We start from the raw sequence: 1032733 nt of genomic DNA, 5'->3' as shown, positions 1-1032733 counted from the left end.
GTTGTTACTGTAGGGATACGTGGTAGACAGCTAGAATTTGCATGTGATAGGGTCGAAGTTGCTGCCCCATCAAAGAGCGGGCCTGGGAGGTCGCGAAGCTGGACTGGGGTTGAGAACCCCCAACCACCCAGGAGGAGGTGGTGTTTGAATCCTGTGCTGAAGGATGAGTAGGCGGAGCGGAAGCAGTAAAGAGGAGGCACGCTGGAAGAAATGAAAGAGAAGAGAATGGAGTTGTAGCAGACACGTTGCGTTTACTATATGCCAGGCACTCTTCTAGCCATTTTACGTAATTTAATCCTCAACTGTCTTGTCAGGTGGGTTACTGCTATCCCCAATTTATGGAAGAGGAAACAGGTACCAGAGTGTCGGGCTGTGTCCAGAATCTGTATTCCTAACCACAGCTGGTAAGGGAAGCACTGAAAAAGAGGGGAAGAGTGGCCCTCCTCCACTGTACTTGTAATATCATTTAATCTTAAGAATAACTCAATAAAGGAGCTTCTGTAACTATAGGTTACAGAAGGTGAGATGAGAGGATTGAGGTTTGGAGTTGTTAAAGCAGCTGGTTCAAAGTCACCTTACAGGTAGTTTCTGGAGTCGTTTTGAACTGATGTTTCTCCACTCCAGAGTGTCAATTTGTAAAAATTACCATATTATATTGCCTTGTAATTTATGGTAAGGATTTCAGACCATTTCTGGTGGGTAATGGAAAACCTTTAAGGGGTTTTAGGCAGAGGACTAGTATGATTAGAATTTTATTTTTAGAAGATCCCTCTGACTGCCATGAGGAGAATGGCTTGGAAGGAGCCAGCGTGCCTCAGGAAGGTAGAGCTTTTAGGAGTCTGTTGTAGTTGTACAGTTAAGAGATGAGAATGACTTGGATTGTATCTGGTAGTGGAATTAGAATAAATTTGAGAGATACTTAAGAAATAGCATATGTGTTTGTTGGCCTCATGTATGTCTTCTTTTGTAAAGTGTGTGTTCATATCCTTTGCCCACTTTTGAATGGGCTTGTTTTTTTCTTGTAAATCTGTTTGAGTTCTTTGTAAATTCTGGATATCAGCCCTTTGTCAGATGGGTAAACTGCAAAAAATTTTTCCCATTCTGTTGGTTACCGATTCACTCTAATGACTGTTTCTTTTGCTGTGCAGAAGCTGTGGAGTTTGATTAGGTCCCATTTGTCTATTTTGGCTTTTTTTGCCCATGCTTTTGGTGTTTTGGTCATGAAGCCCTTGCCTACACCTATGTCCTGAAAGGTTTTGCCTAGATTTTCTTCTAGGGTTTTTATGGTGTTATGTCTTATGTTATTAAGTATTTAATCCATCTGGAGTTAATTTTAGTTTAAGGTGTCAGGAAGGAGTCCAGTTTCTGCTTTCTGCACATGGCTAGCCAGTTTTCCCAACACCATTGATTAAACAGGGAATCCTTTCCCCATTGCTTGTTTTTGTTTTTTAGAGGAGGAGTGAGACTTTATTAAGATGTTTTAGAACAGAAGCAATGCTCATCATCACTGGTCATTAGAGAAATGCAAATCAAAACTACATTGAGATACCATCTCACACCAGTTAGAATGGCGATCATTAAAAAATATGGAGACAACAGATGCTGGAGAGGATGTGGAGAAACAGGAACATTTTTGCACTGTTGGTGGGAGTGTAAATTAGTTCAACCATTGTGGAAGACAGTGTGGCAATTCCCCAGGGACCTAGAAATAGAAATTCCATTTGACCCAGCAATCCCATTACTGGGTATATATCCAAAGGATTATAAATCATTCTGCTATAAGGACACATGCACACAAATGTTCATTGTAGCACTGTTTACAATAGCAAAGACCTGAAACCAACCCAAATGCCCATCGATGATAAACTGGACAGGGAAAATGTGGCACATATACACCATGGAATATTATGCAGCCATTAAAAACTATGAGTTCGTGTCCTTTATAGGGACATGGATAAATCTGGAAACCATCATTCTCAGCAAACTGACACAAGAACAGAAAATCAAACACCGCATGTTCTCACTCATAGGTAGGTGTTGAACAATGAGAACATATGGACACAGGGAGGGGAGCACCACACACTGGGGTCTGTTGGGGGGCAATAGGGGAGAGACAGCAGGGGGTGTAGAGAGTTGGGGAGAGATAGCATGGGGAGAAATGCCAGATATAGGTGAAGGGGAGGAAGGCAGCAAATTACACTGCCACACGTGTACCTATGCAACAATGTTGCATGTTCTTCACATGTACCCCAAAACCTAAAATGCAATAAAAAATAAATTAATTAAATATATAAAATAAAATTAAAAATAAATTAATTTTTATAAATTAAAAAAAAATAAAGATGCATACGGGTGAAACTCCAAAGTGGAAAAGTCTCTAAGCTGACCTAGGATTTAGTATTTTAGTTTCCAAATGGTTACTTTTGCTGCTTAACTTCTCCCTTTAATTCAATTGTGTTTTTCTAACCCTGTCCCCAGAGTTTGGGCTAAATAATAGGTCAGTGAGAAAAAAAAAAAGAAATAGCATATATAAGACTTGTAGTATTTGGACATGAGGAGTAAGGATTCAAGGACAACCCCTTGCCTTGTGTCTTGAGCAAGTTGGTGAATGGTGGGTCAGTGTCTGATACCTGCAAACTAAATATCTTTCATACCCACTGCACTGCCTTCTTTCACTGTTTGTCACAGATAGATTATCAATCTAATCTTTCCTCACAATAATATATATTCCATAAGTGCAAGAACCGTGTCCCTCTTGTTCCATGCCCAGCACAAGCACCTGGCATATAATAGGGGGAAATGACAGATAGGTGGAAACCAGATCTTGAAAGACCTTCCTTAGCATGTTAAGGAGCTTTGATTTATCACCAGCTTGTCCAGCCTGTGGCCCACAGGTCACGTGTGGCTCATAGCTCAGGATGACCTTGCATGCAGCCCAACACAAATTTGTAAACTTTATTGAAACACTGAGGTTTTTTTGTGATTTTTTTTAAGCTCATCAGCTATCATTAGTGTTAGTGTATTTTATGTGTGGCCTAAGACAATTCTTCCAGTGTGGCCCAGGGATGCTAAAAGATTGGACACCCCTGATTTAGCACATAGTCTAATGATTAAGTACTTAGCTTACCTTAAAAAAACAAACAAGCCCCCTAATCTAGCACAAAGAAAAACCAAAGATTAATGTATGGACTCTGCCAAAAGGCTGAGGAATTGGAGGTATTGTGTATTTTCATAAGTTAGGGTGAAAGGAAGATAAAATGAGAGGAACTGGTTGAAAGTCTTTAAGAAGCAGTTAGAGCTCCTCAAATCCTCTTCTGACCTAGTGCAGCCAAGTGAATGCTTTCTTACTCCAGAAAAATAATGGAGGATTCTTCTCCACAGTGATTAAAATAGTATTGTTTCCCAGGCACAGTGGCACCAGGCTATAGTCCCATCTACTTGGAAAGCTGACGTGGGAGAATTATTTGAGCCCAGGACTTCAGCCAGCCTGGGCAACACAGTAAGACCCTCACCCCAATGTCAAAAAAATAAAATAGTAGTGTCTCTGAACTTGAGGGCACCAGATATTATTGAGAGTGGGTAGTACCCTACTGAATGCTGGAAGACTGAGTGGAAATGCATGCCTATACACCTTCCCCTACTGCTCCCAGAGCATTGGCAGCCTGGCCTTTACCCTCCAGGAAGTTATAGGAGAATCTTCTATGGCTCCTATACTGAAATGACCTGTATCAGAGAAAGACAATCATCTGACATCAGAAATTCCTAAATAAATGATTCAGCCTACATCACTTTATAGCAGTGGTTCTCAACTGGAGCCAATTTTGACTTCTACTCCTCCCACCCCTGGTGCATTTGGCAGTGTCTATAGACAGTTTTGGTTGTTGCAACTGGGAAGATCCTACAGGCATCTATTGGGTAAAAGCTGAGGATGCTGCAAAATACTCTAGGACAGACTCCCTTCCTCTCCAAACAAAAAATTATCTGGCCCCAAATATCACTATTGCAGAATTTGAGAAATCCTGCTTTATAATAAAGCTCACACTTTGCAGGCCTCACTAAGGCACTTAGGATTTACATTCAGCTTTTAAGTCCCACTCTTAAATATAAATAGACCAGCAAGGATTACCAAGCTGAGGAGAGAGCCTTTAACACAAAGTATAGAGATCAAAACAAGTAGAGCAGCAAAAGCAGCTTGGAGGAAACTAACTGCAAGGAGAATAAAACTTTAAAAAAGTGAACTTATCCACAAAGAGATAGCAAGAGATATTGTAACCATGAAATAATATCAAGATATTGTTATTTTCAAAGAAAGGTGTTCTTAGCAGAACAAAAGAGAGCTATTGGAATTTTAAAGATATACCAGAAATGAAAAACCCAGTAGAATTGTTGGAAGATAAAGGTGAAGAAATCTCTCAGAAAGTAAAACAAAAAGGAAATGAAAAACCCAGTAGAATTGTTGGAAGATAAAGGTGAAGAAATCTCTCAGAAAGTAAAACAAAAAGACCAAGGATGGAAAATTTAAGAGAAAGTAAAACAAGAGGACTAGTTCAAAAAGTCCTCTATCACACAAACTGTTATATCATGCACACTGATACAATAATTCCTGAAAAAGTGTAGAGAAAAATCTGTTCTTGAAAGTCCTTCGAGATTTGCTCTCTTCCTATTTTTCATTCATTTAGGGTTTATTGAGCTCTACTATGTACTTGGCAGTATTCTCAGCGCTAAACAAGAAAGGTATGGTTTGTGCCTTTGGGAACTTAGTTGAGTGAGGGAAAACCAGATATTGATAGTACACTTGTGGACCAAGTGCAGTGACTCAACTTGTAATCCCAGCACTTTGCAGGGGGCCAAGGCAGGACGGTCACTGAGCTGGGGAGACTGAGACCAGCCTGGGTAATATAGGGAGACTCCATCTCTACAGAGAAATAGACAAAATTAGCCAGGTGTGGCAAATGCCTATAGTCCCAGAGATTGAGGCTGCAGTGATCAGAGATCACGTACTCCAGCCTGGGTGATAGAGTAAGACCTTGTCTCAAAAAGAAAAAAAAGTAGTACACTTGTGACTGTTCAAGAAGGCAGTATAGGTAAGGAAATTGTTAAATAATTCAAGAAAATTTTTCTTAGTTGAAAGACACTGCTGGGTTGAAAATGGTTCACCAAATGCTTATTACAATTAATGAAAATAGATGCACACTAAGGCACTTTCCAAAATAACAGAACCATGATAGCATAGAAGTTTCCAGAGAGTAAAAGAGGTCACACACAAAAAACCAGCATCGAAATGGCATCAGACTTCTCAGTAGCAACACTAGCTAGAAGGTAGCTGAGAAATGCCTTTCAATTTCTGAATAAAAATTATTTCCAGCTACAATTCTATTCCCAGTCAAGTTATAGATCAACTGTGAAAGGAGAATAATAGCATTTTTAGACAAAAAAAAAACTTACAAAAAACAAAACACTTCCTATTTCTCAGGCAGTTAATTACTAGTTAGTTACCAGAGGATGTTTGCCACCAAGATGCAGCCAACACTGAAAGAGGAAGACATTAGGAGCTCCAACACAGATGGTGGGAATTCCCAGGATGACTTGGAGAGCAACAAGTCAAATGTAGCAAGTCAGGTTCTGGGGAAGCCTACTTCATAAGGATGAGCAATTTTAGAGAGATTTAGACAATCAGCAACGAGGTTGTGGTTGAATTGGTGATAAACACATGAAAACTAAGCCAATGAGACAATTAAATAATATTAGATGAGAAAGGAAAAGTGTTGAAAGGTTACTACATGGCTCAATTGTGCAGTTTTCACATAATCCCAATAATGTGAATTGAATAGACAAAATTATGACGTAAGTATATTGGAAAGATGGGGGAATGAAAAGAATATGCATGTGCATAGAGTAGAGCAAACCCTCATCCTCCATGGCAGGGAGTCAGTGGGTAACGCTGAAACAAAATTCACCAAGCAGCATTTCATCTAGAGACAAGGGGGTAAATTAAGAAAAAAAAAATGGCTAAAAGAGGTGCCTGCAAGCACTCTGAGAGTAGTGTCTGCTTTTTTTTATCTTTTTAAAAAATAACAGTTGTAGAATTGTTTGTTAAATCTTTGTGCTTGCATGTATAACTTTAATAAAAATGAAAACAAACAACAATATCTAAAAAGCTTTGTACCTATCAAAATTACCAATGTTGTTTGACTCAGCAATGCTACTTCTAGGAATTTATCTTATAAATGATTTGGCAAAATAATGGAATACAAGGTAATTCATTACAGCACTGTCTATAATAATGTTTGGAAATAAATTAGGATCTGGTTAAATAAATTGTTGCCTTTATACAAAGGAATACTATTCCACTTTGAGCTGGGAACAAAGAAGTCTTTTATGTACTGAAAAGAAAGACCTCAAAGATAAATTACATGTGGAATGTTCATCCTTAGAGTTGAAAAAAAAATTACATGAAAAATGCACAATTCAAAACACTGTGTGTTTGTGCTACAATCTGAGTTTTTTGTTTTTTTTTTTTAAAAAAGGGGGGCTAGAATATATAAATACATGTGATTTGTACAAAATACTCCTGGAAAAATACATGTACAAAATCAAATAATATTGGTTGCATCTATGAAGATGTATTGGGTGGCTAAGAAATGGATGGAGGAAAACTTTTAACCTAAATCCGTTTTAAGTTTTCTGAAAATGTAAAAGGGTTACTTATTTTTAAAACTAAGTAATGCTAATAGTGATTATTGCAGGAGTCCTAGTGAGAGTGCAGATATGCAGGTGAGAACAGCGGGAATAAAGACGGATGGATGATTGCTTAATTGATTGTATGTGGAGGGGAGGGAAAGGGGCAGTCTAGCATGAGTCTCTGATTTCTGGCTATACAGTGAGATACAACTGTAATGCCATTTTCTTATAATGGGAATTTGGGAAGAAAAGAAAAATGAGTTCCTTTACTTACTGCATTTGAGGACAATCTGGCTAAGGGTATCCAGCAGGTATCCAGATCCATGAGGCTGAAGCTGAACAGAGAGGCCCGTGTTTGAGTTGTAATTGAAGTCTGGGAAGTAAATGGGATTGTCAGGGAGAGAATATCAAGTGAAAAGAGGTTGTAGCTGAGCACCCATTTTGCATGCCCATTTAGACCTAGCACAACAGCTCCTAATTTATCTCCCTGCATTCCATGTTGATTCTTTTCAAGTGTAGTCTTCATCTTGCACCTAAAATGGGCCTTTCTAAACAAACTTCTAAACAAACTTGCCCACCTTCCTCCCACAACCCAATTGAAAACACAATAGCTCCCCACTGGTCTTAAGGCATACCAAAATACCCAAATCTCTAATATGGTTTAATGAGACTCGACATGATGTGGCCTCTGCCTTTTTCTCCAACCTTATCTCCCACCATTCATCCCTCTCTGCAGCCAAACATTTTCAGTCACTTGTAGTAAACATGTTTCCTCCTGCCCTTGAGCATGTCTTGCTCCCTTTGTCTGAAATGCTTTGCTTTGCTTAATAAACTCCAGCTCCTAGTGATGGTCCCAAAACATGAAACTCAGTTGAAATTTTACATTTATCTGTATGATTATTTGGTTACTGTTTTCAACACTAGAACATAAAATCTATAGATCTCTTTTAAATCAGTAGCCTAGTTTATATTCATAGTGCCTAGCATAAAATGCGTGCTTAATGAAATTAGTTGAACACATTTTTAGGTATAATGTAGAAAGAAGCCAGAATCCAAATACCACATACTGTATGATTATATGAAATGTCTGGAGAGGGCAAATCTATAAAAGACAGATTAGTGGTTGCCAGGGGCTAGGGTTGGCAAGACTCAGTGGCTATAAACCGGCATGAGGAATTCTACTGAAGTGTAGAAATGTTCTAAAACTGCACAACTCAGTAAAGTTACTAAAAATCATTGTATTGTACTCTTAAAATGGGTGACTTTTATGGTATATAAATTATACCTCAATAAAAGTGTTTAAAAACTTGACTAAATGAAAAATAGATGTTACTGGAAATGGTATCCTTATCTTATGCTGAATAGTGTGTACATGTTTTTGTACTTTATATTCTATATTTCTCATCCAATACTGTTTTCTTATCGTTAATGAATATATGTTTTAATATACCTTATTGTTTTAATATTTTTTTTTGGATTTTTCTTACTCTCTGATTTGATATAATTAGACTTGGCATGTTACAAAGTTCCAGGTGTCTCTAACTAACTTGGGTAAGAAGAAATAGGTACAAGGAGCTTCTCTGTGACATAAACCAATTACAGAATTAGGATTCCTAGGAAGTATGTATCTTAGGGATCAAATGTCCTTAATATATGACATTTGTAACATTGAGCTGGATATTTTAAGACTGATCTAATCAGGCAAGAAAAAGAAAGTGTATTCAAATAGGAAAGGAGGAAGCCAAATTGTCTCTATTTGCAGATGACATGATTGTATATTTAGAAGACCCCATCATCTCAGCCCAAAATCTCCTGAAACTGATAAGCAACTTCAGCAAAGTCTCAGGATACAAAATCAATGTGCAAAAATCACAAGCATTCCTATACACCAATAACAGACTTAAAGAGAGTGACATCAAGAACGAACTGCCATTCACAATTCCTACAAAGAGAATAAAATACCTGGGAATACAACTAACAAAGGATGTAAAGGACCTCTTCAAGGAGAACTACAAACCACTGCTCAACGAAATAAAAGAGGACACAAACAGATGGAGAAACATTCCATGTTCATGGTTAGGAAGAATCAATATCATGAAAATGGCCATACTGCCCAAAGTAATGTACAGATTCAATGTTACCCCCATCAAGCTACCAAGGACCTTTTTCACAGAACTGGAAAAAACCACCTTAAACTTCATATGGAACCAAAAGAGAGCCTGCATAGCCAAGTCAATTCTAAGCAAAAGAAAAAAACAAAGCAGGAGGCATCACACTACCAGACTTCAAACTATACTACAAGGCTACAGTAATCAAAACAGCATGGTACTGGTACCAAAACAGAGATATAGACCAATCGAACAGAACAGAGGCCTCGAATGCAATACCACACATCTACAACCATCCAATCTTTGACAGACCTGTCAAAAACAAGCAATGGGGAAAGGAGTCCCTGTTTAATAGATGGTGTTGGGAAAATTGGTTAGCCGTGTGCAGAAAGCAGACTGGACCCCTTCCTGACACCTTACACTAAAATTAACTCCAGATGGATTAAAGACTTAAACATAAGACCTAACACCATAAAAACCCTAGAAGAAAATCTAGGCAAAACCATTCAGGACAAAGCCAGGACCAAAATATCAAAAGCATTGGCAACAAAAGCCAAAATAGACAAATGGGACCTAATCAAACTCCACAGCTTCTGCATGGCAAAAGAAACAGTCATTAGAGTGAATCAGCAACCAACAGAATGGGAAAAAAATTTTGCAATCTACCCATCTGACAAAGGGCTGATATCCAGAATTTACAAAGAACTAAAACAGATTTACAAGAAAAAAACAAGCCCATTCAAACATGTGCAAAGGACATGAACAGACACTTTACAAAAGAAGACATACATGAGGCCAACAAACATGAAAAAATGCTCATCATCACTGGTCATTACAGAAATGTAAATCAAAACTACATTGAGATACCATCTCACCCCAGTTAGAATGGCAATCATTAAAAAATATGGAGACAACAGATGCTGGAGAGAATGTGGAGAAATAGGAACACTTTTACACTGTTGGCGGGAGTGTAAATTAGTTCAACCATTGTGGAAGACTATGGCGATTCCCCAAGGAACTAGAAAGAGAAATTCCATTTGACCCAGCAATCCCATTACTGGGTATATATCCAAAGGATTATAAATCATTCTGCTATAAGGACACACGCACACAAATGTTCATTGCAGCACTGTTTACAATAGCAAAGACCTGGAACCAACCCAAATGCCCATCGATGATAGACTGGACTGGGAAAATGTGTCTCATATACACCACAGAATACTATGCAGCCATCAAAAACGATGAGTTCATGTCCTTTGTAGGGACATGGATGAATCTGGAAACCATCATTCTCAGCAAACTGACACAAGAACAGAAAATCAAACACTGCACGTTCTCACTCATAGGTGGTTGTTGAACAATGAGAACACATGGACATAGGGAGGGGAGCATCACATACTGGGGTCTGTCGGGGGGCAATGGGGAGGGACAGCGGGGGGTGAGGAGTTGGGGAGAGATAGCATGGGGAGTAATGCCAGATACAGGTGATGGGGAGGAAGGCAGCAAATCACACTGCCATGTGTGTACCTATGCAACAATCATGCATGTTCTTCACATGTACCCCAAAACCTAAAATGCAATTTAAAAAATTGAAAAGAAAAAAAAAGACTGATCTGGACTTGCTGATTTCAAAAACTAGTTGCAATATTGGGGTAGGAAAGGTTTTAAAGGTAATCTGAATTTTGGGACTAATAACTTTAGAAAAAATGTCCCAAGAAACAAAAGCCTTGGCACTTTGGAAGGCCGAGGAGGGCAGATTGATTGAGCGCAGGAGTTCAAGACCACTCTGGGCAATATGATGAAACCCTGTCTCAAGAAAATATACAAAAATTAGCCAGGTGTGGTGGCGCACACCTGTAGTCCCAGGTGTGCTGAGGTAGGACCATCACTTGAGCTCAAGAGGTCTAGGCTACAGTAAGCCATGATTGCATGACGGCACTCCAGCCTGGGCAACAGAGCAAGACTGTCTCCAAAACAAAAAGAAAGAAAAAAGGAAAAAACAAAAGCCCCAGTGCCTCTCCAATAGCTCTTGGATCCTACTGAGCCCTTCTAGGTGGACTTACTGCATTTTAGTTGGGTTTACCTGGAAGCAAACCTAAGATAAAGATGTTAAGACAGGTGGATGATTTGGGAAGCAGCACTGAGCAGGTGGGTGATTAAGACAGGGAATGCAGAAACACTAATAGTATTTACCACTGTGGCTAACTCTAACTGAGGACTCATGTGGAACAAGTCTGAGGATTGCTTCTCTGAAGATTGAAATGTCTATCAGCTGACTGACTCCTGCCCCATTTAGCTGACGGTTGCCTTGGGTTATTAACTTCCTGATACTCCTATGGTGGTTCCAGTGCTCTGGGGAAAGGCTTGAGACAGAAAAGTGGAGTGTAGGACTGCTTGGAGTGGGATTTGTCAGGCTGCTTTAACTGTCCACTACAGCAAAGCTGAAATCAGAGGTGGCCCAAGTGTGTGATTCAGGGCTGCATCTGTCAAGGAACATCTTTCCAGTGAAGCTCTGTAACAACAGGACATCCAATGACATATGACTTCTAGTGCAATTTTATATAAAGTGTTTTTTTATTAATGAAACATTTCATTGCATTAAGGGTAGAAATAAACATGTCAAGAACTGCATGAAATGAACCAACTGTATAACTACATGAAGAGCATTCTGGTCAGTATTCTTGTTAACAGGCACAAGCAATTTACTCTAGTGATAATGCCCAGAGGGCCAACGATGCAGACTACCTTTTGCAGGACTCATATCTTGAGCAATTTAAATGAAAAATTAGCCTCCCTTAAGTAAAAACCCCAATAGGGGTTACTCGTGTAGTGCTTGTTCCACTTGACCATTAGTGATCTTTCTAGAACATGAGGAAATAAAGTCTAGTTGGAAAAGCCTGGAGCTAAAAGTGGCAAAGCCCATTTCCTATCCTGTGCTCAACTCCTAATTTTCCCTGAGAGAAGTGAGTTAAGCTCTCTGTCTTGTTTTTTTCTCTCCAAGTTGAGGATCATGGTACCAGAAGCTTGCATTCTGTGATCATGACAGTGTTTACAATCCCAAAGCCTTTGGGGGTCTTTCTAGGATAACGGCCACAAGAGAATGAGCAGGAGAAATAATTTATTTTCAACTTTAAAACCAAATAGGTGCATTCATTCCTCTTAATCTGTAATTTTAACTGTAATTTGTAGGTCTGTCTCAGACTTTTCAGAAGGATAGTATCAAATGTGATTTAGACTAAGTAACTCTTAAGAATGATGACACAGGCCAAGCACGGTGGCTCCCACCTATAATCCCAGCACTTTGGGAGGCTAAGGTGGTTGGATCACGAGGTCAAGATATTGAGACAATCCTGGCCAACATGGCGAAACCCCGTCTCTACTAAAAATACAAAAATTAGCTGGGCATGGTGGCACATGCCTATTGTCCCAGCTACTTGGGAGGCTGAGGCAGGAGAATCGCTTGAACCTGGGAGTGGAGGTTTTAGTGAGCTGGGATTGTGCCACTGCACTCCAGGCTGGCGAAAGAGCGAGATTCTGTCTCAAAAAAAAAAAAGAATCATGACACAAGTATGGAGGTAATATGTTTTTGGTCTCCCTGCCAGTGTGCGACTCAGTCTAAATGTGTTTATCATTAATTGTTATCATTTACAGTATTTAAAATATCCTCCTCATAGATGATTATATCCTGATAATAGGACTGAACCAATAAGTGTGCACTAGCTTGTCAATTTTATTAGTATGGATAAGTACATGCATAAATAAGACATGCCCAATTATCTAATTAAATATTGATAAATTCTAAACATCTAGATATTTAGCATTATTGAAGACCAAATATTTTTGTTAGTTTTTTACATTTTGGTGAGTTGGTGTATCTAAAGTTTCTATCCTGATTCTTTAGAAAAGCTGAGTTTGATGAATTGCCTCTTCAAGAGGGGAAATATATCACATGTTGCTTTAGTGTAGAAAAAGGAAGCATTGTCAGTAAAGTGATTTATTACCTCAATACAGGGATTAAAAAGCTATGGAAATAAAATCTATATTTTTCATTTGCTTACATTGAAATCCACTTTTAAACAAAAAAAAATCCCTTTGAATGGTTCAGTTGTTAAGAAATTCGATAAGCACTTTGTCAGCTAAATGAAGGCTTTTCAATTGAAAATGAATGGTGAACTTAGAGAATCAGAGAAAATGCCCTTAAATATGCTTGAATTCTGAACACTGTGACATATGATGGCTGCTGATCCACGACTTAGGTTATGCTGAAACCGAGAAGTCCTTTGAAAAGTGGTAGCTCTGCTTCTGGTCCCAACAGACCTTTCTTTAAAGTACTTTGTGCAGTATTTTAAACATCTATCATTCTGTCAGCAAAATGATTGTCACAGGAAGTGTAGGGCACATGTTTCTGTATTCAGTGAGTGACAGTGAGCTACAAAACACTGGAAGGAACTGAATCTGAGGAAGTAACTTGTAAAAAGAATTTCAAAAGTACCAAGAAGAAGGCTTTTCCAGAAGAAATGTCTCTTGGGTCTAATCAGACTTTCTGAAACTTTTGTGTAACTTAGGCTGCAGATAGATGGATTTCCCATATTCATAATTTTACAAATAATCACTCAACGTAGATTAATTAATACAGTATCATATTTGGCAAGGATGACTCAGGAAGAAAAATCAGTTACTCGTTACATTCTCTCAGAAGCATCTTTTCACATCACAATCATTTTGACTAAAAAAACCCAACTATCCACAAGCATCATAACTAGCATTTAGTTTTACTATACATGAAATATCTGTACTTATCCTCACCAACATTATTTATGCATTCTCTTCATTCACAAAAGTACATGTTAAAAATCCTTAGGAGCTTATCACTATCAACTCATGGGTATCACCCCACCCAACCCCTTTCCCATTTAATTCTACCCGGTATTTTATTGTAGTTGGAAGACTGAGTTTTCCTGGAGGAATTATGAAATGAAGATTAGCATAAAATGTAATATGTAATGTTTTAGAAATCAGATGCCTTTGAATGATATATTGGCTACCATTTTACCCTGGGTCCCGAACTCTTAATTGACTTCTGTTTTGCAAGTGAAATGGAGGAATACAACATAAAATGGTATATATGCATTTTGAGCACAAAGTTTGGTGAATGAAGCACACTGAATAAAGTTAGACCAAGTAGCATTAACATGTGATGCAGAGACATTTTATCCACAACAGTGGTCACAAAATTCTGGAGCTAACAGCAACCAACAACAAAAGAATTACTATACAAGGGCTTATTAAATACTTGCTGGACACATAAAAAAACAATTTCAGAGCCCACATGATTTTATAAAGCTTAATGTCGAGCCATGTCAGCCTGCTCTTTAACCTCTGGCCAGAATGTTCCTATCACTTGCCAGCGCTATGTCTTTTCCCTCCTTTCAACAGGCAACAAGCCTGCAAGGAGGTGGAGGGTTTCCCCTTGCCGTGGTCCAGGTCAGGACAGCTCACACAGTTCCTTCACCAAGCACAGGCAATGTTTAGGTTCGAATGAGGGGTGCTCTTTCATCTGCTGTTCCCTGAGACACAGAAGAGAGAAGAAAGGAAGTTAGGTATTTCATATCAGAAACTTCTCCCCAGTGTGAGAAGTTTGGGTGGGGAGTGGGGACACGGTAGGAGAAGAGACCTATAAGAAGGTGGCTCATCCCACTCACCTCCTTTCTTGGGCTGCTTCTTGTTAAGATTCAGCCCCAACCTTTTCAGGAGGCCTTCTCTGACCACTCCCACTCTCAATACCAGAACAGTATGCTTCTCTGTGTTGATCTGGATTATAAAACTTATCAGACTCCATTGAATTTGCTTCCTTACTGATTTGAAACCTACTAGGGAATAGTGTCTCAGAGACAGTAGTGCTCAATAATTGCTTGCTTGTTGAATATATGAGGAAGGTTAATTGGAGGAGTAATTAACATTTCCATGAGGTTTCCTTTGTGCCTAAGACAATTTCAGTGACTGCACAAAGTCAGACTGGAAGATCCACATGTAGAAATGGCAAAATAGTTTGCCTCACAGCTAATTCAGGCTAAAGTGACTGGCATGGGATAAGAGAAATAATAGAAGAATATGGAAGTCAGGGAAATCCAGCTGATTTTACTCAGATGGTTTCACCTATTTATTTTCTACTTCACATTTGCGTTGGATACTTAGTTGAGGAAACTGGAGGAAAAAAAGGCTCTGTTGTAAAAAAAAAAGGAAGTTGCAGAAAATTTAAGCAGGGCTTCTACAGAAAAGGTTTATGGGAGGTTTTCAGATTCTACAGAAAAAGCTTATGGGAGGCTTTCAGATTCTACAGAAAAGGCTTATGGGAGGTTTTCAGGCTGCTGGTCACTTGGAGAGGCCAACACAACTCTTTATCGTAGCCTTCCAGGAAAGTAACTATGCCCACATTCCAATCATTTATTAATACAGTGGAACCTAAATCATAGGTATCTTCGGATACATGAGGGATTCTTTCCAAGCAGGCTCCTGGCTGCCTTGCTCTATAATCTTGGAACTGTTTTATCACATGTAATAATAATTAAACCTTTACTGAGCTCTTACTATATGCTAACACTGGGCCAAGTCCTTTATGTCTACTATATCATCTAATCCTCAGGAAAAACTCCTAAGGAAGGCTTTTATTATCCCATTTTACAGATGAAAAAAACTGAAGCACAGTTTCTAGGGTCTACAGCTGTTAAGTGGCAGAACTGGGATTTGGACTCAGGCAGTCTGACACCAAAAATCAGATTCATAACTTACATATTCTTCCTTTTCTTTCAGGTTATTGTTTTCAAAGACATAAAGTTAACTCCCAGGGTATACATACAAAAAGATTCTATTCCCCAAATACTAGATGGTATATTCTATCCCTCTACCTTCTTTGACACACTTCCTTTGCTTCCCATTTGGTCCAACAGTAAAATAACCATGAAATCACTATGCCCAGCATAAAATCCCAGAATTCATCCTAATAAGCCAGCTGACAGCCCTTCAATGAAGTACAGTTGAATTCCTTAAGTAAAATTGTCCAATAAGGAAGAAGTTCCTTCAGCCAGTTCTCACCTCATCCATGGATCCCTGTCCTTTGCACGCAAACCAGGTAAAGACCAAACCAAAGAACACACCCAGCGCCATGATGATGTAGGGTATGTTGGTGATAATCAAAGTAGTGTTGATCACAGACTTCAGTCGACTTGCAGTGTCTTTATCAATGAGAACACTCTGGAGAGGTAAGAAAATAGTATTCCCTTGATACTATTTAAACATCTGGTGTGTAACCTTTTTTGCCGTATCTTTCCTTCAAATCATTGAATACAAATTGGGAACATCCTCCTGTTAGCAAACCAAATTTACTGAAAATCCATTTATAAGTCAGATTAATCAGAAGGGGCATTTGTTCATTAATACCTTGTCTCTGAAGACATTTTGTTACTCTTAAAATAGATTGGAAAAAGGAGGTTAAAATATGTTCAGAAACATTGAGACAGTATCATCTTTTATGTCAGGTAATGCCAATTCATCCTTAAAAATCCAGCTCAGCATCACTTCCTTCCAAAAGTTTTTGCTGGCCACCTCAGACCTAGTCAAAGGCCTCTTCCCTAAGTTTCCCTCTCACTCTACCTTCATCATTGTCCTTGCTCATTGTCCTTGCACTCTGCATTGTAACTCTGTTTGTCTCACAATGACTGAGGTCCCTAAAAGCAAGACCTAACCTCAGTCACCTCCACACTGGGTACAGAACCCATCACACAGTAGGTTTTTGATTAATCCTGGCTAATTAAATGACTAAATAAATGAAACACTGCAAAAATGGTATATGGAAAGTATAATTTCTTTCTTGGTTACATATATAGTAATCAGGACCACAGCCCTCTATAGAAAGTGCTCAGTGAAGTTGTGGGCTAACCAGAAATCCAGAGACTTATCAACAGGTAAGTAGAAAATGTACTAGAATAACATTTAGTGTATGCAGAGCAGAGGAATTACCACCTAGTATAATGAGTGTGATATCTGAAGAGCTTAATTCCATAGAAATTATGAGCAACAATTCTGGCCTAGTTTAGGCTTACTTTGCATTGGAGGCCTGGCATGGTTGCACATGCCTGGAATTGCAGCACTTTGGGAGGACGAGGCAGGTGGATTTCTTGAGCTCAAGAGTTTGAGACCAACCTGAGCAATGTGGTGAAAACACCTCTCTACAAAAAATACAAAAATTAACATGCTGGACACGGTGGCTCATGCCTGTAATTCCAGTACTTTGGGAGGCCAAGGCAGGCATATCACTTGAGGTCAGGAGTTCAAGACTAGCCTGGTCAACATAGTGAAACCCCATCTCACTAAAAATACAAAAATCAGCTAGGTATGGTGGCAGGCGCCTATACTCCCAGCTACATGGGAGGCTGAGGCATGAGAATCGCTTGAACCTGGGAGGCAGATGTTGCCATGAGCTGAGATTGGGCCACTGCACTCAAGCCTGGGCAACTCCCATCTCAGAAAAAAATATTAGCCAGGCATGGTGGCACACAGCTATCATTCCAGCTACTTGGAGGCAGAGGTGGGGGACCACCTGAGCCCAGGAAGTTGAGGCTGCAGTGAGCTGAAATTGCACCACTATACAGGGTGACAGAGTGAGACCTTGTCTCAAAAAAAAAAAAAAAAAAAAGAATTTCTTTTTTCACCATACTGAGTCAATGGGCTGGGTTCTAAGACAGTTTTTCTTCAATAGAGCACCATTTCTGTGTGGGCCTGATAAACAAGGTGACCATTACCACATGTGACAAGCAGAGTAAAATCAAGTAAAAGTGATCCCCAGAACAGTATGAGAACCATTGGTTGTATTAGGTGGCTGGTAGACCAATGTGTCTCAGACATGAATATGGATGTGGGTCCTTGGGCATCCTGTTAAAACGCAGGCTCTGATTCAGTAGACTGGTTATTTCTGGTAATTGGCTAAGGCTCCCAGCGTTCCCACCTCAGTAATAAGGTGGTGCAGCAAGAGTCTCCAAGGTCACTTTCAGGTCTAATATTTTATTTTTCTAGAGAAGAGAATAATCAAGCTCTTCCTAGGAGGCAGCAAAAATACAAGGCTCCACTCCACACACCTGGACTTTTAGTCTTTCACAAAAAAGCAAGGCAAAAGTTGGGAGTGGAGGGACTTCAAATATGCCACTACTGAACAGAAGTTGGCAGGAAAGAGCCCTTCTGCATTTTCAAAAAGACCTACTTTCGTGCCCCTGCCCACACACAGGAACAGGGATGATCCAGGAGCAGTTGCAAAGAGGTCCTATAAATTGGTAAACACTGCCTGAATTTTTCCTATAAAACAATAAAAACCTTATCTTAGAACTGTAATCACGAACCTTTAAAAGTTTGTAAATGTGAATTCCAATATAATGCTAAATAAAATTGTATCTATAGTATGATTTCAACTACGTGATATCAAGAGCATAAAAATATCAAGAGTTGACATCTGCAGATCACATCTGAAGATGTCAACTGCACCTGCCTCTGAGAGAGAGGGACTCATCAATAATTTACTTTATAAATCAGTTTTTAAAAAAAATTTCTAAGAGTTCTATAAAGAGCACATGTTTTATAAAATGTAAAACATCAGATTGCCTTTTAAAGTTCTTATTGGAAAAGACTGTACAACACATTGAGTAAAATAAAATAAATTAAAAACAGTATCATCAGGCTGACACAGATTTTGTGAATAGTGATTTTAGTTTTTCTTTTTCTTGTTAATCTCTGTTATTCAGTATTCTACAAACAGCAAGTATTTTTAGGAAACAGAAACATATTAAAAATTAGAAGTTTGCCAATCAAGAATTTTTAAAACCTGCATTTTTTTTTCCTCAACTGGGTGGAAGCAGGACAAACTGAGGAGATATAACTACAGTAAACGTGGTATGTGATTCAGAAAAGAATTCATCACAGGTGTGTTAAGCCAGCATGGCTGCAAAGAAGGAGGAGACAAAGGTCTAGCTGGCATGTGAACTATTATCCTGCTTCAACAATGTCTGCCAATGGCTCATTTACCTCTGTTTTTGCTTCTTACATGAACAGCTACCCAGAAGGGAGTTTTGCCCAAATAGTGTTCTTGAGAAGGAGAATTTCATCATTTCTCCAAATCAACTCTCAGACATACGCAGATTCAGGTGAACATTTAAGTGAAATTTTCTGAAGAATAACAGGTTTTAAAAACATTTTACCCTTCTGTCATATCTTACGCATAACTACAACAGTAGACATCACAACGGATGTTTTCTGAGTCTGAAAACACCCATGGCCCCCTCCATCTCAGGACTTACCTCATTGAGGTACATCACTGGGAAAACCATGGTTCTAATGTCTCCGGTTTCACTACAAAGACAAAGGATGAGATTTCAGAGACATCCTCATCACGATGGCACACTTTCCTGGATAGATGTGTCAATATGAAGATTCCAGTATATTTATTTCTTAAATTACCCAGAATTTACTGATTTCTTATCTTTGCAAACATATACACTAAAAGTTAGATTCCAGTCTGTCTAGCAATTCCAAGTGCTGTACATTTATCAAAACACAAGATACTGAAGACAGATTCCTTAAAATGATTACCATTATCCTTAGAGTCATCCGGGAAGGCTCCACCTGGCAGAACAAAGCTGTCACTCCTCAGAGGGTTCTGTAACTAGGCCACTGAAATACTGTCTTTGCAACAAGAGCCAACTGAGCACGTACCATGTGCGAGCTCTGTGCTGGGTGTTTTCGGGATATTATCTCACTCAATTCCTACAGTAGTCAAATGCAGTAGGTATTACTGTCCCAGATTTACAGACAAGAAAATTATGACTAAGAAAGGCTACATAATTTGTCTAGGATCACCACAGGTAAGTGGTGGAGCCAGAAATGTAATTCCATTTTGATTCTAAGGTTCCAGCTCTACTAAATTATACTGCCTAAGAAATACATATACAGATGACAAAATGCATTTTGGTAAACCACATCTACTTCTTAGAAAGTGCCATGACACCTGGTATTAAATCTGGCAAATTCAATGGGGCAGAGAAGCCAAGTTTGACAGAGAAATAGATAAATATATTATGCATAGTTTTACTACTATGTTTTTTTCATTCAACATATCATAATTTTCTCATATCTAAAAAATTTCCATTGAAAAGTCTGAGCAGGAGATTATACTTTGGAATCCAAATTAAGTTGCATGGGGAGGTGAGGCTAGACTCACTTAACTACACAAATGAGAGCTATGGCTGGCCCCAAGTGGGAGCAGCGGGAATCGAGAGAGAGGAAGAGAAAGAGACTGTCTCAAGTCTCTGAGTGATATAGTTTGGATACTCGTTCCCCCAAATCTCAGGGTGAAATGTAATCCCCAGTGTGTTGGAGGTGGGGCCTGGTGGGCAGTGATTTGATCACTGGGGTCGATTTCTCATGAATGGTTTAGCACCATTCCCTTGATGCTGTCCTTATGGTAGTGTGTTCTCATGAGATCTGGTATTTAAAAGTGTGTAGAACCTCCTCTCCTCTCTCTTGCCCCTGCTCACCCCATGTGATGTGCCTGCTCCTGCTTCACCTTTTGTCAAGAGTAAGCTCCCTGAGGCATCCCCAGAAACTGAGCAGATGCCAGCACCATGCTTCCTGTACACCCTACAGAACTGTGAGACAATTAAATCTCTTTATAAATTAACCAGTCTCAGATATTTCTTTATAGCAATACAAGAACAGCCTAATACACCAAGAGAGTCAAGGTGGGTGAGGGAAAGGCTTAGTGGAGTGAATAAAAGTTGACTAGATAGTAAGGCTGTGTGGTTTCTAGCAAGTTACCTAAATGCTCTGCTTCTGTTTCCTCATCTATAAAATGGGGATGATACAAGGTTATATGTGAATCTATATAAGGTGCTGAGAACAATACCTGATCCATGGGAAGCACTCTCTAAGTGTGTGATTAAATAAAACAAGTAAATTCCAAGACCAAGGCACCCATGAAAATGCTGATCATGCCCCATCCCTGAAGGGCAGGGCGAGCAGACTCCAATGAAGTAGGCTGTACTCCTGACATCAACCCCATCAGAAAGGCAATGGAGCAAAACTGCTGCTCCTTCACAGAAAGAAGCAGAACTTACATAAAGTCATCTGATTTTTTGACATAAATGTTGATTTGGAACCTCTTGGCTGCTTTTAGGATTATTCCGGTCAACTGCAAATCAGAGAAGTGAAAAGAAAACATTAGGATTTCTTAAACTGCAAACAATTTTTTCAATAGAGCACCATTTCTGTGTAGGCCTGATAAACAAGGTGACCATTACCACATGTGACAAGCAGAGCAGAACCAAGAAAAAGTGATCCCCAGAACAGTATGAGAACCATTGGTTGTATTAGGTGGCTGGAAGACCAATGTGTCTCAGACATGAATATGGATGTGGGTCCTTGGGCATCCTGTTAAAACGCAGGCTCTGATTCAGTAGAGTGGTTATTTCTAACAAGCTCCAAGGATACTGCCCCTCTGAATAGCACAGCCCTAGAAGGACTCCAACAGGAAGGAGACCCAAAAGATAGCCTGTCGAGTTTGGATTTCCAGGCATTTGTCTAGATGAGCTAAGAAGAGGGTAGTGGTCACTGCCAGAGAGTGGCATCCAAGTATAGGGCCCACCTAGCACAGCCATGGGGCATAGCTGTAGCACTTGTCTTCCTTACAACAGTTCCATCTCTGCACTAAGGTTATAAGACTGCACTCCTCCCTTGGGCGACAAGCACCACTAACAGTTTGGCTGATCCAAGGCGACTGATCAGTTGATGGCTGAGAGAGGAAAGGGAGAAAACCACACACGATCTTACTCAGCAGAGCATAAGATCACTGGTTCCTCAGATGTAAATGCAATGTATGTAGCTAAGAGTGTGAAGTACCCATAAAATACTGTGCTAAAAGAATGTTCTTGCTTTTTCTTACTGGTCCATAATGTTCAAATTCCAAAAATGAAGATACAGTTAGCATGCTTTTTGTTTTTCTCCTTTATGAACACAGGAGAAAAATAGATATATGTATTTCTCCTTTATGTATATCTCGATACCTTTACAATTAGTAATATAATAAACCCTCAAATAACCTGTAGAAAGAAGTTTGCCAAAGTGACTGAGGTTAATATACATATTCATATTTCAACCAAAATATTCCTGGCAGTGAGGAAGCAAAGGGACATCTTTAACCTTACTGATCTGTGTCCCAGTGGGAGAAATAAATATATGTTGAGGTCCAAGGCTAGCAATGGAAGACTGACTGGATTACATGGGTCCAATCTCAGTAGTTTCCAGTAACTGAGTTTTCACTGTCGCTTTTTGTTAAAGGCAGCTTTGCTTGTATTTCTGCTATTTCATCCACAGAATTCAGCCTTCTAATTACAGGGCTATGAAAGCATATGAAAGTAAGGATGTTTGTAAAGAATGCTCAGGACTACACTGGGGAACACTGTATCGACAGAATAAAACATATGCTCTTTTTTTTTTTTTTTTTTTTTTTGAGACGGAGTTTCACTCTTGTTACCCAGGCTGGAGTGCAATGGCGCAATCTCGGCTCACAGCAACCTCCGCCTCCTGGGTTCAGGCAATTCTCCTGCCTCAGCCTCCTGAGTAGCTGTGATTACAGGCATTGCGCCACCATGCCCAGCTAATTTTTTGTATTTTTAGTAGAGACGGGGTTTCACCATGTTGACCAGGATGGTCTCAATCTCTTGACCTCGTGATCCACCCGCCTCGGCCTCCCAAAGTGCTGGGATTACAGGCTTGAGCCACCGCGCCCGGCCAACATATGCTCTTTTACGAGGAGGAAGTATGTACTCACAGGATTAATATCCACAAATGTCTCATGGTCTTCCTTATTTGGATGCATGCCTTCTATGGCAGAAACAAACCTCTCGTCTGCTTGGTAAAAGTGTGGGAAAGACATAATAATGGGTGCACCTGCATTTGAAGGAAAATAGAAATGAATGATGCTGTTCTTCAAATCTAAGATGCATATAAAAGTTCCTGGCCACAGCCTGGTTCCTAAAGAAAAACAAAAAAGCTATATATTAGTTAACTTGGGAAGGCCAGAACACCATTCTGTACCTCCTACTTCAGGATTTATACTTCATTTTCTGACATCTCATTTACCCCCATATTTTTTATTCCAAATTATGTAAAGCTAAATTATTTATTCTTCAACAAACATTTACTGAACTTAAAGAATAAATGCTCCATATACATTACTTTAATTAATGCTCCCAACAGCCCAGTGAAATTAGAACAATTAGCCTCTCTTTGCCTTTGAAGAAAATGAGGTTCACAGAAGCTACAAAATTTACCCAGGGACAGCTAGCCATCAGGTTAGGAAGGCAGAATACTAAGTGACTGAGAAGTATTGCACCTCAAAGCATTAGTTTCAACTACAATTCTCTATCAGTGAGTGGACTGTTTTTTTGTCTTTCTTTTCTTTTTAATTAAAAAACAAATTGTGGTGGTTTTGTTTTGTTTTGTTTTTACCAAAGATAGGCATGATCTTGGCTCATTGCAACCTCTGCCTCCCAGGTTCAAGCGATTCTCCTGCCTCAGCCTCCCAAGTAGCTGGAACTACTGGCATAAGCCACCATACCCGGGTAATTTTTTGTTATTTTAGTAGAGACAGGGTTTCACCATTTTGGCCAGGCTGGTCTTGAACTCCTGACCTCAAGTGATCTGCCTGGCTTCACCTCCCAAAGTGCTGAGATTACAGGCTTGAGCCACCACACCTGGTCATATATAATTTTTTTTTTGAATTTTTTTAAAAGGAAAGGGAGGCCGGCTCACTGGCCAGCCAGGTAACAGGGGCAGTCCATATATAAATTTTTTAAGAGTCAGCCTGGTTGTGCTATACACCCTGCCTCTAACCAGATCACAAAGGTTCTGGGGTTTTTTCCTTTCTTGTTCATTTTAAGAACCAAATAAGTGCTCGTGTAAATTTAATGTTTTTTTTATATATATAGAACCAAATAGGGAAACAAGGCACTAAAGGAAACCTATTCTAGATCTGCCTATTGAAAAGAAGAGAGGGACCCAATAATTGCTGCCAGATTTATATTTTTGGAGAAAGGAGCTTATTGGCAAGTTATTTGAATTTGCTTGCATATCCACCAGTCCATGGCTCAAGGAACACACCACACACCTCTCACATGCACACGCATTTTGCTGTTTACTGCTGAAGAGTTCCACAAAGCCACAACTTCCTTCTTGTGACCTATAATGACCTTGAAAATGTATTTTTTAAATCTCTTGAGGGCTTACTAAGGGATGCTGCCCTGAGTGTTTTACATACATTATTTCTAACTCTCACACAACCTCAAGAAGTTATAACCACCTCCATTTTATTAATGAGAAAACAGAAGTCTGGAATACTAAAACTTTGGCCAATTTGCCAACAAATAGAATAGGACTCAAACCCAGTCTGCCTCACTCCAGAGCACTCACTCATCCCATTATCCGAAATGTTTCGCTGGAGAATTCAAAACACTGGAGGTTAATCCTGGAGGGTTTCACTTCAGTCCAAATTTGGCAATACGTAAGAGGGAAGCAGAAAAGGATTGTAGCAAGAAGTTTAAATGTGCAAAGTAGAATATTTCTGTTGATTGTGGTATGAGCTTCTTAGGGAAACAGAATTTAATTAAAACTGCAAGAAAAAGTCAGGTGCAGTGGCTCATGTTTGTAATCCCAGCACTTTGGGAGGCCGAGGCAGGCGGATCACCTGAGGTCGGGAGTTCGAGACCAGCTTGACCAACATGGAGAAAAATACAAAAATTAGCCAGGCAGGGTGGCACATGCCTGTAATCCCAGCTACTCAGGAGGCTGAGGCAGGAGAATCGCTTGAACCCAGGAGGCAGAGGTTGCAGTGAGCCGAGATTGCACCAAGCCAAGATCATGCCATTGCACTCCAGCCTGTGCAACAAGAGTGAAACTCCGTCTCAAAAAAAAAAAGAAAACATATATCTACATTTTTGCTTTGAGCCAGATGCACATGGGATGAGGGGGCAGGAACAAATGTTTCAGGACTACTCAGTAAGGCAATGAAGGAGATCACAACCAGGAACTTGTTCCCATTCATCCTTGGTCTTTATCTCCAGGTAAAGGGTACCATGTTCCCCTGCACAGTGGTCCCCAAATACCTAGACGCCATCTTTTGGGGACATACATGCATGTGTGTGTATATCTATACCTATATATATATATACACACACACACACACATATAGTATATTAAAATACAGTAAATATTAAAATATGCAAATATATTTATATTTACATATGACCATATATCATTTATTAATATATTTATTAACAAATATATTAACATATACATATATAAAAAATATATACATGTGGCTGTCAAAACTGGTCTTCAAGATAAAGAAAATACTTTTGTCAGTTGTATATGATACACACACACACACACACACACACACGCACACACATAATTTTTTTTTTTGAGACTGAGTATCACTTTGTTGCCCAGGCTGGAGTGCAGTGTTGCAATCAGTAGCTCATTGCAGCCTTGAATTCCTGGGCTCAAGCGATCCTCCAGCCTCAGCCTTCTGAGTCTCTGGGACTATAATATATGCTACTATGTCCAGCTAAGTTTTAAATTTTTTGTTCAGATGGGGTCTCCTGGCCTCAACTGAGCCTCCTGCCTCGGCCTCCTAAAGTGTTAGGATTACAGGCATGAGCCACCATGCCTTGCCAATATATTTTTAAGAACTCTCCAGATAATTCTGATGTAAGGCCAGGTGTTGGGGGTCACTGCTCTATTAGACAAGGATCAGGAAGTATACTGCTGACCTCAGACTTATTCCAAAATGATATCTTATTCTTTTTTTCTTTTCTTTTTTAAAAGATGTAGTCTCACTATGTTGCCCAGGCTAGAATCAAACTGGGCTCCAGCAATCCTCCCACCATAGCCTCCTGAGCAGCTGGATCTACACACACACGCCACAATGCCAGGCCTGAAAGGAGATTTTAAAACAAGTTAGACAAGGGAGCAAAAGTGAGCATATTACTTTATTCAGGAGAAAGGAACTACAGGGAGAGCTCCCCAGAGAAACTTTAAAGAGGAATTATAGCTCAAGAGGGAAGCACAGGGCAAATATAAGAAGACCCTGAGTTCCAGCAGAGATCTGCTGAGAGAGAGGAGTTGCATCAAAATCATGTTCCCTCTTTGAGCCCTACTTTCCCCAACTATAAAAACAGGCTGCTGAATGTCTAGTATCTAGTAAGGTCATTGTGAATAATTCTGCAACATGTGGCTATTTAAACTACTCCTCAAGATGAAGAAAATACTTTTGTCAGTTGTGCCACTAATAATTCTGCCTCATTAATAGAAAGAAGAAGAGTAGCTCTGACATTAAGAAACACTGGGACATTTGTGTCAGGGTTTGAAACTAACTCTGCATCAAAATCACTGAGAATCTCTGCCACGATATGTATTTTCTTAAAACCCAAATTGTCCACTTTCTCTTTTAGCACTGCTTTTTTTTGGCAGGGGGTGGCGTGCAGGCTCACTCTATTGCTTAGGCTGGAGTGCAGTAGCACAATCATAGCACACGGCCACCTCGAACTCCTGGGCTCAAGCAATCTCCCTGCCTCAGCCTCCTGAGCAGCTGCTACTACAGGTATGTGCCACCACACCTAGCTAATTTTCTAATTTTTTTTTTCTTGTAGAGACAGGGTCTTGCTATGTTGCCCAGGCTGATCGTGAACCCCTGGCCTCAACTAATCTTCCCACCTCAGCCATTCAAAGTGCTAGGAATACAGGCATGAGCCACCATGCCCAGCCTTAGCATTGTTTTGAACATGAAATCAGTTAATGTTTTGCATGCATTAACTACATGTAAACATGTAACGCACTTAGGACAGCGACTCGCATACATCAGGTGCTTAGTAAACATGAGCTATGATTACTATAAAGACTTCTAAACCATTGTCCAGAAAAAACATAACATGGCATTCTAGAAATAAAAAGCATCACAGAAAAGCCAATAGTTTTTTTAAACATTCAATAGCCACATTATGAAACATCTATTGGGCTGACAACATATTCTTTTTGGTTTGTTTTGTTTTTTTAGAGACAGGTATCTCACTATGTTGCCCAGGCTGGACGTGAGAACTCCTGGGCTCAAATGATCATCCCACCTCAGTATCCTTAGTAGCTGGGACTACTAGTGTGCGCCACTGTGTCCAGCTACATATTCTTTGTTGGACTCCAATCCTTCTGCATTCTTGATACCCATATCAGTCCCCTCTGAGTTCTTACCATTCTTGCAGATGCTGACATTCAGAACTCCTGAGCCCAGGCAGTTTCCCTCAGGTATACAGAAGCCGGCATTGTCTGAGGTATTGGCTAATATTTCTGCAGGAACTTTATACCGAAAGGCAGGCACTCCCTGTACACTCTCATAGTCACTGAAAGTAATATACACTGACCTGTTCGGATGTAAGAATAAAAAGTAAATGTGGACTCCAGTCAGTGTAACTTGCAGATCTTCTGCAAGTGAGCAACAGTTCTCAGGTACAACATGGCCAGAAGCTCATACGTCAAGTAGAAAAGAATGGAAGGTACTCTGTCAACTCAACATGCAATAAAGCAGAAGATGAATTGTAGTGAAAGGTGTTTAAGAGGTAGCCATGGTGGTGATACCCAAACAAGAAAAAACAATATGTGGTAGAAAACTAAGATGATAACATTTAGAATGGAGACTCACATAAACAAGAAAGAAGAGTCCTCTAGATTGGCATGGACACATGCCAGTGCAGACAGGCCACCGGCAAAGCCAGGGAAGCCAGGGCACAGCAGGGCCAAAGCTAAGGCAGAACAGGCAGTGATGGCCGTGGCCTGGTAGGGTCTTAGGCACTTGAAAAGTGTCACATTGGACAGTTATTTTATTAGAATATATACTTTGATACTCATTTCCCACCCCCCAAAATTAGTTTCCATATTTTTCCCAATGATTTATTTCAATGGAATTCAACAGAATTCTGCCTTTCATGCTTACTGATTTCAAACATGGTCGCATGTAACATGACCACTGCTTAGCCGGCATAGTGCCTGACTAACAGACAGAGCACTTTGATGTACACAGTCAACAATGATCCTTCAGCCCTTCCTTTGAAGGCTGGCAGGAATAGTTTTTTGGGCCTCACTTTCTCATCTCTAAACTAGAGGTGTTGATACATTTCCTGCAGGCTTGTGAATAACATAGGTGGTTTCACTGCATGAACCACCCCTACAGCATTTTGTAATGAAATATTATAAGCACCAGAAAGAGAAAAAATACTATAACAAATACCTTTGTATCTGCCACTTAGACAAATAAAAAATATATTATGGATATAACTGAACCTGTCTACATAACGCTCTTGATTCCATTCCTTCTCTGCCTCCCCTGAAGAAACCAGTCTCCCGAAATATGGACAATTGTTTCTTTTATTTGGCTTCTATGTAGAGACTACCTCTTGACTGGAAGAAGCCCAGGTTAATTCATGCTTGACAGAGCATATCATAGTAACTAATACCAACACTTAATACTGGTTACTGTGTGACAGGCCCTGAGCTAAGTATTTTACTAATAGTAACTCATTTGTCCTCAAAACACCATCTAACATAGTTAACAATTTCTATCTTTGTCTTACAAGTGAGGAAAGTGAGGTAGAGAGTGGTTAAATAATTTTCCCAGGATCACACAGCTTTAAGTGGTAGAGTCAAGATTCAAACCAACAGTCAGGAGTCTGTACCGTGAACCAGTACACTATACTGTCTCGATATGCCATCAGCATTTCTCACTGATTAAGCAGAAATATCCATGCAAAATAAGTTTGTCTGCACATATTCCTCACGCTTTTGGTGGTCTTGCAGTAAAAAACCTTATTTCTTAAAAAGTACTTATCTTTAAAGCTTTTACCTGCAAAAATCAGATGGGAAGACATAAAGGACCTCATCTTTGGTTATTAGTGGGTGAAAAGAATCTCCATCTGTTCCATTAATCATATTGCACTTGTCTGTTACCCACCAGTCAAGCGACCTATAATTGATAAGCACAAGAAAGATTAAAGATGATCACATCTGAGTTTAGATTTTCTTAAATGGTCAAGACTTTGCAAGATTTAACTGGAGCTGTCTACTCACAGTATCTTATTTATACACAGCCACAACAGTGTTAATTAGATCAAGAGGAAGAGAAAGTAGGTCCCTGGCCCCAAATCCGTTTTCACAGAGGCAATATCCCAAATATCCCAAAACATGTGGTGGTTTGAAAAGTATTTGTGCTGTAGCTATTACACATCACTCAATGACTACTAACCAGGAGTAGGACTTTTCACTGGCTTGTAATTCATGCCTGGCCATGGTAAATCTACAAATCACTAAATATTTAATTTGTAAAATATTTTACCACCATCTTGATTTATAAAATAGTAATTACAAGACTATTTACATATTTTTACATTTTTCATCCAAGAAAGGCTAAACACATTTTTTAAACAATGTAGCAGTAGATATATAGTTTAAATGAAAACTGAAAAAATAATTCCACTGATAAATCATTAGACTTACGTTTTCCCATTCCATTCCACAATCTTTGTAAAGTTAAGGTAATTGTCTTCTCCAGTTAGAAAAACATAGTCTCCATCATTAGTACCATTTTTCTGAAAATAATTTAATATAATCATTTAAAGTAACTGTGATAATTTTATGACAACTTGGCTAGGCTATGGTACCCAGTTGTTTCGTGAAATACTAGCCCTGATGTTGCAGTGAAGGAGTTTTGCAGATGTGATTAATATTTAGAGTCAGTTAACTTTAAGGGAGATTACCCTCAATAATGACTGGCTGGGCCCCATCCAATCTGTTCAAAGCCTTACAAGCAGAAACAGATGTCTCCTAGAGAAGGAGTTCTCCTCAAGACCGCAACACTGAAATTCTGCCTAAATTTCCAGGTTACAGCCCGTCCTACAGATTTCAAACTCAAGACCACATCATCGACTTTTACCTGAGTTTCTCGCTGCTGGCATGCCCTACGGATTTCAGACTTACCAGCTTTCACAATCACATAAGCCAATTCCATAATATATATTTCTTTCTCTCTCTCTTTCTGATCTCTATTGATACACATCCTGTTGATTCTGTTTCTCTGGCAACCCTGATACAGTGTCTAACAAATTTAATCTTCATCAAACTGTCCTACTAGGGCTGAACTGCTACACAAGACTGAACCAGGACTAGAAAATAGTGACTATTTTACTAAATACTATATTAACTATATTATTATTTTCTGGTTTTAAATAGTAGGAGCTCAACTTTTAAATGGGCAAAGGATTTGAAGAGACATTTCCCAAAAGAAAATACACTAATGGCCAGAAATCACATAAAAACATGTTCAACATCTGTAGTTATTAGGGAAATGAAAATCAAAACCACCGCTTCATACCCACTAGCTTGGCAATTTAATAAAAAGAAAAATAGTAAGTGTTGATGAGGATGTAGAGAAATTAGAACCTTTATACATTGCCAGTAGGAATATAAAAATGTTGCAGTCACTGCGGAAAACAGTTTGTCAGTTCCTAAAAAGGTCACACAGAAGTCACAGGACTCCAAAATTTCATACCTATGTATACTCTCAAGACAATTCCACTTCAAGGCATACCCCAATGTTCATACAAAAACCTGTATGAATAAATATTCATAGCAGCACTTCTAATAATAGCCAAAAGGGAACACAACCCAAATGTCCATCAACTGATAAGCAGATAAGCAAAATGTGGTATATCTATACAATGCAATATTCCTCTGTTATAAAAAGGAATGGAACACTGATACATGCTACAACATGGATGAACCCCAACAACATTATACTAAATTTAAAAGCCAGATACAGAAGGGCACATATCATATGATTCCATATATGTGAGATGTCCAGAATATGCAAACTCACAGAGGAACCCTGACAACATTATACTAAATTTAAATGCGAGATACAGAAGGGCACATATTTTATGATTCCATTTATATGAGATGTCCAGAATATGCAAATTCACAGTGCCAGAAAGTAGATTAATGGTTCCCAGGGCCTGGGAGAGTAAGACAGGGAGAAGGACTGCTAAGAGAGTATGCGGTTTCTTTTTCGGGATAATGAAAATGTTCTGGGATTAGTAGTAATGGTTGTGCAACCTTGTGACTATACTAAAGACTACTGAATTGTACATTTTAAAATGGTAACTTTTATAGTAAGTGAATTACTTTTAAATAAATTTAAAAGCCCAATGTCCAGGACCAGGACCAATTATACCAGAATAGCTACACTGGAAGAAGGTGGTAATATAGTCCTATTTTCAATTAAGTTGTCTTTAGTTGTATATTCTCTCCAAGTTAGACTTCTTAAGGGTACACACAGACACTGTACATTCCTAAATTTCTTTATTTGGGCATGTAGCTATGATTTCTGAGAAATAGCACAGGTAGTAGTTCCTCTATAACAATAGGAGTGAACAATTGTTAAGTATAATATTCCTGGCTGCAGTCTAAAATTTTTGCATGAATCATCTCGTAAAATCCTCACAACGACATCAGATAGTGTGGCTATCAGACTAGTGAATTCGATGATGTAAAAACAACAAAGCAAGTTACATAATGTAAATTATCTGAGAAATAGTGAGATATTAGCAAAAAGATCTACTTGGCTGATGGACTGAAGCCCCTGGGACCAAAAGGGCCTCGAGGGAACCTTTGCATAATATCTCTCAGTAGGAGGCTCTCCTGAAATCATTTCTAGAGGGAAGGTTTAGTTAGGGCTTGACAGGAAATCTGTGCTTCCTCTGGTCTTGTGAAGCTGTGTTCCCCTGAGACAGGGACCCTCTATGGAACTCCTATCTGGACCACTTCTCCAGAGTGATGCATTCAGAGTTGGTGAGACCCTACTTTTAGGACTACTGTCTCTCACACAGATAATTTTTAAAAACTTGCTTACAGTTTTGTTTTGACAATTTCTAAGTTTTGTATAACCATGAAGGCCCAGGGACACAATTATTGCTGTTTGCCATAAAAAAACAGAGGGTAAGACTCTTGAACAAACAGAGCCAGAAAACAGCTACAAATGTAAAGCTGAGGAGACTCATCACAACCCCAGAGTACACCCCTAATCTAATACTCTTCCTGGGGTTATTTTGTCTTTTACCAATTTCCCAACTATTCATTGCACTCAAGGGTTTTTTGGTTTTTTTTGTTGGTGTTGTTTGTTTGTTTTTTACATGGAGTCTAGCTCTGCAGTGCAGTGGTGTGATCTCTGCAACCTCTGCCTCCCAGTTTCAAGCAACTCTTCTGCCTCAGTCTCCTGAGTAGCTGAGATTACAGGTGTGTACCACCACACCTGGCTAACTTTTGTATTTTTAGTAGAGACAAGGTTTTGCCATGTTGGCCAGGCTGTTCTCAAAGTCCTGACCTCAAGTGATCCACCCACCCCAGCCTCCCCAAGTGCTGGGATTATAGGTGTGAGCCACTGCACCCGGCCTCAAGTTTTTTTTATTTCCAAAAACACTCTTCTTTTTTTTTTTTTTTTTTTTTTAACAAACTCTACAAGATACCTTAACTCTAGGCAATTTCTTTCTTTCTTTCTTTCTATTTTTTTTTTTTTGAGACGGAGTTTCGCTCTTGTTACCCAGGCTGGAGTGCAATGGCGCGATCTCGGCTCACCGCAACCTCCGCCTCCTGGGTTCAGGCAATTCTCCTGCCCCAGCATCCAAAGTAGCTGGGATTACAGGCGTGCGCCACCATGCCCAGACAATTTTTTGTATTTTTAGTAGAGACGGGGTTTCACCGTGTTGACCAGGATGGTCTCCATCTCTTGACCTCGTGATCCACCCTCCTCAGCCTCCCAAAGTGCTGGGACTAAAGGCGTGAGCCACCGCGCCTGGCCAACTCTAGGCAATTTCTAAAAAATCTTAAAGTTAATCTGGCTTGGGGTACCCCAACCCACAGTCAGCTGAAAAAAGAGGTTCTGAAAAGAAAAATTGACTTACCTCATAGAATAGGCCAAAATAGGGAGAGATGTCAGGCCTGAAAACATGGATAAGGGACAAGATCTCATCTTTGTAGCCCCAGAGCAATTCATCAACTGTGTGAGTCACAAACAGCTTCTGCTGATAGGCTTTCAACATGGCCTCGATGATCTCCCTGAGGAAGTGGACCTGGGACCACTCTATGACGGTCTGTGGAGCAGAAATAAGACAGGAACATGCCCTCCAAAGCACCCCACCTACTCTCTCATACTACCCCTCAGCAAAGGGGGTTGGAAATGTATGTGTAAAGGTTGAGATTAAATAGCTGAAAACTCAGCCAGTGAGCTCCTTTCTGGCTGCATATCCATGACAAAGCCTTGGTACTACATTTTGTAAGTGTAGTATTTACAGAGACCGTCAGACACCACAAAAGGGGAAAAGCTCTTGTAAACATATCGGCATCTTTAGCCACAAGGTGGTGCTACCTTCCTCCTGAGCAGGGCCAGAGGCTCATTATAAACCCTACCTACACCCCTGGGACTAGGCAGCAGGGACCTAATACTCTCTAGGTCCTGGGTCCATCATCAGTGTCCAGCTACATACGGAGCGGTCACCTGGGAGTTAGGGTGGGAGAGTTGGAAGGGGTTGGTGTAGGTGAATTAGAATGTTTACTGGGCCATGCACAGTGGTTCATGCCTGGAGTGACTGGATGACACGGGAGGATCACTCGAGCCCAGGAGGTAGAAGCTGCAGTAAGCTGTGATCTAGCCACTGCACTCCAGCCTGGGCGACAGAGCAAGGCTCCGTCTCAAACTAATAATAAAAAAATTAAATTTAAAAAAAAGTCTCATAGGTATCAGTACAGAATAGATGTAGAATAGATGTATTATTATGTGGAATTACCATTATAAACAGAGCCCATTGGAATCACAGTAGGCTGTAATCAACAGCCCAGTCTATTGATTTCTGGTGTCTATTTATGTATTTTTAGAATATCAAATCCAACATAAAAATATGAAGTAAGAAATGGTATACAAGTTTCATTGCTCAAGTTTCTGAAAATATTCAAATAAATATTTTTAAAATTATTAGCTACCAAAAAATCCTAGGGGGTAGGTGAATTAGAATGTTTACTGGGCCATGCACAGTGGTCACCGTGTCACAGCTTCTGCTGACAGGCTTTCAACATGTTTATTTGCACATCTGCTAATCCTGAACACACAGGAAGAAACTGTGAAAACAAATCCTAAAATCTGAATTCTGGCATCATTTGAAAGATCTTATTTGATAGATCTTAGAATAAAGGCTAAGATTAAATAGCTGAAAACACAGCCACTGAGCTCCTTTCTGGCTGCATATCCAAGACAAAGCCTTGGTACTACATTTTGTAAGTGTAGTATTTACAGAGACCATCAGACACCACAAAAGGAGAAAAGCTCTTGTAAACATGTCGGCATCTTTAGCCACATGTTTAAAGAAGAAAAGAATTTATTTTTCTTTTTATATGTGTATATTTCAACATAACTTAAGGGCTCCTAAATGTAAAATCATAAAGAGCATTAACTTAGCTTTTTCCTTTCTTCCAAGATCCAAACTAATGATATTAAAATGCCGACTTACCAATACAGGAATATTTAACGTTCTAATTAAGTCAACTTTAGGGTCTCCAACAGATTGGTCTCGTTCAAAAACATAGGCCTTGTTGCTAACAGCAGATATTGTTGTTCCATTATCTCCAAACTGAATATTTGCTTTGTTTCTGAGTTCCCTAAAAGAAAGCAAAGGGTTTTATTTAAAAACAGGCGCCACTTTAATAAGCAAGACTTTTCCTTTTTTGCAGCATCAATGTTGTATTTTCAATGTAACATTCTCAATATAACATTATATAGAGACTGCAGCTACTGAGCCTTAAAAAGCTGGAGATTGAAGCTATAATGTGAGGAGGGATAGTCTTCTCAAAAAAACTTGGTTTTCATTCTTTTCCTCCATGATTAGGGAGGTGCAACAGTTGAGGGTCACCTTGACCAGGGAATCAAGGCCAATGAACTCTCTCCTGGGTTATGGTTTGGTCCTGAAGTATTTTCAAAATGTTCAGTTCATAGATTTGGTTTGAATTTCAATTTATTTATCAATCTTTTTGTTTCTAAATTGAATTACATTGAAATTTCATTTTCAAAAATGATGGCCAAGGCTTAGTAAATTACAGGAGTTCACTCCTGTTTCTTTTTTTGAGACAGGGTCTTGCTCTGCTGCCCAGGGTGGAGTGCAGTGGCATGATTACAGTTCACTGCAGCCTCAACCTCCTGGGCTCAAACAATCCTCCCAACTCAGCCTCCCAAGAACTACAGGAGCATGCCACCACATCCAACTAACTATTTTATTTTTTTGTGGAGATGAGGTCTCACTGCGTTGCCCAGGCTGGTCTTGAATTCCTGGACTCAAGTGATCCTCCTGCTTTGGCCTCCCCAAATGCTAGGATAACAGGCATCAGCCACCATGCCTGGTCTCTGTTTCTGATATACAGCATAGTTAGGTTCATGTTAGTGCCCCCAAATGAGGCATTAGAAAGTTCTTAGGAAGTGCCTGGTGCCAGGGCTGGGCCTAGAGTCAGTGTGAGTGATTAAGACGTGTTGAAACAAGTAGTAATCAAGATTTTTTAATGCACTGTTTCTTAAAGCCAAGATTTATGCCAAAAGTTTATGATGAACAAAATTTTAAGTAAAAACAAGATCTGATCTTTTGCTCATTAAATGCTTCACACTGGCCCTAGCCCTGCCTGGTACACAGCAGATGTTCAATAAATTCCAGTGTCTGTTTTTTCCTTCCCTTTGCTTACCTGTCCTTCTTCCTAAACCAGCTAGGGTTATTACGTCTGACATGGTAGTCACCATGTTACCATGTGACTAGTGAGCACTTGAACTGTGGCTAACTGGAATTGAGATTTGTTGTAAATGTCAAATACATATAGAATTTCAAAAACAGTGCCAAGAAAACAAAAAGAATGGCAAATATCTTTTAACCTTTTAAAATATTGATTACATATTGAAATGATGCTATTTTAGATATAATGGGCAAAATTCAAATATATTACTAACATTAATTTTTACCTGTTTCCTTCTACTTTTTAAAAAATGTGGCTACCAGAAAATCTGAAATTACATATGTGGTTCATGTAGTAGTCCTATTGGACAGAGCTAATTTAGGAGCACAGGTTAGGAAGGCACTGGCCAGCTGGGCTACCCACACCTCCTCTGAGGCCTTTTTCCCAACCGAAACAGCACAGGAGTATTTTTCTCACCCATCTGTGGATGTCTGTAGATGTCTTTTGCATTCAGTTATAAACTTCTGAGTGACATCATTTAGATTGTGAAAGAATTATTAGGTAGCCTCAGGTAGACTGTAAGCAAACTGAAGGCTGAAACTTGTACATAAAAATGCTCCTCAGTGATGATGGAGTTATGTCCCAATAAACCCATCATTAGTTGAAAAGATCGTAAGTTGAAAGTCTGTTTTTGATTCAACAGCTTAGTATCTTTCCAGTTTACAATGGGATATTATCTGGATGTAACTCTGTTGTCACTGGAGGGGCATACCAAATATGTATCATTTTCACACCATCACGAAGTCAAAAAATCATTTAAGTTGAACCATCATAAGTCAAGGACTGTCTGTATATTATATCTCTTTATACCTCTTATATCCCTTCTAGATTTTAAAATAAAAAGATGAGAAAATAAACAAATGCATTCATATAGATGCATAAAAGCAGATGAGTCTTTGTATATTTCCCAGTAGAAAAACCATTTTTTTCTCTACTCTCATACTGTAACAATTTACACAGACTCTGTGACTTCTGGTCACCAAGGAAGTGTGTGGCATTTTCTCTCCACCAATGATAATTCTGCAGTATCCTCCAACTCAATTCAATTCTGATACTTTCTACTTGGAGACAGCATCAGATTCTACAGGTTGAGACTGGCTTCCACTTCCTATGCCAATCAAAAGCCCCAGGCTGTTTAACCTGTGCTAATGGCTATACATTGGGGTTCCCACGCCCCACTCCTCCACCCCCACTCCCTGCTTGGGCTCAATTAATTTGCTAGAGCAGCTTAGAGTACTAAGGGAAACACTTACATTTTATTGCAAAGGATATTACAAAGTATACAGATGAAGAGGTACACTGGGCAAGTTATGGGGGAAGGAGCTCAGAACCTCCATGCCCTCCACAGGCTTGCTACTCTCCAGGAACCTCCCCGTGTTCAGCGCTCTGGAAACTTGCCAATTTTAGTCTTTTTTTTTTTTTTTTTTTAATGGTAGCTACATTACATAGGCATGATTGACTAACTCACTGGCCATTTGCAATCAACCCAACTTTCAGCCCTTCTCCCCTCCTGGGAGGTTGTGGGGTAGGGCTGAAAGTCCCAACCGTCTAATCCTGTCCCTGTCTTTCAGGACCAGCTCCTATGCAGAACCTGTAGAGGCTGCCAGTCATCAGTCAACTCACTAGCATACAAAAAGACACTTATCACTTAGGAGATTCCAAGCATCTTAGGAGCTGTAGGCCAGGAAATAAAGTAAGACTAAATATACATTTCATCATGTTATACTTCTATAGCACTAAGCACCAACCTATGTCCACTAATCCTATGAATACCTAACACTTGCATAGCTCTTCAAAGAATTTAACCCACATTATTTCATTTTATTTTATTTAATCCTTACAAGTCCATAGTACAGATGGAGCATGTAGTACTCTCCCACTTCACAGATGGGGACACAGAGCACAGATAGGCACAAGAGTCAGAACTTGATCCCAAGTCTTCTCATTAGCACAGGGTGCTCCTCCCTCTGTATGAGACAACTTCTCCTAACAGGTACCTGAGAAATGCCTGTAGGATGAAACCAGCTAACACCTCTAACAAATGCCTCTAACCAAAGCCAAATCTAAATGATAAATTACACACCCTTCCAGTTTACAAAGAATATACTTTAAAATCTGATAAGACACTTCAGTGTTAAAACACTTAAACAGCTTGAAGTTTGGTGTTTGCAGTGGACTCTTCAATTGCTAGACAACCGTTCCCCTTTCTTCTGGTAATAGCCCTGATTTCCTTTCCTCTCTTGTACTGTACAGCTGTGCAAGACCATCAGTAAAGGGTGCTATGGGTCTTGAGCTCAACCAGTTCCTCTCCTCTGGCTTCTGAATCCTGAACACAGTGCCTCAAGACAAAACACAGTAAAAGAGCCAGGCATGGTGATGTGCACCTGTTCTGTCAGCTACTTGGAAGGCTAAGGTGGGAGGATGGCTTGAACCCAGAAGTCTGACGTTACAGTGAGCTATGATAGTGCCACTGCACTCCAGCTTGGGAAACAGAGCAAGACCTTGTCTATACCAGAAAAAAAAAAAAAATACAAAAACAAGAAAACTCAGTAGGATTCCACCCAGTGGCAGACACATGACGTGATAGTCGATACACTCTCGTGACTTGGAGCTTTAAAGCAGCTGCCCTGCATCCTGCTTTTGTCTTCCAAGCTGCTTTCCTTGATTCTGTTAACCTACCTTATAGCCTTGAAATAGATTCCCCTTTTACTTAAATTAGCCAGCGGTAGTTTCTTTTGCTTATAACCAAAGACCCTTCACCTAGAAATCATAACTCAGTCTTTTTATAGTTAGGAATATTTAGATTCAGGACCAACTGGAAGTGTCGGGGCCAGGTTTAGAATCCTGGTGACCTCACCTCTCATCCAGGGTATTCCTTGATTTTACAAAGAGGCTAATTCACAGTAATTTATTAGAATATGGAGGAAGGGAGGAAATTTCAAAGCCAAACTTTTGTGTAAGCCAAGGCTGGTGCCTGCAGGGAGGGGCATATTGATCAGTTACTGTTCTACAAGATCAAAGAAGACCAAAGGAACTTTCAGAAATACAAACAAGAGTTTGAAAAAAACAAAACAACAATAAAAAACAAAGCAAATTTTCAGCCTAGGCAATTAATCAAGGAACCATAGTTAAAAGTGCCTGGCATGGTCCCTGGTATTTAGTAGATGCTAATGAATCTTAGACTATAGTATAACATTTGTGAATTACTATGATGGTCTTTGTCATTAAGAAAGGTTCAGTGACTCGGCATGGTGGCTCACGCCTGTAATCCCAGCACTTTGGGAGGCCGAGGTGGGTGGATCACAAGGTCAAGAGATCCAGACTATCCTGGTTAACATGGTGAAACCCTGTCTCTACTAAAATACAAAAATTAGCTGAGCATGGTGGTGTGTGCCTGTAGTCTGAGCTACTCAGGAGGCTGAGGCAGGAGAATTGCTTGAACCCAGGAGGCAGAGGTTGCAGTGAGCCAAGATCATAACACTGCACTCCAGCCTGGTGCCTGGCAATGGAAGGGAGGGGAGGGCAGGACAGGGGAGGGGAGGGGAGGGGAGGGGGGGAGGGGAGAGGAGAAGAGAGGAGAAGAAGGTTCAGTTATGCTCCATGAACCAATTAATCAGGTAGGAAAATGCATAGTTGGTTTCAGAAACAATTTTAGAAACAACAGAGTGAGATAGGGTGAGATTCAAGATGGCTGACCACTAGCAGCTCAGGCTTGTAGCTCCCAGTGAAAGCGCAGAGAACGAGAGGACGCCACACTTTCAGATGAATCTTTCTTGCCCAAGGACCAGGAGATTCCCAGCGGAGGAGCCCCACGGTCGCCAGCACGACTCTTGCAGCCGGCTCTGCAGTTTTGCTGGTTTGGTGGTTCTTGGTGCAGAGTAAACGAGACTGGTTCCCCTTTGGGCTGACGTTTGGAGCTGATTGAAGAAGGGATTCAGGAGGGAAGCCAGATGGGAGACTCCCAGACAGAAAAACACCAAGAATCTTGATGCAGCTGTTTTAGCCAGCGCAGTGGATTGCTCACATTTGGCCCTGGGAATTAACAAGTTGGACGTCCACTAAGAGACCTAATTTGAAGTTGGTAATTACAAGGATGACAGGTGGATAAATTTACAACGATGGGAAGAAACCAGCATAAAAAGGCTGAGAATACTCAAAATCAGAATGCCTCTCCCTCTACAGAGGATCACAGTTCCTCATCAACAGGGGAACAAGGCCTGATGGAAAATGAGTGCATTCCAATAACAGAATTAGGCTTCAGAAGATGGATAATAAGAAACTTCTGTGAGTTAAAGAACATGTTCTAGCCCAATGTAAAGAAACTAAGAACTTTGAAAAAAGATTTGACGAAATCCTAACGAGAGTAGACAATTTAGAGAGGAATATAAGTGAATTAATGGAACCGAAGAATACTATATGAGAACTCCGAGAAGTATGCACAGGTTTTAACACTCGAATTGATCAAGCAGAAGAAAGGATATCAGAGGTCGAAGACCAACTTAATGAAATGAAACGAGAAGACAAGATTAGAGAAGAAAAAGTAAAAAGGAATGAGCAAAGTCTCCAAGAAATATGGGACTATGCAAAAAGACCTAATTTACGTTTGATAGGTGTACCTGAATGTCATAAAGAGAATGAATCCAAGCTGGAAAGTATTCTTCAGGATATTATTCAGGAAAACTTCCCTAACCTAGTAAGGTGGGACAATACTCATCTCCAGGTAATACAGAGAACACCACAAAGATATTCCTCAAGTAGAGCAACCCCAAGACACATAATTGTTAGATTCAGCAGGGTTGAAATAAAAGAGAAAATTCTAAGGGCAGCTAGAGAGAAAGGTCAGGTTACCCATAAAGGGAAGCCTATCAGACTTACAGCAGATCTCTCAGCAGAAACCCTACAAGCTAGAAGAGAGTGGGGGTTAACATTCAATATCCTCAAAGAAAAGAATTTTCAACCCAGAATCTCATATCCAGCCAAACTAAGCTTTATAAATGAAGGAAAAATAAAATTTTTCACGAACAAGCAAGCACTCAGAGATTTCATCACCACCAGGCCTGCTTTACAAGAGCTTCTGAAAGAAGCATTACACACAGAAAGGAACAACCAGTATCAGTCATCCCAAAAACTTACCAAAAGATAAAGAGTATCTCCATAATGGAGTATTTATATCAACTAATGGGCAAAATAGCCAGCCAGCATTAAATGACAATATTAAACTCACAAATATCAATATTAATCCTGAATTTAAATGGATTAAACGCCCCAATCAAAGACACAGACACGCAAACTGAATTAAAAAGTCAAAACACATTGGCACTCTGTATCCAGATCCATCTCATAAGCAAGGACAACAAAGACTCAAAATAAAAGGTTGGAGGAAGACTCACCAATCAAATGGAGAGGAAAGAAAAACAAAACAAACAAACAAACAAAAAACAGGAGTCGTAACTTTCGTCTCTGACAAAATAGACTACAATAGTAACCAAGACTAAAAGAAACAAAGAAGGATACTACATAATGATAAAAGGATCAATGAAATAGGAGTCAATGATCATAAATATATATGTACCCAATATAGGGGCACCCAGATATATCAGACAAGTTTTCAATGACTTATAAAGAGACTTGGACTCCCACACTAATAGCAGGAGTCTTTGATACCACATTGTTAATATTTGACGGATCAATGAGATAGAAAATTAACAGAGACATTTATGATTTGAACTCAGACCTGGAACAAGTAAAGTCAGTGAATATTTATAGAATTCTACACCCCAGGTCCACAGAACATACATTTATTTTTTAGTATCACATTACACATATTTTGCAAGTGACCACATAAATGGAAGCAAATCACTCTTCAGCACTTGCACAGCATTTCACAGATTTAAACAAAATACTGGTTGGCTGTTTGTTTGTTATTTTCTTTCCTTATTCCTTCCTGTCTCCGCTGTTAAGCACAATCATCAGCATAAAAGAGGTTTTCAATACCTATTTCTAGATTGCATTCCAGCCTGGGCAATAGAGCAAGACTCCTGTTCTCTCTCCCCCTTTTCTCTTACTCTTTCTTTCTTTAAAAAATAAAATAGAGTGAGATAGGGAATGGAAATCAAAAGGAATAATTTTATTTAGGTGGAAAATTAACATCTGTACATCTAATTCCTCAGAGGTGCTTGGCAGATTGGATGCATATAATACTATCATAGAATTGTTATCTTTCAGTTATATTGGTTCCTTTATTCACCTAATCCTCTGTTGAGAATTATTATTAAGAAGGGATTGAGCACTGGATATAAATGAGATTGAGATCTGGCTGGCAGGGTTTACATTACTCACTGCTTCTGTGCCTCAGTTTCCTCATCTGTAAAATGGAAGTAATAATGTACTCACCTTGTAGGGTTGTTGTAAGAATGAAATTCACATAAATCCAGTTAAAACACTACCTGGCACACACCAGCTGCTTAGGAGGTATTAGCTACATGTGCAACGGCTTGTGCTAAGCTCCTGAGATAATGTGACATTAAGTCTTGGTTCTTGTCCTCCAAGAATCCACAGTACAGCATGGGAGACTCGGAGGCCAATAAATGTGATGTGGGCACACAGAGGAGGAAGGAATGGCAACTGGAAGGGGACTCCTGCAGGAGACGCTTTTGCTTGATTCTACAGAGAGGGGCGTTCCAACAGAGGCAGAGGGAGGGTGAGGGCGAGCAGCACAACATGAAAGCACTTCCCACGTAGGGGGTAAGAAAGCTGTGGTCCTGGAGGAGGAGGACACGCTTTAAAAGACCATCACAGATCCAGGCGAGACGGGTGATGAACACGTCAACATGGAAGGAGTACTGACGTCCCAGGGTGACCACAGAGAAGAGGGAGAGCAAGGGGAGCCAGCCAAAGGCACAGGCTGAGAACCCCCGAACCTTGACTTTGAGTACATTTCCCGCTCAGCTGACTCAAGGAGGCAATCTCTAGATACAAAGCAGGATACTGCGAAGTGGCGAGAACAGAGTTGGGAGAAGACTCACCCACTTGTTGACAGTGTGCAAGGAAGTTTCAGTTCTTAAGACGGAAACATCTCCCTGGTCTCCCTGTCCCCAGGCAGTGACACATAGGCTCAAGAAGGCAATTCACTGAATGTACCACGTGCATTTAAAACTCACACATACCTGGTCACAACCTTTTGTGCATGATAAGATGGTGTGAGAGATCTTCTCTATTTTCTTATTTCTGAGCAGTTTAAGTATTTTTTTTCAAAATCTGTTTCTATTTGACAAAACAAATACAGTTTTAGCTACCAATCTAAAAACACTATTAGAGAAAAGTAAGTCAAGTTTAGAAAAAAGGATAAAGCATTCTCCTATAATAATGGAAACAATGATCATGGTGTTCTTAAATTTTTTATTGTCTCTTTATGTTAAGAAAATATTTATACAACTTGGCTCTGAGACAGTTAAAGAACTAAAGAGTTGACAGGACAGAGTTAGACAGTTTAAACAAAATTCCTGCCTTTGCTAAATTTCCGGGAAGATACTTAGATCCTGAAGAAATTAAATGTGGAAAAATAGAACTATAAGAAAATAGACTTGAATATCAAACAATGCTTTTTTTTTTTTTTTTGAGACCGAGTCTTACTCTGTTACTCAGGCTGTAGTGCAACGGCTTGGTCTCGGCTCACTGCAACCTCTGCCTCCCGGGTTCAAGCAATTCTTCTGCCTCAGCCTCCCGAGTAGCTGGGATTACAGGTGCCGGCCACCATGCCTGGCTAATTTTTGTATTTTTAGTAGAGATGGGGTTTCACCATGTTGGCCAGGCTGGTCTCGAACTCCTAATCTTGCTATCCACCCACCTTACCTCCCAAAGTGCTGGGATTACAGGTGTGAGCCACCGTGCCCTGCCCAGGAGTAGGACTTTTAAAGCTCAGAAATGATAGACAAATTTAAAAGAGTATACTTGACTACATATACATTTTAAAAATTAACCAGGCAAACAATGGAAAAAACAGTTGCCCCAAATGAAACATAAATAGTTTACAGAGTGGCATGAACACTCCAGAACCCAGACAAGCAAACAGGCAAAGGACAAGAACTAACAAACGTGAGAACATTCAACCCATGTGGTAATCAGAGGAGAAAATGAAAACCGATCTCCATGTTCAGGAAAGGAACCGTTAAATGTAGTTATACATTCACTCTAATAAATATTCTCATCATTACAGTTCATTTGTATAAAGACCAGAATATAACATTGAAAAAGCCTATGCTATAGCAGGTGAATAAAAAGCAGTATATTTTGTTTATGTACATGCATATCATATGGACGTAGTATGATAACCATCTAAAACTCATCCACACAAGGATGCCCTCTCTCACCACTCCTATTCAATATAGTACTGGAAGTTCTAGCCAGAGCAATCAGGCAAGAAAAAGAAATAAAGGGTATTACGACATGATAGTATACCTAGAAGACCCCATTGCCTCAGCCCAAAAACTCCTGAAACTGATAAACAACTTCAGCAAAGTCTCAGGATATAAAATCAATGTGCAAAAATCACAAGCATTCGTCTACACCAATAACAGACTTAAAGAAAGCCAAATCAAGAGCGAACTGCCATTCGCAATTGCTACAAAAAGAATAAAATACCTTGGAATACAACTCACAAGGAACGTAAGGGACCTCTTCAAGGAGAACTACAAACCACTGCTCAACGAAATCAGAGAGGACACAAACAGATGGAGAAACATTCCATGTTCATGGTTAGGAAGAATTAATATCGTGAAAATGGCTATACTGCCCAAAGTAATTTACAGAATCAACGCTATCCCCATCAAGCTACCATTGACTTTCTTCACAGAACTGGAAAAAACCACCATGAACTTCATATGGAACCAAAAGAGAGCCCGCATAGCCAAGTCAATTCTAAGCAAAAAGAACACAGCGGGGGGCATCACACTACCGGATTTCAAACTATACTACAAGGCTACAGTAATCAAAACAGCATGGTACTGGTACGAAAACAGAGATATAGACCAATGGAACAAAACAGAGGCACCGGAGGCAACACAACATACATACAACTATACAATCTTTGATAAACCTGACAAAAACAAGCAATGGGGCAAGGATTCCATGTTTAACAAATGGTGTTGGGAAAACTGGCTAGCCATGTGCAGAAAGCAGAAACTGGACCCCTTCCTGACACCTTACACTAAAATTAACTCCAGATGGATTAAAGACTTAAACATAAGACCTGGCACCATAAAAACCCTAGAAGGAAATCTAGGCAAAACTATCCAGGACATAGGAGTAGGCAAGGACTTCATGAACAAAACACCAAAAGCAGTGGCAACAAAAGCCAAAATAGACAAATGGGACCTAATGAAACTCCACAGCTTCTGCACGGCAAAAGAAACAGTCACTAGAGTGGATCGGCAACCAACAGAATGGGAAAAAATTTTCGCAGTCTACCCATCTGACAAAGGGCTGATATCCAGAATTTACAAACAACTCAAGCAGATTTACAGGAAAAAAACAAACAAGCCCATTCAAAAGTGGGCAAAGGATATGAACAGATACTTTACGAAAGAAGACATATATGAGGCCAATAGTCATATGAAAAAATGCTCATCGTCACTGGTCATCAGAGAGATGCAAATCAAAACCACATTGAGATACCATCTCACGCCAGTTAGAATGGCGATCATTAAAAAATCTGGAGACAACAGATGCTGGAGAGGATGTGGAGAAAAAGGAACACTTTTACACTGTTGGTGGGAGTGTAAATTAGTTCAACCATTGTGGAAGACAGTGTGGCGATTCCTCAAGGCCTTAGAAATAGAAATTCCATTTGACCCAGCAATCCCATTACTGGGTATATATCCAAAAGACTATAAATCGTTCTACTCTAAGGACACATGTACACGAATGTTCATTGCAGCACTGTTTACAATAGCAAAGACCTGGAATCAACCCAAATGCCCATTGATAATAGACTGGATTGGAAAAATGTGGCACATATACACCATGGAATATTATGCAGCAATCAGAAATGATGAGTTCGTGTCGTTTGTAGGGACATGGATGAATCTGGAGAACATCATCCTCAGCAAACTGACACAAGAACAGAAAATGAAACACCGCATATTCTCACTCATAGGTGGGTGATGAAAAACGAGAACACATGGACACAGAAAGGGGAGTACTAAACACTGGGGTCTATTGGGGGGAAAAGGGGAGGGCCAGTGGGAGGGGGAGGCGGGGAGGGATAGCCTGGGGAGAAATGCCAAATGTGGGTGAAGGGGAGAAGAAAAGCAAAGCACACTGCCATGTGTGTACCTACGCAACTGTCTTGCATGCTCTGCTCATGTACCCCAAAACCTATAATCCAATAAAAAATTAAAATAAAATAAAATAAAATAAAACTCATCCACGGAAAAATGGCCAAGAAGAAAGCCACTAAAATGTTAGCATTGATTATTTTTGAGATAGTAAAGCTAATATGTTCAAAACTTGTAACTTTACTGCATTTTCAAGTTTATCTTTAGTCATTAATATACAAGACACATACGTATGTGTAATTTTTATATTATAAAATATAGTTTATACTTTTAAAGATAATGCTGTATATAATATTGTATATCGATTATATTTGAAAATACAGTATTACTTGATGCCAATGAATAATAAACAAACTTAAGATACAACCCCCACATCTTTTTAAATAATACAAGCCTAAAAAAAAGAAATGAATAATCCAAACAGCAAAACTAAGAAACCCAAAAATAAGATATTTCATGGGATATTGTAAATTTGGCAGATACTTCTTATAGATATGAAAATTAATTGGAAGTAACCTTAGACAAATTGTTTTCTTTTTTAATACTTGAAATGTTAAATGGTAGGCAAAGTATAAAAAGATATCTGACAAGACAAAAATAAACCTCAAAAAAGCTGCAGAAGCCATGGGATACCATGACTTTGATACAAATTTTATACAAATATGTCCCTAAGCAAAAGCATCATAAGGCCAAGGAGCCTTGAATTCACCAGCCCGTTAAGGGCTGCTCAATTCACAGCTTTACAAAAATGTAAATCATACACTCCATTCCTTCAACCAGACTGACTCGTTGTTATAAACATTTGGAATGGCCATCATCTTTCTCCAAAAACATTGCTATTCTGAACTCCCCAATATGTGAAAGGTTTGGGAAATGTGCCACTGTAAATCCTGTGTCAGATGAGTTAGGCCCTCCACAGCCTTGCTTGGACCTTCCCCATTTCAGAGATTTCCCGCCACCACATCAGTCCATACTAACTGGTGAGAGGGCTCTATGCCCTCCCCTTTCTTTGCCCCAGGCCCCCTGGCATACAACTGATAGAGTCAGTTGACTCAGTTGGGAGAAAACACTGTAGCAGGAGTTACTGGAATGTTCTGTCTTATCCAGCCTAAACAATAGCATCATAAAGCCACAGATGACAGAAATCAGACCCAGTGAATGACTGCAAAAGACAAATGTAGAGACTAGCAGATCCCATAGGGGTTTGGACAGCTCCCTAAAAAGCCATGTTTTTCTACAAATCCCAGATCTCATGACCCATTCAGCCCTGTTAGGAGCTCTTAGCAGCATGCACGGGACATGTGCATATTCCTAACAAAGCCATTCATTTTCAGGGCCTAATTCCCCTTTCTTGAACCTATACTTGGGTTTCCTGAATGAAGTCCTATCGTTCCGGCTGAGCTATTAGATGGGTGTAAAAATAACTGTGGTTTTTGTCATTACTTTTAAATACTTTTAATAATTGTGTCCTATAGTGTTAAGTAGTTTTCCACATGTGTCCTATGAATTTAAACCATGGTTGAAGATGTTTCATTCACATATTCCACAAATATTCATTAAACAGTAGACAGAGATAAAAGGACTTGGTCAATGCACCCTATAGAGCTTCCAGCACATTGGGAAGAAAGATACCTAAGCCAATTATTAAAATGCACTTAATCACTGTCATAATGGATGCACATATTTATTAGTCAGTTATGCTGCTGAGAACCGACTAATAAATATGTGCATCCATTATGAGAACCAAGGACATACTTGAGCCTGGGTCATTTATAAAGGAAAGAGGTTTAATTGATTCACAGTTCAGCATGGCTGGGGAGGCCTCAGGAACCTTACAATCATGGCAGAAGGGGACGAAAACACATCCTTTTTCACATGGCAGCAGCAAGGAGAAGTGTCCAGCAGAAGGGTTTTGTTTGGTGGTTGTTGTTGTTTTTTTTTTTTTTTAATTTTAGACGGAGTCTTGCTCTGCCTCCCAGGCTGGCATTCAGTGGTGCAATCTCGGTGCACTGCAACCTCCGCCTCCAGGGTTCAAGTGGTTCTCCTGCCTCAGCCTCCTGAGTAGCTGGCATTACAGGTGTGTGTCATCATACCCAGCTAGTTTTTTTTGTATTTTTAGTAGAGACGGGGTTTCAACATGTTGGCCAGGCTGGTCTTGAGCTCCTGACCTCAAGTGACCCACCCGCCTTGACCTCCCAAAGTGCTGGGATTATAGGCGTGAGCCACAGTGCCCAGCCATAAGGGGTTTTTTAAAAGCCCCTTATAAAACCATCAGATCTCGTGAGAATTCACTCACTATCAAGAGAACAGCATGAGGGTAATTACCCTCATGATTAAATTACCCCCACTGGGTCCTTCCCAGGACACGTGGGGATTATGGGAACTACAATTCAAGATGAGATTTGGCTGATGGGGACACAGCCAAACCATGTCAACATACCACTTTATAACTGGTATAAAGTGGTATACTTGATACTTACTTTTTTTTTTTTTTTTTTTTTTGAGATGGGGGTCTCACTCTGTCACCCAAGCTGGAGTGCAGAGGTGTAATCTTGGCTCACTGCAACCTCCTGGGCTCAAGTGATCCTCCCACCTCAGCCTCCCAAGTAGCTGGGGCAACAGGCACATGCTACCAGGTCTGGCTAATTTTTTGTATTTTTGTTAAAGACAGGGTTTTGCCATGTTGCCCAGGCTGGTCTTGAATTCCTGAGCTCAGGTGATCTGCCCACCTCAATTCCCCAAAGTGCTGGGATTACAGGCATGAGCCACTGTGACCTGTTTACTTGACATATTAAATAGGATGTAACAGGGAGAGAGTATCCCAAGTCAGGCAAGTGTCAGAAGGAGGTAGCATTTGCACTAAGTAAGATGTGAAGGTCAAGAGAGGTAGCAGTGGCAAATGCATTCTTGACTGAAGTAACAACATGAATACTGGCAAGGTAGTGTGTTTGGGGAGCTTATAAACCATGGGAGTGGCTGCGCATGGTGGCTCATGCCTGTAATCCCAGAACTCTGGGAGGCTGGGGCGGGTGGATCACTTGAGGTCAGGAGTTTGAGACCAGCCTGGTCAACATGGTGAAACCTTGTCTCTACTAAAAATTCAAAAAATTATCTGGGCATGGTGGCACACACCTGTAATCCCAGCTATTGGGTAGGCTGAGGCAGGAGAATCACTTGAACCTGGGAGGCAAAGGTTGCAGTGAGCCAAGATGGTGCCACTAAACTCTAACCTGGGAGAACGAGGCCCTGTCTCAAAAAAAAATAATAATAATTCATGGGAGTATGGTTGGAATTATGCTGTCTAATATGGTAGCCACTAGCCACATGTGCTACAAGTGTAAAATGCACACAGGATTTCAAAGACTATATAAAAAAAGATTGTAAAGTATCTCATTAATAATTCTAAATATTGGTAACATGTTGGAATGCCACTATTCTGGAAATTATTGGGCTAAATACATTACTAAAATTAATTTTGCCTGTTCCATTTTACTTTTTTAAAATGTTAGCATTAGAAAGTGTTAAATTACCTATGTGGCTCATGTTAAATTCCTACTGGAAAGTTCTGGCTAGAGTATAAAATTCTAGGTTGAAAATGCCAAAAAATAAACAGGTTAGACATACAGAAGGAGCCAGATCTCTGAGGCCCTGAGGGAGAGTCACTAGGATACTGAGCAGGAAAGAAGAAACTATCATATGTATTCTTTGAAAATAACTGGCAGTAGAGTAGAAGAGATGAGAACTGGGATTAAAACCAGAGGCAGCAAAGCTCATGGAGGTCACGAGACTGACTGACCCTCTCACCTTTCAACCTCCTGAATCCGCTCAGGGTTTCTGAACCTTCTGTGTGTCACAGGCCCCTTTGGCAGTTTTACCCCATGGCAAAACCTCTACAGTCCTTCTCAGATCAACAGAATTTTATTTTATTTTTTGAGATAGAGTCTGGTTCTGTTGCCCAGGCTAGAGTGCAGTGGTGTGAACTTGGCCTCCTGGGTTCAAGTGATTCTCCTGGCTCAGTCTCCTGCGTAGATGGGATTACAGGTGTGTACCACCACACCTAGCTAATTTTTGTATTTTTTGTAGAAATGAGGTTTCACCATATTGGTCAGGCTGGTCTTGAACTCCTGATCTCAAGTGATCAACCTGCCTTGGCCTCCCAAAATGCTGGGATTATAGGCATGATCTACTGCAATAGGCCAGATCAAGTTTTAAATATAGAAAACAAAATACCCAGGATTACAGAGAAACCAATTGTATTTAAACACTGTTATCATTTTAAAAATCTGTTGGCCGGGCGCGGTGGCTCAAGCCTGTAATCCCAGCACTTTGGGAGGCCGAGGCGGGTGGATCATGAGGTCAACAGATCGAGACCATCCTGGTCAACATGGTGAAACCCCGTCTCTACTAAAAATACAAAAAATTAGCTGGGCATGGTGGCGCGTGCCTGTAATCCCAGCTACTCAGGAGGCTGAGGCAGGAGAATTGCCTGAACCCAGGAGGCGGAGGTTGTGGTGAGCCGAGATTGCGCCATTGCACTCCAGCCTGGGTAACAAGAGCGAAACTCCGTCTCAAAAAAAAAAAAAAAAAAAAAAGAAAATCTGTTATACGGCAATATGTATGTTTTATTTTTTCCTTTTTTGAAACAGGGTGTCACTATCACCGAGGCTGGAGCGCAGTGGTGTGATCAGAGCTCATTGCAGCCTCAATCTCCCAATCTCAAGCAATCCTTCCAGCCTTCTGAATAGCTAGGACTACAAGTGTGTGCCACCATGCCTAATTTTTTGTATTTTTTTTTTTTTGAGACCAAGTCTTGCTGCCGCCAGTCTGGAGTGCAGTGGACAATCTCGGCTCACTGTCACCTCTGCGTCCCGGATTCAAGCGATTCCCTGCCTCAGCCTCCCAAGTAGCTGGGACTACAGGCACACGCCACCACACCTGGCTAATTTTTTGTATTTTAGTATAGACAGAGTTTCACTGTGTTGGCTAGGATGATCTTGATCTCCTGACCTCATGATCCACCTGCCTCTGCCTCCCAAAGTGCTGGGATTACAGGTGTGAGCCACCATGCCTGGCCATGTGTGCTTTTTTATTGATACTTTAAAACAGATATAGCAGCAGTTCTGATAATTATTGTAATAATACAGGTACTGCTAACACTACTGTAGTTTGTTGTATACATCTACTCTCGAAGGAAATGCTGAATGTCAGTGAGAGGCTAAAGAAAAGAAAATATAATTTTTTCCCACCCACATCATAGACTACCCTGAAATTTATCCAGTAACCCCCTAAGGGATCCATGGTTCCCAGGTCAGAACCCTTGTAAAATGCTCCTAGATTTTCCTCAAGAATAAGTTAGTTATGAAGGGAACATGAAGGGTAACAGTGAGATACTGTTTCACTTCTCGAATTTATTCCTATGACCATATCTAAAACAACACACCTAAAGCAACAGACACAATGACCCAACAGACATCTTGGTGGAAGAGTATCAAGTTTTCTGCAGGTTATGATTAGAATCCATGTCTTTCTCTCAGGAAACGAGGATAATGACCACAATAAGGCAGCCAAGCAACCAAGAAAGAAATTTGTTTGTTAGGGTTTTAATTCTCAGGTGAGGTTCATTCCTGCAGGAGGCAGAGTCGCCATCACATCTTAAGGAATTTCATTTAAAAACAACAGCAACAACAACAAACAATAGGACCCTTAGATCCTGATCCTGGTTGAACTTCTAATTGTCATCAGCAGGAGAGCTTGAAATACATCCTTCTACATTGTTTCCTTAGGCATAAAACACATACAAAATGGCGTTTTAAAATGAGGACAAGTATTTTCTTATATTTCTTCAGATGGCAACAGGGTTCATCTTTATAATTCTACATATTGATGTGTACAGACTAAAGCAATTAATCCACAAAGACCAATGATATAGTTTTGGTGTCCCCTCCAAATCTCATGTTGAAAAATGATTTCTAGTGTTGGAGGTGGGGCCTGCCCTGCCCTGCTCCGCCCCACCTTCCCCCACCTCCCCTCTCCTCCCTTTCTTTCTTTCTTGACAGGACCTCGCTCTGTCACCCAGGCTGGAGTACAATGGTGTGATATCAGCTCACTGCAACTTCTGCCTCATAGGTTTAAGCAATTCTCCTGTCTTTAGCCTCCTGACCAGCTGGGATTATAGGCAGGTACCACCATGCCAAGTTAATCTTAGTATTTTTAGTAGAGGTAGGGTTTTGCCATGTTAGCCAGGCTGGTCTCGAACTCAAAACCTCAAGTGTTCCAAGAGTTCCACCCCCTTCGGCCTCCCAAAATGCTGGAATTATAGGCATGAGCCACCCTGCCCAGTCAGGGATTTCTTTATAGCAATGTAAAACAGACTAATTTAGAAAATTGGTACTGAGAGGCAAGCATTGCTATAAAGATAGCTGAAAATGTGGAAGCAGCTTTGGAACTAGGTAATAGGCAGAGAACAGAAGAGTCTGGAGGGCTCAGAAGAAGACAAGAAGATGAGGGAAAGTTTGGAATGCCTTAGAGACTGATTAAATGATTGTGAACAAATTGCTGACAATGACATGGACAGTGAAGTTCAGGCTGAAAAGGTCTCAGATAGAAATGAGGAACTTATTGGGACTGGAGCAAAGCGCACATGTGTCATGCCTTAACAAAGATCTTGGCTGCATTGTGTTCACACCCCAGGCATCTGTGGAAGTTTGAACTTGAGAGTGACAATTTATGATATATCTGGCAGAAGAAATTTCTAGGCAGCAAAGCAGTTAAGAGGTAGCCTGGCTGCTTCTAACAGGCTACACTCTGATGTGGGAGTAAATAAATGACTTAAAGTTGGACCTTATATTTAAAGGGGAAGCAGAATATAAAGGTTTGGAAATTTGCAACATGACCATGTGACAGAGAAAGGAAAAGTATTTCCACAGCCTGGGCAATATAGGGAGACTCTGTCTCTACAAAAAAAAGTTAAAAATTAGCCAGGCATGGTGGCTCTTGCCTGAGTAGTCCTAGCTACTTGGGAGGCTGAGGCAGGAAAATCCCTTGAGCCCAGAAAGTCAAGGCTACAGTGAGCTGTGATCATGCCACTGCACTCTAGCCTGGCAACAGAGTGAGACCCTGTCTTAAAAACAAAACAAACAAAAGATTTTTATGGGGAGATAAATTCAAGTAGACTGTAGAGCAACCATTTCCAGAAAGAGTTACATAACTAAAAAAAAAAGCCAAGTGCTGATAGTCAAGATAATTGGGAAAAGGCCTTGAAAGCATTCCAGAGATCTCTGAGGCAGCCCCTCCCATCACAGGCCCTAAAATCTAGGAGAACTAAGTGGTTTCAGGGACCAGGCCAGGGGTACCACTGCCCTGTGCTGTTTCCCACATCCCAGCTGCTCCAGCTCCAGCTGTGGCTCAAAGGGGCTCAGGTACAGCTTGGGCAACTCCTCTGGAAGGTGCAAGCCATAAGCTTTGGCAGCTTCCATCTGGTGTTAAGCCTCCAGGAACACAGAGTGCAAGAGTGAAGGAGGCTTCGCAGCCTCTGCCTAGATTTCAGAGAATGTACGAGAAAAACCTGGGTGTCCAGGCAGAAGCCTGCTGCAAGGACAGAGCCCTCAAGAGAACCTTTACTAGGGCAGTGAGGAGGGGAAATGTGGAGCTGAAGGCTTCACACAGAGTCCCCACTGAGGCACTGCCCAGTGGAGTTGTAGGAAGAAGGCCACCATCCTCCAAACCCAAGAATGGTAGAGCAACTAACGGCTAGCAATCTCGGCATAAACAAGCTACAGGGGCGGAGCTGCCTAAGGCCTTGGGAGGCCACTTTTTGCACCAGCATGCTCTGGATGTGAGACACAGAGTGAAAGGGGATTATTTTGGAGTTTCATGATTTAATAACTGCCCTGTTGGGTTTCAGCCCCTTTCTTATGGCCAATTTCTCCCTTTTCAAATGGGAATGTTGTCCAATGCTGACACCCCCATTGTATCTTGGAAGGAAATAACTTGTTTTGATTCTACAGGCTTATAGGTGGAAGGAATTCATCTCTAGATGAGAGTTGGGACTTAGGACTTTGAGTTAATGCTGCAATGAGTCAAGACTTTGGGGGACTATTGAGAAGAGATGATTATATTTTGACATGTGAGAAGGACATGTAATTTGGAGGCCAGGGGTGGAATGATATAGTTTGGATGTCCCCTCCAAATCTCATGTTGAACTGTAATCGTCAGTGTTGGAGATGGGGCCAGGTGGGAGGTGTTTGGGTCATAGAGCAGGATCCCTCATGATTTGGTGCTGTCCTCACGATAGTGGGTGAGTTCTCACAAGATCTGGTTGTTGTAAAGTGTGGCACCTCCTCACCCCTTGCTCCTGCTCCTGCTTTCACCATGTAATGTGCCTGCTCCTGCTTTGCCTTCTGCCATGAGTAAAAGCTCCCTAGGCTTCCCCAGAAGCAGAGCAGAGCCAGTGTGCCATGTGTGTACAGCCTACAGAACTGCAAGCCAATTAAACCTCTTTTCTTTATAAATTACCCAATCTCAGGTATTTTTTCTTTCTTTTTTTTGGAGACAAGAGTCTCGCTCTGTCTCCCAGGCTGGAGTGCAGTGGTGAGATCTCAGCTCACTACAACCTCTTCCTCCCAGGTTCAAATGATTCCCCTGCCTCAGTCTCCCAAGTATCTGGGACTACAGGTGCGTGCCACCAAGCCCAACAAATTTTTTGTATTTATAGTAGAGACGGGGTTTCATCGTGTTAGCCAGGATGGTCTTGATCTCCCGACCTCGTGATCTGCCCACCTCAGCCTCCCAAAGGGCTGGGATTACAGGCGGGAGCCACTGGGCTTTAAAGCAATGCAAAAATAGCCTAATCCAACTAATAGTAAGAGCAAACACTTAATTAACAATAATTATGTGCTAGGCACTAGTCTAAGCACTTTATAAATACTGATGCATTGACTCAATCTTCATAACAACCATGTGGAGGATGTCCTATTTTTATCCCCATTTTATAGATAAGAAAATAAAAGCACAGAGAACTAGTAAATTGCAGAGTCAGGACTCAAAATGGGTCATCTGACTTCAGAGTCAGAGCATGAGCCCCCAATGCAGAACTACAATTTTTATCTCTGAATTCCCACCACTGAGAATAGTACTGATTCACAACACATGAATCAGTCAGCAATGAGTTATTGAGCAATCGATTACAGCAGAATTGCAAGGCATTTTTATCTTTCAGCAGTTCTGAAGAAGAAAGATCTTATTGTCTGCTTCCTCTATTAATTTGATTCTAGCATGGTAAGGAGAGACTTTATTGGAATGATTATTATGCGGGGGAGGGAGGAGGTATTGTAATAGGGGAAAGGGGAAGATTGTAACAGAGAAAATGCTCTGATTCAAGCATCTCCCTCAACTAATCATTTAAAAATGATTAAAGCAATTCCCCAGTGTTCGGAATTGGTGGTCACCAGCAAAGACTCTAACAGCCACGGCCACTTGCTTATTGCTTATACCTAGGATGGGTGGGAAAAAGGAGTGGGTAAGAAATAGAAAGATCTGTCCCAGACAACAGTGAATTCTGGAACTGATTTAAAACTAGTTATGTGAGGAATGGAAATGGAGGGAGGCCCTAAAAGTCACTTAAGAATATCAAGGGGTAGCCGGGTGGGGTGGTACTCATGCCTGTAATCAAAACAATTTGAGAGGCTGAGTCAGGAAAATCACTTCAGCCCAGGAGTTCGAGATGGACAACATATTAAGACCTCATCTCTACAAAAAAAAAATATCCAGGTATGGTGGTAAACACTTGTAATCCTAGCTACTAGGGAGGCTGAGGCAGGAGGATCACTTGAGCCCAGGAGTTGGAGGTGGCAGTGAGCTATGATTGCTCTACTGCACTCTAGCCTAGGCAACAAAGCCAGAACTTGTCTCTTAAAAGAAATAAAATAAAAAAGAATATCAAGGGGCAACCTTAAAAGAGTCAGGTGAGGAGTAACTCTTTATGGTTTCATAACCACAGTCTGCCAACTCAGGAAGAAGCCACTGCACTTAAAATACAACACGCTGAGACTTGGCCCAGTCCACAAAGCCGTTCTCTGCTGAGCTGTCACACACACGCGTAAAAAACATCAGCAGCATTTCAGACAATGAAACTAGAACCTGTGCTCTCCACACAGCCCTGGAGCCCTGCTCTTGGAAAGAGCCAAGGACTCAGGCCACATTGGGGTCACTCTGCATTTCTTGCATGACAGGAGGCGGTCAAGACTCACCTGTAGGTATATGGCCCCACTTCTTCCACCCGAGGGGTCTCTCCTCTGAGGATCTCCTCTGGATTGGTGACATTGAAGAAATAGAACTGAGTATACACAGGCAGAGGGGGCTTCTCCCAGGAGTCAAAGGCCTCGGTACCATTCCGTAACACAATATTCTAAGGAAGAAAAACAAAAGGAGATTTTCAAAAATGTAAGGCAGTAGTTGGCTTTGAACCCAAGAGGCAGAGGAAGGGACCTGACCTCTGAGATCATTATTTTAATCATTTCACAGGCATTCAATTGCAGACTCCTGAGAATAGGGCCATATGTTACACCAATAGAGCCCACAGTTCTAAGTCAGAGAAGGCCTTTGATAAATATTTATAAAGGGGCCAGGCCTGGTAGCTCATGCTTGTAATCCCAGCACTTTGGGAGGCAGAGGTGGGTGGATCACTTGAGGTCAGGAGTTCGAAACCAGCTTACCCAACATGGTGAAACCCTGTCTCTATTAAATCAGTCGGGTGTGGTGATCCGTGCCTGTAATCCTGGCTACTCGGGAGGTTGAGGCAGGAGACTTGCTTGAACCCAGGATGTGGAGGTTGCAGTGAACCAAGATCATGCCACTGCACTCCAGCCTGGGTGACAGAGCAAGACTCTGTCTCAAAATAAATAAATATTTGTAAAGAAAGGGTACTAAAGACAATTCATGGGCGGAAGCATGAAGCATAGTGCTACCAAAACCTAGACCACAGATTGAGTGCCTAAAGGGCCTGCTGGTTTTTGTTATTTTTGAAGCTTCCATGGATAGTAGAATGTTCAGTAGAAGTTAAGCTCTTCTGAAAAGCACCATACACTCCTGGTTTGCCCAGATGAGAGAAGAACCAGGGGAAGGGCCCAGGAAGGCCAGTTTTGGCCCTTCCCCTTCAAGTAGAACCACATCCATCCCTACTGCCTCCACCACCAGGGGCTTTAAGTGTATTTTCTTATTGGACCCCCAAAACCCCTAAAATGTAATTGCCTATCCCTGTTTCAAAAACCAGGAGGCTGAGCCTCACTGTTAGCTGCCAATGGAGACCGCAGTATGTGCATAATCCCTCCTTCACTTCCCTCCCCTGATCTGTGTTATAGGATGAATAATGTCCTCAGGCTCTAAATTCCTATGCTGAAGTCCTAACCCCCAATACCTCACAATGTGCCTGTCTTTGGAGTCAGGGTCTTTACAGAGCTGATGGAGGTTAAATGAGGTCATGATCTAACAGGACTGGTATCCTTACTGGAGGAGGAAACTGAGATACAGACAAGCACAAAAGGAAGGCCACGTGAAAACACACAGGGCAGACAGCCCTCTACAAGCCAAGGAGTCAGGCCTCAGAAAAAACCAGCTCTGCCAACACCTCGATCTCAGACTTCTGACATCCAGAACTATGAGATATATTTCTGTTGCCTAAGCCACCCAGTCTGTTGTATTTATTTGGGAAGCCCTAGCAAATTAATACACCACGGCTCCCCTAGCGGTGAAGTATTCTCCCTGTCTCACTGACTTCCGTCTAGGCCAGGTGACTAGATTTGGCCAAGAGGATGTGGGTGGAATGGCAGTGCATCAATTTGGAGAGAAGGCCTTAAGATGCATGCCAAGTTTCCATCTGCCATCTTGAAGTTGCCACCCTCGGCTAAGAGAATAGCAAGCCGCAGGTAGCTGCTGATCCTTCAGCCTAGGTTCTAAAATGGAGATGTGCAGACTAGTACTAAAGCTGACCAGAAGCCTGGAGTCTAGCCTCGTTCCACTGAGCCAGCTGAGCTCAAACTGCAGCGAGCCTGCACACCCACATATCACTGTTATAAGCAATGAGACTGGGAGTCATTTGTTACTCACCATGGCAGCAGAGGCCTGATAAATACAACGCCTGAGGTTAACAGGCAGAAACCTACCACCTGGTATTCCCAATAGTCCTCCATCTGTTAATGGAGAAAAGCCTTGTATTTTTACAGTCAAAACGACTGAAGTACAAAAATAAAATAAAAGCACAGACTGCAAATAAATTAACCAAAATGTGAGTTTTCAGTGTTGAGAATTTGTACTAGTTATAATTCAGGTCTGGATTAGGAGAAGTCTTACATTCACTGTGGCTTTTGTGTGGATTTTTACAACAGAAATAAATTACATTAAGCAGAAAAAAAATTGTTCCCTTATCATTTTTTTAAGTGAATCTAAGAAAGTCAGATTCTATAAGATGTTATGGATAGACCCTAAGGCAGGGAGAAGGAGTGGATGCAAACAGAACCCACTTCATCTTGGCTTTCCCCCGTTCTTGCAAAACAAAGGCGAGCCTGATGCTGCCTCAGCTGCGGTCAGCTCTGCGGCAGAGGCCCAGGAGCAGCAGCCCCCACTCTTGGCTCTACCACACTTCACTTCCTATTACTGTCAGGACGCTTGAGTGAGCACTCTGTATTCCTGCCTAATTTTTCCTGACAAGCATCATAGTGTGTGCAGTTTGCAGTTGAGAAAGGACTTGAGATCTCATTTATTTGTTCATATGAAGAAAATCACATTAGAATTAGGAACCCTGAAAGAATCAGCAAACTTAAATGAACAGATGGCTAAACTCCCGGGTTTATCTTGCTGGGCTTGCATCCAGCTCTTAAGCAACCGTAAATCCAACGACAAGTAGAAGAGTTTCCAGAAAGAGGCGGTTTCCAGAAGGAAGGGTAAACCTGGCTGTTCTGACATGTGTCAACAGTCTGACCTGATCTTGTTCCTCCAACTTTCAGGAGAGAAATAAACGTTTAGTACATTTGACTTCTTAATGCAACAAAGCAAATGAAAAACTAACAAGAACAATAAAAGCAGTCCCTGACAACAGCATGCCAGAGTCACAACCAATCCAACTGTGTTATAGGCGGGGCTTCTCCTCTGTCTGCCTCCATTCCCATGCCCCTTCTCTGGCCACTACTTAGCTGAGTCAACGGCACCCAGACAAATCCTCATAGCCCCTTTTACTTCACTCAAATCTTGCCCTCGAGAATGGTGGCTTTTCCTGCTCCTTTTATGTATCTCTTTTCTTCAAACTTAACAAGCTGGATGTTTGTCAAGAAACCTCTGTCAATCCCAGAGTAGATCACGTGTTGGAGAGAGAGTGTGTGTGTGTGTGTGTGTGTGTGTGTACGCACATGTGTGTGTGTGCACTCGCGTGCAAGTGCACTAAATAGGGAGAGAGGGAATGAGAGAACAGAGGGAAGTTGTAAATACAGCTGTCAACATTTCTAAAACAGTTGTGTCTTTATTTTTGTTTTCTCACTTTCAGCTCAGAGGACAGTTACCATTCAGTTACCATTACTACTACACCAGCTGCAATTTACTGTGAGTCTGCTAAAGTCAGGTGCTGTGCTAGGGGCTTTATAATGTGTATTATGTCTGAGTTTCACATTGATACTACAAAATAAAAATCCCCATTTTGCAGACAAAGAAATGGTGGCACTGGCTGTCTCAAATCACAAAACCAGTAAGTGAAATCAAATCTGACCAAGTCCAGGTCTGCAGATTTGCAAAGCCTGTGCTCCACCATCCAGCAGCTGCCACCCCATGACACCCTGAGGGTAGTTGCCAGATTTAGCAAATAAAATCTGAGATACCCACTTAAATTTGAATTTCAGATAAACAATAAATAATTTTATGATATAATTATATCCCAAATATTGAATGGGCTAAGTAAAAAATGCTTTTATTCATAGGAGATGCATGCTGCAGGATTTAGGAACAAAGTGTGTGTTATCTAAAACTTACATTCAAATAATTCAACAAAAAGTGCATCAGAGAGATAAAGTGAATATGACAGGATGTTAACAATTGATACATTGGACTGAACTGAAATATCACATGAGACAGACTTATGCTAAAATATTATTTGTTGTTTATCTGAAATTCAAATTTAATTGGGTGTCCCGTATTTTATTTGGCAACTCTAGCCCAGAGGGACAGTGAAATTATGGAGAAGCCATAACTTCGGAACTCTCTGGACTCTGAACTCTCAGGGTTTCCTGGAGTGTCACCCCTGTCAGGTGGAGGAAAGGAAACCAGGCAGCTGCGTGAGATCACAGTCAGCTCCCAGTCAGGAGCCCACCGATGAGAAACCGAGAAAGGGAAAGTTCAACTCCAGAGTTTCCAGGTGGCTGTGCAGCCCCAGTTATGCTAATGTGTCCAAAGAAAGCACCTCAACCTCCTGCCACAAGATGGTCCGGCGAGGGCTCCGTTTTGACTTAAATTTCTAATTTCTGCCCCTTCTCATTATATTCAGAGCATTGAAGTGTGTACTCCCAGGAGCTTGCTCGGCAAAGGCAGGCCTGAGAAACCAACAAATAATAACCTCAGCCTCAAGACTGCGGACTGTCTGGCACAGGAAGTCATTCATTCCATCAGATACAAGGAGCTAGTGTCTGGCTCAAAAGCGCCCTTTGCCAGTCTGAACAGAAAGCCATGGCTTGGGAACAACTGATCCTCCTCACCGAGGGTTCTGCTGTGATGGTGACAGCCACCAGACAAACCTTGTAATCAGCTGAGTCTTCTTAGTTACACTAAATGAAAAATCAGCATAAGGTCTTAAATCAGTTTTACAGTGTGACTCTGGATATTAAGATTGGCATTGTGGAGTCACAGTATAACTGTTGCTTATTGATTTTAATCAAGACAGACATGATGGGTTTTTCCATGCACAATACTGTGGCACTACCACTAAAACAAAATACTGGAACATTATCAAGTTATACAGTGAATTCACAGTGTCAACAGCTAAATTGATAATTTGGACTGAAAAACATACTTTTCAGTTAATCAGCCAATATGTGCCTATTAAGAGCTTTCTATGTGCCCGGATTATGCCCTGCAAACAGGCATAGGCCCTGTTTGTAAGAGGAAATTTAGCTAAGGACACAAAACCAACACGCATATAACAGGGAGTGAAAAATTATGTGCAAGACCCAGTAATTCAGCCTAACAAATAGCTGACGCCTGAAATTATTTGGATCCTTCCAGTGGCATAGATCCGTGCTAAAATCTCCCCATCTGAACATCTCACAGGCTGCTCCAAGACAACATGACCAAAATGGACTCATGATTTTCTCCCCTAGTTGATCACTAAGTCCTGCTGATTTCACCTCTCCTCTTCCCCATTTCTAGCCCAAGGCTCATTTGATCATGGCTTGGACTGTGACAATACGGTATGTTCGCTCCTAAATGGTCTCCCTCTCTCCAGCCTTTTTCTTTTCAATTTCTTCATCCACCTCAGCCTTCAGAGAAGCCTGTCAAAAGTGCCTAATGGAATAGACACTCTACTGCTGCTCACAGGATAAAGTCCTCAGTCCTTGACCTGTTGTGATCTGATGCAACTACATCACCTGTTACTATCTATCATTTCCTGGTAGGCATTTTATGCACCAGCAACACGCAACCATCTACTGTTTCCCAGCACCCACCACACAAGTTCTCAGGCCGTGCCTTGGCCTGAGTCACTCACTGCCCTTCACCCAGAAGTCTCTGCAAGGCCGGCATCACCTGGTTCACTTCTACTTGGGCTTCAGGGCTCAATTCAGAAGTGCCAACTCTCAGAAGGCCCCTCTGGACTGTGTGTTCTCATTACTTTCATGAAACTTCACAAGTTTTATAAAGAAAATGTGTTTATCGGTCTTTAGTATCAGATTGGGTCTGATACTAAGGACTGTATCTTTTTCATGAATCCCCAGCACACAATATGGTTTCTGGCACAGAAGGGACACAATAAACAATTAATGAAGAAACAGATGATACCGTAGCATATAACACAATGCTGTGCCAGGCATTCATCTTCTGCTGTTTACCTCGTTCTTCTTGGTAAAGTCTTCAGTGTAGCAAAATGCTACATATTCTAAACAATACATGAGAGAAAGGTGATCTGAATTTCAGTACTGCAGAATCAAGAAGAGACAGCAACTTTCTTAGGTGCAAATATTTTTTTTCAAGGAGATATTCTGGCCTCCTTTCATAAATGGTTAAGACTAGTTTGGAATTAGCAGGGTTCATTTTTATGCATAATTAATATGCCAAAGGCACATAAGCATTAGTTCTAAGTCTGTTAGATCTGTCTTTAGCAATTTTGGTTTTAATGAATTTTTTTATAACATCCTTTTTCATAGCAAGCATAGCATAGGATTTTCACAACCTTAAAATTGATGAAATTCTTTCATTCTTTCCATAAATATTAACTTAGCAATTGCTTTGTGCCAGCCATCGTTCTAGGTATTGAAGACATAACAATAGAACAAGAATTCCTACTTTCCATTTTATTGGTAAATTCCGAAAACTCCTTGAGGTAACAAGGAACAAAATAGACTTGTAGCGATAAAATATCACATTTATCTAAGGGGAAAATATCTAGAAATCATGATAAATTATCAATCTATAGAAATTTCTATATTCATATTAGAAGAGATGTTTAAAGTAGCAGATAATATTATTACAAATGTGCAGAAAAAGTCATATGTTGCCTCCAATTTCTGTTCACAAATGAGGCTATTGATTGTTGTTACTTTTTTTAAAATTAATTAATTTTTTTGAGACGGAGTCTCACTCTGTTGCCCAGGCTGAAGTGCAATAGCATGATCTGGACTCACTGCAACCTCTGCCTCCCAGGTTCAAGTGATTCTTCTGCCTTAGCCTCTCGAGTAGCTGGGATTATAGGTGCACACCATCACACTTGGCTAATTTTGTATTTTTAGTAGAGATAGGACTTCACCATGTTGGTCAGGCTGATCTCAAACTCCTGATCTCAGGTGATCTACCTGCCTCAGTCTCCCAAAGTGCTGGGATTACAGGTGTGAGCCACTGAGCCAGGTCTAATGTTAATTTAAATCAGGTAAATGTTACTTCATCCACTCCCTACCAATTCCACCGTATTTGTTACAGAAAATTTGGACAATGAAGAAAGTAAAAGGACAAAAATTTAATTCCCCTGTAATCCACATCATGTTATTAAATAGTTTTTGAAACTGTTGTTTTAATGTCTGTATACTAATCCACTGTATTAGTTTATTTTATAAAATATACCAAATCAGTTTATTTGATCATTTTTTTTTCTTTTGAGATGGAGTCTCACTCTGTTGTTCTGGCTGGAGAGCAGTGGCACAATCTCAGCTTACTGCAGCCTCTGCCTCCCAGGTTCAAGCAATTCTCCTGCTTCAGCCTCCTGAGTAGCTAGGATTACAGATGCTGGCCACCACACCTGGCTAATTTTTGTATTTTTAGTAGAGACAGGGTAGGGGGTGGGGGGCATGGGCGGTTCACCATATTGACCAGGCTGGTATCGAACTCCTGACCTCAGGTGATTCACCCACCGTGGTCTCCCAAAGTGTTGGGATTACAGGTGTGAGATACTGCACCCGGCCTAATCATTCTTTTACTATAGGACATTTGTGGTGTTTTCATGCTGAAGTAAATGTTCTTGAATATATTTGTCCAAATCAGTGAATAATACATGTTTTTTTCTTTTTTTTGAGACAGAGTCTTGCTCTTGCTGCCCAGGCTGGAGTGCAGTGATGCAATCTTGGCTCACTGCAACTTCTGCCTCCTGGGTTCAAGTGACTATCATGCCTCAGCCACTGGAGTAGTTGGGATTACAGGTGCATACCACCACACCCAGCTACCTTTTGTATTTTTAAAGAGATGGGGTTTCACCATCTTGGCCAGGCTGGTCTCTAACTCCTGGCCTTGAGTGATCCACCTACCTCCACCTCCCAAAGTGCTGGGATTATAGGCGTGAAGCACCACACACCCAGACAAAATCAGTGAATAATTTATTCAAATAGACTCCTAGAGTGGGATTATTGGGTCTAGGGACAAAAAGTTTTTATGAACTCATGAGCCTTTGAATATCAACACATTGCTCCAAAAGCAGTGTCTGAGCAACCATTTCAGCATATCCAGCCTAATATTGGTGTTCAAGGTTTTCAGACATTTTTGCTTCTTTGGTAGTGGCAAAATAGCATCTTCTTGTTTGAACTTGCATTTCTTGAATTACTGGAGAAGCATAATAGTTTTTACCATGTATGAAGGAAGACTGTTTTAAAACAAAAGTAAAAGAATTTTCAACCAGCATAAGCTTCCATTTGGGTTCACAGAAGGCTGGGCAGAGGCAGAACTGAGAACAGCCTCTCTGAGCTGTGTGTAGTGGACATAGAGTCGCTGGCCAGGCTGACACCTGACCTGTAGATGAAGGATCAGATGCAGCCTGGATTAGCTTGAAAGCTGAACACTGACATGATTTAATACAGCCACAACCCAAGTCAGCCTGACAGCAGTCTTTCAAGAAGGCAACACCATGAGAATCGTTAAACCAGCTGTCCTGATGTAAGCCACTTCCAAGTGATAAAAATAAGCACTCAGGGAATGCATTAGGCTTTCACAAGAATCCATAATACTTTTAAGGAAAGTTTCGAAACTCAAGAGCACTACTGGTTGTTCCTTAAGGTCAGTAAAGTGCTATTTAATAATTAAACACAACTTAAGCATCCATGTTACCATCTGCACAGTCTAAATTCACCCAGAGATAATGCAGACCAACTTGGAGAGCTTGGCCTAATTGTGTATGGATGGTGTATTGGCCTAATTGTGTACTGGACTCCAGATTAATAAAACTCATCAAATGGCAAAACACCAATTGATTTGCTTTGCTTTTTAAAATTGCTCCCTGAAATGAAGCAAACCCAACCCAGACTCTTGCAGTAATTTATCTCCACTGTTTATACTTATTCTCTATTGAGCTAAACAAAATAAACTGCCATTAACATTCTACTCTTATTCCCTGACCTTATTTTAACTTAGTAAAAATGTATTGGCATTCATTTATTTATGTCACTGTTGCTTAACTCATTTTGATTTAATTGTAACTGTCACAATTTTAACTAATGAGTTCTGATAGTTCAGATTCAAATGCTAGCTCATGGGTGAGCTGTTACTTTGTTAGGGCGGGGTGCGGTGGCTCACAACTATAATCCCAGCACTTTGGGAGGCCGAGGCGGGTGGATCATGAGGTCAAGAGATCGAGACCATCCTGGTCAACATGGTGAAACCCCATCTCTACTAAAAATACAAAAACTTAGCTGGGCATGGTGGCGCGTGCCTGTAGTCCCAGCTACTCAGGAGGCTGAGGCAGGAGGCGGAGGTTGCAGTGAGCCGAGATCGCGCCATTGCACTCCAGCCTGGGTAAACAAGAGTGAAACTCTGTCTCAAAAAAAACCAAAAAACAAAAAAACTTTGTTTATAAATTACATATGGTGGAATGGCAATCCCAAAAAACCTCCTGCTACAAAATACCCACTAACTTATTTTTGAAAGTTTCTAGGTGATTATAAATGTGCAGCCAAGTTTGAGAACGGATGACTTAAAGGGGAAAAAAAGCAGCTACCGGATAGAAACTTAAACATAGAACCAGGTGAAAACTGGGAGGCGGGGAAACATATATGGGGTGGTGAGAAAGAGGATTTTAAGATGTGAATAAATGAGAAATAAAGCCATGGAAACAAGGCCCACGTTCTTGTGTAACTTGTACAGCCAATCTCATTATTTTGCAACCTGTTTGGTTGTGATTATATCTCTCAACATTGAAATAAGTAATATTTTCATCACCTACCTATTTCTATGTCTCCTCTTCCATTACTGTTGATTATCAGAAGTACAGTGTTAAAAGAAAATATCCTTAAAATGGGAATTTTGGGGGCTGGGAGGACTGGTGAGATGTTAGTCAAAGGACACAAAGTTTCAGTCTGATATGAATAAATTCAAGAGATCTATGGTACATCATGTGATTACAGTGAATAATATATTGGGCCAGGCACGGTGGCTCATGCCTATAATCCCAGCACTTTAGGAGGCAAAGGTGGGAAGATTGCTTAAGTTCAGGAATTTGAGACCAGCCTGGGCAACATAACAAGACCCCACCTCTACAAAAAAATCTTTAAAAATTAGCCTGGCATGGTGGTGCACACCTGTAGTTCCAGCTACATTAGAGGTTGAAGCAGAAGGATGGCTTGAACCCAGGAGGTCAAGGCTGCAATAAGCCATGGCTGCACCACTGTTTTCCAGCCTGGGTGACAGAGAGAGGCCCTATCTCAAAAAAGTAAATAAATAAAACCGAAACGAAAAACCCCAAACACTGTATATTTGAAAAATGCTGGGATCAGATTTTAAGTGTTCAAAACAAAGATAAGCGACTGAGGTAACATGTATGTTAAATTGCTTGATTTAGCCATTTCACTATGCATATCTGTCTATATCTATCTCTCTCAAAACATCATGTTGCATACCCTAAATAGGTTCAATTCTGACTTGTCAATCAAAAAAATGAATATAAAAAAATGGGACTTGCAGTAAGTGATTACATTAGTTTAACAAAGGCATTCTGCCTCACACTCTCTCTGGAAAGGGTGTGAAATTCAGAAGCTGAAGGGGCCAGAAGGCTAGGACAAATGGTCATGGGTTGTTACATTTGTTTACATGTCAAACCCCAACACTATTCATTTCTACAAAGAAACACACCCTCTCCCATTTCTGTTAAACACATGATCCTCTCAAGCTAGCCTTCATTTTCCTTCTTTTGTTAAGGAGTGTCAGATATAGAGAGCACATGCACAGCAACAGACACCTTCACTGGGCCTTGGGAGCCAATAAGGGTGAAAAGGACAGTGGGTGCTGTGGTCTGAATGTTTATGTCCCCTCAAAACCCCTATGTTGATATCCTTACCCCCAAGGTGGTGAGATTAGGAGGTAGGGCCTTTGGAGGTGATTAGGTCATGAGTGTAGAGCCCTCTCAAATGGGATTAGTTCTCTTATAAAAGGGACCCCAAAGAGCTCATTCACCATGTGAAGTTAGAGTGAGAAGACCATAATCTATGAGGCAGTGAGCCCTCACCAGACACCAAATCTGCCGGGACCTTGATCTTGGACTTCCCAGCCTTGAGAACTGTAAGAAATACATTTCTATTGTATATAAGCCACCAAGTCTATGCTATTTTGTGACAGCAGCCTGAATGGACTAAGACAGCAGGAAACAGGGAAGGTAGGTCTCTTCTAAGGGTCAGTCTCTTTTCTGGCAGGACAGCTGTCACACAGAACTTGGTATGGCCAGCACCAAAGAACATCCACATGTTTCAAGAGAAGCTGGAAATCTGGACCAATGGGTGAAGTTTCCAGATTTTAAAGGTATACATCATTCATAAGACAAACGTGATCACTGGCCTACAGAATGCGACAAAATGTAAGACTAAACAACAAAATGCAAATAAAATCATTTCCAAAGACATAGTTTTCTCTATTCATCCAAGTAATACTTACTGACCCTCTGTTTGATAGAAGACATTGCATTTGGCAGTAAGAAAAGACACAAAACTAAGTATGACAGGACCTCTGCCTTCAAGGAGAGCTTTCATACTAGAATAAAATACCAAACTACGTCATATGGGTAGAAAATCCCTGCAGGGCTGAGGCTAGAAGGGAATTATTGAGTAATTCAATTATAGAGATACAAATGCTCTTGCCTACTATGATCAGCACTCAGGGAAAGACAGGAGATTGTGGAATCGGAATTATTGATGGCCCAAACTCCTGTTTTTAATACTGGACTCATAGGAAAGCTAAAAGGACACAGTAAATGAAAGACACACTAAGCAAAATCCTGGTTGTTTGAAAACATTAACAATACAGTTTCCAAACTGGCCTTACAGGAATATAAAACTGATATTATGTATTTTTTTAAATATTCTAAAAATCAGAATAATTAATTAAATGAAAACTAGATCAACAGTTCTCAAAGTATGATCTCAGGACCCCTCCCTCAGAGGGCCCTAAGACTTTCTCAGGAAGGCCCATAAGGTCAAAACTATTTTTATATTAATGCTAAGGTATCATTTGCCTTTTTTATTCTATTCTTTTTGAGTGTAGAGTGGAGTTTTCCAGAAGCTACATGACATGTAATGATGTCATATTGGAATATGTGCTTGTGTACTCTTCTGTTTTAAAAACTTCTCAAAAATACATATCAGTTTCAATTTCTAATATTGTAAATATCAATAGGTATAACCCACAGAAACATAAGTTATTTGGGGTCCTCAGTAATTTTTAAGAGTGTGAAGGGGCCCAGGAGTTTGAATTGGATTAGAACATCTGTAAGGGTGGAGACTGCATCTTGTTCAGTGTTATATCCATAGCTCTTAGCACACTGCCTTGCAAATGGTACACACTCAGTAAATACTTGCCAAATAAAAGAATGACTGCGAAAGCATGTACCTAAAGGTGCTTTTAGATATAGAAAGCAAACACCTAAAGTGGTCTTTAGTTTCCCTTGGTTGTTTTTTCCCATCATCAACTTTGATTAGAAATGGTCCCATCCTTAGTGTATCATGCATAGATGTACATATCTTGATGATATGGCCAGGAATGTCTAGTCACTTGGCCAACATCCTGTGTTTTCATTAATGAGCTTATAATTCCACCTCCTGATTCTTCCTGGGAAACAAGCAAACGTCTGGCAGAACAGATGGCCCATTTGCTGTGGCCTGACAGAATGAAATCTTGTATTTTATTAAACAATAAAGCAAAGAAGTTTCCACAGGCAGGAACCTTCCCCTCCTCACCAAATAATATTTCCTTTAATGTAAACTTGCAGATTAACAGCAATTATTAGTAGTAATATCCTCAGTTAGAATTATCATCTTAAGGAATGAAGACACGGGCTAAAATAATCACTATACAAATATAAACAACGTTTAAAAAATGCCTATTCCTAAAATTGCAGATTATGATCCCACAGCAACCCGCCTCCAGTAACAGGTTTTATGATAAGCACTTTAACCTGGGTTCTGTTCCTAATGAGTCTGATTCAGCAGGTCTGGGGTGGGGTCTGGTATTTTCTAAATCTTCATAAGTGATTTGGATGCATCTCCTACAGTCTAGGGATTATGCTGACAACTGGTGGTCTACTGTATTGTCTTAATCATGAATAAGGAATGCACTCAGAGTCAACATGAATTAGTAAGATACTGAAAGAAACTTAATATGATTTTGATATCACAAGATCGTGTTTCTAAAATCCAGGAAATAATTTGGATAATTTTAGGAGTTAGAGAATCTTGCAAGGAGATTAATGACACTGCCTCTGTTTATAGCGCTGTGGTTTCTTCTTGTGCTGAGCCAATCACATTGCTCCACTACAAACTTGGAAAAGAGAAACTAGGAGATGAAGCATGTCCATGAGAGATCAGCAGCTGGAAAGTCACACGGAGGCAGGGCTGAGCAAGCCCGGATGAGTACAGAGCCAGGCTGAGTAAACAGAGGAAGCCTGTTGGTGGAGAAAGCAGAGGAGAGACAGAGTGTGCCTGGTTCCTGCTGACCTTCCACTTTCAATTGTCCTCTCAGGAGGCCTAACTGTGCCGTGGTTCTTGCCCTTTGATTTCTATGAGCTTTCCAGATTTACAAAAAGAAAAAAATAAGAATCCTATCTTGCTTGAGCTAGCTTGAGTAGGCCTCAACTCCTTAGGGAGCCAAGAATCGGGATACATTGTTGTCTGTAAGAACAATGTGGCATGGGGTGGTGGGGGGTGACCATAGGATTTATTGTCCAAAGCAGAAATCTTCTGGAGGAAAGGGGATGTTCATGATTACACCAGAACAACAGGTACACAGAAACCAGGTAGGACTGTCCCAGGCAAATGGGATGTATGGTCATCCTTGAGATGGGAAAAGTGGGTTCAGGATCAGGAGACCAGCTGGCACGCCTAGCTCTACCCCTCCCTCTCCATTTGTCTTTAGATAAGTCACTTTCATTCCCTGAGCCTCAATTTCCTTGACAGTAAGATAAGAGATTTAAGATATCTTTACTGTTTTTTTTCTGATAAAGAAAAATCTTAGACTAAGGTAAGTCTTCTTTGAATAGAGGCAACTCAGGAAATTAAGTAGATATGCAAGAAGGAGCCCTTTCAAATTATATATAGCTGAATGCCTTTATGTATACATTGATAAAGATGTTTTACTGATTTGACTTTAAAAAAGAAGATCCCATAGAGTCACCAATCAAAGCAGTCTGGTTATCAGTGATTATATTTTACTTCTCGAGGCATCGGTAGAACAGCTCCAAAGTTGCTATGGCTCCCAAAAGAAACCAGCTGGTAGTGACTTGCCTAAGCCTCAGGTCTAGATGAAGGGGAAGTGTATTTGTCTTGTTCATTGCCTCTCTGAGGCCTAATGCTACAGTCCTGCCTTGACCTGTGAGGAGGAAGTACAAGGTATAAACAGTAACCAGTATCCCACTGGTTCCCTTGCCAGCCCATCCCTTGTTGGCCAGTTCTGACTGTGGCCAGTTCTGCATCCCTATTACTGGAAGATAGTCAAATTGCCGGCACATCTGCAGAAATCAGGAGTGCAAATTTAATATTCTGAACTGCACAGCTGCTCGTAAAAGTCACTGTGCCTGTGTCATAGCTACTCTTAAAGGTCATTGTGCCTGTGTCATAGCTGCTCTTAAAGGTCACTGTGCCTGGGATCTCGGAAGTTTGGAGCTAGAAGGAACCATAGCTTGTGTAAGTCCAATTCCAATTCACAGATGACAAATAATAGCTAAAGACATAACAAATGCTGGATGCGGTGGCTCATGTGTGTAATCCCAGCAGTTTGGGAGGCCGAGGTGGGTGGATCTCAAGGTCAAGAGATCAAGACCATCCTAGTCAACATGATGAAACCCTGCCTCTACTAAAAATACAAAAATTTGCTGAGCGTGGTGTCGCACGCCTGTAGTCCCAGCTACTCGGGAGGCTGAGGTAAAAGAATCACTTGAACCCAAGAGGTGGAGGTTACAGTGAGCCAAGATCACGCCACTCCACTACAGCCTAGCATCTCAAAAAAACAAACCAAAAAAAGACCTAACAAATGTTAATGTTCAGGCATTTGTGAGGCACTGTGCTGGGTGCTTTATGACAATCATATTATTTCATTCTTATGACAACTTTATGACATAGGTATTCTTATCCTTATTATTCATATTTTTCAAAATGAGGACCCTGAAGCTTTGGGGGATTAAATAACTTGCTATTCTACTTGTTCAGCTCAGCCCAAGAAATCCTTAAGGACCGAAAAAAAAAGTTTGATTCAGTTCTGCTGATTCTGAGGACACGTTTCTATTAAAATGATCACAGGTGAGTCAAGAGGCATTTAACATCTATCTCAGGCACGGCACTGGGTGTCAAGGCGGTTCACTGGGCTACCAGATGAAATGTAACATGAACTCCTGCCCTTCCAAGCCTAAGAGAGGAAAAGGAACTGTTGGGTCTCTGTGAAGCTCTCTCTTCATGAAGGCCCAAATGCCTGCAAGGAAATGCCTTATTAATGCTCATAATACCCCTAAGAAGAGGGTGTGGGAAAAACAGAAGAGAGGTACTATAATGCCTCTCTTGAAAATGAGAAAATTGAAACAATTACAGGCCTTGCCTGATATAAGGCAGTCACTGTTGAGGCCAAGAATGAAACAAAATTGTCTTGGTTCTTTCTACTATATTCACTCACTGGCCAAAATAAAAAGTCTGTCTTCAGTTACCTGTTGCCACCACAGGGTTCAAGGACAATTATCATTTGAGACAACTTTTTTGACAGGAATTATCTTACTAAGCTTCCCATACCTACTCATTTGAATTTCATCCCTTTTCCCTCTCCCCTTTTTTGATGTAGACAAGTCAGGGCAGGGACAATCTTCACATGAAAAAGCAAAGAACTAGAAATATCACAGTAAATTATATTACAACTTAGAATCAAGTTATGAATGAATTCTCCCAGAGTGGCAGTAACGATGACTGCCATATATTGATCACCTATTCAGTGCCCAATTCTCTGCTGTGTTTTATACTTAGTCCTACAATAAGACACATGCAGAGACAAATTCCGTTTTTGTGGGTCCTGAAGCTTATACAATTTGAAGGGCCCTTCTTAAGAAAAAGGAAAATTTGGGATACAGAATTAGGTACAGGGCTTTGGAAGGGCCTGTGCAAGTGAGGGACCCAAAGCTTAACTTTGTGAGTTTCACAGTAAATGCACTGCTGTGCCCAAGTTAGCTAACATCTCATATCTCCACTTTTACAAGCAATGAAATTGAGAACCAGATAAGTAACTTGAGCTAAGTCATAAAGCTTTTAATAGTAATGACAGGATTTGAACATATGGAATCTGACTCCAAATCCCATGTATTTTCTTTGTGTGGCTTCTAATAAAAATAAAATTGCTATCATTTATTAAGCACTAACTATATCCCAGAAAGATCACTCCTGAAGGGTATAAGAATTACTTGAGAAAGTAGATGTGATCATTAGTCCTTATTATCCACATTTGCAGATGGGAAAAACATGAATCAAGTAAGATTAAACAGCCCATGGTCATCCAGCTGGTACAAGGTAGAAGCTGGGCTTCAAGCCCAGGAGTGTAAGGTCCTCACTCTTTCCCACTAACCTATGCTACCTACCACCCTACACGTAATCCAGGAAAAAGCAAAATAGCAACGTGTGACTCACCTCTAATGACAACAGTACTTCCACATCTGCCCACTGAAACTAGCCCTGTCCTTTAGTTTCACACAGTACACTGTGCAGTCCTCCTTAGCTGGGATTGAGCAACTCTGAAAGTCCACTTCCCTATACTGTTATTACTTATCAAAATGAGTCCATTCCTCATGGAAAAAGCACTTGGACATATCAACACAAACTCAGGCCCCAGCCAAGATGTCTTACAGCCACCCCTTCACCCAGAGAAATGGAGACTCACAGAGAATCTAAGGGCTGGCTATACGGGAACCACTGGAAGATCACTCATCCTATAGGCCTCCCTTGAAAAAGCCTTTCAAAGCCATACAAGAAAACTCACGTATTGACTATAATTGGATTGCCAAACTCTAGTCACCCAAAGCAAGAGTTGACATTCTCAAACACATCTTACCCTGGATTTGGACATGGACAGGAGTGGAGAAAGGATGTGGTTTCTTTTTCCTTGAACAAGACTGCTCAGAGGAAACTGACCTTCAGGATGCTCAGTGAGTGGGCCCTTGGCAATGTGAACTTTAAACATTACATTATGCTTTGCCATGGTGCTTTTTGAAAAATTGCCTTTAACTGCCAGATTTCAGGTGCTCAGTTAATTACTTTTGGAAACTCAGTTAAAGGAATATATCCATTGCCACCTGGAATAAAATAACTTTACTAACTGGAGAGTGCTGTGATTCAAACTGGACTAGGCCTGGGCTTCTTTATCTGGCCACAGCAAGTGCAGACCAGCGGGAGAAATTAAGCATGCAGTTATGAATGCTAACAAGAAAGGCTGCTGCTCCAGTGATTTTTTTTTTTTTCTTTTTAAGGAAAAAATGATCCCAGGAACTCTCTCTTGTTCCTCTTTTGATACAGCTTGGTGGATGTGGGGGAAAGGGCAGATGAAATGAGCAGTGAAATCAAAAGATGGAGAAGTCTTCTTAAAGGACTGGCTCTCCAGCCCAATCATCTAGGGGAAGAGGCAAGTTCAGATTCTTGTAGGGATCTAAATGCATCTGTGCCTGAAAATGATGGCCGTTTGAGAAGAACAAGAATCCATGGTGAGACAAAGCAACACAGACTGCTGGTACAAGACACAAAGCCACTAAGTTGGCATTTAGCAGACTGATGGATGAAATGTCACTCAGTCTTAAGGACTGGCTCAGCTCCCAATTGCCCTGGCCAGCCCAGGGAGGCAAGAACACAATAGACCGCACACCCACTTCTCATCCCTGAGGCACACACCACTTCAAAGGCCACAGCAAGCAGACAGCACAACCTGCCTCTTCTGCGGTGTCTTTCATTTAGTTCTGTTTCTTCATGAAGTGGGAGGGAAACAAGTTTGGGCCCACCTGAGATTGGGGTGTAGACGGAAGGAGTGGGTGAGTTGCAAACGACAGAACACAACCGAAAGCCTTTTTTAAAAGTCAGGATCCACAGCCTTACTTATTACCGTAGAGGGAACAAAGTCGGCTCCATCCTTCCCCATCCTTCTTTAACCCTCGCCTACCAAGCCCTGGAAGACAGGGAAGCGCGAAGGGCTCTAGTGCAGAGGGTCTGCCCCGTACAAGGCGCAGCAGCAGCGGTGGGAGGGTGCGCTGGAGGACCCCACAACACACACACAGCCCGCCCCGCCTCACCTTCTCGATACTCTGGTCCACGGCCTTCTGGAAGACCCGGGCCATCAGCAGCGTGACGCCGGTCACCAGTAGGAGCAGGGACAACGTCCCCGCCGTGTAGAAGCAGCAGCGGCCCATTCTGCGCGCCGCTCACCCGCCGGGCCGAGCCGCACCCGCCGGGATCCAAACGCAAGGAGGGAGGAGCCGCCACCAAAGCCGCCGCAGAGGCGTCCGAAGACCCGGGATTCTTCGGCGCCCGCGCCCTCGCGGCGCCGGGTTCGTGCGCGCAGCTCTGGGCTCCGCGGCCCGGCGAGCGCGGCCCCCGGTGCACTGGGCGGGTGGGGCCGCGGAGGGACGGACCCGGCCTCGGTTTCGGTTTCCCCCGCCCGGGAGCCCGCGGCGCCCGCCTAGCGCAGCTCGGGAGAGTGCAGGGAGCGCGCAGGGCCGTGACGTTCGCGGGCCGGGCTCGCCGCAACACCGGGAGGCGACGACCGGCGACTGCGCGGGGAGGCGGGCGGGGGCGGAGGCCGCAGTCATGCGCCCTGCGGCGGCGGCAGCGATTCGGCCCGCGCCCTCCCGGCTGGTCCCCAGTGGCCGTGAGTGGCTGCGGCGCCTGAGCCAGGCTCGGCCTGGCCGCTCCCAGCGCTTGCACCGCAGGCCCCGCGCTCACCCCACCGAAATCACCGAACCGGTTCACACACTCATTCACTCATCCGCGGATAGGTCTGAGGGCCTGCCGGGGGCCAAGCGCTGGGGATTCAGGGTGGTTGAGCCATTCCCCTGCTCTCAAGTTAGCGGGGACACTGTTACCGCAATTATAATACAACCTAGTAAGTGCTTCTACCAGGTGCCTGCTGAGATCACGCCAGCAAGCACGTTCTGCCTGGATGACCTAGGACCCCACATTGAACTGGGGTCTGCGGCATGCATAAGAGTTTGTCACAGGTAAGGGGCGTGAGCAAGAAAGGACGATGAGCGAAAAAGGGAGGAGGCATTTCACGGAGAAGGAAGTGCTGAGCAAAATCATTGGGGGTGAAAGAGCAAAACCTGTAGGAAGCAAGAAGGAAGTTCCTTCTGACGGTAGGCTAAGGTGTTCACGGTGTGGAGTCGGAGGTGTTGAGGCCCCAAGGGGTCAGACTTTGAAGGGCTCTTGGTAGAAGCTTAAAGCAGGCGGCGCTGGTGTTCTTGTCTGCTTTGCTTGCTATCGTGTCCCAGACACCCAGGACCAAGGCCTGCACACAGCAAGGACTCAAGAAATGTTAGTTAAATGAGTGTTTCTTCTATGCCAGCTCTTAACTAGGTGTTTTGCACTGTTCTACTAATTTAATATCTTGGCAGCCCTATGAATAGGAGGTTGTGTTTGTCCTGGTCATCCAGAAACAGTGGCAGTTGGGAGTACTATGCATGAGAGTTTTGAGGGAAACAGACAAGGAGCTGGACCTGGGATTCAGGTGTGATCCTTGTGAAGGAAAGAGGCAAGCAAGGAAGGAAGGCTGGGTGGAAGGAAGTACTTGGTATTATATACAGTTCATGTTTGAAAGTTTAGCAAGACCATGGGGGTGCAGAATCCTTTAGCCAAATGGGCATGTCCCAGAGGCCTGTCATCTCCCAAAAAGAGGCCTGCCTTAGTATCCCTGCTGTCCCTGTTGTGCTCAGTCCTGGTCTGGGAGCAGCCTTAGGAAAGTGGCCTCTGCAACAACCTGGGGATAAATATCAGAGGATGGATTTCAGCAGAGCTCAGCAGTTGAGGCAGAGCCATTGGTTAGTTATGCTGTCTACACTGGAAGATCCAAGAAGTACATTTTCTTGGAAACTATATTGTATCATCCTCATTTTACACTCAGGAACACCGGGGCTCTGAGTTAAGGAACCTAACATGCTCAACCTATTGCTGAGTGATGGATCCTGCCTGAACCAGGATGCAGGGCTGGCTGCATCCAAAACCCTCACTTTTTTTACTCTGTGCATTGCTGCCTCCCAATCTGTCACTAATGAGAGTGTGGGGCCAGCAAATCAGTTAGAAGGTTTTGTTGAGGACACGGTGAGACATGTTGGGTGTGATGGTTTTAAAATGGTGGCAAATTATTTGTCACTACTTTCTCACTTTGAATTTGGGCTGGTTTTAGCAATTTGTTAAACCAATAGAATACAGTGGAAATGACCATATCCTGGAACGTCTGAAGCTGGATTATAAATGCCTTGCAACTTCTGCCTGGGCCTCTGGAAATCCTTGCTCTTGGAGCCTCAAGTCACCCCTGAATTCAGCTACCCAGAGACTGCTGCAGAGAATATGGGAAAGACCGTGGGGAGGAGCCTGAGTCTGTAGGAAGAGAAATGTCCCAGCAGTCCCCAGCTGTTCCTAGCCTTTGAGTCCCAGGCCCTAGACATTGTAGAGCAGATATGAGTGGTCCCTGCTGAACACTGCTCAAAATGCAAAATAAAGGACTGTTGTTAAGCCAGTCAGTGTTGGTGTGGTGTGTTACTCAGTAGATACCTGAAGCAGATGGTGAGGGCAGGACTGTGGCTGGGACATTTTGCAGCCACCAGAGGACCAGTCCTGTGTGGAAATAGAACCTGGTGGGGTCCTGAATGATTCAGCTGCCCCCAGCCTGGTGACTGGGTGGTCTCCAGTCCTCAGGTGTCCACAATCGACAGCCTTTCTCTACCGCTAATCCTGCCTCTTCTCTGCTGTAAGTTCCAGTTAGCTACATGAACTCTGCCCTGTGCCCCAGTTTGCTTAAGCAGCCACGCCAGCCCACTAACCCTCACATGTCCCCTACCTAGGCATCGGTTGAAGTCCCCCTGCAATCTCTATGTCTTTTCCTTCCCTAACTAGAAAAAAACTAGTTGGTAACTTGCCTGCCTGGGCACACTGGCACTCAGAAGTTCATGTTTGCCTTGAACTTCCACCCCGTACTCTCTGACTGCTAAAATCAGATTTCTGTTTGCTGGCTCCATTCTGGGAGGCAAACCCCTTCCACTCCTGGACCACCAATTCCAGGGTACTTTTCCTTCTCACTGTTCATTGAGGTCCCTTCTTGCCTCTTGTCTGGGCCACCAGGACAGTAACAGACTGTGGGGATGGAGAGATGGAGGCGATTTGATAAACATATCTCAGTGTGGGAGAGTTTCTAAACAAGGGCTTCCAGCTCAAGTTGCCCTCAGTTTACCTTCTATCTGAGGATCTCACTCTGTTGTTTCCATTATGTCAGGCAATTAGTAAGCTGCTTCCCCTTTAAAACTCTGGGCAAGCTGAACGAAAACCTTTTTCTTGGTTCCTCTTAGCATAGCTGACCAGACTGGCATTTTTTAAATGTGTTAACATAAGACAGAACCTAATTATAAAAAATATAAACAGCTTTTAAGAAAATAATGTATGTTCCCAAAATAGCAGTCTGTGATCCCACAGTAATCTCTGTCTTATCACAAAGGCTGGCACAACTTTTTAGCAGCTGGCCTGGCTGTCTTTCTGTTCAGTTCCATCTTCTCTACCCACAGCTACGTTCAGGGGCTTTTGACATGAAGCCCCAAAATCCAGATGTAAGTTTCTTAATGCCCTTTGGGGTTTCCTCCTCATTTCTGACATGTCTGCACCGCTAATTGGCATTGTTAATTTATTGACATAGTATCATCTTACCCTACAGGTGAGACTCCACCCTCTCATCCAGGGAGTAGCCCCTGCTTGCCAGGCACTAATAACCCTGAACACACTCTGGAGGGGCAGATGGCTTGGGGAGGGGTTACTGTTCCTAGTGTTTAGATGAGGAGACTGATGCCAGGGCAGGGAGACAATCAGGAATCTTCCCCGTGACTTCTCTGCTATGGTTTAGATGCCTATTCCCTCCAAATCTCATGTTGAAATTTGATCCCCAGTGTTGGAAGTGGGGCCTGATGGGAGTGTTTGGGTCCTGGGAGAGATTGTTCATGAATAGATTAATACCCTCCCTCAGGTATGAGTGAGTAGTCAGAAAGCTGGTGGTCGAAAAGAGCCGGCACTTCCTCCTCTCTCTAGCTTCCTCTCTGCCCATGTGCCTCACACTTGTGTGCTCCCTTTCTGCCTTCGCCATAAGTGGAAGTAGCCTCAGGCCCTCACCCAATGCAGATACCTGTGCCATGCTTCGTGTCCAGCCTGCAGAACCATGAGCCAAATAAATCTCTTTTCACTACCCAATCTCAGGTATTGTTACAGCAACACAAACAGACTAGGGCGGAAAATGAGGAGGCTGATGCTATGGCAAGGAGACACGGCGAGTTCTCTGTACCTAAAATCAGAAGACTTTATCTGAGAAGAGCAAGTACATTTAATGAATGATTGCTGGTGACTGTTGAAATTATGCAATCATTCGGGACTTAGAAAGAAAAAGAACTTTCTTCACGGACTCTAAGGGCTATCATGGGGAAGCAAGAGGGCTCTTTGGGCACTACCTTAAATTTAGAACGGTGCCGTTATGCTCAAATGAGTTTAATGATGTAGTCATTGTATACTTTTGTGTTAGAAGTGTGAATGTGTTCAATATAAACATTTAAAATACACCACAGGCAGGGCACGGTGGCTCCTGCCTGTAATCCCAGCATTTTGGGAAGCCAAGGCAGGAGAATTACTTGAGCCCAGTTTGAGATCAGCCTGGGCAATGTAGCAAGACTTTGTCTCTACAAAAAATAAAATAAAATAAATTAGCAGGACATGGTTGCACCTTCTTATGATCCCAGCTACTCGAGAGGCTGAGGTGGGAAGACAGTTTGAGTCCAGAAGGTCAAGGCTGCAGTGAGCAGTGATTGTGCCACTGCAATCCAACCTAGGCGACAGAGCGAGACCCTATCTCATAAATAAAATAAAATAAAATTTTATAACCCTGTGTGGTAGAATCTGCCTGTTTTTCTAGGTTCATGCTGCTCCTCATGTCAAAAGTGGAGTCTGTTTCCTCCCTTTAATCTGGGCTGGGCTTGGGACCTGCTTTGACCAGTAGAATATGGCCGAACCCATCTGTTCCAGTGCCAGGTTTAGATCTGGCAGCTTCTTCGTTTGCCTTCTTGGGACCCAACTTTCAGGTTAGAAGCTCAGATTAGACTACTGGAAGGTAAGAGACCATGTGGAGAGGGACTCTGGAGAATGAGAGGCCACATGGATGTCACAGCTCCAACCAAGTTTCCAGATGAATACAACCTATGCCCCACAGAACAGAGATAATGAGCTGTCCCTGTTGAGTCCTGTCCAAATTGCAGAACTGTGAGCAAATGAATAGCTGTATATCAAGCTACTAAGTTTTGGGGCGGTTTGTTATGCCATGATAAATAACAGAAACACTATTTTTATCATTTATTAATCATTTGAATATTCCAGGAGCCTAAATATGAATGAAAATGGCCCTCGTCCTTGCCTACTTTGGGATAGGTCAGACTCCAAGATGTTTCTAAAAGTCTTGGCTTTCTTCTTATTACTTGAAGGTGATCTATAAAATGTACAATCACACCCTACTGATTTGACGTATGTTATTCCTAAATGTTTGTGGAGCATCCTGAATCCTGAGCCATACAGGATCCATAAGAAAAAAACTACTCTCTCCTCCCTCCTCCCCTACCTGTCATTCCAAAGTTCTTACATTACAGAACTGCTTTATGCAGACAGGCTTACAGATCGCCAGAGGAAGCTCATATACCATTTGTATGATATCACAGGCACCGGTGCCAGGGCACAGGGAATCTCTGGGAAGTTATCCATGGCCCTGTCTGCTGTCTCCTCCAATCAAGAAACCCTTACAGCTTCCTCATTACCATTTTTGCACCCACAACTAGGGGAATCTTTTCTAGTTTGTTTTGGTTTGGTTTGGCTTTTATTTTGATTTGGGTTATGAGAAAATGAGAATTCCTCTCTTTAAATTCTTATTTTTCTTTCTATTCCCCTAAGAATGCAGATATTTTGAAACACAGAACTAGGGGAGACACCCTATTCGCCTTTTTTTCTTCCCTTTTCTGAAAACACAAGCGTAGTGTTGTCTAACTAATAGAATGTGTGGGTGAAGGGTGAGGAGTCAGGAGAGCAAAGAGGAGAAAAAAATAGTGAGCAAAAAGGGTGAATATGTCAGCAATATTATCTGCTACTTGTACGTGTGCCAAGCACTATGCTAGAAGTGGGTTTGCATAACTTCATTTACTCCTCACAGTGCCCTATGATGTAGACATTCTAGCTCTATTTTAAGGATAAGGAAACTGGCCAGGCGTGGTGGCTCAAGCCTGTAATCCCAGCACTTTGGGAGGCCGAGGTGGGTGGATCACGAGGTCAAGAGATCGAGACCATCCTGGTCAACATGGTGAAGCCCTGTCTCTACTAAAAATACAAAAAATTAGCTGGGCATGGTGGCGTGTGCCTGTAATCCCAGCTACTCAGGAGGCTGAGGCAGGAGAATTGCCTGAACCCAGGAGGTGGAGGTAGCGGTGAGCCGAGATCACACCATTGCACTCCAGCCTGGGTAACAAGAGCGAAACTCGGTCTCAGAAAAAAAGGATAAGGAAACTGAGGCACAGAGAGGTTGACAAAGTAGTCCAATGTTACATGGCCAGTAGGAAGCAAAGGTAATACTAAACCTAAACCCAAGTCAGTCAGATGCTTTAGTCAGGCTCTTAACCCCTTAGCCACTGCTTGGGACTTTGGGCCTCATGTTTACTGACAGTAAAAGGAAAGCAGTGAAAATGACAACAACAACAAAATGCTATGGCATTGGAGCATTCATGGTGACCTGGGCATCGAGGAGGGGTAGAGGTTGGAATAGTGGGTGTGAGAGAGAATGCCTCTGCCTGAACCTGATGTTGAACTAGAATGGAGAGCCAGGAAGGAGTTGCCAGTCCAGTGGCCAAAAATATGCTTTCCAATGTATCCAATGTATATTCCAACATGAAATGTATTCTAATCTCTTCTCACTTGAGGTACTTTGATGGTACTTTCTAGAAGCAAATGAAGCTTGGGTTGTGTTTCAACTCAGTGTGGCAAAGCCAGCATATTATGAAATATCAAGGCTGTCTGATTTCCTGCCCATTGTGAAATCAGGGCTAAATAAACAACACATGACATCACAGTTATTTTTAATGATGGGGAAAAGCCGTATAAATGAGAAAACCAGGTTTACTCAGCATCTCTTTCTGAGGGGAAGAAAGGGGGGATGGAGGGTGAAGAGGGCACTGCCTGAGGGTAGAGGCAGACCTTGTAAGCCTGCAGTGGTGGGCAGAAGATATTTGGCCAGAGATGGGGTGCGGCGGTCGATTAGGGGATGGCGGGCTTAGATATTAGACTATGAAAAGGGTAAAAATCAGCCCTGCCCCTAGCCACTAACCTGTCTCCTCATGATTCCTAACCACTGCACTCATCACATATCCTGAGCCTCTGAAATGATTACCCAGAAGCATCCTATGCTCATCTAACCTCAGAGAAGACTGCTAGTCAGTTAATTTTACATCAATTGTAAGCATTTCCAGTTCTTTCATAAACAACAAGTACTGTTTATAATTAGTGTCAATGAAAAACGTTTCAGAACATTAATGAGTAGTGATTGCCTCAGCTGAATTGTAAGCTATCTTAATCAGCACCATCTTCTCCATTTTGGATTAAACCAGAGGAGAGAGGCATGCAAATCACAGTTCTTCAAAAAGTTAAACAGAATTATCATATGAGCTAGCAACTCTCTTCCTAGGTATATAACCCCCAAAATTGAATACAGGTACTCAAACAAATACTTCTAAACCAGTGTTTATAGCCTCATTAGTCACAATAGTCAAAAGGTGGAACTGACCCAAATGCCATCAGGTAATAAGAGATATACAAAATATGTTATACACAGACAGTGAGAAATTCTATTCAGCTATAAAAAGGAAAGAAATAGGCTAGGTGTGGTGGCTCATATCTGTAATCCTAGTATTTTGGGAGGCTGAGGCAGGAGGATTGCTTGAGGCCAGGAGTTCAAGACTAGCCTGGGCATCATAGCAAGACCCTATCTCTACAAATTAAAATGAAAATTAGCTGGATATGATAGCATGCACCTATCATCCCAACTTACTTATGAGGTGAGATAGGAGGATTCCTCAAGTCCAGGAGTGCAAAGCTGCAGTGAGCTATGATTGCGACACTGTACTCTAGCCTATGACAGAGCAAGATCCTGCGTCTTAAAAAAAGAATGAAGTCCTGATACATGCTACTACCATGCAGACTTCTTTTTTTTTCTTTCTCATCTGCCATTTCTGATGTGAGTAATGGTCCCTCTTGGAAATGATATTGTTTAAAGCAAGTGATGGGAAAAGAATTCTAGAAAGCTCTGGCATTTTTTTTTTTTTTTTTGAGACATGGTTTCACTCTTGTTGCTCAGGCTGGAGTGCAATGGTGCGATCTCCGCTCACCGCAACCTCTGCCTCCTGGGTTCAAGCAATTCTCCTGCCTTAGCCTCCCGAGTAGCTTGGTACTACAGGCATGCACCACCACGCCCAGCTAATTTTTGTATTTTTAGTAGAGACAGGGTTTCACCATGTTGACCAGGATGGTATCGATCTCTTGACCTTGTGATCCTCCTGCCTCAGCCTCCCAAAGTGCTGGGATTACCGGCATGAGCCACCGTGCCCTGCCAGTTCTGGTAATTTTTTTACCCAGGGAGAAATAAAAGGGATAACCAGTCATATATGCATTTTCTGTTACATAAGAAGAAAGATTGTGCAAGAATGGCTCCAGGTGCTCACCTAGGGTCAGCTGGGACCCCAGGAGCTTCCTCATTCTCTGGGCAGAGACAGTATACACACTCAGCTTCCCCTGGGGCTGGCAGCTTCCTCCTGGTCCTCTCTATTTCCCCATTGAGGGAGAACTGTGGGGAACGCTCCTGTGTAAGGCCCCTAGGAAATGGGCCTCACCATACAGTGAGCTTGAGCCCAGACACAGATTCCGGTTGGGGGAGTCGAGCTGAGGGAAAGCAGGAACCGAGAGAGGGACTATGCTATCAAAACAATTAACAGACATTACTTTATGGATATGAGGACTTTGGAGGCATTGTGTCCATTTTCGGTTCCTTATGGTTTATTGCTTCATTGTGTTCATTTTTGGATCCTTGCTACATTAGTTGTAAAATATTCACTTCAGTATTTACAATTGTTAAGTATTTACTGGGCATAACTTACTTAGTGGGCATAACTTACTTACCTTGTGACTTAACTTAAGTATTTACAATTGTTAAGTATTTACTGGGCGTACTGATAATATTGATAATCAGCATCACCTACTTCACCCTTGACCTTTTAAATCAGTATCTGTTCCTTTTACTAGTTCCCCATAATTGTTTTCTGTTTCTTTGGTTATTTGAGAAATGCTTTGATCTGACGTAAACAACATTAAGTAGAAAAGTATATAATGGAACCTACTGCACAAATAAAATTGCTGCTTGGGCATAGCCCATCCAGTCCTCCAGACCCCGCTCTTTTCTTTCTCCTTTTTTTTCCATGCACGCTCTCTTCCAGGTTTGGGACCCTCTGGCTGGATGAGATTCCCGGGCTCGCATTCAGTTCACAAAACCCGATGGGAAACTGCACGACTCACAGGCCCCAAGGTCCCTAGTTGATTCCTAATGAACTCCTGTAAAGAGTCAGCTCCCTAAATCCAGACTCCCTGGTACCAGGCAATCTGTATATTCCCTTATGAACAAGACCATTTTCCCATACCAGCCTATGGGAAGAAAGACCCATTGTGACAGGGGAAAGGGACAGGCTTTCTCCTCTGGAACAGAACCATACAGCCCAGCAGCCCTCACCTGCCTCACTGATGGTAAGCTTGGGCAACCACTGCCTGGGGAGTTTTTCTTTTCCCCAGTAAAGCCTATTCCCCATTATTCTTTTTTCTTTTTTTGAGATGAAGTTTGCTCTTGTTGCCCAGGCTGGAGTGCCGTGGTGTGATCTTGGCTCACTGAAACCTTTGCCTCCTGGGTTCATATGGTTCTCCTACTTCAGCCTCCTGAGTAGCTGGGATTTCAGGCACCTTCCACCACGTCTGGCTAATTTTTTGTATTTTTAGTAGAGACAGGGTTTCATCATGTTGACCAGACTGGTTTTGAACTCCTGACCTCAGGTGATCCACCTGCCTCAGGCACTCAAAGTGCTGGAATTACATGCATGAACCACTGTACCTGACCTATTCCCCATTATTCTAATTGAAGTATTTCAAGAATAGAAAACCAAATACCGCGTGTTCTCACTTATTAGCTAAAGAGCTAAGTATCAAATACTCACACACAAAGATGGGAACAATTGCACTGGGGACTACTTGAAGGGGGAGGTGGGTGGGAGTGTGGGTACCTATTGGGTATTGTGCTTACTACTTGGGTGACAGAATCCTTCATACACCAAACCTCAGCGACGCGCGATTTACCCATATAGCAAACTTGCACATGTACCACCTGAACCTAAAATAAAAATCAAAGGGAAAAAAATGCCTATTCCTTAATCTATGCCACATGATGTTGTGGAATTCATCCCAAACTCTGTAACAATAGGCGACTACCATGAAGGGATCCACCTGGTACACTAATCTCTGTATGAAACAAGAAAAGGAAAGTGCGCATTTAAGAATGAGGCCTATACAGAATTTCAGGGAGCCTGGGCAGGCCCAATCCTTTATCTGAAGAAAAATCTTAATATTCAATGGTGCAAAATACTGCTTTTAAATTCAGTCTCCAGTCCTTCCAGGGTCCAATTCATGAACATCAGGGCATCATCTTTCCTATCTTTTTTTTTTTGAGAGTGAATCTCACTCTGTCGCCCAGGCTGGAGTGCAGTGGCATGATCTCAGCTCACTGCAAACTTCCCCTCCCAGGTTCAAGCAATTCTCGTACCTCAGCCTTCCAAGTATCTGGGACTAGGCATGAGCTACCACGCCTGGCTAATTTTTGTATTTTTTGGTAGAAATGGGGTTTCACCATGTTGGCCAGGCTGGTCTCAAACCTCTGACCTCAGGTGATCAGTCCACTTTGGCCTCCCAAAGTGCTGGGATTATAGGCGTGAGCCACTGTGCCTGGCCTTTTTCCTATCTTCTCTTTAGTCTTTTTCTCTCTGCTGCCTCCACCAGCCCTGTCCTAGAGAAGCCTCTCATGTTCTGGGTAATTATGAGAGGAGACTTTAGGTCCTTCCCATTGTTTCAGAGTCAACAGCAAAACCCATCCTTTTCTTGTCACTGCTGAAGTTTGCTCTGCCTTAGCAAAAGGTAAATATTACTTGCTATATGCCAAGCTCTGTTATAAGGACCATATCTACTAATTTTTCAAAGGTCTGGGTAGGGGAAGAAGACCCTGGTTGTGTATATGTCTACTATGGAGGACTTGTAAGCCCCAGCTGAGCACCTAATTTAAGTGTTGGTCAGGAAAGAGTTCTAAGCTGAAGCTCAGAAGAAAGGCATGTGGGAAGAGGCCCAGTAAAGCCTCATGCATGGGAAAGAACCATGTAGATGTAAGAATTCTCTGGTAGGATCAGATTTTGACAGGTGCATGCATCAGACTAATGATAATTTCACACCCTTTCAAGGCCATATTATTGTTAAATATCAAAGATAAGGGTTTTGGGGGCTGGTGACAGATGTCAGCCTCCTGCCAATCCAGCTCTGGGGCATGTTTGTACACCTGTTTAGTGAAACAGTCCTCCAAATGTTAATTAAAACTACACTCCTTGGAAGTACTTTATTTTAACCCCAGTTCATTTCTGCAGGTGGCTTTACCAAGCGCTCCCTCCAAACACATAAAGTGCTTGGCCTGTGAAAGGCTTTGGGAGACAGAATTGTCTCCTTCTTGGTAGATTTCCAGTGAGTTTTGGGTAATGTGCATCCTGGGGAACGGCACGGTAGTCTGCCCCTTGTTGAATCCTACTTAGCCAGAAGTCTAACTTTGAGAATTCATCAAAAATTGGCAGGATACTGTTAGGAGATAGCAGAATCCTGTACAATCCAGAATCAGAATCAGAATGTGATGTGCATCACAATATTATCACAGCTCTCTTTATTATCACCCCTCTCTTCCTCTAATCCCTTGCTACTCAAAATGTGATCCTAAGACACTGTGTTGGAACCACCTAGGAGCCTGTTAGAAATAGACTCTCAGGTCATGGTCTGGGCCAATTGAACAAAATTTGCATTTGAACAAGAACAACCTATGATCCATGAATCAAGTGTGAGATGCATAGCAGTTTAACCCACAGTCCCTCAAGGCTCAGTCATAACCGTGTTTTTCCATAGCCCTCCTTCAGGGGACCTCAGAACTCTTATTTGCATTCTCCACTCTCACCCACCCTGCCCCACTAAAAGGAGAGTATCCCTGGCCTGCTTTCCACCCTCAGGGTTTCCCTGGACTACTGATAATCAGTATGTCTTGGGACATTCAGTCTTCGTCTTCGGACTGCTGGCCCTCCCCCTGAAGGATATGTGACACAGTGATGCCCTGTCTTCCTAGGTTCTGATGTTGGGGGAATGTAATTAAAAATAAAATATCCTACCAACCCAGGAGAACTTCTCACAAACACAGAGGGGAAAGACAATTTAAATTGACGTGCATCACAGGCAATCTTCTGCAGAGACTGCAGATTGCAAAGTCAGGAAGAAATCCTACCCTTTTCTGTGCTTGCCTCGGCAGCACATATACTAAAGTTGGAACGATAAAGAAAAGATTAGCATGGCCCCTGCACAAGGATGACATGCAAATTTGTCAAGTGTTTCATGTTTTTCATTCCATGCTGATGGTTAGAAAGAATCAATATTATGAAAATGGCCATACTGCCCAAAGTAATTTATAGATTCAATGCTATCCCCATCAAACTACCACTGACCTTCTTCACAGAACGGGAAAAAACCACCTTAAACTTCATATGGAACCAAAAAAGAGCCCACATATCCAAGACAATCCTAAGCAAAAAGAACAAAGATGGAGGCATCATGCTACCTGACTTCAAACTATACTACATGGCTACAGGTAATCAAAACAGCACAGTACTGTTACCAAAACAGAGATATAGACCAATGGAACAGAACAGAGGCCTCAGAAGTAACATCCCACAGCTACAACCATCTGATAATTTGACAAACCTGACAAAAACAAGCAATGGGGAAAGGATTCCCTGTTTAATAAATGGTGTGAGGAAAACTGGCTAGCCATGTGCAGAAAGCTGAAACTGCACCCCTTCCTTACACCTTATACAAAAACTAACTCTAGATGGATTAAAGATTTAAATGTAAGACCTAACACCATAAAAACCCTATAATAAAACCTTGACAATACCTTTCAGGACATAGGAGTAGGCAAAGACTTCGTGACTAAAACACCAAAGCAATGGCGACAAAAGCCAAAATAGACAAATGGGATCTAATTAAACTTAAAAGCTTCTGCACAGCAAAAGAAACAATCATTAGAGTGAACTGGCAACCAACAGAATGGGAAAACGTTTTTGCAAGCTACCCATCTGACAAAAAGCTAATGTCCAGAATCCGTAAATAACTAAAACAAATGTACAAGAAAAAAACAACCCCATCAAAAAGTGGGTGAAAGATATGAACAGATGCTTTTCGAAAGAAGACATACATATGGCCAAAAAACATATGAAAAAATGCTCATCATCACTGCTCATTAGAGAAATGCAAATCAAAACCACACATCGAGATACCATCTCACACCAGTTAGAATGGTGATCATTAAAATATCTGGAGACAACAGTTGCTGCAGAGGATGTGGAGAAATAGGAATGCTTTTACACTGTTGGTGGGAGTGTAAATTAGTTCAATGATTTTGGAAGACAGTGTGGTGATTCCTCAAGGATATAGAAATAGAAATACCATTTGACCCAGCAATCCCATTACTGGGTATATACTCAAAGGATTATAAATCAATCTATTATAAAGACACATGTACACATATGTTCATTGCAGCACTGTTTACAATAGCAAAGACATGGAACCAACTCAAATGCCCATCAAAGATAGACTGGATAAAGAAAATGTGGCACGTATACATGATACTTTTTAAAATATTATGCAGCCATAAATAAGGATAAATTCATGTCCTTTGCAGGAACATAGATGAATCTGGAAACCATCATTCTCAGCAAACTGACACAAGAACAGAAAACCAAACACTGCATGTCCTCACTCATAAGTGGGTGTTGAACAATGAGAACACATGGACACAGGGAGGGGAACATCACACACTGGGGTCTGTTGGAGAGTGGGGGTCTAGGGGAGGGATAGCGGGAGGTGGGGAGATTGAGGAGGGATAACAATAGGAGAAATACCTAATGTGGGTGACAGGGGTATGGAGGCAGCAAACCACCATGGCATGTGTATATCTATGTAACAATCTGGCAATATCTGCACATTTACTCCAGAACTTAAAGTAAAATAAAAAAAAAGAAAAAGAAATCTTACCCTTTTCTATATCTAGGCAGATACAGTCCATTACATACATGTTTTCATGTGTGAGGACTTGAAAAGACCGTTTTCACACATAGTTCATCCTAAATTCACTGGGTTATTGGTCTGGCCATCTTGGTTAATTTCCTTTATCTAAAGGAAAAATAAAACTTCTCATATCTTTATGACAGGAGTATTTTTGCAGCTTACAGCCAGGCAGCTGCCACGTTAGGCTCCTGCTCTCCCACAGAAATGGGGAGAGGAGGGGCTCTCTTTCTTGATGATTACACTTCAAAGGGTTCATTCCCACGTCCTTAAGAAAAACATTCCTGTTTTGTAAAGGTGGTGAGAGACTTTTTAAAGCTTTTAAGAAGATTTATATGCATCTTAAAAGGGCGGAGAAAGAATTTACAATTATAACTTTTTAAAAATTCTTTTTTATTTTATTGAGTCAGGATCTCTCTCTGTCACTCAAGCAGAATATAGTGGCACGATCTCGGTTCACTGCAACCTCTGCCTCCCAGACTCAGGCAATTCTCCCAGGTCAGCCTTCTGAGTAACTGGGACTACAGATGCATACTATATGCCCAGCTAATTTTTGTATTTTATTTTATTTATTTTTTATTTCCATAGTTTTTGGGGAACAGGTGGTGTTTGGTTGCATGGAAAAGTTCTTTAGTGGAGATTTCTGAGATTTCGGTGCACACATCACCCGAGCAGTGTACACCATACCCAATGTGTAGTCTTATATTCCTCAACCACCTCCCACCCTTCCCCCCAAGTCCCCTCATATGCATCCTCATAGCCTAGCTCCCACTTGTGAGAACATACAATGTTTGATTTTTCCATTCCTGAGTTACTTCACTTAGAATTATGGTCTCCAACTCCACCCAGGTTGTTGCAAAATATTAAAATGTGCTCCGAATGAAGAGACCCCTGCAAACAGGCTTTGTGTGAGCAACATGGCTGTTTATTCACCCAGATGTGGGCAGGCTGAGTCCAAAAAGAGAGTCAGCGGAGGGCAGAGAAATAGGAGTTTGTTTTATAGGTTTGGAGTAGGCAGTGGAAAGTTACAGAGGTTACAGTTCAGGGTGGTTTTTTGCAAGCTGGGAGGGGGTCCCAGAGTCTGGAGTCACAAGGTTGACCAAGGTTGGTTACATAGTCCAGTTGCCTTGTCAGTTGAAGCAGGAATAAGGAACAATAGAAGAATGTCTCAAAGTTAATTAGGCACCAAAGGGGTTAATCATTCTTCCCCTTTCTGTGGTCTTCCAGTAACTTCAGACTTTCTAGTTCCAGGAACTCATCTGGAGTGTATGTGCAGGTCACAGAGGTTACCATGCCATCCATGGTGCAGTCAGTTGGCTTAAAAGACCATACACAAATGCTATTATTTTGTTCCTTTTTATGGTTGAGTAGTATTTCATGGTATGTATGTTTGTGTTTGTGTGTGTGTGAGTGTGTGTGTGTGTGTGTGTGTCTTACATTTTTTTTTGTCAGATGGAGTTTCACTCTTGTTGCCCAGGCTGGAGTGCCATGGTGTGATCTCGGCTCACTGCAACCTCTGCCTCCTGGGTTCAAGCAATTCTCCTGCCTCAGCCTCCGGAGTAGCTGGAATTATAGGCATGCACCACCACACCCAGCTACTTTTGTATTTTTTTTTAATTTTAGTAGAGATGGGATTTCTCCATCTTGGTCAGGCTAGTCTTGAACGCCTGACCTCAGGTGATCCACCCGCCTCAACCTCCCAAAGTACTGGGATTACAGGCCACATTTTCTTTATTCATTCATTAGTTGATAGGCATTTGAGCTAGTTCCGTATTTTTTCAATTGTGTATTGTGCTGTTATAAAGACTTGTGCAAGTGGCTTTTTCATATGACTTCTTTTCCTCTGGTAGAGAAGAATATTTAGCGTTTTCTAGGTATATGATCATATATCATCAGCAAACAGTGACAGTTTGACTTACTCTTTACCAATTTGGATGCCATTCTTCCCTTGTCTGACTGCTCTGGCTAGGACTTTTAGTACAATGTTGAATAGCAGTGATGAAAGTGGGCACCCTTGTCTTGTTTCGGTTTTGAGGAGGAATGCTTTCAACTTTTCCCCATTCAGTATAATGTTGGCTGTGGGTTTGCCATAGATTGTTTTTATTACCTTGAGGTGTGCCCCTTCTATGCCAAGTTTGCCCAGAATTTTAATCCTAAAGCGTTGCTGGATTTTCTCAGATGATTTTCCTACATCTATTGAGATAATCAAATGATTTTTGTTTTTAATTGTTTATGTGATGTATCACATTTATTGACCTGCTTAAGTTAAACCCCTATATCCCTGGTATGAAACTCACTTGATCATGGCATATTATCTTTTTGATGTGCTGTTGGATTCAGTTAGCTAGTATTTTGTTGCGGATTTTTGTATCTATGTTCACCAGGGATACGAGTCTGTAATTTTTTTTGTTGTGTTTTCCTGGTTTCGGTATTAGGATGATACTGGCTTCACGAAATGATTTAGGGAGGATTTCCTCTTTCTCTATCATTGGAATAGTTTCAATAAGATTGGTACCAATTTGCCTTTGAATGTCTGATATAATTCAGCTGTGAATCCATCTGGTCCTGGACTTCTTTATGTTGGCAATTTTAAAATTACTGTTTCAATCTTGCTACTTGTTATATTGGTCTGTTCAGAGTTTCTATTTCTTCCTGATTTAATCAGGAGAGTTGTATATTCCCAGGAATTTATTCATCTTCTCTAGATTTTCTAGTTTGTGTGAATAAAAGGTGTTCATAGTAGCCTTAAATGATCTTTTGTATTTCTGTGATATTGGTTGCAATAGCTCCCATTTCATTTCTAATTGAGCTTATTTGAATATTCTCTCTTCTCTTCTTGGTTAACCTCATTAAGGGTCAATTGATTTTCTTTACCATTTCAAATAGCCAGTTTTTTGTTTCATTTGTCTTTTGAATGTTTTTGTTTGTTTCAGTTCATTTAATTCTGCCCTGATCTTTGTTATTTCTTTTCTTCTGCTGGATTTGCATTTGGATTCTTCTTGTTTCTCTAATTTCTTGAGGTGTGGCCTTAAAGTGTTTATTTTGTGCAGTTTAAGACTGAACTTTCCGCTTAGCACTACTTTTGCTGTATTTCAGAGGGTTTGATAAGTTTTGTCTGCTGGGTGCTAGCCCCAACCCTGTAGGTGGGTGCCCTTAGTCCTGGTGGTGATGAGGGAGTGAGAAAAGAAATAACAAAGACAAGAGTAGAGTTCCACCATATGGGTCCAGGGGACCAATGCACACAAGCACAGGGACAGCATTGGCCCTGAGTTCTGGGCTCTACACACTTTTATTAGGTGCATTATCTTGTTAATCCTGTGGGCTGTGGTGAGGGGAGGTGAGAAGGGTAAACTAACGGCTATTGCGGGGTAAGCTGATGTCGGGGAGAGCATGCATCTGCAGCATTCAATAACAAATGTAGTTCTTCTAAGAAATGCTAACTTAGGACACTGAATTTTACCACCCATGATTATCAAGGTGCATGTGTACAGAGCACAGTAGGTAAGGCACCACCAAGTCTGACCACACACAATGTATCAAGGGGCTTTTACCTCCCAAGCACTGCGGACACAGAGCAATCAGAGTTACTCCATATTTTGAGAACCTAGACAGAGTCTGTGGCATTCCAGTTATCTCTGCCCTGCAAGGCTTTACTGCCTTGCAAGCTCCCATCTGCAAAGACCCTCCCGAGTCTTGTGAGCAGAGGTTGCATTCCTTCCCAGAGTTCTTGCATAAGCCCTCTTTACGAGACCCTCATGCAGACCCTATGTTGGGAACAGATCGTGGGACCAAAGCAGTCTTTCCTGTCTTGCAACCACACTGCAGCGTTCCACAGTTTTAAAGCACTTTCAGATGGTCATTACCACAGGCATCCTGTTACCACTTGATTTCTGTTTTTACAGGCCTTAAACAATTTTTATTTTACTGCACAATTGTTTGGAGTTTTTTTAATTCAATATTTGATCCATGGCATGAATCTCCGTGTATAAAAAGCAAAGCAAGCTTGTAATCATTTAACTAGAAATAAAACAGTTCTGCCCCTGGCCATCTTGGCCCACAGTGTCACTATTATCACTCAGTTCAAAGAATTTTTTAATTTTCATTTTGATTTCATTGTTGTTCCAAAGATCATTTAGGAGTAGATTAATATCCAAAAATCATTAAGGAGTAGATTATTTAATGTTTATGTGTTTGTATAGTTTTGAGAATTCCTTTTGGAGCTAATTTTCAGTTTTATTTCACTGCGGTTTGAGATGGTACTTGATATAATTTTGATTTTTTAAAATTTATTGAGACCTGTTTTTTGGCCTGTTATATGGTCTTTCTTGGAGAATGTTCCATGGACTGATGATAAGAATGTATATTCTGCAGTTGTTGGGTAGAATGTTCTGTAAATATCTGTTCTGAGGAATAGTTTCAGTCCATTGTTTCTTTGTTGACTTTCTGTCTTGATATCTGTCTAGTGCTGTCAGTGGAGTATTGAGTCCCTCACGATTATTGTGCTACCATCTACCTCATTTCTTAGATCTAGTAATTAACGCTTTATAAATTTGGAAGCTCCACTGTTAGGTGATGTATTTAGAATAGTAATATTTTCCTGTTGGACTGATCCTCTTATTAATTAATTAATTAATTAATGTGCCTCTTTGTCTTTTTCAGTTGTTGTTGCTTTAAAGTCTATTTTGTCTGATATAAGAATAGCTATTCCTGCTTTATTCTGTGTTCATTTGCCTGGAATATCTTTTTTCAGCCTGTTACATTAAGTTTATGTGAATTCTTATGCATTAGGTGAGTCTGTTGAAGACAGCCACACTTGGTTGCTTGATTTTTATCCATTCTGTCACTCTGTATATTTTAAGTGGAGCATTTAGGACATTTACATTCAACTTTGGTATTGAGATGTGAGATACTTTTTAATTCACTGTGTTATTGGTACCTGAATACCTTTTTTTTTTTTCATTGTGTTGTTGTTTTATAGGCCCTGAGACATTTATGTTTTAAGGAGGTTCTATTTTGGTCTATTTTGAGGTTTTATTTCAAGATTTAGAATTCCAGCTGGGCACCGTGGCTCATGCCTGTAATTCCAGCACTTGGGGAGGCTGAGGTGGGTGGATCACTTGAGGTCAAGAGTTTGAGACCAACCTGGCCAACATGGTGAAACCCCATCTCTACCAAAATACAAAAATTAACTGGGCGTGGTGGTACATGCCTGTAATCCCAGCTACTTGGGAGGGTGAGGCAGAAGAATTGCTTAAACCTGGAAGATGGAGTTTGCAGTGAGCTGAAATTGTGCCACTGCACTCCAGCCTGGGCAACAGAGTAAGACTCAGCTCAAAAAAAAAAAAGAAAGATTTAGAATTTCTTTTAGCATTTCTTATAGTGCTGGCTGTGGCAAATTCTCTCAACATTTGTTTGTCTGAAAAATACTTTATCTCTTATTTATTTGTGAAGCTTAGTTTTGCTAGATAAGAAATTCTTGGCTGCCAATTATTTTGTTTGAGGAGGTTAAAGATAGGTCCCCAATGCCTCTGGCTTGTAGGGTTTCTGTTGAGAAATCTGCTGTTAATCTGATAGTATATATATACATACGTGTGTGTGTGTGTGTGTGTGTGTGTGTCTGTGTGTATGTGATGCTTTTGCCTCATAGCTCTTAAGATTCTTTCCATCATTTTCATGTTAGATAACCTGATGACTATGTGGCCAGGTAATGATCTTTTTGCAATGTATTTCCTGGGTGTTCTCTGAGCTTCTTGTATTTGGATGTCTAGATCCCCAGCATGGCCAGAAAGTCCATCATATAAATTTTCCAAACTTTTAGGTTTGTCTTCTTCCACAGAAACACCAATTATTCTTAGGTTTCACTGTTTAACATAATCCCTAATTTCATGGAAGCTTTATTCATTTTTAAAATTCCTTTTTCTTTGTCTTTGTTTGATTGGGTTAATTCAAAAGCCTGTCTTTAAGCTCTGAAGTTCTTTCTTCTACTTGTTCTAATCTATTGCTGACACTTTCCAGTGCACTTTATACTTTTCTAAGTGTGTCTTTGATTTCCAGAAGTTGTGACATATTTTTTTCTCTATGATGTCTATTTCTCTGGAAAATTGTTCATCCATAACCTGCATTTTTTCTTAAATTTCTTTACGTTGGTTTTCACCTTTCTCTGGTATCTCCTTGAGTAACCTTAATAATCAACTTTCTGAATTCTTCACTTGGCAATTCAGAGGTTTTTTTCTTGGTTTGGATCCATTGCTAGGGAGCTAGTGTGGTCTTTTGTGGAGTGTTTTAGATCCATATTACCAGAATTACTTTTCTGATTCCTTCTAATTTGGGTAGACTGTTTCAGGGGAAAAAGCTGGAACTCAAGGCCTCTGCCCAGATTCTTTTGTTCTACAGGGTGATCCCTTGATGTAGTATGCTTTCCCTTCCCCTAGGAATGTGACTTTCTGGGAGCAGAACTGAATGATTATTATTACTTTTCTGCGTTCAGCCACCCAGTGGGGCTAACAGGCTCCAGGCTGGTGTTGAGAAATGCCTGATTCCAGAGATGTGATCTGTCTTTGGGTTTCCCAGCTGTGCATACCAGCACCTGCTCTGGTTGAGGTGTCAGAGGAGTGAAGTAGACTCTTTGAGGGTCCTTGGTTGTAGATACGTTTAGTGTGCTGGCTTTCTTGAATGCTGGTTATGTTAGTGGTGAAGTTTTTATGTGGACAGACCCAGGCCCTCTGGTTAGCCACGATGTTGCAGGCAGTGGAAGTAGGTGTTGTTTTCTCATTTCTTGGAGCAAGGTTATTACATGAGTTGCTATAATGTCCTGAGTTGGATGGCCTCCAGCCAGGAGGCAGCACTTTTAAGACAACACCAGCTATGATAATAAAATGGCAATATAAGCTTGCCCTAAGTTGGTCAGGACAAGTATTTGGGTTTTTCAGGTGATGGTCAGGGCCATGGAGCTCCCAAAAATTTATGTCTTTTGTGATTGGCTGTTGAAGTTGGTAGAGAAAAACCATGAAGTGGGGGCAAGTTTAGACGAATCTGAGCTCAAACTCTCCTTAGGCAGAGCTTGCCCTGTCCATAGTGGGGGATGCAGGGTAGTTCTTGGGCCAATGAGGTTATGTTCCAGAGGGGATTATGGCCACCTGTGTCACTAAGAAAGTGGGGGAAAGTCAGTAACAATAGGCCTAACCCAAGTCCTACACAATTGATGAGGCTGATCTTGCTCCCTGTATGCCCCACTAACAGTGCCAAGTTAATCTCTGGGAAGCCTGTGGGAGAACTCAGACCCTGCCCCATGCTACAAGCTTCCCTGCTGAGACAGCAAGCATGACTTTCGGGCCTCGCCTGGCCCTCCCTGTCTGCCCACACTTGGGCCTTGGCTCCTGTGCTCCTTTCTGCAGCAGTTACCATTCAACACCTGGATTCTGCGCAAAAGAGTTTGTGCCCAGTCAAAAAGTTTCAGTTGGAAACTTCCTGTCTCTTCCTAGTAGATACCTGGGGTATGTGAGGGACAGACGGAAGAACGTCCTCTTTCCCTCTTCTGTCCTTGCATCCCCAAGTCCTGGCAACCTTGGCAGTCACCACCATGGGTGTTAAAATGACTTGTTCTCATGAAGCAGGATGTGAAAATCATCCACTCTTGCCCACATATGCCCTATCTCCCTTGCTGTCAGTAGCCTTGAATTCCCTAGACCTCATTTATGCCATGGATACAATGTGGCCTTTGTCCATGAAACAGGAAGCTTGGGCTTGGCTTAATCAGTAGGAATCAGCCACACTCACCTGCTCTGTGCCTTTTAACCTCTGTTTTCATCTGCCTCTGGATCCCTTAGATCCAGTTTTCTTTCCCAGGGCTTTGGCTTAAATCTTGGAATTAAGTTTGGGACAAAAATGTGTCTCAGGGGAGTTGCATGGAGTCCTTATCATAAGCTAAATGCTAAGGTGAAACTGTGGAACTGAGTCCTCTTCCAATAGGCGAGAGGAAACGATGCCTTATGACACATACAGGTAACTAATATCTATATTTATGTTTGCTAAGATTTGGGTGCCTGGTGCTTAGCTTTTGTTGGCTCCCTTGGTCTTACTTTCCCAAAAGGAAACATCCAAGTGATGGACATCCTATTTATTCCAATCACCTGGCAGGTTTGCAGGATAATTGCTCAGAACTAGAATATTGATCCAGATTCTTATATTACCCATTCCTCTTGTTTTTCTGAGCTGCAGATGGAGATTGCTGGTTTGTTCACAGGAACAAGCAGAATTAGTCTGAAAATGTAGGTGAAAACTTAAAAACAACTAGTGAGTTTAGAATTTAATGACAAATATATGATAGGTCTTGAAACATGATTTCTCACTCACCAGTCCTCATTTTTGTTAAAACAAAAAATCATGATAGGACTGAGTTGTTTGCAAAATAGATTTTATAGTTTTTTTTTTTTTTTTTAAATTTTTTATTGGATTATAGGTTTTGGGGTACATGAGCAGAGCATGCAAGACAGTTGCGTAGGTACACACATGGCAGTGTGCTTTGCTTTTCTTCTCCCCTTCACCCACATTTGGCATTTCTCCCCAGGCTATCCCTCCCCACCTACCCCTCCCACTGGCCCTCCCCTTTTCCCCCCAATAGACCCCAGTGTTTAGTACTCCCCTTTCTGTGTCCATGTGTTCTCATTTTTCATCACCCACCTATGAGTGAGAATATGCGGTGTTTCATTTTCTGTTCTTGTGTCAGTTTGCTGAGGATGATGTTTTCCAGATTCATCCACGTCCCTACAAACGACACGAACTCATCATTTCTGATTGCTGCATAATATTCCATGGTGTATATGTGCCACATTTTTCCAATCCAGTCTATTATCAATGGGCATTTGGGTTGATTCCAGGTCTTTGCTATTGTAAACAGTGCTGCAATGAACATTCGTGTACATGTGTCCTTAGAGTAGAACGATTTATAGTCTTTTGGATATATACCCAGTAATGGGATTGCTGGGTCAAATGGAATTTCTATTTCTAAGGCCTTGAGGAATCGCCACACTGTCTTCCACAATGGTTGAACTAATTTACACTCCCACCAACAGTGTAAAAGTGTTCCTTTTTCTGCACATCCTCTCCAGCATCTGTTGTCTCCAGATTTTTTAATGATCGCCATTCTAACTGGCGTGAGATGGTATCTCAATGTGGTTTTGATTTGCATCTCTCTGATGACCAGTGACGATGAGCATTTTTTCATATGATTGTTGGCCTCATATATGTCTTCTTTCGTAAAGTATCTGTTCATATCCTTTGCCCACTTTTGAATGGGCTTGTTTGTTTTTTTCCTGTAAATCTGCTTGAGTTGTTTGTAAATTCTGGATATCAGCCCTTTGTCAGATGGGTAGACTGCGAAAATTTTTTCCCATTCTGTTGGTTGCCGATCCACTCTAGTGACTGTTTCTTTTGCCGTGCAGAAGCTGTGGAGTTTCATTAGGTCCCATTTGTCTATTTTGGCTTTTGTTGCCAATGCTCTTGGTGTTTTGTTCATGAAGTCCTTGCCTACTCCTATGTCCTGGATAGTTTTGCCTAGATTTCCTTCTAGGGTTTTTATGGTGCCAGGTCTTATGTTTAAGTCTTTAATCCATCTGGAGTTAATTTTAGTGTAAGGTGTCAGGAAGGGGTCCAGTTTCTGCTTTCTGCACATGGCTAGCCAGTTTTCCCAACACCATTTGTTAAACATGGAATCCTTGCCCCTTTGCTTGTTTTTGTCAGGTTTATCAAAGATTGTATAGTTGTATGTATATTGTGTTGCCTCCGGTGCCTCTGTTTTGTTCCACTGGTCTATATCTCTGTTTTGGTACCAGTACCATGCTGTTTTGATTACTGTAGCCTTGTAGTATAGTTTGAAATCCGGTAGTGTGATGCCCCCTGCTGTGTTCTTTTTGCTTAGAATTGACTTGGCTATGCGGGCTCTCTTTTGGTTCCATATGAAGTTCATGGTGGTTTTTTCCAGTTCTGTGAAGAAAGTCAATGGTAGCTTGATGGGGATAGCGTTGATTCTGTAAATTACTTTGGGCAGTATAGCCATTTTCACGATATTAATTCTTCCTAACCATGAACATGGAATGTTTCTCCATCTGTTTGTGTCCTCTCTGATTTCGTTGAGCAGTGGTTTGTAGTTCTCCTTGAAGAGGTCCCTTACGTTCCTTGTGAGTTGTATTCCAAGGTATTTTATTCTTTTTGTAGCAATTGCGAATGGCAGTTCGCTCTTGATTTGGCTTTCTTTAAGTCTGTTATTGGTGTAGACGAATGCTTGTGATTTTTGCACATTGATTTTATATCCTGAGACTTTGCTGAAGTTGTTTATCAGTTTCAGGAGTTTTTGGGCTGAGGCGATGGGGTCTTCTAGGTATACTATCATGTCGTCTGCAAATAGAGACAATTTGGCTTCCACATTTCCTATTTGAATACCCTTTATTTCTTTTTCTTGCCTGATTGCTCTGGCTAGAACTTCCAGTACTATGTTGAATAGGAGTGGTGAGAGAGGGCATCCTTGTCTAGTACCAGATTTCAAAGGGAATGCTTCCAGTTTTTGCCCATTCAGTATGATATTGGCTGTTGGTTTGTCATAAATAGCTTTTATTACTTTGAGATACGTTTCATCGATACCGAGTTTATTGAGGGTTTTTAGCATAAAGGGCTGTTGAATTTTGTCAAATGCCTTCTCTGCGTCAATTGAGAAAATCATGTGGTTTTTGTTTTTGGTTCTGTTTGTGTGGTGAATTACGTTGATAGACTTGCGTATGTTGAACCAGCCTTGCATCCCTGGGATGAATCCTACTTGATCATGATGAATAAGTTTTTTGATTTGCTGTTGCAATCGGCTTGCCAATATTTTATTGAAGATTTTTGCATCTATGTTCATCATGGATATTGGCCTGAAGTTTTCTCGTTGGGTCTCTGCCGGGTTTTGGTATCAGGATGATGTCGGTCTCATAAAATGATTTGGGAAGGATTCCCTCTTTTTGGATTGTTTGAAATAGTTTTAGAAGGAATGGTACCAGCTCCTCCTTGTGTGTCTGGTAGAATTCGGCTGTGAACCCATCTGGACCTGGGCTTTTTTTGTGAGGTAGGCTCTTAATTGCTGCCTGAACTTCAGACCTTGTTATTGGTCTATTCATAGTTTCAGCTTCCTCCTGGTTTAGGCTTGGGAGGACACAGGAGTCCAGGAATTTATCCATTTCTTCCAGGTTTACTAGTTTATGTGCATAGAGTTGTTTGTAATATTCTCTGATGATGGTTTGAATTTCTGTGGAATCTGTGGTGATTTCCCCTTTATCATTTTTTATTGCATCTATTTGGTTGTTCTCTCTTTTATTTTTAATCAATCTGGCTAGTGGTCTGTCTATTTTGTTGATCTTTTCAAAAAACCAGCTCTTGGATTTATTGATTTTTTGAAGGGTTTTTCGTGTCTCAATCTCCTTCAGCTCAGCTCTGATCTTAGTAATTTCTTGTCTTCTGCTGGGTTTTGAGTTTTTTTGATCTTGCTCCTCTAGCTCTTTCAATTTTGACGATAGGGTGTCAATTTTGGATCTCTCCATTCTCCTCATATGGGCACTTACTGCTATATACTTTCCTCTAGAGACTGCTTTAAATGTGTCCCAGAGGTTCTGGCACGTTGTGTCTTCGTTCTCATTGGTTTCGAAGAACTTCTTTATTTCTGCCTTCATTTCGTTGTTTACCCAGTCAACATTCAAGAGCCAGTTGTTCAGTTTCCATGAAGCTGTGCGGTTCTGGGTCGGTTTCTGAATTCTGAGTTCTAACTTGATTGCACTATGGTCTGAGAGGCTGTTTGTTATGATTTCAGTTGTTTTGCATTTGTTGAGCAGTGCTTTACTTCCAATTATGTGGTCAATTTTAGAGTAGGTGTGATGTGGTGCTGAGAAGAATGTGTATTCTGTAGATTTGGGGTGGAGAGTTCTGTAAATGTCCACCAGGTTTGCTTGCTCCAGGTCTGAGTTCAAGCCCTGGGTATCCTTGTTGATTTTCTGTCTGGTTGATCTGTCTAGTATTGACAGTGGAGTGTTAAAGTCTCCCACTATTATTGTGTGGGAGTCTAAGTCCTTCTGTAAGTCATTAAGAACTTGCCTTATGTATCTGGGTGCTCCTGTGTTGGGTCCATATATGCTTAGGATCGTTAGCTCTTCTTGTTGTATCGATCCTTTTACCATTATGTAATGGCCTTCTTTGTCTCTTTTGATCTTTGTTGCTTTAAAGTCTATTTTATCAGAGATGAGAATTGCAACTCCTGCTTATTTTGCTTTCCATTAGCTTGGTAAATCTTCCTCCATCCCTTTATTTTGAGCCTTTGTGTATCCTTGCATGTGAGATGGGTTTCCTGGATACAGCACACTGATGGGTTTTGGATTTTTATCCAATTTGCCAGTCTGTGTCTTTTGATTGGTGCATTTAGTCCATTTACATTTAGGGTTAATATTGTTATGTGTGAATTTGATACTGCCATTTTGATTCTAAGTGGCTGTTTTGCCTGTTAGTTGTTGTAGATTCTTCATTATGTTGAAGCTCTTTAGCATTCAGTGTGATTTTGGAATGGCTGGTACTGGTTGTTCCTTTCTATGTGTAGTGCCTCTTTTAGGAGCTCTTGAAAAGCAGGCCTGGTGGTGACAAAATCTCTGAGTACTTGCTTGTTCACAAAGGATTTTATTCTTCCTTCACTTCTGAAGCTCAGTTTGGCTGGATATGAAATTCTGGGTTGAAAGTTCTTTTCTTTAAGAATGTTGAATAATGGCCCCCACTCTCTTCTGGCTTGTAGTGTTTCTGCCGAGAGATCTGCTGTGAGTCTGATGGGCTTCCCTTTGTGGGTGACCCGACCTTTCTCTCTGGCTGCCCTTAGTATTCTCTCCTTTATTTCAACCCTGTTGAATCTGATGATTATGTGCCTTGGGGTTGCTCTTCTTGCTGAATATCTTTGTGGTGTTCTCTGTATTTCCTGCAATTGAGTGTTGGCTTGTCTTGCTAGGTGGGGGAAATTTTCCTGGATGATGTCCTGAAGAGTATTTTCCAGCTGGGATTCATTCTCTTCGTCCCCTTCTGGTACACCTATCAAACGTAGGTTAGGTCTTTTCACATAGTCCCACATTTCTTGGAGACTTTGTTCATTCCTTTTTGCGCTTTTTTCTCTGATCTTGGTTTCTCGTTTTATTTCATTGAGTTGGTCTTCGACTTCAGATATTCTTTCTTCTGCTTGGTCAATTCGGCTATTGAAACTTGCGTTTGCTTCGCGAAGTTCTCGTATTGTGTTTTTCAGCTCCTTTAATTCATTCATATTCCTCTCTAAGGTATCCATTCTTGTTATCATTTCCTCGAATCTTTTTTCAAATCTTTTTTCAAGGTTCTTAGTTTCTTTGCATTGATTTAATACATGATCTTTTAGCTCACAAAAGTTTCTCATTATCCATCTTCTGAAGTCTAATTCCGTCATTTCGTCACAGTCATTCTCCGTCCAGCTTTGTTCCCTTGCTGGTGAGGAGTTTTGGTCCTTTCTAGGAGGCGATGTGTTCTGGTTTCGGGTGTTTTCCTCCTTTTTGCGCTGGTTTCTTCCCATCTTTGTGGATTTGTCCGCTGGTCGTCTGCGTAGTTGCTGACTTTTCGTTTGGGTCTCTGAGTGGACACCCAGAACGTTGATGATGAAGTATTTCTGTTACTTGGTTTTCCTTCTACCAGTCTAGCCCCTTCGCTGTACGACTGTTGAGGTCCGCTCCAGACCCTGCTTGTCTGGGGTGCACCTCTAGTAGCCGTGGCACAGCGAGGGATGCTACCAGTTTCTTTTTCTGCTCTCTTTGTCCCAGGATGATGCCTGCCTAATGACAGTCTTTTGGATATAGAGGGGTCAGGGAGCTGCTTGAGGAGACAGTTTGTACTTTATAGGGGTTTAATTGCTGAGCTGTGCACTCTGTTGTTCATTCAGGGCTGTTAGGCTGCTATGTTTGATTCTGCTGCAACACAGCTCATTAAACAACCCTTTTTTTTTTCTCAAATGCTCTGTGTTGAGGGGTTTGGGCTTTATTTTTGGATGTCCGATCAGGTGTCCTGCCCAGCTCAAAGGCAGACTAGCCACTGTTTGGCTGCCGAGGCTCCGCCCTGCTGTTGTGTGATTCACGCTGTTCCTGCCGGCTCTGCTGTGGTCTCCGCCACGCCCTGCGGCGGAGTCTCTTCGTTGTAGCGTGTTGCCTCAGCAACGGCAGGCTGCGTCAGCAGTGGGCGTGTATCTCAGTAGGGACGGGTTGCCTCGGCAACGGCTGGCTGCCTCAGCATTGGGCGTGTATATCAGTTGGGGTAGGTTGCCTCCGTAGTGGTGGACGCCCCTCCCCCACAGACCGACTGCCCGGGATAGTTTGAAATCGCGGTTTTGTTCGTCCCACTGGGTATCCCAAGCGATCTGTCCCTGCAATCCCCTGGGCTGGGCTACTGTGCAAGTCTCGTTCAGTCTCAAGTCCAGCCCTCTCAAGTCTCAGGTTGCCGTTTCAACAAGGCACCCGGACAAGCGCGCCCTGTGGGGATTGCTGGGTAGGGCCGGCCGCCGCCGCCCCGGCTGCCGGCTTCGCCAGGCAGACCTACTGCCTGGCGTCCCGTGTCTTTTTATACTTGGGAGTTTCCCCGTTCTGTGGGCAACAAAGATCAGTCTGGAAATGCAGCACTGACTCACCGTTTGCGAATTCAACGCGGGCTCCAATCCTGGGTTGTTCTCACAGCGCCATCTTGAGTCCCCTCCAGATTTTATAGTTTTTATCCTTGGCCTGATTATTTGCAGAAAGTATAGCAAGAATAATTATTTCTACATAGGCCTTTTGGATTGGCGTTGATGGAAGTTTGTTCTACAACGAATCTCAGGTAAGACCTTTTAAAGCTGAGCCCAGCCATGGGTTTATCCTCAAATACCTGTGAGTTGGGTAATCCCCTCCTCTTAAGGTCCCAAAATAAACTTGGAGTTCCTGGACCTGTTAGAAAGTGGCATTCTTTACTAACCACAGGTCAGGAACTCTGTGCAGGAACTGTGTAAACAAGGGTATGAGACCAGTTTCCTCATTGGGCTTTTATCAGCTTTGCAAGTCAAGATTCACTTCTTAAAGGAAAGCATACTCATCTAGTCAAAGCCTTGGTAAAGTAACCAGTTTTTCCAATTTCATCCTGTTGCAAAAGAGAAATGGATTCTTATTGCACTGATGTAAACAACTATATGGCCATAAATTATGAATACTTACAGATAGTTTTCAAATTATAGAGGAACCAGGTAGAGAGAAACAAACATGCTCTAAAGTTTGGTTATAGGAGTATACCTTGCTTAATTATTAAAGACCATAGATAGTTAAAAATAAATTTCCTTGACTCTGAAAAACAAAACAAGAATGAGCAATATTCCAAGCAAAAGTCAAAAAGATTTGCTTCAGTCTTCTGAGTTCAGTCCCTTTAGTTAATTCTTGCTTTGCTTGATGTTTGTGAACAATTCAGCTCTTCATGAGACCTGTACATTTTCCTTTATTCCAATATCACAATCTCCAAAGTTATCAGAAGCCTGTATTTGAGAACACCTGTTAAACTTCTTTTTTTTAATTGCATTTTAGGTTTTGGGGTACATGTGCAGAACATGCAAGATAGTTGCATAGGTACACACATGGCAGTGTGTTTTGCTGCCTTTCTCCCCTTCACCCACATTTGGCATTTCTCCCCAGGCTATCCTCCCCAGCTCCCCCCGCTGCTGCCCCTCCCCTATTCCCCCTCAATAGACCCCGGTGTGTAGTACTCCCTTCCCTGTGTCCATGTGTTCTCATTTTTTATCACCCGCCTATGAGTGAGAATATGCGGTATTTCATTTTCTGTTCTTGTGTCAGTTTGCTGAGAATGATGTTCTCCAGATTCATCCATGTCCCTACAAATGACACAAACTCATCATTTTTGTTTGCTGCATAATATTCCATGGTGTACATGTACCACATTTTCCCAGTCCAGTCTATCATCGATGGACATTTGGGTTGGTTCCAGGTCTTTGCTATTGTAAACAGTGCTGCAATGAACATTCGTGTACATGTGTCCTTATGGTAGAACGATTTATAGTCCTTTGGATATATACCCAATAATGGGATTGCTGGGTCAAATGGAATTTCTATTTCTAAGGCCTTGAGGAATCGCCACACTGTCTTCCACAATAGTTGAACTAATTTACACTCCCACCAACAGTGTAAAAGTGTTCCTATTTCTGCACATCCTCTCCAGCATCTGTTGTCTCCAGATTTTTTAATGATCACCATTCTAACTGGTATGAGACGGTATCTCAATGTGGTTTTGATTTGCATCTCTTTAATGACCAGTGATGATGAGCATTTTTTCATATGTTTGTTGGCCTCATGTATGTCTTCTTTTGTAAAGTGTCTGTTCATATCCTTTGCCCATTTTTGAATGGGCTTGTTTGTTTTTTTCCTGTAAATCCGTTTGAGTTCTTTGTAAATTCTGGATATCAGCCCTTTGTCAGATGGGTAAACTGCAAACATTTTTTTCCCATTCTGTTGGTTGCCAATTCACTCTAGTGACTGTTTCTTTTGCCGTGCAGAAGCTGTGGAGTTTCATTAGGTCCCATTTGTCTATTTTGGCTTTTGTTGCCAATGCTTTTGGTGTTTTGTTCATGAAGTCCTTGCCTACTCCTATGTCCTGAATGGTTTTGCCTAGATTTTCTTCTAGGGTATTTATGGTGCCAGGTCTTATGTTTAAGTGTTTAATCCATCTGGAGTTAATTTTAGTGTAAGGTGTCAGGAAGGGGTCCAGTTTCTGCTTTCTGCACATGGCTAGCCAGTTTTCCCAACAGCATTTATTAAACAGGGAATCCTTTCCCCGTTGCTTGTTTTTGTCAGGTTTATCAAAGATTGTATGGTTGTAGATATGTTGTGTTGCCTCTGATGCCTCTGTTCTGTTCCATTGGTCTATATCTCTGTTTTGGTACCAGTACCATGCTGTTTTGATTACTGTAGCCTTGTAGTATAGTTTGAAGTCCAGTAGTGTGATGCCTCCTGCTGTGTTCTTTTTGCTTAGAATTGACTTGGCTATGCGGGCTCTCTTTTGGTTCCATATGAAGTTCAAGGTGTTTTTTTCCGGTTCTGTGAAGAAAGTCAATGGTAGCTTGATGGGGATAGCATTGATTCTGTAAATTACTTTGGGCAGTATAGCCATTTTCACGATATTAATTCTTCCTAACCATGAACATGGAATGTTTCTCCATCTGTTTGTGTCTTCTCTTATTTCATTGAGCAGTGGTTTGTAGTTTTCCTTGAAGAGGTCCCTTACATTCCTTGTGAGTTGTATTCCTAGATATTTTATTCTTTTTGTAGCAATTGTGAATGGCAGTTTGTTCTTGATTTGGCTCTCTTTAAGTCTGTTATTGGTGTATAGGAATGCTTGTGATTTTTGCACATTGATTTTATATCCTGAGACTTTGCTGAAGTTGCTTATCAGTTTCAGGAGTTTTTGGGCTGAGGCGATGGGGTCTTCTAGGTATACTATCATGTCATCTGCAAATAGAGACAATTTGACTTCCACCTTTCCTATTTGAATACCCTTTATTTCTTTTTTCTTGCCTGATTGCTCCGGCTAGAACTTCCAATACTACATTGAATAGGAGTGGTGAGAGAGGGCATCCTTGCCTAGTGCCGGATTTCAAAGGGAATGCTTCCAGTTTTAGCCCATTCAGTATGATATTGGCTGTTGGTTTGTCGTAAATAGCTTTTATTACTTTGAGATACGTTCCATCGATACCGAGTTTATTGAGGGTTTTTAGCATAAAGGGCTGTTGAATTTTGTCAAATGCCTTCTCTGCATCAATTGAGATAATCATGTGGTTTTTGTTTTTGGTTCTGTTTATGTGGTGAATTACGTTGATAGACTTGCGTATGTTGAACCAGCCTTGCATCCCCGGGATGAATCCTACTTGATCATGATGGATAAGCTTTTTGATTTGCTGTTGCAATCGGCTTGCCAATATTTTATTGAAGATTTTTGCATCTATGTTCATCATGGATATTGGCCGGAAGTTTTCTTTTCTTGTTGAGTCTCTGCTGGGTTTTAGTATCAGGATGATGTTGGTCTCATAAAATGATTTGGGAAGGATTCCCTCTTTTTGGATTATTTGGAATAGTTTCAGAAGGAATGGTACCAGCTCCTCTTTTTGTGTCTGGTTGAATTCGGCTGTGAACCCATCTGGACCTGGGCTTTTTTTGTGTGGTAGGCTCTTAATTGCTGCCTCAATTTCAGACCTTGTTATTGGTCTATTCATAGTTTCAGCTTCCTCCTGGTTTAGGCTTGGGAGGACACAGGGAGATCACCTGTTAAACTTCTACAGCTTATTATAAATTATCTCTTGAAAAGGATTAAAACAAGACAACAATTGTCTGTGAATAGCAAAATGTCCAGTATAGTTACACTTAGAAACACAATTAACAAAGAAATTTGTTTTTCTCTGTGGTTTACAGTAAGTATCTCTGTGGTTTACATAAACCTTAATTATGATTGGTAGCATAGGCTTAGACATTAGAATTTTAGAAATTCCATACACTTTTGGAACATGTATTAATATTGACAAAAATATAACATAAAGAAGACTGAACATCATTTTGGCAATTTCATGTACCTAAACATGTCAAATAATCCTATTTACCTTTCTTTTCTGGATGTCACAGGGGTTCTCCGGACTATCTGAAAAGCCAGGTGCCAGGAAAGACAATTTTGAAACTTAAGCTTGATTTTTGTAAGTCTATGAAATATGTTTAAAGCACTTGATATTATGAGAGCTTTATATTACATAAACTATTTTGCCAAAATTATGACTCAGAAATTTTAAAGAAGCAAAAACCTTTTATGACCCTTTTGTTTTATCTATTTCTTTTTGCTGGGGGGTAGGGAGTGCTGGGGTGGGGTGGTATTTTTTTTTTTTTTTGAGGGAAAAAGAGAAAAAGAAGGGGAAAAAAAGAAAAAGAGGGAAAAAGGAATATTACCTCATTCCTAAAATGGGTTTCAATAATGGCCGATCAATATTTTGAGTGTTTAAAGTGGTTAATGCATATTTTATGTGTTTAAAATGGAGACCTCTATTGTGTTTATTTGTTCTGGCTCTGAGTTCAAGTCCTGGATATCGTTATCAATTTGTTGTCTCATTGAATCTAAATCTCATTATGTGTCTTATGTATCTGGGTGTTAAGATCTCTTATTGTTGCATTAATCTTTTTACCCTTGCATCCTTGTAGCTCTGAAATCTATTTTATTAAGTGTGAGAATTGCAACTCCTGCTTTTTATTTATTTATTTTTGCTCTCCATTTAGTTGGTGAGTTTTTTTCCATCCCCTTGTTTTGAGTCTTTGTGTATTTTTAGATATATCGTTAGATTTTGTGGATAATGTATATTTTGTGTGTTTAAAATGGAGAGCTCTATTGAGTTTATTTGTTCTGGATCTTAGTTCCAGTCCCGGATATTGTTATCAATTTTCTGTCTCGTTGAATCTAAATCTCATTATGGGTCTTATGTATCTGGGTGTTAAGATCTCTTATTATTACATTAATCTTTTTACCCTTGTATCCTTGTAGCTTTGAAATCTATTTTGTCAAATGTGAAAATTGCAACTCCTGCTTTTTATTTATTTATTTTTGCTCTCCATTTGGTTGTTACATTTTTTTTTCCAACCCTTTATTTTGAGTCTATGTATATCTTCGGATATACCATTAGATTTTGTCTGTATCTTTTGATTGGGAGATTTGGTCGATTTAAATTTAGGGTTGCTGCCATTTGATATTAACTGGCTATTTTGTCCTTTCGTTGATAAAAATTCTTCTTTATGTTAATGCTCTTTACTTTTTGGTGTATTTTTAGAAAGGGTCATACTGGTTGTTCCTTTCTGTGTATAATGCTTCTTTTAGAAGTTCTTGTAAAGCAGGCCTGGTGGTAATAAAATCTCTGAGTGCTTGCTTGTTCCTAAAAGATTTTATTTTTCCTTCAAATGTAAAGCTTAAATTGGCAGGATATGAAATTCTGGGCTGAAAGTTCTGTTGATTAAGTATATTGAATATTGGCCCCCACTCTCTTCTAGCTTGTAGGGTTTCCGTTGAGAGATCTGCTGTAAGCCTAATAGGCTTACCTTTATGGGTAACTTGATCTTTCTCTCTGGCTGCCCTTAATATTTTCTCCTTCATTTCGATCTTGGTGAATCTAACGATTATGTGCCTTGGGGTTGGTCTTCTTAGGAATATCTTTGTGGTGTTCTCTGTATTGCCTGGGGTTGAATAGTGTCCTGCTTTGCTAAATTAGGAAAATTTTCCTGGATAATGTCCTGGAGAGTATTTTCCAGCTTGAATTGATTCTCTCCGTCACATTCAGGTACACCAATCAAGCGTATATTAGGTCTTTTCACATAGTCCCATATTGCTTGGAGACTTTGCTCATTCCTTTTTATCCTTTTTTCTCTATTCTTGTCTTGTTGTTTTGTTTCATTAAGTTGATCTTCGACCTCTGATACCCTTTCTTCTGCTTGATCCATTCGGCTGTTTAAGCTTGTACATATTTCACTAAGTTCTCGTGTTGTATTTTTCAACTCCATAAGTTCATTTGTATTCCTCTCTATATTGTCTATTCTTTTCAACATTTCATCTAACCTTTTTTCCAAGTTCTTAGTTTCTTTACATTGGGTTAGAACAAGTTCCTTTAACTCCCAGAAGTTTCTTATCATCCACCTTTTAAAGCCTACTTCAGCTAATGGAACACAGTCCTTTTCCATCAGGGCTTGTTCTGTTACTGATGAGTCCTTTTCCATCAGGGCTTGTTCCATTGCTGATCAGTTTTGATTTTGAGTATACTCGGCCTTCTTAGGCTGTTTTTCTCCCTTCATTGTAGATGAACCGCCTTTCTAATTAGGTTTCTGAGTTGACGTCCAACTTATTGATTCCCAGTGCTGGGATCTGAGCAACCCACTGTGGCAGCCTAAATAGCAGCGATAAGACTGATGGTGCTCTTCTGCCCAGGAATCTCTGATCTGGCTTCCCTCTTGAGTCCGCAACAAGCGGCTCTGACTTCCCGGAGCTCCAAACTCCAGTCAGTAGGGGAAGCAGTCCCGTTGGCTCTGCATGAAGAGCTGCTGCGCTGAGATGCCAGCAAAACTGCTGCGGCGGCCACAAGAGTCGCGCTGGCGACCCGTGGGGCTCCTCCACTGGGAATCGGCTGATCGGTGAGTGATGAAAATTCGTCTAAAAGTGTGGCGTCGTCTCATTCTCTGGGCTTTCACTGGGAGCTACAATCCTGAGCTGTTAGTAGTCGGCCATCTTGGATTGATCTCCCGACCCTTTTGAATTTAGTTAATATAGTCGCAGAGAGAAACTCTTCTGCAAGATTAATTTCCACAATTCTTCCACTACTTGTTTGAACCTTCAGCTTTTCCTATCTAACTCAAAACAGTCCTTTAACCCTAGGCAAAAATTTACATTTCCATGCCTCCTTATAACCTTTTACTGCAAGAACACATTTTACTGTTCTTACCTTGCATGTAAATCTATTTCCAGTAGTCTCAACTACATGTTATAATGGTAATCCCCAGAATTTTTAACACCTGGTAAGTTGCTCTAATCGTGTGCTAACTGCAGTCAAGTTTTGCCTTCTTAATTAATGGCTGGTTAGTTCCATATGTCCCCAGACCTTACAAACTGTGAAGCCCGCAAGTCAAATAGTTCCCAAAACCCACAAAGCAGTTTGTAACCTTAAAACGTTTAGCAAATCTTGCATCTGACCTGTATTATTTAGCCTGTCTATTTACATTTTAATGACATCTTCTTTTTACCAATAGTCTTTAAGGATGCTTTTATTTCTCAAAGATTAAAGTCACGTGAACTGAAAGGCACCACAGCTTTTATCTTCCCTTAAAATATATTAGATCAGAGTGCTTGTCTTTCTTTAGGCCAATTAGAGCGCTTTTTACAGACAACACACACTCATGCACACACACACCATAATTAGAGCTCTTTTTACAGACCACACACACACACACACACACACACACACCTGCACAGATAGGCTGGAGAAAACCCAGTCCCTGGGTGGGGTTCTTTAAGAGACAGGGCTAGACAAACATGCAGATATGGCACCAGAGAGAGTTCCTCCCCTAAGGCAGGATTCCTAAAGGAAGCCTTATCAAGCAGTTACAGCCAATGCCCCCAGGATGTAAAACAAGATGAAGGCTTGATTTCAGAACCAAAACTGCAGAGAATACAAACAGTGATAGTGATAGAGGGCTGATTTAGTAAAGTTTCTTCTAAAAGGGAAAAATCTTTAAAAGTTACTGCTGATGGGGTGGTGAAAAGAAAAGAAAAAAGTTTTTAAAATGCCTGGGAAAGAACCTTTTATTCTTATGCAAGTGATTCCTTCACCCTGGAAGTTTAATTGCTGTGGGTCAGAGCTGATCTTTCTGGTCCAGTGAGGAGACTCCAAGGGCATGTGGCAGAAAATGCCAACCAGCTGCCTTTGGCACCTTGGGCCATGTGTCCCAGCCTGGCACGGAGGGGAGGGTGGGGGGGAGCCGCTGCCCACTGGTCCATCTCGAAAAAGGAAAAAAAAGCCATGAAAAGGGTGGGGAGTGATGGCAGGTGGGGGCATGATTTCCCCTACTCTCAGAAGTCTGAGGATGAAAAGCTTAGGAGCCTTAGTGAGAGGTTTTGAGTCCCCATTTCACCCACCGCTTCTCGCGCCCCATGTCGGAAGCCAAAAATGTTGCAGGATGTTTCCTTAGTTAAGCTAAAGATGGCATTCTTTTTCCCACCGCCACAAAAATTCAGTCTCACAAATCATTTGAATGGTAAGTGATGGAGTTTTATTGGGTGAAAAGGAAGAAATGGAGGAAATAGGGACCCTCGCTAGGCCAGAGTTCCTGCTATAATGTTTCCCGCCTGGCCTTTAGAATCCCAGATTTTACACCGGAAGAGAAGGGGCCAGGCTCCTCCTTGCTGCATGAACTTCCTGAGGCTCCACCCCAGTGCGCAGGTTAGTTGGAGTTTTTCCAGCCCCCCCCCCCACCTGGCTGTCTCACCAGCACTTTGGGAGGCCAAGGTGAGAGGATCACTTAAAACCAGGAGTTGGAGACCTCACTGGGCAACATAGTAACACCTTTATCTCCACAGAAGGAAAAAAAAGTTAGCCAGTTATAGAAAATAAAAGCAAATAGAAGTTCCTCTTCAAAGCTTTCTTCTTCGCTTATTAAGGATGAATAAAGGCTTCTTCAAAGATTGATTGACTCTAAAGCCTTTTGTTAATAATCCTAAGTAGCTGTTAGTTATAATAAATAGATTTATTTATTTATTATACTGTAGCCTAGATATTTGCCCTGACATGTCTGGACAAGCGTAGGCAGGCCTCAGCCCATAATCAATTCCCCTTCCTTATTTGGAAATGTTATTGCTTCTTTAAGCCTTTCATACATGACTTCCTCTTTTCCTTTGTTCTCTCTTGCATTTACCCTTTTAGGAAAAGTTTCGACTTACTAGTCAGTCAGTATAGTTTAGATTGTGAGGCCCCACTCCAGCCAGTGGAGGCAGGGCACAGCAGTAGGGGCCAGTCCGTAAGGGATAAGTATGTCTGCCTTTTCCTTGTTCTTTGTACTCTTGTGGCAAACTGCTGGTTATATGTAAAAATTTACATATAACATCGGGCATGGTGTATGTGCCTGTAGTTCTAACTACTTGAGACACTGAGGTGGGAAGATAAATTGAGCCCAGGAGTTTGAAGATGCAGTGAGCTAGGATTGTGCCACTGCATTCTAGCTTGGGCAACAGAGCAAGACCCTGTCTCTTAAAAAAAAAAAAAAAAAAAGTTCTTTGCTTGATTTAAATAGTAAAATTAAATTAAGATAGGAGGGGCAGGGTGGGGACCAGCAGCTATCCTCCCTACTGAAAAATAAAAATAAATTAAGATGAATTTCATTTTAGGGAAATAAATCTAAAAATATAATTCTAAGCTATCTGTCTTTGCTAAAATTAAGGTGGGAATTAGAAGGAGTTAGGAGGAGAAGCCTCTTATGGCAGGGATAGCAGTAGGCACACTCCATATTTTACCTCTTTTAGAACTGTGGGAGGTAGGAATTATTATCCTCATTTTACATTTGAAAAAAAACTGGAAAAGTCTCAAAGAAATGAATGAACTTGTCCAAGATCATGAAGCTAGGAACTAAGCACAGATAGGTATACCCAGTTAAGGCCTCAAGAAAGATCAACCCATTAAGAGAAAAGAAAGTGATTTTCATTTTTATATGACTACGTTAAGACCATTTGCTGGTGTTTCACAAAGCAGACCCACAAATCACTGAAATTCATTGACTAGTTCTAGATCAAGTTCCCATTTCAGAAATCCTCTGCATTATAACACTAGTATTTACTGGGAGCTTAACTACATGCTAGGCACTTTATATGTGATAATCAACTTAATCCTCACATAATCTGATGAGGTAAGTGCTATTATTATCCTCATTTTAGCAGATGAGGACACCAAGGCACAGAGAAGTTAGATAACTTTCCCAAGGTTGCACAGCCAGTTAACAGTAGAGTCAAGACTCATTTTTGGCAGACTGGTGCCAATGTTATGCTCTTAGCTGTCATTTCTAACCTCTGGCACCAGAGCAATTTTTTATGAAGTGTTAAAAATTCAAACCAAAAGTGGAACAGTTGGTTTGAATATATTTTACATGTCGTAAGTGACTTGCAGTGATTAAAGAATTTTTTTTTGTTTTTTTTAGTAGTCCCGCACCCAACAGAAACCTGTCAAGCTGGTCATTCAGGTTAAGTCACTTTATAGTTCTCACAAGAATGTTAAAGGAAAATAATGGAAACAAGTAGCTGTTAAATGATTCACTCCAGTATAAGCTGAATCATCTAAGTTCCTTTGCTTTTGTAGCAATCAAGATGTCTTTGGTCTTTGACCAAGTCTGAAACTTTTTCATATTATATTTATTTCATATAATGAGATAATCAAAGGTGATCTCTGAAAAGCACAGGATAGAAACGGCAGTAGTCTGGTAGAACCCAGGTTACACATCTAGGTTATTGATGAAAAGAGTCAAACTCTGTAAAATATTTAAAGAGATTTATTCTGAGGCAAATATGAGTGACCGTGGTCTATAACCCAGTCCTCACTGAAGTGGTTGGGGTGCAGCTTAGAACATTTTAGGGAGACATTTACATTTTAGAGCATCATGAGACTTCAATCAAATACATTTAAGAAATACATTGGTTTGGTCCAGAAAGGTGAGACAACTGACAGTGGTGGGGTAGGGGGGTGAGGGGTGGGGTGGGGGTCAGGGGCTTCTAGGGTATAGATGGGTTTAAACAATTTCTGGTAGACAATTGGTTGAGTTTATCTAAAGACCTGGGATTAGTAGAAAGGAAATGTCTGGATGAAGACAAAGTATTGTGGAGACTTAAGTTCTTCTTTGCAGAAGAAGCCTTCAGGTAGTAGGCTTCAGAGAGACTAGGTTGTAAAATGTTTCTTATCAGATTGAAAGTCTGTGTTGATGTTAATGCTGGAAAGGTATAATGAAGTAAGTCCAGCCCCACTTCCCATCATGGCCTGAACCAGTCTCTCAGGTTAAATTTTTAAAATGCCCTGGCTGAGAAAGTGCATTCAGATAGTTGTCGGGGGACCTTAGAGTTTTACAAAGTTTTTGGTTGACAAGGTAAACGTTGGCTTGAGATAGTATGAAAAACAGTGAAGGTAAATATATGATTCAGGGTTAATTTTAGTCCTTTTGATGCCTGTCTGTCCCAGTCATGCTCCATGTATCATTAGTATAATAGAGAGTAAAGTACAGTTATTCTGAGGACAAACCCAGAAGTTTGGACACTGTGCTAGTCCATTCTCACATTGCTATAAAGAAATACCTGAGACTAGGTAATTTCTAAAGAAAAGAGGTTTAGCCGGGCACAGTGGCTCAAGCCTGTGATCCCAGCACTTTGGGAGGCTGAGGTGGGTGGATCATGAGGTCAAGAGATTGAGACAATCCTGGCCAACATGGTGAAACCCCATCTCTACTAAAAATACAAAAATTAGCTGGGTGTGGTGGCACACGCCTGTAGGCCTAGCTACTCAGGAGGCTGAGGCAGGAGAATCGCTCAAAACCAGGAGGCAGGGGTTGCAGTGAGCTGAGATTGTGCCACTGCACTCTGCACTTTAGCCTGGTCACAGAGCAAGACTCCATCTCAAAAAAAAAAAAAAAAAAAAAAAAGAGAAAAGAAAAGAGGTTTAATGGCTCATGATTCCACAGGCTGCACAGGAGGCATCTACTTGGCTTCTTGGGGGGGCCTCAGGAAACTCATAATCATGGCAGAAGTTGAAGGGGGAGCATGCACATCACATGGCCAGAGCAGGAGTGAGAGAGAGGAAGGAAAGAGGTGCTACACACTTTTAAACAACCAGATCTCATGAGAACTCACTCACTATCATGAGAACAGCACCAAGGGGCTAGTGCTAAACCATTCCTGAGAAACCCATCCCCATAATCCAATCACCTCCCATCAGGCCCAACCTCCAACATTGGGGATTACAATTCAACATGAGATTTGGGTGGGCACATTTATTCAAATGTAGGAAATAAGAATAAATAAAAGTTTCCTCTTCAAAGCTTTCCTCTTAGTTCATTATGAATAAATACTAGTTTCTTCAAAGGTTAATTTATTTTAAAGCTTTTGCTAATAATCTTAAAGTAGCCGTTAGTCATAATGAAGAAATAAGTGTATCCAATGTTCTTAGTTCGTCACTTTAGCCTAGATATTTGCCCTAACATGCCTGGACAAGCTCAGGCAAGTCTTAGATCATTTCCCCTTCCTTATTTGGAAATGTTATTGCTTCTTTTAGCATTCTCAAGTTACTTCTTCTTTTCCCCTGTTCTCCTCTGTCTTTACATCTTTAAGAAAGTTTTAAGTTGTTAGCCAACCAGTTGCAGCCTAGACTGTGAAATCCAGTTCCAACCAATGGAATCAGGACACAGCAGTAGGGTAGATTCGTTAGATATCAATGGCCCTGCCTCCTTTGTTCAGGGTCTTCTTGTGGCAAGATGGCTAATGGGAGCACCCTTTCTGCAGAAAGTAAAGTTGCCTTGCTGAGAAAATTGAATTTATATTTGAGTGCTACTTCTTTTGTGGTACCAAAAATTCACATATAACACCAAACTATGTCAGACTTATAATTGGAATGTAGACTTCAAACCCCACAGAAACAGAACATAAATTCAACAAACATTTGTTTAGCTCCTTACAAGTTACTATGTGTTAAGGTCTGAATGTGTACCCCATCCCCAAATTCTTAGGTTGAGATCCTAACCCCCAAGATGATGGTATTGTAAAAGAAAAATATCTTGGGGCCCTTCAAGCTGGGAACTGCTCAGGGCAAATTTGCCTCTCATTCTATTCAAAGTCATCCCTCTGCCTCACAAAGATAGGTGCATATTCTGGTTGTCTCATTTGAACAGACTAATTAGAAACCCAAAAGAATGCAGCCCTTTGTCTCTCATCTAGGTATTACCTGGAAGCCCCTATGGGGTGGTAGGTCCTTGTTTTGAGTTGTCCCAGCCTTTCTGGATGGAACTGATGTACTTCTTACATATATTGATTGATGTCTCATGTCTCCCTTAATGCATAAAACCAAGCTGTGCCCAACCACCTTGGGCACACATTGTCAGGGCTTCCTGAGGCTGTGTCATGGGCACATCCTCAACCTTGGTAAAATAAACTTTCTAAATTAACTCAGGCTTGTCTTAGATTTTCTGAGTTCACAGTATTTTCACAGTATTATGAGGTGGTGGCTTTGAGGTGATTAGATCATGGAGGTGGAGCCCTCATGAATGAGATTAGCACCCTTATAAAAGGGGCTGAGAGTAACCCCTTCCCTTTCTACCATGTGAGGACACAGCAAGAAGGCACATCTGATGAGCCAAAAACTGGGCCCTCACCAGACACCAATATACCTTGATCTTGGGCCTTTCAATCTCCAGAATAGTGAGAAACTTCTGTTGTTTATAAGACACCTAATTCATGATATTTTATTGTAGCTACCCAAATAAACTAGGCCACCCTGATAGAAGCTAGGAAAAATGGTAAATAGTTTCTTGCCTTCTAATAGCTCAAATTCAATGGTAGAGTCAACCACCTCAAATGTTTTTGGTGATTAAAAAGATTAATGATAAATCATAATGGTAAATAGCATTGAAAACATGAACAAGGTTTCCTCTTTCCCCAACCACTGAATTTGCACTTTACCCTGAGTCATTGTGCTTGCACTGAACACTGGATCAATCTGAACCAGATACCTAGGAAATGCCATGCACTGATTGACTTGAACTGTGTTACTGTCCATATCCTAACCAGTTCTTGGTGGAATGTAATGAAAGTGATTGGTTTCTACTAATCAAAGTCAATCAGAGCTATGTGTAGTCATTCTGCTAAAATCAACAACTACTAAACAAAGGGCAAAAGGCTGAATATTTACTGAAGAGGCATCTATACTGTTCACTAACAATGCTGAATGCTTGGTATTTAATTGAAAGCAGCCGATGAAGAGAGCTCTATTGTAGGTAAAAGCAGGGAGGAAAATATTCTTCTAATTAGGAGTTAGGAACTAATACCTCTGGGAAGATGTGAGATTAGAATTGGAACTGCAAAGATAGTAGTCAAGACCTGCTACTAAATAATTTTTAGGCAATATGAACAAAACGAAGATGGAAAGTATATGGAAAGGAAGAATAGAAAGTATAATAATATAATTAGAGAAAAGAAGGTTTGGAAAATAAGATAGTGAGCAGACCAAACCTGGGAGGCTTTGAATAGTCTGCTTGAAGAGTCGGAATTTATTCTGTATCTAATGGGATCCATAAGGAAGGCTATGGAATTATTAGGGCTCTTCCTGCCAAGACTCTAAATATTCCTCTGTGTCAGGGTTGACCCAGGTCAGGCAGAATATTCCCAGGTTACCTTGGGTTAGGCTGGTGTTTCCAAGTCTGGTTCAGTCTTCAGGAACTAAGAACAGGGTTTTCTCTACCTCCACTTCCCTGTTGAATTTTGATCTTGCTCAAAGAACCTGTTTGTCCCTTTCTAAAAATATGAGCGTACAGTTTCCAAGACAAATGGGCAACAACTGCTCTGTGGGCTGGCTGAGGGATCCTGCCAGTGCACTGGGGAGTTTGTTTCCTCATCCTACATTTATCTTTAGCACAGCCAGTAGCAGTAGTCAGAATTCCCAGCTCAGCCCGGTGATCACCAAGAAGTAGGCAGGTAAAGGCAACTATGAGGCCAACAAGGAGCGGATTTAAAGGGGGCAATCAAATGAATCTATTGCACCTGCTTAAGTTCAGATGCCCAAGATAATCTAGGAGAGATGGGAAAGAGATAAGGAGGGTGCTTATGTAACATGGTAATTGTCCCAGAAACTGCATACCTCGACCATACCTCAGCTTTCCGTTGAAACTCCTCTCTGTAACCCTAATGTGACAGGCAAGCAGTCCAAACCCACGCCATCTTGGCCCCTGCGACTTGTAATAAGTAACTAAGGTCTGTAATTTTCACCCTACCCAATGTGTAAACTAATGCTTATCTAGACTTCTGTAAACCACTTAAGTAACAATCAGAATGTCCAAATTCCCCTGGCCCTCAGAATGTCCAAAGCCCCTCACCCTCACCCCCATCCAGGAGGTGGTTTACGGAATGTCCAAAGTCCACTGGCCCTCGGAATGTCTGAAGCCCCTTGCCCTCACCCCCACCCAGGAGGTGGTTTATGGGCATAAAAAGTCTTAACACCCTCCTTTCGGGGCCATGGGCTTGAGAGATGCGAGTCCTCCATGGCCGCCGGCAATAAAGACCCTGTAATTTGGCCTAGTCTTTGTCTCAGTGGTGATTTCACGCTCGCTCGGTTACAACATTTAATCATGTTAGGTGGAGAGACAATATTTTTTAAAAACTTTATTGTTTATTATTTTTTCCAATTTTCAATTGTGGTAAAACATACACAACAAAATTTACTATCAATAATTTTTAAGTGCACAGTTCAGTGGCATTAAGTACATTCATATTGTTGTACTACCATCACCACTATCCATCTCCAGAAGTCTTTCCATCTTGCAAAAATGTGTTCATTAAACAATAATTCCCATTCTCCCCTCCTGAAGTCTATTTCATCTGATACTAGCATTTCCACCCTTGCTCGCCCTTTGTTATCATTTGCATGGAATATTCTTTTTCCATCCTTTCATTTTCAATTTATTTTCTAATAAATTGAATCTAAAGTGAGTCTCTTGTAGACACCATGTAGTTGAATTTGCTTTTTTATTCATTCCTCCAATTTCTGGTTTTCTGTTTCTTCTGAGATGGAGTCTCACTCTGTTGCCAGCCTTGAGTACAATGGTGTGATGTCCACCTTGCAGGTTCAAGAGATTCCCCTCCTTCAGCCTCCTGAGTAGCTGGGACTACAGTGTGCACCACACACCTGGCTAATGATTTTTTTTTTTTTATTTTAGTAGAGATGGGATTTCACCATGTTGGCCAGGCTGGTCTTGAACTCCTGACTTTGTGAGCCACCCACCTCAGTCCTCCCAAAGTGCTGGGATTACAGGCATGAGCCGCCACACCCAGTCAATCTCTGTCTTTTGATTGAAAAGTTTAATCCTTTTATATTTAAAGTAGTTACCAATAAAGAGAAAGTTACCTCTGTCATTTTGCTATGTGTTTTCTTTCTTGCTTGCTTTCTGTTTTTTTGGAGAAAAGATTTCACTCTGTTGCCCAGGGTGGAGTGTAGTGGTGTAATAACAGCTTACTACAGCATCAACCTCCCAGGCTCAAACTATCCCCACACCTCAGCCTCCTAAGTAGCTGGGACTATATGTGCTTGCCACAACACCTGACTAATGTTTTATTTTTGGTAGAGATGAAGTCTCCCTAGGTTGGCCAGGCTGAGCTCAAACTCCTGGACTCAAGCAATGCACCTGCCTCAGTCTCTCAAAGTGCTGGGATTACAAATGTGAGTCACCATACTCATCCAACTTGTTTTCTGTAAGCCTTGTACCTTTTTGTCCTTAGTTTTCTGCATCACTGTCTTCTTTTGTGCTTATTTGATTTTTTTTTTTTTTGTGGTAAAACATTTAAGTTCCTTTTTCATTTCCTGGAAATAGTATATTCTTTACCTATATTCTTTGTGGTTATTATGGAGATTACATTTAACATTCTAAAGTTATAACATTCTAATTTGAATTTATACCAGCTTGACTTTGATAACATACAAAAACTCTGCTCCTTTAACAGCTTCATTTCCATCCTTTTCAGTTGCTGATGCCACAAAATTCTGCCTTCATATACTGTGTATCCAAAAGCATGATGATTTTTAAATATACTAGTCTCTTAAGTTATGCAGAAAACAAAATGTGGAGCTATAAACCAAAGTTATAATACTAGCTTTTAGACTAGGAATTTTAAAAAAGTATTAGTTTCTTAAATAATTTGATAATGAAAGTGAGTAATATATCATTGTTATAATAATACTAGCTTATATAATTACTTATATATTTACTTTTACTGAGGTCTTTGTTTCTTTATATGGCTTCCACTTGCTGCCTAGTATCCTTTCATTTCAACCTACAGGACTTCTTTTAGCATTTCTTGCAGGGCAGCTGTTCTAGTGGTAATAAACTTCCTCAGATTTTGTGTATCTGGGAATGTCTTAATCTCCCACTTTTGAAGTGCAGATTTGCTGGATATAGGATTCTTAGTTAGCCCACTGCCTTCTGGCCTCCAAAGTTTCTGATGAGAAATCTGCAGATAATCTTACTGAGGATTCCTTATATGTGATTATCACTTCTCTCTGTGGCTTTCAAAATTTTCTGTCTTTGGGTTTTAACAGTTTTATGGGAATACTTTTGATGTGTCTTGAATTCATCCTACTTGGAGTTCACTGAGTCTCTAGGATATTTATATTCATGCCTTTCATTAAATTTGAGACATTTTTGGTCATAATTTCTTTGATAAATCTCTTTGGCCCTTTCTCTCTTTTACTTCTCCTCAAGGACTCCCCACAAAGCATGTGTGGGACTATTTGATGATGTCCTACAGGTCCTTTAGGCTCTGTTTTCTTCCATTTTTTGCTTTATGATCCTCAGATTCAACAATTTTCCTTGTTCTTTCTTCAAGTTTGTTGATTCTCCTGCTTGCTCAAATCTGCCATTGAATCTCTCTAGCATTTTTTAAAAAAAATTTCAGCTATTGTGCTTTTCAGTTCCAGAAATTTTCTGGAAACCAATTTCTTTTTGGTTTCCTTTTAGGTTTTCTGTCTGTTTGTTGATATGTCCATTTTGTTCATAGATAATTTTCTTGACATTTTCCACATCTTCCTTTAGTTCTTTGGGTAACTTTAAGACAGTTGTTTTAAAGTCTTTGTCTGATAGATTTTCCATCATGTCTTTCTCAGGGATAGTTTCTGTTGGTTTATTTTTTTCCTTTGAATGGGCCATATTTGCCTGTTTCTTTGTATCTCTTGTGGTTTTTTTGTTGTTGAAAACTAGACATTTGAATCTAATAATCTGGTAATCTTGAAAATCAGAATTTTTTCCTTCCCCAGGTTTACTGAGTTTTTATTTATTTACTTACTTTTTATTTTTTATTGTTATAGGCTGTCTCAGTGGTGAGGATTAGCCTGAAGTATAAGCTTACAGTCTCCTTGGGTCTTTTCTAAGCCTGTACCTGGCATGCACAATGACTTTCTAATATCTTCTGTATACATAGTTGTTTTTGAATGTCATAGTCTTCAATGTCTGGCTTCCAAAAATGGAGAAAAAGGAAAAAATGAAAAGCAGAAAAAGGCTCTAATTATTTAGCTCCCCTGGAAGCTGCTTCAGCCAGAGGAGGTGGGGTTTGCCACAATGGGGGAAGGTGCAACAACAATGGCCGTCATTTCTTCTTCTGCACCTTTGTAATCAGAAGCAACAATCAGCAATCAGAGTCCCCATATTTGGAGGACAGATTTTTTTTTCACTGTGGTTCCAGCAAGTTGTGTGCAAACTGTTCCAGGAACACATACACAGCTGCCTGACACAAGGCTAACCAGTAGGGTTTGGCTACCATTGGCTATTACTGTGCTAAAATTCACTGAAATTAACTGCAGCTTGTTGTCCAACTTTTCTGCTAGAATTTGCAAGCTTTCAATAGACCCCAAAGTTTTAAAACGGTTATGTCAGACAGATTCTGCTAGAACAATTATTTATGTGGGAAGTCAGATTCCTGGTGGTTTCTATTCTGCCACCTTCCCAGAATCCTCTCTCTAGTTTTAAAGACATAAGAATTTATAATATATGTTTAACTCCAGTAGTAATAAGAGCACATTAAATATCTACTTGTCCAAAAAAAAAATTTGTTCATTAGTACAAAAATTCAGTGAAATCTTTTATAGAAGCTGCACTCTTCATCTTGGTTCTCAGGGAAAGTCCCTCATCTGAGCAGCTTGAGGGCTAACAACTCTCTTCTCATATCAGAAGGAAAAACAGGGAACATCTTATTTCCTGGAGAAAATAGGACAAGAATAGCTTAAATGGAGGAAATATATGACCTATACGTGATTTCAAGCTTGTGTTGCTAACAAATCTCTTCTAGGCTTATAATAGAGTAAGAAATACAGGAAACTTATGGATAAATTTAGTGATATGGTTTGGATATTTTCCCTTCCAAATCTCTAAAATGTAATCCCCAGTGTTGGAGGTGGGGCTTTGTGGGAGGTGTTTTGTCATGGGGGTGGATCTCACATAAATAGCTTGGTGCAGTCCTTGCAATAGTGAGTGAGTTCTCGCAAGTTCTGGTTGTTTGAAAATGTGTGGCACCTCTTCCCTCTTTCTTTTGCTCCCACTCTCACCATGTGCCCCTTTTATCTTCTGTCATGCCTGTAAGCTTCCTGAGGCTCTTACCAGAAGCAGTTGCCAGCACCATGCTGCTTCTATGGTCTGCAGAACTGTGAGCTAAACAAACCGCTTTATAAATTACCCAGCCTCAGTATTTCTTTAGAGCAATGTAAAAACAGCCTAACACACTCAAGAAATGTGTTTGAGCCAACATTTGTTGAGTGCCTCTTTGTGCTAGACCCTTGGCTAAATATTTATTTATATTGTCTAATATGGTTGCTACCAGCCACGTGTGGCTTGAAATGTAGCTTGTCAAAATTAAGATGTACTGAAAAATAAAGTGCACACCTAACTCTAAAGATTTAGTATGGAAAAGAATGTAAAATATGTAATATTTTATGTTGATTACATGTTAAAATCATATTTTTGTTATGTGGGGCTAAATAAGATATATTATTATAATTAATTTTTTTTTTTTTGAGACGGAGTTTTGCTCTTGTTACCCAGGCTGGAGTGCAATGGCACGATCTCAGCTCACCACAACCTCCGCCTTCTGGGTTCAAGCAATTCTCCTGCCTCAGCCTCCCGAGTAGCTGGGACTACAGGCGCGCACCACCATGCCCAGCTAATTTTTGTATTTTTAGTGGAGACGGGGTTTCACCTTGTTGACCAGGATGATCTCAATCTCTTGACCTCGTAATCCACCCGCCTCAGCCTCCCAAAGTGCTGGGATTATGGGTGTGAGCCACCATGCCCAGCCTTATAATTAATTTTATCTGTTTCTCTTTACTTTTAAAAAATGACTACTAGAAAATGTATAGTTCGTGGCTCATACTTCTGAAATGCATTATACTTCTATTGGAGAGTGTAGCTTTACATTATTCCCATATTGCATCCCATAACGATCTTATAACATAGACTGTTATTAGGTCTATTTTACTAAAGGAGAAACAGCTGAGGTGTAGACTGTGCGAGACTTGCCCAGCATTATTAATATACCCCAGAAGGCTCTCTTGCCCTATTTTCTGCCATGTAAGAACACAGCGAATAGTCAGTCTGCATCTGGTAAGAGGGTCGTCGCCAGAACCTGACCATGCTGGCATCCTGATCGCAGACTTCCAGCCTTCAGAACTGTTTCTGTTGCTTATATACTACCTAGTCTATGGTATTTTGTTATAGTGGCCTGGACTGACTAAAACACACATTAAACTACAAGACTCCAAATCATAATCTCTGCTCATGTTGATGAAACTGGCAAGTAAATCAGCAAAATTCACATAAAATTGCCATGGAATATTGATAACACCTCCTGCTTTATCTAATATCTGATACTAGCTCTGGCTTCTTGTTTCACCATGTCCCATGATTTTGTTCCTATTACTGCCTATTACTAACTTGGATTTGGGGCAGGTATTATTTTAGTATTTCATAACCCACAAAGCATTCTTGGAATTGTAGCTCAATGCCACCAAGTTAACTATTTTTCTGGCAACATTTTTTTTTTTCTACTCCAGGTACAGAACATTGGTTAATCTTAAATTCATGGCACTCCACTATCAATTGCATGCAAGACCCTCTCTTACTCATTCATTCATTCCTTTTCATCCCTATTCTCCACTTCTGGTCCCCTGCCCCCTCCATAGGCAGTCATTCTTAAATGTTGACATATGTCTTCTATCTGTATGAGTTCTTCTAAGAGGTATATTTTTGTTTTTTATACATACATTTTAATATAAACCATGTTGTAGTAAAAATTTCATCCTGTTTTTCTTCATTCAGCAATATATTTTAAAAAGTCGGGGCCAGACACGGTGGCTCACTTCTGTAATCCCAGCACTTTGGGAGGCCAAGGCGGGTGGATCACGAGGTCAAGAGATCGAGACCATCCTGGTCAACATGGTGAAAACCCGTCTCTACTAAAAATACAAAAAATTAGCTGGGCATGGTGGTGCATGCCTGTAATCCCAGCTACTCAAGAGGCTGAGGCAGGAGAATTGACTGAACCCAGGAGGCGGAAGTTGTGGTGAGCCGAGATTGCACCATTGCACTCCAGCCTGGATACAAGAGTGAAACTCCGTCTCAAAAAAAATCGAGTACAACCAGGAAAACAGAAGTCACTCTAAGTGTGTAAAACTAAGATTTTAATGCAGGGAATAGTTACAGAGGTGATGAAAGAGCTGAGAGCCAAACAGGGGATATAAGTAACCTAGAGATTGACAATAATAGGAAGTCCCTAACACACCTAAACTGCAGGAATTGCTTGGAACCAAGAGTTTGGGTCATCTGACAAAAGCTAGAATTATGGCACCTGGTGGGAGCTAAAAGAGAAGGAAGAAATATAGATGCTTCTGTAAACAGGAGAGAGATGGAGAGAGAAAAATAGCCTGACTGTTCCCTTCCTCCATCCCCAATCTCCTATTAATGCTTTCACTAGCGGAACCCAGCCCCCGATGCAGCTTGATGATGCCGGGGCAGAGCAGAGGTGGTGAAGAACAAATCAGCTGGCAAATACCATATACTTGGTTTGACAAAGTCCTGCTGGATTGCTCTCCTAATGACTGTCCTAGCTACACTCCCACCGGCAAGGTAGCCCTACATCCCATCTACTCTTCATGGCTTGTTGTTCAACAAAGAGTAGAGGTATAAATATCCACTATTTTCATTTGAATGTGTCTAGCCTATTGCAGCCTGACTGAACTAAGGGATCCATCCATCCACTGAACCATAACCTCCTGAGGGCAGGAATCTTGTCAATTTCATTGGCAATCCCCTATCTGGCATCATGCTCAACGCTACTGACCAAGTGAGAAATGCTCTTGTTGACTAGTGGTGTCGTCCCTTTGCCCTCATTGTTATTTGGTTCACAGGTGTAGTTACACTGAGGGCAGTTTTCAAGAAGCCACTTACAGCATTGTGGAGGAAAATCTCTAGGGGGATTCTGTGGTGAGAGAGATTGATAGTAAGCTGGTAAGCAAGGTTTAAGACCATAATGGTTGTCAAAACACTGTGTTGGTTGGTAAATAGCCACTGCTCTGAGCAATTCTGAGTGACTGCTATGCTTTGACGGTTCCAGCCACTCTCTCCAAGATCAGCAACTAAAGAAAGGTATTGCCATTATGATTAGAGGGCTCTAGGACTCTGCTGTTGCAATCTGGCTGGCCGTCTTCCTGATTAGTTAGTGTTTATGCTTTACTGGTTGTTAAATATTTTAAATATCCTTCCACCGTCTGAGTATCACAAAATAAGAACTGTTAGGGGAAAGTCGCAGACTTTAGGGTACCCTAGGGCTCCCAGGATGCTTGTTTCTTTATGTACTAATGGGGACGATAATTCTCTAGGATTATTTTCCTAATGGAAAATATTCCTTTTTTTTTTCTTTTCTCTTAATTGATAACTTATATAGCAAAATGCACAGATGTGATGTGTACAGCTCATGAAAATTTTACATATGTACATACATACCCAGTAACCAGATCAAGATACAGAACATTTCCATCTTCCTGGCAGACTCCCTCATGCATTCTCTTTGTCAGTTACCCACCAAGTAGCCATAATTCTGACATTTATCATTACAAATTAATTTTGCCTATTTTAAAACTTCATATTAGTAGGAGCACGGTGTATACTCTTGATGTCTGGCTTCTTTTGCTCAACATTAAAAACATACCTCTTTTGGAATTTATTTGACTAGTTTTCCAATTTGTTAAGTTGGATTCTTAGCTCACTAATTTTCAAACTTCCTTCTTTTTTTGGGTATTTTTTACAACTTAAAAAATTGTGTTAAAATATATGTAACATGAAATTTGTAACTTTAACCATATTTTAAAGTTTATAATTTGGTGGCATTAATTGTATTTACAATATTATGCAATCATTATTACTATTTCAAAATTTTTTCATCATCTCTCCAAAAACCTCTGTATCCATTAAGCATGAACTCCTCATTTCTTCCTTCTCCCAGTCCTTAATAATCTCTACTTTACTTTCTGTTTCAATGAGTTTGCCTATTCCAGATATTTCATATAATGGAGTTATACAGTATTTGTCCTTTTGCATTTGACTTCTTTCACTTAGCATGTTTTCAGGGTTCATCCATGTTAAAATGTATCAAAATTTCATTCATTTTATGAATAATTTTCCATGTATAAACACCACATTTTGTTTATTCATTCATCTGTTGATGGACACGTAGGTTCTTTTCACTTTTTTGTTATTGTGAATAATGCTGTCATAAACATTGATGTACAAGTATCTGAGTTCCTATTGTTAAGTCTTTTAGGTATATACCTAAGAACGGAGTTGATGGGTCATATGGTAAACCTATGCGTAGCTTTTTGAAGACTGCCAAACTGTTTTCCACAGTGATTGTACCATTTTATATTCCCACCAGCAATGCGTGAGGGTTCTAATTTCTCCACATCCTCACCAACACTTGTTATTTTCTATTTGCTTTTGTTTCTTATTATTATAACCATCCTAATTGGTGTGAAGTAGTATCTCATTGTGGTTTCAATTTGTATTTCCTTAATGACTAATGATGTTGAACATCTTTTAATGTGCTTTTTGGCCATTTGCATATCTTTTTTAAATATTTTGTCTATTTTTTAACTGGGTTTCTTTTTGTCGTTGAGTGATGGGAATTTTTAAATATATTATGGATATTAAACTCTTATCAGGTATATAATGTGCAAACATTTTCTCTCCTTCTGTGGGTTATCTTTTCACTCTTTTGATCATGTTCTTTAATATACAGAAGTTTTTTACTCTAATGAAGTCCAGCTTATCTATTTTTGTTGTTGTTGCTTCAGCTTATGGTATCATTTTGAGAAACCATTGCCAATTTCAAAATTGTACAGATTTGCCCCATGTTTTCTTCTAAGAATTTTATAGTTTTAGCTCTTAAATTTATGTCTTTAATCTGTTTTGAGTTGATTTTTGTATATAGTATAAAGTAAAGGCCCAATTTCATTATTTTGTATGTAGGTAGGATTTCTCCAAGACTAAGGGTAGGGATCTTGTCCATCTTGTTCCTAGTACTGTGTCTGGCGCACATTATGTACTCCTTCAATAACTATTGATTTGTTATATACCATGCTAGGCACTGGCGATACAATGGAGAATAAAACAGACTTGATCCTCATCACCTTGGTATTAGTTTCTAGTGTTTGTTGAATAAATAAATAAGAAACCATTTATTTTCATGACATCTGCATCATCAAGAGTTGATAATTGCTTCATATGGTAATTTTGTCTCCATACATTCCATATAATAATTGTAGTCATTAGAGAATCTTACAGTCTCTCTCTCTTTCTCAACTCAAAGGTGAAATGTATCAAGTGAGTATCCAGTGAGTATACATTATTTAAGAATGAAGTTGGTGATGTTCCAGGTGTTTATTTCTAGACTTCCTGCCAGGTAAGGTGGCCATTTCATTTCCAAAAGAATTACTGCATTATATATATATATATATGTGTGTGTGTGTGTGTTTTCAAACACTATTACTGTACATTTCCCACTCAAGGACTAATTGATTACTCTCTCTGTAGCATTTTACTATATGGTCAGCAATACTTAGTTCACGGTGCTCTCCAGAAAAACACGCATTTGAATAGCAAAAACAATAGAACTTAGCTAACATGGCAAAACTGTGTCTCTACTAAAAAATACAAAAATTAGTTGGGCATGGTGGTGTGTGCCTGTGATCCTAGCAACTCAGAAGGCTGAGGCAGGAGGATTGCTTGAACCCAGGAGGCTGCAGTGAGCTGAAATTGCATCACTGCACACAGTCTTGGCAACAGAGACTCCGTCTCAAAAAACAAAACAAAACAAAAAACCAATAGAACTTTAAGCTGAGAAATTAGAAAGCAGTCCTGAATTGGTAGAAACACTAGGCATCTGGAAGAATTGTTTATTTATTTAAGAGTGATAACTTACCAACATATTATTTTGCTAAATATTTTTAAAAGAAATTATTGAAACTGTAGAAAACATATAGAAAGCCACCTTAGGAAACTCTATCTCCTGCTTGCTGATATACAAATTGTAGCCAGCTTTTTCTTCTTTTTGTCACAACCTTTGGAGATTCAGGTCAAATGCTTCCTTCAGAAGGTTTCTGGGTATCCTTTATTTGTTTATTTTTTTGGTTACATGAATAAGTTCCTCAGTGGCAATTTCTGAATTTTGGTAAAGCCGTCACCAGACCAGTGTACACTGTACCCAATGTGTAGTCTTTTATCTCTCGTCCCCTCCCATCCTTCCCCTCAAGTTCCCAAAGTATCATTCTTATGCCTTTGCATCCTCATAGCTTAGCTTCTACTTAAGAGTGAGAATGTACAACGTTTGGTTTTCCATTCCTTAGCTACTTCAATTAGAATGGTCTCCAGTTCTATCCAGGTTGCTACCAATGCCATTATTTCATTCCTTTTTATGGCTGAGTGGTATTCCATCGTGTATATACCAAAATTCTTTATCCACTCATTGATTGATGGGCATTTGGGCTGGTTCCATATTTTTACAGTTGTAAATTGTGCTGCTACAAACATGTGTGTATCTTTTTTATATAATGACTTCTCTTCCTCTAGGTAGATACCCAGTAGTGGAATTGCTAGATCAAATCTTAGATCTACTTTTAATTCTTTAAGGAATCTCCACACTGTCTTCCATAGTGGTTGTACTAGTTACATTCCCATCAGCAATGTAAAAGTCTTCTGTTTTCACCACATCCACACCGACATCTATTATTTTTTGATTTTTTTGAATACGGCCATTTTTGCTGGAGTAAGATGGTATTACACTGTGGTTTTGATTTGCATTTCCCTTATAATTAGTGATGTCTAGCCTTTTTTCATATGTTTGTTGGCCATTTTCATATCTTCTGTTGAGAATTTTCTGTTCATGTCCTTAGTCCACTTGTTGATGGGATTGCTTGTTCTTTTCTTGCTGGCTTGTTTGAGTTCCTTGAAGATTCTGGATATTAGTCCTTTGTTGGATATATAGATTGTGAAGATTTTCTCCCACTATGAGGTTGTCTGTTTACTCCGCTGATTTTTTCTTTTGCTATGCAGAAGCTTTTTAGTTTAATCAAGCATCTGGACAAATTGTTACAAATCATTCCTGCAGGACTCTATTCAGCCTAGACAACCACACCTTTGACTCAGTTCTCATAGAAGTTCTCCAGAAATCCCACCCCCTCAAAGTAATAAAAAGTTTGCATTAGCAATCAGGCAAATATCAAAGATAATAAAAATAACTAATTGGGCCACTTATAATGATTACCTACATAGCTTTCTCCATTAACTAACTCTTACAACAGCTCTGTGAAGTAGGCAGGACAAATATTACTATCCCTAGTTCACAGCTGGAATACTACTACTCTGCATAATAACAATTCTTGAGGGATTCTTAAATGCTGGCACTGTGTTAATTTCTTTATATTCATCGAATGCCCCCAATAACCTTATAGGTAGATACTATTATTTTCCCCATTTTCAGGCTAGGTAATTAATTAATGAAGCTTAAAAATGTAAGTACCCTGCCCACAGGAGTGTATAATTATTAAGTAGCAGAACCATCCTTATATTTAAATCAGAAACACTCAGAAGTAGCAAATGACTTTAGTAAAACCGAAACACACCCTCATGCAATCCATATCATGAGGTCACGTGACTACCAGGGCAGACTGGATGGTACTTGTTTGCCAGAAATTAGTCGAGGCACACAGGAGCTGGAAGGGCCTCTGGAACTCAGCTGGGGACTAGAAACAAGAGGCTGTGAGACCAAGAGAGTTCCAAGCCCTCCAGGAAAACATCTCCCTGCTAAAAGCCTTTCTCAGCCTTTAGAGATCTATTCCAAAACAACAACAACAATAACAACAACAACAAAAACTATTCCTTTTCCCTTTTTCCATATATATATATATATTTTTTTGCTATCTCTTTATCGCTCCTCCTGCCTTCTTCCTTTCTTTCCTTCAGTAAACGTTTTTTGAAACGATGCAAAAAAGACCTGATCCAGTCTATAGCGCGTTTTCATGGGAAGATGAACACGCCTTTCCAGCAGAGTAAAGCGTGATTACACCAAGGACCGGTTCCGTCACCCTTTCCCCCGCCAGGTCCAAGTCCCTAGACGTCGGAGAAGGGGTTGGGCCGCGCAGCCGGGCCTCTGAAGTTGCCGAGAGCCCCAGGCAAATGCGGGCAGCCAGTGGCTACGCAGTCTCTTAGCGACAGGGCGGCGGCAGGGCACACACACCGCCCAAGCCCGGGCGGCGGCTGCGGAGCTAGGGCCACCATGGCGGACAGCAGGCGACGGCTCGGGCCAGGGCTGTTGGCCCCGGTGCCTAAGGGCGTGAACTGCAGATCCCGGTAAGCGGGCGGCGCACGGGCCGAGCGCGTATCCCATGTGGGCCGCGCGGGGGCGCCTGGAACCCTCGCTTGCTGGGGCGGGGGCGGGGGATGGGCCCACAAACGCAGAGGGTCTGGGGTAGATCCCGCCTGTCTTTCTTCCCTCCTCAATGCCCTCGTGCGTACACCATAACACTGTAAGATAACCAGTGCTCGGCGCTGCTCTTCGCAAAGGACTTTTCCCTCTGTCCTCCTCACGACCCCCGCCACCCACGTCCCCAGGGAGGTAGACTAATAGACCCATTTCTGATGGGAAAGTGATGGTCGCGAGTCCTCTGCAGAGGCTGGTTTAGCTCAGGACTCTGAGCCTTCCTGCTAGCCACCCACCCTTCTCCGGACTAGCCAACCGACTGTTCTCCAGTGCCCCGGGGCTTCCGGAACCCTGTATCTGACGTTAGGCATCTGCTGCCCATGGAGCCTTTGACTGTCATAGCCTCAGAGCAGGAACAAGATTTTTGCCTTTGCCGACTCGTTGAGAATCCTTTGAGAATGGAATTCGTTTTTCTTGGAGACAGCACGATGTGGTGGTGAAGATTCTAAAGTCTAGAATCAGAAAGGCTTGAGTTAAAGGCTGGTTCTCCCCTTGTTTGCCTGGTGACTTTAGGCAAGTTGGTTGCTCCTTCTGGGCTCACTTTGCTAACTCTAAAATGGAAGCAATAACTTAGGAACCAGCTAAAATTGTTGTGAGGATTAATGGAGGTAACACATGTAAACTTGTCCCTGGCACATAGAATGTGTTGTGTACATGTTAGCAATTATTCATAGTTGTTTCTAGCAGTTATTCATAAGAGCTTCTTTGGGAAGCTTCTCTCCCCATTTAAAAACTTTGATTTGGCTGGGGCTGTAATCTCAGCACTTTTGGGAGCCACCGCGCCGGTAATCTCATCAGTTTGGGAGGCCGAGGCGGGTGGATCACCAGGTCAGGAGATAGAGACCATCCTGGCCAACACGGTGAAACCCCATCTCTACTAAAAATACAAAGAATTAGTCCGGCGTGGTGGCATGCGGAGCCTGTCATAGTCCCAGCTACTCGGGAGGGTGAGGCAGAACTGCCTGAACCCAGGAGGTGTAGGTTGCAGTGAGCCGAGATGGCACCACTGCACTCCAGCTTAGTGTTGAAGCGAGACTCTGTCTAAAAAAAAACACACGCAAAAAAACAAAGTACTTTGTTTTGAAATAACTGTAGACTGACAAGAAGTTGCAGAAATAGTACAGAGGTCCCATGTACCCTTCCCCTAGCTGCTTAGGGTGGTACCAGTTTACATAACGATGGTACGTTGCCAAACCAGGAAACGTCATTGGCAGAATATGCTAGTTGAGCTATAGACCTTACTTGGATTTTATCAGCTCTTCTTGCACTCTGTTATATATGTATATAGTTCTGTAACATTTGGTCATATGTACTCATCAAGACTCCAAACTGTTTCATCCCACAAAGATACCACTTAGTGCTACTCCTTTACTGTCACTTCTTTCCCACCCCAGCCCTTGGCAACCACTAAGCGGCTCTCCATTTCTCTAAGTTTGTTCTTTTGAGATTGTTAGATAACTAGAATAATGCAGTTTATAACTGTTTGAGACTGGCTCTTTTTCACTCATCATAAAACCCCTAAGATCCATCTAAGTTGTCTGTATCAATAGCTCATTTTCGTTGCTGAGTAGTGTTCCTTGCTGTGAATGTACCAGTTTATTTATCTATTCACTTGTTGAAGGACATTCATGTTGTTTTGGACGTTCTAGTTTTTGGGCTATTATGTAGAAAGTTGTTATCAACATTTATGTACAGATTTTTATAAGAACATGCTTTTTCATTTCTTTAGGATACATGTCCAATATTCTTTTGCAAATCTTTATTATTATTATTATTTTTTTTACTGCATTTTAGGTTTTGGGGTACATGTGCAGAACATGCAAGACAGTTGCATAGGTACACACATGGCAGTGTGTTTTGCTGCCTTCCTCCCCTTCACCCACATTTGGCATTTCTCCCCAGGCTATCCCTCCCCAGCTCCCCCTCCCCGCTGTCCCTCCCCTTTCCCCCAATTAGACCCCTGTGTTTAGTACTTCCTTCCCTGTGTCCATGTGTTCTCATTTTTCATCACCTGCCTATGAGTGAGAATATGCAGTATTTCATTTTCTGTTCTTGTGTCAGTTTGCTGAGAATGATGTTCTCCAGATTCATCCATGTCCCTACAAATGACACGAACTCATCATTTTGATTGCTGCATAATATTCCATGGTGTATATGTGCCACATTTTCCCAATCCAGTCTATCATCAATGGGCATTTGGGTTGGTTCCAGGTCTTTGCTATTGTAAACAGTGCTGCAATGAACATTCGTGTGCATGTGTCCCTATGGTAGAACGATCTATAGTCCTTTGGATATATACCCAGTAATGGGATTGCTGGGTCAAATGGAATTTCTATTTCTAAGGCCTTGAGGAATTGCCACACTGTCTTCCACAATGGTTGAACTAATTTACACTCCCACCAACAGTGTAAAAGTGTTCGTATTTCTCCACATCCTCTCCAGCATCTATTGCCTCCAGATTTTTTAATGATCGCCATTCTAACTGGCCTGAGATAGTATCTCAATGTGGTTTTGATTTACATCTCTCTAATGACCAGTGATGATGAGCATTTTTTCATGTTTGTTGGCCTCATGTATGTCTTCTTTTGTAAAGTGTCTGTTCATATCCTTTGCCCATTTTTGAATGGGCTTGTTTGTTTTTTTCCTGTAAATCCATTTGAGTTCTTTGTAAATTCTGGATATCAGCCCTTTGTCAGATGGGTAAACTGCAAACATTTTTTCCCATTCTGTTGGTTGCTGATTCACTCTAGTGACTATTTCTTTTGCTGTGCAGAAGCTGTGGAGTTTGATTAGGTCCCATTTGTCTATTTTGGTTTTTGTTGCCAATGCTTTTGGTGTTTTGGTCATGAAGTCCTTGCCTACTCCTATGTCCAGAATGGTTTTGCCTAGATTTTCTTCTAGGGTTTTTATGGTGCCAGGTCTTATGTTTAAGTCTTTAATCCGTCTGGAGTTAATATTAGTGTAAGGTGTCAGGAAGGGGTCCAGTTTCTGCTTTCTGCACATGGCTAGCCAGTTTTCCCAACAGCATTTATTAAACAGGGAATCCTTTCCCCGTTGCTTGTTCTTGTCAGGTTTATCAAAGATTGTATGGTTGTAGATATGTTGTGTTGCCTCCAATGCCACTGTTTTATTCCATTGGTCTATATCTCTGCTTTGGTACCAGTACCATGCTGTTTTGATTACTGTAGCCTTGTAGTATAGTTTGAAGTCCAGTAGTGTGATGCCTCCTGCTGTGTTCTTTTTGCTTAGAATTGACTTGGCTATGCGGGCTCTCTTTTGGTTCCATATGAAGTTCATGGTGGTTTTTTCCAGTTCTGTGAAGAAAGTCAATGGTAGCTTGATGGGGATAGCGTTGATTCTGTAAATTACTTTGGGCAGTATAGCCATTTTCACGATATTAATTCTTCCTAACCATGAACATGGAATGCTTCTCCATCTGTTTGTGTCTTCTCTTATTTCATTGAGCAGTGGTTTGTAGTTTTCCTTGAAGAGGTCCCTTATGTTCCTTGTGAGTTGTATTCCTAGGTATTTTACTTTTTTTGTCGCAATTGTGAATGGCAGTTCATTCTTGATTTGGCTCTCTTTAAGTATATCCTGAGACTTTGCTGAAGTTGCTTATTAGTTTCAGGAGTTTTTGGGCTGAGGCGATGGGGTCTTCTAGGTATACTATCATGTCGTCTGCAAATAGAGACAATTTGGCTTCCACCTTTCCTATTTGAATACCCTTTATTTCTTTTTCTTGCCTGACTGCTCTGGCTAGAACTTCCAGTACTATATTGAATAGTAGTGGTGAAAGAGGGCATCCTTGTCTAGTACCAGATTTCAAAGGGAGTGCTTCCAGTTTTTGCCCATTCAATATGATATTGGCTGTTGGTGTGTCATAAATAGCTTTTATTACTTTGAGATACGTTCCATCGATACCGAGTTTATTGAGGGTTTTTAGCATAAAGGGCTGTTGAATTTTGTCAAATGCCTTCTCTGCATCAATTGAGATAATCATGTGGTTTTTGTTTTTGGTTCTGTTTATGTGGTGAATTACGTTTATAAACTTGCATATGTTGAACCAGCCTTGCATCCCCGGGTTGAATCCTACTTGATCATGATGGATAAGTTTTTTGATTTGCTGTTGCAATCGGCTTGCCAGTATTTTATTGAAGATTTTTGCATCTATGTTCATCATGGATATTGGCCTGAAGTTTTGTTTTCTTGTTGAGTCTCTGCCGGGTTTTGGTAACAGGATGATGTTGGTCTCATAAAATGATTTGTGAAGGATTCCCTCTTTTTGGATTATTTGGAATAGTTTCAGAAGGGATGGTACCAGCTCCTCTTTGTGTGTCTGGTAGAATTCAGGTGTGAACCCATCTGGACCTGGGCTTTTTTTGGGTGATAGGCTCTTAATTGCTGCCTCGACTTTAGACCTTGTTATTGGTCTATTCATAGTTTCAGCTTCCTCCTGGTTTAGGCTTGGGAGGACACAGGAGTCCAGGAATTTATCCATTTCTTCCAGGTTTACTAGTTTATGTGCGTAGAGTTGTTTGTAATATTCTCTGATGATGGTTTGAATTTCTGTGGAATCTGTGGTGATTTCCCCTTTATCGCTTTTTATTGCATCTATTTGGTTGTTCTCTCTGTTCTTTTTATCAATCTGGCTAGTGGTCTGTCTATTTTGTTGATCTTTTCAAAAAACCAACTCTTGGATTTATTGATTTTTTGAAGGGTTTTTTGTGTCTCTATGTCCTTCAGTTCTCCTCTGATCTTAGTTATTTCTTGTCTTCTGCTAGGTTTTGAGTTTTTTTGATCTTGCTCCTCTAGCTCTTTCAATTTTGACGATAGGGTGTCAATTTTGGATCTCTCCACTCTTCTCATATGGGCACTTACTGCTATATGTTTTCCTCTAGAGACTGCTTAAAATGTGTCCCAGAGATTCTGGCATGTTATGTCTTCATTCTCGTTGGTTTCGAAGAACTTCTTCATTTCTGCCTTCATTTCATTGTTTATCTAGTCAACATTCAAGAGCCAGTTGTTCAGTTTCCATGAAGCTGTGCGATTCTGGGTTAGTTTCTGAATTCTGAGTTCTAACTTGATTGCACTATGCTCTGAGAGACTGTTATGATTTCAGTTGTTTTGCATTTGCTGAGCAGTGCTCTACTTCCAATTATGTGGTCAATTTTAGAGTAGGTGTGATGTGGTGCTGAGAAGAATGTATATTCTGTGGATTTGGGGTGGAGAGTTCTGTAAATGTCTATCAGGTTTGCTTGCTCCAGGTCTGAGTTCAAGCCCTGGATACCCTTGTTAATTTTCTGTCTGGTTGATCTGTCTAATATTGACAGTGGAGTGTTAAAGTCTCCCATATTATTGTGTGGGAGTCTAAGTCTCTTTGTAAGTCATTAAGGACTTACCTTATATATCTGGGTGCTCCTGTATTGGGTCCATATATATTTAGGATCATTAGCTCTTCTTGTTGTATTGATCCTTTAACCATTATGTAATGACCTTCTTTGTCTCTTTTGATCTTTGTTGCTTTAAATTCTATTTTATCAGAGATGAGAATTGCAACTCCTGCTTTTTTTTGCTCTCCATTTGCTTGGTAAATCTTCCTCCATTTCTTTATTTTGAGCCTTTGTGTATCTTTGCATGTGAGATGGGTTTCCTGGATACAGCACACCGATGGGTTTTGGCTTTTTATCCAATTTGCCAGTCTGTGTCTTTTTATTGGTGCATTTAGCCCATTTACATTTAGGGTTAATATTGTTATGTGTGAATTTGATACTGCCATTTTGATGCTAGCTGGCTTTTTGCCGGTTAGTTGATGCAGATTCTTCATTTTGTTGATGTTCTTTAGCATTTAGTGTGTCTTTGGAATGGCTGGTACTGGTTATTCCTTTCTATGTGTAGTGCCTCTTTCAGGAGCTCTTGTAAAGCAGGCCTGGTGGTGACAAAATCTCTGAGTACTTGCTTGTTCGCAAAGGATTTTATTTTTCCTTCACTTCTGAAGCTCGGTTTGGCTGCATATGAAATTCTTGGTTGAAAGTTCTTTTCTTTAAGGATGTTGAATATTGGCCCCCACTCTCTTCTGGCTTGTAGAGTTTCTGCCAAGAGATCTGCTGTGAGTCTGATGGGCTTCCCTTTGTGGGTGACCCAACCTTTCTCTCTGGCTGCCCTTAGTATTTTCTCCTTCATTTCAACCCTGTTGAATCTGACGATTATGTGACTTGGGGCTGCTCTTCTTGTGGAGTATCTTCGTGGTGTTCTCTGTATTTCCTGGATTTGAGTGTTGGCCTGCCTGGCTAGGTTGGGGAAATTTTCCTGGATAATATCCTGAAGAGTATTTTCCAGCTTCAATTCGTTCTCTTCGTCACCTTCTGGTATACCTGTCAAAAGTAGGTTCCCCTCACTGCGGAACAGTGAGGGATGCTACCAGCTTCACAGTCCCACATTTCTTGGAGACTTTGTTCATTCCTTTTTGCATTTTTTTAATCTAATCTTGGTTTCTCGTTTTATTTCATTGAGTTGATCTTCGACTTCTGATATCTTTCTTCTGCTTGGTCAGTTTGGCTGTTGAAGCTTGTGCATGCTTCGCAAAGTTCTCGTGTTGTGTTTTTCAGCTCCTTCAATTCATTCATATTTCTCTCTAAGTTATCCATTCTTGTTATCATTTCCTTGAATCTTTTTTCAAGGTTCTTAGTTTCTTTGCATTGATTTAGAACATGTTCTTTTAGCTCATAGAAGTTTCTCATTACCCACCTTCTGAAGTCTGATTCCGTCATTTCGTCACAGTCATTCTCCGTCCACCTTTGTTCCCTTGCTAGTGAGGAGTTTTGGTCCTTTGTAGGATGTGAGGTGTTCTGGTTTTGGGTGTTTTCCTCCTTTTTGCACTGGTTTCTTCCAATCTTTGTGGATTTATCCACCTGTCATCTGAGTAGTTGCTGACTTTTCGATTGGGTCTCTGAGTGGATGCCCAGATTGTTGATGATGAAGTATTTCTGTTACTTGGTTTTCCTTCTACCAGTCTAGCCCCTCCACTGTACGACTGCTGAGGTCCACTCCAGGCCCTGCTTGTTTGGGGTACACCTGTAGCAGCTGCGGAACAGTGAGGGATGCTACCAGTTTCTTCTTCTGCTATCTTTGTCCCAGAATGATGCCTGCCAAATGTCAGTCTGATCAGTCCATTTTGAGGTGACTTTTTGGCTATACAGGGGTCAGGGAGCTGCTTGAGGAGACGGTCTGTACTTTATAGGAGCTCAAGTGCTGAGCTGTGAGCTCCGTTGTTCATTCAGGGCTGTTAGGCTGCTATGTTTAAGTCTGCTCCAGCAGAACTCATAAAACCCCTTTTTTTCCTCAGATGCTCTGTCTCGGGGAGTTAGGGCTTTCTTTGTGAATGTCCGTTGCACTATCCTGCCCAGCTAGGTGGCAGTCTAGTCACTATTTGCCTGCCGAGGCCCCGCCGTGCTGGCATGGGGTCCACACTGTTGCCACAGGCTCTGCCCTGCAGCCACGGGCTCCACCTTGTGGCGGAGTCTCTCTGTTATGGTGGGTTGCCGTGGCAATGGCAGGCTGCATTAGCAATGGGAGTGTACCTCAGTAGGGGCGGATTGCCTCGGTAATGGCGGACACCCCTCCCCCACCAAGCTGCACCCTCCTGGGTTCAGCTGTGCCTGCAGTGAAACTCTCCACCTGGAGAATTTCGAATTGCCATTTTTAGTCCCTGTGGGGGTGAAATCCACCGAGCCTGCTCACCTGGCTCCCCGCCTCAGAGCGCCTTTTTTTTGTTTGTTTGTTTGTTTTTAAGTTGAACGGTTGGCTCTCTCCCAGGTGTTTCAGTCGCCTGCTGTTAGGGCACCGGGATCTGTGTGATTTCTTGTGCAGTGACCCACTGCGCTGGCTCAAACGCCACTTCCCAGGAATCTCCTGGTCTGGCTCACTGTCCAAGTCCTGTTTAATCAGATGGATATGCTAATCTGCCCATCCAAATCTCAGATTGCCAGTTTAACAGGGCACCCAGACCAGTGTGTTTTGTGCGGAGTGTTGTGGAGTGCCTCTGCTCTGCGGCGCCAGCCGAAGCGGCCGCACCAGCCAAAACAGCTGCCCTGGCATCCTGTGTCTCTTCTAGACCTGGGAATTTCCCCGTTCTGTGGGCAACGAAGATCCGTCTGGAAATGCGGCTTTGACTCACCCTCTGCGCGTTCACTGAGAGCTGCAATCCTGAGTTGTTCTTACCACGCCATCTTGAATCCCCACTCTTTTGCAAATCTTAAAGAGGGAAATATCCACATACCATGTACTAGTGTCTGTGGAAACAGTAAATATCTAGAAAAAATTGTTTTCAGTTTTATTTATGGGCCAAGCAAGATTTTTCCTGAACCTAACATAAAGCAGAGCGGTAGGCTGATTAGCTATGAGAGGCCATGTTGGGTAGAGGAGAGCCCTCCCTCTAGACTGGTTGCCTCACTCACCTCTTGGAACTTCGTTTACTCGAAAAGAGGGAAGTGGTAGCTAGGCATGGTTGCACATGCCTGTAGTCCCAGCTACTCAAGAGGCTGAGGTGGGAGGATCACTTTAGTCTGAGAGTCAGAGGTTGCAGTGAGCCAAGATCATGCCATTGAGCAAGACCCTGTCAGAAAAAAAAAAAAAAAAAGAAAGGAAAGAAAAGAGTAAAATCGCTCATGCCCAACACTTTGGGAAGCTGAGGCAGGAGGATCGATTTAGCAGAAGTTTGGACCAGCCTGGGCAACATAGCAAGATCCTGTCTCTACAAAAACAATTTTAAAAATTAGCTAGGCATGGTGGCGCACACTTGTAGTCCCAACTACTTGGGAGACTGAGGTTGGAGGTTCCCTTGAGCCCAGGAGTTCAAGGCTGTGGTAAGCTATTGAGCTATAATTGCCATTGCACACTAGCCTGAGCCACAGAACAAACAAACCAGAATGAAAAAGTGAAGACAATGGACTGGATTTCTTTCAGGATCTCTGCCGGTTCTAGCATTCTATGAAGCCTCAGCTCACTGCCACATACGTTCCCCATTTTGAGTTGTATGGCTGTGCTTAAACAAAAATATTTGTTTTCAGATTTGATTTCATGAAGTGCTTGGATGCTTGAATTAGTTGTAAATGTGCATAAAATAAACTTTGTGAGGATATTTAATAATGTGGAAAGTTACTAATAGGTCATGCTGAATGGGTCATCAATCTTATGATTAGATGTAATTTCAACATCTTTCTGCCATTTAGCTATTTAAGAATGATTTATTAAATGCAGAGAGCAACTTTTTGTAAATTCATCTTTTTGTGTCCTTTCATCTAGATTTTCACAGTAGAGTTGGGTTAAGCTCTTAAAACCACACGTACATGTCTATACAACAAGTAAGAAGTTTCTAGGACTCATTAGAAAAGAACTGGCCTTAGGCTGGAATCTCTTAAAAATACTTTGTAACAACGATTACACTTGGTGTAAAAAGACATTATAGATAAAAGGGGCTTGAAGGTGGAAGAAGCTCCAGGGAAGGACACAAAGACTCCAGAAGCATCTAAGACATTGCAGTATGTAAGGATAATGAGATGCTCAGATTCAAAGTCCTGGCTTTGGTGTTGGCTGGTTGTGTTAGGTTATTCAGGAGCTTGTTCTGTTTCCTTCCTGTTTGCCCATCTGTCTCTTCTGTCTCATCTCTATGCCCTAACTACTCAGTGCTAACAGGGAGCTGTTGGATAAGGAGGCTGAGTGAAGCAGCCGTATATACGGCAGTAGGGAGAGATGGAGTTTGTGAACGAGAGAGCACATGGTTTGTCTCAAGTGGGCAACCATTCTACCTGTCATTGGCAGAATATGCTAATTGAACTACAGACCTTACTTGAATTTTATGAGCTCTTACTTGCACTCAGGTGTGTTTGTATATAGCACACACGTTATACCAATTGTGGCTCCTTGGAAAGGTGAACCCACTGTTACAGCTCTTGAAAAATCTGTTTTTTCAAGAGGAGATGTTTTTCCTGATTATTTATGTGAACATTTTTATTTATTAGAAACTCTCGTAGAGTGATTAAGCACCTTTTCCTGGAGCCACACTACCTACTTTAAACTCCCAGCTCTACCACTTATTAGCCATGTGACCAAGTGTTTTTGTTTTTTGACGTTTTTGTGCTCAATTTTCTTAACGGTAAATGGGAATAATACTCGTGCCTAATTCATAGGGTTGTTATGAGATTTAAATATGCTGATATGTGTAAAGCACTTAGAACAGTGCCTGTTATATTGAAAATTCTCAATTTATGTTAGCTATTATGATTCTTATTAAAACACAGGAGGACCAAATGACAGGTTTGTTGGCCCGATGTAGCCCATGGACAGCCATTTTGTGACCTTTGATCTCCTGAGTTTAGGGTGAACCCACAGAGGTTATATGAAGAGCCAAGGCCATTCAGTTAGTTAGAGACTGAGTTGTCACTGGGATCCAGGCTCTTCCCACCCCACTGCACTCTGTCCCTTTTAGGGAAGAGAAAGGGTCCTTGGGAAAGGCAACAACTTGAGTGTCCTTCACAAAGTGATTGGAGAGATGAAATGTGGTGGCAGCAATTGAAATAATGAATTAGATTTATGTAGAGTGACATGGAAGGGTCTTTAAAATATAGTGCTGGATAAACAAGAAACAGGATATTACCATTTACATAAATTATGAGTGCATGCACCCAAAACGATGCTTCAGAATTTCAAAGATGTGTACAAACAAAGGATATATTCCAAATCCACGAGAGCAGTTTTACTTTTGCAAGGGAGACCAGTGAGAGTGGGATGTAGGGATAAAATAGACAAGAAAGCAGGAGAGGGGCCTTGTACAGAGCAGCGATACTGTGCTATGAACTAGGAATATGATTAACTCCTTCTTCCCCTATCCCTCACCCCAAAAGCTGGAGACCAGCCTTTGTACAACCTCCTTCTCCCACCCAAGTCCTGTGGTCAATATGAACACATTGTTGTCTTCTAGGTACAAAGAGAATCTACCTTGCAGGAGTTTCACAAAGCATAAGAATGGGCTGAAGTTCCCCACCTCCCTGAACAGCCGGCAGTGGGTATTTCTAAGAAAGGGGCTGGATGACTTCAAGAAGGGCTGTCCCCCTTGCACTGGTCTGGCCACTCAGTTCCCTGAGGAGGGCTTTCTGCCCTGGATTTACCACAGAGCTCCCCAACTGGACCCAAAGAAGAGGCAGATCAAGCTGCCCAAGGAAGCAGACCTGCTTTCCAAGCTCTTACCAGCCCAGCAGGCTCGGAAGGCATTCCTGGAGGATGTGGAGGCCCGCCTGACCCCACATCCCTTGGCGCTCCACCCAAATCTGGAAGAAGCTATGCCTGTAGAGGTGATCTGTCCTGGGGTTTGTGGGAGGGGCTTCACTGGGGCCTTGCAAATAATTCTATCTAAATGTCTAGGGAGTCCCCATGAGAGGATGACATATTTATTAAGAGGAGCAATGAAAGTCTCCCCCAGACTGTGAGTTCTTGTGGGCCTCAGAGCAGACTTCTGTCCTCTGCTCCCAGAAAACACAACCAGCAGCAACATGCACACTGCTCTCTTTGCTTCCTATGAAGCCCTTCAACTTACAAAGGTGCTGCAAACCAGAAACATGACTTCTGTTCCCCATAATTTCTACCCGTCTGCTGTACTTTGTGTTGTGACTTTTCGGGGGGAGGAAACAATGAGAGGGAATTGTCTAGTCTTATCTTTGTCCTTTAGCTTGCTGTTAGGAGGTGCCCTTAAATGCTTATTAACAGGTGGAAAGAATGAGACCAGAAAGGACATGGGGAAAATCCACCTAATGGTCCAGGCCAGGGCTGGACAGCAGCAGCTCTGTGATGTCACCAATGTCCCAGGCCTCTCCCGAGTTTTAGCTCCATATCCTTAGTATGCATCTCTTATCCTTGTATCTCAAAGTGGCTTCCATGCTTCCAGGCATTGAATCTGTATTTCAGAGAAGAAGAGGGAAGGGACAGAGGCTAAAGGGTGCAGGCCAGCTGACTGTCTTTTAATTAGGCAAATAATAGCTTTCCTCTGGTGTGTGCTGCGTCCCGAGCTGCACAAGGATTCAAATACCTAAGAGGGAATGGTGGGGGATAAGGAAAGACACAGATACAGTCAGAGAGAAAGCTGGGCCAGGTGGTCCGAGAGGTGAGGATGTTGGTCTCTTCAGCCCCGATCTGCCTCAGTGTACTTTATTTTATATGTTTACAAAGCACATAGCAGAGGGAGGGTGCAGTTACTTAGAACAGCCTGTGGATATTTTTCTCGTACTTCAGTTAACGTATTTCAACTAGAAACTATCTTACAGCAAGCTCAGAGAAAGCTGGTTATCTCTCTCTAAGCCCATTTGTTCTTCTCCGAGGCATATACATTCTCCTACTGCAGTTTCACTTCCCAGAAGTTTGACCAAAGTTCACAGCAGCCTTGCTGCTGATCCCCCCAGAGGGGCTACTCTGGCTCCCTATACTTTCCCAGTAAATGTCTCTTTCATCTGACTATTCCTAGTTGTTAGGGAGTCTAGCAAAGTGAGTTTCAGAGTTGGGCATTGAACCTGAGCAAAACCCAGGTTCTATTAGGTTTAAGGAAGAAAAGCAGAGTGGATTTTGGGCAGGGAGCTAGCAGTGACTGCAACCCTATCCCCATCCCTGCAGCCTGTGTTTACACAGAGAGAAAGACAGTGATTCAGAAAGGCAAATCTCTACTCAGAGCCCTCCAGTGCCCCTTCTCACTCAGAGAAAGCCAGAGTTGTTGCCGGGGTCCGAACGGCCCTGACGATCTGCTCTCCACGGTACCCCTGTTCTGCTCCCTCTCCAACTGCACCCCTTCTCTTCTGCCCTCACTCCTGCCATTCCAACCACTCTGGCCTCCTGGCTGCTCCATGGACATTATCAGCATGTCCAATTCAGCTCTCTGTTCTGGTGCCTGGAACACTTGCTCCAGATGGCTGCTTGGCTGACTCCTTCACTTCCTTCAGATCAATGCTCAAATGTCTTCTGATTGGAGAGGCCTGTATATAATAGCACTTCCCTTCCACCCTCACATGCCACTCCTTACTGTGCCCTATTTTGCACTTCACCACCACTGTGCTCCTCTTGCAATAAAAGCTTACAAGAGCAGGGACTTTGTGTTTTTCACTGTGTACCACCAATCCCTGTCCTATCGCAGACACGCAATAAATAATTTTGAATAAAAGAGTAAATAAATGATCAGTGGCAGAGAAGTCTACAGAAAGGACAGCTAGAATCGCTGATCAGTTAATTACTCTCTGGGTCTTTCCTTCACTGCCTCCTGCAGGCCAGAGCTTCTGAGTTCATGACAGAGAGATTGTTTTCACACACCTCAGATGGCACATGGGCATGGCTTGGGATTGTGGCACTTATTTTTATGTGTGACCTCCCCAAATAGGTGTGTTGGCTTCCTGCTGAGGCAGGTTCTCTCATGGTCTAAGGTGGCCAACAGAAGATCCAGGTTTAAGCCCTACCCACTTAGCAACCCCAGCAGAAAGAGAACACATTTTTTTTTGCGTGATCCCAGAAAAATTCCATAGCCTAATTTTCATTGGTCCAACTTTGATTATGTGCCTATTCCAAAGTCAGTCACTGTGGTTCTGATTATCTGGTCTGCCTGAGTAGTGAGAATGGGGTCAGGCTAATTTAGACCATGCATATTGAGAGTGGAGAGAAACGTGGTTCTCCAAGGAAAAATCCAGATATTAATGAGAGGGAAAATAGATAGTGGGCAGTCAAAAACCACAGAAATCCTTTAGAGGCGCTTCACTCAGGGTGGCGTCTGGGGACTAGGCCCCCTCTAGAATGGACATATTTCATTCTAGAGGAAGTAGAATTTTAATAAAAGGCTGTATACTCAGTGTCCGGGTGATGGGAGGTTTATCCAAGTGCTGCTCATTATAATCCCAAAAGACGGTCCCAAACACCATAATCGTGAATGTTGAGATCTCCAAAGTCTAAAATACCACAAGTCACAATCTTGAAAAATGAAATTCCTGAATACTGAAATCCTGAAAGCCAAATTCTGGGGAAGGGATTAGTGTGGTTTTGGTTATATGCAGGATAGTTGCATCATGGTGGTTGGATCTATTACTTTGCTATTGTCTTTATTTGGAAATTAAATACGGTTTAAGGAGATGAGTATGAGCGCCAACCTGACAAGGGGTGGACTTGTGGTCTTGATTTTAGGTGTCAGTTTGACTGCATTAAAGAATTCCTAGAAATGTGGTAAAGTGTTGTTTTGGATGTGTCTGTGAGGAGGTCTCCAGAGGAGATTAGTGTGTGAGTCTGAGTGAAGAAGGTCAGGAAGATCTGCCGTCAGTGTTTCAGTACTTCAGAGATCACAGAATAACTGAAAATGCAGATGAAAACTATGAGGTCTCCTCTGCCAAATTATTCAATTGTGTACAATTTCTGCCCCTTCACATATAACACAATGCTTGCCTTCAAGCATGTGACACCCTTTGTGAGAGAATTACAAGAATTTGACAAGCTCAGCGACCTTGTCATTTGCTGATATTGAGATTCCTCCAGTATTATAACCACATAAAATGGTGAACTATTCTTGTTTAAAGATTTGACTGTTAAGAAAGACAGACTTCTTGTATTTACCACTAAATCTAACATAGAAAAACTAGTGCATGTTTCACTTTGGCTATATTGGATGGCACTTTCAAGACTGTCCCCTCTTCTTAAAATCATTGATATACAATTCATGCCCCTGTTGGATCTGGAAATTCTAAACCTGATCTGCTTCTTTATATATTAATGACTACAAACAAGTAAGGTACTTTATAATCACGTGTTTGAGGATTTGGTGGACTGTGCAGAAGAAAAGGAATTTCTTTGAATCCCCAAACCAAAATGACAGGTTTGGAATTAAGTGTAATTAAAGCTTCTAAAAGTGAACTTGAGTTACCAATAAAGTTTTTTTTCATGTAGTCCAACACATTTGGCAGAAATTTAGATGAATGGATTGGCCATGTGATATGGCAATGAGAGAAACTTCAGTTTAAAAATGAATTATTTCATGATCTTACACCCAGAAAACTAAAGATTCATCCAAAAGACTCCTAGATGATTTCAGTAAAGATTCAGGATACAAAATTAGTGTTTAAAAATCAATTGCATCTCTATACATTATCAGTGCTGAAGCTGTTAACCAAATCAAGAACTCAATACTGTTTACAGTTGCCACAAAAAACTAAAATACCTAGGAATACATTTGACGAAGGAAGTGAAAGACCTCCACAAAGGGAACTATAAAACACTGATGAAAGAAATCATAAATGATGTTAACAAATAAAAAATATTCCTTGTTCATGTACAGGAAGAATCAATATTGTTAAAATGATCATACTATCCAAAGCAATCTACAGATTCAGTGCTATTCCTATCAAATTACCAACATCATTTTTCAAATAATTAGAAAAAACAATTCTAAAATTTATACAGAATCTAAAAAGCACCTGATTAGCCAAAGTAATCCTAAGCAAAAAGAACAAAGTTGGGGGTCATTATGTTATCCAACTTCGAACTATACTACAAGACTGCAGTAACCAAAACAGCATAGTATGGGTACAAAAATACACCCATAAATTAATTGAGCAGAATAGAGAACCCAGAAATAAAGCCACACACCGACAGCCAGCTGATCTTTGACAAAACTGACAAAAATAAACAAAGGAAAAAGGACACCCTATTCAGTAAATGGTGCTGGGAAAACTGGCTAGCCATATGCAGAAGAGTGAAACTATGTCCCAACCTCTCACCATATAAAAGAATTAACTCAAGATGGACTAAAGACTTAAATGTAAGACCTGAAACTATACACATTTTGGAAGAAAACCTACAAAAAACTTCTGGACATTGGCTGAGGCAAATAATTTATGACTAAATGTAACAAAAACAAAAACAGACAAATGAAACTTAATTAAGCTAAAGAACTCTATACTGCAAAAGAAACTGTCAACAGAGTAAACAGACAGCCTACAGAATGGGAGAAAATATTTGCAAACTATACAGGTGACAAAGGACTAATGTCCAGAATCTATAAGGATCTTAAACAATTTAACAAGAAAAAAAAAAAAACTCCATTAAAAAGTAGGCAAAGCCAGGAAGTCTCCCTGGGAGGTTGAGGCTTCAGTGAGCCGTGATTGCACCACTGCTCTTCAGCCTTCAGCCGGGGTGACAGAGTATGAGACCTTGCCTCAAAAAAAAAAAAAGAAAAGAAAAGAAAAAAGAGTGTACAAAGGACATGAACAGCCACTTCTCAAAAGAAGACACACAAGCAGCCAACAAACATATGAAAAAATGCTCAACATCACTAATCATCAGGGAAAAGCAGATTAAAACCACAATGAGATACCATCTGACATCAGTCAGAATGGCTATTATTGAAATAAAAAATAATCACAGGTATTGGCAAGGATGCAGAGAAAAGAGAATGCTTATACACTGTTGGTGGGAATGTAAGTTAGCTCAAACACTATGGAAAACAAGATGGAGACTTCTCAAAGAACTAAAACTAGAACTACCATTCAACCTAGCAGTTCCATATCTACCCAAAGGAAAATAAATTGTTTTATCAAAAAGACACCTTCACTCATGTTTATCACAATACTATCACAATCGCAAAGTCATGAAATCAACCTAAGTGTCCATCAATGATGGAATGGATACAGAAAATTTGTTACGTATATACCACAAAATACTGTGCAGCCATAAAAAGAATGAAATCATATCTATTGTAGCAAGATGGATGGATGACCATTATCCTAAGTGAAATAACTCAGAATCAGGAAATAAAATACCATGTGTTCTCACTTATAAGTGGGAACTTAACAATGGGTATACATGGTCATACAGATGGAGATAATAGACACTGGGGCTTCCAAAAGGGGGTGTTGGGAGGGTGTTGAGGATTGAAAAACTACATATAGGGTACTGTGTTCACTATTTGGGTCATGGGTTCACTAGAAATCCAAACCCCAGTATTATACAACATACCCATGTAATATACCTACACATGTACCCCCAAATATATAATAAAAATTTAAAAGATAAAAAGATATTTTTTAAAGGAAGAAAATAAACATGAAAAAGTGTCATTTGTTTGCACTGCCATTCCTTACAGCTGCTGACATTCCTGGAGCTGTTAATAAATTAAAGCTGTATTTGCCCGAGGAGATCAGTGATGTGACTAATTGGTTAAAAAATAACTGTCGGATAAGTAAGATAAGAAGACGGTGTTGCTGTTGGATCAGCAGTATTGTTTCTGCCAACTTTGGGGTTTGTATATGAGTATATATGAGTGTGTGTTGAATCACAGAAGAATTTTAAAAAGAGCAGTGCCATGTAGAAAATGAATATGAATGTATTCTCCAAGGAGAGCCCTAAAAGAAAAAAAAGGAACTATTTATTGTGTTGCAAGACTTCAAAAGATATTCAGTGATTGTAAATGCCTGCCAGTTCTTATGGACTACCTCTGTGTAATTTTCTGTAATCTATCTCTCATTCTGTCACCCAAGCTGGAGTGCAGTGGTGCAATTATAGTTCAGTTACCTCAAACTCCTGGGTTCAAGGGATCCTCTCTTCAGCCTCTCAAGTATCTAGAAGTACGGGAGTGCACCACTGTGCCCAGCTCTTTTTTTCTTTTTTAATCTTTTATAGAGATAGGAGTCTTGTTATTTTGCCCAGGCTGGTCTCAAACTCCTGGCCTCATGCCATCTCCCTGCGTCAGCTTCCCAAACCACTGAGATTACTGCACCTGGCCCCATAATGCTTTTTGATTGACTTTGTCAAAAGGCTTAGGTTGTCCATCACTGTATTTGAGATGACTAAAATTATGAAGCAGAGTGCACACAATTGCCAACCATAGTGATAGGCACTTATACATTTCACTTTCGAGCTATTTCTTGATGAATATGGTTTGCCTGCTCATATTATACCCATGTGGCTTTTGCTAGTATACCTGTGTGTTTATGCTTATAAAAATATGTATATTATTGTTGCCTAGTTCATTGTGAATAGTGGCCTATGAAGTGTTCTCTTGTTTTTATGTTTCTCAAATAAATCTCCATTTAAAAATTTAAGTGCCTTTAAAATAATTTTTCTGTACTTTTTTTTCCAGAATTATAATTTCTGGATTTTAATCTTTGGGATTGTGATTTTGAGGATTTTCGACTTTAGGGATTATAATCGTTCAGGATTTTAACATTTGGGATTTTGTCTTTTGGGACTGTGGTCCAAATCTATCCATAGCACTCAGCATGATGCTTGGCACAGAAGTTGGTGAACAGCACTGATGGATTGAAAAGGAAAATGAAGGGCAAGTTGGTCTGTTTTGTTGTAGAATGGGGACTCCCTTCTTCAGCATGTTTTTCTTTTCCTCTAAGACTATTTTCTGTTTGCAGCTCTTATTAAGCATGCTGGAAGTGCTCGATCTTGACCAGAAGCTGAAGGACACTTGGGCTTATTGTCAGGGTGCCAGGAAGGGAATGAAGGAATCCACAAAACTTTTAAAACAATGTTCTACCCAAGTCTACCTGGGACCGTGAGTATTGTTCTTAAGCCCTCGATCATTGCTGTCACCTGATGAAACATTCTAAGAATTACCTTCTTAAAGCTTCTCATCTTTAGAATAATTCTAAGGGAGCAAATGTAACTAAGTTCCCAAAGAAGAGGAAAAGGAGTCCTAGGTACTGCTCTGAATAGTGCCTATTTCTTCAATGGATGTGATTTATCCAGCAACAACACAGACACAGGTGTCTGTAAGGAAATTCCAGAGGGAGAGTCCCTCCCTATGCTCCCTATGTTATGATTTTCTAACAGTGAAGGTTAGAAAATTCTTGGTTTTGAGGCAGCTTCTAAGGCTTTCCAATTTCCTTTAATTCAAAAGTGCTTCACCTGCCAAAGCACCATACTTTTTGGGGTATCAATCCTTTGTGCCCCAAGAAATGTTAAGGCTGGAGGGCAGTGAAGAGATTACAACTCACTGCAGCCTTGAGTTCCTGGACTCAAATGATCCTTCTGCCTCAGTCTCCTGAGGAGCTGGGACTTCAGGTGTGTACCACCAAGCCTGACCTAAGCCTTTTTTCTGAGTATAGGTCCACTGCTTGGAGTTTCCACCCATCTTTTTTGCATAGCTCATACCTGTAATAATACTTTCACTGACGCTTTTCAAAGCATTGCGCTTACTGAAAGCATCTCCCTTTTAGAACACTTTTTTGATTCCCTAGTCAGTATAATATTTAGTTAAATGACATAAATGCAGTGATAAGTATTCTGGACACAAATAGATTTGGGATACATATGTTTTCTTGTTTGTTTGTTTTTGAGACAGTCTCTCTCTGTCACCCAGGCTGGAACAGCAGTGGTACAATCTTGGCTCACTGCAACCTCTGCAACCTCTGCCTCCTGGGTTCCAGTGATTCTTGTGCTTCAGCCTCCCAAGTAACTGGGACTATAGGCACCCACCACCATGCCTGGCTAATCTTTGTATTTTTGGTAGAGACAGAGTTTTGCCATGTTGGCCAGGCTAGTCTTGAATTCCTGGCCTCAAATGATCTGTCTACCTCTGCCTCCCAAAGTGTGAAGATTATAGGCATGAGCCAACATGCCCGGCCTACATTTGACTTTTAAAATTAAAGACCTCACTGATGGGTGCCGAAGAGTGTGCTGAACTAGAGAGCAGCCTGTCCACAGCACCCAGACACTTCAAGGGGTGTGGACTATGGTCAGTGTGTTTGGTGGGGGCCTTGTAGAGCTTGATTGTTCACACACATTACCTACGTGGAGGTGGATTTAGAGAGAATCCACTGCATTACATTATGTATGTTTGTTAGGGTAACACACAAGGTGAGAGGAACTCTACTCTTATGATATTTCATCCATCTCCTGGTAAATGTAGGAAGGGTAACAGCATGCTTCTCTCAGTTCTGCCTTTCTTTCATGAAGAGCAAGATGGCCCATGGGAAGCACAATTGCTTTTTGCTTCCCCCTTCTAGAGGAGAGGACTGCCCTGGTCCAGCCCTGCAGGGGACTGGGTGGAAGGGTCTGCCAATTTCTGGGTCCTCTTGGATCTAAGCCATGTTGTTTATCAGGGCTGCTGTTAGCAGAGAAGGGGATATTTTGGCTTTTGTCTTAGCTCTCTGTATTGTTTTTCAAGTTGCTTAGAACTTGGGTTGGGGAGTGAGAGGAGTGTTATTTGTAGGAATCTATGATGTAATAAATATATTTGGTCTTTGTCCCCTGTTGCTGACACAGGGCTCCTAAAAACCTTGGAATTTCCTGAGTGACAGGTATGCTTTTTGTTATTCATAACGAGCCCCTTTTAGTCACTGCAGAATTTATGCTAACGAGGTGTTCAGGTTGGAGCCCCCAGATTGTCTTAGAATGTGACTGGTTACCAGAAAGACCAAGGGATTAAAGGGTTAGAATGCTCAGTCCCACTCAGTGACTGCTCAGAGGCGACGGTGGGAGGCATGGCTGGAGATTAAAAATTCTTGAGCAGATAATTTGATGAACCTCCAGGCTAATGATCGCATCCAAGTGCTGGCAGGATGCAAGCGATACCAACTCCCCCTCACCATATAATCTCTCCTTTCCTTCAGAGCAAAATTTTTTGAAAGAGTCATTTATACTCAGTCTTCTTTTCCTCTCTGAATAGCAATCAGGACTCTTATCTCTAGCACTCCACTGAACCTGACCTTGTCAAGGTCACCGTTGACCTCTTATGTTACTAAATCAGCTGCAGGGATCACCCTACTTGATGTATACATAGTAGCAATTGACATAATTGATCATGTCCTCTTTCTCATAACGCGTTCTTTCCTTGGCTTCTGGAACGTCCTCTTTGACGGACCTCTCCGTAGTCATCTTTTACTGGTCCCTCTTTACCTTTCAGTGTTGAAGTACTTTGGTCTTGGACGTCTTTTCAGCACATTTACCCACAAGCAAGTAACCTCCTCTGGTTCATCTGTATGTGGATAATTCAATTTTTGTCCTTGGATGTTTAACTGGCATCTTGGACCACACAAACCCAAAACTGAACTCTTGGTTTCTCCCGCAAACTTATTCCTCCTTCTGTCTTCCCCAGTTCAGTAAATAGCAACCCCATCTTTCCAGGTTTTTCTGGAACAATAGTTGCAATCTGCCAGCAAACGGTAGTGGCTTTACTTCTGAAATGTATCCAGAATCTCACCTTTTCCACGCCAGTCTTTTCCAAGATTCCATCACCTCTTGCCTGGATTATTGCAATAGCTTACTAACTGGTCTCATGGCCTCCACCCAAGATCCCCTCTCTCAAGTCTGTTTGTCACACAGTAGCTGATATGATCCTTTTAAAAACTTAAGTATAATGTTATTCCTGTGCTTGAGATTCTCCAGTTGCTTATTTTTCTGAATAAAATAGTAAAATCCAAAGTCTTTCCAACTGCCTTTAAAGTACTATATGATCAGGTCCCTGTCACCGCTCAAGCCCCAGCCTCTGCTATTCTACTCTTTACTCCTCTCCGTGGGACTTCGTTGTTCTTTGAACATGCTCAGCACACTCCCAGCTCAGGGTCTTTGCACGTGCCATTCTTTTCTGTCTGTTGTCTGCATCACGTGAAATGTGCATGATTTGATTCCTTTCTTCTTTTAGGTCTTTGATAAAATATTACTTTAATGGAGACACCTTATCTGTACAAATAAAGTGCTCCCTACCATCATTCTCCATCCCTCCTGTCCTATTTTATTTTCTCTATATCACTTATAATCACCTGGCATATGTTTGTCTACTAACTCTCTCTCCTATTCAATTGTATACTCTATGAGGACAGGGGCTTAACTTTATTTACAGTTCAATTCTAGTGACTGGCACATAGTCAGTGCTTACTGAATATTTGTTGAATGAATGGATGGATAAGTTAATATATGACTGCTATGAATAAAAGGTACAGGGGCTATGAATAAAAAATAGGTCCAGGGGACAGCCAGTGGGGATGGCTCACTGAGGAAGACACATGTATGTTGAGACATAAAGGGGATGAGGAAATGGTGACAGCATTGCAGTCAGGTGGAACAGCTCAAGCAAAGGCCCAATGGCTGGGAGTAGCATGAATTCACAGAACTGAGAGAAGACCACATTGCCTGGAGCTCAGAGAGTGAGAAAGGGTGGTAAGTTCCAAAGAACCTGGAGAGCCAGGCCATGCAGAGCCTTGGAGGTTGTGTCAAGATTTAAATCTTTATTGAAGAATGAGCAAGAGGCTGTTGAACACAAAAGCTTGTGTCCATAGCAGCATTGTCCCTAACAAGCATGAAGTGGCGACAACCCAAATGTCCATCAGCTGGCTATGTTCGTGAGAATGGATAAACAAAAAACGGTCTATCTAGACAATAGAATATTGGCCATAAAAAGGAATAAATGACTAATACATGCTACAACATGGATGAGCCTTGAAAACATCATGCTAAGTGTGAAAAGCCAGACACAAAAGACTACATATTGCACGATTTCATTCAGATGAAATACCCAGAATAGACAAATCTACAGAGACAGATAAGTAAGTTAGTTGTTGCCAGGAGTGAGGGAAGTGGGGAAATGATGAGTGATTATCAATCGGGGAAATAAAAATGTTCTGGAATAAGGTAGTAGTGATGATTTCACAACTTTGTGAATAAATAAAGGGTACTCTTTCATACACTTTTGAAGTGGTAAATTTTATGAACTTCATGGTGGATGAATTATATCTCAATTTTTATAAAGAAGCTATTGATGGTGATGAAGGGTGAATGCATTTGATATGTCCAGAGCTGCATTTTGAAATGACTGCTTGGGCTGCAGTATAGGGAATGGATTGGGGGTTGGAGGTTGGGGGGCAGTATAGGGGTTGATGATGCAGAGACACTAGCAAAGAGCATTTTGAGCAGTCCAGAGAAGGAGACAGAGTTAAAAATCTGCCAGACTGTAACTGGGCTGGATTTTGGGAATAAGAGAGAGAAAGCAAGGATGACTCCTACTTGTCAAGGTTGCCTGTGGTTTTGGCAGACTTCAAGCACAGTAATTTGGACTTTTACCCAGTACATGTTTTAGAAAATGGTACTCAAAATTTTAAAAATCAATGTATAATGGTAAAATGCTATATATAAGTTTTAATTATTATAACCAATCATGATATACTAGTCATTACGATATTGGTAATGAGAATGTGATCTTTGAAAAATTAAAATATACTTTGCATGTGAGCTTGCAAGAGACTGTTAGAAACACTTGCTTTATGATCTCCTTTTGCCTCCGAAACCGTGTGAAATCCATTTGAATTCATTGTGTCTCATATTGTAATTATTTAATGATCTTGCTATCTTTAGTTCCAAGAAGACTTCTGTGTCAAATTCAGACCAATGGCTTTATGAAGAAAATCCACATAAAGTGGATTTGCCCCATGAAAATAGTCTTCGTCTTCATGAAAATGTACGCAAAGCAGTTAGTGACTTCTGCTGCTGGGTGACTACTTTTGTAAGTTAATAGTAATACTTAAACCTGCTTTTAAATTACAAGCTCAAAGTTGCTTTTATTAAAAAACAGGATTGGATAAAATCTAAATCGAATCATCAAAGTCATAAAGGAACCATTGTCTTCTATCATTTATAAATAGAAATATTTCTGGTAGATGAAATTGCTGGAAAGTTTGCAAGCTTGTGGCTAATTTGACCTTTTATGTTTACATCTCACATCATTGCAATTGTTTCATATTTTCCTTTTCCATTTTAATGTCAGGACTTTCTTTTCTCTGTCTTTTACTCCTTCAGCTCATTATTCTAGTTATATTTGTCTAGGAGTACTTGGGCAGGGATCCTTGACTATAATCTTCACACGAAAATGTTCTAACACGCCAGGTGCGGGGGCTCAAGCCTGTAATCCCAGCCCTTTGGGAGGCTGAGGCGGGTGGATCGCTTGAGTTCAGGAGTCCAAGACCAGCCTGGACAATACAGCAAAACTTTGTATTTTTGTATAAAACATAAAAATTAGCTAGGTGTGGTGGCATGCTCCTCCCACACAGGAGGCTGAGGTGAGACGATTGCTTGTACCTGGGAAATCGAGGCTGTAATGAGCTGTCATCATGCCACTGCACTCCAGCATGGGCAATAAAGCAAGACCCTGTCTCAAAAAAAAAACCTGACATGAAGAGACTTTTGACTCGCATATCAAAGTCTTCCCTTGTGGTCCATCCAAGAACCTATATAGTTCCTTATTCCTGTTCCTGAGTCTCTAAACCCGATGCTTTTCTTGGATTTAAGGTCTCTAGGATTTGCATTCCACACCCCCTCCCCATCTTTTGAGTGTTAGTTTTAGTCAGTGTATCTTTTAGTACTTTTATTTTTTTTTATTTTTGTTTTTACCCAGGCTGGAGTGCGATGGCACGATCTCGGCTCACCGCAACCTCCGCCTCCTGGGTTCAGGCAATTCTCCTGCCTCAGCCTCCTGAGTAGCTGGGATTACAGGCACGTGCCACCATGCCCAGCTAATCTTTTTTGTATTTTTAGTAGAGAGGGGGTTTCATCATGTTGACCAGGATGGTTTCGATCTCTTGACCTCGTGATCCACCTGCCTTGGCCTCCCAAAGTGCTAGGATTACAGGCGTGAGCTTTTTAGTATTCTTTTTAGTATTTTTAAACATCAAGCTACTTGCTTCATTAGCAAGTGACTGAAATATAATTCAGATTGATTTGGAAGAGAAAAGGGAAGCATCCAGATATAGTAGGAACTTCAGGCACAGCTGGATCCAGGTGCTGAAATATTTTTAGGTGTTCCTATCTCTTGGCTGTGCAACTTGGATTTCATTCTCAATCAGTATTTCCCCAAGAAATGGCAAAAGTAGCCACTAAAATTTCCAGGCTCATATCCTACTAGCAAGCAACATAATTGTGAAGACAGCAATGCTTTTCCATCCAAGGATTACTCTCACTGGACTAACTTGGGGCACACGCTTGTGCTTGAATTAACCATTATGATTAAGATGATGGAATATGCTTATTGGCTAGGCCGGAATATACACCTAACCCTGAAGCCAAGAGTGGGGGTGTCCAGCCCACTGCGACAGAGTGAGAGTGAGGAACAGAGACTCCTCAGAGGGTGATTGGAGCAGGGATGCTGGATGAGGCAGATGGCGCCCACTATGCCTGGTATCCAAACTGCTGCTTGTCCATCATCTGTTCAGATTGGATTGCCTGATTTCCACTGTCCGCTTCTCCCATTTCTGCTGCTGGAGGTGATTCTTCTTTCAAGGCAGGAAACTTAAGGGACCTTGGAGTAAGAGTGTAGCTTCTCTGGTAACTGCCTTTGATTTTAGACCCTGTGACAAAGCTCCCTGACTCTTCACTGTCATTCCACAAGCTAGGTCCCTGCCTCCTCACTCTGGTCTTTTCTTCACAGCACTAGCTTGCACTTTTCCTTCCATGCTGTTTGTTTATTTTTCACCTCATTGATTCTGCTTGCTTTATTTCTGCTCCATTATTACTTTAGCCTCACTTTGACTGTACTTGTCCCTTTATGTCTCTGACTCTGTTTCATGACTCCTCCCTAAATTTTACTCCAAACACGCCAGCTGCTGGTGATTTCACTCCTCTGTGTTTCCCAGTTACTATTTTCCAGTGTGAGATTCTACTGAGTCTAAGCTCTTTTAGCCTTGAGCCATATCACTGGTAAACGCTCAGCATACAGATGAGCTGCTCTTAATGTGACCTTCTCTACTCTCACCGGCTGTGGCTGAGAAAAGGAAATGGTGAAAGGTTTTCTGTGTACAGAGTGCGGCTGACTAAAACCACTCCTTGAGTAGGAGCTGTGAACCCGTCAGCTTCCCTTATACAGAGTTATCCACAGAGAAAACACTGCTGTATCTACACAAGTCTGGAAAATCCTTCTAGGGTTGCTACCGCTGTAAAGTGCTGGAGAAGTTTGCTGTCGACCAAACTGAATTTCCCTCAGGCTCATGATTTCCCTCACTTAGGACTCCTGCAAAGTCCTAAGCTGTCTCTTAATGACCCCTCCAGACCCCAGACACTTCTTGTCTTCAATGAATGCTGATTAAGCATTTCCCACCTCTCTCAAACTACCTCTTTCCTCAGTAATGGCCAACTACCTCCCTTAGATTAAAGAAGAAAGCAAGCAGCATTTCACCAATGGCCCCCAATTCATGCAGTGTGAAACTCTTCCAGGGAAGTTCTGCCATTGATGAAGAGTTCATCTTGAAACAGTTTGACGTTGACTATCAGACCAAACCAAGCCATGATGCGCTCCACATGGTGAGGCTAAATCAGGTTCCTGTGGAGCTAAAGCATAGTATGGGGCTCAGTAAACCACAGGAGCCAGAGTTCTTCCAGAAACCAGGGTACGAGAGGAAACTCCAGAAACCACAGGTAATTGCAGAAGGGAATCAGACTGAAAATAAAAGAAAACTGTATTAAAGTCTTAAAGTTCTTGAATTCTGTTATGTCAAGGGTACTGGCTTCGTAAAGTGTAATTCTTGATTTTTTTCATGATTAATGTTTGTTAAACAAATGCATGTTTAATATCTATAACAAAGTCAGTTATACAAACAAGGCATGCCATTTGGGATTATTCTTAATATCTGACTAGTCATTTTCAGAGATAATTTGTTAGGTGTTTTATATGTTGAAATTCTAAAGGTCAGTAGAAATATACATGAATGCAAGAGTAAAATCCTGCAATTAATTATTGTGAGCACTGTTCATATTATATCTAGAGCACACTTGAAGTTTTGCTGTAGTCTTACTGACCGCAAACCATCATTCTTGACCACATGCTTGCCTAATGATTAACAAGTCTCCTCAGCACCAAGTTGCTGTAAAGATGGAAGAACAAGGTGATAGAAAGGACAAATAACATGCCATGTTCCAAAGGGAAGGACTACAGGCCCCTAAAGTACTTTTTTAACTTTTCTACACAGCGTGTCACTGCAAACATACCCATACAAGTCAAGTTGTGTGAGTCAGCAACAGATTTAAGTGCCTAACTTGGAGGGGAGAGCTCTTCCCTGAAAGTGAAAAACAGTATTTTATTTCTAATTATCTTCTGCCTCTTACACATAATCTTTGATATTACCCTTCCAATATTTGGGACATATTAATTTTGTCCTTCATAGTTCAACACATTTGCCAACCTATTTTCACATGCATGTTTCTTTCCTTGACTCCATGGCATAAGGTTTATGAAAATTACACATTTCATCATGAATATCAGCACTTTTATTTTCCCATTTTCCTTTCATCTTTCTAAAAGATAAATTGCAAAATGATATTAGACAGGCAAATTATGTTCATCACACCCAAGGCCTGAACCACTGCTTGTCCTGAATCTGGGCTGAATCAAATTGCTCAATTCCCAGTATTTAGAAATAGTTATGTAAACACTGCTTTACAAACCATGGCAGTTATTGCCAAAATTGAGCTTTTGACTGGGAAATGGAGGGTCACTATACAAAAGTTGAAAATATATTTCCACATAGTGTCTTTTTTCTTCTGACTAGAAGACCTCTTTTAACATTTCTCCAGTGTGGATCTGCTGGTGATAGATTCTTTCAGCTTTTGTGTGTCTGAAGACACCTTGTTATGCCTCATTTAAAAAGATTCAGTAGTTGCCTGTTACCTGTTATCTGCAGCGGTTACATTCCAAGATCCTCAGTGGATGCTGAATCTTTGGATAGTACTATCTCCTATAGATGCTGTGTTTTTCCAATTGGTAACCGGCAGTTAGTGACTAAGGGCCGGTAGTGTGTACAGTGTGGATGATCTGGACAAAGAGATGATCATATCTCTGGAGGAACGGAACAAGGATGGCTTGAGATTTCATCATGCTACTTAGAATGGCACACAATTTAAAACTTATGAATTATTTCTGGAATTTTCCATTTAATACTTCAGACCATGGCTGACCACAGATAACTGAAAATGCAGAAAGCAAAAACGTGGATAAGGAGGAAGTTTGTATTTTGTGGGAAAAGAATTCTAGTTCAAAGTTAATTCACAGCTTTTAAAATTTCAGTTCTTTAAAGATATTGTGTTACTGTCTTCTTGGTTGTACTGTTTTGATGAGAAATCTTACATCATCCTCATCTTTGTTTTTCAGGATGTGCTTTTTCTTTGGATGATTTTAATATGCTCTATTCGTCACTGGTTTTGAACATTTCAATTATCATAAACCTTGGTATATCTTCATGTTTCATGTACTTGTGGTTTGTTGAGCCTCTTGGATTCGTGGGTTTATAGTTTTTATTAAATTTGGAAAATTGTTGACCATATTTCCTTAAACTTTTTTTTTTTTTGGTCCTTCAATCCCTTCCCAGAACTCTAATTACCTGTAATTAGGCTGCTTGAAGTTGTTTTCCAGCTCACTGCTTCTCTGGTCAGCTTTTGAAATTCTCTTTTCTTTTTATGCTTTTATGGCTATGTCTTTAAATTCTCTAATTTTATCCTGCAGTGTCTACTCTGTTAAATCCCATCTAGTATTTTTAAAAATCTCTTATGCTATAATTTTCATCTCTAAAAGTTTAACTTAGGTCTTTTTAATTTATATCTTCCATGTCTCAACTTCACCTTTTGCACATATGAAGCATAGTTATAACAATTGCTGTGACATCATTGTTTACTGATTCTAACATCTGCATCCATTCTTTGTCAGTTTCCATTAGGTGATTTATCTCCTGACTATGGGTCATACTTTCCTGCATCTCTGTGTGCCTGGTAATCTTTGATGGATGTTAGGCAGTGTTAATTTTATGTTACTGGGTGTTGAATATTTGTAATTTTATAAATATTCTTGAACTTTGTTCTGGGATGCAACTAAGTTACTTGGAAGTTTGATCCTTCTGAGTTTTGCTTTTAAGATTTGTTGGGGCCGGGTGTGGTGGCTCATGCCTGTAATCCCAGTATCTTGGGAGGCCAAGGCAGAAGTATCACTTGAGGCTAGGAGTTCAAGACAAGCCCAGGCAACATAGTGAGACCCCTGTCTTTACAAAAAAAAATTTAGAAAGGAAATTAGCTGGGTGTGGTGGTATGTACCTATAGTCTCAGCTACTTGGAAGGCTGAGGCAGGAAGATTGCTTAAGCCTAGGAGTTCAAGTGTATTGTGAGCTATGATTGTACTCCAGTCTGAGTAACAGAGCAAGACTGTCTCTATTAAAAATGTTGGGAAAGACCAAAGTAATGTGGGGTAATTATTCCCTACTATTGAGGCAAAACCCTTCTGTGTGTTCTACCCAGTGTCCTGCGGATCTTTAGGTTTTCCAGGAAGAAGGCACTGTTCTGGCCCTTTGTGAGTGCTGGACACTTTGCCCTCTTTTCCTTTTGGTTGATTCTTTCTCCGACCATGAGCGGTTTCCTCCCATACAGGCACAAAGGGGCACCCTCTGCAATCCCCCGGGGTTCCCTCTCCTTTCAGCTCTTTATTTTCTGATACTCTGTGCTGCAAACTTTTGCTGTCTTGATCTTTCTGGACTGTCGGTTCTGTCTTCTCAATTCAGAGTCCACTGGGCTCTTCCTGTGCTCTCTCTGAACGCAGTGAGCTAGGGCAGTCGTGGGGCTTATCTTGTTTGTCTCTCAAGGATCACTATCCTTTGTTACCTGGTGTCTTGTGTCTTGCATAGTATTAGGTCATGTATTTTTTTCTTATTTTTTGGTTGTTGCAGGTGGGAGGGTAAATCTGGTCCCTATTCTGGAAGTGGGCATCCCTGTCTTTATTTTTTGACTCCACATACCCTCAAGCCTACTAACCTGTAGTCTTTGGTGTATGAGCTTTCCTGCCACCTTAACCTTGCTCATGGTATTCTCGATGCCTGCAGTGCCCCTCCACTCCATGTCCATAGGTTCTATCTTTCTTTAGAGACAGGAAATATGCTGATTTTTCCATGGAGCTTTTCTAGGTCCCTTGGTTGACATTGATTTGTTCTTATATCTAATCTCTCACAGCATTCTGTGCCTCTATTTTATATATCTCTCTTTGCCCTCCATATTGATTCATCCATTTGTATATGCATTTATTCAAAAACAGTAGTAGGTTTCTGAGCACCTACCACTATGTGTTCAAAAGTGCTGGGAATGAATGAAGCAAAAATGGAGGACTGCTTCCTGCAGTGACGGAGACTACAGCCTAGTGGGGTCAACAGGTGAATGATTAGCTATAGCAAAATGATGTCATGGTGTGTGCAGGACATAGGGAGAAGTAATCAATTCCACCCAGCACAGGGTGAAGGCATGTTCACAAAGGTGTCACATCAGGAATTATGTTTATGTTGAGTCTGGAAAGATCACTAGTTACCCAACAACATAACATATTCCAGAACTCAACTTCTTCAGCATGGCAGTGTATAGATTCCATTCCTCTCCTTTCCCCTCTCTTCTCCAATCTCTTTCCTTCCCTCTTTCATTTCAGTGGTTCTCATCAGAGGGCAATTTGTTCTCTTTCCCCCACTTCAGGGATATTTGGAAATATTTAGAGATGACATTTTTGGTTGTCACCACTTGGAGAATGCTATTAGAATCTAGTGGGTAGATTCTAGGAATGCTGCTAAATGTCCTATGATACATGGGACAGCCACATACATCCAGGAATGCTGCTAAACATCCTATGATTCATGGGACAGCCATGCACACACAGACAAAGAGTTCCCCAGTACCAAATGTCACTAGTGTCAAAGCTAAGAAACCTGACTTTCATTCCATTGACACTTATTAAGCACTGATTATGTCCTAAGTATTATTCTATATGCCAGGGAGATGAAGCTGGGAATAATTTCTGAAGCTTATATTTTAGAGGATGAGAAGAGAGACAGACAAATGATCAGAAAATATACAGCATAGAAATGGTAATGAGGGTCATTAAGAAAAGTGAGGCAGAGAAAGAAGGCAAAGAGTATGGGAGAGGGTTGCCATTTTTTAAATTGGATGGCCAGGGAAGATGCCACTGAAAAGATGACATGAAATCAGTAAAGGAGCAAGCCACTGTTCCCACTACAGCAGACGGAATAGTGTGTGTAGAGGCACTGAGGCAGAAGTATGATGGGGTGCTCTGGAAATAGCAAGGCGGTCCGTATGCTTGGAACAGAGAGATCACAGTGCTGAATCCAGCTCTAGAAAATATTTCCCTCCTGTCTATCCTGTCCCATTCTTTCTATTTTAGACAGGCGTATTGGCTCAACTCTAGAATGCCCCACACATTCCACCATATAGTTTAAATATGCATGAGAGGAGAGAGGGACAGAATCTTTGTGGTTTCATGTTTCTAACATGCAAGAGTTAGAACCCCTTTTGTGATGAGACAGTGTGGGTATTGCACTCACAGCATCAGTCTATGAACCAACAAGAGGTTCTCCTGATGTCCTTGATGTACGACTGAGGAAGTGGGGAAAGAAGGGAATGAGATAGGTTCATCTTCCTCTTTCTCTCTTCCAATTAAGTCAAGAGCTTGGTGTTAGCAGTTTGATAAAAGCTAGTGTAGCATGTGCAAGGTTGAGCACTGTGCTGGGCTCATGGTAAGTCTAACAGCTGATTGCTTCGGTTGACTGAGTATTGTTTAAGGGCTTTACTCTAGGGGGAAGTATGTGATTTTTATGTGATTTCTAGCTGCGTTACACACATTCTCTCTAATCTTCACAGCAGCCCTGTGGGGGTATATACTGTTGTTCTCTTCATTTTACAGGTGAAGAGTTTGTCATTTGATCATGGACTCACACCTACTAATTGGGGGAAAGCTGGATGTGAACGCTGGTCTGTCAAAATGCAAAGGCCATGTTATTCACCACTGCATTATTTTTTAAATCATGAACTTTAATGTTTACTTTGTAAAATCAAAGCATGCTGAAACTTCACAAAATACTTTGGCAAGAACCAACCTAAATTCAAAGTAATAATCTTGTTTTCCTAAGTTAAGCTTTAGATGTATTGAAATGACAAACAAACAAAAAATCAATGGCATTGGGAATTATGTTACTCTCCATAGAATCTTTGTAACCCAACGTGGGTGAAGATGAGGTATAGAGCATGGTCTTTGAACCCCAAGTTGTGGAAAAAGCAAAGAGCCGACGAGCCTCTGGTTGACCCTGAGGTCCCACATAAAGCTCAAGAGGAGAATTTTAAAAAGGAGCTGGAGGAACAGGTATGTATTTACACTAAGATGTGATCATCTGAGCTTAAGATGATCACAGTGTGTCCGCCACCCTCATACTGAACCAGACTCTGTGGCATAATGCAAAGTCTCCTGAAAGCCCTACAACTCACATATTGAATTCAGCAAGAAGTAAGCCAAGTCATATTATGCGTAATGTATAATAAGCAAGACTTGGAATCTCCTGGCTTCATGGTAGACCTGACATCTTTAAAGATTGGACAGCTACTCATGGTATTCCACCATTCCTGGAACAATTTATCCCAAAGATAATTGTTCAAAGGGTGGTGTGACTTGGTAGGACCACCTCAGTGCCCAGAATAGATATGATATCATGAGTTCTCTTTGGGTAACAAAATGTGAAGCTTGTTTCCTATCAGCTGTGGGTGAATGTCAAAAAATTCAAAATTTCAACCAGGAAATTTCTTTTAGGCAATTCATCCAAATTGCAGGAGCTGTCTGAGAGGAAAGGGACAAAGGTTCAGCACTGTGTGATATTGCAAAGCAAGAAACACTCGTAACAAGGATGTGCTCTAATTTTACTACAGACAAACTCTGTGCCTGCCCGTTGCTTGTGTAAAATTATCTAATGGGAAGAAGATACTCATTAGAGCCCCGGACATTTGGAAACATTGATGCAGTACTTGCATAGTACTCTAATGAGGATATTTGCGAACCTCTTTTTCAACAGACCCCAAACTTCTCCCAGATAACATGTGAAAACACTTTGAAAAAGTCAAATACAATATGAATTACACTTACTATTCATCAGTAATCACTCCTCAATTGTCTTCTTCAGATTGGAAAGCTAAGACAGGAAGGATGGTCACTTTAATCTTTTCCAGTACTGGATATAAATTCTTACTTTCAGGTGTGAGGTATGACACAAATTTATGAGCATCACATGTTTATGTAAGTCCCAAATTTCTTAGTATGGTTTTTGGAGAGCCTAAGTTTATGCGAATTTAATATATAACATAAAGCTATTCCAGTTGCACTTTATTATAAAAAATAACGCTATTTTCTCAAATTTAATATTTAAAATGAAAAATAGCTATGAACGGTGTCTAGAGCTCTCTTTTTAAAAACATATCCTTGGCCAGGCAAGGTGGTTCACACGTGTAATTTAGCACTTTGGGAGGCCGAGGCAGGCAGATTTGCAAGATCAAGACTGTCCTGGCCAACATGGTGAAACCCCATCTCTACTAAAAATACAAAAATTAGGCATCGACCTGTAGTTCCAGCTACTCGGGAGGCTGAGTCAGGAGAATCGTTTGAACCTGGGAGGCGGAGGTTGCAGTGAGCCAAGATTGTGCCACTACATTGGTGACAGAGCAAGACTCCATCTCCAAAAGCAAAACAAAACAAAACAAAACAAAACACCATATTCTTAATGACTAATTCTTAAAGATTTAAAAAGTTTTACAAAACATATTTCATTTTGATGACAAATGCTAGTAAAGATGTTTGTCAAAATGGTTACAGTGAGCTAATAAAGTAGCATTATTTAAATTTTGGAAATATAATTGATATAACTCATAGTAAAAAATTGTTTATCAGGAAGCTTAGACACAGGAAAGATTCATAACAATGGAATTGTTCTACAATAATATTTATAAATTATACCTCTCTAATACCCGAGGAATGGTGTACCTTATCTACTATAGGTGGTACCACTAGGCTGTGGCACCCCAGTTTACAAGACACAGGGACTTTGGGGTATTGGTAAGAGACAGTAATTATGACAACATGGCTGTCTTTCTGGAAACTCATGAGTTTTGACTGTTCTTGACAGATTTTGTTCGGAAGGTAAAAATGGTCTTAAAGTACTGAATTGCAATTATGTAAACTTATGCATCCAATTTTTAATTAAAATAAATGTAAAGGAAAACTAAAAATATGCATAAATATTGCAGATGTTGCAACTGATCAAATCCTTTTTTATTGTCATGTCTTTTGGAGTTAAGATCTATGAATTGTGGACATGCTGTTAATGTTAAATAGGTTAGATTCCAAACATCATAGGTCAATAATTGTCTAATTGCTAAAATGTGCTGCCCATCCGTAATACATGGATAAGGAAAAGGGTAGGAGAAGGAGAGATGTTCTTTTAAAGGAGATGTCCTTTTAAAGTTGGACATCTTTAAAAGCCTTCCTATTCATCAACTCATGAACATTACACACATATTCAAAAACAATAAGAACATGGTTTAAAATGAGATACTTTATAAAGAGCTACATACTTTCGATGAGAACAAATATGAAATCAACTTCTAATGGCTGACCTTTCTTTAAATGTGGGTACTCTTAGGAGGAGTCACTTGCAGACCTTCATGGAACAGTTGCCTTTAAGGATTTCATTCTAAGCAGGGGCTACCAGATGCCACGTGTGAGTAAAGGGTCGTTTCAGAAGGCTGTGCTGAGGGGCTCTGTGGCTCACAGTTGTTGATGGGAAGAGGTTATGACCGTGACAAAACCCAAATACTTCTCTGATAGGCACATACCAAGACAGGCCCCTGGAAGAAAGGGCATGCTTTTCCCCAGATGGGAACTCAGAGATAGGATATGGCATTTTATCCTTATTATTCTGCTTATTTGGTTTCCGCTACTGTCAGAGATGCTATTTCCTTGCTGATCTTTGACTCATTTTTCTTGAGTTTGCCCTCAGTAGGAGGTCTATGTACAGGGCATGGGCCTTGCAAATTCCAACTGTTACTGAACACCCTGAATTCTCTAGGAAGTTTCAAGTCTCCTTTACATCCTCAACTAAGGACAAAGAGCTGTGGCTTGGGTTAGGACAAAATAGACTTGGGATTTGCAATTTTATCATTGCACTATTAGCTCTGCTTCAGGTAGAAACAGGCTAAGGCAAATGTTCACTTCCTGGGATGCCTAGCCAGTGTCTTCTGTCTTTTTTCCGTTCTTCTTTTCTGCCTCCTGGTTTCCCCTCACTAACTTGTAAAGATGGCCCCGGCACCTCCACATGATGCAGATCCCTTTGGATGGTCACTTGCAACAGGGGTGGGTTGCGAAGTTGGCAGAAGGGAACATGGAGCAGGAGGGTCTGTGGCCTGGAGCAGTGTGCGCAGATCAACCCTGTCACTGCAGCAGGAGACAAAATAGGCATCTGGGGCTGAAGTAATAACTGATAATGTCATGCATTTGTCCACTATCCTCTGTGTGCATGTACCTTGGAGTCTTCAGGGGACAGTACAACTGAGATGGTCAGGAGTTCCTGGAAATGGGAGATTTGATTTCTGTTTTTCCAAGAGTGATAGAACTAACAATAGCTAATACTTCTGGCAAATAAATGTAGGACCAAGTACAGAATCAGCTGGTTTCAGAGTTAAATCAGACAAGTCTAAACATGAAATAGAGATTTGAGATTAGGAAACTCCATTATATAACTGGTTTGGAAGAACTCCTTTAGCTTTGAATATCAATAATAGGCCTGCTAGATATATTTAATATACTTATACAAATAACGGCATAATCTGTATATCAGGTTTACATAAGTATATTTATATATATAATATAAAATATGCATATATAGCTTTAATATTACATGGTTGTATGTTTACATGTCCATATTAGATATGTGAAGATGTGTACCTCTGTGGTATATGTGTGTGTGTATATAAATCCTTATTTGCTCTTGATATTATTGTGACTCATTTTTGTATCTGAACATTTTTAGTGGCAAACACACTTTTTTTTCCATTTTGATGTGTCCCTTATTGATTTAATCCATGCTATTGATGAACATTTAGTTCAGTTTTGGGCAAAAGGAAGCATGCCTGACATGCTGGCTATCCTCTTTTCAGTCACACTGACTAGAGAGACAATGCCTCTGATCACAACAGAGTCCTCTGACAACACCTGTCACTCAAGACCCTACAATATTTTGTTCCTTTATTCTTACATCCTGCTTCTTATTTTATCAATAAGATTTCAACTGAATGAGAGAAGGAACTCTATCTCGGGGAATAAGATATATATGCATTACACACAGAGTGTATCTATATATATATTTGTGTGTGTATATACACAGTCATTACTTAAATATATATGTGAACATTCATTCTTTTCTTGACCCCCTGTGTATATATACATTCACATATATTATGTGAACATATGCACTTACCTACATTCCAGGATCTGCTGCTGGAATATCTCTATGATGCATCACCCACAACCTCTTTCCCTCTGCTGCACAGATGGTCCCCAAGCCTTAGCAGCAGGGATGGGCAGCACAAGGCTATGTTGAGCTGGACTGGGCCAGGCTTGGGCGCAGAACAAGTGTGTGTTCCATCCGAGTGTTTCTGATATTGTGTGACTACCTTCCAAAGACCAACATCTATCATGGTCAGATTATGAACATGTGATTTTGCGTGGTGAAAGCATATATATCAGAGTGTGAAATTTTGAGTTGGGTATGGTAGTGGCTATGGGGGAGGACTGTACTGTACCACTTTTGTTTGTCAATCTAATGAAGGTTCTCTCTTTTTTTTTAGTTCCTTGAGAATATGTATATCGGAAAGGAATGTAAACATGCATGTATTAAGTCTCCTATAAAGCGAACTCAAGCATAAAAGAATCATAGGAGAATGATTAAGCAGATTTTATTACTACGTACTTGGCTATTTCTCTGTCTTCTTTTAAAGATTAAACAAAATTTGTGTCCCAATATGGATGTTCAACTTTGACTTGGCAACATCTATTAATGGAATAACTGATACTTATAAACATTTCTCAATGGATTTCTGCTTCAGTTAATCAGCATTTTCTATACTTTATCATCCATGAGATCAATAGTCACGTCATCTCACATTTTTGTAGTGCTGTCAATATTATATAGTCATATCAACTATTTGTAAAAATAAATAAAACCATAAATAAAAACAGAATTACTCTGTTACCTTTTCCCTCTGGTTTTGAGTACCTCCTTTCCTCTTCCTTTACAATATGATTTTCTTTCATTTTGAATTAAACTTACTGAGATGTTTTTTCCTTTTGTTGGCATTGCCATGAGTGGATATGGTTTGTTTGACCCTAAATCTTCTGTTGCAGTTTGATCCCCAGTGTTGGAGGTGGGGAGTGGTCTGAGGTGTTTGAGTCATGCGGGTGGATCCCTCCTGAATGCCTTGGTGCCATTCTCACAGGAGTGAGTGAGTTCTCACTCCTAGTTCCAGTGAGAAAGGGTTATTGTAAAGAGCCTGGCTCCTTCTCTTTTTGCTTGTTCTCTCATCATGTGACATCTGCACATTCTAGCTCCCCTTTGACTTTTGCCACAAGTGGAAGAATCCTGAAGCCCTCACCCCTCACCAGAAGCAGATGCTGGCACCATGCTTCTTGTACATCCTGTAGAGCTGTGAGCCAAATAAATTTCTTTTCTTTACAAATTACCCAGCCTCATGTATTCCTTTGTAGCAACACAAATGGGCTAAGACAGGCATGTTAGTGTTGATAATAAATGTGTGTCTATAATATAAGGTCATAGGTCAGAAAGTTTAATGAAAACTCAAGATGACATGTGTTTTAATTACCTGTTAAAAATTATATTTTATTTAAAAATGTTAATGCTGTCTGTGTATGACCACTCACTCCTATAATCCCAGTGCTTTGGGAGGCTGAGGCAGGAGGATGGCTTGAATCCAGGAGTTCAAGACTGCAGTGAGCTAGAATCGGGCCAGTTGCCCTTCAGCCTAGGTGACAGAGTGAAATCTTGTGTCTGAAAAAAAGTTCATGCTCATATTAGAAAAATCAGAAAACATAGACTAACAAAAAGAACATAGAAAACACTAATTCTTCCTTTAGGTTCAGTAATAACTGCTCTTCACTGATTGGAATGTATCCTAGATTTTTTTCTATGAAACACACTGGGAATAATTTAATCAAAAAATGATTTATTAAAAGGAAAATTATTTTTTAAAAAGATGCTCTATTCACAGAATATCTATTTTAAAATTATTTTACTTTAAGTTCTGGGATACATGTGCAGAATGTGCAGAATTGTTACATAGGTATACATATGCCACGGTGGTTTGCTGCACCTATGAACCTGTCATCTAGGTTTTAAGCCCTGCATGCATTAGGTATTTGTCTTAATGCCCTCCCTACCCTTGTCCCCCACTCCACTGGCAGGCCCTGCATATGTTCTCATTGTTCAACTCCCACTTATGAGTGAGAATATGTGGTGTTTGTTTTCTGTTCTTGTGTTAGTTTGCTGAAGATGGTGGTTTCCAGCTTCATCCATGTCCCTGCAAAGGACATGAACTCATCCTTTTTATGGTTGCATAGTATTCCATGGTGTATATTTGCCACATTTTCTTTATCCAATCTATCATTGACGGGCATTTGGGTTGGTTCCAAATCTTTGCTATTGTGAATAGTGCTTCAGTAAACATACGTGTGCATGTGTGTTTATAGTAGAATGAGTTATAATCCTTTGGGTATATACCCAGTAATGGGATTGCTGGGTCAAATGATATTTCTGATTCTAGATCCTTAAGGAATTGCCACACTGTCTTCCACAATGGTTGAACTAATTTACACTCCCACCAAAAGTGCAAAAGTGTTCCTACTTCTCTGCATCCTCCCCAGGATCCAGTGTTTCCAGACTTTTTAATGATCGTCATTCTAACTGGTGTGAGATGGTATCTCATTGTGGTTTTGATTCACATTTCTCTAATGACCAGTGATGATGAGCTTTTTTTCATTTGTTTGTTGGCTGCATAAATGACTTATTTTGAAAAGTCTCTGTTTATATCTTTTGTCCACTTTTTGACGGAGTTGTTTGTTTGCTTATTGTTTTTGTAAATTTGTTTAAGTTCTTTGTAGATTCTTGATGTTAGCCCTTTATCAGATGGATAGATTGCAAAAATTTTCTACCATTCTGTAGGTTGCCTGTTCACTCTGATGACAGTTTCCTTTGCTGAGCAGAAGCTCTTTAGCTTAATTAGGTTCCATTTATCAATTTTGGCTTCTGTTGCCATTGATTTTGGTGTTTTAGTTATAAGGTCTTTGCCTATGCCTATGTTCTGAATGGTATTGCCTAGATTTTCTTCTAGAGTTTTTATGGTTTTAGATTTTACCTTTATTAATCCATCTTGAGTTAATTTTTATATAAGGTTTAAGGAAGAGGCCTAGTTTCTGTTTTCTGCATGTGGCTAGCCCACATCCCAGAAACATTTATTAAATAGAGAATCCTTCCCCATTGCTTGTTTTAGTCAGGTTTGTTGATCAGATGGTTGTAGATGTGTGGTGTTATTTCTGAGGTCTCTGTTCTATTCCATTGGTCTATTCCATTTGTTTTGGCACCAGTACCATGCTGTTTTGGTTACTGTAGCCTTATAGTACAGTTTGAAGTCAGGTTGCCTGATGCCTCCAGCTTTGTTCTGTTTGCTTAGGATTTTCTTGGATATGTGGGCTCTTTTTTGGTTCCATATGAAATTTAAAGGAGATGTTTCTAGTCCTGTGAAGAAAGTCAATGGTAGCTTGATGGGAATAGCACTGAATCTATAAATTACTTTGGGCAGTATGGCCATTTTCATGATATCGATTCTTCCTAACCATGAGCATAGAATGTTTTGCCATTTGTTTGTGTCCTCTCTTATTTCCTTAAGCAGTGGTTCATAGTTCTCTCTTTAAGAGTTCTCCTTCACATCCCTTGTAAGTTGTATTCCTAGGTATTTATTCTCTTTGTAGCAATTGTGAATGGGAATTAACTCATGAGTTGGCTCTCTGCTTGTCTATTATTGGTGTAGAGGAATGCTTGTAATTTTTGCACATTGATTTTGTAACCTGAGACTGCTGAAGTTGCTTATCAGCTTAAGGAGATTTTGGGCTGAGATGATGGGGTTTTCTAAATGTACAATCATGTCATCTGCAAACAGACAATTTGCCTTCCTCTCTTCCTATTTGAATACTCTTTATTTTTTTTCTCTTGCCTGATTGCCCTGGCCAGAACTTCCAATACTATGTTGAATAGGAGTGGTGAGAGAGGGCATCCTTTTCTTGTGCTGGTTTTCAATGGGAATGTTTCCAGCTTTTGCCCATTCAGTATGATATTGGCTATGGGTTTGTCATAAATAGCTTATTATTTTGAGATATGTTCCATTAGTACCTGGTTTGCTGAGAGCTTTTAGCATGAAAGAGTGTTGAATATCAAAGGCTTTTTCTACATCTATTGAGATAATCATGTGGCTTTTGTCATTGGTTCGGTTTATGTGATGGATTACGTTTATTGATTTGCATATGTTGAAACAGGCTTGCATCCCAGATTGAAGTTGACTTGATTGTGGTGGATACAATTTTTGATGTGCTGCTGGATTTGGTTTGCCAGTATTTTATTGAGGATTTTCGTATTGATGTTCATTAGAGAGATTTGCCTGAAATTTTCTTGTGTCTCTGCCAGGTTTTGGAATCAGGATGATGCTGGCCCCATAAAATGAGTTAGGGAGGAGTCTCTCTTTTTCTATTGTTTGGAATAGTTTCAGAAGGAATGGTACCAGTTTCTGGTGGAATTCAGTTGTGAATCCATCAGATCCTGGGCTTTTTGTGGTTGGTAGCTGTTAATTACTGCCTCAATTTTAGAACTTGTTATTGGTCTACTCAGGGATTTTATTTCTTTTTGGTTTAGCATTGGGAGGATGTATGTGTCCAGGAATTTATTCATTTCTTCTAGATTTTCTAGTTTATTTGTGTAGAGGCGTTTGTAGTGTTCTCTGATGGTAGATTATATTTCTGTGGAATCACTGATGATATCCCCTTTATCATTTTTTATTGTGTCTATTTGATTTTTTCTCTCTTTTCTTCTTTACTAGTCTGGCTAGTGGTCTATTTGTTAATCTTTTTTTTTCTTTTTTTTAAAAACAGCTCCTAGATTCATTGATTTTTTTTGATGGGTTTTTCGTGTCTCTATCTCTTTCAGTTCTGCTCTGATCTTAGTTATTTCTTGTCTTCTACTAGCTTTTGAATTTGTTTGCTTTTGCTTCTCTAGTTCTTTTCATTGTGATGTTAGGGTGTTAATTTTAGATCTTTTCCACTTTCTTATATAGGCATTTAGTGCTATAAGTTTCCCTCTGAACACTGCTTTAAATGTGTCCCAGAGATTCTAGTACATTGTATCTTTGTTCTCATTGTTCTCAAAGAATTTCATTGTTTCTGCCTTAATTTTATTATTTACCCAGTAGTCATTCAGGAGCAGGTTGTTCAGTTTTCATGTAGTTGTGTGGTTTTGAATGAGTTTCTTAATACTCAGTTCTAATTTGATTTCCCTGTGGTCTGAGAGGCTGTTTGTTATGATTTCTGTTCTTTTGCATTTGCTGAGAAGTGTTTTACTTCCAATTATGTGGTCAATTTTAGAATCAGTGCAATATGGTACTGAGAAGAATGTATATTCTGTTGATTTGTGGTAGAGAGTTCTGTAGATAGTTATTAGGTCTGCTTGGTTCAAAGCTGAGTTCACATCCTGAATAGCCTTGTTAATTTTCTGTCTCGTTGATCTAATATTGACAGATAATAGTCAATATTAGACTTTAACACCCTACTGTTATTGTGTGGGAGTTTAAGTCTCATTGTAGGTTTCTAAACTTGTTTTATGAATCTGGGTGCTCCTGCATCAGGTGCATATATATATTTAGAATAATTAGCTCTTCTTGTTGCATTGATCCCTTTACCAGTGTAATGCCCTTTGTTGGTTTAAAGTCTGTTTTATCAGAGATTAGGACTGCAACCCCTGCTTTTTTTTTTCTTTCCATTTGCTTGGTAAATATTCCCCCATCCCTTTGTTTTGAGCCTGTGTGTGTCTTTGCATGTGAGATGGGTCTCCTGAATACAGCACCCGGATGGGTCTTGACTCTTCATTCAACTTGCCAGTCTATGTCTTCTAATTAGATGTATTTAGCTCATTTATATTTAAGGTTAATATTGTTATGTGTGAATTTGATTCAGTCATTATGATGCTAGCTGGTTATTTTGCCCACTATGAGAGCTTTTAGCATGAAACTGCTGTGCAGTTTCTTCATAGCATCAATGGTCTTTGCAATTTGATATGTTTATGCAGTGGCTGGTACTGGTTGTTCCTTTCCATGTTTCGTGCTTCCTTCAGGAGCTCTCATAAAGCAAGCCTGGTGGTGACAAAGTTCCTCAGTGTTTGTTTGTCTTTAAAGGATTTTATTTCTCCTTCACTTATGAAACTTAGTTTGGCTAGATATGAAATTCTAGGTTGAAAATTCTTTTCTATAAGAATTTTAAATATTGGCCCCCACTCTCTTCTTGCTTGGTTGGGTTTCTGCAGAGAGAGAGTCTGCTGTTAGTCTGATGGGCTCCCGTTTGTAGGTAACCTGACCTTTCTCTCTGGCTGCCCTTAACATTTTTTCCCTTGTTTCGGCCTTGGAGAACCTGATGATTATGAGTCTTGGGGTTGCTCTTCTCACGGAGTATCTTAGTCATGTTCTCTGTATTTCCTGAATTTGAATGTTGGCCTGTCTTGCTAGGCTGGGAAGTTCTCCTGGTTAATATCCTGAAATCTGTTTTCCAACTTGGTTTTATTCTCCCTGTCACTTTCAGGGACCCCGTCAGTCGTAGGTTTGGTCTTTTTACATAGTCCCGTGTTTCTTGGAGGCTTTGTTATTTCTTTGCATTCTTTTCCCTCAAATCTCGTCTTCAGACTATTTCATTAAGTTGATCTTCAATCTCTGATATCCTTTCTTCTGCTTGATCAATTTGGCTATTGATACTTATGTATGTTTTACAAAGTTCTCATGCTATGTTTTTCAGCTCCATCAGGTCATTTATATTCTTCCCTAAACTGGTTATTCTAGTTAGCAGTTCCTGTAACCTTTTGTCAAGGTTCTTAGCTGCCTTGCATTGAGTTAGAGCATGTTCCTTTAGCTTGGAGGAGTTTGTTATTATCCACTTTCTGAAGCCTACTTCTGTCAATTCACCAACCTCATTCTCTGTCCAGTTTTGTGCCCTTGTTGGAGAGGAGTTGTGATCATTTGGAGGAGAAGAGGCATTCTGGTGTTTGGAATTTTCAGCATTTTTGTGCTGTTTTTTCCTCATCTTCATGGGTTTATCTACCTTTGATCTTTGAGGCTGATGATCTTTGGATGGGGTTTCCGTGTGTGGGGGTCCATTTTGTTGATGTAGATGTTATTGCTTTCTGTTTGTTAGTTTTTCTTCTAACAGTCAGTCCCTTCTTCTGAAGGTCTGCTGCAGTATGCTAGAAGTCCACTCCAAACCCTATTTGCCTGGGTATCACCAGCGGAGGCTGCAGAACAGCAAAGATTGCTGCCTGCTCCTTCCTCTGGAAGCTTCGTCACAGAGGGGCACTGGCCTGATGCCAGCCAGAGCTACCTTGTATGAGGTGTCTGCCAACCCCTGTTGGGAGGTTTTTCCCAGTCAGGAGGCATGGCTGGAAATTCTCACTGCAAGCACAATAGTCTGAAGTCTGAGGAGGCAGTCTGCCCCTTAGCAGAGCTCAAGTGCTGTGCTGGGAGAACCCTCCTTGTCAGGATTCACTATTCTCTTCAGAGCAGGCAGGCAGGAACATTTAAGTCCACTGAAGCTGCCCCCACAGCCGCCCCTTCTCCCAGATGCCCTATCCCAGGGAGATGGGAGTTTTATTTATAAGCCCTTGACTAGGGCTGCTGCCTTTCTTTCAGAGATGCCCTGCCCAGTGAAGAGGAATCTAGAGAGGATGTCTGGCCACAGTCACTTTGCCTCACTGTGTTTAGTTCTGCCCAGTCCTTAGCATGGTCAGGGGAAAGCCACCTACTCCAGCTTCAATAATGGTGGATGCCCCTCCCCGCACCAAATTCGAGTGTCCCAGATCGACTTCAGACTGCTGTGCTGGCAGTGAGAATTTCCAGCCAGTGGATTTTAGCTGGCTGGTCTCCGTGGGGGTGGTATCCACTGATAAGACCACTTGACTCCCTGGTTTCAGTCCCCTTTCCAGGGGAGTGAATGGTTTCTGTCTCACTGGGGTTCCAGGCACCACTGGGGTATGAAAAAAAACTGCAGCTAGCTTGATATCTGCCTGAATGTAGGGTCCAGCCCTCCAGGGTCCCATGAGTTCCTCTTTGCTGGTGTGGAGATGAGAAACTGTAGAAATAAAAGACACAAGACACCGAGAAAGAGAAAAAAGTTTGGGCCCAGGGGTCCACTGCTACCAAATCACAGAGACCAGCAGTGGCCCCAAGTTCCTGGAAACTCTGACTTTTATTGAGTACAAAGCAGGGGGAGGGCAGGTAGGACGAGATAATGGTGGTCAGTGACAGGGTCTGATAAATCACGTGTCTTGGAGATAGGGGGCCCAAGACTTTGAAGAAGCCGAGGCAAGGAGAAAACCTAAGGTGTCAGCACTTTTTTCATACTTGTCAAGAAATAACAAGGTCACTAAGATTTATGTTACTAATATTAATTCTTATCTTCTAAGGAACAGGGTGCAGAAGCAGAACTTGAAAGTAGACATGGAGCGTGACCACTGAAGCACAGCACCACATAGAGACAATTAAGCCCCTGGACGTCTGTGAGTGTCCCTGACAGCTGTCAGGCTTACCACAAGAGCTTGGGAAAGTGGAGTTTTCTCCTTACTCCCCTGAGGAAGGAGACGTCTCTGCCATCTTGAATGTGTCCTTCCCTAGCTGGCTAAACAGCAGGCGTTTTCACAGTACCTGTCATGATCTCCTCTCAGTAATCTGTATGCTGAACTGACTACTCTGTAAATTTGGTCACTGATAACACAACCTTAGTGGAGAAAGAGACAAGGGAAGAAGAAGAAACTCTTTAAAAAATGGCATATACATGACATGGCAAGAAAGAAAATGCAACAGTATTCATTTCTAAAATAGATGCAACAGTATTCATTTCTACAACCATCAAGAGGTCATAGTTGCTATATATAATTTCCCTACTTCCCATTTCACATTCTTTTCACCTTTGGCCAGTCCCTTAGCTGCTAGGAATTATTGACTCAAGAAAGTGACCTAAACCTTTATTTGTAAAGGGCCTGAGCCTTGGTGGTCCTGAGCAGCCAGGACATTTTTATTAGTAGACATGACAACACTAGGTGGAAATCCAAGGGATCCTTTGATTTCCATGACTCTACTGTAAATCAGTTTTCACTTGTTATTGATGATTCATATAGTTCTCTCTTTTTCTTGTTCCTCAGCGATTGTGAGGAGCCCATACAATGATCAGGTGGCATTCTCAGATTCTAATTCATTGAAACTATTATTTTTTTTTTCTACTGATAGACACCTTGTCTCAAGCTTTTAAATCACCAGCTAAGAAGTAACAATTTTGCAAGTGGTTCTGAAGGAAGTACTCCTCCTGATGCCCTACCCATGTATGCTGGATATGGAGAAACAGCATATGTGGTTGCTGGTGCAGAATAAATACTGCTGTTTGAAAGGTATTGTCTCCAAGTTGAAGCTGTAAATGAGTCTTTACTATACTGTCTATGAGGCCAGACACTTTCAGGTGATGGAGGACACCACAGAAGCAGTCAGCCCAATATGACAGCCCATTGTCTTGTTACTTTTGGTGTAAAATTAGTTTCTTAGTGAGAACCAATGTTGAGTGAAATACCATGGTAACTGTTCAGTAAGTCTATGAATGTTGATGTGGGCAGAAATTTGCTGGGCAGGGTCAGCAAATCCCAATCCAGAATAAGTTAGTATTCCAGTAAAGATAAATTCCTGCCCCTTTTATGATGATGAAAGAAGTCTGGAACATTCTTTGAATCCACTCACTCAGTGACCATTATGACTCCCTTTAGCTTGCCCTCTTACTGTACAGGATGGAAAATTAATGGCTGCATTTCCCATACTCCCTTAAAGTTTCAACTCATTAAAGTGCCCACATGTTTGGAAGTCCAAGGGAGCACCAGGGGGAGAGCTGATCCTCTGCAAGCCAGTCTGGCTTTCAGATGCTGAGCAACAGAGGCTATTAGTGGTGGTCTGGAGAGAAGCCACTTCTTTACCCAGGCACATTGTTTCTGGCTTTGTTCCATTCAAACCTAATTCACATCAGGGACTTAAGTTTAGTTTTATTTCTTGGACAAATAAGTATTCATCAGAAGCAGTGGCCAGATCAGGTTTGATGAGGGAAATCCAAGTTGCTGAACCCCCACATAGCCTCTGTTTCTGCCATGAGGCCTACTTTGCTCACTGGGCAGCACTGGAGTGTCTGCAGAAAGGAGAGTGTTGGCATGCAAGGGCCGGGTCAACCTCTTCTCTTGACTATTGAGCACCTACCTCCTCTCCAGTGGAGGCCTTTGGGTGGCATTCACAAAGAACCTAATATCCTCATACTCTCAATTCATTCTCAGAGATCCCGTAGATACCTCCTCCTCCAAACATCCTTGTCACCAGACTTGCAGTCTTTATCCTTTCATGTGTTGGCTGTTGAGCTAAACTGTCAGCTACTGAGCATTAATTGGTGATATTTGCACCTAACACCATTTCTCCTTTCAGACAAAGTGGTTAGCAGGATGAAATGCTTAAAATTCTGTCTCTGAAAGATTCCCCTTTGTGGATCTTCAGGGTCACCTTCAAATTGGGCTATAATGTTGCTGTCGTCCACTTGTGGCTGGTGCTGTCATTTTGTCATAGGAGTCAGAACACCATGCAATTTATTGTGTCTTCAATTTCTGCTTAAGCCCACTCTTATATAGGAAATTTCCATTTGATCATAAGAAGTGATACAATGTGGTAACTTAATATGTGTACTTTGAAGCCAAAGATCCTGGGTTCTAACCAAGTCCTGCCACTTATTAGCCAAATGGCTATGGTCAGATTGCTTTTACCCTCTCTCTGCTTTAATTTTCTCAGCCAAAATAGGGATGATTATAATAATAGTACTATTTCCCAGAAATGTGGTGAGGATTAAAGGAAATGTTATGAGTAAAGCACTTAGAGCAGAGCTTGGCACATTGTGCACACACACTAAATGTTAGCTGACTTTACAGCGTGGTGGACCAGATAGCCTCCTTATGATGGGCACTAGCCGTGGGATCACGCTGCCGTATTTACCAGTGATAAGGAACAAGCCAACATCTGTTTCTGAAAAGGAGAAACGTTGTATGCCACAGAATCCATGGCTTGGCTGCAAAACCCTGAGAACCTGTTCTTTTATTCTTCTTTCTGGATGTTCCAAAGCTCCATCAGCAGCCCTGTCTGCCACAGGTGTTTCAAGAACATTGGATCCGCTGGATTAGAAGACAGGGCTTCCTGGATCAGCGAGAAAGCCTACTCTTGCTTCAGGCTGCACTCAAAATTGGCAACCTCTCAGATTATTTTTTAAAAATGAGCTGAAATAGCATGTCTAAATCAGGTCTCCAAAATTCAAAGACGAGTGCAAGCAGCACACGATTACAGAATATTTCCAACACCCAGATATAATACATATACATAATCTGAGCAGCATAGAAAATAATGAAAAGTTATCAAGTAACTAGGAAGTGATGACTTTGTAATTATCTTTGCTTTTCACACCATTTATTTAACTGTAAGTATATATAATTTGTTTTAATAATGGTTGTGTTTAGCAGTCAGCTCACCAAAGTTTGGAAAATTTGTCAGTTGACCTTTGTGAGTTGGTACAACCTGTCTGTAGCACGTTACTGACTGTAGAATTCAAGGCAATGAGGACTGTTAGGGGCAAAGAATGAAGAGAATTGGTTTCCCCTACCACCAGTAAGGTCACTCCCACAAAGAATAACATTACAGAGTCTTCATGAAAGATGGAAAAAGATTCATCATGAAGAAGAGTAGCCATCTGATGAGGAAGGCTGCATTAATTCAGGTGTGCCAAGAAGCAGATGGCAAGATGGGAATAGATGTTCATGAGCTTTACTGAGGGAAGAAATGGGAAAAGACAGAGAGCCTTTGGACTATGATGCCTTTCTTATCTCTGTGGAAGGAAAAAGGGAAGGAAGGAGGATGGATATAAGAATAATCTTGGACTGCAGCACAATTCAAATAAAGGTTTTGCCAGCCCAGTGGAAAGTCCTAAAGTTGAAGTTACATAGAGGAGGAGTCTCACATCTTGCCGGAATGGGACTACCTTGGTGCTTCTGGCATGCTCAGTCATTGGCTAGGGATAGCCCATGAGATGGCCTCAGTGTGAGGGTGGAGGATCCAGGGAGGGAGCAGTTTGGTCCACTAGCCAATGATGCTCTCTGCAGCAGATGATCCGAGCAGCATATTTTCATAGGGTTGAGAGTTTTAGGTACTTGGAGCTGACTACATTTTCCCATATGTTCCCATTTCAGGATTCAGGGTCTCACTTTTTCCAATGTTCTGTCTTCACATAAGTTATCCTACAAAGCTGTGAATTCAAATGATATCTTAACTCGGCAAACTAAACAGTCAATTATCTCTCTCTCTCCCAGTTCAACATGATATTTGAGTTCAACATGAAACTCTCCCAGTTTCAAGACATGATATTTCTTTAGCAAATTCCAAAGAGCTTCTGATTTGGGGATTTGTTTTTGTTTTAAAATATGTCCACAAATTATTTGATACTTTTTTTTTTTTTTTTTAAGATGGGGTTTCACCATGTTGGTCAGGCTGGTCTTGAACTCCCGAACTCAGGTGATCCGCCGACCTTGGCCTCCAAAGTGCTTGGATTACAGGTGTAAGCCACTATGCCCGGCCTTATTTGATACTCTTTCAAAATGTGGTGTCTAATTCCCCTTCACTTGAGTGTGGGCTGTAGTTAGTGACTTGCTTCTAATAAAGACAATGTGGGAAAGGCAATGCTGCGTGATTTCTGAGACCCAATCATATATTATTAGGTGAAATTGTGGCTTCCTCCTTGTTCTCACTTGGATCATCTGCTCTGGGAGTGTCTAGCTGCCATGTTGTGAGGATACTAAAGTTGTCTATGGAGAGGCTTACATAGCAAGGAAGAGGCTCACTGCTGGGCACAGTGGCTCACACCTGTAACCCCAGCATTTTGGGGGGCCAAGGTAGGTGGATGACAAGGTCAAGAGATTGACACCATCCTGGCCAACATGGTGAAACCCTGTCTCTACTAAAAATACAAAAATTAGCTGGGTGTGGTGGTGCACACCTGCAGTCCCAGCTATTCAGGAGGCTGAGGCAGGAGAATTACTTGAACCTGGGAGGCGGAGGTTGCAGTGAGCCGTGATCACGCCACTTCATTTCAGCCTGGTGACAGAACAAGACTCTGTCTCAGGAAAAAAAAAAAAAACCTTAGCCACATGGAATGTAGAAAAGGCATCTGATGAGCTGGGTGATCTAACAAAGGAGATTTTCATACAGAATGTTGAAGATAACTGCCTGGTTTCCATTTGCTGCTTACAGCACAAAGCAAGAAGAAATAGATAAGCTAAAGAAGGACAGTTTAATAAAGAGGAACTAGGATTGTATGATTTTGAAAATGTCTAGCCTCTTGAATGGCAGATAATGTTTAAATTAAGGAATGGTTTGGGGCAAAGATTAAATCCTGGACACTGCCAGGAAAACATGGTCTAAAGAAGAATCCGAGGCTGTAAGGATTTAATTGTTAAATCTTTTGTTAAGACCTCAGAAAGATCAAAGGCAGTGACTCAGCATGCTATTCAACTAGACAAAGGCTCCCTAAAATTTGTTTAAGTGTGTTACAGTTTCTCTTGATCAAACAAATAAAGCTTCTAAGAAGCTGAAGATGTTCTTCAGCAGAAGCCCATAGTGGAGAAGGGCTTATCTTGAATTGATTTGTAGATTTGGCTTTTGAAAATGATGTGAACCCAATAAGATTCACAGGAAACCTGTAGAATTTTTCAAAGAATTGAATTAGCATAGAAACTACCAGCTTGGATTAAAAAGGACAAGACAGTATAAAATGAAAAGAGGTCTCTGGATCTCCATAGTTCTACTGGCAGAAAGCAGGCTGAGAGAACTCGGCTACACATATGTGTTTCCATTATAGAACGGATGACTCAGACGACAGAACCAAGAATGCAGAAACAAAGGCCATGGAGAAGAATTCCCAGTTGAACAAAGTTCTAATTGAGGAACTTCTGTAATTTCCTTGGCTGGTTTTCAGAATTGCTGTGGAGCAGTGACTCCTGTATGCATCTATTTTCTCCTATTTTTGGAACAGGATTGCAGATAGTGATTATAATGTGTGTTTTCTACCATTATATGTTGGGTGGTGTTATGGGGGGGTGGGAGGGATGGGAAGATACCTTTCTGTCTTCAGATTGAAAGGAAATGTGTTAGAATAATTGTACTTAGGAAGTACATCTAAGCAGTCTCATCTGTACATGGGCCTGATTTATAGTCTAACATTGTGGATTCCAAGCTGGTGCTGTAAAGGGGTTATAGGAGGATTTTTGTAAAGGTGGGGCTGTGGTAGCAAGTATATTTTGCATATGAAAAGAATGTAAATAATTTGTGGCTAGAGGACAGATTGTGTCTTAAAATATGTTCACAAATTCTGTGATACTCTTTCCTTCAAAAGGTGAAGCTTAATTCTGCTTTTCTTAAGTGTGGGCTGTACTTAGTGGCTTGTTTCTAATAAACAGAATGTGACAGAAGTAGCAATGCGTGATTCCAAAACTAGACCCTAAGAGGCATTGTGTTCCCACTTTGTTTTCCCTGGGATCACATGCTGTGGTACAGATTTTCTTAGCCCAGGAAATATTGACTTTTTGGATAGGATTATTCTTATTATTCTTTGTTGTAAGGGGCTGTTCTGTGCTTTCTAGAACATTTCTTATCATCTGTGGCCTCTACTCACCCAAAATTCCCAGGAGTTGAATTGCTATGTCAAAGGGTACATGTACATGCAGCTACATACATACATGCACTTACATAGTTATTTATTCTGTCTTTTAAGGTTTTGGAGATAGAGTACTAAATTGCCTCCAAAAAGGTTGAATTTTTTTCCCTATTCAAATATCTTTATATTTGAATTTCTTTTTATCATTGGTGAACATTTTTTAAAATGAACATTTAAAAATGACTTTGGTCTATAGCATTTCTTTGTGACTTAGTCCAATTTTCTCCTGGGGCACGAGCAATGGTGTGCTCACAGGACCTGCTTTCTGTGTGGGCAGAACAGTCACTATTACACATTCCGGTGTGAAGAGGTTGGGAAGCCTTGCTTTCACCATTACCCTCCAAGGTAGGTTTGCAGGGATGAAATTCTTCCATTAGAAATGCATTATTTACCCACTTTTTAATGGGATTATTAGTTCTTTTGCTGTTGAGTTGAGTTCCTTGTATATTTTGGATATTAGTCCTTTGTTGGATGAGTAGTTTGCAAATATGTAATGAAATCTTAGTTGGCCATAGAAAAGAATGAAATCCTGTCATTTGTAGCAGCATAGATGAAACTGGAAGACATTATTAAGTGAAATCAGCCAAGCACAGAGACAAATAGTGCATGTTCTCACTCATATTTGGGAGCTAAAAATGTTGACCTCGTGGAGGTGGAGAGCAAAACGATAGTTATTAGAGGCAGGGAAGGGTAGGTAGGGGGTGGGAGAGAAATAAAGAGAGGTTGGTTGGTTAAGAAATACAGTTAGATAGGAGGAATTAATTATAATGTTTGACATCAGCGTAACAAAGTATTATATATTTCAAAATACCTAGAAGAGAGGACTTGAAATGTTCCTAATATGTAGAATGATGGATACTCTAAATATCCTGACTTGATCGTTACACATTCTATGCATGTAACAAATACCACACGCACCCCACAAAGATGTACAAATATGACATATCAATAAAAATACATTCTTAGCTGGGAATGGTGGCTCATGCCTATAATCCCATCACTTTGGGAGGCTGATCAGGAGATCAAGACCATGCTGGCTAACACGGTGAAACCCCGTCTCTACTAAAAATACAAAAAATTAGCCGGGCTGGTGGCATGCATCTGTAGTCCCAGCTCAGGAGACTGAGGCAGGAGAATTGCTTGAACCCAGGAGGCAGAGGTTGCAGTGAGCTGAGATTGTGCCTCTGCACTCCAGTCTGGGCAATAGAGCAAGACTCTGTCTCAGAAAAAATATGCATTCTTTTAGTTTGTCCTCCCTCTAGACTAATTTTAAGTATCAAACAAGTTCACTGGGCTACATGTTGAGGAGTGGGATTGCACAGCGACCGGGTACATGCATACTTAGCTTCACAACATTCTTTTTTTTTTTGAGACAGAGTCTTGCTCTGTCACCAAGCTGGAGTACAGTGGCATGATCTCGGCTTACTGCAACCTCCGCTTCCTGGGTTCAAGCAATTCTCCTGCCTCAGCCTCCCAATTGCTGGGACTACAGGCACGTGCCACCACCTCCAGCTAATTTTTGTATGTTTGGTAGAGATGGGGTTTCACCATGTTGGCCAGGATGGTCTCAATCTTTTGACCTCATGATCCGCCTGCCTTGGCCTCCCAAAATGCTGGGATTACAGGTGTGAGCCATTGAGCCTGGCCCACAGCATTCTTCCAGAGTGTTTGTACCTGTTGACTCTCCCAACAACAGCAGCGCACATCTTCTTTCTAATATTTGCCTCTCTGATGGATGTAAAATGGCATATCATTGTTTTAATTTGCATTTATCTGGTTATCAATGAGTTTAAACATTTTTGTGTCTAATCTTATTCAGCCAAAAATTGCTGTGCCTATTATGTTCCAGTCATTGTTCTGGGCTCTGAGGAAAGAGCATCCCTTGTCCATTTTTACACTGGATCTCGTATCTTTTATTTTGTCAATTTGTAAGAGTTCATTGTGGAGCTAGGTATTAATCTCTTGTCAGTTTTAGACAACACAAATATCTTCCCTCGGTTTGGCTCTATCTGGTAACTGTTTGTGGCATCCTTCATTGACCAGACAGCATTATTTTAATGAAGTCAAAAAAATGTTTGTGGTCGCCTATGTTTGGCAATGTCACATTGCCAGTTTCCTGAATTTTGTTCTATTCGTAGTTTTACCATTTCCATTTAGATCTTTATTTCATCTGGAGTCCATGATTTACGTGGTATAAAGTAGTAATCCAGCCTCACTCTTCTGTAGCTAGTGAGCGAGTTGTCTAACACGGATCACCCTTTTCTAAAGCTTTTATGACTTAGCGTGACCGATGTCAGCCTTGAGTCTATTCTGGAACTAAGATGAGTCAGAGGTTTGCAAACAGTTTCAGTTAGAAAATGTCTCTGTGAAACCTGAAACTGGGCAGCTCCAGTGTGACTGCTTTGCAGAGAGGTTGTACTTGCAGTTAATGTTTTGTGGCTCCCCAGGAGCCAGAGGTCTGACAGCAATGGACAGGTGCTGAGGGTGACAAGTGCATTCCCCTAATGGAGAGAGGGCTTGCAGAGAGTTATTACAGATCAAGAACAAGTCTGAAAGTCACTACAAACATTGAAACATTCCCATAAGGGTTCTCTAGTGTCATATATCCAAATTTGCACACTTACTTCTAAAATCTATGCTTTGAAATTAGAACATAGTTTAAGAATCATCAGACTTCAGTGTAGCTAGGGTTTCAGAGCCTGGGTCCTGGGGGTCAGAAAGCCATGTTCAAATCCCAGCTCGGTCACTCATTAACTGTGTGACCTTGGACAGATTACTTCCCTCCAAGCATTGCATTTTTAGGGATGAGATAATCTTTATAAAGCACTTAGCCAAGTGCTGGCATATTTTAGTTATTCAATAAACAAAAACAAGAAAAAGAAGGCCTATTAGAGGATAGACTTAACATTCCAGGGAATACAAAGATGACCAAACTGTGACCAGCAAGGGATTTATGATCTAAAGTGGGGACAAGACAAACCTCAAAAATACTGATACCATAAGAGAAAACTTGATGTGATCGAAAGGGGCCCATTAGGAATAACAGATCCCAAGAGTTCTAGGCTCTCTGCGCCATCAACTAAAGGACAAAGAGCAAATCTCTTTCTTATTATACCCCATCGTGGAGAGGCAACTGGACTCCAGCGGGGAAGCTCTCCTGCTGGCCAGGTCTTCTTCCAGGGGTCATTGTCTACTTTCTCTGCTTTCCTTAAAACTCCAGCGGATTTCCTTTCTCCCACTCAGCTGATAACCTCACTCCCTACTTCCTTTGTACAGAATGTCTCTTATTTTCATTCTTTTCTTTTTTCATGTTCTTCTCCTCTCTTTGCTTCATCCAAGGCCAATTCTTCCACTGGTATTCCTGACCCATCTCCTTCCTGTGCCTTATGAAAGTCCCATGAAAAAATATTTCCTCTGCTTCTCATGTGTTTAAGCTCAGTCTCCACTGGCTCTTTCCTCCTTCCAGCTGTACTCAGGTTTCTCTTGGTTTACATGAACTACCCTAAGTTCTGGTCTATTCGATTTTTGTTGTTGTTGTTGTTTGTTTGTTTTTGTAGGCGGGGTGTGGGTGGTGATCTCCCACTGTAGCCCAGGTTGGTCTTGAACTCCTGGCCTCAAGAGATCCTTCCACCTCAGCCTCCCAAAGCACTGGGTATCCTGTTCTATTCTTAAGCAACCCTTCAGTTTTGCTCTAACATTTTGGCTCCACATTTCTCGAGAGAGAGAGAACTCAATGCTGAAAGACTTCTCAGGCTTTCACAACATTTATACCTTAGCATTCTGAAACCCAACTCCCACCTTCACAAACACTCCAGAGCTACTGATGACTTCTTATGTGCCAGATGCAACCATTGTCCCTTCAGCTCTCATCCACTTAAGTTCCGCTAAGCAATGCCTTCATTCCCCCTCCCTGCCACCTTCTTTTTTTTTTTCAAGATGGAGTTTTGCTCTTGTTGCCCAGGCTGGAGAGCAGGGCATGCTCTTGGCTCACTACAACCTTCGCTTACCAGGTTCAAGCGATTCTCCTGCCTCAGCCTCCCGAGTAGCTGGGATTACAGGCATGCATCACCATGCCTGGCTAATTTTGTATTTTTAGTAGAGACGGGGTTTTGCCATGTTGGACAGGCTGGTTTCGAACTCTTGACCTCAAGTGATCCACCCTCCTTGGCCTCCCAAAGTGCTGGGATTACAGGCGTGAGCTACCACGCCCAGCCCCCGCCACCTTCTTGAACTGCTTTCCTTATCTGATTTTGGTTCTCCCTCTTCTCTGGCTCTACCTTCCCAGTCTTTAGTCTGTCTGACTTTGCAAACAGAGTTGCTTTTTATTATTTTGTCCTCATCTGTCTAAGCCAGGATTGAGCAATCTTTTCTTGCATAAGTTTAAAGGAGATATATGTATATATATATTTATATATATATTAAAAGATATATATATATATACATATATCTCCTTTAATATATATACATATATAATATATATACATATATATCTCCTTTAATATATATATACATATATAATAAATATATATATACACATATATACATATAAACATACATAAAAATATATTTGAACTCCTGACCTCAATGTAAATATATACATACACATTTAATTGCCACATCTCTATGCAGAATATATAATAATATATAAATATATACATATATGTATATATATTTATATGTACATTATACATATATAAATGTTTTTGTATATATATTAAAGGATATATATGTATATATTAAAGGATATGTGTATATATATTATATGTATTATAATATATATTAAACTTTAAAAATCCATCTGTATCTATTCATACTTATTAAATAGAATAGTATCAATTAGAAAATAGGTTCTACATTACGGCCCATAAAATATTATCTCAAGATAGAATTGCAAAGTAGGTAGTAACATGGAGGCAACTTCCCAATCTTTCTTCTTGCAATTGTGCCAAGGGCTCATCCATCCTTCATTTCTCTTTATAACATTAATCTTTACCATGGATTTAATTGCCACATCTCTATGTAGAATTTCCAATATCTCTGCCTTGATCCTCTTCTTAAACTAAAGAAATCCAGTTCCAGCTTCCTGCTCATGCCTGCAATTCAACACATCCTGGCAGAACTCGTCGCCTCCCTCTTTTGCCCCACAAATGTGCTTTTGCCTTTTTTCTTCCCTGACAACGCTGTGTTCCCAGGCACTCACAGCTTTCCATATGGAGGCAAACATGGCTATTTTGCAGTTGTATGGTGATAAGCATGGGTGTCATCAGTTCGGCAAGAATTTTTTAGAATATGTGGCTATGAACCTTTAATATAAACATATGAGTGTGATTGGAATTTTGTTGTTTTTTTTAAAAAAGCAGCAACACAGAAATCAATGAGCCAACAATTAAGTTTGGAAAAGCCAAAAGGAAGGCCAAATAATGTTCTTTAAAAATGTTGCAGTAGCTTCTTGAGATTCCCAAAGGAAAAAGGAAATAAAAAATAAAAATGTTGCATGATCAATATGATATAATGTAAAAATAATCCTGATGGGTTGGGAAAATAATTTTTGGTATTATTTTAAATAAATGAATAGACATTTCTGACAACAATAAATAAATATTAAGAGCTTTTTGGTGTTGTAAGTGAATAGTGGGGCTCACATCTAAAGGATTTTACAGATTCTCTGGGATTATATCCCTTAGACAGGGGTCCCCAAACTACTCAGAGGCCTGTTAGGAACCAGGCTGCACAGCAGGAGGTGAGTGGTGGGCAAGTGAGCATCATACGGCCTGAGCTCCACCTCCAATCAGATCAGCAGCGGCACTCGATTCTCATAGGAGCACAAACCCTATGTGAACTGCATATCTGAGGGATCTTTTATTTCATTTTATTTATTTTTTATTTTTTTTGAGATGGAGTCTCTCTCTGTCACCAGGCTGAAGTGCAGTGGCACGACCTTGGCTCACTGCAACTTCCTCCTCCTGGGTTCAGGTATTCTCCTGCCTCAACCTCCTGAGCTGGGACTACAGGCTCCACCAGCTAATTTTTTGTATTTTTAGTAGAGACGGGGTTTCACTGTGTTAGCCAGGATGGTCTCTATCTCCTGACCTCGTGATCTGCCTGTCTCAGCCTCCCAAAGTGTTGGAATTACAGGTGTGAGCCACCATGCCCGGCCGGGGTCTTTTACTTTTATCATATTTTTGGAGATGGTCTCCATCTGTCACCCAGGCTGGAGTGCAGTAGCACGATAATGGCTCACTGCAGCCTCCATCTCCCAGGCTTAAGTGATTCTCAGCCTCCTGAGTAGCTGGGACTACAGGTGCAACTGCCACGTCCAGCTAATTTTTGTGTTTTTCCGTAGAGACAGGGTTTTGCTTGCTGTCCAGGCTGGAGGAATCTTATTTTATACAGTGACATTCATTCTCTTAAAAATATAGCTTTATGGTTACTTTTTACTATACATAAAATGAATTTCAAGGAAAGCCCATATCCACATGGGCTAAAAATGCATTTGGAATCTATGTAAGGAAAATGCCATTAATGCTCTAGAGGGAGATTACATGTGGCTTCATTCATTCATTCAACCTGTACTTTTCATCACTCTCTCTGGAAAGGTTACAGGCACTGGGAAGTCAGCGGAGAACAAAGGACAGTAATCCCTGCTGTCATTTACACTCTGAAGAGAGGAAAGAGAAATTAAACCACAGATACACGGATTATAGAGTGTATTAGAAACAATGTCCTAAGTGCTAATGAGAACACTGGAGCAGGGGAAGGATATAGGGAGTAGGATTATAATGAACACTGGGATTGTCAAGGAAGGTCTAGGGGGCGGTGCAGATGACACTGGTACCAAGACCTGAAGGGGATGAGAGAGAGAGGTCTGTAGGAAGGATGACTCCAGGCAAGGAAGCCAGTGTGGCTGGATGTGACAAGATGGAGGTGAGCACACAGTGGTCATGGGGAACAGACCCTGTAGGGTTTTTCCTTGTGATGGAGCAACTGGAGGGTGTTGAGCAGAGACCTGGGGTGTTTTAACAGGCTCAGGCTGACCGCTGGTTTGAAAGCAGTGGGTAGTAGTAGCTGGCTGTGTTTTGCTTTGCAGCAATGGGAAGGATGTGGTCACCACTTCTTGAGATGGGGAAGGTAGGGAGAGGAATAAGTTTAGGGAGGAAGGTGGGGAGTCCAGGTCTGTATAAGTCGGGTTTGAGATGTCTATTAGACACCCACAAGGCGATGCCTAGTTGGCAGTCTTTGCCCTCACTTCTCCTCTACCCCCTCCCTTATGATTGCCAAAGTTGTAGTTGTGACCTTCATCAAGGCAGCTTTGGCCCTCCAGTAACCTCACTGGCACAGCATTGCACCGGGTTAAGGGCTACTGTCCTTTCGGAGCAAGGGGCACATTTGATAATTTGTCCTATCAGAGACAGCAATCTAATAATTATTCCAAGGCGGGCTGGCTGTTGAATGTCGGAGTCCAAGAAAAGAGGTGTGAGCTGCAGACATAGACGTGGGGATCATCAGCTTGAAGCTGTTGTGCAAAGTCATCAGATCCGCAGAGGAACGGATTTACAAAGAAATGTATATAACAGCGCACGGGGTTGTTGTCTTGTGAGGATTAAATACATACATAAAACATATGGAATACAGACAGTGCTTAATAAAGAGCTGCTGTTTTTATTAACAAACTTATCTGTAGGCACTCGTCCATGGACAACATCCAGGTCAGACAGTCGGGCGCGCATTTCGCACCATCCATACACGCCCAAGGAGGATGAGACTGGATGTGGTTGGGCTGACTGGCATCTTTAGATAGACGGTCCTCTGTCCAGTCCTTTCATTTTGCAGGCGGGAAGGCAGAGGCTTGGGGAGGCTAAGCGCGGCGAGCTGGTGGCGGAGTGGAGCTTCCACTAGGGCTCCCAGTTTCCCCTCACCTTGCCCCGGTCCTCCCGGCCACCCACCCCATCCGAACGCGCCACCTCTTCAGCCCGCGCCCAGGCCCGCGCGTCACCGACGTCCGCGGCCTCTCCCACCTCTAAGTTCCAGGAAGCTCTCGGCCTTTAGCTGGCCGCGCTGCTGCTAAGCTTTCCTGGGGTGGAGGCGCCGAGGTGCCCGGCCCGGGGCGAGGCCTTGAGGGCAGCGGGCGGGAGAAGGAAGTGCGGTGGGGCAGGTCTTGGCTGCGCGCAGTGCGCACTTGGGTTCTTCACGCGGGACACACGTGGAACGCCGCCCCCTGCGACCCCGGCCGCTAGCAACTGGCAGGGCGGAGAACAGAAGATGGAAGAGCGTTCCAGTCTCCGCCCGGAGGGAGCCCGGGTCTGCAGCCTGGGGGCGGGGAGCGGGGCGGGGCCGGGAAAGTTGAGTACCGGTCGCGCTGGGCCGGGCTCCGCCGGAGCGCCCGCCGCAGGAACCGTAAAAGGCTGGAGCGGGCGGGGTAGGTGTGGCTCTGCTTGCGTGACCTGAGCCCCAGCCCCAGTCCTCGTCGTCTCCCGCGGCCGCGGCCTCTCAGCCATGGGCGCCGTCTGGTCCGCTCTGCTGGTCGGAGGGGGTCTGGCCGGAGCGCTTTTCGTTTGGCTGCTGCGGGGCGGCTCTGGGGACACTGGGAAGGACGGGGACGCTGAGCAGGAGAAGGACGCCCCTCTTGGGGGAGCTGCGGCTCCGGGAGGTGATCAGAGTGGCAGCAGCGGACTGAGCCCTGGACCTTCCAGGCAGGAGCTGGTCACCAAATCAGGTATTCTTCACTCCTGTGACTCCAGGGCACATCTGCCATAGCTTTGAGGTTCATCGAGGAAGGAAGGAAAGAGGCAAATCTACCTAGAGCTTTCCTAGGGGCCCATTCCTGCGGAGGGCTCCCCTAAGGGGTCTGGGCCATCCCCACGCCCCTCGGTTTCCCAGGCTAGTTGGTAGCGCAGGCAGGTTTTTTGGTTGGTCCTCCAAGGGCCGCGCCCTGCCGAGTCTCTCAGCGCCCGCGCCTGCGGACTTGGTTCTGCCCCTCCGGCGGGGATAAGCTCCGCCACTTGGCGGCGCTTGGTGCAGTGCGGGCGGCTGCCGTGGCGGCGCCCCTTCCCGGCCTTTGGAAAAGAGGGCTTAGATTTGGGGGGGATCCTACAAGCCTCTTCAAACTCTGCCCAAGCCGGGACATTTTCTCAGTCCTGATCCGGGTAGTCTCACATCCTCCCATCGCACAACCCATGGAAGAGCTGGATTTGGGAACACCCGAGCTGCGGGCGCCTCGTGCTGTCTGGACGCTTCTTCAGGAAGGCAAAGTTCAGGTTGGACTCTGGCCATGAAGGCCATGGCTGAGGCCCTGGGGCTGTGCTTGGTGACCGGTTTCAGCACTGTCGGCAGTTCCCCCCACCCCCCTCCCACTGCCCCAGAACAGGGCCAGGTGGCCATCCCTGGGAAGGGACTACTTAAATAGGAGTCCCAGCTCTGATGAGTAGAACCGGTATCTAGGTTTAAATTTCTGTATTTTAGGGACCGTTTGCTAAGCAGAGAGCGAACACTGGCAGAAAAACCTTACCTTCCAGTGCCCTCCCGTGGCAAGCGGCCCTTGCCTGGACAGAAGCTTAATGGTGAAAATGACATCTGTGAACTTTATTTTTAGCCCAGTGGTGTTCATGTGCAGCTATATGAAAATCTGCCCGTGTGCCCTTAGTATGATTGGTCGGGGATGCCTAGACAGTTCACTTATCTTTTTGTTTTTCCTGAAGGCCAATCTCATGCTTTAGGTTGAAAAGTTGGGAATCCATAGTAATATTTGTTCACTCTCACTTCCAACTCCACCATTAAAACGAGATAAACAAGACTATTGTCCCCATGCCCTCCCCCCCGCCCCACCCCATAAAACCACAGCTGTGCTAATTGTATGTACGATTTGGAGATTTCAGTCTTGTTTGGACTACCAATGGGGTGGTCAAGAAGGAAACCACATTTTTAGAGGACTTGGATTTTGTATTTTTAAGAACATTTTTTTAAAAAGTGCTTACAGTGGGAGGGGGTACAAAACACTGTTTTGCTGAGGAGGTTCCGAATGAATATGGGATTGGCAAGGAGAAACCAGCCCCTTCCCCCACTCCACTCCTGCATCCCAGGCATGCACTACTGTCCTTCGTATCTCCCCACAGTGACAGCTCCTGCTGATCTGCCCACAGATCTGTGAGAGCCAATCCCTGCCCTGCACGCCTCCCCTGAGAGTATAAGTGTACTCTTCCGGTTTGTAAGGTGGCCACGCAGCCTTTTGCCCCACAGCCTGGACATTCTTTGATGATAGGAGCCAAGCAACTTAACTTGGCTGCATGCCAGTATGGCCTGGACTGTGGACACCAGGGGCCATGACAGGGTTACACGTCTGCCTCTAGAGCTTACCATTTCATTTACACTTGTGCTGGCACACTGATTCTCCTGGATGTGCCTTTTATTGTCAGATATACATGTGTATTCTTAGAGCACAGTGTTGGTTAATGAAGCTGTACTTGATTTTAATAGAGGAGGACTTTGTGAATTGCAGATTGACTAGTAGTGAACCTTTCAGTAACCAAATTATTTTCTCAACCTAACTTTTTTCTTACACGAACTACCTGACTCTATTACATTTTTCCTTTTATTTCTTAGAGCATCTTCAAGAAAGCAATGGACATTTGATTTCTAAGACCAAAGACCTTGGTAGCTTGCAGGCAGCAGCATGCAGATTGCAGAATCCTTCCAGGGAAGTCTGTGACAATTCAAGAGAACATGTTCCTTCTGGACAGTTTCCAGACACAGATGCTCCAGCTACTTCTGAGACTGGTAACTCTAGGAGTCACTCTGAAGTTTCAAGAAATGAAAGCCTTGAATCTCCTATGAGAGAATGGGGATTCCAAAAAGGACGAGAGACATCTGCTAAAGCAGCTACATGTTTTGCAGAGAAGTTGCCTTCTAGCAACCTGCTCACGAACAGAGCTAAAGAAGAAATGAGCCTCTCTCATTTGAACAGTCAGGACCGGGTTGACCACGAGGAGTGGGAAATGGTGTCTAGGCACTCGTCTTGGGGGGATGTTGGCAGTCTTGAGGCTCCAGTGTTAAGCCCAAAACAGGGAATGGACAATGGAAGAAGCACTCTGGTGGAAGCAAGAGGTTGGCAATTGCATGGGAAAACAGAAAAGGTAGCAGTGATGCCTGCGGGGTCTCAGCAAGTTAGTGTCAGGTTCCAGGTCCATTATATCACAAGCACTGATGTGCAATTCATTGCAATAACTGGAGACCATGAGTGTCTTGGGAGATGGAACACATACATCCCACTCTCCTATAGCAAGGATGGGTTCTGGTCTCATTCCATTTTCCTGCCTGCAGATACAGTGGTGGAATGGAAGTTTGTGTTGGTAGAGAATGGGGGAGTTACTCGCTGGGAAGAATGCAGCAATAGATTCCTAGAGACTGGCCATGAGGATAAGGTGGTTCACGCATGGTGGGGGATTCACTGATTCAGTTTGCAAACTATTGGAGAAGCTGTAGAAGAATGTGGAAGAGGCTGAGGTTGCGGAGCACACTGAATAAAATGAAGACAGTGTGACTCCAAATTCAACTTGTTTCAAATTTGCTAGTGGCTTTTGTCTAATGTGCAGAAATATATGTGTGTATATATACATATATATACACAGAAAATGCTTCCAGTGGATGTGGACTTTTTTCCCCTGTGGCACTGATTGAGGACTTGTGCTGATCCATTATTACTTTAGGGTGTGAACCTCTTGGGGAGTGACTTGGCTAAGCTTCAGGTGTGAACTGTGATCATGGAGCAAAGAAATTAACCAGCTGCCCAGGGTTCAAGCTTGAGCCTTCAGGTGATCCTTAGAATATGGTAGCAAAATAAGCCTCACTTAAACATAGCTGATTTCCTATTGGTACAGCTTGAGAAACACTTTTTACTACATACAAATTTTATGCTTAAAAATAGTTAACGATACAAAACTGTGATTAGAAAATATCTGGTCTGGATGTCATTAGTAAAGATCCAAGATAATGCTCTAAAACTATCCAATGTTTTGTTTGATTTTCATCTGCCAGGTGTGGTTATGTGCTCTGAGGATAGCAAGTAAGTCTTTGTCTTAATGATCTAAGGCTGATATAGAAACAAGGGGCCTAATGAGAACCAGTCATCATGGAAGTCAGTTGCAGGAGCAGCCCATAAGGAAAGGGAACATGAGTGGGGTTGGGGGTACTGAGTGAGGTGGCTTCAATGACACCTCTTAGAGGACTGTGAGGTACAGGCACAGCCCAACTGTAGGGAGGGATGCACCCATCATTTACCCATGGGAGGACCATGTCTCTCCCACTGCTCTCCCCCTCCCCCACTGCATCTGGACAGATCTGTCCTATAGCAGTCATTTCCATCACCCTCTTCCCTCTCCTTTCATACCAGTCACTATCTTGGGTAGCAAATTTATACACAACAGTGGTACAGAAGTACATCTTTGCTCAGAGAATACAGCAAATATTTAAACTTTAAGTTATTATAACTGAACAAATAATAAAACCTGAATTTTAATATCATTCAATGTCTGATATATTTGTGTAAAGTTTAGTGTCATAATAGCATAGATGTAAAATAAAATGCAAATATTTTCCTCCACTAATAACAGACACACATACAGAAAAGCAAACATTACAATATTTATTTTAAAAGTTCCCCTTTGACTGGAGGGAAATTCAGCATGCCTGTCCTTGAAAATAAATTTTTACATGTTAGCTCTTAATAAGTATAACATCTATTGGCAAAATAATGTTTAGTCCTGTTAATCAGATGGTCTTTGTGGAAAATAATGAACCCAACCAAAAATAGCATTAGAAAATGCTTAAAAGAACTATGTGGCAGTTTTTGGCTCACAGCACTTTTATGTTAAATCCATATGTACTGGTTATAGACTTCATAATGAATTTTTTTTTTTTTTTTTTTTTTTTGAGACAGAGTTTAGCTCTTGTTTCCCAGGTTGGAGTGCAATGGCGCGATCTCGGCTCACCGCAACCTCCACCTCCTGGGCTCAGGCAATTCTCCTGCCTCAGCCTCCTGAGTAGCTGGGATTACAGGCACGCGCCACTGTGCACAGCTAATTTTTTGTATTTTTAGTAGATTTGGGGTTTCACCATGTTGACCAGGATGGTCTGATCTCTTGACCTCGTGATCCACCCGCTTGGGCCTCCCAAAGTGCTGGGATTACAGGCGTGAGCCACCGTGCCAGGCCTGAATTTTATATTATACTAATAAGCTCTGCAGAAGGCATTCACCATTACTGCACAGAATGCCCAAACATTACCATGAAAAAAAATCAAAGGTAAAACAATTGAAGCAAAAGTCTCTCTAGGGTTCTACTACTGGCGATTTTATCATTATCTGGTAAAATTAAAATTAATCTTTCAGTAAAGCCAACTGATTTAAGAGATAAATATTACACTTTATATTTTAAAAATTTACTTAAAATTGCACATGCTTACAGTGTTAACACTGTCCTTGAGAGCAGAAACGTGACGATCTTCTGGTGAGAGGATGTATGCCCTACTCCATTTATTGTCTGCATAGGTCAGGGCTTCTGCTAGCTGCTGTAACAGAGACCATCCATTTAAGAAGGCTGAAGCACCAGAGGCCAACTTCTTCCTCGTGTAACTGTGAGCAGTGAGTCTTCCTGGCAGGAAGGAGGGCAGCTCCCCTCCTTGCAGAGATTCAGTTACACAGACTCCCTTCTGCCCTGTGGCTCTATCCTTGCAGAGATTCAGTTACCCAGACTCCCTTCTGCCCTGTGGTTCTATCCTTGCAGAGATTCAGTTACCCAGACTCCCTTCTGCCCTGTGGCTCTACCATCCCCTACAACCCTGATGTCCTCTGCATCCAGCCCTGGTGGGGAAAATAAAGGAAGAACACCAATGCATGTTAAAACTTTAGCCTGAAAATGCCACATATTGCTCTGTCCATATTCTGTTAGTGAGAACCCTCAGGCCACACCCAGATACACGGGGAGGCAGGATTGGGAAACAGAGACTCTCGCTGGGCATCTGTTTCTCAGAGACAATTCCAGATTATAGAACAGGAACACAAATTTGTTTTGGACAGCTAGCTACCTGCCACATTGTCCCTGATGTTTTGACACTACTGAAACGTTTTTGTATCTGTTCTTGTCTCACTTTATTTGGTTCACATATAAAACCCCCTAATTTATTAAAATTTAACTAAAACAGACTGAATAGATGTAATCTTGAACTTGCAAAAGAATAACATCATTTTTTTTCTTTCTTTACTATTATTAATATGCAAAAAAGAGAAACTTTTTTCTAAAAGTTTTGACTGGGGGCCCTGATGTTTGGTTATCTGATTACCCAAACTGATATTGACAGAACAGTGAGTTCATAGTCACAAAATGAGTCCCTGTTAGTATGTTGAAGTTTGTCCTTCTGTCCTTGGTATTACACCACATCTTTCACTTTCATGTGAAAGTAGTTTTTCCCCTATAATTTTTTTGAAGCTAAAATTGATTGAATAAAGTATGTAAATTTAATTAAGATTTAATTAAAATTTAATTTAAGTAAAATAAAATAGATTCTATTGTCTTGGGACCAGTAACAATTAAAAACCCATAATTATTCCAATATATTAGAATAAACACAAATTATATCTTACAATTAATTACCTTATGAGGTAATTATAATACCTTATCATGTATGAATACTTTACAGGTATTAATTGTTATAACGTATGAATACTAGCTAGTAGATGTTTGAAGTTTTACTGTGAGGAATTCAAGAACAGTTTATTTCAAAATAGAGTTTACAAGACAGGGCATCTTTTATTAAATTTTCACATAAAAAGAAAAAGTACACAAAGCACTAATTACAAGTGACACCACAATTAATTGGGCCTCATTCCTCTGTAATGAACAGGCAAGCAACGAGTCATTTTAGTAACATTTTTTCCTGGTCTTTTACTTTCTGTATCCTCTTTTCTTGATTTCTGATCATTGAAGACATTGCTGAAAATGTTGATAAAACATAGTTAGACTAACAAAATCTACTCAGGCTTTAATTCTACTGTGTGCTACCTCAAAGATTAGCTTGTTAGTATAGAATAGATATGTTCTGAGCTCACGACATTCTTAAAAATTGTGATGTAGCATATTTTTGGAAAGGCTGGTGTTATGGAGGAGAGCTAAGGGTAAATCTTTAGTGCTTCAGGTGTTTTATTTTATTTACTTATTTATGTTGTAGACACAGGGTATCTCTCTATGTTGCCCAGAGTGGTCTCAGACTCTTGGTCTCAAGCAATCCTCCTGTCTCAGTTTCCCAAAGTATCAGGATTACAGGTATAAGCCACTGTGCCCAGCATCAGTTCTTTTAAATGAACATGATAATTGTAAAAGTAATACTAATTGTAAATAATTCAAACACCTCATAAGGACACAAAAAAAGATGAAGGTCAGTCTTTGTCTCTGCGCTCTCAATCTGCTGGAATCTACCTCTGCCTAAGAGGGCATTACCATAAGCAATTCGGTGAATATCTGCACATATACATGCATGTGCACATGTTTTATTCTTTACACAAATGAAAATATATGGTATAGATTGTTCTGTAGCTTCCTTTATTCATATAACAAAATGTCAATAATTTCTCAGTTCAGCTTATGTTTTAACTGCACAGTATTTACTATTTCATTACACAAACTGACTTACTAAACTGACTTACTAAACTGACTAAAAAAGGTTACATATTTTTCTTTCTAAACAATGCTATAATAAATACTTTTGTATATATACTTCTGTGCATTTATACAATCATTTCTTATAGAATAAATTGCTAGAAGTGGAATTTCTGGGTCAAAGGGTAAACGCACTTCAAGTTTTGACAATCCTCCCAAAACTCCCCCTAAAAATATTTGTTTTAGAATTTTCAAGAGGTTTCCCATCCAGACACTGCATCCAGCAAAAAGGTCTTTTTATTTTGTAAACAAATATATGTCTTCCATGTAGATTATTATTTGGTCCCATACATTAGATAAACTCAGAAATGTATGTCATGGTGAGAATAAAAATAGGATCAATAAGAATGCATCTTCCTTCAAAAAACTCACAATAGATATGGAGAGGAAGATGGCAGATAAGAAACAGGGCTAATGTGCAGCTCCAAGCTCCGACTTGGACGGACAGAGACTTACACTGTTGTGGAGACTTACACTGTTGACTGTGCTCCAAGAGCCACTGCAAGAACATACCAGAAAAACCAAAAGAATTCAGAGGTCCTTTGAAAGAAACAGCATGCCGCTGCAAATTCCACTAGATAGGTGAAAAACTGTGAGTTCCCAAAGTGTGAGAGGCGTAAATCCTGCCTCCCAACATACATCCCACTGGGGAACCTGAAAATCCAGATTATAGGAGAAGGATTTAACTTTACCTAGAGCTAAAACGAATGTAGTGTAAAACATAAAAGTAGAAGTAGCAGTGGGAACAGCCTTGGAGGCACTCCCATTCTCTAGCTCTAGCCCAGGGAAGCCATTCCTGACTATATCTCACAGGGGCCCTTGGGGAAGGCAGCTGACAGAATTTGGGAGTGGTCACAGGGTGAAAGAAGCTTCCAAGTGAACTCTGTAATAATTTCAACTGTAAACAAATTCTTTTGCGCAGAATATGGGTAGTGAATGTGAACTGCTATGGAAAGCAGCACAGAAGCCACTGCTGACACTGTGGGCAGGCAGGAAGGAGCAGGCAAGACCTGAAAGCCATACTTGCTCCCTCAGTGAGGAAGATTATAGACTGGGGCAAGGTCTGATCTGCCCCCCATACCCCAATCACTACCCCGCACTGGCTGCCTGGAGATACTGGCACTGTTAGTGGGGCATGGTGGGAGGAAGACTAGCCTTGCCAACTGTGTGGGAGCTAGATGAGGCCTATTGCTACAGGCTTTTCCCCGCTTCCCTGGCAACAGAGGCAGCCATCATCACCTCTGGAACATAACCCCACTGGCCCAAGAACCACCCCGCATCCCCCACAGTGGCCATGGCAAGCCCCATCCAAGGAGAGTCTGAGCTCAGATGCACCTAACTCTGCCCCAACCTAATGGTATTTTTTTTACCTGCCCTGGTAGCCGATCACAAAACACACAAACTTTTGAGAGCTTGATGGCCGTACAAATCACCTGAGAAACCCAAATACTTATCCTGGCCAACTTAGGGCAAGCTTATATTCCCTTGTCTTCTATCACAGCTGGTGCTCTCTTGAAAGCACCACCTCCTGACTGGAGGCCGACCACCTCAGGACATTACAGTAACTCATAACAGAATAACCCTATACCAAGGAAGGAGAAAACAGCTAATTCCATTACCTGTAACATTCTGGCTAGCCAGAGGTCCTACGTCTGTCCATGTGAAAATGTCACTGCTAGCATAACCAGTATTTGATAAAGCTAGGACACTAAACCTATTTATAACCGAGGACTCTCACAGAGTGTACTTCACTCCCCTACCTCCTCTACCAGAGGAGGTGCTGGTATCCATGGCTGGGAGACCTGAAGATGAGTCATATCACAGGTCTGTTTGCAGACATTTCCCAGCCCCAGCCCCAGCCAGGTAGCCCCACTGAGTGGCTAGACACAGAAGAAGAATAACAATCCCTGCAGTCCAGCTCTCAGGAAGCCTCATCCCTAGGGGAGGGGGAGAACACCTCATCAAGGGATCAACCTGTGGGACAAAATAATCTGAACCTTGAGATACAGATTTTTCTACTGAAACGGCCTACACAAATCAGAAGGAATCAGAAAAACAATTCTGAAAATATGACAAAACAAGGTTCTACAATATCCCCAAAAGACCACACTAGCTTCCCAGAAATGCATGCAAACCAAGAATAAATCTCTGAATTGCCAGATAAAGAATTCAGAAGGTTGATTAAGCTACTCATGTAGATATCAGAGAAAGGTGAAATCCAACTTAAAGAATTTTTTAAAAAAATAAAGAATATGGATGAAAAATTCTCCAGAGAAATAGATATAAAGAAAAAACAACCACAATTTCTGGAAATGAAAGACACACATATAGAAATACAAAATGCACTGGAAGGTGTCAACAGTAGACAGAACAAGTGGAAGAGAACAACCTTCAGAGCTTGCAGACAAGGTTTTCACATTAGCCTGATCAGACAAAAACAAAGAAAAAAGAATCTAATAAAACTGAGCAAAGCCTCCAAGAAGTCTGGGATTATGTTAAATGGCCAAACTGAAGAATAATTGGTGTTCATAAGGAAGAGAAATCTGAAAGTCTGAAAAACTTATTTGAGGGGACAATTGAGGAAAATTTCCTTGGCCTCACTAGAGATCTAGACATCCAAATACAAGAAGCTCAAAGAATACCCATGAAATTCATCACAAAAAGATCATCACCTAGGCATGTGGTCATCAGGTTATCTAATGTCAGGATGAAGGAAAGAATCTTAAGAGCTGCAAGGCAAAAGTGTCAGGTAACCTATAAAGGAAAGCCTATCAGATTAACAGCAGATTTCTCAGAAGAAACCCTACAAATCAGAAGGAATTGGGGTCCTATCTTTAGACTCCTCAAACAAAATAATTGCCAGCCAAGAATTCTGTATCCAGCAAAACTAAGCTTCATGAGTGAAGGACAGATAAACTCTTTTGTAGACAAAAAAAAAGTGCTGAGTGAATTCACTAGTACCAAGCCAGCACTAAGAAATGCTAAAAGAAATTCCAAATCTTGAAATAAAACCTCAAAACACACCAAAATAGAACCATCTTAAAGCATAAATCTCACAGGGCCTATAAAACAATATCACAATTAAAAAAAAAAACCCAAGGTATTCAGGCACCAACTAACACAATGAGTAAAACAGTACCTCACATCTCAATGCTAACACTGAATGTAAATGGCCTAATTGTGCCACTTAAAAGATACAGAATGGCAGAAAGGATAAAAATCCACCAACCAAATATCTGCTGTTTTCAACAGACTCACCTGATGCACAAGGACTCATAAAAACTTAAGGTTAAGGAACAAAAAAAGATATTTCATGGATACCACAAATGAACAGGAGTAGCTCTTCTTACATCAGACAAACAGACTTTAAAGCAACAACAGTTCAGAACAACAAAGAGGGATATTACATAATGATAAAGGATCATTATATGTGGAAAATATCGCAATCCTAAATATATATGCACTTAACACTGGAGCTCCCAAATTATAAAACAATTACTACTATACCTAAGAAATGAGACAGATGATAATACGATAATGGTAGGGGACTTCAGTACTCCACTGATATCACTAAACAGGTCATCAAGATGGTAAGTCAACAAAAAATCGTGCATTTAAGCAATGCAATGAACTTAAACTATACCCTAGGACAAACAGACTTAACAGATATTTACAGAACATTCTACCCAACAACTACAGAATATACATTCTTTTCATAAGCACATGGAACATTCTCCAAGATAGACCATATAATAGGACATAAAAGAAGTCTCAATAAATTTAAGAAAATCAAAATGATATCAAGTACTCTCTCAGACTACACTGGAATAAAACTAGAAATTAACTCCAAAAGAAACCCTCCAAACTATACAAACACATGGAAATTGAATAATCTACTCTGGAATCATCTTTGGATCAATAATGAAATCAAGATGAAAACTTAAAAATTCTTTGAACTGAACGAAACTAGTGACACAATTTATCAAAACCTCTGGGATACATCAAAAGTGGTTCTAAAAGGAAAGTTCATAGCATTAAATGCCTACATCAAAAATCCTAAAAGAGCACAAATAGACACTCTAAGGTCACACCTCGAGGAACTAGAAAAACAAGAACAAACCAAACCCAAACTCAGAGGAATAAAAAAATAACAAAGATCAGAGCAGAATTAAATGAAATTGAAACAAACGATAAAACACGATACAAAAGACAAATAATAAAAAAAAAGCTTGTTCTTTAAAAAGATAAAATTATTAGACCATTAGTGAAATTAGCCAAGGAAAGCAGATAGAATATCTAAATAAGCTCAATTAGAAATGAAATGGGAGATTTTACAACTGATACCACAGAAATACAAAAGATCATTTAGGGCCACTATGAACACCTTTATGTGCACAAACTAGAAAATTTAGAGGAGATGGATAAATTCCTGGAGATATAAAACCCACCTGATTAAGTCAGGAAAAAATAGAAACTCTGAAGAAACCAATAAGAAGTAGTGAGATTGAAACAGTAATTCAAAAAAAAAAAAAAAAAAAGCCAACAAAAAGAAGTCCAAGACCAGATGGATTCAGAGCTGAATTCAATTGGACATTCAAAGAAGAATTGGTAACAATCTTACTGAAAGTGCTTCAAACATAGAGAAATAGGGAATCCTCCCTAAATTATTCTGTGAAGTCGGAATCACCCTAATACTAAAACCAGGAAAGGATATAACAAAAAAAGAAAACTACAGACCAATATCCATGATGAATATAGATTTAAAAATACACAACAAAATAGTAGCTAACTGAATCCAACAGCATATCCAAATGATAATACACCATGATCAAGTGGGTTTCATACCAGGGATGCAGGAATGGCTTAACATACTCAAGACAATAAATGTGACATATCACACAGAATTGAAAACAATAATCATATAATCATCTCAAAAAATGCAGAAAAAGCATCTGACAAAAATCCAGCATCCCTTTATAATGAAAACCTTCGGCAAAATCAGCATAGATGGAACATACCTCAAGGTAACAAAAGCCATCTATGAGAGATTCACAGCCAACATTACACAGAAAGAGGAAAAGTTGAAAGCATTCTCCATGAAAACTTATACAAAATAAGGATGCCCACTTTCCCCACTGCTATTCAGCATTGTACTGGAAGTCCTAGCTAGAGCAGTCAGACAGGAGAAAGAAATGAAGGGCATCCAAATCAGTGAAGAGAAAGTCAAACTATTGCTGTTTGCTGATGATATGAACCTATGCCTAGAAAATGTTAAAGACTCATCCACAAAGCTCCTAGATTTGATAAATGAATTCAGTAAACTTTCAGGACACAAAATCAATGTATACAAATCAGCAGCATTGCTATATATCAACGACAAAGCTTAGAATCAAATCAAGAACCCAGCCCCTTTTACTACACCTGCAATAAAAATAAAATACTTGGCCAAGTGTGATGGCTCACGCCTGTAATCCCAGCACTTTGGGAGGCCAAGGTGGGTGGATCACGAGGTCAGGAGTTCAAGACCAGCCTGGCCAATATGGTGAAACCCCATGTCTATTAAAAATACAAAAAAATTAGCCAGACATGGTGGTGGGCCCCTGCAATCCCAGCTACTTGGGAGGCTGAGGCAGAGAATTGCTTGAACCTAGGAGAGAGAGGTCACAGTGAGCCTAGATAGTGCCATTGCACTCCAGCTTGGGTGAAAGAGTGAGACTCCATCTCAAAAAATAAAATAAAATAAAATACTTAGGAATATACTTAACTAAGGAGAGGAACAATCTCTACAGGAAAAACTACAAACACTGCTGAAGGAAATCATAGACAACACACACAAATGGAAACACATTTCATGCTCATGGATAGGTAGAATCAATATTGTGGAAATAACCATACTACCAAAAGCAATTTACAAATTCAATGTGATTCCCATCGAAATACCATCATCATTTTTCACAGAACTGGAAAAAATAATCCTAAAATTCATATGGAACCAAGAAAAGATTCCACATAGCTAAAGCAAGACAATGCAAAAAGAACAAATCTGGAGGCATCACATTACCCAACTTCAAGGCTATCATCACCAAAACAGCAAGGTACTGGTATAAAAATAGGCATATTGTAACCAGGTTTTTTCTTGGGTGCTGGTGAGGCACAGCTCCCTCGAGAGAAAGCTGTGGGTTTTTAGCCTCTAATTTTTTAAAGAATAAGTGATGGGATCACTGCAGGTGTGGTGTATGCTTGTAAAAGTAAATATTGGACCCATGAAGTGTTGCAGAAAGGTGATTTTATTTAGGTAGAGAAAACAGAAGAAAAGGAGAAGAGAGACTTCCATGAAGAGTGTGGAAGGGGATTCAAGAGGGGAAATCCAGAGGGGAAAGGGAGCTCCCACCATGTGGGAGGGGATTCCAGAGAGCTGGAAATCCAGGGTGGGTGAAGGAGCAGGGGAATTTATCCTGGGAGAAATTTCTACCTTTCAAAGTTCCTCTGGCCAATGAAAGGAGCTCCTTTAAACTTCTGCTGGGGTGACTGACTCTTAGTTTCTTCCCATGCCCGTGAAATTTAAACATAAACCGTTAAATCTCCCGGAGAGAGATGGGGGGGGCATGGTGCTGGGAAATTCATGCCCTTAAAACTACGCCCTCTCGTGGACCTGGAAAGAGAACACCTTCCCTCATTACCCCCTTCAAACGGGAAAATTTAACTTCTGTTGGAATAGGGGCGTTAATCCTCTTTAACTACTTTTTGCTTAAATGGGGCATAGAAAGGGCTCTGCAGTTGAGGTTTCCTCCAGAAGGGAGGCTTTTAGAGGTGCAGGTTGATCTAGAGGTCCATGATAGAGCTCACGAGCCAAGGATATCCGGATTCCAGTGGCAGGATTATTTTGTGAACTTCGATTTTATAAGAAATGAATATGACAAGGTGGTTAAAGATGAGAGGCCTAGAGTTATAAACGAGCCTAGGAGAGATCAGAGCCAGGTTCTTGAAGGTCTTTAGCCCTGTTTTTGATTGATTTCTGAGTTCTATGTCTAAACACTTAACTGGCTTATAAAATAGCAGCATCTTTCCTAGAAAGAAACAGGTTTCCCTCCTGTTAGCAGATTTAGGGCCCTTTTATCTTTAAATCTATGGCAGCTAAAGAGTTTAGCTGGTTTGCAGAGAGAGCTTCCTTTTACAGAGAGAATTAGTAACCTTTGTTGTTATATTTAGCATCTGAGATAGCTTATAGTAACTGCATAGAGTTAGTAACTTTCCCAATACCAGCACCAAGTTTTTATATTATTTGAGGGATAGCAACATTGAGGGTTATAGTCCTATTGATGCCAGGATAACTTGTGAGAGGTTACTCATCTGAGGATCTTGTTGGAAAAGCAGAAGTAGATCTTTTAATGGCTCACAGGTGTATGAAGTGTTATCTCCTTGAACTCCAGGCTGTGGAGTGGAGGGTTTATGACTTTCCTTAGGAGGTATTTAGGTCTTCAGCCAAGTGTGATGAATCCATGAGTTAATCCCCACCACCTTAACTGCTGTTGGGGTAGACAGAATAACCAAAAATGGTTCTTCCCAAGATGGGCATAGAGAGGGAGAGTCTGAGGTGAGAGATTTAAAAAGCACCAAGTTTCCAGGGCAGAACAGCTCTTTCCCTTTTTCTCTAGGATGTCCTTCAGGTAAACTCTTGAGAACCTTTTGGTACTTAGCCAAGAAGTTATATCTTTTATTAGATTTGCTGGGTTTTTTTGTTTAATACAAGATCATTAGTAAGAAAGGGCGGTCCATAAAGCATCTTATAAGGACTGAGTTCTATTTTGAGGAGAGTTTTGAGCTCTTAAGAGTGCTATTGGTGGGAGAACGATCCAAGATGGCTGGTCGCTAACATCTCAGGATTGCAGCTCCCAGTGAAAGTGCAGAGAATGAGAGGACGCCACACTTTCAGACAAATTTTGGTCGCTCACAGAGCAGAAGATTCCCAGCGGAGGAGCTGCACCGGTCACCAGCACAACTCTTGTGGCCGGCGCAGTGGTTTTGCCGGCACCTCAGCGCGGCAGCTCTTGGTGCAGAGTAAACGGGATCAGTTCCCCTTCTGACTGAGTTTTGGAGCTCCGGGAAGGCAGAGTCACCTATTATGGACTCAAGAAGGAAGCCAGATTGGAGATTCCCGGGCAGAAAAGCACCATCACTCTTAACGCCACTGTTTTGGCTGGCGTAGTGGGTTGCTCATATTTTGGCCCTGGGAATTAACAACTTGGGCGTCCACTGAGAGACCTAATTTGAAAATTGGTAATTACAAAGATGACAGGTGGATAAATTTACAATGATGAGAAGAAACCAGCATAAAAAAGGCTGAGAATATTCAAAATCAGAACGCCTCTCCCTCTAAAGAGGATCACAGTTCCTCATCAACAAGGGAACAAGACTTGATGGAGAACGAGTGCATCGCATTAACAGAATCAGGCTTCAGAAGATGGATAATAAGAAACTTCTGTGAGTTAAAAGAACATGTTGTAGCCCAATGTGAAGAAACTAAGAACTTTGAAAAAAGGTTTGACGAAATCCTAATGAGAATAGACAACTTAGAGAGGAATATAAGTGAATTAATGGAACTGAAGAATACAATACAGGAACTCCAAGAAGTATGCACAGGTTTAAACACTCGAATTGTTCAAGCAGAAGAAAGGATATCAGATGTGGAAGTCCAACTTAATGAAATAAAATGAGAAGACAAGATTAGAGATAAAAGGATAAAAAGGAATGAGCAAAGTCTCCAAGAAATGTGGGACTATGTGAAAAGACCAAATTTATGTTTGATAGGTGTACCTGAATGCAACAGAGAGAATGAATCCAAGCTGGAAAATATTCTTCAGGATATTATACAGGAAAATTTTCCTAAACTAGCAAAGCAGGACAATATTCAACCCCAGGTAATACAGAGAACACCACAAAGATATTCCTCAAGAAGAGCAACCCCAAGGCACATAATCGTTAGATTCACCAGGGTTGAAACGAAGGAGAAAATACTAAGGGCAGCCAGAGAGAAAGATCAGGTTAATTACAAAGGCAAGCCTATCAGACTTACAGCAGATCTCTCAGCAGAAACTCTACAAGCCAGAAGAGAGTGGGGGCCAATATTCAACATCCTTAAAGAACAGAACTTTCAGCCCAGAATTTCATATCCAACCAAACTAAGCTTCACAACTGAAGGAAAAATCAAATCTTTTATGAACAAGCAAGTACTCAGAGATTTTATTACCACCAGGCCTGCTTTACAAGAGCTTCTGAAAGAAGCATTACACATAGAAATAACCAGTATTAGCCTTTCTAAAAATATACCAAAAAGTAAAGAGCATCAACATAAAGAAGAACTTACATCAACAAATGGATAAAACAGCCAGTTAACATCAAATGGCAGTAATCCTAAATTTCAATCGACTAAATCCTCCAATCAAAAAATATAGCCAAAACCCAATGGCACGTTACATCCAGACCTGTTTCACATGCAAGGATACACAAAGACTCAAAACAAAGGAATGGAGAAAGATTTACCAACCAAATGGAGAGCAAAAATAAATAAATAAATAAATAAATAAATAAATAAAAAGCAGGAGTTGCACTTCTCGTAGTGGATAAAATAGATTTTAAAGCAACAAAGATATAGTGGTAAAAGGATCAATGCAAGAACAAGCGCTAACGATCCTAACACCCAGATACATAGAGACTTAGATTCAATGAGACAGAAAATTAATAAAGATATCAAGAATTTGAACTCAGATTCAGAACAAGTAAACAATAAATATTTATAGAGCTCTCCACTTTAAATACACAAAATATACATTCTTGTCAATACCACATCACACCTACTCATAGGTTTAAATGAAACATTGATTGGCCATTATTAATACCCATTTTTTTTAGAATAAAGCAACATTTCCATTCTCTCTCCCTCTTTTTCTTCCTCTTTCTTCCTCTCCTTCACTCCTTTTTTTTTCTTCCCTTCTCTCAAAAAAAGAAAAAAGAGAAATCAACTTGTAGACCTCTAGATCCAGGTCAGCAATGTCTCTCTCATTGCCTAATTTCCTTCCTTCCCCTCTCTCCGCTCCCTCCCTCCCTTCCTTCCCCCCTCCCTTCCTCCTTTCCTCCCTTCCTGCCTTCCTCCCTTCCTCCCCCCCAAAATAATAAATAAATAAATAAATAAAAATTTAAAAAAGAGTGCTATTGGCAATGGAGAAGGCCAAGAGAGGTAAGTTTTCTGTGCCAGTTTCTTTAGGTGTCTCTTAAGAATTTTATTCATTTTTTCTACTTTCCCTGAGGACTGAGGACTTCAGGCACAGTGGAGATGATACTGTATCCCTAGAGCCTTGGAAATTCCTTGGGTCACTGCAGCTTTGAAGGCAGGACTGTTATCACTTTGAGGACAGTGAGGGAGTCCAAATTTAGGGATTATTTCATTAATTAGGACTTTTATTACTTCTTGGGCTTTCTCTGTTCTACAGGGGAAAGCCTAAACCTAGTTTGTATAAGTATCCACATATATTAGCAGATATTGATATCCCTGAGACTTAGGCATATGTGTGAAGTCCATTTGCCAGTCCTCACCTGGGTAATGTCCAGCTTGTTGTTCCCCAGGGGGAGCTTTGTGATGTGCCAAAGGATTATTTTTTTGACATACTTTACATCCTTTGACTATTTGTTGGACAGCCTTGAAGAGACCTTTGCCTATAAATACAGATTTGGCCATCTGATATGTATTCTCTATACCCACATGGAAGGTTTGTTGTAGAGTTTTAAGTACTTTCCACTGGCTGGCAGCAGGTAGAAGCACTTTTCCTTCCTCAGTGGCTAACCATTCTGAAGGAAGAAGATTGTGTCCCTGGGAGATTGCCCACTCTACCTCTTCTGATGAGTATTGAGGTCTAGTTCCCTGGAGTGGGTTCTCCCATATTAAAGGTCCTTCCATAAATGCTTGTTTTGCTGCCTTTTTAGCTTCTAGGTTAGCATGGCGATTGCCCTTGGCTACCTTCGCATCTCCTTTTTGGTGACCCTGACAGTGTAAGACTGCTACCTCTTTTGGTTCTTGGACAGCTTGTAGTTAAGTCTTAAAATTTCCTTGTGGTATTTAATGGGAGTTCCTGCCGAGGTTAGGAACTCCCTTTTCTTCCATATAGCAGCATGAGCATGCAAAACCAGGTAAGCATATTTGGAATCTGTATATATGTTTACTTTTTTTCCTTTTTCTAATTTCAGAGTTTGGGTGAGAGCTATTAGTACTGCCAGCTGGGCACTAGTACCAGGAGGAAGGGAATTGCTTTCAAGCACTGTTTGATTACTCACTACTGCATATCCTGCTTTTTGCACTTCGTTTTCCACAAAGGAACTTCCGTTACTGTAAAGGTTAAGGTCAGGGTTGGCTAGAGGAGTATTTAAGAGGTTCTCTCGAGCGGCATAGTTCTGAGCTATAATCTGCTGACAATTATGCTTTATGTCTGCTCCTATCTCAGGGAAGAAAGTAGCTGGGTTGAGGGATGCACATGTGCACGGCTGAAGTACAGGCACTTCGAGCAATAAGGCCTGATATTTGAAGAGATGACTGTTAGCCATAAGCCTCTTTTAGAGGCCAGAATTCCAGCTACATTATGTGAAGTTCATACAGTTAGATTTTTTCCCTTGCACTATTTTAACTGCCTCTGAGACCAGTATAGCCACTGCAGCTACAACTCATAAGCAGTGTGGCCAGCCTTTCGCTACTGCATTAATTTCCTTACTTAGATATGCCACCGGTTGTGGTGTGGCTCCCTGAGTCTGGATGAGAACCCCCAGTGCCACTCCTGACTTCTCTGTAACATATCGGGAGAAGTTGTTCCCTGTAGGAAGGCTTAGAGCTGGAGCCTGCAGTAGTGCCTACTTTAGGGTTTGAAAGGCTGCCTTAGTTATTGGGTCCCAGAGTACTATATGGGTACTAGCTTTTTGGGTTTTCTCAATCAGAGTGTACAGAGGTTTTGCTATTTCACCATATGTAGGAATCCAAAATAGGCAAAAACCAGTTATTTCCAAGAATTCCCATAATTGTTTTAAGGTTTTGGGACGGGAAGCCCAGTATGGGTTGAAGAAATCCCTTATCTAGGGCCCAAGGGCCCTCAGACAAGACCAGGCTTAGGTATTTTACCTCCTGCCTACAAAGTTGGGCCTTTGGTTTGGAAACTTTATATCCACAATTGGCAAGGAGGTTTAGGAGCTCCTGAGTGGCCTGCTGACACTGGGTTTCTGAGCTTGTAGCTAAAAGTAAGTTATCCAGATATTGAAGAACCTGAGTACCTGGATGTGAGAAACTACTGAGGTCCTGAGCTAGAGCCTGGCTGAACAGGTGGGGGCTGTTTCTAAAGCCCTGAGGTAATACTGTCCCGGTGAGCTGGAAACTCTGGTCTAAAGGATCTTCAAAGGCAAACAGAAACTGAGAGTTAAGATGTAGTGGTACACAGAAAGAGTCAATTTTATGGTTTAGAACTGTAAACCATTTGCCTCTTCTGGTATTTGAGAGAGCAAGGTGTAAGGATTAGGTACAGCTGAGTATAAAGGAACTACAGCTTCATTAATAAGTCTAAGATCCTGCACCAGCCTCCATTGTCCACTAGGTTTTTGCACTCCTAAAATTGGAGTATTACAAGGGCTATTACAGGACTTCACTAGACCCTGAGCTTTTAAGTCCTTTACAATATCCTGTAGTCCCTTTTTGGCTTTTGCTCTTAGTGAGTATTGTCTCTGGTAAGAAAAAGAGGTAGAATCCTTTAGCCTTATTTGAATTGGGCATGCATTCGTTGCCCATCCAAACTGTCTGCCCTTTGCCCAGGCTTCAGGATTAATCCCTTTTTGAAATAATGGGCAGCAGAGAGGGATTTTCTCCCTAATGAGGTTCATACAGATAATGGCTCCTGCTCTGGCTAGTAGGTCCTGCCCTAGTAAGGGAGTCGGACTTTTTGGCATAATGAGGAAGGCATGGGAGAAAAGCATATCTCCCCAGTTACAGCTTAGGGGCTGGGAGAAATATTGGGAGACTGCTTGTCCTAGGACTCCTCAGACAGTTACAGACTTAGAGGACAACTGTCCAGGGAAGGAGAGCAAAACAGAGAAGGCCGTGCCAGTGTCCAGGAGGAGATTAACTTCCTGGCCCTCTATGGTCAGCGTTACCTGGGGCTCATTGAGGGTGTGATTTGAGCTGGCGCTTGCCCTGGGCACCTTTAGTCTACCATTGGGTCATCTGGTTAGACACCTCAGGCCCTGGGAACCTTTGTCCCCTGGGACAGTGTGCTTTCCAGTGATTCCCTTGGCACAGCGGGCATGGACGAGGTGGTGGTCCATTCCTCTGGGGACAGTTTCATATAACATGTCCCATCAGACCGCAATGGTAACAAGCTTTGCCAGCCTGGCAGCTAACCTGAGCCTTTCCCTCATTTGAGCCCCTGGGGTCTGCTTGCCTGAAGGCCATAACTAAGGCAGCAGCCTTTCTCTGATCTCTCCTGATCCTTTTAGCCTGTTTCTCTTGGTCTCTATTATAAAACACTGAGGTTGTCTGGTTTAGCAGTTATTTTAGACTCTGTTCTGGTCCCAAGGCCAGCTTCTGAAGCTTCCTCCTAATGTCTGCTGCTGACTAATAGACTTGTTCTTTAGTATTAACTGATTCTTAATGGAGTCTGGTGACAGGGGGGTGTACTTTCTTAAAGCCTCTTGCAATTGCTTAAGGAAAGCTGTTGGGTTTTCTTCCCTTTCTCGAGTTATGGTGGATAACACTGCCTTCTTCCTAATTCACCTTAATCCCTCAAGTATAAAAGTCAGGAAATGCTTATGGCTCCAGTCCCCCTGTTCTGAATCCAGATCCCAGCAAGGGTCCATGTCAGGGACTTTCTGTGTACCTGTGGGATATTTATCCTTTTCCTCTAGCATTATCAGGTTATGTACCTGACTAAGCTACCAAGTGTCCCCAAACTCTAGAGCCACCATTAGAGCAGTCTCTTTTTCATTGCTGGTTAGGGTTTGATTAAGCAAAAGCATCACATCCTTCCAGTCTAATTCGAAGGACTGACCCAGGCCCTGAAGTACATCTATGTACTTGTCTGGGTCATCTGAAAACTTTCCTAAGTTCACCTTAATTTGCTTTAAATTAGAAAGTGAGAAGGGGGTGTGCACCTTACTTGGGCCAAATTCTCCTCCCACTGCCTGTAGGGGGCAGAGTTTGGACAGCCAGGTAGCCTGAGATGCCCTGGCTGTCTTGGCCCTCCCTGGCTCCTGTTGGGGTACAGGAGCCGAGGAGCCCTGGTTGGCACTAGTGGAGGTAGTTGCCACAGGGAATCCCACATGTGGAGGTAGTCCTGAGGAGGGCTGAACAGGGTATGGGGCACAGGCCTGACAGAGCTGAGGCTTATTCCTTAGAAAAAAGAATAGTTGCACATGGGGGACCTTAAAGCATTTACTCTCCTTTTACAGCGCAGGTCTAATTGTAGAATAGTGTTATAATTTATACTTCCCTTTGGAGGCCAGGTTTTTCCACTCAGCAGGGGGGATTCTGGCCACTCTGTTTGGCAGAGAAAGAAGAGCTGCTTCTTTAAAAGTCATGTGTTAAATTGGTCCCAATTTTCCAGTATACATTTTAATGGGGACTTGAGTTTGGGAATAGAATAACCCATCTGAAATTGAACACAAGGGATGCCCGCATCCCCGGTTAAAAAAAATTACAGCCTCCTTGACCTGAGGCATCCCGCAGGTAAAATGGGCACTGAAATGAAACATTTTCAGTCAGTACCCTGAAATTTTGTGTGCCCAAGATGTGTGATCCTTATTAAAGGGCTTATTAAACCCCTTATTAAAGGGCTCTCCATGTACTGGATTCCAATCATGACCTACCAGCATCATGGACTCATGCCCATGGCCTTGCATGACCTCCAGTGACCACCATGGAGGCGTGGAACAAAAGGAGCTATTGGGTTGGGTGGTAATCATACCAACAAGCTCCAAAAAGGCCAGTGAGGCTCAGGAGATGGGTACCAATATTTCCAGCAAAGGTCCAATTTTTGCAGGCCAATTTATAAAACTGCTCTGGAAAGGTAAACTTCTAGGGCGGGGCCATTAGAGCACACAATTCAAAGAAGCAGGCTGGGCTGCTGCAGCCACCCTGCCCATTCCAGTGCCTTTTGTACCCTGCCTCCTGCCAGAGGAAAAAGTTTGCCATGCCCCTGCTCAGGGACCTGTGGCAACCATGTTGCTAGGACCATGTGTACACCCTAGGCCACTCCCCCATCCACTGCCCACGCAGGGACCCAGAGCCAGCAGGTGAAAGCCCCAGGGAGGGAAGTTCCCTTGTTCTGTCCCTGACTGTGGTTTTTAACAGCCGTATTCTGCGGTTTCATGCTGCCCCCAACTAGGGATCCAAACATGCTGGCCAGTGAGCAAGTAAACCCGCAAAAAGCATTTTCCCCGAGGTGATTCCTTTAGTGCTGCCACTTTGCTTAGAGACTCACCCTACACCTAAGCTCCCTCCCCCCGCCCCACTCCGCCTGGCTGTGACTGACTGCCGGGCTGGGCAGTGGGCAGATCCAGTTTCTGTTTTGGCCAGCAAGGAGCAAAAGGCCTGGGGGCGGGGGAGTGCGCCTGCTCCAGCCCACCAGTTCGCAAGCCCAACACCTGGCCGTGCCTGCGCACGCCCGGTTCTACCCCTGGTACAAACAGAGAGCATTTGCTTGTCCCACCTCCCACAGGTTTTTTGCCCAGAGAAGCAGCAGAGAGGTGGGGAGGAGGAGGAAGAGGGAGAGAAAGAAAGCTTGGAAGAAAAGGTGCACTTTTAGTTCTGGCTGGCCTGTGCTGCCATGGCTTGGCCCCGCTCCAGTTCCCCACAGCCCTGCCTGGCTGCCACTGCTTCAGGTGTTCTTAAAGAGACAGGATAGAAAGCAAGTGAGAAGGGTCCAATATTTTTCACTCACTACTCCAAAGAGTTTTCCTTATACTGCACTCTCCACGTCCCATGTTGGGCGCCAATTCTGTAACTGGGTTTTTTTGTTGGGTGCTGGTGAGGCACAGTTCCCCTGAGATAATGCTGTGGGTTCTTGGCCTCCAAACTCTTAAAGAATAAGTGATGGGTCCACTGCAGGTGCACTGTATGCTCATAAAAGTAAATACAGGACCCAAGAAGTGTTGCAGAAAGGTGACTTTATTTAGGTAGAGGAAAGAGAAGAAAAGGAGAAGAGAAAGACTTCCACGAAGAGTGTGGGAGGCGATTCCAGAGGGGAAATCCAGGAGGGAAAAGGGAGCTCCCACCATGAGGGAGGGGATTCCAGAGAGCTGGAAATCTGGTGTGGGTGAAGGAGCAGGGGAATTTATCCTGGGAGAAATTCCCACCTTTCCAAGTTCCTCTGGCCAATGAAAGGAGTTCCTTTAAACTTCTGCTGGGGTGATTGCCTCTTAGTCTCTTCCCATGCCGGTGAAATTTAAACATAAATCATTAAATCTCCCAGATGAAGAGAGATGGGAGGGGGGCATGGTGCTGGGAAATTTTTGCCCTTAAAACTACACCACCTCATGGACTCAGAAAAAGAACACCTTCCCTCAATATAGACAAATGAAACAGAATAGGGAACCCAGAAAGAAAGCCAAATATTTACAGCCAACTGCTTTTTCAACAAAGCAAACAAAAACATAACGTGGGGAAAGGACACTCTATTCAACACATAGTGCTGGAATAATTGGCAAGCCACATGTAGAAGAATGAAGCTTCAGCTTCTCTTCAACTCAAGATGGATCAAAGACTTAAATCTAAGACCTGAAACCATAAAAAGTCTAGAAAATAACATTGGTAAAACTCTTCTAGACATTGGCTTAGACAAAGCGTTCATGACCAAGAGCCCAAAAGCAAATGCAACAAACACAAGATAAATAGACGGGACCTAATTAAATTTAAAAGCTTCTGAACAACAAAAGAAATAATCAGCAGAGTAAACAGACAACCCACAGAGTGGGAGAAGAAAATATTTGCAAACTATGCATCTGACAAAGGACTAATATTTAGAATCTACAAAGAACTCAAATCAGCAAGAAAGAAACAAATAATTCCATTAAAAAGTGGGCTAAGGATATGAATAGTCAATTCTCAAAGAAGATATACAAATGGCCAACGAACATATGAAGAAATGCTCAACATCACTAATGATCAGGGAAATGCAAATCAAAACAACAATGTGATACCGCCTTACTCCCACAAAAATGGCCATAATTTAAAAATAAAAAAATAGCAGATGTTGGTGTGGATGTGGTAAAAAGGGAACACTTTTACACTGCTGGTGGGAATGTATACTAGTACAGCAACAATGAAAAGCAGTATGAAGATTTCTTAAAGAACTGAAAGTAGAACTACCATTTGATGCAGCAATCCCACTACAGGGGGAAAGGAAGTCATCACATGTAAAAGACACTTGCGCACACATGTTTATAGCAGCATAATTCACAACGACAAAAATATGGAACCAGCCTAAATGCTCATCAACCAACTAATGCATAAAGAAAATTATATATGTATATGTGTGTTTATATATATACATATATATATATACGTATATATGTGTGTATGTGTGTGTGTGTGTGTGTGTGTGTAATGTAATACTACTCCATAAAAAGGAATAAAATAATGGCGTTTGTAGCAACCTGCAAGGAGTTGGAGACCATTATTCTAAATGAAGTAACTCAGGAACAGAAAAACAAACATTGTATGTTCTCACTTACACGTGGGAGCTAAGCTATGAGGATGCAAAGGCGTAAGAATGATATTACGAACTTTGAGGACTTGTGGGGAAGCATGGGAGGCAGGTGAGGGATAAAAGACACCTTGGGTATAGTGTATACCACTCAGGTATTGGGTGCATCAAAATCTCAGAAATCACCACTAAAGAACTTTTCCCTGCAACTAAACACCACACGTTCCCCTAAAGTATTGAAATTTTTAAAAATAATGCGCAAACCCCACAAATTCACAATAAACTTAAAACCAAAGGTTTTTCCTGATGTTTATATACATAGGGGTCTTGGGTTACCACAGGGACTTGGAATTTTCTTCAACAACAATTTGCTAAAACCTTTCTATATTAAAAATATGTGGATTTTGGAGTCAGAAATTTCAGAGGCCAAGTCCCTGTTCTGCCCCTCACTGTGACTTGGAATTTATTGACTGTACTCTTATCTTCAGTTTCCTCATTTTCAAATGCTGTAATAACAGTACCCATTTCCCAATGTTGTTGTGAAGATCACATGAAGAAAACGTAAGTGAAGCTCTGAGTACAAGGCCTGGCAGACAGTTGGAAAGTGCTCAATTAAGTGTTAATAGCAACTATTACTATTAACAAGGTTAAGTTTACTTTATAAAGATTTGTTAAGTATTTTTCTTCACCCAGCAATTGATTATTTTCTAGGGATGGAATAACAAAGGTACTTCAAAATTAATTTCTTTCTGATAAAGGCTCCTGGATTTATAAAGGTGAGTTAGAAAAGCATGAAACATGAGAACTCCCCCATATCCATGGTACTTAGAACTTATGCCCAAAAAGCTGCTGGTCATCTGCAGATTATAACAGTTTCTTATTCAAATAGTTTTTGTTTTTTTTTTTTTGAGACGGAGTTTCGCTCTTGTTACCCAGGCTGGAGTGCAATGGCACGATCTCGGCTCACTGCAATCTCTGCCTCCTGGGTTCAGGCAATTCTCCTTCCTCAGCCTCCCGAGCAGCTGGGATTACAGGCACGCACCACCCTGCCCAGCTAATTTTTTGTAATTTTAGTAGAGATGGGGTTTCACCATGTTGACCAAGATGGTCTCGATCTGCTGACCTCGTGATCCACCTGCCACGGCCTCCCAAAGTGCTGGGATTACAGGCTTGAGCCACCGCGCCCGGCCTTCTTATTCAAATAGTTTTAACATTTTTATAAGTGGCTTATTTTTATTTTGTGATTCATTGAGTGGCACAGTGTCTTATAGTGCTTTGCTAATTTAAATCCTGTGTAAGGATAAATACCACTATTTTGCTTTCTGGCTATTGACTATACTTCTGTCTTGGCTATTGTCATATAAATGCTTGTCTACAGATCTCATAGGAACAAGAAAGACAGTGTGTGGGAAAATGCCAGGTGAAAAAACCACTCAGAACCTCAAAAACACTCCTGAGGGCTTGTGGATTGTCATCCCCATTAGATAAGAGAGCACAGCAGGGCTAGAGCGACCCGACCATGCTCAAACGGTTAAGACCCTTATATTTAGACTTCAGTTTACAGTTGCTAATTCAATACCCTTTCAGTGGGTCTATAGATAAAAGGCTTAATCTGAAAGGAAGGTGAACATTCTCACGAGCAAGGAAAATCTCTTCAAAAACCTACACTGTACCTTGGTTTTTCAGCTGTAAATCTTCTACCAGAGTTTGCAAGCTTTCCAGTCTGTTCTGAAGCTTCCTACATGCTTTTCCTGTTGTTTCTATTGGTGGAGACTGTAAATCTATTAGAAAACGGCTTAGATGTGATATTAAAAGTCTATTCAACATTTCCTTTTGGATATCTTTCAATTAAAGACTAAACAATTTTTCTTTAAAATAAAGGAAGCTTTTCTTCATGACAAATTCTAAAGAGTTGTAACACTTAAAGGAAACGTTAACACATGATTTTAAAACAGAGAAAAATGAGTTTTATCTGAATATTGCAATGCTAGCCTATTTGATTTTGTTCAAACCAATCTGATGTATCATTACATAACTACACAATATTAAATGGGATGGGCAGAAAGAATACTTCAAGTTTAATGATATGTTCTGCATCATATATGACAGCTTTTCGTACCAAGTCTGAGTAGTTCCATTAACTTGGGTTTGAGGGAGTATGATCTAATACAGAAACTGCACCATTTTAAATATATGTGAGGCCAGTGCCCATGTTAGTTCTGTCACCTAATGAGAATGGTATTATATGACAGCAGAGGGTGGCATGGATGTCAACATGGTCACACTGAAACTAGAACACATGTGGCAGTAGCAACTAAAGAGGGCCTAGGAGCATGTAAGTTATTCTCTAACCAGTATGCTGTTTTGTCAACCTCTAAAAGTACTTAATTGGCAATCTGAAGATTTAAATTTTCATCTTAATCCCTGCCTAGCTGTATAATTTTGAGAATATTTTTAATGGCTAATTTTCCTATCAAGAAAACTTCCTTTTCATTACAGATATTAGCATTCAAGGCAATTATCTAGGAATTACTTTAGTTTAAGAGAATGTGAAACAGTTTCTTAGATTTTAAACATAAACAATATAAAATATATGTTTTATGAGTACCTGACAAGAAGCAGGGGGTTGGGGTTGGGAAGAAAATGCCATGCCATTATGTAACAAAAATTAACAATGAGTTGTCAAGCAGCATTGTTCTATTCCTGCAATAACCACAGCTCTAAAAGGGAATGTGGAGGCCAAAGCAACTCCACCTTGGATGCTAATCTGCCAAGTTGGCTCCTGATTAATCCCAGTTCCAGGAAGGCATCCAAGATTTCCAGTTTCCTTGTATGTTAGGTAGCAACTACCTACCATAAATCTATCCTTAAGCAATTGTCTTGCACATCCTTTCTGAGGCATGTATACCCTTTACCTGTGGTATACAGGTCCTGGGTCTGAGGGGATAGTGGTACAAGGATCTACCACCTTGTTTCACTGCTGTGGAGACACAGACAAGGCTCCATTCTTAAGTCCCTATTAAATGTTTCTGAGAAACTGAATTTGTCAGTCTCTTTCTTTAGCCTCTCAGCTTCCTCAGTCTTTGTGGGTAGGTTTGCACAGACTGGCCATCACAGAACAGAAAAGTAATTTTATACTTAAAATTTAAAAATATAGTAAGTGGTTAGCTTAGAAACATAAAAGATGAAAGAGGACACAAGTACAGAAAAAAAGTTGTAAAAAATGTGTGTGATTACAAATTTCTTAGGATATAGAAATGTGTAAGGCATAGTATTTCAAAATACTAAGAAATGATTTGACAATAATACAACTTTGTCTAGTTTATCTCTTATAAAAGGGAATGATGTCATAGAACACTGGGGTCATTTGGTCACTGTCATACATGATGAGAAATATTTCAAGTTCATTCAACACATAATATTTAACTCTCACTTATTTACCAGATATTTATTCTAAATCAAACAGTTTTTTCTCATTTGTCTAATCAAATAACAAAATACCTTAAAATATTAAAAATGAGAAAATTTTGAATTTGTATGGCACACACTTATACTCACTAAGGCAGAGACTGAAGAAGAGCTATGATTTTAAAGAATGTAAATAAGAAAGAAAAGTAACTCACAGCATTTAAAAGATGACCCAAAATCTTTTAATAAAATAGAGGCAAAAATATTCATTATTCATATTAGAGAAAAAAAGAGATAATGTTTACATGTAATATCTATGTACCCTTACTAAGACTCAAATGGTACACAATAGCTATTATACTTAAATAAGACCTGTTTAAGTTACACAGAATCAGAGCTTACACATAAGAGCCTCATGCAAAATCTTAATTCTGAGTAAAAAGAACTTACAGTTCAGCATTGTAAAAAATAAATCAATCATAACAATAATATCAGATCTTTCTTACCTTTAATAGAATCAGATGAATGAATAGGTTTGGTGGATCTATATTGTGATGTGGAACCTACTGAACCTTCAACTGAACTGGTTAGGAGTGAGTGCACTGGAGACCTCTTAGGAGAAGAATTGAATAAACGAGAAGTTGAATTTTTCACAGATGGACTTGCTAAAATTTTGCAAGAATAAAAGTAAAAGGACAGAATTAATTAAAAATAGTACACTGCACCTCTCAAAAAGTCAAACTTTCATGAGAAAATGTTCCCAATGGTGGAGGGACAGGAGGAGGTTCTTCTAAATACCCAAGATTTAGGGTTTTGGAGCCGAAAAGGGCTATGTCTTAGGAATAAGGGTGAACAGGAACTAGACCTTCCCTTGGGATCCTGAGGACTAGCTTCAAATCCTCTTTCTAATGTGATTAAATTAATCTGGAAGCCTTAGTTGTCTACCAAAAGCAAGCATGAATGCTCTCTAGACAAAGGTTATCTCATTCATAGCCTCAAATCACCTGTATAACTTTTCATATACAATGTGTCATACAACAAAAATAACCAGGCATATAAGAAGATAAGATGATATGGCAGAAAACCAAGAGAAAAAAAAAACAAATAATAGACATAGAGCTATAGGGTCCAGAAAATGGGGTAATCAGGCATAGACTTCCGTAGATTCAAGCAGCATTACTTCAAACTCCAAATGAATTCTAATATGCATAAAAAATCATATCTGCACAAATGAATAAAATGTTAAGTATATAATGGTAAGTGTTATCTAAATATGTCTAAACATAGAAAAGGCAATGTACTGTGGTATGACGTTATGACAGCTACAACATCACTAGGTAATAGGAATTTTTCAGCTCCATTATAATCTTATGGGACCTCTGTTGTGTATGTCATGGTCACTGACCAAAACATTATGCAGCACATGACTGAATATTGATACTAGGAAAAAAAAGAAAACTTATCTTTCTCCCATCTCTTTTCAGCTTACCTCAATTTTTTCTATTTACAATACTGTCCAGATTTATAACTACATTTTTGTTGAATAATCGTCATCACAGATTTATTCTTATTTATTGTGTTCTCTTCCATAGAAAGACCAATTATGTGTGTGTTGGTTTGCTTTTGCCTTCCAAATCCAACATATTCTGTATAATTATTTTTGGTCCTTAATTTTTTTTTTATTGCATTTTAGGTTTTGGAATACATGTGCAGATCATGCAAGATAGTTGCATAGGTACATGGCAGTGTGTTTTGCAATTCCTCTTCCCCTTCACCCACATTTGGCATTTCTCCCCAGGCTATCCCTCCTCCCTTCCCCCCCCCCGCTGTCCCTCCCCTATTCCCGACAGTAGACCCCAGTGTGTAGTACTCCCTTCCCTGTGTCCATGTGTTCTCTTTCTTCATCACCCGCCTATGAGCGAGAATATGCGGTATTTCATTTTCTGTTCTTGTGTCAGTTTGCTGAGAATGATGTTCTCCAAATTCATCCATGTCCCTACAAAGGACACAAACTCATCCTTTTTGATTGCTGCATAATATTCCATGGTGTATATGTGCCACATTTTCCCAATCTAGTCTATCATCGATGGGCATTTGGGTTGGTTCCAGGTCTTTGCTATTGTAAACAGTGCTGCAATAAACATTCGTGTGCATGTGTCCTTATAGTAGAATGATTTATAGTTTTTTCGATATATACCCAGTAATGGGATTGCTGGGTCAAATGGAATTTCTATTTCTAAGGCCTTGAGGAATCGCCACACTGTCTTCCACAATGGTTGAACTAATTTACACTCCCACCAACAGTGTAAAAGTGTTCCTATTCCTCCACATCCTCTCCAGCATCTGTTGTCTCCAGATTTTTTAATGATCACCATTCTAACTGGCGTGAGATGGTATCTCAATGTGGTTTTGATTTGCATCTCTCTAATGACCAGTGATGATGAGCATTTTTTCATATGTTTGTTGGCCTCATGTATGTCGTCTTTTGAAAAGTATCTGTTCATATCCTTTGCCCATTTATGAATGGGCTTGTTTGTTTTTTTTCCTGTAAATTTGTTTTGAGTTCTTTGTAAATTCTAGATATCAGCCCTTTGTCAGATGGGTAAACTGCAAACATTTTTTCCCATTCTGTTGGTTGCTGATTCACTCTAGTGACTATTTCTTTTGCCGTGCAGAAGCAATAGAGTTTGATTAGGTCCCATTTGTCTATTTTGGCTTTTGTTGCCAATGCTTTTGGTGTTTTGGTCATGAAGTCCTTGCCTACTCCTATGTCCTGAATGGTTTTGCCTAGATTTTCCTCTAGGGTTTTTATGGTACCAGGTCTTATGTTTAAGTCTTTAATCCATCTGGAGTTAATTTTAGTGTAAGGTGTCAGGAAGGGGTCCAGTTTCTGCTTTCTGCACATGGATAGCCAGTTATCCCAACACAATTTATTAAACAGGGAGTCCTTTCCCCATTGCCTGTTTTTGTCAGGTTTATCAAATATTGTATGGTTGTAGATATACTGTGTTGCCTCCGATGCCTCTGTTCTGTTCCATTGGTCTATATCTCTGTTTTGGTACCAGTACCATGCTCTTTTGATTACTGTAGCCTCATAGTATAGTTTGAAGTCTGGTAGTGTGATGCCTCCTGCTGTGTTCTTTTTGCTTAGAATTGACTTGGCTATGCGGGCTCTCTTTTGCTTCCATATGAAGTTCATGGTGGTTTTTTCCAGTTCTGTGAAGAAAGTCAATGGTAGCTTGATGGGGATAGCGTTGATTCTGTAAATTACTTTGGGCACTATAGCCATTTTCATGATATTAATTCTTCCTAACCATGAACATGGAATGTTTCTCCATCTGTTTGTGTCCTCTCTTATTTCATTGAGCAGTGGTTTGTAGTTTTCCTTGAAGAGGTCCCTTACGTTCCTTGTGAGTTTTATTCCAAGGTATTTTATTCTTTTTGTAGCAATTGTGAATGGCAGTTCATTCTTGATTTGGCTCTCTTTAAGTATGTTATTGGTGTATAGGAATGCTTGTGATTTTTGCACATTGATTTTGTATCCTGAGACTTTGCTGAAGTTGCTTATCAGTTTCATGAGGTTTTGGGCTGAGGCAATGGGGTCTTCTAGGTATACTATCATGTCGTCTGCCAATAGAGACAATTTGGCTTCCTCCTTTCTTATTTGAATACCCTTTATTTCTTTTTCTTGCCTGATTGCTCTGGCTAGAACTTCCAGTACTATATTGAATAGGAGTGGTGAAAGAGGGCATCCTTTTCTAGTGCCAGATTTCAAAGGGAATGCTTCCAGTTTTTGCCCATTTAGCATGATATTGGCTATTGGTTTGTCGTAAACAGCTTTTATTACTTTGAGATATGTTCCATCAATACCGAGTTTATTGAGGGTTTTTAGCATAAAGGGCTGTTGAATTTTGTCAAATGCCTTCTCTGCATCAATTGAGATAATCATGTGGTTTTTGTTTTTGGTTCTGTTTATATGGTGAATTACATTTATAGACTTCCGTATGTTGAACCAGCCTTGCATCCCCGGGATGAATCCTACTTGATCATGATGAATAAGTTTTTTGATGTGCTGTTGCAATCGGCTTGCCAGTATTTTATTGAATATTTTTGCATCATGTTCATCATGAATATTGGCCTGAAGTTTTCTTTTCTTGTTGGGTCTCTGCCGGGTTTTGGTATCAGGATGATGTTGGTCTCATAAAATGATTTGGGAAGGATTCCCTCTTTTTGGATTATTTGGAATAGTTTCCGAAGGAATGGTTCCAGCTCCACTTTGTGTGTCTGGTAGAATTCGGCTGTGAACCCATCTGGACCTGGGCTTTTTTTGTGTGGTAGGCTCTTAATTGCTGCCTCGACTTCAGACCTTTTTATTGGTCTAGTCACAGTTTAAGCTTCCTCCTGGTTTAGGCTTAGGAGGACACAGGTGTCCAGGAATTTATCCATTTCTTCCAGGTTTACTAGTTTATGTGCGTAGAGTTGTTTGTAATATTCTCTGATGATGGTTTGAATTTCTATGGAATCTGTGGTGATTTCCCCTTTATCATTTTTTATTGCATCTATTTGGTTTTTCTCTCTTTTCTTTTTTTATCAGTCTGGCTAGTGGTCTATTTTGTTGATCTTTTCAAAAAACCAGCTCTTGGATTTATTGATTTTTTGAAGGGTTTTTCGTGTCTCTATGTCCTTCAGTTCTGCTCTGATCTTAGTTATTTCTTGTCTTCTGCTAGATTTAGAGTTTTTTTGATCTTGCTCCTCTAGCTCTGTCAATTTTGGATCTCTTCACTCTTCTCATATGGGCACTTATTGCTATATATTTTCCTCTGGAGAGTGCTTTAAACGTGTCCCAGAGATTCTGGTATGTTGTGTCTTTGTTCTTGTTGGTTTCGAAGAACTTCTTTATTTCTGCCTTCATTTCATTGTTTATCCAGTCGACATTCAAGAGCCAGTTGTTCAGTTTCCATGAAGCTGTGCGATTCTGAGTTAGTTTCTGAATTCTGAGTTCTAACTTGATTGCACTATGGTCTGAGAGACTGGTTGTTATTATGTCAGTTGTTTTGCATTTGCTGAGGAGTGCTTTACTTCCAATTATGTGGTCAATTTTAGAGTAGGTGTGATGTGGTGCTGAGAAGTATGTATATTCTGTGGATTTGGTGTGGAGAGTTCTGTAAATGTCTATCAGGTTTGCTTGTTCCAGGTCGGAGTTCAAGTCCTGGATTTCCTTGCTAATTTTCTGTCTGGTTGATCTGTCTAATATTGACAGTGGAGTGTTAAAGTCTCCCACTATTATTGTGTGGGAGTCTAAGTCTCTTTGTAGATCATTAAGAACTTGCCTTATATATCTGGATGCTCCTGTATTGGGTCCATATATATTTAGGATCGTTAGCTCTTCTTGTTGTATCGATCCTTTTATCATTATGTAATGACCTTCTTTGTCTCTTTTGATCTTTGTTGCTTTAAAGTCTATTTTATCAGAGATGAGAATTGAAACTCCTGCTTTTTTTTGCTCTCCATTTGCTTGGTAAATCTTCCTCCATCCCTTTATTTTGAGCCTTTGTGTATCCTTGTGTGTGAGATGTGTTTCCTGGATACAGCACACTGATGGGTTTTGGCTTTTTATCCAATTTGCCAGTCTGTGTCTTTTTATTGGTGCATTTAGTCCATTTACATTTAGGGTTAATATTGTTATGTGTGAATTTGATACTGCCATTTTGATGCTAGCTGGCTGTTTTGCCCGTTACTTGGTGCAGATTATTCTTTTTTTTTTTAATGCTCTTTAGCATTTGGTATGTTTTTGGAATGGCTGGTACTGGTTGTTCCTTTCTATGTATAGTGCCTCTTTCAGGAGCTCTTATTAAGCAGGCCTGGTGGTGACAAAATCTCTGAGTACTTGCTTATTCACAAAGGATTTTATTTTTCCTTCACTTCTGAAGCTCAGTTTGGCTGGATATGAAATTCTGGGTTGAAAGTTCTTTTCTTTAAGGATGTCGAATATTGGCCCCCACTCTCTCCTCGCTTGTAGAGTTTCTGCGGAGAGATCTGCTGTGAGTCTGATGGGATTCCCTTTGTGGGTGACCCGACCTTTTTCTCTGGCTGCCCTTAGTATTTTCTCCTTCATTTTAACCCTGTTGAATCTGACAATTATGTGCCTAGGGGTTGCTCTTCTTGCGGAATATCTTTGTGGTGTTCTCTGTATTTCCTGGACTTGAGTATTGGCCTGGATTGCTAGGTTGGGAAAATTTTCCTGGATAATATCCTGAAGAGTATTTTCCAGCTTGAATTCATTCTCTTCATCATATTCTGGTACACCTATCAAACATAGGTTAGGTCTCTTCACATAATCCCACATTTCTTGGAGACTTTGTTCATTCCTTTTTGTGCTTTTTTCTCTAATCTTGGTTTCTCGTTTTATTTCAGTGAGTTGATCTTCGACTTCTGATATTCTTTCTTCTGCTTGGTCAATTCAGCTGTTGAAGCTTGTGCATGCTTCGTGAAGTTCTCGTGTTGTGTTTTTCAGCTCCTTCAATTCGTTTATATTCCTAAGTTGTCCATTCTTGTTATCATTTCCTCGAATCTTTTTTCAAATCTTTTTTCAATATTCTTAGTTTCTTTGCATTGATTTAGAACATGTTCTTTTAGCTCACGGAAGTTTCTCATTATCCACCTTCTGAAGTCTGATTCCATCATTTCATCACCCTCATTCTCCATCCAGCTTTGTTCCCTTGCTGGCAAGGAGTTTTGGTCCTTTGTAGGAAGCGAGGTGTTTTGGTTTTGGGTGTTTTCCTCCTTTTTGCGCTGGTTTCTTCCCATCTTTGTGGGTTTATCCTCCTGTCGTCTGAGCAGTTGCTGACTTTTCTGTTGGTTCTCTGAGTGTACACCCAGATTGTTGATGGTGAAGTATTTCTGTTGCTTAGTTTTCCTTCTAACAGTCTAACCCCTTTGCTGTACGACTGCTGAGGTCCACTCCAGGCCCTGCTTGTCTGCAGTACAGCTGTAGCAGCTGTGGAACAGTGAGGGATGCTACCAGTTTCTTCTTCTGCTATCTTTGTCCCAGAATGATGCCCACCAAATGTCAGTCTGATCAGTCCTTTTTGAGGTGACTCTTTGGATATTCAGGGGTCAGGGAGCTGCTTTGGGAAATGGTCTGTACTTCATAGGAGTTCAAGTGCTGAGCTGTGAGCTCCGTTGTTCATTGAGGACTGTTTGGCAGATACTTTTAAGTCTGCTGCAGCAGAACTCATAAAATCCTTTTTTTTTTTTTTCCCCTCAGATGCTCTGTCTTGGGGCATTAGGGCTTTATGAGCATCCGTTGCACTTCCCTGCCCAGATAGGGGGCAGTCTAGTCACTATTTGCCTGCCGAGGCTCTGCCCTGTTGGCGTTGGATCTGCCCTACTGTGGCGGGCTCTGCTCTGTTGCCTTGGGCTTTGCCCTGTTGCTGAGGGCTCCGCCCTGCTGTCGTGTGCTCTGCTGCCTCTGTATTGGCAGAGTCTCTCTGTTATGGCGGGTTGCCTCAGCAATGGCAGGCTGCGACAGCAATGGGAGTGTACTTCCGTGGGGCAGATTGCCTCAGCAATCGGGGACGCCCCTCCCTTTCTGAGCTGTGCCATCCCGGGCTCAGTTGCATCCACAGTGAAACTCTCAACGCCGGGCATATGGAGTCGCCGCCCTGCTTGTCCCTGTGGGGATGGGACCTACCGAGCCTGGTCACCTGGCTCGCTGCCTATGAGCCCCTCTTTTCCCTTTCCTAAGTTGAAAGGTTGACTCTCTCCCAGGTATTTCAGTCACCCGCTGATTGGGGACCGGGATCCGTGTGATTTCCCGTGCAGCAACACACTGAGCCAGCTCAAATGTTGCCTCCCAGGAATCTCCTGGTCTGGGTCACTGTCCAAGTCCCATTCAATCAGATGGATATGCTAATCTGCCCTCCCAAACCTCAGATTGCCAGTTTAACAGGGCATCCAGACCAGTGCACCTTGTGCGGAGTGCCGCTGCGCTGCTGCGCCAGCCGCAATGGCAGTGCCGGCCAAAACAGCCACGGTGGCGCTCTGTATCTCTCCTCCACCTGGGAATCCCCCCGTTCTGTGGGCAAGAAAGATCCGTCTGAAAATGCGGCTTGAACTCACCCTCTGAGCCTTCACTGAGAGCTGCAACCGTGAGCTGCTGCAACCCCGAGCTACTCCTACCCCGCCATCTTGAAGAGTCCTTTGGTCCTTAATTTTAAAAATTCCTTTTGCATAATTTTCTCTATGGCTATAATTTCAGTCACATCTACTTTATTTTTCATTTTCTAAAGCTTTTCCCTGTGATGTTTTTATCTTTCTCTTCCATTTCTTGTCTGAGTTATGTCATTTTGCTTGTCAATAAATTGATTTCTTTCAATCTCTTCTTTCTGGAGCTGTTTTTTCTTTTTAATGGAGACCATCTTATCTATAATTCTTTGGAAATTTTACGGAGAACTGTCCATCTTGATTCTTCTCCTTTTCCTTTCATCTAGTCAATATGTATTCATTACCTGCTATGTGTCAGGAAGCTTCCAGGCACCTGATATATCCAGGAACCAAATGGCTAAAGACATCTGCCCTTGCACTGGTCTTGTCTCACAAGGGTGACACAGTATATGTGAGAAGATGCTAAGCATAACTGATAAAAGGAATAAGAAGCACTGGAAGTGTGGGAAAATTGTGATTTTTATTTTATTTTTAGAGACAAGGTTTCATCATGTTGCCTAGACTGGTCTCAAACTCCTAGGCTCAAGCAATCTGCTCACCTTGGCTTCCCAAAGTGATGGAATTATAGGCATGAGCCATCATGCCTGGCTGGTTGTGATTTTTAAATGAGGCAATGAGAATTAAGTCCCACTGGGAAAGTGACACCTGGCCAAAGTTTTTAAAGGAGCTGAGGGTTAGCAACATGAGGGAACAGGACATAAACACCCTAACATGGAAGCTGCCTGACATGTTCAAATAACAGTCTGAGGGTGGATAAAACAGAATGCATGAAAGGGAGTAGCAGGAAACAAGGTCAGAGAGCTAACAAGGACTTGGAAGATACCACAAGTACTTCCAAGTATATTTGCAAGTATACTGCAAATACTTTGGTTTTTGCCCTCATGGAAATAGGGAGCCATTGTAGGCTCTATTTCTGTGCTTTTGTTGGAAACGCACCTGCAGATGCAAATGTGAAGCAACCAGAGGGATCTTCCATGTCTCCTGCGTGTAATGTGACTGGCTCTCTGGAAGCATAAGAATTGTAATGCAAGCATTCCATTTCACAAACATTGCACTAAGATTCATAGACAGAATCAAGCAGACACAGGCAAAATGTGATGACTTAAAATATAACCTCAAGATGGCAATCATAACCCTAAACTGTAGAAGTCCTACTCTAAGTGGTAGATTCAAAGTTATATTATCCTTTTTGTATTCAGAATCCATGAACATTTTACAGAATGAAAATATATGATCCTCATTAGAAAATCTGTTTTTGTGTACTAATAGCTATAAAATCCAAATCACCTGTTCAAGGATTCTAAGAGATGCAATCTTAATGACTCATTTAAAAATAAAGAAACCAAAGACAATGACAATAACAACTCATAGCATTAGTAGTATCAGTGTACAAAACTATAAGACATATAAGTTGAAGTAAACTACATAGTCCTCTGTGAATTGGGTACCAATATGAGAATATTATGGCAGCAGTTCTCAGGGTGGTTCCCTTTTAGGAGATTTGTGAGGTCCAAACTGTTTTCATTATGACATCAAGTTGTTATTTGCTTTATAACTTTCAGTCTCTCACAAGTGTACAGTGGAGTTCCCCAGAAGCTCCATGATAGTTGACATAACAACAGATTAAATGATTATGCAAATATGAGAATCTAGCTGTATTTTACTAACATAAGGCATGAAATGTAAAACATGCCTTCTCAATGACTTTTTGGTACATATAGTTATTCATAATAAAGAAAAAGTTATTTTCTATAATTTCAGAATAAAGAAGTATTGCAGTACTTTCATTGCTGGTGGAAGCAGATTTTTCTAGTCATGAACAAACTCTACTGCAGAGCTTTAGTTATCTCAGGGAAGTAGCTCCTCATTGTCCCATGCCTATGACTGGGCTCCATCCCCAGTAGCTCAGTGTGGGTACCCAGAAGCAGTACACAGTGGTCATAAACAGGGCTCAGGAGCCAGCTAACCCTGAGTAAAAATCTGAGCTCTACTGTTTTCAAGCAGTATGACTTTGCTAAGTTGCTAAGCAATCTGAGTCTTCATTTCTAACCTACATATGGGAAAAGAATGCCTGCCTTATACATGAGATTAGACTAATAAGTCTAAATCAACTGGAAAATAATAAGAATAAAAATATGCAGTTGGTTGTGGTTATTAATAGGTATGATGTAGGATCATATATCCAAATGAGAAGGAAATAAAAACATCATTTCTTTTAGGCTACAAGAAAGATTTACACTTGGCCAGTCTGCATCCATGGGTTCTGCAATCACAGATTCAACCAAATGTGAACTGAAAATACCTGGGGGAAAAAGATGGCTGCATCTGTACTGAACATGTACAGGCTTTTTTTCTTGTTATTATTCCCTAAACTATACAATATAACAACTATTTACATAGCATTTACAGTGTACTAGGTATTATAAGTAATCTAGGGATGGGTTAAAGAATACAGGAAGATGTGTGTAGGTCATATGCAAATACTATGCCATTTTACATAAGGGACTCAAGCATCTGTAGATTTTGGTATCCACAGGGATCCTGGAACAAATCCCCCATGGATACCAAGGAATGACGGTGTTAAGAAAGATTCAAATTCAATGTATTTTCATCAAGTAGCAGAGACAGTAAGAAAATATTTATAATACTATATTCATTCATGAAGCAAATATTTACTGAATGGCTACTAGGTGGCAGGCATTATAATTGGTGCTGAAGATACAGCAATGAATAAGCCCCAATTCTAACTAGATCTTAATGTAGAATTCACATTCATAATTCTTAAGATATACAGAGGGCTCAGATATCTTTGTTTATTTAGGTGGTGAAAACAGAAAAGGTAAGTTTTTCCAGGCAGTCTGTCAGTAAAGAGACCTTATGATTGTAAGCACCTTGAAAACAGGGCCTATATCCGTCTTGCTCACTATATTCTAAGAGTCTACCACAGTGCATAGCACATTACAGACAGTTAAAGATCTTTTGAATTAATGAAGGCACAGTGGTAAAAAGGACATTCTGAAAATGGGGGCTGGTATTTCCTACCTACTATGAGTTTCACTTGATTTTCTGCCTTCAGTGGAGTCCCTTATAGAGTTGTTGCTTCTGTTGGTAGAGGGATGGGAGAAATCACAGTTTACACAATGTATTTTCTTACCAATATAACAAAAGTTTGTGAGAAAAATAATGTATTCTTATATAGGGTGAAATGATATCATTTGACAGCTGGATAAATAAATCATAAACATTAACTTAATGATAAAACAAAATTGCTTCTCTCAACATTACTTTTAGATAAATATGGATTCAAAAGAGTGAGACTGGGGCACTGGCTCTTCCAGGTGGAGGAAACAGAATGGAGAAAAGCTTGAAGACAAAAATAAATGAACTTTTGGGAATCAGGAGAAGTCTGGTTTGATTAGAGTATAACACAGGAGTGAAAGCAGAGTAGTCCGTCATGAGGGAGATTTGTGTGTGACCACTCTGGTTAATTCTTCAATGTCAGACTGAGGGAGATGTACTAATGCAGCAGGCATTGAGGAGCTACTGAAGATTTTCAAGCAATGGCCATAGTGTCTTACACTATTATGAATAATGAATTATCATTAACCTTTTTTCTTTTTTGGCTAAAGTCAATTTTTGAAAGCTGTCTTTGATTATGGTCATATTTAGAATTATGGATTTTATTTCTTTGTGCTTTTAAAATTTTTCATTTAAGAATACACCTATTCAATTATTGATAAAAATAGGATTGTTTTCAATAAGGTGCTTATAGTCCTAAATTGAAGTTTTTATAGTTTCCTTCTGGACCATCCTTTTCTCAAAAGTTATGTAAGCCATTGTAAATATGTGTGAATGTAGAAAAAGTCTTCTATTGTTGTTACGGCATACCATGTAAATAGCTTCATATGGATAAACATCAGCAAATTTTAAAGTAAGAAAAAATGTCTACTGAGTTGACTTCTAGAAACTAAATTACTTCAGTACATTTCATTGAAATATTTTTTAAAGTCAGTTAAACAATGAGCCCAATATTCTCATTAAGTGTTTTATAAACAGTCCAAACAGGCTTCTCAAATTATCAGGCCACATATAAAATTGCTGGACAATTAATTTGATTCAGAATCTCAGATTCTTCTTACCTATGGCACATGTCTGATCTCAGGCTGGATTCGGTAATGCAAACTCTTACCCTATCTTCTCTGTATAGAAAATATAACTCTCAGTTAATCATATAAAGCACAATTTCATCCATGTCTTTTTAGACTAATCAATTGCTTACATATATTCAATTTTTCTTTTAGCAGCAGCTGTAGATTTTAGGCCTCCAAGCAAATTTTGCAAAGGGCTCTGGAGTTCATCAACTGAGAAATGCTTTCCTCCCACAAATGCTTAAAAGCTTTAGGCTGAGTTTAGGCTTTAGTCACAAGGTCATTTATAGGATTACAGCAAAGTAACATAAACTCTCTAAAGGTAGGGACCAAATATATTCAGGTTCAATACAGTCCAAGAGCATCCAAGCCCATCATTAGTGGCTGGAGTGGTGGAAGCTGATCAGGGAAGTCCTGGTAATCCCTCAGAATGATCAGTGTTGGGGAGCAAGGGTCTCTAACTTTTATTTCTGGCTTTTCCTCTGTTTTGTAGGAGGAGGCATGTCAATCTATGCCTAAGTTTACAAATCTGTCAAATGAGTGTAATAATACTGCCCTGATTTGGAGGGCATATTATAGTCATAACAAAAATGAAAGTGCTCTGAAAATGAAAACATTCATTGGAGTGGCTAGTGGAACAGTTCTGACATTATCTGCTTCAGATAATGCAATGTTATGCTAATGTAACTGGGCTGTTACTAATGTTTTACTGTTATTACTAATAATTAACAATTCGATAAACCCAGCTAATATTTAGCTACCTCAGGTAAATATATATGAATTGGACATCATAAGAAACTGGAGATTATTTATACACAGGTGTTATTTCAGAAAGTATTACTTTTAGGTATTTGTCATATAACCAGAAAACGAATATTACAACAATGGGCCATTATAACACTAAAAATATATACATCATATTAAAATGCTTTAAGATAAGCTAATCTAAATGATAACACACAAAAGTAAGTATCACTGTCTGAGAGAATATGAGACTCACATTGATGTCTGTAGCTATGTGCAAGGAAGGGCTGGTGAACTGGCTGAATCCTTTTTGGATCTGATCTTTTATTAATATAATCAAATCAAGTCATTGGCATGAATACAGAGAAAATGAAGTCTTTTCCTATTATCTTCTACTTGGAGTGCATGTGGTTCTCAGGGTTCTAGTTTTATCTCCCTTACTGAACTGTGTGGCTGCAGACACATCAACCTTTTGAGATGTGTTTTTCTCATTTACAAAATGTAATAAATAAATCCTCTGCCTTGTCTCAATCAATAAGATTATAAATATAAAATCTTTTGAGAATTAAAATTTACAAACATAACTGTAGGTGACACCTGCACTGACTATTTTCTGAATAGAATGACTGTATTGTTTTCTCTTAATGTCAAGTTGTTTTACATTTGCTTAACTCCTCCATTTTCATATTGTTTTCTGTGGTAACTGCAGATACTTTTAAAGTTATTTAAACCTCACCCTCCCAGAGAGTAACATGTGAATAATTCAATGGCAAACCATTCATGAGATGAGCTTTCCCATTCTGTATGCACACTGCCTTACACAGCCACATACATGGCTCCTAGAGATGTCCTTCCATCCTCCTCTGTCTTGCTCCGAGACATAGCTGGCTCCTCATTGATCACGCTTCTCAACTCTTGGAGAAGCTGTTTCAGGTCCCTTGTTGGATCTTCCTTCAGTGTGTTAGCTTTCATAGAGTGCTGAGTTAAAACAATTTACAAACAAAGACACTTATTTTTTCAGATTCCTATGCTATTTCCTATCACAAAATTAATGCAACTGGTCAACAGAAATTGTGGAAAAGCAAGAAGAGGAAAACAAAAAAAATCACCCATAAGTTTATTACACAGGGATAATCAATAATAACTGGGAAATAATCAATAGAGTACTATAATTTATATGTACACGCACACATATACATATATGGGACCAAACTACAGACATTTATTTTTAAACTGCTTTTATTTTAAATTTTTAACAATGCAGTATGAACGTCCTTACTATGTCATTAAATATTTTCAAGTACACCTGGGCAAAATAATTTTCACTACTTTGTTTAAAGCTAAACTAATTTGATTAAGCATTGGAACTTGAGAAGTAAGGAGCTCTTTAGAGATGAGTTAATCTACCCCCAACATTTTACTGATGAGGAAAGAAACATTCAATGTTTTCAAACTGTGTTAGGTGCTGTTTGAAAATAATATGGGATTTTCAGATAGACAGTGTTCCCCAATAAATATTTAAGATATAATAAAGAATACAGACATTCTCAATAGGCACATCAAGAGGGGAAACCAAATGATCAGAATGCACTGCTGAGCAGGTGAACTCAGGCTATCCTTGAGCTATTCTAGCTGGAGGAGTCCATCCCACTGAAAAGCTACACCTGCCACACAGATTGGCTGCTGAGGGATGAACACTGCAGATTTTTGATTTGTTGAGCTTTAATTTTATAGGATTTATGTAAACAAAGAGCTGATGTTACTGGTATAATATAATCCTCATATCCTACTCTTCCCAACTCCACTAATAAACCAATATAATATCCAGCTGAATATATTAAGGTTTCTAACTAACTGAATGTGTGCTAAGTATGTCTTTTTTTTACTGATAGCTATCTTACCTGGAAATTGTCATGATAAGTCAGTCTAAAGTTTCACAAATTAGACTCCACACAATTACTAAATTTGACTTCATTTGCTTAATATATAAGATATGAACCACTTTCTCAATTATGAATAAAAACATTTGTCTCTAAAAAGATGATCCAATTTTACCAAATACTGGTTTTGTTCTCACCCTAATATACATAATACCCAATATGGAATAAACCCCATAAAGTTGATAAAGTAAGTTTTATCCTATGGCAATATTCACTCACCTTAGTTATAACCTGGACTTTATATCTTCCCATATCTTCTGCCCACCAGAAAGTTTATCAAATAAGCTTTGGAAATTAATGTTAAAATTTTTGAGCCATTGATATTTATTATGAATGAGCAATGTAAAACCAATAAACACATATAAATTTGTTGTTACCCCTTGTCATTGTGGCACCTAGGTTCTTTGAGAGTGACTGATGCTTTACAAAACTTTTTTTGTTTGTTTTGGACAGAGTCCCACTCTGTCACCTAGGCTGGAGTGTAGTGACAAGATCTCAGCCCACTGCAACCTCCATCTCTCAGGCTCAAGCAATCCTCCTGCCTCAGCCCCGCCCCCGACTAGCTGAGGAGTACAGGCATGCACCACCATGACCAGCTAACTTTTTTTTTTTTTTTTGTAGAAATGGCATTTCACCATATTGCCCAGGATGATCTCAAACTCCTGGACTCAGGCGATCTAGCCACCTTGGTTTCCCAAAGTGCTGGGAGCAGGAGCCACTGTGCTGGCCGATATGAGATTTTAAAAAGCATTCAATTTAGTATTCACTTAGCAATTAATTATAATCAGTCCTATGATATTATTTTATTAAATTTATCCCAATATTTACCTTTCAAACTTCTATGTGTGTTGCTCCTCCAATGAAAATGTAAGCTCCACAGAGGCAAGGACTTGATTTGATCATTATTGTCTTTATATACTCCATTACATACCCATACTTTGCTTGGGTATAAAATCACAAAAATACCAAGGCTGGAGGGGTCCTGAAAATTATCTGGTTCTAGTCCAACTCCCATATCAGAAGTGATGAAGAATTCTCTCTATGGCATTCCACTAATATGCTTATCTGGCATTTGCTTGATCACCAAAGACCAAGGAAGGCAGTTTAATTTTTGTATAGCTTCGATTCTTTGAAAGAAAAGCTTCCCTCCACACCCATACACCTTTCACCCTGGTCACAGTTCTAACATAAGAAACAAGTGGGGCCGGGTGCGGTGACTCACGCCTGTAATCCCAGCACTTTGGGAGGCCAAGGCGGGTGGATCACGAGGTCAAGAGATCGAGACCATCCTGGTCAACATGGTGAAACCCCGTCTCTACTAAAAATACAAAAAATTAGCTGGGCATGGTGGCGCGTGCCTGTAATCCCAGCTACTCAGGAGGCTGAGGCAGGAGAATTGCCTGAACCCAGGAGGCGGAGGTTGCAGTGAGCCGAGATCGCCCCATTGCACTCCAGCCTGGGGAACAAGAGTGAAACTCCGTCTCAAAAAAAAAAAAGAAAGAAAAAGAAAAAGAAACAAATGTAAGGTAAGTCTTTAAAAATGGATATTTATTTTATCATACAACCCCCCTCACTTCCCAACACATACCTCAGGCTAAATTTATTCAGGAAAACTCTGAGCAGAGCAGAGAACTGTCCCCCTTGCTTGATTTGGATGCTATCATTAAAGTCTTTTTTGGTTGCCACACAATAACGCTGACTCAGGCTGAGCGGGCAGTCAACTGAGAATCCTTATGTCTTTTCTAGGTGTTCTTAATAAGCTTCCTCTTCTGTGTCCTATACCTTGTATTTTTGGGTATTCACTGTAACAACAGAAATGCCTTTTTTTTTTTTTTTTCCCTGAGTCAGGGTCTCATTCTTTTATCCAGACTGGAGTGCGGTGATGTGATCACAGATCACTGCTGCCTCGACCTCCCACCCTCAACTGATCAGTCTCCTGAGTAGCTGGGACTATAGGTACACACCACCACACCCGGCTATTTTTTTTTTTTCTTTTTGGTAATAGAGATGGGGTTTTGCCATGTTGGCCAGGCTGGTCTCCAACTCCTGGGCTCAAGCGATCTGCCCGCCTCCGCCTCCCAAAGTGCTTCCAGGTGAATCACCATGCCTGGCCAATTTAAGTTTTATTTAGTCAAAATTATCAATCTTTCTTTTTAATGTTTGTATAACTTATAATGGTTTTATTAATTCATTTTTAATACTTCATTGGTTAATTCATGGGAAATATGTTTTGATTTATAACATGAGCAAAATATACTTTTTAAAATGAGCAAACAGCATGGCTGGGCTCACGGCTATAATCCTAGCACTCTGGGAGGCTGAGGCGGGTGGATCACCTGAGGTCAGGAGTTTGAGACCAGCCTGGCCAACATGGTGAAACTCTGTCTCTACTAAAACTACAAAAAATTAGTTGGGCGTGGTGGTGCACACCTGTAATCCCAGCTACTTGGGAGGCTGAGGCAGGAGAATGCTTGAACCTGGAAGCTCTCAGTGAGCTGAGATCGTGCCATTTGTACTCTAGCCTCGGCAATAGGAGTGAAACTCCGTCTCAAGGGGAAAAAAAGAAAATAGCTAGGAAATAGTTCTAAAATACTGTTACATATAACTTTTATCAGGCTTGTAAAGAAATACACACATGCTCTTCCTGAAGTTACCAGAGCTCAGCAAAGGAGCAAGGGATCATGCTCCCCAACATCCCAATCCTTTGACCCTTAAAACATGGGTCCCCAAACCCAGAACCAGTACTGGTCCAAGATCTGTTAGGAATGGGGCCACACAGCAGGAAGTGATGAGAGTGAATGAAGTGTCATCTGTATTTACAGCTGCTCCCCATCACTCACATTACCACCTGAGCTCCACCTCCTGTCAGATCAGCAGTGGCATTAGATTCTCATAGGAGTGTGAACCCTCCTGTGAACTGCACATGTAAGAGATGTAGGTTGCACACTCCTTATGGGAATCTAATGTCTGATGACCTGAGGTGCAGCTGAGGCGGTGATGCTAGTGCTGAGGAGTGGCTGCAAATGCAGATAAACATTAGCAGAAAGGGCTGACTGCATAAATCCATTGCTTGCAGTCTTATTAAAACCCTGTCAGTGTGTGGCAAGTGACAATTAAGCTGCATCTGGTGGCTGGCTTTACAGTAGTAAGTGAGTTGTGTACTTCAACTGTATAGCTGCATCTGATAGCAGGCTTTAAGTCAGAATCCGACACCTATTTTAGTCCATGTGTCTTGCCCATTATTTGATTTACCACTTTGCCTGTGCCTCTTTCCTGCACTGCATACTTGTCTCAGCCACAGTTTTAGTAATCCCATAAGCTAACCCTAGCCAAAATGAATAAAAACAATCATCACTGGAGAGCTTCTTGGAAAAGGGAGAAAGACCCAATGATGAGACAGCAGAAGGCTCTAAAGCTGCCAATGAAAAGAAAGCTGCATTGAAAAGAAAATATCAAGAGTCCTGCTTAAATTACTGATTCACTGCAATAGGTAATTCACATTCTCCAAGCTCTCTTTTTATAATATGCGGCAATTGGCTATCCAATGAAGCCATGAAACCTTCAAAACTGCTTTGTCACAGGGAGACCAAGCATCCTGCATTAAAAGACAAGCCTTAGGAGTTTTTCAAAAGAAAAAAAACCGTGAACATGAAAAACAGAAACAATTATTGAAGGCCACCACTTCATCAAATGTGTCTGCACTGAGAGCATCATTCTTAGTGGCTAACCCACATTGCAAAAGCTAAGGAGCCCCTTACTATTGGTGAAGAGCTGATCCTGTCTGCTGCTAAGGACATTTGTCGTGAACTTTTAGGAAAGGCTGCAGTTCAAAACATGGCATGTGCTCCTCTTTCGGCTAGCACCATAACTAGACAGATTGATGAAAGAGCAGAGGGTACTGAGGCACAACTGTTCGAGAGGGTTAATGAGTCACCATGGTATGCAATCCAGATTGACAAGTCTACTGATGTTGACAACAAGGCAACAAATGCTTGTTTTTGTGCTATATATTTTTCAGGAGGATGGGCACGAGCACATGTTATGTGTGCTTTTGCTGACAACCAACACCACAGCTGCAGAACTAGTCAAGTCTTTGAATGAGTACATATCAGGAAAACTGGTCATTTTGTGTTGGTATATGCATGCATGGAGAGAATGCCATAACTGGACAGCTTTCTGGTTTCACTACTTGGGTCAAAGAGGTCGCTTCTGAGTGTGAGTCTATGCACTGTGTCATCCATAGAGAGATGCTGGCTAGCTGAAAAATGTCATTGAACTTCACGATGTTTTGGAAAATGTGATTAAAACTATCAACCACATTAAAGTACATGCCCTTAACTCATCTGTTCACACACCTCTGCGAGGAGATGGACGCAGAGCACACACCTGTTCTCTTATACACATAAGTGAGATGGCTTTCTAAAGGTAGATCACTGATCAGAATTTTTGGGTTATGAGAGCCACTCCAGAGATTTGTTTCTGAAAAAGTCACCACTGGCAGCACATTTCGGTGACACAGAATAGGTCACAAAACTTGCTTACTTGTGTGAAATATTCAACTTGCTCAATAAACTCGATCTGTCACTTCAGGGGAGAACAACAACTGTGTTCAAGTTGGCAGATAAAGGGGCTGCATTCAAAGTCAACTGGAATTATGGAGGCAACAAGTGAACACTGGGATTTTTGACATGTGTCAAAGTTATCAGAGGTTTTGAAAGAGACTGAACCAGGGTCTCCTTTCTCCCAGCTGGTGCATAATCACCTATCTCAGCTTTCAAAAGAGTTCAAGGATTATTTCCCAACCACAAAAGACCTCTGACCTGGGAAGGAATGGATTCACCACCCATTTGTGAATAAACCAGGTGAATCGGCTTTCTCCATGCTAAAAGAGGATCAACTGCTTGAGACTGCAAATGACAGTGGCCTTAAAAGTATGTTTGAGGTGACTTCAAATCTCCCTGTGTTCTGTATTAAAGTAAAGGCAGAATATCCTGAGATTGCCACAAAAGCATGGAATAGCCTGCTTCCATTTTCAACAGCCCACCTTTGTAAAGCAGCATTTTCTGCAGTGACAGCAAACAAAAAGAGATTAGGGAGTAGACTGGACATAAGCACACCCAGGTGTCACTGTCTCTCATCACCCCCAGCTGGGACCATCCAGTTGCAGGAAAACAAGCTCAGGAACCGCACTGATTCCGCATTAGGGTGAGCTGTATAATTATTTCATTATATCTTACAATGTAATAATAATAGAAATAAAGTGCATAATAAATGTAATACACTTGAATAATCCACAAACCACCCACCACCTCAACCTGTTCTATGGGAAAACTGTCTTCCATGAAAGAGGTCCCTGGTGCCAAAAAGGTTGGGGACTGCTGCTTTAGTATACACATTAAGGCGATTTCTAGGGCACATATATTTGCAGGGCAAAACTTGTACAAGCTTTTTGTGATATGGGAAGAATATAAGCTTATACATTAAGTTGTTAAACTTAAGGTTTATTTTGTGGTTTGGTTAGTTTCCTATTACATTCTGACTCTGAAATCATTTTATGTTGGACTTGTTTCTAAAATTTTTCAAAAATTGTATCTCTAATGTACTTCCCTCTTCTCCAATACTGCTTTTTCTAATGGCCTTAAGTCTATTACAGGCAAACTTATGAGTCATGATGTAAGATAAGTAAGGCCTGGGAGAGTATACTCCTCAACCAGTTCTGTCTCCATTCTCCGAAGATAGAAGATAAATGAAAAAGCTAAAAATAATAGCTTGATCTCATTCAGTTTGAATTCAACCATTCTATTTTGAGAATATCTGCCCCAAACCCAACTCTTATATTTATATTTATATTCCTTTTAGAACATTGTAATGAAAATGGAATATAAGTATACTGTTTACATAGTATATTAGGAATAGATGGGCAGGAAACAGGAAAAAAGTTATGAAGTGTTGCTAAAAATCTTGCCTGTGTCATGTATATTTCATTTGCAAATATCGAGCACAGCAATAACAAACTATAGTGCATAGGAATGGAATCTGATACATAACCAAAATCAATTCTATTATCTTAGGTAGATTTTATGTCTTATGTTAAAATAGCCACTATTTGAAATATTAATCTAAAATGCTCCTATATTAAACTATCAATTATACCTATGTATGTATATGTGTATATGTGTACACACACAAAGATACAGTACCTGCATGTTCCAGGTGTTTGAGTTTGGACCAAATCACATAATATTACTTTTCTGGTTTTCCTATTTTCTTACTTATAACACAATAAAATCACGTGGATAATTTCAAATGTCTTTGAATATTTAAAACTGCATGATTCTCATTCACAACGACTAATGAAATACAATAGTTCTTGTAGGGTATGTACAGTATCAACTTAAAAAATTATTTTCACAAACATCAATCAGCTATGTAATGTAGAGAAACAGTACAGTATAATAAAGATATAAGTTCTGGACTAGGCTGTCTGGGTAAGTCTTGTCTCAATTGCATTTTTTTTTTTTTGAGACAGAGAGTCCTACTCTGTTGCCCAGGAACTGCAACCTTGTACTCATGGTTCTCAAGCAATCCTTCTGTTTCAGCTTCCAGACTAGAAATATAAGCCCATGGCAATATACCTGAATAATTTTTTTTTTTTTTCATAGAGATGAGGTCTCGCTACTTTGCCCAGGCTGGTCTGAAACTCCTGGTCTCAAGCAACCCTCCTGCCTCAGCCTTCTCAAAGTGTTGGAATTTCAAGCATGAACCACAGTGCCCAAGAATCAACTGTATTCTTGCTGTGTAAACCATGTGTAAGTCGCTTAGCTTCTTCAAGCCTCAGTTTCTCTGTTTGTAAAACATGTATAACGACAGCACTTACCTCATGTTGGGTAGTTGTGGGAAATGAACTGATCTACAAAAGTACTTTGCACAGTGCCTGGCAAAGAAGTTTTCAGTAAATCTAAGCTATTCTTAAAATCATAAAATAAAGAGACTAAAATAAGTAATAAATGAAGGGGCAATGTAGAACAATGCAAATAGTAATATTCTGCTTCTAAACTTGGCATTAATTTCTGTACTATGCTATGTCACATTAAAGTGACACTAAAGGAATTAAGAAGCATAAAGAGGAAAGACAGATAACACTAGATTAGTAATGCTAACAAAATTTTGGGGACAGCAGGCAAATGGATAATTCATAATTAATTTAGCAAAACAAAGTTAAAACTTAAAATACCTGCACAGAAGTTGCCAGTGTGAAGCAAACTACCCTGACTCTGAGTTTTCTTTTCTTCTTCTTTTTTTTTTAATTACACTTTAAGTTCTGGGGTACATGTGCTGATTTTGCAGGATTGTTATATAGGTATACACATGTCATGGTGGTTTGCTACCTCCATCTCCCCATCACCTACATTAGATATTTCTCCTAATGTTATCCCTCCCCAACCTACCTACCCCTTGCTGTTGCTTCCCTAGCCCCCCACCCCCAACAGACTCCAGTGTGTGATGTTCCCCTCCCTGTGTCCATGTGTTCTCATTATTCAACTTTCACTTATGAGTAAGAACATGCGGTGTTTGGTTTTCTGTTCTTGTATCAGTTGGCTGAGAATGATGGTTTCCAGTTCCATCCATGTCCCTGCAAAGGACATGAACTCATCCTTTTTTATGGCTGCATAGTATTCCATGCTGTATATGTGCCACATTTTCTTTATCCAGTCTATCCTTGATGGGCATTTGGGTTGGTTCCAAGTCTTTGCTATTGTAAACAGTGTCACAATGAACATACGTGTGCATGTGTCTTTATAACAATTTATAATCCTTTGGGTATACACCCAGTAATAGGATTGCTGGGTTAAATGGTATTTCTATTTCTAGATCCTTGAGGAATTGCCACACTGTCTTCCACAATGGTTGAACTAATGTATACTCCCACCAACAGTGTAAAAGCGTTCCTATTTCTCCACATCCTCTCCAGCATCTGTTATCTCCAGATTTTTTAATGATCACCATTCTAACTGGCGTGAGATGGTATGTCAATGCGGTTTAGATTTGCATCATGTATTTCAAAGTCCAGGGTAAGAAACAGGGCAGCAAAATTGGAGGACTGACTAGTCTACAGGAGAAGCTGATAGAATTCCAGAAGCTGTCTCTAAATACTCAGGTGATTACTCATTCTTTTCCCCTAAATGAATTTAGAGGCTTAATCTTCAAGTAAGGCTAAACCAAAGGACTTTGAACTCTATAGAGATATCTGTCTGGTATAGCAGGAGTAAGGTTGCAAATGTTAAACATGAGTATTAAGTGAGACTGCATAGATAGATATTAATAGTTACCCTAGACTTCCTATCCCACTCACTTCACAGAATTCTGACTGACGTATACCTATAAGTCAGGAATGAGAGATCCCACTTTAGGGAAACTGACCGGTTCAAGAATAAAGAACTATAGAAAATTTTGGGGTCCCTCAATAAAAAAGCAATACCTAACCATCTACCACTTGACAAACCTGAAACCTTACATAAAGCTTTGGATAGGTTTTTAGGGCCTCAATCTTAAATATGGATAGACATCTAAGGGTCACCAAGCATTAAAAGAAAGCCTCTACAAAAACAAAACAATGAATTCCAAGAAACAGTAACAATTCAGGTAACAGAAAAAAACTATTTAAAAACCAAAGTTAATATCCTTAAAGAGAAACAAGAAAGTATTGGCTGGGCATGGTGGCTCACACTTTAACCCGAATAGTTTGGGAGGCTGAGGCAGGTGGAACACTTGATGTCAGGAGTTGGAGACCAGCCTGGCCAATATGCTGAAACCCCATCTCTACCAAAAATACAAAAATTAGCTGGGCATGGTGGTGGGTGCCTATAATCCCAGCTACTGAGGAGGCTGAGGCATAAGAACTGCTTGAGGAAGGTTGCAGTGAGCTGAGATTGCACCACTGTGCTGCAGCCTGGGTGTCAGAGTGAGACTCCATCTCAAAAAACCAATCAACCAACCAACCAAACAAACAAACAAAACCAGGAAAGTGTTGCATCCATGAAAGAACAGAAAGCTACTTAAAGAGAAGACCTTTTAAAAAACATCAAAAATATGGTTCCTGGAAATTAAAAAAGTACATGATACAAAATTCAATAATTGTTTGGAAGACAGAATTGAAAAACATTTCTCAAAAGGTGGGAATAAAAGATGAGAAGATGGGGCCGGGCGTGGTGGCTCACACCTGTAATCCCAGGACTTTGGGAGGCCGAGGTGGGCAGATCACAAGGTCAGGAGTTCAAGACCAGCCTGACCAATATGGTGAAACCCCATCTTTACTAAAAATACAAAAAACTGGCCGGACATGGTGGCATGCGCCTGTAATCCCAGATACTCTGGAGGCTGAGACAATAGAATTGCTGAACCCAGAAGGTGGAGTTTGCAGTGAGCTGAGACAGCACCATTGCACTTCAGCCTAGGCCTCATAGAGCGAGGCTCCATCTCAAAAAAAAAGTCAAAATTAAAGAAAATCAGAGAATCAAATCAGAAGATCTAATAGAAAACTGGGAGTGTAAATTGGTTCAGCCACTGTAGAAAGCAGTTTGGAGATTTCTTAAAGAATTTATTTATTTATTTACTCTTTTTTTTTTTTTTTGAGAGAAAGAAAGAAAGAAAGAGAAAGAGAAAGGGGGAGAGAGAACAGGAGTCTTGCTCTATTGCCCAGGCTGGAATGCAATCCAAAAATAGGTATCAAAAACCTCCTTTATGTTGAAAATTGTGCTTTACAGTGGAGACAGGAAGGAATAAGGGAAGAAAATAACAAACAAACAGCCAACCAATATTTCATTTAAGTCTGTGAAATGCTGTGCAAATGCTGATGAATGATTTACTTCCAATTATGTGGTCACTTTCAAAATAGGTGTAATGTAATACTGAAAAAAATGTATGTTCTGTGGACCTGGGGTGAAGAATTCTATAAATATTTACTGAGTTTACTTGTTCCAGGTCTGAGTTCGAATCATAGATGTCCCTGTTTCTTAAAGAATTTAAACAGACTATCATTCAACCCAGTAGTCCCATTACTGGGTATATACCTACAAGAAAACAAATCATTTAACCAAAATGACACATGCGCATGCATTATCATTGCAGTACTATTCACAAGAGCAAAGACATGGAATAAACCTAGGTGGTCATCAAAAGCAGATTGGATAAAGAAAATATGGTACATATATATCATGGACTACCATGTAGCCATAAAAAAGAGTGAAATAATATACTTTGAAGCAACATGGCTGCACCTGGAGACTACAATCCTAAGCAAATTAACACAGGAACAGAAAACCAAATATTCTATGTTCGCACTTGCAAGTAGGAGCTGAACATTGGGTACTCATGAACATAAAGAGGGAAACAACAGACACTGGAGACTACTAAAAGGGGTAGAGAGGGAAGGGTTGAAAAACTGCTGGGTGCTATGCTCAGTACCTAGGTGATGAGATCACTTGTACCCCCAAACCTCAGCATCACACAACATACCCAGGTAACAAACCTGCACCATGTACCCATTGAATCTAAAATAAAGGCTGAAAAATAAAATAAGAAAAAAAAATGAATATCCCCAAGGGGGAATTATTCTGAAAGAATACTAAAAATAAAGGAAAGATTCCAAATGCTTTAAGAAAGAAAAAAACGGGTCATATTCAATAGCTCTGGAATCAAAATGACACAAAAGCAACAAAATTCTGAGCATCGATCAGATGTAGTTGAAGAATAAAGGCATTTTCAGACATGCAAGGTCTTAAAACACTTATAAAAATAAAATGTGCGTTTTCACAGAAAGTTGCTGCATTATGTGCTCCATCAAAAGAAAGAAACCAAGGAAGGGAGTTAAGCCTAAAAAACAGGAAAAAAAAAAAAAAAGATGAAGGGAATTCCTGAGACTTGGGTAAAAGGAAAATCCAAGAAGGCAATCCTGCAGCAAGCCTAGAGAACAACCAATCCAGACTGGAAGAGGAGTAGGGAGGGCTCTGAAATACACACATACATAATATGTGAATAAATAAGCAAATGCAAGAGCTGCTGAAATATCTGATTAGTTGACTCATACTAAAAGCAGTATTAAGAGTTTTCTTCAGAGAATTTTAAGGGATAATCAGGTCTAGGTATCTAGAAAACTAAGTAAAGAAAAAAGCAAAACAATTATTAAATCTAAGGGCAAAAAGGAAATATAATCACAGTTCACTACACAGTTCAGCTAGGAAACCATCTACACAGTCATAATAATTTGAACAGTCAATATGATTTAACTAAAATTTATGATGTAGTTACATGTGGGGACTTATTCAGGGAAAAGAAATGTGTATATGTGTAAAACATTTTTATATTTTACAGTAGAAGTTTATAGATAATATCTAAAACTGTACAAACAAGGGATAACAATAGAGGGATTCTCTTACAAGGAATGACAGATCAACCCTTCTGTTGAGAATTCACAAGAAAAGTATATAAAATATTTTTAGTATACAAACGTATACAAAATATTTTTTTAAGTCTGTCTGACAGCATTAGAGAGCTATCAAGGCAGGAAAAATTTATGGAGCCAGCATCTGGAACAAAGAAAAATCCAGAGAAGCATAGGATTTTCACTTGTCAATTGCAAAAGAGGCAGCTGAGATGGTGAGGGGGTAAGATGAGCTTTTAACATAATCAAGAAGCTAGAGGAATAAAAATGGGAACTTTACCAAAGAGGTGGAGGCTAAGCAGTAAACCTCAGGCTGTGAGGATAAGAGACTTAATTCGAATCACTTCAATCCCTGAATAAATTACGGTGATGAGGGACTGTTAGTACCCTTGGTTTAGCTACCAGCCAGGAGCAAATGTAAATCCTCCATAAACAAAGAAAACTGTCTAGAACACAAAATTATCTCTGTAATTTTTTCACATACAATGTCCAGACTCAATTATTTAAAGAAGAAGCAGAGAGACCCAACAACAACATGACTAGAAACCAAGGGGAAAAATTGTAACAGGCTCAGAGGGGATTCAAATAATAGAATTATCATAAGCTGATTTTTAAAACAGTTATTTTCTTACTCAGTTTGGGTTTCCTATTTATAGGAAAATATCTTAGACTGGGTAATTTATAAACAACAGAAATTTACTGTTTACAGTTCAGGCTGAGAAGGGCAAGATCAAGATGCCAGCAGATTCAGCATTTGGTGAGGAGCTCTTCCTCATAGATGGGACCTTCTATATGTCCTCACATGGGAGAAGGGGCAAACAAGCTCTCTCAGGCCTCTTTTTTGTGTATGTGTGTGGGAATAGAAGTTGGAATGAAATGCGTCAAGGAGAAAGAAGATGTGAGGTGAGGAAGTGGCTACTTCAGCTATAGAGAATTCCCTCAAGAAGTTTCCTGTGAAGGAGGACAAAGCAATGTGGAATGCCTAGTGGAGAATTCAGAATAAAATAAAGATATTTGGTATGTTTCCACATTAGTGGATATGATCTAATAGACATTGTCCAGATGACATTGATGATGCACAATAGGAAGATAATTGTTCTTTTTTTTTTTAAGAGAGAAAGAAGGAAAGAAAGAAAAAGGAATGAAGAAGAGGAAAAAGGAAGAGGAGGAGGGAGAGAGATCGGAAGTGTTGCTTAATTGCCCAGGCTAGAATGCAGTCTAAAAATGGGTATTGAAAACCCCCTTATACAATCAATTGTGCTTAATAATGGCCAACCAATATTTCATTTAAACCTGTGAGTAGGTGTGATGTGGTACTGATAAGAGTGCATATCTTGTGTGTTTAAAGTGGAGAGTTCTATAACTGTTTATTAAATTTACTTGTTCTGGATCTGAGTTCAAGTCCAGGATATCCTTATTAATTTTCTGTCTCATTGATCTATCTAATTTTGATGTTGAAATCTCCCATTTCTACTGTGTGGGAGTCCAAGTCTCTTTACAAGTCTTATGTATCCTGTATTGGGTGCGTACACATCCAGGATCATCAGCTCTTCTTGTTGCATTGATCCTTTTACCATTATGTCCTCTTTTGATCTTTGTTGCTTTAAAATCCATTCCATCAGAGGTGAGAATTGCAACCTCTACTTTTTATTTATTTATTTTTGCTCTCCATTTGGTTGACAAATCTTTCTCCATCCCTTTGTTTTGACTCTTTATGTATCCTTGCAAGTATACCAATGGGTTTTGGCTGTATCTTTTGATTGGAGGATTTAGTCAATTTAAATTTAAGATTATTGCCTTTTGATGTTAGCTGGCTATTTTGCCCATTAGTTGATATAAATTCTTCATTATGTTGATACTCTTTACTTTTTGGTATATTTTTAGAAAGGCTAATACTGGTTGTTCCTTTCTATGTGTAATGCTTCTTTCAGAAGCTCTTATAAAGCAGGCCTGGTGGTAATGAAATCTCTGAGTACTTGCTTATTCACAAAAGATTTAATTTTTTTCCTTCAATTGTAAAGCTTAGTTTGGCTGGATGTGAAATTCTGGGTTGAAAGTTCTTTTCTTTAAGGATGTTAAATATTGGCCCCCACTCTCTTCTGGCTTGTAGGGTTTCTGCTGAGAGATCTGCTGTGAGTCTGATGGGCTTCCCATTGTGGGTAACCTGACCTTTCTCTCTGGCTGCCCTTAGTATTTTCTCCTTCATTTCAACCCTGGTGAATCTAACGATTATGTGCCTTGGGGTTGCTCTTCTTGAGGAATATCTTTGTGGTGTTCTCTGTATTACCTGGGGTTGAATATTGTCCTGCCTTGCTAGGTTGGGAAAGTTTTCCTGAATAATATCCTGAAGAGTATTTTCCAGCTTGGATTCATTCTCTTCGTCACATTCAGGTACACCTATCAAACATAGATTAGGTCTTTTCACATAGTCCCATGTTTCTTGAAGCCTTTGCTCTTTCCTTTTTATCCTTTTTACTCTATTCTTGTCTTCTCATTTTATTTCATTAAGTTGGTCTTCAACCTCTGATATCCTTTCTTCTGCTTGATCAATTTGGCTGTTAAAACCTGTGCATACTTCACAAAGTTCTCGTGTTGTATTTTTCAACTCTGTTAATTCAGTTATATTCCTCTCTATATTATCTATTCTTGTTAGCATTTCATCAAACCTTTTTTCAAAGTTCTTAGTTTCTTTGCATTTGGTTAGGACAAGTTCTTTTAACTCCCAGAAGTTTCTTATCATCCACCCTCTGAAGCCTGCCTCTGTTAATGGAACAGTCTTTCTCCATCAGACCTTGTTCCGTTGCTGATGAGGAACTGTAATCCCCTGTAGAGCGAGAGGCGTTCTGATTTTGGGTATTCTCAGTCTTTTTAGGCTGGTTTCTTCCCTTCGTTATAAATTTATCCATATGTAGTGTTTGTAATTACCACCTTTCTAATTAGGTTTCTGAGTGGATGTCCAATTTATTGATTCACCAGCGCCGGAATCTGAGCAACCCGCTGCGCTGGCCAAAACAGCAGCGTTAAGATTGATGGTGCTTTTCTGACTGCACCAAAAACTGCCATGCCAGGGCGCTGGCAAAACCACCATGCCAGCTACAAGAGTCACGGTGGCGGCCCGTGGGGCTCCTCTGCTGGGAATCTCCTGGTCCGTGAGCAGCAAAAATTTGTCTGAAAGTGTGGTGTCCTCTCGTTTTCTGCATTTTCACTGGGAGCCACAATCCCGAGCTGCTAATGATCAGCCATCTTGGATCTGTCTAGGCCTCTTTTGTAAGGACACTAGTACCATTTGTGAGGGCAGAGCCCTTATGACCCAATCACCTCCCAGAGGTCCACCCTGGGGTTTAGGTTTCAACATATAAATCTTTGGGGTAACACAAACATTTGGCCCATACGTGTACTTAACAACACACACACACACACACACACACACACACACACACACACACGATGACATTGAGAATTTCTGTAAAGAAATGGAATAAAAGACATGAATTAAATGGAATTCTAGTACTAAACATCACAGTTTCTAAAATGGAAAACTTAATTGATGGGTTTAACAGATTGGATTCAGGTGAAGAGAGAATTAATTATCTGGAAAATAGGCCAGAAAAAAACAACTAGACCAAAGCACAGAGAGACAAAAGGATGGGCAAAAGTGAAAAGAATATAAAGATATATAAGGCATGATGAAAAAAATTAATCTGTGTTACTAGAGTCCCAGAGGGAAAAAGAAAATAGAGAAAGAAAAACTGAGTAGATAAGGAATGAAAATTTTCTCAAATTGATGAACATTTCAATCCACACATCAGGAAGACCACTACTCTAAGACAGACAGATAGAAAGATCAGCACATCTAGGCACATGATAGGCAATCTGCTACATACTAAAACAAAGAGAGAATCTTAAAAACAGTCAGAGGAAAAAACTACCTCCAAAACAGCAACAACAAGATTTACAATTGACCTATCAGTGGAAATAATGGAAACCTGAAGACAATGTTCTACAGTGAATTCCTTCATCCATGAGATAAATATTCATTGAATATATGCTAGACACTGTTCTAGGTACTTGGCAAACATCAGTGAACAAAATAAAGAATGAATGTTACTTTTATTGTGTAAAATTATATAATAAACATTTTTATGAGAAGGAATTAATTATATAAAGCATGTCTGACAGTATATTTTTTAAATGTAGTTCATTTTTTCTGTTAGAATTATTATTTAAAAACTTAAGTTGAGGCCAAGAGCAGTGGCTCACACCTGTAATCCTAGCACGTTGGGAGGCCAAGATGGGAGGATTGCTTGAGCCCAGGAGTTTGAGACCAGCAGGGGCAATGGTGAAACTCTGTCTTTATAAAAAATACAAAAATTGGCCAGGCATGGTGGCATGCACCTGTAGTCCCAGCTACTAGAAAAGATAAGATAGGAGGATTGCTTGAGCCTGGCTGGTTCAGGCTGCAGTGAGCATGATTGCACCACTGCACTCCAGCCTGGGTAACAGAGCAAGACACTGTCTCAGGAAAAAATAAATAAATAAACAAATACTTAAATTAAAATTTAAAGTTAAACAAACTAATGACTAGTACTTTTTCAGTGATGGATAAGATTCTTTATAATCAAGTACAATCTATATATTAAGCAGCTGGGCAAAATCTAATAGCTTTTGGGTAATTAAAAATCATGGAATTTCAGAGCTAATCTTTCTTGGTGACCCTAGAGGTCATCTTGTCCAGACTACTCATTACAGATGAAAAGACTACAGCACAATATATTTAACTGACTTGCCCAAGGTCACACAAAAAAGTTAAAAATATCATTCCAGTGACTCCTGGTCAAATGTTCTCTGTTGTTGTTTGATTTGCAGAATTATATTGGGAAAGGGGAGGGTAATTTAATTTTTATCAATAGAACATGTTATTTTTAAAAGTAAAATGATTTCATAACACTTAAAACCAAGAGCACCAGTCTCCTGCCCTTCCCCTGTGCATCTCTGAATTCCAGTCTCCAGAGAGAAACATGTTTACTTCTAACACTAATATTATTATTCTATTGTTGTGTGATAGCTTATTTTTCAATGCTGACATCTTAAGTATGTGAAGGACTCTATTTTAGTCATTCAAATAGTACATAATTGTCATGTAAATGTTACAGGTGAAATAGATTACTGGTGATCCTGTTGCCATATGTAAGATAGGACTTTTAACTAATTTAATTGGTTTTCATGTGTGATTTATGGAATGCCTTATTTCTTAACAGTTGAATAATGTTACAAGGGATTTGTAGTTCCAGAAATACATATCTTCAGAGAAGAGAAGGCTTGAATTTTACATTGCACATATTTTTTTTTCTAAGCATTAAAAGTTTAAAAGGTTAAACCAAAAAAATTCCAAAGTTTATAATATTTTAATTAAAGGGAATAAAAGTATCTTGCAATTAATAAAATTTTCATGTTATAAATAAGTTAACAAAAAACCACATATAGTAAATAATTTTCATTTTGGTAGAATTTTAAATATACTACCCACTTGCCTTTGGCTTTGAAGTGATGCTTATTTTAGCCATCACTATTTGCTTTGTAATCTGGAAATGCTTGTGATGGAAATAACCAAAGAATTGAAGATAAGAAAACACCAAATAGTAAAGAAAATATATTTATTCACCTGGACTCCACTGAATTTATAGGAAAATGTACAAATCTAAAATCTAGTAATTGAAAATGCTATGAATATAGAGATACTACTTTTTAGTGCAATTCTTTCCAATTTAAAATTACTTACATATATGTTATTTGCATAATGGATCATAAGATTGGTTACTTACATGAGACAGGAAGCTGGTTGTGGACTGGGAAGATGGTACATTAGAATGAGAACGAGTAACAGATGCTGGCTGGAGAAGGCGTGGTTTCATTGAAGAATTTGAGGTGTAACCAGGGCCCTGAAGTTCCTGGAAAACAATACAGAAGTGAGGAAAATAACTGCCAACCTACAACTGTAAAGAATTATGAAATCAAAATGTATTTTTTGATTTCAAAGGCAAAATCCATTACTGAGATTTTAAAATGTGTTTGTCACTTTAAAGTATACTTCTTAAAATAGACATATATTTCAGTGTAAAATGTACTATTTTTAAAAAACATGTTTTGTCATGTAGATTACATCACTTTTGCTAATCCCCAAACAAGCACTTAGGGTTTTGTACTTGCTTGACTCTGGGGCATGGAAAACTCTTGCTTTGGGTATTCCCAAGCAGGTACTAGTGAAACTTGATTATATTTCACTCACTTATTTTAAGCTAAGGATAGTGATGTTTCTATTTGTTACCATATAGGAAAAGAATAGGTATAGTATGCAACAATGTACAGATCTTATCACTGCTATTAATAGTATCAGGTTATGTTGAAATATACTTGAATGTGTATCTAAGGTACACAAAAAAATATAAAAGCATATCAAACAAAGGCATTATTTTTGCTTGAACTACTATTCATGATGACCTTACTTTTATATCCAAAGTGTGTTGAAGTTTTAAGCGGACTGATTCTTGCCCCTGACGCTGTATTATATCTTGACATTCTGCAAACTGCAAAGATGCCTACAATCAAGCAATCATAAATGGTTTATCTTCCATTCTTTATCCACTTTTATTTTATTAACCTATAAATGCAGAGCTGCCATCTCTTCAAGGAATCTTCCTGCCCTTCTACCAAACTATTACAATGATCTATTTATCTGTTTTATTCAGTGAACTGTGTGCAACTGGAGGCCACGTTTTTAATCCTCTGTGCTGCCAGCAAATACATAGCTTTCAGTATGTGAAGGGCACTGAAAACAATGAATGAACTAAGGAAAGAGTGAGGAAACAGCTTTACCAACGTATAAAAATTTATATTAAAATAACTACAACTGTCTCGGTGCAGTGTCTCATACCTGTAATCCCAACACTTTGGGAAGCCAAGGTGGGCGGCTCACGAGGTCAAAAGATCAAGACCATTTTGGCCAACATGGTGAAACCCCATCTCTACTAAAAATACAAAAATTAGCTGGCATGATGGCATGTGCCTGTAGTCCCAGCTATTTGGGAGGCTGAGGCAGAAGAATCGCTTGAACCCGGGAGGCGGAGGTTGCAGTGAGCCAAGACTGCACCACTGCACTCCAGCCTGGTGACAGAGCAAGACTCCGTCTCAAAAAAACCAAAAACAAAAACCCACAACTAAAATTCATAGAGTCAATATAGCATGTTTTAAGAAACAAAGGTAACAGAGGCGAGATTGCAAATTCTTTTATCTAACCATAGGCCCTGTTTTCTTAGCAATCAAGGATGGTTTTGGTAAAATTTTAGGTTTCCAGAGTTTCTAGGTGACAGGAGAGATATTTATTTCTCTACAATAAATGGCAGTGACAAACAGTATCACTGATCCTTCTCATTCTTTAAGCTGTGTTTCTTGTCTGCACTTTCTGGACCCTACAAAGCGCTAGTCATAACATTAATTTATCATTTTATTGACATTAGTAAGAGACTGTGTTCTATCAAACATCCAAGTCAGTTTTTGGTGGTAAGTCAGGTGTTCACGGAGGCATTTGTACTTATTCAGGCCTCTAAGGATATCAGGAACATCTTATATCTTGGATCTTACTGCTCCTCTGACTATGTTAGCCTGAAAAAGAAAACTTAGCAAAAAGTAAGCATTATGATTACATTTTAAAAGTCAGAAGAGCCTTCTCTATAGGATAGAGTTTTCCTTTGTGCTAGGTGATTGGGATACAATACAAATTGATAAACTCAGTTCCTATCTACATAGAGCTTTTGTTCAGAACAATTCTGTTTGGTTAATAACTAAATAATTATTTAGTCAATAATTACTTTATATGTTTAGTTAATAATTACCTTATCCAGAGCAACTTCCATATTAGTAACCTTTTCTTTTAAATGGCGTTCCTGAGATCTCAGAACTTCCAGCTCCCCAGCCATTTTATTTTTTTCTATGGCAACAGTATTCAATTCCTGGCTGAGTTTACTCTTCTCTTCTTTTAGAAAATGTTTCTCCTACAATTATATGGGAGAAAAATATCAGAAATAACCTGCTGATGTAGATGCTGAAAGGTGATGGAAATATAAAATTTTTATTTAAAGGACCCTGAACTAGATAAATTTAATTCATATGCCATTTAATTGTTTCTGAGTTGGGGTTGGGAGCTGCTGGGAGATTGTTACTATATACTTCCTCTTATTTTAATCACTACTGGTTTATTACCTCTTTCTAGGCTTATAAATCTTTGATAAAATCTATGAAATAGGAAATAACTATAATGTCATAAAAAGTGTTTTAGTGAATTGGCATCAAATAATCATACACCATATTTTACTAAAATTTATTTTAAACAACATAAGAGATTGTTAAAGATGCATTACTTGAAAGTTTAATGAATTTCTATTTTGTTTCAAGGTTGAATATTCATTTCACAAATTCCTTCTATAGACCCTATGACAGAAAAATGTATAAGACATATAGTTCCTGCCCTCAAGTCACTTAACAGCCCAATGATGACAGTGAGTTTACTGATACAATAGTCTCTGCTATTAAACAACATTTCAGTAAAATTAGTTCATCCCTCCATAAAAGCACTATGGAATATGTATACAAAAACAATAAATGTATAGTTGTCAATTAAAATACAGACATCAGTTTGTTGAGTCTACATTTCTTTAAATATGTCTTCATAGTGAAAAACATTTACCATAAATAAGGTAGAAGGTGTTGCTACTGTAACATGCAAATAAGTTTTCCTTTTCTGATTAGATTAGGCAGAAAAGGCTTCAGAAAGAAAGAGGGATTAATTGTATAGGTTTTCTCCTTTCTGTGTGGAGGGAATATCATAGAGCTATAATGAATATTTTCCTTTAGGCAGGTCAGGTGCCTTTGCTGAGAGCAGGCAGTAACCTTTTAAAGCCCTAAGTATCATCAGGGAGGATAAGCACTGCTTTGGGTTCCCGAAGGCAAAAAAAAAAAAAAAAAAAAGAGAAAGAGAAAAAAATGAATTCAGGGTAAGAGAAAAGGAAGAAAGAAAAAATGAGAAAGAATAAATATAAATAGAGAAAGAAGAAATAAGTCTATGTGATAAGGGGTATGCACAAATATGGGTTTGTACTTGTTAATATTTAGTTGCACTCAGAAGTATTTTGGCAGCCTACGATGGATAGTAAACTAGTAATTACTTTGGTTGCACTTATTTTCTACTTGTCATTTGCTTTTTCACCTCTGTTACAGTCAGTTCTGTTATAAATCTTCTGTTGAAATATACATTTGTTCCAAAGTGATGGATATATCAGGGAACATTTGAGCATTAGGCAAATTTCATAGTTGCTTATTCATGAATGAGTCTCATTCATGAGAAACACCAGTTCAATGCAGAAAACTCAACCTAGCTAAACACAGCTGCATAGGAATACACAAGAAGCCTATATGCACCCTCCTCAAACACTCACCTACTGGTTACCTCATCTTTACCATGTATTGTAAACCACATCCATCTACATCTGGTGTTACAGGAAACTCTCCTACCCCTCCACAATAACATACAAGCTGCACATATACTTAAGAAAACTTCATGCCATTTTCAGGACAAACAGCTATACTTATCGTTGTATTTATATATCTCTTAACAATTTAACATGTGTAAAACTGCTATTGTTTTTACTAGGTTTCTATTTTTTATGTGTCATTAATGAAATTTGTTAGTGTGGTGCTCCTAATCTCATTGTTCTCATAGGTCTTGTGGTTTTTATTACAAGATTTTGCATAGCACAGTGATTTTTAGGAACATGTATGTCACATTATAATGGAACTCTCTGTATTTTGTTTATAATCATTCCTTGCCTCTACCAGGAATGTTCTGCTTCCTATTTCCCACGTTTAAAATCGTGGCTGTTTTTCAACATCCTGCTTAAATGCTTTTCCAGGAGCTTTTCCCTTGTTCACACAGAAATAAGCTTTCCTTTTCCCCTTGCACTTTGCATCCCTGCGTCATCTTATTCTGCTTTGTGGTCTGTCCAAGGGTGAACATGTTGGTTTCCCCAATCTGAGGACAGCGACCCACCTTATTTGCATTTGTCATTGCCTCTTCCAAAAACTGTATCTTGCTCTGAAGGGCATCTATCTGACCTCTTTTGGCTGTGATTTGCTTTTGCATCCCCATTGCCACTTTCATAGCTGGAAAAAAAGAAAAAGAGGCAAACTATGCCTTAGGTTCTCAAGTTTGAGAGACTATGGTAATTTGATGGTTAAACTTTATGAGAAGGTAACAAGATCGATCCTCCAAGGTACCTGGGCAGTTTCAAGGGAAAGATCATGGACAAAGGTCTTCGGTTTTCATAATATTGGAATATAATAATGTTTAGCTACTACTAGAGATTTCTGAGCTGGAAAACATATATATAATCATGTTTTGTAGGTTTTAGCTACTGGGATTAATTTCATTGACTGTGATACATTGCCGCCTTTCCAGTAATAACAATAACACTGACTAAACTCATACTTACACATGTAGGGAAATATATAATATATATGTGTGTGTATGTGTATAGATATGAGGCTGTCACATAAAGAATAATATATATTGTATTATTACTAAAATGATTTTTCTACAAACTCATACTTAAAATACTGCACAACACATCTAGTATATCTTTTTAAAGGGTCCAGTGATATCACAGGCTCTTCCATTTTTATTCTCATAATTGTTGTCATGTGCTTGGAACTCACTACCATCTCAGTAACCAAACTGCCAGCATAAGCATGTCTGACTCCTTTTTCTTACAGTCAGCTGAGGAAAAAGGTTTGAAAATGCCACAGCTTTGAGTCTAGTCTGACTATAACTTGGAGGCTAAAAAGAAAAAAAAAATGTACCATTTATTATAAACAAGCTATCGGAATGAAAGGTGTGACTTCTCATTAACAAGATATAGTTCTATCTAAACTGTCAAAAACAGGGTTAAACAGACACTATATTGATTTTATTAAGAGATTAAAAGGCTGACATCATTTGCTCACCACTTTGAAGAATTATGGTCTTATTAAGTGGATCATGGTTGGCCTTGAAAGGTAATTTTCTCAAAAATTTTTTTTTATTTTAAGCTGACTTAATAAATAAAATCAAGAATCTGAATGAGAATACAAGGGCTCTCTAGGTAACTTAATGAATGTAATGTCCCTGGGGTGGCTGTGAAGATGCCTGACAGTGAGGCAGCATTGCTGTCTGGAGAGCAGAGGCAGCAGACCCTCAAAAGGCCTCTCAAGTGACTTCTCTAAACCCAACAAATTTCTCAGTGTTAACCAGCAAAGGGCCAAACCACACAAAATATGAAACACAACAAGAATTTGTGGTCATCCTTGCACTGAGACTATGGTGATCTTCTTTACATTGTTCTAATTTTAGTATATGTGCTGTCAAAGCAAGCACAAAAATAAATCTTCTGACGTTAAAAAATATTGAGAAATGGAAAAATGTATACTTTAATTAGATAAATATTAATTCTTATGGTCAGCTAATATGTATGGTCTTATCAACAATTATATGAATAACATGAACTGGAAGATAACCTTTTTACCTCTCTGCATTAGTATGGGCAGCAAGGTGAAAACAGAGTTAAGTCTAGGTGGTGAGAAGGGTCCCCTCATCTAACAATTCAATTTCCAGGATTCCTTCCCATTTTTATCACAGTGAAGGAATCAATTACTGCCAACTAGCCACAGACCTACAGTTTATATAATGTACATGTTGAAAAATAAGCGGTTGAATAGAAATTAGTGGTAACCTATGTTTATATACTTAAAAATAATTACTTGACATTAATAGATATTGAGATCTATTAGAAATTACTGAAATAGCCACAGGAAAGGAAAGATCCAGATAGTTTTGGGATTAAATTAAGCCCATGGCAATTTACCTAAAAACAATTAACAACTGCTACATAACATCCATCATTAATACCTACTATTATATACTTCTCACATCATCTAGCACTGTGAAAAGGTGGTAGGTAATGTACTTGGGTTTGTGTTTTAACAAATTTAGACCATTAAATTAAAAACAGAAGAAATAATTTAAAATGTAATAGCGCATACCATGACCATCAGATCCTTCCATTGACTTTAATGTATTTCTTGTTTGTTCTAGTTCAGACTGTGCAGATTTTAATTGCACTTTCAGCTTATTTGTGGTCATTTCCATTTCTTCACTTTTGTTTCGGAAATTCTTTTTTAAGACTTCATATTCCTCTATACAAATGTAATAATCAATGATAGATGATTACTTTTTTCTATCCCATTGTTATGAAGTATATTTTATTTGTAATTAATAATCACAGAATTTTAAAACTGGAAGAGAACTCATTAAATTACATCTTCATTAGTTACAGAAATGAGATGCACATACACAATTCCAGGGATGACTCTTTCTTTTTAATCTGCTTGGGTGGATCCTCTTTCTCCTTTACCTACTTATTACTCACTGCTTTCTCCCAAACACTGTAATTAGTTTGCAGTTATTTCATCTTAAACCTTCTTCTTGGATGACCATGCCCACTACCATCTGCCGGTTGATGAATCTCCACAACACTATAAGTAACCTGAGGCTGCCGTGTATCTTATCTGACTTACCTCCAGTAGATGCATGTACACCTATGCTTATTGCAGCATTGTTCACAATAGCAAAGACTTGGAATCAACCCAAATGCCCATCGAGGATAGACTGGATAAAGAAAATGTGGCACATATATACCATGGAATACTATGTAGCCATAAAAAAAGATGACTTCATGTCTTTTGCAGGGACATGGATGAAACTGGAAACCATTGTTCTCAGCAAACTGACACAAGAACAGAAAACTAAACACCTCATGTTCTCACTCATAACTGGGTGTTGAACAATGAGAACACTTGAACACAGGGAGGGGAATATCACACACTGGGGCCTGGGGGGGTGGGGGGCTACAGGAAGAATAGCAGAGGGTGGGGGATTGGGGAGAAATAACATTAGGAGAAATATCTAATGTACATGATGGGGCGATGGATGCAGCAAACCACTACCATGGCACGTGTATACCTATGTAACAAACCTGCATGATCTGCACATGTACCCCAGAACTTAAAAGTATAATAAATAAAAAAAATACCTGGCACAAACTCATCATTCCATATACTAGAATACACACACATGTGTGTGCGCACTAATTTTATGTATCTATTTATATAATTAGATTTACATATAAAAAGAGCAAAGCTCCAGCTCCATTTAGCCAGACATCTTCATGTAGATGTCCTCATGCCACCTGAAACCAACTGCCTCACAGTGACTACATCACAATTTCCAGCCCTCAAGCTGCCTTTCCTTCTGGTTCCCTCTCTAAGTTGCTGTCATTGCTTTTCCAATACCACAAACTAAAATCCTGAAACCTATATTTAATTCCTCCAATCACTAAGTCCTATCAATTTAACCACCAAAAATATTCTTAATTCTTTCCTTCCATTCTGACTGCCACTGCCTTAGTTCAAGTCCTCATTCTATTTATCTGAGACTACTGCAAAATCCTCCTTAACTGCTTGGTCTGCCTTTCTTTTCTCTAATTTACTGCTAACACAGTCCATCTAAAATCTGATGATAAAAATCTACTACTTAATATCCTTTGCAGGCTCCACATTGCCTGGCTCTACCTATCTATTCTGCCTTATTTCATAGCCCTCATTCATTTGTACTTTTGCTCCAGCTAATACATTTGAGGTCACATTTTGATATTTCATGCCTTCGTGCATTTGCCCATAATGTTCTCTCTGCCTGGCATGTCCCTTGCACCTCTTTTTCATTTGCCAAATTCCTTTCCCTCTTTCGAATGTAGTGCAGACATCACTTCCTACAGGAGGTAAATTCTCTGTCCTCTGTGCTATCTTTGTACTCAATACACTTTCACTGTGCCCCACCCATTTCCATCTAGGCTTATCTTCCCACTGACTGTGAGCTTCACTGTGGGCTTTCCAGGTTCTATCACAGTGTCTTGCATAGTAACGCTTAGTAACTTCTGGCTTTATGAAGTACATGATATTTCATACCATACTAATAAGGTTTGGCTTTGTATTCTGGCCCAAATCTCATGTCCTATTGTAATTCCCAGTGTTGGAGGAGGGGCCTCAGGGGAGGTGACTGGATCAGGAGGAAGGATTTCCCCTTTGCTGTTCTTATGATAGTGTGTGAATTCTCATGAGATTTGGTTGTTTGAAAGTGTGTGGCACCTCCCTCTTTTCTCTCTCTCTCTCTCTCTCTCTCTCTCTCTCTCTCTCTCTCTCTCTCTCCTTCCTACTACTCCATGCAAAGATGTGCTTGCTTCCCCTTCACCTTCTACCATTATTGTAAGTTTCCTGAGGCCTCCCAGCCATGCTTCCTGTATAGCCTGCAGAACTGTGAGTCAATTAAACCTTTTTTCTTCACCAATTACTCAGTCTTAGGTAGTTATTTATAGCAATGCAAAAATGAATACAGAAAATTGGTCCCAGAGAAGTAGAGTATTGCTGTACAGATAACTGAAAATGTAAAAGCAGCTTTGGAACTGGGTAACAGAGATTGCCACAGTTTGGAGGCATCAGAAGAAGACAGGAAGATGTGGGAAAGTTTGAAACATCTTAGAAACTTATTAAATTGTTATGACCAAAATGCTGACAGTGATATGAACAATGAAGTTCAGGCTGAGGAAGTCTCAGATGGAAATGAGGAACTTATTGGGAACTGAAGTAAAGATCACTTTTGCTATACTTTAGCAAAGAGACTGGTGGCATTGTGCCCCTGCTCTAAGAATCACTGGAACTTAGAACTTGAGAGAGATGATTTAAGGTATCTGGCAGAAGAAATTTCTAAGCAGTAAAGTGTTCAAGAGGTGACCTGGCTGCTCCTAAAAGCCTATGCTCATTTGCATTAAAAAAAAAAAGGACCTGAAGCTAGAACTTATATTTCAAAGTGAAGTAGAGCATAAAAGTTTGAAAATTTTGCAGTCCGACCATGCAGTTGAAAAGAAAAATCCATTTCTGGGGAGAAATTCAAGGCTGCAGAAATTTGCATAAGTAAAGAGGATCCAAATGTTCATAGCCAAGACAATGTGGTAAATGCCTGTAGGTCATTTCAGAGACCTTCTCAGAAGCTACTCCCATCACAGGCCCAGAGGTCTAGAAGGGAAAAATGGTTTTGTGGGCCAGATCCAGAGCCCTGCTGCTCTCTGCAGCTTTGAGACATAGTGCCTTGCATTCCAGCTGCTCCAGTTCCAACTGTGGCTAACAGGGGCCAAGGTATAGCTCAAGATATTGCTTCAGAGAATGTAAGTCTCAAGCTTTGGCAGTTTCCATGTGGTGTTGGGCCTACAGATGCACAAAGGGCAAGTGTTGAGGCTTGGGAGCCTCTACCTAGATTTCACAGGATATATGGAAATACCTGGATGTCCAGGCAGAAGTCTGCTGCAGGAGTGGAGCCCTCATGGAGAACCTCTACTAGGGTAGCACAGAGGGGAAATGTGGGGTTGGAGCCCCCACACAGAGTCCCCACTGGAGCACTGCCCTGTGGAGCTATGAGAAGAAGGCCTCTGTTCTCCAGACCCCAGAATGGTAGATCCACTGACAGCCTGCACTGTGTGCTTAGAAGAGTTACAGGCACTCAGTGCCAGCTGTGAAAGCAGCAGTGGGGACTGTACCCTGTAGAGTCACAGAGGCAGAGTTACCCAAGGCCTTGGAAGACCACCCCTTACATCAGCGTGCCCTGAATGTGAGACATGGAGTCAAAGGAGATTATTTCAACACTTCGAAATGTAATGACTGCCCTGCTGGGTTTTGGACTTGCATGGACCCTGTAGCCTCCTTGTTTTGGCCAATTTATCTCTTTTGGAATAGGAGCATCTGCCAGCAACTAACTTGTTTTGATATTACAGGCTCATAGGTAGAAGGGACTTGCTTTGTCTCAGATGAGACTTTGGACTTGGACTTTTGAGTTAATGCTGGAATGAGTTAAGACTTTGGGGGACTATTGGGAAGGTATGATTGTGTTTTGAAATGTAAGAAGAACATGAGATTTCAGAGGGTCAAGGGACAGAATGATATGATTTGGCTCTGTGTCCCAACCCAAATCTCATGTCCTAGTGTAATTCCCAGTGTTGGAGGAGGGGCCTTGGGGAAGGTGACTGGATCATGGGGACAGATTTCCTCCTTGCTGTTCTTGTGACAGTGAGTGAGTTCTCATGAGATCTGGTTGTTTGAAAGTATGTAGCACCTTCCCCTTTGCATGCTCTCTTTCTGGCTCTCTCTCTCCTGCTGCCATGTGAAGATGTAATTGCTTCCCCTTCACCTTCTACCATGATTGTAAGTTTCCTGAGGCCTCCCTCTGTACAGCCTGTAGAACTGTGGGTCAATTAAACCTTTTTTCTTTATAAATTACCTAGTCTCAGGTAGCTCTTTACAGTAATGCAAGAAGGGACTAATACACATAACAATCATAAACTGGAGTGTTTCACTGTTTAAGGTAAGGCTGTGGATTTTTCCTTTCAATAAATTCACATGTCTGTTTTTATGTCATGCCATTATTCAACCTCTAATCAAGCTATTTGACTCAAAAGACTCAAGGTTTCCACTTCCATAAAAACAACTGTCTGTGCAAACAATGCGATTTATGCTGAACACCTGTTTTCCTTTTGGAAGCCTGGAACCTGGATACCTCACCCTTCTCTTGAAAACTCAGTACAGATTTTCCAGTACACTGAGAGCTGACTAAAGCTCAGGTCAGTAAGTGTAAGATGTGGGAGCTCTTCATGAGAACTATGAGATTTTGTGCTATTAATAACTCCATGGGGGCAGCATAGCTATCCATGTTTGCCATGTGAGTGAAATACTCTTCTTTTGTGATTGTGCTAGGGTCTACATTGGGCTTCACTGATAAGACTCTTATTTTTTAGCAGGATTTGAGCTGAAGCAACGTACCTGAAAGACTGTTTAATTCATTCCTACTTGTTTTCACCTCATTTAATAATTGATCTCTCTCTTGTTTGATGTCCTTCACTGCACGGAGCCGCTCAGAGCCTGCATTCACCAGCTTTACCTTTTCCAGCTCCAAATCACTCACTCTGGCCTCAAGCTCCCGGATCTTTGCATCTTTTTTATCTTTTAAGATCTAAATATATGAATAAATACAAAGGATAGATACAGACATAAAAAATAGGCACATGTATAGTTACAATTGATATCTGCTAACACAGTTCTAAAATCTGACAACAGTCTCCTACTTAATATCATTTTCTGGCTCCTATCTGTGTTCCATCTATATTTATTTCCTTTTCAATGCTTCTCAGTACACTAAATTTGTATTGTATTATAAAGCATCAATAGAAAGTAGGAAAAATATTTCACTTTCTTTTAACCTTAGATGTCAATTCCTAGTGTTGCTTGCAACAACATTGCATTAGTCCTCTTCTATCTCCATTCATTCAAAAAATACATATTGAGAACCTTCTTTGTGGCAGGCACTATTTTACATGCAAGGGATATAGAAGCAGTGCTATGACTAGGGTAATGAGAGTGAGGCAGCTAGGTGAGGGCCTCCAACCTGGGCACCTCACTTACCTTACCCTAGTCCTGGCCCTGGATAGCAATAAACAAAACATGTCTTTGTCTTCATGTCCTCCTCTAGTAAGAAGAGAAGAAAACAAATATTTAATATATCAAGTAAGAGCAATGGCAATAATAATAATAAAAGCAGGTGAGGGGTACAGAATGAATGCAAGGGAGGGGTTGCTACTTCAAGTAACCTGGTATGCAGAATGAGTTCACATAGCAGGTTTGGGTGCCCTCCTTAGAAAGACCTGCTTACAAGTTTTGCCCTGGGCTGTCGTCTAGGAACTTGGATTTTGGGAGGCTTCCCACCAACCTAACTAATAAGAGCAGCTCACTGTGCCTAAACTGTGCAAACAATGTGGTTTGTGCTGAACCGCTGCTTTCCTTCTGGGGGGCCTGGAATCTGGATACTGGCCAGGCAGAGGGACCTGTGGAACCAATATCCAATATAAAACCCAGGCACTGAGCTTTAATGAGCTTCTCTAGTTGGCAACAGTTGACAGGTGTTGTCACAGTTTCTGCTGGGGGTGGGGGTGGGGTGGGAAGTAAGCATGTCCCGCATAACTCTACTAGGAGAGGGCTCTTGGAAGCTCATGCCTGGCTTTCTCTTGATTTTGCCCCACGTGTCTTTTCCTTTTGCTGATTTTGCTTTGTATCCTTCCACTGTAATAAATCCTAGCCTCGTGTATGACTGTATGCTGAGTCTGGCAAGTCCTCCTAGGGAATCATCAAGCCTGGGGTCGGTCTTGAGGACCCTGCCACAGTTGGCAAGAAAAGGCCTCTCTGATGAGGTAGCATCTGAACAGATGCTCCGTATGCTCAAGGAGCATAAGGACAAGCCACATGGACAGCCTGGGAAGAGCTCTGGGTATAGGTAACATGTCTGGGGAACAGCAGGGACATCAGTAGGGCTGGAGTGGAGTGAGCTTGGGGTAAGTAGGAGATGAAGTCAGAGAGGGGCCAGGGGAAAGATCAGGTTACTAAGAGGCAATGTAAGAACTTGAGCATTCATTCTCAGTGAGTCAAGAAGTCCTTAGACAGTTTTGAGTATGGGAGTGATGTAGTGTAATGATTTAAAAATACGACTCTAGGTCAGGCACGGTGGGTCACGCCTATAGTCCCAGCACTTTGGGAGGCCAAGGTGGGCAGATCACAAAGTCAGGAGATTTGACACCATCCTGGCCAACATGGTGAAACTCTGTCTTTACTAAAAATACAAAAATTTGTTGGGTGTGGTGGCGTGCAGCTGTAGTCCCAACTACTTGGGAGCTGAGGCAGGAGAATCGCTTGACCCTGGAGGCAAAGGTTGCAGTGAGCCAAGATCATGTCACTGCACTCCAGCCTGGTGACAGAGCGAGACTCTGTCTCAAAAAAAAAAAAAAAAAAAAAGAAAGAATGAAAAAAAAACATACAACTCTAGCTCTAGTATGAAGGAAAACAGTGGTTGGCATGGGGATAGGAGAAGCATGGATACCAGTGAGAAGGCAACTGGAAGAGCAAATGAGAGAAATGGGAGCTTAGACTGGGGTGATTTGCAGTGGTGAAAGTATCTGGTCCTTTGAATAGAGTAGGGGATGTGAATATGACAACTCTCATTTGGCATTTCCGACTAACTGTCAGAAACCTCTAGTGTGGCATGCTTCTGCAAACTCTGACCCAAACATTCATATTCCTTTTTCACAGAGGGCTTTCCTCTGCAGTCCTTTCTGACTCTTCTCTAGTAGAGGAACTACCATGTTGCCAGTCTAAGTCTGAACTCAAAAGTCACCATGTCTTTCCCTTTCCCTCACCCCTCACATCCAGCCGTTCACCAAATCCTGCCCAACCTCCAGATCTGGACTGCCATCACTTCTCATATGGATTGCCACAGTGCCTCCTAACTGGTGTCTCTCTGTGTTTGTAAGGCTTCCTACGTGGGACCCCTCTTTTCCCAGGGTGTATGTCTGTGTTGTATAACACAATACGTGCACATGACTCTGAAGCACCTGGAATGTGGCCAATCTAAGCTATGTGCTGTGAGTGTAAAGTACACACCAGACTTCAAAGATATTGTATAAAAATAAAATAGAAAATATCTTGGTGATCTAGGAGTTATATTGATTATAATACAAAAACACCATGTTTTGAATATGAGCTAAATAAAATGTTATTAAAATTAATTTCAGATTTCATGTGTCTACTAGAAAACTTAAAATTATATATGTCATTTACATTATATTTCTGGTAGACAGAACTGACCTAAATCCTTCCAAATAAGTGCCATTTGAAAAAAATATTGACTTTCTTTGGTCATCAGATTATCTCCCCAAATTATCTCCCTACTGGCCTTAGTACACTGGCTAATGCAATCTGACTGCTATAGCAGCAGTTTAATTGTGGAGACCAAGGCTACATCTGAAATATAACCACGTGACAAGCTTTTGGCTGTTCAAAAAGGATTGGTGGGGAGCTATAGGCTTGTCTCACTGCCGACCTGTGATAGGTTTGTGCAGTAAGAGCCCTAATCTGGGTTTTTTGATCCCTGCCTAGCCATTCCTGACAACTGTCACACTAAAACCAGCTGGCCTCATGCAGTAAGGGATGGGGAGGGCTTTCCCTGGGACAACCTGAGGCATCACATCATACACAGGACGAATGTTGCTCCCATTCTACCTCTTGAGGCCAGCGGATAGAATTCAGTCCTTTCTTAGTATTATTATGTATTTGTTTTTAAAAAGTTCTAGCTCTGAGGACCCATAGTGATTGAAATGAGTCACTCTACTTCTCTGCTGTCAGTACGTGCAGTATCCACTCTGAAGAGGTGACAGAAGCCAGGAGAGAAACCATACCTTCTAGGGCTACGATTCCTGCTCTGTTTTCCTTACTGGATCACAGAGGGAAGTGGATGTGGCATTAAAAGTTTTAAATTTATGTTCTTTGTATCTTTGTGAAACTCTACTTGCCTAGGAAATTATTCCCTGAAGCTGCTCCAGCTCCATATTTAGGAAGTGAAAATTAGTTTTACTCTCTCCAAGCCACTTCTGCATACTGATGCCAGATTAATCCACTTCCAACACTGCCTTTTTCATGTAACCCCCTCCTTCCTACCCTCAAACCTGTAATATCCCCCATACCATCTCCAGGCTAAACTACAGACTAGGCTTCTCCCTGGCTTGAAATGCCGTCCTTCCTCCTCTTTGCCTAGTATTTGCCTATTTCAGGTTCCCAGATCTCTTTGAAGCTTTCACTGGCCCTCTAGTCACGAGTTTCACATTCCTCTGAGGCACTAACATAGATCCTGATGGATGTTCTCAGGACCAGCAATGTCCACATCATCTGGAAACTTGTTCAGAAACGCCAAATCTCACAACTCATTCTAGACCTACTGAATCAGAAAGTCTGGGAGCAGGCCAGCAGTCTATGCTTTCAAAAGCCCTCCAAGTAATTCCAGTTCTCACTGAGAACCACTGCACAGTAGGCTGCCTAGGTTCAAATCCCAAAGTAGTGCTGCTCTCCAGCAAGTTAATCTCTCTGTGTCTCAGTTTCCTCAGCCATAAAATGGGATAATAATAGTGCCTCCCTCATAAGGTTTTGTGAGGATTAAATTGATTTAATTTTTAGAGTGTAAGAGTGGGATTCTCCTGTTTGGAGCCTTAACACACTAGCCATCCACTAGCAATCTTCCTAAGCAAGGCAGAACAAGCATCCTTTCTCCTCTGATACTCTCTGCCCTGCATCACGAACTTGTTCTAAGGGTTTCAGTGTAGGTCTGGCCATTGAGAATCCTTTCTATGTCCCTTTTCATGGTGAGTTTGGCCATTTAAAATATATATATATATATATATATATAACCAAGTAAAAACTTAAGTAATAGAAAATTCTATTTTTTAATGCAATGAACTTACTTATTTCCACAAGATGCATAATTATCTATTGCTGTCCCTATTTTTAGAAGGAGGAAAACTGGCATCTACAATACATGTGATTTGTCTCCTACTACTCACCAAGTCAGAGATAAAGGTGACATAAAGCCTATGAAATCAATTTTTTTAAACCCATTAGATCGTGTTACATTTTGATAAGTATTTACCAAGCACCTTCTGGATGTAAGGCACAAAAATATGGGGCAGGGGGTACAAAGACTAATAAGATGTGTACCTTGGTTGAAGAAGTCTACAATATTTAGTGAAAAAGAGACACTGCTATGTAAACACACACACACACACACACACACACACACACACACAGAAGGCAATATAGAATGTGATCCAGGTTTTAACAAATAAAGTATGAGAAAGTTCAGAAGAAGACCAAAGCAAGGGAAAGAAACTAATATTTACTAAATTTCTTATATAAGCCAGAAACTATTAATAGGCTCAATACTTGATTCATACTTTCTGATTTAAGCCTCATAGTATACAACTGGTTGTTGGGGTTTTTTTGGTTTGTTTACTTTTTGGTTTGGTTTTGTTTACCAGAGAAGCCAAGATTCAGCAAACAGTCCAATGTTTCACCATAACTAAGTGACGAGAGACAGGGTTCAAATTTACATCTGTCTGAAGAGGAAGAAAATACTTCAAAATGTGGGATCAGGAAAGACTTCAGAGATTTTCTGATTTTTATCTTTGGTACCCATTCCTTGAGTTTTGAGGCATTTTTGAATCACCAATTCCTTCTGTAATCTGATAAAAGTATGTAACCTTTCTCACAAAAACACACATATGCACATAAAAACAAATACTTTCAGTTTCAGAGTGTCCACAGATACCAAAAACCACTTTTCAGCATAGGTCATACCTGCTCATAAGAGAAATGATATTTCAGAAGTTAAACCACAAAAAAAAACCTCTACAGACCTTAAGTTCCTGTAGTTCCAGCCGCCTGTCATTAATTTCTTTCTCCAGCCGAGCTTTTTCTACTTGCATAGCTCCAGCAGTTCGTCCATGCTGGCCCACCAGCTGCGTCATGTTCTCAACCTGCTGTCGCAGAATCTCGATCACCTTGTCCTTCTCTGTCATCTGCAGCTTGAGGGCCTCGCATTCTGTCTGCACATTTCTGAGGTGATCCCCTTCATTTTTCAAGTGTTGCAGCTCCTGCAATTTCAAGTCCACCCGGGAGCGGAGCTTTGTGATCTCTGCATTGGTAGCCTCGATGGCTCTCTCTTTTTCCTGGAGAGAAGTTGTCAGGTCTGATATTGTCCTCTCTGAGCTCTCCAGGGTCATTTTCTTGGCTGTCAACTCTTCTACTACTTTGCGCAGCATCTCTTTGGTGGATTCAAGCTGAGCAGTCAAGGAGGATACTTTTTCTAGACTTTCATTCTTTCCTTGAATTGCTGCCATCTGATTGTGAAAGAAAAGAGAATTTCATAGATTTGGAAGGATAGGTATAGGCAACCTCAAATGATACAAGTTAACCCAGAAGCATGAAATAATGAATTAGGCAATGTTTAATAATTTTTTTTTTAGAGATGGGGGTCTCACTATGATCCCCTGGCTGGTGTTCTCAAATTCCTGGCCTCAAGTGATCTCCTGAGTTGGCCTCCCAAAGTGCTGGGATTTCACACATGAACCACTGTACTTAGCCATGTCTAGTTACATTAACTCAATCATTTTGCTGTCAGAACTCTAGCTCTTATAACATACATAAGACTGATATATGCTAGTTAGACCAAGGTGGAGAGGGCTTAATTAAATAACAATGCTCCTCCAATCTGGTGTTTTAGAGTGGGGTCTTGGGAAATTCCCTTTGTGGATGTTTTCTGTACTTATTTAAATTAAGATAACCCTGGCAATGGGGGAAAGAGTGGTAGGATTTACAATAACTCCTTACTTTTAATTTCCCTCCAATCTTACCCTTAATTCTACCTCTGAGGAAAAATAAATAAATAATGGCTTTTATCTATACACACATTCACATTTTCTGATCCTTGTTTGGAAAAGCTGAACACTCTAACTTCCAGTTGGTCCTTTCATCCTTCTTCTTGCCCAGGTTAAGCCAGAAGGTAGGTTAATGGCTTTGTCTGGGTTTAAGCCAAGACTGGTCCCTTGGTTTGCTTTCACATTCTGAGAAGCTTACACTTTGTGGGATGCTTTTTATGTCCCTGTGGCAGTAACTGGCATTAGAACCATATCTTCCCAGCACAGAAAGTACACTGCTATGAAGAAGGCAGTCCACATTTTGCTATTGGTGTGTGCACCGGAATGGGATGCATTCATCAATTTCAATCAGTCTAGGGGCTGGGGGCTAGAGAGGAAAGCCTCTTTCCGGAAAAAAAAGCAAAAAACTCAGTTAGAAAACTTCAACTCTGCTGCTCCTCAGATTGCCCAATAATTTGATGCTTCTCTGCAGCAGAAATAAGCAATTATTAAGTGACCACTTTTTAGGTAAAAATGAAAAGGCAATTGGATAAGAGTTTAGTTTTTCAACAATGTACAAGTAAGATAAAGATTAATACATTTAGTTTAATTAGTGGGAAATATGTATGTATAGAAGGCCAGGCATGGTGGCTCACGCCTGTAATCCCACACTTTGGGAGGCTGAGGCAGGTGGATCATCTGAGGTTAGGAGTTTTCAACCAGCCTGGCCAATATGGTCAAACCCCATCTCTACTAAAAATACAAAAATTAGCTGGATGTGGTGGCACATGCCTGTAATCCCAGCTACTTGGGAGGCTAAGGCAGGAGAATTGCTTGAACCTGAAAGGCACAGGTTGCAGTGAACTGAGATTGTGCTAATGCACTCCAGCCTGGGCAATAAAGTGAAACTCTGTCACAAAAAAAAGTATATATATATGCACATACACACACACACATATATATATATATAAATCAGGTTTTCATAAATTGCTTACAGAATCCATAGCTCTATTTTAGGAGCCATTTTAGGTCCATATATGTTAAAAACTAAAAGCCCTATTTAGACATAAAATACATTTTTCTCCCAGAGGAGATCGTCTGGTGATGGCACAGCCTGTGCAGGTGCTGACCTGCCGCTCCATCTGACCCTGACACTCGCTCTTCAAGGCCTTCAGCAGGGCTTCCAGGCGCTGCACCTCCATGTTCCGGTCGTCCAGTTCCCGCCGCAGGTGGTCAATGGTGATGCTGTTGCCTGTGTCTCGGTCCCACAGACGCTTATTCTGCTCCTTCTCCAGACTCAGCTCCTTCTCCCTTTTGTGTAGATCAGCCTAAAAAAAGACAGGAATGCTTTTTTCCTCCTTGCTATTAAGTAATTAATTAAGATAAAATTTATGACTGGGTGTGGTGGCTCACGCCTGTAATCCCAGCACTTTGGGAGGCCAAGGCGGGCAGATCACAAGATCAGGAGATCCCGACCATCCTGGCCAACATGGTGAAACCCTGTCTCTATTAAAAATACAAAAAATTAGCTGAGCATGGTGGTACAAGCCTGTAGTCCCAGCTACTCGGGAGGTTGAGGCAGAATTGTTTGAACCCAGTAGGCGGAGGTTGCAGTGAGCCGAGATTGCAGTGAGCCGAGATTGCACCACTTCACTACAGCCTGAACGACAGTGCAAGACTCCGCCTCAAAAAAAAAAAAAAGGTAAAACTTATTGTCTTTATATCATATTTGGAGCTTTTATGTGATTTCAGAAACCTTTGATTTTGGAATCTGATTCTTTTTTCATGGGTTTTAATGGCTTAAGAGCAATTATTTCCAAGAAAAATACGTTAACATTTTGCTTAAAATTTGTAGTATTACAAGTCTATCTCAAGGGACTAGACCTCAAATAATATATAATGAAAAGGAAAATACAGTAGATTTTAAAAGTCATCCAGTTTTTAAGTCTTGCATTTTCTAAGAAAGATATTATGCCTCACATCAAGTATGCTCCTATAATAAAGAAATGCTCAAAAGCATAAAGGAAAAATGGTAAGTAATGGAGAAATGGTAAAATAGTGGCTGGTACTGGAATTGGAGTAGCACCAGGGCTGTGAATAGAATTATCTCCCTTTTCAGTCACTTAAAAAATACATAGTGTTGAATAGGAGCAAAAACTCTATAGTCAGATTAGTAAAAACAAAGATGACTTATGATTTAAGAGAAAAGTGAAAACATAGACACAACTAACTGGATGTGGTTTTTCATTAAAGGGACAAAGATAAGGAATAGCAGAGACAATCTCACTAAAGGTATCAAAATCCTTCAGGATGGTATTTCAGTTAGACCTGAAGATGCAGAGATTAGGAAGAAGGGAGAGGAAACGGGCCTGTGTGTTTGCTTGTGGCACTGGGTCCAGGTAGAGAAAATGATTGGAAAAGTTAGTAGGCTTATGCATCTGAATAGTAATGAAAGGGAGGGTGTCTGACTCTACAGAGAAAGAAATTTTGAGTTGAAGAGTGACATCATCAGAGCTATATTTTAGATATGGCATGTGGCAGCACTCCAGTTTGTCTCAACAGACAAACTGGAGTTGGGAACACCAGTAAGGAGATTGCCATGCTCTCGGCGATGAATAATGGGGGTGAGGTGACAAGCAGTGGTGATGGTAAGAATGAAAGCGAAGGCCAGGTTTCAGGATCTTTCAGACTTTCAGTCTCCAAGATTTTCAAATTAGATAGGAGAACACTGAGAAACATGCAAATGTTAGGTAAAGAACTGAAGAATTACACCAAGGTTAAGAGCTTCGCTACATAGCCGTCAGTTCCATCCTTACCTCAGCTCATCAAACCCTGTCAGCCTGCTTTACCAGAAAAGAGCACCATTCCTTGGAATGGGGTTTGGTAAGCCAAGAAATTCATTCTACTATACCATTAGTACCACAAAAGGGGGCTCCAAACATTTCCTTTCCTAAATTTCTCATCCTATAATTCCTCTAAAAGAGAACAGAATTGCTTCATTATGATCACAATCCTGTTGTTCTTTTCTTTTAAAACAACTTCACCTATCCATCCATTCAAAATTTCTATATAAACAATGTGTATGTGTTTTGAATGTTATTTGGCCTTAAAATGAATGTGCAACACTACTTTAATTTAATGGAATATGGCATCTACTTGAAAGACTATGGATGTTTCATGATCTCCTTTACCTAATACTGTCACAGCTCTGCTTAAGAAAAAAAAATGAAGTATACAGAATATTATATTTTATATGTAAAACTTGAATTGTGCCTAAAACAATCTATTGCATATATACACAAATATTTTGTACATTTGTAACTTTATAAAGAAAACCAGTTTTGTGATATATTTTGGTGAAAAAATTTCCAGAATTAGTCTTATTCATATTTTAGAGCATTATCTTACCAACAGCTTTTGAAGCTGATCATCCAAATTTCCAGATTCCTGACTGAATTGATCACGCTCTGTCCGGGCTTCAGTTAGCTCTGAGTTGGCAAGGACTAACTGCTTTTCCAGGTCTTCTATCTGAAAGGAAAGTACAAATTGAACAGAGTCTGATTATGACAGTGGGTAATATAAAATAAATATAGACTTTGGAAAGCAAATGGCATTATTTAGAGAACAAAAAAGTGTATTGTGAGGCTGGGTGCATTTGCTCACAACTGTAATCCCAGCACTTTGGGAGGCCGAGGTGGGTGGATCACCTGAGGTCAGGAGTTTGCAATCAGCCTGGACAATATGATGAAACCCCATCTCTACTAAAAATATAAAAATTATCCAGGCATTGTGGTGGGCACCTGTAATTCCAGCTACTTGGAGGCTGGAGGTGGAGGTTGCAGTGAGCCAAGATCATGCCATTGCACTACAGCCTGGGTGATAAGAGTGAAACTCTGTCACACACACACAAAAATGTATTGTGACATGTTTTGTAAAGCTTTTTTTTTTTTTAAGAAAATCTATGTTTAATTTAGCCAGGGAAATTAGACAAAATGATATATTTAGTACTGCTGGATTTGGGCATTGCCTGTAACACATCTGTCTCCTGTTATCACACTATTCAAGATTTATATACTGTAAATATATGTTCTATAATTTGGTATTTAAAAAAACTTAAGGGCTGGGTACAGTAGTCCATGCCTATAATCCTTTGGGAGGCCGAGGCAGAAGGATCCTTTGAGTATAGGAGTTCAAGACCAGCCTCGGCAAAATAGGGAGACCCCATATCTACAAAAAAAGTTTTTTTAAAGATTAGCTGGGCATGGTGGTGCACAGCTGGGGTCCCAGCTACTCAGGAGGCTGAGGTGGGAGGATTGCTTGAGCCTGGGAGGTTAAAGCTGTAGTGTGCTGTGATTATGTCATGGCACTCCAGCCTGGTTGACAGAGCAAAACCCTGTTTCATAAAAAGGAAGCTTGATATGGCATAAATAACATGCTGCAAAGCCTGCACAAGTAAATTGTATTATACTTAGAAGAGCTATTTTGTTTCAGAATGATTATCAAAGTTTCAGTAATAAAAGGCATTGAATATAAAAGAATGAATGGTAACAAGTTATTAGCTATTGTTGTTTTATAGTCACTACATTTTTAAAGGGCAAATTTATATATATTTATAGTCAGAAAACTTATATAATCATTCTAACCCCTATTTTATTCAGCTATTAATATAAAATGGGAATAAGAGTACCAATTTTAGAGGATGTTAATGTGCATTTTTCTCTGATAAGGCAGCTGTTTGATGTGTTTGAAAATGCATTTCTATGACACATGCCATAACATACATCACTGTTAATAGCATTTCTATAGTTCTTAATGTCTAGTTCAGTGTATGCCAAGAAGCTAGGATCTCTATATGTGGAAACTAAGGGTTTCGATTTCAGCTGAACCACACAATAGCATAATAAGATATTAAAACAATGAGAACATGTTGATACTTAGTTATATGATGATACCTAATCTTTAACTATGTATCTACAATACTATTTCATTATCTACTTTCCTATCTAGTAATAGGAAATTTTTCATGTCTACATAAATGCTACACATTCCTTCTTGGCTCTAAGGTGTCTATTCAGTAGGTTTCCAATCTACTGTCAATAATAAAACCTGGTTTGGATGATGTACTATGATGAAAGTTTCCTAATGGCCAGGCTAGTTGGTTCACACCTGTAATCTCAGCACTTTGGGAGGCCGAGGCAGGCAGATCGCGAGGTCAAGAGGTCAAGACCATATGGTTAATATAGTGAAATCCTGTCTCTACTAAAAATACAAAAATTAGCTGGGCGTGGTGGCACCTGCCTGTAGTCCCAGCTACTCAGGAGGCTGAGGCAGGAGAATGGCTTGAACCCGGGAAGCGGAGGTTGCAGTGAGCCGAGATCACACCATTGCACTCCAGCCTAGTGACAGAGTGAGATTCTGTCTCAAAACAAAAAAAACAAAACAAAACAAAAAAAGCTTTCCTAACTAGAGAACATATGACTAACTTCTTCTTGACAATTTTCTAGTTTTACTATTATTTATTTTTAAAGATCTTTACTTATTAATTCAACACATATTGAATTATATTACCTATACATGCATATACACCTCTCTCTTTAATAATCATAAATAATAGATGTTTTATGTGTATATATATACTCTTGTATATATATATACATCTACATATATATACATTTATATATATGAATAGAAAAGTACTAACATAGGACTATCAGTTTCCCATTTACCTACAGAAATCAGGATATAGATTTAATATTTATATTGGCTATATTCCTAAACTGACTTGTATTTGGCTCTATGCTATGTATAAAAAGTATTTAACAAGAATTAGGTACACATAAAATATTAGGTTACTGTCTGAAATATATTCCTAGACTCTCATAATCCAATAAAGAAGCTTTACAGGAGGCTGAGGTGGGAGGGTCACTTGAGGCCAGGAGTATGAGATCAGCCTGGGCGAGACCCCATCTCTACAAAAATAAAAATAAAATTAGCTGGGTATGGTGGTGCATGCCTGTAGTAAGGAGGGTGAGGTGGGAGGATTGCTTGAGCCTGGGGGTTTGAGGCTGTAGTGAGTCATGATCATGCCACTGCATTCCAGCCTAGGCAACAGAGTGAGACACTTTCTCTTAAAAAAAAAAAAATACTTCTTGTGCTCTCCTTTTGGGGCACATAAGGAAAAGAAATTAAAAAGCCCTATAAAAATTCAACCTCTGTAACACAGGTAACTTCCTAAGAAAAATGAATGAACAATATCAATTAATAAAATCTCTTCATTTTTATTAGGAAAGACTAAATCAGTACACACTTAGTAAATACAGTAAGTAAATACCACAAACTTTAACTGTTACACATTTTACTGTTACACATTGCCTGGCAAGGAATGGGTACATGAACATGATCCAAGAGGCAATATGATCAGGCAAAGAGCCAAACACCTTAGGTTCTGGTCTAATTTCTGTCACATAACTTCTCTGTGATTTCATTTTTTTCATCTATAATTAGAAAGAGTATTCTAGCAGATCTCTCATGTTCCTCTCAATTCCAATACTATTTTTCATGAGAACAGTATTAATAAAGCTGAAATGATTTATTTTCTACCCGTCTTTTAAGCTATAAATTTAAGAAGAACATTTTCAATTTGAATTAATCATATGAATAAAACAAATGTTTTCTACTTCTAGCTTGGCATAAATCATTTCTATCCTTGAGCAAAGAAAAGAATTTGTATATGTGCTGTAAAAGCTCAAATTAAGATTTGCTCTTTTGTCTGCTTTCACTTAAAAAAAAAAAAAAAAGAAAGAAAGAAAGATAAAGAAAAGAGCCAAGTCTTACCTTTCCATCTGCTTACTTGGTATAAGAAGTTCCTCCAGCCCCCTGCAGGAGCATTTGTTTTGTAGCTGTCAGTACTGACTCAGCTGCTATAGTTCTGCTTTTACCTTTCACTTTTTAGAGTAAAAACATTTATATTAATCAATCAAAAAGATAAATGGAGAGTGAAAGGGAAAACCATTGAAGTAGCAGGTGAGCCGATATAAACAGCTGTAAAAAACACTCTAAAGAAAAGCCTTTTGAAATATCCAGAATAAATACTGACGTCTGAGAGGTGTTAAAGATTTTTTCTTTTTCTTTTCTTTTTATGTAGCAGCACTGGTTTTCCCTTTCATGATCTATGAATCCACTTTTTGGTTTAGATCACTGGACAAATGGGTGTTTGGATTTCATTCTAATCTCACACCGATTTTAGAGATATTACCAATCATATCAAATCATATGGGGTTTGGTTTGTCTGTTGATGGTGGTGATTTCTGTTGTTCTGTGCTCAAAAAGACACAGTTATGGGATAATAAGGGATGCTGCAGGCCAGCATGGCAGTGCATTGGCAGAACTATGCAAAGAGGTTTGCACAGAATCTTCCTGCACAGTATATAGCTCCAGCCAGTGTTACTAAATCATTACTTTTTTAGTACAAAGTTCAGCCCCAACCGCTTTCAAAGTAATAAAAATAAACATAGAATCAAGACCATGAGATATTTTTGTTGTCAAAAAGCGAAAGTTAAGAGTAAAACCAAATCTACAGAGCCAATAGTGACAGCTTCCATTGGTCCAAATTTGTAAGGGGGATTCTAGAGTTTCTCCTAAAATGGAAAGAGAAGAATAGAAAACAGCATTACAGTAAAACACTTTTGTAAACTACAAAAGCTACATCTCAAATTTTCTTTGAAGTACAATTTCTATGTTCACCAATATAAAATAATTGTGTTAAACTGAAGAGAAATATTAACCTCCTAAACAAGTTTTCTCTTAATTTAGCATTGTAGTTAGAAAAGTTTTGCTTAGACCTGCCATGTCAGCAATTTATTGAAATAAAAACACCTTTAAAATGAAGAAATCTGACCTCAGGAGAAAATACTAATACTGCCCCTCAAAAAACATGCTGATGTGTAATAGCAACACATTTTTATGAGTTTTCTTTCACACAAATCTCGCTTTTGTTTTTTTGAGTCAGGGTCGCACTCTGTTGCCTAGGGTAAAGCAGGTGGTGTGACCATGGCTCACTGCAGCCTCAATCTCCCAGCCTCAAGCTATCCTCCTGTCTTATCATGTTGAGTAGCTAGGACTAGAGGTGCATGCGCTTCCATGCCCAACTCATTTTTTACTTTTGTTTTTATTTTTGTAGAGACCAGAGTCCCACTATATTGCCCAGCCTTGTTTCAAACTCCTGGGCTCAAGTGATCCTCCTGTCTCAGCCTTCAAAAATGCTGAGATTACAGGTGTAAGCCACTGCCCCCGGCCATGAATCTCACTTTTAATCACAGCTTTTATGTATTATTTCCTTTGATATTTTTCCTTGTTGTTATTTGAATAGTATATACTGAAATTTGCACTGAAACAACAGAGAAAAATAGATTTTAAGGTTGTTATAGGCTTTAGCTGTATCAAGGCATATGAAAATAAAAAATTAAGAACAATTTGTGTTTTAGATTTTATATTCAATTTATTATAACGAAAACATTTTATAAAAATACAACTTTTTATAATCCCAGGTGAAATCCTTGTTGTTAGCTTGTTTGATCTTGCTCAGCTACACCATGTATTAAATGTTACCCCAGGCCAGAGTGTACTTAGCTATATTTACATGGCAGTCATCTCTCAGTACTCCCTGACCAAACCAAAGGGAGTTACTGTTGAAGACAGTCTAGTTAACCATCAACTAGGTGCCAACTCTATTGAGGGTCACTATGGTGTATTATAAATCTCAGTGATTTATTAAAACTAATGAAACTGATGTGCCCTCCTTATTTCCATTAGCTGTTTATTATTTAAGACTGTCAAAATTCTTGCTGAGCCACTATCTACATTAGCACAAAATAAGAAAATGATTCTAATATCATGTTTGTATCTATATGACCCCAAAACATCATGTAAAAAGCTTTCGGTCATTCATCTGGATCTTATGCTTCTACAATGCCTAACATTTAAATGTGTATAGAAACTTAGAAATTTTTTATATGCTTTAGATGGATATTTCAGTGTTTGTGAAAAAATTTCCCAATATGTTGAAACCAGCGTGATACTATATATTGGACCAAATGCAAATTAGCAAATAATGGGTGAGGCTTCTGAAAGGATAATTTTTCCAAACAACTGTATAATGGAAAGCTATAGTATTTACCAATTATGTAAGAAACCACAGGTGAATTGAGCTTTATTTAGTACTCTGTAGCTTTTCAAAAAGTTTGTCAATAGACAATGAGTACTTAATCTTTCCAAAATGATGTGATTATTCATGAATATGCATTATTATATTGGACTGTAACATAACAGCTCTCCTATCTCCTCTCTCACTGTCAGCTTGTCAGCTCTCACTTCTGCCGGAGTGCCTACCTCCACTAGACCCAAGTGAAAAAGCATCCTCCCACCCCCTGGTGCACTGAAATTAGCCCCTCCTGCTGTTGTCTGCAGGGTGTGGTTATGACCTTTTGTATAGGCTTCGTCTGCCCAGACTGGGGTGGACATTTCTGCTATCAATCATCAGGGGGAAAGCTTGTACTGAGAAAAGAAGCTAGAACATAAAAAGCAGGCTTCAGAAAGGCAGAGAAACGCGTATGTTCCTCTCTAACATTTTGTTTGTTGAGTGCACCCTTTAAGCAGTCTAAAGTCCCTTAAGGTTGCTCAGAGGTGGCAGTGCTTGAAATAACATTGCCACAAGGATTTAGGTTAAGGGCTGTGCAAGGAGGTTTACAAAAGGAGGCAGTGTTATTCAAACTGCAACTCACCAATGAATCATGAAATCAATTTAGTAAGCTTCAAATCAGCATCTGAAGAGAAGAGAAAACAGCCAGCATCACATGTAATAGGGGTAAATATTGTTTTCTGAATCTTGCTTCAGTTACATGTGTGTATTGGATCATAAGATGAACTATATTTCTTACTGTGAGTCATAATGGAAAATATTTGGAAGACACTGCTTTAAAGGACCCACATCTATAGCTGAGATTATACGGTTTCATGTTACTCTCTATGGCTTAGACTTTAGCCAAGTCATGTCTAAATTTCATCCTTATCTTTGCTGTGATTAAAGACTAGGGCTTATTTCCATGCTTGAACCAAGGAAAACAGCCCCCTCCTGTGGCCAGCTGGAGTGATAGATATAAATAAAATGAGGGGTTGCCCAAAGAAGGGCAAATATCTGCAAGAATTTGTGCTGCGATATGTACTTCTTCCCATTTGGAGCTTTCCCCCATGTACTGTTACCCTATAGAATTGGTTTCATTTTATAAAGGAAATCTGGCAGCTTCCTTATTTCCAACCTACTGCTCCAAATAGCTAAGGTGTGATAAACTGACTACAAGTGACAGAACTATATCTCAATTGTTTCTGCATGGCTAAGGGTCTCTTATAGGTAGGATGACTAAATGTAGACTTTATCTTCCAAATGGGACATTACAGAGATGAGTGGTAGCATTCATAAAATAGGACACTGGGCTAGTAGATGTAAACTGAGACTCTCAGGCAAGCAGCCTTGGGTGATCACCCTTCTCACAGGGAATGAAGAACACCACTCCTCTTAATGGCAGCTCCTTGTTTTTTAGGGTCTTCCTGTTTTACAAATGGTTGAAATGAACAAAAACCTAAGCTCTGGATAAACAGATGACAATGATACTGAATAGCTTCTCTTTAGCTATGAAAAGTGAAAGAAACAAAACAACAGAATATCAAATATTAATTGATTTGGTTTTAAAAGGAATTATATGATGATGAGAGATGAAGACTTATCTTCCTAATTAATTTTTATGTAATTAATTAATTTAATTAAAGTTAATTTGGTTTACTAGCTTTACAATGATTAAGAGTTAGGAGTTGAAGTAAGAGAGGAAGTAGGCCCCAAAAATATTGAGTAGTAGAGGGAAGATTGGCTGGTATGGAAGTATTTGCTAAAGGTAAGCTAAGGAAAAATAATTAAGATGGTCATATTTTTTAATTTATTTTTTAGAAACTATGCAAAAAATGTTAAGAATGAATCAGGAGTATGTAATTTAAATAAAAATTGTTTATGGTTTAAAATATAACATAGCATCCTCTGACTCCACCTTATAAACTGCTTTTAATTTGAAATTACTTTGATTCCTTATTTTCAAATAAACTATTAATAATATAATATCATCTCTGGATATTATAGTCTCTAGAAGCAGAGCAGCAAAACCTAAACTCACCTTGTCTTCGTAGGTTCTTTTGGCTTCCCTTAATTCAGAACGTAGCTGAGAAACAGTAGATTCCAGATCGCTGAGCTGACGCATATACATAGAATTTTGGTTTCTTGCTTGTTCTCTAAGAAGAGTTTAGAAGGGGAATAAATGAAAATGGAAAAGTAAAAATAAGTGTAACACCTAAGAGTATTCTAGCCTTTTGACCCTGCCACTAGTTATTTTATATGGCATTATTAAGCCAATTGTCTTTTATTTTCCAAAATTGACTCTCAAAAGCATCAGCTCAAATACATTGTTAACTACTTAAGCTGGGTGACAGCTGTATAGGAGTATACACTAGTTTCTCTCTACTTTCGTATATGATAGAAAATGTCCATATAAAAAATTTTAACATACAACTCAAAATCATTTCTATGCATGTGCATATATTTTATTTCTATAAATTTGTATATATATTATACACACACACATGCACACTGATATTGTTTGGCTCTGTATTCCCACCCACATCTCATGTCGAGTTGTAATCCCCACATGTCAGGGGTGGGAGCTGGTGGGATTGTGGGGGCAGATTTCCCCTATCATGTCTTCATGATAGTGAGTTTTCACAATATGATCGTTTAAAAGTAGAACACTTCCCCCATTCCTGCTCCACCATGGTAATATGTGTTTGCTTCCCCTTTGCCTTCTGATTGTTAGCTTCCTGAGGCCTCCTGGTCATGATCCCTGTTAAGCCTGTGGAACTATGAGTTAACTAAACTTCTTTTCTTCATAAATTACTCAGTCTCAGGTAGTTGTTATAGTAGCATAAGAACAGATTAATACAGAAAACTGGTACCAGGAGAGTGAGGGCATTGTTATAAAAATACCTGAAAATGTGAAAGTGACTTTGGAACCAGGTAACAAGCAGAGACTGGAACAGTTTGGAGGGATCAGGAGAAGACAGGAAGATAAGGGAAAGTTTGAAACTTCCTAGAGGCTTGTTGAAAGGTTGTGACCAAAATGCTGATTGTGATATGGACAATGAGTCCAGGCTGAGGTGTTCTCAGATGGAGATAAGGAACTTCTTGGGAACTGGAGTAAAGACCACTCTCACTATGCTTTAGCAAAGAAACTGGCAGATTTTGTTCCTACCCAAAAGATCTGTGGAACTTTGATCTTGAGAGAGATAATCCAGGGTATCTGGCAGAAGAAATTTCTATGCAGCATCAAGATGTCACCTGGCTGTTTCTGAAAGCATACAGTCATATGTATTCATATAGAGATGGTCTGAAATTGGAACTTATGTTTAAAAGGAAAGCACAGTGTAAAAATTTGAAAAATTTGCAGCCTGACCATCTGGTAGAAAAGAAAAACCCATTTTCTGGGGAGAAATTCAAGCTGTGGGCTGCAGAAATTTGTAGAAGTAAGGAGGGGCTAAAAGACAATGGGGAAAATGTCTCCAGGGCATGTCAGAGATCTTCAGGCAGACCCACCTATCACAGGCCCAGTGGCCTAGAAGGAAAAAATGGTTTTGTGAGCTAGGGACCTCCCAACTACTCTGTGCATCCTCGGTACATGGTGTCCTATATCCCAGCTCCTCCAGCTGCAGCTATGACTAAAAGGGGTCAAGGTACAGCTTGGGCCATTGCATCAGAGGGTGCAAGCCCCAAGGCTTGGCAGCTTTCACATGTATTGGGCCTGAAGGTGCACAGAAAGCAAGAGTTGAGGTTAGGAAACCTCTGCCTAGATTTCAGAGCATGTATGGAAATGCCTGGATGTCCAGGCAGAAGTCTGCTGCAGGGGTACAGCCCTCATGGAAAACCTCTACTAGGGTAGTGCAGAGGGAAAATATGGGGATGGAACTCCCACACAAAGTCCCCACTGGCGCATTGCTTAGTGGAGCTGTGAGAAGAGGGCCACTATCCTCTAGACCCCAGAATAGCAGATCTACAGACAGCTAGCACTATACATATAGAAAAGCTGCAGGCACTCAATGCCAGCCCGTGAAAGTCGCTACGGAGGCTGTATTGTGCAGAGCCACAGGGACAGAGCTGCCTAAGGCCTTGGGAGCCCACCCTTTGCATCAGTGTGCCCTGGAAGTGAGACATGGAGTTGAAGGAGATTATTTTAGAGCTTAATGATTTAAGGAGTGCCCCACTGGATTTTGGACCTGCATGGGGCCTATAGTCCCTCTGTTTTGGCCAATTTCTCCCATTTGTAACAGAGGCATTTACCCAATGCCTGTAACCCAATTGTATCTTGGAAGTAATGAAATTGTTTTTTAATTTACAGCTCACAGGTGGAAGGGACTTACCTTGTCTCAGATGAGACTTTGGACTGTGGACTTTTGAGTTAATGCTGAAATGAGTTAAGACTGGGGGACTGTTGAGAAGGGATAATTGTATTTTAAAATTTGAGAAGAACATGATATTTGGGAGGGGCCCATGGTGGAATGATATGGCTTGGCTCTGTGTCCCCACTGAAATCTCATGTTGAATTATAATTGCCATGTGTTAGGGGACGGCCATGGTGGGAGGTAACTGGATCATGGAGGCAGATTTCTTTCATGCTCTTCTTGTGATAGTGAGTTCTCACAAGATCTGATGGTTTAAAAGTGTGACACATCCCCACATTCTCTCTCTCTTGCTCTGCCATGATAAGATCTGCTTATTTCCCTTTTGCCTCTGTCATAATTGTAAGTTTCCTGGGGCCTCCCAGTCATGACTCCCATTAGGCTGATGGAACTGTGAGTCAATTAAACTTCTTTACTTCATAAATTACCCAGTCTCAGGTAGTTCTTTATAGCAATGTAAGAATGGACTTATACAAATACTTAAAACAGCTAATCCCAGGAGCCCCAGATACTTGCAAAAATACTTCTTATATGGTCAGATAATATTATCTATGTTAAATAATAATTCTTGTTCATTTAAATGTTAGAAAAAAGTTTTACTTTCTTATGAAATCTTACTAAACAAATTCTAAAAGATTATAGAACAGACAGTTAATGAAAATAATATCTCTAAAATGAAGATGAATAACTAGCAGTTTCAAACCACATACTGAATGATTTCCATTTGACTCTGGATACTATTGGCTTGGCTTCGAGCACTGCTGGCTTTCTCAGTAAGTCCTGTTACTTCAACTTCATGTTCACTTATTAACTGCTCAATCCTATAAAAGAATGTGGTGATTGTTATTTGATAGAGAATATTTTCCAGACTATGAATTAGTTTTAAAATTAATAATTTTCAATACTCTCAAATTTAGTATTTTGCTTTGCTTTTGTATATGCTACTCTTTTAATAACAAGTGTCTACAACAGGTCCAAAATCCTTTATCCAAACCTTTTGGGAGCCAGCCAGTTTTGGAATGCAGAATTTTTTTTATTTTACAATGGTGATAAATTGCAAGTACTATATATTATATGACACCCCCAGTGAGATCTAGGGAAGTGTCCCATTAATCAAACATATTATGAATGCAACAATTTATAAATATTCACCCTAAATCATAGACTATAAAATGGTTTACATTAGCTCTGGTGGTCAGGTTTTTCCAACAAATGAGTGACAAAAACTCTCTCCTTCACCAAACTTTAGTTCGTCTTTTGAGGCCTCTTTTCAACTAGGCCTCAACCTTTGGCCTGCCTAGCCCATACTTGGCAAGAATCTTCCCAAGTCAGTTTAGTCCTCCTACCCTCTATATCTGATCAAATTCTTCATCCTCTGCCCTTGACATCTAAGCCCTTGGCCTGCCTTTAGCAAGAATCCCCCTACTCTTAATGCCTTTTCTTAGTAATTTTCCATCCACAGATCCCCTCACCCTGCCCCTTGGCTATAAATCCCCATTTGGCCTTGTATTGGGAGCCGACCTCAATCTCTCTCTCCTATAGCAATACTCCTATTGGAATCATCTCAGATAAAGTCTTCCTTACCATTTTAACAAGGGTCAGGAAAATAAAATTTTAACATGAGTTTCCTATAAACTTATGAAAAAAAATTTATATGTTTCAGAGCTGTTTAGATTTTGGAATAGTGGCTGAAAACACTATAAAACTGCGGTTTAGTTTCACTTTGCTTTTCCACACCTCAGTCAGAAACCTACCTATCTTGATGTTGTTGTAGAAGTAGCTCTATTTTGTTCTGTGATTCAGATTTCAGTGCTTCAAGTTGATCCTCTACCTGGTTTTTAAAAAGAGACACTCATTTAATTACTGGTAAATATGTTGCTTGGAAAATCTAGAGATTTTCAACTAAAGTAATGCTTTAAATACAAATACAATTATAAAATCAGATACATTCTAGTCCTATATTTTATTAGATATTTTACTTTGTCTACACTCTCATGAAGCTATACAGGTAAATCAAGCTAGTTCCTATCATGAGAGATTACTGTGGAATTAACTTCTGTTATTTCAGAAAAATGAGAACTTGACTTACTTTTAAGATTTAAAAAAATTATACATCTAATGTTATTCTCTTAATGCATTTTAACATAAAATTAAAGTAGTGTTCTCACCACTTACTGGAAATATCCTCCCTTTAAGATAAGAAATCTCTGTGTCTAATTCTCTTAGGATTTTACTAATAGCTGAACCCAAACTGCGGAAGTGTAGAGTAGACATGCTGTCATGTTCATGTATTTTTTTGCCTGAGGCTTCTTCAAAGTCAACTAGGATTGACCGGATTTCTTGAAGCACTCCCTCATGACTAAGCATCATTTTTCGTAGTTGCTCTATCTGTGTGTTGCTATCTTTCAGCATGTCTTCCTTAAGGCATTTGGCAGCTTCAAGTTCATGAACTGTATTTTGAAGCTGATTTCTTAAATCCTCCTGGGACTGACTCTCCCTTCGTCTATTAAATAAATAAAAGAAAATAAATAATATTGATAAAACTCATATTCACACAAGTAGTTCTACTACAAAGAGTAAAACTTTAAAATAATTTCACATGACAAATCCCAACCTGATGTCAGCCATAGCGTCTCTCTCCATTTGCATCTCCTGAAGTTTTGTTTGCAAATCAATGACTGACTGCCTCAAATAAAATTTTTGTTTCTCATGCAATTCATTGCTCTGAAAAAAAAAAAGCCATCCAAATCAATCTTCATTAGAGGAAAACATTTCCTTATAGCTAGTAACTTCCAAAAATCTATATATATTTTCAGTGTATTTTTATGTCTACTTCCTTCCCTCATTGCTGTAGTTCAAAGCCTAATTAATAATTTCTCACTCAGATTGCTAGAATACCTTAACTAGTTTCCCTGTCTCAAGCTTGACCCCTTTAATCCATTCTCTACTGTACAAGCAAAACACTGATTCTAAAACAAATCTGACTTCCAGCTTAACATGGAGATAGGAATAAATTTTTTATATGAAAATATGAGAATTAGTTGACATTCTATACATAGAAAAGTCAATCCCTACCTCCTACCCACTTAAAATACCTGGCAGCAGACACCACCACCCAAAACTCCAGATGTTGGACTGTAGAGAAATACATAAATATTTCTAAGATCAGGCACTGAGGGATCTCCCAGAATAGAAGATGGTCCAATATTATAGTTGATGTCATACCTAATTCTCCCAAAGCAAAGCCATCAAGTTCTGCCCATGAATAGAAAGTTTGCCATCAGCCTGAATATGTACAGAAAACCAAAAACCACTGAACACTTGAGGAAAAATAGCAAAGCAATAAAAAAAGAACCAGAGGAAACAAAGAAAGATAATGCAAAGAATGGAAGAACACTTCAAAAACATGTATTTTCAGAGAAATTCAAGAGACATTATCAGCATAAAGCAAGAATAAAATGCTATGCCAAAGAACTGATCAGAGGAGAAGGGGTCATGGAAATTCAAAATATGGTTGTAAACAAAGAAGTTCAATTCAATAAAATGTTGCAAGTCAAGAAGTGTCCTCCAAAGGTAGAAAAAGTAGATAAATTTTTGAAAGAAAAAGTAAGAGATTTAGAGATTTAAGTGAGGTGAAAATATGTTTCTAACAGGCACTTTGAAAAGACAGAACTGAAAAAACAGAAGAAAGAAAACTGCCAAAGGAAAAAATGCAAGTGAATTTCTCCAAACTGAAAGGCACACATCTACAGATCAACAGGTCTACTGAGTCCCTAGCATGGTGAATTAAAAAGCAAAAATTCAGGAGGAGGATCAAAGATGGCCAATTAGGAGCAGTTCAGGATTGCAGCTCCCAGTGATAGCACAGAGGGTGAGTGAACGCCACATTTCCAGACGGGTTTTTATTGCCCACAGACCAAGAGATTCCCAGGTGGAGAAGCCCCATGGGTCACCAGCGCAGCTGTTTCGGCTGGCGCAGTGGGTCTCCACACAAAATACATGGGTCCAGGCACCGTTTTGGCTGGCAATTGGAGCCCTGAGAGACAGAGTCACCCATTCAACTGATAAAAAGGGGACTGAAACAGGGAGCCAGGCCAGGAGATTCCTGGGCAAAAAAGCACCAGGAATCTCTGCGCAGCTGTTTCAGCCAGTGCAGTGGGGCACCACACGGGAAATCACACAGATCCCAGTGCCTTTTCAATAAGCAACTGGAATGCCTAGGAGACAGTCGCCCATTCAACTGAAAAAAATAAAAAGGAGTCTGAGGCAGGGAGCCAGGTGATCAGGCTCAGCTGGTCCCAACCTAACAAAAAAACTGCATCAGAAATGCTCTGGATTGAGAGTTTCACAGCAAGCACAGCTGAACCTGAGACGGTCCAGCTCTGTGGGGGAGGGGCGTCCACCATTACTGAGGCAGTCCACCACTACAGAGGTAGTCTGCCATTGCTGAGGCAGCCCGCCATTGCCAAGGCAGCCCACCATTACAGAAAGAGTCCGCAAGTACAGAGGTGGGCCGCCATTGCTGAGGCAGTTCTAACTATACCTGTATAAACAGGACTGCAGGGAAGTTCACACAGCAGCTGGGCAGAGCCCACAGCAGCTCAGCAAAGCCTCTGCAGGCAGACTGTGACTAGGATGCCTCCTCACTGGGCAAGGCAGCCCTGAAAAAATGCAGCAGTGTGACAGAAACTAATAAATACAGCCCCAACTCCCCAGGACAGAGCACCTGAGAAAAAAAGCGGGGGTGTTTATGAGTTGTGCTGCAGCAGACTTAAACTGCTCAGCAGCTACCTGCCCAGCAGCTCTAAATGAACAACAGAGCTCACAGCTCAGCACTTGAGCTCCTATAAAGGACAGACTATCTCCTCAAGCAGCTCCCTGATCCCTGTGTATCCAAAGAGTCACCTCATAAAAAGGAGCTCAGACTGACATCTGGTGGGTATCCCTGTGGGACAAAAAGAGCAGAAGAAGCTGGCAGCAACCCTTACTGTTCTGCATCTGCTGCAGGTGATCCCCAGGCAAGCAGGGCCTGCAGTGGACCTCAGCAGTCCTACAGCAGAGGGGCCTGACTGTTAGAAGGAAAACTGAGAAACAGAAAGAAATAACTTCATCATCAACAACTGGATGTCAACTCAGAGACCCAATCTGAAAGTCAACAACTACAAAGATGACAGGTGGATAAATCCACAAAGATGGGAAGAAACCAGAGCAAAAAGGATGAAAACGCCCAAAACCACAGTGCCTCTCCTCCTACAAGGGATCACAATTCCTCACCAGCAAGGAAACAAGGCTGGATGGAGAATGAGTGTGACAAATTGACAGAAACAGGCTTCAGAAGGTGGGTAATAAGAAATTTCTCTGAGCTAAAAGAACGTGTTCTAACCCAATGCAAAGAAACTAAGAATTTTTTAAAAAGATTTGACAAAATGCTAATGGGAACAGCTTAGAAAGGAATATAAGTGAATTGATGGAGCTGAAAAACACAACATGAGAACTTCACGAAGCATACACAAGTTTCAACAGCCAAATTGAGCAAGCAGAAGAAACAGTATCAGAGGTTGAAGATCAACTCAATGAAATAAAATGAGAAAGCAAGATTAGAGAAAAAAGGGTAAAAAGGAATGAATAAAGTCTCCAAGAATTATGGGACTATGTGAAAAGACCTAATCTACGTTTGATAGGTGTACCTGAATGTGATGGAGAGAATTAATCCAAGCTGGAAAATACTGTCCAGGATACTATGCAGAAAAACTTCCCAAACCTAGCAAGGGAGACCAATATTCAAGCCCAGGAAATACAGAGAACACCACAAAGATATTTCTCAAGAAGTGCAACCCCAAGGCACATAATCCTTGGATTCACCAGGGTTGAAATGAAGGAGAAAATGCTAAGGGCAGCCAGAGAGAAAGGTCGGGTTATCCACAAAGGGAAGCCTATGAGACTCACCGCAGATCTCTCAGCAGAAACCCTACAAGCCAGAAGAGAGAGGGGGCCAATATTCAACATCCTTAAAGAAAAGGACTTTCAACCCAGAATTTCATATCCAGCCAAACTAAGCTTCATAAGCTAAGGAGAAATAAAATCCTTTACAAACAAGCAATTACTCAGAGATTTCATCACCACCAGGCCTGCTTTACAAGAGCCCCTGAAAGAGGCACTACACATAGAAGCAAACAACCAGTACCAGCCACTCCAAAAACATACCAAATGGTAAAGAGCATTGACACAATGAAGAAACTGCATCAACTAACAGGAAAAACAGCCAGCTAGCATCAAAATGGCAGTATCAAATTCACACATAACAATATTAACCCTAAATGTAAATGGGCTAAATGCCCCCATCAAAAGACACAGACTGGAAAATTGGATAAAAAGCCAAAACCCATCAGTGTGCTGTATCCAGAAAACCCATCTCACATGCAAGGATACACAAGGGCTCAAAATAAAGGGATGGAGGAAGATTTACCAAGCAAATAGAGAGCAAAAAAACAGCAGGAGTTGCAATTCTCATCTCTGATAAAATAGACTCTAAACCAACAAAGATCAAAAGAGACAAAGAATGACATTACATAATGGTAAAAGGATCAATGCAACAAGAAGAGCTAATGATCCTAAATATATATGCACCCAATACAGGAGCACCCAGATACATAAAGCAAGTTCTTAACGACTTACAAAGAGACTTAGACTCCCACACAATAATAATGGGAGACTTTAACACCCCATTGTCAATATTAAACAGATCAACCAAACAGAAAATTAACAAGGATATCCAGGACTTGAACTCAGACCTGGACCAAGCAAACCTAATAGACATTTACAGAACTCTCCACCCCAGATCTGTAGAACATACATTCTTCTCAGTACCACATCATACCTACTCTAAAACTGACCACATAATGGGAAGTAAATCACTCCTCAGCAAATGCAAAAGAATGGAAATCATAACAAACAGTCTTTCAGACCACAGTGCAATCAAGTTAGAACTAAGAATTCAGAAACTAACTCAGAACTGCATACCCTCATGAAAACTGAACAACTGGCTCTTGAATGTTGACTGGATAAACAATGAAATGAAGGCAGAAATAAAGCTGTTCTTCAAAACCAACAAGAACGAAGACACAACATACCAGAATCTCTGGGTCACATTTAAAGCAGTCTCTAGAGGAAAATATATAGCAATAAATGCCCACATGAGAAATAAGGAAAGATCTAAAATTGACACCCTATCATCAAAATTGAAAGAGCTAGACGAGCAAGATCAAAAAAACTCAAAACCTAGCAGAAGACAAGAAATAACTAAGATCAGAGCAGAACTGAAGGAGATAGAGACATGAAAAACCCTTCAAAAAATCAATAAATCCAGGAGCTGGTTTTCTGAAAAGGTCAACAAAATAGCCAGATTGCTAGCCAGATTAATAAAAAAGAAAAGAGAGAATAATCAAATGGATGCAATAAAAAACGATAAAGGGGATATCACCACAGATTCCACAGAAATACAAATCATCATCAGAGATTATTACAAATAACTCTATGCACATAAACCAGTAAACCTGGAAGAAATTGATAAATTCCTGGACACTTGCATCCTCCTAAGCCTAAACCAGGAAGAAGTCGAAACCCTGAATAGACCAATAACAAGGGCAGAGGTTGAGGCAGCAATTAACAGCCTACCACCCAAAAAAAGCCCAGGTCCCGATGGGTTCACAGCCGAATTCTACCAGACATACAAAGAGGAGCTGGCACCACTTCTTCTGAAAGTATTCCAAACATCCAAAAAGAGGGAATCCTCCCCAAATCATTTTATGAGACCAACATCATCCTGATACCAAAACCCGACAGAGATTCAGCAAGAAAAGAAAACTTCAGACCAATATAGATGATGAACACAGATGCAAAAATCTTCAATAAAATACTGGCAAACTGATTGCAATAGCACATCAAAAAGCTTATCCACCATGATCAAGTAGGCTTCATCCCAGGGATGCAAGGCTGGTTCAACATATGCAAGTCTATAAACATAATTCACCACATAAACAGAACCAAAGACAAAAACCACATGATTACCCTCAATAAACTAGGTATTGATGGAACATACCTCAAAATAATAAATGCTATTTGTGAAAAACCAACAGCCAATATCATACTGAATGGGCAAAAACTGGAAGCCTTCCCTTTGAAATCTGGCACTAGACAAGGATGACCTTCTCTTACCACTCCTATTCATTATAGTATTGGAAGTTCTAGCCAGAGCAATTAGGCAAGAAAAAAAAATAAAGGGTATTCAATTAGGAAAGGAGGAAGTCAAATTGTCTCTATTTGCAGACAACATGATTGTATATTTAGAAGACCCCATTGTCTCAGCCCAAAATCTCCTGAAACTAATAAGCAACTTCAGCAAAGTCTCAGGATACAAAATCAATGTGCAGAAATCACAAGCATTCCTATACACCAATAACAGACTTAAAGAGAGCCAAATCAAGAACGAACTGCCATTCACAATTGCTACAAAGAGAATAAAATACCTAGGAATACAAATAACAAAGAACGTAAAGGACCTCTTCAAGGAGAACTATAAACCACTGCTCAACAAAATAAGAGAGGACACAAATAGATGGAGAAACATTCCATGCTCATGGTTAGGAAGAATCAATATCGTGAAAATGGCCATACTGCCTAAAGTTATTTACAGATTCAATGCTATCTCCATCAAGCTACCAATGACCTTCTTCACAGAACTGGAAAAAACCACCTTAAACTTCATATGGAACCAAAAGAGAGCCCACATAGCCAAGTCAATTCTAAGCAAAAAGAACAATGTGGGAAGCATCACACTACTGGGCTTCAAACTATACTACAAGGCTACAGTAATCAAAAGAGCATGGTACTGATACCAAAACAGGGATATAGACCAATGGAACAGAACAGAGGCCTCAGAGGCAACACCATGCATCTACAACCAACTGATCTTTGACAAACCTAACAAAAACAAGCAATGGGGAAAAGATTCTCTGTTTAATAAATGGTGTTGGGAAAACTGGCTAGCCATGTGCAGAAAGCAGAAACTGGACCCCTTCCTGATAACTTACACTAAAATTAACTCCAGATGGATTAAAGACTTAAACATAAGACCTAACATGATAAAAACTCTAGAAGAAAACCTAGGCAAAACCATTCAGGACATAGGCATAGGCAAAGACTTCACGACCAAAACACCAAAAGCATTGTCAACAAAAGCCAAAATAGACAAATGGGACCTAATCAAACTCCACAGCTTCTGCACGGCAAAACAAACAGTCATTAGAGTGAACCAGCAACCAACAGAATGGGAAAAAATTTTTGCAATCTACCCATCTGTCAAAGGGCTGATATCCAGAATCTACAAAGAACTAAAACAGATTTACAAGAAAAAAAATGAAAAGGCCCATTCAAAAGTGGGTGAAGGATATGAACAGATACTTTACAAAAGAAGACGCACATGAGGCCAACAAACATATGAAAAAATGCTCATCGTCACTGGTCATTAGAGAAATGCAAAACAAAACTACATTGAGATACCATCTCATGCCAGTTAGAATGGCAGTCATGAAAAAATCTGAAGACAACAGATGCTGGAGAGGATGTGGAGAAATAGGAACATTTTTACACTGTTGGTGGGAGTGTAAATTAGTTCAACAATTGTGAAAGACAGTATGGCAATTCCTCAAGGACCTAGAAATAGAAATTCCATTTGACCCAGCAATCCCATTACTGGCTATATATCCAAAGGATTATAAATCATTCTACTGTAAGGACACAGGCACACGAATGTTCACTGCAGCACTGTTTACAATAGCAAAGACCTGGAACCAACCCAAATGCCCATCTATGATAGACTGGACAGGGAAAATGTGGTATATATACACCACGGAATACTATGCAGCCATTAAAAAAACAATGAGTTTGTGTCCTTTGTAGAAACCATGGATGAACCTGGAAACCATCATTCTCAGCAAACTGACACAAGAACAGAAAATCAAACTCTACATGTTCTCACTCATAGGTGGGTGTTGAACAATAAGAACATATGGACACAGGGAGGGGAGCATCCTACACTGGGGTCTGTCAGGGGGAAATAGGGGAGGGACAGTGGGGGGTGGGAGTTGGGGAGAGACAGCATGGGGATAAAGGCCAGATATAGGTGATGGGGAGGAAGGCAGCAAATCACACTGCCATGTATGTACCTATGCAACAATCTTGCATGTTCTTCACATGTACCCCAAAGCTAAAATGCAATAAAATAAATAAATAAAAATAAAAAATAAATTCATACCTAAGCGCACTAGAGTAGCATTTCAGACAAAGAAAAAGATGGTAAAGGAGTTATGCCCACCCTCCAGCTTTGCCATGGAAATGTGTTAGGGAAAGCTAGGTAACTAGTGGGCCGCAGCTGGGCCCCCGGGGCAGGCCGGGGATGCCGCGGTGGGCCTGCAGGTCCTTGGGGCCCATGGGCTCTCGATGCTGCCCGCCCCTTCCGGCTCCTCCCCGTAGTGCAAAGGGCGCTTGAGCGAGGTGATCGGAGCAGTCGCAGCAAGGACCATGTTGCTTCCGAACATCCTGCTCACTGGTACACCAGGGGTTGGAAAAACCACACTAGGCAAAGAACTTGCATCAAAATCAGGACTGAAATACATTAATGTGGGTGATTTAGCTCGAGAAGTCTGATCATCGGATAGCATGGGGTCTGGCAAGATGGCTTCTCCCAAGAGCATGCTGAAAGATGCACAGATGACAAATCCTGAAAGATATGGGGATTACAGAATATGAGCCAAGAGTTATAAATCAGATGTTGGAGTTTGCCTTCCGATATGTGACCACAATTCTAGATGATGCAAAAATTTATTCAAGCCATGCTAAGAAAGCTACCGTTGATGCAGATGGTGTGCGATTGGCAATCCAGTGCCGTGCTGACCAGTCTTTTACCTTTACTCCCCCAAGAGATTTTTTATTAGATATCGCAAGGCAAAGAAATCAAACGCCTTTGCCATTAATCAAGCCATATTCAGGTCCTAGGTTGCCACCTGATAGGTATTGCTTAACAGCTCCAAACTATAGGCTGAAATCTTTAGAGAAAAAGGCATCAACTTCTGCAGGAAGAATAACAGTCCTGTGGTTAAGTGTTGGTTCGGTTACTAGCAGACCAAGTACTCCCACACTAGGCACACCAACCCCACAGACCATGTCTGTTTTAACTAAAGTGGGGACTCCCATGTCCCTCACAGGACAAAGGTTTACAGTGCAGATGCCTACATTGCAGTCTCCAGCCATAAAAGCTTCAATTCCTGCAACTTCAGCAGTTCAGAATGTTCTCATTAATCCATCATTAATTGGGTCCAAAAACATTCTTATTATCACTAATATGGTGTCATCACAAAATACTGCCAATGAATCATCAAATGCATTGAAAAGAAAACATGAAGATGATGATGATGATGATGATGACGACGACTATGATAATTTGTAATCTAGTCTTGCTGCATGTAACATGTGTATTTGGTCTTGAATTTATTGTACTGATATTAAACAAGCATGCTGGATGTTTTCAAGTTGTGTTTTAGAAAACTTTAATAATATTTAATGAGTAAATACAGTTACCATACTTTTCAATTTAAATGAAGGTTCAGCCTTAAAAGTGTAAGAAAAATAAAGTTGTCATTCATCAACTTGAAAAAAAAAGGATGGTAAAAATGAAATTCAATTAATTAAAAAATAAAAAATCATCTGCAAAGGAACAAGAACCAGATAAACATATAAGTAGCAATACTGAATGCAAAAGCACAATATCTTCAAAAGATTGAGAGAAATTACTTTCAACTTTACTGAGCCAATCAAGTATGAGTATAAAATAGTCATTCTCAGACATGCAATGATATATAAAATGTATCTTTTTCTTAAGAATTTAACAAAGATATGTTTTTACTAAATGAAGAAGTATATTAAGAAGGAAAATGGGAAAGGCTGGAGGCAGAGCAAGATGGTGGAATAGAAGCCTACACCATTCATTCCCTAACCCCTCCCTCAATAGGAAGACCGAATTTTAAAAACTATCTGCACAGTGATGGTGTTCTTCTGAAGAAATCTAAAACCTGAACAAGTCCCAGTAAAGAAAAGCCCAGGACCTAATGGCTTCATTGTTGAATACCAAACATTTAAAGAAGAACTAACGCCAATTATACTCAATTCTCCAAAAATAGAGGAAGAGAAACTTCTTCCAAACTCATTCTGTGAGGGTAGTATTACCTGATACCAAAACCAGAAAAACACACATCAAAAAAGGAAAACTACAGGCCAGTATCTCTTATGAATATTGATGCAGAAATCCTGAACAAAATACTAGCAAACTGAATTCAGCAATACATGAAAAAGATCATTCATCATGACCAAGTGGGATTTATCCCCGGGATGCAGGGATGGTTTAACATATGTAAATCAATCAAGGTGATACATCATATCAACAGAATGAAAGACAAATCCATATGATTATTTGAATTGAGGTGGAAAAAGCATTTGATAAAGTTAAACTCTCAAAAAAACTGGGTATAGAATAGAAAACAATGAGCACACCTACAAGATCAACATAATAAAAGCCATATATGACAGAACTATAGCAAGCATCATACTGAATGGGGAGAAACTAAAACCCTTTCCTGTAAGATCTGGAACACAACAAGGATGCCCACTTTCACCATTGTTATTCAACATAGTACTGGAAGTCCTAGCTTGAGCAATCACACAGAGAAAGATATAAAAGACATCCAAATTGAAAAGGAAGAAGTCAAATTATCCTTGTTTGCAGATGATATAATCTTGTATTTGGAAAAACCTAAAGACACTACTTTGGGAGGCCAAGGCGGGTGGATCACAAGGTCAAGAGATCGAGACCATCCTGGTCAACATGGTGAAACCCTTCTCTACTAAAAATACAAAAAATTAGCTGGGCATGGTGGCGTGTACCTGTAATCCCAGCTACTCAGGAGGCTGAGACAGGAGAATTGCCTGAACCCAGGAGGCGGAGGTTGTGGTGGGCCGAGATCGCGCCATTGCACTCCAGCCTGGGTAACAAGAGCAAAACTCCGTCTCATTTAAAAAAAAAAAAAAAAAACTATTACAGCTAATAAGCAAATATAGTCAAGTTGCAGGATACAAAGTCAACATATAAAAATCAATAGCATTTCTATATGTCAACAGTGAACAATCTGAAAAAGAAATCAAAAAGGTAATCCCATTTACAAGTTCCACAAATAAAATTAGATAACTAGGAATTAACCAAAGAAGTGAAAGATCTCAACAATGAAAACAACAAAAGAATTTCTTTTGTTGTTTTTGAAAGAACAAAAATAATTTATCAGTGTTTTATAACACTGATGACAGAAATGGAAGAGGACACCAGAAATCGGAAAGATATTCCATGTTCATGAATTAGAAAAATCAAGTTAGAAAATATTAGAAAAATCAATACTGTTAAAATGTCCATACAATCCAAAGCAATCTACAGAGTCAATGCAATCCCTATCAAAATACTAATGACATTCTTCACAGAAACAGAAAAAACAGTCTTAAAATTCATATGGAATCACAAATGACCAGAATGGCCAAAGGTATCCTAAACAAAAAGAATAAAACTGGAGGAATCACACTTCAAATTATATGACAGAGCTACAGTAACCAGAACAGCATGTTACTGGCATAAAAACAAACACATAGCCCAATGGAATAGAATAAAGAACGTAGGGAGCTGCAGTGGCTCCAGCCAGTTGTCCTGGTGCTTGAGGAGGCAAGGCCATGAGTTCAAGACCAACCTGAGCAACATAACAAGCTCTCATTGATTAACAAAAAAACCCTAGAAATGAATCCACTAATACACAGTGAATTCACTTTCAACAAAGGTGCCAAGAACATACACTAGGGAAAAAGTCTTTTCAATAAACGGTACTGGGAAAACTAGATATCCATATGCAGAAGAATGAAATTAGATCCCTATCTCTCACCATATTTAAAAATTAAATCAAAATGGATTAAAGACTTATATCTAATACCTCAAACTATGAAACTACCATGAGAAAACACTGGGGGAACTCTCCAGGACACTGGTCTGGGCAAAAATTTCTTGAGTAATAATCCACATGCACAGGCAACCAATGCAAAAATGGGTAAATGGGATCACATCAAGTTAAAAAGCAAAGGAAACAATCAACAAAGTGAAGAGACAACCCACAGAATGGGAGGAAATGGTTTGCAAACTACTCATTTGACACGGGATTAATAACCAGAATATATAAGGAGCTCAAACAACTCTATAGGAAAAAATCTAATAAGCCGATTTAAAAATGGGTAAAAGATCTGAATAGATATTTCTCAAAAGAAGAAATGGAAAACACACATATGAGAAAGTGCTCAACATCACTGATCATTAGAGAAATGCAAATCCGAACTAAAGTGAGATATCAACTCCCATTGTTAAAATGGTTTTTATCCAAAAGTTTGGCAGTAACAAATGCTGGCAAGGATACAGAGAAAAAGAAACCCTTGTACACTGTTTGTGGGAATGTGAATTAGTACAACCACTATAAAGAACAGTTTGGAGGTCCCTCAAAAAACTAAAAACAGGGCTACCATATGATCCAGCAATCCTACTCTTAAGTATATACCCCTCAAAAAAGGAAATCAATATACCAAAGAGATATCTGCACTCCCATGGTTGTTGCAGACTGTTCACAATAGCCAAGATTTGGAAGCAACCTAGGTGTCCATCCACAGATGAATGGATATAGAAAATGTACTTATAAACAGTGGAGTACCATTCAACCATAAAAAACAATGAGATACTGTCATTTGCAACAACATGGATGGAACTGGAGGTCATTATGTAAAGTGAAATAAGCCAGGCACAGAAAGACAAACATCCCATGTTCTCGCTTATTTGTGGGATCTAAAAATCAAAACAATTTAACTCATGGAGACAGAGAGTAGAGGGATGGTTACCAGAGGGTGGGAAGGGTAGTAGGGGGATGAGGGGGAGGTAGAGATGATTAGTGGTTACAAAAAATACAATGAATAAGACCTGGTATTTGATGGTACAACAGGGTGACTATAGTCAATAATAATTAAATTTTCAAATAACTAAAAGAATATAATTGGATTGTTTGCAACACAAAGTATAAATGTTTGAGAGGATGGGTGCCCAATTTTCTATCGTGATTTTTACACATTGCATACCTATACCAAAATAGCTCATGTACTTCATAAATATATATACCTAGTACATACACACAAAATTTTTGTTTAATTTAAAAAAAAGAAAGAAAATAGAAAACAAACTGGATCCTGGAAACCATGGATCCAACTGGAAAGTAGAGGCACGAGTCTTAGGAAAAGAGTTATACAAGAGACCTATCGAGAAACTAATCTAGACTGGGTAAAATGTCAGAAGACACTTGGAGTGTCCTGCATCAAAGAAGGATATAGAAAACCTATATGACATGTTTTTTTCTAGTAAGGATATGATAAAGGCAAATAGCATAAAGAAAAAGAAAGGCAATTAGGAACCCTAGGAAAAACAAAAACCTAGGCAAGAAAGGAAATTTACTGATTTAACACATATTTATTGAAGGCCAATAAAATGTCACATACTCTTTTAAGGAATAGACATAGAAAACAAATTGAGATACTGTTTCTTCTCCTCACTGGTAACTCTGTGCTTCCTTTGTCTACATATACATCTTCATTAGTGTATTTATCATAAGGTAAAGCCACTGTTTGTATGACAAGCTCCCATTTCAGACTATGAATTCCTTGTAAGTCCTATCTGAGTCATTTTTGAATCCCTCTACATAATATACTAGGGTACATAATTTTCAGCAGTTAATAAAATTGTAGGGTTTTTTTTCCTAAAAGTGCATACACAGTCTGAAGAGTTAGAACAATGTGGTAATGAGTAAAATTAGATGTACTAAACACTACAATAAATGTGCACAGATGGCAGTAACTGTACAGAGGAGAGTATACCTAATGTCATCTAGAGGAAAGGCTTCACAGAAGAAAATGCCTGCGCTGTGTCTTAGTGCATAATAAGAGTTTGCCAGGCAGACAAAGTAGAGAAGAGGAATGGCCTGAGCAAAAGCACGCAGGTCTTGAATAACCCGGTACATCCAAGAAGAGCAAGTGGCCTGATATTGCCAGAATAGGACGGACCTATGGAGAATAGGTAGCATATGAGGCTAAAATGTACCAGGGAGAGGTTAGAGCATGTATGTGATCGTAAGGAATTTGACTTTTAGATTGTGAACTACTGAGACCCAATATGTAATTGTAAAAATGCATTGATTCTACATAATGTCCACTTGAAAATTTTGGCAAATATACTTGTAGATGCTATTTAGCCATAATGTATACACATACATCAAAAAGCCTTCCCTCCATCATTGCTTTGTAAAGAGAAATCAGGTATGATAGGATAGCAAGTCTACCTAAATTATTAATTATAACTGCAGATAAATGCTACTTACTATAATTTTGAGTTATTCAAGTTTCATTAAATTTTACATCAAGAAACCAAGGTGTTTTGAATAATCATCAACAAAAATAAATAAATATGTAGACTTTTCATTAGCCCAATTTTAATACTGAAAATAGAAGGCACAGGTCAAATTAACAAATTTAACCAATAAACCCACTGTTGTTTTTTTCTTCCAATAAGTTGTATGGCTTTAAAAGTGCATATTGGGTCTCACAGTTGTCCCCCAAATAGCATCAGGTGCTAGAAGAGAAGGCAACTCACTTCATCTAGTCTTCTCTGCAAATCTTTGACTTGATGTGAATACTCCTCCAAAACATGTTCAACGTGTTCCTTTCCAGGATATGGGATGATTTTTCTATGAGAATCAAGTTCCACTTCATATTTAGGGAAAAAAGGAATCTGTGTCAAAGTCCCAGCTGAAGATGTGTTTTCAATTATTGTACCACGAATAGATGACACAAAAAATGGACTTGAAGAACCTAAACATTAAAGAATTCATTAATTAACTTTTTAAATTTTTTTTGAGGTGAAGTTTCATTCTTGTTGCCCAAGCTAGGGTGCAATGGTGCAACCTTGGCTCGCTGTAACCTCCGCCTCCCAGATTCAAGCGATTCTCCTGCCTCAACCTCCCAAGTAGCTGGGATTACAGGTGCATGTCATTATGCCCAGCTAATTTTTTGTATTTTTAGTAGAAACAGGGTTTCACCATGTTACCCAGGCTGGTCTCGAACTCCTGACCTCAGGTGATCCTTACACCTCAACCTCTTAAAGTGTTGGGATTATGGGCGTGAGCCACTGCACCAGGCCCATTAATTAACTTTCTCATAATTTTGTGTACACTTTATGCTAACTGATTCCCTTATTAAACCCTGAAGAAGCTCAAGGCCTCATGGGGAAAACACACAAGTGAAGAGGTAAAGCAATTTTTGCCTTAAGCTGGTACTGTAGCAGGATGAGACTGTTAGGGGGCTTCTTGGGAGAGAGTGAATGTATTTTGCATGTGAGCGAAATGTATATAATTTGTGATCAGAAGGCAAGCTGGTGGGGGTGGTTTTAAAATATGTACAAAAATTTTTTGCTACTACTCCCTTGAGGAGGTAGAGGTTAATTTCCCTCCTCTTTGTAAGAAAGGGGAAGGAAGAGTGTATGTGTTTGTGTGTGTTTGTAGCATTTGCTTAATTTTACAAAAAGAAAAACTGGAAGAATAAAATAGAAACTCATAAAAGCAGTTATCTATGGGGTATAGGGATAGGTGGAAACAGAGTGGTATAGACAGGGATGGAAGCAAGACTCTAATTAGAGCATATTGTTCACAAAGTTTTTATTTCTGAGCCATGTAAGTGTTACACTATTCAAAAATAAAATTAAAAACAAAATGAAAATAAGTTAAATACTAACAGAAACAAGTAAACCTAAGTAAATAAGGAAATTGGTAACCACCTCACAGAGAAAAGAAAATTGTTCCTTCAAATGACATTAGAACACAGTGCTAATGTTAGAACACTGTACAACCAGCCTTGGCTACGTAGTAAGCTGTTAATGTTAGTGTTGTTAATGTAAGTTGTTAGTGTTGTTATAATTCAGAAACTAGTTCATGTGTATTATAGAAGAGAGAAAATGAACAAATGTACTGAAGTCTTTGGAAATTATAGTTTTCACTGTAGGAAAGACAAATATGAATGATAGGGAAGAACTCTATGGTATTGGATTTTAATTTGAGTTATCAGTGCTTATAACTTATGATTTTTAAAAATCAACTTCCAAGCTTTATTCACTGAAAGGTCCTAGACACAATAGCACCTCAGTAGCAATATGCATGCCAGATGTTGATTTCTAAATATGATTCCCTCCTAAAAGGAACAAGGACTTCCTAGCAAAATGGTTGATTCCAAGTCTGAGGGAACAGGCAAAATACAAGGTGAGCCTGAAACATTTTTATGTGCCAGAAAGCAATAAATTGAGGTCACGCCTTTAAAAAAACATAGGACTCAGCTTTAAGAGGGTGGTCAAATTTGATACAACTGAGAATCAAAAACAGTAGTGACAACAATGCATCATAGCACTTTGAATTAAAAAACAAAAGATGGTTCTATAATGATAATAGGGAAAGCTTTTTTATTCCTGAAGAATATCAGCTAATAAATAACTATGATAAAATTAGAAAATCATCAATGTAACAGTTGATTTAGGCAACGATCTTTAGTTGATGTTAATGCCATTGAATGAAGGATTATTTAGTAGCAGGATATTCACAAGGTTTCAAAAGATACAGTATAGATTACATATTAATTATAAAGGGGGAAATGTAACTTTAAATTAGTGGGATGTGGCATTATGTGTTCCCTGGTGTATGCTGTAAAAGTATACATCACTTGGCTGGGTGTGGTGCCTCATACCTGTAATCCTAGCATTTTGGGAGGCCAAGGCAGGCAGACTGCCTGAGCTCAGGAGTTCAAGATAAGCCTGGGCAAAATGGTGAAACCCATCTCTACTAAAAATACAAAAAATTAGCTGGGCATGGTGGTACATGCCTGTAATCTCAGCTACTCGGGAGGCTGAGGCATTAGAATCCCTTGAACCTGGGAGGCAGAGGCTGCAGTGAGCTGAGATCATGCCACTGCACTCCAGCCTGGGTGACACAGCAAGAGTCTGTCTCGAAAAAAAAAAAAAAAAATATATATATATATATATACACACACACATATAATTTATATATGTATATAATTTATACATATACTTTATATGTGTGTATATATATATATACACATCATTTATGTAAAACTCTTGTCAAATGAGTTTAATTTAAATCTGAACATGAAAAAAATTTTTTTTAATTCTAGAATGAGGACATTCTATGATACATACATTCTATAATAACTGGTCTGAACTCTTAAAGCCAATGCCATGAGAAACATGCACGGGTCAGGTGGGGGAGAGAGAGAGAGAGAGAGAGAGAGAGAGAGAGAGAGAGAGAGAGAGAGAATGGTTGTAAATTTAAAGACAATAAGGATATCAAACAACCAAATACAATTCATGATCTTTGATTTGCTCCTAGATTAGTAAAAATACCTAAGACTTTTTGGGAGGATAGCTGGAGAAATATAAATATGAACACATTAGGTGATACCGTATTGGCAGTATTTATCTTAGCTATAATAATGTGGTTTGTAGGAAATCATCCTTATTCTTAGGAGATCCACATTCAAGTTTTAAAGCAAGAATCATGATGCTTTCAAGTAATTTTCAGATAGTCTGGCAAGCTGAGATACATATTACGGGTATAGAGATAAAGCAAATATGACAAAATGTGGACAACTGGTGAATCCAGCTGGAGGGTATATAAGTTAGTCACCATATTGTTCTTTCCATTTTTCCTACAACGTCACAAGATTTAAAAATAAAAAACTGTTTAGGAGGGGGACAACACACACTGGGGCCTATTAGGGGTGCAGGAGGAGGGAGAGCATCAGGATACATGGCTAATGCACACAGGGCTTAAATACCGAGGTGATGGGTTGGTAGGTGCAGCAAACCACCGTGGCACACATTTACCTATATAATACACCTTCATGTCCTGCACATGTATCCTGAAACTTAAAATTAAGTTAAATTAAATTATAAATAAATAAATAAACAAAAGCTGTTCATTGGACTTAGCAAAGGGGGAATCTGGCCCTGTTGGCCGGAGTGATTTCATTGGAATACTGGGCTCAAAAGCTGTAAGGCAGTAGCTTGTAGAGTGAATGGATGTGCAGAAATGTAGCTGGGAATACAGATTTTTCTTTCAGAAGGCATGGTTATGAAGGAGAGATCAGGAAGGGACAGGTTGAAGAAAAGGGGTTCTGTTGTTTTGGTTTGTGCATTACATGTATTTGCCAGTGTTTTTAGATTGGGAGAGTCTTGGCATGTTTTTATTGATGCAAAGGTGCAAATGGAGAGAAAGAGTCTGAAGATATGAATGAGCAGGGGTAATTTCTGAGCCTGATCACTGAAGGGGCGGAGGAGGTGACAGTGGGGGATGAGAAGTAAAGCATGGGTGGTGAATTAAGAAGCTGACTCTTCCACGGAGCTATGAGAGAAAGAGGCATGGGCTAAGTAAAATAGTGGGCCTTCAGCACAGGACATGGGGAGAAAAGAGAGGACCAGCATGAGGGCTTCTACTTCCTCTAGAAATCAGGAAATAATGTTATCTGAGAGTGAGAAAGAAGAGGACAGGGGAGGGGAGTTAAGAATGATGTAATTTTGAAATAAGTGTTATGGAAAACTGGAAAGATACCTAGCTAAGGTGATGAGAAAGATTTCTTGGCAGCATCCAATTGAAATAAGAGACTGACTTTAAAGTGGAAAATCCATATTTGTGTATTTTCCCTAGCAAATACAAAATCTTGCAGCAGCTCAAAGAATAATGGAAAAGGCAGTCAGCCTGATAAGAATTTGTGTTTTACTATAGAGTGCAAGAGAATAATAAAGGGGAAAGGAAGTTGGGAACACTGGCAAGTGACTGGCTGAAACAAGGAATGATACAAAAGAAAGTGAAGATGGAAAGAGGCTGATAATTTTGGAGAAAATGGCAGAACCGAGAGTAGTTGTTCTCAACCTCTTCAACCTTTGTTGTAAATCAGAATCACCTGGGGAGCTGTAAAAATAAAAAAATAAAAAAACAGCAGTGCCTGAGTTCCACTCCAGACCTACTGAATCAGAGTCTCAAGGTGTGGATCTAAGCCACTTATTGTTTAAAGAAAAAGTGATTTGTAACATGGGGCCACTACCTTCATGAGCAGAAAATAGGTGTACTCTAGGAATACGGGAGTGAGAGAGTTGAAAGACAGGAGGTTAAAAAAAAAAAAAAAACAACTTTCTTTCTGCATGGACAACACTCCCACAAATAAGCATGGTGAATATTCCTAAAACCCACCAGACTCTCTGTAAAATGTGTGGCAACCACCCTCCACAAAGTGACACAGTACAAGAAGGGCAAGGATTCTCTGTATGCCCAGAAAAAGCAGTATGATGGCAGGAAGCAGAATGGCTATGGCGGGCAGACTAAGTTGATTTTCTGGAAAAAGACCAAAACTATCAAGATCATGCTGAGGCCTGGAGTGCACTGAGCCCAACTTCAGATCCAAGAGATGCAAGCCTTTTGAACTGAGCTGAGATAAGAAGAGAAAGGGCCAAGGGATCCAGTTCTCAGTGTCATCTTTTATTTTATTATAAAAACAATAAAATCTTGAGTTTTTGTTAAAAAAAAAAAAAGACAGGAGGTTGAATTTCAGAAGTCTATCAGTTCTTGGTAATAAGATCCAAAATAAGGGAGTGGGTAACTAGAATAAAGGTTAAAATAATAAGAATTTAAGAGGTCAAAAGCTGTAAGTCTAAGATCTTAGATGGGCCACCTAGGAGGACAGTATTACAGGATGATGATGTACCTGAGCAGGGAGGGACAACCCGTGAACTACACGCCAGTGCCAATGATGAGTATGAGGATGTGGCTATGCAGGAAGTTCGCAAGTGGAGGTGGGCAGTAGAGAGATATATGGTAGAGTGGAGATGACAATGGCATTTTAGGATGCGTATGGCATCCTAAAATTAGGAGCATATTGAAAAGTAGAAATGTTTATATGATAAGGGTGCTGAAAGAAAGGTTTTTAAGCCAACCAGTAAAACAGATCTGTAACTGAGAATAAACTCTGCATGCACGAAAAGAATGAGTCATATCTATGATTATCCTATTATGAATCTGAATTTCTCCTGGAAAAAAACGTATATGAATCTAGCTTCTGAGACAGACCGTTAAATTGAAAAGAAAGAATGAGGAGAGAGGGGCAGGAAAGGGAAAGTGCAGGTCATTTGCCTGATTGCCCTTGAATGCATTCTCTGACCTTCCCTTTCTCTGTTGAGCGCTGCAGTTTCCCTTTCTAATTCTCTTCTGGGTAGGTTTGCAATGAGAAAACTAGTGGAAGAGCTGAAGGCAGCAGAAGCGGGGAAGCCAAGGTCATGATCCTCTCACTGCTTCAGATGGGCATCTGGTAGTTAGTGGTGGCTTCAGCTCCTTGCAAGTAGCCCTCTCTGTGGTTCTACTTCTATCTTCCATGCCTTTACAACAGCTGCTTTCCTCATTGTCCTTTTAGCCAAGAGGTGGTTGGTAGCAGCTTCCTGCAGCTGGTAATCTCTGTTGTTTCATCCCTTTAGGCTTTGCAGCTCTTTCAACACCTATGTACCCATTCCCTGTATTAAATTCCAACGATTTATTACAATTGTGTCTGTTTTCTTGACATAGGAATTACCTTTTGATTGAAATAATTTGGATCAGAGGTGATGGGGGCCTGAGGCAGAACAACAATAATGGGAATGGAGAGGGGAAAATGGATTCACAAGACATTTCAAGGGTAAAATCAGTAGGGTCTCAGTACCTGACTGGATGTAGAAGCAGGTGAAAAAAAAGAAGTGAAGTGACACAAAATTCTGAGTTAGGGTAGACCAAGAAACACAGGAGGAAGACAAGGCATTAAGGAGGCATGGTGCATGTTGAGGCTAAAGTACCTCAATGCAGAAACATTTTTTAAACCAAAAAATTCCTTAAAAGACTATGAATTTCTTCCTAAAAAACAGAATTATAAACAATATAGTAGACATTCATGACCGTGGTCTATAACCCATGTGGTTAAAAACAAAATATACAAGAAATAGCAGCTTGAATGAATATCATGAAGATTGGTTAGTTCTCATTTTTTCCCATTTTATTTTATAAATGGCACATACCTCCATTAGATGTGATGCCACTGCTTGATAGAAGATCTTCATTATTTGATTCACAAGCTTTTGATTCCATATTAAATATTGCTACCTATTCTTAGAGATCTTGAAGTATGAATAGTTCCCTGTTTGGTTCTTTTGATTCCTGTCTATGGAAGACAGAGATTCAATCTTATTAATATGGTACTATGTGAAAAAAGTTCATAGAAGTACAGGAACTGACTTTGTTAACATTTGAAATTCAGTAATAATTTCCTTTCCAGAAAAATAATTATTTATACAGAAATACATAGTACATAAAATTAATAAATGAATACAATCTTATGGTGAAAATTGTTAATTTTAATGGCCAAGTGGATTGTTAAAGGCAACCAAAAATCTAAAACTAATAATTATTGTGGTAAGTAGTGCTCTGATTTGGGGTAGAGGTTTCTCATAAAGTTATACCATCAAATAATGGAAGAAAATATCTCTTTAGCAAAACCCACAAATCGTCAAAATAGAAGTCATTAATAAAAGTTGAAGAACTTCTTTGATGTCAAATAGTGCTCACATTTTTATTTAAGCTAAGAGGATAATTCTGAATGTGGAGAACAGTGATGGTGGTCTGATTTCAAATCTTCCTCTCATACTCCCAGAAAGCCATAAAATCACCCAGACACTCCACACCCCTAGCATCACTGGAAGACATAGAGTACCACAACGTGCAAATAATCTGCAAGTAAAGGGAAAAGCTTTTTCCTAAAGAATTCCCACAGCCCACCTACCACCACTACAAGCCTAGGAGTACAGAAAATGGGAGGGAAAGGGTAAGCAGAAGACAGCAAAAGTACAGATAAATTCACCCCCTGATGTAAAAAAGTAAAGGCCAAAATATCAAGCACAGGTTGGAACTTGATAGTCCATAGCCCTGACAATGGGTTAAGGGCTTGAAGAAGTAGCGGCCTCAGAGAAGCATTGTTTCTTGGGGAGAATGAGATATGGAGAGAAAAGGTGGTTTCCCCTGGGGCCATGGCAATCAAGGGAAAGAAGGAAATGAGAGGGGAACATTAAGGAACCAGCAGAAACAAAACACAAGCTTGGTATACCATCCTCCTTCCCACCCGACACCACTACCCACAAAGAAACTACATGGCAGAAGACAGTCTCAAAGTAGGAAGCTTGTCCACAAAATGAATTGGAATAGATAAAAGCAGACTATATCTACTGCAAAATGTCAGAAAACATGAATACAATCTTTTCTGCTGATGAAAAGTCTCTCCCACAAACAACAAACATGAAGCCAAAGAAAACTGTAACATTATACTCCAAACTGAACCCAGTGGTCTCAAACAAGCATTTAGGGGTATGAAAAATCACCCTGAATTAGATATGTAAAGCCAAAGAATAAAAATGGACAAGAAACAAAATAAGCCAACAGGAAGAGATGAAACAAGAGTTGATTAAAGTTAGGAAAGACAGAGAAGAAAAAGACACAATTATATCAGAAATAAAGACTGAATCACAAAGTACACAAGCAACGACAGGTTGTAATAAAAATTTAATAAAAGCACTGAAGAAAATCAAGAAAACCACCATGAGAATAAAAAATTAGATTAAAAAAAAAGTAAAAAGGGTGTGAGCCAGGTGTGGTGGCTCATACCTGTAATCCCAGCACTTAGGGAGGCAGAAGCAGGAGGATAGCTTGAGCCCAGGAGTTCATGACCTGCCTGGGCAACAGAGCAAGACTCCATTCTCCACAAAAAGAAGAAAAGAAGACCAAAAAAAAAAAAAAAAGAGTGATGTAGGAATATTGAAATGGAAGACAGGTAAAGGAGGTTGACTATAACTGGGGTTCCTAAAGGAAAAACATAGAACAATGAAACAGAACTATTATTTAAAATTATAATCCAAGAAAATTTCCTAGAAATAAAGACCTCAATCTACACATTTTCCATACCAGGGAAAATTGACCAAGAATGATCAACTCTGAGACATATTCTAGTAAAATAATATTAAGACTTTGAAGATAATGAAAAAATCCTCAGTGCCTCCAGACAAAAAAGATGAAATAATTTACAAAGGCAAGAAGATTAGACTGGCACTAGGTTATTAAAACAACGTACACAGTAAAGCTAGAGTGGAGTATTACTTTCAAGAAAGGAGAGAAAGTACAAACTAAGGTTATTACTGCCAGCCAAGATCTCCTTCAAAAGGTTTTGAAGCCATAAAAAAGCAGTTTTGTCTGAACCAGAACACTGTGCTGTGTGCCTCTGCTGAGGATTCTACTAAATGAGCTTTAGTCACCCAAAGACACCATAAAATGTGGCAGTGTCCACAACCAGGGAAGATCTTCAAGGTTTTGTGTAGGTTCTAAATTTTTTAAATTAAATTTGGGAAAAAAAGGATAAAGACAAACATTTAAAAAACAAGACTTAGACAACTGCAAAGAGACTGATAGTGAATATTTAAATATTCAATTATAGAGTTGAGAAAAACAAATATGAGGTAATGGCACTGAACAGTGATATAAATATTATGTGCAATAACAATGGAGAACAACTGTAAAAACGGGGAAGAGGGAAAAAAGCGGAAAGTTAAAGATCATAGACTGTTATAAATGGAATAGATTGTCAAAGGACACCACTTAAAACTGACAAAAACTAAAAGATCAAGTAAGAAAATGGGTGTTTAAAAGTGCACTATAAAAAGCATCAATACAAAAGTAACCACGAGAGTAAAAAACACAACCTTCTTAAATGACAAAGAATTTTATAAAGAAAACATAAAAAAGAAACACCAAATAAACTCTAACAAATATAGCACAATCAGTAATTACACAAGATAATATAATAATGTGAAAATAATACCACAGAATTTAGACCAAACAGTCATGTTGATAAATGTAAGGGGACTTCACTTGCCTATTGGAAGAAAAGGATTTTCTTTCTTTTTTTTTTTTTTTTTTTTTTTTTTTTAGGGAGAGAAGGAGGAAGGGAGGAAGGCAGGAAGGGAGGGAAGGAGGAAGGGAGGGAGGAAGGAAGGGATGAAGGAAGGAAGGGAGGAAGGGGGGAGGGAGGGAGGGAGGGAGGGAGAGAGAAAGGGAAGGGAAGGAAGGAATTCAAGCAATGAGAGAGACATTGCCGACCTGGATCTAGAGGTTTACAAGTTGATTTCTTTTTTTGAGAGAAGGAAAGAAAAAAAAAAATGAGTAAAGGAGAGAAAGAAAGAGGAAGAGAGAGAGGGAGGGTGAATGGAAATATTGCTTTATTCTGAAAAAAAATGGGTATTATTAATGGCCAATCAATGTTTCATTTAAACCTATGGGTAGGTGTGATGTGGTATTGACAAGAATGTATATTTTGTGTATGTGAAGTGGAGAGCTCTATAAATATTTATTAAGTTTACTTGTTCCGGATCTGAGTTCGAGTCCTTGATATCCTTATTAATTTTCTGTCTCATTGAATCTAAGTCTCTATGTATCTGGGTGTTAGGATCGTTAGCTCTTGTTGTTGTATTGATCCTTTTACCACTATATCTTTGTTGCTTTAAAATCTATTTTATCCGCTATGAGAATTGCAACTCCTGCTTTTTTATTTATTTATTTATTTATTTTTGCTCTCCATTTGGTTGGTAAATCTTTCTCCATTCGTTTGTTTTGAGTCTTGTGTATCCTTGCATGTGAAACAGGTCCAGGTGTAACATGCCGTTGGGTTTTGGCTGTGTCTTTTGATTGGGGGATTTAGTTGATTTAAATTTAGGGTTACTGCCATTTGATGTTAACTGGCTGTTTGATCCATTCGTTGATGTAAATTCTTCTTTATGTTGGTGCTCTTTACTTTTTGGTATATTTTTAGTAAGACTAATACTGGTTGTTTCTTTCTGTGTGTAATGCCTCTTTCAGAAGTTCTTGTAAAGCAGGCCTGGTGGTAATAAAATCTCTGAGTTCTTGCTTGTTCATAAAAGATTTGATTTTTCCTTCAGTTGTGAAGCTTAGTTTGGCTGGATATGAAACTCTGGGCTGAAGGTTCTGTTCTTTGAGGATGTTGAATATTGGCCCCCACTCTCTTCTGGCTTGTAGAGTTTCTGCTGAGAGATCTGCTCTAAGTCTGATAGGCTTGCCTTTGTGGGTAACCTGACCTTTCTCTCTGGCTGCCCTTAGTATTTTTCTCCTTCGTTTCAACCCTGGTGAATCTAACGATTATGTGCCTTGGGGTTGCTCTTCTTGAGGAATATCTTTGTGGTGTTCTCTGTATTACCTGGGTTTGAATATTGACCTGCTTTGCTAGCTCAGGAAAATTTTTCTGAATAATATCCTGAAGGGTATTTTCCAGCTTGGATTCATTCTCTCCGTCGCATTCAGGTACACCTATCAAACGTAAATTTGGTCTTTTCACATAGTCCCACATTTCTTGGAGACTTTGCTCATTCTTTTTTATCCTTTTATCTCTAATCTTGTCTTCTTGTTTTCTTTCATTAAGTTGAACTTTGACCTCTGTTATCCTTTCTTCTGCTTGAACAATTTGAGTATTTAAACCTGTGCATACTTCTCGGAATTCCTGTATTGTATTCTTCAGTTCCATTAATTCACTTATATTTCTCTCTAAGTTGTCTATTCTCAATAGGATTTCGTCAAACCTTTTTTCAAAGTTCCTAGTTTCTTTACGTTGGGCTACAACATGTTCTTTTAACTTACTGAAGTTTCTTATTAACCACTCCTTGAAGAGTGATTCCGTCATTAGGATGCGCTCGTTTTCCGTCAAGCCTTGTTCCATTGTTGATGTGGAACTGTGATCCTCTTTAGAGGGAGAGGCGTTCTGATTTTGAGTATTCTCAGCCTTTTTATGCTGGTTTCTTCCCATTATTGTAAATTTATCCTCCTGTCGTCTTTGAAATTACCAACTTTCAGATTACGTCTCTTAAGTGGACGTCCAGGTTGTTAGTTCCCAGGGCCAGAACAGCGGCGTTAAGACTGACGGTGCTTTTCTGCCCAGGATTCTCCAGTCTGGCTTCCTTCTTATGTCCGTAATGGGCGACTCTGCCTTCCCGGGGCTCCAAACCTTGGTCTTAAGGGGAACCAGTCTCGTTTACTCTGCGCCGAGAGCTGCCGCGCTGAGGTGCCATCACAGCTGCTGCGCTGGTCTCAGGAGTTGTGCTGGGGACCCGTGTGGATCCTGCAAACCTTGGTCAGAAGGGGATCCGGCCCTGTTTACTCTGCTCCAAGCGCCAAGGTGCCTGTGAAGCCGCTGAGCCGGCCACAAGAGTCGCTCTGGCGGCCCGTGTGGGTCCTCCAAGCCTCGGTCAGAAGGAGAGCCAGCCCTGTTTACACTGCTTCAAGAGCTGCCGAGCTGAGGTGCTGGCAAAACCGCTGCGCCAGCCACAAGAGTCGCACTGGCGACCCGTGTGGTTCCTCCACTGGGGATCTTCTGCTCCGTGAGCGACCAGAATTTATCTGAAAGTGTGGCGTCCTCTAGTTTTCTGTGCTTTGACTGAGAGCTACAATCTTGAGCTGTTATCGATTGGCCATCTTGGATCGTTCCCCAGAAAAGGATTTTCAAACTGGCTTAAAAAAAACTGCTATGTACAAAAAAGTATGCCTAAGAACACACAGATTCAAAAAGGCTAATAATAAAAAGATGAACAAAAATTTGCCAGGCAAATGAAAACAATAAGAAAGTACAGGTTAAAATCCTGATACCAAACTAAGTAGTCTTCAAGCCAGAGAGCATTAACTAAAACAAAGTGCAGTGTACTTAAAGTTAAAAGCCACATTCCACAATAAAGATATGTACCATATAACAGCAATCACCTGGATAAAGCGTAAATCCACAGAAGATATGGTAAGAACTGAAAACACAGTAATAACAGAAGGCTTTAACAGACAATTAGTATGAGACAGGCCAAGTGGACAAAAAATAAGTAGAGATAAATATAAAAGGTTTAGAAGAAGTAATCACTAAGGCAGATCTTTTGGCTTTATATTGAACACCATACTTTGATAAAGACTATACTTTCCTCCCAAGGGCACATGGCACATTCACAAAAATCAATCATATTCTAGGGCACAAATAAAAGGTCGGTAGTTTCCATAAAGTAGAAATTTTACAAATAACACCTCTGGTCACAGTATAATCAAGCTAGAACTTAAAATTAAAACCTCCAAATTAAAAAGGCTTTTCCTCCTGGAAATTAAAATGCCTTCTGTTAAACAACTCTTGTGTGATAAGGGAAATATAAACTGAAATTAAATAATTTCTAAGAAATAATAATGAAAAGAGTACATATCTGTGACATACATTAAAAGTAGTAAAAAGATGAAAATTCCTAGCCCTGGACACCTATATCAATAAGAATTAAATAATAAAAGTAAGTAAATTAAGTCTTTAACCCAAAAACATAGAAAAATGGGTAAATTAGGTTGAGCACAGTGCCTCACGCCCATAATCCCAGCACTTTGGGAGGCTGAGGCGGGCAGATCACCTGAGGTCAGGTGTTCGAGAGCAGTCTGGCCAACATGGTGAAACCCCATCTCTACTAAAATACAAAAATTAGCTGGGTGTGGTGATGGGTGGCTGTAATCCTAGCTACTCCGGAGGCTGAGGCTAGAGAATCGCTTGAACCCAGGAGGCGGAGGTTGCAGTGAGCGGGGATCTCACCATTGTATTCCAGCCTGGGTGACAGAGTAAGACTCTCTCAAAAATAAAAAGAAAGAAAGAAAGAAACATGAGTAAACTAAAAGAAACCCAAAAGTAGGAAATAATAAATGCAAAAGCAGAAATTAAGATAGAAAACAAAAAAAAAAACAATTGGTTAAATTAATGAATCAAAATCTTGATTCTTTAAAAAACAAAATAGATGTGGGTGAGCACCACTAAAATGATAGAGGAAGATCACATATAAAACTCACTACTTATTTTTACATTAATTCATGATTATAAGCATAAAGTGTCTAACAATTTTAAAACCATGAGCTAAACAGTTTTTATTAAATGGAATTCCTTTTTATTTTACTCACATTTTCTTCCTTTTGATTACTGAGATGCCACCTGTCAAAGCTACAGTTAAGGATAGAACATAGCTACCTTAGCATGTTTCATGCTATCCTTTTTTAGGAAGTAAGTAGTAGGTAGGGAGATATTCCATAAAGAATTAAAACAAATGGAATGTTAGTCAAAATTTCTAGGCAATTTAAATGTTCTAAACAGAAGAGGCTGCCACTCGAGAAAAAAAAGAACCTTGACTATTGAAAGAAAAGGATTTTCAAACTGGCTTATAAATAATGACTCTATGCTGTGTACAAGAAGCATGCCTTCTCATTTAAGCAAGTTTCATTGTGAATGTTTGTTGTATAATTTTTCTGATACACTAAAATGATACATTTTGGGATTCTTCAGGATAATCAATGACACTAAGAAAGTTCAAATTGGTGAGTAATGTTATTATCAATTAGAGATCTATCAGAAGCATAAAGGAACAAATAGGACAGGTATAGAACTACAACCAAATACTGGAAAATCATATAGTAATTCAACATCAAAGATTTAGTATTAAGCAGGAAACAGAATCTAAGACCAAGGTAAGCAGAACTGAAACCAGAAGTTAGAGAATAGAGAAAAGATGCAAGAGGAAGGTTTGGTTTTAGAATATTCTAATGTGGAAATCACACTTGTTTACTTTGACATAAGATGAGGAATACTTGTGTTATTCATCAGAACTCAGTACCACCGATTCATAATAGGCTGTCGGAAAGCAGCAGTCCTTCAGAGGGAAATTTTTTTCTTAGAAAATTAGTAGTGTACAGAAGACAGCACAGGTTTATTCACTTAAACAAGAGTTTTAAAACAACCATTTATTGGCTGGGCGCAGTGGCTAAAGCCTGTAATCCCAGCACTTTGGGAGGCCGAGGCGGGTGTATCACGAGGTCCAGAGATCGAGACCATCCTGGTCAACATGGTGAATCCCCGTCTCTACTAAAACATATACAAAAAATTAGCTGGGCATGGTGGTGCGTGCCTGTAATCCCAGCTACTCAGGAGGCTGAGGCAGGAGAATTGCCTGAACCCAGGAGGCGGAGGTTGCAGTGAGCCGAGATCGTGCCATTGCACTCCAGCCTGGGTAACAAGCGCGAAACTCCGTCTCAAAAAAAAAAAAACAACCATTTATTTGTAAAGAGGATGCTTAGTACCTCTATTGCCAATGCTGGTAGTTATTTTATGTGTGTATTTTAGAGTAATAAAAATCTGCACTTAAATAATATTTGTAATTCATTTTCACTATTTTAGACTAACTATATATCCTCAATTTGGTCAAGTCATCAGTGTTTCTCTACTTTTGTGACACTTTTGGAATTGAAATATTTTTCCTATTTTCAGGCATAAAGGTTATGAAATGATTGAAGATTTCTAGAAAAAGCAAGGTTTTTTGTTTCAATAAATCATAAAATTGTTAAAAAACACTCCGTACTTGGTTGATTTAGGGATCATAACATGAACTTACATGTGTTTATTTTAAATCTCTGAGTAAAATACAGAAGTGAGATTTTGGCCTCTTCTGATATGCCCAAGGTCTATTATGAACAGTTCTGCCTGATTTAAAATTATGAACAGGTTCACATTAAAAGGAACCTTACATTTCTAACAAGTAATACTCTAGTAACTATTCTACTCTAGATATTTGATTGGAATATTGCAAAAAAAAAAAAAAGGCCTAAGAAACTACAGACCACAAAGAGGGGACTTTTGAAGGAAAATCGCAAGCCTTAGGTTTTGTAACATAGTTGAGATAAAGCACTTAAAAGTTATCTCCTGGATTCTGACTCCTCTTCCTTGGATTCTAAAGGCCATGGTGGATATGAACTTTTAAACTTTTCCTAGTGTGAATAATCCTCACCTTGATTTCTTTTTGTATGGCTGCTACTTAAGGTGGACCTCTCCTGTGATTATCTAGAATGAATGACTGATTTAGGATCCAAGCTCTATGGGTATTTTATGTGCGTTTATGTGTGTTTGTTTTGAGATGGAGTCTTAATCTGTTACCCAGGCTGGAGTACAGTAGTGCGATCTTGGCTCACTACAACCTTCACCACCCAGGTTCAAGCAATTCTCCCACCCCAGCCTCCTGAGTAACTGAGATTACAAGCATGTGGCACCACTGCCTGGCTAATTTTTGTATTTTTAATAAAGACAGGGTTTCATCATGTTGGCCAGGCTGGTCTCGAACTCCTGGCCTTAAGTGATCTGCCTGCCTCAGCCTCCCAAAATGCTGGGATTACAGGCATAAGTCACCATGCCCGGCCCAAGCTCTATTTTGATTGGGTACCAATGACTTACGACGTATGTTCTATTTAGATTCCTGGATTCTTCAACGGACTCAAGCTCCTAGGATGATGAACCACCCTACCTTCCACAGAAACCAGAGACTGGGGATATTATAGAACTGATCTATATTCTTCCAGAACCAGTCTACAGGTATGTTTTCCTTGGGAAATTCTGAGGTACCTCAGGACTGATTCAAATAAACATATCTGGGCTGGTACAATCTCAGAAACACAGTAAGGAGAACCATTCATGTTGAACAGCATTGTACTGCCTGAATTGCTGTTAACTGCTTATTAACTCCACATGCTCTTAGTGCCTGTTTTCTCAATCACACTCTTTCAAATCTCTGGATGTTGTCATCCTAGCTCTATGATTACTAGCTGTGTCACTTTGAGAACAATATTTAACCTGTGTATGACTATATGATGGAGATAATGAGTATACAGTATAAAAAGTAAAGAGCATATACCTCAAAAGAAGAGGAGTTAACTGATAACTCACACGCAGGCCTTCCTAGATAGCAACTGCAGGTCTTCCTATATAGCAACGGCCTCAACACATACAAAGTACCACATAATTGGATAGCAATAATATGAAGAATAATAATACTACCTGGCAGGGTGCTGTGGTTCACACCTGTAATCCCAACACTTTGGGAAGCCAAGGCAAGTGAATCATGTTAGTCCAGGAGTTAGAGACCATCCTGGTCAACAGAGTGAGACTCTGTCTTTAACAAAAAATGAAAAAAATTAGTGGGGCATGGTGGTGCTTGCCTTTAGTCCCAGCTACATGGAAGGGTGAGGTGGGAGGATTCCTTGAGCCCAGGAGTTCAAGGCTGTAGTGAGCCATCACCAGTGCACTCCAGCTTAAGTGACAGAGCAAGACCCCATCTCAAAAAAACAAAAACTGAAAAACTCCCCAAAATCCCAAAACTATAATTTAAGCAGCATATGTATATCAATTCACTTTCCCATACTAAAGAGCTATATTAAGTTTCTTACAGGCCCACTAACAGAAAGTGAGTTTAATCTGCATTGACTAAACACAGGGACTGTTATAATGTAATATGGAATTAAGCTATTTAAGATCACATTTCACCCATACATAATATCATCTAGTAGGGAGGCAATTTGGAAGAAGCACAGAACTTAGAATCAGGAAACTTAATTCTATCATCGGTTAACTGTGAGAGCACGGGCAGACCCTTTCATATCTCTGAGTCTCAATTTCCATCCTTACTAAATGAAATTACAGTTGTGTGTGTTTTTCAAATCCTTTTTAAGCAGTGGAAATGTTTCTTTAAATCTTCTGAGCCCCAACCCCACCCTCCTCTCCACCCCAGAGACACTTCTATGGAATACAGAGGGCTCTACTGAACATAGTCTGAAAACCACCAAGATAAAGCCCTTGCAGCTTTTATATTGTAGGTTATTCTGCCCTAAGCATCCATCAGGTTCAAGGCTTCAAGTTTTCTAAAATAAATTAGATGCAGATACAGATAAAATAGTCTATCAGTTGTATATGTTCGCAATTCTTAAATATAACTAGAAGTAAAACAAAGGTTACCTTAACTTCTGGATATTCTTATTTTCACTTATTCTATTAACACCTGAAAAACAAAATATTTAAAATCTGCTCGTTTATATATATTTCATTTACTGAAATTTGTTATTTCAAAAGTTCAATTTACAAATTCATGTTTAAAATTCATCACTTAGGATCTTGACAATATCTAAAACACACACATATAACAATGACAACAAGAAATGCCAAATTATTTTTTCCTTTTATGTGAAAATACACTTTAGTAGCCTACAGCAGGCCAGGCATGGTGGCTAATACCTGTAATCCCAACACTTTGGGAGGCTGAGATAGGAAGATTGCTTGAGGCTAGAAGTTCAAGATCAGCCTAGGCAACACAGTAAGACTTTGCCCCTACAAAAAAAAATTTTTTAATAGCCTATAGCAGCTAAAGGCAGTGGCTCACGCCTGTTATCCCAGCACTCTGGGAAACTGAGATGGGCAGATCACTTGAGGTCAGGAGTTCCAGATAAACATGGGGAAACCTCATCTACTAAAAATACAAAAATTAGCTGGGCATGGTGGTGTGTGTCTGTAATCCCAGCTATGGGGAGGCCAAGGCAGGAGAATTGCTTGAACCTAGGAGGCAGAGGTTGTAGTGAGCCAAAATTGTGCCACTACACTCCAGCCTAGGTGACAGAACGACATTCTATCTCAAAGAAAAAAAAATAGCCTATAGCACTTATCTAAATCATGTTTTTACAACGAAATGTGTTTAATTATATGCTCCCTATTGGCCCAATTCTAATTTTACTGGCACAGATCTTATTGGCACTATCAAGATGATGTAGCAAGTAAACCTACAGGCACATATGACCTAATATCAATATTCTCAGACCTGATCTCTCTCCAGGTACAGTCCAAACTAACTTAAACAGACCAGCCAAATACCTTCTGACCATTTTAGCTGCTTTTCCCTGTTTGGAAATGCTTTTGACCAGGCAACATCACTTGTGCTTGGTTAGAGAAGTAACTGGGTACAGAAACTTCTATCTGGTGAGTCAAAACAGGTCTATAAACTTTAAGCAGGTATACTGAAATGATAAACAACCAAGATTTTTGGAATAGCTGAGTGGAATATAAGCAGTTTTTAAAATATTTGAAAAATTAATAAGCCTGTAATTCCAATACTTTGGGAGGCCAAGGAGCGAGGCTTGCTTGAGCTTAGGAATTTGAGACCAAACTGAGCAACATAGTGAGATCTTGTCTTTACAAAAAAAATTTTTTAATTAGCTGGGCACAGTGGTGCATGCCTGTAGTCCCAGCTCCTCCGGAGGCCATGGTGGGAGTTATCACCTGAGCCCAGGAGGTTGAGGCTGCAGTGAGCCATGATCCCACCACTGCACTCCAGCTTGGGCAACAGAGTGAGACTGCATCTAAAAAAAAAAAAAACATGAAAGAAAAACATGAATATATTCTATGTGCAGAATTCAGACCAATGAATGGGAGTAAAGAGAGGCAGAGTCTAGTTCAAGGTGGAGATAAATTGTCTAAAGATTATAACACCCTGAATATATATATACATGGAGGGCTTCCTTGAGAGGCATTGAAGATAAGGATGGGTAAGCACCTGAAATGGCAACTGCCACTGGTATTCTTTCTTGGGTAGAGTGTTGGACTAGAAAATTCATAAAATCTTTTCCAATTTAGACATTCTATGATTTCTCATGGAAAACATCCAGCAAAAAGCTGTCCCAAAATATGATGACTTCTCACAGGTGACATCAGTCAAAAGCAAAGCCAGATAGGAACAATTCTACTGCTTCTAGCAAGTTTCATCTACTTTGTTTAAAATGTTTGGTTCTAGATAAATTTTAATAAAGTTTTTACTTTTTTTTTTAAGACAGGATCTCACTTTGTCACCCAGGCTGCAGTGCAGTGGTAGCTCAATTGATCCTCCCACCTCAGCCCCCGAAGTAGCTGGGACTACAGGCGTACATCACTACGGCTGGCTAATTCTTGTATTTTTAATAGAAATGGGGTTTTGCCATGTTGCCCAGGCTGGTCTTGAAGTCTTGAACTCATGGGATCTGTCTGTTCCAGCCTCCCAAAGTGCTAGGATTACATATATGAGCCACCATTCCTGGTTAAGTTTTTTTCCTTTAACATTTCTGCATATATGTTTACAGTCATATTAAATTTATCTTATCCCAAATCTGCTCTCTTCATCTCCTCACTAAACTTACTTTCTTGGATGTTTCAGATATCTTCGTCAATGCAAATTCCATATCCAATTAATCTACATATTCTGTTAAGTTTAACTCTGTAATATCTTTAACTCAGTAAAGAATACTTAGGTGGGGGTCACAAGTCATAAGGACAGAATCCTTGAATATGCAATTTCGTTCCATTTAGTTTCTTTTACTCCCATTGTACTTTTATGCTTTTTTCAGTTCTTGCGAGGCCTACTACAAAGTATCTCAAAATGATCCTTCTAGCTTTAGTTTCTTAAAATCATTAAAAGTTTCCTATAAAACCAGAGCCATCTTGCTGTCTTGCTCAAAGACTAAGGTTTGAACTAAGACTAGCACTCTTAGGCTTGCTCTTTAGATCTGGCCTAACCCACTTCCCAGTTCATTCTCTGGCCACTCCCCTGACACATACTGTGCTCCAGGAGATGTCTTACTTGCTGTGGCCTCAGTGAGTCATGCTCTTTCAGGACTCTGCTTTTATCTGTACTATTCTTTTTATCCTTCCTTTCTCTCCTGCCAAAAACCTCTCCAAATCGGCTTTTAGGTTTATTGCGGTGGCAATGCACATTGATCCAGTTTGGAAAGTCAACATTCTAATGAGAAGAAAAAAAAAATACCCAATATCTCTGAAAAAAAAAATGTAGAGGACTATATTTGGAGGACATGCTCCCCTTACTCTTCCCATATCAAAGGTGGCAAGTTTCAACTAAAGAATTTATGCATAGAAAGGACTTAGCACAGGGCCTTGCATACATAGCAAGCCTTTGATAACTATTAATTACGGCTGCTGGCATTCTGATAGTTTACAATATGTTATTGCAATGAATATAGTGTTTCCATAACTACTAGAGATAGAGCTGTCTAAAATCAAAACCAATCAAGTTTCTACCCTCATGAATTTATATTCCAATGGGGAAAGAAAGGCACCAAGGGAAAAAATAATCACAAATATAATTCTGGAGAGTTGTTAAGTACAATAAAGAAAACAACAAAGGATAGTGGTATACAGAGAGATGGAGTTGAAGCTCCTGATATGGTTTGGCTATGTCCCCACCCAAATCTCAACTTGAACAGTATCTCCCAGAATTCCCATGTGTGTGGGACGGACCCAGGAAGAAGTAATTGAATCATGAGAGCCAGTCTTTCCTGTGCTATTCTCATGATAGTGAATAAGTTTCACAAGATCTGATGGGTTTATCAGGGGTTTCCGCTTTTGCTTCTTCCTCGTTTTCCCTTGCTGCTGTCATGTAAGAAGTGCCTTTTGCCTCCTGCCATGATTCTGAGGCCTCCCCAGCCATGTGGAATTGTAAGTCCAATTCAACCTCTTTTTCTTCCCAGTCTTGGGTATGTGTCTATCAGCAGTGTGAAAACAGACTAATACAGTAAACTGGTACCAGTAGAGTGGGGTGTTGCTGAAAAGATACCTGAAAATGTGGAAGCAACTTTGGAACTGGGTAACAGGCAGAGGTTGAAACAGTTTGGAGGGCTCAGAAAAAGACAGGAAAATGTGGGAAAGTTTGAATCTTCCTAGAGACTTGTTGAATGGCTTTGCCAAAAATGCCAATAGGGATATGGACAATAAGGTCCAGGCTGAGGTGGTCTCAGATGGAGATGAGGAACTTGTTGGGAACTGGAGCAAAGGTGACTCTTGCTATGCTTTAGCAAAGAGACTGGCAGCATTTTGCCCCTGCTCTAAAGATCTGTGGAACTTTGATCTTGAGAGAGATGACTTAGAGTATCTGGCAGAAGAAATTTCTAAGCAGCAAACTATTCAAGAGGTGACTTGGGTACTGTTAAGGCATTCACTTTTATAAGGGAAGCAGAGCATAATAGTTTGGAAAATGTGATAGAAAAGAAAAATCCATTTTCTGGGGAGAAATTCAAGCCAGCTGCAGAAATTTGCGTAAGTAGCAAGGAGCCTAGTGTTAATCCCCAAGACCATGGGAAAATGTCTCCAGGCCATGTCAGAGACCTAGACCTAGGGACTTGGTGCCCTGTGTCTCAGCTGCTCCAGACATGGCTAAAAGGGGCCAATGTACAGCTTAGGCTGTGGCTTCAGAGGATAGAAGCCCCAAGTCCTGGCAGCTTCCATGTGGGGTTGAGCCTGTGTGTGCACAGACCTCGAGAATTGAGGATTGGGAACCTCTGCCTAGATTTCAGAAGATGTGTAGAAATGTTTGGATGCCCAGGCAAAAGTTTGCTGCAGGGGTGGAGCCCTTATGGAGAATCTCTGCTAGGCCACTGCCAAAAGGAAATGTGGGGTTGGAGCCCCCACACAGAGTCCCTACTGAGGCACTGGTTAGTGGAGTTGTGAGAAGAGGGTTACCATCCTCCAGACCCCAGAATGGGAGATCTACCAACAGCCTGCACTGTGTGCCTGAAAAGCCAAACTTAATGCCACCCCATGAAAGCATCTGGGAGGAAGGCTGCACCTTGCAAAGCCACAGGGGTGGAGCTGCCCAAGACCAAAGGAACCCACCTCTTGCATCAGTGTAACTTGGATGTGAGACTTGGAGTCAAAAGAGATCATTTTGAAGCTTTAAAATTTGACTGCCCTGCTGGATTTTGGACTTGCTTGGGCCATGTAAACACTTTGTTTTGGCCAATTTCTCCCATTTGGAGCAGCTATATTTACCCAATACCTGTACCCCCATCATATTTAGGAAGTAACTAGCTTGCTTTTGCTTTCACAGGCTCATAGATCAAAGGGACTTGCCTTGCCTCAGGTGGACTTTTGGGTTAATGCTGAAATGAGTTAAGACTTTGGAGGACTGCTGGGAAGGCATGATTGATTTTGAAATGTTAGGACATGAGATTTGGAGGGCCAAGGGTGGAATAATATGATTTGCCTGTGTCCCCACCCAAATCTCAACTTGAATTGTATCTCCCAGAGTTCCCATGTGTTGTGGGAGGGACCTAGGGGGAGGAAATGGAATCATGGGGGCCAGTGTTTCCCATGCTATTTTCATGATAGTGAGTAAGTCTCACAAGATCTGATGGGTTTTCCACTTTTGCTTCTTCCTCATTTTCTCTTGCCACCACCATGTAAGAAGTGCCTTTTGCCTCCCACTACAATTCTGAGGCCTCCCCGGCCATGGGAAACTGTAAGTCCAGTTAAACCACTTTCTTTTCCCCACTATCAGGTATGTCTTAGCAGCATGAAAACAGACTAACACAGCTCTAGTTAGGGTAGATGAGGGAAGGCCTTTCTAAGGAGGTGGCATTGAACTGAATGACAAAAAGGAGTCAGCATCACAGAGGCAAGGGGTAGTTTCTTAAAAGGAAATGCCATCACAAAGGCCCAAAGATGAGGAGAGCTTAGTGTTCACTGCCTGCCAAGGAAGAAGGCTAATGAGGCTGCAGGGTAGCTAAGTGGGGGATGAGGGGACTCCAACTGAATATCATGCTCAAAGGAACACTGTGCTTATCACTTCCTTTCCTAAACTATCCTGAGAATATGTCGGTTGGAGGAGGTAGAGTTCATGGGGCCTTGAAAAGACCACATACTGAAGATTTTGGGGGCTTATATTCTAAAGGCAACACAAAGCACTGGAGGATTTTAATTAACGGCATATGATCCTCTAGTGGCTGAGTAGAGAATATACTAGGAGGAGCTTGGGCCAGTTATAAACCCATTGGAGTAGTCCAACAAAGGGACTAAAACTCAACTCTGAAGTACGGCAGTCATTAAAAGTAGATGATGCTGGGGTTGGGAATGGGGATTGACTACAGATGGTTATGAGGGATCTTATTTGGGTGATGGAAATGTTCTAAAACGGAATTGTGTGCTGATGGTATAATTCTGTAAGTTTATTAAAAATCACTGAACTGTCCACTTAAAACAGATGAATTTTATGGTATCTAAATTATACCTCACAAAGCAGTCTGAAAAGAAAGCAGATGTGGGGAGTGTATTAGTCTGTTTTCATGCTGCTGATAAAGACATACCCAAGACTGGGTACTTCATAAAGAAAAAGAGGTTTAATAAACTCACAGTTCCACATGGCTGGGTAGGCCTCACAATTATGGAGGAAGAGCACGGGAAGTCTTACATGATGGCAGGCAAGAGAGAGCTTTGCAGAGAACTCCCCTTCATGAAACCATCAGATCTTGTGAGGCTTATTCACTATAAGGAGAACAGTACAGTAAAGACCTGCCCCTGTGATTTAATTATCTTTCACTGGGTCCCTCCCACAACACATGGGAATTGTGGGAACTACAATTCAAGATGAGATTTGGGTAGGGACACAGCCAAACCATATAAAGCAAAGTGGGAAGTATAAATTAGCTGCCTGGGTCCTGGAAGTAAATCATTAAATTTAAACACTGCATTTTCCTGTACCCTGAAAACTCCAAAGTATTTTTATTCCAGATGACTAGTGGTTGCTTTTAGCCATATTTTAACACATGGAAGCACTTCTGCATTCCCTCTTTTCCCCAGGCCTGTACCTCAGTCCCCAAGCGTCTGCAACTCTTACTTGATATACACATGATGGATAATCGATTATGATTCAGCTAAAAAAAAAAGCCTTTGTCACTTTTTTTTTCTGAAACGGAGTCTCATTCTGTTGCCCAGGCTGGAGTGTAGTGGCATTATCTCAGCTCCCACCTCCCAGGTTCAAGCAATTCTCCTGTCGCAGCCTCCTGAGTAGCTGGGACTACAGGCGCGTGCCACCATGCCTGGCTAATTTTGTATTTTTTAGTAGAGATGGGGTTTCACCATCTTGGCCAGGATGGTCTTGATCTCCTGACCTCATGATCTGCCTGCCTGGACTTCCCAAAGTGCTGGGATTACATGTGTGAGCCACTGTGCCCAGCCATTACCTTTATTCTCTTTAGCCAGAACAAATAGTTACATATTAATAGGAATACTCTTTAAAAAAAAATGGCTTTAAATGCCAGACTACCTCCCCTTCCTATGTACCACTTAAATATCTTTTCTTACCAAATTCCCCCTTCAAATCCTTTCTTTAGAATTCACAGGATTCAGATAAATACACAGTGATCTCCACTACTACCGCTCCAGCTGACGACCTGTAAACTATTCATCAGTACAGCATGCTATGTGATTTATGAGCACAGTCGTATGTATTAGTTCCCTACAGTTGCCATAACAAATTATCACAAACTTAATTATCAGTAGCTTAAAACAATAGCAACTTATTTGTTCATAATTCTGGAGGCCAGAAGTCCGAAATCAGTCACATGGGGAAGAAAGCATGGTGTTGGCAGTGATCCCTTCCTCCCTCTGGAGGCTCTGTGAGGGAATCAGTTCATTGCCTCTTCTAGCTCTTTTGGAGCATTTGGTGACTTGTGGCCACATCACTCCAGTATCTGCCTTGTGGTCATACCACCTTCTCTCCAGCCTGTATCAAATCTGCTTCTCTCTCTCTTAGGACCTTTGCGTTTGCATTTAAGGCCCACCTAGATAATTAACGATAATCTCTCCATTTCAAGTTACTTAATTACATATGCAAAGGCACTTTTCCCTTATAAGGTAACATTCCCAGGTTTCAGGGATTAGATCTGATATATTTGAGTGGCCATTATTCAGCCTACCATATAATTTGGGGCCGTCTAGCTGGGGGACAGGTGGATCACAAGAGGCTCTGTTTAATAAATGATGGAGGTCTAAAGTGGCTCTGACTTTCTAGATAACACTGAGTCCTCATTGTAAATGCACAACAACAGTAAGGGCTTTGAATACATACAAATAAATTGCTGTCTTCAATTTATTTTGGAAAATATATTAACTACATGGCATGGAAACCATTTCACACATGACACAAATAAGATAACCGTATTAAGATTAAAAACAATAAGCACAGTACAGAGATAAGGAGGACCACACCTCTCTCACCACTCCTCCACACCTCTCTCACCACGCCTCCACCCCTACCCAATGACCTTCCGCACAGAGAAACAGTCCTACCTAGCATGTCTCTGGGATATGTGGAAGCCCTGGTCCTTTTGTCTCCCTTAGCCTGCTGCTGAGAGAATCAGCAAGAACTGGTCGACAGTCAAAAAATCTGAGCAACAGCCACCCTCACTTCTACTTTCCCCTGACCTTGGAGTTCAACATGAGGCACAAACAAAACCTGGAGCAGCCTGAGTGGGCCTGGGGCAGAGTGTTGTGGAAAAAGATGGAGACTTTTCAGAACTCAATTGGGCTGCTAATGGGGGAAAGCTCTGACCCCCACATGTGGTTTAAAGACAGGGCTCAAGCTCAAAGGGCCCTTGCGCCAGCGTTTAACACCATTCCGTCTTGTAGGCAAGGCTGTCTGTCCCCTTTACCACCAAGTCTTCCCCATCTCCTCCCGCTGTTTGCACTGCGCGGTACACACGGAGTCAAAAGTCACATTGGGGCCGGTTACTTGGTGATTCTCTTCCCCACAAATCAAATCACTTTGCATAGGCCTCTGTGTTCTTCGAGGTCCAGGTTCCAGCGCCACAGTCCCCAGGGGTCTGGCGATCCCGGAAAACAACAGCAGTTCATTCCAGTAAAGAAACAATTTATTGGGCATCTACCATGTGCAAAACAAACACGAAGCACTGGAAGATTCCAGAAATGAACACGAGTCCCTCCCGGTCCTCATAAGAACCCCACCCCAACCACACCATCCCGGTCTCGGGCCGCGCCCCGCTTGTACCTGCTACTAACACCTAATCCTAAGACACCCGCCGCATCTCCGCGGGGCGCCGGCCGGCACGGCGGCCCAACCTGCGTCGACCGGGCGGCGGGACGCGGCGGCTCCCCACTCTCCGCCCCTAGGCCCCGCGGCAGCGGCAGCGGCAGCGGCGGCTCCTCCTCCTCCTCCTCCTCCTCGGCGGCGGCGGCGGCGCCGGAAGCTGCCCGCGCCCCTCCCCCGCGCCCGTCGCTCCTCGCGGCGGTGGCGCTCTGGGACCGTTGGGACTCTCGGCAAGGCCTCGTGGTGGGGGGTAAGAGAGAAGGGGGTTGTGCTCGGCCGCTGCCCAGTAGGGACCACTCGCACGCGCCTGCGACTCCGCCGGGGCAACGGAGCTCCAGAGTCCCCATCACCGCCCCGGCGCCCTCTGGGAGCAGGGTGAACCCAGCCCGGGGTCAAATCCTAGAGCCCTGTCCAAGAAACTACCCTGGCTTCGGGCCTGCACTCGGCGCCCTCTGCCGCTCCTCCTGCTGCCTCCTAACTGGTCTCTAGCCCTACTCTTGCCCCCACCTGAGTGCCCTGGGCCACTCTCGCAGCTGTCCCCACCGTGGTTTCCCAGATAACCCACTGACCCGCACCAGTCCCGCACTCTTAACTAAGAGTCAAGCCCAATCTGGCGTTGCCCGTCGGGCCTCCTCCTCTGACACCCCCACCCCACCCCCATTCCCACTCCTGGCATTCCCATTTGACCATTTCAAGTTAACAGAATTCACATTTTACAGCTCTGTTTTCTCTGTCCCCGAATGTTTTTCAAGTTCATACGTGTTCTCGGCATAGCTGACACTTCTGCCTCTGGAGACTTGTTCCCGCCGCTGTGTTTCAGTTACTCTCTGTCGTTATCTCTAATAGAGAATTTATCAATTTCTGCAAGCACACCCAGCGTCTCTGTGCTGCCCAAATTATCGATCAAATGGAAGGCATCCAGAAAGGCCAGGGTCTGATAGATGCAGGCTGAGGCATTTAATTCTAGCAATCACATTGTGCACACCTATGACAAAATAACTTATACATAAATTGACTAGAAATACTAGTCCTGGGCCGGGTGTGGTGGCTCACGCCTGTAATCCCAGCACCTTGGGAGGCCGAGGCGGGTGGATCACGATGTTAAGAGATCAAGACCATCCTGGTCAACATGGTGAAACCCCGTCTCTACTAAAAAAAATACAAAAAATTAGGCCAGGCGGGGTGGCTCAAGCCTGTAATCCCAGCACTTTGGGAGGCTGAGGTGGGTGGATCACTAGGTCCAGAAATCGAGACCATCCTGGTCAACAAGGCGAAACCCCATCTCTATTAAAAATACAAAAATTAGTTGGGCATGGTGGCCGCACCTGTAGTCCCAGCTACTTGGGAGGCTGAGGCAGGAGAATTGCTTGAACCCAGGAGGCAGACGTTGCGGTGAGCCGAGATCGTGCCGTTGCACTCCAGTCTGGGTAACAACAGCAAAACTCCGTCTCAAAAAAAAAAAAAAAAAAAAAAAAACTTAGCTGGACATGGTGGCGCGTGCCTGTAGTCCCAGCTACTCAGGAGGCTGAGGGAGGAGAATTGCCAGAACCCAGGAGGCGGAGGTTGCGGTGAGCCGAGATCGTGCCGTTGCACTCCAGTCTGGGTAACAACAGCAAAACTCCGTCTCAAAAAAAAAAAAAAAAAAAAAAAAACTTAGCTGGACATGGTGGCGCGTGCCTGTAGTCCCAGCTACTCAGGAGGCTGAGGGAGGAGAATTGCCAGAACCCAGGAGGCGGAGGTTGCAGTGAGATGAGATCGCGCCATTGCACTCCAGCCTGGGTAACAAGAGCGAAACTCCGTCTCAAAGAAAAAAAAAAGAAAAGAAAAAGAAATATTAGTCCTACATTACATAATGTAATGACAAATTTTAATAAAAATAGATTAAATGCCATTAAAGATTGTTTATCATGTCTTTGTAATCCATTCATTGGCTCAGAGAGATCTAAGATTACCTATAGACTCAAACATTAAACAGGAAATGAAACCATAAGAATTACATAGAAAGGTAAATAAATTAAGTTTTGTGGTTAGAGAAAAAGCAATTTCTAATTGTGTATTTTTTTCTTTTTCTATCAAAACATGAGCGTTCCAATGACCTAAAAATATTTTCAATACCTAATATATGGTTACCATTGGTGTCTCATTTTGTGCTTGTACCCTGGACACACACAAAAAGGGTTTTGTCTTTTTAAAGTCTTTAATTAAAAGATGTGTTTGAAATTATCTGCACCCACAGATATGTACGAAAAGTTTGTGCCCCGATTTTACTATAAAGTCCATTGCATTTTGAAGTGTCCTGCAGTTTTACCTTACAACATTTTAAAAATGTTGTTTTAAAAACAACTTCTTAGCTTTTTAAATCAAGAATTAAAAGATCAAGAAAGGGATCCAAAATCCTTTTCTATTCACTAATTCCACCCATATTTACAGGGGACCTGCCACATGCTACTCGTAGGTTTTGAAAATAAATCAGGGAACAATAAGTCCCTACCCTTGTAGTGCTTACATTCTTGTAGAGGAAGATGAGCAATGCATGGATAGAGTTCAAATATGCCAGATGGGGATAAGTGTTGTGGAGACAGAGCTGGGAGGTTAGGGAGTGTGGGGTTGACGTTTCATAGTGTAGTCTTGAGAAGGCCTCATTGATAAACTGACATTCAAAGGAGACTTGTAGGGCAGGGAGGAGGGATCTGTGTGGATATTGTGAGACAGAGACTTTCAGGCATTTGCTTGGTGTGTTTGAAAATCAACCCAGAGGCCAGTGAGGACTGAGCAGAGTGGCTGAACAAGCAGAGGTTGGGTGTTGTAGTTATTTAGGGCCCAAGTCACCAAGAGCTCTTTAGTTAAGAGTCAACACCTAGGTCCAAGGTTGTTGTGTCTTCCTCAACTGGTTCCTACTCTGCACTAGACCCTGTGCTGGGCACTGAGGAGATACAAAGAAGCTCTAGTTTCTGCCCTCAAGGAACCAGTGTCCCTTCTAATGCCAATCCAAATGGTGGCTGGCCTTTGTGAGGAGGCAATTAAGACTCAGTCAATTTAAGGATGCCTCAGGAACATGGAACCCAGACCTGGTCTGAGCTTTGGCACTAGCTTGGACAAGCCATTTGAACTTTCAAAGCATTAGTATTTTCCTCTGCAAAAAATGTAGCTGTAGAAATATCAGAACAGGCTTTCCTAACTGAAAAAAAAAAAAAAATGGAAAAAACGACGATTCTATAAAATCAAAGAGTAGAACTTTATCATATACATGATGCACATATAGGGTCACTTAAAATTTAGTTCACTATTTGCTAAGTTCAAAAAAAATCGTGGTTCCCCCAATACAACCAGCTTTGTAAATGGTTGCTCCTTTGGAAAAAAAACACGTATTTTAATTTAGCAAATGGTATAGATTATATGAAATTACTTTAACTATTGTGTTTCCTTCATGACTTAGACTTTGAAACTTTTCTTTTGCCAAAGATCTTCAAAACTAAATACAGTGTTAAAGCAGAATTACAGAGCAGCCTGGATTTGGGGGATAGATATTTTCCTTTCCTAACTATGGTTTAAAACCTTCTATTGTACATTTTATTGGGCAACTACTTTTCCCCAGTGCCCAGTATAGAGCTGGACATATTGAAGTCATCAACATATATTGTGAAGGTGATACTATACATTGTGGAGGGCAAATCATCTCTAATACATTTTGCAAGTACATAGAGCATAAAATATTAAAGACCATGTAGTTATGTTCTTACATTCTTCTCCCCACCAGCCACACAAGGAGAGAAATATATTTAACTAGAAAGCTTGAGTTCAATCAACAAATATTTATTGAGCACCAGCTGTGTACCAGGAACATTGGTGAACAAAATGAACCAAAACCCTGCCCTCATGGAACTTACACTTTAGTGGTGGGGGACAGGTAGTAAATAATCACTGTGACAGAATTAATACACTAGAAGGTGGTAAATGCCATGGGGACAAAGGAAGCAGGGAAGGAGAGGAGGAAACATGGGATGGATTGTGACTGAATCCAAACTTGTTCTTCTTGCCACAGGACATCAATAAGTCAAGAGACAAGGAGATGGAGGAAGGAAAGCAACTTTACTGTGGAGAGCCAGGAAACCAAGAAGATGCAGACCAATGTTCTAAAGAACCATTTTAGGATTATGCGAGGATTTTGCCTTGTCTTTTATGTTTAGGTGACAGGGAACCACAGACATCCAGGCACCGACAAGGGTCCAGGGGAAGTCTGTGAAACTTCTTTGTCCTTGGGTAATGGTCTCTCATGTAAACATAGCCAAATCTCATTGTTTCTATAAATCTTTAACAAAACATAGTTGTTCATACACTTCTTCTTTAATCCTAGAGTTAGTTTCCAATATTACATGATTGCAGTTTTTGCATTGCATCTCAGTGCTCTAAAATATCCTCGCCCATATGCAGGAATGGGTAGAGTCCTCTTAAATAAAAACTGGAAGCTAGGTGTGGTGGCTCACACCTATAATCCCAGCACTTTGGGAGGCCGAGGCAGGTGGATCACCTGAGGTTGGGAGTTCGAGACCAGCCTGACCAACATGGAGAAACCCCGTCTCTACTAAAAATACAAAATTAGCCAGATGTGGTGGTACATGCCTGTAATCCCAGCTACTTAAGAGGCTGAGGCAGGAGAATTGCTTGAACCTGGGAGGCAGAGGTTGCAGGGAGATGGAGATTACACCATTGCACTCCAGCTTGGGCAACAAGAGCAAAACTCAGTCTCAAAAAAGAAAAAAAAAATGGAGTTAGTCATGTTAGCTCTTTTGCTGTTTCAGTGTTGCAGTTTGCAAACAAACAGCAGAGACGAGCCCCTCCAAGTGTGAGCAGAACCTTGAAGGAGACTGGGAGCAGCCAAGTGGCTCTCTGAGGAACAGCATTTCCAGGAGGAATTGTGATTCTATTTCTGGGAATGTATCTTGGCAGGGTGAGTAATTTCTAATTTGAGACTACTTTTGAATTAGTTTTAAAAGAAGACTTTTCATATGCCATCTTAAAGAGTAGAAATGTTTCTTTGGAGCTGATTGGGGTTTTAAAAATCAACTTTATTAAGTTATACTTCACTTCCAATACAATTAGTGTACTTTTCATGTGTGGAAATAATAAAAATAAAAGTTTTTTTCTTGTTAATATGATGACAAAATATTTAATAGAATGCTAAAGAACAACAATCTTAGCCAGGCCTAGTGGCTCATGCCTGTAATCCCAACACCTTGGAAAGCTGGAGGATTGCTTGAGGCCAGGAGTTTGAGACCAGCTGGGGCAACATAGAGAGACTCTGCCTCTGTTTTCTTTTAAAAATAAAAATTTCAAAGCAGAATAACAGGCTGGGTGCTGTGGCTCATGCCTGCAATCCCAGCACTTTAGGAGGCAGAGGCAGGTGGATCACTTGAGGTCAGGAGTCCGAGACCAGCCTGGTCAACATGGCAAAACCCCATCTCTACCAAAAATACAAAAAATTAGCTGGGTGTGATGGCATGTGCCTATAATCCCAGCTATTCAGAAGGTGGAGGCAGGAGAATCGCTTGAACCTAGGAGGTGGAGGTTGCAGTGAGCCAAGGTCACACCACTCTGTTCCAGCTTGGGTGATACAGTAATATTCTGTCTCAAAAAAAAAAAAAAAAAGAATAACACTCTTTAATAAAATCATTTATATTATTATCACAATGGTATAGTTTATGATTCTAGACAAAACCAACAAATGCCTTTTTAGATATGGGTTTAGAAAATGGAAGTAATATAAGATAAACCATTTATTTTCTATGAAGGAAAAATATTTAAATTGATAGCATATACATTTTGATTCACAAATTGTTTTTGGAATGCTTAAATAAAGGTAACATTAGCAGAGGTATAAACATGATTGAAACCTTCAATAGCAAACAAAATACATTTTTTTATAACAAGAAAATCAATGAGTAAGCAACCAAAACATAAACAGATGGATTAAGCAAGAAAACATGCAAGTTCTTTTCTTTGTGTTGTATTAGTGTATAATTATTTTTCTGTTCTGTCTGTAATTCATTGGGCTTTTTGAATCTGTGGGTTTGTTTCTTCTAAAGTTCTGAAAAATCCTGAATTTTATGTATATATAAATTGAGAGAGAGATAGAGACAGAGGTGGGGGTATTTATTACAGAGTGGGGAGAGAGACAGATAGACAGAGAGATGGGGGAGGGAGACTTATTATAGGAATTGGCTCACATAATTATGGAGGCTAAATTCCATGACATGCACTTTACATCCTGATAACCCAGGAAAGCTGATGTCTAAATTTAAAGGCCTAGGAGCCAGGGGAGACAATGTCCCAGGGCAGGAGAAAATGACATCCCAGCTAGAGAGAAAGTTTAAGTGTTCTTTTAAGTGATGAGTTTTGAAAAATGTGTACACTCAGTAATGAACACTCCAGTCAAGATTTCTGTCTCCCTAGGAAGTTCTTTGTGTTCCTTGGAAGTCAGTCTCTCCCCCAACACTGATATGGGTTTTTAAAAATGCAAGTCTTTTTTTTTTTAATTAACAAACTCTTTTACAGGCTGATGAAAAAAGAAATAGAAGTAGCAGATAGAAGTCAGATAGTTAATAAAGGGAGATTGCCTGTTTTCCTCTAGGCCTCATTTCTGCCATTGAGATCATTGTCATAATCATCTCTGAAGCCAACTTACGCTTTATTATAAACCATCTTTTGTTTTAGATCTCAATACCATTGCTGTTGCTGAGTTATATTCTTATTAAGATCTTTCACTTCTATTTAGGAAGTAAATGATGTAAGTTTATGAATATACTTCTACCAGTTTTTAAATAATAACCTACTACAATGACTTCTATAACAGTTATGACTTCTGTCAGGGATCTAATATCAAGTATGTGCCATCAGATATTATTATGCATCTGGCAGTTTTGTGACTTTTCACTACAACCATGCTTGCCATGATTAAGTGATGAATAATGATCTGATTAACCATAGTGTCATGTTTTACATTTTTTTTAACCTCTTACAAGCACTTTTTAAACTTATTGTGGTGAAATATACATAACATAAAATTTATAACTATTTTCATTTCGTGGCATTCACATAGGCATATTGTTATGCAACCATTACCACCACCTCCAGAATGTTTTCATTTTTCCAGACTGAAGTGCTGTACCCATTAAACACTAACTCCTTATTTCCTCATCCCTCATCCGCTGAAAAGCACCATACTACTTTCACTTTCTGTCAGTTTGACAACTGTAGGTATCTCATATAAATGGAATCATACAATATTTGTCCTTTTGTGTCTGGCTTATTTAACATAGTGTCTTCAGGGTTCATCTATGTTGTAGCATACATCAGAATTTTATTCATTTTTTTAAATAAAAAAGTATTATAAATCCTTGTGTTGGCTGACTTTCAACAGATTACAGATTTTATTCATTTTTAAGACTGGATAACATTTCATTGCATGTATATTCTACATTTGGGTTATCCGTTCATTTGTCCGTGAAGTCCTTCAGTTGTTTAAAAACTAACTTTATCGAGCTATCATTTCCATTCAATAAACTGTATATATTTAAAGTATACCATGTGATGTTTTGACATATATATATATATATATATATATGCACCTGTAAAACTACTGCTTCCTTCAAGACACAGAGCATTTAGATCATTCCCAGATAATTTGAATTCATTGTGCTTTGATAGTTTTGCAACCAACTTTTGATATTTAGTGAAGCAAATGCTGTAAATTGCATATTCAGCATCTATTCCCCCTTTCTCCTTTCTCAAGAACCCCCGTATTCAACATGACATTCTACAGAGCCCTGTGCTTCAGGAGAAGTTCTTGTGGGTAGATCTCAATTAGTTTAAATCTAATTTTTGTGCTTTCATTCCTCTTCCAAGTAACTGTTTTCAGAGGAAGCATTTAATCCACTTCCTGGCATTGAGAAGTGAGAGAAGATCAGTTGGGAAATTTTTCCTTAAGCTTTCTTTCTTTCTTTTTTTTTTTTTTGAGGCAGAGTCCTGAGATTACAGGATAGAACCACTGTGCCCAGCCATTTTCTTTTTAAATCAGTCAACATCATGCTTTGATCCTTAATCTTAAGGAGATACATGAAGACATGATTCTTTTTGCCTGTGAAAGGCTGCCTAGAGAGATTGCACAAACTTTAAAATAAGACTGATTTTTGTCTATTTGGTATTGTTCTGAGGCCTTCTCTCTAAGAAACACTAAACTTCCAAACCTATAATTTAACAATTTATTAAGCCGGGCAAGGTGGTTCACACTTGTAATCCTAGCACTTTGGGTGGCCGAGATGGGTAGATTGCCTGAGCTCAGGAGTTCGAGACAGCCTGGGCAACTCCGTTGCTCTAAAATCCAAAAAAAAAAGAAAAGAAAAGAAAAATAGCTGGGCGTGGCAGTGTGTGCCTGTAATCCCAGCTACTCAGGAGGCTGTTACAGAAGAATCACTTGATCCCAGGAGGCAGATTGCAGTGAGCCAAGATTGTGCCATTGCACTCCAGCCTGGGCAACAGAGTAAGACTCTGTCTCAAAAAAAAAGAAAGAAAGAAAGAAAGAAAAGCAATTTATTATCTACAGTTAATTTACTTTACTGATTGTTTAATGAACTAGAATAGCCACCAGATGTCGCTCTGATTCTATTTTCAGACATAAACTAGTGGCTTCAGTCTCAAATATTCAATCCAAAAGCATTTTTTAAATCCAGTAAGTTGACAATCATATTAAAAGTTTTGGCAAAATATAAAGAGAGAAACATTAGTGAATACTAAGAAAAAATCAAAAAATGAGAATTTTCAAAAGAACAAACATTTTCCTTCAGTGCTGTTAACAAATACAATGATATGTGATTGCTAAAAAGTCAAAACAGTGATTAGGAAAATTACATTTAACAGACTTTTGTATAGGGGTGCTAAACAAGTGGTAAAGTCAATATGATTGATATATTTTTTCTGTTCTGGGGCCATATTCACAGTAACAGCAATATAAGCTCAATAACTCACAGTGGGAATTTTTCATATATAGAGAGAAAATAAAGTTGTGAGCTACATTGGATCTATTTGTCATGGGAAGAATCTGATCAAGAAAGTAGGCGTAATTGTAAGAGGGAGAAGGAAGGAGAGAAATAATAGAGAGAAAACACGACGTGAAGCTTCCTTTGTGGTACTGTGCTAAGCTTCTCTAAACTTTCTCCCAAACCAGGAAAAACCAGGAGGGGGTTTCCTTGTGTATTACTTACAGCTCTTTCAGTTGCAAAAAGCAGAAACTCAACACCAGCTGGTTTAAGGAAAAAACAAACAGGTATCTATGGTGTCATAAAACTGGTAATTGTAGGAGTGGGTGGCTTTAGGCCTGGCTATGTCTACTTATGGTGGCCTAAAAGCCAGCCCACTCCTACAATTACCAGTTTTATGACCCCATGGGAACTTGGAAGGGGAAGGATCCTCAAGGTCAAAAACACTTTCATAATAATACTAAGACATTGTTTGCCTTTTCCACTTTCTGTCTCAAAAATGTATAGTGAAATTTTCCAGTGGCTATATGCCATGTGACATCGAACAAATTGAATGCAGAAGCAGATAGTAGAATCCAACCATCTTCTACTAACCCAGCCATTAAAGAGAGTTGCAAATGTGTGAAACAGTGCCACTCTTCTTGGTAATATTTTTTGTTTGAGACAATGTAATTATTTTTCATAAAAATATTAATGTCTTAGTTACTTTAATGTGTAAAGGATTTATCATTGCTTTTAATGCATATATAAGTATTTTAACAGGTTCTTTTCTATTTTCTAATATAGAAAATATTGATTGATATAAAATGAATAAAACTTCTTTGGAGTCTTCAATAATTTTTTAGATTGCAAGGGGTCCTGAAACCAAAAAGCTTGAGAATTGCCAGCTTAAGTAAGGTACAATTGGGCACAAGGCTCAATGGTATCACCAGAACTGTCTCCCTTTGCTTTTCTCAGAGCTGATTTCCTTCTCAGGCATGAGATTTCAAAGATGACTTCCAGCTGGGGCATGGCAGCCCACACCTGTAATCTCAGGACATTGGGAGGCTAAGGCGGGAGGATCACTTCAGCCCAGGAGTTTGAGACCAGCCTGGGCAACAGAGTGAGACCCTGTCTCTACAGAAAATTTTTTTTAATTAGCCCGGCATGATGGCATATACCTGTAGTCCCAGCTACTCGTGGGGCTGAGATGGGAGGACTGCTTGAGCCCAGGAAGTTGAGGCTGCAGTGGGCCATGATCACACACTGCACTCCAGCCTGGGGAAACAAAGCAAGACCCTGTCTCAAAAAGAAAAAAAGATGACTTCTGGCAACTCCAAAATTTTATCTACCAACCTGGCAGCCCATAGGAGAAAATGCCCTTTTTGTGATAGGACTAATAAAATTTCTGGTTATAACATTGGTCACACTTAAGTCACATGCCCATCCACATCCCAATTATTTGAGCCAGGGGGTGGTTAACTTCTGGGTTATTACGTCTACCCTGGAGCCAGGGATGGGGCAGCCCACCAGCACCACACAATCAAGGAAGAAGTGGTTTCCTAGAGAGATGCTGAATGGGCAAAAAAGAAGTCCTCTATCAGAAAGCCTAAATCCTATGCTGTTCTCAGCGAGAATCCTAACCTTTACACTGTCAGCATCTTGATACAATAGGGTTGCCTTTCTCTCCTTGGGGAGGAGAGGCTGACTGCATTCTGTAATTAAGAGTTTGCCCCAAATCACATATCCTAACAGAAGTTCTCTTTATGAATTAGTAATGCTATATCAAAAGAAAGTTGTCTTTTCACCATAAACTATGCAATACACCTGACTTAAGCTGAGATTCCTAAACATCTGAAGATTTGAATGTCATGCCTGCTTATGTTGCTTGCAGGATGACGCTGGTCAGATCATTTAACCTTCTGGTGACCTCTGTGTCCATACCTCTAAAATCAAGGGTGTGGGAGGATTGTCTCTTGCACCTTTAACATTCTTTGAATCGGATCAGTGGAAGATGAAGGTAAAAAGTTCTTCCAACCTTGGTCTATCAGCTGCTATACCGAATGTCCACAATATGAAGCTTTACACATTTTTCAGATTACATATCAATTTTGGTTATGTATTTGTTTCTTCAATATTTTTGGTGATAATCTAAAATAGAGGTTTCATCAGTTTACAAGCACTGGGTTCATAGTCTTCATCTCTTATCTCTTTATTTCCTTTGCCTTTTGCTTTTAGCTTCATTTACTTTTTTATTATTTTTTAAATTGATAAATAAAAATTATATATACTTATGCTGTACCACATGATGTTTTGATATAAGTATACTTTGTAAAATGGATAAATCAAGGAATTAACATATCTATTGCTTCACTACTAATTTTTTGTTTGTATGGTGAGAGCACTTAAAATCTAATCTTAGCAATTTCCAAATATAAATACATTGTTATAACTGTAGCCACCATGCTGTACAATAGATCTCTTGAACTTATGCTTCCTGTCTAAATGAAATTTTGTATAGCTTTGTTACTTTTAATAATAAATGTGGATTCTGTAAAATCCCAGTTTTTACAAAATATATTAGGAGCAACATAAGAGCCTCAAAAAATAATTTTTTGGGAAAAAGCTGTTTATTTACCTAGGAATTTTATTTAAAATACCTATTTTTTTTTTTTGAAGTGAAAGAAAAGCTAGTATTTCTCCATTTATTCTAATTTACAAATTAAGCTATAAAAGAAAACCACAGTAAAAATTGCATGAATAACCCTGAAGAGTCAGCCAACTTTTACCACATATTTTCACTTGGTATACCTTAGGTTTCCTTATGTCTCCACTCACATACTACCATTACAGGAGATTTTACTTTTTTTTGTCTTCAAGCCCTTCAGTGAAGTTACTACTGAAAATCAAACAACACCTGTCCAGTGTTGTAAATTAAATATCATCTAGTTTAATATCATATACCTGCTTTTCTGTATCAACCTTCATTAATGATAAGTACAAACACCAGAATCAAATTGTTATCAAGCCCCACAGTAGTGTTTAAATTCAGTTTCAACTTAATTCTCATTATCCCATACTTTTAAACAGAAAAATCTTTTAGTACATCTATTCCTTGGAAATCATTCTAATCTGTTCCAATAACTAAATAGCTGAGGCTTCTAGGTTAGATGTAGTTATCTTCTACTGTTCAAATTTTTAATAACAAATGTGAATGTTAAATTTTATGTAACATTATTACAAAGTTACATTGATAAACTGAAATCAGAACAACATTTCTTCCCGAGTCCCTCATACTTACCCACAAGGCATTATGGATTTCTTTTCATGTAAAGAGTAGATAACAATCTTGGACTAGATAACAATGAAAACCTGGAAAGAAGAAAGCCTGCCTCCCGTTTTTATTGAGTCAAACAAGCAGAAATTTGATTGGAAAGTCCCTTTTCATCTGTTATACTTGGTAGTATTTTCTTGTAATGAAAAAAATAAAGCCCTTGTGCCATCACCTTGACACGTACTTAAATGTTTAACCAAATCACTTAGGCATTGCTTCTCAAATTCAGCTGCACAGCAGAATTGCCTGGAGGATTTTTAAAAACACAAATGCCTGTGTCTCACTCGCTGAAATTCTCCTTTAATTGGTACGAGGCGGGGTTATTCTAGGAACTATTTTCTATCCCTTAGTAATTAGCCATCTGTATAGTATTTTTAACTTTCTACGTGTTATCAGCTGTAAGACTGTTTGGATTGTCAGGTCATTGTGGTGAACTGAATTCTGCATGGCAGTGCTTACTGTGCAGAAAGGTTGCAGTGCCTCACTTTGCCTTAATCCATGTTCCTCTAACTTCCTTACTCTTTCTCTCAGAGGAGGCAAGTGGCTGTGGCAGCAGCAACGGTGGCTGATCATCACTGAAAATACCAAAGAAAAGAACTGAGCTGCCTCCTTCATATTTTTTCCATTGAGGATTAATTTACCATGCTTTTTTCATTTTCTCTACATCCTGCAAAAACTTTCTTTCTCTCCTAAGAAAAAGAACTTTTAACTTATTGCTGGAAAAAAAGAAGTAAAAAGTTTTAGCACAGCTTCTCTGTCTCTTTGGGACAAGTTAGAAAATTCTGAAGTGAGCCGAAGCATAGTAAGTGCTTTCTTTCTTTTTAAGCTACTTCTGGGGAGGGAGGAGGCTATTATAATGGTAAATTTCACTCCGAGAGAAGAAAGGGTTGATAATCAATCAAAAATGAGGTATTCCTTTGAGTATTTGTAATTTTCTTACTGTATTGTAAGATGCTTTTAATTTTCTCCGTAAAATAGGCAGAAGTAGTTTTAGTGTGTGTATGTGTGTGTATGAAATAAAAGCTCAAAACAGCAATCTTCAGGGTGCCACTGAAGGAAGTTTTCACAAACCAAGTAGAGATGTATACCACTTGGGGGCTTCAGTGAGAACTCAGAATTCCTGGAGGAGGATTTACATTCAGAAATGTTGAAGTGAAAATTCCCTCTGGTTCAGCATCTTGGAGTTCAGCTTGGAAGAACATTTTATGTATGGAAGAATTTGCTTCTGCAAACCTCTCTTTTGGCTATTGAATATACTGAAGGATGGGACAACTTGTGCTATAGAAGCACTGCTTGCCTGAATTTGCTTCAGGCCTTTTACATTTAACTTGAGGGATCATGTGTTTGGCATGATGAGGACCACTGAAAACTTCCATAAGCCTAGCGCCACATTAAACCCTAACACGGCCCCCAAGGGAAGGTACATTTATCTGGAGGCATTCCTGGAGGGAGGAGCTCCCTGGGGTTTTACTCTGAAAGGTGGCCTGGAGCACGGAGAACCATTAATCATCTCTAAGGTATGTTATTTTTTCTAATATTGCCTTTATTCAAATTGTTTTTTTCAACTTGTCAGATTTGTCAAAAATGCAAAATATTGAGAACTGCCTTAATGTAGCTTAATTTGCTGTTCCATGCCTTTCTGATTATCTGCAAATATTTTGGATTGCCTGGTATTTGAAAGAAAAATGTGTCTAGCTCATTTATTCTGTGAAATCCCAAGAAAAATGTGCCTATTTGATGGATAATCTTCTTTTTTTGTGAATGAATCACATACAATCAGTTATCACATGAGCTTTTCAGTTATAAATCAGATTAAAGATTAATAACATGGTTAAGATGGTAGCATAGTATATATTTGTGCATAGAAAAATATCTGCTTTTTCTCTCTTTAACTGAAAATAGCATCTAAAAATATATTAAATTTGCTTATAATTCTGGATAATAGATTGCATAAATATCATGTGTTGCTTTCCCCGCCCCCATACTCAGAAAGGAAAATTAAATCAGCTTTTAGTATAACTCAAGATCAAAACATTTCTGCCTCTCCTATTTATCTGTATATTTAAATCCCTTTTAAACCTTCGTCGTCCTGCAGCATACCTCAATTCTTCATTTATCTTTTGGTGTGAGTAGTCATACCAATGAAATTTTTATGCAGTAGGGTTAATATTTCTATTTTTCTCTTAAACAATAGCTCAACATTACTTGTTATAATATTTCCTTTTAAATTTTAGAATATTTACTAGTCAGGTACAATAGATTGTAATGGCTTTCCACACATGTACATTCATCAAGAAACATTTGTAATTAAGGGAGAAAAAGTTTTTAGTTTGAGGATGGGAACAAGGTCATATGGATTGCATTTGAGCTCTGTTATCTGTTCACGTTATTTTTTCATATCCCAAGATATAACTCCAAAAGGTTATTTTTCAAATTACTAAAGTAATTTTTACTGTGGTTGAGCCAGTGAGAACTGGGTTTCATGGAGGTAAGCCACGAATGCACAGGACACCATTGTAAGTTGTATGACTTTTCCTTAACTTTCTTAAGGAAAACAAAAGGATGTGCGTATGTGTGTGTCAGTTAGGAAGTTTTCCCCCTGTAAAAAATTCAAAACCAGACTTATAAATTTTGAATTTATAAAAAATTCAAAACAAACCTCATTAAATTGGGGTTTTTCTCGTATTATAAGTAGTTTGAAGGTAGATTTTCCAGGCAAGGAGGGCGGCAGCTCAATAATGTGATCAAGGATCCCACTTATCTCTCCACTCTGCCATTCTTATATGTTGGCTTTGTCTTCATGGTTGCGTGATGGATGCCACACCTCCAGCATTGCATCTTCATTCCAGACAAGTTTTTGACTTTTTATTTCTCATTAGATATTTGCTTACATCTCATTAATCAGAACTGTACCCTCTGGCTATCTTTAGGCCAATAACTGGCAAAAAATGCCAGTGATTAATACAGATTGATTAGGATTTCTTTCATGGGTTCTGCGATAAGGACCTACTTTTCCTCAAGTCAAGGAATAGTTGCCCACTGTTTGAATCATTTGAGGTTCTTTTTGCCGGAAGAAAGAGGGCACAGTTGCTGCATAACAGCTGAGAATTCTATAATGAATATAAATATTGTCTCAGCATTATAAAGTCTAGTTGTACACAATTTACCTGGCCCTTAATGATAAAATATTCTGTATTTATAGACTACAGTATCTGACAGTTTGATGTCAGAAAGATCTCATCCTGCCACTAATGAGCCAGCTTCTCTAAGCCTCCATTTTACCTGCAGAATGGGGCTATCCTACTATCTACTTTAACAGGGTGTGTTTAAATGCAACCATGCATTTAGCCTAGTACCCAATATGTAGAAGGAATTCCAAAAAAAATCTTAGCAAAGATTATGATTATTGCTTTTCATTATTCTAGCAGACATTTGTAGTAGGAGATGGGTCTGGCTACTGTAAAAAGATCCAAAATAACAATAACTTAATATAGGAATTTATATCTTTGACATAATGATCTGAGCGTAAGCCAAACCTAAAGATGGCTCTGTGGTATCAGGGACCCAAGTTCCTTCTATTTGTTACTTCCATCCTGGAGTGATATCTCATCTGCATGGTCCAAGTGACTTGCCGCCATATCTGCTTTCTAGTCAATAAGAAGTGGGAAAGAGGGAAAAGAGAAAGCAATCTCCTTTCTTTCAAGGATCCAATCTGGTCCAATATGCTCTGTCCAATATGGTAGCCACATCATATGTGACTCTTTCTATTTCAAGGCAAGGAGAGTGGCAGGTAACTTTAATGTAAGGTAACTAAAATGAGGTAAAAAATTTAAATTGTTTCTCATTTGCACTTGCTGTGTTCCAAGAGTCACATTGTTCCAAAGCTCTTGAGCATCTTCCCCGACTTTGTCTGTCTGGCAAACTCATTTAAGCTCAATTTCTTCTTCTCTCTCAGGTTTTCCTGATGTCACCCAAGTTGAGTTCAGTGGTCTCCCTTCTATATTCTTATATTATGCACATATGACATTGAATCATAAAATTTTATTTCTGTTGATGGCCTTCTCAGAAGCCTGTGAGCCTTTTTAGGGCAGGGATTTTTTTTTTTTTCTTTCATCTCTACCACATCTAAACCAGAGCCTAGGTACACAAATATTTGTCAAGTAAATGAAAGGGCATGGCTGTGTCTTACTCATTTTGCATTTTCAGGATCTAACACAGTGCCTGGCACACAGTAGGCACTCAATAACTTTTATTGAATTAATAAGCAAAAGATAAAACAGAGCACCGATGAGGATGCTGGGCAGACCTCCACTTTGGGCAGGTATTGGTTTTCTATTGCCACTATAACAAATTACTTCAAACTTATGGTTTAAAAACAACACAACTTGCAGTTCTGTAGGTCACACATCTCACGCAGGTCTCATTGAGCTAAAGTCAGTGTGTCAGCAGGGCTGTGATCCTTTCTGGAGGCTTTAGGGGAGAATGTGTTTTCTTGCCCTGTACAGCTTCTAGAGGCTGCCCACATTCCCTGGCTCATGGTCCCCTTCTTCCATCTTCAAAATCTGCAACAACAGGTTGAGTCCTTCTAACCTTGCAGCTGGCCTCTGATTCTTCCTCCTCTTTCACTTTTAAGAATGCTTGTGAGTACCTTGGTCCTACCAGAATAATCCTGGATAATCTCCCTATTTTCAAATCAGCTGGTTAATAGCCTTAATTGTATTTGCAACCTTAATTCACCTTTGCTATATAACATAACACAGTCACAGGTTTCAGGGATTAGAATTTGGACATCTTAGAGGAGACAGGCCATTATTTTGCCTACCACCAGGCATTTGAGCATTGGTAGAAGTCCACATAATTAAGGCAGTACCAGGGATGAGACTAAAGTGAAATGTGTTGGCTGATCATGCCTATACTAGATCTTCTCTCTAAGACAATGAAAAAAAAATGCACATTAGCTCATATACTGCTAACCAGATGTCCACTATTCTCCCAAGTTAGGGCGACCTTCCATTGTAGGAGAAGGGAAGGGATAGTACACATTGAGTCACACATGTGAAAGGCACGTACACATTATACAAAGCAGCTATAAACTGCCAGGTTATGGACAACAATATAATAAATGAAGTATCATTTTTCTTTAGATATCAATGAGGCAGGAGAATGAATAGGCATAAAGGATCTACAAAGGGTAACAATAGGAGAAATCATTTTTGAATTGCTTTCTTTGGGATTTAATATCCTTGAAAAGGAAAGGTGGAGTTGTGGAAAGAGCCTCTGTAATCTGTGAACTTCAAAAAGAAAGGTAACTTTTAAAAAAATTATCATTATAACTGGATGCTCAGGTAATTCAATAGTCCAGGAAGTGGTGGCATGATTTTATTATGATTCACTTACTCTGTATTGTGGCTCAGAAAAGCAGTTCCACCTGCAGAGGGGATGCACCTGCTACCAGGGCTCATAAACTGAGTAACAACAATAAACAACAGCAGCAGAAACTGCTGGCACTTAGTGCTTATGATGTTCCAGGCTCTATTCCGTGAAAGCTACATGTGTTCACCCATTTAATTTCCACAACTTCACGGAGAGGGTAATACTCTTATCCCAATGTATTATGTGGGACATGGACCCAGAATTAATTTGAGTAACTTGCTGAAGCTCTCATAGCTACTAGGTGATGTAGTCAGGATTTGAACTCATGTATTCTGGTTCCAGAGTCCATGCCCTTCACACCCTACACTATTCAGTCTCCATTGCCTACTGAAAATTGGGCTCTGACTAGATTCTAGAGCTATTATCTGGTGAAATATGGGATTGATCCTTTGTTATATAAGTTTTTACATCTATTTGGGGAAAATTTTTTTTAATACATAGTCCAATAAGATCCCATAAAATAGGTCTGACTACTGCTCAGTCAAATCCTTTAAGTAGTCCAAGACCCTTAAAATAAGGGGTCACCTGCTGTTCTTGGCAAGTATGTTCATGGTGTCTTCACCTTAGAGGTATTTCTTTGTGCTTTTCAAAGTGGACTTCAAATTTAAAGGTAAGCCACTGCCCTGGTCTCTTCTGTCTCTTACATCATCAACACTCAGCAATGTGCTGATCAAAGTGCTCCTCCATCAGTGCTTATATTTCCGATTTCTACTCCCCTGGGAGGTATCTGTGTTCTCACTGGACTATCTCTGTGCCATCTCATTATAAATCTTGGTAGTTCCATCATCCACACTGTCACCCCTCCTTCTCCAAAACTGCTTCTTCCACCTGCGATACCACCATCCTTTTCCTATTAATCCAAATCTTAGCCTCTTTGTCCATCAAGACTTGACTCAGTAACTCTATTTCATCAACAGCTTTCTATTCTTTGTCTATGGAGGTGAGGGGGAGGGGCTTAAGGCTCATTTTACCACTTCTTCAGCCACAGTCCTGAGTTCAATTTGAAATGGATTTTTAGGCAGTTCCCCAAAACCTGGATCTGGTTATGACCCAAAGTCATCTTTTTTATCTCCTTCCAACTACCACATTAGATCAGCTTGTTATTCTGACCTTTTAAAATAGCCAATCTTTTCTGACTTTTTACCTTTCTTGCTTTTTCCTTTTAACATCCTTTGCCCTTCCTACCAGGGTAGCCTCATCTCTCTGCTGCTCTTCGACTAATTTGTTTCTTCCCTCATTGTTTAATCCATCTTTGCCCTGCATTTGCATTCATTCTTCTTGCCTCTTATCTCCCCAGTGGTTTTATTATACAGGTATATATAGGTAGTTGTTTGCATTTGGCATCCTGCTAATAAATTGTCCATGTTAAGGCCAAATGGGTTTTGCTCATGCTATATATCCTTCTTCTCTTAGCAAAATCCTTCTCATTTACACATAGCAAATGTTCAATAAACGTTAAATGACTTACAGGATTTTACAGCTATAGGAAATATTGGCAATCATGTAATAACTTTCTTTACACAGAGAGAGAAAACTAAGATACAGAAAAGTTTACTTATTTGCTGAGATGGTTTCAATCTTAGCAAATTGAGTGTATGTGTGTATCTGTGTGTGTGTAAAGCCCCAGCCAGTAAGGAAGTAATTGCTTTCTCTTATTGTGCCCTTTATACTTTTTCTTTTTCTTTCTTTCTTTCTTTTTTTTTTTTTTTTTGAGACAAGAGTCTCGCTCTGTCGCCAGGCTGGATTGCAGTGGCACGATCTTGGCTCACTGCAATCTCCGCCTCCTTGGTTCAAGTGATTCTCCTGTCTCAGCCTCCCGAGTAGCTGGGACTACAGATACTTTTCTATGAATCCTAGCTCCCCTGTTAGACTGTTACCTTCCAGACCTAAAGATCCTTCATTGATTCCTTTTCTCCTCTCCCTCCTTCCCTGTTTCCTTTACTTCTTTTCTTTTTATTATTCATAGTGCTTAAACTATGCATAACAATTATGAAAATGTAAATGTAAATGAATAAAGAGGTAGATAAATATTAGAAAGGATCTTGTTAAAAATCTTTGTTAGAAGCTATCTAGGCCAGTGTCCACACAGGTTACTATAAAAACTTGTTTAAAAACATAAGGCAAGCAGGTTAAGTTGGACCATGTCTTTCATATGCACATACATAATGTTTGGTAAATGTCTGTTGAATTTAATTGGATTGGGAAAAAAAGGAAACTCATGTTTCTCTTTAACTTTTCAGCCTTTAAAAATTAACTGAATTTTAGTTAAAGTCTTATACATTTTTAGACACAAATTAATTTTGATATTTCCTATTAAAGCTGTTGGAAATAACTTTTATTCAAGCAGCATGCTGACATGCTGTGCCAAATGGGTCTTAGCATCAGCAAGAACTCTGCTTTCTTCCACAGCTAATGGATTCCCAAGGCTTTGCCTCCTATGCAGGGGACACAGTTTAATTTAAGAAATATTCATCTCATTTTAGTGGGCCCACAGTGTGATTGGAGAGGCATAATGAGAGACTTTCTATCAATTTTTGAAAAAAGCAAAACCTCAAAGGACATGCTGGATCTTAACTAATCCATGGACAGACTCTTCTACATCTCTCCCTTTGATGTAGTTCCAAACAGTGAGCATCTTATCCAAAAGGCTGCAGTGCAGAGTCCTTGTTCTCCAACTTGGTTCATCCCAGGAGTCCATCCATCTCTTGTGCTCTGACATCCCAGGCACTTCTCAATGAAACAAAATGAGGTGAAGATTCTCTACTAAATCTAAGCACTGTTTCTCCCCCTCGTCTAATGACTTTCTCCACAAAGGCTACATTGGTACACTGTGGATCTTGCTTTGTAGAATAGAAGTGATTCTTTTCTGCCTTCAGAGGATGCTTTTCTAACTTGGCAGACCAACGTGCAGAACACTGTCCTGGGCATCTGAGCCTGAATTTGCTCTTACATTTTTTCATTCCTCATTATCTTATTTGTTTTCTTCTTCTCCATTTTGAGCTGTATTTTTTTCTTGGAGATTTATTATATTATTTAAATCTTTTTCTTTCTTTCTTTTTTTTTTTTTTTGAGATAAGGCCTCACTCTGTCACCCAGGCTGGAGTATGGTGGTGTGATCATGGCTTATTACAGCCTTGGCCTCCCTGAGCTCAGGTGATCCTCTCACCTCAGCCTCCCTAGTAGCTGGGACTGAAGGTGCACACCACCACACTCGGCAAATTTTTGCAGAGGTGGGGTTTCACTGTGTCACCCAGGCTGGTTTCAAACTCCTGAGCTCAAGTGATCTGCCCGCCTCAACCTCCCTAAGTGCTGATATAACAGGAGTGATTAGATCACCATGCCTGGTCTAAATCTTTATTTTTGAATGCTCTTTGTGTATTAATTTATATTTGTAATTTCTATGTTATGTGTGTGTTATATATATGTATGTATGAATGTATGTGTGTGTATATATATGTATGTGTGTGTGTGTGTGTATATATATATATACATTTTTAAAATTTTTAGGTGAGGTTTTCCAGCATAGAAAAAAGTGCACATCCCAGACAATATAGGGCTCAGAGTAGAAATAAACAAACTTTATTTCTACCATAGCTTTTACTGGTTATATGACCATGGCAAGTAACAGCCTTCCTGAACCTCAGTTTCCTCATCTTTCCAAGGCATCAGAAGTTGCTACCTCTCACTGAAACACTGAACAGGTCATTCTTTGCCATCATAGAGCTTATATTCCAACAGAAGGGGACTGGCAATAAATATCTTTGTATACAATAATTTCAGGGTGTGGTAATTTTTTTTTTTTTTTTTTTTTTTGAGTTGGAGTCTTGCTCTGTCACCCAGGCTAGAGTGCAGTGGCGCAATCTTAACTCACTGCAACCTCCCAACCTCTGCCTCCCAGGTTCAAGCAATTCTCTGCCTCAGCCTCCCGAATAGCTGGGATTACAGACACTCACCACCACACCCAGCTAATTTTTGTATTTTTAGTAGAGATGGGGTTTTACCATCTTGGCCAGGCTGGTCTTGAACTATCTGCCCACCTGGGCCTCCCAAAGTGCTGGGATTACAGGCGTGAGCCACAGCACCTGGCTTGTGGTAGGTACTATTAAGAAAAAAAACCCAATACAATATGTTCCAGAGTGATAATGTCTGTAAGATAGAGGTCTGGGAAGGAGGCCTTAATATTCCACATGGCAATTAGAGAAGGATTTTCTGAGGAGATGACATTTGAGCCAAGATCTGATAAAAAATAAGAAGCCAGACATGCAAAGAAGTTTGTAAGTTGGGCTGAGACAGGAGAGTCTTAGAAAGTTCTAGAAACAAAAAGAAAGTGTTATTGGAGTCCAGTAAGCAAGAGAGAGAGTGGTATGAGAAATGGAAAGGTAGACCAAGTTCAGATCACATCAGGCCCTGTAGGCTTGGACTGGATTTAAATGTAGGGTGTGAGGGTATATCACACTGAGAGGCTTTCTCTATTTGTGGTGAAATGGACAGACCCATGGCAGGTATTTACACTCTGGGAGGTTTTTAGTACTGGCTCTTAAAGCCACCTTCTTCCTCTCTCTTATGTACATTTCTAAGGCCCTTCCTGGGTCTGCAACAGGACAGGGCCTTCCAAAAGACGACTGTCAACATCATTGTAACTTATGGAACAGTACACAAAGAAACAGTAAATACTCTCTTTGCTGTTGGGAGAGTTTTTTCCCTCTACCCCATAACTGTTGATCTCTTATTTTTCACTCTAAATTGACAAGACTTGCTGGGTTGCCGTTGTCACTGTACTATGAGTAACTTGACTGAGGTCCTGCTCTGTAATAGGCATACTAGCTCATGTAAGCATTACAAAACTCTGGGAAGTCCTATTATTATTTCCATTTTATAGATGGAGAGACTGGAAGCTTGCTGAAGGTCATAAAACTAATAAGGAGCACATCTAAGACCTTTTAAACTTTCAACCTGAAAGATTTCTTTTAAAGTAAAAACTGCATTGTCATTTTGTGATGCCAAAGAACCCTTCCATTTATGTTACCCCATGTCTCGATAAACTGGTAGAAAAAGTAGAATGCAGGAACTGTGTGCAAGCGTCAAGCAACTTGGTGGCATCCGTAAGGCACCCTGCTTGGTGAAAAGGGGGCACATCTAGTTCTATCAACACTGGGAGTTCAACTTCTTCCCAGGTGCTGCTTCCTGCTGCTTTTTACTTCTGCCAGGCTCTGACCACTCTGATTGCTTAGGCAGGGTTTATCCCATCACATGGAGAGGCCATGACAAAACTTCAACCTCTCAAGGCCTGGTACCTAAGGAGAAACACTAGATGAGCATTAAACAGTTGAAAGCTAACAGGGGCTGAAACCAGCTAAAAGAGGAAATCAGACATGAGTTGCAAACCAATAGAACAATGATCCGCTGGGGCACATTATGTTCATGCCTCCCGACATGCTGATGAGACCCAGTTAATGAACTGGGCACCACAAAGGATGGTGTTTTATGAAGGAGTGCTCCTTACACCATATTTTATCTTATTTTGTTTTCCCTTTCTAGCCCTTGTTTAGTTAGCAATGCAGTGCGTCTGCTCTGCTCGTCCAGCTTCATCTACTGCTGAGTTGGCTGTGTCCATGCTCCATCTGTCTGCTCTGGTTCCATCACAGTCACTAGCATTCACTTTCCCTGCAAGGTCTACTTTCTGGCTTTCCTAATAGTACACTCTCTTGGCATGATCTTGGGAATTACACACACAGTTGTTACCCTCAAAGCCGTTGCTACCTGTTAGGGTCTTGGCTCAATTGGCCTCATCTCTCACCCATTCTTGGTTCCTGGAAACCTGGTACAGACAGATCCTAGCATTCCAAAGATCTCAAAATTTAAAAATCATTGACGTGAATTTGGAGTCAAACCCTAAGCAATTTAAGTGGAAATAAGCATTCTTTAGGTTAGTCAAAGTGCCTAGCACTTTGTATATTAAAGCATGTCCTGGGCCACACATTTGCTCAGGAAGGTAAGAAGAAAAATTAGACTCTAAAACCATTGCCTTTCCCTTTTTTTTTGAAAAGTTAAAATTTTTAAGGAAAGAAGTCATATAGGTACAATTTAAGCTTTTATCATCTTGCGTGTGTCCTCTGAGAGGTTCACATTTTTTAGGCCTTGTCTCATAGAAACTGGGAAATGAGCTGCTGGAATTCAGACCCAGGATCTGGCTGCATTCCAGAAATAAATACACATGTTGGTTGTTGAGATAGATAATTAAAGGAATAGGCGAGTGAGTAAACTTTTGAGAATGAGAAGCCAGAAAATAGCAGAGTCTTTTTTCTCATGGCTTGCTTTTGCTTTTGTTTGTTTTTTATATTTTTATTTCTGAGTATCAGCTATTGAGTAGCAGGGCAAAAACAAGGCAGCCATTGACCTAAGTGTAAGACAGCAGGAGGAAGGTTAAGAGAACGAATGTTATTCTTTAGGACTGCATTCATAGTTGCATGGTGGTGCTCTTGGCTCAAAGTCTACAATTAAATAAGTTGTTGGCACTCTCTTGAAAGCATTACTATCAAAGGTCAATAAATTTGACCTTTAAAAAGGACAGTAGATGTAGACCCCTTCCAGTGGGCCAACACCTATTGCAAATTTCTGAACTCAGGCACTGCAACATACTACTGTCACCTTGCTTCTTTAACAGAAAGGGCAAAATAAACAGGAGAACTTCGTGGTGGAAAGAAGAAAAAAAATCTTTATTTATAGATTGTACATATAATGTTATTTATAGAACATTATATGTACTCAGTCTCTGCTGTGGGTCAGGTACTATGTTAGGTTTTTTAATGTATTATTTTGTAGAATGGGATTCGTTTCTATATGTGAGGAAAGAGGTTTTTCACAAAAGATGGTGCCAAAATTCAAAGCTAACTCATTTCATTCATTAATTATCATATTTAGTCAACACATCATTTATTGAGTGCCTAAAATCTGACAGCACTCGAAAACAACAGAAGATGAGGTCCCTGTACCCCAAAGGGGCATGTTCTACTTTTTTCTTTTTGTACCACTGCAACTAACCTGTCAACATTTCCTCACCTTCACGTCTGTGCACATTGGCTGGACTTCCAGATGTTGGCTTCTGCAATTCTTTGCTTGAGGTCCTTTGCCACAGTAATGACACCAAGAGCAGCCCTTCACGACCAACTGGAGTTGGTACGTAAGCAGGCCAGTTCTTTCATCTCTTGGATGAGATGACTCTAAGGTTTATGTTTTCCAGTAGTACCTAGAGTTTCTTTAGAATTCAACTCAGATTGCCCACAGGTGTAGCTGGCTTGATCAAACATCTATGTCAGCTGCCTTCCCTTTTCAACCTCATGTTCCCACTTCCCTGTCAGCTTTCTTTACCTTCCAGGTAACTACTTGCATTTGAAGTCTTGTCTCAGGGTCTGCTTCTGAGGAGATTCAAACTAAGACAACCACCATTTAGAGAATGCTTACCAAGGGAAAGCCAGACCCTACAGCCTAATGTAGATTTATCTGTTTCCAAAGTCTGTGATCTTTGGACCATTCCACTGTACTATGGAATTCAAGCAGAAGGAATCCACAGAATCCTAGACTTAGTCTTTTCTTGGGTGCTAAGAAAGGCGGAAATCTGGCCAGGCGCGGTGGCTCACACCTATAATCCCAGCACTTTGGGAGGTCGAGGCGGGTGGATCACGAGGTCAAGAGATCGAGACCATCCTGGTCAACATGGTGAAACCCCGTCTCTACTAAAAATATGAAAAATTAGCTGGGTATGGTGGCACGTGCCTGTAATCCCAGCTACTCAGGAGGCCGAGGCAGGAGAATTGCCTGAACCCAGGAGATGGAGGTTGCGGTGAGCCGAGATCTCGCCATTGCACTCCAGCCTGGGTAACAAGAGCAAAACTCAGTCTCAAAAAAAAAAAAAGAAAGAAAGGTGGAAATCCTTCCCCAGACAGGATATTTTTCGGTTCTCTTTCGTCCTTCACGCTCTCATGGAATGGGTGTGTCTTCTTCTTCTTCCACGGAATTGACTGAAAAGTCTCATTCTGCTTTTATTATCACTTCATTTCTCTCAATGAATTAAGCATCTCTGAATAAAATCAAGATTTTCTCCCTCCCCTCTGAAAGTAGGATCCACTCTCTTGTTCTATAGGTTCTCTTTTGTTCTATAGGTTAATGGTTAATGAAAATATGACCCTCTGAACAGAATAGATAGAGAAAATTATTCATTTGGGGCTCTATGAGGAGAGAAATTCTTTTATAGACTTTTATTTATATTGCTTCTTTTCTTACTCAATTCATACTACAACATAGACTAAAAGAAAAGTGGATACATCCTGTTTTATTAAGTCCAGAATATTTGACAGTATAATGTGGTAGTGGTGTGAAGTTTTGCACCTAAGCAAATAGGTGCAAATAGAACATGACATAGTTTCCAACCCACCCCATCCATGAAATAACAGAATAACTTTTTAACACTAACATGCGTTTCCTTGAATAACTTGTACCACTGCCAAATTCCACACAAGAAGCCTCTTTTCTTCAGGAGCTGTTTCCCCACAATGTGAATATTCTTTGACTCACTATGTTGTCCATTTCCAATTTCCTTGTTTTTTGCTTGAGTTCACTGAAGACTGACAAACAGTAGCTTCATGTGACAGCCATTAGTCTGCTTTAAACCTCAATTTGATCTTGAATGGATAGAATAATGAATAGATTTTGTGTCATATAATTCATGTTGTCAGTTATATGAAACTGTTCAAGAGAAACTAAATATGCTTCCAGTCCTCTTTTTTCTAAATTCATATTTGAATATAATAATGTAGAAGGCATTGTTCCTTTTTTTAGTTAAAGCATTTTTGTAGCAGTCTGAACTGTCAATAATAGAGAAATAAATATATGCTCTATTAAAAAATAGAAGGTGAGGAAGATAAGTGTTTGACTCTTTGTATTAATGAGAATTAACCAGTGGTTTTAAAAATGGAGCTTGTATGTGTGTGTGAGCACAGGGAGGGGTATTTCATCATAATGAGGGAGGTCTTGGCAAGTTAGTGTTGGTTTTAACTCCATTGATTGCTGAACACATTCATGCCTGCTCTAGCTCCAGGGAGGCTGTGGAACAGGAAATAAGGGATTCAAAAAGCAGCAGAGAAGAAAATCATCTCCCTTTCTCTCCAGCTCTCAAACCAAGGAAAATATGCTTTCTTTTTGGTGAAAATTCCTTGTTTTGTCCTATTTATGCTGTCATTTCAGAGAGATTAAAAGTACACCTTTTCATACATTTGTAAGTGGGAATGTAAAATTGTCCAAAGTGCAGCCACTTTGGAGAAACAGATGGCAGTTTCTTAAAATGTTAAACATAGAGTTACCGTATCACCCAACAGTTCTCCTAAGTATATACCCAGGAGAAATAAAAACATATATCTGTACAAAGACTCACACTCAAATGTTCATAACCTCATTATTCACAATAGCCATAAATAGAAAAAATCAAAATGCCCATCAACTGGATAAACGAAATGTGCTGTAGCCATATAAAGGAATACTATTTAGCAATAAAAAGGATCTGAGTTACAATATGTATGAACTTCAAAAACATTATGCTCAGTGAAAGACACCAGACACAAAGGAACACATATTATATAACTCCACATATATGAGATATCCAGAAAAGACAATTCTAAAGGGACAGAAAGTAGATAAAAGATTACCTAAGGCTATGGACAGGAATAAAGAGTGACTATAAATGGGTACGAGGTTTCTTTTTGAGATAATGGAAATGTTCTGAAACTAGGTATTCTGAAAGTAGATGGTTTCCAACTCTGTAAAAACCAATGAATCATAAAGAAAAACACTACTTCTATTCTGGTAACATAAATTAGAAAGAAAAAAAAGACAATAATTACAATAAACCACAAAGTAAATTATTACTCACCATATTAATCATTCAGTATTGATTTTTTTTTTTTTTTTTTGAGAGAGAGAGAGTTTCACTCTTTCACCCAGGCTGGAGTGAAGTGACATGATCTTGGCTCACTGTAACCTCCTCCCCTGGGATTCAAGGGATTACCCTGCCTCAGCCTCCTGAGTAGCTGGGATTACAGGCACCTGTCACCACGCCCAGCTGATTTTTGTATTTTCAGTAAAGACAGGGCTTCACCATGTTGGCCAGACTGGTCTCGAACTCCTGACCTCAGGTAATCCACCTGCCTCAGCCTCCCAAAGTGCTACAACTACAGACAGGAGCCACTGCACCCAGCCAGTATTTATTTAATGAATTGAAATTTAATGTAGTAGAGGAAGTGACCAAAATGAAGCTCCAAAAAAGTCACAGTCTTAATTATTCAAAGAATTATAAAGATGTGATTTATACCATTCAGTAGATAAACTGCAAAAAAACTTGTGCAGAATCAAAGAAAGCAGGCACAACATAGTATATTCTTAATTTTTTCATTTATATGAAATTTTAAAACTAGTCATTGGTGAAAGAAATCGGAAAAATCCTTGCTTTTGTGGTTGGAGACTGACTAGGGCACAAGACATCTTTCTGGGATGATAAAAATATTCTCTATCTTAATGGTGATATGTGCTAAGTGGATATATGCATTTGTCAATAACTCATTGAACTGTTTAAGATCTGTACATTTTACTGCATATAAATTATACCTTAAATAAAATCTGATACTTTAAATAAAGTGAGAGGCAGGAAGAAATTGGCCATTGGAAACACAAAACAAAATTGAAAGTTTAGAAATGGACCTATTAGGTATATAATTTAGCATAGGACGAAAGAAGAATTTTTTAAGGTTTTTTTTTTTTTTTTTTTTTTTTTTTTTTTTAGCAACAGTATCTCCCTCTGTTGCCCAGGCTGGAGTGCAGTGGTTATTCCCAGGCACAATCACAGTGCACTGCAGGCTTGAACTCTTGGACTCAAGCCATCCTCCTGCCTCAGCCTCCAAGAAGCTGGGTCTACAGGCATGCGCTACCACACCTAGCAGAAATTTTAAATCAGTAGGGGCAAAAAGGGATTTTTAAATAATAATCTTGGGACCAGGAAAGATTAAAGCTGGAGCCACTTCATTCCTAACACCAAAATTAGACCTGATGAATAAAAGATTTAGATAGAAAAAGCGAAAGAAGTTTACTGAATATATTTTTGTATTGTTTGGATACTTTTATAGCAAATACAGTTTAAATTTTTTTGTGGTAAAATATATGTGACATAAAATTGACCATTTTAGCCATTTTTAAGTATACAGTTCAGTGGCATCAAGTACATTCACATTGTGTGCACTTATCACCGCCATCCACCTCCAGGACTTTTTCATCTTCCCAAATTGAAACTCTGTACCCATTAAAAACCAATTCTCCATTCCTTCAAGCCCCTAGCCCTTAGCCCCTGGCAACTGCCATGCTACTTTCTGTCTTCATAAATTTGATTACTCAAGGTACTTCATATGAGTAGAATCATACGACATTTGGCATTTTGAGACTGGCCTGTTTTACTTAGCATAGTGTTTTCAAAATTCATTAATATTGTAGCATGTGTCAGAATTTCATTTTTTTAAGGGTCAATAATATTCCATTGTATGTATATACTAGATATTGTTTATTCACTTATCCATTGATGGATATGTAGGTTATTTCTGCCTTTTAGCTATTGTGAATACTGAGGCTATGTACATTTGAGTTTAAGTCTTTGTAGAGATATATGTTTTTGAGTTTTGCTCTTGTCATCCAGGCTGGAGTGCAATAGAGCAATCTTGGCTGACTGCAACTTCTGCCTCCCGGATTCAAGCAATTCTCCTGCCTCACCCTCCCAAGTAGCTGAGATTACAGGCGCCCACCACCATGCCCAGTTAATTTTTGTATTTTTAGTAGAGACAGGGTTTCACCATGTTGGCCAGGCTGGTCTTGAACTCCTGACCTTAGGTAATACACCTGCCTTGTCCTCCCAAAGTGCTGGGATTACAGGTGTGAGCCACCACACCTCGCCCCCTTCTCTCAATTCTATGGGGTCTATACCTAGAAGTGATATTGTTGAATCACATGGTAATTCTAAGTTTAATTTTATAGAGACCTTCCATGCTGTTTTCCATGGTGGCTGCACCATTTTACACTCCTACCAGCAATGCATAAGGGTTCTAATTTATACACATCCTTGCAAAAACTTGACAGTTTCTATCTTAATTTTTCTCTAATTATTTTTATTATTTTTTTTAAGAGACATGGTCTTGCTCTTTTGCCCAGGCTGGAGTGGTGTCACATGGTCATGGCTCACTGTAGTCTTGACCTCCTGGGCTCAAGTGATCCTCCTGCCTCAGCCTCTAGAATAGCTAGGACTACAGATGCATGCTACAATGCTTGACTATTTTTTTATCATTTTTTATAGAAACAGGGTCTCACTATGTTGCCCAGGCTGGTTTCAAACTCCTGGCCTTAAGCAATTCTCCCAAAGTGCTGGGTTGAGAGGTATGAGTCACTGTGCCCAGCCAATAATAGCATTCTTCATAGGTATGACCTGGTATCTCATTTTGTGATTTTGATTTGCATTTCTCTAATAATTAGTGGTGCTGAGTATCTTTTCTTGTGCTTATTGGCCACCTATGGGTCTTCTTTGGTGAAATGTCTGTTCTGGCCCTTTGTTCATTTTTAAAATTGGAATATTTGTTTTTTAATGCTGAGTTGTAGGTTTTTATGTATCCTTGATATTAACCCCCATCAGATGTATGATTTGCAAATATTTTCTCCCATTCTATAGGTTGCCTTTTTACGCTATTGACAGTGTCTTTTGATGCATGGAAGTTTTAAATTTTGATAAGGCACACTATTTTTTCTTTTGTTGTCTGTGCTTTTCATGTAAGATTCAAGAAATCATTACCAAGTCCAGTGTCATGAAACTTGCCACTATTTTTTTCTAAGAGTTTTCTAGTTTTAGCTTTTACATTTAGGACTTTGGTCTAGTCTTAATTTTTATGTTTGTATATGTGTGTGTGTATGTTTTGAGATGGAGTTTTGCTCTTGTGGCTCAGGCTGGCGTGCAGTGGTGCCATCTCTACTCACTGCAACCTCCGCTTCCTGGGTTCAAGTGTTTCTCCTGCCTCAGCCTCCCAAGTAGCTGGGATTATAGGCATCACCACCACACCTGGCTAACTTTTGTATTTTTAGTAGAGACAGGGTTTCGCTATATTGGCCAGGCTGGTCTCAAACTCCTGACCTCAGATGATCCACCCACCTCAGCCTCCCAAAGTCCTAGGATTATAGGTGTGAGCCACTGCATCCAGCCTAGTTTTTGTATATGGTGTAAGGTAAGGGTCCAACTTTACTATTTGATGTATGGATATCCAGTTTATTCAGCACATGTTTCCTACTGAATGATCTTGGCACTCTTGTAGAACATTATTTGGCCATTTATAGCCAGAGTTGATTTCTGGACTCTATTCTGTTGTACTTGTCTAAATGTCTGTCTGTGTGCCATTATAACACTGTTTTGGTTACTGTAGCTTTGTAGTAAGTAACTTTTGAAACAAGAAAGTGTGAAATCTACACATTGGTCTTTTTAAAGATTTTTTTTCTTACTATTTTGGGTCCTTTGAGATTCCACATGAGTTTTAGGATGGATTTTTAATTTCTGCTAAAAATGTCATTGAGATTTTGATGGAGATTACATTGAATCTGTAGATTGCTTTGGCCACTATTGACATCTTAACAACATTATCTTCTAATCTATGAATGCAGGGTGTCTTTGAATTTGTGTCTACTTTCTTTCAGCAATATTTTACAGCTTTCATGCCTTTTATCTCCTTGGTTAAGTTTATTTCTAAGCATTTTATTCTTTTTGATGCTATTGTACATGGAATTGTTTTTTTTTTTTAATTTCTTTTTTGGATTGTTTATTGTTAGTGTATAGAATTGCTAACTTTTGTGTGTTGATTTTCCATATTGCACCATTGCTAAATTTGTTTAATAATTCTAACACCTTTTTTTTGGTGGAATCTTTGGAGGTTTCTACATATAAAATAATGTCATCTGTGAACAGCAACAATTTTACTTCTTCCTTTCCAGTTTGGATGACTTTTATTTCTTTTTCTTGTCAATTGCTCTGACTAGAACTTTCAATTCTATGTTGAATACAAGTGGTCAAAGTGGATATCCTTTTCTTATTTCTCTTTCGGAGGAAAAGCTTTTAGTCTTTAGCCACTGAGCCTGATAAAAGGTCTGAATTTTTTATATATGATCTTTATTACATCACACTTTTTAAAAAAGATATAAAGTATCAAAAGATAGATGCATATTTATATATTTATAGATAAATATAAGTAAACATTTATCTCATTTGGGAATCAAAAATTATAAGGAAAAGAAAAGGATGATAGATTTGACTCTGTACAAAATTAAAAATATCTAGATAGCAAAAGCTCCATTAACTAAAATGATATAATAAATAGGGATAAGATCCTTAATACTGTATAAAAGAACTCTTACATATACATAAATGAAAATCCACGCACGAAAGCTACATTGGCAAAGAACATGAACATGAAATTCACGAAAAATAACAGAGAGTCAAGGAATATCCAGGAAAAGAGTTTATCTTCTCTGGTAATTAAAAAAATAAAAATTGAAATTAGAATTTTTTTAACCTATAAGACTGACAAAGATGAGGAAGAGTGATAATATGTACTCAATGTAGTAATTTCATATATTTTCAGTAGGAATGAAAATTGGTTCAGTCTTTTTTGGAGGGTACCATTTTAACTCTCGAAAATGTGCAAACCCAGCAATTACAGTCGCCCCTCAGTATCAGTGAGGAATTCAGTACCCCACAGGTACCAAAACCCATGGATGCTTAAATCTCTATTTTATATAAGAGTATATAAAATAGTATAGTATTTGCATGTAATCTACACATATTCTTTTGTATACTTTAAATAATCTCTAGATTACTCATGATACTTATACAATGCACACACATCACTTCATTTGCATGGATTCAACATAGTACTTGCACACATAATACACACAGCAAATTCAAGTTTTGCTTTTTGGAGATTTGTGGAATTTTTTTCTGAATATTTTTGATTTGAGGTTGGTTGTATCCATGGATGCAGAACTGATGGATATAAAGAACATACTGTGTATATCTCTGGGTTTATTCTAAGGAAATAATTGTGCAAGAGATATGTACAAGGATGTTTAGGATACATCTAAAAGAGCAAAAAATTTGAAAAATCTATCAACTATGGGGCCACTGAAAATGATGATGCAGATGATTGATTTATATCAATTTATATATACATGTGATGTGGTTTGGATCTGTGTCCCCATCAAATTTCATGTCAAATTGTATTCTCCACTGTTGGAGGTGGAGGGAGGTGGTTGGATCACAGGAATGGATTTCTCATAAATGGTTTAGCACCATCCCCTTAGTGCAATTCTCATGGTAGTGAGTGAGCTCTCGTGAGATCTGGGTGTTTCAAAGTATGCAGCACCTCCTCCCTCACTCTCTCCTTCTCTTGCTCCTTCTATCTGAGATGCCTCTTTCCCCCTTTGCCTTCCACCATGATTAGAAGCTTGATGAGGCCTAGGGAGAAGCAGAAGCTGCTACGCTTCCTGTATACCCTGCAACAGAATCTAGAGTGAATTAAACCCCTTTTCTTTATAAGTTCTTTTTTTTTTTGAGATGGAGTCTTGCTCTGTCGCCAGGTTGGAGTGCAGTGGTGAGATCTTGGCCCACTGCAACCTCTGCCTCTTGGTTTAAAGCAATTCTCATGCCTCAGCCTCCTGAGCAGCTGGGATTACAGGCATGTGCCACCACACCCAGGTAATTTTTGTATTTTTAGTAGAGACAGAGTTTCACCATGTTGGCCAGGATGGTCTCCATCTCCTGATCTTGTGATCTACCTGCCTCAGCCTCCCAAAGTGCTGGGATTACAGATGTGAGCCCCAGCGCCGAGCTTTTCTTTATTAGCTACTCCGTCTCTGCATTTCTTTATAGCTGTGCAAGAATGGATTACTGCAACGTGAAAAGATATTATATATTCATATATTTTGAGTAAGAGAAGTAGGTTGTCAAGTAACATGCCTATACAATCCCAGTTTTATTTACTTACATGTTTAAATATTTATTTTTGACAAAATTTGGGAGAATATGTATATGAAAGTATTAAAACTGATTGTGTCCCAGTAGTGGGATTTTAAGTGATTTATATTTTCCTCTTTTGTATCTTTTTCTGGAGTCTCTACAATGAACACGTAATCTTGTTAGAGTAATATTATGGTTAATTAAACAATAATATTACTTTGTCAGCAGTGTTAAGTACATTGTTGTGCAACCATCACCACTATCCATTTCCAGAACTTTTTCGTCTTCCCATACTGAAACTCTGTGCTCATTAAACAGTAATTCTCCTTTGCCCCTTCTCTAGTGATAATTGTTTTAAATCAAGAAAATTCTACATTTAATAACTTTATCCTTTTTCCTCTTTCCAACTATACATATACTTTTAAGAAAAGAACAGTTTTATTGATACATAAATCAAATGCCATACAATTATCCCATCACACATGCAGTTTGGAAGTTCTGTGACCCTCTTTGTAGTTTGTTTGATGGAAGCATTTTTACCAGGCAGAAAGTACAATGTTGGAAGTGAATGTTATTGAATTTATTGGAGACAAATTATAGAGGAATAATGATACATGAATTTTAGCTACCATAAGCCTATATCCTGTATTTGGACAGGAGTTCTGTGTACCTTCAAAAACTGTTCAAAACTGATTTTAGGTCCAGCTCCCTGTGAAAGCTGAGTTAAGCTAAAGAGCAGGAATCTATTAATAGGTCAACAGCAGCAGGGGGCGGGGATTGGAAAGGGCTTGGAGCAGCTGCAGTTCATTTGGGAGTTTAAAATTGGCTTTTCTTTTATTCTCTTATTCCTGCTACCTCCATAGAATCCAGGAAGAATAGGGATGTTTTCTCCTACACATTTGGTTATAACAGGCCAAAATCTCTTTGAACATAACCAGTAAAGGAAAGAAGCCTCCATGGCCATCAAACTGGGCAAAACGGTAACATAATCTCTGATTTGTAGTTTGAATCCTATAAATTATAATTGTGTAGAACTGTACAGTGAGAATGCTTTGGGAGTTTTTAACACTAGGTTTTTCAAAGACTACATTCCTCATTAGACCTTCCCCATTAAGGCATGCTTGAATGATGCTACACAGCCGAATAGTTGGGATTTTTTCCCCCTCTTGTCATAGTCTGAAGACAAAGGATTCTTCCGCTTGCCAAAGTTCCAGGGAGCCTAGGTTGAGCCGCTGTGACAGCACTTCAGCAGGGAGCTTTTTATTTAGTCTTCGATTTGCCGTCAGGCCTCATTCACTAAACAGGATCAAGTTGGAGCAGTACGTGGAGGAAAAAAAAAATCAACAGAGGAAAATCTCACACAGCCAGATATGGCGCCATGGGTCACTTTTTCCTTTCACTAATGCTGAGTCATGATGCAATCTAGGCTAAGACACAGAAAACTGTAAATTTCTGGTCCTAACTGCACTGTCGTCCCTCAGGATTCTCAATGCCTTTGCTAAAAGTGATGTTACAACAGTTAGAAAAATGCTAGCATTAGTATTGCAGCCTACTTGACTTCTCTGAGAAGTGGCGAGAGTGGTGCAAAAGAGCTGGAGCCCTGAAGTTGATACCAAAATACCTCCCAATGGCCTTACGATCTTGCTACTTCTGTTTTTCCGAGCCTCAGTTTCCTTGTCTACAAAGTATGGGTAACGTGCTGCTGCTGCTGCTGCTGCTGCTGCTGCTGCTGCTGCTGCTGCTGCTGCTGCTGCTGCTGCTGCTTATTTACAAGGTTCTTGTGAGGATCAAATAGGGTTAATGCATATGAAAATGTTTGTCAGCCGGGCGCGGTGGCTCATGCCTATAATCCCAGCACTTTGGGAGGCCGAGGCGGGTGGATCACTAGGTCAAGAGATCGAGACCATCCTGGTGAACATGGTGAAACCCTGTCTCTACTAAAAATACAAAATTTAGCTGGGCATGGTGGCGGGCGCCTGTAATCCCAGCTACTCGGGAGGCTGAGGCAGGAGAATTGCTTGAACCCAGGAGGCGGAGGTTGCAGTGAGCCGAGATAGTGCCATTGCACTGCAGCATGGGTAATAAGAGCGAAACTCCGTCTCAAAAAAAAAAAGAAAGAAAAGAAAAGAAAATGTCTGTTGCATTATCCAGACCTGATTCTTATTCATTATCATCAGAATTTTTATATTTGAATTTAGAAATTGTATATATGTGATTGCTTTTGGATTATGAGTGTATGGACTTCATTACTCAAAGGGATTACTTTTTAATATTGTTTGCCCAAGGAAAAGTGTTGAGGGCGATATAAATTTAAAAGTGACTTTAACTTAGGCATTAGATATAAAATGCTCTCCTCATTTGCCTTCAATTCAGTAAAAACAACGTATTTGTGATTGGCTACATCTACAGGCATCCTTGCCTCTTATGTATAATCTGTCATAGCATAGTGATTAAGAGCACAACCTGTAGAGCCAGATGCACAAACACAACAAAATAGATGACAAAGTCACTGCCACTGTTGCAACCTTTATGTAACTTACTACCTAAGGTTTTTAAGTCCATGTTACATCTTTACACCATCGGTTATTTATTATTATTAGAGTGGCATAACAAAATGTCACTGACTGGGTAGCTTAAACAACAGAATATTTTTTTCACAGTTCTGGAGGCTGGAATTCCAAGATCAAAGTAAGGTGTAAGCAGGTTTGGTTTCTCCTGAGGACTTTGTCCTGAGTTTGCAGATGGCTACCTACTCACTGTATCCTAGCAGGTCTTTCCTCTTGGCTCACACATTTCTGGTATCTCTCTGTATATCCAAATTTCCTTTTATAAGAGGAGAAGAGGCCAGAAGTGGTAGCTCATACCTGTAATTCCAGCACTTTGGGAGGCTAAGGCTGGTGGATAATTTAAGCCCAGGAATCAAGACTGGCCTGGGTAACATACTGAAAACCCATCTCTAAAAAAAAAAAAATATATATGTATATATGTATATATATATATATATATATATATATATATATATATATATATATATATATACACATACACACACAAAAACACAAAACTTAGCTGGTCATGGTAGTATGTACCTGTAGTCCCAGCTACTTGGGAGACTGAGGCAGGAGAATCACCTGACCTTGGGAAGTCAAGGCAGCAGTAAGTCATAATTGCACCACCACTGAACTCCAGCCTGAGTGTTGGAGTGAGACCCTGTTTCAAAAAGAAAAAAAAAGAGGAGAAGAAAAAGCAATTAGATTGCATTAGGGCACATCTTAATGGCTTCATTTTAACATAGTCACCTCTTTAAAGGCCCTATCTCCAAAAAGTCACATTTGAGGTACTGGGATTTAGGGCTTCAACATATGAATTTTTGGAGAACACAATTCAACCCCTAACATAATTATCTCTACTCCACAGATAATGCAAAATTAGCCAAGGGACCAGGATTGACTCTAGTATCATACAAAAGAGTCAAAGGCAATTTTGAGTCTAGTAGTAAAATTTATTTGAATATCTCATGTGTGGTACTCACACAATTATATGAAAGACCTCTGACTCTTATGGAGAAACTCAGACTTTCATGGAAAAATCATAGACATTGGCAATAATTTTTGGCTTAGTCCATAAAGAGTTTGGAAATTAGGATTTGGGGTTGTGTTAGAAAATGAAAACAGAATTCACACTAGTTATTTCAGCAGAGGAAATTTAATACATAGAATAAGTATAAATATATTCACTACTACCTGCTTACCAAGTGCAATTTTGCATGATATTCTAAATGAAGTAGGCACATAATTGTTTGTGGCATGTCAAGATGATCAAGAATGCAACAGTGCAGGAATTGACATAGTTCTGAGACAAAAGCTTGAAGGTGTGCTTTTGTCTCTAATAGGTGAAAGCAAAAGGCTCATGGTAATTCTTGAGAATTGTCTGAAAGGGAAAAAATTTTAAGATCAATAGCTAAGTAGTACATGCCAGATACTTGTATTGATTTGCTCAAGTTATCACATCTGGAACAACAGTTGCAACTGGCATTGCTTGATTAAGTTTACAAAAATCCATACTCATTATCCAAGATGAATAAATACGCACTGGCCAAATTAAATGGGAATGTTAGGAATCATACCTGCATCTTTTAAGTCTTTGGTGGTGGCATTGATCTTGACAATTATTCCAAGGATGTTATGTTGCTTTTAGTTTACCATTAGGTTAGGACAAAAGGAGTTCCAAGGGCTTCCATTTGGCCCTCCTACAGTATTAGCTCTTTCTCTACATCCCAGTGTAGGAATTAGACCATTTTTAAAGTATGTTGGCCAGGCACAGTGGCTCACACCTGTAATCTCAGCACTTTGGGTGGCCAAGCCTGGTAGATCACTTGAGGTCAGGAGTTCAAGAACAGCTTGGCCAACATGGTGAAACCTGTCTCTACTAAAAGTACAAAAAATTAGCCAGGCATAGTGGCACACACCTGTAGTCCCAGCTACTCGAGAGCCTGAGGTAGGAGAACTGCTTGAACTTGGAAGGTGGACGTTGCAGTGAGTTGGGATCATGCCTTGTACTCCAGCCTGGGTGACAGTGAGACTCAGTCTCAAAAAAAAAAAAAACAAAAAAGCAAAGCATGTCTACATATAGGATACTTTAGAACTACAGAAATAGGCCAGGTGCAGTGATTCACATCTGTAATCCCAGTACTTTGGGAGGCCAAGGTGGGCAGATCACGAGGTCAGGAGTTCGAGACCAGCCTGGCCAATATAGTGACACCCCATCTCTACTAAACATAAAAAAATTAGCCTGGCATGGTGGCATGTGCCTGTAGTCCCAGCTACTTGGGAGACTGAGGCAGAAGAATCGCTTGAACCCAGGAGGTGGAGGTTGCAGTGAGCTGAGATTGAGACATTGCACTCCAGCCTGGCAACAGAGGGAGACTGTGTCTAGAAAAAAAAAAAAAACTACCAAAATAACTATAGGGTAGATCCATAAGATAGACTTGAGCCCAAACTTCATTTACTACCCGATATGATTTGGATTTGTGTCCCCAACCAAATCTCATGTTGAAGTGTAATGGTAATTGGATCATGGGGATGGATTTCCCCCTTGCTATTCTTTTTTTATTTTCCGAGACGGAGTTTTGCTCTTGTTACCCAGGCTGGAGTGCAATGGCGCGATCTCGGCTCACCGCAACCTCCGCCTCCTGGGTTCAGGCAATTCTCCTGCCTCAGCCTCCTGAGTAGCTGGGATTACAGGCACGCGCCACCATGCCCAGCTAATTTTTGTATTTTTAGTAGAGACAGGGTTTCACCATATTGACAAGGATGGTCTCGATCTCTTGACCTCGTGATCCACCCGCCTCGGCCTCCCAAAGTGCTGGGATTACAGGCTTGAGCCACCGTGCCCGGCCAGTCCCCCTTGCTATTCTTATGACAATGAGTGAGTTCTCATGAGACCTGGTTGTTTGAAAACGTGTAGCTCTTCCCTCTTCACTTTCTTTCTCTCCTCTGCTCCACCATGGTAAGAAGTGCTTGCTTCCCCTTTACCTTTTGCTATAATTTTAAGTTTCCTAAGGCCTCCCAGCAGTGCTTCCTGTACGGCCTGCAAGACTGTGAATCAATTAAATCTCTTTTCTTCATAAATTACCCAGTCTCAGGTCATTCTTTATAGCAATATGAAAAACGGACTAATACACCACCTGAGCACCATAAATGTTCTGTGTGACTACTGATATCCAGTGGTGTTTTGGATGCCTGAACTAGCATTCATTCAGTACCATTATCTAGAATTCTTCAAGGATCTATAGAATTTTTAATGTCTCTCAATAAAAAGGTCAAGACTTCGCTTGAATCTTATTAGCAAGTTTAATCCACATTTTTTGTTTATCTAGAGAGCTTGTGTATGTGTACATATGTATGTATGCATACCTATTTTATTCCAAAAATGATTTAAAGTGTATACTTATCTAAGAAGTTGTAGTAGCCACAGTGGTACACTACTCAGATCTTACTTCAGGAGAAACTGCTTCAAGGAACATAATTGTCAGACAGCTTCCTGCTGTTACACCTTTGGATCTGCTGCAGTGTTTATGCCAAGGCCATGCTTACCCCAGGTTGCTACTAGCCAATAGCTGAACATATTGGGGTATGAAAGCCATGCCATCCTGCCTTATCCCTCCCATAGTAGGCAATCTTTGCTCCAGGACTTCCCATCAGCCTGGCCAAGACTGCCTCAGAACAACACTGCAGGCTGAAGCTCCTTTTCCTCAGTCCTCCTGCCTTCTCTCCTGTCTTTCACTCTCCCCTTTTACAGGTTTCAGATCCACATTGTGGTCAGAGAATTCTCCTCTCCTGTTTCTGATCTCTCACTTGTTTATCCTCCATAGGTGTTTCACCTAATACATTTCTTACACATCTGGTTCCACCTTGACATCTGTATCTTTGAGGAACTGAACAGACACAGAAATCAAGTAATAATGTAAGAAAGCCTGAAACTCACTGACTATTAGATTGTTGACAAATATAATATTGCTGGGCCTTGGGAAAGCATAATTTCACTTTTTCCTAATAACTGAAAATGCTTTTTTGAGAAATTAAATATGCCATGCATAAAGGGCCTAAGATTTAGGTTTCCCCAGGAAAAATATCTGTGCTCTACGTGTGAAAGTATCACTTTTAAATATGAAATTTTAAATCGAATCCAGGGAAGACATAAAAAGCTAAAGAATCCAGAAAATAGCAGGGCCCCTGCTTCTGGAGTAGGTAAAAAGTATTACAGAGTTGGCGGTGACTTGCTACCCAAGGCTTACAGACACTGCTCTTAGTTCCTGAGGAAGACGGTCTATAAGGCACAAGACATTTGATTCATGCAACAGTTTCTTTTCTTTTCTTTTTTTTTTTCTGAGACGGAGTTTCGCTCTTGTTACCCAGGCTGGAGTGCAATGGTGCAATCTCGGCTCACTGCAACCTCCGCCTCCTGGGTTCAGGCAATTCTCCTGCCTCAGTCTCCTTAGTAGCTGGGATTACAGGCACGTGCCATCATGCCCAGCTAATTTTTTGTATTTTTAGTAGAGACGGGTTTCACCGTGTTGACCAGAATGGTCTCAATCTCTTGACCTCGTGATCCACCCGCCTCGGCCTCCCAAAGTGCTGGGATTACAGGCTTGAGCCTCCGTGCCTGGCCTCATACAACAGTTTCTGTAACCAACCTCTCTATCTCAGTAAATTCCCAGGATTGAGGGCAATAACTAAGAACCTGAACAGCGTTTACGTGTTTGTTGGTCTCTGCTTTCTTTATCTTGCCCTCTTTGCTTCTCGTTTTATGTTATAAAGTATTAATGTGTCAAAAGTGAAAAACGTGGGGTTGATATGGTGTTCTCAACAGGCTTCTTGAAAAATATTTTTTTCTTCTTTCAAGAATCAGCTAAAATTGAATTTGGCATTGTCTGCCCTTTGTTGCCTAGGCATTGGGGTCAGACTCTTGTCTGACCTAAGTGAAGCCATGATGGACAGTTCTGTAGAGGGCGTTGTCACAGCCTAATCAGATAAACTGAAAGCAAAATTGTTTTCTCTCTCCCACAGAATCTACTCATCCATTTTCTTTATCTTTTATATTTCTTTCTAACTTGCCCTGTGAATTTTCAAGACATAATAAGATCGTATTGTTATTACTGAGATAGAGAGGTTGGTTACAGAAACTGTTGTATGAATCAAATGTCTTGTGCCTTGTAGATAGACTTCCTCAGGAACTCAGAGCAGTGTCTGTGAGCCTTGGGTAACAAGTCACCGCCAATTCTGTAATACTTTTTACTAATGCAGAAATAGGGGCCCTGCTGTTTTCTGGATTCTTTAGCCTTTCATTCAGTAACAATAATGCATTTAATAATGGAAGAATTAAAAACATTTACCTTGTAATAGTAACAATAAGTCTAAGCCCCAAATCAGTAGAAACCTGGCAAAAAAATACTCAGACTAAACAAAAATACCAGGAAAAATTACAGAAACCAAATCCTAAGGACCATAAAGAAATTCCTTTTTTGTGTATGTTGAGTTTTACATATTAGCAAAAATAAACAAGGAAGGAATAAGTTTAGATTTGGGCTGAAGATGCAATGAAAATATAGGCTTATGAGAAAGTAAAATACTGATAAAATAGTATTTTGCTTCCCTGCCAGGGGAGTAAGTGAAGGAAACTAGTATTTCCTGCATTTATGCTACGTGCCAACCCTTGTGCTGGTTGCTTTTTATACATATTATCTTGGCCCTCCCAGAACCCAGAACCCAGAAAGGTATGTCATCTTTCTTTTCTTTTTTCCTTTTTTCGAGACAGAGTCTCACTCTGTCGCCCAGGCTGGAGTGTAGTGACTCAATCACGGCTCACTGCGGCCTCAACCCTCTGGGCTTAAGTGATCCTCCCACTTCAGCCTCCTAAGTAGCCTTCAGGTACATGCCATCACACCCAGATAAGTTTTTTTTTTGTATTTTTGGTAAAGACAAGGTTTTACCATGTTGCCCAGGCTAGTCTTGAACTCCTGGGCTCAAGCAATCTGCCTGACTCTGCCTTCTAAAGAGCTAAGATTATAGGCATGAGCTACCATACCCAGCTCCCATGTCCTCATTTTATCAATGAGGAAATTGAGGCTTGGATAAGTTAAATAAGCTGCCTGAAATCACATGATATGTTCCTGGTCCATCTGGAATTCAAACCCAGGCCTGTCTGACTTCAACTTGTGAATAAAGAATGATTTTGGAACTGTGAAGGATAAGTAAATACTAAGAGGGACTAACTCACACATGAGACAGCTAAATAATGAGGTGCATACAGTCTAGAGCATGCAAAGACCCAGGCTGGTGGTAATCTCTCCCTATGTACTTTGCCAATCCTAACCAGAGTCTGAGAGCCCCTTACAAATGAAGTCATTGGAACTGCAATTGATGGTCTTTCAGGAACTAAGTGAGGAGAAGGAGGAAGCATGGAAATACTCAAGATGATGATCAGTAGTCCCAGCTTTCATAAACCTGGATATAACTTAAATAATTTCTGTTGCCTTTGAGACATGCCGAGCCCTCAGTTGCCTGGGCTTCAAGAAAGTTAGTAACAAAACTTAGAGAAAGGACTTGATTATAAGGCTAATTCCAAAGAGTGCATAAAACTTTCCAATATCTGATACTGGAAATGGGAATGGAGAATTCGATCTTGATTTAAGCTGGCTCCATTATTCTAGGAGGTGGGACATAAGGAAATATTGACAGCAGATGACATTTGAATCAACATAAGGGGGCATAGAATGGCAAGCAGTCTGTTGTGAGCCAGACCAGTTAAGAGTTAAAAGATAAGATTCAGCCTGATGGGAAAGTGTGCTGTCAACTACAAGGTAGAGTCATAGGACTTCCTCAAAAGGGCTGGGACTAATTTTTGCTTATCCTCTTGGCCAAGATTTGACAAGAGTGAGGGAGAAGGAAACATTCCACATATAGGGGACATTCCTACCTATTGCTAGTGGAAATGCAAATTAATACAGTACCTACAGAGAGAGGATTTTGGTACCATCTGTTGGAATTACAAATTCACATTTTCTTTAACCCAACAAGACCATGTTTAGGTTTTGAACTTGTAGAAACATGCAACGTACACAGTCGCATATATACAAAGACATTACTGTAGCATTTTTGAAAAGGGCAAACAAATTATAGAGTTTCTTGTCTCTTGACTAGGATTTTTGTACAAGTTTTATAATCCCCTCTTAGGGCTTTCAGTAGTTACCACTTAGCTATTATTTTTATAATAAATGAGTTCATTTTAAAATTATTAGGTTAATTCATAATTATTATAATTAAAGCCAAAAATTGTATTTTATATATGTATACACATATATAAATATTTGCACATTAGTTTAAGCAAGGTTATGTTGTTAAAGCTATTTTTAATTTAACATGGTACAGTATTTTGTTTGTTGTAGTGATTCAATTAAGACATATAGCCATATCAAATGCATCTGCTGGCTGGGCACAGTAGCTCATGCCTGCAATCCCAGCACTTTGGGAGGCTGAGGCAGGTGGATCACCTGAGGTCAGAAGTTTAATACCAGCCTGGCCAACATGGCAAAACCCCGTCTCTGCTAAAAATATAAAAATTAGCTGGACATGGTGGCACACACTTGTAATCCCAGCTACTCAGGAGGCTGACTCAGGAGAATTCCTTGAACCTGGGAGGCAGAATTGCAGTAAACCAAGATGGCACCACTGCACCCCAGCCTGGGCCACAGAGGGAGACTCGATCTCGAGGGAAAAGAAAAGCATTTCATAAGCATTTCAATTTTTGAAATTAAGGAAATTTTGGTTGTGACTATAGGTCCTAGTCAACTCTTTCCAGAACCGACATGCCTGTTTCTCTTGAGTAATGTAGATGTTAGAAAACAGGGAGCCAGTGAGGGGCTGCTGGTTAAAGGGTGTGTAATAAGCTGTTAGGAGCAAGGCCACCTAAGCCCCCCATTTAAATTCCCAGTCATTTCGATCCCCCTTTTTTTTTTGTCCCCAATGTTTTTTTGTTTTGTTTTGTTTTTTGAGATGATGTCTCACTCTGTCACCCAGGCTGGAGTGGAGTGGCACAATCACAGCTTACTGCAATTCTCTGCCTCCCAGGTTCAAGCAATTCTCCTGCCTCAGCCTCCCAAGTAGTTGGGACTACAGTTGCATGTCACCATGCCCAGCCAATTTTTTGTATTTTAGTAGAGGCGGGGTTTCACCATGTTACCCAGGCTGGTCACGAACTCCTGAGCTCAGGCAATCCACCCACCTCAGCCTCCCAAAGTGCTGGGATTACAGGGATGAGCCACCATGCCCAGCCCCCAATGCCTTAATGTAGTACTCTAGATGGATGAGAGGACTGGGGTCAGGAAAAAATCTGGTAAATCAAAGAATAGAGCTGGGTTTGATTTGAAGAAACAAGATAATGGACAGTTTAAGAGATGGAACTTTATGGGAAGGAAGATTCAGATTTAAGATGAAATATGTCATGAATGGGTCAATTAAGTTCTACCTGGTAGATCAGATCTACTTCTTTAAAGCTTCACTCTTCATTGACACACACAGATGGTTTTCAAAAAATGTTAAACAAAAATTCTAGCTAACTCTTTCTTAATAAGTACTTAATATGTGCCCAAGCTTAATGCTTTATATGCATTGACTCACTTATTTCTTACACCTCTATCAAGTAGGTCCTATTATAATCCCCTTTAATATAAAGTTGAGGAAAGAGGTCTAAAGGCTGAATGATTTGACCCCAGACCCACAGCTACTCACTATACTGTGTCTCTCTGTCTACCTCATAGGGTTTCTGTGAGAATCAAGTGAGTTTTGTGTGTGAAAGTACTTTAAAAACCACAAAGCATTTGATACTTGAAAGCCAGCTCTCAAGAGATAGAAAATGTTATTCACTGTACTCTGTGGGACAATCTTTTAAAAACAGGACTTGGAAAGCAAGCTACTGTGAAAACTAAAATAAAATTAACCTCAAATTAGAGGGGCACTTTTAGATAACAAATAAGTACTAAGAAAATAAAACAATAAAAAGAAAAAATGACATACAATCAAGATACAAGACTAATTGTAATTTTTAGAATGGTCTTTTTTGACGGGGTGAGAGTTTTTCACTGGGCTGAAAGCTGTGATTGCATTGCCACATTTCATAGAACAGTCTCTTGAACAGGATTGACCTGGCTATCAAAGGATAATTACATGGTCTAATAGATTGTCCCTACCTTCAGCTGCTAATGAAGCCCTTAGAAAATGTATCCCCACTTAACGAATGAGGCTGAAAATGCCAAGAAGGCTTTTGCCAAGGATGTGTTCTCTAGGCTCAGGCTGAATTCATTATTTTGTTAGAGTATTGCCACCAAGCCAACCATGGGCAATTTAGCATGCCACATTTCAAGCAGAATTTAATTCATCTCTGTGTGCTATAAATGAGACAAATACCCTATGATCAGGTGACAGCTGTCAGTAATGCCATAAACAGATAGTATTAATGTTAGTGGTGAATTCCTCTTGATCATACTGCCATTAAAAGCTGGTCCAAAAATTAGGAGTGTGTGTGTGTGTGTGTGTGTGTGTGTGTGAGAGAGATTTTGTGAGAAGAGGTATGCACAAAATTGTCTGATTACTTTATAATACTCAACTCCACTTTTGTTATAAGACCTCACTTATTTTCATACCAAAAGAGAGTAGGTAAATTTCTTGATGAAAGAAAGTAACTCTGAGTTACCCTTAATCTCCTATGTATGTTTTTTTATGGAATTGCATAGCTCTGAAGATAGCCATTGCTTATAAGGACTAGTTTGTTCCTTCTTTAATGCCACATGCTTTCTCTGATGTAGCAAATCTAAAAGCAGGGACATTTGGAATGTCACTCAAAGTGGGAGGGAATTTAGCCCTACCACCCAGGGAGCCTGACATCCCAGTAGGAAAGTGACATATCAATGTATTAAGAATGGGCCCAACGTCTAAAAATAAGAAAAATGTGTTACCATAAACACCGTTTATTGAATACTTACTGTTCCCAGGCTCTAAATTGCTGAAGAAACATCTGAGAGACACCAAGGATGCAGCAAGAATTTTTTTTCTAATTAGATATAAGGGCAGTTCTCAGTTCTTTTGGGCATCAGAGTTAACTAGGAAGAGTTGAGGATTGTATCTTGCAGGCTCTGGGGTGAGACTGCCTGGTTTTGCATCCTGTTTCTGCTGTTTGTTAGTTGCAGGACCAAGGGTGCTACTTAGCCCAGTAAGTCTAGTGCTTCTGTTTGTGAAAATGAAAGGGGAATGGATAAAAATAAACTTATCTTATTAAGTGTGCTATAAAGAGAGACAGATATCATGCTTGCAGTTTCAGGCATTTGGTGAGCATGCAATAAATAAATATTAGCTCATTTATTATTAAAAATATTATTATGTTTCTTTTCCTACCTAGAATGAGACATTAATTGATCAAAATGTGTCATATATCTCAGGTGGAGTGGGGCAAAACAAACAAAAACCAAAACAGATTGAGAAACACAACTTTGTGCAATAATTTAAATCTCTTCAATAAAAAATATAGAGAAGTTGCTATTAGTAAAGTGTACTCACTTTTCATTCTTTATTAATTCAATGATATTTATTATCAAATATTATAATAAATGCTGTTTGAGCCCAAATATAAATCTGATTTGTGACTTGCCTTTAAGAACTACCATCTTGTCATGGAGAACAGAGGATGTTATGATTGGGAAGCAGTGGTGGAGCACTGGAAGGGGTCTTCTGGAGATCTGACAGAATTCCATTTATTGACCTGGCAGTTCTATAATAATTAAGTTATGCATCTGCATTATATGTACTTTTTGGTGTATGTGTTATATTCACAATAAAAAAAGTCTTTAATTGTGCTATGTGATTTGTATCTCAATTAAAAAAAATTACATGGGATATTCATGAATAAACCTTGGGGAATGTTTCTTAGACAATACACCAAAAGCACAAACAACCAGCACATGTTAATTAGCTTGATTTAGCCTTTCTGTGATGTATACATATTGAAAGCAATAAGTTGTACTATATATATATAATTTGATTTATCAGTAAAAAAGTACAAGCAACCAATGGAAAAAAATAGACAAATTGGACTTTATTAAAATTAAAGACTTATGCTTCAAAGGATACCATTGAGAAAGTAAAAATATAACCCACAGAATGGAAGAAAAGATTTGCAAATTATCTGTCTGATAAGAGTCTGGTATCTAGACTATATAAAGGTATTATGACTCAACAATGAAACGACAGGCTGGAGGTAGTGGCTCGTGCCTTTAATCCCAGTGCTTTAGGATGCTAAGGTGGAAGGATTGCTTGAGGCCAAGAGTTTGAGACCAGCCTGAGCAACATAGTAAGACCCCATCTCTATGAAAAATTAAAAAAATTAGCTGGACATGATGGCATGCACCTGTAGTCCTAGCTACTCTGGAAGCTGAGGTGAGAGGATTGCTTATGCCCAGCAGTTTGAGGTTGAGCTATGATTATGTCACTGCACTCCTGCCTGGGCAACATAGCAAGACCCTGCCCCCCAAAAAGAAAATAAAAAGACAACCCTATTTTATAATGGGCAAGAGGTTTGAACAGACATTTTTCCAAAAAAGATATACAAATGGTCAATAAGCACATGAAAAGATGCTCAATATCATTAATCACCAGAGAAATGCAAATCAAAAACATAATGAAGTATCACTTTATAACATCTAGGATGGCTGTACTTAAAAGGACAGACAATAAAAAGTGTTGGCCAGAATGTGAAGAAATTAGAACTCTCATACATTGCTGGTGTGAATATAAAATGGTACAGCCACTTTGGAAAAGGATTGAATATTTCCTCAAAAAGTTAAGCATAGAATTACTATATGTCCTAGTAATTCCATTTCTATTACCATATATCCTAGTAATTCTATTTCTATCCAGGAAAAATAAAAACATAAGTCCACACAAAAACTTGTAGATTAATGTTTATAGCAATAGCAAAAAAGTAGGAAAAAAAGTCATCAACTGATAGAAAAATAAAATATGGTGTACTCATATGATGAAATATTATTCAGTCATATAAAAGAATGTACTGATTCATGCTACAGCACAGATGAACATTGGAAACATTATGCTATGTGAAAGAAGCCATAAAAGGCCACACATTGTATAATTCCATTTATAAGAAATGTTCAGAATAGGCAAATCCATAAACTGAGAGAATGTGTTAGTGGTTGTCAGAGACTATGAAGGAGGAGGGACGGGAGAATGACTACTATAGGGTACAGGACTTATTTTTAGTGTAATAGAAAATGTTATGTAATTAGATAGTGGTAATTGTTGTAGGACCGAATATGTTAAAAACCACTGACCAGCCGGGCACTGTGGCTCACGCCTGTAATCCCAGCTCTTAGGGAGGCAGAGGCAGGAGGACAGCTTGAGTCCAGGAGTTCGTGACCCCTGCCTGGGCAATATAGTGAGACCCCATTCTCCACAAAAAGGAAAAAAAAAAAAAAAAAAAAAAAGACCAAAAAAAAAAAAGTGTAAAAACCACTGACCGATATACTCTAAAAAGCTGAATATTCTGGTAGGTGAATATTATCTGAATAAAATAAATAAAATACAAAGTATGGGATAGTTTCATTCTTTGTAATGATTATGTTTGACCAAATTATAGATTGTACAAAGAGAGTAATAGGAAATAAATTTGAAAATATAAATTGAAATCAAATTATAAAGGGCTTTCAGTAGAGAACCATTAGCTGTTGGTAGAGAACCATTAAAGATTTCTGAGGCCAAGCATGGTGACTCACACTTGTGATCCCAGTACTTTGGGAGGCCAAGGCGGGTGGATCAACTGAGGTTGGGAGTTCGAGACCAGCCTAGTCAACATGGGGAAAATACAAACAACAGCAACAACAAAAAAGCCAGACATGGTGGTATATGCCTATAATCCCAGCTACCAGAGAGACTGAGGCAGGAGAATCACTTGAACTCAGGAGACAGAGGTTGCAGTGAGCTGAGATCATGGCACTTTACTCCTGCCTGGGTGACAGAGTGAGACTCAGCCTCAAAAAAAAAAAAAAAAAAATTTTTTTGAGAAAGTGAGGAATGTGATTGGAGCGTGGTTCAGGAAATGTAGCCTAATTTTCATTCATCTCTGCATCTTTCCTAGCCTTTGTACTAGAGAGGACAGTGATTATGTGCTTTGAAGCTTAGTTTTCTCTTAGGGAATACATATGATTTTAGAAATTTTCCCCCAAAGAACTGGATCATATTAGACTAGTAAATTGAATTATATATACTTTTGTAATAATATAGAGCATATGGATATATACAAGCATTACCTCATTTCATAGAAAAAAGGTAATAAAACAAAAAAATGAAAGTGAGATTTTGGTTCTGTTTACTAATATACATCCCTGATTTGGAGAACTGGAAAGGGAAAACCTGACCGTATAAGTCTAAGTCTTAATGAGATGCTGTATTAGGATAATTCAGTGAGGGTTGTCAAGGACTGTAAAGGATCTGAAAATTGACCTAGCAAACTAATCTGCCATAGTTTCATGAATGCTGATAGAAGACACAAGTCTTCTGGGTCAGAGATAAAGGACTTTTGCGTTTTATCATAGTTGATTCTACTTTAGTTGATGGAAGAGTTAACTAGTTACATAATTTTTAGAAATGTAATCAAATTAATACTTGAAAGCTCCAATAAATGTATTGTAAAATAAAATATTCAATGCAGAAGTTGCACAAAATCTGTCTCACATTGCTCTTTGAATATATACTTAACGAGACATTTGAGAGCTTATAGCAAATGTTAGCTTTTTGGATTGAAAACTACAAGCTAAAATAAAATGTTAAGAAAATCCAAAGCAAATCACTTGAATTTATACCAAGCACTCGATTTTCTCAACACAGTTCTTCAGAATACCGTTTCAGTAAAAGTGTTAACCGCAGATTCATTTTTTACAATAGCTTTTGTTAATGTAACATTCCACAGCAGGGAAAAAATTTTTACAGTGAATGTTTTCTACAGTATTCCAAGAGATCTGTGCAGCTTCATCAACACAAAACAACACTGGTTTTTTTTTAATCTGTTCTAGAAATCACAAATAACAATTCTGCCTGTAACTGCAATTGTATTTTATTTTATTTAAATCTGATGAACTGCATGGGCATACAACACAATCTGAGGGCAAATGAGCCAGCAGAATATGTCTACAATCGGGCAGTATGCTGAGAACTAGGAAGTGCGGGAAAATGAGGCTTGGGGGACTACAGGGAATGAATCCGGAAGCAGCAATTTTTTAGAATAATTTGAAAACCCTTTGTTTTGAAGGATTTGGTTACCTAATTAGGTTAGAGAAGCTTGTGTGCTTTGTACACAAGGAGAGATGATCTCTACGCTTTTCCTAGGCTCTCAAAGCCATTTGCTTCAATTATATGACCTCCACTAAGCGCTCAAGGTCTGGCCTATGATATGTTTTCTGTAGTCTTCCCAATGCTGATCCATTCATTATTAAGAGACTTGGCTTCAGGGCATCAGATTGCTGCATTTCTTGTAAATCAGCTTAGTGGCAACAAAATCCAATTCATCTCTAGACATTGGGTTTTGTTAGCTGAGCTCTTCTATTTAAAGAAGAGCTACAAATAGGTCTGTGGAACTATTTGGTTATCAGTACTTATTGTCAAAAGATCTGACTGTATAACTTTTGTTCTTAGATATTTGCTATATGTAATTTTATTTTTGTCTACTAAAACATTTTCCTTTTTCTTAAGCAGAAATAACAAATGACTAAGAATTAGAACATGCAGTCTCTCCTTTCATCTCTTAATCCCTCATGTATAACCTGTTGCATTAAGATAATGCTTTGGGGAATGCGCTATGGGTTTCCACAACGTGTATGACTGCTAATAAGCTGGGATAGGCTCGGCTCTGATTTCTCTAAGTCTCGAGTTCCTATGAGTGTGGAGAAATACATATTAAAGAATTAAAGATAAGATATAAGAGAATGTTCATGAAATATACCTTAACTAGTTCTTGTGTCTGAAATAAGACAGAGAAACTAGGAACAACATTTCCTAAACTAAATAGAATTTGGTACAACTTTGTATGTGGTAAGAGGAAAGAACAGACCCCCTTAGGAAACTCAGACCATTGCCCTTTGCCTCAAGACTGTACATAACATAATCATCTGTTTTTGCCTGAATTGCCCAGATGCTCAAAGCCATTTATAATGCTCACAATGACTATATTAATTTTTTAATTTCTGAATGATTGTCAGGATTTTTATATATATAATGTTTGTATAGGTGATATATGTGTCTGCATATGTATAGAAAATATATACATTTACCTATAATTGCTTTTGGAAACAAGTGAGATATAAATAACATGATAAAGAACAGATGATGTGATTTTGTGGTTGGTAAGATGGCCGAATAGGAATAGTTCTTGTCTGCAGCTCCCAGCGAGATCGATGCAGAAGTAGGGTGATTTCTGCATTTCCAATTGAGGCTCATCTCATTAGGACTGGTTAGACAGTGGGTGCAGCCCATGGAGGGTGAGCTGAAGCAGGGTGGGGCATTGATTCACCTGGGAAGTACAAGGGGTTAGGGAACTCCCTCCCCTACCCAAGGGAAGCCATGAGGGACTACGTAGTGAGGAATAGGCCTGCCTTACAAGAGCTCCTGAAGGAAACAATGAACATGGAAAGGAAAAACCAGTACCAGCCACTGCAAATACATACCAAATTGTAAAAGCCATTGACACTGTGAAGAAACTGCATCAACTAACGGACAAAATAACCAGCTAGCATCATAATGATGGATCAAATTGACACATAACAATATTAATCCTAAATGTAAATGGGCTAAATGCCCCAATTAAAAGACACAGACTGGCAAATTGGCTAGAGTCAAGACCCATTGGTGAGCTGTATTCAGGAGAGCCATCTCATATGCAAAGACACACATAGGCTCAGAATAAAGGGATTAAGGAATATTACCAAGCAAATGGAAAGAAAAAAAAAGCAGGGGTTACAATTCTGGTCTTTGATAAAACAGACTTTAAATCAACAAAGATCAAAAAAGACAAAAAAGGGCATTACATAATGGCAAAAGAATCAATGCAATAAGAAGAGCTAATTCTCCTAAATATATATACTCCCAACAAAGGAGCACCCAGATTCATGAAGCAAGTTCTTAGAGACCTACAAAAATATTTAGACTCCCACACAATAATAGTGGGAAACTTTAAAACCCCACTGTCAATATTAGACAGATCAACAAGACAGAAAATTAACAAGGATATTCAGGACTTGAACTCAACTCTAGACCAAGTGGACCTAATAGACATCTATAGAACTCTCTATCCCAAATCAACACAATATACATTCTTCTCAGCACCACATTGCACTTGTTCTAAAATTGACCACATTTAATTGGAAGAAAACACTTCTCAGCAAATGCAAAAGAACAGAAATTATAACAAATAGTCTTTCAGACCACAATGCAATCAAATCAAAATTCAGGATTAAGAAACTCACTCAAAACCACACAACTACATGGAAACTGAACAACCTGCTCCAGAATGACTACTGGGTAAATAACGAAATTAATGCAGAAACAAATCAGTTCTTTGAAACCAATGAGAACAAAGACACAATGTACCAGAATCTCTGGGACACAGCCAAAGCAGTGTGTAGAGGGAAATTTATAGCACTAAATGCCCACAGGAGAAAGTGGGAAAGATCTAAATAGATACCCAATAGACATCACAATTAAAAGAACTAGAGAAGCAAGAGCAAACAAATTCAAAAGCTAGTGGAAGACAAGAAATAACTAAGATCAGAGCAGAACTCAAGGAGATAGAGACAGAAAAAAAACCGTTTAAAAAAATCAGTTAATCCAGGAGCTGTTTTTTTTTTTTGTGCGATTAACAAAATAGACAGACAACTAACTAGCCAGACTAATAAAGAAGAAAAGAGAGAAGACTCAAATAGACACAATAAAAAATGATAAAGGGGATATCACCAGTGATTCCACAGAAATACAAACTATCATCGGAGAAAACTATAAACACCTCTATGAAAATAAACTAGAAAATCTAGAAGATATGAATAAATTCCTGGATACATATACCCTCCCAAGACTAAACTAGGAAGAATTAGAATCCCTGAATAGACCAATAATAGGTTCTAAAATTGAGTCAGTCATTAATAGCCTACTAACCAAAAAATGGCCAGGACCAGACAGATTCACAGAATTCTACCAGAGGTACAAAGTGGAGCTGGTACCATTCCTTCTGAAACTATTCAAAACAATAGAAAAAGAGGGAATCCTCCCCAACTCATTTTATGAGGCCAGCATCATCCTAATTCCAAAACCTGGCATGGACACAACAAAAAAAGAAAATTTTAGGTCAATATTTCTGATGAACATCAATTCAAAAATCCTCATTAAAATACTGGCAAACCAAATCCAGCAGCACATCAAAAAACTTATCTACCAGGCTTCATCCCTAGGATGCGAGGCTGCTTCAACATATGCAAATCAATAAATGTAATCCATCACATAAACAGAACCAATGACAAAAGCCACATGATTATCTCAATAGATGCAGAAAAGGCCTTCGATAAAACTCAACACCCCTTCAGGCTAAAAACTCTCAATAAACTAAGTATTGATAGAATGTATCTCAAACTAATAAGAGCTATTTATGACAAACCCACAGCCATTATCATATTGAATGGGCAAAAACTGGAAGCATTCCCTTTGAAAACTGGCATAAGATAAGGATGCCCTGTCTCACCACTCCTATTCAATTTAGTGTTGGAAGTTCCAGCCAGGGAAATCAGGCAAGAGAAAGAATTATAAAGAGTATTCAGATAGAAAGAGAGGAAGTCAAATTGTCTCTGTTTGCAAATGACATGATTGTATATTTAGAAAACCTTATCATCTCAGCCCACAATCTCCTTAAGCTGATAAGCAACTTCAGCAAAGTCTTAGGATACAAAACCAATATGCAAAAATCACAAGCATTCCTATACACCAATAATATACAGAGAGCCAAATCATGAGTGAACTCCTAATTACAATTGCACAAAGAGAATAAAATACCTAGGAATACAACTTACAAGGGATGTGAAGGACCTCTTCAGGGAGAACTACAAACCAGTGCTCAAGGAAATAGGAAATAAGAGAGGACACAAACAAATAGAAAAACAGTCATGCTCATGGATAGGAAGAATCAATATTGTGAAAATGTCCATATTGCCCAAAGTAATTTATAGATTCAATGCTATTCCCATCTAACTACGATTGATTTTTTCACAGAATTGGAAAAAACTTTAAATTTCATATGGAATCAAAAAAGAGCCCATATAGCCAAGATAATTCTAAGCAAAAAGAACAAAGCTGGAGGCATCACTCTACCTGAATTCAAACTATACTGTAAGACTACAGTAACCAAAACAGCATGGTACTGGTACCAAAACAAGAGATATAGACCAGTGGAACAGAACAGAGACCTCAGAAATAATGCCAGACATCTGCAACCATCTGACCTTTGACAAACCTGACAAAAACAAGCAATGGGGAAAGGATTCCCTATTTAATAAATGGTATTAGAAAAACTGGCTAGCTATATGCAGAATGCTGAAACTGGACGCTTAATTTACACCTTATACAAAAGTTAACTCAAAATGGATGAAAGACTTAAACATAAAACCTAAAACTATAAAAACCCTAGAAGAAAACCTAGGCAATACCATTCAGGAGATAGGCATGGGCAAGAACTTCATGACCAAAACACCAAAAGCAATGGAAACAAAAGCCAAAATTGACAAATGGGATCTAAACAAAAGGGCTTCTGCACAGCATATGATATTATCATCAGAGTGAACAGGTAACCTACAGAATGGGAGAAATTTTTTGCAATCTATCCATCCAAAAAAGGGCTAATATCCAGAATCTACAAGGAACTTAAACAAATTTATAAGAAAAAAATCAAACAACCCCATCAAAAAGTGAGCAAAGGATATGAACAGACACTTCTCAAAAGAAGACATTTATGCAGCCAGCAAACATATGAAAAAAGGCTCATTATCACTGGTCATTAGAGAAATGCAAATCAAAACCATAATGAGATACCATCTCTTGCCAGTTAGAATAGTGATCATTAAAAACTAAGGAAACAACAGATACTGTAGAGGATATGGAGAAATAGGAACACTTTTACTCTGTTGGTGGGAGTGTAAATTAGTTCAACCATAGTGGAAGATAATGTGGCAATTCCTCAAGGATCTAGAACCAGAAATACCATTTGGCCCAGCAATCCCATTACTGGTTATATACCCAAAGGATTATAAATTATTCTATAAAGGCATATATATATATATGAAGTCATATTATAAAGACACATGCACATGTATATTTATTACAGCATTATTCACAATAGCAAAGACTTGGAACCAACCCAAATGCCCATCAATGGTAGACTGGATAAAGAAAATGTTGGCCTAGCGCAGTAGCTCAAGCCTGTAATCCCAGCACTTTGGAAGGTCAAGGCAGGCAGATTACGAGGTCAGGAGATTGAGACCATCTTGGCCAACATGGTGAAACTCCGTCTCTACTAAAAATACAAAAATTAGCCATGTGTGGTGGCCCATGCCTGTAGTTCCAGCTACTTGGGAGGCTGAGGCAGAAGAATTGCTTGAACCTGGGAGGCGGAGGTTGCAGTGAACTGCAATCACGCCCTTGTACTCCAGTCTGGTGATGGAGCAGGACACTGTCTAAAAAAAAAAATAAAGAAAATATGGCACATATACACCATGGAATACTATGCAGCCATAAAAAGGATGAGCTCATGTCCTTTGCAGGGACGTAGATGAAGCTGCAAACCATCATTCTCAGCAAACTAACACAAGAACAGAAAACCAAACACTGAATGTTCTCACTCATAAGTGGGAGTTGAACAATGAGAACACATGGACACAGGGAGGGGAACATCACACACTGCGCCTGTTGGCTGGTGGGGGTAGGGGAGGGATAGCATTGGGAGAAATACCTAATGTAGATGACGGGTTGATGGGTGCATCAAACCACCATGGCACATGTATACCTATGTAAGAAACCTGCACATTCTGCACATGTATCCCAGAACTTAAAGTATAATAATAATGATAGTAATAAAAGAACAGATGGTGTATGCAGAATGCTTTTTTTTCTGTCTATAACTTTAGTTAGCATTTTCTATCAAAGCAATGCTAAAGCTCATTATGAACAGGAAATATAGAAAGACACAAAACAGAAAGCAAATTAAAAAATAGGTCTTGGCCAGGTGTGGTGATTCATGCCTGTCATCCCTGCACTTTGGGAGGCTGAGGCAGGAGGATTGCTTGAGGCCAAGAGTTTGAGACCAGCCTGGGAAACATAGTGAGACCTCACCTCTACAAGAAAAAAAAAATTGCCAGGCACGGTGTCTCCTACCTGTAGTCCAGCTACTTGGGAGGCTGAGGTGGGAGGATCATTTGAGCCCAGGAGTTGGAGACTACGGTGAGCTATAGTTTCACCACTGCACTCTAGCCTGGGCAACAGCCTGAGACCCTGACTCTAAAACAAACAAACAAAAGGTCTTGTGAGAGCTGATTACAGTTTAGCAGAAGCAGCCTTTTGACTTTCCTTTCTTTCTAATACCAGGGATTTTGCAATATCAGATTGCAAAACTGGATGTGATGTGGCAACTTGGAGACTCAGTATCTGTTAGCAAAAAAGTAAGAGGATTGTAATTACAATCTAAGCTTCAGAGCTGGGTGGGCCTGACATTTGAGAAAGTGGATAGAGCTAGCCCTTTTGTCTCCCTCTGCCCCCACCTCCTTCCCTCTCTAGGACCCAAGTTCTCTTGCTGTCCAGCCAAGCCTGTCATCTCAAGAAGGCACTGAAGCTGCTGACCCTTTCTCTCTGCTCTGCCCACCTAAATATAACCACCCACAGTCTCTGTTCGGAGATGGAATCAAGTGAGATACGTATAATATATTCACAGATGTCAGATAATAGAAGAATTCGTTCTCTTCTCAGATCTAATGGGGAATACACTATTATCACCTTTCCAATCTGTTTCAACAATTCAGATTATCTCAGGATTCAGAAACTGAGATGACAAATTAGGGGTCAACTATCCCTTGCTGCCCTTCCTTTGTGTCCTCACCTTCCTGTCTCTTATCAATACTTGCTGTCTGCAAATAACCTGGACTCTGAATTTTTCCATGTGAAAGGAAGGATTTTGAGCTTGATTTTGACCTCTTTTTGGCTAAAGTTGATAATAAGGATTGGAAAGTAGCTTAGTTCCTAATTGAGGTTCTCTCCCTATCTCTAAATAGAAAAACTCATGGAACATTTATCAGAAAAGAGTTATGTGTTTAGTTGCTTAGAACATTTTGTTTTAGAAATAAATATTTAGGGATACAGCCATTCATGGTGTTTTTATGAACTTACCCCTTATGAATGAATGCATGTGATATATTCATTCACCTCTTTGTAGAGGCTTTGATCCTTTGGCATAAAACAGGAAGTAGTAATATTTGAGATATCCTGGCAGTATAGATTTGGGAGGGTGAAGTCAGCTTTGACCAGGTGATCTCTGCATATCAGACTATTAAAGGCAGTGCCTTTATAGAATGTTGGCTTGGCTGTGACTCATGCTTTTCTTTGCAGTCCCTAAAAAGGCTTTATTCATCGTCTCTTTGTCCTTTCCCAAGTCATTTGAAAACAAATAGAAGAGAGAATAATGTGATCAGGGGCTCTAATAATTTATTGCTTATGTAGCGTTGTAGTAGATACAGAAATGTTTATTTTTTATGTCTTGCACATCTGAAATGTGTCATAATAATTAAATGATATTTTTAAAAACTAAGCAGAATGGTTTTAGGGAATTAGAGTCATAGTCACATGACTCATTTGCATAGATCCTAGTATGTTCATTGGTTGGTCATTTCCATTTTTTCTGTTTTTCTACTTCTTAAACACGGTGGAATTTTATTCTTTTTGTTGTTGTTGTTGTTGCCTTTTTCAATCTTGAATAGGACTAGTTGCTTCTCACCTTCTCTGAGATACAGAAAAAAATAAGTGTGTACTGCCACTTGCTTAAAGATCAGCAGTTTCCATCTCTGCAGGTCAGCAGGGAAGTGAATACAATGTGCTTGATCAATAAGCACAGATATTTACAATGCTAAATGAATCAATTTCAAAAACACAGAAAGTTGTATGTTTAATTGAAAGTTCAGAAAGTCCAAACAGTAGATGACAGCTAATACCATTTGAAAAAAATATGTTTAAAATGTGCAGACAGGCTGGGCGAGGTGGCTCACGCCTGTAATCCTAGCACTCTGGGAGGCCGAGGCAGGTGGATCACCTGAGGTGAGGAGTTCAGGACCAGCCTGGCCAACATGGTGAAACCCCATCTCTGCTAAAAAATGCAAAAATTAGCCAGGCATGGTGGCGCATGCCTGTAATCCCAGCTACTTGGGAGGCTGAGGCCAGAGAATTGCTTAAACCTGGGAGGCGGAGCTTGCAGTGAGCTGAGATTGATCCATTGCACTCTAGTCTGGGTAACAACAGCGAAACTCTGTCTCAGAAAAAAAAAATGCATACAAAAGATTATTTGCCTATAGACAAGATTGATAATTTATAATCACATGATGGATTGAATCTCTTTCATAAATATTTGAATGAGATGGGGTCAAGGCAGTAAAGTTGATCATGGAACTTTACCTTGTCAATCCTCAGGAGTGTTGGTGATATCAGTTGGGAATAAATGCTGTAGCCTGGCTGACCGACTGCTATCTATATCCCAATCCACTGGCACATCAATAATTTTTGTAAAGTAAAAAGAAAAAGAGGGAGAGGGAACTTTTTGTTTGGCAGCTGGGGACGAAAGTGTCCCAGGAAAGAAAGCTACATGCTGGTGTCTTAGTGGCTGCCAGGACCACCCTGTGTGGACATGTAGGTTGTACTCTGCATGACTTGTTGGCATCATTTACATAGATCCCTAAAGGAATGACGCTCTCTATAGTTGTGCAATCTCACCCCTAGTGGTAATCATTTATTTGGGAACCTGGAAATGTTTCCAGAAGTATCCCTTGTGAAGGACAAAGGTCTACTGTGTGTCTTGCATATTTCATGATTAACCCTGTAACTTGTGCTTAATGACTACTTAAGTATCTATTTGGTGATAAAATGAAAGGCAACTTTTAAGAAACAGCTTTATAGAGACATAATTCACATATTATAAAATTCACCTGTTTATAGTATACTATGGTTTTTAGCATATTTATGGAGTAGTCCAACCATCACCACGATCAATTTTAAAACATGTCATCACGACCCCACCCCCAGAAAAATAAACCTCATGCCCATTAACAGTCATTCTCTATTCCCCCCTTACCCCAGCTCCCGGCAACCACTTATCTACTTTCTGTCTCTACAGATTTGCTGATTCTGGACATTTCATATAAATAGAACAATATACTGTGTGGCCTTTTGTGACCAGCTTCTTGCACTTAGCATAATGTTTGCAAGGTTTATCCATGCTGAAGTAGCATATATCAATACTTTATTTCTTTTTATGGCCAGGTTATATTCCATTGTATGGCTATACCACACTTTATTTATCCATTCGTTAGCTGATGGACATCTGAGTTGCTTCTATTTTTTTGGCTGTTACAAATAGTGCTGTTGTGAACATTCATGTACATTTTGTGTGAACATAAACTTTTAATTCTCTTTGGTATACATCTAGGAGTGAAATTGCCAGAGAGAAAGGCAACTTTTAATTTAGAAATCTCTACGTTATTAGCTTTTATATTTAAAGTCATCTTATTAATGGTATATATTTGGCTTGGCTGGTAATTCTGGGTCCTGCACCAAACCTTAACCCTGCAATCCCCATCCATGTTGTGAGCTGGTAGGTGAACCACAGAAAATTGAAATGTACTACAGGGTTAGTCTCTTTGAACAGGGTCATACGTACACTGAATTCACTCTGATTTATTATTTTGCTACTGCACTTGGAACACAGACAGTATTCATTAAGAATTGGAGCTATAGACTAGAAACAGAGGTTCCCTGTTTTCATTAGTCAACTCTCAAAGGATGGATGGAGCCAATTTCAGACTATTCCAGAGCTCTTGCTCTCTTAGTTGCTTGCCATCCTTCTTTCTTTTGGCCTTTTTGCATTTCATTAGTGTCACTTACAGAGCTAAGAGAACACAGATAATTCAACCAAAGTATTTTTATAGTCTTTAGGTGAAAAGAACTTTTAATATCTGTGTCATCTTGGTTTCTATGTCCCTTGTAAATTATGTTGTTTACCCTGAGACTATGAAGAAACTGCAGTTGGCTTCCCTCAACCTAATCTTAGCTTCTAGTATTGTGCTATTGGAGTTATTATTAAGGATGATAAAAAGAGTGTATAGTATTGGAGGTAAATTATTTAAGTGTGTAAATTGTAACTTTGCCTAAAAAAGGGGGTCATTTAATAGACTAAGTGAGAATAAGGACCATCAGAAAGATTTTTTTAAATAGATCGTATTTTTATCAACATTATACATAGTTGTTGTGGTTATGACTTTGCAAAATAAACGTTACCTTAGAATCAAGGTACTAAGATTAATGGACTTAAGTCTGATTTTTAATGAGCCAAAGCCATTTAAACTGTACATGTATTAACAATTTTCTTAGTGGCAAGTATACTTGAGGAGGAGATTATAAAGGGTAGACAATGAGAACGATGCTGTTTGACTCTTAAAGGGAACATTGTTTCATTGGAGAGGAATAAAATATGGGCTTCTCTTTAAGCAAGGCAGTTTGCATTTCTGTTGGCCAGATTTCTTAAGAATGTGATAAAGCATTAGCCCCACCATTTCCAGCATCCTCCATTTAAGTCTTCTTGGACTCTTTTCCACAGAATGAAATTGATTGATTCTCGGTTGAGGGTTTGAAAAGAGAACTTTGGGGAAAATGTTTAGGAAGTGTTCCAGGAAGCCATAAAGACTGTTGACAAGTGGCCAAGCCCAGGAAAAAAGTATTAGTAATAACAAGAGCTCACACTTACATCGCTCTTAATCATGTCAGGCATTGCACTACGCATATTACACGTACTGACTCATGTGATTCTCACAACAATCCTATGAGGTCAGCTTGTTTTTATCCCCAATTTAGACGAGAGAATTAAGGCACAAATAGGTTAAGGCAATCGCAATTACTCAAGGTCACACAGCCACAATGTGAACCCAGGTGGCCTAGTTCCAAAGTCAGAACTAACCATTAAGTGTGCAGACTACTTGAAACTTGGAGATACTTCAACTCCTATGTATGGTGCCTAGCCAGGACTCTGCAGGAAGCAGGCAGGGAAGGGCTCAGGTCCCTGCCAGCACTTTGCCAAAATGAACTGGTGAACTGAGGCACTGTCATGACCTTTGCTGTTTGAATATTTCAGAGGGCAAAAGAAGCCCGGTCATGTGAAATTCCTTTGTGGATAGAAGATATCAACAGGCACAAATCTATCTCATCTTTCAAGATATGCGATTTTTTTTTCTTGACTGAATAAATGGTCCTGTATACAATATTGCCCTTTCTGATGGCTGGTTCCTAGAAACTGACAAAGAAGTCAAATTAAGAGCAGTTAAATCTTAAAGATGAAAAAGTTAAGTCACAAGACCAAAATTGAGTGAGAAGAAGGTAATTTGTGTGTCTGTTTAATCCCTGGCGTGACCTTTAATCTCCGCTACTTAAAAATTACAGAGGCAATTTTAACTATGGCATAATGGAACAAAGAGCACCAGGTCTTCTTTCTTTCTGGTTTTTGAAGTTGCACATATATCAGATGAAGATAAATAACTACTGTTAACAGCTTCTGGAAGCATAACGTGCTTTGAAAGAGTGAGTCAAGACTTGAGCCAGGGTTTATGGGCTCAGAGCAAGTCAAAGTTTTTCTGATAACAAAATGAGGCCTTGGGATTTTGGAGAAAGCTTTCTTGAAGAATGAGCACAGCCAAAAATGGTGCTACATTGGGACTCTCTTTTGTCAAGTAGGAAAAGACCAAGGGTCCATTTATAAAATGGATATCAACTAGCAGATTAGTGGTGCATAGTTGCGTCACCAGTAGACAGTCGTGGCTGCAAGTTGTCCAGGTTCTTGGTGTTTTGAACAAAGAATTGGACAAAATGCACAGCAGAGCAAAAAAAGAATGAAGCAACAAAAGAATGAAAGCAGGAAAATGAAAATATACTCCACAGCATGGGAGCAGGCCCATGTAGCGGCTCAAGGACCCGAATACAGAATCTTCTTGGGTCTAAATACCCCCTACAAGTTTCCCATTGGCCGCTTCGTGCTCACTTCATGTAAATGAAATGGTAGCCTGCAATCAGTCTGATTGGTTGGAGAAAGCAGCCAACTAGAGGCTGAAGTGAAGTTACAGAGGTCACACTCCTGTGCAAAAAGCAACCAATCAGAGGCTAGGGTGAAGTGACAAAGTTACAAATGAAGACTGGACCGTTGGTTGATCAGTCTGATTTGTTGCTGATAGCCAGTTTCCCATCTGCCATGCAGAAAAGGTGGGGGCGGGGGGTTGCAAAGGGAGTAGCTTCTGGTCCTTTTGTTACTTAGACATGAAAACCTTGGATACTTGCTTTCCTAGACTCCCTTGCATGTGACTGAATTCTGGTCATGAGGCACAGGTGGATACTTGAAAGATTTTTCTCTCTGGTGATAAAAAGTCTAGCAAGAAAAACCTCTTCTTGCTTTGGGTATCAAATGCAAGGATACTATGATGTCATACGGGGAGCTGCTGCAGCCATTTTGCAGTCTTGAGGAACAGACCAAGAAAATGAAGGGAAGCTGACTCAGAGCCCTGACACTGGGGAGCCCCTGAAATAACACTAGGGTTGTGTGCCTCTCCCCTTATGTGAAAAAAGCACCCCCCAACCCTGTTCCAGCCATTTTTATTTGAGTATTTTGTGATTTGCAGCCAGAGCATCCACATTGATACAGACTTTGTGCAGATCACAGATTACCTTGATCTAAGCTTTGCCATGTTTTCTATTGCAGATATTAATTTGGGGGAAAACACCAAATTAATATCTGCAATAGAAATTAATCTATTAATTTCTATTAATAGATTAGAAATGATCATCACAATTGTCCACTGAAGCCTCCAAAATAGTAGGAGTTTCAGAGAGAGAGAGAGAGAGAGAGAGAGATAGAAAGAGAGAGAGAGAGGTTAGAGAGAGAGAAAATGCATTTCTAGAAAATGAGGGCTTTTTAACAAAAGTCTCTGAAGGCCAAACAGCCTGGCCCAGATCTTAGGCCAGTTTGCTGCTAGGTGAGAATCTCTGTTAGGTTTCAGTATCACAATGTGCTTCTTAAATGACAAGGGGGCCCATTAGTAAACTGAAACATTCCCATAGCCCCTAGATACAAACTGGGTGAAAGAAGTATTTTTTTCCTCTTTCAGACCTGCTGCTCTTTTCACTTGCTTCCTCCCACCTTCCTTGCATTTGTTGGTGTCTGCTGGCAGGAAGGCTTGTTTAGCTCAGTGATGGATGTGCACTAACGAGAATTAGCCTGCTTTGTGGAGCTTTTGAATTGGAGCAAGTATGCTGCTCGGAAGGTCTGAATGACTGGTCGATTGAAAAGTAATTGATTGCAGAATTTCAAAATGAAATTCACAAGGTACATTACAAACTAGATTCCACAAAAGCCAACTTTCTTTGCTCTGTTCTTCTTTTCACTCATTTTATCCTTTTTAAGTTTATAAAATAATTTTAGAATTTACTACCAACTTCACCATCTGATTCCTGAAGCTTGGTGTATTATATACATATAAAGTTTATGATAAATTCTTGTGAGACAGAAAAAAAAACCCTATCATAGATTCTAGTCCTGACTCTGCATTAATAACTGCCACTCAGGGAAAATTATTTAACTTTTCTGTGCTTCCACAGTTGTTGATTAAAATGTTTGAATAAATCATGCATGAGATCCTATACACGTGGACGTAGACTTTCTGTGGTAAGATAAGGATTCTCATATTCTACATGGTGTTGGGCTGGGGGTTCTTCCCTATGCTCCTCTCTGAGAGAATACTCCTGCAGACAGACAGCAAGCAAAGAAACCTTTTGCTAGAGGTATAATCTCAACAAAATTTGGTTTTGATCATGGGATTCTGGATGAAAACACTAGACAAAAGACAGGATGCAGCCAGGCGCAGTGGCTCACGCCTGTAATCCCAGCACTTTGGGAGGTCGAGGCGGGTGAATCGCCTGAGGTCAGGAGATCAGTTAAGACCAGCCTGATCAACATGGTGAAACCCAGTCTCTACTAAAAATACAAAAATTAGCTGGGCATGGTGGTAGGCACCTGTAATCCCAGCTACTTGGGAGGCTGAGGCAGGAGACTCACTTGAACCCGAGAGGTAGAGGTTGCCGTGAGTCAAGATTGTGCCACTGCACTCCAGTCTTTGGCAACAAGAGTGAAACTCCATCTCAAAAAAAGAAGAAGAAAAAAAGACAGGATGCCTGGTTATATTTGAATTTCAGTTAAACAAGAATTTTATTTTTAGTATAAGTATGTTCCAAATATTCCATATGGTATATTTATACTAAAACATTATTCATTGTCTAGTTGAAATTTAAATTTAGCTGGGAGTCCTGTATTTGTATTGGCTAACTCTGGCAACCCTAATTCTGGGAGGACTAATTGATGGTAATGGCTTGGGCCTAAATGGCTCAAAATAAGCAAAGGAGGAGCTGCAGAGGATTCTTAGGTCTGATAGATCTGGTGTCTCAAGAGGAGCTGAGTAGGCTCAGCTAAAGGTGAGGGGAGTGAAGGGACTAAGATACGTATTAAAGGCCTGGCTAGGAGGAGAACCCTCCCTCTTTTCTTCCTCACTCTTCTTAAGTATCTTTTCTACTCACTTTCCTTTTATAGCCCTTAATTAGCTTTAACGTAAAGTGAAAATATTAACTTTCTATGATAGGCTGTTGTTTTGGCATCCTTTTATGGTCCTTGTTCCTAATTTTGAAATAAGTGGGTGGACCTTATTTATTTTTCTCATTCTCCCTGCTCACAGCCCCCTCCCTAATTCAATTAATATCTGCTGATGTGTGCCCCAGATTGATTTTTTTTTTTTTTTGCCCTCTGTGGACTAGTTATTTCTCAACAGAAAAATGATTGCCAAATTTCTGAAATTCTTATCTAAACTTGCGGATCTTTTCAGGTTTTATTTATGCTCATCATTCAGTTGTTTGTACATTCTTTGCTCACATAGAACATCTTTAGGAAGTAAAAGAATTGCACTAGGGTCCAGGCGCAGTGACTTATGCCTGATCCCAGCACTTTGGGAGGCTGAGGAGGGTGGAGGTCAAGAGATCGAGACCATCCTTGTCAATATGGTGAAACCCTGTCTCTACTAAAAATACAAAACTTAGCTGGGCGTGGTGGCATGTGCCTGTAGTGCCAGCTACTCAGGAGGCTGAGACAGGAGAATTGCTTGAACCCAGGAGGCAGAGGTTGCAGTGAGCCGAGATTGTGCCACTGCACTTCAGCCTGAGGACAGGGCAAGAGTCTGCCTTGAAAAAAAAAATTGCACTAGGGTTTCACCTGGGTATGTAGCTGCATGGAGCACTTCAGAGGCAGAATCAACATTGTGTGTGACTAGATTTGCTTCTGTTTGTCAAACAAGATCACTTAACACCTCTGCACTGGGTAACTGTGCTTTCCCATGAAGCAAGAGGACTGCTGAGCTTGAGCAATGGAGGAGACCTCTCCCAGATGGTAAGCGTTTTAAGGCACAAGGTCATTACATTAAAAGTAGCAATAGAATGAACAGGAATCAGACAGAATATATTGATACTGACACATGCGTGGCATAAGAAATTGCTGAGGTAGGTGCCTGATTGTAAGGGGACATCCCCTCCATATATTGGCAACTTGAGAGCAGCCACAAAACCTGGCTTTGCAGTTTATCTATCCTGAGGGTGAGTAGTGGGAGAGACCTTCATGGTGCCTTCTGTGTTATGCTTGCAGTGGTCCTTGTGTTGTAGTCTTTGATGCCCAATGTGCAAGATACGGAATTTGGGAAATAGAGGTCGTTTGTCAAGGTCGGTTCTAAAGGGGCTGCCTAAGTTTGTCATCTATGCAACCTAATTCAAAGGCCTGTTCTGTTAAAAAACAAGCAACACCTTACTTACCTGACTTGAAATTCTTTCTACTTGAACCCCTAGTGAGTATAGAACATTTTTTTTTTTTTTTTTTTTTTGAGACGGAGTTTCGCTCTTGTTACCCAGGCTGGAGTGCAATGGCGCAATCTCGGCTCACCGCAACCTCCGCCCCCTGGGTTCAGGCAATTCTCCTGCCTCAGCCTCCTGAGTAGCTGGGATTACAGGCACGCGCCACCGTGCCCAGCTAACTTTTTGTAATTTTTAGTAGAGACGGTGTTTCACCATGTTGACCAGGATGGTCTCGATCTGTTGACCTCGTGATCCACCCGCCTCGGGAGTATAGAACATTTATTCAGAACAGCTTCTTTCTATTTAGGCACCAAGGCTACTAAAAAGGAAATGATGGCCCCATCATCTGGGCGCTTACACAATTAAACAGAAGGTTAAAATGCGGTGTAATGAGCGGTGCGGTGAGAGATCACACTGGGTTAGGAGACTGCCGGAGGTGTGCAGTACACTGAGGACCTCAGCAAAGAGAGAAGCCTGTAGATGCAGGTAGATGACAAGCGTGGATGCTGTAAGAGCTGCTGCTGGTGCCATGCCCAGGGCCCCTTGACTGGATTGGTGTCCTCAGCTCTAAGGTGCTGTATTGGCCACTGAGGCTCACAGCTGCACTCTTGTGGAAAACTGTGTTCTGCTGAAAGGAACAAAAAATGAGGCTTTGTACTTTCCCCTCAGGGATGGCCTAGAGCCAATAACCGATCGATAAGAAAGGACAAATATCTGGCCTTCTTGCCTCAAAGCAGGCAACTCTGTGTGCCCTTCCTGCTCCAGAGATCCGATGAGATCAGGCTGAGAGCAGACTTCAGCTGGAACCACATTCTCACTTCTGTGCCATCCTACTTCCCTCATTGCCTTATAGGATTCTCCCAAGAACACCCCTCAATACATCGCTCACATGAATCCCTGTCTCTGACTGCTCCTAGGAAACCCCTGAGAGCAGAAGAGCAGAAGTTGAGCTATTCTGGGGTGGAGGGCTCATTTTTCCTGATGTGGGGAGAGGGAGTAGATGAAGTGGTTGAGAGCACTGGTGAAGGACTGATGTGAGGCATGTGAGCAGTGTGGGGAATGGGAGCAGTGTTTGAATCAACTTACGTGAAAGACCACGATATGTGTATGGCACCAGTCTGTACTTGATATCATTTTCTTCAGCACTCAGCAGCCTTGGGTATAAAAACACAGACGTAGATGATACGAGGTTGTAGTTCTGGCAGGTGGATGCCACAGGAAGTCAAAGAACCAGGCATGTTAAGAAAGGACTTGAAGGTAGGAAGGAATGACAAGTTGGAGAGGAAATGGAGGTGTCAATGGATCAAAGCTGTCATAAGATTGAAGGATATGTGTGATGAGCACAACACAGATAACATGTGTCACGATTAGGAGGCTAGGCTAATGTGTTCAGAGTTTGGAAGAGGAAAACTTAAAAGTTTAGAGTTTGAGCATTTCTGCCTAATGACAAGTCTGGGATATGCCATAGGACGGGTGGCTGAGTGAATTGGAGGGGGTGCTTCTGGGGTGAGGAGGGAAGGGCACTGCAGTGTTAGGGAGCTGGATGGGCCATCCTCATGGTCACTGCCAGCACTGAGCTGCAGTAGTGGCCCAAGGAATTCCCACTGAACATGCCTGTTATCTGCCCCAAGTCCCAGAGATGCCATCAATTCCTATGTCGGGGCCTTTGTGGAGCAGGCGTCCCTAATGAAGTCAGCAGGCAAAGACACAATTGGAGGTATGGAATTTCCTAAGGAGACCCTTTTTTTGGTGTTATAGAAACCAAACCACTTGTTAACAGCCTAAATATTTCCCATCTTTCTGTTTTCATGCTGACATAGGTCTTGGACTCACTGGCCTTCCTGGTAAATCTCCCAGTCAGGAGAGCTTCACCCTTATTGAATCTCAATCCATTATCCTCCTATGTATTTTGACTCACTATCCTTATCCCTTGATCATCTCGGTGACCCAGGCAATGAAGAATAAGAGCACCATGATGTTGTAAGAGAAGCAGTTTGATGTAGTACACAGGGTTCATGCTTTTCCTTCTGTCTGGAATGTTCCCTATTCCCTCTTCATTCGTCAATTCTTACTTATTCTTTCCATTTGGCTTAAATGTCTCTGTCTGTTCTCCCCAGAGTGTTTCAGAGTCCACTCCTGTATTATATATTCTCAAAGCACCTCATTCCACTTCATGACTCTTATCATGATTGTAATTAAACAAATAAAAACAATTATTTCATTGCTTAAGGTCTATCTGACTTGATGGACTATAACCTCTTTAAGGATAAGGGATGTCTGTATTATCCCTAGCTGCTAGCATAATGCCTTACATAAAGAATGTGCTTAATATTTATAGAACAAATAAGAGATGTATATGGAACAGAGAGTCCTTTTCTGTCTTAGGTCTGTTCCTACTTAGCTGTGTGACCTTGGACAAGTCACTTCAGCTCTCTGAGCAAAATAACTTTTTACTCACTTTAACATTATATGATTTCTGATTTCACAGTCTGTCAGCCAAACAGCTTAACAACTCTCAACCCCAACAGTATGTCTAGGCTCACTAAATGCATTCGTCTGGAACTTCTTAAAGTAGCTCATTCCTAGAGAAACTATTTTCCTTGTGTTTCAGTAATCTCTTGCTAAGTAAAAAATAATTCCCACATTTAGTGGCTTAAAACAATAATTTGCTTTCTCAAATAAACAAGAAAAAAGTAATGATAAAGATCAGAGTAGGAATCAATAAAATAGAAAAATAAAAACAGGGAAACATGGCATAGAGACCGTGCAATATTTGGAGAAAGAATATTCAAGGCAGGGGGTCCTGCTAGTCTACAGGTTCTACAGCACAGTATGCCTGATGTGGTCTCTAAAATCAGGAAAGAGGACTGGGCATGGTGGCTCACGCCTGTAATTCCAGCACTTTGGGAGGCCAAGGTGAGCAGATCACCTGAGGTCAGGAGTTCGAGACCAGCCTGGCCAACATGGTGAAATCCTGTCTCTACTAAAAATACCAAAATTAGCCAGGCATGGTGACACACACCTGTAATCCCAGCTACTTGGGAGGCTGAGGCAAGAGAATGGCTTAAACCCGGGAGATGGATGTTGCAGTGAGTCAAGATCATGCCACTGCACTCCAGCCTGGGCGACAGAGCAAGACTCCATCTCAAAAATAAATAAAGTAAAATAATAAAATAAAAATCAGGGAAGAGGCTGTGCATGGCTGGAACAGAGCACCCAAAGTGTATTGAGCCCCTAGCCATTGTAAGGACTTCAGCTTTTCCTCTGAGTATGATGGGAAACCCCAGGATGGTTTTGAGCAGGGAAGCAATGTGATTTGAAGTCATCAGTTTTCTCCTTCTGTGTCAATTCTAGTTTGTTCTCTTGCCTCTAGTCATGGAAAGTTGTATTTCCCTGGGTTGTTAGACAGAAAAATCTAATTCTATATGACATAGGCTGTTGCTTTGGGCAGGTTTTTATTTCATGTTTTTTGGTTTTTGAGACAGACTCTCACATTGTTGCTGGGCTGGAGTGCAATGGCAGGATCTCAGCTCACTGCAACCTCTGCCTCCCAGATTCAAGCAATTCTCCTGCCTCAGCCTCCCAAGCAGCTGGGATTACAGGTGCCCACCACCACGCCTGGCTAAGTTTTTGTATTTTTAGTAGAGACGGGGTTTCACTATTTTGGCCAGGCTGGTCTCAAACTCCTGACCTCGTGATCTGCCCACCTCAGCCTCCCAAACTGCTGGGATTACAGCCGTGAGCCACCACACCTGGCTTTATTCCATGTTTATAGATTGAGAGTTTGCATTTTCAGTTCCCAGCAAGTTCACACAGATAGGGTGATTGCTTTGTCCTAACTGCAATTGTCATGCTGTATGCCTACTTTCCTAGAAGTGGACTGAGGCTCAGATGGATAGATAGCTCAAGGAAGTAGATTAACAGAGAGAGGGAGGGAGAAAGAAAGAAAAAGAGAGAGAGTGAATAGATTAAATGGATGGATAGATGGATGAATGGTTAGATTAACAGAAAGACAAATAGATGGATTATGATAGGAGGAAGAGAGAGATCGTCCTCTTTGTGGCAGTGTATAAGGACTGGTTGACTTTCTTTTTTTGTGAATCAGGGGTTAGAATTGTATGGTTTCATTAATGCTGCCTTAGTTAACACCCCCTTAATCACCAAATATATTCTAGTTTAACAAGATAAAAACTGGATTCCTGCTTATCTCCCAAAGGCAATGGGAAAGCAGAGAGAGCTGGCACTGTGCTATTACGGGCAGATGAGAGGCATATTTACTGAATAGACGAGAGTAGCTAATAGTCTGAACTTTGCCCTTTTGGTGTGGGACTCTTTCTTTCCTGAATGTTTGATAATGTTTGGCTCTTTTTCTTTGTGTTCTGGTTTTATGCAAACACAAATTACACTCTTGTTGACTTCACTGTAACCCATGAAATTGAAGAAGGGGAAATTTGAGTCCTATAGAAGGCAGTTTCACCAGTCCTGCCTCCTGGATTTGTGTGACGAAAACAGAACAGCTGTATTTTTCTAACCAATTTTATGAAAAAAAGAAATGTCACCAGCAGTAGTCATCAGAGGCACTTGATAGGGGCAGACAGAGATGCTTCTTTAAAATCATACATTCTAGAACTGAAAGCCATCTAAGAGAGCATCCAATTCTCCCTCATTGTATAAATGAAGAAAGTAAAGTTCAGAGTACCTGTTCACACCTTTTGAATATATACTGATTATGGGAAGCAACGTGGCATCACAGAAATACCACAGGCCTTGTGGAAGTCTGTATGGGAATCATAGCTCTGCCACTTCTTACCTTCTGTGGTCTTGGGCAAATTATATTCTCTCTTTGAGCCTTCTCTCCTCTGTCCCTACTTCATGGACTGGTTGTAAGAATCACATGGCATAAAATATAAAGCCCTGGCACAGAGTAGAGAGTTAATAAATAGTAGTTATGATTAGCTCACTTTGTTGCCAGTGACAATACAGAATAAAAACCATCTCAGCAAATACTTAGAATACCAATAGGATTTTAAAACTTGTTTGGAGTAGCTTTCAATATACTGAAATTCCAATATCAGGGAAACAAACATTGTTATATAAAATATTGTGCTATACACTAGAGTTAGTTCAAAAATAGCTAAGAACAAGATCTGGGCTCTGCTTTTAAGGAAATAAGAGTAGATATGCAAACTAGACTGTCTTTCAGGGAGGGCTGTGGGATGTGCCACTGGGGAGGAGGAGACATGGGTCTCTGCATGCACAGAAGAGGTTTTTCATGGACAAGGAGGTCAGGGAAGTCTTTGTGGAGAAAGAAACATTCAAAAGATTTTTAGAAGGGTCTAGAAAAATAGATTGGGAGACATTCTTGTTGAAAGGGGCCCCTTAATCACAAATACAAAATATATTTAGACTTAACTCCTCTGTTTAAATGAGCATGGAATATGTGAAAAGAAAAGCTTAAAATAAAAAGGATGGCTGCCACTTACAGAACACTTGCCTCCTGTATTCACTTGTTTGCTTGTCGTGCAACTCTATGAGGTAGATTATTATTATTGTCTCCATTTACTGAAGAGGAGACTCAGGCGTGGGCAGGTTAAATGTGTTGCCTAAAGGCCTCACAGCTGATAAGCAGTACCAAACTTGAGCTCAGGTTATCTGACTCCAGTTTGGACATTAGACAGTGAGCTTGACGTTTTCCACTAGCCCCTCCGGATCTATACCCTCCTCTTCTCCCTGCTGCTCAGGGCCACAGAGAGCTGAGCTGTGTGGGCTCTATCAGTGTGCTCCCTTGGCCCTGGTTTCCAGTCATAATAATGGAGGGAAATAGGAGACGGGACCTCAGGTTTGCCAGCGCTACATTCCACTCTTAGAGGACACAGCTGCTGCTGGCCAGCCACTTGTACAGCTACAGGTCTCCCATGTTGCAAAACTCTTCTGTCTCTTTGTCCTGGGGCAGCTAATGCTAGCCTCAGAACGCTTCATCATCTTTTGTTGGTTTCTTTAACCCTGTCCTTGTCTCAGTGAAAAGCGGAATTTGGGGGTTATAGGATGATCTTGTGTTCGGCTTTAGTAGATACTACCAAATAGTTTCCCAAAGGGGTTATACCATTTTTTTTTTCCTACTGGCAGTGTATGAGAGTTCCGGTTGCTCCACACTTTTGCCAACTTTTCATTTTAGCCATTCTACTTGGTATAAAGTCTCATCTCATTTGTGAATTCAGTTTTCATTTCTCTGAGAACCAAGGAAGTTGGACACCTTTTCATGTGTTCATTGGCCATTTGAATATCTTTGGCAAAGTAACCAAGTCTTTTGCCCGCTTTCTTTTCTTTTCTTTCTTTCTTCCTTTCATCTTCCCCCCTTCCCCTCCCCTTCCCTTCTCTTCCCTTCCCTCTACCTCTCTCTCTTTTTTTTTGTTTGTTTTTTTGAGACAGTGTCTCTCTATTGCCCAGGTTGGAGTGCAGTAGAATGATCATAGCTCACAGTAACTTCAAACTCTTTGGCTCAAGAGATCCTCCCACCTCAGCCTCCATAGCAGTTGGGACTACAGGCACACACCTTGGCTAATTTTTAAATTATTTTGTCAAGATGCGGGGTGGTGAGTCTTGCTATTTACTCAGCTAATCTTGAGCTCCTGGCCCCCAAGAAATCATCCTGCCTCAGCCTCCCAGCATATTGGGATTACAGGTGTGAGCTACTGTGCCTGGACTTTTTGCCCATTTTTAAATTAGATTGTCTTTTCTTACTGGTTTGCGAAGTTATTTATATATTATGAGTAAAGTCCTCTGCCAGAGATATGCATTACCAATATCTTCACTCTGAGGCTTTTCATTCTCTTAATCACATATCTTTTGATGAAGAGATGTTCTTAATTTTAATGAACTCTAGTTTATAAAATTTCTTTCTTTATGTTACTATTTGTAAAATAATAAGAAATACACATATTGCTCCTGGCCCACAGTCCCTGATACAGAGATCCTAAAACTCTCGTAATTTCCTAAGCAATAAGGATGCTAGGAGAACCTTTTGTTGTAACATTCAAGCTTTGACTCTGGTTCCTGACACAGAGCTTTCAAAGTCCTTAGGAATTTCCTGGACAGTAGGAGCATCTTTTAATGAGGCAGCTCTTGGTGGACTCCTGGGTGGGAGCTGGTCATCATAAAGGCTAAGCCATAATTATAAGCTGGGGTCTTTCAGCTCTAAACCCCCAACTCACTACAGTTCTCCAGCGAGGGGAAAGGGGCTAGAAGTAAAGTTAATCATTGATCATGTCTACATGATAAAGCCTCCATAAAAATTCCTAAACTATGGGATTCAGAGAGCTTCTGGGTTGGCAAACACATCTTCATGCCAGGAGGGTGGTACACCCCAACTTCCTGGGAACAGAAGCTCCTACACATGGGGCCCGTTCAGACCTCACCTTATGTATATTTTCATCTGGCTGGTCATCCGTATCCTTTATTATATCCAGTAAATGTAAGTGAAGTATCTCCCTGATGCTATGGTTTGAATGTTTGTCCCCTCCAAACCTCATGTTAAAACGTAATCCCCAATGTGGCAGTATTGAAAAGAGGGTCTTTAAGAGGTCTCGAGGGCTCTACCCTCATGAATGAATTCATCCATTGATGGAGTAATAGGTCAATGGATTAATGGGTTATTGCAGGAGTGGAACTGGTGGCTTTATAAGAAGAGGATGACTCAGCTCTCTTACCATGTAATGCCCTGTGCCATCTTGGGACTCTGCAGAGTCCCCATCAGCAAAAGAGGCCTCACCAGATGCAGCCTCTACACCTTGGGCTCCTTAGCTTCTATAACTGTAAGAAATAATTTCCTTTGCTTCATAAATTATGCAGTTTTGGATATTCTGTTATAAGCAACAGAAAAAGGACTAAGACACCTGAATTCTGTGAGACACTCTAGCAATTTAATCAAACCCAAGATAGAGATCACGGGGCTGGTCAGGCAGAAGCAGACACCACATCCTATGCTTGTGACTGGCATCTGAGGTGGGGGACAGTTTTGTGGGACTGAACCCTCAACTTGTGGGACCTGACACTATCTCCAGGTAGTGACAGAATTCAATTGAATTGGAGGACACTTAGTTCGTGTTCACTGTAGAATCTGCCAGAGAATTGCTTGGTGTGTAGGGAAAAAAACCCACACCCTGGCATCAGAAGTGTTGAACGACTGTGTGAGAAGAGAGAGTTGGAAGAACCATTGATTCTTTTCTATATCATTACATGACTTTGAATGGTTTTTTTAAAGGTATGTTTGCTACTCCAATATCACAAGAATGTTTTCCTGTGCTTTATTCTAAAAGCTTTCTGGTTTTATCTTTCATATTTGGATCTGCATTCATTTGGAATTGATTTTTTGTGTGATGTGAGATTAAGTCCTGATACATTTTTTCTCTCGTATAGCTTATCCAGTGTACCTAGAATCTTTTATTAAAAAGATTCTCTTTTCCATCTGCAGTGTCATCATTTTCATGAATCAAGTGACTGTATACATATGGTTCTTTTTTTGTATGCTATGTTCTGTCCCACCAGTCACCTTGTCTGTCCTCATGCCAGTGTTATATAATCTTGATTATTATAGCTTTTTTTTTTTTGAGATGGACTCTTGTTCTGTTGCCATACTGGAATGCAGTGACACAATCTCAGCTCACTGTAACCTCTGCCTCCCGGGTTCAAGCGATTTTCCTGCCTCAGCCTCCCAAGTAACTAGGACTACAGGCGCATACCACCACACCCAGCTAATTTTTGTATTTTTAGTAGAGATGGGGTTTCACCATGTTGGCCAGGATGGTCTCGATCTCTTAACCTAGTGATCTGCCTGCCTCGACCTCCCAAAGTGCTGGGATTACAGGCATGAGCCACCGTGCCTGGCAATTATTATGGCTTTATAATGACTCTTGGTAACTGGAAGTGGAAGTCTTCCAGCTTTGTTCTTTATGATTGCCTCAGCTATTCTTGGTCCTTTGCGTTTTCATATGTATTTTAGAAATAGTTTGTCAACTTCCACAAAAAAGAAATGCTTAGATTTTGGTGAAGATTGTGATGAATCTATAGATAAATTCATAGAAAATTAACATCTTAACATTTCAATTCATGAATATTATGTATCTCTCCCTTTGTTTGGTCTTTCTTAATTTTTCCCAGTAATATTTTGTGATTATCAGTGTAAAGGTCTTATATATATTTCATTAGATTTATTCCTATGTGTTTGATTTGCTATAGTAAATATATTCTTTTTAAATTTTTGTTTTTTGTTTGTAGCTATTATATGAATATAAATTTGATTTTTTTTTGAGACAGAGTCTCACTTTGTCACCCAGGCTGAAGTGCAGTGGTGTGATCTCGGCTCACTGCAACCTCTGCCTCTCAGGTTCAAGCGATTCTCGTGCCTTAGCCTCCCAAGTAGCTGGGATTACAGATGTGCACCACCACGCCCAGCTAATTTTTGTATTTTTAGTGGAGGCAGACTTTTGCCATGTTGGCCAGGCTGGTCTCAAACTCTGACCTCAGGTGACCCACCTGCCTCAGCCTCCCAAAGTGCTGGGATTACAGGCATGAGCCATGGCGCCTGGCTGTATAATTGATTTTTGTATATTCACCCTTTGTCTAGTGATCTTGTAAACTCAGTAAAGTATATCGGTGGAAGGCGTTTTGTAGATATCCTTTATTAGCTTAGGAAAATTCTCTTCTATTCCTATTTTCTACACTTTTGTTTAAAACCACGAATGTGTGCTGACGTTTATTAAAGGCTTTTCCATCTGTCAAGATGTCCATTCCTGTTTTGACTCAGCTCTAGGATCCAATACCACAGCCCTCTCCCTGGGCTTAGCTTTATCCCCACATTCACAAAAACTCCATGAACAAAAAGGGACAAACAAGGACCTGAATGAAAATGCCAGTAAACATGGAAAGGAAGAGACAACGGTAAGAGATTTTGATGCTCTGCAATATAAATGTTTTGTACAGATGTGTTGAGAGAGAAGCAGATTTCTCCTTTTTTTTTTTTTTTTTTTTTTTTTTTTTTGAGACAGAGTTTCACTCTTGTTGCCCAGGCTGGAGTGCTGGAGTGCAATGGCACGATCTTGGCTCACTGCAACCTCCACCTCCCAGGGACAAGCGATTCTCCTGTCTCAGCCTCCCAAGTAGTTCGGATTATAGGCATGTGCCACCATGCCCAGCTAATTTTTTGTATTTAGTAGAGACAGGGTTTTACCATGTTAGTCAGGCTGGTGGCGAACTTCTGACCTCAGGTGATCCACTAGCCTTGGCCTCCCAAAGTGCTGGAATTACATGTGTGTACCACCATGCCCTGCCAACTTCTCAGTTTTTTAAACTCCTGCCTTCTTTTGATAAACGTACAAAATCCACATCAAACTTTTGTTTAATATAATATATGTATTATGGAAGCAATAAGCTATTTTCAAACTATAAATTTTAATATTGATTAAGCTTTTTGTACTTTTAAACATAGGTTAACCTTAGTACAGATTAATAATATAGTATGTGCATAAGTAAATTCCACATACTATAATCCTCCACCCCTAAAGCCCGATATATCCTCCCTGAAAGGGTATTCTCCCTCACTTTCTCCTAATTGAAACTCATTGAAATAACATCTGCATACAACACCACTGCATGGCAGAGGGACAGGTAAGCTGGTTATGCAAAAATCTATCATTACTATCTTCTGGGTGTCCTAGGATGGTTAGGGTAGGTAGAATTGTATGAAGACTCTAACTGGCAATGGGATTTTATCATTGAAAAGTTCAGAGCTGGCCAATTCTGACCCAAGTTGCAGGTGTACCTGGGAGAATACACACTTGTGGGTTTTCAAATTTACTAATATTTAAGCCGTTTGATACTCTACAATTACTTCATCATTTGACTATTGGGTTTGAATTCAATGAGTCTTAGTGCCCTCTTGTGGACATGAGAGAATGCACAAAGAGTATAACTTCTGAGTTCTTTTCATTTTAAGGATTACTTTGTGTGCCCATGTCACATTAACCTAAGGTAACCCAGTAGGTAGAAGATCTCAAGTCACACAGCCAGGCATAATGTTGCCAATTATAAGCCCTATGAACTTAAGATTCCTTATCTGATAAATGGCAGTAACAATAGTACCCACCTTACTAAGGATCTTGAGAAGATTAAAGGTTTAAGGAAATTCCCTTCCATTCCTACTTTCCTAAGATTTTGTTTGAAACCATGAATAGGATATTGAATTTTATCATCTGTTTTTTCTGCATTTTTAAAGATATAGACTTCTGTTTTGACTCAGCTCTGGGACCCAACACTCCAACCCTTCTCCAGGCATGGATGTACCCCCACTTTATACATCCTTACATACAATTGGCCCTCTGTATCGGTGGGTTCAACCAACCACAGATTGAGAATATTTGGGAAAAAATAATAAAAAGTAACTTAAAAATAATACAGTATAACAACTATTTATAAAACATTTACCTTGTATTAGGCATTGTGATTTTTTTTTTTTTTCTTGAAATAGGGTCTAGCTCTATTGCCCAGGCTGGAGTGCAGTGCAATAATTACAGCTCACTGTAACCTTGAACTCTTGGGCTCAAACAGTCCTCCCACCTCAGCCTTCCAAGTAGCTGAGACTGTAGGCTCATGCCACCATGCCTGGCTAATTTATTATTATTATTATTATTATCATTATTATTAGTTTTTGTAGAGATAGGCTCTCATTATGTCTCCAACTCCTGGTCTCAAGTGATCCTTCTGCCTCAGCCTCCCAAAGTGCTTGGGATTACAGGTGTGAGCCACCATGCTCAGCTTAGAGATGATTTAAAGTATATGGAAGGATGTGTGTGAGTCATATGCAAACGCTACACCATTTTATCTAAGGGACTTGAGCATCCATGGATTTTGGTGTCTGTGGATGAGGGGGCCTGGAACCAATCCCTCACAGATACTACAGGATGTATCTTAGCCTGGCACATAGTGGGCTCTCAGTATATGTTATCTGTGTTTGGTATCAGTCATCTTAATGGTGAAACCAAAGGAATGGGAAGGGAAGGGAAGGGTATGAAGGATATAGTATCCCAAAACAGAGCGGCTACAGATACTAGTACCCTTCCCTCCTCAATCCCATCCTATCTGATTCTTGATTCCCTGCAGCAACCACTCAGCTCTCAACTTTTTTTTCTTTGTATTTGCCATCATATTTTTAATAACATGTCTTATGGATTTTCTTCATTTTTTTTTGTTCACATGTAGGTACTATCTACTGACTTTCTATTATGGAAGATGAATGTTTAGCTCTCTTATAGTACTCTCTCCATACTTTCTTTCCCCCATTTATGATCCCATGTATGTGAAAATAAATTTATTATATTTTACATATTTGGTCCTCTCCATAGTAACCAAAAATATAGACCAAGGCATAAAAGGTGAATACTAAAAAAAAAGGAAGCTTGTTTCACATTATTATTATTATTGTTTTTTGTTTTGTGACGGAGTTTCGCTCTTGTTACCCAGGCTGGAGAGCAATGGCGCGATCTCGGCTCACTGCACCCTCCGCCTCCTGGGTTCAGGCAATTCTCTTGCCTCAGCCTCCTGAGTAACTGGGATTACAGGCACATGCCACCGTGCCCAGCTAATTTTTTTTGTATTTTTAGTAGAGACGGAGTTTCACCATGTTGACCAGGTTGGTCTCGATCTGTTGACCTCGTGATCCACCCGCTTCAGCCTCCCAAAGTGCTGGGATTACAGGCGTGAGCCACCTCACCTGGCTGTTTCACATTATTAATGTCAAATAAGCCTGAGCTTAAGTCTTAAATGAAGCAAATAAATAAATTTATAATGGAAAAGATTAGAATTTATAGTGATAATGGAGTTTTCACATAACTTTATGCAACAAGGAAGAAGAAATAAAAGAAGGTTTTATCACCTTTGTTAGTCCATATCTGATCAAGGAGAGGAAAATTAAAAAGGACATAAAATATCTAAACAATTTTATAAATAAATCCAAATGTGTTTCCAGATAGACTCATATGACCAAATAACACATGCAAAATTGAGCTTATAACAGGTTATAAAGAAAACTGTTTTCAAAAGCAGCTGTACCATTTTACATTCTAACCAACAGGGCCAATTTCTCCACATTTTCACCAATGCTTGTTACTTTGTCTTTTTTATTATAGCTGCCTTAGTGGGTATAAAGTGGTATCTTATTGTGATTTTGACTTGCACTTACCTAACAGTTCATGATACTATCTTTTCATGCACTTTTGGTAATTTGTATATCTTCTTATCAGAAATGTCTATAGAAATCCTTTGCTCATCTTAAAAATTGGGTTGTCAAGTGAAAGCGCAGAGAACAAGAGGACGCCACACTTTCAGACAAATTTTTGTCGCTCACGGAGCAGAAGATTCCCAGTGGAGGAGCCGCACGGGTTGCCAGTGCGACTTTTGTGGCTGGCGCAGCAGTTGTGCCAGCACCTCGTCGCGGCAGTTCTTGGTGCCGAGTAAACGGGACTGTTCTCCCTTCTGACCGACATTTGGAGCTCTGGGAAGGCAGAGTCGCCTATTACGGACTCAAGAAGGAAGCCAGACTGGAGATTCCCGGGCAGAAAAGCACCATCAGTCTTAACGCCACTGTTTTGGCCGGCGCAGTGGGTTGCTCATATTTTGGCCCGGGAAATTAACAACTTGGACATCCACTCAGAGACCTAATTTGAAAGTTGGTAATTACAAAGACAACAGGTGGATACATTTACAATGATAGGAAGAAACCAGCCTTAAAAGGCTGAGAATACTCAAAATCAGAAGGCCTCTCCCTCTACAGAGGATCACAGTTCCTCATCAACAAGGAAACAAGGCTTGATGGAGAACGAGTGCATCCCATTAACAGAATCAGGCTTCAGAAGATGGATAATAAGAAACTTCTGTGAGTTAAAAGAACATGTTGTAGCCCAATGTAAAGAAACTAAGAACTTTGAAAAAAGGTTTGACGAAATCCTAATGAGAATAGGATTAGAGAGAAATATGAGTGAATTAATGGAATTGAAGAATACAATACGGGAACTCTGAGAATTATGCACAGATTTTAAACACTCGAATTGTTCAAGCAGAAGAAAAGATATCAGAGGTCGAAGTCCAACTTAATGAAATAAAACGAGAAGACAAGATTAGAGAAAAAAGGATAAAAAGGAATCAGCAAAGTCTCCAAGAAATGTGGGACTATGTGAAAAGACCAAATTTACGTTTGATAGGTGTACCTGAATGCGACAGAGAGAATGAATCCAAGCTGGAAAATATTCTTCAGGATATTATTCAGGAAAATTTTCCTAAACTAGCAAAGCAGGACAATTTTCAACCCCAGGTAATACAGAGAACACCACAAAGATATTCCTCAAGAAGAGCAACCCCAAAGCACATAATCGTTAGATTCACCAGGGTTGAAATGAAGGAGAAAATACTAAGGGCAGCCGGAGAGAAAGGTCAGGTTACTCACAAAGGCAAGCCTATCAGACTTAGAGCAGATCTCTCAGCAGAAACTCTACAAGCCAGAAGAGAGTGGGGGCCAATATTCAACATCCTCAAAGAACAGAACTTTCAGCCCAGAATTCATATCCAGCCAAACTGAGCTTCACAACTGAAGGAAAAATAAAATCTTTTATGAACAAGCAAGTACTCAGAGATTTTATTACCACCAGGCCTGCTTTACAAGAGCTTCTGAAAGAAGCATTACACATAGAAAGAAACAACCAGTATTAGCCTTTCTAAAAATATACCAAAAAGTAAAGAGCATCAACATAAAGAAGAATTTACATCAATGAATGGATAAAACAGCCAGTTAACATCAAATGGCAGTAATCCTAAATTTCAATCTACTAAATCCCCCAATCAAAAGATACAGCCAGAACCCAACAGTATGCTACATCCAGACCCATTTCACATGCAAGGATACACAAAGACTCAAAACAAAGGGATGGAGAAAGATTTACCAACCAAATGGAGAACAAAAATAAATAAATAAATAAATAGAAAGCAGGAGTTGCAATTCTCGTGTCTGATAAAATAGATTTTAAAGCAACAAAGATATAGTGGTAAAGGATCAATGCAACAATAAGAGCTAATGATCCTAACACCCAGATACATAGAGACTTAGACTCAATGAGACAGAAAATTAATAAGGATATCAAGGACTCGAACTCAGATCTGGAACAAGTAAACTTAATAAATATTTATAGAGCTCTCCACTTTAAATACACAAAATATACATTCTTGTCAATACCACATCACACCTACTCATAGGTTTAAATGAAATATTGATTGGCCATTATTAATACCCATTTTTTTTTAGAATAAAGCAATATTTCCTTTCTCTTTCCCTCTTTTTCTTCCTCTTTCTTCCTCTCCTTCACTCCTTTTTTTTCTTTCCTTCTCTCAAAAAAAAAAAAAAAAATTGGGTTGTCTTTTTGTTGTTGAATTATTATTGAATTCCAAGACCTGCAGTCTAGATGCAAGTCCCTATCAGTTTTACAACAATTTTCTCCCATTCTCAGAGTTGTATTTGTATTCTCTTGATGTTGTTATTTGAAACATAGCTTTACATTTTGATGATGTCCAACTTATTTTTTTTTTCTTTTATTACTTGTACTTTGTAATCATGTCAAAGAAACCATTGTCTAATTCCAGGTCATAAAGATTTATGCCAGTGTTTTCCTCTGTAAGTTTATAGCTGTAGCTTTTACATTCAGGTTTTTGGATATTTTAACTTTTTGTCTATGGTATGAGTTAAGGGTCCACCTTTTCTTTTGGTCTGTGGATATCCAGCTGTTCTAACATCAATTGTTGAAAAGATTATTCTTTTCCTCATTTAATTTTCTTGGTTCCCTTGTTGAAAATCAGTTGACCATAAACGTGAGGGTTTATTTCTGCACTCAAATTCTATTCTATTCTATTTATGTCTGTTCTTCTGCCAATACTATGCTGTCTTGATGGCTGTAGCTTTGTAGTAAGTTTCAAATTGGAAAGCATGTCTTCCAACTTTATTTTTTAGATATTCTGGGTTCCTTGAGTTTCCGTATGAATTTTAAAATCAGCTTGTCAGTTGCTGCAATGAAGCCAAGTGAGATTTTAATAGAGATTGTATTTAATCTGTAGATCAAATTGGGGAATATTGCCATCTTAACAATGTAAAGTCTTCTAATCCATGAACATGGAATGTCCTTCATTTATTTAGGTCCTTTAAATTGTCTTTCAACAATCAGTGTTTCATGGTTTTCAGTGTATATGTGTCATAGTACATTTTTGCTGCCATAACAATATACCTTAGACCAAGTAATTTATAAACAGCATAAATTGGTTGCTCATAGTTATCGAGTCTGGGAAGTTGAGGATCAGAGCACCAGCAGATTCAGTATCTGGTGAAGACTTGCCTTCTGCTTCCAAAATGGAACCTGGTTGCTGTGACTGTAGATGGTGGAAGGCACAAGGGCAAAGGAATAGAGCCCTTCCTTCAACTTATTTTATGAGAGCACTAATCCTATTCATGAAGTTGGAGTGTTCATGACTTAATCACTTCCCCAAAGACCCAACTTTCAATACTATCATACTGAGTATTAAGTTCTAACATGAATTTTGGAGGGACACATACATTCAAACCATAGCAATAGGTTTTGCATTTCTTTTGTTAAATTTGTTTGTAAGTATGTTCTTCTTCTTACAGCTATTGTAAATTGAATTTCTTAAAATTTCATTTTCAGATTTTTCATTGCCAGTGTATACAGATCCCTCCCCAAACCCAGCATCCAAAATCTTTTACATAATGACAGGATCTGGTTAGTTTTTGTAGTATAGATGGCCTCTTGGCTTCTGGTGCAGGGTTTGGAGTGGCTGTGCAGGCACCTGGAGCCTTACTGAAATGTTTATATATTTCTTGGTCCTTGTGAGGACTAGAGAGCAGGACAATGCATAGACCTTGGGGACATCCAGCTCAGGACCTTACCTTCCAATTATGATCCCCACAACCATAGCCATTTTGTGTTCTTGGCCAGGGCACTTCATTTTCTTGATCATCTGGCCTATTGGTGCCACTCATGAACATCCTCTACAGTGTAACTTGATTGAAGGTGGAGTTAGTTCTCTGTCCAGAAACATGTACTGCTTAACCAATAGCTTTGGATTGATTTCCTGGCTCGTGGGCTCCTTGCACTGAACATTTGGTTCTTGTGGCAAGTGGGGACTCTCATGACGGAGGCTCCTGCTCAGCCATGTCCAGAAACCGAGTACTCTCAGGCTCTTTAAATACTTTATTTGGAATTTTGGGACATTTGGCTAATTTTTTCCATATAGAATTACACATATTCAGAAGTAAGCTAGGAGTCCTTTTCTTATTGGATCATTTAGGTTAACTTAGGTCTAAAATTCTTAGATGTGTATTGCTCTCATCTCCTAGATCCTTGAAATTTGCCAAAATTTAGATTATTTTTGGCAGAATTGAGCAAATATGAACACTTCCAATGTCAGTAAGGAAGTGTTAAAATGGGTACTTCCATGAACTATTGGTGGGCCTGTGAAATGGTGCAGGCACTCTGAAAATAAATTTTCCAGTGCCAAAATCCTCAGTAAAGATCGTAATTTCAGACTCTATACTTTTCCTTCTATAAATATATCATGAAAATACTGATATCCAGACCAAGATTTGTATATAAGACCTCATCAGCATTATTTTATAGTACAAAAATGTTGAAATCAATTTAAAAATATTTATCTCTGCATTAAAAAAGGCTGAAAGGGAATATACCAAATTGTAATAATGTTATCTCTGAAGAATGGGATGAGGCAAAGTCAGTATAATGAGTAATGAAAAGGGGGCAAGAGCACAGATTGTACTAGTTACAGACTGGAGTTCTCTCTCTGCCAGATGTAGCTGAATGGCTTTTGGCAAGTTACTTAACCTTTCTAAGCCTCAATTTCCTTAAATATACGATGGCAATAGTAATAGTTGTTGCCTTACAGAGTGACTGAAAGAATTGAGTGAGATATACACAAAGTGCTTAGCACAGTAGTTGATCCACAGTGAATGCTAAGTGTTAGCTCTCATTGTCTTTGGTCATCTGGTCTTGTCATACACAACTGCACAATCCTGTGGAAATGTTTCCACTGAATGAGATGCGTATGGATTTGGACATACTGGCATTTGCTGCCATGTGCATCAGTGGGCTTAGCTGTTGAGGACTCGATGTGTGCATGTGATGTGAGTATGATTGACCAGAGAGGTAGGATGGCACAGGGGAAAGAACAAGGAGACTTCGGTCCCAATCTAGGTCTTGGTTTCCCTCATCTGTAAAGTGAAGGGAGCTGGACTGCAGAATTTCTAAGTCTCTTCTGCCTCTAAAAAGTTCATTTCTCACTGGGCACAGGGGCTTACACATATAATCCCAGCACTTTGGGAGGCCGGGGCAAGTAGATCACCTGAGGTCAGGTGTTCAAGCCCAGCCTAGCCAACATAGTGAAACCCTGTCTCTACTAAAAACACAAAAAAATTAGCCAGGCATGGTAGTGGTCGCCTGTAATCCCAGCTACTCGGGAGGCTGAGGCAGGAGAACTGCTTGAACCTGGGAGGCGGAGATTGCAGTGCGCTGAGATCACACCACTGCACTCCAGCCTGGGCAACAAGAGGGAAACTCTGTCTCAAAAAAAAAAAAAAGTTCATTTCTCAGTGCCACAGCAACTGTGAATTTAGACTTTCTTCTCCTAAACACAAGGTGGCAGCAAAAGACAAGGCTCTTGGCTGTCATTTGCTAAAACCAGTAGGATAAGATGGTATTCTCTATTTATACCATGTTATAAAGTAAAACATCTAGATGGCTTAAGATCACTACCTGCTCTTAGTGGTTTCTATGAGGCCAAAGTTTAATGTCCTTAGAATTATGCTTCTATCACTATAATCGGAATTCCCCTACTCTTTCAATATATCCACTGAAGGAATTGAGCCACCACTCAACAATACCTCTGCCTAAAATTTCTCCAAGGCTTTTTCCATCACTTCTACTGCTTCTTGGAAGAATACCCTTCAAGTTCTCACCTGTGATAAGCAGGGGACTTGCTGGCAAAATAGCAGCTATGTGCTTTATACGATTAAAAACAACCTCTGCCTTCCAGGATCAGGGAGGATTTGCAGTATGGGGGCTTGGTAGTGCTCTCCCAGGGAAATAAATTTCAAATAAAACACCCATGTGTTACCAGTCTATTCAGATATGTTCCATTTATAAACAATGGTAGGAAATCTTGATGATCTGTGTGTTGGGTCTCTGTGATCCTTGGTGGGAGCTGGTGACTCCTGGCCAGCGAGGCTGGAAAAGGGTAGTAAGAAGGTGGGAGACAGACCATGAAGTGAAATGGAAAACCCCATTGCAGAAATGGAGTGAAGGGCCTGTCCTCAGATAAAGGTAGTTCTGAAGATCCCCAGGGAAGAGGCCAGGGGCCTAGTTGAGACACAGGTGAGGTGACCCTCAGATTTTCAACCTGAGACCAGGGGGAGTGGACATGAAGCCTAAATAGAAAGATCCTCTTTCATCAGGGACTTTGGGGATTTCCAGGCAGAAGCTGACCTGAGTGAGGCAGTGGGAGTAGAATGGAAGGGCTAAAAAGACAGGGCCAAAGGTCAAGTTAAAGGATTGACATATAGAGTACAAGGAAATTGACACAAATACCAGGAAGAAGTTGTTTAATTGTTCTGACGGATTCCACGTGACTTGATCACCTGGAAACTGCTTTTGCAACCCCCAGAATGGCATTGGGCTCATATCCTAAGATTCCAAAGCAGAGGGGATCTCCAGAGGAGAGGGAGGAGGGCAGATTATGAACAGAGCCTTGTTTTTCAGAGAGGATCCTCTTCTTTCTTTTCTTCCTGCTAAGTGGTAAGAGCAGAAAATCATCAAGGAAAGCAGCAGAAGAAACTGGCAGATCTGGAATGTGGGCCATTTTCTCACCACAATGTGGGCTTCCTCACTTCCCCAGGATTCTACCTGTTTTAGGGGTCGCACCCTCTGCAGGGTGCTTGGGGATCAAGGGACAAGAAGGGAAAATAACCTTTCAACTGGTGGCCTTTTTGGTAGCTACTATCTAAACTACCTCCAAAATGATTTGGGGTGGGAAGAGGAAAGAAACCCTAACCTGGACCTAAGGGATTTGAGGTAGGGATCGGGTACTTCAGTGAGCATGGAATCACACACTTCTCTTTCAACTTGATGAGGTGCTCCCACGAAGGGAAAGTTAGCAGAAAATTTGGTAAAGGCCTTATCACAGGCCGGAGATATGACCGACTACGGTGAGCTCTCAGGAGGAGCTAGGGTAGAAAATGGTTAGTTAATGTTTTGCTGAAATACAGGAAAGAAACAAGGTGGATTGGATCATAACTAACATCCTTGACCATATCATGAAGGCACCCAAACCGTGGAGTGCACCCACATCTGCATGAACAAGTCTTGTGAAATGCTTTGTTGCTTGCGGTAGCCACCCAGCTCAGGCCTGCCATGGTGCTAAGTTACCCTCCACAGATGCAGGGCTTCCAGCTTCCATCCAGGAGTGGGAGCAACAGGTTGACTTTGTGTCAAAGATTGATCCTTCCTTTCCTTTGACTTCAAAGGTCCCTCCATGGAACTGTTCTACTGTCAGGACTTTCATGATTCCCTAACAGAGGCCTTGCATCTATGCTTTTGACTCTGAAAGTGAGACAATGCCAGCTAAACACAAGGAAAGCTGTTCAAGCTGACTGTGGGAGAAGGGGAAGCTGGTTGCTGATTCTAATTCTAATGTTTGGGGGAAAATAATACTTTTTTTTTCCTTTTCTTTTGAGACAGAGTCTTGCTTTGTCACCCAGGCTGGAGTGCAGTGTCATGATATTGCTCACTGCAACCTCCCTCTCCCAGATTCAAGTGATTCTCATGCCTCAGCCTCCTGAATAGCTGAGATTACAGGCACCTGCCACCATACCCAGCTAACTGTATTTTTAGTAGAGACAGGATTTCACCATATTGATCAGGCTGGTCTCAAACTCCTGACCTCAGGTGATCCATCTGCCTCGGCCTCCCAAAGTCCTGGGATTACAGGCATTAGCCACCATGCCTGGCAGGAAAATAATACTTTTATCTCACTGATCACATTTACTGGTAGTATGCTTTAAGCAGGAAACAAGAACTGGGTAATTGCGGTAGAAAAGCCTTTAAGAGAAAAATGACTTCATTGTCATTAGCAAACACCCACAGAAATAATAGTTCTGACCTTAGCTGGTAGGCACTGAGAAAATTCTGAGGATAAAGGAGGAGTCTGGAGGACTTGGAACTTTGATTTTTCTTATCTGGGTCAGACACTGATCTTTAAAAAATGACATACGTTATATAGTCATTAACTTATCACTGAAAGTGTTCTGCTGCTACACAGTTCCTGGGGTAGGGGTAGAACCCTTGAGTTCATTGGCCCAATGGCCTATATTAAAAATCAATCAAGACCTAAAGGGAAGCAAAAAACAACTTAATTGACTTAAAAAAAAACTTTAAGCCACTCACTGGTTTAAGTAAAAAATATAAAGCTTAGCAGCAATTTTCAGCCACTTTGGAAAACAGTTGGGAAGTTTCTCAAAAATTTAAACATGGACTTATCATATGGCCAGGAATTCCACTCCTAGTAAATACCCAAGAAAAATGAAAACATACATCCAAACAAATGTTCATAGTAGCATTATTCATGATAGTCAAAAAGTAGAGAAACCCAAACTTTTGTTAACTGTTGATGAATAAATTCAATGTGGTATATCAGTATAATGGAATATTATTTGACCATAAAAAAAGAACGATGTACGGATACATGCTGCAATGTGGAAAAACCTTGAAAAACATTATGCTCAATGCAAGAAGCCAGACACCAAAGGCCACATATTGCATGATTCCATGTATGAAATGCCCAGAATAGGCAAATCCATAGAAATATAAAGTAGATCAGTGGTTGCAGGGGCTTGCTTGGTACAGGGGAGAATGGAGTAGGACTCCTAGTGGATATGAGGTCTCTTTTGGGATGAAGAAAATATTTTGAAATTAGATAGCAGTCCTAATTGCACAACTCTGTCAATATACTACAAGCCAATGAATTGTTCAATGAAAAAGGGTGATTTTTTTATGATATATGGATATAATTTTATGATATGTGAGTTATATCACAATAATATATGAAGCATGAAACTTTATTCAATAAATATATTAAACATTTAAAATATAATTCAATTAAAATTAAAAATGATGTGTAGGAAGGGAGAAGAAGACAATGAGGAAAGATGGAAGAGAAAATACTTGGCTCAAGAAAGAAAATGAGCTGGGTGCAGTGGCTCACATCTGTAATCCCAGCACATTGAGAGGCCAAGGCAGGAGTATCACTTAAGCCCAGGAGTTCAAGACCAGCCTGGGAAACACAGTAAGATCCCATTTGTTAAAAAAGTTCAGACACAGTGGTTCACACCTGTAATTCCAACACTTTGGGAGCCTGAGGTGGGTGGATTGCTTGAGGTCAAGAGATTGAGACCAGCCAGGCCAACAAGGAGAAACCCAGTCTTTCCTACAAATTAGCCAGGCATGGTGCCGGATGCCTATGGATGCCTGTAATCCCAGCTACTCATGAGGCTGAGGTAGGAGAATCACTTGAACCCAAGAGGTAGAGGTTGCTGTGAGCCAAGACTGTGCCTCTGCACTCCAGCCTGGGTGACAAAGCAAGACTCTGTCTCACATACCCAAAAAATTCAACTGGATGTGGTGGCATGTACCTGTAGTCCTAAGGAGGCTGAGGCAGAAGGATCAGTTGAGTCCAGGAGGTTGAAGCTACAGTGAGGCAAGATGGTGCTACTACACTCCAGCCTGGATGACATAATGAGATCTTGTCTGAAAAAAAAGGAAAGAAGAAGGTAGGAAGGAAGAAAATGAAAACCAAACAAGAGAAGGGAGGATGATTCCATGATTTTCAACATAATAGAAATGTCCATTGTTCTCTGAGGTTCCCTCGGCCTCTAGCCTTCAGAATGTTATTATTATTGTTGTTGTTTGTCTTTTGAAGTGAATGAACAAATTGACTGTTGTTTCCAGGTTTTCTAATTGTCCTTTGCCCTTAAACTTCTCAGTGTCTTGGGTTTTATGCCAACAGATTAATGAGCAGAAGATATGAAATATTTCTTGGTTAATGTTTCTTGGTTTGCAGTATCAGTCAGTGACCAGAGTTGGATTTTATGTCTAAAAACCATATAAACTCAAACTGAGATTTGTCTGGGTGTAGACTTCCCATTTCCAACTTTAATTTTATTATTTAAAGTCATGTTGAGAAGCCAAGCAGGTGGTCTTTCTTCTAAGCTAGGATAGACTTATCAATCTCACTTGCCTGGTACAATTTTATAAGGTAAATAATTAATTTGAGATATTAGGCATAAGCTGGTCTTGATCTTTTCTTTAACTCCAGGTGGGTAGAAAGCTCAACTGTTGACACAGGGCCTGGCATGGAAAATTATTACATGGGAAGCCACGTCTAATAATCAGAAATAACACTTTATAATAAAACAAAGATAATGAGAGAGATTGGGAGGCAGGTTAGTGTGAAACCAGCAGTAGACTTAGAGGGAAAGGGGGTTGTGGTCCTTCTTTGAAGTCACCACGAGTCTTTCCGCTCCTTCACCATCTATGGTCAGTCAATCACCAAGGATACTGACTTTACCTCCTACTATTACTCAAACATAAATCCCTTCTCCATCATTTCTCCTATTCAGTTCCTCTTCCACTCTAGCCTCATCAATATCTTTTTAACATGTTTTCTAGACTGTAATATTGCCCCTGTTATCCATCCTTCCAAGTAGGAAGGTAATATTTCTGAAGTCCAAATCATGCCATGTCCTTACCCTATTAGTTGTCTGTGTAGAGATCAGATGAAGCTATAGGCAGAGATGCTTATGGCATGCGGGACTGGGGTTCCCAGATAAGAGGCTCAGATAAGGCCATCAGAATTTACCTTATCTGAGCCCCTACTCAGGAGCTTGGAGGAATCCCTGCACTGAGTGGTCTGAATCAGCTGATACTCTCAGGTAACAGCACTTTGCTCATAACATATGAAAACAGGAATATGATTTTTTTTAAAAAAAAAAGGGGGGAACCAAAATCACCAGCTAATAGATACTATGCAATAAGCACATTATAGAAACACAAAGTCCTGGTGTACGTTTGCCAGTGCAGTCCCTGAGAGTCCAGTCAATAACTACACTTGAGTTGGGTCTCCAGATCTGATTTTCTAAGTTTCTGACCCTGCATTATTTCATGAACTACAGCTGCTACCTCCAATCTCAGCCCAAGTCTCATGAACAGGAAATCTGTGTAAAGGTTTTACAGTGAGGTTTCAGAACTCCCTCTGAGCCAGCCAATCCAGAGTCTTGCTTTCAGCCAAGCTTCTGTCATACCCAGATTTTAATGATGAGTTATTTATATTCTCACTTAAGGAAATCCTTTCCTGCCTTTTGGAACTTCTATTTATTTTGTTATTAAAACTCTCTTCAAGTAGGTTTCCTGCTTCAATACAACACACTTGGTGACTTTCTAAGTCTTACAATGAGATTAGATATTTAGTACTGAAAGGATCAATGCAAGGATAGCAATCAAGTTTCTTCTCAGTGACAACTATTTTGTCTTCTCTGTTGTTAAAGAATTTTGCTCCGAGCTTTGATAAATGGAAAATGTCTGCCAGGGGCCCTGGTGGGAGAGTGCATGTGTCTGCCCATCCTGGATCATATCCTTGTCATCCAGGAACTAACAAGTCACCCCAGTTTATGCACTGTTGGCGTTGGATGGGTGTAGGCGAATCACCTGGACTATCAAAGACAGAGTGTCTAGAAAGGTTCACTTCCTCCCCATCCCAGGTGGTAATGCTGCATCCCAAGTACAGAACATTCCTAACCCTGCATGCCCAGGGCACTCTTCTCAGCTCTGCTGGTCTAAGCTCTGATCAGGTAGCTTCACAGAATTCTTGCTTGGCTAACTTATAATTTTTTGACATGATGTGCTAGACAGATAAGATTTAGCATTCTTATCCATGCAAATGAAACTTAAAGAATTTCTCCTGATTGCGTTGCTTAGGGTTTTTTCTGTTTGTTTGTTTGTTGTTGTTGTTGTTTTATTAAGGCTGTAGTCAGTGGCTCTTGATTTGAGAATTTCTTCAATAACATGGGGTCTCTTCTGCTGATTCTCAGACCAATGAGGGCCTGTGTATGCTGTCAGACTGAGGAAAAGACTAGGGTTTTCAGATTAGGACTCTGGGCCAGAACTTGTTACCATGTGACCTTAGAATGCTCATTTAACCAAAGCTTCCCAGCCATTCCCCATGGAAAGGGGGTGGATTGAATGACCTACCGGCAAGCTCACCGGGATATTGTGACTACAGCAGACAAGGGCTACATATAGAAATGGAACATAAAGGCGTTTTTTCTTACAAAGTAAATGATATGAATTGACAGCAGTAAAGTTTCTAATTCAGACTTTTTTTTTAGTCCAGAGGGACAGCTTTTAAAATGAGAAATTTATTTAAGTTATAAGGAAATATCTATCAACCCTCAGAAATTTTGAGATGATTATTTTAGTTTTGTGTGTGTGTGTGCGTATATTCCTAGTGAAGAGTGGGAGCTTGACTCTTAAGAATCATATAAAATATCAAATTATCTCAACTTCTGATAAATAGGGGGAAAGAGAGACGTTTTAGGGAGGTTCAAACCTCTATAATTAGGTATTTAACCCCCTGAGAGCAGGAAGTACATTTATTCATTTGTAATATCCTCCACTCCATATCAGTATCTAGCACCTAATATGCACTCCATAAATGTTTGTTGTGGTTGAATGAGAGCATTTTCCCCATGTCTTTGAAAGACAGAGGCAAAAAGCAGAAAGAGTTCTCATTAACAGACAGGGTTTTATTTCATTTTCTCTCCTCTTTCCCCTCCTTCCTTTTTGCACCTCTCTCCGTCCCTCCCTCCCTCCCTTCCTTCCTTTCTTCCTTTCTGCATTAAATAACCTTAATGATTTGAAAGAATCAAAAATGGCTCTTCACATTTGGCAGAGCTCTATGGAGCTGACCTGAAAGTGGACATATTTCTAAATGTGTGCTGTAACACATCTGGGGCCAGGCACCCAAGCCTGTTCCTATGTACTTTCTCATTTTCCTAGAAAACATAAATACTGATACAGGTCAAGGAAGCCAACTCTTGAGGCCTGTATTAACATTTTTTTTATTGCAAGCGATGTAAACTCAATGAAGCAAAAAGAAGATATTTATTGAACCAGTACAAAAAGGGCAGGGGCATAGAGATTACACATCCTAGAGGTTACTGGAAGTGGAACAAGAATAGAGCCAGGAGTTTCCTTCTCCCGACACTGCCTCTCTCTGCTTGTTTTCTTCCTTCACACTACAGTCTGGATACACAGCTGATGAAGGCTCACAGTGCAGCATAGACTTGCCCTGGGAAGAGAACTGAGAGCTACTCTCTGGTTGTAAGTGAAGAAATCTCAGGGAAGGCTTCTGGTTGACCAGGCTTAGACCACAAGCTCATCTGAGTGGCCAGTGAAACACTATGGTTGGGAACACCTTAGAATCACTGACTGTAGAGGGGAGGGCTAGTCCCCTAAAGAAGGGATGCCTTTCCCAGAAAGGGGAATGCTGGATAAACAAAGTACATCTATAGGGGCCAGGGAATAGTCATAGAAACTATGGACTGAAAGATAGCATTTGCTGACCAAGAGGCCCCAGTTTGCTCCTAAATGTTTGGAGCGTGCATTTAACTTCAGTGACTTCAATCAATTCTGTAAATTTTGTAAAAAAAGAGAAGAAATAGACAAAATAGAAAAATAGCAATATAAATGATGCGATCAATCCAGTCTGATATTCTACTCACTGAGTATATGTCCTGAAGCAAGAATCAGGGACATCATGAATTCCCCACAGAACAAACATATTTTCTTTTATCTAGCAATGAACCAGAAAAGCTGAGGGCCATTCCAATTAGTGAAACTGTGCCGGGCTTACAGAGAGGTAGGTGCCAAAACAGTGCCTTCCTAGAAGATTTTTCAGGACAGTCTTGACTACATGTAATTTTGACCATATACACTGATGAATTTTAGAATTTAAATGTCCATAAAATGAGGTACCTCTTCGACTTTCTGTATGTGCATCTGGGTATAGTATTCAGAATGAAATCTCTTTACTGAATCTTTCCTATTTCATGAGAATTGGGTGGAAATGAGCAGGACAACTTATGAGTAGACTTGTGAGGTATGGGGTGTGACCGTATTATAACAGAAGATTTTGTGTTGAGCTTCTTGTATTTTAATCATTTCTTAAAATTCTTCTTGATGCCTTAATGGATGTATTTGATTATAGACACATAAGACTAGCTTCTTTTGGGTCATCTAATTTCATTGTCCAGCTAATCCTTATATCCCAAAGAATTATCAAGAGTGGAACTGAATCTCCAGTAATCAGGGAAACCTCCCATTCAGAGCAAGCCTTTGATCTTCAGATAACTCTCACCATTAAAGTGATGCCCCCTGTACCTTGAGCCCACATTTGAATTCCTATAATTTATACTCTTTGATATTATATCTCTTTTCAGGGTCAAGCAGAAATCATCTAATCCCTCTGTCTCTTGGCAGCATTTCAAGACTTTGAAGAGACCAGTCATGTCCCAACAAGACTCCCTGTTATCTTCCCTTGCTTTATTTTCATCAACTGTTGATGATAATGATGGTGATGATAACAACACTAGTAATAACAATTAACATTAATTGGGTGCATATGATGTGTCAGGTGTTTGAGGCATTTTATACATACATACACTTATACAAATATCATAACAATCCTAAAAGGTATTATCCCCATTTTACAGATGAGGAAACTGAGGCCCAGAGAGGTTACATAATGTGGTTCAGAGAGGCCCAGAGACGTTAGATAATATGCCCAAAGTTATATAGCAAGTGAGTAACAAAGCCTAACTTTGAGCACAGGCAATTAGGCTCCTGGGCCTTGCTTCCTAACACCTTTGGTGATCCAGGTTGTCCCCATTTCTCTTAGAGTAATGTCCAGAAGTAGATACAATCCTACAGGAACTGTCTGCCATGAACTATTAATGCTACTCAAGTTTTCATTAGCCATATACTATATCTCCTTCTAAACACTGAAGCAAAGAGGAGCTCATCCACTTCTTTAACAAATGTGGTTATACCTATGCCATATTCAGTGTGTGGAGTTAACTCACATCAAGCCAGTCAGATTAATCACCACAGCTTTTTCTCCAATACTTGGGCAGCTAAAACTAGGAACCATTATCAACAGAGAATTATCATTGTGTGTGAGAATCATAGACTTCTGTTGTGATTACAAGGTGCTACAATTTTCATCTTTGGCCATGGAGTAGTTTTCTGTGGCCGCTGCTAAGCTCAGATGAGTTAACAAATCATATGCCTTCATTACTATTTGGTTCTATAATAAGAGTCTTTTTAAAAATCATTCATCATCTTATTTCTAATATTCATTCCCTTTAAGGGTTTGATTAAAGTCGAATACCTTTGAAAAAACAGTGACATGATTAAACATGTGATTAAAAATATGGACAGAAATGTATTTACAGTCAACAAGCCAATAAGGCCTGGCATTTTGTGAAGCCTGTGTGTGTGTGTGTGTGTGTGTGTGTGTGCAGGTGCATACATGTGTGTTACAAAAATTAACTCCAGATGGATTAAAGATTTAAACATAAGATCTAATACCATAAAAACCATAGAAAAAACCTAGGCAATACCATTCAGGACATAGGCATAGGCAAGGACTTCATGACTAAAACACCAAAAGTAATGGCAACAAAAGCCAAAATAGACAAATGGGATCTAATTAAACTAAAGAGCTTCTGCACAGCAAAAGCAACAATCATTAGAGTGAACTAGCAACCAACAGAGGGGAAAGAATTTTTGCAGTCTACCCATCTTACAAAGGGCTAATATCCAGAATCTACAAAGAGCTAAAACAAATATACAAGAAAAAAAAAAACAATCACATCAAAAAGTGGGTGAAGGATATGAACACTTTTCAAAAGAAGGCATTTCTGTGACCAACAAACATATGAAAAAATGCTCATCATCACTGGTCATTAGAGAAATGCAAATCAAAACCACATTGAGATACCACCTCACGACAGTTAGAATGGCGATCATTAAAAAATCTAGAGACAGCAGATGCTGGAGAGGATGTGGAGAAATAGGAATGCTTTTACACTGCTGGTGGGAGTGTAAATTAGTTGAACCATTGTGGAAGACAGTGTGGTAATTCCTCAAGGATCTAGAAATAGAGGTACCATTTGACCCAGTAATCCCATTACTGGGTAGATACCCAAAGGATTGTAAATCGTTCTATTAAAAAGACACATGCACACATATATTTATTGTGGCACTGTTTACAATAGCAAAGACCTGGAACCAACCCACATGCCCATCAATGATAGGCTGGATAAAGAAAATGTGGTACATATACACCGTGGAATACTATACAGCCATAAAAAAGGATAAGTTCATGTCCTTTGCAGGGACATGGATGAATCTGGAATCCATCATTCTCAGCAAACTGATGCAAGAACAGAAGAGCAAACACACATTTTCTCACTCATAAGTGGGTGTTGAACAATGAGAACACTTGGACACAGGGAGGGGAACATCACACAATGGGGTCTGTTGGAGAGTAGGGGGTTAGGGGAGGGATAACAGGGGATGGGGATATTCGGGAGGGACAACATCAGGAGAAATACCTTATGTAGGTTATAAGGGGATGGAGGCAGCAAACCACCATGGCATATGTATACCTATGTAACAATCCTCCAAGATCTGCACATGTACCCCAGAACTTAAAGTAAAATTTTTTTAAAAGACAATTTTCAGAATTATTTTATAATGTTGCTATTACAAACATATTAGCTAACTCTGGAAACTGGTCTAAATTGCTAAGACTTAAATAAAATTTCTTAGAAGACAATTATGGCATTCAAGTCAGTGAGATATAATTTGCTTTGTTTTTAAGTGTTCTATACAGCTATTCTGATAACCATATTCCAAAGCTGTTAAGCTCACATTGCATTCTATGCAAGCCAATACCACACTTTGCAAAATAGTTTCACATTTTCACACACAACAGTAACATTGTGGAAGTGGAGGTGGCAGGTAGATTTGCTGGCAAGATAGTCAAATAGGAAGAGCTCCAGTCTGGTCTGCAGCTCCCAGCAAGATCAATGCAGAAGGTGAATGATTTCTGCATTTCCAACTGAGCCTCTGTTGGTGATACCCAGGCAAACAAGGTCTGGAGTAGACCTCCAGCAAACTCCAGCAGACCTGCAGCAAAGGGACCTGATTGTTAGAAGGAAAACTAACAAACAGAAAGGAATAGTAACAACATCACCAACATCATGAACCAAAGGTAGACAAATCCATGAAGATGGAGAGAAACCAGCACTAAAAGGTTAAAAATTCCAAAAACCAGAACGCCTCTTCTCCTCCAAAGGATCACAACTCCTCTCCAGCAAGGGAGCAAAACTGGATGGAGAATGGGTATGATGAATTAACAAAAGCAGGCTTCAGAAGGTGGTAATAACAAACGCCTCCAAGCTAAACGAGCATATTCTAACCCAATACAAGAAAACTAAGAACCTAGAAAAAAGGTTAGATGAATTGCTAACTAGAATAACCAGCTTAGAAAGAACATAAATGACCTGATGGGGCTGAAAAACACAGCACAAGAATTGCATGAAGCATATGCAAGTATCAATAGCCAAATTGATCAAGCGGAAGAAAGGATATCAGAGATTGAAGATCAACTCAATGACGTAAAATGAGAAGACAAGATTAAAGAAAAAAGAGTGAAAAAAAACAAACAAACAAAGCCTCCAAGAAATATGGGATTATGTGAAAAGACCAAATATATGTTTGATTGGTGTATCTGAAAGTGATGGGGAGAATGGAACTAAGTTGGAAAACACTCTTCAGGAGAACTTCCCCAACCTTGCAAGGCAGGCCAACATTCAAATTCAGGAAATACAGACAACACCACAAAGATATTCCTCAAGAAGAGCAACCCAAGACACATAATCTTCAGATTCACCAAGGTTCAAATGAAGGAAAATATGTTAAGGGCGCTGAGAGAAAAGTTGAGTTACCCATAAAGGGAAGCCCATCAGACTAACAGCAGATTTCTCTGCAGAAACCCTAAAAGCCTAAAGAGAGTGATGGCCAATATTCAACATTCTTAAAGAAAAGAATTTTCAACCCAGAATTGCATATCCAGCCAAACTAAGCTTCATAAGTGAAGGAGAAATAAAATCCTTTACAGACAAGCAAATGCTGAGAGATTTTGTCATCACCAGGCCTGCCTTACAAGAGCTCCTGAAGGAAGCACTAAACATGGAAAGGAACAACTGGCACCAGCCACTGCAAAAACATACCAAATTGTAAAGACCATTGATGCTATGAAGAAACTGTATTAACTAATGGGCAAAATAACCAGCTAGCATCATACTGAAAGGATCAAATTCTTACATAACTATATTAACCTTAAATGTAAATGGGCTAACTGCCCCAGTTAAAAGACACAGACTGGCAAATGGGCTAAAGAGTCAAGACCCATTGGTTTGCTGTATTCAGGAGACCCATTTCACACGCAAAGACACACATAGGCTCAAAATAAAGGGATAGAGGAAGATGTACCAAGCAAATGGAAAGCAAAAAAAGGCAGAGACTGCAATCCTACTCTCTGATAAAACAGACTTTAAACCAATAAAGATCAAAAGAGACAAAGAAGGGCATTACAAAATGGTAAAGGGATCAGTGCAACAAGAGGAGCTAACTATCCTAAATATATAGGCAGCCAATACAGGAGCACCTAGATTCATAAAGGTAGTTCCTAAAGACTTACAGAGGACTTAGACTCCCACACAGTAATAGTGGGAGATTTTAACACCCCACTGTCAATATTAGCCAGATCAACAAGACAAAAAATTAACAAGGATATCCAGGACTTGAACTCAGACCTGGACCAAGCAAACCTAATAGACATTTACAGAACTTTTTGTGTGTGTGTGGCTGGAGAGCTTTTGGGGATCCCCAAATTCCATGAAAGGTGGTCTGGGGGTGATCTTTGAGGTGTGGCTATGTCCTGGCCTACTTTGCAGGCTGGACAGAGGGGCAGCAGCATCCAGAGAACTGGTCAACCAGATGAGTGCACAGATGGAAGTTCCAGCCAGGGCAATCAGGCAAGAGAAAGAAATAAAGGGTATTCAGACAGAAAGAGAGGAAGTCAAATTGTCTCTGTTTGCAGATGACATGATTGTATATTTTAAAAACCCCATTGTCTCAGCTCAAAATCTCCTTAAGTTGATAAGCAACTTCAGCAAAGTTTCAGGATACAAACTTAATGTGCAAAAATCACAAGCATTCCTATACACCAATAACAGACAAAACGAGCCAAATCATGAGTGAACTCCTATTCACAATTGCTGCAAAGAATACCTAGGAATGCAACTTACAAGGGATGTGAAGGACCTCTTCAGGGAGAACTACAAACCATTGCTCAAGGAAATAAGAGAGGACACAAGCAAATGGAAAAACATTATATTCATACATAGGAAGAATCAATATTGTAAAAATGTACATACTGCTCAAAGTAATTTATAGTTTCAATGTTATTCCCATCAAACTACCATTGACTTTCTTCACAGAACTAGAAAAAACTACTTTAAATTTTGTGCGGAACCAAAAAAGAGCCTGCATCGCCAGGACAATCCTAAGCCAAAAGAACAAAGCTGGAGGCATCATGCTACCTGACTTCAAACTATACTACAAGGCTACTGTAACCAAAACAGCATGATACTGGTACCAAAACAGAGATATAGACCAATAGAACAGAACAGAGGCCTCAGAAGTAGTGCCAAACATCTACAACAATCTGATCTTTGACAAACCTGACAAAAACAAGCAATGGGGAAAGGATTCCCTATTTAATAAATGGTGTTGGGAAAACTGGCTAGCCATATGCAGAAAACTGAAACTGGATCCCTTTTTTATACCTTATACAAAAACTAACTCAAGATGGATTAAAGACTTAATCTGGATTAAGATGGATTTAAGACCTAAAACCATAAAAACCCTAGAAGAAAACTTGGGTAATACCATTCAGCACACAGTCATGAGCAAGGACTTCATGACTAAAACACCAAAAGCAATGGCATTGACAAATGGGATGTAATTAAACTAAAGAGCTTCCGTACAGTGAAAGAAACTATCATCAGAGTGAACAGGCAACCTATAGAATGGGAGAAAATATTTGCAATCTATCCATCTGACAAAGAGCTAATATCCAGAATCTACAAAGAACTTTAACAAATTTACAAGAAAAAAAATCTCATCAAAAAGTGGGTGAAGGATTTGAACAGGTACTTCTCAAAAGAAGACATTTATGCAGCCAATGAACATAGGAAAAAATGCTCATCATCACTGGTCATTAGAGAAATGCAAATCAAAACCACGAGATACTATCTCATGCCAGTTAGAACAGCAATCATTAAAAGTCAGGAAACAACAGATGCTGGAGAGGATGTAGAGAAATAGGAACACTGTTGGTGGGAGTGTAAATTAGTTCAATCGTTGTGGAAGACAGTGTGGCGATTCCTCAAGGATCTAGAATGGGAAATACTATTTGACCCACCAATCCCATTACTGGGTATAAACCCAAAGGATTATAAATCATTCTACTGTAAGGGCACATGCACATGTATGCTTATTGCAGTACTGTTCACAATAGCAAAGACTTGGAACCAACTCCAGTGCCCATCAATGACAGACTGGGTAAAGAAAATATGGTATATATACCCACCATGGAATACCATGCAGCCATAAAAAAGGATGAGTTTCTGTCCTTTGCAGGGAGATGAATGAAGCTGGAAACCATCATTCTCAGCAAACTAACACAAGAACAGAAAACCAAACACCACATGTTCTCACTCATAAGTGGGAGTTAAACAATGAAAACACATGGACCCGGGGAGGGGAACATCACACACCAAGGCCTGTTGTGGGGTGGGGTACTGGGGGAGGGATAGCATTAGGAGAAGTACCTAATGCAAAAGATGGGTTGATAGGTGCAGCAAACCACCATGGTACATGTATACCTATGTAACAAACCTGCACGTTCTGCACATGTACCCCAGAACTTAAAGTATAATAAAAGAAGTGAGGGTGACAAAATCACTGTGCCCCAGTGATGCCCATGATTAATAAAAGGTGATGTAGGTGATTAACCAGAAGTTGTACATGTTGCCAAATTTACAAACTTCTGGGTTCAGTATAGGTCACTGTACTTTATAAATACCTCATTCAATAAAGTTTTAAGGGCTCACAGGCCCACTAAGTATGGAGAATACAATCAAACACAATCCTCTACTTTTGCCATGTGATCAACTTAATATTACCAATAATGGGGATTGGTAAGCAAATCTGTGTCATAATGTGCCTTCTGATGTGATGCACTAGGAAGGACACAGTATCACCCTGTGGTTCCTGCCAAACATGCTTAACTACTTTACTTTTAAATGGTTCTGTTGGCCGGAACAGTGCTCAGGGCACTGTTCTCTGTTCTGCTGGTCTAAGCTGTGACCAGTTTGCTTCTCAGAATTCTTGTTTGGGGCAGTGGCTCGCACCTGTAATCCCAGCACTTTGGGAGGCTAAGGCAGGCGAATCACCTGCAGTCAAGAGTTCAAGACTAGCATGGCCAACACGGCAGAACCCTGTCTCTACTAAAAATACAAAAAATTAGCCAGGCCTGGTGGTGGGTGCCTGTAATCCCACCTACTCAGAAGGCTGAGACAGGAGAATCGCTTTAACCTGGGAGGCAGAGGTTACCGTGAGCTAAGATTGTGCCACTGCACTCCAGCCTGGGCAGCAAAGTGAGACTCTGTCTCAAAAAAGTAAATAAACAAAAATAAAAATAAATGGTTTAGTAAAAAAGAGATTTTATATATATAGCTATGGTAATAGTTATATTAATATCTATTTTATGTTTCACATTATACATGTATTTTCTATTAACATCTATATGAACATCTGTGTTATATGTCTATTATATCTCACTATATATGGTTATTCTATTCATTTCCTAGGGCTACTGGAACACATTCTCACCAACTGGGTAGCTTAAAACAAAAGAAGTTATTCTCTTACAGCTCTGGAGGCTTGAAGTCTGAAATCAGGGTGGTAGCAGGACCATGCTCTCTGCAAAGCCTGTAGGGAAGGATCCTCCCCAGACTCCTCCAGCTTCTGGTAGTTGCCAGCATGCATTGGCGTTCCTTGACTCGTAGTTGCCTCACTCCAAGCTTTGCCTCCATCTTCACGGGCAATTCTCTCCATGTGTCTCTGTCTAAACTTCTTTCTTTTCATAAGAACATCACTTATGGATTAAGGCCCATCCTAGTTCTGTATGACCTCATCTTAACTTGATTGTATCTGCAAAGACCCTATTTCCAAATAAGGCCATATTTCCAGGTACTGAGTAGACCTGAATTTGGGGTACACAGTTCAACCCACTACAGTATATAAAGATATTATAGAAGGAGAGGGAGGAGGTATAGGATGGGAGCATGTACAATGTAGCAAAATATTAATAGATGATGGATTTTGGTGAAAGGTAGGTGAGTATTCATTTTGCCATTCTTTCAACTTTTCTAAAGTTGAAACATCCAAATAAAATTCACATTTGGCCAGGTGTCGTGGCTCATGCCTGTAATCCCAGCACTTTGGGAGGCCGAGGTGGGTGGATCACAAGGTAAGGACGTTGAGACCATCCTGGCCAACATTTTGAAACTCCGTCTCTACTAAAAATACAAAAATTAGCTGGGCTTGGCAGCCTGTGCCTGTAATCCTAGCTGCTCTGGAAGCTGAGGCAGGAGAATCACTTGAACCCGGGAGGCAGAGGTTTCAGTGAGCCAAGATCATACCACTGCACTCCAGCCTGGCAACAGAGCTAGACTCTACCTAAAAAAACATAATAAAAATAAAAATAAAATTTGGGGAAAATACACTATATCAAAGTATATAGTTCTTTGTTCTTCAGGCTATGTCGATGTTATGGAGGACACCGGTGCGGATGCCTCGTGCTGATAGCACTGCAGAGCCCTGCAGGAACAGGAAAGACAGCAGACATTGCCAGCTGTGCTTGGGAATGTTAGGAAGTGTTTCCATGAGAAGTGGCAGCCGGTTGAACAGTTTTGAAGAACGGTGTTGGAGTCAGCAGCGGGGATGAAGGTGCATCTGGGGAGCTGCTAGTTGGCCAGAATGATTGGAACAAGGGGCGTGTGTGTGAAAATGGTGCTGAGGTTGGTGAGAGGCAGGAAACCTGTCATCCAGGATTCTGCACTGTGAGGATCAGGGGAGCCGTGGCAGAACTTTAAGCAAGGTGTAACCTGAGCAAAATTTTGTTTGAGGCCTGGAGCTATGAAGAAACCTGAAGACAAACTAATTGGAAGACTGGTGGGACAAGGGGACAAGCCAGATGAGAAACAAGACTGAGAAAAGTAGAGAGAGAGTGCAATCGTTAGTAGGATGTAGAGTGTTGGGGCAAATGTTTGCTTTTATAAGGAGAGAAATGTAAGCAAGTATATATGCCAAGGAGGAAGAGCCAGCAGAACGGGGCAGGCTGCAGATCTAGGAGAGCAGAGATGATGAAGGAAGCAAGTCCTGGGACACGGGATCCAGAGCACAGGGGGAAAGAGCCCTGTTTCTACTGGCATGGTGAGGCAGGGGGCTGGGGGGAGGGGAGGCGTGGGCCTCAGGTCTTCTCAGGACCTCATGAAGAACAAGGGAGAGGGCAACAGAGACCAGGCAGAGGCAGAACCATGGAAGAATGACTGGGGTGGACAGGAGAAGGGAGGAGGGTGAGCCCAAAGGAGGCAAAAACAGGGTTAGCTGTGAGGGAATTGTGAAGCAAAATGATCAGCCTTGGTTGGAATGTTATCAGCTGGGAATCAGTATCCTGCCTTAATTAACAAAACAGGGTTTCTCCCTGTGGGATCCTCCAGGCACAACTGGATGTGGGGGTGTTAGGTTTCACTATCAACCCTTACAAGGGCTGCATCAATAGATTTGTGTCCAGGATTCCCAGAAAACAGGTTTCCATGAATGCTGCTGATACAGAGAGTTGGGTTAGTGGGTGGCCCCCTGCCCCACCCCCAAGAGCTTTGTTTGTTAGTCTGTTTATGAAAGGAAAGGGCATCCCTCGTGTTATTCCATTTAACTGTTAACTATCCAGGGGTTATGGTAACACCCAGTGCTGCCTGCTCCAGAATTGATGAGATGTGTAGGCTCAAAAACAGAGCAGGCCAAAGGTAGGCATGCCAGGACCTAGGGCTAAAATGATTTCCTCTAAAATGGATTTCTTTCTCCATTTCTCACTCTGCTTTCTTGGTAAGAGTGCCATGTGCAATCCTTCAGTAGTTTCCAGACTTCCCTCGTTCTAGAGTTGAATCCAGTACAAAAGACCAATCATCTCTGTCTCAGCATTTCTGCCAAGTCCAGCCTAGATGAGTGTAGGGGCAGGCGATGTGCTGACTGCTTGGGCCAGGTCAGGTATTTTCATTGGAATTACCTGGGCTAGGGCTGGCAAAAGGGGTGCCCACTGAAGGAAGTGCGGGCATGGTTAACAGGAAATGAGCAGAATCACAGAAGCTTGTAGCATCTGGTTTAGTTCCAGAGAGCCTCTGTAGGGCTTTTAAATGCTTTCATAAAATTAGAGATTCACAGGAAGTTGGAAAAAAAGTCCAGGGAGAGGAATTTGACATTGGTACAATGCATGTGTAGGGTTCCATGCCATTTTGTCACTTATGTAGACTCTGTAGCCAGCAGTGCAATCAACATATGGGACTATTACACCACCACAAAGACCTCCCTCATGAAACCCCTGTCTAGGCATGCTCAATTTCCTCCACCCCACCATCCCTAACCTCTGGCAACCACTATTCTGCTATCTACTTCTAATTTTGTCATTTTGAGAATGTTACATAAATAGCATTCCTTTTAATTGCAGAGTAACGTTCCATGGTATGGATAGATGTACAACAGTTTGTTTAACCTCTCACCTTTCGAGGGGCATTTTGGTTGTTTCCAGTTTTTAGCTATTACAAATAGTGCTGCTGTGAACAGTTGTGCACAGGTTATTGTGTGGACATAAGCTTTCATTTTCTGGAATAAATGCCCAGGAGAGTGCAATTCCTAGATCATATGTTTTTAAAGAAACTACCAAACTGTCTTCCAGAGTATCTATAACATTTTACATTCCAACCAGCAATGTATGAGAGATCAAGATTGTCCATATCCTGCTAGCATTTGGTATCTATACTAGTCCATTCTTACGTTGCTGTAAAGGACCGCCCAAGACTAGGTAATTTAGAAAGGAAAGAGGTTTAATTGACTCACAGTTCCACATTGCTGGGGAGGCCTCAGGAAACTTACAATCATGGTAGAAGGCAAAGGAGAAGGAGGCACCTTCTTCACAGGGTGGCAGGACAGAGTGAGTGCAAGCAGAGGAAATGCCAGACACTTATAAAAGCATCAGATCTCATGGGACTCACTATCACGGCATGGGGGAAACCACCCCCATGATCCAATCATCTCTACCTGGTCCTGCCCTTGACACATGGGGATTATAGGGATTACAATTCAAAATGAGATTTTGGGTGGGGACACAGCCAAACCATATCAGTGTTATTACTATTTTTTGATCTTAGTTATTCTAACAGATATGCAATGATATCTCAGTGTGGTGTTAGTTTGCATTTCTCTAAAGGCTAGTGATGTTGAACATCTTTTGATGTACTTATTTACCCTGATGTAACCTCTGTAGTTGGATATTGCCTCATGTCTTTTGTCCATTTTCAGATTAGATTTTTTTTTTTGAGACGGAGTCTTGCTCTCTTGCCAGGCTGGAGTGCAGTGGCACAATCTCGGCTCACTGCAACCTCTGCCCTCTGTGTTCAAGCAACTCTGGTGCCTCAGCCTCCCAAGTAGCTGGGATTACAGGCACATGCCACCACACCTAGCTAATTTTTGTATTTTTGGTAGAGACAGGGTTTCACCATATTGGCCAGCATGGTGTCTATCTCCTGACCTCGTGATCTTCCTGCCTCGCCTCCCAAAGTGCTGGGATTACAGGTGTGAGCCACCGCGCCCAGCCAATGCAGAGATTTTTAAAGTCTGTTAGTAGCATTCTTAAAGACTTTTAAAATAATTCTTCCAAGTACAGAATATATTTCAATTCAGCTCTCACCAGCAGAGTGTTAACTCTAAATCCATGATTGGCTCAGCATGGATGGAAGATTCAATCCTCTGTTATTCAATGTGGGCATTTTCCCCACATATCACACTCAAAAATACCCTGCTACATCCTCCTCTCTTCCCCAGCCATTACCTGAAGCTTACCCTGAGTTAGAACCTCCAGAGTGGCTTGAACTTTAGCCTCTAGAGTTGCTCCTGACCTCATAATTTGCTATCGCACCACCAAGCTGAAACCAAGAGCTGAAACCAAGCTTTGGAAATTACACCTCTTTTCCTGGATCCACATGCCCTGCTATATATAAAAATAAATGTCGGCCGGGCTCGGTGGCTCATGCCTGTAATCCTAGCACTTTGGGAGGCCGAAGCAGGTGGATCATGATGTCAGGAGAGCAGTCTGACCAAGATGATGAAACCCTGCCTCTATTAAAAATACAAAATAAGCAAGGCATAGTGGCAGGTACCTGTAATCCCAGCTACTGGGGAGGCTGAGGCAGGAGAATCGCTCGAACCGGGAGGCAGAGATTGCAGTGAGCTGAGATTGTGCCACTGCACTCCAGCCTGGGCAACAGAGTGAGACTATGTCTCAAGAAATACATAAATTAAAAAAAATATATATCAGTGGGTTCTTGTGCACTTGGCCCCCTGTGCACCAGCCAGTTTGTAATTTGTCTCCTACCCCAAAAGGCAAGGAGTAAATGGGAAAGAGTAGGAACTTGAAAATGTGACCCCCTAAAGACAGTGGTCCCCACTGAAGATCACTAATTTGCAGGCACAAGAAGGAAATAAAAGAATGTGGAAGAGAATGTCTACAGGAGGAAGTCTTGGGTACATTGTACACCACATGGGACAATAGCCTTCCCTAATGTACTCAGAGTCTCTGGCAGGTTATTTTTAACTGCCACATTGTCAAGTCAATGTTTGCACTCTGATAAGTGTCCTGTCTACTGGCTTGTTCTAAACTCTGGTCTGGGAGCTTACCAGAAGAGCCTAGGAGTGAAATGCAAGAGAGAGAGCTTGGGTGAGTGAAATACAATAATTGTTTAGCTGCCAGCCCTGATGTCTATGACAGATCAAACAATCCACTTGCATTGTGTTCCACTGCTTGCATCACCTGGTCATGAGTTGTCAGTGGAATTTGTGGAATGGATTATTCTCGTGGAGTCACCCAGTATCCCTAAACAATGGGACCATACATTCTTAGTTTTATGTAAGAGCTAAAAAGGAATGTTCCAGCTACCCGATTGGAGGCAGGGAGCTGTTGTTGATGTTTCCCTACTTGGCTTCCTTCTTGCTCTCTCCTTCTCCTCTCTGAAGAAAGAAAGAAAGAGACAGGGACGGAAGGAGAAGAAAGATCCATTATGTAGAGGTCACTAGAAGAGTAACACTACATGTTGGAGAGAAGATAAATATGAAATATGGAAAATAAGCGGTACTCTGGTTTTCCCTTCACAGAATTTGCTTTTATTTCTTTATTGGGTTTTTCCTCAGTAAATAACTGTCTAGAAAAAGGCATCTGGCTGGGCGTGGTGGCTCATGCCTGTAATTCCAGCACTCTGGGGGGCGGAGGCGGCCAGATCACCTGAGTTCAGGAGTTTGAGACCAGCCTGGCCAACATGGTGAAATCCCGTCTCTACTAAGAATACAAAAATTAGCTGGGCATGATGGCGCACGCCTGTCATCCCATCTTCTTGGGAGGCTGAGGCAGGAGAATCACTTGAACTTGGGAGGTGGAGGTTGCAGTGAGCCGAGATTGCGTCACTGCACTCCTCCAGTCTGTAACATTTCAGGAGTGCTTTTAGTTGCATGTAACAGAAAACTACTCCAACTGGGTAAAACAGAAAAAGAGATTGATTAACTCAGTACTGGAAAGTGTAGAAGTAGTGGTTTCAGTGTTGGTTTGATTTAGTAACTTGTCTTTTTTTTTTTACCTTTTATGGTGTTGATTTCAAACAAAGGCTGGCTCCATGCCTCTGGATTCATTTCCAAAATCTGGCAGATCCTTTTCACAACTCCTGAAGAAGAGACTTGTTCTTTTTTTTTTTTTTTTTTGAGACAGAGTTTCGCTCTTGTTACCCAGGCTGGAGTGCAATGGTACCATCTCGGCTCACCGCAACATCCACCTTCTGGGTTCAAGCAATTCTCCTGCCTCAGCCTCCTGAGTAGTTGGAACTACAGGCACACGCCACCACGCCCAGCTAATTTTTGTATCTTTAGTAGAGACGGGGTTTCACCTTGTTGACCAGGATGGTCTCGATCCTTTGACCTCATGATCCACCCGCCTCGGCCTCCCAAAGTGCTGGGATTATAGGCATGAGCCACCACGCACGGCGAAGAGACTTGTTCTTTTTCTTTTTTAACTATGATTTTTTTTTATTGCATTTTAGGTTTTGGGGTACATGTGAAGAACATGCAAGATAGTTGCATAGGTACACACGTGGCAGTGTGATTTGCTGCCTTCCTCCCCTTCACCTATATCTGGCATTTCTCCCCATGCTATCACTCCCCAACTCCCCACCGAGACTTGTTCTTAATGCTAGATGGATCACCTCTGATCAGCCCTGCTGGCCTGGGAAATGTCACGTGCAGACTGGCTGAGGCTTGGCTCTCCTGAACCAATCCCCACAGCCGGTGGTGGAATGGCCCTGTTGATTTAAATACCATAGCTCTTCACAAGGGAGGGTGAATGGATAGTGGGGCAACAACTGCAATGTTTACTACTTTAAAAAGTTATTATAATTTCTTCACTGATGATTAAAATCCTTTAAGAGAGCATCAAGCCTCTCATTCTAAAACGTGAGATAAAATAGTAACAGTGAATTAATTTACACTAAAACATGTTGCAGGAATAAATTTTTATAATCACATTTGTCAGGTGAGCCAAGAAGTAATTTTATTTCTCTATCATTAAATTAAATTAACACATAAGCCCCAATTTCTTTCTAATTCAAGATAAATAAAATTACTTGTTTAGAACTGTTTTTCTTTCCCTTTTTTTTTTTTGAGACAGGGTCTTGCGATGTTGCCCAGGCTGTACTTGAACTCCTGGGCTCAAGCAAATCATCCTGTCTCAGCTTCCTAAGTAGCTTGGGAGTATAGGCTTGCACCACCGTGCCCAGCAAAACTCAGTATTTCTTGAGTAAATTCTTAGTCAATACAAGACTTTTCTCCTCTCCCTGTTCTTTAAATCTTCTGAAGAATGATCTTGGTTCCTGTGGTTCTTACATATGATCTTGACATTAATGAGTGGGAAACTGTGATGCCTTCCTTGTGAGGAGGTCTCCTCTGGGATGGCTTTGGCTATTCTCACCACCATCCACTGCTGATGTTCATAGTCTAAAGTTGCCCTCCCTTTGACTCCCAGGTTCATGCAACCATAAGGACATTCCCAGTCCATTTGATTTCTCTCAGGCAAACTCTTGTTGGAGCTCATGGGGAAGCATGTGGGGGAAACCATGTGAAAAATTCAGATGCTCTTCTGTACTACTATGATGTTTCCAGAAACATGGAGGTACAGATAGCGGGTCCCTCTTAGATAGTTTCGCTGGCTGGATCTGCCCTGTGGCCATTGCTATTCTACTTGTAGTCGCTTATGTTGGCTTAGGGCTCTCCATGAGAATGTCTCTTTATAGGATTCCTGGTAGAAAGTGGAGGCATAGGGCCTCCTGCTCCAAGATCCCAAAACCCATCTGAGGTTTTATTACTAACCCTATCCATAGGACCAGACTTTCTAAGAGCTACTCTAACTTACTCTCTTGCTCTATTTCCCAATTCTCCTGCTTTGCTTCCAGCAAAGACTTTAAAAATCTTCTTTGTTGGCCGGTTCACGCCTGTAATCCTAGTACTTTGGGAGGCCCAGGCGGGTGAATCACGAGGTCAAGAGATCGAGACCATCCTGGTCAACATGGTGAAACCCTGTCTCTACTAAAAATACAAAAAATTGTCTGGGCACAGTGGCTCGTGCCTGTAATCCCAGCTACTCAGGAGGCTGAGGCAGGAGAATTGCCTGAACCCAGGAGGCAGAGGTTGCGGTGAGCCGAGATCGTGCCATTGCACTCCAGCCTGGGTAACAAGAGCGAAACTCTGTCTCAAAAAAAAAAAAAAAAAATCTTCTTTGTCTAGTTTGGGGAGAGGAGTTTATATAATTTGGTGTTCTTTTGAATCTCTTAGTTATGGCATAAATCCCACTATTCAGTAGTTTTGCTCTAGGGCTGGACTGCTGGACTCCAGTCATGTGATTTGGAGTGATTTTCTCAGCTTTAGCAATATAGAAATTGAATAGTATGGTACGCTAAAGCTTTGCCTCTTATTAATTTTGTTTATAGAAATACACTGGGCACAATTTGTGTTGGGGCTCCTGGTCTAGTTCTCTTGAAGTGATCAGTAATATGTGGAGATCTAATGTTCACTTTTCTTCAGAGATCCTCATTTTTAACCCTGGGGAAAAAATGGTCTTGTCTGAAACGTTTTTGCTTGCCAAGCATCTGGAAAGGCATTTAGGAGTAAATGACTACTGCTTCTGCTGTTTCGGCAATGGGTTAGTGTGATAACATGCAGATTAACAACATGTTGGATAAACATTAGTAAAGCCAAGCTGTGTACTTTTAAGGCATGGTTTTGCAACTTCACGTTCATTTTTCTTTTTCTGTGGGGCATCTGCTTCGTGAAGTGGTACCTACAAGTTCAGAGCTTGCAGAACAAGGCCTCTATCAGCAGCTGTGATGGCCAGGCCACAGCCACAGCTTGACTTTTTATCCTCTAGGGTCTTGTTAATCTCCTTCAGTGCTTAACCAAGAGTAATTCTATTAAAATGGGTGGGAGTTCCCTCAGGATTAAAACTCCTATGTGTGTCAGTCTGCTATCTTCAGTATATTTAATTACCTTTCCTCTTTTCCGAGCAGACATTGGATCTAAGGTTCTAGGTGAAGAAACAATAAACACTCATAAGATGAAAAGTATAACTTGGAGGAAGAAACCCCAGGGAAAGGTGGTTTTGTCTCCAGGTAAACACACAGATCACATGAGATCTTTAATTCCTGTGCCTATACAAGCTTCCACAAATGCAACATGGAGCAGAGAGGACCAGACCAACAAGCAGCACTCAGAAGATAATTCTGCTCCTCCATCCTGTGACTAGGGACTATCACACACGGGAGGCTGCGTGCTGAGGAGCTGATGTTGAAGGAGTATCCTCCTAACCAGCTTCTCATTGGATTCAGATGTATAAAAAGAAAGATTGCCAAGGAATGTACTTGCTTTCCCAAATTGCCGTAGGGTACATTCAATTTGCCTAAAGCAGCAACTCCCTATCCTCCTAGTGTAATAATAATAGCTGTGCTCTTTGCTTGGCTCTGTGATTTCCGCCCTTAAAACCCTCCCACTTGGTGTAAATATAGCAGAACCTCTTTACAGTATAACCAATAGGATTTCTATTAATGCATTAGTCAAATGGTGACCCTAACAGCACTGAACATTGAAAATACGATCCAATAAGATAACCCAGTAATGTGAGCATTTGTCCTCTGTCCCAACACTAGCATCACAAAGAGACTTAGCTTTAGTCGTTCCTCAAATAAAAACAAATATAATTCATTCTGTGGAGCTGTGTGTGAGAATTTTACATTACACAAACTGATGGTTCTCAGTATAAAGAGCACAGTCTTTGTAGGCATAGCCTTGGGTTTAAGCCTCACACTAGCCACTTTCCTGACCCAGGCAAGGTGATGAACCCTATCCAAACTGGAGCTTTCCATCCAGTGCATCATGAAGGGTTTACAGATGTGCTGAGAGACCAATCCTCTCAGTTCTTTTTTTTTTGAGACAGAGTTTCGCTCTTTGTTGCCCAGGCTGGAGTGCAGTGGCACAATCTTGGCTCACTGCAACCTCCGCCTCCCAGGTTCAAGCAATTCTTCTGTCTCAGCCTCCCAAGTAGCTAGGATTGCAGGTGCCTGCCACCTCGCCCAGCTAATTTTTCTATTTTTAGTAGAGACGGGTTTTCACCATGATGGCCAGACTGGTCATGAGCTCCTTAACTTAAGTGATGCTCCTGCCTCAGCCTCCCAAAGTGCTGGGATTACAGGCATGGACCACTGCGCTCAGCCCTCAGTTCTTGAGGAGGTTCTTGCTGTGATGTGAAAAAAACTAGAAACATCGTCATCCTCTCAGTTTCTTCATCTCTCAATAATAATTGTATTTTTCTCATGGAGTTGCTGTAAGGATTAAATATAGATCCCTACAAGGTGTTCAATACAGCACTTAGTAAGTGATTACCAAATGATAGCATGTCTGGTCTATACAGTCCTCGGCCAACCATTCACTTTAGCCAGCATTTGGAAAATGTCTGAAAGATAATTACTTCCAAACTATTGCACAAAGAGAATCCTGAAAGCCATGAGCAAGGCCATCAAACAAGTAATTTCTCTCCAGGAAAGTCAGGCCATCCTAGATTTAATATAATGATGGCCATTGGAACAAATTCTAGCTTTGCCTGCGAACTTGCTCTTTTAGGCATCCTTCTTTCGCAATAACTAGCTAGAAAAGTATGAATGCTTCAGTTCCTTATTCCACTGAAAATAAAATGATTTCCTCAGATTTGAGAGCTGTTACAATTTGTTTCCAATATATGATAGTACCCTTATCCACAGGGAAAACATTTCAAGACCCCTAGTGGATGCCAGAAACCGTGGACATTACTGAATCTAAATGTCATCAATTGGAACACATTTCTGTTCATGTCTTCCACCCACAAACATAATGCCTTTTCCATCTTAACTGAGCACTTATCACACCCTGTGGCCATAACTTTCGCAGTTTGAGCTATGATAGCAAACCTAGCATAAATTTGTTTTTCTTGTCTTCCCAATTTCATAGATAGATTTGTTCTTACTGTAGATTTTAGCAACCTCAACATACATTTTTTTTTTATTTTAGTCAAGAACTTCCACTTTTTCACCTAAAGGAAGCACTTTATGTGCAGCTTCTCTCTGGCGTATCTGAGAGCATCACCAGTGCTCTGGTGATTGCCAGCGTCACTCCTCCTGCACTTTAGAACCATTATTAAGTAAATGAGGGGTACCTGAACAGAAGCACTGTGATACTGCAACAGTCGATTGGAAAACTGTAGCAGCTACTGAGTAGCGGACAGGTGGCAGCTGTAGTGTGGATATGCTGGGCAAAGGGAGGATTCACTTCCCTAGGCCCAATGGAGTTGGACAGTGCCAAATTTCATAATTCTACTCAGAATAGTGCACAATTGAAAACTGATGAATTGTTTATTTCTGAAATTTTCCATTGAATATTTTTGGACCATGGCTGACGGAGATAATGAAAACTACAGATTGTGAAACCATTAATAAGGGAGAATCAGGGCCCAGATTATTATTTGTCCTCATAGCTGGGTCTTGAGGAGCTATCGTTTTATTTTGTTTTACCTCTGGGCACCCTGGGCACAGTTCCCTATTCTGTGCCTACTCTGAGGCACATGTATATTAGGGTCAGAGGTGGCAAGACCATCTGTAAAAGGCAGATGTGTAATTAAATTGAAAAGACATTTAAAAACCTAAAAGAAGATTAGTGAGTTTCCAGAGAAACTCAATGGCAGATGTCACTGGAGTCAAGAACCATTGCTCTCATGTCTAGAAAATCTGTTTCCAAAATGTTCCCTTTTGCTGCCGAGGGATCAGCTGCTCCAGTAGCTCAGTATCTTGGCAACTGTGGGAAGAGGACAGAGGTGAAGAATCTCTGGGCTCCTTAGACATCACCTTAGAGAACACTGATGTGGGAAAGCAGAGAATGAACCCGCAATGGTTGCAGGATGTTTGAAAGCAGCACACTATGAAAATGTTTCATATTTAAAAAACAAAGTAATAAGCATGTAAAACACTACCTTCTTTCCTAAACCAAATCAGCTGGTTGGATGTAAAAAATAATAACCAGGCTGGGCACAGTGGCTCATGCCTGTAATCCCAGCACTTTGGGAGGCCCAGGTGGGTGGATCACATGAGGTCAGGGGTTCAAGACCAACCTGGCCAACATGGTGGAATCCCATCTCTACTAAAAATGCAACAATTAGCCAGGAGTGGTGGAACACACCGGTAATCCCAGCTACTTGGGAGGCTGAGGCAGGAGAATTGGTCCAACCCAGAAGGCAGAGGTTGCATGCAGTGAGCCAAGATTGTGCCATTGCACTCCAGCCTGGGTGACAGAGTGAGACTCTGTCTCAATAATAATAATAATCAAATATTACATGCACTTAGGTTTTTTTTTTTTTTTTTTGAGATGGAGTCTTGTTCTGTTGCCAGGCTGGAGTGCAGTCTTCACATAGACTTACGTGAAGAAATAGTAGGTTAGCAGAAGAGTGGTGTCCTGGTTGAAATGGGACATATAAGGGCAAGCACTTGTCATTACCAACCATCCCTTCAGGGTAGTCAGCATCCTTAGTCCACAGTTTCTCATCATCATCACAAGAGAAATGCAATCTCTGATGAGTACTCTGCCCACTGTCCTGGGCCTACCTATCCATAAATCCATTCCTGTGCCTTTCTCAGAAGGCTAACCCCTGCAAGCTACACTCTCAGTCTCCCTAGTCAACTGGCTTCTAAAAGGAGAAATGGGCGCTTAACATGACACATGCTCTGCTGTCCTCATTTTGACTTCCTCCTTAAGGACCATGGAAAAGATTTATTCCCTAGATCTGTTTTTTTATGATAATTAAAGAGCCCTTGTAGCAAATGGACTAAATGCTTTCCAGGTCCAGCTCAATACCCCTTCCTTCCAAAAGACCATTCTACCCCTGCCTCAGTGGTTACTCTGGTCTGAACACACATAGCACTCAGTTTCTAAGTCACGTTTGATACTTGAGATCTACTACCTTGCATTGCTATTTACCTTTCTTGTAGGCCTTTCATTTTCAACTAGACTATAAGAGAGTAGACTCCATTAACTAGATGTTTTGTATCCTCTAGGCCTAGCACACAGTAGGTACTGAGAATACCAGTCCTTTATAATGGTACCGATGAAAAAATTATCATTCCCACTGGATGTTGTCTAGTCACTGGGAGGCATGTTGCCTAATGGACTTTGAAGTTAACTTTAGCCTGAATTCTGATTCTTCCCCCATATTTGATATTTAACTTTGGGCAAATTATTTCCATTCCTTCTTTGAAAATGGCAACAATACTCTCTTAGGATTATTTGGATAAAATATGTTAACTTTAACTGATTAGCACCTGGGAACCAATCCCAAATGGAAGTTACGGTGATCTTAATGACAATAATAATACTTAGGGGACTGCTGCATAATATCCTGGACAACATTTCATCCCAAACTTCCACTATAGGAAGTAGAAACCAGATGTGCCAAAACATTTTAAAATAGCTATTTTATTGAAGTGATTTCATGTTTGTAGAAAACCAGCCGGCAATAGAAATCAGCCCCTCACTGAAGGTTCGGAGTCATTTGAATGACCCATCGTTATAAAATAAGCAGGGAGGTTGGCCGGGAGTCCCATGCCACAGCCATTTTATTGGAATGACTTGGCTGTCACCACATCCCCACACCCATCTCTCTCCTACCGCACAGTTAGTCTGGGCAAGAATTCCAGACAGGGAAAAGCAAATAAGTGTGTCAGGAGGTCAAAGAAGAATAAACCAGGAGGGGAGGAAGAAATGTGGAACTGAGAATTGGAAGATAATGCATGTGGGGTGGGTTACAGCGACACAGTGGGAGGGGGATCCAGACACCTGAGTGAGACCCAGCGTTACAACTCATCTTATAAGGTCTATGAAGCATGGACTTCAAAATATTTGGGCCACCTAGTATGGAATCTGGGCAAATGCCACTACTGAATAAAGCCATTGACAAATGGCTTTTCTTTCACTTCCTTCATTGGCAGGACCTTGTGTTTATGCCTCCTTAGATGCAAAACTGGAAGGAGTAAATTTGCTGACAAGCGTCCATGTGCAGGGCCACTTGATGGAATTTTTATCATGCAAAAAGTGTCTTAGATGATGGGTTGAGAGATTGCCAGGAATCTCCGGAATCTAATTACCCCTCAGTTGAGCACACAGAGACTTCATTTTAAGGTGGTGTCAAGGTGAAGAACTTACAAAACTAAGCTGCATTGATTTTTTTTTTTCTTTGCAAATATTTGAATTTTGTAATAGGCATTCATTCCCAGTGTAATCTTAACTAAATAAAGGCTGGAAATCTGTGATGCAGTGGACCAAAGTTAGCTTTTAAGGGTAGGATTTTTTAATTAGAGAGTTAACACTAGAGGTTTATACAAGATCATAACTTTAATCCCTCCATGTCCCTGTTGTCTCATCTGTAAAATAAATATAATAATCATCATCCAAAAGGTTATAAGAATTAAAACAAATTATAAAGGAACTAGTCCCTGGCCTTAGGAGACCCTCAAAGTTTAAATGTCCCTTTTCTCTCTTATTTCAACCTTCCTATACAGCCCCAGCAATTTTCTCTTTCTGTGTATCTGATGGAAACGCTTTTGCTAAACTTATAAATAATGTAGGCGCCAGGCGTGGTGGCACATGCCTGCAGTCCCAGCTACTCATGAGGCTGAGGCTGGAGGATCTCTTGAGTCCAGGAATTCTGGGCTGTAGTGCACTATGCAGATCGGGTGTCCACACTAAGTTCAGCATCAATATGGTGACCGCCCGGGAGCGAGGGACCACCAGGTTGCCTAACGAGGGGTGAACCGGCCCAAGTCAAAAACGGAGCAGGTCAAAACTCCCCTGCTAATCAGTAGTGGGATCACACTTGTGAATGGTCACTGCACTCCAGCCTAGGCAACATAGCAAGACCCTGTCTCTTTAAAAGAAAATAAAATAATGTAGGCAACATGAAGGAGAAAAGGGAGTGAGCCATGTAGCTACTGAGAGGAAGATATTCCAAAGAAAGGCTCATCAAGTACAAAGACCACACAGTATATGCAGATGTGGGCATTTAGGAAAATCTCAAAGAAGCCAGGGTGGCTGAAGTAGAACAATCCCAAGGAAGTGTGGTAGGAAAAGAGGTCTAGGAGATCCAGAAGGGCAGAGCATATGATTGCCTAGGACCTTAAAGGCCAGTAAAAGGACTTGAGCTTTTACTCTAAGTGGGTTGCAGAGCTGCTAGATGGTTCTAAGCTGAGGAGTGACATGTTTTGAAAGGATTCTTCTGGCTGCTGTGTTGAGAATATGTTATAGGGCAAGGATGTGGAATGAGGAGGAGAGGGGCACACAGGCAGAAGCAGGGACACCACTTAGGATCCCACTAAATAACCCAGGCAGGAGATCAGAGCAGGTCAATAGCAGTGTAGGGCATGAGAAGTCATTAGAGAAGGTAAAGCAATTTAGGCTTTTGCTGATGGGTTCAATAAATAATGTGAGAGAGGACTCAGGGTTTTTGGTGCTCATGAAGGTGGGTTCAATGAATAATGTCATGCTGGTGAAAGGTCTGACAGCGAGCTGGGGGCAAAATCTCCACCAAGTCAGGAGTGACCTGAGGGTTTGCGGATGACTACAACCAGGACGAATGGCAGGTGGGAATCTGACAGCAGGATGTTCCAACTGGGTGTGGCTGGAAAAAATGTTCTGGAATTTGAGTATTTGTGAAGAACTTCAAAAGATCTTTTAAGTATTAAGGGCCTACTATACTTTTCCTTTATTAATTAATTCATTCATGCAACATATATTTGTTCTTTTGGGGGCACCATTATCTACTCATTTGGCCATATCTGCAGATATATCCAAACATGGTGGAGCTGGCTTCTGATGGCCAGAGTCCCAGATTCTGTTATTTTTATTTATTTATTTATTTATTTTTGAGACAGAGTCCCACTCTGTTGCCCAGGCTGGAGTGCAGTGATGCAATCTCAGCTCACTGCAATCTCTGTCACCCGGGTTCAAGCAATTATTCCTCAGCCTCCCAAGTAGCTGGAATTATAGATGCCCTCCACTACACCCGCCTAATTTTTTTATTTTTAGTAGAGACAGACTGGTCTTGAACTCCTGACCTTGTGATCCACCCCCTCAGACTCCCAAAGTGCTGGGATTGCAGGTGTGAGCCATCACGCCTGGCCCATATTCTGTTATAATAATCTCCTTTCAGTGAGTTCCCCCAGGACCTATTGTCCGCTAGTACAGTGGAGGTTTGCTCTGATGAGTTTGCGACCTTTCCTTGATCACTGTCATCATATTGGCCATTATTGTTCAGTTACACTAATATAATATATGGCTTTATGTTTTTTAAGCAGTAGGGAGCTGCCTGTTTTAGAATGAGATGGAAGCTTTGTCTTTGGACAGATCTGGGTTTAAATCTTAGCTCTGCTATTTATAACTTTATAAGTTTGGGAAACTTAATCTTGCTGAGTCTTAAGTTTCTTATCTACAAAATACCTACCTCATAAGTGTTGGTGAGAATTGAATAACCTGTGTGTCAAACTCCTAACAGAGAGTAGGCACAACCAGAGATGTTAGTTCTCTTTCCTTCCCCTTGTTTTCCTTCCTTTGCCTTTGTGTTAATGTTGCTTCTGCTATTTTATTTCAAGCTTCTGTCATGTCCAGGGCCTGGCTTCTGATCAGAAGCCTTCCTCTAGGGATGGTTGAAATTATCAAGCCAACTTCCAGACTGGCCTAGAGTCACTCTGATTGTTTACTTTAGTGTGCCATGTTACGCTTCTCAAGGTGTTTTACAGAATGTTTCTAATCTCACTCTTTAATACTGTGAGGTATTGGTATTCCTAATTCATGGAAGAGAATATAAGATACTGAAAGTAACTAACATTTATTGGGCATTATTAAGTGTTATTTTTCTAAATGTTTTACATACATTGACTAACTTAATCCTCAAAGCAATCTTATGAAACAGGTATTATTAACTTTATCTCACAGGAAGGGAAACAGGCACAGAGAGGTCAAATAATGTGTTGAAGGTCGAATAACTTCTAAGCATGGGGTCAGATCTGAACCTGAGCAGTTTCGTTACAAAACGTAACCAATATATGGTCTCTAATATAAGACAAGTAAAAAAATTGTGTGGAACTCGTGAGTGAAGAAATCTGTTTACCAGTTACTTCTCAGATATCTTTCTGGCCTCTGGAATCTTTTTTTTTTTTTTTTGAGATGGAGTTTTGCTCTTTCACCTAGCCTGTCATGCAGGGGCACGATCTTGGGTCACTACAACCTCTGTCCCCCAGGTTCAAGTGATTCTCCTGCCTCAGCTTCCTAAGTAACTGGGATTACAGTAATGCGCCACCACATCCAGCTACTTTTTGTATTTTTAGTAGAGACAGGGTTTCACCATGTTGTCCAGGCTGGTCTCAAACTCCTGACCTCAGGTGATCCACCCACCTCGGCCTCCCAAAATGCTGGGATTACAGGCATGAGCCACCACGCCCAGTCTGGCCTCTGGAATCTTATGGAGATGGAAAATGTTGATAGTCACTGTGGTAACTAAGAGAATACTATTGCTACCTTCAACACGAGGGAGGCCTTCCATTCCTCCTGCGTGAGTTTTAGTACCCTGCTTCCTTCTAGTTTAGCCACCCCTGAAAATTCTTTTGCTGAGACAAACAAGACAGTCCCTCTGCGATGGTAGCAATAATTGCCACCCTTGTCCTATTTTAGTCCTACTTGTTGCAAGCCAGCTTCTAATATTAAAAGCAGTACTACAAAATCATACTTTCTCAATATTGTAAATCTAAAAATATAGGGGAAGCTTTGGAAAACTTAAGGAAACAAATAATTCATAAGGTCAAACTCAATCTCATAATGATCAAGTAGATTTTTTTCTTTGGAAGCAGAAGAATATCTGGCCTAAGATCGAACTATTGAGGACTCATGAAACTATCTTAGAACAGTGGAACTATCTAGTCAGTCACATTGTGGATTATTTACTAAGTGTTGAAAATCTCATAGTTAAAGCATTTCATCAGAAGTAGATGATCAAATATTTAAAATATCAAGAGATTTGTTATTTTTCTCTTTGATGGCACTGATTTAATTTCTAACCACTAGAATTTCTCCCAGACCAGGAGTAAGGGAAAAAAGAGAAGATAAAATTAAAGCCTAATTATTTTAATATGTCAATAACTTTGATATGCATCTGATGAAGAAAGAGTTGGAAATTGTTAGCTAAAATGAGATAGGGCATGTGTGTGCCTATGTGTATATTTAACTATTGTTCTATGAGACCTATTCCTATTTGAATTGACAATAAAAAGTGGACTTACCTTATATACTTATAAAATCTATGAAATACCTATGCAATTTATTGATTTATTTATTTTCTAAAGACCCAAGCTCTCCACTGATGTAGTTGCCAAAAAGAAGTTCTCTCTTTTTTTTTGAGACAGAGTTTTGCTCTTGTTGCTCAGTCTGGAGTGTAATGGTGCAATCTTGGCTCACCACAACCTCCACCTCCTGGATTCAAGCAATTCTTCTGCCTCAGCCTCCCAAGTAGCTGGGATTACAGTCATGTGCCACCACGCTTGGCTAATTTTGTATTTTTAGTAGAGATGGGGTTTCTCCATGTTGGTCCGGCTGGTCTCAAACTCCCGACCTCAGGTGATCCACCCACCTCAGCCTTCCAAAGTGCTGGTATTACAGGCATGAGCCACCATGCCCATCTCAGTAGTTCTCTTTTTTTAATTCGTAAAACGTTTTACATATACATTCCCTATATGTATGTTATAATAGATGTTCGAAACATGTATGCATATTGCATGTATATATTATGTTTCCATGAATAAATACAGCAGAATTTCAGTCTAAGGACTGAAAAGGTTATGACTTAAGTGTAAACAAACTGGAGCAATACTTAAGTTCTTAAGAATTCTTAAGTTCTTTCTTAAGAACATGGAATAAACATGCTAAGATGGCTGAAATTATTTAAGAAATAAGGTAAAATATAAATAAATTCCTTTAAAGAAAAATTTTAAAAATTAAATAACATAAATGAATGCCTTAGTCTTTGACCTGAATGCAGCAGAAAAAGGAGATTGAGGCATAGCTGGGGGCTAACTAGCCTTGGCCTCTTGCTCTCTGAATAGCCCTGGCATATCCCCTCTTTGAAGCTGAGTAGAGTGCACTGGGCTGACGCACACCATAATGGCAGGGGCTTGGGGAATTTATGAGAGGGGAAAAAGTCACACTGCACTTTCTGAGAAGGCCAGGATTCACACATGTGGGCACGCGCGCACACACACACACACACACACCAGGAAATGGAGAGTTTTGCCGTTGTTACAGAATAGTCGTTCTCATGGCCCCTCCACACATTTCAAGAGACTTTGAGAAACTGGTTTGGGGCTGGAACTGTCTCAATGCGTCTTTCTTAGATCTGAGAGCCCAGTGCCCAGTTTATGAGAGTTCAAACACCAGAAACACAAAAGAATCAATCTGGAGTGCAGCGGCCTCTTGTCTGTCAATCCTGTTTGCTGAACCTGCTCCTCCTTCAGTGTCCTAAAATGAGATGGGGCAGAGGAAGGACGGGGAACAAGGGCAGGAGGCCTCTATGTTGGTGCTCATTCTCCTACCATAAGGGGTGGAGGATTGAGGATGTGTTACTTCTTTTCCTACCTCCCCCTACAAACAATCATGATGAGGAGGAGGATGAGGATGATGATAAAGGCCAGCATTTATTGATCCCTGACTCTGTTGGGTATTACACTAAGCTTTGCATTCATCACCATAATCTACTTTCATTCTCTCAATAATCCTCAGCAGTAGGTGCCATTATCCTCACCTTCCCTGTTTCTCAGGAAAATAAACTGAGGCTTAGAGGAAAGAATTAACTTGCTTAAGGTCACACAGCTAGTAAGTGGTTATGGTAGGTAGAATAATCCCCAGAGATGTCTACATCCTAGTCCCTGTGACTACATTGTGTTACATGCCATGGGAAATAAAGGTTGTAGCTGGAATTAAGGCTGTTAATCAGCTGACCTTTAGAATGGGGAGATTCTCCTGGATTATCTTATTGGGCCAAATATAATCACTAAGATCCTCGTCAATGAAAGAAGCAAGAGAGTCAGTGCCAAAATGGTGCAGCGTGAGAGAGACATGGCCATTGCTGGCTTTGAAGATGAAAGATGCCATGAGCCCGCTCTGTGGAAGGCTCTGGAGGCTGGAAAAAGAAAGGAAACCAGTTCTTCCCTAGAATCTCCAGAAAAGAACACAGCTAGCTGACACCTTGGTTTTAGCCTAGTGAGTCCCATTTTGGGCTTCTAACCTCCAGAACTATAAAATACTAAATCTGTGTTGCCTTAAGCCACTAAGTTTGCGGTGATTTGTTACAGCAACCAGAGGAAACTAATAGAGTGGTAAAGCTGAGGCCTGAAGTCTGGCCCTAGACCTTCTGGTGCAGAGCTGTGCCTTGCTCCTTACAGTACAGGCCTTGGTAGAAGGGTACAGGCCACTCTGCCAAACAGCTTCATCAGTGAGGCCCTGGGCCTAAGAGACACCAAACAGATCATGGATCCAGGAATGGCAGGCATTCTGTCCCCATCCAGCCAGGGAATGGTGGGGTAGGGTGAGCAAGTTCTCATCAAAACACTGAATCCTTGGGACCATGGCACTTTCCCACTGGCTGGTCCTTCAAGCAGGTAACAGACAAGTGGTGGGCACAGTCAAGGTAAACAGATACGTACCTTTCCATGGGATAGTGCTATGATAGAGTTTATGGAAAAGCATACAAGAGGCATGCTACCAGTCTCAGGGGCTTCAGGATGGCTCCCTAGGGAAGGTGATCACTGAACTGAGTCTTGAAAGGTGAGTTTGGGGATTGTGAGGCTGAGGGTGGTAGAGGAGGAAGCTGCACCCAGTAAGTCCTGGAGGTATAAGAGAGTGTGGCTCACCCAAAAGGTGCACATGGGTTTGACAGGACTAATTTATTTTTTATTTGTTTGTTTCATCCTATCACTCGTAAGACAAAATTTGTAGGCCACAGTAACAAGCAACCCAAATCTCAGTGGCTTAAAGCACAGGTTTATTTTCTTGCTCATTCTACATGTCCATGGTGTATCTGCAGGGCAGCAGCTCATTTTAGTTTCCCAGTGACCCTAGCTGACAGAGCAGCCATTATCTCAAACATTACCAGTCACCATACCAGAGGGAAAGGAAACTCTGAAGGGTCTCTGCCCGAAGATGGCACGTTTTTTCTGCTCAAAATATGCTGACTAGAAATTGTTTCATGGCTCTACCCAACTGCAAGGGGCCCAGCCTAGAACTCAATAAAAAAGAGCATTTCCTCCGTAGCCAAGGAGGAGAGCAGAAATACGTGTTGAACAGAATTAATGACCACCACTGTATTTGTTAGCCATTTAGCATGTGACACTGTTCAACCTAACACCAAGCAATTTAGAAAGACTGGCATCTACCTTCTTAGACTTCTTACTAGCCGCTAAGGCCCTAAGTCTTCTCTAATCGTGGATTTCAATACCATCATCCTCACTGCTCCACGGTGACTTCCTGGTTTTATATTATGCACCCATGACTTTTCTAAGAAAGCATGTTTCCAGTTTGCTTTTGCCATCAAGAAACTTAGAGCCAAATTTGCACTACAGTACATTCTGGGTAGCCCTTATTAACTGCAAACAGTTGGGGAACAGAGAAAGCCTGTCTAAAGGAATCCACTGTAAAACAGGGAGCAAAATATGATGTTAGATTATGCAGAGTTGAAAAACAAAAACAAAAATGAGTATGAAAATAAGTTTACCTAATCTTACTTTTAAAACACATCACATTGCAACCACATGCTAATTCTCAGCATGAAAAATTAACTGTGTTGACTTTTTGGGTCCTAGTTTCCTCAAAAAATTTTAAGATAGCTCAATGGCTTATACTTTTTTTTTTTTTTTTTTTTTTTTTTTGACACAGAGTCTTACTCTGTGGCCTAGGCTGGAATGCAGTGGCACAATCTCAGCTCACTGCAGCCTCTGCCTCCCAGGTTCAAGCAATCCTCCTGCCTCAGCCTCCTGAGTAGCTGGGATTACAGGCGTGCACCACCATATCTGGCTTTTTTTTTTTTTTTGGTATTTTTAGTAAAGATGGGGTTTCACCATTTTGGCCAGAGTGGTCTTGAACTTATGGCGTCAAGTTATTTGTCCACCTTGGCCTCCCAAAGTGCTGGGATTACAGACATGAGCCACCGCACCCGGCCAACTTATTCTTTCTATGTTGCCTCTTTTGAGAGATATTCTAGTTAACTATGCAATGGGTTTGCATTCTATTTGCTTGTTGTATTTGGTTGTGTGCTAGACTGCACAGACATTGATGGAACAGCAGGAGATTGGAGCTGGTGCTAAACTGCAGAAGCTGTTAGAGTGGGCCTTCTTTTGTAACTGGTCTCTTCACTAGTGAATATTTCTGAGTTAGGAAGACTTTGCCTCCCTATGAAACCCTGTGACTGTGGAGACCTGGATAATAAGTACCTAGTTAGAGAATGAGAATCCTCACGTGTAGAATGCATTTCTTGGAATTAATCTTGTCCTTGGCTTTATTTTATTACTTTTTTCCTTTTTGCTCAGATTCCCTCAACTATTTTCTTTATTCTTTTGTATTTTTAAGGATAGTTGCCTCAGATCTTTTGTAAGAGAAAACAGGGCATAGACAAACAAGGGACATAAATATTGACTACTCACCTTTTTAATTAACCCCAAACTTGTTTTTTCAGAATCAGACACGTTGGAGAAGATGGGGTCTGTGAACTTTTCCTAAGGCAGCGAGCAAAGTAGAGTGGCTGAAGATGCTTCAGTGAAGCCTGATGTTTATCCCACCTTTGTGGTCAGTTCCTTCCTCCCAGGGAGCCACAAGAACTGTGGGTGTTTCTTGGTTTTCCAGGGCTGCAGCTCATTTGTATGGTCCATAGGGTGTCACTGGGTAACTTCCTGCCCTGGGACCTCTCTCTGAAATAGAAACTTCCCTCCAAAGAGAGACTGGCTCCTATTTCATTTATAAATCAAGTTAACTCTAGTTCTTTGACTTTAAGAAATTAACCTCTCTCCTTCTCTCAGCAAATGTCTTCCTCTTGGTCTCATGGGTGCAGTTGCTAACACATGTATTCTTGTGGTGGAAACAGTAGAAACGTATTAAACCTTTAAAATAAAACCACAAAACCCTGCAATTCATAAAACACACCTCTATGGAGTCTTTGCTCTTTGTGAGGGACTTTCGGTGTGTTTGTTCATGCAATCCTTACACCAACCCTGTGTGGTTAGTCTTACTGTTCCCATATTTAGGTGAAGGAGATGGGTGCTCAAAGAAGATGCAAATTTCACCTAAAATCACCCAGTATTGGAAGTTTCTATTTCAGAGAGAGGTCCCAGGGTAGGAAGTTACACAGTGACACCCTATGGACCATGCAAATGAGCTGCAGCCCTGGAAAACTAAGAAACACCCACAGTGCTTGATTTACGGCTCCCTGGGAGGAAGGAACTGACCACAAAGGTGGGATAAACATCAGGCTTCACTGAAGCATCTTCAGCCACTTTATACCCAAGCTGGTCTGACCCCAGAGCTGCCTGTCTTTATATACCGTTCCACCGCCTCACCTCTTTCCTTATGCTTCCCAGCCAGGTTATAAAACTTGGAAAAGAATGGCATGCCTCCTATCTAAAAAACAAAAAAAGAAAGTCATTCTGTAATTTCTAAATAATACTAAGTGTTCCATCTGTATTTTAATTTAAATAAAACTATGAAATTTTCCCTGATGGTCATCTTAAGTGTGAGAAACACATATTGTCACTTGTCAGGGTCATCTTACAGTAATGCAGAGCAAACAACATTATCTGTATTTTATGGATGAGAGACCCATCTAGGGTCCTACAGATAAAAGGGCCAGAGTTCAGATTAGAGCACAGGATTCCTGACTCCTAACCCAGTTTACTTTCTTCTACTACAATATCCCCATTTCTGACCCCAAAAAGGAATGTTCAACAGTATAAATGTAATGGTTAAGGATTAGATGGGAGGTATGTAGGAAGAACAGGAGGAAACACATCTGTACCCTGTGGCATTCAGTGCAACCCATGGAAATGCTTCTCTGTTTTAAAATCCAGCATTTCATTCTAGGTTCTAAAACAATGCTGCTTAATTTCATAGAATCTGACAACCAGAGAAGGATCCTGGGAGGAACTTTTATTTATTGAACTTTATTTCATTGCCCTCACTTATGTTCTATTCAAAACCAAGAATGCCCATTGGGTTGTGAGTAATGACAATTCCCAGAGAAAAGAAACTAATGTCCAACCAGCTCTGAGAGATTCTGGATGTCCTTTGTTATCCACTTGCCTTTTTAGCTTTTTATGTTTTGCTCATTGACTCCATCAATGATCACACTTACAGAGAGCATACTTTTCCTCAAATCACCAACTTCACAAAATAGCAAATGATTTATAGTTTTTGTTGCATTAACTGTGAAAGACTGAAGTACTCCTCCCTCCCATACCCCTGCCCTTATCATCATCCAGGAATGAAAGCACCCAGGAAAGGCAAAGGCAAAGAAATCATTCAAGAATTTAAGCATAAAATGCAGGCGAAATTTAGCCGTGATAGACTTCTACTGGATGAGTTTAATTTTAATTAAAACTCCAAGTGGAAGTGCATGTAGATGAATCATTCCATGTTCAGTTTTCTGTAGCAAGGTCAGCTCCCTGCCCCACTGGCAGTGCGTGCCAGCTCTTTTTCTCATGTGTAAGCTGTGAGTGCTGTTGAGCCTGTAAGCCACTATAATAGGTTCAGAGATTTTAGGATCCCTGAAAGAGAAGGATCAGAACACTGCAGTGTCGAGTGTCAGGTTTCTCGGGCACTTGAAGGATTAGGCAGACAAGTGAAGCGTTACTTTAGGGACAAATATCTGGGAGATTCTCAGAGGCAGCAGGCTGGAGAATGTGGGCTTTGAGGTGAGAGTCTTAAATTCTAATCCCAGCTCTATTGTTTTACTGACTGCAAAACCTTAAGCAAGTCATTTTCTTCTTCTGAGCCTTAGTATTCTCATTTCTATAAAAAGACAATTATAATCACCTTATTGTGTTGTTGTGACAATTAGTTTGATGTAATAAAGTTACTGGAACACAAGAAACCCTCGACAACTGGTGGCAATTATGATGAGAATTAATTTATCCATGCAATAAATAGTGGGCACTGCTATATGCCCCATGCTGTTCTGGGCATTGGGGATACAGCAGTAAACAAGACAGACACAAATCCCTGCCCTCATGGGGCTGACATTCCAGTAGAGGACAGACAATAAACAAGATACATATGTAAAAAATAGAGGTCATGGCCATGGACGGTAGCTCACGCATGTAATCCCTGCACTTTGGGAGGCTGAGGCACGTGGATCACTTGAGATCAGGAGTTCAAGACCAGCCTGGTGAAACCCCATCTCCACTAAAAATACAAAAATTAGCTGGGTGTGGTGCTACATGCCTGTAGTCCTAGCTACTCAAGAGGCTGAGGCAGGAGAATCGCTAGAACCCAGAGGCAGAGGTCGCAGTGAGCCAAGATTGCATCACTGCACTCCAGCCCGGGTGACAGTGCGAGGCCCTGTCTCAAAAAATATATATATATTATATACAAATATTTTATATATTATATATATAAGACATATATAATATTATATATATATAAATATATATATACATAATGGGCGGAAGATAAATAGTATTACTGGAGACTGAAATTCTAAAGGGGTAGCTAGGAAAGGCCCCCTCTGGCAGCCAAATTTGTGTAAAGATCTGGAGGAGGTTAGGGAAAAAGTCAAATGGTTCCCTGGGGAAAAAGCATTCCAGGCTGAGGAAACAGCAAGTCCAAGGCCCTGAAGGAGGACAGCGACTGCTATGCTGGCTGTGCCGCTGGAAGGCCAGGGGCTGGTACTGAGGGATCCAGAGGGGAGCACTAAGAGGTGAGCAGCAGGAGGTGAAATCCAGCAGGGCTTTTGGTACAGAGGGAGGACTGTGGTTTCTCCTCTGAGTTGTGATGAGGTGGGTCACAAGGAGGGCACAAACCCTGGAGAAGCATAACACAGGACCAATCCCCAAAATGGCAGCTCCACTCTTCCTCACTTAGACTGGGCTAGAGGGGTTATGCTTGAGGGAAAGAGATGGGCCTGGCTTTCTGTGCCTCCAAGCACCCTGTCAAGCTGTGACATAGGCATCTACCACGCTTCCTTTGTGCCTACCCTGTATTTTTTAATGTACTCTCGTCACAGTGTATACAACTGTGAAGTTCTTCAAAGTCAGTTTCCCCAGTATTTGTTCAATAAATATTTACTGATCACTCATTACATGCTGGCAGTATGTTAGGTGCTAAATAGCACAGCAACATAAAAGGGTGTAAACAATTCAAAAACCAACCCCTCACATGTCAAAAAAGGAACACTGGTCATCAAAGCAAAATCAACTTCTCCTATAGGTATGGATACATTTAGAACTGGAGAAGGGAAAAAGCGTGCTTAGGTTCCGGGCTCCACTGTGTGCATACACACCCTCTCCTTAGCTTGTTAGCTTAGAGATTTCCCACCCAGTTGCACACGGTGTGTTATCTGAAGTCATTTAACCTGTTGACAGTCACATTCTTGGAATAAGTAAGTTCCATGCAGGTGACATTGGACAAACAATGCCAGTAACCTTTTTAGCTGCTGAAGTAACTGATCCAAAAGTTTAGAGTAATAAGCTTCATTTTCCACTGAATCTTGTTATGACAGGCAGTATCAGCAGGGCTTGGAGTTAGAAGAGTATAAATCTCTTTGATAGGCCGGGCACAGTGGCAGATGCTTGTAATCCCAGCACTTTGAGAGGCCAAGGCAGGTGGATCACAAGGTCAGGAGTTCTAGACCAGCCTGTCCAATATGGGGAAACCCCGTCTCTATTAAAAAAAAAAAAATTTAGATGAGCATGGTGGCGTGTGCCTGTCATCCCAGCTACTCAGGAGGCTGTGGCAGGAGAAGCGCTTGAACCCAGGAGGTGGAGGTTGCAGTGAGCCAAGATCGTGCCACTGCACTCTAGCCTGGGTGACAGAGTAATACTCCGTCTCAAAACAACAACAACAACAACAAAATCTCTTTGATGAATAGTTCTTTTTTTTGAGACAGAGTTTCATTGTTGTTACCCAGGCTGGAGTGCAATGGCACGATCTCGGCTCACCGCAACCTCCGCCTCCTGGGTTCAAGCAATTCTCCTGCCTCAGCCTCCCGAGTAGCTGGGACTACAGGCATGCACCACCATGCCCAGCTAATTTTTGTATATTTTTTAGTAGAGACGAGGTTTCACCTTGTTGACCAGGATGGTCTCGATCTCTTGACCTCGTGATCCACCTGCCTCGGCCTCCCAAAGTGCTGGGATTATAGGCGTGAGCCACTGCGCCTGGCCTGATGAATAGTTCAAAAAAATTATTGTTAAACTTTTTGTAAACAAGTTTTTTTTAAGTCATAATGATTTTAAGATAAAACGTGGATAATTGATAAACATTTAATATGTATGCCTTTAATTAGCCTCAGCATATTGAAATCAAATGTGTTGTTACCAGTGCATCAACAAATGCACCTCAATATCTTGATTTATCATTTGTGATTATAAATGGATATGACACTATAGATTAAGGTAACTCACAACCTTGTTCTGGCCAATAGCTTCAACTTTCTTGGCAACCAAATTTATTGTAGGCGTGGCCAACATAGCATAAACAGACACTGATGCTACCAAATAGAAAGGTCAGGAGAGGGTCAGCAGCAACACAGAGGAAGGAGGGGAACGTGAGGGTCCTAAAGAATCCACAGGCTGGAGTGCAGCGATTCGATCTTGGCTCAGTGCAGCATCCCTTAATCCAGTTAACTGAAATGAGTTAGACTAAGAGTCTATGCTTGGCCCCCAGCTGGCTCAATTCAAGGCCTTCCTTGGACCTACTGGGACTCCACCTTTTGGAGTGGATCCTCTGGAGGAACCCCAGCACCAAGCAAACTTCCCAAGACTCCTTCGACTTGCTGGAAATTGCCTGACCTCTGAGGGAGTGTTGTTTAAATGGATCAATTTAAGCACAGAAAGAATCCAGCCTTGTTTTTTTGTTTGTTTTTTCACCAATATAGGCTCTTTGACATGTGCCAGTGAATATGCATATTTTTAAATACAATGATATGAAATATATTAAAAATATACTAGAATGTAAACTCTAGGAAAGGAGAGAATACAGTGTTTCCTTCGCTGATATTTTCCCAGCCCTAGAACTATGCCTTCCAATGATAGATGTTTAGAAAATATTAGTAAGACGCATCAAAGAAATAATGTGTTCACCACGTTTCAGACCTCAAAGAGTTTAGGACCTAGAAGAGCAGATAGGGCATGGTCAGAAATACCTATGACAAAGGTTGTGACTGAGGCTTGTCTCAAGGCAGAAACTATTAAGAGGAGAGGATGAAATAGATTCTGTCTGGGTTGATAAGGAGACATTTTATAATGGAGGAGTATTTGGAGGAAAAGAGGAAGAAGAGGAAACAAGAAACTGGAAATATGGGCTGAGCCTTCTGCAAAAGCTCACTGCTGGAGAAAAGTTCTAAAGTCATCTTTGGTAATAATTAAAACCCCAGAACAGCATAAATCCCCGAGACACAGTAGGGAGACATGTGAGAATCAAAACATGTAGTAGAAGCTCATCAGATGTTTGACAGATAAGTGCCATTTCCAAAATAATCCTCCCATAGCCAGGAGCAGTGGTTCTCATCTGTAATCCCAGAACTTGTGGTGAGGCTGAAGCGGGAGGTTTGCTTGAGTTCAGGAGTTCAAGACCAACCCAGGCAACTTAGTGAGACCTGTCCCTACAAAAAAATTAAAAAATTTCCCTAGGTGTGGTGGCACATGCCTGTGTTCCCAGCTACTCAGGAGGGTGAGGTGGGGGGGTTGCTTGGGCCTAGGAGTTTGAGGCTGTAGTGACTTAAGATCGCACCACTGCACTCCAGCTTGGGCAGCAGAGAGAGACCCTTCACTTGGGGGCTGGGATAAATTTTTTTTCAAGACAGGGTCTCCCTCTGTTGCCCAGGCTGGAGTGCAGTGGTGCTATCTTGGCTCACTGCAACCTTAACCCCCCAGGCCCAAGCAATCCTCCCACCTCAGCCTCCTGCATAACTGAGACAACAGGGATGTGCCATGCAGCCAGCTAATTATAAAAGTTCAGTGCAAAATGAAGAGATGATTAGGAACTCTGTAAATAAAAGAGGTTATAGAAATAGTTTATAAGAACAGTGAACAACAATAAAACTCTTATGACAGTCTTCCTCATAATGTTTGCTTTCATATCAAATCAGTTATGAGGACATCATATAAACTATACAAATGAACTTTCTCGACTTCCTTTTTTAATATAAGAAATTGATTGCTTCCTAGGTCTCATTTCATTGAAATTATTGGCAAATAATACTGAGGGGATGCAACTCCACAAACTGCAACAGGAGCGAGACCGTATCTACAGTGCTCATCACTGTACTCCCAGATTTTAGCACCATATCTGAACACAGCAGAGGCTGGTCATAAATATTTATTGAATAAACAAAGCATTATTTTCTGAGTGAGTCCTGTGGCAAAGCTCTGGAGAAGCACTCTGGGGTAGGTAAAGATGGAGTCATGATTTCTGTCTTCAAAGACTTCACAGAGCAAGGTGGGGATGAGTGGGATTGTGGGTGGGGAGCAGACGTAGACATAAATAGCTTTGCTGAAAGTCAGGGTGTGTAACCACAGCAGCACGTTCAAGTAGTATAAAAATAAAAACTATTCCATGTCGCTTTACATTTATGTATTATTTTATCCATTTGATTATTGAAAATGGGGGGAAGAAGGGTTACTTCTTAAAGGACAGACTTCAGGGGTGAAGGAGACTGGTGGGTATTGATGAGGGGCCTGGAAAGAACTTGGCCTCAAAGGATGGGTAGTGATCATAGCTAACCTTTATTGAATAAGCATTATGAGCCACCACTGTTTAAGCATTTTATTTGCATGAACTCATTTAATCCTCACAATATACCACGTGATAAATACTATCATTTTACAGAAGAAGAAACTGAGGCACAGCACTTGCTCAAAGTCACACGTCTAGTGAAGGATAGAGCCCATATAATCTGGCTTCAGAGCACCCACTCTTGACGATTATAGTATTTTGTAGTTTCAGTAGGTGGTTCAAGGGTGCAGTCACGTTTCTGGGGGAGAAATCCAGGTAGAAGGAAAACCTGAGCAGCTGTTGTAAAGGCCTTGAGGTTAAGAGTGTACTCAGTGTGTATGGAAAATGATGAATTTGCAGAAGGTTGGCAGAGAAGTTTAACAGGATGAAATGGATAGAAAGGCAGGAGGAAATGACCACCAATATAAGATGGTTACATATACCATCTTACATTTAAATTGCAGAATATTATACAACAAATAACCAAGATGTGATAGTACAGTATTTTATGAATGGAAATATCATCATGATTTATAGAAATACTAGCCAGCATTTTTGAAATCTTATGAAAAGCCAGGAAATGTGTTTATCAATTTCTGTGGTTTACCTCATTAATCCTCACTGCAGTTCTATGAGATGGGTAATATTATTAATCCAGCTTTAAAGATGATGAGCCTGAAGTGTAGAGAGAAGAACTTCTTCTTATTTAGTTGACTATTTCAACCCTCCAACTTAACCACTTCACTTTTGAGTCTCTCTCTCTTAAGACATTTGAGGAGATATGTATAGTGTGATACCACTTTTACAAAAAGAAAAGAAAAAAAAATATATATATATATATATAATTTATAAACAGTAAACAGTGGTTACCTTTAGAGAGTAACATGGAGGAAGAGTGGTAAGATTTTCCTTTTCCCTTTATATACTTTCCGTATTATTTTCATCCTCTATAATGAATTAATATTGATAATTTAATTATAAATTAATAAATATTAAGAAATAATTAGTGCATATTGATTTAGTATATATTTTTAATGCTTAAATCTAGGCTTTTAAATTTTTAATTCTTTATAAAATAAAAACTATTTTACATATATTAAAATAAAATATATTGGGCAGGCATAGTGGCTCATGCCTGTAATCCCAGCACTTTGGGAGGTCGAGGTGGGAGGATCACTTGAGCCCAGGAGTTCAAGACCAGCGCAGGCAACACAGCAAAAGCCCATCTCTACAAAAAATACAAAAATTAGCCAGGCCTGTTGGCACATGCCTATAGTCCCAGCTACTCGAAAGGCTGAGATGGGAGAATTGCTTGACCAAGGAGGCTGAAGTTGCAGTGAGCCGAGATTGCGCTACTGCACTCCAGCCTGTGCGCCAGAGCAACAGTCTGTCTCCAAAAAAATATATATATGTATATAGATATATCAAGTATATAAGATATGTATATAGATATATACCAAGAATTATATATGCACATGGGTATATCTATATACATTCCTCATTATGTTTGCTATATACACATACATATACGTATATAGATATCTATACATATATATCTATATATGTTTATAGATATATCTATATATAATTTATATATATAATATATGTGTATACATATAATCGTTTGGTCTATTTTATGTATTTTGAGACCTATTGAAGGTTTTTGAACATGTGGGCAATTCTGGAGAGTAATTACTAAAAAGAAAGTATGGTTTTGTTTACTCAGTTTTGGTTTTGTTTCCCCTTTCCCTCCCTTTCTTGTTATTGACATCTGTAAGTATCCATTGGCATGTGACCCAAATCAGGCTTTATTTTCCTCTGTTTCCAAAGCACATGATGCTTTATTTACTAGCATGCTACATCATTTACTTGTTTATTATGTTTCTTGTTTGCTTCCCCTCCTCTGCCTGTTAACCTTAGAATTAGAAGAGCAAAAGGTTTTTGTCTATTTCGCCCACTTTTATAGCCCAAGCACTTGGAAAAATTTTGGTGTAAATCAAGTGTTGAATAACTTTGTTGACTGAATAATAGTGGTTTGTTTTGTTTTGTTTTGTTTTCTGAGATGGAATCTTGCTCTGTTGCCCAGGCTGGAGGGCAGTGGCATGATCTTGGCTCACTGCAACCTCTACCTCCCAGGTTCAAATGATTCTCCTGCCTCAGCCTCCCGAGTAGCTGGGATTATAGGCATGTGCCACCATGCTCAACTTATTTTTGTATTTTTAGTAGAGACGGGGTTTGACTATGTTGACCAGGCTGGTCTCGAATGCCTGACCTCAGGTGATACACCAGCCTTGGCCTCCCAAAGTGTTAGGATTACAGGCATGAGCCACTGCACCTGGCCCACCTCCCGGTTTCGAGTGATTTTCTTGCCTCAGCCTCCCAAGTAGATGGGATTACAGGTACGCACCACCATACCTGGCTAATTTTTGTATTTTTAGTAGAGACAGGGTTTTACCATGTTTCGAGGGTGGTCTTGGAATCCTGAGCTCAGGCAATCCACCTGCCTTGGCCTCCCAAAGTGCTAGGACTGCAGGTGTGAGCCACCGTGCCCGGCCAGTATACTTGTTGTTTTAGAGCAATATTAGGCTCACCAAAAAAAATGAGTGGAAGGTACAGATATTTCCCATAAATCTGCTGCCCACACATACACACAGCCTTTCCCACTATCAAAATCCTGCACCAGAGTGTTACATTTATTACAGCTGATGAACCTACATGGACATCTCATTATAGTAGGTTTACTTTTGGTGCTGTACATTCTATGGGTTTTGACAAATGTACAAGGACATGTGTCCACCATTACAATATCATATAGAATAGTTTCACTGCCCTAAAATCCTCTGAGCCACTGTATTCATCCCACCCTTCCCTCTAACCTCAGCCAGTGCTGATCGTTTTTATTTTCTCTCTAGTTTTGCCTTTCCTAGAATGTCATACCCTTGAAATCGTGCAGTATGTAGCCTTTTCAGATTGGTTTCTTTCACTTAGTAATATGCATTTCAGTTTCCTTCATATTGTTTTATGGTTTGATAGCTCATTTCTCTTCAGTGCTGAATAATATTCCATTGTCTGAATGTACTACTTTATGTATCCAATGAATTTTAATTTTAGAACAAAACGTAAGGTAGGAGGAACTCAACTTCTAATGCAGGGGTCCCCAGCCCCCAGGCCATGGACCATTACTGTGGTCTGTTAGGATCCAGGCCATACAGTAGGAAGTGAGTAGCGGGCGAGTTAGTGAAGCTTCATCTGTGTTTACAGCTGCTTCCCATCACTCACATAACCACCTGAGCTCTGCCTCCTGTAAGATCAGAGGCAGCATTAGATTCTCATGGGAGCCCAAACCCTATTGTGAACTGCACATGCAAGGGTTCTAGGTAGCACACTCCTTATGAGCATCCAATGGCTGATGATCTGTCACTGTCTCTCATCACCCCCAGTGGACCATCTAGTTACAGGAAACAAGCTCAGGGCTCCCACTGATTCTACATTTTGGTGAATTGTATAATTATTTCGTTCTATATTATAATGCAAAAATAATGGAAATAAAGTGCACAATAAATGTAATGCACTTGAACCATGCTGAAACCATCCCCCCATACCCCATCTGTGGAAAAATTATCTTCCCCAAAACTGGTCCCTGGTGCCAAAAAGTTTGGGGACCGCTATTCTAAATAAATAAAACAGTTGCCCTGAGTGGACTTTTTGAAGATGTTAGGGAGATGTCCTGAGCACCGTGGATAATGGCTTTGGATGGAAACTGAGTTCCTTCATTCATTCGGCTGATGTTTATAAGCACCCTTCCTGGGCAGGCAGGGTGTTGGTGCTTGAGGAGATGGGCACTCAGAGCTAGTCCCTGCCTTCTCACAGTTTTCCCTCTGGCTGCATGCGCTGGGTTGTGGCCCTAACCAGTCTGTTGGGCTCTGCAGGAGTCCAAGCTGGGCTCGGGGCAGCCAGCTGGACCCCAGGCCAGGGAGAAGCTCACTCGTGGCTGTTGCATCTCTCCCTCCGAGCAGGTTGAAGAAGGGGGCAAAGCAGACACCCTGAGCTCCAAACTGCAGGTTGGGGATGAGGTCGTGCACATCAATGAGGTCACTCTGAGCAGCTCCAGAAGGGAGGCCGTTTCCCTGGTGAAAGCATCCTACAAGACCCTCAGGCTGGTAGTGCGCAGGTAGGTGGCAGAACCCCTCCCTGTCCCTCCTACCACCTCACCCCACCTTTCTCCCTACCCTGCCCCATCTCTGGGAAAAGAGCTCAGGGTTGGTAGCTTGGCTTTAAACCTTCCTGTGTGTATCCTGATGCCCTTTTTTCCCCCTTTTCTATCGTGTGGGATGTGAGGAGGAAGTGGGGTGAAGGGATTTCAGATCCTGCTGTCTTTTGGAACGCTCATTTCCCAGTAGGTATTGGATTGTCAGGGATAGGCCTCACTGTACTTTCTAAATTTCTGGGCTTGATGAAAAATGACACTGATCCCAGATGTGGTCAGAGCTCTAAGAAACTTTTTGTCTGATGGGACTAGAGAAAGCAATGGGCTTGGAGTTTTCAGTGGCATTCTGGGAGCCACACCTACACCACAGGGTTCTTCAAAACAGGCAAATTCCCTCTTTTGTTGTTTTGTTTTGTTTTGTTTTCTGGTCTCAATAGTGGTGGTTCCTCTGTTGGGAAAGTGTTGGGTTATGTTTGATGTCAGAAGCTTTGTACTCCCAGGAACCAACTCTTGGTGGAGGAAATTATTTATGGAAAGGGGAAGGGAATTGAATTGTTTTTGATCTCTATTAGTAAGCACTGCTTGAGATATTTTACATATCTTAGCCTATCAATCTGCATATGAACCCAATGAGATAGGTAATCACTGTCCCCATTTTATAGGAAAAAGGTTAAACAGGTTACTGGAGGTAGCCCAGCTGATAAGTTGAAAAGCCAGAATAGAATCTAGATTGCCACTTGAGTGTTATTACCTTGACTTGCTAAGCCTTAGGGCTAAATATTTTGTGTATTTGAATATTTATTCCTTAGATTTCAGCTGCCTCACATAGCAACTGTTACAGTATTTGAGAATGTTTTGGGAGGCCAAGGCGGGTGGATCACGAGGTCAAGAGATTGAGACCATCCTGGTCAACATGGTGAAACCCTGTCTCTACCAAAAATACAAAAAATTAGCTGGGCATGGTGGTGCGTGCCTGTAATCCCAACTACTCAGGAGGCTGAGGCAGGAGAATTGCCTGAACCCAGGAGGCGGAGGCTGCGGTGAGCCGAGATTGCGCCATTGCACTCCAGCCTGGGTAACAAGAGTGAAACTTCGTCTCAAAAAAAAAAAAAAAAAAGAGAATGTTACACTTGGCTGCGACTTTAGGAGTCATCAATGAAGCCCCACCATTTTCAGGTTGTAGAAAGTAAGTGGGTCTTCCATCATGCCACAGATTAAAGACCCACATTAATTCATTTCTCAAATGTTTCCTAAGTAAGCCCAGGCTTGGGGCAACAGCAGCTCCTCCCAGCCACAAACATGCAGCCATGACTGCGGGCCCACTGTCTCCAGGCTCTAGTGCCTCTCCTCAGTGTGCTGAGCTATGTCTGATCATCTTCAGGGCTATCAACCAGCGGTTGCTTCTCTGGTGGTCAGTGATGCCGAGTGGCTCAAAGCATAGGCCCTGGGCTCAGACAGACCGGGTTCAAATTCCAGGCTATCACCTGCTAGCTGCATGAGCTTGGCCAGTTCACTTAACCTCACTGAAAATCCAATATCCTCATCTTTAAATGAGGATTTAAATATGTATTTATGCCAAAATATGGCAACAATTTAAGTATCCACGGAGGGACAGATGTATCAAGAAAATGTGGTATATATATGTATATGTTTATGTACACACACACACACACACACACACACACAACGAATATTATCCAGCCATAAAAAAAGAAGGAAATCTTGCCATTTGCCACAATATAGATGAACCTGGAGGACATTTTGTTAAGTGAAATAAGCCAGGCACAGATCCATACAAACTATATCATCTCACTTTTACATGGTGTATAAAAAAGGCAAACTCATAGAAGCAGAGAGTAGAACGTGGTTGCCAGGGACTGGGGCATAGGGGAAATGGGGAGACATTGCTCAAAGGGTATAAACTTTCAGTTATAAGATGAATAAGTTCTGGGGACCTAAGGTACAACGTGGTGAATATAGTTAATAATACTGTATTGTTTACTTAAAATTTGCTATAAGAATAGATCTGAAGTATACTCACCTCCCCACCCCACCCCCCCACATACATGGGTAACTGTGTGTTGATTAATTTGATTTTCATTGTGGTAATCATGACACAGTGTGCATATATATATGTATAAAATCATCACGTTGTACACTTTGAATATATGCAATTTTTGGCAATCTAACATACCTTATAAAGTGATTGGAAAGATTAGATGAAACACTCTGAGGCAACAAGAGATGCTGCTACTATTTTTCTATTATTATTGGCCAACTCTAGGCATCGGCTCATTCCAGATTTGAGTAAAGTAAGCCGTCATCTTAAACATGGTGCTGATGTTTCCAACAGATGGGTAGACAGGCTCAGAACCATGGGGCCACTCCTTGTGTCCAGAGAGTGCTGAAGGTTTTGAACTCACCTTGGCACTGGAACCCAGGAGCCCAATTTGGGAACACTGGCATCTGTTGGGTACTGATGGCACAATCCACACTTCTGACGTGTTTCAACATAACTGTGGTGATAGATTGGCCTGTGGAAAGGGCTGCTCTGTTTCCTCCCTGAAGAGTAGTCATGGTGACTTCTGGTAGGCCTTCTAAAAGATGGTAATGTAAGATTTGAATTACTTCTTCTAGTAGGACCTTTGGAAACACAGTCATGGGGGTTAAAATCTGGTCTGGTTATTTGCAAATTATGTGACTTTGGGCCCTCTAAGCCTCAATTTCCTCATTTGTGAAATGAAAGTAATCATTCCTGTCTTGAAAGGGCATTAGTGAAGTAAGTGTAAGTACATAGTAGATGCGCGATATTTGATTTTTATTATTATTCTGGATTAGGCTAGAGAGAGACACATGGTAATATGGAGAAGTATTGCCATATTACCATACATTCTGGCTGCCTGGTTATCTGGAAACTCCCCTTTCGTTCTCTTGGTGAGTTTATGACCATCTAAGGGCTAGTCCCCAGCCTTACAGGTCTAAAACTGGTCATGACTGTCTCAGAGCTTGTGGAATTTAGGAGTGTTAATCCAGAGTATTCAAACTCACAAGAAACTGCAGGATATAAACCAGAATGCTATTTTGAAAAAGACAACTATAAGTGGAAAAGTATGCCATATGGACCAAAAATAAGTACACAGTACTTTATCCTTACAAGAAAACTAAATGGGGAGTCTAATTACGGTCAGGAGTTTGCATGCTGATCTCCAACTCCAAGTGAAGAGAATGGTTCTATAGGCACCAGTTCGTGCTGGGATCCATTCTGATGGCCAGATGGTCCATCTTCCCATTTGGGGCTTGGCTGCCAGGAAGGGGAGATTCACATCCAGGAGCAAGGGCCCTTTTCCCTCAGGGCCCCAGGGAATCATGCTGCTAACATTCTCTCAGTTTTCATTCTCGTCAACACCAAATCCCCTTCCTGATTGACACATTCTTTCTTTAGGTATGCTAATGCAATCGATAAGGTTACTGAGCAGTTCTTGCACTTTCTGCTTCTGGTGTGGGAAATATTTTGTCCCTAAAATGCCTTTTGAATATGTCTTATCTCATCTATTATGTGTTGATTTTTATAGTTGAACTTTCAAAGGAAAAGGAGGCTGTCTTTACATCTCACACAGGCTTATAGATGGGGATTATCAATACCGCTCAGGAGATATAGATGGACATTCTCCCCTTACCTTGCAGAGATCCAGGTAGAAGGCTCTTTGCTCTGGAATAATCTGGCTTTGTATTTTGTGGCGTGTCACTTTCCTGAGAAGTCTTACCTTTATACATTGGCACACGTGAGATTCTGTTTCCTTTGATTTATTCATGACAGAGTGACTAAGGACATTTCATTTATTAGCTTTTTTTCTAGGTGATCTCTATACTTTTTAAATAGATTGGGGTGACTTCCTGGAAACAACAGGAAGGAGGGTCTGTTTCATGGATAAATCATTTGTGTAGTCAAAATGTATATTTTGGTAGCCTTGTACCTGCATCTTTTTCTCTAAAAGTTTTTTTGGGTGGGCAAGGGCAGTACCTCGTGTCAGGCTTTCACATCCATTATAAAAATGCCAGGAACGCAGAGCAGAGTAGTAGTGTTTATAGAAGTTTTGGGTTTGTCTTCCCCAGTGACCAAAAACAATCAAAAGTAGAAACACCTCCTTAAAAGGCTACAGTGACAAGAGAAATGCAAGGCCTCAAGTAAGTTGTGGGTCAAAGCCTTTCAAAGATCTGCTGACCCATAAAGAAGGCAGAGTTTAGCCCTCTCTGGGAGGAGGGCATGGAGGGGTCGGTGTGGATGCTGTAAGAACAGAGCATGTGTCTGCTGCTTGGTACACAAAGAGTGAAGGTTAACAGCTAGTAGTAGATAAATGGAGAAGAAATGATAAAATAGGAAGTGGGTCAGAGAAAAACCATTCCCAAAGGAAAAGAAACAGCTCCCATTTGCAGGAAAACCCTCATGGAATGCAAGGACAGTGCAAAGGCTGTTAATTAGGAAAGCAGACATGGGCCCAAATGACAGCTATACTCCAAATCCTCTCTGAAATCAACAGAGACTCTGTCTGGCAGATATGTGTAAAATAGTTGTCCAGGGATCGAGTAACCTTTAAAATGGAAACTGACAAAAGAAAGGGTCTTCATGTTTAACTTATCATCCCTGAGGGTAATGGAAGATGTGGTTAGTATAAGGAATGCTCACTGCTGTTTGTAGATAATATAAAACTTGAATTTAAAAAAATAGGAGACTACATTTGACCCCCAGAACAGCTTGTTGGGATTAATTGCTGTATATTCATCTAAACACATATTTTTACCCTGAGTGCAGACTCAGACTCCTATCCTGATTGGATCATCAGAATAGCAGTATAATCAATGAATCCTTAATCCCAATTCTGATCTTTTCTCCATTTTCCTTGGCAAATGTAACCTTCCAACCTTCTGCATTAAGGTGCTATTTATTCATTTATTTATCTTTCATTAATCAAAAGAAAGCTAGAAGTGCTTTTTTTTTGCCAAATACTATCTTACTCCTAAATTTGTTATGAATGATTTTTCGTGTTTTCACCGTAGTTGGCAAAGAAAAACTTGAGTATATTTCATTGTAAATATTTTGTACTTTTTAATAAGGCTATGCAAGCCAGGCAAAAGTCAGAGAGGATACAGGAGATGGCAGAGTCCAGTGCCACCAGATTTCAGACTGATTGGGTTTGAAGTCTGGTGGCGTAGGTACTGGCTTTGTGACCTTGGGCAAGTAATTTAATCTGTCTGATTTTTGTCTGAGAAAATTGTTGTGAAGATTAAATGAGAACTATGTGGGTATGGTCTTTAGCAGTTATTAAATCATGAATCTACTGAAACAAATTGCATATTTGTTAAGTCAATTATCTCTTTGAAGTTCCACCTTAATCTCTAGAACATAGCATATGAAGTGGGGCAGTCCTAGTTAATGGGAAGACTGTGGTAGGAAAATCATCTTTCTGGGCATCAGAGAGAGCAGAGGGTAGGGGAAAATTGAGTCCCTTTTCAAAGTGGATCTTATTCCCAAACCTTTCCATCATCTCTGCAAGTTTGATATAGCCTTTCCCCTTCTCATTAGTTTATTCTATGCGTTGATGTGTTGGAAGGAAACTTTTTTTTATTTGAATATATGTGTATAGTAGTAGTAGTAGTGGTAGATCACATTTTACTGGGAAAAGAGAGATTAAGGAGAAAGCAGCATTGAAAAAATAAACAACAATAAGCATCTGCCTAAAATATGTGTATGTTAGGCTATATGACTTGTCCATGTAGAGGTGCTAGAGTGAGAATCTAGGTCTTAGGACTTTCAGCCCCTGGGTCTCTCCCTGGAGGTAGAAATAAGGGGACTGCATCCAAAAATAGGTAAGGACTTGCCCAAGGCCACATGCTGGTGGTAAAAATGAGAGTCTAGGTCTTTGAGGATGTAAGTCTTGGGGACTCTTAGCCCCTCAAGCAGTGAAATCATGAACTAATGCCTTCTATTCCACTGCCTCCTCCTTTTAGAAATGCTTTTAAAAGGCCGGGTGCGGTGGCTCAAGACTGTAATCCCAGGACTTTGGGAGGCCGAGGTGGGTGGATCACGAGGTCAAGAGATCGAGACCATCCTGGTTAACATGGTGAAATCCCATCTCTACTAAAAATACAAAAATTTAGCTGGGCATGGTGGCGCGTGCCTGTAATCCCAGCTACTCAGGAGGCTGAGGCAGGAGAATTGCCTGAACCCAGGAGGCGGAGGTTGCAGTGAGCCGAGATCAGGCCATTGCACTCCAGCCTGGGTAACAATAGCGAAACTCCATCTCAAGAAAAAAAAAAAAAAGAAAGAAAGAAAGAAAGAAATTCTTTTTTAAAAAGGCTAAAAAAAGGCCGGGCGCGGTGGCTCAAGCCTGTAATCCCAGCACTTTGGGAGGCCGAGGCGGGTGGATCACGAGGTAAAGAGATCGAGACCATCCTGGTCAACATGGTGAAACCCCGTCTCTACTAAAGATACAAAAAATTAGCTGGGCATGGTGGCGCGTGCCTGTAATCCCAGCTACTCAGGAGGCTGAGGCAAGAGAATTGCCTGAACCCAGGAGGCGGAGGTTGTGGTGAGCCGAGATCGCACCATTGCACTCCAGCCTGGGTAACAAGAGCGAAACTCCATCTCAAAAAAAAAAAGGCTAAAAAAAAAAACCCTCAAAACAATAAAAACAAATAAGCTTATGTTTGATTCATCTAAGAAAACATTTTAAATGAAGAGGTGATTCCCCACTGACCTTGAACTTCCTTTGGGAGTCCAAAGGAAATGCATTCCCCTGCTTTGATACCCAGCTGACTTGAGTCTCTGCAGCAGCCTCTGGAAATAAAACTGTGTGTTGCCCCAGTGGCTGCTTCCTCCCTTCTAACAAAAATGGTGAAGAAATTAAATTCACCAATACCCTTGGGCCCACACTCCCCGAATTCACCCTCCCACATTTCTGAGGGTTAACAGAATAGTTTCTTTTTATAAACTAGTGAGATGACATTATTAGAATGGAATGGGACTGTTGGCTCACACACTTGCTACCTCTGTGTCAGATTTCGGTGACCTTATATTTCTAGATTGAATTGCAAGACTGTAACTCACCCGGGATTTAAAAGAAGTATTTTGTAATGCACTTTTTCAGGCCTTTTAAAGGATACAAAATTAGCTTTATTAGCCTTTAATAAAAAGGATTGTGAAATCAGTTCCTTTTCCAGCTCATAGTTACAGTTTATAAAAGAAAATAATTTCTTGGAATATTTTCACTTCCACCTCCTCACTTCCTTCACACTGTTTTGCCACCTCTCCACCCCCTCACCTGCCTGACTCTATTTCCTGAAAAATCATCTACATTCTTAAGGCAGTTTGAGATTAACCACCTGATACCTCTTTCTGATTGTTTTAAAGCATTTAAAGAAATAATTTATTAAAAGCTTTAAAAGCAAATTGAACAGAACTCCCTATTTTTAGAGCAATAAAGTTAAAAAAGAAGGGTTGAAACTTTTCTAGAACATAAAAAGCATATATTTTTCTTATAAAGGACACTCTGCAAGCCAGATTGTGTAGCCCAAAGGTGCCAATTCTCAGATATGAAATTGCAAACAGCATGAGGAAGGCATTATATCATCTGGATTCCAATCTCAGTTCCGCTGTGGTCCGGCCATAGTACCACGGCGCTACTCCATCTCTCTAAGACCAAATGTCTTCTTAAAATGGAGAAGAACCATTCCATACTGAGTTGCTATAAGGATGAAATAAGATAGGATATATAAAAATGTTTCATTGTACTAAAATATTAATCTTTATTCCATGAGGAATTTCTATTGTACAGTCTCATGAAAATTTACCTGACCACATTCTCCTATGATTGCTCTATTTAATGGCACTGATTTAACTCATTTTTGTAAATGAGAACATATAGGTTTTAAAACTTCTGATTATAACCTTTTTGCTAAGAGGAAATGTGACTTTAAAAGGACAGTACCAACTTGGCCCAAGTTCAGAATGGGATTTTGGAAAAAAAAGCCATATTCTCTGGGGAACTTCAGTTGAAAGAGTTTTAACTCTGAACTATGTTGAAGCCCATTGGTGAAAGGTTGAGCTCTAAGAGCAGAAGCTCAGATTGTAGGAGGGGAATCTCAAGGCAAGTGTATTTGCACCTTCTGGTGTATTTTTGTCCCAAGGACTGGTCAGGTTATATAGGCATATGTGACCCAGGCTGAGCAATTTGAAGACATAATGTTCTTTAGACAGCACAATATGCTGCCTCTGGGAACATTATGACATCTAAAGATAACTCTCAAGCAGGCAGGCAGTGGGAGGTGAGGACAAACAGAAAAGGCGCGATGACCTTTTTATAGGCAATTGCAAAACTAGTCTTGAAGCTCGAGGAGCTCACCTCTGTGCATAAAAGTGTGGCCTCCTCTACCTCTCCTGGACACAGAAAACAAATGAGAAATATTTTTGTGCCATGGTAAGTTCCAAGAACTGACTTTCAAGACATTAAAAAGAGGCCCAACGCTGTACTCTGTGGTTAAGTCCTGTATGAATGGGGCAGGAAACAGTGTGTCCATGCCACACGCCACAGGAGGAAAGCACGGGAGCTGAAGTGGCAGCCAGCGTGGGAGGCAGTAGCACTCTGTGGTTCTGTACTGGGAGCGTCTCATGTCTCAAATGACAGCTGTCACCTCCACATGTCTCCTGAAGAGCTGTGACCACCCTCCCATGCGCCGCTCTGCTCTCACATCATTACTTCACTCATCCTGCTCATCTGCTCTTTGAAATTCTTAGTCTGGGCAAAGAGCAGGCAAATACCTGGAACATGAGCACAAATCCCAAACTGCAGTACGGTTTGCACCCAGGATTAGACTTTCCTAGAGAGAAGATCGGTATAACTGAGAACTGTGGTAACTTCCCCTTCTAAACATTTTTTCCACTTGAGCAAGTGGTTGAGAGGAGAGGAAGGAGGCAGCTGCAGTGGCCTCTGACCCCCAGAACCTTTTCCAAGAGGCCTGGCATCATGGGAATTTGCTCAGTATGCTTTGAGGAGGTATTTCAATCCTGCTGGGACCATTCTCAGAACAGTTTTTGGCTTCTTTGGAGTTCTAGGCTTGAATGTCACTGTATAGAAGTACAGTATTTTATTTCCTAACCAGTTGTTCCTTCCCATGGAAAATTCATGTAACACATTATTAGGTTTCCTGAGAGGTATGCAATAAGACTCCCTTACTGTAATGAGAAAGGGGACATTTTTTTTTTCCAAGTAGCACATAATAGTAATGGCTATTTTTATTCAGTGGGTTACATATGCTCACTGGCTATGCACTAAACAATAGCTTCATACAAAGGAATGCTCTATTGTTCCCAGTGAAGAATGTTTGATGATAAAAGACCATATTTCATTCTTGGGATAACAAAGCTTTACCTTAGACAAATGTATTCCAGACAGGAGTCAACCCTCCATACCCAACATTTAAAGAATGGTACTCAAGGCCGGGCACAGTGGCTCATGCCTATAATCCCAGCACTATGGGACACCAAGGTGGGCAGATCATGGGGTCAGGAATTCGAGACCAGCCTGGCCAATGTGGTGAAACCTTGTCTCTACTAAAGATACACAAAATTAGCTGGGTGTGGTGACATGCACCTGTAATCCCAGCTACTTAGGAGGCTGAGGCAAGAGAATCACTGGAACCCAGGAGGCAGAGGTTACCGTGAGCCGAGATCACGCCTTTCCACTTCAGCCTGGGTGACAGGGCAAGACTCGATCTCAAAAAAAAAAAGAAAAGAAGAAGAAGAAGAAAAAGAAAGAATGGCACTCAAATATCTGTCTGAGCCTTTAGGATATGAGGTCTGAGTTCTGAGATCACACAAAAGTTATAGTGGAATATTTCCCCTCAATTTTAAATTTGGATGCATAAGCTAGAACTACTAAGTTTGGATGATTCCAATTTAGAAGTAATTTAGATTCCAAATATTTGGAACTCTGAATCCTTGAATCAAAATGGCTTAAAGCTACTCTTTAAATTGGGCTATACATTGGAATTACCAAGGGAGTTTTAAAACAGCAATAACAATAACAAACTAATTCCTGGCTCCTACCTCCAGAAATTCTAATTTATTTTATTTTACTTTATTTTTTGAGACAAGATCTTACACTGTTTCCCAGGCTGGAGTGCAGTGGCATAAACATGGCCTTGAACTTTTGTGATCAAGTGATCCTCCCACCTCAGCCTCCAGAATAGCTGGGACTACAGATACACACCACCATGTCCAGCTAATTTTTAAATTTTTTTGTAGACAGAGTCTTACTTTGTTGCCCAGACTGGTCTCAAGTTCTTGGGCTCAAATGATTCTCCCACCTTGGACCTCCCAAAGTGTTGGGATTACAGGCGTGAACTACCAAGCCCAGCCTCAGACTCTGATTTAATTGATGTGGGGTGTAGCCTGGTATTGGAAGCTTTAATAGCTCCTCAAGAAAATGGCTGGGTGCAATGGTTCATCCCTGTAATCTCAGCACATTGGGAAGCTGAGGCAGGAGGATCTCTTGAGCCCAGGAGTTCGAGACAAGCCTGGGCAACATGGCAAGACCCTGTCTCTACAAAAATTAGCCAGGCATGGTGGTGAGTGCCTGTGGACCCAGATACTCAAGAAGCTAAGGCAGGGGGATTGCATGAGCCCAGGGGACTGAAGCTGCAGTGAGCCATGATCGGGCTACTGCACTCCAGCCTGGGTGACAGAGCAAAACCCTGTCTCAAAAAAAAAAAAAAAAGAAAACGGATGGTTGCATCTGTACTGAAAATGTATAGACTTTTTTTCTTGTCATTATTCTCTAAACAATACAACAGTGATTTATGTAGCATTTACATTGTTTTAGGTATGATAAGTATTCCAGAGATGATTTAAAGTATACAGGAGGATGTGTATAAGCTATATGCAAATACTACATCATTTTATGCAAGGGACTTAAGCATCCATGGATTTTGATACCTATGGAGCGGGCAGTTCTGGAACCAATCCCCCATGAATACAGAGCTATAACTGTATTCATTTATTTCATCAGCCCCTTATGTTTCAAAAATCACAGTTTGTATAGCCTTAGCATAAATCCCCCATTTCTTGAGAATGAGGGGTAGAGAAATGGTTTTTCCATAAAGGAGTGTTAAATACCACCCCCTCCATATATCCTTAATGGAAAATCAGATCTTCGAAGGTCCTGACAAGCTTTGTCCTGTTCTGTTTTTGTCTTATTTAATTTAACTGCTGCAAGATCACAAATGTCCCACCTCCAGGAAGGTCTTGGAGAAGAATCTGAAAATATATGTTTGCGGGTTACTGAGAGCTGAAAGCAGGCTCTTAGCCTTCATCAGGCAAAGAGAAATCCCTGGTTCCATCTGACTTGAGATGGACTGTGGGTTCTTTTTCCTTTAATCATTGCTTATTAAGATGGCTACCTCAAATACATATTTGTTACCACCTGTCTCCCCATGGTTCTGTTGCTTCAGGTCTCTTAACATGTGGCAGCTCTGAAGAGCCTAGTTAGTCTCTAGCAAAATTAAATCCCTAAGACTAGTTCTTTGTGCCTTTGCCAGTACCTAAAATGTTTGTTTATATTACCTAGTTTAGAGGCTTGTGCCGCTGTCTGCAGACTAGCTGCCAGATTGCTTAGTACAGTTTGTCAGTGCATTTTTAAAAATGCAATTTTTCGTCCAGGTGCGGTGGCTCACGCCTGTAATCCCAGCACTTTGGGAGGCCGAGACGGGTGGATCACGAGGTCAAGAGATCGAGACCATCCTGGTCAACAAGCTGAAACCCCGTCTCTACTAAAAATACAAAAATTAGCTGGGCATGGTGGCGCGTGCCTGTAATCCCAGCTACTCGGGAGGCTGAGGCAGGAGAATTGCCTGAACCCAGGAGGCGGAGGTTGCGGTGAGCCGAGATGGCGCCATTGCACTCCAGCCTGGGTAACAAGAGCGAAACTCTGTCTCAAAAAAAAAAAAAAAAAAAAAAAAACCCTCAGCGTCCCGAGTAGCTGGGATTACAGGCACACGCCACCATGCCCAGCTAATTTTTTGTATTTTTAGTAGAGACGGGGTTTCACCATGTTGACCAGGATGGTCTCGATCTCTTGACCTGGGGATCCACCCGCCTCGGCCTCCGAAAGTGCTGGGATTACAGGCGTGAGCCACTGCGCCCGGCCGCAATTTTTATTTTCTTCTTTTTTGAGACAGAGCCCCATTCTGTCACCCCGGCTGGAGTGCAATGGCCCAATCTTGGCTGGCTGCAACCTCTGACTTCCAGGTTTAAGCAATTCTCTTGGCTCGGCCTCCTGAGTAGCTGGGATTATAGGCAACCGCCATAACACCCGGCTAATTTTTTTGTGTTTTTCATAGAGACAAGGTTTCTCCATGTTGGCCAGGCTGGTTTCAAACTCCTGACATCAGGTGATCCACCCGCCTTGGCCTCCCAAAGTGTTGGGATTACAGGAGTGAGCCACCACGCCCAGCCTGAAAAATGCAATTTTTCTATTTCCCGCTTATTCTGCTGCCAAACTCTGGTCTGATGCTGTGTTCACTTAGTGGGTGGGATGTGTAAAATTATACGTGGGGAGATGGTGGCCTGGTTAGAGTGTTTATTGTTTAGGTAGGAAGGTTTCTGTGTTGTTTTCATGAAGACTGTGATTCCAAGGAGCATTTTTAAAAGATTCTTTGGGGGCTCGGTGTGGTACCTCATGCCTGTAATTCCATCACTTTGGGAGGCCAAGGTGTGTGGATCATTTGAGGTCAGGGGTTCAAGACCAGCCTGGCCAACATGGTGAAACCCTGTCTCTACTAAAAATACAAAAATTAGCCAGGCATGATGGTAGGTACCCATAGTCTCAGCTACTTTGGAGGCTGAGGCAGAAGAATTGCTTGAACCCCAGAGGCTACAGTGAGCCAAGATGATACCATTGCACTCCAGCCTGGGCAACAGAGGGAGACACCATCTCTAAATAAACAGATAAACAAACAAATAAATAAATAAATTCTTTGGAATGTTTCTTTAAAGGTGTCTCTTAGGGATCAGCTACTGTTACTTATTGATTGTAAATAAGTAGGGGCTCACAAGCCCTGGATACCTTAAACAACCTTTCATGGAATTTTCTTAGGACACATTTTATACGTTCTTCACCCTCGTAACTTAAAGAAGCAAACAGTGAAAGAGATCCATTGTTTTTCATGTGGTTACATGGTATTGAAGGGTTTTTTTTTTTAACTACATTAAAAATTTTCTCAATTATCCCCTTTGACTTGCTCCCTCACTTCCTTCGGGTATTTGCTCAAATGTCAGCCTCCCCTGCACAGCCCATGTTCAGTCTCAGTCCCCTTTCTCCTGCATCCTCACACCCTCCTAATCTTCACTTTTCACCTTTCTCTCTTACATGCACACTAGAATAGGAGTTCTTCGATGGCAGGGATTTTGTTCAGTGTGGTATCCCCAGTGCTTGGAATGGTTCTTGGCACACAATACGTGCTCACTGAATATTTGTGAGCCAGCTCTGAACCAGGCTGCCTAACTTGGCCTCTCAGCTTTACAACATTTACTATTGAGGGCCCTTGGACAAGTTACTTGCCCTCTGCCATTGTTTCGTCACTTCTGAAGTGGGATAGTAACAGTGTCCCCTTCACAGGTGTAATAAATTGCTGTATCAATCTTGGCTGTTTTCAATTACATCATCAAACAGGGTTAGTTATTTTTCCTGCGTGAAGAGCTGCTGGACAGGCAGTCTGCACTTATCTTCACTGTCCTTCTGTTCCCTATGGAATATGGTCAGTAGTCTCATCACTCAACTGCCCATACTTTTCTCCTGTATCCCCCACCAAAGATGGATCATGTTGGAAGTTCATTTTCCCCTCTGTGAAATGAGATCCACCTAATTTCCTCCTGCCTTAATCCCCTGTGACTCTTCTTAGTAAGGTAGTCTGTCTCCAGCCCTTGTTCACGAGTGAGGTCCCCAGGAGCCTGGCTTCAGGGATGCTTCTGGTAGCAGGTCCCACCTTTCTCAGTGTCCTCAACTTCCTCAAGTCTCACTGGAATAGGTACTCTTTGCAGTCACCTTGTTATTTGGTGGTTTGGATTTATTTCCAATACTCCCACCTCTTACCCCTCAGGAGGCAGTGCTGTGTAGTAGTTAGGAGCACTGGCTTTGAATTTGACAGAATGTGGTTCACAACCCTGCTCTTTCTGTGATATCTTGGCCAATGACTTTACCTCTCCCCTGCTATTTTTTAAAAATCTGGGCAGTAAAGACAACCATGCATACTTTGTATGGAAGTTGTAGCTATGAAGACAACGTGTGTAGAAAAAAACTCAGCTCTGGGCTTGGCACACTGTTATCAGTCATTTCATCCATAGTTTCAACCTCGGTTATTGAGCAGGTGCTGGCACCAGTTCTCAGCAAATACGTGCTGAATGGAGGCATTTCTATTTTTCTACTGACTGGCTTTTCCATACTGTTAGCTGTTTTACTGCATCAGAGCCCAAAACACAAGTAAAAGAGCAGATCCAACCAAGGAGGGTTTGGGGCTTACATTTCTCATCAGTGAAAGTTAAACTAAAATTAGACTGAAATCAGATTTGTCAGGGGGAGAAAAAAAAGCAATGGGAAAAGGTGACTTGCTAATAACAATGGATATAAAAGTTTAGTATGGGGTAGGGGGGTGAGAGGTCACTGGCAAGCCTTCTTTCCTGACCTCCAGAGGAGTCATTTTGGAGAAACTGCTGCCTGCTTTATGAAGGTCGAAACACCCAGAAATGAAAGGTCACAGGCCTAGTAAACCACAGAATGAGGAAGAGAAGTCAGGTTTTCTAGCACCAGCCAAGCCTGCCCTCTCAGGGCATACATAAAGCCAGAGCTCCTTTTTTCCTTTAATCTTATGACATTTTCTTTCTTACTGATGGCAGGAAACAGGTAATTTGGGATGTTCTTGTTTTATTGGATGATTCTCCTTCTCTCGCTGATACATCTTTCCAGTTTTCCTAGCTTCTTCCTATAACAGTTTTTTTCCCCTCAAAGTGTGAACTTCAGACAACTTGCATCAAAACGGCTGTGGTGTCTATTTAATTTGAAATCCTTTGTACCTCTTCCTACATAAGACTCTCCTGGGGGAGGCTTACCTTTTAACATACATGCCAAGTGATTCTAATACCCACTGAAACTTGCAGCCTCTAGCCCTAAGGGAGTGGACAGGCTCATCTCTGACCGAATGAGGTCAACCCCATGAATCTTTCCTGTCTCATTGGCCCACGTAAGACACAAAAGGATGAGATCAGTGTTCATTTGAGCAACTCCATGGTTATGTTTGAAAGTCTCTAACATCATGCCTTTTCTTGGCCTTGATATATAGGTAAAGTTCGAAATTCAAATTTTCCATTTCATTACAGTTTGGGGATGGGTTTTGTTTTGTTTTTGACAGAGTCACTCTGTCACCGGGCTGGAAGTGCGGTGACATGATCTCAGCTCACTGCAACCTCTGCCTCCCATGTTCAAGCAATTCTTCTGCCTCAGCCTCCCGAGTAGCTGGGATTATAGGTGTGTGCCACCATGCCCAGCTAATGTTTGTATTTTTAGTAGAGACGAGTTTCATCATGTTAGCCAGGATGGTCTTGATCTCCTGACCTTGTGATCCACCTGCGCTGGCCTCCTAAAGTACTGGGATTACAGGCATGAGCCACTGCGAACAGCTGGGGATGGTTTTTATTTCTGTGAACTCCTTCAGAAACATTTAGAACACAACCCAAATGCTCGGAAATGTTTAAAAAAAAAAAAAAAAACCCACTAGTACTTTGAAGCCTGCCATCTTTCCAAGGTCAGAGCAACCTGCAGCAGTTTCTAAAAATAGACCTTTCTGCTACAGGTCACTAAGCAGGAATGGCCTCTATGTTGCTCTGTTTACCGTTTCACATCTGACACCTTCATAACAACAATGCTGACTTGATGAGGCATGAGGACCAACGTCAGTCTGTGGGAATTCCTAAGAAAATGCTAACTGGGACTGATGCTGGTGTGCATTTGGTGGCATCCCCGCCAAATCCAGCCGTGTTTGGATTCAAGGCCCTTTTAACCTTTGCTGCGCGATTCCTCGTCACCTTTCCATCATTGTCTCAAAGTCAGGGGCAGAGGTCAAAAACTCCACGTCACTCCACAAGATAGTAATGAATAGAAACATGAGCTCATGTTCAGGAATTTAAGACTCACCGTGTTTTCTTTCATTTTGTTTAATCTATCTTGCATTTCTCTTCTTTGCAAACTCGTGAGTTTACAAAACATCACCTAGCTGCAAATCTAATTTTAGGACCTTTCAAGAAAATGGTCAGAAAAGGCTAACTGATCTTTGCTATTTTCAGGACAGCCCTAACACATCTGGTCTTTTCCTTTTGTATAATAGTTTGTGCACATTCCCGTCCCAAACCCTAAATGGGCAGACTACGTGAGTGGTATTAGAATTACAATTTCTTGGGTGAACATTCTAAAATTAAGAAAATGGTGTAAAAGAAAGGGGGCACTTGACATTAAATATACATGAGGTGATTGGACTGGATCACTGGGCATTCACGCTCATAGGATTCCTAGTAAGTTCTGAAGAAGTGGACCAATTGGTATCAACTTAGGATCCTGTTTACAGGAGTCAATTTTGATTTGCAAACTTAGCCTGCTGTCTTTAAATAAATAATTCTAGTAAGCTCTCAAAATGTTAGCTTTGGGTGTTGAAGCATTTTCCTTCTTTAATTCTCACAACCCTGATAATAGGGATTATTACTACTCTATTTTACAGATGAGGAGATAGATTTGCAAGAGGGCAGTCTTATCAAAAGGATACAGGTATTCAGTGTGGATCTAAACTCCAGTCTATCTGATACAAAAGCCCAAGCTTTTACGTCAGTAAAAACCAGTTCAGATGAGCTGGTTCACAGTGATTGCCAAAATCCCTGAACCCACATGGGTTCTTCAGCCTCTTGGAGAACAGAGGTTGGGCTTGGCCAATGCTTTTATTTGTTTAGCTTTAAAGAAAGCACACACTGGGGCCTTTTGTTTCCCCAGCAGTGTTGATTCACATTCCCTAAATAAATTCACTTTCCTGTCTTGTCTCACTCATTTGACAGGAGCAAGTTTACATGCCAATAAAAATAGAAATGGGAGAAACAGTACTGCAAGAAGAGAGAAGTGACAGAGGGCTTTAGAGTGCACCAAAATATGAACACAAGCTCATCATTTTCTATACCCCTTTCACAACAAAACAAAGCAAACCCCACAGCTTGATTGTTCTGTGATTTTATAGGTGGTCGAAATGTCTGATGAATATTGAAATGTTGAAACATTTATTATTTTGTAAGAGAATACTTGAGACTTCCAGTAAGATTTGATCATTTCTCTCCCAAATAGTGGAAGCTTGATAAATGATGTTGAGTTTCTGTACTAGTCTTACTAGTACTTATTCACAGATCTAGAAGTCTCTGTGTCCATTGCGGAATGAGTTCTATGTGAGTCAAATGTAGCTTCTGGAGAAGTTGAGATTTGTCTTTGTGCTCTGTTATCAACAGCACCCTAATGAAGCACTGAAGCTACTCCCATCTTCTCTCTGCTTCCTCCATACTGCCCCCCAAGCCCAATCTCGGTAAAATCTTTCCTCCCTGGGAATTGTTCCTCCACATCTGCCTCTTTCCTGGTTCCTCATCCAAACTCGCCTTTGCATTTCTTACTCTCTCAGAGCCTTGCTAGGAGATGATTTGCTAATCTTTGATATGGCTAAGAATAGTAAATACCCTTTGAGAACAATACGATCTTACACTCACATACAATGAGAATAATAAAGCTACTATTCATGTTTTAAAAGGCAATTTTGCAGGTTATCAACATCTTACCATAAAGGAGTGAGTTCTCAGTGGTGTAATCTCAGTGACAAATTGGTTGGAGCTATGTATGTATAGACAGGTGGATCTGTATACAGTGATAGGTGACAGGATCTTCATGTCTTGGGCAGAAGGTGACTTAAAGGCTAACACACTGCAGGCTGTGTGTTCTGGGGCATCCTGAGATCTCCCTGTGTGACTGACACTTCCCCGGAGGACTCTTCCCAGTGCAGTTGGTAGGAAACCTTTGTGGCCAATGATGGTGGGCCAGGAAGGTGAGGGGCAGAGGATATGTCAGATATCCTAACAGTATATATAGTTTAAAGGCTCATTTCGTAATTCTGGACATTGTTTTCTAGGGATATGGTGATCATTCAAATATATTGGAAAAAAGTAATTGGCATGTTTTAGGGACACCTCTAGCAGTGTAACAGTATATGGGTTTGCCCCTTTGTGGATTGTGGGTAGGAAGAGTTTTATCCTGAACTAGTTTTCTCTGCTACCCAGCTGTTTATGAAATATGAATACAGGCTTGGCTCAGTAGCTCACACCTGTAATCCCAGCATTTTGGGAGGCTGAGGTGGGTAGATCATTTGAGGTCAGGAGTTCAAGACCAGCCTGGTCAACACAGTGAAACCCCGTTTCTACTAAAAATAAAAAAAATTAGCCAGGTGTGGTGGCACATGCCTGTAGTCCCAGCTACTTGGGAAGCTGAGACAGGAGAATTGCTTGAACCCAAGAGGAGAGGTTGAGTGAGTCAAGATTGCAGCACTACACGGTGACAGAGTGAGACTCTGTCTCAAAAATAAAAATTTAAAAATATATGAACCCAAGCTTGAAACCCAATAAAATGGGGATTTAGACTTGTCAATTGCCCTCAACAGGCACAACAAGTAAAGGTGGCCATATTTAACAATTAAAAATACCGATGTCTAGTTAAATTTGAATTTCTGATAATCAATGAATTTATTTTAGTCAAAGTAGGTACCCAATTTTATCTACCAAACTCAGTCACATGACAATTTAGATGTATTAAAAAAATGTAGGTTAATTATTTTGTCTTCCTTACAAACCCACTTCTGCTAGTTGGCCATCATCATCATCATCATCATCATCATCATAATTTTTATTCCTAGCCAAGTTAAAAGCTAGCCTGTTCTAATCACTTGAATAGTCCCTTAAGGGACGCAGTCTCTGAAATAAAATCCTCCCTTGCTCAGATGTCATCTTTTGTCCCCACTGCCCAGCTGTCTTGCTGAACAGTGTCTGGGGGTTTGGAGCAGTGGTGAGCGCAGGTCTTGGGCACCAACTCTCCTGGTACCTTGGCTTTGTCCACAGCCTTCCCAGTCACTGCTGGCCTCCAACATTGAATCCTGCAGCTAGTAATCCATGGTCAGCCATGGCCTGGGCAATGCCTCTGATTGCTGGCAACCCCCGACTTATAGATTCAGGCTCTGCTCAGCTCCCCTTAGCTTCAAGCAACTTAGCATCTGCCAAACTCTCATCCCAGCAACTCCTGACCCAGGGCCCATCCTAGGTCATCTCACCCCACCATAGTTGCCTCCTTGCAAGTCTGCAGGTTGCCATCTGATGTCTGAGATTTTTCCTTCTGTCTGAACCTCTAGAGACCTCAAAATTAAGCCAGGCCAGACCTGCTCCAGTGACCTTCTCCTAGGGTCTCCAGTGGTGCAGTGAAGCCAAGGTTCCCTGAGCCCTTTGGCATTCCCCTCACTTACCTTGCACACTTGTCCTCTCCTTCTTGAGTCTGGAGGAGAAATCAGAACTTGGTCCTCACAGCTTGACTCACCTCCATCTTTTCCCTCATTTCCACAAGTTGCTGGGATCTTGAGGGCCGAGCTTTCTCACTGTTTCTCATTCTTCTTGTGCTTCCCTACTTCTATAACTGCAAGCTTCCTGTCTTAGTTGGGAAGGGTATCTTCTTTGCACTATGGGGAAATTTCGGCAATTAGAATCCTCTCGGCCTAACCCTGGATAGGTTATAGTGGTTGTCCAAAGTGTGATCATGTCCAGGATCTTCTGGAAGATACAAATTCCAAACCCTACTCTAAACCTAATGAATCAGGAACTCTGGAGTTTGAGCCTCGCAACCTGATTTACCAAGTCTTCCCCATGATTCTGATGCACCCTAAAGAACCACAGCATTAAATATTTCTGCAAATTATTTCTCTCCCTCTCTACCAACTCCTCTCTTACCATTTTTCATGCCTACAGTCTTGTTAGGCAGACCAGTTACTCCCTCTTAATCTATTTGATTGATTAAAAAACTAGATAAACCCAAATCAATTTATGATTAAACAAGAAATTTGGGCTGGGCACAGTGGCTCAGGCCTGTAATCCCAGCACTTTGGGAGGCTGAAGCAGGAAGATCACGAGGTCGGAAGTTCGAGACCAGCCTGGCCAACATGGTGAAACCCCATCTCTACTAAAAATATAAAAATTAGCTGGGTGTGGTGGCAGGCACCTGTAATCCCAGCTACTTGGGAGGCTGAGACAGGAGAATTGCTTGAACCCGGGAGGTGGAGGTTGCAGTGTTTCGAGATCATGCCATTGCACTCCAATGTGGGGGACAAGAGCGAGACTTTGTCTCAAAAAGAAAAAAAGAAAGAAATTTGGCCTAGCATGGTGGCTCATGCTTGTTATCCCAGCACTTTGAGAGGCCAAGATGGGCAGATCACTGGGGATTAAGAGTTTGAGACCAGCCTGGCAACATGGCGAAACCCCATTTCTACTAAAAATACAAAAATTAGCCAGGTATGGTGGTAGGCACCTGTAGTCCCAGCTACTTGGGAGGCTGAGGCAAGAGAATCACTTGAACCTGGGAGGCAGAGGTTACAATGAGCCGAGATCATGCCAGCCTGGGCGAGAAGACCGAGAATCCGTCTCAAAAAAAAAAATATATATATATATAGCCTTAAAAGCAAAGGAAATTCTGATATATGCTGCAACACGGATGAACCCTGAGGATATTATGCTAAGCAAAATAAACCAGTCACAAAAAGACAAATACTGTATATGATTCCACTTGTCTAAGGTACCCCGAGTAGTCAAATTCATACACACAAAATGTAGAATGGCAGTTGCCACAGGTCAGGGGAGTGGGGGTTAGGGAGTTTTGTTTAGTAGGTACAGAGTTTCAGTTTTGCGAGATGAAAAGAGTTCTGGACATTAGATATACAACAGTGGGAATGTACTTAATGCCACTGAAGTGTACCCTTAAAAAACCGGTATACTAGCAAACCAAATTCAACAATACACTAACAATATCATTCATTGCAACCAAGTAAAATTTATCCCTGGGATGCAAATCAATCAATACTATGCATCATCTCGATAGAATGAAGAACAAAATCCATATGATCATTTCAGGTGAAGCTGAAAAAGCATTTGATCTCTTCATGATAAACATCCCTTAATGATAAAAGTCCTTCAAAAAACAGAGTATAGAAGGAACATATTTCAACATAACGAAAGCCATAGATGACAGATTCACACTGAAAGCCTTTCCTCTAAGATCTGGAACATAACAAGGCTACCCACTTTCACTGCTGGTATTCAACATAGCACTGGAAGTCCTAGCTAGAGCAGTCAGACAAGAAAAAGAAATAAGGGGCATCCAAATTGAAAAGGAAGACCAATTATTCTTATTTGCAGATAATATGATCTTATATTTGGAAAAACCTAAAGACTCCACTAAAAAACTATTAGAAATGAAAAACAAATTCAGTCATGTAACAGGATACAAAATCAACATGCCAAAATCAATAGCATTTCTATTAGGTTGGTGCAAAAGTGATGGCAGTGTTTGCCAATAAACGTAATGGCGAAAACCACAATTACTTTTGCACCAATCCAATATATGGCAACAGTGAACAATCCAAACAAGAAATTTAAAAAGTAATCTCATTTACAGTAGCCACAAATAATATTAAATATCCAGGAATTAACCAAGTAAGTGAAAGATCTCTATAGTAAAAACTATTAATATAATACACTGATGAAAGAAATTGAAGAAGGCACAAAAAATAGAAAGATATTCCATGTTCACAGATTGCAACAATCAATATTGTTAAACTGTCCATACTACCCAAAGCAATCTACAGATTCAAAGCAATCCCTATCAAAATACCAATGATATTCTTCACAGAAATAGAAAAAACAATCCTCAAATTCATGCATGATCACAAAAGACCCAGATTAGCAAAAGCTATCCTCAGCAAAATGAACAAAACTGGGGGAATCACATTACCTGACTTAGAATTATACTACAGAGCTATAGTTACCAAACACATAGACCAATGGAACAGAATAGAGAACCCAAAATGAATCCACATACCTGCAGTGATCGCATTTTTGACAAGGTGCCAAGAACAAACACTGGGAAAAAGATAGTCTCTCAATAAATGGTGCTGGGAAAACTAGATATCCATAGACAGAAAAGTGAAACTAGATTCCTCTCTCTTACCATGTATGAAAATCAAATCAAAGTTAAAGAGGCCAGACACAGTGGCTCAAGCCTGTAATGCCAGCACTTTGGGAGGCCAATGTACGTGGATCACTTGAGGTCAGGAGTTCAAGACCAGCCTGGCCAACATGATGAAACCCCATCTCTACTAAAAATATGAAAATTAGCCAGGTGTGATAGTAGGTGCCTGTAATCCCAGCTACTCGGGAGGCTGAGGCAAGAGAATTGATTGAACCTGCAAGGTGGAAGTTGCAGTGAGCAGAGATTGTGCCACTGCACTCCAGCCTGGGTGACAGACTGAGACTCCATTAAAAAAAAAAAAAAGTATTAAAGACTGAAATCTAAGACCTCAGACTATGAAACTACTAAAGGAAAATACTGGGGAACTCTCCAGGACACTGGAGTGGAAAAAGATTTCTTGGCCGGGCGCGGTGGCTCAAGCCTGTAATCCCAGCACTTTGGGAGGCCAAGGCGGGTGGATCACGAGGTCAAGAGATCGAGACCATCCTGGTCAACATGATGAAACCCTGTCTCTACTCAAAATACAAAAAATTAGCTGGGCATGGTGGCACGTGCCTGTAATCCCAGCTACTCGGGAGGCTGAGGCAGGAGAATTGCCTGAACCCAGGAGGCGGAGGTTGCGGTGAGCCGAGATCGCACCATTGCACTCCAGCCTGGGTAACAAGAGCAAAACTCCATCTCAAAAAGAAAAAAACAAAGAAGACCTATGTTAATAAAAGATAGTGATATATTTTCTCTCTCTCTTTTTTTTAACTGTGTTCATTAAGTTTTTTAAGTATCTAAGTAATGTCATCTTTTAATACCCCTACATCTCCACCAATCTTTATAATGTAAATCATTCACAATTTAGATTCTAAATTAAATAAGGTTTATTATGCTCCTGGTTAAGAAAAGATGTTTATCATAGTGTTCTGGAAGAGCTAAGAAAACACGCCCCTAATTTTATGGGGAGGCTATATAGCGCAATGAAAAACTACTTGAACTTTGGAATGGCCCTGCCTTTGAATCTGGACTTTTCACTTACTGGCTGTGTGAATCTAGCTGCATAACCTGTTACAGACTCAGTTTCCTTTAGCTATACACTTGGAAGAAACTATCTAAATTTGTATCTCAAAGGGTTTTCGTGATGCTTAAATGAGATCCTCTCTGCAGTGACAAACAAGTACTGGGCATATGGTAACTGCACAGGAGATGGTAGTTATCAGGAAGAACAGGTGTGTGAAAGCAGTAATCAGCAGAGCCTGAGGACTAACTTTGTGAAAAAGTCGGGTTGTGGAATTTAGTTTTACCATCACTTTTTGGTTGTACCTTGATTTATTTGAACACAGTTTTCTTTCTTTCAGACCTGATGCAATTATATCTGTTATCAGTTTCTCATGATTAAGATTTGAACAAGACAGCAACAGGCAAAGCTCATTTATAATGTAGGTCCAAGGTAGGCTGGAAAGGTCTTGATAGAACCTTTTGTGGGTGCTAGAAATGTTCTATATCATTTTTACGGTTTATATAGATTAGTATACTTTATACATTCTGTGTATCTTATACTTAATAAAAATTTGTAAATGATTAAATAAGGATCACAAGACCTACCCATACCAAATCCACTATGAAAGTAAGTTGATTTTATTTTTAGTAAGCCAACTCGGTAAATTTAGTAAAGTTTTTTGTGAGAATTAAAAAGTGACATCTGGCTGGGCATGGTGGTTCACGCCTGTAATCCCAGCAATTTGGGAGTTTGAGACCAGTCTGACAACATAATGAGACCCTGTCTCTACAAAAAATTAAAAATATATATATTAGCTGGGTGTGGTGGTGCTTGCCTGTCTTCCCAGCTACTCTGGAAGTTGAGATGGGAGGTTCGCTTGAGCCCGGAAGGTCAAGGCTGGATGAATCGTGGTCGTGCCACTGTACTCCAACCCCGGCGACAGAGGGAGACCCTGTCTCAATAAATAAACAAACTTGCACAAGTACTTGGTCTACATATGTTTGTTTAATCCACATTAAAAGTCTGGAAGTTTTGCATAATCTGGATTTCTGGCTTGCAGAGAAGTCAGACGGTCTGGCAGCAGTGGGCTGGAGCTGCACGCACCCATATTTAATGAGGCACTCCCTCTCCGGTTTGCCTTGGGGCCCCACTGATTCCTGTGATCCTACACCTGTTGCTTTGCTCATTGACTCCACCTGCCTGGTCTAGTCAGCATTTGACTTTGCCAGCATGGTAGAGCAAACACTTGTTGACCAGTTATCTTCTTCAACTCCAGCCAACTGACAAAGCTATCTTTTCCAATAGAGCACTGGTTGACGATTTTTAAGCCTAAACCGGGGAAGGGAATCATTGTGTCTTACTCTCTTTGATCTCTCCAGTCCATGGCAAGCACTCATGACATGCTTGTTGAGTGAATGAAAAACCCACATCACGTGGCGACTGCCTACTTGTTACGTATCTCCTGTCACATTTCTTTTCATGGTACATGGGTTTGTGAGCCCCACTGTAATTCAAACTGCCCTCTTCTACTATAGCATAAGATGCAGGGTTAGGAAAGCGAAAGGAAAAATGTTCTTCTCACTATCAGTTTAAATCATGATTTGAAGCAGGTTTTATTATACCAAATTATCATCAGGCTAATTGCTTGACAACCTCTCTCATTACTGCTGGCTGGCGCCATTCAACTGATCCCTTCTGCTGATATCTGACTGGGGGAGGCGTGGCATATCTTCACTAAGGAGAATTCTGCTACCCCGAAAATTACCCAGGCTGCTAAGCATCATATATGCCATTATGGCCCATTCTGAAGTTGCAGTAAATCTAATATGTGCAGTAGTGTTGAAGAGCACACTGATTAGAAATCAGGTTACCTGGCTTCAAATCCTGTTACTATTACTTGTTAGTTTTGTGACCTTGGGCAAGTATTTTTGTTTTCTTTTCTTTTTCTTTTTTTTTTTTTTTGACTCGGAGTCTCACTCTGTCGCCCAGCCTGGGGTGCAATGGCATGATCTCAGCTTATCGCCACCTCTGTCTCCTGGGTTCAAGTGACTCTCCTTCCTCAGCCTCCCGAGTACCTGGGATTACAGGCATTCGCCACCACGTCTGGCTACTTTTACATTTTTAGTAGAGACAGGGTTTCTCCATGTTGGTCAGCTGGTCTTGAACTCTCGACCTCAGGTGATCCACCTGCCTCGGCCTCCCAAAGTGCTGGGCTTACAGGCATGAGTCACCGCACCCGGCTGACCTTGAGCAAGTTTTAATCTCTCGGTGCTAGAGGTTCTTCAGCTGGGAAATGGCAGTAATAACCTCCCTAGTAGGGTGGTTGAGAGAGTTAAAACAAAATTTGTAAAGTACATATGTATTTGTAAAGTAAATATGTACCCTGCCTGATGCATAGTAAACACTCTGCTAAGTACATATGTAAGTATACAAATGTAATTGATATGTACTTCTAGCTTTCCTCTTAATTTATTCTTTGTATTAGCTATGTAATTTTCCCATGAATAATGCTATAGTTTATGCTACACAATTCTTTTTCTCCAAAGGTTTTTTTTTTTCATCACTAAGAATAAATTGTGAACCCAAATGTAACTCCTTGACCTGCTATTCTTAGCACTAAATGGTAACTCGGTTTTCCCTGTCTGGGATGGTGGGATTTTGAAGGGATGATTGAGTTCAATGCCTTTAATTGCTACCTTCTGGCCACTAACATTCTTGTGAAGAAATACCTTGGTTTCCCCCAAAGAATTAAAGAATGTGGAAAGAGAGAAAAAGAACAGGGGGATATGATTACATTAGGCCAGCAGAATAGAATCAGAAATAAATTGAAAAAATGTGTTGATTCTCATCGGTCATGCCAGCCAGTTTTCATTTGTGTGCCTTTAGATTTCTGCATCATAAGTGGTTTATGTCCTACAGTTATTATACTGGGCAAGTATTGTATAATAACACTTTGGACTTAACTGACATCTTTTATGATACTAAGAAGCCTAGAGCCATTATCTCATCAAACTTGTTAAAGTTTTGGTGTCGTCCGACTGGGATAAAAAATGATCACCTGGGTGCACAATGAGCATTGGGCTCAGCTGCTGTGCGTCTGCTTCCCTCAGAGCGTTTTCAAGGATCTGACTCTTTCAGACATACTTGGAATTCAACAAACACAATTTCCCAGGAAATTAAATGAAAATGGGCTGGAAGAGAAAAACTGAGCTTACTGAGTTTCCACCTAGGCTCACTGCCCTGTTTTCTTTTGGACTGAAACCTGTATGTGGGAATTTACAGAGTTGGGCTAGTTTAGAACCAGAACCCCATGAAATTGGTAATCCAGAATCCCATGAAAGTTTATTTGCTGTCTAACACGTCCTCATCAACTTGGACCTGGTCCCTACCCTCGCCATTGAGATCTATTCTACAATCCCTCTTCCTTCTAAAGATGCAGTGTGACTTCCAAAAGTGAGATGTACAGGCCACCTGTTCTACCTGAATCTTTTGCATATTTTGTGAAGTTAATTTATTAAGCATCTAAGAAATGCCAGCCATTGCTCTATGTGTTTGAGACAGCCATGATAAAAATCAAAGACCTCTGTCTCATGGAGCTGACATTCTTGTGAACAGAAGCAATAAATAACAAAATACATATGTAAATGAAATAGTATGTTAGAAGTTGGTGAGTGCTCTTGGAAAAGAAAACCAGACCAAGAGTTCAAGAGGCTATTTCTATCTCCTCCATTCATACAATTTCTGAGTTCCTCTTGGGAGTTTAAATTCCTATGCCCTACAGGCACTTAAACCTACCTTACACAGAAAATCAATCTACCTTACAACACCTAGAGAATAGTTTAACTGTTATGGACAGACCCAGAAATGAAAAAAAATCAAAATGAGCAAAGAAGCCACAGTCTTCATTATTTTGTGCAGCTTTCCCACCATAGAGCTTCATCTCTAACCCCAAACAAGCACCTTACAAGGACATATGTGAATCGTTAAGGAAAAATACCAGCAGAAATCTGGTGTTCTGAAATCAAGGCTATTCATCTTGGTCTACAGTTCATCAAAGACTGACATAAAACTCTCCTGCCTTGGATTTATAAAACGGCAGTTAGGAGAAAGCAGCATGTGTTTGAGTAGATGACCTGCTAGCTTTAAAAGAAAAGTAAAAATAAAAGCACTCTTCTAGCCCATATTAGAATATACTCATCTGGTATATTCCTTTTTATCCTCTCTTCACCACAAATATTAGGACTAGGAAGACACTGAGTGATGTTCTGGACCAGGGCCTCCTCCAAGGATGGGGAACAGAGCCTTAGACAATAACTAACATGCTCAAGGTCAGTGCTAATCAGTGGCAGAACCAGAAGGGAAAGCCAAGCTCCCTCCCTCTGGTCCAGTGTACAGCGGGGTCTACAGCACTACTTCCAGATTAGATCATCGTTATTTCTTCCAAGAAGGGTGGCCTAACTGATTGCCAGAGAATCTGGGCACGTAGAAAATGAGAAGTCAAGATGTTTGTGAAAGCATTCACATGAGGAACAGAAGTGTTTGTTTTTTATTACAGCTGAGTCTGAATGCTCTCTAGAACTCAGATGTAGAGAAAGAAGGAAATAGAAGCTGGGGCTGTGGGCAGGTCTTACCTGGGCTGGGAGAGCAGCATGGTGTGAATGGTCTTCCTTCTAAATGAGGGGAGCTGGTGCACATTCCAGAGTAGTTTGCACTGACTCAGGACCTCATCATCTCCAGACTTGAGGACCCTGGACCTCACCATCCTTCTGTCCGTGAGTGGCCACCCAACCACCCAAGGGTTGAAGGTCATGCTCCGTGCTCTCACCTCAGGTCATGATGAAGGTAGGAAGAGCTACCATCCAGCCCATACCATGACTGGGTAATGTTGGAGCCTTCCTGTAAACCAAGCACTATGCTAAGTGCTTTTTCATAGCATCACCTCAGTCCTCACGTTAGATAGGCACCCATTTCAGAGGAGAGAAAACTGAAGCTGGGAAAAGTTGGATAATTTGCCTGCAATCACAAAGCTAGTGGATGCAAAGCCTTTATCTCAGAGGGTGGTGGTTCAAAGCGTGGTCTCTGCAATCAGATTGCTTGGGTGTGCATTCCAGCTCTGCTGCTTGCTGCCTGTAAAACGTTCAACAAGTTACTTAACTTCTTCAAGCCTCAGTTTCCACACCTGCAAAGCTAGTAATATTATAATTATTAATTATAATAATTAATTATTATAAAATTATAAAAATTAATTGTAATAATTAATTATTATAAAATTAATTATTAGTAATTATAATATTTACCTTATAGAATTGTGGTGATGATTAGAAAATGTAACATGGTAACTACTGACACATAGTAACTACTAACTATAGGTCAACTGTAGATTGGAACCACTTACAATTTCTATTGCAGTGAACCAAAAATTATCAAATATTGGCAATTTCATATAGTTTAATCTAATACTACTAATAGAAATCCATTCTTTGTAAATATCTTAATCCTTTCCTTATTCATCTCCTAGTTTGTGGAAGGACAGGTGATTTAATTGCTCCAATATAACTTTTTTTTTTGAGACAAAGTTTGGCTCTTGTTGCCCAGGCTGGAAGTGCAGTGGTGAAATCTCAGTTCACTGCAACCTCCACTGCCCAGGTTCAAGCAATTCTCTTGCCTCAGCCTCCCTAGTAGCTGGGATTACAGGCATGTGCCACCATGCCCAGCTAATTTTTTTGTATTTTTGATGGAGATAGGGTTTCTCCATGTTGGTCAGGTTGCTCTCGAACTCCTGACCTCAGGTGATCCACCCACCTCAGCTTCCCAAAGTGCTGAGATTACAGGCGTGAGCCACTGAGCCCAGCCCCAATATAATGTTTTTTAACTTTTACTTGTTTTAGTTTTCCTAAAGAGTCACATAGATTTCTTTTACTGTTAACACAGCGTCCATGAAGACTGTGTATGCAATATACATGGTTCCCAGAGCCAACAACCTACTGAGGATGTTGTCACAGAGAATCTGGCGCAGAGTGGATGTGAAGTGAGCTTAAAATTGGACAGAGCTGGACTATCAGAAAGTGGTAAATGAAGCAGTCCACTCCTGGCTCCTTTAAACTACTGTGACTGTTCTGCTGTTTTGGGGAAGAGCGTTCCTATACTAGCCAGGTGGTTGTGACAAACAAACGTTGAACATGACCATTCATCATTCCACACAGTGGAGATGAGGTTTGGTCCGCAGCAGGAGGTAGTTAAATTTGACGTACTCAAAGTGAATTGCATGGCCTGGCTGCTATTGAGTAGCCTTGCTGGGAGTAGCCTATGATGGAAGGAAATTCTTCTCTGTTGTGGTGTTTTGGGGAAGTTGCCTGGTGGGGAGAGGAAAACATAAAGCTGGGATAAGAACTGTGCTCTCCAAAGAAAAAAGGAGGCTACTTTTGAGATGGAGTCTTGCTCTGTCACCTAGGCTGGAGTGAAATGGTGTGGTCTCGGCTCACTGCAACATGTTTCCTGGGTTCAAATGATTCTCCTGCCTCAGCCTCCCAAGAAGCTGGGACTACAGATGCATGCCACCAGGCCCAGCTAATTTTTATATTTTTAGTAGAGATGGGGGTTTCACTATGTTGGCCAGGCTGGTCTCGAACTCCTGACCTCATGATCTGCTCTCCTCGGCCTCCCAGAGTGCTGAGATTACAGACGTGAGCCACCACACCTGGCCAGGAGGCTACTTTTGAATGAATGCATCTATGATGCAAGATCTAGTGGGAGGCTTCTCTTCTTTTGAAAGACCATTCTGTGCCCCACCCTGTTCCTATCCCACATTTGCCTCAATTTCATTTTTTCCTTAGATTTCACATTATAGATACATAAATAACTCAAACTCAAGTGGAACATTCTGGAGAGACAGAGTTTCTAGTTAATACAGGAACAACCTTTCAATAAAACTAGTATCACATTTGAAATGCAATGATATCGTCCAGGATGCTTTAGACTTTCTTGGCATCTGGAGTGAATGCTACTGCTTGTAGAAAATAATCCACTGATTTCAGAATTCTGGGGGCGGTGGGGGTGCTCCCTTTCTCTCTTCTTTCTTTCTACACTTAAAAAATAACCTGCAAATCTTGTTCAAATTCTTTTGCAAGGAAATGTATAAACTATCTGTGCATCCTACAGGTTTTTCCCCATCATGATGGCTCTAAACTAAGGAAAATACATTTACATGCCCATAAACTCAGACACTCTTGGAGTCCCATTTTCTTTCTGTGTGTGCTGTTCCTTTTCTCTCTCTCTCTCTCTTTGTGTCTATGGTTACTGTTAAGCTGACCTCTACAGTCTGGGGCAAATACCAAACTTGAATCAAGCACTACTTATCCATACAGCTGTGAAGGATTGCGGTTTCAGGGGCTCAGATGATAGATTCAAGTAAAGTTTCTAACTGGAGTTTAGGAAACCTGTTATGATTTCATCTACAAAGGCAGGCTGCATCGCACCCCACTGTGCCGAATTTTAGATGCAATGTTGTGTTATTGTTGTTTTTTCTTTTTTTAATGAGAAACATCTTTATTATAAATGATCCATTTTTATGTCTGTGTTGATTTTTATAATACCGAATTTCATTGTTGAGAACAATGACTGCAGAAAGATCTTTATTGTTCCTGCCTCCTGTCTGGAAGCAACTGTTGCTTGCAAAAACCATAGCTAATTAAACATTGAACTTAATTAGCTACAAAGAAGCCAGACTGGCCAGGGCTGGGAGGAAGGGCAGATAAAGCTGCCGACTCTGTGTTCTTCTTTACCTTCGCTTTAATGGTCTTCGCAGCTGGTCGTGTTTATGAGTCAGACGACCCTAGAGCGACACTTGTTGGGGACGGGCAGGACACCACAGCCCGACCGGCAGCTCCTGCGAGTGGCGGCCAGAGCCGAGTGCCAGCGCCGTGGAAACCGGTTCTCAGGTTCTCGCCGAGTGGACTTGCCCTTACATCAGCGGGCCTGCTCCTGTCAGGCAGGCGGCCGGCGATTGGCCGGGAGGAGGCAGTCATTCAAACTGCCTTTTGTGCTTGGATAATCAGGGCAGCCCAGGTTCCCAGCGGAGGTGCGTCTGTGGTGTCAGACACCTGTGTCTCAGCTCTGCCTTCCTGGGGCTGGCTTCTGAGGATCCTTTCTGGGCCGGAACCGCCTCTCTGGGCCACCTCCCCCAAGCCCCCGCGGTGGACCAGCCTTGGCCCCGTGTCACGCAGGACAGAAATGTCCAACAGATAACTGAGGACAATGGACGTGCCTAGGCATAGACTTCCTTAAGGTAAGTCTATTTTAACCCAGTTATTTCTCGCTGACATTATTTCTCCGTTGATCTTGGCAGAAATGCCGGTATTGGGAAAGTGAACTGAAGAGAGGTAGGGAAGTTGTTCAAGTTAGTTAGGCCTTTCTGATGAAATCACCAAGGCTTTGGACTGTCAGACGCTGACAAAATAATATAAAGGAATAAATAAAGATGTGCAGTGGGAGGAGAGAGCTTGACAAATGACTGTAGTCCTCTCAGGCAACGGGCACTTTTTCCTATTTGATGAGAAGCTCAAGTGAAACAGCATAAAGTAACTTTTAACTAAGACCAACAAATATCTATGCTAACTTGTAGAATAATACCAAGTCAGTCTGAATATCTTGGCTCCCTCCAATCATGCAACCTCAGGATTTATAGTCTAATTTTAATTATAACTTATTTTTAAAGTTATATTTAACCTTCTCATTTGGAATATGAAAGCAGCATTTCCTTTTTATGTTTGTTCAACATGGGTGAATCAATGAATTTCACTTCAACAGCAAAACTGGATTATATTGATTGGTTGGCTCACTCTTCTCATCCTTATGTTTCAGAGAGAAGGTTGGATTATAAATGCAAGCACCTAGATTTAAGCAACAGTTGAGATGCTTAGGAATGTTAAGCTGTGATTCTGATTAATCTTAAACTCTGCCCTGATTTCATTTTACTTGTAAATCAATTGACACATGCTACAGAGACTATCCTGTCTTTTCTCTGGGGTTGCTGTCAGCATATTTGTTAACTTGAGGATTTTATAATTGATGATTGATTAAAAAAAGACTGGTGGTTTGGAACTAGTGTTTTCACCCTGCCTGTTTTGTTATGATAGGAAGGAAAGTAATTTCCCCTTGGATTTAAACTTTTTCCATGGAAAACATTCTGAAAATGGGTAAAGTTTCCTTTATAAATCCATAGAGGTTCTGAGACTACTTTTCCCACCTCATTAATTTCAAGGATGTAAACACTTAGATGAAAGAAGGTGTTTACCAGTTCTCAATGATTCTGTTCAATAAACAGCAATAGGGCAAACAGGTCATTCAGAATTTGTGTTAATCATCCTCAAATGTGTTTTTTTATTCCAATGATTATAGCCAGTTGGAGTTTTCCATTCTTTTCAGCTCTTAGCTAACGTGTCTTTATAAAAACATTTTCCTATAATAACACAGTAACACTTAATATCAATATTAATATTACTGCTTTCATGAATAAAAGCACCAGAAATGGCATTACCCATCAGGTGAAATATGATCAGCACACAATCTTAAAGTGTATATAGCAATCACTTAAAAATATAATGTATATGTAAATGATTTTAAAATATAGATCCATAGGTAGATAGATACTAAGTGAATTTATAAATGTTGAAGGAGCTAAAGAGAAATGAACATTGGAAAGCTAAGTAGATATTGAATATTTAGCATTGATTTACGTTTCAAAAATCTACCTTTAAGTATGAATTACAAGCTACAGAATATATAAATCAAAGATAATTTCCTGGGTTAAAGATAAGTCATTTTTTGTATGGAGAGGGATAAATACCCTAATCATACCCTAATCTTAGCCTTAATCACTGTCTTTAAACATAATTACTATTCATAAAAACCCCAGTATCCTAAAAAGTCACCAAAAGGAAGAGAGAGGTTGCTGAAAAACTTCTTAACAATACTTCAAAAGTAAATAAAGTCACAAACCCCACATGTCATATGAAGAGTGTAGAAAGCCCTAGTCTGTACTCTAAATATGTAATTTAACACAATCATTAAGATAAATATTTTATTCCAAGGACACTAGAGAGTTAGATTGGAGGGCAAGGGGATTAAGTATCTTAAGTTTATTGTTTCCTGAGTGACCATTTTTAAAAGCCTCCATCTGGGAACTGTGGAATGCCTGCCAGGCTCCCTGACTGCTGTTTGGTGAGGGTCCCTTCTGGTGCTATGGACAGCATAACACACAATGGGGCACAAGAAAGCCTCGCATCCCCCCTCCCCCGAGATACACACTGCACCCCCTTGGCTCTGTTTGGAAGGTTCAGCTCTGCAAAAGTAAGGCTGCAAACATCAGACACCTTCCTCTCTCTGTTTCTGTCTCTCTGTCCCCTTCTTCCCACAGAGTCCAGCCTTGGCCACTGACGTTTCCTGGGTCGGGGAGGCCTGTGAGTTCAGAGGCTGAACACCTTGGGAAAGAACTCCCTTAGCTCAATGTGCTCTGGCCATAGGGAGCAGACAAGCAAGCTGAGTTTGGGTAGCCCTAGACACATGGAAAAAGAAACAGCTTCCTCACCTGCACCCGTCCATAGATGACTTCATTAAAATGTCACTGGTTCATAGGGAAAAGGTAACACTTCTTGTTAGGTCAAACCCCTAAAAGGCATGTTTTTAAGAAAACAAAAAATTTAAAAATCCCCAGCAGTCTTAATGATCACATTAAGACAGGTAGGAAGGTATACCTTTCAGACAAATGGATGATTTTGGAAGGCATGAACCTAAGCCGGCTCACATCGTTTTGCTTCTTAGTTGGACTGACTGGTTTAAAAAATGAAACCCAAATGGTAGCTGCAGAGTGGTATGGGTGGCATAGCATCTGATTCCATTGAGATAAAAGCTCTCAACAAACTGTGTGAACCGACACTGATAGAATGACTGAGGTTCCACAAGTGGTCAAGAGACCCCGGCATCAGACACTTAAGGAGGACTTTGCTTCTGCCCTGGACACCTGGCTTTAAAGTGAAAACTCTGGAGATGGAATGTAAATGAGCCCCACCCTGAGAAGCTATGGCTGCTCAGAAACACTTGTTTTTTTCACATGCCAAAGCTCCCTAATAAGCAGCAACGCTACCAGTAGCCTCCACCCACTGTGGTCAGCATTGCCCATCAGCCCTCTCAGGGCGGGGGTCCCAGCAATCAGCCTCTGAAGTGAGTCTGCAGGTTCTTCCCTTATCTTCACCCTGGCAGGAGTGGAAGCCCAGTCTTAGTGATCTGATATTTATCCAGTTGTGTCTCAGTTGTTTATTAATCATGGATCACTAGTTCTTCCATTTGAGGTAGGTCATATATCATTATCCTAGTTTGGAAGAGAGAGAGAAAAAGTATTAAATGGAAGAATTTGTCCGACACTACCAGGAAGCTGGTAAGAAGTTACAACCTCAAATACCATTCAGTTCTCCTTCCCGTTTTGTCTTTCTGTCAAAAGGGAAATCAGGGATCCTTAAACCTTTCCCTGAGCAGTTCTCTTTCGGCACTAAAATGCTTCAGGCCAAAAATATGCTGATTCTCTTAACTGGATCACTCTGTGACTGGGAGAGAGAGCGTTAAAACAATGAAATTAACTGGGCATGTGCTCACCTGAACAACTCAAACCCCAGTAAGTTGTTTGTAAAGTTTTTGTGAAGCCTAAACTAAGAACAGCACCTTCTCTCCTCTGGGTTTTTCCTGGAAAGATCTCATCATTTCATTTATAACAAATTTCAACCCTGGCCCCTTGACCAGGGAGGCCAGCTGCGGGTGAGCCGTCTGAAGGTGGCTGGCCTGCACTGCCTCCGAAGGTATTTCAGGAATGTTAATGGTATGCCTGAGTGGAGGCCTCAGAGCTCCGAGCTCAGGCCTGAGAACTGTTCTTGCGGCCATCTGTTGTGGCCCAGGAAGTCTCATAGCAACAGCTTCTCAAGAATGGTGCTTTTTTTTTTTAATTAAAATTAACTCACACAAAACCAAAAAAACTGCTCCACTGCTCAAGAAGAATCAGGACAGCATTCAGATTCTTTCTACAGAGTGATGAGCTTTTAAGGAAGAAAAGCCCCCTCATCCTTCATTCCTGTTCTTTAAATGAGCAATTTGTACTTGGTGTTGAGGTCTTAATTTTTTTTTTTTCTCCCCTGGGGTAGAATTCTTTTTTTTTTTTTGGAAAAGAATGGAGGTGAAACAAGTTTCCACAGCTGTGGAGAAAATATTCGGCAAAAACATGGTTAAGAAAAAAGTGGTCAGAGTTTTGAGATTTTTCTGGTATCCCTTGCTCTTAGCGATCCTGTCAGCAGCTGCCTTTTTCCTCCTCTGTAATAATGTGAGCTTTCTATGCCTGGCTATTTGGTTAGTGAAATGAACTTCTGACAAAGAGACTAATTTTACTATGATGATGTATGCCCTCCGGTATGAATCTCTTGAATCTGTGCAACAGCAGACCTCAGAAAAAGAGGTAGGGAAAGTAATATTTGTAGTTCTATATATATTTTTTCATCGATGAGACAGTAAACTGTCATTTACAAAAACTGAGCCTTTTCCTCAGGACAGAAGACACTGTAAAATGATAGCTACATGAAGCCTGGGCAGGCGTGCCAGACAAAGACAAAAGTATTCTATTCTGCTCCGCATTGCACCCCTTACTGGGCTATTTCAGGAAGGCACACCACCTCTCAGGGCACAGTGCTTCATCTGCAAATTGGATTCTTGCATTGTTAGGGAGGTTAAATATATTCACCTAAAAGGAACCTGGGAAAAGAGCCTTGAATCTGAATGGAACCTATAAAGAAGTATTATATGCTGTCATTCTTGCTGTGGCACAACGCTGGGAGAACATTTTCATGAGAACTTTTAGATCTCCTTCATTTTTTAGTTTGGCACATTTCCCTCAAGTTTTGTGAAATAAAATTTCCCAATAGAGTTGCAAAATATTCCAAGTGATTTTTTTTTTTGAGACAGAGTTTCACTGTTGTTACCCAGACTGGAGTGCTATGGCATGATCTCGGCTCACTGCAACCTCCGCCTCCTGGGTTCAGGCAATTCTCCTGCCTCAGCCTCCCGAGTAGCTGGGACTACAGGTGCGCACCACCATGCCCAGCTAATTTTTGTATTTTTAGTAGAGACGGGGTTGCACCTTGTTGACCAGGATGGTCTCGATCTCTTGACCTCGTGATCCACCCGCCTCGGCCTCCCAAAGTGCTGGGATTATAGGCGTGAGCCACTGCACCTGGCCCATTCCAAGTGATTTTTGACTATCATTACCTAATTCCTGAATATGGAACACACTTGGAATACTTCCTTATATTCTTGATTGGTGGTATGTATTGCTACTTACACATTATTCAGATCTAATACATTGCCCCTAGTAATGGCGCCAACCTACCCAGAAAGGGATCTGTACTTCAAGACTGGTTTCTGAAACACAGGTTCCTAATGAAGTTTTTCTTTCTATAAAAGGCATGACTCTTACCCTTTTTGTGTGTATTGCCTCCCATATAAAATATAACCACCAAATATTTATGAAATGCCTACCATGTGTCAGTTGGGTTTCTAGGTACCAAGTTTGGAGCTATGAACAAAAGCAGATAAAAAATTCTGGCACACATTCTAGTCAAGTGGCACAGGTAACAAGTCAGATACCACAAAGATAAATCAATTGTATTATGGGCTAGAAAATTATAACTGCTGTGAAAAACACATAAAGCAGAGAAGTACATCATATAATGGCAGAGACGGTATTGTGGCTTTCTAGGGTGTGGTGGATGGACCTGCTAAGAAGGTGATATTTAAAAGAAAACGTGAAAGAAGGGAGAAAATGAGCCTTGAAGGTTACCTGGGGAGCACTGTAGACAGAGAGAAGAGCATGTGCAAAGGCCCTGGGGCAGACAAGTTTGGGAAAGAGCTGGGAGGCTAGTGTGGAACTTTCTTAGCTGATAGAATTGAATTAAATATTCTATCAGCTAAGAATTGAATGTGGCCGAATGTGGCAGGGGTAGAGAGTGGGTCACTGGGAGTGAAAACAGTTAGCTTTTACTCTGAATAAATCCTAAGAGAACTTGCTTCACAGAGCAGTTATGAGCATTAAATGAAATAATTTGTGTGAAGCCTTCCATAGAGTGCCTAGCATGCAGAAAATCTTCTGTGCTTGTTACCTGTCATTCATTCACTTATTTTTACCATTACCTAGGATTTTGTGAACACACAGCACAGAACTTTGTTCTGATCAAAGCTAATTGTTTCTTATGAGAATTAAACTCCCAAACTTGGCCTCTTAAATATTCAATTCTATCAGCTAAGAAAGTCCCAAGTCTATATCATCACATATACACAGAAAAAAACTTGCTTTTAAAAAACTGACTTTGATTAAGCTAAATCATTGTTTTCATTTTGAAAGTTCCAAGTCTATGCTCTTTAGGGACAGGTGTATTTTGAGACATTTGTTTCCAATTTCAGCTACAAAAGTCTTGTTGAATTCCACTGAATTCGCATGATATCACAATGTACTCATGTTTGGGTATTGATAATGATTTCCTTTGCTAGGCAGCAGAATTCCAGATGGGGAGGAGCATACTGGAGATATAATGAAAATAAGGAATCAATGTGCTTTTCTTCTCCCCAGAGTCCTGAGGCAAGATTACCTTTCAGGGCACTTCAGGGACCCTTTCTCAAAATGATCTTCCCAGACGCCTCTTTGAATGTCTAGATTCTGTTGATCTCCTCCTTTGACCTGAGGGACTTAGGTATTTACTCATGTCGAGTGATGACATGAGTCATCATGAGACATGAGACATGAGCTCAGGAAATTTGAAGAAGACAGGGAATCCTTTTCTCCAAGTATATGAAGACCATCATTAAGAGTCAGGGATATCCTTGCTCCAGAACCACAGTAAGTGAGTTGGGAGCAACAAAAGGAATTACTTGATGATAACTAGAGATGCTCAATGAATGAAAATATCTGTCTAAAAATGTGTACTTTCATTATTAGAAATGTTTCAGGAGAGGCTGATTAATCAATCAGTAGTCAGAGGGGTTTGAGTTTATCTACATGATCTCTGCTAGGATCCCAAATCCACCAGGGGTTATTTCTTAATAACAAGAATAACCCCTGGTGGATTTGGGATCCTAGCAGAGATCATGTAATTAATGACTCAGAAAGGTACCATGTTTTTACCACTTCAACCCAAACACAGTAAAGAACATGGATGATATAATTTTATTATTATACTTTAAGTTCTGGGGTACATGTGCAGAACATGCAGATTTGTTACTTAGCTATACAAGTGCCATGGTGGTTTGCTGAATCCATCACTCCATCATCTACATTAAGTATTTCTCCTAATGCTATCCCTCCCTTAGCCCCCGACCCTCTGACAGGCCCTGGTGTGTGATGTTCCCCTCCCTGTGGCCATGTGTTCTCATTGTTCAACTCCCACTTATGAGTGAGAACATGCGGTGTTTGGTTTTCTGTACTTGTGTCAGTTTGCTGAGAATGATAGTTTCCAGCTTCATCCGTGTCCCTGCAAAGGACATGAACTCATCCTTTTTTATGGCTGCATAGTATTCCATGGTGCATGTGTGCCACATTGTCTTTATCCAGTCTATCATTTGTGGACATTTGGGTTAGTTCCAAGTCTTTGCTATTGTGAACAGTGCCGCAATAAACATGGGTGTGTGTCTTTATAATAGAATGGCTTATAATTCTTTGGGTATATACCCAGTAATGGGATTGCTGGGTCAAATGGAATTTCTAGTTCTACATCCTTGAGGAAGCGCCACACTGTCTTCCACAATGTTGAACTAATTTACACTCCCACCAACAGTGTAAAAGTGTTCGTATTTCTCCACAATGAATGATATAATTTAATATAGATCTGAAGGAATGATAAAACTACCCACAATGACTGGCCCTATTATTTATTCAGTTGGTCAAGTTCTAATCTTTTGGCTTCATGACTTCTGCTATTTTTTATGACATATGTTGTGTATTTTTAGTTGTCAAATTAGTAATCTTTACAGCATTCCTCTAATTATTAAACATGTAAACTTTAAAAAAAAATTGGGGGGAGAGCTTGACTTCTAAAATCCCTTCCAAATTTGTGTTTCTGCTTCCTTCCAAGATATGCTTATTAAAAACCCAATCTTAAGGAAACATCACCTTAAGTTCTTTTTAACTGACACCTTAGTTTGGGAATTCTGAGAGCCAGAGCAACTGATTGTGGAAGCCCTGTTTCACTTGGAGGCGGTAGCTAGGGCAGTCATCTTCTTGCAGTGTCACCATGGTCCCCAGCACTGATGATGCTCTGTGCCTGTGTGCAGTTTCTGGTGCTGTCACATCACTACTGCTGGCTGCCAGGTTGCTCAGTTAAGGTCAGTGGATAGAGTGGACTGAAGCTCTTTATTCTTTGGGAAAAACATTTCTATAGTACTTATTACATTTTCAGTGATTTGCAAAAATCCTATCTCTCTTAACCCAATGACAGAGCTACAGTTTTTGTCCCCATTTAACAGGTTAAACAACTGAGATACAATCCAAAGTCACACAGTGACAGGGACTTGAACCCAGGTCATCTGTCAACAGAGTCTGTGCTCTTAGCTGCTACATTGGATTTCTCATCCACAAATATCTAATCCTACGTGCTCTTTTTATTTGTTGTAGCTCTGCTGTTGATTTAGAGGGAAAACTGATATGGCATATTATTACACTTTATTGCCCTATGTGAGGGCAGAGAACATAACCTATTGATACCAGTGCCTAGTGTAGTGCCTGGTGCATGCAGATACTCAAATATTTGTTGGCTGAATGAGGGAGTGAGGGTGTGACATGAATAAACAATAGTAAGGCCATAGAAATGCCTTCCTAGTCTCAAGAGTCACAACGATACTTGTAATCGCAGGATGCTACTTACATAAAAACTTTTACTTTGAAAAGTTAAAAAACATAAAATCAGAGGTGAGGACATCATGGGACAAGCACAGTGTTTGAATTACAATGCCAACAATTTCACCCCTTATTAGGTACTCATTCATAGTTTAATTAATAAATCACATTGTATTGGAAGTGTAGCTCCACAGGACCCTGATGTCAGACTAACACCTGCTATGTGACAATTGGGAAGGGAACAGGGAACCATTGGAATGCCATGAATTCCACTAAATTGGGGCTTTATGTTTGATTTGGATTTGTTGCATTTAACAAATAGACATTGAGATTCACAGATTTGTTACAAGCAGAGAAAGCAAGCCCAAATCTTGCCAATGCCAGTGTCTGAGAGAACATTTGGGTGCAGTGAACATAAACCCACCCAGACCAACTCAAATAAAAAGAGGCTTCTTTGAAAGATATGAAGGAAGCTTGTGAAATCCAACTATAGGAAGCCAGGAATACCTCAACGTTAACCTAGTGGTTAAAAGCTCTTGGAGGCAGAAGGCCTGTGTGGGAGTTCCAACCTTGGCACTGCTGAATTTGTGACCTTGGATAAGTTACTTAATGTTTCTGGACCTCATTTACTCATCTAAAAAGTAGGGAATAATCAGTTTCTACCTTGTTGGGTTGTTGTGTAGATTAAGTGAGATAATATATATTAAGCACTTGGAACACTGCCTGACATGTAATAGGAACTCAATAACCATTAAGTCTTATTATTATTTAGAAAGTAGGTAGCTATTCACTTTCTTTTTGGACTGTATAGTTGCTCATTTCAGCTGACTTTGAACCTCAGTTCCATTGCTCTGTCTACAGACTGGCTTCCTGAAAGACATGGTGTCAGGGTTAATTTAATGTCATAGTGATGTCATCAAAGCTCCAGGTTTGTCTGTATTTTCATTCTACCACCTTTAGCATGATGATTTTCTTCCTTAGGTTTGTTCCTCATGGTTGCAAGATGGTTGCTGCGGCTCCAGGCATCACATCCTCACAGATCTGTGTCCAAAGAAGGAAAGGAGTTCTAGTTTCGTGTATTTCATCAAGAATGATAAATACTTTTTCAAAAATCGTCCTGCAAACTCTCTTTTTTTGGGGGGTCAGATCTCATTAGCTAGGCTATGTCCTATATCCTTGCCTACACTAACTAGTAACTGGCAGGGAGTCAGATTACCATGAATGATATAGATTAGGCAGGGTTAATCCCTTAGGGTGATGAAGGAGCTGCTTTCTGAGCACATCATTATCTGATGGTGTAATAGAATCAAAATTATACTTGTGGAGTAAAACAGGGGTTGGTGACCATTGAATAAACAATTATGAGGGCCTGTCTTAGATGAGCAAGTGTCTAAGCCAGGCGAATCAGAGGATTTCTTTGGAATTTTATGTTTTCATGCACGGAGTCTAAGAGGAGGCAGCAGTCTCTTTTGCAGTTGTTCATCTGGGATAAGGTAAACCTGAAGTTCTCTGCTCTGTGGTTGTCTTCTGTGTACTTTGCCCCCACATGCACACACACTGAATCCTGTTGGTGTACATGAAAGTGAGGTCTTTTTCTCACCTTGCTCTCTATGTTTATACTGTCATGCCCCACATAATAACATTTGGGTCAACAACAGACCCCATGCGTGACAGTGGTTCCGTAAACTGATAACGGAGCATATACAGAAACGTGATACACAGCACTTGCTATTGGCCCTGCAGATCAAGTAGGGGAAATGTTTGATCTTCAGTAATGTGCTGGGACGGTTGTTTTGTCGTATAAAATATAGCCAGGTGTGGTGGCTTGTGCCTATGATCTCAGCTACTTGGGAGTTAGAGGCAAAAGGATTGCTTGAGCCTGGGAGGTAGAGGCTGCAGTGAGCTGTGATCACACCACTATATTCCAGCCTGAGCAACAGAGCAAGACCCTGTCTCTAAGAAGAAAAGCGAAAGGTGTTGTATATAACATCTAGGTTTGTGTACATACTGTCTCTGATGTTTTTGCGATGAAATTGCCTAATCCAGGCTGGGTGCGGTGGCTCAAGCCTGTAATCCCAGCACTTTGGGAGGCCGAGGCGGGTGGATCATAAGGTCAAGAGATCAAGACCATCTTGGTCAACATGGTGAAACCCCATCTCTACTAAAAATACAAAAAAAAAAAAAAATCAGCTGGGCATGGTGGCGCGTGCCTGTAATCCAGCTACTCAGGAGGCTGAGGCAGGAGAATTGCCTGAACCCAGGAGGCGGAGGTTGCAGTGAGCCAAGATTGCACCATTGCACTCCAGCCCGGGTAACAAGAGCAAAGCTCCGTCTCAAAAAAAAAGAAATTGCCTAATCTTGTCACGTATTCCCATCGTTCAGCAATGCATGACTGTGTCTAGATGTATAGGTAGGTAGATAGGCACAGACACACAGACACACACACACACACACAGACACACACTCTCCAGTGGATGCTGTCTCTCTCAAGGGATAACCTGACAATAATTTCCAGTCCCTGAGGCCATCTCCATCCCTGGCCTTCTCAAGAAATTCCCATTTTTGCTTGAATTTCTCTGTTGGTGTCACTTCATCATTTGCAACAACAGGAACACAATCCCATCAGAACCATTCTAAGCTTCTGGGATTCTGTCCCTCACATCTGCTAGTGTGTGGACCTGGCTCACCCCAGTGCCATCACTGGGCTCTACCCCAGGTGCCCCACAGCTCTAGAGCCTTACCACCTGATAAACTCAGCCTTGCCCAGCACCAGGTTGCACCAGCAGCAATGCGAACAGCTCCGCCTATAGCTGAGCAAGAGCAGGTTCAGCCTCACCACTTCAATGGGACCTTGTTGGGGATCATGTCCTCCTAGAATAGATGAGAACGGGGAGACAGTAACCTCTGTCTCTGATAAAGGTGTAATATCTGCCCAGTCTTTCCTAAAGTGACTCAACGAAAGAGACCACCCGATCGACAAGTACATTTTCATAAATAAAATGACTTGATTTCAGATATACAAGTGCCTTTGTTTGACAGGGAGTTTAAATCTGGTGGCTGTATTCCTTTTGGCCTGACTTAAATAGGCAAAGAGAGTTGTGGATTCCTATCAGTGGGGAATCAGTAAAGGATTCGAGAAGGAAGTGACTAGGAGAGCAGAGCGAAGTCATAAACAAAATCAGTGTGGCCATGAGGGGAAGGCCAACTGGATTAATGAGAAAAATCCCATGGAAGGTGGAAATATAAGACATGGAGACTCATTCAGGAAGTATAGATAGTTTTTTTCATATTTATTTTTCCTATTTTGTCATGCAAATGGTATAAACATTTGTGAAACTAGAGAGTCATACAAATTCCCATGCACGCACCATCCAGCTGAATGGCTCTTGTTAAGTAGAACAAGACAAGGAGAAGATGAAAGAAAGGAGCAGGACCCAGTGAAGGACAAAATGTTCCATGACAGATCCATGAGTGAACTTGTCAAGAAGGAACAGGAAGCTGAAATCCAAGATGTTTATTCTTCTAAATCATAGGTTAATGAAATAATTGATAAATGAGATCTGGCTTCTAGTTATTTGAGTAGGGATTATGTACTTTGAGGAAGCAGATCCCCTGTTACGTAATCTCCCAATTGCTGTTGTGGGGGGACCAAAAGGCCCCCATCTAACAAGGTGACAAGGCTCAGACAGCAAGAGGCAGCATTTGTTTGTTTGGCATTTAGCAACTTCTTATCTACAGTCTCCCAGGCACTGCTCTAGGCTTTGCGGACATGCAATTCTGAAGGACTGGGTTCTTGCTTTCTGAGAATGCAGCACCTACTGGTGAAAATAGATGAGAAAAATGTATGCTTATAGCAGGCATGCTGTAATGAAGTTTTTCTGGTAACATAGAAAAGATGAAAGCTGCTGGGCGCAGTGGCTCACGCCTATAATCCCAGCACTTTGGGAGGCCGAGGCGGGTGGATCATGAGGTCAAGAGATCGAGACTATCCTGGTCAACATGGTGAAACCCTATCTCTACTAAAAATACAAAAATTAGCTGGGCATGGTGGCGCACACCTGTAGTCCCAGCTACTCGGGAGGTTGAGGCAGGAGAATTGTTTGAACCCAGGAGGCGGAGGTTGCAGTGAGCCAAGATCGCGCCATTGCACTCCAGCCTGGGTAACAAGAGCGAAACTCCATCTCAAAAAAAAAAAAAAGAAAGAAAAGATGAAAGCTTCTTGTAGGAGGATGATTGTCTTGATCTTTGGAAGGATGAACAGGTGTTAGGTAAATGGATTTAGTGAGCAAAGGTGTTCTAGCTAGACAAAGTAAATTATGCAAAGGGAGAGAGGTACCCAAAGAGAACCTTAGCCAGGGCTGCAGGGTTGATGGCACACTTGTGACCTACTAAAAGACAAGGTGGGGATGAGGTAGGGGTGGCCAGGAAGTGGGAAGCAGGGGCTAAAATTCAGCCTGGGCTTTGCCCCCTGGTGCAGCTGTATCCACCTGGAGAAAGAGATGGCGTTTTCTGGTTTGACAAGGGGCCACATTGGGGGTAGCCCTGTCTGAGCGTATTTGGTATTCTTTGACTAAAGAGTGTGTGCGAGGATGCTCATGAGTTTGAACAGAACCCAGAAAGGTGGTGAGGCATTAATAAATAATTAAAAGGCAGAGTAGTGACAAAATCAGACCTGCGCTTGCAAAAGACCATTCTTGCTGCATTTTGGGAGCTGGTTTTAAAGATGTTAAGTCTGAAGCAAAAGAAACCAGTGAGGAAAGGCTGGTTCAGGTGAAAAATAATGGGGGCCTGAATGGCAGCTGTGGGAGGGGAAGGAAAGGAAGTGGTGCATTGAATATCCAGAAGGTACAGCAGGCAGACTTGGTGATCGGCTGGCTCCTTGGGTGCAGGGGAGCAAGGTGAGGAGGATGACTCCCAGGGTTTCAGCTTCAGCAGGCTCAGTGGAAGGTGATCACATTCCAGCAAAGATCAATAAACCCAAGAACTTTGCCGCAGTGTGTGCTGAGGTGTTACCTGTTGAATAATAACAATAAAAGAGTTCTTTATATTAGCATGGTGGTTAAAGATTAAAAGGAAGGCTTTAGTATTACCTTTTGAAACAGAGGAAAAACACCTTGATCTTGGGTTGTGTCCCTTCAGAGAATGAGCAATTGATATGAAAGAAAACTGTAGGGTCTCTTGCATTGCCATTCCATTCAAGTACAGCAAAATCCCCCTTAGTGGATAAACTGGCCATTCAAGATAGGTCAGAGAGTAATGACCAGCTGCAGAAAGTGAGTTCATCTCCTTTCTTTGTTTCAAGATGAAAATAATATAAATCTAGGATATCTCAAATCCTTTCCCATTGCTTTTGGAGAAAGCAGGTTTGGTTTTGTTTCTGGTGGTGGACATGTCAGCAGCATTCTTTCCATCTCCCTGTGGTTGTCGTGATGGTGTCCTAGCACAGGCTTTGAAGTTGAATGGTCCTGAGTTTGAATTCCTAGTTCATCACCGTCTGTCACTTTGGGCAGAATACTTATCTCTGTGAACATCATCTGTAAAATGTAGGGAAATATGGTTTCCTCATGGAGCTGTTATGTGGGTTAAGGGACAAGGAAAGGGGGTCCTTGGCACAGGACCTGTAGCACATGCTGGTCACAAGTGGTGGTGCTATTGTACTTGTTAATGCCGGTGTTCAGATATTAAGAAAGGATATAACACCTGGAATCTAGCACTTTAGGAGGCTGAGGCGGGAGGATCACTTGAGCCCAGGACAATGTAGTGGACCCTGTCTCTACAAAAAACATTGTTTTTAAAAATTAGCCAGATGTGGTGGCACATGCCTGTAGTCCCAGCTACTCAGGAGGCTGAAGCGGGAAGATGGCTTGAGCCCAGGAGGTCAAGGCTGCAGTGAGCCATGAACATGCCACTGTATTTGGTCTAAAGGAAAAAAAAGACTTGCTTTTGCAGCCTTTGATTATTTTATGGGCTTGCATCTATTAGATGCTGACCATATATTATGTTGTCTTCTTTATGGGTTAACCTGAGAACAAAGAGTTCCATGCCACGTGAGTCAAAGAGCAGGTTATATACATGACTTGCTCCTTCCGGATGTGTCTTGAGGTACTGTGCTTGTGACAGAGAAGCATACCATTAGACTATAGAAATCACTGGAAAGAAAACAGAAAACTGGTACTTTCGGCTTTCACATGATCAAGGTGTTTTCCTAGGATAGAGTAGGCCACTGAAGCTACATGATATTACATTAATAATTCAACAAAGCACATTGATTAACTACCGCCCACGACTTCAGCAGCTAATAGCACTAAAAAAAATGGACTTCAATTTTCTTATCAAGAAACGGTCTTGATAAGACACCAAGTGACTATAACTTTGGTCATCGCTCTGGAATGTCTCTGTTGGTGCTGCCAGTTTTCATTGCCCATAGGTGCAATGTGGAAATTTTTATAAATGCTCCCATTTAATGCTTTTACAAATTAACAACATTTTTATACGGTATTGTAACTGAAAACGAACAAGTATTCTTCTTATCTCACCTGTAGAAAAGGGAGTGGTGAGAATTCGGGAGTTAATATTGTAAAAACAATAAGAAATACATGTTTAAGTATTACTGGTTTTGATTGGCACTGAATCCTCATGAAGCATCCATGAGAATCAAACAGAACCAGGGACTAGGAAAAGTGGAAAGTCTGTGTTCTTGTATTACCCTAAAATCTATTAGGTTCGTGCAAAAGTAATCATGATTTTTGCAATTACTTTAATGGCAAAAACCACGATTACTTTTGCACCAACCCACGCCTTTGAGAAGGAAGAGAAGTTTTCAGCGTGTTTAAAATTAGCCATCCATAGTTTGTTGTAAAAGGGAAAGAAAATTAGGTGACAGTTAAAAATTTAAATCAGTGGTTCTCAGCTAGAGGCGATTTCCCTCCAAGGGACATTTAGCAAAACCTGGAGAGATTTGGTAGTCACAACTGTGTGTGATGTGGGAAGGGGGTTGTGCTATTGGCATCTAGTAGGTAGAGGTCAGGGATGCTGCCCACATCCTGCAATGCACAGGAAAGGCCCCCCCAATAGAGAATTACCTGATCTGGTCCCAAATGTCAGTAGTGCCAAGGCTGAGAAACACTGAGTTAAGTTAACAGCTGCTGGGAGCTTCCAGCATGGGACTGTCTCTTTCAGCAAGGAATTAGCCATCCTGTTAATTGAAATTATTTTCCTTAGGTTATGTAGGGAAAATATACTCCTCTACTTTCTTTCTTTCTATTTATTTATTTATTTTTAAGATGGAGTCTCGTGCCTCTCTACTATTTATTTATTTATTTATTTATTTATTTATTTATTTATTTATTTTTGAGACAGAGTCTTGCTCTGTCACCCAGGCTGGAGTACAATGGTGCAATCTCTGCTCACTGCAACCTCCACCTCCCAGCTTCAAGGGGTTATCCTGTCTCAGCCTCTCGAGTAGTTGGGACTACAGGTGCACTACCACGCCCAGCTAATTTTTTTGTATTTTAGTAGAGACGGGATTTCACTGTGTTGGCCATGCTGGTCTCCTCAGGTGATCCACCCACCTTGGCCTCCCAAAGTGCTGGAATTATAGGCGTGAGCCACCGTGCCTGGGCTTACCCCACTACTTCTTATAGGTTTAGTTTAGACTAGATATCTTCTTTATACAGAGCTCTCAAATTATCAGACAATTCAGTTCCCAAAGTCTTCAGGCCAGGTACTTGATAGATTGTGGGTGCAAAACAACAAGCAGGTTGGCTCAAGGGTTCACTTCTCAGCTGGTTGAGTCAGACTCTGTGGGGACACAGCTGTTTTGTAGTGATAAAGAGAGCAGAATAAAGAACTTGGTTGAGGAAATGCCTTCACATTTCAACACTCCTCTTCAAGGAAAGGGAAAGTTGGCTTTTCAAATTCTTGCTAAGTGTGAAGCCATCCAGGAGCAATTACAGAATCTGTTTTCCTTGACTTAGTTCATGAACTATTTATTGAGCACTTACCGTCCCAATCCCTGTGATAAGTACTGCTCCTGATACAAAGAAAACTCAAATGATTTTAAGACTAACTAAAAAAAAATTATAGGGCTGGGCATGGTGGCTCAGGCCTGTAATCCCAGCACTTTGGGAGGCCGAGGCAGATGGATCACAAGGTCAAGAGATCAAGACCATCCTGGTCAACATGGTGAAACCCCGTCTCTACTAAAAATACAAAATATTAGCTGGGCATGGTGGCGCGTGCCTGTAATCCCAGCTACTCAGGAGGCTGAGGCAGGAGAATTGCCTGAACCCAGGAGGCGGAGGTTGCGGTGAGCCGAGATTGCGCCATTGCACTCCAGCCTGGGTAACAAGATTGCACTCCAGCCTGGGTAACAAGAGCGAAACTCCGTCTCAAAAAAAAAAAAAAAAAAAAAAATAGCCATTTTGTGAAGAGGAAGATTGAGCAGTTGTGGCCGTGTTGCCGACCTCGAGCAGCAGGCGGCTTCTCCGTGTAGAACCCGGGAGTAGGAGACTCAGAATCGAATCTCTTCTCCCTCCTCCCTCCTGTGAGAGTATTTTGATCTTCAGCTACATTTTCGACGTTGTGATAAACCTTATCATCAAACACAATGGCCAGCAACGTTACCAACAAGACAGATCCTCGCTCCATGAACTCCTGTGTGTTCATTGGGAATCTCAACACTCTTATGGTCAAGAAATCTCAGGGGGAGGCAACCTTTTCCAAGTAAGGCAAAATGGTGGGCTGCTCTGTTCATAAGCGCTTTGCCTTTGTTCTATATATTAATGAGAGAAATGCCCAGCCTGCTGCAGCAGGAGAGGATGGCTGAATCATTGCTGGCCAGGTTTTAGATATTAACCTGGCTGCAGAGCCAGAAGTAAACCGAGGAAAAGCAGGTGTGAAACGATCTGCAGTGGAGATGTATGGCTCCTCTTTTGACTTGGACTATGACTTTCAAAGGGATTATTATGATAGGACGTACAGTTACCCAGCACGTGTACCTCCTCCTCCTATTGCTCGGGATGTAGTGCCCTCGAAATGTCAGCGTGTATCAGGAAACACCTCGCGAAGGGGCAAAAGTGGCTTTGATTCTAAGAGTGGACAGCAGGGATCTTCCAAATCTGGAAAGTTGAAAGATGACCTTCAGGCCATTAAGAAGGAGCTGTCCTAGATCAAACAAAAAGCGGATTCTCTCCTGGAAAACCTGGAAAAAACTGAAAAGGAACAGAGCAAACAAGCAGTAGAGATGAAGAATGATAAGTCAGAAGAGGAGCAGAGCAGCAGCTCCGTCAAGAAAGATGAGACTAACGTGAAGATGGAGTCTGAGGGGGGTGCAGATGACTCTGCTGGGGAGGAGACCTACTGGATGATGATGGTAGTGATGACCAGCTGGAGTTGATCAAGGATGATGAAAAGGAGGCTGAGGAAGGAGAGGATGACAGAGACAGTGCCAATGGTCAGCATGACTCTTAGGCACATAGTGGGGTTTAGAAATCTTATCTCTTTATTTCTTTACCTAGGCGCTTGTCTAAGATCAAATTTTTCACCAGATCCTCTCCCCTAGTATCTTCAGCACATGCTCACTGCCCTCCCCATCCTTGTCCTTCCCATATTCATTAATTCATATTTCCCTGTGCCTAGTCCCATTTTCACTCCCTTTGATGCTCCTAGTAGTTTTTTGTTGTCTTACCATGTAATTTTTGCTTTTAATTTTGATACCTCTTTATGACTTAACAATAAAAACGATGTATGGTTTTTATCAACTGTCTCCAAAATAGTCTCTGGTTATGAAGGGAGTACAGTTCTTTTCATTCATACATGAGTTCAGTAGTTGCTTCCCTGACTGCAAAGGCAGTTGAGTAGCTCCTGAAAGCAGCTTTGAGTTAGACGTGTGTGTGTTACACCCCACATTAGTGTGCCGTGTGGGGCAGTTCAACACAAATGTAATGACATATTTTTGTGAATGAGAGTTGGCATGTCAAATGCATCCTCTAGAAAAATGACTAGTGTTACAGTCTTAAGATTTGTTTTCTGCCGGGCGCGGTGGCTCATGCCTGTAATCCTAGCACTGGGAGGCCGAGGCGGGTGGATCACGAGGTCAAGAGATCGAGATCATCCTGGTCAACATGGTGAAACCCCATCTCTACTAAAAATACAAAAAATTAGCTGGGCATGGTGGTGCGTGTCTGTAATCCCATCTACTCAGGAGGCTGAGGCAGGAGAATTGCCTGAACCCAGGAGGTGGAAGTTGCAGTGAGTCTGGGTAACAAGAGCGAAACTCCGTCTCAAAAAAAAAAAGATTTGTTTTCTAAAGTTGATACTGTGGGTTATTTTTGAGAACAGCCTGATGTTTGTAACCTTTTTTCCTCAAAATAAACAAGTCCTTATTAAACCAGGAAAAAAAAAATGACAAAGTCCTGTAGGTCATCCCTTTATCTCAGAAAAAAAGAAATGTTGGACAAAGGATCTCTCTCCTAGATTTTATGTTAGCTGTATCTTACAATGTATAAAGTTAAATCCACATTCTATGCATGTAATTGTCTATTGAAAGCTGTAAAAATATACAAATTTCTAATACATGACTCAGTCATATGCTAATTTTCTTGATTTTTTTTCCTTTAGAATGCTTTTGCTTTATCTTTGAAAGATGACCCAGTTCTCAGGCTTACTATTGGAGATACATTGATATATAGTAGGCAAAATTAAATTTAATTACAATACATAAACTTGATCATATGAGAAAGGTTTTAAATTGGACCTCTCTTGGTCCAGCCTATAGGAAAACAAATTACTTTTCATTATGTGAATGCATCTCCAGACACTTCAGTAGAACTTACTGTACAAATACGACAGAAGAGGTAGGAAGGTGGACCCTGGAGCCAGACTACCTGGATTAAAATCCTGCCTCTGCCACTGATACTCTGTGACTGTGCAACCTTAGATCACTTCCCTCCTGGTGCCTCAGCGTCCTTTTCTTCAAATTGAGGATAACAGTCATAGTATTTTCCTTAGAAAGTGATTACAAGAACTGAATGAGCTAATGCATGTAAATAGCACATAGTAAATGCTCAGTATACATTATTTTTATTGTCATTATTGTTGTGTTTTATTTTATTTTTCTATATTTGTACTAAAGATGCATTGATGGATGGAGCCGTTGCAGCTTGCCTAAGTGCAATGTGGTATAAAGTCTCCTTATTTTGATTCCACGTGTTCCTTGAAATAGTTATCTTTTAAAAACACATATTTGGCCGGGCGCAGTGACATATACCTGTAATCCCAGAACTCTGGGAGGCTGATGCAGGCAAATCACGAGGTCAGGAGAGCAAAACCATTCTGGCTAACATGGTGAAAGCCTGTCTCTACTAAAAATACAAAAAATTAGCTGGGCATGGTGGCAGGTGCCTGTAGTCCCAGCTACTCAGGAGGGTGAGGCAGGAGAATCACTTGAACCCGGGAGGCAGAGGTTGCAGTGAGCTGAGATGTGCCACTGCACTCCAGCCTGGGTGACAGAGCAAGACACACAAAAAAACTGGACAAAACAAAACAAAAAAACCATACTTTGGAACAGGACATTTATTGACTGATTTATGAGCAAAGCCTCTGACTTTCTGTGCAGTATCACCACATGAAGTAATGGAATAACACCAACATCTTGTATTCTTAAGCCTCTAGAGCATCTCAGTCTTCAGGCAGCAGAGGAGGGCATTTGTTAGAATTGGAGCCTCTAGCTGCCTTGGAAGAGGATGCTTTCAACTCGTTTAGCCTGTTGTAATACTTGCGGGGGGTACTGGTTGATTGCGCTTTAAATCTGTTGATATCAAATATGGGCTGGCTATATTTATGCCGAGTTGTTGAGATATTATGTAATATTTATTGTTCCTAAAGCAGGATAGGATGAAAATGCTATACACAAACAGGTTTCTAGAGCATGTCTCACTTGCTCTCCTCCATACAGACACATGATTGCTTTTGAGCTTAACTACATTTCTTATGGTATCTAAGTTGCCTGTGTTATTCTGGTGAGCAAAGGTGTTTGATCAAAGTGATCTCCTGAAAGTTTGAATTTCCTCGTTAAAATGTTCAGATGGGAACTATTCACCTAAAGAATACCATAAAGATATTAGAAAACATTGCTTTTTTTTGTTGTTATTTTGTTTGTTTATTATGAGATGGAGTCTTGCTCTGTCACCCAGGCTGGAGTGCAATGGCATGATCTTGGCTCACTGCAACCTCCACCTGGGTTCAAGCAATTCTCCTGGCTCAGACTCCTGAGTAGCTGGGACTACAGGTGCATGCCACCACACACAGCTAAATTTTTTTGTATTTTTAGTAGAGACCGGGTTTCACCTGTTAGCCAGGATGGTGTCGATCTCCTGATGTCACCATCCGCCCACCTCAGCCTCCCAAAGTGCTGGGATTACAGGTGTGAGTCACTGCACCCAGCCAGAAATCATTGTTTTTTAAGCATTGATGCTGGTAATTGTTAGTGTCTGAAACTTTTGAAATCAAAAGGATGCTGAAACACTAAAACAGTAAGTTTTATAAGACAAAAGTAACCTTGCGTTCAAAATAAGAGGTCTAGGAATTATATTCTATTGATTTCAGATTGAATTTGTAGTAAATAAATAATTACCTCTATATAAGGCTAAGAATTTACTCATCTATAAAACCAAAAAGGTGAACTCGTTAATCTCTAGGGTACATTTTGTCTCTAAAATTTCAAAAATCCATCTAATATGTTTCCCTGGATTGAATTCCTCAAGGGTCAAGGTGCATGCACCTTTGACAGAGTGCTGAACGAAGCATTACTAATAACCATTAAACTGATATGGATTTAAATGCCTCTTCTACAGCTCAAATGTAGGCTTGAAAAGTAATGTCCCCATGGTGGTAAAAGCGTCAGTATGAGTGTATGTGTGGAAAGATTTGTTGTAGGAAGATCAGTCAGCCCTATTTCATGATGACTTCAATGGTGTGGGCGCAGCAGTGGAGCCACGGCCTTGATGGCATCATCAGAGTGAATTTTAATTAAAAACGAGTGGAGAAATCGACAGCCAGGATTTACCCAGGAAATAACTAAATGACATACAGCTCAGAAGAGATATTTTGAGGCACAATTTTATTGCATTCTAGTGGGAGAGAATAGTTCTCCTTATAAAAATTCTAAGAAAAGTTGGAAAAATAATGAGCACCATAAATTAGATTTGAATTTGGCATGCACTGTAGCTGCAACACATCCCATTCTGTGTCCCCTTAAACTGTTGGAGAGCAGGCAGGTATAACTCATCCCTGTAACTTGGGTAAGCAGAAATTAAAATAATTTTATTTAAGAAACAAATAGCAAAAAGAGGAAACTATAAAGAAGAACTGTGCAACTCAGCTAAGTGACAACAAAGGGAAAAAACCTAATGAAGTTGCTGAAGAGGGGGAAATACTTTTTTAGTGGCGTGAATCTCAGGACCAAACAACAACAACAAAATGACAAGATGTATGCTTTTAAATAGATGAAAAAAAATCCTTGTTTTCTAAAATGTGACTTTAAAGACACTTGGTAGAAATTCTAATAGCTACAGTTCAATTTCTTTCTATAATAACACTTTTGATACAGAATCACTATCATATCATAGTTCCAAAAATGTATTAAAGGCACAATATTACATATTTTAAACAAACAAATATTTTTAAGTATCCTACTGACTGCTGCTTACCAGTGTGATGCACATTAGCTACTATGAATGTCAGCTTTCGTGTCTGTAAAATGGGAGTAAAGGCTGGATGCGGTGGCTAACACCTGTAATCACACTTTGGGAGGGGGGCGGATCATTTGAGGTCAGGAGTTTGAGACCAGCCTGACCAACATGGTGAAACCCCCATCTCTGCCAAAATACAAAAATTAGCCAGGCCTGGTGGCAGGCGCCTGTAATCTCAGCTGCTTGGGAGGCTGAGGCAGGACAATCACTTGAACCCAGGAGACGGAGGTTGCAGTGAGCCAAGATCGTGCCACTGTACTCCAGCCTGGGCAACAGAGTGAAACTCCCTCTCAAAAATTAAATAATAAATAAAATGGGAGTAAAAACCTTTATCTCCAGAGTTCCTGGGAGTATAAATGACATGCATTTTCATTAAATTGCATACGTAGAATTTAGTGGGTAGCTGGCAGGAGTCCAAAAAATGCCGTAGCAGCTTGCATGTAGTGGTCTTGGTATGCTAAACTCTTGACTCTGACAGTTTGCCTATTTTTTACCAAATCAGCTTACTGAACCTCAATTCAAAATCTTCAAAAATGGCAGGAAAACTGTGTGTGTGTGTGTGTGTGTGTGTGTGTGTTTATATGTATGTGTGTATGAGAAACATTTGAGATTTGCAGTGTGCTCAGGAATATAAAGCATTCTGGGAAAAAGATGTCATTCAAATGCAAATGAATACTGGTCATTTCCTCCAGTTTTATTGACTAAAAGTATCAGTTGCAACATCTCAAAATCTAATCTATTTCTGTTTTATGGAATTAAAGCTTGATTTAACGCATGTCTTGTGGTCCTTCTGGGTCTAGGAGATGAACAGACCAAAGTGGAAATAAACAAAGCCGGGAATCTTAAGCTAGAGTGTTGAGACCTATTCACTCCCACACCCGGAGGAATTTATGACCAGTAAGTTGCTCTCTAATGAGCACAGAACAAGAGCATTGCATCTTCTCTTAATTAGTTTGACAGATATTCATTTAAATTTGAAAAGATTCCCAGACTTGGGATAGCAAAGGAAAGTCTTGAATTTCTTTTGCATCTTAATTCTGTTTTTGTTGTGGTGTCTCTGGGGAATGTCAATATCTGAAGACAAATAAAAACTCATGTCTTCATCCTGGGACCTCCACATTTTCTATTTATTATTGGCCACAAACCACCAGGTTTCAGTTTGCAGCTGTAAAGTCGAACACAAAAGCAACAGGTTCTGCAATAATGCTGTTGGGCCTGGTTTCTAAGAGGGGTGGATTTTTTTTTTCTCTTGGTTAATAAAGGACAGAGTTTCAAGGCAAGCTTTAAATAGCCATCTTTACATCAGAATAAGTCACTTCGTGGGCATCATGAAACTATGAATTGTTTTTACCCATAGGGCATAGTTACCACCAGCCCTTGGTAATCCATGGAAATGAGTAATTGGGAGACCTTATATACTCCCAAGCCCCACCCCCACCCCCATTCTTTTTTTTTTTTTGGAGACATAGCTTCGCTTTTGTTGCCCAGGCTGGAGTGCAATGGTGCGATGTCAGCTCACTGCAACCTCTGCCTCCCAGGTGCAAGCAATTCTCCTGCCTCAGCCTCCCAAATAGCTGGGATTACAGGCATGCACCACCACGTCGGCCTAATTTTTGTAGTTTTTTAGTAGAGACGGGGTTTCACCATGTTGGCCAGGCTGGTCTTGAACCCCTGACCTCAGGTGATCCACCTACCTCGGCCTCCCAAACAGCTGGGACTACAGGAGAGAGCCACTGCACCAGGCCCCTCTAAGTAGTTCTAAGGCTTGCTCAAATTTGAGAAATACTAATGTAGCATAAGTGTTTAATAAATGGTGGCTGATATCAGCCAGGTGTTTAATAAATGGTGGCTCACACCTGTAATCCCAACACTTTGGGAGGCCGAGATGGGCAGATCACCTGAGGTCAGGAGTTCAAGACCAGCCGGGCCAACATGGTGAAAACCTGTCTCTACTAAAAATACAAAAATTAGCTGGGTGTGGTGGCAGGCACCTGTAATCCCAGCTACTCGGGAGGCTGAGGCAGGAGAATCACTTAAACATGGGAGGCAGAGGTTGCAGTGAGTCGAGATTGCACCATTGCACACCAGCCTGGGAGACAAGAGTGAAACTCCATCTCAAAAAAAATTGAAAAAAAAAACCAAAACTATATAAATGGTGGCTGATATCATTATAATAGTAGTTATTATTATTATGTATCATCAGTAACATATAAATAGTGCTCAATATAGTTTGATTTTTAGTACATTTCTTGATATTCTAATTTTGAAAATTAGTCATATTTGGCAAATTTTACTAAGTGAATTGAGATATACAATTAACAACACTTTTCTAACCATTCAACATTTAGGAAAGCTTGTATATGTTTTTAATTTCCTGGTAACTGAATGGAGAGGGGCAGTTACTTCATTTCTGGAATATACATTGAGCCTCACAAAGTCAAATAATCCTTTGTCCAGCCTCTTAGTACATCACAGTCCATACAGACAATCTGTTTTGGCTTTTTTGTTTGTTTTTTTAGAGACAGGATCTTGCTCTGTCAGCCAGGCTGGAACACAGTGGTGTGATCACAGCTCTCTGTAACCACGAACTCCTGGGCTCAAGCAATCATCTTGCTTCAGCTTTCTGAATGGCTAAGACTATAGGTTTGTGACACCATACCCAGCTAATTTTTATTTTTATTTTGCAGAGATGGGGTCTTGCTATGTTGCCTAGGCTGTGCTCAAAAGATTCTCCTGCCTCAGCCTCCCAAACTGTTGGGTTCACAGGCGTGAGCCACTGCAACTGACCCTCAGAATCAGTATCTGACCATGTTTCTCTTCAGGATCATAAGTCTTTTTAAAGAAAAAATATGAACAACCAAATTATGTTGTAGACTCTTAGTTTGCTTTCAAATGACCCCATTCTATCAAAATAGATTAGACATTAAGAGCAGTGTTAGCATGAGGTCAGGGGTTTGAGACCAGCCTGGCCAACATGGTGAAACCCCATCTCTCCTAAAACTACAAGGAAAAAAAAAATTAGCCGGGCATGGTGGCTGGTGCCTGTAATTCTAGCTACTTGGGAGGCTGAGGTAGGAGAATTGCTTGAACCTGGGAGGCAGAGGTTGCAGTGAGCCAAGATCGCACCACTGCACACCACCTGGGTGACAGTGCATGACTCCATCTAAAATTAAAAAAAAAGGCAGCGTTAGCAGGCAATTAACTCTTTGTGCCTATCCACTGCTTCCTAACCCATTTACCTAAATAGACAGTCTAGAATATCATATGCTTACACCCTTATGTATTCTGTCTGGAAGTAATAATATAAAAGATAGCATTAATTTACTTTTTTTCAGTAGATGCTACCGAACTGTCAACATGTTATTAGCCTTGAGTTCAGATGTTCAAACTTGTCTCAGGCAGCTCTTGCTACCTGGTACCCATTTTGTTTTATTTTTATTTATCTTTTGGAGGGCAAGGAGGGAATGGCTTTGAAAAATCTCCTAGGCAAGAAAGAAGTCTTTTCTGCAAGGAAAATGGATCGTACTTTGTTTTCCTTCATAAAGGGTAATGAGGATATAATCTCAAAGCTATGCTTGACCATCATCTGTCAAACTAAAGCAAATAAGCCAAGTCCCATCTTCCCTTATTGTAAAACTAGACCAGAGGATAACCAACATTGTCTAGGCAAAGAAAACCACCCACACTTCAGAAAATGTTTACTTTTTCACTCTTGTTGAGTGATATGCCATCAAGGTATGAGTTAGACCTTGGCATTTTGTGGAAAGGTTTTCTTTGTTTAGCAAAACCACAGCTGTTCACTTCTGGTAATTTTGGATTTCCTAAAAAGTGGCCATAGCTTCTGAATTTGATTTTTAGTAATCTTTAGCAGACTGAGAATTTTTCTGATTTGAAGATTATATTGAAACACCAAAAAAAAAAAGTAGAGTGGTTTGTGTTTTACCTTCTGTATTAATGTGAAATTAGAGATGAAGCCTCTTTGTTGCTGAAATAACTGCATCCCCTTGTTTTCTGCTGTCCACTTTTATGTATTTCCTAAATATTCACAAATCTTGATACACTCCTGTAGAGATTCTTATTTTGTTTGTATGTGTGTTTTTTTTACAGTAATGTATTTTTTTGGGAATCCACCCACAGCTTTTTCATGGTTTCTTCTGTAATTTGGGTTTTATTTTAAAACACTATTGGAGTCCCTGGGGGGAATCCTGCTGTTACCCCTATCTAGATCTCAAGGTTATCTCCCTATTCCGTTGAACGAGAGAGCCGAAGTCAAAGGTGAGTCAGGGATTCCTTGGTGTGCAGGTTCTCACTGATAAACATGTTTTCTCCAGACCCAGCTGGGGGGCTAAGACTGGGGCAATTGGTGATGAGAGGGGCTGCTTCCATCAAGTTCAGTAGCCCTCTGTCACATGAGAAACTATTTCACAACAATCTCTACCCATTTGTCCTCCACTGTGGATAGGGAAGGGGGAGGGACTTGCTTAAAGAGTTCTAAGGTCATTTTTTTCTCATTAAAAAAATTGCAGTGAAGGATTCATAACATTAAAATGACCATTTTAACCATTTTTAAGTTTATAATTTGGTGGCATTAAGGGCATTCACATTTTTGTCCAACCGTCACCACTACCCATCTTTAAGTGACTTGAAGACGATTTGTTTAAAGTCACTTCTTGCCTCAGTTCCCAAATTCCAGTTGACTGTGCACTCTCTGTCTCTCTCTCTCTCTTAAAGTCTATGTTCTCATTCTGATTATTTAACTTGGAGAGTGAGAAGGATTTTTTTTTAACACCGCATGATGAATTGGTCTCAGTGGAATTCAAACGATCTCGTTGTTTTGGTTATTTCTTATCAGGAATGCTGGATTTTTTTCTAAGAGCCATGGCAGAGGTGAAGGGGCAAAACGGAGCCACCTCCTTTTGACTCAATTAAGCAGAAGTGAGGAAATGATTGGGTGATGGTAAATCATTCCTGGACATATATTCTCCATGCTAAAGGGGCATCTGACACCCTGAAGAAACTGAGACCCCAGTTTTTACCTAGTGAACCTTCTGGCTGCACTTTAGGGAAAACTCCTTATTGTTTTTATATTTGCTCTCCATTGATAAGAACTTCTTAAGGTCACAGTGTCCTTGGGTAATGAAGCCAGGCAGAGGAATGTTCTTTAATATTTACCTAGTGTGCACAGCACACCAGGAACTCTACAAAAGATACACACAGAACATGCCCAGCCTCTAGCTCAGCCTGACTTGGGGAGACTTCCCATCAGGCACACCCTGTGCTGGCTCCAGCTTCTGGAGTTTCTGGGGAATCATACATGAAGGGATTATCATCTTCACCCAGTATCCGGATCATCGGCCACAGAAGTTTGTTTGCTCAACACAGTCTGAATCAGTACCATGTTGAATAAGACACATTTTCCTTCTTGAAATATTCTTAGAACAATGTTTGCATTTTCCCCAAGGAAAAAACTTGCTCAGACACACACAGTTCTTTCTGATCCAGATACCCTGCTCTCCTCTGCCTCCTCTCATTGTTGAAAAAGTGTTTCTATTCCTGTACCCTAAACCCGCTCAAAGGGTTTCGATTTGGAGGTATTTTTCCCTTCCACATATGGATATGGCAGTATCATAAATCTGAAGGAAGGAGCAAAATTTTAATCTGGGTGCAGCTGCGTGTATACTGCTTCTCTCCTAAGGCAGGATCTTCTAGTCAAATCTCTGGCTAGTTGAAGATGATATTAGGTATAGAACTAGTTTGTTTAACCAAAACAAGATGTAAGTGGAAGCAGCACTCATGATGCAGAACTATTTAAAACTTTGTAGAGACAATCTGAAGACCTAACTGGTGTGTTAGTCAGTAAGTTTTAACACCCTTTAAATTGCTAATGAATCCCAGCGCCCAACATTATGAGCTGCTAAGTAGCTTCTAAAAGGATTACTGTCAGACTTAAAAGTGTTTTCTTTCCACCAGAGCTGTAGTGGTCTTCATATAAAATATCAGTTGCTATTATTAAACTTTTTACACTGAAAAATAATTTAGTATAATAATTATATTATTTCAGGCAAGATTTAGTTACATGTTACAAATACTTTATAAAGTAAGCTGGGTGGGGTGGCTCATGCCTGTAATCCCAGCACTTTGGAACACTGAAGTAGGAGGATCCATTTAGCCCAGGAGTTTGAGAACAGCCTGGGCAACATAGCAAGACTCCATCTCAATCAATAAGTCAATCAATAAGCCGGACGTGGTGGCATGCTCCTGTAGTTCTGCTACTTGGGAGGCAGAGGCAGAAGGATCACTTGAAGCCAGGAGTTTGAGTTTGCAGTGAGCTATATGTAGCCTAGGTGACAGAGCAAGACCCTGTCTCTTAAAAAAAAAAAAAAAAGGTAGACGCTATTGAATAGCCAACTAAGCTAGAGTCAAATCCATGTACTATCAGCCATCCTAGCATCTTGTGAGGTGGGTAGACACCAAGTCAGTCAGCTTCTATGTTACAAAAACAAAAACAAAATGGAGAAGGGAGAATTCCTAGCATATGGAGCTGGTGGGGGCATTGTAGGATAGGTAGGTAGTCCAGGGTTCTTCCTCAGATGTCCCTAACTCCCACCTCACCACTATGTCTGGTGCAGAGAACTCTTCTACAGTATTTCTGCTCACCTAGCCTCTCCTTGCCTGGTTTCCCACAACTGGACAAGTCAGCTCATTTCTTATCTACATGGCTCTAATTGTTAGAGAGTTAAAACTGTGAGTCCTCAATTCTCTGCCTTCAGTAATCACTGGCCATGCTCGCAGCCAAGACAAGCTGTTATTGTATACTGTCAAGTTTTAGAAGACATGTGCAGAGCTCACATAAAGCATTTCCCATGGATTGTTTGTATTTTAGCAGAGTTGCAAGGAGTCAAGTACCAACAGTACATGAGAAATGTCTTATCCATCGCATTAACACCTCCTTTCCTTTGATAAAAAGCCCTCAGGTGGTCTTGGGAATATAGTGCAGATGCACAGGTCAACATGGAAATTGGAAAACTCAGATAGGACTTTGATGGAAGTCAACCATTCAAACCTGAATCTTCTACTCGGCTCCTCTTGTTAAAATGTTGATAGCAAGGAAGAGAGGGCCATGCCTAGGTTCAAGTAAAGGGCATATCTGAGAAGAAGGCTGGGGGATAGCTGGTCCCTCAGCTACAGCTTTTATCGGCCGTGCTGTATCCTCAACTTCACTCCTAAGGAAATGGGATCAAGAACAACACAGTATCACTTTTGCTCAGCAAGCCACTAGAAGGCCAACCCCAGTATTTTACACATTGTAAACCATTTAATAGCCGTTGACAGAAGGTTTGTAAACCTAAATGGCTGCAGGACCAAGAAAGAAACACAAATGAATGAAATGTTCCACGTACAAAATCTAAGTGACCCTTTGTTCAAGAATGCAATGGGGAGTGGTGAGGACTGGGCAAATGGTGGTCTTGGGAACATAGTGCAGATGCACAGGTCAACACCCGTCTAAAGGAGGACGTTGCTTCTCAACTCTAATAGGTTCTTTTTGTTTTATTCCTATTTCTATGTATTTTTTTTAATTTTACTTCGAATTCTGGGATACATGTGCTGAACGTGCAGGGTTGTTACATAGGTATTCATGTACCATCATGGTTTGCTGCACCCATCAACCTGTCATCTAGGTTTTAAGTCCCGCATGCATTAGGTATTTGTCCTAATGCTCTCCCTCCCTTTGCTCCCCACTCCCTGACAGGCCCCAGTGTGTGCTGTTTCCCAATAGGTTCTTATAATGAAGGAATGCAGATCCAGTGTTGCCAGAAATCTGGATTTTTTAAGTGAACCATCCCAAATGACTCAATTTGGAATTTGAAAACATTATGTGGAATAATATGGTATAGGCCAACCAAAACAAGCCTGGGAGTCAAATGCCATTTGCAGATGCTGGCCTAGGGTCAGAGAGGATCATGGAGTTGTGTCCCAAGTAAGGGCATTTAAGATGGGACTATGAAGGAGTCCAGATGGTTTTCTGCAATGGGCCTTCGCCATTCCCTTCCCTCTTCTCCAGAAGAAAAATTGAGCTAAGCTCTGTGCCATCCCTGAAGAAATGCCTGTTGCCCTCTCAGATCAAGGAGCTTATTGGAGTGCAGAGGAGGAAGCTAGCTGAGAATGGGAATGTGGGGCATGGATACACAAGCAGCAGGGACAGAGCATGAACACAGGAGGCTACAGAGTTCTAGCACATTTGAAGACATGCCTAAACTCTTGCCATTAGAACCTTTAACATTTCCCCCCTTTCCTAAAATCGTCCCTTTGCTTACTTCGAATTATCAGTACCGCCTTCAACCAAAAGCATAGTTAATGGATTTGAAATCAATGCTCTCAAGTCTTAATACACCGTGTTACCTGCGATTTTGACTGACATATCCTCTCCAGGGGATCAGACGGGAAAGGTGCCTGACAGGAACACTGGAGAATTTCAGTCCTGATTTGAAATGAACGATTAAGCCAACTGATGCCGAAACATGGTGTGTTCAGAGTTCCTGCTGGAGGAATGCGGCGTTGTGCCTCTCCCCATTTATCATGCTGTTTACAAATCCTGTTAGAAGTTGAAAGTAAATTATCATCCTGCTGTTTAACTGCTGTTTTATAGCTAAGACTTTTAGAGGTGATTGAGCATGGACCCATCACTGCACTCGTGTGAAGGATCAGAGGGAAAGCAGTGTGGGGGAGGCGCCCAGGGCATGCAGAATACTTGATCTAGGAAAGGTGCTCATGGCCAGGTCTGGAAAGTGGGAAGCACCTCTTCTTCAGATCATTCCTGTCCCTGTTGAATGGCTTATAAAATGTGGGGTGTTTTACATTCACATTCACTGGGATTTGGAGTTTTGATCAGGAGACCAAAGGATTAAAGAATGGTCTGGTCCCTGAGTTTCAGATATGTGTACAAATGTGAGTGGTGCATCAAGTGAGGAAGACAACGCCTTTGCTTCATGGAACTCCATGCTAATCTCCCAGGCTTCTTGGTCATCACATCTGAGAATATTTATCTTAGAGGAGAGGAGACTCAGAGGAGTTTTGTCTGCCTTCTGATACTTGAAAAGACCATTATGGGAAAGCAGGATTAGACTCCAGAGGGCAGAATTAGGACCAATGGGTGAAAGCTAAAGGGAAACAGAAGTCAGTTTGATATTAGAGTCTTTGAAAATAAAAAAGGCCTGGGGTTGAATAACACCTTGGTGGTAGATGTTCTAAAAAAGAGTGTAGCATCATATGGGGGTTAGGTAGGATGAAGTTCCTGTTCTCATTTAACCTTGAGAGTCTATGATTTGAATCAGGTTTGGAATCCTAAATGGACCCACCCTCATGCATTTCTGCCTCCTGGATCATAAATAATGTTTTAAAACAATCATCTGGAAAAAAAGTACACAAATAATAGTCTGATTTGTACACACATGTTTATAGCAGCATTATTCACAATAGCCAAAAGATGGAAGAAACCAAGTATCCATTGATAGTTGAATGGATAAACAAAATATACTGGATCCATTCATATGTGTACACACACACACACACACACACACAATGGAATAACCGACTCATGCTATCCCATGGGTGAAATTTGAGGATGTTATGCTAAGTGAAATAAGCCAGTCACAAAAAGATAAATAGTGTATGATTCCAATTATATGAGGTACCTAGTGTATTCAGACTCATTGAGACAAAAAGTAGAATAGTGGCTGTCAGGGACTGGGGAATCAGAAAGAGAGAGCTGTTGCTTGATGGCGACAGTTTCAGTTTTGCAAGATGAGAAGCATGTGGATGGATAGTGGTGAGGGGGTGCAGCAATTGCTATGAACTGTACACCAAAAAATGGTTCAGATGGTACATTGTATGTATATTCTACCACAATTTAAAAATACCTAAAGAAATAAAAATAATTGGTCTATGAGCTGGGCCTCCCTCCTGCAGAAATTAACATGGAACAGATAGTGATGATAAACAGGTAATAAAAGAGATACAAAATGTGAGCAAATCTGAGAAGTCAAAATTAAATGAACGTGTATTTAAAATCAACCTACTTTGGATTTGAAAGGTAAAGTAGCACTGTATTTTAACTGAATGAGCATTACCTGCCGTGATTAAGAGCACAGGCTCCAGAGGCAGAATCCTGGGTTCAAGTCCTGGCTCTGTCTTAGACTAGATGTTGGGAAAATTACTCAATCTCTCTGTGCCTCAGTTTCATTATCTCCAAAAGTAGAGTTATTTGTGGAACAAGTAAGAGGATGTATAAAACATCTAAACCGAGCACGGCAGATCGTGGTAGATTAATAATGCTAGCTGTTGTCATAAGGCAGAATGAAAGACTATGTTTACAGAGTTGACCTGATGTACTAAATTGTACCCATTTTTCCCCTATTTTTTTTTTTTTTTGAGACGGAGTTTTGCTCTTGTTACCCACGCTGGAGTGCAATGGCGCAATCTTGGCTCACCGCAACCTCCGCCTCCTGGGTTCAGGCAATTCTCCTGCCTCAGCTTCCTGAGTAGCTGGGATTACAGGCACGCGCCACCATGCCCAGCTAATTTTTTGTATTTTTAGTAGAGACAGGGTTTCACCTTGTTGACCAGGACGGTCTCGATCTGTTGACCTCGTGATCCACCCGCCTCGGCCTCCCAAAGTGCTGGGATTACAGGCTTGAGCCACCGTGCCCAGCCCATTTTTCTTCTAAATAATATATTTAATTCAAATAATAACTATGTTGGTGTTTGAATGATATATAATACTTTAACTGAATATTTTTCTGTCCCAGTGGATGACATTATGAAAATTATAAGAATGATGATATATTAATACAAAGAAGTTTGTGTAACCTAAAGAAATTTACTTTTGACCACAGTCAGTTATTGTTCAGGCTTCAACTTTGTATACTTATGCTAAGATGTATGACTACTTCACTGCATTACAGAAATGTAATTTAATCATTTAAGGGTTTTTGGTTTGTTATTAAACTCTTCATTCTCTAAGCTATAGTGTGAGGCTAATCGTGTGTTCTGGGTTCTGGGAATTGGCCCACATTTATTGTACATTTTAACCAAGAATTAATACATAGAATATTAATTAAAATATGAAAACTAAATTTAAGGTACTTGGGTACTCCTGTAAAAACTAAAATTTTTAACACTAAAATATTAACTGTTAGAATGACAGCTTTTTTTTTTTTTTTTTTTTTTTGACACGGAGTTTCGCTCTTGTTACCCAGGCTGGAGTGCAATGGCGCGATCTCGGCTCACCGCAACTTCCGCCTCCTGGGTTCAGGCAATTCTCCTGCCTCAGCCTCCTGAGTAGTTGGGATTACAGGCACGTGCCACTATGCCCAGCTAATTTTTTGTATCTTTAGTAGAGACGGGGTTTCACCATGTTGACCAGGATGGTCTCGATCTCTTGACCTCGTGATCCACCTGCCTCGGCCTCCCAAAGTGCTGGGATTACAGGCTTGAGCCACCGCGCCCAGCCTCAGAATGACAGCTTTTAAACTCATAGGTGTTTGTTTACTGTATGTTAGGTTTGATTATGTGTACATATATCTCCACATTAGTGTAATTTGAGCTGAGATTAGAAACAAGATGCTGGAAAGCATCAAAAGTTGAACATTATAAACATAAATGTGGCTTGGTGCAGTGGCTCATGTCTGTAATCCCAGCACTTTGGGAGGCTGAGGTAGGCAGATCACCTGAGGTCAGGAGTTCGAGACCAGCCTGGCCAACATGGCGAAAATCCATCTCTACTAAAAATACAAAATTAGGGAATGGTGGCACACACCTGTAATCCCACCCACTCGGGAGGCTGAGGCAGGAGAATCACTTGAACCTGGGGATGTCGGGCGGAGTTGCAGTGAGCCAAGATCACTGCACTTCAGCCCGGGTGACAGAGTGGGACTCCATCCATCTCAGAAGAAAGAAAAGAAAAAGGAACAACAGAATTTGATCACTACTTGTTTGTGAGGGATGTTTGAAGCTCATCAACTTGTGGAATTGTGAGGTTATTAGTAGAAATGGGCAATTTGGGAAGACGATCTGGGACTTTTTTGTTTGTTCTGGAAAAAGGTGGTGCTTTTGGTCTCAAAAGGTCTTGGGCTCTGCTGATAAAGGTGTCCAACAGGCAGTTGGAAATGTAGAACAAAGCCAGGGAGAGCATCCAAAGTAATATTAGAGTTACAGGCCTTATCTACATAGAGGGTGACAAATATGAGAATGAATGGGATCCATGGGGGTGAGAATAGCAGTGCCCAGGAGAGGAGGGCTAGTACCTTGGTACTTAGAGGAAGAAGTCAACCTAGCACAGGTGATGGGTGGAGGACTAATAAGAACACACTGTTTCAGAAGCCAAGGGAAGAAAGTTTTAGAGGGAATGGTTGGCAATGCCAACAGCAAGGGAGTGTGGAGACACTGAGAAGAGGCAGGCAAATTTGGTAATTGAGGCAGAGCCATTTGGACAAACTCAAAATCCCAACTGCAGGGGATTAATAAATGTGAGTGGAGACCAGGGAGGCAGAGGCCAAAAGGACAGGGGTCTCTGTGGCGAAGTCCACCTCTAGAGGCAGTGAGATTGGGACATATGGCCACCAGGCTGAGGGACCCCATGACTGCCTTCCTGTGTACCTGTCAGTCTTTCACTGTAGTGTGGAGGCATTTCTCCACTCTTTAATGACTCTCTTAAATCATTCAACAGTCACTTCTGCCCAGAGCAGATGAAAGGGTGAAGGGCACTTTTCCCTGGGTCAGCAGGAGAACAGCACCTTATCACTACCATGATGTGTTCTGAAGGGACTAGGGTGAAAACCCTCAAGCATCCTGCCCTCCAGGGAAATCTGGAAACCTGAGGCAGCTCCTTAGAACAGAAAGAATCCAGAAAAGTGAAGCCGTTTACAGTGGGATTTTGTGGTTTTCTCCATTGATTTTTCATTTCCATCTCCAAGAGCCTTTCATTGCAGAGTATTTTTTTAAAAATCCCCTGTCAGTCAAGGGCAGATTCTCAGCACTGCTGAGAGCCTCATACTGGGCCAACACCTGTCCCAGGAAATTACTGAATGACAAGCTCAGGTGATCATCAGACTGTTCCAGAAACCCTGTTGGGAGCACAAGTCAACTGGTACGTTAGACCAGCAGGCTGAACATGTCCCTCGGAGAGGTTGGACTAACGCTGATTAAGAGAAAACACAAACAGTACAAAGAAGGACTGCAAATAGGAATTATTTTACACATTTTTCTAATTCCCAGACCACCACCTTTGCACCAAAGTGAACTTGGGCTATTGAGCCTCAGAGGTTATTTATTTATATGCGCAGTGTTTTGGGTGAAGCTTGATTTTCTCACCATCATTCTTCTTCCTTCCACCTTAGGGAACAGACAGACCCTCTGTCACATTTTTATAAAGAGTAGCTGTCCTTGTGTTTTCAAAATTGGGCTATCCCTCAGAAACAAAACAGAAATTACAAAGAAGTGTGTGAAATGAATCGGTGTGTTAGTATCTGAACTAATATGGAATGTGTATGCTGCATGTTTCAGAATTGCATATTCAGCATGTGATACCGATCCCAATTGCCTAAAGGATATAGTTCCAGTGTTTTCCTTAAGTCTGAGACAGTTTGAATGTTCTTCCATTCTTTATATCTCATTTAGTTTTGGGAAATTTGGGGACTAAACCTAGTCATCCTAGGGCCACTCCTGTGCTTGATGTCCGAATTATGCATTTTCCCCTAGGCATTTTTGTGTGTGAGTGAATTTGTCTTTAAAGGACAGCCTCATCAGAATGGACTCATCCAGTACAATACTAGTTTGCAGAATGGTAGCTCTTTTTTTTTTTTTTTTTTTTTGAGACAGAGTTTCGCTCTTGTTACCCAGGCTGGAGTGCAATGGCGCGATCGCAGCTAGCCACAACCTCCGCCTCCTGGGTTCAAACAATTCTCCTGCCTCAGCCTCCCGAGTAGCTGGGACTACAGGCGCGCACCACCATGCCCAGCTAATTTTTGTATTTTTAGCAGAGGCAGGGTTTCACCATGTTGACCAGGATGGTCTCCATCTCTTGACCTCGTGATCCACCCTCCTCAGCCTCCCAAAGTGCTGGGATTATAGGTGTGAGCCACCGTGCCGGCCGTCAGTAGCTCTTGTATTCACTCTTACCTTCTTTTCCTGGAACCAGATCTTTTACTTGAATGTCAATAAAATGGTCTCTCTCAGCAAGGGAACATTCTTGACTCCTGTGGCAGGGAAGGAAGCCAGGCACTTGTAAATCTGTTTTCAAACTAACTGGTTCTTATGTTGTAAATATTTAACCATTCACCATAGTATTCCTACCAAAGTTTCCATTTGGTTTTCAGTTAATTCCATTTCTCACAGACTGATAAAGGCTCTTTCACTTTCCAGAACACTCTAAGCAAATATAGATATTTTTGGCTCAAGAAGGAATGAAAGATGGTATTTGGGAGGTATATTTTTTCCTTGGTTGAAGAAAGGAGGCCACGGGGAACTAATTCCTCCAAGAAAGCATAATGGATGTCATGGTAAATCTTCATGATGGCCGTGAATATTTTTATCATACCCTACCCTGTCTTTGCTTAAAATACTACGGTGGTGGCTAAAGGCAAAGCTGGGTTTTTTCTTCTCAGTTTATAGTTTTGAGAGTCAGAAGGGAGGGACATTAACTGTAAAAGCTACTGAAGAGGGCCCAGGTGATCTTATCTCTTTAATGAAAATGACTGCAGACAGCTTCCTTCCAACCTCTGAGTTATCTGGGTTCCTGAGTGTCCATTTCTCACTGGTGTTTGCTCTCAGGATGAAACTCTAGGAATGCATTAGGCAAAAGATTATGGTTTACAGCTCACCGCTGTTTACTCTTTCAGTAATATGTTTATTTTAAAGAAAAGACCTCCCTTATAACACATTTTATGCTTTTGACTTAAGTTGTGACTCCTCTTTCAAGTTTGGGATATTTTGCTTCCAGGAGATATATTTTGGTCTTGTCTTTTCCTTTTCTTTCTTCTTCCTTTCTCCCCTCTTCCCTATAACAGGTATCTCCTGCTGCCCCAAGTCTGTGGACAGCAATGCAGAAAGTCAACCCAAATCCAAAAGTCTAAGCTGAGTACACCAGCTTTAAGAATGTCTGGTGTCACTTGGACTGCAAATGACTTTTAAGGTGAAAGACCGTAAGCATGAGTCAGATCAGAAACATGACCTCGTAGAGCCAGTCTGTCTACCTGGCCACTTCGCAGTTTATAAAACTTGACTTCCAACTAGAAAGTTAATTGCCCGAGGTTCCAAGGAAAGCACTGGGCTACCACTTAGAATCCTTCATTTACTACACAGCCCAAATCGTGATCTGGCTCTTTTCACGGAGTCAGCAAGAACATTCTACATTTTCCTTATCCAATATGCACAAGTATTTCTTTGAAGAAACATAACATTTTAAAGGTTCTTATTCAATTAAAGCTTCCTAAATGAAGCACTTTTTCCCCCATTAACTGACAAATATGTTACAGAACTAGTTTCTTTCAAGATTATTATGCCTCAAAATCTTTTTCTGTCTCTTCCCTATTTAGCTTTGGATTTGCACAAAACACCCAAGTATTTTTCAGCAATGTGAGCAGAGAGTGTGGAATTGAAAGAACACTCCTGGGATTTGAAAGGAGAGATCTGGGGTTGGGGGAGGAAGGGGGCAAATATATTCCTTGCATACTCAGATGTGCCATAACTGAGGATTCTACATTTTCTTTCTAAAGCATGCAGTGGAGATGGTTTATTTTGGAGAGAAATTTTTACTTATTTTTGTTTTGCTTTTAACCTAATAATTTAGGTTATCTTAGTTTTTCTAACAAATATTTTTCAAGTATCCACTTACATTGGAGAGAAAAGGGCGTTCCAAAAGAGCTACCTAGAGTATTTTTAACACATCAATAAAATGATCATAAAACCTTCACATGTGCTCTTTATTTCTCATTAAATACCATTGGGAAGGGCAATAGCAGACATGCAGTATTCCGATGTTTCAGCGTGCTGCACTCCTGTCCTTTCGTCATCTGGGGCCACCTGTCTGTGATCACTGTCTTGTGCTTGCTGATAGAGGTTTTCTTATGGATGCTTTGTCTGCTCTTGGTCTTGTGGCTTTGACACCGAAGCGCTGTTGTCCACAAAAGACAGTACATTAGAGCTCCAGAGTTCACTCAGCTCCTGTGGTGACTTCATTCTTGGGAAGTTTTTAGGTTTCCTGGGAGATGAAGCATGAGCAACATTTGCTCCAGCCTGAGTAATTTCAGAAGGTCTTGAGTCCTGTTTTGTTATTCGGGTTTCCAAGGGTGGGTGAGGGGCATGAGAATTCCCAGCAGGGGCAGTCACCACTACCGTCAAAACTGGTATCCTGCGACTCTCTCACTTTTTTATAAAGAGTGGTTATCGTGGTGTTTTTAAAGTGGGGGTTGTGCCTCAGAACCAAACAGAAATTATAAAGAGGTGTCTGAAATCAATCAATGTGTTAACATCTGAACTAATATGGAGTGTGTATGTTGCATATTCCTGAGGGGCCTCAAATTCTTGTAGGATTTAATGATATTGAACATTGGAAAGATTGAATTAAAGCCAGATAAGACTTGTCATATTTACAAAATTTTGTGATGTGGTCTACAATGGATTTTAATATTTTTCTGAGTTAAAAAGAATAATAGCATATGATTTATAATGTTTGCTTTTGTGACCTATTGTTTCTTCATTAACCTCAGTACAGTGATATATTATTTTGGAATTGAAAAGGTTCCTATGTGAGCCTTGCTTGGTAATTCAAGTACCCTTGAATTGTATAAGGAGAGCACAGATATTTTAATGCCAGACACCTAGTTTATGCAGTACTTTTGGGCTGTAGTTCCTGTATGAAATGAGATGGTCAACCAAATCTTTGCTTTGCCAGGAACCAAAATAATTTCCAAACTACAATGGCAGTATGGTTACAGTTTCAGCTTCTTCAGTCCCAAAGTAAATTCTAATAGGTGATATCAAACATAGTTTAACATTTCCTGGTGAGAAACTATAGGCTTTAAATTTTTTGTTTTCAAATTTTTTACCTAACCCCAAATAGCTTGCTACTTGGTTTTATACAGCTATGCCAAAATAAAATACAAGAGAACATTCTTCTTTTGGGCATATAAAACAAATCTTCTCATTTTCAACAATGATAACCAGTCTTTCTGTCTGCCTCCCGCTCCCTCACCCCCTCGCTTCCCTCCATCTCCTTCCCCCTCTTTAGTCCCTCCTCCTGTCCACCCTCTCCCTGTTCTTACTTACATTACCTAAAGCCCTCATTGCTCCACATCTCATCAAGATAAAGTCAAGATTTTTTTTTTTGAGATGGAGTCTGTTTTGTTGCCCAGGCTGAAGTGCAGTGGTACAATCTTGGCTCACTGCAACCTCTGCCTCCCAGGTTCAAGTGATTCTCCTGCCTCAGCCTCTTGAGTAGCTGGGATTATAGGTGTGTGCTACACGCCCATCTAATTTTTGTATTTTTAGTAGAGACGCACTTTCACCATGTTGGTCAGGATGGTCTCAAACTCCTGACTTCATGATCCACCTGCCTCAGCCTCCCAAAGTGCTGGGCTTACAGATGTGAGCCACTGTGCCTGGCCAAGTCAAGATTTACACATAATATAGGAGGCATTTCTCTCCAGCCTCATACCTGACCACAGCCTCCTTCCTTTCCTATTTCACACTCCAGTCATTCAGAACCACGTTCAGTTCCTGAGCATGCCACACTTTCTCCCTCTTCCTATGTGTTACTTCTCTAACTAGAAGGCTCATCCTCCCCTCCCTAAAGGCTGGCAAGTATTCTCATAACATCATATCTTTGTTTACCCCATAACTACCCATATTGTATTTAAGCTTCTCTCTTCCTCCTGAGACTCTAAGCAACTTGTGAGCAAGGACTGTTTCCATCTCACTCACCATTGTACTTAGAGCCTACCACAGTGCCTGGCATATAGTAACTATTTAGCACATATTTGTTGAAGACTCAATTGAGTCTGGTTGTCACTCAGTTTGCTTTATACATAGAGAAATCTTTTTACCTCTTAGTTTATTGTTGGAGGGAATAGAGCAGAGAGCAGAATGAGCCCTGTGGTGTTTTACGACTCTGCAGGAGGCAGCTCTTATAGCATTATACAGATTTCAAATGGAAGCACAAAAGAGGTGTGATGAGGAAGCACATACGTAGGGCTGAGTCATCAGGCTAACCCTAATTCATGTCAAATTCCATGCTGGGAAATCAAAAGAAAGGAAAATCACTCTCTCCAAGTGGTAGAAATGATAGTGGGATTTTTTTTTCATCTCTAGGTGAAGATTGTTTTAAAATCTGCCTCCAGTGTGCTACATTAATTCTATTTGTCTGAATAGTAATTGTATTTAAATCAGACAAACTGAGTTTCACCAATGCTGCTTGCTGCTACATTTCCACTAAAAAGGTGGCTTAAAACTGTTCTTTCTTAAACTATTCCTTCTTAAATATATATACCCATCATCTATCTCACACACTGCCTATCATTCATCCCCAAGTTGTACTAATAAGAAAAATTTCAGATTACCATGATTGCAGTTCTGAAATTGCTGGGATTATGAAATGTAATCTTAGTTTAACATGCATGGGTAGAATTACCTAAAGTAGCTGCCAGTTATTGAGTCAATGCCAGGCATTTTATTTGCATTATGACAGGTGGGTGGTATTGTCCCTCTTGACAGAGGAATGAATTGAGGCTCAGAGAGGTGAAACACCTCGGCCATGGTCACCTAGTAAGTGGTAAATCTAGGATTTGAAACTTGGTCTCTTGGTCCAGAAGCCCCTTTCTTTATAGTATATTTCTCTTCCTCAACTAAAGCACCATTGTTTTCTTGGGCATTGAATGTTTGTGCACATCATTTTAGAATACTTTTCTTTGTATATACCACAATGACATCATGGCTAATGGGCCATCAACAGCAGCATTGCCTTCTTGAATTCATGCCCTCAGACAGACTTGACAGAACTTTAGGATTTCAATCCAAGTTGTTGGGAGTCTTCCTACAAAGCCCACTTGATTAGCAATTGCCAAACAGATGAGTCTACAATTGTGTTTTCCAGATTCTACAGCCATATTACAGTATATAGATTGCATGTGGCGTCATATTATTTGCTTCTCTTGGGATCACCTCACTTTGGGGGATGCTAGTATGGGCTTTTTGCCTGAACATCATTCTCAGATTTTCTCCCAATTTCCAGACTCGGGAAGTAAACCTATGAACTTCTGGAAAGCAGCCTGCAGAGGGAGATCCTAGGCTTCATGTAAAGCTTAAAAAATACTTTAAATCTTGGGTCCCGAGTCAGAACCTTCAGAACTGTGGTTTTATTTCTAGAATAAGTTACAACCCAATAGCCATGTCTTTAGAGACTTGTGGCTGAATTAGTTCTAATGTTTTAAGAAAACTAAGTTTCAGGTCTTGTAGACATGACAGTGAGATGTCCACTGGGTGGAGATTCTACCCAATATTGTGTTCTCTATTGTTTATATTCTGTACATGATTAAGGTGACAAGGATTTAGGGAGAATGCCTATTTTAAGCTCTCTGGAAGTCAACGGCCAAGAAAGTCAGCAACTTACCTTCCCAAAATTATCCACAAAGCCTATGATTATCATAGGTTTAAAGGCATACATATTCCTCTGTTTTGCAAAAAGGTTTTTTTGAGAAATGGGGTCTTGCTATATTGCCCAGGCTGGAAGGTAGTGGCTATTCATAAGCATGATCATCATGCACTGCAGCCTTGAACTCCTGGTCTCAAATGATCCTCCTGTCTCAGCCTCCAGGTAGCTGGGACTGCACGTGTGTGCTGCCATGTCCAACACAAAAGTCTTACTATTGACTTTTTTTTTTTTTTTTTTGAGACTGAGTCTTGCTCTGTCATCAGGCTGGAGTGCAGTGGCATGACTTTGGCTCACTGCATCTTTTGCCTCCTGGGTTCAAACGATTCTCCTGCCTCAGCCTCCTGAGTAGCTGGGACTACAGGCGCCTGCCACCATGCCCGGCTAAGTTTTGTATTTTTAGTTGAGATGGGGTTTCACCATGCTGGCCAGGAAGATCTTGATCTCCTGATCTCGTGATCCACCCACCTTAGCCTCCCAAAGTGCTGGGATTATAGGCGTGAGCCATCATGCCTGGCCTTGACTTTTATTCACAAAGGTAATTGAAAAGCTGAGGCATTCACTCCAACTTATAGAAGCCATAAATATTAGCCCCAAGTGAGTTACTATAATTCAGCGCTGGCAACCTCCCCTTTGATGCGGATGTCATTTCAGATGATTCCTCTTCTTTCCTCTATCCTGGATTACCATGTAGGCTTTTTGAAAATAGAAATTCTATTTTATGACAGTTTGGGCAGACTAACAGGTCTCTATGAAAAGGCATTGAAAATATAGGCATGATTTCCCCAAAAGAAACCTAGAAATGGCTTTAAAACTTTTTAGAAAGTGAGATACAAAAAAATTACAGAGTTAACATTGATATTAGGAAAGTAACCCGGGAAGGGATCTTAGATTTTACGTTAGCACGATATTCGGCTACTTCTTTCACTATTAGCAAATTAATTTATGTAGATCACTGGGTTTTTCCCTGTTTCTGAAATCCTTGGTTCACTGGGGAAATAGCCTTAAAATCAAAGAGAGCAAGGTTCATCATTATGTGTCACTGTGGTTCAGTGAGCAGGTTGGCTCTCTCATGTGATTCTTGATATGAGGCTGGGATCAACCAAGAGGAAACGTGAACAATGCTTGGTGAACCTTAAACAAATGAATGCTTCTCCAGGAAGTGAATGCAGTAGGGCACAGACGCTGGGATTACTCCTAACCTGCGGTGATACTCATCCTCTGCTCAACAAATACTTACTGTATCTGTGCCAGGGATAAAACATGCCAAAATCTCTGCCTTTGTTGAGATTATATTCAGGGTTGGATATAGATAATAAGTGCTAAACATAACTACTTTGTAAGAAGTAATTTACAAGAATATATAACTACTTTATGAAGAATATTTGAAGGGCATTTAAAAATTATAAATATTAAAATAAAGAAAAATATTCAAAGATTAGTGAATGGGAAAAAATGGAGAAGGGGATCAGGAGTTCTAGGATAGGAAAAAGGAGGACAGATTGAATTTTTTTTTTTTGGATACAGGGTCTCGCTTTGTCACCCAGGCTGGAGTGCAGTGGTATGATTTGGCTCACTGCAGCTGGACCTCCAGCTCAAGTGAGCCAAAATCGCACCACTGTACTCCAGTGGTGAGCTCAAGTGATTCTCCCATCTCAGCCTCCCGAGTAGCTGGGACTACAGGTGTGTGCCACCATGTCTATTTTTTGTTTTGTTTTGTTTTTTTTTTGGTAAAGATGGGGTTGCCCAGGCTGGTCTCTAACTCCTGAGCTCAAGGGATCTACCCACCTTGGCCTCCCAAAGTGCTGGGATTACAGGAATGAGCCACCATGCCCGGCCAGGTTGTAATTTTAAATAAGGAGGTAAGGATAAGCCTCAATGCAAAAGCAACATTTGAAGCAGATGAGGATGGTAGCTATAGGGACACCAAATAAAGGAATTGTCTATGCAAAGGCCCTAAGGCCAGGACCCTGCCTAGTCTCTCTGAAAAAGAGGAAGAAGGCCACTGAGGCTGTGGCAGAGTGAGAGGAGGAGGATAGTACCAGATCAGGTCCAAGAGGTAATGGGTGTTGTGTGGGGAGGAGTGGGTCATATGGGGACTTGCAGCTCGTTGTAAGGACTTGCTTTTATTCTGGGTGAAGTGATAAAAGGTTGCAAGGTTTTGAGAAGACAATCAACATAATTTGGCTTATATTTTAGAATAATCACTCTGGCTCTAAAGACTGGAGGTGAGGAGGTGAGAGCAAGGCAGGGATTCCAGGGAGGAGGCTGTGGGACAGATCCAGGACAGAGATGCTGGTGACCTGGACCTGGATCATAGCAGGGGAGATGGGAGATGCTGTAAATAACAGCATCTACTGGATCAAAATAACAGTACATTAAATGTGGGATGTGAGAAAGGAGTCAAGCTTTTTAGACTTAGTACCAGTTGGATGGAAATGCCATCAACTGGGATGAAAAAGATGGCAAGTGAAACAGGTGAGAAAGGTTTTTAACATTGTAAATTGCGTATAACTACTAAAATTGGGTGAAGATGTTAATGAGGCAGGTTGGTGTATGAATCTGGTGTTTAGGAGTGGAAACTAGGCTTGATGTGTGAATTTAGGAGTCCTCAGCATATATATGAAACCATGAAATAATCCTTGGAAGTCCCATCTCTAGAAGTTGCAGCCAATGACACGGGACTTAGTCGTCCTCTGGTCAAGTTGACCGTGCCTTCTATTGTCTTTTAACTACAAAAGCACGGCGCCAATCATAACCAGCTACATTCACTAGTTTCATTGTTTTATATTTACTGGTTCACCATATTTTCACACTGTGCACAGCTAGAACTAGGGGTCATCTACTAACAGCCTCTCATTTTACAGATAAAAAAGAGTTAAATGACTTGCCCAAAATCACATGAAAAAGTTACAGCAGGCAGGAGTGCCTTCCTTCCAGCCTAGTCTTCTTCCTTACACTAGGTAGAGCACTTGAATGTTCATTAGATGGAGCAGGAAAGGTTATAACAGAGAAGTAAAATCAGACGTCATTTCTGCCACCAGTTGTTTCCTTCAAAGCAAGACTCTAGGTAATGGAGCTCTCTTAGGCATTAACTTTGGTGGCAGTTGCATCCTGCATAGTAAAAAAGCCATAGGCAAAGTTTAGCAGACCTGCTCTTGAAGGGAGAGTCGGAGAGCCTTCTGAGTTGCTCAGGCCACGCTGTGGATAAATCAGGGAGTGACCATTGGATTACAGGAAACTGGGACATGGGGAAATCATTTTTTTTCCATTCAATCAGTCACAATAAAGTGATTCTTTTTTTTTTTTCTTTTTTAAGAGAGGGGGTCTCGCTATGTTGCCCAGGCTGGAGTGCAGTGGCCATTCACAGGCGCGATCCCACTACTGATTAGCACGGGAGTTTTGCCCTGCTCCGTTTCGAACCTGGGCTGGTTCACCCCTCCTTAGGCAATCTGGTGGTACTCCGCTCCCGGGAGGTCACCATATTGATGCCAAACTTAGTGCAGACACCTGATCGGCCAGATCAGGTGCACTACAGCCCAGAACTCCTGGGCTCAAGAGATCTTCCAGCCTCAGCCTCCTGAGTAGCTGGGACTGCAGGCACGTGCCACTGTGCCCAGCAATAAAGTGATTCTTTTCTTATTAGACTAAGAAACTAAAGGAAAAGGAGAAGAAAGAGAATGTGGGTGACTCTGCCACCAACTTTTGATGATTCTTGATGATGAATTGGAGAAGCTGGAAAAAGCTAAAGGAACATAGAATTGAACATACTTTTTATTTGACTGTGATTACAGTCAGGCAAATATTCCTTGAATTTGTCTCTAATTCAGCACTTCCTTAGTTATTGTGCATTATTTGAATGGGCTGTTGAGTTCTAATGGGCCATTATGTATAATTTGTAAACGGCTATTACACATGGAGAGGACTAACTCATTCAACAGCTATTCATGGAGTGCAGGCATGGGAATTGTAGGGTAAATAAGATAGGTGAGGTATTTGTTTTCATAGAATTTACATTCTCATTGGGGCATACAGACAATAAATACATAAGCAAAGAAGTTAAGTTCTGACAGTAATAAGTGCTATGAAGAAAATGAAACAGGTCTTGGGATAGAGAGATGAGCTGCGCTAATAGGAGGCTCAGAGGAGGACAGGTAACTTTTTTTTATATGGTGGCTTTTTTTTTTTTTTATGGAGTCTTGCTCTGTTGCGCCCAGGCTGAAGTGCAGTGGTGCAATCTTGTTCACTCCGCCTCCTGGTTCAAGTGATTATCCCACCTCCGTCTCCCAAGTAGCTGGGATTACGGGTGCCCGCCCATGCCTGGCTAATTTATTTGTATTTTTTTAGTAGAGACAGAGTTTCACCATATTGGCCAGGCTGGTCTCAAACTCCTGGCATCAGGTGATCCACCCACCTCAGCCTCCCAAAGTTCTGAGATTACAGGCATGAGCCACCACACCTGGCCACAATGACTGGTGACTTTTGAACTGAAACCTAAATAGTAGGAAAGAACCAGTCACATGGAGATGTGGGCCATTACAGGCAAGGAGAAAAATCCCAAGACCAAGGGCCTTGACATGGTAACAATCTTAGCATGTTGAAGGAGATGAAAGGAAGCCAGTATGACAGAACTGCAGTGAACGGGGTTGGGGCCACATCACGTAGGGCCTCATAGGCCATAGTAAGAACTGTATTCTAAGTATAGCACGAGACTATTGGAGGATTTTAAGCAAAAGAACAACATTATCAACTTTATTTCTTGAAATCGCGCTGAGATTCCTTTTTCAAGGAATAGAGTCAGTGAGGGAAAGGGGGAAACAGAAAGACCAGTTAGGAAGTTATTACACCAATCTAGAGAGATGGTGGTAGCTTGCCTCAGGGTGGTAGCAGTGAAGCTGGCTGAAGTGATGAAATTTGGGAGGGATAGGATCAATTGAGTTGCAGATGGTTGAATAAAAGGATTAAGGGAAGAAACAGTGGAGGAGACACTGGGTTTTATCTGAATAATTGGAATGATAATGAGATCATGAGTCAAGATGGGGAAAACTGGAGAACAGCAAATTTGTAGAGTAGAGGTTGGGGGGTGGGGAACAGCAGAATTGAGGTTCTGTTTTAGATTTATTATGTTGGATAGACCAATCTGACATTTGGGCAAGTAACTGTACACAAGAGTTTGGAATCTGAGGGAAAGAGAGCTAGAGAGGTGAAGTTGAATGTTACTAATTTTATATAAATAATATTTAAGGTCATAGGACTGAAATCTCTCATCTTAGGAAACAATGTAGATAGAGATATGAAGACCAAGCTCTGGGACACATCAACCTCACAAGGAGATGGACCCAGCAAAGGCTACTTAAAAGAAACTGTGAGCTGGGGACAAAGAGAAAAACTCAGTAGGGTGTGGTGGCGTGGAAGTCAAGAAAAGGAAAGTGTTTACGGAGGCAATGGTGAGCTGCGATGAATGCTGCTGAGGGGTCCATGACAGAAACACAAATCACTGACTTGGCAAGAGGTGACTTTGATAGAGCAGTTACTGAGGATGGAGAAGGAAGAAGGCTGAACTGCAGGGGGTTGAAGGGAGAATGGGAAATGACAAAATGGAAACAGGTAGAAACAATTTATGTTTGGGGTTTCTGTCATCATTTTAGCTAGTGATATGGTAATGAGGTAGGACTATAAGCAGTATTGCTAGAAAAACTCCCAAGTCTGAGGCTTTAAAAAGGTGAATAAAAACTAATACATATTCCTAGGAAATTTGATTGGCTGTGTTTGCTTGGGGGGATGAAGTTTTCTTGGAGACACCTTGATGAGAATCCATAAGGCCCTTACAATTCTTGAATACTAATTTTTTGGATCTGTTTCCTGTAGCTCTTCCCCTCAAATTGAACAAAAAGCAATAGTAAGAAAAACCCAGCATTTATAGGGCAGATAGTATGCAGTTTAAAGGTGTTTTTGCTCATTTTATCTTCATAATTTCTCAGGAGGTAGGGGCTGTTATAATCCCTTTTTTGATAAGGTAACATGACTCTTCTAAACTCCAGGTGACCAATTGTTCATTGAAATCTTGCAGACAGGTGTGATGGCTCATGTCTGTAATCTCAGCACTTTGGGAGGCTGAGGCAGGAGGATCACTTGAGGCCAGGAGTTTGAGAGCAGCTTGGCCAACCTGGTCAAGTTGGTGATTCTCATGCCTCAGCACACAGATATGTGCTACCACATAAAGACTCACCAGGTTGAGTAGTACCAGCTACTCAGGAGGCTGAGGCATGAGAATCACTTGAACCTAAGAGGTGGAGGTTGCAGTGGAGCATCACTGCATTCCAGCCTGGGGGACAGAGTAAGACTGTCTCAAAAAAAAGAAAAAGAAATCTTGTAACACACCTGGTACTTGAGTTGGGTAGTGCCTTTGTTTTAGCAAAAATCTTCATTTTCTCTCTCTCCTTCTCACCTAAATACCGAATAGTATGTTTAAATAATAGCATTGGGATTGGAACCCAGGCAGTCTGGGAGCTCCAGGCTCCTAGTCTTAACCAATATGCTATCCTCTAATACCAGACAAATGGAAGGGAGACTGTGGAAGGGAAAAACAGAAGATATTTTATCAAATCAGTATTGGTACAGAATGGCATAGATGTTATAATGCATTGAGCTAGAATGGAAAATTTTATTCTGCAGACGCCTTCTTAATGGTGTTTTTAAATCTGCGTGCCAGTAAAGCCCACACTAATGGAATGCTAGTCCTCAATATTCTCCCCAACATCCATTCTCACTCTGCTAATAAACTGTCCCTCAAAATCAAAAGGAGAGTGTCACACATACACACTTTCCTTTTGGAAAGCATTTTGGTATTTTTCTACCTGACAGCTAGGAAAACAGATGGTTGATTGATTGGTTGCCTTTATTATTTTTAAGACTGCCTCTTATTTTGTGTGTAGAATTAGGGGCGTTTCCTGAGGAGTGATAAGTCCCCAGGAGGAGACCTTATCCTCTAAGGTATAGAAAGGCCTAGCAGACATTGATGGCCAGGAAGTGCCCTAGACTGGAATTATTTTTGTTGTTCTAATCTGAAAATGACAACATAGAACACAGCCAGCAGCATACAGCATTTTATTATGGTGATGCAGCTTTAATTGGTATGTAGAGGGCATGCCTGTGAAATTAGTCCTTAGTATATTGGCCAATCAGATCACTTTCAACATTTCTCAATGTTTAGTTTCATCTTATAATTAAATAATAATCATCACTTCCTGTCAGCTAATGACTAGCTAGAAGAGTTAGAAGCTTCATTAGGTTTGTAATTTATCAAACTGTAAGCTTTTCATCAGAAGTGTTGCAAAAAGAAAAAGCATCTTCGAATTCCAAAATTATTCAAAACAATCTCTAACCGTATTTCATATATGTATTCACTTGTTCTTTGAAGGCTGACTTTATTTTTTAAACTTTTAAAAATAACTGTGTTTCATTATATAAGCAGGAAAAAATGTGTGACTTGGAGAAGGAAACAGATATATTGAACTATGTTAGCACATACACACACACTCTAAAAGCAGAATTGACATACGGTGTTTCATATAACAATCTTTCTGTGACAATTCCACACCCTTTCCTGAGGCAGGTTTGACTATCCATTAATTCCAGCAATAGCATCATTGTATTTACTTCACAAATATTTATTGAGCACCTACTATGTGTTTAGGCATTATCCTAAATGCTGAGGATACTGCAGGGGCCAGAGGAGGGTTGCGAGGAGACAAGAACAAAAACCCCTGTCTTTATTAAGCTGATAATATCATCTTAAAGTTTCTGTCTTCAAAATTACCCTGGAAGACTGCAATTAGATGTGTTCAAAGAAGCCAAGCTAAAGGTAGAAGAGGACCCTCACTGAACCATGTGGCTACCTTGCCTCTGTCTTCTCATCCATATGGCCATTACATAGTAGCTCCAGCTTCTGCTAACTCAAGGATCACTCAGTGATCAACCATATGTGGAGGATTACAATCCTCCTTTCTGTGAGAGAAAGTGAAAGTCTCTTTGCCTAGTTTGAGATCTGCTTTCTTCTTCTTTTTGGGACCTGACATGAGCTGGTCATAAGAGAAAAACCCAGAACTAAAAAACAATGGCGTCTAATTCCAACTTGTTTCCTCTTGAGTTTCTAATGGTTGGGGTATTTATTAAATAAGTACGGCTTGATGCAGAGACATCCAGACCTACCATTCAGGTGTGGGGTTCTAGAAGTGTGGAACTCAGGGATTCTTCCAGAAGACTTCTGTCCTGCCTAAATCAGGTCTGAAAGGCCTCTGAAGAAATGGAACAACAGTCTGTGTGTACTCACCCTTGGTCTTTCATCGAAGTTGCTCCTGGGAATCCCTCGAAGATATTTTCTGACCACACACTCATGAGTTCCTTGAAGTAGAGTAATCTTAGGTGCTCAGAGAAACTCCGTGGTTCCTTCACCACAGGAGCAACTCGAGATGTGAGGTCCTCTGGATCATCAGGGTTGGCAAAAGCACGCAGCAGAACTCCAGGAAAACTGCTGGCATTTGGTTTGTGCTGTCAGATCAATCCTAGGATTTCAACAGCAAAAATACCCACCATTGTCCTGTGTGAAATCTGGGCGTTACCCTGGTGCCTCATGTAAAGTTAGCCTTCTAGTATCCAAACGAATTCTCTTCATGGTAGACTCTTCACAACCAAGAATTGAACTTCCCAGCCCTCATGCTACCAAATCCAGTTCTCCAAGACGGCTCCTGGGAATGCTTCTTCATGTCTGAGCACCTTGCCCTCAGCATGTTTCATAAATGGGTAGAATGTGTGATTGATGGCCTTTTTATTTTATTGAAAGCTTGTTTTTTTCTGTAGAAATTCTGAAATTTCAAGATGTTCTTCATTACTTTGTCATGTGACAAATATTTCAAGAAACACCCAGCTATTTAAAAATCTTTAGACAGACTTCATGAAGGAAAGACATATACACATCCTACTTGTTTAATAAATACTCCAACCATTAGGAACTCTAGGGGAGAGAAGTTGGTAATTATTTAATGAACTTTCTGTGTAGTCACTTTCATGTAAAGTATAGCTAGGGACTCAGACGGAGCCTTTCACTGCAGCCCTGAAATTACTACCATTAGTAATGTAAAATTACTTTTCCTAATGTGCCTAGCAGTCTCATTTGCCTATACCACAGGTCCTCAAACATTGTCTTGTTCAATGTTGTTTCACTATAAACTGATGAGGAAAAACTGATTTCCCGCTGGGGTCACTATCTGTGTAGGATTTACACTTTCCTCCCATGTCTGTGAGGGTTTTCCCCAGGACTTGGTTTTCCTCCCACATCCCAGGGACATGCATGATAGCTGATTGGAGTGTCTACATAGTCCCAGTCTGAGTGAGCATGGGTTTGTGTGTGAGAGCGCCCTGTGATGGGATGGCATCCTGGCTAGGGTTGGTAACCACCTTTCACCCTGAAGCTGCTGGGATAGGCTGTGGCCACCCACAGCCCTGAACTGGAAGAAATGGGTAAATAATTATCTTACTTACTTTAATTAATCTTTCTTAAATGCATACATAAATCACATTTATTTCAATGATTAATATTAGAAGTGCTTTGGTCTTTATTTAGAAGTTTGGTGATGTTTTTGTGTCCAGGAATACACCATAGAAATTTAACTCTTGTTTCTATCAATTAGCCTATGGTAGAATTGGCTTAACTAGAAATCATTTTGCTTAAAGTCATAATTTTTAAGAACCTATCAACGACATTAACTGAGGACTTACTGTAATTGCCCAAGAATTGTAGCCTTTGAATTCATTCCTGGATGAGAGAAAAGATATTTCTATAATATATACTCTTATTTAAGAAACCAGGGGTTTTCCAAAGAAAGAAAATATCACAGTGCTTCTCTGTATGATCACACTGTATCAAGAAAAGATGGATCCACAGAGGCTGAAGCAAAACTCTTGCAGATGTAATAGGTGCCACCTCACTGTTTCCTCATTGTTTTTCTAGGTCTAATGAAAACATAAAGATTGAGGGCTTGGCCTCACCCTGGTAATATGATCAAAAATAGAACTGTGGTAGTAAAAATGAGAGCATCAGAAGAATCATATTCAGGGGAAGGACAGGCCTCAAAAAGGGGAGATTACTCTGAGTAATTCATGCTCCTTTTCTCCTTTTTCCTGTGTGAAATTCAGTGTTTCCTTTATCATTTTTTTTAGAAGAAGGCTATGCTCAGGATCTTTAGAAGCTGGTGGTAACTTTACAATCACTGGCTCCACTAGGCAATGAGAGACTTGCTAAAGGAGAAACAGACTATGAAGGTAAAACATTCTACCCAGAATGGCCACTCTGCGTGCTTTATGAATGAATCCAAGTTTTGGAAGTTGTGGGAATGTGTTCAGTCGAAATTTTTCAATTGCTTGCACTGGGGAACCACCCTCATCACTAGGCCTGGGGATTATGAACCAAAACCAGGGATTCCAGCCTCTGAGTCAGGGCGAGTGCCTTGAAAGGGAGGATGCAGGGAACTGGGCTCAGTGCCGCTCCTAAAATACCGTTCCCCTCCTGGAGGTCAGGTCTGGCAGGGTTTAATGACTCAATTCATGCAGTGAGTGGCATCTTGGTAGCTCAAGGGAGGTAGGCAACACCATTCAACACAAACTGGGATTGAAGGTTGTTGGGTGGAGTGGCTATGAGCTGGACACCTAAGAGGTTGTAGTCTCTGAGAGGTCAAAGAAAGCTTTTGCCAAGCCTGTCAGATGAGTCAACAGATAGAGACTTCCATCTCTGTGTTCATCCATTCTAATTTTTTAATAGCACCAAATATATAGAAAGTCCAGAAATGAATTATCTGATGTTGGGTATTTATAACAGATGTTCGATGGTTGGTTGATTAGTGTTAGTTATTTCCAGTGCATGGGTTGCCTCTGGCATAAGTGTTGAATGAAACAAATAAAAAATATTTTTATATATACATATAATGTACCCAAGAAATTTAAAAATAAAAGTAAAAATAAAAAAAATTTTAGTAAGCAGCATAGCAAGACCCTGTTTCTACAAAAAAATAAAAAATTAGCCAGGTGTGGTGGTGCACATCTGTAGTTCTAGCTACTCAGGAGGCTGACGCAGGTGGATCGCTTAAGCCTAGAAGTTCGAGGCTGCAGTGAGCTATGATTGCACCACTGCACTACAGCCTGAGTGACAGAGTGAGACCTCATCTCTTTAAAAACAAATTTTTTTGAGTTAAAATATTATTTCAAGAGGACCTAGTTAAAGGTTAATTTTCTGGCATACAAAGTGAGCAGACCAAATGGGTTTAAAACTTTAACAGCATGATTCATCTGGCAAGACCATTCCTTTTTCTTTTTTCCTGCGCCTTTATCTGCAAAGCTCTAAAATGGCCTTAGGAATAAAGCAAGGTAGTTAACATTTTTAAAGCAAATTCAAAAGCAAGACAGAAATGAAATGATCCCTTCTTACCTGCATCTTCCCCTGATATCTCTGTAGTCTGACCCTAGGGAATGAGTGCTGTGTGGATCAGATCAAGAGAGATGATTGGTTTACTACTTCTGAAGACTCTGAAGCTTTTGCTAACCCTCAAAGTGACCTAACCTCTTGGGGACAGAGGGGCATTTAGTCTTGAATAATATAGACCAACCAAGAACTCCTATGGCCCTGTAAGTCCTTACCCATGTAGCTACTGAAGTGAGCTTTGGGGAGAGAGAACTGCCATCCCCCCAGACATTGTAAGGCAGACCCCTTGAGGCAGCCACAAGTCAACTGCTCACATTTTTGGCTGGTGCCCCTCAGCAGACTAGCTCTAGTTATAAGGGGATGTTCTAAATAACCCCAATGGAACAATCCACAGTCACTTACTAAGTACCTAATAAAACCATGTATAACTCCCTCCTACCTACTCTTGGGTAGATAGCCTCTGAAGAGCCTCTGGATTCATAAAATTCACCCTGAAATGAATATTTCTCCAAAAAGTACTTGCGGTCTCTTCCACATACCCATATCTCACTTCCCTTCCCTTTCACGCCCACAGCAAGGCCTATCACTGCAAACTGGCAATGAGGCAAGGTGGCTGGGAGGTGCGCCTACCTGGGGGAGTTCTGTTGTTTTTATAACCAGTGCCAGCTCTGAGTGTGTGGTGAGTAAGAGCCTCTTCCTCTTCCCTCTGGGCTGCCCTCCTCTCCCATGCCAATCTCATTGCTGGCCTGTTGCAGATATGGTGGTAAGCAAGGGCGGCTGCCTGGCTCTGATGCTTCCCAGACTTGGGTCTGCAAACTCAAGAAGACAACAAAATGTGTAAGTGAGGGTTTCGTGGGCCTGTGTTTCCTATTAGCTGGTATTCCTGCGTGAAGTTTTCTGCGGAGAAGGGACAAATGTGAAGACACCACTACAGCGTTATTCTTACTTCCCCCATTAAGTAAATGGGAAGTTCTCACTTGGCACACAAGAGTGAAATGGATGTTGACTGCCTCTTCCAGTCACCTCTGGGCTGATTTTAGATTAGACGACCTTTTCTCAAAGGAACCTTATTTCTGCAAACATCTCTTTTAAAACTCGAAATAATTTCTGCTTGTTTACTCTTACGTTAGAGAGTTATAATACAAGAGTAATTATGGTTACTTGTTCTTGGGTTACTGTTGTAACCATAATTTGCTTATACATTGGTTTTGCTATTTTCCTTTCTGAATGGCGTTTGTTTTAGATTGTAGCTCCTTTCTTGTGTTACGTTGCTAACATTTTTGTCAGCTGCCAGATTATTACAAGCAGATAAAGGGGGAGTTTTCTTCTAGAGAGACCTCCATGGTTCATGCTCAAAGAATTTGTTTTGTATACCCTGTGGTGGTGGGGGGGAATAATTCGTTGCTGTCTTTGTGTGTGTGTCTATGTGTGTTGTTAGCTGTGATCTGCAAAGATTTCTGCATTTTTAAGCATAAAGATCGGTTTCTCACTTTGTAACATGATTTCTTTTCAAACTTGTCATGTAATTGAATCCAGCTTTGAGTGACACTTTAAAAAATACTCTCCTGCGTCAGAAGTGCTTCTTCAAACCAGGTGCTCTTCACGCTCACCTGCTGGCATGTTTGATGAGCAGCCAGCCACAACTGGGTGCCAAATCCATTCTAAATATGGGAGTCTGTGCTTGAGAAGACTAGTCATACTAATTATTCAGACCTCCTCGTTGGAAGTAATGTGCCAAAATCACAGAAGCAGAAAAGCCAGAAACAGTATGAGGCTTGGTATTGAGGAACCATAAAAATCAGAATTTTGCCTCATAATACCGTTTTGTTCTTGGGTTACGTCCTTTCCAGCTATGAGCTCATCAGCCCTTGTTCTATCTCTGAGCTGGTTGGCATCATTGCCGTTCTACAGATGGAGAATGGGAGACACAGCTGTGTAAGCCAAAATGCCTGAAAGCCGGATGATCTTGCTGAAACTGGGAGCCAGCACCCCTGGTGTCTCTCTAGCTCCTTGCTGCCTGTGAATCTGCAGCTTAAAAGAGGAGAGCTGGAGGCTAAGTCGGAACCACCTAGAGTTGCCTGCAAGCAATCTGTATTTGAATTGCCTCTCAGAGGCCTGGTGAAACCAAGCGGTGGGTCAAACCAAAAGGGCTTCCAAAAACGGGAAGAAGGTTAAAAGTGAGGAGATGGGGATCGAAGTCCAGGAATGCAGGGAATATGCTGGAATATGCTTTTTATACAGGCCATCCCTCTTTTAACTGTGGGCTGAAATATACTGGATAGTATCTGTTACACAGAAAGTACAATGTTCCACTGATAGGAAAGATTTAAAGACCATGCATTATTTTAAATCATTATTGCAGGAAATATTCCTTGAGGCTCCCCTATGAGCCAAGTCCTATCATATTCAGCTTTGTAACCTGAGTGCCTATCATTCAGTGGATGGACAGGAAGGATGCCTTGCTGAATGGATGAACACATTGTTCATGAGATTTTAAGGACTCTCCATCTTCTCCCTGCTCTTCCTCCCTTGGAACAGCCCATTCAATCCCACAGAGACACCTGTTTCACCCCTCCCACAACCACCCACCCACAGGAAGGAGAATTTCCTTAATGAAGGCAAGTAAACACAGGCCTGTTTGCCCATAGGAAGGAAGCCTTTATGCACTTTTACCCAGATTGAGTCGGAGAAAACCATGTCAGGAAAAAGGGCACACCCTAGCCGACTCACAGAAGTAACATTTGCATGTCACAGGCTTCACCCCAGCAAGCCAACACACAGGTGCATAATCTCTGGGCCAGGCAACCAGAGCAAATTTGCCTCCATAATCTTCAGAGCTCCACCTTCCTTCCTTCATCGTCTCTTGAGCTTGCTTCCGAAGACATAAGCCTGTTAGACATAAGTGACCAGGATCTGGGAAAGGCACACCAAACACCATTATTTATTGAATGCCCTCAGTGCATTGGCCTCAAACCAAATGCAGAATTACATTACTGTTCCTGACCAGTTGGTTCACATTTTAAACAAATAAATAGGCAGGCAGAGGTGAACTAAATAGAAAGGAAGGTGGAAATATACTCCAGGGAGAGGCCGGTGCTGGGGAGGAGAAACCAGTCAGAGCCTGTCATTTTCAGAGCTTAAGTAGGACAGGATCTCAAAATATTTCATATCCAGCTCCATGTTTTTGATCAGCCAGAAGGAGGGCAAATTTGGTTGAGAGTAGGAGAAAAGATGAACCCAACACTTAAGTCCTCAATGTTGGTTCATTCTTTCCTGATTGTTTCTATCTTTGGGCCACTATTGTGTCTTACCTGTGCTTCTGAGTAGGACATGGCCAATGTACTTTGTTACAAAGTAACAAAGCAATTATTTGTCTCCTTTCTATCTCTTCTAATGGATCATGAGCTCAGTGAGGGCAAGGATTTTGTCTTCCTTATCTCTGAATGTCTAAAGCCTGATCAATCAATGCTTGTTGAATACACATATGACACCCCAACCCCTAAAGCCATGTAACAGGGTAAAGATGAGTGCAATTGGGTCTCAAATTAGAACAGGGGCCAGGATTTGAGGTGTTCAAGAAATTTAACATAGAGGTGACTCGATTTGAATGGCTGACAACTTTCTTAAATATGCGAGTTTGACGCCACTGGGATTTTGAGATGATGGGATTAAGCGGGTTGGGAGGAGGCAATGGGTCAGGATTAGGAATACGCTCATGGTTCTTGGGGAACAGTGAGTGGACCAGTGTGGCAGAATGAGGCCATTGTGTGAAAGGACAAAGCTGTTTGAAATTTAAACTTTTGGCAATGAGAAACCACTGAAGCCATTTAAGCGAAGCTATACAGAGATAAAAGGAAAACTCAAAAGAACCGAGTCCAGGTAATAGGTTAGAGCATGAGGTGCCAGGAACAAGGGCTCTATGAAGGAATGGAAGGCAATAGCCCATGAGTGTGTAATAAAATGCTATCTGGGTGGGGCAGAAGGGCTGGGGGAATACGTGTGAGGATTCTGCAGTATTTATGGGGGAGGGGAGATCTGAGATTAAGGTATCATTTGTATCCAGAGTTTTCTCTTTGAGGTTAAAAGAATGATGACTAAACTCCTTATTGGATGTTTGCTGTATGCCAGTCACTGTTCTAGGCATTTCACAAACTAGCTCAATTCATCCACAGAACACCCCTTTGTAGTATTATTATTGGCCCACTTCACAGATAAACTGAGGCACAGAGAGATTAAGGCACTTGCCCAACGTCATACAGTTATAAAACAGAGAGCCAGGATTCAGACCAGGATGTAAGGCTGCCCAGGCCCAAATCTTAACCACAAATACCTGCTTTGGCAGGTTCAAGGGAAGATTTAAAACATGATGAAAGAGGTTCTAAACAGTGATGTGTTATCATTTTGGAAAGAGACCAGAAAAGCATTTCCTGCATCCATTTTTCTATCATTATGATGAATTGCCTACTCTAGTTTAAGGTGATCAGTATACAGTAAATTTAAAAATCTGTAATAGGATAATATGTTTTTTATTTTGCCTTTTAAACATTGATTTTTCTCATTTAAAAATTAATATTTATTGTAAGAATTCAAATCTTACAGAAATAACAAATACAGAGAGTGAATATCCCATGTAATCCTAATTATCCCCTACCCCCAAATCATTATTTACTATTAGGTAGAAATTCCTCCAGCTGTTTTCTTTCTTTCTTTCTTTTTTTTTCTGAGATGGAGTTTTGCTCTTGTTGCCTAGGCTGGAGTGCAATGGCACGATCTCAGCTCAGTCCATCCTCTGCCTCCTGGGTTCAAGCTATTCTCCTGCTTTAGCCTCCGAAGTAGCTGGGATTACAAGCAAGCACTACCACACCTGGCTAATTTTGTATTTTCAGTAGAGACAAGTTTCACCATGTTGGTCAGGCTGGTCTCAAACTCATGACCTCAGGTGATCTGCCTGCCTCGGCCTCCCAAAGTGGTGGGATTACAGGCATGAGCCACTGCACCTGACTTACCTTTTTTCTTTTATATAGGCTGCTGTATTACCATCATTTATGTCAATAGTAATCCTTTTTCTCCAAAGGTGATTATACGGTTTTATAACAATGCTTTTTCATTTAATAAATAGGATACATTTCCATGTCAGGACATACAGGTTTTCTTTTTAATTGAAACATAATAATTACATATATTTAAGGTGCATAATGTGATGATTTGCTATATGTATACACTGTGTAATAAGGAAATCAGGGTAATTAGCAAGGATATACAGCTTTGTATTATTTCCTTTAAAAGTTGTATAGAACTCACTTTCACTTTCAGCATCACTCCATCTGGATTCACATTCTTTTCCGATCACCAGAGCAACAGGTTTGATGTGACCTAGATTCTTACCTCAATGCCACGTTTGTTCCTTTTGTGTCTTGGACAGGACTCAAGGAAAAGCAAATTCAAATGGTGCTCAGTTTTCTGTTTCTGTGAAAACAATAGAAGCTAACATTTATCTAGTACTTATTACGAGCCAGCAACTATTCCTAGCTCCATTGTACAGATGAGGAGACTGAGGCCTAGAGAGATTAAGTAATTTACTTGCTCAGGGTCATACAGTTAGAAAGTCAGAACCTGAACCCTGGCTGTTTGACGCCAAAGCCTGTATATTTAGCACCACACTATCTTTTTATCTCTTTTACAAGTCTTCTACCTAAATTAATTAGTATGAAGTGGCTTCCATAGCATTATGTGGTCAACCATAGTGTAAAAGTTAGTCAATAAAGATAAGCCCTACCACTTCTCTCTGTGGTGCATCTAGCAGCAGAAAGTGGGGAGTTGAGTTGTCTGAAGGAGCAGCTTCCTTTCTGCTGCCTCTCTCTCCAGCCTCTCTCCACCGGTCACTATTAGCCTCAAGTGTGACCCTCAACATCCGCAGAGGATGCCTCCTAGGACTCAAACCTCATTTAGTGTCTCTCCTGCTGATGGACGCCATGAGTGGAGTTGTTGGAGGTTCTTTGGGTGACATGGTGGTCCCCACGTCCCAGTTGGGCAACACGATGGCCACAGAAAGGCCGTGTCTATCGACCCAGCACAACAAGTGCAGAAATTTCCAAAGAGCCTGTGTAAGTAGATGAGCGTAGAAAAATAATCCTGGGGGAGCATCCTTAAAAGGAGTGTTTTGTTTGTCTGAATAAACTAGACTGCTTTAACATACTGCCTCTTTTAATGAACTAAAGTAATTATCTCCTTTGCTATGTGCTAGGAAAGCCAACACAAAGACGTAAGAAAAATCCCACAGTCCTAGATTCCTAAAACCATCCACATTTGATCCCATTCTTAAGATATCTCATTATAAATATGCCAGTATTCCAAAAGCTGGAAAAATCCCAAATTCAAAACGCTTTGCTTCCAGGCATTTCAGATAAGAGTTACTTAGCCTGCCTCACACTCCCCGGGATAGGCAGCTTCATAGAACATTGGGGTGAGAAGGGATCAAAGATTTAAGAAGCTCCATTTCTTCTCTGAACCATTTTCCAGCAGTCCCTCAAAGTGGGCAGCTAGCTTTGGTCTGAACACAGTCAAGGAAAGTGAACTCACTAAGTAGGAAAGAGACTATTTCATTTTCAGAACTTGTTAAATTGCAACAGTGTTCTTCTTTATGGTAACTCCATATCTGCTGTCCCAAAACTTCAATTCTTTCATCCTTCTGAGACCAAATGGAAAACATCAAATGGTTTTTACACTTTACCACCTTCCAATTTTTAAGAATAGTCAAAATTTCCTTGCCAAATTGTCTCTTTTCCAGGTTAAGGTCTTTGATTCAATCTTCACCTATTATTCCCATGTCATGATCTAGCATTTTGGATGGTTATGGTCCCTCTTCTTTCATATGCCCTAAATTGTCCATGTTGCTTCAGACTGTGGCATTTAACATGTAACACAGTACTTCAGGGAAGACTAGATAAAGACAACCACTTGCCTTGCTCATCATGGTCTTCTTCTATTAGGTGTGCTAAGCTTAAGATTTCATCCAATTCTTCAAAAGCAGGGGAAATTAAGGAACTTTATTCTGGAAAGTTTGTAAAGAAATCAACCCGTCATGGAATGGCTATTGTGAAAAACACACAAAAAAACACATATTGGCCAACAGGCAGAGAAAAGGCAACTCTTATATAGAAAATCGTGTGGCGATTTCTCTAAAAACTGAAAATAGAACTACCCTTGCACCTAGCCATCCTACTACTGGGTATCTATCCAAAGGAAAAGAAATAAGTATATCAAAAGGATACCTGCACTTGCATTTTGAGCACTATTCACAATAGCAAGATATGGAATCAACCTAAGTGTTCATCAGCAGACAAATGGGTAAAGAAAATGTGGTATCTATACACAGTGGAATACTATTTGGCCATAAAAAAGAATGAAATCATTTCATTTGCAGCAACATGGATGGAACTGGAGGTTTTTAATATTAAGTGAAATAAGCCAGGTACAGAAAGACAAATATCACATGTTTTCACTCATATGTGGGTGCTAAAGAAATCGATTCTGTGGAGGTAGAGAGTAGTAGAGTGTTAGATATTAAAGGCCGGGAAGGGTAACTTGGGTGGATGGTGGTGATGAAGAGAGGTTAGTTAATGGGTACAAACATACTGTTAAAGGAATAAGTTCTAACGTTTGACAGCAGAGTAGGGTGACTATGGTTCAAAACAATGTATTGTATATTTCAAAGTAGCTAGAAAAGAAGACTTGAAAAGTTTCCAGAACACATAGAAATGATGAATACTCCAGGTGATAGATACTGTAAATACTCCAACTTAATGATTACACATTCTATACATGTAACAAAATATCATGTGTACCCCATAACTATGTACAGATATTATGTATTAATAAAAATGAATAAATAGAAATCAACTTGTCAAGTTATTTTTCTTCAAATAATAATACAGGAAGCCAGGTGCAGTGGATCATACCTGTAATCCCAGCACTTCGAGAGGCCAAGGCAGGCAGATCACTTGAGTCTAGGAGTTCAAGACCAGCTTAGGCAACATGGTGAAACCCCATCTCTACAGAAAAATACAAAAATTATCTGGGTATGATGATGTATACCTACAGTCCCAGCTGCTTGGGAGGCTGAGGTGGAAGGATTGCTTGAGCCCTGGAGGTTGAGGCTGTGGTCAACCGTGATCATGCACAGCTGCACTCCAACCTGGGTGACACAGCTAGACTCTGTCTCAAATAATAATAATAATACAGAAAAAACTATGGACCTAGATATTTCATTTTGTGTACTGTAGTATCTTTCTTACATATGATTTTTTGTAATAATATTTATCCATGGTCTCATCTGTAAGATAGGAATTGTGTAAAAAATTGCAGGCCATGCACAGTGGCTCATACCTGTGGTCCCAGCACTTTGGAAGGCCGATTCAGGAGGCTCACTTGAGACCAGGAGTTCAAGACCACCCTGTGCAACATGGTGAGACCCTGTCTCTACAAAAAATTTAAAAATTAGCCAGGCATGGTAGTGTGTGCCTGTCGTCCCAGCCACTGAGGAGGCTGAGATGGGAGGATTGCTTGAGCCCAGGAAGTTGAGGCTGCAGTGAGCTATGAGCATACCACTGCACTCTAGCCTTGCTGACAGAGTGAGACCCTATCTTTAAAAAAAGAAAGAAAGAAAAACCGAATGCTTAACTTTCCATAAGTGTCTGAGTAATAATCCCTGTGGTAACAAATATTGTGGCTTCTTAAAAGTAAGAGATGAAATATTGTAGAGTATTTCTTTATGCCAGTGATTCTTTGAAATGGTTGGTTAAGCTGTTAAAGACCTGAGGTTTTTTTAGCAGCCACCTCCTCACCTCACTCTTTACTGCCACCTTGATAGTGTCATGTTTATATGAATTTGTTCAGATTGCCTTGAAAGAGCTCACTCCTTCCCTCCTCCACTGAGGATTCAGGTACCTACTCCAGATCCAAATTAGTTTTTGTATCACTAGAAAAAAAAGTAATAGAGTAGATCTATCTCAAAAGGCTTTCTTTGATTAGAAACTGTGACCATGTACATGTAAGACTTGATTATAATTTTAGACTTACATGGAGAAATTACTGCTAGAATATACAAGGCAATATGTGGATATATGAAGGTGGAAAAATACATGAGATGTCCTTACATCATTTTCTAAAAAGCATATGATTGGGAGTGCTGTATAGGAGAGTATCACAGAAAATTATCACATATAGGAAACTATTGTCAAAATTAACAGTGCCCCTCTGCCATTGACTAAATAAAAAAAGAAGGACAAAATTCTTTAAGACAAATAAACTTTAAGGCCGAGCGTGGTGGCTCATACCTGTAATCCCAGCACTTTGGGAGGACAAGATGGGAGGATCATCTGAAGTCGGGAGTTCGAGACCAGCCTGACCAACATGAAGAAACCTTGTCTCTACTAAAAATACCAAATTAGCCAGGCATGGTGGTGCGCAACTGTAGTCCAAGCTACTCGGGAGGCTGAGGCAGGAGAATCGGTTGAACCCAGGAGGCGGAGGTTGCAGTGAGCCGGGATCACGCCATTGCACTCCAGCCTGGGTGACAGAGCGAGACACCGTCTCAAATTAAAAAAAAGACAAATAAACTTTAAATAAAGTCCACTAATTATAGCAGGGAATGTGTTGGATAAGAGTAGGTATATGTAATTATATAGTAATTATGTTGAAAATGTAATCACATGCCACCAGCTAGCTAGTTAACCATTTTGCTGGGGGATGAATCTGCCCCCAGCAACCACCTCCTTCTGATCTCAGAGACCCACATTGACTTTGTTAGAATGTGTGATATGGTTTCTTCTTAGAAGGCTGACCTTTTCTTGGCCAATTAAAAGGTGCTGCTTTGAGGATACTGGAATCCACACTCAAAGGGATAAAAGGAAATTGAAACTTCTATTAAAAGGAGCTAATGATGCCTAGAGTGGTTGGGATTAAAAAAGAACAAAGTCAGCCTTAAAAAGATCCCCCAAATCAAAGAACTGCTTCTCTCATCAAATACCAGAAGACAGCAAAATAATTTTTAATGAAAAGTGGTGCAATGGACTCAGCCTTTTCCTTGGATCCTGGGGCTTCAATCAAAACCACTGAAAAGTTTTGAGCAAAATTCTTTGAACTTTTGGGAGAATTATGCTACATAAATTTGACATGGTGTTGTAAAAGGTAAACTAGCTTTCCTCCCAAATTAGATAGTCAAGAAAAGTATCAGAAGGGTAACTGAAAAATCATACATATAAGAGTGCTTTATAATTGATTCCCTGTCTGACACAAAATAATTCCTGAGTGAAAATCGAGCTTTTGATGATAGACGTGTAGGGAATCACTGTCAAAGTTGTCCTGTGGTGGACAATTATTAGGTGATTGCTGTGATTGTAATTAGCACAACCTTGGTAGGTTGTGCATTCCTTAATACACATTATTATCATAGTCTGTATTAGTCTACTCGGGCAGCCATAACAACATACCACAGACCACGTGGCTTAAAGAACAGAAATGTATTTTGGACAGTTCTGGCAGCTGTAAAGTCCAAGATCAAGGTTCTTGCATGATTCAGTTTCTGGTGAGGGCACTCTTCCTGGCTCGCAGGTGGCTTCCTTCTCATTATGTTCTCACATAGCATTTCCTAGGTGGATATGCTTGGAGAGAGTTAGAAAATGAACTCTCCAATGTCTCTACGTATGAGGATACTAATCCTGTCTGATCAGCACCCTATCTTTAAGACCTCATCTTCAATTACAGCCATAGTGAGAGTTAGGGCTTCAACATGATAATTTGGAGGGTACATAAACATTTAGTCTAGCAAATCAAAACTATAATGAGATAGCTCACCCCAGTTAAAACAGCTTATATTCAAAAGACAGGCAATGACAAATGCTGGCAAGGATGTAGAGAAAAGGGAATCCTCATACACTGTTGGTGGGAATGTAAATTAGTACAACCACTATGGAGAACAGTTTGGAGCCTTCTCAACAAAATAAAAATAGATCACGGCTGGACGCGGTGGCTCACGCCTATAATCCCAGCACTTTGGGAGGCCGAGGCGGGTGGATCACGAGGTCAAGAGATCAAGACCATCCTGGTCAACAAGGTGAAACCCCGTCTCTACTAAAAATACAAAAAATTAGCTGGGCATGATGGTGCGTGCCTGTAGTCCCAGCTACTCGGGAGGCTGAGGCAGAAGAATTGCTCGAACCCAGGAGACGGAGGTTGCGGTGAGCCGAGATGGTGCCATTGCACTCCAGTCTGGGTAACAACAGCGAAATTCCATCTCAAAAAAAAAAAAAAAAAAGAATAAAAAGAGATCTACCATATGAACCAGCAATCCCACTGCAGGGTATATACTCCAAAGAAAGGAAATCAGTACATCAAAGAGGTATCCGCACTCCTGTGTTTGTTGCAACATTCTTTACAATAGCTGAGATTCTGAAGCAACTTAATTGTCCATCAACAGATGAATGGATAAAGAAAATGTACTATTTAGCCATAAAAAGTATTAGAACCAGTCATTTGCAACATGAATGGAACTGGAGATCATTATGTTGAGTGAAATAAGCCAGGCACAGAAAGACAACATTGTATGTTCTCACTTATTTGTGGGATCTAAAAATCAAAACAACTGAGCTCATGGACATAGAGAGTAGAAGGAAGCTGCCACAGGCTGGGAAGGGTAGTGCTGGGCTGGGTGGGAAGGTGATGATAGTGGGTAAAACAAATGGTTAAAGGGTAAAAACAAAATGGAAAGAATGAATAAGACCTACTATTTGAAAGTACAACAGGGTGACTATAGTCAATAATAACTTAATTGTATATTTTAAAATAACCTAGAGTGTAATTGGATTATTTGTAACTCAAAGGAAAGATGCTTGAGAGGATGGATACCCAATTCTCCATGATGTGGTTGTTTCACATTGCATGCCTATCAACACATCTCATGTACCCCATAAATATATATACCTACTATATACTCCCAAAAAATAAAAATATATTTTAAAAAAAACCATTTAGTCCATACCAGGCTGGGCATGGTGGCTCACACCTATAATCCCAGCACTTTGGGAGTCCGAGGCAGGTGGATCACAAGGTTAGGAGATGGAGACCATACTGGCAAAGAGGGTGAAACCCGTCTCTACTAAAAATACAACAACAACAAAAAAATTGGCTGGGTGTGGTGGCACACACCTGTAGTTGCAGCTACTTGGGAGGCTGTCAGGAGAATCGCTTCAACCTGGGAGGTGGAGGTTGCAGTGGGTCAAGATCATGCCACTGCACTCCAGCCTGGGTGACAGAGCGAGACTCTGTCTCAAAACAAACAAGCAAAACAAAACCAAAAAACCAACACCATCTACTCCATACCACCATCTAACAATAAGCAAGAAAGAAGTCAGGGAATTCCTGGGCTGGTCAAGGGGCTGGGTTTCCTGCCACACTTGCATATCAATGGCTAATGTCTTTGCCACTTAGAGGATAGTTGGGAGGGTGGCTGGCAAGCACTCAGGAAACCTAAAAGCAAGCTAGTGCTGTATTTTCTATTTGTTTGAATTATAAATGAATTAATTGTCCAAACCAAAGAACACAACCAGTAGAAGCCTCCTCCTTACAAATTTGCTTGAACTCCCTCAAGATATGTTTAATGGCAATGTAACCAACGGGAAATTCTCTGTCATAAACCATCAGTTTTGAACATGAGTCATCTATCCAGCAAATCGGAGTATTGGCAAAGGAAGCATCATGGCGTCCAGCTTTATTGCCCCTGCACTTCAACCTGCTGTGGTTTTAATGGTGGCTAAAAATCATTATTTTAGGATTGAAAATCTTTTCTAGAAAGTTGGTCATTCCTATTTATACTGGGACTCAAGGCTACCTTAAGGGGCCCAGGATGCCTCGTCTCAGCTTGGAAATTCTAGAATGAGTTATGTGTTCTAGGATGATTTAAGTGTTAAATTCAATTCCAAAAAAGGACACAACCATTTCTGGGCTCATATGTATTAGGCTGAGGCAAACTCACCCAATGTTGGCAGTTGGTTTGGGGGTTTAATAATTTGAGCTAGATAAAGAAAAAGGGAGTTGTTGAGACAAGAAAATGGCTCTTCTCAAAAGTAAAAGACATCTGGACTGATAAGAGGGCAACTGAGCGAGGAGCTAAAGATAACCAAGAGAAACTGATCATAAATTTGCCTCAAGGTTCAGACAGGGGGCCATGCAGTTGAATTATAGGCAGGGGTCATGGTGGCAGCTTTAGAACTTGTGTCCTGATTCTGATGCCTCTAGGCAGCCTCCTTCATCATGCTTCCATCTCCAAACATCGGAAGGTTGAATATGCGTGTATGAAAAGAATTCCCAGTATAAACATGTATTATAGGTTACGCATAGTTGATGGGACTATGAAGTCCTTGAGAGGTAGCTCAGCCTGTGTCCCATATCACAGGCTCCTGCCTTAACTGTGCTGTGTCAACTGGCCAATAAAACTCATGCAACAGCATAAAAGTTTAATTTTTATATTTCCTTATGATCCCAGGGAGGCCAGGCCTTCCTGGAGAGGGTATTCCAGGCTATGAGTTCATGCAAGCAAGACATGTAAGAGATATACTTGAGTCTCTCTCTTTGTGTGTGTGTGTGTGTGTGTGTGTGTGTATTTGCATGGCATATATATGTGTGTGTGTATATATATATACACACACAGATATAAAACATATATATATATATATATATACTCAAAAAACACTAGCTGGTGAGCTAATATATGTTTTCCCTTATGATCTAGGCATTCTAGCTGGTTGTTGAGGGATGTTGACCTGGAGCAGAAATATCATGGTATGTTGAGAGAGGAGATGGGAGGAGAGGGTTATGCATCATATTCCATTGATTCTGAGTAGGACTTTTGCAATATTTACAGTCTGACTTCAAAGCTATAACTGCTCTCTCATGTCTGATGCTATGAAATGAGCTCATCTTATGCAGAATTGCTCAATAAACTTAAAGAAGCATGCCATACAATTATATGGTTTATATTGAGTATGATAATCATTTCTGCCACTAGTACCACTAAGCTGTCAGGGTTAGGAATCCTGTATTGAGTTCTTCCATGTGCCAGATCTCGTTCTAGATGAGGATTTTTCAGCCATGGCACTATTACTTTTCAAGGCTGGATAGTTCTTTGTTGTTGGGGGCTGTCCTGGGTATTGGAGGATGCCTAGTAGCATCTCTGGCCTTTACCTACTAAAGGTAGAAGCATAGCCCCCTCCCCCAATTGTGGCAACTCAGGTGTCTCCAGACACTGCAGGATGTCCTCTGGGAGCAAAATTCCCTCTGGTTGAGAGACAGCATTCTAGATATATGACATGTTGCATGACATGTGGCATAGGCAAAAACCATGAACTGCAATGTCACATTCTTGTCTTCACTTCTTCATTCATTTTATTTAATTACTTAGGTTTTTTTTTTTGAAACAGAGTTTCACTTTGTCAGCCAGGCTGCAGTGCAGTGGCATGATCTCGGCTTACTGCAACCTCCGCCTCCTGGGCTCACGGGGTCCTCCCACCTCAACCTCCCGATTACCTGGGACTACAGGGGCATGCTACCACACCTGGCTAATTTTCGTGTTTTCAATAAAGACAGGGTTTCTCCATGTTGCCCAGGCTGGTCTCAGACTCCCAGACTCAAGCAATCTGCCCACCTCAGCCTCCCAAAGTGCTGGGCCTACGACTCAGCTGAGTCATCATGCCCAGCTCATTCATTTGATTTATTGAGCCTTTACAACATGCCACGAACTGTGCTGAGTGATGGGAATACAAAGATGAGTAAGGCATGGTTTTTGCCTTAAGTAGAAGACTCTAGTAATGGAGAAAACTCATACATAGATAAATTACCAATCAAGTGGTAAATGTATTACAAAACAGTCATGATTACAGGCTTGAGTAGAGAGCTCCTGACCCAGTTGGGCAGTAGAAGCTGGAGGCATCAAGAGAGGCTTTTCTGAGTTGCGTGGCCTGAGTTAAGTCTTTATATGGGTGGAGGAGGTGAGGACACTGAAGCAGAGGCATAATTCAGTGTTGCAGAGTTACTGTTGAAACACAGGTGAAAAAGCCTGGTGTGTGTCGAGTGTTGGGAAGGGAACGTTAAAAGTCTGCAGAGGTAGACAGATGACTTTGTCTGGCGTTCTGAGAGTTTGTACTTTATTTTAATGGTGGGGAGCCACTGAGGGGCTTCAGGTAAAGAAGTGACATGCTTTTGTTTAAACCGGTTGTTTTGGCAGCCTCCACCTGCTGGACTCAAGGGATCCTCCCACCTCAGCCTCCCAAGTAGCTGGGACTGCAAGTGCATGCTACCACACCTGGCTAAGTTTTGTATTTTTTGTAGAGATGAGGTTTCACCATGTTGCCCAGGCTTCTATGTGGAGAATGTATTCAAGGAGCACAAGAGTGAAAGCAGGGAGACTATTTAGAAGGCCAAGAGGTAATGAGGGCTCGAACTAGGCCAATGGGAATTAGGGGAGAGGATTTGAGAAATATTTCAGAGATAAAACAGCATGATTTAGTGACTCTTTTGATATAGGAGATGAGGAACAGGCAGAAGGTTCAGGGATGATTGATTCTCACAGTTGTCACTGGGTGCCACTGTCATTGTCTATCCTATAGGAAATATAGAGTGAGGGTAATGATTGTATTATGTTATCATGTTAATTTATTATTCCTATTGTGCAAATGATAAAATTGAGGCTCAAAGGGGAAAGGGCTTAGCCCAAAGTCACACAGCTATTGAGTAGAGAAGCCAGGATTTGAGATCTGTTTGACTATCTGACTTCCAGTCCGTCAAGCCATGTGGCTTTGGGTAAGTGTGGATTAAAGTGGTGAAAATGAATCATTCAGAAAGTAGTCGACTTGCTTACTGTTGGCCTTTATGCTTGGCAGGTGCTCAGTATTTGTTGAAGAAAGGAATGATTTTAATGAAAATTATACTAATATATTTACATATCATTTTCATGTATTTCAAATTAGAATGCATGAGGGGAAAAATAAACAGCTTATCCAATATTACATGCAAATATCCCCCACCTGAGCACAGCTTTAGTCTCTTCGCAGGTTCCTGTAGCTACAGGTGAAGTCTCGAGGTCCCACAGTCCATTGTTCTGCCTCTTTGTTTAATCACTCACCATGTTCTCTTCAGACAGAGCTAAGGACACAGATAGAGCAAATACTTGTTAAATCATTCAGTCATTTATATATTTTTAGCCTCACCATTACATTCTGGGTCAATAAAAGGACCTTCAGTCCTATTGTCATTTCTATCCAGATATATCAAATGTGACCAAGACCAAGAAAGACTGTTGGGCAGGAAAAAAGGGAGAAATGTCACTGGGCTAAAGGTGGAAACTTGTGGATATTGTTAAAATAAACACAAAGAAATTCCTGTGTTACTTCTCTCTAGGGTTGCTCCCTTAACCTTTCTGTCTCCAAGTCCAGACTTCAAAGCTCCAAGAAAAAAACAAGATACAACAGTGTAGGATTAGCTGCCAATTTACTAATATTTTAAGTAAGTGTCCAAAAAGGCCAGTTAAGCCTGTCTGACAGCAGTGACAGTTCTCGTCGTCAGAAATTTCAAGAATGATTATAGCCTGTGACCTGCGACGGCTCCAAAGACTGTAGGAATTGCCAGGGAATGTCACTGATATATATCTCTCAGGATCACCTTCCTTCTCACTGCTGGGAGAGTGAGTTCTGGTCTTGGATAGAAAAGGATTCCCAGTACCCCAGTTATATAGCTGCTTACATCTGTTATCTGTGCATGTGAGGTTTTATATTAGACGAGAAAGTAGACAGTCAGTCACAATTTTGTTTTCATGAAATTTGAGACTCATATGGACCATTCTGCTATGGCCTGCTCTTACCCTGCTGTATCAGAGATTGCTTGGTCTAGAGTCAGGGACTCGGGCCTGGTGAGTGCACCAGGACAGCTGGCAAGGAGTTCCTCATTTTTTATTCCTTCTGCTCCTGCTTCAGTTCCAGCTACAAGGAAGCTCATGGAAATATTTTTAGTGCATTTGTTGTTACCAGGACCCCCTCACCATTCCCAAGACAAGGCTTGACTTTCCATCCCATAGTGTAAGCAGAATTTTGTACTGTGGTTCTTCACAGGAATTACTGCTTGGCAGAAGGTTATTAATAATAATAGTTCACACCCAGCCCAATTTAAAAAATCAGATTGCTCCTCAAAAAAAGTCTTCTCTGGGCTGGGCGCGGTGGCTCCAGCCTCTAATCCCAGCACTTTGGGAGAATGTGGCGGGTGGATCACGAGGTCAAGAGATCGAGACCATCCTGGTCAACATGGTGAAACCCTGTCTCTACTAAAAATACAAAAAATCAGCTGGGCATGGTGGCACGTGCCTGTAATCCCAGCTACTCAGGAGGCTGAGGCAGGAGAATTGCCTGAACCCAGGAGGCGGAGGTTGCGGTGAGCCGAGATCGCGCCATTGCACTCCAGCCTGGATAACAAGAGCGAAACTCCGTCTTAAAAAAAAAAAAAAAAGCCTTCTCTGAAGTTAAATTACAAGTATTTAATGTATAATGTTTCTCCACTTCTTACCTAGACACTGGATATTCCTCCATGTTAAATGCCCTTGAACTATATTTTTCTTTGCCTGCCATATTTTATTCACTCTTCGTATCTCAGTGTCAATGTTACTTGCTTTTTAGACCCTTTCTAACTCTCACTGAGTTGCACAGCACGTGGCAAAAGCTGTTCTCACTCAATTGTAATATAATTGTCTGTTAAAGACCTTAAACTTTTGAGACTGGAGATGGTTTGCATTCATTGTAGTATCTCCAGTGAGGCACATGCAGTGGGATGTCAAAGAAGGCTTGAACTGAATGGGCGCATATCCTAACAGGGTTTTGCAGGCCAGTAGACCTGGATCTGCACCAATGTTCTGTCTCTTACCATCACTTATTCTTGCTGAACCCGTATGAAAAATGGAAATAATCATCTTACCTTCAAGAGTTGTGAAAAGTCAAACCCAGTTCCTGGCACGAAGTTGGTGCTCAATACATATACATATTCATTTGATCATTATGCTAGTTTGAGCATTCAAGGTTCTTTCCAAAACAGTCATGCACGGCCATTGATAGATGATGAGAAGTCTTAATCTACGTATCAACAAATTTTCTAAAATAATTTTGAACATTGTGAGAGCCAGGGTGAAAGAAACACAGTATTTGAATTTAAAAGACCTGGTTTGATTCATTTTGTGACCTTTCCTCCTGTTAAGTGACATATACACTCATTTATAGCCATCAATGATATTCAAAGCTATTTGCCTTAATGTGTCCCTGAATATGCCTGTTCATTACTAGCTCTAAAAATTTTAAGTGGAATATCAATTACTTATTTATCATTGTTTTCTTTTGGTTCAAAGTGTGCTTTGTTCTCCTAAAGTTCCGAAATAGTGAGGGTGCTGCTGTTGGGGGGCACAGGGCTGGGGGGCAGAGGGCGGGGAGGTGGCGGTAGGAGTTGAGGTTTGGTTTCTGTGGTGCAACAGTGACATCCATTGGCCTGCCTGTTAATGCTATCTATAGAAAAAACCTGCTTCTCTGCTCTGCGACTGTTGGATTTTCTGATATAAAGATACAAAGAGAACAAACTGTCTCTGGGCCCATGTAAGACAAGCCAGTGATCAACAGCTGGTCCCCTGAAGACTGGGCTGGTTTCAGGACTCTTCCAAAGGATACATGTTCTAAGATCAGCACCAGCTGGGTGTTGCCTTCTGGTCATTTGGAGACAATCCTGGAACTGGTCCTCTCCGTGGAGTGTAGTACATTCATTAGGCTGTTGGGAAACCATTGGATTGAGCTCTAGATGTGCTATTGAATGCATAAGCCAGGGCAAATCACTTTGCCACTGGACTTTTCCAGACTGACAAAGTGAAGTTGATAGCAATACCAGCTTTGTAGTTACCAAAGGGCTTTTCCATACATTTTATAATAACTTCCCACAACAATTGTGAAAATTAGGAAAGTACAGATCAGACCTGCTCAGCATCCAACTGACTGTGAGGATGTGAAGCTGAACACCAAATCCCAGGGTTTCAAACCTCAAGCCTTGGTGACTTATATTTGCTGCTCTAGTTGGAATTAACTAAATAATTACAGAAATTCCTGCTTCCTTTCTGGAAACCCCCAGGAGAGGTTCTAAAAATGGAAAATCAAAGGAAAGTCTATGTGGCTGGATGTGAGAGATTGAGCAATGAGTCAGCATCTTTAAGTAGAAATAGATTTGCATTGCTGGCTGTCATCTCCATAAAGAACATAACAGGAAATAGCAAGACTAAAAATAATTATTTTCGCCTACTATGTGTCAGATACTCTGTTAAGCATTAAGATTGGAGGATAAAATAGACAAACTGTTTCATACCGTCCAGAGCCTCACTGTCAAGTGAGGGATACAGAGTAGGAACAGTGACTCATATGTCATAGTGTGGTAAGTGTTACATCAAGCATTCCTGCAGGATGCTACCCTTCCAAAGCCCCGTGTGTGTGTGTGTGTGTGTGTGTGTGTGTGCCCACTTGTGTGCTTGGTAGGATCCAAGTAGTGACTACCATAGGTACCTTTGGATAGATGATAAACAGGTGAATAGTGTCAGTTCAACTGGAAGCCAAAATAGCAAACTTTTTTCAATATCAAAACCAAGTAGTTTGCAAAACTGACACATCAGATACCTAACACATACAAAAAGAAAACCCAAAGATTCAATTGCACTTTGTATCATTTCATAGTAAATCTTTTTTTGGAAACAATTAGGGAATTTGTAACTAATTATTGTAAAATCCACCACTGACTCACTGGTAAAGCCTTTTCAAATCACTGTTATGATTAAACAAGCCAAAAAAAAAATGGCTAATCTAAAAATGGATCTCATTCAGATCCCATTCTTCCTTCTCGGTTGGCCCTCTAGCAGGAAAGCTTGGTTCTGGTGTCCCCTCTGATTAAATGATCTCATTGGAACCCTCATTGTGAATACTCCAGGCCCATCCTTCAGCCACCTCTCCTCTCCCTCGAAGCAGCTTCCGATGTAAACGAACTCTTCCTTGCTGCAGAGGCTCAAGAGCATCGATCACTCCCCACTTACAGGCAGAAGTCAACAGCAGACTCCAGGCACCTTGCCAAGAGGGCAGGCCCGGTGACTGAGTTCTTTACTCCCCTACTCCCCCACCACCTAGCCATTTGGATCCCTTTGGAAAAAGTGGCACCCACAGTTTAAAACATCACTTCTCATATTGGTCATTCGGGTTTAGAGCCACATGTTAGACAAACTGAGATTTTAGCCTATAATTGTTGGCTTTCCTTGAAATTCTTACATATATGTAACAACACCAAAGAATAAATCAGGACTCTAGTGATGTTGCCGTGGGCTTTGAGAAGCTTTATTTGTTTATTTATTTATTTATGAGATGGAGTCTCACTCTGTTACCCAGGCTGGAGTGCTATGGCATGATATTGGCTCACTGCAACCTCCGCCTCCCAGGTTCAAACCATTCTCCTGCTTCAGTCTCCAAAGTAGCTGGGACTACAGGTGTGTGCCACCATGCCTGGCTAATTTTTGCATTTTTAGTAGGAATGCAGTTTTGTCATGTTGGCCAGGCTGGTCTGCAACTCCTGACCTCAGGTGATCCACCCTCCCCAGTCTCCCAAAGTGCTGAGATTACAGGTATGAGCCACTGCGCCCTACCTGAGAAGCCTTTTTAACAAAATAAGAAAAAATGAGTTCATTTTGACTGAAGCAACCCATCTAAAATATGCATATGCTAAAGAAACCAAGAATGAAGTTGGGCAGGGGTACTTCAGAGACTGTGCTCAGATGCTGGGTATCACACAGAGGCCACCAGACTCAAGAGTGTGAAGCTAACTGCCCCTCCCCATTTCACACGTACCTCTCACATATGTCAGGGCACTGCCACCCGCCTCTGTGCACCCCAGTCCCCTCCAGAGCCCATCTTGCTTGCAAAGCTCCAGCACCATCAGCATCTTCACCATTCATCTTTTAGCAATTTGTACTTGGGTATAGAATAAATGCACAAGGAGCCCTTTGCAGGACTATCTGGTTAAGTGCATAGAGTGATTTGAGGTCCTCTGTAGAGGTCTCACTGCCCAAAAATCTTTCACCCAACTGCTTAAGATCCCATATCAGTCTATGAGGGGCTCATCCATTTGAGTTAATTCTTACCTTGTCTGTTTTTAAATACCCCTTGGAGAGAATCATCAACACCTCAGTGATAACTAGTCTGTCACATACTGATTGAATTATTATTTTTAAATTTATTTTAATTAATTATTTATTTGCGATGGAGTTTTGCTCTCTTGCCCAGGCTGGAGTGTAATGGCACCATCTCAACTCACTGCAACCTCCGCCTCCCAGGTTCAAGTGATTCTTCTGCCTCAGCCTCCCAAGTAGCTGGGATTACAGATGCCTGCCACCATGCCCAGCTACTTTTTCAATTTTTGGTAGAGAAAGGGTTTCACCATGTTAACCAGGCTGGTCTCAAACTCCTGACCTCAGGTGATCCACCCACCTTGGCCTCCTAAATGCTGGGATTATAGGTATGAGCCACTGCACCTGGCTTGATGAATTATTATTTTTTTATTTGTGGGTGGTTGTTTGTTTTTTTGAGACAGAGTCTCACTCTGTCACCCAGGCTGAAGTGCAGTAGCATGATCGCAGCTCACTACAGCCCTGAACTCCTGGTCTCCAGTGATCCTCCCATCTCAGCTTCTTGAGTAACTGGGACAACTGGCATGTACCACCATAGCCTGCTTACTTTTTTATTTTTTGTAAAGATAGGGTCTCACTGTTACCAAAACTGGTCTTGAACTCTTGGCCTCAAGTGATCCTCCTGCCTCAGTCTCCCAAAGTGCTGGGATTATAAATGTGAGCCACAGCAACTGGCTTAATTTGTTTTTAAAGATATTTTTCTTGAGAGATAATTTATATAAAATGTGTGACTCTTTAGTATTCCAGTTCCATGAATCCTGACAAATGTAGTCACCTGTGTAATCCACATTCTTATCAAACTATAACCCATTTTCATCACCACATAAAGTTTCTTTGTTCCCCTTTCCAGTCCACTCTGCACCCCAGGGCACCTACAGTTCTGATTTATTTCACTAACCAAAGATTAGTTTTTTTCTATCCTAGAAATTCGTTAAATAAAAAGAGTATATAACACAGTATATACTCTTTTTTGTTGGTATTTTTCACTCATTGTAAAGTTTCTGAACTTTATCTGTGTTGTTGCTTGTATTAATAGTTCATTGTTTATCCATTCTCCTACTGATGGACATTTGGACTGTGTCTGGTTTGGGGCTACTATGAATAAAGCTGCTATAGATATTAGTGTACAAGTATTTTTGTAGATGCGTTTTCATTTTTCTTTGGTAAATACCTAAGAGTAAAATGCTAGATCATAGGGTGGCTGTGTGTTTGATTTTCCATACCATTTTCCAAAGGGTGGTACCATTTTGTTCCATAATCTTCCCAACAGTTGGTGCTGGCAATTGTATTGGTTTCTATTGCTGTATAACAAATTATCACAAATGTAGTGTCTTGAAGCAGCATCAATTTATTAGCTCACAATACTCTAGGTCACAGTTGTGCATGGCACCATTGAGTTCTCTACCTAAGGCCTCACAAAGCTGAAATCAAGGTATAGACTGAGCTGGGCTCTTATCTGGAAGCTCTAGGGAAGAGTCTACTTCAAAGCTCATTCTGGTTGCTGGCTGAATTCAGTTTCTTGTGGTTGTAGGATGAATTCCCCGTTGCCTTACTGGCTCTCACCCAGAGCTGCTCTCTAGAGGCAGCCTGCATTTCTTCTCACATGGAACCCCACACACCCATCTTAAAGCCTGCGACACATTGAATCCCCTTGTGCTTTGAATCTCTTTGCCTTCTTCTTCTAGTGCCAGGCGGAGAGTTAAACCTCTGCTTTTTTTTTTTTCTTTTTTTGAGACAGAGTCTCACTCTGTTGTACAGGCTGGAGTGCAGTGGCGCAATCTCAGCTCCCTGCAACCTCCACCTCCTGTTTTCAAGCAATTCTCCTGCCTCAGCCTCCTGAGCAGCTGGGACTACAGGTGTGTGCCACCACACCTGGCTAATTTTTTGTATTTTTAGTAGAGATTGGGTTTCACCATGTTATCCAGGATTGTCTCAATCTCCTGACCTTGTGATCCACCTGCCTTGGCATCCCAAAGTGCTGGGATTACAGTCATGAGCCACTGTGCATGGCAACCTCTGGTTTTTAAAAGGCTCACCTGACTGGGCCAAACCTAATTGGATAATCTCTGTATCTTAAGATTCATTGATTTGGGACTCTAATTGCATCTGCAATTTCCCTTCACAATCAATGTTTGAATAACTAGGGGACAGGAATCTTGGCCATCTTTAGAATTCTGCCTACCATAGCAGTCCACGATGAAGCCCTAAAATCAGCATCACTTTTCATTATCCACTTGCTTAAGAATCCATGTATATTTTTCTTCTAAAGAACCATACCAACTGTAGTTTCAATAATTACACTCCTGTATTTCTAGCTACTTGAGAGGCTGAGGCAGGATGATTGCTTGAGCCTAGAAGCTGGAGACTGCAGTAAGCTGTGATTGCGACACTGTGCTCCATCCTGGGCAACAGAGCAAGACCCTATCTTAAAGAGAGAGAGAGAGAGAGAGAAAGGGAGGGAGGGAGGGACGGAGGGAGGGAAGGAAGGAAGGAAGGAAGGAAGGAAGGAAGGAAGGAAGGAAGGAAGGAAGGAAGGAAGGCAAAAGAAAGAAGTTCACAGTGTTGGTTAAAGTCAGCAATGGGCTGAGAGCCATGTCTCTAGATTCCTAGCCTAGAACTGTCTACTACACTCTAATCTGTACTTGCTTCTAGAGAGTGTCTGATCCTATAAGGGATTCTGATGTTGGTAATTTAAATCACCATATAAGTCTCTGAAAATCTAGAAATATTTATTTAAAATAATGCATAGGTATTTCCAAATTTAAATTTTTAAAATTTGGCTAAATCTTTCCACAAAAAGTGTTTTGTCAGCTTGAAACCATCTGGGTAGGGAAGGAGCCCGTGGGTCTGGCACAGGCTTAGATGCTAAGATCTTAGGAGTTCTTGGTTGTGTGCTTGAAATCTCATTCAGCCTGGGCACCCTGCATTTCTCCCTAATAGAGAATAAGTAATCATAAGCCTGACATTCAAGATACTCTCATAAGCCTCTTATTTTTCAAGATGATTCCAGAGAAGTTGGTTGTGAAGTCACACAACCTGCTAAGTAGAGACTAGAATTCAGGTCCCCTTGTTGCTGTACACCAGAGGTAATAACCAGCAGTAAAGCAGCCCAGTCTGTCCGGAAACAGTGCTTTGTTTGGCCCAAAGATTGTTGTTGCTCTTGTTGATTTAGAGATGGGGTCTCACTACGTTGCTCAGGCTGAACTCCTGGGCTAAAGTGATCCTCCTCCTCTCTCAGCCTCCCGAGTAGCTGGGATTATAAGTGTGCACTGCTGTGCAAAGCTTTGGTTTTTAATTGGATTAATTTTCAATATTTAAAAATTGGAAAACTTTACATAAACATCTAGATGTCCAGCAGTTTTCTGAAAAGTTGGGAGCTCAGGTAACAGTGGACCCAGTTTCTGCAGTGTAATAGTTGGATTAGGGTGTTCCTTTAAAGAGGACACGAGGCCTTCGGTGGCCACACTTCCAGCTGGTTCACTTTCCCCACTTACCCTCTTGGTCTCTGTAGGAACTTGAGTCATGACACATGCCTTACCCCAAGCTGTAGTTTTGAGACACCTTGTCTAACTGTTCAAACAATTTCTTATCTGGCCTATACACACAAAGTATGTTTGGCTCTCACTTCCTGGCAGTTGAAAATAATAAACTAGATTTTCAAAGTGGGTGAACTACTTGCTGGCTGTAAGTCTGGCTTCATTAAAAGAATACTTTCTCTGTGGGCCCATAGTCAGTTAGCACATGGAATCCTGGCTGTCAGCATTCATGTAATTTCAAAAAGTATCCCTCTCCTTATGTGCTAGCTTACGCCTCAGAAAGTTCCGACTTTCAGTGAATAAAACAACTAATATTGTGAAGTCAAAGAGTTGGCTTAGAAAAGCCACTTTCTCAGCTAAAGGACTTACTGAACCTGACTTCTTTGGAGACACATCTGTGTAGCCATATGAAATGAATGCAGGCAGTTGTTAATTGATGATTCTTCTTGAGCTTATGCAGCCAGAATCTTTCATTGATTAATAGTTGTGATTCTCAATCTTAGCTGCACATGACAATGGTCTTGGCAGCTTTTAAAAATTATGATGCCTGTGCTACAATTAAAATAGAAATCATGGTGATGACGATGCCTGTGATTCATCCTCAGAATTTTTGATTCAGTTGATTTGAGGTTGGTCCTGGGCCTCTGGGTCTTTTGGCTTTTGCTACTGTTGCATTGTTTTATTGTGGTAAACACACACACGCGCGCGCGCATACACTAAATTTGTCATCTTAACCAGTTTTAAGTGTATAGTTCAATAATGTTAAGTATATCAAAGTTATTGTGACATGGGCTTGACAACTTTCTTATCCTGCAAAACTGAAACTCTCTACGCACTAAAAACTCCCCATTTCCCTTTTCCATAACCTCTGGCTGGGCCTTGGTTTTAAAGGTTTCCAGGCGGCCCAGCACAGTGGCTTTTGCCTGTAATCCTAGCACTTTGGGAGGCCGAGGTGGGCGGATCGCTTGAGCCTAGGAGTTTGAAACCAGCCTGGGCAACACAGTGAGACCCCATCTAAAAATATATATATATACGTGTGTGTGTGTGTGTGTGTGTGTGTGTGTGTGTGTGTGTGTAAAATAAGGCTTCCAGGTGATTCAGATGTATCTTCAACCTTGAGAACCACTGACTTGGAGGGAAGGATTTCCACCTCAAAGGGGTTCTAAGGCTTTTACAGTTCTTACCGGGGTCTCCACAGCTGCCAATACCATCCACAAATAGGTGGGATGGGTTTTTTATGTACACAATAGTACAGGACTTCTGCCCTTGAGTAAAGTTAGCCTGTGCCTCAGGCCTCCAATTGTGGTACCACCTCAACTCACAACTTGGCTGCAGCTTTGCCTGTGAAATACTCACTCATGCCATGTGGCCTGGCTGAGATTCATGGGTTTTTGATCTCCTATCTCTCTGCCACTGATAGCTGTGTTTAATTTCTTGACGCACCCTCAATACCAGTTAAGGATGGGGAACCTGGGAAGGTGTACCAGGAAGCTGTGGCATTCCAGGAGTTCTTTGGACTTGGACTTAGACTGTCAGAAGAACCAGTCATCTGGAGGAGAGCCCAGAGCCATATGGATTTCCTGCCCCAGCAGTGGTGAAATTCAAGGCTTTGCCAGCAGTGCTGGACTGTTCTGTGGATTTGGCTGCTTTTTGCTACATCTACAACAATTAAAATGGTGTTTTGTGATGTTTGTGGCATTTAAGCTTACTGATTTTATTAACTTGATTCCTGGCACTTTCATCTGTCTCTCATGATCCTGATAGAATAGAAACATTGCTCTGTTCTGGTATTTTCCATGAGCTGCCTAGTTTGTTCATCTGTGGAAAACAGTTGTTTTGAGAAACAGATCCAAGTTGATGGAGCTAGGACCTGGCTTGCATCCTTTTTCTGTAGCATGAAATTCAAAACCTCTCTCTACTCTTGCTGGAGTGCGTCTAATCTTTCTCTCTGCCATCAGGCGTGACATCCTGACCCCATGCCATACCTTCATTCCCTGATAAGCGCTGCCCTGGTAAGTTCCACTGCATCACTACTGACCTACCTGACCTGGCATACTACAGAAATCTTTAAGTGCTAAACACTTTTATCACAAAACCAAACAAGAACAAGACTGGGTCACCTTTGGGACCCCTATGGATTACTGGGAAAAAAGAAATTTTTATGAGGAAAATTTGGGGCTGAAGTATTTGTTGACTTATGGTGGTACCTCTAAAGTCCTTTAAAAAAGTAAAAGAGTAATTTTCTGTGTTGTAGGTCTAGTGTTAAAGTCCAGTGATACCCCAGTGCCAAAGCTGCAGAAAGTTCTGGCCTCACTCATTGCAGCCGGAGCTTTGCAATTTTAATCTTGGACTGGTTCATGTGATTACCTGTTATTCAGATGCATCAATGGACTATGGCTTGCCCTGTGTAATCACAGCTCACTGCAGCCTCAACCTCCAGTGCTCAAATGGTCCTCCTACCCCAGCCCCCTGAGTAGGTGAGACTACAAGCATACACCATCATGCCCAACTAAATTTTAAATTATTTTTTATAGAAACAAGATCTCACTCTGTTGCCTCAGCTGCTCTTGAACTCGTGGGCTCAAACAATTCTCCCTCCTCAGCCTCCCGAAGTGCTGGGATTACAGGCATAAGCCATCATGCCCAGCCTGTTATGTATTCTTTACAGCATTTTTTTAAAAAGAGGAAATGCTAAGCAAACAGATGTTATTAAAATTGTCATGCAAACCAAAACGAGAATGTGAGATGATATTATATGAAGTATGAGAAAGATCTTTCAATTCTTACATCTTAATTTCTTAAAAGGAAATGCAGAGCAAGCAGGGACTCAAAGAGATATTTGCATTCCCATGCTGATAGCAGCATCAGTCACGATAGCCAAAAGGGGGAAGGAACCCAAGTGTCCCCAGAGCGATGAATAAATAAACAAACTGTGGTAAAATATTCAGTGGCCTATTATTCCGCCTTAAAAAGGAATGAAATCATGCTATAGAAGATGGCATAGATGAATTTTGGGGATATTATGCTAAGTGAAATAAGCCAGTCACAAAAGGACAATTACAGTGTAATTCTACTTATACAAGGTACCTAGAATAGTCAAATTCATAGAAACGGAAAGTAGAATGGTAATTGGCAGGGGCTGGGGAATGGGAGGATTGGACAATTACTGTTCCATGAGTTCAGAGTTTCAGTTTTACAAGAGAAAAAGAGTTCTGTGGATGAATGTTGGTGATGGTTGTACAACAACATGAATGTACTTAATACTCCCGGACTATATGCTTACATGTGATTAAGCTGGTTCATTTTATGTTATGGAGGCTGGTTTTTTTGCTTGTTTGTTTTTGAGATAGGATCTCGCTCTGTCACCCATGCTGGATGCAGTGGTATGATCACAGCTCACTGCAGCCTCAACCTCCAGGGCTCCAGCAATCCTCCCACCTCAACCCCCTGTGTAGCTGGGACTGCAGGCATGCACCATCATGCCCAGCTAATTTTTAAATTATTTTTTTTTGTGGAAACAAGGTCTCATTCTGTTGCTCATCTTCAACTCAGGGACTCAAGTGATTCTTCCTCCTCAGCCTCCGAAAGTACTAGGATTGCAGGCATGAGCCATCATGCCCAGCCTGTTATGTATTCTTTACAACAATTTTTTTTTTTTTTTGAGACGGAGTTTCGCTCTTGTTACCCAGGCTGGAGTGCAATGGCGCGATCTTGGCTCACCGCAACCTCCGCCTCCTGCGTTCAGGCAATTCTCCTGCCTCAGCCTCATGAGTAGCTGGGATTACAGGCACGCGCCACCATGCCCAGCTAATTTTTTGTATTTTTAGTAGAGACGGGGTTTCACGATGGTCTCATCTCTTGACCTCGTGATCCATCCGCCTCGGCCTTCCAAAGTGCAGGGATTACAGGCGTGAGCCACTGCGCCCGGCCCTACAACAATTTTTTTTAAAGGGGAAATGCTTAGCAAATAGAAGATGTTATTAAAGTTATTGTGCAGGTGCACATAGGGTTGGGGGAGGGAGCAAACAATCGCACTCCCTCTCCCTCGTCCACGGCTGCTGCCTCCTTCTGCAGCTCCTGGTGAAGACCTGGTACCTCTTTTGTGAAGCAGAGGCTGAGGAGACTCGGGTGCTCACCATGGCCAATCAAAAGCCCATGGAAGGAGTCAAGACAGATCAATGATCATATTAATTTGAAGGTGATGGGGCAGGATGGTTCTGTGGTGCAGTTTAACATTAAGAGGCATACATCACTTAGTCAAGGAATGAAAGCCTATTGTGAATGACAGCAATTGTCAGGGATTGTCAGTGAGGCAGATCAGATTTTGATTTGACAGGCAACCTATCAATGAAACAGACACACCTGTACAGTTGGAAATGGAGGCTGAAGATACAATTGATGTGTTCTAACAGCAGATGGGAGGTGTCTACTGAGAAGGGAACTTGCTTCATTACTCTAGAACTCTGTTCTTTTCAGACCAAGATGACATTTTCAATGAGAAAACTGAAATTTGGTTCTACTACATCCTGACTACTATAGTATAGTTTTCTCTATTATTTCATTTCCCCTTCCCCATTCCTTTACGGTACATATAGTAACTGGTATATGTGCACAAGCATATTGTATTTTTAAAAATCTAAACAGCCAATGGTATGTTTTGATTGACATCACATAGAGACGAGACAGGGAAAAATACTGATTCTGTGAAAATACCCCCTTTCTCCATTAGTGTCATGCTCATTGAGCTCTTATCTTTATATTCCAGTAAGTTATTTTGCTCTCACTGTTTAAACAAAAACAACAACATAAAACGCCTTACACACCTTGTCCAATTGGAGAATTTTAATGTTCTTCATTTATCATTGTAAAACCAAGGACAATTTTATAACTTTTTTGTATGTAGCTGTTACATATAGGGCAATCTGTGTTTAAATAGGGATAAATTACTCTAAAACAAAACAAAGCAAAAGAATTGTATGTCTGGGTTCAGTGGTTCATGCCTATAATCCTAGCACTTTGGGAGGCTGAGGCAGGCAGATCATTTGAAGCCAGGAGTTTGAGACCAGCCTGGCCGACATGGTGAAACCCTGTCTCTACTAAAAATATGAAAATTAGCTGGGCATGGTGGCACATGCCTGTAATCTTAGCTACTCAGGAGGCTGAAGCAGAAGAACTGCTTAAACCTAGGAGGTGGAGGTTGCAGTGAGCCGAGATCACGCCATTGCACTCCAGCCTGGGTGACAAAGCAAGACTCTGTCTCAAAAGGAAAGGGGTAAGGGGGAAAGGAAAGGGGAAAAGGGGGAAAAGAAAGGGAAAAGAGAAAAGAATCCTAGATACTTTTCCCTTCAAGTATCTTGTTTAAATAATTTTTTTTTTTGCTTAAAATGAAAAAAAAAAAAGATTGTTGTGCAAACCAAAACGAGTATGTGGGATATTACATGAATTTCTCTTTGGTCAGACTTATATAGAGAAGAGCCTAAGTCACAGAGAATTGCTTTTATTATGCCTGAGGAATGTATCTTAAACATGGGACATGCTGCTCAAAAATGGGCCTAACTTTGTTAGCTGTTTTAAGGAAACTAAGGTTCCACATCCATGTGCCTACCTGTCAAGTGGGCACACACACACCGTATCTCATAGGCACTTCCACCAAACTGAGGTCACCTTTCTCATCAAAGCTGCTCTCCTTCTAGTCTTCCCCATTTCTGTGAATTACGTATCATCACCCATCAGTTGCAAAGCTTGAAATCTGGGCATCTTCTTTGCCCCTTTTGTTTTTCTCACAACCTCCCACATCTAATAAAAATTAACAAGGCCTCTGTCTGTCCACTCTAAGACTTTCACACAAATGTTTAAAGCAGAATTATTCTTCATAGACCAAATGTGGGAATAATCCAAGTGTTCATCAACTTGTAAATGGATAAATGAAATGTATTTAGAATAGAATACTATTCTACAAGAAACAGGAATTAACTATTGAAACATGCTACAATATGGATGGACCTCAAAAACATTATGCTAAGTAAAGGAAGCCAGACACAAAAGATTACATATTGTGATTCAAGTTATGTGAATATCTAGAAAAGGAAAATCTATAGAGACGAAAAGGAGATCAGTGATGCTGGGTTAGGGGTGGGAGCAGGGATTGGGCCTGAGGGAATTTTGGGGGTGATGAAAATATCCTAGATTATGGTGATGGTTGCAAAATTCTATACATTTACTAAAAATTATTGAATTGTATACTTTTCTTAAAAAAGGCATTTTATTTGAAAAATAACTTAGATATTTTATATTGAGTCAAAAAGAACTTTTTCTTTTCTTTTTTTTTTTTTTTTTTGAGACAGTTTCTCTCTTTTTGCCCAGGCTAGAGTGCTATGGCACGATCTTGGCTCACTGAAACCTCTGCCTCCCGGGTTCAAGTGATTCTCCTGCCTCAGCCTCCCAAGTAGCTGGGATTACAGGTGTGCGCCACCACGCCCGGCTAATCTTGTGTTTTTCTGTAGAGATAGAATTTCTCTATGTTGATCAGGTTGGTCTCTAACTGCCGACCTCAGGTGATCTGCCTGCCTTAGCCGCCCAAAGTGCTGGGATTATAGGCATGAGCCTCCACGCCCGGCTCAAGCAGATTTATTATAGAAAGAAAAGCAAAGGGCATAACTGTATAAATCAAGAAAGAGATTTTGGCTAGGTGCAGTGGCACACACCTGTAACCTGTAATTTTGGGAGGCCGAGGTGGGTGGATCTTGATCCCAGGAGCTTGAGATTAGCCTGGGCAACATGGCAAAACCCTACCTCTACTAAAAATACAAAAATTAGCTGAGCACGGTGGTATATGCCTGTGGTCTCAGCTACTTGGGAGATTGAGAGAGGAGGATCACTTGGGCCTGGGAGGTTGCAATGAGCTGAGATCATGCCACTGCAGTCCAGGCTGGGCGACAGAGTGAGACCGTGTATCTAAATAAATAAATAAATAAATAAATAAATAAATAAATAAATAAAAGAGTTTCAAGAAAGATTAACAAGACCTATCCACTTCACTTTCTGACTTTTCTCCCTATCCTCACCTCTCCTTTAATCCCCTCTGCTATTACCCTAGTTCGGCCTATTTGTTTGTTTGTTCAACAAACATTTGACCACCTACTATGTACCAGGCATCACCTCCAGGTTGTACTCCCATGGCTGTGCCCTAACTAGTCTCCCTACCTCTGGCTTTGCCCCATTCCATCAGTAGCCATTACAACCATAATGATCTTTCAAGAAGGCAAATCTGATCCCATCCCTCTGCTTAAGAACTTCCAATGACTTCCAGTTGCCTTTTGGATAAACTTCAAACTCCTAACCAGGACCTGACTGTAGCTATGTATCTGGAGCCTGCTGGGCCTTTGTGCCCAGGCTGTGTGTGCCAACTGTAGCTGCCTTTTCTTTTGTGCTCTCCTCCCTCCATACCGGCGTCATCTTTTTCCTGGGTCTGCCAGCCTTCTTCATTCTCTTTGGTAACCTAACTCCCATTTAATCTCTATATCTCAGTTTAGAATCCTTTTGTAATCCCTTAGTTCCAGTTTAGGGGGCCTTTCTGTAGTTCCCCAGCCTGCCAGACAGATTTCATCACACAGTGCCCATGGAAAAGAGATGTACAATAAAACATATTAATAAAACATGTTAGGTGAATGAGCACTCAGAAAGAAACATCCAAAGAGGGACTGGTTGAGCCAATACAGGTTGAGTATCTCTTATCTTACATGCCAGGGACTGGAAGTGTTTTGGATTTCAGGTATTTTTTTTTTGGTGGGGGGCAGATTTTGATATGTTTGTATTATATATTTACCAGTTGAGCATCCCTAACCCAAAAATCCAAAATCCAAAGTGTTCCAGTGAAATTTCCTTTGAGCATTATATCAGTGTTCAAAGTTTCAGATTTTGGAGCAGTTTGGATTTCAGATTTTTGGATTAGGGATAAGTAACTAAAGCTCGACCTGCATTGACTTTTGTTACTTATGGCCCCCATATTTAAGGGAAAGGGTGTTTCTCAGAGTTAGGAAACAGGAGCTTTATATACAATTTCCATGAAGGACACAGTGAGAAAGAAAGTCAAGATGATTTATCACTCTAAAAAAAAATGAACATAGCAAAAAAACCATATTAAGATTTTCTGGTCTAATTCTGTAAATGAGATTATCAATGGAGTGATATACATACAAAGTGCTAAGGTCACTTGGCTAAAAGAAACTAAGGTAATATACATTTTCAGAGAAAAAAGAAAACTAGAAAATAATTCTATCCCTACTGTTGGCATTAAGTATATTGCTTCAGCAGGCATATATCTTAAATGTTTTAATTAAATTCTTTTTACTGGAAATTATTCTGTTACTTCAAATTAGGGACCAAAAAAAGAATACCCTGTTTCACTCTGCTCACCAGCTTATTTAACTGTGTGGCATGTTGACCTGAAACTTACTTACTCCCCAAAGAAAAGCTTTTATTTCACCATTTTATAAAGCATACATGCGTCTTAATTTGATTAAAAAAAATTCTTCTTGCATTAAGAAGATTCTGCCTCATTGCCCTTAAAAACGTTCTCTTCCCCCCAGATTTGCAAACTTAAGGAAGCATAAATCAAAACATTTGCTGTTTGTCAATATGATCAAGAAACACCCCATTTGAAAAACAAACTCAAAACTAGGCCAGATTTTTTTAAAGTCCCTTCCCAAATTAAATCAGTTGATTTAAACAGCTTAGACTCCCCACTAGATAAGAAAGAAAAAGTGGGATGGGGTGAGGGTGGGTATGTAGCCCAGGTAATGGGAAAAGAAATTGAGTTGGATTCCTTAAGCTTCTCATTTTGCCTGTTGCTATGACTGTCTTCAACTGTCAGCTCTGAATCTCTAGCAGACTTGAGTTGGAATCACGCAGTAGGGACTTACTATAGTCTTATTTGGGTATTCAGAATAATATTCGTCATTATATATCATACCAAGGCAATTTTTAAAGTAATCTTATTGGCCAATGGTTTAGAAAGAAAGATATTTTTTTTCTGAAGAAGATCCAAAGTTCTCCTCTCTGCTTCTGTAAAGTCTTACATTTTTCTATTTTTTGACCTTTTTGTCTACACACAGAGAAAGGATCTTTAAGGTAAACTGCTAGGCAGCTTGCTGAGAGAAAAAAGGCAGGGTGGAGGAGTGCAGTGGGGTTTAAATAGCAGCCAAGTTGAGCAATAGTGTATTTTCCTCTTCAGAATGAATTTGGCTATTTTCTTCTTTTTTATACTTGTTCTTTACTGTGTTTTTTGTTTAAAATTTTTTTAATTGTGATGAAAAATACATAAAATTTATCACCTTCATTACTTCTAAGCATGCAATTCAGTAGTGTGAAGTATATTCACATCGTGGTACAATAGCTCTTCAGAACCTTTGCTTCTTGCAAAACTGAAACTCTGTATCCATTAAACAACTCCTGTGTCCCCACTTTACTATTGTTTTTTAAAATATTTATTTATTTGTTTGCTTTGAGACAAGGTCTCACTTTTTTGCCTAAGCTAGGGTGCAGTGGCGCAATTATAGCTCAAGGTAACATTGAACTCCTGCGGTCATGTGATTCTCCTGCCTCAGACTCCCAAGTGGCTGGGTCTACAGGCATGTGCCACCACACCCAGCGATTTTTTTTTTTTCTTTTGTAGAGACAGGGGTCTTGCTTTGTTGACCAGGCTGGTCTGGAACTCCAGGCTTCAAGTGATCCACACACCTCCGCTTCCCAAAGTGCTAGGATTACAGGTGTGAGCCACCATGCCCAGTCTTACTGTTGTTTTTAAATTAGAATTAAAAAGTTGGACTCTTCTGATGCTATATAATGTTTTTATCAATTCATATGTCAAGAAGTCAAAATATTTAAGTATTTTTAATTTAAGAGATACCTGTTTCCTATGAACAGTGATATATTTCTATAGGTTATTGATTTTTTTCTTCTCTTCTACACATTTTCAGGTAGGTGGGAGAGGAAATCATTCATATCCTTAAACCTTTAGTTGCCTCTCTGATTCTCCCCATAACGTGAGGATCGAGACCGAGTTGTCTTCTAATTATAGGAAGCAGAATAATCCTCCTTTTCTAGATCACATGTCAAGTTTGTCCTACCTTCCTTCCTTCCTTCCTTCCTTCCTTCCTTCCTTTCTTCCTTCCTTCTCTCTCTCTCTCTCTCTCTCTCTCTCTCAACACAGGGTCTTGCTCTGTTGCCCAGGCTGGCACAATCTCAGCTCACTGCCGCCTCCGCCTTCTGGGCTCAAGTGATCCTCCCACCTCAGCCTCTCAAGTAGCTGGGATTACAGGCATGCACCACCATACCCAGCTACCTTTTGCATTTTTTGTAGAGACAGAGTTTCCCCCTGTTGCCCAGGCTGGTCTTGAACTTCCGGGTTCAAGTGATTCGTCCCGCCTCAGCCTCCCAAACTGCTGGGATTACAGGCATGAGCCACCGCGCCTGGCTATGTCAAGTTTCTAGAAGCCATTTCTTTCCTTCTGCCCACTCATCCTCCCCATTACCCCCACTCTTCAGCAACTGTGGATACTAGTCTCTGGTCTTAGGGTTCATACCAGCTGCCAGGGGTCCTTCTTGGGTTGGCTCCAGTTTTCTGAAGTCTGGCAGTTAGTTAATAAGGAAGCCAGGGATGTAAATCATGGGCCTAGACAGTTTCTTCTGGGTATGCTTTTAGGTTCTGTCAGGGTTTTATTCCTATACATGAGGAAGAGACCAATGTTCCCTTTAGACACAGATATGAACGCAGACCAGAGATAGACAAGGTGGGGTGTGGGTAGGGAGTGGGAGGGAAGCTCAAAGTCCAGATTGCTTATCAGCACTGGTGAAGACACATCCATTTATGAAGAGCAGGGATCTCATGCTGGGTAAGAGGACAAAAAGCAGAATTCTTAATCTGGCAGCTCCCATACCGACAGGAGCAGGGTTCTCACCTGTTAATTAGTGATATGGAAGTACCCCTGGTATTTCTAAAAACAGTTTTCGAAGGATTATTTGTTTTGTGATCTCAGTAGTTTCAAAACTCCAATGGAACATTTATTGGAGATCTGTTATCTACCATGCGTTGTACTAGATATTGTAGGTACCCAGATGAGTAAGAAAGATGTGTCCCTTCCCTCAAGAATCTTACTGTCTAGTTGTCAAAATCCTGGAGTATATTATAAGTAGAGGCTGAGTGTGATTGCTGATTCCTGTAATCCCAGCACTTTGGAAGACCAAGATGGGAGGAACACTTGAGGCCAGGAGTTCAAGACAAGCCTAGTCAACATAGAGACCCCATTTTTATTTTTTTATTTTTTTGAGACAGAGTCTTGCTCTGTTGCCAGACGCCAGGCTGGAGTGCAGTGGTGCAATCTCAGCTCACTGCAATCTCCACCTCCTGGGTTCAAGCAATTCTCCTGCCTCAGCCTCCCGAGTAGCTGGGACTACAGGCGCACGCCACCATGCCCAGCTAATTTTTGTATTTTTTAGTAGAGACAGGGTTTCACCATTTTGGCCAGATGGTCTCGATCTCTTGACCTCGTGATCCACCCACCTTGGCCTCCCAAAGTGCTGGGATTACAGGCGTGAGCCACCACGTCTGGCCGAGGCCCCATTTTTATAAAAAATTTAAAAATTAGCTTGTCATGATGGTACGTGCCTGTGTTATCACTTACTCAGGAGTCTGAGGCAGGAGAAACCCTTAAGCCCAGAGATCCCATTGAGGCTGCAATGAGCTGGATCATGCCAATGTTCTCCAGCCTGGGTGACAGAGTGAGACCCGGTAATTGATCAATCGTTAGATTGGCAGTTAGAGGATAAATGGATAGAGAGGTGAGTAAATAGATAAATAGATGATAGTAGAGAAGGCTGAGAGCTGATACAGGCTGAGTAACAAAGTCAGGGGACCCTAAAGTTATTCAAGGGATTAAACAGGAGAAGGTAAACAAAGCACTCAGCAGACTGCCTGAGACACTGGTCAGTAAATGAAAGTTGTTGTCAGTAGCAAGCATAATATTCAGATAAATTAGCCCCAGGAGTAGATCTCATTGGGAATACAGGGCAAACACATATGCTTCTCAGAAGTTTTATGGTAAGTACCAAAAATTTGGTTCATAAACAGGGAAAAAAATGGCTGGAGTAATTGAGAAAAGATCTTGGAAGAATGGGACTTACATAAACAAAGGGGGACAAGGAGGACAGCCTGGCCTCATAAAAATGAGATGGGCATGTGTCTAGTGTTCTAGGAACATTAATTCAACCATACCTGTGTGCACTATTCACCATGTGGCATCAGAGATGAATGAGGCAGAATCTCTGTTCGTAAAACACTTTTCATCTAGGAGGGAAGATTTTCATTTTAGTGATATCGATAGCTTTATTAAAGGTAAAATGTGATAAAGGCTATAGTAGATGATTGAATGATGCAGTTTGGAATACGCAGAAGAGAGAGAAATTGCTCTTGGATGAAGATCAGAGGCATTTCATTGAGAAAGGAATATATTTTGCAGGTCCTGGGAGGTTGGCTAGAATTTCCATAGCAGAGATTGGGGTTAAGGAAAAGACTGAAACCCAAACAAAAGAAAATGTGAGCCAAGCACGGAGGAGGGAAACCAGGGCATGCTTGTAAAAATGGTAATTATTCATCTCATTAAAGGTCGCTAGAAAAACTCTGACCCTGATAGCTTAGCCAATTAGGATGAAATCAGGCAAGTTATGTGAAAAGGTACAATTTTTAAAGGAAAAACTGAGTAAGTTCCTATTTACTGAGGAAAAAGGTCATTCTAGAGATATCTGGGGCTTTGTTCATCCCCCATTAGACTTATGAGATAAGAAGGGTTTATAAGTAGTTTAGTTTTTCTTAGTGTCTTGAATAGGAATAAAGTCTTTCCCTACAGAGAATGAATGTGTCCACTTTTCTTTGCCCTCTAGGAGATAGCAAACTTTGTCCTCTTATTAAAATGGTTTCACCTACAGCACATCTTGGTTGTCCAGGGCGGTGTGAGAGAAAAGTACGGGCTTTTGGGTTGGGCAGACTTCTCTGATTCTTCATTCTCTCCCTTCTTTACTATTAGACCTTGGCAAGTTACTTAAAAGCTGAGCTTCATTTTCTCTTCTATAAAACAGGACTGATAATGCTATCTGGAGGTATTACTGTAAAAATTAGAAAAAAGTGTATAAATGCCCAGGCATGGTAAATGACCAGACACAAAATACATGATGGCTGCTTCTCTTACCAATAGACTATGGCACAGCTGTTTGTGGACAAGTGTGTCTGTATTGCCATGATTTTTGGTCCACCATCAAGAAATGGCAGCCAAGAGCCTGCTAGAATCTGCTTAGGACTTTGTTATCTTCTTGCCTTTGGCCAATACAAGCACACTTTGGATACCGCCCAAATGTGCTGACTTAGAAGAACTTTAAAAATATACGTTTTCCCCCATCTTGTCTTCTGGTTTCTAGGCAAGAGTGCTAAAGTATGTGGAATAACACTCACATCTGGCTTGGAGTAGAACAGTTTCCTGAACACCTACTGCGAGAAAGTTGTGCTTAAAAGCAAATAAACTGGAAAGTCAGGAAAAGTTTTCCTCTCGCTTAAATCTGCTTGTGAAAGTCTAAAATAAAACGTGTGATTTGAGGCAAAGGAAAGAGATTCTAGACAATTAAGTACTCTGAAGAGTTATCATGGTGGTTACTGGCTAGAATCCTTTTTAGAAGCACATTGTTTGTAGGTTGTGAATTAGCTTTTTTAAGTCAATAATTAAAGTGAGACTGCCAAAAAAAGTAAACAGGAGCTACATTTAATTTCTGTTTTTCTTTTGAGAGCCAGGGAGGCTAGCACTTCAAGTCCAATGAAACTGCCAACTAGCTGATGGAAAATTTTGCTTTTCAAACATAAATATTAAGGGTTACAAGACAAGGTGTTTCTTTTTTAATTTTTAATTTAGGAAACCAAATAAGACTTGGCCCCTTGTAGAAAATTCGTAGACATTCAATATCATATTTTCTGGACCTCAGTAGGAGTAAATCATCAAAGGAAATCATTTGCATTTCAGAAACACCAATTCGTCTTACCCTAGCAACTTTTCTTGCTTTTATCTCTTGAAGTCACGTTTTCATAGCACTTTGGATTTTCTTAAAGCAGTGTATGGCAATGATGATGACATTTGAATATTTATATGTAGTCAAGACTTCATATACCAAAGTCTTAGGAAGACAACTAAGTCAGTGGGATGAGTGTTTTGATGCTATGAATAAAAGTAATCACAGGTCCTTTTCGAAAGGCCCGAAATTCTGATACAATGCAAAGACATGAAGTGCCAAATCAATGAGCAATTTTTTTTTTGAGACGGAGTTTTGCCCTGTTGCCCAGGCTGTAGTGCAACGGCGCGATATCTGCTCACTGCAGCCTCTGCCTCCTGGGTTCAAGGGATTCTCCTACCTAAGCCTCCCGAGTAACTGGGATTACCGGCATGCGCCAGTATGCCTGGCTAATTTTGTATTTTTAGTAGAGATGGGGTTTCTCCATGTTGGTCATGTTGGTCTCAAACTCCTGACCTCAGGTGAACCACCTGCCTTGGCCTCCCAATGTACTTGGATTACAGGCATGAGCCACCATGCTTGAGCTCAATTTTTTAAAAAAGTAATTTTAGGCCGGGCGCGGTGGCTCACGCCTGTAATCCCAGCACTTTGGGAGGCCGAGGCGGGTGGATCACGAGGTCAAGAGATCGAGACCATCCTGGTCAACATGGTGAAACCCTGTCTCTACTAAAAATACAAAAAAAAAAAAAAAAATTAGCTGGGCACGGTGGCACATGCCTGTAATCCCAGCTACTCAGGAGGCTGAGGCAGGAGAATTGCCTGAACCCAGGAGGCAGAGGTTGCGGTGAGCCGAGATCGCGCCATTGCACTCCAGCCTGGGTAACAAGAGCGAAACTCTGTCTCAAAAAAAAAAAAAAAAGTAATTTTAGTTTTATTGGTGGCGTTTTGTATTGTTATTAAGAAATCATTGTTGGTGTCTTAGATGATTCTCTTGGTCTTCAAAGCAGCTCTTAATAAATAAGTGGTAAATTTGTAGCAATGGAAAAACATGAGGCTATCAGTCATTAAAACACATTTCTGTAAGTCATTTGTTCAACCTGCATGACAATTTATGACAGTATCACCTTTCTGTTTCTAGTTCTGCTGCCTCCTTATCACATAAGATTAGATTCAGATACCTCAAACTAGTCTTAAAATCCCCCACTCACTGACCTCCAGGCATACTAGTGTCTTCCGTCCCAGGTCTACTCTTGGCCTAGTCCTTAATTCGTCTCTTTGTCTCCTACACTGTTTCCCTGGCTCTTTTTCCCCATCTGGTCATCAGGCAGCTTCTGAGACAGGGAAGCAGTATTTGTTCAATTACAAATTGCAAGCCAAGGATAGGAACTGCATCAAATTCTATGCCTAAATCTTCTATACTTCCCCTTCCTCATACCTAGCCCAAGCCTTTACTTACCTTCATCTGTCTTAAAAACATGAATATTTTTCTACGGAAAAAAAAAAGCTTCCATTAGAACATATGGGATTATACCCCAGAAAAGATTTCAGTCCTCAAGCCTTGGGCTTTTTGGACATCACCAATTAAAATACTCACTCGCTTCTGCTCAGGCACAGTTAGGTTCTGAATGCCGTCCAGCACAGCCTGTCCACCCTTGCACACACCACCTCTCCATGCTCCTCAGGCACATTCTCCTTGGTGACAAGGACATACCAGTATTTGAATGCACTCCAGTTGAACCCATGCTGTTAAGGACCTGTCACTCGTGGAGTTTTACCTTTCAGGATTCGGGCCATCAGTACTCATTGTCTAGATCACATGTCTTTTTCAAAGAGTCAAATGCCCTGCACATACCAAGCACACTTCACCTTCTTCCAGAAGGTTGTTGCCGCTAATAGGAGGTGGCAGCTGTTAGTAATTCACGTCAACCCTGTTGAGAGCTTCAAGGTTGAAAAGGAAAAACACTTTCTCCAGCACAAACAACCAGAATCCATTTTAAGCTGGTGAGGTTTTGTTGTTTGGATTGCAGCTTGACCTATACCTTTTACAAGTGAATTTGCAAAGTGGATTTTCTTCTCTGAAATTTTGCTTGGAGACCAAAATTTAAATAAATACCATAAGTGAAAGACATTACCCTATTTCTCCCACATAATCATTACTCACCTCCATACATGTTAAGTGCTGCCTGATTAATAAGAGCTACGATTCAGTAAGCACTTCCTTTGTGGCAGCGACTGTCCTAAGTGCTTCATATAAAGTATTACATCTAGAAGTTCAGCAATTCTATGATTCAGATTCAATGTTTAGCTCTCATTTTACAGTTGAGAAAGCTGCTTCACGGGTAGGTAAGTGGTAGCACAAGTCACGTGGTAAGTGCTGCACCCAGGACTCAATTTTACCTATTCTGCTTCAGAGACTACACACTTAACCATGATGCAAAGCTGTCCCCACTGAAATGGGATTCCACCTTGGTGACAAAGTCATTATGATCAAAATCAGTGACCCCAGCACCTCCCATTCAATATCTTCCACATGCTGTCAGCATGACTTCTTGAACAGTGCAAATCTGATCATGACACTGGTGTAAAACTTTTATTGATTTATCTTTGCCTGTAATATAAAGTCTAGATCCTGAAGATCAAATAAAGGGCCATTATCTTCCATCATCTGCCTCTCCATCTATGTCAAGTGCCACCTGCCCAGGTCCTAGTGTTGCTGTTCCACAATTGGCCTGTGCTGTTTGATGTTTTGAGATCTTCAAACTTTCTGCCTTGAACTATTCCTCCCCTCCTCTTAGTCAGCAAGTTCATGCACATCCTTCAGAACCTCTCCCAAACATGTGCTGTGCATCCTTCCCGACATAAATATCCTCTCCTCTGTTTGCTACCAGCACAAAGAACTATTTATCAAAATAATCAGAGCCACTATTTTCAGATCTCATGTGCCAGGCATGGTACTGAACACTTAGCATGTTTTCTAGGTACAAATACTGAGCTATAGACATAATTATGGGAGAAATGTAACTGTTTCTTTAAATAAAAAGGACTATAATTTCTATTTTGAGACCTCATTCAGCTGGGAGACAGAAACTTAGTATCAGCCAATCCAGGATCCCTTCTAGCTCCTGGGGTTGCACCTAAGTTGTAAGAGGCTTAGGCAGTGTGTGTGTGTGTGTGTGTGTGTGTGTGTTGGGCAGGGTGAGATCTGAGATTGAAACTTTGGTGTCCCTGTCACCATTTCCTCATGCTAATGTATGGTTGGTGTCTGGTGTCAGGGTGTTGGTATCTGCAGCCTTCTCATGTGGGTTAGGAATCTATGCCCTGTTGGCTTACCAGAAACAGTTTGCCTCTCCTGAACCACTCTAGACTGGAAAGGTTGGTGGAAGGCAAGCACACTCTCTTCAGCCCAGGTGCACCACACAGACATTTGTTTGATTCCCCCTCCGTGCTGGGCTTGCAGGGACTCTGGGACTGAGCCAGCCCTCTGTGCCTGGGACCAGGGCCCACATCCTTTGTGCTCTCAACTCTGTCTGCTTCCATTTTGCCCCACATAAGACTCCTAACTCCCCTCCACTTTCCCTCTGGCTCTCCTTGCCTTTCTTCATCAGTCCTAGAAAGCTGTAACATCTGCTGGGAAGAAACACTGGCTCTGACTAAAGAGTATTCTTCCACATCTTAAATCCGGCACCTGGATTCTTTGGTTCTCTGAGTTCTGTTGTGTTCCCCTGTTTTTCTTCGGTCAATGAAGCCTGCTGGGAAATTCGGTGTTATGAGTAAGCAGTTAATATCTCAGTTACCTTGCCCATAAACATACATACTCAATGATTATCTCATATTAATTTTTACTAAAACTTTCTGTAGAAGATGTAATTACCATTTTCACAAGAGAAAAACTGAAGCTTAATGAGATCAACTGACCTCACCCCTAGCTGGCAAGATCTTGAATTCAGTCCACATTTTTGACCACCACACTCTTCCATCCTTAGCTCATGGGTCTGAAATCATTTCTTTAGATAGCTGGAGTTTTTACTACATCCTTGAAGTTACGTTTGGACCTCATCCATCTTGATATCCCTCTCCATGGCATATAACAGGTTCTCAGTAGTTGGCAGTTGAATTGAAATAGGTCAAGGAAAGAGAAAGGAAGATAAGAAGGAAAAAAAAGGGAGAATGAAAAAATTCCCTTATCTTAAGCTGTTTTGAAACTTCCTGAATGATAGATACTCTGTCGTCTAAAATATACGTGGAATGAAAAGTTTGACGGTATTATCTAAATCATGTCTAGCACTGAGCTCTCCTTATATTATGCTGTCAAATTATTCTAGGCATAGAAATTAATTCCTTGTCTCGAGGAAAGACAAGGGTGTAATGTGGTTGGTGACATAGCAATGACAAGTGAGGAAAATGTGCATACGTGAGCAGTGACCAGTGTGGACAGTTTTTATCAGTTAATGCAGTCATAGTTAGTTTTTATTAATTTTTCTAGACAGTACCATCCAAGATGCTGGTGGCATATAAATCTGATAGCTTGTGGAACTTCATAGCTTTTAAAATTTTGTCTGAAAGCCGTTGCTTTACCTTATTACATAAAAGCTTCTGATAACAAATATATTAGCCCACGAATGTAGGTGAAGGGTAGATGTTTTAGGCTGCATGCCCAAGTTACAATCAAGGCAGTTTTGCTGAATAGTTTTTTTTTCTTAATCATAATCATCTATATGCATGTGTTTTATTTTTTTTAATTAAAAAAAATGTTTTTTTGACAAGGAGTCTTGCTCTGTCTTACCAGGCTGGAGTGGAGTGGCACAATTCCCGGGTTCAAGCGATTCTCCTGCCTCCGCCTTCTGAGTAGCTGGGATTACAGGCATGCACCACCACGCCTGGCTAATTTTTGTATTTTTAGTAGCAATGGGGTTTCACCATGTTGGTCAGACTGGTCTCGAACTCCTGACCTCATGATTCGCCAGTCTTGTCCTCCCAAAGTGCTGGGATTACAGGCATGAGCCACCACACCCGGCCTTTTTAATTTTTTTATTTGATGTTGTAACAGATAACTAGAACACAACATAAGTGAAACCATAAAGTGAATCATTTCCCTGCCCCTCCTTTCCCAGATAGCTTCTATTAACAGCCTAGTGTGTGTTCTTCCTTGGTCATGTAACATTTGTCTTCTCACACAAGTTGTCATAGAAGTTTGCTTCTTCTCCTTACAGTGTTTCCTGACCTCCCTCCCTGCTTTCACCCTCCAGTGTATTTCCCTCATTCATTCTCTCTCTCTTCCCCTTCTCCATTTTTCATTTTGGACCTTATCTTCTTACTTTCTCAGTTAGCCTTAGAGGACCCAGCCTCTTGAGAAATTGCATTTATCCTCAAGGTACGACAGTTCAGTTTGAGTTTTGACTCTCAGCTTTTTTGTTGGGTTGTCTTTTTTTTTTTTTTTGAGACGGAGTTTCACTCTTGTTACCCAGGCTGGAGTGCAATGGCGCGATCGCGGCTCACCTCAACCTCCGCCTCCTGGGTTCAGGCAATTCTCCTGCCTCAGCCTCCTGAGTAGCTGGGATTACAGGCATGCGCCACCACGCCCAGCTAATTTTTTGTATATTTTAGTAGAGACGGGGTTTCACCATGTTGACTAGGATGGTCTAGATATCTTGACCTCGTGATCCACCCTCCTCGGCCTCCCAAAGTGCTGGGATTACAGGCGTGAGCCACTGCGCCCAGCCCATGGGAAGCTTTTTCACTAGATAATGTGGACATCTCTCCATGTCAACACATATAGGACCCCCCTCTTTCACTGCTGCATAATATGCTTTGCAACTAATTTAACCATTTTCTACGTGAACATTTTGGTTGCTTCCAATTTACAGGATGCATTTCTAGTCTTTCAACCAAGACTTCCCAAAGAGAATGTTGTCAATTCTTGTCTCCTTAATGACTTGGGGCTGCTGACCTGAGTGACTGTTATTTAACCACTGACCCCCATAGCATTGACAGGGTCCTTTGTGTCCCGTATCTCCATGAGGACAAGAATTTGCTGGCTACCTTCACTTTCTGAGGCTATCCCTGCAAGTCTCATTCTGCTAGTATTGTTGCTCTGTTCTTTCCTAACCCTTCTGCCTCTGTTTAAACCTATACAGGTTTGACACAGGCTCCAGAATCTGATCTACCAAACCACATGCATTATAGCTGACTGCTGTGCTAACATACTTTGGTAGTGGCGCCGATAGTAAATGAATTCTCACCTACCTAGTCCTCCTCTCACTTTTCTTCGGGTTCTCACATGTGCACTATTCTACATAGCTTTCAGGATAATAGCCAGGATGCATTAAGGCCTTTACTTGGGCCCCTAGTCCTGCGGCTATAAAGAACAGGAAACCTGGAGGTGCTTTGGTCACTGTGAATCAGCTGCCAACAGAAGAGGCCTTAGGGTGGGACAGGTGTCAGCTCACAGGGATCTGGGGGCTCACTGGCCTATATAAAGGAAAAGACTGTGATAGAGAGGTTAAAAGGTATTTGAAAAGACAAAGTAACTCTGAGATGCTGAGAGAAATTATAGAGTTTTCCTCCTTCATGTTCACTACATGAAATAAATCATTTCTAAGGGGTTGGCGTGGTTTTGAATGCATTTCCTTAACATTTTGATTTTAGCATCTTATTTGTTCTAGGACATCTAGGATGGTTGTTCACTAGTTTTTCATTTTGTTGTGAGGGGTTCCAAAAACTCAAAATATTAAAGTGAATATTATGCTAGAAGTTATATATTGTTCACACTAAACCCCAACACCCATTTGAGAAAGTAGCACATTATTTGTTCTTCCTAATATTTTCTCTCTTAAGCAAACCACCTATATTTCAAGTGTATTCTTTCTTGGTAGTGTGTGGTTTATACTGCCACTAAACCGTTCCTAAAACTGACTTTCAACATATACATAGACATTGTTTCTCTAAGGTGTCAACATTAAAAAGAGCAGTATAGAGCAGGGGTGTCCAATCTTTTGGCTTCTCTGGGCCACACTGGAAGAAGACTTGTCTTGGGCCACACGTAAACTATACTAACACTAATGATAGGTGATGAGCTAAAAAGCAAACAAAAAAAATCACAAAAAAATCTCATAATATTTTAAGAAAGGTTTTGAATTTGTGTTGGATGACATTCAAAGCCATTCTGGGCTGCATGCAGCCTGCAAGCTGGGGGTTGGACAAGCTTAGTATAGATGAACCAAGGAATGTATTTATGACTATGGCAAGAAAGGGTTAATAGTTAGCAAAAATTCTTATGTTTCAAATAATTGTTTTTTGCATCAAAGCTTTATTTAGTTGGAATAATAGAAGGAATGACAAACTGAATTGGTAAGAAATAATGTTGGCCTATTTCTAAGTAAAATTTAGTAATATTTTAAAGTATAGGCTGGGTCCAGTGGCTCATGCTTGTAATCCCAGCACTTTGGGAGGCTGAGGCAGGCAGATCACCTGAGGTTAGGAGTTCGAGACCAGCCTGACCAACATGGAGAAACCCTGTCTCTACTAAAAATACAAAATTAGCTGGGTGTGGTGGTGCATGCCTGTAATCCTAGCTACCCAGGAGGCTAAGGCAGGAAAATCACTTGAACCAGGGAGACAGAGGTTGCAGTGAGGTAAGATTGCACCACCACACTCCAGCCTGGGAGACAGAGCGAGACTCCATCTCAAAATAAAATAAAAGTATAGAAAAAAGTAATCATAGACTTTTCTTTTTTTAGAGGCAGGGTCTTGCTCACACTGGAGTGAGTCCTAGCTCACTGTAGCTTTGAACTCCTTAGGCGCAAATGATCCTCCTGCCTCAGCTTCTTAATTATTAACAGCTAGGACCACAGATGCACGCCATCATGCCTGGCTAATTTTTTTATTTTTATTTTTTTGTAGAGATGGCGTCTCCCTATGTTGCCCAGGCTGGTCTCTAGAGATCCTTCCAACTCAGCCTCCCAAAGTGCTGGGATTATAGGCATGAGCCCAGCCTCATAAACTATTTCTAAGTGAAATTTAGTTTAATATTTTAAAGTTAAATTAAATTGTCATAATATATAAAAGCTAAACTTGTGAATAAATTTAGAACCCAAATAATGATTTCTAGATGTAGTCTTTTAAAATATACAATTAAATGTATTAGACTTAAATTGAAAATTTATTAGACTTAAGATGAAATATTCAAAGAATAAGTACTTAATCTAGAATTTAGAGCTGTATGAGAGTAATTCTAAATTTCTAGAGCTTTTTATCTGAAAAAGATACTCATTCTCACCTAACTAATCAACTTTGGTGAAAAAACAAACCTCTAAGTATCTACACGTATATAATATGAATCAGACCCTTCTGAATTATAATAGATCCTCAATTAGCATACTCTAATTTGATGTGGTTTTAAATATATTTTATAGGTTTTATATTTATCTCACACTGAAATTTGGATTTGTAGGTTGAAATGTTTAAGAGAGAAGGGAGAAAACTGACTTGGCATAAATGTACACAGTGCTGTTCTGGCTGCCAGTGTTGTGGGTTCTGTCACCAACTCTGTTTTTGACTCAGGATCACCTGGGGGAGCTCGCACGCCTCATCCTGGTGTATCTCTGTACAGGTGGGTGCTGTGCTGCTTTACCATGTTGGGGATTTATTCCAGTTTCTCTGGTCTTTCCTTCCCTCAACCCACTCCAGCACCACAGGTGGCTTTGGGGAAAGAAAGGGAGCAAAAAATGATAGCCTATTTAAACATGCCTTGTCAAAAGGGTAAATATTAATGGTTTGTGAATCATTTGTCCATTAAAATGTTTAAAATAAAATAACTTTTAAACAAAAGAAAAAAATGTACAAATTATAAGTTCCAGACTGGTCATGCACACGCTTTCTAAGACAGGCTGTGCACTTTTTTCCTATGTGTAACTTTCTCACAAAATATTTTAGCATAAAGTTTTATTTCTTCATTAATATATTCGATGTAAACAAAAGTAAAATGCTTTGGATTCTAATGTGATGCAACATTTCTGAAAGCAGTCTTAATACAGGAACTAAAAGGCAGTGTGATTTTACAGAGAACATCTTTAACAGTGGCTGGGACTTTACACACACACACACACTTGATATGTGTAACTATTTTAGGTCATTCTTTTGTCTTGTGAAGGAAGGGACAGACCACTTTGCCAAAGGAGAACTGAGGCAGCAGGTGAGGAAACGAACCCCCAGCTCACGCAGAGAGACATTAGCATAATTTTGTATTGTTGCTGAAATTTCTTCGTGTCTTACTTTTGATCCCATGAGACAAGTTGTTTGCTTACATCTAAAAATATCTGATGATGCCTTTACATTGCAGATAGAAGTTAAACGTGTATTTCCAGAATCTGTGTTACAAAGGAAGCCCAGGGACCTCTGGTCATAGTGATGAATTTCACTGGTATAACATGCATGCTATGTGGGAGGTGAGATTTGGGCCCAAAGTGTGTTTTTAATCACCAATTTAAAGTGATGTTTCACACAGAAGTAGAGGGATCTGTTCCACCCTTAAGAGATTTCACCTGACCCAGAGCACTTAGAAAACAAGATAAAGCAGCAGCAGGAGAGGAGGCCTTATCTATTTCGCCCACAGAGCTCCCGGCTGTGTTCTCCAGCTAATACTTCTTATTCCACCCCACACCAGTAGCAGAAGCAATGTGTGTTACAAACTGCAAGGGCTGACCACGTCTTCAAAGCTTAAGTTCTGAACATCACCTCCCTTTTCCCAAATAGGATTCCCACAGGACATCAGGACACAGAACAAACCGTATTAACCTCTGCTTCCAATACCTAGTAACAATGTTTGTGGTTTCCCCGTGACTGACAGGTGTGTATGTGTTGGTAACTGCTTGTGATACCATAGGTAAAACAAAATGCAATTTTAAGAAGAATAATACGTTATGGGGGGAGGAGGAGCCTGTACATGAAGATTTCAGTAAAGAGGTTTATTCAGTGGTTGCCGTGGCTGCTAATGCTCCTGCATTCTGCCAGGATATAAGAGCACAGCCAAGTAAAGGCAAATGTTGTATCAGCTGTTCGGTAAGGGAGGTTTCTACTTCCTACCTATCGAGGTCCTCTCTGTGTCTATATGCATATTTATTACTTAAATACAGAACCTGGATATTTAACAACAAGATTTCTGCTTGAATTAGAATAAAGCCAATTTCAAGCCTTACTGTTACTTTCATCTCTGGAGATGAGCCATGAGAGCAATTAAGAGATGACTGAGGGGGAAAAAAATCCTACCTCCGTTGAAAGAGGCTGGAAGAACCTTTGAAGAAACAGGAAACTTAAACTAGAACCATCCCTTCCTTTAGAATATTAAAACTGGATGCCCATATCATAAATGCAAGAGAAATGCAAATGGATATATTTTCTAAAATCCCATAGTTTGCAAAGCTGAATCAAAAATCCCCCGAAATTACAGTCATGTCGACCGAAATAATCACGTCTCTGGTCTAAACAGAGACGAAGCTCATGGAAACAAAAATAGGCCAGGAAGGGAGGCTTCAGCGTCACTCGCCACCACCTGCATCTCTGCTGTAACTTACCCTGAGAAGAGGGGAAGCTGAGAAAAAGGATGGTTATTTTCCTTGTAATGCGAGCTTTTTTTTTTTTTTTTAAAGCTGTGAACTTTTTACCTTGCTTCATTCATGCTTCATTTGATCAATTACTAACTGTATGGCCTCTGAAAAGAGAGCGCGGGCTTCTTAAAGTTGATATTTTGCTTTTGGATTCCTCTGCATTTCACAATGGGGGAGGGTAATTAAGAGGCCTTTCTGATTGAATGAGCAGAGGGACTGAGAGTGTGTGCTTCGGTCCCCTCAGTACCGCGAGGACCCGAGGACCGCGGAGGGGCGAGTGGAGCGCGACGCTTCCACCCAGAATCCGTTTTCAAACCTTAGGGAGCCTTCTTTGCCATTGAAATGCAAATCCGGTCCTGATCGCCCGGGCCAATCCGGGAGGCTTCCTGTGGGATTACCTGGTGGCGAGCGAGCGCCGAGCCAGCGCGGCCCCTCGGGTGCGGCGTGCGCTGGGTGGACTGCGCGGGCCCGGGCGGGAGGCGAGGCAGGCGAACGTCCCGCACCTTCGGCGCCCGGCGCGGGACCGGCGTCCTCCAGCCGCGCGCCCCTGGCCCGCCGTGCCGCGGTAGCAGGGGAGCGGTGGCGCGGGGCGCGGCCGAGCTGCCCATTGTTGAGCGCGTTGGGCCCCGCAGGCGATGCCCCGCGCCGCCTACTCGGAGCGGCGGCGAAGTTTGAACTTGGCGTCGGCCTGGAGCCCCGCGCAGTGCGGGGGCGGCGGCCGCAAGGCAAGCGGCGATGGTGAGTGCGGGGGGCGGTAGGGCACGGAGAGAGGGGCGGGGGGCGGCCGGCTGCTTTCTGCAGCGCGTCTATTTCGGGCTTTGCGGTGACTCTGGAAAGCCCTGTCTCGAGGGTAGCTCCCAGGGCTGGCTTTCGCGGCCGGCACCCCGGCTGATGGGGGCAGGAGGCGTGCTCCGAGGGTCTCCTGACGCTCCTAGGCCTCGGCTTTTTATTAGAGAGGAAGTAGCTGCCACTCCAAGAGGAAAAGAATTGTTGATTATTGACAGCATGAAAACTTTTCGGAAGAAATGATCTGTGAAATATTTTAATTTTGATAAATTGCTTCACACCAGGGCCCCTGCTGAGTTGAGAACGCCTTGCCTTTCTTAATTTTACTGGATTTGTTTCTGTAGGAAAGGCTCCTAGAGTGCGTTGAGGGGCACGCCTATCCCCAACCCCCACTTGGTCCAGCTCTTAAGACAGTTATTTAAATAGTGTGTTCCCTGTTCTGCAGCAAAACTTAAATCATGAAAATGAAATTTCACCGAATTGCCAGAGGGATAAAACTTTTGCTGGTGGGGCAGGGGAGTGGTTACAAAATTTCAACACCTGGAGCACGTTGTAGGGATGGGATATATTTCTTTTCCTCTCGGGTGTATTTTGACATTACCTTTCTCTCCTCTCCCTTTAAATCGTAACGTTGTTGTGGCGCAGTGTGCACGGGAGCTTCTGTACTGGGAGCAAATGGGTTGCCTGCAAGCGGATCGTCTCCATGGGGAGATTGCTGTGATATCGCGGCGGGTGGGGGGGGGGCGTGCAAGAGGGAGCCCTAGCACAGAGTCTTCTAGAGAGAGTTCTGTGCATTTTCTGTTTTTAATTAGTGGTTTTAGAGCCTAGTTAAATGTCCATTTCCAGTTAAAAGCACCTTGGTTAGTTATATGGCTAGATCTTTCCACCAGAAGTTGGTTTACATTTTAAATTTATTGTGATGGTTATCTTTTTTTTTTCTGGTTCTAAAAATATTACACAATCGTTGCAGAAAAGGTGTAATATACAGAGAAAGAAACAAACTGTTATAACAACATATACGTTTTGTTGGCTAAGACCTGGTTTTTCACAGAATCCTAGTCATTTGAAAACTTTGCAGCTATGGACTTCTTTTTTCTCCATTGCTCACAATTCTGGTTTAGTAACTAAAGCTAGGAATTGACAAGGAAATAAACTTACTTTAAAAAAATGATATAACCAACAATAACTTATTCACATTGCTCATGAGTTGGAACAGAATTCATTGTGGCAGTTTCTCTTGAATCAACTTCCCACATCTGCTCCCTGCAAATGGTTTCTGTTTGTACAACCTATTTTGTAAATACATCTCTCTGCCATTAAGACGAAGTGCCCAAACACATTCCCCATGTGAGCTTGGCTCATATAGTTAATATGTTTATTGGCTTCTACATCAGAACTTCTTCACCATACATTTGATAAAACCCTGGAGAAGGTTACCAAGGGATGTTGTAGAGAATTCACTTCCCTGGAGATTTTAAGAATAGGATAAACATCCATCTGCCTAGGATGGCTTCAGTGCAGTACTGTCTGGATAAAGGAAGATGAGGTCACCAGTCTGAACCTCAAAACTGAGGAATTCTAAAATTTGTTTAGAATTCCTCAATTTTGACCTGGGACCAAAGCAAATTAAGATTGCCACAAGTACCTGAGCCCAGTAGGAGGTGAAGCCCTGTTTTGATTTATGTGAAACAAAAGTCATCCTTTGGTAACAGATATGTTAAATTATTCTTAGGACTTACCAATTCTTTTCTATTATAGATAGAAAATCAACAATGATTTAGTTGTTTTCTAGGAAAGTATAGGTGAATCACAGTATAAATTCTATGATTTAAAAGTGAGTGAACTGATTCATGGGAATTAAAAATTTTGCCTCAAAGGTAAGCTGGGTGTGTGTGAGTGTGTCTCAGCTTTCTCCACTTGTAACCTAGTGTTATTTTTAGAATCTTGTCTTATGTGTTAAATCTGGTTACATTTTTAAAACATCAACATTCTACTATCCCTTCCATGTTTATTCTTGCTTTCTCTTTTCATGTAGAACCCATTTGGTCCTTTGGCCAAAACCAAGTATTCTTGTAAGTTCTGTTCGAGGATGTTTCTCTGGACTCCAGCAGTGCTGAGGTTTTGCTGGTGACTTCAAGAAGGTCAGGATTTCATGGGTTGCTGCTTCCTCTGCCCTCCTGTTTGACAGAAGTATCCTGTAATTCTAACCACTGTGTGACCTCAATTGCCTTGACACCTTCCTCCCCTTCCGTAGTATCACTTGAACAGGAGCTGTTTCTCCTGCAGGATCACTGAGAGGGGTTCACTTTCTAGGGAAGGTCATGTCAGAAAGAAGATTGGGAGATAGAGCCTCGTGGCCGGGCAGTCTTCACCTTTCCTGAAAGAGCAGTGCCTCCATTTCACAGCTTTCAGCTTGTGGGGATTTCTTCATGCATGTCAAAAACTAGTTTTCTTGTGTTGTTGTAACACCTAAACGAGGAATAGGGGCATGAACAATGGTCATTCATTTACTCAGCAATCATTTACTGTGTGGGAGGCATCCCAGGAACTGGTGATGAGTTACCTGCCCTTTGGGAACTCGTAAGAGGCAAAATAAAACATGTTAATAAGCTAGTGCCATTCAGAAGGTGTAGGGTGCAGGGATTAAGAAATTAAGTTTGTTGTAAAGTTAAACATACACCAACCTATGACCCAGCATTTTCATGCCTAGGTATTTACCCAAGATAGGCGAAAACAAACGTCCACAGATGACTTGTACAGAATGTTCATAGCAACCTTATTACCAATACCTGGAAACAGCCCTACATCTATCAACAGGAAAATGAGTAAAGAAACAGTGGCACATCCATACAATGGAATACCACTCAGCAATCAACGGGAATGAGCTCTTGATACAAAAGCCTGGATGAGTCTCAACAACATCAGGTTAACTGAAAGAAGCCAGACAGAAAATAGTAGTAAGCAATTTTATTCATGAAGTGCTAGAACAGGCAGAACTAATCTATGTCAGTGGTTGCCAGAGGGTAGGGATTGACTAGAAAGAGATAAGGGATTTTCTGGAATGACGGAAATGTTTTATAATTTGTTTCTCTTGGTGGTTGCATAGGTATACAAAATAATCCACCCCCATCGAACTGAACACCTAAGACCTGTGCATTTTATTCTATGCAAAGCATTCCCTGAATTAGAAGAAAAATTTAGGTTCTAGAGTTAGGCAAGAGTACACATCCCACATCTGCCTCTTCGCATATATTAACCTTGGACAAGTTATTAAATATATGCCTCTGAGCTGCAGGATGTTGGACAATAATAGAACGTCTTCATAGGGTTATTGCAAAAATTGAGTTAATGACTAAAGGTACTTAGCTTAGTAAGAACAGAGTAAATGTCAACTACTATTCCCATGCACTGTGATAAATATAATGTGTAATTTTGGAGTTGATGAAAAAGTATTTACACTTTTGTAAAAGCCATATCATTTAAGATTATCAAGGATCTTATATTAACTGGTATCCTTACCATTATTACTATGCATATCTTTCTTTTGATGAGTCCTTTTATAAGGTTGTGGGGATATTAAATGTGAAGTTATTTTTGGGGTCTTTTTTTTTGGTGGGGAGGAAGGGAGGAAGGGAGGGAGGAAGGAAGGGATGATGGAAGGGAGGAAGGCAGGAAGGTGGGAGGGAAGGGAAGGAAGGAAATCAAGCAATGAGATAGACATTGCCGACCTGGATCTAGAGGTTTACAAGTTGATTTCTTTTTTTTTTCCTTTTTTTTGAGAGAAGGGAAGAAAAAAAATGAGTAAAGGAGAGGAAGAAAGAGGAAGAGAAAGAGGGAGGGTGAACGGAAATATTGCTTTATTCTGAAAAAAAAATGGGAATTAATAATGGCCAATGTTTCATTTAAACCTCTGAGTAGGTGTGATGTGGTATTGACAAGAATGTATATTTTGTGTATTTGAAGTGGAGAGCTCTATAAATATTTATTAAGTTTACTTGTTCCAGATCTGAGTTCGAGTCCTTGATATCCTTATTAATTTTCTGTCTCATTGAATCTAAGTCTCTATGTATCTGGGTGTTAGGATCATTAGCTCTTATTGTTGCATTGATCCTTTTACCACTATATCTTTGTTGCTTTAAAATCTATTTTATCCGCTACGAGAATTGCAACTCCTGCTTTTCATTTATTTATTTATTTATTTTTGCTCTCCATTTGGTTGGTAAATCATCCCTTTGTTTTGAGTCTTTCTGTATCCTTGCATGTGAAACAGGTCTGGATGTAACATGCTGTTGGGTTTTGGCTGTGTCTTTTGATTGGGGGACTTAGTCGATTTAAATTTAGGGTTACTGCCATTTGATGTTAACTGGCTGTTTTATCCATTCGTTGATGTAAATTCTTCTTTATGTTGGTGCTCTTTACTTTTTGGTGTATTTTTAGAAAGGCTAATACTGGTTGTTTCTTTCTGTGTGTAATGCTTCTTTCAGAAGCTCTTGTAAAGCAGGCCTGGTGGTAATAAAATCTCTGAGTTCTTGCTTGTTCATAGTTCATAAAAGATTTGATTTTTCCTTCAGTTGTGAAGCTTAGTTTGGCTGGATATGAAATTCTGGGCTGAAGGTTCTGTTCTTTGAGGATGTTGAATATTGGGCCCCACTCTCTTCTGGTTTGTAGAGTTTCTGCTGAGAGATCTGCTGTAAGTCTGATAGGCTTGCCTTTGTGGGTAACCTGACCTTTCTCTCTGGCTGCCCTTAGTATTTTCTCCTTCGTTTCAACCCTGGTGAATCTAACGATTATGTGCCTTGGGGTTGCTCTTCTTGAGGAATATCTTTGTGGTGTTCTCTGTATTACCTGGGGTTGAATGTTGACCTGCTTTGCTAGTTTAGGAAAATTTTCCTGAATAATATCCTGAAGGGTATTTTCCAGCTTGGATTCATTCTCTCCGTCGCATTCAGGTACACCTATCAAACGTAAATTTGGTCTTTTCACATAGTCCCACATTTCTTGGAGACTTTGCTGATTCCTTTTTATCCTTTTTTCTCTAATCTTGTCTTCTTGTTTTATTTCATTAAGTTGGACTTTGACCTCTGATATCTTTTCTTCTGCTTGAACAATTAGAGTGTTTAAACCTGTGCATACTTCTCGGAGTTCCTGTATTGTATTCTTCAGTTCCATTAATTCACTTATATTCCTCTCTAAGTTGTCTATTCTCAATAGGATTTCATCAAACCTCTTTTCAAAGTTCTTAGTTTCTTTACGTTGGGCTACAACATGTTCTTTTAACTCACCCAAGTTTCTTATTATCCATTCCCTGAAGCGTGATTCTGTTATTGGGATGCGCTCGTTCTCCATCAAGCCTTGTTCCATTGTTGATGTGGAACTGTGATCCTCTTTAGAGGGAGAGGCGTTCTGATTTTGAGTATTTCTCAGCCTTTTTATGCTGGTTTCTTCCCATCATTGTAAATTTATCCTCCTGTCGTCTTTGAAATTACCAACTTTCAGATTAGGTCTCTTGAGTGGACGTCCAAGTTGTTAGTTCCCAGGGCCAGAACAGCGGCGTTAAGACTGATGGTGCTTTTCTGCCCAGGATTCTCCTGTCTGGCTTCCTTCTTGTGTCCGTAATAGGCGACTCTGCCTTCCCGGGGCTCCAAACCTTGGTCAGAAGGGGAACCAGTCTCGTTTACTCTGCGCTGAGAGCTGCCATGCCGAGGTGCTGTCACAGCCGCTGCAACGGCCTCCAGATGTGAAGTTCTTATGTACATGATCAGAATACTACTGGGGTTTGGTTTTGCCAGAAGAAGTAAACTTCAAAGAGAGGAAATACCCACTAGGCAAAGTTTATTTTTTTCCCCTGAGGACTGATTTAATGATAATTGCTGAAGCTGAGCTCCCAGATAAGCTCACAACGTCTTTTGGGAATCTAGGTGAAAGGTTACAATAGTATATTCTCTTCCCAAAGATGTAGTTTGAGGCCAGGTGTGGTGGCTCACCTCTGTAATCCCTGTACTTTGGGAGGCCAAGATGGGTGGATCACCTGAGGTCCGGAGTTCAAGACCAGTCTGACTAACAATGATGAAACCCCATCTCTACTAAAAGTGCAAAAAATTAGCTGGGCATGGTGGTGCATGCCTGTGATTCCAGCTACTCAGGAGGCCGAGGCTGGAGAATCACTTGAACTTGGGAGGTGGAGGTTGCAGTGAGCCAAGATCGTGCCACTGCACTTCAGCCGGGGGGACAAGAGCAGAACTCTGTCTCAAAAAAAAAAAAAGTAGGTTGAAAAGAAACTCGATCACTCTATCAAAATTAATTCATGCTTTTTTTAAAAAGGGACAAATTATATAACTTAAATTTTCAGCAAAATGCTTTGGACAGAGTGGTAAATTGATAAGTTTATTAGGATTCAGTGATTTGATTTAAGTTCAACATTTGGGAAAGATGTTATATGTATTGCCAACTCCAAGTGAGGCATTTTGTTTGTTGGGTTGCTTTAATTCATTCGGTAAACATTTGTCAAACATTTACTGAGAACGCATTAGCCTCTGGGAATTCAATGATGGATAATAAGACATTGTACACTCAAGGGTTCATAGACACTCCAGCCTCAAGTTGTGAATGTGTACACATTTCTCTTGGAATTTTTCTCAGAGCAGAGAGGTCTGTCTCAGGCTAGTCTGTTCGTTTTTGTGTGTGTGTGTGTGTGTGTGTGTGTGTGTGTGTGTGTGTTTTGTTGTTTGTTTTAAAAGCCTCCTGCTTACAATGGAGGTTTAAAATCCTGTAAATTGATGTTATTTTCTTAAATATTGGCGTTTCTTGCTAAAACTTCCCTTGTTATTCTTTACTAAAAACAGCAAAAACAAAATGGTTTATATAAAGGCAGTTGAGTACAGTGGAAAGGTCAGAGACTGCGCAAGCAGAATGACCTACATTTGAATCTGAGCTCTGCTATGCTAGTAATTTGGAAAGTCCTTTAAGCCGCTGTTTCCTCATCTGCAAAATGGTGATAATGATACCTAATAGAGTTATTAATATTTATTAGGCTAAGGCTGTCATAAGGATTAAGTGACAGAATACATGTAAATATAACTAGGTTGGCATCTGCTAGGTGTTAATTCCTAACATTTGTTGAGTACTTACTGGGAGTCGAGCACTGTCTAATACTTTTTGTGTTGGCTGATTTTGTCTTCCTCACACTCCTATGAGACAAGCACTGTTACTATCCCTTTTTAAAGGTGAGGAAACCAAAAACACAGATTAAATAACTTTTTGAGGGCATGGAGGTGCCATGGTTAGTATCCAGTACCATCCTGTCCGTTAATGGATGAGGTCCATAATAGATGTTAACTATCTTTCCCTTTTAGAGAAAATTGTTTTACACCAATAGGTGGAACTAGTGCCCCACTTATGGCTGCATGCAGATTAATATTGGTGGTGGGGGATGGTTGACTCTTTGAATACGTTCTTAAATGGTTAATGGGTCTACCACCTTTGGGGGTTTGTGGGATGCTTGTTGGAGAGGCCCTAATGAACGTGTCATTATCTTTTCCCAGCCCCTCAAAAGTCCACCTATCAGGTGGCCCACTCCTGACGTCGTCCTTCACTCCTTACCCCCAGTGACTCCAATTAGGAAGTGAACAAACATATGGAGAATCACAGCTGCCAAGTAGAATTCGACCTATGCTTTGTGCGGTCTATATAGGGATTGACATAGATGCAGTAGTTTTTTGGTCTCCAAAAAAATAGCAAAGTAAGAAATGTGCTCTCAGAGCACTGTTACAGTAGGAAGAAAAGTCTGCCATTGATCTTGAATATTTCGTGTTTCCATTGGTATTTTCTCAACTCCCAGATTCTGGAGAACCTTGAGCTAAAACTTTAAATAAAAATAAGTTCCAAGTGGCAGGTTGAAAACCCTACTGATTTAATGAAGACGAAGTCACCTTGGCCAGTTTATTAAAATAATGTGTAGACACCCAGGGGAAAATATAGTTAAATAAATACGGATCCTATGACCTATTCCTATATGAGACTTTTCGCTTAATTTCTCCCCCAAAGTCCTGAATGTTGTGCAAAATACCCTGGAATATTGGTCCTGGCATCAAAGCCTCTCCACTGCAGTGTGGGGTTAGCTAGACAGGCGGAATCTCAGGACCATTCCTCAGCCACTCAAGTGGTGCCAGGTTGGTCTATTTGCAGACCATCGAAGAAGCCACTCATCATGCAGAGACCTTTGGAGACACTGGACTGAAACTAGATAGTGCAGAAAGAAACCCCTATGCAAAGTGTTGCTTGCAGCCCTGTATATGAAGGAGTGCCACTGTGTATCAATTCCGTCCATCCAAATGAGCCATATCATCTTGGGCCAAAATGACTGGTAAATGAAATTATTAGGACTCAGCTCTCTGATGGGGAGGAAAGAAATCTAGAAGAACCTACAAGGATCTTAGCTCTCTGGTTGTCCCTGACACTCTCGAGGCCTTGTGCCAGGCTTGCTTTGCTGTGCAAAAGCTCCACTTCATTCTTTTAGTTTGACTCACAATAGATGCACATGGTTGAAGTTACGAGAATTGCAGGACTGTCACTTGAAGTCCCTCTCAGCCTCTTCACCGTCGCCTCCAGCCTCTTTCCCTCTAACATTAAGCCCTTTGTGTCGGTTCCCATGGTTACCTCCTCACTACTGGCAGCTGGAATGTGATAGTGAGAGGAGGCTGCCTCCCCTACTGAGCCAGGTCTGACCGGGGCGGAGGCCATTGATCCGCAGCTGGATTTGTGAAATGGGGTCACAGTCCAGTACCTTCTCTTTGTCATGGATTCTGTACCTTTCCCAGGCTTGACATATCAGGGTTGCAGTGGGAGGGGACATGGGAGGGGACATAAGGGGTGGTGGACAGCTCACAGGACATGTCCTGCCATAGGCTGGCCTGGCCTGGCTGTCCCTGATCTGCCAAACTCCTCCCTGAGGTCACCTTTCCATGTGTGAATTCCCAGTGAGGGGGAAGGGGCTGCTCTGCCTGGACAGTTAAAAATGGTCACTCACTTCCCTACCTGCTTCCCGCTCGGATTCTGTTCCCAGTACCATCTGTTCTTGAGTCAGTCACCATTACAAGGGCGGGCTCCAGTCTGGAAAGAATTGGCGTCAAAGGCGTGTTTTCACATTCAGCCTGGAAGACCAGGCAGGCTCTGGGAACTGGGGGGATAGCATAGGGATTTGAGGCTCAAGATGAGAACAAAACTAGCTGAGAGGTTTTCATTGTTGTTATTGTTGTTCTTATAAGAGACAGGGTCTTGTTCTGTTGCCCAAGCGGGGTGTAGTTGTGTAATCATATCTCACTGCAGCCTCAAACTGCTGGGCTCAAACTATCCTCCTACCTCAGCTTCCTGAGTAGCTAGGACTATAGGCACATGCTGCCACACCCAGCTATTTAAAAATTGTTTTTTGGGCCAGACACAGTGGCTCATGCTTGTAATCCCAGCACTTTGGGAGGCCGAGACGGGTGGATAACAAGGTCAGGAGTTTGAGACCAGCCTGGCCAACCTGGTGAAACCCCGTCTCTACCAAAAATACAAAAATTAGCCGGGCGTGGTGGTGGGTTCCTGTAATCCCAGCTACTCAGGAGGCTGAGGCAGAAGAATCACTTGACCTGGGAGATGAGGTTGCAATGAGGCGAGATCACATCACTGCACCCCAGCCTGGGCGACAGAGTCAGATTCTATCTCCAAAAAAAAAAAGATTTTTTTTTTTTAAAGAGATGAGGTCTCATTGTGCTGCCCAGGCTGGTCTCAAATTCCTGGCCTCAAGTGATCCTCCCACCTTGGCTTCCCAAACCACTGGGATTACAGGCTTCATACCCTGCCCTAACAGTTTGTCTTGAAGCTATTTCCTGATATACTATTTGGAGGCTTCTTAAATTTCTTCTCATTTAGAGTCTGGTGGGCCCCAGAGTTGAGGCATGACTTGGAATTACAGGGGGAAATTAAGCAGCCCTGGTGGTGAGGGTGAGGGAAGGTAGTTCCTAGAAGAAAGCACCAAAAATCATCACTCCTGAGGAGTTCAATACTGGAAGAATTGCTATGCTCTTCCTGGAACAAGGCACATCTGTTTTCAGAGCTCTTGCAGCCCTGTAGGTATCTAAGTAAACCCTTAAGTGATGCGATTGTGGGGGAAGGCAGTTAAGGGCACACTCTGGAGCCTTGTAATAGGTTGGGTCCAAGCTTTACCACTTCCTTTGTGATCTTTAAGTTACTTTTGCCTCAGTTTCTTTTTCTGTGAAATGAGGACAGCACTTCATAGGGTTGCTGTAAAGACTGAATTTGTTATGTAAAAATACTTTGCATGTTGTACAGCCAGCACAGGTGCCAATTGTAATGTTTTAAAATGTTTCGAGAATGTCATGCTCAACTGAGGACATAAATTTTATCCGTCCTGCTTTGCAGTATATGTCAGTGGGTCCAGAATTCACCTGGCGAGCACAGGAAAGTGCTGGGGGTGAGTAGGAACATACAGGAAGAGGAAAAAAGAATTCGAGCCTTTGTGACACTACCCTGTGGTAACGAAGAGAAAGGAAAAATGAAGGGGATATGTAGAAAATCAGCACATGGAACTATGGTCGCAAACACCTTGAAAAGGTCTACTGTAAGCTGTAAACCATTACTTTTCCACAAATGGCTATAGTTTGGTACCTTGATGTCCATATAAATTGTGCACCCAGAGAATATAAAGCAACAGCTGGGAAAAGCTTAGGCGCAGAGTCCCCCTTTGGGTGATAGCAAAGGTTGGAAACATTTAGGTTTGATATTCGGAGGCATTTAAACAGCATGGAATGTCTATTATATACCCTAAAAAGCAGAACGAATCGTGGATATTACGGACACAAATGCAGTTGGCACGAGCTTAAAAAAAGTGCATGTGCTTCTTTCTAAGACCCAATAATCCTCTTGGGCAAAGTAAGGATTAGGCCTCCCTCACAAACAAGGCGGTGAGTTCATTTTTGCTAAGATTCCTCAGCGGATGCCAAATTTAGCAAGGGACCATTTTTCCCCAATGAATGACAATCTCCATTTACATTTTTAATGTCCACTCCTTTAGGAGGTCTAGGGCTGGAGCAACTTATTTGCATATAGATGGGAAACAGGACCCTGGCTCCTACAGACTACATTGGGACCCCCAGAGACCTTCCTGAGCCAGAGTCCCTTCACCTCACCCACTTACAGAAGGGGAGGGGTCCCTTACTGCAGAGCCTGTGGTAGGAAGGACTCGGGCTGAAAAAAATTAGGCCCAAACTCATTCTGTTTTAAAAACAGCCATGAAGATGCATTTGCTGACAGCCATGCCTGCCTAGTGCGTGCGACTCCTGCTGGTGAGAGGCGTCCTCTAGACTGCTCCGCTAGGTTAATCTGTCATCCTTGACCTTAAGGAACCCTTTCTTTTATACCAATCAGTGGGTCCTCTATGCTAGTCTGTTCCCAAGGAGCTCAGATAATGTCCTATGTCTCCTGTTCTTATTTGACTCCCCCCTCCACCATGAATTTAAATATTTATATTCCTCCCCAAATGCTTTGGCCAATTTGTAGTTGCCTTTTTTAAGGAATTTAAAAACCCGTCATGATACTACCATTCTGTCACCCTCCCGATGGTGCCTCTCCACATCCATCTCCCTCATGTAGAACACTTGGACTGAACGATGATAGGATCTGCCTTGCAGTGGTTATTACACCACAAGGTAGATAATACTTTGTAGCCTTTTTACACATGAGGTCCTGAGATTCAGAAAGAATAGTGGCCAGAAACTGGCAGAGGTTAGATTAGAACCCAGGTTGATCCAGCTGTAAATCCTGTGTGTGCCTCCCCAACAAGACTAGAGGTCAGAAGCCGTCTTTTATTCTACGCAGATTCCACCTCAGAGCCTGCTGTAGCACGTCCTCATCCCTTGTTGATGTAGGTACGCAGATCATGCCTTCTCACTCAGGATTTGCTGTGTATACCCTCCTCCTGGTTTTTACCTCTGGGTCATCAACTGTTAAAGGTAAAGGGACCCTCAAGCTCATCTGTACGAACCTCCTCAATTTACATATGAGGAAACAGGAGCCCAGAACATGAAAATGACTTGCTCATAGTGATACAGAGAGGGCCTGGTGCCAGATGCCTTGGCTGCAGGTCCAGTACTGTTTCCTGCTGTAATAGCGCATGTATATATGACCTTTTAGAGTGTCCACTTGACCGTGCTCCTTTCTCTGATGTTTTGTAGGAATAGGGAAGAAGGATTACCAAATCGACTTCCTGCTTTACTTTCACCATGCTTGTTGCGTGTTCTCTTTCTTGCTCCTCTCCCCAAGTAGTTCCTTTCCAGAGTGCTTTTCTGGAGATGATTAATGGTGTTACAGCATGCATCATAGTCTAGGAGAGAGGCATGTCAGGGGAATTTGAACTGGGATGTGTTCTATACAACCCCAACTTTACCCTTTCATGAGACTCCCCGATGCAGGATGCCGCCCTTTGAGGCCTCAGCTGAGGGTCTGAGTAATGACTGAGTTATATTCTCTGCACCCGTCCCCACCTGTCCATGCAGACCATCAGCATACTGATGTGGTCCAAGCAGAATATCAGCAACAGAGCTGTACTCTGGGAGGACAGTGATGCTCATTTGAATGAGACAGGATAGACAACTGCAGGGAACCCACCAGGAAGCTGGCCTAATGTCTACTCAGCATATTTTTATTAAACAAATACTTATTGGGCATCATCCAAGGAAGGAACCATATGGGGCCAAGGAAGAAAAGAGAATCCCAAATAACATTTAGACTATTACACCGTAGTTAAGAGCATAGACTGTGTTGTCAGCCAGATCTAGATTCAAATTCTTTTTTCACCACCATTTGGACAAACTTCCTGCACTTCTTTGATTCTGTTTCCTCATGTATAAAGTAGGGATTAATAGCAGAAAGTCACCTGCCCTCAAGACTGGCTGTAAGGATTGTAAAAAGCTGTGCAGGTAACAGTTTGGCCCCCATCCTGGCTCAGAGCACTCCATAAGGTAATTGCAACTTTGAGGACTGCCGCTTGGATACCTGCCCTCCCTGGGGTGTGTGGCTGGGGAAAGCAAGAGTCTCCACAGACTGTGTAAGAGTGACTGGCAAGAAAACGGAGGCATGCTGAGTGTGGGCCCCCTCATGGTCTCTTTCCCCAGCACTTATGGTTCGTATGTATATATTTACTCAGTTCATTTTGCCTTTATTCCCATTAATTTATAATTCCACAGAGGGAGGGATTGTGTCTGTTTTGCCACAAGTCCAGTGCCTAATTCAATGTATGGCCCGTGGTTAGCCCTTAGTAATAGCTGATTGAATGAATGGAAGATTGGGCTGGGTATAGATGTGGCCAGCGTCTGGGTCTCAGCATGAAATATCTTTTTTTGGGGGGCGGAGGATGTGGAGAAAGAGTCTCACTGTCACCCGGGCTAGAGTGCAGTGGCACGATGATCTCAATTCACTGCAACCACCCTCTACCTCCTGGGTTCAAGCAATTTTCATGCCTTAGCCTCCTGAGTAGCTGGGATTACAGGTGTGAGCCACCACACCCAGCTAGTTTTTGTATTTTTTAATAGAGATGATGTTTCACCATGTTGGCCAGGCTGGTCTTGAACTCCTGATCTCAGGTGATCTGTCTGCCTTGGCCTCCCAAAGTGCTGGGATTATAGGCATGAGCCACCATGCCTGGCCTTGAAATATCTATCTTAATATGTCCTGCCTCGCTTCAGCAATGTTACCAGTGCTAGAAAGTTCTTGTAGGGGCAGGAATGCTGTCTGGGTGTCAGGGGTGGGGACTTGATCATTTCTCTAGATCTAGGGGCAGTTGGACTTCAGAGGGAGGGGGTCCCATTTGAATTTCAGTAACTCTACTTTCTTCTTCTGAAGCTTTCCTTTAAAGAAGCTTTTGATATTAAATGTTTGCTGCTGTGTCAATCAATGGACTTGCATCACAGAATCCAAAGGCAGTATGGAACAAGAGAGCATAAGAATTTAAGTATGGGGGCCGGGCATGGTGGCTCACGCCTGTAATCCCAGCACTTTGGGAGGCCAAGGTGGGCAGATCATGTCAAGAGAATCGAGACCATCCTGGCCAACATAGTGAAACCACGTCTCTACTAAAAATACAAAAATTAGCTGGATGTGGTGACATACGCCTGTAGTCCCAGCTACTCAGGAGGCTGAGGCAGGAGAATTGCTTGAACCCGGAAGGTGGAGGTTGCAGTGAACCAAGGTCGCGCCACTGCACTCCAGCCTGGCACCTGGTGACAGAGCAAGACTCTGTCTCAAAAAAAAAAAAAAAAAAGAATTAGAGTATAGGATCATCCTGTGCCAGTTGTATAACTTTTAAGTCCTGACCTTGAGCCAATAACTGCCCCTCTATGAGGCTGCCTCTGCATCTGTTAAATGGGGATAGGTGACACTTGCTCTACTTACCTTCTAGTATTATTGAGAGCCAAATGAAATAATGTTTGGGAAAGTGCTTTATAAGCTATAATCTGGTATTAAACTAAGGAATAATGGTTTGCCACAGAGATTTGCATGGTTCTCTGGGAACATTACTCTGTTACTATAGGCTGATGATAGATAGAGAAAGAAAGGCCTAGACTGAATTTTTTCAGGAGGTATTTCTCTCTCTCTACTGATACTAGTTTCACAGAAATCCTGCTTCTTTCTCCATTGAGTATTTTCAGCAGTTATTGGAGCTCACAAAGTAATCCCCTTCACCTACTCGTGTGGTCTTTCTACTGCCCAGATATGCTCTCAGGATAGACGCTTCCATTTCCTAGAGAAGATTTTCCTTTAAAAATGTAGAAAATTTAGACTCTTAGACTCATTCTATTAAAAAAGAGGCTAATTTTAGTTTTTTTTCTGATAATTAAAATAATAAACTTTAATTGTAAACAATTTGCAAGACATAGGTAAAAAGAGAAGAAAAAGTACCCATAATTCTGTCACCCAGTAACATTTTGGAGTACTTTCTGGTGTTTTGTTTTTATGCATATATTTTATCTCATATGAATAAGAAAAGAGTGATGAAAAAATGACAGGCATACAAGGTTTGCTATGTGGTTGATGCCTATCAAAGTATACAAAGCCCAGTGCTTCTAAAAGGGATCTAATGGGTAGGTAGTGGAGAGGGCAAGGCCTTTAGCCATAGCTCTTTCTACTTTTTAATTTAATTTTTCTTTTTTTCTGTAAAATAAGGATGATTATTGCCTCAACTGATAAGAAGATTAACTGAATTACTGTTTTTAAAGCACAACATCTGGTACATAGCATGTGCCCAGTAAATATAAGGTTTAGTTCTATGGGTAAAAATTTAATATTTACTGCCAGGCACTGTTCTGATTGCTTTATACATACTCATTCATTCAAGCCTCACATCTACCCTTTGATGAAGGTGCTGTTAGTATTCTTATTTTATAAAGGAGGAAACAGGCACAAGAGGTTGAGTGACCTGCTCAAAGTCAAACACCTTCCTAGGTGACAGAGCCAGAACAGAACCCCAGGCAGCTGGCTCCAGAATCCACATCGTCCATATACATATACAAGGCCTCTTGCTTGTCACAGTTGTCTTGAGATCTAGACTCTGGGTGCTTGTAGCTAGGGGCATACCAGTTCCATGAAGATATCATCTGTTCAACCCTAAAGCCCTTGTGAGAGCCCTCGGTTTTCTTATGCACTTGCCCTGGGCTACTAGCTGTGTCAGAGGGCTTAGTGGGTAGAGGGACTGATGTCAGCAGTAAACTGAAGCAGATTAATATTTATTAGGTGGGTTAAAAGATTTGGCAGGTCATTTGGCTTTTCCCCCATCACCCTCTTCCTCATCTTTCTCCAGGGTTGACATGGAGGTCATTGGCTAAGATCTAGAGATAATTAAGCTTACAGATTCACAGTCAGATATGCTGAATGTTACTGGGATATATTGTACACTTGGATTTGTTTGGAAAGTTTCAGGGGGAAATCAAGTGGAAAAAAGCAGCAGCCAGAGCAGGAGGTGCAAGTGGACAGAGATTTGAGACATACAAAGTGCATCTCTTCAGGTCTGAAGGCTTATGAATGGCCCTCCTGTAATAAACCAAGCTGCCGACCAGGGTGGGTGAGCAGAAAGACAGGAGGAGGCTTTAAGTACAAATGAGTGGCCTGAAAAAAACACTACATGGGATACAGGCCTGAGGGCATGCAGAGGGAGCTTCCTAGATGGTAAATAATAACTTAAAATAAAAAAAGGTGAGTAATGAAAGGACAGGACCCAAAAGGTTAAGACTTAAATGTGTAAGTTACAAAAGGTCAGTAACAGGAACAAGGGGACCTTTAAAAGAAAGGACAATTCATTGAGAATGTCTGTGAAACGGCTGATCAATGGTCAGTCTTCAGAAAATGAAAAGCACATCTGTTTGGCTAAGAACAGAAATTTTTACCTGACAGCATCACTTCTTAAAATCTTTAGACACTGAAAAAGCCTCTAATCTTGAGTCTAACCTCCTGAAGACTCAAGAGAAAAGGTGCTGAGAAACCTGCAAATGACATAGACACCTGAGAACCCAAGGGAAGGAGGATGACAGGATAGAGATGCTATAGTAAGGCTAACTTCATGCATGAAGGACACAGAGTAGAAGAAAAAGAAACATGAAAACCAGGAACATGGCTTTTAATAAGACAAATTACCATGCAAATGAGTGTGTACACCCAGTGTAAATCAAAAGGAATTTCTCCAAAAAATTCTGAGGACAAACTTAGCCCTGTATAAATGCATCCTGTCTTCTTAATCACAAGAAGCATTCTGATTGCCTCCAAACATAAGGCACCAAAATTGTGCAGAGCCATGCCAGCTGCTTGTCGAAGGGGCTCGGCCACAATCTCCCAATACTGGTCCTGTCCTGAGAAAGCCTGCCACTAATGAGATGGATCAAAAGTTAGGGCCAGATTATATTTTCAGGAAGAAATCAACTCAAAGCCTGAGAAAGTAAGTAGAAGAAAAGATCCCACATTTCTCAAAATGGATATTATGAACAGTTTAATATCCTTAAGGGTTTAAGGACATAGAACTTTGTTTTGGGTGCATTACAGTTATTTCCTTTATAGTTTCCTATGATTTATTCAGCAAATATGCATTATGTGCCTACCATGAGCCACTCACTGTGCTAGGCCTTGGCTGTACAGTAGTTTTAAAACACAAGGCTGAGGAAAAGCCAGATGTGGACTCTGACCTGGCTGTGCTTATGCCTTAATGATGAGGCAGACAGTGCGCAAGTGAACGATTTCATGTGGTGATAAGCGCAGTAAAGGGAAAGATCTGGTGCCAGGAAGAGTATTTGCATTAGATAAGGCGGTCACTGAGGAGATGAGGTTCCAGTTGGGAGCAGAAACTAACAAAGTAATCAATTGGGAAGAATATTCCAGGCTTAGAGGACAGCATGTGCAAAAAGCAAAGAGTTGGCAAGTTTGGGGAACCTAAGGAAGGCCAGTGAGGACAGGATGCAGTGAGGAGAAAGGTTGAAGGAGGGGCAGGAGCCACGTCACCTGAGGCCTCGCAGGCCAAGTAGGGGAACCTGGATTTTATCCAAAATGCATAGGGGAGCTACAGGATTTCACCAGGGAATGACATCCATTTGCATTTTTTGAAAGGTGGTACTGGCTGCTGGGTAGACACTAGATTAAAGGGGACAGAGTGGAAGGGAGAGGCCAGCCAGGAAGCTTTCCCTCCTGGATGAAACATAACAAAAAAGGAGGAAATGACTGATTCTAACAGACAAAACCAAGTACTTCCCTAAGGTTGTAACAGCCCATGCCATTCCTCCAACCCTCCCCTTTAAGGATAAAATAGGAAAATGCAAACTCAATAGAAACCAGGAAGCAAGGGGACCTGGAGAGACCATGCCTGCTGGCTCCTCATGTATTTTACTCCAGTTTCCCCAGCCTTTCCTAGTTTGTACATTGTTCAAGAGAACCCCAAGGAATGGAATGATCTGGAACCCTTTCTTCTTTCATTGGCTGAAACTCAGTTCAGCAAGCTGTTAATGGACACTATTAAAATACCAAAAAGAACGGGCATAGTGACTCATGCCTGTAGTCTCAACACTTTAGGAAGCCAAGGTGCGTGGATTGCTTGAACTCAGGAGTTCAAGACCAGTTCATGTCGAGAGACTCCATCTCTACAAAAAAAAAAAAAAAAAAAAAAAAAAAAAATTCACCTGACATGGTGGTGCATACCTGTGATCCCAGATACTTGGGAGGCTGAGGTGGGATGATCACTTGAGCCTGGGCCTGGGAGGTCAAGGCTGCAGTGAGCCAAGATTGTGCCACTGCACTCTAGCCTGGGTAACAGAGCAAGACCTTGTCTTAAAAACAAAAGGAAACAAACAAAAAGCAAATAATAAAGCAGTCAGTATATATTCTGGAGTTATGAATATTGGGTGGCAGACAGAGCAAATATGAATGTCCTCATCATGGGAAGTAGACATACGTGGGTGTCTGGCTGGCTTTCTTGGTTAACTGTCTGGAAGAAGAAAGTCAATATACTGCAGTATATTTTTTTTAGCCTCTGCTAAACTTTCTGAGGTCAGCTTTGATTCCTAGCTCATCACTCATGGTGGTAATAATGAGATACGAATACCGGAGAACAGCAAGAAACATAAACATAAAACAGTTCCAAGAAATGCCTTGTTAGTTTTGCCACCAAGTTGTGAGTTAAAAGGAGATAGGAGGGAAGAAAGGCTGCAGATCTGTTGAACATTTAGCAGTACAGTCCACCCTTGAACAACACAGGGGGGTTGGGGATGCTGACCCGTAGAGTCAAAAATCCATTTACAACTCTTCCCTAAAACCTATCAATAGTCTATTGTTGACTGGAAGCCTAAGAACTTAAATAATTGATTAACACATTTTGTGTGTTATATGCATTAGGTACTCTATTCTTTCAACAAAGTATGCTAAAGAAAAGAATGTTATTATGCTAAGAAAATAATAAGGAAGAGAAAATACATTTACTACTTAATCAAAAGTGAATCATCACAAAGGTCTTTATTCTTATTGTCTTCATGCTAAGTAGGCAGAGGAGGAGTAAGAGGATGGGTTGGTCTTGCTGTCTTGGTGGAAGGGAAGACAGGTGAGGTGGATACATTTGTTTGCAAAAAAAAAAATCCGCATGTAAGAGGACCCGTGTAGTTCAAACTCGTGTTGTTCAAGGGTCATCTGTACTTTATTCATTCAACAAATATTTATTGAGCGACTCTCTGTGCCAGGTACTAAGCTGAGCCGGGTTATCGTTGTTGAGCTGTGGAAGAGAGGGACCAGCAAGCAGGCAGCTGGCAGTCGGTGTGAAGTGCACTTTGACGTGCACTGTGAGCACACAAGGGGCTCCCTTACCCTGACTCCCACAGTTCCTCTGAAGAAATGTCAAAATTGAAACCTGAAGGATGAGGACAGATAAGGCAGAAGAGGATAGTACTTTTAGGGATCTGGAAGTAGCCCAGTAGGCCTGGAGAGTGTATAGTTTATCCCAGTATTTTTCACTTGAACTGGATTCATTGATTCCCAGGCTTTAATAATATATCATTGGTTATCTTTAAGTGAAACATTGTGCCTTTTAGTGTCTTTTAAGTAAAAGTGAGCTCATTTGGTAGCATGTTTAGTTAATGGCTCTACCATCACCATTCCCTACTAAATCTGGGTTAGTAATTCTAAAGCCTACAAAATCTGTGGCATAAATCAAACATTTTTGAAACCTTCTACACTGAAAGGAAGGAGAATGAGTGGTTGACAGTCCCAAGGGAATATGATTCCATATGTGGTTTGAGCAAATTTACATAACTTCTCTTTATTTCAGGTTGTCAAATCTGTAAAATGGGACTTAACCCTCATCATTTGCTCCTTAAGTTATGGGAATAATATCTGGCACATAGAAAAGCACACCTTTTTTTTGTAAGAAAGACTTGGAATAATCTACCTGAGGCATGTAGATTATTGGAGCTCCCATTGGAGCACCAGTGGGGCACCATTTCCTGATGAGGTCAAAGCACATTGCAGTCTTCGTCTACTGCAGTCTGTTTTGAGGCAGTTAATGTAGTAACCTGAGGTGGGTAAGAAAATGTGCATTCTGGAGACAGCATGAATTCAATGTATGGTGTTCCGTGTACAGGTAAGGGAGGAGGGAAGGGCAAAAAAAAAAAAACGATGCCAGGGCCCTGGCCTCTGGGATGACAGCCTTCCCAACACTCTTGCCAGGACTATTTTCCTCCAAGGTTCACTATGGGTTTTTGTTTTGAATATGTGAGTTTTTAAATTGTGTGTTTGTTGTCCAAGTTATTTCAGAAAGAGTTGAAGGGAGGAAAGGTGTGTTTGCTCTGCTGGTGATTCCAGCACTCTCTTCAGCCTGATTTCTAGTTTGTGTGGTGCATCCAGACAGCCCATTCAGGTGCCCAGACTCTTTCTGGTGTCCAGAGCTAACCAATCCAGGGCAGGAGGGCAAAGATTAGGAGGAGCTAATCTTTGCTCCTCCTAATCTTTGCTCCTTGCAATGAACAACAATCAAAATGGGTTTTAAGATTCTCACACCCAATTGCTAACTTCAGCTGGTCCTCTAGAGGGTGATAAGTAGGAGGACAGCATGGTTTTGGGGGCAGTCCTGGGGTGCTGGTCTCTTCTTTTCTAGGCTAGAAAGGAAACATGCATTGAAAATGCTTAAATCGATGGAATGATGTTCTATTCCTCATGCTTCCATCTCTTTCTGGTCTGCCTGCTCTTCCTGCCATCCCTTCACTGTGACAACCACCACTCCTATTCCTCTGTCTCTAGGGATCTCCCAGAAAGGAGAAGTGAAAAGAGAAAAGAGGTCAGTCTCTGGTGCCCAAGCCATTGTGCCAAAAAAAAAAAAAAAAAATGGAGGCAAAAATTTTGGTTTACCCAAAAAATGAGAACGTTATTAAATACTACAAAGGTTTTATGAAAGTTCAGGCCTGATCTTGATTGTTTTCCCCCAACAAACAAAGTTAGGATTTAGAGGGGACCTGGAAAGGAAAAGTCTCTCCCCAGATTGTACTAATGGCTCGTCTTGGAGTGTGCTGTTTACACTCATATAATCTTCACAGTCAGGTATTGGATGATGAGATATTTTTTATTCTACTTTCTAGTCACTGATTATTCCTATGCTCCCATTTTATAGATGACGTAACTGAGGCACAGAGAAGACAAAGTCACAGAGCTGCTCAGTGGGTAGAGCTAGGACTCAGACTCCAGAGCCATGCTGCTCCTAACCATGGTACACTGCCTCTTGGTTTCACTTTACAATGGATGAGGTGCCTGAGACTCAGAATTTACCTGCCCAGTGTATTCAATTTCCTTTTGACATAAGCTCAACCAATTTTCAAACTGCAAGTCCAGCATTGTATTAAATATATCCAAAGCCTAGAGTTCAAAATTCAGTGAGAAGAGTAATGTACAGAAGGAGGTGGTGGTGCTTAGATATAACTAAGATAAACATGAAAACTTGAGCTTAGACATAGAAACTCCCTGTTGCCCTCCTGGCCATCTCACCCATGCTGTAGAATAAAAAGAAATCCTTTCATTTGCCTTACGATTTAGGAAAGAAAGCTTTTTCACTTTCATTCTATGTTCCAGGAAATAGAAGGCCAGATGGACAGGGCTTATTCTTAACAGCTGTTCAGTAATCCCATCCCCTCTCAGCCAGGGCCTGTGCCGAGGAGTCACGGCCTTGTTTGTACCTTCTCCAGATTCCTGTTCGTGGGCCCACCAGTTGGATCTCAGAGGCTCAGAAAAATCCTTGAAGACAGAAATTGAAAATAAACCACTGGTACCCCACAAACTGAGATGATGACAGAAATTCAAAGCCTGATGCAGGGGAGAGACCAATGAGACATGGAGAGTGCTGTCAGGGTTCTTAGAAATTCATGACCTGGCACTGCCCTAAGGAGAAGAAATGTGCCTATTCCCATGCGGAACATATTGGCCATGTAGAGCTTAAAATATTTCTCTGACTCCCTGGGAGTATGGAGGAAGAGAGTTATGGGAATGGTGTTAGAGACTGGGGGTGGGAGGGTGGATTTAAATGGACACACAAAAGGCTTGCCTCCCAGTGCAGTGGAATCTAAACAATCTGAAATAGCTCAAGCTCAAGACTTGGCATGTGCTTCTGAGCTGCCACCCACTGAACAGAGCAAGGGCTGTTACACTTGGAGATCACAATCCTTAAAGTGAACTTGAGAAGCAAGGTGGCAGAGGCTTGGTTTCAAACCATCTCGTTTGACAGTTTGCATCAGTCAATCCAGTTTTTCCCTTGTTACCAAAACCAAATTATAGGGGAATTTGTCTTCATAACAGTTAATATAACTTTCTTCCTTTTTGCTTAGAAAATCTGGGTTTTCTGAGATTGGGAAATATGTTTTATAGCCTCACAGGAACATAGATAAAAAAGGAAGATGACGCTTGGTAATGGATTCGGCTTCGTAGGGCAGAGAATTTGTTAGGTGCAGGCTTAGAACTCTGCACTTAGCTGTGCTGCTTTGCTCTGGCTCCAGGGTTCATTTTCATGTGTTTTTGGTTGTTTGTTTGTTGGGATTCATTTGTGCTTCTGTCCATGAACACCATCATGCTCAGCTTCTTATTTTTCTATTTTTGACAGAGATGTGTGTGCAGACCCAGGCCATGCAGATATTGGTGACTCTAACTTCCTCAGCTCAGAACACCTCACCTCTGGCCCCCAGCACAGGAAAGCAGCGTGGTCAGGAGGGGTTAAACTTCGGCTGAAGCACAGGTAAGAGGCATGGAGGTCGGTGCTGAGCAGTTCAGGTAAAGAACTTGGTCAGAAAAGCCACTGAGCTGCTGGGAGAGGAGTTAGGGGCAAGGGTGGTCAGAATACAGGTTGTTGAGAACAAGATAAGAGACAGAACAAGGAGGCGAAATAGAAGCTCAGAGTTTAGAAGGATACTGATCTTATTAATGGCAGTTTCCACACAAGGTTCTAAAGAACTGTAAAATTCCTGGAGGTCATCCCAGGGTCCCACAAATAGTTTGATATCATTTCAAAAACACATTTATAATTATTTTTAAAAGTACAATTTGAAACATTAAAAGTCATATGCTGATGTTTTACACTTTGGAAACAATCTGTTTGCCAACTTGTACAGCAAGATGAATTTAAATGAACTGATCTGCATTTGAAACTTCTCTGAGGAATGTCCCAAGAGTACAATGTAAGCCTAACAAAGATTACCCATGTGGGTCAGATTTTGAGAGTGAATAAACCTGAGTGCTTCCCACATGCTAGGTGTCTTGGCTTTGCATGGGCTGTCTCATTAAATTCTCATACCAGCCCTGTGACGTTTGCACTTGTAGAATAGCATTGAGCTAGGAGGCAGTGGATTCAAATTCAGCCACTACACTTTATTACCTCAGCATCAGCACAACAGTGCCTACTTCATAGGACAGCTATAGGATTCAACAAGATACGGTGTTTAAAGCACTCAGCACAGAGCCCACTCTGAACAAAAAATAGATGGTGGTGGTATAATGCTGTTGTGGATATTATCTTGATCACTCTCATCATTATCACAGAAGTCTGTGTAATCTCATGAAAGACAGTACGACACCGGGAGTAAGATGGGGTTTGTGCAGTCAGACTACCTAAAACTCAAGCCTACATTCTGTCACTATACACCCTCAGGCATATTATAGAAGCTCTCTCTACTTCCAACTGTAAAATAAGTTCACTGATCTGCCTTCTAGGGATGCTGAAAAGACTGAAAGACCTGATCCTCATTAAGCAGTTAAGGCTGTGCCTACTATGTTATGAGTGCAACAAATGTTATAGTAACCAATTATTCTGATTTTAGTTTGGGAAGTTCTTTCATATAGACATGTCAACTTGCATTATAAATAAGTAGGTTGGGCTCAGTGGCTCATGCCTCTAAGCTCAGAAATTCAAGACCAGCCTGGACAATATGGCAAAATCCTGTCTCTACAAAAATAAAAATTAGCTGGGCATGGTGGCGCACAAATGTGGTCACAACTACTCTGGAGGCTGAGGTGGAAGGATCACTTGAATCCAGGAGGTCGAGGCTACAGTGAGCCATGATTGAGTCACTGCACTGTAGCCTGGGAGACAGAGCTTCAAACAAACAAACATTATCATTTGGATTTCCCCAAATCCAGATTTGCATATTTGGATGCAAAACATGATAGAACAACACTTATATTAGGGTGTTTACATTAAGGTTCTTTGTTAGATTTCATTAAAAAAAAAAAAGATTTAAAAGAAGTTTGAAATACTAAAGGTCTAGGGAGGCCAACTGGCTGGTGTCTGAGAGTCAGGCCAGGTATAGGGTGAGATTTGTCAATACCTTTGGCTCAAGAGATCCAGCCAGCAAGGTTGCTCCCAGGGACAAACCTGAAAAACAGAAGTTCCAAGGCTATCACTGTTTCCTTTAGCCTCCTAGAATCTTTAAAATGTAGAGAATCAAAATTTTCTCCTTAACAAGGAGGTGTCCACCTTGTTAGGTGGCCAGTAGGCTAATCTAATATCAATACCAAAGTCCTCAAGGCCAGAAAGTAGTAGTTAGGGAGTTTCTGCTCCAGTCTGGAGGGGAAATGAGCAAGACCAGAACTAAATCAATGGTGATGGGACAAGAGATGACAGATTTGGGATAAATTTAGGGAGGCAGAATAAATAGCAGATGAGGGTAGGATAAAGGAGAGAAAAACTGAAGAGTGACTGCTGAGTTTCTGGTACGAGGCACTCGAGGATATCTGTAGGGCCATTAGTCAGGACAGGGAAGGCAGGAATCACAGAAACTGACTGGGGGTTAAGAACATCAGCACTAGAATCACATAGACCTGGGTTTGAGCTAGAAACAAAATATTTTATAAAGCAATCCCTGAAAGTTGAATGAAACAAACAAATACACATCTACTTGGTATCCTAATCATAAAGCAATCATTCTTATAACAAGCTGGGGTTGTTCTCATACCGATGGCGCTGTGTCTGTATGGGGAACATAAGTAAGAAGCAATTTCCTTTATAAAAAGTCATGAGCTAGATGGTGCAGACATCACTCCTGCTTTTGGCTGGAATTTTTACTCTTCATACACTAAGAATTTTACATATATGTATCTCCACAAATACAGTCAGGTATTGCTAATGACAGGGATATATTCTGAGAAATGTGTCATTCGGCTTTTTATATTGCTGAACATACTAGAGAGTACCTACACAAACCTAGTTGGTGTGACCTACACACCTGGCGCATTGGGTATAGCCTAGACTATAGTGGAGCTCCTAGACTGTGAACCTGAACAGCATGTTGCTATACTGAATTCAGTAGGCAATTGTAACACATGGTAAGGATTTGCGTGTCTAAACATAGACAAAAATACCTTATAAAAGATATAATATACACCTACATAGGGTACTCACCATGAAGTGAGCCTGCAGGACTGGCAGCTTTTCTGGGCAAGTCAGCGAGTGAGTGGTGAGTGAACGTGAAGGCCGTTACTAGGGTGCTGCTTACTGTACGCTGAACACTCAATTTATTTAAAGCGTTTTTCTTCAATAATTAACATTAATACTGTCACATTTTTACTTCATAAACTTTTAAATTTTAAAAAATATTTGATCTTTCGTATTAACACTTAGCTTAAAATACAAACACGTTAAATGGCTCTACAAATTTTTTTTATATCCTTATTCTAAAAGCTTTTTTCATTGAATTTTTTTTATAACTTTTAAACATTTTTGTTAAAAACTGAGACACAAAAACATACACTAGCCTATGCCTAACAGAGCAGAATCACCAATACCACTGTCTTTTGCCTCAGGGTCTTATCCCTCTGAGAGGTCTGCAGGGCAATGCATGGAGCTGAACTCTCCTGGGATATCACTGCCTTTTTCAGGAACACTTCCTGCAGAACCTGCCTGAGGCTATTTCACAGTTAACCTTTTTTTTTTTGAGAGGGTCTTGCTCTGTCACCCAGTCTGGAGTGCAGTGGCGTGATCTCGGCTCACTGCAACCTCTGCCTCCCAGGTTCAAGGGATTCTCCTGCCCCAGCCCCCCAAGTAGCTACAGCTATAGGTGCACACCATCACACTCGGCCAATTTTTGTATTTTTAGTAGAGACGGAGTTACACCATATTGGCCTGGCTGGTCTTGAACTCCTGACCTCATGATCTGCCCGCCTCGGCCTCCCAAAGTGCTGGGGAATTATAGGCGTGAGCCACTGTGCCTGGCCTCTAACTTCCTTTTTTAATAAGTGGGAATACAGACTAAAATAATGATTAAAAGTATAATATAGTAAATATGTAAGCCAGTAACACACATTTTATGATAAAGTATTATGTACATGATTGTATGTACTGTACTTTTAGATGACTGGCAGTGCAGTAGGTTTGTTTATACCAGCATCAAAACCACTTGAGTGATGGCTATGGCTTCTGTAGGCCAGAGGAATTTTTAGCTCCATTATAATCTTATGGAACTACCTTTATAATGTGCACTCCATTGTTGGCTGAAATGTCATTATGTGGCACATGACTGTAAATTGTAAGGCCTGTGTTAGTGTACCTCCTAATTTTCCTGTTCCCCAGGAGTCTCTCTGCAGCCCAAGTGTTACTGATATGGGACTAACCTAGGAAATCAGAGTTGTTCTCATTCAGTTACACTTAGATCCTACATCCTGTTTGTTTTGCTTTTTACTTTTTGTTTTGAAATCATTGTAGACTCACAGAAAAGTTGTAAGAATAGTACAGAGATTTCCTGTACCTGTCACCCAGCGTTCTTCAATGTTAACACCCTTTATAACCACAGTACAAATAACAAAACTTAAGAAATCAGCACTAGTGTAATACTATTAGCTACAGACTTAACCTTATATAAACCTAAACTTTACTCAAATCTCACCATTTTTTCCCACTAATGTTGTGTTTCTGTTCTGGGATCCCACATTGTGTTCCCTTAGACTCCTCTGATCTATGGTAGCTCCTCAGTCTTTCCTTGTTTTCTATGACCTTGACAGTTTTTGAAGGGCACTGGCCAGTTATTTTGTAGAATGCATACTATTTGTGTGTATCTCTTGTTTTCTCACGGTTACATCGAGGTTATGACTTTTGACAGTACCACAGAAGTGACTTCTTTTCTTCTTACTGTCTCATATCAGGGTTACATGATGTCAATATGTTTCATTACTTGTGATGTTAACCTTGATTACTTGGTTATGGTGAAGTTGGCCAGGTTTTTCCACTTTAAAGTTACTATTTGTCCCTTAGTATTAATAACCTTGGAAAGATAATTTTCAGGCGATGCAAATGTCCTGTTTCTCCTAAACTTTCTTCACTGATCTCGGAATCTATCAATGTTGCCTGTGACAACTATTATTGTAATGTTCTAAATTTGATTCTATTTCTTTCATTTTTTCTACACTTATTAATTAGAATTCTTAAAAAAAATAAATGCTGTTCTTCTCCTCTACTTATTCAATTAATTCATTCATTTCAGTAAGGACTCTTTTATATTTATTTTATCCTGTGGGTTATAATTCAGTACTACTGTTACTTATTTTGTTGCTCAAATGGAGCTAGTTTTGGACATTGAGAGCTCTTTTGAGCTGGCTCTGGTCTAAGTCCTGTTTGGAAATGTGGGAAAGGATGAGGTAGTGACGTGTTGTCCTTACACTAAGACAGCAGACTTCGATGTGCTACCATCTTTTTAGGAGTCTTAGGAATGTTGAACTGGGAGGTTGGTGGTGGGCATTGAGCAGTTCTAATTTGTGACATATCACAGAGACCTATACTGATTTTGGAATTGGAAAGTGCTGGGGTCATCTCATGAGCTAGTTCCAAGTCCAGTGAGTAACACGCATATATATTAATAGTGCCTTCATTGTGGAGAAAATCGCCAGGAAGGATTTGCTCACTTACCTATAAGACGAAAGAAAGAAAAGAGAAGCTCATTTTCCCAAGGTACATACAGAAGCCAGCCAAACAACCAAGTTAAACACAGAGAGACACTTTTAGTGGCCCAGGGCTTAATATTCTCACAGATCCCATCCCACCCTTCCTTTCCTGCTTAGAGCCCTGGATTCTCTCTTACCTGTTGATAGGAATTCTTATGATCTAACTTATCTTGGCAGAAACTGCTCTCTAAAATCAATCAAGCCTTCGGCTAGGGTAGCTCAGTGAGTCGGTAAACAAGACTAAATGTTCTAGCTTGAAATTGAAGATTTTCCAGGCCAATGCTTTTCTCCATGAACTTCTCATTCCTTCCTTACCTTCTCATTATAAAAGTAGTCTGATTTAATTATTTTATTTTTATTTATTTATTTATTTTTGAGACAGTCTCACTTTGTCACCAGGCGCCAGGCTGGAGTGCAGTGGCACAATCTCGGCTCACTGCAACCTCCGCCTCCCGGGTTCAAGCAATTCTCCTGCCTCAGCCTCCTGAGTAGCTGGGACTACAGGCGCACGCCACCATGCCCAGCTAATTTTTGTATTTTTAGTAGAGACGGGGTTTCACCATGTTGGCCAGGATGGTCTCGATCTCTTGAGCTCGTGATCACCCACGTCGGCCTCCCAAAGTGCTGGGATTACAGGCTTGAGCTACCATGTCCGGCCATTCTGATCTAATTATTAAGCATTTACCCTTATATGGGGATCTCAGATCACCATACTGTGTGCTTCATAAAGTAAATCAAGATGAATGGACAATAGAAGCTCAGAATCTGACTTCTCTAATTCATTCTCAATTGAACAGCAAGGTTAGTTCTGCTGGCACTGTCCCTTGGCAGTGAGTTCTGTCCCTGTGCTGCTGACTTAGTGTTCTCAGGACAGTACACCTTAGGAAGATGCAGTAAGATGTTATAGAACCACTGCTTCGGTCGACTCCCTAACTATGGGAGGCTTAAAGCAATTAGCACTTTTTTAAGATAGTGGCATTTTTACTTGTGGAGGAGGGCATGTGTTTAGCAGAGAAGATCATTTAAGGAGACTTCCTGATTTCAGTTTGATGCATTCTATCATCAGATAATTTTCCTTGCTTCTCTCCTCCTCTTGCCCTCAAAAGGGAATTCTGGCATTTTTAAGCTATAGGCTATTGTCCAAGATGCCAGCTCTTCTCAGGGAGTCATTAAGGGTCACTTTCTCTTCTTCCCTCTTATAGAGCAGGAATTGCATTTCAATTGGCCAACTTACAGAGGGGACTGGCATGGAGAGTCCCTCCCACTTGCACCGAGCTGGGCAAGTTCAAGGCGGTACAGGCCGTCCAACTAGAGACCTATGTAGTTGTTGGGAGGCTTTTACCATGCTGGGAGGAGCAGAAAGAGCAGTAGCAGGACAGAATGGCTTTTTATTCCATGCCTGAATATGACATCCAATTGGCCAGAGGGTTGCTACCTGGGATGTTTCTGTTTGCCGCAAGGTATGTTCAGTAATATGTTAGAATGCGATTCAGAATCATTCGTTGCAGGATCCTCCACTGATGAGCCTTTATCAGTCTGTCGTCTTGATGTTGTGCTGTATCTGTTTATAAAGAAAAATAATCAACCACCTGTTAAGTTTAAGCCTGTGTCTCTAAATTGTTATGAACATTCTCATTGTTTGAGTGTCTCACATGATTTGGTGTACTATTAATATTTCTGATCGTTAAGTCTCATTCTCTCTCCTATGTATAAATACAGTCACCCTATGTTTTATGATGTGTATATCTGGACTGGCTTTTTATCCCATTCAAGTTAACAAATGCTTTGTGCTGTGTACTTCATGCCTTTGCTTCCTCATTTCCCTGGGGAATTTTGGAGTAACACTGCTGTTTCTTATGGGAGTGGTTATGTGCCTATATACTAGCAGCAAAGTTCTCTGTTCTCATTGCCAACATTTGTATAAAGAAAGGGAAGTTTTTATTTTATTTGACCTTCACTTACTCCTTCTCTGATGCTCTTCCTCTTTTTACGTAGATCTGAGTTTCTGATCTATATCATTTTCCTTTTCTCTAAAGAACTTTTAATATTTAATATTTTGTGCAAGGCAAGTCTGTTGGCAGCAAATTCCCTCAATTTTTGTTTACCTGAGAAAGTCTTTATTTCTTTAACTTTTGAAGAATAATTTCACAGGATCCAGAATCTATATTGGTGGTTTTCTTTTTTCCTTTCAACACTTTGAATCTTTACTCCACTCTCTTCTTGTATGCTTTCTGAGGAGATGTCAGATGTAATTCTCATCTTTGCTCCCTTATAGGTGAGGTGTTTTTCCCATCTGGCTTCTTTCAGGCTTTTTGGCTTTATTTTTGGTTTTCTGTAGTTTGAAACTGACATATCTAGGTGTAGTTTTTCTGTATTCATCTTGCTTGGTGTTCTTGGAGCTTCCTGGATCTGTGATTTGGTGTCTGACATTAATTTGGGGAGATTCTCAGTCATTATTGTTTCAAGAATTTCTTTTCTTCCTTTCCCTCTTTTCATTCTGGTATTCCTATTACATGTATGTTACACCTTTTATAGTTGTCTCTCAGTTCCTGGATATTCTATTCTGGAACTTTCTCAGTCTTTTTTTCTCGTTGCCTTTCAGTTTTGGAGGTTTTTATTGAGATCTCCTCAAGCACAGAGAGTCTTTCCTCGGCCGTGTCCAGCATGCACGTGTGGGCAGGTGTATGGGAAATCTCTGTACCTTCCATTTAGCTTTGATGTGAACCTAAAACTGCTCAAAAAAAAGTCTCTTTTTTGAAAAAAGACAAAAAGAACCTATGGGTATATTCTAAATTTCAAAGAAAAGGTATAGTCTTCTCTTTCAACTTTGAGATTATAGTCATATATGAAGAGTATTGATTGAGATTGTCAGTTGTACATTACTTAACTCCATCACAACTGAAGATTTAAATACTTCACTATATTTTCTCTTATAATTCAAATTCAGCTTTTATCCATATATAATCTTGATGTGAACTTTTCCTCCAGAATTATGCTAAGTGCCAGCGGCTTGCTTCTAGAGATGCCTTTACTTAAAATATGAAAATAGGACATGGAAAAAAACAGATGGATTGAACAATCATGGCAATGTTCTAGCTCCCTAGCTGACTTGAGTATTAATTTTATTATTATAGGCATTCATTTTATTATTACACCATGTAAAAGGTAAAAAAGACAATATGAGCTGCTTATATTATAAAATTTGCTCGTATATATAGGGAGAGATTACAGGGCTGGTTTTTCCAGTTTTATTTGGCATTCTTTCATCTGAAAGTGAGAGAGCATTCTTCTGACTTTTATTCTCCCCAAGTGTCCGTGTGTGAGCGGTGGTAGTTAAACTCTTCTCTGTTGTAAAATTTATTGTGGAAATACTGGTAGGTAGGAATTGAGCTGGAGCAAGTGTTAAAGCCTTTTTACATTTTCAGCTGCTCTGCCATAAAACCTTCACTGTTTGTTTTATTTAGGTTCCAGTAACATTTGGAAACTTTATTTTAATGAAGTTTCTTTTCCATTATGATTGGAAAATATAGATTCTTTTGACCATTATTTAACATTTTTAACCAAAATTTAATGCCTTCTGCCCTTTCCTTTCTCTTCTTATTGACTTTATTACTTGTTGCCTTTTCCTTTAAAGGAAGAGGAAAATAGTGAAATAGAGAGATCTAACACAAGGCACCAGACTTACTCCAAATGAGAATTCAGTTTGTTTGGTGTTAGAGGTTTGGGAGGGATTTGTTTTTGTTTGATGGAGTGCTGTTTTGAAGAAATCCCCGCCAAAAGGCAAGACTTCTTCCTCACACACAAATGCAAAAAACACAACCCGTTCTTCATTTGTTTTGACAAGTGCAATTTAATTTGTTCTTTGGCATTGTATGAAAATTAATTAGCTTAATTTTGAAATATATTGGTTGGTATCTGGACTCCTTTAAACTCTCAAAGGGCAATCTTGTTTGGGTTCTTACTGAGGAGGAAGATTTCCTGCTGTAGGGATAGCCTTCTCCCGGTGCTCAGCTTCACCATCTGCTGGATAGAGGGCAGAAGCTCTGTACCTTTTACTGCGCCCTGCTGACCTGCTCCTCATTTGTCTGCCACCAGGAGTCCTCTGGGAAAGCCCCCAGACATCTCTGTAAAAAGCAATAGTAATTTAGGGGCACACACAATATTTCTAGCACTCTGCAGCTATCTGAGCCTCTCCGAGATCCATGACAGTCTTGAGGGTGTTTGCATGTGCCCGTCTGTAGAAAATAACATACCACCATGGAAGTGATTTCTCCTAAGTTTTAGCAACATATGATATGACAAAGAGAAATAGTATGAAAGAAAATTCTAAAATCATAATGTCTGATATCTGAAGAAATTGGTAGAAACTATCCTTCCTTCCTCCAACAAATAAAATGCCTGATTCCAAATGAGACTTGAGAATCAGAAATTGTTTATGCTGTGCTATTCTTTTGTAATGTTGTAATTGAGTTTGTAAGTTAATAAATGGCAAAGACTAATGCTACTACACATCATAGATATTACAATGTTTGCATCAAATTCTGCTTGATTTTTATGCAAATGTTGACATGTAGGGGAATACTGGGGAAAAGAACATTTCAACTTATTACCCCCAGCGATTGAATGAAAAGCACCCACCTCTGTTGCTAGTCCCTCTCTTTTATAGTAGCGTTTTTATGCAGTAATCAATAAAATTTAATCTTTAAAAATTGTTTTGGAATGGAGGATGGGGAAGAGATAACCAGTAGTGAAGGAGATATTGGGACAGGCACGGTGGAATGGGGTAAAGTATGATACAAGAAAAGGGCTGTATCTTTTATGCCGGTTTTGGTGTTACAGTCTTATGTCTGCATGTCAGCAGACTTCATATTTACTTGTGATTCAGTTGTCAAAGCCAAAAGTCCCCAGGACATAAGATCAGGATGTGACATTTAAAAAGAACTTTTCTTTCCAGAAGGGACTGTATGTTGCTATGAAATGCTATTACCTAATACATAACCTTTCTAACTACTGAACCACTTTTTAAAGACACAGATATTAATGAGGCAATTATGAAAAGCCTTGGGAAAGTGTTTTTTAGGTTTTTTTTTAATCCAAAAGGGCTGAGGGATATAGCCTTGAGGAGCCAAGGGGATAGGGATGCTGTTCAGGGTTAGGGGATTTCTCAAAACTAATGTCTTTGCTAATGAAGTGTTGAAGGACATTGGCCACCTTTATTCATGTTTTGAAAAACTTTTGTTTGTTTCAACTCTTGTAAAACTTCTTGAGAGCTTTTTTGTGTCCTGTGAACCTATTATAAACATCTCAACACAATCTGGATCTATGAATGAAACAATGTTATGAGTGCAGCTCAGTGTTGTTTGACTTGGTCCCAGTTTTCCACTGCTATATGTTTTTTTGTCATTAGTATTTGGGGCCTATCATTTTTCTATAAACAGGAAATGCCTAAAAAGGCATATTTTTCAAATATGCATTATCTATTATTCTATACTAAAGAAGATATAATTTCTCCCCAAATTATTTCTACAGTGACATTTAATTGTTCATATTGAGTTTGTTTCCTCTTTAAAATGTGAAAGGGAGTAATTTAGCAGTAATAATCAAAATTGCAAGTGCATTTGCCCTTTGAGCCAGCAATTCCACTTCCAAGAATTTCTGCAGACATTTCAACATACATAGAAAACATCATATGGACATGGTTATTCATTGTAGCATTATTTGTAATAGCAAAAGACTAAACATCAAAAGTGTCTACAAAAGGGGTCTGGTTAAACAAATATGATATATGCATACAGTGGAGTACTAGATGGCTAAAAGGAAATAAAGGTATGAGGAAGCTCTGTAAATACTGATATAGAATGATCTTCAATATGTTTGGGTTTTTTTTTTTTTTTTTTGAGAAGGGGTCTCAGTTTTGCCTAGGCTGATCTCAAACTCCTGGGATTAAGCAGTCCTACCACCTCAGACATTCAAGTAGCTGGGACTACAGGCGTGAGCCACCATGCCCAGCTGAGTATGTATTGTTGAGTACAAAAAGCAAGGGATAGAACATGACATGAAGTCCCTTTGGAGCAAGGAATGAAATAAGAAAAAAAAAATAAGTTCATGTTTGCTTGTATTTGCATAACAGAACACTGGAAAGGATACTTAAAAATTAACTACAGTGGTTAGCAAGAGAAATGGGGGTAGTGCAGGAGGAATATCAGACATAAATATGGGGAAAATATGAAGACTTTATAAATTGTATACATTCTGATGATGCATATATGGTTATTTATATTAATCCAGATACATTTACGTATGTTTAAAATGTTTTATAAGCTAGGCATGGTGGTATATGCTATAGTTCTGGCTACTCAGGAGGCTGAGGTGGGAGGACTGTTTGAACCCAGGTTCAAGGCTGCAGTAAGCGATGATCATGCCACTGCACTCCAGCTTGGGTGACAGAGTAAGACCTTGTCTCAAAAAAATATTTCATAAATTTAAAAATAGATGAGGAAAAACGGGGAAAAACAGCAGTGGCGTGTAAAAAGAAGCTTTAAAAACAATACTATGCTATTCAAAATAGCAAAGACGTGGAATCATCCTAAAAACCATCAGTGACAGATTGGATAAAGGAAATGTGGCAGCTATACACCACGGAATACTATGCAGCCATGAAAAAGAATGAGATCATGTCTTTTGCGGGAACATGGATGGAGCTGGAGGACATTATTTTTTAGCAAACTAACACAGGAACAGAAAACCAAATACTGCTTGTTCTTATAAGTGGGAGCTAAATGATGAGAATACATGGACATATAGAAGGGAAGAACGCACACTGGGGCCTCCTTGAGGTGAAGGGTGGGAGGAGGGAGAGGACCAGAAAAAAAATAACTGTTGGGTACTAGGCTTAGTACGTGGGTGATGAAATAATCTATATAACACCCCCCCACCCATGTCACAAGTTTACCTTCTGACAAACCTGCATATGTACCCTCGAACCTAAAAGTTAAAAAAAGAAAATGCTTCATCCCAGCTAAGCATAGTGTTCAATATGGTAAAGAGCTACCATTCAAATCTTTGAAATGTTAATTTAATAGACCTAATTTGCAGAATATATTGGTGTATTTTGTTTCTTTTGCGGGGAGCATGGGGGTATTCAATTAAAACGTCGTTATGATGGACTTTGTCTTACAGTATTGTGCACTAAACAATAATGGGTGGACAGGTTGATGGGTTAGTAAGGGATTTAAGAAATATGGTAACTTTTATTTTGTGGTACTGGTAGTCTGAGTACATTTTGTATTCTTACACACTTGACTCATGTCCAGTTGGTAACTGGCAGAGTTTCATAACAGTGCACCCAGAAGAGCCCATGCAGTGTCTGTCATAACAGTTTGTCAGAGAACAGCATCAACAAAAAAATTAACTCTGGTTCTTAGAGTTTTTATTTTCCAATCTATAGTTGTCACTTTCTTCGTCTATCCAAAGCACACCAATCCTTCAAGGTCATCTGAAGTCCCACTGTACTGCTAAGCTTTCTGGCTGACTTCAGACCCCATTCATGTGAGCTTTCAGTGCTTGTATCCAAAATGCCTCTATAGCCTTGGTGTCCCAATATGATCTGAATTTTAAACCATCTGCTCTTCACTCACAAGGCTCTGGCTATGCTCTGTTGTATTCTTTGAAAACCCCAAACTCATTCCTCTCCTCAAGGATTTTGCATTCATTTTTCCTTTGGAGCTAAATATTCTTCCCCCAGCTCTTTCCATGGTTAACTGTTTCTTATTTAGGTCTTGGTTTGAATGCCACTTGCTCATAGAGGCTGTCTCTGACTTAAACAGGGACTTTCCATCACACTCTCACATTACCCAGTTTTATTTCCTTTCAGAACCCTTATAAGTTATATGAGAATATCTTGTTTTATTTGCTTACTTGCTTACTGCCTGTCTCCCTACTCTGCCTGTTCCACTTCATTGCATAGTGCTCGTTACTTGCAAATTAAGAGCATGGGCTCAGGAGACAGATGCCTGGGTTTGGTAGTTTAGTATCAGCTGTGCTGCTCACTATCTTTGTGATAGTAAACACATTGTTTATTCTGTATTTACAGAATAGTGAGAAAATACTTGTCAAGTGCCTAGAATGGTGGTTGGCACTCAGTAGGCACTCAGATATTTTTTGAGTGAATGAATGATGCTGTGACTTTGTTTAATAGTTTTTCTTGCATCTGAGCCTCCCCAATAAGATTATAAACTCTTCAAGGCCTCCCATGACCTTGCAGAGCTCCAACTACAATTTAGCAAGGTCAAAGGCATATAGTAGGTGATCAGTGAATACTGCTTTAAAATACTGAACTTACTGCAGATTTCTCAGAAACTTGTTTGGCATTCCGGAATCTCTCTGTGTTTAGGACAAAATCATCTAAGAAGGTCATCAAGTCACTTGCGAATTCCAGTTTCATCCGCCTACCCATTCCACGCAGTTAAACTTCCTTGTTTGGGGTTAGGAAGGCAACAAAAGGGCTTTGTTTGAATTACACCCACACACAAAACTTAGTTTGCTAAATTTTAAAATTAAACCATCTTCCTACTTACTGATATGCTCATGATATGATGTAACTTTAGGAAAATATTTATAAGCTTAAAGATCAAAATGATCCAAAATGTAAAATTAGCATGCCGTGCTCTTTAGGAATGCTTATTAAATGTTTTACATCATTGAAAAAGTCAGTAAACAGCTGTTTAACTTGTTTTAAAAAAACTTTTTTTGGTTATCTCGAGCTACGTGAATTATATTTTCAAAATGAGAGATTATTTAAAAAATACTTTGCTTATAGGTAATACATGCACATAGTATAAAATTTGAAAAGTTACAAAATGAAACACAGTGAAAATAAATTTTCCTCCCCAGAGGCAGTCATTGTGTCTGGTTTCTTAAGTGTCCTTCCAAAATACTCTTTACATTAATATACATATATGTGATTGTTTTCCCCTATATACTGTAGCAGATGGTACATTGAATTCTGCATCTTGCTAGTGTAACTTAATATATTTGGAGATATTTCCATATCAGCATGTATAGAGCTACTTCATCCTTTTTAACAGCCATTATATGGTTGTACCACACTGAGTTACCTCATCTGCTGCTAATGGGCATTTAGGTTGTCTTTCAATCTTTTGATGGATATGTTATTTTAAAAATCATGTGCTAGATGTTGCCAAACTGGCCTTCATTCAGGTTGTGCTGATACACACTGGTGGGCTATTTTTGGTCATCCTTTTCAGTTCTTCCCTTATTTCATGACTTAACTCCTATCTGCATGGTATGGAAGAACCTTACAAAGCAAAGATTTATCTCCAAAGCCCTCTCCCAACATATGTTCTGCATCTAAGAGGAAGTGTTTTTTTTGTTTCTTTGGTTCATGTTTTTGTTTCTTTCAGGGCCTTTTGATTTGCCTCCCCCCGCCCCAGGCAAAATCATCTTGTTCTTAAGCTATTAGAACTGTGATGAAACCTGATATTCTGCCCAGGGAAAATAAATAGTTACCTCTCCAACCTCCTGCAAAGAAAAAGCTCCCCAAGTTGAGTTTGCTGTCTTGGTATTGCAAGTATTGGGCCTACTTTCTATGGCACTTAATTTATCTATGCTGTAGGAATTATTTCATTTGGTCTTTTCTGCAGAATGTAAGCTCCTTAAAGTCAGAGACAGTATCTTAGTCATTATTTCTTTCAAATATCTCTTTAAAACTCATTTAATTTTTAATTATCTTAAACGGACACTTAATTGTGCGTATTTGTGGGGTACATAATGATGTTTCAATATAAATAATGTATAGTGATGAGATAAGGGTAATTAAATATTTTTAAATATGAGTTTCAACTCTTCTAGTCTTTGTGTACCATATCCTGGGAGCCCAACCCCTGTATCACCTCCCTCACTTCTCCCTCTTTCAGGTGAGGCTTCATCATGAAAACAGAGGACACTGGGGGCGAGGTCCCCTCAACTTTCATGCTACCTACTTGCTTTCACATTTGCCAGCATCCGCCTTTCTTCTATCTCAATGGCACTGGCTTTCCTCTTCCATATAAGCTCATCCCTTCACCTGAGCGCTTGAATCCCATGCCTTTCTACCTCCTCCTGAGTCTTTAAGGAGTCATCCTCCTGTGTTCTGTGTCTTCAGATGGGCATGTGCACACACTCTGCCTTATAGATACTTGCTTAAACTTCTCATTATTTAAAACAAAAACAGCAGGAACAAAACCTTTTCATTCCCTGACTCCCTCCAGTCTTCTAGCCACCACCTTCTTCTCTTCTTTAGAAACAAGTTTTTGAAGGAATCATCTGCCTGTACTGCCTCTACCTTACCCCTCGTTCACCGTTAACCCCACCCCACGTCATGCCATTGCAAGGACTTGCTGGTTGCCAAGTCCAGTGGCCATGCATCTGCCTCATCACACTAACCTGTTTATAGCATCACGGTGGTTTACAGTTTCCTCCTCCTCCTCACTCTCCCCTCTAGAAATCTGTGAGACGCTCATACTTAACTAGTTTTCCTCCTTCTCTGGAAGCTCCTCTTGGGCTTTTTACCCAGGCTCCCTCTCCCTTAAATTTTGATCGTTCTCCGAAACTCATCTTTCAATTATTTCCTTTATCTCCCTATTCATTCTCCTCAAGTAACTCAAAGGCCCTGTGTTTTGTGACTTGTAAATTTCTATATGCAGCCCAGCCCTCAGTCCTCTAGTCCCTCTCCCTGCTATACCTCTCCACAGGAAGCCCCACAGGCACTCCTGCATGCCCCAGAGTGAGCCATCAGCATCCTTCCTATTTCCTCTTCCCTCTCTCCTCTTCCATCCCCTCCATCTAAAATAATAATAACAATAATAATAAGAGACCATCTCTCTGGAGGCAGGAGTGCAGTGGTGCACAGTCATTGCTCACTACAGCCTCAAATCCCTGGGTTCAAGTGATTCTCCTGCTTCAGTCTCTGAGTAACAGGGAGTACAGGTAGATGCCACCACACCCAGCTAATAAATTAACAAAAAATTGAGCCTCCTGCCTCAGCCTCCCAAGTAGCTTGGCTTATAGGCACAAGCAAACTAGAGGGCTTCTGTGGAACCCTTGAAGTTTTCAGTGGACACTGTCTCACACCTTATCTCCTTGACAAAGGAAAAAGCGTCCTTTTTTATGTGGAGCCTGTGGAATTTATCACTTTCTATTTCTCTTAAGTGGGAAAAGCTTCTCGGCATCAACATTTTTAGCGAGGCATGGACAGATACCGTTGGGTGATGAAACCACTGAAGAACCACTCTTAGTGTCACATGGTGCTGGTCTGAGGTCACAGTTCATTGGTGTCCATTGGCTTCTCAAGGCCAACACCTAGTCCTAGGGCTAATTTCTACTACTGTGAGGGATTCTGCCAACTCCCTTCACTAGGTAGTGGGAACGAGCAGTAGGAAGATGACAGTTTGTTCTTCTCTTCTTTCTCCTAATGTATTTTGGACCCATTGGGGTCTAAAATGATACATACCTAAAATACCTCTTGGTATCTCAAGCGAAAGAGACTTTATTTTTTTATCAAGACTGGGCTTTTGCTATATGATTAAGCAGTGGCATTTGTTGAGTCCCTGAAGTCATATGTAACTGGGTTTAAACCCTTACTCCCAGACTTAGTGACTGTGTGATTTGGGCCAGCCCTGAAGGCTTTAGAGCACTAGGAAGGATTTCTAATGACTGGATGGAACAAGATGATAAATGAGGAATCCAAGTCAGTGAGGCAACCTACCTTCAAGGAACTTGTTGAAGATGCAGCAGCCTAGTTTCTGGGGACTTTGGTGTCCAAAATTAGAGAAAGACTAGCAGCAAGAATCCTGAACTACTAACATGCTGAGCCATTAACTCTCAGGATCCCTGCTTACCTGCACTGAGAAAAAGGTTGATTCAAATTTAGAAGGCCAAGGCAGGTGGATCACTTGAGGGCAGGAGTTTGAGACCAGCCTGGCTGACATGGTGAAATCCTGTCTCTACCAAAAAAATACAAAAAAAATTAGCTGGTCATGGTGGCATGTGCCTGTAGTCCCAGCCTCCTACTCGAGAGGTTGAGGTAGGAGAATCACTGGAACCTGGGAGGCAGAGGTTGCAGTGAGCCAAGATCATGCCACTGCACTTTAGCCTGGGCAACAGAGCAAGACTCCATCTCAAAATAAATAAATAAAATAAAAACACTTTAGAGCATTGCTGAACTTCAAGGTTTAGTGGTTACATGGGACCTATTAATAAGGATTAGAGAGGTATGGTGATACGGTTTGGCTGTGTCCCCACCCAGATTTCATCTTGAATTCCCACATGTTATAGGAAGGACCTGGTGGAAGGTAATTGAATCATGGGGGCAAGTCTTTCTCATGCTGTTCTCATGATAGTGAATAAGTCTCATGAAATCTAGGTGTTAAAAAGAGGAGTTCCCCTGCACAAGCTCCCTCTCTCTTTACCTGTTGCCATCCATGTAAGACATGACTTGCTGCTCCTTCTGCCATGATTGTGAGACCTCCCAGCCATGTGGAACATAAGTTCATTAAACCTTTTTCTTTTATAAATTGCCCACTCTCAGGTATATCTTTATTAGCAGTGTGAGAACAAACTAATGCATATGGGACAAGGACCCAAACAAATGGTCATATACTGGCTTCTGCTGTTGATGTCTTGATTTTGCATCTGCTTCATCTCCTTAGCCAAAGCTGTGTGACTGCTCCCTTTCGTTCCTTTATAGTTTCCAGGTGGGCAAGGTCCGTTTCTTTTTGGCCTGTATTTAATCCTGTGATTTCAGGTCACAGCCACTGCCCTGATGGCTCCCTTCCTTACTACCCTGGCCAGGGTTCAACAGGCTGTGACCATGGTAAATCTCAGGCCAGGCTCTGCCATGATTATTGACTTAGTACCTCACTGGGGAGCTCAGGGCTGGCTGTCTCATCAGCACCAGTAGTTCCTGCCCATTCCCGTCTCCGTCATCATTTACCATCCTTCCTTTTAGAGATCTCTGAAAGCTTGTCTCCCTACTCTCTCTACTCTTCATCAGTTTATTAATAATGAATGATGATAATAAGACTTAACATTTTTGAGCTCTTATTGTGGGCCAGGTGTGTTATCTCATTTTTAATCTCACAAAACCCCTGTGAATAAGTTCTATTGTAATCTGCCTGTTACAGATGAGGAAACTCAGAGTGACTTAGAAATTTACCTGCGATCTGAAAGCTAAAACCAGTGATATTTAGTTTAAAACTGGATTAGAACCCAGGCTTGTCTTATACATTCCAGCCTCTTTCCCCCTCGAGAGAGAGTTGAATTTTTCTCACCTTTCCTGGCCTATTTGGCAACTCAATCATTAGTGCACCTGACTGTAGGCTCCTTCAATTCAGTACATCTTTGACTGAATGTGGGAAAAAAAAAATTGTGTATCTGTTTCCCTTGCTTCACACAAGAACATTTTCCTATCACCCTAATCTCTCTTTAGGGAGTTAAAACGTGTGTGTGTGTGTGTGTGTGTGTGTGTGTGTGTGTGTGTTTAATCATCATCTGTTTTGGGAAGCTCTTCAGTGCCTGCTATATTTTGAAAGTTATTTTAGATTAAGATGAGGTTAATCCAGCCTCTGATTAATCTTCTCACTTTCTAGATGAGCAAAGGCTTAGGAGGGAGAAGTAACTTACATAAGGTCAGACAGCAAGTTAGTAACAAAGTCAGGGCAAGAGCCCAGGTCTCCTGACACCTGGTCTGGTATTATTCTGATGTCCTAATACATTAAATTTTATTGGTTTCAGGGGAATTATTTTTCATTTATATTACAAAAACTAATTTATTTTTTCACAGAAAAAGGATAGGTGTGTTTTTAGCTACAAGGCCAAGTACAATGAGTTGGAATAATTTACAGCTATTATGTTTACCATATCCAAATGGATTCCTGGATCCCATAAAAGTGTTTCTAAACTGCAGAAAAATCCCCCTACAGTCTTACAGTTCAAGAATTTTCTGCATGAAATGCCTGATAGAGTACCTGAATTTTTTTTGCCAAAAATAAAGCACAGCAACTCTCTCCTGACTCTGACCTTCTATAGTAGTGTAAGCCTCCTTACTAAATTCATTCCTCAGCATTGCAGTCTGAAGGACACCCACATTTTCCCTTTGTCTTTGTCCATTCTTTGTGTGGTAAGGGCAGGATGCTTGAAAGTTGAAGTCATTGACTTGCAAAATGGGAAATTCTAGAGAGCATTTTGTTCTCTAGACCATGTAGCTTAGAGCAGTGTTCACACTGAGGTTGCTGCTGATGTTTATGCAGTTCTTACCAAGAAATTAATAGTATCATTTATCAAGCAACTGGACATGACAGAGGACTTCAAAATCTCTGGAAAATGTTTTAGCATATATCCAAAGCCCCTTGGGAAATGGAAAGGAATTGAGGGCTTCCATTTTTATATACGGCTAGAGACCAAGAAAGACCAAGGTTTTACATTAATAAAGCATAAAAAGACCATATGTTTTGCATTAATAAAGTATAAAATGTTAACATGTAGGAAGTCTAGGTGAAGGTTATGTGAGAATTCTTTATACTAATTTTGCAACATTTTAATGCAAGCCTGAAATTATGTCAAAATAAGTAAAATTTAAAAAAGGTTAAGCAGAGAATAACAATGATTAGTCAGAGAAATAAGCAATAAAATCTTCTCAGTATTGACTTGGTTGCTTTTCAATCTCTGAAGATACAGCAGTCTCCGCTTGCAAATCCACAAGTCACATCGGTGAGGAGACTCAGCTGAGAATTTGGCTAACGTTGCGGGGGTCCTTCCTGTGTCTCCCCAGGCGCAGTGAGCCTGCAGGCCGACCTCACTCATGGCACACAACTAAGTTTGGGGAGAACCAACCTGATGCCAGCATGATGCAGATATCTCAGGGCATGATTGGCCCTCCTTGGCACCAAAGCTACCATTCCAGGTAAGTGGCCATAGCTGAGACTGAAGGGTTTCTTTCTTTCTAATGTCATTTTCCCAGAAAAGAACGTTTTCTTCTGTTTTGAGAACATTTTTTCATATACTCACACCAAATATTAAATCTCTGTCTACTGCTTTCCTCATCTTACAGTGCCTAACGTGTATATGGGTTATCTTCATATGCTGGGCTAGAGCAACTTGAAGACCAGAGTTATTTGAAGCACTGGATGGCCATTTGAGATATTTATGGTGTCCATCAAGCCTCAGACACTTCACCACTGATAGCACTATATTAGAAAAATGGAGATTTTTCTTCCTCAGTGCTTAAGTGTGCTTTCTGCTTTAGTCAAAACTGTATCCGTTTTTATTCATGTGTTTGAACTCCCCACTTCATTTTGCTCTTTCAATTAAGGTAATTTGTCCATCTTAGCTCCAACGACACAACTGATGTACTGAGGACTGCTCAGTGTATACATTATCTCATGTGGTGGCTCAGAGAATTCTTTAAGACAGAATGGAGTCTTAACTCCATTTTGCAGAATAGGAAATTGAAGCCTGGGGCTTGGCACAGTGGCTCATGCCTGTAACCCCAGCGGGGAGGGTGGATCACCTGAGGTCAGGAGTTCGAGGCCAACCTGGCCAACATAGTGAAACCCCATGTCTACTAAAAATATAAAAATTAGCTGGCCTAGTGGCATGCGCCTGTAATCCCAGCTACTTGGTAGACAGGCAGGAGAACTGCTTGAACCCAGGAGGCGGAGACTGCAGTGAACTCAGATCGAGCCATTGCACTTCAGCCTGTGTGACAGAGTAAGACTCCATCTCAAAAAAAAAAAAAAAGGAAATTTAAGTTTGGAAAGATTAGTTTGTCCAAGCTCAAACAACTGATTATTACCCAAGTCAAGACAAATCCAAGCCAGGTTTCATAGCTGCTGCATGTAATAAGTAGGTTATACTTCCTCTGCTTTTCTAGCCACTGTTGTATGGGTCAAGGTTTGGTCAGGAAGAAGGAGATCCCCTACAAGTGGTTTAGGAGCAAGATTAGAGAAGGAGGGGGGGGGTACAGCCTGACTATCACCACATATTAGAGAGAGAATTAAGCCAGGACTCCCCTCCACTTCAGCCCTGGAACCCATACAAACTGGAATCGATCTTCTGGTCCCAGGGAGTCAGACTCCATAGCTTATCACTTTTGGGAAATGCTTAGATAGAGCCAATAGTAGCAAGGTCAGGAAAATGAGGGTCACTTAGTCCTTACATACAAAGGAGATGCAAGTGTTGGTGTGTGTGCCATGTGCATTGGGGGGAAGAGGGGAGGCTGGAAGCTTCTGGAAGAACTTATTTAGTGAACAGATGGTGACTATGCATTTGGCAAGGCCAGAACTCAATCACAGCCCTTAATGCTCATGTCTGGTCAAGTTATGGGCCAAATCCTAGATCTCTCACTGATGAACAGTAGCTCATGGAATTGAACAGGACAAATCTCTCTCAGTATATTAGGGTAGGCTTCGGGCCACAGGAGGAGATAATGTCCTGGTTCCCTCCTGGTTGCAGATGCTCCTCTCCCTTCCCTGCGTCCCTCCCAATAATCCTGAGAGAAATTATTCTCACCATCTGGGCTATCTGTTCTCAGAGAACAGGTTTCCTAGCAGTGTCCCCTGACCCTTGACAAAGGCACACTGCTTTTGCTTTACAGATAGGGAGCTGTTCAGGGCTTTTAGAAGGTAAGGTATGCGGAGCCTAACAATGAAGGAAGAATGGCACAGTGGTAAGGGACTGGGCATTTAAGTCAGACCTAGGTTTAAATCTCCCGTTGTCCTACAGAGTAAACTTGAACAAATCATTTAACTTTTGATCTTGGCTTTCTTTTCTGTAAATAACGAAGTACCTATGTCATCGGATTGTTGTGAGGATTATGTAAAATAGCATATGTGCAATTCTTAGTACATAGTAAGCTCTCAGTGAATGATGACTGATTATAATAATTAAGCTGAAGACTTCAGAACACCATGAAACCTGGTACTGAACTGGAGGGTGAATGGCCAGCACACATTTATAAATGTAGGTGTATACGTATTAACGGAGTATCCTCAAACAGTGGGGTCCTTTGAGCGTCCTTATTCCTAATCTTACAAAGCCCTAAATCCATAACCATACTGTGACTTAAAAAATGTGCTGGCCCTTCAGCAGAAGTAAGTACTGCAATGACTGCTTACAGTAACTGTGGTGTGAGCTCCAACAGGCCTCAGGGTAATGGAACTGTCAGCACCAGAAGTACAATATTTTCAAGGCTGTGCTTCCGCACCTCCTCCTTCCTCCTCTGCATCCCAGTCTCCAGAGGGGCTTAGGCAGGTGGATCTGCCTTTGTGCTGTGTCTACCACTCTGTCTGATTCAAGCCTCAAAATAGTTCCTCCTGACACAAGTATGCACAAAAGCACTGCATGGGGACAAAAGGAGAAAGGAAAGTTCAAACAACCCAAAACGTTACAGACATGTACGTTCTCTTCTGCCGCAGCACAAACCACCCTGTGCTCTGTTCATTCCATGCCTGAGGCTGGCAGCTCTGGCAGAGGTCTTGACCCCCATGCTGAGTTCTGCCTGTGGGGTTTGATCTTGGCAGCTGCAGGTGGAGAGGCGCTCCAGGTGTGTTTCTAAGGAGCACAGTGGCATCTAGTGGTCCAGTGTGCCACATCAGTTGGCTGGTATCTCTAACAGCTTTAGTATTTAAGTTCCAGAAACCAGTCTCAGGCCTAAATTTATGGATCTATTTCTTGTTAAGAAGCAGGTGTATGACGGGATGAGAGGATGAGGGAAGGATGGGAGTGAGGTGAGACAGAGAGAGAAAGAGAAGTATGGAGAGACTGAAGATGTGTAATTTAACTGTGAGCTAGGTTGTATTTGGAATTTCGCTGAAATTGGATATCAACTGCTTTCCATCAGACCCTTGACACTCTATTTTTGCTGCCCTATGGAAATCTCACACAATGGTTCTGAAGTACTAAAGTACTTTGGAAGAGATCCTGAATAGTTATGTAGTCTACCCCCCGACAAGCGGCTGGAATAGCATTATCAAATCAGTGATTCATACATTCAACAAATCTGTATGAACACCTACTATGTCTCAGATGCTTTCTACATATTGGGAATACATGGTGAGCAAGACGTAAAAAACCCCCTACGCCACAATATTTGTTTCCCAAAGTTGTTCCGTGGAATAACAATCCACTAGATACTCCTTAGAAAAAAAGTTTCTGGGATCAAGTAAATTTAGAAAACATCTATTAGTATTATATATTTCTCTTTTCGAACAACACATGAAAAATGATTTTGGAGAACAATAGTTTTTAAAAGACTCAGAAATCTTGTAGTAAATAAAATTGTATGGCTTATTTAGCTCAATATATTCCAAACACATTTAATTGTTTAAGGAATTGGTGTTCTGTGAGCATGCTTCAGGAAATATTTTCATACACTTATTTTGTGTTCTATGTTTTAAATATTTTAAAAACACTTTTTACTTTTTTGAGAGGGGTCTCACTGTGTTGCCCAGACTGGGGTACAGTGATGGAGTCAAGGCTCACTATAGCTTTTACCTTCTGGGTTTAGGTGATTCTCCTGCCTCAGCCTCCCAAAGTGCTGGGATTACAGGTGTGAGCCACCATACCTGGTAGATACCTGTGTTTAAAATAGTTTTAAACACACAAAATAAAATGATATTATAAGAATACAAGTATCTACCACAAAATTAAAAAACATGTATGTGCATTTCAGTTCTTTAACTATTATAGATCCAGTTGAAGTCTCTTTCACATAACCAAAGGGATATGATTATCATGTCAAATAGTGGTAAGTGCTGTGAATAAAATAAAGCAGGGTAACAGGCACAAAGGAGCGAAGAGATGCTCTTTAATCTAGGAGGTCCTCTGAATGAAAGGAGGGAGTAAGCCAGGTGAAGAGCATTCTGGGTGATGGGAGCTAGCAGCAAGTAAAAGGACTCTCAGACCCTGAAATAGGAATAAATTTCCTGGTTTTGAGTTTCAGCAGGGAGACTATTATGCAGAAGTACAGGAAGCAGCAAGGAGAGCGATAGAAAATGAGGCTGAAGTAGCCAGACTATGGTAAGAACTTTGATCACTCAAGATGCACCCCTCTTGACAGTAAGGCTGTCTTTATATGAGTTGGAATTGTTGCAGGATTGAAAAACCTTCATTCCAAGTTTTCTTACCCATTGTTAAAAGTGCCATTTTAGAAGCATCAATGGCAAAGGTAATAAAAATGAATATTTCCAGAAAGCAGTGGAAGAACTTGTCCTAGAGAGTGATACCAATGCCTATATTCCCCAGGCAGCTTGGGAATGGTAATTCCGAAGGGACAGAACCCTCTCTGGGAGAGCACCTGACAGAGGCCTCCCATGATCTTTCCACCTTAGGTTTGCTACAGGAAGGAACGCACTGTACCCTTGCACTGGTCTGGTTAGAGATATGTGTGACAGAGCTTTCATATTTATAGACACCATCTATATTTTAAGATATGTTACTGATGGCATTTTTTCCACTCAATAGTGTTTGTTAACCATCAGTTTGTTTATTTTGATTTATGTGTGTGTTCCTAAGTTAGATTTGAATTATCCTTTCAATGAAAGATGGCTAAAATTCTCAGCAGTTGGAAGGAGGATTGCCTAATGTTTACTACCTTCATAGAAATTGTGAACGAAATGGCCCTTGTGGATTTCCATTTTCCCTGGAAGTATTAGCTCTAAAAAGGAAGCAGAGTGGGTCATACAGGATTATCTGCAATGAGGCTGTCTAGTGTTTTTTTTAGTATGAACTCTTTTTTTTGAGACGGAGTTTCGCTCGTTACTCAGGCTGGAGTGCAATGGCACGATCTCGGCTCACCGCAACCTCCGCCTCCTGGGTTCAGGCAATTCTCCTGCCTCAGCCTCCTGAGTAGCTGGGATTACAGGCATGTGCCACCATGCCCAGCTAATTTTTTGTATATTTTAGTAGAGACGGGGTTTCACCATGTTAACCAGGATGGTCCTGAACTCTTGACCTCGTGATCCACCCGTCTTGGCCTCCCAAAGTGCTGGGATTACAGAGAAAAATTATATTCTTGAGGAGAGTTGCAGAAGGTGTAGTCTTCTTTTCCTTAAATTCCAGCACAAGTTTTAACTCTGAATATTGTTCTTCTAGTCTCAGCATATTCTCTGGAAGCATTCCAGCCATAAAGTATTATCATATAGTTGGCCAATAAGACACTACATTTATTTACATGTGACCTAGAAATATAAGAATACATCATGAATTTTAATAGTGCTGAAATGCCTAGTCATTTAAAAATGGAAAATCTTGAGCAAGAACTACTAGTGATTTACCCTTTAGAGAACAGTGAGTCACAAACATTTGAACCACTTATGCCTTCCTGTACATCGTGTGTGTGCGTGTGTGTGTGCGTGTGTGTGCGTGCGTGTGTGCGTGCGTGCGTGTGTGTGCGTGTGTGTGTGCGTGCGTGCGTGTGTGTAGAGACTTATTTTTTAGAGCAGTTTTAGTTTCACAGTGAAATTGAACAGAAAGTCCAGAGATTTCTCATATAGTCCCCATCCCTATACATGCATAGCCTCCTCCATCATCAGCAGCCCCCCCCAGAGTAGTACATTTGTTACAACTGATAAACCTACATCTTAATCACCCAAAGTCCATAGTTTATATTAGGGTTCACTGTTGGAATCGTGCATTGTGTAGGTTTGGAAAAATGTCTAATGACAGGTATTCACCATTATAGTATTGTACGGAATAGTTTCACTGCCCTGGAAATTCTCTGTGCTCCACCTATTCCTCCTTGCATCATCCTAAGACCTAAGATCTGGCAACCCCTATCTTTTTTTTTTTTGAGATGAAGTTTCATGCTTTGTTGTCCAGGCTGGAGTGCAGTGGTGTGATCTTCACTGACTGCAACCTCCACTTACCGGGTTCAAGCAATTCTCCTATCTCAGCCTCCAGAGTAACTGGGATTACAGGCGTCCACCACCACGTCTGGCTAATTTTTGCCTTTTTAGTAGAGACAGGATTTCACCATGTTGGCCAGGCTGGTCTCAAACTCCTAACTTCATGTGATCTGCCTGTCTCGGCCTCCCAAAGTGCTGGGATTACAGGGGTGAGCCACCATGCCCAGCCACCATTGATCTTTTTATTGTCTCCATTGTTTTCCTTTTTCCAGAATGTCAGCGATGTAATTGGAATCATGTGGTTTGTAGCCTTTTCAGACTGGTTTCTTTCACCTAGTAAAATGCCTTTTAGTTTCCTTCATATTTTTACATGGCTTGACAACTTTTTTTTTTAGTAATGAATAATATTCCATTGTGTAGATACAACACAGTTCACTCACCTGCAGAACAGCCTTCTTCCTTCCATGTTATGGCAATTATGAATAAAACTGCTGTAAACATCCATGTGTGGGTTTTTATGTGGACATGAGTTTTCAGCTCCTTTGGATAAATGCCAAGGAATGTGACCACTGGTTCATATGGTAAGAGTATGTTTAATTTAGTAAGAAACTGCCAAACTGTCTTTTAAAAGTGGCTGTGCCGTTTTGCATTACCACCTGCAATGAATGAGAGTTTCTTCTGCTCCACATCCTCACCAGCATTTGGTGTTGTCAGTGTTCTGGATTTTGGCCATTCTAATAGATGTGCAGTGGTATCCTGTTTTTTGTTTGTTTGTTTTTCGTTTGTTTTTGGGTTTTGCCTATGGCACAGCCCTCAGGAGGTCCTGAGACCATGTTCCCCGGTATCTTATTGTTTTACTTTGTAATTTTCTAGTGACTTATGATGACAGACTTTTCATTTGCTTATTTGCCATCTGTATATCTTCTTAGGATGTATTTGGCCAGTTTTAAAATCAGGTTGCTTTCTTATTGTTGAGTGTTAAGTGGTTTTTAAAAATATATATATTTTGAATTTATAAGTAATTTTCTTTTGAGACAACTTTCTGGGCTGTACAATGATTGATAGTCTTTTCCCTCTTTTCTAGACAGGGTCTGAAAACCATCTTGAGGAGCTTGTAAATGAGAAGGTCTTGCCCTCCTAAATGTATGAGGAGGCTTTGCTTAGGTTTTTGGAAGTCATCCACAGGTGGTGGAATCCCAGCACCCAAGAGCCCCTGCGATTACGCCTTCTTGTAAAGCTTTTCTCTCCTTCCCTCTTTCCCTTCTCTCTGCTTCTCATGAGCTTTTTTCTGACTCTAATTTCTGTCATTTCAGCTTTGTGTTTAGCTTTCTCACCACAAACAAATTGTTTCTAGTACAGTTGAGATTCCAGGAAGACTGCCAGGGTGTATCCTTCAATTCCATAAAAAGGAAAGATATTAACTAAAAACATACACATGTGCACACAAAGTCTCCTTCACGTGCCTGTTCTCTTACTAAGCTCTTCTCATCTTTCCACAAACAACTGCAGTGGACACACAATTTCAGTCTCAATCACTCTTCCACCTCTGTCATTTCTTGGCGCATGCAAAATGTCATTTCCAGCATGCAGCAAATCACATCAAAAATACTGCCTGCGCCCAAAGGCCACGTGGCTTCCTCTGAGCTCCTTGTTCCTCTCCTTGCTAGCCTGGGTGATTAATTGGAGGCACATAGGTTAGAGTGTTGGGCAGTTACTCCTAGCGATGACACACAAGGAGGCTGAGCAAGGCCCAAATATGGCCCTCTTTCTCCTCCCTTCCAAAGACCAAGCCTCTTGCACAAGAGAACATTTATAAGCTGGGTCCTGTGCCTGTAAATCTAAATGATAACAGCTTGGAGATGCTGACTGCTTTGTCTCCCTTTCTTCCAGCTCCTCTACCAGTGATCTCTCCAACTATGACCATGCCTATCTAAGGCGGAGCCCTGACCAGTGCAGCTCCCAGGGGAGCATGGAGAGCCTGGAGCCCAGTGGGGCATACCCACCCTGCCATCTTTCCCCTGCCAAGTCCACCGGCAGCATTGACCAGCTCAGCCACTTCCATAACAAGAGAGACTCGGCTTACAGCTCTTTCTCCACCAGTTCTAGCATTCTAGAGTATCCACCCCCTGGCATCTCTGGCCGGGAGCGTTCAGGCTCCATGGACACAACTTCTGCTCGAGGTGGCCTCCTCGAAGGGATGAGGCAGGCAGATATTCGCTATGTGAAGACAGTCTATGACACCCGGAGGGGAGTCTCAGCAGAGTATGAGGTGAACTCTTCAGCCCTGCTGCTTCAAGGTAGGGAGGCCCGAGCCTCAGCAGATAGTCAGGGCTATGATAAATGGTCTAATATTCCTCGGGGTAAGGGAGTGCCACCCCCATCCTGGAGCCAGCAGTGCCCCAGTTCCTTGGAGACTGCCACTGACAACCTTCCTCCTAAAGTGGGTGCACCCCTGCCTCCAGCTCGGAGCGATAGTTATGCAGCGTTTAGGCACCGTGAGCGGCCCAGCTCCTGGTCTAGCCTTGATCAGAAACGGCTCTGTCGGCTTCAGGCAAACTCTTTAGGCTCCCTGAAGTCTCCATTCACAGAGGAGCAGCTGCACACTGTGCTGGAGAAGAGTCCAGAGAACAGCCCCCCAGTGAAGCCCAAGCATAGTTATACCCAGAAGGCCCAACCTGGCCAACCTCTGCTGCCGACCAGCATCTACCCAGTACCTTCCCTGGAGCCACACTTTGCCCAGGTGCCCCAGCCTTCTGTGAGTAGCAATGGGACTCTCTACCCTGCACTGGCCAAGGAGAGTGGATACATAGCTGCTCAGGGAGCGTGCAACAAGATGGCTACCATTGATGAGAATGGGAACCAGAATGGATCTAGCAGGCCTGCCTTTGCCTTCTGCCAGCCCTTAGAACATGACTTGTTGTCTCCGGTAGAGAAGAAACCGGAAGCTACAGCCAAGTATGTCCCCTCTAAAGTCCATTTTTCTTCAGTGCCTGAAAATGAGGAGGATGCCTCCCTGAAGAGACATTTCACACCTCCCCAAGGCAACAGCCCACATCCCAATGAGAGAAAGAGCACCCACAGCAACAAACCATCTTCTCATCCCCACAGCCTCAAATGCCCTCAGGTCCAGGCCTGGCAAGCGGGTGAAGACAAGAGACCTTCCAGGCCCTCAGAGCCCTGGGAGGGCGATTTCCAGGAAGACCACAATGCCAACCTCTGGAGGAGGCTGGAGAGAGAAGGCCTAGGTCAGAGTCTATCAGGCAACTTTGGCAAGACCAAGTCAGCCTTCTCATCTCTCCAGAACATACCTGAGAGTCTGAAAAGACACAGCAGCCTGGAGCTAGGCCGGGGAGCCCAGGAGAGTTACTCCGGGGGCAGGTCCACCTGTGCAGTCAACACCAAGGCGGAAGACCCTGGGAGGAAAGCTGCTCCTGACTCCGGGAGCCATCTGGACGGGCATGTTTCCTACCCACGGCCCGAGGGGAGAACTGGTGTCTCGGCATCTTTCCGCAGCGCAGACCCAAGGCCCGAAGAACCGCCCTCCCCCTCGCACCCGCACACATCCAGTCTTGGACGGAGGGGGCCCGGCCCAGGCAGCACCTCGGCTCTTCAAGGCTTTCAGTACCGGAAGCCCCACTGCTCGGTGCTGGAGAAGGTCTCCAAATTCGAGCAGCGAGAGCAAGGGAGCCATAGACCGAGTGTGGGCGGCCCCGGTTTTGGTCATAACTATAGGCCCCGCAGGACCGTCTCAACTTCCAGTACTTCTGGGAATGACTTTGAGGAGACAAAAACCCACATGCGTTTCTCTGAGTCAGCGGAAGCCCTAGGCAATGGGGAGCAGCACTTCAAAAACAGGGAGCCGAAGCTGGAGGAGGCCTGCCGGCAGCCCTGCGGTCAGCAGCTGAGCGGAGGAGCCGTGGACAGCGGCCGTGGCCCGCAGAGGCCGGACGCTCGTCTCCTCCGCAGCCAGAGCACCTTCCAGCTCTCCAGCGAGCCAGAGAGGGAGGCCGAGTGGCAGGACAGGCCCGGCTCGCCCGAGTCGCCCCTGTTGGATGCCCCTTTCAGCCGCGCCTACCGGAACAGCATCAAGGACGCACAGTCCCGCGTTTTGGGGGCCACGTCCTTTCGACGCCGGGACCTGGAACTAGGGGCGTCTACGGCATCGAGGCCCTGGCGGCCACGGCCCTCCTCGGCCCACGTGGGGCTGCGGAGCCCTGAGGCACCAGCCTCCGCCTCCCCGCACACGCCCCGGGAGCGGCACAGCGTGACCCCTGCAGAGGGCGACCTGGCCAGGCCGGCGCCCCCTGCCGCCCGGAGAGGGGCTCGCAGGCGCCTGACCCCCGAGCAGAAGAAGCGCTCCTACTCAGAGCCCGAGAAGATGAACGAGGTGGGGGTCGCGGAGGAGGCTGATCCGGCACCCCTGGGCCCTCAGAGGAAGGGGATGCGTTTCCCGGAGAGCAGCGTAGCAGACCGGCGCCGCCTCTTTGAGCGCGATGGCAAGGCCTGCTCCACGCTCAGCCTGTCGGGGCCCGAGCTGAAGCAGTTCCAGCAGAGCGCCCTGGCCGACTACATCCAGCGCAAGACGGGCAAGTGGCCGGGCTCCGCCGTGGGCTGTGGCCTCCTGGAGCCTGGGCCACTGCGTGAGCGCGCCCAGAGCACATACCTCCAGCCCGGCCCCGCGGCACCGGAAGGCCCTGGCCTCGCCTCGGCCTCCAGCCTGAGCTCGCTGCGGGAACCCAGCCTGCAGCCCCGCAGGGAGGCCACGCTCCTGCAGGCCACTGTTGCAGAAACCCTGCAGGCTCCTCGAGATCGCAGCAGCTCCTTCGCAGGTGGCCGCCGCCTCGGGGAACGGCGACGTGGGGACCTCCAGGTCCCAAGGGAGCTGCTCAGTGGAGCAAACGGTGGAACAAGGGACACCCAGAGGGTGGATGAGACCTCCAGGGAGCCACCCTCCTGGGGGGCCAGGGCCGGGAAGTCCATGTCGGCAGAGGACCTGCTGGAACGCTCAGATGTCCTCGCCGTCCCTGTCCACGTGAGGTCCAGGTCATCTCCCGCCACTGCAGACAAGTACCAGGTACGTGCAACCAGCAAGTCCTGGCCTCGGACTGTTCCTCCCTCCCTCCCTGGAAGCTTTAGTGGGGCTTCCAAACCCCTCACCCTCTCAGCCCCTCTCCCAGTTCAGTTTTCCTTGTAAATACAGAAAAGTAGCACTTGTTTTCATGAGTTGAGTTTTTCAGTGTCCCTACCTGGCTTCCTTACAAAGATACAGATATATAGATTATCTATATTGTTATATAGATTTATATATATCTCCATTTTAGGAAGTCACCACCTTTCAATGCAAAAATGCAAGATTAGGAAAAATTAGGATTATCTTTTTTTTTTGTTTTTTTATGGATTAGAGTCTGGGTCTAAGTATTTTAAGGGTTTTAGCTTTGTACCCTTTCTGTTTCTGTTGGACTTTGCATCTACAAAATAGCTAGAATTATTGACATTGATAATCATTGGTTATTGAATTCCTGGCCCTCAGCTAAGTGTGTGGCAGGTCCTGAGCTACGTGTAATCTACATTTATTATTTCATTTAATCCTCAAGATAATCCTGTGCAGTAGAGTATTTTATACATGTCAGACACCTGTCTCTCGGACTCCTTTCTGAGCTCTTTCTGTGCATTATCCTGGTGAGGAGGGAAAATCAGAAACTCAAAATCTCACATAAAAGGATTTTCTAGTAAAGGCACTAAACGCTGCAAGGATTATAAAATACTTTCCGCTGAAAACTTCAAGCAGTGCTAGGAATAGAAGCTGAGCATTCTGACTCCTAGGATCCTATTAATTTCCTTAATTCTTAGCCTATCCTCAGGCTTCACTTCCACTGGAGATCAGTGGCCTGCCTCATGCTTCCCTTCCCACCAAAGAAAATAATAGGAATCTCATACCTGTTAGCACAGGGGAGGAAGAACTCTGCTCTACTGCCCCTCTTAAATTCTGCTGTTTTCCCTTTCAGAGAAGTCAGCCATTCAGCAAGCATCTATAGAGCATGTGTTGTATGAAAAATGCTGTGTTATAGCAGCCGAGGATACACGAAGGAAAAAAAATAAGCCTCTTGCCTTTCTGGGGTTCACAATTAAGGAATATGACCTTATATATAAACAACTCTACTATGACTAGTGAGTGCTTTGGGAATGGTGATCAGTAATATGCTATGGAGAGGAAAGTAATTAATTCTGAGGTGATTGGAGTAGCAACTGCTTCTCCTGAAGGGAAATGGGATTTTGGGCCAGGATGTAAAAGATGGGCATGATGACAAGACATTAGGGGAGAGGGGATGCATTGATTGAAAACCAGTTCAGACAAAGAAAGATTCAGCAGTTACTGACTGAGAAGTTTGCTGCATTCTTTCTAATGCACACACACACAGACCCACATCCTTCTGAGAGAAAGTCCCCTTCCAGGTGTTTTCTGTTTAGAATTGTACAGAAATATTTTCTCCTAGTATAAACCCTCCAGAAATGTAGAGACAACTTCCCATAAGCCTTCAGTAGCCTTTTCCTGCCTTCAGAATGAACAGAGCTAATTCCCACTCCCTATCCTACCACTAACACACATTTAAAATCCATATATGTAACATTCAATTTCATCTAGCTTGATGGTTGTTAGCAACTTAACTATATAACAGTCTTCTTCACTTCTCTCCCTGTGTTTTAAGGAAAATAGAAACTCTTAGGTGAAAACCAAATCATTATTGTTTATTCCCCATTAGATATTGTTATTCTGTCTTAGAGAATTGGTTGAATGGCTATGAATGTTATTTTGTCTTTTCCCCAAAATGTTTATTAAGCCTGGTTAATAAAGAAATAAAGATAAAACATGGGTGTTGAGAGAAGTGAAGAGATTCCTCCAAATCACAATTAAATACTTTGTATTATTTGGAAAACTTTTTAGAAAGACAAGTGAATACAGAACAGTCCTTGGGGCACCCTTTTCATAAAGGGAATACCATATTTAGATATTAGTTAATTTGGGGAATATACAGGCAGAGAGGGAAATATTTCCGAATGAAATACTTCTTTCATACTGCTTTGCTTCAACAAATTCTGAAAATTCTGAACAATGCATCATCTCCTATGTTGTCACTGTGCCAGAACCCCATTCTTGAGCTTCCTCCCTCTCCCGGTCTCCTGCACAGCAGCCAGACCTTAGCTGACTGGAGAAGCATCTCATGGCAAGGCAGTCTGCTCCTTGCATCCTTCTTATCATCTGCCTTATTTGTAGTTATGATAAGTTAAAAATAAAACAAAGTTACTCTCACCACATAACTATTGTGGTTATTGTATATATTTTTTCCTATTTTAATAAATTCCAAGAACATTATCAGTAAGCTTTTGGGAAGGTTTTTTAATCAATAATTTTTCTTATCCTTGCTTTAGAGAATTCTTGTAGAGACCGTCTGCCTGAGTAAAACCCAAAATGTGGAGTGTGTTTCTGCTGCTGGCTTAGTTGATGCTATCCCCAACAAATGCTGCTTGTTCTTACCAGTCAGATGTTGACAGGGCAGGATTTTTACAAGTTTTTGACAAGGATTTAGCTTTTTTTTTTTTTTTTTTTTTTTTTTTTCAAAATTCTCATTAATGAGGCCACTTTCTGCCTCCAAAAACAGTCATCATGGAAATCAGTTCCTCTGTGTATGACAGTTGATCCATCTCTGGCCTGAGATAATGACTGCAGGAGGCTTCCATTTTGAACTACTTGTAGCCTGAGATCTTCTCATGTATTTGACAGGTCTGGCCTCTCCTCAGCCAGCTTGAGATCCTCCCTGAAACATGCAGCCTTCCATTTTGCTCTCCTTTAATTCTTCTTCATTGCAGGACAAATAGATATTAGCAATGAAGCTTAAGTGCACATCAGACTCTTGCCTGTTTCCACCTTCTTTCTGTGAGACCTTGGAAAACTCAACCTGTTAAAAGTGGGTAGAACCTGCAAAGCTCCAGAAAGATATCCAACATTTCTGCCTTAGAGACAGAAATGTGTACCTGTTCATGCATAGATATAAAATATAGTAGAGTCTATAAAGAGAAACCCTTGGAGAAATCAGATTACTGGTGGGGATTTTAAGTGAGAGATTTCTCTGGTTCTCTTAGTATTTTCAGGGATCTTCATGTGTGATGTGTAACATACACATTGTGAGATGTGTGACAGACATTACTTAATTGCCGAGGAAATTGCTCAATGCATGCAACCACAGTGTTAGATACAGGCTTGATTCTGTGGGATGCAACTTGTCTTTTTTCGCACCCTTTCACAAGCACGCATTCAAGATTATACAAAATAGAATCAACTTTCCACAAAATGTAAAGATTCAAATAGCTAACAGTAATCAAATTTTTGCTGTGTGCCAGTCATTGTACTGTGTTTTTTTAAGTATTAAATTAGTCTTGGCTGGGTGCAGTGGCTCACACCTGTAATCTCAGCACTTTGGGATGCCAAGGTGGATAGATTGCTTGAGGCCAGGAGTTCCAGACCAGCGTGGCCAATATGGCAAAACCCTGTCTCTACTAAAAACACAAAAATTAGCCAGACATAGTGGTGGGCACTGGTAGTCCCAGCTACTTGGGAGGCTGAGGTGTGAGAATTGCTTGAACTCAGGAGGTAGAGGTTGCAGTGAATTGAGATCACGCCACTGCCCTCCAGCCTGGGCAACAGAGCAAGACTCGGTCTCAAAAAATAAAATAAAATTAGTCTTCACATCTGTGCAGTGAGGTAAATACCATTATTATCTCTAAGTTACAGAAGAATGAACCAAGTCACAGAGAGGGTACAAAATTTGCCTAAGGTAGAAGGGAGTGAGGTTTTGACCCCATACTGTCTGACTGCAGAGTCTTTAAGTCTTGGCTGACTTTAAGACTATACCGTGACCTCTCCTTGAATAATAAGAGGCTGAGAAAGGGGAAAGAGAGGCAAGAATTAAAAGTCCTATATCTGAAAATATCAGCCAATGAATTTATTTCATTTTAACATTTATTGATAACTATTTCAGTCATGTGTCTTACAATGGTCAAGGATGGACCACATATATAACAGTGGTCCCATATCCTTATAATACCATACTTTTATTGTACCTTCTCCATGTTTAGATACAAAAATACATATTATTGTGTTGCAACTGTCTACAGTATTCAGTACAGTAACATGCTGTACAGGTTTAGCAATAGGCCTATACCCCATATAGCCTAGGGATGTAATAGTCTGGTCATCTGTTTCTGTAAGCACACTCTATGATGTTTGCACAGTGATGCATTTCTCAGAACATATCCCTGTTGTTAAGTGACACGTAACTGTACTTTAACATAAGATTTTTCATAAGGATTTCTAATTATTTTTAGTAGTTACTTGAAACTAATATTCTAAAGTAGGTGAATATTGTTGTCTTCATGTTTCGTCAGCAGCAAACATATTGAGATATAACTAATTTGGAACCCAAAACAAGAGAATTGAGATTCAGTAGACTTCAGATTTATATTATTAAGTATGCTAAGAACTTCTGTATTTTAAATTCAATTTTGAGATAATTAACGAAAACAAATTAGACACTTAACAAGTTGGTATAATTCTATGCCTAGTGTTTTTCCCATAGCCACTGTTTTTTCCTATAATTGCCATAATAAGTGCTTTGTACTTCCTACCAGTTTATAGTAAATAGTCTTCTTTGACAGTGAATATATGCTCAAATTAAAGCAAGAAAATGCAACAGGAATTTATCTTCCTTGGGCTTGTATGAGGTTGGGAAGATATTTTCCTTTGTCCAAGTGGTATTTTGATTGACAGCAGATTCAGAGAATTCACTCAATAGTTTATTGCTGGGTCTAATTATTTTATCCACATCCACGTAAATATCATTTTAAGCTTGATATTCTAGGGGCCAAATCATGTGAATACAGAAGTTAAATGCATTGTTAAACTGAAATGCAAAGGTTGTAATAGGATGTGAATATATATTTATACTTTACTGGGTTAGGAGCTCACATGGGATCTGGGCTTTTCCAATTAATTGTTGACAAGGTGGCACATTCATGTCAACAGAGGGAAAAGTGGTGGGAAAAGACTTTTAAAGGAACATAAAGTTTCATGGAGAACAGGAATTCTCATTCCCTACAGTGATATTTGAGTGAATCAGAACACATGGAATTCATTTTCTCAAGCTTTTTAAGTCTGATTGCATCCAGCCCAGCTGCCACTCAACTTATAAAGATTCCATGGGGAGATCTTGGGCTTTGAAGATATCATGGCTTGAATCCTAGTTTCTCCACTTATTTAACTGTGGGCATGATATGTCACCTCGATGAGCTGCAATTACAGACCCCACTTCCAATTGTTGAAAAGATTAAGTTACCAAAAAAAAAAAAAAAAAAAAAAAAAAGGTAAAGTGCCTAATATTCCAGGCATATAATTTGTTGGTGCAGAATACTTAGCAGAGTGTCTGGCATGCAGTAAATACCCAGTAGGGGTAGCTGCAATTATGAATAATGTTCAGGGGTTTGTTTCTTCTGCCTGCTACCACCTTTGACCCTTTTCATTGCTTACTAGTTTCTCAACCACTGAACAAAAACAAGGAACGGGGTGAAGAGCAGTTAACCCTTTGAGCAGGATTAAATGGCAAAATAAATTACTGAAATTAAGTTGGAGATTATATACGGATTTTCTGGTTTTTGCCTTTCTGCTGTCAGCATAAATAATTCGGAGTTGAATGTATTATCATAAATGGCAATATCGTCATCTTCATCATGGACCTGATTACAGGGACCAAATTGTATACTATCAAAAAATGACAACCTTTTCAGGACACTAGTACATACCCTCATTATAACAGAAACAAAAACTACCCCTGAAAAGTCCCCAGGGTTATTGATCTCGCATGTGAGTCAGATTTTTCCCAGAATGTATTGCAACCTGATTACAATCCAAATTCATATCTTCACTAATTATAACTAAGAATCTTTGAAATTTTTGCACAATGTAATGGCTTATTCTTTTCCTGTCATCTCTCATATTTCCCTATTGCCATTTGAAAAGTTTGGCCCGTTGAATTCATTGTCTTCCTTATATTTCAAGTTTAGCAGTTGTTTTTAACTCTGGAGATAATTGTTAGACTTTTCTTACTTAGGAAACATCCTTGCTAGAGGAGGAACCTGGTGAGACAGACTGAAGCACAAATTCTGACTCTGCCTCTGTTTTTTTTTTTAAATCCTTGGCTTATCTCCTGCATCAATGCTGTGGGCTTATGTAAGAGTACCACCATGTGGCCTGACAGTAGTAGGTTGCCAGAAAATAAGTGTTCCTTCTCCTTTTTACCTCCACCCCCTTAGTAAATTTAAACACCTGTTTATTGGTAGTAATGCTGTGCCTTTCTTGTGTTTCAAGGATGTGCTTTTGGGAGAAGAAAATGGCTTTGGTCTTGTCAAGGATCCATGTTATTTGGCTGGCCCTGGATCTAGGTATGTATGTGTACTTATGATGCCCTCTGGGTATGAATGCTGCTGGTGTAAAACTACCCTTGTTCCTTTCTACAAGAAATCAGAATGTGATGTCTTAAGTGTCACCTGCTTTTTTGATTTGTCTAGGCCATGGAGAACTTTTTACTTTCCATTTGTAAATGATTTTCTTTAAGAATGACACTTGTTCAAAATAGGTTTTGAACATGTGATGTTGAGGACAAGGTTGACTTCTAGCCAGTTTGACAACAGAATAATTAATGGAGGCACTTTTCTCAGGCATGTCCCATGGTGCTCACAAACAGGGCCTCCTGTTTGGGCTGATCTCTTCCAGCTCTGTGTGCAAAGCATCACATCTGGTGACTACAGTGCTAGGGAAGAATGGGCATTTCATGAACAGCTTCACAGAGGAAGACAAACTGGAAGCATTGGAAGTGAAAAATAAAGCTCAAAATCATAATTTTATACACATGGGGATAGAAAGCAGAGGAGAGTCTTTTTTTTTTTTAATGCCATCAAAATCATATATCCTAGATAGAAAATACAATGGAAACTTTTTTTAAAATTTAAAAATGTCGAACTATTCACATGGGACTGAATAAGTAGAAATTTCCAAAAAGGGTTTTCTCTTAACCATGTACCCTGTATGTAGTTTTAATACAGCATTACAGAGTTGTCTACTATAATCTATTATTACTAATGATAAACCTACACCCTACCTACTCCTTTCCATGTTTTTAAGCCATTTCCTTATTTTTTCTTATATTTTATTCAATTAATGTTTCTACATTCATCTTCTTACTTAACTCAACCTAATACTGTCAAGTAGAAGCAGCCAACATGTTCAGAAAGTAGGTATTAATGACCTGCTTTTCAGCCAACATCAACCTTCCTTGTTTATATGCTCTTGCTCCTGTAGCTGTGTTGACAAGGAATAAAGTATTCAAGCTGAGGCTGTTTGGGACTTCGGTTAGTTTGGGTGTATTAATTAAAAGCTAGAAAAAAGGGAAAACTGTTAATAAACTAGAGCACTGCTAAAGAAAATTGGTTTGAAATCAAAGGTGGGACTAAACAACAGAAAATAAAATAACCCTATATAAAAATGTGCAAAGGTAAAGGAGAACAAGATCTGTCTTTTGCAACAAGATGGATGGAGCTGAAGGCCAGTATCCTAAGCAAATGAACACAGGATCAAAAAGCCAAATACTGCATGCTCTCATGTACAAGTGGGAGCTAAGCACTGAGTACACATGGACACAAAGAAGGGAACAACAGACACTGGCGCCTCTTTGAGGGCAGAGGGTAGGAGGATGGTGAGGACTGAAAAACTACCTATCGGGTACTATGCCTATTTGGGTGACAAAATTATCTGTACACGAAACTCTGGCAACGTGGAATTTACTCATGTAACAAACCTGCACATGTACTCCTTGAACCTAAAATTAAAGTTGGAAAGTAAGAAAATAATTGAAGGTGACAGGTGAAGGAAGGGGGAGGAGCCTGGTTGGCTCAGTGGCAATATTGACAATCTGAGAAACACAGGTAGCAGTTTTATCGGGGAAAAAAACCTTCCTCAACAAAATTAGTTCTGTGTTAAAAGGAAAAAAAAAGCTTTATGAGCTGTAAAAATGCCAAAAGAATAAATATGACAAGCATCACATACCGCTGAATAACTGAAATGCTTGTCCTGTTCTTTGGCAGTTGACATTAGCATAGGTGCAGCTACATGCATAGTGCTTGCTAAAAAAGATATTGATAATTTCAGGACATGTAATTCTTAGCTGTCCTGGGGAAAAGCATAGGCATGGAAAGTGTCTACAGAAGCAGCCAACAGGAAAACGTGGGTGGGGCTTGATCATAGATCGTGCTATGAATTTTGAATACTAAAAATTCTGCTTGCAGTTTGTTTTTCTAACCATTACAACCAAGAAGACACAAAGTGTAACACTCTTTTTTTTTTCCTAAAGGTTTGTGTGGTCTTTTACCATAGTTACTCTGTTAATCATAGTTGGGCCGGGCACGGTGGCTCAAGCCTGTAATCCCAGCACTTTGGGAGGCCGAGGCGGGTGGATCACGCGGTCCAGAGATCAAGACCATCCTGGTCAACATGGTGAAACCCCGTCTCTACTAAAAATACAAAAAATTCACTGGGCACAGTGGCGCGTGCCTGTAATCCCAGCTACTCAGGAGGCTGAGGCAGGAGAATTGCCTGAACCCAGGAGGCGGAGGTTGCGGTGAGCCGAGATTGCACCATTGCACTCCAGCCTAGGTAACAAGAGCGAAACTCTGTCTCAAAAAAAAAAAAAAAAAAAAAAAAAAAAAAAAAATCATAGTCAGAAGATAAGAGTCACATCAATTGTGGACAATTGTGAAATATCAGAACAATTTGGAAGGTAGAATTTGGAGGAATGTGCCCTTTCTTCTCCATGGATGCTTATTAGGATCAGTCAGTTTTCCTCTACTCTGACATAATTCTCCCTAAATACGTGAAATTCAGACTTTACATTAATGCTATTTAAAAAACATTAAAAGTTCTAATTTATAGAAAAATAGAGATTTTGCACTGTTCAAGTATTATAAAAGTTTGATGCCTTCATGGGTCACAAAAAGACAATAGTTATCATTATTATATCTTTTTTTCTGTTTTCAAACTATTTTTCATTCTTTTTATCTTCAGTGTGAAAGAAACAAACACTAGAGGACACAAATCCAACTGAATTGAGACATTCACTTGTTAATTTCAAAAATAAAAATGTACTTGTCTATGTAAAAAAGGGCAAAGGACTTGAATAGACATTTCTCCAAAGATGGTAGACACATGACCAACAAGCATGTGAAAAGATGCTCAACACCAGTAATCATTAGAGAACTCAAAACCACAATGAGATGTCACCTCACACACATTAGGATGGCTACTATTAAGAAAAACAACAAATGTCAGTGAGGATATGGGGAAATTGGAAATCTTGCACACTGTTAGTGGGAATGTAAAATGGTGCAGCCATATGAAAAACAGCATGGAGGTCTTAGAACACTAAAAATAGAGCTACTATATGATCTGGCAATGCCACTTCTGAGTAGATGTCCAAAAGAATTGAAAGCAGGGTCTCCAAGAGATACATTGTACATCCATGTTCATAGCAGCAGTATTTATGTTCACAGTAGCCAAGAGGTGGAAACAACCCAAATGTCTATTAATGACAGATGAATGGATAAACAAAATGTGGTGTAGACATACAAGGGAATATTACTCAGCCTTAAAAAGGAAATTCTGCCACATGCTACCACATATTATGCGAAGTGAAATAAGCCAGTCACAAAAAGACATACTGTATAATTTCACTTGTATGAAGTACCTAAAGTAGTCAAATTCATAGAAACACAGAGTAAAACGGTGATTTCCAGGGGTTAGAAGGAGAGGAAATGGGGAGTTATTAATTAGTGGGTACATAGTTTTAGGTTTGCAACTTGTGAAAGTTCTGGAGATCTGTTTCACAACAGTGTGAACGTATTAACACTGCTGACCTTAAAAATGGTTAAGATGAAATTTTATGTTTTTTTTAACCACAATTTTTAAAAAGTGCTGTTTTTTTAAAAACAAAACAAAAAAGGGTGAGACTAATTGCTCTCAAAATCCATACTTGAATAGTAGGATTCCTGAATACATATCAGCAGACTCTGGGTGAGCCTCTCACACCCTATTATAGAAGGGACTTGAACAAAATCTTTTTTTATCCAAAACTTCATTCCTGAAAAACAGAGAATAATCACTGTGGAGAAGCATTCTCAACCAAGCTAAGTATTTACCACTGATATTATCTTCAAAAAGAAAGAGCCGGCCAGGCTTGGTGGCTCACGCCTACATCCCAGCACTTTGGGAGGCTGAGGCGGATGGATCGCAAGGTCAGGAGTTCAAGACCAGCCTGGCCAACATGGTGAAACCCCATCTCTACTAAAAATACAAAAACCAACTGGGCTTGGTAGTGGGCTCCTGTAATCTCAGCTGTACATGGGAGGCTGAGGCAGGAGAATTGCTTGAACCTGGGAGGCGGAAGTTGCAGTGAGCTGAGCCGAGACCACACCATTGCATTCTAGCCTGGGTGATAGAGTGAGACTCTGTCTTAAGAAAAAAAAAGTCACTTTAGCTTGTGTAAACTAAGGTCACACAAACTGAAAACATATAAAAGTTTATTGGGCTGGATCTTTAAAGGATAAGTGTATATTATTGTATGTTTTAGTAATGTCTCTCCCTTTAAAAAGCCTCAAGATGTAATAAAATAAAGGCATCTGAATTAGTCACTAAAACATCAGATTTCAGCAAACTCCACGTCCTCTTAGAGGATGCTGAGTTTAAAAAGTTTGTTTGCTACAATCTGGAGAGCAGTCAGGCAGAGGAGATACCACTATTCAACAGATACTTGCTGAGGGGGTGCTTGGTGCCAGGTATGGGGATGCCAGGATGGATGAGACACAAGTGAAGAGTATTCCCAGAGAGTCTCCTTCCTCAGGGTTTCTGATATGCCCACTGGGGAAGCCACTAGGAACTGCAGAGTGGCCACACTTCACTATGGAGAGGTTTCTGCTAAAGAAGCCATGTCTGAGTGAAAAGGACCGGTCACGGGAAAGGAGGGGTTGCATCTGAGAGAGAGGTGGGCCCTTTATTCTATCATCTGCATCTGTGTATAATAAAGAAAAAATAAAGGCATGAGAAGAGCTAATTTGGTACTTTGCCATCTTTTCCCCCCACATGCTACATTCTGCTTGCCTGGCACTTAGATGATCTTGTGGCAAGCCCTGTATTATTGCTCTGATGTGGGACTGAGTCACCGCTCCCTCAGAGGAGTCAGATCTGTGAGATGAAATGTGCCATCTGTGCTCCAGATTCACTCACATAGCCAGTCGGAACTGCAGACAGGGAATTTACAAATCACGGTGGGTTTGCTGCAGATCCTTTTATCCTCACATTAACTCTTGCACAGCAGGCAGTGCCACAGACTCTTTTTTGTTTTGTTTTGAGGGTTTTTCTCCCTTTGAACACAGTATAATGAAGTTTTGCGAATTGTTGGGTTTTTCCTTGGAGCCTAGAGTATAGTTGTTTAAATCAGCATGTACCATATTTTCTTATTATTGTCAGCCTCTTTCTCCAGAGGTAACTGCTTATTAGCTCCTTAGGTGAGACTGTCCCCTCCTTTTTATTTTTCATCACATGAAATGAAAACACCAGGAGAGTAAGCAAAAGTTGTAAATAAAACCTTCAAATTCAGCAGCCCATGCAAATGCTTTAAAACACACCTCCCCCATGGGGATCACACTGGGAGAGAAGAAGGCAGTGTTATTTCTCCCCAGAGCTGGGAGATATTTCCTGAAGTAGTCCTAAATGGGGCTGAAGAAATGTACCACTTGTTTGTTTTCATATCCTCAAAAGCTGCCTTACGTTGCATGGTGTGTACAGGATGTGTGGGCGGTGAGAAGGTTAATAAAAGAAAATGCCTTGTGAACCCAGGCATTCCATGTGACATTTTCCTGAAGGAATGTATGCCTGTCTAGTATTTGTTTAATTTGGGTCTTCCTATGAGCAGCCAGGGAAGACAGTGTGCAGCTTCCAGGGAGAAGGAAGGAGGTCCTCCTTCCTCTTAAATGCTTTTCTCATCTATGTAAGGTGCCTTGGGCTGCATGTTTGCCCCTTTCTTCAGAGCTGTAACCCTCTTGTCTGTGTGCCGTTCCAGGCCACTCTGTTCAGAAAGAGGCCAAGAAGAGACGCCATTGCTCTCCCACCATCCCACCCCTCGTTGGGGTGGTTCAGGCTGCAAAAACATCGGTGATTCCTCCGTTCCTAGTGAATGTCCTGGAACCCCAGACCATCAGAGGCAAGCCAGCAGGACACCCTGCCCCAGGCCACCACTGGCAGGAACGCAAGGGCAGCTCACAGACACCAGGGCTACACCCCTGACCCCACTTGGTACCCCTCTGCCTTCAGCCATTCCCTCTGGCTACTGCTCACAGGATAGTCAGACAGGGCGACAGTCTCTCCCACCCTACACCCCTGCCGTGACCCACAGAAGCAATGGTCACACCCTGACCCAGCCTCCCGGTCCAAGAGGCCGTGAGGGCGACGGCCCAGAGCATGGCGTAGAAGAGGGAATGAGGAAGAGGGTCTCGTTGCCTCAGCGGCCGACTCCGTCTCGAGGGAAGTGGGTCCACTCAGCCAGAGAGGACAGCCTTCCTGAGGAATCCTCAGCTCCTGAGTTTGCAGACCTCAAGCACTATCAAAAACAGCAGAGTCTTCCAAGTTCATGCAGCACTTCCGACCCAGACATGCCTGTTGGGGCCCCAAGCACTCCAGGGAGGATCTCCCTCCGAATATCTGAGTCCATCCTGTGGGATTCCCCATCACCTCATGAGGATTGTGACGACGAAGTGTTTATGAGGGATCTGCACCCCAAGGCCACATCCAGCCCCACATTTGAAACTCTTCCCCCACCCCCACCTCCTCCACTGAGTCAGGAAACCCCGGTATATAGCATGGATGACTTCCCTCCACCTCCTCCCCACGCTGCGTGTGAGGCGCAGCTGGACAGTGAGGACCCCGAAGGGCCACGCCCCAGGTGAGTGAGCAGTCTGGGTTGGTTTTCCTCATAGGAGAGTGTCATGCCCCAGGTGGCCCAGGTCCTGCTGGCCACAGAAGAGCCCTGGCATGGAGATGTTTCTATTCAGCTCAGCTCAGGACACTGTTCATCTCTTTGCCTCGGGAGGTAGTTTGACCAGTGTCATTGGATATGGAGGAGCCAAGGTGGCAGAAATGAAAGTTGGAACCCAAGGGGTACATTTCACTTCTGGGGACAGGATAGTCTCAAGGGGTTCAATCCCTCCTCCCTGGCTGAGTTCTGAATCAGTTAGGAAATCAGACAAAAGAGGAGGGCATATAGACGACAAAAACATCACTTTTATTAGTGACAGAGCTAGCATTAAAAAGTATGGCTTCGGATTGTAAGTAGGTCTCCTAATAATGAACCCCCACGTTAAACAGGTTTACCTGCCTCATCAAAGGTCATGCTAGACACACAAACATATATACATATTAATGGATACAGCGCTGAGGCAGCCTCACTCTCGAAAGAGACTGGGATAGGAAGGAATAAAGAGTAGGGCTCGAAGTCAGTAATGTTTGGGGAAACCTCTTCTTGGAAGCTAGGAGAATGAGAAAGAAGCATTCCCCAACACATAGTCCCTAGAACAAATGATCTCTCAAAACGCCAAAAAAACACACTGCCTGATAGCACCTTTGGAGTGGCCTTTAAACACCACAAGAGTGACTTGGTACTACCACCCCCTGTTCACCTAGAGCTTTCCGAAATCTCTGGACTCTAACAGCCACATTGACCAGAACTGAATTCCTATTGAATCCATCTTCCTCAAGAAATGACAACCTCCTGACTAGCTGCTGGGCTCAGGAAAAGGCCTTTTATTTTAGAGTGCTGTGGCTTTCCAGAGAAGGGGTTGAACTCAGAAATGCGACCATCTCATCCCACTCCTATGTATATACCTATGTGTGTTTGTGTGTCTAGCATGACCTCTGCCTAGGCAGGTAAACATTTTTAATGTGGGGGTTCAGTATCAAGAGACCCACTTACAATCAGGAGCCATATTCTTTAATATTAGCTCTGTCACTCAGATGTGGAAGATGTGGAAAACTACAGCCCTGACATAGAAAGCTTCTCCCTCAGTATTCTTCCACCCTCTTATCATCACCCTTCTCTTATCTCTTTCTCTTTTTTTTTTAATATCCCTGGCAGCTCCAACAAACTTTCTAAGGTGACAATTGCAAGGGAAAGGCATGTGCCTGGTGCAACCCATGTGGTAGGTAGTCAGACACTGGCTTCCAGACTCCAAACTTCTATCAAGGGTTCAGAGGCTGAATCCAAACCACCTTCCAGCATGAGTGTGCAGCCGCAACTTGCTGGGTCTCTTGGTGGGCAGCCAGCACCCACCCAGACTCAAAGCCTCACCCATGATCAAGTCAATGGAGCTCAGGGTTTAGAAAATAAAGTCAGTTCTGATCCTCAGAAGAGCTCAGAAGACATTAGAACAGAGGCTCTGGCCAAGGAAATTGTCCACCAAGACAAATCTCTGGCAGACATTCTGGATCCAGACTCCAGGCTGAAGACAACGATGGACCTGATGGAAGGTTTGTTTCCCCGAGATGTGAACTTGCTGAAGGAACACAGTGTAAAGAGGAAGGCCATGCAGAGAACTGTCAGCTGCTCAGGATGTGGAGGCAAAAGGTAAGTCCCCGGTGGTATCCTCAGACTTACAATGAAATTCCTTCTGTGATGATGATAAGTCTAGGCCTAGTTGCCTGATGTTTTCCTACTTCCACAGCTCCTGACCCAAGAGCGACATTGCATCTCAGTCTTGGGGAACGGTTCTGGGGAGTAAGGATGTGGGACAGATATGCAACAACAAAGTAATAGTAACAATGATAATAATGGCCGTTAATACCCATTGTGTACATTCTATGTGTCAAGCACTGTATTAAATTTTTTATATCAGTATTATCTCATTTAATTTTCACAAGAACTTTGAGGTAGCTACCAATTTTATATCCATTTACAAATGAGGAAACTGAAGTAGAGAGGAATTAAGACCAAGGTCATTGAACATATGAGTGACGGTACCTGGATTTGATCACAACCCCATGACTGCCTGTTTCCAGCAATTACACAGTGCCACCAGCACAGCAAAGATGTACTTGCCCATTCTGTATCAGAGTTGCTCTGGCAGAGAGGCCCCCAGAGCTCGGTGCTGTGAAAGGAACAAGTAGGAGTGGTGAGTGTGACCAACACCTCACCAAGACTGAGGGGCCTAGTAAGGAGGAGAGCCTAGAGAAATAGATTCATTTACTACACTGACCCTTACCTTTGAGGCATTAAGGTGGGTGTTGGTACAAATCCTGAAAATCAGGAAAGGTCTGAATAGAGGCCCACTCTGGTTTTGCCCAGTCCATGAGCCTCTGCTTCTGAAGCTCCTTGAGGCCAGGCATGTAACTCGTGTCCCAGTGAGCAGTCTGTTTTTGATGCTTTTCATTTTTCCTGGGTTACTGCAATATTTTCTTGCATGTTTTATTTCCTTAAAGGCCTATCATCATAGGCCTTTGACAGTTTGAGTGGTTTTCATTTTCTCTTTAATTTTCGATGAAATCTTTGTGGATTGACAATCTGGGACTCAGCAGTTAGTGGCCTCCAGACTAAATAAAAACAGAACATTTTATCCAAATTTGGGCTTGCATTTTAAAAATTTCCCACTGATCCTAACTAAAATACTAACGGGACCACCGCATTTCATTTTGCAGGTGGAGAGAGAAAGGAAAGAGCTATGTGATACTTACAAGGTATTTGTCTTGTTGTCAGAGGCTCTTCCGTCACCTTGTCCATCTCCCTCCACTTTTTTTCAGATTTGGGAAACAGACTAATTGAGGTCAAGTGACTTATCCAGGGTCAGGTCTTTAGCAAACACTTAATGAGCACCTGCAGCGTGCAAGACAATCCACTAGGTAGTGGGGGACCCTAAAGATGAGATTTTTGTGGGTATGCCAGTCAGTTCACCATGAGTGGTTGCAGTATGCTCATTCTGTTCTCTGACCACGGGCTGGCTGTAGAAGGACCCAAGTAAAATCCTTAGAAAAGTATTTCCTAGCATGACCACTGAAAATACCTGTTGGATCCATCAGTTTAGAAGCGGAATGGTCATGTAGTTTCTGGCAGCACTGAGACCTTCCTGGGGATTAAAAAAAAAAAAAAAAAAAAGTCACACGCCATCTCCTGGTGGAAATAAGCATTGTCCTGTTGGGCATAAGACGGCCAGTGGCCCTTGTGAGGGTTGGTCAGATGCCGGAGAAGCTCATTTGTAATGCAGCAGACATATCTGAAAACAAAAACAAAAATGTATCAGAAAATCTTTTCCCTGTCTTTCAATTAACTGGCTTAAATGTGATAATTGTTGCTTTTTGGGACAGTTATCAAGTAGGAAACTAGTAAAGATGGTTTTTGTGTGTGTGTCTGTTATTCCATAGTAAAATGATGGGCTAGATGTTAAATAATATCACAAGATTGAATAAAGTTCCGAATCTTACTTCCATAGTCATTTATTCAGTGGGTAGGATATGAACTGTCGGCTGAAAGGCAACTCAAATGTGGTAAAACAGAACAGTAGACATCAGGTTTCTCAATTCTGCGTTTTTTCTTCAGCCTTGAAACACCCCTATTATATTATCAATGAGTAGATTTTATAGCTTGTATTAGTTCACTGTGGACCAGCAAGCTGCAGATTTCCTGGCTTATGTGGGGCAGCAGGCGTACTTGAGAAGGAAAATTTTTGTGTATTCAAGCAACAGTACATAGTAGGCACCGGAAAGATTACACGTAACCAAGGGCATATAGGAAGGAATTGACCTAAAACCTGAGGTTTGTGCAGCACCTTGAAAATACTTTCACATTGACTGAGTTATGGTTCCACACTGCCTTTCTCTGAAATAAGGAGTCAGTATCATTCTTATATGAATCACAAAAGCAGAGAGGTTAAATGTCTTCTCCATAGTCAGCTGCGAGGCCACAGTCTTGGCCCCACTGTCATCCCTAATACTGCCTTTGGTGGTTTTCCATCCCAAGTTTGCCTGGCTTCAACAGCCCCGTACGTAGTAATCACTCATTAGTTAACAGTTACTAGTTCATCCTAATTTCTGGGAAAGAAATTAAATAGAATTATTAGGCATTTCTGAATGGACTGACGTCTGCAGTGAAGCGAGCCTCTGGCATGCTCCGTGTGACTGTACTTTGTGTTCTTGATGGTCCAGGAATGAAGACAAGGAAGCAGTGGGCATGCTGGTCAACTGCCCTGCCTACTACCGTGTGTCTGCTCCCAAGGCTGAGCTGCTGAACAAAATCAAAGAGATGCCATCAGAAGTGAATGAGGAAGAGGAACAGGTGGATGTCAATGAAAAGAAGGTAAAGAATGAGATGCTTTTGTTCTGATTTCCCCAGAAAAATCGACAAGGTCCATGTAATCAGCGTAGTGACTGGGCCTCTTGAGGCAGGCAGGGGAAAGACCTGTCACATGACCACACTGCACCAAAAACCATTAGACTTTGGATTTACATGGCACTTTAACCTCTCAGCTCTTCTGTGAGTAGGCAGGGCAGGTAAGCTACTGTCCTTTTCATTTTTACAAATAAAAAAGGTGAAGCTTAAGGGGATTATTTCTTAGATGTCTCATAGCCAGGACTTGAACCTAAGTCCCTAGACTCCTAATCCAGTACCAGGACCCTGACACTGTTCTCACCTGCTGGTTGGCCAGTGCCAGCAGTGTGTGTAATTTTCATGTTTCATTGTCCAAAGGGAAATTTAAAAATCTAGAAACTTTTTTTAGGAAGGAGGCCAATTGTCAAATGACACTTCTTAGAAAAGGAAATATTAACCTTTATATCTTCCCCAGCACTCTTTGCAGGACGTCGGTGAATAGTTTGAAAGTGCAGTGCGGGAATCTAGTTGTTAGCATTTGATACTCCTACAGAGATTTCAAATGTTAGCCACTTGAAAAATGACCATGATGCTGCTGCTGTCTTCCCACTTGCCATGGAGATCTAAACTGGGCTGTGTCTGCAGGGGAGAAAGTTCTCACCATTCCACTTTCTCTGTAGCACCAGCGGGGCTGCCTTCTGCTGTGCTTCCAGCTCTCTGTGCAGCTCAGGCATGTGTGCCACAGAGGAAAGCTTACTTGCTTCTTGCTGAGCCTGGAATGTAAGTGGTTTTCAGTGGTCCTGATTCCAGGGGAAACTTTCTAAGGTGATTTTATTTCATATGTTCTACAGTGTGCCCCAAGCTGTCTTGTCTGTTGGAATGAGACCACAGGATGTAGACCCTAGGAGCAGAGGGTAATAGAACAGGAGGGATCTTTGCAGCACCTCTGACTCATGGCTGACATGCTGATGCAACCATTGTAGCAAGCTCCCTGCTAGCCCAAGGTTTTCCTGTTTACATACCTGTCATTGTATACCCCGGTATATCCCTACCACAGCACTGCTGAACACTTCATTTAACGTGTCCTTTGATCACAAATAAGACCACTTTACTTTTGGTTTGCCTATATTTATTCCAAAGAGAGAGCTATATATACACCCTTACATGTACCAGGTTGCCATGGCATCTTTAACTGAACCTTTTACACAATTTTTTGTTATTTTGTTTTCTGCCTGTGGGCATACCGGCTTTACAGTTGCTGTGTGGCAAGTACTCATTGCTTTTCCTCCCTATCTTAATTTTTAAGTGTTTTTTTCCTAACTTTTATTTTAGAATCAAGAGGTACATAGGCAGATTTGTGAAAGGTATAGTGCATGATCCTCAGGCTTGGTGTCTGATTGTATGTGTCACCCAGGTAGTGAGCCTAGTACTCAATAGGTACTTTTTAACCCTTGTCCCCTTCCCTTCCTCCCTCATCTTTTATTCTGCAGTGTCTATTGTGTCCATATTTATGTCCATGTGTACCCAATTAACTGTTTTCCCATCACTTTCAATTATCACCCTCTCACGCTAAGCATTATGTGGCAAAAAGTATTTTTAGACTGAGAATATAAATAGAGAATTAATTCATCCTCATGGGAAATAACATTAGGTACCATGTATTTCATTCCAAGTTTGGGCTGTGTGTTCGGTTTTCTTTTCAATACAATGCTGTACTATCATCTTTATTTGCACAAAACTCCGCTGACACTTGTACTGCCACATTTTATGCTAAAGTAATCAGAATTAGAGAACTTAAGGGCTGGGATCACACAGTTAATAGATGCTGAAGTCAGAATTTTAACCTTATGTTTTTCTGACCCCAAAGCCTGCTAAAAATTGCTGCCAAGTCAGCTGCCTTTAAACCTTGCTGCTCTGGGAACTGAGCTAAACTGGGTATAACTAATCAGTGTTAACTAACCAGAGCTAGAGTTTGAGATTAAAGACAGTTCAAACTCATTTCATTTATTTATTTAGAGACCGAGTCTTGCTCTGTTGCCAGGCTGGAGTGCAGTGGCACGATCTCGGCTCACTGCAACCTCCAACTCCCAGTTTCAAGCGATTCTTTTGCCTTAGCCTCCCTAATAGTTGGGACTGTAAGTGCCACCATGCCCAACTAATTTTTTGTATTTTTAGTAGAGATGGGGTTGCGCAGTGTTAGCCAGGGTGGTTGCGGTCTCCTGACCTCGTGATCCACCTGCCTTAGCTTCCCAAAGTGCTAGGATTACAGGCCTGAGCCACCACACCCATTTTAAACCAAAAATATGAGAACAGCAGTGTCCATGATTTGAGGACTGAGGAGTCTCGAGTCATTTGGAGTGCCTTTTTGGGAAGTCATGGCTTCAGAAGACAAAACGCCACTCAGGGTGAAAGGAACCTAGGGAAAAGAAGTGTCACAGCCATATAACCAGGGCCTGGCACTGAGCACATGCTCAATAAACATTTGTTTCATGAAGTTATAAAGTATAAAACTCCCAAGTTGGATTTCACCATTTAACTGAAGAAAAATACCAAGAAATCCGCTGTGGGGACTAGAGTTTATGGTCTCGCTGTCCTGAACACATCTGATCTCAGAAGCTGAGCATGGTCAGGCCTGGTTAGCACTTGGTTGGGAGAACATGGGATTCAAATTCGGAATTTAAAAAATTGGGGTTTGAATGAAGTGAAGCAACTAGCTTGACCCTTCTTGATCCTTTTTTCTTTATAAAATGAAAGTGGTAATGATTTCTCACATAATAGCTGTGGGGTCAAATTAACTGATGTATATTAATGTGCTTTTTAAGCTTCAGGGTGTAAGAGCATATTATATCTTAATAGAGAAGTGTTTACGGCAATGTCATGTAAGTATGCAAACATTGGTGGCATCTGGTATCTTCCATGTTAAGATGTTCAGTGAGAAAGTGCCTTATTACCAACAATGCTAGGCAACTCTGTTTTCGTAAATCAGACTCTTAGGAGGAGAAGCAACTCACACTTGTTTTCTCTCTTCACTGTGGAAAATGTTGCCTACATCACCGGGGGATACCCATTTGCTCTGTAGGTTTATCTGGCTCTTCAGGGAGGAAAAGAGGAGAAAAGGCTATTTAGTCAATGAGGCCCTCCACGTCCAGTTAGAATTTCCTTTGGTTCCTTCTTCTTTAATTCCTTTCTTCTAGGGCTGCAAGTGGCCTGGGGGTTGCATCACTTTGTAAGTACAAGATGTTGGGCTCATAAACACTTAGTGAGAAGACGCCTTCTCTGTTTCAGACACTGTCATACAAACATGAGTATGACACTGTGTCTGCTCTCCTGGAACTTTGGACTGGCGAGGGAGGTGGATGATTTTAGTACTACATTACTGATCGTCTGACAGACACATGGACTGTGCTTAGGGAGCCCAGAGAAGCAATTTCTAACCCAAGAGGGTAGAGTCAGATTATACCTCCTCCAGGAGGTTAAAACCTGAGATGGGTATTGAAGAATGTATCGGCAGGAGTCAGGAGAAAAAGGGCATTTGAGACAAAAGGGAAAGCATAGGGAAAAACCTAGAGATACGAAAAAGCATAGAGTATGTGTGTGGTAAAGAAGGATGCTTCAAGTAGTCGGATATTTTGGAATGTAACGAAGGCTGATGATTAAATAAAAAATCACCAAACTTAGGCCAGGCACAGTGATTCACGCCTGTAATCCCAGCACTCTGGGAGGATCTCTTGAGCTTCGGAGTTCAAGACCAGCCTGAGCAACATAGTGAAACGCTGTCTCTACCAAAAACATAAAAAATTAGCCCAGTGTGGTGGCACATGCCTGTAATCCCAGCTACTTAGGAGGCTGAGGTGGGAGAATTGCTTGAACCTAAGAGGCAGAGGTTGCAGCAAGCCAAGATCTTGCCACTGCACTCTAGCCTGGGTGACAGAGTGAGACTCCATCTCAAAAAAATTTTTTTTTTTAAATTAGCTGACCATGGTGGCATACATCTGTGGTCTCAGCTACTTTGGAGGCTGAGTTGGGAGGATTGCTTGAGCCCAAGAGGCATAGGCTGCAGTGAACCAAGATCACACCACTCCAATCCAGCCTGGGTGACAGAGTGAGACCCTGTCTCAAAAGAAACAACAAAAAAATTACCAAATGTAGAAAATAACAAAGGAAAGCCACAAACGGTGGGAGATGAGGCTAGAAGGGTTCACAAGAGCCAGTAGGTCATAAGAACACATAGGGCTTTGTAATGCTGAAGTTCGGATTTTATCATATGACAGTGGAGAACTCTTTTGAGATTTTAGTTTTTTTAATGAACTACAAGTTTATAAATGTATAATAGAATTTTCATTAGTATCACATTTACATATCTGATTTGGAAACACAAAGTTTTAAGTAAATGATGTTGTTGAAAGCATCTGTTAATATATTCAGCAAAATGCAGTTTTCTTCCTGAAATACAACAGGCTTTTCTAATGATAGTTTTAAAAAAATGATACGTGCTCAATATCCATTCTCCAGTATTCTTTTGAGTTAGAATGTAGCCAGTGACCCACTTTTGCAAAGTAATAATTTGCTACTAATATTTAAAGTTACTAATAAACTAAGATATGTATCTAGGCTAGAAACTAGAGGCTTGGCTTACTAATAACGATTATAAATTAAAATAACACTTTACTTTTACTTTGACATTTCTGTTTACATATCCTAGATGATAAATAATAATATTCCAAGTAAATGTTTAAGTATCACTTAAAATATGAAACTTTCATTGTCTGAACTTCTGATATACATAAGACAAAACAGTGTAAATAATCAGAGCTGTCATTTTTTGGCTAAACCTTCATATTATTATTATTTATATATATTTTTTATTGCACTTTAGGTTCTGGAATACATGTGCATAATATGCAGGATTGTTGCATAGGTACATACGTGGCAATGTGGTTTGCTGCCTCCATCCCCCCATCATCTATATCTGGCATTTCTCCCCATGTTATCCCTCTCCAACCTCCCTGCCTCCCAGTGTCCCTCCCCTATTCCCCACCAACAGACCCCAGCGTGTGATGCTCTCCTCCCTGTGTCCATGTGTTCTCCTTGTTCAACACCTGCCTATGAGTGAGAACATGCAGGGTTTGATTTTCTGTTCTTGTGTCAGTTTGCTGAGAATGATGGTTTCCAGAATCATCCATGTCCCTACAATGGACATGAACTCATCATTTTTTATGGCTGCATAGTATTCCCTACAATGGACATGAACTCATCATTTTTTATGGCTGCATAGTATTCCATGGTATATATGTGCCACATTTTCCTCATCCAGTCTATCATCAATGTGCACTTGGGTTGGCTCAAGGTCTTTGCTACTGTAAACAGTGCCACAATGAACATACATGTGCATGTGTCTTTATAATAGAATGATTTATAATCCTTTGGGCATATACCCAGTAATGGGATTGCTGGGTCAAATGGAATTTCTATTTCTAGATCCTTAAGGAATTGCCACACTGTCTTCCACAATGGTTGAACTAATTTACGCTCCCACCAACAATGTAAAAATGTTCCTATTTCTCCACATCCTCTCCAGCATCTGTTGTCTACAGACTTTTTAATGATCGCCATTCTAACTGGTATGAGACGGTATCCCAATGTGGTTTTGATTTGCATTTCTCTAATGACCAGTGATGATGAGCATTTTTTTCATGTTTGTTGGCCTCATATATGTCTTCTTTTGAAAAGTGTCTGTTCATGTCCTTTGCCCACTTTTGAATGGGTTTGTTTGTTTTTTTCTTGTAAATCTGTTTTAGTTCTTTGTAAATTCTGGATATCAGCCCTTTGTCAGATGGGAGGATTGCAGAAATTTTTTCCCATTCTTTTGGTTGTCAATTCACTCTAATGCTTGTTTCTTTTGCTGCACAGAAGCTCTGGAGTTTAATTAGATCCCATTTGTCTGTTTGGCTTTTGTTGCCAATGCTTTTGGTGTTTTAGTCATGAAGTTCTTGCCTATGCCTATGTCCTAAATGGTTTTGCCAAGATTTTCTTCTAGGTTTTTATGGTGTTAGGTCTTATGTTTAAGTCTTTAATCCATCTGGAGTTAATTTTAGTGTAAGGTGTCAGGAAGGGGTCCAGTTTCTGCTTTCTGCACATGGCTAGCCAGTATTCCCAACACCATTCATTAAATAGGGAATCCTTTCCCCATTGCTTGTTTTTATCAGGTTTGTCAAAGATCAGATGGCTGTAGATGTATAGTATTGCCTTCCGAGACCTCTGTTCTGTTCCATTGGTCTATATCTCTGTTTTGGTACCAGTACCATGCTGTTTTGATTACTGTAGCCTTGTAGTATAGTTTGAAGTCAGGTGGCATGATGCCTCCAGCTTTGTTCTTTTTGCTTAGGATTATCTTGGCTATGCGGGCTCTCATTTGGTTCCATAGAAAGTTTAAGGTGGTTTTTTCCAGTTCTGTAAAGAGGGTCATAAGTAGCTTGATGGGGATAGGATTGAATCTATAAATTACCTTGGGCAGTATGGCCATTTTCACAATACTGATTCTTCCTAAGAGCATGGAATGTTTTTCCATCTGTTTGTGTCCTCTCTTATTTCCTTGAGCAGTAGTTCATAGTTCTCCTTGAAGAGGTCCTTTACATCCTTTGTTAGTTGTATTCCTGGGTTATTTTATTCTCTTTTTAGCAACTGTGAATGGCAGTTCGTTCTTGATTTGGCTCTGTTTTTGTCTGTTATTGGTGTATAGGAATGCTTGTGATTTCTGCACATTGATTTTGTATCCTGAGACTTTGCTGAAGTTGCTTATCAGTTTTAGGAGATTTTGGGCTGAGACAGTGGGGTCTTCTAAATATACAATCATGTCATCTGCAAATAGAGACAATTTGACTTCCTCGTTTCCTAATTGAATACCCTTTATTTTTTTTCTTGCCTGATTGCTCTGGCTAGAACTTCTAATACTATATTGAATAGGAGTGATGAGAGAGGGCATCCTTGTCTAGTGCCAGATTTCAAAGGGAATGCTTCCAGTTTTTGCCCATTTCAGTATGATATTGGCTGTGGGTTTGTCATAAATAGCTTTTATTATTTTGAGATATGTTCCATCAATACCTAGTTTATTGAGAGGTTTTTCTTTTTTTTTTTTTGAGATGGAGTTTTGCTCTTGTTACCCAGGCTGGAGTGCAATGACGCGATCTTGGCTCACCGCAACCTCCGCCTCCTGGGTTCAGGCAATTCTCCTGTCTCAGCTTCCTGAGCAGCTGGGATTACAGGCACACGCTACCATGCCCGGCTAATTTTTTGTATTTTTAGTAGAGATGGGGTTTCACCATGTTGACCAGGATGGTCTCGATCTCTTGACCTTGTGACACACCCGCCTCGGCCTCCCAAAGTGCTGGGATTACAGGCTTGAGCCACTGCATCTGGCCTGAGAGTTTTTAGCATAAAAGGCTTTTGAATTTTGTTGAAGGCCTTCTCTGCATCTGTTGAGATAATCATGTGGTTTTTGTCTTTGGTTCTGTTTATATGGTAGATTACATTTTTAGACTTGTGTATGTTGAACCAGCCTTGCATCCCTGGGATGAATCCTACTTGATCGTGATGGATAAGCTTTTTGATGTGCTGTTGCAATCGGTTTGCTGGTATTTTATTGAAGATTTTTGCCTATATGTTTATCATAGATATTGGCCTGAAGTTTTCTTTTTCTGTTGAGTCTCTGCCGGGTTTTGGTATCAGGATGATGTTGGTCTCATAAAATGATTTGGGAAGGATTCCCTCTTTTTGGATTGTTTGGAATAGTTTCAGAAGGAGTGGTACCAGCTCCTCTTTGTATGTCTGGTTGAATTCAGCTGTGAACCCATCTGGACCTGGGGTTTTTTTGGTTAGTAGGCTATTAATTGCTGCCTCAACTTCAGCCCTTGTTACTGGTCTATTCAGGGTTTCAGCTTCTTCCCAGTTTAGGCTTGGGAGGGTGCAACTGTCCAGGAATTTATCCATTTCTTCCAGGTTTACTGATGTATGTGCACATAGTTGTTTGTAGTAATCTCTGATAGTAGTTTATATTTCTGTGGAATCAGTGGTGATACCCCTTTATCATTTTTTATTGCATCTATTTGATTCTTCTCTTTTCTTTTTTATTAATCTGGTCAGAGGTCTATTTTGTTGATCTTTTCAAAAAAACCAGCTCCTGGATTTATTGATTATTTGAAGGGGTTTTTGTGTCTCATCAATTCTGCTCTGATCTTAGTTATTTCTTGTCTTCTGCAAGCTTTTGAGTTTTTTTGATCTTGCTCCTCTAGCTCTTTTAAGTTTGATGATAGGGTGTCGATTTTAGATCTTTGCTTGCTTCTCATGTGGGCATTTATTGCTATAAATTTCCCTCTAGACACTGCTTTAACTGTGTCCCAGAGATTCTGGTACGTTGTATCTTCGTTCTCATTGGTTTTGAAGAACATTTTAATTTCTGCCTTTATTTCATTGTTTATCCAGTCAACATTCAAGAGCCACTTGTTCAGTTTTCATGAAGTTGTGCGGTTCTGAGGTAGTTTCTTAATCCTGAGTTCTAATTTGATTGCACTGTGGTCTGAGAGACTGTTTGTTATGATTTCTGTTCTTTTGCATTTGCTGAGGAGTGATTTATTTCTAATTATGTGGTCAATTTAAGAGGAGGTGCGATGTGGTGCCGCAAAAAATGTATATTCTGTGGATTTGGGGTGGAGAGTTCTGTAGATGGCTATTAGGTTTGCTTGGTCCAGATCTGAGTTCAAGTCCTGGATATCTTTATTAATTTTCTGTTTCATTGATCTGTCTAATATTGACAGTGGAGTGCTAAAGTCTCCTACTATTATTGTGTGGGAGTCTAAGTCTTTTTGTAGGTCATTAAAAACTTGATTTATATATCTGGGTGCTCCTGCATTGGGTGCATATATATTTAGGATCATTAGCTTTTCTTGTTGCATTGATCCTTTTACCATTATGTAATGTCCTTCTTTGTCTCTTTTGATCTTTGTTGGTTTAAGGTCTATTTTACCAGAGATGAGAATTGTGATTCCTGCTTTTCTTTGCCCTCCATTTGATCAGTAAATCTTCCTTCATCCCTTTATTTTGAACCTATGTGTCCTTGCACGTGAGATGGGTCTCCTGGATTCAGCACACCGATGGGTTTTGACGTTTTATCTTTTGCCCCAATCAAAAGTCTGTGTCCTTTGATTGGGGCTTTAGCCCATTTACATTTAAGGTTAATATTTTTATGTGTGAATTCAATCCTGCCATTTTGATGCTAGCTGGTTGTTTTGCCCGTTAGTTGACGCAGTTTCTTTGTTGTGTCGATGCTCTTTACCATTTGGTACGTTTTTGGAATGGCTGGTACTGGTTGTTCCTTTCTATGTTTAGTGCTTCTTTCAGGAGCTCTTAAGGCAGGCCTGGTGGTAACAAAATCTCTGAGCAATTGCTTGTTTGTAAAGGATGTTATTTCTCCTTAGCTTATGAAGCTTAGTTTGGCTGGATATGAAATTCTAGGTTGAAAGTTCTTTTCTTTAAGGATGTTGAATATTGACCCTACTCTCTTCTGGCTTGTAGGATTTCTGCAGAGAGATCCACTGTGAGTCATGCACTTCCCTTTGTGGGTAACCCAACCTTTCTCTCTGGCTGCCCTTAGCATTTCTTCCTTCATTTCAACTCTGGTGAATCTGATGATTATGTGTCTTGGGGTTGCTCTTCTTGAGGAATATCTTTGTGGTGTTCTCTGTGTTTCCTGGACTTGAATGTTGGCCTGCCTTGCTAGGTTGGGGAAGTTCTCCTGGATAATATCCTGAAGAGTGTTTTCCAGCTTGGATTCATTCTGTCTGTCACATTCATGTCAAACGTAGATTAGGTCTATTCACATAATCCCCTATTTCTCAGAGGCTTTGTTCATTTCTTTTCACTCTTTTTTCTCTAATCTTGCCTTCTCTTTTTATTTCATTGAGTTGATCTTCAATCTCTGGTATTCTTTCTTCTGCTTGGTCGATTTGGCTATTGAAACTTGTGTATGCTTCTCGAAGTTCTCATGTTGTGTTTTTCAGCTCCATTAAGTAATTTATATTTTTCTCTAAGCTGTTTATTCTCGTTAGCATTTGTCAAACCTTTTTTCAAGGTTCTTAGTTTCTTTGCATTGGGTTAGAACATGTTCTTTTAGCTCAGAGAAGTTTGTTATTACCCACCTTCTGAAGTCTGTTTCTGTCAATTCATCAGACTCATTCTCCATCCAGCCTTGTTCCCTTTCTGGTAAGGAGTTGTGATCCCTTGGACGAGGAGAGGCATTCTGGTTTTGGGTGTTTTCATCCATTTTGTGCTGGTTTCTCCCCATCTTTGTGGATTTATCTACCTGTGGTCTTTGTAGTTGGTGGCTTTTGGATGGGGTCTCTGGGTGGATGACCTTTTTGTTGATGTTGAAGTTATTTCTTTCTGTTTTTTAGTTTTCCTTCTAACAGTCAGGCCCCTCTGCTATAGGACTGCTGGAGGTCCACTCCAGACCCTGCTTGCCTGGGGATCAATCACCTGTGGCGGCTGCAGAACAGTAAGGGTTGCTGCCAGTTTCTTCTTCTGTTATCTTTGTCCCAGAAGGATACCCTTCAGATGTCACCCTGAGCTCTCCTTTATGAGGTATCTCTTTGGTTATACAGGGGTCGGGGATCTGCTTGAGGAGACAGTCTGTCCCTTATAGGAGCTCCAGGGCTGAGCTGTGAGCTCCATTGTTTTGTTCAGAGCTGCTGGGCAGGTACGTTTATGTCTGCTGAAGTGGAACTCATAACTGCCTTTTCTTCCTAGGTGCTCTGTCCTGGGAAGGTGGGGTTTTATTTATAAGTTCCTGACGTGCTGCTGCCTTTTTTCAGAGATGCCCCACCCAGCAAGGAGGTAGCTAGTCACAGTGTGCCAGCAGAGGTGTTGCTGAGCTGCCGTGGGCTCCGCCCAGCTGCTGTGTGAACTTCCTTGTGGTTTTGTTTAGAGGTATAGTTAGAACTGCCTCGGTAATGGTGGACTGCCTTAATAGTGGCAGATCGCCTCGGTAGTGGTGGACTGCCTTAGTAGTGGTGGACTGCCTCAGTAATGGTGGACTGCCTCGTAATTGCGGACGCCCTTCCCCCTACAGAGCTGGACTGTCCCAGGTCCAGCTGCGCTTGTTGTGAAACTCTCAGTCCAGAGTGTTTCAGATTGCTGGTCTTTGTTGGGGTGGGACCCGCCAAGCCAGATCACCTGACTCCCTGTTTCGGCTTCCTTTTTTTCAGTTGAATGGATGGCTCTGTCTTGCAGGCATTCCAGGTTCCCGTATTTGTGTGAGTTTTTGACTGGGGACCTGCAGTGCCAGCTGATACAGCATGGTGGAAACTCGTGGCACTTTTCAGCCCAGGAATCTCCTGGTCTGTGGACAGTAATAACTCGTTTGGAAATGCGGTGATCACTCACCCTCTTCAGTGTTCTCGCTGGGAACCGCACTCCAGGGCTGTTTCTATTCGGCCATCTTGGATCACCCTGCCATATTATTAAGCAAAATTCTACTTAAACCGATCACATGATTCCCTATTCTGAAGGCCAATAGGCTTTGGCTTCAGAAACTTAGAGGAATATTTCAAAAGGCAAAAGAAATCTGTTGCTCCTCTGAGTCAGCTTTTCTCAGGAGATCACTGGTTCTCAGGTGCCCATTCCTGCTGCTCTTCCTTCATTTCTGAAGTTCCAGCTCTCCCTCTGCTCTGACTTCGTTTCAGTATTTATTTTAGTCTAGGTCTGCTGATGACACATTCTTTAAGTTTTCTTTATCCAGGAATGTCTTTATTCCACTGTCATTCTTGAAAGGCATTTTCGCTGGCTATGGAGTTCTGGGTTGACTCTTTTCTTTGATTACTTAAATGTTCACTTTCCTCTCACTTCCATGGTTTTTAATGAGAAGTACACCGTCCTTTAAAACTTGGCTCCTCCTGTATGCAGTGTGTTGTTTTTCTCTGGCTACTGTCTTTAGTCTTCAGCATTTTAATTACGATGTGGATGGATCTAGTTTTCTTTGAGTTGATCTTATTTGGGGTTTGCTCAGCCTCTTGATTCTGCAAATTTATGTCTTTTGCCAAATTCTGGAAGTTTTCGGCCATTCTGTCTTCAAATATTTTTAATGCGTTAATCTCTTTCCCTTCTCCCTTCAGTACTTTAGTGACTAGTGACACAGTATTACAATGATGGTTCGTATTGCCCAAAGGTCCCACAAGCTCCATTTTTTTTAAATGATCTGTTTTCTTTCAGTCCTTCAGATTGGATAATTTCTGTTGGTCTCTTTTTAAGTTCACTGACTTTCCTAAATCTATTCTGCCGGTGATTTCTTTTTTTACATTTTAAGTATTATAGCTTTCAGTTCTAAAATTTAAATTAAAAAAAATAGTTTCTGTTTCTTTGCTGAGAACTTCTCTCTTTTCAAAGTTGTTTTAAAGACTCTTGTAGAGGCTGGGCACATGGCTCATGCCTGTAATCCAGCACTTAGTGAGGCCAAGGCAGACAGATCTCTTGAGTCTAAGAGTTCGAGACCAGTCTGGGCAACGGTGAAACCGTCTCTCCAAAAAAAAAAAAAAAAAAAAAAAGCCAGGTGTGGGTGCCTGCAATCCCAGCTACCTGGGATGCTGAGGTGGGAGCATCACTGATCCCGAAAGGTCAAGGCTGCAGTGAGCTGTGATTGCACCACGGAGCTCCCGCCTGGGCAACATCTGGCAATCCCAAATCTGAGTTATCTCATCATTAGCATCTGTTCATTGCCTTTTCCCCTGAGAGTTGGTCACCATTTCACTGGTTCTTTGTATATTGAGTACTTTTACATTGTATTCTGAACATTTTGAATATTATGCTGTGAGGCTCTGAGTTCTGCTAGAATCTTTTAGAGAATTTCTTTTTGTTATGTTTTAGTTTTAGCAGGCAATCAACCTAGTTACGTTTAGCCCACAGGTTCTGTGTTACCCTTGGGTGGTAGTTTCCATGTCAATTTCGTTTTCAGGGCCATTGCTATATTGTATGGGTCTGTCCCATATGTGCCCCTTGCAGGGGTTAGTCTGACTCAAGTGTCATTTCTCAAAGTCTTTGCTGTGCTGCTGTGGCTCTTTACCACAAATGTGTAGACAAAAGGTGTTCCGAGGACTTGTGTCTGCTCCTGCACAGAATGAGGGCATCTTCCTTCTTAGCTCTCTCCCATCCAGTGTTACCCCACACACTGTGGCTGGAGAAAGAGGCTGTGCTAGTGTTCTGTGCTGCTGTGCAGTTCTGCGTGACCTCCCTCCCTGGAAAAGAGGGAAAGATAATGGGGATTGTCCTCACACTCTTTGGATGACAGGGTCTCATTTTCCCAGTTCCTCTGCCAGAAGGAGGAGTTTTTTCTTGGGACTTTGAATCTGTGCCTCTGCTGTACAGTGCAGCTCTGAGTGTAATCACCTTGGGGACAGAGCTGGGAGAGAAGAGAAAAAGAGAGTGGGTTGGAAAAGGAGAGGATTTCCTCCACACTGTTTAGCTCACAGAGACGCTTTCCTAGACCTCTGGCTTTAAGGGCAGGGTTTTCTCAGGGGTTTTGCTACTGTAGCCTCTGAGCAGCTCCACACTGGCCCTGTCCTTGGATCAGAGCTACAACATAAAGGAGAGAAAACAGGAAATTCACCCCCAGTTATGGTTTGCACTTCAGGCTTGACTGCTTTCCCCCATCACTGCTGTGGTGACCTTTTCAGAGTCCTTTTCAGAATCTAGAGATTGTAATTGTAATAACTAGGAGAGGCTGCAGGAGGTTGGTGCTGTCTTGGCCCCACAGCCCCAGAGTTTGTCAGTAGGCAGAGAGACATTTTAGAGAAATCACTCTGGCTGCTGAGTGTGGAGCAGGACAGGACGAGGGTGGATGTGGTTTCTCACAGCCTTCTGGGAAAGCAGTGATAAGGGTCTCAGGGCCAGTGCAGTAGGAGCAGTGAGAAACAGGGCCATTAAAAAAAAGTAGTAGTAAGATGGGCAGAGCCTAGTGACAGATTAGATTAGATGTAAGGGAGAAGAGTCAAGGATGACTCCCAAGCCCCCAGCCTTAGCTGAAGGCTTGTCAGAACTCAAACAGGGAAAAGGGGAAGGTCATTTGGGGGAGGGGAGATGATGAATTTACTTAAATTTGAAGAGATGTAATCCTTGCTAACTGCAACTGAGAGACCATACTAAGCAGAATAGGGTGACTTTCTGGCCATAAGCCTTCCAGAGAGGAAATGGTAAAGAACCATTGACAGAGAATGTTCTGGAGAACATCTGAAATGGCAGCCAGGTCCCCGTGATCCTTCTGCTTGAATGAGGTTACATAACATGAAACGGAGCTTTGATCCAGTTGCTGTCTCTAGGACAGAAAGTGCCACTGCCTCGCTGATGATGTGACATTCAGCTAAAGAAAGCAGACACAGCTGCTGCAGCCTGCATCCTCCCTTTTAAGACCAAACAAAGACACCAGGAAAGCCTATATGGTAGAAATGGCTTTATCTAGTCCTTGTTTACAAGCTAAGCTGAATTCCGCTCCATTCCTAAACCATGTTTGGCTAGTTGTCCTGAATTACTCTTGATATGGAGACACACAGAGGCCAACTGTGTGTGGAGTGATGTTACTGGCAGCATGGTCTTGTCATCAGGGGAAGGAGTTGAGTATTCCGCTTGGAGACATCTGCCTAAAATGAGTGGTGTGCCATCTTCAAATTGTTGTCTAATCTTACAACTGCACAAGAAAATAATTAGAATGTGTGTAATACTTTCATATTTTCCAGAGTACTTGCATCAACCTTCAGCTCTTCAAACTTCTGGCATCCATCTTAACATTCATGTCTCAAGAAATCAAATTTCTAGAAAAGGCTTTTGAAAAACTCAGTAGTGGAAAGAAACAAGGTTTTCCTTTTCATCCTCATGGTTTTCATTATTTCTGTTATGACTTCTTTTGAAACTAATATCGTGTGTTGTGATTTCCGCCAGCCTCGTTTGAACTTCATAGCATTCTTATGAGCTATTTTAATATAGTGATGAAAGTCTGAAGGCAGACAATCTGTGTTTAAGCCTGGCTCTGTCACCTCCCAGCTGTATGGCCTTGGGCAAGTTAAATAACCTCTATCCTCCTCACTTTACTCATCAGTAAATGGGGATAATAATACCTTTCTCATCAGATTGTTGCAAGTAATAATTCAATTGTAAAACACTAAAATGATGTCTGGTACAGAGAAAGAGCTGAATAATTAGACGTTGTTATTAGTTTTTGGCAGGCATTATTGTCTTCTTGTTGTGGATAATTGAGACACAGAAGGTCAAGTGACTTACCTGATGTCGAATTTTATGTCAGAACCTCCTGCCTCTTTGTCCAGTGTTCGTCCTGTAGCAGGCAGGAAGTGGGGAAGGGTTCAGCAGGACATTTCTGCAGAGGATGAGGTGGGAGGGAGGGTCTGCAAAGCTATGTTTGGAGGAAGAACCCTTATAAATAGTATCTCACACAGGGTGAGCCAGCAGTTTATGCCAGATGACAAGTAGATACACGATTTTACAAATTAAGTAGCTCCTGAGAGACTAACATGTGATTTAAAACAAAATACACCTCTTCTCCCTCCCCTGGTGAGTTATTCTGGTAGAAATTGGTAGGTTTTTTGGAAGAGATCTGCCTGGCAAAGAAATGGCTGTTTAGTACAGCCAGCTTTCCCTTGTTGCTGGCAGTTTCTCAAATCTCTCTTATTTGCATTTTTAAATTCAAGTTTTCAATTTGGGTAGGGTTTTCAAAAAATTCAAATGCCACCTAACTGAGGAACATTCAGCCAGGAGTGACTGATGTGACCACTCAGTAATTCTGGTGTTAGCATCTATGGCTGAGCTGTGAGATAGCACATTACAGCCCAGCAAATATCAATAGCTTTCTGAATCAGAATGCCATGAAATGTATATTCCTTCTTTTCACAAAGCCTCCCTGTATCACTCTTACACATTTTCATCTCATTTTGTTCTTTCTTATACCATGAAGCCTGGAGTACACACATGCTCCTATGACAGATTCTTTTTAAAAATTTATTTATTATACTTTAAGTTCTGGGGTACATGTGTAGGTTTGTTACATAAGTATACACGTGCCATGGTGGTGTTTGCTGTAACCATTGCCCCGCCATCTACATTAGGTATTTCTCCTAATGCTATCCCTCCCCAGTGCCCCCACTCCACAGGCCCTGGTACATGATGTTCCCCTCCCTGTGTCTGTGTGTTCTCATTGACAGCCACATATGAGTGAGAATATGTGGTGTTTGGTTTTCTGTTCTTGTATCAGTTTGCTGAGAATGATGGTTTCCAATTTCATCCATGTCCCTGCAAAGGACAATGAACTCATCCTTCTTTATGGCTGCATAATATTCCATGGTGTATATGTGCCACATTTTCTTTATCCAGTCTATCATTGATGGGCATTTGGGTTGGTTCCAAGTCTTTGCTATTGTGAACACTGCCACAATAAACATATATGTGCATGTGTCTTTATAATAGAATGATTTATAATCCTTTGGGTATATACCCAGTAATGGGATTGCTGGGTCAAATAGTATTTCTAGTTCTAGATCCTTGAGGAATAGCCACACTGCCTATGACAGATTTATTTATGGTTTTGCCCAGCACTGATGTCTCTGAAAACCAAAACAGGGAAGGAAAGATTGGGTAGATTGGATGGTTGTGTCTGAACCCTGATTGCAGTTCAGGTGGATTAAGTTCTTTTGACCCCTCCAGCCCACTGAACCTTGCTCACCTCAGGGCCACCCCTGCAGTGTTGCTGATCTGCTTAGGTGCTGGGAAGAGCTGTTGAGCTGAGTTTAGCAGAAATTTGAAAGGATGAGTTCTCTCCTCTCATACATATGTGAGAGCAAACTACTTATCCTTGGTTTCTGCTCATTTGCAAATTGATAAGCCTCATACATGTCCTTTAAAATACCAGCCTCTGGCCAGGCACGGTGGCTCACACATGTAATCCCAGCTCTTTGGGAGCCAAGGCAGGCAGATAACCTGAGGTCAGGAGTTCGAGACCAGCCTAACCAACATGGTAAGACCCTGTCTCTACTAAAAATACAGAATTAGCTGGGTGTGGTGGTGCATGCCTGTAATCCCAGCTACTTGGGAGCTGAGGCAAGAGAATCACTTGAACCCGGGAGGAAGAGGTTGCAGTGAGCTGAGATCACACCATTGCACTCCAGCCTGGGCAACAAGAGCGAAACTTCATCTCAAAATAAAATTTAAAAACCATCTGAGAGCCATAGGAGGATTTTAAAATACAATGAGGCCACATAAAATACTTAATAGTTTAATAAGTGTTTTAGTTCCTTCCAGAGGTGACAACACGCAATACTAGTTTCAAAAAAAGTCATTCATAGAAATAATGAAAAACAGGCTGAAAAAAAAAAAAAACTATCTTGTTTCTTTCCACTATTTAGTTTTTAAAAAGCATTTTCTAGGCATGCTAGAAATTCTGCTTCTTGGGACATGAGGTTGACATGGACGCCTGAAATCTGAATGAACCAAAAGATCTTTTCCTGAGGGTGGAGTGATAAGAATGTTTTGCCCTGATAACTCTCTCTTTGGATTTGGTATAACCTGGTTGTCTTTAAGTATCTTCCCATAAGATCTAGAGTGACAAGCCTAGGAAACATACCCTACAAGCTAAAAATTCCTGGGCTGACCTCACATAGATGACATTTTCTTTCATTATCTATCTGAAAAACAGGAATGATGATATTTGACGTATCTTAACCCAGTCCAGCAGGAATGTTGGGAGACACAGCAGCAGACAGTTTATTTTTCCTGCTGCTTTGCAGTCCAGTATCCTTGCTGTTTTCTCCACATGAGCTGATACCACAGTGATATCGGTTGCCAGCCATTTTGCTGGAGCTACATGACATGTTATGTATTTTGCTAGAGGTACATAACATGTTATCTTGCAGGTAAATTCCATAGCTTCCAACCAGAATTGCTTTTTTGGAAAATGGAATTTTTCCAGGAGAAGATAAGAAAACTTAATATTAAACAATTTTAACAGCTTGAGTAAAAGCAAAGATTATAACCTTTGATGAGATGGTGCAGCAGATGTGAATGTTTTAGCCACCTGCAACCTCTAGGATTAGGCATATTGAGAAAACAAGATGCCACCATTAAGCCAGAACCTAGACATTTCAAGAACATTACGAACTTCATTCACTTGTGAAGTACTTCTGATGGTCCAGCTCCAAGATAGGCAGATTGTGGAGAAGTAAATATTTCCCTAACTATTGTGATTACATTCCTAATGGACCTTCTCTAGTGCTGATGTTGAAGAAATAGTACCAAAAGTTGCCAGTACCCTTCAATTCTGTTGGTCAAAAATGTTGTTTTTCCTGGTTTTTGTTTTTCCCCTTTAAAATGGACATACACTTCCAGCATAGAAGTTGTAACCTTTATGTTTAATCACATTTCCAGTTGAATCCAGTTTGGGGTGTGCATGTCATGTGTATATTGTATATATTTGCATGTGTGTGTGTATATGTATGTAGTGTGTGTGCACGCGCACATATGCAGAATTTTTGAGCTGGGACCTTTTTAGTGGTTAAAAAAAAAAAAGAATTTTAACCGAAAAAGATTGCCTTCTTTCCATCTAGCTATTTTGGGCTAAGAGAAAAATGAAAGACTAATTACAAAAACCATGGAGCTGAATTTCCGTTGTGTAACAGCAGCAGTAGACACTTTATATAAATGGATTCAAACTAGAAGCCACTAAGATCACTAAGACATTTACTTCCTTCCTTCAGTTAAATATATTGGATATCTGCATAACTATTTTATAAGTATGGAAATTTGTCATTTAGGTGTCAAATTGCACAGCTCTGGTATCTGGACACAGGTGAGGTAGAATAACAAGGGACTGACTTTCTTATAAAAGCCTTGGTGTCACTATTTCTTTTTTTTTTTTTTTTTTTTTTTTGAGACAGAGTTTTGCTTTTGTCACCCAGGCTGGAGTACAATGGTACGATCTTGATTCACTGCAACCTCTACCTCTTGTGTTCAAGTGATTCCTCTGCTTCAACCTCCCCAGTAGCTGAGATTACCGGCACCTGCCAACACGCCTGGCTAATTTTTTGTATTTTTAGTAGAGACAGTGTTTCACCATGTTGGCCAGGCTGGTCTTGAACTCCTGACCTCAGATGATCCTCTCGCCTCGGCCTCCCAAGGTGCTGGGATTACAGGTGTGAGCCACTGCACCCAGCCTGGTGTCACTATAGCTACTGATTGTACAAGGGTGGTCCCTAAAGTGAGGGTGACTTGAGTTCACGGTTCATGTGTCTAGGCCATCAATACACCTCACAGTGTCTTCATTTCCTCCCTTATTATAGGTAGATAAAACCGCATCTACTATAAGATTGCTGGGAAGACTAAGTAACATAATCAATGTAGAGTTTCTCCATGGTGTACAGCACATATCAATTGCTCTCCAAATGGTAGCCACAATTAATATTCAACTCAGCTCTGAGCAAAATCCCTTAATTCCTCTGACTCTTGGCCTCTCTATTTGTAAAATGAGAATAGTGTTTACTTGCCTACTTACCCACGGTATTGTCACGAGGACCAAATGAGAACATATCTTAAAGGACTTTTAAAAATGAGTAGTTGGCCTGGCGCGATGGCTCACGCTGTAATCCCAGCACTTTGAGAATCCAAGGCAGGTGGATAACTTGAGGTCAGGAGTTCGAGACCAGCCTGGCTAACATGGTGAAACCCCTTCTCTACTAAAAATTCAAAAATTAGCCAGGCATGGTGGCGGCACCTGTAAGCTACTCGGGAGGCTGAAGCAGGAGAAGCACTTGAAACCAGAAGGTGGAGGTTGCAGTGAGCCTAGATCGTGCCACTGCACTCTAGCCTGGGCAACAAGAGCGAAACTCCATCTCAAGAAAAAATTAGCCAGGTGTGGTGGTGGCAGTTGCCTGTAATCCCCAGCTACTCAGGAGGCTGAGGCAGGAGAATCTCTTGGACCCAGGAGGCAGAGGTTGCAGTGAGTCAAGATTGTACCATTGCACTCCAGCCTGGGAGACAAGAGTGAAACTCCATCTCAAAAAAAAAAAAAGAATAGTTATCAAACCAGTTGGAAGGCAAAGCTGTACATAGCATGACACAATGGAAAACATTACAAGGCTGCTTGTAATTAAGTGTTGGCACATGAGGTTCAGAGAAAAGCAATGGTAAACCCTTAGGAAAAGAAGTGTATTATGGCGTAATGTTGGGGGATAGTCCCATATAGAGACAGGGAAGGGTATTCAGCTGAGCCTTGAAGATGACAGAAGGTGGCTGGGAGGAGGTGACTCCTGCTTCCACTGGCAGCTCCTGTTGGCTGATCTTTGTGGTCTCGTCTGTCATTTCAGGCTGAGCTCATTGGAAGCCTCACCCACAAGCTGGAGACCCTCCAGGAGGCGAAGGGGAGCCTGCTCATGGACATCAAACTCAACAATGCCCTGGGAGAAGAGGTGGAGGCTCTGATCAGTGAGCTCTGCAAGCCCAGTGAATTTGACAAGTACAGGATGTTCATAGGGGACTTGGACAAGGTGGTCAACCTGCTACTCTCCCTCTCGGGGCGTCTGGCCCGTGTTGAGAACGTCCTTAGTGGCCTTGGTGAAGATGCCAGTAATGAAGAAAGGGTAGGTGGCCTAGCAATACAGTTCAACAAGTTCTCCCTTAGAGCCCACATACAGAGAGGTGCCATTAGTTGCCATCCTTTCTCTCAGGAATATAAGGGGCAAATCTCTTTGGAGCAGGGAGAGAATACATGTATAGATAACCAAGAAACAGAGAAGGCACTTTCTGTGTCAAGATGTAATGCTGGCTGGGTGCAGTGGCTCACACCTGTAATTCCAGCACTTTAGGAGGCTTAGGCGGGCCTCCTGAACTCCTGAGGTCAGGAGTTCAAAACCAGCCTGGCTAACATAGTGAAACCCATCTCTACTAAAAAATGCCAAATTAGCCAGGCACCATGGTGCGTGCTTGTAATCCCAGCTACTTGGAAGGCTAAGGCAGGAGAATCACTTGAACCTAGGAGGTGGAGGTTGCAGTGAGCTAAGATCGTGTCACTGCACTCCAGCCTGGGCAACAGAGTGAGACTCCACCTCAAAAAAAAAAAAAAAAGCCAAGTGCAGTGGCTCACACCTATAATCCCAGCACTTTGGGAGGCCAAGGCGAGCAGATCACAAGGTCAGGAGTTTGAAACCAGCCTGGCCAATATGGTGAAACCCCATCTCTACTAAAAATACAAAAATTAGCCAGGTGTGGTGGCAGGCGACTGTAGTCCCAGCTACTCGGTAGGCTGAAGCAAAAGAATCGCTTGAACCCGGGAGGTGGAGGTTGCAGTGAGCGGAGACTGTGCCGCCGTACTCCACCCTGGGTGACAGAGTGAGACTCCATCTCAAAATATATATATATATATAATGCTGACACTTAAGGCTCAGGGAATGCTTGGGAAAGTAAAAAACACAAGCACCAGAGTTTCTTTCCTCCCAGCTGTGTTCCTTCCTTTCTTTCCCAAAAAGATAAAATCATGATGAGTATATTAAAACAGGGAGGGGGCAGGGGCATAGGCTCAAGGCTCTAGGGCATCTCATGTGAGGGGCCACAGGCACTTAATGAGGATGCACCTCCTCGTCGAAGGGAGGGTACAGGGGGACAGGTAACAGTGCTGACACCGCTGGAGACAGTTCACCAACAACTCCCACCTGTCAGGTACTGTGAGCTTATGCGCCATCTCATGGCATAAGCTCCTCACTGGACAACAGCCCGGTGAGGAGGCTAGGAGTCCTGCTGCACACCCCAAGTTGTATCACTACATTGAACAGAATTCCAGAGCTACAGAGCATTCTTCATCTACTTATCTGTACAGCAAATAGTTACTGGGGGTCTAGTATGTGCCACTTCGTGGTCTAGGCACATGGGATACATTTGTGAGCAAAGCAGATAGATCCTGTCCTCCTGATACGGAACAACAAATAGTAGACACAATTATTTTATATATATGTGCACACAGTATGTGTATGTATACATGCTAGAAGATGGACGGTACTTCAGCCATGAAGAGGGGCTCCTTTTCTTGTCTATGCTACCATCCTTCTTTTTCTTCCTTTTTTTTTTTTTTCTTTGGAGACAGAGTCTCTCTGTCACCCAGGCTTGAGTGCAATGGTGCAATCTAAGCTCACTGCAACCTCTGCCTCCCAGGTGCATGTGATTCTTGTGCCTCAGCCTCCTGAGTAGCTGAGATTACAGGCACATGCCACCATGCCTGGCTAATTTTTGTATTTTTAGTAGAGACAGGGTTTTGCCATGTTAACCAGGCTGGTCTCGAACTCCTGAACTCAGGTGATCCACCTGCCTCGGCCCCCACAAAGTGTCTGGGATTACAAGCGTGAGTCACCACGCGTGGCCTACCATCTTTCTTTTTCATTGCTCTCATGGACTCTCCAATAATTTCTCCTACTACATATATTGCATTAAAAGGAAAGATGTCCTTTTTCAAGTAGGTATTAAAAGGATTAGAAAAAGTCTGGATGCCAAGCATTTAGGAAAGTCACTCAGCATTTTGGAACTCTGCAGCGCCACTCTCAGCATCAACCTTGTGTCAATGTACTGAACCAGCTTCTTTATCTAGAAATCACCTGATACTGCCTAACTCAGAAGTGTGTCCTTTCCTCCTTTCTTCTACTTGACAAACAACTAACAGTAGCCTGTCAAATACTGTGTGCTAGGGAAAAATGCTGACCAGAACACAGGCCCCGCCCTCCAGGAAAACAGTAGGCAGGAGCAGTTGTTTGCTGGTGCTGCGCGTGGCAAGAAACTCAGCCTTGAAACACTTCTCAGGTCGGGGAATGTGAGGCAGGAAAGACTTCACACAGTGGCACATGAAGACAGTTTAGAAGGACCTCTTAATTATAAGAGGATTGAGAGGGGAAGGGCCTCACCATTTAGAAGAAATACCATGGACAAAGTCAAGAAAGAGACGCCATGTTTACGATTTGCATGTTTGGTATGTTTAGAACATACACTGATTGCTTGGTTGGTTTTTAAAAATAGTGAGCTATAGGAATATTAGAAATGGACAGAAAGTCCATGGCCCCATCAAAAGGAATAAAGAAGAAAGTTCAAAGAAGGTATGGGAAGGTATGGGAAACCAGGAAGGGGTAATGAGGACTCTCCCTTACCCCTCACCCAGAGCTAGCATCAGCAGGGAAGCCATTATGGGCCTCCTGAAATAGTCAAGGGGACTGGAGCCCTTATCAGAACCATAGCTGTGGCTGCCCTATAAGCACTGAGACCCTGGTAAAAGAATGCCACCACCACCAACCCAAAGCCTGGCCCAGAGGCAGCCAGGGATACATGCCACAATTTCTTTTCGCATTCTCCAGTCTCTTTCCCGTCACTACCCTTGGTCAAACACAGAGGGCAAGGAAGCCCAGTGGATGCAACCCCGAGAGTTCAGCTTTCCTCAGCACGGGCCGGAAGAGAGTGGATCCGGAGAGCCAGACACAGTATTCAGCACAGAAAATCACAAAGACCTTACCAAAGTCATATTCAAGACTTCAGACTTCAGTCTGTAGGTAGAGAAGGGCCATGAACTAACTTCATGACTTAGCCTGGGGAAGGGCAAGATTGATGTTAAAATAACAGTTGGGAGGCTCATTATAATACTCTAGACAAGGAGGGTTTACGCTGCTGATGCAGGCAGTTGTCCTGGGGATAGAGAAGAGGGAAGAAATTAGAAAATGAATTTGGATTAGCAAGGAGCACGTTAGATGAGGGGAAGAGCAGAGCAGAAAATAACTCCAGGTTTCCTGTTGGGCCACCTGGATGAATGCTCTAGATACCTAAGAAAGACTGAAGCAATTTCTAGTTAGGGCAAGATGAATTGTTCTAGAACCGAATTAAATTCCACACTTAAATGCACACCTGCACTCTTAAATATAAGTAAGTTTGCTCACCTGAAAAATATGACCGCAGTATTGGTTTTTATCCTGATTGGTAACCCCGTCTCTACTAAAAATACAAAAAAAAAAAAAAAATTAGCTCGGCATGGTGGCGCGTGCCTGTAATCCCAGCTACTCAGGAAGCTGAGGCAGGAGAATTGCCTGAACCCAGGAGGCGGAGGTTGCGGTGAGCCGAGATCGCGCCATTGCACTCCAGTCTGGGTAACGAGCGAAACTCCGTCTCAAAAAAAAAAAAAAAAGAAACAAACTAAAGTAGAAATGAAAAACAGAAGAAAAATAGTTAACCCAGTGAGGAGTAGTGAAGACCAGGATTGGGGAGGAGTATCTGTAAGGCTTCAACTGAATCTCTAAAAAAAATTTCTAATCTGAAACAAATATGAAAAAGTGTTCATATTAAGATTTGGCATCATTAATGGTAGGTACACAGAGTGATGGGCATTCTCTATACATTTCTGATGTCTAAAATATTTTATGTATTTTTTAAGGGAGGTGCTGAAAAAATTCTCAGTTTTGTAATTTATATCTCTATGGTACTTTGAAAGGCATCTTCAAATTCAGTCACTCGGGTTTGTTTTTAGGTCTGTTTCTCTGTATAGGGAAAAGAAACTTATGCCAATAAGCCTGTAACTCTTCACTTTCCCCCTAGGCATTAGTCTGTAAGATGTGACAGGCTAGTTTAGGGGAATTTAGGGCAAAGACACATGAGCCTTTGATAACCCTACATAAGCTATTTGTCTTGAGGTATATACTTAAGTGATTTTATTTATTGATTTTCATTTCAATTTTCCTGAACCACTTTGTTAAAATTTCAGTAAGTTTTTGGGGAACAGGTGGTGTTTTGTTACATGGATAAGGTCTTTAGTGTTGATTTCTGTGATTTTGGTGCACCCATCACCTGAGCAGTGCACGCTGTACCCAATGTGTAGTCCCTCAAGCACCTCCCACCCTTCCCCAAGACCCCAAAGTCCTTTGTCCTTCTTATGCCTTTGCATCCTCAATAGCTTAGCACCCACTTAAAAGTGAGAACATACAATGTTTGGTTTTCCATTTCTGAATCCCTTCACTTAGCATAATGGTCTCCACCTCCATCCAGGTTGCTGTGAATGCCATTATTTCATTCCTTTTAATGACTGAGTAGTATTCCATGGTGTGGAAAAGACCACATTTTCTTTATCCACTTGTTAATTGATGGGCATTTAGGGCTGGTTCCCTTTTTTGCAGTTGCAAATTGTGCTGCTGTAAACGTGGGTGTGCAAGTGTCTTTTCTGTATAATGACTTCTTTCCTCTGGTGAGATAACCAGTAGTGGGATTGCTGGATCAAATGGTAGATATAGTTTAGTTCTTTAAGGAATCTCCATATTGTTTTCCATAGCGGTTGTAGTCATTTACATTTCCACCAGTGGTGTAGAGTGTTCCCTTTCTATCACATCCATGCCAAATTATTTTTTGATTATGACCATTCTTGCAGGAGTAACGTGGCATTGCATTGTGGTTTTGATTTGCATTCCCCTAATAGAGATGTTAAGCAGTTTTTCCATGTTTCTTGGCCATTTGTCCATCTTATTTTGAGAATTGTCTATTCATGTCCTTTGCCCACTTTTTGATGGGATTGTTTTTTTCTTGCTGATTTATTTTTAGATTCTGGATATTAGTTCTTTGTTGGATACATAGTTTACAAAGATCTTCTCCCACTCTGTGGATTGTCTGTTTACTCCGCTGTTTTTATTTTGCTGTGCAAAAGCTCTTCAGTTTAAGTCCCATCCATTTATCTTTGGTTTTTGTCACATTCACTTTTGGATTCTTAGTTATGAACTCTTTGCCTAAGCCAATGTCTAGAAGTATTTTTCTAATGTTAATCTTCTAGAATTTTAGTTTCAGGTCTTAGATTTCAGTCCTTGATCCATCTTGAGTTGATTTTTGTATAAGGTAAGAGACAAGGATCCAGTTTCATTCTTCTACACGTGGCTTGCCAGTTATCTCAGCACCATTTGTTGAACAGAGTGCCCTTTCCCCACTTAGTTTTTGTTTGCTTTGTCGAAGACCAGTTGGCAGTAAGTCTTTGGCTTTATTTCTGGGTTCTCTGTTGTGTTCCATTGGTCTACATGCCTGTTTGTATACTAGTATCATGTTTTGGTGTGACTGTGGCTTCGTAGTATAGTTTGAAGTTTGGTAATGTGATGCCTCCAGATTTGTTCCTTTTGCTTAGTCTTGCTTTGGCTATGCAGGCCCTTTTTTGGTTCCAGATGAATTTTAGGATTGTTTTTTCTAGTTCTATGAAGAATGATGGTGGTATTTTGATGGGAATTGCATCAAATTTGTAGATTTCTTTTGGCATTGTGGTCATTTTCACAATATTGATTCTACCCATCCGTGAGCACAGTATGTTTCCTTTTGTGTGTGTCATCTGTGATTTCTTTCAGCAGTGTTTTGTAGTTTTCCTTGTGGAGGTCTTTAACCTCCTCAAGGTATATTCCTAAGTTTTGTTTTGTTTTGTCTGCAGCTATTGTAAAAGTGGTTGAGTTAATTTGATTCTCAGCTTGATCGCTGTTGTTGGTGTATAGCAGTGCTACTGATTTTTGTACATTGATTTTGTATCATGAGACTTCACTGAATTTATCAGATCTAGGAGCTTTTTGGATGAGTCTTTAGGGTTTTCTAGGTATAGGATCATATCATCAGCAAACAGCAACAGTTTGACTCCCACTTTACCGATTTGGATGCCCTTTCTCTTGTCTGATTGCTCTGGCTAGAACTTCTAATACGGTGTTAAATAGCAGTGGTGGAAGTGGGAATCCTTGTCTGTTTCAGTTCTCAGGGGGAATGCTTTCATCTTTTCCCTGTTCAATATAATGTTGTCTGTGGGTTTGTCTCCTTACTTTGCCTAAAATGTGTGAATGGTTAAGTATAATTTTTTTTTTAATTTAAAAATGTTATGTGTTACCATGTTGGATAGAAAACCACATTAAAGATAATATATGCTACAATATCATAGAAAAGTTTTAGAAACTCTTAGAACATAACATTGCCATCATTGTTGAACAGAATTTCTCTCATTTTATATTCAGAGGCCTGCAAAAGAGAACTGAAAAAGTGGAAACTGACTTCTCTGGAGATGGGAAATATGATGATCCCCTTGTTATTATGGATTAGGGAGAGGTTCTCAAACTTTAGCCACAAAAGAATCATCTGGAAGGCTTGTTAAAACAGGTTTCTGGGCCTCATCTCCAGAGTTTTTGATTCAGGAGGTGGAAGAGGGCATTTTGGGTGATGCCACTGCTGGTCCAGCAACCACACCTTGAGAACCACTGTATTAGTGTAGTCCTCAAGGTACCTTGATGATGATTTTTGAGACAGAGTCTCACTCTGTCACCCAGGCTGGAGTGCAGTGGCACAATCTCCACTCAACTGCAACCTCTGCCTCCCGGGTTCAAGTGATTTTCATGCCCCAGTCTCTTGAGGAGCTGGTATAATAGGCATGCATGACCACACTCAGCTAATTTTTGTATTTTTAGTAGAGACGGGGTTTCCTCATGTTGGTCAGGATGGTTTTGAACTCCTGTCCTCAAGTGATCCACCTGTTCTTGGCCTCCCAAAGTCACCATGCCCAGCTGATGATTGGTTTTTTAAGTCTAGAATCCAAAAGCAATTTTATTCCCAGCCAATTTAAAGTAATACTTCTCAAATTGAAGCTACCCTATGACATTACAAATTAGAGAATGCTGTAATATGCAATATAAAGATAATAAGCTGATTTTCAAACAGTTAGCCTCCTTAGAGTGACAATAGGAATCGAGCATAGATATTTCCCAGTCCTGTCAGAGGTGTCCTTGCAGGGAGTCTGGCTCTTTTCTCCTTTCCCCTGACCTTTGTTGATCTGTCCAATTTGCCCTGGCAGAGCTCTCTCTATGAGAAAAGGAAGATCCTTGCTGGGCAGCACGAGGATGCCCGGGAGCTGAAGGAGAACCTGGATCGCAGGGAGCGGGTGGTGCTGGGCATCCTGGCCAATTACCTTTCTGAGGAGCAGCTCCAGGACTACCAGCACTTCGTGAAAATGAAGTCCACACTCCTCATCGAGCAGCGGAAACTGGACGACAAGATCAAGCTGGGCCAGGAGCAGGTCAAGTGTCTGCTGGAGAGCCTGCCCTCGGATTTCATTCCCAAGGCCGGGGCCCTGGCTCTGCCCCCAGACCTCACGAGTGAGCCCACTCCTACCGGGAGCTGTACTTTCGGTGGTATTTTCCCAACATTACCCTCTCCACTTTAACCTCTTCTAAAATACCCAACCAAAAGATGACTGTTTCTATCAACACTATTTAATCTGAAAAATGTTTCAGTACAAACCACTGTTTGAACTATCTGGGTTATTGGTGTTTGTTCTGGATGAAAGGAAAAAAATTCTCTCCAGGAGGAAGCCTGTTTTTTCCTTCTTGCCCTTCCTGATTGATCTTCTGAGAGCTTGAATGCTGCTGGACACATACCCCTTTCTATTATTACTTTGTAGTAGAAAGTAAGTTAATGAAACAGAACTGATTGGAGGGTGTTTGATCATTTAGTCTTTAACAGGCTGAGGCAACATGGATCCGTGTGTGTCCCCCTCAGGAATGTATCCACAGTGGCCTTCCTTGCTGGTGGGCAGTGTATCCTGATGGCAGGGTACAAGTACCATTAATGAAGGGTCTGCAACATAAAGCCTTAAAAAGACACACACTAAGAAGAAATTGTAAAACCTTGAACATTGTTATTTATATTTTTTAAAATGGAAACGATCATTGTTTGTTGTGCTAACCACTTACTTGATTCTGTTTTGTGGTGGACGTAGATAATTACGTTTGAGCTTTGTATTTTGTGAAAACCTTAATGAAATGAATTCCAAAGATAGTCACATTGAGCGTGAAGACTTTTTTTCTTGCATTCCTGACTTGTCTTATTTTTACAAACATGAGCAGGTATTCTGCACTTCACTGGACAGTATGGGGGAGTCCTCCCCGGCTCTTCTCCTGTGTCACACCTTCCCCAGGAGGAAGGCCTTGTGTACCGTGGTTATTGCATCATTTCCTGGTGCTTCATGTCATTATCACTGGTGGGGAAACAAAGCTAAATTTTATTAACAAAGACAACTCTCAGACCTATGTAATAGGAAGAGGAAGTCCAGAATCCAAGCCAATTCAAAACAGAACCCATGCTGTTCTCCTGAACAAGATTTGGGCTAAATACAGCCTGTTTATTGAGGCTGTTGTTTAATGATGCTTTAAAAAAAAAAAAAAAGTTTTCCTACAATATCAAGCCTGTCAACCACACTTGATTAAAAACTCCCTCCTTAACCTCTGAAGACTGATTTTGCTTTATCGTGTTTCAATAATAACATCTCAGAAGTTACTTTGTAATCCCATAATAACAAACTGGAAGGATGAGGAGGTTAGGGCTGGCAGCCAGGCTATGTTTACAGCTGCTGGAGACGGCAATACCCTAATAATTTAAGCAAGTGGTACATCCCAAGCTGGGCTTTAGGTAGATTTGTTATTTCATGTTTGATCTGTGGCTGGTGGCCACCTTTGTTGTGGCTGAGGAGTTTCATAGCAGCTGGTCATAGAATATTGGGGGAGTAAAATTTTGAAGTTGAAAAAAAAAGATAAGAGAACCAAATATCCCTTCTCCCCCTTAGTACATGTTAATTACTTAATGAAGTTTTATCTCCTAGGTAAGAATATCAAAATTGTAGTTTGGGTCCCCAATAGAGATGTCTTTTGATTAACTTAGAGCCAAATGGCCATCCAGAAATTTCCTGTATACAGTCAACCAAAGCTACTGCTTTATTCTTTGGAGCTTATATGCTACATGACTCCATTGATACAAATAAGACAGGACCTTGGTGTCCAGGGTCCCATGTTTTCATTCAGAAGTCGCATCTCCCAGGGAAGCAGTAGAACCAGTGACAGCATTCATTAGCCACACTGCATGATCATCAGACTTAGGGCAACATGGGATCCCGAAATTAACTCTGTCAGTAACTACCTGTGTGTCTTGCTGATAATAAGCCCTCACAAACCAAGCTAGATGGAAGCTAGCCAGCAAACATCTACAGCTCTTCTTAGTGAAATTCCTCAGAGGAATCCAGGGGGCTCCCAGTTCCCAACACTCTTCAAGATGACCATTTTTCAGGATTTGACTGGGAAACATTTTATATATTCAGTCTTTCTTAATAACTTTTATTTATTTTCCTAAGAAAGGGTCTTACTGTGTTGCCCAGGCTGGAGCATCGCGGTTTGATCACAGCTCATTGCGGTCTCAACCTCTGAGGCTCAAGCCATCCTCCCATCTCAGCCTCCTGAGTAGCTGGGACCACAGGTGTGCACCACTATGCCTGGCCAATTTTTTGATTTTTTTTAATAGAGATATTGGTCTTGCTATGTTGCCCAGGCTGGTTTCAAACTCCTGGGCTCAAGAGATCCTCCCACTTCAGCCCCAGAAGTGCTGGGATTACAGTTATAAGCCACTGCACCCAGCCACTTTTCTAAGTAACAGACGTAAAAGTGACTACCACAGCAGAGAAACAAACTATGCTGCTTGGCATGCCACAAACATCTGAAAGCTTGAGACACTCCTAGGATTGTATCCATTCCTTTCACTATATGGAAACATTGTTCTGTTGTGTGAAATGAATAAGGTACCAAGTGAGACTCTGAAATCTGATTTTTAGGTGGATGTGATATTTACTGTAATAGGACTTGACCTCTGTGCTTTAAAGAAATCACTAACCAAATTTGCAAAGTTTCCTTTTAAATGCTTTTAACTAGAAATCTATGTATTTACCCCTTTCCCAATTTGCATTCTTCTCTATTTAAAAAAAGCTCATTTGCAGTAGTAACCACCCTTTCTCCCAATGATATCTTTTGTCAAGACCATGAATACAGTCAGGAGCATGTTGCTGGTCAGGATTTTGGGACACGTGAGGTTGCTGAGACTGTTTGCTCCCATTTAATAACTGTCTCTGTGGATGTGATCATTTTGGAGATAAACTTCCAGTCAGAAATCAGGTGAGATAATCTTGCAATACTCCAAATGCAGATACTCCAGCCACCTGCAAAATTCCAGGAAAGGACAACATCCTGCAAAAAAATCCGGAGGCCTCTGCTTCCTGGGCCATTTGAGAAGTTCCTGGGCATGGCGCTAAGTGTTGGTTGACTCAGCCATTTCTCATGCTCATGTTTTGTTTCTTGTGGTGGCCACTTAACCCCAAACAATGAAGGGAGGATCCACAGTGAAAGTGCCCGAGCTGTCGAAACCAAACATATTTTCCTTTGCTCTAGGGGAACATTTTAAGGTTTGTTTTGCACAGCTGGTTTCCAGACTAGATGATTAGCAAGTTTCGGTCCACGCCTAAGAATCAGTGCCTGTCTTTTGAGGTGAGGAGCGTGGGCTAACTGAGGTCCTTTGAGGGAGCTATAAAGGAGAAACAGCCTGGGACAACCCAGTTTTCCAATTCCTCCGTTGTTCATATCTCATCTAAAATCATGAGTTTAAATGGCAAATATATGCTTTAGGCTCTGCCTTTAAACTTGTATGTTACTCAGGCATCTCTTATTAAGATACTGGCTCTCTGGATACCTAGGGAAATGTTGGCTTTTTATTCTTAATATGGTTCCAAATTTACTTCTCTTCAGTTTAATTGTCCATGATAGTGCTGGCTTCATTGTTAGGACGGAGTTAGTTTCCTTTTAGAACAACATGAGTTTTATTCACCTTATTATTAGAAAAAGGAAGAACTACAGCCAAAAATAACTTCATTACCTAGTGTAAAGTGGTCAGGTGAACATGAAGGGGCTTTTCTACACAGGAATACATTATTGGGGACAAACTATTTCTTGCTCCCTAACTCTTTGGGATGCATAGGATAAAATGATAAAGACCATTTTAATATCAGAAATGGACATATAAACAGTTGTCTTATTTCTAAATAAAATTTCACATTTCTTAATGGGAGCTCATTCGGAAACTCATGATTTCCCAAAGTGTGGTCGAGATAACAATCTGCATCAGAATCCTTGGAATGCTTGTTAAAACCAATTGCTATGAGATAACCAAGTCTGCTGGAATCTGCATTTCCGCAGGTTTCCCGTGTTATTCTGAATATTTAAACATTTGAGAGCCACTGCCAATCATCTGTGTAGTTCCTACTGTTATGATCACAATAAGACTAGCATGAATTTAATAATTAATTTTAAAAATAGAGAAATTGAAGTTAAGTTTAAAAATAAAAATAAGCTCAGAAGTTGAAAGTCCTGTCATATTTATTCTATTAGCTATATTATTATGTTTATACTGTCTACTTTTATATAATCCCCAAGGTTGTGATACAGATGTTTTTTTCTCCTGTTCATTCTTCCTTCGATCTGTTTTAAACAAATTATGCACTTATTCAGATTTAATTGCACTAATTATTTTTCCTCAAAAGGAATCAGTTTCATCACACATTGCCAGCAATTTTAAGTTCTGCCCTGACTGAAATTAATCAACTGGCCTTTTCAGTGGGAACTCTACTGATTCAGTGAGAATCAGATTCCTGTTGCTTCAACACAAATGTTATGCTACGTGAGTTAGAACCTCTCTCCTGGCATGGATTTGACAGTCTAGCTAATGAAACAAGACTGTATTCATTTCCTTTGAGAAATGAAAGCAGCTGTCATCCAATTTCAAAACTCTAAAATCAAAATTAGGCTGGCTCATTTATTCCTACTTCATTCTATATATTCTTCTCTAAGTGGAAAGGCAGCTGTATTTCTTGCTAAAACATCAGTATTGCTATTGCTTTACAGTGGGTTGAACAGGGGAAATTTAATATATATAAAGTTATTAAATTCTAATTAATGACTATAGGACATGAGGAAATTCTCTGTGGTACCCTAGAACTAAGGAAGAGTACTCAAGGAAAGACAAACTGGGAAAGAGTCCCAAGCCTGAGGTTCAGACCTCCTTGGAGAACTGAACTCGACCCACATAGCAGAGAACTTAGCTGGTTTGCCCAGGCTGGAACTGGTTTGCAGTCCCTGAGCACATAGCAAGCAAACCTCTAGAATGCAGGCAGGGGCAGTCCACCAGCAACCAACGGCCTGGCTGTGTAGAGAGTGGGGGCCTGCAGCAGGCATGGCTGCTCAGTGGGAACCCTCCAGGTCGCAGATAATCCACACAGGATCTGTAGAGAGTGAGGAGCCGGTGTTGGCAGTAGGCCTTCCGGGCACTGATGCAGCAAGAATCTTTCAGGGCTCAAGTTTGTAATCCACAGGCCCAGAAGGTGGTTATGGCCAGAATAAGGCTGCAGGGTCCCAAGGCACCACCTTGTAGGCAGTGGTTGGAGCAGAACTCCATCAGATGTCCTCACACCCATATCACTGACCCACCAGGCAGCAGCCACAAATGGCCCCAACAGCGCCCCCTATGGAGAGAGCTTAACATCATGCTGACTGTAAAGAGGAGATGCTTAAAGGGACCCTGCCCATGACCACAGACACTTAATTGAAGGGTTAATCTGGAGCTGAGAGGCAATAAGTTGACAGCTGTCACAGATATGTTGTCCTACATATATACCCTGGCATTATCTTCTGATATATATAATTTTATAGTTGCTGATTCTGTAAGAACCATTTCTTAGATAATAAAGAAAATAGCGCCTATAAAATGAACAGCATATCTCCTGAAGGAGATGGTGTCATAAGGAAAGCAGTTTCTCATTTATGTTTTCCTCAAATGTGCTCCATGCACCTATATTACTCAAAGTATCTACATCAACAGATTTGGATTAAGGCTGATTTAAGAGCATGTGTAAGGTGTTAAGGTAGCTTTCTGTTAAGGTATCTCTCTGTATACCTCTGTATATGTCTATGTCTATCTTGGTGTGTCTCCAAATGCATTTTTGTCTGTCTCAACGTCTTCAACTGTCATACCTTCCTGTTCTCTTATTCCTAAAATAATTCATATTTATACATGAAGTGCAGTGGCACAATCATAGCTACCATAGCCTCGAACTCCCAGGCTCAGGCGATCCTCCTGCTTCAGCCTCCCAAGTAGATGGGACCACAGACATGAGCCACCACACCTGGCTAATTTATTTTTATTTTTTGTTTTGTAGAGATGGGGGTCTCCCTATGTTGCCCAGGCTGGTCTCAAACTCCTGGGCTGAAGCAATCCTCCTGTCTCTGCCTCAGCCTCCCAAAGTGCTGGGATTACAGGTGTGAGCCGCCATGCCCAGGTATTTTTCTTTTAATTTGAAAGGAAAATTAAGAATCTCACCACATTTTAAGCTAAAAAAAATCTAAAGAAGATGGTACAATGTTGTTTAAATATGTTTAACAGTGAATGAGAGCTAGTCCTCATCTCTAATAGAACAGAATATAGAAACTGGCTTTATTTTGTAGTAATGATAATTGACTTGATAAAAAGAAACAACTCAAAGACAGCTCCTGGGCACTGGAATGAGAATTTTAAAAGGCCATCTTCCCTCAAAGATTAAAGGAAAAAAAAAAAAGAAATAGAATACCTAATCTTGTATGCAATGGTTTGGAGCAGATTTATTAAAAGGCAGGAAGGTAGTCTGATGTCCCTTCCAGTGAGAGTAGATAGGCAGAAAAGGAACCTATGCGGAGGGTATGAGAAACAATCAACATTGTCCAAATTGACTCAGAAGGTCAACCTCAGTTTGATAATGTATCGCTGAATGTACTGTTTGTTCTGAAACAGACTGAGCCTGTAATCCCAGCCCTTTGGGAGACTGTGGCAGGTGGATTATTTGAGGTCAGGAGATCGAGACCAGCCTGGCAGCACAGTGAAACCCCGTCTTTACTTAAAAAAAATAATAAAACTTAGCCAGGTGTGGTGGTGCACGCCTGTGGTCCCAGCTACTCCAGAGGCTGAGGCAGGAGAATTCCTTGAACCCAGCAGGCGGAGGTTGCAGTGAGATGAGATGTGCCACTGCACTCCAGCCTGGGTGACAGAGTGAGCCTCTGTCGCAAAAAAGAAAAACAAATTGTAAGTCCTTGCAAATGTCAGTTAAAAGCTAACTAAGAAGTAATGTACTTAATGTGCTTAGGAAGAAGAAACGAAGAAAATCAGTTTACGGTGTGGTTAAGTAATGTGCCTCTACAGGTAGATGAGAGAGCCGCATGTGTAGGGAGGGAGGAAGGGCAGGAAATCTGCGTGTTCATCATTACTCTGGATGATTAAATATGTGCGTTCACATCGCTAATTGAGAAGATACATGATATGTCTGCTAACAAAAGTAGAACCACAGCTCTTCAGATCAAATTCATCAGAAATCGGTAGAAAGTACCAAATAAAGACTTCTATCTATAGGAGATTTATGGCATTCAGCAAGATGGCCAGCTGGAAGCCCCTGGTGCTCCTCCCACTCGTAATGACAACCAGAACAATGAATAAACAACTACAGTTTAATAAAAATAAGTGAGGGAGAGTGTCACAGTGCATCGAGAAGTAACAGAAACCCCAATGAGCAGAAAAACTCAGGATGACCAAATAGAGAATGGAAGAAAATCCTGGACCTTTACTGCCCTGTCGCCCAACTGGGATTAGCTGAGAACCAGGAAGAACTTCTCCCTCTGGTGAAGAGGTAAGAAGATTCCAGAAATCCCCATCAGCACCTTGGATACCTACAAATATCACTGGGGTCCCCTGCAGTCCTCACAGGCACTCAGCCCAGCTGGGAGGGCTTCCTGGAGTCCACATAGCTGTGCTTCCCCAGAGAAGGAGCCAACACCATGCTGTGCCCACAGCCCACGTGGCTACTGTCCTATACCATCTTGGAACTGAAACTACATATGGAGTGTGTCTTGCTCCAGGGGTGCATAGCCACGACTCCCTTTCATCGCTGAGGCTAAGCTGCCACTAAACCACCCCATCCCAGTGGTCTGACATCCCCAAGCTGAGCTGCAAGTAGCTGTTACAGCCTTACCATGGGGTGAAGCATAGGTGGAGTCACTCCACCTACGCTCTCAGGCCGGAGCTGAAGTAGCATCCTGCCTCCTGGCATCAGTACCTAAGCCACTCAGAGCAGTCACTCTTCTCCTATGCCTAAGTTGAAGCAGCACTCTGCATCCCAAAAAATGAAACCTTAGCTGCCACTCAGAGTGGCCATGTACCTCAGGACTTATACTGAAGCAGTGCCCTGAAGCTGAGGGAAATGGTCCCTGGGCCACCCAGAACAGTCATGCCTCCCAGTCCTGAAGCAGCACAGGCCTTGGGGAATTGGTGCCTTGGCCAAGCTGAGCAGCTGCGATCCCAGGGCTGAGCTGATGTAGTTCCCCATGTCCCAAGGAAATAGAGCAGTGGATGAGCTGAGACACCCTGCCCTACAGGCCAAACAACTCCAGTACCCTGCGCTTCCTTGGAGGTGGAATAGCTCCCTCATTTCTGAACTGCTGAGATATCCCCCTTCTTGGGAAGTGAAGCTATCCCTTGCTGTTCCCTGCTCCCCCATGGCCCAAACGACAGATGTGTTCCACCATTCTGGGACACTTGCTGCCACCACACCTGGCCTCTCTCTCTGGAGACTGCTGAGTCCCACTCCCAAGGTCTAGAGGAGGGGTGTCCAATCTTTTGGCTTCCCTGGGCCACAGTGGAAGAAGAATTATCTTGGGCCATACATAAAATACACTAACACTAATGATAGATGACAATAGCTGATAAGCTTAACAACAACAACAAAAAAAACTAAATGTTTTAAGAGAGTTTACAAATTTGTGTTGGGCCACATTCAAAGTTATCTGGACACGTGTGGCCCACACACCATAGGTTGGACAAGCTTAGTCTATAGTCACTACTACATGGTCACTTTATGGGACCCGAGTTGCCATTGAGCCCTACTGGCTCGAGTTCCCAAATTGCAGGCATCTCCTGCTCCCCAGGCCCAAATCTCCAGAGCACCCTTGTTCTTCCTGAGTCGGGCCAGTGCCATGCCCTGCACACAGTGGAAGAATCCACCACAACCCTGCCTGAGCTTCAAGGGAGTGCCTCAGAGTTACAGATTCTGGCTGTGTGGGCAACCTACATCCAACCCTGCCACAGAGAGCAAATCTACACCCGAAGACCCAAGTGCCACAATGGGTTTATGAGACTCTGAGCACCTGAACCTCAAACCCAGTGCTGATGTAGCTGCTTGTAGACCATGTCACACCTGACATTCCAAGAGGAATCCCTTTAACTAAGTCTCCCCATCGACTTGAAAACAATAATTGAAGGAGACTTCAACACCCCACTCTCAGCACTGGACAAATGATCAAGACAGAAAATTAACAAAGAAACATTGGATTTAAACTGTCCTTTAGACCAAATGAACCTAACAGACATTTAGAGAACATTTCATCCAAGAGCTGCACAATACATATTCTTTTTATCAGCACATGGGATACTCTCCAAGATAAACCCCATGTCAGGCCACAAAACAAGTCTTTAAAAATTTAAAATAATTAAAATTATGTCAACCATCTTTTCTGACTACAATGGAATACAAATAGAAATCAATGAGAAGAATTTTACAAATGTGGAAATTAAACAACATGTTCCTGAATGACCAATGGGTCAATGAAGAAGTTAAGAAGGAAATTAGCCAGGCACGGTGGCCATGTTTTCAATCCCATCCGTTTGGAAGGCTGAGGCAGGATAATTGCTTGAGCCCAGGAGTTCAAGGAAAGCCTGAACAACATAACAGGACTTCATATCTACAAAATATTTTTTAAAAATGAGCTAGGCATAGTGGCAGTCTCCTATAGTCCTTGCTACTCAGGAGGCTAAGACATGAGGATTCCTTGAGCTGAGGCGTTCAAGGCTGCAATGAGCTATGACTGCACCACTGCATTCCAGCCTGAGGAACACAGCAAGATCCTGTCTCTAAAAAAAAAAAGAAAAAAAAAGAAAAAAATTGGAAACAAATGAAAATAGAAACATCATACTGAAACCTATGGAATACAACAAAAGCTGTATAAGAAGAAGATTTATGGCAATAAACACCTACATCAAAAAAGTTTAAATGTTTCAAATAAACAATGTAACAGTGTATCTCAAGGAACTAGAAAAGCAAGAACAAACCAAACCCAAAATCAGAAGGAAAAAAATACTAAAGATCAGAGCAGAAAGAAATAAAATTGGGACTAAAAGCAAATACGATTTTAAAAATGAAATAAAAAGTTGTTTTTTTTTAAAGATAAAAAATTGACAAACTGCTAGACTAACCAAAAAGAGAACCCCCAAAAAATCAGAAACAAAAACGGAGACATTACAACTCACATCACAGAAATACAAAGGATCACTAGAAACTATTATGAACAACTATGCACCAACAAGTTAGAAAATCTGGCAAAAATGGATAAATTCCTGGAAACATATAACCTACCAAGACTGAACCAAGAAGAAATAGGAAGTCTAAACAGACCAACAAGTAACAAGATTGAATCTGTAATAAAGAAAGTCTACCATCAATGAAAAGCGCAGGAACCAATGGCTTTTTTGTGGAAGTCCACCAAACATTTAAAGAAGGACTAATGCTAATTCTTCTTAAACTCTTTCAGACAATTGGAGAGGAAGAAATTCTTCCAAACTCATTCTGTGAGGCCAGTATTCCAGTATTGATATCAAAACCAGACAAGGACAGACGGACGGACGGACGGACACACACACACACACACACACACACACCCCCATAGGCCAGTATTTCTGATGAACATAGATACAAAAATGCTCAGCAAAATAATAGCAAACTGAATCCATCAGCACATTAAAGATCATCCCCTATACATAAGCGAGATTTATCCCAGGGATGCAAGGACAGTTTAACATATGCAAATTAATAAACATGATACATTACATTAATAAAATGAAGGGCAAAAAACATGATCATCTCAACAGACATATAAAAAGCATTTGATAAAATTCAACATACCTTCACTTTCAACAAGCTAAGTATAGAAAGAATATAGCTCAATACAATAAAGGCCATATATGACAGACCCACAATTAAGATCATACTGAATGAAAAAAGCTGAAATCTTTTCCTCTAAAATCTACAATAACACAAGAGTGCCCATTTTACCCACTTTTATTCAACATAGTACAGGAATTCCTAGCCAGAACAATAAGGCAACAGAAAGAAATAAAAGGCATCCAAACTGAAAAGGAAGAAGTCAAATTTTCTGTGTTTGCTGATAACATAATATTATATATAAAAACCCTAAAAAGCTCTACCGGAAAACTCTTAGAACTGATAAAATCAGTAAAGTTGCAGTGTGTAAAATCAACATACAAAAATCAGTAACGTATCTATACACCATCAACAAAGTAGCAGAAAAAGAAGTCAAAGTCATCCCACTTACAATATCTACCAAAAAATAATAATAAAAAGTCTAGGCATAAAATGAACCAAGGAGGCAAAAGATTTCTAGAAGAAAAATGATAAAACACCAATGAAAGAAATGTAAGAGGATTTAAAAAAAAAAAAGGAAAGATATTCTGTGTTCATGGCTTGGAAGAATTAATATTGTGAAGATGACCAGACAACCAAAAGCTATCTATAGATTCAATACAATCCCTATCAAAACACCAATGATATTTTTCACAAAAATAGAAAAAAAAATTCTAAAATTCGCACGGAACCACAGAAGACTCCAAATAGCCAAAGCAATCCAGAGCAGAGCAAAACTAAACTAAACTAAAAACCAAAAACATCAAAGCTGGAGGCACTATACAACCAGGCTTCAAAATATACTACAAAGCTATAGTAAGAAAAACAGCATGATACTGGCATAAAACCAGAGCCATAGACCAATGGAACAGAACAGAGAATCCAGAAATAAATCCACATATTTATACCCAACAGATTTTCAACAAATATATCAAGAACATTCATTGAGGAAGGATCAGTCTTTTCAATAAGTGGTACTGGAAAACTGGATATCCAGTTGTATAAAAATAAAAGTAGATCCCTCTCACTCTGTTAAAAAAAATCAATTAAATATAGATTAAAGGCTTGAATATAAGACCTGAAACTATGAAATTACTGAAGAAAACAGGGGAAAACCAGGTGCAGTGGTTTGTGCCTGTAATCCCAGCACTTTGGGAGGCTGAGGTGAGAGGATCACTTGATCCCAGGAGTTTGAGACTAGACTGGGAAACATAGAGAGACCCCATCTCTACAAAAATAAACACAAAAAATTAGCCAGGTATGGCAGTACACACCTGTGGTCCCAGCTACTCAGGAGGCCGAGATGGAAGGACTGCTTGAGCCTGAAAGGTCAAGGCTGCAGTGAGTCATGGCTGCATCACAGCACTCCAGCCTGGGTAACAGAGTTGGATCCTGTCTCAAAAAAAAAAAAAAAAAAAAAAAAAATCATAGGAAAAGCACTTTAGGACAATGGTCTGGGAGAAGATTTTTATGAAGAGGACCTCAAAATTACAGTCAACAAAAGCAAAAATAGACAAAGACAAACTAAAAAGCAAAAATAGACAAATGTCAAGCTAGAAAGTTTCTGCATAGCAAAAGGCAAAAATGAACAGACTAAAAAGACAATCTGCAAAACAAGAGAAAATATTTGCCAACTATTTATCTGACACAAGACTCGTATCCAGCATAAAACCTCAAACAATTCAATGCCAAAAAAACCTAATAATCTGATTTTAAAATGGGCTAATGAGTTCAATAAACATTTCTCAAAAGAAGGATACAAATGGCCAAGAGGTATATGAAAAAATGCTCAACATCACTAAATTTTCAACATCAGAGAAATGAAAATCAAAATCACAGTGAGATATCATGTCACTCCAATTAGAACAGCTCTTATCAAAAAGACAAAAAATAAATGCTGGCAAGGATGTGAAAAAGGGGGAACTCTTATACACTCTTGGTGGGAATGTAAATTAGTACAGCCATTATGGAAAACTGAACAGAGGTTCTTCAAAAATTAAAAACAGAACTATCACATAATCCAGCAATCTCACTACTGGATATATATTGAAAAGAAAGGAAGTTACTATGTCAAAGAGGTATCTGCACCCCCATGTTTATTCCAGCACTATTCACAATAGGCCAATATGTACTCAACCTAAGTGTTAGTTAACAGATGAATGGATAAAGAAAATGTGGCATATATACCCAATGGAATACTATTTAGCCATAAAAAGAACAAATTTCTTTCATTCATGATAACTTGGAGGAGCTAGGAGGACATTATGTTAAGTGAAATAAGCCAGATACAAAGACAAATACAGTATTCTCTCACTCATAGTGGAGGCTAAAAAAGTTGATCTCATAGAAGTGGAGAGTAGAACAGTGATTAGCAGAGGTGGGGAAGGGTAGAGGGGAGAGTGGGATGGCCCAAGGTTGGTTAATGGACACAAAAGTACAGCTAGCTAGATGGGAGGAATCAATTCTACTGCTCTACACCACTCTAGGGTGAGTATAAGCAACAACAATTTATTATATATTTTCAAATAGCTAAAAGCAGATTTTGAACATTCCAAATACAAAGAAATAATATGTATTTGAGGTAGCAGATCTGCTAATTACCCTGATTTGTCATTCCACACTGTATAGGCACATATTAAAATATCACACTGTACCCCATAAATATGTACAATTATGTGTCAATTAAAAATAAGAAAAGAAACAAAAGCTACAAAAAAGGAATAATTTAGGGGGAAAAACAGCAAAAAGACAAACCACATGATGGGAAAAATCTTTTGCAAATCATATACCTAATAAGGGACTTGTATCCAGAACATGTAAAGAACTCTTACAACTCAATAATAAAAAGATAAACACTGTTTTAAAAGGGTAAAGGATCTGAATAAACATTTCTTCAATGAAAATATACAAATGGGCAAAATGCACATGAAAAGATGCTGGTCATTATCGGTCATTAGGGAAATGCAAATCAAAATCATGACATACAACTCCATACCCACTAGGATGGCTATAGTAAAAAATAATAATAAAATTTAAAAACTGAAAAATAACAAGTATTGGCAAGGATCTACAGAAATCAAAACCCTTATATATTGCTGATGGAAAATGGAAATGAGTAGAAGAATAAGTAACAAGATATCCATTCTATGGAATTTATCCAACCACCAAAATTCATGCTTATGAAGATTTTGACCCAAGAGAGGAACCTAGTGAAGTATCTCAACGGTAGGTTGCAAGGAGAGATGCCTGTGGTGGGGCTATGTGCTGTAGGTGGGGAGCTAGAAAATTTCACCCCAAAGTGCGGTGGGAGGGTGGGTAGTGTAAGGGGAGTGATGCTTGCTTTGGTGGTACTGAATCCAGAGGTGATGGAGGCATTGATTCTTGACCTCTGCTTTTCTTTACGATCTTCAGTTCTGCTCTGCCAACAGCCAGTCTCTGCACCCCATCCCCTGCTAGGCTCAAAGCACCGGGGGTAGCTTGGCTGGGGATCTAGACCCTTTCATGATCTATATCAATTCCCTCTTTAGCCATCCCAAATACACATAAAATTTAAATAAATCTTGCAAACACAGCTTTTTAAAAAGGAAATATACCTATAATGTATAAATACAAATATATTTATTTATATGTAGGGGAGCAAAAGTATTTTTTTTAACCCATCACAAGGTTCATGGCTGAGACAAAATATAGATTAACAAGAAAAAAAAATCCCACAAATTTATTTAAGTTTTATATGACATGGGAGCCTTTAAGAATGAAGGCCCAGAGAAACAGGAAAAAGTGTATCTTTTCATGCTTAGGTTTGATGGAGAGTAGATAGTCATGTAGAAGAGTGATTAGACAAAGCAATCTGATCTAATGATGATAAATGGAGTGAAACTTAGCAAGCCTGCTTGTTCAGATTCTTCTCTGTGTCTTTATTTCCTTTCTCTGGATATAGGGAGGACCCCTTTGGAATGAAGGTCTTATGACCAACTTTAGAGGAAAGTCAGAGTTATTTTAGGGCCTGCTTTAGGGGAGAATGGCAGGAGAAGATCAAGATACTTCTACTGTTCTGTTCTACTGTTTTCTCAAATGCCAAGGTGCTATATTTTGGGGTAGTGTGCTTTGAACGCTGTATTACATGCACATATAAATACAAATAAAAAAATATAAATATAAAGCCTGGAAAAATAATTAGATAGCCATTGACAGAAGAAGATGTACAAATAGCCAATGTCTTTAAATTATCAGGGAAATGGAAAGTTAAAACAGTGAGAGTCCATTACACCTTCGCTAGAATGACTGAGATCAAGTGTTGGTGAGAAATGCAGGAAACTGAGTCCTCATGCATTGCTGATGAGCATGTAAGCCACTTTAGCAAACTTTGGTAGTCACAAAATTAAACATATTTATAGTACCATCTAGCAATTTCTTTTTATTTTTTGAGACAGAGTCTTGCTCTGGTGCCAGTCTGGAGTGCAGTGGTACAATCTCGGCTCACTGCAACCTCTGCTTCCTGGGTTCAAGCGATTCTTCCGCCTCAGCCTCCCGAGTAGCTGGGACCACAGGCACCTGCCACCACGCCCAGCTAATTTTTGTATTTTTAGTGGAGATGGGGTTTCACCATGTTGGCCAGGATGGTCTTTGATCTCTTGACCTCGTGATCCGCCCACCTCAACCTCCCAAAGTGCTAGCTATTTCACTTTTAGATAATTACTACAGAGAAAAGAAAATGTATCACCATACAAACACTTGTACAAAAATGTTCACAGCAGCTTGAACCACAGTAGTCACCCAAATGTCCATCAACACGTAAACATGTAAACCAAATTGCTCTAAGTGAATGCCACAGAATACTACTAATAAAAAAGAATTCACTATTGATAATGTAACAACATGAATAAATTATAAAACCATTGTATTAAGCCAAAGAATTCACACACACAAGAATACATACTTTGTTTATATAAGGTTCTATTCTAGACAGACAAAAGTAATGACAGAAATGAGAAAGTGGTTGTGGATGGCAAAAGGGATTTTACTGGATGTTAGAAATATTCTGTGTCTTGCTCAGGGTGGTGGTTACATGTGATGGCGTTCAGAACATGCTACCTTAGAATGTGGCACCTTGGCATGTTAAATATTTTAAGCTGAAGGAATTTGAGAAACAGCATGTATAGGAAGGTCTCTCAGACCTTTCCCCACTGTACTCCACCGAAGCAAGTCATAAAACCTAGGAACGATTTCCTGATTGTCCCCTGAAGAAGGTCATAAGATCCTCAAGGAGAAGTATCATCTCAGTACCCAAAGGAAGGAAGCATCCTTATCTCGGAAGACACAAGCACACCGTCAGAATCTGAACACACAGGTCTTGCTAAGTTCTCCCCAGTTTATTTTCATTGGATCATACCCTTTTATATTTCTCTAGGACAGTCCACTCTTCTTCAAATCTATCATAAAATACTCATTGTTTATTTATTTCTTTGGGTCTTTATTCCCCTAGGAAGGCTCCATGTTACATAAAACTTATATTAAATAAATTCGTATGCTTTCCTTTTGTTAATATGTCTTTTGTTGTAGGGCCTCAGCCACCAACCTAAGATGGATAGAGGAAAAGGTGTATTTTTCTCCCTTACACATGAGTATATGCCATTGTCAACGTTAATCAAGCTGAACATTTAAGATTTGTGTATGATATTGTCAATTATACCTCAATTTAAAAAATAGTGGGAAAGGAAAGTAAGAAACTAGGGCAAACTAGTTATTTGACATTGACTAAACAACTCAGTAACTGGTTTTTATCCTGCATCCAATTATTGGGAATCCTGAAGATAAACAGAAATTTTCATCATAATTAAGATATAGCCTAAGCTGCTGGAACAAATAGATTTTAAAAAATACAGTGGCTGAAACAAGAGAGGAATTTGTCTCTCATGAAAGCCAAGAGGTAGGTGGGCATTCAGTGGCTTTGTTTCAGGAGATGGTGTGGGGTCCACCATCCCTTCTTACTACTTTGCCATCCCCTAAGGTTTTACTCTCATCTGTGTGGTCAAAGACTAAGAGAAAAAAGAAAGAAAGGAAAGGAAAGCAAATTACTCTTAAGGATACAACCGCCCACCAAATTACATAAATCTCTTCGTCTTAAATTCCATTGATAAGAATTTAGGCGTACCGTCAGACCTAGAAAGTATCAACTCTACATGGATGACATTGTGCTTAGTTAAAATTCTTGGCGGAGTTCCACTCTGAATATGGTGAAGGAACACCCTAACAGGCTGATCCTTTGCATTTATCTATCATAAAGGACAAAATACAAAACCATCTACCTGAAGGCTCTGGAGAATGAACAACAGTCTTCAAAATTCATCAAAATTTGAAAAAGGAATAGGATGTTTTCCATCTTTAGGGCTTATAACCTGAGGGCAGGCCACAGTCAGCATCTTGTGGAACAGCTAAATATCTGATAGCAAACACGCTATTTTTCTGGCTCGAAGCAGCAAAAGACAGTTCAGACAAACCACAGTTGCTAAAAAGGAATCAAGGCAACACAGAAGAAAGCCAAAGAAAGGAGGCCTGACTCTTGTTTTTAACTCTGCCCAAATCTCTGGATGAACCTTGAACTAGGCATTTTCAGGGCATACTGCAAGAAGACAATCTAAAAATTTAATAATTGTACTGAGATTTTAGCTGTTCATCAAAAGATAGAGCTTGAAATTTTATTCTAACCACATTAATTGCCTATTAAAATAAAAACTCAACAGTCTTTGAAGAAAGATAAAACAGAATAGTGTTTCCAGGATACAATAGTCACATTGTCTGGGTTATGATCCAGAATTACTTGAGGTAAGAGAAAGCAGGAATATGTGATCCAATCTCAAAAGAAATGACAATCAGCAAAGACCACCCCTGGGTTGACCCAGAGGCTGGAATTAGTGCAAAAAGATCTTAAGGCAGCGACTATAACTATGCTGAATGAGGAAAGGAAAATGTTCATAATAAAGGCTTGTAATTAAAGAGAGTAAATTTAAGAAGATAAAAATTATAAAAAGGAAATTTATAAACCTGAAGAATATAGTATCTAGAATGAAGAAGACACTGAACATACTTAAGACAAAATAGACATAACGAAAGGGTCAGTGAACTTGAAATAGATCAATAGGAATTCAGTTTGAATAACAGAAAAAATGAAGAATTTTAATAAATTACAAAGAACCAGGGGTCTGTAATTGTAATCTCTAGACTATGAACATTAAAATGTAAGAAGTTAGAACTAAAAGGCCAGTAAGTAAGTTGAAATAAAATTTTGGCTGAGTGCAGTGGCTCAAGCCTGTAATCCCAGCAATTTGGGAGGCCGAGGCAGGCACATCACTTGAGGTCAGGAGTTGGAGATCAGGCTAGCCAATGTGGCAAAACTCCAACTCTACTAAATAAAAATACAAAAATTAGCCAGGCATGGTTGCATCCCTGTAATCCCAGCTACTCTGGAGGCTGAGGCAGGAGAATCACTTGAACCCGGGAGACAGAGGTTGCAGTGAGCTAAGATTGCAGCACTGTACTCCAGCCTGGTGACAGAGTAAGACTCCATCTCAAAGAGAAAAAAAAAAAACTCACTCCAAAAGAGAGCAGGAAAGGAAGAACAGAGGACAAAGAACAAAGGAGACAAACAGAAAACATTAACACAGTAACCCTAAACTCAACATTATCAGTAACTGCACTACATATTAATGAGCTAAACATTCCAATTTAAAGATGGTAATTGTCCAAATAAATCATAAAGCCAAGACCCAACTTTGTTTTCAAGATAAACTTATTTAGAAATATATTAAAGGTAATTAGATGAAAATGATATGCAATCAGTACCATGCAATTAGTAACCATAAAACTGATGTGGCTACATTAATATCAGATAAAATAGATACGAGACTAAAAGTTTTACCACAGATAAAGAGGGCAATTTCATAGCGATAAAAGTGTCAATTCCTCAAAAAATATAATACATATCATTTTAAAAGCTTCAAAACACATAATGCAACTGACAAAATTAAAGAGAATACAAATTATGATTTTTAAAATTATTTTATATATATACACATATATTTTATTGCACTTTAGGTTCTCAGATACATGTGCAGAACATGCAAGATTGTTACATAGGTATATACATGGCAATGTGGTTTGCTGCCTCCATCCACCCTTCACCTATATCTGGCATTTCTCCCCATTTTATCCCTTCCCAACCTCCCTACCCTCAGCTGTCCCTCCCCTATACCCCCACAACAGACCCCAGTGTGTGATGCTCCCTTCCCCATGTCCATGTGTTCTCACTGTTCAACGCTCGCCTATGAGGACATACAGTGTTTGATTTTCTGTTCTTCTGTCAGTTTGCTGAGAATGATGGTTTCCAGATTCATCTATGTCCCTACAAAGGACACAAACTCATCATTTTTTATGGCTGCATAGTATTCCATGGTGTATATGTGCCATATTTTCTTTGTCCAGTCTATCATCCGTGGGCATTTGGGTTGGTTCCAGGTCTTTGCTGCTGTTAACATTGCCACAATGAACATATGTGTGCATCTTTATAATAGAACGATTTATAATCCTTTGGATATATACCCAGTAATGAGATTGCTGGGTCAAATGGAATTTCTATATCTAGATCCTTGAGGAATCACCACACTGTCTTCCACAATGGTTGAACTAATTTACACTCCCACCAGCAGTGTAAAAGTATTCCTATTTCTCCACATCCTCTCCAGCATCTGTTGTCTCCAGATTTCTTAATGATCGTCATTCTAACTGGTGTGAGATGGTATCTCAATGCAGTTTTGATTTGCCTTTCTCTAATGACCAGTGATGATGAGCATTTTTTCATGTTTCTTGGCCTCATATATGTCTTCTTTTGAAAAGTGTCTGTTCACGTCCTCTGCCCGCTTTTGAATGGGTTTGTTTTTTCTTGTAAATCTGTTTTAGTTCTTTGTGGATTCTGGATATTAGCCCTTTGTCAGATGGGTAGATTGCAAAATTTTTTTTCCATTCTGTTGGTTGCCCGTTCACTCTAATGATACTTTCTTTTGTTGTACAGAAGCTCTGGAATTTAATTAGATCCCATTTGTCTATTTTGGCTTTTGTTGCCAATGCTTTTGGTGTTTTAGTCATGAAGTCCTTGCCTATGCCTATGTCTTGAATGGTTTTGCCTAGATTTTCTTCTAGGGTTTTTATGGTGCCAGGTCTTATGTTTAAGTCTTTAATCCATCTGGAGTTAATTTTAGTGTAAGGTGTCAAAAAGGGGTCCAGTTTCTGCTTCCGGCACATGGCTAGCCAGTTTTCCCAGCACCATTTATTAAACAGGGAATCCTTTCCCCATTGTTTTTGTCAGGTTTGTCAAAGATCAGATGGTTGTAGATGTGCACCTATAGTTCTAGCTACCAGGGAGGCTAAGCAAGAGTCTGACTCACTGTTTCTTTTTTTAAAAAAATAAAGCTAGAGAGTCAGGCGCAGGGGCTCACACCTGTAATCCCAGCACTTTAGGAGGTTGAGGAGGGCGGATCACCTGAGGTCGGGAGTTTGAGACCAGCCTGACCAACACGGAGAAGTATAAAATTAGCCGGGTGTAGTGGCCTGCACCTGTAATCCCAGCTACTTGGGAAGGCTGAGGCAGGAGAATCATGTGAACTCGGGAAGCAGAGGTTGCTGTGGGCCGAGATCACGCCATTGTACTCTAGCCTGGGCAACAACAGTAAAACTCTGCCTCAAAAAAAAAAAAAAAAAAAAAGCTAGAGAAAGAGCAATGCAAAACCAAAGCTAAGGAGGAAGAAGAAAATAATCAAGTCAAGAGCAAAACTCAACAAAAGAAAAAACAACTGAGGAAATTAACAAAAACAAAAGTCAACAAAACTGATAATTTCCCAATTTAATCCAGGAAAAAAGGTGAGAATATAAATTACCTACATCAGGAAGGATCTAACAAAAGAATATTACAAGCTTTATGCAAAAAATTTCAGCAATGTAGAGGAAATGGATACTTCCTTGAAAAATATAATTTATCCCAACATCTATAGCTAATGTTATACTTAATGAAATATTGCAAGTTCCCCCTAAAATGGGGATCAAGGAACGGTATCCACTGCAACTGCCTCTATTTTATGTTGTATTGGAGGTCCCAGCCTTTGCCATAAGGCAAAAAGAATAAAAGACAAAAACTTGCAAAGGAAGAAGTAAAATTATCTCTATTTGTATATGATGGAATTGTTTACAAAAAAAAGTCTTAAGTCTATAAACAACTGTTAGAACTAATAAGTGAATTTAACAGGGTTTCAAGATATAAGGTGAATATACAAAACCAACCGTATTCCTGTATACTGGCAACAAACAACTGAAAACTAACCAGAACTTTAATTTGTAATTGTATTAAAAAAGAAAATATTCAAGGCACGGTGGCTCATGCCTATAATCCCAGCACTTTGGGAGCCTGAAGCAGACAAATCAAATGAGGTCAGGAATTAGAGACCAGCCTGGCCAACACGGCAAAACCCTATCTCTACTAAAAATACAAAAATTAGCTGGGTATGGTGACACATGCCTTTATCCCAGCTACTCAGGAAGCTGAGGCAGGAGAATCGCTTGAACCTGGGAGACGGAGGTTGCAGTGAGCCAAGATTGCACCACTGCACTCCCACCTGGGTGACAGAGCAAGACTCCATCTCAAAAATAAAATATTCAGGAACAAATTTAGTCAAAGACATGCAAGACTACTGATAACTACAAAATATTATTGAGAGAAATTAAGGCATTTTAAATAAATGGAAACATGTCAATTCTACCCAAAATTATCATAGATTCAATGTAATCCAGTGATAATAATCCCAAAGTCTTTAATTGGCAAGCTTTTTATAAAATTTATATGGAAATTCAAAGACTGTAGGATAGCTAAAGCATTCTGAAAAATAGTAACAAATTTGGAGTATGTATATTACCTGACTGCAAGACTTACCATAAAGATCAATCAAGAAAGTGTGTAACTGGCTTAAGGATCAAGATACAGAGTTATGGAGAATAGAGCCCAGAAATAGGCTGGCACTTATATGGTCATTTGATTTTTCAAAAGAGGTACCAAAACAAATAGGGAAGAAAGTCCTTTCAACAAATAAACCTGCAATAATCTGAGGATCATATTGGAAAAAAATAAACCAGGTAGCTCTTCACACCACACCACACAAAAAAGTTAATTGTAAATGAGCTGTCTCACCTATCACGAGATTCACAGCTGAGGAACCTATTACAAAACACAGACTAACAAGAGAAGAGCATACAAATGTATTTAAGTTTTATGTGACATAGGAGCCTTCAGAAATGAAGACCCAAAGAAACAGGAAAAACTCTGTTTCTATGCTAAGTTTGATGAAGTGGATAGTTGAGAAGTAAAATTGGATACAAGGGATAGGATTTAATGGTAATAAACTGGAAGGAATTTAGCAAGGCCTGTTTGTTCAGATTCTTCTGGACATAAAGATCACATAAGGGTCATATGGTCTACTTCAAGGGAAGGTCAACTCTTTTATGGCCTGGATCAGGGAAGAAGGGGAGGAGAAGTCAAAGAGTGACCTTGCTTCTGTTCTTTCCTCAAATATCAAGTTGTTAGGGTAATGTGTCTTGAACCTCATCAAATCATAGATCTAAACATAAAAGCTATAATCATAAAGCTTTTAGAGGCAAACATATAAGAATATCTCTGTGACTTAGGGCGAGGCAAAGTTTTGTGACACTGGTCACAGAATGCCGTAAACTATTAAATGTCATCAAAATTTAAGATCATTCATCGGCCGGGCACGGTGACTCACGCCTGTAATCCCAGCACTTTGGGAGGCCGAGGCGAGTGGATCACGAGATCAAGAGATCGAGACCATCTTGGCCAACATGGTGAAACCCCGTCTCTACTAAATACAAAAAAAATTAGCCAGGCATGGTGGCACATGCCTGTAATCCCAGCTACTTGGGGGGCTGAGACAGGAGACTCGTTTGAACCCAGGAGGCGGAGGTTGTGGTGAGCCAAGAATGTGCTATTGCACTCCAGCCTGGGTAACAAGAGCGAAACTCCGTCTCAAAAAAAAAAAAACAGATCATTCATCAAAAAGCTATTAAGATAATAGGTAAGTCACCACGTGAATAGGCAATTAATAGGCAAGTGCTCACCATGATTAATCATCAGAGAAATGCAAATTTAAAACATAATGCATTATGTCTGCATACCCACACCAAAATTTAAAAGATTTACAATTCTGGCTGGGTGCAGTAGCTCACACCTGTAATGGCCAGCACCTTGGAAGGCCGAGATGGGTGTATCACGAGGTCAGGAGATTGAGAACATCCTGGCCAATATGGTGAATCCCCATCTCTACTAAAAATACAAAAATTAGCTGGGCATGGTGGCACACTCCTGAAGTCCCAGGTACTCGGGAGGCTGAGGCAGGAGAATCACGTGAACCCAGGAGATAGAGGTTGCAGTGAGCTGAGATCACACCACTGCACTGCAGGCTGGTGACAAAGCAAGACTCCATCTCAAAAAAAAAAAAAAAAAAAAAAACCGAAAAGAACATAGAGCAACCAGAACTCTAACATCCTGTTGATGGGAGTGGAAGAGTTAGAAACACTTTGGGGAAACTATCTGGCAGTTCCTTATAAACCTTAACCTGTATACCTACCCTTATAACCCAGCAATCCACTTCCAGATATTTACTCATGAGAAATGAAAACATACATCCACAAAAAGACATGTATAAGAACATTCATCGTGGCTTTACTCACTATAAATTGGAAACAGCCCAAGTATATCCACCAATAAAACAGACAAGGTGGTATATTCACACAATTAACTACTACTCAGTAATAAAAAGACATGAAGTACTGATAAAAGCAACATGAATACATCTCAAAATAATTATGCTGCATGAAAAAAGCCTTTCACAAAAGAGTGTACATATACTATATGATTCCATTAGCAAATGAAGTGGTAGAAAACATTAAAACTCTGGGGCAAGTCGGGCAGGGATTGAATGAGAAGGAGCAAAGGGGAACTTTCTGGGGTGATGTTAATGTTCTAGAAATTCATAGACGCTGAAGTTACATGGGTGCATGTGTGTTAAAATTCAGTGAATGTACACTTAAAATTTGTGTATTTTCCTGCATGTAAATTTTGTATCAAATGAAAGCAAACTGTAAACACATATTTATCTCTGATTAATGATACCCATGTTGAAGCATTTGAGAGAAATAAAGTGTTTGAAATGACTCAAAAATTATGTTGATTGAGAAGGAAGCAGATGAGTGGACAGACTGATAAAGCAAGTATAATAAAATGTTAATGGTAAAATTAGGTGGTGAGTATACAAGAGCTCATTATAAAATTTTTTCAATTATGATGTGTATTTGAAAAAATTATAATAAATTATATAATAGATATATATTAATTATATGTTATAGATATATTTCATATATTATATTCCAATGTATTATAATATTTATAACAAAATGTTATATTATCATTTGGGGAAATTCAGTGTACACACTCTTAAGATTTATACATTTGATTGAATTTAAATTTTACGACAAAAGAAAAACTAAACAAATATTGAACTCTGGATAATGACAGGCACACAGAAGACTTTTAAAGTGTCTGCAATTTTTTTGAACTATGTCAACATTTAAAATGGATAGACGGATACATTAGTGCTCAAACAAGAACCACAAAATGTTAATGGTAGACTCTAGGTGGTGAGTATTTTTGTTTTTATTGTAAAATTCTTGTATTTTTGTTGAACATTTTCAAAATAAATTGTTGAGGAAAAAAAACTCAGTGAGGGTATAGGGCCTCTATTACTAAATGAAGGAAGAAAAAATAGATACTGTGACTGATTAACAGCCTGCCCCAGTGAATAATGTTTACTTACTGACTGGCCCATTCTCACCTATCCCACCTTCTCTGTGAGTTAAATTCTATCCTTAAAGAGTCATTCCTTTAATTTAAATTTTGACTCGCTGAAATTCAAATACAGTAGTTTGGTAATTTCTTATTGCCTGCCTTGGATTATTTTCCTCCAATGCCCTAGAACTTGGTCTTATTATTTTATCTCCCTAAGTGACCAGCAGTCACTATTAACATGCATGTGACTCCCAAGCACTGACTTCCCTTGCTACAGTTGCACATGCCCACATGATTCATAGATAGTTCCTCGGAACTATATCACTGCCACCTGAAAGCCAATATTCCTCTTTTTTTTCTTCCTTTTTGAGACAGGGTCTGGATCTGTTGCCCAGGCTGGAGTGCAGTGGTGCAATCGTAGCTCACTGCAGCCTCAAACCCCTGGGTTCAAGCAATCCTCCTGCTCCAGCCTCCTCAGTAGCCAGGACAACAGGTGTGTGCCACTACACCCGGCTAATTATTTTATTTTTTGTAGAGATGGGGTCTTGCTGTGATGCCCAGGCTGGTCTCCAACTCCTGACCTCAAATGATCCTCCCATCTTGGCCTCCCAAAGTGCTGGGATTACAGGTGTGATCAATGGTTTCCAGTCAAAGTCAATATTCTGAAAACCAAAACTTTCCTCCTCCCTAAACTCTGTCTGTTATTACTACCACTATTATTCCCAGGATACAGATTTACTTCATTCATTCATTCAATAGTTACTGCATTTTACTTTGAAATCTCTCTGCTAGAAGTAGATGAACAAAATGGATATAATCCTTGCTTTTTTTAGGGGCTTACAATTGATAACAATCTAGTTGCTTCTTCCCTCTTTTTTCCTTTCCATGTTTAATGAATAAATAGTAATCATGTTATTGCCTGAGAGAAAGAAGAGGGCTCCAGGGGTCATCAATTAATTATTGCCCAGGTTACACTGGGCTATCTGCCCATCACTCTTATGTGCTGGCTCTTCAGGCCCAGTGGTTTGGTACTTCTGCACCCTGCTTAGGGCATTCGAATCATTTCTGAGGCTGCCTGTGTTCCATTCTGCTATATATCTCAGTATGCCTGGGATGGTCCTGGTTTACACTTACTGTCCCAGCATAATTATTAATAGTGCTCCCTTTCACTGTCAAATACGTCCTGGTTTGGTCAATAAATTCTGTGACCACCCACTCCTACACTGCACACAAACATTTCTAATCTGAGCACTTACTACTTCTTCCTTCAAGCCAGCAGGCCAGTGGAGCCCCTCTGTTTCCAGAAACTAATTGATTCTGGGGGGTTAGGAAGCACTGCCCTTCTCTGTTCTTCTAAGAGGGATTGTTGGTCCTAGGGAACTTCCTTTGCCTTAGAGTTTGGACTTTTAAACATAAAAGCCATAAAGGGTTGCAGCCTCCTAGTTCCCTCACTCAGCCATATCCTCTGTCTTAGCCAGGGGAAGGAAAAGAACTTAAAGACCTGACTTATGATCTCAAAGTATCCAAGATTTAGAACACAGTTATTCATATATATGCTTTATCTCTTCTAATCATTAAAAGGTCTTAAAGGACAAAAATTTTTCTATTCCCTTTATAAAAATCTATACTCTTCTCTTCCCTTTCCCATTGTAAAAACCAAGCAAGAAAAAAAAATTCACAAACTGGGCAGCCCTCAGAATTACAGATTTGGAGAGATTCGAGCTATGCGACGTGGTCAGAGCAAATTTATGGACAGAAAAGGGAAAGTGACATACAGAAAACGGAAGTGAGGTACAGAAACAGCCAGATTGACTACAGCTCAGCCTTTGCCTTATTTGAACACAGTTTGAACAGCTGGCCACCTGTGAGTGGACCCTATTCTCCTGCCTCAGGATTGGCTAAGACTCAGCTCTTGTTACAGAAGCACACTCCTAAACTAGGTTCATAGTTTGTCTACCTAAGTTAGGTTATGGTTTGTCCATAAGGACTCAAGAATGTGAGTACAGAGGCTTTTTCAGGCCAGATTTTAGTTTGATTTAACAAGGGTAAGTTCATTAAATGCTTGTTGAAGTTACAAATATCAGCTATTTGCACCTCACTGTGCTTGAGTTACAGTTCCTTTTCTAAGTACTGTACAGGTCTAGACAAAAAGAAAGCAGCTAGGCATCAAAGAAATTAAAAAGACCTAGATGAGAGAATGTACAGCTCCACAGGGCAGCAAAAATAAACTTTACTTGGTTTACATTTGCCCACCTCTTTGCTTTCACACTGATTATAATTCTGTACAGGGACATTAGAACCAAGTTTTCCCCTTTTTGTTCACTCTCTGCCTCTCTGCATCATGAACAATAGTACCGGAGATACTTGCTTCTGAATTGAGACAGGCAGTTGGGCCAAAACCTGTTGAACCTCAGTGAATATAAAACATGAGTGGGAGATAAGAGAAAGAAAGAAGTCAAATTATCCTAATTTGCTGATGATATAATTTTATATTTGGAAAAAACCTAAAGACTCCACAGAAAAACTATTAGAGCTGATAAATTCAGTCAAGCTGCAGGATACAAAATCTACAAAAATCAGGAGCATTTCAATATGTCAACACTGATCAATCTGAAAAAGAGATCAAGAAAGTAATCTCACAATACGTACACCTAAAATAAAATACTTAGGTATTTCAAAAAACTGAAAGAACTCTATGACAAAAACTATAAAACATTGATGCAAGAAACTGAAGAGGACACAAAAAAATTGAAAGATATTCCATGTTCATGGACTAGATCAATATTGTTAAAATGTCCATACTACCCAAAGCACTGTACACTCACTGCAATCTCTATCAAAATACCATTCTTCATAGAAATAGAAAAAAAAATTTCTAAAATTTATGTGCAACCACAAAAGATCCAAAAGAGCCAAAGCCATCCTGAACTAAAAGAATGAAACCGGAGGAACATTACCTGACTTCAAATTATGCTACATTGCTATCGTAACCAAAACAGCATGGTACTGGCATGAAAACTGACCAATAGACCAACGGAACAGAATGGAGAACCCAGAAATAAATTCATACATCTACAGTGAACTCATTTTCAACAAAGGTGCCTAGAACATACATTGAGGAAAGGACAGTCTCTTCAGTAAATGGTGCTGGGGAAACTGAACATCCATATGCAGAAGAATGAAACTAGACCTCCATCTCACTATATACAAAAATCAAATCAAAATGGATTAATGACTTAAATCTAAGACCTCGAACTATGAAACTGCTACAAGAAAACAATGGAAAAACACTCCAGGACACTGGACCGGCAAAGACGTCTTAACACGCCTCAAGCACGGGCAACCAAAACATTGGCAGGACTTTTAGGGTGCACTACTCTCAACACCTGAGAAGCAAAACTGTGAAAATAAAAAGCAAAAATTCCCTCCTACCCAGCCCTCCTGGGGCACCTAGTCATTCGGCAACTTCTGAGGCAATTTATGCCTCATACTATGATTTTAAAACATTGGTTTTGTAGCCAGGCAGAGTACATTCAGACCCAGATTCACTATCATCCCATGCCTTAGTTGGCTAATCTGTAAAATGGGGCTAATCTCTCTCGAGGCTACGCTGAGGATCAGATGTCTGCCAAATGTTAAGTATTTACATGGTGCAAAAGTAATTGTGGTTTTTGTCCTTTTTTCATTGCAGAAACGGCAATTACTTTTGCACCAACCTTATCTATCTTAAGCACCTGGTGCTGTCATAGTTGCCAAGAGTTATCCCAGGTGGGAGTGATACAGCAGTGAACAAACAGGCACGGCTGGCCCGTGCCCTCCTCCAAGTGCACACAGCCTTCCAAAAATTACAGCAGTAACAAGCATTAGACAAAGCATTGTAATAACACTGACAAACTCCTCCGGTCGGGACCGCCCTGTGACTATGTCTGGAATATGTCTAAATTGGCGCCCACCACTGATTTATAAGTCTCTTCAAAGCCCGTCTGCTCCCAGGCCTTGAACCCCTGGGCACAGAGACCAGCCGCGGCTCCCTACCTTGAGGCGCTCGCGCCTGCACTGTGCCTGGCCCTCAGCAGGCCCTCCCGCCTGTCCTTGCTGACAACAGGGAGATGGCTGTTGGCGGCTCTGACAGATCCAGCGAGTGTCGGACCTCAGCGCCTGGAGGGAACGGTCGGTCTCGCTCCTTTCCGCCCAGCCTCAGTCTCCCCGCCTCCCCCCCGCCCCCGAACCCCTCTCTCCCTCAGTAGCCTACCGCCTGTCCCAGCCTCGACCCCATCCATTCTCTCCACTTACTCTCTGGGTCCGAAACGTGAAAAGGCCAGCAGCTCAGCACGGTCTCTGACCTCTGCCCCTCTCGACCTCACCCTCCTTGCTGGCTGCGCCCACAAGCAATCCCAGGCCCCCCGCGCCCGCCCACACTGGCTTCCCGAGACACCCCCCGCTGCGATTCCCGCGCCAGACTTGGCAGCTCCCCAGGGTGTTCGCATTGGCGCCAAGGGGAAACATTCGTTGTTAATTACGTTGCCTCCTAATGACCAGCGTCTGCCGGCCGGCTCCACTCTGAGGAGCGGGGGAAAGAGTCTGGAATCGCAGCATTTCTGACCCTGAGCGCTGGAAGGATCGAGCTCCAGTAGGAGGCCCAGGGCTGAGAAAACGCACGACCCTGGGGGTCCGCCCACCTCTACAGGGAACCCCCACATTCCACAGATCGCTGTGAAACAGAAAATAAAAAGTGTTCCTTCTGAAGTCCAAGGGCGTCCCTACAAGATATATTCCGTCCTCTTCCCTTTGGCTTCTTGGTGAGGGCGACCCTCCCTGCTGAGAACACTTCTCTCCAGCTCACCACGGAGGATGCTGTGTAAGCAAAGAAAGGTCCCTTTTCGCTTGTGTGAGTTTGCTAACAGTGCCCGCAAGTCCTCTGGTGAAAGACGCCTGGGCCACTTCCTTTTGCAGCCGTAAATGTACTAAATGAAGACATGCCAAATAGCTACAAAAAGTTGTAGTTGTGCTGTATTTTAAAGGTCTGCCTTGATTACCAGTTTCTTTACACGCATGCAACTGTAATGACCGCCTGCATGTATAAGCTCATCTGGAGATAAGGCCCAAAGGCCAAATGCGAGGCCCTTGATCCAATGGCTGTTCTGCTCCTCTCTCCCCCGGCTGAGACGAGCTCTGTGCCGGCAAATGCCCAGGGAGGGGAGGGGAGGAGAACTAAGCCTGCAGCAGAGATAGCGGGGTTTAAAAAAGTAAGTGGACTTGAGAACTGCGTTCATACTGGGTTCCGGTTAGGATACTTCACCTTCTTCTTGCCTCATTACCCATCTGTAAGCTGAGGAATGTTGAAAGAGTCTTTGTTCTCCAATAAAGATAAAAACAGTTCCAAGGACAAAGGAGGCCATGGGCCGGGAAGCGGGAATGCATTGCTTAGATCACCCTGAAGATGTTTCTTTCCTCCTTCTTGCCTCCCTCCTCTCCTCCCTGAGATGGAATCAAAATGCTTTAGCAGGCAGTTAGCAAAGAACATGAATCATCCCAACCAAGTAGAGAGTTTTTCTTGTGTTTGATATTTATTAAAATTTTGGAATTCCACACTTCACTTTCCCAATGGCTTCCTTTCATGCATAAACAGCAAAAAGGATACATAAACTTGTCAGGCTGCAAAAGCCCTCATTCTGTTTTCTCCCTAAGTGGGCTGCGGGAGGAGGCATGTGTAGATCATGCATTACAAAGAGCTTTGCACTACCTAAAACCAAAGTAATTAGGCAGTGCAAGTCACAAATAGTTTTGAAATGTTATTAATAAGATGACACTTTTTTGCAATACCACTGATTTGATAATGAAAACAAAAATAATAATAAAGTGACACTTCTTTTAGATTTCTGAGAAATGCATTCCTGCCTTAATATCATTGCTCCTGCTCTCCACACTTGCTACTAGAAAAGAAAGGCCTTCTTTCTCAGTCTGTCTTTGCACCATCACCTGGACACCCTCCGAGAAGAGTCACAGGCAGAGGAAATTATCGTGATTGCGCATTGTTTAGTCTCTCCACTTCAGCTGCGCGAACTGCTTCCTGGGCAACCCAGCTGCCTGCCATTTAACCCGCCTGGATGGATGAGCTCATTAAAGAGCCACCCCACAGGCTTTCTCCATTGGCTCTTCTCCAGATCCTAGTTCTCTTTCTTCACCCAGCGGTCATTGGTTCACCGGCCTGCCTTGTGTGGTGAAGCAAGTCCTTACCCCGCTCTCACTGTGCTCCTCCCCCCTCCTAGAGGAGACCTTAGAAAGGGTGGCAGGAGCAGTCATTCCAAGCATCCAGCAAGCCTACACTTTGACAAAGGCCACCCTTTTTCCAGGACGCCACAAACTCCTCAATGCCCTCCTCCCGGGTTCCTCAGGAGGGAGGGGAATCAAGTCAGCAATTCTTTCTTCCTCCTTTCTTCTCCAAAAGGCTGCTTCCCAGTCGTGGGTCAGTGCCAGCCTAGTAGGGAACCCATTCCTCTTATTGTTTTCCCCCTATAGAGCAGCAGAGTGGCCCCAGATGGTAGGAAACACTCCTAGGAGTCACTGAGGGCTCCCAGAGCTGCCAGTTGGGGGTTGGGGGTGAGAGATGGGAAGACTTGGGTTTTAATGTTTATGTAAGAAACAGCAATTCAGGTTCTCCCTTGCCCATGTGTCCTGTGGTGAATGTGTCTCTAGGGAAAAGCTTGGGATTTGCTTTCCAGTTAAAAAATGTATCAAGATCCTGGCTTTTTGTGCCTTGGCTTCCTGCTTTCTAAGAAGGGCAAAAGTGATAGATACTCAGGAATCACTGTGGCGGCCTCTCTACTTTCATGTATGTTATATTTCCATAATAAAAATAAAATATAAGTAAGATACTCTTGAATCTGTATTTACTCTAAATAACTAGCATTAAGAATAGAATGTTCTGGGCTGGGTGTGGTGGCTCATGCCTATAACCCCAGCACTTTGATTCAAGATGAGATTTGGGCGGGAACACAGCCAAACCATATCAGACACCATGCTAAGAAGTTGAAGCTTTACCTTTTAGGCCAGTAAGTCTGTGGTGGAGCCCAGGAATCTGCATTTGTCAAGTTCTTTGGGTGATCTTGAGGCAGGTATTCTGGAGATCTCACTGTACTGTTCAGAGGGACTCTGCGATAGGTAAATTAAATTTATAGAAAGTGATAGAAGACACATTTTTATAAAATGGTAGGCATGGTATTAAGTGTGAAACACCAAAGAAACATAAAACTTGAACCCAGTCCTCAACACATAATTAAAGTAGGCTGATAAGATTTACCGCAACCACTAGGTATGGTTGTGTAGGCTGTGCACTGCACCACAATGCCATGTCTAAGAAGGTACAGTTCACATTTTAGACACAGATTTGTGTATTTGCTACAATTTTTGGCAGATAAGTCCAATGTCTTATTCTAATAAAAAGTATACTACAGCAATTTTTCCAAGATAGAAATAAAGTGTCTTCAGGAAGGTAATGGTAGATTGTTGTATTAATGGCTCCAATGGATCACATTTCCTGGTATCCACACCCTTCTTTGGTCATCTGCCAAATTAACTCTGAGCCATGGGAAATCAGCAAATGTGACACAGGCAGACTTTGCAAAATTCCCAATGATCAAAGCCAAGTTCTCTGATTTTTATGGACTTTCCCTGGTCAAAAGATGGCTGCTTCTGATCCAAACAGCTATAGGCATCACATCTCCATTCAAAGTAGGAAGAAAAGGAGCAGGGTAGGCAATCAGAACATCTTTTTTTTTTCTTTTCTTTTTTTAGAGACAGAGTTTTACTCTGTCACCCAGGCTGAAGTGCAGCAAAGCAATCATAGCTCGCTGCAATTTCAGACTCCTGGGCTTTAGTGATCCTCCTGTCTCAGCCTCCCAAGTAGCTGAATGTATAGGTCTGTGCCACTGCACCTGGCTTTTATATATATATATATATATAAAGATGGAGATCTCACTATGTTGCCCAAGCTGGTCTCAAACTCCTGGCCTCAAGTGGTCCTCCTCCTCCTGCCTCCCAAAGCACTGGGATTACTGGTGTGAGCTACCATGCCTGGCCCCAGAGTTGCTTTTATTAGCAAAGCAAAATTTTTTCCAGCAACATTCCAGCAGACTTGCATTGATATCTCATTGATCTTTGTCATTTGGCCATAGCTAATTGCAAGGGAGTCTGAAAAATGGAATATTTACCTTTTCCAAGCCTCTGTAGTGAAACAGGACAAGGGAATAGGAGTTTAGGAAAGTATGTTGAGTTAACTAAATAGCAGTGCCTGCTGTGGAACTTTTAATCATGGGTCCCATAGCCATTCTCCTATTAATACCACTGTGAGGTTAGGCCATTCTTAAATTACTAGAAAGAAATACCTGAGGCTGGGTAAGTTATAAAGAAAGGAGGTTTAATTGGCTCAGTTTCTGTAGCTGTGCAATCTTGGTACCAGCATCTGCTCAGCTTCAGGGGAGGCCTCAGGGAGCACTTACTTATGGGAGAAGGTGAAGCAAGAGAGTGGGAGTGAGATGGGGGGAGGTGCCGCACACACATAAATAACCAGATCTCCTGAGAACTCACTCTTGCAAAGACAAGCCATGCGGCATCTACCTTCATGACCCAAACACCTCCCGTCAGGCCCCACATCTAACACTGGGGGTTGCAGTTCAACCCGAGATTTGGGGGGATAAATATCCAAACTGTATCAACCACAAATGTATACAACACGGAGACTGGAAGCAACTAGCCAATTTTCAAATCTTATAATTCAAAGGGAAGAAATTATCTCCAAGCCATTGATTTATTCAACAAATATTTACTGAGGATAATTCTACAAGTTAGGCATTCAGCTAGGTTTTGAAATACCAACCATCCTGAGACTCAGGAATGGACCTACTGTTCTGCAGGACCAAGAGTTCAGCCTCCCTATAGGCCTGGAGAAAAGGGATAAAGATTGCCAACAGCCTCTCATTTTACTGTAACTTCCATTGTCATCTTTTCTACTTTCTTTTTTTTTTTTTAAGACAGAGTCTTGCCCTGTCGCCCAGGCTGGGGTGCAGTGCAACCTCCGCCCCTGGGTTCAAGCGATTCTCATGCCTCAGCTTCCCGAGTAGCTGGGATTATAGGCATGTGGCACTGTGCCCAGCTAATTTTTGTATTTTTAGTAGAGATGGGGTTTTGCCATGTTGGCCAGGGTGGTCTTCAACTCCTGACCTCAAGTGATCCACCCACCTCCCAAAGTGCTGGGATTACAGGCGTGAGCCCCTGTGCCTGGCCTTCATTTATTTCCTCTTTTTACTTCCATTTCCATTCCCATTTTCCTTGTATCAGTTAGTTTTTGCTGCAATAATTAACCATCCTGAAACTTTGTAGCTTGAAACAACAATCATGTATTATTACTCACAAGTCTGCAGATCAAGTGGCTGATTCTTCTGATCCGGGCCAGGACTGGCTGATCCCAGCTGGGCTTGCTCATGTGTTTACAATTCACCAGCAGGTCAGCTGATGGTACTTGGCCTAGGATGGCCTCACTCACATGCCTGGTGGTTGGTGCTGGCAGTCAGCTAGGGCAGTGGAGTAACAGGGCCATGTGTCACTCATTATCAAGCAGGCTTGCTGAGGCTTATAAACAAGGTGATGGTTACAGGATTCTCAAGAGTAGGAAAAGTGGGCAAGCCCTAACGTTCTAGGACTTTTCAAGTTTCCGCTTGTGTCACATTTGCTACCTGTTCCGTTGACCAAAGTAAGTTACAAGGTTGGCCCAGATTCCAGAGATGGAGAAATAAAGTCCATTTTATGACAGGTGGAGCTGCAATCTCACTGCAAGAGCAAGAGAGCAGGGAAGGGAAGAATTTGTGCTGGTTTTGTTAACTCCCAAACTTCTTTTCTTCCGCTACATAGGACACCAAACATTTGTTAAGCTGGTTAATGATCTCTGAGGCCAGGTGCAATTCACCTATATCAAACATTGGTAATAGTGTCTCTGCACTATTAGGGAAAAAAATAATAAAAGGCCAGGTATAGTGGCTCACGCCTTTAATCCCAGCACTTTGTAAGGCTGAGGTGGACAGATTGCTTGAGCTCAGGAGTTCAAGACCAGTCTGGAAAACGGGGCAAAACCCCATCTCTCGGTTTTAGCCGGCTGTGGTGGCATGCACCTATAGTCCCAGCTACTTGGGAGGCTGAGGTGGGAGGATTGCTTGAGCCCAGGAGGTGAAGGTTACAGTGAACTGAGAGCATACTACTGAGACCTTGTCTAAAAAAAAAAAAAGCCTGAATTATCCACCACCAACTCCCAAGCCAGTGGCTGTCAAAATTTATGAACTAAAACCCATTAGCAAGAAATTTATTTTACAGCACCCAGAATATACATGTACACTTTTAAGTTATGGGCCAGGTGCAGTGGCTCACACCTGTAATCCCAGCACTTTTGGGAGGCTAAGGTGGTGGATCATTTGAGGTCAAGAGTTCGAGACCAGCCTGACATGGTGAAACCGCATCTCTAGTAAAAATACAAAAATTAGCTGGGTGTGGTGGTGCACACTTGTAATCCCAGCTATTAAGGAGGCTTAGGCAGACGAATGGCTTGAACTCAGGAGACAGAAGTTGCAGTGAGCTGAGACCATGCCACTGCACTCCAGCCTGGGTGACACAGTGGTACTCCATCTCAAAAAAGAAAAGTAAGTTAGTTATGACCCATTAAATTAATTTACCACCCACTAATGGGTTATAGTGTGTAGTTTGAAAAGCATTTTCATAAACTGAGGCCAGGAACACCACTTTTCTAGGCAAAGGAAACAGCAGGTTCCCTTTGAGGAGTTCAGTAAAGAGCCTGAGTTTGGAGCTTGCAGGACTGAAAGAAGAACGGCATGTGGGGAGCCTACTGAGTGGGAGATGAGGCAGGAAATGTAGGCAAGGGTCTGCCAGGAAGGTCTGCAGGTTGTGGCAGGGCATTCAGGACTTACTCTTTTTTTTTTTTTTTTTTTTAAGGGTCTTGCTATGTTGCCCAGGCTGGTCTTAAACTCCTAGGCTCAAGGGAGGGATTCTCCTGCTTCAGCATCCTGAGTAGCTCCAATTAGAAGCATGCTGCCATGCCTGGCTTCCATTATTCTAATGGAGCTCTCAGTGGTTTTAAACAGGGAAGTGACATGATATAATCTATTTTCCAAAATAGTTTCTCTTGACCTCATGCACAGCCCTAAAATGATTGCAGAATGACCTAATTTTCTCTAAATTTAAAACAAGCCTGGAATGACTTTTAAGACCCTCTGTAGAGAATTCTTTCACTCTCCCCCACATTCATACAATGAAACTCATTTCCTGGTTCCTTTCCCTCCGCAAGGGCTCCTACCCTCTGCTGAGCTCTCTGGAAACCAGAATCCTGCAGAAACAAGAGTACTGAAGTTTAAAAATTCCTCTTTCTATCAAGTCCAGTACTTTTATTATCCTTCTATCACCAAGAATCCACGTATCTGCTGGCCACAGTGCCCTCCTGGCTGGAGTCAGGCATACCCTTAGATTTATTGGATTTTTTTTTTTTTCCTGGTTTGCAACGTCGACACTTGGAAGGACATCTGTAAGTTTTGGCAACTGGCTGCTCACAGCTTGGAAGCAGGTCTCCTCTCCCAGTAGGGGTCTCCATCTCTACTGGGACATCTGCAGTGCCTGCTGCTGGGAGCTGCCACACATGGTCTGAGTCGGTGGTCACATAGACTGAAAAGGAAGCTGGGAGAGGGACTGCTTTGCAGGACACAAGCAGATTTCCCAGGGCCTGGGCCTCCTTGGCTGGCCCCCAGGAGATGAGTTCCAGCTGCTTTTCTTTTTAGCTGCTTCTTCCTCTCCCCACCCCCCTTTCCGGTGGGGCCCCCTTTCTCTCCCTCCTTCGGCCAACCCGCAGTCCAGACAAGATTTCGGGTGGAAAACATCACTGTCAAAAAAGAAGAATCCAGGGAACGAGAAGCTGAAAAGCTGAGTGGGGGAGCTCTCCCAGTCTGGAAGCCGGTTCCACGGATCTGTCGCCTCTCATCTGGGAAAGATGATGGGATGCGGCAAACACAGTCAAATGTGTGTTCCTGAGACCTGTTAGTTTCTCACTTCCCTCTGCCCTCTCTCTCTACTTCCCTCTTCCCACGCTAATGACTTGCCCCAAGTCTGTGGAGAGCTTCCAAACAGATTTATTTACTTTGTGGTTTCCAAAATAGGCCCTATTTAATAGAAGCTTAGGGGTAAAGATACTGGTAGGAAACGGGATATTGAGGGAGAAGAAGAAGAGGGAAAGAAAGAGGTTGTATCGAATGGTAGAGCAGGCCAGGCACAGTGGCTCACAGCTGTAATCCCTGCACGTTGGGAGGCCATGGTGGGTGGATCCCTTGAGATCAGGAGTTTGAGACCAGCCTGGCAACAAGATGAGGCCCCATCTCTACAAAAAAAATTTTTTTATTTAGCTGGACATAGAGGCGGGCCTCTAGCCCCAGCTGCTCAGGAGGCTGCCGTGGGACTTGAGCCCAGAGGTCGAGCCTGCAGTGAGCCGGGAGCTGTGATTGTGCCACTGCACTTCAGCCTAGGTGACAGATGTCTCAAAAAAAAAAAAAAAAAAAAGTGGAGAAGCTACTGAGCCAATAAATTGTAATGGTTAAGGGCAGGGACTCCAGATTCACTCAAACCTTGTTTATAATCCTATAAGTGCTGCTTATTGACCATGTGAATTAAAGTTATCTGCTTTAACCTCTCTGAGGCTCTGTTTCCTTATCTGTAAAATGGGCATATTTGTATCTGCTTGTCAAAGTTAAAAACTAAGTGAGACTCCTCTCCCTTCCCCTCCCCTCCCCTCCCCTCCCCTCCCCTCCCCTTCTCTTTCTTTTCTTTTTCGAGACAGCCTTCCTCTGTTGTCCAGGCTGGAGTGCAGTGATCTTGGCTCACTGCAACCTCTACTTCCGAGTTCAAGTGATTCTCTTGCCTCAGCCTCCTGAGTAGCTGGAACTACAAGCGTGCACCACTACACTTGGCTAATTTTTGTATTTTTAGTAGAGATGGGGTTTCACCATGTTGGCCAGGCTGGCCTCAAACTCCTGGCCTTAAGTGATCCACCCGCCTTGGCCTTCCAAAGTGTAAACAAGACTCATAATGCAATTATCTACTCGAGTAAGTGCTTGATAAATGGTAGCTCTTTATAATGAATATTATTCATGTAAAGGGACCATTGGAATAGCTGGCAGATACTTTCAAAGAAACAAAACCAGGAAACTGGCTGTGAGGCACTTCGGAAACTCAAGCTTTCAGTTGGATGCTGCATGTCTTTTTTTTTTTTTTTTACTGACTGGGTCTCACTATGTTGCCCACGCTAGTCTCAAACTCCTCGTGGCCTCAAGTAATTCTCCAAAGTGATGGGATTACAGCATGAGGCACCCTATTTATGTCTTTTAGGTATTTTTTAATGAGTACATTGGCATATATATTTATGGGATACATGAGATGTTTTGATTCAGGCATACAATGTGTAATAATCATATCAGGGTAAGTGGGGTAACCATCACTTCAAGCATATATCATTTCTTTGTGCTATAAACATTCCAATTACACTCTTATAGTTAAAAATATGCAATAAATTATTGTTGACTGTAATTACCCTATTGTGCTCTCAAATACTAGATTTGATTCATGCATTTGAACTATATTTGTGTGCCCATTAACCATCCCCTCTTTCCCTCTTTCATCTGACCACCCATCCCAGCCTCTGGTAACTATCCTTCTACTCTCTATCTCCTTGAGGTCACTTGTTTTAATTTTTTTTTTTTGAAACGGAGTTTCGCTCTTGTTACCCAGGCTGGAGTGCAATGGCGTGATCTCGGCTCACCGCAACCTCCGCCTCCCAGGTTCAAGCAATTCTCCTGCCTCAGCTTCCCGAGTAGCTGGGACTACAGGCACGCACCACCACGCCCAGCTAATTTTTGTATTTTTAGTAGAGACAGGGTTTCACCTTGTTGACCAGGATGGTCTTGATCTCTTGACCTCGTGATCCACCCGCCTCGGCCTCCCAAACAAGTAAGAACATACAAAGTTTGTCTTTCCTGTGCCTGGTTTATTTCACTTAATATAATGACCATCCATGTTGCTACAAATGAATGAATCTTGTTCTTTCAGTGGCTAAATAGTACTCTATCGTGTATATGTACCACATTTCTTTATCCATTTGCCCACTGATGGACATTTAGGTGGCTTCCACATCTTGGCCACTGTGAGTGGTGCTGGTGCTAAACATGGGAGTCCCTTTGACATCCTGATTTCCTTTATTTTGGATTTATACCTAGCAGTGGGATTGCTAGATCATAGGGTAGCTCTATTTTAGTTTTTTGAGGAACTCTTTACTTGTTCTCCACAGCACTTATACTAATTTACATTCCTACCAACAGTGTACGAGGGTTCCCTTTTCACCACATCCTCACCAGCATCTGTTATTGCTTGCCTTTTGGATATAAGCCATTCTAACTGGGGTGAGATGACATCTTATTGTACTTTCAATTTGCATTTCTCTGATGACTGATGATGTTAAGCAACTTTTTATATATCTGTTTGCCATTTGTATGTCTCTTTTGAGAAATATCTATTTATATCTTTTGTCCATTTAAAAAATCAGATTATTAGATTTTTTTCCTATACAGCTGTTTGAGCTTCTTATATAAAAGTCCTTGTCAGAGGGATAGTTTGCAAATATTTTCTCCCATTGTGTGGATTGTCGCTTCACTTTGTTTACTATTTCCTTTGCTGTGCATAAGATTTTTAACTTGATATAATCCCATTTGTTCATTTTTGCCTTGGTGGCCTTTGCTTTTTATTACTCAAGAAATCTTCGCTCAGACCAATTTCCTGCAGAGTTTTCCCAATGTTTTCTTTTAGTAGTTTTGTAGATTCAGGTAGTAGATTTAAGTCTTTATTCCATTTTGACTTGATTTTTATATATGGTGAGATATAAGGGTATAGTTTCATTCTTCTGCATATGAATATCCACTTTCCTCAGCACCATTTATTGAAGAGACTGTTTTCTTCCCAGTGTATCATTGTCAAAATTGAGTTCACTGTAGATGTATGGATTTATTTCTGAGTTCTCTGTTCTGTTCCACTGGTATATGTGTCTGTTTTTATACCAATACCATGCTGTTTTGGTTACAATAGCTCTGTAATACAACTTGAAATCAGGAAATACGATTTCTCCACTTTCATTCTTTTTGCTCAGGATGTTTTTGGCTCTTTTGGGTCTTCTGTGGTTCCATATAAAATTTAATATTATTTTTTCTATTTCTGTGAAGAATGTCATTGGTATTTTGATAAGGATTGCATTGAATCTATAGATTGCTTTGGCTGATATGAACATTTTAACAATACTGATTCTTCCAATCTATTAACATAGAATATCTTTCAATTTTTCTGTATCCTCTTCAATTTTTTTTCATTAATCTTTTGTAGTTTTCATTGTAGAGATCTTTCACTTCTTTGGTTAAGTTTATTTCTAGGTATTTGATTTGTAGCTATTATAAATGAGATAGATTACTTTCTTGATTTCTTTTTCAAATTGTTCACTATTGGCACAGAAAAATGCTACTGATTTTTGTATTTCGTATCCTGCAACTAGACTGAATTTGATGATCAGGTCTAATAGTTTTTTGGTAGAGTCTTTAGGGTTTTCCAAATACAATATCATCTTTAAACAAAGATAATTTGACTCTTCCTTTCCAATTTGGATGCTGTTTATTTCTTTCTCTTGTGCGATTGCTCTAGCTAGGACTTCCAGTACTATGTTGAATAATGCTGGTGAAAGTGGACATCTTTCCAGCAATGATAGACTAGATAAAGAAAATGTGGTATATGTACACCATGGAATACTATGCAGCCATAAAAAGGAATGAGATCATGTCCTTTGCAGACTAACACAGAAATAGAAACCCAAACACCACATATTCTCACTCACAAGTGGATGTTGAACAATGAGGACATGTGGACACAGCGAGGGGAACACCACACATTGGGGCCAGTCCAGAGAGGGGTGTAAGGAGGGAGAGCACCAGAACACATAGCTAATTCATGCAGAGCTTAAAACCTAGATAATGGGTTGATAGGTGCAGCAAACCACCATGGCACATGTATACCTATATAACCTGCACATTCTGCATGTGTATCCCAGAACTTAAAGTAAAATAGGGCCAGGTGCCGTGGCTCACGCCTATAATTCCAGCACTTTGAGACGCCGAGGTGGGTGGATCACAAGGTCAAGAGATCGAGACCATCTTGGTCAACATGGTGAAACCCTGTCTCTACTAAAAATACAAAAATTAGTTGGGCATGGTGGCGCATGCCTGTAGTCCCAGCTACTTGGGAGGCTGAGGCAGGAGAATTGCTTGAACCTGGGAGGCGGAGGTTGTGGTGAGCCGGGATCACGCCATTGCACTCCAGCCTGGGTAACAAGAGCGAAACTCTGTCTCAAAAAAAAAATAATAATAACAATAAATTTAAAAAATAAAGTAAAATAAAAATTAAAAAAAAAAAAAGAAAAAAGAAAAAAGAAAGTGGGCATCCTTGTCTTGTTCCAGATTTTAGAGGAAAGTCTTTTAGTTTTTTTCCTATTCAGTGTCATACTAGCTGTGGGTCTGTCATATATGGCTTTTATTGGATTGAGGTATGTTCCTTCTAGATCTAGTTTTTTTAGGGTTTTCTTTTTCATGGAGGGATGTTGAATTTTATTAAATGCTTTATCAGCATCAATTGAAATGATCAGATGATTTTTATTCTTCATTCTGTTGATATGATGTATCACATTGATTGATTTGCATATGTTGAACCATCCTTGCATCCCTAGGATAAATTCCCATTGATCATGGTGAAGATATTTTTAATGTGTTGTTGAATTCAGTTCGCTAGTATTTTGTTGAGGATTTTTACATCAATGTTCATCAGGGATATTGGCCTGTAGTTTTCTTTTTTTGATGCATCTTTGTCTAGTTTTGGTATCAGGATACTACTGGCCTCATAGAATGAGTTTGGAAGTACTCCTCTTATATTTTTTGGAATAGTTTCAGTAGGGTTGATATAAGTTCTTCTCTAAATGTTTGGTAAAATTCAGCAGTGAAGCCAGGGGTCCTGGTCTTTGCTAGGAGACTTTTTACTACAGCTTCAATCCTGTTATTGGTCTGTTCAGGTTTTGGGTTTCTTCATGGTTCAATCTTGGTAGGTTGTATATATCTAGGAATCTTTTCATTTCTTCTCTGTTTTTCAGTTTGTTGGTATATAGTTGCTCATAGTAGCCTCTAATGAGCTTTTGAATTTCTGCAGTACTAGTTGTCATCTCTCCTTTTAAAATCTCTGATTTCATTTATTTGGATCATCTCTCTGTTTTTTGTTTTGTTTTGAGACAGGGTCTCACTCTGTCTGCCAGGCTGTAATGCAGTGACATGATCACAGCTCACTGCAGACTCCATCTTTCAGGCTCAAGTGATCCTCACACATTGGCCTCCTGAGTAGCTAGGACTACAGACAAATGCCATCACACCCCAGCTAGTTTTTTTCTACTTTTTGTACAGATAGGGTCTCACAATGTTTCCCAGACTGTACTCTTTTTTCTTGTAGTCTGGCTAAAGGTTTGTCAATTTTGTTTATCTTTTCAAAAAAATAACTATTTGTTTTATTAATCTTTTGTATTTTTGTTTCAATTTCATTTGTTTCTGCTGTGATCTTTATTCTTTCATTTCTTCTAACTTTGGGTTTAGTTTGGTCTTGCTTTTCTAGTACATTAAAATGTATCATTATGTTATTTGAAGTTTTTCTTTTCTTAAATTTAAGCATTTATAGCTATAAACTTCTTAGTACTACTTTCCCATATCCCAAAGGTTTTGGTATGTTGTATTTCCATTGTCATTTGTTTCAAGAAATTTTCCAATTTCCTTCTTATTCTCTTCATTGACCCACTGGTCACTCAGGAGCATATTGTTTAATTTGCATGTGTTTGTACTGTTTCCAAAATTCCTCTTGTTATTAATTTTTAGTTTTATTCCATTGTGGTCAGAGAAGATGCTTAATATTATTTCAGGTTTAAAAAAATATTTTAAGAATTGTTTTGTGGCCTAACATATGGGCTATCCTTGAGAATGATCCCTGTGCTGAGGTGAAAAATGTGTATTCCATAGCTGTTGAATGAAATATTCTGTAAACACCTATTAGGTCTATTTGACCTGTAGTGCAGATTAAGTCCAATGTTTCTTTGCTCATTTTCTGTTTGGATAATCTGTCTAGTGCTGAAAGTGGGGTGGTGCAGTCTTCAGCTATAATTATATTGAGGCCTATCTTTCATTTTAGCTCCAATAATATTTGCTTTATATATCTGGATACTCCAGTGTTGGTGCATATAGATTTACAATTGTTATATCATCTTGCTGAATTGACCACTTTATCATTATATAATGACCTTCTCTCTTTTTATAGTTTTTGTCTTGAAATCTATTTTGTTTTATATGTGTATAGCTACTCTTGCTCCTTTTTAGTTTCCATTGGCATGAAGTATCTTTTTTCATCCCTTGATTTTCAGTCTACATGTGACTTTATAGGTCAAGTGTGTTTCTTATAAGCAAGAGACAACTGAGTCTTGGTTTTTTGTTTTCTTGCTTTTTGTTTTTACCAATTCAGTCACTCTGTGCCTTTTGATTGGAGAATTTAGTACATTTATATTCAATATTATTGTTGCTAAGTAAGGACCTACTGTTATTTTAAACTTTGTTTTCTGGCTGTTTTGTGATCTTCCTTCCTGCCTTCGTTTTTGTGAAGGTGATTTTCTTTGGTGGTATGTTTTAATTTTTTGTATATCTATCGTGGATTTTTTAATTCCAGGTTACCATGAGTCTTGCCAGTAACATCTTATAACCCATTATTTTAAACTGATAACTTAACACTGATTGCAAAAACTGACAAAGAGAAAACCAATAAAAGCACAACACTTTAACTTCGTCCTCCAGCTTTTAAACATTTTGTTTCTATTTATATCTTACTATACTTTGTATGTCTTGAAAAGTTGTTATAGTTATTTTTTATAGGTTCATCTTTAAGTCTTTCTATATGAGATATGAGAACTTTATATACCACAGTTATAGTGTTATAATATTCTGCTTTTCTATATTCTTACAATTACCAGTGAGTTTTGTAGCTTCAGATGATTTCATATTGCTCACTAATATCCTTTTCTTTTAGATTGAAGATCTCCATTTATCATTTCTTGTAGGACAAGTCTGATATTGATGAAATCCCTTGGCTTTTGTTTGTCTGGAAAATTCTATTTCTCCTCTACATTTGAAGGGTCTTTTCACTGGATATATTTTTCTAGGGTGAAAGTTTCTTTCCTTCAGTGTTTTAAATATGTCATGTCACTCTCTCCTAGCCTGTAAGGTTTCCAGTGAACAGTCTACTGTCAGATGTGTCAGAGCTTCTTTTATGTTGTTTGTTTCTTTTCTTTTGCTACTTTTAGGATCCTTACTTTGTCTTGACCTTTGGGAATTTGATTATTGAATGTCTGGTTGTAGTCCTATTTTGGTTAAATATGTTTGGTGTTCTATAACCGTCTTGCGTTTATTTGTATATTGGTATCTTTCTCTCCATATGAAAAGTTCTCTGTTATTACCCCTTTGAACAAATTTTCTGCTCCAATTTCTGTCTCTACCTCCTCTTTAAGGCTAATAACTCTTAGATTTGCCCTTCTGAGGCTGTTTTCTAGATATTGAAGGTATGTTTCCTTTTTTAAATTCGTTTTTGTCTTCTCTGACTATATTTTCAAATAGCCTATCTTCAAGCTAGTTTTTTCTTCTACTTGATCAATTCTACTGTTGAGAGACTGATGCATTCTTTAGTATGTCAACTGAATTTTTCAGCTCCATTGTTTCCACTTAATTTTTTAAAATGATTTCAACCTCTTTGTAAACTTATCTAATAGGATTCAGAACTCTTCTTTGTATTATCTTGAATTTCATTGAGCTTCCTCAGAACAGCTATTTTGAATTTTCTGTCTCAAAATTCACATATTTCTGCTTCTCCCAGATTGGTCACTGGTGCCTTATTTAGTTCATTTGGGGAGGTCATGTTTTCCTGGGTAACCTTGATGCTTGTGGATGTTTGTTAATGTTTGGGCATTGAAGAGTTAGGTATTTACTATAGTCTTCACAGTTTGGGCTTGTTTGTATCCATCCTTCTTGTAAAGGCTTTTCAAATATTTAAAGGGGCTAGGCATGGTAGCTCAGGCTTGTAATTCTAGCACTTTGAAGGTTGAGGAGGGAAGATTACTTGAGTTCAGGAGTTTGACACCAAACTGGGCAACATGGCAAAAGCATGTCTGTACAAAAAAAAATTTTCTTTTTAATTAGCCAGGCATGGTAGCACATGGCTGTGTTTCCAGCTACTTGGAAGGCTGAAGTGGAAGATCACTTGAGCCCAGAGTTTGAGGCTGCAGTGAGCTATGTTTGTGCCACTGCCTTCCAGCCTAGGCAACAGGGCGAGACCTTGTCTCAAAAAATAAAATAAAATCTTTAAAAAGTATTCAAAGGGAATACTTTGGTGTTGTGATCTTCTTCATCTTTGGTCACTGTAGCAGTATGGTGGACAGCCAACCTTTGGTTGAGGACAACTCAAGCCCAGTAACACTGTGACTCTTACAGACTCATAGAGGCACTGCCTTGGTAGTCTTTGGTAGGATCCAAGAGAATTCTCTGGATTACCAGACAGGGACTGTTATTCTCTTCCCTTTCCTCCAAAAGTCGTCTTTTTCTCCATGCTCAGCTGCCTGGAGCTGGAGGAGGGATGACACTAGCCACCACCCCTGGGGCTCCGCTGGGTCAGACTTGAAGCCAGCACAGCACTGGGTCTCACTCAACACCTGCAGCGACTACTTTCTGGCTACTGCCAAGGTTCACTCAAGGCCCAAGGGCTCTTCAGTCAGCAGGTGGGTCTAGAAATGCCATCTGGAAGCCAGAGCCTACAGTCAGGAACTTAAATATGTTGTTTAAAATCAGACATGATAACTTCCCAGGGGCTCTGATACTAGGTGTGACGTATAAAAGGTGAATAGATATTTATCCCCATTTTACAGATGAAGAATTTAAGGGTCATTATAATAAGAAGATGAATGTGAACGTGCATAAGAGTGTTTCTGGTTGTTTGTTGCCACACAAGCTGATAAGCAAAGGGGCAGTACCAAAAACCCAGGCATCTCAACTCTTCAGTGTTCTCCCCACTGAGGAAAGCGGAAGGAAAATTTGCCTAATCTGTAAAGAAAGACCCTCCCAAACTTTAGGCAAATAGGAGAAAGCCTTAGATTTGAGCTTGATGGTATATCTGGATGTATCCTCAAGCCTCAGAGGGCTATGAGAAGAAGTGAACAGGCTGGAAAGGTAAGGCCAATTCAGTGCCTCCAAAAGTAATATCTGAAGATTGTAGCTGTCGGGTTTAGTAGATTTCAAATATAATCTAAAAACAAAGCAAATAAAATTATGGAAATATCTCCCCAATGACAGTCCTTTTGAAGGCAAGTCAAGCTTAGAAACAGAGACCATTCCTAATAACATAAAATCAGGGGGTTGTGTTTTATAATCCCCCAAAGCTAAAGAGTTTTATTCCTTCCTTTCAAGCACAGGAAATAATGGCTTGGATTCCAACCAGGAAGACCACATAACTAGTTCTGGATCCCAATCAGTGCCTTTGCTAATAAGAACAAAAGAAGCAAACTGAGTGTGGGTTACTTGCTGAAAATAAACATAAATCAGAAATGAGACTTAGGAAGATGCCAGGATTACGCAAGCTGCACATCTGGTCCTATATTCTCTTTGGAAGGTTTCTGAGCAATACTTTTTTTTTCTTTAAATCTCAATCTGTTCTCTTAGTGGATCCTTCTGAGTCTTTTCTGATGAAAATTAAAAGTGATCTTTTCTTTAGGGTGGCTGCCTGCTTGCTTGGATATACTGCAGGCACCTTACACTCAGCATGTCCGAAAATAAAAAATGGAAGTCATCAAGTCCCCTGACAAATATGTTTATCCTCCTCTACTCCACATCTCAGAGGTAGCACTCCCTGCCAACCCATCCCCTAAACCAGAAGCCTGGGTGTCCTCCTTGGGTGCTCTTTTTCTCATGCTACTTTTCCCAGAGGTCACTAAGTTCTATCAAGTCGGCATCCAAAACCTTTTTCAAATTCCTCCACTTCTCTCCATCTCTTTCTGCTCCCATCTAGTTAAGGACTTCATCTTTGCTGATCTGAATTGCTATGTATTAGCCATAAAGGCCTCAACTCCCAGCTACTAGATTGCCTATACTTGGCCAGCCCAGGCCTCCGTAATGCTGTGAGCCCAGCCGAGGAAAAGGAGTTGAGGAGTCAAGCAAAGGTGATATCAGTGACCCAAGAGGTGAGCAGGCAGGTGGCCCTGGTTATGGGTCTTGACTCTGCAGCCTCTTAGCACCTACCTCACTGCATTGTAATTGTGTCTTTAAATTGTGATAAGATATACATAAGATTTATCATTTTAATTATTTTTAAGTGTATAGTTCAGTGGCATGAAGTTCACTCACTGTGTTGTGCCACCGTCACCACCATCCATCTCCAGAACTTTTTCATCTCCCTAAACTGCAAGTTCATACCCATTAAATAATAACTCCCCATTTTCCTCACTCCTCAGCCACTGGCTACCACCATTCTACTTTCTGTCCGTATGAACTTGACCACTCTCTAGGTACCTCACATAGGTGGAATTATAAAGTATTTGTCCTTTTGAGACTGGGTTATTTCACATAGCGTAAGTCTTCAAGGTTCATCTATGTGGTAGTATATGTCCACATGCATTTCCCCTCCTCTCCTTCCTTCTCCCCCTCCTCCCCCTTCTCCTCCTTCTCCTCCTTCCTCTTCTTTCTTCTTTTTCCTCTTCTTGAGGCAGAATCTCACTCTGTTGCCCAGGCTGGAACAATCATAGCTCCTTGCAGCCTCAAACTCCTGGGTACAAGTGATCCTCTCACCTCAACCTCCCAAGTAGCTGGGTAGCTGGGACTCTAAGTGCACGACCACCACACCAAGCTAATTTGTTGGTGGTGGTGGTGACGGTGTTAGAGACAGGGGTTTCACTATGTTGCACAAGCTGGTCTCAAACTCCTGGACTCAAGCCATCCTCTCACCTCAGCCTCCCAAAGTGCTGGGATTACAGGCATGAGCCACTGCACCTGGCCCTGTTTGTGACTATTAACCAAGCTCTCTTCATTCTCCCCTCCCACCCACAAACCTTTCCCAGTCTCTGGGAATGCTCATTCTCCTCTCTACCCCCAAAGACTGTCTTAACACAAGTACTTGTTGAATAACTTGTCATTTATCCCAGTAAAGGGAATTCTGTAAGAGAATGAAAGTTAAGAAGATAAAGGATAGGACAGATAGGAGGGACTTGGGGCCATCAAAAGGCTTAGATACTGCTAAATGTACAAAGCTCTGATGAAGATCTTAAACAGAGGAGGGCAGATACAGGGCTCCACAGGGAGGGTTTATCACTTGTGGTTAAACTCACAGGCTCTGGAGCCGGACTACAGGATTCATGACTTAGTCCTGTCTTTTCCTGGGTGTGAGACCTTCAGCATGTTACTTAACCTCTCTCTGTAAAATAGTACCTAGCTCATAGCATTTAAGTTTAAATGAGTTAACACATGCGAAACACTTAGAATAGTGCATGACACATAGTATGCACTCAGTAAATACTAACTCTATTAACAAAATCAGAATTGGAAGAAGATTAGATTTAGAGTATGAATTAATTAGAAATATCTCAAGAAAGTACTAGTGTGTTGGACACTGGGCTGTCCACATTCTCACACAGTCCTTTTAGTTGGGAAAGTAAGCTGACATTTTTTAAGCACCAACTTGGTGTCAGACTTGAGGATCATTATTACAGATGATTCACATTTCAGAGGTACAGAAAATGAGGACAGAAATGTTTAATTACTTGCCCAAGATTATACATTTACCAAGGGGTTAAGTCTAGTTTCAAATTTAGTTTCCAAGGAAAACGGGCAAAGGGTAGAGGGACATAATGTCCCAGTTGCATCCAAAGGAGACCCTAATGTGTGGGTTTGGGGACTCAAGATGAAGGGGCAAAGCCTTGTTAACCATTCCTAAGGAGGGAAAGGAGAGCTGCTTATCCTGGGACATTGTCCATGGGCCTGTTATACAAGAGAACTTTCCCGAGGACATGGATGTCCCACATCCATGTGTACTATAGCCTCAGAGGCAGGTATTGAGGCCATGCACCTTCATGGAGGGACAGACAGTTGCTATTCCTATCTTCATTCCTCCCTTTTTTCCTCAGTAATGAAACTGGTCTTTATCAGGGCATATGACTACCTTGGATAAAGACCAGCTCTCCTACATTCTCCTTTGGAGCCTGGTGTCTCCATGTTTATATTCTGGTCAATGAGGTATTAAAGTGCTGTGTGGCACCTCCTGAGAAATCTTAAAAGCAAATGATGTGAGATTTTGGCCTCCTTCTTTGCCATTTCTTTGTGCCCTCCAGATGTGTGGCTGGGGATCCAGCTGCCATCCTGGAAACTGGAGGACCACAACCTAGGGGTGTTGGAGCAGAGAGCTGAGAGGAGCTGATGCTGTGGAGCTTTTCCTGCCCTGAGCCATCTACATCTGGGGTTCTTTTTTTTTTCTTTTTTTTTTTTTGAGACGGAGTTTCACTCTTGTTACCCAGGCAGGAGTGCAATGGCGCAATCTCGGCTCACCGCAACCTCCACCTCCTGGGTTCAGGTAATTCTCCTGCCTCAGCCTCCTGAGTAGCTGGAATTACAGGCACGCGCCACCATGCCCAGCAATTTTTTTTTTTTTTATTTTTAGTAGAGATGGGGTTTCACCATGTTTCCCAGGATGGTCTCAATCTCTTGACCTCGTGATCCACCTGCCTCGGCCTCCCAAAGTGCTGGGATTACAGGTGTGAGCCACTGCGCCCGGTCTGGGGTTCTTTTATGTGGGAGAGAAATGAACTTTATCTTGCTTAAACCACTATTGATTTAGATTTAGGCCAGGCACAGTGGCTCACACCTGTAATCCCAGCACTTTGGGAGGCTGAGGCAGGTGGATCACCTGAGGTCAGGAGTTCAAGACCAGCCTGGCCAACATGGTAAAACCCTGTCTCTACTAAAAATACAAAAATTAGCTGGGCATGGTGGCAGGTGCCTGTAATCCCAGCTACTTGGGAGGCTGAGGCAGGAGAATCACTTGAACCCAGGACCAGTGATTCCTGCAACCAGGAGGCAGAGATTGCAGTGAGCCAAGATCATGCCATTGTACTCCAGCCTGGGTGACAAGAGCAAAACTTCACCTCAAAAAAAAAAAAATTATCTTGCCTTTTCTGTTAACTGGATTAACACTCATGCCCCCATTTCATACAACCCCACTTTTGATATCTGCACACTTGGGCCTGCCCATGCTGTGATCCAGGGTAGAGACCAGTGACCTGAAACAGAGCACCATCCCTTGCTCTACTACTCAGAGGGAGAGAAGAGTCCAGCCTCAGTTCTCAGTAGGGCTTCTTAGCTTTGCATATCTTTCAGCATCCTCTATTAGAAAAAGGCTGGTAGCCACGGAATGCTTCTAAGTCTGTCTACTTAGAAAGCAAACTATGTAAAACTATGTAAACCCAATCATTGTACCTCTGTTGGTTAAATGGTGACATGAATAAGATATTATTCCTAAAACTGAAAAATGAGTACAATATTTTAGCTGTAATCTATACCTGATTTTTTTCCTTGGAAAAAAAATATAATTTGTTTCAGTAGTTAATTGTTATAACCAACGCTATAACCATTTGTTTGTTCATTTATTCATTCAAAATATAGTGATTCAGGCTGGCAGCAGTGGCTCATGCCTATAATCCCAGCAGTTTGGGAGCCCAAGGCAGGAGGATTACTTGAGCCCAGGAGTTCAGGACCAGTCTTGGCAATATAGTGAGACCTCATATCTATAAAAAAAAATTTAAAAATTGGCCAAGTGTGGTGGCACATGCCTATAGTCCCAGCTTCTCAAGAAGCTGAAGTGGGAGGATCACTTGAACTGCACAGGCATGGGTTGCAGTGTGCCAGGATCACACCGCTGCACTCCAGCCTGGGCGACATAGTGAGATCCTGTCTCAAAGAAAACCAACCAACAAAACCCAAAAAGCAGTGATTTATCCCTCCATTCAACAAATAATTCATATTTTGAAGTAAAATGTTTGAAACACACACACACAGGCACGTTAAATGCTATGTAGCATGATGGGCAGAGTTCTGCTTAGCACCTCTTTTAAAAAGTTCTAGTTGTTAAGTAGAACCCTGGCCATCATGCTAGATAACCAGGAATAAAAACGCCGAAACCTCGGCCCCTGGCAGTTCAGGAAATATACAGATTTGCTGAGAACAGAAAAATAATATCCAGGAAGGAACTAGAGCTTATAATCATGTCTGGACTGGGACTTTTCTTGTTAAAGGCTGTTCAAACACTGGGCATATGATATATATAAATATGAAGGCACCGTTAAAATGAATAAAGTAGCTGCCCATGGGAAGGCAAAAAGGAGAGTCAGTGGGTTGAACTTGAGGAACACACCTCTGCAGACTCACCTCTAATGGCTCATGTCACTTACTGAACATTCTCAGCCATTTTAATGTTTTATCCCTCAAACATCTCTGCTGCAGGAATCCTGCTTTCCCCTGCCCTCGCTGAAACATAAGCCACTTAGGGCTAAGGTCTTACTGCATAAAATCAGGTGTGTGCTGGAGAGGGTTGACTAAATAACTTTTAAAATGATCTGAAATTCACAAATAACTATCATTTATTTCAGCACATACTAATATGCTGGGTAGTTGGCACTCATTGTCTCATTTAATTCTTATAACAACTGTGAGAGATACACACTCATTACTTCCATTTTACAGATCAAGAAACAAGACACAGAAGGTTTCCCAAGAATAGGCAGAATCCAGGTCTGTCAGAGTGTAAAGCTGTGTTCTTGGCACCTATGTGTTTAGTTCATGTGCTATCCTCTCAACACCTTCCACCTCTCTCTCTCACAGCATCATTAGCCCCATGCCACACTTACCCATTCTCCTTGTTCTATATTTACATAAACATCTTTCCAAAACATGAGTTCCTTGGAAGAGGAACTATATTTTGACCATCTTTATAACACTCTTTGCTTAGAACATAGGACCTGGCACACTGTAGGTGCCCAAATGTTTAAGTATTAACCATATCAGTCACCAAAAACTTCACAGTCATAAACACACTGCGCAGTAATCCAATGTGCAATGAAGCATGAAGATTTTTCATCCTTCTGCTCTGCTGTATTATTGGAGAATACATCCCCAATGTAACATTCCCCAAATGTAGCTGCTGCTTCACATTTACTGAGCATTTCAAAAGAGTAATACTGTACTAGGTTTGGTTTTGTTTGTTTGTTTTGAGATGGAGTCTTGCTCTGTTGCCTAGCCTGGAGTGCAGTGGTGTGATCTCGGCTCACTGAAACCTCTGCCTCCTGGGTTCAAGCAAATCTCCTGTCTCTGCCTCCTGAGTAGCTGGGATTACAGCCGCCAACCACCACACCCAGATAATTTCTGTATTTTTAGTAGAGACGAATTTTCACCATATTGGTCAGGCTGCTCTCGAACTTCTCACCTCAAGTGATCCATCCTCTCGGCCTCCCAAAGTGCTGGGATTACAGTTGTCAGCCACCGTGCCTGGCCTGTACTAGGTCTTTTAAAGGACACAAAGATAATTAAGACATAGCTCTGTTTATTTGGAGCCTACTGTTTAGGAGACAAGACTGACACATAAACAAATGACCACAAAAGTGACTGTGATAAGGGGTAATACCCCGGGGACATAAATGCAGCATTTCATTGAATTAGATGCCATCGACTAGAAGATACATCATTATTCTAAGCATTACTAACAAATAAAAGTTGCTGCTAATTCAACTATGCTCACTATGGACTAGAAGATGCATCTTTATTGTTGAGATGTTAAAATGTTTTAAAAATATGCTTCTTGAATGAAGTACTACTAATACATGCTACAATATGAATGAATCTTGAACACATTATGCTGAATGAAAGAAGCCAGACAAAACAGGTCACATGCAGTCTGATTCTGTTTGTATGAAGTATCCCCAATAGGCAAATCTATAGAGACAGAAAGTAGAAGAGTGGCTGGTTGTCAGGACTAGGGAAGATGGAGGAACTAGTGGGTGACACTAAAGGGTACTGGATTTCTTTTTAGGGTGATGAAAATATTCTGGAACTATTTGTGGGAATGCTTGCCCAACTCTGTGACTTCTAAAAACCAGTACATTGTGCACATTAAATAGGTGAGTTTTATGATATGTGAATAATGTCTCAGTACAATAGTCTGCCCTTATCCATGGTTCACTTTCCAAGGTTTCAGTTACCCCGTGGTCAAATGTGGTCTGAATATAGGTGAGCACAGTACAGTAACATATTTTGAGAAAGACCATATTCACATAACTATTATTATAGTACATTGTTATAATTATTCTATGCTATTAATCTCTTACTAGTTTGTAAATGAAACTTTATCATAGGTATATACATATGTATGCATAGGATAAAAATATAATGCATATGAGGTTTAGTGCCATCTGTGGTTTTAGGTATCCCCTGGGGTCTTGGAAACATATCCTTTGCAGATAAAAGGGGACTACAGTATAGCTGTAATCAATGAACTATTCCACTTAGAATCAAGAAAATATGAGAATACACCTACTAGGTACCCATAAAAATAAATCAAAATTAAAAAAATATATAAGAATAGCATCATGGGAGTGCAGGGGCTGGGAGGAGATTAAGTCAGGTAGGAAGGGATCTGGAAAGCTTTTTGGAATGGGCATGGACACAGAATATGTGCCATACAGGCACAGGAAAGCGGACAGGGAAAGGGGAACTGGCAGAGGTGTAGCAGCTTAAGCAAAGTGCTGGATGATGCCTAAGCAGAAGCTGAAGGAAAGGAGCTGCAGTGGAAGGGAAGGCTGGAGAGGCAGTCTCGCCCACACCGAGGAGCGCACAGATCCTAGGCTACAGGGCAGCTTTCAACAGGTCAAGAAACACCCTAACATTTTCCCCAAGTACCAGTCTTTAAAATTTTGGCAACTCCATACACAAAGGAAATGTACTATGAAGGCTCCTTCTAGCCACAGGGCACTGTTACTGACCCAGCAGGCAGTAAAATCCCCTTTGGAACTTGGAGCCAGATGACAAAAAGGTTAGAAAGGCAAAGGGCATTGCCACCGGAAGCAGGGTGTTTAAACAGACGCTGGGAAAAACTAGAGTTGCTGATAGTGAGCCAAGAAATTCCAAAGGTCACGTCAGCAGAGCCAGGAAGCGGAAAGAAAGAAGTCATTACCATGCTGGGAGTCAAACAGGAGGAATCGGAGTCGCACCTTCTACTCCACAGGAACTGAAAAGTGAGAGCAAAATGAAATGGGGATGGGGAGGGGGGTGCAGAGCGAGGGAAGGAAAACAACGCCACACCAGCCTGAGCAATGCTGGCCTCATTCCAGAAGGAGTTCTTGGGCTCAGAATGCTGTGGATTGGGAGCTGAAGCCTGAATTTGCCCGCCCTAAACTAAGCCTGAGGCCAAGGAGGACAGCAGGGTACAAAGGAAGTAGGGCCAGGGATTAGAAAGGCAGGCTCCCTGGACAACTCTCCTGAGTCCTTCAGGGAGGGAGTTGAGCTGGGTGCACTGGGCTTGCCTGCTGGCCATGGGGCAAGGGCAGCCCCTGTGTGCTCGTCTCCTGTTCTTAGGAAGAGGATTCCAGGCAGCCCTGCTAATTCATCTCAGCTCCAAAGTGGGCAATGGTTGTGTGGAGCAGTGGAAGGACTGCAGACTGTATGACAGCGGAGACCCCCCCATAATAAACAGAAGAAAATGGCCAGGCTCTCATCTGGGTCTGTCTGTTCTTTACTTATCTCTACAGTTTCCAGCAGAGCTTTAGATGTTTTAAGTGAGACAATCTCTCAACTTAAATGACATAAACATTGTAGTCCACTGTTACCCTTTCCAAAAATGCCGACACAGTTCCCAAGATGCAAGAGGTACAGAGTACTGTGAACTGTGAACGTTTGCTTCAGAGGACGTGTCCCTTCATTTAGAATAATACTGTGCCGGCAACTCAGTACAGAGCACAGTGGCAGGCCCCCAGATCAATAAAGAAATAAAGCGAGCTATTGACAATGTGCGCTACATGGAACGGAAGTGTTTATTTACCTGGAGTGTAAGCCCACCCACTCCCGCGAAGGGCTAGAGGCCACTGAATTGCAGTTTGTGCCTGTTAGTACTCACAGCCTTTGGAGATTAAGTACTGAGGGACGTCATACAGTCTGGCTTTTTCCACACAAAATCTGAAACCTTCTTCTCTGGGTCTACCCATAAAAAGTAGTTACAGGAAGAGCTGCTTGGCCAGTCCTGCAGATCTGATAAGACTCTTGTTTTCTTCCTTAGGGTTAAAGGAGGCCTGTAGCCTGCCTCTTTCTAGATCCATGCTCAGCTCGGCTTTTCTCAGCCCAAGGGCTGTGGTACCTGGGCACTGGGTCTAGCAGGGTATGATGGGGAAGAGGAGTCTTAGGCTGGAAGGGCTATGGGCTTTTTTTTTCTAAGTAGTATGACTGAAAATAGGCATTTCCTGTCAAAATGGAAGACAGAGCTGAATGTGGGCTTGGGGAATGTCTGGGAAATCATTTGGGCTCAGCTCTAGATGAAAAGCATAAGGACTTCCTTGCTTAGAGATGCTGATTCTGTAAGGTCTGGGATCAGTGCAGGAAACTGCATACTGAAAAGCATCCTGGATCACACTCTTAGGAAAGTTAAACAGGGCTCAGCATGGTAGCTCACTCCTGTAATCCCAGCACTTTGGGAGGCCAAGGTGGGTGGATCACCTGAAGTCAGGAGTTCGAGACCAGCCTGCCCAACATGGCAAAACTCCATCTCCAGAAAAATACAAACAACTTAGCTGGACATACTTGCATGCGCCTGTAGTCCCAACTACTCAGGAGCCTGAGGCACAAGAAGCTCTTAAATCTAGGAGGCGGAGGTTGCAGTGAGCTGAGATCATGCCACTGCACTGCCTGGGCAATAGAGTGAGACTCTGTCTCAAAAACAAATAAACAGAAATGTTGAAACAGAAGCTATGTATGAGACACCATCCCAGTGCCTGGAACTCACCTACCTTTATCATGTGCAGAAGGCCCTCCTCCTGGGTAAGCTGCCTAAACCTACCACTACCTGCTATTCAACCTGAATCCTTTATACCACCCTCCACATTGTCTGAAGCAATTCTGGGAGACACCAAAAGACTTGCCCACTATCCTCTTTCCAATTGCAGTGGGTTTGCCCATGCAGTTCCCTCCCCCTGTTGTGTCAACTCCTTTGTCTGTGCCTGTCAAAGGACCCTACCTGTCCTTTAAGCCTCAAGTGCCACCTCTTCCATGAAGTCTTCCTTTTTGAACAACATGTTCCTCTTTCCACTGAACTTAGGTAAGTCCCATTTCCCCCATTCTCTTCATATGATACTTACCTTGTTTGTTCATTTGTTGTGGTCATTTGTGTACATATTTATTCTCACAGCTAGACTGAGTTCCTGGATGGTACAGGCTATACTTTACATCGTTCATACTACCTGGTTTTGGACATACATGACACAACAGGAAAGTACTCTCCCTGCCCCAATCCCCCTACCCAGAACTTGGAGATAAGAAAAATAAGGTTGTCTCCCCAGGAGATTTGCACTGGTTTTCCCTATCTGGATTCTATCACCTTCTGGTAACGGCATCATTATTTTACACTAGCTTTCAATCCATGTACAAAACCAGATCTCAGACCTGCCCATGTAACCAAGGTCCAGACAAACCATGTATTTCAATTCCCTGGACTCCATTCTTAGCTTAGGGATCGGCATATAACCCAAGCCAGGCCAGTGAGATTTAACCTTAGACGTTTTTATTGAACTATTGAGAAAAAGAGACTTTCAACTGGTCTCGAAACTGGGAGGAGTGTGCCTGGAGTTGTAGGGGAAGAGCCACCTACCTGGCAGGAGCCAACTTGAAAATAAAGCCAATGTGGAATAGAGCAGATCACAGGATTGGGTCAATGGTATTGTTTGAACCCTTGGGTGCAGCTGTGACAGAAACTTTACAAATTCTGAGTTGGGTTTTCTCTTTCTTGTGATTAAAAGAACATTGTCTTCGAACACTAATAACCCCCTCCCAGAAATTTCAATCAGTATAATCTACATACTCAAAAGGAATGTGATAAGCCATCTTCCTATCAATGTGTAACAGAAGAATTTGACTCTCCGCCAAGCTTCAATAAAGGAAAAGTGGTATTTCTAGAGTGTTAGGACTAGAATATCATATTAATTTAATAAATAGAAATGTAATGAATTATATAGTGGCCTGAATAATGACCTTTTGTGTGAACAGCCTCCTGCAGCATGAAACTCAAAAAGTCAGAAATTGGCAATGTCTGTTTAAGCTCAGATAAGGAGAGAACGTGTCCTCGCTTATGGACTCAAATACCTCTGGCAGGTCTGTATCTGTTGCAGATCAGCCAACCACTTTTTCTTATTCATATTTCAGAGTTCAACAGGAGCTTGAAGATGATAACTTCCCCTTAAATTGGTGTCCAGGGAGAAAATAAGGTTATTCCATCAATGTCAAAGCTTCACAAAAGTTTGAGTTATCATTATAAACAAGCAACGTGACTTTCTGGATTCATACACTTTCAGACTCCATGAGCTTGGCTAATTCGAGCTTTCCCCTTGTGGTGTGAGGACAGAATCAGATGTCTGGCCCAGGAAGCTGATGGTCAGATCCCAGATGATGTTGAGTTCATGCTGTACACACAAATTATAGTATCTATAATTTGTTTTAAAGTATTTTAGCATTTGCAATGTGTTATTACCTGTGTGTTTCTTAAGTTAAGCAAAAACCCTGGAACTAATCAAGAATACCCAGTGAAAGGGCAAGCAGCTTGTGTTATATCAGAAAGTGACCTCCTCTGGAGCTGGTCTGCACATTCTCATACCTCAACAGCAATATTCAAATAAATATACTCAATGTCAGAGATGGGGTTTTATAGGCAAACTAGTTGTGTTTTAATGAGCACCACTGCTATTAGAAATGGGCTTTCGCTGGTGGTATTCAAGGTACATAGAGTGGCTAGAAAAATACCATAAAAGCATTCCTTGTCCTTACATAAACAGGGTATAAAAATCCAGTGAGGCCTTAGCCTGAATGTTTAGCTTGCTCACTAGTTAATTCCATGATAAGCCATTAATTAATGAGGATTTCTGATTGTCTAATGCCATCCTGACGTTGAAGTTGAAGGGACTACATGGAAGGGCCCTTAGCAACTATTGGTAAATAAATTAGGTTGTAACTACATAAATGTATAAATAATTTGAATGAAATTGAAAATTAGTAGAGAGATCATCATCGTGTTACTGAAGGTCTACTATTCACTTCTTTCAAAATTTTCCTTGTTCATCTCTTGCTCATCACTATGAACCAGTTAGTATTACTCTTTGGGTTAGGCCATATTAAATTTCTTAGGATATAAATTCAGCAAATGCAGAAAATACATATTTTTTTAATTTTTAATTGATTTATTTTTAGAGACAAGATCTCACTCTGTTGCTTAGGTTGGAGTGCAGTGGTACAATCATAGCAGCCTCAAACTCTCAAACCCCTGGGCTCAACAGTCCTCCTGTCTTGGCCTTCCAAAGGGTTGGGATTACAAGTGTGAGCCACCACATCTGGCCCCATCCTTCTTTTTTGGGGGGGGATGGAGTCTTGCTCTGTTGCCTGGGCTGGAGTGCAGTCTTGACTCACTGCAACCTCTGCTGCCAAGGTTCAAGTGATTCTCCTGCCTCAGCCTCCCAAGTAGGGATTACAGGTACACACCACCATGCCTGGATAATTTTTGAATTTTTAGTAGAGATGGGGTTTCACCATCTTGGCCAGGCTAGTCTCGAACCCCTGGCCTCAGGGGATCCATCCCCTTCAGCCTCCCAAAGTGCTAGGATTACAGGCATGGGTTACCACACCCGGTCTTGCCCCATATGTCTATATACTATAAAAAAAAAATCAATGTGCCAAACAGGATGTGTTTTATGAGCACGGGCTGATGAGTATATGAGCCAAATAATTATGTTAATAATAACTAGCCATGTTAGGCATCTGCTCAGTGTCACACACCACCCAGATGCTTTGCAAATAGCTTGGTCACTGAATCCACACAACGACCTATTACTATTATTTTCAAGTAATTACAAGCAATTACATTACTTGCCCAATGTCACATGGTTCATAAATTCCAGGGCAGGGATTTGATCTCAGTTCTGTGTAACCTCAAGCCCAGACTCTGGCCCATGTGGTTGTGGAATCTTTGATTCCAGAATGTTCACTAGAACAGCAGGTCTAGATTCTAAAATTAACAACTATGCTCTCTCTTAAGGAGTTACTCAAGCCTTTCCCAAATTTTCCAGGGGATTTAAAATGCATGCCTACTTCTCTTCCCTTTTCGGAGAGCTCCAGGTCTCTCATGAAAAGTGGGACTCATAGGCTCTGCCAGGACACCTGCCAGTGGGGCGTTTACATATTGACTATTTGGGGACCCCAAGGCACAGAGAAAAGGACTATTGACCCAGTCCCACCTCAGACACTGATAGCTATTTGGTTTTGAAAAATGTTTTTCCCTGGATTCCTGGGAAGTGATTTGGAAAACAATACCATGCTTTCTGAAGGGCATCCTATAGGAAACGGATGCCCAAAGTCAGCTTGGGTTCATGTTCTTTTGTGGTAGATGATTTCTTGGCTATCCTCTGCCTGAGGCATTGCCACCTGGTTGATGCTTGGTGGGGACCGAGTCCCAACGAAACAACTGAGGACAGGAGACCTTCAGAGCAGGGCACTGTGAGGAGACAATGTTGGCTTTCCAGGCAGCAGGCAGGAGCCCTCAGGAGAAGCCAGCTTTGACCAGTGGGTGGTGTCATTGGCTGCTAGTCTTGCCTGGCTGAGAGCCCAATCCTCGCACCAGGGCTTTCAGCGTGATGGATGGCAGCAGGCTGGTGGGGCCCCTGCACAGCGGTGACCGGAGAGCGGGCATGGCATGGCTCTGACTCCGGGGGCTCATGGGAGGAAGGAAACTGGATGGTCAAGAAACTTCGGGTGTTTCAGAACCTAGGATGAGAAACTTTTCCTCATCGACTGGACACCATAGAAGATAAACTGCATTTCCCTACATCTGCCAACTGACCCAGGAACCTCGTGTTTCCACCAGTCACTTTTGGCTGCCCTTTGACCACTGAACACATAAGTCTTTCAACATACCATGAGGTCAACCTTTTAACTCTCTTTCAGGATCATGTGGGGAGGTGAATAATGTCAGGGCTAGGAGGTTATGGTAAAGGAGAGTGTGTGTAATCAGGGGTTTTCTCTTTTTGAAGTTGATTGATTTTTCTCTGTTGAATTTAAACAAACCACCAATAGACTTTTGAACTGTACATATGAACTTTCTAATTATATCCACTAAAAGCCTGCCTCACTGACCAAGAAAAGCTCTAGCATTGTCCCAAAATCTTCAGCGCTCTTTCTGGTCTCACTCTATCACCCCGACTGGAGTGCAGTGGTGCAATCATAGCTCACTGCACCCTGGAACTCCTTGGGCTCAAGTGGTCCTCTGGCCTCAGCCTCCGAAGTGGCATCAACTTTCTTTCATCTGAGCCATCAGAATCCATTGCCTCAACCCAGAAACATCATATAAGATTTAAGAAATGATAAAAGCTAACTTATTTAGTGCCAGGCACAGGTCTTTACAAAATAACTAATTTAATCTTCACTAATATCCGTATATTACAGAAGAAACGGAGGCACAGAAAAGTTAAGGAATTTGCTCTATCTCACACAGCTAATGGGTGAAAGAGCACATATTCCAACCCTAGCAGCCTGACTCCGGAGCCTGGGATCTGAGACATTCTGCTCCATTTCTTGCTATATATTGATTTTATCTCTGTCTTTAAAGAAGTTCCTGATTTCATCTAAATTATGAAAAGTATTGTCATAAACATTCATAGTCTGCAGTGCTAGCACCGCTTTCATTTCCAGTGCCGGCAATGCGTGTTCTCTTTCCCCACCCCTTTCTTGTTCAGCTCAGCTAAAGATATATCAATGATATTGAACCTTCAAAAACAAAACCAACTTTTGTTTTAATTGGGTTTTCTATTTTTGCCTATTTTTATTTCATTGATTTCTGCTCTTATTTCCTAACTTCTACTTGTTTTGAGCTTCTTTTAATCTTTTCTTTTAGCTTCTTGAGGTGGAATGCTTAGATGTTGATTTTGGAACTAACTTTGTTTATATAATATAAGCATTTAAAGCTATAAATATCCCTCTAAACACTGTTTAACTGAATCCTGCAAATTCTGATATTTTGCATTTCATTATCATTCAAGTGGAATATTTTCTACCTTCTCTTCTAATTTCTATTTTTTTTTTTTTTTTTTTTTTTTTTGTGATAGAGTCCCACTCTGTTGCCCAGGCTGGAGTGCAGCTGTAGGATCTTGGCTTACTAACCTCTGCCTCCTGGGTTCAAGCGGTTCTCTTGCCTCAGTCTCCCAAGTACTGGAATTACAGGTGCACACCACCACACCTGGTTTGTTTTTTTGTTTTTGTATTTTTAGTAGAGACGGGGTTTTGCCACTTTGGTCAGGCTGGTCTCAAACTACTGACCTCAGGTGATCTGCCCACTTTGGCCTCCCAAAGTACTGGAACTACAGGCGCAAGCCACTGCGCCCGGCCTAGAAGGGCCTTGTTTAATTTCCAAATATTTCAGAGATTTTATAGATACATTTTTTCTCATTTAATTTTATTATGTTATCATCAGAAGAGATACTCCTTTTAAATTTATTTAGACTTATTTCATAACCTACCCTACGGTCTCCCTTGATGAATATTCCATGTGTACTTGGAAAGAATATGTATTCTGCCACTGTTAGTTGAAGTGCTTTATACCAACTGGGTTATGTTGGTAGATAGTGTTGTTTTTTTTTTTTTTTTTTTTTTTGACCCAGCATGACCGCTGATTTATTACAAGTCCCCAGGAGGCCTCATTTTTTCTTTTCCACGTCCTGCTCTGCAGCTTCCTTGACTCTTTTTGCCCGTATGCCGAAGAGCCCGGCATTGGCACGGGCCATGCGGAGACTAGCGAAGGCTTTGAAATTCTTCTCCTCCTCAGTGATGACTCGTGCTTTCTCCTTCTTATAGACATTCCGGATGCGCATGACCGGTCCCGTCAGCTGGGTGGCAAGCTTCAGTTCCTCAGCAGAACTGTCGCCCTTCTGCGGGGCCGAAGGCTTCCTGGGGAACAGGATGAGCTTGGAGCGGTACTCCTTCAGCCGCTGCACGTTGGCCTGCAGGGACTCGGTGGACTTATTCCGCCTCCTCGGATCCACAGAAATGCCAATGGTCCGGGCCACCTTCTTGTGAATGCCAGCCACCCTGAGCTCCTCCAGGCTGAAGCCGCGGCCGGCGCGCACCTTCGTGTGGTACTGAACCGTGGGGCAGCGCACGATGCGGATGGGCCCCGACGCGGGGCGCGGGGCGATGCGGCGCGCCTTGGCTTGCCGGGCCTTGCGTCTACGGATCTTCCGGGCCGGCTGGCTGAACCACGTGGCCACGCGCCGCTGCCAGTCCTTATGGAAGTGGGGCTTTAAGATCATGCCATTCCGGCTGGGCGCCATGGCTGACTACGGCCCTGTGGCTCCGGCGCAGGACAACAGCCGAGCCGAAAGGAAGCGACGCCGCAACGCACCCTGGGATGATAGCCGGTCCGGTAGATAGTGTTTTTTTCAAATCGATATCTCTACTGATTATCTACTTATTTTATACATTATTAAAATCTCTAACTATAATTGTAGATTTGTCTATTTCAGTTCTGTCAGTTTTTCATGTATTTTGAATATCTGTTATTAAATGCACACGTTTAGAATAGTACATATTCATTGTGTGTGTATACACCCATGTATCTTTATGAAGCGACCCTTTTCTCATTATAAAATGTCCCTCTACCTTTGATGACAGTTATGTCCTAAATTTCACTTTCATATAGCTATATAGCTTTCTTTCTTTCTTTTTTTTTTGTTTTGTTTTTGTTTTTGTTTTTTGAGATGGAGTCTCACTCTGTCACCCAGACTGGAAGTGCAGTGGCATGATCTTGGCTCACTGCAACCTTCGCCTCCCAGGTTCAAGCGATTCTCATGCCTCAGGCTCTTGAGTAGCTGGGACTAAAGGCACACGCCACCATGCCCGGCTAATTTTTTTTTTTTTTGAGACGGAGTTTCGCTCTTGTTACCCAGGCTGGAGCGCAATGGCACGATCTCCGCTCACTGCATGCAACCTCTGCCTCCTGGGTTCAGGCAATTCTCCTGCCTCAGCTTCCTGAGTAGCTGGGATTACAGGCACGCGCCACCATGCCCAGCTGATTTTTTGTATTTTTAATAGAGACAGGGTTTCACCATGTTGACCAGGATGGTCTCGATCTCTTGGCCTCATTATCCACCCGCCTCGGTCTCCCAAAGTGCTGGGATTACAGGCGTGAGCCACCGTGCCCGGCCAGCTTTCTCTTAATATTTGTGTGGTATATTTTGTTTCATTTATTTCAAAACTCTGTCTTTACATTTATTTTCTTCTTTTCTCTTTCTCTCTCTCTCTTTCTTTCTTTCTCTCTTTCCAGTGCTGCAATCACAGCTCACTTCAGCCTCAACTTCCTGGGTTCAAGTGATCTTCCCACCTCAGCCTCACAGGACTACAGGCACATGCCACCATGCCTGGCTAGTTTTTTGGTTTTTGTATTTGCAGAGACAGGGTCTCACTATGTTGCTCAGGGTGGTTCAAACTCCTGGGCTTAAGTGTTCCCTTCCTCTTCGTCTTCCCGAAGTGCTAAGATTACAGGTATGAGCCACTGCACCCAGCCTCTGATTTTGTATTTAGAGTGTGTTTCTCTTAGAAGACATGTGGGTCTTGTTTTTTTTCTTTTTTCTTTTTTTTCCATCTGACAATCTCTGCTTTTAATCGATGTGTTTAATCCATTTATATTTAATTCAATTGTTGAATCTATAGCAACCATTTTGCTTTTTGTCTCATCTCTTCTTTGTTCACTTTTTTCTGTTTTCTATTTTCTTTTGGATTTTAAAAAACAGTATTTTATTTAATCTCCCCTATTGGTTTGTACTTTTTTTTTTTTTAATCGTCTTGCTCTGTTAACCAGGCTGGGGTGCAGTGATGATCTAGGCTCACTACAACCTCCGCCTCTCAGGCTGCAGAAGCAATCCTCCCACCTCACCTTCTGAGTAGTTGGGACTACAGGCATGTACCACCATGCCTGGCTAGTTTTTGTATTTTTTCTAGAAATAAGGTTTTGCCATGTTGCCCAGACTGTTCTCAAACTCCTAGACTCAAGCAAATCTGCCCACCTCAGCCTCCAAAACTGTTGTGATTACAGGCATGAGCCACTGTGCCCGGCCAGTTTATACATCTTTATTTTATTTTTATGGTGATTGGTTTAGGGTTTACAACAGGCATCTTTATCTTATCGCAGTTTACTTTCAAATAAAATTGTACTGCTGCATTTATCATGTTAGACCTTTATAACAATCTGCATTCATTTCCCCACTCTGCCTTGTCATACCTTTTATTTATACATGTTATTGAACTCAACTCCAAATTATTTTTTAATGCTTATATGCTCACAATATGTTAATTCCTGAACATATTCACAATGTAATTCTCTTAAAGTTCTTGGCTGCTCGTTTCATGGTTTATGTCATTTCTGGGTCCGTTTCTATTGATTGGCTTTCTTCTAGTTAAGAATCACATTTCCAGGTTTTCTTTCATGCCTAGTAATGTTTTTATTGGATTTTGACATTTTGAATGTTTTTCCTTTTTTTTTTTTGAGATGTAGGAGTCTCACTGTGTTGCCTAGGCTAAAGTGTGGTGGCACGATCTTCTTGGCTCACTGCTACCTTCAGGTGATTATCCTGCCTCAGTCTCCCAAGTAGCTAAGATTATAGGCATGAACCACCACACCCAGCTAATTTTTGTATTTTTAGTAGATACAGGGTTTCACCATGTTGCCCAGGCTGGTCTTGAACTCCTGACCTTAAGTGATCCGCCCGCCTCAGCCTCCTAAAGTGCTGGGATTACAGGCATCAGCCACCATGCTTGGCCTTTTTTGTTGTTTTTCTTTAAAAATGTCTCACTTTATTTATTTATTTATTTATTTATTTTTAAACAGAGTCTCTGTCAATTAGGCTGGAGTGCAGTAGCACCATCTTTGACTTACTGCAACCTCCGCCTCCCAGGTTCAAGCAATTCCCTGCCTCAGCCTCCCAAGTAGCTGGGATTACAGGCGCCCACCACCACAGACAGCTAATTTTTATATTTTAGTAGAGACGGGGCTTCAGCATCTTGGCCAGGCTGGTCTTGAACTCCTGACCTCAAATGATCTGCCTAGCTTGGCCTCCCAAAGTGCTGACATTACAGGTGTAAGCCACTGCACCTGGCCTTGTACTTGATCTTTGATTCTTGCAGGCATCTTGCAGGCAGTTAACTTGGTTGGGAATCAGCTTGGTTTTTTTTTTTTTTTGAGATAGTGTCTAGCTCTCTCACCTAGGCCAGGGTGCAGTGTTGTGGTAATAGCTCACTCCAGCTTCAAACTCCTGGTCTCTAGCAATCTCCCAAGTAGCTAAGACCATAGGCATATGCCACCATACCTGGCTAATTTTTAAATTGTTTTATAGAGATGAGAGTCTCACCATGTTGCTCAGGCTGGTCTTGAACTTCTGGGCTCAAGGGATCATCCCGCCTCAGCCTCCCAAAGTGTTGGGATTATAGGCATGACCCACCGGGTCCAGCCTAGCTTAGTCTTTTTGAGGCTTGCTTTTACCTTTGTTTGGGAGGGCCTAAAGTACACTTTATGATCACTCTGGCCTTACTCCTGCGGGGGCCTTTTCTGGGCCTTACTGAGTGTCTCTCGACCTTCTGCAAGCTCCAGTTATTATTCAGTTTGCAGTTCCCTGGTAGTTTTTCTTTTCCTGATAATTGTTTTATGTGCCCAACCTATGGAGTCTCACTTCACACATATACGGTCAGTATTTGGCTAAAGACTCAAGAGAACTCCTATGAACACTTACACAGTCCTTTTTCTGGATACTCTTTTTTTGTGTGTGAGATGGATATTAACCTTCTGAATTTATTCATTAAATGCAAAGAAAGAATTAGGAATACGATATACACAGCCATTGTGTATTAGATACTTAATATATGTCCAGTAGTCCCCCTATCCACCAGAGATACATTCAAGACCCCCATGGATATCCAAAACCATGGATAGTACTAAACATATATATACTATTTTATTCCTATACCTACATATGTATAATAAAGTTTCAGTTATACATTAGGCATAGAAAGATTACCAACAATAATTAATAACAGAATAGAATTATAATAATATGTCAACATCACTACTCTTATGCTTTGGAACCAAGATTAAGTAAAATAATGGTAATTTGAACACAAGCGCTTTAATACATTGGCAGTCAATCTGATCACTGACATGGCTAGTGACTAACAGGTGGGTAGCATCCGCATCCTCAATACACTGGACAGAGGGCTGATGTACATCCTAGACAGGATAGAGATGGATGGCAAAGCTTTCATCACAGTGCTCAGAACAGTGAGCAATTTAAAACATAGGGATTATTTATTTCTGTTCTTTTCCATTTAATATTTCTAGACCACTGCTGACCATAGGTAACTGAAACCACAAAAAAGGAAAACCGTGGTTAAGAGGGCACTACTGTGTGTCATTGGACTAGGAGCTAAGCACAGACTCAAGGAATGACTTACAAAAACAAAAACAAAAACCTTTCCTTATGGAGAAGATGACATGTGCACAATAAAAACTTATGTAGACAGCAGGAACTCTGTCTCAGTTGATGAGGGAAAGTATTGGAAAGAAGGTGAATTTGGGTCCAGGTCTTGAATGCTGGTGCTCCCTAGTGCTGCAATAACAAATTACTACAAACTGGGTGGCTTAAAACAACAGTAGTTTGTTTCTCTCACAGTTTTGGAAGCCACAAGTATCAAACAGAGCCACACTCCCTCCGATGTCTTCAGAGGAGAATCCTTTCTTCCCTCTTCCAGATTTTGGTGGCTGCTGGCATTCCTTGGCTTGTGACAGCCTAACTCCAGTCCCTGTCTCTGTCTTCCTACCACCTTCTTCCCTGTGTCTCTCTGTGTCAGGGCACTCTTACTGGGCTCAAGGCCCACCCTAATCTGGTGTGATCCCATTTCGAGCCTTATCGTAAATTACATCTGCAAAGATCCTGTTTCCAAACAAGGTCATACTTGAGGTTCCATGAAAGGAGACTATGACACGAATTTTTGGATGACATTTTCAACCCACCACAAAAAGAACAGCAATGACAAAAACGAAAACTCAAGGGACCAGGATTCCCAAAAACCACCATGCAGCCAAAGTCTCAAAGCTTTCTGAAGTCATTCCAGAACAACACAAAAGAAAAGAGGCTGGGCATGGTGGTTCACGCCTATAATCCCAGCACTTTGGGAGGCCAAGGCAGGTGGATCACCTGAGGTCAAGAGTTCGAGACCAGCCTGACCAACATGGAGAAATCCTGTCTCTACTAAAAATACAAAATTAGCCGGGCATGGGGGCGCATGCCTGTAATCCCAGCTACTCAGGAGGCTGAGGCAGGAGAATCATTTGAACCTGGGAGGTGGAGGTCACAGTGAGCCAAGATCATGCCATTGCACTCCAGCCTGGGTAATGAGTGAAACTCCATCTCAAAAAAAAGAAGAAGAAAGAAAAAAGAAAAGAAAGGAAAAGAAAAGAGAAGACTGCAATATCCCTTCTGGACTGAATTTAATAAAACAGAACAATTTAAGACACACGGGAACGATCCAAGATGGCTGATCACTAACATCTTGGGATTGCAGCTCTCAGTGAAAGCACAGAGAACTAGAGGTTGCCACACTTTCCTGACAAATTCTGGTCGCTCACGGAGCAGAAGATCCCCAGTGGAGGACCCACACGGATCCCCAGCACAACTCCTGAGGCCGGTGCAGCAGCTGTGACGGTACCTAGGCGCGGCAGCTCTCCGCGCAGAGTAAAAGAGACTGGTTCCCCTTCTGACCAAGGTTTGGAGCCCCGGGAAGGCAGAGTCGCCTATTACGGAAACAAGAAGGAAGCCAGACAGGAGAATCCTGGGCAGAAAAGCACCATCAGTCTTAACGCTGCTGTTCTGGCCCTGGGAACTAACAACTTGGACGTCCAATCAAGAGACCTAATCTGAAAGTTGGTAATTTCAAAGACGACAGGTGGATAAATTTACAATGATGGGAAGAAACCAGCGTAAAAATGCTGAGAATACTCAAAATCAGAACGCCTCTCCCTCTAAAGATGATCACAGTTCCACATCAACAATGGAACAAGGCTTGACGAAGAATGAGCGCATCCCAATGACAGAATCACGCTTCAGGGCATGGATAATAAGAAACTGCTGTGAGTTAAAAGAACATGTTGTAGCCCAACGTAAAGAAACTAAGAACTTTGAAAAAAGGTTTGATGAAATCCTATTGAGAATAGACAACTTAGAGAGGAATATAAGTGAATTAATGGAACTGAAGAATACAATACAGGAACTCTGAGAAGTATGCACAGGTTTAAACACTCAAATTGTTCACGCAGAAGAAAGGATATCAGAGGTCAAAGTCCAACTTAATGAAAGAAAACAAGAAGACAAGATTAGAGAAGAAAGGATAAAAAGGAATGAGCAAAGTCTCCAAGAAATGTGGGACTATGTGAAAAGACCAAATTTACGTTTGATAGGTGTACCTGAATGCGACGGAGAGAATGAATCCAAGCTGGAAAATACCCTTCAGGATATTATTCAGGAAAATTTTCCTAACCTAGCAAAGCAGGTCAACATTCAACCCCAGGTAATACAGAGAACACCACAAAGATATTCCTCAAGAAGAGCAACCCCAAGGCACATAATCGTTAGATTCACCAGCGTTGAAATGAAGGAGAAAATGCTAAGGGCAGCCAGAGAGAAAGGTCAGGTTACCCACAAAGGCAAGCCTATCAGACTTACAGCAGATCTCTCAGCAGAAACTCTACAGGCCAGAAGAGAGTGGGGCCCAATATTCAACATCCTCAAAGAACAGAACCTTCATCCCAGAATTTCATATCCAGCCAAACTAAGCTTCACAATTGAAGGAAAAATAAAATCTTTTATGAACAAGCAAGAACTCAGAGATTTTATTACCACCAGGCCTGCTTTACAAGAGCTTCTGAAAGAAGCATTACACACAGAAAGAAACAACCAGTATTACCCTTTCTAAAAATATACCAAAAAGTAAGGAGCACCAGCATAAAGAAGAATTTACATCAACGAATGGATCAAACAGCCAGTTAACATCAAATGGCAGTAATCCTAAATTTAAATCGACTAAATCCCCCAATCAAAAGACACAGCCAAAACCCAACGGCTTGTTACATTCAGACCTGTTTCACATGCAAGGATACAGAAAGACTCAAAACAAAGGGATGATTTACCAACCAAATGGAGAGCAAAAATAAATAAATAAATAAATGAAAAGCAGGAGTTGCAATTCTCGTGTCTGATAAAATAGATTTTAAAGCAACAAAGATATAGTGGTAAAAGGATCAATGCAACAACAAGAGCTAACGATCCTAACACCCAGTTACATAGAGACTTAGATTCAATGAGACAGAAAATTAATAAGGATATCAAGGACTCAAACTCAGATCCGGAACAAGTAAACTTAATAAATATTTATAGAGCTCTCCACTTCAAATACACAAAATATAATTCTTGTCAATACCACATCACACCTACTCATAGGTTTAAATGAAACATTGATTGGCCATTATTAATACCCATTTTTTTCAGAATAAAGCAATATTTCCGTTCACCCTCCCTCTTTCGCTTCCTCTTTCTTCCTCTCCTTTACTCATTTTTTTTCTTTCCTTCTCTCAAAATAAAAAACCACGCAAGGAATGAATAAAAGGAGAAACTTTGTTTCAAAATTATATTGGAGTTTGAAATGGACAAATAATTACAAGCATGAAGTCTAGAGTCAGATGGTCCTAGATTTGATTCCCAGTTTCTTAAGTTACTTGCTCTATAATTTGGGCATATTACTCCTTTCTCCACATCTCATTTTCCTCATCAATAAAATAGAGATAACAATACAGCCTAGCTCCTAGAGTCAGTATAAAGACTAAAAGTGACAGTGCAATAGAATGCTTAGTCTAGAGCCTGGCATATAGAAACTGCTCAAGAAATGTTATCTCCTGACTTTCAGATGCTGATAGAAGTGGACAGTGAATTTGATGAGGGGATGGAGAAAATTAGGGGACTGGACATTAATGGGATATTGTAAGGAAACGTTTACATTCAAGAAGAAAAAATAATTTTTGTTTTCCAAGGACTGGGCTATATTCCTATTTAATTGCAATATCTAGTGTGGCAGTTCTCAAAGTATGATTTGGGGATACCAGGGAATCCCCAAAACCCTTTGAGGTAGTCAACAAGGTCTTTTCCACTCTCATTCTCTCTTGAGAGTGCTATGGAGTTTTCTAGAGGCCACATGACACGTAATGTTGCAACTGAACAAACACAGAAGCAGATATGAGAATCTAACCGTCTTTTATTAGGCCAGACATTCAAGATATTTGCAAAAATGTAAGACAATGACCCTATTACTAACTTTTAAAAAAAATATTTATATTAACATATACACTGATTGTTACTTTTGAATGAATAAAGGTGTTATCTATTTGAGTTGCCAATACAGTGAATATCAATAAATATAACTCACATAACAAAAGCACTTTGAAATTTTCAATATTTTTTAATAGGAAAAAAGGTCCTAAAACTAAAAAGCAGGAGAATCTCTGGTCTAGAGAAGCACAAGACATGCCTAGCAATACCTCTGAAACATACCAGCAATGTGAAATCAATGCTTCTATAATATATTCATTTCCTTTGTGTTATGGTTTGAATGTTTATGTTCCCTTGAAGTTTCTGTGTTGAAATCCTAAACCCCATGGTGATGGTATTAGGAGGTGGAACTTTGGAGCTATCTTTAGGTCATGAAGGCTCCACTTTCCTGAATGGGACTAACGCCCTTACTAAATAGGCCCAAGGAAGCTTGTTCACTCCTTCCATGTGAAGACAAAGCTAGAAGGCATCGTCTATGAACCAGAAAGCAGGCAGGCCCTCTGGCTCGAATCTGCTGGTGCAATGTGCCAGGCATTTTTTCTTACCTGTGGGATAAATCCATGCACTATAAAGACAAAAATTATGCTCTTGTGAAGCTGACTACCTAGTGAGTAATGTAAACTTACATATTGAAATTCAGATGCTCCCAGCTCCATGCTTTAGACAAGGTTCCTGCAGCCTTCCCTGTCCCTTTATTGTTCAGATTCCCATTTGATTGTAGACTTCCAAGCCCCCAGAGCTGCAAGACATACATTTCTGTTTATAAGCCACCTAGTTTATGGTATTTTGTTATAGCAGCTAAAACAGCCTAAGAAACTAATTCTCAGCAATTGTTTGACAGGCGGAGCTTCATGGTTTGCAAAGATCAAAGATCCACTCAAGATAGCTCAAGTAACGGTGAACACAAAGACAGCCACTAGAAACTCACAATGTAACATGTGTTTGTGCTACAAGTTTCCATCTCATACCCCCCTTCTTTCACATCCTTTCTTGTTTTATTCATATTAGAATTGCCAATTTCCCTCGTAATAAATTGAAAACCACTCAAGCCTTTTCTTAGAAATTAGGTTACATCTGTGCTTTTTGTTATAATTCCACAACTGCCTTTTTTTACCCCATCAAAAAAATGGCATACAGCCGGGTGAGGTGGCTTATGCCTGTAATCCCAGCACTTTGGGAGGCCAAGGCAGGTGGATCCCAAAATCAAGAGATGGAGACCATCCCGGCCAGCATAGCGAAACCCTATTTCTACTAAAAATACAAAAATTAGCTGGGCGTGGTGGTGTGTGCCTGTAGTCCCAGCTACTCAGGAGGCTGAGGCAGAAAAATCGCTTGAACCGGGGAGGCAGAGGTTGCAATGTGCCGAGATCGTGCCATTGCACTCCAGCCTGGCAACAGAGCAAGACTCCATCTTAAAAAAAAAAAATGGTATGAATGGTCATATTCTATACCATGTAACCCTATCCTAATTGGCTACAGCAGATTGAACTAGAACAGGATACTTAATCCAAGGGTAGACAGTCTATGTTGATCTATGGCATGTTTTCTATGAGTCTAACAGTGGTTTTCTATTGTTAAATATACCCTGATAGAGAGGGCTCCAGAGCAGCATGATCAGACTTCTCTGATTAAAAATAAAACATATAAGGGGCTAATTAAAGAACAGATACCCAGGCTTCTGTCTTAGAGACTGATTTCAGTATTTGAAAGAGCCTTTGAATCTGTTTGTTTAACAAGGCCCCAGATGCATCTTATCATCAGGGAAGTTTGGTAAACAGGTGGCTTTTCTATAAAGGCATTGGGAAATCCCAGGTACGAAAAGGAGCAGTGATTCTCGAACTTCGTGAACATACCAGTTACTTGAATCTACCACAGAGAGATTATGACTAAGTAGATCCGGCCTGAAGCCCAGGAATCACCATTTTATTCCCCCAGATAGTTAATATATACCCTCACCTTTGAGAACAGCCATGATGAGATGTTTTGTGGGTTTTTTTTTTTTTTTTTTTTGAGACAGGATCTCCCTTGTTACCCAGGCTGGAGTTCAGCGGCACCATCTTGGCTCACTGCAACCTCTGCCTCCCAAGTTCAAGCAATTACAGGCAGGTGCCATAGCGCCCAGCTAATTTTTTGTATTTTTAGTAGAGATGGGGTTTCACCATGTTGGTCAGGCTGGTCTTGAACTCCTGACCTCAGTTGATCCGCCCGCCTTGGCCTCCCAAAGTGTTGGGGTTATAAGCATAAGCCACCATGCTCAGCTGATATGGTTTTATTAGACAGTTTCTCTCTCTCTTTTTTTTTTCTATCAGAGTGTTTTGATTCTGAGATTCCCTACCATGAATATAATTTTTTTGAAGAAAGAGATGAAAGATAAGTAGTGGGCTCGGACAATTTTGAAGCAGGCTCTGCTACCTCTACTATGGAGGAAGGTAGAGCACAATGCAGGCCTTCAGGAAGCTTAAGGGCAACTCTGGGATAGTTAGGACCTGTGGCTGGGGTAAGAGTGAGACAGGAAGGGCAAAGACAAGGGGAGCTTCCCCTCAACTCCTCATGATGGCAGCTCGTCGACTTTCAGGGAGGGTCCTCATCAACTTCTCATCCTCATCAACTTTCAGGGTGGATCCAAACTCTTCCCAAGTGCTACCAGCCCAACTCTAACACTGAGTGCACACCTGAACCAGTGAAGGCCACAGCCCTCTCAACCACATGACATTATAAATGCCTTTGTAAACTGCGGCCTGGACTGAATCTTGGTGAAGACAACAAATTACACCCCGGATGTTCCAGTCTCTGAAATTTCCTCATTAGTGTCACATCAGCCTGAAATCAAGATGCTATTTCTCAGTGGGAGCTTATCTTTACTATCAGATCACACTATTTTCCAAGAAGATCCAGTTACACTTTGCTTATTCTCCTTCCTAGTAAGAACTTAATTAATTTGCACTAGCTTGATTTAGTGCCATAGGCATTTGTTTCTCCATTAAGAAAAGTGTTCTTTGATCACCTCTAGGAATTCACAGTGAACATGTACTTCTAGCTTCTTATCATCAGGGAAGTTTGGGAAACATGTGGCTTCTTTATCAAAGCCCTGGGAAATCCCAGGTATGGAAAAGAGCAGTGATTCTTGAACTTTGTGAACATACCGGTTACCTGGATCCACCACAGAGAGATTATGGCTAAGGAGGTTCTCTTATTCCCAGTCTCTGCCTTTTGGGGCTAGACCCACAAATGCCATAAGACAACAATTATTTTCCATAACAATCTATCGCCATCTTTTACATTACATATTGGCCAATTTATTTTATTTTCTATCTCCTTCTAGCAGAATGTAGGCTCCATATGAGGGTAAAGTTTTGTCTATTTTATTCCCTGGGCCTAAAAAAGGTATCTTGTACTTAGTAGACCCTTAATAAATATTTTGTCAAAGGGATGAATAAATGGGTTTTCTCTCTGTCTGGTTGAGGGAGAAGAGGGAAGTATGGTTTGTAGCTGGCTGAGTCAAGGAACAGGGGAGAGTGGTTGGTTCTAAGGTTCAGGGTTAGGAAAGGAATGTTATTTAAGGAAACGAGATACCACATCCAGAGACAACCTTAACCAAAGTTTAATGTAGAGGAGCTTCTTGGCTCTAACACAAAGCACTAAAGCAAAGTGGCCAATGGATTAAAAAGTAAGCTTGGGTACCCAGAGCCTAGAGTTCAGACACAGAGAGTCAGCAGCTCAGCAGAGAGGAAAGTGTGTGGCAGGTGAGGGCAGGAGCTCCCACTTCAGCAGAGTTACACTTCAACCACCAAATTCTTCTTCCTGCTAGTTTTCCCTGATAAAAATAGGACATTAAAAGCTGCTACTTGCTGGGCACAGTGGTTCACGCCTGTAATCCCAACACTTTGGAAGGCTGAGGCAGCTGGATCACTTGAGGCCGGGAATTCGAGATCAGTCTGGCCAACATGGCAAAGCCCCATCTCTACTAAAAATAAAAAAATCAGCCCGACATGGTGACCCACACCCATGGTCCCAGCTACTCTGGAGGTTGAAACAGGAGAATCACATGAGTCCAAAAGCAGAGGTTACAGTGAGCCGAGATGGCGCCACTGCATTCCATCCTGGGCAACAGAGTAACGCTCCATCTCAAAAAATAATAAAAAATAATAAATAAAAGCTGCTACTATTTCTAGATTTACATTGAAGAATAACAAGCTCTTGACATTAGATCACTTAGCATAAAAAATTCCAAGTGGTAAGAAAATAAAATGCAATATATAATAAGCTAGTAACAACATACCATTTTTTCTCTTTATTATGCCATGGAACTGACAAATTTATAGCCATTGTGAGGCTTCATTTGAATCTCAGAGTATTTTTTGAAAATATACACTTCATTTATTTTGAAACAACTCCAAATTTACAGAAAATGTACCAAAGAAAATTTTTGTATATCAAATTCCCCAAATGTTGACAGTTCCCATGTTTACCTTACTGTTCTCCCTCTCCTTATATACTTTTTTGTTTGTTTTTTTGAGCCAGTGTCTTGCTCTGTCACCTGGGCTGGAGCGCAGTGGTACGATCACAGCTCACTGAAGCCTCAACCTCCCAGGCTCAAGCGATCCTCCCACCCCAGCCTCCCAAGTAAGTGTGACTGTGGGCACATGCCGACACACCCAGCTAATCTCCCTTTTTTTTATTTTTTAAAATTGTTTTGGTAGAGAGGGGGTCTCACTAGTACTTTCCTATATACTTTTTTCCTGAACCATTTGAGAGTGAGTTGTAGCCATAGTATCACATTACCTGTAAACATTTCTTCTTTTGGAAGAGTCGATATCATAAAAATGTCAAAATCTCAAATTGAGAAATAAATTTCATGTAATTAAAATAAAATTCCTATTTTTCTCCAGGAACTTGGCAAGTTTTTCATAAAATGTTTTGTAGGCTTTATTAAAGAGAAATGCATTGTTGAAGAAGAAAAAGATAGGACTTGACTTGCAAAGTACCAAAAATTATCATAAACATATAGTGACCAGGACAGAGTGGTATTAACGAAGGTATAACAAACCAATCAATGGGAACCCAGAAATAGACCTAGACATATACAGACTTGATTTTATTTCAGAGAAGCCATTTTAGTTCCAGGTGAAAAGTGTGTGGTACTGCGACAATTATTAGGTTGGTGCAGTAGTAACTGTGGTTTTTGCCATTACTTTTAATTATTATTATTATTTTAACTTTTTTTTTTTTTTAAATAGAGATGGGGTTTCTCCATGTTGGCCAGGCTGGTCTCGAACTCCTGACCTCAGGTGATCCACCCACCTCGGCCTCCCAAAGTGCTGGGATTACAGGTGTGAGCCACCCACCGTGCCCAGCCACTTTTAATTATTTTTAATGGCAAAACTGCAATTACTTTTGTACCAACCTAATAGTTAACTTTGGGTAAAACATGATATTAGACTCATATCAGTCTTTAACCAGACTGTTTAAAGACCTGTATGAGAAAAGTAAAAGCATACGACTCTTAGAATTTTACATAGAAGAGTAACCTTATTAACCCCTAAACATTCCTATGTGTGTTTCCTAAACACAAGGACATTCTTTTACATAACCACAATATAATTATCAAAATCAAGAAATTAACATTGATTCACTATATCTTAATCTAAAGACCTTATTCCACGTTGCCAATAGTCCCACTAATGTCCTGAGAGAATCCTGCAAGAACAGGTCTCTATTGTAACCCCCACTGTGTTCAGTCACTGGCTGTAAGCAACCCGGAGTGAAGGCAGTGATGGATCCCAACAGCTGACACTGTCAGTCATTTCTGCTTCCCACAGCAACAGATCTGGGTGGCAAGTTTCTATAGCTGCTGATATAGTTTGGATGTTTGCTCCACCCAAATCTCATATTGAAATAATAATCCCCAACGTAGGAGGTGGGGCCTAGTGGGAGGTGACTGGATCATGGGGATGGGTTTCTCATGAATGGCTTAGCACCATTCCCTTGGTGCTGTCCTCTCGATAGTGAGTAACTTCTCATGAGATCTGGCTGTTTAAGCATGTGGCACCTCACTTGTTCTCTCTGTTGTTCCTGCCCCCATCATGTCAGACATCTGCTCTCCCTCTGACTTCTGCTGTGATTGGATGGTTCCTGTGGCCTCCGCAGAAGCAGATGCCAGCGTTATGCTTTCTGCAGAACCGTGAGCCAATTACACATCTTTTCTCTATACATTAACCAGTCTCAGGTATTTCTTTACAGCAGTGCAAGAATGGCCTAACACAGCTGCTATGGTAGGCCTTCTTGTGACCAAACAAGAAAGGCCAAGAGAATCTAGAGGTCCACCTGAGCTGAGCTGGACTGCTGCACCCTCCTTGGCAACTGCCTGCCTCTGACCTTTTGGTAGGCCAGAAATAGAAACCTCTATGTGTTTGAGCCACAGTAAGTCAGGTTTTCTGTTATTTGTGGTCAAAAGCATTTCTAACTGACATAAACCCCTAAAAATAGAAATGCCAGATTTTTATACCTACTCATGCACACACACACACACACACACACACACACACACACACTCAAACTGCTGTTAAGAAAAAAACTTAACAAATGAATTACATAATATATAAGTGCAGCTGTTTCCTCTCATGACAGCCAATACATTTTTATCACTTCCGCTGACTTTGATGATTTTAATAGGCCTAATGCCTTTTTTTAACAACTAATCTCACAGGATCACAGAACTTTAGAGTTGGGCAAAACCTGAGTCATTATCTCATTTAAACTGCCTCACAGTACATATAATGTTAAGAACTGTGTTTACAAATAAGTGAAGTGGTCATTAAAAAAGAAAATGATGTAACAGCAGGTGCAGATGCAGTTGAACCCAGGTAAGAGAATAGTCCAGATATCTCAGGCCAAATAATCAACGTGTGTATTCATGAATGTGCCCACTAAACATTTTCTACAGTATTCCTTATGGCCAGACTTGGCAAACTCTCTTTTTCACAGGCAATACAATAGCAAAATTATAAAGGGATTTACATTGATGAGGCTGACCATGTTGTCATGTAAGTAAGTGTAAGTTGGGGGGAGAAGCAAATTGTTTGATCTCAGCTTCCATCAGTTTTACTGTTGGCTCTACCACTTGCTAAGTGTGAACCCTGGGCAAACGACTTGTCCTTTCTTTGTCTTAGTTCCTTCATCTATAAAATAGGAACGATATCACAGTTACTGTCTTACATTAGCTATTATTATTATCATTACTACAGTACAGTCTACTGAGAAATATGTACTGGTTATGTCATAGAAATAGATATGGCGGGAGGGATAGCCTGGGGAGAAATGCCAAATGTGGGTGAAGGGGAGAAGAAAAACAAAGCACACTGCCATGTGTGTACCTACGCAACTGTCTTGCATGCTCTGCTCATGTACCCCAAAACCTATAATCCAATAAAAAATTAAAAAAAAAAAAAAAAAAAAGAAATAGATATGGCTTATTAAATTATTCTGGCATTTATTGGCCTTGGAGTGTCCACTGCAAGGGTTAACACACTTCGGGCTGGCATCCTTCTCTGAGTCTGACTGGGCCCCAACCTGCATGTCTTTCCATTGTTGGCAGGAGTCTAGACCTCTTTGTACTTCAGGGACCTTTGAACCTGAAATTGCAACAAAAGAAGGCAATGTATTCAAGAGGCTTTATCAAGTTGCCGTGGAAATTGATCCTTTTTCCAACTTTCTGTCCATACCCTCCAATGCAGAGTCACTCGTCAGTAGATTTTTAAAAGACATCAGTGGATGCCCTCAGAAGCAGCTAAAAGACCTAAACTGGAACCTGAGGTCCTTTTGTAATCTATACAGATTCTTTTACTGGAACCTGTAAAATGTCACAACTCTATGTTAACAAATGGAACTATGTCTGTATCTTAAACGGGGAAATGTTTGTAACCCACGTGTCTATGCCCAGCTGAATCCACTTGGTTCATGTGTGAAGGCAACAGAAACACATTCCAACTATGTAAGGGTCCAGAAAATCTACCACCTTCATTCTATCCCTGAAAAACTTACTCTAAGACATACTTGGCAAACTGAGAAATAAAATAAACAGTAAATTGAAAGGAAGCAAGTAATGTGATCCCGATCCATTTTGTAAAGGTGCATCAATCTTGTCTGTAGTCTACAATAAACTAATAGGATTTTTTCTTAAAGATAAATAAGTTCCTATCTTATTTTTACTAAGCTGAGACTAATAGTGCTTTAATTCTAAACAAAATATTATTTTTATCTTATGGCTTTGGGTCAGAGTACCCATCTTTACACACTGTCTCTAAAAATAATACAAATGACGAAGAACAAATTGTACCAAAAGCATTTTGTTATTCCCACTCTCTGGCCTTCTGGGAGACCAAATGAAATAACTGAAATAGAAAGTCAGTCTGGCTAGGGAATCAATACTGAATCTGTAAATTATCAGCTGCGCAGCCTTAGACAAATCACTTCCCTGCTCTTTGCCTCAAAGTGTTGATTTATCCTTCCTTCTACAGCAAAGGGAGACAAAGGGGCTTTTCCAATTCTCTATAGTTTGGACTCTAGGGTAAAAGAGAATTTTCAGTAATCAATACTATCTAAAGTGATAAACTGCTTGTATATTCAAAAACAATGAGATGGATTCACATACCTGGATTCACATCAGATAGAATGCAGAGGGACTTACAGCCTTTCTAACAGTGGGCATAGCAGTTGCATCCTATTTTTATTTTTCATAGTTTCTTCAGTGTAACTGTGTGTGTGTATGTGTAATCTGATCCTTACAATTCTGGGATTATTCCTGAGGAATGGATTATTATCTCCATTTTTTTCCCTAATAAAGAAACAGGGCCAGGAGCAGTGGCTGATGCCTGTAATCCCAGCACTCTGGAAGGCCAAGGCGGGCAGATAGCTTGAGGTCAGGAGTTTGAGACCAGCCTGGCCAACATGACAAAACCCCATGTTTACTAAAAATACAAAAATTAGCTGGGTGTAGTGGTACGTGCCTGCAGTCCCAGCTACTCAGGAGGCTGAGGCAGGAAAATTGCTTGAACCAGCGCGGCGGAGGTTGTAGTAAGCTAAGATCACCTACTGTACTCCAGCCTGGGTGGCAGAGCAAGACTCCATTTCAAAAAACAAAACAAACAAAAGAAAAAGAAGCTCAGAGAAACAAAGTGATTTGCTCAAAAATGAATGTTAAGACAGAGGTGGATGGAGAGGGTGACGGGTGACAATGGGAACGGTAAAGACCTCTCTTCTGAATACAACTTCTCCATAACAGTAGTGGGAACACTGGCAAAAATGGTCCAAAACAACTTTTTTAGAACTCTGTAAATTAACCAAAGAGAAATGTTTATTTACAAAAAAGAAAAAAAAAAAGCCGATCTCAGTAAGCACAGTGAATTTTGTGGCTGTTTAATTTGTTCTATTCCTACTCCTCCTCAGCTCAGCCTAGGCTGGAGGACAAACAGCCCCCAGTCATGGTGAAACCCAGCAGCCTAGCAGCCACTGGAGGGGACAGAATGGCTTGGGAACTCCCAAAAACACTCTTCTCAGAGAACTGTCATTTTTATGATGAATCTGTCAGTCTCCTGGAAAATTCTGTTCTAAAGCTTTGTCTTTATTTGACCTGACTCAGAACAGCCTTTTCTCCAGGGCCATTCGTCAAAAGCAATCAATAGCAATTGTTTAACATTACAGCTGCTTGAAGCAGCAATAACAGTTGAGACAAACAAGAAGTGGACCACAAAACACTTAAAAGGAAAAGCTTGGGAATGAAATGTTCTTAGGGGCTTTGCAAAGCTTCCATGTATTTCTAGAAATCTAGAAGGATGCAAATGATAGGGCTATGCAAGAGCCCAGGAAAGACTTAAATAAATGGAAAGACATCCTGTGTTTATGGATTGAAAGGTTTAATACGGACAAGATGGCAATACCTCCCAAAGTGATCAACTGCTTTAATGTAATCCCTATCAAAATCCCACTTGCCTTTTTGCAGAAATTTTCAAATTTACATGGAAATGCAAAGAACCCAGAATAGCCAAAGCATTCTTGAAAAAGAAGAGGAAAAGTAAATTCACATTTCTCAATTTCAAAAGTTACTACACAGTATAGTAATCGATTCAGTGTGGTTCTAGTATACAAGAGATATATAGGTTGGGTGCAGTGGCTCACGCCTGTAATCCCAGCACTTTGGGAGGCGAAGGTAGGTGGATCATTCAGATCATTTGAGGTCAGGAGTTCAAGACCAGCCTGGCCAACATGGTGAAACCCTGTATCTACTAAAAATACAAAAAATAGATGACTCTGGTGGTGCATTCCTGTAATCCTAGCTGCTTGGGGGGCTGGGACAGGAGAATCACTTGAACCTGGGAAGCAGAGATTGCAGTGAGCCGAGATCACGCCACTGCACTCCAGCCTGGGTGACAGAGTGAGACTCTGTCTCAAAAAAAAAAAAGGGAGAGATATATAGATATATATAGATCAATGGAATTGAATTGTTAGTACAGAACTAAATTGTTACACTTAATGGTCAGTTGATTTTGACGAGGATGTTGATACAATTCAGTGGGGAAAAAAATCATCTTTTCAACAAAAGGTGGTGGGACAACTGAATATCTATATGAAAAAAATGAAGTTGGAACCTGAAAGAGTGAAGAACATGCCATCTCAAAATATGCTAGGTAGGTATATTGACTATTTCAAGTTGAAAATATTGGAGAAACTGCAGTTTCAGAAAGGGCTAGCTGGACCATCTCTTCCTCCATGCAGCAACCATAGATTCCTCTGGGAGGGGTACCTTCACCTTATCAGGGTGAGAAAATAGCCCTTCTATCAGAGACTTGGAACTGGACCTGCAATGGACCTGAATAAACATATTTACTGAAGTAAGCTCTTCCACTAGTCTTATGCCCCCACCCCATATATCTCCTGGTGACTCCCCTAGAGAATTTACTGTCTTAAGCTGGATTTTATTTGTACTGTCATTTCTTCTGAAATTTAACATTTTTTGCCTAAAACGCTTAAAATCATCTTACTTTGGCCACTTCTTCAGACTTCACTCTCTTGTGAAGATCCCCATGTACATGTAAAACTAATAAAAATTTATATACTTTTCTCTTGTTAATCTCCTTGGTGTAAATTTTGTTTCTTGTCCCAGCTAAAGACCCTGCTGAGAGCTAAAAGGGGTTGGAGAAGGTCTCTGGCTCCCCTACAAACCCTACCTCACACTATATGCAAAAATTAACACGAAAACAATCCAAGATCTAAATGTGAGATCTAACACTACATAACTCTTAGAAGAAAACATAGGCGTGGCCCTTCATGAGCAGTGGTTACATAAATACATCAAAAACGTAGTGACCAAAAAAAAGAAATTCATTAAATATCAAAATTTAGAACTTTTGTGCTTCAAATGACTTTTTTTTTTTAGATGGAGTCTCACTCTTTACCCAGGACGGAGTGTACCGGAGTGATCTCGGCTCACTGCAACCTCTGCCTCCCACGTTCAAGAGATTCTCCTGCCTCAGCCTCCCAAGTAACTGGGATTACAGGTGCCTGCTACCATGCCTGGCTAGTTTTTTGTATGTTTAGTAGAGATGGGGTTTCACCATGTTGGCCAAGCTGGTCTCAAACTCCTGACCTCAGGTGATCCACCTGCCTTGGCCTCCCAAAGTACTGGGATTACAACCGTGAGCCATCACACCCGGCCTCAAATGACATTATTAAGAAAGTGGAAAGACAACTCAAGAATGAAAGAAAATATTTGCAAATAATATATCTGATAAGAAACTAATATCCAAAATACATAAAGAACTCATACAACCCAATGGTAAAAAGGCCAATAACACAATTTTAAAACAGGCAATGTATTTGAATATTTTTCAAATATATACAAATGGCCAATAAGGACATGAAAAGATGCTCAGCATTATTAATCATTAGGGAAATGCAAATTAAAACCACAATGAAATACCACTTCATACCCACTAAGATAGCCATCATCAAAAAGATGAACAATAACAAGTGTTGGTAAAGAGGATATGCAGAAACTGAAACCCCTAGGCACTGCTGATGGAAACACAGACGGTTCGGTCATTTTGGAAAACAGTTTGGAGTTCTAAAATGTTGAAAATAGAGTTACTGTGTGACTTAACAATTCTATTCCTAGGTATATACCTAAAAGGATTAAAAACATGTTCACACAAAAACTTGTACACAAATGTTCATAATAATGTTATTCATAATAGCCAAAAAAGTGGAAAAAACCTAACTGTCCACCAACTGCTGAGTAGATTAAACAATATGTGATATATCCATACAGTAGAAAATTATTCGGCCATAGAAAGAATGAAGTAGGCCAGGCAGAGTGGCTTATACCTGTAATCCCAGCACTTCGGGAGGTCAAGTAGGTAGATAGCTTGAGCTCACGAGTTTGAGAGCAGCCTGGGTAACATGGTGAAACCCATCTCTACAAAAAATACAAAAATTGTCTGGCATGATGAAACATGCTTGTAGTCCCAGCTACCTGGGAGGCTGAAGTAGGAGGATTGCTTGAGTCTGGGAGGCCAAGCCTGCAATGAGCCATGATTGTGCCACTACACTCAGCATGGGTAACAGAGTAAGACCCTGTCTCGAAGAAAAAAAAAAAAGAAAAACAAATGAAGTGCTGATACATGCTACAGAACAAATGCACCTTGAAAACATTATTCTAAGTCAAAGAAGTCAGATGCAAAAGATCAGAAGTCATGTTAATTCATTTGTATAAAATTTTTAGGACAAAGTAAATCATTATAGAGAGATTTTAAGTACATTAGTAATTGCCTAGTGTAGAGGGGGTATGGAGTGAAATGGAAGTGACTAATAAGAGATAAGGGGATTCTTTTTGGAGTGATTGAAGCGTTCTGAAATTGAGGTTGCAGCCAGGCACGATGGCTCAAGCCTGTAATCCCAGCACTTTGGGAGGCTGAGGCAGGTGGATCACGAGGTCAAGAGATCGAGACCATCCTGGTCAACATGGTGAAACCCCGTCTCTACTAAAAATACAAAAAATTAGCTGGGTATGGTGGCGTGTGCCTGTAATCCCAGCTACTCAGGAGGCTGAGGCAGGAGAATTGCCTGAACCCAGGAGGCGGTGGTTGTGGTGAGCCAAGATCACGCCATTGCACTCCAGCCTGGGTAACCAGACCGAAACTCCATCTCAAAAAAAGAAAAGAAAAGAAATTGAGGTTGCACAACTTTGTGATTGCCCTAAAACCACTCACACCTATACTTTAAAAGGATAATTTGTGTGATATGTGAATTATATCTCAAAAAAATTTTAATTAACAAATTAAAGATAGAGGTGAAACCAAGGAGCAGGTATTCCAGCTGTGAGATCAGGGGACTCTCCACTATGCTACACCAAAGGAAATACATTAGCTAACACAAACTACTGTTTAATGTAGATACACAAGGAAAGGAGACAGGCATAGTTTGCAAGACAGTTAATCGTTCTCAGATAGTCCTTCTATATCATCATAACCCTCACTGGAATCTGCACATAATAAATATCTGCTGTATAAATAAACAAGGTCTTTGGTTGTATAGGGGAAAAGTCTTGCTGGCAAGATATGCTTAACAAACTCTTCTATGGGTAATTGTCATTCCTTCCTTCCGAGGGATGCTTGGGAATAGGAATCAGAGCAGGCTGGTGGGTCTTACAGGATTGGAAATCTTTCCATGCATGTTTCTTGTCTGGTTTATTTATGTATTTATTTACTTTTGAGACAGGGTCTTGCTCTGTCACCCAGGCTGGAGTGCAATGGCACAATCGTCACTCACTGGAACCTCAAACTTCTAGGCTTAAGGCACCCTTCTGCCTCAGCCTCCCAAGTAGCTGGGACTACAGCTGTGTACCACTGCACCCAGTTGATTTTTATTTTTTGTAGAGATGGCATCTTGCAATGTTGCCCAGGCTGCTCTCGAACTCCTGGGCTCAAGTGATCCTCCTGCCTTGGCCTTCCAAAAGTATTGAGATTATAGGCGTGAGCCACCACACCTGGTTTTATCTGGTTTATTCTAAATAAATCTCTGACAAAGTTATTCCCTTTTTTCAGGCATGACACATAAACTGATTTTCTGGAGTTTCAAAAGAGAAATTCTTAACCTATACTATGTTTATATGAGGAGTTACTCTGCCAGTTATCAAAATATGCTTCTTTCTTTTTTAATATTAATTTTGGCAAATGTATTTATCAAATACAGCACATTGTTAAAATGAAACTCCTAAGAAAAAAATTAAAATAAGGAAAGCAATAACTCATGATCAAAGTTTGTTCCATAATTAAATATCTATCTAGCTTTATGGAAATTCTATGATTCTTTGCATTCTGCTGGGAAGAAAAGGGGTTGCTTTGTTTTTTATTTCAAATTTCAATATATAAAAATATTCAACTCAATATATATGTTGAATGCTTTCTATATTGAAAGCACTGTGCTAAGCCTGGTGTGACGTACATAAACATGATAAGGACATGGTAGGTAGATGCTAGCATCAAGGAATTTTGATCTTCTCAGTGACACCTTCCCTGTCCATCTCATTAAAAAATTTAAACCTTGACACTGCCCTGACACTCTCTAACCTTGTCCACACTTTTTTTGTTAGAAAAGTCTAACATACTGTATATTCTACCTATTTATCCTTTTAGTTTATTACCTTTCTTCTCCAATACAATATAAGCCACATGGGGACAGGCATATTTGTATATCTTGTTCACCACTATGTTCTAGTGTTCTAGAATGGTGGTTGGCATATATTTTTGTTGAAGGAGAGATGCATAAACAAGCATCTCATTGGTAAATTGGAAAGAATGAGCTCAATAGTTCAGTCATGGCTACTGAATAGAGAGATGTCTTGGCAATCAAGACAGGTCAATTTCAAGTGGGCTAATATTTGACAAGGCATTTTTCTTGATCTATAAAGTGAAAGAGTTACATTATCAAGATACTCAACTTTTTCCATCTTATAAATCAAATCACCAACTACTCCTATAAAGAATCTGAGTTCCTTTGTGATAGACACAAAAAGTTCATTATATTCCAGGAACAACATTGACATGTTTCTATATTCTGTTATACTTTTCATTTATGAAAAGTTTCAAACACATAAAAATTGTAATATCATATAGAAGTAAATTTTATTTGCTAGAATTTATAATGTGATACATAATAATGTCATAAAGAGCTACAATTATAGTGATACTATTGAGAATATTTTACTGTAATATCAACTGTAAAAACATACTAGCAATAAATTTTAAATTGCAATAAATGATGGCAGGAAAGACATTACGTATGTCTCCTGAACACCACATCTGTGTGTGTGTGTGTATATTTATGTGTGTGTGTGTATATTTATGTGTGTGTCTGTGTATATTTATGTGTGTGTGTGTATATTTATGTGTGTGTCTGTGTATATTTGTGTGTGTGTGTATATTTATGTATGTGTGTGTGTATGTGTGTGTATATATATATATGATCTTTAATTACTTTAAAATATTTCATACCATACTTAGATATCACCATTGGAGGAGCCTGAAGGAGACGGAATGGGGCTCGGATGAATGTATTATGTAAGGTGTTGCTAAAAGGCATGGTTGAATACCCAAAAAAATATGGAGAACTGGGAACTGCATTATTTGTTATAGAACAAGTAGTAGAAACTATATTCAAAAAAATAAACTTTTCTTTTTTAAAATATGTTGTAAATTTGATCTGAGGCTCACTTTTATTAAAACTGGTTATCCATATATGGTGATTGAGTTGAGAGGAAAGCAAGTAGGTGCTGTCTCCCTATATCAACCTTCTCGAGCAGTTACTGTTATCTTCCAAAAAGAACCTAAGTTCTGTGCATGACCAGATCAGTTTGCAATTGTCCTGAACCGATTGACAATCCCTGAATAAAATAACCTCCCTGTTTCTGTCCCCTTCCTTTGTAATCATAAGATCACTGGAAAATATACATCCTCAAGGCAGGTCAAGACTGACTGAATCAAAAAGTAAATTAATTAATTAATTTTCAAAAGACTGATTGAACCTTCTCTAATGGCTTCCCTTTGCCCTCAGGATAAAACCAAACTCCCTAACATAGTGTTTATGGCCCTTTGAGAACTGGCCCAGTTACCTGTTCAGTTCATCACTGACCACTCCCCCTTTCATTTTTTGTTTGAGGCTTTCCTGTGATTCAGAGCTTCTTTCAGTTTCTCAAAAGTGCCGAGCTCTTGCTAGTCTTCAGGTTTTTTCTTTTTTTGTAATTAAAAAAATTAGATACAATTCACCATCTTAAATATATAATTTATAATGTTGTGCAACCATCATCCCTATTTAATTCAGAACATTTCCATCACCTTAAAAAGAAACCCTATACCAGCAGGGCATGGCACCTTGCAGCTATAATCCCAGCACTTTGGAAGGCTGAAGTGGGGGGATCACTTGTACTCAGGAGTTTGAGACTAGCCTGGGCAATATAGGTACATCATATCTCTATGAAAAATGTAAAAACTAGCCAAGTGTAGTGGTGTATGCCTGTGGTCCCAGCTACTTGTGAGGCTGAGGAGGGATCACTTGAGCCCAGGAGGCTGCAGTGAGCTGTGACTATACCACTGCACTCCCATCTGGGTGATGGAATTGGACCCTATCTCAAAATGAAAAAAGAAGAAAAAGAAAAAGAAACCCTATACCCATTAGCAGTCACTCCCAATTCCTCCCTTTACCTATTCCTTTAGGCAACCACTCATCTACTCTCTGCCTCTCTGCATTTACTTGTTCTGGACATTTCATATAAGTGGAATCATATAGTATGTAGCCTTCTGTGTCTAACTTTGACTCAGCATAAGGTTTTCAAGTTCATCCATGTTGTGGTATGTATCAATACTGCATTCCTTTTTTCTACCGCATGGATGTACTACATTTTGTTTATCTACTCATCAGTTGGTGGACATTTGGGTTATTTCCACTTTTTTGGATATCATGAATAATGCTGACATGAACATCTGTACACACATTTTTGCATGAACAGATGTTTTCCATTATTTGGCTATATACCTAACAGTGGAGCTGCTGGGTCCCGTGGAAACTTTCTATTTAATTTTTGGAGAAGCTTCTCAACTATTTCCCCTTTCAGATGTTTTAATTGGCCCCTGAAGTAAGGAATGTGCCATTCCTTAGTCTAGAGCATTCATCCCCTTAGGTCCCAGTTTACACATCACTTTCTCTAAAAAGCTTTCTCTGACCACTGACCTCTCAGTTAGATGTCCTTAAAATCTGAGGTAGAGAATACCTTCCCAACATTAACCATATTATCTTGTCTTGCTTGGTTTTTTCTCCCTAGTCTGTGAGCTCTGTTGAGAGGGAATGTGGGTATCATTCCCTAGCACAGATCCTGGCATCTGGGAGGCATGCAGTGTGGAATGTTAGATCGAACAGTCGCCAAATTATTCTACTCAAAGCAACAAAAGTCTCTGCTGTATGATTCTTCCGTGAATGAAAGTCTACATAAATTAATTTATGGAGTTACTGGAGAATGACATTGGAGAATATGTACACATCTATACTTACGTATATTACTAATATTCATGACTATTTTATTGATAGATTTTTTATGTGTTTAAGAATAAAATTTAGGGACCATCTATTATGCCAAGATTAAAATTATATTCATATGTACAAATATTTCAAGAACCAATTGCTGAAACAATTAGCAATTAGAAGCAGCTGCTTTCCACAGCACTCATGAAGAGAAATGAAAGCGGTGGGTGAATTCAGCACCTTCAAAGGAAATATCCATGTTCTTGCATTGGGACTGACTAGGCAAACAACTTGACCTACAGATAATGAAGTAAAGCAGGAGGGTGGGCAATGGCCCACATGGAAGCAGCACAGAGCCAAAGGAAGCAGTGAATGAGTGTGCAACTCTGCCCAGGAAACCACGTCTCCCACAGATCTTTGCAACCTGTAGATCAGGAGATCCCCTCATGAGCCCATGCAACCAGGGTCTTGGGTTCGATACACAGAGCTCAGAGTCTCTGGAGCCTTCGCAGAGCAGCCACTTAGACACACAGACACAGGAGTTTTACATATTCTGGCCCCAGGATCACTAGCAAGCTGGGAAATCCATCCATCCATTTCCCTAGGAAGGGGGCTGATCCAAAGAGCCAAGCGGCATTGTTCTGCAGGCCTCACTTCCATGACATCTTACAAGTTAAGACTCACCGGCTTGGAATTCTAGACAGCCAACAGCAACAGGCTAGAATCTGCCTGAGACAGATCTGAGTTTCTGGAGGGAGGGGCAGCTGCCATCTCTGTGGTTCAGTAGACTCAGCCATTCCAGCCTTCCAGTTTGGAGAACACAAACAGTCCATATGGGGAAGAGTCCCCCACAATGCAGCACACCTCTTCCCAAAAGCATCCAGACCCTTAAATAGGTCTCTGACCCCATTCCTCCTAACTGGGTGAGACTTCCAAGCAGGGGTCTCCAGCCACCTCCTACAGGTGCATTCAGGCTGGCAGCAGGTCAGAACCCACCAGAATGGAGCCTCCTGAGGAAGAAGCTGGCTGTCATTTTTGATGTTTTCCAGCCTTCACTAGTGATACCTCCAGGTATGGGAAAACCCAAAGCAACTAGTGTCTGGAGTGGACCCCAGCAAACCACAGCAGCCCTATGGTAGCGTGGTCTGACCTTTGAAAGAAAACCAAACAGAAGACAACAACAACGTCAACAAAAAAGGCCCCACAAAAACCCCACTCAAAGGTCAGAAGCCTCAAAGACCAAAGGTAGAAAAGCCCACAAAGATGAGAAAGAATCAACATAAGCCTGGGAGTTGAAGGCTGCAATGAGCTATGGTTGTGCCACTACACTACAGCCTGGGTGACAGAGTGAGACTATCTCTAAAAATTATAAAAATAAAAGGTTTTGGAGAGATCATGGCAGACGGGAGGCAGGACTAGATTGCAGCTCTGCACAGGGCAGTGGACAACGGCTTGCATTGTGAATTTAGTTCCAGATCAACTGCAAGAACAAACCAGAAATTCCGAAAGAACCCACAGACTCTCTGAAGGAAGTAGACTGCTCCTGCAGGACCCATGAGATCCCCCCAAAAATGTGAGTGACCCAACTGCGGAATTGGGAAAGGGAGACCCTCCTCTCCCAAACACATACCTCCACTGGAGAAGCTGAAGGTCTGTTTGCAGAAGAACTTTCTGACTTTACCTGGAGCCAAGTCCATTTGGAAACCCAAGTGAAATACAGGGGTAGAGGAAGCAGCAGGAAGGTCCTGGGAGCTCACTGCTTACAGGAGAGAAGCATAGGGTAAAACTACAAGGGCAGAAGCAAATCTCCAGCTGAACTTCATAACAATTTAAATGGGGTAAGAAGCCTCCTGGCCAGAACTTGGGGAGAGTGCAAATCTGGTGTGTAGACTCCACAGGTGGGGGAAGAACTAAGCCCTTTTTTTTTGGCAGCTTGGAGGTGGATAGCCCGGGGCAGGCTTTCAAGCCCATATTGCTCTCCAGCTTGGGGGCTGTTGAGGGGTGTGGGGGGGGGCAGGGTGGGTGTGATACCAGCCCTTCGGTTTGGTTTGTGTGGGAGCTGGGTGAGGCCAGTGACTGCCAGCTTTCCCCCACTTCCCTGACAACCTGTATGAGTCAGAAGAGGCAGCCATAATCCTCCTAGGTACACAACTTCAGTGATCTGGGAATCTCACCCCCCCTCCCCCACAGCAGCCACAGAAAGACCCACCCAAGGAAAGTCTGAGCTCAGACACACCTGGCCCTGCCCCCACCTGATGGTCCTTCCCACCCTGGTAGGGGAAGACAAAGGGCATATAATCTTAGGAGTTCTAGGGCCCACTGCCAGTTCCTCCCCATAATACCGCAGCTGATGCTCTCTGGAAAGCGCCACCTCCTGGCAGAAGGCCAACAAGCACAAAAATAAAGCACTGAACCACCAAAGCTAAGAACCCTCACAGAGTCCATTGCAACCTCCACCACCTCCACCAGAACAGTCACTGAACAGGTCTCCATGACTGAGAGATCTATAGATGATTCACATCACAGGAATCTGTGCAGACAACCCCTTCTACCAGCCCAGAGCTGAGTAGACTCACTGGGTGGCTAGACCTAGAAAAGAAACAACAATCACTACCGTTTGGCTCACAGGAAGCCACATCCATAGGAAAAGGAAGAGAGTACTACATCAAGCGAACACCCCATGGAACAAAAGAATCTGAACAACAGCCCTCAGCCCTAGACCTTCCCTCTGACCGAGCCTACCCAACTGAGAAGGAACCAGAAACCAACCCTGGTAACATGACAAAACAAGAGTCTTCAACCCCTCCCCCACCCAAAAATCACATTAGTTCACCAGCAATGAATCCAAATCAAGAAGAAATCTCTGATTTACGTGAAAAAGAATTCAGGAGGTTACCAGCCTGGCCAACATGGCAAACCCCTGTCTCTACTAAAAATACAAAAATTAGCCAGCTGTGGTAGTCCCAGCTACTCAGGAGGCTGAGGCAGGAGAATTGCTTGAACTCAGGAGGCAGAGGTTACAGTGAGCCGCACCACTGCACTCCAGCCTGGATGACAGAGCAATACTGTTTCTCAAAAAAAAAAAAAAAAAAAAGGGAATTCAGGAGGTTAGTTATTAAGCTAATCATGGAGGGACCTGAGAAAGGCAAAGCCCTTTGCAGGGAAATCCAAAATATGATACAAGAAGTGAAGGGAGAAATATCCAAGGAAATAGATAGCTTAAAAACAATAAAAAATTCAGGAGACTTTGGACACACTTTTAGAAATGCAAAATGCTCCGGAAAATCTCAGCAATAGAATTGAACAAGTAGAAGAAAGAAATTCAGAGCTCAAAGACAAGGTCTTTGAATTAACCCAATCCAACAAAGACAAAGAAATAATAAGAAAATATGAACAAAGCCTCCAAGAAGTCTGGGATTATGTTAAATAACCAAGCCTATGACTAATTGGTGTTCCTGAGGAAGAAGAGAATTCTAAAAGCTTGGAAAATATATTTGTGGGAATAATCAAGGAAAATTTCCCTGGCCTTGCTGGAGACCTAGATATCCAAATACAAGAAACACAAAGAAACCCAGGAATTCATTGCAAAATGATTTTTGCCTAGGCACATTGTCATCAGGTAATCCAAAGTTAAGACAAAGGGAAGAATCTTAAGAGCTATAAGACAGAAGCACCAGGTAACCTATAAAGAAAAACCTGTCAGATTAACAACCGATTTCTCAACAGAAACCCTACAAGCTAGAAGGTATTGGGGCCCTATCTTCAGCCTTCTCAAACCAAACAGTTACTCACTAAAAATTTTGTATCCAGCAAAACTATGTGTCACATATGAAGGAAAGATACAGTCTTTTTCAGACAGACAAATGCTGAGAGAATTTGCCATTACCAAGCCACCACTACACTAACTGCTAAAAGGAGCTCTAAATCCTGAAACAAATCCTGGAAACACATTAAAACAGAACCTCTTTAAAGTATAAATCACACAGGACCTATCCAAAAAAATACAAGTTAAAAAGCAAAAAAACCAAAGCACACATGCAACAAAGAGTACCATGAGTACTTAGATACCTCACGTTTCAACCCATTGAATGAACCTCAGAATGGATAAGAACTCACCAAACATCTGCTGCCTTCAGGAGACTCACCTAGCACATAAGGACTCACATAAACTTAAAGCAAAGGGGTGAAAACGGGATTTCATGCAAATGGACACCAAAAGCAAGCAGGGGTAACTATTCTTATATCAGAAAAAAACAAACTTCAAACTTTAAAGCAACATTAAAAGAGACAAAAAGAGACATTATATGATGGTAAAAAAAACCTTGTCCAACATGAAAATATCACAATTCTAAACATGTATGCACCTAACACTGGAGCTCCCAAATTTATAAAACAATTACTAACAGATCTAAGAAATGAGATAGACAGCAACACAGTAATAGTGGGGGACTTCCATACTCCACTGACAGCAGTAGGCAGGTCAGCAAGGTAAAATGTCAACAAAGAAACAGTGGATTTAAACCATCCCTTGGAACAAATGAACTTAACAGATATATACAAAACATTTCATCCAACAACTACAGAAAACACATTCTATTCAATAGCACATGGAACTTTCTCCAAGATAGACCATATGATAGGCTATAAAATGAGCCTCAATAAATTTAAGAAAATTGAAATTATATCGAGCACTCTCTCAGACCACAGTGTAATAAAACTGGAAATCAACTCTGAAGGAATCTTAAAAACCATGCAAATACATGGAAATTACATAACCTGCTCCTTAATGACCATTGGGTCAAAAATGAAATCCAGATGGAAATTAAAAATTCTTCAGACTGAATGACAATAATGACGCAACCTATCAAAACCTCTGGGATACAACTAAGGTGGTGCTAAGAGGAAAGTACATAGCCCTAAATGCCTACATGAAGACTAAAAAAGCACAAACTGATACTCTAAGGTCACACCCCAAGGAACTAGAGAAACAAGAACAAACCAAACCCAAACCTAGCAGAAGAAAGGAAATAACCAAGATCAGAGAAGAACTAGAAGAACTTGAAACAAACAAAAACTACAAAAGACAAATAAAACAAAAAGCTGGTTATTTGAAAAGATATATAAAATTGATAGACTACTGGCAAGATTAACCAAGAAGAGAAGGGAGAAAATCTAAATAACCTCATTAAGAAACAAAATAAGAAATAAGAGCTATTACAGCTGACACCACTGAAATACAAAAGATCATTCAAGGCTAGTACAAACATCTTTACACACATAAATTAGAAAACCTAGAAAAGATGAAAAAATTTCTGGAAAAATACAACCCTCCTACCTTGAATCGGGAAGAATTAGATACCCTGAACAGACTGAAGTGGTAATTTAAAAATTATCAACAAAGAAAAATCCAGGACCAGAGACATTCACAGCAGAATTCTACTAGACATTCAAGGAAGAATTGGTACCAATCATGTTGGCACTATTCCACAAAATAAAGAAAGAAGAAACCCTCCCTAATTCATTCTATGAAGCCAGCATCACCCTAATACCAAAACCAGGAAAAGACATACCCAAAAAAAGAAAACTATGGACCAATATCCTTTATGAATATAGATGCTAAAATCCTTAACAAAATACTTGCTAACAGAATCCAAGAACATATCAAAAAAATAATCCACCATGATCGAGTGGGTTTCATACTAGGGATGGTTTAACATACACAAGTCAATAAATGTTATACACCATATAAATAGAATTAAACACAGTATTAAAAACAAAAATCACATGATTGTTTCAATAGATGTAAAAAAGCATTGGACAAAATCCAGCATTGCTTTATGATTAAAACTCTCAGCAAAATTGGCATACAAGAGAGATACCTTAATGTAATAAAAGTCATCTATGACAGACCCACAGCCAACATAATACTGAATGGGAAAAGTTGAAAGCATTCCTTCTGAGAACTGGAACAAAATAAGGATGCCCACTCTCACCACTCCTCTTCAACATAGTACTAGAAGCCTAGCCAGAGCAATCAGACAAAAGAAAGAAAAAAGGCATCCAAATCAGTAAAGAGGAAGTCGAACTGTCACCCTTTGCTGATGACATGATTGTTTACCTTGAAAACCCTAAGGACTCCTCCAGAAAGTGGAAAGCTCCTAGAACTAATAAAAGAATTCAGCAAATTTCCAAATACAAGATGAATGTACACAAATCAGTAGCTCTTCTATACACCAAGCAGAGAACCACATCAAGAACTCAACCTCTTTTACAATAGCTGCAGACACAAACAAACAAACAAACTTAGGAATATGTTTAACCAAGGAGTCAAAAGATCTCTACAAGGAAAACTTCAAAACACTGAAAGAAATCACAAACAACATGAACAAATGGAAGCACATCCCATGCTCATGAATGGGTAGAATTGATATTGTGAAAATGACCATATTGCCAAAAGCAATCTACTTAATTAAATGCAGTCTCCATCAAAATACCACCATCATTCTTCCCAGAATTAGAAAAAGCAATTTTAAAATTCATATAGAACCAAAAAAGACCCCACATAGCCAAAGCGAGACGAAGCAGAAAGAACAAATCGGAGGCATCACACTACCTGATTTCAACTATAAGGCCATAATCACCAGAACAACATGGCACTGGTACAAAAATAGGCACATAGAGCAGAATACAGAACGCAGAAATAGATACTTACAGCCAACTGATCTTCAACAAAGCCTACAAAAACAGAAAGTGGGGAAAGGGCACCCTTTTCAACAAATGGTGCTGGTATAATTGGCTAGTCACAGGTAGGAGAATGAAACTAGATCCTCATTTCTCAGTTTATAAAAAAATCAACTCAAGATGGATTAAGGACTTACACCTGAGAGCTTAAACTATAAAAATTCTAGAAAATAACATTGGAAAACCCCTTCTAGACATTGGCTTAGGCAAGGATTTCATGACCAAGAACCCAAAAACAAATGCAATAAAAACAAAGATAAATAGCTGGGACCTAATTAAACTAAAGAGCTTTTACATGGCAAAAGGAACAGCTGGCAGAGTAAACAGGCAACCCATAGAATGGGAAAATCTTCACAATCTATAATCTGACAAACAACTAATATCCAGAATCTATGATAAACTCAAACAAATAGGTAAGAAAAAAAAATTCCATAAAAAGTGGGCTAAGGACATGAATAGACAATTCTCAAAAGACAACATACAAATGACCAACAAACATAAAAAAAATGCTCAACATCACTAATAATCAGGGAAATGCAAATCAAAACCACAATGCGATACCACCTCACTCCTGCAAGAATGGCCATAATAAAAAAACAGTAGATGTTGGTGTGGATGTGGTGAACAGTGAACACTTCTACACTGCCAGTGGGAATGTAAACTAGTACTGCTGCTAAGGAAAACAGTGTAGAGATTCCTGAAATAACTAAAAGTAGAACTACTTTTAGTAGTAATTTTATTATTGGGATCTGCCCAGAGGAAAAGAAGTCATTATTCAAAAGATATTTGCATATGCATATTTATAGCAGCACAATTCACAATAGCAAAATGGTGGCACCAACCCAAATGCCCATCAATCAATGAGTGGATAAATAAACTCTGATATATATATATATATATATATATATATATATATATATATATAAACATATATGTATAAATTCATTCCTTTTTATGGCTGGGTAGTATTATATATATATATATTATATATATATATGTGATGGAATACTACCCAGCCATAAAAAGGAATGAATTAATAACATTTGCAGTGACCTGGATGAAATTGGAGATTATCATTCTAAGTGAAGTAACTCAGGAATGGAAAACCAAACACTGTATGTTCTCACTGATGTGTGGGGGCTAAGCTGTGAGGATGCAAAGGCATAAGAATGATGAAATAGCCTTTGGGGACTTGGGGGGAAGAGTGGGGGGGGAAGGGATAGAAGACTACAAATACAATGCAGTGTTTACTGCTTCGGTGATGGCTGAACCAAAATCTTGCAAATCACCGCGAAAGAACTTACTCATATAACCAAATATCACTTGTACCCCAATAACTCATGGAAAAAATAATAAAATAAAAGAAGGATAATAAGAAGAAAGGAATCAACACAAAAATGATGAAAAGTCAAAAAGCCAGAGTGTCTCTTCTCCTCCAAATGACTGCAACACCTCTCCATCAAGAGCACAGAACTGGGCTGAGGCTGAGATGGCTGAATTGCCAGAATTAGGCTTCAGAAGGTGGGTAATAACAAACTTCATTGAATTAAAGGATTATGTTGTAACCCAGTGCAAAGAAACTAAGAATCATAATAAAACATTTCAGGAATTGATAGCCAGAATAGCCAGCTTAAAGAGGAACATAACTGATTTGATGGAGCTGAAAAACACAACACAAGAACTTCACGAGGCAATCACAAGTATCAATAGCAGAATAGACCAAGTAGAGGAAAGAATCTCAGAGCTTGGAGACTGTCTGAACCAACACAGGCAGACAAGAATAGAGAAAAGAATAAAAAGGAATGAACAAAACCTATGAGAAATATGGGATTATGTAAAGATACTGAACCTTTGTCTGATGGGGGTACCTGAAAAAGAGAGAATGGAATCAAGTTGGAAAACATACTTCAGGATATCATCCAGGAGACCTTCCTTAACCTTGCAAGACAGGGCAACATTCAAATTCAGGAAATGCAGCGAACTCCAGTAAGATATTCCATGAGAAGATCAACCCCAGGATGCGTAATCATCAGATTTTCCAAGGTTGAAATGAATGAGAAAATGTTAAGGACATCCAGAGAGAAAGGGCAGGTCACCTACAAAGGGAAACCCTATAAACCAAAAAAAGACTGGGGACGAATATTCAACATTCTTAAACAAAAGAATTTCCAACTCAGAATTTCATATCCAGCATCATAAGAAAAGGAGAAATAAGATCATTTTCAGACAAGCAAATGCTGAGGGAATTCATCACCACCAGGCCTGCCTTGCAAGAACTCCTGAAGGAAACACTAAATGTGGAAAGGAAAAACCATTACCAGCCACTACAAAAACACACTGAAGTACACAGACCAGCGACAGTATGAAGAAACCACATAAACAAGTCTGCAAAATAAACAGCTAGCAACATGATGATAGGATCAAATTCACACATAAACATACTAACCTTAAATGTAAATAGGCTCAATGCCCCAATTTGAAAACTAAAAAGAATGGCAAGTTGGTTAAAGAGCCAAGACCCATCAGTATGCTTTCTTCAGGAGACTCATCTCCTTGTGCAAAGACACACATAGGCTCAAAATAAAGGGATGAAACAAAATTTAGCAAGCAACAGTAAAAAGCAGGGGCTGCAGTTCTAATTTTTGACAAAACAGACATTAAACCAACAAAAATTTAAAAAAGACAAAGAAGGGCATTACATAATGGTAAAGGGTTCAATTCAACCAGAAGAGTTAACTGTCCTAAATATATACGCACCCAATACAGGAGCACCCAGATTCATAGGCCACTTGCCCTGTGAATCTGGGTGCTCCTGTGTTGGGTGCATATATATTTTAGAGGCCTACAAAGAGTCTTAGACTCCCAAACAATAACATTGGAAGACTTTAACACCCCACTGACAATATTAGACAAAGCACTGAGACAGAAAATAAAGATATTCCAGACCCAAACTCAGCTCTGGATCAAGAGGACCTGACAGATAGCTACAGAACTCTCCACCTAGAAACATTAGAATATACATTCCTCTTATCCCCACAAGGCACTTACTGTAATGTTGTTGTTCAAATAATTGGAAGTAAAACACTCCTCAGCAAATGCAACAGAACTTAAATAATAACAATCTCTCAGACCACAGTGCAATGAAATTAAAACTTGAGATTTAAAAATTCACTCAAAACCACACAACTACATGGAAATTGAACAACATGTTCCTGAATCACTCTTGGATAAATAATAAAATTAAGGCAGAAATCAATTGAGAAGTTATTTGAAACTAATGACAACAAAAAGGCAACATACCAGAATCTCTGGGACACAGTTAAAGAAGCAGTGTTAAGAGGGAAACTTATAGCACTAAATGCCCACATCAAAAAGCTAGAAAGATCTGAAGTTAACAACCTAACATCTCAACTAAAAGAACTACACCACTAAGAACAAACAAACACCAAAGCTAGCAGAAGGCAAGAACTAAGATCAGAGCTGAACTGAGGGAGACAGAGACATGAAAACCCCTCAAAAAATCAACAAACCCAGGAGCTGTTTTTTTTTAAATTAATTAAATAGATAGACTGCTATCTAGCCTAACAGAGAAGAGAGAATAATAAAATAAACACAGAAATAAAAGGGAGATGACACCACTCACCTCACAGAAATACAACTATCAGAGAATACTATAAACACTTCTATGCACATACACTGGATGAAATGGATCAATTCCTGGACACATGCACCCTCCCAAGACTGAACCAGGCAGAAACTGAATCCCTAAATAGACTAATAAAAATTCACAAATTGAGGCAGTAATTAAAGAGCCTACCAACCAAAAAACGCTGTGGACCACACAAATTCACAGCTGAATTCTGTGAGAGGTACAAAGAAGAGCCAATACCATTTTTAATGAAACTATACCCAAAAAATGAAAAGGAGAAAAATCCTCCCTAACTCATTCTATGAGGCCAGTATCATCCTGATACCAAAAGCTGGCAGAGACACAACAAAAAAGAAAACTTCAGACCAATATCCTTGAGGAACATTGATGCAAAAATCCTCAATAAATGTCTGCCAAACCAAATCCAGCAGCACATCAAAAAGCTTACCCGCCATGATCAAGTTGGCTTCATCCCAGGATGCAAAGTTGGTTCAACATACACAAATCAATAAATATGATTCATCACATAAATAGAACTAAAGACAAAAACCACATGATTATCTCAATAGATGCAGAAAAGGTCCTCAATAAAATTCAACATCCCTTCATGTTAAAAACTCAATAAACTAGGTGTTGAAAGAGCATATCTCAAAATAACAAAAACTATATATCATACTGAATGGATAAAAGCTGAAATCATTCCCCTTGAAAACTAGCACAAGACAAGGATGTCCTCTCTCACCACTCCTATTTAACATAGTATTGGAAGTTCTGGCCAGCACAGTCAGACAAGAGAAAGAAATTAAGGCTATTCAAACAGGAAGAGATGAAGTCAAATTATCTTTGTTTGCAGGTGACATGGTCCTATATCTAGAAAATCCCATTGTCTCAGCCCAAAAGCTTTTTAAGCTGATAAGCAACTTCAGCAAAGTTTCAGGACACAATATCAATGTGCAAAAATTGTTAGCATTTCTAAACACTAACAACAGGCAAGTACAGAGCCAAGTCATAAATGAAAACCCACTCATAATTGCTACAAAGAGAATAAAATACCTAGGAATATAGCTAGCAAGGGAAAAGAAGGTCCTCTTCAAGAAGAACTATAAAACACTGTTCAAATAAATCAGAGAGAACACAAACAAATCAAGAAATATTTCATGTTCATGGATAGAAAAAATCCATTTTGTGAAAATGGCCATACTGCCCCAAGTATTTTATAGATTCAGTACTACTCTCATTAAAGTACCATTGACATTCTTCACAAAATTTGAGAAAACTACTTTAAAATTCATGTGGAACAAAAAAAGAGCTCGAATAGCCAAGACAATCCTAAGCATAGAGAACAAAGCTGGAGGCATCACACCATCTGATGCCTCAAAGTATACAACAAGCCTACAGTAACTAAAATAGCATAGTACTGGTCCAAGAATAGACAAGTAGACCAATAGAACAGAATAAAGAACTCAGAAATAAGACCACACACCTACAACCATCTGATCTTTGACAAATCTGACAAAAACAAGCAATGGGGAAAGGAAAGGACTCCCTATTTAATATATGGTGCTGGGAGAACTGGCTAGCCATATGCAGAAGATAGAAACTGGACCTTTTCTTTATACCATATACATAAATTATCTCAAGGTAGGTGAAAGACTTAATTGTAAAACCCAAACTATAAAAACCCTAGAAGAAAATCTAGGCAATACCATTCAGGACATAGATATGGGCAAAGATTTTGTGACTAAAATGCCAAAAGCAATTTCAACAAAAGCAAAAAACGGCAAATGGAATCTATTTTGTGTTAGTCTGTTCTCATGCTGCTAATAAAGACATTCCCAAGACTGGGTCATTATAAAGGAAAGAGGTTAAATTGACTCACAGTTCCACATGGCTGGGGAGGCCTCACAATCATAGCAGGAGGCAAAGGGGAAGTAAGACATACTTACATGGCAGCAGGCAAGAGAGCTTGTGCAGGGAGACTCCCATTTATAAAACCAACAGATCTCATGAGAGTTATTCACTAACACAAGAAGAGTATGAGGGAAACCACCCCCATGATTCAATTATCTCCATCTGGGCCCACCCTTGACACACGGGGATTTTTAGAATTCAAGGTGAAATTTGGGTAGGGACACAGCCAAACTATATCAAATTAAACTAAAAAGCTTCTACACAGCAAAAGAAACTATCATCAGAGCAGACAACCTATAGAATGGGAGAAAATTTTTGCAATCTATTCATCCAACAAAGGCCTAATATTCAGAGTCTGCAAGGAACTTCAACAAATTTACAAGAAAAAAACCTCATTAAAAAGCAGGAAAAGGACATGAACAGACACTTCTCAAAAGAAGACATATATTTGGCTAACAAAACACGAAAACAAGTTCAATATCATTATTGATCAGATCATTAGAGAAATGAAAATCAAAACCACAATGAGATACCATCTCACACCAGTAAGAATGCCTATTATTAAAAAATCAGACAACAACAGATGCTGGTGAGGTTGTGGAGAGAAAGGAATGTTTTTATGCTGTTGATAGGAGCATAAATCAGTTCAACCATTGCGGAAAACAGTGTGGTGATTCCTCAATGGCCTAGAGGCAGAAATGCCATTTGACCCAGCAATCCCATTACTGGGTACATAACCAAAGAAACATAAATCATTCTATTATAAAGAGATATGAATATATATGTTCATTGCAACACTATTCACAATAGCAAAGACATGTAATCATCCTCAATTCCCATCAATGATAGACCAGATAAAGAAAATGTGGTACATATACACCGTGGAATATTATGTAACCATAAAAAAGGAATGAGATCCTGTTCTTTGTGGGGACATGGGTGGAGCTGGAAGCCATCATCCTTAGCAAACTAATGCAGGATCAAAAAACCAAACACCACAGGTTCTCACATAAGTGGAAGCCGATGATGAGAACACATGGACACATAGGGGGAAATAACACACACTGGGGCGTGTCAGAGGGGGCATGTTGCAGGAAAGAGAGCATCAGGAAGAATAGCTAATGGATGCTGAGCTTAATACCTAGGTGACAGGATGATCTGTGCAGCAAACCATCATGGCATACGCTTACCTATGTAACAAACCTGTACATCCTGCACATGTTCCTTTGAACTTAAAAAGTTGAAGAATAAAAATAAAAGAAACACTCGCTACTATTTGACCAAGTAATTCCACTTCTGAAAATCCTAAGGAAAAACCATAAATCCAGAAAACGTTTTTATGCATTAAGATACTGACCGAATATTTATAAATAATATAAAAAATTAGAAATAATTTCCATCAGCAGAAAACAGAGGAATGGCTACCTAAATGCTACAGACATAAAAAATAATGTTTAAGAATAAGTTAGAACAATGTGATAGAAACTATAATATACTGTGACTGTGCAATGATTTAAAAAGGAGGGGGAAATCCTGAATCTATGGGGGAAATCTCATGGTAAGAAATACAGTCATGCATTGTTTGATGACCAGAATGTGTTTAGAGAAATGCATCATTAAGCTATTTCTTCATTGTGCAAACATAATAAAATGCACTTACACAAAACTCGGCAATATAGCCTACCACACACCTAGGGTACATGGTATAGCCTACTGCTCCTAGGCTACAACCTGTATGGCATGTGAACTGCACTGAATACTGCAAACAATTGGAACACAATGGTATTTATATATGTAAATAAGAAAAAAGTACAGTAAAATATATAGTATGATAAGCCTATAGTATCCCTATAGGATACCATGTTACGGTATGTAGCAGGTCAGTGTGTAATTTCCCCCCTTTTTCTATTTTCTAAATTTTAGATGTGATTTTTATTACCTTTATAATTTTAAAAGGTATAATTAACATTGAAGCAAATAACGTAAAACCTTTTAAAAAGCCAATATGACTAAAATGGCTGTCTCTGATGAAGTTTTTGATTAGGTTATTCATTTCGAGATTATAAGAACAAAGATTTATAGTGTCTTATGAGATGCTGGAGGGCAACTGCCAATTCAGAAATGCTTTAGTCCAAATCGACGGAAAAAAATAACTCTAAGACTCAAGACAGACTGGCACTCTTACCAAAACTTTCCATTTCTCTATTATACAATGCCTGGAGAATGTAGAGCAGAGGTTCATCCTCAAACTTCAGTGAGCAGAATAATTACCAGAGGCCTGGGTTAAATGAGATTCCTCAGTCCTGGCCCCAGAAAATCAGATTCACTCAATCTGGGCTGGAATTCAAGCATCTGCCATTTTTATCTAACAAGTAAAGCAATGACACCGATGAGCCAGACCACACATGAGAAAACATGCTTTCCCTAATCTTCCAAGGTCATAACCTGTCTCTAATTCAGAAGTGGCCATTGTAATGAGCTTTGCTATGGAAGATAAATTCTGCAAAATGCACCAATTTACATACAGAACAGATAACTGAAGTTGGAAGTTTTATAGAGCAGTTTACATTAGTTTGATTCCCCTTAGGGAAAATGAGAGAGAGAGAGAGAGAGAGAGAGAGAGAGAGAGAGAGAGAGAGAGAAAGAAAAAATGCCTATGCTTTAAATTCTAATGAGCATTTGTGTCTGGCACCTTGGGACAATAATACAAAAAACAAGCAATTGAGGCAGGGCATGGTGGCTCATGCCTTAGCACTTTGGGAGGCTGAGGTGGGTAGATCACTTGAGGCCAGGAATTCAAGACCAGCTTGGCCAACATGAAACACCATCTCTACAAAAATACAAAAATTCAACAACAAAAAATTAGCCAGGCATGGTGGCACACGCCTCTGGTCCCAGCTACTCAGGAGGCTGAGGCACAAAGCGCTTGAACCCAGGAGGCGGAGGTTGCAGTGAGTTGAGATCATGCCACTGCACTCCAGCCTGGGCGTTAGAGTGAGACTCAGTCTAAAAAAAAGAAACAAACAAACAAAAACAAAACAAAAACGAGCAGTCGCACTTACCATTTCTAAACTGACCACTTTGATAGGTCTGTCAATACAAAACACAAGCTACAGAACTATTTTTAACTTTCTTTCCTAGTGCCATGGACCTTTGCTATTCAGTCACTGTTTGGATATAGATTTTGGATAAGGAATGATACCACCATCTCCTCAGCACATCAACATAATTTATCCTCTTAAAATTTTGAGAATCTCACTGTCTGGCAGGGATTTCTCTCCCAAAGGTGCCCCAGAGACAAGGAAGTAAGATACCCACACGTTCCATATGTTCACGATCCTAGGGTTTGCCAAATAAATATCCAAATGCCTGTGGAATCTCTGTTGAAAGGCAAAGGAAATCTACGCTGGAAGCTTCTACCTAACCATAAAGAGAATTTTATTCCATTTGTAGCAAGTCCTGAGTTCCACCTCTCCATCAGACATTTAACTAAGGCAAAAAAATTCCTCAAGAATTCAAGTCACTCATAAAGAAATGTTTATACCAACACAAATAAAATAAAATAAAATAGCTTCAATAAACTTGTCTTTAACTGCTGTGTTGCTGCTGTTGTTACACTATAAAATTTTACTCTTTCTTTCTTTTTTCTTTTTCTTTTTCTTTCTTTCTTTCTTTTTTTTTTTTTTTTTTTTTGCCACTGGCTAAGGGTTTGGTGTCAAGCTAAGTATCCCCCTTTTCCCTGCCCAGAGGGCACCTCTACAAAATTGGTGGGGAAGGGGAGAAGCTCGGTAAGGAGGCCACGGGCAACATACTATTGGGAAGGAGGAGCCTTTGGAATACCACCAGCAGAGGGGACCAGGCTCAAGTTTCCCTTTTAAAACTGCAGTGGCTGCCAGGATATACCTCTTAGATGGCATGTATGCCTTTATCTACTGCACTGGGAAACATCCTGCCCATGGCCATCTTCAGTCAGCTCTGAGACCATCCCTGTTGCCAGGAGCCAGCTTCTGCCTAATAACAGGCCATCTGAGGTTCCCATTGGCTGGCACTAACCCTATTTAATATTAAAGAGAATATCTCCTTATTACATTGAATAATTAACTATACTAGCCTGGGCAACATAGAGATATCCTGTCTCTATAAAATAAAAAATAAAAATAGCTGGGTGTGGTGGTGTATGCCTGTGGTCCCAACTACTCCAGAGTCTGAGGTAGGAGGATGGCTCAAGCCTGTGAGTTCAAGGCTGCAGTGACCCATGATCGTGCCACTGCACTCCAGCCTGGGCAACAGAGCGAGACCCTGTCTCAAAACAAAATAATAATAATAATAACGATTAGGAGAATTTAGATTAGATGTGGTTCAAGGAAGGGATAGTTACATTTAAAAAAAAATTTGTTTGAAACAATTTCAAACAGAAAAGTTGGAAGAACTGTACAAACAACCCCTCTTTGCTTCTATTCTTTAAGTGTTAACATTTTACAACCTTTGCTCTGTATTCCTCCTCCTATTTCTTTTTTTATTGATAGACTTTAAGAACAGCTGTAGATTTACAGAAAAAAATTAGCAGCTAGTACACAGGGCTCAAATACAGCCCTCCCCCCACCCCCCCAGTTTCCCCTATTAGTAACATCTTACATGAGTATAGTACATTTCTTACTGGTGAATCATTACTGATACATTGTTATTAACTAAAGTCCATAGCTTGTTCAGGTTTCCTTAGGTTTTACCTAATGTCCCTTTTCTCTTCCCCATTCCCATTTAAGATACCACATTTATCATGTCTCCTTGGGTTCCTTTTGGCTGTGACAGTTTCTCAAACTTTCCTTGCTTTTGATGACCTTGGCAGGCTTTAAAACATTTTTAAAATATATTTTTTAGAGATGGGGTTTTACTATGTTACCCAGGCTGGAGCACAGTGGATTTTCACAGGCCTGATCATAACTAACTGCAGCCTTGAACTCCTGGGATCACACAATCCTCCCACCTCAGCTCCCCACGTAGCTGGGACAAAAGGTGCAAGCTATCACACGTGACTATTGACAGTTTTAGGAGTGCTATTCAGGTATGTAGAATGCCCTGTATTGGAATTTGATGTTTTTCTCATAATTAAACTGAATCACAGCAGCAAAGTACCATTCTCATTATATCATACCAAGGGTACATACTATCAAGATGACTTTTCACTCCCTTGGAAAAATTTTTTTTCTTTTTTTTTTTTTTTTTGGAAATAATATGATATATTTATTAGATATACTAGACAAGAACAGAACTAAGTACTCCAACTCTACTGCAGCATTACAAAAAAATCATCCCTTCACCACAGTGTAAGATTTAAGGACAACCTGCCCAAGGATGCACGTTATATAAAACACAGCAAGATTGCTGCTGCCCTGCCAAATACTTCCAGTCTCTACCCAGGTCCTACTGAGATACTGGTGGTCCCAATTAGTTTTATCGAAATAAATCTTTAAAGAAAAAGATGAAGCATTTAAAAAGACAAGTCAAAATACTTCAGGAACCACATATCCAACACAAACTTTATCCTGAAATGAGTTATGTTTGCCTTGCACTAATAAACTTTTATTTCACTCGAATTAGAGAAAAAATCTTCTATACATTAAGAATCTTCCCTGCCCAATAATTCAAAGAAAAAAATGCAAAATGATTAGTAAAGAAAAATATAAGAATTAACAGACTCTTTAAATTTGTTTTAAATATTTTTAAAGTTAAAAAGTGTTTAAAGTTTGTAATTCCTAGTAGGAAAACATTAACTGAATGAATACCCTAATGGCAAACCACTGTAAAATGCTTCAGCTGCATTTGGGGGAGGAATAGGGATTATCTTCAAAGCACCCCAGCTCTCCTGATGAGAGGGTCAGAGGTACACTGGTTTGTATTATTGCGACATCCATAAGGTGATCTAGGTTGCTTTTCCTTCAGCAAAGGCTTTATTTATCAGAAGGGCATTATGCTTGACCTCCAAATTTGGCTGACAATTTGCTGATAAGATTCATAACCTTTGGGTTGCTCTGGTATTTTGACATATTTGCTGGGTTCTGAGCCACATCCTGGAAGGCCACCATAACTTCTGGATCCTGCATGGCTGCAAGAACCTCTGGATCACTAAGAATTTCATTGAGTCCAGGCATTCCGGCCATTCCAGGCATGCCCCCTCCCATTCCAGGCATTCCTCCAGGAAAACCACCAGGCATTCCCCCAGGAAAGCCACCTGGAAAAGAGCCATACTGAGCTCCTGACTGTCGTCTGGCTTCTTCCTCCCTCTGGGCTCTCTCATGCTCTTCTCGAGCCTTCTTAACTCTTTCTATTCTTTCTTTGATCTCTCGCTCTTCACGTTTTCGCTCATACTTTCTCCGATGTTCTGCAATTTTCTGTGCCCTAGGTTGAACTTCTTTCAGCATTGCACTCGCATCTTCATCATAATCCAATTTACAGGCAAGGGCAAGATCATGGGCTGCTGCTTCCCAGTGGCCTAGAAGTCTGTGTGCTTTCCCTCGCCACTTGTAAGGTTGAGCTGAATCAGGATTTATTTCAATGGCTCTGTCACAGTCTCGGATGGCAGCATTTGGCTTCTGTAATTTGACGAAGACACTGGCCCTCTTGGCATATAAAATGGCCAAGCGAGGATTCAGCTTGATGGCATCTGTGAATAAGTCAATGGCTTTCTGCAATTCACCATCATTTAGGGCTTCAATAGCAGCCACTTTCTTATCATTTGCCTGATCCATCATCTCCTCTGTTATCTCTGCATTTTCATCTCCCATTTCTTGAGGGGTGTCAGTGTCTGGTTCAATCACACCTTCATTATCAATTTCTAAATCACTTTCCTCACTTGATGGTTCGTCTGCCTTTAAGTCTTCCTCTACCTTCTTACTATCAGGTTTTTCTTCCTTGGTATTTTCTTCTGATTTAGCTTTCTGAGTAGCAGGTGGTATTTTACCCCCCATACTCTCCACCCACTCCCTCAGGAAGCGCATTTCCTCGGTATGCAGAACGCTTGGATCCTGCTTACACATCTTCACAAAGGCCCGAAGCTCGTTCACTTTGCGGGGGTCCATGGTCGGGAAGCGGTGGGCGAAGCTGAGGGTCTCGGAAAAAATTTTTAATAAATAAATAAAAGATTACTTTTCACTGCTGATGTGGTCCCTTGTCATTTGGCTGAGGTAATGTCGGTCAAGTTTCTCTACTGTAAAGTTACTCTTTACCTCCTTTTCCATACTGTACCCTTAGAATGGAAGTTACTGTGTACAGCTCACAATTAAGGAGCAAAGAATTACGCTCCACCTTAAGTTTGCAGCATCTACATAATTAATTTGAATTATTCTGCAGAGAAGATTGGTCTTTTCTCTTTATTTATTAATTTAGTCAATCAGTTATTTATAGTGACATGGGTTCCTGGATATTTATTTTATGCTTTAAGTTATAATCCAATGTTGTTTTATTTTGTTGCTCAAATTCTTCCAGTTTTGCACATTGATTTAACATAATTTTTAATCCATTAAAAAATTAGTATTAAGCTGGGTGCATGGCTCACACCTGTAATCCTAATGCTTTGGGAGGCTGAGGCAGGAGAATCACTTGAGCCCAGGAGTTTGAAGTTACAGTGAGCTATAATCACACCATTGCACTCCAGCCTGGGCAACAAAGTGAGACTCTCTCTGTCTTAAAAAATATATATAAACTAAGATATGAAAATTATTAATAGAAACATTTCTCTTTTTTGTGTACAAGTTTAAAAAATCTATCTGTGATTATGTGAAATTTATTTTATATCAAATCTTAAAAAATAAGTAGAAGATTCCTACAGTCCAAAATTGAAGAGGTAGAGGAGTGTATGGTGAAAAGTTGCCTCCCCGTCCTGATCACATTCAACTTGTTATTCTCTCTGGGAAATACCAATGTTAGCAAGGTTACTGTATTTCCTTTTTAGAGATTTTTTTTTTTCATATACAAGAAAATACATATACTTTCCCTTTTTTCTTCCCCTCACTTTTATATAAATAGTGTACATATCACGCCAGACCTGGCTTGTTTGACCATAACATATCTTAAGAGATTGTTCCATATCAATATTTGAAACTTCTTCAGTCTTCTTTGTGGCCGGAAGGTATTGGTCTCTTGCTGATTCTCATTAACATTTATGTCCGTTCCAATTTTTTAAATATTACAAACAGTGCTGGAATGAAAAGGCTTCTACGTATGCAATTTTGTACCTATGCATATCTCTGCAGGATAAATTTTCCAAAGAGGAATTTCTTGGTGAAAAAGTTTTATGATAACCTGACTTGTAAGTAAATAAAGTATACCTAATGAAGAGTTTGAGATGCTCGAAATTAGGCTTTCTCTATTTAGGCCAGGAGTGGGCACTCAGAACGCTTCAAGGATGATGCAGGTTGGAACTCCAGGCATAGCATTTTGGAAAGTCAGGTAGCCCCATCAAGGCGTAGGGTGGATAAGGCAGGGTGGTAGAGTTCAGTGATGGTCCCTAATATTTCTAACACTAGGAAACGATGAATTAATGGGTATCTGTTCTGTTTCCTACTGGCTTCTTTGATTAATAATATTATTTTATTTTTCCATAAGTTATTGGGGTACAGGTGGTATTTGGTTACATGAGTAAGTTCTTTAGTGGTGATCTGTGAAATCCTGGTGCAACCATCACCCAAGCAGTATTCACAGCACCATATTTGTAGTCTTCTAACCCTCGCCCCCGCTTCCCCCAAGTCCCCAAAGTCCATTGTATCATTCTCATGCCTTTGCATTCTCACAGCTTAGCTCCCACTTATCAGCGAGAACATACAGTGTTTGGTTTTCCATTCTTGAGTTACTTCACTTAGAATAATAGTCTCCAATCTCATCTGGGTCATTGCAAATGCTGTTCATTCATTCCTCTTTTATGGCTGCATAGTATTCCGCTGTATGTGTGTGTGTGTATATATATATATATATATATATATATATACACATCACAGTTTCTTTATCCACTCATTGATTGATGGGCATTTGGGTTGGTTCCATGATTTTGCAATTGTGCATTGTGCTGCTATAAACATGCATGTGCAAGTGTTCTATTTGAATAATACCTTCTTTTTCTCTGGGTAGATACTCAGTAGTGGGATTGCTGGATAAAATGGCATTTCATCTACCTTTAGTTCTTTTTTTTTTGAGACAGAGTTTCGCTCGTGTTACCCAGGCTGGAGTGCAATGGCGTGATCTTGGCTCACCGCAACCTCCGCCTCCTGGGTTCAGGCAATTCTCCTGCCTCAGCCTCCTGAGTAGCTGGGATTGCAGGCACACGCCACCATGCCCAGCTAATTTTTTGTACTTTTTAGTAGAGACGGGGTTTCACCATGTTGACCAGGATGGTCTTGATCTCTTGACCTCGTGATCCACCCACCTCGGCCTCCCAAAGTGCTGGGAATACAGGCGTGAGCCACTGCGCCCGGCCTACCTTTAGTTCTTTAAGGAATCTCCATACTGTTTTCCATAGCAGCTGTACTAGTTTACATTCCCACCAGCAGTTTAGAAGTGTTCCCTGATTGCCGCATCCACACCAACATTACTGTTTGCTTTTTTGATTATGGCCATTCTTGCAGGAGTGAGGTGGTATCACATTGTGGTTTTGACTTGCATTTCCCTGATCATTAGTGATGTTGAGCATTTTTTCATATGTTTGTTGGCCATTTGTATATCTTGTTTTGAAAACTGTCTATTCATGTCCTTAGCCCACTTTTTGATGGGATTGTTTGGTTTTTTCTTACTGGTTTGTTTGAGTTTATTGTCAATTCTGGATATAAGTTCTTTGTCAGATGTACAAATTGTGAAGATTTTCTCTCACTCTGTGGGTTGTCTGTTTACTCTGCTGACTGTTCCTTTTGCTGTGCAAAAGCTCTTTAATTAGGTCCCAGCTACTTGTCTTTTTTTAAATTGTATTTGCTTTCAGGTTTTTGGTCATGAAATCCTTGCCTACTGGCTTATTTCAATATTGCCAGATGCATATTTAGTCTAGTCAATAAAGAATTTGTAAGATGTTATTACCAAGTAAAATCTTTTTCAGGATCTTTATAAAGTGAATAATTGGTATGGATATAACTAGCATCCAATAAGCAATGCTTTCTAATTTTTAAATAGTAAGGCCAAAAAAATTTTTTAATACTCAGTGAGATGGTTAATATCGAGTGTCAACTTGATTGGACTGAAGGATGCAAAGTATTGTTCCTATGTGTGTCTGTGAGGGTGTTGCCAAAGGAGATGAACATTTGAGTCAGTGGACTGGGAGAGGCAGACCCACCCTCAATCTGGGTGGGCACCATCTAATCAGCTGCCATGGTGGCTTGAATAAAGCAGTCAGAAGAAAGTGGAATGAGCAGACTTGCTGAGTCTTTCAACCTTTGTCTTTCTCTCATGCTGGATGCTTCATGCCCTCAAACATCAGACTCCAACTCCAAGTTCTTCAGCTTTGGGAATCCTGGACTCACACCAGTGATTTGCCAGGGGCTCCTGGGCCTTTGGTCACAGACATAAGGCTGCACTGTTGGCTTCCCTAATTTTCAGGTTTTGGAACTTGGACTGGCTTCCTTGCTCCTCAGCTTGCAGATGTCCTGTTGTGGAACTTCACATTGTGATTGTGAGTCAGTACTCCTTAATACACTCCCCTTCTTATATACATCTACCTCATTAGTTCTTTCCTCTAGGGAACCCTGACTAAAACACTCAGTATATTACTTTGCATTACATGATATGAGGAAGTATTATGTCTTATGACTGGTTTCTATTTGTAACCTAAAGCCAACAGAGACTGCTTTTATATATAGATGTTCCTTAAGAAAGCAGCACTAGAGATGCGCTGTTGGATAAGTCTGAATGATTAAAGTGGATTCATTGCTATGCCCTTGACATTATACTCCCAAAGGTTCTACTGTTCTACCTGGTTTCTGTACCAGTATTTCTGAAGCTTTGTCCGTGGTCCCTCCATTCTATTCCTGACCTCCTTTTCTTCCTGAACTCCTGCTTTGCCTATGCTACCTGTATCCTACTCCCTTAATCACCTACCTCCAAGTATCCAATCACAACCCATCCTCTTGTTTTTCACTCTGCCAAATGAAAGGAAATCTTGTTTTCAGGCAGATGAAAGATTATTTGAAGAAATAAGCTAAACAACTCATTATTTCTTCCTTTCTTTTTAATAATATGACTCCATACATCATTAATGTTAGACCAAGAAGACAAACTCAAGTGAGACTGTCAGGAAAAAATGGCTCTTCTACAAGTGTTCCCACACTTCATTAGTAACAAAACATCAGCCAGACTAGAAACAAAGAAAGGTCAAGAGAGGCGGGTTTTTTTCACTGTTGTTTATATTAATCAGTATATGAGATGGTTTTGCAATGTGTTCACGAGTCTTTGATACTCTTTCCTTCAAGAGCTGGAGGTTCTTCTCCTCCACTTCAGTGTGGGTTGGATTAATAACTCTTCTTCCAAATAGAATATCACAGAAGTGATTGTGTGTGATTTCTACAACTACATTATAGAAAGATGCCATGGCTTCCTCCTTGCTCTTTTGCTGGGATCATTTCTAAGGGAAGCCAGCTGCCAAGACATTCAATTGTGAGGACATTAAGTCAGCCCTCTAGACAGGGACTGAAGCCTTTACTGAGAGCCATGTGGGTGAGCCATCTGAGAACCACCCTCCAGACCCAGGCAAGCCTTCAGATGACTGCAGCCATGAATCGCGTCTTGACTACAACTTCACGAGAGTCCCTGAGCCAAAACTGCTCAGCTAAGCTGTTCCTGACTTACAGAAACTGTGACGTGGTGGCCGGGCGCGGTGGCTCAAGCCTGTAATCCTAACACTTTGGGAGGCTGAGACGGGTGGATCACGAGGTCAAGAGATCGAGACCATCCTGGTCAGAATGGTGAAACCCCGTCTCTACTAAAGATACAAAAAATTAGCTGGGCATGGTGGCACGTGCCTGTAATCCCAGCTACTTGGGAGGCTGAGGCAGGAGAATTGCCCGAACCCAGGAGGCGGAGGTTGCTGTCAGCCGAGATCACGCCATCACACTCCAGCCTGGGTAACAAAAGTGAAACTCCGTCTCAAAAAAAAAAAAAAAAAAAAAGAAACTGTGACATGGTAAGTGTTTCACTTTTTTTTTTTTAACTGCTAAGCTTTGAGGTAATTTGTTACATGACAGTAGATAACTAGTAATTACAATATTACATTTATGGTGTGAGGCAGTAAGGACTTTAAAAAAAATCTAACAAGACAGTTTCACTAGCAACAAATAGAGATGTAACTCAATGTAAAGGCTACTCTGCATATCCATTAAAATGAGCAAATAACATAAAACTCACTCTTGCTATGGCTTTCAGAAGACATGCTTGCTGACGGCACTTTGACATGATTCAATTTTTCTGGAAGTACAAGTTGGTAAATGTAACAAAAGCTATAAAACAGCAGCTGGGAAAATAGCCAAGAAATAAAAGAACCTTGTAATTATTTTTACAAGATATTTATATCTTCTTGCTGCTATTGTAATTTGAGAAAAAAGATATATAAGTACTACAATATTTGTAATAGTGAGAAATGACTCAATGTCAAAGAGGAAAGACATAGCTAAACAAACTGCCATATACTAATCATGGTAGACCTGGCTATAAACAATGTAAAAAAGGAAAATTCTTTTAATATATGGGATATGCTGTTAAATAAAATAGTATAGAAGGTAAAATAAAATATGCATGCTGATTAGACTTATGCACCCAAAAGTTAAAAGGGAATTTATGGGATTGGAAATGATTAAAATCTATTACTTACTAGGTTATATCTTCTGAGAATATTTGAATTGCTGAAAGAAAATTTATTAAAAAGTAAAACTAGCGCCCATCTTTGTCTTCAGATAATGCTTTAACTAAAAGATCTATATGACCAGGAAAAAAACTGTGTATTTTAGACTTTTATGTTTCCTTCCCCAGCCTTATGTTAAATAAAGTAATTCTAATATAGTCTCTCCTTAGTTATTAAGAAGAATAAAAGCACTGGTAGATCTAGCCCCTTTTATGTTGCAATCAAGCATAGTAAACTTTCCTAAATCATAACTGGCCCACACCTGTGTCAGTGTCGCCTTTGCCCCACAAGCAAACAGAAAAGCTACAGGTGAGAGATCATTGGTCACAGCTGGGAGTTCCCTCTTGTCTTCCTGCTATGGGTGGGAACAGGCAACCAGTTTCCTGGAGGAGGGGCCTCCTGCCTGAAAAATCATGCCCCAGAACACTGGGCAAAGAAGCTGGTTAAAAACAAAATAAAATTTATTGCTTCAAGTCAAATGAACGCTAATAATGATTTTTTAGATAAGTTAAAACTTAACTTATTTAGGACCTGGCCCATAGACTGCAGAGAAGGGAAATGGCATTGAAGCAAAAGTCTGGTCTACAAATAATTTTTCAACTGCTCCACTTTTAGTCATCTAAAGACCTAAACTTTATCCGGAACTCAGTATAGAATTCCAGTTCAATGGAAAAAAAGAAATAGTGATATATTAAACAATAAAATAGGTTGGCAATTATGTACAATATGGTTTTGGTTTTGTTATAAGTTTTGATAGTGTACATATACCACAAAATATTATCAGTGATTGCTTGAGGTAGCAAAATTAGGGACAGTTTTTTTCTTCTTTTTATCTGTGTTATTTTTTTTTTACAATGAACATGTATTATTTGTATAACTATAAAATTCCTTTCAGATGCAAAAATAAATGTAAAATTTATAAAAACACAACCTTTTATCAACTGACTTTTATTTGGGGCCTCTAAAATGCAATAAGCACAAAGCACTTAAGAATCTTTCATTGTTTTTTGAGACACATAAATTACTTGTGTTTAGTGCTGAGTATATTTCGTTGTAGCTTTTAAATTTTCTTACAACTGTTCATCATGTAAAACATATGTGAGAAATTCCCTTTAACTTGAATAATTTGTTAATCAAAATAATCCATTTCCTAAACCTAATGGCAGTATTTATGTGGTACCTTCCCACAACACAAAATATTTATCTGCTTCTCCCCATATTAACTTTCTATTTCCTTTTAGGAACACCAACAATCCATAGCTTCCATCATAAGCCAGTATCTAAATGCTGTGTCTTTCCATTTACAAGGAATAAGGATTTTCTTTTACTCAATTCAAGTGAATAAAGACATAAGGAGTTTTGAAACTGAGAAAGTACCTCACAAAAGACTCCAAAACTGAATTTGAGTCATAAATGTACCACAATAACAGGCAAAACATTAACCAGGGAAGCCTGAAGAGCCCTGCCTGTGTCCAGAATGCTGAGATCACCAGGTGATACTACTCCACCTGCTCTGCCACTCTGCTTCTCCAGGTGTCCTTGAGGAAGCTTTTAGCAGGAAAACACCTAGACCCAAGAGACCACAAGACGGTGTAAGGTGACACATGAAAGAATATAGGGTAATGGTCAGGTGACAATACAACTTCTGCATGCATATGTTTGTCTTTGCCCCGTGTCCAGGGAATTAATCTCTTTCCCTTCTCAAAGAATCACAGGCTGTTTGCAGGATTAGGAATATTAGTGATCTCAGAGTTAGCGGCCACATGCAGATGCTTTCCTTTACTAAAAATCTGAGAAACATCTTAAATACATCTTATGGTATAAGAATATAACTACAATTCTTTATTATCTATACTACAGTATATGTGTGTGTTTGGAGGTAGGGTGTGTGTGAGTAGACCGGAGTGATGTAAAATATCAATAACACTTGATAGGGTTTGGCTCTGTGTCCCCACACAAATTTTATCTCCAGTTGTAATCCCCATGTGTTGGAGGATGGGCCTGGTTCATGGGGGTGGATGTCCTGGCTGCTGTTTTCTTGATAACAAGTTCTCACCAGATTTGATGGTTTAAAAGTGGCACTTCCTTTCTCTCTCTCTCCCTCTCTCCTGCTCTGCCATGGTTAAGATGTGCTTGCTTCCCCTTTGCCTTCCACCATGATTGTAAGTTTCCTGAGGCCTCCTAGCCATGCGTCCTATACAGCCTGCAGAACCGTGAGTCACTTAAACCTGTTTTCTTCATAAATTAATATCTCAGGTGGTTCTTTATAGCAATGTGAGAATGGACTAATACAACCCCGATGATTAAAACCTCAAATAACAAGCAGCAAGTAAACTTGAGTTTCAACCCCTTTGTCAGTTACTGACTGAATTTTACAATTAGCTAATAAGAACAAAGAGCAGAAGAGAAAATGCTTGTGTAAGATCATACATATTAGATTCACTGCTCCTGGAAGATATGTGTACACCCAAAATTTGAAAAGTAATTCTAAGACTCAGCTCTCCCAAGAATTTATGACAGGTATCAGGAATCTTGCCCAAGAAATCTAGGGCAATATTTTGTGATCTTTCTATAATGCATGGAAAGATGGCTCCACAGGTAGGTTAATTACATATTTCTATAAAACATTACTTAGTTAATATGCCCCTTAGGAGTCCAGAGTTAGTAATTATTGTGAGAATATATGGTCTACACATAAAACAAAATCAGCCTTCTGTTCTCCCCCACTCTCCATTTGCAGCTACTTATTAGTAATATTGTGCATTTTAGTGCTGTCTGTCCTGAAGATCTGAGGCTAATTTCATGCTATTGATAGTTTTTCTCTTTCCTCCTCTCTCCTTTCCCCAGAAAAATCAAGGTTCACAGAGGTTTTATATTTGGCATATAACCTATTAGGGTCAAACCAGGTGGAATACTAAGAACAGTCACCCAACATACAAACACTGTAACGGCATGGCTATTCCTGTGCCCCTTTCCAGGAAGAAAAATCCACGTGACCATTCCTGGACCATTAGTGCAGGCAAAGCTGTCAGAGCAGAATAAATACTCATTTTGCTCACTTTTAAAAGTCAGTTTTAATCAGAAGCTCTGAATACTGTACTCTGATCTGAACACCCTTGTGCAATTCGGCAAGTCTTGAAAAGTTCTCAGTCCTCAAATAACTAAGAAAATGGGACCATTTCTGGGCCATTAGCAGGGTCATATAATAAAATCCTTGTCTTACCTCTACCTTGACTGGCCCATTCTCTTAGGCAGTGAGACCCATTGTGGGATGGTGGCATGTCACTTGGTTCACTATATTTATGTCCCTAAAGTTCTTTCCTACTTGACACCAAAGGATAAGAATTCACTAGAAGCTAATTGTATTTTGGGACATAAATAGCAAAAACCTTTACACCCTGTAAGATTAACAATTGTGGTTTTAGAAAAAGTGATGGTACAGAAATACCCGCTAATAGTTACTAGATTTGGGAATGCTCACTGTTCTAAAAAGAAGAGGAGGCAAGGAACGGAAAAAAGGAAGGAAGGAAAGAAACAGGAGTACACGGAAGTAGACACTTTCAAAACAGAGTCCAGGCTTTGGCCCCAACAGGCATTTGAAAAATATTTCTTCTTGCCTTGCCCTTTTCAAATTGAGACCTAATTTACATACAGTAAGGCCTTTACAAAGCACACAACAAGCCTTACAAGTAGAAAACGGGCATCATCAGGCTGCACACACCAGATGCATGTGACTAAGGCGCTAAGCACGAAGTGGCAGTAGTGGGCACAGCAACCAGGGCAGCATGAGCAGCACTGGGCTCCTGCAGCCTACCCCAGGGGAGGTGCGTTCCCGCCAGCCTCTGGTGGCCTTCACCATTTGCTGGCACCTGCTGTGCACCACTCCACCCATCCAAGCTGTTGCCAACTTCTTCCTGGGCAAAAGTGAGAAGGAAGCACAGTAAAGGTTCTTGCCCGCAGCTCTTTCCCCCCCTCTGCTTACTGACCCCTGCCCCCCCGCCCCACCCTGGTGCTTCCCTGCATGGCCCTGCGAGTTGTGTGCCTCTTGAGAATTGAGGGCAACAAATTATCTTTTCAGTTGTACAATACTTGTTTCCTGACTTGTTGGCCTTCTTATACCTCATATTTTATATCAACCCTAAATATTTAGACCAGCCTGAATGACAAGACACTTTGGACACTTAAGGGTGAACAAATGAAGAACATAAGAACTATACACCTTTCCCAATGTACTTAACAAGTTTTGTATGTTAAAGCATAAGAGTTTCTTTCAGGTGATGGGGAAGGCTAGCAGCTGTTGAGTGGGATCTACTGAAGGCAAAGGCTTCACTGTGATGATGGAACCCTGCGCCTCAGGTTTCCTGTATAGCCCGGGATTCAGTACCAGGCCATGGTATCATCAAATTTTTGTTCTATCAAGGACTGAATGTGCTCTTCCTCATCCCATGGACACCGGGAGCTCTGTCTTTCAGGAGTCTTGGTGATCAGAGAACAGCTCCCAGTATGGCCTTCCTGTCTTTTCCTGACCAGTGCTGATCCATACGTGTTCCATGATGTGCTCTAGTATAGGCCTCTCCCTGGGGTTGGAAATATGTTTATGAAGCTTTCTGGTTCTTTAGAAAGGAAGAGTGAAGAGTGGGATCTTGTATAATTGTTCACACAGTATCAGCTTCCTCATCGCCACAAAGGTCTGCCCCACAAATAGCAGGCCTTGGTTACCATGGTGTGAAGAATGACTTTCCAGCTGCACGCATCCATGGGCACCCATCATATGTTTGGCCACCAAAGAGTTCAGGATCGCATAAGAGGTACTCCCACAGAAGGTGCCCAACTTGTGGCATACAGTGAACCTGATATGAAGTCTAAAGTCTGTTATTTTTACATTGTGATGGGCCACAAGGAAGTTCTTGGGCTTCAGGTCCCTGTGGATATCCCCCTTCTGTTGCTGGTACTAGAGGGATGATACTATCTGCTAAAACTTGCTTCAGGCCTCTTCTGCCTTCATGTAGCCCAGCTCTAGGATGTAGTCGACCAGCTCTGCTCTGCTGGCCTACTCTATGGCTAAGAACAGTGTCTGTGGTGTCCAAAGAGCTTCATGACCTTGGGGGTCACCCTATGGAATAGACTCTTGAGGTAGGAGGAGTTCTGCTGCCCTTTTGGGATAGTCATGACCACCTGGGTCCCAGTGAGAAGGTGCTTGGTGAACTTCATTCACCTTGGCGAAGTTGTCCTGGCTGATGATCTCGAGGTGCGTATACTGATAGGCATCAGCAGAGACGGTCATAAGGCCCTGTCGCAAGGTACAGGGCCTTCTAGCTATGAATCCTAACTGAGAATGCTAACCAAGAATGCTACCCATAAAAACGTTGCTGACTGTGAAAACGAAAGAACACAGCTGGAATTGCTCTGCAGACCTTTGTGTGTGACCTGCAGGTCACTGCAGTGCCAATGACTATGTGCCCAACCAACTTCACCCAGGCTGGAGCTGGGTGCTGGATAATGGCACCAGGAACCCCCTCTCCCGACCGCTTTGATCTGCTTACTTCCCTCTGTGTTGGTGTCATTCTTGGGTGGGCTTTCCTTTCAAGGTGGCAAGATGTCACCAACCACTCCAGCAACCTAACAGAAATAGAGCTTCTCCTCCCCCAGGGTTCCAACCTGGAAGTCTGACCTTTGGCACCTGATTAGTCATGTGCCCAGACTTTAGCCAATCACTGTGGCTGAAGAGAATGGGCTCTGCTGATTGGCCAGGTCAAGGTCATGTGGCCTCTGTCTCCAAGGGAACTTGGGAGCTGCTCACCTGCTTCCAGTGGGAGAGGGTGTGACACCTGGGAGAGCAGGTTCAGGGTCGAGCCCCAGTCCTCTGTTCATTTCCTGGATATGCCTGCTCATGTCCTCTTCCCATGCCATTGTCTTCTATGTACACAAGAACCCATGGCAGCATCTTTTCCCTCTCCTGCCACCTCCTTCACAGGCCCCATTTCATGCATAATACAAAGGAGCAGAGCTTCCTCCTTGGAAGTAGGATTTGGGGTTCACTCCCAGCTTCAAAACCTGCTCCTGTGTACTGTTGTAATTAGCCAGTCAGTGTGCACCTATCATGTGCAAAGCCCTCTCTAGGTGCTGATCCAAGGATCTATAGGACTGATGATGTTGCTGCCCTCAAGGCACTGACACTGCAGTGTGAGTGGACAATTCAGAGGACAAATCCCTATCAGGGTTCCCTTTTCCAGCACACATTCACTGAGGACCTACTGCATGCTGGGCCTGCTCCACACACGAAAGCGCGGCAGGGGGTGAAGCAGGCAAAGGTCTTTATTCTTATGAGATGACAGCCCTGGGGCGGGGGGGCGGAGGGGGGGGGGACAGAAAAAACAAAAGCAAAACATAAACAAAGCTAATTAACCTCAGCCCAGGTCATCAAGCTTTTGAATTCAGCAAATTGTATTCTAGTGATTTAATATGAAAACAGAGGCCCTAGCTAAGTAGTGTCTCATTCTTGGAGACCCAGCTCAGAGTCACCTACTTCATGAGGCCCTGCTGGATCCTCACCACTCCCCCAGGCCCTTTGCTTTACCTGGGACCCCTCAGTGCTGTGATCACACTTTGAAGACTTCTCTAGCCTGCGAGTTGTGTGAGAACACTGAGGTAGATGCAGAAAGGGGCTCAGAGTGTGATTAAGTCTGAATAAATGAAAAGATCAATCCGCACCCACCCCCCCCAAAATGTAGAAATTAGGAGTCAAGCTTGGTAGCTAGAGATCAAGAAGTGTTATTTTCACATCATGAAGGAGGAATAGTAAGATCAGTAATTTTTAATCCAATTTAGTGACTTCATTGTGACCAAATTTAGCAGAAATTTGATAAACTTTACTGCATGGTTCCATTTAGATTTTTCCAATTCATGAGTGACAATAGCATTACACACACACACACACAGACACACACACACACACACCCCTCACCTCTCCAAAGCCTGATTCCTTCAGCGCTCTGAGTTTAGTTCCAGGCAACATCAGAGCTTCTAATTTGACTGGGGTTAGTTAATATGACTTCAGTTAGACATAATTCTGTTTAATGGCATATCATAATAGCTAATGATAATTACAAGAGATAGTTAAAAGATCTTTTTCATCTGAAATGAGAATCCCAGGCATCTTTCTCGTGTAGAAGCATAATAAAAATTGTTTAGCTTTATCAGTAAATTTTTATCAGCACCTTTTAAATCAACTAGATTTCTTTGCTTTTTGTGTAGACAGAAATTTAAGTGAACTGTATATTTTAAATGGTGTTAAAAATAATAATACCAAGTATTTATTGAGGATCTACTATGTGCCAGGCATTTTCTATGAACTTTGAACAGGTATGAATTCATTTTATCCTCTCAGAAAACCCATTTTCTGTTGCTATTAATATTATTTCAATGTAAATGACAAAACTAAGAAGTCAAAGGTCTTGTCCAAATCAGGTCAGGAGCCAGGCAACCTAGATTCTTTGCCGTGAGCTTAAGTACTTACATTATCCTATCTTTCACTAAACATTTTTAATTTGTTTTGATGTTGACAAACCCACGTACACACAGCAGCACTGCTAAGTAAAACAGCTTGTACGGACATTTCATTTACACTCTAGATTCAGTGCCACCATGAACCTAGATGGTCATGACAGGAATGAAGTGATTTAATTTCAAAACCAGGCCGGATGCCGTGGCTCACACTTGTAACTCAGCACTTTGCCGGGCCAAGGCAGGCCAATCACTTGAGGCCAGGAGTTCGAAACCAGTCTGGTGAACATGGCAAAAACCCATCTCTCCTAAAAATACAAAAATTAGGCTGGACGAAATGGCTCACATGTGTAATTCCAGCACTTTGGGAGGCCGAGGTAGGTGGATTACTAGAGGTCAGGAGCTTGAGACCAGCCTGGCCAACATGGTGAAACCCTGTCACTACTAAAAATACAAAAAATTAGCTGGGCATGCTGGCGGATGCCTGTAATCCCAGCTACTCAGGAGGCTGAGGCAGGGGAGTCACTAGAACTGGGGAGGGGGAGGTCTCAGTGAGCCAAGATCGCACCACTGTACTCCAGCCTGGGTAAAAAGAGCAAATTCCACCAAAAAAAAAAAAAAAAAAAAACCCAAAACTAAAATTAGCTGGATGCGGTGGTACACCCTGTAATCCCAGCTACCCCAGAGGCTGAGACAGAATTGCTTGAACCTGGGAGGTGGAGGTTGCAGTGAGCCAAGATTACACCACTACACTCCAGCTGGGTGACACAGGGAGAGTCTGTCTCAAAAAAAAAAAGAAAGAAAGAAATTAGCCAGGTGTGGTCTCACACTGTAATCCCAGTTACTCGGGAGGCTGAGGCACGAGAATTGCTTGAACCTGGAAGGTGGAGGTTGCGGTGAATTGAGATGATGCTACCTCACTCCAGCCTGGGCAACGGAGGGAGATTCTGCCTCAAAAAAAAAAAAAAAAAACATTTACAAAACCAGGGTGAGAAGAAATGGAGAAACACTTCTACATTTTACCTAATTCTTAATTCTTATCAACTAAATCAGCCCCTCCAACAAAACTTTTTTCCCTCACTGTAGATGTCCAATCTTATCACCTTACCCAGCTTATTGAGTCAACATTCCTGATATGCTCAATATGAAACTAAGATATTACAATAGTTTAACTTATCTCTGCTTCTAGTTTATCTCCTTTACTGCAGTAAGAAGAATCTTTGTTTCACCCCAGCTTATATGTCACTCTCCTGCATTGAACCTTCAATGGCTTCCTATTGCCTGGATCAGTGGTTCTCAGATTGATAAAGGAACTTAAAGTGGTGATGGTTGCATTAAGTGTGATTATACTAAAAATTATTGAATTTTATGTTTAAAATAGGTGAATTGTATGGTATGTGTAAAGTTATTTTTTAAGATGTATAGGGAGAGCTGGGGATGGTGGCTGATACCTGTAATCCCAGCACTGTGGGAGGCTGAGGCTGGAGGATTGCTTAAGTTCAGTGGTTGATGACTAGCCTTGGCGCAACATAGTGAGACCTCATCTCTTCAAAAAAATTTAAAATTAGCTGCGTGTAGTGGTGTGTGCCTATAATTCTAGCTACTCCAGAAGCTGAGGTGGGAGGATGGCTTGAGTCCTGGTCAACACTGCAGTGAGCTGAGATTGCACCACTGCATTCCAGCCTGGGTGACAGCAGGAGACCCTGTCTCAACAACAAGAAAAAATATGTACGGGGTGACACATGTGGTGGCTCACACGTAATTCCAGTGCTTGGGGAAGGTGAGGCCAGGAGTTTGAGACTCAGACTGGGCAACATAGCCTGGGTAATATAAAGACCCTGTCTCAAAAAAAAAAAAAAAATAGCTGGGTGTGATGGTATGTACCTATAGTCCCAGCTACTAAAGAGGCTGAGGTGGGAGGATCTCTTGAGCCCAGGACTTTGAAGTTACAGTGAGCTATGACTGCACATTGCAGTCTACCTCGGGTGACCAAGTGAGACCCTGCCTCAAAAACACCTCAAAATACACAAAGGAATAAAGGCTTCTGGAATTCATACCGTGCTATGTGTAACACAATGAAATGTTGAACTATAAGCAATTTTACTAGCATAAAACAAGATTACAGTATATGTACTTCATATTTATAGTTTATTTATTACATTAAAATTCACTACTTTATGACTACAACAAAAGTGTCGAGTACCTTTTGCAGCCATCACTGAAGTGAGAGTAGCCAAAGTGAAATTCAATGCTTTTGTGACTTCTGACTGAAGCAAGAACTGCAAAAGGCATTTCAATTCACTTTCCCACATTCGCAGGAAGATTATGTCTTCCCCTCTTTCCAAAGAACTAAGACAGAAGTATGATGTTTGATCCATGACCATCCAAAAGGACAATGAAGTTCAGCTTGTGCGAAGACATCATAAAGGTCGGCAAATTGGCAATGTAGTCCAGGTTTACAGGAAGAAATATGCCATCTACATTGAACAGGTACAGCAGCAAAAGGCTAATGGTACAACTGTCCGTGTAGGCATTCACCCCAGCAAAGTGGTTATCACTAGGCTAAAAGTGGACAAAGACCATAAAAAGATCCATAAACAGAAAGCCAAATCTCATCAAATAGGAAAGAAAAAGGGCAAATACAAGAAAGAAACCGTTGAGAAGATACAGGAATAAAGGAATCATATATACAAGCTTTCATACAACTGCTGAAATGAAAAAAAGAAGTGTTAAGCCAAGCTTATCAACAATTTCTAATCAATGTCTAATGGTTGCCTTTAAAATGAAATTGCCATTTGTTAAATTACTTTGTTGCCACCACTATTTGCTAGCAAATAAGCATTAACAACACAGAAGACCTAAGAAAAATTTGACAGAGAAACTATAAAATTAAGCACGTTTAATCTAATACTTTTTTTTGTCTTCAAATTAAGACTTCAGAAAAACATCTGGATTTGGAATAACACTATGTTTTTCTAGGAGGAGTTTTTACAATCCTTGGCTCCCTAGCAAATGCCTGTATTATCTGAGGTCAAAAAGACCCTTCTTTCAACCTAGTCTTAAATGACTTTTCCATCTTCTTCTCTTTCTGCCCTGCCTCACTTCTGCCACACTATGTGGCTCAGTATCCCCCAAACCACTCTGTGGTTTTGGTCATGTCCCTTCCCTCTTCTGGGATATTCTTCCAGAACTCTTCTCCACTTCACCCTTCAAAACTCACATAACTTCCTTTTTGCCCCCTGACTTCTCCAATCCAGAAAAGCACCAGCAGAGGAGAAAATAGGTATATTCTACTAAATGTTGTATTTCCAGTATAAACATAGAGACTGGCACATAGGACATTGCTTCATAAATGTCCTCTTCTTTGTATTCTCAGAGTCTTGACACACATCTGTGCACTTACCTCACTGTGCTAGAAGGAATTTTCAGTGACTCAACCCTCATATCTCCTTCTCCAGTAGACTATGAGCTCTTGAAGGCAGGAATTATGTCTTTATCACATAGTAGATGCCCCATAAATATCTGGGAAATCTAGATGAGTTGAAAACATATTCACTAATCTCCAAATGTTCAAAATATTCAGGAATATTGAGACATACAATGTACCTAAATACTATGTGGCAAAACTTATGAGGTATGTACATAGTATTAGGAAAATTCTGATGAAGGAGCTATATACAGCTTCTGGCTTGGCGGCGTTTGTCCTGGAATCTTCATATAGGCTGTGACATTTGAGCTGTCCTTTGAGGTATAAGATGACTAGGAAAATAGAAAAAATGATTTTCTAAGTAGAAGAAATTCAGCACAAGACAGAAACTGAGAGGTTAGGGCTACTAGCATCCCAATGGGTCTGATGAAGCTTCAGTTTGGGGTTCACGGCAGGGAGTGGCTGGCAAAAAGCTGGGAAAGTACGCTAGTTCTGGCAGCCGTCCTGGCCTGAACTTTACAACATGAGCAAGAGAGTGTCAGGATCAAAGCTGTGTTTTAATCTGCTCTCTACACCCTCTTCTCCCCTGACTCCTCCCAACATAACATATTGACCATGTAAAAGAGTTGATCAGAGGCAGCATGATGATTCATCATAAGAATCAACTTGAGACTTAGGATTGTGCTCTAACCAGTCAACAATCAGCCAACACTAGTGCTATGTAAATCACACACTGAAGCACAAGTCAAGAATGTGGTAGAACTAACACAGCTGGTTTCTTGGGAAAGTCAGTATCATTCAATTCAAGGATTCCTGACCTTTATGAAGCCCTCCCTGATTTTACCAGCCTAAAAGGATCTCTCTTTCTTTCTCTCTGTCTTTCCCTTTCTATTTCTCTTTCTCTCTCTCTCAAAATAAGTGCTCTCCCCAGAGCACATATTTTGTACTTAGGACACTTTGAAATTTTTTTCTTGCATTGCTGCTGTTCATCCTCATTCCTGGTACCATCCTGCTTTTCTCTTTGCCTCATTTTACGAGCTTATTTTTTGATATAATTCACCTTTAAAAGACATCATGGGAGCAAGATAGGGTACTGGCCGGGCATGGTGGCTCACGCCTGTAATCCCAGCACTTTGCAAATACTGAAACATGCAATGTATTTAACACTTGAGGTCAGGAGTTCGAGACCAGCCTCACCAACATGGTGAAAAACCATCTTCACTAAAAATACAAAAATACAAAAATTAGCCATGGTAGTGGTTGCCTGTAATCTCAGCTACGTGGGAGGCTGAAACAGTAGAATCCCTTGAACCTGGGAGGTGAAGGTTGCAGTGAGCCGAGATCACACCACTGCATTCCAGCCTGGACAACAGAGTGAGGCTCCATCTCAAAATAGTAATAATTTTAAAAAGGGTATAAAGCAATCAATTATAAATACTGTTAGATTTTAAGTTTCGAGATGGGAGAGTTTATCTCCTACTCACTTTTATAAGTTCCACAGCACTACACAAAACACATCTGTTGAATAAACTGATGTAGTGAGGACAATGTGATAAAGTAAAAACATTCATTGGATTTTTTAGAAAGTTTACATCTTTTCCTTGAAATATCACCAGCTTGCTGGTGGTTTACAAATTCTACTAGTTTACCAGAATATTTGCAGAGATGTTTATCTTGTATTCTTTCAAATTTTTATCTCTTTAAACTATGTCCCATCTGTGTTTGCCCATTTTCTTACTTTGACAAAGTTTCATCTCTTATATAGGTCTTTCAGGAAAAAAGCTCTTAGATTTATTTATTATGCTTATTTTTCTAGCAGAAAAGATGTATTTATTTCAGCAAAATTATAAAGTAAAAAATCAAACAATAATATTTGGCACTCACTGAGACACAATTTTGTAAAGAAGAAAACTAACAGTAATCAGCATAAGTACAATAAATTATAAAGATCTATTGATCTTTTAATGGGGGAAAATAACCAGAAGAAACACAAAAAGACTTAAAATACAGCATCATTGCCACATCACATGAAAACATTCCCATAAAATATTAACAACTTCCACTTGAACATGTAATTTTTCAGCCCTCTTTGAACTTCTTCTGAAATCTTGATGTTCTACTGACATTTATAGACTAGCCATTCTCTCACTCCATGAACTCACAAGTATTCAGTCCCTTCAAAAGCAATTAAAAAGGAATGCTTCCTGTTAGATATACAATACTTAAAGGCTAATATTTAATCTTAATTGGCAACAAGTTTAGTGCAAATAAAATTACATTTAGCAGCTTAGAAAGTCCTGGCGAGCATGCATTCTCTTAATCCTTACTGTTTCCCCAGAGTGAAATCATTTCTCTTTTTCTGAGTACAAATGTTGGCCATTCAAACCTACTGAAAACTAGTAATGATAATTCTGTTTGTTACACAGGGAGTTTCCATGAAAGATGGTTTCAGTCACTATGCAAATGAGCCACATGGTTTTTACATTTGGAGAGTTCCCTTTGGGTTGATACAAAAAAGCAGGGCCTGAATGACAGTTCTCTTGGGAATAGAGTCCAAGTCATAACTGGATCTTACCCAACTGCTTCTCTGATCAGTGAGAAGACCCAAAGGAGGCATTAATCATTTTACCCACTAACCACCACACATGGCATTCAAAAAAAGACTTGGAAACAGGGCTGGGGAATCTCTCAAATCAAACTTTACTCTCCAGTAATAATTTTATTTCACTGATTTCAGTGCCAAAAAAACGAAAAATAAAGCCATCTGATTTCAAACCTGGTGCTTCCCACTGTCAGCCAAGATTTATTATCCAAATGAACATAAGCCAGAGAGCTCCTAGCCAGAGAGGATTTTGTATGTGCTTCGTCAATTCCTCGAATTGCCTCTCTTTTTGTTAGACATCTGTTCCCTCTCTGGCCAAGGCTGGGAACTGCTGCTTCAAGGAAACAATGTGGCTTACTGTGCCCAGAACCATGGTGGCAAGGGAAGAGGAAGAATGCCTTTTGGATTTTGAGCACCTGGCTCTGCCCCTTGTCTAGGTCTCTCTAGTTCAAGTACTTCAGCTTTCAAAAAGGTTGGATGATCCTCCTAAGGTTCAGCATGTGGTGACATAAGATCCAGTGAGGTCAACGCCATCTCCCTTGACCATCCTCTTTACCAACTCTCATCAGCTTTTATATTCCCCTGGAATTCTTTCACTCAGTAGGGTGAGGGTATGCTGCCTGCATGTTGGACAGAGAGACCCACCTCAGTCACTATACTCTTCTCTTTCCCTTGGACTGGGGAATTTCTCATACTGGTTGGCCAATTTCCACTTGCTGTGCTGACTTTTGAGTAGTGCAGCAAAGGAAGTCTTTCGGGTGACATTTCTAGATATTTCCCTGCTCTTGGCCTTTCTGGTGGGGGAAGAACTTCCAACTAAGGGATAGACGGAGAAAATGGGCTTGCCCCTAGGGGCTCCCAATAGCTGCCATATTTCCCCAGAGGTATTACTGGTTAGATACTGCCATGGCTTCTTCCCACTGCTGTCCCTGACATTTACTCGAGAAGCCAACCTTTGCACTAGCAATTTGATAACTCCCTGGTGGCCATGAATGGCTGCAAGATGCAGTGGGGTATACCCACAACTGGACCTCACATTTACATCAAGGACAATCCCTGCCTTCTTTGCTCCAGAGACCAAGTCCTGAAGGGCCCTGAGGTCACCATGTTTGGCTATCCAGTGCAAGGCGGTGTACCCAGTCAAAAAGTCTTTGTGCAAGGCCAGTTGAGGTTCCTCCCAGAACAAAGTCCACACCTGAATCCAGGAGCCACTGGCAAGCTTCACAATCCACTCGTGCTCCCTGGCATCTAGGGGAACCAGGGATGATTTGTGCTCAGAAGTTCTGTGGGGGGCCAAGGCTGCAGGCCCCTCCCCACTAGGAGCCCACAAGCTGTGTCGCCAATCCCACTCAGCCCCAACAGCCTTAACCTCTGCAAGCTTTGGTGATAAAGCTGCATCTACCCTTGGGTTGGGCACTGTTCCTGCTTTGGAGGGCTTTCTGGATCGAGGTGGGCGCCGACTTCTTCTCAGCAAGCTCTCATCAAGGTACTCCTCATCAGAGGAGGACAATTTGGCTCTTCCTGCCAGAGAGCTCCTCCTGAGGGACCTCCTTAACCTAGGAGCTGGCCAAGGCAAAGGCTCCAGGGAGTGGCCTGCAAGGCCATTAGCCCCTGCAGGGACCTGCTGAGAGGGGTGACCATCCTTTCTGTTTCTGAGGCCCTGAGGGCTCCGGCTGGGGCTGCCCTCCTTCTGAGATAAAGAAAGGCCCCCAGCTGTATTCCTGAGCTTCCCCCGATCTGGGGTTCCCAAGACAACCTGCAGCCCTTCTTCAGAAGCCCCCGGGGACTCTTTGGGCCCGCTGCTGCTTTCCTCACTGCCATGACTCTCCTGGTCCACAAAGTCATCTAGATCTTGGAGGGAAAGCTGACAACGAATGCTGCGAAAGACAGTCAGTGAAGGGTTCCCCGGCCAGGATTCCGAGGATTCATCTGGAGCAATAGGAAAGAGAGGGTGTGAGGAAAGACGGGGATCTGGCGGCCCTGAGTTAGGCTCCGTGGAGCCAGGTTCCAAGGACAGCTGGAGGAAGTTGTCTGGCAGCACCGACCAGGCGCGGATAGGGCCCTGATCAGGGGCCTCAGGCACCTGCGGGTGCCTGGCCACCCACTCTCGAGTGCGCTGCTGCTGTTGCTGCAGGGTCGAATAATGCAGGGAGCTGGGGGTCAGCAACTCCAGCCCGTCTCCGCGGGGAGCGGGGCAGGGCAGGAGAGCAGGCAGCGAAGCCCGGTTCGTCGCAGCCTCGACGGTGGCCGGAGGCAAGCGAGGTGTTGCAGGCACTGACACGGGCTCAGCCAACGCGCCTTCTTCCAGCTCCCTGGAAGCCCTGCGGCCATCCAGGGCGGGCAGAGCCCGCGCCGGCTTCTCCTCCGCGGTGGCGGAGTCCGGGAGTGCGCCGAGCTCTCCCGGGAGCCCCGCCAGGCTGTTCTGGAGGCATTCCCAGCAGCAGCGTCCCTGAGCCTCCGCCGCCGCGCACCTCGCTCCCGCCTGGGCCCCTGCCGCTGCAGCTGCGGGCACCGGCGCCCTCTGTCCAGGGCTGCCCTTCGATCCGCCGCCCTTCCCGGGAGCCCCGCGGGCGCCGCTGGCTGGGAGTCCATTGCAACCCGCGTCGGCGGCTCTGACTGCTGCACCTGCTGGCTCCTCCTCCGGCTCCTTCTCACGCCGCCGCCGCCTGGGCTGCTGCTGGGGAGGCTCCCCTCGGCGCGCGCCTCGCGGGGAGCAGGGCGCAGCTCCCCCTGCACTGGGGGCGGTTGCGGGCGTATCGCGGGGTCGCTGCAGCCCCTCCTCCCCCAAAAGGTCCCTGTACCTCCTCTTGAGCACCACGTACTTGGTGCCGTCGGGGTCCTGGCGCACTGCGGCGACCGAGTTGACGAAGCCCTTGAAGAGCTCGCGGCGGTGCTGGTGCTGGTTGGGGGGCAAGTCGGGGTCTCGGAGAAAGCTCTTGAAGTGGCTCAGCAAGGCAGCATTGGTCACGCGGCCCCCAGCCTGGCACAGAAAGTCCAGTAGTGCCTCTTGGCTCAGTTCTCGGGCCATCGCTGCCTTGTCTTCCGCCCCCGGGGTGTCTGCGTCTCGCCCTCCGGGGGCTCTCCCCCGCCAGAGAAAACCCTGGCCCGGCGAATGTCACCTGCGCCTGGGGCGGCACCGACCGCCCCCATCAGCGGCGGCGGCCAGCGCTGCCCGCGGCCGGTGAGCGCGCCAGGAGGGCCGTGGGTCCCCTTCGGTGGCCCCTGGGCTGAGTCCCCGCGGGCAGTCTGGGAGAGAGAGGGCGGCTCCCAGGCACCCCCTGCGCGACGCTAGCCTCTCGCAACCAGTCCCCGCAGCGAAAGTTCCCGGGATAGGGCCGAGTCGGTTTCACCTGCGCCCTGGCGGCGCCTCCTCCCTGGCTCTGGGGGGGAAGGGCCCGGCCCGCCTCTGCGTGTCACTCCGCCCTCCGAGGTCTCCCCCACTCCCCGCCACCCATCCCAGAAGAGTCGGGCGGGAGAGCCAGCGGGTAGGTGAGGTTGGCGGCGAACCCAGCCGGCAGCGAATCGCTCTGCGAGACGCGCGGCCGCTCCCGGCCAGGGAAGTGGAAGGCAGGTAGGCGACCCGCCGTTCCTCTGAGTCTCCGCCACGCAGGAAACAAAAGCGATGGAAAGTCCGTTCCTGTCCTCCTGGTGCTTTGATGAGTTCAGGCTGAAGCCGATGGGGGAGGAGGGGAAGGTGCAAGTTAACAGGCAATCTGAGTTCTTTCTTTATGAACGCTGTAAAGGATTATTTCAGATTTCTCGAGGCTGTTTTGAGGTCCGCAAAACTCACTTTGCATCCAAACTAATTTTTTCTTAAGATGGAAATACTTACTGGGCCGCTTCTCCGGCGCCCCTTCCAAGGGGTCCAAATACATCCAAGTCTAGACCGAAAAGAGAAATCACTCTGAAAATTACTACTGGCCAATGTTGGTTTGGGCCTTTTCCTTCATACTTGTCTCACATTAAGGTGCTGGAAAAAACAAACAAACAAAAACACCTTAATAGCTTCTTGCTCCCAGCGGCCAAAATGAACTAGAAATTATGTCTCGCCAGTTAAGATATTTGATGTGTAGCATTAGTTTGCTTTTATTTACTCTAAAATTTGTGAACAGCAGAGGTCTGTACAGAGTTTTGTGTTAGCTTGGTGAAGCCCTTCTGTTCAGAATGTAAGATTCCCTCCACAGGTTCAAAATGCAGACGAGAGCTGTCTTTAACAGACTTTTGCCCCATAACAGCTGGGATCCCTCTTCCTTTTACTCTCTCCACGTTGCCACTTTTGTCCTGGAGATGAGACCCTGGATGTCTATTCCTTATCAGTCCTGTAGACATGCCTGAGATAGTTTTCACTGTCATTATCTCTTTTCCTGTTTTAGTTACAAGTCCGCTCTCATTCTTTTCTTTAGCTTGACCTTCCCATTTCTTTCTGTTACATCTTTGTTTACCTTCAGCCTCTACTGACAGGAAATATGTTTCTCAGATCCTCTCATGTCCACTGTACTTCCCATTCAAAAGTGTCCATTTTCTCTTTCCCTGTCATTTGTCACTTTTTTCTTGCACTCCCCTCATCTTTCCACTTTCTCTTTTGCTCTTCTATTTCTGATTATTTATAGTTTCTATTCTTTTTGCCAAGAGAGAGTATTGAAAGTATGTGTGTAGGCCCTGCAACTGTTGACAAAGACATGTTTTAGCATGGACCAATCTTAGTGGCTGCCCTACAGACCACATTAACTGAGCTTGATTTTTAAATCCCCAAAAGTACCCTGGTACTTTTCCATGAATGAATCCTTGGCTTTAAATTATCTAGGTCAGAAAAAAAGAACTGGAAACATTTTTGTCTATTTTTGGCATTTTCTAGGATTCAAACCCAATACTGGGTTGAGAGAGGGATAGTGGTTTCCACTGATGTCTCTACATAACATCAAGCCTATAGGATAGTTACTAAAATAAAGGTTTTGAATTAAACTTCAGTTTTCTTTTGAATTTATTTGCTGGTATAGAGTCTTGCTGGGACTCAGGGAGGTGAGTCCATACCTAAGGCAGGAGGAAGACCGAATGGAAGACTCAAGTAGGCATTTTAGAATGGCAAGTGGAAAGAATCCCTGTTTGGTACTTTTAAAAACATTTGGTTACAAAATAAGGGGCTTGCTGCAAAAGAGAGCCATAATATTGACTGAAGTTTCTACTTAAAGGACTTGAAAAGACTAGAGAGAAAGGAAGTGGAAGGCCAGGTGAGGGGAGATTATAAAGCATATGGTTGTTGAAATCAGATTATTTTTAGTTGAGGGTGGAATTAATTGGACTGGAGGGAACAAAAAGAAAAAACTCTGATTGCTTTAGATTTCTGGATTCCCAGGTACTTTGGTGTCCAGACCTTCTCCTCTTTCTCTCTCTTGTCCCAGGGTAAAGGGATGGTTAATTAGAAAGCTCTTTATGTTATCTCAGGGAGCATTTTCCTGCCTCCTGCATATACAGTTTGTTATTTCCAAAAATATTTATGAAGCTCCTACATTACCCTGACACTGTTGGAAATAGGAATAAAGAAGAAAGTGTGCTTGAGAACTTGCTATGTCTCTCTATTTAGTAGAAGCAACAAGATAAATGGCATGAACCTGTGTGCTAAGTGATTTAACAGAGACATGCACCACATACTGGAGAAGTTGAGGGGAGGTGCCTAAAGGAAGAACTCAGGCTCAGCTTGGGGGATCAGGAGAATTTTCCAGTAAGAGCTAACTTTGAGTAGAAAAGGTGAGAATAAGCTTTAAGGCAGAAAAAACATTGATGCAAAGGCAAAGAGATCTGGCTTAGCATAAGCATAGCTGTTTGGGGAATGAACTGCCAGTAGATCTGCTTGGCCTATTTGGCTTTAAGGAAGAGGACGTGTGTAGATGTGCTAGAAGGGGGAAAAGATGGGAATCAAAAGATGAAGGGCTTTGTGGGTGGGGGCGGCTTGGAAGAATTTTCCCAAGGGTAGCAACCTAACCAGATATGTACTTAGGAAGACCCCCTGGAGGTTAAGTGTTGGTTTGAAATCATGACCAATATTAATAAGTAAAAAGATACATTGTAGAACAATGCTGTATGTAACCAAACCTAAGAACCATTGATTGTATGACCCATTGTGATTTTAGAGATGTTGAAATGTGAAAAAAAGTTCCTCCTAAAATATAATACAGCATAGAAGAAATATGGTGTGTGTAATAAGATCCCATTTTTAGAAAAAAAAAAAAGCTGTGTATATGTATTTGGTGATAAGATATAAAAACTGTCTATGGGGTGACTTTAATTTTTTTAAATAGCCTGATAAACTATTTGACTATTTTACAATGAGAATATTACTTTTTAGTTTGAAAAAGACATTAAGGGAAAAAATTCCATAAATGAATATCAACAGTGAAAGAGACAATATCAAATCATAAGACTAGAGGAAGGTGAGGCTGTCCACAGGAAGAATGGGAAGAATAGTCCGGAAGTTACTTGAGGTGATCTAAGAAAGTGATGAAAAAGGTCTGAGCTCAGCAGTGGCCAAGAAAGGGAGACAAACAGATGTATTGCAGAAGGTGTTCAGCAGATAGATACATGTAGTAGGATTTGGAGGCAGAGTACTTTGGGGATGAGAGACCAGGTTGGCTTGCTCCCATGTGTGTATCCTGAGTGCCTGGATATAATGCCCCCGACCAAACCACTGTGTGATTTTCTCCATTTGGACAGAGTATGCCCTGAGAGGTTAGAAACAGAGAAGGCAGGCACTGGACTGTTGCAGGGTTGAGGGTTGGCAGGTCAGGGCATACAAATTAAGCTTGTGGAAGAGGGTAGTGGTATGAATTGATGTGAAGGAAGTCAGCTCAGAGGGTTAGTGGATGACTGTTACCCATAGACAGTTGTTACCATCTGCTTCAATAGAAAATATAAAGGCAGTAGTTGCTGGGAATGGGAAAGATGATCAATTCAGTTTGGACATACTAAGTTTGAGGTGACTATGGGCCATAAAGATAGAAATATCTAGAAGGCAGTTGGTAATATAGGTTGGTGGCTCAAGGATGTGTGGCATTAGCATCTATAAAGAATGGTCATTTAAACCACAGGCCATTACAAAATTGTTTAGAAAGAGATATATACACAGCAGAAAGAAAAGAGGGTCGAGGGTGAATCCACATTTACCAAAGAGAAAGAGGAAAGAAATCTGTCAGGGAGACTTAGAAGGAGCAGCTAGGAAGGAAGAGAAGCACCACTGAGCTCAGTGTCACAGGAGCACCAAGGCAGGAGGAGGGAGGAACAGCTTTCTATGCCAAGATGCCAAGTTAGATAAGATGTGAAATATGACCATCTTCTGTTAGGTCACTGGGACCCAATCTGGAGCAGTTTCAGAACAGTGGTGGGGACAGAGACCAGTGAGGCGGTGGAGAGTGGGATGAAAAAGCCTTGACCATAAAAGGAAGGAGAGAAGATAATTCTAGACAAGGAGACTATGAGATCACATAATGTAAGATTTTCGGGGTATAGTTGTTAGAAGAGATATGAGCATGTCTGTGTGCAGGGGGAAAAGAGCCAGGAGAGGATAAGTTGAGACATAGAGAAGAGAGTAAATAATTGATGAAACAGGGCTTGGGGTGGGGCTGGAGTCCAGAGTTCAGACAGAGGGATTCCCTGGGACAGAACAGGGGAGATCCATTTTTCCCATTAAGAATTGGGAGAGGAAAAATGGCTATTGCATTTGTTAGCATAGGCTAACCTGCTATAAAAATAAACCCTAATTCGTAATGACTCAAAAACAAAGCTTATTTCTCACTTACATCATTTTTAAGGCAGTTTTTAAAGACAGGCAGGCAGCTACTTCCCATGCAGTTATTTCAGGAACAAGGCTGATGGCAGCTCTACCATCTTTAACACATGGAAGGTTTTCATATCATCAAACAGCTTGCCAGAAGGGGAAAGATCATGGTGTGCATGTGGGACATTTTATGACCAGGCATGGAAGTGGTAGACAACACTAATGCTCAAATTCCATTGGCAAAAAATTTCATCACATGGTAACACCCAACGCAAAGAGGTTGAGAAATGTAGCAGAGCTGTGTGTCCAGGAGGAAGGGAGGAACAGATTCTGGTTGACAGCAATTCATCTAAGCCATAGCTATAGATATACATTCATTTTATTTGCACAGGGTGCACAGAAAGCTGAGGGGTTTTATGTATGAAGGTCTCCATTTTCCTCATGGTATAGAAAAGGATGCCATGCAGAGTATGAATATGTAAGAGAGAGAAAGAAGCATGAATAAGGTTCGTGTATCAGTTAGGGCAATCTGGAGAGACATATAGGATTGCCATTTGGCCAAAGGAACCAACTTATTTTGCAAGTTTGTGGTGTCCCCAGACCACACTACTGTGTGGTTTTCTCCATGAGGGCACAGTACCCTGGGTGTTTAGAAGCAGAAAAGGCAGGCACTAGACTGTTCCAGGGTTGAGGGTTGGCAGGTGGGGGCATGAAAATTGAGATTTTGGAAGAAGGAAGTAGTGTGGATGAATAATGAAGGAAGTCAGCTCAGAAGGGGGCTAAGAGATAGGGAGGAAAGGTTTGAGGAAGTCTTTGTGGGGTTGAAAAGCAGGTCCAAAGGGAGTAAGTGAATATGAGAGCTAGAGGATTAGGACATTGTGGGCAGAAAGTCAATTGTTCCCAGGTCTTGGTGCTTGAGGTTTCCAAAGTGGAATAGTTTGGGGGTGATGACAAGGCTCAGAGTGTGACCACATGAATGAAGTAGAGTGGAGGTGAGAGGCATATTGGAGATGATAATATTACAGAATGGTGAGCTCAGGTGTTGAATGAATCTTATACAGGGATACTGAGTTATCTAGGTTGGAGAGGACAACAAAAATTGTCTAAGTCCTTAGTACTATCACATGAGGAACACTGATGGCATTCTGCCAGGAGTACTTGCCCTGCTCCTCATCAACACATAGCAAATAGTGTACTAATGTAGTGATTTACACATGTGGGTCATGTTCCAAACCACACTTCTTTATCAGATCTCCAGAACAAGTATGGGAAGAGTGTAGAACAGAGATCATTACTCTTATGGATGAAATGCTTGTGATCCTCTAAATTCACATGTTGACATCCTAACCCCTAATGTGATGGTATCAGGGGATGGGGCCTTTGGGAAGTAATTAGCTTTAGAAGGTGGAGCCCTTATGAATAGGATTTGTGCCCTTATAAAAGAGAACCCACAGAGTTCCCCCACACTTTTCTGCCATGTGAAGACACAATGAGAAGACAGCTGGCTATGTGCCAAGAAGTGGGCCATCCCTAGACACCAAATCTGTACATCTTGATCTTGTACTTCCAGCCTCCAGAACTATGAGGGGTAAATATTTGTTGTTTAAGCCACCAAGTCTATGGTATTATGTTAAAGCAGCCTGAATAAACTAACTCAATTATCTTGCAGAAAGCAGCGCTCCTTGCTATTAATAAGTCTGTATTTCTTGTAGAATGTTGCGATGAGCTTATTCTTTGCCTTCCATCCAAACGTCTACTGTGGATGTGGAGTGATATCACCACGCGAGAAGGTGGAACTGCCCAGTGTTAATCATCCAGGTCAGTGGGTAGATCCCTAGGTGATATCATTTGGATCTTTGTCCCCTCAAAATCAAATGTTGAAGTTTGATCCCCAGTGTTGGAGATGGGGCCTCTGGGAGGTGTATGAGTCAAAGGGGTAGATTCCTAATGAATGGCTTGGTGCCTTTTTCATGCTAATGAGAAAGTTCTTGCTCTATTGCTTCACATCAGAAATGATTGTTAAAAAGAACTGGGAGGGAGGCATCACCTCCCCTCTCTCTTGCTCCCTTTCTCACCATGTGGCTCCCTTTTACACATGGCCTTCTGCCATGAGTAAAGGCTCCTGAGGCCTCACCAGAAGCCGAGCAGATGCTGGCACCATGTGTCTTACATAGCCTGCAGAACCATGAACCAAATGAACCTCTTTACTTTATAAATTACCCAGTCTCAGGTATTCCTTTATAACAATGCAAAATGGACTAACACATCGGGTGAAACCACAGTGAAAGTAGAATGTAGCAATGCAGGAGAGAAAACCAGGGGGCTTGCCCAGCCTCCATCCTCACCCTCCATTGTTCAGGTCTGGATATCCACAAGTCTAGATACCCTGACAGAGCAAGGAACATGTATTTCATGATGAACTATAAGCTGAAGTTGGGGATTCTAATTTATGGGCCAATCTAATGATATAGTGCTTCCTGCATTTACTTCCCTTCTCTTATTTGAACCTTTATTTATTTATTGATCAAATATTTCTTCAGGGCCCACCAGGTATATGTACTTTTATGAGGCTGGAAACACAGTGGTAAACCAAAAAGATAAAATCACTGCTCTCAGAAAGTTTACATTCTATTGAGAAAGGAACAGACAATAGACAGAAAACAAACAGGGAAATCTTGGTAGCAACAAGTGCTCAGATGCAAAAACTAGCTGATACAATAGAGGCTGACTATTGTAGCAAGGACCGGCAGGGAAGGCCTCTGTTAGAACATAACAGTAAGCAGAGACCACAACAATAAGAATGCAGCCATATGAAGATGAGGAGGAGGAAGTAGGATGGGATGAGCCTTCCAGACAGAGAGAACAGCTAAGGTTATATCAGAAATGAACATGGTTTTTCCTCTGAGTCTTATGGTAAAAATAGATACATTAGATAGATGATAGATAGATAGATAGATAGATAGATAGATAGATAGATAGATAGATAGATAATAGAAAAGAAAAGAAAAGAAAAGAAAGTAGCTTGGTGTGTTTGAGGAACAGAAAGCAACCCAGCCTCGAATCTGGAGCATCATGAGCAAGGGAAGTGAGGGGTGAGGTCAGACAGTGAGCAGGATCTGGGTCTTGCAGTGTCTAATGGGGTTGGGGTTTCAATCTAAGTGTGATGGGAAGCCATTGGAAGTTTATAACCAAGCAGTGACACATAATTTATGTAGCAAACAGACCATCTGGCTGCTGTGTGGAGAGTAGATTGTGGGGGATATTAAAGTAGAAACAGAAAATCTAGCTGGGAGACTACTGCAGAAGGTGAGGTAAGAGATGGCAGTGGCTTGGAATATCAAGATATCAGATGTGGAGAAAGAATGAGATTTGCAAAATGTTTCAGAGTGGAACTAAGATAGTTTGCTGATGGATTGATTTCTTAGGCCATCCTTACATTGCTCTAAAGAAATACCTGAAACTGGGTAATTTATAAGGAAAAGAAGTTTAATCAGCTCACTGTTCTGTAGGCTTTACAGGAAGCATGGTGCTAGCAACTGCTTGGCTTCTAGGGAGCCCCCAGGAAGCTTCCTATCATGGTGAAAGGCTAAGGGGGAGCAGGCACCTCACATGGCAAAAGCAGGAGCAAGAGAGAGAGAGAGTGTGAGGGGGGTGCCACATACCTTTAAATGACCAGATCTCGTGAGAACTTATTCACTATCACGAAGACAGCATTAAGCCATGAGAGATCCACCCCGTGATCCAATCACCTCCCACCGGGCCCCATCGCCATCACTAGGGATTACAATTCAACCTGAGATTTGGGTGGGGACAGAGATCCAAACTATATAAATTGGATATAAGTTTATAAAGATCGAGAATGTTGCAGGAAGAACTGGTTTGGAAGCTGGAAGTCAACCATCTCATTTTGGAAAGGTTGTATTTGAATGACCGTTAGACATCTAAGTAATGATCTAGAGCAAGCCATTGGTCTGGAGCTCAGGAGTAGGTCAGAGCTAGATGTATACATTTGAGCCTTTGGCCTTGAGACGGTAATTTAAAGCCATAGGATTAGATGAATGTATCTATTGAGGAAATCCAGAAAGAGAAGAAAAAATCCTATGTCCAACTCCAACATGAGATTGTAGGATGTTCTGATGAGCTTATTCTTTGCCTTCAGTCCATACCTCTACTGCATAGTATCTTTAGTAGTATCTTGCTTAAATATTGTAAGCTGTCTCAACCACACTATGGCAATGAGAAAAACTGTAAAATCCATGCTTTGTCTCCCTAAAGCCAGTTTGCTGATTGTGGCTCTAGCAGACATTAGTGTGAGTAACCTTACACCCCAAGACTAAGGTTAATTTTAGGGTTTAGAGTAAGAGACTTTCCTCTCCTCCCTCTTGTGGAAAGTCTTCCTCCATTGCCAACTTTTGAATATATGGGTTAAAAATTTTTTAAAGGCATCAGCAAGTTTTCTACGTGTATTCTGATTTTACATGTGGGAAAACCAAGTTTCAAAGTTTAATGGTGTCTTAGCCTATTCAGGCTGCTATACCAAAATATCATAGACTGGGTGACTTTTAAGCAGTAGAAATTTGTTTCTCACATTTCTAGAGACTGGGAATTCCAAGATCAAGGTTGCAGCAGACTTGGTGTCTGCTGAGGGCCTACCTTCTGGCTCATAAATAGTATCTTCTATATGAGTCTTCAGCTGGTGGAAGGGAACACTCTGGTCTCTTCAGTCCCTTATAAGGGCACTAATACCACTCATGAGGACTCCACCCTCATGACCCAATTACCTCAGAAAGGCACCACCTCCTAATACCATCACATTGGGATATTCAAATCAAGTTGACTCCAAATCTACTATTTCCATCCTCCCTCCCTCCCTCCCTCCCTCCCTCCCTCCCTCCCTCTCTCTCTTTCTTTCCTTTATTTCTTTCTTTCTTTTTTGAGATGGAGTCTCACTCTGTCACCCAGGCTGGAGTGCAGTGGCATGATCTCAGCTCACTGCAACCCCTGCCTCCTGAGTTCAAGCAATTCTCCTGCCTCAGCCAAGTAGCTGGGACTACAGGCGTGCGCCACCATGCCCGGCTAATTTTTGTATTTTTAGTAGGGACGAGGTTTCACCATGTTAGCCAGGATGGTCTTGATCTCCTGACCTGGTGATCCACCCACCTTGGCCTCCCAAAGTGCTGGGATTACAGGCATGAACCACCATACCTGGTCACAATTCTTTCAACATTCTGTACTAATTCTTGTGTTCTTCCTCGGTAACCCTATTTCCTCAGATTCAATCGCTACTTATATTCTTATGATTCCCAAATATATATGTGTAGTTCACCTAGAAAAAGCAGACTTTCACGCAATTTGTCTCATCTTGGCTCTGCTCCTAACTCCTTAAATTTGGCCAATTTCAAACCTCTCTGGGCCTCAGTCTCTTCACTTATACAATGGGGGAATTAGACTAGTTGATCCTGAAATCCTTTCCAGTGCTCACATTCTGATTTTAAACTTGCTGCTTCTTTGAATAATGTTAACAGTAATAATGCTATTTATTGCATATGCAGTGCCAGACATGGAACCAAGTGCTTTACAGGTGTTAATATACTTAATCCTCCCAACAACATCCTACAAGGTAGGATCTATTATTATTTTTATTTTATAGTTGCAGAGACCAAGGTCCAGATAATGTAATCTCCTCCTATTTTGTAATGAACAAGAAAGTGGCAGAGGCAGGATTCAAACCCAGATGGTTTTAGTCTGGGGTCAGCATCACTTAGTCCCAGCTCTGTACCTGTTTCACTTCAAAGACCCTGAGCCCTGTTCTGCCTTCTCACCTTAGCCCAACTTCACTCTGCCCCTCAAGTGCAGGTCCTGACTTCTTCTGTTACCTCTTTACTGTGTACCTTTATCCTCTTTCTTCCCTATCTCTCCTGGCTATTCTTTCCTTCCTACACAAAACAAAAGAAAAGCAAAACAAAAAAAGAGTGCCTCCTTCAGTCACTGCCTTAACCCAACCTCCTTATTCTGTGCAGATGTCCAGAGGTCTCATCCTCCCAGAGGTCTTTGCTGAACTCTTTGGCTAGGTCAGCTTTTTATTTCCAGGTACCTCCAGGCATTTCCATTGAGAGAAAGTTAGGTTTGAGATGTCCATTTGACGTTAAGTAAAGATGGCCAGTGGGTGAACTGTGTTGGCCCCTCATCCAGAACAGGGACTCATGACGGTGGGACTGTGTTTGGTTCACCACTAGCAAAGACTTTGTCATGAAGAGGACTTGGAATAACAAAATGTATTTGTTTTTTGGGGCTACTGTAATGCAACATCACAAACTGTGTTCCTTAAAATAATAGTAATTTATTTTGTCAGAGTTCTGGAGACCAGACATTGGAAATGAAAGTGTTGGCAGGGCTGTTTTCCATCTGGAGGCCCCAAGAGAGAATCCGTTTCCTCTTTCAGCATCTGATACCTGTCTTCATTCCTTAGCTTCCTGGGCTTGTGACCACATCACTGCAGTCTCTGGCTCCATCTTCATGTGGCCTTCTTCTCTTCACCTGGATTAAAGATAAAATCCTTCATTTAATTGTATCTGCAAGCCTTTACCTTTTCACAAATAGCATTCACAGTTCAAGGGATTTGGACATGGACACATCTTTTTGGGGCCATCATTCAACTCACCATACAAGAAAACTGAAAGAAGTTCAGGAATGTCCTTCTCCAACCCCTCCCCTTTTCCCTTGACTCTAGCTACATTAAATTTCCTTCAAGATTCAGCTCAGCTGTCACCAAATCAAGGGAGCCATCCTTGCCCCGTGCCCCTAGTCTCAGTACATGCTCCTCCTATAATAATAATAATAGCTGTTGCATATTCAACACGGTTTTAAGGGCTTTATGTGTAGGAACTCATTAATTCTTGCTACAGCCTCATGGGGTAGTTAGTCCTTATTACTGTCCTTATTTTACTGAAACCTAATACTCTGTTGTGTTGCTTCTCTCCCCTGTTAGACGCCTCTTCCACGGCAGAAACCAACCACTTATTTATCTCCGTGTCCCTAACACTCCCTGTGGCACATCCAGGCTCTCTAGAAAGGTTGATGGGTTGAATAAATGACTGAATAATAGGTTGGTAATAGACTGGGGAGGATTTTGAGTATCAAATTAAGACATTTGAATTTCATCTTTGAGATCGCAGGAGGCCAACAGAGTTTTAAACCAAGAAGTGATAGAAGGGATCCAGCTTTCAAATACATCCTGTCCTTGGGAGAAATCACATCAAATATTGTTTTAATTACACATAGTTCCACCTGGGCCTTTCTACCATGCTTTAATCTCATATTTCCAGCTTCTTACTGGGTCTCTCTTGGCCCTAAATCAGCATGTCCAGACTAGCCCTCATTATCTTTCCATTCTACCAAAGTCACTCTTCCTTTATTACAGAGCTCACAGGTGTTCAACCACACCATGTGAATTTATCCCAAGCACTTATTTACCTCACCTGCCCTGCCAACTCTGTCTTTTGAACTTTGTCTCAAATCCATTCCCTTGGCCACTGCCGTATTTGGGGCTCTTGTATCTTTCACCTGGGCTATTGCCATAGCCTCCTCATCAAACTCACTGCCTTTAGTCCTCTCCAACTCCAGTCCATCCTCTACCATACTGCTCATCTTACAATCCTAAAAGCCAGATCAGATGATATTACTCTCTTGCTAAAACAACAAACAAACCCTTAAAACAACTTTGGAATGGTTGTTCGTTGCTTACAGGATCAAGACCTTCAAGATGTAGCTTTGTCTTAATTCATCTGGGCCACTATAAGAAAAGATCATAAACTGGGCAGCTTTAAAACAATGAAAATTGAACTCTGACAGCTCTGCAGACTGGAAAATCCAATATTAAAATGCCAGCAGATTCAAAATGGGTGAGGACCCATTTTCTGGTTCATAGATGGTGTATTTTAGCTGTGTCCCCACATAGTAGAAGGGGCAAAGCAGTTCTCTGGGTTCTCTGAGTGCATAAATCCCATTCATGAGGGCTCTGCCCCCATGGCCTCCTAATTCCATCCCATTGGTGATTAGGTTTTAGCATGTGAATTTTGGGGGGTACAAACATTCAGACCATAGCAAGCTACAACCTAGTTTTGCTTCTTATTCATGAACCTTTTGCCTTCTTGATGAAGATTAATTTAGTTAAAACTAGATAATATAATCTGTAAATCCACTTAACAAGCATACAAATAGCAACAAAGTTATAATATATACTGAAATCATTTCTTACAAAGAAACCATAGATTAAAGATAATGCTGAGCTCCACGCCCAAACCAGCAATACTGTAAGCCCAAGGGATTGGCACATACACCTAGTATGTGCCTTCAGCAACATTAAACTTAAAACAATAACTATCTAACCATATCTGACAAGAATTGTTCCATGAACTTTAAATTATGGAAAATAACATTTAAAATAGAAATGTACATGATCCGTTTTTAACGATAAGCTCCTCCTTAAGCATGTGTAGTTGTGTGTTCCATAACAGGGTTATGCTTTCAGAAACATGTCAGGAGAGTTTGTTGTACAAACTTCATACAGTATATTTACACAAACCTAGATGGTATAGCTTACTACACACCTAGGCTATGTGGTATAGCTTCTTGCTCGTAGGCCGCAAACCTGTATAGCATGTTACCACACTGAATGGTAAGACAGAAAATAGTAACACAACAGTAAGTATATGTGTGATAGAAAGTTTTCAGCTCCATTATAAGTTCATGGGCCCACCATTGTATATGCAGTCTATTGCTGCCTGAATCACTGTTATGCAGCAATGACTGCTGATATGTATATCAACACATTTCATTTATGTTTCTTATCACATAGCCTGAAAGAATTTTGTATAATATTTTTAATAATTTTGTGCACGTAACAGTTTGGACTATGACTTACACATATATTTAATATACATATTAAACATATATATACATGTATGCTATATATATTTTTAAATGTATACATATGTTTAATATATAATTAAATCTGTGTAATATATATTCATTTTATATATTGATTATAGCCATATAATATTCATGTTCAATATTATATTAAATATAATGAATATATATATATATAAAAGTGAAACAGCCCATCAATCTCTCTTGCTATGTATATATATATGTGTCTTATTTAATTTTAAGCAAGAAGACGAAACTTTTTTAAGACTAAATAATGCCAGGCTGGGAGAGATATAGCTACAGGTTATTGGAAGAGAACCGGAACTTCCACCCATTACAAGTTGAGCATTCCTAATCCAAAAATCCAAAATCCAAAATCCAAAGCCCAGAGCATTTGGGCACAGACATCATACCACAAGTGGAAAATTCCACATCTGACCTCATGTGACAGTCACAGTCAAAACTTCGTTGCATACACAAAATTATTTGAAATATTATGTAAAATTACTTTCAGGCTATGTATATAAGAAACATTCATGAAATTTGTGTTTAGACTTGGGTTCCATCCTCAAGATATTGTATTATGTATATGCAAATATTTCAATATTAAAAAAAATCAAAATTTGAAACGCTTCTGGTCCCAAGCATTTTATATAGGGATACTCAACCTGCAGGAGTCACTCACCATTTCTCCCTACCCCCAGCCACTAGTAATCTACTTTTCTTCCCTATGAATTTGCCTATTCTGCATATTACATATAAATGGGAGCCACAAACTATGTGGTCATTTGCAATTGGCTTTCTTCATGTTTTCTTTGAGTTTCAACTATGTTGTAGCATGGGTCAGTAGTTCATTACTTTTCATTGCCAAGTAATATTCCAGCGTGTAGATATACCATATTTGGTTTATCCATTCATCTATCAGTAGACTAATGGGCTGTTTCACTCTTTGGCTATAATGAATAATGCTACTAGGAGCATTCATGTATTAGTTTTTGTGTGAACATGTTTTCATTTCTCTTGGTTATAAACCTAGGGGTAGAGTTGCTATGTCATTTGGTATCTCTATATTGAACCTTTTGCAGAGTTCCCATACTGTTTTCCATATTAGTAGCACCAATTTACATTCCCACCAGTAGTGTATTCAAGAGCACCAGATCTTATATCTCCCTTATGAAGGAACTACAACTTTCCCCTAGGTTCAACTTTTTAAAACCTGGGAAAGGATTTTAAAGAACTGTTTTCTCATCTCTGTAGCTAGAGAAGGGTCACCTAAGAAGATGGCCATCTAACACGTGGCTGTGGGAAGGAGTTTCCCTGGAAAAGTGATATACTGGGCAGACAAGAATAGATGTCTGCCACAGAAGCCTAAAAGTTAAGGATGGCATCACCCCTTAAGGATAACTGTAAATGTGTAGGAGCAATTGTAGTAATACAATGACTGGGAGGGTGCTACTGGCATTTAGATAGTATCTTGGATCTGGAGTTGTAAATGTCCTGAAATATGCAAGACAGTTTCATTCAATAAAGATTTGTCCTGTCCAAAAAGCCAATAGTGCTCCAGCTGATAAACTCAGTTCTGTAGTAATAAACTCCCCATTTTTTAGTTGGCCATATGTCTATCCAAAATAAAGATTCTATTTCCTAGTCTCCCTTTGCAGCCATATGTGGCAGTGTGATTAAGTTCTGGCCAATGGAACGTAAGCAGAAGTGTTGTGTACAACTTTTCACAGGAATCCCTGGAGAGAGAGGTTGTGCCCTTTTTTCACCTTTCTTCCCCACAAACCCCTACCACTAGCTGGAATGCAGATATGATGGCTGGTGCTGGAACAGTCATCTAGATTATGAATAAAAACTCCACTTTGAGAAATAGTGGAACAACAAGATGGGAGGAATCTGTATATATGATGATTGCAGTCATACCAACTTTGGGCTGTCCCTGGTTAGGTGTGAAACAAACTTCTATTTTAATAAGGCACTATTTGGCTTCTGTCAATCTTAGCTGAACCAAATTCTAACAAATCTAACCGTATACTATGTGCCAGGCACCTTCTCAACTGTCTTACTTTATTCTCATTTACTAATAATACTTTCCCTGTGACCCCCCTATAAACCACAATGCATACAGGTCTGCCTGTTTACAAGCCACAGTGCCCTTGATGCAAATATGTATTGCAACAAATAACATTTATTGAGCCCTAACTATAGGCCAAGCACTGTCCTATGAAAATATTTTACATGCATTAACTCAGTGATTTCCCATCAAACCAATAAAATAAATACTCTTACCCCCATCCCATTTTGAGATGGAAAAAATGAGGCTTAGAAAAATTAAATAACTAACCTGTGTTCACCTAGATTGTACATGGGAGACACTGCCTCCAGAGCCCCTTTCTGTAACTGTGCAGCCCAGATAGCAACAAATTAACAAAACCCAGAATGAATTAATAATGATAAAACTAAAGTGACTGTAATTTACAATAAATAAGCAAGAAGAACTGAAATAAGAACCTACATTACCTCAGTATAACAGTGACAATGATGATGATGATGCATGGTAGGAAAGTGGCCTTCTGAAATCTGGAGAAAATCCAACTATCAGCATATGTGCAATTGCCAAGCATTTTTCTGGCTGCCAGACTTTTTAGTAGAGTGTGAAATTAGAATTCTAAAATATATGCCAATTGTAGTATATACAGATCAAATTTCAGTAGCTTACTAATAAATACCCCTTAGCTATATTAAAAAAGGAAGGTCTGTGGAATCACACATTGTTCACACGTATGAGTAAAGATGTGCATTTGTTGAAATTAATGTACAACAATTAATGTTAAAATTAATGTCTGTCAGAAGGGTCTATGGACCATACCTTGAGAATCATGTTTATAAAATGCTGTATGTGAAATGAAGAATCTTATGTTAAAGCCATAGCCCTCTGTTTCTACTTATATATGAGATATATATCACACCTATATTAGGCAGGGATTAGTCAGGCTTCTCTAGAAGGACAGAACTAATAGGAAATATATAAAGAGGAATTTATTAAGTATTAACTTATACAATCACAAAGTCCCACAATAGGCCATCTGCAAGCTTAAGGAGAAAGGAGAGTCAGTCCAAGTCTCAAAACTGAAGAACTTGGGAGTCTGAGGTTCAAGGGCAGGAAGCATCCCGCACAGGAGAAAGATGCAGGCTGGGAGACTAGCCCAGTCTCACATTTGCACGTTTTTATGCCTGCTTTATATTTGCTGGAAGCTGATTAGATGGTGCCCACCAGGTTAAGGGTGGGTCTGCCTTTCCCAGCCCACTGACTCAAATGTTCATCTCCTTTGGCAACACCCTCACAGACACACCCAGGATTAATACTTTGTATCTTTCAATCCAATCAAGTTGACACTCAGTATTAACCATCACAATACCTGTTTGAAGCTTAGGGCATTAAATGTTCTGAGATGATTAGATTCAACCAACACTTATTGTATGCCCACTACTTGTGACTGCATGGCATCAGGGATAAAATGATGACTAAAAGTGATCCTTGCCCTCTAGAAACTTGTAATCTACTAGAAGAGACATTAATAAGACAAGTATAACCCAAGGGCAGATGTGCCATAATAGAAGTAAGTTCTAAAGGAAGAGTGAGAAGAGTGATTATTGGTTCCTCTGGATGTTGGGGAAGGCTTGAACTATCATTAGGATTCTGCCAAATGGAGAAGAGAAACCAGACTAAGACAAAAATAGCAACAAAAGCACAAAGTTGGCCAGGTGTGGTGGCTCGTGCCTGTAATCCCAGCACTTTGGGAGGCTGAGGTCAGGATTTTGAGACCAGCCTGACCAACATGGCAAAACCCCATCTCTAGTAAAAATACAAAAATTAGCTGGGCTTGGTGGTGGGCGCCTGTAATCCCAGCTACTTGGGAGGCTGAAGCAGGGAGAACTGCTTGAACCCAGGAGGCAGAGGTTGCAGTGAGCTGAGATCGTGCCACTGCACTCCAGCCTAGGCGACAGAGTGAGCCTCTGTCTCAAAAAAAAGGACAAAGTTACAGAAAATTCGTAATAGGCTTAAGGAGGGCCAAGTAGTTGAGGGCAATTTATTTACAGGCATACCTCAGAGATATTGCAGGTGCAGTTCCAGGACATTGCAATAAGCAAGTCACACAAATATTTTGGTTTTCCAGTTCTTATAAATGTTATGTTTACAGTATACTCTAGTCTATTAGGCATGTGATAGCATTATGTCTAAAAAAAGTATGTATCTTAACTAAACAATGCTTGCTAAAAAGATGCTAATGGTAATATGAGCTTTCAGAGAGTCAAGATCTTTTTTGCTGGTGGAGGTTCTTTCCTCAGTGCTGAAGGCTGCTAACGGATCAAGGTGGTGGTTGCTGAAGGCTGAGGTGGCTGTGGCAATTTCTTAAAACAAGACAACAGTGAAGTTAGCAACATTGATTGACTCTTCCTTTCCTGAAAGATTTCTCTGTAGCATGTGATGCTGTTTGGTAGCATTTTACCCAGAGTAGAATGTGTTTCAGAATTGGAGTTGATCCTCTCAAAGTCTACCACTGCTTTATCAACTAAGTTCATGTAATGTTCTAGATCCTTTGTTGTCAGTTCACCAATGTTCACAGCATCTTCATCAGGAGCAGATTCCATGTCAAGAAACCACTGTCTTTGCTCATCTATAAGAAAAAACTCGTCATCTGGTCAGCTTTGATCATGAGATTGCAACAATTTAGTCACATTTTCAGGCTCTCCTGGTTCTCTGGCTATTTCATCACATATACAGTTACTTCCTTCACTAAAGTCTTTACCTTCTCAAAGTCATCCATGAAGGTTGGAATCAACTTCTGGTCATGTTGCTATTTTGACTTCCTCCTATGAACCACAAGTGTTCTTAACAACATCTAGAATGATTAATTCTTTCCACAGGTTTTCAGTTTACTCTGCCCAGATCCATCAGAAGAATCACTACCTATGGCAGCTATAGCCTTCTGCCTGCCTCCCTCCTCCTTCCCTCCCTCCCTCCCTTTCCTTCCTCCCTCCCTCCCTCCCTCCCTCCCTCCCTTCCTTCCTTCCTCCCTTCCTCCCTTCCTTCCTTCCTCCCTTCCTCCCTTTCTCCCTTTCTCTCTTTCTCTCTTTCTTTCTTCAGGATCTGGCTCTATTGCCTAGGCTGGAGTGCAGTGGTGCAATCTCAGCTCACTGTAACTTCCACCTCCTGGGGTCAAGCCATCATCCCACCTCAGCCTCCTGAGTAGCTGGGACTACAGGTGCATGTCACCACACCTGGCTAATTTTTTATTTTTTGTAGAGGTACAGTTTCGCCATGTTGCCCAGGCTGGTCTTGAACTCCTGAGCTCAGGTGATCTGCCCATGATGGCCTTCCAAAGTACTGGGATGTGAACAACAGCTTTGAGTCATGAAATTTACTCCTTTTTTTTTTTTTTTTTTTTGGTGTGAGAAGGAGTTTCACTCTTGTTACCCAGGCTGGAGTGCAATGGCGCGATCTCGGCTCACTGCAACCTCCTGGGTTCAGGCAATTCTCCTGCCTCAGCCTCCTGAGTAGCTGGGATTACAGGCACACACCACCATGCCCAGCTGATTTTTTTGTGTGTGTATTTTTAGTAGAGACGGGGTTTCACCATGTTGACCAAGATGGTCTCGATCTCTTGACCTTGTGATCCACCCGCCTCGGCCTCCCAAAGTGCTGGGATTACAGGCTTGAGCCACCGCTCCTGGCTGAAATTTATTTCTTAAATAATAAAACTTTAAAGTCAAAATTACTCCTGGATCCATGGGCTGTACAATAGATATTGTGTTAATAGGCAGGAAAACAACATTAATCTCCTTGTGTAGCTCCATTAGAGCTCTTGGGTGACCAGGTGCACTATCAATTAATAGTCATATTTTAAAAGGAATCTTTTTTTCCTAAGTGGTAAGTCTCAACAGGGGACTCAAAATATTCAGAAAAGCATGCTGTAAACAGATGTGCTGTTGTCTCGGCTTTGTTGTTTCACTTATAGAGGACAGACAGAGTTAGCATATTTCTAAGGGCCCTAGGATTTCTCAGATGGTAAATGAACATTGGCTTCAACTTCAAATCACCAGCTACGTTAGCCCCTAACAAGAATCAGCTTGTTCTTTGAAGCTTTGAAGCCAGGCACTGACTCCTCTCTAGCTATGATGTCCTAGATGGCATCTTCTTCCAACAGAAGGCTGTTTCATCTACGTTAACAAATTAGATTTTTTATGTCGCCACCTTCAACGATCTAAAGAAGATCTTCTGGATAGCCTGCTACAGCTTCTATATCAGCACTTGGCTGTTTCACCTTACATTTGCATGTTATGAAGACAACTTCCTTTTTTTTTTTTTTTGTCCAGGCTGGTCTCAAACTCCTGGACTCAAGCCATCCTCCTGCCTCAGCCTCCCAAAGTGCTGGGATTACAGGGGTGAACCACTATGCCTTGATGCCTTGGCCTCCTTAAAAACAAACCCCTTGCTGCAGTCTGGGATCAAGGAGGGCTGGGCTCAGCCTGATCGTTTCCATGGGCCTGAGGATGGACTGGACTTAGAATGTTAGCATCGGAAGGGCCCTTAGAGGACATCTGCCACCCCTTACCAATCCCCCTTCACAGGTGAGGGAACCAGGGCCCAGAGAGGGGAGACCACTCTCCCAAGATCATCCAGCTTATCAGTTGCAAATGGGGTTGAAGCCTCAGATGCCAGACTTCTGACTCTTTTTTCTTTCTTCAGAAGTAACAGGCCAAGCTAGTGGTCAAGAAAAAGAAACAATATATTCCACATTCAGTATTTTGTAGAGTGCCTACAACTATACACTCACAGCAAATCGTAAGTGTGCTAAGTCTCTGAGCAATGACCGCACTGTCAACCTCACCTGGAAGAAGGCTTTCCTTCTGGGACTGGTCTGGCCTCTCCAGAGATGGCTGCCCCAGGCTACCAGTACACTTGCCTCTGATTGGCTGCTGTGGGGACTGGGGCGGCGTTGCCCAGGACACCTCTCCTTAGTGCCAGGGGATCACCGCTGACCAAGCCTCGTTCCTCCAGTGGTTTCATCATCTCTTATTCATTTTGGCACTGAGGTAGAGTAGTGAACTAGACAGATAAGGTCCCTGTCCACATGACACTTAAAGCCTATCCGGGGACCACACTAAGTTCAGTGACCCCAAAGTGGCATGCTCAGCTGTGCTTGTTACCTTGAGAGTAGCATCTGCCTTGAGGACACCAGGTATTACAGGCTCAGCATGTCTTCTCTCCTGTACCTGAATTCAGAGAACATGACTGTGGGTCCATCTAAGTCCCAGGCCTGCCACCTACCAGCCATGAGCCCATCTTTTTTTTTGTTTGTTTGTTTTTGAATGAGAGGAAGAAAGAGGAAGAAAAAGAGGGAGAGAGAACAGAAATGTTGCTTTATTCTAAAAATGGGTATTAATAATGGCCGATCAATATTTCATTTAAACCTATGAGTAGGTGTGATGTGGTATTGACAAGAATGTGTATTTTGTATATTTAAAGTGGAGAGCTCTATTAATATTTATTAAGTTTACTTGTTCTGGATCTGAGTTTAAGTCCTGGATATCCTTATTAATTTTCTGTCTCGTTGAGTCTAAATCTCTTTATAGGTCTTATGTATCTGGGTGTTAGGATCGTTAGCTCTTATTGTTGCATTGATCCTTTTACCACTATATCTTTGTTGCTTTAAAATCTATTTTATCAGATGCGAGAATTACAACTCCTGCTTTTTATTTATTTATTTATTTTTGCTCTCCATTTAGTTGGTTAATCTTTCTCCATCCCTTTCTTTTGAGTCTTTGTGTATCTTTGCATGTGAAATGGGTCTGGATGTAGCATACTGTTGGGTTTTGGCTGTATCTTTTAATTGGTGGATTTAGTCTATTTAAATTTAGGGTTACTGCCATTTGATGTTAACTGGCTGTTTTATACATTCGTTGATGTAAATTCTTCTTTATGTTGATGCTCTTTACTTTTTGGTATATTTTTAGAAAGGCTAATACTGGTTGTTTCTTTCTATGTGTAATGCTTCTTTCAGAAGCTCTTGTAAAGCAGGCCTGGTGGTAATAAAATCTCTGAGTACTTGCTTGTTCATAAAAGATTTTATTTTTCCTTCACTTGTGAAGCTTAGTTTGGCTGGATATGAAATTCTGGGCTGAAAGTTCTGTTCATTAAGGATGTTGAATATTGTCCCCCACTCTCTTCTGGCTTGTAGGGTTTCTGCTGAGAGATCTGCTCTAAGTCTGATAGGCTTGCCTTTGTGAGTAACCTGACCTTTCTCCCTGGCTGCCCTTAGTATTTTCTCCTTTGTTCCAACCCTGGTGAATCTAATGATTATGTGCCTTGGGGTTGCCCTTCTTGAGGAATATCTTTGTGGTGTTCTCTGTATTACCTGCAGTTGAATATTGTCCTGCCTTGCTAGGTTGGGAAAGTTTTCCTGAATAATATCCTGAAGAGTATTTTCCAGCTTGGATTCATTCTCTCCGTTGCATTCAGGTACACCTATCAAACTTAAATTAGGTCTTTTGACATAGTCCCATATTTCTTGAAGACTTTGCTCATTCCTTTTTATCCTTTTTTCTCTATTCTTGTCTTCTCATTTTATTTCATTAAGTTGGACTTCGACCTCTGATATCCCTTCTTCTGCTTGATCAATTCGAGTGTTTAAACCTGTGCATACTTCTCGGCGTTCCTGCATTGTATTCTTCAGTTCCATTAATTCACTTATATTCCTCTCTAAGTTGTCTATTCTCAATAGGATTTCAGCAAACCTTTTTTCAAAGTTCTTAGTTTCTTTACGTTGGGCTACAACATGTTCTTTTAACTCACTGAAGTTTCTTATTATCCATTCCCTGAAGCGTGATTCTGTTATTGGGATGCGCTCGTTCTCCATCAAGCCTTGTTCCATTGTTGATGTGGAACTGTGATCATCTTTAGAGGGAGAGGCATTCTGATTTTGAGTACTCTCAGCCTTTTTACACTGGTTTCTTCCCTTCATTGTAAATTTATCCACCTGTCGTCTTTGTAATTACCAACTTTCAAATTAGGTCTCTGAGTGGACGTCCAAGTTGTTAATTCCCAGGGCCGAAATGTGAGCAACCCACTGCGCAGGCCAAAACAGCGGAGTTAAGACTGATGGTGCTTTTCTGCCTGGGAATCTCCAGTCTGGCCTCCTTCTTGAGTCCGTAATAGGTGACTCTGCCTTCCCGGAGCTCCAAACGTTGGTCAGAAGGGGAACCAGTCCCGTTTACTCTGCACCAAGAGCTGCTGCGACGAGGTGCCGGCCAACTGCTGCGCCAGCCACAAGAGTCGTGCTGGCGACCCGTGGGGCTCCTCCACTGGGAATCTTCTGGTCCGTGAGCGACAAAAATTTGTCTGAAAGTGTAGCATCCTCTGGTTCTCTGCGATTTCACTGGGAGCTGCAATCCCGAGATGTTAGCGATCAGCCATCTTGGATCCTTCTCTGAAGACAACTTCTTTCCTTCAGCCTCATGAACCAACCAACCTCTGTTAGCTTCAAACATTGCTTCTGCAGCTTCCTCAGTTTTCTCAGTCTTCATGTAATTGAAGAGAGTTAAGGCTGTGTTGCAGATTAGGCTTTGACTTAAGGAAATGTTATGGCTGCTTTTATCTTCTATCTAGACCACTAAAACCTTTTCCATATCAGCAATAAGATTGTTTGTCTTTCTTATCATTTGTGTGTTCACTAGAGTAGCACTTTGAATTTTCTTCAAGAACTCTTCATTTACATTCACAACTTGGCTATTTGACACAAGAGGCCCAGCTGTCAGCTTGGCTTGTGCTCTCTCTCTCTCTCTCTCTCTCTCTCTCTCTCTCTATATATATATATATATATATATATATATATATATATTTTGCTCTCACTCTCTCTCTCTCTCTCTCTCTCCTCTCCCCCCTTTCTTTCTTGCTTCTTACAGACAAGGTTTCTCTCTGTCACCCAGGCTGGAGTGCAGTGGCACTATCATAGATAGCTCACTACAGCCTCAAACTCCTGGGCTCAAGGAATCCTCCCACATTGGCCTCCTGAGTAGCTGGGATTGTAGGCATGTGCCACTACCCCCAGCTAATGTTATATTTTTTTTATAGAGACGAGGTCTCACTTTGTTGCTCAGGCTGGTCTTGAACTCCTGGCTTCAAGCAATCCTGCCACCTCAACCTCCCAAAGTGCTGAGGTTACAGGCATGATCCACTGTACCTTAGCTTTCTACATGCCTTTCCCACTAAGCTTAATTGTCTAGCTTTTGATTTAAAATGAGACATGAGACTCTTCCTTTCTCTGGAACACTCAGAGGTCACAGTAGGGTTATTATATGGCCTGATTTTAATACTGTTGTATCTTACAGAATAGGGAGATCTGAGAAGAGAAAGAGAGATGGAGGAATAGCTGGTCAGAACACACACAACACTGATCAATTTCACCATCATATAAGGGTGTGGTTTGTGGTACGCTAAGATAATTATGATAGTAACATCAAAGATCACTGGTCTAGGTGCAGTGGCTCATGCCTGTAATCCCAGGACTTTGAGAGGATGAGGCAGGTGGATCACCTGAGGTCAGGAGTTTGACACCAGCCTGGCCGACATGGTGAAACCCCATCTCCACTAAAAATACCAAAATTAGCCAGGTGTGGTGGCAAACACCTGTAATCTCAACTACTCAGGAGGCTGAGGCACGAGAATCACTTGAACCTGGGAGGCAGAGGTTCCAGTTGGTGGAGGTCACATCACTGCACTCCAGGCTGGTCAGCAGAGTAAGACTCTGCCAAAACATAACAAAACAAAAAACCCAAAGATCACTGATAACATCACATTACAGATATAATAATAATGAAAACATTTGAGAAATTCTGAGAATTACCAAAATGTGACATAGAGACACAAATGAGCACAAGCTATTGGAAAAATAACACCAATAGACTTGTTTGATGCATGATTGCCTGCCAAAGACCTTCAATTTGTAGAATATGCAATATCTGTGAAGTGCAATAAAGCAAAGCTCAATAAAATGAGGTATGGGCCAGACATGGCAGCTCGTCCCTGTAATTCCAGCACTTTGGGAGGCTGAGGAAGGAAGATTGTTTGAGCCTGGGAGTTTGAGACCAGCCTGGGCAGCATAGGAAGACCTCATCTCTACAAAAAAATTAACATTTAAGAATTATTCACACATGTCTCACATCTGTAGGTCCAGCTACTCAAGAGGCTGAGATGGGAGGACTACTTGAGCCGGGAGTTTGTGATCACAATGCTGCACTCTGCCTGGGTGACAGAGTGAGACCCTGTCTCAGAAAAAAAGTAAAATCAGCATGCCTGAACTTTAAATTACATGCTTGTACTACTCTTCTAATGTTACATACATTATCAAAGCAAACATGTATAGAAATTATACAAGGAAATAAGGGAAAAACAATTGTAAAGATATTGCTAATCATGATGACTTCTCCCATTATAACCAGCTAATATACCGAGCCTTAGTGGGGTGTGTTTTCTTGTTTGTTTGTTTTTAGACTGTCACCCGGGCTGGAGTGCAGTGGCGCAATCTTGGCTTGCTGTAATCTCCGCCTTCTGAGTTCAAGCTATTCTCCTGCCACGGCCTCCCAAGTAGCTGGGATTATAGGCACACACAGCACCACGCCCAGCTAATTTTTGTATTTTTAGTAGAGATGGGGTTTCACCATGTTGGCCAGGCTAGTCTTGAACTCCTGACCTCAAGTGATCCACCTGCCTTGGCCTCCAAAGTGCTGGGATTACAGGCATGTGTCACTGTGCCCAGCCCCTTAGTAGGATTTTGCTATGGCTTAGTAATGTTGTAGCTGTTGTAATGTTATAGCACAACTCGTTACTCATGTGTTAGTTATGCTGCTGGAGTAAAAAAAACAAACCTGTGCTGTGATTTGTATAAAAGTCTAGCACATACAATTCTGTATAGTACATATGCCTGTTATTGGTAATAATAATTAATCAGTTACTAGTTTATGTATTTATTATACTATACTTTTAGCATTATTTTAGAGTATATTTCTTCTACTTACATGTAAAAAACGTTTACTGTAAAGAGTTTCCAGCAGGTCTTTCAAGGGATATTCCAGAAGAAAGCATGGTTATCATAGGAGATAACAGCTCCATGCATGTCATTGCCACCAAAGACCTTCCAGTGGGATGAGATGTGGAGGTGGAAGCAGAGACACTGATCATTCTGACCCTGTGTAGGCCTAGGCTAATATGTGTGTTTCTGTCTTAGTTTTTAACAAAAACATTTAAGAAGTTAAAAAAATGTAATAGAAAAACTTATAGAACAAGGATGTAAAGAAAAAGATTTTTGTACAGACGCATAATTTGTATTTTAAGCTAAGTGTTATTACGAGTCAAAACGTTTTTTAAAATTTAAAGTTTATAAAGTAAAAAAAGTTACAGTAAGGTTAATTTATTATTGAAGAAAGAAAAATTAAAAAATAAATGTAGTGTAGCCTAAGGGTATAGCATTTATAAAGTCGACCACAGATGACAGTATACAGTAATGTCCTGGGCCTTCACATTCACCCACCACTCACTCACTCACTCACTCAGAGCAACTTCCAGTCCTGCAAGCTCCATTGATGGCAAGTGCCCTCTACAGATGTGCCATTTATCTTTGATAGAGTGTTTCATTATACCTTCTCTATGGCTAGATATGTTTAGATATACAAATATTTACCATTGTGCTACAGTCACCTGCAGCAGTCAGTATAGTCACATGCTATACAGGTTTATAACCTAGGAGCAACAGGCTATACCACATAGCTTAGTACTTAGTAGGCTATACATACCATCTAGGTTTGTGTAAATATACCATGCTCTGTGATGTTCACACAATGACAAAATTGTCTAACCACAAATTTCTCAGAATTGTCTCTGTTGTTAAGCAATGTGTGACTATACTACTACTATACTGCTAGTGTTTCACCTTGAGAACAAGTGACTTATGACGGTACACTTGATCCTTCTCCCTGGTTCCTTCTAAAAGCTTTGGAATTTCTGGAGGGATAGGAGTTTTTTTTGTTCTCATAATAAGCTCCTTTTACACACATCTGAATTTATGCTAAGGAGGTGAGTCAAGATAGACGTTTACATAGTTTCAAGGGAGGGGCTGGTTATGTCAGGAAGACCTGGCACATGATTAGAGGGTTGAAGCTTTCAGTCCCATCCTTCCATATCTGGGGAGGGTAGAGGGGCTAGAGATTGAGACCAATAACAATGGCTTAATCAATGATTTAATCAATGGTCAGTGGTTTACTCATAATGGTTACCTAATGAAACCTTGAAGAAAACTCTAAGGAGGTTCAAAGAACTTCCTGGTTGGTAAGCAGACAATAGAAGCAGGGACTGGGGACATGGCACACCCCCATTCCATGGGACCAAAGCTGCCACCTCTTCTCCCCCAGACCTTGCCCTTTGCGTCTCTTCCATTTGGTTGTTTTTGAGCCGTTTCTTTTATAATAAAATGGTACTTGTAGGTATAGCACTTTCCTGAGTTCTGTGAATCATTCTAACAAATTATCTAACCTGGAGGGAAGTTGTGAGAATACCTGAATTCGTAGCCAAGCCAGTTGGGAAGCTGTGTGGGTGACCCCTGGAACTGCATTTGGCATCTGAAGTGGGGGCAGTCTTGTGAGATTGAGTCCTTTAACCTCCAGAGTCTGCACTACCTCTGGGTGGTTAGTTTCAGAATTGAATGGAACTGTTGGACATCCAGTTGGTATTTGAGAATTGTGGGAGTGTATAGGAAAAGTACTTAGCATTTGCAAAGTGGGTCTTTATCTAAAACATTTGAGACACTACAGGAAAGTACTTAGTACAGAAACGCTAGTCCTTAAATATAGATAGAGGGTAGCAGTTGTGCTACTTTGAGGCATTTCTTCAAATGAGAGATAAAAATGTCCCAGCTACTTGAGAGGCTGCAGCAGGAGAATCTCTTGAATCCAGGAGGTGGAGGTTGCAGTGAGCTAAGATCATGCCACTGCACTCCAGCCTGGCAACAGAGTGAAACTCCATCTCAAAAAAAAAGCTGACATTTTTAGAGTTGAGTTGTACTAGACTATACAAATATTTTCTTGGCATACTTTTCAAAAGACACTTTCTCTTCTTAGTAACTTTATCAAAGATAATGAGGCCTGTTTACCCAAAGTTATTTGAGGGCAAATCTGTCTGAAGGCTCTATTTTACCATATGGCAGATATATCTCCATCAGGAGAAAGTTTGCAAGGATCTTGAAACAAGCAGCTGCTGCTATCTGAGTAAGTGTGAATGCTGGTATGAATGTGACACATTGTATTTCCTTCCACAGATATTTTTATTACATTGATTCTTCTGAAAGAGTTCATTATTTCCATACTTTCTCTGCACCTTCCTTTGGCCTCCTCCTTTTTTACTGTCCACCCCCAGATAGAAAGAAGGACATTCTTAGAAATTCTCATACACAGTGGCAGAAATACTCAAGACTTAAAAGGAATGAGAAACAGTCTATTATGGAAAAAATTACATCATTTCAAGAAGATGGGAATAAAAGATATTATTTCCTGATGTTTAGGGCAATGAGTAGGGAAAACACAGACCATACTTTTAGATTTGGACAAGAATGAAACTCAAAGTAATTTATGTGGCATGTATAACCTAGATATTTGTAAAATGAGTATAAATAAAGTGGTTTTTTTTAGCAGATGCAAAAATAACGAAGAAATGAGCTACTCAATGTGTGTGGATATAGGGTCTTCCTTCTGAGGAATAATATCATTTAGGAAATTGTGACTTTGATCTTACTAGGTCAGAATCCCCACATAGAACATTAATTTACAAGTTAAAATTGTAATAAAAGATTTATTTCACTCCTAGATGCGGCTGGTGAAAGCAGTGTTTTTAGTGTTATTTCAAACGAGAATATTTACTGTACTTCACTGAATTCGTTCATTAAATCATGGTAAAAACTGTATAATTTTTTTTCTTCATTTTAAAAGACTGCAATTATAGTCTTATGGTAGGTCTTTATAGACTGCCTTTTGTGCTATAGAAAACATCTAATGTCACCTTCTTAATACTTTTAAATGACAGGAATCTCTGTTCATAACATCTTCAGGAAGCTGTGAACATGAATAACAGTCTGCAGGTAATTTCTAGTTTGCTAATTGAGTAACACTTTAATTCACCCAAAGTGGTTTCTAGAGACTATAACAATAAGTAGTTCATTTATTTTTAATTGCTAATTTAATTTCACCTGTAAGACTTTTATTTAGGGGATGACTTCATAGAAGAAAGTATTTGGCAGCAAGAAGAGAATCAAATATGTAACAATCTTCCAGATTCCATGAGGCACAGGGCTTATGGCATTATTTATAAGAAACGAGGCCATTCTGTAACTTTAATTTTCAAAATGTAACACATATTACATTCATAATAAAATAAATATGTATCCTTTCCTTTTTTTTTTTTTTTTTAGACAGAGTCTCATTCTGCTGCCCAGGCTGGAGTGCAGTGGCAAGATCTCGCCTCACTGCAACCTCCGCCCCCAGGTTCAAGGATGCTTCTGCCTCAGCCTCCCAAGTACATGGGATTACAGGCATGCACCACTACGCCCGGCTAATTTTTTGTATTTTTAGTAGAGACAGGGTTTCACTGTGTTAGCCAGGATGGTCTCAATCTCCTGCCCTTGTGATCCGCCCATCTTGGCCTCCTAAAGTGCTGGGATTACAGGCCTGAGCCACCGCACCCAACTGGATCCTTTATTTTCTTAACAGGTTAAACATATTTATAGAAAGGGCTGTGCGTTGTAGTTGAAGGAGTATGCTATGGAAGTTTTGGGATTTGATTCTATGCCCTGCCGTCAAACCATCTAGCTCTGTGATCTCAGTCTTACAAGTTAGTGTAACATTTCTGGATTTCAGTTTCCTATCCTAGGGAACAAACTCAAGAATCCCTAATGCACTTCCCCACTCCAGATGTCTGTGATTCATTCCATAACCTTCAGAGATGCCTACAATGTTAATATGTTTTAATGGTTGTAATGAGCACGGGATTGTAGTCGCACCAGATAGATCTCCAGTTCTGCCATTTACTTCGTTGTAACCTGTGGCAGGTAATTTTTCTGAATTCCAGTTTATTCAACTTTAAAACAGGGTTAATAATAGGAGAGCAGACACTGTTGATGTCCTACTGCAGAGCCCCTCGCCTGCTGTGGCTGCAGGGACAGCTCCATACCCTGTCATCGGATCAGCGCTGCATCTTCGGTAACCTCCTCCCCTGCCCCTGGGCTTTTTCAGGTGTCACAGGAACTTGTACAGCCCAGAAACACCAAAGATGTCATGCCCTCAGGTGAAACCCTCCACCAGTAAGAGACAGAAACTTTCTGTCCCTCAATGGCACAATTCAGAGGCATGGTTCACACAGTTCCTCAGTGGGTTCTCAGCAGGATTGAGGCCCAGATGTACACAGCAGTAATCTTCTCATTACCACTCTGTGTTGGTGAATTAATTTCTCACTCCCTGTCTCATGTTTCCCACTACATCATGGTGCTTCCTGGGATCACCTCCCAAATAAACTACTTGTATACAATTTCTTTCTTGGGTTTTGCTTTTTGGAAACCTCATTTTACAATTGCTGTGATGATTAATTGAGAATATAAAGCACTTATTAGGTCCTATAATAAGGCCCCAACAAAATGATTATTGTATCTGACAAATGAAACAATTTCGTGGTTCTAGGCAATGTTTGGGTTGTGTTTGTATAGTTAAGTGATGCTTACATCCTGCTAAAGCATATTCCATAATGTTTTGAGGTATATCAGATGCAAAGAAAATTTTGTGAGGAAACTTTAGGTATGACTAAAATTTTGGTATAGAAAAATATTTGCTAAGGATTTTTTCTTTTTTCAAGTTCCTCCCTTCTCCTTTTTGTTGTTTCATACTGAAGTCATAACTCTATTTCTATCTGAAGCATTAATTGAGTACTGTTTGTGGAAGAAATATAGAAGAGTATTAGTAATATAAGAGACAACCTGTGCTGGTCACAGTGGCTCACACCTGCAGTCCCAGCGCTTTGGGAGGCTGAGGCAGGTGGATCATTTGAGGTCAGGAGCTCAAGAACAGCCTGGACAACATGGTGAAATCCCGTTTCTACTAAGAATTATGAAAAAAAAATAGCCGGTCATGGTGGTGCATGCCTGTAATCCCAGCTACTCGGGAGGCTGAGGTATGAGAATCATTTGAACCTGGGAGGTAGAGGTTGCAGTGAGCCAAGATCAAGCCCACTGAACTCTAGCCCAGTGAGTGAGATTCTGTCAAAAAAAAAAAAAAGAAAGAAAGAAAAAGAAAAAGAAAGACAACTTGTGTATCATTGATTCTACAATTGCTCAGTCATGAATGGGTCATTTATTTGAGGTTATCTAACATGATAATTCTAAAAGGAGAATATTATATACTTTGTATTTTCTTCAGCTCTGGGATTGAATTCTTTTCATCATTACTTAATCTATACATTTCCTAGGCAAATGCATTTTAAAAGTATGTTGTTGTTTGTTAATATGTCACTACTTGTTTTTTGTTTTTTTTTTTGAGACGGAGTTTCGCTCTTGTTACCCAGGCTGGGGTGCAATGGCGCCATCTCAGCTCACCGCAACCTCCGCCTCCTGGGTTCAGGCAATTCTCCTGCCTCAGCCTCCTGAGTAGCTGGGATTACAGGCATGTGCCACCATGCCCAGCTAATTTTCTGTATTTTTAATAGAGATGGGGTTTCACCACGTTGACCAGGATGGTCTCAATATCTTGACCTTGTGATCCACCTGCCTCGGCCTCCCCAAGTGCTGGGATTACAGGCGTGAGCCACCGCGCCCAGCCCTCACCACTTGTTTAAAATGCATTCTTGGCTTGTACGAAATTCCATGTATAAGCACATAGCTTATCTGAAAGATCTTTGAAAATGATGAAATGGAGCAGAATATGAATCTTGCAGCAAGCAGCGGTAGGTATGTCAATACTATCCCTTCTTAACTGCACATGCTAACAGAAAAGACCACTCAAGCATTTTGTTATTTATGGACATGGCCTTAACTCCTCAGCTTGCTCCCAAGTCAGAAAAGCATCTCCTGGTGGTGCCAGGTACATGCAAGGGGAATTATTTTTCTTGATGAAAGTGTGGTGACGTTGGAACTCCAATATATTGGTGGTGGAAAGAAATATTGTTGGTTCTTTCTGAAAATAACTCTATGTGTTAAGAGTGTTAAAATATTTATACCTTTGATTCAGTAATATCACTGTCAGGAACTTAAAAAAAAAAATGATTAGAATGGCCAGGCTCAGTGGTTCATGCCTATAATCTCAGCACTTTTGGAGACCAAGGTGGGCAGATCTCTTGAGGTCAGGAGTTTGAGAGCAACCTGGCCAACATGGTAAAACCCTGTCTCCACTAAAAATACACAAAAACCATTCAGGCCTGGTAGCACGTGCCTGTTGTCCCAGCCACTCAGGAGGCTGAGGCAAATGAATCACTTGAGACCCAGTAGGTGGAGGCTGCAATGAGCCGAGATCACACCACTACACTCCAACCCGGGTGACAGAGCAGGATTCTGTCTCAAAAAAAAAAAAAAAAGAAAGAAATTTAGACATATATGTGTAAAACTGTTTATTGTGTTATTCGTAACAGCAGGTGGGAAAAATAAAAAGGGGGAAAGAAGAAAAGGAAAGGAAGAAGGAGAGGAGGAAGGAGAAAGAAAAAAGAAAAATGAAAAATAAAATTAGAATCAATGTAATATTAAATAACTAGATAATAATAATTCATTAAGTTTTGATGCCCTCATATGATGGACAATTTTGCAGCCATGATGATAATTTTATTTATCTGTAGTTACAGTTGATATTTTTCATACATAAAAACATCTATTGCCCAAGAAAAAAGTTAAATACTCCCTATGGAAACAATAGGCAAATAATATCAACAAGTAATTTACAAAGAAAGAGAGGGAAAAAAAATGGCCAGTAAGCATTTTAAAAGTTTAATCACGGCCAGGTACAGTGGCTCACGCCTGTAATCCCAGCACTTTGGAAGGCCAAGGTGGGCAGATCACGAGATCAGGAGTTCAAGACCAGCCTGGCCAACATAGTGAAACCCCACCTCTACTAAAAATACAAAAATTAGCTGGGCATTGTGGCATGTGCCTGCGGTCCCAGCTTCTCAGGAGGCTAAGGCAGAATTACTTGTACCTGGGAGGTGGAGGTTGCAGTGAGCTGAGACTGTGCCACCACACTCCAGCCTGGGTGATAGAGCGAGACTCTGTCTCAAAATAATAATAATAATAATAATAATAATAATAATGAATTATCACTAATTGTCAAATAAGTTTAAATTTTTTAAATTATAAACTATCATTTTTTTACTGTGAAATGGCAAAGATTTTTTAAAAGTATATCCAGTGCTGCCAAGAGGGCAGAGGCCTTTCTATAAAACAGAAGTATGTATCAAAAACTTTAAAATGTGTATCTGTTCCTATGTAGTGTATTGGTTTGAAAAAAATAAATCATAGGCTAATTAAAATTTCTTGGCTGAGCAGAGTGGCTCATGCCTATAATCCCAGTGCTTTGCCTAACCAAGCTGCACTTGGGGAGGTAGAGGTGGAAGGATTGCTTGAAGTCAGAAATTTGGGGCCAGCCAAGCAACATAGGGAGAACTCATTCTCTACAAAAAAAAAAAAAAAAAAATTAGCACATCCTGTGTTCCTAGCTACTCAGGAGGCTGAGGTAGGAGGATCTCTTGAGTCCAGAAGTTTGAGGTTGGAGTGAACTATGATCATGCTAGTGGATACTCCAGCCTGGGCAATAGAGTAAGACCCTATCTCTTAGAATAAATTCTGAAAATTTTCTATGAAGCAATGTTTCTATCCTAAGTTAGATATTGAAGGATAAAAGGTAAGTGTGGTGCATATTGCTATGTGAAAGAAGCCAGTTTTAAAGGTTTCATAATGTATAATTCCATTTCTATGACATCCTGGAGAATGCAACACTACAAAATCTGTAAGGAGATCAGTGATTGCAAGGGGTTTAGGGGGACTGGATAGAAATATGGGGGATTTTTAGGATCATAAATCTGCTCTGTATATACCATAATGGATAATATAAGTAGTGGATCATGGCATGATGCATTTGTCAAAACTCATAGAACTTTAGACCACAAAGAGTGAACTTTAATTATGCAAATTAAAAAATAAAGGAGGGAGTTGGGGATCACAGGATGGAATACAGACTATGACAAAAGAATCTACTATCTTACAAGTATATGAAAAACTTCACTGAAAGGGATGGGAGGAAAGGGTGCTGAGCTAAGTAACTTTGGAAGTGAATGTAGTCTGTACATTAAAGGCAAAAAACCTGTAGATAATGAAGAGCATATAGATACTGTGCCCTAATTGATAAAGTCGTTTCTCATTGGGTATATGTTAACAATTCTGTACTGTACATGCATACTAAAACTGAAGAATTAAGAACATGAATGGTGGATAGTGAGAGCCAGGTTTCTCACTATTGGACTCAGGGGTTACAGACAGGAAGGCTAGATTGATCTATGTGGTAATGTATTTGAGCTGGGGACATCAGTATGAACTTATAGATACAAATGGTGATAGAGCCATCCCTGGATATCCAGAGGGGATTGGTTCCTGAACCCCTGCCCCATCCCAAGGATATGAAAATTCACAGATGCTCAAGTCCCTGATATAGAATGGCATAGTATTTGCATATAACTCATGCACATCCTTCTGTATACTTTAAATCATCCCAAATTACTTATAATACCTAACACAATGTAAATGCTATGTAAATAGTTGTCATACTGTATTGTTTAGGGAATAATGACAAGAAAAATGTATACATGTTCAGCACAGACACATCATTCTTTTTGTTTTTTCTGAACATTTTCTCTTTATTTATTTCTCTTTCTTTCCTTCTTTCTCTCCTTTCTCTCTCTTTTTCTTTCTTTTTTTGTTTGTTTTGAGATACGGTATCACTCTGTTGCCCAGGCTGGGATGCAGTGGCATGATTATGGCTCACTGCAGCCTCAACTGCTTGGGTTAAAGCAATTCCCTTACCTCAACCTTCCAAGTACCTAGAATGACAGACATGTATCACTGTGCCCAGCTAATTAAAAAAAAAGTGTTCGTAGAAATGAGGTCATGCTGTGTTGCCCAGCCTGGTCTCAAACTCCTGAGCTCAAGCGATCCTTCTGCCTCTGCCTTCCAAAGTGCTGGGATTACAGGCATGAGTCACTGTGCTCAACTTCCTTCTGAATATTTCTGATCTGTGCTTGGTTGAATCAACACATGTGGAACCCACAGATATGAAAGGTTGATGTACATAGAAATATTTATAGATAAATACTTACACACAGGTTGGTATACACATATTTTTCTTCCTCTGACAGCTGAGAAGGCCTAGAAGCAACCACATTCCTGTAGCAATGATCTCACTTAGTGCCCAGATCTTGGTTTCTAATACCAATCTTCAATAAAAGTAACTAGAGAGCCTGAGAGAAATGGCAGGACTGAGACAGGGGATGTACAGAATAAACCCGGAGCATTTTGCAGTGCTAGAAAGTAATCAAGCGCTCAAAACAAGTGAACAAGCAAACTCACAGTGATGGGGGTATGTCAAAGGGACGACAGCGCCAACTGAAAGAGCTTCCAAGGGCCAAAGGTGGAACAATTTGAGCAACAAAATTAGTAAAGTGTTATTGGATCATAGCCCAAAGCAGAAAATAAATCAATAATTGAACAGTTCTTAATAAATAAGTGGGAAGAATGGACAAATCTCCCATGATGCAGGAGAATACCAAGTAATTTTTATATATGCTCCACTTGCAAAAAGGTGGAGCACAATTCCCATTCATTTAGTGTGGGCTGCTCGTTGTGACCTCTTCCAGGGAGCACTGAATGGAAATGAGGAAACTTTACAGGGGAGAAACCTGACACACATTAGTTGAGCCAGGTCATCAAAGTTAACATCCACAGTGATGAGTCATGTTGATAGCATATACCCTTGATATGATGTGGTGACAATGTCACATTACCGCTATGATCTTCCTACCACACACCCATAAACTTAGTCTAATTATGAGGAAACATCAGACAAATCTAAAGTGAGAGATATTCTACAAAATACCTGACCAGTACTCTTCAAAACTCTCAAGGTCATCGAAAGCAAAGAAAACTTGAGAAACTGTCTCAGTCAGGAGGGGCCCAAGGAGACATGACAAGTAAACATTACAGGCTACCCTGTATATGGCATCCTAGAAATGGAAAAGGACGTTAGGCTAAACATGAAGGAAATCTCAACAGTTATTGGTTAATAATAATATATCAACATTGGTTCATTAATTGTAATAAATGTTCCATACTAATTTTAGATGTTAATAATAGGGAAAATGGAGTATAGGTTATATGGAAACTGTATATACCATCTTTAAAACTTTCTGTAAATCTAAAATTTTTAAGTATAAAAAGTTATTTAAAATGATAGTCAATTTTAGGACAGGCACAGTGACTCACCTGTAATCAAAGCACTTTGGGAGGCTGAGGTGGGTAGATCACCTGAGGTCAGGAGTTCAAGACCAGCCTGGCTGACATGGCGAAACCCTGTTTCTACTAAAAATAGAAAAATCAGCCAGGTGTGGTGGCACATGCCTGTAATACCAACTACTAGGGAGGCTGAGGCAGGAGAATCGCTTGAACCTGGGAGACAGAGGTTGCAGTGAGCGGAGATTGTGCCACTGTACTCCAGCCTGGGAGACAGAGTGAGACTCCATTTCAAAAAAAAAAAAAGATAGTCGATTTTAAAAAAGCTTTGAAAGAGGAAAACTATGAAAAGGACCTGTGGCTTATAGAAAACAGATATCTGCAGTATAAATTCCCTTCAAGGTAGAATTTACTACCCAGTTGCTGGGAGTGCAGTGAGCACAGTCTCAGCTGTCAGCTTTTACAGTGTCTGCCTCAACTGTAGAGAGATGCCCCTCACCAAATCACAGCTTTCAGAAGTAGCCCACATCCAGTGACTGAGCCAAGGTGCAATGATGTGGTGATTTCTGCTAGAAGGGGACAACTGATGGGCAATATTTGCTCCAGAGCTCCCCATTGGGTTGGCTCAAGCTTTATTGGGTCCGCATCATGGTTCATGTTTTCTCTCTGCCCAGCCCTTCCTTTCACAGGTTTGATGCCAAATATTTTGTACCCCAACTCCATTTTTGCATTAGCTTCTAGAGAACCAGACCTGCAACTTGGCTTGTTAGAGAGCTCACCTGCTATCCACTGGACTCTACAACATGAAAGATAGGGAGAGAAAAGGAAGAAGAGAATATGGCCCTTGCACAGCAATGAAAGAAGGAGTTCTAAGGGTGGCAGATGAAGGTAGTTATAAATGAATGGATAGCAGGGAGGATATCCTTTGTGGAATACCAAGTGGAGAGTTCTCTGAACTACCATCCTGGACTGGCTTGCTCAGGGTTTTGATTCACTGTCGCCTTAACATAGAACCTTGGCAGCTGGAAATTTGAACTATCTGTTCATTTTAGCTGCTTTTACTCAAGTGGGGATCCTATCCTCCACATCTGCTCCATGGAACCATATAGCAGGTAACTGATTCTGGGCCCCCTGTTTTAACAGAAGACTTTTACTTAGTTTCAAAGATAATTTCCCTCTGAGCCTTATCTGAGCCCAACTTATGAAACATTTACCAAATGTCTTCTCTGTCATCATTTAAATCAGCTTACAGACAACAATTTATAACCTTATTTTATACACATATTCTATTAAGTTGGTACAAAATTAATGGCATAACCACAATTACTTTTGCACCAAGCTAATAATACAAATAACATCCTGGTAGTACTCACAATGGCTTTTGCCTATTGCAATGGACTGAATGTTAGTGACCTCTCCCTCTCAAATTCATATATTTAAATGCTAATTTCAATGTGATGGTATTTGGAGGTGAGGCCTTTGGGGCATGATTAGCTGACAGGATGGAGCCCTTATAAGAGGCCAGGGAGCTAGCTATTCCTCTTTCAGCCATGGGAACGTACATGGAGAAGTTGGCAGTCTACAGCCTGGAAGAGGACCCTTACCAGAGCCCAACCATGCTGGTACCTTGATCTCAAACTTCCAGCCTCTGGAACTGTGACACATAAGTTTCTGTTGTCTATAAGCCACCAGTTTATGGTATTTTGTTATGGTAGCCTGAGCTAAGACTCTTATCCCTTTTGGAAATTAAGTATGCTTGTGCCTTGGGATTTTGATGGGATCAGTCAAGATGCACACACACACCCAGCCAGAAGGTGGGTACGCAATGCAAGCCAGGCCAACCAGACTTTGCCACAGAGTGTCAGTAAGCTAGGAAATAAAGCTGACTCCTGCTATTGGTGCCTGAAGGGGTGGTTCTTCTATCTGTGGCCTGATTGTTCAGCTCTTCCTATGTAAGCTTCTCAGACCCTTGTAATGAATATCTGTTTTACTGGCTGCAGCTAGTATCTATGTCTGTCCCTTGACTCCAAAACAAAACAATAACAACAAAAAGACCCTAATATATATATTTCTACTTTATAATCTTCAAACATAGCAATCTACACACATAGAAAGAATTTCTATAACACTCCCAAAATGTAGAGGGAATTGTTATGAAGTACTGAGGAAACTTAGGGGGAAGGAGCCAAAAAATGAAGGTTTGTCTCAAATTTCTGTGACATCCACCAATCCCATTTCCAGGAATTTATTCTAAGGAAATAAACAAGCAGTGAAAGGTGTATGTCCTAGGTCATTGGCCACAGAGTTATTTATAAAAATAAAATGTAGAAATAATCTAGATATTATGGGTAGTAATAGTCCTTAAAAATGTAATGAAGGCTTGTATGCATTAATACAGAAAGTTGTTCTGATATACTTTAAATTAAACAGGTGATTATAAAACAACCTACCACAAAAAGTGGTGTATTTTTACAAATACATCTCTATATATGTAAGTACACATACAAAAAATCTAGAAGTGAATATACAAAAATATTGGTAGTTGCTATCTGAATGGTGAGTTTATGAGTGATTTTTTACTTTTCTCATTATATTTCTCAGAAATTTCCAAATTCTTTGCAAAGAGGTCTTAGTAATATGTAATCAGAAATAATCAATGAATCAAGTAATGTTCTTGAAGGATTTTCAATAATGTAAAAATGTTAAGTTGTAAAAAAGGATAAAGTTCTATTTTTAACACCATCTTAATTATATAAAAATATTCAGTGTTTTGTTTGAGAAGAAAATACATCAGCATATTAATGTGTTTTTCTCTGAGACTGGCTTATTAAAGATTCTAAGATTTGGATAAATAAATAGTGTGCCTACATTATATATGATTTATCTAAATATTAACAAATTAAAAGAAATAATATTTAAATCCCGATACCAGTGTGGACCCTGTTATTGCATAGGACCGGAAAATGAATTGATAATACATTTAAATCCAACCCCTTTCTATTAGGAAATTTCATCTGATTGAGGAGGATGACAATAAGAAGAATCAGAAAGAAAGGTGATCAGATCCAGTTTGGGATCCAATTTGGGGTTAACCCTAAAAAGAATTGACCAAATTGGCCTCTTTTTTTTCTCCCCAACCCTCCTGCTAGGGCCAATCTCACTCATGTCCAGTTATCCTTCTAGCTCCCTTAATTATTATTATCATGAATTTGCTCCTACTGAAACTAGAATATCATTGGACAACAGCAGCTATGTCAAACCTTTATAAGGATGTCAACCCTTCCATTTTTCTAAGTTAACTTATTGGGTAGAAATAACTGTTTACTGAATGTCTATCATATGCACAGCCTTGTAAGAAAAATGAAAAATTATAAAATATGGTTAGGCAAAAAAACTAAATAATAGTTTAACAGTGACATAACAATTGAAAGTCATTCCAGGATAGTACCCTCCACACCAGAGCAGGATGACAGTAGCAAGTGTATGGGTTTAAGACTCAGATCAGCCTCTTCCACTGTTTTGTTGATGTGTGACTTTGAGATGTGTTGCAGACCCAATGAGCATCAGTTTTCTCATATGTAAAACGGAGATAATAATAACTATCTGTGATGGTCAGCCTCCATGATAGTTTCTAGTGATCTTGCCTTCCGGTATTCACACACCCCACCCCAATCACCTCCTGCACTGAATAGAGCTAATATGATAACCAACAGGATATCGTAGGAATTATACAGTATGATTTTCTAGGGTGAGGTCATGAAAGATCTTGTGTTTGCTACCTTGCTCTTTGCTGTGTCCTGGATCCCTTGTTCTGGGAAATTCAGCTGCCATGTCATAAGGACACTCACTTAGCCTTATGGTGAAAACTACATGGCAAACAACTGGAATCTGTCACCAACATCCAGTGCCAACTTGCCATGCATGTGAGAGAGCCATCTTGGAAGCAGATCTTTAGCCCCTTCCACACCTTCAGATGACTGCAGCCTTAGCCTGCATCATGACTGCCATGCCGTCAACCCTGAGCCAGAACCACCTAGGTAAGCCACTTCTGATTTCCTGACCCACAGAAACTGGAATAATCACTGGTTATTGTTTTAAGCCACTACATTTTGGGTATAATTTCTCATGTACCAATAGCTAACGAATACTCTACATTATGATATATTAGTGTTTTTTATTTCCTTTATCTGCTGCTCCAACATCAGACAATTGAGAGGGCAGGGTATGGGACAGCATCTTTGGGAAAGAGGAGGGATGCTGAGGGTTAGAGACAGAGGTGCAGTTTGTATATGATGGGGCATAAGCATATCCTTGGTGGGAAGATTTTGTTTTCTCTGAAAGCAGGAAGCATGAAATAGCAAATAGAGGAAATGACAGGTAATAGAGGAAACAAAAACAGGATTAGACAGCATGAATGTATAGTGATCTGACCTGCAGGGTTCTTGTCTTTCTCCATCAATTCTCTGCAATCTAGAGGTAAAAAAGGATTAAAATAAACTGTAATTGGGGAAAGTAATGGAAAAGTTCAGTGGCCAAGAGCATTGGCAGGGAGGACCACTGCCCATGGTTGTAACGTGAATTTCTTCTACCTGAACACAATGATAGTGATTTATAATGTGAAATTACCAATATTTGGTATAAAAATGGCAATTTCATATAGTTCAACCCATATTCATTTTGAAGAGTAAATCTACATCTTCCTGAAGGAGTTTGTGATGGTTGAGATCACTGATGAGAAAGAAGCAAGTTTCTTAAGAAAGCATATCTTGAGAAAAACCCCTACAGATTAAAGGGGATTTTTCTTAAATAGTCTCTATTTTCCCAATACCTGGAACAAGAAGCTCTTGTTTTTTTGTGAGACGGAGTCTCTCAGTCTGTCACCGGACTAGAGTACAGTGGCGTGATCTTGGCTCACTACAACCTCCACCTCCCGGATTCAAGTGATTCCTCTGCCTCAGCCTCCCGAGCAGCTGGGACTACAGGCGTGAGCCACCATGCCCGGCTAATTTTTGTATTTTAGTAGAGATGGGGTTTCATCATGTTGGTCAGTATGGTCTCTATCTCCCAACCTTGTGATCTGCCTGCCTCAGCCTCCCAAAGTGCTGGGATTACAGGCATGAGCCACCACACTCAGCCCACATAAACTCTTAAAATCTTTTGAAAATAGATATACATGCACATAATTTAAAAAGGAAGATACAGAAACATAAAAGGAGAAAAGCAAGTCTCCATCTGCATTAACTGTTTTCAGCAGCAAGTAATAGAAACCTGACACCTGGCTGGTAGGAAAATGTATTCATTCACTTACCAGAGATGAGAGATGGGGTTCAGAATCAGTCAATTTAGCAGCTTCACAGTATTGTCAAGAACACAGATTCTTTCTGTGTTTTTACTCTGCTCTCTACTGCCTGGGCTTCAGCCTAAGGCTAATTTATTTCATAGTTGTAAAATGGAAACAGCTGGGCTTCATCCTTCCTTATTTGTGTCCAACAGGAGAGAAAAAAGCTGACTTTCTGTGAATTTCTCCTTAGAGAAAGCAAATTCTAGAAGCTTCCAGCAAACCTCTCCTCTGCTCTCCTCTCATTTCACTGGACAGAATTGGGTCACATATCTATCTGTTCTTTAACAAATCACTGTCAGGGGAAAGGAATCATACTTGTAACAATCAGAGCCATCCTGGAATAAAAAGTCCATTTTCCAAATGCATTTGTGTAAAATGGTTGTGGTTGAGTCACTCACAATGTTTATCACCTTGACCCACACTGTCCCATGTGCTCCTTCACAAAGGCAAACACTATTCCCAGTCTCCAGTGCATCCTTCTGAAGGTGCATGTTCATTTAGATGACTTTGTCTTTCTCTCCTCTATTTACAGAAATGGTAGTGCAGCATACATGTTGTCTTACACATCGCCATTTTTTCCCATAGGACACTATTAGTAAATGTTTAATGAATAAATGCTAAATTCAGAAACATATATTTTGTAAGCCAGATGGCTTTTACCCTAATTATGCATTTTCTTGTTTGCCTTTTGTACTCCTAGCAGAGCATTAAGGTTTTTTTGTTTGTTTGTTTTTTAAGTTCCAGCAATTTCAGTTTTGCTAAGGGGAAAATAAGGAAGAGTCTTTCTATGGACCAAGGCCAGGGCATTAAGGGAGATCAGCAGAACCTGGGTGCCAATATAGTAGTGGTAGCAGACAGAAGAGAATCCAGGGGGTATGTAAAATAATATAACAACAACAACAAGAGTGCCTCCTATGTACCAGATTGGGCTAAACATATATTCAGTAAGAACCAAGTTGAGTCTCCTTGGTCAGCTGTCTTTTCACAAATAAATTCTGCTTCAAATGCTAGACTTTATGATTTTTAGTGTTTTAACAATGGAGGTGATTCTCCTAGACTTTATAAGTGAAACTCCAAGAGCTATATTAAGAAAGATAAGAGTGCTAAGGAGGCAACATAGCATGTTGATGAGAGATGTGGGTGGTGGAGTGTAGCAAACTTATGCTTGAATCCTAGCTCTACCACTTGTTAATATCACAGTGCTAATTAGACATTGGATAATGTGGATAATGTTGTTTTGTTTTTTCTAGGGTTGGGTCCTAGCTATGTTGTCCAGGCTGGTCTCAAATATCTGGCCTCAAGCCATCCTCCCGCCTGGACCTCCCAAAGTGGGTAATACTCTTATTGTCTCTGTGCTTCAGTCTCCTCATCATAAAATGGAGGAATACCAGAGGATTGTTGTGATGATTAAATGAGAGTTGCATACAAAATACTTTGCATGGCCCCTGACACAGAATAAGCATTCAACGAATCCAAGCAAAAGTTTGATGGCATGTGATAACTTCTAAAGAAAGAGGTCCACTCTTACAGGTTTTGATATAACAAAAACAATATTGGTACAGCAATTTAAGATTTTTTTATTGATTTATAAGTTGCATACAACAATACATACCCATTTTAAGTGTACAGACAAATGAATTTTGACAAATTCATTCACTCATATAATCATCACTATAACCATAATACAGAACATTTTTATCACTCCAAAAGTCCCTCTTGTGCTCTTTTCAAGTCAGTCCTCCTTATCTGACACCACAAGGCACCACTGTTTTGCTTTCTGTAACTATGGTTTTGTGTTTCTAGTATTTCATGTAAGTTGAATCCTACCATTTATAATTTGGGGGTCTGACTTCTTTCACTAGAATAATGTATTTGAGATTTAGCTACATTTTTTAGGTATGAAAATGTACCAATCTTACATATATTTTGATAAACTTATCTTTATTTTCATGGTTTACTTTATAGGAAAGTAGTGCTCAATTATGTAAATAAAGGCACCACAATTTGTTTATCCGTTAACCTGTTGTTGAACTCTTGGGTTGTTTCATTTTTTGGCTACTATGCATAAAGCTGCTGTGAATATTTTTTGTGGACTCATTATTTCTGTGGTGTAATTCTTTTTTAGTGTAATTGTAGAGTCATATGGTAAATATATGTTTACCTGTATAAGAAACTGCCAATCTGTTTTACAAAGTGCTTGTACGTTTTACATTTCCACCAACTGCAATGGTTTGGATGTGGTTTGCCCCCACCGAAATGCATGTTGAGATTTTATTCCCAATCTGGTGGTGTTAGGAGGTAGCCTAGTGGAAGGTGTTGGATGATGGAGATGTATCCCTCATGAATAGAGTAATGCCCTCCTAGGAGGTGATGGAGTTCTTGCTCTGAGAGAATGGATTAGTTCCCACGAGAGCAAGTTGTTAAAAATGAGTTTGGCTTCCTCGGTTTCTCTCTTTTATCCTCTCTCACAATGTGTTCTTTGCACACACTCTCTCTTTCTGCTTCCCATCATGAGTTGAAGCAACATGAGGCCTTCACCAGATGCAGCTGCCCAATCTTGAATCTTCTAGCTACCGCAATCATAAGCCAAGTAAACCTCTTTTTAAAGTAAATACCCAGCTGCAGATATTCTGTTATAGCAACACTAAACAAAGACAGCAACAAGGCATGAGAGTTCCAGTTCCACATCTTCCCATACAACTTTCTAATGTTCACCATTCTACTAGGAGGCATACAATTGTGCTTTAATTGCATTTCTCTGACAACTAATGATGTTGAGCACCATTTCATGCACATTTGGTCAAACATATATCTTCCTTTATTACGTGTATGTTCATATATTTTGACCATTACAATTTTTTGCAAATAGCGCAGGTATTTTTCCCCAGTCTGTGGCTTACCTTTTTACATTCTTAATAGAAACTAAATTTTGCTTCTCTTTTGTGGAGCAAAAATTTGAATTTTGATAATGTCCAGTTGGTTAGTGCTTTCTGTGTCTCCTCTATGAAATTGTTGCCTAACCCACAGTCATGAAGATTTTTTCTTTGTTTTCTTCTAAACAAAGTTTTACTGCTTACATTTAGGTTTATGATCCATTGGATTCAATCTTGTGTATCGGTGAAATAAGATTTGAGGTTCGTTTCTTCTATATGGATATCCAATAGTCCCAGCATAACTAGTTGAAAAGACTATTCTTTCCCATGGAATTATCTTGGCACTTGTGCTAACAACCAATTGACCTATATGTGTCTATATGTAGACTTTCCATATGCTCTTCCATTGTACTATATGATTGTACATTGGCCAATTCCATAATGTCTTGATTATTGTAGCTTTTTAGTTAAGTACTGAAATTGTATAGTGTAAGTTATCTACCTTTGTTCTTTTTCAAAATTGTTTTAGCTAGTGTAGATCTTTTGTGTTTTCATATACATTTTACAAATCAAGTTGTTACTTTCTATTTTTAAAAAAGTTTCCTTGGATGTTCTCACTCCTAAGTGGGAGTTGAACAATGAGAACACATGGACACAGGGAGGGGAACATCACACGCCAGAGCCTGTTGGGGGGTGGGGGACTAAGGGAAGGATAGCATTAGGAGAAATATCTAATGCAGATGACAGGTTGATGGGTACAGCAAACCATCATGGCACGTGTATACCTATGTAACAAACCTGCATGCTCTGCAGGTGTATTCCAGAACTTAAAGCATAATTAAAAATTTTTTTTAATATTGGAAAGGAAGAAGTAAAACTGTAAAAAAAAAAAAAGCTTGCTTGGATTTCAATTGGGATTATATTGAATCTGTAGATCAATTTGGGGAGAATTATATCTTAACAATGTTGAGTCTTTCAATCTGTGATCATGGTATATTTCTTCATTACTTTAGGCTTTCTTTAATTTCTCTCAAAAGAGTTTTATAGGTTTTTAGAGTACCGATATTACATATATTTTGATAAACTTATCTTTATTTTGTTTTTGATATTGTTGTAAAATAATTCTTTATCTGGTTATTTCATTATAATGAACCAATGAGGTAAATATGAGCTTCATTTTATTAGTTAAAAAATAGGGCTCAAAGAGATAAAAAAGTTGGCTTAATATCATAGGATTGGAGAATCCCATTTCTGGAAATGTCTTGTAGATATACTTTCGCATGTTCAAAATGACTGGCACAAGTTTATTATTGCAGCATGGTTTATAATGATAAGAGATTGGAAAAATCTTGAGTTTATCAATAAGACTTTATCAATGATATAGCATTAGAAACAGTAGGCAGCTGTATAAAAGAATGAAGAAGATAACTATGTATCTATATAAAAGGAACTACAAAATATATTAAGTAAAAAAGGGTACAGAATGTTATATGTTGTATATTTTTCTTTCATGTACAATATGGGGTAAGGTAGGAAATAAGAATACATATTTACATCTGCTACAAGTTGCTTAGAAAAACTCTGGAAAGATACATGAGTCACTAATAAAGTATTACCTCTTGTTGGGAGGTGTGAGGACTGGACAGAAGGTGAATAGGGTGGAAACTTCATTCTACACCATTTTATGTTTTTTTAAAAACTGTGTTAAGTATATTACCTCTGAGACTGCTGATTTCCTCCTAGTATCCATTTTTCATTTTTTCCTTTTACAAGTAGGACTTCCCCGCTGAGATTTTGGAGGGCATATCCTAGCCTCCCCTGCAGCTAAATACATTCATGTGATTGAGTTTTTGCCAGTGGAATATGAACACAGGTGAATTATGTTATTTCCATGTCACTTCCTCAAATGGAAACTAGTATCTTCTACTCTCTTTTCTTTACCCTTTCCATGGGCTAGAATGTGGATATGGTGCTGGTGAGACTGTTTTGATCAGAATAGATGAGGTAACAATCAGAAATAATTATCTAGGCTGGGTGCAGTGGCTCACATCTGCAATCCTAGCCCTTTGGGAGGCTGAGGCAGGCGGATCACCTGAGGTCAGGAGTTCAAGACCAGACTGGCCAACATGGTGAAACCCGATCTCTACTAAAAATACACAAAAATTATCCGGGCATGGTGGCTTGCACCTGTAGTCTCAGCTATTTGGGAGCCTGGGACAGGAGAATCACTTGAACCTGGGAGGTGGAGGTTACAATGAGCTGAGATCGCGCCACTGCACTCCAGCCTGGGTGACAGAGCAAGACTGTCTCAAAAACAAAACAAAACCCATCTATTGTTCTTTAACCAATGATTCTTGGGATATTCCTATTATAACAGCTTAGCCTATACCCAAACAAATATATCAACTTAAAAATTTTGTGTAGTCCATGAGGTATGGCAGTGTAGGAACATGAACACAGGTGTCCTGACTCCCAATCCTGTTTTTCTCTGCTGATGAGTAGGGAGGCAGCCTTGCAATGGCTGGTTCATTATCTTCCTAAAGGGTGGAATGATGATGCGTGAAGCATAATCTGCCAAAATTCATGATACCAACCAACCTACAGGCACTTCTGCTGATTCAGGTGGGACTAAATAAAACAGAAAGAAGTATGGTGAAATATAATGCTAATAACTTTTGAAATCTTAGCCTGGAAAGGGATAATTAGTGGCAAAGCAAATTGAACTTGGGAAAATTAACAAAATGAACATAATCCAATAGGTACATGAGATAGGAAGGAAATTATGACTGCAATATTATAAGTCAAGGAAGTTTTACCTCATTCAAAAGGAACAAGTCTACAGTAAGGGAGATGAGGATGCAGAGTAACCCATGTATCAGAGAGTTATTCAGCTGGTAGAAATGGACAATAGTAGAAAGATGAAAGATAGGTAGCAAATAGGATGAGACAAAAGGGGAGAAGGTATAAGTGACGTTGCTGTCAGAATATACAAGTGCGTATGATTCTCTTCTAATTCAGTGGCAGTATCTAGTATTCGGAGGGACTTCCACCACATAAATTTTCTAGGCTCATGAAAAAGAATAATAGCTGTCACCACGATGACTGGCCACAGGGAGAAAAGAATTATCTGAGAAGGAGCAATGCCAGAGCCAGGGGAACTGACCCAGCTCCAGGGCTGGCTGCCAGAGAGTGGCCAGCAGGACAAGTCATCTTACTCTAAGGTGCATGTCACTTCACAGGGCGTACTTATTGCAGTCAGATTTTTAAAGATTATGCTTTAAAGAGTAGCACAGCCTATGAGAATGGAAATGTCCCTGCAGGCTTAATTTTTGCCTTTAAAAAGAATACCAAGACTTTATTTATTTATGTATTTTTTTTATTTTTCAAGTAATACTTGCCACAGGAGGAGGAACAAGAAAGGAAGGAGGCTACTGCTTGGTGCTGATGACATAATGCCATCAAATGAGAAAGAAAAGGTAAAACTCAAGTTTTAATTTATTTGTCTCTTCTCCCAAGGAGACTAACATTTTAATGAAAAAAGGCATTATAAACATGATTTAAAGGCTCCTAAAATCCAACATGGTAAATAGGCAATCAATTGCTTTATATAAGTTTCCAGGCCTAAATGAATTATCCATGAAAGTTATTACATAAGTGATCATAAAGCTGATTATTGACCTTTGGGAAGCCAGAGAAAAATAAGAAATGCCTATCTCTAATGATTTTTTAGTAAATTCCTTAGGATTTTCTGTATGTTTGTGTTATCTGTGAATATAGTTTTACTTCTTCCTCTCAAATGTAGATGTGTTTTACAATGTTTGGTTGAACATTTTTACATATCATGTTGCAGAAGAAGTTCAGGATCTGCTGTCAGTTAAACTGTCCAAAATTAAAGTGGCAATAGTTAACTTATCCCCTGTTTTGTGTGTGTGTGTGTTTAAAACTCCGTCTTGGTCTATTGCCCAGGCTGGAGTGCAATAGCGCAATCTTGGCTCACTGCAACCTCTGCCTCCCCATTCAAGTGATTCTCATGCTTCAGCCTCCCAAGCAGCTGGGGTTACAGGCACACACCACCAGGCCCGGCTAATTTTTGTATTTTTAGTAGAGACGGGGTTTCACCATGTTAGCCAGTTGGTCTCAAACTTCTGACTTCAAGTGATCCACCCACCTCGGCCTCCCAAAGTGCTGGGATTACACATATGAGCCACTGCACCCAGCCCCGTTTTTATTGTATCCCTTTATAATTAATCATTTTTATGGTAGTCAGAGTGATCTGGTCTTAGGGTTCTTTGATCATAAACCAAAGAAACAAAACCTAGATAACTTAAGCCAGAAAATTAAAAAATGTCAGACCCCATAAACTGTAACAATTTGCCAAAAAGTAAAAAATAATTTATGGGCTGCATAAACTGTAACAATTTCTATTGTCTTTGTGTCACTTGATTCAAGATTCAAATGTAACAGTATCTAATTGGTCAGGCTTAGATCACATACTTAGAGTGTATGTACTATGGTGATGAAACCAAGGGTATGATGGAAAGTCTCTTCAGGAGCCTCTTATTAAAAATTAATTTTTTCGGGCACGAGATCTTGCTATGTTGGCCAGGTTGGAGTGCAGTGGCTGTTCACAGGCTCAGTCGTTAACACACTACAGCCTTAAACTCCTGGCTTCACGTGATCTTCCGGCCTCAGCCTCTTCAATAGCTGGGACTACACCATGCCATCACAGCCAGCAAGGTTCTTTACTTTTTTTTTTTTTTTTTTTTTTTTTTGAGACGGAGTTTTGCTCTTGTTACCCAGGCTGGAGTACAATGGCGCAATCTCGGCTCACCGCAACCTCCGTCTCCTGGGTTCAGGCAATTCTCCTGCCTCAGCCTCCCAAGTAGCTAGGATTACAGGCACACACCACCATGCCCAGCTAATTTTTTGTATTTTTAGTAGAGACGGGGTTTCACCATGTTGACCAGGATGGTCTCGATATCTTGACCTCGTGATCCACCCGCCTTGGCCTCCCAAAGTGCTGGGATTACAGGCTTGAGCCACCGCGCCCGGCCTCTTTTTAAAAATTTTTTAATTTTTTGAGATGGAGTCAGGCTTTGTAACCCAGGGTGAAGTGTAGTGGTGTGGTCTCGGCTCACTGCAACTTCCACCTTGCGGGTTCAAGTGATTCTCCGGCCTTGGCCTCCTGAGTAGTTGGGATTACAGGCATGCACCAGACATCCCACTAATTTTTGTACTTTTAGTAGAAATGGGGTTTCACCATGTTGGCCAGGCTGATCTCGAACTCCTGACCTCAGGTGATCCGCCCACACTGGCTTTCCAAAGTGCTGGGATTATAGGCGTGAACCACCACGCCCAGCCAGGAACCTCTTTTTAAAGAGGCATTTACTTTTTACTCAGTTGGAACATTCATTGGAAGAGCTCTCCAAATAAATTGGACTTCAGTTAAAAAGGGAATAGACCCTGCATTACTATCAATGTCAAATATTCACTATAAAATACAAATTTTCTTTGCTTAAAGAATTCCTTGGCTCTTCATTACCTTAGTATGGCAATAAAAATTACTCATTTCCTAGCCTTTACCCTCATCTCCAACTCAAAATTTATTGAATATACCAGACCATGTGCTAGAAACTAATAGAGAAAGAAGCACTCTTAACCTTAAGACATTCATAGTCTAGTGACAGAGGCATGATCGTATGACCACTTCTTGATTGCTCAACGTGTCTAAAGCAGAGTTTACTGGCAATAGCTGGGGTGGCCATAAATCCTTATTTTTCTTATTGTCCTGGAATCATTACTATCAGCACAAACCCTCTTTTTCAATTTCAAGTTTCTCAGGTTGGATATAAATTATAGATCATTCTAATAATAATAGTAGTACAGTGTTTTCTCAGTTAACTCTCAAAACAATTCTGTGAAGGAATGAGATGTTACATTCCTATTAGATAATGTGAGTAGAGCTTAATAAAAAGACTATTTGCAAAGGTGTGTGCAAAATGAAGGGAAACCATAGAGGTTTACTCTGGGTCACCCTAGGGAAGGATACTGGCTGCATTTTTTGGTTGAGGGATGCAGCCAGCCTGCCATGGTGCCATAGCAAGGCAGGGGATAAATAACGGTACTCCTTCCTCTCTGTTCCATCGCTGTTGCTTCCCATTGCCTTAACTCAACTGGAAGCTAGAGGGAAAGAAAGTCCATTGAGTTAAGGCTCCAAAGGACAGACAGCGGGATGGAGAGTGGATCTGTCTAACAGAACATGTCCTCTACCAGGACTCGCTGTTACTACCTATTTTACAATAGAAAAAAAAAAAATTAGATGAAAATAGTTTAAGTTACTGAATATAACATAAGTAAGAAGTGATCATCTGTAGCTGAAGTGCCAGGCTCTCCCCACTCTACCACTGTCTCTCTAAGGCCCCTACATTCTAGCAATGCCAGAACACCCGCCCTCCCCATGGCTTCCTCACTTTCCAAATGAGATGATGGAATATGTAACGTTAAGTTTTGCTGATTAGAATAAACTAACCTACCTACCAAGGTAGGGCATTCATATTCTTATAATCTAAGCAGATGAGTTTACAGCATGCACATTTACAAAATAAATAAGTAAAAAATAAAAATTTAATAAATTCTACAGTCTGTTCTGGTCAATATAACACACAGTTCCTTTGCAATTGCCCTTACATCCGGCTGGCAATGTGTGGAGCCCTCTTTTCCCAGGCCTTACCTGAGGCCATTGGTCCATGGGCAGTGCAGCTGCTGTCTGATCCCCCTTATGGAGAAAGAACAAAATGTCTACATATCAGAGCTGCAGAAGTATTTGTATTTGTCTTCTCCCTCTCTTTGCACAGCACCCATCTGTGTGTAATCTTATTATTAGATAATTTTTGAGACAGGGTCGTCTCACTCGTTTTGTCACCCAGGCTGGAGTGCAGTGGCACGATCTTGGCTCACTGCAACCTTTGCCTCCCGGGTTCAAGTGATTCTCCCTCCTTAGCCTCCATAGTAGCTGGGACTCAGGCAACCGCCACCATACCTGGCTAATTTTTGTTATTTTTCCTAGAGAGGAAGTTTCACCATGTTGGCCTGCCTCATCCTCCCACAGTGCTGGGATTACAGGCGTGAGCCACCACGCCCGGCCCATCTACGTGAAATCTTAATTCAACACTTATTGAGTACCTACTGTATGTTTGGCATAAAATGATGGTCCCTAACTTCAAAAGATTTGGAGTCTAGAACGCAGAAATTGTCCAAAACTGAGGAGGATGGTGCTGTGCACATCTGAGTCAGCCCACACACTGAACAAACAGGCTCTGTGTCGGCACGCCTCACCTTTTTTTCATGGCCAGACTCTTTTCTGGCGGTTCCACGGCTGTCCTGCCAGTGGAATTCAGTCGGGGTGGCCGAGACCCTACCAAGCATCAGTTCCAAGGCAGCTCAACCGGAGACAACTCACCCTTAAGCCAAGGCTGAGCGGGTGTAGGAGTCTTGAGGCCCACCTGAGGCGGGGCCAGCAGGATGGGGAGACTCAAGGCCCCCGGGGGACCTGGGTGTTTGAAGATTCAGGTGAGACTCTGAGGCGCCCCAGTCTAAAGAGGCGGTTTATCTTTTCCCTAATTCAGGAGGCCAGGCTGTCCCTGAGGGCGTCGTCCGGAGGGCAGGTCACAGCCCTTCCCCTACTCACCACACTTTCCCTGTGCTTCCACCTAGCTGATTCCCCACCCTGTCCGTCGCTGTCCTGTCCCCTTGTTGCCGTGGGCCCCCTCTCCCGCCCACGACGGGCTGCGGGAATCCACAGCTCATCTGGCACACATTGCCACCCGCCCGCACGAACTGGGACCCTGCCATTCCACCGGCCACTCAGACATGCAGGAACACCCCAACATTCGCTGAAAAAAAATTCTTCCCCACGGCGGCGGAGTCCCCAATCCCACGCGCCCAGAGTCGCACCCACTCCAGCCACCCGCCTGGCGCAGTCGCCGTGCCCTCCAGCCTCAGCCCTAGCGCGCACGCCTCGGGGTCCCCGGGTCTGTCGCCAGCCGAATGAAGTCGGCTGATCCTCCACGTGTGACCACTTCAGTGACACCCAGGGAACGCCTCGGTCCCCACGCTCTAGAGCAATCAATGGCTGCCTTAATTCTTCAGCGGAGGCGTTTTTCCTTCCTCCCAAGCAGGCGGGGGTTGGGTGGCCCGCAGGCAGCAGCGACTACTACGGCCACTTCCTCTCCAATGCGATCCCCTGTCCGGCCCTGTGCCACACTGACAGGTTCCAGCCGCCTGTCCTTGAGTCTCTCTTCTCAGTGGGAGCGGTGGGCGATCGAGGTGTGGCTGGGCGGGCCCCCACGTGGGAAGGAAACGACTTGCGGAGGGGAAACTCTTCCCTCGCGGGGGCGTGGGAGTCGCCCAGCCGCACCTCGCTGCCCACCGCTCCGCCAGGTGGTCCGCAGCCCCCTCCAGGCCGGTTCCTCCAGGTGGGGCGTGCTAGACCCGGGTTAACTTTCCGCTGGGTGCTGTCTCTGCGACCCGTCTTCCCCAGCCGCCCGTACTTCTCCCGGCGGCGGCCGCTGTAGCTGCCCGCTTGGCGGAGCGCGTGGCGGGCCCCGGGGCTGGGAGCTCGAGCCCAGGCTTTTACTCGGATTCCAGCACCTGCTGGAGCGGTGGTGGCGGCCAGCGCCCAGGCTGGTTGCATCTCCTCACCAACGGAGAGGGTCGTATGGGGGCGGGAGGGCGAGCCCTGCAGCCGAGCCCCGCGGAGCCAGGCTCGGAGCCCGCCCACTATCCTCCCGCCCACCACCGCGGCCGGGCGCGCAGGCTCACACCCCTTCCTGAGGAAGCGAATGGTCCCTTCCAGGCGGGTGGCCATGTTGCTCTAATAAAGCGGGAGGGGCGGCGGCGTGGGGGGAGCAGATGTCGCTGGCTAAGAGCGGGGCTCGGAGGAGCAGAGCGCAGCCGCGAGGGAGGCGCGAGGGAGTCGAGCCGGAGCCCGAGCGCTAGCAGCAGCCCGAGTCGGCGGAGAGCACCCGGGCGCAGCCGGAGCCGGTGCCGCAGCCGCGATGGCCGTGGCCGTGGGGAGACCGTCTGTGAGTGCTGGGGCCTCGCCTGCTGGCGCCGGGTGGTCTCTGCTCTGGGGCTGGTGCGGTGGGAACCACCGGGGAGCCGGGCGGGGGCTTGGCCCTCGCGGGCGGCGACTGTGGATGTGTGCATGAATTTGGGCGCGCGTCTGGGGTCGGGGCGAGGAACCCAGGGGCTCAGCTACGTGATGCAACAGTGGATCGCCTCGTAGCGCCCAGCTTCTGGGGATGCGAAAGAAAAAGGACTCCTCTCCTCTGTTCCCTTTAAAACGATTCTTTGAGGCGCGGCGTGTCTCAGCCGCCTCTCTCTGCCCGCGCGCTTCTTCCCTCGTGACAGCCAGAAGGGCGCCGGGTTTGGGGCTTTCCTCCCGACTCCCCATCGCCGAGGGGCGCTCAGGGCATGGGAATTGCAAACTGAAACGCTGCGTGTGGCACGGCAGTAGAAGCGGGTCAGAGGGGTGGGATTTCCGTGGTGGCCTCCGCAGCGCATTGTGAGATCGCGGACAGCCTCGGGCATCCACCCGGGTGAGTGGGCCCTGCCCAGGATGTGGACAAAGCCCCGGATAACACACACAAAGTTTTCCAGAGGCTCCCTTGTGGTGTGGGTGGAAGGACTGAAATGTTCTGCGGCTGAAAGGCCGGGGGCGGCTGTCCGAGGAGGCGGGGACGCGAGGAAGAGGAAGGGCGAGCGGGTGCGTGAAGAATCGAGTGCCCCACGGCGGGAGGGAGGGGATACCCTTGTCCCGAGTGTGTGGGCCAGGGCGCCGCGCCTACTGGGGTACAAGATTCGGTCTGCGCCTCGGGGCCAGCCCGGAGGGGAGCGGGACTCCGAGGGTGCGGTTCAGTGGTCGCTCCGCATCCTCGTGTGAAAGGCGGAGGAAGGGGCGGCGGCGGCCTTTGCTTTTAATTGAAAGGAGCCGAGCTGGGTGGGAAAGGCGGAGTCCTGTTTTCCCTTTCCCCTTTTCTTCTTCGGTGTTCACAGTCCACTCTCGCCTTACTGGCTTTGGGGGGAGCTTCGGGCGAGGTCCTTCCCCGTCTACCACCTCCCCTTTCTTCCCTTTCTCTTCCCTTTCCCACAACTGTGCAGCTGCAGGTGGTGGCCCGGGAGATTTTGTAGTTACAGCGGAAAGACTTACTGAGATACTGGAAGCCCCAAAACCCCAGAATGCAAGGCTGTGCTCTCAGGCTCTCGGCTCTTCCCACTCTCCCCGCCTAACTCTTCTCTAGATATGCGCCTTTTGCACTCTACCCCCTTGCCTTTTGCATCCTATCGCCTCGAGAGAAGTTCATGGGTCCCTTTGCTGATTCTAATTCGATTTGGTGGCTGGGCTTCCTGCGGTGCTTTCAAAGACGTTTTCGGCAGCCAGAAAACACAGTGGTAGTATCGAATTTTAACTGTCTTTTAGGCCTTTTCAACTCTACGATTTAATGACATGTTCTTAGAAGAATTCTGATCTCCTCTTGCACATAAATTGTGCTCTTGATAATTAGTGATCACACGTAGATTATTGTTACTGAGGGAATTTGCATAGTCTGGGCTAGTCCTTTTATTTTTGGTGAGAAAATTGGGGTCTAAGGAGGTCAAGTTTTCTGGTGAAATTGCTCTCCCTCGCCCCCCATTATGCTTATTACCAAGGCATTGATTCAGACAACTAAAATAATAATACCTGCTTTAGATACATTGACAAGCGTTTAGGGATGCAAATATTCGGGGGGGGGGGTGTCTTTTTCAGTAATACCTATTATTGCTGGTGCATTCTTGAGGGATGGAGGAGGTGGAAAAAACTATCAGCTGCACATTTTCTACAAATTAGTTAATATATGTCAATTAAATGTAAACAATATGTGGATTTAAGGTTTAGTTGGGTGGCCATAATCATATCCAACACCAAGTCGGCCAACCATATGTGAGCTTAATCCCACAGAATTCTTATGTTAGACCTCCCTCTTCAGATAGTAGAGATTTTTTTTTATGTTTATGTGTACAGAGGGGGTGACTTCTTTCTGCGCACTCGCTATTGTCACTGGAATTTAAATTAAATTACTTGCAGTCCAAAGACAGAAGGCTTTTCTTTTGGAAACCAAATGTATTGGGGGTCAGGAATTGACTATAAAGTTGAAAAGTCTACAGAAAATGTAGACTTTGTTCTACAAATGTGATCACGTTTCATAGAGAACTGTTGAATCCTTTAACATTGTTCATTGGGTTACTGTCTTAAGTGTGGTCTCTGCAGTTATGGCTTTAAAACAAAGTCAGTGAATGGGGAAGATGCTTCAGACACAGCTCCATGGAATCTACACTGCATCTTTAGCGTTCTCTGCCTCCCCCATTTCTTTACTTATTTTGTGATTTCCCCAAAAGAAAGGAAGGGTGAGCTGAGGGAAAAGAACCACTCCAAAGTTGATTTATGTGTGAATGGAGTTTCCCTAGTTACTCTTTTAATTAGATTTAAAAAAAAAGTTATTTAGGACAACAGGGGCATATCTCCTTTCCCTATAAACTAACTACATCTCCCCTCCAGACTGAAGAACAACGTAATCTGAATAACTTACCCGAAATTTTTGATATTCTTGAATGGGAACATCTGAGTGTGATATCCCAGGTAAATATGACATTTTAGTGGGGGGAAAAATGCTTACATGTCAAATGCACTATTTTCTGTCTTAAGAAATGGTTACATTCTGTTACAAACCATTCAGACGTCAAGGCTAAATTCAGGTATGTTTCTTAAGTGGATTTGTTGTTGACTGCAAAATAAAACTACGATTTAGTGTGATACTGTTTATTTCAGTTTTAATTTTGAGCCCTAGCTTCTCCATTTCCCCCCTGATGGTTTTTGGGCTTAGTCCTAAGGACCCTGAAGCACATCTGCTGTTTGTCTAGTGTAACTGATGATTAGCAAGAACATTTTACCCCCAAGGGATGTGTCTGCATTTTGGATGAATTAGTATTTTTGCGTCCAAGTCCCGGGACAGCTATTATCTTTATTTTAAACAGAGCATGGCAATTTACTGTACTTGGGAATCAGGCTTTATGGAGCTGATCAACTGTCTTAAGCTGTGGGGGTCATCAGTTTATAGATCCTAGGAGTTGAAAGGAACTTTAGAGGTCACTTGGGTTAACCTGCTCCCCAGTGCTATTTCTTAATTTATCCGTAACAAAAAGTATGTGTTTAAACTTTTCTGGTGGTGCAGATTTCCCTATGATATCCTTCAGTAAATGCACTTAATTGCTCTTTTATCTGTTGAGGTGAAGGAAATGGAAAACCAAGTTTCCAATTGCTCATTTAACACAATTGATTAAGCACCTGCTATGTGTCAGATACCGTTCTAGGTGTTGGGGATATAGCAGTGGACAAGACATTTTCTTCTTATCTGGAGCTTTATTTGAGGGATTTGGTGTATTAAAGTGACCAACTTCAATGTAAATGTTTAAATCATTTGGGAGAGAAGGAATTATATGCCTGTTGCTGACTCAGCAAATATGATTCAGGTAAAGGATTGTATCTGTCTGGAAATAATTATAGATGATTCCAAAGGCGAGATCCATCTTTAAGGGCAGGGAGTGTGGGAAAGGGAGGAGTACGGCCAATAAAATGTTATTTTCTCAAGTTATAAAATTGCCATTTTTGTGACTTGAAGATATGGCCCCAGATGGATGGCTGTGGTTAGTGTGCCTGGAGAAGCATGAATGGAACCAAGAAAGGTTCCGGGTAGGGGGAGGCACCTAAACAATAAAAGGGCTGTCTTCTCAGGTTGGTTTTCAGAAATTAGAACTCTTTAGTCAGTGATATAAATTATACACACTGAGGCTCTATAAGCAATTATTAAGGAATGCAAGAAGTGTCTGAGGTACAGTAATCTCTCCTTTTTAAATATTTTGAAAGCTGTAGATTAATTTTATTTTTTAAATTATCTTCTTTAAAAAGTATGTGTCTACATTACAGTGAAAAGTAAAGCCAAAGAATTGATTAAAAGAACAAAACTGCCCATATCCCACAATCTTGATGTAACAGCTCTTAGGTGGTTGGTCTATTTCATTGCTTTTTTTGAGCAAACCCATCATGTATAAATTGCTACCTAGAAACCAAACTGTGTGCCTGAATGAGCCCTGTGTGACCATTTGAATACTGTTAGAATGAAGGAAATGGATGCTTAGTGTTTGGGCATGAGCCATCCTATGTCTGTGAAAGGAACAAATGATTGTAGGACTCTTCTGTTTCCTTGCTTTGGATGGCCTACTTGATTGATTGCCAAAAGACCAAGTGTTTATACTCTACCCGATGATGATGTCACACTGATCATGATCATCTTATTTAGATTGTAGAGCAGGCCACAGAGTTTCCTGTGCCTGTGTTTCTCTTTATAGGACTCTAAACTTGGTTGCGGTTAGATGCCACTTTTGGATTTTATTGTTTTCTTGGGATCCATCTTTCATAGTCTTAGCTAGACCTGTCTCAAATGGGGTCAGCAGAGCTGAACCATTATTTAAATGAAACCCAACAGATCGAAAGCTTCTTTCCTTTTTCCCAAGGAGATATACTTTACAATATAATTGATACCCTCCCTCTTCCCCTTTTTAAATCTGGATTGACAGAAAACTCCCAACTAAACAATACTTCCCCTGACCCACTCATGCCTGCTGGCAGCCCATCAATGCAGCTGCTGTTGAACGTGAAAACAATATTTGGGCTAAGGTGATACAGACTTCTAAAAGGAATTTGCTGGGCAATCTAAAATAAAATTCACATTGTCTGAGGCCTGGCCTGAGATAAAAATCAGGAGTCTGTTCCCTGATATGACAAAGCCAAGGCACTAGAGCCACCTCTTTTTAGAATTGATGCCAGTGAGTGTGAGCACGTCGCTCAAGGCAAATGGCACAGGAAGTCCATTTGTGTGGACACATTCTGCCCACCTGCTGAACTGTGACTGGGTGGGATGGAGTGTGAAACATTGAGAGAGGGGCAGGCTGAGGTGGAGAGGTAGGAAAGAGACCATATTCTAAAAGGAACATCTTTGGTATCTGATAAGTAGGAGCTTTGTTCTTGTCTGTATGTGATTTTTTTTTTTTTGCATTTTTATTGTGCAAAAAGGAAATGAAAATATATATAGCATAAAACTAAAATTTACCTGCTTGTTTTTGGTAGTTTTTGATAAGTAACATTCCTTTGGGAAGAACTGATTTTTTTTTTCTTGTTTAGTATTTCTCTTACAGAAGTGGAAGCACAATAATAAGGTAAGTTAGAAACTGAAAAACAACAACATCCTGAACAACCTAACACATCAGCACTCTTTCTTGGCTTGTCAATCTACTGTTTTACCAGACATTTCTTGTGTACCTTCTGTATTCAGTTGCTGAAATTATCATGGTGACTATTTGAGTGCAGTCCTTGCTGCTCTCATGAAATCTCTCTAAAGGCTGAGTAAGCAATAGGACTTAGCAAGGAAAGGAAGATGGGGAGGTGGCTGTGGAAGTGTTCCAAGCCCAGGGAACAGCATGTGCCAAACTCTGGAAGTCAGGGGAGAGACTCTTAAAGAAATCCAGTGTAGCTGGTACGTCAGCATTAGGGTCAGGTAGGGAGAGTGGACAGACAAGAGGCTGGGGATGTGGGAAGAGACTAAATTGTGTGGTGCATTCTTACAGGCATATATTTTCTGTGTAGCTCTTTAAATGGTTTATATTCCATCCACCCTTTGCCTGCAACTGAAGCTATCTCAGATCCTTGAAGTTGATTGAAAGAAGACAAGGAAAATCTGCAGGAAAAACTAATTCTTCAGGATTCAGTAGGAGATATGAGAAAAATTCAGGGGAGTTGATTCCTTTCATGCCCAAATTGAGCTCTTAAAGAATAGAGGAAATGAAGACTGATGGAGGACATAGAGAAGGAGGGTCCAGTGACAACATATGACAGTGACAATGCTGGATCTTCCTCTGCCTAGTGTTGTGCATTCAGCCTTTCCTCAGGATACGGAACTAGAAGTTATTTTCTTAGACCTGAGTAACTGAGTCCTGAAGAGTGTGGTGGGGCTGGGGGAAGATAGTAGTACTTCTTCCACCTTAGACTTCAAGTGGCAATTGGTATTATCCAAAAGGAAATTAAAAACTCATTGGATTTTATGAGAACAGGAGAAATGCCTGTTAAAAGCCAGGGTTTCCTTAAGATTTCATGCTGTTTTCATTTGTCTAATCTCCTTGAGTCCTTTCTTCATACCAGTATAAATTTTGTGAATCTCATTAAGGTACTCATTAAATTTACTCCGACCTGCTGTCGGGGGGCAAAAGGCTTGGCCAAAAACTTATATGCACAGGGAGCTTGTTCAGCATCTTGATTTTAAAATTTATTCTGTTCAAATTACTGTCAAGACAATTCTCACTTCATATTCACAAAATACTTGAGAAGTAATATAGAGAAGGAAAATGAGGCAGGAAGAAGTTTTCAGTTAATCTGGTACAGATATTTTATGCGAGAGCTAGGCATGGAACGAAAGGCTCTTAGACCAATAAGCATACAGAAGACCTCTCATCTGATTCAGTCAGTTAGGCTGAATTATGTTGCAGTAACAAATTGGCCCCTTGTTTTGGTGGCTTACATAGCAAGGGTTTATTTCTCTTGCAGGGTTCTTGTCTGTTCCATCCTCTGAAGTCTGTTGCGTGCTGCATTGCCTCCAGGACCCAGACTGAGGGAGTGCCCTCTCTTTGGGCATTGACAGCCTGATGGCAGAGGACAAAGAGACATGCTGAACCCTGAGCTGGCTTCTCAAGCTCTTAGATGGGTCACTTCTATGCAGATTGTATTGGCCAAAGTAAATGATGATTCCTAAATTCAAAAGGATGAGGACAGAGACTCCTCCTGCAAAGGGTGGCTCTGAAAGACACTTGGCTAGGCTTCAGGGCCATGGGCTGGGGAAGTAAATCTTCCTCTAGGGAGGGCAGTGAATATTTTGAATAATAACACTTGGCTAGATTCCTAGTTAAGGAATCTACTATGAAGCCGAGTCTTTATTTTTAAAATGATATCCTTGTCTGTAAGGATTTTTCTCCCTCAGTTTGGCCTGTTATGATTTTAGCTGGGTGTAGTAGAGTGGGGTGTGTGTGTGGTGTGAGAGAGAGAGAGAGAGACAGACAGACAGACAGAGGAGAGTGTGGGAGTGAAGAGCTAGGCAGCCACAGTGAATTGAAGGCAGAGTGTGATTGCTCTTACTCACTGGTGATGTGCTTCCAGTGATGGCACCATAAGTAAGTGATGGCTAGTAACCTTCTGAAAGGCCTTCTGTGCTGCTCTCTGGTGGCCTCAGCTGTGGAACTGTACTCTCTGGGAAATGGTTGAGGCCATTAGGACGTCCAGCTGCTTGACAGAATGATTTCCCTTGGGCCCTTGGCTCTTTGGACCTTTCCCAACCATCTGTCCCTAAATGTAGATGAATCAGATGGCACCCTTCTTTCCCTTGCTCTGTTTTCCTCTCTCCTGAGAGGCCATAGTATGTAGCATTTGGGTGAAAAATGTAGACTCTGGAGCCAGGCTGGTCTGGTTCTAGAGTATCAGTTTTACCACTTAGCAAGCTTTGTGTCCTTAGGCAAGTTATCTCCCTCATCTGTAAAACTGTAACAGCACTTTCCTCAAAGCGTTACAGATTAAACCAGTTAGTAGGCACATAGTGCATATGCTGCTGCCTGGAACATTTGTCCTCAATAAAAGTTGTCTCAGGGAAATGGTGCTAAAATAGTAATGGTTTTATACTGAAGACCAGGCTCAAACCACCCCTGTAGGAGCTGAGCAATTGCCCCTTCTCTTGCACCCCTGAACCACACAGGCTTCCCATTTTCTAATCAGAGCACACCTTAGAGGCACAGATCAAGCATACCCTCCATGATGCCTCCACCCATGAATCACCAAAATTTTGGTGATTTTTATTTATTTGAATTGGTGGCAATACTTATGTGTCATCCACATAGTGCTCTGGAGTCCCCACTCCACCTTTCCTTAAGTTACCTTTTTAAAAAAGTGACTATCAAATATAATTGTGAATGTAAGAAACAAAACAAAACAAACAAAAAACTTTATTACCTACCATAAACAATATGTTCTGCTAACCCTTGGCCACATTCATGTATTTTTAGTCTATATAGCCAGACTTAAGGGAAAAGACTGTATGTCATGTACCCCCCCATCAATAAACATTTGACTCAATAAGTGAAAATTTACCCTTCAGATAAATTGGACAAGACCTATTGGCTAAGATGTGTGTCTGCCTGGCTGTTGCTGTGTCAGCCTCCAGTAGGTGTAGACTTCACACCTCCACTTTCTGCCCCAGGCTTCTCTGCCATTGCCACTTGGGTTCAGCTTAGCTATACAGACCTATGTGCACATCTGGATGTCCAAAGAAGTTGCCATCCTGGGGTGCAACCCCCATGATTGATGGAGCATAGAAGGTGGTGGGGTCTACATGGCTCCTCAGTCGACTCTCATAATCTCTCAGGGTGGCACTGCTTGCTTCTGAATCTATAGTGTCTACTTTGTTCTATCATTGGTTTAATTTACCCATTTCAAGTCAATTGCATTTTTATATTCTAGGACCTAGATACAGAGTGAGTGGGAGAAATTATGGTTTTGGTACATGAACTGTGAACTTAGGACAAAACTTAAAACTGTTTTGAAAAAATATTAGAAAGTTTTGGGCTTATACTGTCTGTATAGATTAGAAAAATGGGATAATAAGAAACAACTTTAATTAGCTAATATTGAACAGTTTTAAGGATAGGAATTAACCTAAATATTTCCCTAAGAGTGATTATTTTATTTTATTTTAAATTTTTTATTTTTGCGGGCCCATAGTAGATGTATGTATTTATTGGTTACAATAGATATTTTGATGCAGGCATGCATGTGTAATAATCACATCAGGGTAAATGGGGTGTCCATCACCTCAAACATTTATTTTTTTGTGTTTCCAACAATCTAGTTATACTCTTTTAGTTATTTATAAATGTACCTCAAGAGTTTTTAAGAGAATTGTTCAAATAATCACTGCGCTTTGTGTAAGCCTAGCCCAGAGGTAGTTTCTGAGAATGTCATGGAAACTACATAAACCAAGCTGATTCATTTTTAGATTCTCCTCACATTTGTCACCTTTGCTTTCATTCTTCGAGGTGTTTGGTTTGACTTACATAGGTAGGCAGTCTAAGACTAGTACTTTGGCCTGATAGAATAATTTGATTGTTTATCTGTTACATGCTTCGTTGTTTTCAAAGCCTTTTCCAATCCTTAGTCAACTTCTTAACCACTAGGGAATGTTGAATTGTCTGAAGTTGAAGCACAGTTTTCTCTCTGAGCCCTCTAAAGAATTTAGTCTTTTAGTTGTTGATAATCAAATTTGTTCCATCAGAAACTAAAATTCTAAGATATTTTATGAAATCAAGGCAGATAATTAAGATGAGGTCTCAGGTATCAAAATTACTAATAATTAATTTGCCACCACTAGCTGCTGCTCCAAAGTTGACATTTAAACTATGTGAAAAGGACCAAGTCTAAATTGAATTTTATAACCCAGTCAAAGCTGGGGGTGAAAAAGACTTTCATTGACTTTGTGTAATGGGATTTATATAAGGATATTGGAGAGTTGGGGATACTGATGAATATTGCCAAATCCCCTCTTTCTTGAAGAACTTACATTTTTATTCCTCAGTGGCTTTTCCTATTTCCTGTTCATTAAGTCAACGAATATTGAGCTCCAGCCAACACCATGCACGAGTGATGATGTCAAAACCATATCCTTCCACTCTCCCACCAAACTAAACCAGAACCAAAATTTGTCTTTGGAAAATGGATCTCCTTGTCACTAAGGTTCAAACTCTTGGAATAAGGTTTGAATTCAGGGGCCAGTTATCAGGACGTCATTCCCACCTCCTCTCTCAAATCATTTGTGATGGTGCACCATCAACCAGTTGGATATTTGAGGACCTTCTGTGTTTCTTGCCTCGTGCTTTATGTTGTTGGAAAGCCTACAGTGTAGCTGGGGAGAGAAGGCTGAGACTAGGATCATGCTCAACCTCCATGACTGGGAGGATCTTGTCAGACTCTTTTAACCAGTATTCAGCCCAGTGCTTTTTCTTAGTAAACATGAGGAACTTGGCTTAGCATTCAGAAAGAAAATAAGGCCCATTTTGTTTCCCTTCTCTTTCCATTTTATAATGTGATTTGAGGACCCTTGAAAGGTAACTTCCAGCTTTTTTTCTTCCCAGGCTATCTTTCAGAATTTATTTTTTTTAGTTTAAGGCAAGGATAAAAAAGACACACCAAAGGGAATTGGGAAGTTTTATTAGAATCCTGATGGAATGTTTTCAGGCTCACTGACAGATTAATTTGTGCCCTCTGTTTCCACTACAAAACATTCTGACTGCCCACAGCATTCCACATGGTTTTGACTAGTAGACTTATACAGATGCTCCTCAGCTTGCAGTGGGGTTATGTCCTGATAAACACATTATACTGAAAATATCTAAGTTTAAAACGCATTTAATACACCTCACTTACTGAACATCAGAGCTTATCCTAGCCTACTTAAATGTGTAGAACACTTACATTAGCCTACAATTGTGCAGAATCATTTAACACAAGCCTGTTTTATAATAAAGTGTTGAATATCTCAGAATAATTTACCAAATACTGTATGGAAAATGAAAAATAGAATAGTCGTATGGGTACTTGAAGTATGGTTTTTACTGAATGGGTATCACTTTTGTACCATTGGAAAGTCAAAATCATAAGTTGAACCATCCTAAGTGGGAGCTGTCTGTACTGCCTGTGTTCTGTTTAGAGCTGGACATGCATTTCTGCACCTGCCCACAGAGTTGTATGCTTACTGGGTCAGTTGATTGTTTTCAAACCTACTTATACTAGTTGTAATCATCATGATTGCCTAATTTAATTTAATGATTTGTGAATCTATGAAATATAAGGGCAAAAATTGAATTGTTTCTAAATGAGATGCTTTAGAAAGTTTTAGTAAAGGTAAAAATTTTGCTGAAATAAAGCTGCTGTGAGTTAAATATATGTAAGACAATTACAAAAAGGTGGAGAAAAAAATATAAGAATCTAAAAAGAGCCTGCATTCAGATTGCATTGAAAACACTTTTAAATTCTGTCTCTACATTAAGTAAACAAACTGGAAATTATAGATGACACCTGTGGGTTTGTACTGGCAAGACAACCTTATTGAAATTACTGTGATCTATTAAGATGAAAAAGCCTTGGCCTTTTGTCAAAAAATTGGTGAAACAATGTATGTTTAGATATTTTAAGGTGAATTTAAATGTTTCAGCTATAACTAGTGTTTTAAAAATCTCAATCTTTAAATGCCTTTTAAGATAAATGTCCAACTCCTGCTTCTAATAGTGTTAGATTAAGGGAGTTGTATTTAACAAAACACTCCTGTATTCTAACACATGTGCCCCCTGGTCGAGGATCACTGTGTGTATGGAATTATCCCCACATGGGAAAATGGAAAAAAGGTTGAGGAGAATTACTGGTTTGTCCTGGGTTGAGGTGCACATATCTCATTTGGTATTACCTATATTTAATTCCTTTGCACCCTGATGTAACTGGTTATCAGGTTTTTTTTTCTGATACCAGCTTTAGAGATAAAAGGACATTAGAAATGTTGCCTGTTTAATCAGTTTCTCTTATGTTAGTCTAGAATAAGGGGAAATATGATTTTAGAAGCAAAATAATTTCGTTTTGGAAAGGCAAAGTTATTTTAGTGATCTCTTAAATTATTTCTTTAAGGTGCACATACAGACACACACACCCCCGACACCAGATAATGGATAACTCAAAGATGTACTCAGTCTGTCTGGGAAGGAGAAGTTCTCTCATTATGTGTAGAGAAAAGCTGGGACCACTTGGTTCCTGGGTCTTTGCATTTATTCAGGTGCATTGGCTTTTTGGCCCACATGGTGCATTCCAGCTATCCTTTGCTAATCTTCCATCAGCAATTTGATTTAATTTTTAATCCCAACCATGAAAAAATTATGTGTTAAAAAAGCAAGTAGAAAGTTGTTTTTCTATTCAAAAATAAAGGGAGTGGGAGGAGAAAACTTAACAAATCTGAGGTTGAAATGTGTGATTTCAAGGTTTTTTTTTTTTTGGTCTTTAAATATACTTCTGGAATGTTTTCACTTGCACATTGATTTTGGCACTAAACCCATTGCACACACTGCTGTGGTTTCCTAATTGAAATTGTGCAATTCCACATACTTTCCTGTGATTGCATTTCAGTGGGTAAAAGATGATCTTCACAACAACTTTTTGAGGTGCATTGGTTGGATATTATTCTTGACCCAACACCTTCACCTCCTTTTTGATGGATCAGGACTCAGACTTATGTTTGATAGGTGTACCTGAATGTCATGAAGACAATGAATCCAAGCTAGAAAATATTCTACAGGATATTATTCAGGAAAACTTTCCCAACCTAGCAAAGCAGGACAATATTCAACTCCAGGTAATACAGAAAACACCACAAAGATATTTCTCAAGTAGAGCAACCCCAAGGCACATAATCTTTAGATTCACCAGGGTTGAAATAAAGGAGAAAATTCTAAGAGCAGCCGGAGAGAAAGGTCAGGTTACCCATAAAGGGAAGCCTATCAGATTTACAGTAGATCTCTCAGCAGAAATCCTACAAGCTAGAAGAGAGTGGGGGTTAATATTCAATATCCTCAAAGAAAAGAATTTTCAACCCACAATCTCATATCCAGCCAAACTAAGCTTTATAAATGAAGGAAAAATAAAATTTTTCACGAACAAGCAAGCACTCAGAGATTTCATCACCACCAGGCCTGCTTTACAAGAGCTTCTGAAAGAACCACTACACACAGAAAGGAACAACCAGTATCAGTCATCCCAAAAACTTACCAGAAAATAAAGAGTATCTCCATAATGAAGTATTTATATCAACTAATGGGCAAAATAGCCAGCCAGCATTAAATGACAATATTAAACCCACAAATATCAATATTAATCCTAAATTTAAATGGATTAAATGCCCCAATCAGAGACACAGACACGCAAACTGAATAAAAAGTCAAAACCCATTGGTACGCTGTATCCAGATCCATCTCATAAGCAAGGACACACAAAGACTCAAAACAAAACGTTGGAGGAAGACTCACCAATCAAATGGAGAGGAGAGAAAAACAAAACAAACAGGAGTTATAACTTTCTCCTCTGACAAAATAGACTACAATAGTAACCAAGACTAAAAGAAACAAAGAAGGACATTACATAATGATAAAAAGATCAATGCAACAATAGGAGTCAATGATCATAAATATATATGTACCCAATATAGGGGCAACCAGATATATAAGACAAGTTTTCAATGACTTATAAAGAGACTTGGACTCCCACACTAATAGCGGGAGACTTTGACACCACATTGTTAATATTCGATGGATCAACGAGATAGAAAATTAACAGAGACATTTATGATTTGAACTCAGACCTGGAACAAGTAAACTCAGTGAATATTTATAGAATTCTTCACCCCAGGTCCACAGAACATACATTTTTTTTTAGTATCACATTACACCTATTTTGAAAGTGACCATAAAAATGGAAGCAAATCACTTTTCAGCACTTGCACAGCATTTCACAGATTTAAACAAAATATTGGTTGGCTGTTTGTTTGTTATTTTCTTTCCTTATTCCTTCCTGTCTCCACTGTTAAGCACAATCATCAGCATAAAAGAGGTTTTTAATATCTACTTCTAGATTGCATTCCAGCCTGGGCAATAGAGCAAGACTCCTGTTCTCTGCCCCCCCACCTTTTCTCTTTCTCTTTCTTTTTTTCTTTCTTTCTTTCTTTCTTTCTTTCTTTTTCTTTCTTTCTTTCTTTCTTTCTTTCTTTCTTTCTTTCTTTCTTCTTCCTTTCTTCCTTTCTTTCTTCCTTTCTTTCTTTCCTTTCTTTCTTCCCTTCCTTCCTTCCTTCCTTCTTTCTTTTCTTTTCTTTTCTTTTCTTTTCTTTTCTCTTCTTTCTTCTTTCTTCTTTCAAAAAATAAAAAGGACTCAGACTTCCCCAAAGTAAACACTGATGATGTTAAGGCCAAGTCTTCTCTGACTGTTGTTTCCATCCTCTTCTGCCACGTGGAAATACCACTCTAGGCTGCAGAACACTGCTGTCAGATAGAACTTTCATGATGATGGAACATATTCTGCTATTGCATAGCGGCCACCACACCAGCCAGATACGGCTTTTGAACACTTGAAATGTGGCTGGGTTAGCTGTACAACTAAAATTTTTATTTTGTTTAATTTTAATTAATTTACACTTAAACAGCCACACGTGGCAAGTGGCTACCATATTGTACAGGCCAGCTTCGGAATATAGTGCAGAAGTAGTTATAGTCTGATCTTTCTCTTTTTTCTAAGAAAAGCTTTTGTTGATGAATGAAAATTCCAAACATATACAGAAGTAGAGAGAATGGTATAGTGAACCCTTCCGTTCCATCACCCAGCCCAGTTATCAATTCCTGGCCCCCCCCCCTTTTTTTTTTTTGGCATCTCCTCCTCCCATTTACATTCATGGCCAATCTTACATCATCTATTTACCATTCTCTCTAGCCTCCTCCCTCCCCTCTCTAACCTATTCCCTTACTTCTCCCACATTATTTTGAAGTGAATTTCAGGCACTGTCTGATCTCCTTTTGCCAAGCTGTTGACCGGGGGACGGAGGGGCAGTGAAAGGCATCAGGCGGAGATACTCGAGGATCTTCAAATGTATCTGTGATTTAAAAAGAAAAGATGAAGTATGTGGATGGTAAAAGTTATGATTTGACAAAGATAAAGTCATGACTATTCAGATAGGTGATACTCTGTATGCATGAGTTGTTTCATCACCATCATCATCATTAAAAAATCCAAGTTTGAATTCAGATGGAAGTTACTGTGCCAGCCCTCACTTACCTGTGCTTATCTTGAACTTTGGGTTTATGCATAATTTAAAACACTTAAAACATTATTTCTGTGCAATATTTATCATTGAGCTTTATTGAATGCCAGCAGTGCTGTAGAGTCATGGGATGTTTAAAAGGTCAAAAGAAAGCTGAGGATCATTTTAGTCTAGTCTCCTCAGAAAGCTTAGCTCCAGAGAGAAGTGACTTGATTTGAGCTCATGTCAAGTGGCCCAGTGCTTCCTGTCATTTACAATACTTGCCAGAACGACTAACCCACTGAGTTAAAACTTGGCATTGCTAAGTCATTCCTACCTAGCTTTTAGAATGATAGATTCTTATGACCTCTTTGAGAGCAGAGATATTATGCCTAAGTCTGCTTGCTTGGCATTGTAGATATCCTTGTTAGAGAGAAATGTTTTTGTCATTAATAGTATAAAGGACATTTATCAGGCAGGGTGTGGTGGCTTACACCTGTGATCCCAACACTTTGGGAGGCTGAGGCTGGCAGATCACCTGAGGTCAGGAGTTTGAGACCAGCCTGGTCAACATGGTGAAACCCCATCTCTACTAAAAATACAAAAATTAGCTGGGCATCGTGGTGTGCACCTGCAGTTCAGGCTACTTGGGAGGCTGAGGCTGGAGAATCACTTGAACCTGGGAGGCAGAGGCTGCAGTGAGCCAAAATCATACCACTGCACTTTGGCTGGGCAACATAGCGAGACCCCATTTCAAAATTTAGGCTTAGAATGTATGCCTATTACTGGTGGTATAATATTATATATTATTCCCTATATACTATTTAATTTATCAAAGGAAATACTTGTTCTTTATTTTTCTGTTTCTAAAAGAAACTTGTGTGGCAAGCACATTTTAGTTATATGAACAGACATATTGAAGGAAATAATGCTTGCACCAGTGATATTTAAAAGTGCAGTTTTTTTTTTCACAACAAAGCAAGAATTGTTGCTATGCTTTTGTGGTTTAATTTAGGAGTGAATAATGATTTTCTCTCATGATAGAGTGCGGAATATGTATATTCTAAATTTGGAGCCCTATACATGGGATCTTAGGATTTAAAGGGAATGGTTTTGTGATGGTAAAAGGATCTTATATCATCAGAAATGCTCTCAGGGCTTGGCTCAGCTGTCTATTGATAGAAAAAGATAATGTGCTTTAGAAAAAGAGCTATGTTGAAATTTCCACCAACATTCTGATGAACAACTGCAAGCCTTCAGCTGTAAGAGGATGCCATTTCTTCCACATGGTTCTGTCTTTAGTAGCGTCCGCCCTTTGTGTTCCCTTAGGCTTTTGTTAGCCATGTTCCTGGGAGACAGGGAAGGTCTGTTTTTCATCCCATCATCTGTGTTGCAGTTTAGTCCAGTTTTCTTTATTCCATGGTGAGTAGAGAGAGTAAGTAGTTGGTTAGCGCCCTACATTTTAATGTTACCACAACTCAAGATTTATGCTAGTTTTGCAAATAATTCTCTCATGAAATGAGTCTTTTCTCCGCTTGACAAGAGACAGTTGAATCCACAGTAGGGCTAAGAAGATGATTTAGGAAGATATTTGGTCAAATCAGTTACCCTGTGTTTTCCATGCAGGATAGAGACAGGAAACTATTAAGGCTTTTAAAATGACAGTGACCTGATTAGGCAAATACAGCAACTATTTTCAGCAAAGAGGCCACAAGACGAGTATAGCTGAATTTTTTTTTAATGTATAAAGTTTAGAGATTTTGCAATGATTTTATAATAGACCAAATTTAAATCTTAACAATAATACATCCTGAAAAATAAATTAAAAGTTCATGTAATTAGCCAGGCATGGTGACTCACACCTGTAATTCCCAGCACTTTGGGAGGCCAAGGCAGATAGATCACTTGAGCCCAGGACTTTGAGACCAGCTGAAGCAACATGGCGAAACCCCATTCTACAAAAGGATACAAGAATTAGCTGGGTAGTGGTGCTCACCTGTTATACCAGCTACTCTGGTGGCTGAGGTGTGAGGATCACGTGAGTCTGGGAGTTTCAGGTTGCAGTGAGCTGAGATTACGCCACTGTACTCCAGCCTGGGTGACAGAGGGAGACCCTGTCTCAAAACAATTATGTAATCTAGATCTCAATTAATGCTTACACTTTATTATAGTGAGAAAAGTACTTAGCCTGGCCTGTAATCCCAGTAGATTGGGAGGCCAAGGCAGGTGGATCACTTAAGGTCAGGAGTTCAAGACCAGCCTGGCCAGCGTGGCAAAACACTGTCTCTACTAAAAATACAAAAATTAGCCAGGCATGGTGGCTTGTGCCTGTAATCCCAGCTACTTGGGAGGCTGAGGCACAAGAATTGCTTGAGCCCAGGAGGCAGAGGTTTCAGTGAGCCAAGATTATAGCACTTTACTGCAGCCTGGGTGACAGAGTGAGCTCCATCACAAAAAAAAAAAAGAAAAAGAAAAAAGAAAAAGAAAAAGAAAAAAAGAAGCGCTTAACATAATATAGCTATGACATTAATAATAGAAATTTACCTAGCTTTCTCTTTGTTAATGGCCAGTGGTTTATATACAGTTTTGGTAAGCTTCAATTAGGTTCTGTTTGAATTATTGATGGCATGGTAAGGGAGGCAAATGTGTAAGGCATCTATGGATGAGCTTCATTATTTAGTCATTTATTTTAGGGAGAAAAAGTACCACAAAGGCAACTTACATTCCTTAGTTAAACTGCTGGAAAAACACGTGCCACCTCTTGGCTCTGACTAGGAAATGGAGGCCTGCTGCTTCTACAGTCTTCAATTTTTCAAAGGAAGATGGACATTTGGAATTCGATGTGAAATTTCCGCATCTGATAATGTTGGCAGCTAAATGTTTTAAAAATACTGTGTGGGTCACATAAACACATTTGTAGGTTGAGTCTGCCAATTTGAGATCTGATTTCCATTGGAAATAAATTTATTTGTTTTTCTTGTATTTGAATAAAGGAACCATTAATAGGTTTTTTGGTATGCCTTTTGGAATGATTTAACATTTGAACAATTTAAGCTTTTTTGTATGTGTGTGGAAAATGTGCCTGCTTTTAAAATACAAGCAAAGCAAGTGCTTGAACTCTGATATTCACACATATAGATTGGTTGAAGGCAACATAAAAACTTTTGAATTGTTTCTGTAAGAGGATCTCTCCAGCACTGGTCTAGCCATAAGGGAGCAAACTGGGAGAACCAAAAGTTGACGTGTGGTGTGAGCAGGCCCACAGTTGAGGGAGTGGGAGGGATTCTAGAGAGTGTGGTAGCCAAGCAAATGTGGCTCTGCAAAAATGTGCTATATATAGTGAATGGAGTTGGATTTTCTGTTTTTGGTTGAGTTCCAATGACAGTTAGTGGCTTTTCCTACAGGCCATGAAATTATTTATGAATTTGGCAGTGGGATGATACAGAATGCAAGTGGATATAGGAAGAATAAAGTCTGTGACCAAATTCCAATACATTATTCGTGCTAGAGCCAGAGGGCCTTCAAAGGTCATCTAATCAAGGACCTTCCTTTAAGATGAGGAAACTGAGGCCTGGGGAATTGAGGCTTAAGTTTCCCATTAACCCTTATTGAGGCCTAAGGACTTAAGTTGAGGCTTAAATTTCTTGTTAATCCTTCCCCGTACAGCTGAAACCCAGCATCCTCCTTTCTTTTTCTCTCTTCTTCCTGTCTGCACAAAAATGCATCTTCCAGGAACTATTAGTGACAATTAGAGTCTTAGAGAAACAAAAAAAGGCACACACTGTTTAGGAAACATCTTTTTTAAAAGGTGAATTTAGCCTGTCTTTCTAATTATTGGAACATTTTCACTGATAAAAATTAATGTTGTTTTGTATGAGTTTTGAGACTCTTCAGAAGCCTACTACTCTTTCATAACCTTTTTAAGAAGCAAAAAGCCAGTGAGATCATTAACAGTTAAAGAAGAAAGTGTGGCTAAATTGCTCTTAATTTTACAGAATGTCCTAATGGTGGGTTGAACCACATGAAAGTTGATGTCCAGCCATTTCTCAACTACAAAAACGGTAGCTTCATGTGATTCAAGATGGTAGCTTGAACAAAATGGTAATAAAGAGTATTGAGGTATCTTCCTATTCTTAAAGAAATCCATGACATTTTACATGATCATTGAATATTCCACCCCTCTCAATTTATTCTGCTCAACTACTCTTATACTGGAGCATTTTTATTGAGGAATGTTGAATTGGAAGTTAAAGGTTCCATGTGTACATGTGGAATAGTCTTCTTCCCACATGTTATGTTTGGCTTGAAACATAGTCTTCTTGCCTTGAAGAAAAGACTCCCTAGCTAAAGTCAGATGCTGGATTTGTCTCTAATTTTTCAGGCCAACAGAAAGAAGCTGAAAGTGGAAGTGCTTTTCATGCTCAGTCTTGGTCAAGAGCACAAATACAATAGTTTCATATGTAGTTCTTAATATTACAACTTGCATTGGGACTCTTGAAAACATTGCCTTCTTATAATTATATCCTAATTCTGATTTGGGAGACAGGGTGAATGAGTTTACAGAGAGCAGTATTGAACTTTAGACCTTTTATTTTGCTGGTTTTCTAAATTGAATCCACTGAATATTTGTTTGACGAAACCAATTTTTAAAAGAAGTGGCATTTTAGCATTTTGGTTATCACAAAAATAAATATAAAATATGAGCCATTTGAACCTCACTTTGAAAGTTACAGAGAAATTTGAGAAAATGTTGGGAACTCTGAATCATATTTCAGGCTCCTAACCAAATGATTTAAATCTTTGACTTTGGGCATCAAGGGAGTAATAAATGTATCCATGCTAATTTTTCTTAAGAAATGAGAAAAAAGAAATTCACACAATCCATTTGATAGGAGTAGGGTAAACTCTACCAACTTCATGGTTCATAAAGATTAGCATGTATCACAGCTGAGTAAACACAACCAAGGAGCCATCACAAACAACAACATAGTAATGGGATTTTTCTCTACTACTTTAAACCAGAGGGTTAGTTAAAAATTCACTTCTGACATTTCTAGCCCTTTTCTAACTATTAGTTAAAAATTCAAATGCTTTACTCCAGTTCTTAAAAAGCAATTCATAATACTTATTTATGAACTGTAGTTCTAAAGGGCCCTTTTGTTGGGTTTTCCAAAAGAAAAAAGGTATCGGAGAGACTCAATCTATTTTTTCTCTCTTATTTCTGCAAAAATGCACTTCCATGCTTCTGTTCCCTTTAGAATAAATAACGGCTCAGCCCCCAGCATGGCATGCATGCCCTTCTGAGACTTCATGCCTCTCTTCCTACAGGCTCGATTAGGCTCCCTGCTGGACCCTGTATATGTCCCCTTCCTTTACCTCTCTGCTTCTGCATTTCACCTAAATGCCTTTCTCTTTGGCCCGTTTCCAGTCTCTCTACCTAGTCATCCTTCAGGACTCAACCAGGCAGAGTTAGGAGGACTACTTTTTTAAATTCCCACTTACCTTAGGCTTCTGTAATCCGCAGATATCATGTTGTACCATAATAGTTTTCACGCCTTATTAATTTTTGTGTCTTAAACAGAGCACAAAGTGGTGGCTAGCACAAAGGAAGTTATTCAGTAAATGCTTCAAAAGTAATTGTGCACTTACAGGCTCAGGTCTCTTGCTATGGAGAAACAGTCAGAAAACATTACTGTGGCAAAACAGCCTAGAAGGAAATCGCAGAAGAAAGAATTTAACAATCTCCTAAATTTTCTCCAGGAATTCCTTTTTTTTGAGACAGAGTTTCACTCTTGTTACCCAGGCTGGAGTGCAATGGCGCAATCTTGGCTCACTGCAACCTCTGCCTCCTGGGTTGAGGCAATTCTCCTGCCTCAGCCTCCTGAGTAGCTGGGACTACAGGCGTGCGCCACCATGCCCAGCTAATTTTTGTATTTTTAGTAGAGACGGGGTTTCACCATGTTGACCAGGATGGTCTCGATCTCTTGACCTTGTGATCCACCCGCCTTGGCCTCCCAAAGTGCTGGGATTACAGGCTTGAGCCACCGTGCCCGGCTTTTTTTTTTTTTTTTTTTTTTTTAAGACAGGGTTTCACCATGTTGATCAGGCTGGTCTTGAACTCCTGCCTCAGGTGATCCACCTGCCTTGGCCTCCAAAGTGTTTGGATTACAGGCATGAGCCACTGTGCCTGGCCTCAGGAATTCTTATAGTTACCAGTATTTAGTGGTTGAGCATCTGACAACAGGAGGCTTTGAAGGGCTGAGAAATGAAGACATGGAATGAATTGGCTTAAGATTTTATTTTCATTTCACCTGTTTTGTAGTCTCAGTCCAATTTTTCTCAACGCTGGGTTGCTCAGACCATACCAGTTTTATTGGACAGAGTGTAATATAATTTACTCCTATCAATCAGAAAATACTGCAGTGACTGGTGATGCTGCAAATGGTATAGTTAGTTCTCTTTGATTAAGAAATAGAAAGTAGATGAGAAGAAACTGAGCGGGGAGTAGTTGAAGTCAGTGATGGAGCCTGTTCTGCTTTAAATCAAGTATTGTTGGCACGCCCTGGAAGAGTTAGTTGCTCTTAAAGTTTCCGTAGGACTTTATCACTTAAACCCTGTGGGGGCCGGGCGCTGTGGCTCAAGCCTGTAATCCCAGCACTTTGGGAGGCCGAGGCGGGCAGATCACAAGGTCAAGAGCTCAAGACCATCCTGGCCAACATGGTGAAACCTCATCTCTTCTAAAAATACAAAAATTAGCTGGGTGTGGTGGCATGCGCCTGTAGTCCCAGCTACTCTGGAGGCTGAGGCAGAATTGCTTGAACCTGGGAGGCAGAGGTTGCAGTGAACCGAGATTGTGCCACTGAACTCCAGCATGGCACCTGGCGACAAAGTGAGACTCTATCTCAAACAAACAAAAAAAACCCTGTGGGGGGAAAAGAAAAAGCCAAAGTGCCATCTCTCCTGGGGTCCCTGCTTTTCTACACTCACTTTGCTGCTACCTGCCAGGGCGAAAGAGGGGTTTGCCTCTCTTTCCCAGTCCCAGCCTTGTTCCATAGCATCCCTTCAGTCAGTCAGGTCCAGAGAAATGCACTTGTCACTGTGCTGCGAGGGGACTGGCTGTGGCTTGCAACGCATGTGTGCATGATACAGCATATATGTGTGTGGAGCATCCGCACAGCGCAGGACAAGGGAGCCAGCTCAGCCACTGATGCCCAGAGGAGGGCCCTCTCCCAGGGCTCTTCATCAGCCTTTCAGCTCTCCACACAGCTCAGCATGGATTTCCTCAGACCATCCCAAACACAACCTTCCATTTTGAAAATTTGTCTCCTGCTTTTTGTGTGACACAAATTAAGCAAACAGCACAGAAACTAAAATCTATTTATTTGGAAATATTCTGAAGTGATTCGCAGGTATAATTTCATAGTGTTAAAGTGGGTTAAAATCCAGGCCATGTTACTTACATGCTCTGAGGTCTTGGGTGAATTTCTTTGTATCTCTGTGACTTTGTTTCCACATCTGTGAGAATGTACACTTTAATACATTTTATGCACCTTAGACCAGTGCCTGGCATATCAATACCTTCTGAATATTAGCTAGTTTTAGAGATGTAAAGCAGTAATTCACTATTTCCAGAGTGGTGGTCCTGGTACTATTTCAATACACTTCACTGACATTTTATATTTTTATCTCTAATAGTTTTGGTGATTTGGTATCACTTTTACCTTTCCTCATAAATCAAGACATTTTGTAGTCTGTAGAGAAGTAGGCTTTATTTGAGCCCCAGAATATGGCTTCTGGCTTTGGATCTGTGCTTTTCCATCAATCTTTTGATCACTCAGATGTCGTCCCCTAATTTGAGCCTAAAGAATTGTGTTCACTCCCCTCTCCTATAGGTGGTGGTCATGAGTTCTACCCACTAGCAGCTGAAATTGGGATAAAAACATCCCAGATGTCCTGGGTTGACTTCCAAATTCCTTTTCTTGTTGACCTCTTTCCTTCTTAAGATTATCCCCTTTGCCACGGTACTGGTCCGCTGTTTAAAGGTTGGTGGCTCATGTTGAGCCTCAACACTCTGCCAATCCCTGTACCAGATGCTGGGGAGGCAAAGTGAAAACCACTTCAAGTTTTTGTTGCTAGACATTTCATAGAGTGTTAGAGCAGGAGGGACTTACAAAGAAACAATCTCATCTAGCCCTTTTATTTTATAGAAAAAGAAGCCAAGACCCAGGAGAGTCAGTGACCTGCTTAAAACCCATATACTCAGAACTAGAGCCAAATCCCCTGACACTTGCTCACACTACAAATCCAAGGACAGTAGAACCAGGTGTTCTAGATAGGTCATTTGTAGGCAAATTCTTCAGTCACTTCCCACTGCCCAGTGGAGAAAACCCAAACTGCCCTTCTAGTTACTGATCTTGTGTTTAGGACCCTGGACATTGGTTAATTTATAGTGAAAAGAATCTTGCTGTTGGAGCTGGGCTGCAGATGGAATAAATCAAGTTTATCTTAGGTCCTCAATGCAGTTGGATATTTTTTGGTGAGCCACCATTTGTAAGATATGTGAGTGCTTGGTCGGGTGTGGTGGCTCATGCCTGTAATCCCAACACTTTGGGAGGCTGAGGCAGGCAGATCACTTGAGGCCGGAAGTTCAAGACCAGTCTGGCCAAACTGGCAAAACCCCATCCCTACCAAAAATACAAAAGTTAGCCAGGCATGGTGACACATGCCTATAATCCCAGCCACTCAGAAGGCTGAGCCATGAGAATTGCTTGAACCCAGGACATGGATGTTGCAGTGAGCAGAGTTCATGCCATTTCATTCTAGCCTGGGTGACAGAGCAAGACTCTGTCTCAAAAACAAAACAAAATAAAACAATGAAAGCCCTTTTAAAAGGCTTATAGAACACAGTTTAGGTTACTGTTGGTGCCTCTTGTGTGTGTATCTTTAGGACTAAAGAGTAAGTAAGGCCTTACAGACAACATAGAGGATGGTTGGAAAACTCTCTCTACCACCCCAAAGTGTTTCTGCTTGGAGCATTTTTGGTTAATTGGTATACTTTCTACAAAAATGAAGTACTTCCCAAAGCCATTCCCATTGAAGTGGTTGCAACTTCAATCTACTTTTATTATTATTGCTTCAAGTTTTAAATATATTTACTTATTAATTCAATTATATAATATACACTTATTACATGTTAACATAAATAACATTGTTTTATGAAAAATAACGACGTTTTTCAAGTCAGAAAATTAGTGAGCTGAGATGCATTGTTTCACTTTGTGCAAATCTCTTTAATATCTGACTTAATAGACAGCTGGGTCATCAGATCTGTATTTCATTCACTCTGATGCAACGTATTCTTTTGGTTGAAGTACATGAACAGCCAACCTCACATAGATATGTGGTTTGAAAAGGAGGAACTTGTATACCCCTAAAAGGTTCTTGGGGAGGCCCCCACGGATCCTCTTACCAAATTTTGAGAACCACTTTCTTTAAAGTAACTCTTCTGCCCTCTATCTGCTATCTTCAGTCTTCTCCTAGGAGTTCTGAATTTCCTACAGATAACTTGGAGAATGAAGGATAACTTTTGTTATTTTGAAGTCAGGACTTTTAGTGACTGTGTCCTGATCGTACTGTATAAGGTAACACTATAAAGGAAAACAAGAAAAGGATTTAAGGCAAATTCAGGATAGTGTTTACCTCCAGTACAGAGGGAGAGCGATGCCATCTCACAGGATACTCTGGGGCTTCAAAGCTTTTGGTAATGTGTTGTTTTTTGGGCTGGGTGTTGGGTATGTGAGTGTTCTATTTTCTTTACATGGTAAGGGCATGTTGTAAAAGATAATGAGGTATCCACTTATATACTTAAAGAAACCTCTGGTTTTTAGTACTTGAGAAACAATGAATACAGTATTTTATATTCAACATTTTCTGCTTATTTGGTGTGTATCTCTTGAGTCTTTCTTTCTTTCTTTTTTTGAGATGGAGTTTCACTCTTTTGTTTCCCAGGCTGAAGTGCAGTGGCGCGATCTCAGATCACCTACAACCTTCACTTCCTGTGTTTAAGTGATTTTCCTGCCTTAGCCTCCCAAGTAGCTGGGATTATAGGCATACACCATCATACCAGGCTAATTTTGTATTTTTAGTAGAGACAGGGTTTCTCCATGTTGGTCAGGCTGGTCTTGAATGCCCAACCTCAGGTGATCTGCCTGCCTCCGCTTCCCAAAGTGCTGGGATTACAGGTGTGAGCTGGGATTACACGCCTGGCCTGTATCTCTTGCATCTTTAGAGGTCCGATTTAAAAAATACTCCTTTGGATACCTGGCTCACCCATCAGAGTTATTTTTCACTTCCTGTACTTATGTTAACATAAGATCTAAGGCTTGTGATTCCCTAATTGCTGCATGAATATACAGAACTGGAGGCCCACAAGCTCAACTATGGGGCTAGAGTGATGAGATTTTTTTTGGTGTCTAAATGTCAGGTGACAATGACTTTCCACTGTTTTAAGCCTTCTATGTCACATTGATCCTGGCCCTTAAAGACTAGTTGGTTGTTCTGCTTTCTGATAGAAAATAGGCTGATTTGTGGTATCTAAACAAACATAAAGTTGCACTTCTTGGAAAGGGTAACCTGCTATTTGACTTACGTTGGGAGCCATCCCACGCTGTTGTACCTTCTTTGGCATCAGCATTTTAGACTTTTGTTCTGATGACCCAGTACCTCTGGTGAGGTTTTATTTGAAGTCTGATACCCACTCTGACATAGGCTCTGGCAACCTTTAATCTTTTACCCCATTGCAAATGTTAGAATCCCATAATTTAACAACTAGAGTTTGTTTATGTACCTTTCCTCAATGCCCCTTCTCCACCCGTCTGTGTTATAGATAATCACACTGAAAATCAGAGAAGTGATGGTCCCTGTCACTTATAGCCAGCCTAGCTGGAATAGGCTTGGAAGCCCTGGTGGATGTTTAGCTATGGAATATAATGGTTAGAGTAGTTTTCGATGTGTATGTGCTTATTTGCCTTAAGGTAGATAAGCCCAGCTACACAATAGAATATGGAATGAGATAGAGAAAGAAGAGGATAGTGTTCTCAAGAAAGCATTTTTGGTGGGAAATTTAAACCATAGTAAAAAGCTGGAGAGAGAGAGAATATGGCAGTAAATAATATGTGACTTTGAATTTTTTATAGTTTGATTTTAGAATGCTCTGCCCTTTATTACACTTACAAAAACATTATTGCATAAGTAGATGACATCTGAATATGGTTTCCAAGGGCCTGAGTAAACTATTTGTAATTATCTCATGGATTGTTAGGAAATCAGTAAAATAGGTATATATGTTGGTGCCATGGTGGCTAGTGGTTGAACATTTGTTCCAAATTGCAAGTTGCAGAGAAGTGCATGTAAAGGAATGTAAGTTTAATTAAAACGCCTTCAGAAATGGGGATCTAAGTAAATATTGTATTTATTAAGTGAAACAACATAAGTGAAACTACCAACTAATGCCTAGCTCAGGGTAGGCTTTAAAATAATGAATATTAGTTTCCCTGAGAGCAAAAATATTGCTAGTTGTAAAAAGACTTATTTTTAAATATAAGATCAGAAGTGGATAATGGAGTTTCATCAGTAAATCGATATTTTTTTATTAGTTTAATTTTAATATCTGGGTAATGAGCATTTTTAGCCTTCTCTAAAAAGGATGAAGGAGTGAATGGAGAGACTGTCCTCTTATCCCAAAAGGTTGGTCTTTTTTTTTAGGATAATTAAGTTGATGAAATGGCTTACCAGTTCCTTGCACATAGTAGGTAGAGATATAGAAAAGATTTCTTCTTTAGCCCATACTATTAAAGGTTGTTTTTTGTTTGTATTTGGTAATACAAAGATATGTGTGTTTGCTCCTCAGTGGTCCATAAGAAGCTAAGGAGGAAGTGGTAGGAATATCTGGTATGTTAGTCATGTGGTTTTAGTCAGTCAGGATGCTAACTGCATCCTTTTTTGTTTTTCTTTGCATCTTTTTTTTTTTTGAGACGGAGTTTCGCTCTTGTTACCCAGGCTGGAGTGCAATGGCATGATCTCAGCTCACCGCAACCTCTGCCCCCTGGGTTCAGGCAATTCTCCTGCCTCAGCCTCCTGAGTAGCTGGGATTACAGGCACGTGCCACCGTGCCCAGCTAATTTTTTGTAATTTTTTAGTAGAGACGGGGTTTCACCATGTTGACCAGAATGGTCTCGATCTGTTGACCTCGTGATCCACCCGCCTTGGCCTCCCAAAGTGCTGGGATTACAGGCTTGAGCCACCGCGCCCGGCCCTTTTCTTTGCATCTTCTATGTAAGCTTTGATTGATTTTTCTCTGTAGCTATTTCTTATAGCTGTGCTGAGAAGATTAAGGAAGGAGACTTGATAATCCTTGCTCTTAGATGAGTGTGAGAGAGAGTAAGAGTGATTGCTGTAGGCTGCCTAACCTTACCTGCCCTCTCTGGGTTAGACTTGCTCTGCTTCTTTTCTGTGAGAAATATAAGACATCCACTCCAGCAGTTGTTGGTGGAGGTCTCTTCTTGGATTCTTCCTTCAGTTGTTTCCTGCTGTTTCCACTTCCTGTAGTTCCCACGTTGCTTTTCTTGTGTGCTCTTACTTGGTGGAATAGGGCCTGTGCACCTTGACAATCTACCTCTCCAGCTATTTCTCGCCTTGGAAGTTGGTGACTTCTGTAGTGTGATGTGCTTGGACGGGCCATGCATGTCCCTTGATGGCCAACACACGCATCACTCTCTGGTTTATAAAAGGTTGACCAGAGGTAACTTTCCCAGGCTCCCAGGCTCTACTAAAGTCGTGGCCTGAGCTTTGGAGACAGCCCACTTGACTTTGACTCCTGGCCCTACCACTTACTTACTTGCTGCATGACCCTGAGCAGCTTAATCTCTTAAAGCTTCATTGACCTCCACTGTAAAATGGAAATAATAATGGCACACACCTCAGAGGCGATTATGAGAAGTAAACGAGACCTATGTAAAGTACCCAGCTAGTGCCTGCCATATATATACTTAATAAGAGCTTTATACTTGTGAACTTTAGCAGAATAGTTATTTCCTGAGAGCAAACACACCAACAGCGTTTGACCTCTGCACTACCAAGTCTCTCCCTCCCTACAGTTGATTGTGGCTACATGTTGGGAAGGGTTTATACTGAAGCATGTGACTGGTGCATTGACATCTCTTCTCTCCATTTTTCAAGGGCCCTCTTAAACTTCACTTCTTCCATCAGACATACCATGGGCATTCCAGCCCATGATGAATGCTCCCTCCCGTGACTCTCTCACTATGCTGCTGCTCCATGACAGTTGTTTTTGGTTGGGGAAGTCAGGTTATATAGACTTTGTGAGAAATAAGTGCTACATTAATTCATCCTAAATATACGGCCCTGGCTACTTGTGATGTTGTGGTATATAAAGTTCAAAGTGAGATCAATAAGACAGGGTTCCTGTCCTCAGGAAACAGATATTCTTTTGTGGGCCTGAAAGTGTACTGCTAGATGCAGGATGTGACCAAGGACCCAAATCCAGCAGACCTTTATAAAATAAAAAGCAATGGTGTCTAATTCAGGGAGCCAGGGAAGGCTTAGTGAAGAAGGTGGCATTTTGCCTGGAACTTTGAGGATGAGTAGGATTTGACAAGTGGGAGTTGAAGGTGGAGGCATGCTGTGTGCGGAGGTTGGTGTGCTTTGCAAAGAGGCAGTTGTCCAGTTTAGGGTATGGGCGGTGGTGGACTTGGAATCTGGAAAAACTGGTTTGAATGCTGGTTCTGCCATGAATTGAACTTTTAGTTTCCTCCTCTGTAAAATGGAGCTATTACTATCTACTTCACAAGTTATAAGGATTAAATGGGAAGGATTTTTAAAGGGCAAACAAAGGGCTGGGTGTGGAGTTCAGGAGTTCAAGACCAGCCTAGCCAATGTGGTGAAACCCCACCTCTACTAAAAAATACAAAAATTAGCCATGTATGGTAGTGGGTGCCTGTAATCCCAGCTACTTGGGAGACTGAGGCTGGAGAATTACTTAAACCTGGGAAGCAGAGGTTGCAGTAAGTTGGGATCGTGCGACTGCATTCCAGCCTGGGAGAGTGAGAGAAACTCCATCTCTGGGGGGAAAAGAAAAAAAAAAGAACAAACAAGTACCCAATAAACATTATTTTCCTGCTGGTTGTGGTGGAGGAGAGATATATTGAGAAGCCTGAAGGGTAGACCAATCATAGTGGCCTTGGATTGGAGTGCCTTGTTTGTTTTTGCTAAACCATACTTAGTATTGTGGTATTTTCATAAATGTTTGATAAAATTGTTTTTTGATTGATTGATCAAGGGAAATGGCAGACCCCTCTCTTTTTTTTATTCTATGAATAAAATAGTGGCAGAGCCTGTTACCTTTTTTTCCTTTTCTGGGTATATTAACCTTCATCATATAGGAACTTCTAGCAACTTTAAACTGATATGGTGAAAAGGTATTGATCTACTTTTCCACCTTGATCCCAGAATATGAGGTGAAGTATGAGGTGCGTTTATTGGTGCTCTGTTCTCCATGGGGATTAAAGCCTCACATGTTTGTCTGTCCAAATACATCTGGTTTTGCAGTGATTAGTGTTCATGCATGTGAGTTGTTGCTGTCACACTGTCTTCTGAATTATTAATATCTGGGCTAAAGGGTGGATAGGAAGTGGAACTGAGAAGGAATCCTGGGGGATTGCTGCCAAGCCTTGTTTCCTTATATCGGTGGCTGCAGCTGCCACACTGTGCTAAACCCACTCCCGGTAATAAGCAATCTAAGTGTGTACATTTGGTGTAGTTGTGGCAAAAGAGGTTTAACTCTGTGTAGCCATGATTACAGTGAGATACATGGTCTGACCCTCTCTATGTGGGAAGGGATTTGAGGCTTGGATTTTTCTCAAATTCAAATGGGAAAGTGGTTCCTGTTTTTGCTTGTGTAAGCATCACTTATTTCCCCTTAGCCTGCCATTCACTTTATCTATGTGAATAATAATTATTCAAATTGACCATTAGGCTTTGGGAGTGTTTAATTGCAGCTACCTGGATTAGTGCCTAAGACTTTGCTAATTCTGGTCTTTTTTTTACCCTCAGTCTCATTTAACTTTTTCAGTTTTTCCTTCCTATAGATCGCATGGATTACAGCAAGGATCTCTTGCCAAGCTATAATTTTTCAAGTTTTGATTTTAGCTTAATGCTTCCCATTGATCATACTGTCAAGACTGTCAAAAACATATTCTCATTCACATATCCCACAACTCTTAATATATTGATCTAGGAGCATTGATGTGGAACTGGACCCCATCTTGATGAGAAGTCTGGGCTGCTGACCCAAACCTTTTGTGCTTTGTGGTAACAAAATGAGTGAAAATGTCACCTCTGCTGTTGCACATATTTTATCATCTCTTTTGATGGGGTGTATAACAGATCGTTGTGTGCAGTCGCGTTTTCCCAATGTTCTACTTGGGCCCTACTTGATTATTCAGACATATCAACATGATAATAATGATAATGAGCATGCCTCTTTAAGAGACATTTATAGAGTACAATGGAGGGGTGGAGAGGACTGTGGGAACATTCCTGTGAGCAGCAGCATGTGAAAAGGTTTGTTTAACGCAAGAAATCCAGCATATAAAATCACCTATCAATAGGATAACCTTGAGAGAAAAGGAAAATTGTAATACTGCCTCTTGGGCCTGCTTTCCTAAGCACAACTATGTGTGAGAAAAACTCTAAACCAACTTTCTCTTATTCCTAGATAAATGCTTTCACAATGTGCAGTTAACTTTCGGTAAGGCAGAAAGTTGTCTCTACTAGTGGGAGTATTTATATTTTGAGGGTTAATTGGTACTATTTTTTGAAAAGGAGAACAGAGTAAGGAAGGAATAAGAAAGATTTAGCTTGATTAGAATGGCTGAAATTGTAGCCATAACAAATGGAGTTCATTTATTAGCTTCTCTACAAGAGATGTACTTTTTTTTTTAATGCTCCGAAGGAAGTTTGCATCAAATAGCTTATCATTTGGATGGTTGCCCTGGCTAGTAATCTGGGTTAAAACCTTGGCTGAGGCAATTCTATGATTATGATCCCTTGGTCTGCTGGTCTGGTGGGAAGATGTTTGTAAGTACACTAGGGAGTAGGAAACAGAAAATTCTTTCATGACGTGGCTGCTCAGTGATTGTTTCTAGATCTCTCCCCCACATGACACTCGAATACTCAGTAACAGATTTTGGGCATAATGCTTCCTTTAGGGAATATTTCCAGTAAACTGAAAAAGAATCTGTTTTAAAGTTTTATATCCTCTACTCTTAGTTTTCCTTTAGCTTTTCTAGTTCATTGATTTTTATACCCTTTAGGCCTCTTTCATTTTCCTGCTGCCTTGCTTGATAGATTATACTTCTTTTTTTTTTTGAGACGGAGTTTCGCTCTTGTTACCCAGGCTGGAGTGCAATGGCGCGATCTCGGCTCACCGCAACCTCCGCCTCCTGGGTTCAGGCAATTCTCCTGCCTCGGCCTCCTGAGTAGCTGGGATTACAGGCACGCGCCACCATGCCCAGCTAATTTTTTGTATCTTTAGTAGAGACGGGGTTTCACCACGTTGACCAGGATGGTCTCGATCTCTTGACCTCGTGATCCACCCGCCTCGGCCTCCCAAAGTGCTGGGATTACAGGCGTGAGCCACCGCGCCCGGCCGATTATACTTCTTTCTCTCCTCCATCTCCATTCCTTTTCTGCAACTATTCAATTTTTTTTTTTTTTTGAGATAGAGTCTCACTTCATCACCAGGCGCCAGGCTGGAGTGCAGTGGGGCGACCTCGGCTCATTGCAACCTCCGCCTCCTGGCTTCAAGCAATTCTTTTGCCTCAGCCTCCTGAGTAGCTGGGACTACAGGCACATGCCACCACACCCAGCTAATTTTTTTGTATTTTTGGTAGAGACGGGGTTTCACCATGTTGGCCAGGATGGTCTCCATCTCTCAACCTCGTGATCCACCCGCCTTGGCCTCCCAAAGTGCTGGGATTACAGGCGTGAGCCACCGCACCCATAATTTCTTTTCTTAATTGAGAAAAAAATTACAGGTGTGAGCCACCGCCCCCCTTTTTTTCTTAATTGAGATGGAGTCCTGCTGTTGCCCAGGCTGGAGTGCAGTGGTGTGATCTCAGCTCACTGTAACCTCCACCTCCCAGGTTCAAGCAATTCTCCCACCTCAGCCTCCTGAATAGCTGGGATTACAGGCAGGTGCCACCCCGCTTGGCTAATTTTTGTATTTTTAGTGGAGATGGGGTTTCACCATGTTTACCAGGCTGATCTGGAATTCCTGTCCTCAAGTGATTGCCTTCCTCAGCCTCCCAAAGTGCTGGGATTACAGGTGTGAGTCACCATGCCTGGCCCAGATTTTATTTCATCTTACCATGACCTAGGGCAAAACTGACCCACTTTAAGAAAGTTTTATGTTTTTGTTCTGGTCCACTTTCATCTCCATTGTCTAACCCTGTAACCTTTGTAGTATGTTTCATCATGAAACATTTCAAAATCATCTTCTGTTTTATTCAATGACTTAACGTCCCTGGTAAGACTCAAATTCCTAAGAATTTTTTGCAGTTCCTAGAATTCTTGTTACAAACACAACACCTAAATATTTGTGGTTTACTTTCGTTATTGGAAGACTTCCTCCAAAGGCAAAGGGACTCTAGCTTGTTGTGGTTAGCTGCCCTTATCGGATTCAGTGTAAAGGTTTGCCTTGATAGCCCCAGAGGGATCTAGTTTACTATGCTTTTACCTATATCTGCCCTTTTTCCTGGAGACAGTTGTGCGTTTTTTTGTTTTTTGTTTTTTGAGCTGGGGAAATCCAAACATTCATTATGTCTTATCCTAAATTTACACAGGAGAATACGGATCTTGTAATAATGTATACTTTGGTAGGCAGAATCCTAAAATGGTCCCAAGATCCCAGGCCCCTGCTGTACACGCTCTGCCTAATCCCCTGAATTTGTGGCTATCGCTCCCACAGGTAGGTTATGTTATAATGGCACAGCTGTCGTTTAGAAAGGGAGATTGACCTGGGTGGACCTTATCTCATTCAGCAGTCCATTGGAAGGGACCAGACTCTTCCTGAAGAAGGATATTTGAAATGTGAGAGGGACACAAGGGAACTTTTTCATTGCCGACTCTGAAGACAGATGCCCTCGTGGCTTGGAACTGTCAGTGAGCTTTCAGGGCAGAGCACAGCCTGTGACAGTGAATAAGGATAGAAGGCCCTCAGTCCTACAGCTGCAAGGAATTGAATCTGCCCACATCTGGAATAAGCTTGAAAGACGGTGTTTCCCCAGAGCCTTGAGAGGAGACCCTCCTTAGCTTGGCCCACACCTTGATTTCAGCCTTGTGATAACCCAGGCAGACAGTCTAGCTTGTGATAACCCAGGAGAAAGTCCAGCTACACGATGCCCAGACTTGTGACCTATGGAACTGACTGCTAATAAATGGATGTTGTTTCAAGCCACTAAAGTTGTGATAATTTGTTATATGGCAGTAGGAAACTAGCACATGCCCCACAAGCTCTATTCCATCCTGTAAACAAGCTCTGTACCATCCTTAATAGTGTTTCATTCAGGGCTGAGATTAAGACACAGTAGAAATCTTAGGAAGACTTGAGGATCTTGGCCATAATTGTGTAGTAGTATTTGTAGAGCAAGACCAGATGTTAATTGGTATGTTTATTTCCTTAGTATGTGTCATGGCGTTGGTCATTTTTAGTATAATGCCTCAATTTTCAGGTGCTGGAAAGGTACTACTGGACTTAGATGTTCTAGGTCTGCCTGGATTGGGAACTGAACATGCTTTAGGAGGAGTAAGCAGCCAGGTTGTGACTGGAGGAAACAGCTCTGGCGCTTTTGTTCATGACTTGGTTAGAACTGGATTGGATTTTTTTTTTCTTCTTGTCTCACAGAGACTACCATCATATGGCCATTAATGTAACTGAAAATCCCCTGCCTTTTCAGAAAGGGACAGAAATAAATGGTGTCTTTCAGAAAGGAAGTGGCTAATTTATATCCGGTGATAGAAATGGTGGCATCAGGAAGGAAGCGTCCCATCTATATTTCATTATTTACTGATGAATGCATTCAGTGAATAGAAATACATGAACTGAGACACAATATTTCTCAAACAGGAAATACTGAGGAATAGGTGTGTGAATATGAGTAGCACAGGACATAAAAAGTTGAGTAAAAATCTTCCAACTGCTTTGAGCCTCTTGATTCTGTTTGACCTCCTGTTCATCACTGTTTTGAAGATATTCCATAGGGTAAAGACAGAGTGGGAGGGACAAAAATGACCCAAATAAACAACTGTGGGACACGTGGGTGATTTTATGCTCTGCAAGAGAAGTAATGTCTTAAATGGAACCAGGTTATTTGGGACCCATTGGACAGCAAGAGGGTTTTGAAATGGTTTGTGACCTCTCTCCCACCTCCCAGCTTGCTCTGCTCATTAGTGTTCCTAGATGGCTGCTGGGTGAAGGGCTTCTCATCGTCTCTGTGATGTGGGCTGGTGCGAGAACAGCTGCAGCATCTGTTTCTAATCGGGTCGTTCCTTTATAAATACTTCTTGCCTATTTGTCACGTTGCTTCCCTCCCATCCCGTCTTCCTTGGAGTACTGCAGAATCTGTAAGCGTCCCTGGAATGCACACGTGGACCTTGTCATTCCCAAACAGACTTTCTGCTGGTCAGCACTTCGTAACGTTCGGCTGTTACAGGCATTAGTCACTTGGGCTCATAGAGAGACTGTGGTCTTTGGAAATCTAAGAAAATGTCTTTTTTGTTGTCGTTAATTCTTGGCATCCAGTTAGATTTAACTTCCCAAGAGTTTACACAGACTTTTAGAAAAACATTCTGTCTCTAAGAAAAAAAGTGCTCCTGCTTCATACAGTTTTTGGATTGTCACACTAGGTGGTTGTTTGCTGAAATGCTGTTTTGCTAGTGACTCCTCTCTTCCCCCTCTGGGGTTTGAGCAGCCTCTGGGGCTCTGTTCGCTTCAGATATTTGTTTCTGGGGACTGCTTTTCAACAGAGTTTTTCATAACAACGGAGTTTTTCCTAATAGGCATGTGACAAATCTAATTTCTGATGGAATGAAGTGAAACTCTAGTCCCAGGCAAACCCGCCAGATCTCAGAGTAAATGTGGGCATTACCATTTTATCTGAAGGTAGGATGTAGAGACAGAAAAGGGGCTGGAGCCCAGGTGGAAGAACGAGAACGAATGCAGCATGGTTATTTCCAGGCCTTTCGGATTTGGCTTCATCCTCAACCAGTGTGAACTCTTATCTGCAAAGTGGGCCTAAAAATTTAATTTTTCTAGTGGTAGAAGCAAGTCATGTTGAAAGTGACAGGAGGAATCAGAAAAGTGGAAAAGTGAGCTGAGGAAAGAGAAATATGTTAATTAATTCTTACAGCAGTCCTGTGGGATAATGTATCTTAAAGCTGACAAAACTGAGGCAAAGTTAAATGACAGTACCCTAGGTGACACAGCTAAACTGTGACCAGAAGTGCTCTTGACTTCACATGCCGGGCACCTTCCACTACACTTTCCCACTTTTCCGATTCCTCCTGTCACTTTCAACATGACTTGGTTCTACTATGAGAAAAATTAAGTTCTCCTATTTTACCCTATTAACCTACCTATTCACTACAATAAATATTGTGGGCTTACCGCCTTGAAAAAGATCTTTACTAATTTAGTATTTTTGTTATTGATGTTCCTGGATTTTTAAAATCTTATATATTTTTTACTATAAAAATAGCTTTTTTATAAAAAAATAATAATTCACCTGTTACAGACACAAAACAAATAAAAGGTAACATTTCCCTAAAATCTTATCAGCCCCAGAGAAAACCCCTACGTGGCATTAATCTTGCAAGGATCTGGAAAAGCAAAATGTGTTCCTCTACTGGGAGTCTTTTGGAGAACGTTCTTAAAGATAGCACTTGGAATTGGGACAATTATTCATTATGAATCAAGTGCTTTTTTGTTTATGTGGTGTGTTTTCCAGGGTGGCTCCCTGGGTTTGGCATTCAGAGCTCACCTACTTGGCTTTGTGACCTAGGGCCTGGCCCCTGGATGCTCCTCCTTAGTCCCAGAGTCCGGCTGGGCTGCACTGAGAAGTTGTTCTTTCCTTACATTACCATATGGTTTTTCTTCTAACAGTTCCCCACTTCTGCCTGGCGCTCTCTCTTCTCTTGCTTGTGTGAGACAATTTCCTTGGGGGTTTTCTTGGCCCTAGGCTTGGGATTTCATGGTATAGATGACAAGCAGAGTAGCAAATGTTGTTCAAATCATCTTTAAAGAATGCAGTCCTCATTGGTAATGAGATGGTCCAGACACTTTATATTATGAAAGTTACCCCAGCAATGCTTTGAAAACATCCCGATGCAGGCTTCATAACTGTGGTTTGGGTCGAAACTTTCATTCCAGTGTTTTCCCTTTTGTATGAGAACTAAGGGCGTTTCCCATCTTCCCACTAACTTATTTTCTTTAAAAGAGAATAGGAAAAGCCAGATAAGAGTGTGTATCTACAGAAATGATTAATCAGGGTACTCGGGTAAAATGTACTTTGAGAACAGTTCGCGAGGCCAGAATGTCTTCAAATACTGGGAGGTTGCCGGTGGTCAATCAGGGATTTTATGTGTGAGACAGCATGTTCTTTTCTTTTCCTCTCTTCGGTGCAGTGGCATCTATACTACTGAATAGAACCTCAGAAAAAGACATGACCTAAGATGAAGTAGGGGTATGTACCTCTTCTCTTTTCCAAGTGGGTATTCTTAAAGGAGAAAATAATAATTTATTTATTCTTTTCTCAAGGAGCTCAAAGGAGTGTACTGTACACGTCACCTCTGCTGCCCCATGGTTTCATCTCAGCCCTCTTTAAAATTGGACATCTGTTCCCTTGAGACCTGAGTCCTGATCATTTCTAACTTCTCCCGTCAGTAGTGCCACTCAGAAAGACTCTTTGTTTTCATCTGAATACATGAAACCTGCACATCAGCTGTACATAGGAGCCCCCTATTAAACTAATATCCAACAGTGCTTTGGACTAATACATATTTTTATATACTATAGGCTGGTGAATTTACTCGAAGACTGAGTAATCACATGAGTTATAAGGTTGCACAGCATCTTGTCCTTTGGATAGCTTGATTGTTACGCATTTATGACTATTTGATTGACATCTGTGTGCCTCATTACACTATAGGCCCCATGAGTTGTGGAGGCTTTGTTTTTCCATCATGGTATCCTTAGCATTTAACACAGTTTTCTACCCACATTGGTACTTGATAAATATTTGCTGAATGAATGAAAGCATGAATAAAAATTTACTTTTGTTTTTGAGAACAGATGACTAAATTATATGGAGAAGTTACTTCCTAGGTTTTTTGTTTTTGAGACAAAGTATATCACTCTGTCACCCTGGCTGGAGTGAAGTGGTACAATCCTGGCTCATTGCAGCCTCCAACTCCTGAGCTCAAGCAATCCTCCTGCCTCAGCCTCCCAAGTAGCTGGGATTACAGGCGTGAGCCATTGCTGGAAAACCCAACCCTAGGTTTTCCTTTGAGGATATAAATCCACTTTTCAGAAATCTTGTGGATGACTGCAGATATAGCCAACAAAAAGAAATTGCTTTTAAGCAGGGCATTTGTAAAGACTGGGCACATAACCTTTTTTCTTAGCTAATTCATATATATTGTAATTAAGCAGAAATGAAAAGTTGAGGTGGAAAACACAGAGGTTATGTACACAGATTTCCATGTGGTTTGGAGTTTCCCAGCATAGCTGATAGAAACTCCCTTTCATGGGTCAATAAAAAATTGAGCTGTCTTGATCTAGTGAAAGCAAATATGCTATCAGGAATTTTTCACTCTGTGTGTTGGCTTTCCTTAAGCAAAATGACAGATTTGGATTTATGCATCTCTGACTCAAGAAACCTTAGAATTAGGAAAAAAACAAAGAACCAGAGACTTTGTTTAGAGGCTATTTGGTTAAATCTTCTCCCTTTATAGAGGAGGTACCATAAGCCCAAGGATTAAGTGACTTGGATCAATATATTCTATTTATCCATAATGTGAGGCTTTGAGAAAAATGTAATCACCATGTCTTGTTAATAAAAATCTCCAACTCTCAACCCGAATTCATAAATGTTATCTCTTAAATTAAAAAGAGAAAAATATTTCTAAACTTAAATTGTAATACCTGATTTTAAAGGTAAAAATTAAATATTGCTTTCAAGTGAAAATGTAATTTTAATTTGTTTGAATTAAACAATTAAAACATCACCTTGGTAACATGCTCTCTTGCTTTCGCCTGCTGATAAGGATCAGAGGCTATGGGTTACCTAACCACATCTACTGAAAAACTTCAGTTTTAAAAGTAAAGAAAAGGAATATCACTTCAGTTTAAGTGTGGTGAATAGAATCCATCTGGGCACACCCAGTTTGTTAATTTCAGTAGCCCCTGGGCTGGATTAAAATACAGTCATATATTGCTTCACAAACTCTCAACAATGGACCACATATACAACAGTGGTTCTGTAAGATTAGAAAACTGTACTTTTACTGTACCATTTCTATGTTTAGATATGTTTAGATACACAAACATTTACTGTTGTGTTACAGTTGCCTACAGTACTCAGTACAGTAACATTCTGTGCAGGTTTATAGCCAAGGAGCAATAGGCTATTTCATATATTCTAAGGGTGTAGTAGGCGATACCATCTAGGTTTGTGTAAGTACACTGTAGGATGGGATCCCCAGCCCCTAGGCTGCCAGTCTGTGGTCTGTACGGAACCGGGGCCTCCCAGCAGGAGGCAAGTGATGGGCTAGTGAGCCATACCGCCTGAGTTCTGCCTCCTGTCAGATCAGCTTCAGCCATTAAATTCTCATAGGAGCCTGAGCCCTGTTATGAACTGTGCTTGAGAAGGGTCTAGATTGTGTGTGCCTTATGAGAATTTTATGCCTAAGGATCTGAGGTGGAGCAATTTTATCCCCAAATCAACCCCCACTCCAACCCCGTCCATGGAAAAATTGTCTTCCACCAACTGGCCCCTGGTGCTACGAAGGTTGGAGACACTGCTCTAGGATGTTCACACAAGAACAAAATCATCTACTGGCATGTGTCTCAATGTTTCCATTGCAAAGTGGCGCATGCTGCAGAAGCAAAAGTCATGGGGAATCCGGAATGCTTCCCAGCTGGGGAGGATGTGGATTCTGCTAACTGCTGATTCTGCAAACAGGAATGTGATTCTGTGGCTCTTCCTCCAGCTTTGAAAATGAGTTTTCTCTTTAGGAATGGATTTTCTTCGTGCTAGAATCATCATTCTCTTTTCTAATTTCTTTCTGTTCACCTTTATCGTGATTTTACCTTCTTCGTATGTCCAAGAGTTTTGCTGACCAGTAGCCTCTCCTGGAATACCTAGCAGCAGTAATAGATAGACCTCCTAATTTCAGATTTATAAATGATAGTTGCCTCTTCCTTCCGGCTAATGTAGGGAAAGGAAGTCCAAGTTTCAGAAGACCTATGAACTGCTAGGCACTCTCATCTGTATCTGCTTAACTCCCCCCGTTACCCTGCCAAGGAGGTATGTATGAGAGTGCCTAGAACCTCTTCCCGTTTTTACTCATGGCAGAACAGAGACTAAAGCAAGTAGAAAGCAAAGCTGGGATTCAAACCCTTGTCTGTCTGACTCTAAGCCTTTTGCTGCCCTTCTCTGGTGAAGCAAGATTTGGAATTGTAGAACATATTTTACAGCAGCTCTTAGAATGTAGGTGGTAGCATACATTCTTATGTAATTTGTTTTATAATTATCTCAAAAATAAAGTCAGCTGGGAATCTTCTGAAAAACTACCAGTTATAAACTTCAGGTATACATTCATAATAAAGCGACCTTTTGGGCCTCGATAACATTTATCTGGAAGGGTTCTGCAAGCTGGGCTTTTGTTTCACTGGTAGATTTGGGGAACTTTGGCCTTCGTAAAAGTTACCCTCTGAATTTCTCTAGCCAAACTGCTTCTCCTCCATGCCTTCCATAGTCGAGGCCATGGTATTGATGACGTTTATCCTCCGTATAGCACATTTACATTGTAAAACCTCTCGAGAGCAGGAACAGCAGCGTTCATCAACGAATAATAAAAATAACATATTTTAGCTTTCTTAATGCTTTGAGCAGTGGGTATTTTTGAATGAACAAATAATCGTATCTAAGAGAAGATGTTCTAAAAAGAGAAAAATGAAAGTGTCAAGTGAAAAACAAATTTATTTTATACCATGAAGGTTAGTCATAATCCATTTCAAGATGGAGTGGGCTGTAGAAATTATCTAATTACAAATCCTCACTAGGTAGATTAGCAAATGGAGGGCGAAATCATTAAGGTCTTATAGTTAGTTACTTAGTGGTTCTGTGTTGGCCCTTTCTTTTCAAAAATGGTTAAAATTAAGCATTATATTACAGGTTTCATGTGCCACTGCTGCAAAAATCAGTCTGCCCTTGGCATTGCCAGGATCAGTGAAAATATACTTGGAGCTACTTTGCCAGTTCTAATACTCAATTTCCACCTCTTATGGTTGCCAAAGAATCATGGTTTTAGAGAGTTTTTTTTTTTTTTTCCTTTTATTTTAAAGTATTGGATATATGTAACAGCTGAGATCATTGTACTGTCTGGGGCTACCTGGGAACTTGATAAATCATCCTGAGATAGCAATGACTGTTAGACAACTCCGGAACCTGACTTACTGGGTTCAAATTTCAGCACCATGACTTTACTAGTTGGGAAACCTCGGGCAAGTTACTAAATGGTGCCTCATTTGTAAATTGAGTTTGGGTAATAACAACCAATTTATAGAATTGTTAAGAGAGAGAAATTACGGCTTTTCTGGAGCATTGGAAATGGTCGATTAATGTTCGCTGTTATGATCTTTATGGAATTCCAAATAGCTTGAGCTGCTTTTCAAACAATATTTTCCTTTTATTGGTCAGGAGAATGTTCAGTGAAATTTTCTCCAAGATTTCATAATAAAGATAATGATGGAAGTAGAATTTTAGTGGGATCTGGAAGATTTGGATATGTAAACATTGGCTATGAGGAAATAATGTGAGTAAATTCTGATGGGCAGAAACCTGGGTTTATCCCTAGAACAGGGATCATTTAATTTAACTGCAGTGTAAGTTGCTCCCTGGGGGAGAAGTGAGAGATTCAGTAGGAATGGAGATTTGGAGTTAGCCCATGGGGACCTGAAATAGCAGGCCAAAGAGTTTGGATTGGGGACTGTGAGTACTGAGATCCCCTTGACAGCACGGTGGAGGGAGGAAGTATTAGAGAGGGTGAGATCAAGTCAAAGAGGCCAGTCGGGAGGCTGTTGAATTAGTAGGAATAGAAATGTGGAGGATGTAGTATTGATAAGACTTCAGAGTTGATGGTGGAGGGGGGTGATCTCAAGCATGGGTAAGTACTATTAACAGAAATAGGGCATTCTGGAGAAGGGGCGAGTTTGGAGTAGAGGAATGTGATTTCAGTTTCATAAACATCAAGTTTGAAGTACAGATAGGACAACACAAGAGAACTATTCCTCTAATAGAAATTCAGAACTGGATACCAAGCAGAGTTTAGTATTAGAGATAAATTCAGTGAGCCATTTCCAGATGTGTTAGTGTTAATGACATGGGAGTATATGCAGTTCCCTAAGACTGGGCCTGGACACTCAAAAAAGACTCCACAATCCTTGGCTTGTGGCAGCTAAGGCAAGGGCTATAAAATGCTGGACAGGAGGAATGCGGTTCAGCTGCTGTGCTTGGAGGCACTGGCTAAGGTGCTCAGAGAGGCCCTGGCACGTCCTCCAGTGCTGTTCTCTCCAGTTCTAAGCCTGTTCATAAACCAGAGGAGGAACTTTTTTTTCCCTTTCCCTCATCACATACTGATGGGCAGTGACTCTCAGGTTTCCTTTAATACTGGGCAGAGAATTAGGCTCAAATTATGAAATGTAAAAACTGAATTCTAAAATTTACGTGTTCTATATTACAGTGTTAGAAGACACACTCTAAAGATATAACTTTAAATTTCAAAAATGTCAAGACCAAACTGTTTTATAACCCTTCATTTTGTATGTGGTTTTCAATGGGTATAAAAATACTTAGTGGGTGTGTGGGTGGCTTCTCGTGTTTTGGAAATGGTGAGAATATGAGATGCTGAGCTTTGGGTTCTGGGATGAGAGCTATAATTACTAACTCTGATTCTTTCCCAGGATTGGTTTATAGGTGGATAGCTGGTATCTAAAAACCCAGCGATCCAGAATCCAGGGCAATAAACCATTGTCCTCTCCCCCTGAAATTAAAAAAAATACTGTGGCAGAGGAGAGCGGGAATGTAGGAGGGTGGCTCTGCCCTGCCTTGTCTCTTTCATGCCATTCACAGACGGTTGAAGTCAGTGATGCAACAGAAGGGTGCTAGGTGCTGCAGGGTGGAGAGGGGGAAGAAGACTCAAGAAATCCATAAAGCTAATGGAGGAGAGAAAGCCAGCTCATGTGCTGAGAAGTTTTAAAATGTTGCATTTATGGTGGGTAGAACCATGGCTTCTCCTAGTCTGATACAACAGCTACTGCACAGCTTGGTGGAAAGAGTTCTAAAAATAACCCAGGCCTCATTTCAAACCCTCCTCCCCCAAATCTTGGTGGATGTGGTAAACACCCAAAAATACCAGCTGTCTGAACCTCTGAGGTATCTAAAGAGGAAGGGACAGGTATGAGAATTGGGGCTGGAAGAAGTACAGTACTGTTGGAAGGCTTGCCCAGCTATAAGGACTGCTGCCCACAGGGGCCTGCCCTCAGAGCTGTTTGGTGAGCTGCCTACCATGCCATCCTGTTCACGGATAAGTGCCTACTCTTGAGTCTCATATTCACTGTTGGCAGGTTTCAAGGAAACTATTCATAGACTAGACATCTGTTGTCTGTCCCATTGACCTCAAACTGCAGCTGCCACCATGGTATTCAGGCGGTGTGGTGGTGTTTAGTCTTATTTCACAGAATTAGAATTTTAGAGTTGATATGGACTTGAGACATTTTATTATTTTTAAAACCATTGAGGTCCATTTCTGGAGTTACATTTCTGTGCCTATATGGTGACCACAGACATATGAAATTGAGTTTTAGTCCTTGCTTATTAAAAGAAATCACCCTCTTGATTGTGTAACGTAAAAATAGGATAATGAAAACCAGTCTTTTGAAAACATTACTAAGTGATCCTGTGCAAAGCCTTTTTTTTTTTTTTGAGACAGAGTCTTACTCTGGTATCCGGGCTGGAGTACAGTGGCATGATCTTGGCTCACTGCAACCTTCACCTCCCGGGTTCAAGCAATTCTCCTGCCTCAGCCTCCTGAGTAGCTGGGATTATAGGTGCTCGCCACCATGCCTGGCTAATTTTAGTATTTTTAGTAGAGATGGAGTTTCACCATGTTGGTCAGCCTGGTCTCAAACCCCTGACCTCATGATCCTCCTGCCTTGGCCTCCCAAAGTGCTGGAATTATAGGCGTGAGCCACCATGCCCAGCCATTTTTTTTTTTTTTTTTTTAATAAAATGGAACTTTGAAGCTGGGTGTGGTGGTGCATGGCTGTAGTCGTAGCTACTTGGGAGGCTGACGCTGGAAGGATAACTTGAGCCCAGGAGTTTGAGGCTACAGTGAGATATGGTCACGCCACTGCACTCCAGCCTGAGTGACAGTGCAACCCTGTCTCTAAAACAAAAATAAAAATAAAAATGGAGCTTTGAGGATCATTTTCTCATCTGGACTCCAGTAGTTTGAATATGAAGTTCATTGACAACACAGCCAGAACACCAGCAGTCCTGTCTTCAAGGAGAAGACTTTCAGTATCTAATTTCTGAAATTACAAACTGTAACCATGATATTATAACTGAGGGACTGTAGCTGTTTTCTGCATCTTGAGCAAATATTTCACAGATTATCTCCAGTACCCACGGGATGCATTCAAAGTTGTGGGGGCAGTCAGTACCATTTTATATAACAGCATAAATCACCTAATGATTTTATTTTCACTTCCAACCATATCCTGTATGATTTTTAAATGTATAACTCCCTTACCCTAGTCTCAATCAATAAACTTTGCAAAAGTCCAGCAGTTACAGAGCCTGTGCTAGGAGCTGCAGGGTGGAGAGGGGGAAGAAGACTCAAGAAATCCATAAAACTAATGGAGGAGAGGAAGGGAGCTTATGTGCTGAAAAGTTGTAAATATGTTGCATTTATGGTGGGTAGAGCATTGTTATAATTGTAAGGAGTCTGTATCTTCCACTGTGAGCTTTTCAAAGCTCTTTTATGTATCTGGAAGAGTGTTAAGTTTCACTATGAGTTGACAGTAAATTGAAAGTTTTTCTTGAGCAGTGGAAGTGATCAAGATGGCTGGAGGTTTTTTGTGGGTTTTTTTTTTTGGGGGTCACTTAATGAGTATCTGAAATTGTCACCTCTAGAAGCTCAAATTTCGCTGGACCAGTACACTTGTAACAAGGAATGAGATACCCAGGGAGATGGTGTGCTTTGGGAGACTGTGATTTTGCAGAAAGAGCATGGCTTTGGAGTTGTTAGTGCCCTCAGCTGTGTAGAAGCCAAGGCAGCTGTGGAGGTCTCCTTTTTCCACGCATGTCAAGGGAAGAAGAAGAGAGAACGTAATGTTTGTGATATGTGATATCCAAGTGGCATGTTTCATAGACACCCAGATCTTTCTCCTCTGAAATTCCAGAATGAAGAGCTTCGAAACTTGTCTTTGTCTGGCCATGTGGGATTTGACAGCCTCCCTGACCAGCTGGTCAACAAGTCTACTTCTCAAGGATTCTGTTTCAACATCCTTTGTGTTGGTAAGTTATTCATCACCTGCACAGCAAGAAGTTTGATCCTTAGATATTGACAGGTGACTGTCAGAGAGACATGCTTCAGTGAAATCAGAATGACTCATTTATTCTCTTTTTTTTTATCAGTACAGCAAGGCAAAATATCTGTCTTATACATGTCACAAGTCATAAAGACTGAGAGCTGTATTTAGGTAAATGCATTGTACATTTTATCACGTTACTCGAAGCATTATTAGTATTTCTGTCACACAGTCAAACAACTGATCAGTACAATATTGTTAAGATCCCTTAAACATTATACTCTGTACTAGACCTCTGCCTTGGTATTTTTCTTTACCCCTCTAGCCATATCCTTTTTTGTTTGTTTGTTTTTTGTTTGTTTGTTTTGAGAAGGAGTCTTGCCCTGTTTCCCAGGCTGGAGTGCAGCAGGGTGATCTTGGCTCACTGCAACCTCTGCCTCCCAGGTTCAAGCAATTCTCCTGCCTCAGCCTCCTCAGTAGCTGGGATTACAGGCATCCACCAACATGCCTGGCTAATTTTTTGTATACCTTATTTTTTTTGAACCAAGAAGAGAAAGGTAGAAAAGAAGGGGGATAAAGAAAATCAAGATATAAATCTTCTGTTAGTTTGAAGGAGAAATGTGTGTGGCGCAGATAACGGGCATTCTTCTCTCTCCCATCACGCCTGCTGAATGGTAGGTTAAACAGCAGTGAAGTGGTTTGGGGTGTATTGTGTTGGCATTGTCCTCTGGGCATATTCTTGTGAGACATCACTTTGAGACAGACCAAAGAATTCTGTATATAGCCAAGTGGACCATCTTTTCCCTAAGCTTGGCAGAGTGTGTCAGACTTACTTTTCTTGTCCAAGTAAAGCGAAGAGAATTTAGAAAAGGTGTGTGTTCAATCTGAGAACCACCATTTACTTATTTGTCATTTATGGAAGTTAGGGGGAGTGCAGATATTTTTCTTTTTAAAAAACTTCTTGAACTTCTTGATGCCTCTACTGCATGTAGCCTCTGCACTGGGCATTCATTAGGAGAAAGCCACAATTGGCAGGCACGCTAGACCAACTTGCTCCCTGGCATTATATCTTAAGCACTGGATAAGAGAAGGACTGGAGGGCAGCAGCCAACTTTCATCTCATGCTTTCCCCTTTTCCCTACATGAAGCCTTTAAAATTCAGCAGGAGATCTCCCGAATGGCAGCTAGTTCTACAGAGTGGTATGAATGGGTTGTCCTTTCTCTCATGATAAATGTTAATTTCAGAGCAGAGCAATTCTTCGTTAGCATAGCAATTTGTTGGCAATTTGTTGGTTTTCTATTGAAAAGTATGCTAAGTTGTAATACTAGGCCAGTTACTATTCTGGCTTCTCTTCTGTGCCTCCCCAGCCCTCTCTCAAATCAGCTTTAAGAACATAGCTGAGAGTTCTGTCCTGGCTTCTGCAGGGGACAGTAGGGGAAAGCCTTCCAGTGGGATCCTGGTTTAATTGGGTACGTGGTGTGCAGTGGGGTGTGCTGGCTCGGAGGCTGGCCCCTTGTGTTAAATAGGACAGTTTGGATGCTGAATTCCTCAGAAGCCAAATCGATACTGCTGTGTTAGACGTGTAAAACAGCCCTATTCGGAGTTTCCTGGGTAGGTTCCAATACTTGTGATTCTTAGAGGTTTCTTCAGGTTCTATTCTTAAACATGTTTAAAGTTAGTTTTTCAAACTAATGAACATAATATGCATTTGTTGTTTAAAATGTTATAAAATGCTTCCCTTTCATCTCCCACCCCCATTTCCATTTCACAGAGATAACACTGTGGGATCTTTCTAGAGACTTTTGACATCTTTCTGTACTAGGAAATTGCTTTTGGTGGCTTACGGTTCTGTAGGTAGGAGTCCAGTATGGGTCCGCAGGGCTGCATTTCTTCCTGGAACCCTTAGGAAGAGTTCTTGCCTTCTTCACCTTCCGGAGGCTGCCTGCATTTCTTGGCTCCTTCCATCCATTCTCAAAGCCAATCATGTTGCATCACCCTCCTAATATTCTTGTTTTAGGACATTTTCCAAAGATAATTGCAGAAATCCAGCTTAAATGCAGGTAAGATTCTCCCCCACCCTCCAACACACACCGAAGAGGTAATATTGTGAATTGGGTAATTAAGAGCAGCTGGCTCCAGGGGTTCCAAGAGCCTGGTCAGGCCTCTGTCTCTGGTTCTTGATCCTGCTTGCTTCACATTCAGGCATTTTTCTCACGACAGCAGCCTGGCTCCGTCAGCATCACCAACCGAGCAACCTCGGGAAGGAACAAGGCATTCCTGACATGTCTCACCCAACAGTGAGGATTTCACTGATTGTCCAGGACTCAGTCACACACTCAGCCTGGGGGGAAGATGGGGTCTGTTCAATCCAAAACACACCCCATAGGCCAGAAGACAGGGACAGAAAGGAGATTGGGCTTGGGAGGGAGACAGGTAAAAGCAGCTTTCTCACAGTTATGTAGGTGTTCTTTTTGTTCTGCTTTTACACAAATGAGATCATGCTGTTCATCTCGTACATTTTCTTTTTTTTCACTCCACAGGAAGTCCTGGATACCCTTCGTTGTCAGTATATCTAAAGCTCCAGGTCTTTTTCCATAACCCTTTGCAGCCCTTTGGTTGGGGCCAACAAGAACTCTTTGTGAGTTAGGAGTATCAGCATTAAATATCTTCCTCAGAGAGTTGAATATCAAATCCTTTTGCCACAGATATTTTATGGCATAATATCTGTATAAGAAAAAACTTACTGTCAATCAATGGTCCATCTATTTTTAAGGAGTCTATAAAAAGTAGATCAAAATATTTGCACAGCCACATGGAGGAGGAGGTGTTATATTTAAGTTAAGAGCCTCCATGGTAATTTTTCCTCCTTACTCCTTTCCTCTTACTGCCCATTTGTATTTTTTGCACAGTATGCACAAGTGTGTTATTTATAGCATGAATTTATGTTCTTGTGATAAAATATGGGAGGAATTAAGGATGAAAAATAGTTATGATCCCAGTAAGGAAAATTTTTACTAAACAGATCTCAGAATTGTAATTTTGTTTTGTGACATGAGCCTGTAGTTTGAAAGGAAGCAGAGGAAATAAACCAGGGCAGAAAATGGTCCTGGGATGAGCTTTGTCTAGTTTCATAGATACTGAATTAAATGTCTGCTGCTAGAACCCATCTCTGTTGGTCCTGGGAAGAAATGTAATAGAGGAAGAGTAGTTTTCATTTCACTGGGAAGAGAATTCTGCTGCTAAATGAGATAAAAGAAGACCCAAGAGTTGCATCATTTCCCTACTCTCTGTTTTGCCACAACACACCCAAATCACCCCTCAAGCTGCATTTTATTTTTTCTATTTATTCATTTGTTTTTATTTTTAAAACCAGAACATTTATTACGTGACTAATTAGTGAAATTCTTAAGATGAACTGGATGCTGCAGCAGCTGCCCTCTTGGGTTTAGGTGTTGTTCCTTCACGGAATCCATGCCTGAATCTGTGGTATACAATTTTTAGATGCCTCATTCAATCAGATCCGGTGGTATTTCGCCTTTTAGCCTTGGCACTCCAGTTATATTTTCCCTGTTATGCTTGGTGGGGTAGCCGCATTTGCCGCAGGTCTACTTCCAAAGGTGGTAGGCCTTAGAGCCACAGCGGCGGCACATCGTGTGCGTCTTATTGCAACGCTTCCCAAATGATGACGTTCCCTTCGTCATCCTGCTTCTGCGACCAGGACCAGAAAAAAGTCAAGCTACATTTTAGTTTAAATAAAGCCTTTCATATTTTACCTGTACTGTATTTCTCCAGAGACTCTAAATTAGATCTAAATTAGCATTTAGCCCTTTTCCATAATTTTAAATATGTATGTCTTTCTCATCCATTTTCCAAAATGATATGAACTCTATGAAAAAACCTCATCAACGTTGATCCAGCTGTCTGTCCGTTCCTTGTGAACATACAAAGGTGAATAAGATATTGTAACATCTCTGCTTCTGAAGAAGAGCTAGTTTGATAGTAGAGTCAGAGTAAATTAATAATACATTTTGAAATAGAAAATTTTTCCACAATTCAACCTTAATTGTTTTGAGGGGATGAGAGAACAGGAATTGAAAACAGGTAAGTTGAAGGCCATTTTCGCCAAGGCTATAGTGTCAACAGTTTTGTGGAATTTTACAATCAAATTTTAAGCATTTTTATCCCATCTTGTTTTTCCAGGAAACGATGTAAATGGGTTACAGGGTAAAATGAATGAAGATGAAATTAACCCCAGAAAATAAAGGTGAAGCCAGGGATAGAGTCAGAACTCAAAGCCCACCATCAGCCTGCCTCTAGCAATTAATTGATGCACTATTACATTTTTCTCTCGGTTTAGTGGTCAGAGCATGGAGAAAATTTATTAATTCACTCATTCATATAACAGATATTAAGTGAGCATGTGCTATATGCTAAACACAAGTAAAAAGTTTAACATATGACAGATTTATATATCTATAAAGTAAAAACAAAATGATTGCTCCAGATGAAACACAGTTTTACATGGAAAAATTTCTCCATGGATTTTCAGAAAAGAGATTTGGTAGAGGTAGAGGTCTGGGTTCCTGGGCATCCTCTAAGTCAGTGCAATCATTTAATGAAATGCCAGGTGTCAAATGCTGGCTCATCTTATGATAGAGGATGTTTCATCAAAGGTGATTCTATGAGGAACAATAACAATGCATCTTAGATATGCAGGTTTCTGATTCTCTGATTCCAACCAAGAGTAAAATCTAGAATATTTAGGGAAGGCAGGCAGATCCCCATGCACAATTACTTACCCAAGTAGTCAGTCTTGGCAATTAGAGTAAAAGATGCAGAATGACAGATCAACAATTTGTTCAATCTACAGTTACCTTCTAATTAATAATACAGTCCTACTGTCCCCGCCCCTACCTTGTTCACCTTAGATCTCATGTGTTAAATAAGCCTGACAACACAATGGAAAAGGTAGGACTGCTTTCCCCTGTGATGTGGGCCTCAGGTTCACTAGCATTGGCAGGAGCAGGAAAAACAGAAGCCCCAGAAAGCACTCAATCGAGTCTCTAATTACTCTAACAATAAGAGTGTTTAGGCAGATAAATTTAACTTTTTTTTTTTGAGATGGAGTCTCACTCTGTCACCCAGGCTTGCGTGCAGTGGTGTGATCTCCCCGCTCACTGCAGCCTCCACCTCCCAGGTTCAAGTGATTCTCCTGCCTCAGCCTTCTGAGTAGCTGGGACTACAGGTGCCTGCCACCATGCCTGGCTAATTTTTGTATTTTTAGTAGAGATGAGGTTTCACCATGTTGCCCAGGCTGGTCTCGAACTCCTGACCTCAGATGATCTGTCTGCCTCAGCCTCCCAAAGTGCTGGTATTACAGGCATGAGCCACCATGCCCAGCCCTCAATTAACTTTTAATAAATGTCTCCTTTGTGCTCTCCTAGGTACTCTGCTAGGGAGTTTTGAAATACTTTAATGTTAGTCATTGATTTTTCTGAAAATACTGTTATGGTTGTTTGGTTTGAATTGGAACCTATGCCTAGTAGGCTTTTAGTTATTCAGTTAGAAAGAAATTTTTGTCTTATGGGTCCTCAAAAGCATGGATGAGATCCTGCTTACAAAGGTTTGAGATAAGCCTCAAAAACTAATCTCAGTGCTTCAGGAGGCCAAGGTTGGAGAATTGCTTGAGCCCACAAGTCTGAGACCAGCATGGGGAACCAGCATGGGGAACACTGTCTGTTAAAAAAAAAAAAAAAAAGCTAATGCATTGAAAAACTTCCTTAGTTCTTCTAGAGTTCCTTTTATTCCAAAAGCTGTCATTTCCTGCTGAACTGCTTTTGGTGAATCACACTGCTGCTGGAGTTGCCTTGTCTAATTACAGCTCTTAAAAGCACAGAGCATAGAAATGGAAAGCAAAACACACCGAAGTTTAGAGAACAGTGGGTTTTTTCAACCCATTGATTAACCTTCTGCTATAAGTAGGGCCTGGTATGCTGTTTGTTTGTAATTTCTATCTTAACGTAAATGATAATTAAAATTACCATGCCTTTAAAAAAAAGTATGGTGTTCCTGATTCACATGGGTGCTTAAGTAATTTTTAAACTAGTAAAATGAGATGATAATTTCAGTCCTGTCCAGGTAACCTGGAATCCTTGCCATGTAATTGAAGTCTTTATTGCTATTCTTAGGGAAGGAGATGAAAGTTAAGTAGGCCACTTTCTACAGACGGAGCCTTTCCCATAAAGGAGAAACTTTTATAGGCAGATCTGCTTTTGTGCCTTTTTTGTTCTAAAAATAGGTAAATCCTGAAAAGAAGTTGGCCTTGTAGCATGTACTTAAAATGACTCAAGTACCTTCAGTATTGACTACCAGTGAGAACCCTGTTTTATTTCTGTATCCACTACACAGTAACTTTGTTTTGCTCAAAGTTCATTTGTTAAGCCATGAATGGTGAATGTGAACTTGTTACACTCTTTCAGGTTAGGGAGCGGAGACTGGTTTTATATTACCTTTATGGAGGGTTTTTTTTGTAAGACTATTCAGCAAAGTAAAGAAGACAGGAAACAGTCTCAACTGCTGCACAGGCAGACCCCATAGAGATCTGGAATGACACTGAGGATGTTACAGAAGTGCAGACAGTGTCGGTCGTCTGCTTTTATTCATTACTTCATCACTGCACCTATGCTTGTCACACAGTGAGCACCGAAGCATTAATTTCATGATGGATTTCTAATACTGTACCCAATCTATCTGCTCTGTCTCCCGTATTCCCAGCCTACATTCTGTCTGCAGCATGGCTTCTGTTTACTACAGCCTTTACTGCCTCATGGCTTCTGCTTACTTACCTCTTTTTGCACATCATTTCTTTGTCATGCCATCACCCTGTGTGGGGATTACATGTATCTCATTCAAATGTCCAAAGAGAAAGATTGTGATTAGATAGGCCACACTCCAATGTGGAGCCCCAGCTCATAGCAAAATGCTTGGGCTTCTGTGGTTACGTTTAGGTCAGGGACCTAGCCAGGGTCTAATTGTCTATGGTCACCTAGCAGGGTCATGGGTGTAAAGGATGGTCTTGCTTATAAGAGGGAAGTGGTTATGGCAAACACTTAGAATGTTGTTCTCATAATAAAAAGGTAGAGCCTGAGTGGTATTACTCGGTTGTGTTCTAGACCAGATTCTAAGATGTGGGAGAATATCAACATCAGGATAGTTCCCTGAATTCCCAGAACTTGGCACAGAACTTGTACATAGCAGGCACTGAAAAAATACTGGCTGAATGAAGGCTGACTAAAGAGGAAATTCTGTGATCTTAGATGTTCAGGGTTTAACAGGAAAGGTTAAAGACTAAGGTGACTGTACTTGACCAGCTTTTATCCTGTAAGTGAATCATCATAGTTAGAGGCATGCCACATAAGGATTTTCTAATCAGAGGAAGCTCAAATCTAGAAAAACTTCATCCGCCTTCACTTTTGCATTGTATTGGAAAGCAATGAGTCCACGATACGGAATTTGTAACTAGTAAGTAGCTTTTGTCATTATAGTGAGAGGGTTGCCCAGAGCTTTGCTTTTCTCCGAAAGTCATCATGGAAATCCGTAGAGGAGTGGATGCTCCTAGGGACACATTGGGATTAGGAGTTGTTGAAAGGGCTGTTCTATATTGGCAAGTTTAAATTGAGCTAGAAATCTAATTGAAAAATTTTCCAGATTAAGAAAGAAAAAAAGCATCCCTAGAGCTAATGTTTCTGGATTTCTACTTTCTTTTCTCCATCCCCATATGCTCAGTCATCACCACCACAAACATAAGGCTGGATTTTTTTCTAATTGCCAGCTGTCTTTGACTCAAGGTAAGAATCAGAATGAAGATAGAATTTTGCCTACTGTTATTTTGAGGGTTGGGCTGCAGTTCTTCATAGCTCCACATTTGCGTGTCACCAGGTGATTGGTATAGTGGTTCCAGATACCTGCCACTCTGCTTTGCACATATGAGGCCTCAGTAAACACTTACTGACTTGAATTATCAGTGTAAATAATAATTATCAGTGTAAATAAGGCTATTGTTTCAGGCCATTTAACATTTACTTTCATTGTCACAGACTTCACTCTGAAGCTGGAAAAACTAACATGTTTGGCATCTTGACTCCAGCTGAATAAAGAAAAATAAAAAACAATAGAGAGGGATAACCATAACTGGAAAATGTTGGGCAGTCATTTTCTCTGTAATAGTAAAGTCAGGCTGTTGCGTTGGTTGAGTGCAGGTGTTGGAACCATATAGACTTGGGTTAGAACCCTGGTTTCACCACTTAGCAATGACTTTAAGTTCCTCATAAACCTTATCTAAGCCTAGTGTCCCATCTTGAACATGGAGGAAACAGTAGTGCCTATGTCATGGGAGTAGTAGTAGGGTTTAAATGAGGTGATGTGGCTGGGCAAGGTGGCTAATGCCTGTAATCCCAGCACTTTTGGGGACCAAGGCAGGTGGATCATTTGAGGTCAGGAGTTCAAGACCAGCTTGGCTAACATGGCAAAACCCCATTTCTACTAAAAATACAAAAATTAGCCAGGCGTGGTGGCAGGTGCCTGTAATCCCAGCTTCTCAGGAGGCTGAGGCAGGAGAATCACTTGAACTATAGCCTCCTGAGTAGCGGGGACTATAGGCACATGCCACCACACCTGGCTAATTTTTGTATTTTTAGTAGAGACAGGGTTTCACCATGTTTGCCAGGATGGTCTTGATCTCCTGACCTCGTGATTCACCTGCCTCTGCCTCTCAAAGTGCTGGGATTACAGGCGTGAGCCACCATAACCGGCCTACAAGTTTTTTTTTCCAGAGGTAAAGAAGAATCTCTTGATCTATAAACTTGAGATTCTCTCTGCTAAATAGTTTCTGAAATTCATTGAGGCATTTTTAGGAAAATATTTCATAGATAACACATAGAAAGAACTAATTATCTCTTCACAGTAGCATTTCTGGTGATTTTTTTTTTTAACTTTACAATCATGACTAATGAAAAACATACTGAGGAATTGAAGTGATGTTTGAGAGACATTGACACATTCTCTGACTTTTCTTTTGTGGTTGTGTAGGTGAGACAGGCATTGGCAAATCCACATTAATGGACACTTTGTTCAACACCAAATTTGAAAGTGACCCAGCTACTCACAATGAACCAGGTGTCCGGTTAAAAGCCAGAAGTTACGAGCTTCAGGAAAGCAATGTACGGCTGAAGTTAACCATCGTTGACACCGTGGGATTTGGAGACCAGATAAATAAAGATGACAGGTACATCTTGGGATTTTGTGGGGACATAAATGGATGAGGAGATAGCAGGATCGATTCCAGGTAAATTTAAAGGCCAAATGTTTTGGGGGTTCTTTAGTTGTGGGGCTTGGTCCTCTATTGCCTAAAAGATGTGACATTATTGTCCTCTGAGAATTTTTCTGAGAATGTTCTTCCTTGAGGTCAGATTCAGGTATCAAAATTGATCCCAGCTAGTAGGAGCAGAAAAGGGACTTATTAGAGGGACTAAATTAGCTTACAGCATTTTTCCAGACAGGCCATGAAACCAAGTTTGGGGCTTTCCTACCAGGAAGAGCTATCTAGAGAAACACCCAGCCACCCCACAGAACAGTTTTAGCAGAAACCCCAGTCATCAACCACTTCATACTGCTTGAGGAGCCAGGACACTGGAGGGGAGGTCTCTAGAAGCCCCACCAAATCTGCCCCAGAAGCAAATGCCTTCACCTTTGTTTGCTATATAATGATAAAATAGTACAGTGAGTTTTTATAATGTACCCCATTTATAAAGCCATTTATAAAGTTTGGGTCTTTACCATGAGTTGCTGTTTGCCCTTATCTGAGGGAAGTTTCTAATTCTTAAAATTTCCTGGCATATAACCCATGTTAGTCTTAGTGTCAAGATTTTGTTCACATTCCTTCTCAAGAGCACCAATTCTGTTTATCAGTCTCAACCTCGGTTGTCTTATGACTATTTTAAATAGTACATTCATTCTCAAAAAAAGTTTGAGAAAGTTAAAATAAAACTGTCCCAGGCCCAAACGTGATTGTAGAATGGGGCTTCCAGAAACGTATATTGCCTAGATACATTTTAACTATTCCTGATATAAATATGAGCACCACAGTAATGATAGAGAAATGTTTAATTCATTTGTTAGCTGAGCACGAAGCTTTTTATTTTATCTATAGAGCACTTCAAATGCTCTTCAGTAGACATTGTCCTGTGATAATAGGAACAATTGTTAGATAGAGTGAGAAAGATTTTACTTTGCATCTGGCCAAAATAGACTATCTGTACATTGTGTTGGGGCAGAGGACAAGTTTGGCTCTGACATTACAGCTGAGCAGTTGCTCTTAATGTATGACTGCAATGATAAGGAATGATGGAGAGGCCCCTGCCTGAAGGCTATTTGTTATGCCAAGGCCAGTAAATGAAGAGGAAGCCCTGGTCATAAGGAAAGGGGCACATGTGCATTGTGGGAGCTGGGAAGAGAGCCAGGGGGTTCCAGTTGTTGCATAGTCACAGAATACTGAGCAAGGCCTGTTCTCCACCTCTGAGACCGGTATGGATTTTTCTCCCTGGGGTTAGGAAAAATCTTGCTTGTGCATTCCTTGATTGGAAGAAGGCAACTGTACTTTTTCAGGATCCCTCCCCAGAGGAGTGAGAGCCATCCTCCATGTAGCCTCTTGCTGAGATTCCCTGTGCTCTTCCAGCTCGCTGTGGTTGCCTCAATGCTGGCACTCAATTTTTGCCTCTCCCCTGAGCTGGGACTTTCCCTCGGGCTGCTGGTGGGTTTTCACTCCCCAATCAGCACCCGACAGCAAACAGCTAGGACAGTGCATAGCCTCATATTTGCAGCTGGAGCCCTCCTTAAGAAATGATCTGACTCATTTGGGTCAAATAATAGTTTCCAAGGAGATTTAGAAGAGAGGAAGTGTGATATTAACCTAACCTAGATACCAAATATTTTTTTTCCTCTAAAATTTCTTGAAAGCTATTGCATAACCTCTTTAAATGGCACTTAAAACTCTCTGTTACCCTGTACCTCAGAAGGTATTGTTGATACTGTTCACTGTGAAGCCAGATGACTTGTTCACAAATCATTATATGGACAGGTTCTGCATCCCTCAAGAAATTGGAAGTGAGATATTCATTTCTGCATCAGTGTGTAACTGTATGGGAAGGGGTGTGCTATTTTTCTATGCCCACATTGATTTTTACCTAGGTTGGGGATTAGGCAAGTTTTTCTGCCATAGAGGCAAGACTTCAAGAATGTCCCAGTTTGTTTACGTAGGCTTTGGGCATGTCAGCATTCCCGCATTATTATCTGCCAGGCTAGCTAGAAGGAGGCAGGAAGAGAGATCTAGTAAGGTTTCCTGTTATGTTTAAAAGCACATTTCACTCTTTGTTATTTAAGGGCTTCCTTGTTTTGGCTGTTTGTACTTTTCAGTAGAGAAAGAAAGTGGTCTGGAGACGAAGGGAAACCAAGTTTTGTTGTTCAACTGGAAATAGAATAGTCTGACCCACATTGGGGAGATGGGAGGTGGGCTGACCATGGCATATCACTAGCTGTAATGATAGTCAGCCCTCAAAGGCAGAGATGATTGAAATCCCCTGAGACAGAATCTTAACCTCACCAGATCTTTATCAGAGTTATAAAACAGTAGTGAAATGGACTGTTTGGCCTTTAAATTTTAAGTTTAATCATACTTTATGGTGGAGGTAGTCAAGGGAGAAGGAAAATTGGCTAACAGACAGCAAGATAAGAAAAAAACATGGTAAATGTTTGGTCATATATAAATGGAGAGTCAGTCCTTGAATGATGGCATTGGCCATTTTGCAAGAATGATCAGTGGGTAGGTTGGATGGATGAAAAACGTTGTCTAGGGCCGGGCACGGTGGCTCAAGCCTGTAATCCCAGCACTTTGGGAGGCCGAGGCGGGTGGATCACGAGGTTAATAAGAGATCGAGACCATCCTGGTCAACATGGTGAAACCCTGTCTCTACTAAAAATGCAAAAAATTAGCTGGGCATGGTGGTGTGTGCCTGTAATTCCAGCTACTCTGGAGGCTGAGGCAGGAGAATTGCCTGAACCCAGGAGGCGGAGGTTGCAGTGAGCCAAGATCGCACCATTGCACTCCAACCTTGGTAAGAAGAGCAAAACTCCGTCTCAAGAAAAAAAGAAAAGAAAAGAAAAGAAAAATGTTGTCTAAAGTATGTTTTTCCATCAGTTTTAGGGTTAGTCTCTGTCATTTTAGTGTGTGTGTTTTATGGCTGGAGGTATATGAAGAAAAATGAGTGCTATGTAACAAGGAATATCTCCATGCCTTAAGAAAATTATGTGAGAACATAAGGACTAGATTGGATCTGTCCACCTGTCTTTCCTCTGATTGATATGGCTCCAATCCAGGGAAGTTTTAATTGGCAAAAAAGAATATAAATAAGTGTCAGTAAGAATGGAGCTAGCAAAAGGCAAAGATGGGATTAAGCTTCCTATCTTTCTAACTTTAGATGCAGAAGTGGAAAGGTTTTGGAGGAAGAGGCAGACAATTCATCTCATCTACAGGATAACGATGAGGACCATAAAACCACTTGGCTGGCTTGAGTCTCAGCAAGAATAAACTATTTTATCAGCATAATTAAATCTTTGACCTAGGGAATAGTCATTTTGGCAAATTATTCTCCAGGAATATATTTTCTTTTTATTGATAGGTAAAGTAGATGGGATTTTGTACTGATTATGTGTGTGAGGTGAGAGAAGGAGGCTCCAGGTTGAATCCCAGGTTTCCGACTTGGCCAGTAGTGTGGGTGGTGGCCCATTCACCATGCTGAGGAATACAGGGAAAGTGTGGTTTTGAGGGCAGGATGAATAGATCTGTTTTTGACATTTAGTTGGAAGAGCAATTGAAAATATAGGATAAGCAATTGGGTGGATGGATCTGAAGCTAAGAGGAAAGATCTGGGTTAGAGGTAGCGATTTGTGACTTGTCATCAGATAGATGATGAGTGGAACACAGAAATGAGTGTGATTTTCCAGAGGGAACACAGATAGGAAGGGAGATTGAATGATTGGCCAGGACTCTCTAATAGGAACAGGCAGAAGGAGGCCTGAGATATTAGAAAACTAAGGATGTCTTGAATCCAGTGTGGAAAGCATTCCTCACTGCAAAGTGAGCGATGTCATGCCTCTCATTATCTTTGGAGGATCAGAATCAAAACCAGAGGCAAGAAGGGAAATTAATAGAAAGCAGAACCAGATTTGGACTACTACTGAGCGAAGGAGGTGCTAAGAGCTAAAAATCAGACACCGGGGAGGCAGGGGAGCAATTGCTGTGAACTGCTTCTCTTACCCTTGGGGTTAAGAGGGTGCTATGGAAGAGCCCTAATCCCCAAATACCTGCCTCAGCGTCAGGAGACTGAAGGATCAACCCCAGACTGAAAGAGCAAAGGGGATGGGTGGATCTCACTGGAGTGGCCTGCTCCACTTCCCTACTGGGTGTGAGCCCAGTAGCAGAACAGAGACCAGCAGAGAAGTGGGTGAATGTAAAGTTCCTTTTTTTTATTTTTTAGTTTGCTCTAAAAAGTTTTCTAAAAAGTCAGCTTGTAAAAGTATACTTCTATACTATAGTATTCTATTTTATTATATTATTATGAAATAGTTATATTTTACTTTTACATGCCAGCCCTTTACATATATGACATGTATTGGCTCATCTATTTGTCATAGTAGCTCTCTGATAGAACTACTATTTTTGTCCCTGATTTACCTGTGAGGAAAGTGAGACACAGAGGGGTTTACTGACTTGCTTGAATAAACCTTGAGCAGCTAGTAAGTTGTGCAGCTGTGTTATGGTTTTAGGCAGTTTGGATTGAATCCATGTTTCTAACCACCATCCTCTATAACTATCTCATTAAATATTATTGTTATGTAATACATGCCTGTATTTCAAGATTAGAAAATATAGAAGAATCTTATTGCTCATTCATTCTTTTTATTGGAATTGTGCCTGTTATGATTTGGAACTTCATTATTGCTGAGGTACAGTCTACCTTTTTTTTTTTTTAAGCCTCTAGAGATTTTGTCTACTCAAATTGAACCAGTAGATTGTGATAAAATCACCAAGGAAAAATATCAAAAAGCTTTTTATGACTGCTTTCAGGTTTGCTCATAAGTTTGTTGTTATTGTTTATTTTGGGATGTTCGTTTTTCTTAGGATATCTGCTATCATTTTTATTACAAAAGATTTGTGGTACCCTTTCAGGGGTTTCAGTTTAACTTATGGGTATGGGATTTGGGTGTTGAAAGGTTTTTCTTTTTCTTAAAACTTAAATCTTCAGAAAGGCAGTAAATTTGGGAGAATTAACTCTTTGTATTCCTAATAGAGCAGTCTCTTTGTTGCTAAAACAAACTTCTGAGTAGTCCCTTTGGAGACCAGAAAGAATTAGTGGGTTTCCCACAATGACATAGTACTTACTTTCTGGACATGTGGTTTATGGAATGTGTATTCCCAATATGCTATTAGTCATTGTATTTATGGTCAGTTAATAGAATCACACATCATTATCCAAAACAGATTTGAATGGTTTGGTGAGAAGAGAGGGTTACAACGTTTACCTTTAAATCATGAAGATTTTGAGTTGAAAGGAATCATAAAGATATAATAGTCAAGGCACGTCAGTTCCTAGATGAAGTTATGGATCATGCACAGGGATATGGGAGCGCAGAGAGTTCCTGTCTCTGGAGAAATGGGGCAGAAGACCAGGGAATAGCATCCAGTAGGTGGTAGTGTCATACCCTGAACCATAAGCCAGTTTCGTTTTGTGCACCAATGCCAATCAGTAGGGAGAGGCTGTCACAGTCACTTTTCTCAGATGGATTTTTGAGGCCCAGTTTTGGCCCAGCAGGAAAGAATGCCACAATCTCTTAGCAGTATCTTCCATGGATGCCCCTTGGGGGAGTGGCAGCCTGCTCCATTAAAACAAGCTCTGTTTTAGAGGATGAATGTTAGCCAGGAGAAGCGTAGGAAGAAGACAGATCCCGGCAGAGGGGCCAGTGTGAGCAAAGACACAGAGGAAATAAGGGCTTGACATGTGGGGGCTGCTACAAATGGTTGTATATGGCTGGGGCGGGAGGGTGAGCCTGGAGCGCTATTCAGGGATCAGGTGATGGAAGGCCTTGGACAGCAAGGTAAGGGCTTGGGCTTTAGCCTTTAGGAAAGAGGAAGCCATTGTGACGTTGAATGGAGGATTGTCTACACCAAACTGTGAAAGAAGTTTGAGACTAGAAACATGCTATTTCTGCATTCTAGCTATAAGCCGATAGTAGAATATATTGACGCCCAGTTCGAGGCCTACCTGCAAGAGGAACTGAAGATTAAACGATCTCTCTTCAACTACCATGACACGAGGATCCATGCCTGCCTCTACTTTATTGCCCCTACTGGACATTCACTAAAGTCCCTGGATCTGGTCACCATGAAAAAGCTGGACAGTAAGGTACTTGCTGCCACTCTGGTTATCATCTGCTCTCCTTTCAGATCTTCTTTACCCTAATGCCCCAGTTTATTCCCTGCTTTCAGTGCGGCTTTTTTTTTCCTGGATTATAGAAACATAGTGTTTGACAGCATGAGAAAAATGCTTCATAACCTCTTGCCTGATAGACAAAAATAAAATAAAACAAAACTAGCAAACAACAAAAATAAATCACATCACTTTCCAGGAGGTATTTTTAATTCTTAAATGGGAGGTGGAAATATAACTTCCAGGTTTGTTTATTTTCTTTTAAAAAAAAATCTTTCTCTAAAAGGTTTTTAGAGGTTTGGTTTTAATTCAAAGTTTAGAAAGGAATAAAAGGTTGAATTTTTGTCTCTGTGATGATAACGGTCCAGCTTCTTAGATTTTTAAAACTGAACAGCATACGCGTGTTCAAGTAAAGCAAAGTCTTCATTTCAGTGTGATCCCTGAGCTTGTCACATTTATACCTTCTCTTTTTCACAACACGTGAAGGCTAAGAGACTGGTAAGTTTGATAAAATTTGGCCCCTTACTATATAATTAATTAGACTTTCCATTTTAAAATAATAGAAGACAATACAATCTGAAACAAGGATCTAACAAATGGCAATAAGAACAAGGACAAAACCAAGCCGGATGGTATTTACTGTTAGATTCAAAACCCCTTTTGCATTCACAAAAAAGTCTTCTCAGATGATAAAGCTCTTTAGAGGGCTTTGCTGGCTGTTGTTACTATGATTTTGTCTAAACAACAACACTGATAAAGATGCTTTCTCTCCGGAGGGACAAAACAGTGAGAGGGTGCTCAGAAGGCCTCTGACCCCAAGGCCTCTCTCTGAACTGGCCTTTAAACGGCTGGAGAGGCTGAAGCCAAGCCCGACTCCTTCAGCTTCCAGCATGCACAGACACAGTGGTTTGCAGAAAAATCTAATGGCCTGGAAGAATCCTTGCAGCTAGAGTACTCCTTGGAAAATAAATAGAAACCCTCCTTCATCCCATTTGATTCCTCTGCAATTCAACCCCTGGGAGCTGTGCTGTTAGCCATGATAGTAGAGAGAGTATAATATTGGGGTTCAGGGTACCCTCAGCTCCCCTGAGAGGACGTTTCTCCAGGTTCTTGGTCCCCTGCCCTCTCAAGAATGAGAGAGGGGACCACGGCACAGTGCGCAGTAAATGCCAAACTCAAAAGTGTTCGTAGAAAGTGATTTATTTAAAGAGAGAGAGAAACAGAGGAAGGAGAGAGAAAGAAACTGCTAACTCTCAAACTGAATGAGAGAGTCTAGAAAGATGGAATCCAGGAGAGGAAAGCAGCTTCCACGAGAGTGTTAGGGAATAAAGAGAGATGGAGTTTAGGAGGAGAAGACAGGTGGGGACCCCAGAGGGGAAATCCAGGAGAGAGACGGCATCCGTGAAGGGAGTGTTCGTGGAAGGGGACCCAAACATGGAGTGTGAAGGGGTGTGGAAGAAGGGGACTTTTAACCTGGGAAGAACCCCCACCTCCTCTGAGACCCCAGGCCAATGAAAGGAGTTCCTTAGAACTTCTGCTGGAATGATTGACTCTTAATTTATTCCCACGCCCGAGAAATTTAAACACAAACCGTTAAATCTCGCGGATGGAGAGAGAAGGGAGCAGGGCGTGGCGCTGGGAAATTCTTGCCCTTAAAATTATGCCCCTCTGTATTCCCAGAAAGAGAACATATTCCCTCAAGATCATGGGCAGTGAGGGCCTCTTCTGGGTCTGTTGTGTCCTTGGAAGCAGGGGCAGACCCCGACCCCACCTCCATTCTCGAGAGTGCCTCATTCTTCAAAGACATTCTGAAGAAAGTAGAGTGAGGAGGATTCCTAACCGAGGGCTGAGTATACAGACTCAGCTGGGTAATATCCAACACTATGATTATGTTCAGTAGAGTTCATTGAAAAAGGAAAAGAAAAAGGCAAAACAGGCACAACTAATGAAAGCAAACAACCAACCATAAAGCAGGTCAAACTTCAAAGGGGTGATGATGTTGGTGAGTTGGAGAGCTAGCTAGCGTCCATGATAATAGCAAAGTTTTATTTATACAAGTAAAGGGAAGGGTTAAGCAAATACATGGTCATTTCAGGAAAGACTTTCAAGCTCCTGCCAATGAGGAAAGAGGTTTTAAAACTAAATTGCTTGATTTCTCTATCTCCTCTGATCAGTTTGGCCGAGATAGAGTGAATCTGCCATTTTGTCTGTTTTGACATTAATTCTATACTAAACGTGTATAGATGATTGCCAATAAGATCAATAGGAAGTTTCTTATTCCTCCAGTCCTGATCCAAACATTGCCGCCACCATCAGTGATGTTTTTCTTAGTCTGCGGCCTGCTGGAGGAAGTCCAAGCATGGTGAGCTTAGGAGCAGGTTGAAGAATAGGTCTTTCTGTCAGCATGTCATCTCATTCTGGTTTATCAGAATTTGTCATTTGGCCTTTGGATAAAAGGAGATGCAAAGGCATGCAGATGTGACCTGACCGTGTCCCTAAAGACTCTCTGTTCACTGGCCAGGACGGCTTCCTTGCCAAGTCTGTTCTCTCCCAACCTGCGCTGGATAAAGAGCATTGTTCTATATATCAGATGTCAGTAATGTCTTATTGAAACCTCTTTTTCTACAGGGAGTAGGGGCAAGTTAATCTTAAAATGTGAATTTAAGAGATGTGTCCTGTGCACAGGGCTGGGGGGCAGCCGAGAAAAGAACGTCCACATTGGACGTTCCAAACTTGTGCTCTAGGGTATCCTTTCTGGGCTTTCTGCCACAAATGTGAAATTTGGAGTTCTCCCCTCTTCTTTGGAACCGATTCTGTGAAAGTGAGCCTTGCCTTTGGCACTTAGTTTTATTCTGGCGTGAAGGAGTAATTTGATAGAAGCTGATTTTCAAAAGAATTAGTTGGTGTGATTTTGAAAAATTTTACAGTGGGTGAAACCATTTTGTTTTGGTTAATATTTAGGTTCTCCTCTCCTAGCAATTTTCAGGTCATCAGAAGAAGGAAAGGATGTTTTACTGCATAGAACTGAATACTCCACTGCTCTAACAAAAACTCTGTTATTGCACTGTTAGGGTGTGCAAAAATCGAGAGCCTGAAGTAGATGGGAGGGCCTAAAAGGAGTGTTTCGTCATTCAAAGAATAGGCTCTTTTGTTATCACTATTTGTCGTAGAATAGTAACACTTCCTTTATTCTATAAAGAAAAATGAGGCAGCCCTGGAGAGGAAATTACAAGAATACTTTCAGTGCAGGATGGGAGGAAGTAAAAGTGTTTGAATATGGAACTAAAAGTTTATCTCAGGTCTTACTTTTTCACCTAGGTGGAAAGTCTGATTTTCATTATCATGTCTTTAAAAAAAATTGGAGGTTCATAGTAGGTTTGTATATTTATGGGTACATGAGATGTACATACAGGCATGAAACATCTTTGTTTTGTATGGTGAGGTTATGCACATTTTATTTGTTTGCTGTGTTTTATTCACTTGTCTGTTTTTCTTATGTTGGAATAGTGTAAAAATGGACATGTCTGTTTTACAGGTGAACATCATCCCAATAATTGCAAAAGCTGACACCATTGCCAAGAACGAGCTGCACAAATTTAAGAGCAAGATCATGAGTGAACTAGTCAGCAATGGGGTCCAGATATATCAGTTCCCCACTGATGAGGAAACAGTGGCAGAGATTAACGCAACAATGAGCGTAAGTCCTCAAGTCAAATGGGAACAAATGACTTTTATGAACGCCTGTCTTATAAGCAGCTTTGTAGAGTGACTGGAGCACTGGACCAGCTTTGCCACCACTTCAAGTCATTTAACCAGTCTGCCCTTCAGTTTCTCCATCTGTCAAATGGGAGCGTTAGACAAGATGATCTCAGATTTCTTTCCCACTCGAACAATTATGATTTCTACAGCAAATCTTGTGAGAAGGAAATGCCAGCCCAGCACCAATTCACAAAAAGCAGCTCAAAGGAAATAGATCTGTGCTTGTTTCCACCAATCGTGGCAGAAATATGTCGGCTTGTCCCAATTTTGTTTTGGTGATTGGATCCTGCCCTTCCCTCCTTTCTATTTTTTCTACTCTTTTCTGAATCATTAGGTAACTGGCAGTTGAGGATACAATTTCCACATCACAGAGAGGAACTAGTCAGGAGATAAATGATTAAAGCAACAGTGGTTCTCTGTGTGTTTGTCATCTAATCCCTCCTGGTGAGTCTCCATCCTGCCGGCAGATGCTCAAGTCTGTTTCACTGCTCTTTTGTGTCTCTCTCTCTTTTTTTTTTTTTTTGAGACAGAGTTTCACTCTTGTTATGCAGGCTGGAGTGCAATGGCGCGATCTCAGCTCACTGCAACCTTCGCCTCCTGGGTTCAAGCAATTCTGCTGCCTCAGCCTCCCAAGTAGCTGGGACTACAGGCACGTGCCACCATACCCAGCTAATTTTTGTATTTTTTGATAGAGACCAGGTGAGCCACTGTGCCCAGCCCCTCTTTTGTGTGTCTCACAGCCCATAGCCTCAGCTGTGAGCTGCAGTGATTCTACACATCTTTTTTCTTTGGGGAGTGCATAACATCCATGAAAGCAACATGCTTTGCATATAGTGGATGCCCAGTGATGATTGTTAGAATTCAAAGTAGTAAAGGCTCTGGAATCCCTGAAAGAATCTGAAAAGCAGGTTCTTCCCAGGAAATAGGCATGATGAGGTATGAAAGGAAGGTTGCCAAAGGGGAATGACTAGACTTGTGCAAAAGAACCAAAATGAATGGGCAAAAGATCAACAGGGGGTTTTGGTCCCATTACAAAGTGAATGTTTAACTAGGAGAGCCACTGAGATAAAAGATAAACCTGGCCAGGCGCGGTGGCTCAAGCCTGTAATCCCAGCACTTTGGGAGCCCGAGGTGGGTGGATCACGAGGTCAACAGATTGAGACCATCCTGCCCAACATGGTGAAACCCTGTCTCTACTAAAAATACAAAAAATTAGCTGGGCATGGTGGCGGGTGCCTGTAATCCCAGCTAATCAGGAGGCTGAGGCAGGAGAATTGCCTGAACCCAGGAGGCAGAGGTTGTGGTGAGCCGAGATCGTGCCATTGCACTCCAGCCTAGGTAACAAGAGCGAAACTCCATCTCAAAAAAAAACAAAAAACAAAAAAAGATAAACCTTACTTCTTGGGAAGCAGTGAGTTTCCATCGTCAGTGGTTGGTAGACATCAGATTCTGTTTCAGTCCACTTGGAAGAGATACTGTAGCAGGAATTCTTAAGCAGGATTGAACTGTGTCATAGGCAAGATCTCTTCCACCTCTAAAATTCTCTGGTTGTGGGTATTGAGAGCTATAAAATAATAATACCACCTGACATTTTTCACATTTCTGGTGCATTCACTATGCACCAGCCACTGTTCAAGACTTTCCATTTAATCCTCACAACAGTTGCATAGGTAGGTAATGTTTTTATTCCTTCCTCATATATGAGGAGACTGCAGGATAGCACCTAAGATTGCACAGGTGTCGGTAGTGGAGGTAGGATATGAACCCAGGCTTTGGCTGTCAGGCTTACACTCTCACGCTGTGTACTACCACCCACACAGAGCAATGTGCAATCAGCCCTCTGCATCCATCAGTTTGACCAACCATGGATCAAAGATATTTGGGAAAAAATAATTTTAAAAAACCATGCAACAATAATACAATAAATAAATAAATAAATAAATAAATAAATGTCCAGGCAGAGTAGCTCACACCTATAATCCCAGCACTTTGGGAGGCTAAGGAGGGAGGATCATTTGAGATCAGGAGCTCAAGACCAGCCTGGTTAACATAGCAAGAAAAATAAAAAGTAAAAATAAATTCTACAGAAAAATTAAAAATATAGTATGATAACTATTTATATAGTAAATACATTGAGGTATTATAAGTAATCTGGAAATGATTTAAAGTATACAGGAGGATGTGCATAGGTTATTTGCAAATACTGTACCATTTTATATCAGAGATTTGAACATGAATAGATTTCAGTGTCCATGGACAGTCCTAGAACCAGTACCCTGTGTATACTGTGGGAGGTCTATAATTTTTTATAGCAAGGTAAAAATCTCAAACTGAGATGGCACTCCTTTATTTTGCTGTAGAACTATAATTTGGGATGTCAATGTGGGATTCATGAATGAATGCTATGTAATTTTTCTTTATATTCCTAAATAATTTTCATTATTTTATAGTCATGGAACTATATCTGTGTTAAACTTATTGGAAAGAAAATACCCAAGAATTTCCGCTCTTTATCAGATTCATAAAACTGAATCTCTGACATTCCAAATTGATCCTGCTCTTAAAAGAAATTTTCTTTTAGGCTCTTCATAACAAACACTTGTTGCTGATGAATTCTGTATGATATGTAGAAATATGAGAAAAACAGATTCTGCTGGCAGTCCCTTTTGTTACATTTGCGTGGAAAAATTTCCTTGGTCATTACACCAAAATATTGTCCAGAAAGGTCCTGTTGCTCCTCAACTTCAGAGGACACAATAGTGCTCAAGTCTGAAACTCAGACTTGTATGAGAAAGAGAATGTGCTTTCTTTCCTTCTTCCAGAGTGTGAGATGAACTAGCAAATGTCAATATCTTGAGTACCTGACAAAATGCTACATGGGCAACCTGAGCCAGTGATTATGTCAAGTTCTCTGTAGGAGAGGAATTGGTTTGAAAACATTCTCTTCTTTCTCACTGCATCTGTTGTGGAAGAACACTGGATTAAGGAAGTCTAAATAATAATTATTGGAGCAGCTATTTCAAATCTTATTCTTACATGCTGTTAGATAGGATTATTATTATTTTCTCTCCCAATCAGAATGCAGCCCTAACTACGAAAAAAACCAATGTGAAAGAGTCAGTTGTCTTGGACACCATCTCTGCTTCAGATGAATCTGGGTGCTAGCTTAAGCCAATAATTTGGGCTAAAGTGTGTTTCTGACTTGGAATTTGTGCAGTCAACAGCCTAAAGCAGTGCTGTTCAAATATAACTATAATGTGAGATATACAAGTATTTAACATTTTTCTAGTAGCCCGCTTAAAAAGTAAAAATAAATGTGAAATTAATTTTAAGGACTTAACCCAATGTTTCAAAATAAAATTTCAACATGTAATCAATATAAAAATTATTAGATATTTTAATAGTAGGTCTTTGAGATCCAATCTGTGTTTTACAATGACAGCATATCTCATTTTGGACTGAATTTTCACCAAAAATACTTTATCTATATTTACATTTTATACAGTTCACAGCTAAAAAGGTAAATTTGCATACCCAGGTTTCTCCTAATATACCTTAAGGTTTTTCAATATGAAATAAGTACCAAAAAGAGACTTTATCTTTTAATCTTTCCACGTACCTTGCCATCTTCCTTGGTCTTCTTTTTCAGAAGATTCGAGTTTGAAGCAAAGTGGAATGCAGTTTTACCAAAACAATAAAGTTGTGTTTAGTGAAAAAATGTTTTATATGGCTTCCATTTTAAATTTAGATATAAACTAGTTAAAAGTTAGACATTCTATTTCTTGGTCCTATAAGCTGTATTTCAAGTACTCAGCAGCCACATATAGTTAGCAGCTACTGCATTGGCTAGCACAAGTCTAAAGCTTACTTTGTAGTTGCAAAGACTCATAGTTTTCTCTGAATTGCTTACTCAGTGTTTGGTTGCAAGTCAGGGTGGGATTTGTGACACTCACCCACCAAACTGCAGCCTGCCTGTTCCAGCACTCCCTACCTTTTCCCTTGCTACCAAGTAGAAGCCTGCAGAAGGAGGAAGACAATAGAGACTGGAGGAAACCAGTCTTGTCAGAGCAGGGGAAGGTAACTATTCTCTGTCCTTTTGCTTGGCAGGTCCATCTCCCATTTGCAGTGGTTGGCAGCACCGAAGAGGTGAAGATTGGCAACAAGATGGCAAAGGCCAGGCAGTACCCTTGGGGTGTGGTGCAGGGTATGTGCACAGCATGGGAGATGGAGTCTTCACATTTAGCCCCTATATGAATGGTTGTGTTTATTCATTTCCCGTCTTGTTTAGGGAGGTCCTCAACAGTGGGCTGGCAGCGGGAGGCAGTAATGGGGCTCCACACGTGGCAGTTGTGGAGGTAAGGAAGAAAGAAAAGTAATCAGATAGATGGGCAAATGAGAGAAGTGGCTGCCAAGCCGTTGAGGTAGCCGCTCAAGGATGCTGGGTTGTGTAGAGAATTTATATGAAGTCCTGATTGAAAAATAGTTCTTCCCTAGGAGTTGGAACTCATTTCACCAGCTAAGTATTAAAAAGTGGCAAAAAGTTTCTTGCAAACAGGAGGGTACCTTTTTCTCCATCAACTATGAAAAAACTGTCTTCTAATAAAATGTTACTTTAGTAAACCTGAGACTTATGAGAATATTTGACCTATATTTGGCACTCTGTGACGTGACCACAGCCTAACCTGAAAGTTTGTCAGGTGTGTCACTTTGAAGGGCAAGGACTCTGTGACCTACCCTTGTGTTGTCAAGGAGGACATCTAGTGCTGTGGATTAAGCAGGATGGCACAGAAAGTTTTTCATTGGTTTAAGTTGTATCAGTCCTCCTTTTCCTTTGTTTTAAATAAAGGCAGTAAGAAAGAGTACCTTCGAGATCCCTGGGAAAAATACAATTTTTCTTATTCTTACCAATTTCTCTACAATAAGAAAACTCCTTTCTTCTCAGTGTTGTTCATAAAATTAAATGAAATGGTATGTAAAAGTGCCCCTGCACAGTTATAGACAGCATGGAGTGGAACAAATATATCTGGCTTTGGGCCAGATGTTCTGGCATTTGAATCTAGATTCCGCTACCTCTCTTTGGGAGGTCATCTTGCTCACCAAGCTTCTGCATCTGCAAAGCAAGAGTCATGACATCTACGTTGCAGAGTTATTATGAGGGGTAAAGACGATATTTGTTTTCAAGCTCCTCCCACTGTGCTTGTGCGCTGTGCTTAGTAGGCACTCAGCAGTCAGTGTTGTCATCAGTGTTATGGTCAGTGTTGTCAGAAATCTTGTCTTCGTCAGGAATGTAAGGTGAATCCAGTAAAGGATTTTCAGATGGCCTTGATACCCAAGAGATTTCAGGAGTGATGGTAATAACATCTTGGAAGCATCACTCCAGATATTTCAGTGACATCGTTGCTGATCCCACTTCCTCCATTTCCCCCGTCTCTTGTAGTCGAGAATGAAAACCATTGTGATTTTGTGAAACTTCGAGAGATGCTGATCCGGGTAAACATGGAGGACTTGCGAGAGCAGACTCACACCCGCCACTACGAGCTGTACCGACGCTGTAAGCTTGAAGAGATGGGGTTCAAGGACACCGACCCTGACAGCAAACCCTTCAGGTATGAGGGCACCTGGCAATCAGGTGTCTCCCAGACAGTGGTGAGAATGGCATGTTGGTACATCACAGAAATGCTTGCTGGATTGAGATGGTGATGATGGAAGGATACGGTGGGTAAAGATTAATAGCATTGCGATAACTGCTTTATTTGCATGATCTAGTTGGTGTCATTATTATCATCCACATTTTATAGATGAGGAAACTAAAGCACTAAAAGTGTAAACAGAGTGCCCACGGTCCTCCAGGTAGTAAACAATGGTGTGGTGTGAGCTCTTGCCATCTGGGTCCTGAGCCCAGGTTTCTACCTGTTCTATTGCAAAGATACAGAGCCTGGTCGATGCATTTACAAAGGTGTGGCTGCTGATTCCAGTTTGCCCCATTCATTTTTGCCAAACAGCTTTAACTCCTAACTAAGGCTCTTCCTTTTTCAAGCACTTTTACTGATAGCTTTCAGTGGTTCAATAAACTTCTAACAACAAAGAATCAGTAGGAAAGGGAATAGCTTTTAGGAGATTTATGTATTTTCTTGTATCACTGATGGATGGAGATGCAAAATGTGAAGGGGAAAAGTGGATGTAGAATCAAATATTTTAGGTTCTTCAGGCCAAATGGTCTCTGTCACAGCTATTCAGTTCTGCCCTGTCAGAAACCAGTGGTAGGGGTAGGGTTGGCAGGGCCAGGGTGCTGTTGCCCACAGTGTGGTGAGTTGTGGGGATGGTTCTGGGTACAGGTGGGGGGTGACGCTGCCAGATCAGGTTCACCACCTCCTGGTCGAGGAGAGGATTGTCCAGACGGTGCCCAAGCAGTTTCTTTTTTTTTTTTTTTTTTTAATTGTGCTTTAGGTTCTGGGGTACATGTGCAGATCATGCAGGATTGTTGCATAGGTACACACATGGCAATGTGGTTTGCTGCCTCCATCCCCCCGAGCACTTTCTTAATGAGGATTTGAATTGAGGTGGTGTGAGGTGTGTCTGGACTCTGTGCCTTTACAAATAAAACCTGTTTTTCTCCTCTTTGATGGCTAGCCCTACAACACACCGATGTCTAGAACCTGGCTGACTGTGGAACTCAAGGCAGCCTATGCACAGCAGATTCTGTCCCTGTGGGTCTGTAGGAGGGAGTTTATTTTCCTGTAATTGCTTTAGGGATAGTTTAGGAATGCCTGGGCTGGTCACCTGGCACTGTGCTACTGAGTTCCAGGAACATGGGTGTGCAGTGAGAACAAATGCAGAACCCAGACAAGGGGCTTCTGACCAAGAAAGTAACTTCTAGCTAACATTGCATCATTCATTTCTGCCCTAGGGGCTTGCAAAACTGACCTTCTCCGACCATGTGAAAGTCATTTTCTGAGGCAAGGTGTAGGATACCTTTTTGTGTACACAGGTTTAGCTAATTGAACTTTGAAATGCATTTACCAGAAAATAGTCCTTACAAAGTCAAGTCCACTGTATGTTACTAAACCTGATGAAATGGTTTCTGTGGGGGATAGGCTGTCTTCAGGTTTACATTAAGTATTTGTGTTCATGGAAAGAGATAGGGAACAAAAGGAACTGCCATAAAATTGAATTCATTTTCCCCTCGCCTTCATTCAAATCCAGACAGAGTACTGCGCTAGGGGTCAGGAGTTTGAGCTCAGGTCTTGGTCCTGCTACATTACAAATCCTTAACCCATCTGGGCCTGAGTTTCTTCATCTATGACATGAGGAGCTGAGCCAGATCAGGGAATAATCAGATCTAGTAAAAAAAAATTTTTTTTCTATAATGGGTGAGATAGTAAATATTTTAGGTTCTGCAGGTCACAAAGATTCAGTTTTGCCCTTGTCATTTGAATGCAGTCATAGACCATATGTAAATGAATGGGCATGGCTGTGTTCCAGTAAAACTTCATTTACAAAAACAGATGGGGGCCAGATTTGGTCCTCAGGCTGTAGTTTGCCAACCCCTAGACAAGATTATAACTTGGAGCCTGTGAAGTGTCTGCAAAAGTTAGAATGCGTGTTACTGTTTCTTGAGTTTGTTAGAGGTCATTTACCTTTCAAAATGTTTTACTTCTCAAAATGTTAAGAGCCTTTGGATGGTTTTGTTTCTTTCAACTCAGGAATTTGTGGAATCTGAAGAGTCTGTGATGCTGCCCTTAGCTATCTTAACCACCAGGAAGGGCCCAGCAGTCTAAGTCTGCCTACTGGGACAGGCAAGACCAAGTCCTTCCACCATCTTGACTGGGTTCCTTAGTTCTCTGGGATGGTGAGGATTTCCTGCTGCCACAGATATGCAGCCCACTAAGTTGTCTGTGTAGCTGGCATTTTAATTAAGGCATCTTCTGCAAGCCTAGAGTAACTGCCCTCCAGGAGGAGGTGGAGCTGGGTAGGCCCAGCAGGGCTTCTGCAAGGGAGAGCAGCTGGGCCAGATTACTACTTTGGCCTTCCTGCTTCAGGGGCTTCAGGATTGGTGGGGGACCAATTGGTGAGGCTGCCTGATGCTTAGAGAGCATGCTTTATCCATATCTCTTCTCCCCATTTGGATCCATTTCCACTGGTCTGAGTTTTACTTTTTGATGATTGAAAGGGAAAATGCATATATATATATATAAATATATTACCAAGGCCTTTACTTATTTCCATATTAAGAAATTCAGAAAAAAAGTAGATCTTCTAAAAATAAATACCTTCTAACATCTTGATAACTGGGACCAGGTTTTCCATTTCAACTGGAAGCAGTTTCTCCCCTTAGACCGCTTGATGTCCTTCCTGGTTTAGGGAAGATCACCTGGTAGCAAAAGTTGGCTTTGAAGCACATGTCTTGGTAAACAGTGATATGAAATTAATTTGATTTTCCTTTTCTTGAAACTACTACCTTTCAAAGGGCTTGCAGCCTTTCCCTTTGAAGGATTTTGGGTGCCCTCAGCACTTCCTGTACACCTCAGACCACATTGAGGGAAGGATGGAGTGAGGTGACTGTGTTTGGAGGATGACAGAATTAAGGAAAAGCAGAAGCCACAGTTGATTTAAGTGATTTTCCAGAATTTCATCTGCAAAGTCACCATTCCTGGATGTGCTTGGAAGATGGTTCTTCCATGTGAATTTAGGCTGAGCTTGGAGGAGTGTCAAGGGCTTAAGGCTTTATTATATTCTCAAAGCACAGCATTTCTGCATGGTCGCAGTGAAGTTCATCCTTCCCAGTGAGCACCCTTGTTCACCATTTGTCCTCTGGGCCCCACTGTGTTTACAGTGCATGTTTATAAAACAGAGAGTGACCTCTAAGGCCAAGTCTAGTAAGAGGCAGCTGCCACTGTGTATGTTACACAGTGTGAGGCAAAAGAAGGAGCAGGGCGTGCACAGAGATGCTATATTCAAGCCTTGGCAGCACACCATGGTAGTAAATCTAGTGGAGCCGTCCCTGGTTTGCCTTTAAACCTGCCTGCATTCAGACTTGTGTCTTTATTGTCTCATGGCAGAATATGTATGTAGCCAGGCATTCATCTGCTCTTTCCCAACCATCTTTCCTATGTGTCCCCTACACATGCCCAGTTGATGCCCTGAAGCCTTGAAACTCATGCTTCCAGCACCCAGAGCACCCATGCCTTCCCTGGACCCAGACCTCTCCTTCCTCCAGACCCCAGCCCCTTTCTGGCTGGCGTTACAGGGTAGAAGAGGAGACGTCACGTGCCTCCCATGAGCCACTCCCTGCTTCCTTTCTCCTGAGATGCTACAGTGCTTTTCCTAATAGTACCTGCCCAAGCTGCTCCCTTCTTACCTCAGACCACCACCATCTCCTTGCTTTGCCCCTGTTCATCTCACACCAGGCACTCAGTTACCACTCAGTTACCACCATTTTCTCCGAGGCCAACAAGGTCCAGGCCCAGGAAACTCATTTGTTTGTAGGAGTGGCTGGGCCTGTGTGCACCAGCAATGCAGTACAGAGGGTAGAATTCTGATCTGAGCAAGGCAGCTCGGGCTCAGTCCTAGCTCTGTCACTTCTTTGTGGTGTGACCTGGTCAGATTACCTCTGTGTCCAGGTTTCTCCATCTATAAAGTGGGAGGTGATGGTAATGCCTACCGTATTGGGTTGTTGTAAAGATTGAATGAATTCACACGTGTATTGCTCCACAAATGCAGGTAGTAATGATCATACTCTGGCATGCCCTCTGCTAAATGGTTTCAGATGAGAACAGAGAGAGAATCTTGCTGTGTGAATCACTAGAATGAAGGGTGAACTGAAGTGTCTGTGTTTATTCTCTCTTCCCTTCACTTCCACAAGCAAAACCTGCCTCTCCCAAGGGCTAAGAGGAGATTACAAGATAAAATCCTCAATTTCAAATCAGCCTAAAACCTTGTGAAAAAAGGTACAGTTTTCTCACTTAGAAAAAGGTGTTAATAACTGTAATTAAAAATTAAGTTTGAAGGCTCACAAAAATTAGCTGAGCCTGGTGGCGCGTTCCTGTGGTTGGTCCCAGCTACTTGAGCAGCTCAAGTAGGAGGAGCACTTGAGCCCAGGAGTATGAGGGCACAGTGAGCTGTGATCCTGCTCCTGCACTCCAGCCTGAGTGAGACAGTAGGAGCCGGTCTCAAAAACAAATAATTGTATGTATGCCTGCCTGAGTGGCTCCTTAGGCTTTGTATAAAGAGATATAATCACTTTGGATATCTTTACTGGATATGAGCCAGTTAGGTAGAGCCAGTTCCTTCTGAGCTGGTGTTCAGTGACTGGAAATACTAGTGAGGGTTTCTGGGATCTCTAACGGACAACTTGACTGGCAGAGGTGCCTGGGAATATGATTCTGTGGATGCTGTGGTTATTCTAAGTTATTTATAAGTAACTAATTACAGTTATGATTTCTTGGGGTAAAGTTTGATGGCTTCTTTCATATGTTCCTGATCATTGTTTACAGTGTCAGAGTTCAAAAGCTGGCTCATGGGGCTGGGGGCACAGTGGCTCATGCCTGTAATCCCAGCACTTTGGGAGGCCGAGGCAGGTGGATCATGAGGTCAAGAGATCGGGATCATCCTGGCCAACATGGTGAAACCCCGTCTCTATTAAAAGTACAAAAATTAGGTGGGTGTGGTGGCACTCACCTGTCTGTAGTCCCAGCTACTCAGGAGGCTGAGGCAGAAGAATCGCTTAAAAAATGGGGAGGCGGAGGTTGCAGTGAGCTGAAATCGGGCCACTGCACTCCAGCCTGGTGACAGAGCGAGACTCCATCTCAAAAAAAAAGCTGGCGGCAAGCTGGCTCACATCCTAGGACACAATGATACAAGAAGTGGCATTTGTTGAGCCCATTTGTCTGCTCTGGCCCAGAGTGTCAAAATTGCTTCCAGACTCATGTCTGAAGCTAATCTTGTCAATGACACCGTTGCTCTTTAGGCTTTCTCTGGGACTAGGCTTTCCAGCCTTAAACTGCAAGCTTCACTATAAAAAGCATTTTCCATTATGATCCAGCATACACATTTCATGTAGTAATGCCTACTCCTAAACTTTTTAACATACTCGTTAAGACCCACAATTGAGTTGTGATTCATACTTTCAAAATATATCTCCAGAAACTGGAGCATAAGATAGCTCATGGTTGGGACTGGATAAAGCAAGTCATTTAGTGAATTCTCAGCATTTAGGGTAGCACTACCCAAAGCACATTCTGTCAGTAAATTGCTTAGTTTCCGTGATCAGACAAATTTGGAGAGCTTTAAGACAATCAAGTTAAACAGGTTCTTTTACTGACAAGCAGTAGTTAGCAAACTCGTTACATCAAATCACCTGGGAAGCATTTAAAACTAGACTATTTTGCCTTACCAGACATCCTGAATCAGCCTCTCCAGGACTGAGCTTAGGACTCTGTATTTAAGAAAGTGCATGCAACAAAATGTGCCCAGTGCCCCTGCAGTGTGGGCAGGGTTGAGATCCATGCACTGTGAATCTCCTAAAAGGAGAGTAGGGGCAGCGTTTTCCCTTCCATCTTTTGACTTTGGAGCCCCTCTTTTGGAGATCCTTTCTTGAAATCGGTGGTCTCTAGAATACATTTTGAGTAGTGATTCCATCAAAGTTTCCATTGTTGGTTAGAAAGAAGAGGGAGATGTATTCATTACCCTAAAATCAACAAAAATTGCGTTTTCTGTAAAATTTCATAGGAGGGATAGGTCATTCTCTGCCTTTGGTAATTCTGACCCAGATAATAGTGATAAATAGTTTATTATAAGCTAATACACAAAATAAAATTCATGAATTATTCTATAGTTCTGTCATCAAAACACTTCTATATCTCCATTGCTATAGATCTTAAACTTGAAATCCAACTATTACTATTAATAGTAGCCAGCACTAACATTGGCCAAACATGTTCTTATCTTGTAAGATTATATGAAAGCTAAATGTAACTCTGACTGTTCATAAACAGGTACCATTGACAGTGGTGAGGGCAAGAGAACTTATTTTTAATAAACTAATAGCCATGTTAATTATGGAAGTATAAACCAGCCTAATTAATACGTTTTCTTTTTTTGAGACAGAGTCTCTGTCACCCAGGATGGAGTGCAATGGCATGGTCTCAGCTCACTGCAACCTCCACCTCCCAGGTTCAAATGATCCTCCTGCCTCAGCCTCCCAAGTAGCTGGGATTACAGGTGCCTACCACCACACCCAGCTAATTTTTGTATTTTTAGTAGAGATGGGGTTTCACCATATTGGCCAGGCTGGTCTCAAACTCTTGACCTCAGGGGATCTGCCTGCCTTGGCCTCCCAGAGTGCTGGCATTAAAGGTGTGAGCCACCATGCCTGGCCTAATAAGTTTTCTAATACTAAACTAGTTGTGTGGTTTGTTATAGATGTCTATATCTACATGCATGTATGCTCCTATCACCTGAATTTCCTTTTTCTCCTTCTAAATGGACAGTTATCAATGATGTGGGGTGGTCTTCATGGTGCCAGGGGTCATCCAGAGTTGCTATCCAGTTTGTAGCCTACACTTTGGATGAATTTGGTCCGTGCAAAAGGCAGATATACTGCAGACAGTTACTATACCATAGTTGTTGTAGGGAAACTACGAGACAGAGAGAGAGAGAAATAGCACCTTATAAAATATCAGCAAATGTTTCTATGTGTATTTGGGGGTGGCAGTGAGGGTGTATTTTCTTAAGCTGTGTTACCAAAGTTATTTCTCTGTAAATATATTTGTTTTGACTTAGAGATAAAGCTGAGCTGTAGCATCGAATGTAGAATATTGGGCTCTAACTTCCAAGACAGGAGGAGGATAGAATTGAAAACAGAAATTAGACTTCTCCCTGTTCTGTTTACAATTGATAATCTCACTTGAAAAGTAGCAATTTTCTACAATACCTTTAGAGATAATGTTGTCTCTTTAGTTTGCTTGCTGGGTCTATTTTCCACATTGGGGGCTGGAGGGAGATGAGAGGGGGAGGGTACCATTTACTGGGCACTGATTATATGTCCGATGTTTTACTCCCTTCCCCTCAGGGTCATAGCCCTAAAAGGTAAGTGTCACTGTATCCATGTCTAGACTTTGGAGGCCAAGGGAGGTTGTGCTTTTCTTTTCATTCTTTCTTTCTTTTCTTTTATGAGGTGGAATCTTGCTCTGTCACCAGGCTGGAGTACAGTGGCGTGATCTCAGCTCACTGCAACTTCTGCCTCCCAGGTTCAAGCAATTATCCTGCCTCAGCCTCCCAAGTAGCTGGGATTACAGGCGCGCACCACCATGCCCACCTAATTTTTGTATTTTTAGTAGAGACGGGGTTTCACCATGTTGGCCAGGATGGTCTCAATCTCTTGACCTCGTGATCCACCCGCATCGGCCTCCCAAAGTGCTGGGATTACAGGTGTGAGGCACTGTATCCGGCCAATGTGCTTTTCTAAGAGCAGGTCAGTTCGTATGGCCTGAATTCAAACCTGGATCTATGGGACTCCAGTGCCTTTTCATTTCTCCCCATATACCAGGCCTCCTCCATCTTCTCAAATTCTAAACCACCTCCTCAGCCCAGGCTTTCCCTGTATGAATATAAGTAAGATAAAACTTGGCTAGTCAGAGACATGCCTTTAGTGCTGTGTCATGCTTACTGACTGATTTCTAGTTCTTGATGCACTTGTCTTTCCAACCATAGCATAACTAAAAGCAGAATGGTGCCATTCTACTTGTGCTTTAATATGGCAAGCAGCAGCTTTATCTGTGTTTTGGAAGTAGATGGGTAGAAATTACATGAACTGAAATTTCTTAGTATACAATTTAATGATGCTGTCCTTGGTTTTTGGATTTTGAATAGTCTTCAGGAGACATATGAAGCAAAAAGGAATGAATTCCTGGGAGAACTGCAGAAGAAAGAAGAAGAAATGAGACAAATGTTTGTTATGAGAGTGAAGGAGAAAGAAGCTGAACTTAAAGAGGCAGAGAAAGAGGTAAGCCATCTGTCCTGCTTTAAGAGAAAGATTTGTAAGAGAGAGATTTTCTTAATACTTCCCACTTCAGAGGACTTCATGATGGTCCAAGTACTTTCTACATGCATTTTGTCACGAGTGACCTGCAAACCAGGCCAGAAAAATGAGTCAGATAGTCTCAACCCCATCTTACAGATGATAAACAGGTTATAAAACTGTTTTTACAGTCACATACCTAGTTAGCAGCAAAATCGAGACTAAAATGAGATCTTAGGTCTCCAGATCTGATCACCTGGCCTGTGTATCTCTGTGTTTCTTCAATTTACAAGTCTTAAAACACAAGATTTGGGAATCTGGGACTATTATTATCATCTTAATCTATCTTTGGCGTTGCCTTGGGGACAATGATCTAACACTTGTTCTCGAAAGCTTGTACTCCATGTCTGTGCCCGTGCTTCTCCCCTCATGGGGCTCACACTCCCTGCTCCAACCTTACCTTACTTAGTCCCCCTCCCCTGGCCAGATTAACTGCTTCCTAGAAGTGAACATAGATTAGTACTATAACACTCATTTCATTGTGTTTGAGTGTGTGTGCATGTGTGCTTGTGCACATAATGTCTATTTCTGCTGCTAGATAATGAGTATCTGAAGTGTTTGACCTATATCTCTATACATTTGTAAGTGAAATCATCTAAGTAATTTCCTCATTTTCTTGTTTTAATTTATTTTGCTTAAAAACCACTGAAACTTAGAGGCTATTTAAATAGATAAGCACCCAAGATGGTTTTACTGCAGAGAAAGTTGAGCCTTATTTGCTGTTGGCTTTAACAACTAAAGGGATACTGGGTAAAAAAATCTAGAATTATCTGGTAAGAATTCCTTCCTTTCCTTTTCCTTTTCCTTTCCTTTCTTCTTCCTTTCCTTTTCTTCTTCCCCTTCCTCCACTCAAGGGCCAGAAAGTTCCCAACACATTATTTAAGTAGTAGATACATAATGCATCTCTCTCTCTCTCTCTCTCTCTAGGTAAATGTTTTTTATACATTTTGAAAAAGGACCAGAGGTAAAGAACCACTTTTACCACTAGGGTGAATTTTTTGTTAGGATCATAGATAATTTTGGCCAGGTGCAGTGGCTCATACCTATAATCCCAGCACTTTGGGAGGCCAAGACAGGAGGATCACAAGTTTAGGTGTTCAAGACCGGCCTGGCCAACATGGTGAAACCCCATCTCTACTACAAATACAAAAATTAGCCAGGTGTGTTGGTGCACTCCTGTAATCCCAGCTACTCAGGAGGCTAAGGCATGAGAATTGCTTGAACCTGGGAGGCAGAAGTTGCAGTGAGTCGAGATTGCGCCACTGCACTCTAGCCTGGGTAACAGAGCAAGACTCTGTCTCAAAAAAAAAAAAAAGATCATAAATATTTTTTATCTTCTTCAATATGCCTTTTAAGATAAATATGTATCTTAATGTCAGAAAAGTGTTGAAGCCGGCCATGGTGGCTCATGCCTGTAATCTTAGTACTTTAGCAGGCCGAGGCAGGCAGATCACTTGAGGTCAGGAGTCTGAGACCAACCTGGCCAATACATTGAAACCCCATCTCTACTAAAGATACAAAAATTAACTGGGTGTGGTGGCATGTGTCAATAATCCCAGCTACTTGGGAGGCTGAGGCAGGAGAATTGCTTGAACCTGGGAGACGGAGGTTGCAGTGAGCTGAGATTGTGTCATTGCACTCCAGCCTGGGCAACAGAACAAAGGATCTTTTGGTCCCAAGGAGTTCAAGTGTCATGGGAGTCTAGGACTCTGAGGGATGCTCTACAGCATTATAGCCCAGCTCCTCCAGGAAGTCAGCAAAACGGTACTTTACACCTATCGTTAAAGCCAGTGCAGCCACATGACACATGCTTTGTCTTTTGAACAGATCCAAAGAACTTTACATCAAAAGAATTTTCATTCTGTTCACCAAGCCTGTCATTTTCTCTCCAGCTTCACGAGAAGTTTGACCTTCTAAAGCGGACACACCAAGAAGAAAAGAAGAAAGTGGAAGATAAGAAGAAGGAGCTTGAGGAGGAGGTGAACAACTTCCAGAAGAAGAAAGCAGCGGCTCAGTTACTACAGTCCCAGGCCCAACAATCTGGGGCCCAGCAAACCAAGAAGGACAAGGATAAGAAAAAGTAAGCAGGTGTCACCCCCACACATGGGGGACCTCTAACAAGTTATTCCTCTTGCATGTCTCTACCTTTCCCATTTACAGACTGGAAACTGGTCTTTTACCAGAAAGATAAAAGCAAGTATTTTCTCTATATGCAGGGAAGATGATGAAGGTTAAAAAATATTTTTAAAAGGTACACAAAGATTAATTTATAAAACTTGACCACATTGACCAAGCAATCAGGCCTGCAGGATCCTGCTGTCTCCAGTAGCATCTTCCACACCAACACTAGGAGTCTCGAAGAAGACAGGTTGATTTCTCTTCTGCACTCTCTGAAGCCAATTCTCATGACTCTTGATAGAGAGAATCCTAAAATCACAATTGTTAAAATTATTTTCCTGTTCTGTGTTGTAAGACTTTATAAGCCAGTCAATGAAAGTCAAGCCAGTCACTGAAAGTCTTGTTCCCAAAATGAAACATTTGGAAGAGCTGCTAGTGGCCACTAGTTTCCTCGAAATTCAGTATGATGAATTGTTTTATTGTGAAATGGGATCAAAATGCCTATCCAGTTGACACCCCTGCCAACCCTCAAGCCAAACCTAAACCTGCTCATAAAAGGCTTTTTAAGTAAGGTCTTAACGTCATGTGCTAAAGGGTCAGATTCTGCTCTTGAATTGGTCACTTCCTATGATACTCTAGTAGCAGCTGCCTGAATCTAGTGGGAGATTTAGGCCTGCCCTGACATTCTCCTGTGATTTGAAGCTCTCCTTTGAATGATCATAAAGCCTAGTTTGACGTCAATAACTGTCAGTTTTGACAGGAAGCATGATGATAAGGATACCACTGAGGAAAACCTTTGTGGTATTTCAGTGGCAGATATGCAGATGCTGCCCTCCTTTGTCTAATGGATGGTGCTTTTAGGGCAGCTATTTAATATAAAGCAACTCAGAACTTGTTTCAGAAAGTCTTGCTCTTTTGCCTTACATGCCAAGGTTCTAGGGAAAAAACTAACCATAAGTAAACAAAAACGTTGATACTTAAGCACATAAAGAATTACATTCTTTAAACATAGAGTACATAGTATCAAGTCTCTGCATGATCATTGAGATGTGTCATAGGGAAGAGGGAGCACAGTGCTCTTGTCCGCTTAGTCTTGGTGAACATGCAGTAGTCTCACCCCTAAGGAATCTCATTATGTTGCCTGCAGTAAAAATAAAAATGAACTGCTACAGTGACCCCCTGAGAGAGTTTTAAATCATGCTTTACAAACTTAACTTTCTGAGCTCTGAGATAGCAGAAAATGTATCACCAAAGCAAGGGAGGATGCAAATTTTCTGAATAATAAGAGAAGTGGTTGTGATTTTATTTGGAGTTGGCACAGATCTAAGTGACCAAAGGCAATCAATGGCCCAAAACTTAGTTATGCTGGATTAATTCTGAGAGTAGCAACTGCATAGATTATAATCCAGTTTAAGAAAACCCTTTGTAGCTATGCATGTTGGGAGAGCATCTAACACTAATGATGATGTTCCCCATTAAGAGACTCAAGAGATTACAGTGACTCTTCCAGTGAAGACAGATGAAAGCCATTTGGCATTGTACCTTTGTTGATCCAAACTAACCAAGGATATAGGGGTGTGTGTGTGTGTGTGTGTGTGTACACATAAATCTATAGGTATGAATGAGACAAAAAGCTGCTGACTTAATAGCTTAGGAAACCCAAAGTTTTTCTTTTCACCTTGAAGCCCCAAAGTGCATAAAGTTTCAAGTTTTAAAACCAAGAATGTTTCTAAAAGACCAGCAATGTTAAAAGAGTATTTCGTGTATACTAGATGTGCCTTTAAGCAATAAAAATTCCAAGAGCTGATCATTATTGTGCCTCCATTTTAAAAAGTTTATTTAGTAACAAATTGCCCAGTGTAGGGAGGTTTTTCCTTGCCCTTTTGAACATGTTAGGTTATTTTCTTCCTATCCTGGGGCCTTACCAATATATAATGCTTTCAAAGTTTCTATGAAGCTGTGTGGATTCTATTTTAGCTTATTTATATATTCTCATTTATTTTGATGGATATTTTACTTAATTTGCTTCAGAGCAGTCACCAGGTTTTGTACCTGACAATGGCACATATTCTTCATGTAACTATTTCTAGGTCCTTACCCTTTTCCACACTTTCCATTTGTATAGTGAAAGCAATTGCCAGTGGAGGCCTGAATTATCAAAGTTAAAAAAAAAAAAATTACATCTCTTACTGCCAGTGGCAGTGGAGAGTTTTGGTTAGAGGGGACTACAGAAAGACAGTAGCCAGGCTAACCAGAGCAGCACTCTGAAAGAGCTGTGAAGATGCCTCCCAGCATAGCTGGAGCAGTTGCAGGAGTTGCTGTTTAGGCGCTGGTTTTGCTGTAGGTAGAAAATGAAAAGGCAGACGCTTACTTGTTTACCTGCTATGCTTCCACCTTAAAGCCTTAGTTTTTCTAATAGTTTTAAATTCTCTTTTTCCTACTCTAACGACACACTCCTTTTTTTAATGTAGGTAAGGCTCTATACTTCTCCTTGACCTGTAGTGGCATGAGAGTGTATAACATTTCCTAAGATGATAGGCAAAGTAGAACTAACCCTGGCACTGCCATTAGCTGGACCCCACCTTCTGCCATCTCTGGCCACCAAGTCACTTTCCTTGTTTGTGGCTATACCGCAGTGGTGAGACTGCCCAGGGGTAAGTTGGTCAGTGGACAGTGTTCCTCTTTTCTGAAAACTGTCTGCACAATTGCCAGCAGGCATTTGCTGGTTAAGATATATCTATTCCAAAAGACAGTTCTAAAATTCATCATTTTGAAACCATACCTGGCATCTAATAACTACCGTTTATGCAACCATCCACTCATCTTTTAAAAAAAAATTGCTTTGATTCTTGCTAAGAATAAGGTTGCATGTTTTGCACTTTCCTAAAATTAGACACGTGGACTCTGGGTCTGGCACTTGCGTTGTACCTAAAAGAGGGGGAAAGCTCCTGGCATTGCTATAGCTATAACCATTACAGTGATTGTCCTTTTTTCCCCCTACCCAACTAGATTAATAGCATGTCCTCCATTCACTATGTAATTTCAATCCCTAAACAGCTTTAGAGCTTTTCTTCAAGTCAGTTGTACAAAGGCATTTATTGTGTATTTATTCTCTGACTCCTTCAGCAGCTCAGAAGTGGAAGATGAAGCTCCTATTCATTACTAATGGGACACCCAAACCTAATAGATCATGATTTTGTGTTATTTGAGAAAACAAAACAGTAAACAAACAGTAAACCTTCCACTAGAACATGCAGTGGTTTCAAGAAGTCACTTGTGAATTCTAAATTACATACAAATGGAAACTAACCGTATGTCTTTAATTCAGTATGAAATTTTGCTTTCGCTTGTCATGTAGAGTAGCCCTCTCAAATTTTTGGTTTTAATTTCTGTCAATTCCATAATCATTGCATGAGCATTCACCATCACTGAATGCTGGTGCTGTCGCTCCTAATTTTCCTTTCTTTTTAATTTATTATTATTTCTAACTTTTTTGTTTTGTTTTTTAACTTGCAGTGCAAGCTTCACATAAAGCCTGGCAAGCCAAGGATGTTCCCGCATTCACCTGCTTTTGCAGTAATATCGTATCTCTGCCATGTGTGTTCTTTAGTTTTATTTTTACTTTTTTACCCTTCCTCAAACACCAGTAACTATTATTAACTCGTTTTGCTGAATGTTGTTGGGTGGTAGAAAATGATAGAACAAGGGACTAGCCGCAAAAGCGCTGTGCAGCTGGACTGTTTCCGGAAAGTAAATGATTTGCTTTTTATGCCTGTTCTGAATGGCAGCACGGCAGGCCTGTTACTTGTATGTCGCTTTGGACAGAGGAAAGTGGGGTAAAATGCTACCTGTACGTCTGACATGAAAACTCACCGCCTCAGCAGCTGAACTAAAAACCTGAATAGCCATGACAAGAGTTTGCATTTTCTTGATTATTCACCTCCATGAGTGCACAGTCCCTGAACTCACTGTCTTTTCTCCACAGTTGTCCCAAGCCAAGGTAGATTTGTATGTAGACAGAATGGTGGGCAAGCATTATATTTTATTTTTACACTTGCATGACATTTTCATTTTAATCAGTAACATTATTTGGCCTGAGCTTGTGGGTCTGTTGAAACTGTCTCCTCTGATGGTTTGAAACTGTATCTGAATGCCTGCCTTCAAATCCTGGCCAATGTGGAGTAGACAGGTATGAGAAAACTATGATTATGTTCACATTTGCTGGTGCATCCTTCATCCTCTCACAGACAGGGATCTTAAAGGTTGGATCATATAACATTGCTTAGTAGAAAAATCTTCTGCTAAGGATGTTGGGCTTTCTACAACCTACTTACCACTAACAATAAGGAATCTTTCATAAACACACCTCAGTTTGTTCCCAGTGGGCTTAGAGGGAGGACCTGATGACTGATTCCAGGATATTTGTACTTCTAATAAAATTTTTCACTAATCATGAGAAAATATCCACAAATACTTCCCTTAGAAAATTTGTTATAAACTGTATCATTGGCAGCCCAAATTTGAGGGGACCTTGCAAATTTTAAGGTGGAAATAGGAAGGACCACAATATGACCCATAAGTCAAGAAGGTAGATATTTCCTATCCAGCTTCCTTGCTTAGTCTCCTTCCAGTATTTGGCAATTAAAAAAAAAAGAAGAAATTGAACAGCTGAAGTCTCAAATCATCATCTGGAATTTTCCTCACCATGGCTAGCTCCACCTGCTCTTTATCTAAGTCCTTTGCCTTATCAGGGATTAGAACTGACCCATATGCCAGTACCTGTACTACATGCCTAATTTGCATAGAAAAGTGCATATTTAGTCTTTTCTGTACTGTTCCTCTCTGATGCTTATCCTCTCATCTCCGTGATTGTTTTTTCCCTTCTCCTGACAAGATCCTCCCAGCTTTCTCTCTACATGTAGTCTCCTGTTCTTATTTGAAAGGGTAACATTTCTCATCAACCCACTTCCCCTCTGCATTTTCCTCTGGCCCTCACTAGTTATAGGTTAAGTAAAAATGATAAAAATGCTGCATCTCCCCTGACACACACTTTCTTTTTTGAATTTTAACAAGTCTCTATTTGATTTCAGCAAAGACTTATTCCTTCTCTTTGTCCTTAACCATACTTAGAGGAAAGAAGGAATGGTCTTCCAGGAACTGATTATGCTTAATTAGGCAAAGTAAGGAAATCAGTTTCATTGAAGCCTAAATGAAGCTGGGATACAAACTATAAACTAGACGCAGCAGCATAGTCTTCACAGGTTTAGGAGCTACTGGACCAACATTCTTGTTCTTGCTTTTGTTTTTTTTAAATGATTCTAGTCTAAAGCTAGCTGTGGAGCAGCCAAATAGTAGCTGGCATGGTGATGCGAACCATGGGCTGGATTTGTTCATAGGCTGTGCAGCAGACAAAAGCTTGAATATTTGTGTTGTATGCTTGTTCCAACCACTGCTTGTGTGAGCATTTTTGTGCCTTATACAGAAAGTATACTTTTAAATTGTTTCTTGCATCATTAAATTTTTTTTTAAATGAGCTTAACAACGAAAGGCATCCAGCTGACTTTTTGATTCCAAGATTATTGACTGAATTGACTTTTTTGCGTTAAATTTTTCACAGCAAAATAAATCGTATGGCGAGTCAGGGAATAAAAAGTCAAAAGAAACAAGTAGAAGCTTTTTTTTTTTTATGTGTTGCTTCTGAACTTCTTTCTGCCACTGCTCCCCAGCCCTGTTTAGTTTGTTATTGCTGCTCTTCTTTTTTCTTTCTGTATCTATACCTTTTTTCACAGTAGTCCTTGGCTCTGCACGGAATAAATGATACCCTCAAATCTAATTGGATGCGCTTTCGCCTTTGCATGTAAGTATGGTAGTAAGACACCTTTGAGATCTTTCTGAGTTTTCAAAATTAGAGAAAGCAAATGGGATGGATGGATTTTTTTCTTTTCAAGCGGGGCAGGGAGGTAATGTTTGAGTAGCCTTTTTTTTTTTAACTATTATTTAAAAGGCCACATTTCTATTGTTTTTTTCAGAAAAACCACATAAATTCCACTTCTTGACCCAAAATTGGAAATCAGAAATGACTAATCCAGACCAGCTGTGGTGGCTCATGCCTGTAATCCCAGCATTTTGGAACGCTGAGGTGGCCAGGAGTTTTAGACCAGCCTGGCCAACATAGTGAAACCCTATCTCTACAAAAAATACAAAAATTAGCCAGGTGTGGTGGCACATGCCTGTAGTCCCAGCTACTTGAGTGACTATGGCTGGAGAATTGCTTGAACCTGGGAGGTGGAGGTCGCAGGGAGCTGAGATCACGCCACTGCATTTCAGCCTGGGTGATGGAGTGAGACCCGGTCTCCAAAAACAAAAGAAAAGACATTATTAATCCTTGCCTGTGCTGTACATAGCCATGGGCATCATTGGATAATTCAGAGGGGCCTTGATTCTGGCAATGCAAATAAAGCCAGAATGAGACATTACCACCTTCTACTAGAGAAAACCAAGAGAAAAAATTTTATGCCAGGCTGCCTTTATGACCACTTAATTATTTTTTTAATCTTAGTTTAATGGTCTCTTCCTGGTGCTAACTGCTGACAGTGGCTGCCTCTTTTTTGGGGGGAGAGGGGCCTTTATAACTCTAGCTGGCCTTCCCCACAGCTTTTCTTCAAACATAATGACCATTTTTTTGCTGCTTCTGAGCTTTAAAGCTCCATAACACATGTGCTGTAGAATGTGATGGAAAAGCATTGATGAGAATTTATTGGCAATTCAGACTGTTTTCCCAACTTAGGCTCTTTATTAATTGGTTAAGGTTTTTTCCAAAAAGGGCATTTCAACAAGGGAAATTATTTAATGTAACACTGGGCACAGATTACTTATCTTCCTTCTCTGCCTTGTGACTCACCAGCAGTAACACACACTCTCCACATCTTGTGCACCTCAAATGAAGACTTGGTTTCCTTGCTTTCTTGAGATTTTCATGACTGTTTCACATACAGACTGTTGAGTGACGTTTTTTAGCTGTTACTGACCCAAGTCCTACTGTCTCTGTGTGGTCCTACAAAAACTGTCCATTCCCACCCTTTTGCTTTGCCATTTGCAAGTGTCTGGAATTGTCAACTCTCAGCTTCCAGAAGTCCTGGTTCCACTGCCAGGACTCATTCTTCAGTGGGATTTATGACCTACAAAGTCTAGTTTGTATGTAGGTATGAAGGGAATTTTTAAAATAAGTTGAAAAGCTGTGAACAGCATTAGAACTTTGTCTATTTCTTAATTTTAAAATATGCTGATATGCCTTAAACTGTAGTTGTAGATCCTTGTCATTTTGCTGTTTGGAAATAACCAATGTGTTTTCTAAAATTGTTATGTAATCTACTTTCAGTGTTAATGCAGAATTGTCATGTATGTAAGCTGCATGTTAGACATTTGTCTTTTTTAAAAAACTAAAGTAACTGTATTGATGTGAAGCATATCATTTTTTCAAATATGAAAGTAATCACTTAGCAACATGCTTGGTAATTTGGCATCTGTTAAGGTAGGAGAGTGGTGGACAGGTAATCTATGCATATATCACTAGTGCCAAGACATAAAGCGGGGGAAAATATATTTTTACCCAAACGTTGTTTGTGTGCCCTTTTTTGTGAGTTCTTTTTAGTCGCTGCTTGATTTGCATATGTACACGTGCTTACTGGATAAAAGAAACAGGGATAAATAAGAGAGTCTCATGCTTTCCTGCCTCGTGTGGTGGACTTCAAATGGCTGCCATCTGGGTTACACCAGTTTCTCAAAGATACTTGCCATGTGGTGTCCTGTACTTCACATAAAATATTATCACCTTCTTCTCCATTCCTGTCCCTGTCCACCCTGCCAATTCATTTACCTTGGCGTCCAGCTGAGGCATCATCATCTTCACTGGCCTCCTCTTCCCTACTGCTGCCCACCCTCCTGCCGAGCTTGAGGAGGTCACCCTGTTAACTGGCACACTGCTGTTCTTTCACAGCTTGTTGTAGAGAAGCTCTTTTTTTTTTTCTTAAGCCGTTAAGAATCAAATTTGAATCTGAACCTTTCTTTTTTCTCTTCTGTAGCTTCTTCTTTATGTAATCATCCTGTTGACAAGCCCTACTCTCTCCTAATGGACATAGAGCATTAGAAGAGCAGGAGCTGTCTGTTCACACGTGTTGGGGAAGAGTTACCTCATTTCCACCATCGCCTTCTGTTCTTTTAAAGTCTGGGTCAAATATTGCACTGCTGTTTGTATTTGTCAATGTCTGCCCATAGTGGATACTGAAGTGACTTACCGCTACCAAAAAATAGTCATATTCAATAATATTAATTTTAAAAAAAAAGGCAATTGAGTGAAACAGAAAACCTGGGCCAAGACCCAAGGTCTTGTGTTGGGATCTCCTTGCTTAGAACTATCATGTTCTTGAAGCTGCTGATCCAAGAACTGATCGACTGAAGACAGCATGTACCCTAATTGAGGGGACCACCACCTCTGGGGCACACAAACTTGATCTCATGGTAAATCCTGTCCTTTCTGTCCTGTGAGCCACATTCTGAACAGCCTGATCAGGATCCTGAACCATCAGGTCCTAAGATCCGAGCAACATTTTCCTTCCTTTTGTTAGTTTTATGGGTCGTTTTGGTGTTTGGGATTTTTTTTTTTAACATTTGATATTGCATGAACAGAGATGGCTGCAATTTTTTTTCTTTGGAGTGTTCTATTGATACAATGTTTTTATTTTTCAGCTGACCATCTGCCTCTTGAGAGAGAGAGAAGTGGGCATCCTTCCTTTAAATTCAGGAACCACTGTTGTTTTATTTGACTTTTTCTGTTACTTGCATCCCTACGTTGTTTTGGATTTGGGATTACATTTTGGGGGAGAAAAATTCCACTTAGTCCTGTTTTTTGTATGGGTATTCAGCTTACTTTTGGTATCAAAATTATGCCAGTTTTAAGCTCAATAAGTGAAGTTTAAGTCACAAGATTCTGTTTAATATGCTTTGTTCATCTTGGAAACAACCAAAAACTTCCTTTTTTGTTATGGGGTTTTGACCTACAAGTCCTAATCATGTTTAAAACGTGCCGGTGTTGGGTAGATGACTTTTCTTCCTCTGGGGTTCAATTTATATTTAAAGATAATCTTAAAATAACTTACCGGCCTGTCCCTGCCTTTTTATTTGTTGTGAAGCTCTGTACCTTGTGTCCACAGTTTTTTACCAGGACTCATATGTCTTGGACCATGGGAAATGAACCCCAAACAAGTACATACCTCTTCTCCCAGATAACAGCATCATTAATGATGGTTCTGATTTACATTGTCTTCTCAGAGTTACCTAGGTGGATTTCTCTACAACACCTGCAAAAAACCTGCTGAGAAAGCATTCAGACGGGATCACTTAAAATCACATCCATAACCAAACACATACTTCTGCCAGTTGAGTGAGCCTGTGATTTCTAATGCTGACCTGTTTGTGATGAATCAGATTCAGGGCTAGGTTGCTTTAGTTAGCAGCCACTTCTTAGCGGCAGTTTTCTAGCCAAAGGACATTTTTCCAATTCATATGTATTGTAGAGCATGGACATGTATTTTATCTTTCCGTTTCATTACTTGTCTATAGATGTGCTTATTTCCATCTTTACTTTTCAGCTCCATAGTAGGTAGATCATAAAAATACTGTTGGTGGCTTGAGTTGCATTTAATCAAGATCCTTAGTAGTGTTCTCTGCATAAGAATGGTAACATACGGTTGCTTTCAACAGTGAAATGATGAAGCAACAGCCTCTGCCTCTTGAATCACTTGATTCCTGGAAAGAGATTATTTAGAGCAATTGGATGAACAAGTTGGCAAGCTGCTTCCTTTACTTAGAAACCAAGTAAAAGTAATAAAGTCAGAATCATGTGAGCCATTAAATGACCAAAATATCAGCATCAAAAGCCATCCCCTTCACACTACACTTTAGTCTATAAGGACAGAAATCTGCTAGTAGTGTGACCAGTGGAGTAGGAAAGGAATAGCAGCTCCTTACCAACTGATGCCAGAGCACGACATCAGCTTTGCAAGTTAGACATGTAGATCCTGTTGTGTGAGAGAGACCACTGTCATCACCAAGTATAAGCGGCTTTATTCTTAAACTCCTTATTTTGATATTCTAACTTTATCATTTTAAAAACAAAGTGTGTATCAGACTAAATTTGTTTTAGCAATATTTAAAAATCAAATTAGGCAGTATTTTTTTAAGTAAGGAATCTTTGTTGTTGCTCTTTCCTTTTTTGTTGTTTTAGCTCCCAGATTAGAGGACGTATAATAACCATCTTAATGGGAGGGGAGTAGGGGAACAGAGGGTATTATCAGTAGATTAGCCTCAGTCCAGTTACCTAAGGGAACCTGATCATGTACACCTCTGGCCAGCCAAGTGCCTTGCCATTTCTCTTCCCCTAAGATAGACTGCCATTGATTTAGCATTTTACCCTAGGCAGTTCTTTTTCTCCAGTGTTGATAAAGCTGGTAGTTTTTCTCCTGGATGACCAAGTAAGGGGTGTGAAGTCATCCTGGGTATAAAATTATTAGCAATAAAAAAATTTAAAAAAAAAAATTTTTTTTTTTTCAAAGATTGGGTTTCACCACGATGGCCAGGCTGGTCTTGAACTCCTAATCCTAAGGTGATCCACCCACCTTGGCCTCCCAAAGTGCTAGGATTACAGGCGTGAGCCACCGCGCCTGGCCCCTAGCAATAAAAAGTATTGGCTTATCTCAAGATTGTGGAAAAGCGAAGCAGGGAGAAGTGAGGCATCTAAACCTATTTCCACTGGTAATAAAATAGTTCTTTTTGTTCTTCATTCAATCTTAAATATTAGTTCTTTTCAGATACAGACTCTGCCTTGATAAAAGCATGGTCTAGATGGTCTCCTTGACATTAGCCCAGCACATATATAAAGGAGAGATCCAGTTTTCTCAATCGTTAGGCACTGAGCTGGACAGATAGAAACAGGTCCTCACCCACAATCACTGACCAAACTTCTTTTCCCCATCAACAGTACTTATCAAATGAAACTTCCTTCTTATTTTGGTTACTTTTATTTTTATTTGCCTGATATTGGCCCAGATTATGGGTAAACATTTCTGGTATCTAACAAACTAATACATGGCCAGGTGCAGTGGCTCTTGCCTGTAATCCCAGCACTTTGGGAGGCTGAGGCGGGTGGATTGCTTGAGGTCAGGAATTGGAGAACAGCCTGACCAATATGGTGAAACCCTGTCTCTACTAAAAATATACAAATTAGCTAGGCATGGTGGCCTGTGCCTGTAATTCCAGCTACTCAGGAAACAGGCAGGAGAATGACTTGAACACAGGAGGTGGAGGTTGCAGGGAGGCAAGATTGCCCCACTGCACTCCAACCTGGGTGACAAAGCACAACTCTGTCTCAAAAAAAAAAAAAAAAAACAAAAAAAAAGAAACATACAAAAGACTATTACAGTTTTTTTAAGCCACCTTTGAAAGCTTTTGTTTTACAACTGACTTACCTTGAGACTGACAGTGTTGGCAGTATGGCTCACTTCAGAGTTCCTAGTGCTTGAATTTTTAAGACCAAGATATCTAGTTTTGTGCTTGTTTCAGTCTCTAGCAAGCAACTGGCATACCCAGGGCTGGTAAAGGGATTGATTGTAGTAACTTTTTTTTTCTTTGGTGGCATCTCACTCTGTTGCTTAGGCTGAAGTATACGGGCACAATCATGGCTCACTGCAGCCTCAACCTCTTTGGTTCAGGCAATCCTCCCACCTCAGCCTCCTGAGTAGGTAGGACCATAGGCACTAGCAACTATGCCTGGCTAATTTTTTTTGTAGAGATGGGTTCTCATGTTGCCCAAGCTGGTCTCAAACTCCTGACCTCAAGCATTCCTCCCACCTCAGCTGCCCAAAATGCTGAGATTACAAGTATCATCTATTGTACCCATCTATGCTAATTTGAGAAGACTAATTGGGAGCCTAGGTGTCTACCCATCTCCCTTTCCTACCTTGCTATTCCTGATTAGCAGCTATATATAAATGAGACCTTTTGGTTACCTTATTACATTTTTTCAAGTAAAAAGTGGTACAAGGGAGAGTTATGGCTCTATTTGTCTTACATACATGATAAAAGCCCCCAAATATGGTGAGGGAAAGCTTGTGATATAATTCCCTGATGCAAGCTGTGCTAAATAAGCATGCGCTTCATCTTTTCTCTCCAAATGATTGGCCAAATCCAACTCAAACAGAGCAGCAAGGTTTGGGGACTTGGCTATATTCAGCCTTTCTCAATTGTATTTCTAGGCCCTTTTGCAGAACTACACAATTCATTAATTGAGATCTGTAAGACTGGTTGCTTTTTCTCGGTCTGAAACTTGATACCCAGTCACCATCTGCCCCTTAAGCCTGGCTGATCGTGCCAAGGTTCCCTCAGTCTCTCACACACACACACCTCCTGTACCTTAAGTAATGTGAACTTGTAAGTAAGCCAACACAGTTGGCTTAGCAACCAGACGAGTATTCAACTGCTTACTACCATACATTAAACCCAAACTCGATTTCTCCCAGAAATTTAAAAAGATGCTGTATTTTTCTAGGAGCACCATCTAGTGGTCAAAGCTCATAACATCTGATAACAGATAAAGGAGACATTCTCAACGTAATTTAAAGACAGAGTTTTGGAGGCTTTAGAAGTTAACATTTACACATTAGACAAAACTTCATGATGTCAGATAAAAAGGGTAAAGGTTTGAGATGAGTTAGAATTGAATCCTGTTAAAAACGTTTTAGCTATGTAAACCGGAGATGCATCTGCCAGGATGATGTGAGAACATGTGACATAGTATCTTCACTTTCCAGTTGAAAATCTGCAGACTATCTAAAGATAAGCTCCTCATCATATTGGCTGTGCATCAGTAGCTTAACCGCATTTTCTTCTCAAGTGAAAGGCCACCATGCTGCTTTGGGCATTAATGCTCATGTAACTTGCTTTAGGAAACCTAGGAGTACGGCTGGACATGGTGGCTCACACCTGTAATCCCAGCACTTTGGGAGGCTGAGGCCGGTGGATCACCTGAGGTAATGCGGAGTTCGAGACCAGCCTGGCCAACATGGTGAAACCCCTCTTAAAAAAAAAAAAAAAATCTAGGAGTAAATTTAAAAGCTTCAAAATTCACTTATGTAAAGAACACAGAAGTGGTTGGCTCTAACAACACAGGAGAAAATAAATAGTACTTCTTGGCATAAACCTCACTACGTTCTACCTTCCTCCACAGCCAAAGGCACTGTCAGGAACATTTATGAGCAACTGGTTATATTCAACCTTTTTCTTTATTTTAGATGGAGTCTGTCTGTCTGTCACCAGGCTGGATTGCAGTGGTGTGATCCTGGGTCACTGCAACCTCTACCTCCTGGGTTCAAGGGATTCTCTTGCCTCAGCCTCCCTAGGAGCTGGGACTACAGGCACCCGCCATTACACCTGGCTAATTCTATTTTTAGTAGAGATTGGATTTCACCATATTGGCCAGGCTGGTCTTAAACTCCTGACCTTGTGATCTGCCCTCCTCGGCCTCCCGAAGTGCTGGGAGCCACAACACCCGGCCTATAGTTGACCTTCTACTGACATTTGGGGGCACTGCCTTCCCAGCTTTCCCTCCCCCCTACGAACTAATACATCATCTACCTGTAGAGAAAACTTCTAGTTCTCCATATAACTACTTCGTATCTATCTCGTAGAGAATGAAGTAAAATATTTAGCTTGTAATCTGTGAGGGCTAGAACATGTTCGCCCATCAAGTATATTCCCTTGCTTTTCCAGAGGCTTCACTGAGTGACAGGTTTTTTTAACCACCAGGAGGCACCAGACAATTATGATGCATAATGATGTAATGCTCAAGTTTCCAGATCTTGAGTTTGTGATGTGATGCCAAAGTTTAACACAAGTAACTTGGGACAGGCTGAGAATCATTTCAGATAAAAAGAAGGGCAGCAGGAACATTCTTTTTTTTTTTTTTTGGAGACAGTCTCGCTCCATCGCCAGGCACCAGGCTGGACTGCAGTTGTGTGATCTCGGCTTACTGCAACCTTCGCTTCTCAGGTTCAAGTAATTCTCCTGCCTCAGCCTCCCGAGTAGCTTGAGAGTACAGCCACGCACCACCACACCCAGCTAATTTTTGTATTTTTAGTAGAGACAGGGTTTCACCATGTTGGCCGGGATGGTCTCGATCTCTTGACCTCATGATCCGCCCAACTCGGCCTCCAAAAGTGCTGGGATTACAGGCGTGAGCCACCACACCCGGCCCAGGAACATTGTTAATGAGAAGTTCTACACTGTTCAAGAATACTATGCTTTCTGTCACAAGCCACAGTTCTGTAAGGGCCCAAAGTCAGTCGTGAGGAAGCAGGCTCAGGCCTCTGAAACGGTGGCTAAGAAAGTGTAACAGTGCCAGAGTGCTCTTGAGGGCCAGGTCTCCAAAGTACTATCACTGAACAGAGCAATGGGTTAAATACAAGCTTTGAGGCATGAGAGCTTAGCAGCCCACTATCCTACTTGATTTGGTGTCCCATGAAAAGAATGCTGTTACAAACTGACTTACCAGCAATTTTTAAATATTGAAAACTTTAAGACCAAAAAATGAAAATCCTATTGTCCTCTAACATTCTGCTCAATTTGCAGCTACTGGACTACAAATAAAATATTGACTATAAACTCAATTGTATCCCTAGCTTTCTACATAACCCAACTGTGTCCTCATCTGTTAAACAGGAGGAAGAGAAAGAATTAAGTCTCAATTCATTATACAGATACTATGAATATATGCAGTTGTAAACTTCTTAGAGCTCCTACAATTCAGATGAATTCAACAGATGAAGATCAGAATGAGAAATTTTTTTAACGTGTGTCTCTGAAGGCAATCCTTTGCCATCTTCCCTCCCACTGCCTGTACTGATGTGAGTAAATGCTTCCCATTTAATTGGATTTTAAGGTCATAAAACAGGTAGTCAACCCTACCACAAAAATTTTTTACAAATCAGATGTTGACCTGAAAACACTCTTTTCTGCTAAATCTGAAAATTAAAAACGACTAAAAATGACATGTTAAAGATGGGTCTGAGCCTACCCTCACAAGCAGTCACATTAAGATGAGAATTTACTATTTGAAAGATTCACCGTGTACCAGTGAATACCATAAAAGAAAAATTCTTATGTCTAAAACCTGTATTCCTCAATTACATTCAGATCCCCTTTTCTTCATGTTTTATTTTCAGTAAGTATATTCTTAGTCTTTCCAATGTTTTCTCTAGTTGAAATAGCAGCGCCTAGCCAATCAAGAACCTGCACCTCTTCACAACCAGAAAAAAAGTCACAGAAACAAAAGTTAAGGACAACTTTTTATTGCTACCAGAGGCTTTTATCATCAGTACACAGTTCTGACTGCAATACCTTTTTCAGACTGCAAAGGGAGCTCAGGATCCAGAAGTTATTAAGAGATATAGGTAGGCTGGGGAGGTAGGGGGAGTAAGTTCTAACAGTTTAACATAAAACTAGGGTACTTAATTCAGTTATGACATATTACAGACTCAAATCATAGAGCTGCCCCAACATCTAGACAGTCTCTCCTACTGATTATAAATGAGTGAAAACTAATCAGTTACAGAAATCTAATTTCAGTTGTTACATACATGTTTCTTTGGTGAGCACCAGGATATATTAACTTTATCGCAAATATTTTATACAAATATCAAAAATGCTTTCAACAAATCTAAGTGTCCTAATTACATGCAACTTTTAAGCATCACTTTAAGGTAAACAAAAATGAAAACCATAATTTTAAATTAAAATTTGAAATGAGACACAAAAGGTAGTATGGGAACTTTTTCTGTTGCTCTCTCTCATTAATATGGGACAATTCCAAAGTACCCTTTTTAAACTTAACTGAATCATGGCTGTCACACCAAAATAATTTGTTCATTCAATTGCTAAAAAATAATTTTGGGGTTTCCTATTCAGTGAAAATCAGAATACAGATCAACATGCATAAAGTTCACTAACTATTAAATGGAGAAGCAAACAAAAGCAATGGGAAAATTAAATCAGGATGCTGAGGGGGGAACAGGTTTGCTGGCTATGAATTTTAACTGAATTTTTGATGGGGCAAGCTACGTTACATTATGGCAGAAAAAAAGTGCAATGGACATACTACAAAGTGACTTTTTAAGTATAAAAAAAGTTTGGATCTTTTGGATTTTTTTTTTTTGTCTTTATGTGCTTAAATAATGTTGAATTATAATTAGCCACACAAATAATGTGTTTTTTTTCTGGCTTACTCCAAATCAGCCTGGTAAGGTATATTTCCTTCTACAGCCTTTCCTCATTTTCCATGTTTTCATTCCCAAGAGTAGTCTACCTTAGTTTACACTCAAAGGTAACTCTTGTTCAAACTACATGACAGAAACAGGCTGCAAAGGTGGACAAGGAGAAGCATGTCCCTCCTGTCTTGATATATCAGTGCCACACACACAACCCACATTTTCTGAAACATTATCTTCATTATAGAGCCGTTTGATTCCATCATAGAAGTCATCCACTTCCATTTCCTCTACTTTGCGTTTAGCAGAGATCTGCTTGCACCCATTGGCAGCTGGGAGATGATGGTAAAAGGCTGCTGTACCTCTGACTGGCACTTCTGGCTTGCTGTTGTCCTTGGAGAAGTCTGGGCCTGAGACAGAGGAGGGATGTAATCTGAACACTCCTTTGTCACAGGTTACCAGGGTGTGCTTGAGGGGACGGTAGACATAAACGGAATTTAGAGGCAGGGAAGACTGCAGAGTAGAAAGGTGATGTGCCACAAGCTCCCGACAATGGATCAACTGGGAGCTATCCATCTGGGCCGGGGGGGGGAAGAAAGAATACCACAGCTGATCATTAATTAACATAGGCTGCTCTGTTATCTCTGCTGGCCATTTTTCCTCCCTGTGCTTTTTGTCCCTGCTGAGTCTTTTCTCTTCCCACATCTTCTACCTCATACTCATCTATTTATCTGGCCTACCCATCCATTATCATTATCTTAGAAATTTGGTCCAAATCTGTATTTCTACTATAAATATCTTTGGAACTTGAGTTCTGTATTTGCAACAGTATGCTGAACATTTACATGAGAGCAGAAACTACTTTCTTGTTCACTGCTATATATCCAATGTCTGCTTTATTTATTTTTTTCAGTCTACTCCCCCTCTCTAGAAGGCCCTTCATCCTACCCTCTTGGCCTCTTCTAATTTTTTTTCAGTGGAGTCCAAAGTACTGATAAACACATTCATTATAAATTTAAGAAGACAGAAAGAAAAAAAAAATTATAAATCAGGGATGAGGAAGGAAGCTAAGAATTTTAAAGCAGTAAATGAAAAATTTAGTATTTTATATTAAATATAGACTCAACACTAAGATGAAATGTTTGGGTAAAGTTTTTAATTTGGGAGTTTTGCTAATTCCTCCTTACCCTTCAGGACAATTATTAATCCTTTCTGGAGTTATCCCTGACTCCCTCAACACCCCAAACCTAAATGCCATGGTCATCTGTTTCTGTATCAACCTTTTAACATATTTATGGCCAGGTGTAATGGTTCATGTCTATAATCCTAGCACTTTGGCAGGCCGAGGCGGGTGATTGCTTGAGGCCAGGAGTTCAAGACCTGCCTGGCCAACATAGCGAAACCCCTTCTCTACTGCAAACACAAAAAATTAGCTGGACGTGGTGGTGCATGCCTGTAATCCCAGCTACTCAGGAGGCTGAGGCATCAGAATGGCTTGAAACAAGGAGGTGGAGGTTGCAGTGAGTTGAGATCAAGCCATTGCACTCCAGCCAGGCCGACAGAGCAAGACTATCTCAAAACAAAGACACTAAACTCTTTTAACATATTTACCACATTTCATTATAATAATCTATTTAACCATTTAGCCTTTCCATTATAGACTACAAGACCGAAGATGCAGGCATTGTATTATATTCATCTTTTTATCCCTAAGTTTCTTACACAATGACTGTACAATGAAGGCCTTCAAATTATTACCTGTAGTAAAGTGTCTTTCTGCCTCATGTTCCCTATAATTATAGCACTGTCAAAATAACCTTAGCATCATATATTCCTCCCCAACTCTCTTCAGTGGCACCCCAATGCCTATCAAAAATAAACTAAACTCCTTGGTTTAGTAAGAATCTCCATAATCAGACCCCAACCTTCTTTTCTAGCCTTATTTCCTAGCACACCCTCAACTTGTGGGCTACACTCTCACTAGCAAAACAGTCCTGCTCTTTATGATGCACAGCTCTTCCCCTTTCTTACTTTACCCTTAATCATCTTATTTCTACCTGTTCAAATTATACTGCCTATTCTCCTAGGCCTGGCTAAACACTATGACCTTCAAGAAGCCTATCTTAACCATTTAACTATCGGGGATCACTTTTTTCCAGTTTTGGGTATTTTGGACATTTCTGGACCAAGTCTTATTCATCCTCATAGAATCTGAAGCACACACCATGATTGTTTGCAACACCACAGAGAAAATAGAGGAAAATAAAGCACTGTAAGAACACACTTGGTTATAAAATTATTTTTATCTCTAAATACATTGTTACTGAAAAATACCAGAAGAAAGAATAGTAAAAGGCTGATGGTAGTCATTGTAAAATACAAATGCAAAATAACTGAAACTGTCAGAAATACACAAGAAAATGGCAGATTTTAGCAGCTACCATTTTTGTTCACTGATTTTTTTCCCTAGTTTGAAAGCCACTAGATAACACACTATGGGTAAGACACACTAGTATTAGAAATTTTTTTCCTCCCATAAAAGAAAAAGAATTACCTAACACTTAAGGTAGTTCCTGAACTATCAAGCTTACATTTAGGCTAGGTCTTATCATGTATCCCAGGGATACAGAACAGGCTGAAACATGCTAAAAACATTGGAACAAAGCAGAGAAAGCTTCTGCCAATATTTTTTAAAGCCTTCAAAAAAGAAATGAAAGAAACTGGGAAATGAAAAAGGGGCTATAGTATAGAAACTATTTCTAAAAAATAAGTACAGTAACTAATGGAGGATTAGTTCTAGGATCCCTCAACAGGTAACAAAACCCAAACATGCTAAAGTCTCTTATGTAGTATACTATTTGCATATAACCCACTCACATGGTCCTGTATATTTTAAATAATCCCTAGATTATTTGTAAATACCTAATAGAATGCCTTCATATCACTTCATCTGTGTGGATGCAATGTAATACTCATGTGACAAATTCAAGGTTTTTTGGAACTGTGAAATTTCTTCCTAAATATTTTCAATTCACGGTTGGTCGAATTCAGATGCCAAACCCACGGATACAAACAGCTAACTGTACCTCATTTAATGAAATGTTCTTTAGCAAATGAATGATATTTATTGGCCAGAAAAGTAAAAATACCACAAATACTCTAATGCCTTGGTCACTGGGCCTAATAAATGCCATGGCAGAATCGATACCATGGTAGAATCCTAAAAAAGGATCTATGTAAGTAAGAGGAAGACTATGTCACTATAATTTTTCTGCATGAAAAAGCTGAGTAAATAGAGAGTTAAATTTTAGAGGTGGAAGACTGACAAGAAATTATAGAACTACAAAAGATCTTAGAAATTATTCAAAACAAAACCATCTGTATTAACTCCACTTCCACCCAAGTCCCAAGTAAATCTTTTGTCCAAAATTACATAAATTCCTACTTATCTAGTACAATGTGAATTTGTTCTATAAAAAGCCAAAATAATTTGTTCCTTTCCTTCTTGAGATCCAGTGGAAGAAACAAAATAAACACGTAATACTGAAACTACCAAAACTCTCAACAACAGACAAGTCCTCTAACAGAGTTGGTACAGAAGACTTAAAATGAACTCTTTCTAACTATGAAGTGTCAAGAGAATATTTATTATTTAACAATAAATGACATAAATGGTAGGTCCAGATGGATCCAGGTTTGGTGAACAGCACAAAGCACTGAGAACAACCAGGTGGAGTAGTCTGATCATAGCCACCTTCAAAAAGAACCAGGAGACTCATGGGGTCTGCTTCTTTAACTCCCTACTCTAGTTTTTTTCTTTTGAGAGTTCTGCTCATTGCCCAGGCTGGAGTGCAAGGGCGCTGGAGTGCAAGGGCACTGCAGTGCAACTCGGCTCACTGCAACCTCCACCTCCAAGGTTCAAATGATTCTCCTGCCTCAGCCTCCTGAGTAGCTGGGATTATAAGCATATGCCACCATGCCTGGCTAATTTTGTATTTTTAGTAAAGATGGGGCTTCTCCATGTTGGTCAGGCTAGTCTCGAAATCCCAACCTCAGGCGATCTGCCTTCCTCAGCCTCCCAAAGTGCTGAGATTACATGCGTGAGCAACTGCGGCCGGCCAGTTTTTAATTTGCTTTTTTTCTACTTTTAAATTCAGGGGGTACATGTGCAGGTTTATTACCTAGGTGCATATATTGCATAATGCTGAGGTCTGGAGTGTAAGTGATCCTGTCAACCAGGCAGTGAGCACGGTACCCAACAGTTTTTCAACCCTTGCTCCCCTCCCTCCTTCTCCCCCAAGTAATCCCCAGTTTCTACTGCCATCTTTATGTTATCTTAAGGTCTTTTCTATTGTGTTATAATAACACAAATATCTCATTATCTTATTGCCATCTTTATGTCTGCGTGTACCCAATGTTTAGCTCCCACTTATAAGTGAGAATGTGTGATATTTAGTTTTCTCTTTCTGTTAATTCACTTAGGATAATGGCCTCCAGCTGCATCCATGTTGCTGCAAAGGACATGATTTTGTTGTTTTATGGCTGTACCTACTCTAGTTTTAAAGTAGAGCGCATGTTCTTTGACTACTGCCCAGCCAGGAACCACAAAGACCACCACACTAATCTAGGCAAAGTTAACAGCCTGAGTCTATCAGGGTGGGTCGCATCAGAAAGAGGAGGACGTGAGCGCAACCACACAACAGAAGAAGGGTAAGGAGAGAAAGACGTTTAGTCATCCCAGAATGGTGATCAACAGGTGGCACAAGAGCTTAAGGGAGTGTACCTGTGGAAGGTTAAGAGGGACAAAAGAGTGTTTGCCTTTCAAACCTGGGGAACACTCACCATACTTTGTCTCAAAGAGGGGGCTCAGACAGAACTAGCGATAGTGGCCTCCACACAGCACGGTATGTCTGTGATACTCTCCTCAAACCAAGACACTGGGAATCATGTCACAAATATTTTGGCATGATCTCATCAATCTTATGCAAGAGTTTCCTATACTAAAACCAGAAAACTCTGATATTGTGGCCTTGTCACAGTCTAATCACAAAGACCTAAGACCTGGTATTCTTACCTGAACACAGGAAACTTAGCAAAAACAGAAATGAGTCCTAAAGAACTAGGAGCCATCCATGTTTGGACCACACTGGTTGGTGTTAGAACAGAACTGCAAGAACAAGTCCCAAAGTCTCTACCAAAATTTATGACTTTCCTTTTGTTCACTGATTTCCCCACTGCAACTTGAATATTACATGGGGCAAATCTCTTTTAAAAAAAAAATTCACTATTTCCAGTGTGTAAACAAAGATTTCTCAATAAATGTTTTTGGAATATAACTATTAATATAGGTATATGAGAGGATTAGAATAGTGGTTTTCAAATTACATCCAAACACTACCTAAATAATATAATCTAAACCTATATGACATAGGTAGATCGCCAGCTATGGAAGGGAAAAGGCCATGTTGAGTGGTGCTCTGCCCTTAAACACAAGTATAGCTCCACTTTTCTATTCTATATTCTGGAATTTGTGTGTGTACAAGATTTTCTTGGGGGAAGGAGGACTGGGAAAGGGTTCCACTTTTAAAACCAATTATGGGCCGGGCGCAGTGGTTCACGCCTAAAATCCCAGCACTTTGGGAGGCCGAGGCGGGTGGATCACGAGGTCAAGAGATCAAGACCATCCTGGTCAATAAGGTGAAACCCCATCTCTACTAAAAATACAAAAATTAGCTGAGCATGGTGGTGCGTGCCTATAGTCCCAGCTACTCGGGAGGCTGAGGCAGGAGAATTGCTTGAACCCAGAAGGCGGAGGTTGCAGTGAGCCAAGATTGCGCCATTGCACTCCAGTCTGGGTAACAACAGCAAAACTCCGTCTCAAAAAAAAAAAAAAAAACAATTATGAAAACCACTGAATTTTTAAGGTTTGTGTGGTATGGAAAAAAAAAGCGCTGGTTCTTTTAAATCACTACTAAGTAGCTCTACGCAGTCTCTAAGAAAGTCTCCAGTTTCCTACGCTGGAGCTATAAAAGAGCTGAATGAAATAATTTCTCCAAAGATTCCGTCAAATCCCAGGTCTGTAATTCTCCTTCAGTTAAGGAGAAAAAAAGTTTCAGTGCCTATATTCTTCCTCTAGCACCAGAAAACTTACTAAAGAGAATCAGGAGGTTTTCCAGTGTTTTTCACTAGAACATGATCTGAAAGCTACAGACATGATCTGAAAGCTATAGAATACACATGCTATTTACAACATTATTATTTATGCTTCAAAATCTGTCCTCTGACACTAACACTTTCTATAGCAATCTTTTCTGTACTATCTTGAGAATAAGCACAGAGACCAAGTCAGAAGGCATTAAGAGAGATGCATTTGTTCCAATAAAAATAATGTAATATAAGAGGTTTTCTATTAACCCCATTACTCTATTTCGCAGTCTAATGTGAGTGATTAATATTCAACTTTCCTTTCTAACACTCCATAGTGGGCAAAGTAAATTTTCTGTGTCCGTCATTTAAATGGGGTTTATCATAATTCTAAAAATTCTCACTAAATAGCAACTACCTCCTAGGATTTATTCTCTTTATAGCATTTAATTATTTCAATCTAAGACAATTAAAAGATATCCCTTGAAAATGTAAAGCAGCCTGTGTTATACTACATAGACAGATCTCTAGCTAACATGCTGCTCTCATCATCAACCTTTTTTATGAAAAGACGGAGCCCTCCTCTGCTCACAAACTAGAGCCCAAAATTCTTGGAAGCACTCACATCTTTTAAAAAAAAATTTTTTCTGGCCTGCTTCATTTTCTTCAGACATACTTCTTAAAATATTTGCTGTAAGATCAATTATAACTTTATTTTTTTAAAATTCAACTATTACGTTTTTCTTTTAAAATATTCTGAATTTTTAGCTCAATTAGTCCTTTGCTACAATTAGTTTATTGCAAAATGTCAGGCTTAGAATTTAACAATCTTCTAAGTAAAGTCCAATAAAACAAACCAGAATAACTGTTAAATAAGAATAGATAGCCATATAAAAAATTAAAAATTAAAAAAAAATAAATAAATAGCCATATAAAGGGAAAGTAGGTTCATGAGTCTTTTATGGACTCAGCTGGCAGGAAAATGGTTTGCAACAGATCTAAACTTGGTAAGTTCTATTTGGTGACATGAATAGAACCAGTAAGTCTTCTCTCAAAGCAGCTGCTAACATACAGCACTATCACCAACTTTCCATTTGAATGAGAATATTCTCCACTGAACCTTTACATTTTACTTAGGTAGTTGATAATTATCAACCTATACATTTTATAACAATCTGTAGATACAAGTTACAAACTAATCTTAGGTAGTAACAGAACTGCCAGGGCAAAACCTCTTTCAGAAAAGTAGCTTCTACCCGCCAGTCTGGTATAAATATTTCACTTACTAGCCAACAATAAATTATTTGCTTGTAGCAACTTATTCCAATTTTTGTTTGTGACATCTGTTATAAAATAAGTGAAGTGAAGAAGTACTAGTAAAACCTACAGATGTCGCTAGGAAGTTTCTTTACACAAAACTAAAGGACAATATGGAATTGACAATCTTACTAACATTTTAGAATTCTTAAATAAGAGAAATGGTGAAAAGGAATCTTAAAAATACTATCTAAATTCTATAAGGAAAACACAAAACATCTAGCCTGTAAATTTAAAATGCGTATTTTACTCCTGTCTACTCTTAAGAATGGTTTGCCATTACAACATTAGAAATGCCTTTTAGTTTGGTAAATCTATGTATTCCAATAATAGAAAAACTTAAAAAAAAAAATACAACTTAATTAGACTAACACACCTACCTGTGCTTTCTGAAGTAGTTCAATTGTAAGAGAAAGCCAATCAGGAATGAGTTTCTCCATTTCCAGGCTAACCATGGCCAGAGCAAGCATGGATCCTCTGAATTGCAGAAGTTGGTTGCAGGCCATACAGTGAAGTAGTTGCTTGGTAAGGACTGCCAAATGTTGAGATGGGCTCAATTTGGGCAAACTGAAAAGTAACTGAGGCCTAGTTGACACTGCAATGGCATGGAACTGAAAATCACAAGAACATTATTTTAACTTTATTTAAATATCTAGGAAATTACATATAAAAATTGATGTAACCTATTCAATTTGTTTTTGTTTTTGTGAGACAGAGTCTCACTGTCACCCAGGCTGGAGTGTAGTAGCATGATCTCCCAGATTCAAGGGATTCCTCTTGCCTCAGCCTCCTGAGTAGCTGGAATTACAGGCGCCTGCCACCATGCCCAACTAATTTTTGTATTTTTAGTAGAGACAGGGTTTCACCATGTGAGCCAGGCTGGTCTCAAACTCCTGACCTCAAGTGATCTGCCCACCCTGGCCTCTCAAAGTGCTAGGATTACAGGTATGAGCCACCATGCCCACCCTAACCTATTTCTAAGTTCTTGATTTAAGCTTCAGTGATATGATATACATACTAATTTGTAATATTTCCTTGGATATCAATAATTTTTTTTTCCTAAAAATCAGTACTAAATAAATGAGTAGCAATCTACTTTTTAAGTTACTGAAGACTACATACTCAAATATGAAACTAAAAGACTTCAGGTATATTTACAATATGAAGAAAATCCAATGGTGTGGCTGTGTGAAGATCCCAATTCAACTTATCCAGAATAATTCTCTCCATTCTCAAAATTTCAGATGAGGAACATCCACAGAAACTGTCTCTTGCCAATACTTTCAGTACTGGAATTCTCTATCCAAAGCAAAAGGGAACAGGGACAGGGAGAAAAGGACAGAAAGAAACTCATTTTCAATTTTTGTTTTGGCAAACAAGCAAGTTAATAAATGGAGAGAAATTTTCACTGAAGAAACATATCTTGAAAGGAATTATTACCTCATCTTCCTCAACAGTCTTGGCAGCTAGGAAAAAACAGCTGATGGCAATACAACTCAAGTATTTTGGATGAGCCTAAAATTTTGAAGAGGGAAAAAGCAACTTTAGTGATTTTTCAAAAATGGTTTATTACCTCTTTTTAACTGTTTTAAAAACCTAGATATGCAGATGAGACAGGTATACACACAGTGCTATGGAATTCAATTAATGTGACTACCACTCATCATTGCTTTTTAGATCAGAGCTAACTTTTTTTTTAAGAGGAAAGAAAGTTTATTAAAAAGCTTTAGAGAAGTAAAATGAAAGAAAGGAAAGTACACTAAGATCAAGTGCATCCAGAGCTAACTTTTAACATTACAATCCTAGCCCTATAATATTCTACAAAAATAGTATCAATTCCATTGCTCAAAGTTCAATAAAAGCCAATTAACTAAAGGTCATTTCTATCCAGCAGAAAAAGCTTGATTTGTAAGTTTTTAAATATATTCCCAAAATTTAAAAAATACATTTTGTGTGTATATAAACATTTTTTTAAGCTAATTAATTGCCTGCAATCTGGAATATCTGAAAAATGCCTACTTTTATCTCAGCAACAAGTTCACATTGCTTATCCCACCCTCTCTACCACATCTAACCTACCTTTCACAGATAATTCCACAGAAAGATGAGTTAAAGGTTAGTGTCCTTCCTTGGACAGTATATTTTTCAAAAATTATTAGTGAACATATATTGCTGTAGTGAACATATACTGTTGAATCTATCATGAGATTCTTACTGATTATTAAACATTTTAAACAAAGTTGGAGAAATTTCTGGAACAATTACAGAATTTTGCCAAATATCTCATTTTTTTTCATATTTCTTATTTATTGGGTCCTGTCATGTTTAGTAAGTCTCTTAAGAGTGTAAGTTTGAAACTGAGCAGCTATTCAGTCTTACACTCCATAATTCTTTGGCTTCTATTTTGTATACCTAATAAAGCATTTAACTGACAGTTCCCCAGTTTACATATTCTTATGCATACTAACGCCTACAGTTTAAATACTCTGCTACTCTTTCATGCCTTGCCATTAAACAAATGCTAATCTGCTTTAAATATGTTGAGGGCCTACTATGACTAACTCGACACAACCAATGACATAGCAATGGGGACAACATAAAACCTAATTATTTGTATACTGCCATTCAATAAAAATGTACTCAAGTTGTTTTATGACATCTTGTTATATTTCAAAGTATGCCCACAGAAAGCACTTAATGTTTTTCAGAAAGCCAAACAGTATGGATATTCAATAAGTAGTGACAGAGAAAAACGTGCAGTAATAGGCTTATACTTTTCTAGTCTGCTTTCTTGTCCACCTCTAGTACACCAATATGTTAGAAAATGATTAAATATTCTGCTGATGCTATATGGTTTGTACTAAAATCAAGAGATAAAAACTTTCATAGGCTAAAAAAGTGATGAATACTTGTAACAAAAAGAAAATTACAGAATACAATTAGAAACACTTCCAGAAACACTTCTGCTATTTAAACAAGAGCGGAAGGCTGGGTGCGGTGGCTCACGCCTGTAATCCCAGCACTTTGGGAGGCCAAGGTGGGCTGATCACTTGAGGTCAGGAGTTTGAGACCAGCCTGGCCAACATGGCAAAACCTCGTCACTACTAAACATACAAAAATTAGCTGGGCATGGTGGCACATGCCTGCCGTCCCAACTACTTGGGAGGCTGAGGCACAAAAATCACTTGAACCTGGGAGGCAGAGGTTGCAGTGAGCCAAGATTGTACCACTACACTCCAGCCTGGGCAACAGAGTGAAACTGTCTCAAAAAATAAAAAATAAAAAAAAACAATAGCAGAAGACACCACCATGTCATCTTATGGGTACATACATCATTCTCCAGAAAAGTTTTCCAATTCTTTCCACCTTACAGAATGTTTACTGATAGCCTCTGGTTTAGCATACATACACGAAAATGAGGTTATGTGTATGTCTATCTTAAAACACTTACCTTTACAGTAGCTAAAAACCTGTCCAAAAGACTGCTAGCCAGAGCAAATGTTTCTGGGTAAAGGTTGAATTGGTACTTGAGTTTGGCTAGCCATTGAATTACTTCATCTCTCTGGGCTGGAGAAACATTCTAGAAGGGAACAATTTTAAACACGGAAGACAATGTTTGAGCTATTATCAAGAGTATGTTTAGAATTCTCTCTCATAAAAGGTTAGGAAATACTTCAAAATACGTTTTAAAATGTTAAGGTTATTCAAAAGCTATCAGATAAGATAGATGAATATGAAACTGCATGTAAAGTTTCCACATTTAATATCCATATCCAATATTCTCCTACTCTTTATTAAAATTTTCACTATGTCATCCACCAAATATCCATAGTTTAATTAAATTTAGGTGTTCAGAGAATATAACATTTTAAAGTTTAAGTAACATTATTATTAACTGATAGTAATTCTGGAATTTTTTCCCAACTCTTAAGATTTAGAAAATACAGTGCATTTCTCTCACAGCAAATAGCCATTAACTTATCTTAGGAAATATAAATGAACTATAAAAGAATGACAGCCCATTTAAAAAACTAAAATCAGGCCGGGCACAGTGGCTCACACCTATAATCCCAGCACTCTGGGAGGCTGAGGCGGGTGATCACAAAGTCAAGAGATCGAGACCATCCTGGTCAACATGGTGAAACCCCGTCTCTACTAAAAATACAAAAATTAGCTGGGCATGGTTGTGCGCACCTGTAGACCCAGCTACTCGGGAGGCTGAAGGCAGGAGAATTGCTTGAACCCAGAAGGCGGAGGTTGCAGTGAGCCAAGATCGTGCCATTGCACTCCAGTCTGGGTAACAACAGTGAAACTCCGTCTCAAAAAAAAAAAAAAAAAAAAAAGAAACTAAACTAAAATCAGTAATAATAAATGAAAGATACCAGGGACAACAGATGAATTATACATTTAGAGATGATGAAAAATATTGAAAAGGAAATTAACCTGAAGTAAATTACTATTTCAAAAGATTTCCACAAACACAAAACATTACTGTGTATTGTTGCTGTAAGCCTACTGAGTAGAGGCTTTTTAGCAGGGACACACTTTAAAGCAATAGTGATTAGAAAACTTTTACTCTTAAATTTTGGAGTCACCATTAAAAATACAAAACCAGTTGCTTATGTTGGGAACAGTCAGTATTCTCCTTATAGCTATTTCAAACTGTAGTTTCAAACAGTTTGAAATAGCTATAAGGAGAATATTCAAATAATATGGAGGAAAATTAAAACAACAATAATGTTTTGTTGTTTATGGAAATTTTTCGAAATAGTAATCTACTTCAGGTTAATTTCCTGTTCAATATTTTTTCATCATCTCTAATAATTCATCTGTTGTCCCTGGTATCTTTCATTTATTACTATTGATTTCAGTTATTTAAATGGGCTATCATTCTGTAATCATAGTCCATTTATATTTCCTAAGTTAATCATAGTAAGCCTACAACAGTATGGAACACAAGAAGTTATTCCCCGGATCTAGTTGTAATTTTGTATGTAGGCTACTTTAAGATCTACTTCTGGACTAAGGGTCCATAAAAATCCCTAAGAACCAAGTAAAGGCAGTCATAAGACTTCTGGATGAACAGTTAAGCATTCAAGAGAAATTAAATTCCTATCAAGATGAGCTTTTAGCTAAAATGCCACAATAAATAAGGAAAAGTAATGTTAAGTAAGCCAGCCAAACACATCAACAACAAGGAAATAAATTCCCAGGAGAGGTAGTTGATGTTATAATCTGATGAAACTGGCAAGGCTTTTAAGGAGATAAAAGGAACAATGGTTTATAGTAGCTATGAAGAAAATAAGAACACCATTAACTCCAACCTTCAGGTAGAGATACAATGTGGGGTAAGGGAGAAAAAAAATCCCTGAATGACAGATTACATTAAATAATGTCATTATTTGGAGTTTGGCATTAAACACCAACAGAAACATATAAGAAGAATCACAAAACATACAAAAAAAAGAGAATACAGTTATATGGAGATAATCATATAGTTATAACTAAATGACGTAACTTACGTAAAGCACATATATAGAATGCAAATGGCACTCAAATATTAGTTCTCCTTTCCCACCTCTAAACTACCCATTCTCTAATGTCAGAAAAATCTGCAAAATGTTATGTATGAATAATTATTTTAAACACTGTAACAATAAGTCATGAAAGAGATCATGACAGTATCTGTGAACTTTAATACACACACACACACACACACACACACACACACACACAAACACTTTTTGAGACAGGATCTTGCTCTGTCACCCAGGCTGGAATACAATGGCACAATCATGGTACACTGCAGCCTCAACCTCCCAGGCCCAAGTGATCCTCCCACCTCAGTGCCCCAAGTAGCTAGGACCAGAGGAACATGCCACCATGCTCAGTAACTTTTTTTGAGACAGAGTCTTGCTCTGTCACCCAGGCTGGAGTGCAGTGGCTCCATCTCAGCTCACTGCAACCTCCACCTCCTGGGTTCAAGCAACTCTCTCTGTTGCTCCCAAGTAGCTGGAATTACAGGATTATGCCATGCCTGGTTAATTCTTTATTTTTAGTAGAGAGGGGGTTTCACCATGTTGGCCAGGCTGGTCCAAACTCCTGACCTCAAGTGATCCACCCACCTCAGCCTCCCAAAGTGGATTACAGTTGTGAGCCATGTGCCCGGCCTAATTTTATTTTTTGTAGAGATGAGGTCTCACTATGTTACCCAGGCTAGTCTTGAACTCCCAGGCTCAAGCAATCCTCCCTCCTTGGCATCCCAAAGTGTTGGGATTACAGGTGTGAGCCACTGTGTTTGGCCCATATACCATATATTAAAATTTAACAATAGGGCCAAGAAAAGCATTCCTGCATGGCCAATGTTATCATCATTAGCCAAAACTAGTAACAATTTTTTTTTAAACCCAAAAGAGAGTTTAAGAAGACTCAATTTAACTAAAGTAATACTGAGTCTAATGTCACTTTTTCAAATCAATTCAAACGTACTAAATAGTAATAATATCATGACAGCATTACAAAAAGTTCTGTGCCTAAGTAATTTCATTTCATTCCTATTCCTCTAAAATAAAGAATGAGAGAGAAAGAGAGAACGCCCAAAACAGTATTTCCTGATTTCATCAGATGAACTGTCTTTTTTTCTCATATGGACAGCTCAAATAGGATTAGAAGGATTCAGTAGTTGAACAAAGAATCCTAAAGAGAATTTATAATGGATTGATTCAACATGGTAAAATACAGACTGCTATTAATATATATTTTGCATATATATTATATGCCATATGCTGCTAGTCTCTTCCTTATAATACACACCATCCTCACCTTTAAATTCTAAAAGGTTCACTATTACCTAAAAGATTAATTACAATTCCCTAGCATGGCATACAAATCTATGACTTCCCTGTCTAACCTCAGATATCTTCCAATACTTTGTCTTAAACTTCATGCTGTAAGAATAGTAACTTCTATTTATGATTCTTCTTTGCCCCTGCTATGCTATTTTACATCACTGCTCCTTTGTTCATATTGTTCCTTCTGACTGGAACACACCCCCTTCTCTATCTCACCTGCCTTATTATGTATCAAGATCTTGACAGCTATTTTGACGTTACTCCCCACCAGATACTTTTCCTGATAATTCAAATTGGGCTAAGTACCTTCCTATGCCCCACAGCATCTCATTGCACCTGTTACTGTTATGTTCAACATTTTTTTAAAAATTAAATTTCTGGACATGGCTCACACCTGTAATCCCAGTACTTTAGGAGGCCAAGGTGGGAAAATTGCTTGAGCCCAGGAGTTTGAAACCAGCCTAGGTAACACAGTGAGACTTCATCTCCGCAAATAAAAAAAAATTAGCCAGGTGTGGTGGTGCATGCCTGTGATATCAGCTGCTTGGGAGGCTGAGGTGGGACAATCACTTGAGCCTGGGAAAGAGAGGCTGCAGTGAACTGTGATTGAGCCACTGCACCCCAACCTGGATGACAGAGCGAGACCCTGTTTCAGAAAAAAAAAATTAAATTTCTGGTTTTGGCTTTAATAAACTAGGAAGCAGGAAACCTAAACTCCAGTTGAGAATGACTAGAAAAGCTGTTTTAAGATTCCTTAGAGTTATAAAATTCTATTGAAAATCATCTGTATATAAACAATTTGTGGCAGCATTTTATCTTTGTAAATCAAAAGCACTTTGGCAAAATAAATTGAGAACACCTGAAAGTATGTGCCACTTTGACCAGTTTCCATTTTTCCCCCAAATTCATCTAACAAAATTATCATGAACTTGAAAATACTAGAAATTTTCTGCAAGTGCCAAGAACACAGTAAGGTACCTGAATGAATCATAAAGAAATGATAATCACCATTCACTTAAATGTTTACTGTGAGTCTATTACATGCAAGTAAACAAAAATGACACAACCATACCCCTCAAGGAAACTCACAGTCAAATCATCAGAAAATTATAATACTTTGTGCTATCATAAGGGAAGCAGAGTGTGGGAGAAACACATAGATGGTGACGGGTGTATAATATTCTTTCATGACCATGCTGTCCTAAATTGGGGGGATAGGGGATGCAAATTAAACAAGAGACTGACTTCAAAATACAGTTTAGTTGAGGCAGGGGAAGTCAGAAGAAAACTGGAGGAAAAGGCATAGAAGAAAGCTTAAAAATATTTTATTTTTCTATTTTCACCAACACTTCAAATAAAATTAGAAAAGTTACAGCAACAGTAGAAAGGGAGGTTGAAAAAAAAATGCCAGTCCCTAGAAGAAAATAAAAGAATTAGAACTAGAATAGAGAAATGTCCCTCGGGGTTACTCTGGCAAACAAGTCAAGCCTCTACAGCCCTTTACCTTATTCTGTATTTACCCCAGAACTGAAGCCCGTATAGCCCTTACCCCATTCCTATCTTTTCTCCTATCCCCACCAGATACCTAGGCCACCCCAAGTTACAGTGAGCCAAGATTGTGCCATTGCACTCCAGCCTGGGCAACAGGAGAAAAACTCCTTCTAAAAAAAACAAAAAAGAAAGAAAAGAGAAATAGGTCAGCTTATGTGGTAATATAGCAATATACTACAATCTAGGTAGACTATCACCTTCAAAGACCATGTTGTAAAAATATATTATTGTTGGTTACATGCTGACTCAAAGAGATAGCAGGAGGAGGAAAAGAATGGTCCTACAAGCAGCTATAAAAAAAGCTTTGAGGCTCAGTAGAATGTGACAACATAAGGGCAGGAATTTATTTTCTCCTGTTGTATCTCCAATGCTTAGAATAGTGCCTAGAATATAGCAGATACTCAACAGACATTTGCTAAATGATCTGAATTCCTAACTAATCTAAAAATCACACACTCACACAAAAATATCAGACAACAACCAAAAAAAAGAGAACTGCCTTAGGAAAAGGTTCAAATTATAACCTCCGTCTCCTGGGTTCAAGCAATTCTCATGCCTCAGCCTTCCAAGTAGCTGGGATCACAGGCATGAGCCACCACACCAGCTAATTGTTATGTTTTTAGTAGAGACGGGATTTTGCCATGTTTATCATGGCTGGTCTTGAATGCCTGACCTCAGGTGATCTGCCTACCTCAGGCTCCCAAAGTGCTGGGATTACAGGCGTAAACCACCATGCCCAGCCCAAATTATAATTCTATTACTTATTAGCTAAAGTCTTGAGCAAACTGGGACTACTGCCTACTTTTTCAAAGGATTACATGAGATACCATACATATAAACACTCCTCAGGTTAACTAATTAGTCAGGTTAACTGATTAGTCAGGTTAACTAATCAGTTTGCGTAATGACAAGTAACAATAAATTTCTTTAGCTTGTGGGAAAGAATAGGAAAAATCAGAATTAAATTTAAAAAGACATATACACTTTAAAAACCAATGAGCAAAGGATAACCTAAAACAACACAGGAGGAACTTACATATTTGCCATTCATTCACTCATGCATATTAAAGAACATCCACTATTCTATTTTCCAAGCACCATGTTAGATACTAAAAATAAAAAGATGTGTAAGATATCTTTTTATCTGAATGAATAAACTTCACAGTGAAAAATAACTATATATGACATAAAATTTCTAAAAGAAAAACTACATAGCCAACAGTAGTTAAGAAGCCAGCTGGTTATTTTCTCAAAAGCTTCCAACATTGGTATTACCTTAATAGTTCACTTGAACTCGCTACCGCTATTGACCAAAGAGTAGGTTTTTTGTTGACTAAAGACAACAGTATGAAGGTGTTCAGCCTCTGTGCTAATTATAAACTATACATCTAAAGAAGGCTTACCATGTTAGTATATATTATGAGGAAATAGAACAAACTGATCTTCCTAAAGCTGTAACTCAGATAACAAAACAGGTCAACAAACACAAGAACAGTTAACTCCTGTTTCAGAAAGAAAAGGCTACAGTAGAAGCAGGATTTTTTAAAAAACAACAGGCCAGAAGTGGTGGCTCACGCCTATAATCCCAGTACTTTAGGAGGCCAAGGCTGGTGGATTGCTTGAGCTCAGGACTTCCAGACCAGGCTGGACAACATGGTGAAACCCCATCTCTATCAAAAATACAAAAAATTAGCCAAGCGTGGTAGCATGTGCCTGCATTCCCAGCTACTTGGGAGGCTTAGGTGAGAGGATTGCTTAAGCCCAGGAGGTGGGCGGAGGCTGCAGTGAGGTGAGATCATGCCATTGCACTCCAACATGGATGACAGAGTGAGACCTTATAGCATTAAAAAAAAAAAAAAAAAAAACGAAACAGGGAGATCTCTCTCAAATACAGCACATTTTAAAATGGTACACATGCCTCCAATGCAGTGTGAAGGTATTATTATATATGGCAGTAGTATGCTTATTTCTAATAAAACTCATCTCTCTTAAGAGAAAAATCATTACCTGATTTGAAGGTATTTTCCGCACATTCACCTTCCACATCTGTGCTTCCCTAGAGATTGCCTTTTCCAACAGGAAAGACAATCTCTGGTTTTCCAAAGGCCCTGGAAACTTCATGATATCCTTTGGATCTGCCTGTTACCCAGCTTGATGTAGCTACCTACAAAATCAAATACAAATGTTTTAAACTAGTTATAAAGTAAATGTAGCATTATATAAAGTACTTATTAAGCAACTCATAAAAGAAGAATGTTATGAGGCAGTATAGGATTTTATAGCTCTTTAAAAATCATATTAAAATACCAAAATAATCAGTTATCGAAAACATTCACACTTTAAATCTGAAATTCAGTTATAGAGAATAAAAACAAGACCATGTAATCGATAGAACCTTTGGACTCTGATCAAAACATGTTACTACTGTTTCAAACCGTCAAAGCTTTGTTACTGGCTTTTTTACCAGAAATTCTTAGAAGCAGTTACTCCAGGGCCAGGTGGCTCACACCTGTAATCCCAGCACTTTGGGAGGCCAAGGCGGGTGGATCATAAGGTCAAGAGATCAAGACCATTCTGGCCAACACCAGGAAACCCCGTCTCTACTAAAATTACAAAACAAATTATCCGGTGTGGTGGCACACGCCTGTGGTCCCAGCTACTCGGGAGGCTGAGGTGGAAGAATCGCTTGAACCCAGGAGGCGGAGGTTGCAGTGAGCCGAGATTGCGCCACTGCACTCCAGCCTGGCAACATAGCAAGACTCTTGTCTCAAACAAAAAAAAGAAAAAAAAAAAAGTAGTTACTCCAAACATTCCTCTTAAAAACCTGATCAGATAAGGGCCACTAACTTTTTTTCTTCATTAAAAAGAGACTATATCAATTACATTAAATCCTACCCATTCCCACTTCTTCAGGATGAAACAATCCCCTCCAGCATGAAATCATCTTAAAATCCAATTCAGTATCCACTAACTACACATGTGGATATTTAAATATGAGCTAAATAAAATTTAAAAATCATTTCTTCAGTCATAATAGTCCTACTTCAATAACAACATGTGGCTAATGGATACTATATTGGACAGTGCAGAAAAGGAACGTTCCTATTAATGCAGAAAGTTCTACTGTACTGTTCTAACCTAGAACAGTACAATGTTCATATGACTCATATGACCATAGTACAATGACTAGCACTCTAAAATCAGCATGTCTAAATAGCAAGTTTAGCAGTGCAGAACAACAGAGTCCAAGAGAAATGTCTCTGGATTTTATGCATGTATGTACTTGGGAGAGAGACTTACTCTGTTGCCAAGGTTAGGAGTGCAGTGAAGTGGCTAACTGCAGCCTCAAACTCCTGGGTTCATGTGATCCACCTGCCTCAGCCTCCCAAATAGCTGGAACTACAGATGCACACCACCAAGTCCAGGTAATTTTTTTTAAGCTTTTTTTTTGGGTAGAGATGCAGTTTTGCTTTGTTGCGCAGGTTAGTCTTGACCTCCCAGCCTCAAGCAATCCTGCTGTGGCCTCCCAAAGCACTAGGGTGACAGGTGTGAGCCACCATGCTGGTTTCTAGGTTTAAAAAAAAAAGCAAACTACAGACTTGAGGTTAGACTGTGTGTAGAAAATTGGATCAAGAAATTGTTAAAGAGCCAGGTGTGGTGGCTCATGCCTATCATCCCAGCACTTTGGGAGGCCAAGGTGGATGGATCACAAGGTCAAGAGATCGAGACCATCCTGGCCAACACGGTGAAACCCTGTCTCAAAAAAAAAAAAAAAGAAATTGCTAAAGAATGTGAAAAGGCTTAGCTAGATTTGTTGAAAACTAAGCAAAAAGGTAATTAACTTCAAATAAAAGATTTTAAGAAAGTAAATAATATATCACAATATTTATACAACAATACTAATGAAAACACTGAATAGGTATCTCAATGTAACTACATTGGGAGGATGTGGAGACATAACTATGGATATTGGAAAAGGGTAAAATAAAAGCCACATCTTTCATTTCATAGTAAATCCGTGTATCTCAAACTGAAATGTCAAAAAACAGCAGTAGGGCAAGTTATTTCAAAATGTGATCCTAAATAACAAGAAAAGCAGGAGAGGGTTGGGAGTGGCTAATCTCTGCGGAGTAGAAAGGTGAGGAAGGCCTTGAGTAGGAGAATGCTGTTTTTCATTATAAATTTCACTAATGATTTGACTTTCTCAACTATGTATCTGTATTACATACTTCAGATTCATAGCCTCTAAGAATTTTTTTAAATATCCAGATTAACATGAAAATTCCAATTTTTTTAAATTTAAAAATTTGAAAAAGCAAAAAATAGCAAACCAGTTCTTTAATTTCCATTCTATCCCACCTCCAGCTACTATCATACTCTTTCCTAGGTACCACTGTGAAGTGGTATGACTTTCAAATATTTAAATTGTAACAAGTTTTTTTAAAACAAAGGTATCTGGTCAAAGAAGAGTCACAAGGGAAATCAGAAAATACTTTGAGATGAGAGAAAATGAAGACAACATACCAAAACTTATCAGATACAATCGAAGCAGTGCTTAGAAATAATTCCTGAAAATGCTTCTACTAAAAAAGGGTATCTCAAATAAACAGCCTAATCTTCCACCTTTAAGATAATGGAAAAAGAAGAATAAATTGTCCCAAAAGCAAGACAGAAGCAAGGAAATACTAAATATTAGAATGGAAACTAATGAAGTAGAGAGTACAAAAACTGCAGTGAAAAGTCAATGAAACCAGAAGCTGATTCTTTGAAAAGATCAATATAGATAAACCTTTAGCCAGCTAGACTGACCAAGAAAACAGAGGACAAATTACTAAAATCAGAAATAAAAACAGAACATTATTACCTAGCTTACAGAAATAAAATATTAAAAAAACAACAAATAAAAATTATAAAAAACGTTTATGTACAACTATATGCAACTAAATAGGAAAATTTAGATGAATTAGTCCAGTTTCCAGAAATAAAAAATCCCGAAACTTAAGAAGTAAAAAGCTGTACTGGTGAGATGATTCCAAAAGAAAACAAGAAAAGAAATAAAAAAGCTGAGTAGTTGTTTAAGAAAAGATTTAAATAGTAATATTTTAAAGCACTGTCAAAGAAAAATCCATGCCCAGATGGCTTCACTGGTTAATTCTACCAACCATTTTCAAAAAAACTGACAGCAATTCTTTACAAATGCTTCCCAATTTATTCTTTGAAGTTAGTTATTACCCTGCTACCAAGACCAGACAGACATCACTAGAAAACTATAGATTAGTGTTTCTTCTGAAATGCAAAATTTCTCAACAAAATACTAGCAAACTGAATCCAGCAATATAAACAAAGGATTATATATCACAACCAACTGGGATTTGTTCCAGGAATGCAAGCTTGTTTCAAGATTCAGAAATCAATGCAATACAACATTATCAATAGGGAAAAAAAAAGGAATCACTCTTTGCTCACTCTACAGAAAGCTAACCAAAAAAAAAGGCGAGTTAAAATTTCCTTAAACTTTAAAAAATGGGGCAAAAGGTGGGGCATGGTGAGTGCTTGCCTGTGATCCCAGAACTTCATGAGGCAGAAGTGAGAGGAGCACTCAAGGACAGGAGTCTGAAACCAGCCTGGATAACAGAGTGAAACCCGTCTCTACCAAAAAAATTTTTAAATTAGCCCAGCATGATGTTGCACACCTGCTTGTTGACTCAGCTGCTCAGGAGGTTCAGGTGAGAGGACTATGTAAACTGAGGAGCTTAAGGCTGCAGTCAGCTATGATTACACCACCTCACTCCAGCCTGGGCAACAAAGTGAGACTCAATCTCTTAAGAAAGAAAAAAAAAAAAAAAAGAAAGAAAAAACTAAAACTAAAATGGGATACAAATAATTGCAAGGCAAAAACAATGGGGGATACCTTTGGGGATGCTGCAGATTCAATGAGGCCATAGAAGAATTGGCTACACGGGGTGGCTCATGCCTGTAATGCCAGCACTTTGGGAGGCCAAGGGAGGCGGATTACTTGAGGCCAGGAGTTTGAGACCAGCCTGGCAAACAGGGTAAGGCCCTGTCTTCAATAAAAATACAAAAATGAGCCAGGCATAACAGTGCATGCCTGTGGTCCCAGCCACTCAGCAGGCTGAGGCAGAATTGCTTGAACCCAGGAGGTGGAGGTTGCAGTGAGCCGAGATCATGCCACTGAAGTATAGCCTGGATGACAAAGGGAGACTGTCTCAAGAAAATAAACACAAATATAGAAAAGCTGCTGCAATACCTGATCCTCAACTGGATGCTGTATTGGAAGGAGACAAATGGTGTAAAGGTCATTAGTGGGTCAAATGACATAACTGGGACAGATTACACAAGGCAATGTATCAAATGCTAAATTTACCAAAAACGAAAAATTCGCTGTGATTCTATAAGAGAATATTACTATTCTTGTGAAATATTTGGCAGTAAGGGTCATATGTATGCTCTACATAAAGAGAACAAAAGACAAGACTAGTAAGACATACTATGATACATAAATCATGGGCTTCGGTTTTCTTGTACTGACAAAACAAAAGCCTATTTTCTAATGTGTAAAACACATTTTGAGTTAGATTAATAAATTCTGCTAAGAAATAAAATGCGAACATTTAAAATACAAATTTACTGTTTTAAAAAACAACTATATAGTTCTATCTTGTTACTGTAACCCTAATTGTTGGTCACATCCAATTTTGCATGCTTTTTAGAAAAGCAGGAAATAACATAAAACTATTTTGGTTGGCATTTTTTTACACACACACAAGTTTAAACCAGTTTCACATTTCTCCTCCCATTTTCTCAACTGCTGCTGCTTCTCCTTTCTCCACGCTTATCAAATGTCTGAGGTAATAGGTAATGCTTATTGTACAGCGTAACTACTTCAGATATATATACACGGCCCCCTGCTGCTCTAAGGAAAAGTGCTGCACAGTGCTGGGTATACAATATAAACAACTTCACTAATAGGTATTACCGTATTTACTATCATCATCATACCAATTCCATTAATAATCCTGTACTGGTGCTGAGTTCTGAATCTTAGTTCCCATTCTGAAAGGAGGGATTAATGTGACCATACAAGACACCTGAAGTTCTACCATTCACTCCTTGACTTTTTTATGCATTAGAAACAATAAAGGTACTTGCAATTCCAAGTGTATGCTCTTTCCTGATCTCCAAGGATGTACAAAAACTGTTCTTTCAACTTTAAATGTCCTCTAGCTCATATCTCCCTTCCTAAAGTTTACATCAGTCTGTAAGACTCTAAATTTGTGCAGTTGTGCCCTGCCTTCCTTCATCTGTACTTGGACATAATTCTACTGTTACATTTAATTGCTCCGTGATTATTGGAAGACTTGCCTTTCCTATTATAATGAATTCTTTCATGTCCATCTCCAGAATTTAGCATTATGCCTAATAAATAACAGCTTCACTTGTAAAAAGCTTAAAAAGTAAAGCACGCAGTGCTTACTACTTGGCCACCTATTGTTCAAAGTGCTATGCCATATTAACTCATGTAATCTTCCCACAACTTCATGAAATTGGTAATAGTAAGTCCCTTTTTTTCTAGTTTTTTATTTTTTCACTACACCCCCATTTCAGCCATAAAGCCCATTTTAAAGACAAAGACACATACACAGGAAGATGAATATTCATTTTTAATGTTACACAATCAAAACAAAACAAAGACTCTCACTTCCAATCTTGAGCAAGACATATTGTAAGACCCATTCTAACCTACCAGGATGTCACATTACCACATAAACTCACTATTTGTAACTGCAGATCAACTTTACTGAACTTCCCTAACACATGCTGATTGTGTATTTCTTGATACTTCATCAGTATTAAGAAATTTCTAGTCCAGAGGCTCAGAATCTCTTTGAGATTCTCTGGTCCCAAATTAACCAATCTAAATCTTTTCCGTCCATTATTTCTTAATCTGTTTGACCAATCCTTTCTATTTCATGTGCCACAAACGACCTGGAAAAGCTAGAAGCAGTTATTTCAACAAACCCATTTTCAGGTCAGAGACCACACAGCGTAGAGTCAGACTTAATTCTGGCTACCGGGTTTTAGCCGTGTTGCCTAAGGAGAAAGTTAATCTTGTAGGTCTCAGTTTTCCTCATCTGTAAGATGAGGCTCCTACTACCAGCGTTGGGAGGATTAAATGAATTGCAAGCCACTTACGAGAATGCCTGGCAGATAAGCCTCAAGTGTTGTTATTTAACATCATTATTGTAATGATCTGCTGCTCAAAACAGAGTGGCTCCCCACTGACAGAATAAAACCTAAATATTTTAGTTCAGAGTCCGAATCCATTCTACCTCCCGAAACACCTCCCACTGTTGTGCTACCGAATTCTCAACTTCTGCCAAAACGATCTGCAACGGAACCCCCAGCTCCATCAGAGGCCCATTTGCTCTCCTTCAAATTCCGGTATTTAATCTGGCTTTTTGGGTACAACTCAAATCTCACCTCCTCCGGAATCCCCCACCCAACCGCCCCAAGCCCTGGGTAATGTTGCCCTCCCCCGAATTTCCCACACCAGAAGTTCACCCCATTCACTTGGCATTTACTCCTATTTGCAAACTTAGGCATCTTCCCGGAGTTCCCGCAGGACCGTTCATCCTAAGGTGGGGGTGTGTCCCCTTCTTTGTGTATAAACACAGACTCGCCGAGCCTCCAACACGCACTATAGAGTAGGTAATTTGCTGCTGCCACAAAAAAAAGTTACTCGCTAACACAAAAACTGGCCTTAAAGGGAACACAGTAAGGCCGTTTTCAACTGGGCAGGTACCGGGTTGGTTTGGGGCGGGAGGACGAAGAGGGTGGCCCCGAGGTTCCCCCGACTGGGGAGATGCGGGAGGGCGGGTCACCAGCAAGCAGAGCGCAGCTACGAGTGCTGCCACTCGGGTGGCGCTGGGGGAGCGGCGGGGCCCCAGCGCGTCGGCGCCGGCCGCGGAGACGCGTCAAGCCCCCCGCCCCCGCCCCCCACCCCTCACCTTCTCCTCTTCTTCCTCCTCCTCCTCCTCCACGTCAGAGCTGTAGGCCTCACGATGGTGACGAGGGGTCATCCGGCAGCCCGTTACCACTTCATTCTCCTCGACGCGCGGCGGCGGTGCGCGCGGGACGACGGGGCCGACTGAGGAGGGAGAAGAGGCAGAAGCGGGCCGGGGGACGCGGGCGCTAGCGCTCGAGCGGGACGCACGGCTGCGGCCTCTGGATTCGTCAGCGAATTAATTCCATGATGACCCCCGGCCTAAGGCCGCGGCCGCTCGAGCCCGAGTGGGGAGGGGGCTCCCTTTCGCCATAGGGCGGCGGGGGCCGGGGAGAGGCGGGGGGTGAGACCGGCTCTGCCCCTGCCCGGGGAAAACGCCTCCGAGGGGAAATGGTGAAAGGGGGGGAGGGGGAAAAAAAAAAAAGAAAGGGGAAAGGGGGGAAAAAAATAAGAAAAAGCGAGGCAGAGGCGCTGCCGCGTCCGCTCGCGGGGAAGGCTGGGGAGGGAGGGGAAGGGAGGAAAAAGTGCCGGCTTCCTCGGCTCCGCCCTCGCGGATCGATTCCTAGACTCGCCTACTCCTTGTAAACAACGCGAATTGGTCTTTCACCCTTTCTCTTCCTCTCCGCCGCCTTCGGGGTCCAACGAAAGTACGGAGAAGTCCCGCCAAAAGGAGACGGGCTGGGGAAGTCGTTGGCACTGGGATGGAAGGAGGGAGGACATTTTCTGGGGGCTAAGAAAAGCCGAAGGTGCGTGGACTCATTTTCCTTGAAGGAACGAAGGGTTGCTTGCAGTCTGCGCGGTGACGTCAACGTCTCCAGGCTCTGCTGAGGAGGCGTGCGGTGGCCGGAGAGTGCGCTGCGCAGGCGCCCGGGGAAGAAAGAACCGGCCGAGCGCTGCGCTTGGGGGAAGGGTTCTCACGGTCGGCTCCTCTGGTCCAGCCTTGCTTGGTTCTGTCCAGCCCTACTACTCATCTCCAGGCTCTTAGAAGGGTTCACTGGGAAGGGGCTACTGATCTCTCGGGTGGAGATCTTGCATGATTTGTTGACCTAGCAAAATATGTGTTCTCTTCTTACCGTTGACGTGTAAACAGAATACGGTTTTTCTCGCTGCCACATCGTGTGGGTGGAGGGAGATTCTGAAGGGTTTTAGAAATCGGGAAATTAGGGAGAATCTCACATCACGGATACTTAAGCCTCAGCGAAAACCATAAATTATGCTGCTGACGGCGAGGAACCTGCTTGGCAATGCGCCAAAGGGATTTTTTTTTTCCCCCTTGAGACTGTTGTTCAGGCTGGAGTGGGGTGGCGCGATCTCGGATCTCTGCGACCTTCTACTCCCAGGTTCAAGCAGTTCTCGGCCTCAGCCTCCCAAGTAGCTGGGATTACCGGCGTCTGCCCCCATTCCCGGCTAATTTTTGTATTTTTAGTATAGACGAGGTTTCAACCATCTTGGCCAGGCTGCTCTTGAATTCCTGACCTCGTGATCCACCCACCTCAGTCTCTCGAAGTGCTGGGATTGCAGGCATGAGCCACGGCACGCCCAGCCTCGCCGAGGGTATTTTATCCACTTAACCAACATGTCAGAGTATTTCAGAATAGGTTTTATTAACAGGTGCTTAATGAGTGTGTGGTGACGTAAATGGATTTTATTTGGGGTTCTATTAGTACAAGTGGTAACTTTTTGCTATTTTAATTGTTAATTATCTAAAAATATGTGGTATTACATATTTTTAAATAATTAAAATATAAAAGAATAGAAGGGCTAGATCTCAACCATTTATAGAAGTCCCGTTTTTTCCCCATTTCTTTTATATACCTATTTTAACTGTCAGTGAAAAAATATGTATTGAGCTTATTTAGTGGCCAGACTTTTAGCAAACTGGAAGTAGCCAAGGCAGACATAGCTCCTGTCTTCATGGAGTTTGCAGTCCAAACAGAGGATAACCATTGAGCTAATTATCACTATCTAAAGTTACCAAGTACATTTATTATTCACTTGTACATGTATCCCTCTCCCTAGAATATAAGGTTGCAGATGGCAGGGGTCTTGCATGTTTTGTTTCACCCTGTATCCCTGCATATAAAAGGCTCTCAATATTTGACCAAGTAAACGATTCTAGCATCAAAACCATTAAGATGGAAAATCGCCGGCTGCTCTGGAAACACTTGCCTTTTGCCTGGTATCAGAGAACGTTTTTCTGAAGAAGTGACATTTAAGATGAGACTTGAAACCACTGGGCAAAGAATGATATAGGCGGAGGAAGCAATGTGAAAAGGCTCCGAAGCTGAGACATTCTAAAAATCTCTGAAAGCTAGTATGTCTGGCCCTCAGACAACTGAGGCAGGATGTGAAAGCAGAGGACAGATGCCATAGAACAGAAGAGGGAATGGAAAGTCCCATTGGAAGCCCCAGGAGGATTTCAAGTGGGTTGTATCCTTTTTTTTTCTTGTTTTCACTTCATGTAGCCTATTATATGGTCTTCATTCAACAAAGTCACCATTTTTCTGCATGTTACTCTTGAGAGTGTAGCATTTCTGCATAACACCATTGAGAGTGTAGCATAATTTCATTATGAAATTGCTTGTGATTTTCACTCCAATAAGAGTAATGCAAATTCCATCCTAGATATATATCCAAGAGAAATGAAAATATTTGTCCATGCAAAAGCTTCTTTACAAATGTATTATTCATAGTAGCCAAAGATGAAATAACCTAAATGTTCATCAGCTGGTGAATGCACAAATCAAATGTGATAAATCTATATACAGTGAAATTTTTTTTTCTTTTAAAGACGGGGTCTGGCTCTGTGGCCCAATTTGGAGTGCTGTGAGACTTACTATGTTGTCCAGGCTGGTCTCAAACTCCTGGTCTCTAGCAATCCTCCCTCCTCAGCCTCTCCAAAGTGCTAGGATTACAGACATGAGCTACCACGCCCACCCTATGCAATGGAATCTTACTAGGCCATAAAAAGGAAGTACTAATATGTGCTATAAATACATAACCTTTGAAGGCATTATGCTAAATGAAAGAAGCCAGTCACAAAATACCACATATTTTATAATTCCATTTATATGAATGTCCAGAATAAGCAAATATATAGAGACAGAAAGTAAGTGGTTGCTTAGGGGTAGGGGCAGGCATGGGATTAGGGAATGATAGTTAAATGATATTGGAGTTTCTTTTTTTCTTTTCCTTTTCCTTTTTTTTCCTGGAGAGAGGGTCTTGCTCTGTCACCCAGGCTGCAGGCTGGAGTGCAATGGCATGAAGATGGCTCACTGTAGCCTTGACCTCCAGGATCAAGCAATCCTCCTTCCTCAGCCTCTTGCATAGCTGGAACCACAGGAGCCTGCCACCATGCCCAACTAATTTTTTGAAGGCTTATTTTTGAGATGAGAAAAATGTTCTGAGATTGATTCTGTTGATGGTTGCACAACACTAAATATTCAGGTTGAGTGTTATCTAAAATATTTGAGACTACAAATATTTTGAATTTTAGATTTTTTCAGATTTGGAAATGTTTTCATTACTTATATACTTACTAATTGATCATCCCTAGTATGAAAATCCAAAATGAGCATTTCCTTTGAGTGTCACGTTGGCACTCAAAAAGTTTTGGATTTTGAAGCATTTCATATTTTTGTATTAGGGACATGCAACCTGTACTAAAAACCATTGAATTGTATACTTTAAATGGATTACTTCTATAGTGTTTGAGTTATATAATAATAAAGCTGCTACCCAAAAAATGGAAAACAAAAAGAATTCAATTAACATCATTCATAACCTTTTTGGGGCTATTTCTATGTCCAACAATATTATGTTTTTATAGCTTTTAATGAATACCAATTGCCAGCTCCTAGGCAGAAGGTTAAACCAATTAAAATGTTACCAGGACTCTTTAAGAGCTCTCATTTAATTATATACTTATCCTTATTAAGACTATCTTACTACCTCTGAGATTGCCAGTGACAATTTAATCTACAATACTATAAATATAATTGCAAGTAATTAATAGGTGGGTATGTAACTAGTTGCAGTTGTCTGAACAAAAAGTATGGATTTTTTTTTTTTCTTTTGTGACAAGGTCTCACCCTGTCACTCAGGCTGGAGTGCAGTGGTGTGATCTTAGCTCACTGCAGCCTCCACCTCCTGGTTTCAAGCAATCCTCCCACCTCACCCTTCTGAGTAGCTGGGACTACAGGTGTGCACCACCATGCCCAGCTAATTTTTGTGTTTTTTTAGAGACAGGGTTTCATCACGTTTTCCAGACTGATCACAAATGCCAGAGCTCAAGCAATCCACCTGCCTCAGTCTTCCAAAGTGCTGGATGACAGGAATAAGGCACTGTGCATAGCCAATGTGGACATTCTTGCTTTTCAATATTCATTTGTCAGACCTTACTTAATTCAAATTTTTTTTTTTTGAGACAGTGTCCCGCTCTTGTTGCCCAGGCTGTAGTGCAATGGCATAATCTCAGCTCACTGCAACCTCTGCCTCCCAGCTTCAAGTGATTCTTCTGCCTCAGTCTCCTGAGTAGCTGGGATTATAGGCACGTGCCACCATGCCCAGCTAATTTTTGTATTTTTAGTAGTGACAGCGTTTTGCCATGTTGGCCAGGCTGGTATCAAATTCCTAACCTCAGGTTATCCAACCGCCTTGGTTTCCCAAAGTGCTGGGATTACAGGCTTGAGCCACCTCACCTGGCCATTTTTTTTCTTAATAACTAATATCGTTTTTTACAATGAATTGTAGTTGTAAAAAATCAAAAATTTATAAAATTCCCCAAGAAAATAAATGAGATATATAAAGAAAACATCCGTGTATAGGTAAATAATTTCTATTTAGGAATTCTAAATAGTAATAAATGGATTCAAGGATTTTCTTTTCTTTGTCTCTTTCTCTTCCCTTTTTTTTTGAGACAGAGTCTCATTCTGTCGCCCAGGGTGGAGTGCAGTGGCACAATGACAGCCTCACTGCAGCCTCCACCTCCCAGGCTCAAGTGCTTTTCAATTTTCCTGCCTCAGCCTCCTGAGTAGCTGGGATTACAGGCATATGCCACCATGCCCAGCTAATTTTCATAATTTTTTAGTAGCCACAGGGTTTCACCATGTTGGCCAGGTGGGTCTCAAACTCTTGGGCATGGTTGCTCCAGCCTCCCAAAGTTCTGGGATTCCAAGCTTGAACCACCACAGAGCCGATTCAAGCATTTTCAAATTGGCAGTTAGTTGAGAGAGTTAAAGTATTGTCTAAAGAGCATTAGTCGAATGAATGTCTGGGTTGAGATAAGAGGTTGTGGACTCCAAGTTTCCCATTATGCAGACGAAGCCTCCAGGCAGCAGGCTTCAGAGAGAACAGACTACAAGTGTTTCTCATCAGATTTCCATTGATTTTCTCCTGGATTAGGAAGGTCTGGAAGGGGAAGGGGATTCTCTAGAGAACGTAGATTTTCTCCCATAAGAGACAGCTTTGCCGGGCTGTTTCTAGATATAACAAAGAAACATGTTTGGGATTAAAATATTTTTATTTTCCTCTATCTGTTGTGATGTTATGCCAGTCAGGCTGGAAAGCAGTCCATGTTATCTGGTGTTAAATAAAACTCCTTTAGGCCGGGCATGGTGGCTCACAGCTGTAATCCAAGCACTTTGGAGGCCAAGGTGGGCGGATCACCTGAGGTCAGGAGTTCAAGACCAGCCTGACCAACATGGTGAAACCCTGTCTCAAAAAAAAAAAAAAAAACCCTTTAATGAGACTTTATGGCTTTCAGGGCATGACTCCCCAGGCCCCTTACATAGATAGGAATTTTGGCAAGAGAAAAAAAAGGTCAGATTTAGTTCTCACATTTATTTATTTATTTATTTTTAGTTGGGAGAAAAATACATCATTAAAACAACATATCATTTTACTCTTTTCCAGAACTGTTTTGAATTGTCAAAGGACAGAGTTACGGCAGATTTCCTTTAAAGACCTCGACTGGCTTTATTGCAATTCTAGAATCAGGCAACACTTACTATTCGTTCCATAAAATACAATTTAAATGTTCCAGTGACCTGAGCAGAAGAGGTTGGCTTTACAGGCAGAGAAGGACTGAAGCAGAAACAAAGAACTGGTTATTTCAAAGTCACTTTCCTTGTAAAGCAGGGACAGAGAGAATAGAAAAACAACTGATTGGTTGACATCAAGTTATTTGGGGTTAAGGATTACAACAGAGGGAACTTTCTTGGGTGTAGTAGAATGCACACACTGTAGTCCCAGCTATTTGGGAGGCTGAGGCAGGAGGATTCCTCAAGTCCAGGAGCTCAAGGTCAGTCTGGGGAAGGTAAAGAAACGCATCTTTTAATTAATAAATAAATAAATATGAAAAACACCACAACTAAACCAGGGAGGACTTTATTATTATGCAGATTAAAACTGGCCTGTTTGGGAGATTGGCTGTTAACCCCTCTCTCTTGATTTCTCAGTTAACAACTTAGTTTGGTGACATGAAACTTCTGTATGGGTGACTGTTTTGATTTTCAGCCTAGTTTGTTGGGACCTATTGCAGGAGATTAGTCTAAAACAGTGGCCTCCTGTAATTTTTATTTAACAGAATCAGGAACAATGAAATTTAGTATATAACCAGACTATCAACACACTTTAACTCTTGTCAAGCCACTGCGGGGGAAGATGTGTAGAGAAAGGTAAAAATCCTCTAAAGTTTATTTTTAATCTCCTCACATATATGTTTACTTTAACACTTATTTCTTCTCAGTAAAGGAAAAGCATTATGTTTTGGAAGTCAATTTAAATTATCCACAATCAGGTCAGGAACAGTGGCTCATGCCTATAATCCCAGCACTTTGGGAGGCCAAGGCAGGAGGACTGTTTGAGCTCAGGAGCTGGAGACCAACCTGGGCAACACGGTGAAACCTTGTCTCTACCAAAAATACAAAGAACTAGCTGGATGTGGTGGTGCACACCTGTAGTCCCAGCTACTCAGGAGGCTGAGGTGGCTGAGTTGGGAGGATCATGTAAGTCTGGGAAGTGGAGGTTGCAGTGAACGGAGATCTCGCCACTGCACTCTAGCATGGGTGACAGAGTGAGACTTGTCTCAAAAAAAAAAAAAAATAATCCATAATCAGGGTTTCTAAGACTTCATTCTTGAAAAACTAAGCTGCCTTTTTTATGAGATAGTGATTTAACAAATATTTGAGTCCCAGTTGTATACTGAGTTAGGCACTAAAACAGATTCTGAAGTGAATGAAATGAAATAAAGTTCTGCTTATAAGAAATGTGATTATTCATTCTTTTTTTTTTTTTTTTTTTTTGAGACGGAGTTTCGCTCTTGTTACCCAGGCTAGAGTGCAATGGTGCGATCTCGGCTCACCGCAACCTCTGCCCCCTGGGTTCAGGCAATTCTCCTGCCTCAGCCTCCTGAGTAGCTGGGATTACAGGCACACGCCACCGTGCCCAGCTAATTTTTTGTAGTTTTTAGTAGAGACGGGGTTTCACCATATTGACCAGGATGGTCTCGATCTGCCGACCTCGTGATCCACCCGCCTCGGCCTCCCAAAGTGCTGGGACTACGGGCTTGAACCACCGCACCCGGCCGATTATTCATTCTTTAATTCAGCAACATTTGCTAGCCGTGTGACCTTGAGGCAAGTTACTCAGTATTTCTTTTTTTTTTTTTTGAGAGGGTCTCGCTCTGCCACCCAGGCTGAAATGCAGTGACACAATCACAGCTCACTGCAGTCTCGACCTCCCGGATTCAATTGATCCTCCCACCTCAGCCTCTGGAGTAGCTGGGACTGTAGGTGTGTGCCACCATGCCCACATAATTTTTGTATTTTTTGGTAAAGATGGTGTTTCACCACATTGTCCAGGCTGATCTCAAACTCTTGGACTCCAACGATCCGCCCACCTTGGCATCCCAAAATGTTGGGATTACAGGTGTGAGCCACCCTGCACGGCCTACTCAGCTTTCTATAACTTGACCTGTTTCCTCATCTGTAAAATGGAGGTAAGAATATATCTCCTAGAGTCTTTATAACAATTAAATGGGATATTATTTGCAAAAGGTTTAGAACAATGTATGACACATAAGAAACACTCATTTTTAGCTTAACTATTATAAGAGATCTTTATGTGCTAGACTTGAGTATGTGAGGTATTAATGAGTTGCTGTGTAACAAACTACCTCAAAATATAGCTGCTTAAAACAAGAAATATATATTCTCTCACACAGTTTCTGAGGCTCAGAAGCTTTAGGTGGGCGGTTCTGGCTCAGCGTCTTTCATGAGGTGACTGTTAGTGGTGGCAAAGATATACAGGTCTGCAGCAACCTCAATTCTTGCCTCTTTGGAAGAAAGAATTCAACTGAGGGGCATAAGGCAAAAGGAGAGACTGAGGACAGTTTTAGAGCAGGAGTGAAAGTTTATTAAAAATCTTTTAGAACAGGAATGAAAGGAAGTACACTTGGAAGAGGCCCAAGGGGCGACTTGAGAGATGAAGTGTGCGGTTTGACTTTTTGACTTGGGCTTTGTATGATGGCATGCTTCCAGGGTCTTGCATCCCTTCTACCCTGATTCTTCTCTGGGGCTGGGCTGTCTGCATGCAGAGTGGCCTACTAGAGCTAGGGAGGGGAGCATGCGCAGCGTGTTTACTGGTGGTGTATGCATGCTCGCTTGAGGCCTTCTTCCCTTACCAGTCAAATGTTTCTAGAAGGTCATGTATCAGTTAAACTGCCATTTTGCCTCAATGTGCATGCTTGAGCCCACTCACCCAATTCCTGAGATCTTATTGGGAAGCTGATGATCACCATTTTCTGGTGTTTTTGTTTATTGGGAAACTCTTTCCCTGGCACTGGCTGCAGCCAATTATTATTTTAGAGAGATGGTTGAAATAATCACTTGGGCCGGGTACGGTGGCTCATGCCTGTAATCCTAGCACTTTGGGAGGCCGAGGAGGGTGGATCACGAGGTCAGGAGTTTGAGAGCAGCCTGACCAACGTGATGAAACCCTGTCTCTACTAAAAATACAAAAATGAGCCAGGCGTGGTGTCGTGTGTCTGTAATTCCAGCTACTCAGGAGGCTGAGGCAGAGAACTGCTTGAACCCGGGAGGCAGAGGTTGGAGTGAACCAAGATTGTGTCACTGCACTCCAGCCTGGGCAAAGAGCAAGACTCTGTCTCAAAAATATAAATAAATAGCTGGGGGGAGGGACACAAGAAAAAAAAAAAGAAATAATCACCTTATGGTTGCCTGACATTCCTTGTGTGGGGGCCCCTCTTCTGCTCTGCCCATGTCTGACAAGCTATCTACTGTAACATTTCAGTGAACTTGTTGACTGGGGCTCAAGTCATGGAGGGGCTGGAGAATCTGCCTCCCAGGTCAGTGGCTGTGGGTAGAAGCTTCAATTCCTTGCCACTAGGCCTCTCCATAGGGCTGTCCAAGATCAAGCAGCTGGCTTCACATGTAACAAGTGATGGTGGGGAGGGCAGAGAGAGACAAGATGGAAGCTGAAGGGCCGGGCGCGGTGGCTCAAGCCTGTAATCCCAGCACTTTGGGAGGCCGAGACGGGTGGATCACGAGGTCAAGAGATCGAGACCATCCTGGTCAACATGGTGAAACCCCGTCTCTACTAAAACTACAAAAAATTAGCTGGGCATGGTGGCGCTTGCCTGTAGTCCCAGCTACTCAGGAGGCTGAGGCAGGAGAATTGCCTGAACCCAGGGGGCAGAGGTTGTGGTGAGCCGAGATCGCGCCATTGCACTCCAGCCTGGGTAACAAGAGCGAAACTCCGTCTCAAAAAAAAAAAAAAAAAAAGATGGAAGCTGCAATACTGAATGGGAGAGGAATTAAACTTTAAGAGTATCAAAGAATTCATGGAGCTGTTTTTAAAACTGTCACAGGTATGGGAAGAAAAGTAAGTTATCTAAGTAGACAAGAACAGCAAAGAGAGGCAAAGGGTGTAGCAGGAACAGAGGAATAGAGATAATAAGAGAATGACATGGAATGCAATCTAACCTGGCTAAAGAGCTAAAGGGATTACTTTTTCCCATTTTATTTTATTACTATTATTATCATTATTATTTGGAGACAGTCTTGCTCTGTTGCCTGGGCCTGAGTGCAGTGGTGTGATCATGGCTCACTGCAGCCTCAACTCCTGGGCTCAAGCAGGAGCCCAGCTAATTTCTTTTGTAGAGACAGTCTTACTATGTTGCCCTGGCTAGCCTCAAACTCCTGGCCTCAGGCAGTCCTCCCATCTCAGCCTCCCAAAGTGGTGGGACTACATGTATGCACAATGACACTCAGCCTCATTTATTCCCATGTTATTTATTTGTTGGTTTGTTTTTTGATTTGGAGTCTTGCTTTTGTTTCCCAGTCTGGAGTGCCATGGCACGATCTCGGCTTACTGCAACCTCCATGTCCCTGGTTCAAGCTATTCTCCTGCCTCAGCCTCCTGAATAGCTGAGATTACAGGCATGCGCCACCATTCCCAGCTAATTTTGTATTTTTAGTAGAGACAGGGTTTCACCATGTTGGCCAGGCTGATCTTGAACTCTGGACCTCAGGTGATACCCACCTTGGCCTCCCAAAGTAAAGTAACTTTTCCAATATATACAGTTAGTAGATGGCAGATCCAGGGCCAGAATTCATATTTCTTATTATAGAATCTTTGATTTTATCTCTATATTGGGGTTCTCCTGAGAAACATAGTCAACAGGGTACATGTGTGTGTGCACACATGTGCATTTGTATGTGTAGAGAGAGAGTGAGAGATTTATTTTAAGGAATTGGCTCACACAATTGTGGAGGCTTGGTAAATTCAAGATCTGCAGGCTAGGCTGGAGACCCAGGAAAGAGTGGCAGTTTCAAGGCCGTAATCAGTCTTTTAGCTGAATTCCTTCTTGCTTAGGGGAAATCAGTGTTTGTTCTATTAAGATCTTCAACTTATTGGATGACACCTATTCGTATGGAGGGTAATATGCTTTACTCAAATTATACTGAGTTAAATGTTAATCTCATCCATTAAAAAATAGCATCTACTCTGCCAGGCGCGGTGGCTCAAGCCTGTAATCCCAGTACTTTGGGAGGCCGAGGCGGGTGGATCACGAGGTCAAGAGATCGAGACCATCCTGATCAACATGGTGAAAGCCCGTCTCTACTAAAAATACAAAAAATTAGCTGGGCATGGTGGCACGTGCCTATAATCCCAGCTACTCAGGAGGCTGAGGCAGGAGAATTGCCTGAACCCAGGAGGCGGAGGTTGTGGTGAGCCGAGATCGCGCCATTGCACTCCAGCCTGGGTAACAAGAGCGAAACTCCATCTCAAAAAAAAAAAAAAAAAAAAAAAATATATATATATATATATATGGCATATACTTAGAAACTCCAGAATGGTATTTTACCAAATATCTGAGCACTGTGGCTCAGACAAATTCACACATAAAATTAACTGTCTTACCACCTTCTACAACAATGACAATTTACGGTTCAGATTGCAAAGGGGTTTGAATGCCATTTTGTTGGATTTATGAAAATTAACCAGTGACTCTCTGAGAGACTTGACCTTGATCATCTGATACTGGTAGCAGGAATGGGGTGGGGTGGATGTCCTAAAGAACAGTTTGATTTATTTAGGGAATGTATGTTGGAATATTTGCCTATCATGCTTGATTTTCAACCTTTTTTTGACAAATGAAAAATTGGATGTTTTTTTCCTTTCAATTCTTTTTCTTTTGGTCCATATATTTTTAGTAATTAATCTTTGTTTTTATACATTTCATATATTTCTTATTTGGTGGGGAACAGGGTCTCTCTCTGTCACCCTGGCAGCAGTGGCACAATCTTGGCTCACTGCAACCTGACCTCCTGGTTTCAAGTAATCCTTCCACCTCAGCATCCCAAGTAGCTGGGACTACAGGCACAAGCCGCCATGCCCTGCTAATTTTTGTAGAGATGGGGTCTTGCCATGCTCCCAGGCTGGTCTTGAACTCTTGGCCTCAACTGATCCTCCTGCTTTGGCCCCCCAAAATACTGAGATTATAAGTATGAGCCACCTCACCTGGCCATTTCATGTATCTCAATATGATGCCTTAGATTACAAAAATATTTTTCTTTGGCCAGGAGTTGTGGCTCATGCCTATAATCCCAGCACTTTGGGAGGCCAAGGAGGGTGGAACACGAGGTCAACAGATCGAGACCATCCTGGTCAACAAGGTGAAACCCCGTCTCTACTAAAAATACAAAAAGTAGCTGAGCATGGTGGTGCGTGCCTATAGTCCCAGCTACTCGGGAGGCTGAGGCAGGAGAATTGCTTGAACCCAGGAGGCGGAGGTCATGCCATTGCACTCCAGTCTGGGTAACAACAGCAAAACTCCGTCTGAAAAAAAAAAAGTTTTTTTTCTTTGGCCAGGTGTGGTGACTCATGCCTATAATCCCAAAACTTTGGGAGGCGAAGGCAGGTGGATTGCCTGAAGTAAGGAGTTCAAAACCAGTGTGGCCAACATGGCAAAACCACGTCTCTACGAAAAATGCAAAATTAGCTGGGCGTGGTGGTAGGTGCCTGTAATCCCAGCTACTTGGGAGGCTGAGGCAGGAGAATTGCTTGAACCTGGGAGGTGGAGGATGCAGTAAGCCGAGATCATGCCACTGCACTCCAACCTGGGCCACAAAGCAAGACTCTGCCTCAAAAATATATGTGTGTAGATATATTTTTTTTCTTTATTGTATATTCTCTCCTATTTAGTCTCTTTCTTAACTTTAACTTTTTCTTTCTCTTTGAGGCCTTATTGAGGGCTTACTTTTAGATATCCCTCCTACTAAAGTGCAATGTGAATTTAGTAAAGACGAAAGAAATGTAGGTGAGAACTAAATGACCCAGTTTGTAGACCATCTGGACTAGGAGATTCAAAAGGTGTAAATATTGTTCGAGCTTCATTTGTTTGCAGGGAATGCGTAAAAGAAAAGCTATTTCAACCTTGATGCTGGAGAGATTTCTCTCTGTAGCTAATATAGAACAGGACACCTTAATATTTTTCTCGGAGCCTTAGAGTTTAAAGTCACATTGGTCCCAGATGGCTGTTTTGGATCACTTGAAACATCAAGAGAAAACATGTAATTGGGAGTGGACTGGAGAGTGTTATGAGGCCACCCAAAAGTGATCTGGATTATAAATCTACGCATACACCCTATTAGGAGAGAACAGGAAGCAGAATCTAGAAAACCAGTAGAGCAAAAGGTTTTTGCTAGAAGAAAAAGCAGAACTGGACTTGCAGAGTAAATGGGAGCTGAGATCTCATAATAGAGCATAAAACAGAATAGGAGGATGGGAGCTAGTTTTATGGACATATCCTATCCTTAACATTCTCTCTTAAGAAAAACATGATATGATTTGTGAGTATTAAATCACTAGGTGATTTCCTGGGTTCTGCTGGATTAGTAGATTTTGTGTGTGAGTAAAGACATCAAAATCATTCAAGGGAGATGCTGATTTCCTAAAAAAGTAAATTTTAGTTCATCAGTGCTACTCTGTATCCTCCCCACCCCCAGCCCCCATGCCATACTGATAATCCTACAAGACTGTGATTTCCATCTTTAGTGTGATTGAAAAAAGGCTTCATAAATAGCACGAAGGGTGTCCACCTACAAGGAAGAAGCTGAGGCAAAATTAATGTAAATAGAGAGTTTATTTGGGCAAAGATTGAGGATTGCATCCTGAGAGCATAGATTCAAGTTGCCCTGAATACCCAACTCTGAATAACAGCAGTTAAAGGTGGATTTTAAAGGCAAATAGCAAGGCAGAGAGTAGACTAATACAAAGTTGTTTGCCAGGAATTTGCATTGGTTCACAGAAATAACATTGATTGGTAATTGGCTGGATGTTGTTAAACTATAGGATGTAGGTTATAGTATCTGGTGTAGCATTAATAGGTTAATTTATAGCTATTTGTGTCAATGGGAAGCAGTTTTAAGAGATGAACACACAGCTCAAAGGCAAGAATCAGGCAGGACTGCAGTCTCATTTTAATGTCTATCTGGGCCTGATAATTAAAAGGATTTGTATTCCTCAGATAAAAATTATTTTCTCAGCCAAGTGCAATGGCTCATGCCTGTAATACCAGCACTTTGGGAGGCTGAGATGGGAGGATCACTTAAGATCAGGAGTTTGAGACCAGCCTGGCCAATGTGGCGCAACCCCACCTCTCTTACAAATACAAAAATTAAGCTGGGCGCGGTGGCTCAAGCCTGTAATCCTAACACTTTGGGAGGCCGAGGCGGGTAGATCACTAGGTCAAGAGATCAAGACCATCCTGGTCAACATGTTGAAACCCAATCTCTACCAAAAATACAAAAAATTAGCTGGGCATAGTGGCGCATGCCTGTAATCCCAGCTACTCAAGAGGCTGAGGCAGGAGAATTGCCTGAACCCAAGAGGCAGAGGTTGCGGTGAGCCGAGATTGCGCCATTGCATTCCAGCCTGGGTAACGAGCAAAACTCCGTCTCAAAAAAAAAAAAAAAAAAATTAGCCAAGTGTGATGGCACACACCTGTAGTTCTAGCTACTCAGGAGACTGAGGTATGAGAATTGCTTGAACCTGGAAGGTGGGGATTACAGTTAGTCAAGAGTGTGCCACTGCACTCCAGCCTGGTTGACAAGAGTGAGACTGTCTCAAAATATATATATATATATTTTTTTTAATCAAGAGACAAAATTTTACAAAAACTAATTTATTTTCTAATATAGCAACACAAATATATCACTGACATGGAGAAGATTTGGGGTTTTTTGTTTTGTTTTGTTTTTAGGAGACAGGGTTCGTCTCTGTTGCCCAGGCTGGCGTGCAGTCATAGCTCACTGCAGTCTCTATTTCCTGGGCTCAGTTGATTCTCCTGCTTCAGCCTCCTGAATAACTGAAATTACAGGCATGAGCCACTGCACCTGGTATACAGAGGTGTCAGCTGAAGAATGACAACGTTCATAAACTTAGAAAGGAGAGCTTTATTTCTCATAAAGAACCAGCTTGCAGGCAGTCATTCTGTCAGGATGAAAAGCGTAGCCTCTAGCCAGAAGCCAGAAACAGGCACTTGGAGAGTTGGAAGAATAAGACAGAGATTTATGCTAAGTGGGGAGGCTGAATATGCATATTAAATGAGCTATAGGAGGAGTCATGCATATTTATGAAAGGAGAAACATGCACATGTGAAGTTGAGCTTCAAGTCTCCCCATGGGTCCCATGTTCAAAAAATGGCTGTTGTTAGCATGATCCAAGGGTGGCATTTCTGGCCCTCTGACATCAGAAGCTGAAGCAAAAGACACAAAAACCTTCACTGCACATTCTCTATTGACTGGCCAGAACCATGCCATGGTTTGTGGTCTCTTATCAGGAAGAAATGCTGGTCAGTTGTTTTGTGGAAACTGCAAAAGGGAGGGTGAGCATCAGGTGGTTAGTTAAAATCAGTGGTGCAGCCATTGTTTTGAAAGGGCTGGTTTCTGTTTTTCGTGTAGGGAAGGAAGGCTGATGGTGGTTAGCAAGGGACAGTGTATAAAAAGTGGGACCTCCCATTATGTCATGGCCCTGGGAACGTAGTTTTAAGGTGTCTCTGTAGTCATCTTGGCCAAAATGGGGTCTTCTCAGTCACTTGGGGAGTTTTCTCAGAGAAGATTTTGAAAGTTTATTCATCTTTTTGTCTTTAATAAAATTAAGCCATCTTGGAAAAATAGTTTTTCCTATTTTACCTTGAAAGATTGCCAGGGGGTGGGGGTGGTATTCTGTAAATTCTTTAAGTAATACATTCCAAAGGAATTTTCTTCTTTTAATTGTGTTCCAGAAGCTATTATTAATAGGTTACTTATTTGAACTGTATAACAGCAGAAAGTTAAGACTCAAGTATCTAACCACACTAAATAACTCTTTGGATTAACCCATGTAGAAAATGATCAGTTAATTTTGACTTAAATCTTGCTCATACTAATGACAACTTGCATTTTGAAGAAATAAATTAATCATATTCCCAAATCCACTACTCTAAAGCATGAGATAAGTTCTATTCCAGAATCTTTTTGTTTTTGTTTTTGAGACAGAGTTTCGCTCTGTCAACCAGGCTGGAGTGCAATGGCATGGTCTCAGCTCACTGCAACCTCTGCTTCCTGGGTTTAAGTGATTCTCATGCCTTAGCCTCTTGAGCAGCTGAGACTACAGACGTGAGCCCCCACACCTGGCTAATTTTTAAAATATTTTTAGTAGAGATAGGGTTTTGCTCATGTTGTCCAGGCTGGCCTCAAACTCCTAGCCTCAAGTGATCTGCCTGCCTTGTCTTCCCAAAGTGCTAGGATGATTACAGGCATGAGCCACCATGCTCAGCCTATTCTAGTCCAGAATCTAAAGTGTCTTCTGAACACTTGAGGTTAAGGTAAGATAAAGAGAAAAAAATATTGGTGGAGAAATATGGTGAGAGGAACCAATCTTTATGGGGCAGAAATTGCAATATTCTATGAGACTTTTCCCTCCTCCTCAAATATCAAACATTCTTCATCATGCCTATTAGATGGGGCTACTGATGAATTTTTATAGGTTCATTGAAACTTGGCCTCTTAACCACTATCAAGAATTTGCAATATAGAGGCCGGGTGCAGTGGCTCACGCCTGTAATTGCAGCCCTTTGGGAGACCAAGGTAGGTGGATCACTTGAGGTCAAGAGTTCGAGGCCAACATGTGAAATCCTGTCTCTACTAAAAATACAAACAATAGCTGGGTGGGGTGGTGTGTACCTGTAATCCCAGCTACTTGGGAGGCTGAGACGAGAATCACTTGAACCCAAGAGGCAGAGGTTGCAGTGAGCCAAGATTGCACCACTGCAATCCAGCCTGGGAGACAGAGGAAGACTCTGTCTCAAAAAAAAAAGAATTTATAATAAACATATAAATAGGCAATAAATATTAAAAGGGTGATATGAATGCCAAGTCATTTTTTTTAATCCAGAGAATTGCTGAGTAGAACATAGACCAGACTTTATTTGACTGCTACTCCCATATGCACTATTATACACACACCATATTCCTTACTGTAGAAAGGAATGCCTATTAGATGGGGCTACTAAGGTTATAGAAACTGGATGCCGATTAGATGGGGCTGTTAAGGTTATAGAAACTGAATCTTGTTCATATGAAAAAATAAAACTATGTTAGTAATGTTAGTAATAGTATTGCTTTTATATTTCTGTGTGTATATTATTTGCCTTTGCCTTTAAATATATTACCATTTTGGCTCTTAAAAGTGTTCAAAAAGCCAGACAGATAGTTAGTCACCAAGTTCTCATTGTCGCTGAATTAAAATTGCATTTATAATACTGGTAATCTCAAATAGTACATGTTGAATTTTATAAATTTGATATATATTTTAAACAAGAGAGCCAAAATAAAATGTAATTACCTAAATAGATAAAGCCAGAATACTTTATCATAATTATAATATTATCTCTAATGTTAGAAGTTAAAGGCTAAGGCTGGGCTCAGTGGCTCATGCCTATAATCCCAGCACTTTGGGAGGCCAAGGCAGGTGGCTCACAAGGTCAAGAGATCGAGACCATCCTGGTCAACGAGGTGAAACCCCATCTCTACTAAAAATACAAAAACTAGCTGGGCATGGTGGTGCACGCCTGTAGTCACAGCTACTCGGGAGGCTGAGGCAGGAGAATTGCTTGAATCCAGAACGTGGAGGTTGCAGTGAGCCGAGATCGTGCCATTGCACTCCAGTTTGGATAACGAGTGAAACTCCTCAGAAAAAAGAAAAAGAAGAAGTTAAAGGCTAACATTAGGAAATCTTTTCAAAAGATTTTTTTAAGGACCTTTTTTGTATTGAGCCAGTCAATTTACATTAAACAATTCAGTAAAGTGTACGGTAATCAATACATAGTATACCCTCATATTCCACAGCAGCTTCAGAGGTTAGTATTAAGGCAAGAGGAATTTCTAGCTCTGAGCCCCACCTGTGTAAATACTGGCACACCAGTTCTCCAATCCTCTCAGCACTCAAAGTTCCTCCTTCCCTTGGCAAGTCTGAGAAGAGTCAGTTTGATTTTTTTGACAGCCATTAATAGAACTCCGTCTCTTTGTTCTGTGCCTGGTCACTGGTACACCTGTCTTACTGACACTCCTCAGATAGGCGCTGACCTTGGCATGCCACTAGGGGGTCACTGCCTCATAGAATGTATTTACAAATCATCACAGTCCCCCATTGATGTTGCCAGTTTGAGTCCCTTGAGGTCAGTATCTCTGTCATTCTAGGTAATGGGGGAGTGAAGTGAAGTGGAATCCTGTCTCTGCTGGTGTTACAATCCTTTAATAGGTTTCTAAAGAGGGTCACCTTGCTTTATATGTGTGTGTGTGTACACACACACACACACACACACACACATCCTCTGCCTCCCAGGTTAAAGCAATTCTCCTGTCTCAGCCTCCCGAGTAGCTGGGACTACAGGCGCCTGCCACCACACCTGGCTAGTTTTTGTATTTTTAGTAGAGACTGGATTTTACCTTGTTGGTCAAGCTGGTCTCGAACTCCTGACCTCAGGTGATCCACCTGCCTCAGCCTCCCAAAGTGCTGGGATTATAGGCGTGAGCCACGGTGCCTGGCCAATATTTATGTATAGCATGTTGTTATTTGCCTTTGCCTTTAAATATATGACTATTTTGGCTCTTCAAATTGTTCAAAAACCCAGGTAGTTATTCACCAAGTTCTCATTAGTCACTGAATTAAAATTGCATTTATAAAATGAGAATGTCAAATAGTACATGTTGAATTTTATAAGTTTGATATACATTTTGATAAACAAAACAGCAGTGTTAAATTTTATGTCAACACATTTTCTTTCAGTTCTTAGCTTTTATGCTCCCGTCAACTTCCGTGGTACTGGGTCAGGTAACATTTAATGTGACATGACTTCAGCAACCCCTGGAATGGTCTGGACACTTTAACTCAAAACTATTCATAGTGAGTTCCCTGCCAAGTTCAGGTCATTCCAAGGAAATCAAGCTGACCACGAAACCAGGAGATACTGTTACAAACACACTACTCACTACTGTGCATTCCAAGGCATTCTCCTCTTTCTCTTTCTCTCCTTTTTCTCTCTCTCATCCTATTCCAATTTGCTCTACTTTCTAGACTGCAGCAAAGCTTGTATGTTAAATGTAACCTTTATTTTTTAAGAGAGAAATTCATTTTCTGTCAAAAAAGAAGTAGAAATATAAAATTATATTAAATAAATAGAGAGTCTTCATTTAAGATGGTTAAGAAAGAGATAAGGGAAAAGCATTGTGCCTGAAGACAACATTTGAAATTGGTCTTCATTATTTGATTTTCTAAGTTTCATTTTTCTTATCAGAAAAAATTTTTTATTTACTTAGATCCACCAACTCGTTTCTTCAGCATTAACTGAGTTTTTATGAACTGCTACTTACAAATATTCAATTGCCTTTTTCTCAAGCCTCTTTCTGGGTAGGACCCACAGAGAAGTAGCAGGGAGGAATTGTATCCTCCTTGCTAAGGATGAAGCATCCTCCCCAGAACATAATTCCATGTTGTATTTGCCATTAAGTCGATGACATTAGGCCTTTTCAGTAGAGTCTCCATTTATTTTTCTTTTAGACATTTTCCAAAGTGAAATATAGGTACTTTATTTTAAGATCCAGAGTGCAATAAATTATTCTTCAATAAACACAACATAATATAGTGTATGGTTCAGATGGATGCTGGTATCAGATGATTTTGCAAGCCCCATTTACTAGTAAAAGCTGGAGTTATGTGACCCTATCTTATTCAATAAAGAAGTATACAAATATTTATTGAGCACCAACTCTCAATATAGGGCCTTGGACTGAATTAAAATAGTAAGCTGACCACAAAACCAGGAGATAATGTTACAAACACAGTATTCCTATTGAGTAGTGATCACAATTTTAAGGGAAAATTGGGAACAATTATGAAAATATTTTGTGTAACAATTAAAAATTTCTGACAGGGCACGGTGGCTTACTCCTGTAATCCCAACACTTTGTAAGGCCAAGGTGGGCAAATCACCTGAGATCAGGAGTTAAAGACCAGCCTGGCCAACATGGTGAAACCCCATTTCTACTAAAGATACAAAAATTAGCTGGGTGTGGTAGTGTGTGCCTGTAATCCCAGCTACTCAGGAGGCTGAGGCAGGAGAATCACTTGGACCCAAGAGTCAGAGGTTGCAGTGAGCCAAGACTGCACAACTGCACTTCAGCCTGGGAGACAGACTGAGATTCCATCTCAAAAAAAAAAAAAAATTAAAATACATCTGGATTAAAATTACCCATGAAGTCTTAAGGATGTAATTCAGAGGACATTTTTGATCTCTTCCAATGTTGGGATAGGTTTGTGCTTTACAATTCTTCAGGATTTAGTTAGACCAGATGCAAAGGAAGTAAATGCCCAAACCTCATAGCCAGGTCTACCATTTTCCAGTATTTTGGTGTGAAATTATTCTGACGTAGTAGAGTCGAATGCCTCCTACTGTTTTTCTGACAGCTCTGCTATTGACTGGATATTTGTGTTCCCCAAAATTCATATGTTGAAGCCTAATTCCTCGTGTCATGGTATGGTATTTGGAGGTGGGAACTTTAGGAGGTACTTAGGTCAAGAGGATGGAGCCCTTGTGAATAGGATTATTGCACTTATAAGAAGAGATGTGACAGAAATGATCTGTCAGCCATGTGAACATACAGCAAAAGGCACCTGTTTACAAGCCACGAAAAGACCCTCACCATATATCTGCTTGTGCTTTGATCTTGGACTTCGCAGTCTCCAGAACTGTGAGAAATAAATGTTGCTTAAGCTACCCATTATGTGGTAATTTTGTTACAGCAGCTCAAACTGACTAAGACAAACTAGGATCTTAGCCTTTTGGTTTTACTATGTTTTATTTTTTTTGAGATCCCCAAATGATTTCTTCCTCAAGGGAAAATTCAAAACACTATTATCACCAATATATTCTGCCTCTTGTCAATTATTTTCTGCATTTATCTTCCCTATTTCCCCTTACATTTACCCTGCTTATAATAGTACCTCATCTTACAGCAGGTTCCCACTTTGGTTTTTATTTTGTTTTGTTTTTGAGACAAGGTCTCACTCTGTTGCCCAGGGTGGATTGCAGTGCTGTGATCTTAGCTCATGGCAGCCTAGACCTCCTGGGCTCAAGTGATTCTCCTGCCACAGCCTCCAAAGTAGCTGGGACTACAGGTGTGTACTACCATGCCTGGCTAATATTTTCTTTTTAGAGATGGATCTCACTATGTTACCCAGGCTGACTTCAAACTCCTGACCTCAAGTAATCCTCTGCCCTCAGCCTCCCAAAGTACTAGGATCATAGCTGTGAGCTACCATGCCCTTTGACTTTTCCTAAGTATTGTTAGCTCTCATCTTTATTCTAAGATCCTATTCAGATCTAGTGGATCTATCTCACCTCCCAGGACTCTGTTTATATCCCTTGAGCTAGGTTTACTCTGCAGTGATATATATATTATCTCTCTGAACATCTTCTGTGCTCTTCTCTTACTTCCAGAGTCTCACTCTTGTCACCCAGGCTGGAGTGTAATGGCACAATCTCGGCTCACTGAAACCTCTGCCTCCTGGGTTCAGGGATTCTCCTGCCTCAAACTTCTGAGTGGCTAAGATTCCAGGCATGTGTCACCACACCCAGCTAATTTTTGTATTTTTAGTAGAGACAAGGTTTTGCCATACTGGCCAGGCTGCTCTCGAACTCCTGGCCTCACGTGATCACCCACCTCAGCCTCCCAAATGCTGGGATTACCGGTGTGAGCCACTGCACCAGGCCCACATGCTGTAATGTCATCTAGATCCCTTAAAAACAATTTTTTAGAGGCTTGGCATCCAAATATTACCAGGCTCATGCCAGTAATATGAGCAGTTTGGGAGGCCAAGACAGGCAGATCACTTGAGCCCAGGATTTTGACACCAGCCCGCGCAACATGGTGAAACCCCATCTCCGCAGAAAATACAAAAATTAGCCAAATGTGGTGGCACACGTCTTAGTCTAAGCAAGGTGGGAGGCTGAGGTGGGAGGATTGCTAGAACCTAGGAGGTTGAGGCTGCATGAGCCAAGATTGTGCCCACTGCACTCCAGCCTGAGTGACAAAATGAGACCTTGTCTCAAAAACAATAATAATAATTTTTAAAAGGCAATAACTGGCTGGGTGCAGTGGCTCACGCCTGTAATCCCAACACTTTGGGAGGCCGAAGTGGGCAGATCACCTGAGGTTGGGAGTTTGAGACCAGACTGACCAACATGGAGAAACCCCATCTCCACTAAAAATACAAAATTAGCCAGGCGTGGTGGCGCATACCTGTAATCCCAGCTACTTGGGAAGCTGAGGCAGGAGAATCACTTGAACCCAGGAGTCAGGGGTTGCATTGAGCCAAGATTGCACCATGGCACTCCAGCCTGGGCAACAAGAGCAAAACTCTGTCTCAAAAAAAAAAAAAAGGCAATAACTAGCAGTTGGTGCTTTGACTATTCAATTCTTGCAGAGTATTCAGAGTAGGTAGATGGAGGCAGTAAGAAAAATAAGAGTTTTGATCTAATCTCTCTCTATGCTGTAATCCCTATGCCATTTGTCCCGCCAAAATTGCAACCTGTGCTTTGACTGTCACAAATAGCCAGATTTTGACTTTTTCATCACCTTATCTTGAATGTACATTTACACTATAATATATTAAATATATAACTAATGCTAGTAAGACTAGGAAGCTGAATGTACCCCTTTCTTAGTAGCTAAAAATCTCAATACTTTTGAGTGCCCTTCACTTTACTCTTTGTAGACAGGGAGTCTTCTTGTTTAGGGACCTCATTACCCTAGCTGCATGCCTTGTCCTCAGCAGCCTGTTTCTGTGATGCCCCAGTCTGAGCTTCAGTGCTCTACTTACTTGCATTCCACAGGCAGCCTCATATTCCACAGGATGTGTACTTCCTTCCTTAACTACTCTGAAACCTGTGGCTGATAAGTGCACCATTGTCTTAACTAGAGATCTCTGCTGATAAGGACCAAAACTTCCTCAGCACAGCTCTCTGGGTGTAGACAGAAAGGGCATTTATTTATTTATTTATTTCTTGAGATGGAGTTTCTCTCTTATTGCCCAGGCTGGAGTGCAGCGGCCTGATCTCGGCTCACCACAACATCTGCCTCCTGGGTTCAAGTGATTCTCCTACCTCAGCCTCCTGAGTAGCTGGGATTACAAGCATGCTCTACCACACCCAGCTAATTTTGTATTTTTAGTAGAGACAGGGTTTCTTCATGTTGGTCAAGCTGATCTCAAACTCCCAACCTCAGGTGATCCACCCACCTCGGCCTCACAAAGTGTTGGGATTACAGTCATGAGCCACTGCGCCCAGCCAGGAAGGGTATTTATTCAAGCGATTCAGAGGCATATGTGATGGAATATAGAATCCTATTGCATAGGAAGTAGTCATCCAACAAATAGCCTTTTTAGGATCAGATGATCTCTCATCTCTGCTTCCCTAGGTATGTCCATTTGTTCCTTCTCTATCTCATTCTTGTTTTTTAAAATGCTTTTTGTGAAAACTGTCATGTGTCTCATTCTTTCTGATCTTTGCAAGGTTCTCGAGGTTTGCTCTCCCCTAACTCTGACCCAAGGCTTTGATTTGCCATGGTGTCATGTGTGTCCCAATGTACCCACACATCAGAACTTCTCTGCACAATAGGAACAGTTTCTCAAAGGAGAGCATAGAATCGGCTCACCCTGAATCCGTTGTCTATGGTTCACCTGAGATAAGTATGACCACTGTGATTGCAGGTAGAGGACAGATTCTCTTTGAATAGGTCATGGGTGGGAAGAAGATGGTTGATGTATCTAGTGCATATGTAATATTTCTCTCTTTCTTTTTTTTCTTTCCTTTCTTTCTCTCTTTCTTTCTTTCTGACAGAGCCTTGCTCTGTCGCCCAGGCTGATGTGCAGTTGTGCCATCTCGGCTCACTGAAACCTCTGCCTCCTGGATTCCAGCGATTCTCCTGCCTCAGCCTCCTGAGTAGCTGGGACTACAGGCACACCCACCGTATCTGGCTAATTTTTATGGTTTTAGTAGACAGGATTTCACCATGTTGGCCAGGCTGGTATTGAACTAGTGGGCCCAAGTAATCCACGTGCCTTGACCTCCCAAAGTGCTGGGATTACAGGTGTGAGCCACTGCACCTGGCCCTTTTTTTTTCTTTTTAACAGTCTTGCTCCATGGCCCAGGCTAGACTGCAGTGGCATAATCTTGAATTACTTCAACCTTTGCCTCCCAGGTTCAAGCAGTTCTCCTGAGTAGCTGGGACTACAGGTTTGCACAACCATGCCTGGCTAATTTTTGTATTTTTAGTAGAGCCAGTTTTTGTCATGTTGCCCAGGTTGGTCTCAAACTCCTGATTCAAGTGATCCACCTGCCTCAGCCTCCCAAAGTGCTGGGATCACAGGCTGAGCCACCGTACCCAGCCTTTTTTTTTTTATTTCTAATTTTTAACCTCAGTCCAAATTTGGGATGAGTGCAGTGAGTCCTGGAATAGCATGAGAGTTAAACTTCTAGTCAGTTACAAAATACCATCTAATCAAATACCTTAATTTGTACTAGGAGTGGTTCTCCAAAGGGCACTACAGGTCAGCTGTTCTCATGACCATATAACTTGTCACCTCTTCCATGCACTCATGCTTGAGAATTGGTGGCTGTGGACCCTTCTGCACAGGGAGCAACTTCTGGAAACATGCTGCATTTAGACCTCATTATTTTAGATGTAGCCTCTTCACATCCCCCTTTTGAAATTTTCCAAGGTTTCCATCATGTTTCTTTGAATTACATGATCTGTGGGTATCATTTAGAAATATAAAAATATGAATTACAAGCTCACCTGTAGCAGGAGTAGATTGAGGTTTTTGTGGTACTTGAAACTTACACAGCTTGGGAGATTTTTTTAAAGAAAAAATTTTAAATATTTGAGGCAAAATTAGGTACAAAATTGATTCATGAGAAAAATACAACAAATGTCTCTTAAATATATGGCTTTTTAATTTCATTGGGCATAAAAATAACATGTCAATGTTATTAAAATATGGATTCCTGGTTGTACCCCAGACGTACTGCAACAGAATTTGTGAGGTGAAGTCCTGGAATCTGCATGTTAGCACACAGCCCCAGGAAGTCTGAATACCACATATTGATATAAACTAAGTAATCACTGTAGTAAATAAGATTTTAACAATATATTCTTTTTTTGGGGGGGTATATTTGCTTGGAATTCCAATTAGCACTGTATGAAAGAAGAAATATAAATTGTATATACAGAGTTTATAAGTGTTTATGTAAATAGTGGAATTTGTCAGAGTTATATTTTTATGTAGCTGTTTTATAACTAGAAATAAGCCACTAAGCAGAAAGAAAATCAGAAACCTCAAAAGATAGTTACAAATTTCCTAATATTTCACAGGATATTTTCATTATTTGGAAGAAAAAAATGCCCTATGGATGTCATTTTTCCATATCATAAGAAATAAACAGATGAATACTAAATGCAACTTAAGAAAAAAGGATAATGAGATTACTGTTCAGAAAATTACTCCAAAGACTGCAATTTCTATATATATATTTTTTGTTGTTGTTGAGATGGAGTTTCGCTCATGTTGCCCAGGCTGTAGTGCAATGGTGCGACCTTGGCTCACTGCAACCTTTGCCTCCCAGGTTCAAGCAATTCTCTTGCCTCAGCCTCCCAAATAGCTGGGATTATAGGCACCCACCACCATGCCCAGCTAATTTTTGTATTTTTAGTAGAGACAGGGTTTCGCCATGTTGGCCAGGCTGGTCTTGAACCCCTGACCCTGGCTGATCCACCTGCCCCAGCTTCCCAAAGTGCTGGGATTACAGGCATGAGATATAGCACCCGGCCTCAATTACTATATTCCATTACGTATACTGTATCTGTTTTATGAAGTGCTTGTGATACTTGTATCATGCATATATACGTATGTCAAAAATTTTTGACATTCATTTAAATCTAATTAGCTTTTTTTTTTGAGACGGAGTTTCACTCTTGTTACCCAGGCTGGAGTGCAATGGCGCGATCTCAGCTCACTGCAACCTCCGCCTCCTGAGTTCAGGCAATTCTCCTGCCTCAGCCTCCTGAGTAGCTGGGATTACAGGCATGCGCCACCATGCCCAGCTAATTTTTTGTATTTTTAATAGAGACAGGGTTTCACCATGTTGACCAGAATGGTCTCAATCACTTGAACTAGTGAGCCACCTGCCTTGGCCTCCCATAATTAGCTTTTATTTAGCGATTGGTGAATAGAACAGCCTCCCTTCTAAAATTAGAAAGGTGCTCTGATTAGCTGAGCACAGGAGGTAGGCTTTATAGGTAGAAGAAGGCTAAAGAAAGCAGAAACAAGGAACAAAAATGAATTGTTTGTTACAAAGATACTTTTCTTACAGGGTTAAAACAGAGGGGACTTCCTTATGCTGGCTCAGGTAAACTGGGCCTCTTCTAATTGGTTGCTGTGAATTGAATCTCCTGTTGTTTATTTTTAGTGATTTTTAATTTTTTTATTCAAACAGATTTTGACAGATCTGTTAAAAAAACTGGCCTTGTTTAAAGAAACTTGGTTAATCTTATGAGTTAAGAATGCTTTTTCTGAGCAATTTAATGGTTTTATCACATAACTGATTGATAGTATGCATAAAGTTTAAAACACACATATCTTTTTTTTTTTTCTTGAGACAGCCTTGCTCTGTCGCCCAGCCTGGAGTGCAGTGGCATGATCTCGGCTCACTGCAACCTCTGCCTCCCAGGTTCAAGAGATTCTCCTGCGTCAGCCTCCCAAGTAGCTGGGATTACAGGTGCCTGCCACCACGCATGGCTAAATTTTGTGTTTTTTAGTAGAGACAGGGTTTCACTCTTTTAACCAGGCCGGTCTTGAACTCCTGACCTCAGATGATCCACCTGCCTCGGCCTCCCAAAGTGCTGGGGTTACAGGTGTGAGCTACCGTGCCCAGCCTAAAACACACATATCTGAAGAGATGACCCTCATATTAATTTGCAATAGAAAAAGAAATCAGGAGCACTCATCCCAGATGCAGGGAGGTTGGAGGCAGAAAGCAGGAAGGAGACTTCTGAACAAGCAGTGACTCTATTACTGAGGAAAACCAAAGGAGACCTGTGTAGATAGGTCCCAATTAGACACCAGCTACTGGAAGAGCTTCCTCAGAGACTGATTAAAATATCCTCCACTAGATATGGCTGCAAATTGCACACCCTCATGGGGTCAGCGAGAACCCTGCAACAGCCCTGGGTCAGAGCTGCCACGGTCTGTTGCATCTGAGGAAACTCAACTTGGAAATCAAGACCAAGACCCTGAGACGTGTCATGTGAACTTCAGGATGTTCAGCTGCCCGGAAGAGTTGGACCCCATCCAGGCTTTGAGGAGACTCACTGAGCTGTGCCATCTGTGGCTGAGGCCTGACCTCCACACCAAAGAGCAGATCCTGGACATGCTGGTGATGGAGCAGTTCATGATCTCCATGCCCCAGGAGCTCCAGGTCTTAGTCATGATGAACAGTGTACAGAGCTGCAAAGACCTGGAGGACCTGCTACGAAATAACAGAAAACCCAAGAAATGGTCTGTGGTCAACTTCCTTGGCAAGGAGTATCTTACGCAGGACTCAGATGTTGAGATGCCCAAAGCCCCCGCCAGTGTTAGGGATGATCTGAGAGACGTGTCCAGCCAGCCGGCCTCCTCTGTGAATGAGATGTCTCCAGGTGAAGGCCAGGCCAGCCAAGAGCTACAGACCTTTCCCAGGATCCCTGCACTGTCCAGGGGGCAGGAAGAGGACTTCCTGCTGCCAGAGACTATTGTCATAAAAGGTGACCCAAAGGCTCTGAGACCCACGCTGACCTTGGAGAAGGATCTGAATGTAGACAGGGAAGAGAACACAGGACTTACATCTTCAGAGCCTCAGCTTCCGAAGGGTCCCACAGGTGTGGTGAGAGCAAAGGAGGGGAAGGAACCAAAAAAAGCCTCTGTGGAAAATATGGATGCTGACATACCTGCTGCCTGCATTGTGGAGAGAGAAGCTTCAACTCACAGTGAGAGCAGAGGAGACTCTCTGAATCTGAGAGGTCCCAAAAGAAGCAAACCAGATGCTTCCTTCATTTCCCAAGAAGGGCCTCAAGGAGGAGCCTCACTTGTGGGCAACACAGACAGCCTGGGACAAGCTAGGATAAATCCAGTTCGTTCCCGAGGCCCTGCAGGTGCAGTCAGTCAGCCTGTTGGCCAAGAAGCCATGGCACTCCCACCCCTTGCATGTGATGTGTGCAGTAAAAGGTTTAAGTATTACGGCAAGCTAGTCATCCACAAGAGATCACACACAGGAGAGAGACGCTTTCAGTGTAATCTCTGTGGGAAGCACTTCATGCAGCTCTCAGACCTCCGAGTTCACCAGCGAATCCACACTGGTGAGAAGCCCTACATGTGTGACGTCTGCTACAAGCGGTTCACCAGGATGTTCTCCTTGAAATGTCACAAGAGGAGCCACACAGGGGAGAAGCCCTATGAATGTAAAGACTGCAATAAAGTTTTCACCTACAGGAAGAACCTGAACCAGCACAAGCGCATCCACTCTGGAGAGAAACCCTATAAATGTTCCAAGTGTCCAAGAGCCTTTGGTCGACCTGAAACGTTAAAACGCCACCAGAAAACACATCCAGAAACTACTTCCCAGGGGTTCCATAATCAGGTCTATGTATTCTGCACCAAGAGAATGTGAATGATGATTTTTCACTGATGTTATTAGATGACATATGGCGCATGAAGGGCGCCTGGCACTCAGAGGGAGTGCCCTAGATAGAAACTGCCAGGAGTCTGAGTCAATATTGATTCTCCCCACTGACTTTTGTTTTCTGTTTCATGATGTCTATTGTTTTTGTATAGGTTTGTTTCAGTTTGTGTTGCTGTTCTTTCAATAAACAAACATCTTACTAGTTTTCAGTATTTTATAACAAAAAAGACTGAGGCTTCTGATTGACCTGCTGTTACCCGCAGTTTTGTTCTAAAGTAAAATTGTCAAAGTAGGGGGTCCAGATTAAATATGCAATGCCTGGGGAAATTTTTGTTTCAAATAAACAATTTTTTTAGTTAAAAAAAAAGAAATCAGTTAATGGAGTTTACCTAATTCATTGAACGAATTCGACAGCTTAAAGTATACTAGTCAAGCAAAATCTCTGTGGAATTCATATTTACATATTAAAACATTCCTGACTTAGGGGGAACAAAATAGCTTGGCTTTATAGCTTCAGGGAAATACTGTTAAGTAAATTTAGGGGACTTCCAGTGGTAGAGTAAAAAGGGGAAAACCATAGAATTATCATGCTTTTCTGATCATTGGGGCTCAAACAAACTTGGGACATAAGCTGCATAATTCTGTCCCAAAGACTGGTTCCTCCTAAGTGACTTTCTGAGGGTCCAGGTCTTCCTGGACCTTGAAAATAAAGGGTAGAGTTTTCACCCCTGAATCAGAAGTCGGATTTTAAGGGGGCGAGGGAGGTATAAGTCAGCCAAGGACACAGAGTTCATCAGAACCAAGCTTTCCCAGGACATGAATCATATTTATTTTAGGCATAAAACTCTAGATCCAAATCAGGGAAAATTTCTTTCTTACCTTATAAAGAATGCCACTCTCTGCCAGAATGTTAGGAAGCTAGTGAGTAGACCCAGTCCTGAGACTCTGTGGTCTATTTGCAGAGTTCTCCTTAACCTGCTGTCAACGGCTTGCCTGGCCCTATGCTAAACACAGCTTCTCTGTCCTGCTGTTGTGTGTAAAGGTAAATGCACGTCTGGGGTGTAGGCTGCATTCTCCAGTGAGTTTGTTCACCTCTCCAGGTAAGTCAGTATGTCCCAAGAGAATCCCTGGGACATGGAAGGCATATCGTGCCAAGTAAATGCAGCCCTGCTTTAGGCCTGCCTCAGAACCTGCCAGTAGATAATACCATAGCACTTTGCTTCCTGAAAACGTTCCTGCATGGATTTTAAAGCTGTAACACGACCTTATTAATTTTAGTTGCAAACTTGAGCACATACAGATGGTCTATTTAAACCATAATAAACCTGTGCTATACTGTGGGGTTGCGTTCATTTGTGCAGTTTACCATACTACTGTAAAGTTAAATTCCAGGCTATCAAACAAAAATTTCCAAATATGAGTTCCTTTTTATTTTTTTAAGGCAATGTCTTGCTGTGTCACCCAGGATGGAATGAAGTGGTACAATCGTAGCTCACTGCAGCCTGAACCTCCCAGGTTCAGTCTATCCTCCCACCTCAGCCTCCTGAGTAGATGGGACTGCAGGTGCACACCGCTGTCAGGCATTCAGACTAGAGCGACCCTCTCTTGAGTAAGGGCTAGGAAAATGAGGCTGGGACTTGCTGGGCTGCATACCCAGAAAGTTAGGTATTCATAGCCTCTAGATGTTTACAGTTAAGGAAACAGTTGATAATGTTTACTAAACAGACCTAGACTTGGGAGTGACCTCATATCCCCATATCTTGAGAACAGTATCTTTTTTTTTTTCTTTTTTTCTTTTTTTGCATTTTTAGTAGAGATGTAGTTTCACCATGTTTCCCAGACAGGTCTCAAACTCCTGAGCTCAAGAAGTGATCCTCCACCTCAGCCTACCAAAGTGCTGAAAATACAAGCATGAGCCACTGAGCCCGGCCAGCTTACCTGTTTTTTTTTTTAATGCTATGAAATTATTTGTA

The 1032733-nt window shown here is 40.8% G+C and overlaps 10 protein-coding genes, 1 long non-coding RNA gene, 3 other non-coding genes and 5 pseudogenes across 72 annotated transcripts; 10 read left to right on the top strand and 9 right to left on the bottom strand.

Moving 5' to 3' along the window:
- Positions 1–11344: 11344 nt before the first annotated feature.
- SCARB2 (scavenger receptor class B member 2) lies at positions 11345–74974 on the bottom strand. The gene is made up of 12 exons (XM_002745692.6): positions 74517–74974; positions 56323–56480; positions 34481–34628; positions 32882–33070; positions 29424–29515; positions 28774–28893; positions 27129–27298; positions 22657–22775; positions 20945–21018; positions 19130–19181; positions 15882–16040; positions 11345–14356 (listed from the first exon to the last, which is right to left on the bottom strand). The coding sequence occupies exons 1-12, from the start codon at positions 74631–74633 to the stop codon at positions 14318–14320; spliced, it is 1437 nt and encodes a 478-aa protein (XP_002745738.1). The 5' UTR covers positions 74634–74974; the 3' UTR covers positions 11345–14317.
- A 12137-nt stretch (positions 74975–87111) lies between these two features.
- On the top strand, positions 87112–87218 carry LOC118152490 (U6 spliceosomal RNA). The gene has a single exon (XR_004741251.1). It is a non-coding gene; the product is annotated as a U6 spliceosomal RNA (small nuclear RNA).
- Positions 87219–130969: 43751 nt separating this feature from the next.
- On the top strand, positions 130970–180276 carry FAM47E (family with sequence similarity 47 member E). 5 transcript variants are annotated; one of them, XM_008993144.5, is made up of 8 exons: positions 130970–131207; positions 142313–142682; positions 149763–149902; positions 154699–154846; positions 157546–157746; positions 163343–163498; positions 165819–165896; positions 168022–168425. In XM_008993144.5, the coding sequence occupies exons 1-8, from the start codon at positions 131134–131136 to the stop codon at positions 168097–168099; spliced, it is 1245 nt and encodes a 414-aa protein (XP_008991392.4). In that variant the 5' UTR covers positions 130970–131133; the 3' UTR covers positions 168100–168425. The 5 variants fall into 5 exon arrangements, with proteins under 5 accessions (XP_008991392.4, XP_054109610.2, XP_008991395.4 ...); XM_054253635.2 differs by lacking the exons at positions 165819–165896; positions 168022–168425 and adding an exon at positions 175950–180276; XM_008993147.5 differs by lacking the exon at positions 157546–157746.
- Positions 180277–190764: 10488 nt separating this feature from the next.
- STBD1 (starch binding domain 1) lies at positions 190765–194821 on the top strand. Its single transcript, XM_002745691.5, has 2 exons — positions 190765–191021; positions 192905–194821. The coding sequence occupies exons 1-2, from the start codon at positions 190802–190804 to the stop codon at positions 193750–193752; spliced, it is 1068 nt and encodes a 355-aa protein (XP_002745737.1). The 5' UTR covers positions 190765–190801; the 3' UTR covers positions 193753–194821.
- A 2257-nt stretch (positions 194822–197078) lies between these two features.
- On the bottom strand, positions 197079–327168 carry CCDC158 (coiled-coil domain containing 158). 23 transcript variants are annotated; one of them, XM_054253632.2, is made up of 26 exons: positions 325679–325846; positions 316822–316864; positions 315868–315982; positions 305966–306108; positions 299468–299685; positions 285266–285375; positions 284827–285154; positions 284406–284482; positions 283362–283472; positions 280323–280437; positions 272515–272634; positions 270237–270434; positions 268108–268590; positions 262643–262832; positions 257765–257917; positions 255738–255850; positions 253528–253686; positions 252142–252234; positions 251461–251586; positions 233091–233236; positions 231506–231565; positions 230409–230468; positions 228303–228370; positions 219647–219805; positions 217406–217513; positions 197079–197286 (listed from the first exon to the last, which is right to left on the bottom strand). In XM_054253632.2, the coding sequence occupies exons 4-26, from the start codon at positions 306033–306035 to the stop codon at positions 197210–197212; spliced, it is 3342 nt and encodes a 1113-aa protein (XP_054109607.1). In that variant the 5' UTR covers positions 306036–306108; positions 315868–315982; positions 316822–316864; positions 325679–325846; the 3' UTR covers positions 197079–197209. The 23 variants fall into 23 exon arrangements, 18 of the variants coding, with proteins under 18 accessions (XP_054109607.1, XP_035149385.1, XP_035149386.1 ...); XR_001910607.4 differs by lacking the exon at positions 315868–315982 and having other exon boundaries at positions 217406–217505; XM_035293494.3 differs by lacking the exons at positions 315868–315982; positions 325679–325846 and adding an exon at positions 327043–327168.
- Positions 256994–257099, bottom strand: LOC118152555 (U6 spliceosomal RNA). Its single transcript, XR_004741306.3, has one exon. It is a non-coding gene; the product is annotated as a U6 spliceosomal RNA (small nuclear RNA).
- On the top strand, positions 293154–294154 carry LOC100396857 (transcription initiation factor TFIID subunit 9-like; annotated as a pseudogene).
- Positions 304919–304990, top strand: LOC118152592 (small nucleolar RNA SNORD50). Its single transcript, XR_004741337.1, has one exon. It is a non-coding gene; the product is annotated as a small nucleolar RNA SNORD50 (small nucleolar RNA).
- SHROOM3 (shroom family member 3) lies at positions 325906–697626 on the top strand. Of its 6 annotated transcripts, none has more exons than XM_078367044.1 (13): positions 325906–325967; positions 330517–330665; positions 338594–338864; positions 461712–461866; positions 620026–620157; positions 640074–640305; positions 648137–651320; positions 657663–657736; positions 663460–664338; positions 665527–666015; positions 668583–668733; positions 689142–689414; positions 696638–697626. In XM_078367044.1, the coding sequence occupies exons 6-13, from the start codon at positions 640247–640249 to the stop codon at positions 697004–697006; spliced, it is 5478 nt and encodes a 1825-aa protein (XP_078223170.1). In that variant the 5' UTR covers positions 325906–325967; positions 330517–330665; positions 338594–338864; positions 461712–461866; positions 620026–620157; positions 640074–640246; the 3' UTR covers positions 697007–697626. The 6 variants fall into 6 exon arrangements, with proteins under 6 accessions (XP_078223170.1, XP_035149383.3, XP_008991386.4 ...); XM_035293492.3 differs by having other exon boundaries at positions 338594–339579; positions 640174–640305; XM_008993138.5 differs by lacking the exons at positions 325906–325967; positions 330517–330665; positions 338594–338864; positions 461712–461866 and adding an exon at positions 493344–493565 and having other exon boundaries at positions 640174–640305.
- LOC144581806 (heterogeneous nuclear ribonucleoproteins C1/C2 pseudogene) lies at positions 510676–511812 on the top strand (annotated as a pseudogene).
- Positions 575947–576500, top strand: LOC144581807 (small ubiquitin-related modifier 2 pseudogene; annotated as a pseudogene).
- LOC128931666 (uncharacterized) lies at positions 666650–725991 on the bottom strand. The gene is made up of 3 exons (XR_008480389.2): positions 725895–725991; positions 667119–667654; positions 666650–666977 (listed from the first exon to the last, which is right to left on the bottom strand). It is a non-coding gene; the product is annotated as an uncharacterized LOC128931666 (long non-coding RNA).
- Positions 725992–758772: 32781 nt separating this feature from the next.
- LOC100395054 (large ribosomal subunit protein eL13 pseudogene) lies at positions 758773–759492 on the bottom strand (annotated as a pseudogene). Its single transcript, XR_013533068.1, has one exon. The product of XR_013533068.1 is annotated as a large ribosomal subunit protein eL13 pseudogene (transcript).
- Positions 759493–802956: 43464 nt separating this feature from the next.
- On the bottom strand, positions 802957–804506 carry LOC100394690 (hsc70-interacting protein). The gene has a single exon (XM_035293490.3). The coding sequence runs from the start codon at positions 804472–804474 to the stop codon at positions 803365–803367; it is 1110 nt and encodes a 369-aa protein (XP_035149381.1). The 5' UTR covers positions 804475–804506; the 3' UTR covers positions 802957–803364.
- Positions 804507–822961: 18455 nt separating this feature from the next.
- Positions 822962–827177, bottom strand: SOWAHB (sosondowah ankyrin repeat domain family member B). Its single transcript, XM_002745687.6, has one exon. It carries the CDS (start codon positions 826821–826823, stop codon positions 824442–824444), a length of 2382 nt encoding a protein of 793 aa, XP_002745733.1. The 5' UTR covers positions 826824–827177; the 3' UTR covers positions 822962–824441.
- A 52475-nt stretch (positions 827178–879652) lies between these two features.
- SEPTIN11 (septin 11) lies at positions 879653–969869 on the top strand. Of its 23 annotated transcripts, none has more exons than XR_004740858.3 (11): positions 879653–880356; positions 925074–925211; positions 934314–934509; positions 940555–940741; positions 944301–944462; positions 948632–948728; positions 949962–950130; positions 958394–958526; positions 960494–960681; positions 964236–966576; positions 969465–969869. XR_004740858.3 is itself a non-coding variant. In XM_035293479.3 (11 exons), exons 1-10 carry the CDS (start codon positions 879990–879992, stop codon positions 966531–966533), a joined length of 1659 nt encoding a protein of 552 aa, XP_035149370.2. In that variant the 5' UTR covers positions 879653–879989; the 3' UTR covers positions 966534–966576; positions 969465–969869. The 23 variants fall into 23 exon arrangements, 19 of the variants coding, with proteins under 19 accessions (XP_035149370.2, XP_035149371.2, XP_035149366.2 ...); XR_013533064.1 differs by having other exon boundaries at positions 968801–969869; XM_035293479.3 differs by having other exon boundaries at positions 966512–966576.
- Positions 928548–928956, bottom strand: LOC118152267 (large ribosomal subunit protein eL37-like; annotated as a pseudogene).
- A 6232-nt stretch (positions 969870–976101) lies between the features above and the next one.
- Positions 976102–1002431, bottom strand: CCNI (cyclin I). Of its 2 annotated transcripts, none has more exons than XM_078367041.1 (7): positions 1001925–1002431; positions 994903–995059; positions 987945–988073; positions 985934–986008; positions 985652–985792; positions 984874–985104; positions 976102–977641 (listed from the first exon to the last, which is right to left on the bottom strand). In XM_078367041.1, exons 2-7 carry the CDS (start codon positions 995014–995016, stop codon positions 977165–977167), a joined length of 1167 nt encoding a protein of 388 aa, XP_078223167.1. In that variant the 5' UTR covers positions 995017–995059; positions 1001925–1002431; the 3' UTR covers positions 976102–977164. The 2 variants fall into 2 exon arrangements, with proteins under 2 accessions (XP_078223167.1, XP_002745732.1); XM_002745686.7 differs by having other exon boundaries at positions 976102–977608.
- A 46-nt stretch (positions 1002432–1002477) lies between these two features.
- Positions 1002478–1031131, top strand: LOC100410419 (zinc finger and SCAN domain-containing protein 5C). 4 transcript variants are annotated; one of them, XM_054253266.2, is made up of 3 exons: positions 1002478–1004343; positions 1009759–1009919; positions 1028707–1031131. In XM_054253266.2, exon 3 carries the CDS (start codon positions 1029219–1029221, stop codon positions 1030746–1030748), a length of 1530 nt encoding a protein of 509 aa, XP_054109241.1. In that variant the 5' UTR covers positions 1002478–1004343; positions 1009759–1009919; positions 1028707–1029218; the 3' UTR covers positions 1030749–1031131. The 4 variants fall into 4 exon arrangements, 3 of the variants coding, with proteins under 3 accessions (XP_054109241.1, XP_054109242.1, XP_017825964.3); XR_013533067.1 differs by lacking the exons at positions 1009759–1009919; positions 1028707–1031131 and adding an exon at positions 1007834–1008343; XM_054253267.2 differs by lacking the exon at positions 1009759–1009919 and having other exon boundaries at positions 1002478–1002666.
- Positions 1031132–1032733: the final 1602 nt, after the last annotated feature.

The sequence above is a fragment of the Callithrix jacchus genome, chromosome 3, assembly GCF_049354715.1.
Source record: "Callithrix jacchus isolate 240 chromosome 3, calJac240_pri, whole genome shotgun sequence".
NCBI classification, from domain to species: domain Eukaryota; kingdom Metazoa; phylum Chordata; class Mammalia; order Primates; family Cebidae; genus Callithrix; species Callithrix jacchus.
The sequence above is the reverse complement of the archived record's forward strand: the minus strand, read 5'-3'. Positions and strand labels throughout refer to the sequence as shown.

Bases quoted from the DNA above. Each gene is read 5' to 3' on its own strand.
- SOWAHB (XM_002745687.6), bottom strand. From the start codon at position 826,823: ATGGCCCGAGAACTGAGCCAAGAGGCACTACTGGACTTTCTGTGCCAG.
- CCNI (XM_078367041.1), bottom strand. From the start codon at position 995,016: ATGAAGTTTCCAGGGCCTTTGGAAAACCAGAGATTGTCTTTCCTGTTG. The intron at 986,009-987,944 runs GTAAGTGTTTTA...TCAAAATTTTAG, and splicing joins GGTTTTTAGCTACTGTAAAG to GCTCATCCAAAATACTTGAG. The intron at 977,642-984,873 runs GTAGGTGTGTTA...ATTAATGATCAG, and splicing joins AACTACTTCAGAAAGCACAG to CTGTGGTATTCTTTCTTCCC.
- SCARB2 (XM_002745692.6), bottom strand. From the start codon at position 74,633: ATGGGCCGCTGCTGCTTCTACACGGCGGGGACGTTGTCCCTGCTCCTA. The intron at 29,516-32,881 runs GTAAGTCAATTT...AATTATTTTCAG, and splicing joins ATTTTGGCCTATTCTATGAG to AAAAATGGTACTAATGATGG. The intron at 27,299-28,773 runs GTAAAAGCTTTA...ACATCCGAACAG, and splicing joins TTCCCATCTGATTTTTGCAG to GTCAGTGTATATTACTTTCA.
- CCDC158 (XM_035293494.3), bottom strand. From the start codon at position 306,035: ATGGAATCAAAAGCTTGTGAATCAAATAATGAAGATCTTCTATCAAGC. The intron at 283,473-284,405 runs GTAGGTTTCTGA...ATTCTTTTATAG, and splicing joins CTACAACAACATCAAGATAG to GATTGAGCAGTTAATAAGTG. The intron at 257,918-262,642 runs GTACGTTGCTTC...ACATTTGTATAG, and splicing joins TGAATTAAACAGTCTTTCAG to AGGAATATGAAGTCTTAAAA.
- SHROOM3 (XM_035293492.3), top strand. From the start codon at position 339,412: ATGATGAGGACCACTGAAAACTTCCATAAGCCTAGCGCCACATTAAAC. The intron at 339,580-461,711 runs GTATGTTATTTT...CCCTCCGAGCAG, and splicing joins AACCATTAATCATCTCTAAG to GTTGAAGAAGGGGGCAAAGC. The intron at 664,339-665,526 runs GTGAGTGAGCAG...TATCCCTGGCAG, and splicing joins CCCGAAGGGCCACGCCCCAG to CTCCAACAAACTTTCTAAGG.
- LOC100394690 (XM_035293490.3), bottom strand. From the start codon at position 804,474: ATGGACCCCCGCAAAGTGAACGAGCTTCGGGCCTTTGTGAAGATGTGT.
- STBD1 (XM_002745691.5), top strand. From the start codon at position 190,802: ATGGGCGCCGTCTGGTCCGCTCTGCTGGTCGGAGGGGGTCTGGCCGGA. The intron at 191,022-192,904 runs GTATTCTTCACT...TTTATTTCTTAG, and splicing joins GGAGCTGGTCACCAAATCAG to AGCATCTTCAAGAAAGCAAT.
- LOC100410419 (XM_054253267.2), top strand. From the start codon at position 1,029,219: ATGGCTGCAAATTGCACACCCTCATGGGGTCAGCGAGAACCCTGCAAC.
- SEPTIN11 (XM_035293475.3), top strand. From the start codon at position 879,990: ATGGGGGCGGGAGGGCGAGCCCTGCAGCCGAGCCCCGCGGAGCCAGGC. The intron at 925,212-934,313 runs GTAAGTTATTCA...GTGGTTGTGTAG, and splicing joins TTTCAACATCCTTTGTGTTG to GTGAGACAGGCATTGGCAAA. The intron at 948,729-949,961 runs GTATGTGCACAG...CGTCTCTTGTAG, and splicing joins CCCTTGGGGTGTGGTGCAGG to TCGAGAATGAAAACCATTGT.
- FAM47E (XM_008993144.5), top strand. From the start codon at position 131,134: ATGGCGGACAGCAGGCGACGGCTCGGGCCAGGGCTGTTGGCCCCGGTG. The intron at 154,847-157,545 runs GTAAGTTAATAG...AAACTCTTCCAG, and splicing joins GCTGCTGGGTGACTACTTTT to GGAAGTTCTGCCATTGATGA. The intron at 157,747-163,342 runs GTAATTGCAGAA...TACTCTCCATAG, and splicing joins GGAAACTCCAGAAACCACAG to AATCTTTGTAACCCAACGTG.